At 40.9% G+C, this 966,158-nt stretch overlaps 113 protein-coding genes, 3 long non-coding RNA genes and 1 pseudogene across 158 annotated transcripts in view; 61 read left to right on the top strand and 56 right to left on the bottom strand.

Annotated features, from left to right (window-relative positions):
* Positions 1 to 38,870, bottom strand: part of LOC108598379 (titin) — a 69,233-nt gene extending 30,363 nt beyond the window's left edge. Inside the window, 24 exon segments of the mRNA XM_033293699.1 lie at positions 4 to 1,088; positions 1,243 to 6,972; positions 7,660 to 7,701; positions 7,898 to 7,958; positions 8,216 to 9,255; positions 9,318 to 9,422; positions 10,288 to 10,362; positions 10,664 to 10,967; positions 11,038 to 11,105; positions 11,413 to 12,648; positions 12,855 to 15,857; positions 16,117 to 18,513; positions 22,272 to 22,401; positions 22,498 to 23,809; positions 23,869 to 24,217; positions 25,148 to 25,334; positions 25,396 to 25,567; positions 25,624 to 25,855; positions 25,920 to 26,207; positions 26,265 to 31,823; positions 31,951 to 34,752; positions 34,932 to 36,299; positions 36,368 to 36,597; positions 37,291 to 38,870. Coding sequence (XP_033149590.1) covers positions 4 to 1,088; positions 1,243 to 6,972; positions 7,660 to 7,701; positions 7,898 to 7,958; positions 8,216 to 9,255; positions 9,318 to 9,422; positions 10,288 to 10,362; positions 10,664 to 10,967; positions 11,038 to 11,105; positions 11,413 to 12,648; positions 12,855 to 15,857; positions 16,117 to 18,513; positions 22,272 to 22,401; positions 22,498 to 23,809; positions 23,869 to 24,217; positions 25,148 to 25,334; positions 25,396 to 25,567; positions 25,624 to 25,855; positions 25,920 to 26,207; positions 26,265 to 31,823; positions 31,951 to 34,752; positions 34,932 to 36,299; positions 36,368 to 36,597; positions 37,291 to 38,645 — 29,130 coding nt within the window. The 5' untranslated portion in view covers positions 38,646 to 38,870.
* Positions 20,478 to 22,241, top strand: LOC108598380. The gene is made up of 2 exons (XR_001915090.1): positions 20,478 to 20,555; positions 20,629 to 22,241. It is a non-coding gene; the product is annotated as an uncharacterized LOC108598380 (long non-coding RNA).
* A 5,635-nt stretch (positions 38,871 to 44,505) lies between the features above and the next one.
* Positions 44,506 to 83,718, bottom strand: LOC108599780 (muscle M-line assembly protein unc-89). Of its 4 annotated transcripts, XM_017986835.2 has the most exons (20): positions 83,603 to 83,707; positions 82,105 to 82,539; positions 71,819 to 71,941; positions 70,448 to 71,755; positions 70,049 to 70,390; positions 68,153 to 68,329; positions 67,335 to 68,102; positions 65,743 to 65,937; positions 64,846 to 65,688; positions 63,778 to 64,396; positions 63,527 to 63,687; positions 59,979 to 61,776; positions 57,817 to 58,023; positions 57,591 to 57,754; positions 55,661 to 57,268; positions 53,365 to 54,784; positions 52,729 to 53,133; positions 51,535 to 51,617; positions 51,264 to 51,447; positions 50,809 to 51,186 (listed from the first exon to the last, which is right to left on the bottom strand). In XM_017986835.2, the coding sequence occupies exons 2-20, from the start codon at positions 82,384 to 82,386 to the stop codon at positions 51,083 to 51,085; spliced, it is 10,791 nt and encodes a 3,596-aa protein (XP_017842324.1). In that variant the 5' UTR covers positions 82,387 to 82,539; positions 83,603 to 83,707; the 3' UTR covers positions 50,809 to 51,082. The 4 variants fall into 4 exon arrangements, with proteins under 4 accessions (XP_017842327.1, XP_017842324.1, XP_017842325.1 ...); XM_017986836.2 differs by lacking the exon at positions 55,661 to 57,268 and having other exon boundaries at positions 83,603 to 83,705; XM_017986837.2 differs by lacking the exons at positions 52,729 to 53,133; positions 55,661 to 57,268 and having other exon boundaries at positions 83,603 to 83,709.
* A 2,300-nt stretch (positions 83,719 to 86,018) lies between these two features.
* LOC108598454 (SEC14 domain and spectrin repeat-containing protein 1-B) lies at positions 86,019 to 96,116 on the bottom strand. 2 transcript variants are annotated; one of them, XM_017985095.2, is made up of 10 exons: positions 96,032 to 96,116; positions 94,388 to 94,570; positions 93,368 to 93,563; positions 93,194 to 93,307; positions 92,965 to 93,139; positions 91,066 to 91,809; positions 89,565 to 89,929; positions 89,036 to 89,502; positions 86,843 to 87,125; positions 86,019 to 86,787 (listed from the first exon to the last, which is right to left on the bottom strand). In XM_017985095.2, exons 2-10 carry the CDS (start codon positions 94,552 to 94,554, stop codon positions 86,206 to 86,208), a joined length of 3,093 nt encoding a protein of 1,030 aa, XP_017840584.1. In that variant the 5' UTR covers positions 94,555 to 94,570; positions 96,032 to 96,116; the 3' UTR covers positions 86,019 to 86,205. The 2 variants fall into 2 exon arrangements, with proteins under 2 accessions (XP_017840584.1, XP_017840585.1); XM_017985096.2 differs by having other exon boundaries at positions 96,026 to 96,115.
* Positions 96,117 to 99,700: 3,584 nt separating this feature from the next.
* Positions 99,701 to 100,772, bottom strand: LOC108597912 (annotated as a pseudogene).
* A 160-nt stretch (positions 100,773 to 100,932) lies between these two features.
* Positions 100,933 to 102,219, bottom strand: LOC108598995 (probable serine hydrolase). Its single transcript, XM_017985771.1, has 2 exons — positions 102,053 to 102,219; positions 100,933 to 101,993 (listed from the first exon to the last, which is right to left on the bottom strand). Exons 1-2 carry the CDS (start codon positions 102,074 to 102,076, stop codon positions 100,995 to 100,997), a joined length of 1,023 nt encoding a protein of 340 aa, XP_017841260.1. The 5' UTR covers positions 102,077 to 102,219; the 3' UTR covers positions 100,933 to 100,994.
* Positions 102,220 to 102,783: 564 nt separating this feature from the next.
* LOC108597913 (serine hydrolase-like protein) lies at positions 102,784 to 103,788 on the bottom strand. Its single transcript, XM_017984530.1, has 2 exons — positions 103,768 to 103,788; positions 102,784 to 103,701 (listed from the first exon to the last, which is right to left on the bottom strand). The coding sequence occupies exons 1-2, from the start codon at positions 103,786 to 103,788 to the stop codon at positions 102,784 to 102,786; spliced, it is 939 nt and encodes a 312-aa protein (XP_017840019.1).
* A 12,617-nt stretch (positions 103,789 to 116,405) lies between these two features.
* Positions 116,406 to 118,497, top strand: LOC108597915. Its single transcript, XM_017984531.2, has 3 exons — positions 116,406 to 116,463; positions 117,012 to 117,257; positions 117,316 to 118,497. The coding sequence occupies exons 1-3, from the start codon at positions 116,406 to 116,408 to the stop codon at positions 118,467 to 118,469; spliced, it is 1,458 nt and encodes a 485-aa protein (XP_017840020.1). The 3' UTR covers positions 118,470 to 118,497.
* Positions 118,498 to 120,364: 1,867 nt separating this feature from the next.
* LOC108598809 (serine hydrolase-like protein) lies at positions 120,365 to 123,819 on the bottom strand. Its single transcript, XM_017985551.2, has 2 exons — positions 123,639 to 123,819; positions 120,365 to 121,614 (listed from the first exon to the last, which is right to left on the bottom strand). The coding sequence occupies exons 1-2, from the start codon at positions 123,675 to 123,677 to the stop codon at positions 120,571 to 120,573; spliced, it is 1,083 nt and encodes a 360-aa protein (XP_017841040.1). The 5' UTR covers positions 123,678 to 123,819; the 3' UTR covers positions 120,365 to 120,570.
* A 5,646-nt stretch (positions 123,820 to 129,465) lies between these two features.
* Positions 129,466 to 129,843, top strand: LOC108599465. Its single transcript, XM_017986301.1, has one exon. It carries the CDS (start codon positions 129,466 to 129,468, stop codon positions 129,841 to 129,843), a length of 378 nt encoding a protein of 125 aa, XP_017841790.1.
* A 14,893-nt stretch (positions 129,844 to 144,736) lies between these two features.
* LOC108598722 lies at positions 144,737 to 147,100 on the bottom strand. Its single transcript, XM_017985452.2, has 2 exons — positions 146,151 to 147,100; positions 144,737 to 146,092 (listed from the first exon to the last, which is right to left on the bottom strand). The coding sequence occupies exons 1-2, from the start codon at positions 146,928 to 146,930 to the stop codon at positions 145,385 to 145,387; spliced, it is 1,488 nt and encodes a 495-aa protein (XP_017840941.1). The 5' UTR covers positions 146,931 to 147,100; the 3' UTR covers positions 144,737 to 145,384.
* Positions 147,101 to 166,021: 18,921 nt separating this feature from the next.
* Positions 166,022 to 166,452, bottom strand: LOC108599342 (enhancer of yellow 2 transcription factor). The gene has a single exon (XM_017986145.2). The coding sequence runs from the start codon at positions 166,407 to 166,409 to the stop codon at positions 166,083 to 166,085; it is 327 nt and encodes a 108-aa protein (XP_017841634.1). The 5' UTR covers positions 166,410 to 166,452; the 3' UTR covers positions 166,022 to 166,082.
* Positions 166,453 to 167,108: 656 nt separating this feature from the next.
* On the top strand, positions 167,109 to 173,168 carry LOC108601172 (intraflagellar transport protein 172 homolog). Its single transcript, XM_017989105.1, has 5 exons — positions 167,109 to 167,147; positions 167,439 to 167,784; positions 167,850 to 168,136; positions 168,189 to 169,232; positions 169,603 to 173,168. The coding sequence occupies exons 1-5, from the start codon at positions 167,109 to 167,111 to the stop codon at positions 173,122 to 173,124; spliced, it is 5,238 nt and encodes a 1,745-aa protein (XP_017844594.1). The 3' UTR covers positions 173,125 to 173,168.
* A 13,729-nt stretch (positions 173,169 to 186,897) lies between these two features.
* LOC108597916 (putative mediator of RNA polymerase II transcription subunit 26) lies at positions 186,898 to 235,768 on the top strand. 2 transcript variants are annotated; one of them, XM_033293398.1, is made up of 10 exons: positions 186,898 to 187,274; positions 212,717 to 212,839; positions 217,559 to 217,654; positions 217,766 to 217,787; positions 222,125 to 222,204; positions 223,305 to 223,449; positions 224,200 to 224,468; positions 224,554 to 224,706; positions 226,028 to 226,249; positions 235,164 to 235,768. In XM_033293398.1, the coding sequence occupies exons 3-10, from the start codon at positions 217,562 to 217,564 to the stop codon at positions 235,461 to 235,463; spliced, it is 1,284 nt and encodes a 427-aa protein (XP_033149289.1). In that variant the 5' UTR covers positions 186,898 to 187,274; positions 212,717 to 212,839; positions 217,559 to 217,561; the 3' UTR covers positions 235,464 to 235,768. The 2 variants fall into 2 exon arrangements, with proteins under 2 accessions (XP_033149289.1, XP_033149290.1); XM_033293399.1 differs by lacking the exon at positions 186,898 to 187,274 and adding an exon at positions 187,304 to 187,328.
* On the top strand, positions 227,471 to 229,515 carry LOC108598520 (spermine oxidase-like). The gene has a single exon (XM_017985200.2). The coding sequence runs from the start codon at positions 227,744 to 227,746 to the stop codon at positions 229,283 to 229,285; it is 1,542 nt and encodes a 513-aa protein (XP_017840689.2). The 5' UTR covers positions 227,471 to 227,743; the 3' UTR covers positions 229,286 to 229,515.
* LOC108598786 (spermine oxidase) lies at positions 232,089 to 233,666 on the bottom strand. Its single transcript, XM_017985529.2, has one exon. The coding sequence runs from the start codon at positions 233,622 to 233,624 to the stop codon at positions 232,194 to 232,196; it is 1,431 nt and encodes a 476-aa protein (XP_017841018.2). The 5' UTR covers positions 233,625 to 233,666; the 3' UTR covers positions 232,089 to 232,193.
* A 691-nt stretch (positions 235,769 to 236,459) lies between the features above and the next one.
* On the bottom strand, positions 236,460 to 238,433 carry LOC108598837 (adenosine deaminase 2). The gene is made up of 2 exons (XM_017985590.2): positions 237,401 to 238,433; positions 236,460 to 237,087 (listed from the first exon to the last, which is right to left on the bottom strand). Exons 1-2 carry the CDS (start codon positions 238,370 to 238,372, stop codon positions 236,461 to 236,463), a joined length of 1,599 nt encoding a protein of 532 aa, XP_017841079.2. The 5' UTR covers positions 238,373 to 238,433; the 3' UTR covers position 236,460.
* Positions 238,434 to 239,620: 1,187 nt separating this feature from the next.
* LOC108600497 (adenosine deaminase 2) lies at positions 239,621 to 252,264 on the bottom strand. 3 transcript variants are annotated; one of them, XM_017988132.2, is made up of 4 exons: positions 252,189 to 252,264; positions 240,870 to 241,822; positions 240,633 to 240,815; positions 239,621 to 240,575 (listed from the first exon to the last, which is right to left on the bottom strand). In XM_017988132.2, the coding sequence occupies exons 2-4, from the start codon at positions 241,713 to 241,715 to the stop codon at positions 239,946 to 239,948; spliced, it is 1,659 nt and encodes a 552-aa protein (XP_017843621.2). In that variant the 5' UTR covers positions 241,716 to 241,822; positions 252,189 to 252,264; the 3' UTR covers positions 239,621 to 239,945. The 3 variants fall into 3 exon arrangements, with proteins under 3 accessions (XP_017843621.2, XP_033149363.1, XP_017843620.2); XM_033293472.1 differs by having other exon boundaries at positions 240,870 to 241,760; positions 252,189 to 252,223; XM_017988131.2 differs by lacking the exon at positions 252,189 to 252,264 and having other exon boundaries at positions 240,870 to 241,923.
* LOC108600893 (adenosine deaminase 2) lies at positions 242,022 to 244,192 on the bottom strand. Its single transcript, XM_017988713.2, has 3 exons — positions 243,290 to 244,192; positions 243,046 to 243,228; positions 242,022 to 242,724 (listed from the first exon to the last, which is right to left on the bottom strand). Exons 1-3 carry the CDS (start codon positions 244,151 to 244,153, stop codon positions 242,116 to 242,118), a joined length of 1,656 nt encoding a protein of 551 aa, XP_017844202.2. The 5' UTR covers positions 244,154 to 244,192; the 3' UTR covers positions 242,022 to 242,115.
* On the top strand, positions 245,564 to 246,854 carry LOC108597918. The gene is given in 3 exon segments (XM_017984535.2): positions 245,564 to 245,582; positions 245,667 to 246,421; positions 246,423 to 246,854. Coding segments are annotated over 3 exon segments (1,206 nt in total).
* On the top strand, positions 248,885 to 251,683 carry LOC108600496 (myb-like protein AA). Its single transcript, XM_033293473.1, has 7 exons — positions 248,885 to 248,984; positions 249,036 to 249,179; positions 249,234 to 249,368; positions 249,421 to 249,603; positions 249,662 to 249,932; positions 250,693 to 251,357; positions 251,418 to 251,683. The coding sequence occupies exons 1-7, from the start codon at positions 248,910 to 248,912 to the stop codon at positions 251,514 to 251,516; spliced, it is 1,572 nt and encodes a 523-aa protein (XP_033149364.1). The 5' UTR covers positions 248,885 to 248,909; the 3' UTR covers positions 251,517 to 251,683.
* A 28,583-nt stretch (positions 252,265 to 280,847) lies between the features above and the next one.
* LOC108597919 (elongation of very long chain fatty acids protein 4-like) lies at positions 280,848 to 281,817 on the top strand (the record flags this gene model as incomplete). Its single annotated transcript, XM_017984536.2, is given in 5 exon segments — positions 280,848 to 281,011; positions 281,080 to 281,203; positions 281,205 to 281,243; positions 281,311 to 281,482; positions 281,540 to 281,817. Coding segments are annotated over 5 exon segments (777 nt in total), but the record flags the coding sequence as incomplete, so codon positions are not given.
* Positions 281,818 to 282,000: 183 nt separating this feature from the next.
* LOC108601089 (valine--tRNA ligase) lies at positions 282,001 to 285,311 on the top strand. Its single transcript, XM_033293698.1, is given in 8 exon segments — positions 282,001 to 282,142; positions 282,199 to 283,568; positions 283,571 to 283,942; positions 283,944 to 284,027; positions 284,029 to 284,183; positions 284,404 to 284,419; positions 284,477 to 285,106; positions 285,164 to 285,311. Coding segments are annotated over 8 exon segments (2,784 nt in total). The 5' UTR covers positions 282,001 to 282,036; the 3' UTR covers positions 285,215 to 285,311.
* A 254-nt stretch (positions 285,312 to 285,565) lies between these two features.
* LOC108597920 lies at positions 285,566 to 287,466 on the bottom strand. The gene is made up of 3 exons (XM_017984537.2): positions 287,259 to 287,466; positions 286,500 to 286,658; positions 285,566 to 286,440 (listed from the first exon to the last, which is right to left on the bottom strand). Exons 1-3 carry the CDS (start codon positions 287,464 to 287,466, stop codon positions 285,566 to 285,568), a joined length of 1,242 nt encoding a protein of 413 aa, XP_017840026.2.
* A 1,090-nt stretch (positions 287,467 to 288,556) lies between these two features.
* Positions 288,557 to 289,348, bottom strand: LOC108599121 (50S ribosomal protein L7/L12). The gene is made up of 2 exons (XM_017985909.2): positions 289,223 to 289,348; positions 288,557 to 289,158 (listed from the first exon to the last, which is right to left on the bottom strand). Exon 2 carries the CDS (start codon positions 289,145 to 289,147, stop codon positions 288,602 to 288,604), a length of 546 nt encoding a protein of 181 aa, XP_017841398.1. The 5' UTR covers positions 289,148 to 289,158; positions 289,223 to 289,348; the 3' UTR covers positions 288,557 to 288,601.
* Positions 289,349 to 289,391: 43 nt separating this feature from the next.
* LOC108597921 (CG12780) lies at positions 289,392 to 291,150 on the bottom strand. Its single transcript, XM_017984538.2, has 2 exons — positions 291,087 to 291,150; positions 289,392 to 290,947 (listed from the first exon to the last, which is right to left on the bottom strand). The coding sequence occupies exons 1-2, from the start codon at positions 291,148 to 291,150 to the stop codon at positions 289,392 to 289,394; spliced, it is 1,620 nt and encodes a 539-aa protein (XP_017840027.2).
* Positions 291,132 to 292,692, bottom strand: LOC108599794 (gram-negative bacteria-binding protein 3). The gene has a single exon (XM_033293697.1). The coding sequence runs from the start codon at positions 292,690 to 292,692 to the stop codon at positions 291,172 to 291,174; it is 1,521 nt and encodes a 506-aa protein (XP_033149588.1). The 3' UTR covers positions 291,132 to 291,171.
* Positions 292,693 to 293,031: 339 nt separating this feature from the next.
* Positions 293,032 to 312,968, top strand: LOC108599793 (translational regulator orb2). Of its 4 annotated transcripts, none has more exons than XM_017986852.2 (12): positions 293,032 to 293,333; positions 296,489 to 296,570; positions 296,650 to 297,146; positions 298,218 to 298,300; positions 309,245 to 310,651; positions 310,706 to 310,898; positions 310,952 to 311,212; positions 311,264 to 311,554; positions 311,633 to 311,710; positions 311,815 to 312,003; positions 312,056 to 312,435; positions 312,491 to 312,968. In XM_017986852.2, the coding sequence occupies exons 2-12, from the start codon at positions 296,546 to 296,548 to the stop codon at positions 312,918 to 312,920; spliced, it is 3,834 nt and encodes a 1,277-aa protein (XP_017842341.2). In that variant the 5' UTR covers positions 293,032 to 293,333; positions 296,489 to 296,545; the 3' UTR covers positions 312,921 to 312,968. The 4 variants fall into 4 exon arrangements, with proteins under 4 accessions (XP_017842341.2, XP_017842343.2, XP_033149668.1 ...); XM_017986853.2 differs by lacking the exon at positions 293,032 to 293,333 and adding an exon at positions 293,794 to 294,193; XM_017986854.2 differs by lacking the exon at positions 311,633 to 311,710.
* Positions 312,969 to 315,530: 2,562 nt separating this feature from the next.
* LOC108598717 (tetraspanin-9) lies at positions 315,531 to 331,412 on the bottom strand. Of its 2 annotated transcripts, none has more exons than XM_033293539.1 (7): positions 331,378 to 331,412; positions 330,757 to 330,873; positions 320,761 to 320,872; positions 319,464 to 319,562; positions 317,901 to 318,017; positions 316,098 to 316,457; positions 315,531 to 316,035 (listed from the first exon to the last, which is right to left on the bottom strand). In XM_033293539.1, exons 3-7 carry the CDS (start codon positions 320,824 to 320,826, stop codon positions 315,886 to 315,888), a joined length of 792 nt encoding a protein of 263 aa, XP_033149430.1. In that variant the 5' UTR covers positions 320,827 to 320,872; positions 330,757 to 330,873; positions 331,378 to 331,412; the 3' UTR covers positions 315,531 to 315,885. The 2 variants fall into 2 exon arrangements, with proteins under 2 accessions (XP_033149430.1, XP_017840936.2); XM_017985447.2 differs by having other exon boundaries at positions 331,294 to 331,381.
* A 461-nt stretch (positions 331,413 to 331,873) lies between these two features.
* On the top strand, positions 331,874 to 337,681 carry LOC108601106 (otoferlin). Its single transcript, XM_033293696.1, has 14 exons — positions 331,874 to 332,053; positions 332,120 to 332,484; positions 332,543 to 332,666; positions 332,730 to 332,907; positions 332,960 to 333,408; positions 333,607 to 334,700; positions 334,761 to 334,932; positions 334,985 to 336,185; positions 336,240 to 336,376; positions 336,438 to 336,619; positions 336,679 to 336,799; positions 336,885 to 337,169; positions 337,226 to 337,326; positions 337,402 to 337,681. The coding sequence occupies exons 1-14, from the start codon at positions 331,874 to 331,876 to the stop codon at positions 337,577 to 337,579; spliced, it is 4,767 nt and encodes a 1,588-aa protein (XP_033149587.1). The 3' UTR covers positions 337,580 to 337,681.
* A 3,239-nt stretch (positions 337,682 to 340,920) lies between these two features.
* On the top strand, positions 340,921 to 350,648 carry LOC108598730 (transient receptor potential cation channel subfamily A member 1). Its single transcript, XM_017985460.2, is given in 17 exon segments — positions 340,921 to 341,049; positions 341,112 to 341,273; positions 343,175 to 343,331; positions 343,393 to 343,483; positions 343,561 to 343,582; positions 343,584 to 343,757; positions 344,680 to 344,787; positions 345,839 to 346,027; positions 346,338 to 346,566; positions 347,125 to 347,705; positions 347,763 to 348,077; positions 348,502 to 348,609; positions 348,808 to 349,028; positions 349,087 to 349,558; positions 349,609 to 349,771; positions 349,823 to 350,095; positions 350,156 to 350,648. Coding segments are annotated over 17 exon segments (3,690 nt in total). The 3' UTR covers positions 350,452 to 350,648.
* Positions 350,649 to 350,801: 153 nt separating this feature from the next.
* Positions 350,802 to 353,269, bottom strand: LOC108598655 (DNA replication licensing factor Mcm7). The gene is made up of 5 exons (XM_017985366.2): positions 353,239 to 353,269; positions 352,804 to 353,173; positions 352,245 to 352,746; positions 351,135 to 352,192; positions 350,802 to 351,070 (listed from the first exon to the last, which is right to left on the bottom strand). The coding sequence occupies exons 1-5, from the start codon at positions 353,267 to 353,269 to the stop codon at positions 350,869 to 350,871; spliced, it is 2,163 nt and encodes a 720-aa protein (XP_017840855.1). The 3' UTR covers positions 350,802 to 350,868.
* Positions 353,270 to 353,678: 409 nt separating this feature from the next.
* On the top strand, positions 353,679 to 359,642 carry LOC108599842 (puromycin-sensitive aminopeptidase). 3 transcript variants are annotated; one of them, XM_017986964.2, is made up of 6 exons: positions 353,679 to 353,757; positions 353,945 to 354,010; positions 354,184 to 354,719; positions 356,770 to 358,908; positions 358,969 to 359,091; positions 359,156 to 359,642. In XM_017986964.2, exons 1-6 carry the CDS (start codon positions 353,694 to 353,696, stop codon positions 359,363 to 359,365), a joined length of 3,138 nt encoding a protein of 1,045 aa, XP_017842453.1. In that variant the 5' UTR covers positions 353,679 to 353,693; the 3' UTR covers positions 359,366 to 359,642. The 3 variants fall into 3 exon arrangements, with proteins under 3 accessions (XP_017842453.1, XP_017842455.1, XP_017842454.1); XM_017986966.1 differs by having other exon boundaries at positions 354,319 to 354,719; positions 359,156 to 359,641; XM_017986965.1 differs by lacking the exon at positions 353,945 to 354,010 and having other exon boundaries at positions 359,156 to 359,641.
* On the bottom strand, positions 359,416 to 369,947 carry LOC108599841 (GATOR complex protein Iml1). The gene is given in 20 exon segments (XM_017986961.2): positions 359,416 to 360,048; positions 360,107 to 360,162; positions 360,219 to 360,331; positions 360,385 to 360,550; positions 360,609 to 360,769; positions 360,823 to 360,990; positions 361,050 to 361,147; positions 361,203 to 361,409; positions 361,472 to 361,567; positions 362,264 to 362,328; positions 362,604 to 362,675; positions 362,889 to 363,086; positions 363,147 to 363,321; positions 363,379 to 363,811; positions 367,542 to 367,563; positions 367,565 to 367,659; positions 367,725 to 368,293; positions 368,351 to 369,423; positions 369,484 to 369,797; positions 369,862 to 369,947. Coding segments are annotated over 20 exon segments (4,476 nt in total). The 5' UTR covers positions 369,914 to 369,947; the 3' UTR covers positions 359,416 to 359,705.
* LOC108599843 lies at positions 365,333 to 367,526 on the bottom strand. The gene has a single exon (XM_017986967.2). It carries the CDS (start codon positions 367,438 to 367,440, stop codon positions 365,638 to 365,640), a length of 1,803 nt encoding a protein of 600 aa, XP_017842456.1. The 5' UTR covers positions 367,441 to 367,526; the 3' UTR covers positions 365,333 to 365,637.
* Positions 369,948 to 370,375: 428 nt separating the features above from the next.
* Positions 370,376 to 372,192, bottom strand: LOC108598523 (protein phosphatase PTC7 homolog). The gene has a single exon (XM_017985204.2). It carries the CDS (start codon positions 371,928 to 371,930, stop codon positions 370,998 to 371,000), a length of 933 nt encoding a protein of 310 aa, XP_017840693.2. The 5' UTR covers positions 371,931 to 372,192; the 3' UTR covers positions 370,376 to 370,997.
* Positions 372,193 to 394,555: 22,363 nt separating this feature from the next.
* Positions 394,556 to 396,322, bottom strand: LOC108598062. The gene has a single exon (XM_033293695.1). It carries the CDS (start codon positions 396,320 to 396,322, stop codon positions 394,556 to 394,558), a length of 1,767 nt encoding a protein of 588 aa, XP_033149586.1.
* A 4,138-nt stretch (positions 396,323 to 400,460) lies between these two features.
* On the top strand, positions 400,461 to 436,419 carry LOC108600358 (capon-like protein). Of its 7 annotated transcripts, none has more exons than XM_033293411.1 (10): positions 400,461 to 400,667; positions 405,296 to 405,868; positions 422,834 to 422,905; positions 423,312 to 423,407; positions 423,466 to 423,633; positions 429,074 to 429,263; positions 431,465 to 431,574; positions 432,036 to 432,200; positions 432,274 to 432,396; positions 434,853 to 436,419. In XM_033293411.1, the coding sequence occupies exons 2-10, from the start codon at positions 405,767 to 405,769 to the stop codon at positions 435,123 to 435,125; spliced, it is 1,299 nt and encodes a 432-aa protein (XP_033149302.1). In that variant the 5' UTR covers positions 400,461 to 400,667; positions 405,296 to 405,766; the 3' UTR covers positions 435,126 to 436,419. The 7 variants fall into 7 exon arrangements, with proteins under 7 accessions (XP_033149302.1, XP_017843378.2, XP_017843376.2 ...); XM_017987889.2 differs by lacking the exon at positions 434,853 to 436,419 and adding an exon at positions 432,753 to 434,470 and having other exon boundaries at positions 400,468 to 400,667; XM_017987887.2 differs by lacking the exon at positions 434,853 to 436,419 and adding an exon at positions 432,750 to 434,470 and having other exon boundaries at positions 400,468 to 400,667.
* A 1,357-nt stretch (positions 436,420 to 437,776) lies between these two features.
* On the top strand, positions 437,777 to 439,219 carry LOC108600887. Its single transcript, XM_017988707.2, has one exon. The coding sequence runs from the start codon at positions 437,875 to 437,877 to the stop codon at positions 439,126 to 439,128; it is 1,254 nt and encodes a 417-aa protein (XP_017844196.2). The 5' UTR covers positions 437,777 to 437,874; the 3' UTR covers positions 439,129 to 439,219.
* A 3,281-nt stretch (positions 439,220 to 442,500) lies between these two features.
* LOC108598063 (CG3280) lies at positions 442,501 to 453,157 on the top strand. Its single transcript, XM_033293694.1, is given in 18 exon segments — positions 442,501 to 442,576; positions 442,618 to 442,659; positions 442,732 to 443,019; positions 443,246 to 443,373; positions 443,580 to 443,684; positions 443,960 to 444,011; positions 444,506 to 444,588; positions 444,655 to 444,776; positions 446,823 to 446,969; positions 447,028 to 447,109; positions 447,337 to 447,464; positions 448,173 to 448,519; positions 449,004 to 449,644; positions 450,536 to 450,640; positions 450,737 to 450,918; positions 450,975 to 451,151; positions 451,228 to 451,550; positions 451,600 to 453,157. Coding segments are annotated over 18 exon segments (4,518 nt in total). The 5' UTR covers positions 442,501 to 442,515; the 3' UTR covers positions 453,105 to 453,157.
* Positions 453,158 to 453,541: 384 nt separating this feature from the next.
* On the top strand, positions 453,542 to 458,231 carry LOC108598746 (E3 ubiquitin-protein ligase SHPRH). The gene is made up of 10 exons (XM_033293546.1): positions 453,542 to 453,737; positions 453,795 to 455,673; positions 455,732 to 456,287; positions 456,343 to 456,750; positions 456,807 to 456,959; positions 457,014 to 457,126; positions 457,185 to 457,419; positions 457,482 to 457,642; positions 457,709 to 457,927; positions 458,141 to 458,231. The coding sequence occupies exons 1-9, from the start codon at positions 453,569 to 453,571 to the stop codon at positions 457,884 to 457,886; spliced, it is 3,852 nt and encodes a 1,283-aa protein (XP_033149437.1). The 5' UTR covers positions 453,542 to 453,568; the 3' UTR covers positions 457,887 to 457,927; positions 458,141 to 458,231.
* A 679-nt stretch (positions 458,232 to 458,910) lies between these two features.
* Positions 458,911 to 468,064, top strand: LOC108600448 (laminin subunit gamma-1). The gene is made up of 9 exons (XM_017988035.2): positions 458,911 to 458,955; positions 461,456 to 461,839; positions 462,006 to 462,267; positions 462,332 to 462,949; positions 463,462 to 463,873; positions 463,938 to 466,526; positions 466,585 to 466,921; positions 466,976 to 467,276; positions 467,330 to 468,064. The coding sequence occupies exons 2-9, from the start codon at positions 461,642 to 461,644 to the stop codon at positions 467,539 to 467,541; spliced, it is 4,929 nt and encodes a 1,642-aa protein (XP_017843524.2). The 5' UTR covers positions 458,911 to 458,955; positions 461,456 to 461,641; the 3' UTR covers positions 467,542 to 468,064.
* A 30-nt stretch (positions 468,065 to 468,094) lies between these two features.
* On the bottom strand, positions 468,095 to 469,841 carry LOC108599241 (odorant receptor 67b). Its single transcript, XM_017986038.2, has 10 exons — positions 469,705 to 469,841; positions 469,539 to 469,638; positions 469,349 to 469,487; positions 469,105 to 469,296; positions 468,947 to 469,051; positions 468,724 to 468,892; positions 468,568 to 468,673; positions 468,411 to 468,512; positions 468,201 to 468,356; positions 468,095 to 468,151 (listed from the first exon to the last, which is right to left on the bottom strand). Exons 1-10 carry the CDS (start codon positions 469,839 to 469,841, stop codon positions 468,095 to 468,097), a joined length of 1,263 nt encoding a protein of 420 aa, XP_017841527.2.
* Positions 469,842 to 470,457: 616 nt separating this feature from the next.
* Positions 470,458 to 472,304, top strand: LOC108599555 (peptidyl-prolyl cis-trans isomerase D). Of its 2 annotated transcripts, XM_017986449.2 has the most exons (5): positions 470,458 to 470,463; positions 470,555 to 470,661; positions 470,732 to 470,976; positions 471,036 to 471,356; positions 471,422 to 472,304. In XM_017986449.2, exons 2-5 carry the CDS (start codon positions 470,574 to 470,576, stop codon positions 471,914 to 471,916), a joined length of 1,149 nt encoding a protein of 382 aa, XP_017841938.1. In that variant the 5' UTR covers positions 470,458 to 470,463; positions 470,555 to 470,573; the 3' UTR covers positions 471,917 to 472,304. The 2 variants fall into 2 exon arrangements, with proteins under 2 accessions (XP_017841938.1, XP_017841937.1); XM_017986448.2 differs by lacking the exon at positions 470,458 to 470,463 and having other exon boundaries at positions 470,500 to 470,661.
* Positions 472,264 to 512,892, bottom strand: LOC108599553 (protein furry). The gene is given in 37 exon segments (XM_033293812.1): positions 472,264 to 472,465; positions 472,527 to 472,890; positions 472,950 to 473,195; positions 473,257 to 474,216; positions 474,317 to 474,364; positions 474,923 to 475,582; positions 475,647 to 476,163; positions 476,225 to 476,277; positions 476,279 to 476,800; positions 476,803 to 477,344; positions 477,347 to 477,393; positions 477,434 to 477,567; positions 477,569 to 477,598; positions 477,600 to 477,831; positions 484,160 to 484,480; positions 484,546 to 484,651; positions 484,702 to 484,873; positions 484,930 to 485,086; positions 485,128 to 485,231; positions 485,286 to 485,419; positions 485,479 to 485,598; positions 496,745 to 496,905; positions 498,358 to 498,512; positions 498,575 to 498,685; positions 498,753 to 498,907; positions 498,970 to 499,139; positions 499,378 to 499,527; positions 499,597 to 499,764; positions 500,616 to 500,759; positions 502,221 to 502,403; positions 502,633 to 502,867; positions 502,928 to 504,339; positions 504,398 to 504,738; positions 504,797 to 505,791; positions 505,794 to 505,860; positions 505,862 to 506,322; positions 512,501 to 512,892. Coding segments are annotated over 37 exon segments (10,623 nt in total). The 5' UTR covers positions 512,565 to 512,892; the 3' UTR covers positions 472,264 to 472,283.
* On the top strand, positions 479,340 to 480,328 carry LOC108599556 (serine protease 1). The gene has a single exon (XM_017986450.2). The coding sequence runs from the start codon at positions 479,345 to 479,347 to the stop codon at positions 480,137 to 480,139; it is 795 nt and encodes a 264-aa protein (XP_017841939.2). The 5' UTR covers positions 479,340 to 479,344; the 3' UTR covers positions 480,140 to 480,328.
* On the top strand, positions 483,333 to 484,129 carry LOC108597891 (serine protease 1). The gene has a single exon (XM_017984510.2). It carries the CDS (start codon positions 483,333 to 483,335, stop codon positions 484,110 to 484,112), a length of 780 nt encoding a protein of 259 aa, XP_017839999.2. The 3' UTR covers positions 484,113 to 484,129.
* LOC108598068 (galanin-like G-protein coupled receptor npr-9) lies at positions 486,473 to 495,700 on the top strand. The gene is made up of 7 exons (XM_017984682.2): positions 486,473 to 487,126; positions 489,782 to 489,924; positions 489,985 to 490,229; positions 490,374 to 490,492; positions 491,669 to 491,790; positions 491,971 to 492,038; positions 495,497 to 495,700. The coding sequence occupies exons 1-7, from the start codon at positions 486,473 to 486,475 to the stop codon at positions 495,592 to 495,594; spliced, it is 1,449 nt and encodes a 482-aa protein (XP_017840171.2). The 3' UTR covers positions 495,595 to 495,700.
* A 146-nt stretch (positions 512,893 to 513,038) lies between the features above and the next one.
* Positions 513,039 to 514,160, top strand: LOC108599918 (UPF0046 protein T07D4.2). Its single transcript, XM_017987122.2, has 2 exons — positions 513,039 to 513,560; positions 513,615 to 514,160. Exons 1-2 carry the CDS (start codon positions 513,181 to 513,183, stop codon positions 514,141 to 514,143), a joined length of 909 nt encoding a protein of 302 aa, XP_017842611.1. The 5' UTR covers positions 513,039 to 513,180; the 3' UTR covers positions 514,144 to 514,160.
* Positions 514,161 to 514,448: 288 nt separating this feature from the next.
* LOC108599916 (tubulin alpha-4 chain) lies at positions 514,449 to 516,907 on the top strand. The gene is made up of 2 exons (XM_017987115.2): positions 514,449 to 514,536; positions 514,606 to 516,907. Exons 1-2 carry the CDS (start codon positions 514,534 to 514,536, stop codon positions 515,983 to 515,985), a joined length of 1,383 nt encoding a protein of 460 aa, XP_017842604.1. The 5' UTR covers positions 514,449 to 514,533; the 3' UTR covers positions 515,986 to 516,907.
* On the bottom strand, positions 516,240 to 526,672 carry LOC108599917 (ribose-phosphate pyrophosphokinase 2). 6 transcript variants are annotated; one of them, XM_017987116.2, is made up of 10 exons: positions 526,523 to 526,672; positions 525,520 to 525,745; positions 521,747 to 521,930; positions 521,132 to 521,206; positions 519,663 to 519,686; positions 518,876 to 518,974; positions 517,502 to 517,626; positions 517,248 to 517,446; positions 517,039 to 517,173; positions 516,240 to 516,975 (listed from the first exon to the last, which is right to left on the bottom strand). In XM_017987116.2, the coding sequence occupies exons 1-10, from the start codon at positions 526,557 to 526,559 to the stop codon at positions 516,883 to 516,885; spliced, it is 1,197 nt and encodes a 398-aa protein (XP_017842605.1). In that variant the 5' UTR covers positions 526,560 to 526,672; the 3' UTR covers positions 516,240 to 516,882. The 6 variants fall into 6 exon arrangements, with proteins under 6 accessions (XP_017842605.1, XP_017842606.1, XP_017842608.1 ...); XM_017987117.2 differs by lacking the exon at positions 519,663 to 519,686 and having other exon boundaries at positions 518,876 to 518,986; positions 526,523 to 526,671; XM_017987119.2 differs by lacking the exon at positions 521,132 to 521,206 and having other exon boundaries at positions 526,523 to 526,670.
* A 2,144-nt stretch (positions 526,673 to 528,816) lies between these two features.
* Positions 528,817 to 530,161, top strand: LOC108598904 (ubiquitin-conjugating enzyme E2-22 kDa). The gene is made up of 3 exons (XM_017985667.2): positions 528,817 to 529,113; positions 529,325 to 529,477; positions 529,539 to 530,161. The coding sequence occupies exons 1-3, from the start codon at positions 529,051 to 529,053 to the stop codon at positions 529,920 to 529,922; spliced, it is 600 nt and encodes a 199-aa protein (XP_017841156.1). The 5' UTR covers positions 528,817 to 529,050; the 3' UTR covers positions 529,923 to 530,161.
* A 591-nt stretch (positions 530,162 to 530,752) lies between these two features.
* LOC108598498 (uncharacterized protein KIAA1841 homolog) lies at positions 530,753 to 533,493 on the bottom strand. The gene is made up of 4 exons (XM_017985168.2): positions 532,834 to 533,493; positions 531,823 to 532,783; positions 531,537 to 531,759; positions 530,753 to 531,481 (listed from the first exon to the last, which is right to left on the bottom strand). The coding sequence occupies exons 1-4, from the start codon at positions 533,460 to 533,462 to the stop codon at positions 530,886 to 530,888; spliced, it is 2,409 nt and encodes an 802-aa protein (XP_017840657.2). The 5' UTR covers positions 533,463 to 533,493; the 3' UTR covers positions 530,753 to 530,885.
* Positions 533,494 to 534,043: 550 nt separating this feature from the next.
* LOC108598816 (40S ribosomal protein S17) lies at positions 534,044 to 534,883 on the top strand. The gene is made up of 3 exons (XM_017985562.1): positions 534,044 to 534,133; positions 534,347 to 534,498; positions 534,562 to 534,883. The coding sequence occupies exons 1-3, from the start codon at positions 534,131 to 534,133 to the stop codon at positions 534,800 to 534,802; spliced, it is 396 nt and encodes a 131-aa protein (XP_017841051.1). The 5' UTR covers positions 534,044 to 534,130; the 3' UTR covers positions 534,803 to 534,883.
* Positions 534,884 to 534,962: 79 nt separating this feature from the next.
* Positions 534,963 to 536,712, bottom strand: LOC108598389 (SHC-transforming protein 2). The gene is made up of 2 exons (XM_017985009.2): positions 536,426 to 536,712; positions 534,963 to 536,359 (listed from the first exon to the last, which is right to left on the bottom strand). Exons 1-2 carry the CDS (start codon positions 536,611 to 536,613, stop codon positions 535,330 to 535,332), a joined length of 1,218 nt encoding a protein of 405 aa, XP_017840498.2. The 5' UTR covers positions 536,614 to 536,712; the 3' UTR covers positions 534,963 to 535,329.
* Positions 536,713 to 537,426: 714 nt separating this feature from the next.
* LOC108600112 (alpha-tubulin N-acetyltransferase 1) lies at positions 537,427 to 548,663 on the top strand. Its single transcript, XM_017987482.2, has 7 exons — positions 537,427 to 537,866; positions 543,097 to 543,259; positions 543,608 to 543,763; positions 543,823 to 544,212; positions 544,958 to 545,141; positions 547,348 to 547,412; positions 547,946 to 548,663. The coding sequence occupies exons 2-7, from the start codon at positions 543,153 to 543,155 to the stop codon at positions 548,427 to 548,429; spliced, it is 1,386 nt and encodes a 461-aa protein (XP_017842971.2). The 5' UTR covers positions 537,427 to 537,866; positions 543,097 to 543,152; the 3' UTR covers positions 548,430 to 548,663.
* LOC108600114 (phosphoserine phosphatase) lies at positions 538,628 to 540,020 on the bottom strand. Its single transcript, XM_017987486.2, has one exon. The coding sequence runs from the start codon at positions 539,746 to 539,748 to the stop codon at positions 538,894 to 538,896; it is 855 nt and encodes a 284-aa protein (XP_017842975.1). The 5' UTR covers positions 539,749 to 540,020; the 3' UTR covers positions 538,628 to 538,893.
* A 287-nt stretch (positions 548,664 to 548,950) lies between the features above and the next one.
* On the bottom strand, positions 548,951 to 551,478 carry LOC108600115 (cleavage and polyadenylation specificity factor subunit 5). Of its 3 annotated transcripts, XM_017987488.2 has the most exons (6): positions 551,390 to 551,407; positions 551,135 to 551,304; positions 550,812 to 551,076; positions 550,589 to 550,754; positions 549,240 to 549,354; positions 548,951 to 549,179 (listed from the first exon to the last, which is right to left on the bottom strand). In XM_017987488.2, the coding sequence occupies exons 2-6, from the start codon at positions 551,278 to 551,280 to the stop codon at positions 549,158 to 549,160; spliced, it is 714 nt and encodes a 237-aa protein (XP_017842977.2). In that variant the 5' UTR covers positions 551,281 to 551,304; positions 551,390 to 551,407; the 3' UTR covers positions 548,951 to 549,157. The 3 variants fall into 3 exon arrangements, with proteins under 3 accessions (XP_017842977.2, XP_017842976.2, XP_017842978.2); XM_017987487.2 differs by having other exon boundaries at positions 551,135 to 551,478; XM_017987489.2 differs by lacking the exons at positions 548,951 to 549,179; positions 549,240 to 549,354 and adding an exon at positions 549,765 to 550,414 and having other exon boundaries at positions 551,135 to 551,478.
* A 433-nt stretch (positions 551,479 to 551,911) lies between these two features.
* On the top strand, positions 551,912 to 554,610 carry LOC108598576 (alpha-protein kinase 1). Of its 3 annotated transcripts, none has more exons than XM_017985265.2 (4): positions 551,912 to 552,172; positions 552,289 to 553,173; positions 553,231 to 553,400; positions 553,455 to 554,610. In XM_017985265.2, exons 2-4 carry the CDS (start codon positions 552,700 to 552,702, stop codon positions 554,455 to 554,457), a joined length of 1,647 nt encoding a protein of 548 aa, XP_017840754.2. In that variant the 5' UTR covers positions 551,912 to 552,172; positions 552,289 to 552,699; the 3' UTR covers positions 554,458 to 554,610. The 3 variants fall into 3 exon arrangements, with proteins under 3 accessions (XP_017840754.2, XP_017840753.2, XP_017840752.2); XM_017985264.2 differs by having other exon boundaries at positions 552,230 to 553,173; XM_017985263.2 differs by having other exon boundaries at positions 551,912 to 553,173.
* Positions 554,611 to 556,331: 1,721 nt separating this feature from the next.
* LOC108598457 lies at positions 556,332 to 557,674 on the bottom strand. Its single transcript, XM_017985101.2, has 2 exons — positions 557,566 to 557,674; positions 556,332 to 557,174 (listed from the first exon to the last, which is right to left on the bottom strand). Exons 1-2 carry the CDS (start codon positions 557,596 to 557,598, stop codon positions 556,422 to 556,424), a joined length of 786 nt encoding a protein of 261 aa, XP_017840590.2. The 5' UTR covers positions 557,599 to 557,674; the 3' UTR covers positions 556,332 to 556,421.
* Positions 557,675 to 560,007: 2,333 nt separating this feature from the next.
* LOC108599365 lies at positions 560,008 to 560,551 on the top strand. Its single transcript, XM_017986169.2, has one exon. The coding sequence runs from the start codon at positions 560,089 to 560,091 to the stop codon at positions 560,542 to 560,544; it is 456 nt and encodes a 151-aa protein (XP_017841658.2). The 5' UTR covers positions 560,008 to 560,088; the 3' UTR covers positions 560,545 to 560,551.
* A 1,509-nt stretch (positions 560,552 to 562,060) lies between these two features.
* On the bottom strand, positions 562,061 to 562,855 carry LOC108598050 (the record flags this gene model as incomplete). The annotated part of the gene is made up of 1 exon (XM_017984664.2): positions 562,061 to 562,855. A coding segment is annotated over exon 1 (795 nt), but the record flags the coding sequence as incomplete, so codon positions are not given.
* A 2,560-nt stretch (positions 562,856 to 565,415) lies between these two features.
* Positions 565,416 to 567,115, bottom strand: LOC108598051. The gene is made up of 4 exons (XM_033293693.1): positions 566,926 to 567,115; positions 566,803 to 566,859; positions 565,905 to 566,525; positions 565,416 to 565,846 (listed from the first exon to the last, which is right to left on the bottom strand). The coding sequence occupies exons 1-4, from the start codon at positions 567,113 to 567,115 to the stop codon at positions 565,416 to 565,418; spliced, it is 1,299 nt and encodes a 432-aa protein (XP_033149584.1).
* A 1,138-nt stretch (positions 567,116 to 568,253) lies between these two features.
* LOC108598052 (CG11905) lies at positions 568,254 to 572,786 on the bottom strand. The gene is given in 5 exon segments (XM_017984666.2): positions 568,254 to 568,364; positions 568,366 to 568,407; positions 568,409 to 569,831; positions 570,078 to 570,133; positions 572,712 to 572,786. Coding segments are annotated over 5 exon segments (1,707 nt in total).
* A 1,407-nt stretch (positions 572,787 to 574,193) lies between these two features.
* LOC108598497 lies at positions 574,194 to 574,727 on the bottom strand. The gene is made up of 2 exons (XM_017985165.2): positions 574,676 to 574,727; positions 574,194 to 574,615 (listed from the first exon to the last, which is right to left on the bottom strand). The coding sequence occupies exons 1-2, from the start codon at positions 574,725 to 574,727 to the stop codon at positions 574,227 to 574,229; spliced, it is 441 nt and encodes a 146-aa protein (XP_017840654.2). The 3' UTR covers positions 574,194 to 574,226.
* LOC108598496 (fibroin heavy chain) lies at positions 574,706 to 578,064 on the bottom strand. Its single transcript, XM_017985164.2, has 4 exons — positions 577,762 to 578,064; positions 576,837 to 576,974; positions 576,150 to 576,331; positions 574,706 to 576,099 (listed from the first exon to the last, which is right to left on the bottom strand). The coding sequence occupies exons 1-4, from the start codon at positions 577,872 to 577,874 to the stop codon at positions 574,817 to 574,819; spliced, it is 1,716 nt and encodes a 571-aa protein (XP_017840653.2). The 5' UTR covers positions 577,875 to 578,064; the 3' UTR covers positions 574,706 to 574,816.
* A 1,444-nt stretch (positions 578,065 to 579,508) lies between these two features.
* LOC108598053 lies at positions 579,509 to 580,778 on the top strand. Its single transcript, XM_017984668.2, has 3 exons — positions 579,509 to 579,686; positions 579,749 to 580,071; positions 580,491 to 580,778. Exons 1-3 carry the CDS (start codon positions 579,509 to 579,511, stop codon positions 580,776 to 580,778), a joined length of 789 nt encoding a protein of 262 aa, XP_017840157.2.
* Positions 580,779 to 582,855: 2,077 nt separating this feature from the next.
* On the top strand, positions 582,856 to 592,355 carry LOC108599660 (2-oxoglutarate dehydrogenase-like, mitochondrial). The gene is given in 13 exon segments (XM_017987726.2): positions 582,856 to 582,942; positions 584,426 to 584,543; positions 584,635 to 584,772; positions 584,834 to 585,013; positions 586,590 to 586,692; positions 587,316 to 587,394; positions 587,453 to 587,864; positions 587,923 to 588,791; positions 588,854 to 589,527; positions 589,530 to 589,747; positions 589,815 to 589,969; positions 590,937 to 591,209; positions 592,168 to 592,355. Coding segments are annotated over 12 exon segments (3,297 nt in total). The 5' UTR covers positions 582,856 to 582,942; positions 584,426 to 584,447; the 3' UTR covers positions 592,268 to 592,355.
* A 2,422-nt stretch (positions 592,356 to 594,777) lies between these two features.
* On the top strand, positions 594,778 to 605,690 carry LOC108598054 (ras-interacting protein RIP3-like). Its single transcript, XM_033293404.1, is given in 3 exon segments — positions 594,778 to 594,785; positions 604,085 to 604,504; positions 604,507 to 605,690. Coding segments are annotated over 2 exon segments (1,401 nt in total). The 5' UTR covers positions 594,778 to 594,785; positions 604,085 to 604,164; the 3' UTR covers positions 605,568 to 605,690.
* Positions 605,691 to 608,965: 3,275 nt separating this feature from the next.
* On the top strand, positions 608,966 to 615,122 carry LOC108600449 (rho guanine nucleotide exchange factor 5). Its single transcript, XM_017988036.2, is given in 9 exon segments — positions 608,966 to 609,028; positions 611,232 to 611,358; positions 611,360 to 611,597; positions 611,757 to 611,977; positions 612,035 to 612,922; positions 613,084 to 613,285; positions 613,342 to 614,360; positions 614,415 to 614,619; positions 614,680 to 615,122. Coding segments are annotated over 8 exon segments (3,024 nt in total). The 5' UTR covers positions 608,966 to 609,028; positions 611,232 to 611,271; the 3' UTR covers positions 614,844 to 615,122.
* Positions 615,123 to 616,558: 1,436 nt separating this feature from the next.
* Positions 616,559 to 631,616, bottom strand: LOC108600484 (folliculin-interacting protein 1). 2 transcript variants are annotated; one of them, XM_017988109.2, is made up of 7 exons: positions 630,869 to 631,616; positions 621,348 to 621,633; positions 620,248 to 621,285; positions 620,003 to 620,190; positions 617,775 to 619,944; positions 617,445 to 617,714; positions 616,559 to 617,387 (listed from the first exon to the last, which is right to left on the bottom strand). In XM_017988109.2, exons 1-7 carry the CDS (start codon positions 631,153 to 631,155, stop codon positions 617,181 to 617,183), a joined length of 4,446 nt encoding a protein of 1,481 aa, XP_017843598.2. In that variant the 5' UTR covers positions 631,156 to 631,616; the 3' UTR covers positions 616,559 to 617,180. The 2 variants fall into 2 exon arrangements, with proteins under 2 accessions (XP_017843598.2, XP_017843599.2); XM_017988110.2 differs by lacking the exon at positions 630,869 to 631,616 and adding an exon at positions 623,009 to 623,052.
* Positions 622,749 to 623,946, top strand: LOC108600485. The gene is made up of 3 exons (XR_001915189.1): positions 622,749 to 623,045; positions 623,131 to 623,325; positions 623,406 to 623,946. It is a non-coding gene; the product is annotated as an uncharacterized LOC108600485 (long non-coding RNA).
* Positions 631,617 to 632,761: 1,145 nt separating the features above from the next.
* Positions 632,762 to 635,199, bottom strand: LOC108600548 (coiled-coil domain-containing protein 6). Its single transcript, XM_017988207.2, has 5 exons — positions 635,098 to 635,199; positions 634,437 to 634,554; positions 634,283 to 634,373; positions 633,380 to 634,222; positions 632,762 to 633,318 (listed from the first exon to the last, which is right to left on the bottom strand). Exons 2-5 carry the CDS (start codon positions 634,550 to 634,552, stop codon positions 632,851 to 632,853), a joined length of 1,518 nt encoding a protein of 505 aa, XP_017843696.2. The 5' UTR covers positions 634,553 to 634,554; positions 635,098 to 635,199; the 3' UTR covers positions 632,762 to 632,850.
* A 95-nt stretch (positions 635,200 to 635,294) lies between these two features.
* Positions 635,295 to 638,861, top strand: LOC108600547 (ribosome biogenesis protein BMS1 homolog). Its single transcript, XM_017988205.2, has 2 exons — positions 635,295 to 637,106; positions 637,158 to 638,861. The coding sequence occupies exons 1-2, from the start codon at positions 635,339 to 635,341 to the stop codon at positions 638,840 to 638,842; spliced, it is 3,453 nt and encodes a 1,150-aa protein (XP_017843694.1). The 5' UTR covers positions 635,295 to 635,338; the 3' UTR covers positions 638,843 to 638,861.
* A 47-nt stretch (positions 638,862 to 638,908) lies between these two features.
* LOC108598618 (lebercilin) lies at positions 638,909 to 641,331 on the bottom strand. The gene is made up of 5 exons (XM_017985317.1): positions 641,130 to 641,331; positions 640,571 to 641,065; positions 640,283 to 640,508; positions 639,466 to 640,227; positions 638,909 to 639,404 (listed from the first exon to the last, which is right to left on the bottom strand). The coding sequence occupies exons 1-5, from the start codon at positions 641,210 to 641,212 to the stop codon at positions 639,129 to 639,131; spliced, it is 1,842 nt and encodes a 613-aa protein (XP_017840806.1). The 5' UTR covers positions 641,213 to 641,331; the 3' UTR covers positions 638,909 to 639,128.
* Positions 641,332 to 642,014: 683 nt separating this feature from the next.
* On the top strand, positions 642,015 to 644,838 carry LOC108600435 (unc-112-related protein). 2 transcript variants are annotated; one of them, XM_017988009.2, is made up of 2 exons: positions 642,015 to 642,241; positions 642,323 to 644,838. In XM_017988009.2, exon 2 carries the CDS (start codon positions 642,436 to 642,438, stop codon positions 644,557 to 644,559), a length of 2,124 nt encoding a protein of 707 aa, XP_017843498.2. In that variant the 5' UTR covers positions 642,015 to 642,241; positions 642,323 to 642,435; the 3' UTR covers positions 644,560 to 644,838. The 2 variants fall into 2 exon arrangements, with proteins under 2 accessions (XP_017843498.2, XP_017843499.2); XM_017988010.2 differs by having other exon boundaries at positions 642,295 to 644,838.
* A 131-nt stretch (positions 644,839 to 644,969) lies between these two features.
* LOC108600437 (phosphatidylinositol N-acetylglucosaminyltransferase subunit C) lies at positions 644,970 to 647,160 on the top strand. 2 transcript variants are annotated; one of them, XM_033293436.1, is made up of 2 exons: positions 644,970 to 645,716; positions 647,070 to 647,160. In XM_033293436.1, exons 1-2 carry the CDS (start codon positions 644,979 to 644,981, stop codon positions 647,094 to 647,096), a joined length of 765 nt encoding a protein of 254 aa, XP_033149327.1. In that variant the 5' UTR covers positions 644,970 to 644,978; the 3' UTR covers positions 647,097 to 647,160. The 2 variants fall into 2 exon arrangements, with proteins under 2 accessions (XP_033149327.1, XP_017843503.1); XM_017988014.2 differs by lacking the exon at positions 647,070 to 647,160 and having other exon boundaries at positions 644,970 to 645,969.
* Positions 646,476 to 654,148, bottom strand: LOC108600436 (zinc transporter 1). Of its 2 annotated transcripts, none has more exons than XM_017988013.2 (7): positions 654,082 to 654,148; positions 648,907 to 649,093; positions 648,724 to 648,848; positions 648,319 to 648,416; positions 647,744 to 648,257; positions 647,441 to 647,681; positions 646,476 to 647,385 (listed from the first exon to the last, which is right to left on the bottom strand). In XM_017988013.2, the coding sequence occupies exons 2-7, from the start codon at positions 649,081 to 649,083 to the stop codon at positions 647,206 to 647,208; spliced, it is 1,335 nt and encodes a 444-aa protein (XP_017843502.2). In that variant the 5' UTR covers positions 649,084 to 649,093; positions 654,082 to 654,148; the 3' UTR covers positions 646,476 to 647,205. The 2 variants fall into 2 exon arrangements, with proteins under 2 accessions (XP_017843502.2, XP_017843501.2); XM_017988012.2 differs by lacking the exon at positions 654,082 to 654,148 and adding an exon at positions 649,382 to 649,399.
* Positions 654,149 to 654,605: 457 nt separating this feature from the next.
* LOC108600107 (ATP-dependent DNA helicase Q4) lies at positions 654,606 to 659,514 on the bottom strand. Its single transcript, XM_033293692.1, has 7 exons — positions 659,413 to 659,514; positions 657,014 to 658,988; positions 656,304 to 656,955; positions 655,506 to 656,243; positions 655,274 to 655,449; positions 654,900 to 655,216; positions 654,606 to 654,842 (listed from the first exon to the last, which is right to left on the bottom strand). The coding sequence occupies exons 1-7, from the start codon at positions 659,512 to 659,514 to the stop codon at positions 654,609 to 654,611; spliced, it is 4,194 nt and encodes a 1,397-aa protein (XP_033149583.1). The 3' UTR covers positions 654,606 to 654,608.
* A 220-nt stretch (positions 659,515 to 659,734) lies between these two features.
* Positions 659,735 to 661,721, bottom strand: LOC108600109 (glycylpeptide N-tetradecanoyltransferase). The gene is made up of 2 exons (XM_017987480.2): positions 661,387 to 661,721; positions 659,735 to 661,277 (listed from the first exon to the last, which is right to left on the bottom strand). Exons 1-2 carry the CDS (start codon positions 661,613 to 661,615, stop codon positions 660,064 to 660,066), a joined length of 1,443 nt encoding a protein of 480 aa, XP_017842969.2. The 5' UTR covers positions 661,616 to 661,721; the 3' UTR covers positions 659,735 to 660,063.
* An 87-nt stretch (positions 661,722 to 661,808) lies between these two features.
* Positions 661,809 to 664,383, top strand: LOC108600110 (UDP-glucuronic acid decarboxylase 1). Its single transcript, XM_017987481.2, has 2 exons — positions 661,809 to 662,766; positions 663,399 to 664,383. Exons 1-2 carry the CDS (start codon positions 661,951 to 661,953, stop codon positions 663,912 to 663,914), a joined length of 1,332 nt encoding a protein of 443 aa, XP_017842970.2. The 5' UTR covers positions 661,809 to 661,950; the 3' UTR covers positions 663,915 to 664,383.
* Positions 664,384 to 664,476: 93 nt separating this feature from the next.
* Positions 664,477 to 667,140, bottom strand: LOC108600108 (steroid hormone receptor ERR2). Its single transcript, XM_017987478.2, is given in 4 exon segments — positions 664,477 to 665,508; positions 665,511 to 665,681; positions 665,739 to 666,291; positions 666,871 to 667,140. Coding segments are annotated over 3 exon segments (1,443 nt in total). The 5' UTR covers positions 666,273 to 666,291; positions 666,871 to 667,140; the 3' UTR covers positions 664,477 to 664,770.
* A 332-nt stretch (positions 667,141 to 667,472) lies between these two features.
* LOC108598518 (WD repeat domain phosphoinositide-interacting protein 2) lies at positions 667,473 to 670,174 on the top strand. 4 transcript variants are annotated; one of them, XM_017985198.2, is made up of 6 exons: positions 667,473 to 667,629; positions 667,929 to 668,017; positions 668,091 to 668,852; positions 669,153 to 669,296; positions 669,357 to 669,484; positions 669,587 to 670,174. In XM_017985198.2, the coding sequence occupies exons 2-6, from the start codon at positions 667,947 to 667,949 to the stop codon at positions 669,769 to 669,771; spliced, it is 1,290 nt and encodes a 429-aa protein (XP_017840687.1). In that variant the 5' UTR covers positions 667,473 to 667,629; positions 667,929 to 667,946; the 3' UTR covers positions 669,772 to 670,174. The 4 variants fall into 4 exon arrangements, with proteins under 4 accessions (XP_017840687.1, XP_017840685.1, XP_017840688.1 ...); XM_017985196.2 differs by having other exon boundaries at positions 669,138 to 669,296; XM_017985199.1 differs by having other exon boundaries at positions 669,138 to 669,296; positions 669,571 to 669,679.
* A 562-nt stretch (positions 670,175 to 670,736) lies between these two features.
* Positions 670,737 to 675,888, top strand: LOC108600451 (mediator of RNA polymerase II transcription subunit 24). Its single transcript, XM_017988038.2, has 7 exons — positions 670,737 to 670,951; positions 672,664 to 672,750; positions 672,806 to 672,963; positions 673,020 to 673,865; positions 673,928 to 674,288; positions 674,348 to 675,168; positions 675,234 to 675,888. The coding sequence occupies exons 1-7, from the start codon at positions 670,862 to 670,864 to the stop codon at positions 675,844 to 675,846; spliced, it is 2,976 nt and encodes a 991-aa protein (XP_017843527.2). The 5' UTR covers positions 670,737 to 670,861; the 3' UTR covers positions 675,847 to 675,888.
* LOC108600452 (protein tumorous imaginal discs, mitochondrial) lies at positions 670,971 to 672,539 on the bottom strand. The gene is made up of 2 exons (XM_017988039.2): positions 671,861 to 672,539; positions 670,971 to 671,806 (listed from the first exon to the last, which is right to left on the bottom strand). The coding sequence occupies exons 1-2, from the start codon at positions 672,444 to 672,446 to the stop codon at positions 671,061 to 671,063; spliced, it is 1,332 nt and encodes a 443-aa protein (XP_017843528.2). The 5' UTR covers positions 672,447 to 672,539; the 3' UTR covers positions 670,971 to 671,060.
* Positions 675,889 to 675,966: 78 nt separating the features above from the next.
* On the bottom strand, positions 675,967 to 677,428 carry LOC108600454 (nedd8-conjugating enzyme UbcE2M). Of its 2 annotated transcripts, none has more exons than XM_017988042.1 (4): positions 677,347 to 677,428; positions 677,023 to 677,268; positions 676,628 to 676,929; positions 675,967 to 676,565 (listed from the first exon to the last, which is right to left on the bottom strand). In XM_017988042.1, the coding sequence occupies exons 2-4, from the start codon at positions 677,126 to 677,128 to the stop codon at positions 676,425 to 676,427; spliced, it is 549 nt and encodes a 182-aa protein (XP_017843531.1). In that variant the 5' UTR covers positions 677,129 to 677,268; positions 677,347 to 677,428; the 3' UTR covers positions 675,967 to 676,424. The 2 variants fall into 2 exon arrangements, with proteins under 2 accessions (XP_017843531.1, XP_017843532.1); XM_017988043.1 differs by having other exon boundaries at positions 677,023 to 677,271; positions 677,347 to 677,376.
* Positions 677,429 to 677,515: 87 nt separating this feature from the next.
* On the top strand, positions 677,516 to 678,774 carry LOC108600453 (probable deoxyhypusine synthase). The gene is made up of 2 exons (XM_017988041.2): positions 677,516 to 677,775; positions 677,825 to 678,774. Exons 1-2 carry the CDS (start codon positions 677,584 to 677,586, stop codon positions 678,728 to 678,730), a joined length of 1,098 nt encoding a protein of 365 aa, XP_017843530.1. The 5' UTR covers positions 677,516 to 677,583; the 3' UTR covers positions 678,731 to 678,774.
* Positions 678,775 to 680,430: 1,656 nt separating this feature from the next.
* LOC108598273 lies at positions 680,431 to 681,968 on the bottom strand. Its single transcript, XM_017984889.2, has one exon. The coding sequence runs from the start codon at positions 681,879 to 681,881 to the stop codon at positions 680,520 to 680,522; it is 1,362 nt and encodes a 453-aa protein (XP_017840378.2). The 5' UTR covers positions 681,882 to 681,968; the 3' UTR covers positions 680,431 to 680,519.
* A 5,810-nt stretch (positions 681,969 to 687,778) lies between these two features.
* Positions 687,779 to 688,666, bottom strand: LOC108599351 (CG32364). The gene is made up of 3 exons (XM_017986154.2): positions 688,488 to 688,666; positions 688,259 to 688,431; positions 687,779 to 688,207 (listed from the first exon to the last, which is right to left on the bottom strand). The coding sequence occupies exons 1-3, from the start codon at positions 688,608 to 688,610 to the stop codon at positions 687,796 to 687,798; spliced, it is 708 nt and encodes a 235-aa protein (XP_017841643.2). The 5' UTR covers positions 688,611 to 688,666; the 3' UTR covers positions 687,779 to 687,795.
* Positions 688,667 to 689,544: 878 nt separating this feature from the next.
* LOC108598810 lies at positions 689,545 to 691,314 on the top strand. Its single transcript, XM_017985553.2, has one exon. It carries the CDS (start codon positions 689,568 to 689,570, stop codon positions 691,239 to 691,241), a length of 1,674 nt encoding a protein of 557 aa, XP_017841042.2. The 5' UTR covers positions 689,545 to 689,567; the 3' UTR covers positions 691,242 to 691,314.
* A 1,507-nt stretch (positions 691,315 to 692,821) lies between these two features.
* LOC108599320 lies at positions 692,822 to 693,291 on the top strand. The gene is made up of 2 exons (XM_017986122.2): positions 692,822 to 692,916; positions 692,977 to 693,291. The coding sequence occupies exons 1-2, from the start codon at positions 692,869 to 692,871 to the stop codon at positions 693,187 to 693,189; spliced, it is 261 nt and encodes an 86-aa protein (XP_017841611.1). The 5' UTR covers positions 692,822 to 692,868; the 3' UTR covers positions 693,190 to 693,291.
* Positions 693,292 to 694,739: 1,448 nt separating this feature from the next.
* Positions 694,740 to 695,291, bottom strand: LOC108599402 (cuticle protein 18.6). Its single transcript, XM_017986212.2, has 2 exons — positions 695,273 to 695,291; positions 694,740 to 695,210 (listed from the first exon to the last, which is right to left on the bottom strand). The coding sequence occupies exons 1-2, from the start codon at positions 695,279 to 695,281 to the stop codon at positions 694,767 to 694,769; spliced, it is 453 nt and encodes a 150-aa protein (XP_017841701.2). The 5' UTR covers positions 695,282 to 695,291; the 3' UTR covers positions 694,740 to 694,766.
* Positions 695,292 to 698,030: 2,739 nt separating this feature from the next.
* On the top strand, positions 698,031 to 698,655 carry LOC108599352 (vitelline membrane protein Vm26Ab-like). The gene is made up of 2 exons (XM_017986156.2): positions 698,031 to 698,096; positions 698,159 to 698,655. The coding sequence occupies exons 1-2, from the start codon at positions 698,085 to 698,087 to the stop codon at positions 698,564 to 698,566; spliced, it is 420 nt and encodes a 139-aa protein (XP_017841645.2). The 5' UTR covers positions 698,031 to 698,084; the 3' UTR covers positions 698,567 to 698,655.
* Positions 698,656 to 702,527: 3,872 nt separating this feature from the next.
* Positions 702,528 to 703,747, top strand: LOC108599007 (eukaryotic translation initiation factor 4E1). The gene is made up of 4 exons (XM_017985783.2): positions 702,528 to 703,033; positions 703,086 to 703,185; positions 703,240 to 703,327; positions 703,380 to 703,747. The coding sequence occupies exons 1-4, from the start codon at positions 702,672 to 702,674 to the stop codon at positions 703,538 to 703,540; spliced, it is 711 nt and encodes a 236-aa protein (XP_017841272.1). The 5' UTR covers positions 702,528 to 702,671; the 3' UTR covers positions 703,541 to 703,747.
* Positions 703,748 to 706,243: 2,496 nt separating this feature from the next.
* Positions 706,244 to 707,934, bottom strand: LOC108599061. Its single transcript, XM_017985841.2, is given in 4 exon segments — positions 706,244 to 706,810; positions 706,871 to 707,374; positions 707,376 to 707,563; positions 707,623 to 707,934. Coding segments are annotated over 4 exon segments (1,056 nt in total). The 5' UTR covers positions 707,669 to 707,934; the 3' UTR covers positions 706,244 to 706,492.
* A 2,769-nt stretch (positions 707,935 to 710,703) lies between these two features.
* LOC108598276 (Down syndrome cell adhesion molecule-like protein Dscam2) lies at positions 710,704 to 745,706 on the top strand. The gene is given in 33 exon segments (XM_033293691.1): positions 710,704 to 710,791; positions 717,248 to 717,672; positions 722,862 to 722,998; positions 723,163 to 723,284; positions 723,364 to 723,422; positions 726,298 to 726,374; positions 726,605 to 726,794; positions 729,974 to 730,125; positions 732,020 to 732,107; positions 732,185 to 732,333; positions 732,404 to 732,527; positions 733,626 to 733,753; positions 734,602 to 734,792; positions 735,355 to 735,464; positions 736,093 to 736,281; positions 736,835 to 736,952; positions 737,018 to 737,454; positions 737,518 to 737,671; positions 738,785 to 738,908; positions 739,864 to 740,020; positions 740,092 to 740,589; positions 740,754 to 740,900; positions 741,729 to 741,881; positions 742,167 to 742,261; positions 742,328 to 742,741; positions 742,743 to 742,781; positions 742,783 to 743,380; positions 743,445 to 743,591; positions 743,647 to 743,981; positions 744,038 to 744,110; positions 744,418 to 744,567; positions 744,632 to 744,800; positions 744,877 to 745,706. Coding segments are annotated over 32 exon segments (5,724 nt in total). The 5' UTR covers positions 710,704 to 710,791; positions 717,248 to 717,620; the 3' UTR covers positions 745,025 to 745,706.
* Positions 745,707 to 747,524: 1,818 nt separating this feature from the next.
* Positions 747,525 to 752,772, bottom strand: LOC108600996 (ceramide transfer protein). 3 transcript variants are annotated; one of them, XM_033293535.1, is made up of 8 exons: positions 752,685 to 752,772; positions 752,087 to 752,407; positions 751,180 to 751,721; positions 751,050 to 751,110; positions 748,314 to 748,538; positions 748,003 to 748,234; positions 747,742 to 747,944; positions 747,525 to 747,682 (listed from the first exon to the last, which is right to left on the bottom strand). In XM_033293535.1, the coding sequence occupies exons 2-8, from the start codon at positions 752,384 to 752,386 to the stop codon at positions 747,527 to 747,529; spliced, it is 1,719 nt and encodes a 572-aa protein (XP_033149426.1). In that variant the 5' UTR covers positions 752,387 to 752,407; positions 752,685 to 752,772; the 3' UTR covers positions 747,525 to 747,526. The 3 variants fall into 3 exon arrangements, with proteins under 3 accessions (XP_033149426.1, XP_033149427.1, XP_033149428.1); XM_033293536.1 differs by lacking the exon at positions 752,685 to 752,772 and having other exon boundaries at positions 752,087 to 752,651; XM_033293537.1 differs by lacking the exons at positions 751,050 to 751,110; positions 751,180 to 751,721; positions 752,087 to 752,407; positions 752,685 to 752,772 and adding an exon at positions 749,639 to 749,890.
* Positions 752,773 to 753,365: 593 nt separating this feature from the next.
* LOC108598277 (vitellogenin-1) lies at positions 753,366 to 754,516 on the top strand. Its single transcript, XM_017984894.2, is given in 4 exon segments — positions 753,366 to 753,468; positions 753,523 to 753,719; positions 753,721 to 753,783; positions 753,833 to 754,516. Coding segments are annotated over 4 exon segments (1,008 nt in total). The 5' UTR covers positions 753,366 to 753,404.
* Positions 754,517 to 754,548: 32 nt separating this feature from the next.
* Positions 754,549 to 756,193, bottom strand: LOC108598983 (DNA primase large subunit; the record flags this gene model as incomplete). Its single annotated transcript, XM_017985757.2, has 1 exon — positions 754,549 to 756,193. A coding segment is annotated over exon 1 (1,629 nt), but the record flags the coding sequence as incomplete, so codon positions are not given.
* Positions 756,194 to 756,451: 258 nt separating this feature from the next.
* On the bottom strand, positions 756,452 to 760,263 carry LOC108599071 (toll-like receptor 13). 2 transcript variants are annotated; one of them, XM_017985853.2, is made up of 6 exons: positions 759,714 to 760,263; positions 759,012 to 759,239; positions 758,705 to 758,926; positions 756,942 to 758,548; positions 756,762 to 756,889; positions 756,452 to 756,699 (listed from the first exon to the last, which is right to left on the bottom strand). In XM_017985853.2, the coding sequence occupies exons 1-6, from the start codon at positions 760,036 to 760,038 to the stop codon at positions 756,480 to 756,482; spliced, it is 2,730 nt and encodes a 909-aa protein (XP_017841342.2). In that variant the 5' UTR covers positions 760,039 to 760,263; the 3' UTR covers positions 756,452 to 756,479. The 2 variants fall into 2 exon arrangements, with proteins under 2 accessions (XP_017841342.2, XP_017841343.2); XM_017985854.2 differs by lacking the exon at positions 758,705 to 758,926.
* Positions 760,264 to 761,858: 1,595 nt separating this feature from the next.
* Positions 761,859 to 779,447, top strand: LOC108598279. Its single transcript, XM_033293644.1, is given in 10 exon segments — positions 761,859 to 762,032; positions 770,595 to 770,996; positions 771,803 to 773,083; positions 773,154 to 773,284; positions 776,535 to 776,765; positions 776,832 to 777,129; positions 777,192 to 777,636; positions 777,693 to 778,128; positions 778,197 to 778,458; positions 778,461 to 779,447. Coding segments are annotated over 9 exon segments (3,885 nt in total). The 5' UTR covers positions 761,859 to 762,032; positions 770,595 to 770,833; the 3' UTR covers positions 779,099 to 779,447.
* On the top strand, positions 774,476 to 776,432 carry LOC108600856 (cilia- and flagella-associated protein 157). Its single transcript, XM_017988659.2, has one exon. It carries the CDS (start codon positions 774,570 to 774,572, stop codon positions 776,364 to 776,366), a length of 1,797 nt encoding a protein of 598 aa, XP_017844148.1. The 5' UTR covers positions 774,476 to 774,569; the 3' UTR covers positions 776,367 to 776,432.
* A 5,431-nt stretch (positions 779,448 to 784,878) lies between the features above and the next one.
* Positions 784,879 to 786,976, bottom strand: LOC108598847. Its single transcript, XM_017985603.2, has 5 exons — positions 786,952 to 786,976; positions 786,662 to 786,816; positions 786,012 to 786,603; positions 785,256 to 785,952; positions 784,879 to 785,193 (listed from the first exon to the last, which is right to left on the bottom strand). Exons 3-5 carry the CDS (start codon positions 786,599 to 786,601, stop codon positions 785,077 to 785,079), a joined length of 1,404 nt encoding a protein of 467 aa, XP_017841092.1. The 5' UTR covers positions 786,602 to 786,603; positions 786,662 to 786,816; positions 786,952 to 786,976; the 3' UTR covers positions 784,879 to 785,076.
* A 201-nt stretch (positions 786,977 to 787,177) lies between these two features.
* LOC108600331 (nucleolar protein dao-5) lies at positions 787,178 to 789,956 on the top strand. Of its 2 annotated transcripts, none has more exons than XM_033293453.1 (3): positions 787,178 to 787,368; positions 787,623 to 788,948; positions 789,034 to 789,288. In XM_033293453.1, exons 1-3 carry the CDS (start codon positions 787,270 to 787,272, stop codon positions 789,271 to 789,273), a joined length of 1,665 nt encoding a protein of 554 aa, XP_033149344.1. In that variant the 5' UTR covers positions 787,178 to 787,269; the 3' UTR covers positions 789,274 to 789,288. The 2 variants fall into 2 exon arrangements, with proteins under 2 accessions (XP_033149344.1, XP_017843332.2); XM_017987843.2 differs by lacking the exon at positions 789,034 to 789,288 and adding an exon at positions 789,467 to 789,956 and having other exon boundaries at positions 787,185 to 787,368.
* Positions 789,957 to 790,767: 811 nt separating this feature from the next.
* Positions 790,768 to 795,104, bottom strand: LOC108598280 (delta-1-pyrroline-5-carboxylate dehydrogenase, mitochondrial). The gene is made up of 8 exons (XM_017984896.2): positions 795,004 to 795,104; positions 793,785 to 793,918; positions 793,250 to 793,723; positions 793,023 to 793,194; positions 792,777 to 792,964; positions 792,495 to 792,717; positions 792,066 to 792,433; positions 790,768 to 792,000 (listed from the first exon to the last, which is right to left on the bottom strand). The coding sequence occupies exons 2-8, from the start codon at positions 793,838 to 793,840 to the stop codon at positions 791,766 to 791,768; spliced, it is 1,716 nt and encodes a 571-aa protein (XP_017840385.2). The 5' UTR covers positions 793,841 to 793,918; positions 795,004 to 795,104; the 3' UTR covers positions 790,768 to 791,765.
* Positions 795,105 to 829,155: 34,051 nt separating this feature from the next.
* Positions 829,156 to 852,922, top strand: LOC108599691. The gene is made up of 3 exons (XR_004458855.1): positions 829,156 to 829,200; positions 836,842 to 836,886; positions 852,628 to 852,922. It is a non-coding gene; the product is annotated as an uncharacterized LOC108599691 (long non-coding RNA).
* Positions 852,923 to 852,925: 3 nt separating this feature from the next.
* Positions 852,926 to 868,585, top strand: LOC108598341 (poly(rC)-binding protein 3). The gene is given in 11 exon segments (XM_033293832.1): positions 852,926 to 853,212; positions 859,821 to 859,877; positions 859,947 to 860,063; positions 860,204 to 860,297; positions 860,341 to 860,504; positions 860,565 to 860,684; positions 863,161 to 863,301; positions 865,197 to 865,281; positions 865,349 to 865,616; positions 866,853 to 867,276; positions 867,278 to 868,585. Coding segments are annotated over 11 exon segments (1,767 nt in total). The 5' UTR covers positions 852,926 to 853,113; the 3' UTR covers positions 867,476 to 868,585.
* Positions 868,586 to 879,069: 10,484 nt separating this feature from the next.
* On the top strand, positions 879,070 to 882,573 carry LOC108598613 (organic cation transporter protein). The gene is made up of 5 exons (XM_017985312.2): positions 879,070 to 879,451; positions 879,515 to 879,755; positions 881,078 to 881,181; positions 881,240 to 882,188; positions 882,249 to 882,573. Exons 1-5 carry the CDS (start codon positions 879,210 to 879,212, stop codon positions 882,444 to 882,446), a joined length of 1,734 nt encoding a protein of 577 aa, XP_017840801.2. The 5' UTR covers positions 879,070 to 879,209; the 3' UTR covers positions 882,447 to 882,573.
* Positions 882,574 to 882,762: 189 nt separating this feature from the next.
* LOC108598281 (DNA polymerase eta) lies at positions 882,763 to 886,177 on the bottom strand. The gene is made up of 4 exons (XM_017984897.2): positions 886,112 to 886,177; positions 885,363 to 885,475; positions 884,489 to 885,307; positions 882,763 to 884,437 (listed from the first exon to the last, which is right to left on the bottom strand). Exons 1-4 carry the CDS (start codon positions 886,175 to 886,177, stop codon positions 882,832 to 882,834), a joined length of 2,604 nt encoding a protein of 867 aa, XP_017840386.2. The 3' UTR covers positions 882,763 to 882,831.
* An 872-nt stretch (positions 886,178 to 887,049) lies between these two features.
* LOC108600640 lies at positions 887,050 to 892,372 on the top strand. Its single transcript, XM_033293563.1, is given in 9 exon segments — positions 887,050 to 887,409; positions 887,467 to 887,700; positions 887,703 to 887,851; positions 887,853 to 888,008; positions 888,010 to 889,299; positions 889,301 to 889,473; positions 889,528 to 891,373; positions 891,435 to 891,528; positions 891,586 to 892,372. Coding segments are annotated over 9 exon segments (4,605 nt in total). The 5' UTR covers positions 887,050 to 887,087; the 3' UTR covers positions 891,927 to 892,372.
* Positions 892,373 to 892,608: 236 nt separating this feature from the next.
* LOC108598282 (solute carrier family 22 member 7-like) lies at positions 892,609 to 894,567 on the top strand. Its single transcript, XM_017984898.2, has 6 exons — positions 892,609 to 892,802; positions 892,852 to 893,074; positions 893,147 to 893,250; positions 893,310 to 894,085; positions 894,140 to 894,321; positions 894,381 to 894,567. Exons 1-6 carry the CDS (start codon positions 892,609 to 892,611, stop codon positions 894,555 to 894,557), a joined length of 1,656 nt encoding a protein of 551 aa, XP_017840387.2. The 3' UTR covers positions 894,558 to 894,567.
* Positions 894,568 to 895,460: 893 nt separating this feature from the next.
* On the top strand, positions 895,461 to 898,052 carry LOC108598738 (organic cation transporter protein). Its single transcript, XM_017985471.2, is given in 7 exon segments — positions 895,461 to 896,006; positions 896,065 to 896,311; positions 896,465 to 896,503; positions 896,506 to 896,570; positions 896,636 to 897,405; positions 897,473 to 897,654; positions 897,711 to 898,052. Coding segments are annotated over 7 exon segments (1,800 nt in total). The 5' UTR covers positions 895,461 to 895,704; the 3' UTR covers positions 897,906 to 898,052.
* Positions 898,053 to 898,210: 158 nt separating this feature from the next.
* LOC108599989 (delta-1-pyrroline-5-carboxylate synthase) lies at positions 898,211 to 918,090 on the top strand. 2 transcript variants are annotated; one of them, XM_017987268.2, is made up of 12 exons: positions 908,112 to 908,321; positions 911,153 to 911,317; positions 911,379 to 911,519; positions 911,587 to 911,694; positions 911,750 to 911,923; positions 911,992 to 912,180; positions 913,090 to 913,285; positions 913,930 to 914,171; positions 915,755 to 916,012; positions 916,076 to 916,301; positions 916,716 to 916,994; positions 917,733 to 918,090. In XM_017987268.2, the coding sequence occupies exons 1-12, from the start codon at positions 908,226 to 908,228 to the stop codon at positions 917,993 to 917,995; spliced, it is 2,337 nt and encodes a 778-aa protein (XP_017842757.2). In that variant the 5' UTR covers positions 908,112 to 908,225; the 3' UTR covers positions 917,996 to 918,090. The 2 variants fall into 2 exon arrangements, with proteins under 2 accessions (XP_017842758.1, XP_017842757.2); XM_017987269.2 differs by lacking the exons at positions 908,112 to 908,321; positions 911,153 to 911,317; positions 911,379 to 911,519 and adding exons at positions 898,211 to 898,215; positions 905,220 to 905,228 and having other exon boundaries at positions 911,635 to 911,694.
* LOC108599955 (CS-2) lies at positions 899,421 to 905,483 on the top strand. The gene is given in 11 exon segments (XM_017987206.2): positions 899,421 to 899,467; positions 899,532 to 899,770; positions 899,837 to 900,006; positions 900,070 to 900,196; positions 900,264 to 900,470; positions 900,947 to 901,122; positions 901,186 to 901,752; positions 902,377 to 902,632; positions 902,957 to 903,801; positions 903,803 to 904,187; positions 904,240 to 905,483. Coding segments are annotated over 11 exon segments (4,164 nt in total). The 5' UTR covers positions 899,421 to 899,423; the 3' UTR covers positions 905,388 to 905,483.
* Positions 918,091 to 920,601: 2,511 nt separating the features above from the next.
* Positions 920,602 to 922,397, top strand: LOC108599665 (actin, larval muscle). Its single transcript, XM_017986667.2, has 3 exons — positions 920,602 to 920,699; positions 920,784 to 921,741; positions 921,819 to 922,397. Exons 2-3 carry the CDS (start codon positions 920,817 to 920,819, stop codon positions 922,022 to 922,024), a joined length of 1,131 nt encoding a protein of 376 aa, XP_017842156.1. The 5' UTR covers positions 920,602 to 920,699; positions 920,784 to 920,816; the 3' UTR covers positions 922,025 to 922,397.
* Positions 922,398 to 934,213: 11,816 nt separating this feature from the next.
* LOC108598284 (CG15615) lies at positions 934,214 to 949,657 on the top strand. The gene is made up of 4 exons (XM_033293534.1): positions 934,214 to 934,272; positions 948,767 to 949,019; positions 949,072 to 949,161; positions 949,223 to 949,657. The coding sequence occupies exons 1-4, from the start codon at positions 934,214 to 934,216 to the stop codon at positions 949,655 to 949,657; spliced, it is 837 nt and encodes a 278-aa protein (XP_033149425.1).
* Positions 949,658 to 960,359: 10,702 nt separating this feature from the next.
* Positions 960,360 to 962,046, bottom strand: LOC108598830 (glucose-6-phosphate 1-dehydrogenase). The gene has a single exon (XM_017985587.2). The coding sequence runs from the start codon at positions 962,014 to 962,016 to the stop codon at positions 960,445 to 960,447; it is 1,572 nt and encodes a 523-aa protein (XP_017841076.2). The 5' UTR covers positions 962,017 to 962,046; the 3' UTR covers positions 960,360 to 960,444.
* Positions 962,047 to 966,158: the final 4,112 nt, after the last annotated feature.

Here is a 966,158-nt window from a genome sequence, read left to right as displayed (position 1 = left end):
AGTAGTTTCGGGCTGCTTGTCATCTTCTTCGACAGTTTCAATTTTGGTGACTTCTTGCTTGTCGCCCTTAACCTTTTTGATAACGCGTGTGCTAATCTTCTTCTTCTTGGGCTTGCCGTCCTCAGAAACAGTTTCCACAACACGAACTTCCTCAGGAAGCTCCTTGATTTCTTCGGGCTTATCTTCCAATGGAACCTCTTCAACAGTAACAGTAGTTTCGGGCTGCTTGTCATCTTCTTCGACAGTTTCAATCTTGGTGACTTCTTGCTTGTCGCCCTTAACCTTCTTGATAACGCGTGTGCTAATCTTCTTCTTCTTGGGCTTGCCGTCTTTAGAAACGGTTTCAACAACACGAACTTCCTCAGGAAGCTCCGTGATTTCTTCGGGCTTATCTTCCAATGGAACCTCTTCAACAGTAACAATAGTTTCGGGCTGCTTGTCATCTTCTTCAAAAGTTTTAATCTTGGTGACTTCTTGCTTGTTGCCCTTGACTTTCTTGATGACGCGTGTGCGAATCTTCTTCTTTGTGGGCTTGCCGTCTTCAGAAATGGTTTCAACCATACGAATTTGCTCTGGAAGCTCCGTAATTTTTTCGGGCTTATCTTCCAATGGAATCTCTTCAACAGTAACAGTAGTTTCGGGCTGCTTGTCATCTTCTTCGACAGTTTCAATCTTGGTGACTTCTTGCTTGTTGGCCTTGACCTTCTTGATGACGCGTGTGCGAATCTTCTTCTTTGTAGGCTTGCCGTCTTCAGAAATGGTTTCAACCACACGAATTTCCTCTGGAAGCTCCTTGATATCATTAGTTTGTGCTTCTTCCAGTGGAATTTCTTCAACAGTCACAGTAGTTTCGGGCTGTTTGTCATCTTCTTCGACAGTTTCTATTGTGGTGACTTCTTGCTTGTCGCCTTTGACCTTTTTGACGACGCGTGTGCGAATCTTTTTCTTTTTAGTTTTTCCATCAGTTAATACCTCTTCTACAACTTGAATTTTTTCAGGAATTTCCTCAATTTCAGCTTCGTGTGTATCGTTTATATGTGTTGGTGTTTGTTCTTGTGTATGTGTTGTGTCTGTGGCTTTATTTGTATCTGTGTAAAGAATTAGCTTTAGTATTTTATCTTGTTAAAATTGTAATTAGTTTTGTTTTGTGTAATATGTGCTTTGTCTTTGGGGTCTTTTGGTAGTGGAAGTAATACGCCTTAATATTTGAGCTGTCTAAGCTTAATCTATAAAAATACTTACCCGTATTTGGTTTTACCGTTTCAATTAAAGAATCTGTAACAAGGCTTTCATACTCTGACACTGGAGTTGATTGCAATTTAAGCTCGGTTTGAAACTCCAAGCTATTTGTATCATCTTTAAGATTATGTATTTCTACTTGTGGCATACCATGCTTTGGTATAATCGTACATTGTGCATTTTTTGATAGCTCAATTTCGTGTGGCAAGAATTCGTTTATATTATCGGAAACAAATATAATTGATTGAGAAATATGTTCACTTTTCTCCCTTGTGGGCTTTATATGTTTAAGGTTTTGTGTTGTGGTAAAACTTTCTGTTAAATTGAGCTCATCGTCTTGCTGTGTAGTGGCTGTAATGTTAGGTAATACACTGACGATTGGAGTTGTGAGGTTTGTTGGTTTATTTATTTCTAATTTTTCAACATGTTCTTCGGTACTTGTTTGCTCACTAATACACTCTGTAAGTGGCGTAATGCTAGGAGTGCCAAATGCAAAGTCTACTTTGTCATTACTGATAACAAGTGTGGATCCCTTTTCATGTCGTTGACTAGACAGCGCAGCAAATTTTCTGTCGATAGGTGCGAGAGATGCACTTTCTGTGTGAGGTAACATATCGTCCAACAAATGTTGCACATTTTCGCATGGTTCTTGTTTAGAAACAAGTATATTTTTATTTGTAATATTTTCTGGTTTTGCCTGCGCTGATTGTAGTACAATATTCTGCATTACATCGGTGCTTTGCATAGAAGATATTTCTTCCACAACCGAAACCTTCAAATCAGAGCTAACAGCGGATTTCGTTGCTGCTGTTTCAGTAAGTGGCTTAAATTCACCATGTCCTTCCACATTTTCGTAAACATTAATAATAGAGCTTTCGACTGGTTTCAAATTATCTTCAGCTAAGTTTATTTTTGACAATGTGCTTATGTCAGGCTCAACATTTAAATCGGGTGAACTTTCAAATACAATTTCTTCACTAATTCTTGTTGCTTCATTTGGGGCATGTTGAGTTATGCTTGCTGTCATATCTTTAGGCACGCAAAAATCGTATGACTCTTGAATAGAACTAACAAGCATAACCTCCTCTGTAATCATTGACTCTTTTTCAATGCTGCAGACATTTGCGACATCCTTCACTGTAGACATGGGCGTCAGTTTATCTTCTTTTATGAAAGGCGTGAGCTCCGTGGTAAGTTTAGCGCGGTTAGTTTCCGTATCAGTTCCAATTTTAGCGATATGCTGTTGAGCAGCAACGTTATTCTTAAGGTCAACCGCTTCTTCATATGCTTTAACTTCCATAACTGTTTTATGTATTTGTGATTCCGTACGTATTTCACTTGTAGTCTCCATAGGTTTTGTTAATTCAAAGTTGTCAACATTTTCAATTGGTATAGTTTCCGACACAAGCGTTTCGCGATTTGTGCCTTCAATGAAAGGTTTTCCATAAGCAACTGTAGGAGTTATTGAAAACGTCTCTTCCTTATCAAGAATCACCTCATCTTGCTGTACGTTTAATTTGTCGGCATCAGATTTGATAAATGGATATATTTGCGCTTTTTGTATATCGGCTGGAATGTCTTTCATATATTCTGATGGTTCCAAAGGTGTCATATCTGTTGTTGTTGTACATGTGAGCATATCACTTAATGCCGGCTTGGCCAAGCCAGACGGATTAATGGTGTCTCTCATGGCTGTTTCCTTATGGAAAATTTCTGGCTGTTGAGATTCAGGCGTGGCCTTAAACATAGTATCAAAAGACAGTGTTGCCTGGGCAATAAGCTGATCAGATTTTGGAATATGCTCGGCATCTTCTACAATATGCATATCGGTAACAGAAACCTCATAATTTCGACCCTCTACACTGCTTTGAGCCAATTTTTCAGCTGCTCTTGGAGCACTAAATTCGTCAACATTCTCCACGGCATGCATGTCAGATTGTATCGGCAAGCCCAAAGTGGAAGGTGTTTCATTTACAACAGCAGTTGAAACAATTTGCGCTGGCGTTTGATAAACGTCTTCAGTGTCGACAGTTTGCTGTAAATTCGTTATTTGCGCATGGGCCATTGCATGCGTAACTTCGACTTGTTGTGTGCTGAACTTGTCTTCATCCAGCGGCTCGCCCATTGTTTCATATACTTTGACTACGTGAGCTTCTTGTGTGCATAGGGCAGGCATTGCTTGTGAAATTGTTGCATTGAGCTCTGTTGACGGTTTACTGTCAAAAGCGATTTCCGACTCCAATGTGCTTTGATCCGCTGCTACGGGTAATGCTGTTAAGCTATCCTGCGTGGCTTGCGCTGTTCGTTGGCGTTCTGGTTCTTGTGTAAATTCCTCTGCCTTGCGCAGAGCAGTGCACTCTGTAACCAAAGTATGCTCATGTGGTAGAAGAGATTCTGTGCCTACACACTCAATTTGCTTGCTATCTTCAGAGGATCGTAGAGTTTCGTAGGCAATAGCTTCAGTTGAAGTAGTTTCGTTTTGTAGATCAATGCTGGCCGTGGCATACTTATTGCTTACTGTGAAATCATCTAAATCGCCAGTGGACTGTTGTTCTTGCGCACTTTCTGTCAAAGGTAATTTCAATAGTTCCAAGTTTGCGGGCTTTGCCTGCTCCATAGTAACAGCTGGTACTACTAAATCCTTTTCCAATTCATATGTGGGCTGTTGCGTGCGTAACACAGCACCGGTAGTCGAGTCTACAGCAATTTGAACCACTTGCTCAGTGGGTTGGGCTTCAAGTGATAGCAGCTCTTCCTTATCAAAAGTCTTTGTTTCTTCTACTGCAAGGTCCTTGAAGCTGGTCAAGCCAGACTGGCTAGTTTCCAATTTCGGTGTTTCGGTATTAAGTGTACCAAGCTGATCCATAATGGTTGGCTCAGCTGATACCGCAGACTTTTTGCTAAAATCACTCAATTTGGGTGTTATAGCTGTTTCTTGATCTAGAGTAGATAGTGGCAATTCCTCTGTCTTCTCAGATACTATCGCTGTTGTTGTGCTTAAAGCATTTTTGTTAGGAATAATTTCTATGCCGCTTAGTTGGCCCTCAGTTGGTGTTTTTGTTGTATAATCCTCAACTGCATCGTAGGAGGTTAGTTGTTCACTAGCTGCCAAGTTCATTTCGCTAATATTGATTTTGGCCTGCTGTTCAGTTTCTGGTTGCGCTGCCAGCTCTTGCAACGATTCCAATTGTTCTGGGCTCGTCTTATTGGCCACTTGTAATGCTTGTAAATCGCCCATTGTAGCTGTTTGCTCTGTGCTCTTCATTTCGTCAGGTAATTGTGTTTCTTGCTCTAAGGGTAAGCAAGAGCTTGTCTCCAAAGGCTGCAGTAGATTAAGTCCTTTGACAGTAGTTTGCTCAGACGGTTGTGCTGGCTGCTGATATGGCTCTAAAGTCTCCAAGAAAGCCTGCTCCGTTATGTCAGTTCCTATCTGAGCTGGCAGAGTCACTTCCGCCAGCAGCAGCGTTGGTTTCGCATCAGCTTCTTGATCTTTGGTGGACTCCAATAATACGACCTCCATGCGCTCAACTTGTGTTAAAGCTTCGGTTGTACTGGGCGCCACAGTTGGCACCGGCTTTGGCAGCTCCTCCTTTAAGTCTGTGCTAGTTTCGCTAATTTGCACAGTAGTCACTTCCAAAGGCTGTTGATTTTCATCGATAATAGGCTTCAGAGTTTTTTCTTCAGCTTGCTTTGGTAGCTCCAAGTCAGTGGTGCCCTCCAGTGGCTTTTGCTGTGTGGTAACGCCAATTGCTTGCGGCTCAAATGCTTCATTCGCTGTAGCTGGCTTAAGTTCATCCTTGGCTATATCTAGCGTGTTTTGTTGTGTCTGCATTTCCAAAATGCTGGGCAACTTCAGGCCTGCTTGGTCCATTTTTTCAACAGCAGTCTGTTCTGGTTTTGTCTCTTCCTGGGGCAGTTGAGTTTCCTTTTCAATGCTTGTATCTTCTTTAACAGCCAATGCCTTTTGTTGCACAAAGTCCAGCTTAGCTTGCACTACGTCTGGCTCTGTTTGCTGCAGCTGTTGCTCGGATTCATTAATGGTTTGCGTTGTAGTTTCTGCAACTACTTCGGCTTCCGTTATTGCTAAGTTGCCTGCTTGTTTTGCATCCACAGGTTTATCCAATTTGCCTACTGTATCATAAGTAGTTTCTTCTTGACCAGCTGCAGTGGCTAAAGCTTGGCTTAAGCTTTCCTTAATAGGCTTAGTGGTCTCCATAGTTTCTGGAATAAGTTGCTCTGTGCTTTCCACTAAATGTGTCTCTTGTGTTTCGCCAATTGTAAGTGCTGTGGTCTGACCAACGGTGACATCAGTGCTTTTGCCTACAACCACATCCAAGTCACCAGGACGCGCTTCCTCGATTTGCGTCTGCTCGGTGATAATATGATGCTCAGTTTCCAGCTGCAAGTCCGCTTCAAAAGGTTGAATTTGGAAAGCGGGAAGGCCTTCCTCTGAGGGACTCTGCGCATCTGCGGTGGTTTGTATTAAGCCTTCAGTTACAACCAATTCTCTTGTAGCCTGCAGCTCAGCCAAGTGTGGCCTGGCCGGCTGTTCAGTACCTAATGTATCCAGTTGCTCAACTTCCTCCACCAGCAATGGCACCTGCTCAGGTTTTATGCTTACTTCAGCTAAAATTTTAGCGGGCTGTGTTGTTGTTTCAAGTACATCGACACTTTCCAATGTCTTTGACTCGGTAGTGCTAACAGTTTTGAATTCTTCCACACTAGTAGAGCCGTGCTCAGCACGGACTTCAGCAGCGGTCTGTAGCTGCTCTATAGAGTCAACTGGCTGACATTCGCTAATGTCCAGACTAACATTTGAGCTAAGTTTAACTTGAATTTGTTCGCTTTGTGGCTTGGCTTGTGTTACTTCCTTATCAGTGGTTTCATGACTGAGCGACTCAGTGACTAAAATACTTTGACGCTCTACAAACTCGGGCTTAGCTTCCTCGGCTATAGACGAGGGGACTTTAAGGCTCTCTACGCTATCCAAGGCGGGCTGCTCTTCAGTGCTTAGCTCATGTGAAACTATAAACTCCGCATGTGCTTTTTGTTTAGCTGTTTTGAGTGGCTCGATTTCGTCGACTGCATCCTCAACGCTTGTGGCCTCTACCAACAAGGGTTGAGATTCCTTTACCTTGCGCTCGGCTTTAATACGCTTGGGAATTTTCGAAGTTTTCAATTCTTGCGGCATTTCCTTTGCGCCTGTCTCGCTAACGGATACGGCATGTCTTTCAGTTACCTCAACTTGTTCGCTAAGCTTACTGCTCACTAACTTTGGCTCTTCCACGTTCTCACCCAGTTCCTCCAAACTGTCAGTTTGCTCATTGAGTGCAACTTGTTTGTGTGGTAAAATCTGTTTTGGTATTTTTGTGGCTTTAGGTTTCGGTGTGGAGAGTTCAGTTGTCTCAGCAACTGCAATTGTTTGCTGCCTGCTCTCAGAAAGATTTTGCGTAGTGAGTGTTTCATAAGTCAATTGATCTTGAATGTCCTCAAGTGTTTCAATCTGTAGATCTTCAGTGTTTGATTCTCTTGCTTGTGTTTCAATTGTTTCGATAATATTGCTCTCTTCGTGTGTTTGTACGATTTGTTCTTGTTCTTGTTCTTGTATTGTTTCTGTATGTTTCTTAAGCTTCGTTTTGGTTTTCTTTTGCACAGTTTGTTCAGCTTGTACTTGTACATGTTGTTCTTGTTCTTGTTGTATGATTTGTTTTTCCACTTTTGTGGTTGTTGTTTCTGCGAATGTAATGCAATTAAACAATGACAATGTCGGCTTTTCTTTCAGTTGCTATTAAAGACAATACACATTAAAAAAATGTTTGCAATAAGCCATGCACACAATTGATTAAGCAGTCAATTAAGCTAATAATCATATATTTTTTCTTTTCTCTATTTACAGTAAGCCAAAACAGACAAACAAAAACCTAACATATATACTTGTGTCACCAAAATGTAACTATCGTGAGCACTTACCTCAAGTAAGTAGAATTGCTTATACTGCTTATACTGCGTGCAGGAAGAAGCTGTGCTATGCTTGTAGAAAGTTTTAAAAGCATTGGAGTTTATTAAGAAAAATTTAATAAAAATTTAAGCTTATATGGCAACAGGCTTTTTTAATGTTTTTTTTTTTTATTAAGAAGCACAAACTTGTAGTTCTAGTAGGTCGTTATAATGGTTAATGGGATATAATAAAATATCGGTAGGCGTCTTTTTTAGAATATACACATGATTTGTTTTTTGGTTTGACAACATTTTAATTGTTATATTTTAAGAATTAATATATATATATTTTTTTGTTATTAATATTTGTATGTAACTGTAGTTGAGTAGTTGTTCGTGGGTTACATCAGTACTGGTAGGTATTATTTATATATAGTCATTTTTTTTGTGGTTTTTACAGTTCATCAGTGTTTATGTTCAAACCTTCATCGACAACTATTGTGCGTTCCTCGACAAATGTTTCCTCTACGTTTGGGTTTAAGTTTAGTTTTATATTGTTGGGATTTGCGTAGGTAATTTGTTTTTCATTGGCAAAAGCAGTTTTTCGAAAAATAAAAAAGAAATAAAAATTTAAAGTTAGGTATGCAACAGAAAATTGCTTAGCAATAATTAGAATCTACTAAGCATTATATACATATTATATTTATGCAGCCTTACTCACCAATTTTTATATGCGTTATAGCCTCGTGACTTTCAATAATATGTGATGTCTCTACTATTCTCTAGTTTTCGTATAGATAAAAATGCATAAAATAAAAACCGTCAATAAAATAGTTTAAAATTGTCCAAAACCTAACAGAAAAACACAAAAACTAGACAAAAGCTGAAATGCTAGTTCACAATAAGTACAGTGGTCGTTCGCAAATAAGAACAGTTAAGTTATAAGAATTGAATTTGTTTAGCTAACGAAAAGTTAACAACATTTTCTATGAGCCCTTAGCATTTCAGCCGTCTAAAACAAATGGAACAGATCTCAAACCTCCTTTCCACAGATTTTCCAATCATGCGATATAAAGTCCTCTCTATGAAACTTTCGTATAACCGTCTCAATGGTAATTTCGCATGTCTGTATCATGCAGATGAACGCCTTAAAACCCACAGTGGCTGCCAATATGGTTTCATCCTCATTTGAAGATTCGCTTAAGATCTGTGTTATCAGCTCCTCGTGTCCCTCGCGCTCGACTAGTTGAACCAAAGCCGATTGCGACTCAGGCTTCTTCAGAGATATGAATATATTTTTCTCATACATATATATAATCTCAAAATGATCGCAGCCATAGCGCAGCAGCACACCAATGGTGGCTAAATCTCTTAGAGCAGCCTCACCAATTGTGCCAAAAGATTCGGCCTCAATTGACTCGAGTAGCCATTGCACTTCCTCGTGGTGACTTATCTCGTAGATGTCTTCAATTGTTATAATTTTCTGTGTAATTTTTTTACGTATGACCTCAACTGTTTCCGTAAGCTGTATAGTTTTGCTTGAAGTATATTTTTGCTCGATATGTATTTCAGATTTATGTTGTTCTACCTCCTGCTCTTCTTCTTCTTCTTCTGATGTTACGTATTCTTCTATAACTTTGCTACGCTGCTCAGCATCGGCAACTTTGCGATCTTTGACCTGCATAACTTCAGATACACCACTCTGTTCAACCAGTATGGGTACAGGTTGTCGGACTTTAATCACATTCATTGTAGTCTCTGTCTTGACAGCTGGCACTATTTTAATTTCGGTTCTACGAGATTCACTGGCACCAGATCGTTTGGCTACAGTCTTTTTGGCTGTCTTCTTTTTAATTGTCGTCTTTTTGGTCTTTTCCTCTTCGATTGTAGTTGTGGAGCTAATGTCAAATTTGGCACGCGTCATTGTCATGCCAATCTCATTGATGAGCTTGCAATTGTAGTAACCACAATCATCACTTGTGATTTTCATTATCTCTAAGGTCGCTTCAGTTTCCTGCACTATCATGCGATACTTTTCAGATGCCCTAAGTTGCACATTGTTGAAATACCACTGTATATCTATAAGATACTAGCTAGATAAGTTTGCTGCTGACTAACCAACAGTATGCAGTATACAGTACCTGGCTTGGGATTGCCTGCAAATTGTATTGTAAACTTGGCTGTTTCACCTAAGGCGGCACGACAGTCACGCATTTCATTAAGCAGCGATGGTGAGCATTTAGCAGCTATAAGCATAAAAATTGCATAAATACACTAAACATTAGCTATGCACTATTTCATATGACAGCATGGGTTAGTTTTTTAAAAATTCTGGATGTACTTACAGTGTACTTCTGTTCATCGAGTGTATCGTATTGTATATTGCGTATGTTCTATAAATTGTTTGTCTGTTTTTAAGTGTGCTTGTTATAGCGCGTAGAAAATACATAATCGATAAACAAAACAAGACAACAACAAGCTTGCAACACATAGCATTAAGTAAAACATAAATATTTAGAAAGTTTTTTATGCAAGAGGGCACTTTGTGAGCGGGCACAAGCAGCATTTTTTTTGGGGGAAAGTGTAATAGAATTTCCTTGATACAAACATTAGTAAAAATTTTGAAAAAGTGTTAACAATTTGTAATGGAACACAACCAATTACTTGCAGCGTGGGTTTTCTTAGTTACTGTAAGAAAATACATTTAATATACGATATATAATTTGTTTGGAAAAAATATTATTCTCTAAAGGCGTTTACTTTTTCGAAAATGGTTTATATTAAGGATTCTTGGGTTGTGGGGCATAGAGGGCTTAAGCTTTATAGCTGAGACAATAACAATGCCACAGAATTGGTAAGCTTATTATAATATTTAAACATTTTTTCGACAGGTTCACATATGTTGTTTTAAATTGTACATAATAAGTGGACAAATACAATAGAGACAGACAGAAGAGAGTGGACAGACGTTGTGAAATGTTTATTGATTGAGTTTGTGATTTAAGACAATAGTACGGAAAACAGTTGTGTGTTGGAAAACACGAAATTAAAACACATATACACATAACAGTGGTAAATAAGGGTTACTGATAACCAGCTGGCAATACATACCTTTAAGAGCAACCTGCATCTCTTCCATGTGAGAAACCCATTCTGGTTTGCGATAATCCTTTGATCCAACGATGCCTAATTTTTAAGAAATGGCATGGAAAATTGTTGAGATAATAGATTATTAAACAGTTTCTAGAATTTGATATCCTGTACATTTAGGCTAAAAGAAAATTTATAACCCTGCGTGTTTCAAAAGTGTGTAAAAAGTGTAATTTTTGTTGGGGTTGGGGTAGGGATATAAAGAATTTTGATATTGCTGCTGCAAATCTGAAAAAAAAATTTACTAGCAAAATTCCAAGACAATTCCTTGAAATTATAATATATACAATTATATAGATTTTGGCGTATACTAAATTTGCATAAACCATAAGAGTACCTTCGACTGCAAAGAGCGCGGTAGTTACTGCAACTCCCAATGGATTGTAAGCTTCAAAGCTAATTGTGCCCATATCATCGGGATACACATGATTGATAACCAGCACAGAGGTGCCATCTTCGAAATCTTCGATTTGATATTCTTCAGATGCGAATATCTGTTCGTCGTCACGTAGCCATTTGACTTTCGGTTTTGGCTTGCCAATAACCTTAACTTCCAATTTCGCTTGTTCACCCTCTTTGGGTTCGATTTTTTCAGGCAGTTTTTTAACAATTTTCGGTGCTTGTTCGTCGATAGAGATAGTCTAAAACGATTGGTCACGATGGTTTAGGAAAATTAGCGTAAAAAGAAACCTAAAAAACCTAAGTCCTTACTCTATCAAGTAGGTCCTCCTCAGAGCCTGTGAGTCCAGTGATTTCAGAATCGGGGATATATTCAAATGCTACAAAAAATATTTGAAATATATATCAATTATAACAGCAAGCACAAACATTGAAATTCAATGAATGCCAACAGGAAGATTATTTACAAAAGGATGGGGCAAACTAGAAACCCGTGTAGACGGATAGAAATCACATGCAATATGTGAGTTAGTAAAAGGATTTCAAAGAACAACAATTAGATAGGAATAGAGAATAGAGGAGTGACAATTTGTGTGTAGTAGTTATTGGAAAACCTTTAAGAGTTATGTATGCTAAGTGTCCTACAACTAGACGAGTATGGTTAGCTATCAACTATCTGACGGATACCTTGAATATTAACTGTTGTCTTGGTGACGCTTTTGCCAATCTTATTGCTTGCCACACATTTGTATTCGCCCTGGTTCTCAGGGAATACTTCTGTTATTTGCAGCTGGCAAATGCCTTGCGCATCTTGCGATATTGTCGTCTCCTTAGTTTCGATAATTTTTTCATTATTTTGATACCATTTAACCTTTGGCGTGGGCTTGCCCGTCACCTGGCAAGTCAACAGCAGCGCCTCACCATCCATCACTTCAACTGGCTCGACCAGCTCCTCAATGAAGCGTGGCGATTCAAATTCAGTCACCTCCTCCTGCGGCATAGCCTCAATCAAATCAACTGTCGCAGTAGAGGTCACAGAGCCGCCAACGTTCTCAGCGCGGCAAGTAAATGGGCCCGTAAACTTCTTTTCAAAGTCCTCAATCAATAGCGTCGATTTGTTGGCGTGGCTGACAATGCGGCATTCATTAGAGCTCTTTATAGGCTCATTATGCACAAACCATTGGAATGATGAAATCGGTTCCGAATCAACAACTGCTTCGAGTATGGCCACTTCATGTTCGCCAAAGAACTTTGGCTCCAATGGCTGTATAAACCTAGGAGGCTTTATTTGCTTATCTGGCTTTTGGTCTGAAACAACCACAGAGCCTGAAGATTTCGCCTCGCCGACCTTGTTCTTGGCGCAAACTTCATATTTGCCAGTACGCTTCCGCGTCATATTAATAACTTTAATTGTGGTTGTAGTTTCAGTTGTTTCAACGATGGTCTCCTCATTCTCTATTATCTCGCGACCATTGCGTAGCCATTTAATCTCTGGCTTGGGCATACCAGTGTATGTAGCTTCAAAGAGCAAAGTGCCACCATTGGGTATAACAACCGCACTCAAGGGAGTTACGGTAGGTGCCTTTAGAATTTCCTTGGGCACCTCATCTAATCGACTCATAATATTGGCATTGCCAATAGCGCGACCAAATTGGTTTTGTGCCTGTATTGAATAAGTGATGGCCTCATTGGGCGTAGGATTCATAACCTCCAAGACTACATCGCCTGTCTGCTGATCGTAGAACATTTGCAGAGCCTCGTTTGGTATAACTTCCTCAATGCCGCGATACCACTTAACCTGTGGCTTTGGCTGGCCTGTGACTTGGCATGTAACTGTTACCTTGAGTCTTTCAGGCTCTTTTTCTTCAGTAAACACAATCTGTAGCGGTTTCGTAAACTGCGGCGCAACTCCTTGTTCTTTTTCTGTACGCGGTGTGAGTAAAAAATTGTTTAAAGTGTTTGTTTTTGTTGTGGGACATTAAAGAGTTAATATATCAGGGGAGTTATGCGTTAACTGGTTTCATAAGAAATGCTTTAAATATTATTACACAGAATAACGTCCTTGGCTGCTGGTAGGCAACTCTTAAAACGTTCAGTTAATATCACAATAATACTAATATAAAACTTACCAAGAATAATGTTGGTACGGCTTGTGGCTACACCAGCTTCGTTCTTAGCTTCACATGTGTAAACTCCCACATCGCTTGGCGTGACTTTAGCAATCTTCAGTTGTGCCACCTGCTCGACGACTGTGATCTCATACTTCTCCGAGGCAAAGAGCAGCATATCGTTAAAGTACCAATTAATCTCTGGGAATGGTATACCTTCGACCTTGCACTCAAGTACAGTTGGCTCCTCGGGCACACATTGGCGTGGGCGTAGCTTCTCGGTAATACGTGGTGGCTTGATTTCCTTCTTCTTTTTCTTGACCAGCTTGCGCTCTTGGCCAATCACCTCAGAGGTTGTGGTCTCCTGTAGATTTTGCATCAGCTGTTGATCTTCAATAAGCTCTTCATCAGCCACCTTATCGATACCCTCTTGTATGCGCTTTTGTGTAATAAGCTCCAATTCAGGCAGTGGCTGACTGTCATCCAGCACCACACGGCGCTTTTCCTTTTTAATAATATTTGAAGTGAGCTTCATTTCGAGATCTCGTCTTACGTCCTCTACATCAAGTTCGATGAGCTGTTCTGTGGTAATGAATTGTGGTCTTGTGTCTTCAGTCTTCTTTAATAATGTAATTGTCTTTTGTGAGATCTCTTGTGAAATTTCATCTGCCTTTTCGATTTCAGCAATGGCAGCCTCCAACAGTTGTGGCTGTCCTTCCACCGAAGCTTGTTTCAAAGGCTTCGTGCGTTTTTTGTGCGCTTTTTGTTTAGCTTCGGGTGTCTTATCGGTTACCACAACTTCCTCTTCGGGCTGCACATCTTCAGATACTGCAACCACTTTTACATCATCCACAGGCAGGCCTTCGACTTGATCCTCCTCAGCAATTGGCTCTGCAAATGGTTCTGCTACTTCTTCTGATACTTCATCAACCGATGGGGTAGCCTTCTTTAGCTTGGGCTTCTTTTTCTTGTCCTTTTTGACCTTTTCTTTCGGCTGTTTATCATCTGCCATTTTTAATGGCTCCAAATCTGATATTTCGTCTTCACTTTCTACCTTTTCTTCAGGCACCAATTGTGGTCCAGGTATTGCCTTTTCTGGTTTAACTGGAACTTCTACAGGCTTTCCTGGAATCGGTTTCAGGTGCACTTCTTCAGGCTGCTCTTCAGGCAATGGTCTGCGTTTGCCAGTTGGCCATTGTTTTTCCTCTATGGGCTGCTCGACCGGCTTCTTTTTCTCTCCACGCTTGTATGGCAGTTGAAGTTGCTCCTCTATTGGCTTAGGCTCTTTTTCAATATCCATATGCTCTGCTTCTTCCAAGACCGTTGGTTCCGCATCTTCAATTTCAGGCATGTCTTCGTGCTTGGGTTTCTTAGTCTTTTTAACTTTGCGCTTCTCCTCTTGTACAATTTCTTCCTCAACCTTTTCAACATGCTGTAGATCAACTTCTTCCAGTTTGACCTCCTCTGGCTTGACAATGTTACGCTTGGTTGGCTTGAGCTGTACTTCTTCAATTGCAGCTTCTTGAGGTAATTGTTTTGTTCCCCGTTTAACTGGTTTCAAAGCTATGTCTTCAACGATTTCGATAACTTCCTTTTTGGGCTTTGGTTTAGATTTCTCTTTTGGCTTTTCTTCCTCGTCAGGTTGTTCTTCGGCAATAGACTCCACAACAGTCTCAATGTCTTCTGGTACTGTCTCTTCCTCTTCTTCTTCAACTTCCTCCGTTGGCTCTTCAGTAGTATCATCAGATGTGGACTTAGTTTTTGGCTTCTTCTTCTTTACGCGTTTCTTGGTAACATCTACAATTTGGTCTTCAGTGGTGATCTCAGTTACCTTTTCTACAATATCTATTTCTGTAGTCTCTGGTTGTTGTGGCTCCACAGTAGAAGACGTTTTCTTGACTGGTTTTAAGTTGACTTCCTCAAGCTGCTCCTTCTCAGGAAGTAAATGTTGTTTTCTTGAAACTGGCTTCAGATTTACCTTTTCTACCTCTTCAACTGTTGGCTTTTCAGTTGGCTTCTTCTTAGGCTTCTCAACTGAAGTCTCTTCAATTTCATCGACTTCTTCAGGCTCAATTTCATCAGCTTCATCTTCAACTTGCTTAGATTCCTTTGATTTTGGTTTCTTTGACTTTTTAATCTTACGTTTTTCCTCAACAATCTCTTCATCTTCAACTGTTTCTTCTTCTAAAGCCTCTTCAGTTTCATCTTCAGTTTCCACAGGCTTCTTGGGCTTCTTCTTCTTAACCTTACGCTTTTCCTCAACAACTTCCTCTTGTTCCTCAGTGACTTCTTCCTGCTCTTCAAGCTCTTCCACGGTAAGTTCCTGTGGGGCTTCTTCACTGAATTCAACAGTCTTCTTTGGTTTTTTGACCTTCTTTGTTTTCTTCTTTTCTTCCATGACTTCTTCCTCATCTTTAATAACTTCTTCCTGTAGAGTCTGATCTTCTTCTTCAATGTCCTCCAAAATATCTTCTTGAAGAGTTTCATCAGTTACTTCAGCAGTCTTCTTTGGCTTCTTGATCTTCTTTGTTTTCTTCTTTTCTTCAACGAGCTCTTCTTCTTCTTCGACAACTTCCTCTTCTGGCTCCTGCTTCTCAGTTTCCTCAGTTACTTCAGCAGTTTTCTTTGGCTTCTTGACCTTCTTCGTTTTCTTTGTTTCTTCAATAATATCTTCTTGTTCTTCGATAACTTCTGAGACTTGCTCTTCAATTTCTTCAGATACCTCTTCTTGTGGAGTTTCTTCTGTTGATTCAACAGTCTTCTTTGGTTTCTTAACCTTCTTTACGCTGCGGCGCTCTTCAACAATGTCTTCCTGTTCTTCAATTTGAGCAACTCGCTCGATTTGTGCATCAACTTCATCAGGATGCACTTCTTCAGTTGGCTTAGGTTGTGGTGTCTTCTTCTTACCACGTTGCCACATGACGAGCTCCGGCTTGTCTGTAACCTTAGCCTCTTCAGGAAGCTCGTCAGACGCTTCCTCATTTTTTTTTGTGGGCGCAACTTGTTCTTCTACTGGTTGCTGAGCTGGCTTCTTTTTCTTGCCACGCTCCCACATAACAGGCTGTGGTGTCGGCTCTTCAGTTGGTTGAGTAACTACATCTATTGTGTCATCAGCAACTTCAAGAGTTTTAGGCTTATCTTCAGTCTTCAAATGTTGAGGCTTCTTTCTTGCCACGTTCCCACATAACTGGCTGTGGTGCCGGCTCTTGAGTGGGTTGAGTAACTACATCTATTGTGTCTTCAGCGATTTCAAGAGTTTTGGGTTTATCTTCAGTCTTTAACTGTTGCGGCTTCTTCTTTCCACGCTCCCACATAACTGGTTGTGGAGCTGGTTCAATTGTTGCTGGCTTTTCTTCTTCCATAGTATCAACGGCAATTTCAACGGTCTTAGGTGCTTCTTGAGTGGTCGATTGTTGGGGCTTTTTCTTACCGCGTTGCCACATGACAGGCTCTGGCTGAGGCTCAACTGGCTTAACAGTCTCTTCCTCTAATGTGTCATCAGCAATTTCCAGTGTTTTGGCTGCATCTGGCTGCTGCTCTGTTGGCTGCTGTGGCTTCTTCTTACCACGCTCCCACATAACAGGCTGTGGTTCTTTCACTTCGGTTACCTGAGTTACGTCTTCAGTGAGAGCATCAGTAGCCTCTTCATAGCCCTGCTGTACTGTAGACTGCTCAACAGTCTGCTGCACAGATCTGGTGCTCTTAAGAGACGTCAATTGGAATTCTTCAGTCTTTGGCGCCTGCTTGGGAGTTGGTCTAGGTGTGGGCTTAAGTGTAACCTGCTCTACTTTCTCTTCTACTGGACGTGGTGGAATAACACGACGAACTGCAGTCTTCTTGGTTTCTTCTACAACTTGCTGTTCTACGATCTGAGACTGTTCAATTATCTGAGACGTTTGCGTCAACTCTTGGGTGCTTGTGACCTGCTGTGTAAGCTGATTCTTCTTGCCACGCTCCCACATGACAGGCTCTGGAGTTGGCTGCTCTTGAGTTTTGTCCTCTGGCAGCACATCATGCAGCTCTTCAAAGGTCTTGGGCTGAGGCTTCTTCTTGCCGCGTTCCCACATGACAGGCACCATCTCTGGTTGCTGTGCTGGCTTGGGTTCGACTAGCTCATCATGCATTTCCTCATATGTTTTGGGCTTATCCACAACTTGCTGTGACTGTGGCTGTTGTGGCTGCTCCGACTGTGGCTGCATTGGCTGGCGCTTGCCACGATCCCACATAACTGGCTGCGGTTGCAACATTTCCTGTTCCTGTGTATCCTGGCGCTCCTGCAGATGTAGCAAAGTAGAATCTTCCACCTGAATAAACTGCTGAGGCTCGCGTGGCTGACGCCAATTGTAAGCCTCTTCTTGTGTGCGCTGATTGATCATCTTAAGATGCTCATATTGCTCCAGACTCATCATCTGCGAGTCTTCCACTTGCACATACTGTTGACGCTGGGCCTCTTCAATTAGACTCTGCTGTTGTACAATCTTATGACGTTCGCTAGTCTGTGATATCGTATCCTCCACAGAAGTAAGCGGCTGCAGCTGTGGACGCTGCTGTTGCTGACGCCAGTTCACAGCCTGTTGCTCTCTGATTAATCGCTGCTGCTCCAGGCGTTCGCGCTCGGAGACATGCATAATATTTGACTCTTCGGTGATAATGAACTGTTGCTTGAAAAGATCTGATTGATCCTCATAGTGCTGCAGGTCTTCGCGGCGCAAAACCTTTGATATGGAGCTCTTAGAGCTATCATCTATGGTCATAAGCACTGCATTATCCTCAGTAGTCTGGAATTCTTCTTGTATGGCCTGCTGAGACTGCATATGACGCAGCTCTACCTCTTCAATCTTAAACTTATCGATTTGTTTGGTAACACGCTGTACGCTCTTTAATTGCTGTCGCATTTCTTTCCAAGGTATAAGATCTTTGTTATTCTGTTGCTGTGTTATGAGCTTATCGATTTGCGTAGTCATTTCCATTATCTCTACGCTCTCCATGCTCTTCAGTCTTTGGATTTCCTTGTTGCGCTGCACTTGCTCCACCTGCGCCTGCTGTGGCAGCTGCTCATCGGTTTCAATTTGTCCCTCAATTGGACGCAGGTAAACCTCATCCAGATCAAACTTGCTCAATTGCTGCTGCACACTCTCCACCTGTTTAAGCTTGTCGCGCATGGTTATCCATGGCACAGCCTCTTTTTCAGTCTTACCAGCTATAATCTGTTCTAGCGTAGCGCCCAGGCTCGATATGCCTTGGTCACGCTCTGTCTTTATGGACTTGAGCACCACCTTGGCTGCTTCCAGCTTAGGCGTGGGCTTCTTTTTCTCAATGGGCGTGACCTTTAAGTTAATAGGCTCCTCCGTCCATGTTTTGACTGGCTCTGGCTTAAATCCAGGCAAGAACAATGCCTTGTCCAACGAACGTCCTCGATGTGGACGCGTTGATTTGCGCCAGGGCACAACATTTGTTGGTGGCTGCAAGGACTTGCTGCGCACCTTGGGCTTCTTAGTGCGTGAACGTCCCTGATGCTGCACCATGCCATTAACGGTCAAGTATTGGCCATGGACACTGCCAGGCAGTTGTGGCTGCTGTGGACCAGGCGAATCTGGTGCACTATCTTCCCTGCCCGAGGAAGAAGAATCATCTTCGGCGGAATCAATTGTGCGCAATTGAAAAGCCGAGATACGTCGCTCTAAAATTGCAATTTAAATTCGCTCAAGTTAGTAACATAAATGGACTCAGTGTTTAAAGCTATGCTCGATTGTATGCCAAGTCAAAATAGGTGCCCAAAACTCCACTCAGGCGACAACACATTTAGAAAGCATAAAATTTCATAAAATGCTCTTTCATTGAAAGATTTTAAAATTTTGAATTTAATTCTGTCTTTGCCTTGCAAAAATATTTAAAAATTCAATAATTAGTCAATATTTTGATGCCTATCTATTATTTTGATCTATTCGGCCTCAAAATGCTTGTTTAAATTAAAGTCACAGGAATTTGTCTAAGCAATAAAAAAAATATATTTTTTAAAAAAAAATTTTGTTGTCAAAATAGTTTTAAAACAGCCAGTGGAAGCTTTAACATTCATACTTACTTCATGCTGACTCACCTTTAGCATAACTGCAGTCCTTGCCTTGACTATTAAATACTTACTTTGATGTGTTATAAACTTTGATGTGTTATAAAAATAAATAATAAATAGCTTGACATATACAAACAGTGAACTTGGGGAGGATTTCAAATTTAGTGCAGCAAATATCATAAGCAGAAAGAATTCAACGCAAATGTGTGTGTTTGGCTTAGAAATTATGAAATTTGAAACGCATGCCTGGCAAGGCTGCCACAAATCATATATGTCGCAATTTCTATTGACCGTGAATTATTGGGCAGCCGCACATATATGTAGTTGTGACATTGATAAAAGAATATAAATATAAGTCTAATTTGTTGTTGCTTCATGATTCATTTAGTATGCGTGACGAATCGACGATGCATTTATGTTCTCTCTTGCTTTTGGCACATTATCAATGCGACAGTCATACGTATGAATTAGGGTCTGCATCATCATTGTTCATCAACGTAAGACGTATAAGACATCAGTCATTGGTACTTAGAGCGTACTATATACAACAATTGAGAGCAAACAATTCAAATGCCCGTTTACAATACAGCCAGAAATAGATTTATGATTGGTGGTCGCTACGTCACCAGGTGCGCTCTTGGGCGGGGTGTGTCCGTCAATGTATGTGTGTATATACGTCGGTGTATATTTTTGGTTAAGCGCAATGCGGCGCATCTCGTCGATTTTATTCTCATGTAGACAACAATCGCGCACAGAAGGTAGCTACAGTTCACGTTCCACTGGGCGTATGTGTGATAAAAAGTTTCGCAACTTTCGCAAAGTGCAATACTTCAGTTTACCTGTAATTGATGCGTGACAAGCAGCAAAAGCAGCAGCAGCAGTTGCAGCGGCAATAGCACAAAAAATAAATATAAAGGTGGTTCAAAAGCAGATGAGAGAGAAACATTTGGAAGTTAACGATATATTAAATAAAATGGAAAATAATGAAAACAAACATGGTATCAATTATAATGCATTTGCTGTGATTTATTTGTAGACGGCGATATTGGTTTTAAGTATTAAATACACATGAGAAATACAAATTAAACAACAAGAGTGTCAAGTGTCTAGTGTCTGTTTCGGTTTCAGTGTTTGTGTACATATCAATCAAACAATAAACTAATCAATTTATGTATCGAAACAGTTTGCACACTTAAAACACGCAAATCGTAAAAAAAATGTAAACATAAACATAAATTATTAAAGGACTGGCAGAAAGTATATCTCTTATGTATTTGTAGATAAAACTTAAAACAATAGTCGCATGAGTTTTTATGATTAATTTTTTAGTAAAGCAAGTTTGAATACAAAAAGACTTGGCAGCATAAGCGACAAATACTTTGATTTGAAAAAGAGTTTTCTTTTTTGAGTTCGTTTTGTTTGTGTGCTTTGGAGTATAACATTAAAATGAAAACGAAACAACAATTAGTAGTAAAAAGCAGCAATAGTAAAAAATGAATAATAAAATCTCATGCAACATCACTACAAAATAAATTAAATAATACATAATATAATATATAAATTAAATTAAATAAACAATACAAAAGAAATTAATTAATCATCAAAGGTCATAGTTGTAACATTTATATGCATTGGAGTCGGTTCGAGTCTGGGTAAAAGTTTGATTGAAGTATCGCTCAACGTTTAAACGATTTTTATATTAATAAAGACACTTTTCTTTCAAAGGTACAGCAACTAAATAAACGCTTGGATACCAATTACAAATGGGCTGTCAACTAAAAATAGCAAAAACTAAATGAGTCAGTGGCAGGGGCGACATATATTTTGTTTATTTGGTTCTTGATGACTGAGCGGCCGTAACTGATTAAATTAATTAAAAATTCTTGTTGCACCATAAACAGCAGCATTTAGCCATGTACTTATTCTTCTTCTTATCCTTCATCTTCATTATCATCATCTCTATATTGGCTAATGTCTTAAATCTGTACATATCAAAGATCTGGCTCGATCTCGATCTATACGAAAACAAACAACTTGTGGGTAATTTATTATTTTATTTTTGCATGAACTAAATGTCAGCAGCAGAAGCGCTCGTACATTTTAAAGCCAATTTATTTTTCTTTTGAATTTTAAACTGTTTTCTTTTTTATTTTTGTCGAAATAAAAATTCAATTTACTTGCAGCAAATACATATAAATTGTTTTTCATTATAGCCACACAAATCCAGACAACGGTGGCCAGCTAAAAATAATCTAAACCAGCTAATCTACAGAAAATTAGTTTTCAAAGCAAACAATTTTCCAAAAAGCAGAAAAAAACCAAACAAAAAAGCAACAATATACAATAAATTGAAAATAGAACATAGAAAGAAGCTGGCTAAGTATGTATATAGAAAATTCTCTACTGTTGGCAGCTGTGAAATTCAATGTCTGCTTTTACTTTGTTAGACCTCTTTTTACCCCCCACCTATTTTTGGTTGCGCTAGTTTTGTGCTCATTTGGTTTCTAAAGATACAACAGCCGGAGCAGTTGCCGCCACTGTTTCTGCTGCTGTTTGCGCTAGATGTGTCATCCACAATATTTTATGCTAATATTCAGAATTTTCAAAAAAAAAACCTCATGAGAAAAATTATAAAAGTTTCATGCTCGAGCGGAGGCGTTCTAAATGTGCGTTTTGCGCACGGCCCCAAAATTAGTGAACACATGTTTCTACATCTGTATCTACATATTGCTATATAAATAAAAAAAAAATTTAGCTAAGTTATGTACCCAATAATTATTTAATACATAAGCTGCCTTATTTTTAAACTTTCACTCAAGGGGCTGGCGTATTTTTTGAGTGCTTTACTCAATTTTCTAAATTTTTCTAGAATTTTCAACACGCGCTAATGTTTTTTGCGCCACTGTGCAAGAAATGTTTTCTATCATTTGCAAAATATTTGTAATTAAATTTTTTTTATTACTTTTTTATAAATTAAATTTGCTTTATATATAAGTATTTTTTTGGGATTTTCGTTTACTTTAGTGTGTTAAACGTGTTTAAATAAATTGAGTTTACTTGGGTTAGTACTAAAAAAAAATCGTTCGTTTTGCGTTGTTACTTTAAAATATTCTTCACTCAAACTTTCACATAGTTCGTCAGTAAGTTAAGGAGCTGTTAAGTCGTTTAAAGTTTTAGTCAGTTTTGTTGATTATTTAGCTTTCCATACATTTCTTTTTGCTTTGTTTTGGTTGTTGATTTTTCATTTTTGAGCATTCTTTGGAGTTTTGGTCGCTTACTTTTTTTTGTTGTTTTCTTTTTTTGTTTTGTTGCATACATTATCGAACACTGGCTTTGCATTTGTGCTTAGTTTTTAGTTTAATCCTTACTTTTAACAGTCAGTTTGGCTGATGACTCGACTTGTCCAGTTGACGAAGTCACTTTTACTGTAAAAACGCCCGAATCTTCCTCATAGGTGGTGCCAATCAATAGCACTGCGCTATTGCCATCAAAGATCATCTGCAATAACATAGATAAATGCATTAATATAAAGAATGCATTAATATAAATAGCTGCGAATATCTTTAATGGGTTCGACTTGGTCTTGTACGCTACCTGAAAATCTGGTGTCTCCGGTATGAGTTGACCCTCGCGAAACCATTGCACACTGGTGGCCTTCACCTTGCCCGTCACAGTGGTCTTGAACTGCGCCGGCATGCCTTCGCTTACAGACACATCCTTGAGCGCTGTGATAGTCGGGGGTGCATCCAAATTCTCAATGGGACGCACCTTCAGCTGAGCACTGGTCTGAATGCTGCCCAGCTTGTTCTCAGCCACGCACTTGTAGGTACCCTCGTCTTCTGGGAAAGCCTCTGATATGACCAGCTGGTAGTATTCACCTTGACGCGTCATTTGGAAGTAGCGTGATGGCTTCACAAAGTTCTCGCCACGCATCCAGCGTGCGGTGGGCGTTGGCTTGCCATCCACGCGGCAGCGGAAGATAACCTTGTTGCCCTCCTCCACCGACACGCTCTTTAGCTGCTCCACAATATGTGGCGCCTTCTCGCTGCCCGGTGTGCTGGGCTTCTCCGGCTTGGTGGGTGACTGTACAATGCAGTCGCCATCGCAACGCGCCTCACCAGCAGCGTTGACAGCCACGCACTCATAGCGACCTGAGTCCTCGGCGAAAGGTTCAATGATCAGCAGTGTATGCACACTGTCCTCCTCCAGCATCTTAAACTTAATGCTGGGCTGAATCTTCATGCCATTCTTCAGCCAGTAGACATCGAAGGGGCGTGTGCCCGTGACCTTGGCATCAAAGCGTGCCAATTGTCCGGTGGCCACAGTGGTGCTCTGAATGGTGCTGACGAAGCTGGGTGGCTGAATGCCGCCCTTGCCAGCGCGTCTGCGTTCCTCCACCACCAAATTGGCGCTGCACTTGGCAGTGCCTCCGCGATTCTCGGCCACGCAGGAGAACACAGCCGAATCCTCGATGAACACCTGGCGTATAATCAATATGGACTTGCCGCTAAACGTGTGGATCTGCAAATCCGGCGAGTTTGTAATGGGGAAGCTTTCGCGATACCATTTCACTTGAGGCATGGGCTCGCCCTCAAACTCCACCTCGAACTTGGCTTGCTCGTTCTCGAACACACGGCAGGGTTGAATCTTCTTGCTAAACACAGGCGCCTTGGCGGGCTTAACGGGTCCCTTGACCACACGCTCTTGAATGGTGCCCTTGTGTTCCACTTCAGTGGTTTCGGTGGCTGTAATCTTGCGTGTAATCTCCAGATCGCCTTGGATTTCCTTCTGCACTTGCTGCTGCTTGTTCATATGCACTTCACGACCGTGCACAGAGGACTCGGAAGGCTGCGCAACGCCCTTGGGTGGTGCTGCCTTAACCTGAGTAGTGCTGGTTGTCTCTTGACTGTTAAATAAATTGTATTTAATTATTGTAATTTTGGTTAGCTGCTTGATTGAACTTACAGATTTTCTTCATAAGACTGTGCCATGCCCTTGGCAGCTGAGCTATTGACCACCTTATCGCCGGGTATGGCATATTGATGCGTATCCTTGCGCAAATTAGTTTCCTTCAATAGTTGCTCTGTTGCCAGAACCTGCAGCTTGTTGTAGTACTCCTCGCTCTTCTTGGCCTTGACGTTCGTTTGCCAATCGGGAGTTTCGGGCTTGTATTGCTTCGGCTTCAAATGCTCCACACCCTTCAGCGTGTGTGCGCTCTGCTTGGATAAATATTGCTTACGCTCATCGAATGCAGTTTCCAATTCGTTCTCCTGACGCTCCTTCTGATAGACCGTTAGCTCGTGATCATACCAGGCTATATGTAGAAACATTTTGGATTTGGGTTAACAACTGTGGGCTTTAGTTAGTCTAGGCGCATGCAATTGATATTAGCCATTTAAAAAAAAGTAGTGCATGCCTGAAGCTTTGGTATTAGTACATGATATGATAAGAAAATAAATGATTTTTCTTTTTTTGGTTGACAGAGGTTTTACTAACTCCTTTAAGTTATTTCATACATTATGTATGTATATTCAATGAATACAGACAGAAAAGTTGCATGAGCAGCCGCAGTTTTGTATTTTTTTTTTATTTAGAATTGACAGTCATTTTGAAACAAAAGTGGCACACTCAAAGGAAACAAGAAACTTGCACAACCATACTACCCAAAGAAGTCCAGAGTTACTTATATGCTGTGTGGAGCGTGTCCTTCTTTATCATAAAATGCGTTCCATTGCACGGCCATCTCATAGTTAGCGCTGCTTGTGAAGGCTCGTTGAAAACTTTTGCGGATATTTTGGAAATATTTTGGGACAGGAAGGTATTTGTTTTTTTCTTTGGGATATTGTGGCTGTGGTCTGTTGTGATTTGTTAAGCAATAAACTGATATGCTAGCGCTACTTAACTAAGTTGCTAAGCTAAATAATTTAAAATATCAATAGTATCGATATATTTACTTATGTTGAAAATATCTGTTTTAAGATTTTTCAGGTGACATTGATACAATTTATCAATAGATCATAGAATACCGATACTATCGATATATTTAGTTCGCTTTGCAAACCCAGGTACTTTGATATGTTTTATATTTACAATGCGTATTTGGTGTGAGTGGTGTAATTATGTAATTTGTTTACTAGCTAAACACTACTGCATTTTAAAATTGTGTTAATTTTTTTCTCGTTTGCTTTGCAACTACTTAATAAATTGTTGTATATGTTTGAAGTGTGCGTTATGTAAAACTTACGGCGTGGTGAGTTCTTAAGAACATTGCGATAATCATCCGAACGTGCAACAACATTCAGTTCGGTCGAAGCAATAGCTTCGCCCACAGAGTTACGTGCGATAACCTCCACCTTGCCGGTATCATATTGACGCGTCTTGGGTACATCAAGATGGAACATGCCATCGTTGGTTAGCTTATAGCGCGAGCCCTGCAAGCGATCGAAGTGTTCAAGTACGGTTTCTATAAATTTAGAGTAAGCGCAGACTTACATGCACAACAGTGTGTCCATTGATTAGCCACATGACACGTGGACGTGGATGTCCAGTGACACGAACGCAGAATCTGGCGGGTTCGCCTTCCTCCACAGTCTGTGGCTCCAGTTTGCTGACAAACGTAGGCTTGGTTCTAGGCTTAGCATCCGGATCAACCTCATCGGGCACACTGCAAAAGGCAGTTTATGAGTTTCCAATAGGATTTTAAAATTGTCTAATACTTACACCTGCCAGGACGCTTCCATTTCGCGAATGCGATCAATGCTCTGCATATGCGCAGGCAGCTGCGAATCATAGACAATGCCAGGCTTGCCAGATACCTTGATAATGGCACGCGTTTCATCCATGCCGTACAAATTGGTAGCACGGCAGACATACTCGCCACTGTCCTCAGGATAGACCCAGCCAAAGTTCATGGCCACATAGCCAAAGTCATAAATGGGTTGGAAACGATTCTCTGTAGTAAACAAAAAATAATATTTATAGAATGTGTTGGCGAGCAGTATACTTTTGCTACTTACTGTAGAGCAAAGGTTTGCCATTGAAGAACCATTCAACCTTCATGCTGGGATCACCCACAGGCGCCAGCTGGCATTCAAATTTGGTAACAGCCATTTCGGTAAGATTCAATTGCTCCTTGATTTGTGTGACAAAACGAGGTGGCTGCTTGCGATCTGGATCGAATAGATCGTCCTCAGTCAGATGAACCTCCGAGGTGTACTTCTTAATGGTGGCTTCCATTTGGGTGAGCGTTTCCGAACGCTTCATGCCTCTAGGCACTTGATTTTGCAACAAGATTGTAGGCAGTTCTAAAAAACAAATAAAAATTAGTTTTGCTTGGATTATAATCTAAATGGGCAGCTTACTTTTGCAGGAGACTGTAGCCTTGGTTCTGTCCTCGCCATATTTGTTGTAGGCGCGGCAGACATACTCGCCAGAGTCCTCGCTGTAGACATAGAGAATATCCAGCGAGACAAAGCCCATGTCGAAGACGTTTCTATAGCGATGACCCAAGGGCAAGGGTTTGCCATTGCGGTACCATTCAACACGCAGATTGGGATCTGTCTTGGGCTCCACCTGGCACTCAAAGCGCACAGCTTCGGCTTCTTCGGGAGTCGCCGATGCGATCTGTGTGACAAACTTCGGTGGACCAAAGACTTCGTCGACCACTTTGGGCGCCTCGGGAATGCGACCACGCTCCAGCTCCTTGAGCTTCTCGGCAGTCATGCCCTCGGGCAGCTGCGAGTCGTAGACAATGTTGTGCTTGCCCTTGCAGGTCACCTTGGCAGTAGTCGTAGCAGTTCCCCACTTGTTGGTGGCACGGCAGGTATATTCACCCGAATCGCGGGCATAAATGTAGTCAATGTCCAAAGCAATGAAGCCAAAGTCATTGAGCTGATGCACACGCGAGCCGGTGGCCATGACGCGTCCATTGTAGAACCACTCAATGCGCATGCTGGGATCACCCACAGGCTCAACGCGGCAGTCAAAGTGTATTGGACCGCCCTCAGGCACATCCAGATTATCCTTAATGTCCTCAGTAAACTTGGGTGGGTTGGGCTGCTCCTCGTCGATAACCAGCTCCTCACGCTTGTACATGCTCTCCTCCAGCTTCTGCAAGCTCTCAGTGCCAGTGCGGAAGTTCGAGGGCAGCTGTGGCTCCATAACAATGCCCTGGCGACCTTTGACCTGCAGCTTGCAGGACACTGTGGCCTCGCCGTGCTTGTTGGTGGCCTTGCAAGTATACAGACCCGTATCGCGCTGATAGCAACCCGCAATCTCCAGAATAACAAAGCCAAAGTCATTGATAGTCTTGATGCGGGAACCTGCCCACAAGGCCTTGCCATTGTGGAACCAATCCACGCGCATCGAAGGATCATTGATGGGCTGCAGTCTACACTCAAAGTGCGCCAACGAATTCTCCGATATGACCATATCGAACGGTGTGGTAATAAACTCGGGTGGCTTGCCTGTATCATCCTCTGGAGCAAACTCAGTGCTGCGTGAGCCCAAACCTTCCAGCTCGGCAATGCGATCGATGGTGCCCTCCATGCCCTTGGGTAGCTGCGACTCCATGATAATGCTGCGCTTGCCAGTAATCTTCATGGTAGCGGTGGTCACCGCCTCGCCATATTCGTTAATAGCGCGGCACGAGTATTCACCCGAATCCTCTGGATAAACAGGCGAAATCTCCAAGATAACAAAGCCAAAGTCGCAGAACGTGCGGAAGCGTGAGCCCGCCTTCAATGGACGTCCATTCCAGTACCACTCTACCTTGAGCTTAGGATCATCAGCGGGCGTAATGCGTGCCTCAAAGTGAGCATTCTCACCCTCGCGCAGATTCTCAATGTTCTCAAGCGGGACAGTGAACACTGGTGCCTTGCCCTTGGTTTCCTCGGTGGTTTCATCACGTGTGCGAACCATGCTGTACTCCAGATTGGCAATCTTCTCCAGACCACCCTCCATACCGCGTGGCAGTTGGGAGTCCAGGATCAAGCTAGCCTTTGAGGCGCACTTGAGCGTGGCACGGGTAACATCCTCGCCGTATTTGTTGTGGGCGCGACATTCATAAACACCAGAGTTCTCTTCGTAGCAATAAAGAATATCCAGAATGACAATGCCAAAGTCATGGAACGTGCGGAAGCGATGTCCATGTGGCAGCTTCTTGCCATTGAAGTACCATTCCACCACCAAGTCAGGATCGGTGATGGGCGTCAAACGCGCCTCAAAGTGCACGCTCTGTCCCTCGAGCAGTTTGGTCACGTCGCTGATCTGGGTAATAAACTTGGGTGGTTCGGCCACTGGCGCAGCGCCAGAGTCTACCTGCTGTCCTTGCGGGCACTCCAGCTCACGTATGCGCTGGAGCGAGTCAGGCTGCAAGCTGTCATAGAAGACACCGCCACGTCCACCGCAATTCAGGGTGGTGCGTGTAAAGTCCTCGCCGTACTTGTTCCAGGCGCGGCAGACGTACTCGCCGCTATCATGATCCTGCAGATAGGCAATGTCCAACACGACATAACCAAAGTCGGAGACAGTCTTGATGCGATTTGAGTGACGCATCAGTTGACCATTGTGGTACCATTCCACCTTCAATTCCGGATCATTCACCGGGATGAGCGTGCACTCAAAGTGAGCGGCCTGTCCGTCCTTTAGGCCCTGCAGCGGTTGAATATGCGAGGTGAAGTGTGGCTTCTGTCCACGTGGCTTCTCCACACACTCCAGCGTGCAGCTTTGCTCCACTGATCCATATTTGTTGGTAGCACGGCAGGTGTAGGTGCCAGTGTCCTCAATCTTGGTGCCCAGCACCTCCAGTGCCACTGTGCCGAACGCATAGATGGTGCGCACGCGATGGCTTGCCTCCAGCACTTTGCCATTGAAGTACCACTCGATGACCATGCTCTGATCACCCAGCGGCACCAAGTTTGCTTCATAATGGGCCAATTCGCCTTCGCCGACATCGGCAATGTTGACAAATTCGCTGGTGAAGCGTGGTGGGCCGCCCAACTCGGGCGCCTCTGGCTTGCGGCCATCGCGACGCAGTGAATCCTCCAGATCCTGTATCTGCTCCAGGCCCTCAGCGCCCTTGGGATGCTGTGTGGACTCAATAATGTTCTGCTTGCTGCCACAGAAGATGGTGGTGGAGGTGAAGGCTTCGCCAGCCTTGTTGTAGGCCTTGCAGGTGTACATGCCCTGATCTCTGTCATAGACCTCGGTCATGTCCATGGTAACGAAGCCAAATTCGCTGGTCATCTTGAAGCGTGAGCCATGCTGCAGCAGTTTGCCGTTGAAGTACCATTCAATGAATAGATTAGGATCCTCCTTGGGCTCCACATTCGCTTCCAAGTGTATGGGTTGTGCCTCAGCCAAATGGAACTCCTGTTGGAGTGGGCGTGTCCATACTGGTGGTGGATACTGCGTCTCTGGCTTGCTGGGCTTGCTCGCTTGACGATTGGCCATGGCCTCCTCAGTCTCCTGCACAGCCTCCAAACCGCTGACGCCCTGTGGATGTTGCGTATCCAGGAACATGGTCTGACCACCAGTGCACTTGAGCGTGCCTGAGGTGGTAGCGGATCCCTTGCTATTAATGGCCTTGCAGGTGTAGACGCCGCTCTGCTCCGCGTAGGTGTTGCTCATGTCCAGAGCACAGTAGCCAAAGTCATAGATGGACTTGCACTTGGCGGCAGCCTGCAGTGGCTTGCCATTGTAATACCATTCGATCTTCATGGTGGGATCACGCGCTGGCTCCACATTGCACTCGAAGCGCACATTGTCGTTCTCCTTGCACTCTAGATTGTTCAGATGGGTAATGAACACAGGCGTCTCATAGGTAGGCTCGGGTGCCTCGGGACGTTGCGCCTTGGGTGCTTCCAGTTGTCCAATGCGTGGCAAAGAGTCTGGATGCAGTGACTCGGCATGCAGCCAATGGCGATCTTCAATCTTCAGCGAGGAGGTGGAAACAGCCTCGCCCACCTGGTTGCTAGCCTTGCAAGTGTAGATGGCAGAGTCATCCTCGCGCAGTCCATTGATGGAGAGAGTAACCAGACCAAAGTCGAAGGTGCTGCGGATGCGTGAACCGGTGGTCAGAGAGATGCCGTTCTTGAACCACTCAATGCGCAGATTGGGATCCGCGCGTGGCTCCACTTGCGCCTCCAGATGTACATGCTGACCCTCGTGCAACTTGTCGTAGCTCTGCAGATGCGTAGTGAACACGGGCGCCTGTTGAGGCGTCGAGTCCACAAACATTTCGGGTACGCGGTTCATGGCCGCCTCCTTCAGACGAATTGCCTCCCAGCTCTCTGGTATCAAAGGCTGACCATCAATGTTCGAGCGGGTCTTGACCTTCATGGCAGTGGAGGACACCGCCTCGCCAGCGGCATTGTAGGCGCGGCACATGTAAACACCCGCATCCTCAGGCACCACTGCAGCAATGTCCAGAGTAACAAAGCCAAAGTCGTGGGTGGTGCGCAGTCTGGAGCCCATTTGCAGCTCCACGCCATTGATGAACCACTCGAACTTGAGTGATGGATCGCCCACAGGCACCACACGCGCTTCAAAGTGCGCATGCGCGCCCTCCCACAACTCGGACGGACCCGTCAGAAGCTGCGTGAAGATTGGCTTCTCGAAGTGACGCTCCGGCTCGCTGGGCAGCGGTGCCAGTGGCTTCTCTAGCTGATGGATGCGCGGTATGCTGTCCGGATGCTGAGTGTCCATTTGGATGCTCGCCTCGGTGACCACACGCATGGAGGCGGTGGTAACAGCCTCACCCAGAGGATTGACGGCACGACACATGTAGACGCCCTCATCCTCCTTGCGTATATGCGCAATGTCCAAGGAGACAAAGCCAAAGTCATGCTGCTTGGTGATGCGTGAGCTGTCCTCAATCAGTTTCTCGTTGCGATACCATTCCACCTTCAGGTTGGGATCACCCACGGGAATGAGACGTGCCTCAAAGTGCGCCGTCTGGTGCTCATTGATGCGGTCAATGTTCTGCAGTGGCTGCGTGAACACGGGACGTTGGCGTGTGCCAGGAGTTTCTGGTTCCTGGCGCTGATGTGGCGCCGTCGACTCCAGCTTGCGGATTTTCTCTAATCCCTCGGGATGCTGCGTGTCCGAAATGATGCTGCCACGAGGAATCACACGCAACTGGGTGGCGGACACAGCTTGTCCCAATGCATTAACGGCACGCACTGAATACTCACCCGCATCCTCGGCTACGGCGTGAGTAATGTCCAAGCTCACATAACCAAAATCAAAGGTGATATGGAAGCGAGCGGCCGAAGGCAAAGGCTTGCCATTGTGATAGAACTCAATGCGCAGATTGGGATCATGCACGGGAGCGACCTGCGCCTCAAAGTGCGCCGTCTGTCCCTCGTAAATCTCCGTGGAGCCACGCAGCTCGGCGGTGAAGTGAGGCGGTCCAATAGGATGATCGCCCACTTCAGTGCGGGTGGTGACCACCTTGGACTCCAACTTCTGAATCTTCTCAAGCGCATCGGGATGTTGAGTGTCCAAGATCATGCTGCGGCGATTCAACACACGCACATTGCATGTATTTACAGCCTCGCCCAGCAGATTGGTGGCCTTGCACATGTAGGTGCCCGTATCCTCGCCATAAACATAGAGGATATCCAGGGCAACGTAGCCAAAGTCGTGCGTGGTGCGATAACGATGACCCGTGGGCAATTGTTTGCCATTGCAGAACCATTCGATCTTCAGATTGGCATCGTTAATGGGCTCCACACGGCACTCGAGATGAGCGTGTTCGCCCTCCTTCAGATGCTCCAGATTGCTCAGCGGTGTGAGGAAAATAGGCTTCGAGCCCTTCTCCTCCACTTCGGCCTTAACAGGCGGCGCATAGTTCTCCAGCTGACGAATCTTCTCCAAGCGCTGAATATCGAGTGTGTCCAGATCCAGTGTCTTGTTTGCTGCAGCATGAGAAAAAAAATGCTCTTAGTATGAACGCATATAACTCGAGAAGGGTTTGAGAGAATTTCATAATTTTTAGTTTGTAGTATCTGTTTTGAATCCACTTAAGCTATAGAATAGACTTACCTGTTACGTTTACAGCACAAGTCGTGACAGCTTCTCCAACGGCATTCTTGGCCTTGCACATGTAGGTGCCGGTATCTTCGGCATGGGCATACAGAATATCCAAGGCAACGAAACCGAAATCGTAAGTGGTCTTGAAGCGATGACCAGTTTGAATGGGAGTGCCATTGCAATACCATTCCACCTTCATGGTGGGATCATTGACAGGTATGAGAGTGGCCTCCAGATGCACGGGCTTGCCCTCATTGACCTTGGCATTGCGCAGTGGGCGTCCGAACTGTGGACGCTCGGCATGGAATTGCTCCTCGTCGGTCTTGCGTTGGAAGCGTGAAGCATCCTCCAGATGCTGGATCTTGGTCAACGCCTCCTCATGCTGCGTCTCGTGTATGATCGAGGAACGTGAGGTGACGCTCAAGACAATCGAGTTGATCGCTTGTCCCAAATTGTTGGTGACACGGCAAGTGTATTCACCGCTATCCTCAGCATAGACAGTAAGGATATCCAAAGCGGCAAAGCCGAAGTCATAGGTGGTGCGGAAGCGATGGCCAGTGCTCAGTGGTTTGCCATTGTGCAGCCACTCAACCTTCAGATTCGGATCGGGATAGGGCTCAATGCGGCACTCGTAGTGGGCGCTTTGGCCCTCAACCAGATTGCTGGGACCAATGAGCTTGGTGACAAACATGGGCGCAGTGGTGACAGTGTACTCCTCCTCCTCGCGACGCTGATACTTGGTATGATCCTCCAGCTGATGAATCTTATGCATGGCAGCTTCGTGCTGCGTTTCCATTTGGATGGCTGTCTTGGATTGCACAATGAGTGAAGCGGAGGTAACTGCCTGACCCAGATCGTTGACAGCGCGGCAAGTGTAGGTGCCAGAATCCTCGGGATTCACATACTTCATGTTGAGAGCCACATAGCCAAAGTCGTGCATGGTGGTGGTGCGATTGGAGGCCTCAATGGGCTGGCCATTGCGCAGCCACTCCACCGTGAGCTTGGGATCACCCACGGGAATGAGGCGCGCCTCAAAGTGCACGGCCTGGTTCTCGGCCACGCGCACATCCCGCACGGGCATGGTGAACACCGGAGCCTGTGAGACAAACTCATCCTGCACGCTAATGCGCTGACGCTTGGAGCCATCCTCCAGATGCTGCAGACGCGGCAGGGCAGTCTCGTGCTGGGACTCCAGGTAGATCGACTTCTTGGTATGCACCACTGCGACGGCTGAGGTAATGGCCTCACCCACGGCATTGTAGGCACGGCAAGTGTAGGTGCCTGCATCCTCCGGCAAAGTGGACATAATGTCCAGGGCTACAAAACCAAAGTTGCTGGTTTCAGTAAAGCGTGAGCCGGACTTCAAGGGCAAGTTATTGTGATACCATTCCACACGCATGGAGGGATCAGAAACGGGAATCAAGCGGCACTCAAAGTGAGCGCGTTGATTCTCCTTGATCTCCACGTTCTTCAGCGAGGTGGTGAACACAGGCGCCTGCTTGGTGCTCTCATCGACTTCCTCGCGGCGGCTGTAGCGTGAGCGATCCTCCAGATAGTGAATCTGCTCCAGACCCGCTTCGTTTTGGGTAACAGTGACAATTTGCTCGCCGCTGCGGCATTGCAGCTCCACTTGGGTTTCATCGGAGCCAATGAGATTGACAGCACGGCAGGTGTAGACACCAGAGTCCTCGGCAATCAGACCCACAATGTCCAAGGCCACATAGCCAAAGTCATGAATGGGACGGAAACGATGACCCACAGTAATAGGGCGACCGTTCTTGAACCACTCCACCTTCAGATTCGGATCGGTAACGGGTTCAATCTTGCACTCAAAGTGAGCGTGAGCACCCTCGCGAGTGTTGGTCAAGCTCTTGGGCTGGGTGAGGAAGCGTGGACGAATGTTGACAACCTCGTCGACAAACTCATTGCGACGATAGCGCGATGTATCCTCCAGATATTGAATCTTCTGCAGGCCCGACTCGTTTTGGGTTTGCGAATCGATGAAATCGTTTTTGCCAATGATGCGCACCGAGCAAGAGGTGACGGCCTCGCCCAGTTGATTACGTGCCTGGCAGGTGTAGACACCCGAATCGATGGCATAACAACCCAACAGATCCAAGGCCACGTAATCGAATTCATATGCGGGACGGAAGCGATGACCCGTCTTCACAGGTTTGCCATTGACAAACCATTCAATGCGCATGCTGGGATCGCCCACGGGCTGCAGGCGGCACTCCAGATGAACATTGGTGCCCTCCATTGTCTCGATGTTGTGCAGGGCACGAGTGAATTGCGGTGCCTGCATTACAGTAATGTCCTCCTCGCGATGCTGGCGACGACGCGAATCCTCGAGCAGCTGAATCTGCTCCAGCGACTGCTCGTTCTGCGTCTCGGTCACCACATCCGTGCGATCAATTACACGCACGCAGGCGGAGGTATGGGCAGTGCCCAAGTGATTGGTGGCACGACAAGTGTATTCGCCGGAATCGGCTGCGGAAGCTTGAATTATGTCCAGGGCTACGAAACCAAAGTCGTAGTAGGTGCGGAAACGCGAGCCCACAGTGACGGGACGTCCATTGTGGAACCATTCCACGCGCATGGTGGGATCGCCCATGGGCTCGAGACGGCACTCCAAATGAATATTCTTGCCATCGTGTATGGGCTTGGGATCGGTCAAGGGCTGCACAAACACTGGCTTCGACTTGGAAATCTCCTCAATGTCGTACTGGGGCTCCACGAAGGGCTTGTTCTCTAGGTTCTGTGTCTTCTCGTAGAGACCGCGATGCATGCTAGATGTGTCGATGCTGGAACGAGCTGTAAAGAGCGAATTCAAATTAGTTCTGAGCATTGAATATAACTAAATCAACTATTTCAATTAAATATCATGTTAAAGAGATTTTCGATCATTAAAGAAACTAACGGGTTTAATTTTCTTAAACTCTTAACTCGAATTTGCTATCCCTGATCGTGAAATATAAATTGTTTGTACTTACTTTCGACTACCATCGTTGCTTGCAACTGAGCTTCACCTAGCTTGTTTCTAGCCACCACCTGGTAAAGACCAGCGTCTTCGGCGCGCACCTGCGATATATCCAGGGCGACGTAGCCAAAGTCGTAGTAGGTCTGTATGCGATTGGCGGCAGTAATGGAGCGTCCATTGTGATACCATTCAATCACCATGCCCAAATCGCTTTGGGGCTCGACGCGAGCCTCGAAGTGAGCGCGTTGACCCTCCAGAATTTTGGTGGTGCCCTTCATGGGACCCAAGAAACGCGGCGCCTGTGTAATAGACGTTTCCTCCTCCTCGCGACGTCCATAGCGCGAAGAGTCCTCCAGATGCTGAATCTTTTGCAAGCCACCTGGATGCTGGCTCTCGGAGACAATCTCATCCTTCTTGGAGACAACAGTCAGTTGGGCCACAGTGGTGTCCTGGCCCATGGCATTGTAGGCACGGCAGGTATAAGTGCCGGCATCATAGACTGTCAGCTGCTTAATGGTGAGCGCCACGTAGCCAAAGTTATGATAGGTGGTGATGCGTGAGCTGGCCTCCAATGGTTGCCCATCCTTGAGCCACTCCACGCGCATGGTGGAGTCACCAATGGGTTCGAGGCGCGCCTCGAAATGCGCATGCGCATGCTCACGCAGATCCAATTGGTTTTGTATGGGTGTCTTGAATTGTGGTGGCGCAATGGCCTCGGGCGCCTCCTGGACGTGGCGACGCTGCTGCGACATGCGATAGTCCTCCAGCTGCTCAATGCCCTGGATGTAGCGCTGCTGCTCCGGTATGCCCAGATCGGCGGTGACTTGGGAGCGCGAGTGCACACGTATGTTGGACTGGCTGACAGCTTCGCCCATGCGATTCACTGCACGCACCGTGTAGGTGCCCGCATCTTCGGCTCTCAGGTGCAAGATGTTAAGGGAGACATAGCCAAAGTTGAAGATGGCAGTGATGCGCGAGCTGGCGGTAATGGCCAGGCCATCCTTGTACCACTCCACGCGCATGCTGGGATCGTTGACGGGCGTAACCTGCGCCTCAAAGTGCACGTTCTTGCCCTCCTCGAACTCGCCCAAGTCACGCAGCGGACGTATAAACTGTGGCGCCTGATTCAGCTGCTCGTCGGTGCTCTCCTGGCGCGAATAGCGTGAGTAATCCTCCAGCTGACTGATCTGCTGCAAGCTGTTGGGATTCTGCGACGTCTGCTCGATGCCAGGACGCTGCACCACCGACAAAATGGCGCGCGATTCGGCCACACCGCTGGCATTGCTCACACGGCACATGTACTCGCCGGCATCGTGGGACATAATGCTCAGCAGATCCAGCGCAATGTAGCCAAACTTGAACACGGATGTGGCGCGTGCACCTAAAGAAAGTAAATGCAAGATTAGTTGAGTGACTCAGCTGTTGTTGAGGGTGGGTTAGTTGACTTACTGGCTGCCAGCGGACGTCCATTGAGGAACCATTCAACGACCATGCTGGGATCACCAACAGGATCGATGCGTGCCTCCATATGCACGCGAGCACCCTCGGTCTGCTGCACATTCTGCAGCGGTATGATGAACTGCGGCGGCGGATACACACGATCCTCCTCGCCAGGTCGCAAATGTGGCTTAGCGCGCTCCACATGACGTAAATAAATAATTTCTGGACCAGGAATTGGTCTGCAAAAATAAAGGGGAAAATTGTTAAATAAATTGCCAACATTATTAAAATCCTTTTCAACATATGCCACATAATTTAATAATAGGCCTGACTGGGCCAACATTATTAAAATCCTTTTCAACAAATGCTACATAATTTAATAATAGACCTGACTGGGCTTTCTTTAATACTCGCAACAAAAGTAAAAGCTAAATAATTGAGCCAAATCTATTTAAATTTCTAAATACCTAAGTTTTTATTTTTTGAATATTTTTTTCGTTGCTAAATAAAATTAAGTTATCAAATACATTGTAAAAAGATATTAATGAGTTTAACTAATTCATTTGAATACTATATATTTATCTATATTGTCTCTAAGCTCTATATACATTTTTCACAACGTTCTTTAAAGAATATTTGATAATTTAAGTTCTTATAATGGGAACAATTTCTGATAGTAATTGAATAATACGTTTGATAAACAAATTTGATACAATCTTCCTATTTAATGGACATTTTAGAATTTTTATAGGCTGTTATTCATGGGTCCCTGAACATTTCTGTTCTGATGAAACCAATCCCTAATTAATATTCAGTTTATATTTATATAAAGTTAAAGTGAATTTTAATTTAATTTGTGTGAAAATTTGATAAATCTCCCCGTATTGCTGCCTGCCTAGAAAAGATCGAAAGCTTGTGTATTTTACACTTACTCAGGCTCGATAACTTTTGTTGGTCTTGGTAGATTGAGACGTCTTTGTTCTTGACTTGGTTGATCTCTGGGAACTTCGACATAGAGTCGGGCACGGTTCGCGGTGGAACCGGCAATATTTTGTGCGGTGCACTGGTACCAGCCAGCATCGGTAGCCTTGGCCTGCGGTATCTCCAGGCAGGTGGCGCCGCCATCAATGCCCACAAATCGTTCGGGATTTGACGAGATTTGCTGGCCATCCTTTTGCCAGGTGATGCGTGGCACAGGAGTGCCAATGGCATTGGCGCTCATGCTAATGGGTTCGCCCTCGCGCACAGTCATGGTGCTGAAGCGTTGCACAAATTGTGGTGCGACAACTTGCTCCTTCTCCAGCACATGAAGCTGCGCCTCGATGGCAACCTCGCCCGCCTTGTTGCGGGCCAGACACTGCACAGCGCCGGCATCCATGCGGCTCACATTGGTTATCATGAGCGAATGGCTGCCAGACTCGTTGACCAGCACTTTGTGCGAAGCATCATCGCGCACTTGACGTCCATTGATAAACCAGAAAACCTCGGGATAGGGATTTCCGGTTACGCGACAGTCAAAACGCGTCATGCGGCCTTCGGTGATCTCGCGATCCATGTAGGTCTTAACAAAAGTGGGCGGCAATGCTTTGCCCGCCTCCAGCTGCTCGGCCATGAAGTCCACAGGCTTGGGTTCGTAGCTAGTCTCGGCCGCAGGCTCTACAGCCAGCACGGCGGAGGAGACAACGCAGCCTTGGAGATTCTCGGCCAGCAGCGTATAGTGGCCGCCATCCTTGGCAGTGGCTTGCTTGACGCGCAACGTGGCCACGCCACTCGAATAAGAGATCTCGTACTTTTGCGACGCCACCAGGCGCTGACCATTGTGGAACCAGGTCAGACGCGGCTTGGGATTGGAGCCGACGCGTGCGGTAAAGACAGCATCGGCGCCCTCGATCAGCTTGGAGCTGCGTGGCTTTTGCGCAATTTGCGGTGCATGCGCGGGACCCAAAGAGCGATCCAGCTCATGGGACAGCTGCACATCCTGTTCGTAGTTGGAGCGACGTGTGATCGCCTCACGGAACGACACCTCACGCAGCAGTCTATACTCGAAGGTGTCCACGCGGAACTCCTCCTCAATGGACGTATAGCTATAGCCATTGGAGTAGATGTTCTTCTCCAGATTCTGTATGGGCTGCAGCGCCGGCATTGGTGCGCCCTCCGGTTGAATGTAGACGCTGCAAATGGCCTCGCCGTACTGATTGCGAGCGGTGCAAGTGTACTCGCCCTCGTCGCCGGGTCCGATCTGATTGATCAGCAGCGAAACGTCGCCGGTGGCCTCGTTGTAGCTCATGCGAAACTTTTGCGACTCGAGAAGTGGTGCGCCTTTTCGAGTCCAAGTCACGAATGGCTTGGGATTGCCACGCAGGCGGCCCTCAAAGAGAGCGTTGCCGCCCTGGGCGAAGCGTGCGTTCTTAAAGATCTGCTCGAACACGGGCGGCGAGATATCGCCCTGACCATAAACGTGTGTCAGCGGTGGCGGTACATAGGGGCCTCCAATGCCACCTGGAAAATGTTGCACTGTAAAACGCAAAGAAAATTATATTTAGTCAATTAATAAAATAATTAATTACAAAAGCATAACAATTCGTAAAGCGCTGCAAATTAAATTAGGCTGCTGTTATTAAATATAAAAATTGTTGAATTAAATGCAATTAATATTAATACTGCATTCAAATGAATATTAAATATATAAAATGATAAACTATTTTTATTAAAAAGTGAAACTGTTTTAATTATATGTTTTTTATATTAAAATTAAATATTTTTTATTACTGCTTGATTAAAAAAATTAAGTTGTGTGCTTCAAATTAATTTATTATTAAGTCGTTATGTATTTTATATTATTTCAATTCAAAGTGCTTGAAGTTCATTACTATTTTTGTTTACATTTTTTTAATGCGATATTTATATTTAGAAGTTGGCACGCATACAAATATATATATTTAAATGCTTCACATATATATATGCGATTGCATTAAAAAAGTTCATCCTTGAATATATTACTTAAATGCCATGATCAGCTGTTTGTTGTTGATGTAAACAAATGTCAAAGTCAGCTGTTGGCGCTCTTTCTTTCTTTTGCTCTCTCGCTCACTGCGCAAGCTCAAAGAGTTCGGCAACTGATCTTCGGCTTTTCGTATAAGAGTCACAAGCAGACATATAGTTATCTCACTCTAACTTATACGACTTATGACAACATTAAAATGTAAACAACTGCTATATACTAAGATGCAGTTTGCATATATTTTGGCAGCTGATTTGAAAATTATAAATAGCATTAACAATTTTCAGCTATGATTTATCAATCTAGATTTATGTGCTGAAATATAAGATTGTGCCACATAATGTAGAATATATATTTTGTTTGTCACAGCTGATGAATCAGCTTATGGCAAATGTATTTTTAAATTTATATTTTATGTGAATTTAAAACATAATGGGATTTTGTGAATTTGTCTAAATGAAATTAAATTGTATTTTTATTGTCTGCAAAGCTGAATCATTAAATCGTGAAGAGCAAAACTTGATGACAAATTTTGTCGCTCATCATGTTACAAATTAATATGAGTGCATATTAGAAATTTCTTGGGAAAACTGGCTACTGTGATATTAATAAATATTGATTTTTTAAGTCTAGTGCATTAATAAATATTTGGCAGACTGTTTTCACTGTAATTTGGTCTAGCAAATAAAATAATTTCTAACATGTGTGTAATGAGGATATCAAATAAACCCAATTAGATTTAAGACAATAAATATAACTATAACTATATAAATTAAGTTAAAAAAAAAAGCTTTTATGTTTATATCATATTATCATATTTTTCTAGCCATATTATATATAAAGCCACTATAGTAATATTTTCTAATACTCATTCTTTTCTTTGTTTATTTTCAGAAATGCAAGCGGTGAGTCTCAATATATATATTACTCAAATTCTTAAGCAACTTTTAATGCCTAACTTAAACGCAGTACTCAAAAAAAAAGCCTGAGGAGTTAATTACTAAATTCCTCGAAATCTCTTGTGCAATTTAAATAAATCAATGGCCATGTTCACTATTTATGCAGAAATTAGCGCATTTACTGTTAAGGACATAGAAAGTTTAAAAAATGTTGCTTAGATTATGGGGAAACCTGCGCTTAGTTCTCAAGATGAAAATGAATTTGAATTGCAAAATCCTTTTCACAATTTAATGAGATGCAAAATAAGTTTATTTCTAATTATATTTCGCATAAGCTATTTGCTACAGTTAATCCTACATTAGTTGCTTCAAACTAAAATTAACTTTTTCATTTTTATTGCAAAGCTTTTATAAAATATCTAAACAGACTGAAATTAACTAAACTTTTAAGCAACAAACTACACACAACTATAAATGTTGCCTGCTTTTCCTAATGTAAAGCACTGAAAGTTATAAAATGAAAACATGAATGGAGTGAATGGTTTTAGATTCGCAGTCGCAGTCGCAGTTTTAGTTTTGTTTGTTATTAAACATGTAATTTTGCTTGCAGCGTCGCAGTCGCAGTTTTGTTCAGTAACGTGAGCTTTTGAAAAACAGTGGAGATTCTAAATCCACGGTGTGAATTCCACTGTTGCCAAAGGCAACTTTAGCTGAATTTATGGCGTGTGAGCGCGTAGCAAACGTATGAGAGGCATGCAGTTTGTACTTTTTGGGGGTGGGAGGGCGTGGCAGGCAGTTTAAGCAGACAGACCGACCTTGTTGCTGAGTGATTTGATGCCGTTGAACATGTTCAGTGCGGCTAATCCTTTGCTGCTGATGGTGATGCTGCTCTTGGCTAGACTGCGAATACTCCTGGCTAGAGTATTGCTGCTGCTGTTGTTGCTGCTCCGCAAAGCCGAAAGTTATGCTGTACGACGATGTTTTGTCGTTGCATTTTGGATACGTTATATATCACTATATATCATTGAAAAATGACAACCAAATCAATGCAGTTACAAACTGCAATTTATTTTATTTTAACAACACCTCTCGATCACTGGATATATATGCTTATTTCTTGATTTGCTTCTTCACTTTAATTCGATATAATTATTGATACTTTCGCTGCTACAAAATGCTGCAGATGAAAAAATTAGGAAAATTAAACTCACACACACAGACACAGACACAGACAATTACGCATAAAAATAGATAATTTGGCAATTTGCTAAATTTTCTTTCACTTGGCGTTTGTTTTGCTTTCTTTTTTACACACACACAGACACATTCATTTATATAGATGACTAAATTTCTTTTTAATTTAGATAGCTACATATAACAGATGAGATATCTTCATCGGCTTTGGCCTGCACACACATCAATCCTTCTTCATATTCATATATTCTGCCTCTGCGGCTATTTTTAGACACTCTTTTCTTTTCGTTATTTTATTTTTTTTTTCATTCTTTTCTTTCACTGTGACACACACACAAGTTGCTGCTTGCGCTTCTTATTTTTCAGTTGCTATTTATAAACAACAATTTTCCAATGCGAAAAGCACAGCAACTCTGCACTTTTCTCTCAATGATATCACTAAAGTATTTTTAATTTTCAATTCAATAATAAATTAATATAATTTTTATAATACACAATAGTTGCGCATTATTCAGACTTTTGCTTGGTAATCCTTGTTAGCAATAGTAAGGATAATGCACACCCACACACACACAACGAAGCCGAAAAAATTATAGATAAAATTTCTTTTTTTTTATATATATAGATTATATTCCACAAAATTTTTTATGGCTTATTCATATCTATATGCACATCTTTTGTACAAGTGTGTGTGTGTATGTGTGTTCACAGTCGATTCGTTAAATTGGGTGCGGACCCAATACGTTCCGAATTTTGCCGAGCACCCGTCGTTCGGTTTTTATTTTTAGCTATTTAGCGCACTGAAAAAATTCTTACGGAATTTTTTTCAAAGTGGTTACGAAACCAGCGAAATTGGCTTTTCTATTAACCGTTTTCTTTTTCACACACAATTAACTAGAGTTTTGTCACTTGATTTGGCTATTATCCTTACTTTACTGCGTTATCCTTGCGACGTTCTATATATTGCTGCGTTATTCGTTTCTAAAAGCTCTATGCGCATCTATATATACAATATGTATCTATCGTATATATAAATGTATATGTATTACTTTTTATAAATATCTATTTTCAAACTGTTTCAAGTCATAATCCCCGAGACTGAAACCAAGACGTCGATCGTTTGTGAGGTGCGAGCGAAGAATGACAAAATATCTTCGTGCCTGCGATCAAATAGCTGCTGCTAGTGCCAAGCAGCCAAACGAGAGAGAAGCCGAAAGAGATACTCGCATGTTTACGCTCCACATGAGATATTTTTGCACTTTTCCCACATGCAGTTGTTGTTGTGGAAAAACTACGAGAGCGCTCGCTCAAGTGCGCTACACCACATTGCAGGGGGGCCAGCCGACTGGGGCTTCTTCTCTCACACACACACACAATAAATCGTTGTCAAGTGTTAGCCTAATAGATTACAGGCTGAGCATAAAAAACAGGAATAACAGTGCGCCTTTAATCTTTTAAGTTGCTACACTTACGACGCTTTAAGCAAAGGAAATTGAAAATTAATCACAGACACTTTTATTTGCCGCAGCAAGTGATGGAAAATTAACTTAACAAGTTGCTGCAACTAGTTTGGCTTGATGATCCTGCTTAGCCTCAAGCTTTGGCTGCTCATATTTTAAAAAAATGTTAAATTTTAATGTAGCGTATTTTGAATTCATTGTCATAGCATAGCGAAACGTATTGAACTGAATTTTTCATGCTGCATTGCTCAGCATCGCGCTGCTCACAACAAATTGCTACACTGCGCAAAAATTAATAAGAAAAACAAATGGCCAACAATGTTAATAGTTCAATTTAGCAGTAATTGAGCTTACCTACCTTAGTAAATTGTTGTCAGCTATTTATATGTAGTAAATTAATTTTATTTTATAATTAACAAATTATTTTTCAAGTGTTTTCTCTTAACGCAAGAACAAGCTACCAATATAGCATAGAAAAATTGGAAAAATTCTCAAACTTGCGCTCTCGTGTGGTTCGGCAAGTGTTCGGGTCTTTGAGTAAGTTGTCTAAAAATAAGATACGTTTTATTTTTGACACGTATTTTTCAACATTTTGTGCAGAGCAATATCATATAGTATATATAAAAATCCATTGCCCAGCGTATAGAAAAATCTATGAATATATACTATATAGTGTTTAAGTATGCACTTTACACGAAACAGACAGCTGTCAAAACTATACGTAGTGGAAGACTATATCATAGAAATATCATAGTATAATTGCATATAATTTATAATTACAGTTTGTTAATTTTTAATTATTTCATACAATTTTGCACGCCATTTAATTTTTGGCTAAAAGCAGCAGCCATAGCCCACAACGCAAATTATATATAATTTAGCTAGATATATATTAAATATCTATAGCTGTAGCTATGGCTGACAAACTGCTTGAAAGATCGAGAGTTTGACTTTCTATTTCGCCAATCGATGCAATTGAGTTGTGATTTGTTTTGAGCCTTATAAGGCTGCATTGGGGGCTGCCTTTGGTTTGACTCTATATGGCTGGCTGGTTAGCAATGTAATATTAAAGTTGTTGTTGTTGTTTGTTGTTCGTTGCTTGTTGCAGCATTTAATTGTTAACATGGTTAGCCAGCAGCGCCAACAGTTAAGAAGATTACTTAATAAATCACTAAACGCACACTGGGAAACTTTTTTTTATAGATTTTTTTTTCGTGTTGTGTTGTTATGGAACGCAGCCAGGCGCAGCTGTGGGCAAGCTAAGACTGTCACTTGCGTATGTACAGATAGAAATGTATCTCATAAAGTGCGGCCAGCTAGCTAGATAAGCTGCAAGCACGCCAGTGAAAATTACGATAAACAGTTAGCCGGTTCTGCAAGATAGACAGTCAGTCAAGTCAGTCAAGCAGCTTGCACTGATGCGCTACGAAGGCAACAACAACAACGAGATACAAAAGAAAGAAAAAAGAAATATGTATCTGTGTATCTTTTCAGCTCCGCTGTCAGCAATATCTCAGTTTAGCCGCCTTAATCTTATCGCTGCGAATTCTTTGCAAAAAAATAATAAGTACGCGTCCAAATTATGTCATTTACACAAAATTTATCTCAACAAATTCCTTTTGTGTTTCACTTTAATTAGCATGATTAATAGTTTTTAGCATTTCTTTCTCTGTAGTTTTAAACAATAATAAGTAGCATAGTATTAATTTGTAGTTGTAGTTAGTTGGTTTGTTTGCTTGTTTATTTGTGTGCATTGCTGGCTCATTGCAGGCGCGCCTCGGCATTCATTCAATTGACTGCAAACGAGAGAAAGAACATATAGTTTTGGTATATCAATTTAAAAATTCACTTAAACACGCTCAACACATGTTGTATGGAATGCTGAATGCTGAAAGATGTGAAATGACATACACAAAAACGTAATGTAAGAGAATTAAAACCAAGAGAAACAATGAGATGAATGCAAGCGTCGCTGCCCCCGACGCGGCGCATCTGAAGGCAATGAGCGACCCCAAGCAAAGCTAAAGCAAAAGCAAACTGTAAGATACATTATGCATCGCACAAATGATTTTTTTTTATTCATGCACTCGCGCTGGGTATGTCGATTTGTTGATGAAGTGAGTGATGTATTGAAAAGAGTTTTCAACGATTTTCTAAATAGATTTGACTGACAACAATTTTGATTTAAGATCTGTCAAATATAAGCAGAGATCGCTACAGAGATTTAATATTTTCAAAGAGATTTATTATCTTGAAGCCAAAAAAAAAAACAAGAAAACTATAGATATTCTTTTTAAATTAAAAAGAAGAAGAACAAGCAACGTAATCTTGAAAAAATTTACTTTGAATATTGAGAAAGTTACATATATTATTTATCTTAGCTACAATATATACATACAAAATAACAAAACCAAAAAAAAATAAAAATAATAACAATAATTTAAATAATTAAGTTATAAAATGATTATATTTGAATTTCTATTTTCGGCTTTCAAGAAATTATAACTTGCGCTAACAAAATATTTTATCAATTTGCTCTAAAGCTCGATTTTAATTAAAGAAAATTTAATCTAATCACTGAAGTTTAAAAGATGGGTCTTTTTCTTTTCTTCTTTATTTTTAAATGCAAAAAGAATAGTCCCTATATTGTTTAAGAGTCGTAATCTCGAAAAATTTAATTTTGATATTTATTATCTTAGCTAACAGGATAGATTTTTATTTCTAATCTTTTTAGTAACAAAAAAATGAAAGTAAGAGCAATAATTTAAATAAATAATATTTAAAGCCAAAAATAGAATTTCGAATTTTTATAAATAAATAATAAAAAAATATGAATTGCTTTAACAAAATAGTAATATCAATTTGCTCTAAAGCTCGATTTTAATTAAAGAAAATTGAATTTAAACACCTAAGCCTAAAATAAAGTTGTTCTTTCTTTTTCTTTTATTCCATATTTTTAAATGCAAAAATAGTGCCTCTGGTTTACTTTTTGTTTTCGTCTTGTTAAGCGTATTTGAAATTCAATCAGTTCTATCTGGCAGCTTGGAGCATTTGCTTTGGTTTTGTCAGCGTGCATAAATACGCTTTACATGTATGTAATTGGCATCAAATTTCTGCAGCGACCACTGCAGAGCAGCGCAGCAACTGAGGCAGCAGCAGCTGCAGTAGCATTCAACAAAGGCAGAAAACCGAAACGAGAAGAAACACCCCAAGCCAAAGTAAAGCTAAAGCTAAAGCCAAAGCCAAACCCAAAGCTAAAGCCGAAGCTAAAGCTGAAGCTGCTGCATGCCAAGCGGCAATTTAAGTATAAAATGTCCAAATGTGCTCGTTTTGATATTTTCGCTTTATATATCAATTGTTTATACAATTAGACACTAGAGACCAACAGTCGCGCTCTCGCTCTAACTCTTGACGCTGCTGCGCGCTGTAAATGAAAGTTGCAATGTGTTGTGGCTGCTGCTGCTGCTGCGTCGAGATGTGGTGCGTGTGGTTGTAATCTATATTTAGTGATTTTACATGCGGTGCCGTAAATGTTATTCGAAATATGCACACATACAAACGCGTATGTATATGTTGAGTGTGTGTGTGTGTGTGTCTGTGTTAGTTTTTATAGTTTTCAAGCAAATTTTCCAGCTCGTTTAGGTGAAACGTACAAATATTTCTTTTATGCATTATGTGCTATGTTTAGTAAACAAAAGAATGTTAAATGCTGTTTAGTTCAAAGTACAGTATTACCTGCTTGTGACTGCAGCTGTGGCTCCTCTTTAAAATCGGATATGGAAACGGTTTTGGTGCTCACATAGCTTATGGACTCGACGGTCGTCTCCCATTTCTGAAATGTGTTTATCGTATCGCTGCGCAGCGCACGCATCGAGCCCAGCGTATTGGGTTTCAATGGCGTCGAGGAGCGCAGCGACATCGTCGATGTGGCCGAGCCAAGCGATGAGCTCCCCGGCGATTGCGATGAGGATGAAAATGAGGCAGATTTTCGTAGTGGCGTTTTATGCTGCTGCTGCTGCTGCGGCTCATCCTCGATTATCAACAAGCTGTCCGTTTGTGTGCCCTGATCTGGGGGGGGGAGTAAAAACAAAGCAAAGTGCGCGCTACAATTAGAGAGAGATGCGGAAATGTTTGTGCATATATTTTAGAGGGCTTTTATAGCTTTGCTGCCTGCATAGTTTTCCACGCTCAAATTAGCTGCTGCAAACTGTGAAATTCCCATTGCTTGCATATACTGTGCGTAAAGTTTGGCTTGATTTTAATATAAATTAAATATACCGAGGGCTACGCGCATCTTTTTCTAACTGCAAGGCACAGATTTTAACAACCGAAATAATAATTTAATAATTTTGTAACATTGCTTGCTTTTTATATAAAATAAGTAGCCAGAATGATACAGAAATCTTAAGAGAGGTTAATTTTGAAATCTGCCGAGCCACAAATTTTATTATTCGTAGTATTAAGTTAATAATATTAATATAAATTTAATATCAATGTTGCAAAAAGAAGCTTTAGAGAGCTAAGTCTGAAATTTTTCAAACAAAAAAATCAAAATTTATCATTCAGAATAACATTCATCAAATATATCTTGCCTACAAAATATAAATTTATTTACTATAAATCCAACTCGAAGCTGACTTTTGTTTAATATGAACTCCTGTGGCTTTTATTTCAAATTTCCCTTTTCCACTCCCATTTTTCTCTCAGTGCACTTGTACTTAGCTATTTGTATTGCTTGATAGCAATTAGCGTGGCATATTTACGAGTACTTTGGCGCACTTGTTTTTGCCAAAATGCGTGCGAATACGAATTTTGCACTGATGCCTGAAAACTTGGCCGCAATTTTTCATTTAATTGCTATAAAAATGTTTCCACTTGTGTTATATATTTCACTCACACATACATATACACGCATGTGTGTTGCCATTGTTTGTCTTAGCAAGTGCGTATAAATAAATGTATTTTGTTGGCAGCTTTTGGTTTGTTTAAAACACATGTAGGCAGGGTCAACGCGTGGCAGCGTCGTCTTCTGTCTGTCAACAGAGCTTTTTGTTTAATCTTGGCCACTGTGGCAGCTTGTTACGGTCACGCTCAATTAAAAGTTATATATGCGCATTAAAATATGTTCAATGCGGCTATAAATTGAAGTGGCTAACTTTTTGCACTAAACTTTTATGACAAACGGCGACCAGCAGCACAATTTCTTCTTTGAACGCGCACAAATCTGTTTTATTGCAAATATTGGGTGGGCGGCAAAAACAATTTTACGATTGCGCCTTTAGCAAAAAAAGCCCATCGGCTATAATATCAAATGTTGTTGGCGTTTATCCATATTCATTAGGCCAAATATACATATGCATAACTTAATAAACCAAGTGTATGGCTATATTATATCTGAACGACTGTGCGACCGACATGCGGAAATGTTTCATTATTTATTTGTGACAAGTGCCTAGACTTTTGGCTCTGCGCTGCCTAAATTCGCATATTTTCATATACATTTCATAAATTTCTAAGGTTCTTAGCATAATTTATGCCACGCGAAGTGTTTGCATTTCAAGATCTCTGTCAAAACTAAAAGAAATGCTCAAGGGAATTGCATGTTTGACCTGCCAAAATTTATTTTTGCATATAAATTATGTTTGCTGAACAATGAAATATAAAAACAAATCTCAGCCTTTGCATAGGCTTTTCAATATTTTAAAGCTCAGCATGTTTCATTCGTTCAACTTTAAAGTTTCCAGCAAGTTAACTACAAAGTATTGAAAATATTTCTAGCCATTAGACACATTTTCTTCTTGTGAGTCGTCGTGTTGAGTTCATTTTGATATTTTTAGAAAATTGCCTAATTAATTTTGAAAGCAGCACCCGAAAAAACCAAAAGGAAAACAGAATGAATAAAAGCTGAAAAAGCGACGCGTGTTGCTTTTGCTGGCGACAAAGCAGATTCATCTCACAAAAATGTATTTAATTTTCCGTTCACGGATTGTCGTCAACGATTTTGTGGTCCAAATTGTTTTTTAGCCAACACAGCGCAACATGCAGAGCCTAAAGGCTTTAAGCGCTTGCATAAACTATTTGATAAAAATATATAATAAAATATGCGAAAACAAAAGTTGGAAAAAATGGTGTAAAAATATGCACGGAAAGCTGGGGAAAAATATTATGACAGCTACAGCGAATTGCTGTTTATATTGTATGGCTAGATGAAATTGGCAAATGTGCCAAAAAATAAATAAAAAGGCAGGCAGCAAAAGATAAATTTTTAAAAAGTATAAATACTGCACAAGGCCGCAGTGTGGGAAAAACTTTATCACACTCGAAATTTATGTTTGCTTGCAGTGAAAACGAAAATTTGCCAAATTTTATGAATCATTGAATAGGCAAGAAGAATTTACAAATAGTCAACAGCTTGCAGCTAATTGAAGCGCAATTGCAAATGCCATTAAAATTAGAAACGAGACCAAGTAAATGAATCAACAATTTTGGCAACACTGTGTCAACCTGCTCAGCAGGTGGGCGGACGGACTAAAGTGTGTCAACCAAACAAAAACAAATCAGTCGGCCAGCCTATAAATAAGCATTGACACTCATTTAAGCGAAAATGTTTTGTTGCCTTTGGCATTTCTTTCTGTTAATTTCATTAGCTGTGCGCGGTTCAGTGTCAAGGACCAAGGCGGAATTTAGTTTTTTGGAGCACCTTGACAGCGCTTTTGGGCCCAATTGTCAAGTGTTTAGCTGTTTTCTCAAATTTTCTTTTCTCTTTTTTTTTTGCGCATTTGTTTCATGTTTCGCGTTTTTCTTGGCAAGTGCTGTGCATTGCACGGGCAACGTGCAAGCGAAAAAAACTTTGAAAATTTTGTAGAAAAATAGATAAATAAACATTGTTGAAATTCAAATAAATCGCTCATGAGCGACGGCCAGCCAACAACAACATCAACAAAATTGAGCGTCGGTCAGCTCAGTCAGTTGACCGCCCACACATAAACACAGACATGGCCCTCATTTTCACAAACATGTACCATGCGCATTAAAACAAACATTTGTTTTTCATTTTCAAAATATTCAAAAATATTTTTGTGTGCTGGTTTTTTTATGAATCGCTTTTAAATCTTTTTTGGCAACACTAATTGGCTGACCTAATTCTTGCTAGCTCTTCAAAATTTTGACCCAAACAGGTGTAATGAGTAATGTCTATTTCATAATTTCATAAACTACTTGAGCGTTATGATTAATATTTAGCTAGCCTTGACTGGTAAACAAAACAAAAGATTTTGATAAATGATTTCCTATATGCGAGCACTTAACATGCCTCAAAAATGAACTTCTGTTTAACATTAATCAACTAAAATAAACTAAACAATTGCCAACTAGTTCTTGCTTGTATTTGCGCTAAACGTACATGATCAGTTGGCGCCATCTAGCGTTTGGAAAGTAAATTTCGAAATTGTAAGCGAAAGCTTTTTCGAATTTATTGTTTGAGTTCGCTGCCAGTAGAGCGCGCTAGCTGTAAAAGCTTTCGACGTGATCAGCTAACGGTTGGAAAATTTGAAATTGAAGAAAATTATATACAAATATGTATACCAGGGATTCCAAATAAAAGTTTTGAGTTTAAGAAACTAGAAGCACGAGAAAAACCCCCAGATATAATATTTTTCATCCTGAATATAGTATAAATTTGTATTCCCTACTTTATAAGAAATAAACAATTATTTTCAGATTAAAATAAAAGTATTAAGTTTCACGTCCTATATAAAAATCAGGAAATAATATTAATAATAAAATAATAAATAATTTCATAATAAATTAAAATAAAGAAAATGAAAAGTTAATAAACAGGCTGAGGAAAGCTTTCACTTAACTTTAAATGCGTTTATTAAAATCCAATTAATATCGTTTTTCAAAATTCATTTTATTAGCATTTTCGACAAAAACACAAGTAATACTATTATATTTATACTTTCATCTTGATGAACGTGTGTGCGTGCGCAAGTAGTAGACGAGCCTTGATTGCTCACAGGATGTGCCACACACGCGTTAAACAAAATATTTAAGGACGACGACACAACGCGCACAAAATAAATATAAACTTGTAACTTTAAGACTTGAACAAATCATAAATAAATAAATAAATATACGAGTATGTATGTATGTAATGTAGGTTAGCGCCTTAATATCTAAATCCACGATTTGTGCCCGAAACGTTCAAATTTCCGCTGGTGCTGGCCGCGCCCAACGGATTCATGGCACTGCAGGCATAGCTGCCATTGTCGGCTGCAAATGAGACATAGAACGTAGAAGTTTAGTACGATTAATGAGCTGAACGAGCGAGCAGCGCACACAAAACTTACCCGGATATGCCTGGGGCAGAGTCAAACGGCATACGCCGTTCCGGTACTCAATGATATGCCGGTTGCACGACTCCAACGGCTGCCCGCCGTTGTGGGTCCAGTTAACCTGCGGCTGCGGATGCGCCTGGACAATGCACTCGAACCGAGCCGTGCCCCCCAAACCCACAGCGATATCTTTCAGTGGCTACACAGCCAGTGGTAGAGCAGAATGTTCAGTTAGTTCACTTTTAGGCTGCAAATGGCTGCGCTGCAGGTTAATGACTTTGCTTACCGTTATGAATAATGGTGGCCTTTGTGCCTGCTCATCGCGATTCAAATGGGCATTGACGGGCTCCGTATTGGGCAAGTCCGGCACTAATGATGAATCCAGAAGCCATTAGTCAACAGTCTGCATCCATTTGCTGGGAGCAGCTCCCATTAGTGCAATTAACAGTTAACACAACACAAGAGAGAACAACACAAGCTGCTTCAAGCTAAGCTAAGCATGCTCTCGTTTTATTTTGAATGCAACTGCATTTTCAGCACTTTTAACAACACAAGACACAAATCACAATACAAAAACACAAAAGTTCATGCGGTAACGAGCAAAACATTTAAGTTAAGACATGCATAAATTGTATGGGGGGTTAGCTTTAAAAAGGCACGCAAATCACGTTGATAACAGTGGGCAACAAATTCGAAAGGGCTTAGTTAGTTTTAAATGGAAATGCGCACTGAATTGTTTAATATTATAAATTGCAATTATTTTTTTTCTAAATCGATCTTCGGTTTGAAGAAATGTAAAGGAATCAAAGCTTATTGTTTAAAAAATAGTTAAAGATAAAAGTAATGATAAAGCTTGAATTTTTAAAAAATATAAATCAGCTAATACTAAAACAAATTCAATTCTTACTTTTCTAAGCTTTCCTTATCTCTAGAAAATAGTATTTAATTTTTTAATGTAAATTTATCTATAATTATTTAAATGAAAATAAACTATGCATCTCTCTATGATATTCTTTTCGAAAGGCATTTTTCTGAAGGCTGTTTTAGAGATTAAAATATTTATTATTTTTTTGACTATTGCTGACAGTTAAAGCAGTTTGAAGCTTTAATGGGTAAGAATAAAAATAATAATTACCTAATTTTGTGCTGGTCTAAACTATTTTAAAAATTATGTACATGCAAATTATAAAGAGATCGACTAGGTATATTAGTTTGTTGCCCAGTGTAATGTAAGCTGCAGTTATATTTTTTATATACACTGAGATAAGTTTTCAAGCAATTTTGTTTAGCAAATTGCAGCGCTAGCTTTGTAAGCAAACATCTAGGCGTTTGCAAAGTGTAAGCCTAGCAATATTAAGTATACGCAGTGTGAACAATATAAGTCAATAAGCATCGAATTCTTTGGCATTTGTGACTAGACTACAATTGACAACATCGATAGCTTCAGTTTGGGCCAGCAACAAAGCCCAAGTCCAAGTACCTGTGTACATCATTTCGTTGGGCGTGGGCAAACGTGGCGCCTGCGCATGCAAACGATCGAGATGAATGTCGAGGCTGTGATTGCCGGGCAGACTGTAGCGCTTCTGAGCAAAGCGTGGCGCACTCAAAGCTTTGCCACGCACAAAGCTCACATGACGCTGAGGCACTTCGCTGTCAGAGCTGTAGCCGCCCCCAAGGCGTGGCGTACGCTCATGTTGCACCGGTATGACCAGCTCATTGCCAGCGGGCAACTTCAAGGGATACGGTGTAGTGTTGCTGTTGCCCTTGCTGTTCCATTGGCTGCTGACAAACTTGTGGCCCTCGCCGGGAAAGAGGATGCCGAACTCGTAGCCAAAATCATATTTGAAATAGATCAAACCGGTATTGGGATCGACGCATTTGGTGCCTGATTACAATTCAGAGTTGGAGTTGGGTGTGTGGGTATAAAAACTTAGAGATAACATACGCATAGCAACTAAAGTGAGCACCCACATGTAGCAGGTTTCACTGTAGTCTCAAATTTACAGTGGGTTAGTGTAACTCAATTTTTCAATTTCAAATTTCAAACCAATTCAAACCGAATTTGTACAATTGTATGCTATAGTTAGTTTAAAAGTACAGTGAAGCTTGCACTTACCATACTGCGAGACACGTGACTCATCTCTGTAAGCTTGCGGCTGATTGCTGCCCTCGCTGGGCGCGCGCCTAAAGCCTGGACGCAAACCCTGCGATCCCTGCATATCCCGACTGACTTCCTCGACAAATTGATGCGACTTCTGCAAGAAGGTGGAGCCCATGCGCTTGCCCTGCGACTCCGCCTGCTGCTGCATAGAATTGTAGGCATAACCTCTGGGCAACGTGCTGGTTCTCAGCTGCTGTTGCTGCTGCTGCTGCTGATCGGTTTGATCCTGTCCGTACTGCTGCTGGCGCAACGAGCTGTTGCGATTCAGCGACTGCGTGCGCTGCTGTGTGGTCACAGTGCTGCCGCCACGCGATTCCTGCCGCAGCGTATTTAAATCCACGTGTATTTTGCTGGGCATTTCAGGTCCGCGATCGAACTCCATGGGCGACATGACGCGCTCATAGCTGCGCGGCAAGCTGCAGCTGCGTCCATTGGTCTGCGGCGCAGCAACGCGTCGATAGCCTTTGGTCAAGCCATCGCCGCAGGGCGACCAAAGCGGCTGAATGCGCGCATGTTCCACTTCACTCTCATAGTCGCTCTCGCGAAACTCGCCGGGTGTAAATTTCGTAGGCGTCGCTGGTGGTGGCAGATGCGACTGACGCGAGGGTGTGCGTGAAGTTGCCGGAGAATAAGGAAAAGGCTCCAGTGGTGGCTGCTGCTGCTGCGAGTTGTCAAAGTGAATGGTGCGCTTGGTCTGCTGCATGTTCACAATGCGCTGCGAGCTCTCCGTGCTCTCGTGCATCTGCATCACATTCTTTGTCTCATGCGCCACCTTGGCCGTATGCAAAGGTGAACCCGCCACCGCATTGTAGTACATGGTGGGTCGATTGCTGGGCAGCGGCTGCTGCTGTTGTTGCTGCTGCTGTGCTGCTGCCAAGAACTTGGCAGCCACTGGCTTCGGCTTGTACACAGGCTGCTGTTTAATCTCCTGCTTATACTGCTTGGAGCTGCTGCTGCTTTCCGTTTTGATTTCATGGCGTATTTCCTTGCCAATGGGCTCGAACTTGGGGCGATTGTAGCTGCCCAGCTCGGGTGGTGTTGGCTCGAATTCCATGGGCGATGGCGTCACAACCACCACTGGACTCTTGTGTCCATTGCTCACATTGGTGCGTGGCGTGGGCGTAGGTGGAAACACCACACGATAACCCTTGATCTCTGCATCCGATTCATTAGCTCTCGATGCTGAGCGGAAGCGCTCATCAATCTCACTGCTATAGTCACTGTACTCCGCTGCTGGCGTCTTGCGTTGCGCTGGCACTGGACTGGGCATAATCAACGGCGTGGCATTGCTGCTGTATTTGGTCTCATGCTGCATCGAGCTGCTGCTGCTTTGCTGCATGTTGCTCGACGTGCTCATCGAAGAGTATTTGTAGTTCTGAAAGCAGAGTATTCAATTAGTTGGTGTTGACAATGGGAGAGCAAACATGTAGACAAGACAAAGAGTATTAGAGTTCAGACAGAGATGCAGCAGCTTGAAGTGAGTAGCACAATAAGAGAATTAAGACAAAATGCAAGAGAGACTAAAAAACTTGCGCTCTCTTCAAAAATTTTAAGCAAGTCAAGCAATATTGGTTAACAATCGGTTTAAGCTATAACTATAAGCGCGAATAATTTATCAGGCATTGCAATCATTTTTTTATACATTTTTGAAATTATTATTTAAATTTACAAAAATATAATAATCTATGTTTTTAATTTCAGAAATATTTTTTAGCTTTGTCGAATTATTTTTGGAGTTTTGTTTTATGTGCAAAATTAATTATATGAATTTTTCAAAATTAATTAATTAAATAGGTTTTTTTTTTATATTTTAGCAAGAATTTGTATAAAGTTAATAAATTATTATTATTTTATATTTCAATTACTGTTGCTCTTCTGTTTACTTTTAGCGAGTATTTAAACTCGTGATAATAAAAACCTCAAGCAACTTAAGCAAAAGTTTATAGAAAAGAAAAGAAAGTTAAAAGGGGTGTTTAATACTAAAGCGTACTTAGGAAACTTTTTAATGGCAGCGCTCAAAACAAAATTAGATAAAGATAAGCGTTGGGGTATGTACATAAATTTGGTTTAGAGTTAAGAAAACATATTGTATGCATGATTAATGAACGATGCAATGAGTTAGCAATAATTGAGATGAGGGCATGAACAACAACAACAAACGCAAAAGGACACAAAGGACAACAACACAGCTGCAAGTGCGCGACATAAACAACAAATTACAAAGGTGCTGAGTAGAGAGATCTATGCGAACCTTCGCCTCCTGGCTATAACTAGATTGAGTGGGCGCCGACTGCGGCAGCGGCTGCGGCTTTGGTGTAAAGTACAGCTGCGCAGGTGGCTCCGCTTGCAGTTTGGGCGCCATGGTGGGCGCCATTGCAGGCCCGCCTGTAGTCATAGACGAAGACTTTGTTTCATAGAAACTTGTCTCGGACTTGCGATAGCTCGAATGCTCCTCAGTGTCGGCAGCATAGCCACTGGACTTGAAGCTGCTTGTGGTGTGCATTGGTGCAGCTTGTTGTGGTTGTGGGCGTGGCTCATCGGACTCGCTGCCGCTGTATTTGTAGCGATCGCTTTCATAGTCGCTCTCGTAGTGGGAGAAGCGTGTGGGCATCACTGGCGGTGGTGGGCGATAGCTGGAGCCATTTGTTTTGGGTGGTGCCACGGGCGTTAGCGTGGGCACTGAATGCGGCAACACTTTGCTGGGCCCTTGCAGCAAATTCTGCTCAAGCTTTTGCTCCATAGTCTCAACCAGCGATTGACGTCGCAGCTGCGGTTCCTGCTTGGGTGCAAAGCAAATTTGCGGTGGTGTGCCAGGCTCTAGCTCAATGTTAATCTGATGGGTGATTGCGGGAGCAGCAGGTGTTGGCTGACTCTTGGCCACCTGTTGCACCAAGAAAGGAGCATTCAGCTCTTTAGTGGGCGTTGGCGTGGCCAGTTTACGTTCCGCATCGCTGCTATAGCCGCAGACACCGCTTGGAGTCCACAGCTTGGACATGGCTACACCCTCAGCTGAGGGTTTGGGTGAGGGTGCGCGTAGATTTTGTTGCGCTGGCGTTGCCAGCACCGCAGCTGGACGCACTATGGGCTGTCCGTACTCCACTTTAACCTCTTTGGTCAACGTCGTTTCATGCTGCATGCTCTGCAGCTGCAGCGGTGGTGGCAGCACCGATACACCACCCTGTGGTGGCGTCTCCCTGGGCTGTGTTTCCTCCAATATTTTGATTTTCTCTTGTATAAGCGGCGGCTTTGGCTGCGGCTTCTCCGCTTTGGGTTGGTAGCAAATCTCTGGCGGTGCGCCAGGTATTAAATTCAAGCTTCTCAGCTCCTCAGCTAGGCTCTGCGCTTGCGGCTGACGCACTACGGTCTCCAAAGGCTTCTGGGCTAGTCTGGGTGGCGTGCTGACCAGTTGTTCGTCTATTTTCTTAAAGTATTCAAAGGAGGAGGAGCTCTTCTGCTCGTTTCTGCTGCTGCTCTCGTATCTGGTGTTGACAAGCGTCTGCATTGTTGGCTGTTGTTGTTGTGGTGATTGTTGTGGTGTTGGTTGTGTTTGGGCGTAGGGCGTGGACAAGACTGGCGCACAGGGCTTGGGTGGCACAGGCGGTGGTGTTTGTGTATAACCAGACTTCAAATTGACGCTGGTCTGATCCATGCTGGCAGTGTTGTTGTTGTTGGTGATAGTTGTTGTTGGTGTCTTGGGTCGCTGTGTGAGCTCGGGCAGGTCTAGGTAGGTCGATTTGTGCTCTAGTCGCATTGTTGCCTCGGTGGTGAAACGATGCTCAGTTATGACTTTCGACTCGCTTAGGCCATGCAGATCGTTGGCAGTGCTTATATCGCACTGTTTCGTCTCAAAAGATTGGGGCTAACCATTTATGTTTGTTTGTTTGTTTGTGTGCATAGATTACATATAATGAGCAAAAGCGTAACGCAACGTAATAAACGTCGATATCATGAGAGAAGAAGAAGTTCACAAATATACATGTTTATTATAAAGATAAATATAAAAATCAAAGAAAATTCAATTGAACAACAAATGGTATATAGAGTGTATATATATATATATAGAGTATATAGATAGGATACAGGGGAGTATAGCGTGTTCAGGAGTTCGAAAAGGTTTAACAATATCAAGTCTTTGGTTTTTTGATTGTTTTTTTTTAGATATTAAGCACATGCAAACTTACTTCAGTTTTAAATTCACTCGTAGGCGCTTCGTAGATAATTGTCTTGACCACTTCCTGCATGCGCTCCGGGGAGGGTTCGAGTATAGCGCAGTCGGCAATGCTCTTGGCCTCACCGCCAGCATTCGTAGCCTTCACCATAAACTTGCCCGAGTCTGTAGTTTGTGCTATAAATAATTGTACCCAACTTAATATACCATATAGATTTATATAAGTTCTGGACTCTTACCTCGCTCTATGATCAGCTTATAGGAGTTGCCTTGCGCCAGCAGACGATGCTCGGAGAGTCCTGCATCCTGCAGCGGTTTATCATCCTTTAGCCAGGTTACCGTCGGCTCTGGCAATCCCGTCACTTCCACTTCCATTATCAATTTCTCACCTTTCTTGCTTACCTGCGCCTGCAGACGTCGGCCAAAGACTGGCGGAAATATGGTCTCTGCGCAAGCACAAGAATTTCCCATTAGAAAGTGCGTAAGTGTGCGTGTGCGTGTGCGTGTTCGTGTGCGTGTGTTTTAAACAATATTTAGTCCATATGTTGAGCTGTGTGGTGTGCTGTTTATAATTGTAAAGCACTTTCAACTAAAAGCCACAACACAGGCAACCACAACTCATAGAGGGACGGACAGACACACGCTAATTCAATGAAAATAAATATAAGCATTTCTTTTTGTTGGTTTTTGTATTTGGCTATTGGCTTTTGGCTTTGCAGGGTTTTTATACACTTTGATGGTTTTTTTATACAAAATTAAAGGTAGGTTCAATTGAATCTGTCTGGATGTCTGTCTATTTGTATGATTAAGAAGATTCCAGTAGCAATTCATATACTCACAAAGATTCTAGCATTTTTTTAAATCAAAGTGTATTACAAGTTGTGTGCATTCAAGTACAATATTGTTATTTCTTCCTTTTCGTCGTGTAGTCAGTCTGTCTGTCTATCTATCAACTCTTATACTCAAAGTTGTTCGAGAGAACCTGATTTATGCTAACTTCTAATCAAAGTTTATTTAAAGTTCGTTACGTCCAAGTAAATTGCGATTGTTATTTCCTGTTTTTAGGCATGTAGTCAATTGAACTATATTTCTTTGTCTGTTTATCTAACTATCAGGAGATGATATTCTCAAGGTAGTTCGAACGAAACCATTAAATGTTGTTATTTAATAAAAGTGTATGAAAAATTTTGGTGCGTTCACATTTAGTGTGCTTTTTATTTCTTGTTTGCAAGCGTCTGTCTGTCTATCTCCCAACTCCTATACATAGCATTATTCGAATGAAATGGCTCTATGTTCAAAGTGTATCAAAAAGTTCGCTGCATCCAAATTTAGCACGCTCATTATTTCTTGTTTTCGGGCTTGTTTTGTATGTCATTGCAACACAGGCGAATGGCTCGCCAAATAATTTACTTGCACAGACAGTCGAAATGATCAACTATAATGAGTAATTCGTGTAGACAGTGAAAATAATTTCTGAAATTCTGAATTTCAGTCAACCACACAATACGACGCGTCGTCATACTACACACAAGTCTTGTGAACAAGAAAAACGCAATTTTACATAATAATTGCGCCATCAGCCACATCAACCAAAACACCCACCGAACCAACCAACCAACCCAACCTACAAACTTAAAAACTATTTGTAAGAAGCAAAATTTTCTGCCATATTGTGTATAAACAAAAACGCCACTAAAAACTCATCAATAAATATGCAAAAATCTTGAGCATTGACGTTTGAGCAGCCATCGACGCCCCCGACAATGACACTTTAATGCCATGCCATTGATTGATGTTGCGATGGTGGTCCAAACCCGTCTGATATAGCCCATATGTGTGCTCTAATTTTTCTCTTCGCTAGCTCATTAATGTGTTGTGAATTGTGAAACAAAAAACTGTCTGTTGTATGCTGCGTATACTTAATATATGTACTGCTGATAGATATAGAGTAAACGCTTGCAAATTAGAAATGTTTGGTAGCAGATGGAAAATTGAGTTAGAGGTGCAAATATTTGCCAAAGATAGTCAAGTATTATTTTAAGTGTAATTTTCTATTGTGCAAAAAATACTAAATACTAGATATGCATTTTGTGCCTAACATAATATTATTTTAGTAGATGCTACTACTAAAATTAGCACTGCTTGGTTCCATACAAGTGTGTGTATTTTAAAGCTTGATAAGCAAACGTCTAAATTTAATTTTTGCTGCTGTGCGAAATCCTCTAAAATTAGTTTAGCTAACTAATTTAGCATTTTCTAGTTTAGATTCCAGATGCCCAAAGGCAGTCTAATATAATTTTGAGTGTAATTTTCTTCAGTGCAAAAGTAGCTTATATTATTTTAAAATTGTTTTTGACTTGTAGTATATTTTAGGTATTTAAATTTAGACAGCTGTACTCACTTTTGACCACCAGATCAGCTGTGCTGGTTGATTGTCCCACGGCATTCGAAGCTGTTACTGCATAGCGTCCTGCATCAGCCACGCCCACTTCTTTGAGTTCAATGGTTACACGATTGCATTTATTCATTATCTTTGTATGATCATTGTCGAAGAGCTGGCCGCCATTCTTCTCCACTTTGATCTCGGGCGAGGGAAAACCATCGTAAATGGCTTCCATGCTGACATTGGCGCCCTGATCCACAATTTTACCGGTGAGTGGAGTGGTAAAGCGTGGTGCAATCTCCTTGCGCAGACGTGTGGGCGAATCGGGTGTGGTGAGCGCCAGAGGGGAGGCGCCACCATTGGCGGACTGTACGAGCGTAAAGGATTTCTGTTGCATGCTGGGCGCGTTCATGTCCTTGCTCTTGTGCAGCTCCTGGTAGTGATGGCTCTCCACAATTTCGGGACGCTGCTGTCCCAGTTGCTTCAGCGACTGATCAATGTGCGCCGAGGAGTGATGCACCTCAGTTTGTGGCACATTGCCTTCATATGAATTAACCTGCGAGGTGGAGGTGGTGGTAAATGTTTGCTTTTTGATTGTGACACGCGAGGATTCAGTGTTGTGCTCCTGTGTCATGGTCTGGAGCTGACTATTCGCAGTTGGTGCACTGCCTATGATATTGAGAAAAGCCACACAGGTAGCCTTGCCCGCATCATTTTCGGCTACGCAGCTGATTTTGCCCACAGCATCGTGTGTGAGTTTTTGTATAGTGAGCACCTGACGCTCGCCGCTGGTGGAGACCAAAAAGTTGTGCCCATGCACAGGCTGATCGTTGAAATACCAGTGCACCTTGGGTGTGGGCTTGCCCAGCACAATGCACTCGAACTTGACGACATCATCGATTTGCGCTTGCTTATCGCTAAACAGCTCCTTGAACTCGGGACACAGCTGACGCTCCACCAAATCCACAGAGGATTGACTGCCGCGTCGATGCTCGGACACGTTGACTGACTTGACAATGAGATGTGAAAAGCATTTGGCCTCGCCCGCTTGATTGCAAACCTTGACGGTATAGACGCCCTTGTCGTTCGCCTCCACATTGTTAAGGATCAGCTTAAAGATGCCTGCATCCGCATTATCCTGCGTCGTGACGCGCTCATTAAGCTGCAGCTCCTTGTTGCTCAAATACCATTGGGCGCGTTGTGGCTGATCGCCGCTGGTTTGCACCTCCAGCACCACCTGTTCACCCTCATCGGCCAGCACATCGGACAGCAGACGCTCAAACTTGGGCTGCGTATCCTTGGGAATGGATTGGCGCTCCGCTTGTGCGCGTGTTGCCGGCTCGGAGCTCATGTTCAACGCCTGCACTTTCAGCTCACAGCTGCTTGAGGTTTCACCCGCTGAATTGATAGCCACCACTTTGTATTGACCCGCATCCTCTTGATAAACCTCCTGGATAAACAGCGAACAGCGATCACCTTGGAACAGCAGCTGCACATCCGCCGACTCTTTGACTGGACGCTCGTTGTGATACCAAATGACCTCGGGCTCTGGCTGACCCACTATGACGCAGTCCAGACGCACTGGCTTGCCCTCAAATATGGACACATCCTTCAGCGGCATATGCACCGCCGGACGTATCGGCTCTATATCGCTGGCCATCTCCGAGTCGGAGGTCTCGTTGGGCAGACGTCCCTTCACTATAACGTTGCAACTGCAATAGGCCTCGCCCGCTAGATTCTTGGCACTCAACACGTAACTGCCGGCGTCGTTTGGATAAGCTTGCGGTATTATTAACGTAACGCGGCCGTTCTCGTACTGAAATATAGCCAAAAGAAATATTTTCGTTTAAATCAAAAAAAGCCAACGGAAAAATTCACCACGAGGTCATGTTGAGTTTTCACTGTTCTACTTTTCAATGCATTAATTTTTGCTCTCTAATTTTATTTTTTGCAATCTAATTTTTATTTTACAAACATTTGATTTTATTTATGTTTTAGGCGCTCGCGGATGTGCGTTGTGAGCGCTCATATCCGGTCAAGGGGGCGGACGCCAGGGGGGCGTATCTGATTATTCAATAGATCTGCGCTCAAATTGCAGGAAGTGGAGCAAAGTGCAACAAAAGCCAAACTACGAACAGGTGTTGCCACTTCCATTGCAAAGACAAATAAGCATTGAAACGCATAATTGTTCAATTGCTTGCTTTAGTCTTTATTTTGTTAATTTGTTTAATCAGTCTATGGGGGCGCAATGAGCTCATTGTTGTTATTGTTGGCTTGTCATGCTGGCAATTAAATGGCGAGCAATGAAATCATTTCGCCTCTTTATGAAAAATCAAATGAAAATCTTGTTGCAAACAAAAATAATTGCTTTTAGGGTGGACAATGCTGCACGCAACTGTTAATACTTTGAAATTAATAAACATTAATGTGCTTTTTATATGACAATTTATATTTTGAGCATAATTGCTTAAGTACTTTTTTTTGGGAAATGTCCACCCTAATCCACATAGATCTGCATGTATACAATATGTTGTATGGCGCCCACAATAAACAAATTGCCTGACAGCGCCCACGACAAAATAAAGAAAAACAAGCGTAAAGATGCGCGAAAGAAACGAAGAAAAAAAAGTAATTGGAAAATTTGCGAAAAACGCTAGTGACGAGCGCTGTGTATGGTGAATATTGTGGCCTGATGCCACTGCTGCCACTGCTGGCTGCTGCTGCATTATAGCCCGAGACTATATCTGCTTAATCTATAATTTATATAGTGCATATGGCAGACACCGATGCCTAGTTGTGTGTACTAGACAACTTTTAATATATTTTTAAATCATATTTCGCCTTGAATTGCGTACAGCATCTAATACTTGTGTATGCTATTTGCAATAATTAAATATAGTCAACTTATGAACGATGTGTTTTCCCCTCTGGAATACGCATGGGATGACGTCAGCGTGGGAAAACGAAAAGAAAATTGAGATTTCTATGGAATTGGCCATGTATTGGCTATTGAATATATATCTATATATGTTCTATGGTCTGATCATACGCCCACCCGTCTAGTGCGCTAACCGCAACATTTGCTGAACGTCTTTAACTGTTCCAGCAGCCAAAGCTTGTTTATACATTTCGTTATGTTTATAGAGCAAGAGTTTTATTCTTTTTTCGTTTTTGGCTGTGGTGAGGGAAATTATTTGCAATTTTCTTCCAGCAATGTGTATGAGATTTTATGAGTTTAAAATGTTGCAAGCGATTTGTTGAAATTATTGCAAATTTGTAACAAGCACTTACAACAATTTGGTTTAAACACAATTTAAAATGCAGCAATTTAGGTAGAAAATGGTCAAAATGTTTTTGAATTGATTAAATCCAAAGAAATTACTCTTGGGATTTGCATATTTCCAATATACGAATTTGACTTTTTAACATTAGCATAATTGTTTTTTTAATATTTTATGCATTTCGAAGTGATTTTGTCGTCAAAACTGAATTTAAAATTTATCTCAAACAATTCTTTAGAAGTAAATACCAAACTTTGATTCAAAACTCACTCAAACTTGACTCACCTTTGCATCCCTGGGCTGATAGGGCTTGCCATTGTGCATCCAATAGACATCGGGCAATGGTATGCCCGTGACTAGCGCCTCCAGCTTAATCTTCTGACCAACGCGCGCCATTGCATTCTGTAGCGGCATCTTGAAGCAGGGCAGCTCCGTGGGCTCCAGGGCTGAAATAAAAACGATTTGAAGTTTAACAAACTTACGCAGCATTGTATTCACTATATATAGAAAATATATAAAGTAAATGGCCAACTTACGTTCCACAATCAAACTTGCCGAGCAGTGCTCAATGCCGGCGGCATTCGAGGCGCTGCAAGTGTAGACCGCATCGTCCTCCAGAAAGACTTCATCGAAGCGTAGTGTGGCCTCGCCATTGTTATAGCTAATCACATAGTCGGGTGAGTCGTCAATGCACTTGTCGTTCTTGAACCACTGCACAGTGGGCAGCGGCACGCCGCTGACCACGCAGTTGAACTGAAAGGCGGTGCCCTCAGTGGCCTTGCCGCTTTCCAGAAAACGCACAATGCGTGGTGCCACCAGCTGTTGCTGCAACTCAGCAGCCTGTTCACGCACCAGCAGATTGGCATTGGTGTCACAGCTGCCCACAAGATTCGAGGCATGACAGCTGAAGCGCGCCGAGTCGGCGGCAAAGGTTTCCTCGATAACCAAACGGCAAATTCCCTTGTCAAAGCTTGTCTTGTAGTCCGCATTGCTTTGTATGCTGATGCCGTCCTTGAACCACTCCACAGTGGGCTCCGGAGTGCCAGTGACTTCGCATTCGAAGACAAAGCGTTCGCCCTCGCGCGTCAGCGAGTCCTTGAGCGGGCGTATGAACAGAGGAGAAGCATAGCGCAGCTCGGTAAAGATTTGATTCACCTGTGAATGGCAAACAGCATTATTTGACAATTTTTTAAAGCACAATTTTGTTCATTTTCATTTTAGAATGAAGTAATTGTGATGATATCGATAAGTACTAACGCAAACGAGCTTGCAACAGAAAAGTGGCAAAGATTATAGATCGAAATAATTTACAATCTTTGGTAAACATGAGTAAGTAATGAATTTTAAATGAAATAATTATATGGGTAATCAAATAAATATATTAGTAAATAAAAAGTATTGCTAATCGATCGATAAAAATCAATTTTGTGTAAAACGTGAGTAGTTCCTGAACTTTGAAAATAAATATTTATATCGATAGCACAGATTTTTAAAATTAGAAATTGTAACTACGCTAATGAAATATTTCGAATTGTTAACGAATTTGTATCGCGAGCTTTCGAATTTTCAAAACTTCTATCGATATCGATCGATAATAAATTCACCTGTATATCCTTGCGTATGTTCTCGGTGATCGTGTGCTGTTTGTCCAGCTGATCGCGCAGCGTCTGCAGCCGCGTGATCTCCTCGCGTTGTATGCGCGCCTGTTCCTCACGCTGCATTCGCGACTCGTGCTCCATTTTCATGCGTAGCTCCTCCTCGCGCTTCATTCGGATTTCATCCTCACGCTTGCTGTGGAGACGCGCTTCCTCTTCGCGCAGCGCCTGCAGACGCAGCTCCTCCTCGCGCTTGGCTATGTCACGCAGCGTTTGTATGCGTTGCTCTTCCTCGCGTGCTGCCTGCTCACGCGCCTGCTGCTCACGAGCCGCTTGCTCACGCACTGCCTGCAGTCGTGCCTCCTCCTCACGCACGGCCTGCTCACGCAAACTCAACTGACGCGCCGCGAGCTCACGTTGTGCCTGATCGATGGCTGCCTGTTGACGCTGCGACTCCAAACGCTGTTGCTCCTCACGCAGCAAACGCTCCTTGGCCTCCGCCTCACGTTGCGCCTGCTGGCGTTCGGCCTGCTCGCGTGTCTCGCGCTCACGCTGCTCACGTTGCCGCTGCTCTTGATTGAGACGATCCTGCACCACATTGATGTCCAGCTTGAGTTTGGTAAACGATTGGAAAATGTTCATCACATCGTTGTAAAGCTGCGACACCTTGTTCATGTCATGAGCACACTGCGCAGCGCTGTCCAGTTTGGCACGCAGCGCCGGCTCGCGACTGCTCACATAGTTCTCAATATCGTTGACCAGATTGCCCGCCTCCACCGAATCGCGTAGATAGGGCAGCTTATTGGATACGCTATTATAGAAATAGCTAATCTCACGATACTCCGCATCGATCTGTCAAGCGTAAGCTTTAGAGTTGATAATCGATAACTATCGTTTGGCACTCACCTTTTCCACCACTTCAAAGAATTCGTTGGCCTGATTGAGGCTCTTTCGTTTCTGTCTAACTTGGTCCTTGAATCCCTGCCATTTATCGTTGAGCTTGCGCAGCTCTTGGTTCACATAGGACTCGCTTTCGGGATTGCTGATCAACAGCTGCTGGCTGGTCGACTCGGTAAACTTTTCTATGCGCTTCTCAAGCAGCTGTAAGTCGAAAAACATAAATTACTTGCAAACGCGTTGCCAAAAATATCAAATGCTCACTAATTAACCCATTAAATAGCAGCTAAAACAAATGTCTGGGGAACAAACACACAGCTACAGAGCAAAAATTACGCACAAGTGCAGGCTATATAATCCATAAAGATAAAAAATGTGGAAAGTGGCGCAGCCGACAGTATGAGACCCGGTACATAAGAATATAAGCAAGTTGCACATTTATTATACAAATAATAACAAACAAAGCCATAACGACAATTCGAGACATAAGCTACGCACTCATAAAATTGATAGCTTAAGGCTTGAGAGTTGAGACACAAAAAAATTTAGAAAAATGTAAACAAAATTATTTTAAAACTTATTTTCATTTTCATTCATTCACTTTAATATTTTAACAATTTCTGTGTTTGCGTTTATGCAAAGAGGCGTTGTTATCCTTAAATCCTTACATACTGTTTTGTTCGATTTGTGGATTTGTGGCGTACAGACATCCAAATTTTGAAATAATAGTTTATACTAACAAAAGAATATACTAGACTAACCTACGGATCAAGATTGAAGTCTCTAGCTCTTATAGCTGCTGAAATCTTGGCGTTCATACAGACAAACATTGCACTATAGACTCACTTTACAGCGTCTGCCACGCCTTCTGTTGCCTTTTAAGCAGCAATTTGTTTTGTCTAACTTGTAAGACCTTTAGCAAATTTCCATGTACCGGGTCTAAAAAGATGAGCACGTCAAACGCAATTTATAATAGCAAATGTTGAGAGTTGCAGCATCTGAAGCGTCTGAAGAAGTGTGCAAACAAAATATTGTGTATCTGCTAGCTATATCTATATCTATATCTATATCTATATCTCTAGCTCTATGGACTGCATACTAGATGTTTGCCTTTAAGAAAGTTTTTAATTACAAAACCAACGACAGCTGCCGCTGTCCGTTCAACACTCTCGCATACGCCTTGACAGCGACAACATTTCGTAAATTTTAAGCAAGTGTGTGTGTGTGTCTATGTGTGTGTGTGTACATACAACGCGCACTGTAGTATTATTTTTGAATATGTCTCAACACTTTGCTGTTTTTGGTTTTTTGGAAATTTAATGATGCTTTGCTTTTTTTTTAGGTGACCACCCAAAGTGCTGAACAATGCAACCGAATACACTTGCCACATGCAACAAGCACTTTGTGTTGGGTTGGAGACTAACTAGAGAGAGACTAATCGATACCTCAGTAGTATGCGCTGTTTGGCCCCAACGTCGCTGATGTTGCGTTGATTTCAATATTTGTGGCATTGAACACTAAATTAAATATTCAAAATTGATTTTAAAGCGAGCAAAAAATTGTGAAGCTAATTTTTTGCCAGTGTAGTCGAGTTCACTCACCTCTATGGTACGTTCAAAATATTCAAATGCCAGCGATGTTGTTTTCGCAGCTGCCAAACTATCCACACTCTGTCCATTAATATCGTGCAGCTGCTTGCTAACACTATCCAGACTACGATCGATATCCTCGAGATCGTTGCGGAACAGTTCGATCTTCTCTAGTCGCTCCAGCGTCGACATTCTAGCGCTGCTATTCGTTTCGAAATGAATGCGCAAATGCTCCAACAACTTCAATATGCGATCAGTGTCGATTTCGCGTGCGCCCGCCGGCTCCAATACGCGCACACGATCGATCAGCAGTTCGGATTGTGTGATTAACGATCTAAATTTATCCATGCACTGATCGCGGAATTTCTCATGCTCGGCAATGCAAGAGCCCAAGCTAGACGCTTGGGATTGCGACTGCTGCTGCTGCTGCTTGGCAAAATACGCATCGATCTCATGACGCAGCTGCACAATATGCTCGAGGAATTGCAACATGCTCTCGAGCAAGATGCGATAATCGTATTTGATGCCATCGAGCTTGGCCTTGAGCATGCGCAGATTGTTAATCACCTGTTCGATTTTCTGCAACGATTGCTGATCCTTTGTCTGTATGCTCAGCGTTGTTTGTATGCGCTGCTGTATTTCATCCTGCGCACGCTCGATATCCTGCGTCACAAAGCTCAGCTTATCCTGCGTGCTGCTCAGCAGCTGCTTGGCGTCCAAGCTGGCGGAGCTAAACACTGGATAAAGCTGCGTATCCACCTGCGTGCTCTTGGCAACAGTCTATAATAAAATTATTATAGAGTTGTCTATCATTTCTATATATTTCTTACCTCCTCATTGTCGCTCATGACTTTCTCCAGCAAATACTCGACTTCACGCTTTTCCGCTACGCTTGTTGTCCAATTTTCCAAACTGCTCGTCACGTCGAACTGGCGCTTACTGAATTCTTGCAGCGTCTCCTCCACGGCCTGCACTGAGTTTTTCGCCTCGAGATATGGATCCACGAACTACGCAGTGTTTTGTCAAATTTAAAAATAGCAAACAAACAAAAAAAGTGAAAAAAATACAAATACTTTTTAGTATTTTTTTTATATTTGCTGTTTGTGGTTGTTTTTTTTTAAGTGTTGCGCTTTGCCTTTTTGGTGCGCGGCACGTGGCACGCATCTGCCTTTGGCCAACGACTGTCGTGTACTGCTGCTTGGCAGCGAGTCCAGAGACCCAAACTATCTATAGACTGCTTGCCTGATTTTTATTTATGGATACAACTCGACGCAAGACTCAAGAGTCAAGCGAATTTTCTAATTTTCAACATGCCTTTGCCCCCGTCTATAAGCAGCAGCAGCAGCAGCAGCAAATGGCGTTGTCTTTGCTGATACATGTTTATGGCTAACCAAATCATATTGTTTAGAATTTATGTGCTGCCGCCAAGTGGCAACAGCAGCAACAGCAGCAGCAGCAAAGTTGATTGAGCTCAACTGCAATCAGCAGCTGCTTTGCTGCTGCTTTTTTCCTCAAGTAAACTTCTGTAGTAGCTGCTAATGCAATTTGTGCGTTGATTTATGCTGATCGTTATAGTTTTATAATGCTAATGTTCAGTTAAAGCGCTTTGGCTATAAAGGAAACACTCAATTATAGGCTTAGGCTGAGCTATGCTAGTTAAAGGTGGTTCAATGGCTTTAAAAAAGCTAAGATGGTAACTAGTTTAGTTAGGGAAATTGTAGGGTAAGATAATAAGAAAATAAAATTCCTAACAATTATTTCTGAACCTAGAAAGAGTTAAGACTAACAATTACTTGAAGCTTTAATGAATTTATGCATATCCATTAATATTTACATATTTTATGCATTAACTATAATTAATTTTTATCTTTCTTTCATTTACAATGCCTCAAAAAATTGTTAAAAATTATTTTAAACTCATTTTCAAAAGAAACGCTACTCTTTCTCTCTGAAACTACTTTTCGATTAAAATTTCTACTTATTTAATCCGTAAAAAGATACTTTCGATTAAAATTAACTTAATTTATTTGTAATTTATTGCGAGAAAATTGGATTGATTGATTTCATATCTGATTAAACTACCTCAGACATTAAGCTCTGATTTCTGCTATCAAATCAGCTTAAAATAATTTAATGTGCTATTTGCTGAATAAATACTAAACAATTAGTTTAGACTTCAATTGCTGATTTAAGTAATAAAGCGACTTAGGCATACAAATAGTAGGCAGCCTAAATTTGAAGCTACAATTTAATATTTTCGCATTTAAATTGTTGTAGCTGCCTATTCATTCTAATTCCAGAGTAATTGACACTCTGAGTCTATAAATTATATTCACTTTAAAAGATTCATAAATCTACAACTCTATTTCATATGCCTCTCTTGCTTTTAATAGAACTCTATGCTTGAGCACCCCTTTGGGGGCTAAAAATATAAACAAAGCGCGTCGAGGCAGAGCGCATATTGTCTCAGTTTTTGCAGCTAACGAAAATAGCCAACGTTGCAACATGTTGCAAGCTGAAATTTATGCCCGTCCAGAGCACAAAAAACTCAAATGATGGACAGCGTGCAAATATGCAAGCTGTCAGCAGCTGACAATGGCCTCGTAGTTAGTGAAAAAAAAAAGAGCAGCGCAATAACAATTAAAAATCAAAGCCAGACACATGCAAAGCGCAATACGAGAATTCCCACTAAACATAAAAGATAAATAGTAATTTGGTATACGGACTTTCAAGTTGATGAATCGCTGTCCGGTGGTCTTGAGCTGGCCAAAGCTGCCGGCAATGTTGGACCAGGTGGCTTGGAGGAACTGCAGCTTGTGCTCATCGGGCGTCTGCTGCAGTTGACGCTGCAGATGCTCGAATTGACTAGAGAGCTCGTTGGCCTGTTCGAAGAACTCAATGAGCAGCGAGACATAATCGACGCGCTTCAGCACCAAATCTTTCAGCTCAATCCAATGCTTGTGTAGAGCTTCAGCCTTGGAGTCGACATCGTAGCGCTGCTGCGGGCTAAGCGACTCCAAGTGCTGTTTGATGGACTCCAGCAGCAAATTGATGAGCTCGCCTTTGATCTAAAAGCAAAGCAGCAAGTTTAGATGGTTCAATTTGTTGAGCTTTGGCGAACTTACTTCCAAATCCTGCATAAGCTCGTGATGCTGCAGCAGAAACTGCTTGGCTTGTGGCAGATTGCGACCCATGTTGACGCTTTGTTGCAGCTGCAGCTGCCCAGAGGCGCGCAGCCAGGCGAGCAGCTCATTGTGCTGCGAGAGAAATTCGTTGAGCGCGCGTTGCACGCGCTGCTGATCCTCGTTACTGTTGGCGCAGATGCCCTCGACATAAGCCTTGCGATTCTCCAGCTCGTCCAGCACGCGTTTGATGCCCTGCGTTTCGGGCTGCGTGCGTCCCACCTCGTCGAGTATGCCATAGCCCAGACGCAGTGGCTCCTCCGTAAAGTTGCGCACATCGCGCGCCACTTTGGCGAACATGGCGTAGCTCTCAGGCGAATTGGGCGGCAGCTTAACGCTGGCCAGCTCCAGTTCGAGCTTCTCCAGCACGCTCAGTGTGTGCTCCGCCTTGGCGAAGAAGTCGCGCGACTGCTGCAGCCAATGCTCTCGCTGATCCACCAAATCCAAATGCTCCGTGCAGCCGCTCAGCACGGCATAGGCGCGTGCGCAAGCCTCCTCGCCGGCAAAGTGTCCCGACGCTTGCACCTTCTCCTTGGCGCGCGTAATCTTCAGCGCGCGATCGCGCAGCAGCAGCGCCTGCTGCTTCCAGTCGCGATACTTGGCCAGCATCTGTGCCGCGGAGTGTTCACACTCGCCCAAGCTGTACATGCTTTGGAGCTGCTGCCGCGCCTGCTGCAGCGCTGCCTCCAGCTCAATGAGCTCACGTCCCAGCAGCTTGAGCGCCAGACACTGCTCCAGCTGCGTCTTGCGCGTCTGCCAGGCCAGCTCCAGATCATTGCGTCTGTCGTGCAGCGCTTCCAGCCATTGCTGCACCTGGTGCACTGCGCGTGTTGCATCGCGTTTGATATGCTCCGGTCGCGTGTCCAGTGTTTCCAGCTTCTCCAGCTCCTGCAGCTGTGCCAGCAGCTCGTTGCCATCCTTAAGCGCCGCCATCACACCCGTCAGCATATCGATGCGCAGCTGTTTAAATTTGTTGAGGAACTCCTGCACACCCGGCACGTCCGTTGGCAGCTGTGACTCATTGCACGCCAGCTCCAGCTGATCCATGCGCCTGAAGCACTGCGTCATTTTGTCATGAAATTGCGTGCATAGCTGTAAAATATGCTGGCGATCCTGCAGCAGATTCAATATGTCCTGCCATATAATGTTCAGTGTATCGGCCATGGCATTGACCAGCTCCGAGCTGATGCGCTTGCTGGCCAGCAGCTTGTCCGCCTTTTGCACAAACTCCTCCATAGGTCCAGGCAGATTCTAATCAAGCATAAGTTATATATTTAAATAGCTTTCATTTTGTATTTAGAGTTGCTTGCTCACCTGTAGATTACGCAGCGTTTCATCGTGATCTCTTTGCATATGCAGCGATTCGTCTAGATTTTCACCCAGCGCTGTTATCTTTGGCTCCAGTTCCACAACCTTGATGTAAATCTTTTCGGGACTCTGCAAAGCATAAATAAAATTAAAGCACGCTCTAAACACAGCAAATATTAACCCTAGAACAATAAGCCAAAGTCCTTTACAAGCTATGAATACAACTAAGAGTCTTATTAACAATTATCTTTAAGCAAAACAAGCAATAGTTTTGATAAAAGTTAGGGCACCCCCTTTGATAATTTTTTTAAATAATCAAATAATAAAAAAAGGTCTAATCAATATTTGAATAATTCATAATTATTTATAAAATTAAATTAATTAAATTATTATTATTAAATTTTTCTTAATTAGAACTTTTAATTAAATAATGTGTACAAAGTTTTCTAAAACTTTGCACTGCTTGTTTCGATTGATTACACTGAACCTTTTAGCACTTTGACTAGAGCCAATCAATTTACATATTCAAGTGTATTTTGGGTTTTTTTATTTTGTTTTGTTTTTTAGTGTGTCGCATGTTTTTGCATTTTGTACGAGTCACGTTCATGGTCGTGGCTGTTAAACAAAATGTGCTGCGTTCTCATTCATGAAACTTGTCGTTGACAAGGCTTAAAGCATAGATTGTGGTAAACCTGCTTAGACGCAGTTAGCGACAATGCAGCAGAGCAGCAGAGCAGCAGCCGCAACAGCAGCCGCAGCGGCAGCTTCTAATTTTGGTAGTACCACAAGCTATCGAACTTGCAACACGAACATCGAACTGCAGCAGCAGCAGCAACAACAACGAGACTCCCAACTGTGTGTCTATGTGTGTGTGTGTGTGTGATTGCAATGAAGGTCAACATTGGCTTTTTATGGTAATGGCATCCGTTAGTTTTTCCTGTTGAGATGCGCATGTGTTTGTTGTTGTTCCTCTCTTGTTCTTCTTCTTCTTGCTGTTATGTATAGCCACCCTACCAATATGGTCTGAGTTATGCGCATGTGGTTTCAGTTCAACATACAGAAAAAGTGCCACATGCCGCATGCCACACTCCACAACACACCAGACATAACCCGAAGAGTTGAGAGCACCACACAGTGAAAGCTATAAGCTGACAATTTTTCCCAATACCCAACCGAACAGCAAACTGAACTCGTGGGCGTCCCAGCTATTCATTAAATAGTCGTAAAATTTCTATAAGCGTCTTTAGGCCTTAGCAGCTGTGTACAATTTTATGGTACGCAGTGTTAAATGTTTAGCTATTGCTAGTCGTCGTGTCATTATTTAAAAATAAACAGAAATTAAGTTTAGCTTAAGTTCATTTTATTTATATATTTTTTAGCTATTAAGTGGGAGTTTAAGTGACAGTGCTTAATATAAATATGTAATTAAGAAGAGTCACTTTCATAGTTTTAAGACTTCAAGCAACTCTCTTTTGTATTTGATGCTTTTACTCCTACTCAAAGTTGAGAGGTGTTAACAAGTGACCATCAAATTTAAAGAAAGAATACTTAAGCTTCATTGCAACTTTATTTAAGTTGGCACATCTCAATATTTTTTAATATTATACATGGCTTCATTTTCTTTTTGAGCCAACCCATTTAAGAAATTATCAAGCATAGAAAACTTTAACAACTTGCAGCATGAAGTTCTAATCCAAAGACAGACACAAAATGATATTTGTTATTGTCTGTTTATGTAATTAAAAAGAAAATGTTTTGCCAAAAGGTGTAACTGTGTTTAATTTCAAAGAGTTAAGCTAAACTATTTAAACTATTTAATTTTGTAGATTTTTAAATATTTTTCATGGCTTTACTTCTATATTTATCCAACCCCTTTCAAAAATGCCCGGCCAAAGAAAACTTTAACAGCAACTTGCAATCCAAAGTTTTATACAATAGACAACTGCCTATAAAATTAAGAAAAAGTGTTTTACTAAAAGCTGTAACTCAGTTGCTTTTTCAGCAGCTCTATTAAAACTTTTTTCTCATATTTTTAAATATTATTCATGACATTATCATGACATCTTGAGTCGACCCCTTATCAGAAATTGCTGATCATGGAAAACTTTAACTACAACTTGCAACATGAAGTACTAATCCAAAGTTTTATACAATAGGCAAAAAAAAATTAAATTTGATATTGTCAACAACTGTTTATGAAAATTAAACTTAAAAAGAGTTTTGCCAAAAGCTGTAAGTCAGTGGAATTTTTAGCACTTAAGCTACATTAAAACTTTATTTTTATATTTTTAAATATTATTCATTCGTTTTTTCTTGAGTCAACCCATTATCAGAAATTGCTGAGCATAGAAAACTTTAACGTGAACTACTAATCCAAAGTTTTATACAACTGAGACACACATAAAACGAAATTTAATATTCAAAAAACGTCAAGAAAATCACGATTTATTTAAATTATTTTCCCAGCATCCACTCGCTTGGCTTAATTTGTTTGTTGACGCACTCGCTTGTGCTGCATTTAAAGCTATTTATAGTTGATGCAGCTTGTCACAGGCACTTCAAGATCAGTCGTCTGGCCTAATGACAGTAATCAATCAATTACAATGGAAACTAATAACCGTGCCATTAGCTTGAATCTACGAACAGTGGCGCCCCAAGCGAGCAGCGATTGCAATTTGTAGTCGTCGTTGTCGTCATGGCATGGAGTGAGTTTTCAATATGCATAAATTTTTATTATTTTTATGTTTATGCGCGTACAGTGAGTGCTGTAAGTTTATGGTGTAACCAAAATACAAATCGCGTTACAGTCGACGCACTAACTGAAATCTGATACCAAATATGGCATGACATCACCATCAAACAGCCAGACCATAACTAAATTCATATAAATTACTTTTGGGGTGCGTTTTATGCAATGCAAAATGGTTTTTTTCTAACTACAATTTGAATCATATTTCCATAGAGCTTTTGTTTGTGCAATAAATAGACGGAAGTTTAAGACGATCATGTCAGTTAGGATTGCCGCCTGGTACTTAAGCCAGATGATATAATGCCCAAAGTCGCCCCACAGGCACAACACACATTGGATTTGCCTTTGCCGCGTCTCATTCGCAGGCGCTTAGACCGAAACACGTTTTTGGCTTTTAAATTAATACTTTGTGTGGCGGTGCGCAGAACACGATTTCGATATAAAATTACCTTGACGTTGTTATCGCTTTGTATGAAATCATTGCGCCGAACCGAGCAGCGAGCAGCGAGAAGCGAGCGGTACTCTTTGCCTCTGATTCTTTTATTTTTATTATTTTTATAGAGCGCTCTTTCATTATAAAGCCCGTCCACTCCACTCCACATACCAAAGCACATTTTAAATCCTCTGTAGTTGCTTTTGTTACTTTGATTGAGTATCGCAAATTGTGATCGCAATTTAGCGTAGGCGTGTGCAAAATATTTGAAAAAGATTTGCGCACCACAGCACGCAAAGTGTTCGATTGTTCAAATACTGGGGTCTGGTTCCAAGCTAAGTGAATTGTTGGATAGGTGCTGAGTTAAGCTTTCAAATGTCAAGGTTGTAATGCCCATATATGAGCATAGCTAACATAACTGCGATTATTCAAAATTGACATAAAAAGTGATTAAGCAACATATTTCGACAGCTGACAATTAAAGCTTGAGCTTAAGATTAAAAACTTAATGAATTTCATTAGATTCAACAATAGAAGTGACCAGAGAAATCTTAAAACTTTTTTTCTGTATACGAAATTCAATTTAAAATATTTTTTTTTTGATTATTTTTCCAGCAAGAAATTTATGAGGTTTTTTTATAAATTTTTTTTATGAAATGAATCAGCATAAATCAAAAATCTTTAAACATACGTAAGTTAAAAGTGTTCTAAAAATATTTACATATGTTAAACCAATCAAAATTTTTATGATCATTTTAAGTGCATAATAGAAATATACTTTCCATTGAGATGCCCTATCTACTACTAAAATTATCTAAAAATATTTTTGTTAAGCTGTTCATTATCCTATAAAGATTTTGTACATAATTTTTTAAGATTTAATCGAAGCGAATATTTTATATTTTACTCATTGATAAAACCAGCTTTTAATATTTTACATTTTATAGAGAGTTAATAGACTATAATATACACTTTGATTTAATAAAGATAAGATAAGCTTTTGGCAGCTAATTCTCAAAGAAAAGAAAAGAATTTAGCTTAATTAAAATTTAACTAATGCAAATTTTGTGTTTCATTTTACGTCATACGTGCGTATGAGAAACTTATCTCGCCGATCTTCACATCACATCATATTTATATTTGCTTATTTTCCCACACAGCGTTTATTGCACTTCAGACTCGTGTGTGTGCCAAAATGAATGTGAATGGCAATGAAATTGAGTCTTATTAAAAGAGCGTAAATCAAACGCTATGCAGGCCCAACTAACCTTACAAACGAACATAAAAGTTTAAGTAAATAGTAAAAAATTGACTGTAAAAAAGGCATTAGTATGCATGTGTGTGATTGAGAGCAGACAAAATTGACAGATTGAACAAATAGGTATATGCAAATGTATTGACGCGTTTTGTTGTCTTCATTGTCTAGCTTGTAATTGTTGTTGTTAATGCTTTAACGCGCGCTACGTTGCGCTACATTAAATGTGGCATATTAGCTTGAGGGAGAGAAAGAGAGAGAGACAGAGAGAGCGCACACGACTCAGCTTAATGTGGAGCATCAAAGCTGTGAGTGGAGCCGGAGCCTATGCAAATTGTTTGTTCTATGTTGTCATAAAAACTTGAGCACAATTGTTAGAAACATTTAATGAGCCAACAAAAGGTTAGCGAGCGTGTGATGTCAGACCTTTAAATTGCTATAAATAAACAACAACAAAATAAACAACAAATCAAAGCAAGTTTTTCCCTCAGCCAGTTGCAATTTACAATTTTTCAATTTAATTCAACGCCAAGGCGAAAGATAATTTCTATAATTGTTTGTACAAATTGCTAACCACGATCGACTACCGCCGATAGCCTAAAAAAAATGCATATTGTGCAAGTTCAACTTGAAGTTGCAGTTGCCAGAGACTTTCATTGAGCGCTTTTTATCGCTCGCATATCGCTTTTCATGTAAACATGCAATATATTTCGCTTTTCGCTTCGCTTGGTAATTACAGCAGCTGCCTCGATAGCACGTCTTATAAATCTTTTGCGAATTTATGCTTCATCTCCGCCTGCTTGCCGCGCTTGTCTCTTGGTCTGTCTGTCTGACCGGCTTCGATTATCCGTCAGTGCGTGCCAAAACTGTTTTGTCAGTTTGCGCTAAGTAGAAATGAAGCGCCTGCATTAAGTCTCTGAGATAGGCCGACGTCGCCGCCAGCCCGAAAGCTGCCAAGCCGCTTTGACTGCTGCACTTGGACTTCGGCGCGGCGTCTGCGCACAGAATACTTATTACTTTTTTTCGCTCGTTTTTCTTTAGTTTTTAATGCTAAGCATGTTGACAACATGCAGCGCCACCTCTTGGTGTCGTTGCAACCAGTTAGGGCTGCAAAAACATTTATTTTTCGGCGAGTCAGGCAGAAAAATTTCAGATAATGTTGCAAAAAATATAAAAGAGTTGAATGTTTGATTTAAAATAACAGAAATATTAATTATTAAGTATACGTACAAAGATATACAATTTATAAATTATTAAGTATACGTAATAATTAAAGCGAATTGTAATCATCACAGCTGCCAATCGTATCTTTAAGTAAAAGTGAAATTCAAATGAATTTTTTTCAATAGAACGGAAATCAATACATTGCTAAAAAAAAAACTATTTTTTTTTAAATCTGAAAGCTGAATATTTAATTTAAAATATCAGCAATATTAATTATAAAGTATACGTAAGCTTGTAGATATAAAAATTATAAATTATTAAGCATACTTATAGCGAATGGCAATCATCACATCTGCCAATCGTATCTTTAGTCAAACGTACATTTTTTCGACAGAACGGAAATCAGAACTATTTTTTGGAAATCTTTTCGCTCCACAGGAAATATCGTTCGCTCTCCCTCTTTCTTTCTACCTAAACACATTTGGTTCATTAAACAAACTATACATCAATTATATTTGAACATATTTCTATTGCAACACAGTAGGGTTTCTTTTTAAATATTCAAATTAATTTTTTGTCATTAAAAAAAGATTTTATTTTGAGCGTAAATAAATCACAAGAAAAACTCTGTTAATTCTGTTTATTTTAAGCAGATTAAAGTATTAACAGTTTGAAATGAGATCAGTGAAATCAGAATAATTAATGCAAAGTCGAATAGAAAAAATAAAGGCTTTTGTTTTTAAGCTACTTTTGAGCTTTGTATCTAAATCAATTGGACAACTGAATACAATATTATTTTATTTTTGAATTTGTAGTCTAGTGTTATTAACTCTTAAATATTAAAAAAAAAAACGCAGTTTAATTAAGCAAATTTTGCGCACTTGTACAAATAAGTTAAAACCAGCTACGCTCCACGCCAAACAAACAAATAAAATGTGGCGACATCTATGTATCTCTTAATCCCCCCCTCTGCCTCTCCTCGCTCGTCACTATTTATAGTCGAAGAGGACAATTTCATGCTGTGATTTTTGAACAGCATTTGCATGCGTCTGCATAATTGAAATACCAAATTCACTGATGTTAGGATCACAATGGCAATAAATCACAGTGATTTTCTGCATGCCCCCAGCCCTCGTTAGAGTCGAATTAAACGAGTGAGAAAGAGAGAGAAAGAGAGCGAGAGAGAGAGAGAAGGTGTGGTGGGGTAGTTGGGCAGCTTTTCATGCGTAAATTTATGTGCCTTGGCTAGAGCGTCGTAAACATTTCTCTAACTTGGCATACGGCTTTCTTTCTATCTGGCTCTGCTAGCTTTTAACTGTAGCTTGAATGCGCCTTTTGCGCAGCTGCAGCCGTTTCACCCACGCCAGCCAGCCAGCCAGCCAGCCAGCCCAAAGCCATGGCACATAACTTACAGCACAGACTGTTGGACTGTTAGACTGTTGGAGTGTTGTGCCTGCTCATATGTCTGCGCAATTTACGAGTGAAAAGCCAGCGACTTTTACAAATGAAAATGCCATAAATTCAATTAGTGCAGCACTCACTCCAGCAGCAGCAGCAGCTCCAACCACCTCCCAGCCACCCACTTGTAACCAATTGCAAATCAGAGCAGATCCAAGCAAGACGCCTTTGCGCCCCAATTGCTGCTGCTGAAACAACTAATGCCAAATTAATTTCAGCGCATTAGTCTCAATTATGCCGCAAATGGTGGCATGCTACCTACCAAGTCAGTAGCTATTGTATATTTATTTATTTCAGTTTAGTTCAGCTGGCCCGCTTGCCTTTGAAGTTTGCTTGGTCTGTTTGCTTCTTAGCTGCAGCTGACCGACCCACCAACCCACCGACCGTCTCTGGTTTTAATTGCTAGCTGTAAATTTCGAAGCTGCCTCCAGTTGTTTATTGTTGTTGTTGTTGACCAAGAAAATCATCATGCTACATGCCCAAAATAGTATTAGGGCCACATTTGTAACACTTGTAAATATTTTGATTTGGAGCATAAGCCAACAAAACATAAAAACAGATGAAAACCTAAAGATTTCGCCTGCTGTATTGCTTAAGCACAATGTGTGTCTAATAAATGGATTTTTATTAGCCAACATTGCTGTTGTTGCTGTTGCCAAACTCTATGAAATGTAAATCGTGTCAAGCCTTTTGCTTGAAAGCTTCAAGTGGTAGCTGCCAATAAATTATTTATAACTTCATTTCATTTCTCTACTCGCTGTTGCCACAAAAAGTTTGCACTTACTAAAGTTCTAATCACCGCATTAAAATACAAATCAGAGACACTTGAAGACAACGCGCAAAACTTTTGTGCGGTATAAAAACTCGACTTAAAGTTATGCGCAAATATTTAACTAACAAAAGCAACTTGCTATAGATAATTTTTGAACTTATTGTTAGCTAAAATCAAAGACATGAAAGCTATACACAAAACTATGCATAAGTTTTGGAAAATGTTTCCGCTTGGCTGTCAGTTGCCCGCCCCGCCCACTTGCCCCCACGTACTTAGCATAACAATAACAAAGGCAGAGAGAAAAACATGCCACGCCTTAAGCTTTGCCACTGCTCCAATACTCTATATACTTAAGAGTTTTTGTATATTTAAACGCTTGCTTGTTTGCTTTATTTGCTCAAGCATAAGCATAAGTAATTTTTCATTGTTGTTGTTGTTGTTCATTCAATTTGTTTACAGTTTACATTGAACGTGTGTAACTTTATTTATTATAACCTGTTGCAGCCAAAGGAAATTCTATTTCTGTTGTTCGAACATATTTGTTGAACTGACTCATAGTTGCTTTTAAAACAAAATAGCAACAAATTTGCCTAAAATTAAAATGAATGTTTAACACATGGAGTGCATACACATTCAAAAATCGGGGCCAACAACAAATTTTGTGTTGTAGCTGCGAATAAAAAGTGGCACAAAGTAAAACGAAAGCCAACAAATTTTCAATGAGACGCGCAAGTTGAATGAACAGTAAATCAAAAAATAAAAAAAAACCTTTTTGCCTTTACACTGGGCTGTCTATAATTATTTAAAATGTTTCGTTTCGTTTCGTGTCTGTGCGGCATGAAACTTGTAGCGCTTCCCATTCTGCTGCTCTCTCAAGTTCAGGCCGCAGTTTTGAAGCTCAAGTTCGCTCTCGAGTAGCTCATTGATTTTTATAACTGAAAACTTATAATGTTGTTGTTGTTGTTATTATTATTGTTGCTGACTACGCAGGTAGCAGCTGCGCCTAATTGCCAAAATAAGTATCTGGCAGATACATTTCTTTTTGTGTGTCACGTTAGAACGCGCACTCCACACACACACGCTCAAGTCTCAACGGCTGATGTCAGACAGCCTTGAACCTTTTGTTTTAGACTGAGAGAGTTAAAACACATTTAACAACTGCTATCAACAACTTTTGCTTTCGATGTTGTTATTATTATTTTTATTTTGTGTTTGTATTTTATTTGAGGGAGTCTGCTAATTGGCACGGAAATTATATTTGTAGCCGGTTTAAATAAGCCAAGCCAACCAGTTTCTTTAGCCTATAGCTTTGTTTTCAAATATTTGATATTTGCTTGTGTTTGTGCCTGAGCTTGGCTTCGGAATCTTGTGTAGTGTGAATTGAATTTTACATAGAACTGTGCTTTGTTTAGAAACAATAACAAAACAAGTTTAATGGCAATAGCTTGTGATTTAGCGTGTTATTGAAATTAAGCTGAGTATGGTTTTTTATAAATTGCAAAGCATTTAGAATTATATAAATTTTGAAGAAAGTGAGCGCAGCATTTTATTATCTTGTCAAAGTTTTTTTGATTAAAACAGAAGATTTTAAGGATGCACAGCGGCTTATGCTTGATGTAATTTAAGTAGAGATTTTCGTCAAAAACCATTCAATACTTAAATGCTTTATTACCTTATGCCCGTATTAATAATATAAATAAAGTTGCATTATTCAATTTTAAATATTAAGTACAACTTTAATTTTTGGTTAATTTTTCAAATTTTAAAATTGTAGAACTGAAAAAAATTCATCAAAATTCACGAGTCTAATAAAACATGACAATCTACATGAAACCATTTCCCTAATATATTAATATTCATACTTAATTATATATTAACTTATTAGACTCAACAGATGTTTGCTTTTGCAATTTTACATTTTAGAAGCTCTGGAATATGTTATTATTTATTTGTTTATTTAATTTGCATCATCTATGGGGCAAATTTCTTTAAGTCTTTAAGTCATTTATCTATTATATTTCAGATAGATTATAAATAATATATAATAAGGAAAAATCTAGGGGCCTCCCAACTGACTGTCTTATCGTTTATCTATTATATTTTACATAGATACATTATAAATAAAACATCTCGAAAAGAGAAAAATCTGTGATACAAATAAAAAATCAACACTGTAATTGCTTCAAGCCCTTTAACATATTTTGAGCGCTTTTTGCTTGTGGCGCAAAACATTTCCTGCTTGCAATTGGAAAGCTTGTCGAAATGCCTCAAACAAATGTATTAAGGCCTGACTCTAAATCAAACTGCAGCAAAAACATGACGCGTCGACCCTTGAAGAGCGACACCAGCAAACGAACAAATCTAACTGTATAAAATTGCCACAGAGCTTGGCAACTGGCAACTTATCGCGCGCGCTCTATCTGCAGCAACAACATGTGGCAACATAGAAAAGTGAACTCACTTGCAGCAAGGCTATCACCAGCTGGATGGGGCCGCAGCGCACCACAACGGTGCCAATGGTGGTGGCACGTAGCGTGGAGGTGGGGGCGGAGGCGGAGACGGTGCTTGTGGCATGGCTTGGCGTTGGCGATGATGATGACATTGTTGCTGCATAATTGAAGGCATCCAGTTGCTGGGACTGCTGCGACTGTTGTGACTGTTGCGGCTGGAGCTGGCGATTATGCGAGGAGCTGGCCGAGTACAGCGAAGACATCGATGAGTCTAATGCCTGGCGACGTTCCATGTTGTTGCTGAGCTTTGTTCAAATGCGTTCTTATCGTTGTTGTTGTTGTTTGGGTTTGGTTTGTTTTGCTTTTCTTTTGTAATTTTCTGTGGCGTGGGCGTAGTAAGCGTTGTGCTTTTTATATTTTCGATTTAATTGCATTGAATTTAAAAACTAGAAATAATTTATTATAAATTAGCATTAGAATAAGATTTTTCGCGTTCGATTTGGCACTCGTTTCGTTTTGTTTTTGGGACGTTTACGCTATCAGCGCTCGCGATCGTCTGACAGATCGCCGCAGTTCGAAACAAAAACAGATGAGAGCGCATTTGAGCACAAACTATGACTTCATGCCTGGCGCGTTGCCTGTTTATTACACACACACACACATACGAACACACTCACACAGCTATATATTTAATTTTATTTTCATTATTGGCCTGAGAAACTGTCGCGCGCTCTCTTTTGTCTATCGCTTGTTGACAATGTTTAATTTCTTTTTGCGCTGCGCTATTTTTGTAATCAAACTAAACGCAAATTACACGTATTGAGTAATGCTAATGCTGCTAGCTTTTATTTTCTATGTTCTATGTTAGTATAGCCCAAATTCTGAGACGGATGTGCGTCAGTCTGCAATTGTTGTTGCCACATGCGCCAATTGTTGCACTGTCTAGCAGCAAAATATTTTTTTTTTTTTGCTCGTCTACTCAATCAATTGCAACTGATACAGCGAGCAACTAAAATGTGTGTTTTGCTTATGGCAGCTTTTGCATTTATTTTTGAAATATTACGCATACGCCTTGGTTGCCACAACAGCTAACCAGCCCAGCATTAGGTAATTGTACAAATTTTGTTCGTACGCTTTTAATTTAATAGCCAAAACATTTTGGCCATTTGCTGCGTAATGTAAACTATTTTAATTGTACTTTTTTTCCAAGTTTTTTGTTGTTTTTTGTCTGTTTGATTTCGTTTGCCTGCGCAGCTAAAAATAAGCATTATATACATAGTAGCTGGGCAGGCCATAACTAGACTATATATGCGTGACTTTAATTAAAATATACATAGCCGTTAATTTAGCTAAAATTTATGCGCTCAAAAATAAATATCTACGCCTTTGTTTGCGGCAACAACAATTCATTCATTTAAATATATAGACTATATAATTTTTAATTTATTTAGCATGCAAATTTGATGGGCCCAGACACACGCACACACTTAAGACGTAAAACTCATTTACATTTCATTGCCAAATTTTACATTCGACACAAACATAATTTGCACATATTTTGATTTGATTTATTTTTTTGCAAAATTTATCTATATAATTGGCTGCTTTGAAATGAAAACGCGCCGCGCCGCGCTGCTCGAAGAAAATTTAACAACCGAAACGACGCGAGCTCCGAACAAGACTAAACTGCGCGCACCACTGTGCAAAAGATCTTGGCGCACTTTGCAGCAGTGTGCGTGAGTGTGTGAGTGAGAGAGAGAGAGAGAGAGTGGGGAAGAGCGCCAATTGCCAGAGAGCATAAGCAAGCCGGCTGATGTTATTGCTGCTCCCAACCGGCAACACTTTGCTCTCTCGCGCTCACAACTCTGAGCTAAGCTTTGCCCAAGCCGGCAGCTCTCTCTCTGTCTCTCTCTCTCACTCTCTGCTGAGTTGATAGAGCGCAGCGACGTTTGGTGCTGTCTGCTGCGCTTTATGACATAAATATACAAGTGCTCTTGGCATTCGCTGTGTCGTTAATTCATGATTTCAATTTGTAATGCCCTGCGCCAGCAACAACAACAACAACAACAATAGCAATAGCAACAATGTGCTGCTCTTCAGCGCTGCTTGTACTTTAATAACAGAGACAGGCACAACAACCACAAAACTTGACTGCAGCTTGTCTTAATAGAATGCAACAGGCAACAAGCAACAAGCAACATGCGGCATGCGGCCGCCCGCATTCAATACTCTCCCTTTTTGCCAGCACCACACCACACACTTTGCTGCAGTTTTCCGCCACTTGAGCAACCAAAATGCGTGTGGCTCCAAAGACAAAGAGCGAGACAGCATGAGAGAGCAGAGGGTGGTGGGGGGGGTCTGCTGCCGTTGCCGCCTCTTGTGCTTTCCAATCAACGTTTTGTGTTATTATTTTGCAGCGCCAAAACTACAATTTATTGAATTATAGTTTGCTACGCTAACAATTTGGGGTCAATTAGCTTGGCAACGCAGTTTTTTAAATAACTAAATAAATATTGGCAACTAAATTCAGCTTAAATTATTAAGTTGAGATTCATTGTAAAAGATTCCAATCATTTTTGAATTTAATTCAGCTTGAATTAAAATATTTTTGAATGCATTCATTTATTCCAATCTGAATTAAAATTAGACGCAGAATCTTTTCTAAAGAATTATTTGAAATTGCATAAATTACTTTTTTAAATTCAATTTTAATTGTTTTTTTGGCTGCATTCACCTAAATTAATTTAAAGAAATCATTATAAGAAATAGCCAATATCATTCGATACTAAAATAATCTTTACATGTTGTCTGTGGTTCTCAGACATCAAATGAATGACATATGTTATGTTCATATACGAAATCATAAGATGATTAGTATATTTTTGATACAACTAGTATTCTTTCCATACTAAACAATGTGCTTCTTACTCTCTTTCAGATGCTCTAATTTCAATAATCAAATTTTCGATTGGCGATTTATTTTAAACATTTGATTAAATTATTTAAATTAAACTATTTCCTATTTGTTTAAACTTTTTGTAATTCATTTACATTCTTAGCATACTTAAATCTATAGAAAAACTATTAAGAGTTTTCCTAAATGTGTACACAATTTTTGATATGGAAAAGGTTTTGTTTAAATTCAATTACGTTATAGAAAAATCATAAAAAGATTTTTTTAAATGTATACACTTATTATTATTATTAAACGTAGCAAGTGTATCCAGCAAGCAACACATGTATGTAAGTGGGTTGTCCCTTTACTTGTGGCAATTGTACACTTTTGTTGTTCTTGGGCAGTCACGAATGGGCAACGCGTACTTATGGTTAACCGAAGCGACGGCAATTTGATTTGATTGCTACATGGCGCTTAACTTATGGCAGCCAAAGTTGCTTGATGGGCAACCCACAAGACATTTAGCTTACACATTAGTATTTATAAGCCCTACGCTCCACTCTACTTTTAAACGATATATACACACACATACACACACACGTTCTTTATTGAGATTAATGGTGTTTCGCTTAAAGTTGAGGGCATTGTTTCGCTTTTGTGTCAGCTCACATTTCACATATAATTGAAAACGCTTAAAAGAGCGCGCGCACACACGCTCACTAATGCAATCAAAATTAATTGTAATTTAATTAACGTTCACAAGTGTTAATTTCCAAACGTATGGAGCGCGCGGGTAAGGGTTAAAGTTTGTTGGCAGCCTAAAGTTATGCAACAGTTTTTTCAATATGTTTAAAGTTGACTGAAATCAATTTATTTAAAATAAAATATGCATGTAAATAAATTAGTTCAAGTGTTGACTGTGGAAATATTAAAAGAAATTAATTTAAATTAAATGCTAAAAATTAAAAATATAAATGTGGGAATTCTCGCAGTAATAAATGCAATAAATAATTAAAATAAATTACGCGCTAACAAAGCAAAAAGTAAATGCTTAGCTCATGCTTCAAATTAGCTAGAGAATTCAATAATTAATGTTGCTCAATTTGGCAAGCAAACTTAGCATACAAAACAAAAATAACAACAAAAGCAAATAGTCTAGGCAAATGGCGCATGTTAATTAGGCGGGCAGGCAGTCGGGATCTGGAACGGGGTCGCATCATAGAAATCCCTTGATAGTTTGCTTTGTAATGTTCTCATAATATTTGCTGCGTCGCCAGGCTGCATGCGGCGGCAGCGCAGTCGCAGTCGCAGCAGCTGCTGCTGCTGACGTTTGCTCAGCTGCTGTCGCTTTCTGGGCGCCACTCACCTCCGGCGTCACTGCATTCGAACAGCGAGGCAACGACTCATTGCTAATTAGCGCCGCATCCAGCGCAAAGCCCTCCAATTCGCTGTCCGTTTTGGCCTCATCTGGCGTGGGCGTAACGCTTTGACTATGCAGCTCGGGCACGCCCACCTCGCTGTTCTGATCATCGCTCTTGAGCGGCTGCTGCGCGGAGAAGTAGCTCAGCTCGGAGCTGTCAAAGGACATGTTGATGGGCGACTGCGGCAGCTCGGGTATTTCAAAGTTGCTCAGCGTCGAGTCGTCCGCCTCATCGAAGGAGTTCTTGGCCGAGCCAATGTACGAGCTGGTGCGACCCGAGCCGGCCGTTTGAAACGATGATGAATGCGAATTGGGCGTAAAATTGCCCTCGGAGGCGGTGGCAAAGCTCTCATCTTCGGTAGAGCGTGACTGCCAGTCCTGCAAGGCAAAACGCATAAGCAATAAGCAAGCAGCTTGAGTCAAGTAAACTTACCTCACTGCCAAAGCCATTGCTGCCGAGCTTCTTCTCAGCTTGAACGCTGGTGGAGTCGCGTATAGCTGCGTCCAGTGACTCGGCAAGCTCAGCAATGGCGCCTAGCTTATGCGTAATGGCGGCACAAGCGAGTTCATTGCTGCCCGTGGGCGTAACCACCACAGTGCTGGGTGAAGCAGCTGCCTCCATATGATTGAGCGTCGAATTGGAGGCGCTGCTATTGCGTCCGCTGTCTATCAAAGCAGTGGGACTGCCATCCAGCGGCAGCTCATCAGCCTGTACACTAAAAGAATTAGGTAATTGTGTTAGCAGTGGCAGATCTGTGCTAGAATCTTGTGAGGCAGTGCGTGAGTGCAGCGGCGGCGTTGGCTCATCCGTATCCGTATAATCGCTTTGTGGATAAGTTTCGCTATCGTTGCGTATCAACGCTTTAATCTTGTCCAGACTGTGCAGCTGCTCCGTAGATGCTTCCTCTTCAGTTTCTTCTAACACATCACGCTCCATTGACGCTTTGGCTATTTTGGTTTTAACACTTGAAGTGCTGGCAGTATCATCATCTTCACAATCTTCTTCACCCGTTGCCTGCTCATCGCTGCTTAGCTGCTCCGGCAGCTGACTATTCACATTTAGCTCATCCAGCAGCTTGCTCAACTCTTGCGTCGAGCTGCTTATGTCAGCCAAGCCAAGATCTTCCTCCTCACTAGCCAATGGCGCTGCCTTGACACTTTCGCTTTCCCTTTCATTTTCATTTTCATTTGCTAATTGCTCGCTGCTCACTTCTTCCACCACAATGCTGGGCACTGTCAGCTGTGGCTCCTCCTCAGCTTTTGTTTTGGCAAATATATTACGAAATCTGGCAAACATTTTAGCAGTGCCACGATCTGACTCAAGCTGCTGGCGCCGCGCACAAATCTCTTTGACGCAATTGCTTAAACACGCCCTTGGCTCTCAGCCAGTCAACTAAATTCTTTTTTTTTTTTTTTTGCTACAATAATTATGCACTACAATTCCTGTGGTTATGAAATTCACTTTACTTGGCTTTTGACCCACTTGGTTGCAACACGTTTTTGCTTTTACTAATTTCCAGCCAAGTTTCTATGCCCAAACACTTTTTATAGAACTTTTTTACATATACTGGCCGACTGCCGGCTGTCTCTTGAATTTTGACAACTTGACAAGTTGCGTTTTTAGTTATATATAAACAGATATACGTATACTATAGATATATGTTTTTAGTTTGCTGCCCGCCACTCGCACTCGCACTCGCCGTTGAGCTACAATTTGCTCCCGCGCTGGATCACGCACCGAAATAGACTGATGAACCCACAAAAAATCATTTCATTCTTAAGCGGCAACGCAGTGTCATTAGTTCTTTCATAGGATAGTTTAGCAAAGGGTCTCTTGGAATTCTCATTGAGTGTGTGGAACGAATTTGAAAAGCGGCTGCTGATCATTTTGATTTATTATGACATTAGACTAAATTTAGAAATAAGACAATTAATACAGTAAACATTCTATGTAATGCGAAACTTCAAACTTGGTTCTGATGTATATAGAAAAAAGGAGTCTGCATATTAAGATAAATCTACAATAATTTTTGTTTTTATTCCAAATTATTTATTTTAAAATCTTTTCAAAACTACTTCTTCTTCTTTCGGATTTGACGTAGACAAATGATTTTATTGCTTGTATGACTAATTTTCTTTAATTTATAGTTCATTTTAATAAAATTATATCTTTGCTTTTTTTCAATGCTTATAAAAGCATAAAAAGAAATAAATAAAAATCATAAGAAATATTTGAGGCAAAATAGTTGCTAATACTGAAATTGCGACAATAGAATGTTGCTTAGTGTTTACTTCTATAGAATGTTTACTGTATATAAATCTGCCTATATATAAATATCAAATAACTCTCAATGTAATATCTGTGATTAGTATTAATTTTCTATTAAATTCCTTGCCTAGATACCAAGCCCCAAATCAATTGAAAACTCTCTACATAAATTCGATAAGTGTATACAAACTTCGGCTACGTGTAAAACACTTTGCCCACTTGTTAGACTTTGTCAACTCTTAGCCACTAATTAGCGAGTGATTTAAGTGATTTTGAGTGATTTTTCCTGAGTGAAAATCCGCTGTCGACGCACTCACGCAGCTGCTGAGAAAATAAATTTTGTTAGCTTATGCTCACCTCTTGCCCGTGAGCGCATCCAGCACGAACGACTCCTTGAGGCGTTTCTTGAGCAGTCGACCTAGACGCACCATGCGACCCACTTCCACCAGCAGCTGCTCTCTGGCCAACAGGTGGCGCTGCAGGCGGGCGCTGAGCTCGTTATTTGGCGAGAGTTCGGGTGAAATGTCGGCGTCGCTGCTGATGCCGCTGCTGCTGCGATTGTGCTGCGTTGCAAGCTCGTGTGTGGCAAGTTCGTGTGTAAGCAGCGGACGCAGCTCACGCAGTTGCCTGTAGTACGCCTCGACGCTGCGATGAAACACGGCGGAGACACGCAGACGCGTCATCTGCTCCTGGGCAATGGACTGCAGGCTGTGCCAAGTGCGCTGCAGTTGCAGCAACATGTCGGCCGACTGCGCGGGCAGCTTGCAACACAGACGCAAAGTCTGCGCGGCCTCCAGCAGCTGACAGCCATAGTTGTAAATGCTCTGCAAAAAGTAAGCAGTTAGCACTCTCTTTTGCTCTCTCTCTCTCTGAGTTCAAAACTCACCCGTCCGGTTTCCTCGAACCCCTGCAGCTCGTCCTTCTGCAGTTGAATCTCGTGTATATTGCAACCGACATGCGAGTGGCAGCGCAGCAGCACCGCATACAACTCGTTGAGCCATTGGAGCGCACTGCGCACCTCCTGCTCGTAGCCATAAATGTGGGTCACCTGCTCCAAGGTGAGTCGCTGCAATGCCACACGCTCGCCGCAGAGCTGCCGGCGCTCGCGACTCGCCTCGATCTGCCGCCGCAGCTGGCCAATGTCGGCGCTGTAGTCCAGCTGGAGGTCACGGCCCAGTGCGTCTTTCACCGGCATCGCCAGCATGTCCGAAAGCTTTTCGCCCTCGCGCACAAGTTCGCGTTCGATGTTGCCTGTGTGTGGGAATGAGATCGTCTCGATATACAAAATGTTTGAAGCAAACAACCAAATGAAAATGAATTTTTTTATATCTCTGCAGTCTCATACTGAGCTTATCAGTTAACCAAACTGGTAGAACCTTATTAGGTTATCTATGTGGGCTATCAGCGTTTTGTAAGCAAATGTAGGCTGCCGTCTTGGGCATGTGAATTGTTGTTGGGAAACCTGAACGATCTTTATGTTCCGTTTAAAATTTAATTTCAAGTCTTTTATACTTCGACTCTTACATTGAAATCTTTTCACTTTTTCTTTGAAAGATAATTATATATTAATACCGCATAATATATATTACTAGAGTGTTATACAAACTGTTATACGAAAAGCTTTTCAGCAAGATTTCCAGCATCAGTTTGTTTTCATAATCATCCATGCCAAGTGTTATACAAACTATTATACAAACTGTCATATTAACACATAGACACTTACTTTCTTTACTTTAATATGGCAACTGTTATACAAATGAATTTAAAGTCAGATCTACAAACTCAGTTACATAGCTTTTATCCAAGTAAACTCCTATACAGACTGTTATACTTCAAGACTTCGAGTCCCAAATTCTATTTACAAATATTTTATCAAACTGTTATACAAACTATCATGCAATCTGTCATATAAAATGCTTTACATTATGCCTACGAGACCAAGTTAAGTTTGAATTGGCAACTGTTATACAAGCTGTTATACAAAGTGTTATAAAACGAAAGTATATACATACTTCCAAACTCAGTAAAAATATGCTTACTTGGGGACTGAAATACAAACTGTTATACATTAATACTGCCAGTATCAGTTTCTTTAGCTACACTTCACAACTGTTATACAGCAAAGTCTTACAGTCTCTCTCTTTCATCATCTATACTTCAATTTAAAACGTATCCAATTTGTTAACCTCTTCTAAGCGCTACTATAATCAATAAACGTCATGTCTCAACTTGTTGATGTAAAATCAACGACTTTCTCTTGTTACCCGTATTAGTTGAGCTTATGAAACTGAGTTAACTCGAGCTTGCAACAAGATACAGCAGCCTCAACTATAAATTTCAACATCTAGCTAACACAAAGTTGAAAGATCTTTGAACTCCCCACTCACCCAACATTTGTTGACTGCTCTTGAGCTGCGCAAGCAGTTGCTCTGACTGTGCCCAGTTTAGTTCACAGGGCTCCGCCTCACTTGCCTCGCTGGCAATGCTCAGCTGCTCCTCAAACTGATCGAGCAGGCGATGAAAACGCAGCGAAGTCATCAGCACCTTTCGTCGTCGTTCCAGTCGAACGGCAAAGGCGCGACAAACAAACTGCATAAAGTCGCGTTGCGAGAGCAAATCGCGTATGGCCAGCTGATCACGCTCCTTGGCAAAGCGTTCAATCTTGTAGAGCAGCTCAGCATAGCAGCCATAAGTCTCACGGCATTCCAACTCCAGCTGATCGTGAGCGGCGCGCAGCGTTTCCGAGGCGCGTATATCGGCGCCAACGCTGCGCTGCCGGCTGAGCAGCTGCTCCGCTTGATTGAGTATCCAATTGGTGACAAAGGCCACGCCCTCGGCCAGCGTGCTAAGCTCGCGTGCCTCACGCAGCGAACGCAGCAACTCCAGCCAGGCAGTGCGTATGGCCGTCTGCTTCTTCTCGATCTCGTTGAGCCGCAACTCAATGCGCGCACGCTCGCAGCCAAGATCTGGCGGCAACAATGGCTTAACTGGGCAGGGGGAACTGGCTCTTGAGGCACTTGTTGCTGCTATCGTTGTTGTTGTTGTTGCTGTAGCTGAGCTGGCAGCAACAGGTGCGGCTTGTGGCGTTTGCGTTTCGTATACCTCGTTGAAGCGCGCCAAGATCGCATTACCTGCGAGAGAAAAGTGAGAAGAAAAATGTGTAAAAGGGTTTCCTCAGTCTCAGTTTCAATGAAAAATCTGTTGCGTTGCTTTTTGTTCAACACATTTGAATGCGTTTCTATTTGTTTAGGCAGAGGTTGTTTTATTAAAAAAAAGTGAAACGCGTGCCAGTTTCGTTGTGATCATAAAACAGAGTAGAGGAGCTAAGTGAAAGGTCACGATAAAAATCCAAATAAATTGATGCACCCACAACTGACAAAAGACAATCGACATGAGCGACAAACTGACACGAGCTTCAAGTGTTGCGGTTGCTGTAATAAACACTAGCGAACATGGCAGCTTGATTTATTGAAAAAATAGACTAAAAGCTTTTGATATTAGATAAAACATCAAATTAAAATTGAATAAATTTGTTTTAAATCATCAGAATTTAATCGCATTTTGACTAAATTTACAATTTTTGCTTTTGTTTACATTTTGTAATAAAAAGAAATGTTGTAAAAATTCCGGTTTCAAATCTTATAATCGCATCTCAGCTTTAATTTGCTCAAACTTTTTCTCGACATCAAATTTAATTCATTCTAAACATTTAAAAATTATTTCTATTTTAAGCAGCAACAAATTTTTATTATTATACTATATTGAAATTTTTTCAATCCCATTTAAACTTGTTTGCGTTTAAACTTTTTCTCTCCTTCTTTGTTCTATTTGTTAGCAAGCTAAGTAATACTTAGTTCCCTCTTGATTTAAATATTTTTATATATAAATTTCAAGATATTCTAGTTCAGCTCTAGTTCCATTCTCTCCTTGAAATTGAATTTATTCTATATGAATTGTCGTTCGACCCACGCTCTGTACTCAATTTTCAAGTTCGTTGCGCACGTAAATAATTTCAATGTTATTTAGTGTAATAAAAAATAAAATAAAATATGTAAAAACAAAACAACGCTACCCACAACACAAAACAAGTTTTGGCAAACATTTTTCATTTCTAATTGACACGCACACGACTTTTATAAAAATAAATGTTTTTTTTTTTTGTGAATTACTTGACACATTTGCTGTCGAGTTTTGTCTGCTGCGGCTTAACTCGTTTCGATTGCGAGGGCATTGAAATTATGTAAATTGCTGCGTGGCCAAACGAAAGACTGAGGCAACAAACTTACCCATTTCAATTGCCGCTTCTATGCAGCGCTGCACATGCGTATGCAGCTGAGCGCAGCTCTTTAGCTCCACATCCGCTTCCGTTGGACGCAGCGACTTGTGCTTCCCAAGCAGCACCAAGAGCTGATCCATAGCGCTTAAGGTAAGCGCGTGGGTTTTGCTAAACTCATCAATGGACTGCAGAGCACAAATGTTAACAATTTTAATAATTTTAATGTAAGTGCAGCTTACCTTGCGCTGTTGCAACCACAAATCATAATTGAACTGCAACGAGCCGCCAAGTTCCTCGGGCAGCTGCGCCGGCTCAATGAATTTGCTGAGACGCGCCTTGGAGAGCACCAAAGGCTGCAAAATAAAAAGCGAGCGCGTTAGTTGTGAGCGCAGCTTAGACATGAGTAGACTTGCCTCTCCCTTGGTCTGTGACTTGGCGCAAGGCTCCACATGCTTCTCCCAGAAACCCTCCGCTCTGACTAGATACAAATCCACGCTAATGTCGCCACCAAAGAGCGCGTAAATTTGCCGCACGTGTTGCCTTGAGATGCGTGTGCTACGCTCCTGAGCATTGACTATGATGCAAACTCCATTTTGCAAGACAGCAGCGCTAGAAAGAGAGGGAGAGAGATAGCTATAGTTAGCCCCCTTTTTGATTGATTGCTGCAGCAAAGCAAACTAATTCATTTTCATTTATTGTCTTAGAAATAAAAGATTAAATAATTTGTTGCTCTTTTGTTAAGCTTTTTTTGTTTATAGCTATTTTGGCTAATAAATGCGTAAATGCTTGTGAACACGCAGAACAATGGCTTAGCTTGAATTCAGATAATCTACATGAAATGTGGCTTAAATCAAATGTGGAAAGCTGTGTGATGGCTTTTGACTTTCAAAGTAATTGAGACAGTTTAAGTTCAAGTTGTAGTTGGTAAGTTATTAAGAGTAGAAATTGTTTTTTATAAAAAACTTAACAAGCTGTTTAAACATGCTGTTGTATTTATTCTTTTGTTGCTCTCAACCGGTTTATACAGTTTAAATTTTAATGAAATGTGACGAAATTGATAGAGCCTAGAGCTCAGTACTAACGACAGCAAATTAAATGATTCAGAAAAGAAACAAACTGATCTATAACTTTGCTGCATCTTTAGCTGCAGCGCTTGCCGCACTTTGATCTTGGGGACACACAAAAGACACGAAATATTTATCGTTTGCATTTAAAAATAAAAAAAAAAAACGTGCGTAAAATAGCATTAGTGTCGTTTGTATTATATGAAGGCAAACCTGATATTAGGCCTATAGAGTATAAAGAACTGCAGAGCGAGCTCAGCGAGCTAATGAAATGAAGCTTAAATAAGTTGCGGGTTATTTGCATATTTTGTCAATGCTAATTAGTTGGCCTTTTGAGCTGAGCAGCAGAACGCGACAGACAGAACTCACCTGAGCGAACGCTTGAGATATTCGAGTGTTAGCTGCAAGCAGCGTCGATTCCATAATTGCAGATCATTGAAGGCATTCACTATGAATATAATGCGCTTGCTCCGATCGTAGCCACCGCAGAGGTAAGCGCAGCGCATCTGCAGCGCATTCAAGACATCCTCCTCCATAGCTAGCGATGCCCAACTGCGTAGACATGACATTTGTTTATAAATCTTTTAATACAGCGACCTTTGCAGCAGCAACTAAAAGTCATTACTTAACGGTTTTTCTAGTTAACAATAGCAGCAACTCTATTTGAGTTTCAATTTTGTTTTATCTTTTTGTTTATTTGAAAATTAATACAAGTCACAGTTACAGTGTTGCCGCTTTGTTGCTGCTGCTGCTGCTGCACATTTTCCAATGTTGCACTGGGAACACGTTTGACAAGTTGCAGCAAGTTGAAGCTTGTGCCTCAACATACTACAAGCCTCACATGATTTTCACTATTTTTATGTTTGTTAAAGCATTTGCCGCTGGTCTGCCTGCTAACTTGGCCTCTAAGCTATTTGCTGTTGTTGCTGCGACTGCTGCTGCTGCTGGCTAATGGAAAAATTCCAATTTTTGCACATTTCTTTGACTATTTTTTTCACTATATTTTTTTGCATTTTTTTTTTTTTTGGGAAAATTACTTGACACAAATTGCTTGACTGTGGGGAAGTTGGTTTAGGCCGCTAAACTTTTTCTATGCCAAAGCTGCAGCTGCAGCAGTCAACTGGCTGTGCCTTAATTTCTTGCCTCGCCTTGACGGACGTGCCAAGTGGGCGTGGCACAGACACATGGAAATCCTGTTTTAGTTACAGTTATGCGTAAGTTGCTCCGCTTTTTCGCTGCCAACAAGATAATTTGCAACAACTTGTTGTTGTTGTCGTTGTTGTTGCCAATACATAATTGTTCAGATTTTTAGTGCAGTTGAGACTAGAAGTATTTTTAAAGTAGCGGTTATGCTCTTCCGCATCGAATTACATTTAATGGCAAAAATTGTTTACAGTCTCTTCCAACCTGCCAAGTTGAAAATCAAGTTTCAAATTGAATAAGTGCAAAAACAAAAGCAGCGAATTTTTAAAAGTAGCAAACAAGGCAAAAATAATTTACAGAAATATGCAAAAAAATATATAAAAATAAGCATGAAGAAAGAATGAATTTCGGTTAGAAAAGACACCCGCGGGCATTTTTTTAATGTTTGTTTGTGGCACACCTTTTGGCTTACTGTTAGCCGTTAGAAAGGGCAGCAGCAGCCTTTAGGCCTGCTTTGAGGCCAAAGAGCTACTAAAATAGACAACAAAAATAAGCAAGCAAGCAAACAAACAGACCGTTTTGTGGTTTTGTTTTTGTTTTGTTTAATTTTCTTAACTTTCTTAAGAACTCTTTTGAACTTTTTATATTTATCGTAACGATAAGTAGGCGAAAATTAATTGAAAAGTTGAGCGGGCAGTTAAAACAACAAGAATAACAACAACTATTTAGCAGGGTCTTAAAAAAGTCATTAGCATTGTAATGAACTTTTTTTGCTTAAGCGCAGACATGCATCGAATTACTTTGTTGCTTTTAAGCACTTAATTTGTAATTTGCCATTAAATTTTGCTTAGCACTCACACTTACACTCACAATTTGCTTTCAATTGCACTTGCCGGCCATGCGAGTTACCGTTACTTGTTTTAGCCACACAGCGCGAACGACCGTCAGTCTAAAGCTCGCGCTCAACATTAAAAAATGTAAACAATTCAAATTTCAACTGCAACGATCTACAAAACTAACACATATCATCCAGCATAAACTGCTAGCCGCATCGAACTTGCTGTTAAGCTTAACATTACAGCTGTTGAGTTTCCCCATGCGCTTAACAGTTGCTGCGACTGCGTCGACTGCTTGGCTAACATTTTGTATTTTGTATTTGTTTTTGTTTTCGTTCTTGCGCTCGCGTGTCAGCTGTTGCTATTGCTTTGCCCTTTTCATTATTTATGGCAATGCTGGGGGTATGGGTTGCAATAAAAACAAAAACCTGTTTGCAAGTGAAGATTTCTTTCTTTATTGCGGCTAAATTAAAACAAAACATGCGTTTTGTCTGCAATTGCTGATATCGAGAGAGTCTGAGCTTTCAATAAGCAATGCAGAAGTGAAGTCGCTTAGCTTTGTGCTCAAGTGTGTGAAAAGTGAAGGAATGACAAGAATAAATCAAAAAAGCTGTAAGCAGTTTTCTTTATTAATTATTTGTCATATATTAATTTGTTAAATGTCTTATCTTTGCAGCTTGTACTAACAGTGAAAGTCGCTTGCGCTTTGGGGTAAGTGTCATGCAAATTATTCAAAGCTTTAAATTTTGCCTTCATAAATCTTAAATTTAAATCAAATGCTCCCCTTTTTAAAGTATTGCCGCATAAATTTATGAATATTAAGCTTGATTATACATACAGCTAACTCCGAGATGCCATATCAAAGTTTAGGCATTCCTTTCATATATACATATAGTTGTAGTTGTTGGCTTTATAGCTTTTAACAAGCGTATGCAAAGTTCATTATGGAGTTTGCCAAGTTAACTCTTCACAACTTGTTGTTTTATTCATGCGACCACAACGTGGGAACTTTTAATTGTGCGTGTGTGTGTGTGTGTGTGTGTGTGTGGTGCAAGTGAATACCAGGAATTTGAGACTTGAGAGCTAAAGGATATTCAGTATTTAGTATGCGTCAGGCAGACAGGGCGAATATCACAGTTTTATTGAAAGCGTCGAGTATGAAAAGGAAAAAAACCAGTTTGCTGATGAACTACACAACAAGAGCATTCCAAGCACACCCCACTTTATATACCCAACAACAACAACAGCAGAAGCTGTAAAAAAGGCCAACGTTGGCCTTGATTCGAGTGCTGGGGGTCGGACTTACTCGCCTGCTGGGTTCTAGACCCTTATAAACATGTCAATCACAAGTAAATTGTTGCAGATTTAATGGTCAGTGGGAGGGCGTGGCCGATGGGTCATGCAAAATGTTAGTCGAGCCTATGAACGGTTGGGCGCATTTTCCATTTCGCTGCTTAGCAACAATTTACTGGCAATCTTGTAGCAGAGCGGAGAGTGTAGCTCTGCGAAAAGTTGAAGTGCGTGCTGAACGGAACGAGCACGTAGCTAACTGACGCTCTGACAGGCAGAGCAGTTTCCAAGGATCTCGGCTACTACAGTATGCACTCAATTGCAGTGGCCACAAGCCACAAAATGGCGTCGAAAGCACTTCCGCTCAACTTAAAACAACAAAAAGCGCATGCAACGTGTGCAACTTCACTTTATTTTGCTTCATTTATTTATGATTTTTTTAATAACCCACCAACTCTGCATGTTGTGGCGACCCAGACACGCAGCCCAAAGCGCTGCTCCCAGTGCGTTAACAACTATTAGAAAATTGCAAAAAAATTGCGCTCACGTTTCGCCAAACATTTGGCGAACGCAACTTCCATTGCATGTGCCGCGGTCATTCGGACTGCAGCTTACAGATTTATAGGCAAGCAACGCCAAGCCAAGTCAAGTCAAGTTGCCATCAAGCATTTTAAACAGCTTTTCTTTATAGTTTATTAGACGCGTTGAGCTGACCAAACGTTTCACTGTGTGATGCATAATTCATGCGCCTTAAGCGTTTTCTTAACACAGCAAAGTTTTCACATGGCATTAAAGCTGGGCTAGCTCAATATTCTGTTGCTGCTATTAACGCTATTAAATTGCTTATTAAATTGCGCACACATTTGCTTTAATAGAATTTGGTTTTAGCCACATGAATGGAACGTTAACATTTATGGTTTCCACCTGGCAGCGCAGCGCGCACATTTATAAATGTCCTGCGGCTGCTGGTTGCCTCTTTTAAGCCCACTACATGCCACATGCCGCTCACACGCGCAACTAAAGCTTAGCAATCAAAATCGATAGTGCTCGAAATTCAAAGCATGAATTGAATGAATTTCAAACATTAATTGATTGAGTTTTTCCGCTTTTCTCTGTTGCTCTGTTGCTGCTGCTGCTGCAAAAAGCAATTACAGCAAACTTTCGGCATAAATATTAATATTGCAGACAATCAAAGTATTTGTCGTCGTAAAATTACAAAACGCAAACATTACAAACATATTGAGGCAGCTGTTGAACAAAAGACAAAACCCACGCAGCCAAGCTGCTGCTTTTGTTTTGATTATTTGTGTCGAAAAACACCCAAAAAACAACATAAACAATACAATTAAGTTGTCGAGCATTTAAATACCCTTCAACAAATGTCTTCACTCCATGTTTATGTGTTTGCTGCCACTTTGGGCAGATTTCCTGCGAATTCCAGCTCAAGGTTGTCAAAACTTTGCAAATTAACATAACAAATGTTTTGCATTTCATATGCCACTTTTAGTTGTGTGTGTTTGTGTGTGTGTGTGTGTGCCGCAAACGGAAACTGCTTAAAATATTAATATGCAAAACAATCCAAAATTTACTGTTGGGATGGGCTGGAGGGGGCTTTTAACAATTTGCGCTGATTTTGGTTTCTAGGCAGCGTCTCCAAAGCTTTGCAAACTTTTATGCGGCTGCTGCAAATTAATTTCTTTTTTCATGCGCCTAAAAGTAGACTGTGGCTTGCGCTGTTGTCAAGCCAACAGCATGAAATTGATTTTTGTCTGTAAGCTGGCGGCATTGATTACATTTTCATGCGGCTTTATTGGTATTTAATGTTTAATAGTTCATTTAAACTGTGTCTTGCTTCTAAGCTCAAGGCCAACATTAAATGCCTTGGCTATTAGCCAGCTCATATGTGCGGAGTCAATTGTTTTAATGCGATTAATTTTGCTAAGCAGCTTTGCTTTCTGATACAAAATTATTAAGGCACCAAGACAAACTTTAAGTAACAATAAAAAGAAGCATATAAATTAGGTTTAGTAAATAATTTATTATCCTCTTTTAATAGGCATAGCAAAAAGGAAACTATTCATTTATAACAAATGAAGATTAGCGAGTTTTATTTAGATTACTCAGAAGGAATTTGTAATAATCATAAACAATCATATAATTCTTATAATAAAATTATAAATACTAATGATAACGATCCTTGATTTAAGCATAAATAAACTTAAAGCTCAGACTATATATAGCTCAAAAGATATAGATTATATAGAACTTATTTTCTGGCAGCAGTTCATTATATAAAAATTTATTAAATTCTTACTGCATTATAGCTTGAATATTTTGACTAATATTTATTGGCTTAGCTAATCTCAATACATTTTGGATTTTAATAAATTTAAATAGAAATTTTTGTACAGCTCTAAAGTTTACTCATTCGCTCAACTGGAACTTGCTCATTGTTGAGTGTCCTGGTAAGTTGCACAGCCTTTGGTGGTCTATGAAGTTTCAGAAAGGGAATTATATGCTTTTCACACTCTTCAGGGTGTGTCAGATGTACGTGATGTTGACCAAGCACCTCGTAGAATTCATACTGCGGATTTTGATCAGCTAAAGTACTTTGCTCAGTAACAAATGGAGAATCTGAGGCCTTGATCATTAGGCAGGGAATGTTCTTAATGCGACTCAGCATGACAGCAGCTAGCTCGGGACCCACAGTAAATTGATGTAGCGCCTTGGTGCGCTCATCTCGGGAAAAGTATCAGGAAACAATTTTGACTTTGTTATGCTGCGATAGAGCAAATGGTGAGCCAGCTCTGGCGGCACTGCGTTATCGGTGCCCTGGGCAAGTATCTCACGCAGCTGAGCGAGTGTACAGGAGAGTGGCTCATCACCTTTGCCAGGTGTGTAGCGCCACTCATCTAATCTGGCATGTCTATTCAGATATAATTCATACCTTTTGTACCTATTCAGTTGTTGGCGGATGTACCATGTCCAGCGAGATGACCAGATCCACAGTATGTGGCGCCAGTGCAGTCCACCACATTGCGAGTGTCCCATTAACGACACCTTAGACCATTTGTAGGCCTTCATTACGCGCCCTATAATAGACACACATAATAGGCAAATGTGCCGAGCGTCCATGACCCGGCAGCTCTATGCAAAGCACGCCCAAATAATCCGGCAGTAATAAGCGTTCCAAAGCTGCCCAAATTGAACATCCAGCCGTGTATAGCCAAAATGAGGCGTGTCTGGCGATTACCATACCAGCGTCCCACAATGCGCACGTCTACGAACTGCAATGTAAACAAATTTACAACACACACTGTATAAACAAGTGCTATTAACTTATATCAGTTTACAATATTTTTGCCATGTCAAAACTTTGCACTTTGCCTTCTTTTTTGCTCTGTCGATTATCGCTGCCGTCTAGGCTAACCGGCAATTGATTAATGCCAATTTTATTTGTCTAATCGGTTTTTGTTCACTTTCATTTTTATGACTTTTATATTCATTGCTATCGAATCAGCTGTGCATCAACTGATAGTAAATTATTTCAAGTGCATGATCAAAGAGCTTTTGTCAGCGAGCGTATTTAAAGTGTATCAAAGTTTTGGCTATAGCCCACATTAATGCATTTTTGCTTATCAGTTATTAGCTTAATTCAATTTATTTTTTTTTTGGTAATACATTTGTGTGACATACACTTCACAGCTTTAAAGTTTACTCCTTTGCCGCCAGTTGAAAAACCTTCTCTTTTGCCTTTTCTTTGGCTCAGCTGTAGCCTCCTCATTGTTGAGTGACCAACTTGCTAGCTTGGGTGGTCTGTGATGCCGCAGAAAGGGAACTATATGCTTGGCAACCTCCTCAGCGTTTGTTAGATGCACATGATGTCGACCAGGCACCTCGTAGAACTCATAATGGGGATTTTGTTTAGCTAAAATCGTGCGACTCGGTAGAGTATCCTCATTCACATATGGGGACTCTGTGCCCTTGATGATTAGATAGGGTGTGTCCTGAATGCGACTGGCCATGGCAGCTGCTAGGTCCGCACTCATTGGAAATTGTTGATACCACTTGACGCGCGCATCTCGGGAGAAGTAGAATTTGTCTGGGAACAGCTGTGACTTGGTGACGCTGCGATAGAGCAAATGATGAGCCAGCTCTGCGGGCACTGAGTTGTCGCTGCCCTGGGCCATCAGCTGGCGCAGCTCAGAGAGCGAATAGGACGGCGGCTCCTGCACATTTCCAGCTTCGTAGCTTCGCTCATCCGCTATGGCAAACTTATTCAGAAATAATTTATGCACCTGTGGGTAAACAGGTGTAAGCAAGGGCGGATGTACAATGTCCAGCGAGATGACCAGATCCACAGTATGCGGCGCTAACGCAGCCCAGAGATAGCCCAATGCGCCACCTAGCGAGTGACCCATTATCGACACTTTGGACCACTTGTAGGCCTTCATTACGCGTCCAATAATTGACACATAGTCATGCACATGATAGCGCATGCCCGCTGGCAAATGTGCCGAGCGTCCATGGCCCGGCAGCTCTATGCAAAGCACGCCCAAGTAATCCGGCAGTAATGGTATAAGCGTTCCAAAGCTGCCCAAATTGTCCATCCAGCCGTGTATGGCTAATATAGGTCGCTCCTGGCGATTGCCATACCAGCGACCCACAATATCGCCCCAAGGCGCTTCAATGCGCACGTCTTCGAACTGCAATGTAAACAAATTTACAGCACACACAACAGCACAAATAAGTTCTGTTAACTTACATCAGTTAACGATATTGTGGCCATGTTAAACTTTGAACTTTGCCTGCTTTGCGTTTATCGCCGCTCCGCTCTCTAGGCCAACAACAATAGATTAGCGTTAGTTTTGCGCTGCAGTAAAATTCGCTTTATTCTTCCGCTTAACATTTAATTATTTCTTGCTGTGCAAACAGCTGTGCGTCAACTGAGACTCGTTTAATTCAAGAGCAAACACGTTGCGATCCAATGTGAGTGAGCTTTTGACATTGAGCATGTTATCAACAGCTGTTGGTGCTCACGAAAGCTTTTGCAAGCGAGCGCGAAACTTTAGCGAGAGCGCAAACAGCTGTTCATGCTCACAAACATGTGCGAGCTTTTAGTCAAGTAAACGTTTTGTTCTTGTTATTGGCTTTATTTTTGCATTAAAATTCCATTTAAATTCTTAACTTTTGTGCAGTGTAGCCTTTTATTGATTTACTTACTGCTAAGTTTGCTATTCTCATGCTTTAATGATCTTTTATCACTTTGTGGCTTTTATAATCTGCTTATCTGTTATATTTGGAGCAATAAATGTAAAATGAAATAAGAAATTGAATCAAGTGGAATGTAAATGTTTAGTGCTCTTATGAATTTAATTTCAATTAATTATCATTGACTTACTGCTTGTCTCTACTGCTTAAAGCTGTTTGATCTATTTATTTGCCTTTCCTTTTTGGCACTCTGGGGCGATTAATAAATACAAAACTTAGCTAAGCTCAGAGTTTACTTTGGGCAATGTGCCCTGCATCTGTCAGCTTATGAGCTGGCCTATGCTTATTAATGAATGGCACAATCCATGCAGCCAGCTGCTTGGGATCACTGATGAGCACATGATGTGGACCCTGCGCCAAGTGATACTCAAAGTGTGGATTCTGTTTGCGCAGCAGCTCCAAGGCAGGTATGGAGCCTTCGCTAATAAAGTTGGAGTCGCTGCACTTGATGACCATATAGGGTATATTGCTGATGCGTTTATTGAGCTCCTTGACCAGTCCAGCGCCACTCGGAAAGAGGCTAAAGTGCGCTAGGCGCGCATCCCTGGATATGTAATACTTATGCGGCTCTTCCGGAGCGGCCACAACGCTGCGTGCGACCAAAGGCTGAGCTTGGCATTTGTTAAGCGTTGGAGCGGGACCCCAGCGAGCGTTTTGCAGCTGCTCGTGGGAGTAAAGCTTGGGCTGCTTTTGTGGCTGCAACATGCGCTCCACGCTGTTGGCCATGTACTTGATGTAGGCGTCGCTTGTCTTATACGGTATAGTGAGCAGATCTATAGCAATAAGCAGATCCACATGCTCATGCGGATAGAACGAAGCGTACAAATTGCAGGCGATGGCGCCAAAGGAGTGACCCATCAGCGATACCTTCAACCATTGAAAGTGGCGCACCACACGCCTTATGGCCATCGTCCATTCATAAACGGAGTACTGCATGCCCGCCGGATAATGCGAGGAGCGTCCGTGTCCCGGCAGCTCAATGCAGAGCACGCCCAATTGCTTTGGCAGCAGCGGTATAAGACTCGAGAAGCTGCCCATGTTGTCCATCCAGCCGTGTATGGCCAGCAGCGGCCGCACGCGACGATTTCCATACCAGCGACAGGCCAGACGGCCCCAAGGCACGCCAATGTCAAAGTCCACAAACTGCGACAGCGTCAAAATACAAATTTAACATGTGACCTTTGGCTTACGAACTCTCCCGAAATTTACCTCAAGCTCAGTGCTTGCCATTTTGCTTTGAAGTTTTTTGTTCTGCTCTGCACTTTCGAAATTTCGCAATAAACTGCGAGGGCTTCAGCAACGCTGCTGCCCACAGTTCTTCATAAGCTACACCCTACAGCTTTTACATGCTGAGCTTATTAGCTGCAGTTGACAGCTTGCGACGCTCTTCAAGTGGAAGCTAGCGCCTGAATTGGCTGCAGTGCTGCCAGATTAGCATATTTCCGGCTAGAATTAAGCTTACAAAATATTTAAAGTCATAAATTCATTTATTGCTAGCATATGCTGCATGAACTTTAATTTATTGCTATTAACTATTTGGAGTTATTCTAAAAGCTACTTTAGAATTTTAAAATAGCAAATCTGGCAACACTGGTGTGCTATCCACAACATATTCTGCCATGCTCTCTGCTTTTCTCTTGCTTCTCCTATGTGTTCATATTTTTAAGCGATGAATTAAAGCATAGAACAAAGCATTTGATAATCTTTGAGTTGAAGGAAAAACTTAGATTAAAATTTCTTGTTTCAAAATTCGTAACAGAAAAACTTAAGCAGAAATAGATTAGGTAATTGTTGTATTTTGCTTTGATAATATTTAATTTATTTAAATTAAATTACTTATAGACACTGATGTAAATTTTTTGTTTAGACTTTTCAAATACAGTGACTTAAAAATTCTTGGCAGCTTTACTTACTTATCAACACCTTGCTTTTGATAAAAGGGCCTTAAGACTTGATATCTCTACTTTGTAGCTTTTGATTTTCATTTTGTTATAAATTTGTAACAAATTTACTGCTTCCTAATCTGTTTGTGCATGTAATAAAACAAAAACAAATTACAAGATCACAATTGATAAGATGGAACGTGATTCTTTTCCATATTACTTTGAACATATTTGCGCTGGAAACTCTTGGAATGGCAAATTTGAAGTCTATTCCTTCTCAGATTCACAACCTTTAACCTTTCAGTTAGTTAAGTTATCTTCAATGTTGAACAGCTTTAACTTCCTTTCGTTGTCTGTTTGCATGATTTATAAATTGCTTTGTTTCCATGGAAGCGCTTTAAATAATTTCAACTACACTTGAGGTATTCGTTACAATTTGCCGGTTGCTGTTGCTATTTGGGTGACAAAGTTGACACGCCCATAGAATTTGCATGGCATTGTGTTAAATTTCCGTTGCAGTTGGCAGTTGCAAGTGCCAAAAGACATAGCAGTTATATATATATACATATATCCACTATATGTTTTGTATATTTAATTTATGTTTGCGTAATTTATCATGTCAGCTTTGAACTTAGAGACAGACAGACAGACCCACATACAACTAAATGGAGAAAGAGGCAGGCTGGGAGGCTGGGAGGCTGTGAGGCTAGTGCGTTGCCATTTGGGTTGACTTCCCGCTCAGGCTCCCTTAAGACTTTCATTGAATTGCTATGCAAATTGTCTTGAGTGAGTGAGAGTGCCATTTTGCAGGCGAAAGCAAAGCAGAGCCGAGCTATACCTTCTGTACATATACTTATGGCATATATATTTAGTAGTTGGGGGGGGGGGGGGGTGTGCGCTGCTCTGGTTGGCCTTGAATCCATAATTTGCGTGTCAACGGCAGCGTACCGAAAATTTTGCGCACATAATTGAGTTCAAGCATTTGGAAGCCAATTATGATTTCCACAATTTTCAGAAGGCAGCCTCAGGGCTGCTGGAGGAGATCTCGCTCGCTTTTTTGGCATTGCCTTTTGTGCTTGCGCTTTTCTCTCCTCAATCAACTCGAGCTACAAACAGAGAACCAAACCGAACCGAAGCGAACTGAACCTTTGGGTATACGTCTTGCCTTTAATTGCTTCTGCCACTTAACATATGCAAATTAATTTTCAGTTCTCTCTACCACACGCTCTTTCTCTCTCTCTCTCTGCATCTCTCTTGCTATCTTGCTTTAACCATTTTGTTTGGTTTTCATTTGGTTGGCGCATATTATTGAGTGTGCGCCCTACTTTTTGCTAGTGGTTAACACTTATTTCACTTTTCTTTTACTTTTGCTGTGTCCTTTTTGACACCTTAAGTGCCAGACTGATCTGACAGTTGCCTGATAAATATTTATGATAGCTGCCAACAATGCTGAAAGGCTTAAGCATCACCCCCAAGCAACCAAAGAAGAGAGAGAGAGAGAGAGAGAGACGTTTATTTTTCATTTTGGTGTGTCCCTAGATAAACAATGTGCACACACACACATGTATGTGCCAGAGGGAAATAGGGTGCCAATGTTACCTATGCTTAAACTGAGTTGCTTTCACGCTCCAGCTGTTAGCTAAGCGAATGTGTGTCTATGTGTGTGTGTCTGTGCTTTATCCCGTAGCTGAGCTGTTCAACAAAAGACAACACCGGAAGTAGATTGCTGCTGCTTCAGCTCAACACTTTAGTTGCCCTACTGCTCATACGCATTACAACAACAACAAAAAAAACTTATAAAATGCGACAACAATTCCAGCTGGATTCTTGCCACTTGCCACACACTCCACTCCACTCCACTCTGCATTGTTATGTCTATCTCTGGGCCCTTTAAAAGGCAACAATAGCATCCGTTAGGTGAACACACAAACACACAAAATTGCATTAAGAAATCATTTGCCAAATTTGCAGTTTTCTTTTTCATTTTTTTGTTGCTCTGCATTTATTTTCTTTATACTGTTGTTTGCTCTACTCGTAGTTCGGGGCTCAGCGATGTAATCTAATTTTAATGAATTATTTTCACACGAAAATTACTTAAGCTAAAAAGTTTCGTTTTGTGGTCATGTTGCCTGCTGTTGGTTTTTCAGCCTTTTTTTTGCTGCTCTAACCAAATGCATTTGTTAAACATGCACATGCGTGTGTGTGTCTGTGTGTGTGTGTGTGTGTGTGTTTGCTATTTTATTGGCAGCGTAATTACACACAAGCCAAGCAAATTTACATTTCGGGTGCGCATTTCTCATTTGCATGCGCAATAAAAACCACAATTCGAACAACGCGTGCAACGTTTAAAATTACGTTGATATTCTGCTCTAAAGTTGTTGCATAAAAAGCTTTGAAAAGTGCGTTTGTTTATTTAGTTAATATTTGAACATTTGCTGTTAAAAAGCAGCAAAAGGATTCTCAGGCTAACGCTGAAAAGCTTCAAGTGAATTTAAAATTTATTTAAATTCAGCTTCCTTTTCCAAGGACTCAATATCAATGTATCCTCTCAACATATTTCACTGTAAATAATTTAAGCATGTACTTCGGTTGGGAAGTTGGAATTCTGAGAATTAAAGCATTAAAATAAAAATTTTCTTTACCGCCAAAATTTATTCAAACTGATTTTAAATATCTACTTAGTCGTTCTCGCTTTATCTTTTGTGTAAACCTTAGAGCTAAGCACCTTTTATTTAGAAACTTACTAGCTTATTTTTTTTAATAAATTTAGTGAACCAAACTTTTCTATTAAATAAATTTAAATTGCTGCGTTGCCAAACTTTCAATTTAGCAATTAATTTAAGTGGTTCGCTTCCATTAATTATATCTGCATTTTAAAACAGAACAGCCAAAATAGTTTATGGCGCTAATCTCATTGCGCTTAATCAATTTCTGCACACTCAGTCCTTTATTTCCATTAGGGGAACAAAGAATCATGACCATGACGTATACGTAATATAAACAGCATGCATACTTTAACCCAAAGTGTGCGCTCACATATTGACACTTGAGGCCAATAGAAAAACAAAGAAAAAGCCCTAAGATTAATTAGGCGCAAAATTTATGATTATAGCCCCAAAAGTGAAGTAGCAAACATTTGTTTATTGTTGGTTTATTTAATTTATTGGTTGCTCTCTCTCTCTTGGCTTAATAATTAATATGCCTAATTTATGCACTGTCATTGATATATTTTTGCTACGGAATTTGTCACGCATAAATCTGTGCGTACAGTGGGGCAAAATCCCAATCCCAACTACTTCACCAAGCCCATTTCATAATTCAAAAACTCGGGAGAATTTATGCGCTTGGACAAGTGTTATCTGGGCACAAACATTTTCGTTTGCCTCGGTGGCAACAATTTTCGGTCACTTGAGCCGCATGCCAAACGTAATTTACGAGTGCCACACACGCTCCAAGAGTCCAGACCGAATATGCGTGCGTGTGTGTGTGGCCAAGACAATTGCGGCGGATCGCATTGCTAGGCAAAAGTCGAAACATTTGCCAGTTGCTACTAGTGTAGCCAACTTACCTGCTGCTGCGAGTGCGTGCACATAGCTAACAATTCTACTGAATAGACTATTACACTGGCAGAAAATGTGTAACGAATAAATAGAAAGAAAGAGCCTAGAATTAAATTCTATGGTACAATTGGTATAGCCAGAGCAACAAAGCCCTTCAGGCTGATTTTTTTGTTATTCTAATTTCTTATTTTTAATTTATTTGTTAATTTAATGAAGTCTCTTATGTTGTTTGGGTTGATTTAAATAAAATAATTGGGCTACCTTTTAGTGAAAGTGAAAATGACTGTAATAGAAAATCTCTAACTCTTAAAAATCTAGTAAAGGCTTTAAAGAGTCGAAATTATTCAAGAATATTCTGACATATTCAAAAGATAAATTAAATGTACAAATAATGCTTAAATCAGTATTTATACCAATAATTAAACAAATTGTAAATAGAACAGAAAAAATGTCTGAAACTTATATTTTTCATACATTTATTTTTATAACCAACAAATCCAGAATTTCTCGTAGTTAATTTTTCATTATTTAATCAATTAGTAAAGCAAGCGCTTCATCTTCTAAATATTACAATAAAAAATTAAATATTGTACAAGAATATCAATCACTTTATTTAAATAGGTAAGCCATACTATATATAGCTAGCTATATACTGTATATAGCTGAAATTGAATAAATTGAATATTCTCCCCACCTAAGTTCCAATTGTCAATAAGCCTGGAATTCTTCGCAAATGAAACTCTTCTCTTTAAATTCTAGCAAAAGTTAAGTCAGCACAGTGACGCAAACTTACAGCTTCCAGTATTATATTAGATTATTTTATTTTAATGTCTTTAAGAAGAGTTTTAATTTTTCTCTACGTGCATTGATTCAAAAATGTTTGCTGCCTCAACTCGCAATGCATAGAGCCATGTACTGCGTGCATGTGTCGTTGCTTAGTCCGCTCATAAATTTACGTTTTGGTTGACTGTTGCAACAACGCTTTTGCCACTTAGTCGTACCTACGGTTGCAAGCCAAGAGCTATGCCATGTTAGTTGAAGTTGCAACTGCTACTCACAGGCAAAAGTTACAAACGATTTGTTTTAGCTCTGTCTATCTCTCTCTTGTGCTCTCTTCTATTTTTGCAGCTGCAGTGTCTAAAAATTGCTTCAAAATTGGTAACTGCTTTGAATCCCTTTAGTAATTGGAAATTTTAGTTGGGCGGGCTCGGCTCGGGCACAAAAAAGTTTGTAATGCGAAAGTTTATTTTTGATTCTCTGTCTGAGCCCCACAAAACAGACAAAATTTTTGGCAACTGCACTAAAGCTCAACACACTCGTATAAATTGTTGGCATTTTGTGACCAGTAATTGAACTTTACAAAACTGTCACAATAGTTCAACACGCTCTGGTAATTAGAACTGGGCCAAAATGCTTTCAATTGTGGTGCGTAGTATTTATTATTGTAAATTTGATTGCGAAATTGTCAATTGCCAGTCAATGCATAAATTTATGGCATAAATCAAACCGAGTCAACGGAATCAATGAAAATTTATAAAACAATTTTCAGCTAGTCAGCAGCATAGTTATAAATGAGTTATGGGCCCGATCTGCCAGAATTATTAATTTAGTAATTTAGTATGTGATTTCTGCTTATTTAGTATGCATTTATTTTTGGCTAAATAAATTCAATCAATTGTTGTAAATTCAAAATGCATTTTTCTTGAACAGCTTTTTGCTCAATTGATATTGGAATCTCGTATTCATAGCCACAACTTTTGCATTAATCCTATTTGCTAATAGCTTTTAGGGCTTCGGTTTTTTAATTAAAAACAAATGCATAAATATTATTTTTATGCAAAGCTGCTGCAATTTGCATGAAATCCAATTAAACTTTTTATCTGTGCAGAGTTTTATTTGTAAAATAAATCATACGCACTGTTGTCTCAGTACCAAGTTAAAAACTAAATTGCAATCAAGATAAATAACTGAGCAGCAGCAGCAGCAGAGCGACTGCGTCCGGGCAGACAAGTTGACATGTGCACATTATTCGCTCAAGCAGATAAGCTTTGTTGCTCGGCTTATTTAACCAGCCAGCCAGACAAGTCAAGCCCGGATAAGTTTGATTGCTGCAGCTCTTTCCGCCTTTCTGGCCAAATCAAGAATATGCCCAAAAACTGCCGCCACAAATTTCTATCGTGCTTAAGCCTTTTGGCCCAAGACACTACAAAAAAAAAAAGAAGAGTTGGCAACGCGGCACGTTCCAACTTGCCTCAACAACATTTGCATTTGAATTTGCATTTCACATTGCTTTGGTTTTACTTTTTGTTTGCGCCCAGCAATTTCTATTTATTCACTTTTTGGCTGCCGCTTTTAGTTGCTCGTTTGCTGTTTACTATTTGCCAATGGCGGATGGCGTGTAATTTGTTGCAACAACATGCACAACAACAACAGCAGCAGCAGCAACGTTGGCAACTGCAATTGCAAGTGCTGCTCCTTTTTGTGTTTTGTGATATCAATGTAAATTTTAATTTGTTTGGCAAATATTTTAGCCAACAATTTTGTGGCAGCAATTGAGCTGTAAAATTGCTAAAAGCCAAAAAATAAATCAACAGTAAATTTGAAAAGAAATAACAGCAAATCAAGTGCTAGTAAGTGAAACGTTTAGAGCATTCAAAGTGAGGCATAGGCGACTTAGACAATGCGCTGTAAATTTCAAAAAGCAAATAAAAATGAAATTAATAAAATAAAATTATAGAATACATTGCTTAAAGATTGAGAATAGTGAGTAAAAATAGTTACAAATTTTTACTATATAAATAAATTCAGAAAATAAATAATAAAAAATAAATATATCAATTTGAATTATAAAAAGTATAAAAAACAATTAAATTTTTGTTTTGTATGACAAAAATAGAAAATAAGAGTTTTATTTTCAGTGGACACCTACAGAAGTTGAAAGTATAAATAAGTATAAATTTATTCTAAAAATTCTGTAACTTATATTGCCCTCTCTAGACTCAAGATTATGTGAAATGTCTTAAGTTAATTGCTTTGGAATCGAAAACTAGTTACCCCAAGAAAGTTTAATTTGATTACAAGAGCAGTAAAAAGCTGTTGCTAGTCCTCAGTCCATGCTGACCACAGAGAGAAAAAAGTTTGTTAGACAAGGAGCCCAAGGGCATTAGCCACTGCAAAATGCACTTGGAGGTCAAACAAATTCATGCCAGGCATAAACTAATACAACTTCAAGTTGCGTTGGGGGCTCGGTAAGTGTAGAGCACTTGTTTTACTTTTGATTTGTTGCTGCATTTGAGTGCAGAATGTAAAAAGTTTACCCGGCAGCGCACAAAAGTTGATCGAAACTAAGTGGCAAAACATTTGCACGCATGTTGGCTGCAACAAGCTACCGAGCGACCCTCGCCAGCGTCCCTAAGCACCTTCAGTTATGACAGACTCTCCTTTTTCAATTTGTAATTTGTGCTTCTGCTTGGCTTGCAAGTTTTTGCTACTTTTCATGCTCGCGACAGTTTAAAAGCGCAACCAACTTGCCTTGCCGCGTTGACAGGCCCAGTGCCGTGTCTGCCGCTGTCAGCCACGTGTACACGCGTGTATGTGTGTGTGTGTGTGTGTGACAGCAAACGTTTGGCCTTGCCTCTCAAACGAACACTCAGCATAATTGGGCGGGCGCCAATAAAAGAAAAAAAATTTAAGTGCGCCTTAATTGAAATTGGCTTTGACTCTCTACACTGACTCCACTAAATATGTGAACGGTGCAGCATTTTATTTCTTTAGCGCTTATCGTAATGCAAACAAACGAACGCAAAATAAAACAGCGAAAAATCAAGAAAATTGTTTAAATTGCAACTGAAAAATGCGGCGCCAGCAAAAAGCTGACAAACTAAATGAGCCAAGGGGCCAGGCCAAGCCAGGCCACTGTCGCTGCTGGCTCGCGGCCTCTGCTCCTGCTTCTGCGATAAAATAAATAAAATTGTCATTTTATGCAAATGGCCGAGGCGCAAGTGAAAGAGCAACAAAGCTGCGCATATTATGTGGCATAGAGTCCACAGTATCTGTTTTATTTCAAATTGAAAGCAGTCAGCAAACTAAATCGGATAACAAGACTCCAATATAGCTAAGTAAAACATTTAAATTTCTATAATGTGTGCGCGCAGGATAAAGCAAATGTTTTTATATTATGTCCAAGTAATGAATTCATTTTTTAACAATCTACAATTTTTATTCACATTTAAATTAAAGTGAAGCAATCACAGTGAAGCGAAGATAACAGAGCGAATAGAGGAAGCAATCGTCTGCATTTTATACAATTACGCTTAAGACTTGACTTTGTTACATTAGCATTATATTTGCCATAACTTACTCAATAATCATTCGATTGTTAAATGATTTGCTATTTTGACTAATGCGGGCAGCAAAGCACTGAGAGAAAATGACAAAGTGAAAGCGATTTGCATTGAACAATTTTGATTCTCAATCAGAATTCAACATAGACTTATCTATAATTGCAGTTCGTGATTTATAGAACTTATAAAAAAAAGCAGCCTTCAAAATTTAGCATTTATTAAATAAATATACCCAATTTAGTACTTTTTATTTGAATATTAAATTATGTCTACAAGTGTTTCAGTTGAAATAATAATTTTTACTATAAAAAAAAATTAAAAATTTAATTTGCAAATTTATATGTTATTGTGGTTTTTAATTAAACAATAAAATAATTAATAGTCATGAAGTATTTGAAAACTGACATAAAAAACGATTAAGCAATAAAGCAAGTTGCAACCAGTGTTGCCATATTAGCTTATTATAAGCTTGATCTAGCTTATTTTTTGAGGTCAAACAGCTTGCAAAATAATAGAAGTGCTTTAAGCTTGAACTCTAGCTAATTTAAATTTTGGTCTTTGGTTTTCATAATTCTATAAAATTTGCAGGCATTAACTTTTTTTTTAACTCAAGAATAGGTTTTAATACTCTCCGACCTTTTTTTTTAGGTCTTCACATGAGTTTTGACGAAAATTTTGAATCTAGCTTATTATAGCTTATTTTTTCCCTCAATCTAGCTTATGTTGCCTCTCAAAATATGGCTGTAACCTAAGCTGCTCTCTCTCTCTCTCTCTCTCTCTCTCATGGCTAACACATCCTTTAGGCGATTGCATTCTGACATAAGCCGAAGGCTATGCAATTCAAGCTGCTGCATTTGCCATTAAGTTTTATAACAAAAAAGCAATTCGATTGCCTAAGCTCTACTATAAGCAAGGCAAGCAATTCAATCCATTACTACGCTTCACTCTCTCTCTCTCTCTCTCTCTCTCTTTCACATTCAGCAAATGTGCGCTCATTTCAAACTTATTACATAATTAATAATTACACACAGATAGATCCAGAGCCAAAGCCAGAGCCAAAAGTATTTTAATAACCCATCAGAGCACAGGCCATTGAGTGCTCAAGTTGCCTATGTATGCGTGTATACGTGTGTTTATGTGTGTGTGTGTGCTGGAAATCAATGTGTGAAACGTGCTAATTGCGGCAGCTGTGCAAATGTGTATCTTGGCTATTTGATAGTGGGCCATCATTTTGATGACTTTGGGGTCCGTCACAATCCAGCATAGACACACACACACACACACACACACCCACAATAACTGACCGAGTACTAGTTTAATGTGTTGCCAAAAAAACGAAGCAAAAGCAGAGGGAAGAACTAATTGCCAAAGCCTGAGCCGTTTGGCTAGGCAGAGGCGAAGTAAAAACTTTTGCATAAATGACTCTTGGCAAACAGACAGATACGCATGATACAGTGAAGCCTCAGTGAAACCACAAACTTGCAATTGAAACATATTATGTTGCACACTCAAGTGTTTTCACTGTAGCCACAAAATGCTGTGGCATACTTTTAGGCCAAACTACTCAAAACTTTGCAAGCATTTGGCTGCCGAACTGTCAATATGACTCTCAGTCTGCTTCCTGCTACGTGTGTGTGTGTGTGTGTGTCGTAAAAAATGGCCGCACTCATTGCAGCCGTAACACGTAATGAGATACTTCAAATTGATGTTATTGCTTTATTTATAGCGGCCACATAAAAAGCTGAGCAAAGCGCAGCTACGATTTTTAGGTATCAGTTTCTCGCTTCAGCGACTTTTTGCCCCTTTGCTTACCCCCACGCCCTTTGTTATTCGATAGCGCCCAGCCATAACATTTTTTAACGCCTGTAGTTTCGTTTACGGCGGCCATCTTGCTTAGACACAAACACACCTGTAGCTGCTTATGTGTGTGTGTCTTTGTGTGTGTGCATAAAAAGCAAAAGCAACTCAGGCATTCAATTTCAAGTAATTGCTGCGCATAAAAATTATTAAAATAGCTAAAAATATAAATGAAATGTATGCACTTTAGCTGGCTCATATATTATTCATAGCTTGTTTTATAGCTGCAACAACAAAATAAAAAGCAGCTAAGCAACGAAAAATTCTACGAAAAATTAACTTAAATAACGAACGACAGTATGCAGCAAAAGTATGCGCCTGCAATTAAAAAGCAAATTATGCTAATGTTGCAGCAAAGGAGTAGCGTTGAAAATTTAAGTAAATATTAAAACATTTTAAATAGTTGCAGTTTAATTTTATGCTAAGCTGCTGTTTTAAATATTTTTAAATGAAATACTCAATCCCTAAATTGCCAGCTGACTACGCCCATGTGCATCAGCCTACGCTCAAAACTAATGCAACGACAGTGGGCATTAAATATTAACAAACAAAGCTCGCTGAGCGCATTTAAAATGCACTTTGTGTGCAACTAGCTAAAAAATAGAGCAAAATAGTTGAAACTTTTAAAGCGCAGCAGAAATTGAAGCAAGGCAAACGCAATTTACATAATTGCAGTGAGTCGAGCAGCAAAGCAGCGTGTGAGACTGTGAAAATGGCAGCAGGTCAAATAATTTTCGTCCTCTCTATCGCTCTCGCTCTTTGTAGCGCTTGCTCTGTCGCACAATTAACGATTTTTCATGATATCTTAGCATGCAAGCAATTTGCATAAATCAGTGCAAAAGTATCTGTGACAAAGTATGACCCACGTTGCCCCCTGCCACAAATAGTGTTGCTGCTGTTGCAACATGTGTGTGTTAGTGTGTGTGGCAGACTGTGCTGCTGCTGCTGAAAAATGTTTACACATTTGCAACTGACTAAAGGTCACACACAGCGGAGTGAGGGAGCGAGAGCGAGAGCGAGCGAGGAAGCGTGAGCAGGCTTGCTGGATGATTTAGGCGCCTGCCACAGCTGAGTAATTACGCGCTGGCTACGAGTGGTGGGTGCGGTGATGGGTGCCTAAGGGTCTCTGGTCACGTTTGCAGCTTTAATTTAATTTATGCACAACAACAACAACAACAACAACTGCAACAAGCAACAGCACAGGAAGCCATGTTGAGAGCCACTAAGTGGCCGCTTCAGCAAAATGAAATGCACTCGACAGCAGCAGCAGCAACAACAACAACAGTAACAACAACAGCAACATAAGCCGCAGCGACTTTAAAATAAAATTTATTGTTATGGCCATACAATGCATTTGGTTGCATTATGTTTATGCAACAGACTTAGTCACGCCCACTTGACTGTGTGCGTAATGAGCAAAGTAAAGCGGCTTAAGCTTTCCGCCCAACCCTTTTACACTCAATTAAAAACGCAGCTCAGCTTTATGCGCTGCCCAAAATAAAAGCCAAAACTAGCGCAATGTCAAGCAGCAGCTTGTCAAAAGTCAATTAACTGCCATGAGCAGCACTGACAACAATTTCAACTAATTAGCTGCTACTTCAGCGAAAACAGAGAAAAGCTGCCACTAGTTAGGCATGCCGCACTTCACATGAGCTGCTTACAAACATTGCAACTATCGGTGGCACACAACATAACTGTAACTGTGTCAGCGCCACTTTGACCCCAAACCAGCAGCAGCTGCAGTGCGAGCGAGACGGCATAAGCCTGCACGTAAAAGATACTTTACAAATTGCTTGCAACTTGCAACACTTTCTTATATGCAACATATTTATTTTTCAAATTTAGTTCGGCTGCTTGATTTGCACTGCGCATTTATTTTCATTTGCCAAAGCTTTTAATTGCTGCATAAAGTTAAATTAGTCATAAATGCAACTAAAATGCAAATTATTATTTATTTAAAGCTTCGACTGCTGCTGCTCGCTGCTGAACTGAACTAAATTATGTATCGACTGCCTTGCTATATCTTTCAATGCTGCTGCTGCTGCTCGAACAACAAGCAATTAAAGTTGCTCTTGCTCTTATTTCAATTGCTTATCTTATCTTTACAAGATGCGACAACAGTTAACAGCTGTGTGCCAATGGAGTTTTTCAATTCTTCGCTTCAGTGTCAGTTTCAGTTTCAGTTTCAGTTTTTCTTGCTCGCTATGGTGGACACAGTTTGGCAGCGTGTTAAAAGTCTGCTGCAATTGCCAGATCTATTAGGTGAGCGCCTTGTAATTCAAAATATTATACAGACAATATTTTTATTAGATCTAATAATTTATTTGCTCTGCCTTGTTTGATTTCTTATAATAATTCTATAGCAGCAAGTGTATAGCTACATTCTTAATCAGCTAGACAATCATACGCCATATCTGTCTGTCTGTACGTCTGTATGAGCAGCAAGAACTCAGAGACTGGAAGAGCTACATACACAAAATTTGGTATGTAGCTACTACTCTCACTGTAGCTAAAGTTTGTTTTTGAATTTTGTGAATTGCATGCACCCTCACTCGCAAATTGAAAAATTAAGTGTTACACCCACAAATTTCAACGCACTTAATATAAATTTCGCATATGCAACTTTAAACGCACAGACTGCTCAGAACTTTTATAAACAATTAAAATTGAATATAATTTAACTATGTAAAAATTAAAAATTACTGAAATTAATTAACAAAAAGTTATTTTTTTGATACATAAAATAAATATTGTCTGTATATAATATTTTTTTCTCACACATTTAATAAAGATGCTTGTGTTAACTGCAGTGCTGTCTTGTCTATGGCAATGTGGCCTTAGCTGGGGCTATTATCTAAAGTCTGCATTTGTCTATGACAATATCTGGCCACATTGGTATGGGTTGGCGGCAGCGCTAATGGCGCTGGTCTTAGCTATAGGCTGGACGCTGCGCAAATATTTCAAGCAGCAATATAGCTACGATCATTACTATATAATATTCTATGGACTGCTGTGTGCGCTGCTGGGCAGTTGCTTTATGCTAAGCAGACAACTGAGTGAGTGTAAATTTGAATGATTTTGCAAAATAGTTTATCAAATATTTCTCGATTTTAGGCATCAGCTACTACTTTAGTCTCTCGGGCATGGGCGTTGTCTATGTGGCGAGCTTTAGTTATGTGAGTCTGCGTAGCGCTGCCAGCGGCCTGCGTGCCGCACGCCTGGCCTTGGGCAATGCCTGCCATGCCGCTGGACTGGCCTGTGGCTTTATCATCTTTAATGAGTTTGAGCCACAACATTGTGGGCTGTTGGCCTTAAGCCTGCAGTTGCTGCTGCTGGCGTTTGTTTGTGTTAATGAGCTGCTGCAGCATTTGGCGTGGCACAATTATAAGCAGAGCAAGGATTTGGTATTCCAGCTGCTGAACGAGGAGCGTTTGGTCTTTCTGCCGCGCCAGTCGGTGCTGGCGCAATTTGTAGCACGCAGCGACTACGAGCTGCGCTCCAATCGCCAGTGGTGGGTGTTGCTCCCAGGTGGGTTGGTGTTGCTGCTGCAGCGCTGCTGTTTGCTGCATGCGCCAACGCAACTGCAGCTCATGTGGACCGCCAGTCTGGCGTTCACTCAACACTCTCAGCTCTATATGCCGTATACGCTTTATGCCGCGGGCTGCGGCTTGGGCTGTTTGCTGCTGCTGCGCTATACGCCCAAGTTGGTGTTTCTACTCTTTGGCATTATACAAATCACGCTGGTGGTGGCGCTGCTCAGCATTTACCACGAGGATCAGCCAGAGCATTGTTTTCTCTTTCTCTGCCTCATCTACGCCAGTCTGGGCGTGCTCTCCAGCCATGCGCTGCACTGGCTCCTAGAGCTCTCTCCCTTTCTCTATACAGAACTCATTTTCTCGCTGGGCTTTGTTCTCCAACTGCTCGTACTCGAAGCCTGCAAGTATGAACTACGCATTGCAGTCGAATGGACCGCTCTGCTCATCAGCAGCGTCAGCTTTCTGCTGCTCACAGTCGTGGGCATCATCCTGGTGCTTTGGCTGCAGCCACGCTCCACCAGCCTCGTCGACATACGCAACCGCCTGCTGGGCATACGACGGCTGCATCTGCCCGCCGCTCAGACTCAATTCTGGCATACGAATCACTTTCTGGCCCATGACAAGCCCGCGAGCGAGCTGCAGTCTGTGCAGCTGGACAAGTCGCGTGTCTTTCAGCAGTATCCGATTAGCCAGCATTCGGCCACAGCCAATGGCAAGGCACAAAAGTTTTGATAATAAAATGTTTAAAGTGCTGCCCTTAGTCATCGCTCTTTGATTTCTTTGATTGCTCGCTCTATCTTATCAGCCAGACGCTGATTGTTGTACATTAGATGAAGGCCTAGACTTTGCTATATTTCATTCCAAGTGTGCTGAGCGGACTCAGCTTTAGTTAGCTCTTTAAAGCTAGAATTGGCTACAAAAAAGCTACAATTGAGAATAGATAATTATTGAGTTGCTTTAAAAATTTCAATTTTTTATTAAATTGACTTTATACGCAAATTCAATTTCAGAATTGATTTTTAAAATTTTGCATTATGAAATAAATACAAATTCAACTGCAATATTCTAAATTGAATTGAACAAAAACTGAACTAAATGTTTTAAATATTTGTTTAATATTTGTGAATTGTTTTTAGACTTTGAAGTTAAACAAACATTAAGCTGCATGCAAATTTAGTTTTATACATAATTTTGAAGAATATTTTTGGATTAACCCTTTGCTAAAAGTTTACATATTGAAAACTAATTTGTTTAATGCCAATTAACTAAATTTGTATTCCTGTTCTACCTTTAATATTTATAAATAAACCTTATGTGGCTCCAGCTTTCTCTTGCTGCCTTTGCCTAACTTTGGCCATACCCTTTTTATTTCATTTTTTAATGACAAACGTATTTTAAAAGCGAGTTTGCAATTTAATCGCTAATGCTTACTTGCAACTGTTGTTTATTGATTTTTAACAAATTAAATTGTGCGTTAAGCGTTACGCGTTAACAAAAACTGTGTTTTTATCATAAAGATGGCTTATCACTTGCGCTGTACTCTGACCAAACCCAAACCCAACACCAGCCAATGCCAAAAGCGTAGCAAGCTCGTTTTTCAGTGGTTTGGAAGCCTTTAGCCACAATTTTATTACCAAAACATTAAACATTTATATGCGCTATCAATTTCGTTATGTCGAATACATACCTACTAAGTGTATATATATATATACAGTTATATATAATCGCACTGCAGGCTCCAAACGCTGCTATCTGTCTGACTGCCTTACGCTGGCAATTCTTTTTTCCGGCTGCTACCTAATTTAATTTACGTAGAAACCCAGAGAGCGCAACGTGCGTTGGCAATAAAAACGTTAAATTTGTTTATTTTACCCAGGGATGATGATGATGCTGCTGCTGCTGCCGCTCATGATGGCCAAAAGGGACCGTTAGGGAAGCGAGCGCAGGGCAACGTTTCGATTTTTGTTGTACACACCATTGCCTGCTGCTTAGTATAGCATACATATCGACACTCTCACACACACACACACCCACACACTCTCGCATTCTTTGTGGCAACTTTGGGGTCTTTTGTTTTGTGCAACGCCATTGTTTTTAAGTGGCTGCCACACGTCGTTAGCGTGAGCGAGTGCGCTAGAGAGCTATGCATCCCTTTTTGCCACTAATGAAGTGGCCAATGAACTGTGCGAACCAAAAGATTAAAGCGAAATTAAATGGCTGCCCCAAAAGTTGATTGATCGACAGCAAATACCAAAAAACGTAGAAAAAAAATGTGCATTTGGTAATTTCGTTGAATAGAAATTAATTTTGTAAAACTCTTAAGGATTTTGTTGCTGCTCAAACTTTAAGTAGAAGCTGCTGCTGCTGCTGCTTTTGGTTTGAAGTTGCTGCAAATATTTTCATTGCCAAACTGCAAGTGCAACTAATTAAGGCTTAAGCTGACAAGAACTTCTGTTCGAACTAAACTGTAGTTTAAAAGTAAAAGTTTACGTCAATATTGATGCAAGCCGATTGCGCTCAATAAGTTAAATAGCAAGTCTAGAAGTCAAAGTGCAGCATAATATAAAAAACTAACTATTTATTGTTTATAGTAACACATGTACAACAACTTAAAATAGTTTACAATTTAAAAAAAAGTAACGCAGGCTGAAGTAAATTTAAAGTAAGTGCAGCCAACTTTTTAATACACTTTAAATGGAGAACCAATTTGCACAACTTTAGGTTCCCATGTACAGTCAAATATTAAGCTTAAGGGTTCGGCATTTTTAGCTAGTTAATTCATTGAATCGCATCGCGCTGTTGCTAGTCCGAGACTCAGAGATGCGTGCAACAGCTAAAGGTTACTTTTTCTCTTTCTGCGCTTGACATTCTGTGAATCCTCCACCGCTAAAGCGAACTGCTGCACCACTTCGGGCAACTCGCCATCCGCCTCATCCACTGACCAGTTCTCCAACTGCGGCGGTCTATGGCGCATGATAAAGGGATTTATAATTTCAGCCACGCCCTGCGCATTATTCAGATGCACATGATGCGTGCCATGCACCTCATGCAGCTCAAAGTGTGGATTATTGGAGCGCAGTATATCAATCACTTCCTGGCTTTCGCCGTCAATGAAGTTCGACTCGGAGCCCTTGATGACGCAGTAGGGCACATTGCGTATGGTGCGCGCCAGCTCCGCAGCAAAGGGCGGACTGGTGTGGAACTCAAAGTAATATTTGCAACGAGCATCGCGCGAGAAGAAGTATTTGTCTGGATACTTGGTTGACTTGGCTACATTGCGCTCGAGGATGTGGTGGCAGTTCTCCAGGGCTACAGAGTGCTCGGAGCCTTTGTGCTGCAGATGTTCGAGCTCGGACCAGGTGTAGGAGGGCGGCTCCTGGCGCTTGGCATTGGCAAAGCGCTCGTCCTCCACCATATAGCGCTCGATATTGGTGCGCAGGTAATCGATCTGTGAGGGCGGCTTGCGGTAGCGTGTGCGCACTATATCTATGCTGATCAGCATGTCCAGGCGATGCGGATAGAGCGAGGCGAAGATGAAGCACAACATGGCGCTCATCGAGTGCGCCATGAGCGAGACCTTTTGCCAATGATACTCCTCCATAATGCGCAAGATAACGCACAGGTAGTCCACAAAATGGTAGGCAATACCCTCGGGCAGCTTGGACGAGTAGCCATGGCCGGGCAGGTCAATGCAAAGCACGCCCAGGTGTGCGGGCAGCAGCGGCAGCAGCTCGTTCCAAGTGCCCAAATTGTCCAGCCAGCCGTGCAGAGCGAGTATCGGGCGTACCTGTCGATTGCCATACCAACGACCCACCACATATCCCCAGGGCATATTGATGCGCACGTCCATCGGCTGAGCTGTCGTTGTTGGTTCGGCCTGCAACAGAAACAACAACCATCAATATAGAAAAGGTAACAAAGGGTAACAAGTTTTGCGACTGTTAGCAGCTAATTGACAGGCCCAACTTTCGCTCAGGCCTCAGGCTGTCATAACAGTTGGTATGACAAAGCAAAGCAGAAGCAGAGGATTGGGAAACTACGATTAGACGAAAGGACTGTACGCTTGCTGCTGTTGAGAGTCCCTGCGAATTTAAGTACCAACTGTCAGTTCAGGGAATTCTAAGCAGTTTAAGATTAATTCATGGCGGAAAGTCATTTGTTAAAGAGAATTTCTGTTGAGAGTCATTTCAATTATAAATGCAAACTATCAGTTAAGGTAATTCTGAAGAATTATTAGAATTAGAATCATTTAATTCGTCCACAAAAGTCGCTTCTTATAGGGAATTTCAGTTGACAGTCTGTTTAATTAAATATGTGATCTGTCGGTTGAGGTAGCTTCGAAGAATTATAATATAAATAAAATATAACATTTATTTATTTATTTAACATAAACAAAATTTTCTTTTAATCGTCATTCAAAGACTTTTTAAATTGTTTAGGTGTCATTTGAGAAAATGCTATAGAGAAACATTTTGAAGAGACTAACACCTAACTTAAGATTTGCTATAAATTTAAGCAATAACTCTAATTCATTCTTCAAAATGCTCTCAGAAAGACCGAAATACATTGAACTTTAATTTTACAACCAATTTGGAATGTGCGGAACAACTCTTCCCCAAAACTCTCTTTAGAGTTCTTCTCTCATAGAGTAACATTTGCCTATGTTAGTCTCGATTTGATCCATTTTAATTGGAGAGCTCATAAAATGACCGAAGTATGTTAAGACATAACTTCAACCTTAATTAACAGAAATTTAAAGAATAATTCTTTCTCAAAACTCTCCTACCCAATGTGAAGGGTATTTCTCTTTTATCGTAACATTTAACTAAGTTACTCTCGATTTGATATATTTTATAAGAGATTTTAATAGAGCGCATAAAGAGACCAAAGTATGTTAAGTATGTTAAGTTTAAATTAGCAGATAAGAGAAAAATTCTTACTCAAAACTCTCTAAGAAGAGAGCTCAAAAAGATACCGAAATGTGCTGAGACCTAACTTAAACTAAACTTTGAACCGAATATGGATTAATTCTTCCTCAAAACTCTCTTTGTATAGGGTATTACTCTCTTATCGTAACATTTGACTTTGTTACTCCCCATTTGATCCATTGTCTGCACCCAAATATAAAAAAAAAATCTTTGAGTTGGCAAACAATTGACAAGTGGAGAGAAGAGAGTGTGTCGCGTTGCGTCGCAGGTGCGAATTGATGATAGGTCAGTCAGCCAGTCAGTCAGTTTGCCATTCATTCGAGCAATTGCCGTAGCACCGCCAGCAGTTGCCGTCTCAATTCCACCAGAACAATTTATCATCGACTACGCTGCTATTTCATTTCCAGCCATTTCGCTTTTGTTTTTTTTTTGAGAGAAATTTTTTGCTTTTACAGCAACATTCGATGGGTTTGACGACGACGACGACGACGACGACGACACTGACTGCAGCACATGCAAACTTTAAATGTCGACAAATGGATTTTCGTAGTTCTGTGCCGCAGTAAAAGGAAAAAAAATAAACTTTTTTCAACAGCGACACTAGCTGCCGTTCATTGGGGCGCTCAAGTTGAAAATTAGCGCAAAATGCTTTCAAGTGTAACGAGTTCGAAGGTCTGCAAAGTTTTTCTTTGCACTCGCCGCAAAAACAATTTGATGAACTTCTAATGAGCTTAATGGCCAATTCAAATTTAAGCACACACATGCGTATGTGTGTGTGTGTGTGTGTTTGTGTCTTTTAGGTTTGGTTAAAAAGAAAAACGCTTATCAGCTGGCGATAACACTGGCATTGGCTAAGGTTCAAAGTTAAAGCTGCCACTTGTCTGTAATATACAAACTAAACTACTAGTCGGACTGCTGCAGCGGTAGTAAAGATAAGCGTGCACTTAATATGAGCTTTTAGTTTATTAATTACCTCGTGGCCTATCGACACTTGTTTGCTTTCATTTGACATTGTTTTGCTTGTTGTCTCGCACTCTTTGACGCCCTCACCACGTCGCGTATGATAAACTCTAGTATATGCGGAAATACATATGTATTATTATTATTAGCAGCGCTGACTAATTAAAATATATGCGCGACACAAAGTGCGAGCGACTAGCGCCAAAACAAAACTAAATATAATGCGCTCAAGCGTGTTGATTAAATTCTAAGCGCACATAGCAAAGAGAACGTGGGTGAGAGAGAGTGAGAGAGAGCGCACTGTGGTCAAACTGACCTTTAAACAGACAAACACCTGGGTAGGCAGTGGCGTAGTCAGCATATAATTTAGGAGGGTAGCGCTCTTTAATTTCATAATTTATTACATAAGTAGCATGGACATAGTTATAGCTAAGCAAAGTCTGAATTAAAAAAAAAAAGCTAGAACTTGGTCAATAATTTTTCGATTCATTAATCTTTTAAAATAATAATTGGTAAGCATTTTGAAATTTAAAATAAATGTTAAGGCTACCCTTCTTTACTATTTTAGGCTACGCCCATGTCCACTGATAGTGGGAAAGCAAAGTATTGAAGAGCGAGAGCGCAAGCTTTGCTGCTTAAGCAACTCGACCGATCTTGTTCTTGTTCTTGTTCTTACTCGAAAGCTTTAACAGCAGTCAAAATTGATTGAAAAGCTTCCGCTCCCGCTCCCGCTCCCGCTCCCTGCTCACTAAATAAACATTAATTGAACAAGTTTAACAACAATGAATTATTTGATGCTCAATTGCAAATCACATAAAAACCCACTAAATGTCCAAATAAATTGTGTTTTCAATAAACATGCATAAAGTTATCGTTAGCGTTAAAATAAATACGAATGGACACTTTATTAAATTAATATTTAGACAATAGTCGATGCAGTTTATTGCTGCTATTTTGTTTTGCAGCAGCAGCACGAAAATTTCAAAATAATTGAATGCAATTGATTGTTAAAATGCACGTAAAATAACAATAAATATTTATAAAGCCGTTGAAAAAGTGCTGAATAGCAACAAAAGCAAAAGCGGGCAGCATGTCGACAGCAGTTTATGCAAAAGATTAAAAAGTATGTTTTTAGTTTAGCGCAAATTGAAACAGACGCAAAAGGCTCGCGGTTACACAGGCCGACAAAAACATAAATCTTTATAGACTATGCCAAATTGAATAGCTGCAACTAGTGCGGCCGCTGGGTGGCTCGGCTAAATTGGGTGGCAATAAATAACGTATTGCAATCATAAATCTGGCGAGCTGCGCAAGTTGTATGCAAAGCGTTTTAATTTCAACACAATTAAAAGCTGCCAACGATCACACAAGTGGCCGTCGATAAAAACCAAGTTGAGTGGGTGGTTCGTTTGCCGGCTGGGCGGTGATTAACCAACTGCAGCAGCAGCGGGGACATTTAATCAAATGCAGCTGTGGGGCTCACAAGCAATGCAGCAGCAGCTCAACATCCGGGCCATGCAGCAAATTGCGCTGCGCCACAAATGAAATTACGAGTAGCACGAGTGGCATGTGAGCTTCACTTTCTGCACTGGCACCACCCACCCGCTTGGCACCTGCTTGACCCAGGCCGCTTTGCCTCACACTAATGACATTTGAATGACGGCCTGGTCAACGCCAAGAGTTGGCTAATGACCCACAGTGGTTACGCCTGGTCCGCCCGCCCACCCGCTCGACTTCAGCCTGCAGTCGCTTGACAATTGGCTCAGCGCCTTTGCTTCGCATATTGTTGCCTGGCTAACATTACGCTTCAGTTACATTTTGCGCGGATATAAGTAGTTCATCTATATCTACTCCAGCTGCCAGGCCTCTCTGTCTGCATTTTGGATCCAAGCCAAGTCTATACCAATGTGTATCCGCTTAAGTCCCCACCCCACCCACCACCCATTACAGCAGCTCAGCCTGCTTTGCCCGCAGCCTGTTGTCAGGTGTAAAATGCAAAGTAATGGCCTTAAATATGTCTGTTAAGTGCCCCCTAACCACCCTCCCCTCCTCTTTCACCCCAACTGGCAACTCTCTGTGCGCTCTGGCAGGCATTGGCATCAGCCATTGCAACTGCCGCTGCCTCTGCCGCTGAGGCCTAAATCGCATTTGACACATAAAGGTAAAGCGACTTTTGTTGAAAGCTTGCTACACTTCATGCAGCCAAAACATGATGCAATTTAAGAATTCTAAGATCTTATTAGCTGCAGTAGTTTGAGATTTAAAAAAATTTATATAAACCAAAAGTTAGAAAGGATTGGCAATTAAGTCAGACAAATGAAGAAATTTATTCTTTTTATTTAGAAATACAGCCAGCTGATGATATTGCTATAAATATGAGGAGCTTTATAATGCGATAGATAGTTTAAATTTTAAATAAATAATAAAATTTCATATGATGCTGCAGATTTTAAAATCTTTTCACTTATGGTTGTAATAAAATTAAAAAATAATAAATTTATTCACAGTTTAAGCCTTTTATCATTTCAACAAATATTTATAATATTTGCATAAATAACGAATTTTAAATATATATATATATGGCAAATAATATAATTTAAAAATTATTTATTTTATTTAATTACTTAAAATGAAACAGAGAGAGGCAAACAGCTATTAGAGTTAGAGCTAGAAGTTGATAGACAAAAGAGCAAATTACTTCAATTGCAACCGCAGCTTAAAGGCAAATTCAAAACAGGTTAAGCCAGAAAAGTTTTAATTTGAACACAGTAAACAAATTGCATTGCTTATTAAACATTAACAAAACATTCATTCGTTTGTTATATAAACTTGCTTTGGTGTCTTATGCACTTTGAACTTGTGTTAACCTTATAGTGTATTTGATATTCGCTTAGGCACTTGATTGTTAATTTTAGCAATGCTATGCTAACTTGCTATCGTGGTGGCATGCTCTGGCAGCAGCAGCAGCAGCAGCAGCAGAGAGCTCTCTGCTCTTTAGCCGTCCGTGTTGTTGTTGTTGCTGTTGTTGCTTGGTTTTAGTGCTGTTAGCTTTTGTCTGGCACTCGAGTGAAAAGCTTTTGTCAGCGCCTGGAAATTTGACGGAAATTGTTTAGTCTGATGGATGCAGATGCCTGATGTTTTGCCGTCGTTGCTCTTGGCCACAAATGCTCTGGCCTGTTTACCTATGCCTAATGCTGCCTCTCACTCTCTGTCGCTGTCGCTGTCTCTATCGCTGTCTCTGTCTGTCATTCAATGCGCAGTAAGCAGACAATTTTTTGGCATTATGATTTCGAAAGCTAACTGGCTGCACTCTAGCATAGAATTTAAAGCATAATTCGCTTGCGGTTGGGATTGGGGGTCGTAATAAATGCAAATCGCATTAAAATAAAATTTTGTGGCTATCTTTGTGGAGAGGCGGACGCGACTTGTTTACGCCGCTGCATAATGTACTTAAAATAGCAGCCAAGTTACCAAAGCGACCAAAAACTTTTTGTCGGCGCGACTTGGACACATGCTACAGATAAAGCCAACTTTTGGCTGGGCGCAATTACATGGCTCAAAAAGAGAAACCTTAAATTTCTTAATGTTTGTCTTTTTTTTTGTGTGTTGGGGTTAAGGCTCATTCTATTTTTTTATTGACGTTATGCGTCTTGAAAATCAGTTATAACAAAGGACAGCTGCGCTATGGATCGCTCAGTCGTATCATAAATATTTATGAAAGCTGCCAAAAGTGCTCGATGCCACGTCTGGGCACGTGCGACGTGTGGCATGCCACACGATTTACGAGCCAGAGCACCCACTACGAATATAATATATTTGCTTTCATCAAAAACTCATCTTAAATGACGACGCATGCGGCACATAAATTGAAGCCCAACATACATATCTCTCAAATAAATTTTTCAATTTGATTTGCAGGCAACCTAAATTGTTGGCGGAATATTGTCAAAATATTGGCTTACAGCGGGTTTATGAATTTAAAGTTGCATGGCTGAAATATATTTTGGGTTTAAGTGCCCGAGAACCTGTAGAAATATTGCAAAGTGTCTAACAGTTGCGTTGAATGTGCGAACAGCAAGAAGAAGACGTAACAAATCGCTTTTTATTTCGTTGACGACAAGTAGCTTTGTCTGTATGAACAGTCAGACCTCAGCTACTTTAATAGGTACATAAATATAGAAAACACGTTCTTGCTGGATATTAACTAGAAAATAATGTTATTGCATTTAATTTCATGTAGAGGGTCTCACACTGTCGGTGCACTTTCTTTTTTAAAGTCTTTAAATTGTAATCAACTATTATAGACAATTTCTTTAGCGGCACACACATGCTCAACTTTTATAATGAAGGTGTTTTCCATCTATCTATCAATTAAACTAATTAACTTGCTTTCCGCTTTTCGGTTTTCGGCTCGAGCACAAAACTTGCCCAACTGCAAATTCAATCAGCGCATTCTGGGGCTGAAAAACGCAATCAAATGATTAAGTCAACAAATGAACCTAAATTGTTGGGGCTGTCTGCTCCCAGGCGATAACATAGATTGGCAAATTGCACAGAAATTGCAATAAAAAAAAACCTTGAATGTGACGCCAAGCAATGAGCTGTTCAGCTGCAGCTCTTGCTTAAAGTTTGCCCAACTTTTTTTGCTCCACTCCAACTGACAACACCATAGAGACATACAGAGCCACCCACTGGGATTGCCCCCATAGGTATTTAGCCTGACTGAACGCTGGCATATTAAAGCAGGTGAACGGCAGAGCAAAAAATGGGCAAGCCAACCAACTTTTTGGCTTACTAATGAGCGGTCGCGTCATTGATTAGAGCAGCGCGTGGGCAACAGCAAAGTCCCAAGCAGTTTGGTAAATAGTTGGTGAATATACGTTGCATAAATGGGAAGTTTTGGGCAAAGCCTCAAGCTAAAAGTGAAAGAAAATATAAACAAATTTAATTTTAATAAGACAAGCACATAAACTTTCCAATTTGGTAACCAATATTAAAATATTTAAAAAAGACAAGTCAATGCAAAATCTTTTCGTTTACTGAAATTTGTTTATGAATTGCGTATTGCTAAACTAAAAAGTGAATTTGTTATTCGTTTCAATTCTCACTTGCTATAAATCTACAGCTTTTTCTTATAGCGCCCACACACACACACACATACATATATAAAATTTAGTTGGGTTTCTTTCTTTGCAATTTTTTTGCGCTCGCATTCAAATTGAATTAACTGAAGATTGGGCGCGCTCTAGTTGCAAGCAGCAAGTAGCAAGTAGCAGGCAGGAAGACAAGTGTGTCACGTGCCATATGCGCTGCTGATATATAGCAATATATATATAGTATATATATTGCAAATATACTCAACTGTATATCGATGTCGCTGCTTGCGCTGCTTTGTGTGCAAGTGGCTGGCAGGAAATTTATTTATATTCAATTTGTGCATTTTTATGCCGTATTTTCGTTTTTTCGGGAAATTCAGTTTTCCGTCATGTGTGTATGTGTGTGTGTATGCATGCTTTTGTTGGCAACTGTAGCTAAAGCAATTTGCAGTTAATATTTAACACTAACTCATAAACACACAGGCAACTGAGTTGGCTGGCTGATTACTTAAGCTGAAGGCTGCAGCCTGTGGCCTGCCTGGATTTCTTACCTAAAATGGCTACCTAAGTAGGTAGTGCGTAGTTAGGTAGGTAGCTAGTTCAGCTATAAATAGCCAGCGCACGCTCTCATCCTTCACTCAGTCAACGTTTGGTCATCAAGTCAGACAGACAATCAACTGCAGCAGCGCCTGTGATAATCCGAACCAGTGTGCTTTAATTTCGGACTCCACCCCGGATCCCGACATGTTGTTCCTAGCACGCAAGCATCTGCTTGCGAGCAATCTCATCTGTCTGCTGATGATTTATATCATGCGCAAGTGCTTGCAACTGTTTTGCATTATTGAGAACAAGGCCTGCTCGGGCGCCGATTGCAACTGCGAGCCGGGCCAGAAGGATTGCCAGCAGGAGCAGCAGCGGCAGCGTCAAGTGCTGTTGGACTCGCCGGAGTTGCAGCGTCGTGGCGGCTTCAAGTTCATACCGGATGCCATGCGCAAGACTATGCATGGCTTTGGCTATGGCGAGGGCCACTTTCAGATCTTTGTGGAGAAGAAGGAGCGCATACTGCCCACCAATGCGCGCCTCAATGCCGCGAGCGCTGAACTTAAACTCAATCCCAATTAGACTGCGGCCTTAGCCTACAAAATGCGCCAAAAACAAAACGCGGCATGCAGCAAGCTGCCGGTGTGGCAAGCAACGAGCTGCTGTCCTTGCCTTACAGCGATAAATGTTTCACTTGTAATTAATCATAAAACATTTAACAGCATTTTTTGGCCATTAATAAATAAAAATATAAAAAAAACTGAACTCAACTTAAATCTTTGCCGCACAGGCATTGTGATTGATTGTGCAACATGTCAACTGTAGGTGTGTGTGTGTGTGTGTGTGATCTGCACAGCAGTTGGCAATGCGGGCTGCCACTAAGTGACGGCCCGCCTGTGGCTTGAAAAATTATCTGATCGCGTGCATGTTGCAGTAAATCAAGTCAACAGCTAAGTAACAAGCAGACAAAAGCACAAGAGAGATAATGTTAGGCAAATGAATAAGTAGCAACAGCAATTGTCAGATAAGCGTGACATACTCTAACCGAAGGGAAGCTTTGCTATTTGAATCAATCTAATATAACAAGTAGCAAGAATAAATTTGAAACTTTTTACACTCAAAAGGACTTTTTCTGAAATTCCTTAAGCATCTCCAAGATTTGTTGGAAATATTCCAAGCTTGCAACTGTAGCATTCACACATTTTAAGCAACTCATTTTATAATTTGGATGAATCAACTTAAAGAATTTCATATATAAAGATATCTCTGAAGTAAATTAAACTAGCTAAATTTGCTTAGAATGCTTTAAAGCGGTCTCTCTACTTTTATCGATTTTTAAATAATTTTTGAGCTCTATCGGTTCTTACTGGTTCGTTACTCATCGATTAATCCTTTTCAATGTATCGATTCTATTAATTGTTTCTTTGCTGCTTTATTTCAATCGATTTTGCCTCACGTTATAATTACTGCTAATTAAAATGTTGCTCTGCAATTAATGGCAACACACAACTGTTATTAGTTCTTCACACATACTTGGCTTTAATATGCCTGCTTTGATTCGATTAACTTTTCAATTTACGACATTGGCTTACAACATTGCTGGGCATTATAACAAAGTCTCTCGTACTCAATGCAAATTGACAGCTTTATTAGCTAAATTTGATTTATGTGCTGTGACCTGCACTTGGCCTTAGATTATGATCTGATGTCCTCTCCCCTCGCGCTGTGCCCACAAAACCTAATGAGGTTTATTGTAAGCTTAATTAAACGGCATTCAGCTGAGGTATAAATAATTATGCATGCAGCTTATGGGTTAATAACAGTGTTAAGAACTGACACACAGAGCCCGTCGATGAATGAATGGATGAGCGAAGGCGAAATCCTCGTATCTAAAGAGCATCATCAATGTCATTAGAAAGCCGCTTGTAGCTGCTGCCATTTTGTCAGCAGCCATTGTTCACATTTGCCCAGCTGCTGATAAGGGATGACAGTTGTAGTAGCTGCCAAGACGACGCAGAAGAAGAAGAAGTAACAGTAACGGGTAAGGGTTAGAGGGGGGAGATGTGTGTGTGTTCTCAGTTGAGCTTGAGCGCGCCAATTGTTAGCAAATCTATCATCATCATCTGCTTAAGCACGTGGCAGCATTCAATGTGTGTGTGTGTGTGTCTGTGTGTGTGTGTAAAATACTTGCAGACATTGTGAGCAAAATGCTGCTGCATTTTGCCTTGCATTATAAATGAACACAAATTTTTTTTTGTTGCAAGCTGCTTTTGCACTTGAGCTGCATATAAATTATGCACACACACACACACAAACGAATGAACAAAATGACACACACACACATATACATAAGCTGCTGCTTCAGTTGGTTTGTCACAGCAAGCTGCCATTATAATCATGATTATTATTATTGTAATTCTAATTATACATTGTTGCTGGGGGGCGCACACATATTACGCATACGCCATGTGTGACGACAAACAATGTAACAAAGCTCTGCTCATTCAAATACTGTGCGAAAAACAATTGCAATTAATTAGAAATCAGCATATTTAATGCAAGCTGCGCATAAATTATGCAAATAGTCAAATAATTATTTTAATTGCACAATTAATTGAATGCTGCGAAAACTGCAACTGAAATTAAATTAAATAGCACAGCTCAGCATGCAGCGCTTACATTTTATTTATAAATTCAATTCAAATACGCTTGAAAATTTCTTGCTGTGTGTTTATCTGTTTGCCTGTGTACGTGCAGCATTTTTATCAATGACAGTGCCATTTTCTGTGTGTGTGTGCGTGTGTGTGCTTGCCCCGTTCGTTTGCTCATGTGTAAAATGAAAATGTCAGTCGGATTAGCGCCAGAAGCGACAGCGATAAAAAACGGAAACAGCATCAACGACATCCTATCCATAATGAGGCAGCACTCACACAAACACACACACACACACACATATAGATATTGGTATTGGTCGACCTGGACTAAGACCCTAACACACCACCCCCACCACCCACTATTGCTATTTGCGCAAAATACAGCATCAGCATAAAAAGAAAGAGAGCGAGAGAGACAGAGAGTGAGAGTTAAGCTCTTGTGTAAATCATGTCGCCATTGTTGCGCCATATTTGTTGGCTACATTGTTGGACTCATTATAATTAACAATTTATAAAGCGTTAATGCAGACAGATATGTATGTGTATCTACTTATGTGTGTGTGTGTGTGTGTGACTGCAATTTGCCAAGGCAGCCAAAAGAGCATGTTCAGCAAGGCACATCCGCACACGCAAACAGAAACAAAACAAACAACAACAGCAGCAACAAAAAAAAAACTAACAAGCCAACCAGTTAGTCAAGTGTATGTATGTATCTGTGTGTGTGTGTGTGTTAGCCTCGCATTCATTTGGCTTGTAAGCTGATTTCTTTCAGGCTCTTTCTTTCTCTCACTCACTTGCGCTCTTTAGTTGCTCGCGCGCTCGCCTGGGCACGTCTCTCGCATTAAGAAGATGAGCTGCATTTTTCATGCATGCGAAGTTGAGATTGCAGCCAGACCAACCACCCAACCACCCACCCACCAACCCACTTGCTTTGCTACTTACTTAGCCCACTTTAGCTTTCAACCGGCAACTGGCAACTGGCAACTTTTAGCTCTTGCATTATCATGCTCATCCAAGTCATTTATATTAATTGCCGAGCATTTTGTTGTGCAATGATACCGAAAATGAGCACACGCTCGCTCGCCGCTCTCGCTGTTTGTTTTTCAGCGACAGTTTACTTAATTACCATTTCAAATTTGCGCCATAAATGAAAAACACTTAGACTTCAAACATGTGGCCCCGATTTGCTCTTGCGCAACTAATGAGTGCTAAATGTTATAGCAGCTGTTTGCTTCGAAAAAACTCTAATAAAATAAAGTTTTTAAATGCAAACCTAGCTTTTAATTTTATACATTTATTTCGCAATGAGCGTATAACAGTTTTAGTTATACAATTTAAGTATTAATTGGCTGCAACAGCTGCAATCTCAACTTAAGTGTTAGACTGTAAATTATATTTTGTATTTATTCTTTTGAATTTAGAGTCGTAAAAAAATAACACAACATTTTTAAATTATGTACAGTAAACATTATAAGCTAAGCGGCTTATTTTCAAAAGACTTTCTTATATAGAAAAAGTTGCTTATAGTCTTAAGAATTCAATAACGATAAGAGATAGAGCTTAAATACGATTTAATTTAAATGGACCCATCTTTGATTGATCTACTAGAAACTAATTCTCATTCTTGCAATTTCAGTTTTTTGTATTTCATGCCTGATGGTAATGAAATTGGTACAGATTAAATTGATTAGGAAAGAATGAAAATAAAAACTAAAATCAAAATTTGCCAATAGAGATTGCTACAGTAGAATGTTGCTTGCATAAAGGTTGCTTTTAAAGAATGCTTACTGTATATTTACATATTTTAAAATGCACAAAATTTATTTAGAGTCTGGTTCAACATTTGTTGAAGTAATTATGAAATAACTAAAAACCCAATCAGGTTTAGCTAAATAAATCTTGCACTGAATAATAAGAAATATTTGAGTATGAAGCTATATTGTAAAAAGTTCTTAATGCATTTCCTTTTTTTATTCATAACGACTCAACATATATGTTTCCCTTTTATTATCTGCTTGTTAGCTCGATTTACATGCCTTATATATGTTACCAAAATTGTCTGCAGCTATTAAACGTAGTTAAGCCATCATAATCAGAAACTTTTGTAAAGCAATTTGCATTGCCAAATAGTAGGACAAACAATATGTTTTTGGGGCAGGCTGGCATCAAGGCAATTTGCAGTTTAACAAGTGTGGTTACGGCAAATAACAAGGACATAAAGGCAGCAAAGCAGCGCAGCAGCGATGAGAGGCGGAGGGCGTGACAAGCTGGAAAACAGTTGCTGGCAGTTTTATGGTCGCTCAATTAGTCGATAGCAGTCGCCGTCGCAGTCGGTTGGGCAAAATGTGCGCTGTTGCAATTCGATATTCGATTGAATTTTATTGAGTCTTTAATTGGCGCCATGCATGTGGCATGTGGCCTGTGGCAGCTGCAGAGCAAGCACAACAATTGCAATTGCCAGGGGGCAACGTCATTGGTTCGACTATAATTAGCAACAGCAGCAGCAGCAGCAGCAGCAGCAGCAAACAAAGAATGCAAAATGTAAATGATATGCGAAATGAAAGTCGGTCATTTGTCAGGCGCATCCGCTGCGGTGCCTTGAGACAGCAATTGCTTGTTGCATGCGCTAATGAAGCCGCTTTGCGTTTGCTCGATGCTCAGCGCTCAACGCTCAACGCTCAATGCCATTTGAACTCTCGTATAAACAATAGAACGCAAATAGCAGCAATTTATATTTAAATCAGTTTTGTTGTGCAATTTATATTGCCTTTATATATAATATTTATAAGCAGCTTGCCGGCGTGCGACAATTGTGGCAACAATTTGTGGCAGCGCATACAAATGAAGTAATTACACAGATATATAATGAACCGCAGGCATAAAGCCCCCAGAGTCGTGTGTCAATAGTTGCAGCTGCAATTGCAACTGCAAAATCATAAAATATGCATTTAATTATTGAAAAACAATTAACTTGCAGCTATTACAAAAATACTATTAGTATAGACAAACTTTTGGCAGGCAGTGCGGCGCCAGTTGGTCCAACTCAATAGGCAAAGCCAAATATATAGGCGGTCACAATGTTTATTCCAACCACTCAATAAACTGCAAATGCACACAGAAATATTTGCTGTCAAGTCGACAAAATATGCAAAAATTGTCTCTAAGCACAGTGGGCCGACCGGGCCGGGCCGGGCCGGTCATAATAGCCAAGGCATATGGCTTAAAGTCAATGTTTGTAAACTATTGCCACACACTGTGTGCGCGAGTATGTGTGGCATCTAATGTTATTTTATGCGGTGTGCCTACTAGAGGGACAGGGGCGTAGGCAGAGCTATGACTAGGGGGGGTCGTAGATGTTGAAAATTTAATCTCAAAGATTTTACATCTTATTGTCTTTTATTGTGTTTGGTTTTATTGTATTGCTATTAAATTAAAGTAAACTTAAGTAAACTTTACTATTATTATACTTCAGATAATATACTTCAGTTATAGATGAAAAATCATATACTAACTAATATAATAATAGATAATATGTATGACTCAAACGATCTTCAAATATTTCTCCACTCACATCTGGTTTTCAACTCTCTCTAGACTATTTTAAGCTTCTGCTTCTGTTAACAAACTCAGTATCATCCACATCCTACATTATTTATTATTCATTAAACTGATGTGCTTATTATAAATGAATCTTAAGTGTTCTTTGCTATTATTATTCTTTTATTTCTGTACTTAATGCGATCTTCAGTGAAAATTCACTCTATATCTTTTAACTCACTCATTTCTGCTTCCCACATTAGTTTATTAAATACCAATGCCACCCTCTGCTGCTTTCATGACACTCGCTTGGTTGCTCCTATGCAAATATGTTGCTGCTTATTATTGTTTGCTATTTTGTTTTACGCACAACCCCTGCTGCTTTAATAACAAGCCGACTACGCCCCTGTCGCGCTTGTTTGCTCTTATGCATCTTTTCGCTATGCAGCGACCCGACCCCAGCATCAATGCAAATGCAAATGTTGCCGTGTAAGTCGCCATTGCTGCTGCCAAATGGGTCAAAGTGGCAGTCAGCCAGGCGCGGTCAGGCCAAAAAAAACGTTTGCCAAACCAATACAAATACAGCAACGCGCACACACTCACACACACACACACACATACAGAGGCATTGGAGATAAAAGCTGAAACGCAGCGCGCAAAAAAGAAAATATTTGAAGCAGTAGCGAAATTTTTGCGCTAAATTTGAAATCAAACAAAACAAAAAAAATCACAGAAAATGGCGCTGCGCTATATAAAGGCGGACTCGGGAGCTCTCTCGCTCCCAGTGTCAGCAGCGTCTACATGGAGCCAAAGGCAAATGTTAACACACACACACACACACACATGCAAATACACTCGCATGTAAAGCATAGAGGTTAGGCAAACATTAGTGGCATGGCATAGCCTGGCCACATACTTTTCGCATTGCCTGTTCTGTTCTGGAACACGTAGCAAATCCGATTTGGCCCAATTCAAATAATGTTGAACGTACGAGGCAAACTATTTGCCGAAATCGCCCGCAATCAAATACACAGCAGTGCAAGCGAAAATGCTGAAGGATTTAATGTTTATTTTCCTTCACATTTCACGTCCATGAGTTATTCGCGCCTGCTGGGAAAATGCCGCTGCCGCTGCTGCTGCTGCTGCCGCTGCTGTTGCTTATGTAATTTTAATTAATTTTTGTTGCACTCTTTTTTATTTATGCTGGCATTGCGGTCAGCTTAAGTTGCTTGACGATACTGCAACTTGTGCTTTTATTTTAATTAAAAGCAGCATTAATACAAGACGCAGTGTAAGCACTTTTAATGTGATTTTCAGCACTGGGATTTAAAGAAGCCACACCGCGCGCACGCGATTCAGATAAATCTTCATCATAAACATGTTTGCCTGCCAGCTGCAGCCTTGATCCTGACACTGCCTCAGATACACAGATACTCGGCCAAACTGCTCGCCTGGGCTGTCAACAGTGCTCGGCAAATGCAATAAATTGCCAAAGCAAACAGACAGCGATGACATTAAATGTCACAAATAAATATATTGTATATATGCAATGTGATGCGATGCGATGCAAAGCAGCAAAATATAAACAGAGACACACACACATTGAGTGTCAAAATATTCAGAAAGATACTGCAGCTGAAATGAATGCCGACTATAAATTATAAAAGCAAACAGTTAGCGTTGGCAACTAATAATAATTTAGGGTGGCGAGAAAAGTGAAAGAGTGCAATACATAATATTACGTATACGTAATAATAATGGCAACACTTGTGCAATCCTACGCTCGATCGCTGAGGTGATGATGAGAAAGCGCTTCTTTTAAAGGGGGTGAATTTAATTGGAATAGGTTCTATCTAAGTTCAATGAAGCCTTTAAATTTTTTACAGATTGTAACTTACAGTGTTTTCAACTCAAACCCATGAGCTTTAACTAACAAACATTTATACTATTTTTCCATTACACCTACAACACTTACCTTATATACTAGCACTGATGGTGTTTTTTTTTTTATTTCCCAATTTTTTTCATAATGGAAGCCACTACAAGAGCTCTCCAACAGACTCTATTATGCGCTTTTTGCTTTACCCTAACCCATGTTATGTTTTGTTTTATTAGTTTCCAATGAAGTTTGGTCTTACTGCTTCATTGGGGGTTGGGGTTGAATGGAGTTCCCCATATGCTAAACAAATGTTGAGTCTCACTTGTTTTTATTGTTGCATATGCCCCATATAAGCTGCTTATTTTATAAAATATTTATTAATTTAATTATTAATATTATATTATTTTGTAGAACTTAGTTATTATTTTTTGTCCATTGGCCATAATTAATAATTAAAGGGCTGAATACAAAGCTTCTTAACTAATTATTATTTTTAATATAGCGAATATATGAGCAGCAGCTGCAATACAAAAAGCGCCATAAAATTCTGTCATAAGCGTTAAGCACACATGCTACACAGCAAAAAAAAATTCATCAGCAAAATTATTATACAAGATGAAAGGCGTGCCATTGACGCCTCTGCCAGCGTATAATGCTGCTCTAATGTCACAGCACACACAACAAACAACACACAACATCATTTTGGTGCTTAAGCATTTAACTTTGTTGACAAGCTGACTTAAAAGCCAAGCAACAAGCTAAAAAAATATGTGCAGAGAGAGAGAGAGAGGCAGAGGCAGAGGCAGAGGACAAAAGTGAGCGAGAAAATGCTGCAACACTTTAGATTTATGAAGAGTTAGTTAGTTGCTGTTGCAGCTGAAGCTGCAGCAACATATTAAGTGGCTCACACACACACATAAACAAGCATATGTGCATGTGTGTGTGTTTTGTGTTAGTAATGCGGGTCAGTTTATGAGCTGCATTAGCTCAGAATATTATCAACACTTTGCTTATGAGTTTGCCAGCAAAAGTTGTGGCAAGCAAAGTTAACTGCCTGCCCTTAAGCAAGCATTAAAATCACATATACGCTTTATAGTTATGGCACACTATTAAGCGCTGTAAAAATTCAACGTAGCGTATGCTTAATATTTCATTTAAGTAAAAATGATTGCTGCTGATTAGCTGCTGCCGCTAATACAGCGCTTATCTTTTGACTAACAAATTGCTATTTATAGCACTGGTCAAGGTCAGCGCTAAGGTCAAATGCCAGCAGCAGACGACGCGCATTACATAAATCACTTTTATATTTATCAGCTATGCGCCTGTCATGTTACGAAGGATATTTTTTTTTTTAAACCTTAGTTAAGTTCTTTTTTGTTGTTAAGTAGCCAATGCCAAGCACGCACACAATTATCACCTCGATATATTGATTATTAAGCGCAATTCAAATAGCATTTAAGCCGCGCATGCCACGCCCACGCGCCCACACAGACACAAAATGCCGCGTTGTAGTTTTTTTTCTTTTCCTGCTGTTTAGCAAATTTTTGCGCAGCTGCTTTGCATAAAAAAGTGACACACACAGACTATTGTATGTATATATAGTATATATATGTATGTGTGTGTGTCTTTGTGTGTGTGTGTGCACTTGTTTGGTATTTAGCATGCAGAGCGCCAGTTTGCGGCTGCTAATGAAGTAATTTCGAGGCATATCACGCATAATCCAAAGCACGTGAGCTACTTAAAATGTAATTCGTTGTCTATTTGTCTGATATTGAAAAAAAGGGCGTACCCCAATCGAGAGCGAGAGCGAGAGCGTGCACTTGTCTGCAAGGGCGTGGCCTTTACCAGCATCTATTGCATACTTATGGGCGCACTGTGAACTCAGCATTGTTATTAACTGGCAACATTTTCAATAATAAACTTGGCCACAAAACCGCAAAGCAAACACAGCTTAATAACTTAAGCTTGCCACACACACAAGAAAAACATCAACTTTTGTTATAAGCCAATACGCACAATAAGTAACGAGTACAATCTCAATTACTTGCTGGTCAACCACGCTGCTGCTGCTGCTGCTAACCACGCCCACTCATAAACAGCAGCAGCAGCAGAGAAATTAACTTAAATGCCAAAACAGACGCCCAACAAATAATCTCCAGAGCCGAACTTGCTCTAATTATACGCCACATAAAATTTACTCAACACGAAATAAAAGTTTCGCTCTCATTTGTGGCGAAGCTTTGTGTCGACTATTTATTGGCTTGGGTCGGGTCTGGCTGGGAGTGTCCAGCATTAATGATGCCAGATAATACCACCTGGCGCATTTGGCGACAAAAGCGTGACAAACTTGCCGCAGCACAAAAAGTTGCTGCACAAATTGTTGTTTAATTAAAGCAAGTTGTTCATTTATATTTATTGAGTAAAGCTTTACAGTTCTTTATTCTCTTTTTTATTTGCAATTTATTACGCACTTGAGCAGCGCTTGTGATTGCATCAGCGGTTGCATAAAAACCAACGCGCATACGCCACGTAAGCCGCATATTTGCATTAACAATAATTTAATATACATATTTCCATAACCAACTGCAGCGTTTTTCCAGCGCGTTTGTCACCAATTCAATTCCATTTGCGCCAAATTAAATCAAAAGCCAAAATAACTTTATTTTCTGCCCAATTTTTTCTCACGCACGCAACTGCAAATTAAATGAAATGTATGCATTGCTATAAAAAAAAAAAAAAATAACAGACCACAAAAATATTGCTGATAATTTGCGGCAGCTGGATTTGCAAAATTAACTCAATTCATTATCGCTCAGGGCTCATGCTGATTTAATTAACAATGCCAATCGGCAAGAAATATTTTATTGTCTACATATTTTCCTTGGCTGCAATACTAGTTGCAGCTGGCAGGTGGCAGCTTTGCTTTTTAAACACATGACAAAGTCACGTAGCAGTTGCATTAATAAGTCAGCATGGCTGCAACATGTGGCGTATACTCAATGTGCTTTATATGCAAGTAGCACACACTTTATCAACATTGTGTTAATGCGGCTTATGTGACAAGTCAGTTAATTACTGTTTTGTAAGCAAACCACCCCCAACCCCTCCCCCCGCTCTCTATAAAAACGTACCCACATTTACTTTAATAATAGCTCAGCTGGCGTTAAGCGCTCCTGCTGTGACTTGACTTGAAAATGCTTTTTAATGGCAAAACTGCTTTAGCTGTTTACTTTACCAAATGCTGCACAACACTTACACAAACACACACACACACACACATGCTTAGTTAAGTGTATTTTGACTTGTTTATTTGTGTTTGGCCAGCACTTTTGGCTGACGTATATAATTAAATCCAAGATTAGTTTGAAAGCTTCTCAAGTGCTTTTGACAGTGCAACAAAAATATATTTTACTAAAAGCAATGCCTAGCTAAAAAGCCTAGTACAGCTGTTTAAACAAATTTTAAATTGAGCCTGCAGCACAAATAATTATTATTTTGAAAGATCTATTTATTGATACTAAGCTAATAATTCAATGTACTAGTTAGTATAGCAAAAAATATATACATTTAATTATGTAAGCAATTATCTTATTTTGTTTATTAGTTAAGTCAATCACCAATGCGTTTCAGTCTGCACTCCATGAGCATTGATTAAAAAGTATGATACCAAAATATTACGTAAGATTAGGAGCAACTACATTTTATTCAAAAAAGGGTTTCAAATTGTACTTTTTGTTTCTTAGATATTTAAACATTAAGCAAATATTGCTTTAAAATAATGCAAAAAGAGAAAAACTGGCTCGAACCTAGTTTTGGGTTAATTTGAGATTGATTTGAACTTCCTCACTAACATTACTCCTACTTTTAGAATTAATATAAGATATTTTGTACTATAATTATTATTAGACTATGAGCTGCTACCACTGATAGAAAATGTTTTAAAATGTATCGCTTGCCTTCAAAAGAGAAGTCTATGTCTCTAGATCTGGTTTAAGATCGATTTGAAACTCTTTTGCAGTTCCATAATATTTTTTATTAACATTACTACTTATATTATAGTTATATTAACGTTTACTATTATTGTTATAACATTTTAATAATAACTATATCTCATCCATATTTAGTATTCTTGTCACACAAATTCGCTTCCTTTAGAGTCTTCAATTTAACATTATAGATAATCTTTGTATTAAGCTCTAACTCTCCCTCTCTCTCTTCGTTTTTATTTTGCTATCAAGAAAACCATTTGCTTTAAAGCAAATTAAGTTGACAATGGCTACCAATAAATCATGTTTACAACTGCAGTCAAGTTCCGCCAAAGCCAGGGGTTGCCAACAAAACTTTCGCAGCTTGTCACTGCCAGCGGCGAAAAGTACAACCAAAAAAAAAAAAACAAAATAACACTAACAACAATATTTGTAACAATGTAATTTAAAACGACCTCTGACCCAAGTAATTTACAAGTTACAGACAGACAGTAACATCAACAACAATAACAACAACAACAACAGCAACAAAGCATTGGCTGCGCTTTAAATTTATAAAGCAGGACAGGCAAAAGGCCAAATGCTGCTGCTGCTGCTGCCGCCGGCCAACAAACACAAAAATATCCGGCATAAAATAAAGAAAGCAACCCCTGAATGAAAAAAAAAAAGAATCTGTAAAAAATATGCGCGCTTTAACTTGAGCATAATCACATAATAAACAAGTGAAAGGACAAAGGGCACAGCAAAGGCCAAGGCGGGTTAAGAGCAATATGTAGACAGCTAAACCGAAGGCCTAAAGCATAATAAATAAAAAGCAGAGATAATGGCTTTGGCTAAGCAATAAGCAAATGTAGCATAATTTTAGAGAGATATATATTAAGGTGTGAGCTGGAAAAACTATTGGAAGCCTTAAGTGCTGTAGCGTAGGCTGCATGAAGTGTCAATTTCGGTTGCACGTTGTCGTGCCACAAAGGCTTATTTTCTAGGAAATAAAAATTGTGCTCAACACAAAAACACACACACAACGAAAAAAAATGTAAATTGCTTTGATATACAATACTGTAGGCATGTGGCCCATGTAATATCCATACTACTGACATATGCTTAATGGCTGAAATTGGATCGTTATGTCCCTGAGTACGAACAAGCGAACACAGTGGAAAAACAACGGCAAAAGGAAAAAAAATAGCTCAAACATTTGGTTAACTGGCTGCAAGGATAATCCTTAGCGAGAGAGCCAAGAACCAAAACGCAAAAAACCAACAACTGTCAGTCAAGCAGACAATTGTAAGCGTCTCTGTGTGTGTGTGTGTGTGTGTCCCTTTGGTGCTATTGCTATCTCTTGCTCTTCTTCTTCCTGTTGTTGTTTTTGTTGTTCGGCATTTTTTGCGAACCATTTGCGCTTAATTTCATGCGTCTGGTCAGGAATCTAGTCCGTATAGGGATATTAAATTTAATTTTTCATATTTATAGCTGGGATTTGGCACAAATTGAATAACCGCAAAGAAAAAAGTTCTCTGCCATTGATTTAAGGTACACACGAGTATTGCATATGAATGAACTGGCGCATTCGAAAGTTTTGTATTCTTCTTATTTACAAATTCTTTAATAAATATGCCATAAACTTTTGTGAGCGCGCAACTTGTTTAAATATGCTGTGTGATTTGTATGGCCATTCACCTAATTGCTGGGCGTATTTACTTTGGGCCATCGCCCTTTTTGCATTTGTAATAAATTAAATTTCGGGGAAATAGCGCCCCTTAAGGTTCAACTGAACTTTAAGCTTTGAGCCACCGCAAATCTTGAATTGCTCGCTGCTTGACTTTTGGCATTTACTTCCTAATCCTTTGCTGGACTTCACTTGGCAGCAAATATCTAAAAATTCGTTTATCGCGCTACAAAATTGCGCAAAATTGTTTTTGTTCAGACTTATATACAGCAGATTGTTGTTGTTGTTGCGTTGGTTGTATGTTTTTATTTTTCGTTGTTGTTGCCTTGGAAAACATTACAAACAAATTGAGTTTGGCTCGCTGTGCGCAGACAGTTAGAGGCAGCCAAGCGACCACGCCCCACATAGAAAGCAGAGCACACTCAAACAGACTGCAACACACACACACACATACAACACACACACACACACACACATTCAGAACAGTCAAAAGTCATTTTTAGCTGCTGCTGCTGCTGCTGCCTGGCGAACAATTTTTTTGCTCTCTTTGTAATTTATGAGTTTTGTGCCTCAAGTTGTATGCCACACACACATACACTCAACCTGCCACATAGCGGCAGCAATGACTGCAGCGGCTTATCGCCATTGTCTCTGCTATGTTAGGCACTCTTGTTGCTCTCGTTCTTGTTGTTGTTGTTCCACAGTTTATGAAAACTGCAGCAGCAGCAACTTGCTCACACCTCTTGCTGCTGCTGCTGCTGCTGGCTGCTCAACACTTTTAGGTGGCATGCCCCCTGGAGTGCAATGTCCTTGTTTCAGCGCTTGACACTCCTCATCATTACTGTTGTTGTTGTTGTTGTTGCTGGCGCTGCTGCTGCTGCTGCTGTGTCGCTTGATTGAATTGTGTCCTTGTCAGTGCATGTCCTGTGAGCTGCAACAGCTGCCTGCCAAACTGCCATACAAAAGTTCACCTCCAAAACCAGTAGCCTGTGTAGAGACCGACGTTGCAATGCACTTAGCCCAACTAATTAGAACCTGCGCTTGAAGTTTCTATGTATTAGAGCATGCGCCTGAAATTTCTAAGAAATTTGAGCTGCCAATTCCTGCAGCTAAGCTTAATCGAGTTGCCAGTGCTGAAAGAAGAGAAATGAAAGACAAAGAGTTGCAGCTGCATAGTACTGCATTTAAATTTAAAACAACCCAAGTTTATAAATTGTTCAAAAAAAGTGGTCAAAAATTCAAGAAAATAAATCTTTTTGATGCAAGTCAAGAAGTTTCAATTGTTAAACTAAATGCAAAGCTTAATGTTTGACCAATCTATGCATAAAAATATTTAAATTGTTTTTTCTTTTTCGTTGCAGCGAAGTCTTTAGAAGCTGCAGAAGTGCACTGGGTAAGTCCATCAATCCTTGCTTAGATCCTAATACTAAATTATTAAATTGAAATACGCTTGAATTCAAGTTTATTCATATGTAAATATAGAGTAAAATAGCATACATAAGCTCCAACTTGCATCTAGTTTAGTTATGATTGCAATTTCGAGCTTGTTGCTCTACTTCTTATAATATTAATGACCAAACTTGATTTAGAGATTCAAACTAATTATTTATTGTTGCGAATCCGAGCTTAGTTGAGTTTAATTTAGCAATGATTATTTATTATTCAACTGCATAGATTGCAATTTAAAATTTGGTTCGAATTACCTTTAAATATATTCATAGATTTATATTTCTTAAACTCTCTCTAATTTATTTATCTAAACACAATGAATTGCCTAAAAATGAACAAATAATTTGATTAACCTGTTTTCGCTTTCAATCACACTGCAGCTGCTTTTATTAACTGTCAAACGAAGGTTGAAATCATAATTTTGTGGCCTCTAAAAATTAATGCACAAGCAGAATTTTGGTTTAAAACGAATGTTGCCTCAGATTAGACGCGACGTATGCTTAATACAAGTTTATGCTAATGTGTGTGCGCGCATGTGTGTGTGTGTGTGTGTGTGTGCATGTGTTAACTGTCAGGCAAGTTTAAATGACAAGCGACGTCTTTTGACAGCTGCAAGCTAACGGTATTACAACTGACAGTTGGCGTCTGCTGCGGTTTACGTTAAAAGCCAAGCCGTAAAGCCTAGGCCCAAGTTAAGACCTCATACCCACAGCTTACTCGTGTGTGTATGTGTGTGTGTGTCACTGTGTTCGTGTGTGTGTGTGCACAAATTTATGGTTATGTTAACAAAGTCAAGCCATTCAAGTGGCAAGCCAAAACAAGCTGAGTGAGTGTGCCACGCCCACATATTGAATGCAGTCATGTGCATGGAAGCGAAAACATTTTGGCTAAGCGAGCGCGTACACTGCACGAAAACGCGAACGCGAACTGTTCTAAAATTTGGAAATTATTATTCATGCTCGGAATCCGGCTTGGCCGCTCGCTCACGCGGCGCTGAAGCTTGCGCCTGCTCCGCGGCGGCGTGCGCCTCAGCCTCCTCCGCAGCCTCCAGCTCAGCCTTGTGCTTATCCTGCTCCTCCTGCAGGCGACGATTCATCTCCGCCGCATAGTCCGCAAATGTTAGATTTATATCATATGGCGTACGCCGGAATATATTCGCAGGCGTATAATTGTTCGGCACGGGCCAATAGAGACCATCGTCATCCGCAGCAAAGGGCATTTTTCCATAGAGATCCACAAACTCCTTGAGCGTGTAATAGAAGCGCGTCGAGGCCAGCACCAGCTCAATGCGCTGAATCTCCGGCAGAAGCTTGCGAAAGACTTCGGCGGGCAGCGAGGCGGACATTGTGGAGAGGGTGCGCTTAGTTGCCACCGGCGCCTCCGTGGACTCGTCATCGCCGCTGCTCTCAACCATAGCCTCTTCGAAACCCTCCTCGCCTATGAGGGACTCCGAGGGAAAGCTCAGCTCCAGTTGGGAGGGTTCTGAGTGTTGTGGGTCCAACGTATTGCTGATCAGACTGCAGATGGTGCGCAGCTTGTCCTTTATAATCAAATGCTGTTTGCCCATGAGGTACTCATCCGAGGGCGTCGAGGTGGGAAACTTTTCATTAATAAACACAGCATTCAAGCGGCGCGAAATCAAATCCTTGGTGTACAGCTGGGGTAGATTTTGAAGTTATTATAGCTGGTTTTAGCTACTTTTGGCTAATACTTGCTTCTTTGATATAATCCTCAATCATAAAGATGCGATTGCTCTGCCAGTAATCCTGGCTCATCTCCAGCAGCTCCTCACAGAACAGACACATCATATCCTCGCCGCTCTCCAGCATCAACAGGGTGTACTCACCCATGTAGAGAAACAAACCACACATGGGATCTGGAGTGAGACACATGCGTTGGCATTTCCTCTGCACATCTTGCAGCTTTTCCAAAAATATATCGTAGAAGTCGCGTTTCTTCACAGGCTCTGGTTCGGGCTCGAGCTCCATTGCGACATTCTCCGCTCCGTCTGAGCGGGCTGCATCATCATCATCAATCTTGGCAAAGTCAAACGTGTGCGTAACCGTTTCCTTCTCCTCTCCTTCGCCAGGGGCGAAAATTCTAACCACTGGTCCATGTGGCGTGTCTGGCGTGGTTGGCCTTGAGTAGTGTTCCTCCTCTTCCCCGCCAGAGCCCTCAGCTTCCACCAACGAAGCAGTGGCGCTCGCATTGCTTTTCTCTGTTTCAGTCGTCTCTTTTTCCGTAACAGCCAAAGCGGCGGCTTTCTCCGCCTCCACCGCCTCCAAATCCACATTCTTGGCGAATATAAATACGCGCTGATAAAACACCGATGTCTCCATCTCCTGCAGCTCCTCATCCACATAGTCCACCAGCGACTTGCGCACCTTAAACACATTCGGTCGCTTCGCGGTGAAGACAGCGCGACGCGCCATGCGCGACACCCGCGATTTGCGCAGCGCTGTTATCGAGGCATGTTTGGAGCTCCGCTGCGCCATGACTAGACCGCAGACCAAAGACTGATTGCCCTCGGCTTAGCTGCAGTTTGTCAATCAATAAAGTTCAGCTTGTTGTTGTTTCTCTTCTACTTATTGTTGTTGTTGCTATTGTGGGCTAGTCAACAGTCAAGCTAAATGGTTGCTAAGTTATGTGTAAGCAACAACGACGACAGCTGACAATGTTTCGATACATAAAATACTTTTAAAAGTTGCTTAGATTAGTTAACTATAGGATCCATATTAAAAGAATGTAGGGCAACTAACACTACTACACTTATTTATAATTCATAAATGCTCACTTAAAGTTACTCAAGGAGGGGAAGCGCTGACGTTAACTGCAATCAAAACTTCACAAAGACAAATAAATTGATTTAATTGACTATTTCATATTTTACCAAACTAATTTTATGCCTGCACTAGTTGTTATTTTTATTTCGACATAAATTTGTAAATTATTTTCTCTTCTTATTTTTGTTTACTCACGAGAAAGTATGAAATGCATTCGAAATGTTAATCTTATTCCAATTGTCAGTTTAGTATATAACAATTCCAATGCAATTCGTACTAAACGTTACATGCTTTAGTATAAAGATTCTTTTAAACGTTAAATTTAAAAGCTATAAACGGTGATAAAATCGTACAAAAATAAAATAGAAATATATTCTCTGCAGTCAGCATGTAACGTTTGACTAAAAACTTGGCAACATCATTTGATTTGCATTTGTGTCCATTAGAGATGGGAACGGGTCTGGTCCCAGCCCAAACAAATTCACAAAAAGGTTCGGTCGTTCTTTTTGAAAAATTTGTATGGTCTATTATTATTCTAATAATTTGTTTAACATGTTATCAATCGTATTAAATCGTAACTTATTGCTTAGCCCCGAGCACTGACGATTCTAACGGACGCGGCTCGGGAATTTTTTAAAGAGGCAGCGACACGAAGCTCGAAGCAGCCCGTGCCCATCACTAGAGCATTTGCAATTAACTTACAAATAGACACCGAACATAAAACTTGCTCCTAGTTTAAATTATACAGAAACAACAGCGAATGTTAAGAATAAATAGAGTTGTTATCAGCTGGGAAGGTAAGCAAATATTTTTTGCTGTGCACACTTGCCAAACTGTTTTTATTTGGCATGCTAAGTTTGTGTGTGTGTGTGTATGTGTGTGTGTAGCTGCTACCTCAATTATTATTATCATTCGCATGAAATCCAAATTGTCTGCTGTCTGTGCAGAGTTCTCGGCTCTGCTCTGCTCTGCTGTTGGAAGTTGCGTTTGGCTTTAGCAGCGAGTTAATTTATTCATGGCGCATTTATGAGCAACTACTACAACAAGGAGGCCAGACACAGGCTACGGCAACAGTATGGCAGCTAAAACTTCTTCATCAACAAGCGCTTGCCCCACACTCTCGCTAGCTGCGGCGCACACTGGGGCATACAACATGTTGAAATGATAATGAGCGTAAATTGTTTTTTGACTTGACTTTGACTCAGGTGTTTGGGGGCCACAAAATACTTAAGTTTTGTGCGCCTGGTTTATTGACTAGAGCTTCAGCTTCACTTTCAGCTGCCATAAGTAGTTGGCTTAGCAATTTGTGGTCTGGTCTGGTCTGGTGTGTGGTGCTTTAAAGTTAGTTTTAGCTTTCAGCGTTGTCACTGGCATTTGTGTGTGTCGAATTGAGTTTCGCTTTCAGTAAATATGTTTGCATAACAAATGTGTCCTTGCTTTGTCTATCTGTCTATCCTTCTGTCTGTTGCAGCAGCAGCAGCAGAAGCCTGAGCACAGCGTTGATTGCAGCCAAGTTCTTGGTCAATATTTGTCAATTTCAATGAAATGAGAATTCGACATGCAAGCAAACAAGCAGACAGACAGACATACACAAACTGGTTAGACTCAGCTTGCAACAGCAGCTAACATTGCTAGCAACAGTGGCATATCGTTGCAACAGTGGCATGCAACCAGCATTCGTCGTTGCCAATGCAAACAAACCCACTCCTTGCTGACTTCTCTCTCTCTCACTCTCTATATATTCAACTCAAAGCTACAGACAGACATTGTTGCTAGGCAGTTGACTGCTGAGGCTGACTAAGGTAAATTAATTGCGATTCGTATGCACTGCCAGTGGCAGTGGCAGTGGCATTTTTGTCTGTTGCAAAGTGATTGATGCGCAGGCAAATCTATTCAATTGCTTACAATGTGAGCACATTGCAGCATCGAAGCGACAATTCAATGCAGACAGCGCTACTAATTAATCAATGCTAACAAATATTAAGTACCTACAAGCAATATCTGTTTGATTTTAGCTTCATTATAGATAGATCAGCATATGTAAATATAAACTCCCGCTTGAATAGGAAGCAAGTCTTAAACAAATAGAAGCTCACTTACCACATAAAAAAAACAATCGACTTCAAAAAACAATATTTTCTTTTATTCTGCATTATGTAAACTCACATTTGCGTTTCCCACTTGCCATAACAATCACAGTCAGCATTTTAGCAAGAAAAGAATGTTTATTCCATAAATGTAATGGGTATGGAAATCTTCTGCACTTTCACACTTGTGTACTAAGACTTTAAAGATTTTTTTGTTGTTTATTGCTTATGGCCATAACTTCCAAGCTTAGATAGATTTAGCCTATTAACTTATTATTTTTTTTATATTTATTATGTAATAAATTAATTACTACTAAGCTCATTAAGTATTCATTGTATTATAGTCAAATTCAATTCAATAATTTGTATTTTGAGTTCATCCTCATATATCAAATCATTATTAAAATTATATAAGCCTTTTAATGTTGACAATTAAAGAGAGATTAAATGGATTTGTAGTCATATTAACTATACATGGCATTTATAATTTTAGCTTGGCTCTCTTTCGTGATTTAAAGTCTAAAGCCGTTAACAGATTAATTGTCAAAACGTCACTGCAAGGCTCATCATTCAGTGCAGCTGAGTGTCGAGCGAGCCACATCTAGCCTTGTTATCAGTCACCTGACCATCTATAGTGCATAAATAATTGATTGCACAAGTTTGGCCTCAGCCGAAAATCAAATTAAATTGAAAATTTGCTATCAAAATTGTGTGCGCTTGTCGCTGCTTGCGCTGTTGCCGTTGCTGTTATCAATTATAAATGCAAAATACAAAATGCAGTATAACAATCAAAACTGCACACAAATGCAATTAAAATTTGCGTGCAACAAACAAGTGGCTGGTAACTTTACAAATTATAAATTAAAAGCCACTACCATGCTAGACAGCACCTTTTATTTCACATATTTTAATTAAATTATTTGTCATTGAGCGAGGCAGCCCAGCAGCAGCCAGCCAGCCAGGCAGGCCAGGGCAGTCAGTTGGGCAACCAATTGTTAACTGGGTCAAAAGCTGTGCTGGCAATTTACTGTTTGTCACACAACAAACTTTACGCCCAATGCAATTAAACTGTGCAAAATGCAGTTGGAGCAAAAACGCTGTCGAATTCAATTGATAACCAAACAGCAAGCAATGAAGAAAATTTGTCAGCCTTTGCCAATTAATTGCAGCTAATTTCGGCAGCTTGAAGCGTCGCCAGCCCAGCCCAGCCCAGAGCAACAAAATCAATAATGGCGACTGCTCAGTTTTCAGGCGAGGGTGGCAGGGTGGCAGGGGGCTGGGTGCTGGCCATGTGGCAACTCAATTATATTTTTATTTATGCGCCGACAGTCGCGCACTTAACAAATAGCAGCGTGGTCGGCATCCCTTTTATGGACGCGTTTTGCCTTAGACAATAGAAAATTTATTGTTTGGCCAATCTAGGCAACATTTTTACTAAGCAAACTTTGCGCCTGCTTGTGACGCAGCTAAGCATTAATAAAGTTATGTGTTTGATTATGAAATTGCCCAATGGCAAGCGTGGCGAATGGATTCAATTGCTTGGCAATTGGGTGGGGAGTGAGAGTGGCAGCCGGAAAAAAAGAAGAGAAAAGACAGAGACAAGAGCATAAAAAGGCGCAAGCTGACAATATGCGAGTTTTATGACGCAAACTCTAAGCTTTAAATGAAAGTGAAGTTCGGCGAGGCACACAAAGTTGACTACAAGATATTTGACAAGTTCGCAAAAGCAATTTCGCTGCCTAAAGATTTATTTATAGCACATAAATTTTGAGTGGCGAGCTGAACTCTAACACTAAAAAGTAGGCAACAAAAAATGTATAAGACATTAGCAAATAAAATTGGCGCATAAAATTTAGGAAATTCATATGTAAAAATCTTTGCATGTGCTCGCAATTAAATTTAGTAGACTTGACTGCCAACTGCTTTCACTCATGCATAAATTTCCTCTTGATAATGTCACTGGCATTTGCTAAATCCACTGGCACATAAAGAACTGACCTCAAAGTGTTAAATTCTCTGTTAAATTCCTTTCGCATGCCAAGTTGCGACTTCCGCTGCTTAAAGTTTCACTTTCAAAGCATTTTTCTATTTTTAAAAATGCCAAGGCTAAGCTGCAGCATTTTTTTAAAGCATTTCTGCGCAGGTTTTTCTTTTGTTGTGTTGCTGTTAAATGTTTAATTGGAATGACAACAGCAATTAGCATTTAGATAAACGCCTTTGTTGTTGCTAACAAGCAAAACAGTTGCTGCTGCTGTTGTTGTTGTCGTCAGTGTCTAGTTGCAATTTAAATAAAAAAATAAAATAAAAATGCGCAAAGCATGAAATTGCATGTTGGCAGCAACAACAAAATAACAACAATGTCAGGCGGGCTTTATTAAAATAAAATGCATATATGTATATACATTTATATGTGTGTAAAGCGACAAGTGTTTCACATTTTTAAAACTGTAACTGTAACTGCAAATATCAAGCAATTAAATTGCAAGCAGCAGCGTGAGCCAACTAAATGAAATACAATACCAAACTCAATTTGCTAGCATCTAAATCATTTTTAATTTGTACAACAATGCGCATGGAACAATAACAAATACTTTTGCAAACAGTACATAAGTTTTAAAACAAACACACACACACGCACACACAGGAGAGGCACACACTCGAGACTAACGACAACAACAACAACAAATAATGCAATATACTGTGCAAGCTACGAGAGTGTACAACACACACACACACACACACATGCATGTACCGTTACACGTTACACGCTGCTGCACAATTATTCAAATCCACGCGCCATGACTGACTGCAGCTAGAAAAAGAAGAAGTGAGGAGCAGTGTTTGCGATTTTTTGTGTGCCTTTTACTCGTTGCCACGTTGTTTTGCCATTTTTGTATTTTTTATATTTGTCAATTTTTTATTACAACTGGGATTTGAGCATTTTAGTTTTGATTCAAAAGCAAATTTAAATACTCAAAGCACTTTCTGTATATAAATTTTTCACTTTTTTTTTTTAAAGTAACTTCCACACTTACACTGATTACGCTGGCCATAAACAGATGGCAACTTGGCTGTTTTGCTATCAGGAGGCTAATAAATACGCCCCCTAAGCACATATATTGGGCCACGAAATGACATTTTGGTGCAAATAACCAGATAAAAGCGAGGGTGGTTCCTAAAGTGCCAAAGCATAAAAATACCTACACAGCAAAACTTAATTTCCGTTTCATTTAAACAAGTTGAGTTTGAAGTTCACCTCACAAAAAAAATGAATTTTTTTGTTGGCAGCAACTTTGCCTTACCACCCGCTGCTGCAGCCAAGAGAGATTTACAGGTAAGCCCAGCCCAAAGATACAACATAAAATGTTAGATACAACATAAAATGCTTGTCGCAGCGTACTCTGATTGTGTCTGATTGTGCGGCCGTGCAACATGGCGTATGAGCAACATATAGCTGCCATTTGGCATTGCCACTTACAAGTAATAACATGCCGCACGAAAAGGTGGCATAAAAATCTGGCCAGGCCAACAGCCATTGACAATGCGTGCGAGGGCCATAAAATCAGTGACACAGAGAAAGAGAGAGAGAGACAGAGAGAGAGAGAAAGAAAACAAAGCAGAAAAAATTGGGCACACGTTGGTGGCCACACGAAATAAAGTCCTGCTCAAGGCTTCGGCTCTAACATAAAGAGTCTTAACATAATGCGTGTGATTGATTTACCTGTTTTTTTTTTTGCCACACAATGGTTGTGTGCCAAGCATACACTTGAAGAAATAAGTAGTATGGAAACAATCAAATTTTGTAGCAAAAAATTACTACAAACTTATTTTATTTAATATCGACAATTGATAGAAAATGAGTATAAAATTGAAATTAGGTTAATGGAGGGTAGTTTATTTTTAGTAGTAGTTTATTAATAAAATAACACCTCTGCCTATGATCTTTAATTATAAAAGAGATCGTTGAATTGTCTGTGCCGTGTTTTGCTAGATTAATCATAGAATGGGTTAGAGCTTGTTATAGCTACCAACATAAGAGAGGCTTAAAGCAATCCGATATCAAATTTATGTATTGGGATTCTAAATTTAGCAATCAAATTTAAAATTCAATAAAAAGTTTTCCTTTGTAGCTTAGCTTTAAGTTTGCTAAGCTTGGGCTTGCTTAAAATTATTAACATAGCTCGAGTTATTCAATCATATTCTTGAACGCTTTAAAATTTTAATTACAATTCAATTTTCCTTATTTTAGTGCAGACAAAACTTCAAAGCAAACTTCATATCAAATTGCTTTGCAGCATAAATTTTTAAATGTGTGTAGGTGTTAGCTGCAAAAATTCCTCGTGTATGTGTGTGTGAGCATCAGGCTGGATTAAAATTAAAGGCGTAGTGCGGTGCTAAACGAAACACAATGAACCTGGTCAACACAGACTTCAGTCAACAACAATTTGCATGCTTGTGAGCCTTTCAATTTTTCTTTCTTTTTGTGTTTTTTTTGTTGTCAGCATTTTGCACAGACGAGAGTGTCAAATGCCATTAGAAGTTTATGTGCGGGCCTTAAGCTCTCTATCAGCCACAGCAGCCAGTGTTAAAGGGCACGCGACGCCAGGCCAGACTCGAGGCGGCGGCGGCGGCAGCAACAAGCATAAAAAAAGTTGCTTAGTTAAAAGTGTTTGTCATTGTTGACACCTTGCGTCTTGGCGCTGTGCGAAACTTGAGACTTGAGCCGACAATGACAGCGGCAAAGCAAAAAGCCAAGGCTAAAGGACAAAGTTTTTTACAACACCACTGTGAAGGGTAGGGGGGTGGGCGGGGGCGGACACGAGGCCAACGTTGATTGTTGTTAAATATTTGGCGTTGTCGCGCACAGAAACTTGCGTAAATCTAATTTATTACATGCGGTCAGAAACAGTTTTAAAGCGCGACAAGCCGCAAATACAACGCAGCTACAGATACATGTATGTGTGTGTGTGTAAATCTTTTGAGCTTGCCTCATGTGGCAAACCTCAATTTGACTTTATAGCTGCCAACAGCTGCGCCTCGGTCTCTGCCATTTATTAGCGAAATTTGCTACAAGCGCCGCCTCGAAAGTGATGAAGTGCACTTCAAACTGCAGTTTAGAACTGCAATTGCGTTTGCGCTTTCATTACTACGCCCATAAAAATGTCATTGCCAACTGCCAGCAAAAAATAGCCCAATAAAATAACCTTACTTATAATATATAAAAAAAGGAGAAGAGAAGCGAACTTATCAACGTAAACAATTCGAGCACTTCAACTAGTTTCTGGCGTCTCGATAGTGATTCAGCTAAGCATTAGAGACTCCAAGTGCCTGCGGGTTGGGGGTGGTGTGTGTGTGTGTGGGACACAATTTTGTGGCTGCACTGCATAATGAAAAGTTCATGGCAAGAGCGACAAATTTTTATGAGCAAACTTTCAATTACCCAACTTTTTTCTCGCTTGAATTACTTGCGACCCAGACAGACCCACACACATGTGAACAAGTTTCGAGTGCGGCGCGCGTTATATTAACAAGTCTGGCAAAGCTTTTTGCCGCTATATTTGGCTTATCAAATTTATAAATATTTGTTGTTAACCCCTTTGCTTATTCATAAGTTAACTGACCTGACTGCAAGTTCAGTGTCTACCTTCTTATTATTACTTTACAGTCGTTTGCAGTCGCAGTCGCAGTAAATTTACGAGCGCTTTTAGGCAATTTTTCAACTTGCTACTTAGCGCCAAGACAACACTTAAAGTACACACACACACACATACACATACACGAAATTGTTGAAAGCGCATACAAAAGCATGAAATATGTTTTAAGCAGCAGCAAAGAAAAGACGCTCGCGTCGAGTTTCATTTTTGAGTGCGGCAAACAGTTTCATAACCAGCTGCTAAACACATAAACATAAATCATAATCTGCTTGGCACGAGTACATAAATTATTGACGCTAAAGAGTTCGAAATGTGCAAACAACACGCACACACACACACACACACAAACACACAAAAGAGCAAGCATAGTGATAATAGCTACTAAACACCTACTTAACGCTTGGAGTACAGTTATTAAAATGCAAAGCACAAAGGCAAAGCGCTGCAGCCTGCTGACTGCTGACTGCACTAAATATTAAAGCCACATGCTGGCTTAGCTATGGCCACAAGCAATGTGCAAGCATTTTAGTTGTCTGCAGCTGCTTTTGCTTGCTTTCATTGCTTGCAGCTTGCTCAATATTTTTGTTAGACATTGTCTGCGTTTTTAAAGCGTTTATAGTTTGCAGTCTGTTGTGTGGGCACACAGCGCGTATGAGTTATGCCAGCAAAATTTCTATAGAGCCAACACATATGCTGTTAATCAAAATTGATATTCAAGCTATTTCGACTAGCTGCACTTAAGATTTAGAGCAAGCGCAATAAATTGCATAAAGTCAGAAATTGAGCACAGCTAACTTAAGAATTTAAGCAACATTTGCTAGAGCTTAGAGTTTCCCATTCTATCTATGCAAATGCCAGGCACTTCTGTGGCTTAGCATAAGTCTATCAAAATATCATTTAACTATTTGATATAGTCTACTCTCCACTCCACACTCCACACTGCAAAAAAGCAATCACAATTACTTTGCTTGTTGAAAACGTTTAGCCAATTTTCCCCATAGACAGACCGCGCATGAAAGCAAACAATTCAAATTCAAATACAAATACAAATAGAAATAGAAAAACCAAATGCGAATACGTAACGAAACAAACACCTGGCACAACCTGAAAGAATCACAATGCTGTGCATTTAAAATTTCTATTGGCATTTTGCAGTTTTCAGTCTGTCAGTCGGCAAAACAAATTGACAAACAGCAAAAGACCGCGATAAACACAAGTCCACAGGGAAAGAGAGAGAGAGAGAGAGCAGAGCAGAGCAGAGTAGCAGCAGCAAAAGCTTGTGCAACAAATGCAGCCAAGCGTTGAGGTAAACAAGAATTCAGTTTTCAAATTGAATTGAATTGATGAATGCTGATTTATCGTAAACAGCCCAAACGATGACGACGAGCACACACTAAAAGCGCTTAAGTGCAAAAGCAAAACTGAGCAATTCTATTTTACAAATGGGGTTTTAGCTGCAGAACGAGCGACCGCTTTTAGTCAAGGTCAACAAACAAATTGTGCGCCGAGCTGAGCTCGCAAAAGTAGGCAACGATTTTTGGGGAATAATTTAGGCTGGGGGGTAAATGAATTTTAAATACACTTGTACTTCATTTAAAAAATATTTAAAAGTCACTATAGGCTAAAGAATTTTATAAATAAAAATACAAATATATTGTGTTTATAATTTATAAAATTATAAATATTTTTCATAAGCAATATTTTGTGTGTATCATTTTTAAGCTTTATTTTGCACAAACAATACTATAAATTATTTAAATATATTTAGCGCACAATTTTACCCTAACCCTTAAACTCTTTTTAGGGCAAAAAACAACAAACCCAAATGTGTTTTTTAATAAAGCCTGCCTGGCCGTGGCCACATATGCACACCAGGGACATAGCAGGCCCTAGAGAAACTTGAAGATAAATCGTTATGTGGGCAAAGCAACTGTCTGCCTAGCCATGAATCACAAATGGGCAGCTGTGTGGCAGGCATCGATTATATGCAGCCTGAGCGACGCAATTAAAAACGCATAATTCATGCATCAAGAAGCCGCAAGCAAAATAAAAAATACAGGTAAGTGCAAATGCTTTTAAAGGTCATCAAGAACTTGCCTGGCCGCAAAGTCAAAGGCAAAACTACAATAATTAGAGCTACGTAGCTGACATATGTGAATGTTGGAGCAGAGCCGTGTCGCTTTAATTATGCAGCCACACACACACACACATGTAAGCAGAAAAACATGTTGCGGCAGCTGCGACAATGACACATGATTATCAGGCTCAAACAGTAGTTGAAGGTCTGGCCAAGTTGGCAAGTCCCTTGATGCTGTCAGAAAACCTCTTAGCTCGTACCTGAGAGCCGAAAGCATATTGTTACATAAATACATAGGCATGGACATGGACATGTTGTTGCCTGCTGCTGCCACCGCTGCCATTAAATGCCAAGCAGATGATTAATGGGCTTGTTGTTATTGTTGCTACTGAGCGATGTGAGGCGCACAGCAGGTAGCAGGCATCAGGCAGCTTGGGATAAGCGACAGCTCAGCTATTGACAGCTTAACTAATAAAGGCTGAACTGCTAATCAGCAATCAAACATGCGGACTAACAAAAGATACTTTGGCATTTAATTACATATAGTGAAGCACTAAATGCCATCATGACTAATGCTATTATTTTTATTCAAATACTAATTGACTACGATTTCTAAATAAAAAGTATAGCAAAATAATTGATTAGATTGCATTATTTTAAAATTGTTTTTCAATTATATTTGCTTAATGGCAATGTCATAAGTTATTGAAAATATTTCATCAGCTAATAAGCTCAGATTATGTTCAAAAAAGCAGCTTAATTAATTAGTGAAATTTATTGAAATTGAATAGAACTAATATTGTATTTGAATTTAATTCAAATATTATTTAATTTTATAGCTTTATGCGTCCAACTTAACCGCGTATAATATTTGAGCTTATGTTTATGGCACTCACTCCATATGTTAGCCTAACTCTAACCGCAATTGTTTTGTGATTCTGTGGCGTAAAATTCACATCAATTTGTTGTTTGGCCTTGTGACAGCACATCACAAATTCATGAAGCTCTGGCTCTGACCATAAAAACGGAGAGCACATGCAGCGCAAACATAAAAAATGGCATTGCACGCATTTGTAGCTTAGGCCATCCATCAAAAGCGCAGTGGATAACAAAAGAATTTTTTGTGCTGCTATGGCGACACCACATGGCGTATGCGTATTGGGTTGGCCACTGGTGTCAGTTTGATTGCCTTCAATAATTGTAATTAATATTCAATCACGCAAGCAATTTATGCAAGTTGCTGCTGCTGTTGTCCTTTCATGCTACGGGCTAACAAGATTCGTCAAGCTTGCCAGCTGCAGCTTAGCATAATATTTGATATAATTTTTCAATTACATTTTAATTAACAGCCAGGGCGGCCCTTGTGAGCACTTTGATGTTTATAATTTTGGCAAGGCACGAGGCAAGGCCGAGCTACAAGCTCTAGCAGCTGCCTGTCTATACGCTCAACTGCACACCAATTCATATACATATGTACTAACGGTATATATATTTAATTTATTGCTGCTACTGCTGTCTGGCCGTCTGAAGTCTGCCTGTCTGTTGTTGGCTTTTTTGCAGGCTTGAGCTATCCGGCTGACAGGCGATTTAGATTGATTACCCGCTGTGCCCGGCAGTTTAATTAATAAAACGCTGTACGACAGTTAGACAGACACACAGACAGACAGAGCGACACAGTTAAATAGCACAAATTTATAATTGTTGCTCATGCTGCTCTGCCTTATAATTATTTCTGCTTAGCTGCTGGCATTCATTAACTTGTCGCCAAGGTGTCACAGCTCAATGTTTACCAATAAATGTCACAGCGACAGCTCGAAATTAATTTCATTTCATTGCGCACTTGTTTTTCCGCTCACGCTAAGCTCTGTGCGCTGTGCTCAAATTAAATGTCAAATATGGCGAAAATAGCGCAGAGCTATAAAAAATAAAAACATAATAATAATTAATTAGTGCGCTTGCAATATTCGCTCCCTAGCCGACGGTGCGTATGATTAATCTGGGCAAGCGCTTAGTTGAGCTCACTACGTGTTTTGCCCTTGGCCGTTTTAAATTCATCATTGCCACGCCTACAGCGGCACGCTCAGCTGCTCCACGCTCGCCCACGCACATACAGACATAAATCTTTCAAGTGTCACATAAAATTTCCGCACATGCACAGAATCAAAATGTAAAGCAAGTAAAAATGTTAACAAAAAAAAACCGGAAGCAAACTATTAACAAGGCTACGAAGTGTGCATACGCTGTAGTGAAGAAAGAATAAGTTTCAAAGCATTATTTTGTTATCGATACTATCGATAAATTAGGATACACTTCTTAAACAGCAAGAGTTTTAATTTTAGTATTTTTACATACAATTTAATCAAAAGATGTTTGCAAACTTTTAATATATATGACAGTATTTTTATGAGCTCCAGGATTAACCCAAAAAGTATAAACAAATAACGATTAACTATTATATTTATGTGAAATTCGAGCTGATTAACTGAACAACAGTTTTATTTTATTATAGTTATAAAAGGGCTATATTACCTTAAATTTGTTTAACAAGTTGTAAAAGAAAGTATTCTGCATTTTTGAGGCATTTAATGCTCCACACTAAAAGTTTGCCACCTTAACTCCAGCAATGTTAACATAATTGAGCAACTCCCTAGTGCAGAGCATAAAGAGCTTAGCTTAAATATGTATATGTATGTGTGTGAGTTTTGCATGCTAACGAAAGTGAAATGTAGACTGGGGAAACAGATCAAGAGAAAGGCACTCGAGAGACAACTCGTATAGTGTAATAAGTCAAGTTATCAAAGTTAATAATTCTTAATGTTAGTGCATGCAAAAGACGAGGGCAATAAGCAAGCCGACAGCGCTGAGAGCGCATAAAGAGGGGGCGGGGGTGTGGGCAAGGGCGTGTCAAAGAGACAGACGACATGTCAGCGGCAATGGCTATAAAAGAAGACAACTTCAAATAAATATAAAGATGGAATTTTTTTGAAATTTATGCAAAAAGCGGCAGCTAAGAAACAAAAAAAAAAGAAAAAGAATAAAATAAATATATATAAGAAACTGAAGTCTAATTTGCATAAAGAAATCGGCTAGCGGCAAAGGCAAATGCTGCTGTGACTCGAGCGCGCTTGCTCTTTCACTTTCTCTCTCGATTTCTCTTTCTCTTTTGCTGTCGTCTGCTCAGTGGGGCGACAAATATGAAAACACAAAAGTGTTCCTGCTGACATTGCGACATCAAAATATGCACATATGTGTGCGTATATGCGTGTGTGTGTGTGTAAACAACTGTTTCCTTTTATTTGACAGGCCTTTTGTGGCTAATAGCGCACGCTTTCACTCTCTCTCTCTGTCTCCCTCTCTTTCTCTTTCACTTACTCATGCTGTGCCTAATATGTGCTAAATATTCAACCAAATAAACTGTACTATGATCCATCCTGCACACACGTGTGTATGTGTGTGTGTGAGTGTGTGTGGGCTACAAGAATTTGTCAGTGACCAGGGGGCGTAAAAGTTTTGGCATTGTGGTCAAGTCAAGAGTTAAAGGTTTTGTGGGCATTTTGGGTTTTTATGGCTTGCATATGTTTCAATTCAACATTTTGTTGATTGCATGCCAACCGCAAATACAGGCTGGGGGACATAAATAGGTAATCGCTGTGGCAGTTGCAAAATGTGCAGAAAATCGAAAAATTTCATTAAAGCGTAGCCAATAATTGTATGTTGTACAACTTTAAAATGCCACAAGCATGTTGCATGCTTCTGCTGCAAATATGAGTTTTTGTTTAGCCTTGAGCCTTTGGTTAATTAGGAGCCGTAGTAAGTTACAAACTTGCTTAAATCAGCCGCTGCAAGTTAAAATTTATGAGCTTAAAGCCCTGGGCAAGCAAGTATAGCTGTAAAAAACGGAGAAGTGGCAGAAGGCAGTTCATTGTGCCACATTTCATTTAGCTAAGAGGCTGGGCTCGTCCCGTGCTGCTGCTGCTGCTGCCTGCGATAAATGATGCCCCGAAGCGGAGCAGCGTAGGTAAAGGAAAAAAAATGATTGCATCAATGTTGGACATGACTATAAAGCACTGAGCCACGTTAATGCTGTTAGTCGACTAAGCAATGGGGAATTGTAAGTTGGTTTAACGCTAGAGCAAACTCTCACACACACACACACGAACAAGCGAAAGAGTGAAAGCCTGAGAGCCAAGGCGAAAGTGTAAAAAATTCTAGCTGCTGTTACTGCTGGGCTAGGAACTCTCCAAGGTGATTATTTTGCAGTTGTTTTGCCAATTCTATTTTTAAAGCAAATATATGAGTTGAGTTCGTTATGCGTTCTATTTTAAGTCTAAACCTAAGCATACGCTGCTTTTACTTATTTCACATTAAAGCGTATTTGCTAGTCGTGCTCGTTGTACTTGTTGCGCTCACTTTGATTGCTGTCAGTCTGTGTCTATTAAATTGCTATTTTTAAAACGTTTAGTTATAAAAACAATTTGTTTTGTGCACTCAACATTTAAACACGTTGTATGCCCTTTTAGTGGGGCGCCCTTTTGTTTTTGCCATTGAATTGTAAAATTGTTACAACTAACTATCCGACAGCCACCACGCCCCCGCCCACGCCACTGCCACGCACACCATTTCCAGCTTGGGCCATAACCCAATGCGCTCGACAGGCTGCGTTGAAATCTCCACTGACCGGAAACTAATTTGAAAATGTTATTCATTATGCATAGCACTACTCGCAATGGTTGTGTTATTTTTTTTTTCGCGCACTTCCTGCCGCACTTTGTGCAACCAACAATTTTTTACAGTGAAAGCGCGCTAAAGGCAACGAAAAGAAAAAAAAATTCAAGAGTATAAAATGCCAAATTGAAAATAAATATAACAAATTTGGAATAGTTCAATGCATAGACAAATGAAATCACAATTGAGTCATTTAAAATACAATACAAAATAATATTTTTATATATATTTATAAAGATTATTTGTACTATAACAATTTAAAATAAATTATGTGGGCTCAAATTCAAATTAAAAATTTCTAATTGTTAACAATAGTTGTCTCAGCTACTTTTGGGTTTAAATTTGCTTATGCAAAATAATAAATTAAATACAAGCAACAATATATTTTATATGAATCACTGATCCATTAGCTATGAATAATTATAAAAGTTGCAGGCACTTTGAAGCTTTAAGTTGATTTATTTTTATTTCGAAAATTTCAAAACTGTTGTTAGCTGATATTCACAGCTTCTTGTTTGCTTAAGATTGCCATAAAAAAAGTTTTTATTTTATGTAACTTTTAGTTGGTCAGCAGCACTCAAAAAACAACTTAACGGGCATTTACTGTATTTGATTTCTTGTGCCTTCTGCACAGCTTGTTGCAGTTGCTGCGTGGACGCAACGCGAGTCCTTCAAGCGCTTGTGTGTGTGTGTAAAAGTTTAAGAAAAACTTTTGGTTTTGCTCGTGCTTGGCGCTCTCTGTCGCTCGCACATGCCACGCCGTGAGTCTTTTAGCAGCGTTAAGTGCGCAGATTTTAACTGGCGGCTTAATGGTAGTTTTAACCAGATTGTTGCTTAAAGCTGAATTAGCGCATTTGGCCCGCGACTCGACTCGACTCGAGACGCGAGCGAGTGTTGTGGCTTAGCGTTTTAGCTTAAGCACTCAAGCGCTGCCATTAGACAGAGCAGCTGCGAAGCTGCCGAGCACTTGAGCCACTGGCACTTGGCTCTGAGCAGAGGCGCACACACATAAATAATAAGTCGACAAATTAAGTTGGCTGTCGCCGCAAGTAAAAACAATAAGCAAAACGAAGCAAAGTTCCAGACAACAAAATGACAGACAGGATGTGGCAAATGCAATAGCAACAGCCAAAGGAAATGCGCGCACGCGGCAAACAATGACAAGCGAGCAAGACTAAGGGTAAGAGGAAGAATAAGAGAATGAGAGACCGCACGTTTTAAGCTTTAAGTTAGATAAAAACCACACGAAAATAATAAAAAAAGTTGTAGCTTGTGTGGTGTGGCAAAGACAAGGGCGTAGGTGGCACACACACACACACACATGCATATAACCAAAAATGGCACCCGCAAGAGCTTCCGGCAGACATCCGCTTTAACAACTCTGTTAGCCACATAGATAAAGGCAAGGCTAAAAATTGTGGTTGGAGTGCGACAGTTAGAGTTACACCCGAGACACACACACACACAGAGAGCTGCACACACACACACACACTTAGGGATAAAATCAGCGCTGCGCGGCGCACATTAGCAGCGGGAAAGCAGCGCTTGTTGGTCATAAACCCATTAAAAGTCAAGGACAAAATTCATGTTGCATGTGCACACACACACACACACACACAAACAAAAACAGACAACTGACGCTGCTGTGGCTGTGGCTGCCAGCAACGAAAGTAGCTTTAATTAATGAAACTCATTAAAGAAAGTACTAAATACGGAGCGAGACATGCCGTTATTTTACACTCTACACTGTGTGTGGCCGTGTGGCAAGCAACCCAAACATGCGTCGCCTTGTTGAAACACACACAATCTGCGCTTCATGGGCGCTACATTAGCCTAGGCCTACACGAGCGACGATTTCTTGGCTTACAGCCCAAAACAATCTGCGGCGAATTGGCATCAACAATTCGCTCGGCTCGGCTAACGAATGCAAAGCGAACTTCGTTTTCACTCAATAGCGAATGTGATTCTCACTCGTGGTGTGTTCTCAAATTAAGGAGAAATGGGGTGAGTTTGAGTTACGTCTACTCCGAAAGAAACGTTTCAAGGGGGTTGCTTTTCAAATAAAAGCAGTGCGGCAAAGCAACCAAGCAGGGCAAGCAGCACACAACTTCAGCAACTGCAATAGAACTGTTATACAGCTAATACTAACTGTTATAAGTGTTGTCTTATACATTTATATGAAAGCAGTTTGTTTGAATGTATTATACTAATTTCTGTATAATAAAATTATAACTTTTATACAAACGAACGTATATATTATACATGTTGTATATTAATTTAAATATAACAAGCAGTTCAACAAAAGCTTTGAAACCGCACCCTGCTGAAAATTTAAATGTGATTTGGTTTAAAATTTTCGGCATCAGTCGACATGCCATAATATACAAAGCATTCTTTTATTCAATTCATAAAGTTTTTGCGTACATATTTCTTCACTTTTAAGTTTTAAAAATTGTTAGATTTAATAAACTGCATGGCTTGAAGTTTAAATGGAAGTCGCAACCTCATCATGAGGAATATGATTGTTAATTTGGATTCATCGTAGTGCTATTTGTCGATTCTAGGACACATGGCATTGCATACTGGAATTTTATAACAGCAGGGAGGTACTGAAATAATCAATCATCAATTAGTTGCAGATATGTATAAGGTTATAGTTCCAGCTGTAGTAAATACTTTTCATTGGGGTGCCTTCGATTATTGATGCCAACAGCAAGCAGCTCAGGAGAATGTATAGCCAACGCATTTTATGGTAAAGTGTTAACTGTTTAATAAAAACAATGCTATTTATAATGTAAGTTAAGGTGTGAATAATCACCGATAATAAATTGCATTAGAATTGCTAATTTGTAGATTTCATATATAATTATCTTGAGTTACAATGAAGTTAAAACATTAACCATATCGTTCCGGTCTTAAACAGCATAAAAAATGCTTCGATTTCTTATATAATTGAATTAGAATCAAGTTCTGCAGAAATTCACCATATCGATCCGGTTTGGCAAATTGAGCAAAGAGAAGCGAAGAAATGCTTTGACGATGCGTCAAAATTTCAGAGCGCAGCCATAGCAGCGATTGTTTGAAGGATTACCATCGCCGCCAGCGCTTAAAGCGGTTGCGCTGCGGCCGCTAGGCTGATCCTGCTGCTAACGATCATAGACAACCAGTTCGCTATAAAAAGAAATATAGATTAGAAACAGATCGTATAGAAGGCTTAACTTGTAGACTCACCTGCGACAGGCTTTAACCTTTTGCACAATCCTCGACAACTATTCAAAGCTCGTGCGCGATTCCACGCAATATTTCTGTGCCAGCAGCTGTATAATCTTGTTCACCTGCGAGGTGCTATGCACGCTGCCCATATTATCCTCCACTAGGCGATCGCTGCTGCGATGCTCCGCAACCTTAATACTCTTAACTTGTAAACACAGTTTTACACTTGTTTTTGTGGGTAATGTAATAACTCGATTAGTATATACTTGTAAGCTTTGAAATGTGGGAATGAAACAAATTGGAGTCTGTATTAATTAATAATAAAAGTAGATTTTTCTTATTAGCATATACATTCACTTTATTGCTGCCTTCAGCAGGCAGTTCAACTTGTTAGTTGCGATGATTCGAAAAGTAAGTGATTACTTACTAATAATAATTAATACGGCCGTGCCTAATCGCTCTAAAGCGATTAATAAGCGATACATAATTAATAATGAGAATCTGTAATAAATATGCCCTAAATATGTTATATTCATATATAAATGGTGTCCATCATATAAAAATGAGTCCAATTGAAAGAAAATCACATATTAATCGTATTTATAAATGTATATGAATTATTTAAATGTCCTAATACTAACAATTTTAGTCCTTCGTAAATGGGCAATAAATGAAATACAAAAAATGAATATGATAAACTTTATTCAATTAACTTATTCAAATAAATTGAAAACATTAAACATCATTTAAAATATTTAAATTTAAAGCGGCTATGCAACTATCAAATCAATTTATATCGAAAATCTTATACGAAATATATATATTCTCTATTATCTCATTTCAAATAGGCCGTCCAATAACAGTGTTGAACAACATTCTATTCGTTTATTTGGCGATCTAGTATACATACTATATCGAGCGAGATTGTTGGCTTACGCCGAAATCTGGGGAATTGCAGTCAACAAGTGTTTGTTGAATTGCGGCCAACTGGTCGATTTGTTCATTGTTTTTGGTAGAGTTGTTTTTTGTACATAATCAAAGTGTTCTTTGTTAAAATCATAAATGTAATTAAAAGTAAATGAACTTAAATATGTAAATGGTTTAGAGACTAGTCGTCGCTTTCGCCGTCGCCATCACCGTCGCCATCTGCCTTATCTTCTGCATTCTCTTGCGACAAAATACTGCGTATTTTCATCAATAGTTCCTTTTTCACCGCATCTGGTACCAGTGTGCGTGCCCTTGCAGTCACTTCTGGTATTAATTGCTCAATTGGGATGCTTTTGCTCGAGCCCCGCTGGAGAAGTACATCGCGGCAAACGAGACGCACCTCATCCCTCCAGCCGCATTCGATTAGACGGTTGACCATAATATCCTTGATTTTGGATCGATCACCAGTGAGGATCGTGTATTGATCGATGCATTTCGATAGACTCATTATACCACCAATTTTTAAAAATTTGATATTTTTGAACTTTATAGTTTTTATTTTTTGCTATATAGCTGCTAGCTATCTATCTATTTTAAAATCTTTTTCTAGAGTGAAATCACAATCCGTTCGTTTCTATGCACAGCCTTTAAACTACAAAAAATGCGTATGTATGCAATTTTCAACAACCCCCAAAAATAGGCATAAATCCTATGCGCTGCACACCTGTGTGAGTTCTCTCTGCCGCGTTCTCGCGTTTTCGCTGCCTGGACTAGGGCAACAAGCTGAGCTGTGGCTCTCTGAGCAGAAGCAACAGCTTGCAGCACAGAGCTAATTCTTGTGAAGTGCAGCAGAACGCACCCCTCATTTGGCAGTGACTGCGGCTGCAGCAACAAGCAGCGAAAGCGCTAGTCGAGGCTGCCACATCCTGTGGCATGCCCGGCACCTGCTGTTGCTGTTGCTGTTGCTGCTGCTGCAAAGCTCCGCAAAACAAAAGCCCTTTTTTATTTAGAATTGAAAGCACAAAACGGAAACAGCAAGAAACGGAGAAAACACCAACAAAACCAAAACCTAGACAACCAAAAGGAGTGCGGGTGGTGGGGGTACAGTCGATTGCTATGACAACTGTCTTTGGCACAAACAAATGATAACTGAAAATTTGTGTTTTGTGGTGCAATTAAATTTAGTAAAGATACTTTTATACTTAAAATGCAGTTGAAATATTTGCGTACACTGCTGGAAGGACAGGTAAAAACTAAAATTTTAATATTGAAAATAATATAAACATTGAAAGTAAATACATTGAAGATTGGCAAAGTACAAATTGTTGCTGCCAGCGGCAATTGTAAATTGAGCAAAGTTTTTAAATACAATTGTAATATTTAATTCGTATTGCCAAACAATATAGAGTGTGTACGATTAAAACTACAATAATCAATACAATTTTACTCATAACTTCTAGAAAATAAAATAAGCAACTTAAATGCATTTTGTCTAACTCAAGTTATTTCTATGTGTTAATTATTGATTGAATTGCAGGAGCACATACAGCGCATTGCTGGCTTGGCGTGGTCACCCAATCAACAGAAGCTGGCCATAGCCACTGCCGATCGTCATATATTGCTCTACGATGATGCTGGCGAGCGTCGTGATAAGTTTAGCACAAAGCCTGCGAATGCAGCGAATGGTAAGAACTCTTATGTCATACGTGGATTGGCCTTTAGTCCGGACTCGACCAAGCTGGCAGTGGGTCAAAGCGATAGCATTGTGTATGTCTACAAGCTGGGCGAGACGTGGAATGACAAGAAGGTTATCTGCAATAAATTTCCACAAGCAAGTGCAGTGACAACGCTCATTTGGCTGGGCACAGGCGCCATCATAGCTGGTAAATGCCAATAACAATACAAATTATTTATAGTATTGAGTTAATGCGCTTTATACTTAACACAGGTCTGGAGGACGGCAAAGTGCGCGCTCTGCACTGCAAGAGCAACAAGTCCCAGAGTCTTTATGGCGGCGACAGCATTTGCATCTCGCTTGCGGCCAATACTAAAGGCAATGGCTTTCTTAGCGGTCATAACGATGGCACTATAATACGTTTCTATCTAACGGATGAAGCTACAGAGCCACTGGGACGCGTGGTGCAGCATTCTGTGCCGCCTTTTGCCTTGGCCTGGCCACAAGGTGGCTTCTGTGCAGCGGGCTGTGATCAGCGTATTGTATTTTATGATAGTGTGGTGAGCTCGCAACTATACGCACTATAATCAATTTATAATGCTCTGCTCTTAGGGTCGTCAGCTGCGCTGCTTTGACTACTCACGCAGCGAGGGTGAGCGCGAGTTTACTGTAGCTGCCTGCAGTCCCAATGGACAAGCCGTAGCCTTTGGCAGCTACGATCGCATACGCATCTTTGCCTGGAGTCCCAGACAGAGCGCTTGGAGCGAGAGTGCCAGCAAGGAGATCAGCTGTCTATATACGCTAAGTGCATTGCTCTGGCGACGCGATGGCGCTCGCCTGGCTTTGGGTTCAGTCAGCGGCGCTGTGCTGCTCTACGAATCGGTGCTTAAGCGCACTATATGGCAAGACAAGTTCGAGTTGATATTTGTAGCACCAAGCCAGCTGCTGGTCAGATCACTGACGGAGCCAACGCAGCAGCTGACCATCGAATCACAGCTGGGACTGGAAATCGATGATGTGCGCATTATGGGCAGAGACAACTTTCTGGTGGGCCGCACCGAAGAGTCCTTAATACTCTGCGATTTGACGCGCAATTTGAGCAGCGAAGTGCCTTGGACTGCATCGGGACGTCACGAGCGTTTCTACTTTGAGAACCCTTTGGTCTGCCTAATCTTTAATGTGGGCGAACTTAGTCTAGTGGAATACGGCGTTAATCACATTTTGGGCTCGGTGCGCACAGAATTTGTTAATCCGCATGTCATCTCGGTGCGGCTTAACGAACGCGGCAATGCTAGAGAGAACAAGAAGCTGGCCTTTCTCTTGGATGCCAAGACCATTTGCGTGGTGGACTTGTTGAGCCAGATGATCAGCGGACAGATCAATCATGAAACTAAAATCGATTGGCTGGAACTGAGCGAGACGGCACACAAGCTGCTGTTCAGGGATAAAAAACTGCGCCTAGTACTGGTGGATAATTATTCGGGCAAGAAGCAAACGTTGCTTAGCAATATATCCTTTGTACAGTGGGTGCCACAGAGTGATGTGGTTGTAGCTCAAAGCAATACCAATCTGGCTATATGGTATAATATAGATCTCCCAGAGCATGTGACTATGCAAACAGTACGCGGAGAGGCCATCGAAGTGCTCCGAGAGCATGTAAGTTGACTACAAATATACATAAAGAGATTTCATTCAAAATGAATTACGTTTGAGAGGAATAGATTTTCAAATAATTTTAATTTTAAATTTAAAATCAAGCGGCTTTGAAGTTAATCGAATCTCACACTGTAAGCTAACAGATCCTGCTCGATCATTTGATTATTGCGCACCCTGTCTGATTTCGATAAAAAACAAGCAGCTTTGAAATTAATCGGGGTCACACTGTAAGCTAACAGAGCCTGCTCGTTCTTACGATCCGATAAGTTTGCTCATATTAAATGAAAACGAAGAACCACGTGTTGTGAAAAGTTTTTGCTTAATTTTATTTTTGAAATTTACATGGAATTAAATTGTATACTTCCTGCAGGGCCGCACTGTGGTTCGCTCTCAGGATGGTCCCAGCGAGCATAGCTATCAGCTGGACGAAGGTCTTGTGGAATTTGGCACAGCCGTCAATGATAATGATTTTGGCAGAGCGGTGCACTTTTTGGAAACTTTGGGCGACAAGCCTGCTGCCAAGGCCATGTGGCATAACCTAGCGATCATTGCGCTCGAGGAGGGCAATCTACGAGTGGCGCAACGTTGCTATGCAGCGCTAAGCAATGTATCCAAGGCGTTCTATCTGGCTGAAATGATACGCGAGGCAGATGACTATGAGCAATTGACTGGCACGCCGGGCATAAACTGCGCTGAAGTGCGCGCCAAGCTTGCTCTGCTGGGCGCGGATTTGCGTGCAGCGGAGCGTATTTATTTGGAGCAAGGACAACTGGAGGCGGCACTGAGCATGTATCAGCAACTGCGCATGTGGGATGAGGCAGTGGCCTTGGCGGAGCGACGTGGTTATGTGGGCTTGCCAGCGCTTAAACAGCAGCAAATGGATTTTCTTATGGAAACTGAGCAGCCAGAGAAGGCGGCACAGCTGCTGGAGGAGAGCGGTGAACTGCAACAGGCCATGTTGTTGTATCTCAAGGCGAAGAAGCCGGCGCGTGCAGCAAGATTGGCATTGAAGACGCCCACGCTGCTGCAGCAGGAGCAGCTGATGTTGCAAGTTACCGAAGGCCTGGTGCAGTGTGAGCTCTATGAGCTGGCCGGCGAGCTGGCGCAGCGTCTGGAACGCGCCGAGGCGGCACTAACGCTGTATCGCAAAGGTGGCGCTTTTGCCAGAGCCTTGGAGCTGGCGCGTGTGCTGGCGCCGCAGCAAGTGACAGAACTAGAGGAACAATGGGGTGATTGGCTGGTGCAGCGCAAGCAACTGGATGCGTCCATCAACCATTACATAGAGGCAGGCGCCACACACAAAGCCTTGGAGGCTGCCGTCGGTGCCAAGCAATGGCGCAAAGCAGTGCAAATAGCCAAGGTGTTGGATGAACCAGAATTGATACAACGCTATGCTGTCGACTTGGCACGTCACTTAGCCTTTGCTGGCGATCTGGAGGGCGCCGAGGACTTGTTAGTGCGCGCGCAGCTTTACAAGGAGGCCATTGAGCTGCTCAATCGTCATGGCAAGTGGGAGCGTGCCTATGTCATAGGCGAAAAGTATTTAAAAGCGGAGCAGCTGCGTGAACTATTTCTACAGCTCGCCAGTCAGCTGGAAAGTCAAGCCAAGTACCGCGATGCGGAGAAAGTGCTGCTGGCAGTGAATGAACCAGACTTGGCCATCGCTATGTATAAGCGACGTGAGCTTTATGACTCCATGATTCGACTGGTGGAGCGTTATCACAAGGAGCTGCTGGACAGCACACATTTGCATCTGGCACGTCAGCTGGAGTCGCGTGGCAAGCTAAAGAACGCCGAGCTGCACTTTATAGCCGCGGGCGATTGGAAGAGCGCAGTGCATATGTATTGCAGCAGCAGCAGATGGGAGGATGGCTATCGTGTGGCGCAGCAACAGGGCACAGAGGGCGCCAGCCAACAGGTGGCTTACATGTGGGCCAAGTCCATGCCGCTGGAGAGCGCGGTGCGGCTGCTGAGTAAATTGGGCTTGCTGGACACTGCCTTGGGCTTTGCCTGCGATGCGGGTCAGTTTGATTATGCGCTGGAGCTTTGCCGCTTTGCGGGCAAATCCACAGACGAAGTGTACCTAAAGCTGGCCATGTCGCTGGAGGATGAGGGCAAATTTGAGCAGGCAGAGGCTGAGTTCTTAAAGGCGCACAAGCCCAAGGAGGCTATACTGATGTATCAGCATGCTGGCGACTGGACAGCAGCGCTGCAGATAGCCGAGCAGCATTTGCCTGAAGCTATCACTGAGCTGCTCTTAGCTCAAGCGCAGGCAGCACTGGAAATGCGCAACTTTGAGGATTACGAGGCTTTAATGCTGCGTGCGCAGCATCCCGAACTCATCATAGAGCACTACAAGCAAGCCAATCTGCTGGACGATGCGCTGCGCATAGCGGAGCAACATTATCCAGCGGGTCTGAATGATTTGCGTCGTCTGCAGGCGCAGGAGCAACGCAGCCAGCCAACAGCGACGCAGGACTCACGCGCCTATTTGCAACGTGCGGCGGAGTTTGCCAAGCGTGAGGAGTTCCGCAAGGCGGCCGAGTGTCTGATGCAAATAGATGCCACCAATGCAGAGGATGCAGCCACATTGGAGCGCGCTCTGCTGCGTGCTGCAGAGATTATCAATCAGTTTCTGGAGGGCAAAGACGCGCAGGACCTGGCTACGATATTGGGACCACGTCTATTGGCTATTAAACAAATTGCTGCCGCTGCTCAGTTGTATCTGGCAGCTGATCTGCCAAAGCAAGCAGTGGATGTGTTTATACAAGCTGAACAGTGGAGCAAAGCGCGTCGTCTGGCCAAGGAGATTGATCTGGAGCTGTTGGCGTATGTGGAGCAGCAGCAAAAATCGCGACTGCAAAGCGAGGGCAATGTGGAACAACTAGCGGACATAGATATCATTAGCGCACTGGATTTGCTGGCGGAGCAGGGTCAATGGCAGCGCTGTCTGGACAAGGCGCAACAGCTCAATCCCAGCGTGCTCCAGAAATATGTGGCAGCCTATGCAGCGCAGCTTATCCGATCGGGCGACTGCAGCAACGCCTTGAATTTGTATCTCAACTATGCCGCACCAGCTATCGAGGAGCACTTCAACATCTATACGCGCATTGCCTTGGACTGTTTGGCTTTGCGTGAGCACCAAACTGAAGGCGGCGTCTTGTGGCAGCGTTTGCGCGACTTTCTGCAGCATTTACTGCAGGCGCTGCAGGCTTCGAAGCACGCACAATCCAAATTTGCCACGCAAGTGGAGCAGTTTTTACTGATTGCCCATTACTATGCCACACGTGCCGCTTGCCGTCAGCTCCCGGCATTGCATCCTGTTGCCTTGCGCCTCTCGCTCGCTCTGCTGCGTCACACGGATCTGCTGCCCGTGGACAAGGGCTTCTATGAAGCCGGCATGGACTTGCGTGAGGCTGGTCGTGAGCCTGAGGCCTTTGTCATGCTTAATCACTACTTGGATGTTTGCGAGGCCATTGAGGAGGGCTCGGGCGCTTTGGTGGATCATTCGGATCTGGCCAGCACAGATTTTCCCAGCTCTGTGCCGCTACCCGAAGATATACATCTCAAAAACGAGCCCAATCTACACGAGGAGGTGCGCGAATGGATTTTGGCAGTCAGCATGGATCAGCAGCTAGATCAACTGCTGCCCAATGATGACCGTGGACTCTACGAATGCAGCCTTGGTCCCAATGACAAGGCTTGTTTGCTCAGCGGCTATCCAGTGCGTGGACGTCAACCTGTGAGTTTTCAGTGCTCCACCAATTTAGTTAATCGCGATGTCTGGAGCAAGTTCTCTGTGGCTGTGAAAATGTCGCCCAACAGTCAAGTGACCGACCTAATAGGATTTGTGGAAAAATGGCAGGGAGTTGCCAACTATGTTATGCATTAGTTCTAACACAAAATAATTTTACTCAAATGCATGTAATTTTAATTAACAGATACAAAATGATAAGATTTCTACATAGAATGTTTTTCTACAGCGCATGCGTTATGTGGTTGTTGTCTTGGCTAACATTTCCTCACAGCTGACGGTTTTTATCTAGGGTAATGTGCTACAGGTGGCTGTTGCTACCTTCTGATGATTCCTGTTCGCCTGATACAATTACTCAATTTTTGCAGTAGAATAGCGCTTTAAAGGCAAGTGGCACTAGTACCAAGCGCCGCTGTAATAAATTTAAATTGACAACAACAAAAATTACAACAACCAGCTCATGTACACTGCAAAAACAAACTGCACAGTCCGTATCCTCTATAGAAAAATAGCTATATATTGGATTAATCAAATGGCATTTACAAATTTCTTGGATTGCGACACTCACAGGACGATCCTCCATCGATCTGCATCCAAAGATAATAGGGTATCTAGGTATCCCATTGACTTAGAATTTTCAGTCAATAAGTGCAAGGAAAGTGGTTAAAAACACAAAATCATTGCTTTCTCATAAAGTACAAGGACGATGGGAATGTCCTTTGATCAGTCGATACTCCTTCTAAAGCAACATCGATTGGCATCGATTTCGTCCCGATCCTGCAAAGGACTTAGCATATATAACCCATATTCTGTACACAGAAAATTCCGTTTTTCTCAGCTCCTATAAGGATATTCGTCCTTTGAACGGTATAACCTGAAAGATCTTGACGAGCACTACCTACACGCAAAAGGACATCCTTTAGGTCCTTGTACTTTTCGAGAAAAAGGACAATTTATGTTTTTTGGCCGATTGTTGCGACCTGCCCACTGCAATTTTTTTCGCTGCTTTTTTGAGCGATTTTAAAAATTCTTGAATGCATTCCGATAGATTTGATGCCCACGAGCACGAAAACGAGAATCCTTTTGAAATTCGAAGGATAATTGATGAGTAAATAAAGTGTCCTCTGTGTGTATTATTTTTATTATTTATTCTTATAAATATTACAGAGCAACAACAATAAATTACAATAACAATAACGCAACAAAAATTACAGTAACAACAAATATGCCTGACCCTGAGGATTCCTACTGCTGCTATCGTATCTTCTTCGTTCCCTTTGCTTTACTTGTTCCTCCAGCTGGGGTTCCAGAATGACGTTGCCAGATGAGGCGGCATTGGCGGTGAACCGCCATACCCCAAGCCACACCGATGCGCGGGTATACGGTATAAATAACCGTTTCATAGTTCATGGCCAATATTAAGATGCTGTTGGTGTCCGGCTAGCGCTCCAGTTCTACCATGCGGTTGCAATGCCCGGGCTGCGTGGGAGGTTTGCCGAGACCGCCGCAACCCTGATAGCCCGCCGCAAAGCATTGCTAAAAGCTCTGCGGAAAGCTGTCGGCGCCGGCTCCATAGTACGCAATCAATATTGCGTATCACAATGTGATGATAGCCAGCATAGTCCTGCTGAAGCTACTGCAGTGATTAACTCTGAGCATAGTTGTCCGCTAGTCATTCATGCAAGGCATGCCGTTTTCGCTGCCTTTGAGCAAGATTTATCGCAGTTGTTGAGTTATTTTTCTGTGTTTGAATCCTTGTTTAGCAGTAATCGCTAAGAATACACAAAAGTTAAATCAGGCACACGACATGCAAGCGCTCCTGCAGACATGTGCTCATCATCTGGCATCGTTGATGGCCATAGCAACGCTTACCTTTCGAAACAGACATAGTGTTTGCACTTGCAGTTGGCGTAGACACGTGATATCTGTAAATAAGTTAAGATTTTTATTAATAAATAATAAAATGTAATAAATAAATTGCACTCCACGTGTGAATAAAATCGCTACAGTTTGAAATTCACTTTGAAAGCATCCCTACCTGTTCTAGTTGAGACGCTTTTACGACAGATGGCGCAATCAGGGTCGCATTGCTGGCTTAAAAGCTGTAAGGCCCTAACAGCTCCTAGCGCTTAACAGCAGTGCAATCGATAAGTGATTATTTAGCAAAGCGCCAAATTCAATCAAATGCAAATTAATGTTAGGTACATTTAAACGCGCATGCAAATAAAAATCATTAGCTATGGTAGTAATACATTTAAATTTAAATATGTAAATGCAAACTAGAACGCCTTTAGTAGAAATTCTTACTCCAGCCCAAATGATTTTCAAGTTTAATTTTTCAACGACAGTGCAATTTTCTATGCAAGTTGCCTTTAATGAAATGGCTTTTGTCGCTCACAATGTAAAAGTTTATGCGCAACTTTCTTCGCAATTATCATTGGCTGACATTCTTTAAATTGTTTGTCGCTAGTAGACAATTGCTTTGTACGCTATCAAATCTAACTCTCACTGTTGCAACCGCGTTCTGTGTGTGTGTCTCTTTCTCTCTTGGCACTTGAGTTTTTTTTAGTCGAGTTTCCGTTGCAGCGTTTTAATGTCTGTCACTAGTGTCATTTGTCACGCGTGCGTCACAATTGTTGTTGCTGTAGCTTGTTTGTTTACCGTTGTTTTGTCTCTTGTTGCTCGGCTCGTTGCGCGTCGAGTTTATTCTTGGCATCATTAAGCGTCGCTGATAACACTTAACACACTTACACATTTAGCTACCGCACGCACCCACTGCCGCTCCCTCCACCCCCAACACCACCACCCTAACGCTATTTTTATTAAAATGCAAAAATTCTAGTGGTCATATATGAAGCTGTTGGGTGTTTGTGTGTGTGTAAGCTACTAGAGCTAAAATAAACAACAAAACTAACACAAGCTTTAGAACTTTCGCTGTATTTTTGTTGTTGCCTTTTATTTTGTTGTTTGCATATTTTCTTTGATTTACTTGCGTTTGCTTTGACCATAATTTGGGTCAGTTGTCTCATTTGTTTCGTTGCTTTTCAACTTTAAAATGTAATTTATGTTTTTTGCCAAAAACTGACAGCGCTAAGTGTGAAAGAGATAGATGATGTGAACGCCAAAAAGTTTACGCTACGTCCACATGGCGTATGCTTAATATGGTTTTTCTACTCCAAACAGCAAAAAGTTAATTTGTAATAAAGCAAGTGTAACAATTGCTGCAAATAAAACTAACACTCTGCTATATAATCTTTATACTGATTAACATGACCCTTTTTTTCAATTTCCGCTGCTGCAATTGTTATTGCTGTTCGACCCTTTTCCTGTCTAATGACTGCAATTTGATGCGCTTATCAATGATTCAGTTTGAGCAATTGCCAATCAGCGTAGCTAGTGAGTACTTAACAACTTTAAAGCTTAAACTGCAGGCTGCCTTAATTATATATATTGTTTTTCATATGGCTATTTATGCGCTTCAAGCACGCGCCACAAGCTGCTGCGTCCAGCAATTAGCCAGGCCCATAAATTTAAACGCAGACTAAACCTTTTGGCTTCTTCTTGTTTTTTTTTTATTCGTTAAGTGGACTCCAGCTGGACATCAAATGAGTTTCAGGTACACCTGCATATCGAGTGAGGGAAAGCAAGATGAGATAAAATAAGTAAGTTAGAACCAAAAATAAAAGAGAACATCATAAATCACGCAGAGTTTGCACGCTCAGACATTTTTAACTTTTTAGCGCGTGTTTGGCAGTCAGCACATTGGACAGCAGTTTGGGAAACGAGGCTTATTCTTTTCTAAAGGTTGCCTATGAGCATTAAAATTGCTATTTGGGCAGTGAGATTCTAAATTATACAAATAAAATGATTATAGCATATATAATAAACTACTGGACAGATTTTGTTCAAGTTAAACAAAGAGAACAAGCAAATTATTCGAATTTAGAAACATTATTACATTGTGTGCTTAAATGTTTTGTGAATTCATTTGCAGCATTAGCAACAACTCTACTCTTGTTTTCAATGGCTAAACGGCTAAAGCAATGCCAAACCACTTGCTTTGCATTCTTTCATTGAGAGTCTTCAATGGAATTCCTTTATTGATAGTTGTTAGTTTAAGTTATTAGTTATGTAAGAGAGAAAGTGACGCACTTGCAGTTACTCGCCAATTAAAATTATTAATTAAGACAGACAAACACTTGTGCAGACAAAAGCGTAAGGATAAAGGACGCAGCACGCCAGCCAGCCAGCCAGCCAGCTTAAACTGAGAGCTGAGTGAAAGTTTGAGTTATGGACCAAGGCAACAGTCAACAGTTCTTTCTTTTTTTATATTTTTTGTTTGATGGGATTATGCCTTGTGTTACTTCAAGCAAGTGCAGCTGATAAACAAAGTTAATTAAAAATACATAAAAATGTATCAACGCAAGCTTATGCGCCACGTATATGTAAAGTGTTTGCTTAATTATGCAAAAGATTCCAAAAATACGCGAAAAAAAAGGAGGAGAAAGTGTCGAAAAATGTGATAATTATGGCAATAATTTCAAGTGCTGTAAGCCGAACCGAGTCATAACATAATTATTTATGGCGTCGGCAAAGGCATAAAGAGGAAGTAATAAAATGAAAAATTGTTGACTTGGTGCAGCGCGTGGAAGGGGCAGGGGCAGGGACAGGGGCGAAGTGGGCGTGTGTTTGCGTTTTTAGGGTAAATCATTGAGCCTAAACGTAAAAGTTGCCAAATCAGCAGACGAAGGTGCAGCCACGCCCATTAGGCGCGCGCCTTTATACAACTGACATGTGGCACGCAGAAAAACGCTTTTCAATTAAGCAACTTGTCAAGGACCCAAGCGAAAAGGCTTAAGAGCAACCCGAAAGCAAACAAAACGTGTCAGCAACAAAATACGCAGCCGACAACATGAGGAATGCCTGCAGCCGAAAGCAGAAGAATCTCAAGTGCGATGGCAAAAAATGTAGAAAAGTGCAAATATCTTGGATGTTTTTTTCTTCTATTTTTTGGTATTTTGTAGGCGCATGTATTTGCCGCTAACGAGCTGAAGAATTATGAGACCATTAAGGCAGTAGCGCAGCTTGGCGTTAACAGCAGCAGCAGCAGCAGCAGCCCAAGACGTGGCTTAAAGTTGTTGCCATATTTCTTGTCTCTGGTCTTGTATTTTATTTTTTTGTAGGAAATGTCGCCATTTTGTGCAGATTACGCTTTGATGAACTTCAAGTGAGCGAGAGACAGAGAGAGAGAGAGAGAGCGGCAAAGCATACGTAATGACAACGTCAACAAGACGCCAAGAGCCCCAGCTCAGATTGAATTTACCGAACAAACACTTTTCATTTGCAGTTGAATTAAGCAAAGTAATCCCCTGTGTATATGCCCCGCGCTCTCTCTATCTCTCCCTCTCTCTTTCTCTATCGCTTATACGCTCTAGCTCTATCGCTGAGTGTCGGAGTCTCAGTTCTTTTTTAATTTTTGCGCTTCCAACTAGCCGTGGCAAACTGTCGGTACGGCACACTTGGCCACTTTAAAGACTCCGTGAGGCATGCAACAAGCCAGTTGGCAAACTGTTTGCTTATCTAATGAATCAGCTGCAACATTAAAAATAAATAGCCAAGTCCTGCATACAGTTATATGCAGAGCGAGCACGAAAGAGTGCATAACTAATTTGTCTAGAGCAAAAAAGAGAATGTCAACAGCTGTGCTGAATCTTGTTGCTATGTCTCGTATTTGTTTATGCAAAAGATCCGCATTATTTTTGACAATGTCCCCAAGACACAAACAGCAATAATAACAACAACAACAACAACAGTTGGTTGCAATGTTGCATATTTCTCTAGCGAGTTGACAAATATTTCAGTTTTGCTGCAAAATACTTAAGCTGCTAAAGCAAACTTTCACTCGTATATAAATATATACTATGTATGCATATAGCTCTCAATGCTTTGCATAATTAGAAAGTTGCTCCCAAGCTGACATGAATGCTATGCAAGCAGAACTTTAAGCCAAGCAATGCAATTGCAAATATTCTTAAATAAGTTTTAAGTTGAGAAAAAAAATATATAAATATTATAAATTTATAAACAGTTAAGTGCATGCAAATTAATTTTAATATAATTTATATTTTTATTAAATGCTCAAGTTGCACGCATATAAAATTACGTATACGCAATCGTGCATAACGCTTCGGTAGGCTCATTGCGTATACGCAGTGTATAAAAACGCAAATATGCATAAAAATATATTTTTAAATTAAAGCACGATTAAACCATCGATATCATAGTTAGAGAGCTACAGCAGTTAAGTTCTGTAACTTTCTAGCTTTTTAATTGCTTGCTATTCGCATAAGTTAAATAAAATGCCAAGTGCTTACCTGTTTATTGCTGTCATATTTTGTATTTTAAGCACAACATGGTAATTAATTTCGTATTAATTGTCATTGTGTGCAATTTTAATTGGCTTAAAAGCCGCCTCTTTCTGTCTGTCTCGCTGTCTGTTCGTCAATTTTAAGCGCTTCACATGCTGCAAGCAAATAAAAGTAATTACAAATCGTATTATAATATACATATAGAATGCCATAAATAAGCTTTACATCTATCGGCAGTGAGTCGATATGCCCGCCCGCAAACTGTAAATGTAAAAATGTTTTTTTTTTTTATTTTTGCTCTGCGGTTTGTTGTTGCAAGCAGCAAACCGCGTTGACAAACTGGTTGAGAGCACAAACAGCGGGTATGATAAGCAAACAGCTTAACAGTTATGGCCCGCTAGCCTACAGGGTATAAAACTTGTCAGCGTCAGCATATAGATATATATATAGTATATATAGTCACTATATACAGTAGTTGTCTCTACTGGGTTTGTGAGCCTTTTACGGCTTTTGCGGCAATCAGTGGCATGCATAAATGTTCAAAAATGCAAAAATCGACATGCAACAGTCAACAATCAATATGCAACACCAACAACAACAACAACAACAGCAGCAGCAAAGTTGCGCCCAAGCGATTGCTGCCTTTGGCCTGCCGAATTGGTCTGCACTTTTTTCTTCTTTTTGGTCTTTGTCGACGCCAAATTGTTTCTCTGGTAAACAATGTGATTTTTGCTGCGTGTGTTTTCATTTTTTTCAATCAACATTGCCACATGGCAACATGGCCCTCTGCATGCCTCATGGCTGTCAGTGGCGCTTAGTTTGCATGATAAGTAAATTTTTTGATTTACTTTTCAAGCTATTTTCACGCCAAAATATTTTACGTTTGCTTAAGCGCTTTCATTTCGTTTTGTGATTTGACCAAATTGTTTTTAATTGTTGCATGTGTTTTATGTAGAAAATAAATACGCAACCTCAACGCTTAACAACAAATTTATTTGCTTAAATTATCCGACTGCCATTAACATATAAACAAATTTATTTATTTTTTTTATATTCAATTAAGTGAACCGTGCGCTTATTTATTCAGGCGAGCTCGCACTCTCTCTCTCTCTCTCTCTCTCTCTCTCTCTCTCTCTCTCTCGTTTTACACTCATTTGCAAAACGAAAAATAATTATTGCTGCCTGCTGCAGCAAAAGCAGTTAACAATATTTGTGTATTCAGTTAATAAAAATGCGCATAACGCCAGCACAAAAAATTTCCAAAAAGAAAATAAATACAAACTGCGCTTGATGCTTTTGCTGCAGCGCAAAAACAAAAAAATGAACGGCAATTAAAACAAGTAGCAAGGCTGAGAGTTGAGTATTAAGTGTTGAGGAACTCTAATATACCATTTAAATTTGATATAAAAAGAAATGTAGACTCATAAGCCTTGAGTTTCCAAGAAGTCAGTGTCATATAAAAAGCAAAACAAAAATCCAATAGCCTTAAATACTTTCGTATTTGTATAAAAATAAATATGCCTTAAAATATAATATATCAATAAACATATAGAGATCAAAGCAAAAATAATAATATATATGCTGAAATATTTATAGATAAATCTATCAAATATTATAGCTGAGCATTTAATAGTTCAATAGCTAAACTTTCTACCAATGTACATGCTTACGTATACTTAATACGCAGTTTAGTGCTCAGCGCACTCATTTTCTTTTTTCTTTTCTTTACAGGGTATATTATAGGCAAGCGTAATGCACACACGTAATTCAGTCAAAGAGCCATTGCAATTTAATTAAAGAACTACAGCACACACACACACACAGCATAAAATGCATGTACACATAAAATAATAAAAACAATATAAGTAAAATAAACACAAAATGCGGGCATGGCCCAACCAAACTGCAAGCCATAAATGTGTACATTTATTTCTCTGTCTGTGTGTGTGAGAAAATTCCTTGTACATATGGTAATGTATTTAAGCGGCACTCATATTTGATTCTTTTTTTTTTTGTAAGGCAGGCAGCTAAAAAAATGTTGATCGAAGGGCAGGCAAAAAAGAGAGCACTTATGGAAGAGAAACAGAGAGAGAGAGCTACAGTTAAGCGAATGGTAATTTGTACATCTGTGTGTGTGTGTGTCTAAGTGTCACAAGGTATTAAATAATATGACAGCCCTGAGGGGGAGCGCAGAGCAAGAGCGAGACAGTTGTAATAAGTTAGACACATGTGTGCATAGTTCATATATAGAGCCTGGTGTATAATTAATCTAAACTTTGGGCGCGCTTTTGTGCAAAGTTCTTTCCTTGGTGTGAGCTGGCAGTCAATCAAAGCTTTTAGCCATTAGCTATGCAACTACTGCTGCTGCTGCTGCTGCTGACATAGACATTAACTTGAAAATGCGGGTAAGCCATAATTTTAGGCGCATGCCTTTATAACCAGCAGCAGTTCACACACACACACACACACACACACATAGAGCAGTTTACCTTAGCTTGAGCATTTTCTGTCTTGCTGACACTGCAAAAAGTTTCTACAGAGCAATCAAGCTAGACTCGTTTGCTTATTACAACAACAACAACAACAACACGACTATAACAATAGGCAGACGGTTAGGTAAACTTTAGCGCAACGGAACGGTTAAGCAAAAGCCAAAGGCAAGTTATCTGCCAGTAAATACATAATCTGTCCCATTTACCGCCAACGCTCGCTGCTGCTGCTGCTGCTGCTGCTAGGCATTGCCCCAAAGGATTGCGAAGCGTTGCCTGCGTTTTCTTCTTGCACCTCTTTGAATGGGGATTTATTTTTATTGCAGACTTTTTGGTCTTAAGGGTTAATCAGGTGCTTTATATGTATGTCCAGAGAGTCCCGCCTCCTCCTCCCTCTCGGCCAGCCTTAACTATAAGTTAAAGGCAAGTTTTGTCTAGTTCTTGCGGCTGACTTTTGCTGTGAAAATTTACACCTAGCCTGGCCCATGTGTCCCCAATGCGCAATCAACTGCCATTTTGTCAGTCACTTAGCGCATTTCTGCTTCGTCTAGCAATTTGTGTTTCTTATTTTATGCTGAGCTAACGTATCTATTGCATAGCTAAGTTGTTGCTACTAACAATCAATAATTATAATTGGCAAACCTTTTTGGCTGTCTGTGTGTGTGTGTGTGTGTGTGTGTGTGTGTGTGTGTGGATAGTCAAACGTTTGCTAAGAATACTTAATAGCCTGACGACAATATACACTTTAAATTTAAGAAAATATATATAAGAAATTCATTTTAATTTTAGCTTATCATTCAATTAGTTTTAGCTAACGACCTCCAACATTTATTTTAATATACAATTAAAAGTATAAATCATTTTTAGAGCATTCAAATACATTTGATTTGTATTTTACAAAAATACTTACAGACTACAATATATACTTTAACTTAAAGAAAATATATATAAATGGTAGAGGAATTCAATTAAAATTCTGAAAAATATTTTGTAAAGCAAAAAAAAATTTAACTATACAGCTACAATACCAAAATATACGCTAAGCTGCGCTAACTAAAAGCTTGACGAGTGAGCAAGTCAATCGGGCCCAATCTTGCTCTGAACTTGACCTACGACATGACGCACTTTACGCATAAGCTTATCTCTTATCAGCAGTGTAGCTGATGCTGAAGCCAAAACTTTTGCCAAATTTAAGTCTCACTTTAGTTCACTTTTAATATCAAACGTGTGCAGTGTAATTGAATTAATCTAATTTGAATTGAATTTCGTAGCAAACGTAGTTACTTAAAAATGGAATGTAAGCGTTTATACCAGCTTAGTCTATTTATTGCTATAATATTGGCTAATACTGGATTATTTGAGACTTCAGCCAGCAGTGAGAATGAGGTGGGCAGCAAGTGCAAATAAGTTTGTAATAATTTGAAATTAATTTGAAATACTTTTCGGATCTTATTATATCTGAATCAGCTGCAAACCAGCAAACCAGCTGCGACAGCCATGCTGATGCCTCAATCAAGGAAACTGAACAATTGAAAGAGAAGCCTAACGAACTTAATGTCAAGTACATAAAGCAGAATGATGTATTTGACTTTTCTAAACTCAATAATAGTTGTAAGCCATATGCACACAATCCTGGCATATATACGATCTATGTGCCCGGGCTGATGCCCTTTTTAGTTCCTTGCATTGATAATAGCAAAGCGAGTCCAGGCTGGACAGTTATTCAGCAACGATTAAACGGCGGACAGGAATTCCAGAGGGATTGGAATACTTATCGTGACGGCTTTGGTTACTTAAATGAAGATTACTTCTTAGGATTGAACAAGATTCACTATATTACACACTCACAGCCACATGAATTGTATATTAGGATGCAAAAGTTTAATGACGAATGGTACTTCGTTCACTACGACAATTTTCGAGTGGGAAGCGAGGATGATCTATTCGAATTGCAATCGGTGGGTAAATATACTGGGACTCACGAAGATGACGATTATTTTGGATACAGTAAGAATGTGAAATTTACAACTTACGATCGTGATAATGACGATTGGGATACTGGGAACTGTGCGAAGGATGAAATGAGTGGAGGTTGGTGGTACACTTCGTGTGCAGCATGGTAGGTTTCTAAAAGCTTTCAATATTCAAACAAACAATTAATATTTCTTTATCTTCAGCAATTTAAACGGAAAGTACTTTCCCATTGAAACAGAAGATGAGAAGTCTATACATTGGCGTAATCGCACTTCTCTTAAACGGGTTCAAATGCTCATTCGTCCCATAAATTGAAGAACGAGCGTTTTAAATCACCATTGCTGGAAACTTAAATTTTATTCAAATCACAATTGCTTGAATCTGTATCTACAACTCTTTGCTACCTCTCCTATATAAAATATGTTTAATTTTTTAATTTCCAATAAAGTAAACTATGAGCATTAAAAAACAAAACACACACAGCGTCTGTTTAAAAATTATTTTCCCAATGTGTCTACAATTACAGGTTTGTATATAATTGAAGTATTAAATATATATATATATATATATAAGGTTCACCCCTTACGCAGTTGTTGACGTTTGACGACGATTTGCCACACAAAATATTGCTCAAGGCATTTGTGCTACAACATATTGAAATTCATCAGTAGACGTTGAAAAACCAATTACAATATCAATTTAAAGAGGATTAAAATGCTTGGCCAAGGCTTACGTAACATAATGCTATATCCAGCATAACTGTTGAGGAGACAACTTTGCGGTTTTGCTTATTTAAGCTATAAGAGCTCAACACACACAGACACACACACACACACAGACAGACACTGAAATTCAAATATAAAATTTTGCAAATTGTAAATTGTATTTTTGGACGTCAGGACGCTAAGCACTCATCATCCCAACCCGAGAAACTTTGAAATGAAATTTTAAGCCAAAAGATTTTCATAATACATTACATATTTACAACATGCCACAAACTTTGTTGCATGCACTTGGAGGATTGAGGCAACAAGTGTTTGGTATGTATGGAGAGCATAATTCGTTTTGTTTGCTTCTTGAGGCCACAAATTTGGTGTTGCAAATACCGCAAAGTATTTGCCAGCGGTTGTCCAATGCCTTCAAGTCATCCGCATTGCGTGCAACATTCTATATCAAGGCGAGTTGCAACCAAATGTTGCAAGCAAAAGTCGATGTGCTGGCGTCTACAATAAATTAAATTTAACCGCTTCAGTTGGCAATTTAATCTACGCTCAGGGGTGGGTAAGAGTCGAAAAATATCAATGTGGCATTTAAATTGAATTAAATGTAGACATTGTTTGAGCTCTTGCGGTTGATTAAATAACTAAAAAGCAAACTCAACCTGGTTGTCATGCAAATGAGATTTTAAGTAAATATTGCAGACGCTTTTGTTTAATTTGTGCTTGAGTTTGATCAATACTTAATAAAAGGCAAGTAAGGCAAGAAAAAATTGTTTCACATATAAGAGAGTTTGAAATATAATATATTGTGGAAATAAGAAAAATGATTGTTATAAAAAATGTTGGCTTGCTTTTTTTAGACTCTTTAGTTTAATTTGAAACTTTTGTTGACACAATTATGACAATAAATAAACCAATGCTGTTTGAATTTCAGACTTTGGGGAGCTCCAACTCAGCGAAATCGCATGGGATTTGTCTGTTTTATAACTTTTTATGTTGGCGTGACATTTCAATTAATATGAGTTTACATTTGTATGCTTCTAAAAAAATATAAGCTAAGCAAAATATTAAACAATCATGACAATTGTTTGGTAATATCAATCAATCAATCAAATAAAAAGCTGTAACTAACCGAACTTTTGATTAGGTTTTTGAATCTCTTGCCTGTTTAGACTCGTGAGATGCAACTTAATTAAACTGCACTGACATTTGTTAAAGCTATTATTATTATTGTAAATTTGTGATGTAAATAAATTGCCAAAACTTGAAAAAAAAAAAATCAAAATAAATTTGTAAAATTCAAAATGTATTTTTCAAAATTTTCAGCATAAATACGAGCACAACATCGTCTAACTTTAAAGAATCGAATAGTTGTTGGCTAAGTTAAGACTCTAAAGCCTGTGCTGCCGACTTATATTTAATTTGCCTTTAAGGTTTTAAAAGCTGTGAGGCCTCACAGATGCAACAAGATATTTGCTAAATAGCTTATTCTATTTTTTAACAATTGCTACTTTAGTTGCTTGTCAAAACTTAAGAATCAATAGCAAAGCCAATTGTATCTTAATTTGCTTATAGACAAAACACACATTAAATCAAAGCAAAGACATGGGCTTAAGCTTGCTTACGTGTAAGTATATGCAACAAGCTAATGACAATTGATAGCAAACAAACACGGCTGTGACTGTCTGGCTGTCTCTCTGTCTGTCTGTCTGGCTGTTGGCTTAATAAAAGCAAAATTAAACAGTTGGAAAAAATGTTAAGCTGCATTTAGACAATTGACGTAAGTCTGACGCTCAAAGTTAAGCGGGCTAAGGTCTAAGGGGATTCAGGGAGCGGCGGGGGGTGACAATGTCTGATTGTCTCGTTGACATGACGTTGTGTGTGATTTGTTAAAAGGCTTTTGTTTTTTCCCTGTCTCTCGCTCTCGCTCTGCTTGACTCTGTCTGTCTGCAAGTTAAAGTGAGCAACACGCGCCAATGATTATGTTGCTGACAACAACAGCTGCAATTACAACAACAACAGCAGCAACAACAACAACATTGGCGTTAACAACAATGAGAACATCAATGATAACATCCACAGCCGCAGACTCCGAAAAAACACAACATAAACTGGCCAACAACAACAAGAAGAACAAGAACGCGAGGCTTGAACAACAATTTGCTGCTTTTCGGTATTTAACACAGAGCATTTGGTTTGGCGGCAAATGTTTGACGAAGCTTTTCATTGAGTAAAATTGGCGCATGCGCCTTTTAGCCACATTCAGTTGCCAATTCGACGACGACAGCAGACGATGTGGCAAGCAGTGCATCAGGCAGGCAGACAGCTGGCAAACTGTTCAGTTCGTTGTTGCCACTCGCGGTTTGTTGACGCACCAAGCGCACGCTGCGTATGCGTAATATTTAAGCCTAAGAACCCGCAAAAACGTCTGGCGTGCCAACTGAGCTTATTTGTCAACGAAGCAAACAAGAATAACACGCTAGAAAAATATGCCGGCTAAAGTGAACTGTGTGTCAATTCGTAAGAAAAATTAACTTGCCCCATGCGCTTGATTTACTTAATGTGCGAGTGAATGTGCCTCTGTGTGTGTCCCTGTGTGTGTTGCTAAAATATATAATAAAAACGCAAATACTCTAGTACGTTTGAGCAGCTTAAGTTGAAACAATAGCGAGCATTAAGCCAGACACGCAATGTATGCGACACAAGCAACATCTGAATAAAACCCGCAAATTATTAAGGTAATGAACTAGAGCCCAACTGCTGCACGAAACTATTTGCTAATTAAAACTACAGTGAGTGCTAATAGTTAATTATGAAATTACTTGCATTCTCCATTTTGAAGTTTGCCCACAACTTTGTTGTGCTAGAAATGCGTTTTAATTTAAATTGCATATGCTAAGTATTCCTAGAAATTTTAGTGGCCACTAAAAATAACAGTTAGACAAAAATTCGTAGAAATTGAAAATGGCTTAAATGATTTGCACACAGCTTAAAGCAACAGCTATGCAACAAATTGTTACAAATTTAAAAAACAAACTAAAATCTAAATCATTTGCATTTCTTTATTTAAAGTTGCCACATAGGTAATAGCAAACTAATTTAACAACAAAATACACATCTGAATTGGAATTTTATAATTTTATAAATTTTATTTTATAAGGAATTCTTAAATATAAATGTCCAAGCAGTGTTCAACTTTAAATTCCAATGTTTTTGTTATTTAATATTTAAATTGTTTAGATAAGTTGCAAAAATGCAAAGCTGTTTGAAAATAAATTTTGCTGCAATTTAAATTTACTTTGGATATTTAACACACATTTAAATTAGTTTTTTATCAAAGCTAATCTGTAGTTCTCTTCCCTTTTTAATAATCATTTTTTGCTAAAGCTTAGGCAAACGCAATCTCATCAAGCTAACTCTTATATTTTATTAACGCTGCTAGTCTCGGTCAGTTGCTTTTTAGTGCAAACTGTGTAGCTTATTTCTATGTCTGTGTGTTTGTTTGTGTCTGTGTGTGTGTGTGTGTGGGTGTATGTCGTTGGATTTTTGTTTTATTATTTTTGCGGAAGCGTCGCGCTCACATTTATAAAAAGGTTTTTCTTGCTGCTGCTGCTACGTGCGTCGTGCCACAAAAGCTGAAACCTGCTGTTGCATTAACAAATGCGCTCTTGTTGTTGCTGCTGCTTGTTTTCATTGTTGCTTGTTCTTGTTTTTATGACGGAAGTACATTTAAGCAGATTTTTGCTTGCTGCCGAGCGATCAGCGCAAAAAGAAATTTAAATTATTTGCCCTTTTTTTTCTGCGCTTTGCGCCAAAAATTTATTACGTTAAACAAAAATACAATAAAAACGCAAAGCAAAACAAAAAGTTTGCGCGCGGCAGAACATAAAGCAAATCAGCAAAAGGTTTAGATTGCATTAGCGCACAATTTGGGGGCAAAGTTTTGTGTGCGGCGCCGTAAAATGTAAAATTAAAAGACTTGCTGACTTCATGAATGAATTTCAAGCTTAGTGTATTCAAATAGTCGCATAATTTAGTTAACTTAAGCGCCGCATGTATGCGCCTGGGCTTAATGATCTAATCTCGGAGATAAAAGCAAACTTTTTATCACATGCGCCCAGCTTTAAGCTTCACATTTAGGCGCAATTTAAATTTGCATAGCATTTACGACTTGTAAGAAAAAATCAGTGTAAATATATACTTAAACTATATGTAAGCCGAGCACAAAGCGTAAGCGTCTAACATTTATTAACTGTGTAAGTGGCGCTATTCAAAATCAAAGGCAAAAGCAGCTGAAAAAATTTTCCACATCACTTACAAATCTTACGGGCAATAGGAATTTCCTTTTTGCTTTGCTTTACCATTTATTCTTATTCTACGTGCAGCTGCAACAATGCGCCTGATATATTTATGGCATTAGCCTGGCAGCTAACGGTAACTGTCGGCAACAACCTGAGCGAACGCGCGAGCTCCAGCGAACTTGGCAGGCAGGCAGGCAAATGCCTTGAGACCTTTTGAGCCCCAATGCTGTGTCACCCAGCGTAACTTGCTCAATGTGTCTGCTGGCAAGAGAGAGCATTAGCTATGGCATTTCTTTATATTTGCTTGAAGTAAAGCATTGCATACTTAACGGCGCTCTAAATGAATATCCAGCTATAGTTGGCACATATCGCAGAGCACATGGCAATGTGTGCAAGTCTATTTAAATTATTTATGCTTGTGCAGCAAAAACGGAAATGAAGAGCTCAACTTTTAAATGAAGTTTGCTGGCAAATGGAATGGCCATTTGTCTTGCAAGTTATGTGCCCCTAAATTAAATAAGCTCTAGCTAAACTTTAATTTCATTTTAAATATTTACTTAAGCTTATCACTCATATGCCGTATTTGCGCTTCCAAGAAACTTTCTATGGTATCGCTTCCAACTAATTTGCAATTTGAGCTAAGATTATAATAAGCAATTTACCTTAAATTCTAATACAACTGAAAATATTCATGAGTTATCTCACTATACTTAGAATCTAGCAGCTATTTTGCCTCGCATTTTGCAAAATATTCTTCAATGTGGCTGTGGCTGTTCGCTCAACAATTTCCACATGCATGCATTGATCTGAACAATAGTGCCCGAACAATTATAAATATGTAAAAACTCTGCCAGCAGCTACAATTATTTTTCCCCATCCAAGCTTGAAGCTCGAATCAGAATCAATAGCCATACAATGTGTGCAAATGGCTTTGCTTAAACGGTTTGCAATTAAAGCGATGAGGCGTAAAATGCACTGTCTTTGTTCTAAGCTACTTAGAGAGCGTACATATATATATATACTATATATATAATGCGATAAGTATGTGCTGCAAATTGCTTTGCTGCTCAAGCGAGAGAGAGCGAGCGTCGCTTGTAGTTTTTGTTCATTTTTCACGTATTTTTTGTGTGCAAAATTTTATTGCATGGAAAATTTGCTAGCTCAGCTCAGCGCGCACACACACAGTCACACACACACACACACGCGCACAAGTTGTGCATAATTTAAAAATGGCCCGCATCACTCATACGACGCGTTGTACTTAAACGTAGCGGCCAAGGTAACAATGTAAGGTCAGCTCCATTGTTTGGCTTTTGTAGCTAATTCTCTTTTCCTTTTTTTCACTTTATTTTTTTGGGTGCAAGCATTGTTTGTTTTAAAGTCCTTTCATACGCTTTATAAATTGTGCAGTTTTACGCTTGCTTAACTGTGTGAGTAAGGCTGCCAGCAAATTGTTAAGGCAACTTATACAAAAATGTTGCTTAATAAAAGTATTTAATTGTTGGCTAGGCGGGGAGAAAGTTAAGTGTGTGTGATGCAATGTAAGTTGAGTATAAACTAACTACTGCTAGTGGCTTTTACTTTGAAGTAAGCAAGTTTTTATTTATGAAATGTGTAGCACACTATAAAGTAGCGAATAAGCTGTCTACTGGTAGCTGCTTGCAGTTGCACTTTAAGCTTAATTAACAAATTTTCATAGACTTTGAGTATTTGACAATCTTAAAGCAAAATATGTGATATAAGTTTAATAATTCATTATTTTATAGCAAAATATTTACTATAAATGCTTAAATTCTTCAACTTAAAAATAAATTAAATAAAGCATAAATATTTTGCTTGTCAATTTGACAATTTTCTAGGAAATTATTTACTACAAATGCAGAATTTCTTTAGCATATTTTAATGTCCGGCTAAGGTTATTTCAATTGAGCTCAATGCCCTCACATGCTCTGCTACGCAATTAAAGCCACAAAAACCAGCAAAAAAACACAGACATACTTCCTGTAAAGCACACACACACATAGATGCTGGACAACGAGTCTGTAAACAAACAAAACCCAAAAAAGTACATGCACATATATCGTACATATATATATATTTTTTTTATGGCAACGAAAGCAACAAAAAGTGATATAAATCTTAAATGCTCTGACATGTGTATGGCCTGAAGTTGAATGCAAAAATAAAAAGAGAAGCAAGACGAGAGATTTGGGGGCTGTTGCAAATAATTTTGTGTGCAGCTGGCTTTTGTTTCAGCGTAAATAAAGTGTCAAGTGTCGTCTCTGTTGTTAACTCAATTTGTGCCAATTTAATAATTCATTTAACAAGCTTAGCATAACTAATTGCAAGTTGAGCAGAGAAACTTAAAGCGAAATTCGCAACCACAGCCACAATTTACACACACACACATAAGTTTGTGTATAAATTTTATGCTGAAAATAAATTGAACTTGAAACGCCGTCGCTAAGGCAAATCAGCTTTTGGTGTAGACGAAAGGCGGCGAAGCGCATAAATTGTGACTAGCTAAAGGACCGCAGTCCTTCGCACACACACACACACACACACACATAGACACACATGCCAAGTAGAATTCTTGTGCTTTTGAGGGATTATACCTGTTGTTGGCTGGCGCCGGGACTTGAGCCCAAGTCAAAACCAAAGTCAGTGGACATTGAAAGCTTTGGGACTCCCCAGTGAATTCTTTTGCCTCAAATTATGATTTATACTTGAATTTTTTAGGTTTTTGTTGTTGTTGTTGTTGTTGTTGTTGTTATTGTTATGCGCCCAACTTTTGCGGCTTTGCTGACTGACAAAGCAGTTTTGGGCTTTAGCCAATTCAACGCATTATGCATGAAAATTATAAATATAATAACATTTCAACTTGAGACGCAGCTTATACTTAACTACATGTGTCTCTAAGTATCTGTGTGTGTGTGTGTGTGCGTGTGTGTGTGTGTATCTATGGCTCCCTCTTGTATGCTAACTGTCGCTATAATGTGACAAACGTTTGCCTTTACGCTAAGCTCCAATGCGCTCATATTTTGTATATTTGCCAAGTGCCGATCCCAGTTTATGTTGCTGCTGCTTCTTCTTCCAACATTTGACGTCATGCATGTGCATGTAAATCGATATTAAGTACGTAGATAACTGCTCATAAAAGGTGAACACTCGATGTATTAGGAATACAAATTGTGGCGTCAAAACGTTGGCATCGCATCTCAAAGCAAAGCTCGCAGAACAGGGTGAGCAATCAAGAGCAGCCAGCAGCAGTCAAGGAGTTGAACTTGCTCTTGACGTTTGTGTTAGTTGCAAATGAAATTTGATATATGAAAATATTTTGTAGCCTATTTTTGTGCTCAACAAGCCATAGGAATGCAAGTTTTATTTTATTTATTCATTTTGCTATATGAATGGAATTGAATTGTGATGTTTATTACAAAAAATTTGTATTGCTTACTTTGAATTTTTCCTTTTTTAATGTTAATCGATTTCTAATTATTAGTATTAACACAACCCTTATGATGAATTTAATTTGTAGACTAGATAATTCAATTTAATAAATAAAACCACATATTAAAAACAAAAATAAGAATTAAAAATTAAGTATTAAATTATTTATGTAATCAGAATGTCGAGCTCATATTTTATATATTCATAAATTTCAAGAAAAATAATAAGTAAAGTATTGGCAACGATACGAACAAAGTATAAAATAAAAGATAAATCCCAGCTTATAAGCGTTTAGACTCTTATTACAAACTAAATATAAAAAATATAGTTACAGCTGTAAAGGTATTTTTTATATTAAATATAGACAACTCTTTATCCTGCTGATCCCAAACACCCTGTTAACCCAAGCAGCACCTATAGCTAATGATTGTATTGATCGCACAACTGTTGCCTGCAAATGGCCTTGACTAAAATATGCTCAGTCTGATCTCAGCTAATGCTACCGCCTCTTTGAATATTTAAAGACTCAGCACACATTTCAGCGAATATAATTCAATTTGAATGCAATTAGCAAGCATAATAAATAAATATTTCAAGCAATTAGCTGCGCAGTTTAATTAGTCGACAACAATTTTCAAAGGCATTACGTAATTTGTAACTGTTGTCGACGCTTATTTTTTGATAAAGTCTGTCAGGCCGCAAACTGTCAAGCGCATAAAGGCAGAGTCATATGACCAACGCACACACACACGCACACAAAGCCGCAGATTGTGTATATATGTGTGTGTATTTACATGCGTGTGTGTGTACACTTTCGTTTTGTTTGAAATATGTCCAATAATGGCAGCATTACACTTATTTAACATGCACACACACAAAAACCTACACATGCATAACTAACGCTGCTGTGTGTGTGTGTGTGTGTGTCGTATGCGGATGCATAAAATTGTCCTTAACCCACAAAACACTGACAAGGGATACTATTAGCATAATACTCGTTTGAGTTTGAGTGCGACATGTGGATATGGTCAGAGGCTTCTGTGTATCACTGCATCTGTTTCATCGCTCTCTCTCTCGCACACTCGCTCTCTCGCTCTCTTGCTCTTTTGCTCTATGTGCGTGTTTGGCTGCCGCATGCTTATGGCAGTCCCCGCAGTTGGGTTACATCACTCGCAGCTTATAGCAACAGTAATGTTGTAATTGTTGGCGACTTATGTTTACACTGAGCGAAAAGAGCAGCTTAAACTTATGGCATGTGCATGTTGTGCTTGAGCAACGATTATTAAAGCTTATTATATAGAATAAAAAAGAAAAGCTTAAACTTAAATTTAAGCAAAGTCATTTTTATTAGAATTTGAATAACTAATATAAATATTTTCACTTTACCATTCGTTTTTTTAAATATTTAGTTTAGTTTGTAGCTAATTTGTTACTTTGTGTATAATTTATTTAGTTACATATATAAAATATTAAAGTCTGCCATTAATTTGATACAAATTCTACAACTTGATGCTACCTAAATCATTTCCTTATTATATTTTATAGATAGATTGTAAATTAAGCATATAACTGACGACTTCTAAATACATTTAGCTTGAGCTTAGTATTCTTTATTTCTTAAAAGCAAATTCAAATTCCTTGACCCCACCTACTAAATTCTGCTTTACAAATTTGATGGCTTAAATATATTTATTTGGTTTATAGTCTAAACAACAAGAAAAGGAAGTTACTACCTTTTGCTTTCGACCATCAAAGCTCCACGTGTTAGCCTTAATGACTGCCATAAAAACCACACCGATTTGAAGATTGATCATGTGTGTGTGTGTGTGTGTGTTCGATTTCTCAACCACATTACAAACACACACGCAACTAACATTCGTCTGATATTTTTAATAACATTTTAATGTCAAACTTTTGCCTGGCTGTTGCCACAATAAATGAACCGTTAAACGCTGTACAAGCTAGGCTATAAGTATGTGTGTGTGTGTGCTTTTATGGCCACTTTGTTGTGGTCGAACTGTGTGTGGCGGCCTGTTCGAGTTTTAGCCAAGTTAAGCGTCATAAACGGGTTAATGACTTGGAAGTTGGGGCTTAATGCGCGCGTTCTGGCCAACAACAAAAAAATGCTTTAAGCTTGACTAGCGTTTGTTTACGCTCTTTTATCAATTTTTGTTTTCCTCATTGTTGTTGTTGTTGCTTTTGTTTGTTTACAGAGGTCGAGGCAGTGGAATAACACGCATGATTATATTTGGATGACAAAATTTTAATTTGTTTGAGTTTCGGCCATGTTCACTTGCTGCTGCTTTTGCCCTTTTTATCGCCACTTGTCAGGCGGCCAGCCATTTATTTTGCTTTTGTGAACTTTTGACCCCACGGCAAATTGCCAACCAGTTGCGTAGTTTTCTGCTGTCTCTTTCCCCTTTTGCTTTCTCTTTCGTTCGCTTGGGCTGTGTTCGACATTTCCGTTTCGCTCGCATTATACAAATGGTCGGTCATTTTTATTTAACAATATGCGTTATTATCGCACTACAAATGCCGTTTGTTGTTGTTGTTGTTGCTGCTCACACACTTAAGGCATGTGTGTGTGTGTGTGTGTGTGGGCGGCATGTGTGGCATAAATATTTTATGAAGCTATATTTTGATTTATGCGCTTTATGCAGCAGCAAACGCTTAGGTGTTAATAGTTGCGTGTGCTCATTCTTTTCTCAGCTCCCAGACTCAGTCACAGACACAGGTCCACACTTAAGCGCTGCTATAATCCCCAAGAACGTTTAATTAATACGCATATCAAATGAAGCTAGAGTTAGTTTTATTTATTTTTGGCAGTTTAGTGCTATGATGATATTAAAAAAAAAATAAAATACTCAGTAGTAACTTTTGGATGGCATAAAGCGAATCAAATCTTCTGTCAATTTAATTTTTTTTATAGCACAAGCTTACAAGTTTTTAAACTTAAGAGAAGTGCTACTGCGTATCTAACAGGCACATAAAGCTTCATAATTAATACTTTATAATATTTTGGTCTAACATATTTTTCAGCTTGATTTTAATGCTAAAAGTTGATTTATTTTTGCCAGTTTTTAGCTATGCTGAAGTACATATTAATAAAGCGCCTCAAATCTGTTAAGAATTACTAAAAATTTGTAGAGAAAATCCTTTATTTTTTTATTTTAAACAGCAACTTTGCTATTTTCAATCTAAATGGAAACGCTACTGAGAATCTAAATATATAAGTCAGAATTAAAACTTTTATAAATGAATAAAATCCAAGTTAAGCTAGGTATACATACTTTTTTTTTAAAATGCTGATATTCAGTGATTTAGATTTATGATTTAGACTGCTAAGAGTGAAAATAAATATTTTTTCATTTTATTTGATTACGTACAAAATTTATTTTTGACAAAATTATATTGCAATAACTTATGCAGTCTATTTATTTTCTATGAATTACTTTTATATGAATATAAATTTTACTTTTACTATGTACACTTTGAGTAGTTCTAACTCAGCGAAATGACATTTTGGCTGCTTGATTCCATTTTATGTTGGCGTAGTAAATACAATGCTAATATGAACTTTGAAATTTTAATAAAAATTTTGCCAAGTTATGCATAAAATAGAAAACAATTTTCTGTGAAATATTAAACTTTCAAAAGTTACAATTTACCGATTTGAGAGTTTCAAGTCTTTTTACACTAATGAAATTCACATAAATTAAACTACATTGAAATTTGGAAGTACTAAGACTTTTAATTCATTTTTGCAAAATTTGCGACCCCTTGCTTAAGTTTAAAAAATTCGACAAAATGTACAAAATACGTTAAAAATGTATAATAAAGTGAGCTTAACAATTTTAGCCTGTTCATTCAGTCTACCAGTTGAGTTCATTAATAAGCTCAACGAAATGAGCATTTAAAAGTTAAATTCAAGCTCTGATTGTTGCCAGACTTTTATGTTTTCATTTTATTTCATCAAAGAAGCGTCGCGTACTTTTATTTGGTAATTACAGCAACAAAATTTGTCGCCTTAATGTCTGTTGCGGGGAGTTGGGGGGGGCATTAAAATGGAAGCGCTTTAAGGACACACCAAAGTGACTTTCATAAAGACACACACACACACACAGATACAAATAGAAGTACAAATAAAAGTGTTGTGGTGTGGAATGTGAGCAAAGAATATGCTCAAGTTAAGTTAAGTGGCAGTCGATGCAGGAGGAGTCGCCTGACAGTCGCTACCAGCAGTTAGTGGCCACTGCGCTGGCAACTCAGGCGAAAAATCAAAATTTCCACACATTGCCTACTTTTATTTTCTTCGTTTTTTATTTCGAAACATGTTTGAGGCGAGGGTTTATTTGAGAGCACGCTACGCTTCAGGCAAGTTTATTTTGGGGCCATTTTCTCTGTGCGTTGGTTTAGTTGAATTGCTGCCACAGCTGTCTGTGCGTCTGTGGCAGCTTATTGGCATGAGCACGTTGCAGCATCTACACACACATATAAAAAACGAAAAGGGGGACAGGCAGTGCCAGCAGCAAGGTACAAGCGCAACCAGCAACAGCAGCAACAGCAACAGCCTGACGTATGCGCAGGCATAGAGATATATAAAACATATACAGCGAGCTACATATATGAGTAGCGTACTCGTAAAAAGTAAATAAATAACAAGCAAGTTTTTGAGAAACACAGAGAAGAGTGAGCACGCTCGACTTTAGTTCGCCTTATAAGGAATTATGAACTAGAAGCTAAGAACTGAGAAATTATTTAAAAAATAAATGCTGCAACTGAATTACATTTTAAAGTTTTTCAATAAAAAATAAATTTACTTTTTATGCAAGCGCGTCCCAAAGGACTGAGCAGCTCTACAAAAAGTCTTGCAGTGTAATGAACACAACTACAATATACACTTTGTTAGCAAATACGTAAATGACTGTAAAGTCAATTGAATTTATACTACAAAATTTATTCTAGAAAAACAAATTCTGAATAAATAGCCAGAATTTAATTCAAAACATTGGTCAATAGTTTCAAGAATATAGTTAAACTCAGATTTTTCTTAACCCAAGTATGACTTTTTCAATTCCGAATATTCTATATGTGTAAATTTTGCAGTTTTAAAGTAAATTACTTTGTGATATTAGAAAAATACACTTACTCAAGCTTATCCATTACCGAGTCAGGAATCGAACCACCAACCATCACGTTAAGCTGAAAGAGAATTAATTTACCAACTTAATCATAGATTCGTACATTAAAAAAAGCTCAAGTATAAAATGGTTATAAAATAGTATAAAATACTTGAATTATGTGTACTTCTGATTTTTTTTGTGTTTGCTGATGATAAATTAAATTTATAAAAGCCAAAGTTGCTCTCTACATTTCTTTTAGCAAGCTGCATACAGCCCTTCCCACATTTTAGACTGACAAAGTGTATGCAAACGTAAATGACGACTGCTAAATGAATAGTTTTAAATAGCTAAACTAATCTTACTGATGTTATATAGACTTATTGATAACAACAGCTACTTTCGACATATCATTGCTCAAGCTGCATATTCCCCTTAGCACATTTTACATTGACAAAGTGTATGCAAACGAAAATGACGACTGTTGCGTCACAATTTATAGTACACATACCAGCTGTGGCAGTCAATAGCAGCCCAAAGTAAGAAGAAGCAGAAGCAAAATGCCCGTTTAATACACACACAGAAAGCTGCACAAACTTTTGATAGCGCTGCCTGGCTGCCGCTTTGATATCGCTCTGTTTATTTTTATATAACTCAGCATGCATATTGCGTATACGTAACTCTCATATATGTGTAACTTTTCTGCTTTGTGTATTTCAAATTGCTTCGGTTTTTCTTTTGGCATTTGATTTGATTGCTTATTTGCTTCTAAAAAAAAAGAAAGTAAAGCACGTTGAATTTGCTGTGGCTCAATGGATGCGAAAATCACTTGAATTAATAATGGCAACAGACAATAATAATTGCACATTGCAATGTGCTTAACACAAAATCAATTTAGGCCCGAAAAGCATTTATATTTGGGTCTGTGTCTGAATCAAAATGAATTTTGGCTGTGCAGAAATGAATTCAATTTATATAACATTATGAATGTGACTGTGCGTGTGTGAGCTTGACAACCAAATAGACAGAGAGACAGACAGACAGTGAGTGGCAAAAATCGCTGACAGACAATAATGTCATATATACCAATCAAATTTTGTTATTGATTTATTATTTTTTATATTCGGTAATGCAATTCGAACAGACGCGTTGACACTGACGTACAAAACGTGACCAGTGGGCTACAGTGAACACTGGCTATAGCTCACTCTGTGCATTTTATTGCTTTCATTAACTCTAGCGCATATTTACTGCATTCATATGGCTTTTGTGGTCTCACACACACACACACATTTTGCATAAACTGCTGCCCTAAGCCCACAAATTACTTTTGCCCAAGCTTAAAATGCCATGCGGCTTCATTTAAATAGTTCGCCAGCCTAGCACTATCGCATACTATATACGCTATAAATATTCGTGCTAGTAATTAAAAATTAAAATAACTTGTTTTAGCTTAAAAAAGGGCGCACAATATGCTTGATTCATTAGCCTGTCGCGGCCATGTTAGTGCATAATAAATAAGCGCGCCTGGCTAATTAAGTGAGAAACTGTCGCGTTTGCTGCCTCTCTCACTCACACACACACTCTCTCTCTCTCTCTCTCTCTCTCTCTCTCTCTCTTTCTTTTGCTGTCTATGCATGCTTGTAATTTACATAATACACGTGTCCTGGGTGAGAGTTTGGCTCATTGCGGCGCAGCCAGCTGGAAGCGCAATTGATATGAGGTATACAGTCTGGCAGAGATAGAGACAGCGAGAGTGTGTGGGAGTGAGAGCGCTAGACAGTCAAATTTTGCTTTAGTTTGTCAGCCTTAAATCTGCTTTGTAGCTATGTATATATTATAGTTTGTGTCAGCTAAGTCTCTGCCTAACTACAATATACACTTTGCTAAGCATTTTAATAAGCGAAGCTAGAAAGTTTGTCCTGTTAAGCACATTTTAGTTTAGTTTAGAATTTTAATGAGCATGTGAACTCAGCTTAACTGCTGCTCACTTTCAAACCACTTTGCACAACTATAATATACACTTTGTTAGCATTTCAGCTACAAAGTATTTCTGTCGACAATATACACTTTGCTAAGCATTTTAATAAACGATGCTAGAATGTCTGTCGTGGTGAGCACAGTTTGACTGCTGCTCACTGCTACTTGCCCAACTATAATGTACACTTTACTAAGAATTGAAATGAACGAAGCTACAAAGTTTATCACAGCTTAGTTTAGTTTATAATCTCGACTTTGTTTATAATTTTAATGAGCAAAGCAGCATGTGAACTATAAAAATGTTACACAACTATAATACACACTTTGTTAGAATTTCAGCCACAAAGTATATCTGTCCACAATAAACACTTTGTTAAGCATTTCAACAAATGAGCATCAAACAAAAGTTGCTCAACACTTTGTTTACTGTACAGCCGCAAAGTGTATAACATACCGTTCAGAGCTCTGTTTAGTCCACCTATTTATAGTTTCGCTTTGCCTTATAGGCTTACTAACTCACACTGGTGCAAACTTTGCCGGGATATATTTTTAGTCAATTAGAGAGTCTCGAGCACAGCTTGAGTTTGCCAACTAATTTGCGCAGCAAGTTTAGGCTTAAGTTTTGTTTGTTTGCTTCGGTTTTTTGTGCTGCCTGCTGAGCTAATCAAATAAATTGCATGAAGTAAGCAACAATTAGGCATAAATTCTCATAAGCCAGTGAGCTAGTAATTTCAATTTAGCCGCCACAAACTCTAATAAACTTAAGTATGTAGCATGCCCCACACACTCACACCCAGTCAAGTTCTTGCCGCACACAATTCACAATTATTTTTATTTTCTTTTTTTTTTGCCAAGCAAGTCCTTTGTGGTTAGCTAAAAAGCTAATAACTCTAACCGCAGTGAACAATTTGATTGAAAGCTTTACGCTCACGTTAACAAGGCTCAGGCTCAAAGTGAAAGCCACAGCTTAAAGTAATTTCTTTTTGCTTTAAGCAATTTCTTTAATATCGATAACATCAACAGCTGTGGGCGCTTATGATAAGCGCATTAGCTGCGCTACATAAATTCGCATTGTTTAAATAACTGTAACGTGGCGTATTTTGTTTTTGTTTTGGCTAATAAACTTAAATTGCTGTTGATAAGCGCAACACAAAAAAAAGAGTTCAAAGCAAAGCAAAGCGTGAAACTAACAAAAGAGCTGCGACAAATTGCAGTTTACTGAGCGAATGGGTGAGTGGGCGAGTGGGCGTGGCAGCAACAAACTTGTTAATGAAACTTTCTGCGCGCAACTTGTGCATTTAATTTATTGTTTGTTGTCAGTCAAGCTACGCGCAAATCTTACTAAATTGTTAAGTTTACGCTTAAACACACTGCGTATGCTTAATATGCGCTATTAAAGCGACAGCGAGCGAAAAAAAAGGTCAAAGGCGACAAATAGCAACAAGCGCGCGTTTTTTTTCGCTTTGCAGCTAAGCGTAAGCACTAATTTTCTCACGTACTTGTAAATTTTGCGGAAAACCGCAACAAATTCACTTATAAAAGTAATCTAGAAAACGCGTATACAACAAGGCAAACAGTCGAGAGTGCGAGTGGCAGTGCCAAAGAAATGGCTGCGTACAAACAAAAAACTTGAAGTATAAAGAATTGCGTACGCGAGAGACGTGGCGACAACTTTTTGCTTTTTATGTGATGGGGCGCGCGCACTTGCGCGAACTTAAAGCAGTCGACGCTTAATCACAGATTTAAAATTAAATGAATGTTGGCACATTAAATGTCTGGCACGGCTGCTCAAGCTCAAACTTATGGCATAAAGGGCTGCGCGTCGGCCCCTTAAGGTGCAAACTTTGCAAAGTAGCTGGCAAGAAAAAAAATTATATATAATTATGCAGCAATTTGTAGCAACAATAGCAACTAACTAGTTGTGCTAATAGAATGAAGAGTGTGCTGCTTTTTTAAATTAATGAGCTTTAATTTCGAGTGGGTGGGTAGCTTAGTTAGCTTGGGGGGTGGGAGGACTAAGTGGGCTTAAGCTGGGGGTTGCTACGTTTTTAATTTCCTATAACAATAAGCGCTTTATTATTTGCTTTAAGCCTGCCAGCCAAATCATATAAACTTTTTTTTCAATTATGTTAAGATTAAATCAAGTGGGAGTTGAGTATTCGCGCTAAATAAGGATGCAATCAACTCTTAGATACGCTTTTCTTAGAAAACCATTTTCAGGCACGTCAGCATATGCTCATTATATAAATAATAAATTATACATATGCTTTGCCTTTAAGATTACATTAAAGCAACATAAAAATCAGCGTAGAACTTGCTAATCGGGCAAGAAATGCTTCCTTTTTTTCATTGCACTTCTGTATACAACTAACTCTTGCATAAAATTTGCTTTACAAAATCATTCAAGCTTATATAAATCATATCTGCAATCTAAATAAACAAACGGCCTGTGTATCCAGCAATCTAGTCAGCAGTAAACAGTTTTCTAATATTAACAATATAATAGATTTTGATTTTGTTATTCTGATTGTTGTGTGATTTGTAGTTGACAAATGCGTGACTCTCGACAAATTAAAGCTTACATAGCCATGTACAAACATGTCCACATAGCTTCCTCATAGCTTCCCTTATTAGTAGAAGTTGTCTTCTTTTTAAATTCAGAGCGTAGCGCTCAATTCAGACGCAGATAATTCCTAAATACGCTTTGCTTAAAAACCCAAATCAGGCAACATAGCATGAATATGCGACAAGCGTATATAAGAGTTAGTTATGTCTAACTGTATACTATACTATAATGTATATTATCTGCATCAATTGTAAATCTGCATCAATCTGATATCATAAAAATCGTCCAGAGACTGTAAAATCGACTAAGAACTGTCTCATTATTTTATTTATTTATTTATTTATTTAATGTCAACAATGAACAGTCGACGATAAAAGAAAAAGATTACATAAAATATTTAAAAATTAAATATAAATTTTCTATTATTTTAAACTATGTTTTTGTGTTGCAGATTTGATAAACTTTAGATTGGGGAGTGTTAACAGACCACATTCGGTTGAAGGATTGGGGAAAACCAAACCAATAGGTCTGGGTTAGTGTTAGTTATTAATAGTTTAAAAAGTTAAAATAATCTTTTAGTATTGTTTTATTATTATTAGTTAAATAAGTTAAAATAGATTATTTTTGTAAGTAAAATCAGAGGCTCTGTGCTGATTACAGAGTATGAGTTTTGTTGTAATCAGCGCAGAGTATTCGAATATTATTATGTTATATATCATATAGCAAACGTAAGTGATAAAGAGCAAAATTTGAGTATAAGTATATATATTTTATTATATTAGTTTGTAATAATAAGTAATGTTGTAATAAATAAGAATCGTATAATTTTTATAAGCTGTGCGTTTACAAATAAATCTATCATGCCTAATTGAGTAGGATGCTATTACAAATCCTTTTGAAAGTCACTGTTCATACTAAATTGAATAGGCATCAATTCCATTTAGACGGTTTTGCTTTAAAGACTACAAACTCATATAAACATAGCCATAGGGTAGATGGGCATTTATTTTAAAGCAATTATTAGTTGCAAGGTCTCTGTTTGTCAAGGTTAGTTGATCGTTTGGCTTATGCAAAAACGTAGCAGTAGCTGGGCTGGCGATATCCAAAATAGTGTAGCAATGCAATGCACAAGCTGAACTTGGTCAGTTGGCCCGATAATTTGTTCGTCGAGCTGAATTGGCATCAGAAATGATTGGCGAGCATAGCTACAGTCAGCGCACAAATCGACAGGACAATGTTGGGCTATGGGACTTAATGTGTGTGTGTGGGTGCAGAGCGAGGTGGGGCAGGCAAGACGTACGCTTCAGTAGAGGAGCCTAAGGCCGTGCAGCTCGTCAGAATTAAAATGTGAAGACTTTGGTGCGAAAAACTGGAAGAAAGCAGCGAAAGGAAACGAGACAGAATGCTGGGCAACAGATGCATGGAAAAGTTCTCGCCATGTGGCAGACGCTTGTGGACTGAGGTAAAAGTTGCGATTTTGACAGCCAACGAACTGGGACAAGGGCAGAACACTGTGTGATGGCAAGGCGGGGAGTGGGAGTGGGAGCTGAACATGAACTAAAAGGCAGCAATCAATGACAATCATTAACAGCGTCATAAGCAAATGATAAAACATGAAACCAAGGCGCAGTGCAGAGCAAAGCAGAGCAGAGGGCGTAATTGAAGATATTTTTGCGCAAAGGCAAGAGAAATGAAAAGATTTCCATGAAATTGTTTTCTTTTCTCGCCAGCCCAGCAAGGTGTTTGTTATCGTTTGTTATATGGCTGTTGTATAAAATTATTTATATACACAACAGCAGTGCGTGCGTGTGTGTGTGTGTGTGTGAGAGAGAAAACACAAATATAATGTCATAAACGCCAAGGACACAAAGGCAATTCCTGTCGACATTACGCAGCAGACAAAACAACAATGGACTTGCGAGACAGCAGCAAAGGCAACAAGGAGAGACAACGTGGTGGGCCCTGGTGGGGGTAAAAGCTGAAAAGTACGCGTTTGGCATAAATGATAAGCTGGCTACGCAGCTGGAGCAGTCAGTAGGCGGTGTGCGGTAGGCGTGGTCCGATACACATACAATTTGTGTGTGTGTGGCTGGCTGGGCTACTTCGCTGCTTGGTTGACTTTTGAATACTTAACAGGATAATGAAATGTCAAAAGTGCGGCATATCCTGGCTGCTGCCTGCCTGCTGCCCTCGAAGTTTTTTAAGATTGTTGATCGGCGGCTGGCAATACGGCGTTACGATTTCTTAGAGCGGCAAGAAAACACAAGACTTTTGATAATGATTAATTTTTTATTATAAAACTGAAATGTGCTTTGGCGTGCTTAAAAAACTTCGTTTCGCGCTGGCCTCTTATTTCCGATTTACCCGATACTTAAACTCTATTTTCATACGATACTAGTATTCGTTACTCGATATCCGTTACACTTATCGATTTAAAGTTAAAGAACATATGAGTGCTTATTTTTGGCGGTAACATCCCCCCCCTTGTAAATAACCTCTATGGTTGTTTACAAAAATCTATGCCGACATCCAGTACTGCAATCTTAGTTGCTGGCCGTTCAAGCACTCCACTAGCAGTTTGAACTGTAGCTCGTCTTACTTGACCGTCCTTGGCCATTATCGTTCCAATGACGCGACCTCTGAGCCACAGGTTCCTGGGCAAGTTTTCATCCACGATGATGACGATGCTTCCGACTGCGATGGGTTTACACGGCTCGAACCATTTGACGCGTCTGGTGAGCATGGGCGTGTACTCTATTATCCAGCGTTGCCAAAATTTGTCCGCAAACATTTGCGTTTGGTTCCACTTCTGCCTTATGTCCAGGTCGTTCTTGCAAACGGGCTTGTAGCCGTCAGACGCGCCAAGCAGCAGGTGGTTTGGGGTGAGGGCGACGTCATCCGCCGTATCCAGACTCACGAAGGTCAGCGGTCGAGAGTTGATGATGTATTCCACTTCCATCAGAGCTGTGCGTAGACTCTCATCGTTGAATGAATATGATGGACATATGGCTTTGAGTACTGCCTTAGTACTGCGCACCAAGCGTTCCCATGCACCGCCCATATGCGGCGCCCCTGGCGGGTTGAATCTCCATTTGATGCCGTCATACTTCACGACGATCTGGTTGAAGTCAAGTTTAACTATTTCTTCTCTCACAGCCTTCTCTGTTGCCCGGAAATTTGTCCCATTGTCAGAGTAGAATTCCGCTGGAGTCCCTCGACGTGCCATGAAGTTTCGTATGCACATGATGCAGGAGTTTGTGTCCAAGCTGTGCGCAATCTCTATATGCACTGCTCGCAATGTCAGACATGTGAAGAGCGCTCCCCACCTTTTTTCCTTCCGCCGTCCCACGTTCACCAGTATTGGCCCAAAGTAGTCAAGGCCTGTGTAGGTGAATGGCTTGGAGAAGCTAGCCAAACGTGCGGCCGGGATCATGGCCATCTGTGGTGCTTCAGGTAAAGTGTTGACTATCTTACACATTTGGCAGTTTTGTCGCACTAGCTTGTACAATACTCGTAGGCGCGGTATATGATACGTTCCCTTTATCTCGTTGATTGTCGTTTCGTGACTCAAGTGATGCTGCCTCTCGTGGTAGTGCTTCACAAGCAAGACGGTTATGTAGCTCCCTCGTGGCAATATGATGGCATCTTTGGCGTTTATGAAGTCCAATCTTCCGTGTACACATAGAAGTCCATCCGTGTTGATGTATGCGTTAAGACCATGAAGACAGCTTCGCTTTAAAATTGGCACGCCAGCAGATAATGATTCAATTTCTTTTGAGTACGCTGAGGCTTGTGCTTGCTTGTACAGTACGTTTTTTGCTTTTAGCACCAAGTCTGTAGTCACAACTTGCGGTTGGGCTTGCTTTCGAACTTGGGCTTGCAATCGATCCATGTACAGCAAAAAGGTTGCGACTGCTCTGTACAGCCGGCGCCACTGCGAAAAGTATTCGACATCTATGTTCACGCTTGGAACGCATCTGGTGATGTGCAGGTGCTTGCGTAGCTCCGATGTTGATGTGTTCTGCCATCCGGGTTCGAAAACTGGCCAATGATGATCGGGCAAACGTAAGAAGTCAGGACCCTTCAACCAGTTTTCCCATGTAATCGAACTATTGACTTTAGTCGCTGCATCAGCCACGTTGAGTTTCGTCTGTACCCATCGCCATTGTACAACGTCAGTACTCTCCAGGATTTCTCCGACTCGATGCATTACAAATTGCTGGAACGATCTCGGATCCATCTTCAACCATTGTAGAACCGTTTTTGAGTCACTCCAGTACGTGACACTGTCAATTTTAAGTCTTCGACTGCTACGGACCTTGTTGGCCAAGCGTACACCGAGGACTGCTGCTTGTAATTCCATACGTGGTATGGAAACTGGCTTGAGAGGGGCCACTTTGCTTTTGGCCGCTGCAAGAATACAATCGATAGAGTCGTCATAGCAAATACGTAGGTAACTTGCTGCTGCATAAGCGAATTCGCTGGCGTCGACGAAACGTGTGTAGCTCCCACTCGGGTTGTCCTTCGTCATGTTTTCTGAATAGCACCTTGGAACTTTCGACTATCTGCACTTGTGGTAGTAGGCGCTTCCAACGTAGCCAATCTTCGACGAGCGAGTCTGGTAGCTTCTTGATCCCAAGCAACTTTGTCTCTCCACACGCGCTTGTAGAAGGATTTTGAGGCCGACGGTATAGCAGCACATCAGTCCAAGTGGGTCGAAGATTGACATTAAGAACCTGTAAGGGCTTCACGTTTGGTTGGAACTAGAATCCTCTGGTTATCACGTCTCGTCGTAAGCGTGCGAAACCTGAGAACGTACTTAAAGACATCAGTACTGGGCTCCCAATACATACCTAAGACCTTCTCGGTGGCTCCAAACTGTACAAAATTTGGGCTTGCCATGTTAGCGTCGCCGAGCTGTTGTAGCACTTTAGCTGAGTTCGAGACCCAATTGCGTATCTGAAATCCGCCAGCTTTATGAATCGTGCGAACTTGCGTTGCGATCTTGACGGCCTCCTGTTCACTATTAGTGCTATCGATGTAGTCGTCGACATAGTGGGCTTCTTTTATTGCTTCATAGGCTCGTGGGTACTGTTCCTTGTAGGGCTCAGCATTCTTGTTGCGTACGTAGTGTGCAATACAAGGCGCGCAGCTTATACCAAATGTCATCGCTTGCATAACGTAAGCTTTTAGCTGATTTGTGTCCTTCTCGTACCAGAGAAAACGTTGAGCATGCATGTCTTCGGCTCGAACGTTTATTCGGTGAAACATTTCGGCGATATCTCCGCAGACGGCAAATCTGCCAACTCGGAATGATAGCAGCACTTCAACCAATGGCTTCAGAAGATCAGGGCCAGTCAACAAGAAGTCATTTAATGAGGCACCGTGTGACTTTGCTGCTGCGTCCCATACGAGTCTAATTTTGCCTGGCTTATTTGGATTTAACGCTATGAAGATTGGTAAATACCAGATCCTTTCGCACTTTGCGTCAATCTCAGCGGCTGTGAGTTGCCTAGCGTACCCTTTGTGTAGCAAGTTTTGAATCTGTGTATCAATCTTGTCATACAATTCAGGTTCCTTGGTGATTTTCCTCTTCAGGCAGTTGATGCGATTAACAGCAGTAGAGTAGCTTTCTGGCAGCACTATGTCATCGTTACGCCATAGAAGTCCAACTTCAAACCGGTCGTCCACTTTAACGCAGGCCTTGTCGAGAATCTCTAGAGCTCTTTGGTCGTCGCTAGATTGCAATTGGTGTGCCTTGACTGAGTCCAAGCTAAAACTCTCTTTTACAACGTCATGAAGCTCTTGCCACCCGCACTCGCAATGATGCAGTGTAACAAAGCTCCTCCCGTACTTGTTGCCTTGCACACTCCAGCCAAGCAAACATTTCGACGCGATTGGGTCGCTCTGCTGGCCCTCGCGTATCTTTCGTGGAACAGCAATCTTCCAGTTGTCCAAACCAATGAGTATGGTTGGTACGGCATCGTGATATGAGTGCAACGGCAACGTCTTTAAATATGAATATTGTTTCCCGAGTTCCCTTGCGTTGATGCTTTGCTTTGGTAGCGCAATGTTGCGCACGGTGTGTACGTTGTTTAGCCAATATTGTTTGTTGCTATTCAAGGCTGATATTTGTATGGATGCACGCACGGATGATCTCTCTTCGCGAGTCGTTTCGCCGGTCCACTGTAAGCATAGTGGCGTCGGTACTCCTTTAATGCCCAGCATCCCAAATGTTGCCTCGTCAATCAGAGTCACTGACGATCCTTCGTCCAGGAAAGCAAACGATTGAATCTTCTTACCAGCGGCGTGGAGGTGCACTGGTACGATACGGAAGAACTGATCAGATGTGTTATCGGTTTGGTGCGTGCCCACAATGGCTTGATTGTTTGCTGGATACGAAACAGCTGTGTCCTTGTTGTGGAGTAATGGATGATGCCGTTGCGTGCAACCATCGATGCCACAAAGTTTCTTCGAAAAACATCCCTTGCGATGATTTTTCAAGCACCTGTAACAAGCTCTTTTGGATTTTATCGTCTCCCATCTCTCTTTTACGTTTGCACGTTGAAACGCATCGCACTGAGCTACAAAGTGCTCTGTTGATTCACATGCGATGCAGCTGAATGCCGTATGTTGCTTTGCAGGGTCCTTGCTTTGTGGCGCTGTGCCTGACCGCTCAGTGTATACGACTTCTTGTCTTCTCGGATTCACGATTGCAGGTGCGATTTCCATATGTGCGTTGACTGTGCTTGTTTTCAGTCCTGGTGACGGTACTACAGTTGACGCTGCCTCTGCTATGTGGTATAGCCAGTCACTCAGTTCCTTTATAATGGGTGTAGACGTTGATTGGATACGCATAGCCCAGTTGAGTTTGTGCTGATTCGGTAGTTTGTCGATCAGCTCTTTTGCCAACATAGGGTTGCTTAAGTGAGCATCTAGTTTACATGCCTCCATTGTAGCGCAAATGTTGCGAACCGCTAATGCAAACTCAATTAACGCTTCCAACTTGTCCTTAGGAGGCTGGAGCTTGCGAGCCTTATCCACCAGTCTATCCAATATGTGCTCAGGTCTACCAAAAAACATTTTAAGTGTACTTATAACCTCTGGAACCATGCTAGGTATGAGAAGCTTGTCTCTAACAAGCTCACGAGCCTTGCCCTTTAAGCATTTTTGTAGACGCAGCATATTTTCGGTGTCCGAGAAGCCTGCCACTGCAGTACTGTGGTCAAAGGTGCTACTGAATATCGGCCATTCCTCTGGATCGCCGTTGAAGATTGGCAAATCCTTTGGTATAGCATTTCTTGCAGCTACCTGGGAGCTAGAGAGGCTGTTTGTAGCTGTACCGGGTGTGCGCGTCACTTCATGGATCAATGGTAGCTCTGCTGAATTCATCCGCGCCAGTAGTTGGTACTTCTGCTCAATATATTTTTCCTCAGCTATCCTTTTTTCTTCTAGCATGGCGAGCATTAGCTGCTGCTGCGCCACCGAAAAATTGTTGTGTGTCTCAGTAGTCATCTGCGGAGCTTGCACCGTGTGCGGGTCGACGTCTTGGCCTTCTCGGCTAGCGCCACTCTGCATCCGATCCTTTATGATAGAACAGCTAGCTTCCTCAGCCTGACTTGCGAGTGTTTCTGTAGAAATATATTGCTGTGGTGGTGAACGCATCACTCGTCCGACAGGAGCATGCACCATGTGCATATCAGCGCGTTGTTTGTCACAGTTCGCGCAACTCCAGTTTTGATGCTTCACGCTGTCATCCACACCCGCACAAGTAAAGTGAAACCAACTTTCACAATGGTCGCACTGTACCCATTTGCTGTTGTTCTTATTAGCGTCGGCTTCTTTTTTGCAAATACCGCATGGCGTCATATTTGCTTCTAGACGCTTCCAAAATGGCGTCTTTAGCGTCTGCGTTTGTAAGTATATTTTGCAACTGCCTCGCTTATTGCGTAGTTTTGAATAAGATACGCACCGGTGGCGGAGTAGCCAATACCTCAAGTTGCGAACGCTTTCTTTCTTCCTTCTCCAAGTCTATCAAATATGCACACAATTTCACCACCGTCTCGCTTATTACGCACGCTTGCGTACCGGTGACTGAGCGGGAAAAAAAACTTGTGTGTGTATATGTATTTGACGACGCTTCGTTTCCAAGAATTGGCTGAAGCTCGAAGTACGAAGTTTTTTAAGATTGTTGATCGGCGGCTGGCAATACGGCGTTACGATTTCTTAGAGCGGCAAGAAAACACAAGACTTTTGATAATGATTAATTTTTTATTATAAAACTGAAATGTGCTTTGGCGTGCTTAAAAAACTTCGTTTCGCGCTGGCCTCTTATTTCCGATTACCCAATACTTTAAACTCTTATTTTCTTACTAACTATATTCGTACTCGATATCCGTCACTTATCGATTTAAAGTAAAGTATCATAGAGTGCATTTGCGGTAAACCTTACATTACATTTATGTATTGTCCATGCCTAAATGTAACGTCAGTGCGTGTCGGCGCATTAAATTCTAAAAAAAAAATGAAAAAAAAAACAAAGGCAAATGTTTCGTTTCGTTTTTTGTTTTTATTGTAAACAAAAACATAATATTGAAAAAAGCAAACTTGATTTATTTTATTTCTTACATAAATTTAAATTTGATCATTAATGCTACAGGCATTGTATTCTAAAACGTTGTGCCTGATAACTACTATAGCCAGCAATAGATTGATATGCTGCAGTCCATAGAACTCATAGCAGCACTCAAATGCATCAATGAAAAGCTTTTTTTTTTTTTAGCAGGCTCAATTACCCTTTTGGGGCCTCTCTGTGGTAGATAAACAAAATGATAATAATATATACCATAGCTAAATTTGATTTGAGCATTTTAAAACATCACACACACACAGTCTAACAGCTAGCAAATGAAAAAAAAATAGTCTTGCGTAAATGATTATAGAGTATCAATAATTGTTAATACTTTGGCAAATAAATTGCCATAAGTTCGCTAGAGCAATTTAATACTTAAAGTACGCACGCGTCAAGCTAATTGTGCTACAAATGTTAAACAACTTCAATCTCGCACACACTGCTATGCTAATTAGTGCGCTAAACTTGCTTGCGCCACAAATGTAGTGCGGCACAATATGAAGAACTGGAACTCAAAAAAAGCTTTCCAAAAAGCAAACCACCATTTAATCTTCAAGTTGTTTTTGATGTTTTGCCGCGCGCTTAAGAACGTTGAAAAAGGCCGTCTCGTTAGTCAAAGCCTTTGTGCTGGCGTCAGTCCATAATACTTACTGGCATTTAGCTTATTGCTAATTAAATTCAATGAATGTATATCTACATAATCCTGCAATATTATTGTCAAATGCGCCTGAAAATTTATATAGAGCACAGAAAATTCATTTTGGCGCTTGTGTAAATTTATTTACAACTTTACTTTAGCTAGCGCTGCCTGCTGCGCTCCTCGGGCACATCAATTGTTGTTTGATTCGTTTATTGACTTTTCATGTTGCTGCCAATTATGCGACGAGCCAGAGCGAGAGAGAGCGAGAGCGAGCGCCCAACTACAATGGCAAACTTTTTGGCATAATCTTAACGAGAAAATCTGTAAATTACACGCGCGCAACAAGGAAAACTTTTTTACGCCGCACAGACACAACACAGAGCGCGCCCAAATGTTTACAAATATTTATACGCGCCTAAATAGATTTTATGGCATAATTGAAATTTGTTGTTATTGTGACTCAATAAATTTCGTATAATTTGCTTTTCGCCGGCTCAAAACTCAAAACTCAAAAGTACAGCCAAAGTTGAAGGGGCCAAAGGCAGCAGGAGTTTCACAAAAAGAATTATAAATTCCAGCGAATTTCAAATCAAATTGAGGCAGCTAAAGGTTGCGCCTCGAATGAGAATTTAATAGCGAGTTGTTTGGCTTGCTTATTTAATATTAAACAAAAGCGATTACTTCACAGCTTGCAGTTGAATAACGTGGATATCAAATCAGATGTTAGTTAAAGCTTATGCTTGATAACATAGCTTTGTTATTCATAAGATTGAGTTGTAATTGTAATCATAACTAATTAGTTTATTTTTAATTTTAATTGTGAACTATTGATCACTATTTATGTTGCTAGTAATATGTTTACTACATATGTTAAAGCTTCTTAACTTAACATAGCTATGTTATTCGTACAACAACTTATGAATATTTTATATAATTGTAATAAATTGTTTTATACATTGTTTATATTATTCTCGTTTTACTCAATAATTGAGATTACAAATCAATGTATAAGTAACTTTTTCAAATTATTCACAAAAATTTAAAATTCTTAGATTCAATTGAATTATTTTCAACCAAATAATTTTAGTCAAATAAAAAATTTCAATTCAATTATTTTCAAGCAAAAAACTTTAGTCAAACAAAAAATTAAAAACTGAGTAATTATTTTAAATAATTTAAATTACAAATATATTTGACTTACATTATTTTAACAGTACTAGCTACAGTTGCTGTAAATTAACATAAGTCTGTAAAGTTTGTTAACATATCTAAGCTATGCATTAGATTAAAGCATCCCACAAATCTATTACCTATTCTATTATTTAAGCATTTACTATGCTAACTTAGAACGAATTGCGCTATGACTGAACTTTTAATTGCTTGCTTAAGATTCGTACAGTTGTAACAATTAATTGCTTAAGCTTAAAAACGCAATTACTGTGGCGCAAGACCATTTGAGTAATTTATATAAATTGCATTTATCTCTTGCAGCTATCAATATATAAAGTCACTGACAGAGCCTTGAAGCAACAGCAGCAGCAGCAGGCAGCAGCTAATGCGAGCTAAACTACAGACACCAATTGAAGTGACTAACAACAAGAGCAACAACAACACGTGAGTAAAGAAATATAACCCACACACACACACACACACACATACATAAGTTGTGTAGACAGCACCTACTCAGAATTGTGCATATATAAGTGTTGCCTGCTATATCGGCAGCATATATCTTGGACATGTGTTGGCCATCAACTTGTGCAATCAACGATTTGGCTTTGAGCCGAGGGCAGAGCAGCTGAAACTGAAGCTGAAGCTGAAGCTGTAGGGAGAATGAGCGAACGCTTGACCACGAGCACATGAGGAAATGTTTATTTAAGCATAAAGCCACGTACGTTTGCAAAAACCTACACACACTAGTCTCACATATTTATGTGTCTGTGTGTGTGTGTGTGTGTGTACTTAGGCACAGCTGTACTTTGGTAATTACATACAGACATCAGCACAAATATTTGCTTTAACCTTTTTTAGTTCTTTGCGTTTGTGGGTGAGAGCGCTCTGAGCTTTGTATTTGCTTTAGGCTTTGCCACGATTTAAACAAACTTGGCAACATCTTTTTTTGAGCATAAACTTTAACTGATTTACACGCGCTAATATTAAGTTTTGGGACAAGTCTATTTATGTGACAGGCAGCAGCAGCGACAGCAGCAATTGTTGTTGTTGCTCCCAGGGGAGCATCATTCGCTTAGACTTTGTGTCTCGCCTAATTTATTGTTATGAATGAATCACTTGTAACACTTTGCTGGCGCCTTTGTCGACGTGTGCTTTGTCCTTTAGCCTTTCAGACAGGCACGTCGCAGCGCTTTGTATGCACACTTTTGACTTAATTTGATTTGCTCAAATGAATTTCAATTAACCTGTAATGAAATTTATGCCACGCAGCACTACAAAGCACTGCTAACAATAAATAAAATAGCGCTAAGCTATTAATTTCAGCTACAGCTCATCATTCATACATGCACTGGAGTCCTAAGCTTCTGTTGCTTATTAGACAAAATATCTATGAGCAGTTACTAACAATGGCAACATAAGCAGTTTGGGTTGCCAACGCCTAAAACGCTTCGACTGCGACTTGTGTGTGTGCATGGCAACGACAAAGCTGACACATTGCCAGCGTTTGTCATTCCATCAATTATTCACTAACACACAAATCAACACACACACACACACGAACACACACTCGACAATCGAACGCTGCTAACAGCTAAAATGACAAGCAAACCAGACAACGTCAACATGCAATTGTGGGTTGGTTGGCAGGCAGACAAAAAATTTGTAGCTCAGCATAGATAAAGTTAACTGCCAGTTAGATATCCTTGGTTACCTAAGCCGTTCCATATGTAGCAGTTATGTTTATAAGCAGATCAGCATATGTTTGTTATAAATAATAGAGTTTTAAGCTTAGCATATGTTAGCAAAATAATTAAGTTCTTATTAAAATAAGTTACAAATTTAAAGCCGCTCACTCAGCGGTGTTAAGGCTTATTAAAGCTTGAGCCAAACTATATAATTAAATTGAATATATTTTCTTTATAAAATAATAAAATATTAAGCTTAGCATATGTTACTAAAATAATTTAATCTTCAGAGTCTTAATAGTTGTGTGAAACAAACATTTAAAAGCTTTCAGGCTCTACTCAAATGTTGATCTAAATTTATTAGCAATAATTTATTACTAATAAATTATATTAAAAATAATTTATTTGCACTGTTATTAAAAAAAATATAAATTTAAAGCTTAGATTAATCTAAGTAATCTAACATTAGTCTTAATACTTTTGTGTCTACAGATTTAAGGCCCAACAATTGTTGATCTAAATTAATTTGTACTAAATTTAAAAAATTATACATTTGCTACTAATAAAAAAATGTGAATTGTGCATTTACAACAAACTTTAAGCTTAACTTAGTATTAGACATGCTCAAAATAATAAATATTGTTGAATTTTTAAATGAATTCCTTTCTTTTTTGAAAGACAATTTTTTAGCAAATTTGCTAGAGATCACAATATACCCGATAGATAGTCAGAAGACAAACTGACAACTGCAAGAAGCATAAAAAGCAAAAATCCAAATATTAAGTGATACAATTTGGCATTTGAAGCATTTGCCATAGGCAACCAATGAATACTTGTGCCACAAGAGGCAAGAGGCATAGGCGAAAAAAAAAACGAAAACGAATAGCAGAGGCGATGGGAAAAAATCAACGACATGAATAACTGAGTGTTTTTATTTATGACGCTGCGTCAACATTATGGTGGCTCAGGCAGGGTAGGGTGGGGCATGGGGTAGGGTATCAAGTGAGTAGTTTTGTGTGTGCAAAGAAAATCAATCAATTCAACGCGCCCAAAACGCAAAAACGCCCAAAAAATAGAAGATGAATAAGCATTGGAAGAAGCGTAAAAACTAAAAGACGACAGACAAGCTTACCAAAGTGCTGAGTAACAAGCGGACACGGGACGGGAACTGGAGGGGCACGAATCAAGTGTGAGAGCAATAAATCGATGCTTGACACGGTTAAGTGCTTGATGCCTAACAATGTGCCTTGGGGGCTACTACTAGTGTCTGTCATACTCGTACTATGTGCCAAGTCGAGAAAGATAAGAAATAGTTGAGTCTATCATAAGCTTAGTCATGGATATTGATTGCAATGGCGTTGGAATTTGATATACTATATAACAAGAGCTAAATGGCTGCTTATTAGGGCTTATTAAAGCTTAGGCTGTTTAGCCAAAATCAAAGAGCTAATGGGCGCCGAATTGCAAGCCCAAATTGGCTAATAGATTAAGCCAACAAGATTAATTGAGAGCCAAGCGTTCATCATTAAAGCGTTTGCTTTAACTTTCTTTAAGCATTCAAGACTTTAAAGAACACGCGTTTGCATGCATTGTTTATTTTTACATTAGGAAGAAAACCCTTTTTGCCTTGTTGCTGTTGCTTCTGCTCATTTCCGTTGTGACTGACAAAAAAATGTTTTTTGTTCGCCATGTTTGCTTTGGGGCGTGTAGGAACTTGCTGAGTTGTCAGCTTTTCGCTTCTGTTGATGAATTTCGACGCTGCCGCCGCCCTCGCTTTGGCAGCATAATTATGAGCTGTTGGCAAATCTTTGCTGGCAAATGATGTTGCCCCACTTTTAGCATTCCCAACTAGTTGCTAGCTGCAATTAAAAGTGTCAATGATAGTGCCGACCGACTGAATGTCTGTCTGTCTGTCCGTCTGTCTGTTGCAACGTTGTTAATAGGCATTGGCATGCTCATCGCTCATTGTAATTACAATAATTACGACAAGTACGACGCGCATGTGTAACGTAATGAAGCAGCCCTTGCAACGCGTCCTGCAGCCTCCGCTGAGTGTCCTTTTGCCAAGGCGCTGTTTATCCACTTAACGGCGCCACATGACATTGCCTCGTTAATTGAAATCTGGCGCATTAAGCGCACGTTTTACTCTCTCTCTGTCTGTCCCTCTCTCTCCTTTCCACTTATATGTGGCAGCGCCTTTGTTTTTCACTTTTCATATAATTTGTGCCTTTTAATTTTTTGCTCTGCCACGACGCATGCTTGCTCATTTATTTATTAATGTTTAATGAAATACCTTTTTGTATGTTGGTGTTTTTTTTATTAAATGTTTGCGCGCGAAAATATTTTTTAATGAGTTTTCGCTTTTGTGTAAAATATCCAATGTGCGTTTAATCACAAAAGCAAAAAGCAAGCCTCGTTTATAAATCTGCCTGTGCTGCTGCTGCTTCTTCTTCTTCTTATTTTCTGTGCCGTAACTATATCAAATGAAATTGCTTGCTTGATTTTTAATAATGGCTGCATATAGCAAAATTACGACTACAGTAGATCTTGACTATTCATGCATAAAGAGAGAGCAAAATGTTCATTTACTCAAAGAAAAAAATATACAAGTTTTTGTTCTAAATTTGATTATTTAATTCAAAAATTCAAAAAGTTAATGTAAAATACTAAGCTACAAATTATATAATAAATATTTATTCTACTAGCTACAAACAAAAATAAGCAAATGTTAAAATCTATTTTGCTTAAAAATGATTTAACATGAGCAAAATATGTTAAGACTGATTCTATAAATTAAATAAAATTATTTAAAATAAATAAATATGTATAACTTATAAATTATTTAATTTAAAACAAATTTGGCTACTCTATAAATTTAAAAAAAATATACGTACTGTAATCTTTTCTCAATAAAATATTTTTAAAAAACTATAAGACTTATTTTGTACAAAAAAATAAATTTTTAAATAATTGTTTATGTCTTTAATCTTAGTGCTAGTTTACTACAAAGAGTTCTTACTGCGATAAACCTCAAACCCAACTCTACTCTTTTATACTTTTAAGCAATTTTGATATTATTTATGGCTTATCAACAAATTGGTTTTCTTTTTGGCACATTTATGTGCTGTTGCTTTAGAAAACAATAGAAATTGCTGTTGCTCAAACAACTTCTACACAACTCCTCGACACACAGCAACAAAAATGATAAATAATAAATGCAAACAGAGTGAGTTCAGTCGTAACGCCCCCCTCACCCACGCCCATGCCTGTGTTTATACAGGCCCGACATAACCGTAACCATTAGCCGTAACCAAAAAAAACCAAGTGCAGACATTGAATTGACCTTAATAACGCCGACATAGACGGGCAAAGGCGTTGCGACTGTGGCTGCCCGACCTTTTTTTTTTTATTTTTTGTTTTGTTTTTCGGCATAGCCACGCCCACTCACTTCAGCGTTTTTTCTCTCTATTTACAGAAAATGCTGATACTGCTGCCATTGCTTAGTTTATTTTGTAATAGTCTCATTGCCGGCGTGGATGCGAATTTGAGCTTGGGCTTTAAGGTCATCAGAGTGAGTTGAAGCGGACGCAAACAAACACTCAAATGTTGATTTATTTTATTAATCTACGCCTGCTCTCTATCTCTCTCTTTCTCTTGCTCTTTATAATTATGCTGCATATAGTTGCCTAGACATGCAAATCCGGGTAAGTTGGCATTTTAAATTTATTTATTTATATTTTAAGCATTAAATTGAAAGCGTTGTAGCTTTTGAGGCTACGGGCTTGTCATGTAAATTGAGAAATGACATTAACGTTGCGCTTCATTAGTCAAAGGCAATGCGAATGTTGCTTTTTCTCTCTTTTTTTTTTGCAAGTCAAACCCAAATACATTTCACGTACGCAAGAGTCTGAGCAAATTGAAGGAAATATCCAATTTATATGAAATTGATTTTGATTGAACTAAATGCTGATTGAGTGTTAGGTACGATTGCTATTTCTAGAGTGTTTGTAATGAAGGTACATTATATGCTATTTTTAATGGCTAAAAGTAAGTAATTCCATTAAAGCATTAGCTACTGCTAAATATAAAATAAATTGACAAATAAGTGCAAAGATTTAAAGTGAAACTGTAAAGCAAAAAATGTACAGCGGTCTTATAGTTTAGTCTAATTAAATAGCGCATCTATTAATTTAGATTTATTTAATTTCACACTCCCAATCTATAAGTTTATCAAATCTAAAAATTTTAAATAATTTTTAATTTAATTTTAAATATTTTTTGTCATCCTTTTCTTTTATCGTGGACTGACCATAGTTGACATTAAATAAATAAATAAATAATAATTTAATTATTAAAAGTAGAATTAAATAGATTCAAAGTCCCTCTAAACTTTTGTCTGTAATATGCACAGAGTCTTACACTGTCGCTTGAGCCCAACTGTGTTAAGCTAGATTTACAAAAATCAAATTTCCATGCAGATTATTTATGCGCATTAAATATTTAAGCTATTGCTTTAGTTGTGCTCGTTAAAATTGTGCGATATTTGATTTGATATGTTAAAAAAAAAACATAGAAAACTAATTCAACATTTCGTTTTTTATACAATGCCATTCAAACTAGTAGTATCCATAGTTATAGCTTAACAATAGAACAAGTCCACCCGCCCCTACTGCTCTCAATGGGCTAATCGAACTACAACTAACGCATAAAGCATTAGCCCATGTTCATTTTATTTCAGTTCTACGTATTTTATTTGATTTCATTTTGCTGCTGTTCACATGTTGTCGCAACAAAGCTTTTCAAAATTAAACAGCAGCACGAACTGTGAGGAAAAAGTTTTCCGATTTTTGTACAACAAAATATATCCCCTAGCTATGCCATTGCATATGTTTTATTTGTGTGCGTGTGTGTGTGTGTGAGTTGAAAAACTTTTCGAGTCAAATGCCAATACAGTTTGCGCTTGGGAAGCAGCAGATCGACGCCAGTTTCTGGATGAGACGAGGGTGAGCGTTTGGCTCGATGTGTAAAAAGTGCCTTGGGCGCATATCAATGCGCCAGACGTTGTTGCTGCCACCGTCGGTTGCGCTGTTGCATTGTCCATCCAGGCAGCAAAAGCAAAAGCGGTACAAGTTTATTTAAACTGTAAAACTTGCACGTTCTTTTTTTTGGATAAAAAAGTTAACGAAACACGAAATATGTTGCACGTGTATGTGTGTGTGTGTGTGTGTGTAAAGTTTACAAAACATATTTACCAAATCGTGAGAAATTGCTATGCCAGGCAGGCAAGATTTAGTTCAAAAACGAGCTAAATTTATTTACAAAAGTAAATTGCTATAGAAAAAAGCATAAGCTATAATTAAATAAACTGCAAGCTGAAATTGCGCATACGCCGCATTAGCCCAAGCACAGCAAAGCACAGCAGAGTGCAAGGTAAACTTGTCGCACACACGCTCAAGTGCTGTAAATCTTTTTTACAAAATGAAACTTTATATTTGTATATAGACGGTCATCAACGACTCGAGTAAATCTTAGGACGAAAAAAAAAAGGGGTAGCATAAGAACTCTAAGTAAAGCAAACACTTCAAGAGCCTGGGCTCGCATATAAAACAAATAAACTGCACACACGTGACCTCAAACCCATGGCAAGCAAACAGTCGTTGGACAGACAGCACAGACAGCTCCACAACTTTTGCCCGAGTGCTGATTTCAAACTATAGCTAAGCATAATGCATGTCATGAAGTTATAGCCTGGACAACAGGTTTTTCCCACACACACACACATACACAGATATAAAAAGCAGCGAGCAAAAAGGAAAGCGACATATACTCGCCTGTAACTGCTTAAGTATGCTTCAGCTGAGCGCAGACAGACAGACAGACAGACAGAGCCTTAAATGTTGACAGCGTATGCTGTAGATAAAAGTGCTCACAATGCAATTCCTGTATGTGTTCACTTCCGCCTCAAGGGCGACCTTAGTTGTTGTCGTTCTTTCTTTCTTTCTCTTTATGCTCTATGTCAGTACAGCAAGCAGACTTGCTCTCGGAAGAAGCTTGCCTAAAGTATAAACAAATGAGCTCTGGGGAACAGAAGTTCGTCAAATGCTTGCTCTGCACTTGGAATTTATTTAAATTTAAATTAAAAGCGACATGCGTTTTTTTATAGTTTTATAGCAAATAAAAAAGTGTCAATTGTTTAGAAAATTTTAATAAAAATATATTTTTAGACATTAATGCACATTAAAATTAAAATACAGCCTGAATGCCTTTGTTGCTCTGGCTATACCATAGAATTTAATTCTAGGCTACAATTAAAATAAATAAATAAAATTAAAATCAAACGTTATGCAAATGAATCTCTCTTTAAATTAATAAAAATAGCATTAAGCTTTCAGCTAAATCATTCATTTGTACAAAAGAAAATTAAATAAATGCATTAAAATTAATAATATCTTTAGATTTTTAGGCTTTAATGCATATATCAGCATAATTCTTTATATAAATTGCTTGCATATAAATGCAATGCTTTTGCATTGCCTACTTTTAAGCGCTGTTCAAAAGCAACGAACTTTTCGTATAAATACGCGAATATTAAACTTTGCTTAGTGTATAAAAACTCTCTGCTATGTCTAGCAACTGCAGTTTCTTATATGAACTCAACTCGATACTATGTTAAAGGCCAGGCAGCGATTGCTTTTAACGAGCGTGCGACATACTCATGCAATCACACACACACACTCAACTGCTTTATGGTATGTAAAGTGTCTGTGTGTGTGTGTGGCTGACAAGCTTTTGCGCTCGTGTCTGTTAAATGTAGACAGGCAGTGTCTGTGTGTCGGTCGTTCTTATGCCAAAGTACATTAAGAAGATTGCACTTTCGAAAATGACACAATTCGCCACAAAGTGAAAAGGTGTAAAGGCCTTTCGAGCATGCACACACACACAGCTTGGCTGGCTGGGCTGGGGCTGGGGCTGGGGCTGGCGCTGGTTTGCCAATAAGATATTTACTTGTAACTATGCCTTGGGGCCATGGACACGTAAGCAGCAGCAAAGTGCTTAGTCCTAGCTACGAGTGTGTGTGTGTGTGTGATACGGCATTGGAAAATGCAACCTTGTGGCTGGCAAAAAGTCTCGCTTACTCAATAATCTAATCAGTGGCAATCAGCAGGCATCTAAATATGCAACCACGTGCCCATATTCATTACGCAACGAGCGCATGCCACAATGCCAATTTTCGCATTAACCATTGATGCTGCCAAGCAAATGAATGATGATGCAAGAGCACATATACATACATATATGCATACATATATATCTCTTACACCTTCGTAAGTCACGTTGTGGCTGGAAATCAATTCAAGCTGGCAAGCTTGACTTGTATGTGAGCAAAAAACATGACACCCAAGCACGTAGCAGACTAAAGAGACAACTGTGTGTAGGCGCTGTATGTGTGTGTGTGTGTGTAACATTGAAATTGCAAATGCCACATGTCGAGAGCTCAAAAAAAAAAAACTGGATAATTGTGATTGGCGTTCTACAAATAACAAAGGGCCAAAGTAAACTTTTATACCTAATGGGCATGCCATAAAGTACAAACATTTGTCAGTATTAATTTTGATGAGACACAACACACACACACACACACATAAAAATCTATTGTATTTGCCTCCCTTGGCGCTGTACTTAACATTAATGTAGGCTCAACATAGCTGCAATATTAATTGGTTTCGTTTTTTTTTTGAGGGCTGAAGCAAACAATTGTTGTCATGTTTATGGCAAACTCATTTATATAAATTATATGTTAAGAAATTTATTAAAAGTGCGCATAGATTAATGTTTACGCTGCGTATGTGTAATATGAAGCATACGCGTTTGACTTTGACTTTACTATATATACCAAATTTTTTTCGCTCTTTTCTTTGACGCTGCGCGACAACAATGGCCTGGTTTTGTGGCTTGCTCAACTCAACTCAATCCGACTCGACTCGACTCGACACATGGCCTTGTACTTTCGGTTCGCTTTTGTGCTGTCGCCTGCCTGCAGCCAATTGCAGCGTTGGCAACACAACATTCGCACATGGAGCCACATTTAAATTGGATTGTAAAACTCAATGTGTTTGCGAGGTAAGTAAGGGTGGGTGTGGGTGGGTGGGTGGGTGCAGCTGACGCTTAAATGACACTAACCACAGGCATTGGCACTAACGTCGCTCTCTGCCATAGTCTAAAGTCAATTGCAGTTGTACTAAACGCAGCTTGATTTTCCTTTTGCTGTCTCTATTTTTCGGTTTGTTGTTGCTCACACACAATGATTAAACTACACGTTTTTTTTACGCTCTTTGTCATTTAGCTTTAGTAATGGCTGTTGGCGTGGCATTTGGACAGCTTTTAGTTGCCTAGCTGCCATTTTAACAAAAGATAATACTAGTTTTAACAACAGCTACTAAAGCTTAAATGTGCAGCAAACAAAGTATTGAATAGTTTAATAGCTTATAGTTGTATACAAAGCGCAATTGTTTAAATAAATGACAGTGGTAGGCATAAAAATGCGAAAAAAGTGAAAGACAATTTTGTTGACAACAAAAAGTAGGCAACATATTTTTTATATTTAAATGAACGACTCTAGAGCTTCGTTTAGAATTTAAACTGCTTAGTTGTTAAAAATAAATAATTATAATATCAAGGCAGCTTAAATTATTTTCTATATATTTTATTTTATTAATCTGAGTCTGTGTGCCTTAGAAATTATTTATATTTAAAGTAGCTTCAAGTTTCTAGGCTTGCTTAATAAAAAGTTCAATTGCAATTTGCAATCTTATTGAGTGTTTACTGTCTTCGGTAATGGTTGCCATCCATCTTGGCTCAGTAAACTAAAACAGTCTACGACAACAACAGACGCGTCACTGCTTGGACTGTAATGTAATATTGATAGATAGTGCCCACTAAAGAGCAGCTATAGTCAAACTGGCGCCAGTAGCTCACAGCATAGCAACAAATCCTTATAAATAAAATAGTTGGACTGCTGCACACTAAAATGTTAATTTGGCGCGAGAGCAATAGCAACTGATTAACAAACAATTTCATTTCATTTCATTTCGCTTTTGCTTTTGTTGGGAGTGGGAAACAACAACAACAACAAACGTATATTTTGGCCACTTAACTGCGCTTGGCAAGCAATGCTCTAACGCTTATATTTTATGTATTTTAATGCCTGTGCTTCCATATAGAACGGACGGCATGCCTGCTCCTCGTTGTGTCCGAACGAGCAGCTGCCAGCGCCGGAGGACACGATTTCGTGCAGATCGCCGCGTCTGGTTGAGGTCCCAGGACACTGTTGCAAAATGTGGCTATGTGAGAATCCAACAGCTGATGGTAAGTTGTGTGTTTATTTGTGTGTGTGTGTGTGTGTGTGCTTGGCCTTTTGTTATTGTTTTATAAGTGTGTTTATGGTTGTGGCGCGGCCTGTCTTCAGTCCTTGGTTAATGGCGCTCGGGGCGAATGCCGTCGACGTTGTCAGCGTAGCACAACTTAATGCTTTTTAAGCGTCCAATGGCCAACCCCAACCCCCCGAAATGCGCAACGCATATTTACGAAGATGAATTATTCCATGACAAGGCAACAGTTGCCAGCAGCAGCTTCGGCTTCTGCTTTTGCTGCTGCTGCTGCTGCTGCTAGTGGTTGTGCTGAAGCCAAAGGACTTGGGGTGCTCTGGACAGCAGCATAATTACTTACACAAGGATTAAGTGATAATTAAACGCGCAAAATGCAATAAATAAACAAGATTATTAAGAGCTCTGTCGCAATGTCTCGTCCGAAGGACTTTTGTGCTGGCAAAAGCGTCAAGGGAGCAACAATTTTCAGACTTACAAAGAGTTCGAGCTGATTAACTGTAAAAGTTGTAGAAAAATGCTAAACAAATATGAAGGAAATTATGAGAGCATCAAATAAAAGTTGCGAATGAAATTAAAGCTGCTAAGCATTTGCCATAACTTTCAATACTCAAACGCTATGCTGCCTTTTTATAAATTTTAAAGTGCTTAATTTCATAATTTGCACTTTTCATAAACTCTTATATGCTTTTAAAAAATAAACTCCACTTTGTTTATATATCCCTATCCCTAGTCTATGCCACTTGCCATAATAGCAGCAGCGGCAACTGGACCAGCTGCAGTCGCAGCTGTGGCCTGGGCATTGCCACCAGACACACGGCCATACACGCGGGTTGCCATCAACTGAGCAATTTGCGGCTATGTGAGAATCGCAGATGTGCAGGCGACAATAATAACAACAACAACAACAAAAACAGAGCGCATAGCCATGAGTTGGCCGCAAGCCAGCTGCAGCAGCTGCCACAACATCATCATCGACGCGAACCCACGCATAGAATAAGAGTAAGTTGACCTCTAAAGCAAATAAAGCTTTTGTGCTATAGAATTTTTTTCACTCCCTTCGCCACTTTGCATGCAAATATTGCAGAAGGGCCACGAGTGCCGCAGCCAGCAGCGTTTGGGCCCGGCCCGTGTACGTCTCGGCGAGTGCGTTTCACGCAAACTTTATCGACCGAAACTATGTGGACGTTGTCATCATGGCAGCATGTGCTGCACGCCAGCCGTGTCCACGACGATACAGGTGAGCGAGAGTCCACAATCAACAAGCGGCAAGCACAGTGAGCAGTGAGCAGCATAATGGGCCAGCAGTCCAGTTCAGTTCAGTGCTATCTGCGTCTAATGGCCAAACGCTTTTAGCACGAATTTCGAAGTGCAACATGTTGCAAGGATGTCCGATTGTCGTTTGTGTCTTCTAAAAGTGTTTGCAATGGCATTTGACTGCAATCAAGCTCAGTTAAAGTTGGTTTTGGGTAACTTTTGGTCACAAAGGTTAACAGCAGAATGTTAAGATTTTCACAGTTGACTGCCAGCTACGAAATTTATGAGTTAGAGGTAACTTGAGTTAACAGAATTATGTTCAATTATTACTATAACAAATATATATATTATATATAGTTGTTTTTTATCAGCTCTTTAGTGTGCTCAGATATAAAAATAAATAGCTTCCAGCTATGTAAGACAATTGACAGCGCTATGTTAAATTGTTAACATCTTTATAATCACAATATTTTGAAACCGTATATTATAGAAAGTTTTACTTGCTGTTAAATAAATTCAAGAAAATATCAAGTACTCTACAAAAGTTAACAATAACAGCGCTGAACTTAAATATTAAATGTGTTATTTTAACAAAAACATCCTTCTTAGCCTCATCTACAAAAACGTTTACATATAAATTTAATTAATTTCCTCAGAATTAAAAATAACTGACAGTTAATAGTTAATATCGCGATGATATTAACTTGAAAATGTAATTAAAATTAAAATTTAAGCCGCATTCGGCCCAAAGTTTTATACTCAGAAATAAAAATTGTAAGTAATAATTCTCAGAAATTAAAAAAAAAGGAAAAAAAGCTGCAGCGCTTACCCTTAAATGCCATTCACAGTGCGCGCTGACATTTCCTCTTACCAATTACACTTTTTGCAGAACAAAAGTCGTGCTATAAAAATAATTGCCTGCAGCAATCGGCAACTGTAGCTGATTTTTTGTAGCTTGGCAACGTCTTTGGGTATTAATAATCAAATGAAATTAAAATCCACTTTGAGCCTAGCAGAACGGGGTAGGGTCCCTCAACAGCTGTCAAAATCAATTTAGTAGGTAGCCTGCACTATTGCCAAGATATATAGCAGTACTATTAACGATTACAGTGCCAATCAATAACAAAACAGGCACAGGACTCAGGGCAAGACAATGAAAACACGAAGCAAGAGTTGGGGCTCCAACTAGTAGCTGAGATTTAAGCTTTTTACAATATGCCAATGTACTTGCTCTTTCACTTACCTGCATACTTCTGTCTTTCTCTCTCTCTCTCTCCGCCGCTTTATTGTTGCTGGTTGCACAGGTTGAAATGCTGTGTCCTTTGAATGCCGTTGATCCAATTAACTACGTACAAAAGCGAACACAACTTAAGCGACAGCAGCAGCAGCAGCAGCAGCCAGCACAGCTTTGGGATACGCTTGGGTTGGAGCCAATTGATCAGGAATTTCTGCAATCACATCAAATACAAATCGAGAATAAATTCATTGCCGTCGAATGGATACTCAAATGTGAATGCAGTCAACATGTAAGTACGCAAAAGCTTCGAAATAAATATAAATTTGTTCAGTAGCATATCAATATGCTCAGCTGGCCACATAAACGAAGTCATATTTTTAAAGGACTTCACTCCAACTCTCACCCCCAATCACCCCCCCAAGGGCATTACTCACAGCAGTTGCACGAAAATTGCTTTCACTTGTCATTTTAATCGCATTTTTGTTTTTTTGTTATTGTTGCTTTCGCTTGTTTTGCTTTGCTGTAATTTTCTTTCTATGCACACACAAATGTTTTGTTTTGCAGACAAACAACAGAAAAAAGAAGGAAAATAAAAAGAAAATATTACTGCAATTTTGTTGTCAGTTTCGCCACCCACCCACGCAAAAAACAAAGTCAGTCGTTTAGCTCGCTGCTGCGCCCAGCTGTCTGTTGTTTCCCATTATTTCGGTGTACTCATCTTGAATGCTATTCTTTCTCTCCCTCTCGATCTCCCTCCCCCTCTCTCACTCTATTGCTTCGTTTGTTGTTTTTGTGTGCGCGCTGCAATTGCAATGATTGGATTTTGATGAATACATTCATCAAAGCCGCTTTAACTGTTAAACAGTCTAGCATTTACAGTTGTTTATGTATGCATGTGCTATATAAATTACTGTATGTGTGTTTAGTATGCGGATTTTAGTTAAATCTATTCAAATATTCAATCAGTTGTAAGCGCAAGTTATGCACAGTGGCGGACAAAGAAGTTCGTACACTAACAAAAGCTAATTTATATACCAATTACAAATCAAAGAAAGAATATTTTAGAAATAATTTAAAAGTTGGCAATTCAGCTATGCTAACTTTAAATTTGGAAATATTCTTCACTAGCAGAAAGATTTAAATTTTCTAAATAATTTTAATTAAGTATTTTGTTGAATAAGCAAATGTGCTCAAAATATTTTAGTTTAATAGCTATATTAAAAGTTGATAAGCTTCGTATCAAGTAATAAGAAGACTAAAAGAAAAGTGCGCAGATTTTTCCCGCGACTGTAGATTTACTGAGTGCTCTTAGCTAAAATATTTGCTGCATTTGCACAAAAGAGTGCGAATCCGTTTCTATGTTGCTGCTTATCTTATTTAGTATAGTTAAGTAATTAGATTAAAATCTTGAGCACATAAAAGTTTCAATCTTGATAAAGCACAGAGTCTAACAAATAACTTACTTAGCTTTGATTTTGTTGTTTTGTTATTAGAAAATTCAAAAAAGTATAAAAAAAATTATGTGTAGTGTAAATGTTAATTGATGTCTAAACATGCGCGCAGCTTAAGAGCGAGTCAACTAAAAATAAAGCAATAAATAAAAATGTATGCGCTCTCGCTTAGCTAAAGATCAAAGAGCTGTCTCGTCTCTTTACAACAACAAAGCAACGGCACTTGCTTATCTTATCTAAAATCGCAATCTGTAAAGAGCGCGCGCGCGCTCTCTCAACTGTGCGTCGCTCTCTCTCGCTCTGTCTGGTCGCTGACTATTTGACAGCTGACCATGGCGTCACAAAAGTCAGTCACTTGTCCCACGCGCTGTGTGCAAGACGTGCTAAAGAGAAGAGGGTACAACATAATGAACGGCGGCGTCAACGGTTTGCGCTCTTTGAGCAAAACAAAGCAAAGCGCTCGCATTATAATTGTTGGCGCAGGTTCAGCCGGCATCGCAGCAGCGACGCGACTGCTCAGCGAGGGCTTCAGGAATGTGCTGCTGCTCGAAGGTGAAAGCCGCGTCGGCGGACGTGTGCACACGATTCCCTTTGCTGACAATGTGGTGGACTTGGGCGCTCAGTGGTGTCATGGCGAGCAGGGCAATGTGGTGTATGAAACGGTGAAGGATTTGAATCTGCTGGAGACGACAGAGGCGCACTATGAAACCTTCAAGTGCGTGCGCTCGAACAAGGAGGTGCTAGCTGAAGATCTAGCCGATAGTCTTAAGAACATAGCATTTGCTTCTATACCAGAGCGTCAAACGGAGCTGGCGGACTACAAAGGCTCGCTGGGCGATTATATCTCCGCCAAGTACTGGCGTGAGCTGGAAAAGCTGCCACCTGTAGATAAGCACATCGCTCAAGAGTTTCTGGAAAACTTTCACAAGTTTGAAGCCTCTGTCGAGGCGGCTGATCATCTGTTTGAGGTGTCTGGCCAGGGCCATCTCGAGTACTGGCTATGCGAGGGCGAGCTGCTGCTCAATTGGCGCGACAAGGGCTACAAGAGCTTTCTGCGTCTGCTGATGAAGTCCAAGCCCTGCCAGCCCGACGATCTGGGCATACTCAAGGGCCGCGTGCTGTGCAACAAGCGCATCACTGAAATCAACTGGCGTGATGGGCAACAGGTCTTGGTGCGCTGCTGGGATGGCGAAATCCTAACAGCTGATCATGTCATCTGCACTGTGTCCCTGGGCGTGCTAAAGGAACGCCATCAAACGATGTTTGTGCCCGCGCTGCCCGAGGCCAAGGTGCGTGCCATCAAAAGCTTAAAACTAGGCACTGTGGATAAATTATTTTTGGAATATGCTGTCGCGCCACTGCCCGCGGATTGGCCTGGCTTTGCTTGTCTGTGGCTGGCCGAGGACTTGGCTGAGCTGCGTGGCAGCGAGCGCTTCTGGCTGGAAAGCGTATTTGGCTTTTATCCCGTCTCCTATCAGCCGCGTTTGCTGCAGGGCTGGATTATAGGCGAGCATGCGCGTCATATGGAAACGCTTACCGAGCAGGAAGTGCTCGAGGGCCTGCAGTGGCTGTTCCGCAAATTCCTGCCCATCGCAGTGCCCGAGCCAGTGCGTCTGCTGCGCACCCAATGGCATGCCAATCCGAATTTTCGCGGCAGCTACAGTTTCCGCACCACACAGGCGGACGAAATGCGCACAGGCGCTTGGGACTTGGAGGCGCCGCTGTGCGAAGTGGACGGCAAGCCAAGATTACAGTTTGCCGGCGAGGCCACCCACAAGCATTTCTACTCGACGGTCCACGGAGCTGTCGAGACGGGCTGGCGTGAGGCCGCACGCCTCAGCGACTATTATCGCGCCAGAACAGCGCGTATATAGCCAGAGCGTGTACTATATGTAAACAGATTGTAAAACGACAGAAGCCAACATGAATTAAAATGCACCAAATACAGTAAAAGCGACGTATGAAAGCAGCGATAAAATTAAATAAAATAACTGCCATTAAATTAAAGATTTTTCATTTGAGTTTAAGCTGCGAACTAGCGCAGTCAATATTACGCAATTTAATGGAATTTTTGGCTTAATTACTAATTGAGTTTCAATCTAGCAAATGAAACTAGTTACTTGATAGCCACAAAGGTATTTGCCTTATTAAGATTAAAGCTTTATTTTTTACTAATTTAAAATTAATTATTTTGGAATTAGTGATTTACTTAGTAAGCTCTAGGTAATTTACATTTTATTGTATTTAATTCAATTATCTAAGTCGTTCGACTATCTAGATGAAAGCAGCGAAAAATTAAATAAATAACTGCCATTAAAAAAGATTTATCTTTTGAGTTTAAGCTGCGAACTAGCGCAGTTATTATTATTTAATAAACACTGTACATATTTGTTTAATGGAATTTTTTGCCTTATGAGCTTTTTAAACGAATGAACTAGTGACTTGGTAGCCACAATGTATTTGCTTTATTTTTTACTAATTTAAAATAATTATTTTCAAATTAGTTACTTAGTAAGCTTCAATGCTTTCAATTTTATTGTAGTTAATTGAAGTGTTTTAGTCATTCGACTATCTAATTTCGAGCTAGCTAAATCACTAGTTACTTGGTAAACTATTCTTGGTATTCCCTTTATTAAATTCGTAGCTTATTTATTGAATATTTTTACCTAAGCTTATAAACTAGAAAACTAGCGAAATACCTAATTCCTTTGTGAACACTAACAATGTAATCTATTTATGAAATTATTAGTCTATTGCTTAGTCAAGCATATTATCTACAAACTAGCGTATGCACTAGTTACTTGGTAAACACTTAAATTTTGAATAATTCAATTTGAATATGAAATAGTTACTTGGTAGCCACTAGGTAATCAATGCATTAACTTTTTATAAATTTGAGCAGCATTTTGCTTAAATCTTTAATTTTATAAGCATAACTAGGGTTTACTAAATTGATCTCTATGCAGCTGTGGCACTTACGAAAAAATCACTGACCCTTAGTCAAAGACTTGTGCGTAATTAATTTACGCATAATCCTTGCTCACCTCACTCGAGCAGCAGAAATAAAACCAACAAGGATAACGAAAGTTAGCGAACACTAAACACATAAGCGCACACCATTTGCTACTCCAACCAAGTCCCAGCACAGTGGTAAAAGGCACGTATGCGTTTGGTTAAGCAAGCACAACAAAGCGGCGGTGGCAAAAAAAGCAAAACACTTCAGCCAAAGCTTAAACAGATGTGACCAGCTCTACATGTTTGAGTTTCCTGCCTTTTCCTCCTTTTGTTTTTTTTTTTTTTTGTGTGTTAGGCACGAATGTAATCTGCGTTGTGCGTTGACTTGGTCGAGGCCAAAACGACATGTGGCATAAATTTGAATTTTCAATAGCAGCAGCAGCAAACTGAAGCTTGCAACAGTTTTGGCTGCCATTTGCTACGTTTTTGTTGGCTCTGTGGCTTTCAAGTGGCAAACAAAAATTTTTACTACACTTGCAGTTTGTCCAAACTAAAGTTTTCGAAATCAGTGTGTGTTCCCGTTTGTCTGTTTGCCAACAAGCCGAGCGTAATTACAATGTTGCACGTTCTGTCTGCCTTTGTTGGCGTGCTGCAAATGAGTTGGTCAACATGTTGGCAGCCACACACACACACCTCATTGCCCTGCCGCCACACAAAAAGTGCTGAAATTTTGCCGCTGCACTTTAAACTATTTGCAGCGGAAATTCATTCAGCAGCTTGTGCTGCTCATTAAAATTGAGCAACTCTCTGAGCAGCAATAATTAAAAAAATTTATATATCTTTGAGAGAGAAAATACTTTGATGCGAGCATGTCCGCCGGGGTAGAGAATTGCCGCTGCCTTTGCAAGTATTTTTCAATATTCACTCAACTGTTTAATCACTTATGGAAAAGTCTTTAGTGGAAATCGAGAGTTTAAATTGGGCTTTAACTTATAGCCGTAGTATATATATTGAGCCTAATTAAAATTTTGATCTTTCATTAATCGCAGCTTAGAGGTTCAACCCTTTGACTCTCGATTAACGAAGTTCCAGCAGATTGCTCGATATTCATAACAAGGTCTTACAATTTTATGTTCAAACGTTTGCTAACCGAAACTTCGTGACTACGAAACGAAATTTTGTTTGTTATTCGCTCTCCAAAAGGCTGTCAAAGCGAGTAGTTTTTGCGAGGGCTTACTGTAGTAACTAATAAACGTTTCTAGTGCACAAATAAGTGGCAATAAACTGATTACACTGATTACAAATGCATGACCTAGTAGAAATTGTAAGCAAATGTTGTAAGATTTAAATAACAATTGATTATAAATTATTGAAAATCAATTTTAATATTTTATGCCAAGTAGTTAATGCAGTGGAGAAAGTTTTCAAACACTTTTGCTTTAGAAATTTAATAAATAAAGCTATAAACTTAAAAGTTGTTCTACTGGCATTGGCAGTTTATATATTCGCCATTAAATCTGCTTATGCAATTTTTTAAATTTATTACTTAATCACTAATACTTAAGACAGAAAGCTGCAACGCGTGGCTGCAATTGTTTGATTAGATATCAACATGTCTTGGGCTATAAAGCACGCAAGATTATCAAACACTCTATATAAAGCGACGATAACCCTCAAGTCTGCTGTAAAACAAAAGCAAAGCGAAACACAAGCAAACTATTTTTAGTGAATTTTATTAGCTGCTAAGAGCCAAAACGCTGCTTTAAGCAAATACAAATTATAATTAAGCTGACAGCATATTAATTTTGTATAGCTGGCCACGCTTTCTCATTGAGCATTGCGGGCATTATAATATTGATTCAAGCGATCCGCCTCACGCCAACCGGTTTCAATGGCGCCATGCACAGATGAGTGGTGGTGCTTGTTGGTGGCCTCGCCAGCGAATTGCACACGCGGCCTGCCCGCCTCGTCCAGCAGCGGTGTCTCCAAGTCCCACGGACCTGTGCGCAGCTCGTCGGTGTAGTTGGTGCGGGAGCTGTAGCTGCCACGAAAATTGGGATTCGAGTGCCATTGTGTGCGTATAAATGCCTGCGGCTGTGGCATGTTGAATGGCAAGAATTTGCGGAATAGCCACTGCAAGCCATCGAGCACTTCTTGCTCGCTGAGTGTTTCCATATGGCGCGCATGTTCGCCTATAATCCAAGCTTGCAGTAGGCGTGGCTGATGCAGCACGCGATGAAAACCAAACACGCTCTCAAGCCAAAAGCGTTCGCTGCCACGCAGCTCAGCCAAATCTTCGGTTAGCCATAGAAAATTGGCGCCTACCCAATCGTCTGGCAAGGGCTGTGACTCGTACTCCAAGAAAAATTTGTTAACTGTGCCCAAATGTAAGCCCTTAATGGCGCGCACTTTGGCTGCGGGCAGCGCAGGCTTGAAAAGTTGTTCGTGTTGCGCCTTCAAGACGCCCAAGGACACCGTGCAGATGACATGGTCAGCGGTAATGAGTTCACCATTCCAGCAGCGCAGCTTGACAAGCTTAGGCTGCGTATAATCAATCTCCGCTAAGGGTTTAGCTAACTGTATTTTGTCCTGCAGCACACCCAAGTGCTCAGGCTCGCTAAGCTTTGCCTGCATTAGCGTTTTGAGTATTGTCCTGTAGCCTTTGTCCTGCCAGTTCCACATAAACTCGCCTGGACAGTTATGAAACTCCAAGTGCGCACGCTTGGACACCATAAACAAATGATCGGAGGCTGTGTAGGAGCAGCGCAGCTTCTTCATGGACTCCAGCAGCTCAGTGGCTATTTCCCGATCCACAGGCGGCGCTTGCTCCAGCCCACGCCAATAGTTAACACTCACATGATCACCCAGCGAGCCGTTTGTTTCCTCTGGCCCTGTAGGCCAAGCGCTCTCTATGGCTGAGCCCAGCACATAGGCGACTTCATCTTCCAGTATTTGCCTATTCGAACGCACAAATTTCACCGCTTTCAACACATCGCCCGTTCTGTCCAGCAGCTTTGTCTGCTTCACCAGCTCGTACACCACATTTCCCTCCTCGCCATGGCACCACTGTGCGCCCTTGTCGACGACACTATCACCAAATGCAACTGTATTAATGCGTCCGCCTATGCGATTCTCCGCCTCCAATATGCAAACTTGCTTGAAACCTTGCGCAAGCAAACGCGTTGCCGCCGCAATTCCCGCAGCGCCCGCGCCTATGATAACAATGCGCGCTGTTTGCTTTGTGGGCGTGGCACTCATTTCGCGACAGAGCTTCGAGAACTTGCACGCTGCGCAAACAAAGCGCAACTAAACTGTTTAGTTTAATCTAAGCTCAGTTTTATAAGCTCAGCTAAGCTCAACTTGGTTTGTTTATATTTTTCTATATTTTTAATGCATTTAACGCTTTCTTTGGCTAACAAACACTTGTTACCTTCAACTGCTACACTGAGTTCAAGTTTATTCACCTTGAACTACATTCAACTATTTTAATTTCTATTCTAAGTATACGCTGAGCTTCTAACTTGTTTATTAATTATAGAGCGTAGTGTAGGCATAGAGTGTCGTTTATTGCTTTAACTAGTATATAATTAGATAATTTCAATTACGCTATAAAAACAAATATTTTAGGTAGTAGAATATTTAAAATATTCAGAGGCATATTTTTGCACTCTAAAGACTTTTCAACTTTTAGTCACGTTTCGATTTATTTGAATAAAAATTAATACAAATAAATTTAATGAATGATAGTTGAATAAAAATAAATTAAAACAATTGGCATGAACAAATATTTAAGCCAAAGAAAATTTGCTTTATTTTCTTAGAAGTAAATAAGTAAATTTTGTGAAAATTTGTATTCATATTTTCGTAATTGATTTTTCAATGACTCTTTAACTTTAATTTGATTGTCATTAAATTTAAAATAAAATTATTAATAAATATAGTCAGTCTACAATACTTAAGCAAACTTATTCGCTTATAACTCTGCATAAATTTTACTTTCTAGGGTATTCCTAAGTTCAGTTTGCACTACAATCGTTTAGCTATTATAATTGCAGCTACTGCAATTGCTATCAATATATATTCATATGTATGTGTTTATAATTAGATTATTGTGAATTTGTATAAACAAAGTTCAAGGTTAAATTGGGAAAATTAAAATTTTCAAACTGACGCTGGGCTAAACATGCGCTGCATACTAAAAACCCGCTTAGGTCTGCTCTCCATGCTATTTATAAACAAAAGCAACAATTTATAATTGACTTGTGAACATTTTGTTATTGATTTTTGTGTTGTACTAACAGCAGATAAGCGACTTTTCAATGGCAGCGAGCCCTTGAAAGTTTCGCACGACTAACAAATTAAAACTAATAGCATAATTTACTAAGCCATCAAGGGTGGGTGATTATCTTATCGCCTTTGGCCCACAACTTATCGTAGAGTAAAAATATAAATTTTACTTTCGCAGCGGTTGGGGCGTTAATCAGGCCACGTTAAAGTTTAAAACACAAGCTGAGCAACAATTGATATAAAAGTTATTTCTTTATGGTTATTGTTATCTCAGTCAAAGCTTGGGGGCCTTTTGTTTATGTGTTGCAATCTTATCTATTTTTATTTCATTTATAATTTTTATTATTTTGTGTGTGTGCAGTTGAGTGCAATTTAAAGCAATTAAGCGTAAAAATAATTACGCCATAGCCTTTCAATTTCTAACATTATGTGCGCCACATGAATAATTAATTTTTGTAAAATTTATTTAATCAAAATATGCATGAAAAATGTGTTTTATAAATTTTGCAGTATTGCAGCGCGGACAGCACGGATGACGGCAAACATGTTTACAACAAACATAATTACAACAAAAAGCATTACAAAAAACAACAAAAGAAACAACAACAGCAACAAGAATATTATCAGCAAGCAGAGTCTGGCAAAATTATTGATGATAATAAGCCAGCAATTAGCAATGATGACAACAATTCATCGCCAGAACAACAACCTGATATAATACCCTATCCTTTGAGTGTAGATGAGATCAGACAACAACAACAACAGCAACAACAACAACAACAACAACAACAACGATGGCAACGCACATAGCGTCAATTGAGAAAGAAAACTATGCATTAGTTTTTAAGGTTTGTATATAAATAAACACTTCTGATTGTTTAAAAAAAAAAATAAGAAGAGAAGCTGGATCAAAATTGGGGCTTGCCTAGGCGAGCGGGTAACATTAAGTAAGCTTTTAAATTTAAAAACAATTCATGGGATTTGAAGCGAGCATTAGGCAAACGAACTCTTGGTATACACTGGGCTATAAAATTATATGGAAACGTATTCTGTATTTTGTAAACTTTCTTTCAAAAAAAATACAAAAAAAAAAAAAAACGCAGATTCAAAGTATTTTTGCGAGCACATATACAGTTAAAAACAGTTTGAATATTAATACAAAAAAAATAACTAAAAATGCTTTTCAAAATAAAAATAGAGCTGAACATGTGAACAAAAATTATAACTAGATTTCAAGCTAAATTTAATTTACTTAGTTTTTTTAAGCTTTAGCATTTTGGATAGTTAAAAAATAGCTTTGATTCAATTTGATATTCCAGCTGAATAGCTCAGATTTAATCAAAAACAATATTTCATTTCATACTTTATGAATGTAAAAAACATATTTGAATAAAAAACGAAATAAAATTGTATTTAAAAAATATCAAATAGACCCATTGTCTGTATGTTTATATAAAATATATATACATATACTCGCTTCTATTAACTATGCTTGTGTTAAGTGTTTTTTGAAAGGACTCAGCTTGCAAAAAATTAAAAATATATTAAAAAAAACAGGCATATATATGTGTAACAGTTAAATGGCTTAAAACATATCCCAAACAAAAAATATCATAAAAAATGTGCTATAATTTTACAAGTATTTAAAATATAACAACAAAATGTATTTGAAAACACCAAAAGCTTGTGCATACTCATAACCCATATCAATTGTATCAATGTAAGTTGGAAACACAAAACAAAAAACCAAAAATTAGCTGAGAATAAAATCAAGAAATAAAAATTATAAACAGAAATGTATTTTTATTTAAACTATGGCACTTATAAATAATAATACAATATAAACTACTGCTGTACTTATTATCATCCATTTATCCCACTGTGCTTGCCATTTCTGCATGGCAACTGACTTTTCTTCAGGCGAGAGACCACTGTAGCTAATAGAGTTCAGCGCTAGCAGTTTGAGAAACTTTAGATTCGCTCTAGCTGGCGCTATGCCCAGAAAGGCAAAGTAAAAATCATGCGTAAGTGGCGACGCACGCCAGAACGAAGGATCATCTGAGGATATAACAATGGGCACACTCTGCGCTATAAGCGTAGCCGCTGGATGATTACGATAGTCTCTGCCTAATTGCAACACTTGATTCGAAACGGGACACACTTCAACTGCAATGTTGAGACTCTTGCATAGCTCCATGGCAAATGGATGTTTAACCAAGGCAAAGCCATGACCAATGCGCTTGGTGCCCAGCAAAATGGCATCTATAAGATTCTCATCGATGGAAGTGCCAAACCAGTTGGTTTCGCCAGCATGGAAATAGAAATTTATGTCTTCGGGCATTTTGAGCAAGGGTTCTATGAAATCTATTAAGGGACGTCCCAGTTCCTCTTGACCCACCAGATCGAAACCTACGAGAAAGTCACCAAATTCTTGCTGTGGATTGCGTTATACAATTAAATAAAGCACGACTAGGATATATACTTGATAAGAAGAGATTTCAAATTATTAGAGGTGCCACTGAAATCTCCAAAAACTAATCGTAGTTAGCGAGCAACTGAGAGGTTAATTAGGCTGGATATTATGTTGTTCGACAACAAGAAGCTGCTTAGGGTTAGAAGAATCGGTAAACTCAAAGCTTGTTTTGAGTGTTTTGAAGGGTGTGATTTGAAATTCTTGTAACCCCAGCATAAAATATTTATAATTTTTTGCTCTTACTCATTTCCTCTCAATTACTCTTTCTTCTCACCTTTAACGCCGTGCACTTTTGCACATATTCCTCCACTACTTGAGGCTCGACACCACGCAGTGGCGCATATATCAGCTTGGCACCTATAAAGTCTGGATTCTGCTGCAGAAACGCATCAGTCTGTGTTTTATATATGGCCAAGGTGTCGTTAATTTTCAACTGCTGACCATCAATGCAATAAAGATCTGGCAGCAATGAACGTAATTCCAAATACTGTACACCATCTGCTTTGAGCTCTTGCAGGGCATTATAATAATAATCTGCCCAGACAGGCGCATGCATAAGCAGCCCATCGAGCAGCATAAAAATGCCCATAAAATGATTCCAAGCTTCGTTATTGGAAGCAAAGCTGGCATAGGGATACATGCTGAAGCGACGATAGAGATACTTGGTAACATTTTCCTCGCCACGACGCTGCCTAAACTCGCACATGGGCTCCCAATTACAATCGGACAGGGCTTTCATAGTCGGCTGCTCTTTGGAAAAGCGAAACGCAATGGCCTTGCAACCATCGTCTGTGGTGCATATCCACAAGTCCGGGCGATAGGTCAGCCTGATGAGAAACTCTGTGCTGCAGAGCGCTGTATCATGGGCATGCAATATGCCACCCTTGGGCATGGTCTTCAACATGGCAAAAAGTTTGGATTTTTCCACCTCTTTCAATACCTCAAAGATATGATGACCTGGCGCAAACTTTGCGGGATCAAGAAAACCTTTCTCGAGCTCTCTAAGCTTCTGCTTCATTATCACTTCATTGGCTGCAGTTTCCTTTTCATTCAACTGCACATTGTAGCCAAAAGCCTGTGCTCGATCCTGTTTCACCAACACCTCACGCAAGGTGCAATAAGCTTCGGGTGTGGTATTTCTCAAGGTTTTGCTCATCGATATCTTTGCATGTTTGTAGCTGCTCAGCTCTTTAGACATAAAACGCAGCGTTTGGCAGCGCAGTCGCCAATTGAATGCCATGCTCATCGTACCAAATTTTTATAAATTTTTATTTACGAATAATTTTTTGACAACTTGCTCCGAAACCGAAAACTGTTAAATTTATGTGCACATTGGTAAAATATGTTGCTCGTTTGCCAGTTATTTATGTTGGGGCAGCAGCCGTATGTGACTTGTTTTATGCTCCTGCTTGGCTGTTAACACTGCATTTAATGCATTGGCTGACAACAAATTGATGAATTTGCTGCACACATATCATGACATGGCACCCCCCACCCCAGTTTGCTGCCATAAAAGCGCCGCCTCATTACGCGAACCCAATCAAAATCGAACCGTAGCCACAGTTGCACAGCAAACACTAAATAGGAACAAACATAAAGCTCATACAGCAGCCATTAACATGGAACAGCAGCAAAGAGTGGCAATGGCACGAGGGGAGGGGGGTTTGTATGTAAGCAGCGCATATTCATTAAACATCGACCACTTTGGTGTGCACTCAACATTAAGCAGCCAGCAATGCCGCCGCTATGTCCTCTCATCTGACCAAGCGGCATGCCTTGCCACAAACATTCCAATTGGAATTTCAAATATCATTAGCAGCTACCAAACAGTTGAAAACTTTATATGCAATAATTTCACATGCTTAAAAGCTAATGAAGTTTATGTATGGCTACAGTTTTTTTTTGTTAACCTTAAACTACTACATACTAATAAACTTTACAGGGTTCATGAAAATATATTATGCAATTCCCAAAAGTAAGTAGAGAGCCGAACTAACTGAGAACTGACTCATTCTGCTATGAAAAATAATAATTTATCCTTATACATTAAGCACCGAAGTTAAAATATTATTATTAAATTATAACTATGTAGTATTTTAAGCGGCATTAAATAAGATTGAGTACAAAAATATCAACAAACTAATAACAATAGTTATCTAAACATTGTAGTTAAGAGCATATGCAATTGAAACTTATTTTTAATATGGAATTTCCCACTTATATCTTTCATACCCAAGTACTCTTGTTCAATCTCAAGTGGAATTGTACTTGAATGATAAGAAGTTTAGGCACTATCTTAAATTTCAATCATTGTGAAATACGCAACAAACATTTTAGTAACAATAAGCAAATAATAAACGTAATTTATATATTTCAAACTTAGGATACAATAAATTAGCGCAAAGTCACGCAGACATAATAACTTATTATTTAGGAACTGATTTCATAGCTCTCTCTTTCTTCCTCTCTGTAAATAAGACACAATTGATACGCTTCGACTAAACCCAAGTTCTTTATTCACAATAGTTAATACAATCTCCAGCTTAGTGTTTGTCGAAAGCAAAGCCAAAACTTAAATTAACTTAGAAAACTAAACAAAATAAAGCTAAGCAATTCGTATAAATTGGTATAATTGCCTAAGGTGTTTGGTTGGTTGTTGTAAGTGCGTTGCAAAATACACAAAATATAAGAAAGCCAGAGCTGAGTATAAGCGACAGGACATTCTAGCGTAGAGAGTGGAAGAGTTGAACCGACTAGCGCCAAAGGCCGGTATTCAGTAAAGAAAACACAGCCAGTGATGCTGCCACCACCCGTGCTAGTCAATCGAGCTTTTGACTGGGGGAGGCGGCGCCATTGCCCTTCTCATCATTGACGTAGTCGAGGAAGGCATCCCACTTCTTTTGCCATTTGTTTAGCGCATCGTATTTCTCATCGACAGACAGTGAACTGTACTGAATAGAGTTGAGTGCAAGTTTCTTAAGCAAACGCAGATCCGCATGCTGCGAGGCAATGCCCAAGAAGGCAATGTAGTAGTCATGGGTGAGCGGTGAGGCCTTCCAGAAGGAGGGATCATCGGATGAGATGACCACGGGATAGCCATCGGCAAAGTAATGCGAGCAAGGATGATTACGAAAATCGCTAACAAGCTGCAGCACTTGATTGGAAACTGGATTCACTTCAATGGCAACATTCAGTTTCTTGACCATGTCCAAGACGACAGGATGCTTGACCAGACCAAAGCCATGTCCAATGCGCTTGGTGCCCAACAGCAGCGCATCAATTAAGTTTTCATCGACCGAAGAACCAAACCAGTTGGTTTCACCAGCATGGAAATAAAAATCAATGTCTTGCGGTATTTGCAGCAGTTGATCAATAAAATCGCTCAGAGGACGTCCAAGTTCCTCCTGACCGACCAAATCAAAGCCGGCGACGAATTCGGGATACGCTTGCTACGAACATGACAAATAATTAGCAAGCAGTTTGCACATTTTGATAGCTACACTTACTTTAACTTGCAAAAGTATTTTAATATAATCCTCAATGCCCTCGGGTTTGACATTACGCAATGGCGCATAGATCATGCGTGAGCCTATAAAGTCCGGATTGGCTGCTTTGAATTTAGCCAAAGTTTCCACATAAATGCGCACAGTGTCCAGCGGTGTATAAACAGTGTTGTCCATATCATAGAGCTGCGGTTAGGAGATTGAGTAAAGCTAAAGCTTTTAAAACTGCAAGCTACTTACAATGGGCAGCAGGCTTCTGAATTCCAAGTACTGCACACCATCGGCTAGAAATTCCTCCAAGGCTTTGTGGTAGTAATCAGCCCAAACTGGCGCATACATCAGCAGACCATCCAACAAACCAAAGATTTCCATAAATCTAGACCAAGCGGCATTGTTATCCTCAAACTTTTTGGTCGGATAGAGTGTTAGGTTCGCCTCTAGATGTGCGTCTACTGCTGCAGCTCCAACCTTATTTCGCACTTCCGTTAATAAGCTCCAGGTGCAGGCTACAGGTTCGGTGAGCGCCTCAGGTTGCTTCTTGGCAAAACGCAAGGCAATGGCACTCAGATGCTCGCTAGATGATTGACACATCCACAGATCGGCACGATAGGTAAGCTCTATAATAGCTTGAGTGCTTAGCAGCGCGGTATCGTGGGCATGCAAAACGGCGCCCTTGGGCATGTGCTGCAGGTATTTGAACAACTCCGCTTTGCTGATAGCACCCAGCACATCGAATATATGCTGGGAAGGTTTAAATAAGTGCGGAGTAACTTCGCCCTCTGTATATTCCGCTACCTTGATCTTCATTATCGTAGCATTTGCTTTAAGTTCACGTGAATTCAGCTCCAGATCATAGCCCAAGGCACGCGACTCCTCATAGTGAAAGAAAGCATTGCGCACAGTTCTATAAGTATCCGCGCTGGGACGACTTCTGGGCAGAAAAGATTCCACATGCGTAATACTATTGCCGCCTAGGCTAACAAAATGTGTAGCCATTGAAACATCTTGATGACGTGTGCTCGACTCGGACAGTCCAAGCAGACAGCAGCTCAACAAAGCCAATAAAAATTTATAGTTCCCAATCATTGTTGCGTATTTTGTGTACCGCAGCGTCTGATATGCGTAACTAGACTGAGGAAAGACAGCGGGAATTTGGTGATCGTGAATTTCGTGCGCGCTCTTATCTGTAATGACTATAAATTCACTTTGATTATAGCCTATTATCATTGATTTAAACACGCGCTTCCTAAAACAAGCAAAAACTTATTCCTGTATCTAAGCCGATAATCGTTTGTTAATCAGCCAGCAGCACTTTGATTTATAAGCAGCCCTAACATCGATTAGATTAAAAATCATACTTGGTTACAATGAAACGCGTATGCTAAGCTTAGAGACAGCACAGGTTTTATATATATAATATAGATAGCCATCTTATACAGTTGTTGCAAACTTATTTTTCTTTTACAGTTAATTCATCATCATTCATTTATCCCTGGCTTACAAAGCTCACAATCCATTGATCCCAATTGCGACGCCATTTGGCTATGGCATGAGCTTTCTCATCGCCGTGCAGTGAGCTATACAAAAAGGAGTTCAAGGCCAGCTGCTTGAGCAGACGCAGATTGGCGCCACTATTGGCAATTCCCACAAATGCCACATAGAAGTCGTCGGTGAGTGGTGCAGCATTCCATAAATATGGATAGTCCGAGCCTATGACCATGGGATAACCAGCGGCTATTAGATACGCCGCTGGATGTTGTTGCATATCGTTAACATATTGCATATAATGATTGGACAATGGGCACACTTCGGCGGCAACATTGAGTCTTCGCATCGCTTTCAGCACCTCCGGATGCAAAGGCAAATTGAGTGCGTTTCCAATCCGCTTACTGCCGAGCAGCAGCGCATCAATAAGATTTTCATCCGGCTCAGTTGCCGCTGTGCGATGCACACAGCGCGATTCGCCAGCATGGAAATAAAAGTCAATTTCCTTGCTGATATGCAGCAGTTGCAAGTTGGTGCTTAGCGCTGGTAAATCGCACTCGTTGCCAAAATGAATCAAATCAAAGCCAACCACAAAGTTCGGAAAATGCGCCTAATGAAAAGGGAAATGTAGTAAGAGTTGCTTTTGTTGAAAATGTATCTAGCGGTGATTAGATTTGGGTTGGAATGTAAACTAAAAATCATAATTAAATTTGAATAGAGAAAAACGAAGATTTCTCGCAAAGTTGAAGCTAATAAGGATTTCTTTCTTTGGGTTGGAATATTTTTGTCCCAAGCCTCGAAACTGCTTGGAAAATATCTAAAGTTTATAAGAGATAAACGAAGATTTGATTTCTTCGCTTTGCCTTAGAATATTCCTAAGACAGTAAAATCACTTTTTGAAAATCACCGAAAGACTTTGAACAACAAATACCTTCAAAATTTGCGCATTTCTTAAATAGATATTCAATTTGGAATCATTATATTGGCGCACTGGTGCATAAATCAGCTTCATGCCAATGAAATCCGTATGACTGGAACGAAATATGTTCGTGGCTGTTACCACACTAAATGCCGTATCCAAGATGGTAAAGTTCGAACCCTCCAGATCATACAGCTAGAGTAAAAGTGAAGCTAAAACAGCAGAAAAAAAAAAACAACTGCTCAACACTACTCACAACTGGCAATGAGGAGCGCAATTCAATATAATTGACGCCATCGTTATAGAAATCCTCCAGCATATTCATTAGGAATGTCGGCCATATGGGGCGATAGGTAACTAAACCATAAATCAAACGATGAGCTCGCTTCATGTGCTGTGCCAAATGTGAGGCATTCATAAAGCTGTGCGCATCCAGCGACAGACTTTGATGCAGCTTCTTCTCATAGCTGTCATCGGACTGCAGGCGAAAGTTGCGCATTAACATCCAATTGCAGAAATAATCGTCCTGCGGAGGTATTTTCGGATGGCTTTTGGAGAAGCGAAAGTCCTCGAAGCTGCCCTGGGGACCAATGCAGGCCCACAAATCGCTGTAGAGCGTCAGGTTGCAAAGCAAATCAGTTTTGAACATGCCCGCATCATGGACATGCAACAATCCGCCCTTGGGCATCGCACGCAGCAGATTGTACATGAGAGTCTCGTTGATTTGGTACTTGGAGAGAAAGTGCGGACGCGGCTGATAATCGCGCCAGATATTCCACACTTGCTCATCGACCAGCTTCATTGCCATCAGCTGCTGATTAACCTCGTGCTCCAGCGGCGACAGCGGCATGCGTCCGCCCAATTGGCGACGACGCTCGCGCTCAATGAAACGTATGCGCATCTTGGCGAAGCGATATTCCGAATTGCATGCATAGTACTCAATGCTGAGATATATCAGCCACATAAAGACGCAGATCATCATGCTTATGACCATGAACAGCACCAAATTCCATAGCATGTGCAGAAATTTGCAAGTACGTGATCTCTCGCTGGCTGCCTCCAGCTGTTCTTGTGCCCCAGCAGCAGCTCCGCTCAGACCGCCGCCGCGTTGGCGTCGCATATTAACGGCACAACTGTAGCTTACGAAAGGGACGCCAAGTCGCCATACAATTGTCTGCTGATTGCCTAACTTTGTTATTAAATTTTGTTTTTCTACAAAACGTATTTTGTCCAATAAATTTCGAATTTTGGTATTTTTCTATAGCATTTTGATTTTCTCTCTTTCTCTCTCTGTCGTTATAGTTTATGACTGACAGACACAAATGTATAAGCATATGTTGAATTTCAAGGCCCTTGAGCCTCATACATAAATTCATATTGTAGCCTCTGTGTGTGTGTGTGTTTCATGCATTTATCAGAGCGTTAAGCGTTTTTAAAAATAGCCAAACGCATCTTCATTGCCGAGGCGATAAAAAGCAATCACAGTGGTGTGCGCTATGCCTGGTCTGAATGGCAAAGAGCATGCTGACTCCCTCACTCTCAACCGCTCTCTCTCTCTTTCTCTTTCAACCCGCACTCAACCGCACTTTAAGCGGACGTTCTGCCCTGGCAGGGTTGCAGCTATTTTTATAACACCAACGACCACCACCAACTGAGTTTTAGTCAGGCACAGTGGGACAAGCGTGTTGAATTCACAGTTATACATTATAGGGGTTGAATTAAGTTTAGATATAAATCACAGTCAAGATTATTCAACATCATGAATAAATATTATAAAAATAAGAATTTTAGACAATAATCCGAGTCTAGTTTCTATAAAAAAATATTATAAATAATAATAATACATTCCATTTTTTTACAAAATTTTAGCTGTGAAAATCAAGCGTATCTTTAAGATAGAAACTAGATAGAAAGTATTCAGACTACGATGCCTCATCCAAAACCAAATGTTAGCTATTTAACTCTATTTTTTGTCAATCTTCAGTTGACTGCATTATTTTTTATGCACTGAGCATTTTAAATGGAATTGCTACTCAAGTCTAGCGAATAAAACCAATTAAAGCCTTACGCAGTTAAGAATTCTGGTCAACTATTTCATATTAACTTAATTTATATAACAACAAATTTTAAGTGCTGCAGCGTTTTTAGAATTAGCTTTAAAAATATTTAATAAATATTTGCATTCTTGCTAAATGAAATTTGTACCACTGTGCGCGCACAACTTTAAGCAGAAAACTAAAGGAATAGTTTTGAATATGCTTGTGTCGTGTGTGTGTGTGTGTGTGCTGGTGTTGATATCCACACAGCTGGGGCCACAGCTACGTCCCGTCTGCGATTGCAGCATATACAAGTTGTAATTGGAGTTGCTTGTGCGTTGCTTTTTGTTGTGCCGCGTTGCAGGGAGCGCCAATCAGCTGGACAGTTGACAGTGATTCCAAAACAATAACAAAAACAAGGGTGTGCATTACGCAGAGAGAGAGTTCGAGCGGCGACACGCAGTACGCCGTGCTGAGTCATCGCGACAAGAACAATGCAGCGAAAGCGGCGCGGTAAGCGAATTATTTGCCACAAGCCCAAGCCAAACTTAGCCATGAGCGCTTCCGTTTAATGCATTCATCTCATTCCATTCACAGTAACGCTGACAACGCTCAATGACGATTGCCTGCTTTTGATATGTGCTCAGCTGTCAATTAAGGATCAGTTTGCATTGCTGCAACTCAACGCGACGCGTCTCAAGCAGCTGGTGCTGCAAATTTGGCAACGCAAATATGCGAGCAGCGCCTTCGACTGGCAGCTGGAGCCGCAATTAAAGCTGCTGTCTGAGGATGAGCAAAGCCTATTGCTCGGTTACATGAGCCAGCTGACAAGTGGCCTCAACAATTTGAGCCAGGGCAAGGCCGTCATGCGCTGGCTGCTGCATGCCACACAAGGCGGCGGCGACAAATTGACACGACTGCGTAGCTTGAGCTTTGTGTCAAGTCAGAGACAAGTGTTGCCTCTAATTGCGCAAATTTGCGGCAACTTAACGCAGCTGCAGCTGGGCGTTTGTGTGGGCGTGTCGCCCGCAGATGTGCGCCTGCTTTTGGCAGCGCTGCCTCGCTTGATTGTGTTTCAACTGCTGCCGGCGGCGACGACGACGACGACAGCAAGTTGCAACTGCAACGCTGAATGGGCCAACATGGAATACGGCCAAATGCTGCAAGTGTTGCAACTGCCAGCGTGCGCGATATGTGCTACGGCCAAGGAAATTGCGCAACTGCCACAGTTGCAACAATTGACGTGTTTCCTTTGCAACAAAGCCAGTGCCACTGCCACCATATCCGCCTGCCTGGCTGCTTTGAGTGCGCAGCAAGAAGCTGCTGCAGCTCCTCGTCAAATTGTAGCATTAGAACTTGCAATGTCAGTTCGACGCTTGTATGTTGCGCCTCTTGCAGCGGCACTTGGGGCTGCTGCGCCTGCAACGCTTCGCCTGGCATTCCAAGCTATTGCTGCACTTTGACACCGCCGATGGCAGCATCAAGTGGCTGCCACAGCGGCCGCAAGTGGCACGTGCCGTTCAACAATTCATTGTCAGTCAGTTGGCGAGTCTGCATGAATTGGATTTCACACGAAATGTCCATGCCACGCCCACATTTCTAGCACACCTCACTGCACAACTGAACTGTAAATTGAAAGGCTCCGCCGCCGCCCCCACCTCACCACTGACTATCTGGCATGATGGCTGTCCAAATGCAGCAACTGATCAACTGGAAACAGCAAAGGACTTGCACTATGTCGAACTGCAATTGCAGCAATTGACGCTTGACCAGCAAATATTCTAATCAATATATCAATATGCCAAAAATTAATATAAAATAGTTCAATAATAAATATAAGTAAACACAAGTGTGGAAATCAATTTAATCTGGAGCTATAAAGTGAGCAAATCACTTGTATACACTTGGAAAAAAAGGAAAAGGGTATGAGCAAGTTAGCCAAACGTATGTAACTGGCGTAACAGAACCAATAAAGTATATATATTCTTGATCAGCAAAACAAACTTATTCAATACAGCCATATCCGTCTGTCCGTTCCTCCGTCTGTATGAGCATCATAAACTCAGTGACTATAAGAGCTAGATCAACCAAATTTGCTATGTAGGTGATTATACCCAGGACATATTGCTTTTATTTTATTTTGTTTTATTTCTTCGCCCCTCCAATAATTGCTCTTATTTTATTGTTTTATTTCTTCGCCCCAAATCGAAAATAAGGATAACACAATATAAAGCAATTAAAAAATATTTAAAAATTATATTTCTAAACATTTTTTTTCTGCCTCATCCCTAGCAAATAAAAATGAAAAACAAAAATGTCAGCCTACTGACAAAATCGGAAATTTTAAATAAACTAAACATAGCCTTTGACATGTTCTCACCGAATACTGAATACTTATATTGTTTGTCAAAGCGTATATAAAAGTCGGTTGCGCCCAACTTTAATGCACTTGTTTAAGTTGCCTTTGATTCTAGTTTCTAGAATGTCTAGCTAACAAATTTTTTACTTTTAACAAAATCCAAATCTTTAATAAATATGTTACTAATTTTTTAAGCACATTTTTTACATGAACAAGGCACAACCAAAATTACAAGAAATCTTACACTAGTTTAGACTGTTAGGTTTTATTGTATTTTGTTTAGATTACTTGACGCGTTATTCATAAAAAAAATAACAATAGATTGCATGTAAGTACAGTGTGCACAGACTAAGCCAAACTATAAAGAGCTGCTGCCCGATTAGAAACTCTGTGCTGCTGCCCGATGAACTGATCATCGCGCTAGCACGTTTAATTGGCTTTCAGCAGCAGCAGCAGCAACAGCAGCAGCGGTGTAGCCCACAGAGATTGCCGCCCTGCAATCGTTGCGTAGGCATAACGCGCGCCAATGCCACGCGGATCACAAATGTTGCAAAAAGCAGCAATAGCCGCACCGCCTGCAATTCGTCTACGATGCAGCGAGCCCACTCATCATCTTCACCGGACTCTGATACACAGCGATGCATAATCTCAACCGATCGACACTCGCCGCCAAAGACAGCACAAGGCGTAAGTGTGTCCCAATGCACTTGTTAATATAAGCAAATTAATTTTTCATTATTGCAGCAACCTTGCTGGGCGAGCACGATGCAGTATATGCAACCACAGCAGGCTCAACAGCAGCCAGCGCCTTGTCGCTCCAAGAGCGCACCATCTAAACCTACACGCGATTGCCAAAGAGGCATTGATAATTTTGTAAGTTTAATTATAGAAATCGTAGATGTATTTTAGCTCAAGTCGTTTGTATACTAGCATATTAATTTATTAAACAGTTAGGCAAACAATTCACCTACGAATTCCGCTGCCTCTCCACAGAAGCCTCAGCTTTACAATCATAAATTTTATTTAAAAACTAACACTAATCCAAGCCTATTGTAATGTCTTTCATTGCTTGCAATAATTGTTCTAAAATTTTGCTTTTATTTTATTTCAAAATTCACTTTAAATATTTGTCTTATCGGCACGAAATAGATCAATTAATGTTGGTCACATCAACAATTAAAGTAGCAGAATTGTTTATATTTATTTTAAGCTTATTTTCTTTATTGCTTATTTTTCTTAGTGCCCCACACAGCAGCCCAATCCACATAATATTATAGGACTACAGCCCTCGAGACCTGTAAGTTTTGAATTTCTTTTGTTTTCTCAAACTAAATTTACATTAATTTCTTTTAGCCACAATCTAAAGCATGCAAAGGCAACGCTGTAAGTTACTTAAATTTATGCTTTATATACATAAATATACATATATATTTATTTAATAAACAAAAAGTGCTTGCGCAGGCAAAAGCTCGAGATTTGCAATGGAAACTAACTTTGGCAATCAGCGACGAGCAAATATAAATCAAAGCTGCGATCAAAGCGCTTATGATGATTTTGTAGGTTTTACGCACATTTATTTATGTTTAAAAATAAACAATTTTGTTTAGGCGCCAGCGCTGCATAGCACACAAACAGCAGCGGATAGTTCATGCGGCGCGCCGCTTAATCCTTTGTACATACGCGAGGCGCCACAACAGAAGCCAAATTGCTGCCGTGCAGCACGAGCGGAGCAAACAAAAAATTATGCGCAGGTAAGCTTTGGTTTAAACTAAAAATGTAACGCTGCTAATAGTGGCTACCAAAAGTATGAGCCATGTGGCAGCAGCAATGCTAATCAAAGTTCGTATATGCAACGCATGCAACAACAACAACAACAAGAGCAACAATGCCAAGGGCCTGAAATCAGTTGGTTTGGCAAAAATCAAACTATGCAGGATTTTGTAAGTTTGAATAGTAATAAAAATTTGTTTATAACAGTTTTATCTTTCCAAGGAGCCTGCGGCTAGAAGCACTATGATTGATCCAGGCTATCAGCGCAGTCGGCCGCAACAAGCAGCAAGCAAATCCTCAGCATGTTGCGCGCCAGCATACAAAGCGCCAAAGGCAGCGCCTTCGTGTTGCATGACACAAACCGAAATTAACTATGCGCCTTGCCCCAAGGTGAATGCAGCTAGTGTGAGTGGCAAACAAAGCAGTTGCATGTTCTCATTCTCATTTCCACTGTTTGTTGCAGCAAGCAACATTCATTGACCATGACCAATCCATGATGCCACCGCCTGCTGCTTCAAACTCTTGTCGTTCGAATCAAAGCTCGCTCTATTGCTCGAATGCGACGCAGCGAACTCAAGCGCAATGCTGCAACATCTCTATGGGTGCAAATACCCCCGCCCCCGCTTGTGGCACTAGACTAGATACATCCAATAACACACAAAGCTGCTTTGCCAGTTTGTATAATAAGAAGCCACCATCATCAGAATGTGACAATCAGAATGATACTTTAACGCGTAAGTGATTTACTACTACTATTTGCATTGACTACTTTTTGCTAATGTTCATTTTTGTCACTACTACTTCTACTTCTACTGCCTGACTGTCTACTTTTTGATTATGCATATTTTTATTGCTACTACTATTTACACTGCCTACTTTTCGCTGCTGCTCATTTTTAAGCTACTACTTTTTACTATTATCTACGACTATTTAAGCTGACTACTCTTTGCTGTTGCTCTTTTGTATTACCACTACTATTTAGAATAACTACTTATTGCTGATGGCCATTTTGTATTACTACTCCTCCTACTATTTAAACTGACTACACTTTGCTGCTGGTAATTTTGTATTACTACTACTACTACTACTATTTAGAATAACTACTTATTGTTGATGGTCATTCTTATTACTACTACTACTATTTAAACTAACTACTTTATACGGGTAATCATTTTAATTATTGCTACTACTATTTCATAATAGACTAATGCTTATTTTAATTTTTAATATAAACGCCACTACTAAACATAGTTCGTACTTTTCAACTTGTTACAACAAATATACTACCTTTTTCCCTACCTTTTTAAATTACTACTACTATTTCACTTGCTTTGCTTACATTTTACTAACTTTTATTATAGCCATTATTATTTTTTTTATATAATAATACTACCTTTATTTTACTGTATGCAATTCTATACATTTATTACTTAATTTCTTTCTTTAATGCTATTTCATTCATACTTTTTGCTACTACTATTTTTGCTTTGACAGCTGAAGATCGCTTCATTCAACGCACTCGCGCTTTATTTTTTGATCAACTGGTGCAGGATCATTATTGTCCTGGCGTCATACAGGCAACACTCAATGGCGACGACGATTTCAACGAATACGCGTTTCAAATCGCATTCGCTGGCGTTGTGCCCGATAAGCCCGAGCCCATTGATCCGATGACCATGCTGGAGGCCATCAAGCAACGCATAGATCATGAACGCAATGAAATATTGGATAACTGCGCTCAAGTTGCGCCCGCACCGCCGCCGCCGCCGCCGCAGCCACAAAGACGCGATCAGGAGCAACAAAGACGCGAGCAGCAGCAACAAAGACGCGAGCAGCAGCGACAAAGACGCGAGCAGGAGCAACAAAGACGCGCTATGACGGCAAAGGAATCGAGCAAGGAGAAGAGTAAGAGAGATAATACTTCCGAGAATACGGAATATTATTTTAGCAGTACGCCAAGCAAATCGAAGAGCAAAAAAAAGAACGAAACATTCTATGTATCAAACAACGAGCAGCCGCGCAGCACAAGCGGAGCAGCCAACTACAGCTGCCGGGATATGGACGATTACTTTGACTCTAAACCCAATACGGAAGTTAATGAGGCAGTGCATGCATTTCTCAAGGCCGAGCAGGGCTACCGATATGAAAAAATGCGAAATGTGCGTTACACTTTACAACATATTTATTTAAATATAATAACAATTATTATCTTTTGACAGTCGCGGCCATTTACGGCGGATATTATTGACCATGAGTCCGATTTCTTTGGCATTCCTATCAAAATGAATATATACAGTGGCACAACTAATCCGTTATAAACTGGATTAGTCATAAATTTGATAAGTCATACACACTATTTTATATTAAATAATATATATGCTACTGCTTATCTATCAAGATCGTTTAGCAATTTGCACACAGCTCAGCGCTTTGTTGACGAATGGAATTCAAATTGTCAAACAATAAAAGTGTTTTTAATCTTGAACTGAAAGCATTTCCTTTTCTATGATTGCCCAGATAAGATTAGAATTTTACTTATAGGCGAATGAACTTTATTGAGTTTAATTTGCTGCTTACAGCAACAGCGGCACCAAAAATAGTCGTACGCTCGGTTTATTATAATCCAAATCAATATCAGCTGTTTAAAGTCAGCCACTTAGTTAGCACACAAATAAAGCCAAACACGCTGAGCTTTTATATATCAATTTACACCAGAAAAATTATTTATATGTGCAAACAACTTATTAAACTAAAGTAAACTCATGAAATTTATGCGGCTTTTTGTAATGTGAGCGGCAATTTGCTGTTGCACTTTTTTTACTGCTGCTGCTGCTGACACTAATTAATTTGTTTAATGAGTTAAACAAATATTTACTTTAATTTGTTTAATGAATTAAAATATTATTGGCTCAAGCAGGCACAAATATTTATTTAAACAAGTGGAAAAGCGCGTGTGTAATTCAATTTGTTGTATTTTATTTTATTTTTACCGTTGCCTGGGGCCGCGAACTGCACGTCGGACGCACTAATCAAAGACTGTTTGCTTAAACGCAGCGTGAGTTTGACTAGCGATCCCAAAACTCGAACCTCGAATTTCGACACACACACAGACAGACACTTAAGTGTGTGAGCGATCAAGCGAAGAGCGCAGACAGCAGCGCTCAGCAAGAAAGCGAAAAATGCTTTTATCAGCAACTAAATGTTTCACACTTGCCGAAACATATTTATATAGAGCGAACAAGAGGAAGAGCAGCTGCAGCAAAGAGAGCGCGCATAATAAAGAGAGAGAGAGAGCCAGGGACGGGAAGCGCCCAGTGCTATTTCACTTTTTATCTTTTCAGCTGTTCTTAGAAACTGCTGCTGACAATTTTAATGTTTCATAATAATCTGCTCTTTGATATTTTAGCCACGCGTGTACTGTAAAAAATATTAATATTTTCATAAACATAATAATAATAAAAATATTTCTTTCAGCCCTTTGATATTTTGCCTACATGTATAAAATTTTATTGCAACGCTTTAAACTTTCATTAAATATTAATTGCATTGCCAATTGATTTGCAGCATTTGTTTCTTTTTGTTAAACGGAAAATAATTTGCTTTTAATTTTGGCATTTGTTTGCTTTGTTACGCTTTGCCAAAAATAGCAATTATTTTATGCAATAATTAGCTCATCATTCAAGCAAAATGTATCTCAATCTCAAAGTAAACAAATTCGCATTTGATTTAGTAAAGTGCGCAGGCATTATTTTGCGTCACTTATTGAAGACCACCAGTAGGCAGCAACAAAAGGCTAGAAAAAAAAAAAAAAAAAAAAAAAAAAAAAAGGTAGGCAGCCAACAAAAGCTAGAAAAACAATAACAAATCATAAAAAAGCAACAATTGCTAATAAAACAACAAACAAAATATTGTTCTATGCTGCTCAAACTGTAATTTACATGATTTATGCGTACGCAATAGAAATCTTTCCTTTGTTGTCCAGCTTATGACATAATCTTGCGTCTTTATTGCAAAGCAAACTCTGTCGTCCAAAAGACAATGATCAAGAATGCCCGGCCATTGCCATTGGCGTTAAGACGCACAAGTCATAAATAAATTTACAACGCACCGAGCACCGAAACATGCCATAAAGGCCAAATACTACTGCGTATGGTTTTTGGCTCTGGTCTTAAGCCAAAATGGCCAAAAACTAATGCACAAGTGCTTGGCTGCTGCCGCTGCCTGCTGCATTTTAATATGTGTCGGTCTGTGTGGCAGGATTAGAACGGACTTAAATGAATTTATGGTTTTTCTCCTGCTCTCGCTTTCGCTCTCGCTCTCTAATCTAAAGTCGGTTTTTCAGCGTTAGATTAAACTTTGGCCACTTGCATATGCAAATTGCTTACAAGCTGATATGGAAACAAAATAAATATGTGCGTTTTATTTATCATAGTTTAGTGCAAGGAGCAAAACCCTCAAATTTCGAGGAAATTTACAGCTTATCCTAAAGCTAAAGCAATTTGAAGCTTGTAAAAATATTCTACAAATTATTATTACCAACAAATTATATAGAAATGAATTTAAAATGCATTTAAGAATAATTATAACAATGGCTTCTAGTAAAAAAATGAATAAATTATTAAAAAAAATATTAACTAAATATATAAAAATATTCTTTAATTATTATTACTTACAAATTATAATAATAATTAATTAATAATAATAATATTTATAAAAAACTGAATAAGTGATTTTAAAATATTAACTAAGAATATTCTAAAATTATTATTGCTCACCAATTATATAAAAAATTTTAAAATGCAAAAAAAAAAAAAAATTAATTCTAAGCATTTATATTTTAAAAAATTCATAAAATATTAACGCGAACAATTTAAATAAAAGTTTCAATTTGTCATTTGTTAAAAAAAAAACTGAATAATATTATTGTAAAATAATAAAACATTAGCTAAAAAATATTTTGCTTATATAATAAATTTATATAGTTATTTACTTATAATTTATTCCTAAATTAATTTGTTTATCATTTTTTTAGCACATCAAACAATTACTGTTCAACAAATCATTGTGTAAATTGTAACTTAGTTTGTGTTATACGTAAGCAACATAATATTATTATATGAAATGAATAAATTGCATTACAAATTTGGAAATGTTATTATACTGTGGGCATCCCCGCCTAGTTTAGTTTACTTTAGCATCCATTCGCAGCTTGCGATTTGTTTCATTGTTTCATTCGGTATGCATATAATTTAGCCAAGGGAATTTGTTTATATTTTTCAACGCATTTGTTTAGTTTACACTGCGAATTGCGTATAAATTTTATTTGCACAGCAGTCAGTTGGCAATCGTTAAGCACATTAAATTATAATGCAAGCGAGTCGAGTCAGTTGAATGCTATTTTCGATTTCGACAGGGCGTATTAGTAATGCCTATAAGCTATAAGAAATCAGTGTAGTGGCAAAGCCGCAGCATAGCGTATGCTGCCAACTGCAGAGCCGAGCAGAGCAGAGAACTGTTCATGAGTGTGTGGTAAACATGGCCCAAAAACAAGTTGATTATACCGTTGTTTTGGCACTTAATGTAATGAAATATGCAGCATGCCATTAGCAAGGCAACAACAGCAACAACAACAGCAGCAACAATGCTGAACGTTGCAATGCCACAAATGCCAGCCAAAACCCGGCGACGCATAATTACAATACGCATACGACGTGTAAGCCAGACATTGCAGCCCCCAGCCCAATGGCTGCTGCTTGCAATGCCAAAGCAAACCAGCAACCAACCAACTAACAACAACAACAATTGTTAACAATGTGTGCGGCATGGCTGTAAATTATACAGAGATCTCAACTCGCCTACACTCTCCGCTCTCTCTCTCTCACTTACTCTCTTGCTGCTTTCTTTTGAGCTGTAAAATTATACGACAATCGGGTATTAAATGTAAATTACATTGCCATAAGCAATATACAAGAAATATTGTTGTGTGCTTTGGATTTATAAATATTATTTGCACTCCACTTCCACAGAAGCTGCTCTAAGTAATATAAAGCCTTTCTGCACTTTATGCTTGGCAATGCATTTTGCATGCAATTACTTGTAGAATTTACAGTATCTTATCAATTGCAAATTGTGGAATTTCACAGTTGAATCAGAAATTGTGGGGATTTTACTAATATTTTGCAATTCTTTGAAATGAATCTATAGCTGAGCTCATATAGCAAAATTAATAAGCTTTGCTTTTCATAAGCTCCTCTTGCTAGTAAACAATACTCTGCTTAAATCAATGCCGCACACATTTGTTGGCTTAAATGCAGCCGCTCTGCCAGGTAGATCACAATGAACGACATTGCCTGAATCAATATGGAATTGATTAATGTCTGGCTTTTCCAATTGATTTGCCAGCGTGCCGCACGCCTAGAGACTTCATGCTGCGCCTCGAGAGAGCGTTGAGCTCTCTCTCTCTCTCTCTGTTTCTCACGTGCGATTGTTTTGGGCGCGCCAGCAAATTTACATTTGTGTATGCCATGCAAATTATCACTAGCTGATGTGCATTGTGTCGAAAGAGACAGCGAGAGAGAGAGAGAGAGAGCGACAATAAAGGAAATGCTGGCGAACTGCTGGTGAAACAGCAAACAGCAGGGCGACGTTGCTGCCGCTTTTTGTGGCAAAAGTCAAATTGCAAGTCTCTCAGGCGGCTGCAATTTTGCACTCGTCGCATTTATTACGCATGCAAAGCGTAGCAAACAAGTTGGGGGCGCTGTGTGGGTGTGTGGGTGTGACAAGCAGCTCGCGTTTGTGGGCGTTTGTGTGTGTTTATTTGCTGGTTGCTTGGCTGAGTTTGTTCTGTTCGGTTCGGTTTGGTTGTTGTCCGCTTGAAATTCATGACTGTTTAGCGCACATGCCGCATGCCGCATGCCGCATAATGTTGCATACATTTTGGCTGCTGTTGCAGCTGCCGCCGCCGCCGCGAGCAATGCGTGCTATTGTAACAGCGCCAACCATTGTCTCTAAACAAGAAATGCAAATGCAGCTCAACACACACACACACACACACACACACACACACACATACTTGGCATGCCTCTTGGCCGTTGCCTATATTTATGCATTTTCATATAAATGAAACGCATTCGCTTACGACTTGTTTTGCATGCTAATTGCCTGTTCTAGCCGCTTTGAACTCTTGTAAATAGGCTTTTAGTCAAGACTATTTGTCTGCTAACTAAAATGCGTGCATGTTTTGTATCCTTAAAGATGTTGAATATATTGTGAGATATGTAGAGTTGAGGCTGAAACCTCAAGCGATTAAGTTTCAATTATGATTGCTTATCAATTAAATTATTATTGGCAAGCACTCGCCACGAATTTTGATAAAATGCGCAGTTGAAATATTATCAATTGCTCATAAATTATGATTACAAAATAATTGGGCATTATTCAAAATAATTGTAATCATCATTAAATTTGATTATTTTAATGCAAACTACAAAATAATTGGAGATTATGCAAAATAATTGTAGATAGTCCTTAAATGTGATTATTTTAATGCAAAATTACAAGAAATTTGGAGATTATGCAAAATAATTGTAGATAGTCCTTAAATTTGATTATTTTAATTTATTGATTTTTACAAATATTTTTGGTAAGTTCTGTAAAATATTATTGGCCACTTTCTAAAATAATTTAAAAATTATCGATGTTTACTTTGTAGTTTCTTATCTCAATTAAATCCGAATTATTTTTCATGTTACCGTAACCATTAATTGCAATTTAGCCATTAGTTCGTTTTTAAAATAATATTTTTTAATTAATTACACTTCAATAATATGCAACAATTTTAATTAGCTGCATAAACTTTGTTGCTTTGATATTTTATGCAACTTAATGTGCAATTTGCGTTAGCTTAAAGTTTCAACAATGGCAGATTTCCAGGAACTTAACTGAGTTGAGTTTAGAGAGCGCAAATGATGACAGTTTGCAACTCTCTTTTGATACTTGAAGCCAAAGGCAAAGTCCTACACAAAGAAAATAAATTAAATTTGAAATTTGAGCGGCAGCAACAAAACTAAAATATCATTGCGTACTGCATTAACATGTTCATATTTATACAATGAAAACTACAAACAGACATATGTATATATATATATATATAATATATATATATGTATATATATACATTATATATATGAAAAGCAGGCAAGCGTAAGTGTAGCGCGCTTCCGCAACGCTGCACCCACTAACACACCCTTAAGCCACACACACACACACACACGTATTTACGTATGAGTTCATGCTGAAGCGCAGACAGCGCAGCGTGTATTTAATTTTAACTGGCAACAAGCGGCGGCAGCGGCGGCGGCTACGACATGCGACACTGACACGACAAGTGTTAATGTGCCACGCCCATGCGCCCATATATATGTACATATATATGCATATATAGCAGAGCGGCAACTGCAAGTGGCAAACGGTTTTGCTTTTTATAAATAAAATGATGTTAAAACATTTGTGAAGCCAAACTAACAGAAACTTTGTTAGCCAGGCTTGCACCCTAACACACTTTTACACACAGCGAAGTCCGGAGAGAGAAAGAGAGAGAGGGAGGAAGAGCTGAAAGGATTGCACAACCACACACACGGCGAAAAACAGTTGCACTTGAAAATTGTATTTCTTGCCTGAGCTTTTGCCAACTGCATAGAAAGTTTTTAATCAAATTTTTCAATTTAGTTCTGTGAGCCGTTAATTAAAAATGGCGACCGTACGTGCATAAGTGTATGTGTGTCGTGTGTGTAAAAAGTAGGTTGTTTATATTAGTTTACTAGTTTGACATTTTAATCCGCCCGTCGTTGCCGCTCAAAGCGTTTAATTCAATTTGCTTTGCAAGTTCAAAAAGTTACGCATACGCCGCGTTTGACAAATAATTAAGTAAGCCCCTCCATCTCATAAATGATTTAAGCGCTGCCGCCGTCATTGATTTAAACCAAACTTACTTAATTGCTTAGACTTTCGAGTGTAAATTTAATAACCATGCCAACCAGCTATAAAGCCGAAAGAGCTTTGTATTAATTGTAATAATAATGCATAAATTAATTTTTCTGTTTAACGATATGCCACATGCCAATTAAGGGTGCGCTTCATAGCCAAAGACTCAACAGTAATGACCCCAGACAAGAACAACAACAACAACAACAACAGCAATGAGTATAATGATAGCAAAAGCTAAACAATAGCCAAAGTCAAGCAGCCACACCTAAAAGCATTCTACAGTATTCTCTCCCGAACACAAACTGCAAATTAAGTTGTAAAAACACTCGACGTCCATTGTTTTATTTTTGCTTCTCTTTTTTTTGTTGGTTGTGGGTTGGGGAGACGAAGGCGTGACTCTGTCTAAGGCAATAAAAGTGTTGCGGGTAAAAGTCATAAAAACAAGTGAAGAAGCCTCAGCCTCAGCTCAGACGAACAGCACAAGCAAATAATAAAAATGAGAGAAAAAATAAAGCACAAGAGACAGACAATTGACAATGAAGCAAATGACAGGCCAAACGAGCTGATCTGCAACAACAGTAACAGTAACAATTCAAATCATAAAATTGTTGTTGCCCAGCAACTTGAGTAAAATATGCTGTCAACAAATCTTGCAATCTGATGTACATGTTTGAACTTGACAAATGTTTACCCAACAGCTAAGAGCAATAAATTTAAGCTTTAATCTTCGGTTGAGAATTAGTAGGCTCAGCAACTAAAATAAATGAGTTCAAAAATTAAAGTTTAATTTGCATTTGGCTTAACACTTTCTCTAGCGTCTAACATGGCTCTGTTAAAGCAGTGTTAACAATTTCTAAGAGCTCACAATTATTCACATTGTATACACTATTTTCTATTTTTTTTTTAATATTTGTTTTCAAATACTTTATTTTAAATATGTGATCAAATTTTGTGTACATTTTCTTATAATGCAAAACTCTGTTAACGGCTTCACAGCAGGCTGTTAACAACATTTGAAGATGTTAGGATATCAGGAATTTGAATTTATAATTCAAATAGTTTAACCTAATTATAATGGGTTCATTAACATTTTTTAAAAAATAATCGGCTTTTGTATTATTTTTCGCTTGAGACGCCAATGAAAGCTTTTCCAGCATTAAACTCGATTACTCTGCTAATTATAATCTATTATTATCTCTGTCTCTGCTCTCTCTCTCTCTGTCTGCTTGTGAGCAACAACAAAATTCCATTTAATGCAACTTGAGCTGCATAAAGTACGCAACTTTAGTTGCATTTGCAGTCATAAAAACTTCAAGCTGTAGTGCAAAGCAGCTTAAGTTGTGGTAAGCTGCGTTTAAAGCCGCTTTCATTGCTTGCTGTACAAATAAGTGTTAAGCTAATATAACCATTTGATACACTTCAACGCGAATGAAAAACCAGACAAAAGGTAGAGTTGCCAGTCTTATCACAACGACTTGTGTTCAACAGACAGACAATAGCAAGCAACAGAGGCAGCGGCAGCGGCAGCTTGTAATGGGTTATAAGCACTTAAAATATGCAAAGCGTAAGTAGAAGAACGCAATATAAGCAGCGTTGGAGCTAGAACAATGCATATAAGTAGGTGCCTTGCAAGTATTTAATGAAAGTACGCCTAAGTACATAAAAAATAAAAATAAAAACATGCCAAAAGTAACAGCCAAAGAGTTGGGCATGAAACAAAAAGTGTTGCATACTTTGAAAACAAAAAGTGTTGCATACTTTTTTCAGGCTGTTTATTTAAGCTACTTGTAGCAGAGAAGAGTTGTTCTTGCTGCTTATTTTGCTTGTAAGTTGGCCCAAAACACAGTTGGACATTTTCGGCCAAGGCAAGCAGCACAGAAAAAAGAAGAAGAAGAAAAAAACGACTGCAAGTATGCCTGCCACAATCGTTTGATAAACTTGTTCCATAGTCAAGAGAGTTTAGTTTTCCTGTTTTTTTTTTGTTTTTTGCGGGGCTGTCCAAAGTTTTTTATGCGCTTGTCCAAGGCTTTTGGTGTTAAGTTGCGTTGCGAGCAAATGAATTTAGAAGTCTTAGTTAACAAGTTTCGTACAGCGTCTTATCGACAGCTTTTCAACTAAAACTTGCCTTCAATTTCGGCTATTTGTATTTGCTGCATGCTTCACTTGTTGTGGCCAGCGACAGCTTGTGTTGTGTAGTGTATTTTATATTGGGAAAAGTTAGGCAACTATAAAAAGCGACTGTGGTGGTGCCTTTGGCGCTAAAGTGCATAAATTTTAAAGTGCAAGTTAGTTGAAGCCATAAGTCTAAGTTTATTTAGGCTACGCCCCACATGAAAATCAAATTACATTATAAGACTTGTAAAACAAATAACATTTTATGCATAATTCTGTTGCCCACCCCAACTGCAAACCAGATTATGCATAAAATTATTTTACATCTGTTGTTTTGTTTTTCATGTTGTTACTTAATTAAAACAAGTCACGTACACTTAAAATTAAAAGTCGCAATCACAAAGCAGCCAAACAATTCGCTGACCACAAAACTATGTTTGGGGCAGCAGCAACCCAACCTGCCACAACCCAAACTCGCCGCTAATTATAAAAGGCCAAACAGTCACGAAGCCTTCGACAACAACAACAATGTCATGCGCAGCTTTAATTATAAACAAATGCCCAAAATAATTGAACTGTAAAACATTAAAAAGAAATCCCCAAGCACACTAAATAACCCACACCACACCCAGTCCAGTCTAAGCTTAGATATGCGCTGGCTGGCCAAACTCGATTAATTGGTTACCTGACACGCAGTCGGCTTAACAAGCACTGGCAGCAAGACAGTTTCGCCTCTGGCAGCGTCTGCGGCATGCCACACAGCTATAATGAGCTGTATGTGGGCAACAAGCATTTCGGATATATGTATATGTATATAGCATATAATTACAGCTATAGCTTTGGATTCATATTTCAATCTTGAGAGATAATGACTTGTCAATGTGGCTTTGGCCCAAAACGGACCTGCCACCTGGCCAACAGACCATGACCATGGCCATCTCACAAGGGGCAAGAGTCTAGAACCGCAAACTGAAAGTTCAACTAAACCTAACGAGCTGCTCGCTGCTCGCTCAATTGCTATAAAAGCCAAGTTTTGAGAGCCATTGCCTGGTAATTAAGAATAATTGGTAGTGAGTGTGGCTGTGTGTGTGTGTGTGTGTGTAGAGCAAGGGTGTGAAGTAAAGAAGATAAGCTGAACAGCTCGATTAAATTACAATAGGAATTTATAATTAAATAAGCACATCAGAGCTACTCTAGTTACTCCAAAAATAGATCAATTTATATATTTTCTTAATTATGAAAAAATAAAAAAAAATGTATAATTATAATAATAAGTAAATAAAAAAAAATTTAAATTAGAAATTAACTTAATTTTTTGTTGTGCATGCATAAAATAAATTTTTTACAGATGCTGAGGATCGCACAACTATTATTAACATTGGTGAGTTAATCCTAATTATTAAATAATTGTTTCGTCATGCTGGCAACTAAAAACTCCTGAATCATGGTGACAAAACTTTTGAAACACACAAATCATCGTTACGATTCAAGTTTTAAAATAGTAAACATATAATTTGTGTTTGTTCCACATGCAGTTCAAATCCGTTGCTGATAAGCGCGCTAAACTTTGAATTAATGACCCAACCAATTGTACTAAAGCTAAAGCAATTGCCTTAATGTTCTAACTAACTACTGCCACTTTAATATTATCGATTAAGACCTTGTGCCTTCTGTTCATGGCTGTGTGTGTATGTGTGTGTGTGTGCATATAAAAAATTCAACTTTCAAGCACTTTGCATATTCATTATGGCGCAAAAGTTCAAGTCAATTAGAAATATTTCCCTGGTCGCACTTTTTGTAAGCAGCGGGACAGAGAGAAAGAGAGAGCAAAGAGAACTTTTGGCATATTTCCTTTTGTGCTTTGTGTGTGTTTGCTGTTGGGTCAAAGATAAATAAGAACTTGGGCCAAACTATCTGTTGTTTATTCATTGAATTTGGTGCTTCAATTAAAAAGCCATTATAAGAACGCAAGCAGACTAAAGTGTGTGTGTGTGTGTGTGTGTGTGTGTGTGTGCCTGCTTGTTTGTATGTAAATGTTAGAGACAAAGGGCCTTGTTTCAATGTCGTTGTCCTGGCAACTTGACCGGTATACAAGCAAACAACACACACCTGCTCACACATACAAGCAAAACTAACTAGCAATCAATATTATTATCCTTTGACTGTCAAAAGCACAATTCCACATTTACATGCAGCCACGTTCAAGGCAAAGGACCTTGGCTCCTTCCACTAGTATGTACTATGTACTTATAGTATAAGCTGCCATTTTGCCTTTGACCTTTCGCTGCTTGTGTGTGTGTGTGTTAGCCTAATTCATATTTAATGCCAACAACTTTTACAAGCAGACTTGCTAGCTTTTGTTTTTCAATTGCTCAAACGACTTATGTTGACTTCATTTTTCAAGACATTACAAAATTTACTACAATTTCAATTACAAATTAAGTCTCAGCTGCTCTAATGCCAATAGTTGCATCTTTTGTTACGCAAAACAATTCAAATCTACTAAGCGCACACACAATTTCAACTATTTTGTATGTAAATTGTTTTCACAACAATTATATTTCACATAAGCTGCTTTCAGACAGACAGCTCACAACTTTGTAGAAATATTTAGTGAGCGCATTTAGCATTTATGTGTTTTGTTTTAAATTGACTTAAACATTTGAAAATTGTTGCAATTTACATAAATTATGCACATGTGTGGTTTTTAATATTAATTTAATAAACATTGACAATGCAACTGTATATTTATTACAACTTTATCTAATGGAAAAACAGCATGCTTGACTACTGCATACACTTTATCAAAAGTTTTTGTCATATAAGTAGATTATAACCAGAAAATGTGAGCAGATTATTTAAAATTCAACAAATGCGCAAATTTATTCTCAACAACTTTATTTTTATAATCGAAATAAGCTAAAAAGGAGCAAACCATTGGAAAATTAAATCATTTTGAATAAGATTTTTTTTTAAATGTATTAAAAAATGATTTATTTTAAACAAGCTTGCTGTTACCGCTGGAGCAACTTAATCTAATTATATATAACAATAATAAAAGCATCACATATGAGACATATGTACATATGCTAGAATAAGATTATGTTGATGTTTTTACGAAATATTACAATTCAAAGATTTACTTCAAATTTGCGAATTTTAATTATACAAATTTATTCTTAAATTTTTCTACTCAGCTGAAGTTGCAACTAATTGAGAATTGTATAAGAATTTGAGTATATATGAGTATATATCTTGCATTCTCGTCGATTTTTAAATAGGCTACATAGTCAACCATTTACAACTTGAAAGTTTCATATCAAATGAGACTCAAAACTGTAACCATTTGAAATTCTCCTTTCATTATCCTTTCATGCTTTATGCTTATTACAAATACAAGTTCTAAACTGTTCACTGTCTGCTTGCAACAGATTGTTATGCTTGGAAAAATGCTTCAGCCTCTCATCTTTGATTTTACTACGTCCATTGTAGTTTGTAGTTATAGCGAGCATAAAGTAAAGTCAAATAACTTTTATTATTATTTTTGTTGTGCTGCTGTTTACACTCTGGCGCTGGCGCTGGCTTTATCTATATATTGTATGTTTCGTTGGTTCGCAGGTTGCGGCTGCTTCATTACCCTAATGAACCTAAAAAGTGTATCGGGTGTACAAAGACCGAAGCCATGTGCCCACTCCGACTTTCTTCAGCTAAAAACTCCAGGCCCCATAAGCGCAGCTGGCGGCATCGTCTGCTTGTCTTTAGATTTACGTATAATGAGGTCATAGTAACGAGTGTTGACTTTAATTAGTGCAATGGTCTCCGCACTCCAAACTCTCTCTCTCTCTCTCTCTCTCGCAACATTTTGAGCAAGTTTGGCCATCATCTTTTGTTAAATATGAGGCACAGGCACTGGCAGTACGAGCCGTTTGCTATTTGCCAAAATTAGTAAACACATGCCGCATGCCGCTTGCCACATGCCACATGCCAGCGCTTAGCAAAAATTTATTATAATTGCCAGCGCCAATTGGCTTAAATTTAAATTCATCGCATAAAATACAATTGTTTATTCGTTTTGGAAATGCAGCTAATTAAATTTAGTTTATGTAGCATTATTTATTTTAATTAAATATTTTAGTGCAGCTTACCACTGAGCAAAGCCATAAAATTATTATTTAATCAGCTCAGCGCTTTGGCTGTAAATTAAATTTAAAATGTATTTAATAAAATTGCGCAATTCAATTCAATGCAATGATTTTCGATATAATCGATTATTCTAAAGTTTCAATTTATTTTAAATATATATAATAAATTCGCTTGCTTCAGTTATTAAGCGCATTACTTCGATTGACTTATTACAATTCAAGTAGCCGCATGATTAATAAAATCTCGTTTGCTTTTTTCAACAAATAAATAAATAGCTGAATAAGTAACGAGGCACAGTCGCCAAATTGTAAATTTAGAAAGGCAACACACACACACACATACATACAACATACTTAGGGCAATAACACTGACAGGAAATGGGAAATGGGAAACAAGCAGAAATGGAAATGAAAGCAGCACACGAGTGGCAACGAGAAGTTTGTTGATTTTATTGACTTGTTCTTGTTTCAGCTGAGGCAGAGTCCTTGCAACTGGCAGTCAAATTTCCTGAGCTCCTGAGGCAAGTATGTATGGCATGGCTATGCCTATGCCACATGCCGCGTTGGGTCTTAAAAAGCGCAATAAAATTGATAAAAATCAGTTGATTGTAAAAATTGATAAATTGAAATTGATTGAGGCAGGCGACATCGACCTAGACCAGGCGCAAAATGAAATGGCTTTGGTGGCGCGTGGCATGCGGCATGCCACCACACACTGATAGCCGCATATGTTTGCAAGTGTGTGTGTGTGCCGCCTGGGGTACCACAAATAGCATTTACGGCGTACGCAAAACGCAAATCAAGTTTGCTCGCCTCCTTCCCCTACCCCAACTTAAGTCGTGGCAATGTGGCAAGTGCGCCTTGTGCTTGCGGCAACAATTTAATTGACAATCAGTCGCTCTAACTTTGACTTTAACTGTTGTATATTTAAATGTCATGGCTACAAGAGAGAGAGAGAGAGAGAGAGAAAGAGAGAGAAAGCGATTGTAACAATTTTTCTAGCACAATTCGATTGCTTGTGCTTCGTTTTGTTGCACAGCATTTTAGCCTCAGGTGTTTCCGGCACGCAATGCAAATAGATTGACAATAGCCATTGACCAATTGTCAAGCATTTACCGCTTCAACATATTTGATTGGCATTGCCCCACAATCGAAAGCGGTTTGCAGCAATCATTTTGGCGCTCCATTTGCTAAGCTACAATTTCATTGCAACATTGGCATTAAATTTCGAATCGCTAACCAACGTTCTACTCCCCTCCCCCATGATTTTTTAATCAATTGCATTTTTTCATGGCCAACAGCAATGACATCACAGAACCACACACACGCACACACACACACACACAGCTTTCGAATATTTTGCATAACATGTCAATGCTGGTTTGCGTGGCTTGTGTTGCATAATTATGTGGCAAGTAAAATGTTGCCCAGAGCATAAAATGTTGTAAAATGATTTATGCAACCGTCTAATGGAATTAAGAGTGTTAAGTAATTTTGCGACATTAATCTAAGTGGAATAAATAATAATGCATGTTGCAAATTGATAATGTAATTTAATAGTCAAGCAACATTGCATTAAATATTTTAGCACATTGTGTAAAAGTTCTAAAAGCATAAGCGTAGTCCCAGAATTTAATTAAGGGTTGGCCTACAGCAGGTGACGAATTTTTTGTTATAAGTGGTCATCAGCGGATTCTTGATAAAAAATTTTGATTAAACTTAAATCTGACTCATTTTTACTTTCAAAACTTGAATACTTTCAGCACATTATACTGATCCCTCATTATTTTGGCTAAAACATGTTTAAGGCAAACAAATATACTCATTTTTTATTATGTTTGCAACGCTAGTATAGTTTAATCCGATTTTATTTCAAAGTTTGAAAGAACCTAAAATTATTTACAATCAATTTTTTAGTACATCAATAATCTATAGAGGGGCTAGCTGTTCATCGTGCTCAAGAGCATGAAACTTAATTCGATCTAACCTTAACCTATTTAAAGGTAAGAGTTTTATTTTCCTAATTTAATTTTACTTGATTTTAGCTTTTCTTCCATCTAGTCTACTTTTGAGCGCATCAAAATGTAATCGCTTTTTGAATAAATAACGTTCAGCTCAATTAACCCAAAGCTCAAAATTTAACACTCAGTTCATATTTAGCTGCATTTAATGTTTAACATTTGAGAGTAAATTAATTAAGCGCTTATAGCTTGTTACTTATTTTAATGCGCAATTCTGAAATGGTCATTTGAGCGCAATAACAATTGAGATGCTTCAGTGGCATTGGGCAGTGGCAGCAACGGCAAACTGGCTAAAAGTTTTTTAATTACTAAAGTTTCCAGTCTGCTGCAGCAACAAATGAAATGTTTACTTAATAGCAAATTGCAAGCAAATTGATATTGATATTGGCAAAGTAATGTAAATCAAAGATAAATATATTTAATGAAAGCGAAACTGCATAAATATTATGCAGCTCAGAGGTAAAGAAATATTTGCATATAATTTAACATGCAGGCATAAAAAGAAAGTTAAAAAAACAAGCGATTTATAAAAATATGCAGAGCTGTTTTGCTTTTTATTTGTTTTTAGTATTTCAGTTAAGTTCATATTAGATTTGTGTTTATTTCTGTTCAAATTGCAGCTAAATTTGCTTTGCTCTCAGTCTCTCTCGCTCTCTCTCTCTCTCAGCATTTCGCTCTAGCCTAAGCCAGCAGCTAAGCGTCAAACGAAAGCCGTTTACTGGCACTTGTCAAGTTGACTTATGGCCGTGTTGAGACTTTGCATGTGCACCTGTTCTCTAAGCCCCTTGAGGGCAACCTCCCCCACTCCGCCCACATTTAAGAGTATCTGCTCTCATGCATTTTGGCGCAAATGAGCAAAAGTTAACAAGCGGCAAAGCACAAGACAGACGGACGGACGGACGGACGGACAGACAGGCAGCCAAGCAAGCTAGACAGACAGCCAGCGTGGGCGATTGCTGTGGCATTGGGGGGCGTGGCAAACGAGCTGTCTTATTACAGCTGCATGCCACTTTCCAAACGTTGCAGCTGCGGTGCCTTAAGCGGCGCTAAGCGTTAAGCATGCGGCGACGGCGACGCCATTTTAAGTGCCCCCCAACACATAGCCACAAGCCCATTTACTCCATACGCATGTATAGCGTATATACTTGCATCTGTATGTGTGTGTGTGCCAAAACGCTTGAAGTTATTACTTTAAACAAATGGCATATAAGTAAAAAGATTGTGACAAACAAAAGTGTCGGCGAAACTTTGTGCTAAGCAATGCATTTAATTTTACTTTAGTATTAACACAAACGAAATCACTGACCAAACCAATATCGAATTGCAAATATTCCAAATGAATTGTCAACGAATATATATATATAAGAATTTTTAAATTACTTTAAATAAATATAAAACAACTTGTAAATATTTAGTTCATTTATAAATAATTATTTGTTATTCAAATTTCAGTCAAATCTTTTGTTAATAATGAATGTACATATAGACTACACACATATATTTACATTCTCTCTTTTATTATATATTATTTCAACTGATTACGCAGAAGCATCAGCAATTCTGCAGCTACGAACTAACTAAATTGGAAGTCCATGGCTACAAAGATGGAACATCGTCATTAACGAAGGCAAGTCAGCTCACATGACTTTCGCAACTCGGCCAAAGTATTGCCCGGAGGTTCGACTGAATGGCACTATACTGCCTACTGTCGATAAAGTTAAATATCTCGGCTTAACACTCGACAGAAGACTAACATGGGCAGAGCACATTAAGACAAAAAGAAAACAGCTTAGTCTAAAATGGCTGCTGGGCTATAGATCACAGCTGAGCCTTACAAATAAAGTCCTTTTATACAAAGCCATACTCAAGCCCATATGGACGTATGGCATCCAGTTGTGGGGTACAGCCTCAACATCGAACATTGACATCCTGCAACGATTTCAAAACATAACTCTTCGCAAACTTGTCAAGGCACCCTACTATGTCAAAAACAAAGTGATCCACACTGACCTTGGAATTTGGACTGTAACCGAAGAGGTTAAAAGGCATATCCTGAAATACCAGGAGAGACTGGATCGACACACTAACTAACTGGCAGTCAACCTCCTTGACAACAGCCAGCATCGTAGGCGTCTGAAAAGACCTCCTTTAGACACCCAAGGAGTTAGTAGTCATGAATGTAAAACTCTGTAGAATACTAAATAGCCAATAGCTTACTTATTATCTTTAATAAAAAGGATTGCAAGTATATTAAAAAAAAATAAAAAATATATATAATAAGTTGCATTTTTATTGAATTTGTTTGCACAAAATTTTAGCTGTTTCAAATAAATAAATTACAAATATTATTGCTCAATATAAACCAAGTATATATGCCTAATTATGCTTAAAGACCAAAGCTAAGCTAAAGCTAGTCAAGCTTAATTTAAACAATAAAAATGCAAGTTTATATGCCAAGCGTTTGGCTTTAAACTTTTACACACACATATAAATAAACATATATACAAAAGAGTGAGTAGGACACACACGCACACACACAGATGCACATAATTTGCACATAACTTTCGGTTTTAGGTTTGACATTTTGTGGCTAGATTTGGTAAAATGTCGGTGAAAGTTTTCGGGGCTAGGCGAAAACGAAGGCAGCCAAAAATGGCTGCAAAACAAAGAGAAAGCTCGGCAAAGTGCATTTGACAAGCAGAGTTTACAGTTATTGTTGCTATTGTAATTGCAGTGTATGATGCGCTGCAAAGTTTTCGGCCAGCAGCTGTTGTTGTTGTTTGTGTGTGTGTGTGTGTGTGTGTGTGTGTGAGACAAATTAGCATTTTTGCCAGAGCAGTGGCAGCATCATTGGCTTATGGCAACGCACTTTGAGACATTGTTTGCTTGTTGTTGTTGTTGTAGCAGCCTGTGGCCAGGATTAGCCTGTCAGCGAGCTTTTGCCACATATGTGTGTGTGTGTGTGTGCGGTGTGGCACGTGGCGTATGTGTGATATGGCCTGACTTACTTTGGTGCGTATACGCGTAATTTCTTGCGACTCGCGAGCGCCAACAAAAACTTTGTCCTCACTGTAGGCGGCAAGTTGCAACTCTTGCCGCTTTCGGTGCCAACGGCAGGCAACAAATGCATTGCAACTTTATTAAAAAGTCGTAAAAGTTATAAAAACTACTAAAAGCAATGGTAATAAGTTGTTATTTTTTATTGCGCTGTGTCGCTAGTAAAAGGCGAAGGTAGCAAGCAAGCAAAACTTTCAACATTCGCAACAACTCGAAGAAGAAACTTCGCTGCAAAATGCAAAACCAAAGACGCCCCATCAGCAACAACTGTGCGCGCTTAAATGCCAACAGCAAAAGACAACACAAAAACCTGCGCCAAAATGCAATTTGATTTGATGACAGCGAAGAAGAAGAAGAAGAGAGCGGGAGAGAGCGAGAGCGAGAGAGAGAGCGCTACTATGTACGTGCCAAAAAATCACATAAACATGCAAAATATATTATTATGCTTTTGCCTTTCAGTTTAAAATTGCTCAAAGAGACCCTTTTTGGGCACTATGCAAAAATATTTGCATTTGTATTTGCTTTGAACGATTCACTTAAAAGAAAGCATAGAAAATTTTAGTAATTCTTTATATATATATAAAAATGTATTAGTATTGCTTTATTGCACCCCTTATTAGTATTATTAATTACTTAAATTATTTATGCAAAGTAATCAAATACAAATTACAATTCATTTATTTATGATAAATTTTTATAACTCACAGATTCGCCATTATTAATTGATTACAATTATTCTATTCTAACGAAATATGAACAAATATAAATAGTTATAATATTAATATTTATTAAATATACTTATCAGGAATCGGGCCAATCTTGCTCTGAACTTGACCTACGACATGGCGCACTTTACGCATAAGCTTATCTCTTATCAGCAGTGTAGCTGATGCTGAAGCCAAAACTTTTGCCAAATTTAAGTCTCACTTTAGTTCACTTTTAATATCAAACGTGTGCAGTGTAATTGAATTAATCTAATTTGAATTGAATTTCGTAGCAAACGTAGTTGCTTAAAAATGGAGTGTAAGCGATTATACCAGCTTAGTCTATTGGTTGCTATAATATTGGCTAGTACTGGATTATTATTATATATGGTAGGCAGCAAGTGGAAATAAGTTTGTATAAATGTGAAATTAATTTAAAATACTTTTCCGATCTTATTGTATCTGAATAAGCTGCTCAAAGTGCAAAAGGAATTACTTGATAGTTGTAAGCCATTTGCACATAGTCCTGGTGAACATAAGATCTAAGTGCCCGGTCTGAAGCCCTTTAAAGTGCTATGCAGTGATAATAGCACAAGTGGGTCCAGGCTGGACAAATATCCAATGCAATTTTTATTTTCGAATAAACGGCAAACTCTGAATTCCAGAGGGAAAAAAAATACGTAAACGTGACGGCTTTGGATCCGTCGATGGAGATTAAATTTACCAATTGAACAAGATCCACTTATATTAGGACACTGACAGCTACATTTACATTGTATAATAAAGTTGTTAACAAGTGTTGGACTGTTAAATTCAATATCATCGAATATCGAATTACTTTCGAGTGGGAAGCGGGATGATTATTTGAATTGCAATCGTTGGGTAATTATACTGGGACGAACTACGTTGAAAATTGGATGGGATACAATGAACATATGAAATTTACAACTTCCGATCGGGATAATGATATTATGGAGGATGGTAACTGTGCGACGGATGAAATGAGTGGAGGTTGGTGGTACATCTCTTGTGGAAATTGGTTTGTTTCTAAAATTTCGCAATTTTTAAACAAACAATTAATATTTATTTATCTGCAGCAACTTAAATGGAAAGTACTTTCCAACCGATAGAAGTAATTACAAGTCTGCACATTGGTTTTCATGGTCCTCACTTAAAAAGATTCAAATGCTCATTCGTCCCATCAATTGAAGAGAGAGCATTTTAAATCGAAATTGCTTGGAACTATAAATTTACTCAAAGATTATAATTTCATTTAAATCACAATTGTATCTGCTTTCTTTTACTATAACAAATATGCATTTTTATTTCAATAAAGTAACTCTGAATACAAAAAAAAATACAAACACTACTTTCCTGTTAAATTTACCAATTACAAGTTTATATAGGAATGAACTATTTACAGAAATAAAGCCAACAAGTTGTTAAATTCAATATCATCGAATATCGAATTACTTTCGGATTGGACTCTGGACCCTGACAATAGAGTCAATTGATAAAACTTTGGCTGTGCCCAACTCTTATACGTTCTTGTTTCATTGTTATACATGATTTTAATAAAAATATATTATTAAATTATACTTTGATAGCAAATAAAAATTATTTGTGCGCACATTTCTAAGCGGAAGACCTTGTCTTATCATTCAAAGTATACAGCTACAGTAAAAAAAATATACGCTAAGCTGAGCTAACTAAAAGCTTGCAGAGTACGCAAGTCTTATCACGAATTGGACGAAATCATTCCCTGAGCTTGACTTACGACATGATGCACTTAGCTCTTATCGGCAGTGTAGCTGATGCTGAGAAGCCAAAACTTTCGCCAAATTTAGTTTACTCTTAATCTCAAACGCGTGCAGTTTAATTTAAATTTATAGCAAACGCAGCTGCTTAAAAATGAAGTGTAAACGATTAAGCAAGTTTAGTCTACTTATTGCTATAATATTGGCTAATACTGGATTATTTGAGACTTCAGCTAGCAGTGAGAATGAGGTGAGCCACAAGTGCACATAAGTTTGTGATAATGTGAAATAAATTTCATATACTTTTCGTGGCGTTAGCTCTGCACCGCATCCCAGCGCATGGACCAGCAGTGTGGCAAGTACGCCTACGAAGTCATGAAGCCGATCTTAATACAAATTGAATCAGCTGCAAGAGAAGCTTAACAAAAACCAATGTCGATGCCTTAATCCATGAAAATGAACAATTGAAAAAAAAGCTTAACGACCTTAATGACAAGCTGAAGGAAAAGAATGACAAGCTTACAGATCTTAGGGAATCTAACCAAAATTTACGCAGAGCCAACGATAAATTAAACAAAGAATCAACAAAGCCTCAAGCTCAATATGCAGTCGGTGTCTCAACGATTGAAGAAATTTTTGAAAAAAATTTAAACTCTCAAACTGCAACTGTTGCCAAAAAGATTGAACTTCTTTTTGAAAAGCACCTCAACAATTCAGATAAATGTGAGCAGGAGCGAAGGAATCAGACTGAGCTACTAACCAAGCTGCAAACATGTGCCCAGGAGCTCATAATCAAGTCAAACGAAAAAGTCCAAATAGAGCAAATAAAATATGATGCTAATAAAAAAACGGACGAGCATGTTACCAAGGCCAATAGTTGCAAAGCAGGCAATGCTGGTATACATGAGATCCAAGTGCCTGGTCTGAAGCCCTTTAAAGTTCTTTGCACTGATAATAGCAAAGTGGGTCCAGGCTGGACAATTATACAGCAACGAATAAACGGCAAAGAGGAATTTCAGAGGGATTGGAATACGTATCGTGACGGCTTTGGATCCTTCGATGGGGATTTTTTTTTGGGTTTGGACAAGATTCACTTTATTACACAATCCCAGCGTCATGAATTGTATATTGACATGGAAAAGTTTTACAACGTTGGGCTTTACGCTCGTTACGACAATTTTCGAGTGGGAAGCGAGGCTGATCTATTTGAATTGCAATCGTTGGGTGAATATACTGGGACTAATAACAAGAACGATTATTTAAGATACAGCGAACATGCGAAATTTACAACTTACGATCGGGATAATGGACAGTGGTATAGAAACTGTGCGAAGGATATGCTGACTGGAGGTTGGTGGTACAATAATTGTGCATTTTGGTAAGTTTCTAAAAGCTCGAAATATAAAAACAAACAATTAATATTTCCTTATCTTCAGCAATTTAAATGGAAAGTACTTTCTCACTCAAGAAATAGATTACCAGTCTATTTATTGGAGTTTACAAACGCCTCTTAAAAAGGTTCAAATGCTCATTCGTCCTATAAATTGATGAATGAGTGTTTTAAATCAACTTTATATTTGATTCAAACAATTGCTTGTATATTTGTATCTATCATTTTCCTTTATTTTTATATACTTTGATATTTTTTAATTAAAATGGAAAGCATTGCAAAGCGTTTTTGTGATTTTTATTTGAAAGAAAAAATAAAATTATACAACCCAAATTTGGTTTCAGAGCGCTTCAGTTCTTTATAATTTAAAGTGCATTATCTAGGTAGCCAGCCCATCTTACCACGCCGCTGATTACCATCATATATTTTAATATAATTAAACAACAAATTCTGTTTATGAATTAGTCTCTTATCAATTTTCGTTTATATTTTGTTAATTGCATATGCCATGAGGCCTAAAATTTACTTATTTACAGTCTTTAGCATTGCTTGGTAACTAGATAAGACGCCATGAATTTCCTCTGGAGAGGCGTAAATAACTGCACAACGCTTTTGTCAGCAGAACTTGCAATACAATCCTTTGTAAACTTTATACAATTGCACAATCTTATAATGAACATTATTATTTGTATAGCCAAGTATAACAAGCTGCACGACATCGAGAACGAGGCACTGGGCCAAGGCACAGATCATTTGAAATGCTCATTGTTAGCAACTTGTTGTTAAGCTTGAGAACTCAGCGGAAACGGATGTTGGAATTTGCTTTTGTGACTGCTCTACGCTAGTTGTTGTTTGTTGTTATTATTATTATTGTTTGCGTCTATTGTTGCTAAGAACGTTAACGCTTGTTATTAAGTTTGGTATGCGAGGTCAAGTCAAGTCGCTTGTTGGACTTTCATGTTGCTTTAAATGGCGAAAAGCAACTGCAGAAATTTTAACAAATAAGTTCATTAATTTGTAACTTAGCTAAATGCAGTATTTAATTAACAGTATTGCCAATTAATAAAACATATGCATACCAAAAAAAAAAAAGGAGTTGCTAATTTAATTGAGATAATAACAGTGTCCACATTAGCATGCCACATGCAATCTCAAAAGCTGGAATTGCAAACAGACATAATGCAACATTAATTGTTTGTCATTGTTGCTGCCGCTTGTTGTTATTGCATCCATGTAATTAGAATTGCGTTTATTGTGCGCATGTTAGCCCATAATTAGCATTAAATTAATTTTCAAAGCGCAAACCAATTAGTTGCACACCTCATGTGTCTGTGTGTGTGTGTGTGTGGCATGCCACCTCACGCTTGCCGCATCAAGAACAGCAAAATCATTTGCATTTGCATATGATCAATGCCAATCAGCATCAACTGCTGCTGCTGTTGTTGTTGTTGCAATTATAATGCAAAGAGCATGTGGCAAGCTCCTTAATCTCCTTTGGGCAAGTCTTTAAGGCCAGCATAATTTTGCAGCAAATGCTTGGGCAACGATAAAGAGTTAAGATTTACGAGACGAGCTGCACTCTTGGCCAATGTTGCTCCCTCTCTCTCTCTCTCTCTCATTCTCTTCAGCAAGCAAAAGCATGGAAGGCATTTAAAATTGCAAACATAGCGCTCCATTGCGACTCGGATTTTGGCCACAAAACAACAGACTGGACATAAACCAACACACATATACATAAAGACGTTCAGGGAGCACATTGCACAGTGGGTGATTTATACACTTTTTATGACATATTAATAATCATAGATTATACAAAAAACAAAGCACAAAATTAGTTTATTTTCATTTGAATAAAATGACTAATCTAGTATATAAATGCTAGTATTAATTAATTTGTACGAAATTAACTTACATTTTTAAAAAAGTAATAAGATTGTATTACTTGCTTTATAAATAAAAAAGTTGTTCATATCAAAACTGAAATTTTATTTTATCTTTCCTATGACAGCTATACTATATAGTCTGTTATATTACAACAATTATTTAATTAAAACTATAGGAAGGTGGGCATACACTTAGAATATTTGTATACAAAACTAAGAATTAAAAATACTTCACTCGAAATAATTATATTCGACGAAAGCTATTTGGGGTTAAATCAATCCAAAATGAGCGGATTTAAGGCAGAATTCTGGATCCGATATGGATATGATTCCTAGTCGCTGTAACTGAATATGGCGAGCAAATAAGTTTTTCTTTTTCTACAAATGGGCTTTAGTGATTTCAGTTTAAAATCACAGGAGACTTTTGTGAAAACATTGAATATGAAAATAATAATAATAATAGTTATTAATAATACAGGCTCGAAATAAGTAAATCAGCAATCAAGCATATACATAAATCATAACAAACTATGTAAGAATGAATTAATATGTAAATATGATAAGCCTTAAAACTTTATTTCGTATTCATGCTTAAGCTATTAATTCATGCCGCAAATGTGCGTTTAATTATCCATAGTACAATATTTACTTGCGTTTGACAAAGATATATATATATATATATATATATGTATGTGTATAAAGCAGCAGACGACGTGCGCTGATAAATTTAAGTTTTAGCACAAGAGTGCGAGTGCGACTGAGTAGAGAGAGAAAGAGAGAGAGCGAGAGCTACTAAGACACAATGCAGCAGACACTATGCTGACTTTGAAACTTATTCCAGCAGCAGTTAAGCTTAGCTATATATGCCTTCATATATGTGTGTGTGTGTGTGTGTATTTGCTTGCGTGTGCGTGTGTAAATTTAGCTGAAGCATGCAAGAAAAATGCACAAGTAGTGGTAGTAGAGAAAGAAGAAGAAGAAGAAGCGGTGGCATAAGCCTTTTGTTATGCATGAGCGAACTTCGTTTATATTGTATAAGAAAAAATGCACAAAGTTATAAACATAAACACAATTGTTTTAAAGCAACTGTTGAAAATAGAAAAACCTAAAAAATGCGTGTCGATAGCATTTGGCATTTCCCCACTTTCTATGCATTTTCAATTTTAGCTTGCGTGAGTAAAAACATTAAATTGCATTGGTCCGAACAATAGAACGAAGCTTCTCTTATTAACCGAACTTTAGATTGCTTTTCATAATACACAATTCCATTTGATTTGCCCCGATAGCTGCCATTTGATTGTCTAATTCAGCTCATTAAAACTAATGTATATGCTTATAAATAATTAAAACACAAACGAAATGCTCAACACATCGCAGCTACAAATGGCCTAAAATAAAACAGGCAAAGCCCTCTCGGCATTGTCAGAGCGTAGTAAATGAGCCAAGCAAAAAGCATTTTTATAACTTAATTAAACACTGATTTTCCTTTCACAATTTTTATGGGACGCACGTCAAGCAAACGAAAGAGAGAGACAGAGAGAGACAGCAATAGGAAATTGGAACAGCAGAACGCAATTTTTTTTTATTGCTTGTTATGGCTGAGACTTAGTTTGGGGTAAAAGCAACGACTGAGTGTATTACATATACAGTTACTATGTGTCCTGTATGAATATATATATATATATATGTCAATATGCTGTGCTGGCTATTTCTGGCCAACGGCAATGTAGAGAAAAGTTATTTTTGCCAGACTGCCAATTGTTGGATTTCATGTCTAACAACTGCCAAATGTTCCAGTTTATATCGACAGAGCTTAACACGAACAAGTTTGGTAGTTGTTGCTTTTGGGGCAAGTGTGTGAGTGTTGCAAGTTGCTTGTGCCTCAAGGTACCTAATCAGTTTAATAGCTTTATGTGGCAATATTCTAACTTAAATAAAGACATTAAAATGCAATTAATAACATTTGTTGTTGTTCCATACATTGCATATAGCTTTATTTAATCTCATGTGTGAGATTGTGAACAACTGCTAAGCAAATTGAAACAATTTAATGGAACATGCTTAGCAGAGAAGTAAAATATTCAAATCATTAAATTGATGCACTCAAAATTCCTTTTTTAAATTCAATTTGAATTCAAACTGATTTGAACTCTAATTCAAACTGAATTCGTTCATTGATTCCTCAATTCAGTTTTTCAATTTAAATCAAATTATGTATAAAACAAATTAAAATGAATTTATTTAAAGTATATCGTTAGTTTAAATATTTGTATTCAAAACATTGAAGCTTTTTAGAGTCTTTTTGCTTTAAAACTATGTCACTTAAATTCCCAACAAGTGTTTTATTTGCTTGAGCAGAACACCTCAAAATAACACGACAAAACAATAAAGAGCCAAGAGCGTTATAATAAAGATACTAACAGGCAGCCAGGACATGGGGCATGAGGCGTTGCAACCAAACCGAAGCAAGATAAATGTGTTGTAAATAACGCGTATCAAAGTGTTGTAGCAATGGGAGCGAGCGACCAACGTGGCGTATGTGCAATGTGCCTGCTACCAGGTGCTACGGCTAGCAATAAAGCAAAACGAAAGGCAAGGCGGCAACTCAGCAAACGGAAACACAAATAAAATATGTTGCACGCTTTGCCACGCACTGTTGAACTCTATTGAGCACACACCAAAAGGAAGTTGGCAACAACAGGACGCAACAACAACAACAAGAACATTGTAAACTGACTCAGACACAGCTCTCTAAGTAGATTGGCAAGAGCAAAAGATAGCAAACACACACACAGAGCGAGAGAGCGGGAGAGCGGAGTGTGTGTTATGCAATTTATGTGCAGCAGTCAATACAAATAACAACAACAAGGATTGAGAACTTGTTTACTGCAGTTCCAACTACTACTAGAGATGCTTATAATAAATCCTTTGAGAGACACTTTTCAAAATTCTTTCTCAACCTCGCACACTTTGTCACATGCGGCAATATCCGGATATCTGCTGCAGGAAGTTGCAAGTGCCACAAGAGCAAGAAAAAAGGTCAGCAAAATGCACATAGAGCGAGCTGCGATGGCAAACTTGCTTTATGATATGCTCCGCTCGTTCTTAGTTGATGAAATTTTGTGCATTGACCGCTGCCCACCAGGCCAGACCAAGTGGCCCATGTCCATGTCCAGTGACCACCAATAGTTGTGTCAAATTGAAAAGGACCTCTGTGGCATGCATATAAAGGAGAACTCGATAACATCAATATGGCAACAAAGAAAGTTGTCAGCTCGAAATTGTTATTAAGCTTTTGTGTGTCACACTTTTGCCATCATATTAATGCGAATATATTTTTAGTTATTGAACAAAAATATAGTTTGAGCATGTTTTAAAATATAAAGCACCAAAATCACAAAATTGCACCATAAATTTAAATATATATTTATTTATGCAACTTTTTTAAACACTTTAAAGATTTCTATTAAAGAAATCAGCGCATTTACTAAATTAACTTTTATCAATATTTCTTTTTTTCAATATTTCTTTCGAAGGAATTAATGCATTTACTAAATTAACTGATTTTAATTGCAATAGCTGCACTAAAGTTGATAAATACAATATATATTTTTATAATTTAAAAACTTAAGCTACTTTTAAAGTTTTTTCAAACACTTTCATTAAGATTTCGCGTAAGAAAACGTCGCATTTACTAAAATTAGTTTTGAAATAAATGCAGGCACATTATTTGAAAATTTTTAACATAAATTACAAGTTTTTTTTTACGTTTTCGAGAACACGCCAGCACACACTACGTTATTAGAAATTTATCAAAATAACATTGCAGACAGCGCCACATAAATAGCGGTTGACTGACTGCAACTGGAAACTAAATTTCCTAAAGTACTTTAATCTACTCAAAAGAGTAGCAGACAGCAGCAGCAGCAGCAGTGGCAACAGACAGGAGGTTGCCACATACAGGACATGCACATGCTTGACACATTGTGAATGTGGCATGTAGTATGTAAAGAAGCTCGAACACAAAACTGTAATCTATTTAATAACTCACGTGGCAGACGCGTGTGGCACACAAAGGGGGGAGGGGGCAGGGCAAACCGACAAAGGACAAACAAAAGCGCAATATGGCGGCAGAAGCTAAATATGAAACGAATCTATCAAAACTGTCGTCAAGAGCTCGTAACTAAATAAATTAAAGCAAATTTCGTGCGCGCATAACTATCGCTTGCTTTAGTTAGTTTATAACTCAAATGCTTTAATTATATGCATGCATAAGCACGAACAACAAAAAAGGACAACAGGACAGCTGTCGTATGTTAACAAAGCCAAGCGGTTAACCGCATAACAGTAAAGCCTGAGTGCGCATAGTGTTGAAAGCATAAGTGGGGTAAATCTCCTTTTTTTTTAAAGCCAATTTAAGGTGACGTTGTTTTAATGAAAATTGGGACTTGATTTGAGCAGACGGACAGACGGACTGGTGTTAAAAATGCAATTGCACATTAAAGATATACATATGTGTATATAAGTATATGTGTGTATATGCATGTCTGTGTGTTTGTATTTATATAAAAAGCTCTTTACACAGCTGCTCCAACTGGCAGTCAAATGTAAACTGTTTGCTCTGCTACTTGCCACAGTTTGTTCCTCTTGTTTTTGTTGCAGCAGCAGCAGCAGCAACTCGAGCAACTGAAATGCTCAGTCTAAAGTGCCCTAGGTACAGACACGTACAGCAATACAAATAAAGAAAACAATAATAGAAAATGTTAGACCCAAAGTCGAGCCAGAGCCAAGGCGAAATGCCAAAGCACAAAGTACAGCAGCAGCAGCAGCAGCAGCTGTGCTAAAGCTTACAGGACATGACACACAGGACATTTGGTAGAAGCGCCAAAAATGCAAGTTAAGGCTTATGGGTTATGCTACGCTATAAATTGTTGATCTTAACTGCATATTCAGACACGAAATTCACATGCATAGAACAAATTCAAGTCTTAACAGGCGGTATGAGATACAATTTGTATAAGAAAATGAAGATAAACATTTGCGAAATTTACAAAACACAGGTGCAGCAAATAGCAAATGTATTTAAATTCAACTAAAAAATCATTTTGTACTCAAAGATCGCTTGATTACATATAAGCTTAAGCTGTTGCTCTAAATATAATTCATAATAATAAAGAAAATAATAAATATTTAAGAATAATATAAAAACATTTCATGCTAATTAAATCAATTTATCATAACGAAACCGTGGCAAAGTTCCATAGTATAAAGGTATTAATTTATATATAGAAGCTACATTTTCATAATAAGACTAAAGGTGTAGCCAAAAGTGAACCGAAGCTATAGAAACTCAGCTTAAAATTATTTTGCATATATTTATTAATTTTTTAATATATGAGATATTTTCATGCTTCACTCGTTCATGGGGTCAACTAAAAATAAATGTACTTACACTTGACCCACAATCATTTGATAATTAAAGAATTAAAATTATTCATGTTATGCACTTACCCCACGCTTCAATAGCTTTTGGCCCAAACAAGCATAAAAGCCAGCATGCATACAATTGCGCCGTTTAGTTTTAACTTGAAATTCATCATGCTGAAATCCAATGGGAGCGGATTACTCAGCGGCTTTCCCTACGCCGAGCTGGCGGATGAGCGCACACAACACTGGCCGTTGGTTGCTTCACCTTGGCATGCACTTGCCGTGCTGACCTTGTATTTGTTGTTGGTCTACTATGGACCCAAATGCATGCACAGGTGAGTGTAGTGTGTTTAATTTAGGACTCATTTGCCAATTCGTCTCTCTCCCTCATTCTCATTGTTAGTCGCAAGCCTTGGCAGCTGCGTGGGCCGTTGTTCATTTACAATCTTTGCATGTCCCTGCTGAATGGCTACATCTGCCTTGAACTTTATTCCGCTGCGCGTAAACTCAACTACAGCGCCATCTGTCCAGCCATGTCGTGTAAGCTTTGATCCGCAAGAGTTGCGCGTAAGTTGCTCACACACACAATTACACATGCGCTTAAGCCTACTGCAGCTGCTTCTTCCTCTTACAGCTAGCGCGAGCGTTTTGGTGGTTCTACATAACCAAAGTTTTCGAATTTGCAGATACTTGCTTTTTTATTTTACGCAAAAAACAATCACAACTCACATTTTTACACATTTATCATCACAGCAGCATGTTTATCATCTGCTGGATAATTATTAAATGGACGCCCACTGGCTCCAGTAAGTACCACACACAGAAAAATACACAATATTTATTAATGCACTTCACTTTTACAGCCTTTATGCCCGCCGCGTTAAACTCATTTGTGCATATAATTATGTATGCTTATTACTGCCTAGCAGCATTGGGATCACGCTTTAGGCGCTATCTTTGGTGGAAGCGTTATTTAACCGCATTGCAATTGCTGCAATTTGCCTTGGGCCTGGCTTGGGGCGCGCAAGCCATCATCAACAAGTGTGAATATCCGCCCTGGCTATGTTACTTGGGTACGACGTATATGTTACCGTTTCTTTATCTCTTTGGACGCTTTTATGCACAAAAATATACAAAAACCGCGTTAAATAAACACAAATATTAACAAGCTTAACTTTTTCACTTCGTAAACGTTTAAGCGCGCATTTAACGGTTTTTGCCAGTGTGTCCACACCTTTCAAGCGATATATCGCTATCGCACGTCATTCGATAGCACACAGCTGTTTTGTATTTATTTCAGTTTTGTAAATTGTGTACACACTGTCAGTTGACATAATAATATAGCTATAGAATTGGAATAATGCAAATTATTAAAGTTGTTACGCGTAATTTAGTTAAAAACAAATACATATGTCAACCAAAATTGCATTATCTCACAACCAGCTGTTGGTATAGCACAGCTAAAGGTAAATATGAGACAGTTTTAATTAATAAACAAGCCGGCTAAAGTTTCTGTCGGCAGATGCGGAGCTGCCTTTGGCCAAAGGCTATCAGCCCAAGCTAGTGGAGGACGCTTACTGGGTGCGGCAACAGGAAGCCAAAGAGTCGAGTACGAAGGAACGTTGCAAGCGTGGCAGCTTTCGCATGCTATTGCCGCCACCAAATGTAACAGGCAACTTGCATTTGGGGCATGCACTAATGGCCACAGTGCAGGATGTAATAGCGCGTCAGCATCGCCAGCTGGGCTATGATGTAGAGTGGATACCAGGCACAGATCATGCAGGCATAGCTACGCAGGTCGTGGTGGAACGCACGCTGGCAGCTGCCAAAGGCAAAACGAGACAGGAGCTGGGACGCGAGGCTTTTCTAGAGGAAGTATGGAAGTGGAAGGCGGAGAAGAATAGCAGCATAGTGCAGGATCTGCGTCAGCTGGGCTGCAGCTTGGACTGGCAACGCGAGTACTTTACCATGGATGAGCAGCAGAGTCGAGCTGTAAATGTGGCCTTTGAGAAACTCTTCGACGAGGGCTTGATTAAGCGTAGCAATTCGCTGGTGAACTGGAGCTGCGCCTTGCATTCAGCTATTTCAGATATTGAAGTGGAAAATGTGGAAGTGAATCAGCCCACGGAGCTGGCTGTGCCTGGCTATGCGCATAACGTGCTATTCGGACGGATTTATGACTTTGCGTACACTATTGTGGATGAGACTGGCAAGCAGGAAGAGATTGTTGTGTCTACCACCAGACCAGAAACTATGCTGGGCGATGTGGCAGTGGCTGTGCATCCAAATGATCCCAGATATAGCAAATATCGCAACTTGGATGAAGTCAAACTAAAGCATCCGTTTAGAACTGACAGCATACCTTTGGTATTTGATATAGCAGTTGATATGGAGTTTGGCACAGGCGCTGTTAAGATTACACCAGCGCATGATAAATTCGACTTTGAACTGGCCAAGCGTCATCAGCTGCCAATGCGTCAAGTGTTCAGCGAATCGGGCAAAGTCGTAGAAGCCTTTGAGGAATTCAAAGGACTGCCGCGCTTTGAGGCCAGAGATGTTATAGTGGAGCGTCTGGAACAGCTGGAGCTGCTGCGCGAAGTGCGCGCGCACAGCATGAAGCTGCCCATATGCTCACGCTCCAAGGATATTATAGAGCAAATGTTAATGCCACAATGGTTCCTGCAAACCAACAGCTTAGCTGAGGCAGCGCTTTCCGAGCTGCATAGTGGTCGCCTGCAAATTATACCACCGAACTTTGAGCTGGAATGGGAGCGCTGGCTAAGCGATTGTCGTGATTGGTGCATCTCCAGGCAGCTATGGTGGGGACATCAAGTGCCTGCTTATCAAGCCTACGATGATGAAGGCAACAGCTGCTGGGGTGGCGGCACAAAATGAAGAGAGTGCAATGGGAGAAGGCGAAGCAGCTATTGGGCAGCAAGCAACTGAAGCTCACACGCGATCCCGATGTGCTGGACACTTGGTTCTCCAGCGCTTTGCTGCCATTCTCAGTAGCTGGCTGGCCCGACCACCGCTATCAATCAGCTTACCCCTTGGATCTAATGCAAACTGGTCATGATATACTTTTCTTTTGGGTTGCACGCATGATGATGCTCGGCCTCAAGCTCACAGGCGAGGCGCCCTTCCAACGCGTCCTGCTCAATGGCATAGTCTGCGATGCACAAGGTCGCAAAATGTCCAAAAGCTTGGGCAACATTGTGGCACCTCAGCAAGTGGTGCAAGGCGCCAGCTTGGACAGTCTCAAAGCGAAATCTACAGCAATCCTGCGATGCCGGCATTATAAAGCCAGCAGAGCTCAAGACTTCGCTGCAGAGCATGTCGAAGATGTTTCCGAAATGGCATCCAGGAGTGCGGCACAGATGCACTACGCTTTACTTTACTAAGTCACAACATCAAGCATCACTTCATCAACTTTGATGTCAACAACTGTGTAACACCACGCCCACAATTGGTTTCCTCACAAATTCTGCAAAGGCAGCGCCTCTCCAGGTAGCTTGGCGGGAACGCATAAGCTTGGCACTCTACTGGCTTTGAACTCTTGGAGCAGGGGGGTGTGCACTTCCAGCATGTGGCGATCGTTGGCAGTTCATAGACAGCACTGGCAGGAGACCTAACCCATACCATTGCATGGCGACTGGCCTTTATACCACGCACTTATAATTCCACAAGGCTACAGCAAGCGCTCAGAACATTCTCTAAACTAACAATCTTGTGATGTTTATCTGGTATGTTGGCATATATATAACGCAATCTTTAACTAATCCCGCTTGCTTCTGCTGTAGGAAACCACCAAGGCCGCCATTAAGAAGCGCGATGGTCAAGCGTATGTCAATGTTGGAACCTTAACCGCTTGCCTCAGTTGGGGTCTGCAGGCTTTAGCTCCATTCACACCCTTCATAGCCGCCGAGCTGCTGCAACATGTGCCGCTCAACATTGAACTGAAACTCTCGCAATTCCAAGACTCCAAGCTGGAGGCTGAGGTCTCCGACATTGTTAACATTTGCACCAGCGTGCGTCAAGTGAAGAGTCGCAATCAAATTAGCAAACGTCATGAGCCCAAACTTTGTCTCTTTGCACAAAATGCCGAAGCGGAGGAAGTGCTGCAACGTCATCTGGAACAAATTCTGGTGCTGACGCGCTGTGAGGGTGTGGAGCTGGAGCTGCTCAACGAGGAATCCAAGTTCTCCAAGAAACTCAACTTTTTCTCCACCGCCGGCGCGCTTTGCTCTTTCGGCATTAGCATGAACGATGAGAGCGAAGTGCCTGCCGAGAAACGCGAGCAAATGGTCAAGGAAAATAAGAAGAAGCTCAAGAAGTTAGTAAATGAACTGCAAAAGTATCGCCTACGTGTGGATAATGAAGCCTTCCAGCTTATGGCTGATAAGTCAACGCAAACGCATTTTCAAAATAGAGTAAGACCTGCAGATATTTTCTTTAATCTCAATTTACACATGTTTTATTTATTGCAGATCAAGGAACTGGAAGCAGAGATTGAAAGTCTTATACGCCTGGCGGCCTAGTCTATGTGTAACAAATTATGTATCGTTAAGCCAGCTTGTTAACTAATAAGTATTTTGTTACCAATTGTTATAGCATTAATTTCAAATGAACTGACCTTCAAAGTTTTAAAACTAAATCAATTGCATTTATTGTGTTTTAAACAAGTTTAAGTAGAAATCTTTTCTAGAAGAGTTTCTTACCGATTCTATTAAGTTACATTTTAGTTCCTATTCCTACTTTCAGTTTTTAAATGTTATGTATTTCCCTAATTTCTAACTACACCTATGTCTAGAACTCAACCCATTTTTAAACCTGTAGCAAAGTAATCAAGTTATCATACATAAATTTATTAACCAGTAATAATAGCTCAACTATAAGACAGGACAAGAGTTTTGTGAGTAGGATAAGTAGAAACCACGATTCGATATATCCAGTTCCTCGTTGGAATCGGTTACGGCATAGACCACAAAAGGTTTTGCCGAACTGGTTGTGGTCACCAGACCCAGGCCACAAAACCTATCGCTGGGCAGCATGACGCCACCTTGCGAAGGCGCTGGTATGACAATGTAGTCCGTAGTGCAATCCTGACTTTGCACCGCCGACGTGGCCAGCAGCGTGGGATCCACAGCGCCCACATCATTGGTCATGGTGAAGGAGTACGCATCCGAGCCCACCTGACTGTAGGTTATGGAACACACACCGCTCGCCTTGCGTATGCAAATCCCATAACGCATGTTGGACAACTGACGCGTGCCCTGCACGCCAATGGAATTCAAAGCGGAGGATGCAGCGGATACATAATTGAAGCTGGCGATGGTGCCACTGGTGGCCGTGTGGAATTGCAGACAACCCGCGGGCGCCAGCGTCGCCGATGTGCAGCCAATCATACGCGTTTGGAATTGCCACTGACGATTGAAGGTGTAGCCGCCAGAGGTGGCCACCGAGATGGTTATGGGACTAACACCATTAAAGTCCACATAGATGTGCTGGCCAGAGTTCTCCCCGCAGATCGTGGGCACTTGTGAGGCGCCACCCGAAATAGTCAAGGCATCCGTGGTGCACAGCCCATCGCCGGTAGGTGGCGCTAGCGACAAGGCTAAGAAATCCACGCGTAGCTGGCAAATGGTCGAATCCGGCGGTGTTATAACAATGCTACAGCGTCCTCCACCCGCATATGGCGCTGGATAGTTACTGTTATAGAAGTAGGTGTTGTTGTAACTGGTGCTGGCACCACAAGTGCGCTGATCTAAAAGAAAAACATATTAGATGGCTGTAACTTAATTAAAATATAGTATTGTAACTTACAGATGCAGCAGACAGCTTGCTGGGTAATGCTGGAGCACTGACCCGCTGCCACGCCTTTGTTATCCTTGCATTCACCGTTGATCATGCAGGTGCCCATCAGCAGATTGTTGCCCAGGCAAAGGTCATTGGAGAAGCGACCAATTGTATAAAATGGAAACCCTGTAAAAAGAAATAGAAAAGTTAAAAAATATCAAACGCAAGTAAAAATATTAAATTTAATGCAAAGCTCAAATAATTTAAAAACTGCACTATAGAGTCTAGTCCTAAAATATATCAGGGATATATTCAAATAATGATGTCAAACATTAGTTTAACTATGATTCGAAAATTATATATGGAGTACAATTCTATAATTTATGTTTCCATTACAGTTCTTAATTTTGAATTCAAATTTGATTGAAACCAGTGCAATTATATTATTATATTTTCACTTTTAATTACTTTTGTTATTTGGAAAAGTTCAGTATGTGGAAAAGCTCAAATTAAATCCAGTTTTGTTTTGCGAACTCAATTGAAATACCAAACTGTTCTGGTTCTGGCTATCCATTGGCGATTGTAGAGTAGTATGTCAGTTACCAAGCGGTGGACAGAGCGTGCTTAAGACTAAAGAGTCCAGCACGCAACCTGTGCACTGGGTGATAATTGAAGGTGTGAACCCACATACATAAATAATGCGACGACGACAAAACAAACGCGCAGCACTCAAACAAACAGTCAACAACAACAGAAAATTCCAAAATGAACGCGAACCCAACTTACAGCGAGGATTTCTGGAACCACTGTGCCTCAGGCCACGCTCAGAGCTTAGCTCCCTGTCCAGCTGATCGAGCGTGTGACTCTCATTGCGTGTGTACGCCAATGGAAGCTGCGTGCTGGCGCGTGCCGCGCTGTAAATGCCCAACACATAGGTACTGAAGTAGATGAGCACAATGGCTAGAATGCGCTTGGAATGCGTAGACGCGGGCATAGCTCCAAACTACAAAAACACTTTCAGTTTTTTCTGCTATTCAAAGAGAGCGAGAGGAGACTACTCGCGAGAGCTTGGAGCGTTGCGTCGTTGTCGCGTCTGGGCTTCAATTGAGACTGAGCCGTACCGGAGGCTGAGGCTTAGCAGCTTTACTGTGTCACAGCGAGAACGACAGGTGCTAATTGGACCAACGCGACATGGAGAGGGAGCGCTTTAGTGGGGGTTTGCTCACTCGTAGTAATGCAAGTCGTGTGAAGTTTATTTTGGCGGCCTGCAAATATTTGGAGCATACACGCACTGGCACTTGGCTTACTTCCTCCCGACTGTTCTAACGGCGCTTTGAGCTATCCATAGCTATAGTATAGTAGTATGTACGTGCGTAACTTAAACATAAAGCGCATTTATTAATAATAATCGTCTCATGATTTCCACGCAGCGTAGAAAGTGGTGCGATGTTTGTTTTAGGCAAACATTGTTACTCTATCATATTTGCCGCTCAATTTAGTTTTAATATTTAGTAAACATTAGTAACTAGATTTTGTTCATACTCTTCGGCTCGTGCAGCATTACAGATGATGTAATAGACTTGTAAATGTATAAAGATTATGGGAATTTTATGAGCAAGTTTAAAAATATATAAGTTATAGTTATAGAATTTAAATTGAGTTAATAAAGAAAATTAATATTTTTAAACGTATCTATGAATTCAATTGAGCAAACCTTTTTTTATATTAGGTATTTATTCTTAAGCATATATTTTTCTATAGATACTCTACTGTAAAAAGTTTCATTCAGAATTTTGTGATCAAATTATTTATCAGACATCCCCCCACCCCTTTTCACATTCTTGTTGCACACGCTGCAATGCGTGCGGGGCGCCACCTATAGGTCAGTAGCAGTGGCAAAAAGTCACACTACGCACGACTTTGATTAGCATCGCTCCACTAATCACAGACATTGGTCTTAGTTGCTGCCACTAATTAATGCTTAGACTCATTCAAGGAAAGGTAAAAGTGGTCACTTGATTGTTTTGCCGTAGAAAGTTGCAACAAAGTGTGCTCAAAACTGTGACAAATGTTTGTTAATTCAGTTTCTTTTCTTTATGTAGTAACAAATTAAAAATAGAACAGTTAGCTTATTCAATTTCTATGACAGCGCCAGCCTTGGTTAGCGCTTCCTTCAGCTTCTCTGCCTCCTCCTTGGGTATGTCCTCCTTCACAATGGTGGGTGCACTCTCCACGAACTTCTTGGCCTGCACCAAGTTCATGCCCTCCAGCAGATTCTTCACCTCCTTGATTAGCGCAACCTTCTGCTTCTCATCGAACTTGACCATTTTCACCTTAAATGCTGTTTGTACTTTCTTTGGCGCTGCCTCCTCCTCATCCTCTGCTGCTGCAGCACGCATGGGGCCGACTGCCATTTGTGGTGCAAAGGCCGCCTCCGGCAGATTAAGTTTCTGCTTTAGCAGTGAGCTTAGCTCAGCTACCTCCAGCAGATTCAACGCCGCTATATTGTTGACAATGCTGTCCAGTTTGGGATTTGGTGGCTTCGCGCTGCCCTCAGCTGGTGGCGGCACAAGTTTCTCAGCTGGCGCAGCCGCTGCGGTCGCAGCAGCGCTATAAGAACGTTGTGTGCGGATTTGGCGTGCAACCTGACGCAATAAGACACGTGTGATTTGCATTTTGTCCGAAGCTATAAAAATTAAACGTGTTTTAAGTGACAAGAAACTAATTAAGATATTTATTAAACAATTTACTTGTGTTTCTTTTATAATAAGAAAACGCCGCAGCAGGTTATGTGAGCACTGTTAAGTAAACACTGTTAAGTAGCAGTTGCTGTTAGAGCAACACCGTCGATAGCTTTTAAATCGAGCAGCTGTTGTTGTTATCGGTGATTGGCGCACATTATTATTGAAATGGAATAAGTTATAAAGGTATGTTAAAACATAAAACATTATTTGAATCCACCGTCGTTGGTATTACTCTATCCGGTTTATTTGTTGTGATCCTGTACTGCTCCACTGCATATACACCATTATCTTCGCGATAGCCTAGTCTTTTGTAGATAACATATGTCCAATAGTATAATACGTCGCCCGGCTTGAGTAAAGTTTTGTGATCTCTGAAAGTCCATCGGCCATTTTTCACCATCACAATATCACGCGCCCAGGTGCCAGCTTCCAGACCTTCCATTTCCTCATTAAGTTTGCCATGAAAAGCAAATAATGTAATGCCCTCCTCATGTGGTATAGATACTTCAAACCCTTTGGGATAGAAAACTTCAATCTTTGCTTTGGGCACTACGTAGGCAACATCTGCCATTACTATATCTCTATCTGGCTTTTTTTCTGTGCTTTCGCCGCCACCTGTGTTATTGCTATACGTTTGTACTTCAAAGACACCGTCATCTTCACGATAGCCTAATCCTTTGTAGATAACATATGTCCAGTAGTATAATATGTCGCCCGGCTTAAGCATTGTCACACGATCTATGAAAGTCCACCGTCCATTTTTTACCATAACAATATCACGTGCCCAAGTGCCAGCTTCCAGACCTTCCATTTCCTCATTTAGTTTGCCGTGAAAGGCAAATAATGTAATGCCCTCCTCATGTGGTATAGATACTTCAAACCCTTTCGGATAGAAAAGTTCAATCTTTGCCTTGGGCACCTTATAGGCAGCTTCTGTTGTTACTCTATCTCTGTTTGACTTTTTTGTTGAGTTTTCGATGCCAGCAGTGTTATTGCTATACTCCTGCACTGTATAGATACCAGCATCTTCGCGATATCCTAATCCTTTATAGATAGCATATGTCCAGTAGTATAATACGTCGCCCTGTTTGAGCCTGGTCTCACGATCTCTGAATGTCCACCTTCCATTTTTTACCATAACAATATCTCGCGCCCAGCTGCCAGCTTCCAGACCTTCCATTTCCTCATTGAGTTTGCCGTGAAAGGCAAATAATGTAATGCCCTCTTCATGTGGTATCGATACTTGAAACCCTTTAGGATAGAAAACTTCTATCTTTGCTTTGGGCACTACGTAGGCAACATCTGCCATTACTATATCTCTATCTGGCTTTTTTGCTGTGCTTTCGTTGACTTGAGTGTTATTGCTATACGTTTGTACTTCAAAGACACCGTCATACTCGCGATACCCTAATCCTTTGTAGATAACATATGTCCAGTAGTATAATATGTCGCCCGGCTTAAGCCTTGTCACACGATCTCTGAAAGTCCAGCCTCCATTTTTTACCATAACAATATCACGTGCCCAAGTGCCAGCTTCCAGACCTTCCATTTCCTCATTGAGTTTGCCGTGAAAGGCAAACAAAGTAATACCTTTGTCATGTGGTATTGATACTTGAAACCCTTTGGGATAGAACACTTCTATATTGGCTTTTGGAACTTCATAGGCAGCTCCTAGGTTGAGCAGCCACAACACAAAGCAAAGCTGTGGCAACATCTTGATCTTAACTAAAGCTTTGAGTGCATAATCATAGACGCATCTATAAATAACCTTATCAGTAAACCGGTATTTGTCAGTGCCCTAACATAAACCTGTATCGATAAGCCGCGAAACTAAAATTGCTTAAATTCAATATTCAAAAAATTTCATTACGTATAGAACTGCGTCGATACTTCTTAAATTGATGGGCTGTTGTTGTTATCGGTAATTGGCGCATTGTTTTATTGTGATATTCTTTTTACAAAGCATATACTTTAACATAATCGATTTTCAGCTGCGCCTGCTCACACCATTGATCCTGTTGTGGCTTGTATTTTTCCCAGAAGCTGTTCATGGCTATGGGCTCATTATCATGCCAAGGCTTGTCCTCTTCATAGTAGAACTCATTGAATCCTGCGACGCCTACGCCAAAGGTAAGATAAAACTCCTTATCGAAGGGAGCCAGTCCTGTGCCCTTTTCCAGCTCATCAGCATTGGGCAACGCTTTGTTGTTCACATTAGTTGCGCTAAACGCGCCCGTATCAGAGCCCTTGGTGCAAAACTCCTGACCATCCACTAGCCATTTCAGCTCACGCGGCGTCCATTCCAACGTGTAGGTGTGGAAGCTGTCGCTCCAATCATCTTTGCCGTCTGTGCTGCCTAACTTGTGGCAGAGCTTGTTGGAGCGGAAGGGCTCCTTGGCATTTAGCAAAGGACCGGCATAGAGATCCAGCTGACCACCAGTAACTTCACGGGCATATGCAATGCGTATCTGCCCAGACTCGTAGTCATCCTTGCCATAGTCAAGGTCCTTAGGTTGCAGCCAAATCTGGGGTACCACATACTTGGCACGCGGGAGCTTAGCGCGCACTTCAACGCGACCATACTTGAAGGAAAAGCTCTGTTTGCTGGTGAACTGCGCAGAGACGAGTGGTGGTAGTTTATCTGGACGTATTCTATGCCTAGCATCACGCACACACTCATCCGTATTGCGCACACCCGTACACTGACCGCCAAGATCCAGTTTGGTGTTAAGATTTTGCTTAAATAAGCGTTTAGTGGAGAAAGGCTTAATCTCCACATGACCATTAGACAGGCTTAAAGTCTGCTGAGCGTTGTTGACATAAATGTTAAATTCATAATCTGGTGCGCTGGAGAAACGATGCTCTAGCTGCCAAATAGAAGTATTAAGCCGGTTGCCATTGAACTCATCCGAGAAGATTAGTTGATTGGAGCATCGTGTGGGCACACCATTAGCTTGAGTCTTGGGCGCCTTGCAGCCATCATTGATTCTTATGTCTATCTGAGAGCTGTAGTCCACCGACGCTGGCGTTACTCTATCCGGTTTCTTTGTTGTGCTGCCGCTGCCTCCAGTACTATCGCTGTACGCCTGTACTGCATAGACACCGTCATCTTCGCGATAACCTAGTCCATTGTAGATAACATAGGTCCAGAAGTAGAGTATGTCACCCGGTTTCAGTGTGGTCTCACGGTCTCTGAAAGTCCAACGTCCGTTTTTCACCTTGACAATATCACGTGCCCAGGTGCCAGCCTCTAGGCCTTCCATTTCCTCATTGAGTTTGCCGTGAAAGGCAAACAATGTAATCCCCTCCTCATGTGGTATTGATACTTGAAACCCTTTCGGATAGAACACTTCTACCGTGGCCTTTGGGGCTTCGTAGGCAGCCCCTAGGCTAAGCAGACACAGCACAAAGCAAAGCTGTGGCAACATCTTGATCTCAACTGAAGCTTCAAATGCATAATAAAGACGCAAAAGCATCTATAAATAGCCTTATCTCAAACCGGTCTTTATTATTGTAATAATTTAAACAATTATCGATAAGCCGCCAAACGTAAAATTAGTTAAATGCATTATAAAATAATTTGCAATGCATATAAAAGTTAGTCGCAAAAAGTTAACGACGCGTTGTTAATTTATTGTAAAATAACATGTATTAAATTTAAATTATTGGTTGCCATTGTTAATATTATATCGATGTGCTAGACATAATGCGGCGATATTGTTGTAGATGATACGTGCTAATCGCAGCAACCGACGAATCAGCTGTTAAAAGTTTGTACAAAATGTTTAGTTGTAGTTGTAAGTTCCGTGCAAGTTTTATAGTTGTTTAAAAACTTTGTAGAAAATTGTACACAAAAACCAAAAAAAAAAGTAAGATGTACAGAATTTAATAAAAAACCAGATAGGATTTTTTTTAGCGGGGGACAATAGACAATTCGTCTACGCGAATATATTTTGTTACACACAAACATAAACAATACACGGGCTGTGCTGTGCTAAAGCAAAACGAATATATCAAGAACAACTACGGTCGATTGTGTGTGATAGTGTGCTGTAAATGAAAAGTGCAAGAAGAGGCAATATATGTGAAGAAATTACACGCGTGGGAGTTGAATATTGTAAGTAACGGCGCTTTATATAATTATCTATTTTTTTGTTTGCTTTTCTTTGTTGTTGTTGACGGTTGGCCTGCCTGCTGTGGCGTTGCCATATTTCATTACCTAAAGTTGTGTTAGCTTTAAAGCTATTTGTCAACCCTGTTTTGGGCAAGCAGCTGTCGTGCCAGTTGTTGTTGTGGGTGAGGGAAAATGATTGATTTTTCGGAAGTCGGGAAAAGTAGGCGACGGCGGCAGCGACAGCGAAAAACAAGCTTGTGAAAAGTGAGCAGCAGTTTTAGCTTGTAGTCTCACTAACGTCGCGCCAGAGAGCGGACGCAAAAGTCTTAAAAAGAAAAGTTGTGAAAAAAAATAATAATTTTTGGAAGTTAGGCTAAAAAAAAATGCTAGTGTAAATATTTTGTGCTTTTTAACAAATCAAAATTAATTGTGTAATACAAAATTTAAAAGTGTCGTGTGTGTGTGTAAAGTTAATGAAAATGTTGTAATTTTTTAAATTGCAAAAAATATGCTTAAAGCTCGTGCAGCATTTACATAAAAAGTAGGAAAACATTTTGCAGTCGCGCAGTAAAGGAATTTTTGTTACCGCTGCAGAATAAGAAAAATATATACACACATATACTTAGTGTGCGTTCAAGTGTGTGTGTGTGTGTGTCAGTGTGTTGTGTGCCAATCGACGTCACAAAGTTGCGCGCGTTGGTGTGAGTGAGACGGTCTGTGCCTTGCACCCCCGGAAATGTAACGCAAGCGAGAGCGAACAAAAAAAGAAAAACTTGCACCTGAAAAGTTTCGCATTCGTGTGCGCTCGTGCGTCGTTGCAACAACTGCCCCGAGGGCAGCCAGAAATTCTAAAATACTAAAAGGTTAGTGTGTGATTAGCAATGTTTTTTTTTTAAATGCTATTCTTATTTTATATGCTGTCATTTATTTTCTGTCATTTACGTTTTGTGTGTGTTGTCGCCTCGTTTGCACCTGTCAAAATGGCATGATGAGAAGGAGAGAAGAAAAAAGAAAAAGCTTGTGCAGTGCAGCAGTGCGTTTGGCCTAATTTTAAGCTGCGCTGAGCGCAACCCCAAAACTCGGGGTAGTCGTCAATTGTTTGTGTTTGTTGTGGCGCCAACGCATTTTGGCCAATTAAGATAAAGCGCGCCCGCCCTGCGTCAATAAAAACACAGCGGTAATAAACCTTCCCTCAAATCTGTAAAGATAAAGCGCTGCTTTTGTCCCAGTTAACAAATTCTAATTGTAGACGTGTGCTATAATAATAGGCAGCAAAAAAAAAAAAAAAAGAATACACAACGTCATTTTTAAAACAAAGTGTACTTTGAAGCAAGTTACGTATGAAAACACACACACACACAAAGTATTACATGCAAAATATGCAGCGCAGCGTGTGTGTGACTGTGTGTGTTCTAGCGCTCTCCCAGGCATAGCGCGCAACTCTCTTGCTCTCTTACACTCTGGCGTGCTCTCTCAGTGATGCTGAGCTTGAGCTTGAGCCAAGCTGTCTGTGCTTTTGGCGGTACTTTACACTTGTTTACTTTTGGAATATACACACACTAAACTCACATACGCACACACGCACATACAAGCAAAATGTAAGTTTGTTTGGGGGCGTTACTGTCATTGATATTGTGCGCTGTCTTGTTCGCTGTCGCTCTGCCAACTGCGCTGCTCACGCTGTAATTCATGTTACTTCAAGTCTGTTATTTTTTTTCTTTTTTTTTTGGGGGTCGCTCTCTTTGCTCGTTTATAGGACAAATGTATGTATTGATTAAGCTTTGTATACGGTGTAGACAAAACTCGTTTAAAAAGGGTTATATAGGCTAATCGAGGTGTGTAGAAAGAGCAAAGCGAAAAAACATTGTTGACAATTTTGTTTTGTTTGTAATTCTTGTCGCTGCCATTTAACTAATTAAACGTTCTACTATTGCGAAATTATAAAATTACAACACAACAACACAGCAACAACAATTGACGTTTTCCGTTTTGTCAATTTTGTTTTTAGTGACTGAAAATGAAGTGCGTGCTGTATATAGAAAATTTTATTTGACCGACATTCTATTTTATTTACACAGCGGGGGGTTGGTCGAGGTTTCGTTTCAATTGAAAAGCTCGCTGGGCTTAATTTTGTGCGTTTCTATTGTTTTCTATGCCTTGACTCATTTTTTATCATGCACATTGATAATATTTATAATTATTGCTGTGCGTTTTTTTTTGTTTTGTCGTGGGTCATTTAATAGACGTGTTTGCGATAAAACGTGCGCTGATAATAATATATTTTGGTACGCATATAAAAAAATTTTCAACGCCTTCTGGTTGTGGTTCAGTGCAATTAGCAATACTGCTCAAAAGGGGGTGGGGTGGGGGTCAATAGCTACATTTGGCACTAAAATTGTTTTGGCCTCCAAAAACAATAATTTTTAAATGCGATTTGTTTTGTCATTCGATTGCAATAGAGTGATTGTTTTAATTGATTTGAGAGATGGAAAAAATAGATGTTGAAATATTAAATGGCATTAGCTTTTGTGATATTTACGACCTTAGAACAGAGCCTATAATTTGAAATGAACTTTGAGCATTTTGTTATAATTACTACTTTACTTTGAAAACAATAAAAATCTTGCCAAGTCATGTGCCAGACCAACAGCTTACAGACCCTGTACGTCTCAGTAAAAAGTCTCTTCTCAACTATTAGACCATTTGTCTATTTTTATGCAGCGTCTAGTTTAGCACAAAGTACATACAAATTTATTTGAAAATATAGTTAAAATAATTAAAGTTTTGTTGTTGTTGTTTATGGGTGGCGACGACAAGTTTGTTTGCTTGTTTTTTTTTTTTATTTATTTTTAAACAATTGTTACGTGTGTGGCGCGCATTTGACATTTCTGAAAATAAGCTGAAAATTGTAGTACAATTGTGAAATATGATAAACTAATCGAATGACGTGTGTCTGTTTTATTTTCTATTTTTCTATCTGCTTATCTTTGTGCCTGCTGCGCTTTTCTTTTTTACCATTTTACTTTCATGTCATGCCGTTCGTTCGTTAATTGTTGTTGCTGCTGTCGCTTGTCGCCCCCGTACTTATGACTGATTGATGTTTTTGTTTCCAACAATATTTCTATTTGCGGGGCATGCCACCACATACGATAATGTAGGCTAAGGCAACGCGAGCTATCGAGCTGGATCAAGTGCAGCCGTATAACGTATACAGCATGGACTCGCTCAAGTTACCCAAAGGTAAGACAAGAGCTCACGAAGCTTCCACATTACATTTTCCAACTAAATCGCGAATTTTCTCCCTCTCTCTCTCTCGTAGGCAGCAGCGCGAACAGCAGCGCCAGTGGCAGCAACAGCAATCTATCTGGCTCACAATCCTCACCCACATCAGTCGGTCCGCCAGCAGGCAGCAGTGCTGCGCTCAAGTCCTCGCCACCAAATCTGGGCAGCAGCACGCCCATCTCGGTGCGTTTCAATGCCAACGAGGAGTCGCTGGATGACATTTTGCAATCCTTTCATCAGAACTCAACGCAACAGCACAGCCATAGCCATAGCCACAGCCACAGTCATAGTCACAGTCCCAGTGGCGGCGCCAGCGGTGGCGGCGATGCCTCGCCCACTTCCAATTTGCTGGGCATTAAAAATAACGGCACTAGCGTTGGCAACACGCTCGGCATGATGGTGAATGCCTGCGACTCCCACTCGCTGTCCAGCAGTCCAAATCAGCACACACAAATGCAAATGCAACATCAACATCACCAGCAGCAGCAACAACAACAGCAGCAGCAGCAGCAACAACAGCAGCAGCTTTATGGTGTAAGTATGCAATGAGAGGGGTGTGGTCGAAGGCGGGGGTTTTAGCTTAGGCTCAGCTTATGTAGTGAATTGATCTTGAAAGTTGTTTTTCCCTTTTGCTTGCTTTGTTGTCACTTTATCAAAAATTTTGTAAAGCATTCGCTGATTCATTTTGTCGCTTGAAAAACAGTGGCGTAGTTAAAATGGGGTAAATCCCCCTTGAGATTTTCATTGCATAAATAAATATGCCTTAAATTTTGGGACCAAGTCTTTTAATAATGTGAAATTCTAAGAAAATAAATTAGCCCTTTGAGTAAAGCAAAAATGAGCTAAAAATTGGACTAAGTCAATATAAAACCTTTTAGAATGCAATAAAATGGATTGCAAATAACCCTAAATAATTAAGAGAATTTCAGTTATGTAGTAGTTATTTAAATTTAATACATTAATTAAATGTAATATATATATGCTTGAGAATTCCTGTGCATAAATATCATATAAATATGCCTTAAATTAAGGGAGTAAGTCTTAAAAATATAAAATTCCAAGAGAAATTTCAGTGCCATATAAAATTTTCTTAAATTTAATAATTTAATAAATTGAGCATAAGAAAACTTGAGCTAAACTGTTGATGTAGCATTTGCTTTATTTAAAATAAAAACAATCAAAATGCATATAGATTTTCTATGCACCCCCACTGCATTCAATGTAAAAAATGAGCCTACGCCACTGTCTTCACATAATTTCATATTTATCGCAATTAGTGCCGCATTAAAAGCAATTCCCGGCGCTTAATTCCATTTAGCAACTGGCATATTAAATTAGTAAGAAATTTATTTGATTTACAAACAGTTGTGGTTTTCCTTATTTCCCTTTTTGCACATTAAATTTTCACTTTTTAGCGGCATTTATTTATAAGCATCAGCTGGTTAGAACGAATCTCGAGTGTTGTCAACTCAAATTCTATTTTTATGAGCCAAAAAAAAGGAAACAGCTGTGCGGCAACTGATTGCAACATCAAATTTTTGGCAAATGACTAAGATTGTTGCTAAATGTGCTCTCTCTTCCTTTCTCTCTCTCTCTCTCTTTTAGAACGAGGAGGTAAATCTGCGCAACAACTATATGCAAAACGCTGGCGGCGGAGGTGGAGGCGGAGGATTCTTCAATCGCAAGAGGTGAGTGCGAATTACTTACATCATGTTTTATTTACATTACACATGGCCTCTGACATAAGTAAGAATTGTTTTAAACAGCGGTCTCTCTCTCTCTCTCTCTTTCTCGCGCTTTTTTAATAACATTTTAGTCGAATTTGTTGTTATCGTTGCTGTTATTGTTGTTGCTACACACACACACAAACATCCACACTGTTTTAGCAAAATGTGAAATGAATTTATAAACTTTTGATCAGCTGCGTGGCAATAATATTCATACATATGTATGAAAGTTTCTACATTTCGCTTTGCCACGCATCGCTGCACGCGCCGGCTCGCAAGCCCAGAGCCAAGGCAAGCCCAGCCAGCCAGCCAGCCAGCCAGTCAGTCAGTCAGCCAGTCAGCCAGCCAGCATCAAAAGCAAGGCTTACGAAATTGACAACAGTGTTGGCCAAGTTGCACACGAGTTTGTATTTCAAAGTTGCAACGCGTTGTTGGCATGTGTGGCAAATAAAAAAGGTTCGTTGACCCGCAAGTCGTCTGCCATTAAAAATTTACTGCTCTTGGTGACTTTGTAAATTCCTTTTTTTTATAATTTGTATTGCAATTGCAATAAAAGGGGTATGATTACTTTTTACTTTAATAGGCCATTAATTGTGACAAGAATTTAGTAAAATTTTGTGTTAGTGAATTTAGTCTCAAGGGTGTTTTTTTAGTATTATAAATTAGCATGGAGCTGGTAGCTACATTTTTTTAATAAATACGCGCAGAGAATATTAATTATTAATTAGAATTAGTAATTTATTTATTTATTATCTGAGCGCATTTTAATAATTTCACTCATTTGAAACAATATTTACGTATATTAAATGATTAAATTTGATTTAAATTCTAAATATTATTCCACTTGATTTGGCGTTAAATTTGACTTTTTTATATTTTATAGTAATATTTAGTAGAATTGTGAGTAGAAAGCTTTGCAAACTTTTAATTTTAATATTTAGTCTCAAGAGTTATGCCATGATTATTAATTGGCATTGAGTTCTGGATATTTAAAAATAATTCTAAATAAAATTATACTCCATTTGGTATTCTCTAATATTTAAATTCAACAGAATTAAGTTGATTTTTGGATTTTTTATATATTCCAAGGGTTTGTCATTCAAAAATCTTGAAATATCTCATTTAATGCCTTATAAATTTTCAAGGGTATCTCAATTTTCACACGCTTTAGTCCTTTATTTTTATTTTTTGTTAACCCTATATCCTGTTTGCATTTTTAATGCATTCCACGCCTACTGGCCGTAAACTTGCAGACAGTGACTTTAAGCGCTATACAACGTTCACCACCACCACCCACGTCCCCCCACACTCTGCCACCCTGCAGGTTCTTTTGGGGTCTGGGCACTAGGTGGCAGCTACTGTGCTTTTGTTGCATGTTGAAATGCATCTGCGTATGTATGTAAAGCAGTTTGGGTTGATGTGTGGTGAGTGCGTCTAGAAGTTTGCGTTTTTTTTAAGTGCTCGTCTGGCTGGAGACTCTTGTGTGGGTGTGTTGGCCATGTTTTGTTTTGTAGGCTCTAAACAAAAAGCGAAACATTAATGCAAACGTCGTTTTCATGCTTATTGATTTTAGTTGACTTGGCTGTCAATCAATCTAAGGTTTTGCTCGAGTTGTTTGTTGCATCGAACAAGTTGATTGCAGTTTGTTATTTCCGTTAGCATTTTTCAATTAACTTTTTTTTTTTGTGTATTTGTTGTTATACAATGTGCGCTAGCTAATTGCATTTTATAATTGCATTTTACAACACTGCCATGTTATCGTTACGCTTGTGTTACACCTGCCGTTGGCCCTATCATCCGACCAACCAAACAACCAAACCGACCCACCCACCCACTATATCTACTCCCACTCAAACTGTCATGTCGCTTTGCTGCTACTTCTTGTTGTTGTTGTTGACGTTGTTGTTGCCTTTTTTTTATCTATTTACACTTGTACACGTTTTCTACATTTCATCATTACTATCACCATCATCATCAACAGCAGCAGCAGCAGCAGTAGCAGTGGCAAGAATTCTAGGCTAGACAACATCATCCCCATCAGCCTCAACTCAATTAAAACCCCACCCAGCTTCAGCTGCAGCCCCTGGCAACTTAGTAGGCTTTATCTCTCTCTTTTGCCCTGCACTTTGTGTCGCGACGCTTTAAATTAAAAATATTTCCATGTAATTTCATGTTTGCTGGTTTTATTTTTTGGCCTTACAGTTTGGCAGTCACTGCGCTGTGTCAATCAATTAGCATGTGCTTGCTAGTGACAACAACAACAACAATAACAAAACGATACACAAATTTGTACTAGTTAGGTTCGAATTTCCATTAGCATAACCATTGCCTTTGAAGTGCAATTAGGCCTTAACCCATTGAAGCCAAACGCGCGATTTGTGCTTCAATTTTTATTAAATAAAGCGCTGCAAAGTTTGTTTTGGTTTCTTTATACCTTTTGGTAACCAAGAGCTTTAACCTAAACAAAACTATAAATATTTGTTAAATAAATTAGGCAGGGAGGGTTTTTTTTATACAATAATATTTATGCCTTTTTGGTATTACTAAAAATTGAGCGCAAACTTGCTAAGCAGACTAATTTTAATTTTGTTATACCAATTTATAGTTTACTTGGCTCTCATACAATTGTACATATATTATTGGTGTTGGTGTTTTTTTTATTATTGGTATTTAGGCTTTTGCAAACATTATATTTTTTACTCACAGCCGATGTCTGTATTATAATTGTATTATAAATTTTACGTATTATGCGAAAAATCGTTCAGTGCAGTGTTGAAAAGTGTTTGAAAATGTTTGCAACAAGAGTGTTGGTGTAAAATCATAAAACAACAAATTGTTCCAATTGGATGTCGCCATATCATCAAATAACCAAAACCACCAAATCAATCAACCACCCACACCAACAAAACCACCAACCACCACAACCACCATTCACCACAGCAGCAAAGACAACAACAACATTTCCACACCAACCAACCAACAACTCAACAACAACAACAGCAACAAAAACAACAATGCGGCAACAGCAATTAAAAACGCAATAATAATCTCAAAAATAAATTGACAACAAAAAGAATGGAGCAATTTTTGTTTAATTTTGATTTGCTTCAAATTTAGCTTGTTATTAAAAAATTACGATAGAGCTTGTTGAATTTTAGGAGGGCGTGTTCATATGTTAGGGGCCATTTACACTAGTTTTACCCTTTGCTTTATAAATGAAATATCCACACAATTTGAAGCAAATCTTTGAACAAATTGCTGCCATTTTTCTCTATATCGAAATAAATTTATAAAAAATAAAAACCAAACGCTACAATCTTTGTTACCCTTACTCTGCAGCTGCAGCGGTCTGCCCCCGAATCTGAATCTGAACAAGCCGCCGCCACAAATGCAACATCATCATCAGCAGCAGCTGTCGCCGAATATGCATCTGCAGCAGCAGCAGCAGCAACAGCAGCGTGATGGACCGCACAGTCCCAGCTCTCCAGGTGGTGGTGGTGGTGGATCGCCCTATAATGGCAGCCAGGCGGGTTGCAGCAGCGGCGGCATCTCGCCCATACCACAGATGAGCATGCAGCAGGGCGTGTCGCCCAAATATAGACGCAGCATATCGTTTCCCATCAAGGGCAATTCCCCAACAGCGTTGTATGGTGGTCACATGGATGGCATGTCGGGTGGTGGTGGTGGTGGTGGACACATGAACATACCGACACTTTCGATAGGCAATGGCGCGGGCTTGAGCTCGGCTGGCGCTACAGGCGGCGGCGATGCGCCCTATTTGGGCAGCAACTATGGCAACTATGCCAATGGACAAATGCATGGCGGCGGAGCGGGCGGCGGCGGGGGCGGCATGGAGAGCACACTGAGCGATTATATGCGCGGCATGTCGCTGGGCGAGCAGATGAGCAACATGGGCATGCGCAGCATTAGCGGCGGCAAGCATCTGAGCGAGGCAGACGCCATGGCCATTGCGGCTGGCAATGATCCGACGCTTTATTTGAACGCACTGAAGCTGAACTCACCATCGCGACTGTCGCCACATTCACCACACTCGCCCATACCCGGAGTGGGTGGCAATGGCGCTGGCGACAGCACTGCGCGCTTCTCGCGCAAAGTCTTTGTGGGTGGACTGCCGCCAGATATAGACGAGGATGAGATAACGACTTCGTTTAGACGCTTCGGGCCGCTCGTTGTCGATTGGCCACACAAGGCCGAGTCCAAGTCCTACTTTCCACCCAAGGGCTATGCCTTTCTGCTCTTCCAGGACGAGAGCAGCGTGCAGCAATTGATCGACAGCTGCATCACCGATGAGGACAAACTTTATCTGTGCGTCTCCTCGCCTACGATTAAGGATAAAGCTGTGCAAATTCGTCCCTGGCGTCTGGCCGATGCGGATTATGTGCTGGATGCTACCATGTCGCTGGATCCGCGCAAGACAGTCTTTGTAGGCGGCGTGCCACGCCCACTGAAAGCCTTCGAGCTGGCCATGATTATGGATCGTCTGTACGGCGGAGTTTGCTATGCCGGCATAGACACCGATCCCGAGCTTAAATATCCCAAGGGCGCCGGCCGCGTAGCCTTCTCCAACCAGCAAAGCTACATCGCTGCCATCTCCGCGCGCTTCGTGCAGCTGCAGCACGGCGACATCGACAAGCGCGTCGAGGTCAAGCCCTACGTCCTGGACGATCAAATGTGCGACGAGTGCGAGGGTCAGCGCTGCGGCGGCAAGTTCGCGCCCTTCTTCTGCGCCAATGTCACTTGTCTGCAGTATTATTGCGAGCACTGCTGGGCGGTCATTCACTCGCGTCCCGGGCGCGAGTACCACAAGCCTCTGGTCAAGGAGGGCGCCGACCGGCCGCGTGCGGTGCCCTTTCGCTGGTGTTAACGGCGGCGCTGGTAGGCCGCGCTGCATGACGAGAGACGCCAACAGCGAGAACAACGACATCGCTTATTGGACGCAGCGCTGGCAGTGCCAAGCAACGAATTCTACAACAGCAACTGCAATCCTCGAGAATGTGAATGGGATTGGCAGCACCAACAGCAGCAGCAGCAGCAGCCCGAGCAACATTTATCACAACAACAACAACATCCAGAGCAACAACAACAACAGCAACAACCACATGGCTTGTTCGGCGAACGACGCAGCAGAATGTTAATAGAGCTCAAGCAAAGTGCAATATAAACACACACACACACACACACTTACAAAAAAGACAACACACAGGCCTTAAGGTGCAATCGAGTTTGGGCTCTCTCAGTTTTGAATTTTAGACCAGTCGGAGAGGCCCGGCCCACAGCTTATAGAGTCTCTAGCAATCATTTTAGTTAAATTGTTAAACAAAAAAAACAAAAACGCCTCAGCTTACGGGTTTTCTTTTGTTTGTTTTACATTTTTAATTTACAGTATTTTTGTTCCTTTTTAAATATTTTACTTTGTTGGTTTTTTTTTGTTTTTTAATCTTAACTATGTTTTACTTCATTGCCATTGTAGTACCACCAAAAACTATTATATGTGACTAGAAATATTTGCCAATTTCTAATATCCTCGCACCCACACACACACATACGAGTTCCTAAAAGCCTCATATAATATTTTAATTGTATATTTTATTTCAAAAAATATGCACCGCGCGTGATTTAAAAAAAACAATTTTTTTTTTGATGAGCATTTGTCATAAATTATAAATTTGCAAATAAGAATCTAAAAACGATTAGCTGCTTGTTTTTAAATTGGAGATCAGATAATATAAATTCAATAATTTATAAATCCAATTTTATATTAACAAATAATTTAACACAGAATCTAAAAAATCAGACTATATAAATTTATTAATTTATAAAAAATATGCACCGCGCGTGATTTAAAAAATCAACTTTTATTTTTTCTGACGAGCATTTGTCACAATTATAAATTTACAAATATTCAAATAATATAAATTAATTGCCATCCAACAATTAAATTATATTATATAAATTTATAAACAATGCTGCTTGTTTTTAAATTAGAGATCATTTAAAAAACGAATATAAATTTATTGCTATCAGACAATTAAATTATATTCAACAAATATCTGCCATAGAATCTAACGAATCGCTAGCTTCTTGTTTTTAAATTAGAGATCACATATAAATTTATATGCAATGCTTCTTCAAATTGTATATGCTACAATTTATAAATGATCAGCAAACATTATATTGCTAGTCTATATATACTTCAATACTTAACTGAGCATCGGGATGAAGCTTCAACAGTCGGCGTTTTCCAACACTTCAGCGTCAATTGTTCAGCACGTGCCATTTCAAATCAGAGTTTTTAAACAATAAAAAAAAGGTGATTAAGTAATTTTCGCGGCTTAGGCTCAGGCAAATGTTCATTAGACGCTTATTCTTTGTTGATTTGTTTTGTCAATTTACGTTGCATGTTGAAAATCGTACGAGTATACATAACTATACAATAACTAGTCGAATTTTGAATATGAAAAAATTCCAACAAAGAATAAACAAATCAGCTTTTGGATAATTAACAATTGGCAAACGCATTTGTTGCTTAACATAAACAAACTACGATTTTTACATGCTACGTATGTGACAACAAATCATCTTGTTATATTTCTCAGAAGTTTTGAATAGATGTGTACACACACACACACTTACACACACAGCCACATACATTGCTCCTTTTGCTGTTCACAACACAAACGATAAAAAAAAAAAAAATAAAGCATTTGCCGATGGCGACATTAGTTAAAAATTAATTAAATTTGCTTGTGTTCAGTATTATTTTTAATTTTTTATATTTTTTTATATAATTTTAATTTTGTACATCATTTTTTGCTGGGCGTGTAAACACAAAATATATAATATACATATATCTTAAAAACAATACAAATGAATACAGAAAATATGTATAACAATTTTTTATATATTTATGACATACATATTAACTTTAAATACTTATATTAGACAACTTTTTATATAGCAATTTTTTGTATAAACTGTTTTTATTTTTTATTTAAAAAACAAAACTTTGTAGTAAATGAAACCAAAATGAAATGAATAAGTAACGAAACATACTTACATATGTGCAATACTAATTCGTAAATAATACAGCGTACATATTTTATGCATAAATATTGCAATAATTATTACACACTTGTACATGTTTATTGTTTAATAATAACTAAAATGCAAAACGAATAACCGAATAGCTTATATAATAATGAACTTCTTGCTCATTGACTGTAAAGAAAAAAACTTTAAATATTTTTTTGTTATATACCTTTGTAGCTATTGATTATTAAAACTTCGCAGTTGACAACGGTAAACATATAAAGAAACAAAAAACAAACGTATTCTCAATAAATAAAATCTATAAAAACATTTTTAAATACATATATAGACTTGTAGCATAAAATACAAATCTAATTAAATAAGTTATCATTTTCCAATTTATATACGAACATTTTTGCTACATAAATATGCATGTTTAATGGCACTTGAGCAAAAGCTAAATAACATATTTTTTCTATACTACGAAAAACAAAAACAAAAATTAAAAAATTATATATATATGTACTACAAATTTTTAAATCTATGTAAAGCATACATATATATACTATAGTCAAATCTATTAGCAAATTTTTGCTCGCGCTTTGTTTACAACAAAATAATGTGACACAACTTGTAATATACGTTAAATGCGTGGCACTCTTCAAAACAAAATGAGGCATAAACAATTATAGCAATTTTCTAGAATTTTTATATATTACAATTAAAAAAAAAGAAACGATGCAAATGTAATTCTACTTACAATTAGAAGCAAAGTGTAAGCTCTCTCACACATGTTGCATGTTGCAGTTGCATGAGGTTTGACCGTGAGCAAACGAACTTTTGAGAGCGCGCATTAGAACTCTCTTGCTTATTCTTCTGTTTATGTTAGAAAACGTTTCGGTTACGTTGCGTTTTATTTAGTTTTTGAATTAAAACCAAATGGATTTATTAAGTACACTACCAAAAAAAAAACAAAAAACAATGATAATATGTATACAGCCTGCTGTTTGTAGTTTTTATGCTATTGACTTTTGGTAATTTTTGTGCTAAATGATAAAAACATTGAAAGTATGATTGAGTAATGATATGCTAGTCGCTGAAAAAAAGAAAAATAAGGCATCTGAATACGCTGAGTATGGAGCGGGATACCAAGTGGAATACGAGTAAAGAGTCATGATGTTTTTTAAACTGTAGTCAAATTCAATATTTTATAGATTTTTATACTTTTATATAAACATATATATATATATATACTTTATACTTTAACTGTTAAAAAAGCGGAAAAAAAGAAAAACGCAAAAAAAAATACCAAACCTTTAAATATGCTAAAAGTTGTAATTTCAAAACTATATTAAACGAAAACAAATATTTTTCATATATACAACAAAAGTAAATAAGAACGCTCAATGTTTTTTGCAAAAAGCAACTGGAATCTTATTTGTAGCGTGCTACGAGCTATAATTAATTATAAGGCTAAGGCATTAACTTGATATATGTTGTTTAAGTATTCCGAAAACCCGCGACAAAAACAAGAAACAAAGAAAATTTGATGTAGTCAAAGACATTTGCGTTTATCGCGCACTTATCGATAACAGCCATTAAGACTATCGTTATTATTATTATTATTATTATTTTAGAAATAAATATTTTTGTTATGATTGTTTGCTGAGAACATTTTTTATCTTATATATTTTTATATGTTTTGTAGTTTGTAGTTGCATGTAGCCTTAAAACAAAATTGCGTTGATAAATTTTGTATACCTTTGTTTACTTCTAAATAAAATAAGATATTGGAAATATTTGATATATGCAATTTATACATGAATAAACGGGCATAAACCGTACATTTTGTGTTTTATTTATCAAAAAAAAATCTTTCTTTTCTCCTCCTCCCCCTTCAACTTAAAACTTTGTAAATATATTATATTGTTACCAATGCGTATATATATATATTAAATAACTAAATACTTAAAAGACTCTGAAAAAATAAACAAAAAGTATTGGAATTTGAACTATTAAACAAAAAAAAAAACAATAATATGTGTTTTTGATACCAAAACAAGTCAAAGAAAAAATTATGAATTTTACACGTAGTACAATTGAAGAAATTTATATAAACGTCATACGTATGTATTTTTGACAACCAAACCACAAAACTTTCAAGTTTGCTTCGAAATAATAGAAAATGAATACTTAAATTTGAAAACAAATATAACTAAATATATGCAAATGCCTGCTTGATGCACTAAAACGCATTTAATTTTTATTTTTTCTATAAGTTTATTTAGTAAAAATTGGCTTTAATTTGTTAAATATTTTTGAAAGAGTTTTCATAGCACAATTTTATGTACAGTTTTTTCGTTTGTAGTTAGTCTAAACAAAAGCAAGTAAAACCAAATTGCGATGTTTTAAATAGCGAATTTTTTAAACTGAAACCTAACCTTAAAAATTTTATGCTTGAGAAAATTAAAAAAAAACAAATAAGACAAACATGACAAGGTTATAAAAAAAACATTTGGTACCTTTTAAAAACAACTACATATGTGTAATTTTATAATGTATATCGATTAAACAATTAATTGATTAAATAATAAACAATGTAGCCTGTAAAGCGAATGTGTTAACTACACACGCACTTCCATTTAATTTTAATTTCGTACTTAATGACATAAAATAAAAGAAATACTGAAATTGAGCGCCCTTACTAATGAATTCCTTTTAGCGAAATATTCATGAAAAAACCAAAAAAACAAAAACAAAATACAAGCAAAAGCATATAATTTTTTAGCATTATACAAGAAAAACAAAATATAAATATAACTAGGCAAACCTAAAGCAAGTTGGCATATACATATAAAAAAAAACCAAACTATATAGTAAAAACAAAAATAATAAATATATACATTTATAAACAATTATATTATATATATGAAAAGTATAAAAAAAAAATTAGCGAAATATTCCATATTTTATAGTAATTTTCAATAAAAAGTAATTTTTTAATTTTTACAAAATTCAAGTTGAAAATACCAAAAAAAAAAAAAGTTAAAAAAAAAAATGAAATGAAATTTGTAGTTTTCTAAATTCACAAACCAAACTAATGAATTTTCCAATTTCCGTGCGTGTTTACTTCAGACGTTCTAATGTGTTCTTTAATTCAAAAAGAAAGTGACAGTTACATGTTAAAAAGAAACCACGTAAAACAAAGATATACATATATAAATATATATATATATATATAATACAAATAGCTGTTGGTATGTTTAATACTAACATTAGATTGCAAAGAAAAATACCGATAAACACATTATACATATGCAGCGAACTTCAAATACAAAAAGCTCTACAAAATCGAATCGAAATGAAAAATGAGATAGAGAAAGAGAAATCAGAGAAATATCAGCCGTAATAGAATTTCAATAATAAAACACAACCAATACAAATCAACTAAGAATTAATTAACGAAATTATGTAAAACCGTAAATGAAATGAAATATACATATGCCATTATATACACAGCAAAATATATTAAAAAAAACACACACACACACACAATTTGAAATGATGGTAAAGAAATTCCCGCATAATATTCGTAATATGAAAATGATAAAAGTAAAACAAGCCACAAATAAAGTGCTGGTTATATAGAATATATGAACAAAATATGACATATATCTTCATTCAAAATAAATAAAAATACTTTTTCTGAAATAGTTACAAAATATAATTTCATTTATTGAAGAGCGGAATGTTGAGGGTTGCAAGCTTAAACATTTGTTTTTTATTTTAATACACATTTCTTATAAACACTGACACTTTGCAAATTCATTCAAAATTGTTTTGATTTTGTTCCAGATCGGGCAGCATCGAGGGCATTTCGCTGACCACAAGTGGTCCCAACTCCCAAACGGCTGCTGCAGCCAGTGCAGCCGACTCGAATACTGGAGGCACCTGGAAGCTAATCAAGGGCAAGGTGACACAGACTATCGAGGATATCAAATCGTCCAAGCACTCCAGTTCGACGGCTATACCCATTATAGTAGCAGATACGTCAGCATGGCTTAACGAAGCGGATTCGGACACGGAGTGCACAACAAACAGCGAGCAATTGCCGCAGCAGGCGCCACACAAAAAGGAACAAAACTCCGATTCGGATTTGGAGGACGTCGAGTTTTTGCAGCACGACAGCAGCAGCGTAGGCAGCGCCGATCTCTTGCCTGCCATAGCAGAGCGCTCCCGACTGCGGCGTGGCTTGGCGCACATCAAGTCCAAAGTGAAGGCCAAGCAGCAAGCCGCCGCCATGAGCAAGCGCGAGTTGAGCACAAATCCCAGCAACACATCAGCCATACGCAGCGGCTTTCTGCGCCGACGCGTGGCGCAAGCAGAGGCGCAGACCGAGGCAAGCAGCGGCGCGCAGGCAGCCGAAGCAGCTGCTGCGCTGCCTGACAATGTGGACGCAGCGGAAAGCAGCAGCAGGGCCAAGCGTGGCATTATGCTGGCCAAGAAGTATGTGGAAATCGAATCCGGCGTAGAAGTGCTGGAGGACATGATACCCAGCTGCAGTGCCGATGCGCCCATGCTGGCCGAACCGCCACCAGCAACGCTAAGAGACAGCGACTTATTTCTGTCCAGGGAGCGCGTCACGCTGGTGCTGCCACTGGAGCAGCAAGCGACGCACGAAAGCAGCGAGGAGGAGCTGTCAAACGAGCGGTACTCCATATTCAGCTCGCTGAGCATTGTGGAGTGGCGCACGCACGGCTCGGCGCCCATTGTGCTGCTGCTGTGCTTTGTGCTGCTCTTGGTGTGGCCCTTGCACGACTTTCTGCGCGGCATTTTGGCCACCATTGTCTTTATATTGCTTATGGATACGCTCTCGACTCAAGTGGCCTATTTGCTGGAGCGTTTCATACTCAAAACGCATCCGGAGCGGCAGCCATTCCAAATACCCAACTATGATAAGCTGCCTATATGCGAAATTCCCGCTGTGGAGGAGCACAAGACAATTAAAACCTATGCGGGCTGGCTGAACGAGATCAACAGCTATGATCCCAATACCTTTTCGTTTACCATGACCAGAGCGGTCTATGTGCGTCTGGATGGCACCGTAATCAAGTTATCCGGCACCAATGCGCGCATACCCAAGCGTCGCATGTGGAATGAGCCCGCCATCGATCGCACCAAGGTGCTCTTCACCGATCATCGTTCGTATGACTTGAAGCATTGCCGCATTGAGCTGCTGCCTGTAGGCTTGGCTAGAAAACGGTGAGTAGCACAACTTTAGCAAGTCAACTCAACAGCAATTCTTGCCGCTTGCAGCTTCTTCAATCGCAAATATCCCATACAGTTGATTATCAAAAACAGCTGCATTGAGTATACCACACCAGCGGAGGAAACGGAGCTGCTAACGCAGTCGTCGCATTTCAACAAAGCTTCAGGCTCTGCCACTCCAAATAATGCTGAGGAGACAGACAAAACCAATGACTTTGCTGCCACAGTGCTGCAGGCAGATGTAAGTGCCACAAACTATATTACATTATTTGTTTGTAAATGTTTAATTTGCAGCTCGAGCAGCTGCGCAACGATGTCAATCCCGACAAGGAGCTGCGTGACATAACTGTGCCCTGTGGCGAGGAAGTGCGTCTGCTGCTTTTTGCACGCTGCGATCGCGAAAAGGAGGATTGGTATCGTCGCTTTACAGCCGCTTCCAAGGGCAAAGTGCACGAGCAGGAGCTGCACATGCCCATGGCGCATTTTGTGGATGATACGGATTTGCAAGCGGTGGCAGCACAGCAAGCTATAAATCTAACCATGGGCAAATCTAAGGTAAGTTTTCTAAGCACTTTATAAGCAGTTTAATTGATTGAATATCTGCAGAAAACCATAAGAATTGTGGACGCCAAAGATGCCAAGGACAGCAAAGACTCCACAGATTCTAAGGAGTCCAAGGATGCTAAGCATAGCAAAGATTCAGAGGAGCAAGCAAAGGAACCTTCCGCTGCTTCCAGCTATGCTGAAACTGAAGCTGAAACACCAGATACTGTCTTTGAAGAGCTTGATGCCGATACGCCACCCGGCTCGCCCAAAGAAGGTTTCGAGGGCATGATAATGAGCGCAGATGTAGCCAGAAATCCAGCTGAATATGTTAAATTTATGACAATTTATCAGGTATATACTCAAGCCATAGTTTAGCAGCTTATGCGTTTTTGTTTTGTTTGTATTATTTTATAATTTTGTTACATTCAGCGAGCTTGCAGACAAGATAAAATACCCATGTGTCATACATCACGCATAGATTCCACTACGGGCCGTCGTCATAGAAAAGTATGTTCCACTTATAATTTTGCATAATTTCTTTAATATATCATTTGTAAAGCTTAAACTTAAGTTTGTTCAGATAGCTTAGTAATATATTCTTTGTTTGCTAGTCTCGACGTGCCAAACGCAAGGAGGATGAGCTCTGGAAGGGCATCAATCAGTCGCTGTTTCTGGGTCCTTCGGGCAGCGTAGTCTGGGCAAATATATTGCTTGGACGTTGTCTCTTCAGCTGTCTGAATGATGCGATGCTGCACGAGAAGATCAAAGAGTTTATGCAAAAGAAACTCAATTCCATTAAAGTAAGTTGCTTACAGCATTGTTGCTACTATTGTTAATGTAACTTAATTGCAGCTGCCTAGTTTCATGGAAGAGGTTGTCATTACCAACATCTACTTGGGTGAATTTCCTTTGCTCTTCCATCGCATTTCACAGCCCATGCTGGATGAGCGCGGTGTCTGGCTGGATGCAGACTTGACTTATGAGGGCCTGGCGCACATTACTGTAACCACCAAGCTCAACTTATTGCGCATACGCAGCAAACCAAAGACGGCTGCCAATCCAGATACAGATCCGGCTACAACAATGGAGCCAGCGCCAGATGCACGCAGCGGCATGACAGATGAGGAGAGCAAGGATGCTATTTATGACAGCGATGCGGAGAGTGTGGGTGGCAGCAGCAGTGAATCGGAAAGTCCAACGCCACGTGCCACTCAGGAAAATGCCAACAATGAGTAAATCAATTCTATAAATGTTTAAAGTCTTTTACTTACTTTTTGCTGCTTGCAGATACTTTCAAAACTCGCCTGGCAATGCGCGTCGTATTTTCAAGATTGTCGATCGCATTGCTGCCTCCAATCTGTTTCAATATGCCACAGAGCTGCCGTATGTGCAACGCGCCATGGAGAACATGAGCGCCAATATAACGCTGCGCGTTGATTTGAAGGGCATGGTGGCTCGTGGTACTTTAAACATACCGCCACCACCCTCGGATCGAGTCTGGATGTGCTTTCGTGGACCGCCACGTTTGTGGATCTCCACCAAGCCGCAAGTGGGTGATAAATCCGTCGATTGGTCCATTGTTACCAATGTCATTGAGAGCAAACTCTGCGAGGCGGTTAATAAATTCTTGGTCTATCCCAACATGGTGGACTTTACCATTCCATTCCTGAGCAAGCCCAACTATGAGGACGAACCAACGACATCTTCTTATATTTAAGTGTCAACAATTTTTTGCTACCAAAAACTATTTCAACAACTATAATTCCAAAAAAAAAAAAAAAACAAACAACTATTGTAATTCCAAAAAAAAACAAAAACAGAATTTAACACAAAGTGTGTAAGGCTTAGGCTGACCATGAACTATAGAAAGCTTAGCTTAGTTTTTGCGATCTCGCTGCAAACCAATTCTATGGTATTTTTACATTAGTTATAAACTTTTTAACAGCAACTCCTTCGACACATACACATTTATTTCAAATTCTGATGTAAGCATAAAATTATTTGTTTAAACAAATGCAAAATATCTTAATCTTTTTTATATACTTTTAGTCTATACACATAGTATTCTATATATAACATAATGCAGGACATATAACTATTAACAGCCGCAACAACTATATACACATACATACCGTAATATGTATTTTCCAATACTATAAATGTACTTAAAATATTGCGTTTAAATTATTGAAACGCTGCATCACGAACAAATATTGCCAGTGGAAATGTATTTGCAGTAGTCTATAGTTTGTAAGCACCAACTAAACAACTTGAATATCATTTACAAGGCTGGTAAGACTATATTTGTTACAGGAAGTGACTATTGATTCCATCACACAGAAAAAATTACATAAACTTAATTCTATTATTTATGTATGAATGTAAACTGTGAGCCTAAGAACAATAAATTGCTTTTAGCAAAAGAAAAGTAATTTCTTTGCAGAAAATGGTTGTGAATCCGTTATCTGCAGTAGAATTTTGATATCCTTTAGCTATGTTAAGATACTTTTCCTGGCGCATTTGCATTAATAATAAAAAGCACAATAGTCCTATGGGAAGCCATGGTTTAAGGATTCATGTCTACAGAACAAAATGGCTATATTACCCGTGTCCTTTGCTGGATAAGAACGAAAACAAAATCAATTAAAGCGTATTAAATGGAATAATCAGCTGATCAAAGAATATTCAAATCGTCCTAGTACCTTCTGCGCAATTAACGAATTTTCTTTCGCATGACAATATTTACTTGGCTCCTACACCTCCGTTATCATTCGAATTGTAAAAGGACCTTAATTTTCGCACTCCTGAGCATCTAATCTATCGATCTGCATTCAAGGATTTTTAAAATCGTAGAAAACAATTTTCTGTAAAAAAATCAAGGGGGTTTGTCCCAAAAATTGGCTAAAAAACATAAAATGCCGTTTTTCTCAGAAACTACATGGAAGATTTGTATGTCCTTTGGCATACAAGTAGTGCTCATCAAGACCTTTCAGAATATATCACTCAAAGGACGCATATCCTTACAGGAGCTGAGAAAAAGGGCATTTTCCGTATACAGAAAAACGGTTATATCTCGCGAGTCCTTAGCAGGATCAAGACAAAATCAGTACCAATCGATGCTAATTCAAAAGGACTATCAGCTGACCAAAAATATCAAAAGTTTTCCTTGCAGTTTCTGAAATATAACACATTTTCTGTTTTTGGCAACTTTCCTTGACCCTGAGCTCGAAAAGTTCTAAGTGTTGGGATATTAAGATGACACCCTCATCCTTGAATGCAGAACGATAGAGTTTGGTACTGCGAAGCGCGCAAACCAAAAATTTTGGAATTGTGCCGAGATATGGAAATTTTTATTTTAGTATGTACCACTGCGCAGCTTAAGATTCTTGCATACTTTTAGGATGCTCAATATAGCAGAGACTTAATCCATAAACTTGCTGGTATTTAGCGAAGACAACAACTGCATGGTGTATTGGATATTTAGCTTCATATCGGATATACGCGTACATTAAATAAATACAATTTTTATTTATTAAAAACGCCTTAAATAATTCATTTAAACGCACATTTTTTGGGATTTATGTATTTTTATTTTTTTTTTCGTTTTTCTTTTTTTTTTTTAATGGTATTTCAGTTTTGTTTTTAGCTTGCATCAAAATTACATTGAGTAAACTACAGACATACGTGTATATAATATGCATTTATAATAGATATATTAATATATATGTAATTTAAATGTATATATTGTATGTATGTATGTATGTATGTATGTGTAGCCGTGTATATATAGAATTCAAAAAATGTACAACATTCAGTTTTAACAAAAAGGATAAACACGATTTGCTACGCGTTCTCTTGCTCACTTCTTTCTTTTTAGTTTATGTATGTCGTTAAAAACTTGAAAATAGCTATAGCAAAAACAACTTAAATTACAACTTAACAATATAGAAGGGCTTACAATCTAAAACACATAGTACAACATCAATGTCTTTTTAATTTGCCATTGAGTTAAATTTTCGTTTCGTTTTTTATGTATTTTTTTGTTTAGTTTTTAATTAACTAACATTAAATTGTGGGCTTTAAATGTATGTGTGAGTGAGTGAGTAATGTATATAAACTAATGCTGTTGTTTAGCGGTAGCTTAAAATTCTTTGCTTTGCTTTGACTTCAAAAATTGTTAGTTTTACTTTTGTTTACTTGTGATGCGTTTGAGTGGCTTTTGTTTAAACATTTGGCTGTGTGCAAATGTTATTTGACATTTATAAAATTATGATTATTTTAGCATATAGCTTAAAAAACATAAACTGCTATCAAAACAGATATTCTTTTTCATCATTTACAAATAAATATTTATATATGTTTATAGCAATATTTCATCAATAAACTGTAAACTTGTAGACTGCTTGAGCAAATATTTCTGTACGTTTTCTTTTGTTTTTGATTAAATATGCGTGTGGTTGCTTCAACTTCTTATGAGCTTAGCCTTAAAAAACGTGTAAATTTCCATGCAGGGGGAGAAAATGCATTTTAATTTGAATTTTCATCATTTGGGGGTTTGATTGAACACATTGTGAATGTTCGTTAGGGTTTGTTTATTCTTTTTGTCTGCTGCTTCACTGTTTGCTCTTGCTGTCCGGCTCTATAGCTTGCTGGGCTAAAACAAAATGCGTGCGGTAATGAATTTACAGACGCATGTCATCGTATTTGGCAAAAGCTTTGCAAAGCGCAAAGGCTAAAATAACGAGCACCAAATGCACAATGCCGGCTATAATGACGCCTATGATAAGCTCGCGCTGTCTGATCAACCAATCGGCAAAGACTTCATAGCAGCCCTGCAAGCAAAACATAAATGAATTAATATGAATGTAAGCAATTGTCAAATTGATAAGCTTACCTTCATATAGAAGCTATTGCTTTCACTGGGATTTGTGGTGCAGTCCTCGAACTGCGGCACCAGCTTGGCCACATCCTTGAGCTTGCAGCAGGCCTCGGGTATGGTGCGATTGCCCTTGGTGGCCTGCCACGACATCGAGTTGTTGAAGTCGCGATAATCATTGATGCCGCAGCAGCCAAAGTTGCCCATCAGCTGGTTCCACATCAACGAGGTGGTGTCCATGTTCTCGCTTAGCGTATAGCTGCTAATTGTGTTTTGCAAGAAGCGTTTGCTCTCATAGCGCACCTTGTCCTTGTAGAAGGCGGCCAAACCGCCAGCCACAAGCTCGGCAATAAGCAGCAAGACGAGCAGAGTGCCATACTGCGAAAAGACACAGAATACAAGTTGAAATCAGTTGCGTATACGCCGCATGTTGCAGCTGACCCAATTAATAAATCAGAGCGCGAGAGCGAGAGCGCGTGGATTGCATAAAAATGCTGATGCGTTGACCCTGAGCTAAATGTGCAGCAGCCGTTCTGCTATGTGTGGTGAATTCGACCCACACACATGCATATAAATAGAGACAAGCTTGTCAGCCTGGCCATTTGGTATATGTTGAAGGCCAAGCTGCGCGCATAGCTTTTAAGCTTTTAGACATGTATGCTGTGCTCTCAATGTGCTAATCTACATATTGTTGTTGTTTTTATTATTATTGTTGCTGCAGATGCGTGCGCCCTGATAAAGTCACATGTATGTTGTGCTTGTTACGCGTGGCTGCGTCACAAATGTTGGCAAATGAACTCTGGCCTTATCATAATGTTATCAATGTTGCAAACTCTGCGGCGCTGCATAATTCAAGTCTTTAATTAAATATTCTGCACAAGCCAAATCAATTTGGCTTAAACGCCAAATCGTGCGCCTACATTTGACACTCTAAACCGTTTTTAAATACAATGTGAGCTGAGGCCTTCACAGCAAGCTGACCTTGCTATATTTACTGCAAATTGTGCATAAAGATTTTCGATTTTGAGGGCCAGCCAAACTTTTATGAGCCGCTTGTTATTGACGCATGCGTCGCCCCTTGAGCCAATAAATTGCAGCCTGTGGCCACCCGCAAATTAATAATAAACTGTTGGCTGGTTGGTCGGTTGGTTGGCTGTTTAATTAATTATTGCAGCTACTGTCTCTGCTATGTAGAAAGTGCCTTTTAAGGTGGGGTCAGCAGCCAATCAAGCGAGCTATAATAACTTGGCTATATAAACAGCTTGTGTTAATTGAAATGCGTGCTGGTGAAAATTACAAATTCCAAGCACAATGCATATCAAGTGAAGGGCTTGGCCCGCTTGGCTTGGCTTGTCGCAATGCGAGGGCCAAACGCTGCAGCTTAAATGTAACTTGATAAATTGTTGACACACGTTTTCTGGCGCGTCTCATGGAAATGCCCAGTGCAGATGAAAAATCAAAGTACAGTTGTCGCCCCCGCCGCCGCAACCGCAACGCGCGCAACTTTCACTTGACGCCAAAAAGCGAAGAAACACTTGAAGGTTTCAACATGAGCATTTTTCCAAGCTAAAGTCAAAGTCAAACTGTCTACTATTTTTATAATCGTGTAAATATGCAAACAATCCACAGCAACAGCAACAACAACAACAAGCAGCTTCTTCACATAGCCCACGAGCAGACGCTGCTGAGCTCAAGTTTTTTGAAAGTTGCAATTACATGCTTATGTCGATGATGATGATGATGATGATGATGCAACAATAACTTAATTTGTTATTGAACGCACTGTATCTTGTATCTTTTATCTCTATATTTGTTACTTACCGTTGACAGCAGACAGCGAGATTCACGCATGGCGCCCAAGTAACCCAAGAGACTCATGAAGAACATGACAGCTCCAATGACAAGCAGCACATAGGCAAACTGCTCTATGACCTGCGGCTGTAAATTGATAAATAACAAGATGATATATAAGTAACTTGACATATAAGTTCTCGCTATATAGCTTATGCATAATTAACCTTGTGCTGAACTCACAGCATTCTGAAGTTGATTTTGCAACTTATGTGCGAGTAATTAAAGCTTAGAGAGTGCACGAATTTAAATATTTATTTTTTATCTACGCTTGGCCAAGTTCATTGACCAATAGTTCGCTGTTTGCTTTAAAATCCCTGCAATTAAGCCAGGGCTACAACATGTACTTTCAGTCCCAGTGTCCAGTTGATTATTCAAAGCGAAAGGCTAATGACTTTGCACAGATATCAACCAGAAGCTTTGGAGGTCAGAAGGGGCGTTCAGTTTAGTTGCATTTGACATGCAACTGCAACTGCAACAGAAACAGCAACAGACATGACACGGCTTCCATAGCAAAGGCAACACGTTTTTGTTAACAATTAACTATGGATTAGCCATTAGTTAGAGCTTATGGCTATTGTAATGAAGGTTAGATAAGCTGCACAGTTGAATTTAAAAATTGTAATAATAAATAGGAGTTTAACTAAATCGTTTTCCGATATAGACAATTAAATGCATTAGCAATTTATTATTTAAAAGTTTTGCTCTACTTTTAGTATGAATTGAGGGCTCAAGTGTTCAAAAATTCTAGAGAATAAATTTAGTGAAATATGTGTTAAGTTAACTAAACTTTTGTATCAGAAATCATTTTTTATTTTAATTATACTAGCAGCAGTAAAATAATTACAATGCTTCAATTGGGTAAAAAACAAGAGTTGAACTCAAATGTTTTGTTCTCAAATTGAATAAATTTTAAGTTAAAAGTTTACTCTACACTATAAATTAAAGCAAAACAACTTGAAAAAAATTGCAGCTTGGACTGTTCGTATTTATATTCGCTATAAATCAAAATAAATTATTTGCTTAAGCTAAACTTAATTTTTATATATTTAGAATTATTTATATTTATAAACTTTCAAATAACTAGTTGTAATTTAAATTTCTATAATTGAATAAAGGCGTTGAACTAAAAACGTATTGAATAAATGATCTACTACATTCAACATTAAACTAAAAATTAGAGCTAATTAGTTTGTTTGGTCTTAAACTTTCAATTTTGCAATTTTAAGCTGGACGATAATCGTTGGCTTCAGTTAAAAAATCTATAATACTTTTTTGGATATAAATTTACTTGCACTTTTTAAAATTATATATATTGCTTTTCTATATATTTGACACTAATTAAGTTATTAACTTACTCTAACACTATATTTTCCAATATATAATCGTTCAATTTATGAATTATTAAGTGGCTATAAACCAATTAAGGGTGACGCATATCGAGACATGATTTTCAGCTTTAACTACATGCACTTGGTGGATGGTTTCGAAAAACACTTTCACCCAAAATAGCATTATGGGTAAACACTTTACCTCAATGCGCTCGCTCTCGACCAGCTTGAGCAAAGCAATCAGCGAATGCTTGTCCACCGCCAGCCATAGTCCAACGCCGAATATAATTGTGCCTAGCACCTGTGAATAGAAAAAAAACACAGAAATATAAGCAAGGTGTTTAGTAAATAATAGCGCTGGGAAAAAGAAACCCTCATGGCTCATGCAAATGGCCACCAGTGAGCATAAAGCTCCAACCAACAGTCGCAGCTCGGCGGACTATGTTCGTAATTATGTTTATGTTGATTGCATTTGATGTTTGATGATTATGATGGATAAACATAAACAACAACCACAACAAGTACAGCGACAACAAAGTCAATGAACCGTCATGAAAGCAAACTGTGAATATGCACAAAAGAGCAGAGAGAAAAAAAAAAACAAAACTGCGCTTGCGCAGAGATTTGCTTGATTGACTGCAACCGCGCCTATCCAGCGGCTCCGGCTCCGGCTCAGGCCCAGGCAGCGACTCCAAACGCTTACAATTTGTAATGGAATTTAAACAAAAAACCCAAAGCGCAATAGAGTTTGGAAATACTGCCCATGGCAACTGCTTCGATATACCCTGTTAACTATATAACTTTGATTTCGATTACCAAGCGGAAAGTTTAGATCTTGAATTTGATTATTAGCTACAATAAATCAACTTTTAATGCTTTAAGCTTAAACCCACATAATTTTGTATTAGCTCTCTAGGGACTAGAATTTAAATTCAGTAAATAATGCAGGCGTAGCCGACTGTGTAAGACCCTTTAACTAGGGTTGTCTAATATATAAAAAATCATTTTGATATTTTTTTAATTATTAATAGCTATCTGGGTTCAAAGTTTCAATCTGTTCAACATTCTCATTATATAATTATTTTTCCTTTTTCCTTTCCATTTAACCCATTCGACCCCAACATTACCTGTGAGCAATTTTGCCCAAATACTTACAAAAGGAAATGATAAAAATATTTATTTGTTCAATTTTAGTCGAAAGGGTTAATATAAATATTAAGCTTAATTTTCGCAATAAACTCATAAATTCTCTTATTTTCTTTATCTTCTTAACACTTTTAGCATACCCTCTATGCATAACTATTAATCGGTATTCGACAGCAAATAAAAAACTATTCAATCAATTCCCACATTTAACTTTAAATTATGCGCTGCTGGGAACTATTTATTTTTCTTTTTCTATTGCCAATTTGCCCGCAGCATTTTGAGCAGTTAATGCCATTATTAATACTGCAAATTTTATTATGTATGTTTTCTTTTATTTTATACTTTATACTTACAAAGAATATAAAATTCAATATGCAAAGCAAATACTTTGCACACCAGACACCGCAGTCAAAAACCATTTTCGTTGTTTTGGAAATTTTGCGGCTGTTTTCGAGAACCTGTTAGCTGTAATTAGAAAAGAGCGAACGGAAAAAGTTAGTTAAAAGTTTAGAGCGCCATTTAGTTAAACAATTACAAAAGTGGTATAGCGAGTTGTGTAAGTTTAAAGAATTTCTAATTTAACTTAAAAATGTCTTGTGTCGCACAAATTAATGTGCATAGAAAGAAAGTGTCACAGAGTTGGGGCTAAAACATTTCCACACCTTATCGCCCCCCTTAAGTGTGCGTGTGTGTGTGTGTGTGTGTGGAACGTGTGCGTGTCTAATAAATTAACATGTAAAGCTAACGTTAAAAAATTAGTGCATGAGAGCTTGAGATACTCTGCAAATTGAAGCAGTTTGAAATTTAATAAATTTAAATTATATAAATCTCAATAAATTTAAGTTACAGCCTTTTTAAGTTATACTGCAAGCTTTGAATTTAATAAATTTAATTTATATAAACAGCATTAAAATTAATTTATTGCTTTTATTAAAGCTTTTGTAATTCGCACAATAGTTTTGCACAAATTTATTTAGCATATGACATAATTTCAACATTTAACACATCATTTAATTTAAAGCAAATTTATTTTATTTTAAATGTTTTTTGTGTCCACAAAATTCCGCTTTGATTCATTAGTTTGAGTTAGTTAATTAGCAACTAACATCGCCAGCCAAATGAACTCAATGAATTTCAACTCTTCGCCCCTCTCCTTCTTTCTTTTCTACACTCTCTTCAGCTTCCATTTCCATAGACTTGTATTTTTATCTTGGATTCGGTACGCTTTGTCGGCTTTCATCTGCACTTTTCTTTTCAGCGCGCGGTCTACATTGCCAGCAAGTTCTTACACTAGACTACAAAAGAAATGAGTCGCAACTGTGGCATCAAATAGTTTATCAAACTCACACTTACAATTTTTAACTGGTTATAAAATTTATCTCTTTTTTTTTTTGATTAAATTAATAACATTTTTCCAGCTGTTGCCAAGTGAACTTCGTTGTGTAACTTTACTAGTTTCCACTAGTTTTTCCCCCAAATGGAAACATGTTTTACCCGCAGTTCTCCGACTTGTCTAAGTACTTGAGTGTGCGTGTGTCTGCATGTGTGTGTGATGCTGACACACTGCTAACAGTGTCATGATATATTGATAGCTAGTGCAAAACTGGAGCAGGCGCTGACTTCGACTCAGTTTGCAGTTTTGTTATCAAGCGAAGTCTTTTGGCCAACTTTTGTTTTAGCTCCGCTGTTAACGTAAGTCTTTGGCTGTAAGCTCATTTCAAATGAAAGTGCAACGCAGCTCCAGCTCTACGCAAAATGTTAAGTGCTTAAGTGCCCTTAAGCCTGCAAAAGCTATTTGTGCCAACAAACCAGGACCAGAACCAGGACTTGCTGATGTGCCAACAAACAAACGAGCAAAAGTATTTTTAACAACTCATTTTGTTGTTGAGCAACAAAAGGGGATTAAAATTAATTTCATAATTTTAATAACTGTACTTTTTAAATAGATGTTTTTAGCTTTATAAAAATGGCTACATTTTTTATTTCGCTTTGCAAATATTTGTGATTATGCATTAACAATTAATATAAATTTTTTTTAATTCTGTTTTAAACACTTTATGCATTTTTAATTTAAAAAGCAAGTAATAAAATAAACCCAATATTATTTTATATATTATAGATTTTAAATATGGCAAGCTATTTGGCAGTAATTTAATACATTCATAATTTAATACATATATATACTTTGTAGATGGATAGTATCGAGATAGATACTTAAATGTAGATAGATATATACTAAGATAGATTTTTAGATAATTTATTACATACTTTGTAGATAGATAGGTAGATAGTCTAGATACTTTTAGATATATCAAAGTATTGATAGATACGTAGTAGCAACTAGATAGATGCTTAGAAAGATAAATATATAGATACATATATGATAGATGTGGACAGATAGATATATAAATATATAGTATATAGATAGATACTTAGATAAATTGCTGTAAACAGATACATAAATAGATATAAACATATTAATCTGATGGATAATATTTAGATAGTTACTTAGATGGATATACAGATACTTAGATAAATGTAGATAAATCATATGCTAATTTATTCTCTACTATTCTACTGTAATTTGCATACGACTTGATTTAAGCTTATCTTGCAGTTATTCGTTGTTTTAATTACAACTGCAGGCAATTTTGGTTTTAATTGAAACTTGAGTTCTCCCAGTTGAACTCGACGTTAATTATGCTCAAATCCACACTAAGCTGCTGCCATATGCCATATAAAATGCAGTGCTACTTATCATAAGCACCTACACCCACACACACAACACAACACACACACACACATGTAAACACACCTACACATATGTGCACAAATCATTTAATTAGCTTTCAAGTAGCTCCGCTTGCTGGTTAAACATTTGCCGCATTCCCAGGCCGCTTCTCTGTGTGAAGCTCGGAGCAACAGCAAAAGTCAAACAAGCAACATTTTAGCTCTACATAGACATTTAGTATGTACATATGTTATATATAGGGAAAAGGAAGCATCTGCATAAATTGCCAACTCTGACATATCACAAAGTTTTAATTGGCAGCGTGTGTAATTAAAGTAAAAATATTTTGTATAGCATAGAAACTGAAACTGAAAGTAAAGCATGTTAGAAAAATTGTTCGACCAAAGAAAGTTGAGAGCAGACAATAGACAATGGATGGAGATGCTCAGGAATTGCGAAAAGCGAGATTTAGATTGAAAGCTGTAGTCGAAGAGTTAATTGTAGTTAGTAGTACTTGAAATGGGCCAAAGAAAGTCATAACTTTGTATTAATTAAAAGCCAAGAGACAAAAGTTGAAACAGCAGCAACAATATAATAAAAACTAACTACAGCTTAGGCCAAGACAGCTGCCAGTCATGTGCAGGTTTTGCTCTCCAACCAGCCAAGACAGACGCACGGACAGACAGATAGACGGACGGACAGACAGTTGGTTTCGTTTCGTTCTCGTTCGAACTTGTCACGTTCACAAAGCAAGAATTTAGAAATTGTATTTGTAAACTATTGCCAATGCTTTCTACTTGGGGAGAAGAAACTTTTTCTAATGCGTTTACAATGTTGTGGGTCTCTGTGTCTCTCAGTAGTTGGCCCAAAAGGCCCACACAGCAGTAATAGTTAAAACTCATCTCGAATTTCCATTCCCTTCACTTCACTCTTCAACGCTCGGAGCGAAGCGTGTGAAATTCCTGACTGGCAATTAAGTTTTGCTGGGCTTGGTAATAAGCTCTAATTAGGTCAGCAGGCTACTGCAATCCCACACACACACACATACACAAACGGAAATAATTGCTCAAAATCTGCATAGAGTTGAGAATGCAACTTGGGTGGGCGTTCGGGGCTCTGGAGAAAAACAGTTACTGCTAATAAATTTAGTTTGAGAAAAGGGAAGCGGATGCTTAACGGCGCATGGAAATTGAGTTAAGTGTCGCTGCTGATAACTTAATGTATTCATTTCATCTTTAAGTAGTTATAATTAATGCAATTACAGTTCTTAGTGCAAGGAAGTGGGTAAAAGACTTTTTTAACTGCCGCAAATCTCAAAGCGAATTTATGTAACGCGCTATTAAAGTCACCGATTGAATCTATTATTTATGTCTATCATTAAAAATGTTATGGGGAGGATTGTGCTAATTTTCAAGGAGTTCTAAACCTCCTCAGCATTTCTTTTTTTTCAGAATAAATTTATAATAAGCTTTGAAAATTGATGAAAGCTGCACTAAAAGTCAGAAATTCATTTTATTCTACTTTATTCGAATTATTACAAATGAAATTGGGAAGGTTTTTAGGTAATTTTCAATTTTTAGGCTGCTTAGCTTTTATTTTCTTTTCTAAAATATATTTAAGATTTAAATTCTATTATACTTTTCATTAAGCTCGGAACTTTATTAAACTTAGAAACTCACTTAGAGCATCAGCATTATTTTCTTTTCATCAGATTGTTAATAAACTTTATAAGTAATATTTTATAAACTTTTTTTATAGCTCGTTCCAATCTCAATTTGAACGTAACCTTCTATTTTTAGGGAGTTCTAATCCCCTTCCACAGCTTTTCTATTTAAAGTTCATTAAATTTAAAAAAAATGCTTTTCTTTAATTTGTTTTCAATCTGATTAGCTAAGATCTGATGTAACTTTCTTCAGCCTTTAACATTTAAAGTTATAGCTAGCAAAATCTTATACAAAGGTCTAATTAATCTTTGCGAATAACTCAAAGCCATGAGCTTTTATGTCTTGTGACTTTATAAATAAACATTCATCAAAACCTCAGGCTTACAACACATTTTGTATTTGCCTCAGTTGTGGGCCAAGCTACACCACACAAAAATATTTGCGCGCGAGCCTTTAATCTGTTTCGAAATATTTGTTGTTTTTACATTTTTTTGAAAATTTATATGCCAGAGTTCGAGACATGAGATATAGAGTGGCTTTGTTTTTAGCCAAGCAGCTGCCCAAGCGATTTGCCAATTAAATACCTCAAATCAAAACTGGTATACAAACATTTATTTAAACGACATTGTGGGGCGCAGAAAAAATTAAATTCATTAGCTGATTTGCATAAAAAGGTCCAAGCAGCAAAAAGTTGCAGCCATAAACAGCATAAAGTTTATTATATTTTAAATATCTTCCGCATGTCATTCAACTCCACAGATATGATAAACATTTGCATTAGTTATACAACATTTTGCGTTAATTTGACATAATTAGAGTTGGCTCTGGGCACGAGTCTCTGCAGTACGAAGCGCACTTCAACTCAAGCTTGAGCTTTTGTTAACATTTTTTTTTAGGTCAATGGTCGGACGGACCGAGCGAGCGCAAAGTGAAGCCAGCAACGAGTGTTTGCCATGTTTGCTGTTCGTTTGTCGCGATAATCAGCGCTATTTGCTATTTGCTGTGGCAATGCCAAGCCAATTTAACACCTTAAACTGACAAACAGTTTGCCAGTCTCAAAGCAACGAAGAGTGTGCTCTGGACCATGGCAACGCCCTAGACATGCTTATTATGTGGGCCCCACTCCATCCACCCAGCCCCAGCTATACAAATTGAGCGTCTAACGGATGTGTAGGTTGCTGCTTGTGGGAGTTTATTTTTTTTTTTTGATGTAATGCTTTTTAATTTGCATATAGAAGTCAAAATAAGAACAAAGCTCAAGTACAAAAGGCGCTTCAACGCTGAGTGTATAAATATTTATAAATAAGTTTACAGTTCAACAGCCATTAGCAACAATTTGTTAGCTCGCTTGAGTACGCTCAACTACATTTAATTAAATGTTTTAAGCTTTGCGCTAAGCTAAGTTAATTGAACATTAAAGCTGCTGGGCTCATCAAAAAGTCGTTGGTCAAGAACAAAGTCAACTTTAACCAGACACTGACCCAAATAATTATTCAAATAGTATCAAATTCTTACTTAATGTTGGCACTTTATGATTTTTAATAACTATTTTTCATAGAGTGTGTCGCACTTGAGAGAGAGGAGGTGCTGATCAAGGTTTGATTGCTGGTGCTAACGCAAACTTATGTATGCGAAAGAGAGTATAAAAGAGAGAGAGAGAGAGAGACTGTCTGACTGTTGTAGGCAGTTGACATAGTTGCATAAATTTGGTCTGTTATTGCTTTTATAGAATGATTGCTACTACTATTGTGAGCAATACTTTGATTAAAGTGTAAATTGCAGGCTGCGGCAGAGAAATCTCTATTAAGGTCTTAATGAGCTGACTGTGTAATTAGATATTACGCATACGCCGTGTGAGTTACGTAGACACCAAACTCTTGCAACAGGAAAACGCAACAGCAATCAATGCGAGGCAGCTGCAGCTGTTGCTGCTACAACGCCCGCTGTCACTTCAAGTTGTACATAAATTTCCATTAAAAAAAGAAATACTTGTGACCAAAAGCCCGACAGACCGAACGACCGACCGACTCAGCCGCCTTCATAAGCTGCAACTAGTTGTACCCACGACAAAAGCATTTGAGCTAATTTACATATACACATTATTTTCATATTTGAGTCATGCATCAACAATAATAACGAAAATATTCACACATTAATTTTTATACGCTTGCATTTCTCTCTTCCGCTCTCTCGCTCTCTCTCTCTCTCTCTCTCTGTCAATTGCACTTGCTGTTTGATCTGCTGTTTTGTCTATAGCTGACACTTGCAATTAGTTAGGCCGTAATAAGCATTTATTATTTAACTTTCTTTTGGCGGAAACTCAGACTAAAGTTCAATGCGCTTATAGTTTTCGGCTTTAACTTTCACAACCTTTGGCGTTGGCTTTTTGGCCGCATGTGTGTCAGGTTATTGGCAATTGCTGCTGCTGCTGCTGCCTGCCACACAAGCCTGCAAAAAAGTATAAAAAAGAAAATGTGGTAACTGCAAGTTATGTGTTGCAATCTCAGCCAAATGTGTAGCGCATGTTGTTGCTCTCTTTTTAACGCTTGTTACAGTTGGCAACGCGTTACGTTGTGAGTGTAGAAAAAAAAAAGAGTTAAATTTATGTGGGAGCGCTGCGGGTGCCCTGGGAATAGATCTTAATCTAAATTCTCAACGCACGCAAAAAAATCATAGCTGACTAGAAGTTTTTTTTTATGAGCTGCATTAACTTTTAGTCTGCCTATTTTCCCAGCCCCCAGTTGCATCAGCGCGCTGCAGGCTTAAAGCAAAAACAATTAGTTGCTTTTATGTTTACTATGACTTTTTATTTATATATTGCTATTGGCTTACGAATTTTACATGTTGCAGCAGCTGGCAACAAATAAAAAAGCCAAATTAATATGCATTGTTGCAGCCACGTTAACACGCATATTTGGACTTTCACTTTTTGTCTGGCGGCCACCAACACCAAGCAAAGCAAAACAAATGCCAAAGCTTGAAGCCATAAGCATTTTATTTTTATTTATAGGCATTTGAAATGCGCTTAAAGTCTTGTGCCAATTAATAAACACAACAAATTGTTATAAGGTGCTTCCGATTTGGCTTTTAGTGGCACAGTTAATTGCCGCTCTTAGCCAAGTTACGCACTTTGCCGATTGCATAAAACCAAACGGCGTGCGTTTTGAAAATAAGTTACTTTTGTTTATGTTTTTTTTGCGAAAGTTTTCTTTTTGCTTCCTGGCGAGCGGAAAAAATATTTCCATTTTTTAAGTCATCAATCAAAATTGACAGCAGCTAGTTTAATATGTAAGTAGCTTAAGCTTAAGCTTTGTATAATTGTTGCTTAATTAATGGAAATACCAAAGAGCTGCATTCGAATTTTTTTAGTCAAATCTTTTTAATAGAAATTTAAAAAAAACCTCTAATAAGAGCTAAGAATATATTCTTCTCTTTTCTATTGTCCTCATAAGTAGTTTATTTATATTTTGAATAGCTCATTGTCTATCAAATAGTTTTCTTCTACGTTTTCTATATCTATCACACAGTATGATTTAAATATATTTTTTGTGAATGTTAAAAACTACAAGTTGTCGTAAATAAATTTTTGAAACAATAAAATCATACTGACTTCTGGTTTGATGGATATCAGACTAAAATCTCTATGTATATTGTATGTCTTCCTCGTTATCTATATTTTAAAGTTAATTTGCAATTAACATTTATAAATATTTTATGCATATTTATAGAATTTCAAACTCATTGTTGAATTGGCATTGAATTTTGCTTGCTAGCCATAAAATAGCCACATTGGCAACACTGGCTCCGAGACTGGCTCTCAACAATTGCAGCTAATCAAGCAGCAATGCGACAAAGACCACGATCTAATGCATTAGCCATGCTCTGGTATCTGTCAACAACAACAAAAGCTCAGCTCAGCGCTGACTTTGACCAACTACTAACGTGTGTGTGTGTGTGTGTGTGTGTGTGTGTGTGTGTGTGTTCGTTTTGCTTGTATGCGAACTTGTTTGTCTTGCAGGTCTTCCTGGCATTTGGATATATTTTTAATTACGTTATACACAAGTACAGTGAACCTTTGGGTGAGCGGCGAATAATTCAAGCGACAAACACTTGAAATTAGACACGGCTACTGTCAACAGTTGTTTGCTGTCGTTGTCCAAGCAAATCCGAGCAAGTGTGCGTGTGAAAGTTCAACGCGGACAGGTATTAAATTACCAATTGCAACATTATTTTATATCTTTCGCCCAGGGAGAGTGAGACACAGAGGTTTACCTTGGAGTGCTGCGCATTTAATTTATGTGTATTTTCAATATTCCACAACGTGTTGGGCATTCGGTCAAGTTTAAGCTGCGGCCAGGCCCAAAACAGCAGTCGCAACTCTTAACTGGGTCAGTTGCATAGTCGCCAGCTTGGCTGTCTTGGCCAAAAACGTTTGCTCAAGCACGCGATTTATCTCAAAGGAAGTGCACTATCCAAAAAGCAAAAGCTTAACTCTGCTTGCCTTTTATTGCTCTTTTGGCTGTTTGGCTTAATTGAATTATGTTTGCAACGACTTCTTCATGCTTCATGTGCTGCATGCGGATATTTGGCAACTGCGGGCAGCTTGCCACAACTTGCTGCCACTACTATTTGTCAATTGCGCTTTTTATGGACTCGTAGCGATTGTTTAACAATTCAAAAGTCCAACTACTCGGGGTGCCCACTGTGCCTGCTGCACAGGTGTGTGTGCTTGACGGAAAACTTTTTGCTAACTTTTTGCTCAACTAATTGCAAAGCTCTTTGCTAAGTTTGGCATTTGATTACAGGCGCCATTGTAATTTTTGCTGTGTGCATAAAAGAAATCAGAAATTAAGTCATGAGCAGAAAGAAAATTCAATTTAAAATGATCTAACGAAACTTGAAGTGCTACAATTTGATAATTAATGCAGATTTTAATCAAAGCGCCTGAATGAAACAACCGTTGCATTGATTCTACTCACACTTTAGCACAAAAACTTGTCGTCGAACTAGTTACATTCACCTAATTAAAAATGGCACAAAACTAAAAGTGAGTCTGCTTAGCTTAGCAAAAATAACACCACACACATGTTTTTAACCAAAATCTGTAGAGTCATAACTTTTGATTCTTGTTGCTTTGCAATAAACAATTAAACTGCCGTTTATTGATTTACCTGTTTTTACAACAAGCCCAGCTCTCTTTTAAAAATAAACTTGTTTGACAGCCAGCACAAGCGAAACAGAACAGAACAGCGAAAGATAAAGAGCGAGAGCGAGTGCAGAATCGAATCGAGCGCATGTGTTTCAAGATCAAAAAAGCGAATGGGCTGCAAATCGGAATGCAAAGAGATTGCGCGATAAAGTACAAAGCTACAAATTGGAAATAGGTAATGATTGCAAACCTTTCACTGACTGGGAGAGCTCAAGCTGAAGTTAAGCGCAGGAGAATGAGCAAACGAGCAGAACGAACGAGCGAACGAACGAATGAGAGAGATGGCAGGCAAAAACATGTGATAAGCAGCTAAAAGGAATATGTATGACAAAAATGAAAAGTAGCACAACTGTAAAAAGCAAAACGTATGCAGTATGAGCAGCAGCGTAGGGAAAGGGGGATGAAGCAAAAGTTCCTGGGCAGCATCAACAATCAGGCGAGTGGGAAACGACGACGACGCAAAAAGACAAGAGAGGGGGTGGGTGGCGGGCTGGGCTGCTGTCAAATGAGGTTGAGCACAAAGCTGTGTTGCTGCTTAGAGTTTGCTTTTTTTTTTGCGACGGGGTGAGTTAGCTTGAATGTTGGGGCGCCTTTTGGGCGTAGGCGTGAGGTGGCGTGACTACTGAGAACAGTAGCAGTCAGCACACACACACACACACAGCCTCTCTAACTTGTGTCTGTCTCTCGCTCTCTCTTACTTGTGATTTATGTGTATGTATGGTTTAGAACTAAAAGTCAACCTTACCTGTGAATTATTGGCACGCTTTTAGCGTTGCGAGATTATTTAATATTTATGCACGACACACAAAAACCTCCAAGCCTTGACGATCTGTGCCTAATTCCTAGTTTTTTCTCAATTCAACTGCAAATATGTTATTTAACAAAACGTAATTACTTTAGTGCTTCATAAATAACACGCATAGTATTATTATTATTGTTTTTAACATTAATAAATCAATTATGACAACACTTTGTTTTTTTGTTTATGCCAGCTTTTGTTTAATTTGTGGCTTTTTTGCTTTTTTGAGCGCTGCGTTAAATTACAATGAACAGTGCCCAGCTCTGTTTTGATTGAGCGCGCGCAAAAAAATTATACACAAAATCAGCAGCAGCACACAGCCACAGCAGAGCAAACGTATATGTATAGGCGGACGCCCAGGAGAGACGCACACATAAACACTCACGCAGCGAAGCGTAAGCTTGAGTGAGACAGCTGCTGGAGGCTGCTGATTTGGAGTCTCTGCTTTGGGGTTCCAGGCACACACTAAAAGCACATACATACACATACACACGCATGCACAGACACGCACGTAACTACGTTTACAACAACACGAAATCGGCTGCTGCAAACTCCAACTTTTATTACCCGCTAGCGACGTGCACTCACTTCGACGTGTTTTTTCGAATTGCCGTTACAAACAGCCTCTTGTTATTAGTTAGGTATGTATACGCATAAGTATAAGTATAAGTTCGACCCAAAAGCCTGAGCAATTGTGCAAGCGAGAGATCCGATGTTCGACTCAAATGCAACGCATATATCGGTGGAGCCACCACAATATATCGACCGGGCTACTATCAAATGTAAGGTGGAAGCGTTAGCTTTTGACTTAAAACATATTTTGAGCTTTTTTTTCTTTTTGTTTACAACAAAACAATTTAAAAAAACCAACAATTGTTATACAATTATCATATTAGATTCGTTAAACGACCAACTGGCAAGTTGGTGAGCAGTAACTGTTATTGCTTTTTGTGCAATCGGTTGAAACGATTATGCACAGAGTTGCCAGCTTAAGCTATTTATATTTGAAACTCAAATCGAAATGTCGGGCAGTTTTACGTAAAATGAATATGAAATAAATAAAATGAACCACATGGATGATTGTTTTGCGGGCTCACCGCAGGAATTTCTAATTTGCGTAACGGTGCATAAGGCAGCTAATACTGGCGTTAGCACTGGAGAAACCTATGTTAAAGTGAGTCTCGACAAAATAAGCAAGAACACCAAGACGTTTCCCAACTCGGAGAATCCGTTTTTCAATGAGGTGCTGTACAAGCGCTGTTTGCGCTATTTGCTAAAAATAATAATAATAATTTATATTTAATTGCAGTACTTTGTTTTTGAATTCCACTGCACGCTGCCCGAACTATTGCGACTCACCATACTCTTCGAGCTTAAGAAATATGCGCTCTATAAGAAGAATATTGTTGTTGGCGAGTTGTTAATAGATCTGCACAGTGTGTGGAGTCAGTCAACTCATAGTTACTTTAAGAAATGGGGACGCTTGGATCAGCCCATAACCGAAAGCTCAGCCAGCGAACTGGGACCTAGACATAATGCCTATTTACAAATTGACTTGGCCATAATATCACAATACAGCCGTTTGAAAACTGGACTAAGTGCACCCATTGAAGAGCCCATAGCGGAGCAGTTGGAGAAGTGGAACACGCATCATGATTTCGATGATATTAAAAAGTACGGCGGCAAGTTTTTTGTCTACTAATCGTACGGCTTAGACGCTTAATTTTCACAGCAATCTATTGCAGGATGTGGACTCGTACACCCAGAGCAACATACGCTACTATATAAGCCTATATCGTGGCATGTTTCTGAGGAAAAGTAACTACATGATACAAGTATCGTTCGCTGGCATCAAAGTATTTGGCGCCCTAGCATTGATTTAAGCTTCGTTTCTAAAGTACAGATTCCATCCTTTCAAGGGCAAAACACAAGTGGCTAAACACACGGCGACGCCAGTTTGGAATCATGAAATAAGCTTTGCTTGGGTGTATCCATCTCTGGCGCAAAGGTTTCTCATACTCATACTACTAAACGATCATCTGCAGTGGAAGTGCGTGGCTGAGTTTGAAATCGGATTTGATGAAATTGCTTTCAAGGGTAAGTAAGCCAAGATGTGTGCAATAAAGTAACTTAAGTAAAATATTTGCAGGGCAGCCCGCTTTGGGTCCCACATACCTGCACTTCTATGATCCAATTAATCCTTTAAACTATGTGGGTCGACTGCTGATGGAATTGCGCTCCGAGGTCATAAGCCATGATCATCCCTCTCATGTGCTTATATCGCAGCCCATTGCGGGTCTGGAGGACTCACGCTACTGGGCGGATGAAAACTTTCTAGTCGAGTTTCTGCCCATACTGGGTGATCATATAATCTCCAGCGCTAGTCACTACAAGTTTACAATTAAGCTGGCGGAGAACACGTCCAATGTGCTTGAGGGCACATTGCGCAGTCCTGTGGGTAAATTTCACTCACTCATGCATACGAAATGCTTTCGCCAGGAGACGCCTTTTCGTTCCTGTTTACTGCGTGCGCGATTGGCTGACACGCGTCATAAATACGAAAGCGACTTTTTTCTGCTGGAGCTGACAAATTATATGGTGAGATTAGCATAAGCTTAGCTTAGTCATAAACTATACTGTTGCTTTTGTGCTGACAGCGCGCCTGAGCTGGCAACTCAAGTGTTTCAAGCTCAAGTTCCACGACATGCAAAGCAGGCCAAGTGGCTGAAGCATATGTGCAGAAATGGCTGATAGCTAGAAGGCTGGTTAAGCAGCCGTTTGATTTGATGCAAATAGTCAACCACCGTTTGGGATCAGAATAGACAAAACTATTTGCTGGATTATTATGCTAAGCTGTCGCAAGATCTGCGCGCCTTGCGTCATAAAATAAGAAAGATTTATAGCGAGCATTTGGATGCAACCATAGCAGATGTTTTAAACGAACTGCAGCAGCTTGTGCTGGAGCTGAGTTCGCTGACGCATAGTATACGTCTGCAGGACGATTGGCCGGAGCTGTGCATTATGCTAAGCGCTGCCGGCAAGGACATTGGCGTTTGTCGCCTGAACTCCAAGCATTTTCTCAATCTGCCGCAGAAACTAAAAACGCATGTCAACAATCAATGCTGGAAGGTCAAAAGCTTTCTCTTCAAGAACATCAACTGTGGGCATACCTGCGCCAACTGTGGCTGCAATGTGGGCATTGTCCTAGGCTGCATTTCCATACTAGCCGAGCACGAGCGCAAGGACTTTCTATCCTGCATTGTAGGCGATTGGGCGTCACCGGAGCCGCTGCTTTGGCTGCCCAATGTGGTGCAAACGCACTTTCGTTTCAATGTCTATGTGCATCAGGCCAAGGTGCGTCCTGGTGGTGAAAGAAAAAACATTAGCGATGGCCATATCAGAGTGTTATTTGCAGAGCAGGCAGCTGAAACTTATACAGCGCCTGCTACGCTGTCGCCCATATGGAATGCAGTTATTACTTTCAAGGGCTTGGTCCTACCTGGCAGCATCAGTTGGTATCTGCAGAATCCGCCTTTGATATCGCTGGAGTTTTATTACACCGAGTCTATGCAGGCGGAAGATGCAGGCAATGGACAGACAGTGGTGAGCGTCATTAGTGGCAGTCATATTGCCGCCGAGTCCAACTGGACTGAGGGCAGTCGCATTTGGGGTAAAAGCGCTGTGCGCACGCTGGACAGACTGCGTCATGTGACACCACCGCCACTCAAGTGGGTGCCTGTAGCTAAGAAGGGCTTGGTGCAGGCCGAAGTGCTAATGTCGGCGGAGTTTATAGAGCTGGTGGGCGTGCCAGATGCACAACAGACAGACAAGCAGCCAACGCTTACCACAGGCATACCGCTGGCCATCAAACCCAATATGCTCAACTATGTGTAAGTCTCCTACAATATTGAGTCTCCAACAATATTATCTACCTCAACTTCTGCTTTTAGCCTGGAAGTTATTTTTGTGGGCATGCGTAACTATACCAAGAGCAGCTTAAGTTTGGCTGGCAAGCGACGTGCCAAGGTTATGATGGCGGATTTGGTGCTCACCAGCGGCTTGTCCACTTCACGTGTGCGCAACAGCATCAACTTTCTGGTCGCCTATGCAGCGGGTGTAGTGGCAAGTAGACAAAGTGCTTTACTCAATCGAAACTAACCATTATTGCTTATAGAGTCTGCCGGATCAACAAGAGTACTGGCCTGCCATGATAGCTACCGATGTGCTAATCTCCAATTTTACTAATGAGTCTACCTTGGGAGCTGCGCTCATACCCAACTCCAGCAGCTTTCTGAACAAGGATAAGCTACGCAAATGTCTACGCAGCACCGCAACCATAAATGAAAGCACAGTAGCTACTTCTGCTACAGCTTTGGCCGAATCCACTTATGAGGAAACGGAGGATGAAGATGATGTGCAGCCTGCTTATGAAAATGGCTGCTGGAAACGCTTGAAGATAGTGCTGGGTCTACGCACAGCTGAGTTTGCCAACAAGCGGCAGTTGAAATATCACAATTTGGTGGAGTGCAGCGATCTGAATATCAACAGCAACTTCACGTGGTGGACAAAATTCTATAATGCCATGTATGAGGATGAAGAGCACACTGCCGATCGTTGTAAACACAGCTTGATTATCTATCCCAATGAGCTGGAAAAGCAGGCAGAGTTTAGTTTTCTGCAAGATTGGGCTGTGCCTGTGCCGCTGGTGCATGGCGTCAAGTTCAAGAAACATGGACCGCCCAAGGAAGATATTTATGCTACACTTAAGCTGCAGATTAAAATAACTCCCTGTGTTTGTGATGCTGCCGATGAAGGCGCTGGTGGAGATATGCAAAGACCTTTGGCGACTGCAATGAATCCACATCAGCAAAATGTTATGAAGTCGCTAGCGGAGGCTATGACGCTGCTGGTGCGCGTCTATATAGTGCAGGGAATCCATATAAGACCGCGTGATTGGACTACCGATTCGGATTGTTATGTCAAGCTGTCGCTGGCAGGCAAAACTCTGTCGGATCGTGCTCATTATATACCCAATCAAAGTAATCCTATATTCGGGCGTTACTTTGAGCTGGAGGCAGCGCTGCCAGCGGATCATATGCTGGAAATATGGCTGTATGATCAGGATGACAAGGGCAAGGATAATCTTATAGGCTATACGCAAATTGATTTGGAGGATCGCTGGCGTAGCAAACATCGCGCTACAGTGGGCATACCACAGAGTATACGAGGTGGGACAAATCTTTGCTATATAGAGCCGCCTTCGGTGCTATTGACGCAGCTTTGTCAGCAGCAGAATATACCGCCGCCTTATATATATGGCAATATTATAGAAGTGGATGGCATGATCTTTGCTGATGAAACGGTTATATCAAAATGTATGTGCTTGAAACTGAATTTGTATTTATATTAATTTTCTTGCTTTGCCTTAGCTGAAGATCTACAAGAGCGTCTGAGTCTAACAGCTTTAAAGCATTTGAATAAGCTACCCAGCTTTGGCTATAAACTGGTGCCGGAGCATGTGGAAACGCGTTCACTCTACAGCGACGGCTATCTAGGCGTAGTGCAGGTTTGTCTATGCCACAACAGCTTGCATTCTAACCAATGCTCACCCATAAAAACACACACAGGGCAAACTGCAGCTGTGGTTGGAGCTATACGAGGCGAGCATGTTTATACCTCCACCCATCGATATAACGCCCATGCCGCCCATTGCCTATGAGGTGCGTGTTGTGGTCAAAAATCTAAGCGGCATACAATTTGGTGATGTAAATATTTTTGGCAAATTAATGAGCGACGTCTATGTGATTGGGTAAGCAGATATGCAATTAGTTTGCTTATTTTTAACTTCTGCTGTTGTTGTTCTTGCAGCTGGTGCCAGGATGCGCACAAGTACCAATCGACGGATATACATTACCGCTCATTTGCAGGCCAGGCGGCTTTTAATTGGCGCATGATATTCGAACTTAACTATGCACCCAATGAGGACATGGTAAATTAATACAGACCGACAAGCTAAGCTTGTTTCGTTCTCTTGCTGTTTTAATTTTAATGAGCTGCTCATTAATAATCATTAGATGGTTATCAGGCGCAAGGGCGGACTGCATGAGGAGATTGAAATCAAGCGACCGCCTATAATATATCTACAAGTCTGGGATAAGGACATGGTTACGCGCGATGAGCACCTAGCTGCTATTGACTTGAATCTATCGAATCTTCCAGTGCCTTACTCTGCCGCACAGCTCTGTCCATTGCTGCCGTCCAAACGCAAGCGTCTGAATCTATTTACACGCCAAAGCATTAGCGGCTGGTTTCCACTGCAAGCCGCACCCAATCCTTTGCATAAGGAGCAACACACAAATGTAAGAAACACTAGCATAGAAATATTTCATAATATATTGTCATGTTGCATTTGCAGGGCAAAATCGAACTACATCTGGAGATTTGCACTGAGACAGAGGCTGCCAATATGCCCGCGGGCTTGGGTCGAAAGCCACCAATGGCTTTGGAGAAACCCTAGTATGTCTGTCTGTCTTGCCTACATTTCATGCATAGCTCTTGCACTTCTAATGTTTCCTTTTTCTGGTTTTGCAGTCGTGCGGAGACGGCCTTCAATCCACTCACACATCCCTTGAAGTCCTGTAAGCATATACTCTGGCCAGCTATACGCAAATATGTTCTACTGGGCCTGCTATTCTTACTATTCGCTCTGGGCATGGTTCTATTCTTTGCCAATCTGCCAAACAAACTTATGACTATACCGCTTGAGTGATTCGTTCTATAATATTTTATATTCTATTGCGCATTGCTGTTTTAAACTCTGTATCTTTATAAATATGTGCCGCACTTGAGTGACATTTGTTATTAATTAAATGCCATTTGTAATTGCCTTAAATGCATTTTGTATATTAACTGACATAGAAATAGCTGTGGCGATAAGGCTCTATTGTAAATGTATATAGTATGTTTGATAAATAAGCACTAAAAATGTTTTTATTGACGTAGGTCGTCCCATAGAAACATTTTCTTGTATATCTATTTGAAAACTTCGAGTTTGATAAATAATTGAAAGCAATCCGAAGATTATTGTAAAGAAAACTTCCTTTTTGGAATACAATATAATTGTTTGTTTTGAAAGAACAAATCAAAAGAACTCAAATAAAAAATATTATTTGAGAATATCATTCCGCAATATTTTTCAATTGCTAGTAATAAAATTGAGCGAAACCGGATATAAAATAAAATCTAATTAGTAATGATAATAGCTAAAAATCCTTTAAGAGATATGGTTTAAATTTGATATTAATAAACTTTACTACTAAGAACTGTTTATACATTCATCATTATTATTTATTTACTCAAGCGCAAGCTTTTAATCATTTGAACTACTTTAGTATATTTTATAATAATAATATATATAATAAACAACTAATTGTACTACCAATTAATGTGGAGTAACTGCAAAACTGTCTGCTAAGCAAACTCATATGTACATACACTCAATTTTTATCTAGCCATCAGCAATGAAAGCTCTAGAAGTTGATCCTTAAGGCTACACCTGACAGTGAAATCCATTTATATCCCAAAAAAGTATGCAACAAAAATATGCTTTAGATTTAAATTCGCAGCTGCTTTACACTAATTTGAAATAAAAATGATATTTCGCTACATTACGCTGTTAGAATGCAAACGTAATGGAAAAACTAAACACATTGCATATCCTTACACACATTCACATAATTACAAGTATTGCGGGACAGTTTAATTACAAAAGCAAATGTGTCTCATTTGATGCCACATAGTTTCGCAATACGACGACAGACAATTGAGTAGAAACGACAAACGTCGCGTCATTCGTTTGTGTGTGTGTGTGTGTGTTAGTGTGGGCTTCTAGTTAAATTGAGTAGTAGCTGCGAGCTGCTGACGAAAGTCTGTCAGCTAAAAAGGGCTTATCAGCGCGCCCACAGAACTATTTAAATGCATGGCTATTACAGGCAGTAGACCAGGCCGTAGGGCATTCAGTTGAAGTTTAGCGAGCAAAGCTGTCGGTACGCAGCACTAAACAAGAAAAGCTATAAAGCAACTCTTCGCTTAAAGCAATTAATTGAGTTTTATAATTAATATTTTGAAGCACAAGTTGTATGCACGTCAAAAGCGCGTGTCAAAATTTAAAATATAAACGCTTGGCAACCTCAAGCTGAGCTTAAGCTGCTTTGTTGTAAGGATTTGGCATTTGGCTTAAATAAAAAGCGACAACATATGGCAGGCGTAGTGCTTAAATAAAAATCCAATTAGTGCATTTATACAAATAAAAGAAGCGAGCTGCTGTGCTTTATGCTTAGATTAGATTAAATTGTGTGACTAACTAAGCAAATAATAAATAAAACTGCAACTAAGCTTTGTACGCTAGAAAAATTTATTTAATATCGTTTTTCCGTTAATATCATTTATAGTTCAAGCTGAATTTATAAAATGTGAATTATTCGTGAATCAAATCAAAACCAGCAATTGGATATTTATATTGCCTTGTAAAGAAAGTTTAGTTTGAACAACGTGGCCTTCAAAATCAGGTATATATTAAAATTAAATAAAAATATATATATATAGTTTTGTATACAACAAACTAAGCAAAGCTGCAATTACATTACAGCAGTCAAGGACAAGCTGAGAGCTCTTTTTTTAATCAAACAGAACGTATTCGGATTCCTTTGGCTCAGATTTCTTTGTAAATTTTAAGAAATTCATTTTCGTGCAGTCTTATCCTGATTTAACAGGAAATCTTGCTCTTGCAGCGTTTTGCCTTTTCAATTAATATAATAAAACAATATGCAACATTGTTGCATATTTTCTATATACAAAATTCCAGCAAATCCTTGTGTCAAGTTCAAGTAAATTTCATCAAAAGTCCAACAAGCATTTCCGCCTAGCTTTGCATATTTTTATAGCACTCACAAAAAAAAGTAGCATTTTAGTTTTTGCTTTTATTTACCCAACTGGGACCCACTAATGCCAATTGAAGCATGACGGGCTCAAATTTCGTCAACCCAACAGACGAAATTCAAGCGAACTGTCTGTCAATAGTTAAAACAAAAGCTAAAGCTACAAAAAAAATTCATTAAGCAAATGAGCAATGCGAATTGATAGGCGATAGATATAAGTTTAATAACATTAGCTAGGGCATAGTTGGACTTGAGCATAAATAGAAGCCAAACAGTGATTTAGGCGCAGTTACTAACTAGACGCAGCAATGAAAGTACAGGATGTCGAGTAAGCCAAGTTAGTTAGGGTGTGTACTTGGGGGCTTTATGCAAATTCGATGCGTGCTGCCAAAAATATACGCGCATTCAATTAGACAATGTCTGGGACCCTAGAGAGCTGACCAATATAAGCCAAAAAATATTAAAAAAACAGGCACGCATAAATGTTGGGCGCAATTAACGTTTTGATACACTTTGACTAGAGGATCGTCAGGAAGTCGCTGCTGTTGTCTATACGGAAATTTTGTTAAGAAATTGTTAAAAATTGTGCGTGAAATCGTTTGTTTTTAGATTTTCGAGGGAAGGGCGAAGGAAATTTAAGTGTAAAAAACAAAAGTGAGAGTAGGTGTACTTATTTACCAAAGTATACATATCTAGCTCTTTAAGTCTCTGAGTTCTTGTTGCTCATACAGACGAACAGACAGACTGACATGGCTCAATCGATTCAGATTGTCCTGCTAATCAAGATATATATTCTTGATATATATTTTATATATATTTTATGAGGAGAACCTATTGGACAACTTCATTATACCCTTTCCTGTTTTTTCTAAGTGTATAAAAGAGCTATAAAAAGTGCGTTGACTTTATGTTAGAGTGATGACAGTTATATAAACTTAACTATGTTTATTATATAGTGCCGAAGTACAGTCGCGTATTTGTGATTTTTTATTATCTCTAGCTTGTTATCTAAAATAGCTGTAACTAAACGCTTGAGCCAATCAATAAATGAGCAATTAGTGCAACTGATTGAGTGATGAAATTATGGCCGCTATATAATCAGCAAGCGACTGTCACACACACACACAGTCGTCCCTTTATCATTGCAGACGCAGAGCTGCAAAGCGCTAGCAACATGCCCAAGCTGTGGAATAGTGTCTACAATGCGCAGTGCAATGCCTTGGGCTCCAGTGATCTAATAGAAGCGCAGCAACCCAAGAATCTGAGCAAGACACGCACCAGCAATAGCAGTCGCAATAGCAAGGTAATTCCAAATTTAAATTATAATAGCATTGCTAAAAGTGATAGTTCATATTTGCTTAACAGTATTGGATATTCTCCATGATAATCGAGCGCAGTGCGGGACCGAAGCGCGTGGAAATGGCTGGCGAGGATATGGATACCGATACCCCACTGGAGGCCATATTGCCGACAGAGCAAGTCGAGCAGGTTTGCCTGCTGCGTGACAGTCCGTTTAGAATATTGCGGGTAAGTCAATTGCAATTGTCTAAAGTGATATGACAGTTCCCCACATGCCAAATCCCCAGATACAATTTCCTTTAGCCCTCTCTAGTTAGTTATGTATATTGATTGCTGACTGTGTATGTGTGCTAAAAAATCACAGATAGTTTCTAGATATTTCCGCAAATTTTCCACCCAACTGTTGCTAAAAGTTAAGCCGAGCTGCATTCTCAGCAGTCGCAACAAGTTGGCCAAGAACAAAAATACGAGTTGGCTTGCACGCACATTGAAACAAAATGAAAACGCAAATTAAAATGGAAAATTTACTCACTCTTGTTTGAAATTCACCACACGCCGCTGCTGCTGCCGGTGCCACTTGCCACAACGACGGCTATAAAAGCGACGCAGCTTCGCGCCGAGATTTCAGTCTTGCAGCTCAACTTGAAACCGTAGCATAAAACATAAACTGTGGAAGAAACATAAGAAAATTGTGATGAGAGAAATAAAATACATTTTTTGTTGGTTACCAGTGATTCAAGTTACATACAAATTTATGAAACTAAAGAATTTCTAGTGCAAGCAAAGTTGGTTTTTTTTAAAATACAAAACATTTGATTGCTAAAAAGATTTTAACGCAAGCCATTTTTAAAAAGCACAAAATTTAAGAACATAAAATCAACAAAGTTGCAAAAACTGTAGCAAAAACAACATAATTGAAAATAAATAAAAATATAGACCATATTTCTAAATAAAAATATGTAAAATATAATATAAATATATCTGTTATGAATTAAATCAATATATTTGCATCGAAATACTTCTAATTATAATACTCAAAATAACCAAACAATTCAAAAACCTTAAAATAGAAATAAAGCGTCGTAATTTTAATTCAAAAGAAAACAGCACAGGTTTTAAAAAGTATACACAAGAAAGTTGCATTGTGCAAAATTTTATTATGAAATATTCTTTAATAAAAAACAAAAGGGTAATTTGATTGAATAAATACTTCAATTATATCGTAATACTCAAAAATAATTTTAAAACCAAACGTAATTAGGATAAAAAATTAAAAATAAACCGTAATTAAAATATTTATCAGAACTAAATGAAAAAAATTTTAAACGCATATTTACACATCTTAGAGTTGCAAATAAATAACTTTACAAACAACTTTACAAATCGTCATTAAATATTTGCTTAAACTAAATGAAAATAAATTTAGACGCATACTTACAAATCTGAAAGTGGCAGATCGATAAACATAATAAGTATTTAATACAAATTTTTCTAAATAATATTCAACTAAATTGCAATTAAAAGCAGGCTCATAACTAACAATATAATCGAAATATTACAATTATAAAGTTTGAATTAGAAGTTGCAACAAAATGCGCATAATTCCCGCGTCGACTGTGTACCCAAATTAATTGTCAAAAAGTTGGGACTACAAGCATGACAGGTGACAAGGAGATACCTAAACGTGAAGTTGTGCTTAGCCCGTTGCGTTATTTGATTAGCGGCTGTACCAGTGGAGCGGATCTCACTATGGTGCCCCTAAATTTGCCCAACAAATGGGCGCGCATACTGCGAATGTCCTCAGCCCCAAAAATCCAAATTGATGATTTTATGCAGGTAAACAGAGTTAAAAACAAAATGGATTAAAACTGTGCAGCAGCAGTAACAGGAAATGCAATTAAGAGCTGTAAGGCATACAACGGGGCGTATGCGCAACATTGTTTGCTCGTTGTCAAGGCAGAAGTTGCAGCTGCTGGGCGTTGATATAAAATGCTATTGACAACGCAAAAGAGAAATAGCCAAATGCATATTGCATGCTTTGACTTAATTGACAAAAGAATTCTTGTCAAACGCTGCAGGCGTAGAAGTTCTCAATTGTTTTATTGACAAGTGCTTTGAACTTATTGCAGGCAGCAGAATCTGGCAACTTGGACGATTTTAAACGATTGTTTATAGCGGACAACACGCGCATTGCTTTAAAGGATGGCAAAGGACGCACTGCAGCGCATCAGGCAGCAGCTCGAAATCGTGTGAACATATTACGTTATATACGCGATCAAAATGGCGGTAAGTTGAAACTAATTATGCCACTTATGAGCTTTATTACTTTTTGCCCCACCCTGCTTAGACTTTAATGTCAAGGACAATGCGGGAAATACGCCACTGCATATTGCTGTTGAGTCGGATGCCTACGATGCTCTGGACTATTTGCTATCCATGTAAGCAGCAGCAATAACTAAAACTTCCAGTTAATACCCATGTTGCTCAATGCAATTTCTAATTGCATGCAAACCAGTCCAGTGGATACGGGCAATTTGAGATGAGAAGAAACAAGCGCCGGTCCATCTGGCCACCGAACTCAACAAAGTCAAGTCGCTGCGTGTGATGGGCCAGTATCGCAATGTTATCAACATTCAGCAGGGCGGCGAGCATGGACGCACCGCACTCCACTTGGCCGCCATCTATGATCACGAGGAATGCGCCCGTATCCTGGTAGGTAGTGTGAGTTCTAGCAAACAAATCTGAATAGGCAGTTATTGTTGTCACCTGAGCAATTGCTTAACAATAAGTTATGCTTGTAACAATTTGCTCGCGCTCTTTTTCAGTCATCAATATTTATCAATTTTCTCACCACACATGCAATGCACAGACTTGAAAATACTACAAATTTATACGGTCAACCTAGTATCCCCATTATATTATAAATTTAAAATTTGTTATTGCAAATTGAATTAACAGAGCATGAGCAAGCGAGAGAGATTGAAATAGAAGGTAGAGACTAATCCATCTTTCTTTGGATATTGTAAGTATGTGTTCCTTATATTATGACATTAGTGAACAAATTATAAGAAATTTTAACATCTATAGGGGATTGGTAGATATCGATATTGGTAGATAATAGATAATTGGTAGATATCAATATTTAGACTATATATTCGATTTCATAAAGTAAGGGACAGTTCATTGCTTCATAGCTATTAAAATGTTAAAAAAAAATTATCAGACAGATGTTAAAGCCAGATACATATTTAAAATAAATTTTTTGTAGTTTTATTGCTTAAGTTGAGGCAAAGTTATAAATATTAAAATTCAACGAAAAGAACTCCCAACGTATTTTATGCACTTAAAGTTAATCGCAATTTAAACTTACAGCTATAAGGTAAATCAAGCTTGTTTTATATGTAATGCATTCTTAACTCAATGTTATATGTTAGATAATTGCTGTTAATTTATTAATTTATCAAGCCAACTAAAGGTTTGTATCTGTCTGTATTGTTAGATTGTTTTACTCTTTAAACTTACATTACTTAAGTTGTCTATTGTCTATTCATTATGCTTGCTTCTATGTTCACACTCATCTAGTGTAGCTATGATAAACAGTTATTAAATGTTTTGTGTGCGTCGTATCTTGCAGATTACAGAGTTCGATGCATGCCCCCGTAGACCCTGCAACAATGGTTATTATCCCATACACGAAGCGGCTAAAAATGCCAGCTCCAAGACAATGGAAGTCTTTTTTCAGGCAAGTACGCATGCACTCTGTTGCATGCCGCACACACAAAGACACACACACACACACTTAAGTGGAAAGCCACAACATGCGCATTAAACCATCATAGCATACTTTTCTAATGCTGTCCGCTTTTGATGCTACGTCAAAGCCTTAAGTGCTTGGGTCATCAAAAGTCCCTGGACGCTTATCCACTTTGCTTGATTCGAGTTACAGTAAAGCCGTTCGCCTTAACTCTAGCTGGCACTTGTTGTTGACCTTGTTCCTGCTCTGCACTTGCATTGAAAATTTCCTTTTGAGTTTTTTGCTTTTTATGCTTGCTACGTTGCGTATACGCAACGTTCGCTGTAAGCGACATTACGTTCAAAAGAAGTCAATTATAAAAGTATCAAATTCGAACATTGATTGCTGCCACACGCCCACGCGTTTCAATACGTAATCAATAATAATAACAAAGGCATGCTGCAACAGAAAGGTTCAAAGCTTTAAAATATCAAATGGAATTTACGGTCAACGACTTACGCTTCCAACTGGCAGACGGGTTAGACTTATGCAAATATTGTTTAACAAGTATTTACCTCAAGTTTTTTAATCTACAGAATTTACTAGAACTTGAACTTTAACTCAGCCAATTGTGCTCGCACTTCAAAGAGCGTTTGCTATTATAAATTTGTGTAATAAATTGAAGTCTAAGCAGTATTCAAGTCAAAAAGTACTTGAAAATTAAATATTTTTGCATAATTTGCACAACACAGAAAATTTTGAAAATATTATTCCATTTATAATTGAAATGTAATCTGCATCAGTTTGTATCTTAGGGTAACTTAAAGGTGTCTTATAATTATTAATTATTATAAATATAATATAATTGTTTATTTTTTTTTGTAGTTAGTACCTAACTATTTACAATAGATAGATCCAACGCATCGCGCTCTTCATTTCATCTTCCAATGCGTACAAAAGACAAGCCCATAATAATGAGTTCTCAGCGCGCCTGGTTTTGACCTCTCCCTCCCTTTTACGCCGCTCCCAATTAAGTTAACATTTCCCTTTATGCTTGCAGTGGGGCGAGCAACGCGGTTGCACTCGCGAGGAGATGATATCATTTTACGACTCCGAGGGCAACGTGCCGCTGCATTCGGCGGTGCACGGCGGCGACATTAAGGCCGTGGAGCTTTGCCTTAAATCTGGCGCTAAAATATCCACGCAGCAACATGATCTCTCCACGCCCGTGCACTTGGCGTGCGCCCAGGTGAGTGATAGTCGAGTTGGTCATAAGGTTCAGATATCCACTCCCAGCGCAGTTCGCACTTAAAGCGCGTCCTCGCCTACGCAGCCTGTCAACGTGTCGCTTGTGTATTTCTGACTTTCATTTGGTAAATTCTTATGCAAATTTTCGGCCAAGATGTACGTGACTTTTTAACGTAAAATGTTGCAAGCAGCAGCAATGCGTAAGCCAAAACTTAAACACAACTTGCCACATGCGCCAAGTTGAAGCTTCGAAGATTAACTATGCGAAAGTACACAGTATACAATAAATTTTGCTTGCTTTCTTGTCTTAGGGTGCCATTGATATAGTCAAGCTCATGTTCGAAATGCAGCCGCTGGAGAAACGCATTTGTCTTAGCTGCACCGACGTGCAGAAGATGACGCCATTGCATTGCGCCTCCATGTTTGATCATCCGGATATTGTCTCGTATTTGGTGAATGAGGGTGCCGAAATCAATGCCCTGGACAAGGAACATCGTTCGCCTTTGCTCTTGGCTGCTTCACGCAGTGGTTGGAAGACGGGTGAGCTTACAGTTTGATATGCATTTGTAAATTGATTTAAAGTTCAATATAACACAATTTACTTCCGTATTTTCATATGCAGAGGTTAGGCTATTAACTTAGATTATTCCTTTTTTAATAAGTTTTTGGCATATTATTTTTTTTTAATATTTAGTAAACTATGACACGAGTTAAGCTAGTTTTGAAGCACATTTAAAAAATTAGAGCTGACACAAAATGTTCTGGAGATTCAAATTGAAATCTTCTTTTTATTTTCACTAAATTATTTATTTTGCAATGGAAGCTAAGCCGCCTTTTTCGACAAGCGCGGAATCTCTATCTAAAATTGAAAGAGAAAATTTTATGAATGAATTTTATGAAATATACTTCTTGCTTTTAAAGGACGAATATTTAGGGTTAATTTGTTTGAGGGTGATTTGAAATTTGTTCGAATATATTCCACAATTTATTTATTATTATTCATATAAATTCTTTGCATTCTTTAATCTTTGATATAAATGATTGATTATTGATTTGTTTAAATTCTTTCCTTGATTTGATATAATTTTTGCCTTGCAGTCCATCTGCTCATCCGTCTGGGTGCCAGCATAAGCGTTAAGGATGCCGCTGCACGCAATGTCCTGCACTTTGTCATTATGAACGGCGGTCGCTTGACCGACTTTGCCGAGCAGGTAGCCAGCTGCCAGACCCAAGCGCAGTTACAATTGCTGCTGAATGAGAAAGACAACATGGGCTGCTCCCCATTGCATTATGCAAGTCGTGATGGCCACATACGTTCGCTGGAGAATTTGATACGTCTGGGCGCTTGCATAAATCTCAAGAATAACAACAATGAGAGTCCATTGCACTTTGCAGCGCGTTATGGTCGCTACAATACAGTGCGACAGCTGCTGGACTCTGAGAAGGGTTCGTTTATTATCAATGAGAGTGATGGCGCGGGCATGACGCCACTACATATTGCATCTCAGCAAGGACATACGCGAGTGGTGCAGCTGCTCTTGAATAGAGGTGCGCTGCTGCATCGCGATCATAGTGGACGCAATCCGTTGCACTTGGCAGCCATGTCCGGATATACAGAGACCATAGAGTTGCTGCATTCAGTACATTCGCATCTGCTGGATCAGGTGGACAAAGATGGCGTGGGTATTCTATTCTGAGCTAAATAACATTAGTTCAATCCTTTATCTTTTTATTAGAACACTGCTTTACACTTGGCCACCATGGAGAACAAGCCGCATGCCATATCCGTGCTCATGTCCATGGGCTGCAAACTTGTCTATAATATCTTGGACATGAGCGCCATTGACTATGCCATCTACTACAAATATCCCGAAGCAGCCTTGGCCATGGTTACACACGAGGAACGCGCCAATGAGGTCATGGCCCTGCGCTCCGATAAACATCCTTGCGTCACTCTAGCGCTGATTGCATCTATGCCCAAAGTTTTTGAAGCTGTGCAGGATAAGTGCATAACAAAGGCGAATTGTAAGAAGGATTCCAAGAGTTTTTATGTAAGTTAACCTCCCTAACTGTCGACACTTTCATCCCAATCATCTTTGACATGCACTCTGAACTGTTGTCGCCGCTATTAATAAACCAAATTGTTATTTAGATCAAATTCTCATTTGCATTCTTGCAATGCCCATTTATGTTTGCTAAAATTGATGAGAAAACTGGAGAGCCCATTATGACATCCAATCCTATACCATTGCCGGCTCTGAATGTAAGCTGAGTCTAACTACTACTGCTGCATGATTTGTTTAGATGTGTTCAATGTTGCTTTGAAAAGATTTTTTTATCTAAATGTGGCCCCAAGCAAGAGTTCCCTTGACAAAAGATCGTCCGTTTCATCCGTTTCATTATACACTACACACACACACAGACAGAAACACAAACAGTTACACTTGATACTTTATAACTTTTGCATTTTGTTAGATTAAATATGCATTTTGGCCGTTTCAAAAGACGCCCGAACAAATTGAGGAAAAGCGTAAAGAATTCAATGATCCCAAATGGCGTCCGTCTCCATTGGCTGTGGTGAATGTGAGTCCAAGCGACAATTTTTTTTGTAAACAAAAAGAAAGCTTTGAAGTCCTAACATTCGCTAATCCAAACTCGTTAGTCCGTTACTCGTTGTTGTATTGTGTACTCGTTGTTATAGCTACTAATCGTTGTGCTTTAAATGTTGTAATTGTTTAAGCTGAGCTTTTAATTTAATAAAACTTTAAACAATGCCCTTAGACTATGGTTACTCATGGACGTGTCGAGCTGCTGGCGCATCCATTGAGTCAAAAATACTTGCAAATGAAATGGAACTCCTATGGCAAATACTTTCATTTGGCTAATCTGCTGGTCTACTCCATTTTCCTGGTATTTGTTACGATCTATTCCTCGCTAATGATGAACAATATCGAGTTAACTTTTAATGGCAAACGCATACAAATACAAAACTGTACGCTAATGTAAGCAATGATCAAATAATACAAATGACTTTAAAATTGATGGCATACAACTTTACAGCTCGGAACTACCCATGGCTTCGAATAACTCTTTGAATACGCTAAGTACTGGACATTTGCATTGTGTGGAGCGCATAAATCGCACTACAGCAATTTTATTTTGCGCTGTAGTTATTGTTGTCTATATATTGCTCAATTCCATGCGTGAGCTTATACAAATTTATCAGCAACGTTTGCATTATCTGGTGGAGACGGTGAATTTGATAAGCTGGGTTTTATACATGTCCGCTTTGATAATGATAGCACCCGCTTTTCAAGCCGATGGTCAAATCAATACCATTCACTACTCGGCAGCTTCAATTGCAGTATTTCTATCCTGGTTCCGTTTGTTGCTATTTCTTCAACGCTTCGATCAAGTGGGCATATATGTGGTTATGTTTTTGGAAATACTGCAGACATTGATTAAAGTGCTGCTTGTATTTTCCATATTGATTATTGCTTTCGGCCTGGCTTTCTATATACTGCTGTCCAAGGTGAGTTTGATGCTTGCTTTGAACTTCTAATTGCTCTAACTTTTCTACAGATAATTGATGCACAACCGAATCATTGGTCTTTTTCGAATATACCCATGTCCTTGCTGCGCACCTTTTCCATGATGCTGGGCGAACTTGATTTTGTTGGCACTTATGTCAACACTTATTATCGTCATCAATTGAAAGTACCCATGACCTCGTTCTTAATACTAAGTAAGTTGCTCGACAGTACATAAAGACAAATCTAACCTTAACCTTACTTAGGTGTATTTATGATCTTAATGCCTATTCTGCTGATGAACTTGCTTATCGGTTTGGCTGTTGGCGATATTGAGTCGGTGCGTCGCAATGCGCAGCTAAAGCGTCTGGCTATGCAGGTCGTTTTGCATACAGAATTGGAGCGTAAGCTGCCACATGTCTGGTTGCAAAAGGTGGACAAAATGGAGCTGATTGAGTATCCAAATGATACAAAATGCAAATTGGGTTTCTTGGATTTTATACTACGCAAATGGTTTTCGAATCCTTTTACCGAGGATTGTAAGTTTATTTATATATAAGCTAAGCTGCTTATAGTTAACTCTTATTTGCTTGCTGTAGCTTCTTTGGATGTCATTGCCTTTGATAACAGTGAGGATCTTATTAATGCTGAGCTGGAGCGTCAGAGACGCAAGCTACGCGACATTGGACGCATGCTGGAGCAACAGCATCAACTTTTGCGTTTGATAGTGCAGAAAATGGAAATCAAAACAGAGGCAGACGATGTGGATGAGGGCATATCCCCGAATGAGCTGCGCTCTGTCGTAGGCTTGAGTTCAGCTGGTGGCAATCGCTGGAACTCACCGCGTATACGTAACAAATTGCGTGCCGCTTTGAGCTTCAACAAAAGCATGTAGCTTAAGCACAGCTTCTAAACAAAATATATATACGTAATACACACAAATTGTTGCTGTTAGTAATCAAAAATTTAGCACAAATATTTATGCATATTAACAACAAATGGAAACGGCAGTGTGTAAGTTTCTGAAAGGAACGAATTTAATGTAACGAATTTAAAGCGCAGCGTTTTTAAGTGCACAATGCTCTAAATATCGAAAGCTAAATGTAATTTATCTCTTTGTGTGTTGTTTGAAACTAAATAAAGTCAATTTATGTTTAGCTGAAGCAGCATTCGAATTATTATTTAGCCTATGACATATAGACGTACTTTATTTATTTATAAATTAATTAATATATGAAGTGAGTGAAATGATTGCACTTACAAACTATGTAGATTGAATGATTGATGATAGGTATGTAGTTTGTAAATGATTTTAAATGAATGTAATTTTGGTGCGTCCCATGTTTATTTGCCAAACATTTAGCTCCTCATAGTCGTCAATGCACTTATCCACTTGATCGGGTTTGAAGCCCTTTGTGGTGCAGCGATCCATAATATCGGCTACCTTAACAGCCTTGCCCGAGCCTGCAAGCTCACGCACAATGGCGAAAATCCGATCCGAAGTGTTGGGCACACTGCAAATAATATGGAAAATATTTTAGCATCATTTTTAAAGCATTAATATGTTTAGATACTCACTGTCCCTTTTGGTGCTCATGTATTTGATTAAGCGAGTCCTTTGACATTTCCAGCAAGCGCAAAGCTTCCGCCACATCATCTTTCTCCACGCGATCAGACAAACGCAGGCGCGCCAAAGCTGTAGACAAACGCAAAATGCCGAGCAGATTACGCGCCGAGGTAAAGGTCATGTCCTTTTGATTGCGTGCCTCACGGCGCAGCTCCACATAGGCACCCACAATATAGTCGGTGAGTTCATCGGGAATAGTTGGATTTTTGCGCTTACACAGATTTATATAGCGACGCATTAGATTCATGTCCAGCGACTTGACGCGACTTGGTGGCTGCTTGCTATGACTATGTACATAGGTGATATGTTTAGCCAAGCGCAAATCGTTATCACGATCGGGTTTATCTTGTATGAGCCAAAGCAAATCGAAACGCGAGAGCAGCGCAGCTGGCAGCTGAATATTCTGCTCGACAGTACGGCGTGGATTGTAACGACCAAAGGCAGGATTAGCTGCAGCCAAGATAGAAACACGCGCATTCAACGTTGTCATTATGCCCGCCTTAGCTATGGATATGGTCTGCTGTTCCATAACCTCATGTATAGCTGTGCGATCATTATCCGCCATTTTGTCAAACTCATCAATGCAGCAGACGCCCTGATCTGCCAGCACCAAAGCACCGCCTTCCAAAATCATTTCTCCGGTTAACGGATCCTTCATAACAGCTGCTGTTAAGCCCACCCCAGACGAACCGCGTCCAGTCGTGTACTGCGAGCGTAAAGCCAGACGGCTTATGTAGCCCAGCAGCTGAGATTTGGCCACACCAGGATCGCCCATCAGGCAAATGTTAATATTGCCGCGAATTTTCATGCCATCTGGACGTTTATCCACGCCGCCTACCAGCAGCAAAAGCAAAGCCTTCTTTACATCAAGATGACCATAAATCTCAGGCGCCAAGCTGGTGGCCAGACGCTCATAGAAATCATCCTGAGCTAGCTCTTCCAGCTCTGCAGGCGTCAACTCTGCCTCTTTGTCTGTGATATCATCGTTTTTGTTAATGCAGATAATGCGCTAAAGGGTAACAGATTAAAGCCGCGCTAAATTATATAAACTTCAAACTTACATTCGCCTGCACAAATGTCTCCGAGAGCAACCCTTGCATCATTTGCGCAAAGCCTGTGCGCACCATGGGCAAAAATATACCAGAGACAAGCACATGATCTCCTGGCTGAGCCATGCGCGTCACCTCGCCACGACACAGCACTGTCATAGTTCTGGGTATATGACCCACAGGTACCTGATCGCTGTGCTCCTGCATTTTGAGCTCCTGGAACTTGACGAACTTCGAGCCACGCGTCTGCAGATACAAACGACCGCCTGCCTTGTTGACGCGACAATCATCCGAGGGACACTCGGACACGGGATTGAAAGATAGCGAGTTAATGGGCTGATAGGTCTCGGAGCCACAACGATCGCAGGTATAGGTAGCCACCACCATCATGGGCTTGACTTCAGTGCAACGCGTTACAATGCCGCGCACAGTGACTAGCTTTCCTATATGCTGCGCCTTGACCTCGCGTATGGAGCTGGCCTTTTCCGTGGACTGTGGCTTGAAGCCCACTTCGCTGCAAAATAAACAAAGTTAATACAAGCTAACGCTATTTAAGCTACTCTCTACTTACAAACGCTTCATGAGCTCTGGGGGAAAAGCATTGCGCTCGTCACGCTGCTCTAATGGATTTCTAGTGCGCGCATCCATCATCAAGCGATGCTCGATATACACATCCAATGCATCCTTGGCGTGCACCTCATGCTGCTTATAGCTTGGCAGCAGTTCGGCTATAACATCACTAAAAATGGACGCATAGCGTCGGCAGTTCTCAGTTACCGCCTCTGCCAAGCTCTCATTGAAGTCTGCCAAATGATCAAGATCAATTGTGATTAGCACTTGCTCGCGATGCGCCAGCTTCACCAGCTGCGAGCCATAAACAAATTCCTTTTTGCCATCGTCATCACACTTGCAGTACTCCGTCAAAAAAGTTTTAATAGACTCTGCAAAAAAATAAGAAACATTAAATTGTTTTTGCTTTTGCATGAGAGGATTTTTGTACATTTACCTCTGTCTTGAGCGTAGTCACGTCGCGACATGTTAGCGCAAACTTAACACTTTAGATTATAACAATTAAACAAAACAAATAACTTTTAGCGATAGTTTAAGAGCGCGTTGTTTCTTGCTCCGCTTAAAGATGTTTATAAATGAAAGCGAAACAAAACGCGGCAGCGTCGGCTTATTCGCGCCAAAAATTAGTATCGATGCTATTTAACATATGCGATGCATATCGAAGTCAGCAACTATCATCCACCATGTTTACTTTCTGTTACTGTAATGTTAGCTTGCTGTTATAATTGACCCAAATTTACAGACAACATTGAATTCTGTACTTCACATTGGTTCGAATATGCGTTGAAAGTTGAACGAAAATTAACAGTATGTTAAGATTACCATTGCATTTAACATACCAAAAAGAAATATTACAATTATTGTTAAATTTTATCTATATTTAAATAAGCAATGTACAAAAATGTTCTAAAAGGAGGTATTCGAACAGCAAAGCAGGCCTGGAAATTGAAAAACGGTAATTTCATTCAGTTTTATTAAAATCTTATTATCAAGCAACTGTGTTGTGCATAACAACAACACGTCTTTAAAAGCCGATCAGCTGTGCGATTCGTGGAAAGTGGATGTGGAAAGCGTGTTGCAAATTTATAAAATATAAAAGGTTTATTAAATTGTACGGTAGTGCATGTAAATTATCCTTGCAGAGCTCGGCAAATTAAATTTGGATTTAGCTAAAGCAAATTCTGATTTCGAACAGCATTTATGTGAAGGTAAGCGAAATAAAACCGCCCGCCTCTTGCCAAACGAGTCAAGCCTATTGTACACAGTGAAACAATTAACAGCAAACAATATAAATTTAATGCATTTTAAAGCCATGTAATCGCATTCGTTGTGTATACTAAATTAATCCTGTGTGCTAGCTCTGCTACATTTCTAATTGCAGTTAAACCATCCCAAAGCTGTTTCCCAACACACACAAACTCACCCACAACCGCTTTTACTAACGCCCCGCCGAAACGCCTTCGCCTCTGCCTGAACCATTGCCACATTGATAAGCATTTTGCGTATCTACGTGCAGAGTCTTGCCACCTCAATACTCTGGTATCATCAAAGCAGTTTGTTAAAGTGCAAAAACAGTTTTATCGCGACTACTCGGCCGTATCGTTGGGCGCACCACTCAAGTCGACGGACGCACCGCTATTGGCAGATCTCTGCAGCAAGTATCGTGCAATTTTAGAACACACCTCAGCAGACGTAGTTGGAATCGAATCGAAAGCAGCATCGGGATTAGGACAATCTAGACAAATTCACAACTGTTGTAGTCGTCGCCATAACCAAACAAACGGCTACAATATGGCACAAAGCAAGGCGGAATTTCAACGTTTGCCCAACAATGTGGTGCCCAAGCATTATGAGCTTTTGCTCCAGCCCGACCTGAAGGCGTTCACTTTCACGGGGAAGACAATCGTTCAAATCACGGTAAGTACCGTTCGTTGCCTGCATTTCAACTTTCGCTTTAGCGATCACGCCAAATCATAAATATTCGCATACGTATGTATGAGTATGTGTGTGTGTGTATATGTGTCTCTCTTCAAATATTTGAATTGTTTGCGCGAGTGTGAATTTCATTTCTGACGTGTGCAAAGCTTAAATCTAGAGGGGAGCTTCTCCGTCATAAACTCTCTCACACACACACACACACACATGTAAACAAAAAATTAAGTATACTTTATGCATATGTGGTCATTTTTTATTTATGCTGCAATTTGCATGCAAGCTTCGTTAATGGTGTCGTAGAAAATGTTTCTTTGTTGTGACATATTTACTGGGCGACAACAGCAATGACTGGCAATTATTTGCCACCCACGCCTCCCCCCACGCCATAGCAATATCTCGCGCCAGTTTTGATCTAATAATGGTTCTCATTCAAATGTATGTGTGTGTGAATGTTTCTTTGTGCATATTTAAAGACGCAACAGCAACGAGTTTGGCCTCTTGATCGCTTATCGTATACACTATCAAAATATGTGCAATGAAAGTTATGTAGTATAAGAAACGCTCACAATGTTGGACTAAACGAGTTTGGAGCGGCTACATACTTAAGCCTTAAGGTTGGAAACTCTGCAAACAAAAATTCGCATACTGTAGACGCTCGCTATAACGATCAGAGCCATTCATGAAGCACTACATGAGCTTCTACTGTTTGACGCTTTGAATTTACTTAGTATATATGCTAATTAATTTCTTAAATCGTTTTTGCAATCTAACTAATTGACTATCATAAGTTAGCAATTCTTCAACACACTGTACCACTCACTTTTCGTTGACCTTGAGCGGCTAACGGTTTATCGTGAATCTGCTTCACTTTATAATTGCCCGATTATTCTTTCTTCGCATCTTTCGTTACCCTCTTAAAGAGTATATAGAATTTTTAAAGCTTATTGTACTCTAAAAGTCGAAATCGTCAAGCATCGTCAAGATAGCTGCCTGATATTTTTATTTGTGAACATCGTGATCTTCTTAAAATGATCATTAAAATTAAGTTAACTGCATTTTTAAGATAGCTGACTCGAAGTTAAATGCGAAAAAGGGATCATGAAGTTGGCAAATGTATGCTAACAGGGAAAGGAGGCGTGGCAGACCCACATAAAGTATTATGATATTCATTGATCAGCTCGACGAAGCTGAGTCGATATAAGCCATGTCCGTCTGTCCGTCCGTCCGTCTGTCCGTCTGTTATGAGTGCGTGTTGCTCAGCAACTAAAGAGCTAGAACAACCAAATTTGGTATGTAGGTGCTCCTATTTCCAGGACACTACGCTTTTATTTTTATTTTTTTTTATTTCCTCCCCCTCCCCCGCCCAAATCGAAAAAAACGATTATATAAGGCAGTACAAAAATCTTTAAAAATCTGAAAAAAAATCAAAAAATTGCCTAGTCATGTTTCGACCGAAATTTCAAAAATTCGGATAAATAATTTAGGAATTATTTACATTTAAATTTTCAATATATAGACAGCGGTGTGCACGTGCTGACGCGCCATACAAACTTCGCTGCCGACGCAGCGGGGCGTCGCTGCTGAGCGCTACAGCGAAAACGAGCTGTGACGCGTTGGCTGTTTTGTGTGTATGTGTTTGCTGCGATGCATTGCGTGTGTTTGTTGCGATACCCTAGTCAAAGTGTATTAAATAGTTGGGCAGTGCGCCTGAGTTAACTGCATTTTTAAGATAGCTGACTCGAAGTTACACGAGGCAGCTAAGCAAATTATACTGTAATTATTTATCTGGACATTTGCTAGAGTTTAAATTGTACGCTTCGGACGGAATGAATTTTTTAGGCGTATTCATAATATGCTACAGTCCAGCAAACTCTTCTATAAAGGGTATGAAATCTTCGTTATAGGAAACTTATATAATTTATAACGGTTTTTTGTGAATTTATAACTGAGGGCGTCGAAGATCGTTGACTTGTGTGTTTTTTTGACCGACAGTTCTTGGAATTTTTCTAATAACGACCCTCTTCTCTTGTAGGTCAACGAGCCGTCAACACGCATTATTCTAAATGCCTTGGATATCACCATCGACAGTGCCGAGTTTCAATATGATTGCGAGAAGTTGAAGCCAAACTCTATTAGCTACTCCAAAGACAATGAAACGGCCACGCTGGAGTTCATTGAGGAGATACCCCCATGTGCTGGTGTGCTTTATATGACCTTCACAGGCGAGCTGAATGACAAGATGAAGGGATTCTATCGCAGCAAGTACTTTACCGCCGCTGGCGAGGAGCGCTACGCCGGTGTCACCCAATTTGAAGCTACAGATGCACGTCGCTGTTTTCCTTGCTGGGATGAGCCCGCCATCAAGGCCACTTTTGATATAACCCTAGTAGTGCCTAAGGATCGTGTAGCACTCTCCAACATGCCGGTCATGAAGGAGGATGAACTGCCCGGAGATATGCGCCGCGTGCGCTTTGATCGTACGCCCATTATGTCGACCTATTTGGTGGCAGTCGTTGTTGGTGAATACGACTATGTGGAGGGCAAGTCCACGGATGGCGTCATTGTGCGCGTCTTCACGCCCGTGGGCAAGAAGGAACAGGGACAGTTTGCCCTCGAAGTTGCAACCAAAGTGCTGCCATACTATAAAAGCTACTTCAACATTGCCTATCCGTTGCCTAAGATGGATCTCATTGCCATCTCCGACTTCTCCGCCGGAGCTATGGAGAACTGGGGTCTCGTCACGTATCGTGAGACTTTTGTGCTCGTCGATCCCAAGAATACTTCTCTCATGCGCAAGCAGTCGATTGCCCTAACAGTGGGCCATGAGATCGCCCATCAGTGGTTCGGTAATTTGGTGACCATGGAATGGTGGACACACTTGTGGCTGAACGAAGGCTACGCATCGTTTGTCGAATTCCTTTGCGTGCATCATCTGTTCCCGGAGTACGACATTTGGACGCAGTTTGTCACGGATATGTACACACGTGCCTTAGAGCTGGACTCGCTGAAGAATTCGCATCCCATCGAAGTGCCTGTGGGGCATCCCTCGGAGATCGATGAGATCTTTGACGAAATTAGCTACAACAAGGGCGCATCGGTCATCCGTATGCTGCACGATTACATTGGCGAAGATGATTTCCGCAAGGGCATGAATCTGTACTTAACGCGTCATCAGTACAAGAACACATGCACCGAGGATCTGTGGGAGGCTCTGCAGGAGGCGAGTTCTAAGAATGTGGCAGCGGTTATGTCCAGCTGGACGCAGTACAAGGGATTCCCCGTCGTGAGCGTTGAGTCCGAGCAGAAGAATGAAACTCAGCGCATTCTGCGCCTGAAGCAGAGCAAATTCACCGCCGATGGCTCAAAGGCGGACGAGGACTGCCTGTGGGTGGTGCCCATTTCGGTGTCCACATCGCGTAATCCCACTCAAATCGCCAAGACATTTTTGCTTGAAAAGAGCAGCATGGAAGTTGTGCTGGACGGTGTGAGCGCCGATGATTGGATTAAAATCAATCCCGGTACTGTGGGATACTACCGCACACGCTACTCCCAGGATATGCTGGAGAAACTCTTGCCGGCCGTCGAGAACATGGAGTTGCCTCCTTTGGACAGATTGGGACTAATTGACGATATGTTTGCCATGGTGCAGGCTGGCCAAGCACGCACCGACGAGGTGTTGCAGCTCGTTGGCTCCTATCGCAACGAGACCAACTACACCGTCTGGACGGCTATTTCCAATTCACTGGCCAATCTGCATATTCTCATATCGCACACAGACCTTATGGATGACTTCAACACCTTCGGACGCGCGTTATACGAGCCTGTGGCTGCGCGTCTTGGCTGGGAGCCACGCGACAATGAGAATCATTTGGACACTCTGCTGCGCAGTCTGGTGCTAACGCGCCTTGTCTCTTTCCGCAGTCCAGACATCATTGAAGAGGCGCGCAAGCGTTTCCATAGTCATGTCAATGGCACGAAGCCTTTGCCTGCGGATCTGCGTAGCACTTGCTATAAGGCCGTGCTGCAGGATGGCGATGAGAAAATATTCGAGGAGATGCTCTCACTCTATCGCACGACAGATCTGCACGAGGAGCAGGATCGCATTTCTCGTGCCCTTGGCTGCATTGGCGATGTCAAGCTGCTGCGCCGTGTTATTGATTTTGCCATGTCTGTAAGTTTCCATTAAGACAACTCTATAAACTGAAATTAATTAGAAAACTTTCGCCAACAGGGTGAGGTGCGTGCCCAGGACTCTGTGTTTGTTATTGTGGCTGTAGCAGTGAATCCCAAAGGACGCGATATGGCTTGGGAATTCTTCAAGGAAAACAACAAGCAACTGCTGGAGCAGTACCAGGTAGCGCTGCAATTAATTGCTTAACTTTTACATTTGATTTGACGCTATTTAAATTTGATTTCAGGGCGGCTTTTTGCTAACGCGTCTGATTAAATATTTGATTGAGAACTTTGCCTCGGAGGAGAGAGCTCGCGAAGTGGAGGAGTTCTTCAAGTCAACTCAAATACCCGGCTGTGAGCGCACTGTTATGCAGGCCGTGGAGACAATACGCCTTAATGCCGCCTGGTTGGATCGTGACAGCGAGGCGCTGTCGTCGTATCTCAAACATATTTAGCGTGGCAAGGCGCATACCAAAGCATTTAACAACAACAATAAGAAATCGCAAACTTCAAAACACAAACAACAAACACAACACGACCAAAGCTGTCACAACACCCATACTCTCTTAAATGAGCCAAATAGATTAGCATTAGGCATTTCACGGCATTTGGCAGCGTCATCAACAGCAAGCTGAACTCATTTTGCATCAATCAACAAAGGCAAATGAGCACATTTAACTTTTGCAAATTACATGTTGAGTTTATAAATATAAATAAACGCAATTATAAATACCATATAATCCTTTTGTTAAATAATAATATTGCAGGCTTTTATTGAGAACCCACTTGAATCACTTATTTCACTTTCATTTCATCAGTGTTATTGTTATTTTGCTCAAGCTTGAGCGACTTGCGCTTTAGCTCCTGACTCTGTGTCCAAAAGTTTGCCAAGCGCTGATCGCTGTTGGAGCAAAACTCGCGAAAATCTCGCAGCATTCGAAGTTGAAAGAGTTCACCATCCGCAGAGTTGTTGATGGTCTGCGCCTTCCACTTTTTGTTGGGTATCATATGGTTCCAGGCCCATAGGAATCCCACCTTCTTGGGTACATTTGTATTGTTCGTGTGTCCATAGACGCAACGTGTGACGTTCGCTTCCTGACGACTCGGCGACTCCACCTGATAGTTCTTATTCGCACAGCTACAGAGCATACAAAGATTTAACCAAAAATCGCATAATTTGAATAAATTAAATTTACCGAATTAGTGCAAACATGTTGCCAGTACAATGAACGTACTGATATTCCTTGGGCAGCTGCAAAAGCAAACCAGTTAAGCTAACAATTCAACTGAAATATATGTAAGACTTACATCCTTGATCCAGGGACTTTTCTCCTCTAACACACAGGGCAGAAATCCAAATCTGGCCAGTATGGCTTCCTGCAAAAAGAGCATGCGATCGGCACGAGTCTCCTCAGGGAATTCTGTAAGTCATAGGTAAATTATATTATACATATATAGAAGTAAATGACTGTACCTTCAAAGAGTGGCACGCCATCGGGTAGGAATGTAACACATAATGGAATGAAGATAGGTCCGCGCAGGGGATCCGACTTCTCTGTAAAGGGTTCGGCCATTGGATCCGCTGGCACTGAGACCAGCTGATAGCCACAGTGATTAGCCTTGCGCATCCAACCAGATATCTGAAATTTTGCAGCATATTTGAATTATTTGCATGACAACTCAAAGGTATTGACTTACCAAGTCGGAAACAATGGGACCTGAGGAGGTTACCCATTCGACAACCAGCTCGAAAGCAAACCCGGGCTGCATAACTGTATGATGCTTGACATGACCCCACTCCATGCGATCGCTCTTCTGATTCACATCAATTTCCAAATGAGAATCTCTATAGGCGCGCTCTACAAAAATAATATTGAGGCATTAGGTTGAATAATTAAGTAAGCGCACTTACTATTTCTGCAGTACTCTGTCCAGGATTGCGGCGCGGGTACTTCACGCAGAAAGTTGGGCACTTGTGAAGGCGCTGGCTCATCATACCATAGGAAACTAGTGCCCTGGAATTCAATCTCCAGCCATTCGTTGACAAATGCGCTGTAGTCATTTAAAGGCGGCGCATAATCTAGCAACAGGAAAAACAAATGAGCTGACATTTCAAATCTTTTGAGTGCATACACCAACCTTTGGCCTTCTTATCCTGCTGCACCACATAGTAGAAAACAAAGCCGGCGACAACGGGTTGACTCCAGTCGCCAGACGCATGACAAATCATGCGCTCTCTACAAAGATCATTTGATTAAACTACAGATTGAGGCTGGAACAGCTTTAACTTACTTGCGCATGGCTTCCAGTAGCTCCAAAGGCTGTCGCTTCGGATCCAAACGTGATCTTAGCCAAATAAGCGCATCATAGGATATAAAAGTGCAAGACGGCAGCGATTGCGTTTGGGAGAAGTAGCCTACGCCGCTAACCGGATGCTTCATGGCCTCAAAGATTTCCAGCAGCGTTGCCTGCTCGCTGAACTTAACATCCACTGGGAATCTGTAAATAAATGGCGACGGTATGAGGTATGCTCAGTTAGCAAACAGTAGACAAGTGCTTACCCATCATCCTGATCGTTGCTTGGCAAGACTGCAGCAGCAGTTGCATCCGGTATGCGGGAAATGCGACTCGCCTCGAGCTTGGAGCGCACATTAATGCTGCCAAGTCCAAAAGTAAATGCATTGTAAGTAAAGTTAGCTTTATGCCAAGTAAGTGTGTTGGGTTGGATCAGGATTAGGTGCGTGTGTGTGTGTGTGCCGAAATGCCGCATGCCAAATAATTTACATTGTTTCAGCTGAAGCTTAACGCTTATCTTATGAGGATTTAGCAAGCCAATTGTACATGAGTTTGTTGGTTGGATTAGGATGTGGAGGGGTTTAGTACATGTAGGGTTTAGTAATGATATATAAGGCCAGCCCCACAAGCAGTAGCATAGCTCGCCGTTGGGGGCTGGGCGCTGGAGCGGCACAAACCTTTGTTGCGGTGAGCTTAATTGATTATGATTCTTTTCTGTGATTCTAGGTGTGGGTGTGTCATGCTGCGGAAAGCCAAATACCAAATTAAATTGTGTAAAAAAAAAATAAATAAATAATAGCCGAGCCACTAAATCACAACAATTACCAAATACTAATGCTAGTTACAATTAAAAAAGACCTTTTGGCACAGACTACAAAACAAAGAGCACAAGATAACACAAGATGTTACAAACTAGACTGGGAGAGAGTAGCTGGGAGCGCAGAGAAACATTTACAGATGCAAGGCGTGCGTGTGTGTGTAGTGTGGTGTTGATGTATGTGTGTGTGTGTGTGTGTGATCTATGCTAGCGTATGTGTAAATGGATACGATATAAAAACCTGGGTCTCTTCTCGGGCAGACGATTGCTGCCAACGCGTTCGCGAAACGGAGAGTTCGTGAGTCCCTGTAGACGCAGACGAGAGGGTAAGGCGGGTGTTTGTGTGGAGGGGCGAGACAAAAGACAGTTTGTAAAGATTAGAAACATTTTGTACAGCGCAGCACTTTGCACTTGATCGATCGATCAATCAATCAGTCAATCAAATTATAATCGAAGCGTGCACACAGATTTGAAAAATGGAAACATAAACTTTAAAAACAAAACTCAACTCAAAGCTGATAGCAAGAGTGAAAACAAAACGTAAATAGTTGTAGTTTATAAAGTAGTTAGAGAGTGGTAACCTGGTTAGGGGGCCTGGATATAATACTCGTACTGTGGCGTCGCTTGGTTAGGCTGTGGGCGGTGGGGCTGTCCTGTAATGTACACGAAGTTAAGCAGTAAGCACTACATACAAACATGTGAGTCAAAAGAGTAAGACTAAAAACAATTCAAACAAGAGTAAACAATAAACAAATACAAATACACAATCAAAGCCTAATGCTTCTGTCTATCCATGAAGCTGAAATTCTAAATCAATTAAACAGTTAACAATTAACAGGCCAAGCAGCACAGCTCAGAAATCTTACGCGCGCTTTGCGTCCAAACTGTCGCTTCAGCTTGCTGACGTTCTCAATCAGACGCACAAAGTCCTCGACCTGCTCCCGCGTATTGTCCACCACCGCCTCGGTGAAGATGTCACAACGCTGGCAGCCAAAGTTAACAATCTTGTTGACCATGTTCTCCCGCGGCAGCAAATACATGCGGAAGCGCCAATACTTGAGACTCTGCAACAAAATGAAAACCCCATTAGCAACTAGTGAGGTGAAATAGTCAAGTTTGCCAACCTCCATTAAGGGATAATCGACATCGCCACGCGTGCATATATACAGATCCATATGGTTCCAGTTGAAGTGCTCCAGCTTCTCGGTTGTAAAGTTGACACCAGAGATTTCGTAGGTTTCATGCTGCGGCGCATGGAAGCGATAGCGATAGTCCACATTAATAGGCGGATAGGGATGTCTAGTTAAAGAAACAAACATTTATTAAGTAAGACACATGCAGGATTTGCAAACTCACCTGGGCTTGTAGCCTGTTACAGTGATGACCGAACCGCTGAGCGAAATTTTGTGAAAGATGCGACCTATGGACAACAGATATTCCTTTTTGTTTTCACTTGGCGGCTGCAGCGGCTGCACTGCGGACGTGCACTGGCTGTTGCCATTGGACACGCTGGACTGACATATATAGCTGGAGTTGCTTTGCTTATCCTCCACTACAATAAGCTGAAAGCCTTGTGCCAGACGCTGCGAGACAATCTCCTTGCACACCTCCTCGGTGGACAGAGGTTTGCGATAGACGGCGCGACTCTTGGCATAGTCCAGATTAACGTCATCGGGCAGCAGCGTATAATCCGAGATGACGTAGTCATTGTGCAGCGAACGCTTGTCCGGAAAGTAGTCCGTGGTGATGGGCAGGCAGGCGGGTATTGAGAGCGATTTCCAGTCAACGCCTGCAAGCGACAAAAAGTTGTAAGAAGCACTCGAAGCACAGCGAGAGCGGCACAGCGTGCAGAAAGGAGAAGTGTTTAAGGAGATACGCAAATAGAAAAGCCAACGCCGGTTACGAGATACGAGTATAGTTTGTAAATAATAAATTAAAATAAATATTACACAGCAAAGTACAGTATATTGTAAAAAAAAATCGCTTAAGCGAATAAAATCGCCACATGTGACCTAAGTTAACACCAACTCTAGGTTTTTGTTGCTTACATTCTGTTTTGTGGACTCGATTAATAATATTAATTAATAATTAGTTAAACATTAAATTAGCAGGTGCGTGCGTGCAGTGCGTGAGTAGCATGCAACAAAGGACTCGACTCATGCTCATCCGCATGCTGTTGACGACCCAAGCCGCGGGGTACCATGCCCATGCCCCATGGTGAATGGTCAATGACAATGACGTGCTTCAGTGTATGCTAAACTACATGCAGTTCTATATTACATTATGTATCTAAAAAGCAAATTGGTTTGGGGACAAAGCTGCTACTGTGGCATCCACGCCGCATCCAATGTGTGTGCGAAGTGCGTATGTGTGAGTGTGATTGTGTGCATGTATGCGTGCTCTATAGAATTAAAAATTTTATTAACACTAGAGTAAAATATTTAAATACAGCTCAGCTTAGAATAAAATAATATTATTTGAATTAATCAAAGATCGAACTCTTTTACAAATTTTAAATAAACAACTGCGCTTTAGTATAATTTTGCTAGTCATTAAAATTAATTAAATCTTTTGAAAATATTTATTAAAAATTTCAAATTCGATATTCGACTTCGATTTCTTTTAAAAATTCTAAATAAAAAAGTGCGTTTAGTATTATTTTGCTAAAGGCATTAAAAATCTTTTTTAGTACAAAATTTGATATTTGTAACGTTTTTTATTATTTATTATTAGTAAATAGCTTAAGCTGTCTTTCTTCTAACTATATACAGTAACTAAAAGCGACTAAGGGCCAAATTCTAGTGCAAATATTTAAAATACAAAGGGATAAATGTGTTCGGTCTAAGCATAGCTGTTAAATTTCAATTAGCATTACTAATTAATTAAATTATGTATGGCAAATTTTGCCAACGAGTTTTTATAAATGCCCTAGTGAAAAATTTCGAAATTCGAACTCGAAAATATAATTTAATCCTTAGTTCAGCTTTGAAATTAAATTAAATTAGCTTAGTTAATCATTATTTAACAGCTATGTGTGTCTAAATACAACTACAGTTTATACGGGTTGTATGTATGTTTGTGTGCATGTGTGTGTGTGTGTATTTGGAATGCATTGCTTTGTACATAATTTTGTGATTATTTGTTCTTTGCCAAACCTATGAGGATCTTTCCTTTGCCGATCTCTGCTGTTGCCTCAGGCGGTGAGCATCCGAAATTGTTATGTTCGCTTTCGACAATCGGTTTCAAATGTTGGTGGCTCGTTGCACTGCCACTGGCCTTGCCACTGTCTTTACGTTTACCGTTACGTTACGATCGATTGTTAAGATGAGAATTTTGAATTTATTGTTAACGTTTCAATCCAATTGTGAATTTTTATTGTAGTCGTTGTTGTTGTTGTTTGTCGCAGAGTTTTTGATGTGTTGATGTTGTTGGAGTGGAGCGGGATTTGTGAATTGGCCATTTCATACATGTATAGTACACATGTAGTATAATATAATATATAGTTAATAGAATACAAACATAGTTTAAATATACATATATCAAAATAATTGGTGTAAATTGTTATAAATGTGAAATCCCCAGCTGAATTTTGAATGCCTTAAATCAAAAGTGCGGTTAGTAGCGACTAACTAAATGCGCCCTTATATTAAAACGTGAGACAGTCTCCAGCAGAAACGCGCCCAGACTCAATGTCAAGCCGAAGAGATAAAAGTAGAGCACGGGCGCTAGAAGATGCAAACTAAGCGGACACAGCTGGTGCCTCAGCTCAAAGTTCTCCGCACTTTCAAAATCGTGCACAAAGCCAAAGCTCAAAGCGCGCGTGTACCAGCCGCGCTGCCAATAGCTGGGCAGACCCGCCTCATGGGCATGCAACTCGAAGCGGTGCAGCGGCTCCTTGAAGTGCGAGTCGATGGCCAGCTGGAACTGATACGGAAATGTGCCATAGCAGAGCTTGGAGAGCCAGAAGCGCTTGTGGTGCAAGTAGCGCTGCTGCTGGGATACAAAATTCCAGCGTATGGTGCTAATCGGATAGACATATCCAGCTTGCATCTGCGTGCGCTGGCCATAAAACTCGCCGGGCGGCGCATAGGCAAACCGACGATGGAAAGCTGCCTCATGTCCAAACGAGCTAATGATGCCGGCAACTTCGCCTGGAGAGACTAGTATGGGGTAGGGCAGTGCCAGCAGCTCATCCAGCGTTAGCGAGGGCTTATGCCTGATCGTAACCGAGAACAGCGCCATCAGCTTGGTGGCATACATCTGCACAAAGATGAAGACGCCAAAGACAATGCACAGGCAGGCAAAAAGCTTGCTCAGATATCGCGGCCAGGGCAATCTGTGAAAGTATGATGCCTGCGCTGCAGATTGACTGCCTGGTATGCCCAACAGCGAGGAGAAGCGCGAGAAGAGCTGCAGTCGCCGGTGCGCCAACCAACGCACTAGGAAAATCACCAGGAATAGCAGCGCAGCGCTCAGCCAGACAGGCGTCTGAAAGGGCAGGAAAATGTAGAGACCACGTGGCACGGAATCGTGCAGCGGCACCATGAAGCAGCGTTGCACAATGCGAAACGGATAGGAGTAGTCGACGTAGACGCTGCGCCCCAATGTCGTAAACTTATGCGGACTTAGCTCAGCGCGCTGTTCCTCCAAAAGCTGCAGCAGAGCGGGCATGTTTAGATTGTTGGATTCATTCACATACAATGGCTGCAACTCCAGGCGCACATTGATATGCCGCATGAATTCGCTCATCATGGTGCCGCCAATGCCATCCAGCTGTAGTTCACCCGTTTGCTTATTGCAATACCAGAACGTAGACGGCACATCCAGCTGCACTGGCAGGCGCAGCTTGTAGCCCTGCAGATTGCGTCTGCCTGGCCGCGGAAAGATTAGCGGTGCATCAGGCGTGCGATTCAGCTGCACTAACTGCAAACTTGGATATGGATCCATGCGGTAGAGCTGTTCACCACCAATCTGCACCAACGCAGAGCGAAATCCCTGCAGCCAGAGATACTGAAAGAAGCTTAAGAGAGCTGCCCGCGACTTGACTCTTTGCAGCAGAAACAGCGTCTTGCAGTAGCGACGTCCACGTGCGAGATCTGTGTGTAGCTTTAAGACTGGATCCCATGTATGTCGCGCAAACACCAGAAAGAGCGTCTGCTGGGGCGTCAAGTCGACGAGCCGGCCCGTGGAGTGCTCTGTGCCAATCAGTTGTGGCAACAAGCTCAAATGCGCGTCAGGAGCAGCGCGCAGCTCGCCGTAAAGTTCATCCAGATATCCAGGCGCAATGGCTTCGCTGCTATGCAGTATACTCATGCACTGCAGACGTTGCAAGCCCACAGTACGTTGCAGTAAGTGCGCCAGGTCAGCTGGACTGGCTGCAAGCAGCCAGTTGATCTGCAGCAACAGCAGATGGTTCATGGCGCTTACCCAAGCACGCCAAGGCGACTGACAGTTTGTTCAGCCGCGACATCCGTTGCTCACGATAATATTTAAAGCTACCAGCTAAAGCCTAAACATACCTGTGGTAATCGCAGGCGTCCACCTCCTGCTCCCCGGTGGCGCCCCAGAGATACGACTTGGTTTGCGTGGCCGTCAGAGTGGGCACATTGGCAGCTGAGTTGTGGCGTCGCTTGAAAACTGTCATGCCCATGGGATTCAAGTTACAATTACTGAGATTAACTGATTAGATTTTTGAAACTTACAGTCGGGTTTCTCCTCTGACTTGTTTTGGCTAAGCAGCGAGTGTTGCGATAATTGTTCGCACTGCTCCCCATCGTTGACTTGGTACTCGCCCTCATTGTTGTTGCTATGCACAGCATTGTTGTTGTTGCTGGGCTGGCGCTGCTGATAGCTGACGGAGTTCACGGATTTTGCGGGCACAGCTTGGTAATGGTGCTGCTGTATCAACACGCCCGTAGGGCCCTTGGGAAAAATGTGTGTCCAGCGGCGTCGATTAGAGGTCAGTTTGATGGTTACATGCGACGGATCAAACGGATTGATAAGCGCGCGACCAGGCCGCACAATCGGTGCAATGCTAACAATAGAGCGTCGCGCATTCTTCTCCGAAGCCAGCGACTCTGAGAGATTGGTGGCGTCGCTAAGCGCAGCCAGCATGCCCGAAGTGCCATGATGTATATCCGGATCGGACATCTTGCGACGCAAACTGGGTATTTTGGTAGGTGTTAGATTCTCCCATTCGTTGGTGCGATACGCATAGGTCTCAAAGCTGGGCACCGATGTCTTCTTGGCACGCACGACGCGCTGCAACGAGCTGCAAGCATAACATGTTAGTCGTCGACCCAGATGACAGTTAGTTTTGTTTACTTACCAAGTGCTCTGCGCTGGCAGCGGCTGAAAGATCTGCTCGTCGTAGGCGTCATAATCAAAGAGCGAGTTGTGTATGTACTCAGACTGACTGCAGCTAAGAAAATTGCGCTCTACCTCGTCCACGTTGGGATCCTCGACAGTCGAGAAGATTGGCAGCTTGATGCGTGGTATAAAGTTGGAGTAAGCTATTTTCTTGTTGGTGGAATAGAAGCTCAAGTTAATCCAGTGCGGCAGCGAGTAGTCGTCGGCTGAAGTAAGCGTTGTGTCCTTGTTGTGGAACTTAAGCAGCGGCACCGCATGCAGTGGCTGCTCTCCCACGCACACCAGATCACTGCCCACACCATTGTCAATGATGCGCTGCTTGGTGATATTGGTCAGCTCGCGATCCACCGAAAAGACACCGACACCAGGCGTTATTACCACCGACAGTTGGCCAGTGCGGTCAAAGGTGCGATCCAGATAATGCTTCTCAAATGTATTAAGCGAAATATTCAGCACCTCTAGAAAGTTTCCTTGCGTCGCCGTCGAATTGGTCGCGTGGGGTATGTGCATGTGTTCACGTTCGTGATACCGCAGCACTGTTTCCTGGTAGGATGTAAAGAGCTTGCGTAGCTGGGCGAGCACCGTGCACCAATCGTCGTTGCGCTCGTTCTGAATGGCAACGCGATAAAAGTCCTCGTAGTAGCGTCCCTTGTAGTCCAACTGCAGGCAATCGCGCATATGCAGTGGAAACTCATCAAGGCTCTTGGCCGCATAGAAAGTTCGCGAGAAAAGCACAATGGTGACCTCGTGGTTGCAGCCCAGCTTTTTCCATTTCTGAAACAGCTCTGTCAGAAAACCGTTGACTGCCTTCTCAAAGTACAAGTCTCCGTGTATATCAAAGTCCCACATTTCCGAGGACATTTGCAAAAATAGATATACCATAGAGGTGCTGCTGCGAAACACAATCTTTGTATCCTCAGATATGACGCCACTGGCCACGCGCTCACCCTGCGACCACATTTCGTACACTTGACAGCGAATCTGCATGTCATTGTAGTCTATCTTCTTATTTACATAAACGCAGGTATTGGTCTGTGGAAAAAGAATGCGCCTAGTAATAAATTTATTGATTGTTTGAAGTCAACTTCATACCAGATACGTTTTCAGCCGCCACATTTCGGAGCGCCCCATATACTGATCCTTGAATGTTATTTCAATTGAATCAAGCGCAACATCAGCAGGATTCACAATGCGCATCACAACATTCGAATAGGAGCGCATGCGGAAAGCAATCGCTATACCCGATTCTATGCTTATCGCATTGCGTCCCGTCTTGCTCTGCTCGTTTAACTCTGTTATCTGCAGCAGCAGATGAGTGCCATTCTCATCATCCGGCGCATATATTTCCACAACATCACCTACCTTTGCGGTAGGGTGATCCTGTGGATTCAGCACGAGGTCTGCATCTGCACAAATATAAACGCAAATATGCAAATAACGTATCAAGTGAATGTTAACTCATACACTTACCATACGACTTATTGCAGCCTCTCGTGTGTGTATTTAATTTAAAAAGCTTCATTACGTTGGCGATTGCATTTTCGTTTGCGTAAAAATGTTTTTGTTTTGATAAGCGCTTGCATGTACAGTGTTGATAAACGTCTTTATTAAACAGCTGTTGCAATCGCGTGAGAGATGTGCTTTCTACTCACGATATCGATAAGGCACTGCGCAATATAATAATATATAAAATAATATTTATTTTAAATATATATTATTATGTTATCTTATAACACATTACCTATCATTTTTTCATAGATAGGGCTTAGCAATGTGTTTAAGGCGCAATGAGCTAAAAATACAATATTGTGATCAAGATAGTCAGTCCTCTGCACTCTGAATAAAAACATAAACAATAGACGTATGTATGTGTATGTGTATAAACATATATTAGAATAGTTTATATAATCGATCATTGAATACTCAAAGATTGTAATGTTTTTCTTTTGAAATCCATTAGAAATATTTAAATAATTTTACACAGTTAAGTTTCAATGCAAATTTTTTATTGGATCGCAATATCAGTGAATACATTTGACTAACAACTTTTGGACAGTCGCCTGAATTAATTTTCAGTTCAGTAAATTGCAAAGCGCTTGCATTATGACTACATGCTGTAGTTATTGTTATTTGGGTACTTAGTGTATAATTATGTATGCACGTGTGTGTGTGTATATATTGCTTCTCGCATTTTGTTGTTGATTAGAACTCGTTAACCGATGCCATTGACGACACCGATCATTTCGGCTGATAACTTTCGTTTACAAAGCACTTCTACTTATACATAATATAATATAATATACATATGCATACATATCTATACATATGAATGAAGTTTAAGGCATTGCATTCGTTTGAAATGGGTTTTTATCGCTTTGGGCTTTGCATATCTACGGTCGCTCACCAGGACGCTTTAGTTTGTTTGTATACATAAATGTAGTGTATGTGTTTGTTTTGTTACTAACAATTGAAGTATCTTTCTCAATCTCAACACGCTGCTTAACTTAGACACACCTACCGAACAATCGCACTCCTAAAAACTAAACGAGTACAGGCTACAAACTAATTACATTTAAAACTAAATGGGGATGGGGAAACTCGATGCTTCACATCGCCACAGTCGCGAGTACCACAGTTATGTCGTCGGGCTTGCCGCCACGAGCCTGAATATTGTTGCGTCGGGCGCTGATGGCGAAAGGCGACAAAAATTCGCTATTGAGAGATAGGGTGCGAGCCATCAGGGCCAGCGTATTAGCTGTCATTTGCAGTTTAACGGGATCACGTTCTCCCTCAACATCGCGCAGCACCTGTAGCATAAGATCCTCGGGCACATTGTCAAAGACGCCGTCGGTGGCAATGAGAATTACGTCACCTTCCTTCACCTGAAAACTCATGGTGTCTGCCGACTCGGGACTGTCACTTAGCACATTGTGTTGTCCAGGCGGGGGCAGTGACAGTTGGAAGGGTGTGTTGAAGTAGTGCTGCTGCTCCTCCGATTTGTGCACAATCTCACCCTGCCGCACTACAATAAAACCGCTGTCTCCGATATTCGCCGTATGCACCATGCTCGTCTCTCGATTCAGTATGAGCACGCAGGCAGTGCTGCTGCCAAGTATGGGCTTCTTTTGCTCCATTAGCTCGCAGTAGCTGTAGGCAAGCAGGTTGACGGGTCGCTGAGGATTGAAGTGGGCACATTGCACGAGGCGCTCACATGTGCGCATGAGGAACGATGAGAACTCGCCAGGATCAATGCCATAGCTGCGCCAACCACCGACGCCATCGGCCACGCCCATTACGTCGGCCGTCTCAGTAGAGGCCTTGAACCAGGAGTCTTCGCCATACTTGCCTGGCTTGTACTTGTGCCTCAGGTTGTCCTTTGCAAAGCCACACACCACCGAGACAAATCGTGGCCGAGATCTAGTTGAGTTTGGCTTGGCAGCACCTTTGGTTGTCGCACCAGTCGCCGAGTCTAGCAACGTTGAGAAACTGTTTCGAAACGCCCGGGATATTAAACGCGAGGTCCAATTTAGCGTATGCATCTTCGCAACGCAAATACCCTTCAGAACGCGTGGTTGTGGTCGGATGCTCGTTATTCACACATATGTATAGATATCGATTTTACAACGATTGGGTCAAGTGTCGCTCGCGAAGTCTGGTTCTGTTGTGTTTTTTTGGTATAATGATCTGCCCTAAACTGGTTACGGGCCACTAAATTAAAAAATATTCGCCCTAATTAAATAAAAATACAACTACGACAGAGTTATGTGATTGTGATACACTTTTTTCTACGTCAAAGTCACAAGGGGTTTTCGCTTAGAGATGGTACCGTGAGATTTTATATTTTTAACAACAACAGCGACAACTCTAGTTTTGAATCTAGTGTTGCAAAATTGTTGATAAGCAAATTTGTACATTTTACCAGTAAATATACCAATAATACTATAATCACAACATACAAAAACCGTTGAGCTTAATCTTTAAAATTATAAAGAAAGATATAAACAAACCGAAATATACATATATTTTTAAGAGCGATGAAGCTTTTTGTATGATTACGCACGACTAAATAAAATAATTTATTTAAAATTACTTTTGTAATTTTTAAACAACGATTGTAGACATACTTCGGGTGCAGGCGATATCTATCGATGAATTGTATATTGATATTTAGCCAGCTCTAAAAAATAAACAATGTAAAAACAATTGTTATTCAAATATTTTGTTTACACATATTTTAATAACAATTGTTTTTACTTACACGATTTTGCTGCCGCAATAGGTTCCATTTATTGTATTCAAAATAGAATATGGTCTTTTAGAATGCATTTAATAAAGTCCAAACGAATATGACCGTTAGTCAAGCTGCTGCTGAAAGAAGTCCCCCAAATCAATTCTACAACTCTTTGCTGTTCCTGCAGCCTATATTGAGCTCGGACTCTGGCGCTCAGACATCAAGGAATGTAAGTTTTTCAGCAATTCAAAGGTTTATCTGTAGTTATCTGAAGTATTTATTTATATACAGATTTAAGCGAAGAGTCTGAAGCTAGCATGTCACCGTTCGTCTCTAAATTTGAAGAAAGTTATGAATTTAATAAGCGCTCAAGTTCGTCAGAATCATCATTGCCCATTAGCCAATCAGCTCCAACGAAACGAAGTAAGCTTGATGAAACAAATGTTCCCCACTCTGCATTAATAGAGCACGCCTGTGATTATTTGGTTAACACGAAGAATGAAGACGAGTTTGAGCTCTGGGGTAGATCCATTGCAGCCACTTTGCGTAACTATCCAGATACAACCGTTGTGCGCTGTGCGCTAAGTCGAAGATGAATAAGATTAAGGGCATTTACATGCAACATTAGTTAGTTACCACCGTAGCTGCTCGCGACTAAATAAGCAAAGCAAATAGCCAACAAATAACAAATATAATTTTCACGCATACTTTTTTGCTTGTATTTCGATGGCTGCTCAAAAACCAAATGACGCATCGAAGTACATCAACAATTTTATTAGTGATCTAAGCCAAATAAAATAATATTATGATCTTGTAAGCGATATGCATTTAAAAGGCATGATTAAAATTATTTATAGATATTTATACACTTAGTCATTTAAAAATTGGAGAAGAGTATATTAATATATTATATATAAGCAGACAGACTCTACTGAGAGAAATCGAAATTTGAAGTAGGATAAGAGGGGAGTACTATTTGATCTATAAGTATAAGTGTATATCAAAGTTTTCTGCATCCAAAATTAGTTTCACGTTTGTGCTTTAAATTTTTTATAGACTCTTAGCAGACTTAGTATGTTTGTGGACTGCCAAAACTTTTGTAATAAAATGCCACAGCTAAACAATGTGCTTTAAGTTGTTGCCACTATTATGCCAAGTGGGGTTGTTGCTGTGTGGCAAAGCCAAAGTTCAAGTTAATTTAAGCTGACCGCAAGTAGAAACTAGTCACAATGTCGGTTTTGGGCAGCTCTTGATGCATTTGCCGCAACAATATTATTATTGCTTGTTAATTGTTGCAAATAGTTATTGTTGCCACGCATCGCAAGCTGTTGACTGTTGCTGCAAAACTTTTAACTAGGAAGTTTACAAGTTTGCCTCGTGTCAGGTGCCTCATTAAACTTAAGCGCCAGACAACTTGAATATTGCATAATTTAATGCAGCTGCTATAATAATTACAAACAAATCTTCTTGATAGTAAAAGTTTAGCTTCGGCTTGTAATTGTATTATTAAACTTTGATTGACTTTAAGCCGGCTGTTGTTAAGTGATGCATTTAAAATTAGTTTGCCGTTGGCAAATTGCTTTAAGCTCAAGCTGGCCACAAGCGACAGTTGTAAATTGACATGTAGGCTTACTTTGTAAATGAAAAATGTTTTTATCAAGGCAATTGGCAACATGTGTGCAACATGTCGTTTGCTTCGATCTAACATAAATTATGCGGCTATGTATGTGTTATCTTCAAGGACTTGCTGTGAATGCTGACAGGCGTTAAGCAAATGTTAGGTATACGCATGGCTTGGCACCGGAAACGGATATACAATTTTAGTAATTTTCGTGAGTGAGCAGCAAAAGGAAATTGCCAAAAATAGCCAAGCGAAACAACAACAACAAGAACAACACTAAATTGAAGCTAAGCAGTTGCTTAGCATTATGGTTGTTGTTGCTGTGTGTTTTGTATTTGTTTTTATTGGCGTGAAAAATGTAATAATGGATTTTCTTTTGCCCATGTGTGCTTTTGGCACTAGCCTAAGCATTTTGTCCTTGCCTGCTTTCTCGTTATTGGCCTGTCCACTTTATGTGCAGTGTGGATCCAACTTTCTTGCTTTTTATATGTTTCGACTTGATGAAGTTATGTATAGTATGTGTGGCAGCTTTTAGACTGGGCCTTTGTGCCTGATCCAAAATGTTGCATACTTTCCTTTTAGGGCGCACTTTTTGCGGCTGAGCTTTTAGCAATATCTTGGTAGTGCATTTGGAAGTCAGCTATGGCAAGTTTATGATGTGCTTGGCCATTTCATTTGCTTTTGTCCTTGTTAAGCGCGTGTGAAAAGGCGCCTAGGGCTAAGGTCATGACCAAAAACTGTCTGCACGAGTCACTACAAGCAATTTCGTTTATTGCAAAAGCACTAAACTTTGCTTTTGGCATCGAGCCTGTCCCCCATTAACTCACTGGTTTTTTTTATTTACTTTTCACTTGCAACCGAAAAAAAAATTCCATATTGCCTTTGGCATAAAATTTGACGCAAACACTTTGGCAAACGCCAGGATTTTTAGGTTTTGCTTTTTATATTTTTTTTTTGCTGCAGCAGTTGATCCGCGTTTGATTTTTGTTTTCTATGCTTCGATTTTTTAGTTTTGCATTTTTCACTTAGCACTTTGCTTGATGTGGCTCTACGTGCATTGAGTTATAAAATCGAATTTATTGCAGTTGAGTAAATCGTTGTGGCGACAAAGTGCCACAGGGATGGGGAGCAGCGTTGCAACTTTAGTTTTTGGCAAATTTTTACATTTTTCGCTAACCCCATTCGCATTTAATTTGCAGGCTTTGTTTTCGTTTTGTTGATGATGGTTATTGGTTAGATCCGCTGAGCAGCGGGCCAAAACGATAGTGTTAGATCGCGGAACGCCCCTCCACACATTAACTTATATTTTAAATGTTATGTCCAGCAGTTGGCAATCGCTTCGCTGTGGTCCCTGATTGTTGTGCCCACAAAAAGTTTTTCGAGTGCTCCAACATCTCCTCCAGCCCCTGCTGCTGTTGCTAGTTTGCTTTATTAATTTGTTTGCCATGGGCCCCACGCTGTGCTTCATTGTTGGAACCCTCTTCAATGTGCGCCTGGCACCAGGCACACGTGCAATGAGTAGCAACGAGTCTGTCCTACTCTTATGATCCTGGCAGCTGCTTTTGTTGGCATGGTTTTTTTTTTTTTTTTGTTTTTTCGTAAACAATTATACGGTTCTTATACCCTGTAAAAGTTCAACAAGCAGTATCTATTTATGAAATTCAACTAGATGACTGCTTTGTTCTTAGATTTAAACAAACTTTGAGATGCGTTTTCTATTATAGCTCAAGTACCAAAATATTATTAAATTAATGTTAATGATTAGCAGGGCATTATCTAGCGGAATTTCATAAAGAGAGCGTATAATGTATTTTCAATAGAATCATTGCTATCAATTAGCAGCCCTACTTGGGCTCACTATTTCCGGGGGAACCTCGTGCGCCCAGTAATCAATTGCTTTATCTGCTTTGCTTTCACTATTGCCACTTAATCCGTTTTGTGGTGTGTTAGCGTAAGTGTGTGTGTGCTTAGACAAGCATGTTAATTGAGTTAGTTTTGCTCGTATCCATTTAACGCGTACGTGTTGATGATTAGTCTTGCTGAAAATATAACAAAATCTAGCGAAATATATTTTTATTTGCTATATAGCATGTAATAAACACCCAAGCAGGGATATTAAATTAAATATATGTAGCAAATTATATAGCATAATAAAAATACGATTTTTTATTGCTTCTACTTAAGCGACAACTGCTGAGAACGAGCGCACTTGCGACACACGAGTGCTGCCAATATATGGAGAGCGAATGAAACACTTGACAACAAGCAAACAAATATGACAGACACTTGTCGCACAGTGGCATTGGTAAGCAATATCATAGATAACACTGTCTAGGGGGAATCGATGGGAGTTATGGTGTCAAGTTGACAGACATTGGCAGCCAAGGAGTGGTCGAAGTCGAAGTAGAAAGCATTTTAGAAATTGACTTGCACAATATAGAAATGCTTAAAGACGTTTTGTTAGTGTTAGTTGGTAACTTGCTTGAAATGGCTAGAATTTAATTTTGTCTATGCTCTTAAGCTGTTTGACAACTAATGCATTTTGCAATTTGAAGGCCCACGGCATTTAAAATCAAAGCAAGTCCATAATACGGTTAAGCTATTAAAATTCCTATTAGTAGAGCAGCTCAAGTGCAAAATGGCTGTCGTTAAAACTAATTAAACGTATTTAATTGCATTTAAAGAGGCACGTGCAAATTGCAAACAATTTTAATTGCCACACATACTCAGACGCACACAAATACACAAACCCATACATATAAAAGAGCCCAGCGCACTCTAATTAGAGAATACAGAACTACAGTAAGTATAGGAAGAGAGAGAGAGTTTAAAGGAGAAGGAGCGAGAAGAATTAAGTGCTGGACAGCTGTGGAATGTAGAACTGTAGAATATGTAGGGACACGTGACATGGCAACCAAAAAAGGAGTCGCGCAGCAAGTCAATAAAAAGCCAAATGGCCATAAGAAATGGTCGCCATAGGAACTGGGTGGTCTGGTCTGGTCTGGCCTGGCGAATGGCAGCCGAACGACAAACGCAGGACACATTCAGACTTAATGTGCGTTAAAAGCCACTAGGACATTGAAGGACAAAACGCACGAAGCGCATACTGCGGGCAAATTGCTTTAAAAGGAAATATTTAAAACCAAAACTTTTCGGTCACGCGGACAGCGGGACAGCCAAGCCAGCCAGCCAGCCAGGTCAGGCCAGGCAAGGCAACGCAAGCTATTGTTGTGAAATTAAATTCCAACTAGTGGCAGGACTAGTCCGCAGGTGAGTGCCTGCGTGCAGGACAAAAGACTTGAAGGGCCAAAGCAGCTTTTGTTATTTTTACACTTCATTGCTGTGGAATTTACTTTGTTGCCTTGGCATTGTTTTCCCAACTTGGGTTGCCGCAAGCGCCAGTCCAAGCGTAAAGATAAAACTTGTGTATTTCTGCTTGCTACGACTTTTCTGCAACTTTGGCTATTTCGATCCTAAGTATATATCCAGTGTGTGTGTCTGTGTGCGTGAGCGTGCGTATTACTTTCATAATATTGTCGCCGCAATGAAAACTTGTTTAAATGCCAGTGAGTTCTTCCACAGAGACACACGCTCGGGCCACATTTTAATAATTTGAAAGAAGCTGAACTTAAATATATACGAGTCACCCTAACAGCTATTGACATAATGTTCAGGGGGCGTGACAACGACTCGATAAGGTCATCAGAAGTTTGTTGACATGCTAGCCTGGCAGGCTGCTGCTGGCTGCTGTGAGTTTCCTTCTTTTCTTATTTGCTTTCAACTTTTTATTTTTATTGAATTTGCACCTTGATAAACATTTTAGCACACTGCCTGACGACGCGCAGCCAGCCAGGGCATGGCTGATGATGAGCTTGTTGTTCAGCGTTCTGACAACGTTCGACTTACGGAGGAGTCTCTGCTGCCGCCGTGCAGAAGCTAAAAGTCGAAAGCTGCGCTGCGCTGTGCTGGGCTGGGCGTGGGTGAGTCTCTTATATTATTGTATTTATTTTGACAGGCGAAACGTATTATGGTTATTATGCTGCATATGCTACCTAATTTAGTGTGGTGCCAAGTTTCTTAGAATTTGTTTTAGCCTTAAACAGATTTATGCATGAGCTTAAAGTTTCTTTCGATTTTTGTTTTTGGCGCATATGGCGCTTGAAGCGAGTTTAGCTAAACTATCAAGTTGACAAGCTGCAGTCAATGCGACTGGCAACGTGGCGTATACGTGATGTGGACAAATGTAGCCAGGCGCTGATTTTTTAGCACATACTTGTCTTTTGAGGGCGTGTGTGTGACTCTCTCTCTCCGTCTCTCTCTTGCTCTCCGACTGTATCGCATTGCAGACAGCAGCAATTTCATTTGAAATTTAATGCCAACTTTGAAAGGCGCTGCGTGACTCGCATACACAAGAGACTCCGCCAGCTTGCAGGCATTAAAGCCAAGCCGCTGTGCATGCCTGCCACACTTAAAGTTGCCGCTAATTAAAAAGCGGCACAGACATGGCGCGAATTCTGACAGCTTTAAGCGCGTTGCAAGGCGTCAGGCTGTCAACAAAATAGTTGCGCCAAGCTGCTGAACGCAATTGTTTAGAGACAGAGAGAGAGAGAGCGAGCGCGTGTGCTGCATATCAAATTGTAGCCTTCAGCTAACGAGGCAGGCCAAATGAGCAATGCGGACAGGCTGCCAAGGCCGGCGTGTATGTCTGTCTGTGTGTGTGCGTTGTCGCCCACATGTGACTTGTCAAATTAAAGCACACTAACAAGCAAAAGCAAAGGCTGCCGCTGATGTTGATGCTTGTGCCTGGACTTGTAGTTTTGATGTATAGTCCGGGAAGTGTTGGAGGGCGGTCGATTTGCATGGTTGATTACAAAACTGCAGAGTTGAAATGGTGGACATCAATCACAACGCAACGAGTTTGCTCATCAATCTTGACTAAGCTGCGCAACGGTGCGTATGCGTAATGTGTAAAGCAGTCTGCGCTTCGCTCGCGCTTTCTACGAAACGACGAGGCGTAACTGAGTAATTAATCAGCTGTGCAAGCTCAAAAACAATGCTACTAATCGCTTGCAAATGGCTTCTACCCATAAGGCTGATTAAATTAATGCCTGCATAATTGGGGAGTTAGGCGTATCAATCAGCGCAAGGTAGACAGACACACACACACACATACGTAGGACTACATACGAGAATCTGTGCTAGGCAGTCGAAATGAAACGAAAATTCCGGCTATAATTGAAAGAGCCTGGCAGGAAATGTGGTCAGGCATGTTCACAAGCAGAACTAGAGAACAAAGCACAGCAAGTCTGCTCTGGCGCCGCAATGTATGCAGCACAAAAGTCAGACTTTTTTCTATTCTCCATTTCCCTTCTTTTTTTTTTTTTCGTTAGCTGCAGGAAGTGTCAACGAGCCATAGGAAGGGATTGTGACAGCTATGAGCACAGCGAGCGCATTAGCTTTAGGTTCAGTGTAGATATGCAGCAAGTTGCAGACTAATTTTCTTTTCCCACTTGCCGCAGGCGGCATCTCGAATAATGCATATCAGCTGCAGCAACGCAATTGAAATGCAGGCAGGCAGCCAAGCAGCCAGGCTGACAGTCTGACAGGCATTTGTTTCTGTTGCACTAAACATATGCAAAGTTTACTTTGGTGTTGCATGTGGCATGTTTAGTAGTTCATTATGTGGGCAAATTAAATTTACTACCAGCAGCATTGCCACACAGCTTGCCACAACACACACATGCACATGCACATGCACACAAACGACATTTCAATGCCGTTGCGCACAATTTAAGCGTGCGCCTCGACGACTTTTACTGCAGTTGCTGCCACAGAGTAGTGTTGCACAGATGTACTCGTAAATTGATTTAAGTGCTTGTCCACTGCATGCTAACGTACTATAAACTGCTGCTGTCCTGCCCGTAATGTCAGCTGCTGTTGCTTGTGCTGCTGCTGTTTAAATCTTTTAACAAGCTCAATTTTGTTGCTTATAAAATTTGCTCGTAAAATGGTTTATAGTATGTCCGGCCATGAGCGACGCCGGTCAAAAGCGGAATAGAGACTGTAGCAACTTCATTGCATTGACTCGTAGCTGAAGCTGCAGTAGTCTAATCACATTTTGTTTTAGGGAGCAACGGATACGTATACGTAATTGGTTTACGACAATTGACTGGCAGCTGAGACTGATGTTGCTTTTAAGCAATGCCAGACTAAACGGAATAAAAGTGCACAGTAAAAGAATGAGCTTTAATTGTGAGCAGCTTTACTTAATTTAAACTGCAATAGTTGGGGATTTTGTATTTTAAAAATTAGAGATTTCTCAAGCTAATGCTAACAAGTGGCGCATTTAAAGCGCAATTGTAACTAAAATTAAATTATATATAAAAGTCGTAATGCTTGTTTTAAGCCCATTTTTCTCAGTGCATACGAACATTTATATCTGTGCTTACATTTGAAAAGGGAACAGCCAACATTTCTCTTTTAAAGAGTTGTATTTGGCTCAGCTTGTGCCAATTCCCAAATACAATTCCCCAGAGACTACACATTAGAACTAAGATTTAACTGTACCCTAAACACACATGCACAGCTGTGCTTTGTGTGTTGTCTGAGTGTGTGTGCTCGCTTTTGGCTCTGAGTATGGCAATAAAGTACGTTCCATAATGTTGTCCTTGACACTGTGCGCTCTGCTAGGAGCGCGCGCTACACTTGAAACTTGTCTTCTGGTCACGGCTCAAGAATTTCTCTGTTGTATATTGTCACTCTGTGTCTATGGCATACAAACAGTTACAACAAACAGTTACAACAAACACTTACGCCTTTACGTTGCCTTTCGTCGTAAAGTTTTGCGCTGTGTGTGCGCTTGACGCTGGGCGAATGATTTAAAACTTTTCTTGTTATTTTCATCTTTAACAAGTTTTTTTCTCGCTGCCTGCCATTGTGTTTGTGTATCTGTGTGTGTGTAGATAGAGAGAACTACTATGTTTGTTACTCGGGGGTACTATTTGAGCGGCCAAAGTTGTAGGCAACAAATTAATTTAATGTCAGACTCAAGGCACAAAATCTTGTCGGCTTGTGGCTTTGGTTCTTGGGTTAAGGGCAGCCAACAGTCTCAGGCATTTTGCGTTATTGTATTTTACGCTTGCTTTAGTGAACTGCCGCTGACATAAATTCATTTAAGTCAACTAGCAGGCAATAAGAAACTTTTGTGCCAGGCTTTAATTTAACAACCAACATGTGGTTACAGTTTGATATACAGCCTAAGCCACAATAAAGTGTTGAGATTAACAACAACATGCGGCTTGTCTTTCGATTAGAATTGTTTATTAATAATGCATGTGAGCTGTTAAAGTTAAGTGAAATTTATCGACAAGGTGGGCGTCTGCTCCAAGGTAATGGGTATAATGCGCTCCTGTTAATTAAATTATATATGCCACATCAGTGGGCCATTATGTAAAATTCCATTTGCATGCAATGTAAAAACAATAAATTTACATAGCTTGCAATTATTTTTAAAAGCTAACAAATTAAGGCACTGTTTCTGTTGTTGCGCTTTAAAAAGCAAATTTCACATGACTCATGGAAAAATAAACACTGTTGCCATGCTGGTCAACGTGCTTACATACATTATGTACCTATATACATATATATGCTGGCTTCTCTCTATATATGCAGCACACATTGAGTTGGCAACAAACTGAAGCTGCTGACCGCACTCACATTTGCTGAGCATTACAAGCATTTAAGAGCACTAGCATATCCACAGCTCGGTCGGAGCGGGGCTCCTTTGACCTCAACAACGTTTTATAATTGCACTTGTCGGCATTTGTTTTACAGTGAACTGACTTCCTTGCTGCTTGCTGCCTGCTGCCTGCCAAGCTTTCAAGTTGAGAATGGCATTATATAAATTGTATATTTTTATTGTTGTTGTTGTTGCCCATAAAGAAATAAAAACTTTACATTTTATACATTTCGTATTTATGTGTGTGCCAGAAGTAAATCGTTTGTTGCCCTATAAATTGCAGCTGACCCTGCCAGACAATATAAATGCTTTATCTGTGTATGTGTGTGTTGTGTGTGCGCAATACTATATAAATATAAGTCAAACAGAGACTTTAGTTCGTCTTTAAGGCAGAAGCAGTAACATATAATAGTTTATATTATATTAGATTGTATATAATATATAAATAATTATGTGCTGCTTACCAGTGGCTCTCAAACTGTCAAGTACAATCCACTGCTAAGCAATCAATGCTTGTTGTTAGCTGCTGCACTCAAATTGCTCGAAATGTTGTGTGTTGCGGTGGCTGTGAGCTGTGAGGCTGGGGCCTGCATATTTTAACAAACTTTCGTCTCACAGCTTGGCTGTCTAGACATTTGCATGTGAATTTTTATTCAAATCAAAAGTAATTTCGTCCCACTTTGTGGAATGAATCCATTCAACAAGCAGCCAAAAGTGTTGCCAACAGCTCGAATCAGGGATACGCTTGCTTTTTGGCATAGACTACGAACTTGGTTTATTTAACTGAAATGCTGCCATACAAGTTAATGCCCTAAATGTGCTCAAATCGTTACAGCATTTTGCTTTGTTTCAGTTTCAGTTTATTTTATTTCTGTTCCGTTGGGGCTGGCAATTGAAATACATATATATGCGTTGGGTGTGCATAAATATTGCATGAACTATGACATAAGCCTTTTGGCTTTTGGTTTAGCTTAATGTAAAAAGGTATTAATGTTGGAATTTAAAAACATCACAGCACACGCCCGCACACATTTGCGAACTGGCAATCAAATGTAAATATTTTATAACAAAATACGCATATAAATGTATGCGTAACAGTCAACACGAAATCCTTTTTTGACGCCAGGCAACCCTGTTGAGTTGTTTGCTCTCAGCTTTTGTTTGTTCTGCTGTTGAGTTGTTTTTAAAGCGCTGAGTTTGCTGCTGCTGCTGCTGCTGCTGACAGCTTAAAGCATGCGGGTTGCTTAGCTGACATAGAGACACATGCTAACGGTTATTTAATACCTCACAAAAGACGTTTTATGTCAAAATGCCAGCGCTTTATATACGACGTCTCGATTTCGTGTCAACGTTCAACGCCGAAGGTAGTTCAGGTAATTTCCGTGCGATGTACGGCGGCGGCGACGGAAGCGGAAATTTTAGCAGCCATTTTGTCGTTGCAGCCCAATGACATTTTATTTATGTGCGCTCATAATTCAACTGTAAATGTCACGCACACACATACAGACACACACCACCACCACACACACGCACATGCAGTGAAACCGACACATTAGCTGCGTTGTCGCCGCGACAAGCAAGTGCTGCTAGTTTCCGTTTCCGGCGCAAAGTTGGCAGTCAGCCTTGCAAAATTAACAACAATGGCGGTGATAAAAACGCCAGCTCATTGTATGTGTGTGCGTGCGTGTGTGCGTGTGTACATGTGTGTGGCTTTTGTGGCTTAAGTAGCAAAATGTGCTTTTGCCAGCGCCGACGCTCGTTTCCGTCGCTTTGCTTCGCGTCGCGTCGCAACGCGTTGCTGCTGCTGCCAGCTTCCATTTAGTTGCTGATTTTCTTACACTTTTTAAGCTTTGCCCCTCAACGCTAGTTTGCCGACATTTTACGCCCCCGTTTCGCCGCTGCTTTCATTTCTTTCGCTGCTTTTTCTTGCTTCTTTTTCCGCTAGTTTTGCGCGCTTTTGTACGTGCCCAGTGCATTTGGCTGACTTACGAGCATGTGTGCGGCTTGCCATTATGTTAGGTACCAGGGGGAGCAGTTGCAGGCAACAATTCTTAGTTTGGGGGTGAGCAAAAATGTACGCTAAGGATTTATGTAGTCTTGGCGTGCACTTACGACCCGCCCTGGGCCAATTGAAATGTCACGTTGTGCAATGAATGCAAACGTAATGATGCGGTTAATGCTATGTGCCAGCTGCGAAACTGTATACGCTTGGGTAACGGTACAATTGTTCACACAGCTTGAGAATTATTAATTTAAATGTACGTACTTGGCTTGGTAATTTATTTCTGCTAATCAATTTGCTGCGAGAAGTCTGTTAAATGCACTAACATAACAGCGCGACAACATAACATTAACAGCCCAAGTTAACATAAATCGTTGCCAAGCATATGCGTCTATTACATTTATCATGCGCGTTCGAATAAATTGCAAAATTAATTAGCTGCATGCACAATATTTGACGGAAATCAAATAAAATGCAAATCTAATGGATATCTGGTTAAAAATATATGAGCAGTTTTCCGGCATTGTCGTTTATGGTTTTTGCATTTGAAATGTCAACAAAACAAAACCTTGTCATGTTCATTCATAAATTTGATTTTATTTTCGTTGTGGCATTTTTGTTGCTGTACGCTTGGCATTTGGTAAACTGGCAAACTGGTTTTTGTGTTAGTTGCAAATAATTCATGTGCACTCATGTGCATTGAAAGCATTTCCAAATGTCAATACGTCAATGTTTTATTTCCTGGTCGAACACAACAGTTTTAAATTTAGTGTAAGCATTTAAAGCCAAATCGAGTGGCATGCAACCACATACGCTCAGAACTAACCTGTTCCACAGCTTTGACTACAACTATTTGCATCTTCACTTTCAGTTTCGTTGCAAAGAATCTTTGTCTTATCTTATTGCGTTGCATGCGCTCAAAACTTTGGCACTCAAACTTGTTTTTGGTCGCAAGGTGAGGCTTGTGGTACGTGTTGCTTGCCGCATATGGAACTTAATATCATGGCAAAGTTAAGAGCAGCGCTTAAAGGGCCACAAACAATGGCTTAAGTGCTTGACAACTGCTTACTGGAGAGACATTTTGTTGACCTGCTAGCAGCACAAGCAGAGTGATGAATATGACGTGCGCATATCATAAATATGTATTCGAAGTATACACACATAAATGAAGTGGGCGGGGGTGGGTGTGTGTGTGTGTTTGTATAAGGTTTTGACAGGCGTAGCTTAACATGGAAAACAATCAAATGCCAGGCTGAGGCTTAGGCGTACATGCAAAACCAACACGCTAGACAAGACACAGCGACTCACACACACATGGGATGCTGACAAAGGCTCGCCTGAGCAATTGCTATTCATCTATATGCCGTAAGGCGCTTTTGATAGCGTGTGTGTGTCTGTTTGTGTGTGGTTTGCCACAGGGCGTATACGTAATATGAGCGCTGGCGAACACTTTTGTTCAACATGACAAAGACATGACAGCAAAGCGACTGCTACAACAACAATCCAACAGAATATTTTGCGCTTTTTGTAATGCTTTTAATGCTTGCGCAAAATTGCGCTTGGATTGATTTATGACAAAGCATTAGTGCCACAGTGGACTTCAGAAATCAATAGACGAAGCCCAAAGGTCATGGCTCTAGTGTGGTCCAGCCACAAGCAAGTTGGAGTGGCACGCTTAAAGAATTGATTAAGATTGAGCCGCACGCTGGGACAACGTTTGCTTGGGCAACTTGTCATCCAAAGCAGCCATCAATAACACTTTGCTTCTGGATTTGCATTTTAAGCGAAAATGTTAAGAGTTGTGCTCAAGCGAAAGTTTTGCTTTTAGCAAAAAATTGCTGTTGTGCTTGGTTTTTGTTGTTGTTGTTCTTCTTCTTCACATTTGCATAAGGAAAACTTGTTAATAATGGCAACTAAGTTGCCTGTTTATACAACTCAAACACACACACACACACACAGCTGCCGACAGCAACTTTGCTTTGGCTTAGACAAACTTTTTGATTGAGTTCCTGTCAGACATTGCCATTTTGGCAAAGGTGTTTGCCAGCTAAGCTGCTGTTTTATTTCACACTCATTAGTTGGGCTTTGCTGTTAGCAAAGTTTAAGCTCACAAGCTCATTCATAATTAGCGTCATGTAAATTGAATTTTTGTTCGCCGCACTGCCTTTTTTTTTTGCTTTCTGCTTGTTATAAAAATTTATGCAAATGACAGTTGAGCTGTAAGTTAGTCGTCATGCGAATTTGCAAGCTTAATTAGTCCAGAATTTCATTTTGTGTTTGCCAAAGGCGCTGAAAAGTATGCTGCATAATTTATATAATTTTTGGTCATTCTTTTGGGGCCACACGCTAACAAATGCAAATAAATGCATGTTTTATCAAGACCCGAGCCCTGACAAAACCAAAAACTTTGCTCATGATTTCGTATGCAAAATGCCGCAAAAACTTTTGTTTTTGGCTTTAACGCATTTTCAACTTTTGTCTGTTGGCCACATGAACGTGGCAGCAACTGAGAAATGGCTAAAAACTAGAAACTTGCTTCAACTGCAACTGCAGCACAATATTTAAGTTTCCCAACTTGGGCAAGAAATATGAGCTTGGCTTGGGCTAATATAGAATCATTTAGTGTGCTCAATTTAGCTAGACCATACAGAAATTCTTGAAATATATGAAACCATTTACACTTATTAAACTTCATATGAGCTCAAATGCAATAATTTACTTTTAAACTTAAAAATAATTTAATTTATTTGAACGAGTAATGTTCGCATGAGTGCTGTTGAGCACTGACTGACTAATAGTAGAATAGAAATTACATGCATAAAATTACGAACGTCATGGTTGATCTATCAAGTCTAAAGTATTTAAAAGTTGTGTTATCGCCAACATATACTTGTAATTGCGTTAAGGACGTGGCGTTGTGGGCTTAAGTATGCATCAACGATTTGCTTCTCAATAATACAAACGTGCTGGCAAAGTATAATGTTTATTACTTTTGTTAATTACAGAATGACTTAAGTCTTTAATCAGAGCCTGACTTACTGTAAGCCCATAGCCAAGGCTTTGATTACACGCACAAAACGTTCTAGTTCTTATAATGTAAGTATATCCTTAAGAAATACTAGCTGCAGCTAATGATAATTTCAAGGAAGTCTGTTTGCGTAGTTTGTACTTCCCGCAAGGTGAATTTAAGCTAATTATGCTGATTGGAGAGCATCGATTGCTGCAACTGGAGCTCGAAAAGAAATTATAATGAGCACGTATGCTAACCCGCAGCCTTATAGCAACTGAATAAACTTGTTAGCAGCGTGTCGACATGTGGCAACACTATTATGCATTAGAGTTTCGCTCAAAAGTGCGCAACAAAATATTGATTCAACCACAAGAGCAACAACAACTGTTGATGTAATTTTGTTATGTAACAACATGCGTGTGGCAAACGTGCAGTTGATAATTTGTACATTTACCCCATTGGCAATGAGCTAATTTACATATCGAGCTCTGGCACTGATTTGCAGCTGAGGCAATTTGTGGCATGTTGCGGCTATGGCTCTATGGCAAGTGCTGTTTTAGCTGCAGAGCTCTCGTGTGTGCTGTCAGCCGCAACGATTGTTCGATAATGGCACAAAATTGGTTGGAGCTTAAAAGCAATTGTTAATTTTCTATGCCGCTTTGCCCCAGCGGTCGCTCTGCTATGTTGATCGACTTAAAATCTGCGCTCAATTTCAAAAATCGGATTACTTTCATTCATGTAAAATGCAAATGCTGGTCAGTCGGAAAACAGCAAGCGCTAGCACTAGAACAAGTTCAACTAATGGAAAAGCTAAAGCCAACAAGCAATTTCAAATAAATCTGCTACTCTTTTACTACTACTATTACTACGCTTAGAATTAGTGCCGTTACTACTACTGCAAACATTATTTCTACTACTTCAAACTTCTCTTTACTGCTCTACGCTTTGCTGCAAAATCAAATTAAATTGAATTTCCCTTAGGAATTGCTGTCTGTTGACGCCAGAAGTTCTGCAGCTTAAGTAAATGTCATAAAACGCGGATTTAAATTGCAATCAGCATTGTCAGTTTTAAAGATAAAATGATGCACGTAAATGTCAATTATGTGGGTGTTACTAACGCTTGGATGTCTCTCTGTCTGTCTGCTGCATGTTTGTCTGGCATTGATTGAATTGCGCTCAGCAGCAGCAGCAGCTAAAACAAAAACTAAACCCACACAAATCGACGCTGACAGCATTTAAATCCTGTCAGCGACAACGTAGTACGACGTCAGTTGGCATGCTGCAAGGTAATCCTTTAACAAAATGTTTGATTTATGTCAGTGGCAAGCTCGGGCTCTGTGGCAAAGTTTGCTGAAAATATCAATATTTTTGTTAAAGCTTATTCAAAAAGATTTTATAAGTATTTAATTGATTTCGATGCGCAGCTTAATTTGCTGTGCTTTGAAGTGTAGCTTAGTAAATAAATAGATTAATGCGACTGATATAAGCTATACCCTGTAAAACTTATATAAATAAAGCATTTCCATTAAATATACATGATTAATAATTGCATAAGTGATCAATTATATAAATAGTCTTATTAAAAACAAATTGTTGCATTTTTGGCAGCCAGTTCAGGCAATATGACATTTTCAATTTGCATTTTGGGGCATTAACAATGTTGACTCAGTTAAACGCGCTTTTAATTAAATTTCTGCCCTGTGCTCAGCATCAAATATAGATCATACTTGTTAATACTTGTGCAAATATAACTGCTTACGTGGCTAAAATTCAGCATAATATTATAAAAAGCAAGCTGATTTTCAAGGACGAATATCTGTAGCTAATGCCGCTGCCAACAGGCGATTATAAATTACAAATTAATGTGTCAGCCTTTGGACTTTCAATTGTCGCAACTCTCTTTGTATTCATATGGTTTGAAACTAAAGTGAACCAAAACAAAGAGTAATTCAATAATATGAATATGCAGGTTCAAAGGAAATCGCTTTATGTGATAGAGCCTATCAGTAATTTTGATTAATTAACGCTTGAATGCGAAAAGAACAAAGCCTGACAGCTTAATTGATTTATTTTCTTCGAATGCAACTATTTTATATAAGCATGTATCACTTTTCAAAAATATATCAGTCTACGATTGCACTGATCACTGCAATAATTTCAAAAATATTTTAAACTAATGTATAATTTATAAACATGCAATGTTCAAAGCTAATTGCATTTTTAATTATAATACTTACAAGTGTTCAGCTCGCTGCTAGTCAAGTTCGATTTAGAAAGTTTGACAACTTTGAAAAATGTAAATTAAAAATCTTGGGTCGTGGCATTGTGGGTTTAAATATAATTGTTAAACTGCATCAAATACCTGTTACCAATGTATCTGTAAGTAAGACAATAATTTATTTTTAAATGTGGAACAATTTTTTACTGAGCTCTATTTAGCTTTAGTTAAATGTGAGCATGTGGCGCAAGTACAATACATTTCAGCCCTTTATGTACAACACTACAGTAGATATTTGTGACTATATGGCCAAGCGCAAAACAAACTTGTCATTTATTAAATTATTTATGGATGAAGTGAAACAGGGCACAAACATGAACCATACATGTCCATTTGATGTAAGTATAATCTAACGCTCTCAATAATAAGAATTGTAAGCATATATTTTTGTTTAATTGTCAGCATCATTTAGTTATCAACAACTTGGTATTCCATGAGAGTTTCTTTAGAATCTTACCAGTTCCATCGGGACAGTATAGATTTTGTATGAAAGCTGCTGCTTACAACGATTGGAAAGCGGACATAAATATGAATGTTGTTGTTGATGAAAATTCTAATAAAAAGAGTTTGGGTTGATTGATACAAATAATATAAAATTATTGTTTTGACTCTCTGGCTAAAGTGTATATACAAGTTAGTTGCATCTGACTTTAGCCTCACGCATGTTCACAGCTTAAAATTCAGATGAGGTCAATAATCAATTAAAAAGCAATTGTTGTTTTAATTAATTTTTAACGCAAGCAGCTTTAGTTAATCTTAATTGATTTGCTCATTTATAAACTATAATGAAAAATTCATTTACAACCATGTTACACAACTACTGTTAAGTTTTGCATTGTTTTATTGTTAAATTTAATGATGGCACGTAAACTTGCTTTGACGCTATTCGCGCTGTTGCTTACTGAAGGAGTCACAGACACATCCACCAGGTTTGTTAATCTGCAGTGCGAAAGCTTTGATCCTGCCTTTGATACCTTTGAAGAATGCAAGCTAAAGCTACTGGGTCGTGGCATAGTCGGATTAACGGTTCATGTCAAATTGCTGCAAGTGCCGGTGAATAATATAAGCGTAAGTAACTTTATTCCTTCCTTTTTTTTTGCATGCTATATAAACTACACTCGAATGCAGGTTAACTTGAGCTTATGGCGCAGACAAAATTCCTTTCGTCCGTTTTTGTACAACGAGTCGTTTGACTTTTGCACATTTATGGGCAGAAGCAATAGAAGATTGTCATTAGCAAAACTATTTTTTGGCTCCCTGACGGGCCATACAAATATAAATCACACGTGCCCCTATGATGTGAGTATGGCAAAAATTTCAATATTTGCAATTTAATTATGCATAGAGTTGTTTAATTACAGCATGACATAATTGTTAGCCGATTTGTGTTAAAGGATGAGTTTCTAAGTGCGTTGCCCATTCCGCTGGGAGAGTATAAATTTGTATTGCAAGTAGGTGCCTATAATAAATGGAAAGCGCGTGTTAATATATTTATAAATCGCATGGAAATGTGGAGAAATTACACAAGGTCAGGCTAAGGTCATGGCTTATACTTACAGTTTATAAATGTTGTCCAATGCACAATTCCAACTAAATAAAAATATTTTGAAAGTCATGTGTTAAATAACATTTAGTATTTATATTATTTATTTAATGCTTTACGCGTGTACTTTATACCTTTCTCATTTAATGTCTAGAGGGTATAGCAAAATTAATGTTCAGCAATTTAATTTTATTCATATGACTATCGATTTACCATTTACAAATTTTGAATTTTAAATCATTTCATTTTAGCTATGGCGGCTAAGCAACGCGTATATATATTTTTTATAATCGCAGTTATAGAACTCTGTGCAGCACTCACTAAGCTTACAAATGTTAAATGTGAGGCATTCGATCCACCGTTTGCCACCTTCAAGCAATGTAAATTAAAGGTGGTGGGGCGTGGCGTTGTGGCTGGTTATGTAAATGTAAAATTGTTCAAGTTGCCTGTGAATAATATAACTGTAAGTATAAACAAAAAGCCATCCAACAAAAGTTATATATCCAAGTCATACTACAGATAAATCTAAGCTTATGGCGCAAGTACAGTGGCTATCGCCCATTCATGTACAACTCAACAGTGGACTTTTGCCATTTTATGGCACAACGCAAGAGGCAAAACTGTCCTTTGCTACACAGTTTTCTATTGACGCTATTACTGAAGCACTTGCCAATATAAATCACTCTTGCCCCTATAATGTGAGTACCAATATATAATATAAATATATTTGTGCTTAAAATAATAAATACTTTGCAGCATGATATTATTGTAAATCGCTTGATTTTTGAGGATCACTATCTGCGGCTCATGCCACTGCCATCCGGTGAATATAAATTCAAGTTAATGGTGGCTGCCTATAATGATTGGAAAGCCAACGTGGAAGTGTTTATATTTCGCAATGAAGAGAACAAAATAAAAAGTTAGTTTACCAAATGGGTTTTCATTTATTTTGCGCAATTATTTAAACATTAGGTTTTTGTACTTTGCTGCAGCAAGTTCACCCAGCAGAGCACTGAATGCCAGCAGCAAGCCAGATCCGCAACGCGCGACTGCTTGAAGCTCTTCTGGTCAGCTGGGTATATCAGATTGCCCTAACCAAGTGCTGGAGCGTCGACTGTTTCATTGTATATCAGTCCATTAGGCGGCTTCTCAACATCAACAACGAGGACATCAGCAAATGAGGACCAGCGTGCTAGCCATGACTCCAAGCACTAACAACTGCAGATCGAAGGCATGCACGATGCCTCTTGGGCTGTCCTAGCATGGCCGAATAGTTGCGCTTCTAAGTCCAGCTGAGCTGACTGCGCTGATACATAGATAGAGCCTTGTACATATAACAGGGACTATGCAGATGAATACGCTGATAGTTTTATAACTAATTGAACAAGCTTGCATTTGAAGGCAAATACTTTCAGCTCTATACCGGAAATAGCTGTAACTGATGCGCACCCAAGCTTAAAACCAAATCCAGAAACTTGAGCTGTGTTGCCACTGCCGCAACAGTTTGCTAAAAACATAGACTTCATACCTTTTTTGTTGATGCCTACAGGGTATAGCTCAATTAACTTAAACAGCTATTTTTAATTCCAATATTATCGAGATGCCATTTAAATTCAATAAATGCAAGCAATATTGATTGATATTGATTTCATTCTAGCTATGGCGGTTAAGCAGCACGTATATATTTTTGTCATACTCGTTACTATCGAGCTCTCTGCCGCATTAACAAAGTTTACAAATTTCAAATGTGAGGCTTTTGATCCACCGTTTGCCATCTTCAAGGAATGCAGACTTAGGCTGGTGGGACGTGGCGTTGTGGCTGCTTATCTGAATGTGAAATTGTTTAAGTTGCCAGTAAATAATGTTACTGTAAGTATAAAGAACAAGCCAATGCTTGTGCTCAAATGAATGTTTTATTTCCAAGTCGTATTACAGGTAAATCTCAGCTTATGGCGCAAGTACAGTGGCTATCGCCCATTCATGTACAACTTAACATTGGACTTTTGCCATTTTATGGCACAACGCAAGAGAAAACTATCCTTTGCTACATTTGAGTTGACTACTAGTTGTATTTCAATAAATTACAAGCGCTACCATATTAATATAATATTTAAAAATATTGTTACTAAATTAAACAGCTATTAAATTTTGTAAATCGGCTTGATTTTTGAGGATTCACTATCTGCGGCTGTTTCCACTGCCATCCGGTGAATATAAATTTAAGTTAATGGTGGCTGCCTATAATGATTGGAAAGCCAACGTGGAAATGTTTATAAATCACAATGAAGAGAACAAATTAAAAAGTTAGTTAGTTTGCCCAATGATTTAAACATTTGTGTTTTGCATTTTGCAATAGCAAAAAGCTTTTCTGGTCAGCTAGGTATTGATTTGACCAAGTGACATCCTGCAGTCCCGAGCCGACAACATTGTGTATCAAGTCAATGAAGTGGCTCGTCAAATATGAAATTCGCCTGTATAGGGAGTGACATCAATAAATGAGGACCAGCGCGCTTACCATGACTCCAAGCACAAAAAACTGCAGATTGGCCAGACGTGCGCTGCAATCATGGCCGAGATGATGCACTCGTTAAACACTTCGTAAGTCCAGCTGAGCTGTCTGAGCAGCGCAAAAAAGACTTTAAGAGATGCCGAGCTCGAGCCACCATCTGTGATTGAAGAGCAGCAGATAGATCTCTGCAACGCCAGACGCAGCTCTCCTGTGCGCGCGTCCTTGTACACCAGAGAGTATGCAGCGCGTTGATCAGGCAATGTAACCACTGCGTTTGATGGTAACAACTGATGCGCTGCCAGGCTTAAAACTAAATTCAGCTGTTCTGCCATTTGCGATAATTGATAAGGAAATGCGATGTGATCAACTGCTGCAGCAACAGTGTGCTAAAAATATTTAGTACATTTAGTATTTATTTAATGCTTTATGTGTGTACTTTGTACCTAGAGGGGTGTCTTTTAATGATAACAGTCAACCAAAAATCATATATAGCCTTTTGCATTTTAGATTTTTTAAGTGCAGCATTAAATCATTTCATTCTAACTATGGCGACTAAGCAACTCGTATATATTTTTGTAATAGTCGCAGTTATTGAGCTCTGTCAGGCAGTTACAAAGCTTACAAACGTTAAATGTGAGGCATTTGATCCACCGTTTGCCATCTTCAAGGAATGCAGACTTAGGGTGGTGGGGCGTGGCGTTGTGGCTGCTTATGTGAATGTGAAATTGTTTAAGTTGCCAGTAAATAATATTACTGTAAGTATAAAGCACAAGCCATCAAATGAATGTTTTATTTCCAAGTCATATAACAGATAAATCTGAGCTTATGGCGCAAGTACAGTGGCTATCGCCTATTTATGTACAACTCAACATTGGACTTTTGCCACTTTATGGGACAACGCAAGAAAAAACTATCCTTTGCTACAATTTTCTATGACGCTTAGTGAGCGTTTGCCAATATAAATCAACTTGTCCCTTAATGTGAGTAAAATATATAAATATAACATATTCACCTGCATGAACATAAACACTTTGCAGCATGATATTATTATAAATCGCATGATTTTTGAGGATTACTATCTACGGCTCATGCCACTGCCAACGGGAGAGTATAAATTCAAGTTAGTGGTGGCTGCCTATAATGATTGGAAAGCCAACGTGGAGCTGTTTATGTATCGCAATGAACAAAATTAAAAGTTAGTCTACTGAATGATTTTTCTTTTATTTGCGCAATTATTTAAACATTAGTGCTTTGTATTTTGCTGCAGCAAGTTCTACTAGCAGAGCACAAAGAGCCAGCAGCAAGCCGGCAGCCAAGACTAACCAAATGTAGACCAGATCCGCAACGCTCGACTGCTTGAAGCTCTTCTGGTCAGGTGGGTACATTTGATTGCCTTGACCTAGTGCATTTAGCTGACGCAGCGACTGTTGCAGCCAGACATCCTGCAGACCCGAGCCGAGCACATTGTGAATCATACGATTAAGCGGCTCCTCAAATATGGAATTCGTCTGCATGGGCAGTGACATCAACAAATGAAGACCAAATACCAAATCCGGATAGCGGCAGGCAACGGGCTTTTCAAACAATTCCTGCTGCTTGGCCACCACATACCAATCTGCATCGTCTATAGAGAAAGCCTCTGTGCCGTTGATATAACGACGACGCGCATAATACTCTTCGGTGCTTAAATATTGTATTTTGGGCTTTATAGGATCGATGCGTGAGGTTTTGGGAAATTTGTTGAGATAGAAGCGCTCACTCTGATCGAAGTAGATGCTCATGTGCGAGTCACGCAGCAGCGTAAAGTTGTTAATGGCCGGCAGCGTGGGCCGTTTGGTCAGCAGCGTTTGCAGATGCGCGCCGAAAATTGTGCTCACCATGACTCCAAGCACAAACAGCTGCAGATTGGCCAGGCGTGCGCTGCAGCTGAAGCGGGCACGCATGCTGTTAGGCTGTCCCAGCATGGCCGAGAAGATGCGTTCGTTAAACAGCACGTAAGTCCAGCTGAACTGTCTGCGCTGCAGCAAAAACCCAAGGCAGGCGTCCAGTAGCGTAAAAACGCTATAAGAGATGCCGAGTGCGAGCCACCATTTGTGATTGAACAGCAGCAGATAGATATCTGCAACGGGCATGCTTCGTGGGCAGGGCAGCACCACAAACCATTTGTGCAGTGCATAGGGGTAGCTAAAGACGCCCTCTGCGCTGACTCTCTCAAAGCCGCACATGCACATGGGCAGATCCAGGATGCCATTGAGGGTCATGTTGCGCATATGTATGACGGAGTAGTGCTTGCCCATTTGCAGTGGCCAAGGCCATTCCAATGTTATGTTGTAAAGCAGCGCAAGTTCCTCAATCAGTTTGGACACGCGCCCCGTCAGGCGCAGCTTTCCTGTGCGCACGTCCTTGTACACCAACGACTCGGCAGCGCGCTGATCCGGCAAAGTAACCAGCTTAACACGCTGATAGTTCTTAATCTGTTTGAACAAGCTTGAGCCAGGTGGCAACAACTGCCAGCTCTCGGCTGCAAATGGCTGCAGTTGATACAATTGATGCGCTGGCAGACTTAAAACCAAATGCAGAAACTTGAGCTGTGTCGCCATTTGCGATATATGGCCTAACAAATGCGCTGTGTTCAACTGATTGGTGTCCTGCAACAACAGCAGCAGTCTTACCTGCCGCATATTCAACAGCTGCTGATCCAGAGCCTGCCAGAGCTGCATGTCCAGTGCCTGCTGCCCAGTTAGACAAACTAGCGCCAGCATTTCTTGACTGTGCCTGCTGCGCAAATTAAAATGCGACTGCTCTGTAAGCCTCAGCATTGGCCACTCCATGGCCAGTTGTTCCATTTGGCTGCACTGCAGCGCTTGTGAATGTGTTAGCAGCAACAATGTCTCGAAACGCTGCTGCTTGTAGCAACGTTGCAGTATTTGTACAAGACTGGAATCGCAGCTAACTAAGCTGAGCAGCAGCAACAGCAGCAGCTGTAGCGCACGCCACATATTGCAAGCTTCTATTTCGTAGCACACATATGTGTCCGGGCCGTATCTTTCATATACCAACTAATTAATGTTTGGTTGTAAACTACTGCAAGTGGTGCTAATGGCTTCAAGGTTCATTAGCAGCTGCCACTTAGAGTAAATGCTTTGATACAATCAGAACATTTATTTAGACAATCAAAGCATTTAACAAATCCAACTCATACACTTAATACTTTAATTTGTACTATTAGCATGGGCGTAGCCAGCGCAGCTCAACCGCAAATAGGTGATGAAAGTGTCAGTCAAAACGCTGGAAAATTATGATAGCTAAAGTGCAGGGTGCTTAAAATAAAAATTGTAAAAGTTCTTTACAACAAATTTAACTTTTACATTGAAGATGAATTTTACTTTAGCATTTTATTTATTTTTGACATTATTGTATACAAAATAATCGCTTTATAATAATTAATTGGCAGACAGCAAACGGACACCGAACCCCTTTGGTTGCTGACGTTCGAAAGAAACAACCTTTGGTTGTTGGTTATGGCACTAAGCCGATAGCTATAAGCCCATAGCTGTAAGCCCATATTTCAGGTGTTGCAGGGTGTCAAATGTGTTTGGTGCCATTTTATTTATTTTGGCCCAAAGATTTATTTCCTGTAAGAAATTGTAAATGTGACTGTAACGGGCAAAGCATCCTAAAATAATTGACTTCACAGATGCATTTCCATTTAATTTGAATAATAAAAGCAATGAAAATTGAACAGAAATGATTGCACATTTGAATATTTAAAGGAAAGTGAATCAGTCTTTGATTGCGTTTATGCAGGATTACAAAATATTTCTTTGATCAACTAACTGATGCTGGCTCTACAGTGACTTTGTATTACAAATTTAATTGCGCTCATGAATTATGCAATACAATTATACTGTTTTTTTCATACTTTATTGCCACTGGGAGCTTTGCGTTAAGCACTGCAAAAGTTTTTAACAACTTTGCAGCACTTCCGGGCGGTCGCTTCAGCAGTTTTGAGCTGTGCTAGTTAAAATGGGCGTGGGGCGTCAACACTTGATCATGTCCAAGTTTTGCAGTTTTATACTTTAGCAGGCTGCTTCAATTAAGCGCAGTTTTCATTTCGCTTTGCTTTAATACAATTTTTAAAAGGAAAGTGCTGCGCATTAATTTGCAAGCGCTTGACTTATTTGGCATTATTTTATTCATATTGCTGCTGCTGAAAGAAACGCGTGTGCATAAAGTACACATAGCTGGCAATATGCTGAAGTGTGGCTAAGTGGGGTATATAGAAGTTGCTTATGTGCAAGCCGAGTGTTGAGTCTAGGCTGCCTTGTGCCTGTATTCAATTTTATTAAATGTTGAACAGCACTTAGTTTGCTTCTAGTGGGTATATTAAGGTCGACTTCCACTTGACTTTTATATTTGCAATTTCCATAGAGCTGGCATTTTTATACGCAATGCCGAGTGCTGTGCAACGCGTTGACATGCATAAAAAAATGTATTGTTGTGTGCATAATTTATGGCAAGGCACGACGACAGGAATCAGGACAACAAGAACTGGCGAAAATGTAATCTGTTGCTTGAGTGACTCGTCTGCTGTGCAACGTTGCGTATGCGTAATGTAACATTAATTGTATTTATTTGCTTTGTTGATTGATTTTACAGCTCCCCACCACACTCTTTGGAAACAGCCGTTGGCAAATTTTAATTTCGTTACGTTTCGCTCTTAAGACAACTTTACTACGTTGTCATTTTCATTTTCATTTTCATTTGGATTTTCAAGGCAACGCCTGGAGAATTGCGTTTATCAAAGTCATTTATGTCTAGGCTCAGGGCTAAGGCAACCACCACGCCCACATAAATTAATGCGAACTTAACGAAGCGACAAGCACCAGCAGCACCAGCAGCAGCAGCATTTCAGCAGCAGCAGCAACAATAAATTTATTGCTTTTTATCAGCAACAGTCTGCGACTCTGCCCAAATGGCTTATCAAATATGCCTGGGTGGCTGCTGCTTAGCACACACACACACACACAGCAAGTGTATCACGGAGTAAATGTTTATGTTAAATGGGTTTTTTTTTATGCTTAATATAATGACGCTGCTGTCGGCTAGAAGCCAAGTTATTAATTGATTTGACGCAGGCTTTATACAAAGCCTGTTCAATCGCAAAAGTTACGCCTGAGGTAAGCGCTAAAAGTTTGTCACGTATGTGTGCTGATGGGATTTGTTGCAAGTGCTTGCTTTAGGGCTAAGAGCCTCGCTTTAACAATGTGTTAAGTAAAAATGACAAAGCAGCTGACGCTCCCGCAGCGTCTAAAGTTTAGACTCGTTAGTGGCTGTGATTGAATGGATTTGCGGCGTACGCATAGTCCTCAAAAGGACTTTAAAGCGCTTGCTTGCGTATTAAAGCTGCTCAAACAGCTGTGGAATTTGCTGTGAGTGTGTGTGTGTGTGTGCTGGCGCTTTTTTAATTAAAACTGTGACCAGCATAAAAAGTTGGAAATTTACGCTGGTTTTGCTTTTTTCGTTGAAAACTTTGCCCGTTGTCACTGGCAAACTGTAATTAAACTAAAACAAATACAAGCAATTGATATTTCAGCGTCTGGCTTGCGCTTTTCAATGTTATGGCTCGCTAACCTTGACTGCCCACTCCACGCTGTCCACCATTGGCCCCTTTAATACACTCAACTGAGTTGTCATATCGCTGGCAAGGCTCAGACGCCAGGCGCTTCGTTCCGTATCGTTGGCTGTTGTCATGGCGCATCCTTTTTTGAGTTTTGCCACGGGTTTGTCATCCTTTTTGTGGTCGACAGTTGTTGCTGCTCCTGCTGCTGCTACTGCTGTTGGCTTTTCGCTATGCTATCAACGGCCAGGGGTTTTGCATATTTCCCCATGAATACTATTTGCACGCTCTCGCTTGCTATGCAGACAAATGAAGTGGGAATCCACGCAAACGTTGAATTATGCGTATACGCAACTTGCGAGTGAGCTGTCGCTCGTAATGTACATGTGTGAGTGTGAGTGTGCGTATGCGTGTGTGTGGGTGGGTGTGTGCGCCTGTATATAAGCCGCAGCAAAGATGAGTTGAGATTGTGGCAGACGGCAAGCCGCAACATATTATGTTATCTCAGGTATTTCTGAAATCTAACTGAAGCCTGCAATAGACTTGTCCCTGTCATCTACACACACACACACGTGTGTATACTTGGGTGTGCCTTAAGCTTGTCAGGGCTGAGACAGTTGTGGTAAAATATGTATAGCGAACATCTTGAAATTTTACATTTAAATTGAAGTCGGCGCTTAAGTCAAAGTAATATGCATATATTCATTTTAATACAGTTTAAATTCACTAAAAATTCCATTGCCCTGCGACAGTTTTCGTTTAAATAGATTGTTCTTGTCATGTGACGGTTGGCATTTGATATAATTTGGCAAAAATTATGCAAATTGCACAGTAGTCATAAAAACAGAGCTGGAAACTAGAACAACAGGCTTGCTTGACATTCGCTGGTACATAAATAATGCAAGTTATGGTCAAAATAATTGAACCATATATTGAACCGATGTTATCTTTTGTACACATCAAAGCTCATGAACGGTTAATATGTTATTAACGGTTGTTGGCGCTTTACTTTTCATTTAATTATACAAATCCTCTTAATTTACGCACGTGATAAACTGCTTCGGGGACTAGAACAACTGGCTTGCCTGACATTTTGTCAAATGCAATAATAAGTTCATAAATTAATTCAATAAAAATTATTTAATCAAGTACGCTGCTTTCACAATTTGTTTTCAAATAAACAGTAGCCTCAGCATTGTTTACTGCAGCTGCTTAAAATAATTTACTAAATTTTAAAGCAAAGAGAGTGCTGGTCATGGCTGCTGCTCTCACGAGCGTTTGCCTCTGTTTCTGTTTGTGTGTGTGTGTGTCGTTAGAATGAAAATCAAAACAGAGAAACGCCGCTGTGCTTGGGCACGTGTAATTTAACAGCGCTGATTGGCTGACGGCTTTCGCTTTTCGTAACCGCAGAGAGAGCGCGCAATAGCAATCGAGAGAGAGCGCAGTCATTGCTTGCGCTCTTTTGCTGCTTAAGAGCGCGCGCCTGGCAGCTTTGACTGGCAAACTGGTTAGACGGCGGCACCCTGTATGCCAGCGCTTGTGCTTGCCGTTGCTTACCAACCAACGATGGCCATACGAATACGTAATTTAGTTGTTGTTCGGCGTTCTTAGTGAACACACAGACGTATACGCAACGCTTGACGGCCAGTGCTAAAAGTAATAATTCGCAGCGTCTCGCGTGCTTCATTGGCGAACCGAAATAAATGTGCAAATAAATATAAAAAGTAATAAGAAATACTAAAATAATATTTTACATACCGGTTGCTCTCAGCAGCGCACGTATATAGTACGTACATAATAAAGTACACACACTCCTCCACTCTTAGTAAGCCGTTAAATGTTTGATTATGAAATCGTTACTCACTTAGGTAGCAAATTGTCTACTTTACATGTCTCTGGTGTGCGATTGTCAGTTAAAGAGCGGTTCGTGTTCAAAAGTGCTGTTCAGTTAGATCAAAAAGTTTTGGCATTTCCGTTTCACACGCTACAAAGCGCAACAGTTAAGACTACAAATTTGCCAAAACAGAAGAGGAGAGAAAAAAACTTGGAAAAGCTGGCGAAATTATTTAAAATTCATAAACTCAAACGCTGCCGTCGTTTAACAAACAAAAGTCTCAACCATAGCAACAGCAATAGCAACAAGTCGTCGGCGCCAGTTGGTCAACGTAGCTCAAGAACGTAGTCCGCATGTATTTATTAACATTCAGTTAAGAGTGAACAACAAAATAAGAAAAAAAAAGAACAAACAACACACACACAAAGAAGAACGCGTTGTGGGCTTCCAAGAATTGGCTGTTAAATTTTGAAACCAAAAAGGAGAGGCAACAACAGTTGAAAGTCAAGTCGAGTCAAGACGTTAGTGCATGTGCGTGTGCATGTGTGTGTGAGTGCTTGTGCTTAACTGTGAAACTATATACTACTTGCTATATAGCGCATAAATCGAGCAGCAGGTACGCAATAGCCCCACGCAATGAAACCGAAAGTCTTTGCATAATTGCCAACATAAAAAAGACAAAAAAAGAAGAAGAAAAAACTGATTACGCGACGCATTCTAGATACATTCTTTTTACTTTTTGCTTTCTGCGGCTGCTACTTAAACATTTTAGTGCTTTTAATGCAGTTTGTCTGCGGCGTATCTATATAAATCGTGTGTGTGCCAAAAACGACAAGCGGCCGCTGCTGCTGCTGGTCAAGCGTTGTGTTTATTATTTTTATAAAATATGACAGCAGAAACAATTTTTGTTTTTTGCTTTCGTTTGTGAAATTTGTGCCATGCAGCTGGCTATATAAGAGCTCACTATATACCTACTATAATGAGTATACATATATACATAAGTATATGCACAAAAAACAAGCGCAGTTTGCTTTGTTGTCGCTGTCGGCAAGCTGAAATGCATCTGCAAGATACACACGCAGCAGCAGCAGCAGCAGTCGCAGCTCTTGCGCTTCTGTGGTTTGGTTTTGTGTTAAAAGGGAGCTAATATAATCAACGCTAAACTTCAGGGCAATGACAAAATTACTGATAACTGACCAACGCAGCAAATTGTAGCATGAACACGATCATTAATTTTGTTTTAGTTTCTGCTTTGTAATACACTCAGAGGCATTGATATAAGCTCTTTGTTGTAAAAAAACGTTTAATGCTAATAGTTAGAATCCATTCAAGGTTGCTGCTATGTTTTTCTATAGCCCAACACTTGACTTGCAGCTCAATTACAAAACTTGCAGCTGCTTAGCATGCATAGTTGTCTTCGCTCTCGCTCTCGCTCTCTGGAATTGGAAATATTTAAGAAATTTTTGTTGCGCTGGCGGCAACAACTTTTATTTGGCAATCTTTGGATATATTTTAAGATTAATTTGTGTGTGTGTGCGTATTGGGCCAAAAGTATTTGGTATAGGTATGAATATGTAGTCAATGTAGTATGCTCTGCACCTCAGTATCTCTTTCTCTCTCTCTTTTTCTCTGGCTAACAAAACTTTGAAGGCGGCGGCCGAGCTGAGCGACGCTATTTATAGGCGTGTAGCATATATGTATGTATCTTTTGCTCATATGTAGATACAGATACACTCAGGCAGGCAAAAACTTTGCAACGACCTGCCTGCCACAGACTGGCCCTGGTTGTTGTTGTTGTTGTTGTCGTTGTTGTAGCTGTCTGGCCTGGCTGCCTCTGCCTCATAAAACACAAAGGCACTGCGACATTGGCGAGACAATGCGCCAAATGCGCGTCTATGTCCAGTTCCAGTTCCAGGTTCTCCCTCACACACAACACACACACACACTGAGAGACACTCACACACTCTCTCTATCTTGCGCTCTCGCTATCTTCTGCAGTCAGTCTGTGTGTCTTTGAAATCGAAAACAAGATTGATGTTGCCCAGCCTGTGGCCGCGCTGAAGGAGATCTAACAGCTGGCACATAGCGCATAATTATTGTTTATGTGTTTATTTAACAATTTGATTGTTAACAAAAAATTTCAATCGCTAAGCAATTTTCGCTTTCAACTTTTCCGCATTATCCAAACTAAATTCAAAGAAAAGTGCGCAGTTTTGCCATTAAAAAAACAACAACAACAACTAAACACAACACAGCAGTAGCAATGCCAGATATTTAACATTAAGCTACAGACCAGTTTCGTTTTTTAAGCTTGCATAATACAACAACAAATTGGCAAACTGCAACAAGATTTATACAGCTTGCGGCAAGTGCAACGCGGCTGAGGCTGCAACTGCGCAGTAATAAATATATACAGCGCAAAAGAGACAAAAGCTTAGCTCAAAAAATCGAATGCCAAGATATTTGCGCGTTAAAAAAAAAAACGAAAAGTTTGCAGCTAAAATTGCAGCTGACTGACGAAGAGTGCAATGCAAGAACCGGAAAGGAAGTGAGCGTATGTAACTAACCAAGACTTTGACTCCACCAACTCAGCAACAGCAACAACAACAGCAGCAGCAGCAGCAGCAACAAGAATAATCATAATACTTAAACCGGTTTGCACTGCTGCATACTCCCCACTTCCAGTTCCAGTCGCAGTCGCAGTCCAAGCTTCGATCTGAGCCCTGCATGCTTCTTGGAAACACGTCAACTTTGCCAAGTCATTCACTTGCAGGCGATACAAGTTTTGTTTTTCTTTTGTTTTGCTGTTGTTGTTGCTAGTGGCAACAATGCAGTTGCTGTTGCTGACGCGCAGTCGCAGCGTTGCTGCCGCTGCTGCTGCTGCTGATAGTGCGGGCGAGGCACAACACGAAGCGAAGCACGAGACAAAGCGCAATACGAAACCAATAGTTGGTCACACAGCAAAGCGAGCGAGAGTAAAAGAGACAGTCTGACAGTTGATAGGCATGCATTAAAGAACTGTAATGCTTAGAACACGAAGGCAGCGTACACTGTGCCAAATACTTTTGACTTACAGCAGAGCTGAGTCACAGCTATAAAGTTAAATAACTTTAAGTTAATGTTGTAACTTAGCCTGCGGCTCTGACTCTGAGTTGCTTTGAGTTGGATTTGAAATAATTTTGGCCAGTGTAAAGATTAGAAGTGCGTAGCCAGGCAGCCAGTCTTAGAGCCAAGCTCTTGCACTAGAGTGCAGTGTATACTTGGTCTGGTTAATGCAGTTCCCCCCTCTCTTCTCTCTCTCTCTCTCTCCGCTCCACTCTCACTCTGCTTACAGCAGCGGGTGCAATGTGAGGCACTTTTTCTAGCATTTTGTGCTTTTTTGTATGCCTGACGACGACGACGCATGTGCCGAGTGCTTTGTGAGCTCTGCTCGTGTCTCGTTGGAGGTACTTGAACCTGAGTGTATGTTCAACAAAATGGCGGACGCGCAACTAGCTATGATATATGATTGTGGGCGCAGGCAGCAGCAGCAGCAGACATTGAACTCAAAGGGCTCAAGCAACTTTTAGCTTTTGGCAGTTGCTCTGGCTTTAAGCCACCAAAGTGTTGTCAATACAAAGCTGATTTATGTGCTGCCCCCAAAAAAATAAAAAAAACATACACACAAATAAGTGTCAGCTGCGCCGCAACCCAGTGCCCTGCATTTGAGCTGTAATTCAAAGTCAATCGACACCCAAATTGATAAGTTAATGTGTGCCCAATATAAACAAAGAGACACACATCACAGTTATGCAGGCTTAACTTTTGTTGCTGCGACAGCAACATTTTTGTTTTTGTTTCGTTTCGCGCGACAGCAATACGAGACACTAAGTGGCAGCCGCAGCAACAAAGCTGAGACTCAAGCAGAGGCCAAAGGAGAAGCTTGTCATGTACAAGCGTAAACGTCCATGACCCTTTGGCCCGCAACACAGACACACACAGAGAGAGAGAGAGAGAAAGAGAATGAAAAAATAAATATATATTTATATAGGTAGCTAGTTGTTGACATAAAGTTGTTGCCTCGCGAGTTTTTATGAAAAGCCGCTGAGTGCGGTTCAAAAAATTAGCTAAACAAGAAAAGTTTGACAACAATTGTTGATATCAATTAAAGCAGCGACATTTCCTGCAGCCAAACACAGCAGACTGTAGCTAAACGTGCTTTACATAAATTAATAATTTCAGCAACTTTTGCGCTGTTGTTGTTGTTGCCGATTAACACGTGCGCGTAGGTGGAAGGTGCGTCTGCGTTTGATTGTTAGAGACAAAAACTTGTGACGATGACTGTTGTAGTATCAAATTAGCATTATTCCAATGAACTCAGCATTGAGTCAAACTAAAAGTTGTAAGCGCTGCTCGCTGAGTCACTAGCAAAATCACAGCGATTAGCTTCAGCGCAATTGATTAGCTAGCTGCTGAATTTATAGCTTTGGTATTTTCTGTATTACAATGTTGTTCTCATTATTGTTGTTGTTGTTGCAGCACACAAATTGACAGTGAATGGGCAGATTTCGTAATAGAGAAACGAGAAACGAGAGGCGAAAGAATCGCACAGCATCCAACTGACGCAATTCAATTTTTGCTGGCAAAGCGCGACGACAACGTTGAGACCACAAAGCTCATAAATTGAGATTAAGCAACTGCTCACTGGAGAGCAGAGAGTGCGAAAGAGAAAACATAACAAATCAATCACAGCGCGCTTCGACGCTACATACAATTTGCATGAGCGTGAGTAACAGCAGCCCACAGCAACAACCACAAGCACAGCAGCAGCAGCAACATCAACAACAGCAACAACAGCACGCTGAAGCAGAGCAAGATACAAAGCAACATCGAAGGTGGCTTTTTATGGCAACTGCGCCATCAGCTACACAAGGCGTAGCACAAGAAATAATGAAAACAATTTCATGATACTACAAGTGGTCTGAATCGGTGCTATTGAACTATCTAAGAATGCCATCGACACCCTACGATCTGGTGCAGGATGATCAGGATTTGCGTGTACCCTTGCATGCCGAGCAGGCCTTCTTCCATGGCATCACGTTTCAGGCCAAGGTAAGTCGCAACGCAAATTTAATTAACTTTTTCTCGTTCTTTTTATATATATATATGTATATGCATCATAATTAACCACGCGGAGTTTGAGCTATTAAAAAAAAGGGTGCTTAGGCATAAACTCGTTAAAATTTTCGTGCCTAAGCTGGCGCATTAAAAAAAGCGACTTGCTAGTTAAAAGTTTAAAGCGCTTTAGCTTTAGCTTTAAATTTTACGTTTGATTTTTAGTTACAGACAGACAGCACATTCGAAAGATAGCCATGGCTTAAATGAAATTCTTTTGCGGTTGCAAACAAAGGCGGGCTTTGTTGCAAGCTGACAATTAAATTTCTCTATTGCACAAATGCTGCAATGATCTATTTGCAGCTTTGGCAAGGCTATCATTGCAAATGCCGTTTGCCAAAACAAACAATTATAAGCAATTTATAAATGCAATTACGCACACACACACACAGAGACACACACAGATACATACATATGTATGCTCTTGCTTTAGATCAACCCGCATTTGCAGCTGTTGCAAGTTGTTGTTGTTGCTGCTGCTGTTGACGGAAGCGTATTGCCTATGGAGAGTTTTTCGACATGAACATTCAGCGAGTTAGTCAACTGTCACATTGCCAGACTTGCTGATGTTGTTGCTCTTGTTGTTATTATTATTGTTGCTATTGTTTCTATAGCGTATTGTAAACAGAAATATTCATTTCATGTATATGCAACGTTTGTTTAGCTTGTGTGTGTGTTTGTGTTTTTATTATTTTTGTGCAATGTGTGGAAATTGTTTGCGTGTTATGCTCACATACAGTTCTTATTAAGTATATACAGCACTTTTGCTCTTGTTATTATTGTTAGCGCCATGGCTTAGCTTGGCTTGGTTTGAATGAGTTAACAATGGCTCTGTGGCCAAAGCAAAGCAAAGCCAATGACACTGAAATTACATGCGCAGCACAATCAGCAGTTTTTTTTTTCTTTGCATTGCTTTGCATTGACTTTGACTTGTGGGTTTTGAGCTAAGGCTGGTAATTTGCATAATTTCGTTTGCAGCTTTCTGTCGGCAATTAAAGGCACTCAGTCTTCATGCCAAATTGCTGCAAGGCTTAAAGCGAAAATGCATAAGTAGCGTAAACAATTTGCATTTGTTGCAAGTAATGAATGAAACTGACATGTGAAGGCGGCACACACACACACACACATAGACACACCTATGCACGTGCTGTTTGTTGCTGTTGAAATTTGCATTTTGTGTCCATAAATGAAAAGCAGCTCGCGAGAAGAAATACGCAAGGAAAATGCTTTTGTGTGCATTTCGTTTGGACTGTACCGTTAGGCCTTACTCTATATGCTTGGCTGACTGTCTAACCCAAATACAATACATATATGTATATATATATGTGTGTGTACAGCTTCAACGATCCGTCGATAAGCAGTTAACCCAAAAGTCTGCCTCCAGCTTATTTGTATGTTTATATATTTGCTTAACGCTGATTCATCTGCAAGCAGCGCAAGACAAACTCAAACAACAACACGAGCTGAGTTGACTCATGTGTTTCTCTGTGTGTTGTCACTGCAGCGCCTTATTTATGGCTCAGGACAACACTTGGCTTGGCTTGGCGTCTTGGCAGGAAAAACAGCAAGATATTTTGCCTAGTCGAGCTGTTTAGTTTAATTGAATTTCACGCTTTTGATTTTCAGCTATACGCAAAATTGGTTTGTTAGCTTCTTGTGCGCTCATAAATCTTTCACAAGGTGTATAAATTATTTTGCGCTCACGCACGCGGCGGCGGCGCCAGGCTATGCATAGTATATATTTTCGCACTTGGCGTATACTTAACATTATTTTTTTTTTTCAGCTGTGATTTGCTTCTGCTGGCTCCATCAAATATTTATACAAATGCCCTCAAGTTCGATTCGATTTATGTTTCCCACAAAAACGCAAAAAAAAAAAGGAAAAACCAAAAAAACTGTTTCCGCAGCGCTTTTCTTTTTTACGCGCGTTTCCAGTTTCCAGCCTTTAACATAGCACAGCGCCCATCAATTATTCAAGTTGGGTTTTAGCTCAGCTGCTGCACACACATACATACATACGTCACGGCATCTATTTATGCGTGTGCTTATAAATTTACCGTTTATTTACGTGCGTGCGGCTTTCGTGTGTCATTCTAAATTACCCAAAAGCTGATAAATTTCGATTGCGAGACAATAATTTAAATGTACATTTGGTTATGCTCTCAAATTTAAATGATTTGCCACCTGCGGTGCGGTGCCGTAATAAATTTGATATAAAAATAACTATAAGTTGTTCAAAGCAAATTAATTAATGTTGCGTGTTTTTAAAATTAATTATTATTTACAAAATCATAACAATTAGGGTGAAGGTGAAACGCATGTGTTCTACAAAAAAAAATGTATATAAAAATAAACGAAAATATAAAAATCTATATGGTATACCTATATAAATATGCAGAAAATACACATATGAAAAATATGGCAAAATATATAAAAAGAGGCAGGCGGGCACATTTTTTTGTTTTGTTTACACAGACACACACACGCGGCAAAAATTATGAATTTTCATGTGGCCATAGTGTGGCGTATACGCAATATTTCCGCACTGCTGCTGCTTTGTTTTCTGTTTATCTAAGCGGCACATGCAGCGTCTGTTTGCTTTAAAGGGACAACAAAAACAGAAACAGAAACGCCTCTACATATATCAATTTCAATTATCTGCCGAGTCTCGGGCTCGGGCTCGGGCTCGGGCTCCTTTGCTGCTCCATATAAATTATTGGCTCAAGTTGAACAAACGACTGTGGCGACGACGGGCACACAGCACAGCACAAAAAGGCCAACAACTTTGGGTAAAGGATTATGCGGCTGGCAATTTTCAGTAGCTTTTATCAGCCGCAGGCCGACAGCGTCAGGCGACGACGCACAAGTAGGCGTGAAAAATGACGCATAAAATGCAAATAAAAATGAAAGAAACGCACAGCTCAAGTGTCCTTTAGCAACCCGAAGAGCACAACAACAACAACGACAACAAAAGCAGGCACATGCCATTGTCAGGTTCGGTTGAAGACTTGTGTGTCTGTTTTTGAACTTTATGCAACTTGAAGATGCTTTAAAATCGCTCGCACCAGTTTTAGATGCGGCGCACATGTTTGTTTAACCTTTAGACAAAAGTTCAATCTGCTCGTTAATTTTAATACCATTTCATAGTTATACAGCTGATATTATTTCTATTTCCTCTAGTCATTGGCAATGCGCCATGAGCAGAACGCCTGCATGTGTTTAGCTGCTGTCTGTGTGTGTTACACTGGCATAATTAGAACACACACACACGCACACAGAGAGAACTTTATAGCGTACATGACAACAACAATTTGTTGTACGCTCGCTGCGCGTTGTAATTGCAATCGGTTTTGGTTTTAATTCGCTTGCACTGACACCAAATCAAAATCAAACAAACAAACAAGCAAACTGATAGACAGACAGACAGACGTTTGTTTGTTGTATTTTATAAATAGCTTGTGTTTATTGAACACTGAGTTGTCTCTTCGCTTTGGGCTGCTTATAGCAAAGCCTATCCAGGCTATAAATTGGCTTAGCTTTATATGCTTCTATTTATGACCAATTATAGCTTTAATAATTTTATGGCTGCGTGCGTGCGCATGAGTGTTATTTTTATTGCCTGCACCTGTTTATGGCCTCTGCAGAAAATTATATAAATGCAAATTGAGCTTGATCTAACCCAAACATGAAGAAAGCAGCAGTGTTGAAGTTGGGCACAAAATTCCATTCAATTTCAAAGAATTTGTGCTTAGAAGTTGGATCTCAAAGATATTTCATGGCATATCTTAATATAATTAAATTTTAAATATTGAAAGAATGTTGTTATAGAAAAAAGCTCATCCTATCGCATAATAATATTGTAGATTAATAGCGATATAAAAATGTATGCCAATTGACTCATTTATAATTGAATCTTAAGCCTAATTAAATGTGATGCATCAAAGTTTCACATAAAGTGCAAATGAGCGCAGCTTGAACTTCTGTTTCATTTGCTTGTTTTGATTGCTGCATTTCTATTTGGTTTAGAGGCTTAACTTGGCTTTCGCTGTGCAGTTGGCATATTTGTCCAGCACTTTAAGCCAATCCACGCCAATGCGTCTGCAACTTTGGGTAAACATGATGAGCATCGAGTGCAATATTAATGTGCGTATTGTTCTGGCTTAAGTGGCCCATTACGGGGTCATTGTGGCAGTTGCTGTGCTTGCCATTTGCTGTTTGGAATGCCCCTTAATGTGACTCATTTTGATGGGCGCTGCTTATTGAGGCATGAAGCACAAACGTGTTTGATCATTTATTAACTACTTATTACACAATTGCTGCTGCTGTTGTTGTTGTTGTTGTTGCGGCTGCGTGTTGAGTGTAGCAAATTAGCTAACAATTTCGCAATGTCAGCCAATCGCTTTTCACCTGGCGCAGCTGTGCCACACACACACAAATGACTCATGGGGGCAGTTGCGCAGGCGCTGGCAAGCATACAAAATTCTCTCAACCCAAAATGGGTAACGCACACAAATTGCTGCTGTTGTTGCTACTGTTGCCTAGCGAAGCGGCAACATGCTGCAGCAATTGCGGAAGTTGCAACAAGCAGCTGCTTTTGCATTTCGCTATGTGCCACACGCCGCTTGTAAACCCTTTCTCAGGCCTGTCGCTGCACCGTTGACAGCTGCCAGCGCTTGGGCTTGGCTTTACCCAAAAACCAAAAAAAAAAAAGCACAAACAAACAAATGCTTAAACAATAAACACACCCTAGCTGAAATTATTATACTTATATGCAAAATGCTTAAGCATTGTTATTATTCCTAAGCTCGTTGAGCACGAAGCAGCATCGATTTGGGTCCAAAGAAAATAATTGGAAATTATCTGCGCGCCTGCATCAAAGTCCAGCTACCAGTTTAATCAGCGACAGCAGCAGCAGCAGCGGCAGCAACCATTGAAAGCAATTGCAGTCACTTTGCAATGCAATCTTTCACAGTTTGCGCTCGACAGTCGACTTGATTTGCTTTTTTTCATCTGCTACTTCTTCTACTGTTTTCCACTGCTTTTTCTTATCGCTGCGCACGCTTTGTCGCAGGTTTGCTTTGACTGTCAGAGCTACAGTAGTCGTTGTTGTTGTTGTTGCTGTTGCGGGCTGTCAAGTGCCATGCACTGTGTTTGCCAAGGCCTGACCTTTGACATTGCCGCGGCATTCACTATGCATTGAAGCAATTTTTTTGAAAAATTTTTCGTTTTAATTAGCTTTGTATTTGATGCGTACAACTTGTGGCAACTTTGTGAAAGTACAAATTAAATTGTTGCTGCTGCTTTTGTTGTTGTTGTTGCTGTTGTGTGTTTTAGCTTAAACTAAGCGAGCAAAAAATTAATTAGATAAAAGCAGCTGCCAAAAAATATAAAGACTCTGATGTCACTGACCAGCTACAAGTATATATATTTGTATATATAGCAAAATTTATTTCAAGTTGTTTGCGTTGACAAGCGACAAGCCGCTGTGTGTTATTTTTACTAATTTGGCTTATTTCGAATTTAATTTGCAGCCCAAAACATTCTTGGCAGTAGCTTGAGACTGTTCATAATTGGCAAACTTATTGTTGGGGCTTTGGGACTGAGGCTGGCAGGACTTGCAGGCTTCGAGCTGCTCAAAGTCTTATGCCTTGCCATTGAATTTATGTGCCATTGAATTCTGTTTGGGTAGGCAATTTGCATGCTGAGGCCGCAGTGAGCAGCGAGCAGTGAGCAGCGAGCGCACATGTGAAGTTAAAAGTTATTGGGCCATAAATAACGCCCTGAACCGAAATTCTAAACAAACATTTTGTCGGTGGTGCTGGGGCTGTGAAAGTTTTCCACTTGATGGTCTGTCTGTCGGCACCGCTGACTGTCCATCCGTCCATCCGTCTGTCTGACTGTTTGTGTTTAAATTAGCATAAACGCTTGCCAAACTGAGAGATGCAAAAAGTTACGCATACGCCGCATGGCACAGCAACAAAAAGAAGAAGAAAAACGCTTACAACAACGGCTCACAAGTGTAGCGAAATTTTATTTTCTTACGCTCGCTTACAGTTTTGTGGACTTTCAACTAAACGGGGCGCATAAACACACAAACACTTTGTGGGCGTGCGTGTGTGGGCGTGGGCATGACCGCTTAATTGTTTAATTAAAAGCCAAAGCAAATTAATAATGCCGTCGATTGGCGCCTAATTGTGAAATATCAAAAGCCCGCACAGGCTGGCCCAAACGGCGTATACGCAATCGGCTGCTGAAAGCTTCTCAATTAGTTGCCAATTAGTTAGCATTGGCTGCTGCCACTGCTGCTGGTGATGCTGCTGCTGTTGCTGCTACTTTTCTATTAAACTAAAAGAATACTTTAAGCAATTGCACGCTTTAGTTGGCGCTGCCATAAATTCTGGCGCACATGCGAGAGCATATCGTAAAATTTTATAAAGCGTAAAGCAGTTGCCACTAGCTTGCAGCATCAGCATCAGCAGCAGCAGCGCATGTCCTTGCGTATCCTATTATATTGCTCAATTAAATACACACGCTTGGCAGGCTTCAATTTCGTATGTATAAAGTATGTAAATTTCATACAAGACTTGTGTACTTTTCGTTTTTAATTAAAAGCATTGATGCAGCTGTCGCTTAAAGCTCAAAATGTATTTGCAGCAAAGGCAACTCATAATTGGCTAATCATGTGCTGGGTACGCACTTGAAAATGATTAGGCAAGCAGCTACAAAAGGGTAGAGAGTGGGACAACTGGGTTAACTAACTCTAACAAGCCCAAGGGTTTGTTGCCAAATTAAAATTCTGACTTGAACACTTGTTGGGCGCTGCCAGCAACAACAACAACAACCATAACAATGCCTGCAATTCTCTTTGGTTTATTTAATGAGCTAACCAAGTGCCTAGAGGCCAGCAACCTTGTTGGCGCGTCTGCTACACAACACAGTTGCTCGTCTAGGACTCTGGGCCTTATCTGCGAGTATCTGTGCGCCCCCAAGAACATTAGTTTTGTCAAGCTGTTGCCTGGACCACCCGAAAATGCTCTTTGTGGCTGCGACTGCTTATCTTTGGGCTTTATTTGTCGGCGCTTTGTATTGCTGAGGCGAAGCAGCATAATGAAGCGCATTTAAATGCCACTTGGACCATAATGAGAATGCCAACAGCTTGACAAAGCAGTCAAAAGGACATCTGTTTTCACTCGCTCGGCGTTTGTGCGTGTGCGTCTTTTAATTATTCAAATTTATTTGTCAGCACAATGTGTGGCAGGCTTGCAAATGTGTGCGCGGTTGTGTGTGTGTGGCGTCTTTACTTGCGCCCAGCAGCTGTTGGCAGCAACCACAGCGAAGTTTTTAATGAGTTTCGATTCATTGCACACACACACAGACGTAGAGAAAAGGACACTCAAGCCTAGAAGCCTCACTTATTAATTAAGTTTGCTTAAGCGCGCGCATCCTTCAGCAGCGTGACTTGACGCTGATCAACTAAACAGCAAACCCTTGACAACTTTCGCTCAACTTTTGCACGTGGTTTCAATTGCTTTGGCCTCGACTTTGATTAAAATTGCTTTTGATTAGTTAAATGAGTCGGAGTGCGCTCGAACAAATTCCGTTTGTAAAGTCAATAAGCAGCGCAGTACTAAGCAGACAAAAAGCAATGTTAAGTGCTTTTTCTTATTTCTGTCGCATTGCCTAAATCCTCGCACGTGTCGACGTGTCGACGTGTCGCCGTGTCAAGTGCAATGCAGTGTGCCAGGAAATCACTTGAAAGGCGGCGGCGGCTGTTAGTCTAAAAGTCATGGAGGCGGCATCGAGCGCTTGGGGCAGTTGTAAAGCCAAGGCTTAACATATGTATTTGTGTCCAAATATTGCGCATACGCCATGTTAAATCTCACTTGATGCTTTACAAATGACACATATACTAGATTTGACGCCAGCAGCAGCAGCAGCAGCCGCAGCAACACTAAATGCTATAAAAGCATGAAGGTGACAGCTAGCGCTTGGGCTGTCGTGTCGCCAGTCGCCAGTCGGCGGCACAGCACATAAATAAATTTATAAATAAATGATAAACAACAGCGAAAGCACGCTGAAGGATTTTCTCCCACTACAAATGCGCGCGGGGCATTAAATCATAATTTTGGCAAGAAAACAACACGCATATTTTTAGTTAAAAGGCACACAACACTGCGTATGCTTGATGTACTATGCGTGTGGGCTAAAAAAGAGATTAAATGTTGACAGCTGCTATACTAAGTATATACACAGAAAAATGTTGCCAAAATATTACGCGTATATGTTTAAATTTATGCAAAGCCAGCAGCGCTTCAAAAGCTTCTAAGCTAATGCCGCTTGATCTTATTGATTGTTGGCGTTAAAGCCAAGGCTGCCATTTATTCTGCCGACTGCTGTCTGCTGTACCTGGACTGCACATAATTTTTCAATAACAGCACATTCATTTACTCTAGACTGTCACAGTTAAGCCATATATTTTCATTTAAGTGCAGCGCAGAAATTTAGAAGTGTCAAGATTAGGCACATAAGTAACATTTAATAACTTGATCCATTACAAAAGTAAGAAGCAGAGTGACGTGGCGAGCTCGATTTACTGCAGAATATTAAATTAACAAACTGACAGAGAGACAGTGTAGCTTTTAACAATTTAGCTCATGATTATGCGAACATTGAATTAGTTCACAATATTTGCAACTTGGGCTTTTGCAGGTTGGAGCGTTGATAATTGCCCAATTGCTGCTAGGAAAAACATCAACAATTTAATGAGCATATTTAGATGAGGTCGCTGAAATTGATGATATCCAGCTGACGACGCGGTATGTGCAATAAATAATTAATGAGCTCGCAATCAACAATAAACAATGCCAGCAATGCATAGCAGCATTGCAATTGAAATTGCAAATAAAACTGCGCACACCTTGACATTGCACTTGGCTCAAGAGCAAGCAACGCACGCAACTGAAGCAACATACACAAACAATTGTTGCCATGTCCTTAAAAAGCAAACAAAACGAAAAACTAGTTGCAACTGCGTAAATTGCATTAAATGTTTGTGCGAAAGTCGAGCGCACAAATTGCTTTATAATGTGTGTGGCCTCGTTTTGATTTCAGAGTTTTTCCTAAACGCACTTTTCCAAACTGAGAAAGCTGCACTAAGCACACTACTTTGTGTGCTTGTGTGTGTGTGTGTTTGTCTGTTTGTTAGTTAACAAAGTTCTTTGGCGCACCCAACGTAATATTAAAATTTCAGCAGCATAGCTTGCGTGTCATTAAACAGCCCAGCCGAGTGTAGTCAGACTGAAGAAGTCAAGTTCTTATTTATGACTTGTGAACATTTCCGCTGTCTGCAGGGCGTGGTCTGCCCATATATATTGATGGTCAACTTTCAAAGTTAATTAAAGCCTATGAGGTAAAGTGCAAGAATTTTACACACACCACACACTGGCATTAAATTGAATGTGCCCAAAGCCAGCAGGCGAAAGTTTTGATAAGCTCTGCAATATTTGTTGCTGTTCACACCATTCCGTCTATTGTTTGCGCCTGCAGGCAACGGCACAACTTTTGGCTTAACCTTTGTTGGCCATTTGTCAGTCAGCTGACTGATGAAATAGCTGCGCCAACTGTCTGTCTGACTGAACAACATATATGGCCAAAAAGCCAAAGCCATTTGTCAGAGATTTGCTACGCCTTAGCATGGAGCTTAGCTGCGCTGCTTTCTAAGCGCTTAATTGCAGACGCGCGCACTCACGCAAATTGCATTTTAATGCAGCCACGCTTGACACGTGATATCGCTCATACGCAGCGTTTGACAATGCTCGACATATTCATGTGCGTAATCTGCATGCTACACCAAGTCGCAGTCACTGATTGCCGCCGTGCCACGTGTGCCATACATAAGAGCAGCTTACCCAGTCCCTATCGTTCTTTTTCTCTCTCTCTCTCTCTCTCTTGCGTGCACTGCCTGCAGCTTTTGTGTGTCAGCTGCTGTTGTAATTATATTTACTGTGCTAATAGCTGCCAGCCACAGACACAGCTACAGGCACAGCCAATGCTGCTGCTGCTGCTGCTGCTGCTGCTGCTGCTGCTGTCTTTGTTCTACTTCGGCAATTGACGCTAGACTCTGCATGCAATTGACAACAACAACTGCAACTACAACTACAACGAATGCAACAGCTAAAGAACATATAACAATAGCTTTGCTCGCTAGCTGACGTTCGTTGCTGTCTAATCTAAGGCAGTTTGCTTTCGTTTTGGCATCGTAGCACAAATTAGTTTTGCACTTGAAATTGCACTTGTGCTTGTTCTTGTTCTTGTGGCCTGCAACAAGTTGCAAGTTGCAATTGAATATAATTAGAGCGCTAGCGCTAGCTCTCGTTACGCGACTCGTCGCTTAGCTCTGATTGCATGAAATTACTTCATCCACAGTCAAAATGATGGCAATGATGAGCTCTCACGGCTCGCCTGCCCGGATGCCATCATTTAGGCTAGATATCTGTTTATATATTTATATAAAGAAAAAGATTGCGTTGAGTGTTAAACGCAGCAAAGTTTCACTCACGCCTTTTAACAATAACTATAAAGTGAAATGCGACAACAAGCAGCAAACAAAATGAAAAAGAAAAAGAGAGTTCCAGGCTACAGATCGTTTGGACCAGTCCGAGTCCACAAACGGTCATGAAGGCGAAAAGTCAGGCGCAGGCGAAAAGGAAATTGCCATCAAAAGACGCACGCAGCTAAAATTGATGTGCAACAAGACACTTGGCCAGCAATGTTGCAACGCGACTGCTGCCAACAGTACGAGTAACATGGCCATGTTTGAGATTCGCAATTGCCAACATTTGGCGCTGGCTTTGATGGCCTGTCCAACTGTCCAGCTCACTGTGTCTCTCTCTTTCTTTCTGTAAGTCTCTCTGACTGTTTGCCTAACGATCGACGAGTGCGTTTGTCTGCCTGGCTGCCAACTTGCAGCCAAATGTGTGTGTTCTCAGCCATCAAAGGCTTAAGCTTGACTTTGGCCAAACCTTGTTTTGCTATGTTGTTGTTGTTGTTGCTCTGTCTTTGCTTTGTTTTGTTTCATCTCACTGCTGTGTTAGCCCGGCCTGCTGTGTTTTTTTCATTAAAGCACATTGTGGCCATGCTGCAGTCTTTGCTGCAAGAAAATTTATTGCCTGGCAGTTTTTGCCATTTACGTCACGCAGGTATTTGCAATTTTAACGCTTTAAAGCGACAGTCAACGCACAGATCGGGCATTGAAAATGAATGTGCTACAAAGATTACTTTGGCTTTAAGTCATTACCGAGCCATTAACTAGAGTTCATTAACCTGTCAAGCCCTTAACTGTAGCCAAGCAACGAGCCTGGCCAAAACCACAATCCCACCCTCGCATGGACGCACCCACACACCCTTTAAAAACAAACCACATTATGCGCCTCATTACGTCAGCGGTGTGGCCAACCCCAGAGTAAGTTAATAAAGCAGCGAACAAACTGAAACCGCATACAAGTCCGTAGCAAATCAGTTTAATTGCAATCAATTGAAATTGTTTAGCGTTTGTGTGTGAAATTAACGCCCGAAAAATGGTTAAATTGTTAAAAAGAATTAGCAGTTTACATTGCAGGCACACGCATAAGCGTGCGAAAGAGATAGAGAGAGTGAAAGAATGAAGAGCAGCAGCAGCACCACACACACGCTGTTGATTGAATTATTAAAGCCGCTAATTAAACGCTTCCGCTCGTTTAGTTAAGCCACATTGCGCATACGTCCCGTGCGTCGCTTGCTTTTGTTTATTTGAATTTATTTATGCGCTGAACAAAAACGTTATAGAGCGAGCGTGAAGCGCGTCTTAACAGCTTATTGTTGCTGTAATTGGCATTGTTGCTGATATCTATATAATCGCCTTGTGCTAAATTAAATGCTGCTTACTTTTTTGTTTTTTGTTTTTGTTCTCTGTTGTTTCTGTAGGCCTAAGCGACAGCCTCTGTTGTTGCTTGTTTGTTTTTGCTGTTTCGCTTTTTCATTACAATTCGAGCTTGTACTTTGTTCATTGTTTGCTTAAGTACTTCAATTGATTTTCAGCTTGTTTATTGCGGCTACTCTTGTTGTTGGTGCTGGCTACTCAACTTTTATGCGCTTTGTCGCTTGTTCTAGGGCACTTGTGGCAAGTCCTGCAGCTCTACCTGCTTGCTTGTTTATTGTTTATTGATTTTCATTGACTGCCCAAAGTCTGGCCCCAATTGAGGCAAGAGCTTTAATTGCCTGCTTATCGCACAGCCACCCACACACACACACACACGTTAGGAATGCTGTTGCAGCTTTTAAAACTTTTACATTTTCCACGCTATGCGTTTGATTTATAAATTGTTATAGACACATAATATGCTCAAGAGTCTGGCTGCTGCTGGAGCATTGAACTATGACAAGCTAATAAAACTTGACACGCAGCGCGCGGAGGTCAGCAACGAAAGCAGCGAAAGTTGTAACAAAGAACAAACAAAGAATGCGCGACTCTTGTGGACTTTGTGCTTATCGCTGGGCCCTAGCGGCGCTTTTATTATTACGACGACGACTTGTTTGTATGTGTGAAGTGCATTAAAAGGTAATTGTTGTGTTATGTTTAAAGTGTGTCAGTGCGGTGTTGGGGCGTTACTTTCCAGCAGCGGAAATGGTTTCGCTTTTTTTTCTTCTTTCTTCGAGCTGGGCTGGGTTCAATCAATGACTTAAATATCAGCTTATGCTAATGAAGCTTAATATGCAACTACAAGTCTGTGAGTGTGTGTTTTAACTTTCTCAGCTGCAGCAGTTTTATGGCAGAGAGTTTCGTTTTTAACTGCTGCCATTGCAGTTTATTTGGCATACACTGTAGCAGCAGCAGCAGCTAAGCATAGCCACTTTGATTTATGGCTGCTAGTTGATAGCCTTTGTTAGTTGGCTTTTAAGTTGATACAGGCAGAGAAAGAGAGTGAGCGAGTGTGAGCGATGGAAATTATTGTGTTCTTGTTGCCAAACAATTTGCATTTGCATGCAACAAGCTGAGGTTGCATTTAATGAGCTTGCAAATTGCTGGACTTGTGTCTATGCTACGTTCTAGTTTCTCACTGCAAATTGGTTTTTTCGTTTTTGGCCCCATGGCCACTTACAGTTAGCCAAGCAAACTTCACAAATAATTGTTTTAAATTAAACGCAGTGCAAAATGCCTAAAGTTATGCGCTGGCTGCCACAAATGGCGGCAAAAGTTTCCAAGACGTGGCTAATGAAACGCTGCGCCAACATAGGGCCACGGATTAGACGCAGGCAGGCAGGCAGGAAGCCAAGTTCTGGTGCCATTGCGCAACAAAGCACAAAACGTTGAGTGTTGCAAGGAAGCGTAGCGCAAAACTAAACTCAAGATGAAAGCCAGCATACAAAACGCACAAAAAATAAAACAAAAAACAGTTGAGTGGCTGTTGTTGTTGCTGCTCTTGTTGATTATCTGCGGCTCTGTGTTGCAGTGGGTGTAACAAGCAGGGGGCGGTCTGCGGGTGGCAATGGAATTAACATTATTAGCGGAAACTCCTGTACACTGCTGGAGGGCTGGCTGGCTGGCTGGCTGGCTGACTGCCTGCTTCATGTTTAACTTTTGTGCGCTGTTGATTTTTCATTTTTAAATGCTTTTCCGTTCTTTCAACAACAAGTTGTAATCCATGTATTTTTTATGACTTTTGCCGCAGTTACGCTTCATTATGCGCAAGTACAGCAACTTTTGTTGCCCAAAAAAAGCAAATATAACGAAAAGTTACCCAATCCTCATTATTCTATTTATTACTTGTGATAAAAGTGCATTTAATACGTGACGCAGTCCCAGAGCGCCGAGCAAAAAAAGAAAAATAATTCTTATTTTGAGTTCTACATAGTACGCAAAGTGGCCAATTAAATGTTTCAATAAACAGCGTTAATTTATTACGCTTATAAGCACAAGCACACATAATGAGCTATTTTTGAGCATTTTCCAATTTTTCATTTACGTTTTTTGTTGCTGTTTGTTGTGCTCAGCAGCAGCTGCCGAAGAGCGGGGCAGTTAACAAAAATATTTCGCTCTTTAGTGTTTTACTCTTTAAACATAACTCAGCACAACTGTGTTGCGCTATTGAGGGAGAACCAAAATATTTATTAAAATATGTACGGAATTTATTTTTAACGCCCAGCACTAATTGAAAATTCTATTGAATTTTATACAACTGCAGCATTTGCAAATTGCCATAAATTTTCAGCTTTGAGCTATGCAACAAATTTTAAATTAATTGCTACAGCTTGAAAGTATGCTGCAAAAATTGAATAGCTTGTGCATTTTAAATTTGTGTATTGCCTGCAAATACTTTATTTATTATTATGATTACTTATGAGCTCACACTTTAAGCTATAGTGACAATATTTTTGTTAAATAATCGTGCGATAAAATTTCACACACTTTGCCACATAATTTGCCATAAATTCCAGCAATAAAAACAATTTGTTAGCCTGTGGCTATGCGCAACAAAAAGTAAAAAAAAAAAACTGACGCACAACGTAAAGGGTAAACAGCATGTTTGTTATAAAAAAAAAGGATGAAAAATGCTGTGCTCAGTGCCGCTTAAAATCTGTGCAAACAAATGTTTTACATTGTTACAGCAAATAGTAGTAGAAGCGAAAAAATGCGACGAAAAGAGCATTGAGAAATGCTTGGCAGTCTTTTTGCCATTTGGCCTGCAGCGCCATTAGCCAATGGTCAAGCGAAGTCTGCAAGCGTAACCAAACCCACAACGAAATCCGTATCCAAATCCTTTTTATGCAACAGCAAAACATATACATATATATTTATATTTATTCTGAGCCCAGCGGGGTGAGCATGACTCGCTGGCCAACTAGCAGCTGACGCTTTTGCATTACGTTTGGTTATGAGGCGTGGGCTTAGCGCTGCCTAATTGCCGCATAATGCTGCATTAATGCTAATGCCTCGCCTGCTTATCAGCTTGTAGGGTATTTCTTTTTTGGCTGACGTCACAGCGCAGCGTAGACAGCCAGCAGCCGCTGCCGTTGGGCAGTGCTTCGCATTTGGCCTTTTGTGTATATTTGAATTCGAATCGTTTCCATCAAAATGCTAAATGAAAGCAAATAAACAAATAATCCCACTGCTTATAGTATTTTCAGCTGAATATCGATTGTTGCTAAAAAGTGAGAAAAGTGTGTTAATGCTGGGCGTAGGCGTGAAGGGCGCAAACCATAAACCTGGGCAGTAAATCAAATTTTTCTGCCTAAAAACAATAAAGGCAAATGCTTAAGTAAATGCTTTTCTTATTAGTCAAAGCCTTTGTCTTTCAATTTTAATCAAAGCAAATGAATTTAAACGAAGCATCGAGGCTATTTGCATAGCTTCGCCTTAGAGTGTGGAAAAAGGATACGCATCCAAAGCGTAGAAATGTAAAGCAAGCTATATAAATGCAGCAAAGGGACTAGAGCCAAGACTACATCGAGTTGCCTTTTTTTTAAATAACAGTTTTTCTTTTCCACTTTTTTTTTTTTTTGTGCGCCGGATTTGTAGCATAGCTGGCGGCGAGGCTAAGCTCTGTATCCGTTATGCTTTGTGTTTGCATGAATTTAATGCAATCTAAATATTTGCGCGGGCAGCGCGTCCTTTTTGTTTTTTATGCTCAAGTGTTGAAAAACATTTTATTTAAATGGATTTTGGCTTCAGTTAACGCGAACTTAAACGCTTCAACATAATCTGCCAACTATGCAAATGTATAGAGATTGACGCTGGGCTTTTCCCCAGTAATATATAATTTTCCACATAAATTTATTAACGCTGACCCAAAAGCCAAATGCCATTTGCTAAAATTATAAATAATTTTTAGCCCGAGCCACAAGCGCAAAGAAATCTATTTTCTATGAATTTATATGGCTATATATAGCTCAACATCTGGAGGCAGGTAACTAAGTAATTTGTTGTCTACGTTGCTGTTAATGTGTTGATATATTTACGTAAATGGGCGCACGCCGTTCCAATTATGCGTTTAATTATAGATTTCAAAAGCCCAACATCTATCAGTCAGGACCAACAAGTTTACACTGGTCTAAATACGCAGCAGCAGCAGCAGCAACTGCTGTTGGCAGTTACATTTAGTGGCATAATCAAGCGATAAACAAAGCTCTTTATGGCGCTGGCTTTATGTTGTCTTGTTGTCAGGATGGGGGCGTGGCTTGAGCCAAACACGCTATGATTGCCTTGTCGTTTTCATTTCATTTGCTGCTGTTGTCGCTGTAATAAAATGCTTAAATCTAGGTCCATGGCTACGCATACGTTATCCTTGAGCTAACGCGTACGCGAACGCATTATGTGCGCATAAATATTGCAATTTATTTTATTGTTGCTTCCTCGCTGTTGTCGCTTTGTGCATTAGCCTGGCCATAAATGCTCTTTGTGCGCCATTAAAACTTGGCCACACTTGAGCGAGAGTTAACATGAAAATGAAATTAATGACATCACATTTGTTATACAATTAGCAGCAGCAGCAGTGATTGAACTGCAGAAGGGCAAATGCGAAATTTAGCAAAGCACAAAACACAAAACACAGCAAAATTGTCAGCGAGTGCAAAAAATAAATTACTGTGTCGAGGCCGCTTGGCAGTGGCTGCAATTAGCAACAAGCTGTGTGTTGCTTGTGTGGCAAGCTATAAATACAATTTAGCTGCACATTAAATGCACACACGCGCTAAGCGCTGCGCCAGCGGGGTGCTGCGGATGTGGGGGGCAGTGCATATTGTGCTTGAATTGCAGACAAATGATGCCATGCTTAAGCAGACATTTAATTACTTGGCGCCTTTATAACATATATAACATATTTTCGCTATTTTACTATATACATGTGTGTATTTTCTTTTTCTTTGCAGTTTGTGGGCTGGGAGGAGGTGCCAAGACCAAATACACGCGCTGAAATTGTGCAGGCTATGCGACGCATACGTGTAAGTAAACCAAAAGGCAAAACAAAGCTAAGCCTACATTAAGCATACGCAACATATGTCGCCAAAGAGTAGGCAACAGTTTATTTTTTTTTGTTGACATGCCTTGTTGATTACGCAGGCATAAAAAAGAACACACACACGCACGCACACACATGCGTGTGGTTAAGGCTTGTTTGGCTGCCTTACACATTGCGCTCGATTGCCTGCCTTAGCGCAGCTTTGTGCGTGTGCGTGCGTTTGCGTGCGTGTGCGTGTGCGCGTATTAGCCTTGTTTGGCTTCAATTTGAGGGCGCGTCTTGTTATTGTCATGTCCTGCCATTAGCTTGACAAAACCCGTCAAATGTTAATTGAAAATTTCAAGCCCAGCTGTGCTGACTTTTCAACTTGAATAACTTTCTCTTTCCAGTACGAGTGCAAAGTGCAGAATCTAAAGAAACGCAAGGTTACCATACACATATCCGTAAATGGCGTACGCGTGGTCCTGAAGAAACGCAGGCGAAAAGTAAGTGCAGCTTATAATTCGAACTGACTTTTGAGACTTATTTGAGTTTTGTTTTTAGAAAAAGAACTGGACGAATGATGCCGAAGAAATCGAATTGCTCAATCATCCCATCTATAGAATATTTTATGTGTCACACGATAGCAGCGATCTCAAAATATTCAGTTATATTGCACGCGATGCCAGCACGGATACCTTCAAGTGTTCCGTTTTCAAAAGTCACAAAAAGGTAACTGCAGCTAGTAAACATTGTTTTAAGTGCCCCACATAAACTGTGTCGTTTGCAAATTTAATGACCACACACATGAGACCAGCCACTCCCCCACTCCACCCCTCGCGCAACTGTTGCAACTATAAATAGTCAGACATTGCTGCTGTCCTGTTTCTGCCGGTTCGCTGCTCAAATGCACAAAATTTGGCTGGCATCCAGCAAACGACATTGACAGTGGTTTTGGACTACGCATAACTGTACTTCAGCGCAAACTATAATTGCATAATAAGGATGCACACAAAAGGAAGCGCAAAAAGTTGCAAAAAGTGTGTGTCTGTATGTGAAATTTTTGCTGCGCATTGCGGCAGTCAAAACATTTTGTCAGTGGCTGACAGCGCATTTGTAAAAATTTTTATTCATGTTTAGCTTTACATTCGTTTGAACATTTCCGTATGCTCAACTCACTTTGGGCAAATCAAAATTTTTGGCTATGCATTTGGCGGCGGCTAAATAAATAAACTACGCGCACTTTGTAGTCGGTGGCTGTGGCTGCTGTAAATGCAATCACAAATCTATTTGAAGTTTATATCGTGTCGGTGGCTGTGCTTGACCTTCAACTTCAGTCGATTGCTATTGCTATTGCTATTGTGTGTGTGCGACTTGGAATTTTTAATTAACAATGGAACAACATAAAAGACGAACAGACAAGCTGTCGAATGGGCTGACAAGTGACACACGAAATTGGGGCCGGGACAGGCGAAAGACAGCCACAGTGGGGCACGTGTGCTGTGTGTATATTGCGCATACGCCGTGTGCGTCAGTTCGACGCACCTGAGCTGCTGCTCCAAACGACAATAAACAATAAACGCAGCGCAGCGTATTGAATACAAATTGCAACGCAATTGTTGCTTGCACTTGGCATTCTAAATTTATTTGTGGCACAGGATCAACAGCAAAATAAACAGCCGAGCGGGGTGTTGAAAGCTTATGATTTATGGCTAAATCAGTGTGTGTGTGTGAGTGTGTGTGCAACAAGTGTAAACTGCCTTCCGCGTAATACAAAGCCGTGACGTCACAACAGCAGCAGCAGCAGCACACACAAAATTGCGCATACGCCGCGGCAGTCGCCAGCTAAAAGACCAAAACAAACACAGCATGACGCTTACCAACAAAACGGCCAAATGGCCAACAGCTGAGCGCCGAAAGCTCTTGGCCAAGGGAGAGCGAGCGAGCGCAAAAAGCTTTGCATGCCGGCAGTCATAGAGTCGATCCAACACTTGCAGATCTTTCGCTTTGCGAAATTCGCTCGGCGCGGTCTTTGTCCAGTGGCCAACAGCCAGCGCGACTCTCTAGACGTGCGTCGATTTCAGATACCCACAATAATCAAAAATAATATAAAACAGTGTCCAGTGATAAATTATGCAATGCGTGTGTTAGTGTTGGTGTTCAAACATTTGTTTTAAATTAAATAAATGCAAACAAATATAAATGCAAAAATACGAGTGTGTCAGCAGCGGTAATGAAATAAATTCAGACAATGGCATGTCAGCAGTTTTAAGCAGAATATTTCGCTTCTCGAGCAGCGAAAAGTGTTTGTCACTGCTGACGCCATCAACGGGCCAATCGGCCAAGTCAAGTCAACAACAATGCTTTGTTGTAAGAAAAAACGGAAAACTGTAGAAACTGTGACAACGACAGCAGCAGCAGCAGCAGCATAACATTGTGTGGCAAATTAATTGCCTAGAAAATGCTTGAAACGTGCCACATTGAAAATGTCGGCCGAAAAGTAATGCCGAATGTTTGTTTGTTGAATTCCAGATTAGCCCAAAGGGCATTTATAATTTATGGGCACGCTTGATTAAGTAAACTTTAGCTTCTTTTAATCTAAAATTTATAAGCAAAGACAAGCAATTAAAAATTTAATTGCATAAATTTATTCATGGCACTGTAAATTCCATTTGGAAATCAAACATTTCTCAATGAATGCTATTTCATTGACTAAATTAAGCAGAAGGCAAGTGCCATTGCCTTAGGCCCACCCTTGGCTCAAGGATGCCCAAAGTACAATAACAGACGCTTGTAAACAAACTGTTGAGCTACATATAGAATATAGTAAATGTGAAATATACCATGCCACAAAAAGAAGCAGCAGCAACAACTGACGCACTTGGCAGCTTGTTTATGCATTTATGAGCGCTTGTTGGCCATAAAAAAAAACGAATTACCTATATACATACATGTTCATCATAATCCTACGCAACAACTGCTAATGAGCTGAACTACACCGCAGGTAGTCCAAAATAAGCTGATGGCCAATTAGCCTTAGCACGTGATATGTGAGGCATTAAATATGAACATATATATCTATATTTTCAGTTTCGTATTCGTTTTTGCTTTGAATTAATCGAACATTGATGCCTGCTTGTCGCAGTCAATAAAACGTTCTTGTCAAATAAACAACAAATAAACGTATTTGGCACTTTGAACATTTCGTTTCTGCTTTTGCATAAACAGTGGAAATTCGCCTAGAAGCCAAAAGTCCATATTTGTATGCCCACACACACACACACACAGAACCAAAAAAATATGGCGGCCGTACATTGGATTTGTACACTGGCATATTCAATTATTCCGCGCTCGCTTTTGTTTTTATTTTATATTTATTTATATTATATAGTAGCTTTGCTTTGCTTCGCCTACTTTGCATTTTGGCCCACCAAAAATAGATCCATTATTTTAATAGTCTGCGCTAAAGTATTTCGTAAATCGAACAATCTACATAAGCGTAAAGCGGCGGCTACTTCAAGCTAAATAATATACATATTTCTCTAGACTTTTGCACACATATAAAACATATACTATGTCTGTCTGTCTGTCTGTCTGCCTGTGAAATTAAATGAACATTTTGAAGTGCGCTCTTTTGGGCATGACTAATGCAAAGTTAATTAGTACAAGTCGGGCAACGCGCCACGTGTGAAATATACGCGTTGCACTTGCCACACACACAAGTAAAACTCAACAGCAGTTGCAAGTGTGGCTTGCGGTGGCTGCGGCCAGCATGTGGCGAACTGCATGCAAATTTCCGCTTTTTTTATGTCAATATAAAATTTTCCCTTATGACAGGCACAGCGTGCTGGACAGGCGAAGACAACGTAAATAAAGCCACAGCTTGTTGCCATTGCAGAGACGCATAAGAATTTTATGTTGTTTTTGAAAATCATAAACATGTTGCCTTATTTTTTTACGATGTTTGTCTTTGCCATAAATTTCCAAGTAGTTTTCCACAGTCGAAATGTTTGAAACGGAAAGTCTAATTGCAGTTTACTTTGCTAATAAATAAACAAACAATCAGTGCAACGCTGCGTATACGCAATATTTGATTCATACGTAGCACTTGCTTCGTTGTTATAATGAATGCAATGCTGCGTACTAATATTCAACACTAACAAGCAATGCAACGAAGCGTATACGTATTATTTGTTACTAATACTCAAGCTAGGTCTGTCTGCGCCTGTCAAAATAATTCAAATTGATGTCTCATTAGTGTTCAATCCACTAGAGTATATTGTACGCTATGTATATAGTATATATATATATATATATATATAATATATGCTGAAGAGCATTGTTGCTGTTTGTTGCTGCTGCGGTTAACCGCACGATACATTGAGTAAATGATCATTCGCATGATTTATTATCAAATAAGCGGTTACAGAAACAAGCATTGATATTGTCTATATATTCTCACTTATTTCTGTTTATTAATTTTCTGCAAGAATTTGAAGAATTTGTGTCGCCAATGTTGACTTCATTTAAAGCGAAATCTATTTTAAAAGCCTTCAGTCTGTCAATCAAACATTTTCAAGCAAAAAACATTTACGCTGCTGAATGCTGCCAACAACAACAACAATAAGTTTGACAAGTTAGCTGTTAAATCAATGCTCTAGACATTATTCGTTTGCATTTATTTATACTAGGCACAACTAAAGTTAAGCATATTCAACAACAGTTTTGCGGCAATAAATCAATTTAAGAATACACAAACTTTGCAATAAAAACATGACGCATGGCAGTTCAGTGTGTGAACAAACTCAGCCAAGGATACGCCGTAACCCACTGACTAAACAATTATGAAATTAATAGTCTCTTAATTGGCAACGATTATTGCAAACAAACAAATTGAACAGCATTGAACTTTGCGGAAACGCGTGAGAGTGTGAAAAGTGAAAAGTTGAGCAGTCACAAGCCTCGGCCAAGTTGGCAAAAGATTTTTCGAACGTGGCCATGAAGCACGAGAAGACGTTGCCGGCGTTGGCCGCACATGGCACAACGCCGACGCTGAAGCGAGACAGCAGCGCAACGCGCAGTCCCATTACCAAGGCCTTTGACTTTCTGCCCTGGACACGCAGTCGCAGCAAGACGCCAGCGCCCAAGACGCCAGAGCAGCAGAACGGCGAGCTGGCCACAAATAGTGGCGAAGTGCATTATCGTCGCAATATATTTCGCAGCGGTGGCGGCCTGATACGTGATATGCTCACTGGCGACAAGGATAAGCTGCCGAAGGACAAAGACAAGCCGCCGCCATCGCCGCTGTCCGCCACTAAGAAGCAGCAGCGCAAGCAGAAGCAGCTGTCGCGCAACAAGAGCTTGGACATACGCGAGCTAATTGGCAGCGTGGAGCGCGAGTTGGCGCCCAGTGCACTGGGCAAGGCCATGCCGCAGCCACAGCCACATCGCTTCCTAGACGACACCTACCTAGACAACAAGCCCAAGCACATACTCTTCAACGACGAGGAGAACACAGTCTATCTCATTAAGAAGGAGCAGCCAGTGGCCAAGGCGCATAAGACGGCGCCACAAGCTGCCCACGCCCACATACATGGCAATGGGAATGGCAATGGGAATGGCGGTGAAGTGCTGAAGGCGCGACTCAAGTTCAAGCGACTGCCCAGCGAGCACTACGCTGCCTCGCCGGAGGCCTTGCGCCGAGCTCAGCTGCTGTATCAGCGCAGCGAGCAGCGTCATGTGCTGCAGCGACGCAAGAGTCTGAGCGATTCGCATTACGAGCAGCAGAGCAGCTCGAGCTTGAGCAGCGCTGGCAGCAATGCCACGGGCATTATGCTGGAGCGACCCAAGACGGATAAGCCGCGCAAGAAACTCTCGTTTCGCGAGCCCATTGAGGGTGGGCTGTCGCCTGTTATGGTCGCCATGTCGGCAGCCATGCTCATGGAGCAGCGTCAGTCGCGGCAGCGGCGTCGCAGCTCGCCGCTGGAGCGCACGCTGTGCCAGGCCCAGGGCGCTGACTGTGATAGCAGGCGCAGCAAGGATATTATATCCGATCCCGAGGTGCGTCACATGTGGCGTATGCTTAATTCGTTTATTATATTTTAATTGCCTGCGCGCTGTTAATTGCTTTTACCTTTGGCTAATTGTTTATCGCTTTTGTTGCTCTTTACAGTCACAGGCAATGCGCATTGTGCGCACTGTTGGACAAGCCTTTGAAGTGTGCCACAAATTTAATCTTCATAAGAATTCCCTGGAGCCCAATGACGAGCGCTCCGATGTCTCCTCATCGGAGCTGCTGGACGTCGAGCAAATAAGCGAGCAGCAGCTGAGCGAGGACGGTGGACGCGAGACGCCAAAGAAAGGTAAATGCACTCAGGCAACCCCATCACCCATTTTCACAATTGAGTACGCAGTTCGTTGTCCACTGAGAGCGTGGCTATGATGCATGCAGCTTCCTGGGGCAACAAGCTGGCCACTTGTGGGTTGCAGTCCAATGCTAAGCAATCTATTTATTTTGGTTTGAATTTGGACATTTGCATATAGATTGCAATTTGCAGAGACCGAAAGTGGAAGAAATAGAGCGAAAGAGAGAGGGAGAGAGAGAGAGAGCGTACATCTGCCTAGCATATTGAAGTATTAAAGCAATATTAATAAACCATTCAAAGGGAAATGACCATGGGGCAGGCAGGCAGGCGGCGGCGGCGGCAATAAAATGAACATGTTTAATAATTTTATTTAAACATATGTATATAGCTTTGTATATAAGGAATTAGCTGGCAAAAGCAATGCGCATATTAACTGAAATATTGATATATTGAAGACAGCTACACTTTGCACTGGCGTTAAGCAATTTCCACGTATTGCTTGAGTTTTCACATACATAAGTAGCTTGACGTCATCAATGCTTAGCTGCTGCCAAGAGCCAATGAATTCCACGTCGGAAAGAACAGAACGAACGACATCGACAAGTAACTGTAAAAATGTAGCTAGTTTAGATATACAGACATACAATTGGAATTGACTGCAACACGCGCGCTTCACATGCCACAACAAGCTGGGCGTGGCCACGCTGTGGGCAGCTCAACATTTGCTGCAGTCGTGCGCCAAAAATAATTTATATTTATTTGCTTTTAATATCCTTATATACAGCCATGCAGCTACAGTTTCATGTGAGGCTTGTAATAAGAATATATATCTCTTTTTGAACTGCGTCTGTTGACTTGTTTGTCGACACTAAGATAATAATATGTACAAGAGCGCTTCAATGTGTTTGTGGAGCAGCTGCTGCTGTCGCTGTCGCTGCCGCTGCCTTTGTGTCTGCCAGCTGAGACCCAAGGCAAAGTAATTTCTGTAGTCAAGTTCAAAGAGCTTCAGCTGCTAAAGCTTTACAACAAATCCCGCAAATTGCAAGCGGTGCGCGTCAAAGACAATTCTTATTAAAAAACTGTTGTCTTAAAATTAAATATGCATGCAATTTTATATTCACGTTTGCTGAATTATTTAAAGAATTTTAATTTAAATGCAACTCAAAGTAACGAATTAAATTAAACATATCAGAGCAGTTACTAGACAGCCTATGGGTTAAGCTAAGCAAAACAGAGAATTTTAATCAAATTGCTGATAAAGTTGTCCAAATTTTGATTGACTTTTCAGACTATTATTTGTTATATATTTGCTTCATTTTTGTGAGAAAGAAAGAATTGTTGAAGTAGGTTTATTAGTTTAGCTTTAAGGATACAAAATTTGCACCCACTGTGCAAAGCCACTAAAAGTATCACCCACTGTAGCTGCAGCTTATGTTGACTTGAAGAAGAATCAAGTATGCAATTCCCTGTTGTGTATTAAATCAAACAAATACAATTTAAATTTAATAAAATGCCTTCAATTCAAAAGTCCCACAAGGCAATCAGAGTTTGCGTATCTCTCGTGAGCTTTCCAATGATTCACATAGCTGGCTGGCTCTATACTAATAGCCATTGCTATGTTAGTATGTTAGAATCCTTGCAGAGCAGGCATGCAGCGAAAAAGAACGCAAATTAATTTGCATGCTGTGCAAAAGAATTCTCAAAATATTCCAACTGAAACAATGCGCATTTGCGCTCAGGTGTAAAAGGCAGGCAAATGTATAATACATAATGTGTGTATATATATAGTAATACGATTTGTAGCGCTTGTCTAGCCGATGTAGATTTAACGATGCCACTTTTCATTCGCCACAGCCACAAACTAGCGCTGTGGGCACACAGTGAAAAAATTTGCGCACAGCAATGAAATTGCAACTTTTGGACAGTGCTGCGGGTTTTATTTATGGGGCAGGCTGGTGGCATTAATTAAACTTAATGCAGAATACTAGGCGCTGTAATTAAGTGTAAATTAAGCGCGGCGGCGGCTTAACGCGGCTGGGTGTCCGCCGCCGCCGACCTTGACAAACGATGGGCTGGGCGTAGGTAGGTCTCTGGGGGTCTGTGGGTCTGCTACTGCTACTATTTACACGCTCCAGTTGTTTACCCGCCTTTCAACATGCCACTAAATCCATAACAAACACGCTGCGCTTTATTTATAGAACACTTGGCCATAACGCCCGATTTGAATCACACGCAGCCGCAGCGACCGAACCACTTGGAGCTGCTGCCAACGCAGTCGAGCCTACGCAAATCCAACAACAGCCTGCTGGTGAGTATAAAGTTCAACAGCAACAACAACAACAACAACAACAACACTAACCACAACAGCAGTATCAAATGGCCGTCAGGCATTCTATCAGACAATTAAAATGCCATAAATGCGCAAAATATTTATATATATTTATTTTATGAACCAATGCGCGTTTTTCGTTTAGGTCATTTTCTATAAATTGTAATCAATTGTATTTAATTTGTTTATGCCGCGAGTGCGTGTAAACAAAACGCGTTTTGCAATAAAAGCACTTTTTGTTTTCAACAAATAATTTATACAAATTTGTACATCTATTTTTTTTAATTTTATTGTGTTTACGCTTATGAAAAACCAAAAGTTGTAGATAAACAAATACAGCTCAGAGTAGATATAAAGTTAAACAAAAAATTATTAAATAAATGCCTTTGGCTATTTGTGTTGCAAATAAATAAGTCGCATGGCCTTCTTCTACTTTCCAGTGCGAATTGGACTCACCGAGCTCGCCCTCATCGCCGCGCACTGAAATCACACAGCTCAAGGATCAATTGGAGGCGCAGGCGCAGCAGACGCGCCAGGCGCTTGCTCAGCTGATGCTGGTGCGGGAGCAGCTCATCTCGGAGACAAATGCGCGCATTGAGGCGCAGGTAAGAACAAACTCAAATCTCACTCTTGCTAACTCTAACTGTATCAATTTCGCTTTTGCTTTCACTTTCGCAGGCGCGCACTCAGCAGTTGCTGCAACAGAATCGCGAGTTGCTTGAGCATCTTGCCTCGCTGGGCGCCTACACTGAGCAACAGAGCACGGGTCTGACCACAGCAAATATTGGCATGGCGCCACAGGTGAGTGAAGCGAGTACAGTGTGCACTCGTCGCACGTGGCTACGTTAATTAGCTTTAATTTATGTTGTTTGCCTTTGAAGCCGTAAACAAATTGAGCTTTGATTTATGCCTTCATAATTTTCAGCGCGCTTTGCTTTCTTTACAACCCCAAAATCGAACTATGTACTATGAGCATGTTTATTTATATTTAGCTAATGCTAAAATTTAGTTTTGCACGTTTTTCATTGACTTTGTTTGTTTGCTAGCTTGTTTGTTTGTTTGTTTGTTGTTATTGTTGTGCTTGTTGTGCGTTGAGCTACAGCATTATTGACCTGAGTTATCTTCCTCCCACTCCCACTTGTCTTATGGCACAGCAGCAATCACAACTGCAGCTGCTGCTACAGGCGACCAGCAACAACAACAATCTGGCCACCATCAATCAGCAGATCAACAATTTGGGCAACATCAATCAGCAGCTCACCTCGCTGAGCCATCAGCTGAGCGGCCTCAATCAGCAAAGTCAGAACCTGCAGAATCTGCAAAGCCTGCAGCAGCAGCAACACTCGCCGCCAACACCCACACCGCAGCAGCAGCAGCAGCAGCAGCAGTCGCAGTTGACGCCGCCCACACCGCCGCCTGGTCTCAGCAGCGCAGCCAGCGTCAGCGGCAGCAGCACGTTTCCCTCAATGAGTCAGCTGCAGAGCATCAGCAATCAGCTGCAACAGCAGCAGCAGCAGGACGCACTCTCCAAGGATCTGTTCCAAGTCAATCAGGAGCTGCTGAATCGCCTGCAAGCGCTCAATCTGAACGCCAATGCCACGCAGACACAAGCCACGCCCACAGCTTCGCCACACAACTCCTACTTCTTTGTAAATCCGCTGTCCTGCGCAGCAGCGACGCCCGGCACGCTGAGCAACAACAATGCGGCCAATGCATTCAATTTTCTGGCCTCGCCAGCAGCAGCAGCAACAGCTCTGAATACAACGCCGCTGGGCACGCTTAATCGCAATTCGTTTCCAGGCAGCAGCTCGCTCAACGAGGAACTGCGTCTGAGCATTGAGCATAACCTCAACAATCTGGAGGAGCAGCTCAAGGTGGCCGTATCTAATGGCAATCTGGCCGGCTTGGCCTGCGGCGGCTCCACCAGCACTCGAGACACCAGTCGCAGCAGCTCAACGCTGGACTCGCCATCATCGCCGCGTCAGCGTGGCAGCAACAACAATCTCAGTCCCAGCAGCAGCACTCAAAGCAATGTCAACAATAATAATGGCAACGGCAATGGCAATGGCAGAGACACGCGCTTCAACAAGGTTCAGTTGCGTGTGACGGATGAAATGGGCCATCAGCGTAAGCTGTCGGCCACGCCCAGTTTCATAACGCGCAGCACCAGCGAAAAGGTGCCCAATCGCAGCCAGATGATGAGCCAGGTGCAGCGCACGCTCTGGGCCAGGCACACGACCAAGTGAGAGCTTGGCACAGCAATTATAGTTAGTACTAAGTATAAGAGAGCGAGATTGAGTGAGTGAGTGAGTGATTGAATGACTGTGCGTGCGTCTGTGTGTGTGAGAGTTTGTAACAGTATTAAATGCTAAGTCAATAGGCTATGTTCGCGTCTTAGGCGTGGCAAAGTATTCAACATATACTTATACTTACTATATACCCTACGCATATCAGCTAATATAGCTTAGAGCGAAAAGTATTTTCTCTTCTTCTAGCTTCTAACTATCTCTCTCTCCCAATAACAGTGTCAAAATTGTAGTCGCTAAGCCATTGTACATTTTGTTGTTATGTAAATTGTTTTGCAAACATAAATAAATTTGCAATTATTTTTATAATTAGCCGTGTCAATAGTGAATTGCCAAATATATAGCAAATTAGTTATCGTTAAATGTAAATTATCAAATACTCTAAATACATGTAAACATACAATATATTTAATGTATAATTTATGAACTAAGCTCTTTAAGCTACCGAAAAACAACAACAATGCCAAACAACAAACAACAGCAATAAAAATGCATATAAACCGTCACAATATTTATTATAGCCAAAGCCATAGTTTTTATAATCAACCATCGACCCCCGACTGCTGCTCATAGCCAATTTCGCTAATGAGTTTTCCAACAACAACAACAACAAGAGAAACAGCAGCAGCGAATACTAATAAATGGGAAAGCTGCTGCATACTTTCGAGCGCATTTGTATTACGCATACGCCGTGTGGCAACGTCGTGAACAGTGCATAAATTTCAACGTAGATAAATGAAAAATGATGGCAAACAGGCAAAATAAAACCCCCCGAAACGAAGTGTCGCCGTTTTTTTCACTTGACTTTTAAATGTTTTTTTTTTTTTTTTTTTTTTTTGGGCAGGAGTGTTTGTTGGACAGCAATTTGCGCACATAACTCATTTGCATAAATTTACACACTGAACTTTTTTTCGTCTGTTTGTTAATGTTGCCACACAATCATTTTCACAGCTCTCGTCGACGGCGAAAGTGGCGCGCTGGTTCCAGCAGCTGCCCTGGCACACCGCCTCGCTGTCCCGGCCCGAAAGCGGTTTCGTTTCCGGCGACTCGCGCTCTGAGAAGTATCAGGAGGATCATTTCTATGGCGGCATGGTGAAGGAAACGGATGATTTATGCGATGAGTTTCTGCTCGTCGAGGGCAGCAGCACCATTTGGACTAAGCTAAGCGCCAAAAAACGTCGCAAATTGCTTGGCATGCGGCTGGGCAAAGTGACGACGTTCTAAGGTACACTCCAGCATCAGCATCAGCATCAACTTGGCCTGCCTATTGTAATGTGTGCGTTTATTAGCTGCTAAGTACATTTGGTTTTTTCATTCAGTTAGGTATAGAGCTTAGATAGAGCTTAGGGTAGCTAATATGAAAATCAATAGACTAAATTACCAAATTAACACAAAACGAACGACATGCTCATTGAAATGCCATGAACAAATATGATATGCGAACGAAAGCAAAAGGAACAAGACATACATATAATACATATGCATATATATATAGGTACTTATATAGCTCAGACATAAGTCAATTAGCGAGCATAAAGCTTAAGCTCAATGTGTATTTAAGTATTAATAAACTAAGTAAACGTATTTCGTACTCATACGCACGCACACTAGGGCAGGCAATTCATTAGGTGGACAAACAGCAGCGCATTTATCATACGCCACGTATGCCCACAATATAAAAGCTACACAATTGCTGCTTAACTTGGCCAACTTTTCGTACACGAGAAAAACTGGTTATTAAGCTAAGCAAACACACACACACACACACACACAGACAGACATGCCCAAATTCAATTGCGAGAGATAGTAGAGAGAGAGAGAATATGCTGCAACAGCTTGCTCACGCATTTCACTGCTGAAAATGTATGGCAAAGCAAATAAGCCAAAGCCAAACAACAAGCATTGGCAGTACCTTTGGCAAGCGTAAGCCAGCAGCTCAACTTGTTGGCCATTCATAAATTTTACAGCATCAACGTTTTTATGTTGCTTGTGCGCAAATCGATATCGGTGCTGTGTATTACTGGCAACTCTATAAATTTGACTGCAGCGGCATACGTGGCGTATAAGTGATTACCGCAACTTAATCTAAGTTTGAACTATGCAATCATATAAACACAATTTTCAACTGACGATTTCCCTAACGATATTTAGTTACAAAATTTGCACACACAAAATAAGGAAATTAAAAAAAACATCTATGTACGTAATGGTTTTAGCTAATTTATGCAAGAATTATTTTGAGACTGAAACTGAAATTTTGTACTAAGCATAAATAGAGAAAGAACACACACACATACACACACATTTCATGCGAATAGCAAACAATATTTAAACAGCGAACGTTTGCAGACTAAAAGTTGAATGTTATGCAATTTTGCAAACAAAGAACTTTTAATTAGCGAGCGCTCGATGTAGACTAAGCTATTATAGTTTTAGTTTATTGATATTTTATTTTATTAAGCTAAGCAAGCCAACATAAAGTGAGTAATAAAAATTCAATACATGATGCAGCAAAGTTGTTTTCATTGTTGTTGTTGTTGTTGTTGTTTGTTGTTGCGCACTTTGCAGTTCAATTAATTTAACGTGCTTCGCATGTAATAGAATAAAGCGTTGCATATCAGCAGGAGCTGAAGCAACAGCACATTGCTTGGGCTTGGGCTTGGCAGCTGGCAGCTAACAAGCGTTGCTCATTCGCCATGTGGGCGTGCTCACGTATGAAGCGAGCGCATATTGAAAATTAAAAAACAAACCCAAGGCAGCATTTCTCGGTCTTTCTGCGGTCATAATTATCAGTGGCTGAAGTTTTTGGTGTTGATGGAGGGGGGCGCCGGGGCACAACTGCAGAGCCGCACTAATGGAGCGTTGAGCAAATGAAAAATGAAAAAAAAAGTGACATGCGATATTTTTATTCTGTGTTGCTTTCTTTATTTTTTGACACTTTTCGGGGCACAGGCACGTAACATAATTATATCAAGCTAAAAGGCATGTTAAAGTAAAGTGTATGCGACCCTGAAAACAGGAAGTTCACACACACACACACGCACAGATACACAGTCGTGTGTATTAGTTGGCGAGGTAACAACATCAACATGTGAGCTATGTGACAGCAACAAGAAGCAGTTGAAAGTGCCGCGTGTCCTGTGTCCTGGCACACACTAGTGGCAACGTCATTTCACATTCAAACACACACACACATTTACATAAACATTTATTGCGTGGCTGTCTGCGACGCCAACGCGTTTAATTCACATTTTATTTTCGCTGCCTGCTGCTGCCGTAATTGTTGCTTCCATGTCCTGGACATGGCCATAGTAGGTTCGCGTTGGCGCTGCACAGCGGACGTGTGCGCACGGCAGTCTTGTTCAATTGGCCATGCACGGCGACTCGGCGGAAAATGTGGTGCCAGCGGTGTCGGCGGTGTCAGCGGTGTCAGCGGCGCCAGCTGGCAACGATTCCAGGCGCAGCACACCTGCAGCGCTGCCACGGCGGCCCATACTGCGGCTGGATATTAACAAGCCGCGACGTTCATCAGGTGGTTCGGTTGACTTTCGATGCGTAAATGTTGCTGCTGGCAATGGTGGTGGTGGTGGTGGTGGAAATGGCAGCCAGAGCGCTCAGGTGGCCACTGTGGCCAGCAGTGAGGTAAGTGAGCTTGATTTACTGTACGCTGGGGAGAGTGCTGGCGATTTTGGCCTACAGCCATTCACACGTGCTGGTTGTTAAAGCCATTTAAATGCGCATTGCTGTCATTTGATAGTGCAGCTGAGTTCTATCAAAAAAGTTTAAAGCAATTGTGTGTGTGGTGGACACACCCACTTGAAGCACATTAGTGTAATCTCAGCAAACCTGGCGCCAGCCAGCCATAATTGGGTCAAGTGTCAAGTGCTCGCCACAAAAGCATAAACAATAAACATATAAAATAATTTAAGGCACAACGCTTCGTTTTTGATTGACTACACCATAAATTGAAAGCATGAGCTCTTCTAATACCAATACCAATACCAATACCAATACCAACACCAACAATGTGAGCAATATGTACAATGCGAACGATTCCAAGGCGAACTCTCGCTATCACATGTCCGCACTGTACGACAATAACTCAGTGGTGCACACACGCTTCATAACTGGCAGCAGATATGAGGGCGCCTGGAACTCTGGCACACATACAATGGACGGCCTCGGCACATATCGCTATCCGGATGGCAGCGAGTATCGCGGCGGCTTCTTTCGCGGCAAGTTCCATGGCTATGGGCATTTGAAGCTGTCGCATCCGTATCGCTTTACCATCAAAGGCGTTTTCGAAAAGGGCAAGCTGACGAGCGTGAAGGACATGTGGTTCAGCGATGGCTTGCATGTGATGGGCGCCTTCATTAATGGCCAATTCGTGGCCGATGATTGGGACTATCTGACGCCTAAGGATCGGCGTTATCAAGCGGAGCGCGTCTATGGCACACAGCCAGTGGGGCCCACATCCTATTTGACCAGCAACCTGGTTTCACGCAAAGTGCCCAAGAACTGCTACGATGCGGAGGAAGGCATATTCAACGACAAGACGGGTTGGCTAACGGAGCGACCACATCCCTTGAGCAGAGCTCTGTACATCAGTTGTCCCAATGAAAAGCGTTGGATTAAGCGCCACTGCCGCGGCGAGCGCTCCAACGTCACTGTCGAGCCCTGCTCCAAGGACTGTCGCAAGATCATGCAAAACAATTTGGAAACTGAGCAGAAACAGCTAAGAAAAATTGTCATCTACGCACCTGACAAGCAATTCGAGCTGCAACGCTATTATCCCAAGCTATGCAAGGACATGGACCGCGCCGATCGCTGTTCATCGGAGCATGAGTTTAAGTCGTCGCGCCTGCCAGGTCAGCCCGCATCTCCTACTGAGGAATGTCTACGCAAGCACAAGCAGCTGGAGAACGAGCGGGCTGAGGAAATACTTAGACAGCACCAGCTACATCATCCAGATGAACCACTGCCCGACTTGGAGCGTGCTCGCCAGTGGACCAGCAGCTCTGAGCTCAACAATTTTGACTGCAGTGCCTCACTCTCAGTCTCGGAGAGTCCCACCGATAACTCCTTACAAGAGAAGGTCAAGAAATTCTACGCAAGCGCAGCGGTAATGAACCAAAAGAAAGCCACCAGCACATTGAATGTGGTGCAATCGAATCTACAGCGGCCCAGCAGCTTTGTAGATGTATCACGCTCTATATTTCAGCTGTAGTTTGAGGGTCTAGTTAACTAGAAGTGTTAAAAATAGTGTGCAGAAATTTTAGTATTAGGTGATGATAAATATTGCATTGGAAATATATTTCATTTTAATTCAAAATATGCAGACTCGACTATGCCTATTGATAAATTAATTACAGTTTACAACAACTTTTATCTAAAATAGTTGCTTAACAAGCAAAGAAAATACGCTGAAGCGCCTTTTGACTTATGTGTATTTTGGTTTTGAGTTTGCTGCTGCCAAAATTAATTTTCTTAAAAGTATGCGCTGACATTTTGAGTCAGCTCAGTATTCTTACTGAAATAGGACAAATGTACAACTAAACATAAATACTAAGCACAAGCTCAACTGACAGTGAATCTTAGCCTTGACCTCAGTCATGTCATCAGCTCATGGATATACTTTTCCAACGGGCACCAAGTTTTATGGACTTACCAATAATCTTGGCATGCAGAGCTTTGGCAACTATGTGTATCCCGATGGCACCAAATACTTGGGACATTTCCACAATAGTCTCTTTCATGGCAGTGGCTTTATTAAATTTCCTGAGCCCTACAGTGTCTGCTTTAGCGTGGAGCACAATCATGGTAAACTGACAAAAATAACTAAAATTAGTTTTGATGACGAACTAAGGGTGGGCTTCAAGATGGATGACAGCTTAGAGCACATGAGCTTTAAGAACTGGCGCTATTGCACGGCCAAGGATCGTCGCTTTCAGGGCGAAATAAGAAAGCAAGACATGGAAGCAGTGGGTCCTACCAAATACCAGACAGCCGAAGGACCAAATCCGCCGCCATTAAATCGCAACATTTTCGATTTGGGCTTTGGCAAGTTTGACAAGTATCGTATACTGACCGATATGCCCGATTACATGAACCCCAAGCGCAGTTGTTACTTAGGCTGTCGTGAGGTACGCCGCTGGATATACGAGAACTGCCGACATGGCAAGCTGGAAGGCGTGCACTTAAAGCAGGAGGTGCAAGCTAAATTTGCACGACAGATAATGGCAAATAATCTGGCTAATAACGTGTACGCCAAGTGCCATCGGCCCAAAGCATTGCAGTCGTTGCCAAAGCACGAGCTGCAACTGTGTCCGGATAGCGCCAGCTCGCACAAAGATTTGATCAACGGCTTGGACAAGTTTTCTCTAAGCTACACCTCCATAATCGATAATGTTACCAAGCATGAGCCTACACCAAAATGCACTCAGGGTCGCGTTAAGCCCAAACAGCAGCAAGTGCTTTCCAAGATGGTTGAAGAGGTGGGCGTCTGTCACATTAATTGAGCTACAAAATGCGAACTGTCGCTCAAATTGTTTACGTTCTTCATTGTTGCTTATACATTTGCTGTCAAATTTTAGTATTGAATGTTAAATATCAAAATTCCAGTTATGTTTTAGATATATATATTTTTTAATTTGTAAACTGATAACAATTAATTACCAATTAGTTTGCTACGACTTGTGCAATTTAAAACTCCTTGGGAAATTTTACAAATCAGCTGGCATTAAGTGCAATTCGCCCCGAGAGGCAGCGACATGTTGGAACATTGAAAATGGAATGGAACACTGGCACTAGCATGCGCCAGAGGCTAAATGCGTGCGACAGAGACAGCAGCTACGTGCGTAATGGCGTTTCAATGTCTATTGCATTTGACAACGAGTTCATTTTGCTTTGATATACACTTTCTTCTGAGAACAGCTTACACAGTAAATTGTGTTCAAAGGCAATATTATGTCAAGTAATATTGTAATATATATTTTAGTTGCATAGCCCAAGGCGTTGGCCATATTTGTGCCTTAAATTTACGAGCGCACAGGCGGCAACAACACAACGAATTGCAATCAAACATGGAAAACCACTTAGAGCTCTAGATTCCATACGCATATACATATGTATCTCGATACAAATGTCTGTTGGTCATGTGGGTGTGTCACATTGGGCATTCGGAATTTAGGCATTTGGGTCAACATGTCGCTCTGCATTTGGAGCTCACTTATGCAAAAATCACTTAAAGCTCTAAACCACCAGCTAAGAGCTGCAGCTCTGACAGCGGCTAATGAACCCATAATCAAGTCTAAACGATGCTACATACACGTGTGCGTTTTGTCGCGACAATGACACATTTGCTGTGTGTGTGTGTGTGTGTTTGTGTTTGGTGGGTTAGAAGGCGTTAGCAGCACGCACAGATAAATTTGACGTTAATTAAAATGCTGGACAGGGGGCAGGGACGCAAGTTCATTTAATTAAAAGGTCACTCCAAATGGCGAGCGATAGTGAAATCAGGAAAAGAAAAACGAAAGCGAAACACAAAATACAATTTTCTATGGAAACATATTTCAATAGTGGGCGCGTCCACAGCAGCTAAATGTGCTAGCGATTGTAAATATGTTTTTTATATGTGTCTATGTGTGACTGTGTGTGTGTGTGTGTGTGTGTGTAATTTGCGATTTTCTTTATCAACCCTTGCATGTTTGATTTTCATTTACATGCCAGCCCAGTTGGCTAGCCAGGCCAAGAATACAACGTGACTCAATCCACACACACACACACACACACACACAAGCAAATGAACATTCAATGTCCTGTGCTAAGGCTGGTTGCCTGGTCAGCATTGTTATCACATGCCGCTAGCGATTTTAACGCTCATTCGTCTTCGTTTCAACTGGGCGAGGAAGCTCTCGAGTGGACAAGCTCAGCCCCATTCCTACCTCAATGCCACCAGGCCACCAGGCGCGTGTCTTTGCAAATGCCGTTACACTCAGTCTGCGTGTATATGTGTGTGTGTGTTTGTAGTCGTTTTGGGCACGTTTTGGCTTTGATAAGTCAACGTTAGTAATGGGTTGGGTTTGTAAACTCTGCGCTTCATTCATATTCATTCATTATTAGAAAAAATTTAACTTTGCGCGCTCGCTCGCTCGCTCGCTCATTCGCACTGTCTGTGTATGCGTGTGTATGTGAGTGTGATGGTCTGTGTGTGTGTGTCTGTCGCGTTGTCCTTTTGATGTGCTGTGTTATGGTTTGCTGGTCTAAGCAGCGCGCTAAGCCGTTTAGTCTGCGCTTAAGGCTGCTCCAAAGCATTACGACGGGCACAAATCAAAATTTATTTAAATAAAATACTATTAAGTTAACAAACTATTGGCAACTCAACTAAAAAGAATCCACTGCTAGTTTAACAAATAATTTATAGCCAAGTTTAGTGATAATTTTTTATACCTGTATTGTAAAAGCGAAACGTGTGATTAAAATGCGCAAAGAGTTTCGCAACGTGCCTGAAATAAATTGAAATTAAAATTCGTAGAACAACTCGGGCGTTACCTCGCCGCATCAACTGTCTGTGACCTGGGCGCCGCCATGCGACTTGGATAGAGGCGGCTGGCAAATGCAGAGCAGCGCCGACGAGCGTCGAGAATATTATAGAGGACAAAAGGGCAGAAGGTAGAGTATATATGTCGGTGACTGTGGTGCTGGGGCTGACGGCTAGCTAATAAATCGCAGGAGGACAGCAGATCGTGCGATCTAAACGGTATGCATTAGCATTAATAGCAAATGAGCTTGGGTTCGATGTATATAAGTGGCTACTACTAAATCCATGCAGATTTTCACGTGCAGCATCAAAGCAGCGACGCTGACAGTGCTACAGCCTACAACCAACAGCAGGAGCAGGACTATTTATATCAAGCGCAGAATGGCGTTGGGGACGCCGACGTTGACGATGAGGAGGACTACTCAATTTCCGTATCGGCGATAATGCAAAGACGTGCCAGTGTGCGCGGCTATAGAGGAAAACGTGGCAGTCGGAATTCAAGACGTGCATCAAGCCCCATGGATCACGTGCTAGATAGTGTGGAGCGGCGACGCTCCAGTGTTTATACAACAAGCTCAGGCAAGTAGACTCACCAATACACACACACACACACACACACCCATAACTGTTGGCTTGATTGCGCTTAACTAACAAGCAGCGCCTCAAGTGGCTAATCAATGTCCACACAAGGCCAAGAGTGTGAGCCTGAGTGGGGATGTGTAATATTTTAGCCTACGTGCGGCCATTTAGTGAAACGTGCCACGCTGCGTATGTGTAATGTTCTTTTGCTTTGCATTTTCCACAGAGGAGGGCACCAATCAGGAGTCCACGCAGGAGCAAATCTTTGAGAATATTCGCCTACACAAGGAGGTGATACAGTCGGTCAAATTACAGCCATGGCCCATACGCAAGAAGCTGAAGCTGGTGCGGCAGGTAGGCGTTGCCACTAAAACTGGGCCACAACAACAGCAACAAAAACTGGGAGCGTTTGGTTATTAAATTCGTAGCAAATATTTCGATTTTGTATGACAATCAATCTCTCACACTCTTTTGCATATACTTCTGCCTTTCTTCCCCTTCTACTCCCATTTGTTCTTGTTTTTCTTTATTCTTTTTGGCGCTTCTAATGTTGTTGACAGGCCAAAACGTATGTGGCACGCCACGAGGGTGCGCTGCAGGAGCGTTTCGCCATGTCACGCAGCACCAGAGATTTGTGGGCGAGGTTTAAAATTTTAATGGCAGCGGTAAGTGAATTCTCCATCCCTCCCTCGCGCACATGAACAAAGTTAAGCTTGCAAGCCAGTAGAGACGACTGCATAAATTTTTGTTTACAATTTATGTTTACACAATTTTATGTGCGCTGGACTTGGACTAAGAGCACACGAAATAGAAATCAGCGAAAAGCTTTGGGTCAGCAACCAAAGTATAGTTGACGATAATTAATGCCATTAGAAGAATTCTACGCAGTCCACTTGATTTGGTACTCTGCTTATTGCTAGCGTATAGTGTGCATCTTAAGGGAACGTGCTCAGATTGCCAACTTGAAATAGAGGTGCCGCCGTGTTTCGACCGTAAGTTCCATGTGATAACACTCTAATTTCAGTGTTGTGAACCAAAGTTTGACTTCATATCTGGAGAGCAAACAGTTTGTTCTGGCGTTGCTGATACTAAGAGCCGATAGTGTATTTTGCTGATATGTAGTGCGCAGTGGCCACAAGCCACAAAACAACATCAACAAAAAAAATAAGAAAAGAACAACAAGAGCAAAATTTTTATAATAGTGAATTGTAATGCTCGCGCCACTCATTCATGCATGACAGACGTAAGTACAGAGACTAATCTGACAGTAACGCTCTGTAATAGCGAGTGAGCACACAGTTTGTTACTTCAATCTTATTGCATAGCAATGACCTGACTGCGGTAGCAATGCGGCCTCCGCGAAATTTCAAGCGAATTACGCTAATCACGTCATAATTCTCTCTGGCTCCCTAGGTGTGAGCTCAGTTGCCTTCCAATACTTTAGTAACATTCTTGCGACTTTGAGTACGTTCGTGTGTGTGATAAGAAATTTCCATAACACTTAAATGGCTGATGTGGGTCAACATTATGATTGCCATACCGCTGGTGGCCTTTGTCATTGGCCCGGAGGTAAGCCTAACTGCTTATTTGTTTTTACCACCAGCATATAGTACAAGTGCCTGGATTGTCTTGCAGTACTTTGCCACCAAGCACGATGAGACAGATCCGCGCAAACGCATGTCCGAAATGGAATACAAGGTGGCTGGCAATCTGTTTACGTTCTGGGAATTCGAGGGGTATCTAAAATACTCGCCCATGTTTTCTTGACCATGGCTGTGAGTTACAGCGCTAAGCAATATTTTTATACCGTTGTAATATAGCACTCCTAGTGTGAAATGATACTCTCTATTGACTCGGACCAAGGCCATGCAATTAGACTCATTACTCGTCTCGCACAAAACTTTTATATCAGACAACAGTTAAATTAAAACAACAAATAATAAACACTGTTCCCGAGCATCCACATCCCCCGGTTAACCAAAAGCTGCCAGCAATGCAAACACAACTGGTGCTACATACTATCCTACTCGCCGGAGCTCGCCTAACAGAATCTATAAATAACAGCACATAATGTCCAAACACGCGTAATGTCCGTTAGAAGCAGATATTATATATTAATGAGGACAAAATCACAAGCAGTCTCTCAAAGTAATTGTCGCCCCATTAGAAGAGACTCAGATAAGACCCTCAGCACTTCATTAGAGTACGTGCGATGACAGCTGAACTGAGATCCGAACTCGCTCAAAACAAGAGATAACTTGAAAAATACTAGTAAATGCGAAAAATGACTCTACAGTTATAAATTTTAAGTTTAGCGATGTATCCGGCTCGATACAAAATTATATAGGTATGTCCTTTCTTAATGCGTGCATGCCTCCCCAGTGTGCGGCTCCTGATACCGGAACTTAGCGTGAATAAAAATCCACGAAACACCATCAACAACCTAGAACATAGCCCAGACAGCAACCCTTTATTCGGCCTATTGTCATTGAATTCTTACGCACACCGTGCAACGCCCCGGGCAATGCCCCAAGCGAGAAGCACCGAAGAACCGACGATAGCGTGAGGAGAGAGGCAACTGGCCTGGGTGCCTGAGCCAAACTGGAGTGGAGTGGCGAGGGAAACCTGTGTGCCCTGTGGCATGCGCCAGTGTGAGTGACGGCCTGATTGGCAGTGGTCTGATAACTATGTGGTGATACCTTATCTATTTTCTGGTCTTGCATAAGCAGCTGTAGCCGAGCAAGAAGTGGCCTCGACTTACTATGTCAACCAATATGAGCTCCTTAAAATTGATCGATAAACATACAACCGAGCAAGCCGCAGACCTATAACAAAGCTCAAGCAAGGATAATGTGCGAGCAGAGCCAGAAGACTCGCCAGAATCCATATGAGGTGCAGTACACCTTGACCATATCCTCGCAACCAATGCACACTCTCCTGTCAGCAGCAGCAACAAACACACGTGCTCTTGCATCGCGCTGTGACTCGTGCGCATGCGTCGAAGATGATAATGTAGCCGCGTGCTCGCTTAAAAACGCGTAAAGTGGTCTCGCAATGCGTCGCACGTGTAGAACTGAGCACGAAACATTTCACAACGACAGAACGTATGCCAAAAAACTCCTTATTCGTCGTTGGTTGAGGCATGTGACTCTTCGTTCATATACTTAAGATAGTGCTCTTAGCGGTCTGGCGTCTGCAGCTCTTTGCAATGCTGATGTGTGATAAGTGCGTTGCATACGCTGCTCAGTGGCTTGCCCGCTTCAGCGTAGACAACGTACTCCAACTTCTGGCTTCTGCCGAAGACGAAGCGGCTCGCCTGGCCGTAAGTAGGCTCATATATTACAGAATATTGCGTATCTCCCTTCTCAGGTCCGCTACTAAAGTAGGTGTGCGAGAGGATAAGATCTCGAAAGAAGAGGGAATCAATCGCATATGGTGCCTAAATGCACAGACTAGCGAGACTGAACATGTCTTGGCTCCATGTCAATGTCATTCTCACAAACATGGCTATTATAGCTCGGATTCCTTTGTTCGATTTAAACTGCAAGCGCGTTAAGCTTCCCGTGTATCTGGCAAAACGCATCTGGTGAACATATGGTCAAAATTGTAATAAAATCGCTGGTCTATCATCTGGCGCCCTTAAGTAGAATACGTGAGCTGCCAGTAATACGATGCTCAGCTCAGCAATGGTTAAATCAAATATAAAACAGTCTTGTTGTGTGAATGTACAAAAAAAAAACAAATGTCTATGCTCTGTATTTAATATTAACAAATTGAACAAAGTTTTATATTTAAAAATCACGTTTGGCCAAGCATGACAACTGGATAAGTCGCAATGCTGTGAACGTCACCATGACGCTGCTTTCCTTCTTTCTGCCCATGATATTTGAAGCATTGGGGCTGTTTGAGAACTGGCATCCGCGTCAGCAACTACGTCTGCAATTGGCGCGGTGCGTTAACAAGTCAAATAATTTTAAAGCAAACTAATTGATTTAAATTTGCTTACAGAATTATGATACTGAACATGCTGAATTTGTATTCGCTCATGTTCTCGTTCATCTACAAGATCAACAAGCATAAGGAAGCACGAGTATCCTCTTGCTCTTAGTCTTTGCTCGTTAAATGATGGCCGACAGAATACTGCCTTCTCTCTTTTATTTTTTTGTATGAACTCGCCCGTGGGTGCTGAAGTCTGCACACACATCTGAATGAGCTCTCACATTGAAGAAAATGCCGCTTATATAGCACGAGCTCCATATAATGTGCAACAAGACATCACTCCGATTCCCTAAAATATCGGTTTATTTGCAATCAAAGCTTGAACAGACGGAAACGTACAAACGGATGAGAAGACGAACTTTCTCACCACTAGCTACGCACACACAGCTCTTCTGTGAACATTTTGATGTGCTCTTGCTGTACGGCAATAGCATACCAAAAGAAAAGTAAGCGAGAACTTCCTCAAAGTCCGAGCGCATAGAATGCGAGCAGCACACAGATCCTTGAACGAGTCGTAATGCGCACACGCAGCGCGCGATTTTTTGAAATAATGTGAAGTGAAGCTTAAATATAAAAGTACCAACTAATACAGTGCTTGTATTCCCAGACGCATTATGTCAGAGCAAGAATAACTTGCCTACACGCTATAAATGTATTTAGCTACACATAACTCTATGACAAAGTCGACACACTATTGCCCCAACAAAACTTCATTGGCCCTGACAAAAAGCCATTAGTGAAAAGCTGTACTACAACAAGAATTTAGAAGACCAAAGTAATACTGCTTTGAAGCAAACACACAATATGAGTGTACACATTATCAACTCTGCGTTGCCCAAACAGTGGATCTAATCTACATATTTTCGCTAGAATATTTTAACATTACTCGAACCAGAACCTTACATTACACACTCTTTGACCCAATCAAACAACAACCAATACTCTAGCGCCCTAATGCAGCAGAGCACTCTCCAAGTGACAGCACACAAAACAATAGGTCTCTCACGATGTCAATAAACCGACGCCAAACTACAATAAAGCTCGCACATATGCAGCGGAAGCGAGTTTCCAGCACAGCACGCCAGCACCATCTGATCTAACCAGATACTGTCTCCTAAGACTGACTTCAAAGCTTGAATATTACGCATATCAAGAACTCGTATGCCAGCCGCTGAGCCTGAGGCTGCTGCTTCGACCGCCTCCAGCACCACAACAACAGCGGCGCCTGGCAACGATAGCTATTTCAATTATGTGGACTACTTTGAGGGCGAGCAACTGCCATATACAGCTAATGAGGACTATGATGAAAACGATGCAGCCAGCGCCTCCACAGCGCTGGCAGACGATCCTTTGGCAGCAGCGCTCGCTCAGCTCGACGAGCCCGTCACTGTCGGTGCTGCTCCTTTCAGAGATCTCCTACGCCGCCTGACTCGTCGTCTCAATAGACACTCACCGCACTCTCCAATATGCAACTCCGTAGACCAGCCCGAATCGATTAGCAGTAATTTTGAATACATTTGTGCATTCTTGTTTTTAGTTTACTATCACGCGTTGTTGTTTTTTATCGTTTGTTGCCCTGTTGTCTTTGCACAATTGTTTTCAATTAAATGAACAATTAATTGAAATACTTGCGCAGAAAACGAAATAAAAATTGAAAGAAAAACACTTTGAAGCGTTCTGAAAAAACAAAAAAACAAAAACAAACAAACAATGAGCAATGTCCGAAAATGGGCAAATCCAAATGGGGCGTGGCTAACACGAAACGCCAATTGGAAACAAGTTGCTTAAACCAAACAAAGAATCGGAATTTTATATTCAATTCATATCTAAGCTACTTTTTGCGCTCTGTTTATTGTTTATAGATTATTTTGTTGTTATTGTGCATAATTGTTAAGCGATTTTTTATGCAACGCCGCCCCCTTTTTCAACAAATAAACAATAAACAACTGCTAGCGTATGTGAGACGAACAATGATTGCATAGTAGTGCTAGACACCGAGGACGCCCAGCACTGCCGCAGAGCGGACTTTAGAACAACGTTGAGGGCAGTTACGGCGCGACCAACGCGCAAATTGCTAAGTCGAGAGGAATGGAGTCAGATGCTAAAAGAGATGCTCGCTAATAAGCATAACCTGACCATAGGCAAGCAAACCCGGCGCACAACAACAAGCACAGCAGCAACTACAACCAGACGCCGCACAACGCCAGCAACAGCAACAACAACAGCAATAAGCAGCACCACTGATGATTATTTTAGCGAAAGCAGCAGCATGAGCACCAGCGAAAGTACCGAAGATAGCGACTACACCACGCAATATAGTTCCACGCCCTTTGTTATAGACAGCGGCGATATAGCCTCAGTTGGGCCCACCGCATACTATGAAGTGCACAAATTAAACGAGTGCACATTAATCGTCTGCCCCGAGGATGACAAGCTCTTTGCTGGCATGACCACAGACGCGAATTTTCGACCGCCTACGACAGTGAAACAAACGCCATTGGGCAGGCAAATGAAGCGACTAAAGGAGGTGCAGCTGACGCTTAAGCAAATACAAACAAATCTGACAACCATGTGCTGGGAGACGTCGCTCGGACAGGAGCTGTCCAAGGTTATCGTGTTCGATGGGGTAAGCAGCCAAGGCCCAGCCAAAGTATTTACTTATTTATAGCTGATATTGAAAATCCACTTTATGCTAAAATATGTTGGCATTTTAAATTCGGCTTGGGCGCATGTCAAGCCAATTTAAGTGAAATTGTGTGGAAAATGTTGCCGAAAGAGCATCAAAAATTTTTGCATTTGTCTAGCGTGGCTGCGTCAAAAGAAAATGAAAAGTATTTTATCATAATAATCGCACTCCGGGGGAGCCAAGCAAGCGGCAGGCAGCCAGCTGGCTTGCCTTGGTTTAGTTAGCATATCTATTGGCAGTCGCTAAGGAGCAACATTTTCAACTTTTATTTTACAACTTCAATGGTGCCATGGGGGGTTCGCTGGTGCTTCTGCGCTGCTTGCCCACCCGCTGTTCTGCTGAGGTTGATTGGGAAACGATTTTGATTGTGAACTTTAAGTCTAATCGCAAACAAATTCATGAGCTCAACTTTTCAAAGGTCGACTGGCCAATTGGCTGCTCCGTTTTTCTTCTTTTTATCATATTTGCGCATTGTTACAATCGTGTAAACAGCTTAGGGGATAAGGAGTAGCATTTGATTATGTATTTTGTGCCTGTCGCTCTAACACAGCGTACCTAATCTCTATTAAACGATTTAGGCACATAAATTAAACCAGTTACAAACGCCTTTATGCCTTACGCATAACAAAATTTGAGGCCAACCCCCAATTGTGGGGGCAGCTAATGCTAAATTGCGTTGGGGCACGTGTTCGTGCGTGCATTTGGGTTTACACCGACAATTTGAGGGGAATACACAAGACAATGCAATGTGCTTACGTGCTACGTGTTGCAAGCTTGCACTTTTGTTGCAACTACATTACACTTTGCACTTCATTTTCATTTGGCACGCAGCTGATGTCCATTGTGGCGCCATTGTGCATTGACTTTCTGCGCGCACTGTTTGTGCGCTATGTCAATCAAAACTGGTGCTGGGATATGGAGAAAACATTTCCACAGGTAAGAGCCCCAATCTCTCCTCTCTCTCTCTCTCTCTCTCTCGCGACTTGTGACTAATGCTACGCTTTGTTTTTCGTGTCATTTGACGGCGCTCAGTACGGCGACTTTAAGATAGCTGAGAACATTCTGACATTGATTAATAACCAGGGCCAGGTATGGATGGGCATATTCTTCTCGCCGGGCTTGGTGCTCATCAACCTGGTCAAACTGATGATTATGATGTACTTCAGGTCATGGATAGTGCTAACATGCAACGTGCCACACGAGGTCGTTTTCAAGTGAGTACAGGTGCCTTCGACTAAATAAATATAAAATATAAATCTATTTTTTTTAGAGCTTCCAAGTCGAACAACTTTTATCTTTCGCTACTGCTGACCATGTTGTTCCTTTGCGTGCTGCCCGTCGGTTATGCCATCGTTTGGCTGCGTCCCTCCTGGCACTGCGGACCCTTCTCCGAGTACAATCGCATAGCGGAGTTTATAACAAACACCACACGCAATGCGCTGCCCAAGTTAGTGCAGAAACTGAAAGTTTTAATATTTATTGAAATATTTTTAAAATTATTTATTTTCATGCTCACCTTTCAGACAACTGCACGAGCCGCTGGACTATTTAACCTCGTCCAGTACAGTGATACCGCTGCTATTGCTACTCATACTCATTATTTATTATCTCATATCGCTGACGGGTGCGCTACGTGAGGCAAACCAGGATCTGCGCACGCAACTGCAGAAGGAACGTGAAGAGGAGCGCAAGAAGATATTCAAGGTGCCAGAGGTTAAGCAGGCGGAACCAACGGCCTCAACGCTGACAAATCGCTGGCGTAAAGTGCTGGAGGCCTCCTCACCCGTCACGCCAACGCAGCCGCCAGATTTTGACACCGAGGAGTACAAGACGCAGGCCAGGAAGGGTGAGTAAAGTAACGCCTCAACTTCACTTTATAACAAGTGCAATTTTAGAGCTCATCTCGCGCATTATGAAGAAGGCGTTGCGCAAGGGCTCAGCCACTTCGGAGGAGGATTCGTTTGTGCGACGCGACGATGATGATACGGACACTGAGCACCAGGACTCGCTGCCGCATGACGAGGAGCCCAAGGACAAGCGCTTTGGCCTGTCGCGGCTGCAGCAGATTCGACGCACACGCAAGCCCTCGCTTGTGGATATTGTGCAGATTGCCAAGCAGGAGCGAGCACGTTCCGGTTCCATAGTAGCGGGCAACAGCGGTGCGGCCGCAGCTGCCAACGCTGGCCACTTTCCCATTAAAGAACCACATCCCAAGAGCCGTTTCAAAGTTGATAAACATGAGCAGCGTGAGAGTTTCCGCGAGAAAAAGGATGCCAAACACAAGCAGCCGCCAGGCGCCGAACATGAGGCGGAGACAAACTCACGCGTTGTCAACGAGCGTCGCATTAGCCTTCTGCGTCGCAAGCATCCCAAGGAGCAGGAAGCCAAACCAGCAGCGGAGCCAATGCCCAGCACAGAGCAACAGGCAGCTGCTGAGAGTCACTTTCAGCTGGTTGATGAGAAGCAGTCGCCAGAGCAACAGGAGAAGGAGACACCGCAGCCTTTGGCAGCCAAGGAAAGCAGTGGAGCGCTTGGCAAGTTCAAATTTCGCAAGCACAGATCAAAGGCAAGCAATTCCACGGGCACGTCCAAGCCAGAGCCTGATGTGTTCAAGTTCGATGACAAGAGTTTGGAGCAAAGCAATTTGCCTGAAATTCCCACTGCACCCGTTCCTGAGCATCTAAACAGCGAGCTGGCCAGCAGCAATGAGCCACTGCCGCTGCCTTCGCCTACGCCCAGCCTGACTCAGCGGCAGATGAATGCCGAGAAACTGGCAGCGTTGTCACGTCAGGGACGCAAAAAGATTGGTTCGCTGCTGGCGCTAGTGCGTGAGGCCGTTAACATTAAGAAGGACGACGAGCATGCTTCGGATGAGTCACCCGGACCCACTACGCCAACCTATTTGGCCTTCACCCCGCCACCGCCACCCTCAGTATTGTCGAGAAACTCTAGCGGCAACGCTCTCGAAATGCCACCTACTCCAGAGCCGGACTCTCCTACGCCCAGTGCGCCTTTGCATTTTGGGAGCAGCAGCTCCTCTTCAACAACGCGTCCAGTTGTTAAGCCGCCAACACCACCTGTTGTCGTGGCAGCTAAGCCTACGCTAGCCACCATGGATGACCTGGAGGAACTGGATATGCCCGGTCCGATCACCTTTCCCAAACGCAGTGCTTCCCAGCGCCGTCGTGCCATGCGACAGGACTCTCAAAGCTCCATTTGGTCGGATAATATTCCAACGATTACCATAAGCACCACGGGCAGCGATGAATGTATTGTTGAGCCCGAGACTGCTCCAAGTCCACATGTTAATGGACTGCCCGAGCGCAAGGAATCTGAACCGTCGCCGTCAGGACCACAAGTCAATATAATCAAGATAAATATTGAAGACAACGATGAATAATGTGTCTTAATCACACGACTAACTAACTTGTTTAACTTTAGCTTGAGCTTGTGCTGAACAGCATTTTAGACTCACTCTGTTGAAACTGTCCACATCATTATATTGAAATTAAATAAATTTGTTAGCTTTCTTCCCACAAAATTGCAGTCAATTTAATTCGACAATCTGTAAATGAAAAAGTATTGCCTTTTAAAAATTCTTATTTACTTTTTATATTTTACCTCTGCACGCGCTCACCTATTTGTAAGTTTGCAATGTGACCATGTGTGCTAATTAATCAAACATGCGAACGACCACTTTAATCGATAAATTGTAACATGTTTCTGCAACATGAACTCTTTTGCCATCGATAAGGGCAAGCTATCAGCTGTTGCTTGCTTATGTCTGGCAACGCTTGCGAAATTGGCAGCACTGTACTAAGCGGCAATAGTCTAACAACAATTTTATTAAAAACAAATTTAAAAATGGATAAAACTGAGTGTTCTGTTGTTATATGTGAAATTGCTGATGAGTGCTTTAACGACATCGACGATGAGGACCAACAACTAACGTTTATTCATGCAAAGAAGCGCTGGAAGCTAAGAGGGTGTTTTTCACAGAATGCAACTGCGCTGGTCAGAATTATGGGAGAGTGTGAGTACATTTTACAATGAAAATTTTGCATTTCCCTAACTTTATCTATATTTGCAGTTAGGAATGGGCGCTCTAAGAAATTTTGCTTACAAGCATTGCCGGCTGAAGAGCCTGATAAGCTTATGCTCGTTTTGCTGCAAAAGGAATTTGCAATTGGATATGCCGCGAGTGCCAGGGACATGGAATTTGCAGCAGAGCTGCTGCCATTGATATTCAGCAACTACACAGCCAGCTTAGAGTTTGAAGTTGAGCGGGCACAATGTCAACAAAAGCGCGAGCTTAAAAGCTATGTTACCACACATTTATACAATTCCTTATATGAGAAGCATCAATCGCTGCTCAATAATGAGCCTAACTCCCTAAATCTGCAAAATAATTTTACTTCCAAGTTGAGAAAATATCAAGAGCACACAGTGAATTGGATGCTGATGCGCGAGAAAGAATCAAATGATTTTCCCGCCGAATGTACACTACTCACCACATTAGACGGCAAGCACAAAGTCATAAAAAACAACTACAGCCTGCACTTTTATGCCTATGAAGACACAATTCCCAGTATTAAGCTGCCGCCGGGCGGTATTTTGGCTGATGAGATGGGTCTGGGTAAAACCGTCGAGTTGCTGGCTACCGTGTTGCTGAATCCACGTTGGTTCATAGACCGCAGTACGTGGTATAAAATATTGGACAACTTACCAGATGAGGTACCACACAAGAAACGCCGCACGACATACAAGTTGATGTGCATATGCATGAAAGATGACAAGTCACTTGAAGAGATACAGTGCCAACGTTGTCAACTTTGGCAGCATTCAATCTGCATGCGCGCCTGTGACAAGCCCACCGATGACTATATCTGCCCCATGTGCTGGACTGAGCAGCCGAGCTCGCTTTTACTTGAAACTGGCGCCACTATTATAGTTTCGCCCAATCCGATTATGTTGCAATGGCTTGATGAAATCAAGAAGCACATAAATCCAAGTCCGAAGGTGATGCTATATTCAGGCTTAAGCCGATATTGGACAAGTCCTAGGGAGTTAGCGAACTGCGATATTGTGTTGACTGATTACAATATACTTACGCAGGAACTGAATCATGCGCTTCCAAACCAAGAACGCGAGCTGCGTCATGAACAGCGTTACATGCGACCCAAGTCGCCGCTGCTAATGCTCAACTGGTGGCGTGTGTGTCTGGACGAGGCGCAAATGGTCGAGAGCAGTACATCAAAGGCTGCGGAAATGGTGCGTCAGCTGCACGGCGTTAATCGTTGGGCCGTCACAGGCACACCCATACAGCATACCATTGACGATCTGGCGCCGCTGTTACAGTTTGTGGGCTTCAGTGAAGCCTGCCAGCCCCGGGATACCTGGCAAACGGTGGCCAACTCGTTTCTGCTCAATCATAAGCCCGAACCTTTGGTCCAAATGCTGCAGCATGTTATGTGGCGCACTTGCAAGTCTAATGTGGAGCATGAGCTAGGCATACCGCCGCAAACGGAGCAGGTGCACCAGCTGGAGTTGAGCAATGTGGAGTCGCTGTACTATCGCGAGGAGCATGACAAATGTACACATCTCTTTATAGCGGCAGTGGCCAAGCATATGAAATATAGTTCCAGTAACAGCAGCAACAGCTTGGCGTCCATATCACCGCAGCTTGTAAAGAAGATACTGCAGCCGTTTCTACGCATACGCAAAAGCTGTTCCATACCTGTGGTGCTCAACAAGAATGTGTCCACAGTGACCTATTTAAATCCGCAGGAATTACTAGCGCATTTGACGAGCAACAATGAGCAACAATGCAAGACCGAGTTGCGCTCCTGGGCCTCATCCCTCAATGGCATCGCCTCCGTTGATTTCATACGTAAAAACTATGCGGATGCCATTTTCAACTATAAGCTGGTGCTAAAGCTGGCGGCGGACTACAATACGCCAAACATAACGTTAGTAAACTGAGCTTAGTCCTTTTAATATGCATACTTAATGTATATTTTCTTACAGTGTAGACAGCGTGCTGCAAATACATGCTTTGCATAATATGCTGGAGGCCTCGAGGTGGGCGCCGGTGGATGAGGAGCTGACTGACGATGAAGTTAGCACATATCGTCAAAAGTTGCAGTCACTTGAACGCAAATACTTGCAGGAAATTGTGAACATAATGGAGCAAGTCTATAAGGACTATTCGCAGAATATTAAAAAATTGAAGAAATTGGAGCAAGATTTCAGTGGAAGTATACTAGATTTATTTTCCACGCTCGTCAGCACCAGCACCAACATTCACACTGCCATGTGGAATAAAATAACCGATGAATTCTTCAAACACAATATTAGTTCAGAAAAGCTGCAGAACGCAAACTCCATGTCAGGTGTGCTTTATCTAGTAAGCAATTGGCATAAACGCTTGCGAAAGTTGAATAAGATTTTGCGTACGGATATTAAAAAATTAAAAAGCAGAATAACTGAGGCACTTGACACTTTGAAAAGAGGCTCTCCTTTGCTAGAAGATTTTAATTTTTTTGTAAAAAATGTTTCTTTATGCCACTTGTCGGATATTTTGGTAAGCATGTTCGCATTTACAAAAGAGTATTGATTAATAATTTATAATTGTTTAGAATGACAAGCCACCCGACCCTGAAGAGCTCCCAAAAGTACGTTTTTGTCCGTTGTGCAAGCTACAAGAAGTTCTAAATCAAGTTGAATGTCTACTGTTTGCCAAGCAATTAAATAAGGATAATCCCATAACAGATGGCTTGGATATGCCCAGCGATGAAATACTGATTATTAAAACGGTGTTTGGATTTTTGCGTACTCGCAGCGAATTTAGCGAATGGAAGGCTGAGTGTCAAAGTAAATTGGAATGGTTGGGGACCATGCAGACTCTGATTAAGCTGCAATTTAAATATTGGATTGAGGCGGAATATGTGATCAAAGCATTCGATGAGCTCGATATGTGTAAAATGCGCATACGGCTTACACATAATCCCGATGAACAATCCAACTATTGTCTATTGCCTCATCAGGTAAACAAAGCACTTGATATTAATCGCATATGCCTAATTATTGCATTATTTTTCAGCTTGATGAACAACTGGAATTCAATGAGAACAACATTAAAGAAGCGCAAGTGAACTTTGTACGCTTGTCCGGCCGTCTAAAGTATTTAAACCATCTAAGCGAAGACACCAGCGATAAGCCCTGTCCGATTTGCCATACTTTGGATGATGAGCGTGTAATGTTTTCATTTATTTTATGTAAAATTATTATTAACTGTTGATTTTTGCAGTATGTTATGCTGTCCTGCGGTCATTTTCTATGCCAACTATGTCTGGACGGCATGAGAAAGGGAAAGTACGAGTCCCAAACGATTTGTCCTTTATGCCGACAGACTTCACCGCAGTAAGCTTAAATTTGCTTATTTTAAATAAGAAAATTATGCATATCTATTTACTTACAGATTGTATTATTCCATACGCAGAGGCTTAAATAATTCTATAGTTGTAGGCAACTATTCTACAAAGATTGCATATATCGTTGAACTCGTGCTAAAGCTCAAAGCTGAAGATGAAAATGTGAAAATATTAATCTTCTCACAGTGGCAGTTTATATTAGATCGTGTTGCCAAAGCTCTGTTGGAAAACAACGTTAAAATTTGTTCGAATATTCGAAATAAGAAGGTTGATTACTTTAAGGTAATTGTGGATGCTTAGCAATTATAGAAGATTTCTACTATGTGTCTTCTCTTTCTTTACAGAGCGCTGAAAGCGGACAAACGTGCCTGTTAATGCCTATGTCACGTGGTTCCAAGGGCTTGAATCTGATTGAGGCCACACATGTGTTCCTGGTTGAGCCCATACTTACGCCAGGAGATGAGCTACAAGCTATTGGACGTGTGCATCGCTTTGGACAGACAAAGTAAGTAGACAATAACATTGCATTACATTTTGTTACATTTGTTGTTAACTGAAATGCCTTAAACAGAGCCACAACAGTTCATCGCTTCATAGTCAATGGAACTATTGAAGAAAATATTTTGAAGCTTATTAAATCGGCTGATGATAAGTCCACTTTCGCTACACACTGGGATCTTGATAATATGACATTCGATAGCCTAAAAGAACTATTTATACTTAAGGAGAAAGACGAGGAATCGACATAGATTTACGTATATATTGAAATGAATATGCATTTAAAATACATGTAAGTATATTTAAGGAACAAAATCATACATCTGTTTGTTCTTTGTTTTTGGTTTGTGTCTTAGCTTATTTACTGTAAGCAACCGATTCAGCGAGTTGCCAGACTATGCAATAGCTAGCAAACAAATATTCTTTGAGTTTTTAATTAAATTTTTGTTTTTTGATTAGTGCGTAATTTAAAACTACTATATAAAATATGTGGCTATTTTTGCAGGCACGTTCGACAATTGGACGGCTACTAAATGTTGTGTAAATGAAGCTTATTCCTGTGTTATCTGTGCATCTAACCAGACTAAAAGAAATCCATTTTAATATCTAAATGTTTCGATTAACATAATAAATGTTGTGAAAACAAATTACTTTGCTTTTGAACGCTCTTTATTACATATTAAATGTCCTTTTCGCATTTCTGCTAAATTCCAAAGAATTAAATGTAATACATATTCTGTAAAATTGAAAGTGCTGCTACTTTTCTATTTTCGTCCAAGAAAGAGTGCTTATCAGTTTGAACAGCGATAACCCGGTGACTCCAGCAACAAACCATCATGTCCAAAACTAGACCAGAGCATACAGCCTCCGCATAGACATCATAAGCTTTGTGATAAATATAATTCTATGTTACACTTGTCATAGCCATAAATAGACAATATGTTTGCAAATGCAAATATTTGCTAAGTCTGATAAATTTTACATTTGTGCAATTTTGTTTGAAACATGATGCGAAACAATCGAAATACAATTTGACACAATCTAATTCATAAAAGAATTCGTCAGAGTAACTCAGAGAGCGGATTGCGCCGGCACAACGATCACGTAGCTTACTCACAAACACGAGGGTGGCCGCAAAAGATCGTTTTCCTAATTTACAATATGACAAGTGCTGTGAGAAGTCTTAACGAAACCCTCGCACGAGCTAGAGTTTTACTCAATGAGAGTAGCTGAGGCACGGAGCGATCGGCACGAATTCCTCAACAGTCAGTTGAGCATTGGACGTCCTCGTTAACGGTTGCCTGTGGTGTTCTGTGCGGAGTAAGTGTGCCGTCTGCTGTAAAGTGTGGAGGAGTCTAAAGTTTTCTTTTGAAGCTCATCCGTTCAACTTGCTCTTTGATACTTTTCGTTTAATTTTCGGCAGTCGCGTGTGTATTTTGTTGGTTTTTATTGTGTTTGTTGCTGTCGCGATCGCAGCAGGCACAGCCAGCGTCGAAAAGAAAACCTCAAGATAAAAAGTATCTTGTGTGTCAGTCTGTCTGTAAGTGTGTCTGTGTGTGTGTGTGTGTATGTGGGCTCTGTGGCAGACAGTGTATGACGAAGTGTTTACTCAAAAGGTTCTTGCCTTCAGTGCAGTGATACAATTACAAAAAATAAAAAGGTTTATACAATAAAGCATAATGATTATAGAATGCACTTTATAATGAAAGCACTGGTCAAACAAAAAATGTAGCAACAAGCAGAATACAATTTACGATTCAGCAGTAAAGCGAGAAGCGTGCAATGTAACTGAATAAAAAGTAATTTGAAAGCTACTGCATTGACAACTGGAATAAACTGTGTGCATGTGAATGCAACTCCCCCTGGTGCCCTCAATTCGCTGGAATATGCAACACTATTAATAAACCGCACAAGTCCGAATGTGTTTGAAGCTGAAGTTATTTTTACATATGAGTATTTTGGAGAAAATCTACAAAATATATGCATTAAGTGCAGCATGTGTTGTGCCAGCAGCAGCTGAAAATGTATCTACAACAAAAATAGCATACAACGTTGTTTTTTGTTGTTGGTGTTGTGATTGTGCCCTGTGCAACGTTCAGATACAACAACAACAACAATAAAAACCAAGTTTCGTAAAAGTATCTGAGCATGTTGCTTGCTTTTGAGTGACTTCGTTTTGCTTTTCCTCTACCTGATCTTGTGCGTGTGTGTGTGTGTGTGTTGGTGTGTGTATCTGAGTGAGTGTAGTGAAGCAGTGGATAAAAACAAACAGTTGAATAAAGATAAATACCAAAAGGTAGCAAACAAAAGCGCCGTTCAAATAGTCGCTGCAAGCAAACAAACTGTATAGCAACAAATTTTCAGTCTTAGCTTCAGTGTGCTCTGCAGTGTGGCATATAAAAAATAATATATATTTATATATATATATAAGCGCCATATCGCCACTATACGCGCTAGTTCGTAGCTCCAAATTCTTATCACTAAAGGAACTCACTCACAGCTTGAAATCTGAATGGAGCGGATGTTCAACGTTTGTATGTGTATGTGTGTGTGCTTTAATATATCACCAAATGACAAGAACAACAAGTTGTTGTGTCTTGGCCTCAGCTGAACTCATTCTCCCAAAAGGGTTGCCATGACCAGAAGTGTATTCAATGCTGCCCCAGCGACAGTCATCAAAATCTCTTGTGCCGAATACAAAAATGTTCAAAAAACGAAACTAAACTTTGTGTTTCACTTTAATAAGCGTCGCTGCTGATAAACCTCATCAGCGATAGTGCTATAAAAATCTGTGTGAGAGTAAGAAACAGTGTTTGCTTTAAAATAAAATTGATAAAAGACACAATACTTATTAAAAGTATAAATACAAACGTGAGCAAACCAAACTATCAAACTACAAGCTGATAAATTAGTTGGATACCCACAACGTTGAATGTGAAAACTCTTAAATACCCAACTGAGCTTTTCTATTTCTTTTTTTGTTTCTGTAGCCTTTTATTTGTTAGCAGGCAATTTAACGCTTAACTCAGCTATGTGCTTAAGTATTCATTTAGTGATATCATCAGCTTTAGCTCTTCAGTACTTAAGTAAATAGACTGAATTTAGCTGGGCATATTTGCTAATTAGACAAACAACTTAGCCGCCAACAAATCCAAAAAGTTACTCAAGTCTAAGTAAATTTGCGCTTCTTAATGAATACAACCTTGGCTATAGGAATAATGCATCCAATCCAACATGCAAACATTTCGTGCACTGCAGAGAATTCCTGAAACAAGTTCCTAAATAGCGCACAGCCAAAGCCAAAGCAATTGCCCGGCCGGAGTAAGTAGATGAAATCATCGTTTGAGAATAAATTCAAGTTTCATATGGAAGCTAAAGCAAGTACGCAAACTATTACATATATACAAACAAATATAGTCGGAAACACACACAAATTTGTTGTGGCCAATGCTTGAGTTCATTTTCATTCTACTGAGCGTGTATGTGTGTGTGAGTGTGTGTTTATTTATTTCATAGCTTATTGCCCGTCTGATTGTTTAAAATTTTCATTTGCAGTTTTGTTTTTTTCTGTCTTGGGTCTTCTTTATCTGCTCCAGCGCACTAACTTATTAACCCAACGCTATATACAGACAAATGCTTGTTTGTTTTTTTCTTTCCCGCGAACTGTTTGGACGTTGAACTAATTAAAAGACGACCCAAAAATATATACAATATGCACAGCAGATGTTTTGACTTTTCTAAAGATGCTGTCTGTGGTTTTTAGCTAACCGAATTTTCGCTGATTCAGTAGCTTGCTGGCTTTTCTCTTTGATTTTTCCAGCGGCAGCCATCAATTTGCAACTATGCTCTAAACTGCGACCGTGTGCATATAGTAGGAATATACCCACCCACCCCCAAGCGATTATATAGCAAACTACTCGAACCAATTTAGCAAATAAGCAAGCAGCCTAAACCAAAAACAAAAATCTAAAACCACGTTGAGTGTCAACAAAAAGATTTCCATACGATGAAGCGCAGCAGGCGGAGTCTAAGCTTAGACTGCCGCATGGCGCGTCTGTTGCTCGCTGGAGCGCTACTCTGCAGCTGTGTGGCAAGCACATGGGCGGTGCAACGCCAGCCCATCAACTCGGCCGGTGGACACGAGCTGCGTGGCACAACCTTCTTGCCAGCGCTGGAATGCTACGATCTCTATGGTCGCCCACAGGTAAAGCCCGCAAACAAATTCATTTAAATTAATTAAAATTGGACTAGCGCACGCGCTTGGATCAGCAACGAGGGTTGATTGTCCAATTAAATTGCAGGGATGCAAAGCAATTGAGCCACACACACACATCAATTTAAATAACAATTCGGTATGCTTTGTATTTTAGAAATGTCTGCCCGAGTTCATCAACGCCGCCTATCAGCTGCAAATCGAATCGACTAACACTTGTGGCGAGCAGGGCGAGAATAACTTCTGCACACAGACCATGCATCCGAATCATAAGAACTGCGTCTTCTGTCGCAACGACGATCATAGTCCCTCGTTCCTAACGGACTTGCATGATCCACAGAATCCCACGTGGTGGCAATCGGAGACCATGTTCGAGGGCATACAGCATCCCAATCACGTCAACTTGACATTGAATTTGCGTAAGTAACACGTATATGTCTATAATACAAATATATATATATATATATATATATCTGCTGTTAGGTAAATCTTATGACATTACCTATGTGCGCATTCTGTTCCGCTCGCCGCGTCCGGAGTCGTTTACCATATACAAGCGCACCTCGGAGAACGGCGCCTGGATACCCTATCAGTACTACAGCGCCACCTGTCGCGACACCTACTCCATGCCGGACTCGCGTGCCATACGCAAGGGTGAGGGCGAGGCGCACGCGCTCTGCACCAGCGAGTACAGCGACATTTCCCCGCTGCGCGATGGTGAAATTGCCTTCTCCACGCTGGAGGGTCGTCCCAGCGGCATCAACTTTGAGCGCAGTCTGGAGCTGCAGGATTGGGTCACTGCCACGGACATTCGCATCACTTTGGATCGCCTGAACACGTTCGGCGACGAAATCTTCGGCGATCAGCAAGTGCTCAAGTCATATTTCTATGCCATCAGCGACATTGCGGTGGGCGCACGCTGCAAGTGCAACGGCCATGCCAGCAAGTGTGTGGCAAGCACCGGGAATGCCATGGCGGAGCGCACCTTGGTCTGCGAGTGTCGCCACAATACCGACGGACCCGACTGCGATCGCTGCCTGCCGCTTTACAACGACGTCAAATGGAAGCGCGCCACCTCAACGGAAGTCAACGAGTGCAAAGGTGAGTAAACGGGTTGGGGGCACAGTGGGTGCCTATCTGAGCGCAAGATTAAATATTGGAAATAGTAGCGTGTAAATTATTCTGCATATAACTAAAACAAGGGCTACTAACAAATTGATAAGCAGAACTATCATTTTGAGAAATTTTTGTAACTAATTGAAACAACTTTTTGAAATCCAAATGCTAAGTAGCTAGATTGAATTAGTTTGGTACCACTGTGCTAGGCTAGACCTGTGCGGGCTATATAAGGACAAGACGGCTTTTGCCGTTAGCTGTCAGTGGCTGCTACAGCTCAGAAGTCAGTCATGTTGCAACTGCTACTCTTGCCACTTGCCACTTGTCTTGTGACGCATGCCGCCGCCTATGGCTGGTACTACGACAATGCGCTGCAAACGAATCGCTTGGATGTCAGTGTGGCGGCAGCCAAGCACTGGTATCTGATTAACTGTAAAGCTAAAGCCTAAGCTGAAGCTGCAGCTCTTACTAACCCAATCTCTTTGTCTGTTTGGCAGCTTGCAACTGCAACGGATTTGCGGACAAGTGTTACTTCGATGCGAGTCTGTATAATACGACGGGCCATGGCGGCCATTGCTTGGACTGTCGCGACAATCGTGACGGACCCAACTGCGAGCGCTGCAAGGAGAACTTTTACATGCGCGACGGCACCAACTGCGTCAACTGCAACTGCGATGCAGTCGGCTCGCGCTCGCTGCAGTGCAACAGCCAGGGCAAGTGCCAGTGCAAGCCTGGAGTCACTGGCGACAAGTGCGATCGCTGTGCCAACAACTACTTCCAGTTCGGACCACATGGATGCCAGCCCTGCGGCTGCGACGCGCGCGGCTCGCACGACAACACGCCCGCCTGTGATGCCGAGAGCGGCATTTGCTTCTGCAAGGAAAACGTCGAGGGCAGACGCTGCAATGAGTAAGCGCATGGCTTAAGTTTAAATTAAATTCATTCATTTTAATTCCTTGTGCTTACTTACCAGATGCAAACCGGGCTTCTTCAATCTGGACAAGAGCAATCGGTTTGGCTGCACGCCCTGCTTCTGCTACGGCCACACCTCGGAGTGCCAGACAGCGCCCGGTTACTCCGTTGTCTCGGTCACCTCGAACTTCAACAAGCACAAGGAACGCTGGACTGCCATTGATCCGAATAGCCACGAGGTGGACATTAAGTACAATCAATATAGCCGCAGCATTGGCACCACCGCCCAGGGCAATGAGTTTGTCTACTTCAAGGCGCCGGATCGCTTCCTGGGCGATCAACGTGCCAGCTACAATCGCGACCTGAAGTTCAAGCTGCAGCTGGTGCGCCAGGTGGGCCCCAGCAGCAGCGCCAGCGACGTCATACTCGAGGGTGCCGGCAGCAAAATCTCGCTGCCCATCTTCGCCCAAAGCAACGGCATACCCGACTCCGATGTGCGCGAGTACACGTTCCGCCTGCATGAGCATCACGACTATCAGTGGCAGCCCAGTCAGTCGGCGCGTGGCTTCCTCTCCATATTGTCCAATTTGACGGCCATCAAGATTCGCGCCACTTACTCGGTGCAGGGCGAGGCCAATCTCGATGACGTGGAACTGCAGACGGCGCACAGAGGCGCCGCCGGTCAGCCCGCCACCTGGATAGAGCAGTGCACCTGCCCCGAAGGCTACCTGGGACAGTTCTGCGAGAGCTGCGCGCCACGCTATCGTCACAGTCCGGCGCGTGGTGGTCCGTTCATGCCTTGCATTCCCTGCGACTGTCATGGCCATGCGGACATCTGCGACTCGGAGACGGGCAGCTGCATCTGTCAGCACAACACGCAGGGCGACAACTGCGACCAGTGCGCCAAGGGCTACTATGGCAACGCCTTGGGCGGCACGCCCTACGACTGCAAGCGTTGTCCTTGCCCCAATGACGGCGCCTGCCTGCAGATTAATGGCGATACGGTGATATGCACAGAGTGTCCGGTGGGCTACTTTGGCTCGCGCTGCGAGCAGTGCAGCGATGGCTTCTATGGCGATCCCACGGGTCTGCTGGGTGCGGTGCAAACCTGCAAGAGCTGCGACTGCAACGGCAATGTGGATCCCAATGCGGTGGGCAACTGCAATCGCACCACGGGCGTCTGCCTGAAGTGCATACACAATACGGCGGGCACATACTGCGATCAGTGCTTGCCCGGACACTTTGGTGATCCGCTGGCGTTGCCGCATGGCAAGTGCGATCGCTGCAGCTGCTATGCCGCCGGCACGGAGCAGGATGAGCAGAGCATCTCGCGCTGTGATCAGGTGACGGGTCAATGCCAGTGCAAGCCAAATGTCATTGGACGCGACTGCGGCGAGTGTCAGCCCGGCTACTTCAACATACGCTCCGGCAATGGCTGCGAGAACTGTCTATGTGATCCCGTGGGCAGTTACAACTCCACCTGCGACAGATATACGGGTCAGTGCCATTGCAAGCCCGGCGTAGTGGGCGTGCGCTGTGATCAGTGCGAAAACTACTTCTATGGCTTCTCGGCTGAGGGCTGCAGTGCCTGCGACTGCGATGAGAGCGGCTCGAAGGGCTTCCAGTGCGACCAGCATGGCCAGTGTCCGTGCAATGACAACGTGGAGGGTCGTCGCTGCGATCGCTGCAAGGAGAACAAGTACGATCGCCATCGCGGCTGCGTCGACTGCCCCGACTGCTACAATCTGGTGCAGGATGCGGCGGACATACATCGCGCCAAGCTGGCCAATCTGAGCTCCACGCTGGACGAGATTGCGCGCACACCCGTGACCAACGATGCGGAGTTCGAGGGCAAACTGAAGGCGGTGCAGGAGAAGGTAGCAGTTCTGGCAATGGATGCGCGCAGCGGTTCCGGCTCCGGCGGTCAGACCTATGTGGAAGTCATCACTGATCTGCACAAGCGTCTGGACAGCATGCGCGAGCATCTGGCCAGCGCCGATGCACTGCAGCAGGATGCTAACGCAGAGATTGGAAAGGCGAGCGACAATTACACGCAACTACACCTGATTATCGACAAGGCCAAGAAGGAGCTGCAGGAAGCCTTGAATCTGCTGAGCGACGAGGGTGCGCAGGCCTTGGCTAAGGCCAAGAACAAGTCCATAGAGTTTGGCGACCAGTCCGACCAGATCTCCGATATATCACGCGAAGCGCGTGCAATGGCCGATCGCTTGGAGTCGGAGGCGCAGTTTGATCTGAAGAACGCCAAGGATGCCAAGGACGCAGTGGAGAAGGCGCATCTGCTGGCCAAGAACGCCATCGACTTGCAGCAGAAAGTGGGCGTCGAACTGCGCACCGAAGTGCGTACCGAACTGAACATACAGAAGCAATCCCTCGGCTCGGTGCTGCAGACCTCCAAGGAGGCGTTGCGCAAGGCCACCGAAGTCTACGACACGGCCCTGACGCTGCTTAGCGACGTCAACAGACTAACGCAGCCAGACATCGACATTAACGAGCTCAAGAAGCAGGCAGTGGATGCAAATAATCGCGCCGATGCGCTGCTCAAGCAGCTCAACGATCTGGCCGACAACAACAACGAAATCTTCACAGACTTCGAGCACGAGCGTGAGCTGGCCGTGGTGCTGCTCGAACGGTAAGTGGTACATCCTCAAGCTTAGTTTATTTACTCACATTACGCTTCCAATTCTTAGCGCTGATGCACAGAAGACACAAGACATTGAACTGCTGGAGCGCGCCAAGGCAGCGCATGATAGAGCCACCAAGGCTGTGGAGCAGGGCGACAATACGCTCAAGGAGGCCAATAGCACGTACAACAAGCTGTCCGGCTTCCAGGCCGATGTGCAAAAGTCCTCAGAGAAGGCAGACAAGGCCCTGGAGACTGTGCCCAGCATAGACAGGGAAATTCAGAATGCTGGCGACTTGATACGTCAGGCGGAGGAGGCCTTGGCGGGCGCCAACAAGAATGCCAACGAGGCCAAGGACAATGCGCAGCAGGCGCAGGAGAAGTACGCCGAGCAGGCCTCCAAGGTAAGTGCAACGCTTGAGTGTTAATTACAATAATATTTACAAATTGTTTGCCAGGATGCTGAGCTGATACGCCGCAAGGCCAATGAGACGAAGGTCGCGGCACGCAAGCTGCGCGATGAGGCTGACCAGCTGAATCATCGTGTGCGTCTAACCGAGGACAGCATCTTCGAGCTGGAGGAGAACTCCACCAGGGACGAAAACATGGTCGAAGATGCCAAGCGTAAGGTTGGTCAGGCCAAGGCGGACACACAGGATGCGCAAAAGCAAATCGAGAAGGCCAATGCTGAGCTGTCGGCTATCAAGGACGAGCTGGAGAACCTCAAGGACATCAATACAGCTGACTTGGATAAGCTAGGTAAGCTGCTAATTATTTTACACTACTGCATGTTGTTAACCATTTACTTATAGAAAATCGTCTGACTGTCGTTGAAACTGACATCAATCGCGTCAATCTGACGGGACGCCTTGACAAGTATCGTGAGCAGCGCAATATACAGAAGAAACTCATCGACAAGTACGATGCAGAGCTGAAGGAACTCTCCGGCGAGGTGGAAAATATACGCTTTATATCGGAGGCACTGCCGGCGGGTTGCTTTAGACGCAATCGTCTGGAGCCCTAAGTAACTAATTGCCCAGCCAGCTACCAACTACTTCAACTAACCACTAAGTACGAAGCGGAGACGAACAAATCTGAATTAGCTGTAGCCGTAGCTGTTGCATGAAATTATGTAATTTTAGTCCTTTAGCTGAAATAATTTGTTTAGTAAAGAACAAACAAAATATAAGAGAACACGATCAAGCAATCAATAAGAAAAACACGCCCAGCTTTAAAGCAACCACGTTCGTTTATTCATAAATAAAAAATATATATGTTGCCATTAATGTAAAATTCCTCAACTGCCAATTCAAGCCATAAACGACTGTATTATACTACGCATAATAACATTTATTTGAATACTGTGCCGTGTACAACTCCAAAACAATTTCATTTAATTTTTGTACAACTATCTTACATGCCGCATTGCAATCTATACTATATCATAATATATTTGTCTATTACCTTAAATGTGCCAATTAAAAATACTTTCTATTGTGTATAAGTCTCCAACAAAAAAACAAAAACAAAAAGCAAATAAAAGTTTTCCAACGTTGTCATTTTGTAATCGTTACTTCTTATTTGTTATTCATATTTTGCAGCAGCAAAAAGAAATTTCCACTCATGCGAAACACCTACAAGCGGAATTAAGTATACGATAAAAACAAGTATACGTTAGCTCACCTGCACTAGAAACTTATGTGATAAATTTGTAAAGCCACCAACGCTCAAGATAAAAGTACGCTTCGAAAACAACAACATGAGCTTGATCATGAACTTAAATTCCTCAGTTTCATTATACCAAGCGCAGTTGTACCACTCTTCAAAAAGTAATTCGCTCTGTAGTATAAAATTGTTAAGAGAATTGCTGTAAAGTTATAAATGTACGCTCACTTGGGTTTCCACTTTTTGTGCATTTACATTGTACAAACTAATTTCCAAAGTTATGGTTAGTAAATAAACCATTATCATGCCCATCCAGACCATGCTTACTTCCTAGAAATCAATGTATATAATTCACTGAGCAAATCTGCACTGGCAATTAACTTACCAACACTGTGCTTATCTTATACAGCAGCATGCATATTAAGATGCTGCTTATGGTGCATTGTACTAGAATTATGTACTTGAATAGATTCTCAATTTGAGCATGATGTCTGTAAATTTAAAAAGCTTAAAACGCATATAAGTATTTTTATTTAAATACCTTGAAATACGTGAAAAGAGGCGAACACAACAGCGTAAATAAAGAACTCTAGAGGAGCTTCGAACTGTGTCATTGTCAGTGGAGTGTTTAACTAAATAACGCAGAATCTTTATCAAACATGCTACATGCCGCGTTAGCACCACAAATAGACTATTGAAACCAAAGACAGCTGTAAGCAAATCGATGAGTCTTGTTACCTTTATATAACTCAATTGAAAATTACCAAAGAAGCACCAAAATGGGCCGGACTGCAGCAAAAAGAAACGCACTGAATAGGAAGGCAGCTGGTAATTGCCTAATTGTATATAGGGCACTATAGCAGGATATGCTATATAAATTGTAAATAAGTAAAAAAAATAAAGTTTTAGCTTTTTAACTTACTCAACGTCATCTCACAAGTATCACGCACTATGTAACAATCGTATAGATATTGAAAATAGGGGCGCAGCGTATAATATAAAACGGGCATACAGACGATCTTATAGAAGAACATCACCTGACGATCAATTTCCTGCCAATTGTCGTACAGTATTTTCTTCAAGTCTGTACATAATTTGCGCTTGTTGGGTAAGACTAAAAATTTAATATTTATATTAATTATTCAGTGAATTAGCCAATTTCATACTCAAATCAAATAGGCCCAGATCCTTCAATACAGATCCAGTCTCTGTTATCCGCACTAGATCTACACAAGACTCCAAGTTATTGAAGAACATCATCATCTTCACTAGACCAACGGACAGCTGAAAGGTAAGCAGCACTGCCTGCAACGAAGATTAAATTACCCATATATATGTTGATTCTATTATATTTACCTCTACATATGCCTCAAAAGATACCACAAAATTTACAATAATGAACTTAATGAGGCTATATATAATGTTCATGTTGACAATCCATGTGAAAATCCGTAAGCTAAGATATATATATATATATTATTTACTATAAATATTTTATTAACAGCTTTCAAGATCGACTTACAATCTGCAAGGTCCAGAACCGCGTTTCCTTGGCGCTATATTAAGCCCTAATGCATAGGCGCTGTACTCCACCCACTTGAGACCTTGCTTGGGTAACTCATCAATTTTATCAAGCTCTTGCTCCAATATGTTCTGCATTTCAAGAAATAATTTTTAAAACTGTTTAATCAGCCACTCGAACTCAAGCTCTTTATATGCACATTTTTAGTGGGAGGCTCTTGCTCAATTAATTGTAAATTATATACTTGCCTAACCAAATTACTCAATTGGTTGGATATTGTGCAACTCTTGTAAGGACAAACAAAATATCCGTGGAATTATCTGGGCGTCAACCAGAGGCATTAAAAATTAAGTAGCAGAGGCTATGGCATTTGTGTTTAAGCGCATATTAGTAAAACTACGACAGTTATTTGATTTAAAGTGATTTCACTTAAAAAGTTTGCATTAATTTTAATCTTTATTTTACTTAGAAAATAATAATCTTGCGTTGAAGTGCTATGCCAAAATTACAAATATTTTATACATTTGTCTTCATGCCACACACATTAAGTTGTTTACCGCATGATCCCCTTTTGACAACAAATAGTGTTTGATTTTAATTAATTAAAATATATTTAATATATTTTGGCTCTTTATAGTTTTATTTAAATTTGTAACTGCTCATTTAACGTATTTCTATAGCGCATATATTTGCAGCGAGTTGGCAGCCCCATCAGCTGTTGTTACTGCAACATTAAATCAAATGGACAGCACAGGTAAGGTGAGAAACACAATATATTTGTTTACCTACTTTATACTACGGTTTGTGTTCAATAAATAACTTATAATTAATGTAATATGGAAACAAGCAGCTCAGATTTGACGACAAAAATGGTGGCAAATACGCAGCAGCTACTGCAACCTGTAAATGAAAGCAATCCCATAGTTTACTTTGATATCAGCATCGGGCAGGAAAGGGGTAAGAAGAAGCGCCATTTGTAGATGACCTAGTTAACAAGGCTATTGAAATGTATGCATTATTAACGCAGCGGGTCGCATGATAATTGAACTGCGCAAGGATGTTGTGCCTATAACAGCGGAAAATTTCCGTGCGCTCTGCACGGGTGAAAAAGGCATTGGGCAACTGGGTAAACCACTGCACTACAAGGGAACGAGATTTCACAAGATTAAGAGAGTGTTTGCTGTGCAAGGCGGCGATCTGGTTAAAAATGATGGCACCAGTGGAGAGAGCATCTACGGCCCAATCTTTCCAGATGAAAACTTTGACCTGACTGTGAGTATTCTCAGTTCATTCAGTTCATAAGAATCTGTCTTATACACTTTCTCTTGCAGCACAATGAAGAGGGTGTGGTTAGCATGGCCAACTATGGCAAGCCAAACACAAATAGCTCGCAATTCTTTATCACAGCCGTGGGCTGTGAGAATCTGAATGGCACCAATGTGGTTGTGGGTCGTGTGCTGCGTGGACTTGCCATTGTGGCTGAAATGGAACAGAACTGCAACGATGAAGGCGATACTACTGCGGACATAACAATAACAGAATGCGGCGAGCTGGCAGCAGGCGAAGATTGGAGCATGGAGTGTAATGACGGCACTGCAGACAAGCTACCGCCGTATCCGCAAGACTGGACGGGCAAGTTTCACAAGCAAACAGTGAGTCAATAGCCTATTATTTGCTTAGCACTTGACACATTGTAATCTTATCTCCATCACTGCAGCTTGATGCATCGCTGGCGCTGCTCACATGTCTGCGACAGGCGGGCAATCACTTTTTTCAATTGGGTCATTATTATGAAGCGCGTGCCAAATACCGCAAGGCCAATCGTTACTATGCAATGCTACGAAATAGCTTTACATTACAGCAGACTAAACGCAGTCAAATCGATGAAAATCTGCGCAAGCTGGATGACTTCTCGGTGGTGAACAACATCAATATGGCAGCGGTGGAACTGAAGCTAGAAAACTATCTGTATGCCAAATATGAATGCACGGAGGCTATACGATTAGATGCGAACTGCAGCAAGGCGTTTTATAGGCGTGGACAGGCGCAACGTGCCATGCGTAATTATGAGGAGGCCATCAACGACTTGAAGCGTGCCAACACGCTCCTGCCGGAAAACAAACAAATTCTTAATGAGCTGAACAGCGCCAAACAATTGTTAGCTGAATACAATAGACAGCAACGCAATGCGCTCAAGAAACTTTTTAACTAAATTTTAAGCGTATAAACATATATATTTTTGACAAATGGAATTATTGCTCTATTTAGCCTTAAGATATTCACGTTGAATGTGAAACAAAGTATACAAAAATACTTTATTCTTAAATGTTTTTACTTTATACACGCTGGGGTATGTCGTTGCTAAATGTTTATAACTAAATCAATAAGACAGACATGAATCTATAATTGTTAATGTAAGTATATATATATTTTGTTATTAAATCGTACCTATAAACAGATTTGTTCATATACAGTAATGCTTGCTCTACGCTCAACTGAATGTTAGCTTTATATAATTATAAACTAATGAGCTTAAAAACTGCAGCTTAATTTTAACCATATGTAAAGTTGCTCTAGAATTAAAGATTTGTCACAATGTCCTGCTCACTGCGATGCAAGTTGCCAGAGCCAGCGCCCATGGCATTGCTCTTCAAATTGATTTCCATGTTGTTGAGAGCGCTGGAGACATGATATAAATTCTCAGAGAGTTTGGCATACACCTCGAACAGCTCAGAGTCCGACTTGGATACAATGAAGGCTTCTATAAAAAGCAAAAAACGAATAAATAATTGTTTACAAATTAAAATAATTGTGGCTCAAACCTGTGCGATCCTTCATAACGTTATGCGCATAGGCATTCAAGATAATGGACATTTCATCGAACTTTATGCGACTGTCCAGATTGCCATAGCTAAAGATGGTCAGACTCTGTTCGCCGGAGCTCAGCGTAGACACACGTCGATACTGACGCACATGGGAAATGGCACTGGACCAGCGCTGCAGGCCTATGTGCTCATGTAGCGACGACTCAAACTCCTCCTGTGTCATGGGCAAGCCGGGCGAAGGCGTCGGCGTATGCTCGCCTTCCGTTGATGTGGACGACTCCAGGCAATCCAGCTCGGCTTCTGTAGTGCAACGCACCAAAGCATCGCGCACCAGGGCATAGAGATCAGATATGTCCTGCATCTAGGGGCGTAGCTCAAAAATTAAACATTGCTTGCCATTAAAATAAAAGCTCAACTTACGTCTTCATTGATACGAAAATGGTTGACGACATTCGAGGAAATTTTATGATTCGATTCAATCAGCAACAGCAGCTGGAACATGAGTTTATATAGAGAGCGACCCAAGTCGAGCACCACCTCCATGGAGGCCGGATCAAAGGGCATGTACGCAATGCTGGAGCTGCTGGGCAACTCCAAGCCAGAGGCAGCTACGTCCGTTTCGTTAAAGAGCGATAGTTTACAGGACGTTTTAACCGCATCCAGGCACTGGTAGAAGCATAATGCATATTAAAAATTTATAAGCAAATAAATATATTTATCAACAAACCTCTAAGACCTGATCCTTGCGATCGAAGAATGTCTCCAGATGCTCTTGCACTTCCAGCACATTAAATCGGAGCGTCTCGAACAGCTTGGGCGTGGTTGTCTGCAGCTCGCTGCACCACACACGCGGCGGATCAGCGCGTGAGCTCAGCAAATCGGTAAAAAGCGATATGCGATTTCCAAGCTGGGAGCCAATGCCGGTGAAGAACTTCTTGGCCTCCTTGGATATGCTGATTGTCTTAAAGGTAATCTCCTTGATGAGCCTGTACAGCTGCAGCAACAGCTCTGAGGTGTGCGCCGAGGGCTGATTCACCAGCATAGACTGCAGCTGGCGGCGCCAGTTCTCCTCCGCCTCATCGCGTATGGCTGCACCAAAGCGTATAATGCCCGGCAAGTGCGGCGAGGCATTGCAGGGAGTTATGTCGCCCAGATCGCCGGCGCTGGAGCCGCTGGTATCACTACGTGACACTGAGTTACGGCGACGTCGCTCACGCAGACTCAACGAAGTGGGCGGCACGCTGCTAAAGCCGGACTTTAAGAACGACTGGCGATGGTCATCATCCAAAGGCGACTCTGACTCGGCTTCCTCATCGGAGGAATCATCTGCAGTTTGACGCTTGCGTTTGCTTAAAATGGGCGTCTTGTCGCTGAAGCTGTCCTCCAGCGCAGAGGAGTTGCCGCCCCTTATGGAGCCACCAATGCCACTGCCGCAATTCAAACGATCCTCATCGCCCTCGAACAGCTGATGGCGACGCACGCCCCAGTTGAAGTTGTCTGTGGATTCACCCGCAATGCTGTCCTCATACTCCAAAAAGTCAAAGTCCTTGAAGACTGTAAAGTCAGGCTGACCATCATCGCGACGCGAACCGCTGCTCAAATCGCCTTGGGGTCCAGAAGTTTCCTCGGTGGACGAGGCAGCCGACGACTGACGTTCCATCAGATCCGAGGACTGACTGAAGATGACCTGAATAAAAAGAAATAACAAAGTTAGTACAGCGCTTAAATAAATTTGTTTTTGGATTAAACACAATTTTATACGGAAAGTAAGAGAATAATGTAATTACGCTTTGTCTGGTCGCAATCGATCCCGTTAGTAGTGTGGTGCTCAGAGACTGAACGTGTTAAAAAATAAAAGTAAGAGAACGAAACTCGAGTACAGTTGGTAACAAAAAGAGGCATGCAAATCGACAAGGCTCAGCTCGAATTGGTAATGTGGGAAAGAATAAACTTTGTTAGATGATACATGATGCAGAAAGAGCCAAAAAATAGACACACACACACACACACATATATACAGTTATATAAATGCAAAAGCTACACGTGAAAAATTTAGTAACATGTTCCTTTACCTTGGAGCAAATAGAGTTTATGAAATCGTCCTATAATTAGATTTGGATCGGTATTTTTTTGGTTTTTGTTTTTTGGTTAATGATGAGAATGTCGTGTTAGTTAGAGTTTTGTATATTGGATTGGTTTTTGTATTGTTTATGTTTTTTTTTGTTTCACATGAAAGAAAAAAGAAGTAGAAATAAATAGTATATGCGTATACAGATGAAAGCAGGAGCTGATAAAAGGCTAGCGCTAGGGGAGCTCAAAGCATGCTCTTTGCTATGTACAAGCCGACAATGGAACCAACCCCAGTGAGGCCTTCTAACAGCCGCATAACCTACCGATGGCGACTTGGGTAGACCCACGCGCTGTCCACACGTGGTCAGCAGATTCACCAGACACTCCCGCACGCGACACTGCGACATCCAGGGACGCTTCCAGCCGCTAAGCGGCACCGTATCCGCTGGTGACAAGCTGGCGCTGCGACGCGGCGAGTTCGGTGTGCCCACCATGCTGCCCAAGCCAGCAACATGTTGCTGTTGCTGCTGTAGCTGCTGCTGCTGTTGTTGCTGTAGCTGCTGAGCAGCAACTGCTGAGGCAGCAATGGCAGCCACATTGCTATGCGCACGTTGCTGCTGCAGCTGTGCGCTGGACTGCTGGGAAGGCGCCACAGTTACACTGGTGGCATTGGTCAGAGTCGAGTTGAGCGAGCTGCTGCCTGTGTTGGAGGCGGCACCACCACCACCACCACCCACAGTGGGCTCCTCCGTTTTGAGCAGTATGCGACGTCCGATGAGCGGCGTTTGGGAAACGTCAAAGGTGAACTCCATGGTGCGGCCGGCCAGTTCCTTTTTACAGAACATATCCGAGTCCGGATATGCGCCATAGAAGGAGAACGATAAGCCGGCGCTGCTGCCATCGCTGGGTGGCACCACCTGCAGCGATGAGCTGCGTGTTACAATCAGCTTGAGTATCTTCAATGAATCCTTCCAGTTGACAGTCTGACAGGCATAGAAAGAGAATTGCTTAATGCACTGGAATTTTTATGTTGTAGACTATACTTACATCCAAATATTTGCCTATGGCACGCAAGAGATCCGCGTTGATGGTTTGCGCCTGTGGTGCCGACAAGTCGACGTAGTGCAGCATGCAGTGTATGACATTCAGCACGGGCACCTGCACCTGCTGCGGTCCCTTCTCCAGCACCTCGATGAGGAAGGCGAGCATATGCAGACCCATGTGGGCGTAGGTGTCATGCAGAATATTTGACCACGCACGTTGGTTCCACTGGAACGACTCCTTGCAGAAGGTCTTGCGGCTGTAGAGCGTCATCACAGTGCCCAGATGCTCCAGCTTGGCGCCCAGCTCGGTGGACACGTGCGCAATGTTCTCAGCGCTGCGTATGCAAATCTCATTGGCGTCCTCATAGTGCAGCAGCATGTACGGCAGCAAGGCAATCACGTTCATGGGAAAGGCGCAGCTCTGCGTGGGATCGCAGACGGGCAGACTGAGCAGCGGGGCAAACTGTGCCAGCAGCATGATGGTTGGCTCATAGGTGGTGCTATGTGTGCAGCCCTGCAAAGAGTATTCAGTGTAAGAAAAGGTTGCGTGTCTTGTGGGGATTAGGCCACTTACCTTGAAGCAGCAGCGCATGCACACCCGGATAGGCGTTCCATTTGAGCTGCTGCTGCAGCTTTCTCCACCTTGTCGCGCGCATCGGGGCGATCCAGGGGCAGGCGATGCAGCACACGCGTCAGCAGACGCAACGCCAGCAGAAACTCATGCTCATAGTCCGACTCCAGCAGCGAGACCGACAGCCAGAACAGCTGCGCCAATATGGTCATCTTGTCATCCTGCGTGGCCGTATCGCCCAACATCTTGAGGCTCTGCGCGCTGCGTGAGCGCGACAAGGCGGAGCCGCCTGCCACGCCCACACCGCCGAACTTGCAGACAACGCTGCGCTCCAGCTCCATGCCAGAGGCGCGATTCCTAAGCTCCGTTTGCTTGTCACAGGGCGAGTTGTTGGCCTTGCGGCCGCAATAGGAAACCGAGTAGCTAGTGCTGCGTCCATGGCTGGGTATGGAGTAGTTGGAGGACTGTGGCGTCATGCCCGAGGGCGACTTCTTGCCAGGCAGTATGGAATTGGGACCGCCGTCCTTGTTATTCAAATTGGGCGTGCTCTTAAAAATGTCCTTCATCACATCCAGCGGCCTGAAAGTACCGAGTCCAGGCTGTCCACAGCGGCCTCCAGCGTCAGCAGCAGCTCCGTCACATAGCCCTGCATATCCTCACCCTGCTCGGCCACTGTTTCCACCAGACGCGACAGTATATCGGACAGCATGCGTGAGTTGATGGGCACATTGAGAGCACGGAAGATCTGCAGGCAGCGTCCGGCGTAATGACGCGAGGAGCAGGACAGACCCAGCTGCAGTGCAGTCTGTGCCCAGCGCTCAGCTATGCGCGCCTGTGGATAACTGTCCGCAAACACTTTCACCATATGCTTGAGGAAGCAGCTGAGCTGCTCCGCCGACTTCACTGCCCACACCTTGGCCGTAATGTCCTCGTAGTTCCACAAGGGCTGGCACGTATCGTGAGCCAGAAACTTGAGCAGGCTTTTGATGACATGCGCTATGGGCATGCTGGGTCCAGGCTGCGGTGGCGCATGCTCGTCCGCATTGATGAGCGGCACCTCCGAGTTCTCTGTATTATTCGGATTTATTTGCAGCGCCGCGGGCGTTGCTGCCAGCGTATTGGGCGTGGCATTTGCAGCCACCGCTGCTGCTGCTGCTGCGGCTGCCACTGCATTCGCCTGCTGCAGATGATGCGACGACAGCGTCTGCTGGTTGCTCGACTGGTTCGCAGCAATTATGGTGGAGCTGGACAGATTATGCTGCAGCGCATAGGCCGCCGCCTGCGGACTCACATGCAGCAGATAGCTATCGAATTGCTGATGCAGCTCTGTGAAATTGTTGTCAATCACTGGCAAGAGTCGGCACCGTCAGTCCCAAGTCCAGCTTTGCTTGTCTCGCTGTTCAGCAAAATGCGCGCCACCGTCAGATGATCGTTGTGCTCGGCCAGCACAATGAGCAGATTAACGCAGAGCTGCTTGCAGTGCTCGCGCACTATGATGCGCGTATGATCGAGTCCCAGGAAGAGGATGTGCAGCATTAGCGGCAAGTGCAGCGTCCAATCAATGCCCGGTATGCCGTCCACTACAATATCCGTGAGCAGCATGACGGCCACGTTGCAGCTGCAAAGTCAAAGCCAAAAATATATAAATATTATTATAAATTTATATAATGTCAACTATGGACAGTCGACGATAAAAGATTACAAAAAATATTTGAAATTAAATTTAAAAATTATTTCAAAATGTTTTTGTTTTTAGATTTGATAAACTTAAAGATTGGAAGTGCTAAACAGACGCAACATTCGTTGCAAGAATTGGGGAAAACTCAATTAAGTCTGGGTTAGTGTTAATTATAAATAGTTAAAAAAGTTAAAATAAATCTTTTAGTTAGTGTTAATTATTCATAGTTAAATATGTAGTTAAATAAAAGAGCAACAGTCTAACGTGCTCCATAGATTAATTGCAGTTAGAAAACAGCAAAACAATAAAAATAAATAGTTGCCATATATAAATCAATATATTGCAATTATTTAACATTTTATTAGCAACGTACTGCTCACTGCTTGTCTAACCGCCAACAGTCGAAGATGTACTGACCAGCAATTGGCCTCGCTTGCCGCCTAGCTGCCCCGCCTCCCACACATACATGTAAGCCGCTTGAGCCGCTGCTGCTCTTCACGAGCGAAGCCAAATGAGAGCATCGCTGTCTTTTGATCCTAAGCGCGAGAGAGCTTCAATGCTTTGTTGCTGAGAGCGCTCAATGTGATCGGATGATCGGTGATGGGGGTAAGTTAAGCAATTAGAGCCCGGAGAGCAAGGCTGCCTACTTGATGCTCAGTCAATTGAGTTTTTGTTAGTGTGGGGGCAATAAATGTGGGTGCAAATCAAAAACTCCTACACGACTAAAGTACACTCACTGCACTCGACAATTTGTTCGAATGGAAGTAATATATTTTAAATATATATGCATAATAGATGGCATCATTTAGATTGAAAACCTGACCGGAAGCAATAAAAGCTCTGCTCTGTTTCGAGTTGTAATCGCAAGTGTTGCTTGCCCAATTTATTCAGGCTCTTGAGAGCCAGAGAGCGAGAGAGCGTCAACAGGGTGAGCACCTCAACAAACAGCAACATGCCAACTTATCCTAATTAACAACAATTATCAAATGCCTAAACAGTTAGTATGAGCTAAACATTTATAATAAAAAGAGTAAACGCATAGCTGAGTCATTTGTCTGCAGATTTGATGGCACATTAAACTTTATGCTCAATATGTGAAACTAATATTAATATTATGTGTATAATTTTTGAATATTCTTCACTTCAGTTAAAAGATTTCTAGGCAACACTAAGCTAATGCTAATAAATAACACATATTGTTTAATTACCATTTAAACTTTTAACTTCCTGTGGTGTCCTAGTTTGTGCTTTGCGCTCACACATTTGCAATTCGCACTTGACTAACTATAATTAGTTATCACAAGAACCGGGAAACATGAAACAAAACAAAGTCTGAAGCAAGCAAGTTCAACTAATTAAAGCCCACTTCACTAATTACTGACAAAGTTTGGTAACCTGCTCTATATAAGCTCCACACAATTTACCGAGTTTATATTTGCAGGGCAAGTTAAACATGAAACTGTTGCTTTTAGTTTGCTCTGTGGCTTTTGTCGCAGCAAGTGGCAATGACAATGACACCTACCACTTGTCCGAGCAGGAGCAGCCACAGCCCGAAAACATCATCACCAATGGCTATCCTGCCTATGAGGGCAAGGCGCCTTACATTGTGGGCCTCATGATAGGCAGGGACAACAGCAACGTTCGGAGTGTCTGCGGCGGCAGCATCATCGCCCACACTTGGGTGCTGACCGCCAGGCATTGCCTCACCAGCGCAGACTATGCGGACATACACTACGGCTCCAATCGTGGCTGGCAAGGCCAATTCTATCACAAGGTGCGCAAGCAGCACTTTATACTGCACCACAATGAGCAGAACGATGTGGCCGTCATACGTACGCCTTATGTGGACTTCACATCGCTCGTCAACAAGGTCCAACTGCCCAAGCTGAGTCAGCGCAACGAACGCTTCGTCAACTGGTGGGCCGTGGCCTGCGGCTGGGGCGGCATGGCTAATGGCAAACTGGCCGATTGGCTGCAGTGCATTGACATTCAGATCATCAGCAATGAGGAGTGCGCCAGAACCTACGGCAGTCTGCCCAATCAAGTGTTGTGCACCCGAACCACAGGCGGCACTGCAACCTGCGGTGGCGACTCTGGTGGCCCCTTGGTCACCCACGACAATCCCATTCTGGTGGGCATTACTGCGTTTGGTGTCTCCGGAGCCTGCGACGCTGGAAATCCAGATGGATACATGCGTGTAACCCACTACTTGGACTGGATACGCGAGAAAACGGGCGTGTTTTATTAAATTGATATACAATTGAACTCAAATAAGCAGAAACTGCAATATGAACTACATTTAAATATTGTTTTATGTTATAGCTAAAAACTTATTTCAGTTTATGCAGCATTGGAGATTGAGATTGGAAATAAACAATACAATTCTGTAAGAAGCGAACTGGAACAAGATCTAATGTAAAATCTATTTAAGCTCTGCCCAATTGTAGCCATAGGTACATCAGTCTGAATATATAATCAATGCTAATGACAGCAACACTTAACTACGCCTAATACGACTGACTTACAACTATAAAATGCAACTTCAATTTTCACAACTCTACAGTAATAATCCAAGTGTTGTCACCAGTATTGTTAATCACCGGTCAAAACCATAAACAAGCGTTTTTGTGATTTATTTCAGATTTTTAAATATTTTTTTTATCGTTTTTTTCGATTTGCGGGGGATGGGGAGGAAATAAAAGCGTTCAGGTTTGGATATAGGAGCACCTATGTATATACCAAATTTGGTTCTCTAGCCATTGTTGCTGAGAAACAGTGCTCACAAACATTCAGAACGGACAGACGGTACGGACATGGCTATATCGACTCAGTTTGTATGTTATAACAAATATTTTATATATTTATTAACATATTAGACATCAAACTTATCAGTTCAGTGTGATGTACCAACAATTTTTACCTTACATAACATAGGAAACTTAATGGAAAACCAACTCGCTAACAAAAAAAAAGAAAATTTATTTATTTATTTTAATTGTAGCCTAGAATTAAATTCTATGGTACAAATTGGTATTGCCAGAGCAACAAAGGCCTTCAGGCTAAACCTATTTAAGATATATTAATCTATTTAATAACTCCTGGAATGGAACAAGTATATGCAACACCTAATCGTAATATCAACACTCTCAGTTTCATTTGCGTCAGTCTATTACATAATGCCAGTTAAATGATGCAATACAAAGTAGCAATGCTAATGACTGCAATCATTAAATAACTGTTAATAAGCCTTATTGACTTCCAATGAACTCAACTATAAAAGGCAGCTTACATTTCCACAGCCCCCACAGTAATAATGCACGTGTTGCCAATTATATTATTATGTATTTCCCTGGCGCTTGCAAGGAGCGAGGATGCGTTGGATGAGGCGTCATCGCATAACATTATTACCAATGGCTATGCCGCAAAGCAGGGAGAAGTGCCCTACGTTGTGGGGCTGGTGCTGCGATTCAATGGCAACGCACGGCAATCCATATGCTCGGGCAGCATTATATCCAACACTTGGGTGATAACGGCGGCTCATTGCCTCGTTGCAGACTTGGTGGATGTGCACTATGGCTCCAATTGGTCCTTTAGAGGGACAATAAAGCACAGAGTGGCCAGACAAAACTTTATTGTGCATGAGAATCCTTTGAATGACATCGGACTCATACGCACGCCTCATGTAACCTTCAGGAATGCCATCAACAAGATCGCTTTGCCCAGGCTGGTTGACAGCGAGGAATCCTATAGAGGCCACTGGGCCACTGCCTGTGGCTGGGGAGTGCAGGCTAATGGCAAGCCTGCCGATCGGCTGCAGTGCATCGATGCGCAGGTCTTGAGCAATGATGTGTGTAAGCAAACTTATCGACAACTGCCCGATCATGTGATGTGCATTCAGACTTTGGGCGGCATTTCGACCTGTACAGGTGACTCTGGTGGTCCACTGGTTAGCATCGATAACAGCACTTTGATTGGCATTACATCGTTTGGCTCAAGCGCTGGCTGCACTGCGGGCTCTCCAGCGGGCTTCACGCGCCTCACCTCGCACTTGGAATGGATTCAACAGCGAACTGGCATAAGCTACTAATGCGCTTCACTTCACATTTACATATGCAAATAAATCAAATCCAAGGCATTATATACATACAGCATCCGTTTATTGATGGTGAATTTAATACCATGAAGTTTCTATCGCTAAACTAACAGTAGCAAACTCCCACCCAATCAGTTTCAAATCAAATGACAAGGAAAACAAAGGCAAATATCAATAAAAACTGTGCCGAAACTGGATCAGCTTTGTACAAAGGTTACATAACATAGCAGAATCAAATGAAATTTTGCTAGGGCAACATAAACGTTTAAGGCTTAACTATTTCAAAAGCTGCTGGTCTAGTGCAAAAGCAAATAGATTGATATAAATCGGTGTTAAGTAATCCATGTCGCTTTACTGCAAAAGGTAATATGTAACATAAATGATGATTATGAGCAACGATGAGTGCAGACAAGTTGAGAGCAATATGCAAAGGCGACTCTGGCGGCCCGTTGGTTACACTAAACGATTCCATACTGGTGGGCATTGCTGCGTTCCATGAAGGCGTTTGCATCAGTGAAAATATCGGAGGCTTTACGTGTGTCACCTCGCAATTGAATTGGATACGCGAAAATTCTGGCGTTGCATATTAATAATACTAATAATAAACTAAAGAGACTCTCTTGGATGTAGCTACAGAATTAAAAAGGACATAAGTCCTTTATTATAAAATAACTTTAAGCGAAAAAGTTTGAAATTAATTTACTTAAAGGCAAACAAATTTAATAGCGAAATGGGATTTTTCAATCTATGTTGTATTAAAGTTTGTTGCTAACAAACAATAAACAATTGGAATTTAAACTCTAAGCACTGAATTGTAGTAGTAAATTACCTATAACTTATTATTGCATTTATGAATTTTTCTTTTTTTGAAGATATTAAAAGTCAAAGTTTTTATAAACTGACTGAAGATTACTAAACATTTTATATAAATGTAAAAATAGTTATAAACGAGCGAATTAAATAAGCAATTTATAAAAACAAATTAATGGACAATTGAATTACCTACATTTTGATATACTATAATACAAATGTATATATTAGCTAAGTCCTTACTAAGGGTCGTAAATGGAGGATGCCAAAATTTAAGTTTCTGATGCTTTATTGATTTTTTAGTGAAATACTTAAATTATTTTTATCAATAAGACACACGCGTTTTCATTTCTAAGTAAATTAAGAGTTAAAATCAATAAGCACAAAGGCAAATTTAAATTTGCTTGCATTTACAGTTAATGCCTTAAGCCATTAGGCAAATCGTGCATTACTTATCGGCCACATCATTAGCTTTGCAATAGCTGCGCATGGCTATAAAAAAAGAGCCACCAAACATGTGGAGCTTATTGGTGAAGACATGAGGTACTTGCTAATACTGATTTGTGTGGCTTTGGCCAAGGCCGCAGACAATGAGACGGAGGTGGAGCTGGAGCCCATCATAACCAATGGCTATCCCGCGTATGAGGGCAAGGCGCCGTATATTGTGGGACTGCTCATTGGCACCGACGGCAACAATGGCAAGGCCGTGGGCGGTGGCGTGATCATTGCTCACACTTGGGTCTTGACGGCGGCGCATTGCCTGACCACGGACTATGTGGACATACATTACGGCTCGAATCGGGCGTACAATGGGCAGTACTATCATCGAGTGCGCAAGAATAATTTCATACGCCACCATCTGTGGCCCAACACCAATGGCAATGACATTGGATTGATCAAAACACCGCATGTCGACTTCCATCGCATGGTCAACAAGGTGAACCTGCCCACGTTTAACCAGCGCAACGAACGCTTTGTCAACTGGTGGGCCGTGGCCTGCGGCTGGGGCGGCATGGCCAATGGCAAACTGGCCGATTGGCTGCAGTGCGTCGATATACAGATTATGAGCAATGATGAGTGCAGCAGATCTTATGGATCGCTGCCCGAGGGCATTCTATGCACTAAAAGTCCCAATGGCAAGTCGATATGCGGTGGCGACTCGGGCGGTCCGCTGGTTACACACGACAATCCCATTCTGGTGGGCATTAGCTCGTTCGTGTCGGGCGCAGGTTGCACCAGTGGCGCACCCGCAGGATTTACGCGCGTCACTGCCCACTTGAATTGGATACGCGACAATTCTGGCGTTGCTTACTACTAGACAACTAATAAACTAAAGAGCTGCATTTAATTAACTTGAGCACTTACCGATGAAAGCCGCTGATGGGCAGACTAACGTCTGGCAGAAACTCAGTGAGTGGCGCAAAGTAGCCGCCGTACTCCGGCATGGGCAGCGGATGTGGATGCGCATTTGTTGGCGCCTCGGCGGCATTGCGTAGCTCCACATTCTCCTCCTGACGCAGCTCCGGATCATTGATCAGTATGTCCTCGGGGCGTGGCAGTATCGAAGGTCCGGAGGCGGCGCGTATTTTGTCAGCGCCACGCGGCGGACGACTGCCGCCCGAAATGGGCGTGACGGCAGCAGCAGCGGCAGCATAGGCGCGTATGCCACTGTCGGATTTGCAGGTGCTGCTAGCACAAAATAAAAAAAAGTTAAGCAGTGAATTTAGATAAAAAGTAGGCGCCAGACTTGCCCAATTTTAATGGGATCCTCGCCGCTATGCCGCTTGGTGTGTATAGTGCCCTTCTCCACGGTAAGATCCTGAGTGCGCGAATCGTTTATGCCGCCCACAGCTTGACCTGTAAACAAAAGATTAGCGCTTAGTTGTGGCAAGCGTGAGCGAACTTACCATCGGCACTGTGACTGGAGGCCTTGCGCATGCTGGTCAGTCTATAAAAAGGCGGCGTCTCGGTGCGTTCAATGAGGCAATTGAGCGTTTCCACTGTCTGCAGCTCAGCCATGAGCTCATCCAGCAGACGATCCGGACAGCTGCGCGCCAGATAAAGCGCAACGCGCTTAGCCTGCAAATTAGACACATGAATTAAAACTAAAGACAAAGTAAGTGGGAGCTACTTACATAGGGCAGCAGCTCAGTGGGCGCCATGCCACTCATAATAACCAAATAGCGCAGTATAACCTTCAGATTGTTTGGCCAAAACTGGCATAAGGTGCCCCAGAGCTCCTCAATGTCGCGCGGATGCGCATCCGAAAACTGTTAAATGAAAATTAGTTTGCTTGTTTGTAGCTGCTGCTGCTTGCTCGCTGCTCGCTGCACTTACCTTGGCTTGTGATATACAACAGATTGTTGAGTATCATCTCAGTTGCCTCGGTGGAGCCCGTGCCCTCGCGGCGTCCACGCGTGCCCGAGTCCGGAAAATACTGAAAGAAATTTGTCAGAACTGTGTGCAGTTGCATTACGAGTTGATTGCTTACCATAATGTAGGAGAGCGGCGTGGCGGGCGGCACGCTGGTGGCCACCAGTTCCATATTCTGCAGCCAAGGCAGCAGGCACTGCAGCAACAGCGCGCGCACATCCTCGCGAGCGCTTTGGAAACGATGCGTTATCTCTGCAAACAGCAACAGAAGTTAAGCAAAGTTAATTGTTTGGCTTTGTGTGCGCACTTACCCGAAAATATGGACATGGTTAGCTCGGGTCGCAGCTGTGCCAGCTGCTTGGATAGAAAACGCTGCGAGCGACAATAGACGCTGCTGAGCAGCACATCCAACGTGCCCACTTTGTAGTCATCTGCAAATAGAGTAGCAAAAGGCATTAAACGAAGCGTGCAACATGCGCTGGCGCTGAAGGGCTAAGAGCAACTGACTTGACTGAACTTTCCAAAGCTTTAAGCCGGCGAGCCAAACGCTACAATTTGTTTACAAACATTTTGTACTTGTTGCTTACACCCAACCCTGACCTTGTTAACTTTGGCCAAGCCATGAATGGGACGCTGTCGATTGCCAATGCGCCGGCGCCAATTGAAAGCAAAAGCTTTCCTTGGCGCCTTCCAGGCACGCACAGTTTATAAAGCCGCTTTGGTCATTGTCTTGGCTTAGTTGCGCGCTAATTGTCCTGCGGGTCGCACAGGAGCGTGCGGCAAGTGATCAAGTTTACATTTTTTTGGCAAAGTTGTGACAATAAAAAAATAAAAATTCTTTAAAAAGTTTGCGCAAAGTTTGACTTGACAATTTATAATAAAATAAAGCAAAAGTCTTGTTAAAAAAAAGTTTTATTCCGCATTGAATTGAATTGAATTGAATTTATTTTCTGTTTGGTTGCGCAAAGCAAATCATAAGCTTGATTTGACTTCAGTGTACAAGCGAAATTGCAATTTTGAAAATTTAAGCGCACACAGTATGCCAGAGCCGATAAAAATTTGCTTAAGCGCCAAATACTTTCCTTGCAGCTGTGCTATGCGCTGAGATTGTTGGCCCAAGTGGATTTCAATTAGGCAATCATGAAGTGCAGGAAGCAGTGAACAGCGCAATTAATTAAATAGTTTGCATTGCCTTGTTGCTGAGTTGAGTTGGCTCAAAGGCCAACAAGTGCTAGCCAAGTTAGTAAACAACAAACAGTGAGTAGTCACTCAAAGTGGCCGCAGGACAAATTGCTGCCTGTCAATATGGAGATAAATCCCTGCCTTGAAGCCGCCAACTCAACGCACAACATATCAACAACCATGGACGACAACAACAGCACGCGCTGTTACAATCTAACCGAGCAGAAGAATTCGAGCTTAGAGGAGGATTTGGAGTATGGCGAGAATGCGCAATTTCTGGCGCTGGCGTTTATGATCAGCGATTGTGTAAATAAATATTATGTGCCCATCATTTGCTGCACGGGCAGCATTGGCAACATATTGTCGGTGTTTGTGTTCTTCATGACCAAGCTGCGTAAATTATCGTCGAGTTTCTATTTGGCTGCGCTGGCCATAAGTGACACCTGTTTTCTGATTGGCCTGTTTGTGCAGTGGCTGAACTTTCTCAATGTCAACATCTACAATCGCAACTACTTTTGCCAGTTCTTCACGTTCTTCAGCTACTTGGCCAGCTTCTGCTCGGTGTGGTTCGTGGTCGCGTTCACCGTGGAGCGCTTCATAGCTGTCATGTACCCACTGAAGCGACAAATCATGTGCACGGTTAGGCGCGCCAAGATAGTCCTGCTCGGCTTAACATTCGCCGGCTGCCTGCACTGCCTGCCCTACATACTGATGGCCCAGCCCGTCTACAGTGCGAAGCTCAATGGCACCGTTTGCGACATAAATACCACATATAAGGTAAGCCCGAGGGCTCCACAACGCCCCACAACGCACTCTAACAATTTCGACTATGTTTCGACTTTGTGCGCCTGCCACATCTAATGCATATTTCCAATGGCATGCCACAGAGTGGGCTCTGTCTCTGTCTCTGTCTCTGCCAGCCATCGAAAGTTACAACATTTTTCTCAACAACAAAAGCCCCACAGAAAAGGTTCCCACAACGACCAGCCGTACACACATATCGTATATTTTTAGACATTTGTATGAATTCAGCAATTTCAATTGACAAAAATTCTGTATTGTTGCTTACATTTAACATTTGGTCGCACTTAAAGCAGCAGCCAACAGTTTGACTGTTTAGGGGCGCCTACACACACTTTAAACTTGCTCACTTGGCTTAATGTGCATGAGAGGATTTGACTCAAGCTATGCCAAGCAATATAAAGCACATACTAATAAGCTCAAAGCAACAATAACTTGATTATCTGCTTATTTATAGAAATGCTCCAAATGCTTGTCTTAATATCTTAAAGACTTGTGCTTAGAACTTTTAGCTTATATTAAATGCTAATCAATTAATCAAACTAATAACTTGATTATCTGCTTATTTATAGAAATGCTCCAAATGCTTGTCTTTATATCTTAAAAACTTGTGCTTAGAACTTTTAGTTTATATTAAATGCTAATCAATTAATCAAACTAATAACTTGATAATCTGCTTATTTATAGAAATGCTCCAAATGCTTAAAGACTTGTTGCTTACATATTAAATGCTAAGCGTATAAATAGCCCAAGTGTAATCAATTAATCAAACTTTGGTGTTAACTGCTGCGTTTGCTTAGGCGTCAATTGACAATTATGTAGCCCAGGACAACAAATTATGAGCAACAGAATGTGGCACAGAGCACAGCAGCATGTCGCAGCATATAAATGCAAATGAACATGAAAATTCAATAAGCGACGACAAGCTGCGTTCGTATTGGCGCATCAAGTATACGCCACCAACGCAAATATTCTTTAGCGCTAACCACAACGTTAGCGTAGACCACACAAACGTAGGCAAGGCTAAGGCAAACAGCAAATAAAATTAAACGCAGCGCCTAACTAAGAAGGTGCGCCCCAAAAAAAATAAGAAGAAGAAAGTGTATTGTGTGCTGTCATAGTGACACTTTTCATTGTCCTTCGATAAATCTCGTATTTCTGTTTGCCTGTCGTTTTAAGTTTGGTTGGAAATTCGAGAGCACCTGCGAAATGAAATTACCCAAAAAAAAAATAAAAATAAAAAGGGAAAGTAACATAGGAAAGAGCTGCTATTAGCCAAATTGGCTGTAAATGTCAACTTAAGCGTAAAGTGACACGCCCACTACCAAAATGATGGAGTGCCTTTTTTTTTTTAATCTATGTGTGTGTGTGTGCAATTATGAAGCACAAATTCAATCAGCGCATTAGAGCCAGAGCCAGAGCCAGAGCCAGACCCAGGCTAGCTGCATATTATTGTAAAATTTATTGGCTGTCATTGCTTCATGGCTAATTGACGAAATTGCTGCGAGGCATTCAATTGGCCACAAGCGTAGCTACAAATTAGGCAGCAAATTAGTTTTAAAAACGTATCGCAACAAATTGAATTTGCCTGTAACGAACTCTCTATTGACTGGGCATGAATGGCAGGCAAAAACATAGAAAAATGTATAAAATAAAAGTTTGCAGCACATTTTAGGTGAAGTCACTGCAAATAAATAATCAATACAAGTCAAGGGAACGCAACTCAAAGCTATTTTCGCTTCGTAGGCTTGACAGCTTGTAAGCCTCTAGCTATAAGCACAACTATTTGAGCCACAAAGCTGTTTATGTCAGCAATAGACATCATATTTAACATGTTATGTATACGCCTGTTGGGCCAAGCAATTATTACAGCAGCAGCAGCTGTGCTATTCGTACAAAAGAATTGATTAAAATTGTCAACAGCTGGCCAATCAAATTGTAGCACAGGCTACAAATTGTAATTGCACATGTCACACAAGTTCGTCCTGCCAGCACATAAAGCATAAAGACGTATTGTGGGCAGCATAACTCTGTTATTTGGCATAACTAAACTAACCAAAGCGGTGAGACTGAATTTCAATATTCTTATTGAGCGCATGCTGCAATGTTGGCACAAACATTGAGGTTTCGTTCAATATTTGCCAGCTAAAGGCGCTGTAAACTTAATTAAAGTAAATAATACAAGCTTAAGTTGCAGTTGCTACAGGCTAAACAAGCTGCAAGGATTCTCAGCAATTTTTGCGCACATGGCTGACAGAGCAATTTAATTGCCTGAGCTCATTATTTGGGCATCAAAATTTGCCCGGAATGTTATACAATAAATAACAAGACCGCATTGCTTGGCTGTGCAAAATTAATTGCGTTCGAGGCAATGCCAAAACATTTACGTAACTCATTGTGCGAATAAGCAGACGCCTAGATAAACGAAAGGGGCGCGCGCGGGGCAACAAATATGAAGGCAGCTGGCTAATGTTAGAGCCATTAGCAACTAAATTGGTCAGCAAAGCGTAGAATATTTTAATAGATTTAAATTAAATTAAGCGCGCGTTTGATTTGCACTACAAGCGTAAAAGCTGTTCAAAGCCAAAAACTTGCTTAGTTTAAGCTTATTAAGCTTAATTACAATTGCAGGAACAAATGGCGCTGTTCAATTATTGGGACTCCATTGTGGTCTATGCGCTGCCCTTTACCACAATCACAGTGCTGAACACTTGCACCGGTTGCACTGTCTGGAAATTTGCCACAGTGCGGCGCACGCTGACAATGCACAAGATGTGAGTATGCAAAACCTTAAGAGATGCACCAAAGTATAAGCACAAATGTTTCATGCACAGGAAGCCGCAGACGAGCAATCTGCAGTTGCATGCAACAAGCAGCAGCAGAGGCAGCATCACAGCAGCTACCAGCAGCACCAGCACGTTTCGCAATGCGGCCTCGCTGAAGCGTCAGAAGTCAAGCTGCACTCATCCGAGCGGACAGCACAGCGTCGCCGCCCGCCCATCGACAGAGCAGCGCCAGCAGCAGCAGCAGCAGAACGATATTAGCTCACAGCCGCATAGCGAGTTAACACAAAAGTCAGGTGAGTGTTCAGTATTAAAGTTTTCAGCAAAACTTTGTGCAACAAATTGCCACACATGACAGTCGAAGCGCAAAAACTATTTAGCCAACTTATGTGCCATTTGGCTGTGAATTTATTAAACTGCTTTGTTCTTACTTTTGGCAGGACGCCGCAAAGTGAACTCATCGCAATTGAAAGTTACCAAAATGCTGCTGATTGTCTCCACAGTCTTTCTGTTGCTCAATTTGCCAAGCTGCTTGCTGCGCATCGAAGCATATTGGGAGGTAAGTTACACATACGCACTGTTGTACGCACAACTTTTAATTGAAAAGCGGCATTTGTCGCATTATCATACAAAGCCCTTAGTTATTTGTTGGCACTTACTTGGCTTTTAATTAAATGCAATCAGTGTTGTCAGTTGCAGCCACAACTATTTAGAGTTTTATAGCTTGATTAACTTTCAACTTCTTAGCCTACGAAACCTGCAGCTTCGGCAGCTGCTCAACTTTAACTTCAGTGGCAAGCTAAGCACATTAATTAAATGTTTAAATAAGCTGAGCTAAGCAGCACTAAGCAGCTTACGCTTAAGCAAGCATAAATTTTGTTTAAAAAACTTAATAAATCCAAACGCATATGTTGCATGCTACACATCAAAGGGCATCAAAAAGTTGTCGCTTAGCAGGTGTGAAGCTCTTAACTGTGCATGTCATTTGCCCCACCTAATTATGCTTTAATTAGTTTTGCATGCTGCTGAGTCGACTCGACTCGAGTCGTAAAAATTATACAAGTTGAGCGGCGGCAAATTTAACAAGCCAAGTTGCTAATGTTGTTTGCCAATGCAAAAGGGCAAATGTAAATATTTTTGCGCATTGATTTTTGGCCACGGTCAAGTTTCAAGTTTCCTGAGCCCTGAGCGAACAATAACAGAATAACAGAAGCTGAGCAACCAACAGAGGCTTCAAAAAGGGGCCATGTGTACACATCAATTGGGTGCACGCTCTATTTGCCACATGCCAGTTGTTGCCACATGACGCTGTATAAATTTCAAATGCAAAACACGTCAAAATCTTTCATGGCCTGAATGTTATTTGGGTATCGTTTTTCATTTTGCCTGCACATGTGTAACTGTACAAATGCATGAAAATTAAATTGGGAAATCGGTAAAGCGACAATATTTGAACATTGATGGCGAGAGCACAACTTAATTGAGCGTAAGGTTTGACATCTGAACTAATGGCCCGGAAATGATGAGGCCTAAAGTTCAACAGGTCACACTGCTTAAGGCGCCTAACATAATTAAAAGGAATTTTTACCAGCCATACCGTTGTCAAAGTTAATCAAAGCAAATATCAAAAAAAAAAGGCAAATGTAGCCAAGACAACTACACACACACACACAGACAGACACACAATCATGTCATGCATGTTTATGAAATTTATATACTTTTCCTTTCAAAGCAGACACAAACTCCGTCCAAGGCTCGGAGTACAACAATTGTGCTTCAGTATATATTCAATGCGTTCTTCATAACAAATTTCGGCATAAATTTTGTGCTTTATTGCGTTAGCGGGCAGAATTTTCGGTAAGTAGTAAATGTCATGAAATTTGTTTGCATAAATTGTGCAATTTATGTTGAATGCATAATTTACATATTTATTTGTTTACATTGTGTGTAACATTGATTGCTCCTCGCTGTTATAATTATAACTATGCATTGACTTTAAATATGTTTTTGTGGTCTGTTTGGCTTTGTTTATTGCAGCAAAGCTGTGCTCAGCATTTTCCGGCGCGTATCGGCGACACAACGCGAAGGCAACACTCAAGTGACAGGTAGGCAAGCAGCACTTAAGCAAATTACATAATCCGCAGCGAACACACGCGACACTTGAGTAAATTTTAAATTTGTTTAATATTTGATGATTAACGAGCGTCAGAAATTAAAATGACACTAAAGCACTAAATTTAATTTACAAATTATTGCAATATCACTTACAAAACATCAAACAAGTTAATGATTAACTCGCACCACTTGCACAGTTGCCATGGACGAGTTGACCCTTATCAAAGTTCAGTATACGCTTGAAAAAATTTACATGCTGGCTGGCCCGAGCTATTGTCATAAAATCAATTAAATGGCACAAGCTTGCTCCCAAAATAGGCTTTCAGTTAAATTTAATTACCTACGCGAATTATAATCAATGCTAGTCAAACAATTGTCTACAATTTCATTGACAATCCACAGCGCTGAAAACTGTGCTATAAACTTTGCAAACTGTCAAGCTGAGTCGATCGTTCTTGCTGCTTCACAGTTTCGATAAAAACCGTCTGTGTGCTCATTATCGATAATTTGACACTACTGCTTTACTCATAATACGCTCGTTCGCTGTTATGCTAAAAAACAAGCCTTAAGACTGCTGGCAATAAATTGATTCGATGCTTTTACGATTTTGCTGTGCGCTCCCAACTCAGTTGCATAATTTATTAATAGCATGGGAATCGGAGCGCAAATTTATAGTTTGTTAAAAAAAAAAAGGAAAGCTATAAAAAAGCTTCAGCTCATGCACAGCGCATTTCAATTAAAAATTCATGCCAACCAACAAGACTGAGCAACATGAGCAGAGTTAAGCTGCGACTGTTCGCAAGCAAATAAACAAACAAACAAACAAACAGAGGGCGCAACGAAGCGCAAGTGAGCAGCAGAAATTGTGGAATGCAAATCAAATTTAAGTAAATGTTAAAAGCTGTAATTGGCTACAAAAGACTGACGTCAATTATCCTGTGTGTGTATGCGCGAGCACACACTTTACTTTACTTTACGTTTGCATGCAAATATTGACAGCTTGGCAACATGCAAGGTGTCATCAGAACGAAAGACACATCAAATGAAATTAACCTTGCCATTATTTAATATAAAATCTGAGCAAATATATGAGTTTGAGTGCTCAAGCTTATGCAATTTAAGTGCAGCCAGCGCAGCTGTCGCAAGCAATTGTTGCGCGCCAGTCTAAAATAAGACACAAATCACACGGCGCTATGGCAACAGTGCGAGCGACAGAGAGGGAGAGATAACTAAGCAATTTTTAAATAACATCAAATGTATACAACATCAAAATGTTTGTGTGTATGAAATGTTATTACGTAGTTAGATTTACTTGGAAAATCCGAGGCAACTGCTCTGTACTATTATTTCCGGCTACACATAACGCATAATGATTATTGTGTGTGTGTGTGTAGGCCGAAAGCCCATTTGAGTCGCTCAATTATAGGCCAATTGTTTTTCTGCCAACTGAACTGCATGAGTAGCTAAGGCAGGCCAAGCGGCTTAAAGCCATAGCTCTGCCATTGTGTAGGCCAAAGCCCATCAAACGCTACCAATACAACTTTAATGTCTGCATCAACAGGCTCTCGTTGCTGTTGCTGTTGATTCTATTTTTGTTTGCTTGGCCCAGCAAATATGTTCAAGGCATTCATTATGCCATTGAGCTAATCATTTTAGTCGCTAATGTTGCGCGCATATTTAAAATTGCAGTGCATTGCAGAGCTAATCATGATTTTTGATTGACTAAAGCACGCAGAGGCTAAAAGTTGCGTATACGCACAGTTGGAGTACGTGCCCTGCATGATTTCCAGCTAATACTTTGTGCTTTTGTATCGACTTTTCTCTCACGGGGAATTCATTACGCTCTTGTCTATTTCGCATTGAATTGACAAACGCCTTGGGGCACACTCACGCATGCTGGCGGCAATTTAATGACTGCCAAGTCAATCAGTGCGCAGCAGAGCAGCCGCCGAATCTGCTTAGCACTTAAAGCCAAACAAAAGTGTATCTATTTTATATGTGTGTGTGTGTGTATGCGCCTATAAATTAAGCTGGGCGTGGCTCTTCACAACCCCAGCGGAGACTTTGACCTCAATGCCAACGGGTCGCCAGCTTTGTACATATAATTTATTTAATCATTTGCTGCATGAATAGCTAAAAGTAAGACGCATAAAAGACGCCGCATCATCAGAGCATAAAAAATGCCAAAAAAATAAATATATATGCATTTTTTTTTTATATTAATAGTTGTTGACAGCGCATGATTTATGCTTACGCGTGGCCTTTAGCAATTGTCGAAACGCACAGCACTCAATTTTTAATTGGATTTTAATGCATAATTTAAACGAGCCAGTCATAGCCGCAGGCGAGGTTTGTGTTACAAAAAAAAAAGGCACACTGCTTTCTGGTGGAACATTTTTAATAACTTGTATGTGACAGAAGCGCTACGTTCTTTGCATAGCAAATATATTTACCATCCGGCAGAATAAGTAAAAAAAAAACCTTTAAAATGCCAAAAATAAAAACCGAAACCCCAGCACACGTTTTCACAGTTATTTATCAAATATCACACACACAGCGTGTGTATGTGTGTGTTTGTGTGTTGACTGGCAGGTGCATGATTGATTGGCAGAGATTGGCTGAAACACAATACGCCAACGTTAAACAATCGGAGCAGGCACATACGTTAAAATATTAGGCTTGACAAATCTGAATTCAATTAGCAAATATATATATTACGCATAATAAGCATAAAGACAACCAACATAAAAAACAATGCAGAACAAACTCAGCGCACAAATGTATGCTACACTTTTTTGTCTCTTGATATAACAAGTTAACTTAAAATTGCTGTTGAGTGTCACTCGTTTCGTTTCATTTTTAAGCTACAGTCAGCAACAGCGAAGCAGTAAAAAACGGTTAAGTTCGCTAATGCAAATACAAATCTAAAGCGAGACGCTGCCGCCCATTTGTGAGTCAGGTAAACAGCGCTAAAAGGGACTGACAGTAAATTAAAAGTATAACTTAAAAGCTGAGTTTAGTAAGCCGCAGGCTTAATACACTTTTGCTAACTGGCTTGCAGACGGGCTTTCCGCTTAAAATTGACCAAAGCTGCTTACAAATTATTATGTATAGCAGCTAAATTAGTTTATGCTGGGAAAAGGTATAAAAAAGTTCAAGGCTGCTGCCGTTTTGGCAAAAATAAATAATTATGCTATCGAACATGCGCTATACGTGAGACGCCTACACACATACACACACACTGCTATTTGCAGAAGTATTACTAACAATGCTCAGAAACTTGTTTGACGTCAAGTTAACTTAATATGCGCACAGCAATCAGCAACATGAGAGTTTAATGAGTTCGCATTTATGCGTATGTAGTGAGCTTAGCGCAATAAATTAAAAACTTTTAGTTACTTTTCGCACACACACGTAATAATGTTACTTTTTAACATTTCTTTGGCAGTTTCTGAGTATTGCCGTAACACGGGCACTTCAACTAGACGACGCATGATGACGCAACATTGCTGGAATGAGATGCATGAGCTGCATCCACTGAAATAAATCAAATCAGACTCTCAACATTGAACCCCCTGCTGCTTGTGAAGGAAAACGAGACATACGCAAAACAAAAACAGTCAAACAACTAAAAGGTCGAAAATAAAGAACAAAGCAAAGGAGAAATTTTAATTAAAATTGCTTAGGTAAACTCAGCTTCTATTAGTATGAAATATATATATAAATATTTGTTACTCTTTTCGAGTTCTATGTGACCAGCACATAATAAATGTTTAAATTTAAGCAAATGCAATTTGCCAAACACACACCGCAATTTAATTTGAATCAAATATAGCAAGCTTAATCCGCAATTGTATTAAAAATGTAATAAATGTAAATTATGTTCAATAAACAAAACAGACTTTTACTATCGAATTCCCAACAGCTGCAATTCCAATGAAAAGCAATTGCAAAAGGCCAGCAGAGACTTTAGCTGCTTAGCTCAACCAAAATGCCGGACCCAATTTAAATTTCCGGCACGCCAAGCTAATTACACACACACACACACATATTATTTAAATCAAAGTCAAACAAAATGACAAGACAAGCCACAAGGCTTTTAATTAGCTCGCGCAATTTAATTTAGATTTGGACCTGCGGCAAGTGTTGAAAGAAAACCCAAAAATTAAATTAGACTGACTCTGATTTAGCAAATACAATTCCAAGTATATCAAGCTGTCAGTTAACAACGTTATGCAAATTAACATGCATATAGCATAGAAAGCGAGCTTTCAATACAATTCAATCACCGAGAGAGAGACGAACAGAGAGGCAGACAGACAGCAAACATTTAATATGCGGCTTAAAATACATTCAAAATCGGCTTAGGAAATGAAATAGGATTTTCAATAACTGGCTACACAAGTCGGTCGCATTATTTGTGCCAAGCTAGACAGCAGACAAATGTGAGACCCACAAGTAAACTAAATTGCAAAGTACATATAAGTAGAAAATTATAAATACACACACACACACACATATGGGTGTGCACACATGTAGCATTACACAAGCTTAAATGAACAAGTCCGTTGCATAAGTTTTCAATTAATTAAACCACAGGTAAAACACTTAATATGTAATCGCATTGTTCAACTTAAAGTTAAAGTTCGTGACTTGAAGCATATACAAAGTGTATTTTGCTATTTTAGTCTGTTACCTTTCTCGTTGTCGTTGTGCAGTGTGCCAACAACGCTGCCAAAGAAGCGTTTGTCCAATATTTGCAGAAGCTGCAACGCAGTTGCATGCACCTCCACGCGAGGACATCCCGTCATAAGCAGCGTTACCGTTATAACGGATGTGTAATGATCACACGGATATCTCCGCGAAGAAAGAAATTAAAGCAGGTAAAAAGTTTACGAAATGCTAAGTATCAGATAGTTAGATAAAGTTGCACTTTGATAATTTTGTTAAAATAAATTAAAAAGGGTATTAAGGCAGCGTCTTAAGAATTTCTACTTATGCGTTATTTTATGTGAGTGAGCCAAAGAGTATTAAACAGTTGACTGCGTGCAACTTGCGCGCGCGTGGAAATAAAACAAAGTAAATAAACAGTTTTTGTTCCTTAACTTTTTACGACCCTTTATAAGCTGTGCGCATTATCGTTTAATTTTAAAGCATAACAACGATGATGCAAGCATTCGTAGTATACATATTTAAAATCTATATTTAAGTAATGACTGCTGTGCTGAACTAAACAGTCTTTATTATATATTTGTGCGACTGTTATTGCGAACTTTAAGCGAAATCGATTTTCTGTCATCAGCGCGCAAAAGTGTGCTATGATTTTTTTTCGCCTGCATTTAATGCAGTGAACTCTATGCAAAGCTTGGTAGTGTACAACGTTATGTGCATAACTTAGCATTCCCAGAATGTAAAATTGTTATATGCAAGTTCAAAATTCTCGGAACCAATACTAAAGCTACACTTTAATTGCCTGGGTCCAGGCACAATAGAAATGCTGCACTGACCATTGTCGCTGGCCATCAATCAAGTTTTGCTTTTTGTTTCGTTTACGCAATTTATTTATATCCAAAAACTGTGCAACCAGTTGATAAGCAAAAACCGCAGACACTTTTAGCCTGCTGACGAGTTTAACAATTTACCATTTAAAGCGCAAATAATGTGTGGCCGTAAATCAAAGTTATGCAGCACGCAAGGAAAGTTAAGTCTGTCATGTGGCAGTTAGGGTAGAAAATAAGTAGCAAGCACACACACACAGTCCGTTGTGTGCACAAGAGCATGTAAATCATTAAGAAGCGCATTTCGAAGAAGCTTGCAGCTTGCAGCATGTTGCATGTGCGAGCAACATTAAATATTAAACGGAATGTAGCGGCATGCAATGCAGGCATTAAATATTTTAAATGCAAACATTTAAGCTATTTAATTTCATTTTAAAATGCCATTAATATATTTCAATTCATTTTAAAATGCCATTCACTTTATAAATAAATATTTGTATGCCAGCGCGCTAGTTAAATATGTTACATGTTGTTGCAACAGCTTAAAAAAGCTTCAAAGGCAAATTCAATCAACAACGTCGAGCGTAAAAAACTCACAAAAATGTGAGCTGACTAAGGCAATTAAGTTAGCAAGACGCAACTGTTGCACTTGCTGTTGCATATTGCATAAAGCTGAAAGCGGCTTAATGGCAGCCCCCAGACATGTGGTGCACCATGCAGTTCCGTGTAATGAGCTTATTTGGTAAATGAAGCACGTTTCAGAGGTTCAGATGCTAATGTGGCTAATGTGCGTTACCGCATTTAAACTTACTTGGCGCTAAATATGGATGCCAAAGCCAAAAAGCACGCGTCTGCCTCGCGTGGCGTTGAGGTATAACAACGATCGATAACCCACTCCAGCAACTGTCCCATGTCGGGATTTGACTCCAGCAAAAGCACCACCGTATCTCGCGCCAGTTGATAGATCTGTTTAAAAAAACAGAAACAGTAACAATTGCACAAATTGCGCGTCAAGTTAAGGAAATTACCTTCTCATCCTTGGAGGTAAGCAACAGATCCAGCCATTTATATATAATGCCGTCGTCTTGCAAGTGCGGCGTATAGAAAATGTGACCGCAGCAGAGCAGCGCAGACATGGCCTGTGAGTGAAGGCTTATTAAATATGCATACATATAGATGTATATGAAATTAGTTGTTGTTACTTGCCTGTAAGGCACTAAATTGCAGCCTCTCCTCCTCCAGCGTTTGGCCAATTTGCGAGCTAATGCTTAATGGCTTGGCAAAGCTGCCACACCATGAGGCAAACAAATTGAATAGATTACGCTTCAAGTCGCGCGACAGCAGCGTAGCGCAGGCTTCCACTATTAAGTAACAGTCGTCGTTACAAAATGTAAGAGAAAAAAGTTAAAAGAGAAAAACTTACAGGAGAAATTCTTTATCATTTTGCGTATGAAATTGCAAAAATGCGCTTTGACCTCGCGTATGCTTAGATTGTCTTTGTCCGTTTCAGCAATCAGATATGCCATGGCACCCTCAATGTACTCCACAAATGTGGGATGCAGCGACATCGTATCACGCTCCAACACGCAGGTGCTATAAATATTTGAGTACCAAGCAATGAAATCTAGTTTAGCATTCATAAATAAACAAACTATGTCAGCTATATAACATTATAAGTTTCAAAAAACACCTTTATATATTTATTGAATCTAATTTAAATATTTATCAATAATCTGCTATGCTACGCTCATCAATGCATGACAAGCGACACACTTCGACTTGTTCGACCTAAGCAAACTTCAGTTAAGCTGCTTGCTAAACTTTCACTCACCTGACGCCAAAGGTGCCATTCTCAGCTATTTTCTCCAGCACGCGCACCACCTGCAAACGCAGCGCATCGCGTCGCCGTCTGCGTCGCATATTCTCCTGCTTGCGATCAACTGCTTCACGTATGTACACCAGCAGCTCCTCCATGAGATCTCTGCGCCAATTGAAGACAAATTTAACAAATATATCAATTGTTTATAGCCAAACACCGCTGCCCACTTACTTAAGTGCCTCGTGATTTATCATGCCCAACGCATTGACGGCCGCATCCCGTACATCGTTTGCCTCGCAACGCAGCAGCGGCACCACCAGCTTATAAAGCGCCTGTGGCGAGGCACTGCCCATGGCTGATTTGTCACTGCGATCGGCGTTGAGGGAATCCGGCGATGAGCTGTAAAACCAGATTTATAGCCTTGAGTTTGAGTTTAAGTATGTTGTGCGTAATCCTTGCCAGCTTTAACGCAAGTCTATTAAATTCAATGGCATACGGTCTGGCCTGGGTGCACTGCCAACGGCAAAAAGTTAAAGCTTTAGCACTCAGGTTAAGTGTAAGCGGTGTACGTGCCAACAATATGCTTTACTTTTTTATTGTTGTTGTTGTTGTTGTTATTGTGTATATTTTTATTAAATGAAACATAAATAGTGAGAGCGCACATTTCAATTAAAAGCGGCGCCAAGAGTAGCAGAAATCAATACAAAATATTATAAAATGAAATAAGACGTGACTAGCGCTAGACATGCGGCGCTATAAGTAAAGTAAATAACAATTTTATACTCAATAGCAACAAAAATAATAAATAATAAAGAGAATTAAATGCAGACAACCAAAAAATGTGGCAATATGTAGAACACAAGCTTGAGCAAATAAGCAAACAGCATTAAGCTTAAATTGTAAAAATTGAAAATAAACAAACACTTCAATTAAAAAAAATTTTTGTTTGGTGTGCAGTACTAATTACTAAGTACAAAATGCAAAAATATTCTACACATATCTACATACATCAATTTACATGCTACACGAACACACACACACAGCTATAAAAACCACATTAAAAGTAATCCGAGCACAATTACAGCGCATTAATTATGCTGCGCTGTTTTGCTTTTATACGCTTTGGTTTCGGGGGTAAAAAGTTTGATATTTCTTTTGGAATTTCTATTAAGTATATATAAATAATCTCTTTTGTTTTTTGTGTTGTTTGTTTTGGTTTGCTTTTTTTTTTTTGGTGTGTGTTGCTTTACCCAAGTCGTTTCTGGCGCGCCTCTTTGCGTCCATAGGAGAGTGGGAGCGTGAAACGTGTTACGATTCCCTCGGGCCCAAAGACATTTGATGGTATATTGTCCAAGGAATCGGATAGCGAACGTGAGTCCGATTGATCTTGTAAACTATAAATTACAATACATTTATATATATAGAACATTGAGAGTAGAAAAAACGCGTGACATGAGAGCTTTATGAATTCGTTGATGCCATGCCTCAAATTCAAATGCCAAACGTTCAATTGCTATATGTGTATGCAAGTGTGTGTGTGTGTGTGTGTGTGTGTATGCGTGTGAGCCACAAATGCAATGAAGCTGATGCTGCAACAACACAAACATTTATATCTATAGGCTTAATATGAATGCTGACAATTTGCATTAAATTTTGATTCTCGCTAAATTTATGGCATTATAATAAGGTTAGTTACACAATGTGCCAATATGTCTATTGAATTACGCCTTTTTTGTGGTAATTGCCAATTAATTTTTAAATCAATTTAAATAAATTATTGGTCAACAACAAGAACAACAACAGGCAAGCACTTAACATATAATATGCATTTTTAAATAGCTAATAACAAATTTAATTGAATTAATCAGCTGTAATAACATATAATTGACACTAAAACCGACCGCAAGTGTTTAGATAGCAAAATGTAGGTTAAGTGAGGATAATTGCCAACTGTTTGTTTGGCAGCAGCCATTGTGAATGTTGAAAAAGAACAGCATAAGCTTAACAGTGCGCTTAACATTTATGTTCGCTGCCTGTTACGTTTACGATCAGCCAAGTTTCAAACCGCTCGCTGCTTGCTTATGTTAACTTTAACTTGAATGTACAGCTTATAACATTAAATCACTCTTTGTTGCCATTTCGCTAAGCCTTATTTTATTGGGCCATTAAAGTGGCTTGCTTGCTTGCTGGCTCTTAAATCCAAATACAGCAGCTTTGTGGTATTTGGCAATTTGCATGTTAAGTAAATCATAAATTCTCAATGATTTAAAGCGCAACAAGTCAAGAGCGCTTGTTACATTAAACACAAAAGTAGCAACAACAAACATTGTTGTTTGTTTATTAGTTCACTTGTTGGCCGTATTATTGATGCGCTACATTGGGCAATTATAATACAAACTATGCAAATTGTGTTTACTTAACTGTCAAACTGTCAAATGACCAAAAGTAATAATGACAAACAAAAGCACAGCATGTGGCGTATGCAATCATAATAAAATGTTAGACAACTAAATCACCAGAGCACAGAGCTGAGAATTGCATTTATGCAAATTCATTTCAAAGTTACAATTTTACAAATAATTATACAGGAAATTGCAGTTAAAATTGTTGCTGCATTTGCATTTGCCACAAGCCATAGACCGAACGTAAATTGATATATTGCAATTTTATTTCTTATCAATTTTTTAATTTATATACTTTACATTAAAATAAGCGCTACATTTAATTTATTTAATAGCAAAATCAATAGCACTATTTATTTTAATTTAAAAACTAGAGTCGCGAACTTTCAATCATGATAATGTATTTGCTTTTTCCCAAACGTATGACAAACACGCACAATGCCAACGACTTACCTCAAGCTTAAATCTGGCGAGGCGCAGCGCACAGCTACGCTGGGTATTTGTGGCACCAGACGCATGGCACATGCCACTTGATTGCGCCAGAGCCGCATGTACGAATCCTTTTGACTCTCGGTGGGCATTTTCTTTGTTGGCGCTGAGCCACGCAGCAATGAGGCGCGATTGTCGCTGACAGGACTGCAAAGAATGCAAAAGATTTTTATTAATTAAGTGCAGTGCTCTTAAATTCATTAAATTTAATTGGTATACAAAACTGTACTTAGTTGCAGTTCATTTAAAACATTTACACTAACTTTTTAATATTCAAACTAAACTGAAAACTTTGCATTGAATATAATGGAAGTTGCTCGCTTGTTATACATTTTGTTTTTAGTAGTTAAGCAAATGTTAAGTCTTGGATGCTTACGTGGGATCTATCACACTGTAGAGCGCATTGAGGCGCGCATAGCAAATGGGCCAGGCCTGTGCCACAGCCGATGGACACTGCTGCAGCACACGCTGCCGCTCCAGGAAACCGAATAGACAGCAAGCCCAAGGATCAAACTGTGGCTGTGCGCTACTAGCAGCGGCGTTGGCTGCAGCAGCGGCCGACGAGCTTGCCTGCGATAGATTTAGCGTGGAAGTGGACGACTTGGAATTGTCTGCAAATACATGAAATGCTTTAAAACTAATTTTATTATATATTTGAATCTTGTACACACCATCGGTGGCCAGCCAAACGCCGCTGGAGCGCTCCGCTATCCACTGCAGATCAATGCAATTGGCATTGAGTATGGCCGTTTTCTCTGCCTGCGGCAGCAGCGGCAGACATTTCTCTATAATCTGCGGACAGCAGCGGTCCATGACATCGATAAGCGGTGGCTCCGTTTCGGGTATGCCCAGCGCACGCATGAGGTTCTTCACCTCCTTCAGGATCATAGCAGCCAGCTTGCGCAAGTAGGGGCGATAATTGCAGAGCAGAACAAGCGCAAAGCCCTCGACAAAATGCAATGTGGTAACCAGAGGAATTTCATTCTTCTTGTTCGCATCATTGTTCACCATATTGAGTACAGTGTGCTGTGTTATGCTGGACATGCCGCTCGAGGTGGTAATGCTAGAGGCGGCACTGCTGGCGGTATTCAAATGCTGCTGCTTGGACAGCTGACTGCTGGTGGTGTCCTTGCCGGCGGCGGCTATGGACGCCACAGGTGTGGCCTGCACCACAGCTGTGCTGATGGTGGGCACCACTTTGGGCTGTGTGGCCTGCAGACTGGCGCCAGCGCCCGCAACAGGCACGCCGCTGTTATTAGCATTGCTGTTGTTGCTGTTGCTGTTGCTGTTGGCGCCGTTAACATTAATCGCGCAGCGCCAAATGTTTAGGAAGTTAAACAAGATGCGCGTGCAGTTCTCCAACAATTGCGGATAGGTGTCGGTGACATCGCGCACCAGAAACTGTGTGTAACCGTGCACGACATCCTGACGCCAATCCGGAAAGTCTATGACCAGCGTCTGCAGCGATTGATGCGTCAAAATGCGCAGCTCCTCATCCATGTGCACCGTTAGGCGTGACAACAAATCCACCAGCTCTTGGGCTGTCATCGTGTCGGGTATTAAACGTGGCACAGCCGCCACACACGTGCGAAACAAATCGATGCGCGGTTTGCGCTCGCCCGACAGCATCTCGTCAGGTTCCTTATTCTGATTCTGTGTATTTGTCATCATCAGCGGGCGACCGCAGTGCACATCGAGCGCACGCAAAATGTCCACAAACACGCGTCGCACGTGCGGAAAGTATGTGGACATGCCAATGCTGCGTGCCGTATCATCGGTGAGCATCTTATTGATATAAGTTTTTTTCACACGCAGCGTATTGCCCGACGGCAGCACCGGCACAGTGCGCGGCATGGGCGGCTCGCCATCCTTTTGCTGCAGCGAGTCGGCCACAACCAGAAAGGCGCGCAGTCCGATGCTCATGCGCTCCGGATTGAGTATGACCTTGATGGAGCGTCCAACGCACAGCAAATCATAGACAATCTCACGCATGGCAAAGTCCAAACGCTCCTGCGCTATAAACTGTATAATCTTGACAAATATGTTCAGCGGTGTATCGCGCGGCACGACGCCCTTCGAGCCTCTGCAAGAGTTTAATATTAATATGCAATTTGTAATTAGGCTAAGCGCAGGCTACTCACTTGGGAAACAGCGAGTTGACAATGCTTTGGAGTCGCGAGTGCGTAGCCGAGTTCGACTCGCACTTGATGCGTATCATATAGACCCAGAGCAGGCGATAAAGCGACTCCAGGGCCACGCGACTCATCTTGGCATCGCGATTCTTCAAATTGCTCAAGCACATGGCCAGAAAGTAATGCCAGTTGGTCAGAAAGAAAGTCTTTTGGGAAACGCACAGCAGGCAGGTGACCAAGGGAAACAGCGCCAAGCGATGCTTCGACTTGGTAGACGCATCCAGCGTTTGCACATACAGCAGCTCAACAAAGTTCTTGACGCAGGGCACATTCACTTCATTCTTAACAGCCTGCAATGCATAGCAAAGATGTAAATAATAAGAATTTATATAAATGTCATGTACTCACCGCCGCCACAGGCACCAGAATTTCCACAAATAGTCCAGCAAGCGCATGCTTAATGTCCTTATCCTTCACCTCCTGGAAATACTGGCCACACTCGTGCATAAACTGAAACGATGCCTCGAACTCCTCTATGGGCACCATTTTAACGCGAAAGAACTTCATGCCCATGAGCAGACTGATGATGCTCTGTGTAGTCGTTGGCGACGCCTCCTTGGCGCGCAGCTCCTTCAGCTCGCTCATGAAACGCTTGCGCACCGAGGCGAAGCGACTCTGCGCCAGCACGCCTATAACCTCAGCATACAGATCGGATATCATGTGTATGTTATGCGCATTGGGATTGTTCTGCAGCCCGTCCTTGTACTTGAAGTGCTTGAACGCCAAATTTTCAATGCTGCGCACCAGATCCTCATGTCCCGGATGAAAAGGCAGCTGCTTAAGTATTTCAATCAAAGCCAGACAAAATATAAACTCCACTGCGGCCTCGCGACGCTGCAGTTGAAAGTCCAGATCGACGCTTGATTTGTTTATGGACTGCACGCTGCTGCCTGTGGCGGGTTTTTTCAAATCATTCTTAATCTCCATATCCGACAGCTGGCGACGATGCCAGGCGAGCAGCGTATGCAGCAATGAGGGCAAACAATGCTCAGCCACAGAGCCCAGCGCAGACAACAGCTGATCAAATTGCGGATCCTCGCCGCGTTGCAAAAGCTTCGAGAGATTCTTATCGGCGCTCTCCAGCATGACCAGCTCAATTTTCTTCTCCGCCTGCGTCGTGAAATCGCTGAACAAGTTACGCATTACAATTTCACCCGGACGTGGCGCTGTGAGCTCCACGCTGGCCACACTCGCTGCCAGGGCGTGCATCTCGGCCTGCGTATAACTGGGCAGCACGTTGATAATGGAGCTACGTGAGTGTGCGCCCCAGGGCAGCAGCGATTGACGCTGTGGTATGATGAGCGGTGGCAAAGCGGCAGGCGGTGAGACGTAGCTCTGGCGATAACTGTTGTTGCCAAGCGGCGCTGCTGTTGTTGCTGCTGCTGTTGCTGTTGTAGCAGCGACGGCGGCAACACTGCTTGTTATTTGTTGCTGCTGTTGCTCCTGCTGCGTCACGGGGGACTGTGACTCATACTCAATGCTATAGGGATACTCATCGGCTAAAATTTGATAATAAATGGGCGATGTGGTGCCGCTGCCATTGGCTGTGCCACCATTACGCGTCGATTTCGGCGTCGAAGTGTATTCGCTTAGGTTGGCCGAATGACGCTGCGCGGGTGAACCATTTGCCTCCAGCTGTGGCTCGTTATCAATGCTATCGCCGCCAGCGAGCGTCGCTTGATAAGCATCTTCCTGGTAAACGCTGCGCTGTGGACTTTTTGTTGGTGTAACTGTTGTTGGTGTAACAGCTGTTGTGCTTGTGCCTGTTGTTGTTGTTGTTATATTGCTTGTTGTATTGCTGCTAATTGTTGCAGCGCCAACAGCAACGCCAGCCACATCAGTCACGTGTTGCTCATTTGGGTTTTGATTTGTGCCTGTGAAGCAAAAGAAAAAGAAATTTCATTGTTATTAACTTGGCTTATCAAATGCATGAAGTGTACTACAAGCTATGATTCATTTATTACTAACTAACTAACCCAATGCTAGCAAATTTAATTGTTTAAAAGTTGTTAGTTTTACCCAAATCTCTTTAGCATGCGCCTATGTAATCAAATCTGCAAATAGAAAATATTATTATCGCATTCGAACAGCCATTAGGAGTTTGGCTGGGTGTGTCACACATATGTTTGTCTAATGACCAACCAAATGGCTTAACATTGGACTTTGTTATCAGCCCGAAGGGCCATTGGCTTCACACTTGCATGTTGCTTAATTAACAACAGAAAGAAAACAAAACTTTAATGTTGCATAGAACATGAATTCATTATTGCCATATCGCATGCCTTGCAAAAATAAATGGCAACAGTTCTTTGCTTACATAGATGGATAACTAATAGGCTTTTGTTTTCGTCTGCACACACACACACACACACATTTTTATCTAAGCTCCCCAAGCGCACAACAATTAAATGATAGCATTTCCAGCAAATAACAACGTCGAAACTCATTGATAATTATTGTTATGATCGAATGTATGCATAAAAGCTTTTTTACATCATTCATCAAGTTCAAACAACAAATAGCTGCGAGGCTGTTTCGTTTCGTTTTAAAAGACGCAGCAACGTAATAAATATTTATATTGTATATTTATTGTTGAGCAATTTCAATTGAAATTAAAGGCATAGCAAAAGAAACATTAACATAACAATTCCTAAAACTCAGAAGCAATTAAAAATACAGTACAGTGGATCACAAACATGAAATTTGCAAACGTTTAATTAATGCAAAGCAACCGCAAAGGCGACACAAATAAACCAAAGCCACTTCCTTTAAAAAAAAAGATAATTTTTGCTTTTAAATTTAATACATACATACATATATTTTATATTTAAATTTTTAGAGCTCTACAACTATCAACAATCATCCTAAACACTTATTTATGGCCCCAACATTAAAGCTACTACTTTTTATAGTAACCAGTCAATATATTTCAATATGCATACATATGTATATTTAATTGGCAACAAAAATCAATCAATCGATTTGTCCTTAGCTTACTATTTACGTCGAACCGCAGTGCAATTTACTAAACGTCTTGTCCCTTGGCCGTCACTACACTCACACTCAAGTCCACAACTTAGTGTGGCACAAACAAGCGGTAAACAATATAAAAACATATAAATAATAAATGCTAAACGTAAAAAATAATCCACATGGCGTGGATTTCACATGGCACGCGTCGTCTAGAGCTCGTCAAATATGTTTGGCAGGACGACGTACAAGGCGCTCCACGAGCACTTAAAGGTCACTGTCAAAGTTCAGGGCAAAGCGTTACGTTACGTTCGTCACTGTATAATTGATTAGATTCAAACGAAACGACAGCTCAAAGTAAAATTGTATTTTGGATAACATTTACTTTTGTATTTCAGGCAGCTGTCATAAAAGTTGAAAGAAATGTTGCGCAAATGTTTGAAAATAGCCGAGAAATTACGCATACGTTTGTACTGGTTATAAAATGCAATAAATGGCAGTTTAAATTTGTATACGACCAGGGCATTTATCTAAACACATGTGTGGCCAAAAGAAACCGAAAACAATATATATATAGTAGACATATACATAAACTATATATATGGAAAATGGCGCTGAAAAATCGAAAACAGCAAAGACATATTTTGTTCTTTACATATGTATGTGAAATATTATTAATAACGTATTAGCACGCTTAGCGTTGAACCAAAAAAAAACCAATGGGAGAAAGAGCATAATTTGGTTGAGAAAGCTAGAAGAGAGTATAGGCGCTTAAAATAATATAAGCGACAAATTTGTATTTGTTTGAAAACTTTGAAACTAATTTCCATAGAGCAATCCCATATAAACAAAATAAATTGTCAATAATTATTATTTTGCAGTTTTGCATTTGCTCAAATTTATTTTGTTATCTTAATATGTATATTTTACATTATAAAACGTTTAAAGCAAATTGTTTATTATTAGAGGGTATCATTCTGTAGTCTACATAAGGCGACTGCAATTAAAATTCTTATGAATATATGCGCTATGCATGTGTCATTAAACAACAACAACAAACACATAAATCTTCCCCCTCCCCGCCCTCTTAATCTTCGCCCCCCGCCGCCTGCGCTTAGTGCTCTCTGCTCTTTCAATTCCAATGGGCTTGAAGAATTGCAGCAGTGGCAAATAAATTTTACTTTTTCTTCAACGCGCAATTTTTTTTCAAAACGTGCAAAATGTTTTTGTCTAGTTTTTGTATATATTTAATATATATGAGTAGCTTGCTATTGTTGTTGTTATTTATGATTCTTATTGAGCGTAAATTATAGCAAAAGCACAAAGTTCAGCAAATGCAGATAAACAAAATGCTATAAAAGTTTAATTAGTTTTGAGAATTCTTCACAAATATTGTTAAGTTTAAAAAAAGAATATAGGTCGATAAAGAAATACAATTCTTTTATCTATGCGCTGGACAGTTTTAGTTTTTGATTTTACCTTTTAGCTTTTTTGGTGTCCATTGAAAGTTCCATAACATTAAATTGCCGCATAAATTTGTAAAATAATCACAGCTGGGAAATTTGTATCCAGGCAGATTTGTAATCTCACAGCAAATATTAAAACAGAAGGTGAACGCAAACGCAAATGCAAACGCGTTTAGTTTATGACAATGTTTATACTATTTTTAACAAAACTGAGCGTAATTTTCCTTGGGGGCTAGTGCAGGGGGAGCTCGTTGGAAATAAGTAGTTGTAATTAGAGGCACGTGAGTTGTAGTTTAGCTCTGACTCAGTGTAGTTCAGTAGTTCATGCTTGAGTTCTAGCAAAAAAAAATTATTGTACAAATTATATTTATGGTTTTTGTAATTGAAATTGCAACGTTCTCGCTCGCGCACAAACCGTTGTATGGATTATCGCGTGGCACTGATAACGAAAAACACTGCGTAGGCCATCGAGCTCATAAATGTGTCAACGTATCGTATTGTAATCGGATGACGTTAATCAAATTATGGATTTCTTATAAAAATAAGGCACTTCTGATTCTAGCTGTTCAACAGCTGTTCATAAATTTTGTTTGTCAAGCACAAATATATAATATTTATATAGCCGTTTATGTGCACAAGCAAACAGTTTTTAAAACAATTATTTTGTAATTTTTATAGCATGCTTTATGCTAATTGGCTGCTTTTTATTTATAAGGCGCCTCAAACGAAAAACAATGAGCTCAGCGTTTTGAATGCTAAATCAGACAATCGACGCTGATGACAGAAACAAAACATAAAAAAATTCAGTTGTCAAATTACAATTTTCAATTAATTAATGCACAGCTTGTCACGCCTTTAAAAACAAAACCAAATATTCAATTTTGTAGACACATGTATATATATATATATATATCTATCACACACGATTCCCGAAAATAATATATATACATATATAAATGTACTATAATAAATCTCAATACGCAACCGTAGAAAAACGTAAAAATGTTAAATGCGCGGCGAACGAACTCACAGCTCTGAGCAACGTCGAATTTCGACTGCGGCGAAAATGGGCCAAAAGTGCCAAAGCAGCGGCAGAGGCAGAGCCAGAGCCAGCGGCAGCGACAGCAGCAGCAGTAACAACAAATTTATATTTGAGCAATAAGTAAGAATAAATGGCAGGCGCAAAGCACACGCAAACAAAACAACAACAAATAAAGCAAAGAAAAAATAAATAAAACTGCTGAGCGTAAATCGCGCGCGCTCGCAAATTGAAAGCACAAAATCAAAACAAACGATAATTGTCTATTTAAAATTATGATTAACAGTAACTGAGCGCTGAGAGAGCGAGAGGGAGCCCAGACACACTAGTCAGCTCACATAGTTGGAGTGGAGCTAGTGTAGCTGTGTGTGTGTGTGTGTGTCTGTGTGTAACAGCTGTTCAGTCGGCGGCGAATTGGGCTAAAATGCCGAAAAGACAACACGAAACAGCTGAGCAGAGAGGCAAAGTCACTTGTTGTTGTTGTTAATGATTAAGCATTAAATTGTTGTTGCTCTGCCGCGCTGCTGCTGCTGAGTTTGTCGCACTTTATCACTAAATAAACTGATACATTAACATAAATTAGAAAAAACCGGCGCGCACGGCATGTGACGTGCCCTATTTTGTAATTAGCTTCAAGCTGGCTGCAGAAACACTAAAACTTTCCACTGTCCTGCCTGACGTCGCGTATGCGTAATAACTGTAGTAAATAGTACCGTATACTTAATGTACATATATACTATTGTATAACCCTTGCTTAGTGACGCCCACAGCCGTTTTATTTATAAACTTGGGCATTACATAAATCAAGACTGAGGGCACTTGCTGCAGACCACGAATGGACTGCAATAAGAATTTGCTTTGTAAACATGAATAAAACCGAATGCTTCGCTCTGAGCTTTAATACGGTCTATGGATCTAGTTTAGCACCACCATTTGCTACGCCATTTGGCTTTTAAAAGCATTGAGTGCGCAAATTTTGTAAACAAACATTGGCAATTGTTGTGTTATTTATTTATTTGCGCTATTGTTGTCACTTTTGACAAAGCTTTGCTAATTATGAAATTTTTTTCTAACAATAAACAACTAAATTGATTATTAACCATTGGAAGCCATACAATGAATGAAAAGAAAAACAAATAAATACGCAACACGAGTAAACATTTGTATAGCCAAAAAAAAAAAGGAAAAGGATTGGAAATTAGCACAAATCGTCTTTGCCACTCGCTAAGTATTGGTTAACTGCTTTTATGGCAAATTACATCACGCCCACGCCACATAACTTAGCTAACGGCAAAAAAAAGTAAAGAAAAAAACACAATACAACAAACGAAAGGCAACAACGTACACGCGATGACGAACACGCGACCGGAACGCGCCAAATGTTTTGGCCAACAAAGGGGGGCTTAGCGGGGTAATACACACGGACGTTTACGCACTGCAACTTGACACTTGGCGCGTTGGCAAACAAATGAGCTAAGGACTGAGACCCAAGACTCAGCGACCCAGAGAGACTGAGAATCGTGCAGCTTATGCAATTTGTTTCAGGTGCGCTCACACTCGACATTTGACTCTTCGGTTAGCAAGCAAAATTTTGCTGCTAATTTTGCAATAACAATAACAACACTTAGCGCATACAAAAAACCGTTGGATAAGTGCCAGAGGTTGTGACCAAAACCGACGACTGTCAGCGCCTAACATTTCTGAATGTCATTATCAAGGTTTATACTCGCGTACAAAGTACTCTCTGTCTCACTCTTTTTGTCTTTTTTTCTTTGGCGCTGTGTTTTGTGAATGGAAATGTATCTCTTACTCTCTCTCTCTCTCTCTCTTGTGCATCCCACAGTGCGCGCAAATGAGCGAAAAATCCAACCACATTGCAAGTTCAATGTCGTTGCAGCCCCCAACTAAATATTGAGCAAACATATGTATGTATGTATGTGTATGTGGGTGTAATTGCTTTTGAGTGTGTATGGGTGGATCATCTCTCTGTATTGCTTGCTCGCTTGTTTGTCTGACCGCTGATCTAGTTTCTGGTCAAACAGTAAAATGCAACGGTAACTTGGCAGCCCTCCAGATGTCAACGCGCATTTAAAATATTGCGTCGCACACAAGCTAAAGCAATAAATTATGAGCAAAAGAGTCAAAGAACAATGCTCATAAAAGCTGCAGACTGACAGCGAGCAATGCGAGAGCGAGTGCGAGAGCCCACATCAAATACTAACTCTGCGTCCACTTGAACCTTGCGAATGCCATAAAACGCTGATTGGTAAGGGGAGGGCAAGCAGCGCAGTTGAAATCAAAGTGAATCATCACTTAAGCAATGAGGAAACAAAAGCGCCGACGCAAAATGCTCAGGGGGCCAGCGGGCAGGGAAATTCAATTGCCAGGAGCCAGGTGTTTAGCGCTCACACACATACACACTCACACAGGTATAAATTGAGCACATTAAAACGCACACTTGATTGGTGGGCGTAAACAATTATCAGCAACAACTGCAGCGCGACTGCGACGCCGACAGCGACAGCTGCGCCCCGGGACCAGAGAGCAATTGAATTAGTGTACATAAATAGAACTCACCTGCATTGCTCGCATTAGCCACAGACGCATCCGTTTGCGTCTGCAGCTCCAGTGTCTGATCCATGCCCGTTGTTTTTTCTGGCCAAAACACACACACATACGCATATAAAGTTAGCACTAATTGGGTGCAGCGCTGCTTAAACGCACTGCAGCCATTTTACGACTGTATTAACAGCTTTGTTATGCACACTGTGACAAAGCACTCTCGATTGCCGTCAATGAACACAATTAAATGCAAATAATGCGAATATTTTTAAGTAAACTTGATAAAAAATGGCTGAACGAAAATTTTACAAGAAGCAGACAAACACTGTCTAAGCACAGCTGATTTTTGTTTGGCCGATAGCGTTGCCACCCGGTTACACTATGACAATACAAAAGTAACGCAGCGCAAAGAAATATATAAAAGCTAATAACGTATAAAAGTGTATGCACAATAAGCAATGGTTTTTATTACTAATAACATATTTTTTGTTTTATTTCTACAATCTATCGATAGTTCTGATTGGCATTTGTTTGCATGGCGTTGGCAACCCTGCATTTGAACAGCTGCTTGCAAAAATTTTGTTTTGTACGCTCATTATCTTTTATCGGCAAATACTACTACGTGCGTAATCAAACTGATTTAACAATGCTTATCAGCGGCATTTATTATTGATAGTTTATTTGCCAAACAAAGCATGGAGTCAGCTACTGTGGAGGTGCATCCGCTTACCAGCGACCCGACCGCTGCCTGGAGTGAGATCAGCAAAAGTCAGCGCGTCATCAAGGTGGTTATGAAGCCACCAACCACTACGGTAGCACCCAATAAAGCACGAGTGGTCTGTATGTCAGATACGCACTCGTTGACGCCTTATATCAAGTTTGATATACCCGATGGTGATATTTTTATACATGCTGGAGATTTTACAAAGTGCGGGCAGCTGCAGGAGGTGCAGGAGTTCAATACCTGGATAGGCGCGCTGCCGCACAAGTATAAAATAGTCATAGCTGGCAATCATGAGCTCAGTTTTGATCGCACGTTTACGCATCCGTTTCAGAACAAAGGGCATACGGAGCGGTAAATCTAAAACCTGTACTAAACGTGCATATTAAAATAATGTATAACTTTTAGTTCCACACATACTGGCCTGACAATCTTGGACGACTTGCCCACGCTGGGCAATGATAAACAGAGCATGGAGAGCGCTGTGCAAACGCAAAATATACGCGATGTTTTGTCAAATTGCACTTATTTGGAAGATGAGCTACTGGAGCTGTGGGGCGTGCGAATTTATGGCTCACCCTGGCAGCCAGAGTTCTGTCGCTGGGCTTTTAACGTGCCGCGCGGCACTGCCTGCTTGGATAAATGGAATCAAATACCTGCTGGCGTTGATATACTTGTGACGCACACGCCGCCCGTGGGACACGGCGATCTTTGCTGCTCTGGCGTGCGTGCTGGCTGTGTTGAGCTGCTGAGCAGCGTGCAGAAGCGTGTGCGTCCAAAGTATCATGTTTTTGGGCATGTGCATGAGGGCTACGGCATTACCAGCGATGGCCGCATTATATTTGTCAATGCATCTACCTGTGACATTAATTATCTGCCCAACAATGCTCCCATAGTGTTCGATGTGACGCTGCCGCCTGGCGTGCGCAAAGATTAATCCAGAGGCTTGATGTTTAATTTATTTACAAATTGAGATTAGTTTGAATTTATTTTGCACAATTTACGTTAAGTAGCGTGAAAACTTAAGTAATGCTTATTAAATATCGTTTAAGTAACTTAGTCTGGTTTCAAGCCAAATGCAGCTCTGTTGGAAATTTTTATCCATGATTTTGCTTTGTGCTTCGTCTTATAACGGTGCTTATGCAGTCTGACTAAGTGGGGTTTCAAACCAATACAGAGATCGCGAAATGCAGCTCTGTTGGAAACGTTTATCCATGATTTGCTTTTGTGCTTCGCCTTATAACGGTGCTCATCCAGTCTGCCATTTTGTGCTTTGAGAAAAGCATCATCATCATTTCTATACGACGAATTCTACTGACCTCTTAAAATGGTAAGCTTGCAGTTTTACAGAGAAATAAATTTCAAGCCATTTAAATGCAAATGTGTTTAAAATTTAAAGCGCGAAGTCATCTCCATACAAATTGGTCAGTGCGGCATTCAAATTGGAAACGCATGCTGGGAGCTGTACCTGCTAGAGCATGGCATTAACTTGGATGGCAGTCGCAAGAGCGAGGAAGAGCTGCAGGCCACCGGCAGCAGTGCCAGCACAACCGGCACCACCGCCAATGATGCACACACGTTTTTCACGGAAGCCGGCAATGGTAAACAGGTGCCCCGCTCCATTTTCATAGATCTGGAGCCAAGTGTGATTGATAGCGTGCGTTTGGGCCCAACCAAGAATTTATATCATCCGGAGCAGCTAATTTCTGGCAAAGAGGATGCAGCAAATAATTTTGCACGCGGTCGTTATTCCATCGGCAAGGAAGTCATTGATAAGGTGACCTCACGACTGCAAAAAATCGCCGAGCACTGCGATAGTCTGCAAGGTTTTCTGGTTTTTCATTCCATGGGCGGTGGCACCGGATCAGGATTCACCTCACTGCTAATGGAGCGTTTGGCAAACGATTTTAGCAAGAAGTGCAGACTCGACTTTGCTGTGTATCCCTCGCCTAAGGTGTCCACAGCTGTGGTGGAGCCCTACAATGCGCTGCTGACCACGCACTCAACCATCGAGCATGCCGACTGCGTTTTTATGGTAGATAACGAAGCTATCTATGATATTTGCAATAACAAACTGGGCGTTGAGCGGCCAGCATATCTCAATCTCAACCGCCTCATAGCGCAAATAGTAAGCTCTACCACCGCTTCGTTGCGTTTCAGTGGCTCCATGAATGTGGATCTGAATGAATTCCAAACGAATCTGGTGCCTTTCCCACGCATACACTTTCCACTGGTGGCTTATGCGCCGCTGATGAGCGCAGATCGTGCTGCGCATGAGCAACAGGCCATTACCACGCTGACCAATGCCTGCTTTGAGTCCTCCAACATGATGGTTAAATGTGATCCGCGTGCGGGCAAGTACATGGCCTGTTGCATGCTGTATCGCGGCGATGTGGTGCCCAAGGATGTCAATGCAGCCGTCTCTGCCATCAAGTCCAAGCGGCATATACAATTCGTAGACTGGTCGCCGACGGGCTTCAAGATTGGCATCAACTATGAGCGGCCCGCCTTTGTGCCAGGTGGCGATTTAGCCGACACCTCACGAGCCTGCTGCATGCTTTCCAACACAACAGCCATATCGGTGGCATTCTCCAGTCTTTCCTACAAATTCGATTTGATGTTCAAGAAGCGCGCCTTTGTGCACTGGTATGTGGGCGAGGGCATGGAGGAGGGCGAGTTTACCGAAGCACGCGAGAATATTGCAGTGCTGGAGAGTGACTTCAATGAGGTGGGTATGAACGATGATGAAACTGGCGAGGCGGAGTACGATGAGTTTTAGATAAGCATCATTGTAATCATTGTAAATAAACTATTGATTTGAAGGTTAACCATTAAACAAGCGTCAATTACTGGGTAACGAATATTATTTAAAATAATATCATATATGGTATATATACTTGAACAGGTTGAGTAGCAGAGTCATTATAGCCACAAGAGCCTTTTAATAGCTGCAATTTAAACGGAGTCTGTAACTTTATAAAAACACATTCTTTTCAGTTTTCTTAATTTTTTTTTTAATTTTGTGGGTTTTTGTTTTTTTTTTTAGTTTAAACGCCTATTTACTAAGTTTCTTTTCAATTATGTTGCTTTTACTTAATTTTACTAAACATTTTAGGTTTGCTTTGTTTTGAACTTGCAAGAAATTTGTTTTCGATTGAACCAATTCTGATCTAAACTTATGTTAAAGAGTCATCAAAAACTTGTTTGCACGGTGTAAAATTACAATTATTTATATATATATATGTGTGTGTGTGTGTGTATGAGTGTGTTTGTTTTACTACATAATCTATACAACTAACGGTTCTCTCTAAGAGTTATCAATCGTTTACAAAAATGCGATATTCAAAATAAAAAAATCAACAATTAAGAATTATTAATGTATGTGCAGTAACTTTTGTTAAATATGTTCATGTGGTTTTTGATTACGTTACTTTATATTTATACAATTACATAATGACGATTGTTGCTTTGTATTTATTTAAATTTACATAGTTAATAAGTAATAAAAAATATATAACGATGATCATGGCAAAAATATGCTTCAAATTTCTTAAAACTTGCACTTTGTTGTATTTTGAAGAATAGTTATGTTGCTGTTATTGGTGGTGGTGTAATTGTTGTTGTTGTTTTTGTTGCTGCTGCTGCACTTGTTGTTAGTTTTTGTTGCAGTTCATTTTTAGTATGGAACATTTGAGAAGAGATATGAGACACTCTCGCCATTGTGTGTCCGTCTGACGGCCTCGGCAAACATCATCGAGACATCGATGCACTGTGAACAATTTGCAAATAGTTATAGTGAGCATAGGTTATATATAATTTTGCATATATTTACCTGTATCTTGGGACAGTCACGCATATGTCCATCCTGTGGTATAGTATTGGTCACAACGACGGCCTCAAAGCAAGCATTGTTAATGCGCGAAATCGCCGGACCCGAGAAAATTCCGTGCGTCAGTATGGCATAGACCTATAAATAATTAGGAGCAAAACAAAAACAAATCGTTTATCTCTATTGTTTGTATATAATCAATATGTACACACCTTGGTGGCTCCCGCTTCCACCAGACGATCGGCAGCGTGCACTATAGTGCCGCAAGTATCAGCCATATCATCGACCAATATGGCAATTTTATCCTTCACATCACCCACCAGCACCATGGAGGCCACCTCATTGGCCTTCTTGCGCTCCTTGTGTATCAGCGCAAACTCCACATTCAAACGATCCGCAATTGAAGTAACACTATAAACAAATGAAATAAATACGAAATTCAAAAGTTATTAAACTTTAAGCTTACCGCTTGGCACCGCCCGCATCGGGAGATACAATAATCGAATTTTTCCATTCAGGAATGTTCTCTTTGATCCACTTGAGCACCGCTGGCTCTGCATAGAGATTATCCACAGGTATATCAAAGAAACCCTTTGAGAAAAGTGAAAATACATATTGAATTGAAAAATAGTTACTTGCGTTTTTGCTGTCAAAGAGAGTCAACGTCTGTACCACACGCTCAAATAAACATAAATACAAATTTTTCTACTCCTATCGGCTAAGCTTAGCTTTTTTCCAAAACATTAAAACACAAATTCAAACTATCGTTTCTGCCTATACTATATTATATATTTTTATAATGCAGCTGATTAATCGCGCGTTAACTGTCAAGCAACAGGAGGCGTTGAACAATTGGCTGACTGCAAAGGACATCGAGCTCAATAATCGCACGCGTCGCAACTTCTCCAATGTGGTTAATATGGCGCCGCTCTTTAAGGCGCTCGATCCTAAGCTGGTGGATCTGCAGAACTATACATCGCACAATAGCCTTGCAATGAAACTACAAAACTGGGAGGTATTCAATCTGAAGGTGCTGCGTAGGACAGGCATACACTTGTTGCGTGCCGATCTGGAGCTGCTGGCCTCAGGCGATTTAAATGCCATCAAGACATTACTCTATCATTTGATGCGCTTGGAAAGCAAAGGCTTTCAATTGTCATCAGCTCAATGCTCCAGAGCTGGCTCAACACGCTTAAATGCAAATGAGGGAGGGACGAGTATAGCAATCGATCGAAGCTCCTGCGGCAGCTGTGAATGCCACGAGTCTACCAGATCAAAATCTAATTGAAGAATTTGTTGCTGCTGTCGTCAATCAATCCAATTTGAGCGTAGATAGTTCAGTTTTGGCTGCCGAATATGAATTTCTATTAAATAGCTATAATACCAAAACTAACTATGTCAAATCGCTGCAGCAAAAGGTTCAATGTCTGGAGCGAATTCTAGAGACCAAGGACTATCGTGTAAAGCGTCTAACCGATGAACTGTTTAAACTATCAGAGCGCATTTTGGCCTATGAAGCGCAGCAGAAAAAAGAATGCCAAGATTTTACAAATCATGCTAATGTATCGAGCTGTAACGAAAATTTTAACTAGAAAATATATGTCTGTATTGTTTATGTAGTATGTATATATGTAGTAGTTTTATTATATACATAAAACTATGCGCAAATTGAATAATTGTTAATTATTTTCTAGTTTGCACTGAAATTATGAAACTGAACCCACTGATGAATTCGTTTTGCACAAATTGAGCTACTCAACTTATTCATTTGATGTATGTACACAACTCTATTGTAGCTGTTTTCTTATCGCTAATGAGTTTAGATAAGCGATAGACTTACCTGGATCTGTGAGGCATGTAGATCCATGGTTATGATATGATCCGCACCGGCCACCGATAACATATTGGCGACCAATTTCGCCGATATGGGCGCACGGCTCTGTGCATGGGCCAGCGTATTAAAAAATACAGAAAAAAAGTAAATAGTTTTACATTAGCGTAGTTAGTAAGTGTGTGTTCTTATTAGCGTAAGTAACTTATAGCTAAGCCATGGATAACAAATAATTATTTTTGTTTACATATAGAAATTAATAAGTGTCAGCACATGTACAACAAATTACACACAATAGAATATTAACTTCCAATTCGATATAAAAGATAAAACCAACGCAAAAGACTTTTCGAACGACTTTACAAAAAGGACGAAAGTTGTGCTGCTCACAAAGTGAAGAACGATGAGGATGTGTGTGTGTGTGCGTAACAGTTAATAAAAATTATAATTAGTTTAATAATATATAGAGAGAGAGATATATATATATATATGTATGGTGCAGAGTTTATTGATATGCGCTTGAAATAATTTTGACTCGATTACAGTTTAGGATAAGAAAATACCATGCAAAAGACATTCAGCATTTGGTATGGGGGGATTTAGTTACACAGATTTGTTAGGAGACAAACGCAAAAGATAACTGTAACTGTAACTGTAACTGAAAAGCAAAATTTTCAAAGACCATAGATTATCAATAGGAACCCAATTTGAAGCATAAAAATATAGAGATTATTATATATTCTGTACATATATCAATTTTTGGAGCCGACGAAAGAAATGACGCAAAACTACTCACAGTATATTGTCTGGCTGTAAACTCCTAAGCACATAGTACGTATAAAGAGTTTTGTATTTGTATTTGGTATTTGATTTTTAGAGATTTATTGGTTATACATTGTTTAAAAGAAAAGAAAAAGAAGAAACAAAAAGTTGAGAGACATGTTGTTTTCAAAAGTTTAGGCAAAAGAAAACAATAAAAATAAAGCCACACAAAATAAGTAAAGAAATAAAAATAAAACATGTTTAGAATACAATAAAAATAAATAGTTATGTGGAAGTTTTGCATGTGCTGCTGCTTATGGTAAATTGTTTTTAGTTTAATATAGACAGTTAGGAATAACAAGATTAACTTTCAAATGCACTTTACAAGTTTTGTTTTTCCCACATTGATGTTATTGTCGGAAAGTCGTAGTCCGTAGATTTAAGAGTCAATAAACGCATTTTGAGTTCATTGCAATGCAGTTTAATTTCTTGAAATAATAAGATTAAGATTAAGCGTCTCTATCAGTTACAAAAATTAAAAATATTTATACACCGCGCAGCTGTAATCTCCGGGTTCAAGTGTATAAACAAATCTGCTGCACACACACCCCTTGCAATTGTCAGCCCACTGTAGCTCTGACGTCAGCAGCGCGCCAATGGGTTATCAATTGAAACACACAATAAATAAATCAAAATTGAAATGGAAATTTGATGCTGTAACTGAAATCAGAGCTCAGTTGCTAGGCAAGCTCCACACATGCCTTATCAGCGTTTTTGAAAAACAAAAAGTGTTTGCTACTTTGAAAAACTCGTGCGAGCTGCTAGGAAAATATTATTGTGCCAAAGTGCTGATAGTACAAAAACATACATAATTAAATATCAACTAGACATAACAAGAAATAAATAATTAAATGCACGAGCAGACAACAACATGAAATGTTTACAAGACCACAACAAATATAAATATAGTATATAGTGTTAAGAATTTATTTATTTTTGGCTCAAATTTTGTTTGTTGCAATGAAGCGCCGCCATAAATAGCCATAAATAATATAAAAAAAATGTGGAAATTTTGTTTGCTTTACCAATTTGTTGCTAATATTTGTCACATCACTTAGACATTTTTTTGTTTTTTGCATACTTGCGCTTTTCATTGCATCTGTTTAGAATATTTTCAAATAATTTATTTAGAATAAAAATTTTGTATAGTTAGATTTACATGCAACATGTGTTAAACATAAAAGGGACAAAAAGCTTGAGTTCTTCGGATTTATATTAGATTTGCTTTACCAAAACACAGAACCCCAAATAAAATAACCCCATGGTTTGGACGCTTTAGAGTTTTGCCAAGTTAAGAGAGTATCTGTTATGAGTTTCAATGAGTTTGCCATTTATTTTGAAAAAACAAAACAAAAATTGTAAACGATGATTTGCGTTTGAATGTTGTTGAAGTTATTGGTTGTTGATTTTGTTGTTAAACGTTAACTAAGTGAAAGTAAATACCCTAAATTTCCAATCGTAGTTTTTCTTGGCAAGTATCTTGCTTTCGTCTTGTTTTTTATCCTCACTGCCCGCCAACTAGATAGAGATAGAAATAAACATGGTTCGCATACGATAGATAGGCAGTATTTAGTAGAAGGAGAGAGCGTAAGTTACAGTAGAAAGAGAGAGCACGTAGCATGTTCGTTTTCACACCAAAAATTGAAGAGAAGAGCGACATTAAAACATTAAAAAATATATTTAAATTATATACTGCTCTAATTTTTCCACATTTTTCTTTCATTTCAGCAGCTTGGCTTCCTTGCAACCATTTGTCGTTGACGTAAAATAATATTTTCGTAACGAAATTATAGAATTTGAAGTACAAAATGCAATTAAGATAATAAACACACAGATAGAATTTGTTCATATACAATAGGTAGCTTGATTATATAGTTATATGTATTATAAGATATATTTGTTATTAACATTGGAACAGTTTTGTGCTTTACTGTTCGCTTTTGTTGTTGCTCTTGCAATGCAGGCAATAAAAAATAATACTCTTAGTATGTGTGTGTGTGTGTATAATTCAAGTGATTATTTTGCTTGTTAGTTAGTAGCGCTATAAGGCAAACCTACCTTATCTTTTTTGTCTTGGCGGGCATATGGAAAGCAAGGAATCACAGCTGTAACGCGCGAGGCTGAAGCAATTTTGCATGCATTGATCATAATAAGCAACTCCATCAAGTTATCATTGATCTCGCCGGAGCCGGACTGCACGATGTAAACATCTTCGCCACGCACTGATTCGCCAATTTCGACGCTGAAATTGTAGAAAGATACGTTTATAATACAAGATGTGTGTGCATATAAAAATACTCCATAGCATTGCTAGCGCATTGCAGTGTTTATAGTTTCAATTTACAAAGAATAATTTGAGATCTCGATATCGTTTGAAGTTTATTTATAATAAAATTAGGCATGGCTATAGTAATATGAAACCTCATAAAGAATATTTGTTTATTTCATTTCGAATCCAATTTTATTTCTGAGTTTTCTTCTTTTCTGATATTGTTTTTATTATATAATGCATTAACAAAGAAAGCAGCAAACCAAAGCAGCATGTCCCATAGTTTTTTCTCGTAGTGGATGCAACCTTTCTTTTCTAGCTGACGTGCCCTTTAGGCACTAATGACCTTTTGACTAATTTATAAAGCACCCACTACTTGTAAGCCTTGCGTCATGCAGTCAGCTGCATTCTGATGATCTAACTCGGGGTATTCCTTATATGAATCAAGTATAATTTCAGTTTAGTATAAAATCCAGTCATATGCACTTTTGCTAAGAATTCTGTCTGCGCGACATTTATACTTTCTATGTACATTTATGTTTATACAATGACTTGTCGCTTATTATTTTGTTTACATTTTAATGTTTGTCTTGTGCCAGCGTCACACACACATACAAAGGCAAGCTATCCACAAGTATAGTAGTGCATTGTTGTATGCATTGAAGGTTAATTGAATTACGCGACTAATAGCAGCAGCATGCTATAGACAAACAAACAAACATATATACTGGCAAGCAGCTATCGATTGATAGATTTGACAATTTGACATATACACTTGTTGTTGTTGTTTCTTGTTGTTGTTGTTGTTGTTGTGCCCTGCTCTTGGACTTGTTATGAATTGCTTGGGCTAGCATAACAGACATGTCTATAACGCCAGCACGCTTGCTTATCTTTTGCCAAAAATCAGCTGTTGTAGCAGTCGCGAGTGTTATGTTTAGTATATTACGCATACGCCACATTGCATTGTTGCAGTTCATTAGCACAGAGCGACTGTCGAGGTTGCTGCACTAGCAGCAGTTGCAGTTGACGTTGCATGAAATGAATGCATTTCTTTAGCCTTTTATTGGGTGAAATGCAAAACACTTTCGCTGCAGACATTGCTTAAATGCCAGCAGCCGCTGGCTGCTCAAACGTTTGGGATGATGCTGGGAATTGTGGTACAAGTTTTGGCGCAACGCCAAGCAACAGCTGCTTGCCCCGCCAAGCGTTTTGCCGGCAAAAACAAAAAAGCAGCTGGTTTTTCTTATTTAATTTTGTTTTGTCTTTATTCTGCTTACTTTGCATGTATTTTTATCTGACTGTTTGCTGTTGCTGCCAAGTTTTCACACACACACACAAATGCTTTTTTTTGTGTATTTGTATGATAATGTAATCTATGGCAGTTGCTAACTAGTTTGGCACTCTCTCTTTTTAAATTTGAAAACTAAGCGTTCATATCTGGGCAACTGGCCGCCACTATCACTATATCACCCTTGCTCCACTTTCAAGTGTGCCCCATTGCCCTCGTCGCGAGACTAGAACACGCAAATTCCTTATCGATCAAACTTTTCAATTACAATGTGTAAATATGTAATCATCAATTTTTCTTGGGTTTTGCGTGTTGTGACCTTTTGGAATTCGATGGTCATTGGGTAATTGCATTGGCGGTTGAAATCGGCTGCCATTAACAAGGCCATAAGCTCAAGCGCAGAATAAAGTTTTTTACTATCTGAAGCATATTGTTTTCAATTAAAGTAATGGAAACAATATTTCAAGTACTAATATTTTTATGATGTCATCTGAGCGCGCCCTTCAAGCTGAGCTAAGCTAGTGTGTGTGACTTGAAATTGGGCCTACGTTCAATAGAAACATTATATTTGATACTACAATAGCAATCAAGTGTCTTCACCAATCAAGCAAAGAATATTGCAAAAGCATACGAATAAACCAACTGTCAACATATTAGTTACACTTCTTTTGCTTCTGCTTCCGTTGCTCTAGCTCTTGCTCTTGCTGCTCTCGCACGCCGCCACGCTCACGAGAACGAACCAGAAAGAGCCAAAACAAGCCGACAAGTGCAGCAACAACAAAAACAAAACGAAAATTAGCGCAACCACTGTGTTGTTGTGTCTACACGTGGGGAGAGCGATATTAAAACGCGTGAGCGTTAATGAGAGCAACGCAACAAGACAAGCGTTGTCTGTGTGGGGGCGGCGACAGCGACGCTGACGGCGACGTCGCTGTAGTCGGCTGACTTTAGCATGTACATATGCTCTCACTGTGGCTTTCGCTCTCTGGGCAACAACAAGAAATAAACGTGACAGTGTTGTGTTGTGGTTTTTGTTGTTTTTGGGGCCACGTACCTTAATGTGTGCGTGAGTGAGAGTAAGAGCATAACAAAGCATTTATGCATGTGTATGCGTGTGTGTGTACGCACTCACGCTCAACGCACTCACGCTCATATCATGTCGAAAAGCTTAGCGCGCATTATTTATACATTATAACCTCTAATTTTTTTTGCTTTTGCCTCAATTCTTTTGCCTGATTTTTTTTTCTTGCTTTATATACTCTAATTGTTTGCTAATTTTCTTTGTATTTTTGTTATACATTTTTGCGTTTTGTTAATTTTTAAAAAATTCATTTGCTGGCACATTTAAGTGTATTGTCATGTGTAAATGTACAGGCATGTGTGTGTGTGCCTGTGTGTGTGTGGTGGGCTGATAAGGCGCTATAGCGCCATAGACTCTTTATTATTATTTGTTGTTGCTCTTACAGCAGCTGACTTGCGTTATTTGATTGAGTGTGTATGTATGCGTGTGTGTGCGCGAGTGTGTATATGTGTGAAACTGATGCTAAAGCTTCAGAGCTTGGGCACACACTGGACAAGCCGCGATTACGACTGAAAAAGCACATGTGTTAATTTAATTTAATTAAAATTAAAATAAATGTTTGTATTTTTCGCCTTTTTTTGCGCTTGGGCACAGTTTCTTTAATTTAATTTCACTGTCGGCTGGCAAATTGCACGCGACATTGGCGGTGTTGCCAGAGCGTCTTTGCTTTGGTATTTGTGTATAGCCCATGGCTGTGTGTGTTGTGTGTTGTCTGTACACACAACACACACAAACATACATATACACAGACAAAAGGCAAGCACAAGCACACGGCGACTGCGGCCAACAACAACAACAACAACAGCCAAGCAACCAACGGCTACGGTGTACAGTCCACTTGTTAAATCAATAAAAGAAAAATAAATTCATAGGCATTAAAGCACCAAAAAATCTATAAAGGAAATTGCCCAGTTCATAAGTCAATGACGATGCACAGTTTTCATTAAAAATTTTCAACACCTTTTACGTTAGCGAGCTGGGAGGCCTAGCAAACACATGGCCATTGTGTCATCAGGCACCTTCATCGGATGTCAAGGACCACACGCACACACACAAACACATTATTAACAGTTGTAGTTTTCAAGGCACTTTTAGAAGGACCTCCTTGGTCAGCACTTTTTCATGTTATTTTATTGTATTTTATATATTTTTGGATTTTTCACTTTACACGTTGTCGCTGGATTTCAACTTACCATGTTTCCAAGTTGCTAAACTTTTTGGTGACCACCTTGCCCAGGTCGATGCCAAGGCGATCGACAATGCGCTGCGCCAAATCCGGATGCGAGGTGCCCGAAAACACTTTAATGTTTGGCATTCTGGAGTGTATTAGATTTAAACTACCAGCCTGTTTCTCCAAATTGTCTCGGATCAAACTTCTAGCGCGTATCGGATTAGCAGAACGAACTGGCATCACACAATCTACGAGTACAAGTTTTTATTATAAATTTTTTTTGCAAAAGCAGCAATCAGCGGCAGCGACGTCGACGTCGTGCGCGCTTGTGTTGGTGAGTTGGAGCACAGAGAGCTACAGCGCGACTCAGAGTGAGAGCAAAAGAGAGAGACAGAGAGAGCTTACATGAGCGCTGTTCATTCATACAATCGCCGTTGCAAACGCAAAAGCTTGTGTGTATTGCACTCATTTGGCTGAGTGTGTGTGTGGGTGTGTTTGTGTATGAGAAAGCAAGAGCAACAGAGAGCATAAATCCACCCCAAAATGAAACGCCATGTGATTGTTACAATTATTTATATGCAACGCAACCGGTGTGAGTACATATGTATAGCATTATTTGTTGACGTCAAATGGAAATTGTTTTTATTATTTAAATTTTTTAAATCGAAAGATCCTTTGCTTGCATTTCAACCTGGCAACGTCATGCTCTGCTTTGCTCATGCTCTCTTAGCAAATAAAAACAAAAATAAAAGCTTATCACTCTCTCGCTCTTTTGCTATCGCTCGCTCATTCTTTCCAAAGCTGAGTGCGTATTTTACACAGTTGCACATACAAAACAAAAGTAAAATAGAGTAAAAAAAAAATAATGGCATGCATACAGGCGCATAGCAAGCTTTCACCACGATATGCCGCAAACAGCTGTTTAATATAGCTTGGGGGCTTCTAGCCATTTCGACATGGCCATGAATTGCTCATCACTTTTTATGCACACAATAATTTTCGAAAACAGTTAGTAACTTACGCACCATTTTGTTCGGGGTCAGCGCATTTTGTATCTTGCATAGTGTTAAATTGATTCCAGCTCTGAAATAATGCTCAACGAAGTGCGCGCTAACGCAGCTAGTCAGACGCTAACGGTAATACACGACTAAGTATTGTTTCTTGGCAGCCGGGCTAAAAATTTATTGAGCGCAAAACGCACACACTTCAAAATCTATATATTCATGCGAATTCTATATTATGGCAGTAAATTTTATATTGGACAGCAGCAATAAGTACAACAGAGACAAGCGCAGCGCCGCAACCAGCAGCGAGTGAGCGATTCAAACTGAGCGCATACATGGCGTATGCGTTTCATAGGCACACTCACGCACACATGCAAACATACACGTATTAGAGATGCCAGCGTCGAAAGTCTGCCGCCGCCGCTGCTGCTGCCGCCCTCACAATTGTTTAGGTGTGCTCTCACTTTGACTATTGCCTGCTCTTTCGCACAGAACGTGGACAGCTGATTCGTTGTCTTTCTGCAAACTACATGCATTGCATTCTGATTTGTATGGTTAATTAATTCGCGCTGGCCTACGGCTAATGCTATCGGCTCACGATAGGAGGCTCGTCCCCACTTTTATTGTTGTTGTGGCAACTGTACTTGACACTAAAATAAAACAAATACGTTGACTAATTGTTTGCGTATCTAAATATAAACGCACTAAATCGAGCATGACACTCTAAGAATGTATTTAGCAAAGAAAAGTCCTATCACATGCTGACGTACTAGAGATGTCGTGAAAAACTCTTTTTAATCTCTGTGCATATGACGCAAATGCAAATGGCGTCGCTGCATTGGTGTACACTTGAAACTGGAAAGTAAGGGGTATACAACCACGTGTCGGCTTCAAATATGCTGAGAGACCACGTTCACCATATTAAACGCGAATAAATCATAACAAACTGTACACAGAAACACATTTTTATCAGTTATAAATGTAAACAACTTACTTGAAACATATGCAGAAGCAAAGGTGTCGCAACTAAGTAAATACACAAACGAATTTTATATTAACTTTTAAGTCAACTACTCACGTTGTCACTTTTTAGCAGAACAAAATATGCAGCCGCTTCAATGAAAATGCAAAAGCTGAATGATTTCATGATTTCATTGTTGGCGAAGTCGTGGAGTGGAAGTAACAAATGAGAGACATACTACACTACAAGAAAAACTCTACTAGCTCAGAATAAGAAATATATACAAACAAACCAATGCAAGCATTAGGCTGCTCTTTTTTCTTTCTGTGTAAGAGCTACAATATCAGAGTGGAAGCCGGGAGAGAGAGAGAGAGAGTGAGAGCAGCCGGCCCCAGCAATGATTTGCGGCGTTTGGAGCTTGGAGCCAACGAATGTGTGTAGACGGCAAAAACACAAAACACGTGCGCAGCACACAATAACAAATCTTAACAAAAACAAAAACGTTGCTTAAAATAATACGGATTTAAGTTTCTGCCGGCTGATTGAATGTCTCAAACAATTGAAACTCCCTTAAAGCTGAGAAGCTCATAATTATCTAAATAATTAATGTAATGCTAGAAGCTGAGAAATCACCCCACGCATAAATTTTTACACGTTTTGCGTTTTATTTGTTTTTGTCTACTTTAAATAAAACAAAACGTGAGTGGAAAATACTCCAACGATCGCAAATTTGTATTATACATAGATTTTTGCCCTGTTGTCAAGCGATGCTGGCAAAAACAAAAGCAGACTCTTGGCTCCGTTTTTTGTTTTGTTTATAAGCCACAAAACTTGTTTTCGATTTGGGTTGCCAAGGCGTAAGCGTAATAGAAGTATCTACCTGAGGTCAACTTAAGTTCGCTAGGGATCAAGCTGTAACCTTGAGTTTGTTGTGGAAAAAACCTTAGGCGTATTTTTCTAGCACATAACTGATTGGTGTCTAGAAATTTTGGTGTAGGCAAAAACAAGTTTGGCATATGCCAAACTTAGATATAATATGTTGCGCGGTTTATTTTTAAATTTACTCAGTCTGAAACTACGGTCACACAGTTGTTCTAAGTATCGATCAGATGTGTAAGTATCGAAATCATCAAGCAGTTAAAAAGACTTTGTACATTGAACCCAACGGTTAACTTGTGAATAAATGTGTAATTTTTTAACAAAGAATTAAATATCGTTATTTAAAGTATATCCAATAAAACATGTGTGACCATAGCAAATGAAAGTAAAAATACTGCAAAATACTCGATTACGATAGCTATCGATATACCATCAACAATCCTAATATCAACAACAGCTAAGGAATAACAACAACAACAACATGTGCCTAGCAAATTGAAGTGTAGAAGTAAAAAAAATTAAAAATTGAAAATTTTAAAGCGTTTTAGATTGTTTTTGCCTCCTGTCAGTAACAACAATAAATATAAGCATTTCCGTTTCAACGACAAAACGAACGCGTTCTTTACGCAACCAAAGCACAAACGCAACAGCAAATACCGTCGACAACTGCAAGCAGTAACAAAGCAACAACAACTACACAGGCCCAATCATGGCGAATATGGCTGTATCACGTATCAAGCGCGAATTTAAAGAAGTAATGCGCAGTGAAGAGGTAAGCAACAGGAAAATATAAATCAAATGGGAATCTGCAAGGAGTCCCTCAACTTTGAACGTTGCCCTCGGCAACGGCGCAAATTAGTTGTCTTATTTTATTTATTTTTGGCACGCGCCAAAACAAATTGTAAACAATGGTGCCATGAGATAAGAGCATCAATTATCTACATGATTTGACAAATTTGATTTGAATTTGTAATTATTTGCAGATCGTGCAGTGCTCGATTAAGATTGAACTTATCAATGACAGCTGGACAGAGTTGCGTGGTGAGATAGCTGGCCCACCAGACACACCTTACGAAGGCGGCAAATTTGTGCTTGAGATCAAAGTTCCCGAGACATATCCATTCAATCCCCCAAAAGTAAGTGCCAATACAAATTGAGCTACAGCTTAAGCATATCTCTTGTTTATAACCGACATAGGTGCGTTTCATGACACGCATTTGGCATCCCAATATTTCATCAGTGACTGGCGCCATTTGCCTGGATATATTGAAGGATAACTGGGCCGCTGCCATGACCTTGCGTACTGTGTTATTATCGCTACAGGCATTGTTGGCCGCCGCCGAGCCAGATGATCCGCAGGACGCTGTTGTCGCCTATCAGTTCAAGGACAAGCATGACCTGTTTTTGCTCACTGCCCGGCATTGGACAAATGCCTATGCTGGTGGCCCGCACACGTTTCCGGATTGTGATTCCAAAATTCAGCGTCTCAAAGATATGGGAATCGACGAGCATGATGCGCGCGCTGTTCTATCCAAAGAGAATTGGAATCTGGAAAAGGCGACTGAATGCTTATTCAGTTAGCTTCAGTCAGCAGTAAAGAACATGGAGTAGATAAAGTAGTAGCAGCAGCAGCAGTCGCAACAACAACAACAACAGTAAATTCAATAACTCAATTCAAAATTTTAGTGCTGCTATAAGCAGCTGCTACCCCCAACAGGCAGGCACCACAATCACAAGTATCCACTTATTTGTCATATTATTTCTTTTGCAATTAGAGTAATCATTTATTTGCACAACAGCATTTGTTTAAATTTCTCTTTCGTTTTCAAATTGTATTAAAAAGAAGCTTAAATAATTTAATTTCGCTGTGTATCTGCAAGTAAAAACAAAATTTCAAGTGTTCATATTCAACAATTTTGCAACTGGCCACGTTGATTATTGCTTTTCTTTTTTGTTTTTTACTTTGTGAATTTTATTGTGTATATTTTGCGTTTCCTGCTACAGGTTGAGCCTAAGGCGCCGCTCCTCTTACCCAAGATACGAGAACCCTGGGTTCTATACATATAAATAATATATATTTGTGCAGTCGCATTTATTATTTAGCAAAAAGTTAATTTAAACAATTTATCAAAAACAAATTTGCAAGTTCTTTTAACAATTGTGAAACATGTTCATTTTCAACTTTAAAATTAATTTATATACAAAAAAACACTTTTAAGAAAAACAAAAAAAAAAACTAAATCTATAAACGAAATCTTTGTATATTGCGTTAAGTTAATTAATAAACAATTATAAAGAAATACGAACGACCACTCTATATAATATTAAGTATTGCATAACTACAGTAGACGCTCAGAACACGTTGCTTATATTGATGCTATTTCCAACCTCTACACATGGTGTACTAATTAACGAGCGTTTACTGTACAGTTGAACTATTTTTAGCATTAACTACACTCTGCTTTTTTTATTTCGTTGCACAGTGGATAAAAATCAATTTGACTAGTAATTTATCGCTAAATATTGTTGCTACATAAACTTTGTCTACTTGTGCTTTTGCTTGGACATCAGCGAGGCCACAGAGCCACAAGCCATGCCACCAACTGTGGCACCCATGCCCGCATAAAGGTTCTGTACGCTGCTGCTATTGCTGCTCAGAGTGTTGCCAGTGCCAGTTGCATTGCTGTTGCCCATATTGTGATTACTATGACGCTGCTTGAGCAACTCGCGCCACTCGGACTCCAAGCGCACATACGTGCCGCCCAACGGTAGCGCATTTTGCACCAAGCTCTGGTCGGAGCCAGTTTTCTTTGTCACATAAGTGGCCACTTGTTTCATAATTTTCTCCTCAAAGTCACGCTGATGATCCTGATTGCTGCGCGCCGACAGTTCACCCGACCAAAAGCGGCCTGAGACGGCAGTGGGACGCTTGCGCTTTTGCTTGCCACGTGCCTTGCGTGGCGGCGGCCGATGATCTGATTCACAGCCATCGCTGCTGGAACTAAATTCATTAGCATGCTGTGCATTTCTCGCTCTTGCACGGAGACTTCGTGCCTCCTCCTCGCTGGTGGATGTGGTCTCCGAATCGCTGCTGCTGTCAATTTCATAGCGACAGCGTCGGCTTACGCGATGATTTGTCACTAAAAATAACAAAGTTGTTAATAAAAATTATAAGTAATCTCTAATCAGACCCACTGTCCATGCAGAGCTGCGGCAGCAGACCCTGGCGGCAACGTTGCGGCGTCAACGAGATGCCCAACCAATTGGGATTTATCTCGCCTGCAGCAGCTAGCTCCTGTATGCGTAAAGGCACCTGTTCGCACAGGGCATAATTTTCAGCCACTAGCTGAGCTATGGCCAGTATGGCGCGCTCTCTGTCCGTCTCCACCAGCACGCTATGCTCTCTAAACTGACAGCCCTGTTAAAAGGTTAACCAATTCAATGTATAAGCATTATTAATGATTTCTTTCTACATATTTACATTTGGTCCTGGCAGCGTCTCATAGCGGAATGCCTGCTGATTGCAGCAAGCATAGCGCCCAGCGGGTCCAGCAATGCGTCCCTCGGTTACGGGGCCCAAGAAGTTGGGCGGTTCGGGATGAAAGCGACACCAGTTCATTTGATAAACGGGAAAGTGCACTTCACAGGTGCAGCAATAGAGATAGTGACAATGACCCCATAGCTTCCAATAGACCTTGCGCCACGACTTGAGCTCCTTGAACAGCTGCATAACATACACATTGACATCCCAGTTATTATCCCGCACATGCGTGCTTATCAATTGTCCCCAACGATTGAGTCTTATACTGCTGGGCACGCAGTTTACAAAAGATTTCATGGTGTTGGTCACACAGCTAAAGCAGCGCACACAACGAAAGAGACCTGCAATGCTGTAGAAGTGGCCACGCAGCACCTCTGGATCCGGTTCGCAAAGGCTCTGTATGAGCTTGGTCCAGAGGCGTGGCGTTACGCGCTCCTTTTTGTCACGCACCATTTCCAGCTCGAGATTGGTAAACATGGCCGCCAGGCGCGAGACCAACGCATCGTTTAAACAGGACAAATTAGTAGAGGTGAGCACCACCTCACTGAGATGTGCGTGACAAAAGGCTAGGCATTCCAGCAGCAGTGGCTCCATTTGCAAAAAGCTTGCCGAGACTAAAATGGGCACAACATTGTTGCCATCTAGCTGTGGACCTGCAGCCACATGACTCTGGCCCGGCGCCTGCAATGCCTCCGAGCAGTGTGCACTGTGCTTAATCCACTTCATTAACCAGTCAAAGATCTGTATGTCGCAGTGCACTGAAATGTCCATCTCCTCCAGTCGCTGGCCAGCGGTCACATCCGCAAAGTAACCCATTTTGCTGACTAGCAAACTCTGCGGGCAGCTAAAGTCACGCGATGTGTTCTTCACCTCATCGCAGACATGTATTATAACCTCGGGCCTGTAAGAAAACATAGATAAGGATGGTAAGTGTGCGGTTGCGTTACTTACTCCTTTTTCTCCTGACGCGCATGCTTGCTGTCCTTGACCAGCAGCAAGGATTTCCGTCTAGTCGCTTGTGCCTGTTTGGTGCTGGGCTCCTTGACCAGAGCACGCATCATGCCACTGGAACTAGAGCCACTATGCGATTCGCTAAGCGAACTGTTGCTGGGCGTATTGGACACCGACGCCGTTTCTTGCATAGGCTTAGCAGCGGGTGCTGCTGGTTCCGGCTTGGGCAGCGGCTTAGCCGACTTGACGCGTGCGCTGTTCATGGCCAGCGGTGTGGGCAACGGCAGTGGACATATGAACGACAGCACAGAGTCCAAAACGCCCTCATTGATAACATAGTCGAGCTGCTCGCTTAGCTTCGGATGCAAGCCACGTCCGGCATGCACATGTGTGCTGCGTATGGTTGATTTATGCTCATGGAGTAGCAAACTTGAGCGGCTACTGCTGTCCTCACGCAAGCGTTGTGGGCGCTTCAGCTGCAGCAACTCGTTGACTAAAGGATTATCGGCCAAACTATTAAAATCAAATTCGTCCTTTTTAGAATTTCGCTTGCTGACAATGCCGGTTGCACTTTCAGGAGGCGGCACTGTCTCACGATTGTGTGTTTTTGTTTCCGCTTTTGCTATCATATCGTTCACATGACAAGAAAGTTTTAAGAATTCAAGAAAATCATTCAAACTGATTTGAAAATCAACACCATGATTGTTGCTGCTGTTACTCCCCGTCGGTTGTTGATGTTCTTCAACATTAGCTGCTGCTGCAGCTCCTTCCTCCTCATTATTACTTAATTTTTCCATTTAAAAGGCACGGGATTAGGATTTGACCTACTTTTAAAGTTAAATTTGCAAATATATTTTCGCACTGTTTTTCCGTTACTTTGGCGACGCTGCTTGCCATTCAGCCGCTTACGTTGCCGCAAGCGCTAGTAGCCCTGCGCGAACGGTCTTGGTATATTTCGACAGTTGGCCACAAGTTGATGTGAATAAGAGGTTTGTTCTTCTGACAACAGATGTCGATATTAAATCTTATTTTAGAGATTTTCATGTTGCTAACCAAACATTTATAGTTCCCTTATTTTGCAAATACGTAACTCTCATTTCCAATGCTTTTTTAGTTCTGCAGTAGTGACTATCAGTGTTGACCGCCAAATATCAAAAGTTGCGATATTATTCGATATTTCTCCGCCATTCAGCCGTTTACGTTTTCGTGATTGCAACCCTGCGCTTTGCCGTTCACGTAAGACGCCGTCACTTTGACAGCTGCTCTTTTCTGTTCTTTTCCGGTATCAACGTTCGCAATGGTGGGTGTAAATTCGTTAAAAAACCTATAATATAACTGCAATCTATGCATTAAAGCTCTAAATATGTGAACAAAGATAGAGCAGAAGATGTGCAGTAAGAGTGCATAGTGAAATTTCTTGCAATGTAACTTTTGACATCAGTCAAAATGTTGATTGTTTATGTTGTATTTGCTAAGGGTCCAACTAAACTGTGTTTCGAACTGTTATTTTTAGGGTCGCGTCAGAACCAAGACTATCAAGAAGGCCGCTAAGGTCATTATTGAGAAGTACTACACTCGCTTGACGATGGACTTCCATACCAACAAGCGTATCTGCGAGGAGGTCGCTATCATTCCCACCAAGCCCCTCCGCAACAAGATTGCCGGGTAAGTTGTGACACTAATATGAGATGGTACATATGTACTGATTGGTTACTTTTTCTTTTACAGTTATGTTACCCACTTGATGGGTCGTCTGCGTCACTCTCAGGTGCGTGGTATTTCCATCAAACTGCAGGAGGAGGAGCGTGAGCGTCGTGATAACTACGTGCCCGCTGTCTCGGCTCTGGAACAAGACATCATCGAGGTCGATGCTGATACCAAGGAGATGTTGAAGCTGCTGGACTTCCACAACATTCGTGGCCTGCAACTGACCCAGCCCAACACCAACAACTTTGGACGTCGCAATTAAGTTTTTTTTAGAGCTATACAGACAGTTTGCTTTGCATGGTAACTACAATAAACATCGTATGTGAAATGCATTAATAGAAAATTACAATTTTGTTTTCAATGGTGTGCAAGTGAAAAAGACACGAAGGGATTATTGCAGATTGTCTGTAAATGTTATGTAAATTAGCAACAACAAATATCTCTGGAAATGGTATCTAAATGTCCCGAAAAGTATCTAACAACAGATACAAACTGTTGAGTGTTAGGTCTTTGAAGACTACCCTAGCTATTGAAAACACTTTCTTTGGTTTACATTCGTTTTAATGAAAAATACTGTAGACATGCACGGTATGAATATGTATATATTCGATCCATAAATAAATGAGTTGCGTATTTATACAATGATAGACGATATATAAAAGATATTCTCTAAATAGTGCACATATGTAAATCTAAGCGTGTACACAGATCTATATGCATGTATATATAATGCAATGTATGTATATGAAGAATTGTATATATATTATATGTATATGTATGTTTGCTCGTTTAAGTGGTTCTGCGCACCGGATTCCGTAAGACCAGCTCAGAGTCCTCCGATATAATGGGCAGCGCATGCACCCAATGATAATTGATCAGATGGCTAATGCTATCGAAAATGCGATCTTTGGTGCGCACAACGCCCTCCGGATCAATGAGCAGCAAATGCTTGGCTGTCTTCCCCTCTCGTCCCGTCAACACATACTGTCCCTGTTTTCCCTTGGATTCGCGTACCAGAAAGTCCCCATCATGCTGAACAAGCTGCTCAGCCGCTGGTCGCGAAATAGCTGCATGAAACCAGACCTCCGCAGTGAGTGGACATTGTGGTCCATCGAATACATCACGCACCGTGCTGGGCGTGGCCAGAGCAGCAGCCTGCAGCGGATCAAAGCTGCTTAGTGCTAGTTTATTTGTGGTTTGATCGGGTGGCGGGGAGTTGAGGTCAATTAGATTGCTGCTAAGACGATCGCGCGGCTTGAGATTGAGCTGTGCAACGCGTGGTGCGTGCGGATGTAACGGCAGTTGTGACGACAGCTGCTGCTGCTGATCCGGCTCTGAACAGGGCAAATCCGGTGGCAGTTTATTTGGTAAGTCATTATAATACTCCTTGACATTCTCCTTGCTCTCTGCCAGTGAGTTGGAAGCCTGCTCATGCGGTCGACTCAATGCATTGAAGCGCAATACAAACGCCTTGCCAATGGTCACAATCAAATCCTCACTCTGTCCATTGGCACACTCCAGCACATAGCAGGCTCGCCATTCATCACCCTCGCGCTTGGCTATATAAGCCAGAAAGTCCAGAGTATCGTTGTCGCCACCCGAGGCAAACGAAATCCTCGGCATATTGTGATTAACTATAACTTCGCCCGTGTCCACATTACTCAGCGTCAGCGCACGACTTGAGACATTGATAATAACATTTGTGCCCGCCTGCTGCATATTCGGACGCTCCGCTATATAATTGTGCAGCCTTTTGTCCAGCCGCCTCTTACTCACAGACTTCAGACCAGCTGCCTCGCACACACGATTAATGCACTCACTAAAATATACAATTGCAATTAATATTGTTTTATCTGCTTTTTCGAGAGATATTCGAGATGCTTACCGAGCGAGCAGTGTGCGCGTCTCAAAGTCCAGCGATTTCATCGAGGTCTTGACCTCAACGCAGCCCGTGTAGCGCACATTAAATGTTACGCCCTTTTCCAATATTATATAGTCCGGGTATATGCAGCCATCGCTGGTGGCACTTGAACCGGCGCCACCAATTCCGGAATCGCTGCCATTTCTTGGCATCTCGATTTGTGTATCCGTTGTTGTTGTGAGACCCTGTTTTTTGTATCCTTCAGCGTACTTCCGTCTTTGTGTGAGTAATCAGAAACAGTGGTGCCATTTTAGCAAGTTTATAGCTAGACATAGCTATTTTAAAACTGATGCGCTGCTATTAAATTTCACTCGCAATGTTTTGATTACAATTTGAATTGGAGTGTATCAAAAAGTTAGAGTCAAACAGTCAAACAGTTTCGGTTCCAGAATTGCTGACTGTAAGTAATTAAACGATATAAAATAATATCAACTTCCTTAAAGCTTAGATCATTCAAGCGTAGGCTAGACATTTTAGTATATAATTTAAAGTGCTTAGTAGAGCATATCAAAGTGAGCATCTTGTAACATTTTGGCAAATTGCTCAAAACAATATTTTCAATGCTTAAAAGCATCACATATTTTGCATTTAAGTATTACCACTAAGCATACTAAGCATGTTTAGTGGTATTACATTCAAACTAGCAATTTAAGTTAACATGGATTATATTTTAGCTATTGAAACCCATCAAATCCTGTCAGCACTGGAGTAATCAGAAACGTTCTATTGCGCTCCCTTTTGCGCAGCAGCGCTCTTACGGTAAAATTACACGAACAGCAAATCGTTAACAGCACCACTATTGCCAACTACTTAAGATACACATGATCTAACTCATTTGAGTCGAACACGGATCTCTCGCTCTAACAGTGTTCGAACTTCGTCTTCTCTCACCCACACCTTATACTGATGCTTATACTTATATCTACTTATACTATTGTAAATTCTGTTTTGTAGCTGAAAGGTTGTGCGTGTCGGTTTTTTCTCTGTTTTTAAGCTATCCAATAAGATAAATACATGCACATAATAGTTTTCGTGTTAACAGCTGTATTTTCATAAATAAAATAGTTGTTAATTTATTAAACCAAGCACAACACTGCAATTCAAACGGAAGCAGGCAACTGTCTACGCATCAAAATACAAATTGTAACTATACATAGTGTAAAGTGTAAAATCAACAACATTTGAAAACATTTTGTAGTTTTGGCCAAAAGCAAAAATTTTGTAAATCATAAAAACATAATTTAAGCAAACATCTGTTTGTAAGAAAATAACGGGCCCGGTCGCAAATCGCAATCATCCCCCAGTTGCCACACCTGGTAAACGCAAAATCTGTGCAACGCCAACGCAACAGCCGCCGCAGCAGCAGCAGTAGATTGGAACGCTCTTTGCACATATATAATTTGCGGTAAGTGCACTTGCCATTTTATCTACTCTTATGCTTTAGACTCCTTTTGTTGGGATTGTTGTTATTGCTGTTGTTATAGTTGCCGTTGCTGTCTTGGTTCAGTGAGCATAAAAGCCATTTTCTTGGCGTCATTTGCAGGTTGAAATCATTAGTGGCGATGGCCCAAAAAATTTGTATGTACATATGCGTGAGTCATTATGCGGTAGGCCCCTTAGACACACACACACACATACGGAAATTAGTATTTAAGTCTTGTTTAAACATACATTTGTATGCTCTTGTTGTTATTGGTGAGATCATCGTTCTGACCTGAACGCCCAACGGTCCCAGACATTCGAAGCGGCCATAATTCACGCCTCTGTTTTTTTACAAACAGCAGCAGCCGCGTCGCTCCTAATATGGTCCAAATCAGCTAACAGGCACGATGACGTTGACCCTCAAACATAAACAAACTCACGAGCAGGTCGCGGTAGCGATAGCGCCCACGCGACAAACAACAACCTTGCTGTTAACTTTGCTTGCAATTACCAGGTAATTGAGCTTTAATTGTGCTTAGAAAGTGTGCCTCCAAAACGGCTTTAACCCTCATGCCAGTTTTTTATTTAGTTCGGCCTAACTACTTAATTTTATAGTTGCACCGTTTTTTTATGGTGGAATGACACTTGAACCACTTGTTTCTCTCTTAGAATAACAGCGGCTGTTAAAGCGAAAGTTCACTGTGAATGCTGCGTTAACAGAGAAAGAGAGTAAGCTTTTGTTAGTTTCTTTTTTTTAATAACAATTTAAAAGTGTGCATGTATTTGCATTTTGTGCTAAAGCGCATTCAACTTTTTCGCAGCAAAGAAGCAAACAAATTTCACTTGATTAAATTTTACTATCGCTTTTATTATGTGTGTATACCAAGTGGCTATAAACTAATTTATATTTATTTATAAAATCTATGCGTATGTATTTTTAAATTACAACTATAACACGCCGACTTTCGCAATACTAAATTCGCTGAGAGAGCTTCGCCTCCCACGCCTAATCACTTAGCGGCATGCATCAGCTGTTCAAAGTCCGTTATGTAATACTGGGCGCGTCGGTAGACCTCGGCGCGCACCACATTGCCGCCATAGCCAATGAAATTGTTTGCTGGAGGCACAGCCTCCAAATCAGTAGCACCATCCCCAATCATTGTAATCAGCACATCCGACGCCGACGCGGACTGTCGCTGTCTAATCATGCCAATAGCCTCTGCTTTGCCGCCAGAGCGCGATGTGGGCTGCGTGGTATCGAAGCTATCGTAGTCGCCCTTGTAGTCAAAGAGCATTTTGTTGGCATACATGTTTGTAAGTGGAATGCCCAGTTCAGTGGCCACGGGCGCGATAAGGCAATCGAAGCCTCCAGAGATGAGAAACACTTGCTTGCCATCCGCCTTCAGTTGGCCAATGAAGCGCTTGATGTTGCGACTGAGCGTGCTGGGACGCTGTTTGATGAAATCCGTCACCTGCTGCTGTGTGGGGCGTATAATGTTCAGGCGTATTTTCAACGCATCCTGGAAAGTCATGCTGCCGCCCATAGCCTCCTTGGTTACTCGTGCCACTTCGCTGCCTTTGCCGCAGAACTCGGCCAGCTCGTCGATGCCCTCCTCAATAATGACAGTGGAGTCCACATCGAAGCACACAATATGAGATTGCTGTATGATCTTGGCCGCCTGCAATGGCTGCTTGGGCACTGTGGGCGTGGCGGCAGTTGTTATATTCATTGCTGCTGCCGTCTTGCCGTTAGCCAGGGCTGCATTTAGTTGTTTGGCCAAAAGTGTGGCTGTTGCTGTTGTGCCCGCTGCAGCTGCTGCACAACCGTTCGTCGTGGGACGTACCATGCTCATCACTGAACTCATCTTGTTTTACTTTAAATTACGTAAATGCGGCCTGCTACGTTAAATGCTTTTTGTCTGTCACTGAAATTTTCCGTCGCTGTGTGTGTGTGTGTGTGTGTATAACTACTTTTCTCTCTGTTTTTTTTTTGCACACGCGCGTTTAGTGCTGCTCAGCTGTTTATTGTTTTTTGGATAAGAAAACGTTGAATGCGTTACGTTGTTATTGTTTGCTATATCAACTTGGCATTGCTTGCTGCTTTACTTGCTTTACACGATCTGAACACGCTGGCTGATGTTTTTCAACTGATTTCCCAGTGTCGCTGGAGCGCCCTTATAAGAAAAACTCGACCAAACAAACACAAGTGCAGTCTAGTCAGCTGCGCGCTCTTTCTCTCCCGCAGACGAAACGTCGCGATCGGCGACGTAAGGCTATATGTGAGACGATCGTACGATAGCAGGTAATTTGTGTGTGTGCGTTAGTTACATTTGCGTTACATTGCGCTCTCGTTCTCTCCCTTTTTATGAGCAGCGGCGCGCTGTCAATGCAGGCGGCAGGGTTGCAGCGACTGTCAGCTCTCCTCCTGCTGCTGTCACAAGTGTCCCAGTTATGTTTGACAACCTTTGTACCTGTTGCGTCAGCCGATTAATTATTTGCCAGCTGCTGCGGGAAAAAAACAAAGATTGAGCCTCTCAACTCTTAAGTAGAACCGCTCGAAACCAGTTTATGTACACTAGTCGTTTGCTTATCATGGGCATGCCGCCGTAAAACGCACATACCAGCTGATTAGAATAGTTTGGAAACGGGTCTCCAAGAATCAAATTATGTTTTGCTGTCTGGTCGATTTTTTTTACATATCAGATAACCTTGCTTTGTGGCCAGTAGTCTGGAAAACATTCTTGTTTTGTCAGCTGTTGCTCGCATGTTTTTTACGCAGCGTATTTGTGGTTCACCCAGGTCTAACATTCAAAATGCTTTCTTCATGGCTTATTCATTCATATGGAAAATAACCAAAAACTAGATTGCGTGAGACTTTAATACAATGTTATTGCAGTCTTACGTTATTGCTTACGTCAAAACGTAACAACTGCATGCGCTCTCGATCTCTCTCGCGCTTTTTTGGTCTTTGTCCCCTCTTCTCAGAGAATTAGTTATACATATCTAGCAAGTGGTGCATCAAATTACTGCAGCAGCAGCAGCAACAACAATAATACAAAACAACAATCAACTGCACATTTGTTGTTGCTGTGGGGAATAAACAAGTTGTTTTGATCGTTGGTCGGACTTGCTGCAATGCAATAATGTGTAAACAACAACAGGCACGAGAGACCGCAAAAGTATTTCATTGTCATGCACACTTTGTTTGCAATTCTCAGCTATCGATAAATAATACAAGAGCTGGCTCAAAGCTAATTGATCATAGCTAAGGATTTAATTAGGGGCCTCAATTCAAATCTATTGCCTTGGTTTACAAACAGCTGTCAGGATTACAACAGCACCGGTTGTTGGGCGGCTCAAATTTTCCCTTACCTTGTCAACTTGCTTTGCATTTATCGATTGACCTTGTTGCTGCATAAATTTTCGACCCTCAAGACAGCTTTTCGTGACATTTTCAGAACAAACCCAGCACATGCACCCACACATACACACCTATACACACACACACGTGTGTATGTAATTTAGGCCTAGAAATACAAAAAAAACTTAATGCCTATTTACAAATTTAGTGGGGCAATTGCTGGTCATGTCTGTTTGTAATTGAGAACTCGTTAATATAAAGTGCTATAATTAAACAGACACATGTACTATGTATGAGCTAATACACACCCTCAACTGAAGCCTAGGCCGGTAAGCGGGGGCAGAGAGCAAACTGCTAAACGGGGGCTTGTTTTTTTTCTTCATTGCCTAGTCACTCGCTCATCAGCTGATCTATAGACGAGACAGCAATTTCTATATTTAATTTCATCAGCATAATCAAAATAATTGTTTTTAAGTTGCTGATCTCGAGGTCTTTCAGTCTGCTAGTAAATTGATTTGTTGTTGAATTAAAAAAAACTGCAAGTTGTTGAACGCTTTCTGTTTCCAACTGCAATTTCGTTGCGCTGATTAACTGTTAATTTGTATTAGTTATGATCGCATACAGACATTCCTATCTCGCTTCCACTTGTTACGCATTCAATTGGACACGCGATTTCTACTCCTGTCCGCCACTGTATGCTCCCAGACACGCACACTAATGCGCGCGCTCATTTGACACATTTACTTATACAAATACACACACACACATACATATAATGCGGATGAGCAACAAAAAAAAGAGAGTGGGAACCGCAAAAGCAAGCAGAATTGGAGCTCCTTTTGTTCTGCTTATTGTTTTACGTTGTTTTTGCTTTGGATCATGCGCTTTGGCTTAATAAACAGTTATAAGCACTCTTCATGCGGTGTAGTAGCAACGTCAACAGTTTGTTGTTGCTGTTGTTGTTGTTGTTTTCGCTGTTGCTGTGCTCTGCTTCGCAAATAAACAACACGAACGACAACTTGCAAGGCAATACCTCGCGAGACTGCGACTCACCGAGAAACCCCCATTAAATCCCTTTCCATGAGGGGCCGGCCAAGCGCACGTCATTTGCTGCGCTCGCTTGCTGCTGCTGCTGTTGCTATCGCGTTTTGGCACATGAGCAGTCGTTGGTTGCTGACGCAGCAGCAGCAGCGCTGCTCGCGCCGATTGCGCGCCTGTTGTTGTGTTTCAACTTTTCCGCTGACAAAACTACACACCACTCAAAATAGCAGCAGCAAAACGTTTGTTTTTTTGTATTTTGCATTTAGCATGTGCGGCGAATGATTACCTTTACCCGCCACGCCCCGCTACGCCCACTATCAAATGTAATTACACAAGTGCGCCTTATCGCTTTTTTCCTGTTGCCAGCAGTTCGTTGCACTTGTAAATTAACAATAGGCAGGCGCTTCACCAAACTGTAACGGTGGCCACACAATGCAGCAGGGCCGGCCCAGTTCTCTGTTCATTCCCATCGTAATATCATAAGTTTAATGACACGATAGCATACGCACACTAACATGGCATGGCAACCGTTATCGGCTTGCACTTTTGCACTGCCTGAAGAAGAGGAAGACAAGCTTAGAGCTTACACGTGTGACCCAAGTGCTGAATCATTGAATAGCAACCACCTCAGGGGGTTGCCTAAATTGCATGTGCCGTGATTCCCACACAAATTCGTCACACCCAGCATGCATTACTTATACATTACATATTGTAAGCTGATAATCAAATTGCCCGCACCCGTTTTTTGTCTATAGCAATGCTCTATTTAATTGGCGAACTCAATTTACAATTTTTCGTTTTTTTTTTTCAGATTTCATTTTGAATTGCAATAAGCAGTAGCCGCGCAGCTGCAAGCAAAAGTCAAACATGGTGGATTTCCGTTTCGATATTAAACCGCTGTTTCCGCAGCAAATTATCAAAGTCTCATCAAATCTATTGCCGCACACCTTTCGAGGTGATCGGCGTCAGTGCTTGTGAGTATTGAAACTGTACGCGGGCGTTGTGGGCATCGACAAGGCCGTAAAGAGCTCTAAGCGAATCATTCATGCATTCAATTTAGCTTAGATTAGAAACCAAAGCAATTTAGCAAAGTTTTTAAATAATTTTACAAATTTAAACATATAAAAATTTATTAAACATAACAAATTATAACATATGACGATAAAACAAAAACAAATTACATTTTAAATTATGCCAATTTCAAAAAGAAGGCACAGGCTAATGACTGAATGTTTCACTTGGAGCTGCTTACTAAAGGCTAATTTAGTTCCATATATGGTATGCTATGCATATTTACCGTTACGCTTTCCATACTCACGCAGAGATGCCACCTCGAAGATGTCCGAAATAATTGATCGACTGGGCCAACTATCGGCCGTATCGCAAGGCCTTACCAAGCCGGTAACCTCAGCTCAACGCTTGCGCACGTCGGAGAATCAAAATATATATCTGCTGGCAGATCCCGATGCTGGACAAAAGTAAGCAACTAATATATAAATATAACTTGCGCTTGTTATTAAGTTGGTTTTAATTGCAGCGGTGTTGTTACTGGGCTGCTTAAGGTCGGCACCAAGGATCTGTATTTGTTCGATGAGCAGGGAGTAACGCGCAAGATGGAACAGTCGCCTTCGATTTTGGACTTTTATGTGCACGAGTCACGTCAGCGCGCCGGCTTGGGCAAGCATTTGTTTGAGACTATGCTAAAGGAGGAGCAGTGGACACCACTCAAATGCTCAGTGGATCGCCCATCGGAGAAGTTGTTGGCATTCCTGGGCAAGCATTATGGCCTGGTGCGCACTATACCACAAGCGAATCATTTTGTGCTCTACGAGGGCTTCTTCAACGGCCCGCAAAACGGCTCCAACAATGGACACCATGAGCCAGAGACCCCAGAGCGCGCCAAGAATGGCTTGCATATCACAAACAGGTAAGCGACAGACAGAGAGCGGAAGTTGAGAGTATGGGGGAGAAATATATTGCAGTGTTGAGTGCGGTGGGGGCGTAGGCGTTGCGCTTGTGTTAATTAAGGCATGCAACGCCCAGTTGCAGGAAACATTTCACTTGGCTTAGTTGCCCATTTTGTAGGCGCCTCATTTGCATATCGCACGCAAACTTTCTAAAGCAAAGCGTTTTACTTTGTTGCTCTATTTGTTTATATTTGCTGCAGTGTGTGGGTCCCCACGAGAAAAAAAAAATGAATCGCCTGCGGAAGTTTGCTTATCGATAAACAAAATTAAATTAAACTGCAGTACATTAATTAAGTGGCGCTTTCACTCTTCTTGTCTGCATTTGCTTAGCTTTCATAATATTGCTTATTAATATTATTAATTACTGCTATATACACAGAAATAATCTAACAAATTAAAAAAAATTAAGCAAAAGCTGCAACATTCTTAATCAAAAGGCAACGTTATAAAGTTTTAGAGATAAACATACATTAAAAACAATGAATCTTAAGCTCAACTTATTTATATTAAAGAATTTTTCTTGCCAATATAAATTAAATTCAAACGACTGTTCCATTTAATACTTTAATTCTAAAATTGAAACTATTTCTTTCATTCACATGTTGCGCGCTACTAACAACAACAACAACAATAAACAACATTGAAAACCTCTACAATTAAAAAACAACTCATCAACTTCATCACATCAATCGATCAACAAACCAGTCCTAACACACAACTCTTTGGTGCTACTTACCTGGGCAACGATAACATACGTGGTGGTCGTCGCAGCAGCGGCGCTGGCGCTAGCCACGGTCAGGCGCAGTCGACGGCGCTGTTGGAGCAAATCGCACAGATCTCTCCAACTGGACGTTATGGTGCTCGACGTCCCACTTGCAGCATGGCCGAGGTATTAAAACATAATCAGCACTAATTTTTCAAATGACGTACTTAATATTTCGAGTTGGAAGACCACAAAACAAATTTCAAATTTTATATTTTTTACTTGTCTAAAAATTATAAACATAGTTTACTAGCATATTTACGTATAAGCTTTCATTTTTCCCACCTATAGCTTCAACAAAAATTACACATGAATACTCAGTGAGCATTTGTATTTCACACGATTGACAACGTGTTTATTTTGTTTTTCATTCCGCCACAAAAATCTATATAAATTTTATAAGCTCAACGGTGTGCCAAAACGTAGTAGGATTTTATTTTTTTTTTATGACCAAAAGAGTAAATATTTATTTAATTTCGTCGCGTTTTATAATACTTCGTGTGGCAAAGTCTTACGTGCGGCTAACGGCTGTATATTTGTAAATATACTGCCTGATTTAATTTATGGATCCAAGACGTGGTAATGCGGCTGCCGCACGCCAAGGCGCGTCCAAGACCAGTGTTGGTGTAAGTTAAAGTGCTATTCGAGCTCAAGTTGGTTTGTGAATGTGAAAGTGTTGTGCTTTGGTTTATAGCGTACGGCTCAAGCAAATGTTGGTGGACGCAAATTTGGCAGTGAGGTCAGCCTGACGCCCAGCCAGTCCAAGGGTACAGCGGAGAACGTAAGAGCACGCTGAATTCTAAAAAAATAACTTCAAAAGTTATAAAACATTGTTCGACAGCCACGCAAGAGTCCATTGGATGCGCTGAGTCGCATGAACTATCGCCAGGATCCGTTTCAACGTCGATCGGGTCTGCAGGATGTGGATGACTCCTTTATGGCCACCAATGCTTTTGCTCGTCCCTCGCGTTTGCGTAACTCTGGCTTGGATGCCAATCAGCCCGTAGCTGGTGCTGCCGTTGCACCCATGCGTGTTGCCGCGGGGCAGGATGCACAACAGCAGCAGCAGCAACAAGTGCAGTACCAACAGCAAGCTGGCATGCCAGCACAGACTATGCAGGCACCAGCGGCTAATATGACGCCTAGTCAGGTTGTCCAGCAGCAGCAGCAACAACAACAACTGCAACAGCAGCAACCGTCGGCAACTCAACTGCCTCCACAGCAGCAGTTGCCAGCAGCGGGTGTTGCTGCCGTGCCCAGTCAGCAGGTACTGCCCGGACAGCAACAGGCAGTGCCGCCACAACAGCAGCAGCAGCAGCAACCACCACCATTTGTCCAGCCACCTGCTGCAGGACAGCCTACGCGTCATGAGCCCTATCCCACTGGACGCGCACATGTGCATCAGCAGCAGCAGCAGCAACAGCAGCTACTGTATGACCAACAACAGCAACCAGCTCAGTCGGAAACTCAACTTCAGCAACCGGTAGCGCCATTGTCGCCGCGCAAATATCAGCAACAGCAGCAACAGCAGCAGCAGCGAACAACAGCAACCGCAGCGCTATTTAATTAATTAACTACTTAATTGAGCATTGTCATATTAATTTCAATACCACAGCTCTGGACACGTCCAGCTCGGTGCTGCTTGGCTGGCGACACAACCGGGGGACTGCCGCTGAAAATGTGTCATCCACTTGTCTCAATTAGCTCAGACAACACATTCTATCTGGTGCGCCGCCTGCTAGACATGGTATGTGCCATTGCCGCTGCCCAGTAAAAATCTGCCCAGCACTTATCGCATTTGAGTTTGCGCAAAATTCCAAAATGATAACTGAAAATTAGTATATGAAGCTAGCCTTAGTCGAAACTAAATTATTGCATACCATGCTTAGGTATCAAATGCATATATGTATGTTTGTAAAATAAAATATTAAGTAGCAGGCAACATAAACGAAAGCAAATACTGTTTGGTTTCTTCTTTGTTGTGGCAACTTTCACTGCGTGGCGGTGCCCCACTGAGTCACAACCCCCAATGACCTAAAGAACACCCTCTTAAACTCACATGCCACCAAAACAAACTGGCTGCGTGCCAAGGGTCTGTTTTGAGGGCGAAAACAAAACTTGGCTTCACACACTTGCGCTAGATTTGAGGCGTTAACTAATTTTGGGTGGTACACTAAATATTCTAGGCATAATGCTTAATTTATGTGCCTTTTGTTTAAGCAATTACATAACTGAATATTATGTTTTATTCTATATATAGATTAAGTAAATTTTTTACATCATAAGATAAACCTTCCCCTTTTCATCTTATTTTTTTCCACCCTCTATGCAGATAATTCATGCTGGTGGTGCAAGTGCCAACAAGAGCGTTGGTGGAGGCAGCGTGGAGTCTAGCAGGTAAACCACCCTCAATTTTTGACCCACTAACACATTGCATCATTTAGCTTTTTTTTGTTTATTTTTCTCATTTTATTTGTCTTCAGAATCCAATAATCGCATCATCCACATCACTAACATTGGGATCATTATACTAAATGAACTTACAAAGCTTTGTCTTTTTTTCTTCTCATAGCAAACTTAATTGTGTATTTCTCGCTATACAATTTTATTAAGTCTACTTAGCTGAGATGAGGAGTTAAGCAGCAGACAACGCATGAGCTGAGAAAGCAGCATGCACCACACACATACACAAAAGAGCAACAACCAGACCATTCACTCATACACTCACACACACGGCAAAGAACCGTTACCTGACTATTGTGATTATATTTTAATATGACTATTAATTTTTATTTAAAAGCAACAAGAAATAAATTTGTGGTCTAATTTATAGCTTCATTTATCGTGCAATAAATTCAAGTAACAACCATCACATTAAACAATAAACAATTTTATTTATAAATAACACTCTTAATAAACTCTCCTAACAGCGGCGACGACATAGCACAGATTGCTGCCCAATTGCAACAATTGCGGGCTGAAGAGGAACTGCGTGAGCCTGAGCTTGATCTTGAGCCGGAGCCAGAATCCGAGCCAGAGCCCGAACCCGAGCCAGAGTTAACACCACCAGCAGCTCAGACACCCACACCGCCGGGCATGCGCTCTGCCGAAGAGCGCGCTGAGAGCATCATTGGTGAGAATCGCAAGCCGCCGGCTTTCCAGCTGAGCAAGCAGCACACTGGCATGAAGAATCGTTCGTTTGGCGTGGGCCTGGCTGTCATGCCCAGCAGCAAGATGGAGTTTAATCAGCAGGAGCGTGAAGATTTCGGCGTGGTCAAGATCAATCGTCCGTTGGGCAATGAGCTAACCTCACCACAAGACAATACAGATGCCATGTCCACAGTATCCTCTACTGGCGGCCTAACCGATCAGGGTTACAATGATCTTAAGTTCTATCACAATAAATTGTGGTAAATCTAAAATATCAGCACAAATTATAATACATTGCTAAACGAACAGATTTTGTACGTGTCTACAGTAACAATTTAGCATTTAAGATAAATAATATTATTACTACTACCCCTAAGAGACAGCAACACAACGGTTCCTGTAAGCGCTTTAGTTGAAATTTTGTTGTACTACGCTTTCAATATTTCTGGTTATTACGTTCATTTTTACACACCCAACCTACACAACACCACACATGCACAGCGCATACGCCAGATTACTTAACAGAGAAAACAGCAAAAGTAATTAGTTCCAATTGAGTTATCAAGCTAAATAACATACATCAAACTCATATAGCCATTATAATAGTCTTCCATTGCATGCATACACGATTTTACGCGCAGTCTTGATATGTGAATATTGATGTATAAGATGAATTTCCTCAACTATCTCAATAACTAATAACTATACTTATTTAACAAAATTAATCTTAATTAACAATTTAATTTAAGACATGCAATAAATAAAGTGAACAATTTGAATTGGTTTTTGTTTTAATTGCCAAGCACAAGCCGCTTTGGCTTTCCATTTAATCTGTAATACTATAATGTACGCAAACACAGACAGAGAAACAAAATGGAAATCATCTACATGCGGCAAGCCCCGGGTCGCGGTGCATTTGAATTTCTATCGTTGGTGTTGTCGGCTGCCTAGCTATAAGAGGTGAGTGAGGAAAATGAACCAGCATCTTGGTCCTACATGTAGATAAAGTTGAATCTGCAACACACAAAATGTTAATTATGAATATGGTACATATATATTTCAAGCTTGACTTACCTGCACAAGGCTTGCGGCAGCGACGATATAATCGGTCCATAGCCTTGTGAATTGTCGTAGAGCTCGAACAGCGGCGCAGCAACAAGCTTATAATTTTTGGGTACGGCAAATAGTGCTATTACAAAAACGATAGAGACAGAATTTATGTATGTAGCAGAGTGACATTAGTTGAATATGGGAGGAGGAAACATCACATGGCTATTGCAATTACAATTGATTATACAGAAAAATTGAATTTACATAAGTAGGGTACGCTGTCATCAATATTATAAAGTTAACTTGTATTGTACACTTGATATATTAGTTTTGTTTCTTTATCGTTTTACAAAAGTTCTAAGTTATTAGATATCGTGTGGTATGCTCAATAAGATCTATAAATACACTGTTTGTTTCTGTACCAACACGGACACAATATTGTTTACCATTAACAGATCAAACATTCCAGTAATAAATGATTTTATAGTAGTGTGTTGTTGTGTTTGTTGTTGTGTCCAAAAATTTTTTTGCGCAAACTTTGGGCAAGTAAGTGACTGCTAAACACAGAGCTTTATAATAGTTGTTGTTACATAAACGAGTGCTTAAACTATTTTAATAGAAGCGCGTCTAATTAATTGGCCTGCCTAGCCCAGTTGTGCTCGCCATGATCCCAAATCAGCACAACACGCGAGATTTGCGAACATTTGACAAACAACAACCAGTTGTTAATTTTACAATGCACATACTGTTGACTGCCTGCCCGGGCTTAGAATAGTTGCCTTCGCTCTCCGATTAATAGAAATGTCGACATATTTACAAAATTATATAAACAACATAAACATTCAAAGACATTGCGAAGATTTTCTTGCGCAACAAAAACACAAAATATGCCAACAACTCTGAGAGCAACAAATACAATTGTGAAAATAAGTCTTTTGTACAACAAATTGATTTAGAGCCGACGAACTAGGATAAAAACTATACAATGTGCGCCTTGGGGCCATTCTGATTCTTTTTCATTTCTGTTTTGTTTGTTTGTTCAGTTTTGTTTGTTTGCACTCTTGAGTGTCGAGCGTAGGGGGAAGAGCTCTATGCTTGGTTGGGCAGATGCCAGATGCGTGAGAGATAACACAACACAACACGGCGCTATTGGAACTGCTCAGCTCAGGGTACATCGTAACTGGCGTTCCTGTCCGTATCTAAACAGCATTGAAAAGATATGACATGAGGTTTGTTAGCGTATCGGTTTGGCAATAACTTAACAATGTTATTATATCAATTTTAATGCACTTAGTTTTTCACCATTAATACCTACGCTGAACACACAACTTTGTTTTTTGTAAGTTCTTTTCGCTCTCATTTTGGATATTTACCCTTTTCATGTAATTGCACCAAGAACAGGCGTTTATGCTCTTTTGGCTTGGTTATATGCGGCGGAATGTACGGATATTGTGGTGGCTCAAAGTTTGGTCGCCACCAATTGCCAATTGTGTCCTCAACAATCCAATCTTGCTTGACTCCATCTTGACGTCCCAGCGTCTGTAAATAATCAATATTAATACAGTTACAACATACTCAAATGCTTTTAGTGCGCACCTCTGAGAGCAACCGCTTAAGGCCCTCCACCTCATCTTCGCCTGCGTTTAGCTCGCCACCTGGCAATTTAAAGAACGTTGTGCCCAGCTGCAACAGCAACACATGTGGTAGTCCATGTTCGTGCACCAACAAAACTGCCTCCACTGAACGGCGCATGCCAATTCGATCAAATTCTTCGCGCATACGTTGGAAGCGTGACGGCACTGATGGATCCTTTTCAAACAGTGGCTCCTTTGTGCCGAATGTGTAGTTGGTCAGTGGATAGCTGAATGCAATGCAGATGTAAACAATATGCTTATTTTCAAATGCCACTTTATACTCACAGATTAATTGTGCGATTTATGGTAAGTACTTGATTCGGCGCGTATTTTTGCGTGCCATTGTTAGTTATATTGCTATCAGCATGACCTTGGCTTCCACGCCGCGGCCACCCGGAGCCCGATTTGTTTGAGACTTGTGAGGACGCCATCTTGTTATACACACACTGCCGGCACTGGGCAATGAGAAAACTTTAAATTCTGTTTAAATTCCCGGTAGACACGTATGCCACGAATTGCACACACGCAGACACGGCTTACTTTCAAACTTAATATACTTGTTTACTGTGTTTATCTATTGTTTTATGTTATTTTCTACACTTTGCCGCTTTTTTGTTGCGAAAATTAACGCCAATTATTTAACATTGCCTTTTAGTGTTGAAGTAACGCGCAAGCGATACTATCGACACAACTACTATCGGCCAACTAGAAAATATCTGCCAACTGGATTTAAAAGGCGGCGCAATGGTTTTCTTAAAACAAAACTTGTGATTATAATAATCATAAGGTTTTTGTATTGCTTTTAAGTGTCGTTAAAATTTTTGCATATGGTTGGCAACAGAAGTTGGGTCAAAAAAATGTATGCACGCACTGTCGTGCTCTTTGTACTACAATACAATCAGAAAACAAGCACACACTGGTCGAACTCGGATCTTTCGCTCGCACTATATTGCTGCACTGCTTTTATGTTGCGTATTTGCATCACGCTCGCACCTGTTAATATTCTGTTGTTAAGCTGCTCGCACTAGTTTTTTGTTTATGTTGGGAAATCGTCGGAAAATTCGGCTGTTTTCAGTGTGCGCCGCAATGAAAATCTGCTAAAAAGCTAAATATAAAAATCAGCGCAGCGCTCGGTCGTCTGTCGTTGCATTGTTTTGTAAGTGCAGTCTGTGCATAGCGAGAAACCATCGCTGTCTGGTAAAAAACTATGTGAAGAACGAAGTATTCAGTTTGTGTATGTGTATGTACATTGTTTTTGTATGTGTATTGGGCACACCACTGAGACTGGAAAACGCATATTATAAATGAAAACGCTTGAAATGTGTAAGTCTGACACAAAAAATACGAAACTTGGTTGTATTTGCACACAAGTTGATAAAGTTTACGTTTTCTTTGCCATTTCGTTCTGCCTACACACCCCCACCATCAATGCTTTGTAGACAACGGCAGCGAGTTTCTCCACCTCCTCCCACTTGTGATTGTGCAGGGTGCGCATTGAAGGGTGTTTGTGTGCGTGCAAGATAAAGACTTGAGTTCAAAGGCAATATATATTGAATGTACATACATATGTATAAGTCTGTATGTATGTTTGTTTGGACTAAATGTCAACGCGTAATATGCACACACATTAATAACGCACAAAAGGTCAAAAGTTAAATTGAACAGAGGACCCAAAGCGTCGCAATGTTGTAAGGCATGCTTTAGCAGTATAAGAGCGCAAGCGAAAGCGTATGTAACAAAGAGCAAAAGGCACAAAGTCGAAACGACAGCCGGGTGAAAAGTACGACAAAACAAAAGACTGCTTAAAGCTAAACAAATAGCAATCGCAACAATAAAGAAAAGCTACAAACATGTCGGCAGCGGAGCTAGAAGCTGAGAGCTCCGCACAGGAGCAACATACGCAACAACAACAGCAGCAACAACAACAGCAGCAGCAGCAGCAACAACAACACACAAGCAATAATAGCACTGCCAGTGATGCTGAAGCTTCAAGCTACGATATGGAGCTAAACGAAACGATTGAGACTTTGACAACAAACAACAACTACAACAATAATATGGATCAACAACAAGCACAAATGCAACAACAACAAGATCAGGCTGAACTGGGTCTGGGCATGACACTAATGCAATCATCGCCACCACCACACAGTTACCGACACTCGCGTGCTTATCGTCACTTTAAGAACCCGCCGCAGCCGCACATGTGCATACGCACCACCACAGAGACGGGCGAGGAGCTGTTCATCAATGTGCTCAGCTGGACACGCATTGTTATACCACAAGAGCCCAGTGATCCCATACCCCTATATGGTGGCATGCGCGTAAGTAAAAGTTGCAGCTTCCTTTGCAATTCACTTTGTTAAAATTGCAATCCACAGGTGCCACCTGGCAGTCCGCGCAGTCCACCGATTGTCTTTGCTGTCATGGCTAATCCAGAGGTGCTCAAGGACTCTGGACGTCATAGTAAGGATCCAGAGGAGCGACGCGCCATGGTAGAGCTCATGTGTGACTTTGTCGAGGCTATGAATCCAGGCGTAAAATTAGTCAGGTGCGTTTTAAATAAAGTTATTTAAGAATAAGACGTGAATATTTGTTTTTATAGAAACGCCGTTATACTCAAGGATCGTGACATTTCGGGCGAGCTTAAAGACGTTTGGAATGCGGTGCAGGCGCAACGTGATCGTGAGCGCGAGGAGCAAATGCTGCAGCAGCGCCAGCAGCAACATTATCAAAATATAACGACACAACAAATGTTTCCCAAGTCGCCAGACGCAGTGCGCGCCGGCAGTTCTGGACAATCAGCAGCTGAGCTGGGCTTACCGCCAGCTTACAATGCGGATCTAATGTCGTCGGATCAACATGCTAATGGCATCACATTGGCGGTGTTTGCTCAACAGCTAGACAACAAGGTGGCCAACGAACAGCTGGAGGAACAGCAGCCACAGCAACTAGAGCAAACAGCAGAAGGCCAAGAGCCAGCGCCAGCTGAAGTAAGCAGCGATCAGACAGATGCAGCTGTTGCCATAAATGGCACGGACAATACCGAGTCTGCTGCTGAGCCTCAGGCATCAGAAGCAGAAGACAAATCAGCTGGCAGCAATGGTGTTGTTAGCACAGCAGCCACACCCACGATCATGCCCATACCCAACAATACGCCCACTGCCAGTAACAATACAGTGCCCACTGCCACGCCTATAGCAACAGCAACAGCTACACCTACACCCACACCCACACCCACCCCCAGTCCAGCAGCGCCAGTTAAGAAAGAAAAGCTTGGTGGCTTCTTGCCCAACGGTTGCATTTTCCCGCGTTTCAAAAACAACAAGCACAAGGATAAAGACAACAATCACAAGGAGACCAAAAGTAAAGAGAAAACGCTGCTCAATGCGCTCAAGAAGAGCAAGGAGAAGAAGGTGGCGCCCAGTGAGCAAGCGACCAGCACCGACAACGGCACCACGCAATACGAAAAGAACTGCATCAACAATCTGGAGTGTGAAGTGCAGAAGCTCGATCTGAATAGCAGCAACAATGACAACAACATGTTCATCAAGCTCAAGGTGGCGCCCAGCGGTACGCCAGCAGCTGCTGCAGCGGCAGCCAAGTAAATAAGCAGAGAAAACAAGCAAATATAATTAAAGCAAGCTTTGGTAAGTAGGGCGTAGGCAGCAGAAGTAAAAGAGAACCCAAAACTAGCACTTCACTAGCACCTAGGCGTACATAAACTCGTGAGCGTTTAGTATATACAAGATTTACATATATACATATAATATATATATATATATATACAAACAAGGAAAAAACCAATTAAGTTTATATATATATACATACAAATATATATACAGTATACACAGTTGTATCAGTCAATTTTTGAAAGCAAATCGACAGACTCTCCAAGTGTAAAGGTTTATAATTAAAAAAAGAACTAACAAGTTGTGCCATGCTCCAATCTCCAATTTACTTGCTACCCAATGAATTGGGTAATTTTTTGCCCGCAATATCTTCCCCGGCATACATACGTAATGTGTAAAAGATATAAAAAGTATTTATATAGCTCAATATTTGTATGTTTCGCATACAGTTTGCCTTATATACAAAAAAACCACGAGAGAGACAAGAACATAAGCAACAACAAATAAGAAATAAAATATTACATTTTCAATACATAAGCTGTAAGTCATTTAATCATGGCAATCTAAATCGTAACTCATGCGCCAAATTATCAACTGAAGAGAACTTTAGCACTTGAGCACTGCACTGCATTATCTTTTAGACTGTAGACTATTGCAAAACTATCACACTCTTCACTCTCATAATACTACCATTCATATAGAACATGCATATACTATCTATATAATTTCCTACATGCCTCAAGTATTACGAATTTCCTTTGGTACCACACACTCAAAATGATCTCCACACTCTAAAGTTGTAGTCGCAAGCAGAGCAGGACAAAAATAAACAACATAAACCTTTGTACCTTAGCTTATACTGATTGGTATATGTAGTTTTCGAAACGCTTTTAATTTTTTAAGATTTATACTTTACTTGCTAACTCTCTGCACTGCAATTTCTCACTTTTAACTGCTGCTCTTGCTGCAACTGCAACTTTGACTGCAATCTTTTACATTTTAAAAACTTGCAAGTGCTAACTAAATAACAAACTCACTATTGGACTGATCAAAGCTGCCATATATAGCTATCATGCAGACAAACTATATGCATGCAAACTTATGTCGTTTGCTTTTCATTTAACGAAAAAGAAAATTAACATTGTGATTCATTTAAAAATCAATTTTTATTTCCTTGTTTAAACAACGAAAACTATTTTCAACAACTCAAAATATCGAAATGTATAGCAACAAATATGTATACTGTTTAAAATTTAATTTAACAAAAGATGAAATAAAATAATTCAGTGTGTGTGCTGCGCCTAAAAGCAGGCAATGCAACAAATTTTCGAAATCGACCTATAGAACATGCCCTCCATCCTTTCAAGTGCCATAGTAATTGGCAACAATAATTTTTATGTTTTTATTGGTGCGTTCAAAGTAACAACATACCTAACACCACACATTAGTTTTAACTGGTTGTAAATGTGCATAAACAAATGGCACATGCTAGTGTAAATTAGTTTGAAATAGCAAGCACAACTATACTGCATCACATTATGTTAAACAACAAATCATAAGATTTAAACTTAAACTTAAGTTAAAGTTCTTGCAACTGAAGAGCAAAGCGAAAGCAATAATTTTACTTGAAAAGCAGCAAAATTAAAAAAAAAAAATACAAAAAACAAATGAAAATTTAAATCTTATTGTAAGTGTATAGAAAAACAAAACAAAACAAAAAAAAAAGATTAACAAGTGTAATAACAACTAAAGTGTTAAGCCTAACAAAACTGAAAAATTATACAAGAAAAAAGAAAACCAAACCACATTTTATATGTATACATATGTAATAAAAGAAAAACGCGATAAAATTTGGAAAAATGTATAGGCTGCTGTTTATTTTAATATCATGGAATAAATATTATTATGCGCATTAACTTAAGCTACGTCAGCGACTGCGTCTATTCGTCCTTGTTGTTGACGGCACGCAGACGCTCGAGCTCCTCGCGCTCAGCCTTGTTGCGCAGCAAGGGCACATTGTAGTCGAAGGCATAGAAGAAGCCCTTGGGCTCGCCCGTTTCCTCGGGTCCGGGCACATAGGGCTTCTCCTCATGCACATATTCACGAGTCTCTGCCTCAGTGGGCTCGTAGCGACCCTCCTGCTGGTACTCAGGTGCAAAGGGATCTGGGTTCTGTCCAGCGGCGGCAGCCAGCTCACCCCACAGCTTGAAGTGCTCCTCCTCGGCCTTGCGCACAGCGGGCGTCTTGGTGGCAGGCTGCTTCAGATGTGCGGGACGATTGTCCTCCACGTGGAAGCCAGATCTGTCAGCATAGTAGGTGGCAACAAAGTCGCGTCCATGTGGCTGCACATACTTGTACGAGCCGGACACAGTGCCAGCCTCATCACGCTTCTCGTTCTTGCCCTGATTCCAGTCCTTGTAGCCATAGACGTACTGGCCCAGACCATCCTGGCCATGGTACTGATGCGCATCATAGTGTTCCTCCACATAATCCTCGGGGCGCTCAATCACACGGCCCATGTAGACAAATTCGCCCTTCTCATTGCGCGCCTCGGGCAAAGGATTCTCGCCAGTCTTGGGTGCAAATTCAATCTCATTGACGCCACGCAGTTGCGCAGAGTTCAAATACTGTTGTGCCTCCTCGGGTGTGATGTTGATCTTGAATATATTCTCGGCGTTAGCCGTGCTGCAGAGCTGCGAAAATAGAAATAAAATAAAAATGTTAATTTTATAAGGCGTGGATATTTGATCTTCGTTTTTAGGTTATTTATTAATAGCTGCCACGCTTCGGGGCTTTAACTAAATTATTGTCTTGATTAGTTAGCTAATTTGAATGATGATGTCAGCATTTGCACATGTCACATTCTTAATTTTTTATACATTTGTTTTTTGTAACTGTTAGTTGCAATATTCATATTTTTTTGCACTAATCTGCAACATCACATTTGACATTTTACAACCCGGATTATAATAATGAATAGCTATTAACATACCAATACAGCACAATTTATTGATCGTTTAAATATAGCCGGAATATCCAGCATTATCTTGCTTCTCATAATTTATTCAGCTAGAAGCTACTAACCAGCAATAGAGCAGCTAAAATATAACACTGCATAATGAAACTTGTTCCACACTTGTTCTAAAATTTATTTAGGGTTTCGATTTTTGTTTGCGCTGTTCTACAGTCGGTTTGCTACTAATAACTAAATAAGTAAACGCGTAGCTTTTATACTAACATTTGCCTAAGCAATATTGTTGTTATTTTTTTGCATAAAATTAGCAGCAGCCAAAGCACATGCAACAAGCGCAGCACATGCCACATACAACTTTAAGGAAGTGCCAGCCAGCAGCACAGCAACAATAATATAATGACAACAACAACAATTTTAAAGTTCATTATCAGCAGTTCTCAAAATATTCACACTTCTCAAAACGTAAAGCACCAAAAGAAGCTCGCATCATTAATTGTATGTATGCTAAGTGTGTGAGTGTGTGTGTGTGTGTGTGAGCACTCTATGCTCAATTAGTTATTAAATAATACTTTATTTTACTGTCTTTTGTTTTGTTTACTGTATGCCCGCGGCTTACAGACACCCGCAAGTATTTAAGTGGCATTCTGTTAGCTCGAACGTCTGTCAGTTATATCACATGCGGTAATTATTACAAATACCCTGGAATGCAAATTAACAATGAGTGGCATCAACTTGAGCTATAAATTCTTTGCAGCCTCAAGCAGCTTGGCAACAATTTCAAGTTATATTAAAATACATAAACGATTATTGGCAATTAAAAAGCACAAGCACTTGCAAAAAAAAAAACAAAGAATTATTAATTATCTTCAAACTATATATAAATATGCAAGAATCAGAATTTATCTCAAATTTACAAAATATCTCCCACACTCACCTTTTTAAATATTTTAATTGATTTTTGGTATGCTTTCTTACTGATTTTAACTTTTAATAATTCATATTTAGCTATTTAAATAGCAGTCGTTTTGTCAACTTAAAATATTTTTCTATTGTTTAAATAACTTTATTGCTTAGCTTGTTTAGTTTGAATTTTAGTGGGCGAAGTATTTTGATATTAAAATATAAATGCTAAAAAAAATCAAAGAGTTATGACTTGGATTTAGTGCAAATAGGGATGTATAATTTTTGACAAATTAAAAGTTAATTAAATGTAAACAAATATATTCACAGCAACTTATTTATACTAAAAAAACATATAATTTAAATAAATAAAATATTAGCTATAGATTTTTTAAAGTTCAGCAGCAATTATATGAAGCAACTTGCAGTCGCTTATGGTTGGCTACAAACAACAATTGCCTGTGGTTGTTTGTTTGTTGCTGGGCATTGATTTGTTTACTACAAAAGCACATTTTGAGCGCCGCAATCACTTTCAGCTTCTAATTAATGCAAAACGCTATGATTTGGCTTTGAGGTTCGGGTTTCCTGTGTAGCAATTGATGTAGATGCGCAGCGGAAGCTTAGATGCTTTGACAGGCGCTGAGCACTTGATGTTTGGCTTTATGCATAATTGGATTGTATGGACTGGTAATGATAGCGCAATGTTGGCGATCGGGTTTCCTACTTAAAGTCAGTTTGTTGCCTAAGTCTTTTGTTGGGCGCGTGTGGCGCTTTAAATTAAGGGCTTTCAAATTAAACTGTCTTAGAGCAGTTACTGCGCAGTTTTTCTCGCAATTACAAAATAAATTAAATATTTATATAATAGTTAAGCTGCACGCCTTGCTGCAGCCGCGCCCAGTTACTACTAATAGCGTTTAAGTTTGTGCAGAGAGCGAGACAAAAATCTTCTAGTAGTTTGTTCATTGATTATATTAGAGACTAATACAGGTTTGTTTTGAAACTAGATGCGAATTTTTGGGTATGTTTTTCCTTTGTGGCTCTTTGTTTCATGTTTCATTCTGCGTTGTCCAAAAGGTTCTAGATGCTTGGCTGATTCATCAACAGGTTGCCTTCTTGACAACAACATAGTTATTTTGGCAGCTGGTCAGCTTAAGTTTTATTTATGTTACTGATTATTGATTCTAAATTGGCATGCTTGGGAATTTCGCGTATTGAAGTAAATACTTTTAAGTCGAATTTTATTGAATCATTTGAAAAATGCTGTAAATACTTAACATATATCAGAGCTACGTATTTTGTTTTGAGTCTTTGCGGATGATGCAAATGTCTAAATAAAAACGCAGACCTAATTTTTGAAAGCCGGTTTCCAATAATACTTGATATATTATTTAACTTTTTAATTTGCGTGCTGCGTCGAACAATTCTAGATAAATACATAATAAATTGATGACAAAGAATCTTCAACTTGAGACGTTTTACTTGCTGTAAAACAACAAAATATTACGTATACGCAAGCTAAGTTCAAACGCATGTACAACAGTTATGCTATTGACAAATCCATATGCAAATGTTGGCTCGCAACTCCCAATGCAAATAACACTCAATTACTCGCTCAAAACGCAGCACAATGGACATAAGTGCCAAAGCTCGAGTGTAATCGATATCAGTGCAATATTAAGCGAGTGACAGTGCGCATTATACACAAGCAGACAGCACAGAAATTTTCCATAAAGATGCAGCTTAACTTGTTGTTGTTGTTGTTCTTGTTGCTGTTGTTGTGCGCAAGTTTGATGCAAGCGCTGGTCTTGCCACTTACGCTGGTCAAGAGCAATGCTACGGCTACAGACAGCTTTGGCTACTTGGAGCTACAGCCCAATGGCACATTGATATTGCAACGAGCTGCTGATGAAACAGGTAGCAATTTGCAGAACTTGTTGCTGCTGCGCAGCGTGCTGCAAGCCATCAAACTTACCTCAAATGAGCCGCAGGCCAAGCTGAATATCAAACTCTACGGCGATGGTGTTGAGCATAAATTTCCGCCCGTGCTCGAGAACATTCTGCAACGCATACAAACATATTTCTCCATCTATCGCTATACGGACACCAGTCAACGGAAAGATGAGCTAACCACCAAACCAGCCACGCCAACACCTTCTGTGGCATTAAGTGTGACCACAACACAAGCCTAAGCTTAAGCACGCGTCGCCCTCGTGGGCACCCAACGCATTTTATTTTGTATATAAATTATTAGTTTATTTATTGAATTTCTGTTGAACTGAACTGAAAATAAAAGCATGGTCTGTGCGTATAACTGTAACGCGTGGGAGGTGTCTTTTTGGCAAAACGCATACCTAGGCACGTCTCAAACTGTGTTTAGTATGCGGCGCGTTTCATGCTTATCTATTGCCAATATGTTTATACAAACATATATCTGCGCAATAACCTTATGCTGTGGGAATTTTTGGTGGAACAATTGCATAACTTTAGTTTAAATATGTCACATATTGTGGGTCAATTGTAAATGATACTAAAATAATAGCTTAGCTTTATTAAATTCTAAAAAACAAAAACACAACCCAAAAGGGGAAGGCCCATTTCTTCAGCGCTGCAGCAGTCTTCGCGTGTTTTTACTTATGAACTGAGTGTGCCACACTTCAGGCCGCTTGAAGTGCAGCTGTTGAGCAAGTTCGTGTCTTAAGTCTTTTGTTTGCTGTCTGGATTACCATTCTTGGCATAATAAAAATGAAAAAACGCGAGTAAAGAAGCTCTTATTTTACATTTTACATTCACTTTTATTGTTGTTATTTTTATTGTACTGTTTTTAGTTTTTCAATTGTTATGGTTATGAATATAATGGAATGATGATGATGATGATGATGAACGTATATGTTTGTGTCTTTATAAATGTATATCATTTATTATTTTTATATTTTTTTGTGGTTTTTTTTCTTGTGCGCCTTTTGATGCGGTTAATTAATGCTTGGGAAAAATGGAAATACATCGCATGGCCTGCACCATGTGTGCTTGTGTTGTGTCTGCATGTACGTGTATGTGTGTGTGTGTGTGTGTGTCTGTGACTGTGTTAGTAACTAAACGTATAAACCCACGGCCTGGCCGGTGGCCAAGGCACGGCATAGAATCAGTCGTAGAATACCAAAGTTACCCATAGAAAACTATTTCGAGTGCGTGTTTGTATTGTGGTTTGTTTGTTTGTTTGTTGGTTGGTTGGTGGTGTGTGTGTGTGCTTATGGTGGCTTTACTTAATCTCCGGCACTATGGCAGCAGACTCAGCGGCTATAGCCGCAGGCAGTGCCTCGGGCTGCGGCTGAGCAGCTTGTGGCTCTGGCTCAGCAATAGCAACGGGCGCTACGGGTATAGCTTTGATTTTCAGATCCTCCGCCGGCTTCTCCAACTCCTGTTGCTGCTGCTGCTTGCTATGAATTGAATCAGTAAACAAAATAAAGAGCTACTTAGCAAATAGACTGTTGGTAACTAGTTTACCAATAGGTTGTTGGGTAACTTACGTTCCTCCTTGATGGCTTCAGTCAAAGGCTGCTTAATGCCATCCTTGGCTTGTGGAGCCAATGGCTGCTTAATGCCATCCTTGGCTTGTGGAGCCAACGGCTGCTCTGGCTTGATGGCATTGGCGGTCTCCTCCAGCTGGCGCGCAGCAATCTCTGCCTTAGCCTCGCTGGCTTCTGGCAAAGCAGCGGCAAAGGGTATGATGGCCTGTGCAGCTGGCTCCAAGGGCTGCTGTTCGATGGCCTGCTCCTGTTTCTGCTCCTTGAGCAGCGGCTGTGCAGGTTCGATGGCGATGGCGGGAATAGCAGCGGCGGCTAGCGGTTGCTCGGGCGCAGCCGCAGCTTCGGCTTTCAATTCAATGGCTGGCAGGGCGGCCTCATCGGCTTGAATGCTGCGTGCGCGAATAGTGGAGATGGGCCAGGAGTAGACGGGAGTGTGCACGACATCAACGACGGGAGTGTGATACACTTGTGGCAGACTGTAGAAGTGACGCGCCTCGGTGGCCACGGGCAAGCGGCTGAGTATTGGCTTGGTGTCTCCAGTTTCAGTTGCTGCTCCTCCTGCTTCTGATTGCTTGGATGGGAAAAAGCCAGGAAAGAAGCCAGCGCCAGTGGCAGCTGCAGCAGCAGCCGCCTCACCGAACTGTCCGCTCACAATTTCCACACCCTGCTGAGCCTGTTGCTGGATCTGCTGAGCCGTCGCGGGAATGTTCTCAATTTGGCGGCCAGCCACAACAGCCTCGTTGACCACATTGGGCACCACCGCGGCAGCAGCGCCAGCGGGCACATAGACAATGGTCTCCTCATGATGCGGTCCAGAGACGCGCGCCAGCTGCGACAGGCCATGCACATAGCGCAACGCCGGCTCCAAGTGCACCTGGGCCTGCGGTGTAACAATCACTATATGCTGCGCAGGCTCCACCACTGGCTTGGCCTGGCTGCCCACTGCCAGCAGGCAGAACAATGCAAAGATGAACATCGCTCTAAGTTCAGCGGATGGTGAGAGAGAGAGAGGGAGAAGCTGACAGCTGGAGAAATTGTGCATAAAAGAGGACAAACTGGTATGGTCAGTGACCACGGCTATTTTTAGTCAGCCCCAACCAAAGTGCATTCTAAATTTAACATTATTAATGCATTTATGCGCATCTATGTGTGTGTGTGTGTGTGACAGGATGCTAGCCATTAACCGGTTTGTGCTTGTCGCTTTGGCCAGTCTTGGAAAATCGCTGAAGCATTCACTTCTAGTGTACATAACTATCTTGGATAACAACCACTTGTGGCGCATCCACGCCTCTTGCAGCCAAAGCCAAAGCATATGAAATGATTGCCAAGGCTTTTGATGCAATGGCTAATAACTGGTTTTTCTTGGCTCTAAGTGCTTTCCTAGTCCCAAGCCAGTACGCATTAATTTAGCCCTCAGCCCGCCCCATGACGTTTGCCTATGCGAAAATTATGCACTCTCTGCTCGACGCAAGCGTCTGCTAGCTAATTTAACAGTCTATTTATAGCTCAGAGCTTGTCTTGATTTAAGTTGTGATCAAGTTTTTTTTTCTTATAAATTATCATTCATCAAAGTAACAAAGCTGTGGAAAAATCTACATTGTTTTTTAAATTTTATATGAGCAACGCTCTCAAAATACAAAAATTTGTATTTCCGTACGGAAAAAATGCTAAGGTTGATAAATTAAATTGATTAACTACTTAATTTTAATTACTTTAGTTAGTCTATAATCTTATATTTCTTTAAAATTTATTTAAACTTTAACTGATGTTTGGAAATTTTGAGTCTATCTTGACCTATAGGCGTTCAATTTTGTATTGTCTTAGGATTTTAAATAATAAAAACACAAAGGTGCTCCTTGCTATATAAAATAATACTGTAATTTGCAATTGCAGTTTTTTAAGTTTATAGAATACGATATATAATTTGGTCAAATCAATTAATCTCTGTGGAATTTCTTAAGCATAATTTAGGCGACAAGCTCGAAACTGTAAAAGTCTAAGGTAAATAGAGATCGAAATAAGATTTACTGCCTAATTTATGTTTGAACTACAAATTTAGAAGAAAATATAGAATTATGTGATTTATTTTCTGCAAATTAATGAATGCTGATCTTACGTATGGTCTACTTATTTTTTTGTGTACTAGATACTAAACTAGAATTTAAACACAAACTGTCAAATTTCTTTGGCTCTCGTTGTTTATTGAAACGAAAGCAGACAAAACGCTTAAGGCATATAACTGGTTGCGTTAACTCATTATGCTTATAGTAGAGCAATCTAATTAAAGTTTAGCTTAATTTTTGCATCTTCTTATAAACATTACTTTCTAAAAATAACAGCGATCTAATCTAAGCTTAGAGCACGAACTTGACATAAAGACAAAACACAAATAGAAAAAGAGAATGTTGAACTTACCTTTTAGCAGCTGTTGTATGTATGAGTGTTTGTGTGTGTGTGTGTCTTTGGCACTTTATTTCCAAAAACAAAATAAGAACCCCACGTAGCAGAGAGTGCGCGCAAGAGAAATGTAATGAGAGAATATCACAAGAAATGCTTGAACTTGGCACAAATATTTCAACTAGGCAGTGTTGGGCTGGTTATAGTTGTTGTTATTGTTATTATATGGTTGAGTGCTTAATGCAGAGGCAGTCTTCAGTCTTCTTCAGTCTTGTCACGGCGACCACTTCAAGGAAACTGGTGGCCAATCTAAGCGGCGCTGGGCCTTTTATAATGTGAGCCAGAACAAAGAAGCCAACAAGCCAAGAAGCTGAAAAACAAGTACAAGCTGCAAATAGCTAAGCCTGAAAATGTGCAGCTTCCCGCAGGAAAACAGCAACTGGAGGGGGAGTATGGGGTTGGGTAGACAAGTGGTAGATAGCAGGAGCAAGCAGTCGGCAAATGACCAAAGTTGGCTAAGCAACAACAATAACACGTTATACGTATATATATATATCAAGTATATATAAAGCTATTCATAGCTAGCTTAGGGGTTCTTGCAACGCTGCAGATGGTCAACGTAGATGTTGTTTTTGTTGCTATTCTGTTCTGTTGCTGCTTTCATGGTCTTTTGCCATTGGAGTTTGTTAAACCTGCCAGCGCAGCTTGGGAGCCTTTTTCGACTTTGGACAAAACTGTGAAACTGGCTCAGGTGCAAATTGAAAACCCCTCTTGATAGAACCAGCTACATGCTGCGTGCTTCGAGCATAATTTATTTTTATGCCTTGGCCGCTGGGCGGAAAAGATTAATCAAGATTTGCACATGCTTAAGCGTTGCCATTTTGCTTAGGTTCTTTTCTTTTTTATAATATTCTTACCCTACAATTTATTTGCCATATCAAATCTAAACGCTGCACAGCGCCTGCCAGCAGGCAACAAACTGCCACAAATTGTGGCAAGTTGAATGGCCACATAACAAAATATACGATGGCAAGCTTTATTGAATTTATATTTTATTGGCAATTGCAAGATTGGCACAACATAGCATATATACTATACTATATATAAAGAATATCTGAGCATATTTTAAAGATTTATTTTTATTCATAATGCAGACGTCGCTTGGGCGCAGCGCGTATGACGGGCAGTCGCTCGCCACCTCGCGCCGTCTCCTTAGCTTGCTGCTCATTAGCCGCATATTCCTCAGCAATGGCGGTGCGCCACTTTTGCACCAAGGCGTCGGTAGCACCTGCGCCAACGGGACCCTCACGCGTGCGTGGAAAGCTGGACACAAATATGGCATCATTGTAGTCATAGTCATCGCTCTGACGCTGTCCTGCCGAATTGCTGGTCTTGATCACCAGCTGATTGCGTGAGGGTAAACTAATGCTGAAGGCAGCTGCCTCCTCGGGCGAAACACCAGCGATGGCAGTGGCTTTGGGTGAGGCTACAGCCAGGCCATTACGTCCGGACAATGCCACTGCATTGGGCTTGGAACTGGCCACGCCCCCCTCACCAGCAATGGACAAACCTGTGTAGCAAATAAACTTCAGTTGGGGCACAGATTTGTTTATGCTTGCTGTACTTACCCACTGGCTTGGCTTCAGCCACAGATGCATCCTTCTTGGGTGCCATGATAGCTACGCTGTCGTTAACATCCTCATAGGGATCTTCTTGGTTGGGCGGCAGCAGCTCCTCGGGACTTAGCTGTTGCTCAGTGACCTCCTCCAGCTTCTGCTCCTCTACCTGCTGACTTGGATGGTTGGCCTTTTGTGGCTTGGCGAACAACTCTGGCTGCAACAGCACGCTGAAGTCCTTAATCTGCCCATTCTGCTGCAACAGAGCCAATGCCGTGGCTGCCTGGCCCAGCTCCAGCAGACTATTGGCATAGATTTTGTTGTCCTCCTCGCTAAAGGATCCCTTTTGCTTGGCCAGCTCCTGTATGGCCACCAGACGTGCTGCTGCCTCTTGTATGCGATTGAAATTGCTGCCGCTGGCGGAGATTGAAATGGAATTGGAACCGCTGCTGCCGTCGGCTACAGCGGAGATGCTGGCAGCTGAGATAGTAATGGTGTCGTCGGCATCACGCAACTGCGGCTGCTGCTGGAAGCGCAGTCCACGCAAACCGCCATAGTAAGACAGCGCTTCTCTTTCTGCGGATCTATGTCTAGGAGTTGGCAGTGCATAATGTAAATATTTAAGTGCATGGGCTTATAGACAAGCAAACATTTTGCCTGTACAACTGTGCGCTGTGCTGAAAGCTAATTTTATATACAAAGCGTTGGGCGAAGCAACCAAATTTCTACAGAGGATTGGGAAAGTAAGCTAGAGCTACTACTACAAACTTTATTTACAAAGCTACGCTACGATGGTTGGAAATACAGTTTAGTTGAAAAAGTCTAGCTCCAGATCGGACGCAGCGTGCGCTTTGCCGCCCACGCCCGCTATGGCCACCGACTCTGGATTGAAGTAAACATTAGTGGGCACGGCCCTTCTTGAGCAGCGCTCGTGATATGGGCGTGGATATGGCCGTGCCGCCATTGCCTGTAATAACATATATAGAGTTTTATACAAACTTTTCTATGCCAGATGTTGCGCTCTCCACATTACCCACAACCGCCTTGGAATGCGGCTCCAATATTAAAGCTGCCTGCTTGCGCGCCTGTATAGCCTTAGCTACCTTGGGCCTGTAGGGCAGGAAGAATGTGCCAAAGGGTATTTGCGGTATATTGCTGCCACTACTGCTGGTGCGTCCTGTGGCCTCCACTTTGACTGGCGGTCTCTTCAGCTTTGCTGGCATTGATTTCTTTAGTTTGGCAACGACCGCTCTTTGTTTTTGACTGCTGGATATGACATGCTTGCCGGGAATCGGTACTATGTCCTCGATTATATAGTTATTTATGCGGCTAACGGGTAAAATTAAATATACAAATAGAGTTGGGTATGCGTAATGAAAACCGTTAAAGAATTCAGATTTAAGCGGGCACAAAAATACTTTGCTATCGAGCATACGCAACACTGTCACGAGTATTTTTTGGTATATTTTTAAGTGCAAATATGCTAGACGCAAACCGATAACTGAAAACTATCAGCTGCACTAACCATTCAAGCAAAGGCACGAGCCGTTTTTACAAGCCCTGGTTTGTTATTGTTATCGTTTTTGTTATCGAAGATGTTGACGTTGGCTTTGCTCAGTTTAAGACTTTTTTATACGTGTTAACATTTGCTGATAACTGACCTTGCGCAATGGGTAAGTTAAAAATTTAATAATATTGAATATATACACGAACATGTAACCGATGCCTTTGCTTGTGCTTTTCTGAAAACGCACTAAATCTGAATTTTTAACAATTTCATTTAACACGCACCCAACATTAGATAGCAATTCAATTCCCGATGCTGTTGTAGGTTGTTCAATCTCTTCTTGCTGTTTGCCGTTCGTCAATTTCTCTGGTGCGCCAGTGGCAGCCTGCACTGTCTCCTCTTCCTTCTCCAATTTTTCAACAGCCGCTTGGGCTGGCACTTGTGGCTGTAGCTGTAGTTGTATGTGTGGTTGCGGCGCATAATAAACCAGAGGCAAAGCCTGAAGCTGGCGGCTCAGTGGCCAACTTTCCAAGCTAACAGTATGCCAAAGTGTGCTCGCACTTGGTGTTTACATTTGTGTAGCAAGGATAGAGGAAAGTGTGGTGGGGAAATGTAGAGAATGGAGTGGATAGCAGTTAGTATATGAATATTTACAGCACAAGTTTGGAGTTTAGTAAGTAAAGCGTGGCATGCATTAGTTCAACGAAAGCATTAGTGGACTAAGACTATAAATACATAAGACTATATACATACTGGAAGAGATGAAGCCAATGCACAGGTTACAAATACAAATTACAAACATTTATTACCAATACTTAGGCGCTAGACAAAAAATACTAACAGTCAATATAAAATTAAGATAGCCTCAAAGCTCTGAGGATTCTCCCTGTGGGTGGAGCATAGTAGACAGTGGGCCCTGTGGCCACTACTTTGCCCTCACGCGGAAAACTCTTTGACTGCACATCAGGTGCGCTGCAGCGCATCCTTCAAGTCCACATCAGCGGGTATAGGAGATGACTTTGGCACCCGGTCCAGCAATGGTCAAGCTACGCGGATGTGTTAAGGCATAACCACCAGGACCAACTATAGCAGTGCCACCGCTGCCGGCAGTAGCTACGCCCCCTGGACCAGCAATGGCTATACCGCCCTTGCGCACCTTCAGACGTTGAATAATGATGCCGCCTTCACGCAGCGCCTGCTTCTGAGTGCTCTGATGTGCAGTGGCCACTTCGCCGACAGTATGCATCAGCTGCTGGGTCTTGTGCGCAAACAAATGCTTCTGCTCTGCCGGCGCGCTGCTGTCGCGTTCAGCGGATGTATTTTCCAAGGCATCGCTATCGCCGCCGCCCTCACGCTCATCGTCCCATCTGTAATCGTCCTGAATATCTGAGTCGCTGCTATCGGGCGCTTGTTGCAGCACCACAGGATTTGTAGCGACAACAGTGTCTACTTGCGCTTGAGGTGCACGGAAGGGCTTGAAAATATTACTGAAAGCGTTTTTAATAGCCGTGGATGTTTGATTCTGCATCTCGGCGAGATTGACGCTGGGCACGCGGAACATGTTCAGGCGATTGCGATTGGGCAGCAAACCACCAGCGGGTGGCAAGGTGGATAGCGTGGGAGTCAAGTGGCTGGGCGCATTGGTTACTTTAATGCTCTGCTCCGCCTGTTTGCCTATGGAAGGCTGCAAGGTAGTGCTTGCTGCCAAGCGCTTGCGTTGATCTGTCTGCACTTTATGTGGCAGTTCCAGACGCGTCTCCTTGCTGTGTGCCTGTGGTTTTCTAGTGGTGGTGCTGTTGCTGCCTCCGCGCTTATGTGTGCCATCCTCATTCAGAGCCAGCTCTCGTGGCAGGAAGAACAAATGATATTTGGGCGTATGCTTGCCACGCTCACGCAGCATGGACTTGGCCTTGCCATAGAAGCTATCCACATCGCCTATGATCTTGTAGCCCTTGACGCGATACTCCTGCGGCGCATGCTCGCGCAAATACTGCTCCTTGTTCTGCTTGTACAGATGCACGGGTATGACAAAGTGAGCGGGCAGCTGTTTCGCCTCCTGCGCGCTGCTGGGCGCTGGCAATTGCAGCTCATGCGGGCGGAAGTAGAGCTGTTCCTTGGGTGGCAACTTGGCTAGCTTGACGGCGCGTATGGAGGGCTCGAGCAGCGTTTGGCCTTGGCTGCCGGCAAAGTGATGCTGCTGTTGGTGAAACGGATGCTGTGCAGGCTTGGGGAACAAATACTGACTGGAGTCGAGTATGGGCGGCAGCTTGGACTGCTCCGGCTTCTTCTTCTTCACATAGCCAAAGGCCTCGTTTACTTTGGCAATTTGCTCAAGTATGCGCTTGGCCTCGTCCGCTTTTTCAGGCGTAGTGGCTGCCGCTCCCGCAGCTTCCAACTCTTCGGGAAATTTGATCAGCCTTTGCTTTTGTATTCTGCAAACAAAAGTTTGGTTTTGTTTTTTTGTTGTATTGGTATTGCGTTGTTAGTAAACTAATATGCAGTTATTAAAGGCAGATGAGTGAGTGAGTGAGCGAAAGGTAAAGAGAGAGAGAGAGAGGGAGTTAGCTACGCTTGTTTAGTTACAATTACAGGCAGCAAGCTTTTGCAGCTGACACAGTCCACAAGTCAAGGCAGGGCATTTAATTAGAGTTTTTATAAAAAGAGCAACGCGTACTTACTCGACACCATTGTAGACTTGGCCAACTGCCAGGCTGGCCAGCAAAAGCGTTGACAGCTGCAAGCAAAGAAATTAACACATTAAATACACTCAGATTGCGGTCAAGCTTTAATTTCTTGAGCAGAAAATTTGCATAAGTTCTAAAGCGACAGCAGCGAGAGCCAAGTGCTCATCCAATCAGCAACGCTTGATGAGCGCCAAAAACCGCTGCAAATATTTGTACACTGCTCTGGCTTTGCTCAAAGTCAATATTGAAGCGCGTCCGAGTCCGCGTCCGTTAGCCAAGCATTGTCACCACGCCAAATGTCAATGACCCAAGCGTCAAACATACGAAGCCTACGCTAAGAAACAAGCTCGCCACACAAACTTCTTTCTCCTCAACACATTTGCAAGCTGACTTGCAGTTGAAAATACATCTCGCTGCTTTCTTTTGTCTCCCTTATTTATTATACAAATCAAAAGCAGTTTGTAAAGCTTTAAATTGGGTGTGTGATTCAATCCCAAACTTTAATTGGGTCAATGCTTCGCTAGCAATATGCAAATGACTACTGAAAGTTCTCAAATTTCTCAAGTGGGTGTTGACAAAGTTCTTGGCTAACAAAGCTTACATTTTATTAATGTGAACAAAGCTACGCTTTAGTGCTTCAATTTATTGCTAGTCCGCTATATTGTTATAAATTCTTGTACTCTGATTGAAATATTTTTTATTAAAACAATTAAATAACATAGGCATGCCTTGTCTACTACTTTAGCAGCATATTAATTTTTGGTGTTTGCTTTATGGAAACAATGAAGTCATTATTAAAAATTCTTTATGGGCTTTTCGTTGCTCGCCTGACGCATTTTCAGCTAATAAGGGCGTGCCTGGGGAGCATGAATAATGCAGCACGTTACAAAATTTAATTTAGGCTCCATGCCTGCCAGACGTGACAATTGAATTCACTTTTCATTAAACGCACGCGCTTTACAATTATATTTATGAATAGTTCACGCATAAATATTTAACAAAAGTTAAAAGCTTTGATAAATTTATGCGCATTTTAGGCAAATCAGGGCATTAGCTTCTATGGCTAAAAGAACTGATGAAAGAACTAATTGGTTTAGTGAAAGTACAGCTTGTGGCTTTGCGCTTAAAAACAAATGACTTAAGGCACAAACTTGACTAAAATGCCAGCAGGTATTGGTTTTAATTTACGGTTATAATACTTACAATTAAAATATGCATGTTGTTTTTCGTTTTCTTTTCTTAATTTGCTGCAAGCAAAGGCGAAATTGTTCATCAATAATGCAAAAGATTCACTTTAAATTAACACGCGTTTGACCTTGCAACAATAATCCTGTTGCCTCTACAAAAAGAAACTTAATTGTCTTTAGCTTTAATAAGCAAGCGAGCACGCGCACTAGAAAGGAGTTTACACTAACACTGAAGCACACACACAGACTGAGAACGGGGCACGCACCTCAAATCCCAGAACCAACAAGCAACGACTAAAGATGAACTGATTCGTGTTCGCGTCAGGCGGCAGTGTTTATAACATTTCCATTAGCAAGCACAACGTAAGCAAAAGGCAAAGAAATGCCCAAAGCTGACACAGGCAGGTGTAAGCGACAGAGAATGAGAGCGCGCAACAGAGAGAGCAAGAGAGCATTGGCTCGCTCGCTTTGACTGCTTAAGAGAAACTTGCGTGCAAGGCACGTACAATTTGCGCCTTGGCTGCTCTTATCACTACGCAGGCATCTCTCTCACTCTCGCACGCTGTTTGTTGTGCTTTGCCACCCTAAAAAATTGACATGCAACCTCAATCGACTGATACATATCATCGCAACATGTTTTACGCGGAAAAGCGTCAGTTCAGGGTACATCAGACTTTGACATTGATTAATTAATTGAACAATTATTGGCGCGCTTAGAACGAAACGAAAGACTTGGGCAACAAACGTGCGTGTGCCTGTGTGGGCAGCTGGTAACGAGCGGCAGTTGACAGTGCGAAAAAAACGCGCGTTAATTGAAACATGACATAACTAAAGAAAAAAATAAAAGACTTAAGACACGAACGCTTATGTTCAGTTGCTCAGGTAATTGAACTACAAAGCTTGTATAGCAAATAATTATATTTAAATTTAACCTACAATGAAACTCGTTAGAAAGTCAAGCACAAGCTTTAGAATACTTTCTTCAAAACGAGACATGCCACGCCCTTAATCCCTGCTTCAGTTTTAAATAAGTGATTAAAGCGGCTTCGCAGCTTAAGTTGAGTTGAATTGAGATGCCCTGACAGCTGCGCTGATTAGCGCAAGCGCACCGAATGTGAATTATGAGTGCTATGTGCTTATTTATAGAATTGCAGTGTTAACAAAACATAAACAGAGCGAAAGCAATAAAAAGTGCCACAAGATTTATGGTTTCAGCTGTTTAACAGCAGCGCAAGCTGCATACCAAATTGTGAGCGAGAAATACCGCAACAAAAACAAAAACAAAAACAAAAACTTGGGCACTTTAATTGAACTGAACGTCGACAAATCGATACGTTAAGAGTCAAACGAGGCAGGCGCCAAAGCGCGCAGTGTGCAGTTTGTAGTTTGTGCCCTCTGGAAACCTTGAAACCTATTTATAAAAATGCAACTGGGCCTGCACAGTTAACGCCTGACCTTCGAGGTAGGCGCGTCGCATCAGGAACCGTTGCTTAAGGCCAACAAACTGGAACTGCATTGTTTAGAGCCAACAGCAGCAGCTCCATAATTATACAAGTTATATGCGGTTAATGCAGGCATTACCTATGCAATTATGTCAGCCACAATTGTTCTCCAGCTGAGAATGGCCCTAGAAACAGTTGCCACAAAATATGTCAGCGCCAGCGCTTGGCTTTAAAGAAAGTTGAAACTGCTTTAGCTAAATTTTATGGCCTGTAATTAAATTAAAGTGAAACTCTTCCATGTGTCCATGAAAAGCAAAAAGCGCAAAACTTTGTTGCAATCATTTTGATAATTTTTAATATTTTTGATTTTTATAGCAAAAACTATAAGCAGCTGCTCTTTATTATTTGAACCAAGTTTTTGTATTTAGGCCAAGCCAAGGCAACATTTATTTGGCAAGTGCAGACACGCGGCGTACATTTCAAATTTTCAACGCGCGCCAACAGCAAAACAAAAAAAAACCAACTTGGGCTCTGCACTGTCGCAGCATAAATAATTTACTTAATTTGTAAATTGTTTGTGCGCTAAGCTAAACTACTGTTAATCAATTAGACATTATAATATATAAATTGTATAAGTTTTTATTGCGTTAAGCAGCACGCGCCATAAGAGCAGCAGTTTTTCAGATTTATGCTGCTATGTTTTATAAATGAAATAAAATTAACACTCGAGGTCTGCGAACAAGTTCACTTTAAAACGCCATTTATTATGTTAAGAACGTGCTGAGGCGTCTGAAACTTAAGGCAATGCCAACTTTCACTTGGTTCGCGCTAAGCATTCTAAAATGGTTCTAATGGTCACATGCTGAGGAGGCCACGCTGTGGGTAAATTTTGCTAATGGCTAGATAATAGATTAATCTACATTACAAACCAGTGCACAATTTAGCTGCAACATACTTTGTGGCGCATTGTCTATGTAACCCTGAAAGTATATTGCATTAATTTATAAGATAGTTCTAATGTGCAATTGATTTCTGATCTGCAAAAACCATAAATATTTAGAATAACTGTTTGCCAGTAGATCTAGCAAAATTATAATAAAAGTATTATTTGAACTATATTTATCCTAAATTTGTAGTTTATGCAATTTAATATAATAAAATAATACTTGACTTAAAGAAATGTATATTTATTTAAACATCTTATTTTCAAAAGCTTTATAAGACATAAATCAAAAGGCAAGGTAATTTGTCTAAAGAAAACTCTGAATGTTCACTAGAACTCATAGAAATATATTTTGCTGAAAATATTTAATAGGCAAATACCTCAAAAGACAATTTTCAGTTATTCAAATATTATTTTATCTGCTATATAAATAATATTTTTACAAGCTTTTCCTATTTCCGTCTCACTGCTAAACATCCGCTACAGTATTTCCAAAAACTATTCCATTTAAAAAACAAACAAAACTTTTTTGGCATAAACAATAACTCGTATATTTTGTTGAATGCTAAAGTTAGGCATACTGCCAAGCAGGTGCTGCTACTGTTTGGGTTTGTGCGCTGGGCTTGGCCAAATTGCCGCCCATGACCACGAAGCCAATGCCAGCGCCAGCTTTGTAGCTCAGCTCATGATAACCAGCCGCATCGTAGTAGGAATACTTGCCAAAGACAATGCCCTGATCATCTGTGTGCTGAGTGTGCGACATTTGTGCGGTGCTAAAGTCAATGGTGGGCTTAGACGCGGACGTGGGCGTAGCCAGTGGGGCGTGCTGCTCATAGTTGGGCGATAAATCATTGCGCCCATCCGTGTCGTAGGCCAGCTGCTGGCCATTGAACTGCATCCAAACTTGCGCGCTCTGCGCTAGCGTAAGACTTAGACTGATCAGCAGTAATCCAAGCAGCACTTCGTGCAAAATAAAAGACGCAGACAAAAGTAAACGTTCTATATATCACCCACACCCACCACAGCCCAGACCACAACTTTGTTTTAGGTTTCGCTTTTGTATTTTAGGCATAAATACTGTTACAGTTTACTTGTGGCGCCACCGCAGGCAGACCCAGTTTTAGTTTGCAATTTACTTAAGACTACGCCAGCTACTCGCAGCTAGTGCTCCCTGGAGGCGCTCAGCTCGGCAATCTCGTCCTGCCGCAGCGCCTCCGATGGCGACAAGTTGACGCGACCGCCCAGCGGCACCAGATCAATGTTCTGCACATGCGCGCGCACGCTCTGTCCCGGCGGCAGACCCACATACCACTTGCCCACATTCTTGATCACAGTGGAGTCGCGATGGCGCTGCACCCACTCACGATCCCGATCGATCTCCAGTATGCGATGATTGGCAGTGACCAGCGGCGGCAACGAGCCGCCCACATCGTCATCGTTCAGATTGTAGTTGTCACCCGGTCCACTAACAGCGGTGCTGCTGGGCAAGAAGTCCGCGCTAGCTGAAGCGCCACCAGCAGTGTTGAATCTATTGCGATTTCTGGTGCCACCGCGTGCTGGACTTGCAGCACCAGCTGCGCCACCACCTGGTCTGCGTGTTCTGCTGCCTGCTGTGCTGCTTTCCCTGAAGCCACCACCACCAGCAGTTGCGCTGCCAGTGCCGCCTCCAGCGCCACCACCGCCAGTGCCTCCATCATATCTGGTGCTGCCACGTTGCCCCTGTCCACCTGCTGCATAGCCACGTCTATCTTCTTTGCCTCTGCCTCCAGCTGAGCCGCTTGGTCCAACATCTTCACCATTGCCTGTGACATCATTGCCCAGCGCTTCGTCCTCAGCACCAAGATCGCTCTCCTCAATGGCAGTTCTGCTGCCTGCTGCTGACTTTACATAATCCGTGCCAGCTGCAGTGCCGCCGCGACCACCAGCAGGTCCAGAGCCGACAGCACTGGCACCTGCACCGCTTGTGCCTCCGCCGCCCCCGCCTCCCAATCTACCACCTGCACCTCTGCCAAAATCATTTGCCAAGCGGAAATCTGTGTCGCTCAAGCGAAAGTCTGCCACCGAAGGATTATTATGCGTGCCAGGACCCACACGATTGTTCACCACTCTGTAGCCTATGCCTGCACCCGCAATATACTCCACAGTGCGCTGCACGCCCTTGTCATCCAGAAAGGAGTAAGTGCCACGCACCAAACCGTCCGAGGCACGACTTTCGGCACGTCGATGATCCGGGCCAGCTGCTATCAGCTTATAAGTGCCCGCTGGACCACGTTGCACCGACATCTTGCCACGCGTTCTGGGCGGCGCCTTGTACAGCGGATTGGCATAGCCAACACTGATGGGATTATCCGGCACCGCATTGGAGATCTCAAAGCCAGTGCCGGCGCCAGCTGCATAACGCACGCTATGACGCTCACCCACATCATCCAGGTAGGAATAAAGACCTGCAGTTAATGAAATGATGAGTAAGCCACGTTAAGGTGAACTTACTTACCTCTCACTCTATTGGTGGCATCATTCTCCTCGCTGCGCGACTGATCTGGTGTGCGAAAGCTGAAGCTATAGGATGGATCGTCATAAGGATCAGCAAGCGGATCATCGGGACTGCCACGTGGACGCACCGGATACTGCGCCAAGTCCATTTTGCGATGAATCTTAGGGCCGTTTACGCGAAAGCTGCGAGAGAGTCAAACCGATTAATTGGCTGTGAAACTTGGCTCAGATTTTGTCACTGGACAATTTGGATACTCATTTGCTATCTGATGATCTTGCACGTCATTGCTTTGATTAGCATTGCCACATCGCGCTTCAGTCAGAAATTAAGCGACTTTTAATCTAACGCTGTGCATCTTAATGAATTTTCCGAACGGCAAAACAAACAAACACAATTTGTTAACAGTTTTTTGTTTTCTCAACGTACCGGAGATTGCAAAAAGCAAAGCAACAACAGTAGATACAATTGTAACTCGTTTAGGTAACGTTCGCTTGAATGTGTTAGAACCGTTTCGACTTCAACTTTGACTGCGTGCCACGCTTCAGTGGCGCCTCAGCGCCGTCACCGTCACCGGAAGCCTCAGGCGAACCAATAACTCACTTGGCTACCGCACTTTACCCAACATCGACTGCTGCTCGTTTGTCTGTCTGTCTGTCTATTTGTTTGTTGTTGTTGCGGTTTACTCACCCACGTGGTCCGGTTGTATAAACGGTCTCTTCGATTTGGCCGCTCGCTGGACTACGCGAACCATAACGACCTCGCACTGTGTTGTCTGGAGTGCCGGAGGCGCTATGATAGTAGCCGCCAATGTCATCATTTGCATGTCTATTCCATAAGTAATTGCGTGTTGCCCATGCGTGGTAAGCGTTAAACGTTTCGCAGCAATAGAAGATACAAATAGCAGTTTGGTTTTTAGAGTTAAAAAGAGAGCGGTGAGGGGGGGGAAAGATGCAATTGTTACGCTTGCCAAACGCCGTTAAAAAGGTGCGAAAAATATTTGCAAAGCCAAACAAGAAAGAGCCAGAGCGTGTTACATTTGTTTATCACAAGGTGTTAACCATAGATAATTAAGTGATTTGTTTGATTTTGTTGCTAAAGACAAGACATGCTATGCTTATGTTAGTATGTATTAAACCTATGTGTATTTATAACCTTACCAAGAAATATTCAAGCTTTACATTTTTGAGAAAAATTCATATAATTTATGAAACAAATATTTTCTATTTAAGCTTTTAATTAGTATTTAAATTTAACTTTAGTGTATATAATTTTTCTAAATTTATAAGCTTTTGTAATTTGTTCTTTATTATTTAATAAGTCAATAGCTTTAGCAAGGACTCTGCATCGAGTTAGACACTTTTGAAGTTTTTAAAATTTTCTAGTAAAATGTTCTCGCTCTTAGCTTAGTCTGTTAGTTACTATAATAATTAATTGCAAACCAATATTTCTTTAAAGCTTAGCTATACATTTAGTAAAATTTGAAATTTAGTTAAGCCGAGTTTTTAAATTTTCCACTTGAACTAAGTCTAACTTTTATTTCGCATGTAATGTCCTTTTGCACAGTTAATGTCCTTAAATGTTTAATTTATTTTTAATTAAATTTACACAATACCGAAATTGAAACGATCCATCTGCATTTATAGTATTATATTCGATATCAGCGAGCACAGGATAACCAAAGTAGCCCAAGGAGGCGCAAAAAATTAAACACAACAGTCGCTGCATTTCTAAATTTGAAGAGCCGCTTGCTAAACTAAACGTTTGTCAAACAAATTAAGCGCGCATCCTGCACAGTTGCAGCAGCTACAGGTAACAATCAATATACTGAACGGACGTTTAACTTTAGTCAGCGATTAGCAGCAGCAGCAATGGAGCAACGAGAAGAACAGCGAGCGAGCAACGCGACGTAGTTGATGACGACGACTGAATGCGCCAGAGCGTTAGACCTTCGGTATTTAAATACGATTCTCAGGCGAGGCAGCGAACGGTGGCTAGCAGCTGGCACTTGTCTCACCTGACCACCCACCACAGTGGCACGAAGATGAAACAGCAGCAACAACAACAACATTTGTGTGCAAATTGCGTTACAAGAAATTTGTGAGGCGAACTTGAAGTGAATGCACGGTGCACGGGGCGGGGGTGGGACGTGCGCGGAAGCTGAGAGAATTTGTTCTAATGATGGACACGCAAGTGCTGTGTTCTGCTAACTGCAACAAGTTGTGGCTGCTGCTGCTGTGGCTGCTGTTGCAAGTTGCTTGTTTAGAATGTTCAGCTGGCAAGAGAAAGAGAATGTCGCCTTGTTCGAGTAAATTGCCAGCAGGAGTAGTAGTGGAGACAAGTCGTGGTCTAGGTCGCAGCTGTCTGTCAATTAGTTGTACATCGTGCATGCAGCTTCCTGTTCGTGCCACCAAAGCAGACCATTGACAACTATGTATGCCACAAGCGGCAGCGAACCAGCAGCAGCAGCAGCAGCAGCAGCAGCCTGAGCATTGAACTCTTGAGCAAATTTTCAATTTTCATATGGCACGCCCCCAGGCAAATCGCGAGACACAGTTAACGGTGTCTAGAGCCGATTATAAATTCGCTGCACTGCGCAGAGTCTAGGTCAGTGTTAGCTTTGTGTGTTGCATTATGCAATTATGTTGCTGCTGGCAATTACGTGACGCTGACGCTGGTGCAGGAAAAATTCAAGCCGCCACAATTTCCGCCTAGGATGTGGCCGAAAAGTTCTGAGCCACAACGTATTTAATGAGCGTAATTAGCGAGCGCAGAGCAACTGCCAAGACCAAGTTATTGGCCATTGTTCTCGAGCGAGCGAGCGGCAGGAAAATATGTCAAATATTTTGATTAGAGCACCGCATGAAGTTCTAAAACGAAAGACTTAAGACACAAACAAACCTGCTCGTTGCTGCTACGCAGCAGCGCTTAACTGTATGATTTACGGCTGCTGATAATCTTTATTATAGCTTAATTTAATAAAGTTAGTTTAGCGTAATGTTCTTGCTGAAGAATTATGCGGAAGACTCTTGTGTTTGAATTGAAATTGAAACGCAGAATTGAGAAATAAATAAAGACGACGCCACTGTGTAAGGACAAGTTGACGCTCTGGCGGCCACAACCAGTTGCTTGATGCAGTTGCCATTGAACCACATACCCATAAAGCAAAACTGGAAATATCATATGCGTTTTCACTGCCAAGCAAAAAGGCCTTACCACTCATCCTGCCAGTTGTTGTTGTTGTTGTTGCAGCTGCTGCTGTGAAAAGTGAAAATGCTTTCGTTTTCATTTGGAAAATTTTGCAATTGCATTCAATTGCTGTTGGGCAAACCAAGCGTACAGTTCGTTGCAGCGCGTTCATTATGAAAATTACACACTTTTTGCATATACTCTATGTCGTCACAGCGATTAAGGCACACAACTATATAATACGCTATGAGGCGCAAAAGGCGCGCTGCTTGAATCCGCCGAGAACAGCGCGGCGCGTGGAGTCGGTCATCAGTTATTGCCAGGATGAGGTGAAGAACAAGCTGGTGAGCGGTAAGTCAACTGCAGCTTCATTAGTGTCAGTCTTCTGATCTACAAGTTGTCCCCAACACTAGAGGCCTATGAGATACTCAAGGAGCAGGTGTCGCCAACGCAGCCTGTGCACAGCTCCCATGACGACGACATTGAGTTCATAGAGTCCGTTGAATGGCCGCCCGTGCACAGCGAGGTTATACTGGAGCAACCGCCCACAGAGGCAGCAGCAGCAGCAGCAGCAGCAGCGCATAATGCCAGTCAGTATGAGTACATCATCTATGACGAGCCGCAGCCACATCGGCGCATGGCGCGTCTGCTGCGCAGCATACGACGCCTGGATGTGACCAGCGCTGGCATTTATCATCCCACGCTGGTGCCGCTGGAAGACAAACGCATTGCGGGCGTAAGTAACAAATGTTGTGCCTGTCCTTTTTGCTAACATAATCTTAAAGTTAAAGTTCGTTTGCATTTCTCTTGCTAATGCCATTTTGCTTGCAACTGCAACTCGCGCAATTAAGTTCAATGGCAGCAATTAAAAACACGTCTTCTACCCCCTTCCCACGCCCCCTTGGCCATGCCAAACAAAAGTCAGGGCTGTTGCTTAGCGCTTAGACAATTGAAAGAAAAGCACAAATTGCATTCGTGGCTGTTGAGTTTCAGTTTTTTTTTCACACACAGCAACTGCTGAATTTTATGGCTGAAAAGTACATTTTATAGTTTTGCATTTTAATACACATTAGCTGCTTTTTATGCATCAGCAAATTGAATGCTAATGCTTTGGCTTGCGAGTATTTATTGTTATTATTGTTGCTGCTTTTGCAGTGCTTGCTGCACTGTGTCTATGCCAAGAACAACGCGATCGACAGCAAGGGCTGGCCCACACTGGACGGTCTGGTGGACTTCTACTCCGAAGGAGTTAACGAGCACGGGTTCTTTATGGCCACGCTACGCTCGGTGAATCTCTGTCTGCGAGCCATGACCAGCAAGTATAAGGTAAACCGCCATCATCTGCCCCAGAAAGGGGAGAGCTGCGACCTGGCCTTTGATGTTTTTGATTGCATATCGGATCAAATCACGGGCTACTGCTTAGATCAATATAGCCAATATTAATGCGTTGTTAGTTGTTCTCAGTATTTATTTATTTATTCTAATAAATTATTATATTTTTGCGTCTCTGTTACTTTTTAAAGCGCATTATGTATCGCCTTCAGGTAAAATTGAACTTGACATGTCCAGCAAACTTGTTGCCTAAGTCACTTTTGCGCAACAAAACGATAATATATTTTTAGGGCGACTGGGTTGTTGTCTTGGCTAAGAAAATGTCAAGCTCGAACATCGATATCGTTTGAGTCGAACATCGGTTCTCTCGCTTGCACAATTGCTCATACAATTGTAACGAACCTGCTTGAACATCGCCTCTTCTCACTCGCGCGATTCTAAGAAATTGTTGTTGAAAATAAGGTGGTTGTGCCGAATTGTGCGTGATTTTTTATTTATAAAAACGCAATAAATAGGTAAATAATACGTTGTCACGAGTGTATAATTGTGCAATTGTTAAGTATAAATTGTTTTTAAAGTGTTAACACTGCACTGCAAGCTGCAAAAAGAAATTTACAGCTAACTAGGTCAAAGAGTGAAATGTGAATCAGCCACAAGTTATTGTTTTAATAAATAAACTGTGCGTAAGCCAATAAGAATTCAATAAGAATAAAAGTGCAAGCACAGCAATATTGCAATTTTTCGTAACAATTTAATAGTGAAGGCTTATATAATTAAAGTGCAAGGTGGGCGTTTGTCTTATGCGCCTGCGCTTCAATCCAAATACAAAAGTGAAATTTTCCAATTGACTGCCGGTTCTACGTCACATGGTCTCAAAAATAAATAAGTAAATACTAATGCAATGGTGACGCAATTTTTGCAGTGTTGTTGCCGCGTGTACTTTTTCCGCCATTCGCTTGAAGTATGAATCATCCATCATGAAGCGGAGAACAACGTGCGTTTTTCTTGTTGCCCTTAGACGCGAGACCGCGTTGCCATTTAACAGCGAGTTTCTTATTCTTTGCATGTTGAAAGTTGTTAAAGTCGGGTAGCAACAGGTAGCTTCACTTTATTTTAACAAAACGATTAGCCAAAGTCTCGGGAAAGGCGCAAAGTCACAAAACCTTGTGCCATTGAACTGCACGCGGTCTGCTAATCCACCAATACAAGTGCTTAACTGTGCGTGCGTGTGTGTGTGTATTTCCAGCTAAAAGCTGTTTTTGCATGTGATGTGCTGCAGTTTGGGGGCTCGTCTGCCGCAGTTGCAGCTGCTGCTCATTGGAGACTTTCATATGGGAGACTTTCACTTGCAGGCGCGCATTTGAACTTGAAAAATTTAAGCGATTAAATAGCAAATGTATATACTAAAGATATTTGTATGAATTTTAATTTTTTGCTTATGTGATTCATAATGTGTGACCGACAGACGCGCTCTCCCTCTCCCATTTTTATTTTCATTGCCATTCGTTTAGTGCGGGCGGCAGAGTTTAAAAGACAGGCTGGTCGAATATGACGCTCATTCGCTGTTATTGGATATGTGCCGGACTTTGTATTGATTGTAAACAAAAAAGAGCACACACACATATACACAGACTCATATAAGCATACATGCATACACTTGCTGATAAGTGAAATCTTCATTGACGGTGTACTATGACTGATTGTTATCAGATAGTGTTTGCCCCCTTTACCAAAGTATATGTGTGCCTATATAGACATTCTATGTATATCTGAACGTAGATAAATACTTGTACATTATGCGTTGTCATGTGCCTTTTTATCGCACATTTTGCTTTTTTTAGCGTTCGGTTGAAAGTATAAAAAAACAAAACCAACTAGAAGTATATTAAAGTGAGCTATACGACTAACAAATACGCTACAGCAATTGGGATCAAGATGATGCTGCACATTAAAGTAAATTGTCTGATTCAAATCGTAAATTTATGTTTATTTCAATTTTTATTATATTTTGAGGCTGTTCTGCAGTCGCATATGCTTCACTTATTAAAGGGCATTTGAAATTGTTTCGATTTCTAAAAATTGTTGTCTGTATTAGTGTATATAGCTTTCATTGCTGCACACACACACACACACTCACAGACAGACATTCCGCTCCGTGATCGGCTGCTATCTTTCGGCTGCGCTGTCGCTCAGCATTTTAGTCGACGCGTAGTGCTCAACACGAATATACCGTTTTGGCAGCGTATCTGTCAGATACGACAAGCACATATATACGGTTGGTTTCCAAAAGTAAACGGTTTGCTTATATACTATATATACGCACATATAAACGAATTATTGAACCAAGTGCAGTGCTAAATTTGAAGTACCTCAAAATATTTCAACAATTTCAGCCTCAATTTCAAATGAAAAACTGATTATTTAATCATAATTGATTTAATTTGTAGCGCTCACAAACTAATTAGCTAGACTGACATATAGTTATGACAACAATGTGATGAGTTCGCTCTCGAGCGTGTATATTTTTCAAATTTTTTCTTCTGCACTTATGTAATCTGTTTTCGTAACGCAGGCGTCGACGCCGAAGCAAACGCTGGCAGCGCAAAAAAAAATACACATATAATTGCAAGAAAAACAGTTTTGTGAAAAACAAAACAAAAAAGCAACAAATAGATAAATAACGGCACAAACAAACACACACATGCAGCGAAGAGCTCAGAAAGAGATGCAACTAGCTTTTGTGCTTGTAAATTGAATTTAGAGATAACTCGTGTAGCAGTTCGTGTTGTAATCATTTCAGTTGCAGCACTTTGAAATAGAGAGACACAGTGACCGCTCCAAACTGGTTTTCAAGACCCCACACTCCACTCCCACTAACCCACATATGGAAAACATTGTCTCTCGAGTGAGACACTCGCTCTGGTCAATGAAACAAATTACGTGCGTCTGGCGTAGACAACCACGCGTTTGTTGATAAGAGCATGTGACCTGGGAAGGTTCTTTTGGCCCAAACAACAGCAGGCACACCCTTCTTTTGTTAACGCATTTGCTTATCAATGTGCATAGTTTGATTCATAATTCCAGGCACGCACTTGAATTTAGCAAGGTTACGTGGCATGATTTAGAATGCGTCTCTAGTTGGTTATCTTAGGCAAATTGGGTTAATCTGTGTCGACACATAAAGCAAAGCAAACAACTACAGCAACAATATATTGTTTAAAATCAGGCTGACAATTGCGCATTAAACATTTACTCTCATCACCTACACATACATACATACATATGCAAAAAGTTGTATATAACAGTGCAAATGAGTTTTTGGCAATCTTTCAAAGCGAACGCAAGTCTAAACGCCAAACGCAAACGATCAAGCGCAAAGAAAAAAAAACACGTCAATGTGACGTCATAGACAGAGCAGCAGCAGCAAGCAAACAGTCACGTGTGTATGCGTTTGTTAGTGTGTGTAAAGTCTGCCAGAGACTAGACTATATATTTGCATATACATATTATAGTAGTAGTTTAAAGTTATAGGCTTGTTATGTTAATGGCTTACCAACTTTTAGCAGTTGCTGCTTGGGTACTTTTCGTATTTCATAATCAAGCAACAAGTTTCCAATCGAATTGGTGACGTAAAAACATTTGTCACTTGTATAACGCCATGCACTAGGCAATAACTTGGCTTATCAGCAGCGTTGCTACACTCTAGACTCAACTATTGCTGTAACACTAATTTGGTTACTGTCTATTTTTAATTGCAGTTCTATTTTGTAAAGCTACAAAATGCATAGAGCACACACGGCCTTTAGTCTGGCGTTATCGCCTATGGCGCATAAAAATTTTGCCACTTGGTTGCTCAACAGCAGCAGCAGTAAAAAGGTAAGTTATCAATCAAACAATCTATCAAACAAACAAACAATATGTTGAATCAAGATCAATTTTAATTGGGTTTTTTTATTATTGTGCGTAGCTCTTCAAGGCCAGCGCTGCAGCCGCTGTGCGCACCTATAACTCTGCTGCCGCTGAGCCTTTTGCCAATGGCAGCACCGCTACCTATGTGGAGGAGATGTACAACGCCTGGCTAAGGGATCCCAGCTCAGTGCACACTGTGAGTACGAAAAGTTATTAGAATAATGCGCCAAACTAATCTTTCTGCCATTTGCTTCTAGTCCTGGGATGCCTATTTTCGCAGCAACAGCTATGTGAGTCCGCCTAATTTGGCGCCCGTGCAGGCCAATACGTTGCCGCTGACCGCCTTCAACTTTGGCGGTGCTGTCGGCGGCGCTGCGCCCGACTCCAAGACCATCGATGATCATTTGGCCGTGCAGGCCATCATTAGAAGCTATCAGGTATGCGTCAATAGGATCCGTAGCCAAGCGCACAGCACACCTACAATGATATTTTACTATATATGTAAAAGTTGAGATTGCAGCCGCAAAAAGAGCGTACAATTTGTTGGCGTTGTTCTCCTGTTCTTATTATTTGTTCTTATTGTTTCTGTAAACGTTTTATTTTGATTCACATTTAGGTTCCGATTAATTGTTTATTAAACATTTTAGAGTTGAGTTTGAGCGCGCCCGCCCCCTACCTCGTTTGTGTGCCTAGCAGAGCTTTAATTATCCCACACACACACACACACATGTAAACACATTTAGTAGCTTCTTGGTTTTATGCCCCGCCAGAGAAATCCCAAACCACTGCGCTCATCACATTGTAGTTTACATGTTAAATCAAAAGCATTTTAGATTTGTTTACACACACACACAGTCATGCATACATTTAAAACATGTGGGACTTACACTAGTAGTTTAGTCTTTATGTTTTCTATATTAGCTGAGCGCATATATCTTTTTGTTTAATTATGGTTAGCGCACAAACTTTGTTACTTTTTGGATCCCTGCAATTTGTAGCTAGTCGAGAATTCAAAACATTCCAATAACACTTGCAAATACATTAAGCAAATATATATAATCAAACCTTATATATCAATAACTATGTATGTACCATAGTCACGTGGTCATTTGGCTTCTGATCTGGATCCACTTGGAATTTTAACACGCGAAAAAACCGTTTGCAAGGATGGCCTTGCACGTCGCGCTAACGAAGATGTGCTCAGGCAGCATTCTGGGTTTTTGTTTGGTAAATTCTTTTTGCAAAAACTTCAACAACAACAACAACACAAGCTAACAACACACACACATACATACATACTTAGACTTGCACCGCCTCTCTCTCTAAAAACACCCCCTACTCTGTATCAAACTGCACCACCCACTCTCATACCACCCACAATGCACACGCAATAAATATTATAACGTTTTGTTAGCGCTTTCAATGACAATTTAACCCCCCAAACTATAAGATAACAACTGAAATTCGGAGTTGATGAGGCCACAGGCCACTTTTGTATTATTAGTCCATAGCTAGTTAGCGAGTGTTTCTCTCTATGTCAAGAGTTCAAATTCTAGTTTTAAGTGTAATTTTTGGTGTTTGGCTTTTCTCTCTCTCTCTATTCTTATACTCTTTGTTGTCTTTTGTGCACTCTCTCTAGAGTTTTGTTCTTGCTTTGAGTTGTGTTTATATTTAACAACAAATACACTTACGTCGCTCTAATTACGCTTTTTTGTGTACTCTGCTTAAATCTTAATTTTATTTTAAGCTATATAATTTATTAATATTTCTTACATTTTTTTTTTTCTGTTTATTTTTTATATATGTAATCGCTTCCTAACCCCAACACAAAAAACAAATCTGCAATCAAAACGCAATATGTAAAATTCGTATAAAACAACGTTTAAAATTTACAAAAATTCCAAATTCTCTTTCTCTTATATTATGTGTGTAAAAACAAAACGAAACGAAATCGAACCATTGTTAATATTACTTATAAACACAAACACAACCACACACACACACACATGTTAGATTCGAGGACATAATATTGCTCACCTCGATCCACTCGAAATTAATACACCAGATTTGCCTGGCAACTCCTCGACGAAATCCATTTACGCTAATTTCAGTTTTGGTAAGTAAGCTTAGAGCTCTAGTCAAAGTACCAAACCCTCCAACTACTATTTCCTTAACTACACACAAACACACACACACACAAACCTAAGTTCTGTAAACTACTATTTTTATTTTGTATATTGCAACAAAAAGAAAAGAAACTATCTTAATTACTATATGTTGTACTTTTCATGCACACAACCAATTAAAACTTAAAAAACAATTAAAACCCAATAATAGAGCCAAGTAAATATACTATGCAAATAATTATATTGCCCATATCAGTGTTATATATATATTGACTTATCTGTCTTGTCATAGTATTTATTAAGTATTATCGTTGCTGTTAATTATTGTCTGGTTTGCATGTTGTCAGAAAAATAATTTCCCACTTCACAACTATAAATTCTCCTTAGTGTTACATGAGAAGAAATGTAATTATTGCATGCCAGCAAACTGATAAATCTATAATGTATATATACAATACTCTTACCATCATTACACTCCGAATTTCAAATTTCAAACTCGCCTCTTAAACTAATTAGCCGCACTCTTAACCAAATTGCACTCTAACCTGTACATCTTTTGCTAATATGTAATTACTTTATAACCAAAAAAAATATGAAACAAATAAATAAACAGGCGAGCAGGATATGGAGCGTCAGTTCAAGCTGCCCAGCACTACATTCATTGGTGGTGATGAGGCCTCCTTGCCACTGAAGTAAGTCCGCAATTAATTACAATTGCATATTAATTCCAATTATATTGCGTATTTCCAGGGAAATTCTGAACCGCTTGGAGAACGTTTACTGCAACAAAATTGGCGTCGAGTTCATGTTCATCAACTCCTTGGAGCAGTGCAACTGGATTCGCAAGCGCTTCGAGACACCCGGTGTGCTCAACTTTTCGCCAGAGGAGAAGCGTTTGATACTCGCTCGCTTGACGCGCGCCACTGGCTTCGAGGCTTTCCTCGCCAAGAAATACTCATCGGAGAAACGTTTCGGTCTGGAGGGCTGTGAGATTATGATACCGGCGCTCAAGGAAATTATCGATGTCTCTACCGAGCTGGGCGTCGAGTCTGTCATCATGGGCATGCCACATCGTGGGCGTCTCAATACGCTGGCCAACGTTTGCCGCAAGCCGCTGAATCAAATCTTCACGCAGTTTGCCGGTCTGGAGGCTGCTGATGATGTGAGTAGCTCACAGTTTCTTTAAAGATCAGCCCTATAGTTTGTTGTATTTCATGCAGGGCTCTGGTGATGTCAAGTACCATTTGGGCACGTATATTGAGCGTTTGAATCGCGTCACAAACAAGAACATTCGCCTGGCTGTGGTGGCCAATCCCTCTCACTTGGAGGCTGTCGATCCAGTGGTGCAGGGCAAGACACGTGCCGAGCAGTTCTATCGCGGCGATCAGGAGGGCAAGAAGGTCATGTCCATACTCATTCATGGTGATGCTGCCTTCTGCGGTCAGGGTGTGGTCTATGAGACGATGCACTTGTCGGATCTGCCCGACTACACGACGCACGGCACCATCCACGTGGTGGCCAATAACCAGATTGGCTTCACTACCGATCCACGTTTCTCGCGCTCCTCGCCCTACTGCACAGATGTCGCGCGTGTCGTAAATGCGCCCATTTTCCATGTGAACGCCGATGATCCCGAGGCTGTTATGCATGTGTGCAAGGTTGCCGCCGAGTGGCGTGCCACCTTCCACAAGGATTGCGTCATTGACTTGGTTGGCTATCGTCGCAATGGCCACAACGAGATTGATGAGCCCATGTTCACGCAGCCGTTGATGTACCAGAAGATTCGCAAGCATAAGAACTGCTTGGATCTGTATGCGGATAAGCTGATTGCTGAGGGCACTTGCACCGCCGAGGAGGTCAAGTCTGTGGCCGCCAAGTATGAGAACATTTGCGAGGAGGCCTTTGCTCTGGCCAAGACCGAGACGCATGTCAAGTACAAGGACTGGTTGGACTCGCCCTGGTCTGGCTTCTTCGAGGGCAAGGATCCCTTGAAGGTGGCGCCCACTGGTCTCAAGGAGGAGACGCTCATACACATTGGCAATCGCTTCTCGTCGCCACCACCCAATGCAGCTGAATTTGTGATTCACAAGTGCGTTTATTGTTAATTAATTAATTTGCTTATTTCATTAATTTGATATTTTGCTTTGGCAGAGGCTTGATGCGCGTCTTGGCTGCACGCAAGGCTATGGTGGATGAGAAGATGGCCGATTGGGCGTTGGGTGAAGCCATGGCCTTTGGCTCGCTGTTGAAGGAGGGTATTCATGTGCGTCTGTCTGGTCAGGATGTGGAGCGTGGCACGTTCTCGCATCGTCATCATGTGCTGCATCATCAGCTGGTGGACAAGGCCACCTACAACTCGCTGCAGCATATGTACCCCGATCAGGCGCCTTACTCTGTGTCCAACAGCTCGCTGTCCGAGTACGCTGTGCTGGGCTTTGAGCACGGCTACTCCATGACCAATCCCAATGCCTTGGTGTTGTGGGAGGCGCAGTTTGGTGACTTCAGCAATACAGCGCAGTCGATTATCGATCAGTTCATCTCCAGCGGTCAATCCAAGTGGGTGCGCCAGTCTGGTCTGGTTATGCTGTTGCCCCACGGCATGGAGGGCATGGGCCCTGAGCACTCGTCGTGCCGCCTTGAGCGTTTCCTGCAGATGAGCTCCGATGATCCCGACTACTTCCCACCCGAGTCGGATGATTTCGCCATCAGACAGCTGCACGACATTAACTGGATTGTGGCCAACTGCACGACGCCCGGAAACTATTTCCACATTATGCGTCGCCAGATTGCCATGCCCTTCCGCAAGCCTTTGATTCTCTGCACGCCAAATCGCTGCTGCGTCATCCAGAGGCCAAGAGTCCCTTCAGCGAGATGAGCGAGGGCAGCGAATTCCAGCGCATCATACCCGATCGTGGAGCTGCTGGTGAGAATCCCAGCAATGTGAAGAAGGTGGTCTTCTGCTCGGGTCGCGTCTACTACGATCTAACCAAGCACCGCGCCGAGAAGAAGCTGGAGAGTGATATTGCCATTGTGCGCGTGGAGCAAGTACGTCTAACCCAAGATATAATAGTAAACAGATCTTTGTTAATTTATATTTTTAATCGCCTGACAGATCTCGCCCTTCCCCTTCGATCTGGTCAAGGAGCAGGCGAATCTGTATGCCAACGCTGATCTTGTGTGGGCACAAGAGGAGCACAAGAACCAGGGCTGCTGGACCTATGTGCAGCCACGTTTCCTCACCGCACTCAACCACACTCGCGATGTCAGGTAGGTGTTTAGTTTTAAGGCAAAGTCCAAGCCCTGCTCTTTCTCTCTTTGGAGCACAACCAGCCGCACTCTTTATTCCAATTCTCTCTTTGGAATTTCTAGCTGCACTTTGCAGTTTTTAATCTCTGTTCGTTTCGATTATGTTGGTGCTCCACTCTCTGGCACCTTCTTTCTCTTTTGGTTTTTCTTCTTTAGTTTCTCTTGTACGATCAGTTTTGCCCTAACACCACATTTGTTTTAATTCTTTCACTCTCATTGCACTCTCTGCTTTAATCATCGCTTAGCTAATATATCTAATCAGCTTTTACTAAAGTATATAATTTTGAGAGCTGCGACTTTTCTATATAACTCTTACTGTTTCTCTATCTATATTTTTCTTTTTGGACATTTCTGTGCTTCTATTCTAAGCAGGCTCTATCTAGTCTTAGACCTTAACAGTATTACAACTGAACACAAACACACACACACATACATGTACACTACTGCCTTGATACAAATTTAAGCATCGTTTATAGATACAAAAAGACACTTCACAAATTTATTAAACTCAGCGTTAATTGGCTTTGTACGAATCAAGCGCACACATACACAGACATAAACATAATGTGAACAAATGAGTTCCACTACACCTATCATTTGATCAATTTGCATGGCTTTTTAAACATCATTTTGTTATTGAACAGAATAAACGTTAATTTCTGTTTTCTCTATATTTCCAAACTAAAACAGCAAGTATGTTGAGTTTTCAATAATTATTTTCGTTGTTTGTTTAATTATCCCTTGAATTCCTTAACCTGTATTTTCATACGAAATATTTCGTTCAATTATCAATTGGCAAAATAAATTAATTATATATGTATATCTGTCAAAATCAAATTGTAAAATCAACCAACCAAAATATGTGTCCTCTCTCTCTCTCTCTCTCTCTCTTTCTCTCTCTCTCTCTGTGTATGTGTTATTGTTACAGCCAAAGCGATGAACAATCCACCTACTCCAATACAACTAATACTAATAACGAATCTGATACCGATACCGATTCTGATTCAAAATCGAAACCCTGGCTAAGTCGCATGTTTGCTTCAAATCAATCAAGTGGTGCTGCAGACTCTGCCACGGCGACTGGCGAGTTTAATGCCGCCAAGCATTTTGATTTAAAGAATGTACGCCACGATTTCAATAGGCCCGCGGGCATTGCGGCCGCGCCAGGCGTGCGCAAGACAAAAACCGGACGTAAAATTAGGTGAGAGGGCCAAAAGCAACTGCCAATGCAAATGCAACTGCAAGTGCAACTACAACAACATACAAAGTTAGCCAAAAAGCAACTTGTATTGCATACTCGATGCGCGTCAATTTGAACTTACTCTTAACCTCAAAACTAAACATAAATATCTAACTGCAAATTAATAACTTTTAGCTCCAAAATTGTATCGAAATTAAATTTTTAATTTTCATAAAACGTTGTCTCTTCACCACGCTCTAAGAATTACTTGGAGCTCTCATTCCTGATTTATGTTTGTTTTGTTCTTCCCCCAAATCGCCTTTTGCATGAATTTTTTCTCTATTTGTTGCTGCTCTACAAATTACTACACATTTTTACTACTAAGCTGAACCCTATTAACTCTTTAACTCTCCAACTCTATTTGCTAATTGTGCAACCTACTTTTTGTATTAATGTCCTTTGTTTTTGTTCAAAGCACGCGCATTCTTGTTTGTATGTCTTACCTTACTTTATTCTTATTGTTTGCTCAGCGTTCTACATGCCGCCGCCGCCAGCTAACAAAACAAAAAATAAGATAAATTGTTTTGCTCATTTCATGTTTATGCGATATACACTGCCCCCCAACTCTTCCACACAATCTCAAAAGATAAAGTCCCCCCTCAAAGAATTTTGTGCAAAATTTATTTATTTTCATGATTCAATGCAAATATTTTGAAACCAATTTGGGTTGGGTTACGCCAGGGTATGCCCCTTTATTGAAGCTGTTGTCATTTACGCATTTTAACAAATTGCGCTTGCTCTCTAATTCTATTTATCATTTCCATTGCACATTTCTCATAACTGTGCTTAAGTTACATAAAAAATATAACATAATTTAGTGCACGTTTTCTAACCAAGGATATTGTGTATGTCTAGTACTCACCTTTAATCACACTTTTAAGCACTGTAATTAATTGTCTGCATTTTTAACTATTCACAGCTATGTGGGACGTGCGTCGAGCGCCTCCACGGCTACTGGCTCCAAGGCCCAGCACATTCGGGAGCTGAACGCGCTGCTCAACGATGCGATTTCGGTCTAAGCAGCACTCGAAGTTGGATTGTTTATTTTGATGTTGATGTTTTTTGAAGGAGATGAATATTAATTATGATTATATTTTGTAATAGAAACGTATGCAGACTCTTTGATACGATTTATTTCTGGCGAAATTTGTTAAGTGCATTGTGAAATATTAAATATTAGTTTAGTAAAATTGCAAACAAAACAAACAACCAACAACAAACCGTAACAAGAACACATAATGTTTAATGTTTAGCTCAGAAACTCAAAATCAAATCAAATCTTTAATGCAAAACTTGCAACAAATACTTACATATATATCTAGCGTAGTATTTGAAAGTCAGCGCAGCAAACTGCATAAAATCAATTTTTGCAAATGAATGAATGAATAAACCACACACACAGTTTCTAACTTTATTTTATTCTTACGTTTAATATTTATTTTTTATTGTATTATATAACGATAATATATGACTATCTCACAAACTAATGAAAGCAAGTTGTATCCAGCCACAGTGCTAAAAATGAAATCATTAAGTGTTTTTGTTTGCCTTTGCTTAAGTTGTAACATTTTGTTTAAATAAAAAATATATATATATATATATTTAATGTATGCAGTGATTTCATAGTTGCAAGCGCAATGGGCGTGGCAACGAAAGTTTATCAGGGATGTAACCGAGTATTTTGCATCACAACAAATGTAATTGAAATGCTTTAAATATTTGTACTATCAGCAGCTTTTTTTCGAGCATGTGTACTTAGAATTAAATTAAAAGCATATTTTGAAACGCGATTTACATGAGAACTATACATAACAATATTGATCTTTGGTTTTTGGCAACGTTTTTGTGCAGCAACAGTGCTAAAAAATATAAGTGCACCATTTTCTCGCACCAATATATGATATTGAACGTAGAGTGATAAGCACTATGCATAAATGCAAACTATTTTATAAAAAAAAAACTAAAGAAAGTAGCAGACTTATAGAGAGAGAGAGAGTATATGATGTGTGCATGGCGAGTTACTAGAACTTAACATTTACTCTAAAAACTTTTAAAATTTCTTAAATACAAAAAGCACTTTGCACCAACAAATATAAAATACTAAAGAACCCTTTGCTAAACAAGTTAAACAAAAGAAAAACAAATTTAGATACGAGTACGAGTATGTAAAAAGCAGTTTATGAATAAAAATTTAATTAAAATTAAGCAAACTTAAGTGTCTTTTTCAACTGGCGTACAGTGTTGCAAGAATAACTCGTTTTTCCCACAAGTATCATAGCAATTAGCTTTAGTTTTTGGCTCGACATAGTTTTGTTTTCGTTGCAGTTTCAGCCAACAGGAAGTGACGCACTGCATTTTCCCATTTTCACTGCCATTCTACGCAGCTTTCACAACAAGTTCATCTTCTTCGCACACACTCATCTTCCTGTCTCTCTTGGCCATGCAAGCAACACAAATTGGGCAAGTAAAACGCTCACTTTTAGCCAATTTTATACACACAGGTGGGCAATCAGCGCCTTACCTATAGGCTGACCAAAGCGGCCAAGAGCAATTTTATTGAACACAACTTGGCCGCGTTGTTACTTGTGACTTTCTAATGCTTGACCGCAGGCAATACACATACTTTTGCACACAACTGTGTGTGGATACTGCTAACGTGTTTACGGGTTCTTTTATTGACTCAACTTGGTTTTATTTTTGCGTCACTGCCAAAAAAAAATCAACGAGCAACAAGTTGGCAAGCACTAACTTTAAACCGTTAAGCCCATAAAAGCAAAAGAACTTTGCATAAAAAGCTTTCAAGCACGATCAGCTGTTGGTGCTTTACCCATTCCATTTGCCTTGCCTTTCGTGAAATGCATTCACAACGCTGCTGCTTTGTTGTCACAACGCCGCGCTGCCTTCGTGACCTCTGCCGGCAGCGTAAAAGCTTCAGCTCTTGCTAAGCTTTGCGAACGCACGCTTTAGGTTTTCATTCAGAGCTTGTCAGTCGCTCTCAGTTTGGCCGCCGTCGCGCACATCGCAAGAAAGTCGAAAAGCAGCTTTTTGGTTCATTCGTTTTCAGTTTCAGTTTCAGTTTCAGTGCGCCTGTGTTATCGTTTCCAATTGGCATTGTGCAACTGTGATTGATCGATTGGCGAGCGTTGGCAATTAAAACTGTAACAGAGCGAGTGTGTAAAGTGTGTGTGTGTTTAATGCATGTTTGTTGATTTACAAAAAGTAAAAGTGTATGCCACAAAATGTGGCAAGCGCTGAGCCGGCGCTTGAAAGTCTGCGCGCGCATAAATAAATGCCTACAAAAGTGATTTGAATAATATCATATCATAATAATATTACAATACCATCATTTGTGTATGAATGAAATAACATATTATTAATTTATATAATACAATTGTTCCCAGCGTGTTATTAACATATTTATATGCTGTGTTATGTGTGAAATCCTAAATTGATTTAAATCTACGCATATATTTGCTATTTTGTGCATAATATTTGTATACATTTTATTTGGATAACAACGAAAACACGCTTCAAAATGTAAGTACTGATAACAAACATAAATCGTTCATATATATACATATGCATATATTTCGAAAGCCAGCCAATAAAACATATTAACAAAGGAAATCGTGTATCAAAAACAACAACAATATAGTAGTGCTTTTTTTTTATTTATTGCATGCAAGTGTGATAAGCGCGTAAGAAGCGTCGACATTGGCATATCTGACTAAGCAATACACTTGAAGCTGTATAATAAGCAGAGAGTGTAACATTGTTATCAAAATTCAGCTTATCAGTCTCATGTTTTCTTGGAAAACTATACGTATATATGCCATATACTATATATAAATGCATATCCTCTCGTATCGCATGTCAGCGGGAACTGCACTGATTCATGCTTAATTTATTTGCTTTATAGATTTGCTCTGAAGCACTTATTACGCACCAGCATTTGAGACTCGCACATAGATATATATCTTTATATCTTGTTGCTTGATTTATTTATTTGTTTGTTTGTTTTTGCTTTTTACGCCCTTCTTTGGCAATTTGCAGCTAGAAAGCGGCATAAAGCAAATAAAGGTTGGCCAACAAGACTTTTTTGTGGAAAGTTTAACAAAAGCGAGCCACAAGATTAACAAGCAATCATAGTATATGGCATGGCAGCGAGTCTAGCTCCAGGTACAGACCTTGCTGAGACGTTGACTTTAGCAACTGAGAACACTCCAAGCTCAGTCAGATAGTTGACTTTTCACACCTTTTCAATAGCTGGCACTGTTGACTGACTTGCAACAAGTGGCTGTTGCAAATATGCTAAAGCAAATACACTCTGCTACGCATTTAAGCTTTATTTGTAGAATACGCCTCATCATTTATGCAAATCGTGTGCCAATTTTGCCATAAAAGCTTTTTATCTGCCTAATCAGCTATCGAATCGAAACTGTTCTTTAAGAATATGCGCATCATTAACTCAGCTAATTTGTAAAGCATACAGATTGTTTTCACTTTTGACAGCAAACAGTTATGTAAGCGGCTCAACTCTGTAGCACAGTGTACGCTTGCACACAACAATTTCTTCCTGTCTCGCTAAATATTATGACAAACATATGCAACAGACAAATGTGTGTCAACATCAGTTGTAAGTACATTTTAACTAGGCTGTAATTCTGTAATGAAGCTTAAGAAATAAAGTAATAATATGCTCTGACTACATAATAATAACTAAATTACATGCATGCTCTGTTGTTAATAAAAAAAAAGATGCGCACACTTTCCATTTCCATCAGCTGAAAGTTTGTCTGGCCTGTGGAATGGGAACGCGTTGAGTTCACACAGCTTCTTTAGCTACAACATTTGCATAATAATTTATAAACAATAATTGTTCAGCGTGCTTTGCGCTATAATTATGCGCACTAGTGTGTGTGGGTGGCAGCTTGTATTCGTTGGTTTGTTAGCGTAATTGTTTATAATTTTTGTTGCAGATACTTTTGTAGGTGGGCCTGACAGCTTGACTCAATGCCTAATTTGCATAGCAAAAACTAAATTGATGTGGGCTAGAGATTAGACTAGAATGTGTTTGTTTGCTGTAAATGGTTTTATGTAAATTCATTGAAATTAATGTTTTCCTTAGCTATTTCCTTAAGCTTAATTTTTTGTGGTTTTTTTTGTTGAGTGGGGCATTCCTGTGACGCTGACTCACAGCTCACAGAAGAAAGCGACAAGTGGTCCACGCTGGACACACCAAATTCGAAAACCGGTCAACAACAGTGCTGCTTAAAAGTGTACGCTCACTCACGTGGCTGCAGTTTGGCTATGCTTTCCACAATACAATTTACAATCTATATTTAAAATTGTTTGCAATTTCATAAAATAAACCGGCGCATTTCTTGCGCCAGCCAATGAACTTTTGGCTAGAGTTGTGCATGTTTTAAAACTGCGCACTCAGCAATTTGTGCTCATACATATGTTTCAACTAAATGTGCAAAAGTTTAAAGACACGTCATTGCCTAGTCATGCTCAGCGTTAACTAGTTTTTGACATTTAGTCGAGTTGCAATTGGCTTATTGATCAGCTGATCTCAGCATGCTTTCATCACGTATACGCCAGGCGTACCCATGTCATTGTTTATGTTCCCATTACAGTTGCTGTTTCTTATGCTCATTGCTATGCATTTGGCATTTGTGCGAGACAATGATTTCACATGCTTTATTAGCATTCTATATAGTTCAATGCTGTACAGTTTGCAAAACGATGTCAAGTCAGCGTGGGCGACTCTGAAGGCAACACGTGTGTGAAGACATCACCGCCAATGTGTGGCCCAGAGAGTTCAACAAACGTGAGTTACAAATATGAGGTCACTTGTCTACGTTCGATTTGAGCACAACTATCGAAACTTATTTATTTGTTTTGTATACATTTTGGCCACGCGGCAATTTGTACACTTTCTTCTTAATTTTGTGATACGGGTTTACTGATTAATCACGAGCAGTGACCAGCGTGAAGTACGTGGCAACAAATGGCGCACAAAATCACGTTTTACTTCAGCCACATTGGCGCAGTGCCTCCGCCCCTGGCTCGCTTGGCCCCCAAGGCCGATCTGCAACTGAATCTAATAAGCAGCGCACAACAAAAGCAAATGCAGGTGAAAATTTGCTCAACGACATTTGGGAAAAAGTCGCTTCTCGCTCAGCTGAGAATTTGCATTATGTTTCTTAACTTTTTTTGTTTGTTTACTGGCAATGCGGTGGCTCCGATTTCAACGGCTGTGTGGATGACGAAGATACATTCAAAGTTGTATGATACTTGAAAAAGATACACAAGATACATATGTTCATGTTGAACATGTCTTAATTACTTGCATAATTATTCTGTTTGTCTTATAAGAATTATTATTGTGCTTATCACAGTTGAATTATGAGTCACAATTACATTTAAAGTAAACAGTTTTGTTTTTATTATTCTTTACTATGCTTATGCTAAAGAAAAATATTTTATCTTTATGCACTGTTCAAACTTTTGCTTTATGTATTTATTTTAAAATCATTTTAATTTATTTATTTATTTATTTATTCAATATTGACAGCCGACGATAAAAGAAAAGGATTAAAAAATAAATAAAATTAAATTATATATATATATATTATATAGTATGGCAACAACACAGAATTAAATTATAAATAACAATTAACCTTAGCAAAGTAGAGATCGTAGGTTAAGCTACATTTATTTATGAGCTTAAACATTTTAATTTAATTAAATGCGTCTACTTGTTAATGCATATTTTATGTTATAAAAAAAATGCTTACTTTTGCTTAACTCAATTATAAAATATTTCCTAAATTGTTTAGCAGTTACAGGTATGAGAAAACAAAGTTGCAACTGTAGTATGTAAATTGTATGGCATTTGTTGTCATATGGTTTCGTCAGTAAAATGGTAACGGTAATTAAAGCTTTAAAGCTTGTATTATTGTTGTGCGAGTGGAGCAAAGCGCTGCCACCGCAGCTGTGAGTGTTGAATGGACTTTGTTATTGTTTTGCTGTTGCTATTGCCATTGCCGCCCCAGCTCGGACCGCCCCAACGGCCCACAAATGTGCGCCAGCGCCCAAGCACTTAATGCAAATTACAGCCGACGAGTCGACAGAAGATACTTGCTACCAAAAGCAGCTCAAGGGGCGGCAGCATTAGCGGAGGCAGCGCATTTGTTTTTTATATTTAGCTGCCGCTTGCCACATGCGGTTGGCTCATAAATACAGATGCTGTCTTTGTCGCACGATCCCCTACTTTTTTTTCTTTCTGCCATGTTTGTTGCTGTCTGTTACAAGTTTGCATTTGGGTTTAGTTGCGGTCAAGCCTTTGTTGCTGGTCTTCTTTTTTTTGTGTCTTTTATTTATAGTTTCTTTGTGGATTGGTAATAAATGAAAACCAGGTTTACGGGTCGTCGTATAGTTTTGGGTTTTGCGAAATTTGCACAACTCTTTGGCATTGTCTCGCTTTTTATCGCATCCTACAGCGGCCATATTTGGCCCAGTTTGATTTGTAGGCCTTTGATAAGCGTCTGCTAAATGCATCTCAAACTGTGTCGACTTGAATATCGCGCGCTTAAGCGCAGACAGTGCTGGCATGGTCACCCTAAAGAGCGAGCTTACGAAAGCTTTGCAGCTGTTGTTTGCTTTTGTTATGAGATTTGGTGTTTTTGTTATTGTGCTGTCTCTTTTACACATTGCGCTTTGTCTTTGTCGTTTTGAACTTGGCCAGAACTCGAACTGGTATTCAAGATTTTCGTTTGTGTGTGCAAGAAAGAGACAGAGAAAAGGAGAGGGCTAGCATGTTATTTTGTTTGGCGCTTTCGTCACAAGCCCCAAAACCAAAAAAAAAAAATAAATAGAAAAACTTGTTTCGATGCGCGCGGGTCTAATGCGATTTACGTTGAGTTGTGCAGACATTCCACAGTCCAAACAGCATCATTTGGGCAAAGAGGCAGCGGTGGCGGCATTGGCTTAAAATCAATTAGTGGTGCACAGCATCTTAATTAAAATTTGTTTAGCTTATTAAAGCCCACTGAACACTCACAAAGAGCGGGCGCTGTTTAATCTCTGCTGTTGCTGCGGCTGTTGCATGCTGCTAACTTGCAAAATGCATCCGCCAATTGGTGGTGTAGCTGCCATTTGTGGGTCGTTGCCAGCTGCGCTGCACATACTTGTGGAGAAATGCAGCAGCAGCGCCAAAACCAAAGCCAACAGCAAAAGCAACAACAACAACAACTCAAATCACAAGAATCAGAACGAAATGCAGCCAATGCACAAGAATGCGAAACCAAAACTCAAGCGCAGACGCAGACGCCGCAGCCAAGACGCTGCTAACGCAGACGCTGACTTCGACTTTGCTGTCCAATTTCAATCGACAGCGCTGTGGAGCATTGCGGAGTCCCCCAGTTGCTTTTCAGTCGTTCGCCGAGTCGGGCGTTTTTTTCAAAACACAGCGCGTAACTTAACTGTTGCCTCTCTCGCTCGCAGCTGCTCTCTCACTTGCTAGCTCGCTCACACTCGTACGCTTTACATCAACTATTAGTGTTTGTTATTGTTTCTCAAGTTAAATTGCATTAATTGACAAAATTGGCTACAGTTTGTCAAAATATTCCTGTGAACGTGTGTGTGTGTGTGCAAAGTGAAACGAAAGTGGCTGGCAAAAGTGAAACGCCTACAAAAATAGTTTAGCCAAGAATCTAGCCAAACCACTTGGCCAAAACCCACACAAACACACGCACACATACATAGCGCGTGTAAATTTCACCAAGAACAGGCTGAGCAGAGACCAAGCCTTTTTCTTCTAGCAATTGTAGCGCCTTTGGATTATATGCATATGGCAGCGACTGCGGCGTCGGCGTCGCAGCTCATCACTGTGGCTTGACTTGATGGTAATTAAATGAAATGAGGCTTTTGCTTAAACACTATTTTTTTTTTACGCGTATTACTAGCTTAGCTTTAACTGTAAAACGCTTAGCGTTGACGTTTTGTTGTTGTTGCTTTTCTTGCTTTGCTGTGTTTTGGCCTCAGAACTGACCTCTGCGCCTTGACTAATTCCAACATGGGTGTGTTTGCAGGTGTGTGTGTGCGGCTCATCTTACGGTTTATTGGCAAATGCTACCGTTGTGACTGCTGCCCAAGTTAGCCAACTTAGAACTAAAAACAACAACAACAACAACAACAGTAAGCAATGCTGCACGCTAATTCTACGCCTCTGTGCCTTATGCGCTCTACAAGACTTTGCAACACACTCCCCTCCCCCCTACCACTCACTCTTTGTTAGGCTGCAACGCTTGGAATGCAGTTAATATGCACAGGCGTGTGCGCTAGTCTGAACTACATTTTGTTTTTCGTATCTACTAATTTATATCTAAAATACCAACTAGACGTAGTCAGCAGCTAAGTTTGAAAAAAAGTCGCTTTTTTGACATTTAGCTAATGACTGATGAATGGAAACACGTTATTTGACTAAAATATGCCAAGCTGCTTATCAACTACAGTTATGACTAATTAGTTGCGCCACTTAGCAGCATAAATATGTAAACAAATTGATCAATATGGCAATAACAATAACAAGCAATAGCTACTTATCGTTTAATAATATAAATGTAATTAAATATGAGCAGCAGGCTCAGTTACACTTCATTCAGTACTAGGCACAGTGTGCAGGTTAGTTATAGTCTATATATACTATATATGTTGCGCCAATTTAGCAAATTAAATTTGCCTTAAGTATGCGGCAGCTGAACCAACACACAGACGCAAAGACTGAAAGAAAACCAAGGCAGCAAAAGCAAATGCAAAGAACAGTTGAAATGTGCTGCAGCCAACTTGCATATACACTTTGTTCAAATGCATAGTGTGCTGTTCAACTTAGTTGGTCTAGCCTATTAAGCTCCATGGCATTCAGCACTTTTTACTTTAATCAATTTTAATTGGCAAAGTGTATGGCAAATTCAGACAAAGCCTGCACTTCACAGTCTAGCGCAAGCAACAAAGGGAATCCATACACTGACAGCAGCTGGTCAACACCACCACCCATGTTTACGCCTGGCTAGCGTTTGTTATTTGTTTATGCTTTTGTAACGCATACGCCATGTTGACCAACCTCAACAACAGCACGACATTGGGCATTTAAGGGTGTGCTTCCGCACACTATTAAGGGTTGCCTTGAGCCCCAAAGAATCGCTAACAAGAATTTTTAGTTGGTGGTGACTTAGCCGCGTTTGGTTGTCCAGGCAACAGTCATAACAGAAGTTGAAATTGATTAAAAACGTAAATAAATTGCAGTTCAGACTGCCACGCGTGGTGACGTAAAATCGCAACGAAAGAATGTGTTAAAAATAAAATATGAAAAATATTATTTAACAACATACAAAAGCATTGTGCGTGTAAACAAATAACATTTAAATAAATGCCAGCCCAAATAGTTGAGTAAATCTCTTGGCATAGGAGACACAAAAAAATGACGACAACAACAGTAAGCAGAGTAGAGAAAAAGTAAAACTTTCACATTGCTAATGGCGCATTTGATGCTTTTTTCTGTTATTTGCCTAATGCTTCTTGGCAATAAATTTTCATTGATTTAATTTATAGAAATTTAAATTACACATGAACAAATTTCGTTTTCATGAACAAAGCTCAATATAGTTTATGGCTCGATTAGGCTGAGGCTTGCCTAAGCTGTAGTTCTAGCTGTCGATTAGACATATCCATATATATATAGTTATATATCAGTTGGCAGCACTTTCACTGGCAAATGAATTTGTCAATGCGCTTAACTGTGAAAATCTCCCCGACGCTGTTTGAGTTTCTTTTCTTTGGCTTTATCTCTTTTGTTCAGCGAGCGCTGCAGCTTTTGTCTAGACATTTGCATACATATAGCCATATGTAGCCATATATGTGAACTTATTATAAAAGCTATGACAGCGCAGCAGGTGCAGCATGCCCCAAACGCTGATATTGTGTTCAGTTCAGTTTATATCTGCTGCTTTATGCATAACTTATTCTTTGTGTTTACATTTATGGCAGCGCTTGGCATTTTTAATATGCGCCGCGTTATCTCTCGGGCCAAAATGCTGTTGACCGCAACGCCTAAGCCGCTTTCAAGTCGGCCTTAGTTATGGCATTGAGCAGCAGACATCATCCAAATGTTTTGTCAACTACAAATTAAATCAACGCGAATGCGGCTACCCGAACAAACTCAACAAATTAATTAAATTCAGCGTTGTCTCAATTTATAAGCTTGTCTCCAGCTGCTGGCTGAGGCCTGAGAACTGAGAACTGAACGCTGGCTGAGCACGTCTTGCATAGAATTTAATCAGCCAATTGTTAAGCAGATAATTTAAGCAGATGAGAAAGTGCGAAATGTGCTGGGAAAAGCGTGATGTTTAAAAAAAATTTAATTTATTGATTAAATAATAGACTTGAGCTGTTGGATAAATAAATTTATATATAATATACTATGCGACGCTTTTTGCGTAATCAACAATTTTTAGCTTTTTATTTACACAGCGAGTTGTCTCGCATTTAATATTTTGTTTAAATACCATTTGCAATGGCGTTAAATTGTTTTTTTTTTTTGCTGTATTTTTTCATTGCTGTTGTTATTCTCAGCGCGTTCGTCGCTAACGCAAATGTTGACGCTCTGCCGCGCGGCTGCCTTTGGGGGAGGTTCGGGAAAGACCCGGTCAACGACAAGCTAAAAAGCCAGCTTAAAAATTATAAAATAAATAAAAACTATTTTACGTTACACACACAAAGACACACACACACACACAAGTGTCTGGCAAAGAAATTTCTTGCTTTTTTTTATGTAATCGCTCATTATAATTGGCATTTGTGTGTGACAAAAACGTGAGCGGCGTGTGTGAGCGCAGCTGTTGGTGGGCGTTAGGGGAGGGGCGAGGGGCTGCATGCCTTTCAGCAACGCGTGTGGTAATCAACTCTTACAGATTGCTTTATTAGTCGCAAGCGCTAGCGCAGACCAGCGATAAGATCTAAAGAGTTAAAAAAGCATATCGCGCATACGCAACGTGCCACCAAAACACGCACAAGTCGCTTAAGCCATAAAGCTTAGCTAAGTTAGTTTTCATTTGGAAGCGTCTACTGCAACAAGCAAACTTTTGAGTAGCAGCAATAAATTCTTTTAGCTACAGTGTAGACTCGCTAATTAGCAATTGTGTATTTTTTAAATAATAAATACAACAAAGTTTGAGCCGCACTTTTGTCATTGTTTGCAAACGATTATTAATTTAATTTGTATTTTTTATTGTGTGCATTTCCTTTATATGCAAGATAAGATATAAGCAAGAATTTCTTGTTTGTATTTAAAATTCTGAGAAATTACAAACGCTTCAAAATCAATAACTGAACGGAAATAAATTCTTAAGGATAAGTAAATTTACTATTTACAATAAAATTTAAAACAAAATTTACTATTTGCTTTAAAAATTGTATACAAACTTTCAAGGCAAACCTTGCAGTTGCCAAAATTTCACTTTAATTATCTAAACTACTCAATTAGATCAACGACTACACTTAGTCTAAACGCCATTGCTAATTACTATGCTAATCCAGTTTACATGCAAATGAATGTTGTGCATTAAGCTATAGCTAAGCTCGTTTTAGTTTTAGTTAAGACGCGTTAACTGCAAGCAGCCAATTATTTTATACAAACTCCACAATAATTTATTTGATTGCCATGCCCACTTTTTGTGAGTGTGTGTGCATAATTTGCATATATCAACAGCTTAAGCATTCAATTGGGAACACAACTTGCTTAATGCGCTTTCTCTCTTCAACTTTATTTTTAGGCCTCGAGGCGTCGATCAGCAGCAACTTGAGCGGCCTGTCGCTGTCGCAGCAGCAGCTGAGCAACCAGCTAAGCAACAACATGGCCACAGCTTTAGAATCGAATGCGGCTGCCGCAAGCTGCGAACACAATGGCAAAACAACAAGTGCAACGAGTTCGCCTGCGCGTAAACAAAAGACAATACTCGGTTGGCTAACAAAGAGCGCGAGTGCGAATGCGAGTGCGAGTGCTAGTGTTGATTATAGCGATAAGAACGATAGCGAAAACATTGAAACAAATTGCAATTGCAATTGCGAAACGCGTGCATTTCGTGATTTTCGCGGTGTGCAAACCTTGAGATTGCTTTGGAGCAAACGCATACACAGCGCCAGCCAAGAAGCTGCCGCCCAACAGCAGCAGCAGCCACAACACTCTGCCACTGGTTTGGTTTGGGCACGCTGCGTAAGCTAAACAAGTCGGTTAGTTGTTTAGTTAATGCGTTTAATAACGCGCGAGATTGGCCCGCCCATACGCATGAGACGCGTGCCAAACGCGCGGCCAGTTTGCATAATCTGCAGGAGACGCTGCCAACGCTGGCAACGCAATTGCATCTGGAGAAGGATAATTTCTATAAATACAAAAACGCCGAGCAGGCCAAAATGCAGAGCAAGGCGCTGAAGGTAAAAGCGACGGAGCTGGAGCAGCGACTGCCCCAGCGCCATGACGTCATGCAGTCAACAGAGAGTGACGCAGGCTTATCTGCTGCTGAGAGCGAGCAGCAGCAGCTAGAACAAGAGCAAGAGCAAGAGCTGGAGCAAGCGCCAGAGCATCTTATCAACTGTGTGGCAAAGCCAGAGCGCGTTAGTCTGAGCGCAGCCAGCGGCAGCAGCGATTCACTGCAAACATTAAACTCCACGAATTCCTCAAAAGCAACTGTGACGTCAGCCAGGCAAACGCGTCGCAAATACAGCTTCAAAACACATGCGGGCAAGTCATACCATCATCATACGCCACGCCGCATGTCCAGTCACAACTACACTCAGCTACAAAATCACAGCGCCGAGCTGAGCGCTGTGGTTGCCGCCAACAGCAGCAGCAGCAGCCACCTTAGCGGCGATGGCAGCGGGCAGAGCTTGGTGCGTCAGCTGACGCAGCAGTTCAATGAGATCATACAGAAGGATGCGCGACTGCTGCAGCAGGTCAAGCGCAACAATGGGGTGTTGCTGGCGCGTGGCACGCATGTCTACAAGATTGTGGAGAAGCCAAGTGCGCAACAGCAGCAGCAACAGCAGCAGCAGCAATCGACAGTGCAGCGCAACATTAAGAAATTTGAAAAGCTGGAAAAGCCTGCAGTGCCGATTAAGACGCAACAGCTGCTGCAGCTTATGCATAATCAAAGACCCAGCACATTGAGTCTAAGCAAGCAAATGCGCAACAAGCGCAAGCAGCAGCAGCAGCAGCAACAACAACAGTTGTTGCAAACAACAGGAGCAACAGTTGCCTGAGCTGCCAGAGGAAACAAAGCAACAGCAAGCGCCCATCAGCGCTGCACGAAGGCGTAGTCGGATGTGGAAGATGTGGCGCCAGCAGCTGCAACTGCAACAGCAACAGTTGTTGCTGCTGAGCTTAGCGACTTGGAGCTGGAGCAGCGACAGCAGCAGCGCAAACACAAATATGCGACCATCTATGAGAAGCTGCGTTTTCTGCCCTTTGCCAAAGCAAACAAAAAAGCAAAAACTGCTGAAGAGCTGTTGACCTCGCCCTGCGTCGAGGCGGATGCCAAGATCTTGGCCGCGCTGGAAGAGCTGGACCACAAGCTCAAAATACTCAATGAACCAACTGGAGCAACTGGAGCAGCAGCAATCTCAACACAGTCTAGTGAAGCGCCTGCTGCTGTGGAGCTGCTGCTGACGGTCAATGATGACTTTGAGCAGCGCATCTTGCCCAACAATTCTTTTATATATCAAGCAGCCAATAAGCAGTTTGGCCACAATCAGCTGCTGCTCACACAAGCAGTGAATGTGAGTCTGGTCAATGCCATTGAAGGCGAGCAAATGATTATGGAGCAAAAGCAATTGGAGTTGCAGCAACAGGAGCAACAGCAACAGGAACCGGAGCCGGAGTCCTTCTATGAACCTATAAGCAAGACTGAGCCACAGGCTTCAAGCCTGTTTAAGTTAACAAACCCAAAGCCAACTAACAACGAGGATATTTATCAAACTGTCGAAGAAGCCAAGACAACAGCAACAGTTGCTGCTGCAACAACAGCAACAATCAGCGCTGGCAACTGGCTGGAGGGCTATGAATCCATTGCTGGCTCAACTGCAGCTGGCCATGATGACTACGAAGCCTTTGCCACGCCCACTGCCTGCGTGACTGTCACCACGCCCACTAGCAACTCGACAGGCACGCTGGGGCGCAATACACGCGATCAGCTGCCAGAGCTGCCCAAGCCCAAGCGCATTATACTACGTCCCGCACCCGCCAAGCCCAACTATGCCAGTCGCCTCTCCATCAGCGCCAAGGGTTCGACGGATGAGGACGATGAGAACATCTACGATACCATCAAAGGCTGCTACGAGTCCATGGCCAGCAGCAAAAACGCGCGCAAGAACAGCATTGATGCCATTTCGCTCAGCTCCAATTGCTATGAAAGCATTTCCAACTATCGCAAGAGCAAAGTGCACAGCAGCAACCACACGACGACGACGACGACGACAACAGCAACAGTCTGTAGCGTGCAGCTGTCGAGCAGCGGCTCCTCGCTCACTATATCCTCCGATCACAAGACCAACAGTCTCTATGAATCCTCGCTAGCCGCAGGCATGCTCTATGGCGTTGGTTGTCGCTCCTCGGGCCAAGGCAGCGGCGCCAGCAGCAAACAGTCGGACAAACGCTCCTCCATTGCCGGCTCCAGTGACAACAGCGACGCCTGGGTGGACATATCAGATGGTGAAGTCAACGCCACAGTGCAGAGCGAAGCGCAGTTCATTGTGTAAGTAGAAACATTCAAATAAAATATTAATCATAGCTGCAATTGGAATTGGAATTGGGATTGGGCTGGGGAACGCCGTGTAGCCCGATAGGAAACTCTGCGTAGATAGCTGATAAGCTTTTGTTAGCTTTGCGTTTATCTTATCTGGCAACTGAAACTAGCGCTGCGGCTGTTGTTGACGCTTTCTATGACCAAAGAGTGCAGTGGCAGTTCCAAGGAGCGTTAGCTATAGTAATAGAATTGTTAGAATTGAAGCGCATTAAATTACTTGAGATTAACCCTTTGATAATTTTATATATTCAAATATATTTATTTACAATTTTGCGCTGCATTTATTTATATAAAAATGCAGCATATATTTAGCTTGTAGCTGATAAGATATAGATTAGACTAGACGCTATATAACGCTTTCAGGGCCATAAAGCTTATCAGCAAAATCAGCTGTAGTTTGTAATAATTGGAGCATTCCCAGAAAAGTTAACGGAAATATGTTAGCTTGAACATTTTATCATAAATAATAATATAACTTCGTATGTTTAATAGACACTTTTTTGATTAAAACATCATTTGAAATCCCACTAAAGTCATTAGCTTACACTCGAAACAATTTTCGAGCTACTTGTGACAGTAAATTGACAAATTATTGGAGCAACAAAATTAAGCTGCCTTGACAGCTTTTCCTCTATAATTAACACAAAAAGAAACAAGTCATGCCGGCAGCTTAAGTTGTTCGCACCCCACGAAACAAAAAAGTGTTACAAATGACATGAAATAATTGTCAATGAGCCATAGTTAAGAACGCAAACAAACCGTTATTGTGTATGCAGCTACATGCCACGCCCACAAGCACTAATTAGCGCACTGACCTATAATTCCAAACTGTTATCGCTTGATAAGATTGAGCGGCTGCAGTTACAGTTACAACTTATGCGCCCATTTGCTGGCAGCAGCAGCAGTTGCAAGTAAGCCATGGAGCATACAACATACATCTATAATTTGATCTAGACACATTATGAAGTACACACAACATTCGAGTCTTAATTGCTTGCAATATATCTTTATGTTTATTTATAATTGCAGCGTTAGGGAACGCTTCAAGCAACATCGTGTGCGCAGCCCGGACTGGTCCAAACGTATACGAGACAAGCGACTGCAGCAGAACAAGGCCAAAAGCTGCATTGAGGGTAAGTAAATCGAGCGAGCGAACGTATACACTCTAATTTATATTTGCAATTCACGTCCACCTTAATTGGAAACTGTCTTTAGCTATTCTTTTGTTAGTTATAAATAAAACTCTTTTGTCTGCAGTCATTTCCTATGTACTTGCTAAGCTTTCAAGTCAAGCTTTGCTTTTGCTTGTGGGTTTGTGTCACAGCTAAACTTGCATTCCACACTCCACACACATGCAAACCACTTTGATGCACGCTGACTTTTACGCTATGCGGCCACGCCCAAGCCGCTGCTCACAAAATATGCATAACTAATAGTAGCTGAGTAGCTAGTGCCTGCAGCTATAATAAAACGAAATGTCAAAAGCAAAGCAAAACAAAGCAAAGTGTGTGCAATGACGACAGCACAAAAGCTAAACAGCATAGCTGCAAGATAATTATGCCCAATGTAAATGAGAGTAACATGTTACTCAAGCATGTAAGCGCTGTGCGCATTTTTTGGCGCCTCTCTCACTCTCACACTCTCGCGCTCTCACACTCTCTTTGTGCGCTGGCGTGACTGTCTGTGTGTTTGTGTGTTTCGCTGCAGCTGCCGACAGGTTCCACACTCAGGCAATAAACAAGTTGGAGAGCGGCGCATAAACAATGCCCATAAACTGGACCCCAAATGATTGTTGTTGTTACTTTTGTGTGCAATTTATATTGTTTTTCGTAGTCAGTCTCAAAGCGTCGGTTCCACGGTGCGGTTCGTTTTATTTAGCGCGTAACGTGAGGAAATCTCTGTGTGGCTGCCTTTTAATATGTACAAAAATTAGATTTTGTAATTAATTTGCTTGTGCTGTGTGCTCATTGAAACGCTTATTTATAGCGCTTTGATTGTGAAAAGTGAAAAATAAGCTGAGAAAAAATATGAAAGCGAACAAAAATGCATGCGGTGCATGCGAAATTAACAAATGACCCCAACAACGCTGGCAGCGGCGTCGACTGCAGCAGCAGCAGCAGCAGCGCATCGCGTATTTCTTTTTGTTTCTTTCGATTACTGCAAAGCCAAAAGACAAGACGTCACGAACTTAAATTGAAACTAAAGCCGCTGCTTGTTATGCCCTACACCCGCAATCTGAGCCCAGACTTCAAGCTATATATTAAAACATTATTGTTGTTGTTGTTGTTGTTGTTATGACATATGACGAAACTTTTGAGTAAAAAACAAACCAGTCTAGAAATGCTACAAAGCGCTAAAAGCGCACAACCTTGAAGAAGTACACACAGACTGACGCAAACACACATACACAGACAGACACACACACATGCATAAGTGCGCAGCTTAAGGAACTTGAAAGCTTAAACCTTTAACAGCGCGATGACTACGCAAATAGTGGCAAATAGACAAATGCGAATGCGAATGTTGCAAAAGCAAATAGATAAATATTAGTGTGTGTGTGTGTGTGTGCGCGCATCTACAAAGTGTTGGGGCAACTATAAAAAACAAAACACATTATCAGCCATAAAAAGCAGTGCAACATGGCCACCGCTTCGAAAGTTCAGTGAACGCGTCTCAAATGCAACTTTAATTGGGCACAGAAATATGCAATCGCATTGCCGCCTTAACTGTTAAATGCGTTATGCAGTTAGTGAAAACTCCCAGCGTACCCGCCCAGCGTAAATTCTTCAAGTCAACTTTTACCCCAGGGGCGCACGTAGTGCTCGTTTGGGTTTATATTTGGGCACGCGATGTAAAAAGCGAAAGTGTGAGGAAAATTGCGGAAAAGTTACAGCGAAAATTTATGAGCTCTCAGGCTTTGTGCTTAACTGCTTAATCTCAGTGACACTGAGCCGGGGCAGCAATAAAGCTAAAGATAGAGATAGAGATAGAGCTAGGCAATGACATCGTTTGGCACTTAATAAGTTTAACCTCAATGCGTCAATCGATCCGAGCCGCGCCGAGCCGATCAATCCAACGGTGCAGCGTCGCTCGCTTTGTAATTGGAATTGGAAATAAATAATTAAAATTGTTTATGTAAGCGCCGCTGCAGCAGATAGCAGCCTGTCTATCTATCTATCTGCGCCTTGAGATCGCTTGCGTTGCACTTAGCCAAGGCTGCAAATGTTTATCTCTCGTGCTACAGATACTTCTGTCTAGACAAAAGATTTCTTGTTGGCAGCTCACGCAAGTGCTGAAACATAATTGCAGAGCAGGCCTACATAAGCCGTAACAAAGCACAGCAATAAGTGTTTCCGCATCACAGTTACAAGCAGCTCAAGCTTTACTTAAGCAGAATTGCCAAAATGTATCTATGAGCTAAATTCTAAAGCGCCGGCCTCAGCCCACGCTCAGCTCAGCAAGTGTCCAACGGCAATTTATATTTAGCATCCACTTGTGTGGATTGCATTCGTCACCGCGCGCTTGCCCATATATAACTTACTTGTTTTATTAACTTATTGTTGGCAACCGGTTCGCTAAGCTACGCTCGCCCAAGCGTATACGTAATATTTGTATTTTTTATTATTTTGGCTTAACTATGCTCTGGTTTTAACTAGTCTAACGCTTTTTTGGCAGCGCGGCTTAGCTAGTGTCTGCATTGAAGCGTGAGCTAGAATAATGCGCATACGCCACATATGACGCAGCAGTAGTTAAAACAGTCATTTAATTATGTTAAAGTTATGCATAAAACAAAGCCTCAAGAAGTGTTTTTTTAATTACTGCTGGCATCATTCTAAATAATTTCGAGTGATACTAAAATGTGCATCATACTTTGTTATTCAACTAATTGCTTGACTGTTTAATTTCCTTCAAAATAATATAAAAGGATTTGCAATTGAAAGTGCAAGCACAGTTTACTTCTAGAGCAGAACGCTTGCAGTTGCTTGGGGAGCGCACATTTGTTAATTTATTTCCTTATTTTTGTGTTGTGCGCAGCAGCTTAATTGATTTTAATTAAAAGTGCAGTCTCCGCTACAGAGTTCAACAACAATAAAAGCAACATAAACTCAAATTATTTATGCAGACTTTAGCTTAAAGCAAAAGTTGTGCGCCTCAACTATGCGATGGCCACAAATGCCAGTCAAGATTATAACCAAAGTCAGCTTAATGCCCCAGCGGAGCAGCCGCTGGTGGCATTGCCACGCAAGCGAACGACCACGCGCTGCGGGCGAAGTGGGCGTCACCTGCTCAACGAGCAGCGTTTATCTAAATGCTGAAGTAAAGTCAACTGAGACTGTTGCTGCTCCCGAGCCCATTTATCAGAATGAGGCGACTCTGGCCAGCCAGAGTCCAAAGCAGCGACAACGTAAGCAGCTGCACTTTAGTGTGTGTCGATTGGAGGAGCCAAGTCGAGCTGGTCAGGCGGCCATGCAAGTGAGCACGTTTGTGGGTAAGAGAGAGCAAATGAGGTAGAGAGAGAAAAGCGCATTTCGTAGCTAATAGAAATAAATTAATTATTTATATGTATCAAGTGTTATGCAATATTTCAATACAATACATCAAACACACAATAAATGCATCAATTAATTTTAATGATTATTATTTACAGACGACTCGGATCATTATTATGAAACCCTCTCACCGCTGGGCAACAAACGTCACTCGACACAGCTGCTGCCTGGTCAACATCACAGGCGCAGTCAGGAGAGCCGTAAGCAGCACTCCGCCTCAGCTCATGCGCTGGGTCAGCAGCTCAACAACTCGGATGACTATGACTCCTTTGAAACGGACAGCGATGAGCACACAGAGCATGAGCAGCATCGTCGCCATGTAAGCTCAAGTAAATTGCACTAAAATCAGTTGGTAATTTATTTTTCAAACCTACAGCACAATGACAGCGGCGTGGACATACGCAATCATCGCCTGCCGGAGCCGCCAGCGCCGCAGAATCAAGTCTATGCCATAGTGCGCAAGTTTAAGGATTTCATCTCGAACAAAAAGTCACCCAAGAACAGTCAACAAAAGCTTTACGAGAACACAGCTGGCAGTCAGTTCTATGTGGAGTGTCAGCAGCAGGATATTTATGCAAATGCCAGCAACGAGTCCACGGACACGCCCACGCTGCTGCGCGCCAAGCAGAAGAACGGCAAGAGCTTGCGCTCGCGTCTGCGCAAGAGTCTGGTGGGCGCCTCCTTTGACACCAAGCAGCTGTCCACGCTGACGCCAACGCGCAGCACTTTCTACATTAATGAGCCGGAGCCACCCTTAGAGCTTGGCTCGGGTGAGCTGGACTCTGGATTTTCAGAGAAAGCTTGCTCTGGCGACATACCCGTGCAATCAGCCGACCCAGAGTCACAGAAATTCAGCACAACAGTGCGCAAGTCCAAAAAGGAAACCAAAATGCTGCGTCGACGCACCACCATAGGCGTGCGTCCACCTGAGCCGCCACCACCGCCGCCACCAGCAACAAGTTTAGCCACTGAGCAGCAGCAGCGAGACAGCACATCCTGGTATGCCGAATGCGGCGTCTTCAAGCAGTCCAGCAACAATCTGCAGCCCAATGAGCAGCTGACCACGCCCACATCCAGCGCACATGGCAGTTCCTGGTACACTGAGGCGGGTTTATATCAAACCAGCGGCATCTCTGTGGCCAGCTCCAGCGGCAGCTCTGGCGTATCCACGGGAAATGAGGCGGGACTGGGCGATGATCTACAGCCGCACAGTCTGTTCTCCAATGAGCCACTCTATCAAGTTTACAGCGCGGCCAAGTTAGAGGTGCGTCAAAATACAGAAATTATAATTTAATAGATATTATTTTATTGAAAAATTTGATACACATTCCATAATGTTAATGTTATATTTCTTTATTATTATTTGCCAGTAAATTATTACGTATACGCCTTGTACTGACTTTAAATTTCGATTTCTATTTAAAGTCCATAACACGTGATCTAGAGGCGCATGAGCGAGACAGCTCTACGGATGGCTATGAGGAAATAGGCCATGCCAAGGCACAGCCGCAGGCGGAGCAGCCCAGGAGCCAACGCCCCTCGGCGCTGCAGCTGATTGAACCAAAGAACGGACCAGCGCGCACGCTCTGGAGCGAAGTGCCCGAAGTCATACAGTCCTGCATATTGCGTAAGTACTTGGCTCATCTAAGATCATCTAAGATACTTATCTCTCTCTTTCTTTAGCCACCTTAACGCCGCGTGAGCGTGGCCTGCAGGAGGCCAAGTTCGAGATCATGACCTCGGAGGCAAGTTACCTCAAGTCGCTGAATCTGCTGCGTCGGCATTTTATGAACCACGCCGCCTTCTCGGACAGCGCCGTGCTGAACGCGCGCGATCGCAAAGCTTTGTTCTCCTACATTGTGCCCGTGCACGAGTGCTCGGAGCGGCTGCTCACGGAGCTGGAGTGCTGCTGGCAGAACAACATTATGCTGCTGGGTCTGAGTCGCTGCATTTACGAAATAGCCGAGCGGCATTTCCATGTCTACATTACGTTCTGTGAGCATCAGGGGCGCATGGATCGCACGCTGCGACGCCTGAAGGAGTCCAAGAGCGGCGCCTTTCAGCAGCAGCTGGAAAAGCTGGAGGCGAATCCAGTTTGCTGCGGTCTCAGTCTGCACTCATTTCTGATGCTGCCCATGCAGCGCATTACGCGCCTGCCGCTGCTCATTGATGCGGTGTTCAGCAAGGAGTCGCCACACAATGCGGAGGAGTATGAGAGCTGGAAGCTAACGCTGGCGCTGGTGCAGAAGATTGTGGCCCAATGCAATGAGGCGGCCAATCGCTGCGAGCAGGCCTATGAGCTGGAGCGCATCTCCAAGCAGCTCGAGTTTCCATCGCATATACGCGCGCTGGCCATAGCGCCAGTGGGCGTGCCCAAGCAGGGCGCCAAGCCGCGGTTCCTGGTCAAGCGCGGCGAGCTGACGCATCTCATTTGGCGCGGCGATGATGCCAAGCTGACCTTTGGCAAACGCTTCAGCAAGTGCAGCATCTATGCCTTCCTCTTCTCGGACTTGTTGGTGCTCTGCAAGCGCAAGGGCGACAACCACTTTAGCGTCATCGACTACTGTCCGCGCAGCATGCTGACGCTGGCCGCCGGCGACTCACTGCCACAGCTGCCCACCAAAGATATTAAGGATCCCACGAGTAAAAATCTCATGCTGATGACACTGCTCGAGAACTACGAACGCAAGACAGTCGAACTTGTAAGTAGCCAAGCTTAACAAAAACTATTGCTTAACTTATGTGTTGCTTGCCAGGTGCTCTCATGTCCGTCGGTGTCGGATCAGCAGCGCTGGCTGGAGGCCATGCGTCCACGCGAGGCCGAAACGCCTGGCGAAAAGTTATACGAATCCTGGGATTGCCCTCAAGTTGTGGCCAAGCACAGCTACGAGTCGGATGAGCCGGATGTGCTGCAGCTGGAGCTGGGCGATGTGGTCAACGTTTCACGCAAGCTGCCAGATGGTGCGTCTACACTTTAGTTTATATCTTTCGCTATATTAATGTATCTTTTGATTTGCCTAGGCTGGTACCAGGGTGAGCGCATACGTGATGGCGCAGTGGGCTGGTTTCCCGGCAGCTACACCGAGGAGCTTAACTCAGCGCATGTGCGCGCCCGCAATCTGAAGCAGCGTCATCGTCTTTTAGCCTTTACTGCCACCTTTCTGGAATCACAAAAGAGCAAATGATTCGTCAGCCATCTCCAATTGCCACTGGTCTGCCGCACTGGACCAGCGGTTGTGTATTCAATTATTATAGTCTACTTAAAGCATAATCCATATTGTTAATTAGTAAATGTGATAATTAATTAATTTAGTGGCAATCAATCATATCACTGGCTGCCTTATAACTTATCTGCCTTTAGTTCTAAGCAAATCGATTATAACTGCATCCATATGCATCTGGCATATGACAGCTTGTTAGCTCTGATTATACAATTTATATATAACCTTACTATTCATATATATATTTAGTGAAAATATATAAATCTATGTATATAAATGTATACTGTATGTCTAAAACATATATCGAATAAATTTAAATTGAAAAATTAAAATATCTAAATGTATGTCGCTGAGGCGCAGCCCTTTATCTTTTGTTTTTGATGTAACAATCTTTTATTATTGATGTAACTGTATTTGCAACAAAAGCAAGTTAGCTGCATTCATTTTTTTGCCATCACTTTCTAAAAAATCAGCCAATTATTCAATGTTTTACTGCTTTTATGTTCGTATTGATGCTAAAAACAAAAGTTGCATCATTAGTTTTTCGATTTTACAACTTATATATTTTAGCGATTTTGAGATAAATTCAAAGGCTAACCACCACGGTTTTTTTCAAATTGTTGAAAATCTTGAATTCTCCAAACTGTTTCATTAAGATGTTTCTCACGAGTATGACAAGGCAGGAAACTCTGAAATCGAACATCCTTTCACCGAGTTAGAGCCTATGAAAAGTTTATATTTTAAAGAAAATGTTCTGGTTTGCGTACTCTTTCGTTCATAAATTATAATTTATATATATAATTTATAAATTTTTTATATCTCATATATTTTTAATTGTGTTTGTCACGTCCTCATAAAATTGTATAAAACACTTAAATCGGATTTGTTTTAACTGAGTTATAGCTTCTCAAAGTGTGAAATTCAACAAAACGCAAGTCTGCACCATTTGTTTCTTGATCATATCTTGGTCAAAAATTAGCCGATTCGGTTTTATGGTTTTATACTCAAATTGAAATTAAAAACAAAGTTGCATCCTTACAATAAGCATTAGACAAATTTTAAATTTGTTCGTATATTTGATATTTAAGCAAGGGGTAACACTGCATTTTTTGCCAAAATATTAAAAAATGTTAACTTTAAAATTTGAATGCAGTTTTATTCTCATGCATCTCACGAGTATAAAGACACATGAAACTGTAAAATCGGATGTCCTTTCGCTTACTTACAGCTTTTGAAAGTGTAAAATGTTTAAACCAAATTTACTTCTTTGTTTAATATTTTCATTGATAACTTGTGCAAATAGTTTTTTAGGGCATACAAAATGTATACACTCATTTAAATTGTATTTTCCAATCGCCAGCATAACGTATTATAGAACAATCAGGATCCGGACTTGTAATTTGGCTGAAATATTGCTTATTGATAATAAATTGCTTGAAATAAAACAAAAAACAAGGCCGCAGGACTTTGTTTTCTGGCCATAAGTTTCTTTCATTACTTCAACCGGAAACGGAAGAGGACCTTCCTATGCATCTCCTATTTAAATTCGCTGGAACCCCTAAAAATTCAGCCTGAAAGAAACATCCCACAAAGAATATGAAAAAACTTTAGAATGCAATTCAAATGTTTTTATTTCTGATTTGTTGTTTATTTCTGATTTGTTGTTTTTGTTGTTTTCTTTTTCAAAAATACGTATACAAATTTATCCATTGCTTATATACTATATGTATATATATATAATGTTAATTCTCGAATGTTTATATTGCTAACTGCACCCCCGCAACCCGCCCGTTTCTTATCTACAGAGATTGTATTGTGGGCAATACAATTAAATCGTTAATAGATTATAGCTGTCATAAATTATTAATTCTAATTTAAGCGCTAACTAAAGTATGAAGGAGGCACATGATACGTTTGTCCAATCGATAGCAGCCTCAAGTGCTGCTAAGCTCTCGGCCCCCCCAATCATCCAAACTAAATCTAAGTCAAATAATTTACAATACTTCTTCATGTGACTGCGATGAGTGTGCGCCCTAAATTAAATGTGCGTATGTATGTATGTAATGTAAGTTACATATATGGTTAGAATTATGATGATAAATTGTGATTTCTATATATATGTACGTTACAACTACTACACGCTATATTCATAAAAATATATCACAAAATCAGTGAAATGAAAATTCGCTGGAGTATTTGCTTGTTTCGCTTTGGGGACGATGCGCGTGAGATGTGGTTTACGAATTAAATGAATGTGGCAATTGGCAATTGGCAAGGCTAACAGCTGCAGCTGATGGTGCGTCATCTAAAGCTGATGCCGCACTTGCGACTAATCTTGGGCGTGTGTATGTAGGCAATGGACAGAAGCAGCGGCACATCGTTGTCCGTCAGCTGCAGCGGTGTGGTAATGTCACTCAGTCGGCAAGGATCGGTTTCAAGCAGAAATGCGGCCAGCGTCTCCGACTGCAGATAGATCTCCTGTAGCTTGGACTCCAAAAAGGACAAGCACTGCAAGATAAACAAACAATAAGCAATTGATATTAAATCGCAATTTAGATGAGCTACCTCATAGGCTGGAATGCCGCCCACGTGCATGGCCTGCACTGTTTCCAGCATGCTGGCCACCAGCTGGGACATGCCCACGGGTGCGCTCTGGCCGCCCGCATAGGGAAACTGCTGCGCCTGTGATGAGATTAGACGCACATCCCACTTGTCCATGTCGGCCACAATGGCTATATTCTCAGCTGGCTGTGAAATGAGCGAGGCGGAGCGTGCGGCCAGCGCCAGATCCTCGCGTAGATGCATTTCCCATTTATTAGGCGGCGCACAGGTGCCCTAAGCGAGGAACGAACAATTAGCAAAAAAATAAATAGAGCAATTGAATGCAGCACCAACCTGCAGCACCATATCGGAGACATAATGATCACTGACGCTCAGCAGCAGCGATGGAATGAAGCCAGCGCGCAGCTTGTCGCCGGGTGGCTCATCCTCCTGCGGCAGTTCCTTGATGCCAGGCACGGGCAGCTTGAGCACCTGTTGCTGCTCGTTGACTGCTGCACACTTGGCGGCCACCGAAGAGATGGAGCTGCGCTGCGAGGGCACACGCTTGTTCTGCTGGCGGCGCGTATAGTTGGGCGTCGTCGCTGGCTCTGGCATGGACTTGAGCGTGTCTATGGAGGCGGCAGAGTTGACAGAGCGCATGGCGCTGGAATTGTTGCTGCTCTCGTTGTAGCAATGCACTTCATCCGTTTCAAACTCCAGCTCAGTGGCATTCGAGGGTGTTTGGTAGGTGGCGCTGGCGCCGCCGTTGCAAAGCACGCAGAGCTCCGTGCTGACCGCCGTGGAGTGCAAGTTGGTGCTGCTGCTGCTGCTGGTTGTGGGCTCCAGCTGTTGCTGCTGCTGCTGATGCTGCTGATGCAGCGTGACGCTGCTGTCGCTGCTCTTGAGCGCCTCGCTGGCCTCCAGCTTGCTGGCCTTGTCCATAAGCAAATCATAGTTGGACATGAGCAGATTCTTGCTCTTCATGTAGTTGGTGGCGATTTGCGGATATTGCTCAAAGTTAAACTTCATGCCCGAGTGCTTCTTGTTGGCCATGTCATGGCTGCGCTGATGCAGCGCACACAGCTGCGCCGGCAGCTTGCCTGCATCCTCGCTGAGATCTTCGTTGCTCTTCTTGAGATTTATGAGCTGCTCATTGTCGCCGAGCACAAAGACAACGCCGTTGCCATTGTCCACCGAGGGTTGGCGGCAAATTCCATGCTCGCGCTCAATGAGCTTCTGGCAGTTGTCGAAGTGAATTTGCTCCTCCAGACTGACGTTCTCCTTGATGGGCTCAATGCCCCAGGTCATGCGGTCGCTCTTGCCCATGCTGTTCTGCGTAATGAGATCCGACAGCGACAAGTGCGAAATGCGTCGCTGCAGTTCGCCCAGCTTATCCTCGGGCTCATCCTTAATGCTCGGCGCATTGCTCTCCACGGAATAGTTGCTGGCGCGTCGCTCCAGCTTGCGATTGATCAGCTTCACGCCCTGCTGCAGCTTGGCCACGTCGCTTAGACTGAGCCCCTCCTTCACTCCCGCCGTGGGCACAATGTTCCAGAAGAAATGTTTCTTGCGCTGCGATGTGGGCTGTGGCTCCAGCTCAGGCTCATGCTTCGGCGTTTTGCTTTCATCAAACTCCAGCGCTTCGATGGCGCCATCATCAATGCTGCCGCTGGTGGCCACTGAGCCCGCATTGGAGTCCTCCTCCATGCACATCTCCACATTATCTGGCGTCGTCACTGTCAACCGTATGCGTCCGTCCTTGCCCGTGTGGAAATATTGCTGCGCTTGGCGCGCCAGCAGCGTCTTCTTCTCTATGCCCGTGTCCATGAGATAGTTGCCAATGCGCAGCTCCTGCTGCACAAAATGCGAGTCCCGAAATGCCAGCACAGTGGGTATTTCATTCTTCTTCAGCGTGCCTATGAACTGTGCATCCTGCTGCGGCAGCTGTTGCGCCTGCTGCAGCTGCTGCTGCTGCTGGTCCAGGTCCTCAGTGCCGCTGTCCAGCTCCTGCTGCTGATCCACATCCGCCACCAAAGCGCTTAGATTCTGTTTGCTCGACTTGCAGCGCGTCAGACCCAAGCTCGGCTTGCCACGTTGCCGCATGCTGGGCGGACTCTTGTGCTGCTGCTGCTGCTGCTCCTGGCTATGCTGATTCATTACCAGCTCGCTGATGAGCTGCTTGTTGAAATCCTCACGCTTCGCGGCACGTCGCACCTCGCTGCAGCGTATGAAATAGGTGAGCACATTGAGCAGCTTCTCCACCCACATTTTCTCAGTGCCATAGATAACAGTGCGCGCCAGCTTGGGTGGCAGACCAATGGCGCCATAGAGATCTCCCAACTGCGCCCACAGCGCATTGTACGGATGCTTCTGTGAGACTTTGAGCAGCTTGGCGCGTCGCTCCAGCGCAGCAGAGGAAGGCGTAGCGCTCAAGCTGCGCGAGCTGTTGCTGTTAAAGGCGGAGACAGTGGCCACCCAGCCCAGATGATAGGTTAAAATGCCCGTTAGCATGGTGCTAATGAAGCTACAAGCAATAAAAATCAATTAGCTTGGAAAATTGCTTGTATGCAATGCTTGCTTACAAGTTGGAGTCCTTGGTATCGGCAAATGATAAAAGATCACACAGCTCTTTGATGAAACGCTCCGCTACCGTCTTGGAGTACTTGCTGCCGCTGGTGGTGATGCTCAGCCAGACGGGCGTCTTGATACGCGGCGCTGTAAACAAGTCGCTGAACCATTGCTGTGCATCCTGCCAGGCTTGGAACATGATCTGCAATGCCAAATTTATTAATTGTATGCAAACAATTTAATTTATTATTAAATTTACCTGCAGAAAATTCTTATGATTGATATACGCGTGCTCCGTGCTCGCACGCAGGCGACTCAGCATGGACTCCAGCAGTGCTATGTGCTCGCTGCAGAAGAGCTCCATTTCCTCCTCGAAGGACTCGCTCATGGTAATGCATACGGCCAGGCCCAGCTTGGCGCGACGTCGTAGATTGTGGCCACGCCGTCCTATCTCCGGATTGCTTCTGGACTCATTGGCGCAGTAGCTGGCGCGTCGATACTGCGGCGCGGTCATGCCGGCGCCTTCGCTGCCACCTGGCGCTGCCTGCTGCGTCTGCTGTGTGTAGTTGTCGCTGAAGAAGCCAATCAGATCGTTCTTGGAATGCTCGTACTCGAAGGAGGTGCGCAGATTGCGCGAGATTCGACGCTGCAGGCAGCCATCGCTGGCGAACTCATCCAGATGCGGCGAGCTGGCGTAGTAGCTCCATTCGTCCAGGCTGAGCTTGCGCTTGGCCTGATCCGACTGGTCCGAGAGCACGCTGCCCAGACTGCTGCGCGTCGAGTACTGATACGACCACTGATCGCCGCCGAAATAGGCGCCCACAGTGCCGCTGCCGCTGGCCGAGTAGCCCGAGTCGGTGGCATTGCTGTAGGTGGAGCTGAAGCGCGGCCCGCTGTCCGTGGAGTTGATGGACAGCGACTGCTGATCGGGCGCTGGCACATCCAGCGGTGGCGTCAGGCTCATTTGTCGCCCCACGCTGACGCTGAAGGGCATGGAGAAGGAGTTCATAGAGAGCCCATCCATGGAGCCATGTTCGCTGCAGATCGAAGTGCGCGGCGTGCTCAGACTGTTCATGGAGAGCGTGGAGTAAGGCGAATGCCCGCTGCCTGAGACGCCACTGCCCGCAGCTGCGCCCGCGCCATTGCTAGTGGGCGTCAGGTAGACCTGGGAGCAGAGTATGCGCGCCGGCTGCGGCAGCCAGTGCACCTTTAGCGCAGTGCCGCAATAGGACATGGCCAGCGAGCCAAAGACCATCTCGCCAATGGGCGTAATATCCGCGCCCGACGGACGATTGTGCTGCCAAGCCAAAGAGAACATAAGTCTGCTATAAACTCAAGATATTTCATTTCGTAACTAACCTTGTAACCATATTCAGCGCAGACTTCAATCAGATTGTTGCTGTTGTTGTTGCTGGAATGTGCTTTGGTTTGAATCTTCTTTCCGTTCTGCAGCGTTGTGGACTTGTCGTTCTTAAGGAACTTGCCACCGCCGCCGCCGCCGCCGCCGCTGCAACTGTTGTTGTTGCCATTATCCTTGAAGATCACCTTCTGCAGCGCATGCGAGTCGAAGAGCAAGCGTCGCCCATGACTGTCGTCCTCTCTGTAGAGCAGCACACGCACTTGACTTTCATCGAAGGGAAATTGACTGCAAATGGGAATTGATAAGAATTAATTTAATTGTAATCAATGGCTACTTAAAATCTAACTAAATATAAACTAACCAATCACAAGCCCTCAATACTTTATTAATTAATAATTTCTGCTGAAATTAACTATCTTAATTTGCTTTTAACGATGTTAGGCTTGAGCATTAAACTCTTATCAGCAACAATGTCGAATTTTTGGTAACTCACCGCATTGTGGTGCATAAAATTGAAATTTAAATTGTTGTTTTAAAATTGCACATAATGTAACTAAAGTCTTTATGCTATACACAACTGTTTTCTTCGGTTATTATTCAGCGAATCGTCGCTATGTCGCGTGCTTCACCTTGGAAGCGAAGCTTCCACCTCATCAACATCATTATTATCATAAGCATCATGGTTATGCGTCATAATAATGACAACGGCAGCTATCAAAATCATGTGATTTTATTCAATGTTGATCTTTAAGAGACTTTTGTCGCCTATACGACACACACACACACACACACACACGTGTGTATAGAGTGAGCGTGAATCGCATGTTACACTTACATTGTCCACAGGCTAAATATATGTATCTGAATCTAAAGGCAGACATATATATGCTTTATATATATGCAAAATAGTAGTTGTCGGCGTTGGCGTTGGCGTATATATAATGCGCACTTGCCTCAATTGTGGACACACTCTATATATAGAAAGCTGCTGGCACGTGATGATTACTCATGGCATTAGCCAAACCCCAAGCCCCATGACCACCCGCCCGCCCGCCTGTTCGTGCTTCTGCTGCTGCTGCTCAACTTTGGCATTTTGTAAGGCGTTGCCAAGAAGTAGAGTCCACGATAAGATCTGCTGGGGCTGGCATTATCGGTTATTGGTTTGAACTCTTCTATGCACTTGCTAAAAAGCGTAACGAGGTGCCAAACAGTAAATCGTTAGACACGATTTTGCTTAGTTAGTTCGCTTTCGACGCAGCGAAGATTTGAGTTAATTTATTTTTAGTGCGTTTATAAATGGCTTGTCTAACAATAAGTAGCGCTCTAAATTAACTGATGAAATTAGCGCTATAATTAACAAATATTCTTGCGCTTGTGTGTGTACGTCCGGATTTAATAACCGCTGCTGAGAGCAGCAGCGTCGCTAACGCTGCCTCTAGCTTATGTTTTGTTTTTGTTTTTTTTTATTGCCACATTTTGTTTCATGACACCGCGATAAGTTAGGGGAAATTTTTAACTGTGTGTAAGACACTTAGATTAGTTAAGTGGGCCCGACTGGTTTGTGTATGCCAGAGCAGCTACTACTAGTGGCCGGCCAGCACTTGGGTCACGAGTCTTGTGCGCGGTTCGCTTTGTAGTTATGATTGGGAGCAAGGCTTACTTGTATTTAAATGGCGTTGTATGCATGTAAGCTTTAGGTAATAACGGTACTTAACAACAACAACAACAACAAACGACACAGAATTAACACTTTTTTTGCAATTTATTAATTATGCTTAATAGGCTTGCATCTTTATGGCAGCGCTGCCTGACGCCAAATGGAAGTTCAAGGCGGCAACGGCTACGGGTACGGCTACGTATTATTTTGACATCGGATCGCATCGGTTTGGTTCGAACAGCAGTCGGTCTTGACTAAACGACGATAAACAAGCGAATAGTACGCAATGCCAGGCGCAAAGCTTCAGTCAGTATAAGCAAGTAAGCGCTTGATCGATATATATATATATACATTACTTATATAAATATGTATATACATTATATATATATATATTATGCAGATAAACGACTGCGACTACAACTAACGACAACTGCCGATGTCTGCCGCATGGGGCATGGTGCGGTTGACTTTGCTGCGCCAGGGGGCAACAATTGCTGCTCACATGATTCCACAAAGCGTCCGACTGTGAGCATCACATGCCACCGCCACCGCCGCCGCTCTGTGCCTTAAGCTGTGCGCCTGTCTGTCACCTCGCTGATGTGTTAATATTTTATTTAAAAAAACAACCACACACACACACACAGAGTCATGTACTCATATTTGTGCATGTGTTGCTTTGTTTTTTTTCAGTGATGGATTAGTTTGCAAACCCAAAAAACCGCTGGCCTTTAGACTTTGCCCACAATTTATGGCACTTGCCTCCAAGCTCGAAAGTTTTCAGTTTTGATGGATATATGTATAGCAATAGGTAATCATGCACTCGACCCACTGACAGATCAATGGGCGTCATATAAATTAACAGCAGCTTGCTAAAAATTAATTTATTTATTAAGATTGCTACTATAAAATATTAAAAATGATTAGCGCAATAAAAGAGCATATAGCACGCATATAATAATTTTAATTTATATTTTTAAAGTATAAATATTTGAAATTCACAGCATAATCAGCAATATACGCATTTAATGATTTCGATAACCTTGCAGAGCATGAGCCAAAGAGAGCGAAGAGAGAGCGACTGCGGAGGAGGTAAACGCACTTTCGTTGCTATCAGCTAAATAAATACACTCCTCACCTTCATATGAAGCAGCAAGACAGAGAGAGAGAGAGAGAGAGAGTATTTGCAGCTTCGGTGCAATGCGATTCCGCAGCAGAAGCGCTTTTCGCTTTGCTCTAGCTTTAGCGCTATCTCTATCTCATATGCTTCGCTGTTTGGCGCTATTGCGCACTCGCTCGCACATGCTGGCGTTGGCATAAAAACTTGGGTCACATGCTTTTTTGCAGCTACGCAAGCAAAACAAGAAAAATCAAGAAGCAACAAAGCAAAGTAAGAAAAAATAATAATAATAAAATGAAATAAAACAAAGCAAATACAAACGCACACACGAACACATATGCGCATATATATGTTTGTAGCTTGTGTCTCTGTGTGTGTGTGTGTGATCGTTGTAAGGCGCTTGGAGCTCTTTGGGCCAAGGCAGTCTTCAAGAGGTCTTTGATTGATTGTCGGCTACTTATCAGCTTAAGGCGATTGCTTTTTTGATTAGCACTGCTTTTCCAAAGGGATTTGTAATTAAATTTCGAGAGCAAACTATATATAGTTACATGATAAAATCAAATTAAGCGCGCACATCGTATTACACAGCATGGCAGCTATTTCTTTGTTTTTATATGTGTGTGCCTTTGTAACTGTATGTGTATGAAAGAGAGCGTGCAAATAAAAACAGATTTCCAAAGTGACTACAACAACAACAGCAACAGCAACCAGTTGCTCCAACAAGTCACATGACCAAAACCAAAACCAACGATGGCGTCGCAGCCACAACGACAATGAAAATGACAACAGGCGCAACGCCAGCTGCGACAGCGACGCCAGCGCTAACGTTGACTGCGACGTAGGCGACGTAGCCTGTTGTATTTTCTTACATAGGCGCGTGTAATAAGCAAATCGTCTCTCGACATGAGAGAGATGCAGTCAGTCATTAACTGCAGTCAAAGCCGTTATGATAAGTGGGCAGAAATGACAACTACTATATAAAGATATAGTAATGTATGTATGTTTGAGCTCAAGTGGTTGTATCAGATTTGGAACGACCTTCACCCCCGCTCGCACGTTCGGCTAACATTCAAGTGCGCAAATAATCGAATGTCAAGTTCAAAGCAAATTGGCAAAGGCCTTTTCTTGTTGTTTTTGTTGTTGTGGCTGTTATCGCTGCGGTAATTGGCAACGTAGTCATGTCATGCCCGAGCAACTGGGCAGTGGACTCGCCAGAGTGTGTGCCAGGTAATGAGAAATGTAGCAGGCAAACAAATGAGGCAACAACAACAACAACAGCAAAAGCAAAGACGTCGTCGATTGATTGCCAAGTGACACTTGAAATACTAAAAAAATACAAAAGGTAAAAATCAGCATAAAAGCAAACAATGAATGAAGCACATACAAGCTCATTAATAAACCATGAGTAGCGTCGTCCGTCCGTTCGTCCACCCAATCGACGTGTGTTATAAGCTAACACAAAAATAAAAAGTAAAATTAAAAGCGGAAGCTGGCAACACACAGCAGCGCATCATGTGACAGCGAAAAGACTAAAACCTGTGCCAAAATAAATATTTAATTTACTTAATATTTGGCTCAAAAAGTGCCTTATCAAATGCAGCGTATATTTATATACGTGGAATAACAAAAACATTATAAATAAATTATTAAGGCACGCATCAAGTGATTTATGTGTCCCCCCCCTCCTCACACGGCGACGATCATAAACAAATGTTCAAAGTTGACGTGACGACTGCAGCTTAACAACTTTATTTACACCTCGCTCAAAGAGCACTTTCTACTTTTTGCTAAAGAGAGAGAGAGAGAGAGAGAGAGAGACCAAAGCGGGGGGCAGGGCTAGGGTCGAATGTTTAATTTTGATGTTGACTGTTTTGAAAAGCAAAAGCAATTCAGTCAACTGATAATTACTGGCGACAACAGCAACAATGATGATGATGACGATGATGACAACAGACAGCAGACAAAGCAGCGCGTCCAGCTATCAGTTCAAAGCAACAACAACAACAACAACAACGACAACTCATATGACTTGGCAGACCACGAGACTTAACTCATGGAGCGCAATGGCAAAAGGCAACGTTGGCATTTAAATGTGATTATACGCTTGTAAACAATTTACATTCGATGGGGTATATTGGTTACGTATACGCACGCGTTATACAAGAATATGTTATATTTAATTTTAATTAAACTGATTGTATATTGACAATATAAAAGGTTTTATACAATATAAAAGTTAATTTGATAACGTTTACATAAATTTCAAATAAATTTGAGCTGGCTTAAATACTCTTAAGCTTAAGTCATGATCTAATTTTCTATTTTAAAAACTTGTTTTATTTGACTAACTTTTTTAAGCTTAAACTGTGCCCAATGCTTGCCAAAAAACAAAATTACTTATGTTTGGTTTATTCACTTATTTCAAACGAACATGCAATCTTAAAATTCCCACGGCTCTTTTTAAAATAAATAAAAACTTGTTATATGTTAATTGTAAAAAAAGAATAAATATTTGAATGTTGTGCAATAAAAAAGAATTAATTAAATTAATTTCACGCAATTTCATAAAACTCCCACATAATAAAAACAGAGTTTAGCTAATTTTAAATATAGTATTTAATGCGGCATTTGTTTTAAACTGCATATGCATGCCAATTAATTATTGTTTACTATTTTTTATAATTTATATAAATAATATGTATGTACATACTGTGTGCTCGTACTATTATAAATAATTCCCACGAATTTTTGTTGAAGCCAAACCAACAAATTATACCCTAGATACTATAACTAAACACGGGATAGATAATAGGTCTCTTTGTTGTTGGGCACGAGGCGCAAACTGTGCGACGCAATTGTTAAGCCCCACCCAGCCCCCTTTTTTTTGAAAGCCCTAAGCAAATAAGTCGTGCACTAGCAATGTTACACTTGAGGCAAAAAACCCAATTTAAACTCCAATTGACTTGGCGCTTGGGCAGACAGTTTGGCGCCCTGGACAATTGGTCATAAGGCTGATCTGCCAATTGGACACGAATGTAAATCATAATAGTTAATGCACATAAGCATTGTGGGATTGTAGGTATTTATAGGGCGCATATATATTTGATTGGTGTGCTAATGATTGATGTGCGAGTTTGCGCTACACTTATCAACTTAACTGAATTTCCAATTTACAATCAATATAATTTGATTTTTTTTCTTTTGCCACACGGCATTCAAATATGATTTTAATGAAATTTTTCATAACAAAAGATTGATTTATATATAGATATACATACATATTTTTCTGACTTTGTGTGTGTCCTGTGTGTGTGTGTGTGTTTGTCAAATTTGATTCGCAATCAAAAAACTCACACGAGCCTCTCGCGCTGTCTTTGTTAGCCAACTATAAACAGTTTGTTGGCATAAAGTTTCCACAATCGAGTGCTAATTGGGCCATATGGACATTTATATACATATATAGATATACATATATGTACATACATACAGACAGATTGCTTGCCACGTGCTTGTCTCTTTTAGTTGTTTGCAGTGATGTATTTGTTTGAATATTTGCGTTTCACTCTTTGTAAACAATTGAAATTCCCCACAAAAAAAGTAGAAAGGAACAGCACAAATTGTATTTATTTACCGAGAATTATTAGCCACGTGCTAATATCTACATTTGTTTGCATATACATTCATTCAGGCTAGACAATTGGGTTAACAAACTAATGTTGGCCACATGATGTTAACTGTTCATCTTTTTTTTGGCGTTAACTTGCAAATTCTGCAAGGCATTGGGCGAAGAGAAAATTAAAATTAATTCAAGTGTATGAAATAAATAAATATGAATTGAGAATTTGCTTGAGCAGTAAATAGCTAAAATTTCTAATTATGGATTCTGGGTTGTATATTAAAAGAAATGTTCAATTAAATTGTAAAGCAAAGTTATCTTTTTATTTATTATTATCAATGCACATAGAGTTTATTATATGTGCGTATAATTTATTTATCAGACAATTTATGACTAAAAATAGTAAACATTTATGATGAAATTCGCTTTATTTTTACTTTGTTTAGAATTGTAGAAATAAAACTGTATTGATTGTGTATTGAAATTTTATTTGTAAATTTATGGAACCAGTAGAATTAACTATGCACTCTAAATATTCGAGCTTTTGTTCTTGTGCATAGAAATTGCAAATATTAATCTATTTGATAACATCATCATAAATTAATCGAGTTATTGAGATTTAGAAAGCAGATAGAAAATTCCATTTAGCACATAAAGCTGATTAAATAATAATATGCTATTCTAGTCTAAGCAAAAATTTAAGCAAGTTGCGAAATCAAAATTTTAGCTTTAGCCTACATTAGTCGAGCAAAGCAAATTGAATTATTTAAGTAAGTGTATAACAATAACGGTTTGTTTAAGTTAAAGCACTTGTTTATTTTTTTTTTCTTTTTGAAATTTTATTTGTGTTTTTTTCGCATATTGTTTGCAGGCCTCGCTGTCATGTGACTTGGCTGGCGAATGTCTAAATATGGACTCAACTTGGCCATGATTCACTGGAGAGGAGCGGCCCGGCCCGCATGACACGACCACTCTAAGCAGCTAAGCACTCTGACTATATGTACATATATATAGTCATAATGATGATCACACGCTTACTTTTAGCGCATTTGTGGGTTGCGGGCTCTGTAGATAAAATACCATAGAAAAGTATTTTCTGAGGAATTTCAGTCGCAAGCCATATGGAAATTAAAGATAAGAGCTTAAAGAAGTTTATTATGTGTGTATGTTTGCATAATAAAAGCAATGGAAATTTACGCGAGCGTAACTTGAACTTGCCAAAACTATAAACAATTTCATAAATAATAGCCTAACTGTCAACAGACAAACACACACACGCACGCCCACTACTTATATATGATTAATTTTATGGGATGGGGCTTACAGCTAAACGAATACCTGACCTAGTACAAACTTAATTTATGTTTGCACACATGTGTGCGCTACTGAAGCAAACGCCCAACTCCCACCACCCACCAGCCACCCACACGCTTATAGCTAACTGTTAACTGTCGAGCGTTTAAAGTTTACATACAGCAAAGTGCAAAAACCTCACATTTAATTAGCTGAGCGAAAAGTTTATCACGTGATGTTAACTGCAATTGTGTGAGTGAGCGGCAGCTGTGACTTTTAAGTTTGTTTTTTAACTGAACTTGTGCGTGTGTGTGCGTGTGTGTTAACAATTGCCCAATATACACTTGTAGCTGCCAAAATAATGTTTTTATGATATACGCTTGTTGCCTTATCGAGCGAGTTTCTGGACATTAACTTGACCGATTTAATCGAGTTAACACAGACATAAAATAAAAATTGAAACGCTTTGCGCGCACGTTGATAAACAAATCGGAAAATGCAAATTGTAATTGAACAATTGAAATTCGTTGTTGATCGCAAACGTTTATGCCACAGTGCGCCCTTTTAATGTCACACAATCATTAAGTAAACAAACAAATAAACAACATCTAGGGGGGATTGGGTGGCAGCGTCAGAAATCAACATAGCATAAGCACTACATACTGCACAAAGTAATAAATAATAATTAAATGAATTACCAGCAGAGCACATGAGAAACAACAAATCTGCGCAACGACACACGCATGACGAATTTTGTATACACTACACTATCAACAAATGCCCCAAAACCTGAGCAAACAAATCAAAATTCAATTTTAGAAGCACTATAATTACTTAAAGTGCTTTATTGATTTAGCGCATTAGTTTATTAATGTTTCAGTGTGTTTATTAGTGCTACTAAAATTCTAATACATGTACGTCACCCAACGGTGGCCGCCAGTGCAACAACAAAATGTGTATGACATAATAATCACGAGAGCGAGCAGGCAGCGACTGTGAACGCCGATTAGCAAGTCATGTGATTCGCTTTTATTTACATTTGCGGCCGCCGTAGACTCTGCGCTGCCCCCCCCTTCCCCCACACACACACACATACAGACGCCCGCTGCACATACACACACAACGTCGCGTTGATCACCAACCTATGATTCGTGCGCGTGTGAGCGAGAGAGAGCGAGCACACGAGCATAAGCAGAGCGCGCGCGCCTATAAACGAAGCAAAAACTAACGAACACACACGAGAGCCGAATGAAAAATGGGGAAGTGGAAGTTGGTGGGGCTATGCCGAGTAATTGAGAGCAGTGGCACTAGCAACAGCAACAACAACAACAAGAAGCGGTAATTGTGTTGTTGGCGCACCTTTGACTTGCACTTTGACTCTACAGCAACAGGAACAGCAGCAGCTACAGCTACAGCTAAACAGTTATCGATCCACAAATACATGCATACATTCTGCTGCTTATATCTATGCACATTTGTGGCGTACGTGACGAATAATCAAAACATTTGCCAAAATGTCCACTGTGAGTTTAATGGCCCCCGTTGACGTTTTGGCAATTTACGTACGAGACACAAAGAGGAAGAGACAGATGAAAATCCAAAATTGAATAGCAGACCAAATTAACTAATCCACTAAGCACTTGCATGTGCATGTGTGTGTTTGTGTGTAGCCGGCTGCATTTGCAGCTGCGCCTAACTGTTCTTTGTTTTTGCAAACCCAAACACCTGGCCTTAGAGATGGACAAATGTCCACATTGCAATCACTTGCGATATCTCTCTCTGTAAATTTGTCATTGTCTGTGTTTACACTTGTAATTAGAGAGGCGCAAACACTTACCTTAGATAATTTCTGGACGTTTGCGTAGCTTTCGCGGACGACGAACTATTATTGTTGCCGGCAGCGTTTGAAGCGGAGGCGTGTGTACGTGAAGCCGCCTCCGCTACTGTCGTCGTTTGGCTATAAATTGGGGCTGCTGTTGTTGTTGTTGTTGTCGCGCAAGCGGCTGTGTGCGTTGTTTGTGTTTGTGGCGCAGCGGACTGCGATGGTGGGTGCGTAGGTGTTGCTGCTGCTGCTGCGGTTGGTGCTGATACCGACGGAAAGAAGAGTTTATTCAACAAGGCCATAATAATATACAACTGGCGCAATCGGAATCATTTATTAAACACATCTGGCCAGCCAACAAAATTATTGCAATTCACTTGAAACAATTGCCGTTTGATATTGTTATTTGTTTTCCGCATATACACACACACACATATACACACACAGGCACCAATACGTATTGGTATATATAGCGTATATAGCTATTTTGGCAAATGATTTTTCCGATTTGGCCAAAACACATGCACACTCTCACACATTTGAATTTGATTGAATATTGCTATTTTTGTGATAATTGCCAGTCGCTTTTGCAGAAATTTAATGGACGTGAACACAAAGCGGCCGCGATTATTTATAAACGTTTTACTTTTTCCATTTGGTAACAAAGTATGTTGTCAAACAAAAAACACGCTCATCCAATATTTTTGCACATGTATCTCGTAAATAATATTAAATGTTAACCGAGCGCGGCCGTGTGCGTGCTTCCGCTTCGACAACAAAATTTTTTTTGTTTATTATTTTTTTGTTAGGAGCAGCGTTGCCATTTTAGCTTTTTGCCCGCTATATCTGGCTGTTTAAAAAGCAAATAGCGGGACAAATTGTGAACTAGCGGGTAGCGGGAAATAGCCTTTTTGATAGCTTGGTGGTTTACTATGCCCAATGTTCAATTGCCTTCATAATTGAATAAAATTTGCAGGCGCTGTTTTTTTTTTTTTTTTTTCTGACCTGAAATTTTTTTTGGTTTTCACATGACTTTTGAAGCAAATTTTGAATCTAGCTTGTTCTATCTTTTTTTTCTCCTCAATCTAGCTTATATTGCCTCTATATATTGCTATATATATATATATTGCCGAACATGTCCGATAGTTTCAATAATATCGATATATAAAATTGTGTTTTTTTTTTTATTATATAGCTTTATGTAGGTTTCACCAAGCGCAGAGATAGCAGCTTCTGCATCCAATGTATTATATTTCTGTTTGGTTTTTAAAAAAGATTCTCTCTTATATACCAAAAGACTTATCGGTATCCGCAATGCTGCCAGATGTGCGCACATATTTATGGCCCATTTACCAATGTTGTAGAAGGGAGCACAAATTCAAACGAATATTTTCAAAAAAGACCCCCTTCCCATACAATGTATTTAATAGAAGACAGGTGGATAGCTTAAATTGTTGAACTTTATTTGTTGGCTTACATGTACGTACTTCAAAAACTTTTAAGACCCACAATGCATGCGAGGAAAAGTGGGGAATCGGCTTTAAATACATATTTTTAGATTATCATTTAAATGGAACCGAACAGAAGTAAAAAACATTTCATTTCTTAAATATAGTACTAAATATTCGTAAACTCCTAAGAACGCGCGTCTAGGAATTTCGATAGTATATAATTGAAGGAGGTTTTAGTTTGTCGCCATAACTTTAAGAGATTTTGATCAAATAGAAATAAATGTAATGCGACTTTGAGCCGCTCCAAAGAGAGATAGAGAAGCTTACAAATATAGTGAAGATTTTAATGTTTTTATACTTTCGTTAAACTGGTTGGTTGCTTGCGTGCGAATTTGTATGTGTATATATGTAAATGTGTGTGGTGTGGTGTTGTTGTTGGGCGTGCGTGTGTGTTTGTGTGTGTGAGTAGTGTAGCGAGGGAAAGAAAATATATATATAGTATAGTGTATATATATATAAATATATATATAGTGGTAACACAGATACCTAATCCTTGCATGTCGATGTATCCATGGGACTGGCTGGCTGTATAAAAGCCGTGGCCGCACCGCCGTTTGGCGGATTAGTTGGCGTAAAAGCCGAAAGTGAAGAGTTGCTGCCACTGTTAACCAAATTGCCGCTGGACGAATTGTTCATCAAGTTGGACGATGAGGACGATGCGCTGCTGGATGTGCCTGTTAACTGGTTATTCATCGAGAGTATGCCTCCAGCAAGAAATGTACCTGCCGCTGTTGCCTGTGGCAGCACCGCACCCAAGCTCAGTCGTTCGCTGCTCAAATTCGACAGAAATCCACCGGCTGTAGCACCTGCAGTATTATTACCATAAATGGCAGCAGAACCAGTGGCCAGCAGTGGATTTGTTATGTTGGTTAGCACATTTGGTGCGGAAGTGTTTAGACCCAGCATGGGCGTAGGCAATGCTGGCTTTATAAAGCGCTCACTGGCGCGTCGATTCTGCAAGGCAAATATTTACTTTTAGTTTATGATGCATTGTTGTTAACTTTTCTAAGCTCACCACAAGTTGTCCGCAGGCATAGCAACGGTTCTGACCAGCTGTGCCTGGACTGAGCGGGCGACTGCTCGATGGACTGTGCGAGACGGGACTGCTGATAGTGCGCTGTCTTTGAGCGTTGACAGCGGCGGCAGTGCTTGGCCCAGAGGCCATTAAATTCTCATTATAAAAACGCTCCTCGTCCATTTCGAGCGATGACTCCGATTCAGATAGATGGCGGCAGAGCGCCTCGCGTCGTTCTACTTCCTGCTTAAGCTTGCGCTGCAGGCGTGCGTTCTCTTCCCTGATTGATTTCTCCTCCTTTTGGGCGGTAGCGAGATTGGCGCGCAGACGCACAACCTCGGAGCGCAGCGTTTGTATGTGTGCGCTCAGATTGGTGGCGGTGTCGCCATTGGCATTATTGGTGATATCACGTGGCGTTGTTGGATCAGACACCGGCTGATCAAGTTTGATTTGCAGTGAACGCTTCTCAGTCTCCAGCTTGTCCATACGCTTCCACAGCTTGTTGACTAGTGCCTCCTGCTCCTGCTCCAGCGTGTTCTCCAGCTCAACCATTTCGCGACGCAGTTGCTCCAAATTGGTTTGCTTGTTATCTGTCTCTGCCTGCAGTTTCTCAATTTTGCGCATTAGCTTATTAACCAAACACTCTTGCTCCTGTTCGAGTGTCTGTTCCAGCTTGCATTTCTCCTGGCGCAGCTGGTCAAGCTTGCGCGACAAATCATTGGTTAGGCATTCCTCCTCGCGCTCATAGTGATGGGCTAGCGTCTCCTTCTCTTTTTTCAATGCTTGAATCTTTTTCAGCAATGTGTTGGAAATGTATTCCTCCTCTTGTTCCGCCTTGGCTTGCTGTTCAAAGTTAAACATTTGTCAAGTATTTCTAGAAAGATCGCACAGCTCAATACTTACGATGATGACTGAAGCCTGCTTAAGAAAGCGATTCTCCTCTTGTACCACTTTGCATTTAGTCTTTGATGTGTCCAGCTCAGCCTTTAGAACTCTAAGTAAGCATTGAAAAGTTTATAACAAAAATCTCTATTATTTAACTCTTTGTTTAACTCACTTATTTTGTTGCGTTAGTGACTCGATGCGCTTCTGCAGCTGCTCTCTTGATACTGGACTCGGTGGCAGCATTGTACCGCCGTCCAGTGAACTTTCCGACTCACAAGGACTCTCCATATCTGCGTTAAGACGTACAGAAAATAAATGAAACTACAAAGTTGGCAATTAATTTTCACTTTTGTTGCTTTTGTTTAGCTTGTGAATAAAATAATGTATACAGTCTGACGTCTGCTGTGCTCTTTTTTTTTCATTTCTTGCATATTTTTGTTGTCGCAAACAAAGAACAGCGTCCGTGCGCCATAGAAGATGTTTAACCTTCACTTGTGTGCAGTTCACTTATTTCATTTTTTTTTTTTTGCATTGAAATGGTTTTTTATGCAATTTAAGAAATCGATAGCAGCACAAGGTCAGACGGATTGGCCAGCGGCATTGAAGTCGACGTACATCTCGTTGCAGGCGGCTCCGGAAATTTACACTGCCACTGGCCACCGCCACCCACCCTACTCACAGTCCCTCCTCGTCCCCCTTAACGACACAAAACCACATTCGCAATTGCCGACAAAGGCGTTGTGCTTTGCTCCCAGCGAAAGTTCAACCTTTGCCGTCGCTTGTACTTACTATACTTTACCATTTTGCATGGCTTTTTGTTTTATTTGCATTACCTGAACTACTCTGCACCTCGCTTTCGCTTCGCTTCCCTATAAGATTTTTTTACCTAAACTATTTTTTTTTTGTTTCAATCACGGCAATGATGACAGTGAGCTTGCCCACAAAGTATCATCAGCAATCAACCGCAAGAGTGGCAACGCCGTTTATGCCCGCCTGGTCACTCATTAGTTTCTACGATACTATCGTTCAACACGTGCTATTAACTTGTAAACATTTAAAAATATTTGCCAAATTATGGCCGACGATGTAGGCCAAGATAAACGCAAGCAGCATCGTGCACGTCAGTCTGGCGTCAAGGCTGACAAAAAGAAGCTGAAAACTAAGAAAGATGCTAACCAAAAAGAGCCCGAGCTGACTGCGCGCCAACGCAATCCGAAAGCCTTTGCGATTAACTCGGCACAAAGAGCTGAGCGAAATTTCCGGCGCAAGGAGGATCTCACAGCCAAGAAGCAACACATACCTGTGGTGGATCAGACGCCAGATGAGCCGCCACCAGTGCTAATAGCCGTTGTGGGTCCGCCGAAGGTGGGCAAAACGACATTGATAAACAATCTTATCAAGAGTTTCACGCGCACAAATGTGACCGAAATACGCGGTCCCATTACCATAGTGACATCAAAGAAGCGCCGCATTACGCTGCTGGAATGCAACAATGACATCAACTCCATGATTGATGTTGCCAAGTGCGCAGATTTGGTGCTGCTGCTTTGCGATGCCAGTTATGGCTTTGAAATGGAGATTTTTGAATTTCTTAATATTTGCCAGGTGCATGGCATGCCCAAGATAATGGGCGTGCTTACCCATCTGGATATGATTAAGAACACTAAACAGTTGCGTAAGCGCAAGAAAGAACTGAAGCACCGCTTCTGGACTGAAGTCTACGATGGCGCCAAATTGTTCTATTTATCCGGACTGCTGCATGGCGAGTACTTGCGCAACGAGATCAAGAATTTGGGACGCTTTATCTCCGTTATGAAATTCCGACCGCTGCAATGGCGTGGCGCACACAGTTATCTACTCGTGGACCGCATGGAGGATGTCACCAACACAGATACTGTGCGCCGCAATCCCAAATGCGATCGCGAGGTAGTGCTCTATGGCTATGTGCGTGGTGTACCGCTTAAGCAGGAGCACATGGTGCATATTGCAGGCCTGGGAGATGCACGCATCGATGAGCTAAGCGTCATTCCCGATCCGTGTCCACTGCCTGGCACTGAGAAGAAACGCAGTCTCTTGGAAAAAGAGCGTTTGCTTTATGCGCCCATGTCGGGTGTGGGCGGCATTGTCTATGACAAAGATGCGGTCTACATAGAGCTGCAAGGCTCGCACTCGCACAAAGAGAAAACAGCCGAAGCAACGGAGCAGGAGGCGCTGGTTAGCAAGCTGATAGACAAAAAATCAACCATGGATGAGCAAATTGAGCAACAGGAATTCCGTCTCTTCTCTGATGCTGCGCCCATTAAATCCAAGGACTTTAAAAGCGACGATGAGGCTTCTGGATCTGACGATGAAGCTGAAGCCGATGATTCTGGCTTAGATGCAGCCTCCAGCGACGAGGAGGATGAGTTTGCAGCGAAAGATTGGCGTGGCGAAAGCAGTGATGAGGAGCAGGATGCTGAACAAGATAGCGAGGATGCGTCCTCTGGCGATGAGGAGTATCAAAGCTTGACAGACATGAAAGGCGGAGATGAAGAGTCGGATGAGTCCGATGATGAAGAGTCGCGCATATTGGCCAGCAATATGAGCTGGAAGACGAATTTGGCGCAGAAAGCGCAAGATGCTTTTCTACAACGTCACTCGGAGTCCCGTAACCTCATGCGAATTGTTTATGGCGTATATAATCAAAGCGAGCGCAACAAGCAAGAGGCAGATGAACAAGGTGGAGATTCTGACGAAGAGCTGGGTGGTCTATTTCGCGTGGCCTCCAAGCAGCAGACTGAGCTGCAGAAGGATAAGGATATACGTGACAAGGAGGAGCGCTGCGGATTCGAGTATCAGGGCGGTTAGTCAAGTGTTTGAGCATATGTTTTATATAAATTCCTTGCCTTTTTAGATGCCACAAGAGATTGGCTATCCGATGAGAACAAGCTGCTGATTAAGAACTGCTTTGTTACTGGTAAATGGAAGGCTTCCGAAGATGCAGAGAATTTGCTCAAGTTGGATGACATGAGCGATAACGACAGTGAGGTCTATGGCGACTTTGAGGATCTAGAAACTGGTGCACAACATAGTGGCAAGCCCAAAAATGATGACGATGCTGAGAAAGAAGTTGCACCAGAATCTGCTGACGCCAGCCTTGGCAAACGCAGGATGACGCGCGTCGAGGAGGAGAACCTCACCAAAACTGAGCTTATGGCCAAGAAGATGAAGCTTAAAGCAAAGTTCGATGCTGAGTACGACAATAGTGGCGAAAAGGGTGAAGAAGAGGGTCGTATAACTGGCGATCATGGCTTCTACGATGACCTCAAGGCGGAGGCTCAAAAGCAAAGTGAGCTCAACAAGAGTGAGTTTGCTCATTTGGACAATGAGCTGCGTATACAAATTGAAGGCTATCGCGCTGGACTATACGTACGCTTGGGTTTTAACAACTTGCCCGCAGAGTTTGTGGATAATTTCGATGCCAGCTATCCGGTGTTAGTAGGCGCTCTCAACATGACCGAGGAGAATGTTGGCTATGTCAATTGCAAGGTGAAGAAACATCGTTGGTACAAGAAGATACTCAAGACAGGCGATCCTCTGATTGTGTCCATGGGTTGGCGACGCTTCCAAACTGTAGCCATTTACGCCAAGGTGGAGGATAACTTTAGACAGCGCTATTTGAAGTATACGCCTAATCATGTGACCTGCAGCATGACCTTCTGGGGACCCATAACACCACAGAATACGGGCTTCTTAGCGCTGCAAACTGTGCGGCAGGATCAGGAGGAAATGAAGCGTTTGGGTTTCCGCATTGCAGCCACAGGTTGCGTCACCGAGTTGGACAAATCGTCGCAGATTATGAAGAAGCTCAAGCTGGTGGGACATCCCTTCAAGATATACAAGAACACTGCGTTTGTAAAGGACATGTTTAACTCGTCATTGGAGGTGGCCAAGTTTGAGGGAGCTAAGATTAAAACCGTGTCAGGCATACGTGGTCAGATCAAGAAGGCACATCATACACCCGAAGGTTCCTATCGTGCCACTTTTGAAGACAAAATTCTGCTTAGCGATATTGTGTTCTGTCGTACGTGGTTTACTGTAGATGTGCCACGCTTCTATGCGCCTGTTACAACGCTGTTGCTACCGCCCGCGGAGAAGAGTCAATGGCAGGGCATGAAGACACTTGGGCAGCTAAAGCGTGAGCGTGCCATCAAGAATGAAGCACAGCCGGATAGCATGTATACGGAGATCACACGCAAGCCCAAGATCTTCCGTCCATTAGTCATACCCAAGGCATTGCAGCGCGCACTGCCCTATAAAGACAAGCCCAAGCTGGGTCCAGAGAATCCTCGCACAGCTTTGGAGCGTGTGGCTGTTATAAACTCACCCTATGAGCAGAAGGTATCCAAAATGATGAAGATGATTGAAACAAACTATAAGGACAAGCGTTTCCGCCAACGCAAAGAGACGCAGCAGCGCATGAAGAAGTTCAAGGCGACTAAACGCGCCGAGGAGGCCTCCAAAATGAAACGGCAAAAGGAGCTGCGCAAGAAGGTATCCCGTGCGATCAGCAAGGTGCGCAACAAAAACAATAATTGATTTAAATATATTCATAAGTCTAGCTATGAGTTATTAAAAAAATTGTATAAACATTTAAACACGATCTACTTTTTTTGCGTTTGAAGCGGCGCAGCAATTGTAGTCAAGTGCAGCAACTGTTGCACACAGAGCCTGCCATGGGTAGGTCATCCATATGGCAGCCAACATGCTGTGCAGCAGTTGCCGCACTTGCTGCAACTGCAGCGCAGCGCGCGCTCTTTACTTACAATCAATTGCAAAATATATAATTTAACATAGCTTAGTCTAGGTTGAACTGTTAGCAACTTTAATCCTGGCTCTTGTTATCATCGATAGCCTTGAGCGCAGCAAGTAGCGCATGCTTGCGACTTCCTACGGTTTGTCCCGCAGGGGCGCCAGTGGAAATGCTGTTGCGCTTCTTCTTGGAGGGATCATCGCGCACACTGCTGCCTGAGGCCTGGCGACAGAAAGTATTCAGGAAGCTCTCACGCTCCTTGTAATCATCGGAGATCTGCTTGCGTATGCTGGACATATTCTCCTTCATGCTGGGCGGACGTCCATTGCCCTTGACGGGTGTGGCTTTCTAAGATAAATGAAATCAATAACAATTTATGATATATATATATATAAAAGCTTGAGCTTACAGATGTGTCGCCACTTGTAAGTTGTGAAGAAGAATCGTCATCATAGTCATCTTCCTCAGTCATGTCCAGCATCTCATTAATTTCGGTCTTGGTTTCCATATACGTAGAGTAGTTGACAATGCTCATTTCATTTGGATTCTCCTCATCGTTATCATCAGCGCCTTCAGACGCATTGCCCATTGCCCCATAATTATCCATGTCCTCCTCACCATCAATACCTGCATCCTCCTGCTCATAGTCTTCCGCATAATCAAATTCCAATGTCTTGGGCGTTTTGTTTGACTTTGTTTCGCTTGTGGCCTGCTTTAAGGACAAATTGGCATCACGACGTTTGCTAGTAGTCGAGCTAGCGCTAGCTAAGGGTAGTCCACCAGCACGCTGGCGTAAGGTAGACTTGCTACCGCTCGCATTGGTTTTATTTTGATTCAACAGCTGATTGAGTGATGGTCGCGATCCAGTAACTGTCGTGTTACCAACGGGCTTCACAGCTGGTGGCAGCACCAGTTTGGGCTTTGTAGGCTTTTCCTCCTCATCAGGCACATCAGATAGTAGTGAGCTCTTATCCTCATCGTCGCCATCTTTTTTAGCATAGAATGGGGACTTGCTAGACAAGCCCATCGCATTAAAGTCAGCTTCATTTTGTTTCTCAATGGCACTGTCCAAAGTTTCCAGTGATTTCTCTAGCTTTTCAAGGCTTTCAAATTGATCAAGGTCCTCCAAGACATTCAACTTGGCGCGACGCCCCGAGCACTTGTCATTAAGCTAAAGGTATTAATATTATATATTTTTTAAATATTTAACAGATTGATTAACTGACTGTAAATTCTTCCAACTTGCGATAGCCACTAAGCTCCAATCTGGCCTTCTCAAGCTTGAGCAACACTTCCTTGCAGCGCTTCTGTTCATTCAGCAGCTGCTGGCGACAGTTTTTCGTTTCCAGCTGCAACTTGCGTGACATGAGCTTCATATCGTTATCCTTTTCGATCAAACGCTGCTCCAATGTACGCAGCTTCTCCTGCAATTTCTGGCGCTCATCGAGGTTTCTAGTCAAAAATTGTAGTACAATCATTAAATATTTACATTATGTATCATCTAAAAAACATACCTATCCTTATTTAGCTGACTATAGTGCTTGTTCTGATCGCTTAGCGCCAATATTTGTGCCTCTTTCTGCTTGATTTTCACCTCCAGATCCTTGTTGGCTGCTTGCACATTGCGAAATTTGGTCTGCCAGACGCGTAGCTCTTCGGCATGGGAATGCAACAGCTGCGGCAATTCTGCTCCCGTGGACTCGTATTTATTCAGCGCATTGGATTGTCGTTTATGCATGGTGCGCAACATGCGATTCTCGTGCGCCAGATTAGCAATCTCGGTTTGGGCATCGGCCAGCTGATTCTGAAAGGTTTTCATGCGTAGATTGCGCGCCGACATCACACGCTGATGTATTTCGCTGTTGGTGTTGCTGGGTACCATGGCAGGCTGACGCATAGCGCCATTGCTGCTGGACTTCATGCCAGTACGGGGAAGCTGCTTGCGCTGATAGATTTGGCTCGCCGATTCGCGGGAGCTTGCCGAGAAGAGGCTCTCACAGCTTTTGGTCCTATTAATTATTGAATGTGGCATGTTGTTTTAAAACGAGGGCTTAACTTGGTTAAGATACTTACGACATGCTGTTATTGTTGTTGTTATTGTTCTCTAGGCGAGGCGCAGCACTGGCGGAGGAAGCGGGCTTGCGCGGCGATACCATTTAAAAACTCCACAACTCAGGCACAATATATTTTTATTTCGCAGTGCGTTTCAATTTAGGTGTAAATTTTTTGGTGCTGCGTTCATTTATGTGTTTTATAGTTAAGCCGGCACTTACAGATGTCGAGTTGTAACTGAAAACTCCCAGACTGCTGCTGTGGTTACGAATTTCTCGCTTGTTTGTTTATTTGTTTGTTTGTTCAAAATCATTGACCATGTTTACTCAGTGCTTGCCTTAAGCTGCGTCCCGTTGCCATGGAAATGATACGCGCTGCATGCTCTAGAAAGTGTCTGAGTTTTTACAAATTAAGTAAAAAGTTATTTTTAAAATTAATTTAACGGTTTTGTGTTTGTGATCGCAGCTGATCCGTCGTTAGCCTTGTTAAACTATTTTTAAAGATTTAAGTATCGATATATATTTGGTAATAGTTCGTTGAATGTTTGCCCATTAAGTTTTTCGATAGTTACGCAATTTTTGAGTCTTTCAAGCAAAATAACACTAACATTTAAGAGTTTATTATAACATTTATTATATATATTTATTAAAACATTTACTATAACATATTTCATTTCATAGGACTATATTACTAACGTCAACTTTTCTAGAATAGCAACAAATCTGGGGCTTATTTTGAAAATAACGTTTTTTTAGTAACAATTATTTATTGAAATATCGCAAAGCATATCGATACTAAATTCATAATACTTTCTGCTATCTATCGATAAGCTGAGATTTATTCAGCAACTCTAATTGAAAGTGAAGCGAGAAAGTAAATATTTGAAACAGACTTAATTAAAAAATAAGTTATTTAAATGCATTAAAAATCAATAAATGCGCCAGCATAACGCTTCATGCTGCTAAACATATTGCTGTGTAACTAATTCAATTGAAGTTTAATCACTTGGCGAACCCAAAATAAAAAAACAGACGAGAAGAGAAATGTTGCTCCAATTTCTTAAGTGAAATCCAATCAATGCAATTGATGCGCAACCGGAATTATTACAACATCTGTAAATTGCCCGCATTCAAGTATGTACGAAAAAACAGTTCAATTTAGTAGAAAAATTTCAAAATTTAAACAGCTGCTGTTTATTTTCGTTGCATTTGTAGCCGACGGTAGACGTGGGTGCCAGCACAAGGACGTTTGACGTCTGGCAGATTAAGGGCAGACAAATACTGACGTCAACAGCTATATCTAATTTTAAATAAACACTGCTGCCATTATGATTCACGTTGGCGATAATACATGGAATCTGCGTATTTATATAACGGACCTCGCCTTGGAGCGCACGTTGCGCGTGCGCGGTGATCAGCACCTGGGCAGCATTATGCTGCAGCTTGTTGATCCCGAGAATCCCAAGGACTGGTCCGATCATGCGCTCTATTGGCCAGCCAAGAACATCTGGCTGTCGCGAACGCGCGCCACGCTCGACCAATGCGGCGTGCAGGCGGACAACCTGTTGCACTTTACACCCATGCATAAGATGTTGCGTGTGCAGCTGCCGGATTTGCGTTACATTGATTGTCGTGTCGATTATTCGGTGAAGACATTTGCAGCTGTGGTGAATCTCTGCAAGCAGTTGGACATACGTTATCCGGAGGAGCTGTCGCTGTGCAAGCCGCTGGAGGCCGAGCATCTGAAGAAAAACTTTGCACAAATGCCGCATCTGAAGCGTGTGCCTATTGCCGAACCGGATGGCACAACGTACTTGCAGCCAGCGCTAGATACCAATTCATTTGTACCCATTAATTCAGCCTTCAATGGCGGCAGTAATGGTAGCCTGGACAAACCCTCATCACCTGGCATGTTCTTCTGTGCACCGCTATCACCACACAATGTGGCCGCACGGCGCTCGCCCACACCAAACCATACGCCAGGTCAGTGGAAACCCACACACACTGGTTATGGCACCTATGATTCGTCGTCAAGCTTGGGCGATTTCCAGGAGAACTTGGCCAGCTCACCACACACGCTGAGCTCCGAAATGCGTGCGCGCCTCTTGCGTCCCAAATCGCTGGTGGAGAAGGCTCGTCTTAATGTCAGCTGGCTGGATAGCTCGTTGTCGATTATGGAGCAAGGCATACGTGAATACGATACGCTCTGTCTTCGCTTCAAGTACTACACGTTTTTTGATCTGAATCCCAAATATGATCAAGTGCGCATCAATCAGCTGTACGAGCAGGCCAAGTGGTCTATACTCAATGAGGAGCTAGACTGCACTGAGCAAGAGATGCTCATGTTTGCCGCACTGCAGTTTCAGGTGAATCACCAAGTGCCATTGCCGCCGCTTGCCAATGTCGATTCGGGCATAGAGAGCTCCAGTCAAGAGAATGAAGATGATGACATTGACTCCGCCTTGAATGAGCTACAAATAACGCTGGAGGGTAAGAATGCGCAAAATGTAAACATAACACGCATACCCGAGCTCTCGGATTATCTGCGTTTTCTCAAGCCGCAGCGCTTTACCTTACGAGGTTATAAGCGTTACTATTTCACCTATCGTGACCTGCACTTGCATCTCTACAAAAGCGCTGAGGACTCACGTCGCACTGCGCCCTCAATAAGCATTAACTTGCGGGGATGCGAAGTAACCCCGGACGTGAATCTTGCGCAGGGCAAGTATGCCATAAGGCTGGAGGTGTCTCCTGAAGATCGCCATGGACCCAATAGCGAGGTCTGGGTGCGCTGCGAAAATGAACAGCAGTATGCCAAGTGGCTGGCCGCTTGTCGTTTGGCGGCCAAGGGACGCTCTCTAGCGGACAGCTCCTATGACAGCGAGGTCGATGCAATTTTGTCGCTGCTACAAATGCAACGTCCCATGCATGGAGTGCATGTTAACATTGATCCACGCTCTGTGGATGCGGTGGATTACCTGGCGCCCAAGATTTTGCGCAAGTTGTCCAACAAGGCGGTGCATCGCATATTGGAAGCGCATTCCAATGTTCGAGAGATGACCCAATTGGAGGCGAAGTTAAAATATATACAAGCCTGGCAATCTCTGCCAGACTTTGGCGTTTCGCTGTTTGTCATTAAATTCGATGGTCATCGCAAGGAGGAGCTGCTGGGCGTGGCACATAATCGCGTCATGCGTATGGACTTACATACGGGCGATCACATCAAGACCTGGCGTTACAACAACATGAAGGCTTGGAACGTCAACTGGGGCATAAAGTGCATGATGATTCAGTTCAATGATGAGAATGTTGTATTCTCTTGCCACTCCGCCGACTGCAAGGTTGTGCATGAGTTTATTGGCGGCTATATATTCATGTCCATGCGATCGAAGGACAACAATCAAACACTTAATGAGGAGCTCTTCCACAAGCTGACGGGTGGCTGGGCTTAAATACTGCTAAATAATTGCAATGATAATATAGATTTGACAAACGTTTTATTGTTGACTGTGCCCATGCTGACCATACCCAATACTCACAATTTTAATGCAATTTTAATTAATTTAATTTTTTGTAACCTTTTTAAGCGTTTTTAACTAATCCCATGGATTTAACCTATTTATATATCCAAAGGCCCTTTTGCCTGCCTAACTGTACTGACTAAGCCTTTGTTGTGGCCTTTTTACAACTAACTCTTAAGCAATAATAAAAAATATTAGCACATTTTAACAAACACAATTAGTTTCATTTAAATCTCGAGCGCAACACTTATCGATTTCGGTGTTAAGTGGCGATTATCGATTGCTGAAACAGCTGTTTTCACATGTAAACAAATCATTTGACACTAAATGTAGAGCTTTGTTAATAAAAAATGGCGAGAACTGTGCAGAGTAAGCGTAAACCTTGGGTGAAAAACCTCTACTCGAATCGTGAATACCCGGATAACTATACGGATGTAAGCTTTCTCAAAGACTTACGCACAAACCTTAATGTGCGGTTTTATACATTTGCCGAGGCTGTTGCCGGCATTTCAGTGCTTAACAACCAAATTTCCTGCATCACCGGCTTCCTCATACTCTATCACTTGATGTTGAATGATACTGTGGCACCAACTAGCATATTGGTGCCCACCTGCGTAATTACGGGCATTGGGTATTTATTCTATCGCGGCAAGAGCCTCAGCATGAAACTGCTGGGAGAGGATTCCAAGACGTTAGTCACTGTGCTGCTGTTTGGATATATGTTCTCACCCATGCTGCACACACTGACGCAGGCCATTAGCACGGATACTATATATACAATGACATTCTTTGTGATGCTATTCAATCTGATGTTCGCGGACTATGGACTGGATGTGGCCATGGTCTCTAAAGCTATATCGTTAAATGGGGCCATCTTTGGAGCCATCTGCTTGGCATCGCGTCTTTCTACGTCATATCATGCCTTTGTGTTGCTTGTCGAGGCAGCTATCTTCTTTGTCTTGTATCCAATATTGACAGCGGGTACCTGGCATGCAATTTTCATGCTGCCCATCTTTGTTATATGTTGCACGACGCTTTATTTTATATCCCGTCCAGTGATGCATCTGTATGCATGCACCACGCTCTTCGTCAACTTTATCTGCCCTCTTATATTTGTGCAATACCAACGCTACAAATTTAATATACATGGTCCCTGGGACGAGGCTATAGTGGAGGAGAACACGGACGAAAATCTGGATGAGAACTTATAGCGCCAGCTGTGCTTCTCTTCATCGCACTTTGGAAATGGGAAGCACATGCTTTAGCGTTAAAGTCATAAGTCTTATGGACACATATACACACAGAGGATTCCAAATACATTTTGTAAATAAATTAATTTTAAGCCATAATTTATTTATTTATATACCCAACTGCAGTGAATTGAAAAATAAAATATTTTGTTGGTTTCCGTTTTGTATCATTTAATTATTATGATTATGTTTGTTTGTATATATGCAGGAATCATAAAATAAAACAATATACTATATTTTTTTGGGAATTGATGAATATGTTTAAATCACTAAATTAAATAAAGTCTAAATCGCTGTTGCAGTAAAAACCATTTTTTACATTAAGCATATGTTACAACTATCGAAGTTTAAGAAACTAACGCCTTACACATTTAAATAGAATTTGCATAAAGTAATACATTATGTACTTGATAATTCCGACAATTCATTTTGCTAAACAAACAGACCCTAACACTGAGGTCCTCGCGCTGTCTTTCATTTATTAACTAGTCCAAATACAACTACTAAATACAATATTCTTTTACTTTTACAATTATGTATAAACTTCTTCAAAATGTAAAAAACGTTTATTATATATATATATATATATATATCTGTATATAATAGATTTTTGTTTTGTTTTATATTTTGTTGCCAACTGTTTGAGCTTAATGCTACAATTAACTACATTTTGTTGGTTTCAGTTAATGCTATCAATTTGTTACTCTTTTTGATATTCTAATTTTTTAACTGTTTGTTTTGTTTTTGATTTCAATTAAACTGGCACACAAAATCTGTTGCGCTGTTACTTAGCTGTGGTGTAGTGGGTCAAGGTTGGTGGGGCACATACACACACACACAGACGCACCAACAAACACTATATTTGTATTAAATATATATACTAAAATACGCCGCCTGCGCGCCATAACAACAACGCTAAGAACCTGGCCATACACACGCCCACTAGTCAAATATTATATGTATATAAAAAATTCTACTAAAGAACAATTGTAAGTTTGCTAGAAAATCCAACAAGACACAGTCTCTCTCTGCCTTAACAAAAAACATAAAAGGTTTAAAGTGCCACCTCATCACCGTTGCGCGTGCAATGGGCGCCACTGAGCAACACCTGCTCCTGGCACTGCTGCTCGGCGCGCAACTGCAGATCACGACGACGCTGGGCGGTGAGCGAGAGACTGACATCGCTGACAGCGAGTGCTTTGGAAGATGCTGGGTTAGTTGGTGCGTACATTATATCACGTGTTGCAGTTGGGCTGGTGGCAAAGTGTACTTGCTGCTGTTGTTGTTGTTGTTGTTGTTGTGCGGGCTGCTTTTGTTGTGTATGTTGTCAGACTATTTCATTTTTGGCTGTGCCATCGCCTGCTGTGGTGGCAGACGTTGCATTGCCCGCCTGACCAGCAATGGCATTGGCTTCTAGCAGCGAGCCAGCCTCAACATCGCCAGCCTGTCGTGCTGCATTGCGCTGACGGCACAGATACGGTGAATTTGTAGGTGAAGGCAGTTGGTTCTAGAATTATAAGAAGTTAGTTATGGAAATAACAACTAAAATTATATTCAGCTACCAATTTGTTGTTATTTTGACAGCAAGTGGCCTTAACGCAGCCCTCGCCCTCTTCTGTGGGGGGACAATCCAGCGCACAGCAATCGGAGCCGCTCATATTAATGCTAGAGGTGCCATCCGACATATTGCAGCCTTCAATCTCGCTAAACTCTGGCTGTATAGTGGTTGAGTGAATGCCCTCATTGTGAAAGAACTCCTTAACCTTCTCCGCAATCTTCATATACTCCGACAAGTTTCGACAGCTACAAAGCCAAGCGTAACATTAATTAAAGTGCTGTTGTTATTAAGCCCAAGTTAGACTCACCGTATATGCGCTGAGGCTATAATGCGGTCGCCTGCCAACTGCCAGACATGGAACTCATGCACGGCCAGCACTCCATCGACCTTCTCCAGCAAACGCTTCTGTATCGCATCCACCTGTATATGTGTAGGCACAGTTTGTAGCAGGATTAACGCCGATTCACGCAGCAGCGGCCAAACGGAATGCAGAATAAGTGCCACTAGCACAATGGACAAAGCGGGATCCATATAGAAACGGTACTTCCATTTGGTGAGCCACACAACCAATGCACTGATGACCACAATAACGCTGCCCAAAGCATCGCTAAGCACATGCAAAAAGGCGCCACGCATGTTCATCTGGCCAGGATCATGGCTGTGACCGTGACTGGACTTCTTCACTGGCTTTTCCTTTTGCTTCTCATAGGCAAAGTCCTGTTGCTCCTCCTCGCCCTCATCCATGTTGGCCAGCTCAGTCAGACGACTGTGATTGCGTGTAAGTCCACCGCCATGCGAGTGTCCATGATGACCACCATGCTCTATAAAAAGAAATTTATATATAAATAAAAGGCTATAGCTTGGATGTTTAGCAATACGCACCATAGAGCAGGCAGAGACCAATAATATTGACTAGCAGTCCCAAGACGCCAACAACAACCAGCAGCTTGGGCTCATGTATAGGCTCCTCTTCAATAAATCTACATAGAGAAATAAAAGCTTTTAGTGTTATATACTTATAAATGCTTTTTTGAGAAACACGTTCAGTAATTTTGCATTCATGACGTAACAACTTTTGTATACAACGTCGAATGTTAAAAATATGCACGCTGCATGCAAATTAAGTTATAGCACATGATAAAATGACAATTGAAAATCAAGTGTTGTTACGCGCTTCCATTGCCTTCAAGTGTGGGTCTCTGGGTGTGGAGCTAAGCCGAGCTACAGTCATAAGCAGCTTACGCTTGCCTCTCTCTCTCTCTCTCTCTCTCTCTTTCTTTAGCTTACCTTTTGCAAGCTTCAATGGTGATGCTAAAGCAGAGCGCTACTAGGAACACAGCATTAACCAGAGCTCCCAGAACTTCGGCACGTGCCCAGCCAAAAGTGTTCTTCGACCATTTCTTCGGAGACATCTACAAGCACAATTTTGAATTAAAATTTGAGCTGAAATTTTAAGTCTATTGTACTTGCCTTAACGGAGAGAAACGAGATGACCAATGCTGCTATATCGCCCAGCATGTGAAAACTGTCCGCGACCAGAGCCATGGAGTTGGTTACATAGCCCACTATGATTTCCACAAAGAAGAAAAATGCCGTTAGCCACATCATTGATAGCAGGCGGCATTTTTTGCCCGAATATTTGGACATCTTGGAGAATCTGCAAGCAAACAAATTACACTTTTTTATTAATGAAATTGAAACTGAACAAATAAAAACCCAAGTGCATTGCACCTTTGACGAAACGTTTCCATTAACTAACTAAATGAATTGCTCAATTGTCTATCGTTTTTTGTTGACAATTGAAAAGGAAAATGTGGAAAATAGTGGCACGCCCACCAGTTGTTGTGCTGCTGCCTCATGGGGCTTGTCAATTCACGTTTTGTATGCTTGACTAAGCAGCACTAAAAATGAAATTGAAATGCAATTGAATTGATTTACAACTTACGCAAAGAATTGCATTTTCGTTTAAAAACTTGTATTTATATTTTCTGTGATTATTTTTGGCAGCCCCAAAGTCAAGTTGTTGATTGGCTTACAAATTCTAGACTGAGTTTGTTACAAAAATTTATGGGAAAGCTCGAAAGACTGTTTGCCATTTTGTGTTGCTGTATTTATGAGAAAGCAACTGCAGTAGCAGCAGTTTTATTTTTATTAATTTATTTGAGTCAACAGACATACAATACAAATTCACCAGAACAAAAAGGAGACCCAAGGAGAGCGAGTGGGAAGAGTGAGGACGTCGAGCGGGGGGGAACTTGACGTTGTCAAGTGCGACAGAAGGCAAGAAAACAGTTTTTGCATACAATACACTCACATACAGTTCGATCGTAACCAAAACAAACTAAAACCAAGAGCAAGACGTACGCGAATAGTGATTGGCGACGCAGGAAGTTGTCGACGTCAGCGTCAACGTCGTCAGGCCGTTAGCATAACAACAAAGCAGCGCGCCAAAAAGATCCCTCTCTCAGTCGCTATTGCTCTTTGAGCAGAGCACAACAATTGATTTGCTTATCTCTAATTTTTTAGACATTGTCGTCTTGTTTATCTATGAGCTTGGCACACGAGACGCCAAAACAAAGTAAACACACACACACACACATGTATAAAGCTTTGACTAACGAGACAAACGTTCAGCGTTAATTTCTATTTATTTTTTTTTGCCTTGACAACGTTCGGTAGTAGTTCTTACTATAGCTGCGCGCTTATCTCTGCTTTATCATGCTAAATACTTTTAGTAACGTGCTGATGAATTTATCATCCAAAAACAACAGCAGCCTATTACACTTGTAGATAAAAATCTGCAAGCGACACACACACAACCCTTTTACTTTTTTTATTGTTCAATTCAAGCAGCATGTGCGCAAAATAATTAAACAAAACCCATTGCTAAATAAACAAATGCACTGAGTCGTTTTATTGTTTAATGTAGGCTTTTGTAATTAAATGCTAACATTGTAATACAAAGATTACATAAATAAAATAGTAAGCAGCATTGTCAAGTAGAAAGTGTAAGTTGCAAAGCAGTTAATTTTGTAAATAATGTTATTAACACGCTTACAAAACAGTGTAAAATGCATAAAATACAAAGCAATCTAGCTAATTGTATAGGAATCCCCAATTTATGTTTTTTTGTAACTTAAGATTTAATGCACTTATTTTCAACTTTGTTATTAAATAATTTAAAACGTAAATACAACACAGCCGAAGTAAGAACTTTCTAGTTTGCAAACGATGACTCTACTTGCTTTTTGGTGCCCATGGTGAAGTGTTGCGGGCAAGTCTTAAAAGCATGTCATGTCGAGCTGATAGCAGCGTGCATACCACACAGCCCGGAGTCCAGTTGAACTGAAGCCCACAGAGAGCCGTTGAGCTTGTGGCTGATAGCGGCGCCACTGAACGTCAGCTGTGTATTTTATTTTATGCAAACGTGTCTAGCATGCAATGGCCGTGCGCAAATGTTAACTGATTAATCCATGTGGCTCTAAAGTGTCCATTGATGAAATCAATGTATAACTTGACGGCTCACATGCATATACGTAAATAAATAATTTAAGGGGGTTTAACCATGAAGGTTATGTCACAGCCATCAAAGTGCCACTGGCTGACTGACTGACTCGTGATTTGTTTTTAAATAATTTACAGAAATTACGGCTTAAAAGCGAATAGAACCAAGTTAGGCTTCCAAAGTTAGTTACAACAATTATAGCAAGTTAATTGTGTTTACATGCACTTGACCATGCTCAAAATAGCCTTGCGCTTAAAGCCAAAACGTGCCTGCCCAAGCAAACAAAGCGAATATATAGGTAACACACACACCAAACATGCATATGTATTCTATAGTTTGCATATGACAGTTATTTATTTTAAGTTTCCGACTAGCCAGTGCTTTATTTGTTTTGCCAGAAGGATACAATTAGAGCTGGCAAATTTACAGTTGATAGTTATGTTGAAGTTCTTAAAGATATTCTGTATTCAACATCAAGTGTCATTTTATATGCATTTATTTTATAGTTATTTCAACTGCTGCAATACAAATGCAATGCCATTTATGAAAATACAATTAAATATGCAACGCATATTTTAAATTGTTTCCTCTCTCGAGTATACGCACGCAAACACAGATACATGCACATGCAAGTGGGTGGGTGGGCGTGTTGTGGGTCATAATTGGGTTACATGCATGTATGTACATAAATATTATAGGTCAAGTTGCTTAATTGGCTGCACTGCGAGTTTGTGTGTGTGTGTGTGAACTGATTTTTGGCTACACATTGAACTTTGAGCAAATGCCATATGTTGTACCTAACGTGCCACATGGCAACATGTGTGCATATGTTTTATACAGAGAGAGAGATAAGTCAGTGTTTGGCTAGCATAGCAAACATATTTTTGTTATCATTTACTCGTTGCCACGCTTAGGACTTTAACTAATTTCAGCACAACGTTGGCTAAATGAAGTGATTATATTAATAACAGGAAAATTGTGCCGGCAATTAGGGTGAACCAAGGTAACGCAGCCAAAGGAACCTCCAAAGGGCCGAAGAAGCAGCAGCAAAGTCGACAGCTGACACGGCCACACGGCAAAAGAAACTAGGACAAGTGTACGATATGAGTTTTGATTTATTTATGAACGCTACACTACGTATATAAACGTTGACTGCTGACCCAATTTAGCAATGACTATCAAATGTGCAACTAGAAAAATTGTTATTAATAGTAGATACAATAATTTGCCAACAGTTAGTTATATAAGCCCATTTACTTTTAATATTATACTAAAAGTGATCTTTATTTAAATAGTTGTTATCGCAGTAACCACGCCTAATTGCTCTGCGCTTATCGCTAAGCACAATATTAAACTCGAGTCTAACCTAGTTAAATAGCTATTATCATAAATCCAACACAGCTAACCTAGTTAAGAACATACATAAATCAGGTGTCGCCTACTGAGCACCGAATGCGCCCAAATATTGTTGATCAAAGTAAATTAAATAAGTCAATCAAATTGAATTTGAAACTGTAGCCAGAGACCCACCCAATGGGGGCAAATATTTAACTGATTTAACGCCACTTTTAATTAAGAGCATATTGATTTTTTGTTTGCACTCGATGACACTAAATTGTGTTTGGCATAAATAACAAAAGCATTTACCGCAAGCAGAGCGTGGGGGAGTAGGACCCTTGTGGGTGGGGATGGCTGCGCAACCTTTAAAACGGGCCAAACTAAATGTCAGCATAGTGAAGCACAAACATGTGCTTAGCTGCAATAATATTTAAAGTGTGTATTCAAGTGTTTGCGGAATGCCCATAGATGAGTCAGAACAATTTATATTTGTGATAAACAAATGATTCAAGAATGTGACTAAAACTCTGAGCAATTCAAGTTAATGACGTGAAGTTTTTGCCTTTTGAGGCCAAGAACCGGTTGCTTTTAGCCGGCTGCTACAGCTAAATAATGTAAACATAAAATGCAGCAGGAAAAGCATATTTAACATACATACGAAAGAGCCCACAAGGCAAATAAACAACGAGATTTCCACTAGACTTGGAAATGGCAAGCCAAGCAAAGGAATGGCAAGGCTATAAAGGCTACCTGCTGCAGTTGGTAACTGCGCCCAACATGGGCGTGTGGCTCTGTGTGGTTCGGCGACCCTTGCAGCAGGCAAGGCAATAAAAGTAACTTATAAACACGTTTGTTCACGTTTGAGTCGACGACAACCTCTCTCTAGTGTATACAAACAAAACAAAAAAAAGAACTCATTTCCAATTTATGCATTCTAAGTCTAATTGGAGTTTTTGCTATGTTTATATGCCCAGGTGAAAGCACTTACCGCACCGTATAACTTCTGTGAATATATTTTTCAAACTGTAGAGCTTGTTCAAATAGTTGGGCGTTTTATCTGCGCCGCAGCCGCAAGAGCTTTGATTTGTATCTACGAAAGAAAGCAAGGCGTCATTCTTTACTGCAAGAAACTCGTTTTCCGCTATCAAAATTCTATTGCCAATTTCATAGGCTAGCTAATGATTGTGTATATACACCTTTCTTGTTTGCTTGTATTGGTGCGTTCTGATAATAAAACAGCGCGACACGATAAAGTTTGACGTACTAGTAATGTAGATGCTTTCGTTGGCTTTTTGTAACGCGTGCAAAAAATGCAAAAGCAGAATATGAGTTTGCCTTTGTGTGTTATTTTCTTAAAGGGAAAACAGCGCAGTTTGGCTAAACAATAAATTCCTGTGCTCTTGTTTCTCTCAGCACGCCTGTTTCATCATGTACATAAGCATTGATATACAATATGTAGTATATAAAGGTGTGTGTGTGTGTGTGCGTGTGTACATATATACATATTAATATTTGCGCACAGTTTAATCACAATGCCATAAAATATATATGCACAAAGTAGGATTCTTACAACACTTTGCTTTATTTAGTTTAGAATATTTTCACGCATCACGTGTACATTATTCAAATGAATTAGTGCCGTATTTTAATTGTTTTCTTGATTTTCCTTCACACAGAACTTGCAAATACTTGCAGCTTTTTTATATGTCACAGTTTTAACTTGTCATTGGCTTGCAAAGCTAGCGATTTGCATTTTAACGTTAACAAAAGCAATTTATGTATATATTTATTACATTATTTACCTATTATTTACGTTTTTTCAATATTAATCACGCACAGATTTCACACAACCTTCCACTTCAACAACAAATTTAATTTTAACATTATTTAACACTTAACTCTTAACATTAGCATTAACAGTAATTTTGTAACATGTAACCAGTGGTGGCACTTTAGCCTATTCTTGGCTAGATCTAGTCTATTTTTAAACGGCTAACATATGCATATATTGGTTTTGTTATCTAGCAAAAAATTCTGACAGTACTGCAAATAGCACATATTATCCAGCACAAAAAATTAAATCGTATGAACAGAGCAGCAAATAAAAAGTGGAACTGGAAGCGAGAAATAAAGCAACAAATCTGCAATAACATTGTGCGAGCAGTGCTACAACTCAATGTTATTAGGATGTAAAGGTCAATGTAAAATAATCCCAAACATATGTTACTTATAACAGGGCACTGTAATGTTAACGTAACAGCTAAAAATAGGCGCGGTTTTTAAATTTAAGAATTATATTTGATAATAAAAAACATGAAGCAAACATTTATCACATGCGCCGCTTAACTATTTCTATATTGGCCAACTTCAATATGCGATTAAAATCAACTTTGGTGTGAGCACGCCAATACTTGCAGCGACCCCACATGACAGCGGGAAAATTTGGACTTGAGATGCCATGAAAAATTCGGGCGATGTTGCGACCACTGAAAGTATTGTCCGGATACATGTTGACTAAAGCGTGTACATCACTAATTATATGGTCATCTGGCACATTGCTTGGCTGTAAGTAAGTATATGTTATATACTATATATAAAATATACAACAATGTATATGAACCTCAATTTCGAGCTCCAAGTCTTGAGGATAATCGTTGCGGAAGTAATTGCGAACAATGCCCTTAAGCTGATTACCGCGGTCTTGTGGAAAATCCGCACTACAACATTGCGCGCTAGTACTATATGCTACAGCCGACAGTCCATGGGCAACATATTGCAATTGTATAAGCTGAGTGCGCTCCTGTTTCACCGAACGCTCGTACAGCGTGTCCAAGGCATCATCGATTTCTGCTTCAGTAAAATCGCCTGGCGCCTTGATGCGAAAACCCAAATCAAAGAAGCTGACCGTGATGGGTGATCGCTTCGGATAACCATTGACTGTGTGAGAGGAAACAACATAAGTAAATTGAACTACAAACTAGTATTCCAACTAACCCTGCATCCACTCCAGATTTTTAAGCTGGTACTTGACCACACCGCTGTTCCAACCAATGGCCGCGGCTATATCTGTAGCAGAAAACTCTATAATATTAGCATCGTCCTTGAAAGTCTTGTTCTTAATTTGCAGCGCAATGGCCATGGCCAAGGGTGGGCACTCCTTGGCGGCATGTCTATAAAAAAGAAAGTTTCTTTCTAAAACTAATTGATAATTGTTTGTTTTGCTTACTTGAGATACTTGGGCCCGCCGTAAGAAATAACCTTGGCCATGACGTAGGCAGAGCTTAGCACATTCATTGACCAGCGTGTATCCAGTTCCATGTAACACAACAGCGTTGATATATTCTCAGCAGGTATGTCCAGCGCCTCAACAGTTTGCTCCACCGAAAAGCCAATCTCATGCCCAGGGCAAGCATGAGCACGCGCTCCTGATGCACTCGTAGCCAATGCCTGTGGCTGCTTCTTTTCTTTGTCGCAGCAACAAGGCACAAAGATGCGTTGCAGCAACTTGCGTATCACATGACGATCTATAGAATTGGAATAAACATGACGACGCAGCTCACTCTGATCGCCACCCTTTGGATCTAAGAACAGATGACAGTGTGCTAGCAAACCATCACGTCCCGCGCGTCCGATTTCCTGCACATAGCTTTCAAAATTACGTGGCATATTGTAGTGAATGACGGCGCGTATATCGGGCTTGTTAATGCCCATGCCGAAGGCAATGGTGGCCACCACAATTCGCAGTTCGTTGCCCATAAAAGCATTTTGCACAGTGCGACGCCTGGAGGCGGGCATGCCAGCATGATATGGCTCAGCCTGCCAGTTGACACGTTTGCGCTTTTGCTTGCCTTGCTGTGGCGCCGGCTGCTTACGCTCCTGCATGCAGGTGCGTATAAAGCCAGCGATGCGCTCGCATTCATCACGACGCGTGCAGTAAATGATGATTGACTGACAGCAATCAAAGCTGCAAAGGATTGTATTAGTTAGTTTGAATCCAGAGAGAGTTGCTTAATTTGCCACTTACCGCTCGCTGTTGAGCAGCTGCAACAGCGCTGCATCACGATTCTCATCCTTGGATACAGATAGAATCAAATTATCTGGTAGTGGTATGTCGCTAATAATGCCACGTTCGCCATCTGTTATACCGAGATGCTCAATAATGCTAATGCGCGTGGGCAGTGTTGCCGTAGCCGTCAATCCCAGCACCGTTTGCACGCCCAGATTCTGCTTGAGCACCTTGCAGATCATCAGGTAGCTGGGACGAAAATTATGACTCCACTGTGACACGCAATGAGCTTCGTCTATGCAAGCAAAGGCGATTGGTGGTAGCTGCCGCAAAATGGCGCCAAAGCCCGTGGCACGTTCTCCCGACACCACCGCCTCGGGTGACACCAGCAGTATGTCCACCTCACCATCGGCTATCATTTGTTGCACCTTCAGACGCTGCTGTGGCGTTTGATTGGTGTGCAGACAATGGGCACGTAGAAAGTGCGGCACGCCAGTTACCTGATCCTCCATTAAGGAAACCAAAGGTGATATAACCAGCGTGATGGCGCCTTGCCGGCGACTATATAAATAAGCAGGCAGCTGATAACACAGTGATTTACCGCTGCCAGTGCTGAGCGTTACCAACGTGGACAGACCGCTCAGTATGCGCATAACAGCGCGATCCTGCCCTAAATTAAGAATAAATCGTTTAGTAAGTAATTTATATTTCAAGTAGCATAAATATACCTTTGCGAAAATTATTGTGCCCAAACATATGCAGCGCCTCCATAACCTCAGGCGTTACTTCTGCCACGCTGCTATCAGCATTGAGTTCATAGAGTGGCTTAACTCCGCCAAGTTTTGTACTCTTCTGGCCATCCAGTCCTGCCTGCTTGAGAAACTCCTCGGGTATCTTGTGGCCCACATAGCTTTTAATCGGCGACACTTGTTGCGTCTGCTGGCTAGACATAGCTGCGTCCAAAGCTTCAAAATCAATATCATCATCATCGCTATCGCTAAATACCACTTCAGCTGCCTGCGCAGTTGATTCCTCCTCACTCTCCTCTTCGCTGCTTGAATCACTTTGATAAATAGCCGCATTTGCTGCCTGTGGCAATCGCGATAGATTACGACTATGCGCAGCCAACGCGCCCTGTGTGGCCATTTGCTCCGCCTCCTCCAGCGTGGGAAATGGTGAAGGGTCTTCTTCTAGCTGCGCAGTGAGCGGCAACAGCGCATCACCCTTTACCTTGCACTGCTGCGCAAAGTGTCCCACGCCTCCGCAAGTGAAGCAGGTCAACACGCCGCCATCGCAGCCACCCATGTCCATGTCGGGACCTGTCAAGGCAGCCACGCGTTTCTTATTCCTCCACTGCTGCTTTTTGTATTTGGAAAAGTTGACAGTTTTCTTGCCTCGAGCAAATTTCTTTTTTTGTATGTTGATGGTCACAAAGTTCTCGTTGAGCTTGCCCGATGCCACCTTCTCCTCCAATTTGCGTCGTGCTGCAGCACGCTTCTGATCCATCTGAGACACGGGCGCCGCAGTAGCTGTGCCCGCAGAGAAATTGCTAATGTAACGCTGTGCCATTTCATCTGCCTGCTCCAGCTCAGCGGGCTTAATGCGTGGCACGCTGGTTATATCGCCAGACTCCAAGGCAAGCACATACTTGAGATCTTCGGGGTTAAGTGGTTGCTCTTCAGGCTCTTCCTCTGGTTCATATGGCTCAGTCTTGCTTCCCTTTGCTTTGGTCGTCTTGCGTGGTTTCGTAGCCTTTGGCGGCTTGTCAGCCTTTGGTGGTTTGGCAGCCTTTGGCGCTTTGGGCTTCTTCTCTGACTTAACAGCAGTTTGTCGCTTAGCTGTGGCCTGCTTGCGTTTAGCTTTCTTGGGTAGTTCTGGCACATATGTAGCATCACGCTCTTCGTCAGCAGAGAAATCTTTGCCTTCAGCTTCGCCTTCGTCTTCATCTTGGGATGGCTTGGCTGTGGTGGGTGCTGGTGCGGGCTCCGCCACCTCAGCCACTATGGACTGTGTTTCATTTGCAGGCATAATTCTTCGTCTCTTGACAATATGTCTATATTCTGGCTGCTCAGTTTCTTCTTCACTGTCGGCCACAATCGAGTCCGAATCAGTGTCCATAGCCGCCACATTTACAGCAGGCAGTTCAACAGGAACTACTGAAGTAACAGTAACTACTGCCGCAACAGGTGCAACGGCAGTTGGCTGTTCCTCTACATTAATTGCCGCCTTTAGTTTACTTATATCTATATTGGCGAGACCAAAGTTACTCTTTTTGGCTGGCGTGGCATTTTTGTTTGGTGTTGCCATCTTGCCTGTCTGTTGCTCCAGTGAATTTTGTGCCGTATTTCTTTGCAGCCAGCCCTCATCTATATGTGTTTTAATAGAGTCCTTGCTTGATTCGGCTGCGAGTAGAGCACTGGCAGCTATAGCTTCGGCAGCTTTATGCTCCTGCGCCTTCCGTATGAGTATAGTTTCCAGATCGGGCAGTTCTTCAGCAAGATTATCATTGCCACCAGCTGTAGCTGAGGCGTTTAGGTTGAGCGCGCTGCGTGAAAGCGGCTTGCGCGGATTTCGTTTCACAAAGCTCTTGGATGATTGAAAAAGCTTGCTGCTCACGCTGGCTTTAATGCTCGGCGCACGCGTTTTGGAATCTGCCAGCGAACTGGAGCTAGGGAGAACTGGCGCTGATTGCGTTCTACACTCCTACCCCAGGCCGTTCGATTCTGTCAGTTCCTCAACTTGCGTCGAACTTCGAAAATACAATGACCATTCACATGTTAAGTACTATACACCTGTCGGTGCACTCTTTTAAATATTGGAAGAACTCGTCTCTCTGGCAACTATGCAGAGAGATCCAGCGGCAGCTTGCCCATCGTGAAGCTCGAGCGTTGTCCAAAAGCGAAATCCTAAATCTCTGTCGCCTGCGACATTTTAGCCACGAAGCCATGCCCCACATAGTAACATCGTGAGACCTCCAAAAGAAGTTCAGCTTGTAGTACATCTGAGAGTCCTATACTGCTTGCCTCCGTATGTTCACTACACAAATAGAAATTTTTGAACAGTATGATGTATTTTAAGATACCCTTCTTTATTTTTAAACGCCAAAGTGTATAAAAACAAATCTTACTTTTGAAGGCACACGACCGTTCTTCTTTTTGAAATCCTTTTCCCATACTTTCACACGTAGCTTGTACTTTTGATATTTCTCCTTGAAAATCGAGTCGTCCATGTTGGCAAAGGTGACAATCACAACATTTAAACACAGTTAAGATATTAAACAATTATGCCAGTTGCGAGTTAACATGCTGTTAATGCAAGTAAACATCTGTAAGATGACTGTTATGTGCAAAAATAGCGCGCTTTATCGATAAACGGGCGGGCAATAATAGCATGACGTTGCCAGAATGTTTGTGTAAACTTCGCGCGCATAAATTCAAACGCACAATCGATTTCAATGGCTAATGCGCGTATTTATTCAATTTTTATTCTTTTTACAATATTCAAGCTTTGCAATTGCAATAGAAATGCATTCCATGTTATACATTACACACAGAATTCGTTAAACGAGGAATAATAAGAGGCTAAAGTTCAAGCAGAGCGCCCGCAGCTGAACAATCGCAGTTACAAAAGTACAAAGTTTGACTTTGAGAGCTGTTCGTGGTACGGGCAAAGAACAACGTGAATTAGGCGAATGTGATAAAAGGGTTTTGCGTGTAAAAGTAAATGTTTGTTTTGGGTTTTGGTTCTTGGTAGGACTACAGCCGAACACGGACCAGCCCTACATGAGTATCAATGCAATATCCTCGGGCTGCATCGCCGGGCAACGCCAATTGTATAAATAGTACTGCAGATTGCCATCGCCGGCTCCAAATTTCAATGGCACAAAGAACTCTTTGTTCTCCATCAGATCCAGCGCATTATATACATCCATTTGAACGTTACGCGCCGAGATCAAAGCATCGTTCATCAGCTCCAGCAATGGCGTTTGTGTGCTCACGTTATAGAATGAATAGGCGGCGCGCACAGTCTTGTGCACAGGATGATGCATTACGGACGAAGGCAGACAATAGTAGCTGGTCATATCCGTAATGTTGCCAGCATCATCAACCACTATAAAGCAGTCGATGATACCCTCCCTTGGCGTAAACCAATGACGGAACTCCTCCTTGCTGAACACGGGGCACAAATTGAATCTTTTCAGATACCCCTCGAGTAGTTTGTGTGCCTTGTCCATATCCTTTGGCGTAATACGACGGTAGCCCTTTGTCTTGGGCTGATCGGGCAGTTTAAACAGCTTTACTGTACGTTGCATGGTCATGTTGCGTGCCAAATGAGAGAAGCGCACCTCCACCAATTTCTTGGGATTCAGTGAGCGATGCCAATAGCGGCAGGTGGACACTGGCGTAGGCAATACAACACCCGCAGTGTAGGCCGCCTGGAAAATACCTGTCAGATTAACACGTCGTGTTATCTCACGAATGAGCACCGGAGCAACGCGCTTACTACGCAGCTTCTTGTGCACGCATAAGAAATTAATATCCACCACCTTGAGCACCTTATCATAAGCGCGCAGTTTACTGGGTATGGCTGATATAAACCCAACCAATTTACCAGATTTCTCAACACGCACACCCACATGCCAGTCACGTTTCCAGCCGGGAGGCTGCAGTGACCATTTCAAAAACTCGGGTTGGTAGTCGAAACGGAACATTGAGTCATCATCCTCCACGTAGTTTTCGTTAAGCAGCATATAGAGCTCCTTCAGGCTTTTCTCATCGTTAAGGTTGAGCGTATCCCACTTGAAGCCGCTGGGCAAGGTATAAGGCTCGGCACGTATCTCTGAGATATCCTTATTTGGCTCAATACACTCGCTTTCGATGACTTGCTCGTTAGGCTTCATCACCGGCTGTGTGGACCAGAATGTATATTTTTTGGCCTGTTGACGGCTGTTGGCTACGGCCTCGGTTACCGCTTGTATAAGCGCTTGCTTGCCTAAAATGTAATTAGCCAATTAGACAATTAACTTTGTGGTGGGCCCGGCCCTAAACATAACCTCATTCTAATACTGTCTATCGTAAAAATGTATTGCCCCGTAACTTACTCAGATCTGATGCAGCATTAGCACTATTTTTGGCCTGCTCCACTTTATCCGCTGACTCGATGTCATTGCTTTCAGTTGTGGCTGACCCTGGCTGAGATGCCATTTTCAAGCCGGCTATGGCGCCTGCAAGCAATTCTTCAGAAGACTTTGCTACCGCTTCGGCTTGCTGCAGCAACTCATGCTTGTCATTGTTATCTGCATTTGTACTGTCCCCATTATCGTTCGGCATTTTTCGATGCGCTATTAATTTTTACTTAATTATTATTTTACCAAATTATAATTGCAATGAAAATGAAATCGCAAAACTACAAGCAGCTGACACCAACTCGAGGCTGCCGGACTTTTTTCTTTATAAAGCGCAAAAAATGACTCACCATGGTTATCGAGCAGCAGCTATTATCGACTGCACTTGCTGGCAATCACTTAACAACGTTGTAAACAAAGCAAACGGAGAAAATAACAATGATATCTGTATGTCGGTGTCGCACGTTTGGTGATAAGAACAAGCGCTAGAAGCGCAACACTTTGTTTAGTGTAGTGTAGTAGCTGCTGCTTGGGCACACGATGAACGTGATAAAGAAACGTATCAAGATTGCTGTCGCAGCATCTGCAGCATTATTAATGCTAGTCTATTTGTATAAAACACTGATGACTTCGCCAACTGTGTTGATAGCGGCCAATTCAGTGGAGGAGCAGCGTCATTGGCCACCCACCGAACATGCCGAGCAACGAAAACTACAAAATGCCTATGAAGCACAAACAGCGCTGCTGCACCAACAAAGGCAGGAGATGTTACGTACCAAAGAGCAGCTGGCACAGCTGGAGGAGCAAGTGCGTTCGCTGCAAGCTAGCACGCCACGGAAATATCCGAAAGTGAAGTATCTCAACTATAAGAATCGCAAGCGCATCTTGATTACCGGTGGCGCCGGCTTTGTGGGTTCGCATCTTGTGGACTATCTTATGATACAAGGACATGAGGTTATTGTGGTCGATAATTTTTTTACGGGCCGCAAACGTAACGTGGCACACTGGCTGGGACATGAGAACTTTGAGCTTATACATCATGACATAGTAAATCCACTTTTTATAGAGATAGACGAAATCTATCATTTAGCCTCACCCGCATCGCCGCCGCACTACATGTACAATCCCGTCAAGACAATAAAAACCAACACAATGGGCACGATCAATGTGTTGGGTTTGGCCAAGCGTGTCATGGCCAAAGTGTTGATTGCCAGCACCTCAGAGGTGTACGGGGATCCCACCGTGCATCCACAGCCGGAAACGTATTGGGGCCATGTCAATCCAATTGGACCACGCGCCTGCTACGATGAAGGCAAGCGAGTATCCGAAACGCTTAGCTATGCATATGCCAAACAGGTATGTACTTGTGATGCCTGCTGACATCAGCAGATATATAACAGATATGTTAGCAGCAGTCCAAGCAATAAACTGGCTGGCTTCCAGTTTTTTCCTGATGCCAAGTTAAATGCTAAAATGCCTACACAATTATGCAGCGAAGCATTAAGCTATTTCGATAGATAGCTTAAGATATGTATATGAGTGATCGAGGCATATAAAGATATTGGCCCTAGCTGGAAAAAGGCTCTATAAATATTTTAATATACACTTTGACATTTTTAAAATGGTAAAGGGTATGTCAAACTTGTTTCATCACTGATTCTGAGTCGATTGAACTTTGTCTTATACGGAATTTTTGTCAAAGTGTTTATTGGACTCGTTCTAAATATCTAGCTAGATTATCTTATTCAATTCTTTGAAAACTAATAAGTTGCATCAGTTGCTGAAATTCTGTTATCTTAAACAAAAACAAATCGAATTATAAGGAATTCTAACCGATGTATGCTATAATCAGTCAAGCATGAAAAAGCTTTTCATACAACACGTGAAGCATTAAATTTCATAGTTCCGCATGCCAAAGTTTCAAGTTGCCATAGATAAGGCGATAAGTAATAATACAAGTTGCAACAACTATTGTTTGTTATTTTCAGGAAAAGGTGCAGGTGCGTGTGGCACGAATCTTCAACACGTATGGACCACGTATGCATATGAACGATGGCCGTGTGGTGTCCAATTTCATACTCCAAGCGTTGCGGAATGAAACCATCACCGTCTATGGCAATGGCAAACAGACGCGTTCGTTTCAATACGTTTCTGATTTGGTGGATGGCATGATAGCATTAATGGCCTCTAACTACACGCAGCCAGTGAATCTGGGAAATCCTGTGGAGCAGACAATTGAAGAGTTTGCGCATATTATAAAACAGCTAGTGGGCGGTGTGAGTGAGGTAAAGAAAATTAAGGCCATGGAGGATGATCCCCAACGACGCAAGCCAGACATAACACGGGCCAAGCGTATTCTCAACTGGGAGCCAAAGGTGCCGCTTGAAACGGGTCTGCTAAAGACTATATCCTATTTCCGCAATGAGCTAGCACGCAGCGATCGCTTTCAGGAAAATTCACGGAAATACTTTGAATCACCGGACATGGAGCGTCAGCTAACGTAAGATCTAAAATTCGAGTGTGCCTATTATATGGATAAACAAACTCTAGTCTGCAAATTGTAAATATGACCAACGATAGCGCTAATTGTGCTACAAGCTAGGCATGTACTATACTATACTTTACATATATTATCTAGGCTAAATACTATTTTGTTGTAATTATGCGCACACAATTAGGTAATTTGTTTTATCTTCAAAGATTGTGCAGCTTATAGCCAACATTGCAATCTGCAAATACTAATTTAGTTGTGTAGTCTGTATACCCTATGATATTAAACTATAGGGAATGTAGCTTATCTATAATTTTTTCAATGTTCTTACAGGATTTCCTAGGTAAAGAAACGTGTGCTAGGCGCATGAACTTGTGGAACATTTTACGAATGATTTATTTTTGCTTGAAATCTCACAAAGTTTGTTCAACTGCTTAGCAAATAGTGAAGGCAGCATATTTTCTAGAATATGGATTCGAAAGTCTCTAAAATCTTGTTTGCTTGAAGAATTCCTGAGCATTCATACATAGAATGCTCGAATTGAGAAAGAATATTAGATGAACGAAACTACCGAATAGGCATAGGGTACACTTGATTATTTGTATATTGTCACGTAGTATGTAGTAGTTTTTAAATGTGCATTATTAAAATGGCTTTAAGTTTCTATTTCAAATACGTTTTTACTTTACACTCACTTACTACACACATACATATACAGGCTACGTATACTCGTCGTATATACAAATTACATAGCTACAATGGATGCTTAACCTAATACAACTAACTTACTAAGTTTTAGCATAATTTTTAACTTAAAACAATATTTGCACCTTGACCTATTAACTAAGACGACTGCGATGGCACAACTTTCACCTAGTCAGCGGCTCTAGCATCTCGAGAAACAATTTCTTCATATTGATGAGTTCATCGCGTGCCACGCCGCGCCAGAAGCGTCGCAGTATGTCATCTGCTTGCCGCAGTGAGGGCAGTAGCAGCAGCAGCTGTTGCTGATGTGACACCGCCGAGGAGTGACGCAGTAGATAGACCACATCGTTGAGCGAGTTAAGTATGGTGTCGCGAAAGGCGCGCAGTGAGCTTTGATCGTCCAGCAGTATGTCACAGTTGGACAGCAGCAAAGCCTTTAGCAAGTAGTACTCCTCGCGCCTGGGTGAGATGCGTTCCATGCGCTGCGCTATCTGCACACAATGATAGTAAAACTCCGTATAGCCACACTCCTTGGCCAATAGCTCATCCATCCAAACATCTGTGGCAAAGCAGAGTTTGCCATTGAAAGGCAACGAGCGAAATGTCAGCTGTAGCGTTAGGATTTCCGCCCAGGACACTTGCAGCAGCTTCATTTGATCATTTAACGGCAGATCTATAAAGCCAGGTATCTGCTTGGCCCAGCCAATAACGCTGACCAGCTCCTTGTCGTAGAGCTCGCTCAGCACACTGAGTATTTCCTGTGGGTCATTGTTGTTGTTATTTTGAAAAATGCAAGTGCCATTGGCTATGCTGCTTTCCAGCTTGACGCTGCCTGAAGAGCTGGAGGCTTCGTCAGTGCAAGTTGTTGTATGTGGTTGCTGCTGCTGCTGCGACTGTGAATGGAAACGCTAAGCGCATCCGGCTCATAAGAGTTGAGCACATCAAGAATCTTAACATCGCACAGCGATGTGGTGCTCGATTGATAAAGCAGCTGCATTGTCTGATAAGAGTTGGACACGGGATTGCGTCTATACTTTTGCCTGCCACCACGTACGCGATCCAGACGCACACCCTCCTGCCAAAAGTAAAGCAATTAAATGTTGCTAAAAACATTATTCAATATGAAGCTTACCTTAAGCATGCCCATGAGCAGGCATTTCTGAAAGCGACATGCCTGGCAAGCCTTGCGGCGTCTTTTGTTGATTTCGCACTCATTGCTGGCAGGACAGGTGTACTCTATGTTGCCCTGAATGGTGCGTTTAAAGAAAGCCTTGCAGGCCTCACAGCTGGCCACGCCATAATGAAAACCCGATGCCACATCGCCACAAACTAAACAGAGACGTCGCAGCTCATCGCGTGCTGACCCGCTGCTTGCGCTAGCGGTGGCACTGCTGGAGTTGGGCGCACCACTACCCTTATTGCTATCGCCATCGTTGCTAAGCGACACATTGTGCAGATCGCAGGACAGCGATGTGGTAGAGCTGCATAGTTGACGTTCTGGTGATACAGATGGGGATGATTTCAAGCCGCTATTGCTATTGCTGGAAGTATTGTGAGTTGTGGTTGTGGCCTTGGAGCTGGGGCTGCAACAGGAGTTGCTAGCGCCGCCAGCTGAGGATGTATCCACCTCCTGCTTAATGTGCAGCACACTAACGCCGTCGGACATATTCGAGACCTTGGTTGAGCTGCAAGCACAAAAAGAGAATATAGTGTCAGCAGTTGGCGCAAATATGCGCAATCATTGCACCTCAAACTGTTTGTGTGTGTGTATTTAAATGTCAAAAAGTACAGCGCGAATGATAAAAGCTAACCAGGCACGCTAAGCTGCGGCGCGACTGTGACGTCGACTGCGGCAGCGCACTTAATTATTAATGAGTGTAAACAGCAGAGGCTGAGCGCTCACATTGCAGTTTGTGTGCGCTCTTTGGCGAACCCTTGAGGCTGTGGAAAAAAACAACTTCACGAGATAACGGTACTATGATTGTGCGTAGAGTGTTTGCTTCCTAAATAGTCATGTACATACAACTGTAATTAACTGTCACGTCAAATAAGACTGATTAGACACTAAACACAAAAACAAAAAAGCGCGCAGCCATAGGTGCAGGCAATACGAGGTGGGTGGTAGTGGGGGTACTGCTGCACGTTTTTAGTGCGAGCGCTCATTTATTTTCTTATCACATACTTGGTGGGTGTGTGTATGATAATAATAATAAGAATACAAATGAATTTGTTTTTAATCATTTGCTGCATCTGTATGTACTTACATAAAATTATGCACAAATCTGTTAGCTTAGAAGCTATTATCAGCTTTGTTTGTAAGTATTCCAGTGAGTCCAGTTAATACATATTGAAATATATGTATTTATTTTGGTTCAGGCACTTGGTTATTGCTTTTGTTGTCTGCCTCTAATTGCTGTCTGCATTTTATGCTCATTTGTTTATGAATGTAAATGTTTGAGTCGTATGTGTAGTATATTTAGTTTCTGTTTACGTTTAGAACTGTTATGCATATTGCATATTTGGTGCTAATGAAGCTTTTATGCATAAGTATGTATATAATTTTAACGCAATAAAAAATAAGCCAGTGGGCACTATCGATAATGAGTAGAGATGTGTCGTTTAAGTCAATCGAACTTGTAATTCAAATGAACTATATGAGCAGTTCTTGAATTCAGCTGATTTACTATTTGAAAATTGATAATCAATGATTTTGCGAATTTTTCTCATGCATCCGTTTGTATCTTTGTAAAAGTTAATATCTAAAAGAAAAGAGCGCGCACTTATCGAGTAAGCTCTTTGAATACAACTTTCTGAGAATGGTCGATATTCATATAGCAACACGGGCAGCAAGTTATCGGCAAATCGAGCCAGCTTGCAAAACATTGCAGAAAGAATTGCGCGATAGAAATTAATTAAAAATACGCTTTAATAATCAGCTTAGAGAATAGATTCATTGTTTTTGCACAGCGCTCACATTGCCCAAGGTTCTGCCTGTATAAATAAAGTGTTTTCGTTAACTAGAAGTAGGTGTTGTGGCCAAAAGAAAAAAAAAAACGAATGCGTTTTGTTTGTTGTTGTTGTGTTTATCAGTATCAGTAGCAGTGCCTAGCTGTGTGTACGTTTCCATATGTATGCTTGCTTTGTTTGCGCTTTCGCTTAGTGCGCACTCGGAGCACGCTCGTGTGGCTCTATTTTTGCATAGTTTAAAGTTGAAACACGTCGTTCGTCGCAATAACAGAACTCCAAAGCGCCTTTGTTCGCATTCGCTTGAACTTTGTATTTGTGAGGCTCCACCCACTAACAGCACCTACACTTTTTGCAGACCTGATCAACAAACGACATGATGAGCCTGCTGGGGCGCCACGATGTGGATGCGGGCGAAGTGTTTGTTAACTTTAATCAAAACACAACGTAAGTATATTGAAATAGCAATTGTAAACATAAGCTTATATATTTAAATGTATTGGTGCGGTTCTGTGTTTAGTTCATTGGCGGTGGCCACCAGCGGCAGTTACAGTCTCTATAGTCTGGGCTCCGTGGACTCAACACTGGATAAGATCTACCACACGAAGAGCGATGATCTCTTTCTCATTGAACGCTTGTTCGAGAGTTCACTAGTGGCCATAGTGTCGCAGCGTGCGCCACGCAAACTCAAAGTTTGCCACTTTAAGAAGCAGAGTGAGATATGCAACTACTCATACTCGAACACAATTCTGGCTGTAAAGCTTAACCGTGAGCGTTTAATTGTCTGCTTGGAAGAGTCTCTTTACATACACAATATCCAGGATATGAAAGTGGTCCACACCATACGCGACACACCCTGCAATCAGCAAGGACTGTGTGCACTTTCTTCGTCGTCGGAGCACTGCTATTTAGCGTATCCAGGCAGCGTTACCTCGGGTGAGGTGCAAATATTTGATGCCATAAACTTGCACGCCAAGACCATGATACCAGCACATGACACACCACTGGCAGCCCTGGCGTTCAGTCCGTCTGGCACGGAGATTGCCACTGCCAGTGAACGTGGGACTGTTATACGCGTATTTAGTTCGCAGGATGGCAGTCGGCTGTTTGAGCTGCGGCGTGGTCTCAAGCGCTGTGTATCGATTGTCTCGCTGTCTTTCAGCACTTGCGCCGAGTACTTGGTGTCAAGCTCAAACACGGAGACAGTGCATATATTCCGCTTAGATCGGAGCACCGCAGAGAGCAATGATCATGGGAAGCAGCCTAGCGATGATTGGATGGGGTAAGGATTTTGGGCATTTATATATCTGTTAACTAGTCTAATGATGGTGTAGCTATTGACGTTTGTATGGTTATGGTGTATATACATGCATACACAGACATTCTCATAATTCTTTCTGTAATCCATCTGCGTTCAAGATTTGTAAATATTTATCTTTTGTTTTTGTTGTGGCACTTGACATTTATCTATTTTTCTTTTCTCTCATTTTTTTCAAACAAACAAAAACACCCAACCACCAACTCCACACCACCAACACCACTCATCATATCTATTCTCTCATGCAAGTTACTCGTTTTTTAGATTCTTGAGCAAAACGGTCACAAGCTACTTGCCCACGCAGGTGACCGACGTATTTAGCCAGGGACGTGCTTTTGCGTCGGTTACGCTGGCCGAGGCGGGTGTGCGACGTATGTGCGCCATTGCCACTATTCAAAAGCAGCTGAGGTGAGCTTAAACATATTTGAAATGCCTATTGCTCCATATTAATTATTATTTACTCGACAGACTCTTAATTGCATCCCAGGATGGATTTTTGTATGTATATTCCATACCCTCGATTGAGGGTGCAGAGTGTCAGTTGATAAAGCGACATGATCTGCGTTTGGATGATCATTATGCTATGGATGTCAAAGGTGTCTAATGAATTTATATGCTTGATTAAGCCCAGATTTAATTTTTTATTATGTCCAATATCATCTGTGCAAATTATTTAATTGAGTCCACTCCAATCTTAGGTCTTAACAGCAATGTTTCCGTTGGCGGTGCGGCTGGCGTGCCAAGCGGTGGTGGTGCTGCTGCTGCTTCAACAGTTAGCAGCAGCGATGCAAAGTCTACTGACAAGCCTAGCAGCTCTGCCGGCACCAGCTACGCCTCCAAGGTGAAAGGCGATGAACCCACCGGTTCCTCCTCCTCCACTTAGGTGCAATTGAACTCTCGCAATTCAGAAAAAACAACTAAAACACCAATCACACAAACAGTTTGAATGATTAATATGATATGATACAACTCCTCAAAGTACTAAGGACGACGATGCTAAAGTGATTGAAATTCGCTCATGCAGCTGGCGACGACGGTAGCTCTATGGCGTCATGCATAAATAAGTAAATAAATATATAGGAATGAATAGGACTTAGCTTTTAATGTTATAAGTGAAAATTCTTCCTCGGTTTATAAGCAAAATATGCAATTGAGTGACACGGCAAGATCCCTTCCCCTCAAAGCAATTTTTAGTTTAAGATTCTGTTTGTGGCGCTGCCAATAATAGAAACAATGCTTTTTGTCATACACTCTTAAGTTAGCTGTTATATTTTTTAAAATTTAATATATATATCTTTCACATTTGCTTATATTTCGTAAAGTAATAAATTGCCTTTGTAAATTTATACATTTTTATTTTTATTTAAAGCCCTTGACAATCCACCGAAATCAATATATGGTAATATAAAAGAAAATGCTTTTTAATTCCATTTATTTATTCACTTATAATAATATTTTTTAATCATAATCAAATATATACAAATGTATATGTAAAATAAACAAAATTATATAAACACAAGATCGAGTGAAAAACATCAAGGAGGAACAATTTTCGGCATATAGTAAATATATTTTGTACAAAGTCAAACATTTTGAAACATAATATTTAACGCAGTTTACAAAACCATAACGCTACTTTATTGTATTCAATAAAATTAAATACTTAATTTATTATTCATTACATTTTAATTTAGCGCACAAGCTATCGAATTTCCATAAATATCGATGTTAGTTCAGAATTGAACTACCTCCGAAATGTATCGGAGAAGTTCAGAAGTGAACTACCGAACTTGTTCAGTAAGTTGAACGAAAAATGTCGAAAAACACAGTGTCATCCGTGCCACCGCACGCAAAAAGCGATACTACATAAACAACCACGAATTATAAACAAATGTGGAAAGTAGTGCAATAAATTGAACGTGTCGAAAAGAAAATAAATATTAACAAATAACAGACAACACTGTGCGTGTGTCATGAAGGAGAATAACAAGATCCTTCAGCTAATAAACGTGGCATGGCGCGAACGCTGGTCGGACTCACAGTGGGGCATCAACATCAAAAAGGCAAGAGCAAGAGATAATGGTCATGTACACAATTGATCTGTATTTGAACGAAAGTAGGCTTGTACATTGAGAATTTTCTTAACGTGGACGTATACACGACCACAACCCTTCAATTCATCTCTTGAGAGACGCCTTTCTGACACTCAAAAACGGGATCCTCAGCCTGTGCCAAAGCCAGAACTAGTTGACGCTGCTTCATAGACAGATTGCGGGGAATTTTCACTACTAACGTAACAATATGATTGCCCACACCATCATTAGCGCGCACACCTTTGCCTCGCAGCACAACTTTCGTATGGGACTGAGTACCGGGCTCCACGCGCAAATCAATGTTCTCGTAGAGACCGCGAACCGTAAAGGTGCCGCCTAGAATTGCATCCGATATGTTTATATACTTTTCCGTATGTATATCAATGCCTATGCGTCGGAAGTAATCGCTATCTGGCACTTCAAGGCGATAGTTAACACGCTGCTTCGTATTGGGATTGTCGATGGTGATCACATCGCCGGCTTTAGAGCCAGAGGGCACTGTGACAGTAACTTCGACATTGGCCACCACGAAGCCACGGTTATCACACGTCTCGCAGTCATTACGATTAATGTACCGCTTGCCCTTGCACTGACCGCAGGTATTTACGGTTGTATATGTGACCGTCTTGGTTGTTACCTTGCCAGTGCCATTACAGCGTCGACAAGGCTCTTTGCCTACGTCCCTATTTACCATTAGCGGAGACTTGCCCTTGCAGTTTTCACACTTGCGCAGATAACGCAAATCTATTCGCTTCTTACAGCCAACGGTGGCCTCCAGAAAACTAAGTGACAACGGAAAGTCATTGCCAGTTAACTTTTTAAGCTCTAATAGACCAGAAAATCGTTAATTAATCAACTTGCATTTTAAACTCAACTCACCCTCGTTTGAACTCTGTTGTGCCTCTAATTTCTTGGCCTCACCCAGGTCTAAGTTCATGGGATTCCCTGCATGTTCCAGAAAGGTGCGCTCGTCCTTAATACCACCCAGCTGATCGTACTCCAAGCGTTTTGTTTCATCCGTTAGTATATTGTAGGCATTGGACAGTTCCTGAAAATGCTTAAGCTTCTCTTCCGAGTGTGTCGAGTCCGGATGATAGCGTTTGGCCAATGCATAGAATGCGCTTCTAATTTGTTGAACAGTCGCATGTTTATTTACGCCCAACACCTTGTAATAATAATCCTTGGGCAGACCGCGAGGCTGCTGTGGCTTCACTACAGGAATTAACTTTGGGGAGCCAGCAGACGTCCGTTTTAATTCCGATTTGCGATCAGGATAGTATGCCGCCTTTTTGGTGCGAAACTGATATTGACTTACTAAACGATGCCAGAGCGTACAGGTGCCAGGATTAGATGCACGCTGCGCCTGCACAAAAATGCGCAGCTCTAGAGGATCCCGTCGCCGTAAAGTGCCTCCAAAACTGCGCAGTATATAACATTGAAAACGTTGCAAATTTAAACGTAACATGTTAATAAAATACGTGGATTTCAATACTAAAATGCAGCTATTTTGACTTTAGTATTTGTATGTAGGGCTTTGTGATTGAGAATCGAAGCTTGTTAATATGTTTATGCTGTGTAGCCTGAAATTATACATTATTTACAAATTCAAATATGCTTCACTTGACGTTCAATGCTAAGCAAAAATCTAAATTAAATTATTCTTTTTAATTTTAATATTTTAGGTGCTGCCACGCGGTGTCAGCGGTGATGTCTACAATTTGGCAGACTGTTTGCTGCAACAAGCAGTTATAGGTTCGACAGCCAATCCTGTAAGTAAAGTTGCCCATTGTGGTGAAGCTTTAAATTAACATTTTGTGTTTACAGTTGGTGCTGAACTATCTGAAGCATTCGCTCTGTGCTCATTTGGTTTCCCATGCCGCTGTGCTGCGTTGCATAGCTAAATATGATAAGCTGACTCGTGTTTATTGTGTCACAGCGCTGCTGGAGTTTCTGCTCAGCATCATAGATGGCATTACCTGTCGGTAAGTGACGACTTAGGATATGCAAAAGTACTTGGTAAACTCTCTTTAATTGGCAGCATCAAATCGGAGGAGTCGCTGCTGCCTGGCGCCGTAGTGCAGCTGGTCTTGTGGCTAATGCAAATCTTTGCGCGTACTGTGCAACAATATGAAATGCGTGGCGATTTGAGTGCAGAGCAAAGCTACATGCTGGAACAAAACTGTCTGCTTATAGAGCAATTAACGCAGCAACAGTTTCTGCTGTCCATGCTGTATGTGGGCTGCCACGAGGAGCTTGAGTCGCTGGAGCGCATACGCGATACGTATGCTAGCATTAAGGCCTCGCTTACGAATTCAAACTTTACGCTCAATACGCCTGCGGCTGAGCAACAGCTTAAGCAGCTGGCTTATATAGATGCCAAGCAATTGGAGATGCAGCCTCTGAATGCGCCGCCACTGGCGGAGAAGATTAGCTGCTGTGTGCAGCCTTTATTGGCAGTGGAAGTGCTGCTGAATCCGTGCAAGGATACCTCATACTATGTAGCCGAGCTGCAAATGCTGCAGCGTCTCAAGGGCTACAGCAATACGCGTCTGTTTTATGAAATTATACGCGCTGGATTTCTAACGCTCAGCAATGTAGCCGACACTAGTGCAGACACCATGTGGGGCGCTTTTATGTTCTTCAAAATGCCGCATATTATTAAACAGCTGCATGCACTGCAGCGTGTGCCCGGCGAGCAGTCGCCTGCCTGCACAGATTATATACCTGAACTTGTGGAGGCCTTGGAGATGCTGGTGGAGGATAATTTGTTGCTGGACTTTTTGGACACTAAGTGCTCGTGCAATATAATAGAGTTCTTGCTCAATGATTGGACCAAACAGCAGCTAGTTAATGAGCTGCATGTCAAGAAATTTACAGCACAACGGTACGTATACTTTATAGACATAAATGCATTGCAAATATTGAATTCAAATTTTCGGTTTACAGTGAGGCTGCTTCGCTGCTGCTTAAGAAGTGCGACAATGGTCAGCCGACGCCATCAAATATAAATTTTATTAAGCGTGCCGAGGTGCCACTGTCAGGTTTGCTGAAAACTTTGTGTACCACCAAGGTTCAGGATATGGTTAATGTGCTCTGCCAAGTGCCTGTGGGCAATAGCTTTGAGCTTATACTATCTGTGGCCACAGTGGATGGACGACTTAAGACCTTTGTCTCACGTTTAATACAATGCAATGAGAATTCCAAGCAACTGCCTGGAGAGCTGGGCAAGCTTGCTGTCATACGCTCCACACTCTTTGATGTTTCATTTCTCATGCTCACCAGCATTGTTCAAAACTATGGTTCCGATGTGCGTTGACTTTGTTATATTATTCAAGCAATTCTGTTAATATTTCTGCATATTCCTAGGTTGTACTCTCAGAGCGTGGCGATTCCTTCTTTGAAAAGTGGGTGCGCGAGTGCATGATGGAGCGCAATAAGCTCAAGAACCCACGTCAGATATTGGCGTTATGCGATGACAGCATTGTGGATGAACTGCTGCTTAGTTTGAGCAAGCCAGAGTCGGCGCAGCTGAAGCCTAGTAATCTCACCTGGCAGGATATATGCCTCAACTTGCCTGGAGTGCTGCATCATGTGCTTATCGCCTGGGAGCAGGAGACGCTTTCGTCTGCCGATGTCAAGAGCATATTGGACAATATCAAGCGGCGTCTGTTTAGCTTCTCAGTCTGTGCCACGTCCTTCCTCTGCGCCTATATGTACTCGGTGCGCGAAACAGAGCTGCTAAAGCCTTTAAACATGATACAACAATTTCTGGCGCCGCTTACTAACGAGGAGCTGTCCAGTCAGGAGAATGCCAAGGAGCGCAATGCACTCTCCTATCAAATTATACGCAAAATGCAGCATGAAGTGCATCCAGTGCACAATACAAAATCGCGTCTTATATCAAATACACCGCTCATTGAGCAATTCCGTGAGATTTGGCGTTCTGTAGCCGAGGCTGGCGGTCATTTGCCTGTGCGTGCGGCACAGACTCTGGAATCATTGCTGCTCGCCGGTGGCTCTTCCTGGCTGGTGACACAATTGGTGGAGCAGCTGCTTAGCTGCAAGTATCTGCGCGATATGTCCAAGTGCATGGACATTGTGTTTGCCATTATGCATTTGGACATTGAGCGCAATACAGAGGCGCTGTTGCAATATGTGGTCGCTCCCATGATACTGCGTCGTCAAGGGTACGTATGCTTGACTTAAATTTATCGAGAATTATATTAATATTCGCTTTTGTCTTTACCCACAGCGAGGACATTAACGAGCCACAGCTGCTAGTTCTTGCTAGACTCTGTGTTTATTGCATTGTCTCTTGCCTGGAGACGCGCAGCTCTAACGCTGCCAGCGCTGCAATAAAGAAACGTTCACGCTCCCATGATGAGGATGAATTGGTCAGTGCAGCCAATGTCGCCAAGGTGCGCAAGGTCTTAGATGGCGAGAGTTCAAATGATTTTACAGACGGCAGTGCCCCGACAGCTGGTAATACCGCATCGCTGTCCAGCACAGAGCTGCGCAGCCCGCCGCTAAGCCTTAAGGAGCCTCTGCAGTCGAGCATGAAGCATATATTTCGCGTTTTTCTGCAATTTGTTCGCGGCGATGAACTGTCGCCCAAGTCCGTGTTTGTCTATCAGTTCATCTCGCTGCTGGTAGAGTGCGGGGGTGAACGTGTGGCGCCTGTGTTACGACTGCTGCCTGCAAATCTCATGCAACAGCTGCTCAAGGTACTGGCCACCGATGATATACGTGTGGGTCTCATCAGTCGCCTCTACGATCTGCGTTTACAAAATGGTCGCCAGACTGCGGTGGCCGATCTGTGCCTCTGGCGAAATATGCAGCTGGCGCGGCACAGCATACATTTATAAGACATGCTACCTTTTAATGAAATAATAATTAGTTGCTATGAGATTTTCGATATTAAATCTGCTTTATTTCTTAAAAACTTCAAACGAAAAGATTTATTTTAATTTTAGAATACAATGGAGCACAAAAGCGTAAAATGATGAGTTTAATAGAAATCATATCACAATCTGGAGTACTGCAGCGCTTTAAAGACAAACAAAGAAACATACACATACATATATAGAGATTTCTATATGATAAACTTGAACTGTCTCCCAACTATTCCGAGTTACAGAACATGTTTATGCAAAAAACAAAAACAATAAAAATAATTGATGACTGGACTTGTTCATATGATATTATTTTTGTTTCGCAATGGATTTTATTATGATGTTGCTTTTGTTGTATTCTTCAGCGGCCCATCTGCCTGGTATTGTTGTTGCCTTTGTGCCCGTTGCATCCGTTAGTGTGTGTGTTTTTGTTGTTGTGTAAAACTAATAAAAGCGCATCCACCGTAAGCTGACATCATCGCCATGAAGACTATGTGGGCAGGTAGCAGACAGATGCCGTAACTTAAATTAAAATCTTTTGATTTCCTATATCACTTGAGACAGCATTCGAAGAAAGTCTCGCCAACGCAACCGCCTCGCATGGCCTTTTTCACATTATACTCAAACTGACGACGGTTACTTTGCAGCACATCAGCGGCCTCTTTATTAAGTGGATCTTCCGGGTTAGGTTCCTGCAAAAATCATAACTAGCATTAAATAAATTGTCGCAATATGAAGTTGTAAAATGCTATACCAAAAACAGAAACTGCAAGCCATAGACAATGGAATTGATGGTTAGCACAGGATTCCAGTCCTCGCGCAAAATGTTTAAGCACACATTGCCCTCCAGATCGATGTTGGGATGATACACTTGCGTGGCACACTTCACTTTCGGCGGCTCGTGCGGGTAATTGGAGCCGACACGGAAATTGAATACAAATCGACCATCTCTGTAGAAGCCCTCGTCAGGTGATATTATCAATTTAAAGTTGAGCAAGTCATCGGGATCTGGAAACTCCGTTGCACAAGTTTTTGGCAGGTTCAGTTCATTGATATCTGCAAATGGCATTGTTGTTGTTTGTATTAGTGTTGGTGATGGTACAGGGGTGGCATCTACACAAATAGTTCCCTTGAAAATTTAAGATTTACCTTTTTGTATGCGTAGCTGCGCAGCTGATGCCTTCTTTTGCTGTCCACCTCGTGCCGTTTGGTCGCCGTCTTTTTTTTGTTGCTTCAGCGTGAAAAGTTTTATCATTTTGCTATGTTTGTTTGTTGGGTTGCTGTTGCTTGCTAGTGAGCGAACAAAAATGAGTTATTGCTAGCGTCTGCGTTTGCTGGTTCCAGCCTTGATATCAAAGCTTTGCGTCTCGAGTGCTGATTGCTGATTAATTCAGGCTGCTTGTTGAGTGAAAAGAAAACATGTTCGGTAACTTAATAGTTAGAAGAAATTGCTTTATTTTGCATTTGTCATACCTTAAATTTTGGGTTGTGAATCCGAGTACTTTGTTTTAGATGTGGTGGTTGGCCAATAAATAATGAAGAAAAGAGATGGCAATGCACTGCCACCATGGCAGCACTGTATCGAGCAGCTGTTAACGATAATGAATCAACTATCGATAACCATAATGTTGCTTTCTTTGTCCCACACATGGACAAACACATGTGCGTTTAAAACCGCTTGTTGTTTGTTATTATTAGAAGTTTGTTATTATGTCGTCCGAGCCGGAAATCGCTAAGGATGCGGTTCTGAAGCGCAGCGAACGCATTCCTGAAAACACACCCAAGGTTGAGGGCTATGATTTTAATCAGGGTGTGGATTACAGCAAGCTTTTCGAGTCTTATGTGAACACTGGCTTCCAGGCCACAAATCTGGGGCTTGCCATAAAGGAAATTAACAGAATGGTGAGTGCCTAAGGTTACTGCACATATTTATAGTACTAAACACTGACAGCTAGATTGCAGGGCACAGCCGTTGGATGCTGAACAAGAGGATATACACGAAACAGATGAATTCATTAAAAGGCGGAGTAAGTGCACCGTGTTTCTGGGATACACCTCAAATCTCGTGTCGTCGGGCATGCGTGAGACATTGCGCTTTCTGGCTGAGCATCGCATGATTGATTGCATTGTCACAACAGCTGGCGGTGTGGAAGAGGATTTTATCAAGTGCCTAGCACCCACATTTATGGGATCGTTTGAATTAAACGGACGCGAGCTGCGTGATCGCGGAATCAATCGCATAGGCAATCTGTTGGTGCCAAATGACAACTACTGTAAGTTTGAGGATTGGCTTATGCCACTGCTGGATGAAATGCTGGAAGAGCAGCGCAGCAAGGGCACAGTGTGGTCGCCATCGCGTATTATACAAAGACTTGGCGAGCGTATAGGAGATCCTAGCTCCATATACTACTGGGCGGCAAAGAACCAAATTCCCGTCTATTGCCCGGCATTAACAGACGGCAGCTTGGGCGACATGATGTACTTTCATTCATTCAGACAGCCTGGTCTGGTGCTGGACATACTTTCCGACCTGCGAAGGCTCAACACCATGGCTGTAAAAGCCGTTAACAGTGGCATGATTATAGTAGGCGGCGGAGTCATTAAGCATCACATTTGTAATGCGAATCTTATGCGAAATGGTGCCGACTATTCCGTTTTCATTAACACTGCCTCCGAGTTTGATGGCAGCGACAGCGGTGCCAGACCAGATGAGGCCGTATCCTGGGGCAAAATACGCAAGGAAGCCACACCTGTGAAGGTGTATGCCGAGGCTAGTTTGGTATTTCCGCTCATTGTGGGCGAGACTTTTGCCAAGCGGCACTTTAGCAACAAAGCAGCTAAAGAAGCTACATTGTAAAACTAAATAACTAAATATAGCAAAGACCATTTGAATCTGTAGCATTTTGTAGCCCAAATAGCCACTTTGAGGCATAAGATGTAACACTGCATATTGTCAGTGGAGCACTAAGCAAAGTTGTTGCTCGTAACAGGAAACCATTAAGGCAACCGTTGGTTGTGATAAATACTACAACAAGCTTGGAAGTGCCGACTCCAGCGTGTAGTTGCTTTGCCCTGATAATGGCTGTGTAGTGCACTTTGCCTTTGCCGTTGCCGCTGCCTTGCTGCAATTCAGTTTTCCTTTTTTTAAGAGCCAAAGTAAAGTTGTGGTCCTCGCTTGGCCACAGCTGCTTTGTCACACTCTGTGTGTGTGTGTGTGAGCTGGCCGTAATTGCTTGGCTACGCAGCGCACATAAATTTTCCTCAACGCTGGTTTGGTGACTTTTCACTTTTGTCATATTTTCCCACTCCTCTCTCGCAGCATTTTGTAAGCAATTGTTTTCTCTTCTTTTTTATTTTTTTGGTTGTTTTTGCTTTCAGTGGGAACAATGCATTCGCAAATTTGTCATTAATTTAATGTCGCTAATGTCTTTGCGCCATTTCCTTCAAAGTCACACAGCTCAAATTATATATTTTAGTGCTCGTAATACTCTTGGCGGTTCCTTAGTTCCAACTTTAGCTGCTGTCTGTGCGCATCATTAAAGCCCAAATTGCAAACTTTTTCGCACACTTACTTTTTGCGCACTCTTGTTCGCTCAACTCCACCCAGCTTTACATCACGCCCACCCACTCGAGGTACTTCGGTGGTCTTGGTGGTGCATATTTTGAGCTATTGTCAGGCAGCTGCAGCGGCAAGTGAGGCGTGTCCATGTTGCAGCTACGTACATTTTCTTTGCAACTTTTATTTTTTGTCAGTTACAACTCAGCTGCTGCAAACTTTATGGGTTTCCCCGTTTTCTCACGTCTTCTTGTTTTGGGGTCTCGCAAAGTGCAGCGCACTATCATCTACTTATTACAAAATTCTCTGCTTTATCAAATTTATAAAATGTTTGAACTCTTTTGACAGCGAGTCGTGAACAAAAATTTAATTTCACTGGACATTTTTCAGTTCAAGTTGGTATAAAAAATATTTAAATGCATGAATTTAATAAATGGGTTTAAACTTGTTATTAGCTAGGGCGTCTAAGAAATATGATTTACTCAAGCTTCGATATTGAGATTATGTACTGCGCTCTTTATATATATTTTTTGCAAGAAATTGCTATCAATGCTGTAAATTGCAATTAGAAAAAAAAAACTTATTGCAGCAAAGTGTCTTCAGCACACAAACTTGGAAAACTTGGCAAGAAAATCAATTGCAGTTATTATCCTGGTGCCCATTATCGCCATCGCTGTTGTCCTTAAGAAGTGCTTAACTGCATGCTGTCATATCTAATGCTACACACACACACACACACAGATACACACATACACTCGCACACATAGTATTGCGCTTAAAAACTAATTACGAGCAAAGCTGTTCGCCTTTGCAGTTATAGTTGTTGTTGTTTTTGCAAGTGCGTTGAAATTCGCCAAGTCGAAGAACTTGGTTGGCAAGTTGGCCAAGTTTTTAGTGATTAAGAGCAAATTAAAACCACATTAAAACTTTAGCAGCGTCCAGGCAATTGACAGCAGCGTATGTGTGCGTGTAAAAAAAACTCACTTTAGAAACTATTGATGTGCAATTAATAATTTTTAACACATGAATTGCAGTGAACTAGAAAATATATAAGATGTTATGTATATATATCAACTATGTACATAAGGGCCTAGCACTTGCTATAATGCGACTTCGGTTGCTCGTCTGCTGATGGCGTTGAGCAGTATTTACAAGTGCAGGACTCGTAGAGATCCTCGCTGGATTGCCACGCTGTGTGCACGGGAGTGGGTGCATTGGATATTGAGGCTATGGATGGGCACACCTTACGTTCAGCTACGCACTCTGGGCAGCTTTCGCTGCTGCTGTGCTGCTCAGCTTGAAATTTAATTCTATTAGTAGCTCGGGAGCGGGCGCTGCCTTTTCTGTATTTTGTGCCACGTCCGTTGCCTCCGCCCCCGCCACCGCCGCCGCTGAGACGTAGCTGCTCTGGGTTGCATTGTGTGGCGGCATCTGCTTGGCGCTCCCAGTGAAGTTGCTCACGTAGCTCGAATTCTTTCATATGCGCCTGCAGTTGCTTACGCGTCTCAATGACAGTTTGCTGCTCCTTGCTAAGCAACTGCTGCTTGGCTTCCAGCATCTCCTGTTGTTGTTTGAACAGTTGATCATAGACAATGCGTAGATTCTTCTCACGTCGCTCAGCCGCATGCTCAAACATGTTGTGCAACAAATGCTCCAGCTTGCGATCCAGCAGCGGCAACTGTGCGCGTATGTCAGGCTCATCCACAAGCAGCTCATTCAGACAAATGGCCAAAAAGTTGAGTGGACCCTTGTCGGCTGTTGGCCAGTGCTTGAGCCGTGACATAGCCAGCCGCACGCTCTGCTCAATGCGCAGCATCAATGCCGTGCTGCGAGGCCCATGCATGGGCAACTGGCTTTGTGTGATCTTATGCTCTATGGATGAGTTCGTTAGCTTGAACTGCTCCTCGTTCTCCAGCGTGCGTGCATGCAGCGAATCAATCTCCTTGAGCAGCATGCGATTCTCAAGTGATCTGCGCTCAAACTCTGTGTCCTCCGTTGGCTCCGAGTGCCGCTTGAGGCTCAGCAGCTGCGAGCCTGCCGAGCGTAGACTGCCGCCAAAGCTGGACAAATCATCCGTTGTGTCATTAAACTGCGGCAGTCTGTTGGGTGCCACTTCGGCATCGGTATGCAGCTCCAGCTTTTGCTGTTGGGAAGCCTCATTGTCCATGCTGCTCTGATAGATATGCAGCACATCCTCAAGTGATGCCTCGACATTGTGCACCTCCACAAAAGGCTTGGTCAGCTTGCCCATCTCACGCAGCTGACCATACATGAGCAGCATTAGGCAGTTTCTCGCGTACTTTTCAGCGCTGCTCGCTCGATGGAATCTCTGTAGCCAGCGTTGGCTAATCATAAAGTTTGCCTTGTTTACATTCTCAATTAAAGCGCAGCCCATGATGCGCTGCTGCGACTCAAAGTGCCGATCCAAGGCACTCTCACTTAGCTCATACATATTTTATAAGAATTCGAAATTTCTAATATGCCAATAATAATAATAAAGGTTGGGAATATGAATTATTTTAATTTTCGAATTTTGGTTTAGGCAAGTCTTGCTATTAGGCAGAAAAAGCAAATGTTGCCAAGTCATAAAAAAAGTTTGAAAATTGAAATGAACAATTAAAATGTTCAAATTGCTGCTTGCTTAGAAACTTCTTAGAAAGCAAAATGTTCTTTATTAAAAAGGGATGTGTACTAAATAGATATTAATTTCTAAACATCCTTTACTGCCATTTGAGTTTATCTGCAGCATAACATTTACTTTTGCGTTGTATTGAAATCAATTATGTTAATTCGAGCACCCCGGTGACTTGGCAATTCTCTTAGGAACGTTCACCAATTAATGTTAATTCTAGGCTGGCCTTGCAGTAAATTGTTGCTAATTTAATTTGCCAGTCCTTTAAGCCTTTTGCCCTAAAAGGACGCACTCAATTTGGAATGCAGCACGTCGCCTGCTGATAATTATACAAATGCTTTACGTTTGTCTGGCTGCCTTTGCCACTTGTTAGTGTCGCTCCCAGTTGAACGGCTCCATGGCTATAACGCACATGTATAGTATGGGTTATGTGCATATATTGCGTGAGCGTTCGCACCTTTCGCTGGCATAAATAATCGCTTAAAATACTGCAAATATTTTCCAGACTCACACACATACAGCTGCCGATAAGCTGGAAATATCTCAGGCCAAGCTGTTTAATTTCTCTGCCGGTTGCTTTGGAATTTTTGCTGCCATAGAAATTTTTTATGCTTTGCTGCTCATAAATTGCGCAAATTCCTTTTATGAGGGGTCAAGGGGGCAGCTGCTATTGGTGTGTAGTGGCAGCATGCGGGTGGACACATCTAATTTCTCAGCATGTCCTGTGCACGCTTATTAAAGTATAAATCATTTGAAGGCTGACCAACAAACACGTCAAAGAGTACACCGAAAAAGAAAGAGCCAACAAAAAATAAAGTTGAAGGCAACTTAAAAAGCAGACCAGCAGGATATAAGGTAAGGGCTCTGGCACCGAGTCAAAGCGTTTTGGTCAAAGTACATTATCGTAGTTCGGGCGTGATGTAAGCTGCAACAAATGTAGCAGAAAACCGCAGCCGAGAGAAGTGCAATTAAATACAGGAAATAATGGCCACCGCAGCAACAGCAGAGCCCAAGCAGCTGCAGTTGAAGCAGTGCAGGGCAGGAGCAAGCCACAGGAAAAGGCATGCAGGAAGCATTCACCAGCATCTTGGGGCCAAAACCAAAGTGGCCTATGCAGCGTTACAAATTTTGAAGCGGAAAATATATATATATATAAGTACAGCTGCTGGCCTGTTAGAGTGAAAGTTGTGTGCGCTGCAATAATCGTTATGCAGTTGAGTTAGCTTATCCACACTCAGACACACACAAAGTTACAAGATACTTACAAGCATGATTAGCCAAAGTTAAATGCCCATTTGTAGCTCAAAAGTTAGACTAGGCTTTGCATTAGCAGTAAAGCTAAAGCCTTCAAAAATTTAAGTTATGATTTGATTTTTCGATGGTGCCTGTATTTCTTGAAGGTATTGTTACTAACTAATTGGTATGTGTGATGCTTGTAAGCTGATATACATAAGTCGTTCGTTACAAATTATACGCCGCTTCTTAAAATACAATGAGAGCGATGCAAGCGAATCATTCGTTATGCGAGCTAGCCCTAAAAGCAGGCTGTGTTAATTTTTTTTTATTAAAGAATTAATATCAAGGATATGTGCACTGTTACCTGATTGGGCAACTTAAACAAATCAGAATAATAATAATAATAACAAAGGAATAATTATGAACAAACATAATAGATATAAATTGAATATAAATTGAGGATATTAGTGCCTAGGATATAAGCGGATATAAGATTATCAGGTCAAGACCCGAGCCAGCAGGTCTTGAGGGTGGTGTCGTTTTAATCTTCTCCTGACTGTTGTGCGATGACTCGGCGTTAGGCGTCTAGCTAGGCTGTTCGGATGAGCTCCAAGTCGCTCCGTAAATTTTTTGGCAATTGCTTGGATTCTGTCGCCAATTTTTGGTACTTTGAGGTCGCGCTCGATGTCCGCGGTTCTCATGTACCATGTGTTAATTTTTGGTGCAGTGTAAATAAAAGTGTAAAACTTTAGGTCATCTACAAATTATGCACTTTTTAATGCAATAGAATATTTATATATTAAGTATAGTGTTTTATTTTATTCTCTTTTCTCGCTGTTCGCCTGCATATGTATGTATGTGCATTGGTTGAACTTTAATTGAATTCAGTGTGCACTTAAGCGGCATCCGTTGATAATGAATTTCTGTAACAAAATTGTAGACGAAAGTGTGGCTCGGACAAAGCGTAACGAATAAAGTAGAATATATAAACACATATACTATATGTATGACTGCCAGGCTAATGCAAAGTTTTGCATTGCTTTTTGTTGCACAATAAATAATGCGAAATGAGCAGAAGAGAAAAAATAGAAGAGCGAACCAAAGGCAATGGCGCCTAGCAACGTTGATGGCAAAAGGCAAAATTGAAATGAAATTAAACTACGAGTGTAGTGGAAAGTGCTTGGAATTTGCGCCAGCAACAAGAGGCTAACGCTATATAAACATATTTTATTTTACCCTACTGTATTTTACTTTATTTTCATTTGATTTGATTTTATTTCGCATTTTATTTGATTTGATTTTATATTATGTTTTACTTTGCGCTCGCAAAATAATCGATTGTCAGTTGAGTTGAGTTCAGTTTGAATAAATGAATGACTGTCGGTTCGTCGGATTGTCTGTTTGACTAACAGTTGGAATGCTAAAGCTGGGACGCCAAGTATGAGCAGCTGCCTCCAATATAGCGCATAGCTTTTGAAAATTGTACATAGCATAAGTCTTGGTATGTGTGTATGACTGTGTATAAAAAAATTCCTTACAATTGACTTGGCCTGAAGTTTTATTGATTGATTTTCAATGGCCGTAGCTAAAAGTGAACGCCAAAGCAACAGACAATCAGCCAAAGCTATAAATGCTGCTTAGAGGCCAGAATAGAGAACAGGGGATAGCAGCTGCAGCTATAGACGTTGCCAGGGCTCACGTTGCGTATGCTCAATATTGTATTGATGGCCACGTAGCTGCTCGTAGTTCATAGTCCTGCCGCTTTGCCTGAAAGTTTGCACAAGAAATTCAAGCAATGATGAAGTGTTTTCTCTCTTCTCTCCACTTGATCTTCTTTTTATTGTATTTATTGGCATGCGTTTTAATGAAGCACACTGCCATGGAAAATAGCTGGCATTTTGAACTGAAGCGCAGCAGGTTTGAAGCTGTCGGCACACAAGTCTATTACGAGCCAATTTTCACAGCAAATACAAGTGTGTGTATATATGTATGTATGTATATATGCATACGTAAGTACTGTTGCGTGCATAAATATGGTTATGGTAGTCGAAACTTTTTTCATTAAAACTCTTGAGCAGCAAAACAGACTCAGCTGGATAAGTGAGTGCAAAATGTTATTTTATTGTCAACAAGCAAAGTTACAAAACGAAACAAGAGCAACAACCACACATCGAGGCGATATGGCAAGTGGTATGGGAATTGTTATGCTGCCAAAATTTATTTAATATGCAATATAAACATCGTAGCAGCAGCAGCGAGCAGCAGCAGCGACTACAGCAAGGACGACAACAACATGACACGCTCATAAACTCATTTGGATAGCACCAAAAGAAACAAGCAACTGTAACAATCGCTCCCAGCTGCTGTTTTGTTTTGTTCCAGGGACAGTCAAGAATTTTTTAATAATACCTCAAGGATATCGCACTGCTCTGCTGTGCTAGTGTAAACACTAAGCATACCATAAAATATACATAAATGTTGCCTTTGTTGTTGAAATTTATGTTGAGAGTCAGACCAGCAAGCCAGCAAACCAGACACCCAGCCAGTCAGCCAGCCGCGCCCACAACTTTTTTCATTAATTTAGAAAAATACATACATACATTTATAAGTAGGCGCAAGTGTGAAAAACAGCCCACTGGAATAAACGCCTCTTAACGCATTAGCTCAGGCGATTATGCCCATGGCCGCCCAACGCCCACTGAAAGTCCATAAAAGTAGGGTCTCAAATTTTTGTGCCAGCCTGCGGTCATTAACAATTTATGCCTGAAGTTTATAATTTCTGCTGCCCAAAATAGAATTGATTAATACAAAATGAAACCTAAGAAATATTATGATTATGGTTTGCCTCACTTGCTATGCTATTTATTTAGTTATTAAAAGTGAAATACGCTTTAAGGTTGTGTAAAATTTAATTCATTAACATTCGATCTATTGACAGTTTTAAGTTTTTGAAATCCCTCTTTAAAATACTTCAACATGCTGGTTGGCTGGCTGTGCGATTTGACTATAACCTGAATAAGTTAGCATGCTGCTTTTAGTGTAACCACAGCCGTTGCAGTTGCAGGAAGCGCGTTGCATATGCATGACGCATGTTGCTAATGGCATTTTCCAGTCGCACAAAACGCAGTAGACAAGTTGCTTAAAAAATCATCAAAAGTCGCGCTAAGTGCTGGACTGGGGCTTGTTGGATGTGCGCCGGACACTGCACACAATCACATCTGGCATGCTCTTTGCAGCTGCTGCGGTTAGCATGAAATGTATGAGAACAAAAAGTAGTAGAAAAAATAGTAGTAGCGGCTTAAAACCGCAGCATGTGGCTGGTGGGGGGGGCGATGTCTTTAAAGCCTGCACTCAATATGTGCATAACTTTCGCTTTCCGCTTTGGCAGTCGCTGCCAGCACAGCCCAAATGCCAGGCATAATCTCTGACCTAAATCCTCAGCCCCTCGCCTTCAAGCCAAAAACAAACTGTGTCACTTTACTCAGCCAGTTGCCTTTCTACCTGTTAAGACAGGCATGTGTATATGTATATGTATAGCGGCAGGTAGAGCGTTTGGAAAACAAATATTGGCACTTGCCTCAATAAGCGACTGTGGGTAGTTGAGTCCTTAGCGCTCTGCCTGTGCCGCCGCCCTGCACCCAGCAAGCAAATAGGTCACACTTTGTTGGCTAAATCCCGGCCTGACTGCCAAGCTTAACATTTGCTTTAGAGCACAAATAGTAAATGCAAAAAACTTAAGCTAAGCCAGTGTAATTGCGTTTCATAAGCATGCTTTTGAAATTTTAATGGCAGGCGTGGCACTTGCGCTTGAATTAACAAATTAATGCAAATCGTCTGCAACAACAGACGGCACTCGCATATGTCACATGTGTGTGCTTGACTTGTTAAGCATCTAATGAATATTTATTAACGTTTTTATGCAAATTCCATTGCTTAAGCTGTGTGTGTGTATGTGTTTGTTTGTTTTTTTTCTCATCATTTCGATTTGCAAGTCTCTAATTTAATTGCGACAAGGACAACAGCATCCGTTTGACGTTGCGGCACAGCATCCGTTTGCCAGCAAGTGCGACAATCGCATTAGAATGCGCTGCAGCTGTCGCCTTGATGGATGAGCAGCCACTGGCATTCGATCATTGCACCAGCAGCGCTGTCGTCTGGCAGGTGTCGTCAGCCTCCAACTCCAGCACTTAATGCACTCATTTAATTGCATTATGCCGCAGGGCAAGTTGCCGTTGTCGCATTGCCTTTAAAGTGCGCCCAGGACTTGTTGGCACTCAAGACAACAACGATGCTGCATACATTTGCATATGAATTAAAAAAAAACCAGCATGTTGTGGCTGCTTCAGCGCCTTTTGACTTTAATAAAGTCAAGCAGCTGCGGCTGCTATTGTCAGACAACTTACGTGGCAACATAAAAAAAAAAGAAAGCGCTTGATTGTTACAAAAAACTTTTCAAAAAAAAATACTAAAGTTAGTGCCAGACTATGTTAAATTGCACTTAAATTATAAAGCATACATGCTCGGATTTCTCATGGATAGCGGGCAATTGCTGCTCAGTCACTGGTTGCTGCAGCTGTAGGCAGCAACTGGGCAGCGTTTGGCTGGTATTATTCTCTTGGTATTTGTCCAGCCATTCGATGTACGCATTCGCGCCAAAGTGTCCCATTTTGCTGCGCAGCATATGATGTGCTATGGCTGCTTTATCATTGTTGCGATACTCTATGACGTATATATAGTAGTAGGGCTGTACTTCATGCACGCAGAGTTTGATATATTGACTATATTTCGATAGCTCATGGTACACCTGCACTGGGCTTAGTCGGTCCACATTGTTGAGTAGCAATCTACGTTGATTTCGCGACTTCCTCACTCTAATTCCGAGCTTGGCATTCCAAAAAAGTTGCTGTAAGCTATGTCGAAAATTATTTATAGTTTAATGACAAAATGCCACGCCCACTTACGCATGCAATGTGTTTTTCACATGCGTCTCATTGATGTACTGTAAATAGGCAAAGCCACGACTGTCCCTTAGAAAATCAATCTTATGGCGTAGCATATAGACTTCGCCTAGTTTAACCGCAACTTGCATTATGCGCTTGGCGCTGCATTTCTTGGGTATGTTGGACAGATAGATCTGAAGCGCGAATTTGCAAGCAATTTATTTGCAGTTGTTTTCTTTACATATATTACCTCGCCAGCGCCTGCGTTAAGCTTCGTTAGCTGCTCCTCCGATAGATTCTTCATCGTCGTCATGTATACAGTGCCATTTATTTGACTAGTGCAATATTTCTTGTCAAAATTCATGCTGGGCATATCACAAAAACCGAAACTAGTGTGCAATGTGCTTTGCCAATTATCAGTGTGACCAGCTGTTCACACAACGCATTCAGCGTTGCCAGACAGCAACAATATTAAAGTAACGAGTTTTGTCTTCCGTCCAGGTAAACTTTCAACGTTTTGGCAATTTAAGCAGACTTTGAACACTTCAAACTTTGGCAATTTTTGTTCGCTTGTGTTTCTTACAGAAACCTCTTTCAGTTCATGTCAAGTGGGCAGCTATTGCCTTGACTGTTATTTTTTGGACAGGTAGTGCGTGCTTTTTTTCTAGCACGGGCTTATAACAATATAAATTTATGCAGGCCACACATACATACACATACATACTCACAAGTTTGGAGCTGGCAGCAGGCCACAGACCACAGTAGCTACACTTTGTTGTTGTTGCTGCGGTTAAGCCAACCCATGCATACACCTTATAGTGGGAGTGGGAGTGGGAGTGGCAGCTTGGAAGACTCATGGTGATGCACTCAAGCGCCAGCTGCTTCATTTTCCTAATTTATACGCGCGCTACGCTAATGAAAATTTGCGTGCGCCAAGGTAGCAACCGCATGCTTTGTTGATGTTGCTGTTGTTGGTGGTGCTGCTGCTGCTGTTGTTTATTGTATCTGACGTTGAGGGGGGTCGACTAGAAGACACTTCAAGGTGCACATAGCAGAGTGACGTTGCCTGAGTAAAGTGGCTGTGGCTTGGAGAGTTGTGCGCGTGGTCGTAAAACGCTTAGACATGGACCGCAGCATCATAATCCTGACACAACACCCGCAGCGCAGCGCCTTATTGTTCTTAAAGGAAAAAACCAATTAGCACCTAGAGCTGCTGCCAACGCAGTGTGCTGCCCGTTTACATTCAACACTCAAGCACGCTTACAATTGTCAGAAGTAAGTAAATTTCAGTCTATTTTAAACTTGGTTCTGATAATATACATTAGTAAGAATGGAGAAGCCTTGTGAGAAATGCCTGGACCAACATTTTAGTAGTCAGCTTATCAAGTATAATAAAAAATTCAAGCAGTTTGCCTGCAAATCGGATCAAAGCATTATACACTATTGGTTGGACATCTTCCGTGCTGCGCCCAATTCACAGAAATTGGCACGAAATGGGCTCATGCTCTTGATGTATGGTCATCTTAAGGAAATGGGTTATCTGCAGGCACCATTTACCGATATGCGCAACTGCGGCAGAGACCTCAACGATATTCTGGACGACTATGAGGGCATGGTAGACTTGAAGAAGGAGAGAGCAGCAACAGATTTGCTCCATTGTCGCCATGAGCGCAATTCAAACTTAAAGAGCCGTGAGACTTTGCCAAATCTTAAAAAAGTGATGCCTAGTACCAATCTAGCCAGGCCCTTCGAGTCCAGCTCAGAGCTAGTGCAAACTAAAACAGAATCGGAATTTGAAACAGAGTTAGAATCTTCGTATAGAGTTTTTGGACCTAGGGCTGCAGCATCGGCTGAGAAATACAACTTGCCAAGTCCTGAGGGGCTGTATAATCAACAACGAGATCAACAACAACTGGAGGATAGCTCTGAGGATGATTACGACAGCTTTGTAACAGGATCTATGGCGCTGCAGGACTATGAAAGCTTTGATTCACATAAATCTTACAAGAAACAGTACGAGTATATGAAAGATGAACAGGAACAAATCGATGCAGAGGAGAAGCTACTAAATGAACTCCAAAATGTAATTGAAGAATTGACTGGTGATGATGATGATGATGATGAGGAGCAGCAGCAGCAGCTGGCGGAGTTACCCAAAATTCAGTCACCCAAAATACAAGCTTACGAAATATATCAAACGAAGTCAATGCAAAAAATGTTGCACGAGGCGCCCATGCCACAAGAAATAATACGCAAATATATACCAGAGTTACCCAAGCGCAATTGCAACTGCGATTTATGCGACGCTTTTAAAGAAATTGAAACAGAGTCGGAGAAATCTTTGCCAGTGTCACAAGGCTATGGCAAGAGAGATTGTGAGCCAAATCTTGTACCAGCCACCATACTGCTGGATGAGACATGCCTAGAGCCCACTGAAGAAATTGAGAATCAACTGGAGGCAAAGCGAGCAGCTTTGGAGGCGGAGGTACGCAAGCTTAGACGCCGCGCTGCGATGCTGCGCAGTCAATGCCTTAAGTATTATGACATTGAGGGTAATTTAATGCATGAGTACAAGCAGCATAGACTAGAGCAGAAGCATCCGCAGGGCTGGCATTGGATACGCGGCTTTGTAGTGGACGCGTATCGTGCCCTGCATCGTTATACAGGCTGGCGTTCCTATACCACTGGTGACCGGCGGCAGAAGGAAGGTTTGCAGACGTATCTGAGTTGCGGTGGTCATGCCTGGCGCTATTATCGGCGTACGCTCTTGTTAAGCAACTCGCCCTGCTGGCGTTTGCTTAAAATGGAGCAGATATTGGATAGCAAGCGAGAGCTGTTGCTGCTACGCATGTCCAATCTGCTGCGCCTCAAGCAGATTTCCACGGAAGTCTGTTATGGCAAAATGAGTAACAAAGAGTTGGAGCTGCTGTTGGCAGTCATGGATAATAAGTACCTGGAGCTGGCAAAGCATTTGCATTGGAAACTTTTTAAACTAATTAATTAATAAAAACAACAAAGGCCAGCGCTTGCGTTTAGCTGCAGTTGTAACAACATTAACGCTGGACTGCTCGTTAATTAATTTAAATGGTGCGCTTTATTAAATTACAAGCGCGTAAAAGGTAACAAATGGTGGCAGCAGCAGTAGCAGCAGCAGTGGTTGGGGGATTTACTCACGGGGCACGTAAACAGTTGCAACTATTTTTTAATTATGCACTGCTTGCTCACAGCGCAGTACAACAACAAGCGAAACAAATGAGCGCAAAGCATAGCTCACAACAAAGCAACTTCAGTTACCCTGTAATTATAAAGTTTCAAGAAATCAATTTGTAAACTTTCTTTTATGAGTCCTAGCAGCTTCACAAACATTATTAAACATTGTTTTTTTTTATAGCGCATCAAAATGGCTGCCAGCCGTTGGGACGCCATTTTGTAAGCAGTTGAAATTAGCAGCGCATAAAAAAGCAAACTGGCAGAAAGAAAATTGTCGCCATAAGCTGCATAAATTGTAGTTACAGTTGTAATTGCTGTAACTGCGGCTGGGCGTGGTCAAGCCAAAGCGAGTTCAATGAACTTGCCACAAAGCATGCTCGCAAGTAACTCAAGCATACATTTCTTGCCGCATAAGTATCGAAATTTATGGCCGACAATGCCCAACAGTAGCCTGCGCTTATGCAAATTTATATGCTATATTTAGACACTGATAATACATAAATTAATTATTTATAGCAGCTGCAACATGTTGCGCAACTTTTGCTGCACATCATATGCATTGTAGCTATTTTCAGCCTATCAAAACATCATTGTTTGCTCAGTTGACTAGACTTACACAAGTGCTTTGAGGCGTCATCCACAGGGCTTATCTAATAGAATTGATCGCAAAATATGGCCTTCTAAACATACACACACACACAGACACATAGTGTATGCGTACATATTTGTTTTTCTTCGTCTGGCTGCTGACAGTCTTTTGGTCTCATGTGCATGCCCAGCACGCACACATAATTATAATTTTTACAACGTCTAAATAAACGCAAATTTCTTATGCATAAAGGCAAGCGTCAATAGCGTTACTGCTAGTGGCAGCCAACAGCATGATAGAGCAAGATAGCTAGAGAGGAAGAGAGCGAGAGAGAGGGCGTGTTGCTTGTTGGGTCTGACACTCCAAAGATGGCAGCCGATACACAAGAGAAATGATTGCAAATTCTAGAAAAAAATAAAGAGTATAAAAGCAAAAGCTTTAACATTTAGTTTTCAATCAAATTATTTTAAGTGCTCGACTTTAAAATATTTTATGTGCATGTTAAGCTTACCCGTTTATACGTTCCTTTTTGTCAATAACCACTTTTTTTTTTATTGGCATTGTTAGTGTATTAACATGTTGTATTTATTTAGAATTGATTTTGAATTCTCTTTTATTGCGCTGATTCGGAATTCAACAATTTTAAATAGGCTTACATTATAATTTATAAGCTTTATGGCCTGGAGCAGCAGCAGCGAACATATTAATGATGCTCTCACGCTCTTCCAACTGACGTCAGCTGGGCTGGGAACAGGTGAGCAGGCTGGCAGGCAAAAACAGAAGGCTATAAATATGATTGACATGGCTGAGCAGTTTGTCAATCAAAATTCGTATGGCATATAGCAAACAACACGGCATTATGCTGCTCAAACTGCTGCTGGTAAGCAAACTCTATTATATATCTATAGCTTTATTAAAGGCACTTGCTCTCTCTCCACAGGTCACACTGCTGCTCTGCTGTCTGCTAGGAGTGGAAGCGAAGCCTCAGTGGCTGGCCGTAGCGCCTGCCAACTATGCGACGCCAGGCGGTGGTGTGTGGTTGAGTGGCACAGCTGCAACAGCGGCTTATTATCCGGCATATGCGGCGTATACGTATACACCGGTGTATGGCGCATACGCCACGTATCCCTACTACACATATCTGCGTCGATGAGTGCCAGATTATGCATAATCTCTCTCGCTAGTGTATTGTGCATTTAATTTAAGCCAGCATATGTGTTTTATACATCAGACTAAATTGATTAAATTTTAATAGTTAAAATTGTTTTCGTTTTTTTTTGTTTTTCATGCGTTAAATAAAAAACGCAACAACATTTATGAAATCACACATACATATACGCATGTATTATGTGTATGTGTATATGAGTATTGTGGACTTGTAGCATGATAAACAAATCAATAAAAATGGCAGGGCAGGCATGTGTTGCAAGTGGAATTTGCTTATTTTTATTTATTTTGGTCTTGTGCTGTGGGACTTTCATTTGATGTTTTCTGAAAATGTTCCTACATGTGCGCATATCTTAACCAACACGTCTACATTTGACATGACCAAGCACAAAGGGTAGATTTGGCACACAAGACGTCTTTGGCCGTCTGTCTGTCTGTCTGACTCTGTATGTGTGTCTGTGGCTTTGTAGCCCGCTACTGATTTACCTTTACGTGTATAAATCTTTTATTCATGTAATCCATTTGAAAAACACGTTTGCACATGATTGTGTTTATTTCGAAAGGGAATCTGCGCAGAGCTGCCAACTCTTTGCATCTGTCTGTCCGACTTGAAAAATCGTCAAAATTATCTAAAGTGAATACAAATTTTATTTACTCAATTTTATTGGCTTGCCAGGCAAACAATGTTGCCATGGTATTTATAATTGCGTGGCCCTCGCATTGGCATTTCGTTTACTCTAGAATATTTTCAAGTATTTAAGATTTAAATCAAAAAATATAGCTAACCAAACTATGTCGCCATAAAAGCAAACAAAAAATAACAAAGTGCCCAATGCATCTCGAAGAGAAAGAGAGTGTGGCAAAGTTTTCAGCTTGACGCTGTTTTATTGAATAAAAGGTCATTAAATTTGGACGCTATCTGTTGCGAGAACTTGTGAAAATGGCGCAGTCATGGCCTCTCCGTCCCTATCTATGCCCACTCAGCACACGCATTCGAGTTTTTACTAGAGTTTTCCGCTTACGTAGCGCAAACTTTACAACTACTTGGCGTTTACTACCTGTGCACAAGCGCACGGATGATGCCAGAGGTTATGATAAGCAGCAGCGCCCACCAATGTCTACTAACCCACCATAGCCCAACTGCAGTCATTCGCTCGCTCTCTCGCTCTCGCTCCTGACAGTCGACGGCAGGTAGACAAAGTCAAGCAGAAAACTTTGCAGCCGCTGGCGCAGGAAACGTTGAAAGGAAGCATATTTCATATAAAAGAAATCCCTTTTAAATAGCAAGTTTTATCCTAGCAACGAAAAACTTGCTGCCTGCAGATGCTGCTGCTGCGATAAGCACGACAGAGCGCGAGAATTTGAGTTCAGGGGAGCACTCGAAACTGCCCGCCGTTACAAATTGTTGCAGTGGAGTCTAGCGTAGCCAGCGAAGCATTAAGTTAAAGCCTTTGCCAGTGGCAAGTCTATTTGGGCAACTAATTTCAGCGCAGTTAGTTTTGTGGTTTTATGCAAATCTTTATTTACAGAGCGCAAGCGAAATGGTCACAACATATATGTGCTTTACTTCTTCAGCAGCAGGGGAGCGGCGACGGCTGGAGCGGTGTAGGCGGCAGCAACGGGTGCGCTGTAGGCGAAAGGAGCAGCGGCGGCATAGCGGGCAATGGGTGCGGTGTAGGCGGCGGCAACAGGTGCGGTGTAGGCAGCGGCAAGGGGAGAAGTGTAGGCGGCAGCAACGGGAGCGGTGTAAGCGGCGGCAACTGGAGCGGTGTAGGCGGCAGCAACGGGAGCGGTGTAGGCAGCGGCAACTGGAGCGGTGTAGGCGGCGGCGGTGTAGGCAGCTGGGAAGGCAGCGCTATGGGCAACGTTGTGGGCGGTGTAGCTGGAGGCATAGGGCGCAACATAAGCAGCGCTGCCCACAACAGCGGGAGCGGTGTATGCCAAAGGAGCCACAATGCCAGGCTTGGCGCTAGCCACAGCCACAACAGCGAAGAAGCAGACGGCGAACTGTGAATTCAAAATTGTATTAGCAATTGTATGTTGCAAATCCTGTCAGCTAAATGACTTACGAATTTCATGTTGATTGTTGGTTTGTTTTTTTGAAGCTTGTTTGCACTTGAAGCTGTGAGCGTTGTTTGATGTTCAATTCGACCAACTGTTGTGCTTTTATAGTTAACTAAAAACACTAAAAATGGCTCCAAGACATGACGCATCACACCAGGGCCACCCACAAGTTAAGGTCGCGCTTACATATGCACTGGGCATAGCTTTTTCGGGTCTTGAGTTTGACTTTAGTTGACAACTTGGCAGTTGCGCTTAATGGGGCAAACGCTTTTGATTTTATTGTTGTGCACGCTCTCGCATGTAATTCGCACTTGGCACGTGTTTGGGCTGTTGCTACTGGCACTGGGTAATTTGATTAGGTCTTTGCGCAAAAAACCAATTGAAATGCGGCTTCCTCTTGCTTTGGCCTCACACCCCACCCCCACTCCAACCCACACACCAGCACACTCACAAAAGCCATAAACCAATTATAAAATACAAAAGTTTGAAATACGCGCAGCCCTAAGAGTGCTAAATGAAAGCAATTCATGCTTACAATGGGCTTGCTGATGTTAAATTTTCAACTTGAAAACTTTCAAAGGAGTTTAGACTCGCTTAAATTCAAATTTGGTCGATCACTGCTCACTTGCTCTGAAATTAACATAAATTTTTCAAAAGCTTTGACCTAAAAGTTAATAAAATTGTCAATATATTGTTTTCAATTAAAGTGCAGGACATTCATAGCCAGTTGTTAGTAAATAAATCAAATTTGATTGTTAAATTTGAAAGCAGCTTGCACAATTTATGAATTTCCATTATTAGTATTCCATTGTGCTTTATTTTAAATTAATATTTGAATTGTATGTTATTATTTTATTAATTTTTTCATCTCTAATTAATTGCTAAAATGCAAACAATACATTCATAATTAATTTAAGACATCATGCCACAGCTTTTCACTCCACCCTGTCAACTCGGTTTGGCAATCTGTCAACCCCCTCACGCTTTGCATAGAGAACCTGGAAGAGGTAGCGCCTTTTGTTTTCGGCGACACTTTATCATGAATAATTTGTTGGAACCACTTAAAGGCGCTGTGCTTAGTTGAACGTTTCACCACGCATTTCTAGAGAAATTCAAAAAGCAAAATTTTTAATAGACCTTGGCGTTGACAGAGTTAGCTTTCCAGAGAGAGGGTCAGGACACTCAGTCTGTGCGTGTGTGTGTGTGTGTCACTCACGTTTTACGGCACTTGAACGACGCATTAACGCGCTCGCACAGCTGCTGCCACGCCCACACTCGAAGCGCCTTTATTATGGCAATAAACTCAGCTGGAAGAGACTGACGACCGACGACTGCGAACGTTCATTCAACAGCAAAAGTGGCGCATATTTTACGCAACTTGTTCTTGGCTTGGGGTTCCCGTATGTATTTTAGGGATTGGGTTTGGAGGGATTGGGTTGTGTACATTCGTCTGCTTATGCACTGCTTTGTGTGACGCGCCTTTTTGTGCGCATTTCTTTTTTAATTACTCGCTGCCACTTAGCTGCAGCTGCAAGGGGGTGGAGTGGGTGGAATGCAGGTCACTTGAGAATTTGCGCGACGCACTTGAAATGCGGTTTGGCTGGCATCAAAGCTTTTAGGCGGATTAACCAAATATGTTTGCAACATATTTAGCAAACTTGACAATGAAAGCGCCACCAGAGGCAGCTACCACAGCCACGCCTACAAATGTTGCAGTCAAGTGACAAAATAAATATGTGCGGGGACATTTTCTATTGCAACGCCTGCATGACTGTGCATTTAGTAGACAACTGCCACGCCCCAATATGCACAGTCACATGGCAAACACTTGAGTCTAGCGGCGGGCGAGCGACAACAGCAGCAGCAATAAAAGCAACAAGAGCAAGTGAAATTTTCACATAACTTTGTTGCGCAGCATGCTGCAAATATCCAAACCAGGCAAAACTCTTTCTCCCACAGCAGCATCAGTCCCACATCTAAGCCAGCATCCCCCAGCTCCCAGCTCCCAGCCCCCAGTCATGCATTGCCTTATAAAATCGCGTAATTGGCATTTTTAAGCAAAATTCACGCTTCAACACTTTTTGAAGTATGTGCATACAGTGCGAGAGAGAGAGAGAGAGTGTGTGTGTGTGTTTGTGTGTTGTGTGTGTGTTAGGCAGGGTAAATGCACATTCCCGACACTCGATACTTCTAATTAGTGAGATTTAAGTGCTGTGTGTACTTTCCAGCCACTCTCTCACTTTTAATGGCAATGCTTTTGTAATATCGCAATTTATGACATTTGTTAATTAATTTGCTAGCGCAATAAGCTTAAGCTGCTTAGCAGCGGGGTGTGCACCCCTTACGTTTCACCTGCAATTAAAAATCTCTTGCTGGCTTCTAATTAGTTTTTGATAACAAATATTTTCTCAGCTGAACTGAACCATAAATTTAACTTTAGCTCGGTTTAATATGCATGCAGTGTGTGTTATCGTTAATCACACCAGCTACCGTTCGTTTTGATTTAAACATTTACCAACTGCAGTTCAAGGTCAGGGACGCCACGCAAAAGTAACGGACGCCAAGGCACGCATCAAGTCTCAAAGACAAAGCTCAAGAATTGCGCATGCGCAACAACAACCGTCTTGAGTGGTCTTTGTCCAACCAATGTGCGTGCGTGCCACGCATAGCTAATGAAGCCATCGCCGAAAATAAACGCTAAAAGCGCAAGTGCTCAGGCGTTGCTATAAAAGCGTCAAGACGTCTCCACATTGGCATCACAAATCAATTGGTCATTCACTAGCTGACAACCAAGCAAACCCAACCAACTTAATCAACATGTTCAAATTCGTAAGTAGTCTGCATATGGATAATCTACTTGGACGGACGCTAACAATTTGAAATTTCTATAGTTCGCCGTCTGCTTCTTCGCTGTTGTGGCTGTGGCTAGCGCCAAGCCTGGCATTGTGGCTCCTTTGGCTTACACCGCACCCGCTGTTGTTGGCAGCGCTGCTTATGTGGCGCCCTATGCCTCCAGCTACACTGCTCACCACGTTGCCCATAGCGCTGCCTTCCCAGCTGCCTACACCGCACCAGTTGCCGCCGCCTACACCGCTCCAGTTGCCGCCGCCTACACCGCTCCCGTTGCTGCCGCCTACACCGCTCCAGTTGCCGCCGCCTACACTTCTCCCCTTGCCGCTGCCTACACCGCGCCCTTCGCACGCTATGCTGCCGCTGCTCCTTTCGCCTACAACGCACCATTCGATGCTCCCTATGTCGCTCGCCCTTATGCCGCCGCTCCTCTGCTGCTGAAGAAGTAAGTCCACTCAGCATTCCCAATGCGAGCAATTGATGCGCCATGTGCCGTCGTGTGTACCTGGTCTAGCATTCACTTGTCCATGCCTACAAACCCAACTGCTTGTGATCTTGTTAAAAAATAAAAGTTTAAGTTTTCAATGAATCTATAAAACAATTTGCATTGCTTTATGTCTATTGGCCTCATTTGGCATGCGCAACATTTGTTGGCTTAAATATTTCAGTGGCTCCATTAGCGTCTCTTAAAGGCATATCAACTAGCTGGCATTATTGCTACATGTCGAAGAAACCGCTGAGTTGCATATCAATGAAAGTGCCAAGCTTGTTGCCAGCCACACACACACACACTCGACATACTATACATACTTTGGTATATAGTATAGTCTGCTATCTATTATTGCAGCGCAAAGTAACCACAAACCAACTAAATTTGAGGCATTTGGCAAAAGCCACAGCCCACAGCAGGCTGATGTAGACAACATTGGCTGGTAAATTAAAAGTGACACCTGCTGTGGCAGCTGCGGCTGCTGCCATTGCTAATGATGCCTGAAACCCAAATTTGTCAATAGCGGCTAAATTTAAATTTCCATCATGAATTGCGGCGGCGCGTGCTCAAGTAAACCAATTTAGTTATATTAATAAGCAAAGTGCAAGCTTGAAAGTTGAAATGAGAATTTTAAATTCGAAAACACATTGCAATTAGCGTGTAATTACCGTACTTGCTGGCAGACGAGACTACGAGACTTGTTGATAAGCTGATAAGCGTTGCACGAGTATGGGCTTTAAGTGGGGCACAAAACTTTTGGCCAATTATCGTTTGGCCCTTGTTGGCCAGTCGAAGAACTTTAGCAACAAGCTCCACTCAACTAAACTCAACTCGACTCGCAACTCAGCAGCAGGCCGAAAAAGTTTTCGACTTTATTGTTGACTTTGTTAAATGTGGCTAAATGGGCGTAAATGACCAGCAGCAGCAGCAGCAACAACAACAGCAACTCCTAACTCGCAAACTGGCAGCAGCAACAGGCCATACATATGTCTATTTATGTGTGTGTTCGAAAGAAAGGGTTGCCATAGAAAATTCCCTTTGAATACGTAAATTTCTGCTATTAAAGCTTGGATGTTGCTGCTCATTGCTTGGGGGCCGACGCCGTACTTTTCATTATGAAAACAGACAGTGCGTAAGGAACTTTTCTTGCGGTTACTTTGAGCCAGCCAGCAAAGTAAAAAGATGCATTGAAATGTAAGCATAAGTAGAGGAGATTTACCCCACAAACAGAAACAACAACAACATGAACAGCAGCAACAAGCAAAAGAAAACATGGTTGCTTTTGTGGCAAGCACGCGCCCTGCCAGCCGCATCCGCTGGAATTATGTGGCATTGTCTAAAAATGAGTTTTCGTTGTGCTTGTTGCCATTTTTACGTTTCATCGAACAAAAGCAAAATATGTTGCTACCTGTCTTGCCGCAGTAGCAACAAAAGCAAGCAAACATAAAGCATTAAGCGCACACGGAGCGTAGCAGGAAACAGAGCAACGCACAAAGTCAGAAAGAGACAAATCGCAAACACTAAAAGGTTCTCGGTGGGGGGAAGAGTGCAAGACTGCAGGCTCTCGTGTAATCCAAGGCGTATACTTAATATGGTGCAGGCGACTAAAGCGAAATGTGCAACTTAGCACATCTAATTATTGTAAGCTTTACACAGTTGCTCAACGACATTTTTGTCGCCTGCCAATATTAATACCCATAAAGCAATGCAGCTGCATTGGCTCGTCTTGTAATTGTGCGGGCGTCCATAAGTGTGTGTGTGTGTGTGTATATGTATGCGTGTGGTGTGGTGTCGAGCGGATTTTTGCTGCTCCTGCTCTGCTGGCAGTCGCATTAACTGAAGCAGCTCACTGCATGTTGGCTCAAAATGAAGTGATGACAGCAAGATGTTGGCAACTACTGCTGCTGCTTCTGCTGCTGCTGTTGCTGCTGCTCCTGGCTTGAAACATCAGAAGGTACATGGCAACTAAGCGTCTTACCGTCTTAGTGCCTGCCACACACACTCACAGACAAACAGACAGACAGACAGACATACGGACTGATAGACGAGCTGAAAAACAGCGAGACCGCAGCAAACGCACAAAAGGATGTGAAATGTGCGGTGAGTGGTTACGATTGGTGCTTTTGGCTCTAGTGGAGCTTGTGGCTTGAGCCATGGGTCTTGGCTGTTTAATTTACGCGCTGCTATTATTTTAATCTTTTGCGCTACAGCAGCGTGAAATGACTTTCACCTGGCCTTTGGTTTTGGTTTTTGCGTCGACTGCTTATCCTTGCCATGGCTTCAAGCACAAAAGCATTTAGCACAATATTTTTGCTCAGCACCGACACCGCCGCCGCCGCTAAGGTGCTGACAGTCGGCAGGAAGCTGTTGCTTTTGTCTTTGTCAGTTTGCCCCTCAAGGCGCGTACTCAGCACAAAGCAAGAAAATGAGTAGCAGACATACATAGAGCCAGTAGTGGTAGCTGCAGGATGTGTCATGGCTTTGTCGGCAGCATCTACAGCCAGGTGAGTTGCCTTGGCCGCTCATTTATTTTCTCTCACTCGCAGTCTCGCCCAGCACCTTGCGCTTTTATTGTTTTATGTGGCAGCTCTCCGCCATTCTTTAGCTGCAATTCAGCTGCTAAAATACACGAGAAGACGTCATCGTACATCATCGCGTGCTTTCAGCGTTGAAATCTTTTGCAATTTTGCAGCCAAAAAAATAAATAAAAAATCAACAGCAGCAGCAGCAGGACCTAATGCCTCAAATCATTTTCATTTCTTGGCACTAAGCGCATCTAAGGCTGTTGCTCTCTTGTTGTTCGGTCGTGGGCGTTTTTATTGCAAGCCGCTTACCTTAATGTGCTCAGCAGCATTAGAATATTCGTCAAGATTTAGTGACCATGATGAAAGTGCAAAGCGTCGTAAAATATTGCGTATACGACGCGCAGACAGCTGTGAAAAGTCGATTTGCTAAACCGAAATATTAAATTGTAAACGCTGCGTGACTAGTTTCTTTATACTATTTACAGTTGTACGTCTTAAGCTTAATCAACTGCAAATATTCGCACCCTTAGCTGCCTTAAAATGCATGCGATTCGCCAGGAAACGCTGCTTGAGACTTAAAATAAATAGAATTTTTAAGTAAATTGTAACCGCCGGCAAGCAGCTTTAGCAGCAGCAGTAAGAAGCATTGCCAACACTTTTGTACAAAACTTGGCCAACATGCATAACTCACACGAAAGCCAAAAGCAAGCAGTCGCAAAGCCACACACCACGGCTACGTTGGTGGCAGCAGCAACAAATGGTGCACATTAGGCGAACGCTGTAACGACGAAGAGCGTGCCCCAAAGCTACTTACCAGGCAGGCAACATCAGCGGCAGCATAGCAGCTAGCGTGGCAAGAAGTCACATATTTTATTATCAGTTTGGCTCGCTGTCTGTGCAACAAGGCGCAAAACTTAAGCGGTGAAGACAAATTTTTATTGCCACAAGACTCGAGTCGATTTCGATTATTGACTGCAACCAAACTGTTGCACACACACACACACAGTTAGTGTCTGCGTCTGTCTGTGTCGGGAAGACTGCCAAGTTGGTTGCTTGTGGCTTTGGCTGTCGCGTTTGCTCATTTGAGTCACATTTTATTATTTTCGTGCATTTATCGTATGCTAGCTGGCATTTTATTTTATTAGCGTGACATTTCAATTGATAGACCCTCGTGCCTGGCTTTATTTTTCGTTTGCTGGTGCAAATTGGCTTTAAATTTGTCACTAGGGTGCAGTCTCCACTAACTGCATACGCGAACACGCAAAACTAGGTGGCAACGCTGCATGAGCTTACTTAATAGATTGGCAGCACTGAAGCACATATATTTTAAGTAGGCCAGAATATTTAACCTCGAATGTCAAGTGACTTGCAATTGTTGAAATTTCACATAATTCGCTTAAACAAGCAACGAGCAACACAAGAAACCTATAATACTCCTACGTTTTTCGTCAAACATAAACGTGTGAATATTAAGTAAAAAAAAAACAAATATAAACCATAAAATAGGCAAAAATATATTGAGATAAATTTAAAACTACAATGGGCTACGATAGTTACGATGGATCTTCAGTTGCTGCTCAGGGCCAAGCTGAGGCAATCTATGGCGTCAATGGCAACATGGCGGAGCAGCAAATGGCCGCCACTGCTGCCGTGGAGTTGCAGCCATCGTTGAATCGTGTGCTGAGCTCCATTGACTATGATCTAAACTTCAAGCATCCGCTTGAGCATACGTGGACGCTCTGGCACTGGGAGAACGATCGCAACAAGGCCTGGAGCGAAATGCTCAGCGATGTGACCAGCTTCAATACGGTTGAGGATTTCTTCAGCGTGTACTACTTCATAAAGCCGCCATCGAATCTCAAGGTGTTCAACGACTATATGGTTTTCAAGCAGGGCATACGGTAAGTAATTGTACATGGGACTTTAATTATATAAAATGTTTTGCTTTTGTAGTCCTATGTGGGAAGATGACATCAATAAAGAGGGCGGCCGCTGGGTCATGTTTCTGGACAAGGAACACAAAGAGTTTGTAGACAAGCTGTGGCATGATTTGGTAATAACTATCTATTTATAAGAAGCAGTCAAGGCTTTAACAATCTGCTTGCAGCTCTTGTGCACAATTGGCGAGTGCTTTGAGTACTCCGATCAGATCTGTGGCGTGGTCATCAATGTGCGCAACAAGGCCAGCAAGATATGTAAGTAACAATAGGCTTTGCATAAATAAATACTACAGCATCTGTTTGACAGCGCTGTGGACCAAGGATGCCAACAATGAGGAGGCCATACTGACAATAGGCCAAAAGATGAAGCAGCTGCTGATGCTGAGCGATGTGGAGCTGCAGTATCAGGTGCATAAGGATGCCATGCTGCAGGCCGGGCCCAATGTGAATGCCATATATAAATTGTAGACCTCCCGAGCAGAGAGTATTACTTGAGTAATTAGTTTAAGCTCTCAACTACTTGTCGTAAATGCTTACTGGGCATAGTAAATGCTGGTGAGCATAGTACGATCTAGTCCAGTTGATTTAATCACAGAGATAGTATAACAATATTTTACACACTCATTTGTACACATGGAATAAATAACTGTAGCTTGCATAGAGCACAAACATAAAGACGGGGCGCCAAAGCGTTGTCAGTTGAGCTATTGTGTCAGGTGCTTGGAGCGCTGCCTTTGCCTTTCCGGGCATGTAAGTTACGTTAGCACGTAGCAGGCGCTGTCCTTAGTCAAAGCTTTGCTGCCTGTCTGCCTGCGCGCATATCTACTTTATGGCGATTATCCTTTACGCCATAATTTTGGCCATTTTTGCTGTCATGTCTCGTCGCGCGCGCTTACGCTCGTGCTGGGCTTTTGTGTTTATGCCGTGCATAGCAAATTGTAAGCAATTTATGAAAATATGTTGGACACGCCCCAAGACCACAAGACACATGCACACACACACGCTCAGTTATAATGTGTATATGCAACTTGTACGTCGGGTTGATGTGATTGTTGTAATTTGTAAGGATTTAGCATTTTATTGTTTTATTGAATTATGAAGTGGCATTCGGCAAACGACACGCACGTGCTGCAGACACATATAAAAATATATCCTAACACGTTCTCGATGGCGTTTTAATACAAACTCAAATACGAGCAGTCTGCCTGGCTGCAGTTATGCTCAACGCATAGTTGAGCCCCTGAAGTTAGACGCTGTAAGCGCAACGCAAATAAAACTAAACTGCATACCGGAAATGGCAAACATCCGGCTTTTTGCTGTTGAATATGCGTGGCTTGGGCTAGTTTTTATTAAAACCACTGCGCAAGCTTAATTGAAAAGCGCTGAGTTTGCTTAAAAGTTCGCTTTAAGGGCACCAATGTCCCTGTTGCTATTTTAATTAAACAAAAAGCATAAAATGTTTGACCATTTGCCACACTCGACCGCAGAGTCGCCTGTTTTCCTATTTTTTTTTTTTTGTGTTGTGTTCGTTTTGCAGCAACTTGTCTTTGCCACGTAAATTTTCTTTGCCAACAAGCACGAAATTGTTTGCCTTTTGCGCCAGTTGTGCGTTGTCCCCCAGTTTGCGTTGCAAAACAAATTAATTGTCTGTTTTGTTGTTGTGTTGCTGCTCGCTGCTTGTGTTTTTACAAGGACCTAGGTCCTGTGACAGCAGAGCGCTGTTTGCTGCGTAAATTGCGAGAATGTTTGTTTGGTAGCTTTGGTCTCTCGTTTCACTCAGCAACTTGAAATAGCTGTGGGTTGTCAATTTCCCTCAAGCTCATAATTCAAAAGCAATTTCATCGCTCGCAATTATTTTTTGATTAAGATTTGCTTGCTATATTAAATCCCAGCTAAATTTGTTTAAATTCATGAAAAATGTATTTTTTCAGCTTTCAAATTCACTTTAATTTAGCACAAACTTGCATTGAATTGCTTGCATGCACTAATAAATTCTAATAAATATTTCATGTTTTGCCAGTTGCAACTGGCGCTCTTTTAATCTTTTTGAGTGTGCTTTATTTTTCAATTTAAAGCTGGCCAGAGAGTTTAGCTCATTGATTTCAATCAGAGTCTGTACTGTAGCCATTTGTGACTTTTGCTGTCGATTATTTACTTTTCTGTGAGCATTTTCAATGTTTGCGAGCAAATAAATTTGCTTAAATGCCTCGCCTGCCAATGCGTTTCCCAACTTATGTGTTTATGCCAATGCACAAGCAAGACTATTATATAAACTTTGAGGCCTTGACTTAATCTCTGCATGCGTGTGTCTGAGTGCGCTGGAAATGCAATTAAAATAACGAGCACTGTAAAATGCAATAATAATTTCCCGATTGCCAATTAAATTGGCAACAGCATGCTCTGCAAATTAACACGTTTGCAACGTTATCAAGTTTTGCTATATTTATGCAGAAATGCAATTAAATACATTTGATTGCGTAAACTCAGTTACGTGTATATAACACGGCTTTAATTGAATTTACAACAATGCAAATAGAAGAAAAATCAGTTAATAAACAATTGTATAAGCTTGATAACAATAAAAAACCAAAAATTATTTAAACTTTGCGGTGTTGTGCGCAATTTGCATTTAAAAATAATAACATAAATAAAAAAAAACTAGTTAAAAGTTGACAACAATGAAACGTCAAAAGCTAGCAGCGAAAACTTTTTAAACCGTGACTCGACTCCAACTCCCAAACACACACACACACACACAAACAAATAAACCTGGCAACTCTAAACCTTTTTGTGTCTGTCTCTTTGGCTGTTGTATTTAATGCGCCCACGCCTCTCCGCTCCTGCTATTACTTCTTCTTCTTCTTACCTACTATATGCACATAGACACACACTGCTGCGTTTGGCGCTGCTTTAGCCGTTTTTGTTTTGCCAACAATAACAGCAAATTTTTCTAAAATTTCATGTCGCCTCTAGTCTCAAACCAAGCTCGGGTCCAACCCAAGCTATTTGCAATTTAACTTTTTCCATACAAATACACACACACACATACATAGATAGCTTAGCGCTGGGCAGGGAAAACAAGGACACGTAGCCCAACAGAGCTTTAGTTTTTAGTTGGCTTTTATTAACTTTTGTCTCTCCCTCTGTGTAAGCGTGTGTATGTGTGTGTGTCCATAAGTGTACTTTTGTGTATGTGTGTGTGTGTGTGTGTGCAGACAGTTCCACTTATTTTTGGGCATAAAAGTTGCGCAATTACTGAGATTTGACACTAAGTCGCTTGGCTTGTTGCTGTTGTCTCTTACAAATGACTGACCAATTTACAATTTACTCAAATTTCTGCTGGCAATGCAACCCTAGTGCATTAAGCATAAGCACCACCGTCTTATGCACAATTTAACTTTAGAGTTTAGGGTTACGCATTTAAATACTACGTCGGCGCTTGCGACGGCTAGTTGCCTCCACTAGCGGCGGTATATGCTGCATTGAAGTTGTCTCTTCTGCTATCCCTTTCATTACTTCGATCATCACTGGATGCTTGGCCAATTGAAAGTACTCCATTATAAACTGACTACTAATGACATTCAGCTGCTGCCCCTTCGCAAGCATGGCGAAGATTCCTTTTCCGCGCACTTGCTGTTGCCGCAGCGCCCTGCTTCTGATTGCGTTCTTTTTATAATCGCCCACAGTGGACAGCACTAGCAGCTCACAGAAGTTGCGAAAGACCTGATGACCCAAAGACTGTGGAGTAGCGAGAATTGTGAGCATACAAACTGCAACTTATGGGCAGGCATACCTTACATTAATTATCAGCTCCGCCACACTCATGCTTTTGAACTGCTCGCCTTTATCCAGCGCAGTCATAAAGAAACTCAACTTGAGCAGCATCGGACATTTTAGGCAGTGACAACGCTGCGCATACAGCAGCCGATGCAGCAGCAGCAACATGTTGTGGCAACGCAGCAGCACTGCAATGGTGGCATTTTGCCAGCATGGCAGTAGGACGCCCCAGTGGACGGGATTGTAGCTGTTGTCCACCGCCACCAGTCCATAGGCCCACCACTTGTAGCTCTGGGGCGCATTGTAGTAAGCCGGCAGTGGCGCCTCGGCGCCATTAAACTCCACTGCAAGTATGAAATCAAAGCGTATGCTGCGTTCCCCATCATAGCGATCCTTCGCGTACAGCTGATGAGCAAAGGGCACGCGATTGTACTTCAGTGGCTCATACTCAATGTCGTAGATTGTGCCCCAGTAGCCAGCCAGGGGTGCCAGCTGCGCCACCGCTTTCCTCAGATCGTTTTTCAGGCCTGATGTTCATGTACTTGGCACTCAGCGAATTGCCAAAGAAAAACGGATGCCTATAATCGCATTTGCTCATTTGCACGGTGCGCTGCTTTTTGTTGAAGCTGCGCTTCAGCGCAATGGGCAAGCGTATGGGCAAAAACACCTCAAAGCTCAGCGGCATGTCCATCTCTATGCCGTTCACCAAGGAAGCTGAAATTTAGAGTTGGCTTAACTATTTGCCTGCCAACAGTCTCACCGCTAGCACTTACCTGTCTTGCGCAGAGCGCATAGGCAGTTCTTAAAGGGCGATTCCATCTTGGCTAGCTGCAATTTGTAAAGCTTCGATCACTAGCTTGGCATCGTGCACAAAGCGATGGTGAACTCTTTGCGCTCCATTCTCGTCCGCATGGTAGTTCAATGCCATCCATTCAAACGTATTTCGAAAATTTAACAAATCCATTTCGCAGTTTTGTAAATCCACACAATCTGGCATTTACTGCATGACGTACTAAGCGTGCGCAGCAGAATTTAATATGAATCCTAACCTAAATGTAAGCACTGCCAGCTTTTTTCTGCAAGCAAGTTGACAGTACTTAAAAAAATGTGTTTTGTGCAAAAACATGTGCAATGTGCTACTTTTTATTCTCTCAGGCATATTTAGCATATTATTAGTTTAAAAATATATGATAGACAAGCGGAAAAAGTAGTTCACAGTTAATTCTTACTGTATTCATTGATTTTTGCTGTTACAATTTTATAATTTGCTTGGCTTGTCAAGTTCATTTTTAAATTATTCAACATAATTTCATCATCAAGTGAGTCAAAAGGCCACCTGCTATGCATTGAATAAATTATTAGGCATTAACGTTTAATTTTATGATTCAACTTAGCGTTGCCAGAGAGCGAATTTGAATGTTTCCTGCGAATGGCAATGTTGCACTTCAACTTCAACATGCTGTTAAAGTTTACAGCGCCCAGACTTTAACATTTACAGTGCGCAGTTTCCCCTCAATTGCTTGTTTGCAAAATATACGTTGCAAAAATATACGAACGTGGGCAATAATTAAAATACGTGAACTATTGTTATTAATTAATTAAAAAAAAAGGAGTTACTTTTTAATGTATTTATTTCAAATATTGTCATTATTATTGTCATTATTATTTATATAAAAACTGTATTAATACATATGTGGATTACTAATATAACAGTTTCGTTTATTACTTTTTTTTTTTTTTTTATTTTAAACTTTGCTGTTTTTATTGAATCTTCTCTTAAATTGAGACAGACAATTAAGTAACGTACAAATCTTATAACGAAACAATCTAACAGTTTCTCTAAACTGTTTTAGGATGCACGTTCCTAGATTCTATTCGCTGGTTGGTAGGTCGTTACGCCGCAGACGGGAGCGGCTGCACACCTTTTAGCCCTCGCGCGAAGGATTGATGCGTAGAAAGCTTGCAAAAGTATTTTTCCCTGTGTTCAGCTATTACATCTCTGACTGGTTGAATGTTTAGATCTTTCGTATGTTTTCTTTTCGAACGTACCACGGTGCTCCGGTTGCATAGTTCTAAGGATTTTGACTGGACTCTCTGGGACAATATAATGTTGCTCAATGCTAGGTTCCCCCATAGTTGGAGCCCATAGTCCAATGGGTATTTTTAGTACGGAATGTTAAAGCAGGCACCGTTAATATTGCAAGGCTGAGAGAGGACGAGCGTGATAGCCAGTGGAGCTACTTGGTTTTAGTTTAGTTGCGTTCTCTTGGCTTTGATGTGCCACGCCATGTGAATCTTCTGTCGAGGTGTACTCCAGATACGTCACTTCGTTTGCTTGCGGGAGTGCGGAATTGGTTAGTGTGAGCGGTGGACAATTTTGGCCTGTTTAGGGTAAACGTAACATTTTTTTTTTTTGTTCGTTTACTCTTATTCGCCAGTCAGAGAGCCATTTCTCCACTTCGACCATATGAAAGCCAGTTGCGCTGCTGCTTGCATAGGGCACCCCGAAGGTGAGAATAGCTGTATCGTCAGCAAAGGTGGATTTGTAGTCGACACTCTGTTGGAATATCTGCTTGTAAAGGCACTATGGTTGCCAAGTTACGCTGCCTTGTGACTCCAGCTCTGACACAATAGTCGTGCAGACCATTAGCAGAATGCATCTCACTGACAATTCCTGTCATATAGAACTCTAAAAATTTGGTGTAGTATTTATGAAGCGATTGTTCTGATCTATGCTTTAGTCCTTCTATGGCCAGACCTGTCGAATGCTGGGATACATCTAAGAATAATGCAGTGCAATATCTCGGTTTTGCGAGAGCGCCTTCTATTTTCAGAGTTTGCGATTCAACACTGTCGATAGTGCGTGTTTTCACGAACCGCAATTGATAGTGATGGAATTTGTTATGGATCTAGATAATGGATTAGCCGATCACGCAAGCATTTTCAAAGATTCTGAAAGGCATGAATAGTAGCTTCGGGTCTGTAGACGATTGGATTTGTGATTGCACTTGGCTTTTGGTATCCATTATTAATTATTGGACTTTTCATCTCTCGGAAGTAACCAAGCGGTGATGGCATTGAAGAGTTGCGCGAGGGTGCAAACTGCACAATCTGGGAGCTCAATAATCTTTGGCGTTATTTGGTCGAACCCTGGTGATTTTTTCGGGCTCAACATTGTGATGATGTGTGCATTCGTTTGGCGAAATTCCATTGGCTCTTGTGAAGTGAGTCACTTGTTAATGTCGGTATTGTGAATGAATTTCGTGGCGATTTGCTGAAAACACATTTTCATGTCCTGCAAATGTTTGGCTCGTCTTCGTCATCTGGGGCCCAGCCGCCAGTGGTTTCTTATAGGCATCCCCAGTTTCTGTTGCGCTAGAGTGATGGCTTTCACAGTGAATTTTTCGTAGAAGAGGATGATAGTGCGATGTAGCGATGGTGACTATTTGCTTCTTGTTGTTTCCCGCTTTGGTCAGGCTTTGCGGTGGCGTCTTTAAGCCTTGACGTTTATCTAATACTAAAATTTTTATAAAAAAGGTAAAATGCAACATAAATATTTAAATTAATTGCTAATGTGTTGTCAAAAAACAACGCATTGTTTTTCAACATGCATTAAATCAAGTAAATTTTACGTATACGCAGTGTAGTAAATTTTTCTATAATGCAATAACAGTTTTATGTTTTATAAATTTTTCTTTTTAGATAAATAAAGCGACAAATACGAAGCGAAATAAGAGGTGCGAAATTCATCGTAAGCACATCTGCGCCCGTCGTGCTTACAGCATCCATGCTGTATGCTATGGCAACGGCATCTCGACTCTGGCCAGCGCAATTTGAATTCAGTTGCTGTTTGTCGTTCCTCGCGTGCGGTTGTGCCTGGTCTCTTGCACTCTAAAGCGAGCGAGTGTTAGACCATCCACCCGAAAACGTTAGTGTGTGTGTGTGAGTATCTGAATGTGTGTGTCTCAGAGAGAGTGAGAGAGAGAGCGAAAGAGAGAGTATGTACTGACATAGAGCGAACGAGCGTCGCGTCGTCGCAGTTGAATTGTGTACGAAAGAGCAGACAAGGCGGCAAAAATGCAATAGCCAAGGCATGAACTGCAGCAGCGTCAATAAGAACAACAACAACAACAATAACAATGAGAGCAATAGCAACGTGCGCGCTGTGTAAATAACAGTACATTATATATACGAGTATGTGCTTAGTGTAGATACTACGAGCACGAAACTGCAGTGTAAAACAACGTGCGCCCGGCAATAAGACAACAACAACAATAATCGCCGTCAAGTATGCAATACAATTTTCGCTGATAAAGTTGTGTCTAATGAAAAGTGCTAGCCCGTCTCGCCTGCCACACTTTCTTGCCATCTCACTCTAAGCGCGCAAATTGAAAATAAATTGAATTGCAACAACGTGCAAAAATCAAGCAAACTACAACAACAACAACACCAACTAAGCAGCCAGACAGACAGTTAACTTTGTTGCATGCGCGCTGATTTTTAGTTTCATGTTTGCCTCGTTTTGCTAAACGTGGCTGAGGCGCAAAGTGTTTTTAGCCAAATTGCATGCAAATTTGTTTAGTTGCCGGTAAGCCAAGACTCTGGGCAAACAAAAAGCATTTCCCTGTACGACAGTGTAATGAGTTTGAGTAACTTTCAAGTGCTAAGTTTATGATCTGGCCAAGCGATAAGTGAAATGTGCTAAATGTAAAATTTAAATGAATGTGCTGTATGTGAATGGAAATTTAAAATTATTGTAATCTAATAGATTAAAATTCGTAGAATTTGAAAATCAAAAAGCATTACTGAAGCTGTGTGCAACATTTATTTGATAGATTTAAATATTTATGCAAGTTGCGAGTTTGATTCCAAGAAAAGCTTAAAAGCCGTTTAACCCTTTTGAATACTTTGCTTTTAACAGTTGCCAAGGCACTTGAAATTTTACAATTCAAATGCCGCTGGCTGAAGCTTATATTTCAAAAACCTTTGCGCTCAACTCCATGCTGCTTATCAATAAAACATCTGTGTATTTGTGTGTGTGACACTTCTGGCAATACAAACATTACACACATGTGTACATATGTAATTCAGCAGCCGTGTTGCCCATTAAGTGCCTTGGCTTCAGTGCTTCCCCATGCTGCAGCCTTGGCAAATTGAAAGACACGTTTAGCGACGCTTTCACGTAGCCCGAGCAGACGCTTCAACGTTTTGTGTATGCGTCAACCTTTGTCGTAATTGCCGCTTAATTGTTTGACATTTTTGTTGTGTATACTTTTAGCTGTGAGCACGGCTTTTAAGCATTTGAAATTACACATATTTTGTGCTGCAGAGTCGTGCAATTAGAGCTTGCGTTGTTTTCAAGTGACTTATTTACTGCAATTAAAAGGTCTTACCGGAGTTGCAGAGTTGGAAGCAAGAGTGCAGCCCAGTCATAAATAAAGCTTAAGCCGGCCGGCAAGAGAGTGTGAGTACGAAAGACAGAGAGCAAGTTGCATTGCATTGCCTATTGATTTTATGAACGAGCAATGCAGCTGCGAGAGCTTGACCACACACACACGCACACACACACATGCAACAAAACATAACATAACGTGGCTGCAACTATTTTGGACGACAACGCTGCCGCCATGACAAACTATAAATCTGTCTGCCGGCATGCGAGCATATAAAGCTGTATATATAGTGTAGTTGTAGTTGTTGCTGTTGCACATGAGGCTGCACACACTAAATTTATCGATTGATGCACACACACACACTCGCACTCGCACACGCACACTGGACACAAAAATACAAACAGACACACACGCACACATTCACTGGCGACGGCTGCTGCAGTTGCCTCTGTTAGCTGTTGCTGATGTGTAGTAAAAATCGCTCGTATTTCATGCGGAAGTGACCATGCACACGCACACGTACACACACATGCACACTTCAAAATGGCTGTCCATGTGCGTAGTAGTTGTAGTAGTAATTGTAGCAGCCGGCAACGTACGATAAATGGATTGGTTTATTTAAATTTTCGCTCGTCCTGGCTTTTACTACGCCATGGCTTATATACAACAACCTCATGTGTGTGTGTGCGTGTGTGTATGTGTCCATTTACTGGCTAGTTACTAGTTACAATTCACAGTTATACTGCTGCACGTATCTTTTTTCTGTTGCTCTATGGCAACAGCTGCACATACTTCACGCATTGCGTATACGCAATATGAATTACGTTTTCGACTGTTTTTTTACGCAATTTGAAGTGGAAATAGCAGCTGCCATTAATTAGCTGCGCAAAACTCGGCAGCAAGTTTCACTTTTTCGCTTTTTTTTTTTGTATATGTATATTTTGTTTTGCTGGCATCAACGTTACTTAAGCATTTTCTAGCGACCCTAATCCATCATTTGACGCAAAAGTCACGTACAGCAGCCTCAAGCTTTTCGAAAAGGAAACTTGCCACTCGGAAGCAAGAAGGAAAGTTCGTGCAGCATACATACGCATACAAAAATCTGGCATAAAGGGCTGACTGCCAAGTTTGTTGCAACAAATTAAGAAATCACTTTCGCGCCGTCGGCAAAATATGCGCGCAAGCAGCAAATGCAAGCGCCTCGCCTCGCCTTGCAGCTTGACAGTCACACGACCCCAAAGTGTTTATCAAAATAAAATGGCAAAACGTTAAAGCTGCCATATGCTTAAGCATATTTATATATGTATACTTGTATTTTGTGCGCTGCTAACGAGCTGACTAAATGCTATATTTATGCAGCAAACATTTTCTGATTGGCATTTGACATTTTAAGCGCAAGCCCTTGCGCCTGTTAGTGTTAGTGTAAGTGTAAGTGTGTGTGTGTGTGTGGCATGATTGATGCGCGACGCGCGCCGTCATAAGCTGTCTAAGCTAAAAGCCAATCAAACGCCGGCAGCATTGGCATCGGGTTTATGGCAAGAATTTGCTGAAAGGCGCAACTATAAATAAATTCTTTATACAAATTGTCTAGCAATTCAATCTGCGCACAACGAATTTCCCATAAGTGTGTGTAAGGCATGCACTTACCTATTATGTCAGTTCAGTGCTCAAGCAGGCATTGTTGCTGCACTTGTGAGCAATGCTCCCCAGTGCATGCATATTCGGCAATAGCCTTTTGCGGCTTTTGTGCTCGCTCCCTCTCAGTCTCCCTCTTGCTGCTTTTACTTAACCCAATATTTTGCTCGTTAGTCATAAAATAAAACAAGTGCAGTGCAAAAAACAAAAAACCCATCGGAGTGTGGCGTAGTAAAAGCCAAAGGCAAGGAAAAATCACTGAGCAGCATCAACAACAACAACAACAGCACAGCAGAGCAATATGAACCTGGGCCGTTGGCATCAGCTGTTCTGTGGAAAAAGTTTATGACTTTAGACCCATTTTGTAGGTTGTGCGGCGGCAGCGTTGAACTCAATTTTTATACTACATACCTATGCAATTGCATATACATATATACATATACTATATATGCAGTGAATCACAGCAGTGGCTTCTAGTGAGCTTACCTAGGGAACCTTTTCGCCTGTTTTTAAATGATTTTTTATATGCACTTCAGCTGCGCTGCATATTTTGTACATGGCTTATATGCATACCTATCTATATATATTTTTATATGCATATCATTTTGCCAGTTGGCTTTGTTGTTGCATTTCTTGTATTGATTTTCTTGCTATTTTTTTGTTTTTTGTTTTGCTTGTGGCCAGCCGGCTGGTCTCGGTCGGCCAGTGTTACAATGCAACAGACAGTCCGTTACGGGCTTTGTTTAAGCGTTGAGATTCCTATGCAGTCAGTCACAGTCAGGCCAGTTAACAGGCTGGCCAGCCAGCGCGGCTGGTAGGCAGGCATTGTATTGATTTTTTTATTTTTTTCGCTCCAGCCTTCCTCTTTTTTTTTTTTTCGTGCACAGCAACCCGTGTGCGCGTTGCCAGGCGACGACGCCATAAAAAGTCATTAGTGAGAGAGCGAGGGTCCTGGGTCCTTGCCCGCCGGCTTTGAGTGCATAATGGCACAATTTAAATACGCGCTACGTCGAGTGAATGAACCATGCTGCAGTTATACGCGGCGTATGCGCAATATGCATACACAATTCTGACTTTAAGTGCGGCGTCTTTATTTTCTATTTGCTCACGCAAAACAATAAACTAAAAGCCATTTGCTTTTGATTTATTGACGCACGTACGAGCAGCCAACATGCAACAGGATAGAACTTTTGCTCAACGAAATCGATGGCGTAATGATTATCTATTAAAATAAATCACGTATACGCCAGCCAGGCAGCCAAGCAGCCAAGTCAGGCAGCCAGGCAAGTCCAAGCCAAGTGACGAAGTCTATAAATTGCACAACGTGTGTGTGTGTGTGTGTGTGTGACTTTGTCTGGTCGTGCTAGACAGGCTTTACTATCGTCTTCAGCCACAATGTACGACAAATTTCATTTGAAGCGTCCACAAATTGTTGCTGACAGGCAGCAAAAAGAAAAAATTGGAAATAGCAAAAAGCCAGGCGCAACGTTAAGTGTAATATAAATACATCGAACTTGACTTGAAGTGTTTAAGCCATTTGTAGTGCCAAGACAAACGAGTTGGGCACAAAAAAAGAAGAAGCAAACTGATATAGACATAAGTAGCGCTTACAAAAGCTCAGGCGCAAGCACAAAGAACTAACTTGAACAGCTGCAAACAGTTGGCTTTCGACTTAAATCGTTTGTTAAATAACTCTCTGACTAGTTTGCAGTTTCCATGGGCATTCCAAATTACTTTTTAGCCAACTTAGCAAAGATGCTAAGTGCTGGAAATAACTAGAATAAGTTGAATACTGTAGAAAATTTAATTTTTATATATAATTACAGCTGCTGTACATATTTTAAATTAACTTTAAAAATTTAAAAACTTTTTGCTTTAAGCCCTAGACAGTTTTCTAGATTGCTCGCACTTTGCTTTATTTATTAGCTCTTCAAAGATTTTTTAGTTTCATGCAGCGTAGTTATAAATGAGAATACGCTGGTTGGTATATATCATACGCTTCATATGCTTCACACTTTGCTGAGCACATATAGACACAAATTGCATTGGCAAAAGCTGCTTAGGCTTGCAATATTTTCTTCTTTTTTTTCATATTTCTTGCAGCTTATTTTTTCTTTTTTCATGCATTGGCATTGCACTTTAAACTAATTGCCAGCAATTTAGCAAACGTTGGCAGTGCAATGCGGCGTATGCGTAATATTTATGCATATATTGCTTACGCTCTATCTCTTTCTTTCTTTCTCTCGTCGTCGTCGGAGCACACATATCAGTTACTTTTTGTTTGCTGCTGCTGCTGTGGCATGCCCAGTGCGCACATTTGCCGCATAATTGCCAAGTCATGATTTTTTACACAACAAACCAACCAAAAAGCAAAGCACATAAATGAAGTCAAGATATTTCACTGTCTTTTGCTCTCTTTTTGTGTTTTTCATGTGCTCTTTGCATTTCAGTTGACGCTATCCGCACAGTTTGCTGTTGATATTCGCACTGGGCATAATTTTCATGTTGCTTAAACGGCATTTTGTTGTTGTTCTTTCTGCTGCTGCTGATTCTGATGCTGTCAGCTTGGTTTGCTACAGTTTGATTGCCAGTCCCAGTCCCAATACCAGCATATACAGTCAGGACCTTCTCACCCCGCCCCCCCCCCTGGCCATTTTACAGTCGCTGACTTCACTTTATCGTTATTGACAGTTTTACTGCTTGGTTTCTGTTTTTGTTGTCAAAGGACTCTCCCTTTTGCATAGTTATGTGCCGCACGGTTTTTTTGTTTTCATTTTTCGCAACGCTACCTTGGGGAGTTTTTTTCTTGGACTTAAGTCGATCACAGTGCAGGTTAATGGCATGTGAAGCCATTTTCAAAACTCATCATCAAAACTCAAAGTCCCTTCGCTCTCCCTAGATGTGTGTGGGTTAAGCAAAATGCCTGACAACTCTACACTTCAGCTTCAACTTATGGCGCTCCAATTTTGCGCTGATGCATAATTTTTGCCGGCGCGCATAAAAATGCGCTCAAAGGGGCGCAAAAGCCCAAGCTGGAAAAGGAAAATTTATATTGCAAGCGCTATAGGGGGCTCCTTTGCCGCGTTTGTCTTTCCGCTATGCGTGTGTGTGTGTGCCCAAGTGGTTGAGTGTGCGTGTGTGTTTGTGGGTGGCGTTGACTTGACATGATTAATAACCAAGCTGACATGAGAATCGCAGTTGACTGACTGACTGTCGTCAAGTGAAATCAAAAGCGGCTACAGAAATTGAAAAACTTTACGCGCCAGCTTTAAATATTTGCATATTCCGCACATAACACAGCATTAGACTCGAGTTCAAAGTTCATAGCGCGTGAATTTATGTAACATTTTAAACTCCATTTATTTTACAGCAACAAAATCTGTGCGGCATTAAAAATGTTAATGAATTTCCAAGCGCAATACCTACATATATACGCAATATAAACAAAACAGAAAAAAACAATAACAACGACAGCAGTAATAACGACTAAAGCAAACAATAAAGTACCATTAACAGCATCAATCACAAGCGAAAATCTGTGCATGTGTGCGTACGCTGCCGCAAAAGAAATTAAATAAGCCACCACCAGGAAAACGCTGAAAAACGAGAAATCAAAAACAAACAAACAAATAAAGCAAATGAACAAATAAAGCAAACAAAGCAAAAGGAAAACCTTCAGCGAAATTCGGCATTTAAAATCCACACATAAAAAATGTAATGGAAAGCATTAGTGCTCATAAAAAATGGATTTACACAGCCTTTTTAAGGCTGTTCTGATCCTGTTTATCATACGAGGTGAGTTACATTGATTGCTGCCCAAGCTTAATTGCTGCCAATTTATATTTAAATATACAAATACATATTAACACATATATATGCTGATTAAATTCTTAATTTTTGAGTCAAAAACAATGCGTTGAGCCCATAAAATCATATAAACTGTTTTAGGGCTTAACTGTATTTTTGAAAGTAATTATTTCTAATTTCTAAAAACAAAAAGTACAACGAATTTTAGAAACATTTTTGTTACGCTCAATCTTAGGAAATTATCAAAAGTATATTATTTAATTTAAATTGTATTATATTGAAATTTGTATAAGGAACAAAATGTAAGTATTTAAGCATAACTTTGATGGCAATTCTTTGTTTCATTGAGAGAAGAACGCACTCCTATCGAATATTAAGAAAATTGAGCTGAAATCATTGCTTCAATAGATGTTTAAATTGTTTATCTTATAATGCCAATTATACGTCTATAAGCAAAGAACTCGCATAAAGTTACGCTTAACTTAAACATAAAATGGAGAAGCAAATTTATATTGGCTTAGATTATAATGATTTCACATTAAGTATACGACCCCAATGAACTCTAACTGCAGAACTTTGGCTTTAGCCAGAGATTATATTATATCTTTGGATAATGCAACGGCATTATTTTAAACAAAAACATAAGCCCACAATATCTTTGACACTTGCTGTTGCCAACTGTCGCCAGCAGTCGTTTCCATACGCTTGGGCGAGTGCTTTGGCTTTAGGCTTGGGCTTTGGCTAGTGTCTCTCTGTGCTTCAAAATAAAAATAATTAAGCTCTGCTACAAGTTTGTTTTCAACTCGATTTTGCAGCTGTAGCTCGAGCTTTTGCTTGTCTTTTGTGCTGTGTCGCCAGCAAACACTTCCTTAACAAGACAGACCATGACTGCTTTATTATTTTAGTTTGTTTTATTTTGTGCAACTCAAAAAGCCAAAGTTATCAGCAAAAGATCAACGACAGCAAGAGAGCCACAGGCGCTTTGTTTCTTTCAGCTTGTATATATATATATATTTTTTTTTTTGTCAAAGCTAAAGGCTACGGGTTGCTGCTGCTGCTGCTGCTGCTGGTCTCTGACTGTGACAGTGGCTGCTGTTGCTGTTGGTTGTTGCTGATGATGATGAGGCTGATTATGCGCTGCATGCCACCGCTGCCTTGGACAATGATGCCAGGTTCATACAAAAGACATACAGGCAGGCAAGTAAGCAAGCAAGCTGCAGTTGCTTTTGCTCTGCTGTTTACTTGCCATTGCCTTACAGTCGTGAGGTTTGCGTTTCTTTTTTTTTTTTGTTTCACAAAATAGCAACCATACTTGCTTCTCATAGCTGCATAATCTTGGCCATCCAGCTGCGCACTGACGAACTGCCATGACACACACACACACACACAGGCAGAGCAATGCAAGTGTATGTGTGTGTGCGCCCAGCAACGTGACATTCGAGGTCATTCACATTTCGAGGGCGTGTTGTTGAACTTGGTTGCTGCGTTGCTGCAATGCAGCGCCTGAAATTTTTGTTACGTAGCAGGGGCTACTTATGCTTTGGCAGTTTCGGTTACTAAATGCCATGACACATTAGACAATGAGCAGCACTAATTATGTCTTGCAACGGCTCAAAAACTGCAATTAACATTTGATCCTTTGCTGCCTGGCTGGCTGGCTGGCTGCTTGCAGTTGTTGTTGTGCTTTGTGCCCTGAAGTGTCGACACACGCCGTTGGCGCAAAGTTCTCTGCTTGTTAATGACGCACGTTGCATGCAAAAAGTTTTGCCATTGTTGCAGCGGCAGCTGCTGTGCTGTTGACTTCATTTCTTTTGAGCAACACACAACACAAACAAAAGTGAAACGTGTGCTTTTCAATAATTCAGTTTTATGGCAGATGGCAGACTGCAGCTGCAACTGCAACTGCGACTCCAACTTTGACTTGCATGTGACATGACTGGGGCTTTTGTCTTTAGCTGCGTTTTGACTTTAAAAAGTTGTTGCTCATTAACGTGGCAATAACAACTGCAGTTACAATTGCGTCTGCGGCGATAATTGAAATGCTTTTCACTTTTCCTGGCTGGCTGCAATTTAATTGCATACTTTTGTGCGCCAAAGCAACAGCGCTTTATATTTTATATATAAAAATATATAAACATGCAGAAATTTAGAGCTACAGCTAAAGTCAAAGAGCGCAGACAGCTTGTGCGTGTTATAAGCTAAGTAAATCAACTTAAAGAAAGCCGACACACACAAGCACACACACACACATACTCGTAAAGTGCTGTTACGCTTTGTTGCGCAAAGGACGCCTTTGGCATTAGTCGAGGCTTTTAGGCAGACAAATGCGTGCACTTGAGCAGCTATCGCTTTAAATATTAAACGTTGCCTACTTTTTTTTCTTTCTCTTTTTTGGGCAGGACATGCTCAATCAAATAGCAACGCTTTGCATCGACACGATGCTCGCCGCTGGCGCTCTGCACAGCTGTTTATATATTTGTCAAGCCATTTGGCCCACACGCATTCTCTCTCTTTCTATTTCTATATTGATGCTGCTGCTGCTGTAGCTTATGTCTTATGCTTGCCTTTCGTCTTCGCTTTTTCGCTCGCTGCTTCGCATACACTTGACAACAGACAAAGGCTGCGGGCCGCAGAACATTTTTCACGCGCACGTCTACGCAGCAGCGTATGCAAATCAGCTTTTAACGTGCGCTGCTTGTTGCCTGGGCTAAATTGCGTTTTCATTTAAATGGCATGCGGCAAAGTTTTTCTCGCTGCTTTTTATTGTCCCCCGCGTCTTGCACACTTAAGCGTTTTTGATTTAGTGTAGTTGACTTTGCTCTGTCATTATTTACAGATTTTTGTTTTACTGCATTGCAAATTAAAGTGCTGAGCGCTTCTTGCCAGCTTTCTTTCATTTTTCTTGCGCAAATTTTCTTCGTAATTAAGCGACAGTTTTCTTTCAGCTGACTGCCGTTTGTGTCGAAACTGTAGCTGACGTTCCCACTTCTGTTGCTGTTGCTGCTGTTGCTCATTTGCATTTTGTCGACGTGCGCCTGTCAAGGCGATTCCCTGCCGCAACTCATCAGATGCCTGTGGACTGCCATGGCTGCTACTATTACTAGCACTTTAACTTTTTTCCATTTGCTAATGCTGCCTCTTGCCAGTCATTTCCGCTCGACGCCATTTAAATGCACGGCAAAATTTTAATGATCCGTGATAATGACGCGCTGTGTTGCCTTTGGCAGCTCCCGTCAGGTTTAGAATTTCTTTTCTTGCCGCTCTATTTTTAGTTATCTGTTGCCCGGACAGGCTGTAATTGATTTTAAGCTACAGCTTGGCATTGTCCTGCATGTGGCCTGTGTCCTGCGCAACGCTGCTCTGATTGACAACACTGACAAATGGAGCGGCGTGTATTCAATTATGTGCAAAGTGGCAGCAACAAAGAGCCAATGCTCTCAAGCCTTATCGAGTTTATCAGTGGGCTATTGTGTTTCGGTCACACAGCTAGACAGTTGCTTGACGCTTTTGTCATGGCTGCCAGCGTAGCTCATCATGCTGATTACCAAGGCCCTTGTCACAGTTTGATAACCGTTGAGTTGGACTGCCAGGCATTTTGTTTAATTTGTATTCATTTGTATAATTCTAAAATAAAAATAAAGTATTTTTTGTCAGAGCGAACTTGTTGCAGACTAAAGTTGGCTATCAGTAGCGATATGCCACATTTGACGGGGAAATTAGCTAAAAGGGCAACACTGTTGCTGCTTTAAAGTTCAAATACCCCGAAATTCTATTTAAATATTTAACTTTAGCTTAAGTGCAAATATTGTTTTATAAAATCTGCGCTGTCAAGTGGCATAAAACGTTGCGCCTGCTGCCTGACAAATTTAATTTTCATTAGTTGCAAATCTCTGGTTGCTGTACTTTATAAAAACTTTGTTGTGTTTATCTTAAGTGACTTAAAACTAAAACTGCAAATTTAATGTGCTGCCCCGCTGTGGCATCAAGTTGCGGCAAACGCTTTTTACTTTTCACAAACATTTTTGCTTTTTTCGGCGCATTTCCTTTGGGCATTGCAGTTGACAGCGTGTTGCCCGACAGCCACTACACACACACACACTTACACACAGGCACACACACACTTTGGCAGAGCGAGAGGGGTAATGTTGCTGTCTCAGACATGGCCGCAACGAAAGTGGCACAAAAGTTTTGCAACACTTTTGGGAGCCGGGCGGCCATGCTGGTCGTTATCTTTTTGGCCAATGCCTTGCTGACAAAATAATTTTTCATACTCGTTATTATTGCGGCTGCGGCTGCTGTTGGCCAGAAAATTGCTTACAAATTTTAACGTCTGCGCCCGTTGTCAACAAATTTGGCAGACAGTAAAGTCGCTGCTCAGCTTAATTATGGCCTATTATCAAAATAATGAAATTACGCAAGAAAGGGTATATCCATTGTATTATATATATATATATATATATAAAGTGTGTGTGCTTTTTGTGGCACCAAAACAGGTCAGTGCACTGACAGGCAACGCCTCAAATTGTCAGGCAACCGCAATTCAAACATAACTTGACACGAGCACACACAGTGGGGCAAAGTCTGTGTCTGTGTGGCTGGCTGCCTTGACTACCAAGTGAATAATAAATAAGACATAAAAGCCGCATCAAAAGCGCCTTTAAAACACGTACCAAAAAATTATGCAATACGTAAAATACCTGGTGCCGGGCCGGCGGCAACATTTAGAGGCAAGCTGGCAGGCAGGCAAGCAGGCAGACAGCAATTAGAGACAGTACTTTGCCACAAAAGCCAAAGTCACAGCCGCAACGAGATGGCCACAGGTAAAAAGCAATTGTCTTTGCTACTCGCTATGCCTTTGTTGTGGTCCATGCTGCTCATTAAAATTTAGGCCAAGCCCGCTGGCAATGCTGGCCGACGTCGCAGTCGCTGTCGCCGTCGCCGTCGCCGCCATCGTCGCCGCTTAATTTTGGCCCTACAAAGTTTTTGGCATTTTGTGGTCGTGGCTGAAATTGAAATTAACTTTGGCTGCTCTCGTGCATTAAACGTTACGGCTGACAGCACTCGTGGCCAGGCTACACTTAATTAAAAATTTAAATATTTTTACTGACTTGAGCTAACACTCTCACTCACTTACTCATGCATCTCTCTTTCTCTCTCTCTCTCTATTTTGTTCCCAGTTGAGACAAACTACTTTGCAAATGGTCTGGATCTACAGGGACCGATATTTCTACATGAGCCATCGCATCGCGTAGAGTTCTCCAACAATTCAGGCGGCCTCATTGAATGCTCCGGCCATGGCAGCCCACCGCCCGAGGTAAATACTTGAGCGTGTGTTTCTCTTTGCCTTTACTTTATTTTTTTTGTGTCCATTTGATTTTGCTGTTTAATTATGCATGCCATTTTCTACGACGCTCGTCGCTCATTTCCAAGTTAATTGACTGCCTAACAACTAATGCGAACTTTGTTTTTGTTATGCAGGTGGAGTGGACGCCCATACCGCCCCAACAGGACATGGTATTTCAGCTGTCCAATGGCAGCATGATGTTCTATCCATTTACGGCCGAAAAATATCGACATGAAGTCCATGCCACTGTCTACAGGTAAGCGCGTCGAAGTGTGTGTGTGAGTGTGGCATGCCCTGTGGCATTTAAACTAATTTATTTTTTTCTCTTCCGCCAGATGCAAACTACGCAATCTGGTTGGCACTGTGCTTAGCCGCGAGGTGCATGTGCGCGGCGGTAAGTAAAACAACAAATTTTTAATTAATTTACAACAACAAAATTATAAAGCCGCTTGGCAAGCTGATATGCTGACAGCTCGCAGCGCTCAAAACTTTTTGGCTTACGCACAAAAATTTGCAAAGTTTTGTGCAAAAAGCAAGTTTTAATTACTACTGCCAAAAATGTTGTTAACGTTGTTGCTTTTCTGGCGGCCTTGTGCTATTTTCGCTGATAGACTGAAATAGAGATAGAGCGAGTCGAATGACTAAGAAGAGCAGTTCGAACTTTTGAAGCCTTTAAGCAATCACTTTGATTGGCATCACATGTCGCATATATTTTCCAGCTCATTGGACTTCAAGTTGCTGTGCGCAGCAAAGGCGAGGAAGAACAATTAGCCAAGACTATAAAAGATATGAATGCCTAGCACTTGGCTTTTAGGTTACGACGTCTGCGTTTAATTAACAGCCGCAAGCAGACAAAGACCCCGAAAGAAATATTTGAAAGAGAGACCTCCAAAGGATGCGAGTTACCAGGCACAGAGGCAGAGACACTGTATGCGAGACAGATTGAGGGGAGGAAGCCACGTAAAGTTACAATGTCCGGCAGTCATTTTTCAACGTTGCGTATACGCCATATACGCTCTGGCTTATTCTATTTGCGTCCTTTCTTTTTGTTTTTTTTTTGGTTCTCTCCTTTACGCTTGAACAATTTGACAGCGCGTAGATTTGGCGCAAAACGTTTTGCCTAATTTGCAAAAGTTACCAAGGGATCTGCGCTGTTATTTTTTTATTGCTCGCTCGTAATTTTGTTGCTAATGTGCGTGTGTATGTGTGTGTGGCAGTGCTGACAGACTAGCCTTTTTTCAGATAGATTTGTGCGTTTTTAAACTGCTGCAGCTGAATGAAAAAATGCCAATAAATAAATGCGATTGATTGATGCTAGTTGAGCTTAAAAAATACTCGTAGATTAAACTACATTTGTATCCACTTGTTTCTAGCTTTTAGCTTTTTGCGGCGCTTAGCCGGCAACACTAGCGTGTGGCGATTTGTCAGTCTTAGCAGTTGCGCTTAGATAATTGGCAGCGCTTAGCTGCGACTTGGCCTTTTGCTAAGTGCGCGTAATTAGCAAAAACTAGTGAACAAAACAAACTCTTGACAAATGTCGCTCTCATACAATGTGTATCCGCAAAAGTTGTTGCGACTTGTCTTGTACTTTTGCATGTCGCAAACAAAAACTATAGCATACATAGCTGCGCAGACTGTAAGTATGTGTGTGTGTATGTGTGTGTCTGTTTAGCAAAGTTTTTGATTGAGCCCATAAAGTTTTGCTGGCATTTACCTCTGCGCTGCTTGTGTATGAAACCAACGTAATTTGTTTGTAATTAGTTGCATGCACATTGTCAAGAATGCATGAGATAAATCTACCTTTCTCTCCCTTTCTCTCATTGTGTTTCTTTCTTGCCAGTTGCAGGCAGCAGCAGCCATTGCCAGCAATAATTTAATAGTCGCTTGGCACAATAACTGCAAATCAGGCAAAGACTAGCATCTTTCCGGCACGCACATCATAAACATAAATTTCTGCAAGCAAAAAGTTTTGCTCGGCACTCAGACACACACACAACAGCGATACACAGATAATATCTTTATTTAATATGTATATGTGCTTGCATATACAATACAAACCGGAAATGAATTTCCGCAGAAAATCCAAGAGCTGCGCTCGCTATCTCTGCCACTCTCTCTCTCTCTTTCTCTTACGCTCTCTGCACGTACAACTATACAGTTAGCTTTCGTGCTCACTTGCTTGTCCAGCTGTTCCTTTGCTGCCACAACAATGTTGTCTGCCACTCGTCGCCCATGCAAAATGCAACATGGAAGCGAAAAAAACTTTGCCTTTGCCTTAAAATAGAAAACTATGCAGCCAAAAAAATAAGTAAAAGATCAACAAAAACGCAGCACAAACGAAACGAAACGAAACAAAACAAACAACAGCGTCTGTAATACAAATAACGAACATAAAAAAAATAAAATTGCACTAAACTAGCCGACGCGCTGGTCACAGGAATTATAATAAAATGTTGTCACAAAGTTGTTTTTTTTTCAACGTTTTTGGCAAGCATTCGCAACAATAACAACAACTTTTCAAATTAAACTTTATACAATTTTTTTATATTAAAGTTGGCCAAAATATATGGAGCGATAAACAAATGCGTGGGCAGCATTTAAAATTACGTATACGTAATATGGCTAGATGCAAAGCATAAGCAGATTAGCTGTAGCTAAATGGAAGACGCGCTCGTTTTTCAAGCGACGCATTTGGAAAATTGCCTTTGTCCATCTTAATTAATTTACAGCTGCCAGCCGCCAGCCGCATAGGAACCAATGTTGCCTGCCAGCAACTTGCACAGTGGTGCAAATGACTGTCCATTTCAACTAAGCCAATTTACAACTTGAGTGTGTATTTGTGCCACTGTGTGCGTAGCATTTAGAATCCTTGTCATTCTTAATTTTGTTTTGTATGCCAAGCGGCTGACAGGCATTAAAAAATCTTTAACTCGTATTGCCGAATCCAATTTTAAACGCAGCAATGTCGTCCTTGTTGCCATGACAAACGGCAACACTTTTGTGAAAATGTCACCATGTCCAGGGCACATATTTTTTGTGGGCTGTCAGTGCAGGGTCGAGCGCAGCCTTTATGTCCAGTTGAACCTTTTTATGAAGTTACTGCAGCATACAAAATTAAAAACAAAAAGGGAGTTTAGCTAATAAAAACAGAAGTAACGGCAAATAAACATAATTGTTTGGCTGTTGTTGCTGCCCCTAAAACTTTTGTTATTGTTTGCCTGTGTGTGCTTTAAACTTTTGCATAAAATATACGTTTCAATCCGTTACAGTTGTCAACCAGAAGTACACGGTCCAGGTGCACGACGAATACGTGATGACGGGCAACACGGCGGTTCTGAAGTGTCAGGTAAGCTATGAAGCACTAGCCCAGCTTTGCCTAGGGCCTGCGCTTGTAAAAGTGAAAGGATGGCAGCCTGAACGACCGAGCGAGCGAGGGAGCGACCTTCGCTTAAATGCACTTGCCGCAACAACCACAAAATTCACTTAGCACGCAAATTTCATTTTATCGCGCCTGGCAGCAAAATGCTGATCAAATTTGCTTATCTCTCTCTCTCTCTACCTTGAACCAATTGGCAGGTGCCCAGCTATATGTCGGAATTTGTAATGGTCACCGCCTGGGTACAGGACACGGGCATGCATCTATATCCAAACACGGACATCGGCGGCAAGTACACGGTCCTATCGAATGGTGAATTGTACATAAATAATGCGGGGCCCAATGATGCGTACAAAAGCTACACATGCCGCACTGTAAATAGACTGACAGGTACGTGATAATCACATTTTGGCGCTTAATCGCCCAGTCAGCAATGCCTCGTTGCATACACTACTGTCCTCTCTCATTGGCTCATACACTTACGCTTGTTTACTTGAGGGCCGCTGGCGTGGCGAGTCCCTATAATTAAGTTGCATAAATTAGCAGCAGGCAGGCAAACCTTATAAGCTATAGATTAAAGCTGCACAAATTAAAATATGCATAAATAATGGTTGCAATGCCAGCAGAGTAGCCACAAAATAAGGCGCAAGCTTGAATAATAGTAACAACAGTGAGTACAGAATGTCGTAAGATTGTTTAATCAAAATTTATTAGGTTTAAGTTTATTTGAAATTCAGGTTAGTATGTTTAATAGTCGTGACAGTCGTGCTGCGAGTTTAGCCCTTAAGTTACTATTTCTGGCAACTTTCAAAAAAAATTGCAACTATTTTTTTTTTCTATTTGCAAATTTAGCAACTTTTTTTTAGAAAAGAATTTCTTTATTTTTTGTTTGCATTATACTTTTTTGAAATTGACTGCTCAACTTACGATTGCTTAATAGACATCGAACTTGTAATTAGCTTATTTGCTCTGCCTGCACTGATTGGCGGCCTCATAGACATTTTTGTGCGCATGTGTAAAAGCAGATAAACAGCTGAACACACACAGCTGACCCCCCCTCTCTGTCTTTCTTCCTTGCTCTTCTAAAGTCGGCTGCGCTGCTTCTTTGCGCACTTTAATTCGCTCAGAGAGCTTTGCCTTCATGAGAGCGCAAAAACCAAGATGGCGTCGTTGCCTTAAATTACATTGGCGGCCTCTTTGATTTTTGTATGTGCGCATGTGTAAAAGCAGCTAAGCAGCTGAGCACACATTGCTCTTGCTATCTTTTTCTTTCTTGCTTTGTTATTGATATTGAAATATATGCACCAATTAAATTCAGCCAGTTATAAAATATTAACTCATTTGGTAAGCAAAAAAAAAGGTCGCAAACTATTTATACCATATTTATTGATTTAGCATTTTTTTTTGACAATTTTTACATAATATTTAGCAACTTTTTTTTTCCAAAATAGCAATTAATTAGAATGTTGTAAATGTAATAATGCAATTTTAAGCATCAATACGACGCAGCAACAAATTTACGAATCACATAATTTTTGATCAAGTAATGACGAAAATCCTTTAACATCTAATAGTTGATATCAACAATCGCTTTTGTTGTTGATGTACAACACAATCTTTGTTTGATTCTGGTGTACAACAACCTTTGGCTGCTGATGTATAAAACAAACAATGTTTGGTTGCTGATGTACAAACAAACAATCTTTGGTGTCTAATATCTATACAACCTTTGGTTGTTGATGTCAGCTCAACAGTTTCAGAAGTACATCGATTACTCAATAGTCAAAATCGAAGAGAAAAGAAAATTGCAATTTCAATTGTTCAATTTAAGTTTTAAATGACAATTCTAATTTAAGAACATGCTCTATAATCGACATTTGCTTGCTATTTGCTGACATTATGTGCTAAATCTTTGGTAGTTTTTTGTGCTCAAGTCAACTTGTCGTTGTGCATAATTTATGATGCGTGACATTCAATCGCCGGCAAAGGGCAATGCGCTCAGGGATAAAGCCAAAAGCTGCCACTTTTCAAATGCTTGCTGACAGACGAAGGCGCACACACACACACACACACGCATACACTTTGTATGTGAAGGAAAGCCAATACGTAAGATCTTTTTATAGATATTTCGTATATTGTGTGCTGCTTATTTGAAGTTTATTGTGTGTGAAAATGCGCTTAAGCTGAATTTCTATTAGCCCTTTGTGCGCATATTTCACATCATCAATCAATACGATAAAAGTTTCTCAACCTTCTTGGCATTTCTTTTATGCTCCAGCGTTCTAGCCACACGCACACATGTACGCAAGTATTTTTCAAGTTTATTTACAGCTTTTCGTGTTCGGTTTGCCTGTTGAAAGTTTAATTTGTTTTGTAACGCACGCTTACAACTGAGCTGACCTTAGCAAGCGCTTAAATTCAATTCGATTACTTTAACAACAATTGCACAAAACAGTTTAATTAATTAAATTGCAGCAATTTGGTGAGCCCGAAGCCACAATACGGTTTGCAATTTTGGCCAAAAACCGCAAGAGCATAAAGCAAACTATATATTATGCGCATAAGCTGGCCGCATATTAATTACCTGTGCACTAAAATAGCAGCTAAACAATTCCCATTCAGGTGACCATCAAAATCCCAACGCACACACACATACAGACATTAAAGGCCGAGCATTAAAAATTGCTTAGAGTGCGCTCATTAAAACTGTAGCAGCGTAGTAAGTGAACGTGCTGGTTATAACTAATTCATTTAACAAACATTTCATTTAAGCCAGCCTTACCTGTCGCACACACAAAAAGCTATATGCATGTATGTGTGCATGTGATAGTGGGCGTTTCTGTCTGGCAGCGCATAATTACAATTTAAACCAAAAATCCATTTATTTAGCACAATAACTGGAGCAACTATGGCGGCTTACAATAACACAACAGCTAATGCACAATAAAGCAATGAGCAAGGCCAAACTATGCCAGCGAGACACACTAAAAGCAGCAACTGGATGATGATGTTGCCCACTCTATTGCAAAATTATAAATTAAATTGCTCTGTGCGTTCACACACAGTCACACACACTGAGCTAGAAACAATGGGCCGCCATTGGAAACAGATTTTGTAGCTATAGCTGGGCGTTTTGTGGTGGGCGTGGCCAGCTGCCCGAGTAGCCCACAAAAGCGCACTCTTAGATTAGTTGTTACGTGCTGTTAACAGAAATAAATGGATGCGTGAACATGATTTAAATCGACTGGCATTAAAGCCACACCAGCAACACAAATATAGAACAAGCGATGAAAAGAGAGAAAATGATAATAAAACGCTTGCATAATGTAGCCAGCTGGCAATCAGCATCAGCACCTGACGGCATGACCTACAATGTTGCTTATGCAATCAGCTTGATTGCTTACGTATACTTTTAATTAATTAAAAAAATAAATACACACACACATTGAAAATATATACGCAAGCCTTAAATCTAACCATAAGTAAATGTCAGCTGTACGAATTTGATGCTGCGCCACATGTGTCGTATCTATGCTTATGTTTCGCTTATTTCTTTTTTTGCTTCGCAGGTGAAATACAAATTTCCACATATCCGGGTCGCATTATTGTAACTGAGCCCAAGGGCATGGTACAGCCGCGCATTAACGTTGAGAAGCATTCGATGCGGCATGTCGTACTTAATGGCCAAACAACATTGCCGTGCATTGCTCAAGGACACCCGGTGCCGACATATCGGTGAGTAAGCACAAATAAAAGGAATTTGGGCCTGTTTACGGGTCACAGCTGCAAATTGCGAGCTGTCTGACTTACTTTACGACAATGTTAAAGCGACAAGAGTAAACACAAATAAATAATGATAAAAATGTTGAGTTGAGATGAAAGCTGCTTATTCGAAAACATAATTATTTAATCTAAATTTAATAGCAGCATTGGCATAGGCAGCAAATGTTTGTCACTTTCGTGTGGCTTTTATCAAGCTAAGTGCTCGTGCCGGTCCCAGCTGACACTTGACTTTCAAATTTAAAGCTGTCCTCTTAGCTATTTGCAAATATGTGCCAAGCATATATATATATGCTTGTATTTTAATATGGCTAAGAGATGGCAAGCGCCAGACATTTATCTTGCGCTCTTTGGGTTTTGCGTAAGTTTCCCTCGAGCAATTGGCAAAATTTTGTGCCAAGCACACACAAATCAATCAAACGAGCCACGCCACGCTTATTGCCAAAAAATGTTAAATTGCTTTTTGAATGCCGTATGCTGGGGCGACAAAAAGAGAGAGAGAGAGAGCGAACGCGTATATAAGGTAAACATTGGTCACTTGGCACTTGCCTCATCATCGACTACTAAAACATGCATTGCTTTTTATGCACGGTGCTTTCATTGTCGCTGCTGCCAAGGTCCTTGCTGTTGCATAAAAAATGCGACCAGGATACGCTGCGATGCGCTGCACCCGTGGCTTTTTATTGTTCTCTCTCTCTCACACGCTCTGGTGGTGTGTGTGTGGCTGTTTTTATTTGATGTCTCCCGCTGTGTGCGCGGCAAGCCAGAGCAAGATGATGCCAACACAATCGAGAGCCAGCGAGGCGACAACAACGGCGACTTTTGTTTTGTATGCTCTGCTGCATTGTTTGGTGCATTGTGCACATTCCGCTGCCACTGATGCTGCCACTGCTGCTGCTGTTTGCCGGCGCTGCTCATAAATGTTAAAATAGTTGGCATGATGCTTGTTGCGGTTCGCTTGCATTTTCGCTTTTGGCATAGAATTATTTCAAATAATTTTTTATTGCATACTTTCCTGGGCTAGCTATTGTTCGCCACCCTTTATGCGGCCCACCACGCCCACTTCACAGGTCAACACACACACACACACACACACACACACACACACACACACATATTTCAATTGCAATTATAGCAAACACACAGCGGTACAGAGATTTTAATTAAGAAATGCCAAACGAACGCCGCAAGAACCCAGCAATGCACTTAAGTGCAATTAAAACCAAATTAAAATCAATACTTGATATAAATTGCAACGGCTGAAGTGCAAGTGGTCAGCAGCCTACAGTTGATGCCACGCGTTGCAGCATTCATATTTATAAATATACAACTGCTAGGCAGACAGACACATATATAATATGTATGTATGTGTTTCCATGTTATTAAATAAATGCACATATGTATTTATTTGATGCTGAAACATTTTGTAGGCGCCCTCCCCCCCGCTGTGCTCAAGCGCCACAAAGTGCTGTGTAAATACTCGAGCACAAGATGTAATTGCATGCAATGCGAATTTATTGATAATGTAATCAGCACTCCAGTTTGATTAAGACAACAATGCACACGCGCATATACATATATTATATTTAAAAAAAAGTTTAAATAAATGTTGCTTCTTTTATTGTTCCTCACTGACACTGGTTGCTTGCAATTTATTTAATGTTTGCCTAATGCAAACGAGCGCGTCTAGTGGCTGTATCATATACGTATAGATATATTTATATAGGCAGCCACATGCACAGTGTGTATGTGTGTGTATCTGTGTGTGAGAGACTGTCAGCTGCATGGAAATGAAAGCCAAATATTGTGATTGCCATTGATTTATGCCATTGCAGGCGCGTCTCGAGGACAGTGGCAAATATCTGTGCTGGGTAAACAATACAGCGGGCGAGGAGACCATTCAAGTGTCGCTCACGGTGACGGGTAAGTGCAAAGGGCAATCCCCAGCCCTTACACAACGCTACTTAGCTTAACTAACAAACGCACACACACTGACACAGCTCCATTGACCGCGCATCTGCAGCCGCAGGTACAGACCGTGGATGTCGACAAGGATGCGCAATTCCAATGCATTGTCTCTGGCCATCCGGTGCACGATGTCAACTGGCTGCATGATGGCAAACCCATACTACGCGACAATCGCGTTGAGGTAAGTTGCTATGACGCTGTCGCTGCCTCAGTCACTCTCTTCATCATTTGGCTGCGCTGCTGTGTTTTAGATACTTACAGATCCGGCGCGTTTGATTATCAAGAAGGTGCAAAAGGACGACCCCGGCATGTATCAATGTTTCGTTTCCAATGAATGGGAGCAGATACAATCAACAGCTGAGCTGCAATTAGGCGGTAAGTCGGGGCGTATTAGTAATATTATTGACACAGTTGCTGCCATAAATAAATAGCCATTAATAGGCACTTATGGCAGCACACATAAAACACAAACACATGCGACCAGTTGGCAAGCTGTAGCAGCAAATCAAAAGTGTAATTTCCGTTGATATGATGACCGCATAAACCGCACAAATAAATGTTTGTCATAATTGCGTTTCATTAATTTCTAATTTAGCAAATTGCTGACATTTTTCAACAACAAATCATGGCAGGCAATAACAACAATAAAGACCAAGCAACCATAAAGCCCAGAGCTGACAACTTAATTTTATTACCAGCACTAAAAATCTAGCCACAGCCACTAAACACACACTAATGAGTTTTTGCAACAGCGCTTCGCCTCATTATGCGGCATGCAACATTGCTGAGTGTGTGTATATGCTTTGTTGCTCTTGCTCATGATACTGTTGCAAAATTTTGACACATGCTCGACACACACACACACATACATACAAGCGCTGCTTGCTCTTTGGTGTTGAAATCTTGCCACACAAGCCAAAATATACGCCCCACCCACCACAAACCCCATTGAAACACCATTAAGCGGCCGGATATGGCAGCAATTGTGTCAACCTCACTCGAGTGTATGTGTGTGTGTGTGCGTGACGCTGTCGCTGACTCTGTGTGTAGCAGCATATAAATATGGCTGCTTATAAGACATGTGTTTGCTACGCCAAAAAATGTTCTTTGCATTGCTTTACAAACCAGCAGCTGCTGCTGTCGCTGCTGCTGCTACGGAAATTGATACAATTTTCATCAGCTGGATAACATTTGCTGAGTTGTCAAATGCATTTTCCGCTTGCCAAGCGCAAGCAGCGAAAGATATTGCAACGCTGACAAAGTTCAAGGTTCAATGCAACATCAAAGCGAAATGGCTTTAGTATTAAAATGATTACTTACAGCCTTTGGGGACTAACCTTTGATGGCAAAGTAAAATATATTGGAAATGCCTTAACTAATAAGCACCACACAACATACACATAGACAGATACTTTACTGCGCTTAAGTTTTAAAGCATGTGCATTATGAGTGCTGCTTGAATTTGAATTTTAGATGCTTCGCCGGAACTGCTTTATTGGTTTTCGGAGCAAACACTGCAGCCAGGTCCGACGGTATCGCTGAAATGCGTTGCCACAGGAAATCCACTGCCGCAATTTACATGGTCTTTGGACGGATTTCCGGTAAGTAGAGCCCCCTCTCAAAACTTATGTGTAAGCTACTGAGTGCATGCGAGAGCGAGAGACTTAAACGTGTGTTCAAATTCCACACACGAACTAAGCACTTACTTAGCAGCTGGCAAAGACGGAAATGCAGGCAGCGTTTCCGTTTCCGCTAAGAGCAAACACCAGAGCACTGCGATTGAGCCATGCTGATGCTGAAGATAATGATGTTGGCCCAGGAATATGCATAAATGTTTACAAAACGCGTTGCTGCAACTGGAATTTCAGTCTCTTCGTTTCGTTTTTCCATTTTCCACTTCTGCCGTTACCCTTTTTTCGGGGCAGCTCTAAGCCCAGCTGGCAACTGGCTTTTGCTTTTGCTTTTGCTGTTGCCTCTGCTGTTGCCTTTGCTTCTAAACAAACACTTGCATTTTACTTCGCTCAAGCATTTATGCTGTCATTTTTTTCTCTTTTGCCATAGCATCTTGTGCTGAGCTCTGTCGCACTTTCAAGGATTTGTTTCGTTTATTTGCATAAATTTCCATTTTCTTTTGATTCCTTCTCGTGCTCGCTTACGAGCTGTTTGCCAGCCAAGTCTGTCAATTGCTAAGCCTAGTGTAAATTTTATGCAATTTCAATCAATTCGATTTACATGAATTTTTTATAGTTTCTCTTACGCTCAAAGTCTTTTCAATTTAGTTCACACTCTATTTTCAATGCCTTGATTGCAGCAGCAGCGCAATCTCGTCTCTCCTCTCTCTCGCTGGTTGGCTTCGGGGAATTGTCTGACTAATTGGCACATTTATAGCACACACTAGCGTTAGGTATCATATATTTATGCTGCATGGATTGTTTTTTTTGCACTACAGATACCGGACAGCTCACGGTTTTTAGTGGGTCAATATGTTACCATACACGACGATGTCATCAGCCATGTGAATATTTCAAAATGCAGGAGGAGACGCCGGCGCGAATATACCTGCAGGCCCACAACGCATTGGCAAGTAGTGCAAGCAGTAAATACATATAACACACACACCTGCTACAACAACTGCTATTCCGATATCATACAAGCATAAAAAGCATTCCCAAATCATAAACCTCTCCAAAAACCAGTCAACGTCCTGCCCGCTGCAATTGTTTAGAGAACAATTATAGCATAAAGAAAAAACAATACGCAACAAATTCTTCTACAACCAGTTCGATAGCAGAAAGTATCAAATAAATTGTTTTTTAAACTTTGTATACGAAGCTGCTCAAACTAAACTGGCAGGCACTAGTGACTTTATCTATATGAGCAGCTGTTTAGCTTAGATTTAGCTTATGCCAAACACATATGCCTGACAGCTTAAACTATGCAAGGATGTGTAGAGAGCAACAACAATGGCAGCCGAGCATTGTTTGCAGGCAAACGCGACATAAAATCCAAACAATTTGCTGAGGCATGCTTTTTAGCCACGGCAACTGTATACAAATGCTGCCAGGACCTACAACGAACACACACACATAAACACACACACGTACATTGCTATGCACAATGTTAGTTATCCACTCAACACACACACTTTTATACATCACTTATTGCTGCAGGTCATCGCATAGCGCCAAACGTGAACATCTATGATGCCTTACATACGTGAAATGCCAAAAATAACGGGCATCTCTGGCTCTGATTTGATTGTTAAATGTCCTGTGGCTGGTTATCCCATCGATAAAATACACTGGGAGCGTGGTAAGCAGTGCAGGCTTTTTTATATATATATGTATATCAAGTATTTTTACATACAAATAGTAGCATATGTTTTTATTTTATATATATTATTTCGCTTGTTGTTGTTTGCTTTGCCTCTTTGGCAGTGTTTGTTATTAAAAATCTCAATGTTTGTTATTGCGCATATCAATGCAAATGATAAAAACTTTTAAATGCGACACACAGCGCGTATTTTTTATGCATTAAGTGTACACTCGTTTCGTTTATTATAAACAATTTTGTAGTGTGTCTGCATATTTATGCGCTTGTTTATTGCATAAAAAAAGGTTAATGTTTTAACATTTGTTAGCATAAAAAAGAACAAGTTGCTTAAACAATGTACAATTTCTGATTTTAAGCTACAGGTAAGCAATTGAAATAAATTTCAAAACTTTGCTACTTCAAAAATAAAAACACAAAACTTGTAGCACATAAATTTGCACACAAAAAAAAAAAAAGAAGCGTAGACAAAATTTATGTATAGCCCCGTCATAAATTGCATAAGTTTATTTTATGTGCGTCAGCGAAATTAATTGCCACAATTTATGCAATTTCGTCTTGTTTCCCTTTTGTTTAATTTGTAAAAAACCGCGCATCGTTAAACCAAAAGATGGCCAAACGCTGCCAATAAATCGTCGACAGCGCGCCTACAACAATGGCACCTTAATTATTGAGCAGCTGCAGCGGCTGGAGGATGCGGGCACGTACACGTGCATGGCGCAAAATAAGCAAAAGCAAACCTCGAGGCGCAATGTTGAGATACAGGTGTTGGGTAAGTTGCCGCTGCTGCCAACGCGGCGTATGCGTAATTTTTTCTTTCTCTCTTTCACTCGATATTTAAATCAGCAGCAGCAACAGCACACAGCCAGCAACAGCCACGCAATATGTGCAATTGCTACTACATCTAACAAAATTATAGTTTAATATTTAATTAAATATTTTGCAGCGCACTGTGGCGCAATGGGCAGCAACAACTTTTGCAACTGCCGCCACATTTAAATGCAGAGGCAACATGGGATAGAGCGAGCGGCTGCGATGTGGGCGGTGCAAGTGGGCGCATGGCACAATGAATCATGACTTTTGTTGCAGACACCGTTCCTCCTCCCTTGCCACGTCATAATAATTGCTCAGTCGTTATCAGTGCAAGCAGCTGTGCCTAACCACTATGCCACCCACTTCACCTCTCTATGATTAATCATGCTAACAGCTGCTGCTTGCTGCGCCAACTTGCAATGTAAGAATTTTCGTTTGGCTTTTGCTGCATAAAAATGACAAAAATGCTCAATGAATTTAATCGCTGTACACCCTCCTCCACATCCCTGAAAACGAGTGCCCTAAAATTAGCCATCCAGCCACGACCAACATGCCTAGCGAGGGGATGCGTGCGGCCATCTCCTGCCAGATACTCGAGGGCGATTTGCCCGTCAGCTTCCGCTGGGAGCGCAATGGGAAGCCACTCATCGGCACTGGGTAAGCATCAGCATCAGCCTCTCTCTCTGTGCCCGCAGCTAAATTCCTTAACTATTAAACCACAGCAACGAGGTGTTTCGCCGCTTGGATGAGTACTCTGCCAGCTTGGTTATTGAGCACATCACATCGGATCATTCGGGCAACTACACTTGCATTGCCAGCAATGTGGCGGGCATGGAGCGCTTCACGGTGCCGCTGACTGTCAACGTGCCGCCGAAGTGGATATTGGAGCCCAAGGATTCCAGCGCGCAGTCAGGCACGGATGTGCTGCTGCACTGCCAGTCGGCGGGCTACCCCAAGCCCACCATTACCTGGAAGAAGGCCATTGGACCCACGCCGGGCGAGTACAAGGACTTTCTCTACGAGCCGACGGTGCAGCTATTTCCCAACGGCACAATTTACTTCAAGAAGATCAGCAAGGAGTCGCAGGGACATTTCCTCTGCGAGGCTAAAAACAACATTGGCTCGGGTGTGAGCAAAGTCATCTTCCTCAAAGTGAATGGTGCGTATCTGATTGATTTCATAGATTTGCTTTATTAATGCCACGCCCTCATGCTGCTTGCAGTGCCCGCCCACTTTCCAACCAAAACGAAACAAATCTCGGTGGCCAAGGGCAAACAGGTTCATGTGCAGTGCAACGTGCAGGGCGACAATCCAATTGACTTCAAATGGAAAATACAGTCAACGCAGCAATATCTTGACGAGTCGCTGGATTCACGGTAAGTGTTTTCTAGCAAATACCTAATCTCATTTAAAGTTCGGTCTGTCTGACTTTCAAACACGTTGCTAGACATGCAAATAGAGCAAGAAATAAAGTGTTAAACGTTAGAAAGTGTTACTTTTTTTAACTAATTAGCTCAAAAGTTGAGCATAGGTAGATATAAAGCATAATAAAGCAAATGGAAAGCCAAGGAAAATCAATAAATTGATCCATTATTTCAGGACAGTCAATTACTATGCTATATCTTCTAGTCTTACATTTCTAGGCTTATGCGCTGTGCTGTCGGCAACGAAACTAGATGCGTCCTGGCGAACTCAATTCCAAGTCGATTGCCTGGCTGTCAATTGATTTTAATTAAAAGAGCTGTGCAAATAGCTAAATGAATTTCCAAAAAAACTGAACCGAAGCTCAGTTGGGGCTTAGTCGCAGGTTTCAATTTCCAAATCAATTTACAACGCAGACAGTAGTTACAGTTATGTAAGACTTTAGTCATTGCACTTTTTTATGTTTATATTTATTGTGTGTGGGGGGCGGGAGTGGGGCCAAAGCCAAAGCTAGGTAGCTCTGAAAGCAGCTCGAAGCTCAAAGCAAGACAGCTTAAATACATAAGTATTTTCCACTCTTGTCGTACGAGTAGGAGTGCCTATATCGTAAGTATTTTAATGTATGTGGGTTTGGCTGCTTTAAATATTTATCTATAATTAATAAGCTACAGCTACAGCGCAGCCAAGCGTTTATTTATTTATGCGCACACAAAATGCAACTTAATGAGCACGTGTAGCTCGTGTCTTCGTCGTTTGTCAACAAAATACAATAACAAAATGTTGTTGTTGTGTGTCTCTGTGCTTCCTGCAACGTGAAGAATTGTTATAAAATTGATTGCGTCGATCATGTTGGGCAACACCGTATCCGCAACGTATCGCCGTTAACTTACACACAACACACATGCTACGACACATAATATGCTACATGTTTAAATATATCTTGCCTCGCCGACGATATCGTTCATTCGCCATCGTTTTGCATGTTGACATTTTCTCATGTGTTGATGTGTGTTTTGTATCTCTTAAATGCATTTATTGCATATAAATCTACACACACACACACACAGCTACACAATAAGAGATCAAATGCTCGACGATGGCATGGTCTCCGAATTGGGCATTTCGCACACATATCGCCAGGATACGGGCATTTATATCTGTCAGGCGAGCAATGCATTCGGACAGGTAAGTGCATCGTGACACTTTTGTATACTCAGCACACACACACACACACGCACACATATACATATAACTTATACAGTTGTTAGCTAGGGCTGCATAAATATAAAGCAAGTTACACGATTGTTAAGCTGAAAAGTTAACGGGCTAAAGTAATAGCTTAAACATATAAATTTATACAACTTTTTAGTTGAAGCTTTCACTTATGCAGACAATTTTACGTTTTAATGTCACTTTGCTTGCAAAAAGTTTTGAATAGTGAAATTAAAAAAGCGTAAGTAATGCTTTTGTAAACTTTTCATTATACTGGCGCTGCTTTTAGCTGTTAAACTTTTATTTAATTTAATTGAAATTTTTATGTCAACAGTTGAGCAAAATATAATTAGCAAATTTATAAAATGTTGAGATATATTAAACAAACTCAACATATGTGCCAAGAATTGGGAAAAATGTAATCAGCTCTGTGAGTTTTAGTAGAGTTTAAGCTCACACCAATACTAAGCTGATATCCTGACAATACTAACAGTTTGCCTAAATCTTAAATTTACGGTTATACCTGACAGAAATTGAAAATTTGAAGAGTCAATTAAAAAAGTGAATTGCAGTCAAAATCTAAAAGTGAATGCAACTATTAGAGACTTAAACTGTGATCAATCACTAGACGAAGGATTCAGCACACAAACACACACACACAACACAACACAACACACACACACACTCTCACACAAACTTACACTCTAATACTCAGCAAGTGGCTGCTGTCTGCTGGCAAGCGTCGCTCCATGGATTGCTTGGCCAGCTGGCAACAGTTGTTAACCCTAATTTATGGCAATTTGAATGAGCCAGCTGGTCTGGCTGTTAGCTGTCATGACTTTCACTGGCCATAAAATGAAGTTTGTGCTTAAGCTGGCAAAACACTTTGCATTTTGTTTTATATTCATCCACCCATGGCACCATTTACAGGAAGATGTCCATACAGCTAATCGTGCAGGAGGTGCCCGAGCAGCCCAAGAATTTGCGCATCAACTCGCAGCAGTCGCGCAGTCTGCAGTTGACCTGGAGTCAGCCCTTTGCTGGCAACAGTCCCATCGAGCACTATCACATCTACTACAAGCAGATCTCAGGTGAGTCCGCAAGCAATCCACCAGACAGTTCCAGCTGCCAACTGCTTTTGTATTTTTTTGCCATTTGGTAGACATTTGGCAGAATGCCGAGCACATTGACATCAGCGGGGCACAGACGGTGGTCAATATACAGCAGCTGCGTCCGGCCAAGGCCTATCATATACGCATGTCGGCGGAGAACAAGCTGGGCGCCTCCGAGTTCTCGGAGGTGGTGCAGGTGACGACGCTGGAGGAGGTGCCCTCGGGGCCGCCGTTGACAGTGCGTGCGGAGGCAAAGAGCTCAACAGAGATATCCGTTACCTGGGATGCACCGGAACGTGAGCACTGGAACGGCATACTGCTGGGCTATTACGTTGGCTATCAGATGTCACTGACGCCCGAAGACAAGGAGGTGAACCCCACGCAGGGCTTCAGCTTCAAGACCGTCGAGGTGCGCTCACACTTTGGCGGCGAAACGGTGCTCAGCAATCTCAACAAGTTCACACAATACCATGTGATTGTGCAGGCCTACACCAGCCAGGGCAGTGGGCCGCCCAGCAAGGAAATTGCTGTGCAAACAATGGAGGATGGTGAGTACCAAGGTTGGGTTGGGGCTCTCTGTTGTCTGACCGATGGGGCCAGCTGCGCACATTGATTGGATTTGTTAATTGCCCGTGCACAAAAGCGGGGCAACTGAAGAGTGGAAACGTTTAATAAAACTGCGTGCTGTGCGCTTTCTTTATTTAACTTGCAGTGCCCTCATCGCCGCCAGAATCGCCGCAATGCGATGTGCTTGGCTCCACATCGATTTATATCACCTGGTCACCGCCGGATATTGATGGACAAAATGGCAAAATCAAGGGCTACAAAGTGTTTTACATATCGGTCGATGAGCTCTACGGTAAGTCTGTCTGCCTATTTGTCTGCCTATCCGTCCGTCCGTCTGTCTGACTGTCTGTCTGTGTATGGGTTTGCGTAACTCTGTGTGTGTGTGTGTGTGTGTGTGTGTGTGTGTGTGTGTGTGTTGGTCTGTCTGCCATTGGGCACTGAAACTGAAAATGTGTTTTTCTCGCAAATTACTTCAGCAGCATTGGGATTTCGGAGCAATTATGCAACGCCATTAACCCATTAACCTGCACAGAACTCGATTGAAATTTCCATTTTATGCCCGAACGTAACGAAATGGCTTTTATTCAAATACAGTAGACACTTGCAAAGCTGCAACTTTTATAATAAAGTAGCAAAAGCTTAGATTAGCAATTATCTATTTAAATAAGCAAGCTTAAAGTTTAATCATTAAATGCATTACAAAATGTTTCTAAATTGTAGCGCAAGTGTTTTAGTTGTTCTCAATTTGGAGCATTACTATTGCAAACAAGCAGCTTCGATTATTTTTATCAGACAATAATTCTATGCAAACATAAATTTATTTTCAAAGGCAATTTTATAAGAGATTATTATGCTTTAATTGAAAGCATAGGATTGATTGATCATAAACTTTAAGTCTTAAATATATAAATCAGGCAATGACTGCTAGTTATCTATAATTTGCAACTGGCCATTAATTGGCTTTCATTGTTGTTGTCTTGCACCTGCTTTGGTTCAACTCTTACTCATGTCTGTTCATTAGTTGTGTTTAATTATTTTTATGCTCGCCTGGCGCTTGTCTTTATATAACCAATCAGTGTTAATTGTTCCATCTTCTTTTTTGTTTTTGTTGGGAACACAGAAACGGATCCGGAGGTTGTCAAGTCAACGAATCAATATGTCACCATTGAGAATCTGCGCAAATATACAAACTATACGGTTTGGGTTTTGGCTTACACCAAAGTGGGCGATGGCATGAAAACCAAGCCGTTCTATTGCCGCACCCACGAGGATGGTAAGTGGCAAACAGTTCAATGAACGCAAACGAGGCGCGACTGACGCCCACTTCAGTGCCACGCCCCAGCAGCCCAGCACGCCATTATATTTGCTCGTCAGTGCTGAGGCGTCGTCGCCTCGTTTGCAATTTCATGCACTTGTTGGTTTTTGTTATTGCTTTTCTGTTGCTCTGCTTCGGTTTTCAATTCGTTTTATTTATTATGATTTTGCATTTTTTCAACCGCTTCCTTTCATGTTGCTGCTGCTGCTGTTATTATTATTGTTGTTGTTGTGGTTGCTGCAGTGCCGTCGGCGCCACAGGCAATCAAGGCAATACCCGCGTCGAGCACAAAAATCATTGTGTCCTGGCTGCCACCCGATCTGCCCAATGGTGACATCGTAAGTAGCCAAGCCCCATTTGCCTTTGCCGCTAATTAAGCGACAATTAATGCTTCCCATTTGCAGACGGGCTACACCTTCTACATGTCCATGCTGGAGGGCGGACGCGAGGAGGGCACACATAAGCGACTGCTGGGTCCCTACGTGGAAATGCACGAGACGGTGCGCACCCAGGAGTCGGCGACATATCAGTTCTGGCTAACGGCCTCCACCAAAATGGGCGAGGGCGAAAAGACGCAAGTGGTTACAGTGCCTCCCAACAATAAAGTGCCAGCGCGCATAGTGTCCTTCAGCCAGCGCATTGTTACGCCCTGGAAGGAGCATTTGGAGCTGCCCTGTCGCAAAGTGGGTGCGCCCGCGCCTGTAACCATTTGGCGTCAAGATGGGCACAACATGGAGACGAGCGCTAGAAAGACAATTGCCAAGAACGGCACGCTCTACATGCGCGAGTGCCAGGCCAGCGATGCAGGCAACTACACCTTGCAGCGTGGAGAACACATGGGGCAAGGACGAGATCGTCTTACAATATAGTGGTTAAAGTGCCGCCCGAGGCGCCCAATCTGACTGTGGTCAACACCTACACCGATAGTCTGCATCTGGAGTGGCTGGACAACAGTCATGGCGGCAGTCCTATACTCGGCTACGTCATCAACTACAAGCGCGACAATGGCGACTGGGAGGAGCTGCAGGTGGACGCCAAGACCAACTCACATCTGCTCAGCAATCTCTGGTGCGGCACACGCTATCAGCTGTACATAACGGCCTACAACAAAATAGGCACTGGACTGCCCTGCGACATAGTCAACTCCTACACCAAAGGCAACTCGCCAGTGCAGCCCAAGCACTCGCAGATGATAACCAACAACTCGACGAGCGTTACCTGCTGGCTTGACTCCTGGGGTGATGGTGGCTGTGGCATACTCTACTTCATGATTGAGTCGCGCATCTATGGCCGCTCTAGCTGGAATGTTATATCCAATCACATACCGCCCACCGAACGCATTTACACCGTCAGCGATCTGGTGCCCGGCACCAAGTATCAGCTCAAGGTAACGGCCCACAACAATGCCGGCTCCACCACCGCTGTCTACAACTTTACAACGCTCTCGCCACAAGGTGGTAAGTACCAGCTGTGATCCATCTGTGGTTCATATAAATATATATATGTCTCTCTTGCTTGCAGTGCTTTATAACAACGAACACTCTACGCCAGTTTCCCATATGAGCGATCTGCCTTTCTATGCCAACTTCAAGCTGCTGCTGCCCATTTGTCTATCGCTGCTGATGCTGCTGGCGCTCATTGCAGCCGCTTTGTTCCTACGCAAACGCAGTAAGCTGCCGCCAAGCAAGCTGAGATTCGTTATATTATCATTTTATATTTGCAGAACTGAACAATCAAGCGCGTTTGGCCAGCTCATCCATGTCGGAGTCACCCTCGCTGGCCAATCTGCAAAACAAACAGAATCGCGATCAACAATATTTGGCAGTGCGTTGTAATCCCACAAGCTCCACAACACGTGGCTCCAACTCCAATGATTCGGGCAGCTTTGGCAAGGCCGAGGGCAATGAATATATAGAAGACATATGCCCCTATGCTACATTTCAGTTGAACAAGCAAACCTATAGCGAGAGCTCCTACAGCGGCAATGTCTACAGCGGTCCTTATCATTCAGTGCGCGGTTCCTTTGTCTATCACGATGTCAAGCCAGAGAGTTATCATGTAAGTCATTGCTTTAATTATAGCCATAATTTCCGTTAATGTCTTTTTATTGACAGTCCAAGGAGCCGGAGTACACCAAGGTGCGCCGAAAAGTTGGCCGCCTACGCGATCCACATTCAGAGAGCCAAGGTAGCATTATGATTCGCTCGTTATCTATTATATTAATCGTTTTACTTTGAAATTGTTTTAGCTATAAGCAAAATTTTAAAGCTATTTTTTTTCAAACATTTTTTTTTTTGTTTTTTTTTTTTTTTTTTTTTATTCTTTTTTTTAATTTTTTTTTTTTACCGATTTCGATGACATTGATGAAGAAGTTTCAAATTAAAAGTTTTATTATAATTTTAATCACTGTTTGCAACTTCAATAACAACTAACATTCACCTTCATTCAACTTCATATGAAAAACAATACCATCGCATCGTACTAAACTTTTTAGAATCGGACAATCCAGGTTCAACAGATTCCGAAGTTAGGAAAATCCTAACGCTTCACATACCAATTACAGAATATGACACACTCGGCTCCGAGTCCGACAATGATGTGTCTGCGCGCGCTCTTAACTCGGCCAAGTATCGTGCACAACGCGGTAAGCCAAGCAAATACAAATATTACGTATACGCCAAGTAACCTTTGACTGTTCGCCTACACAGATACACAAGATGAAACCTCATCGTCGTCTGAGACCACACCCACTAGCATGACTCGTAAATCGAAGCCACCGTTTGCCCCACGCAAAGCCGGCAAACCGGGCACCAGTGGCAAGCGCCATGTACGCAGTTCCAGTGGCTACTCCAGCCACAATGAAGAGACTACTTTTAGGTAAGCAATGCGCCGCTATCAATTTGCCAACCTGCTGCTAGTCGCTATAAACATAATTAGAACCCTGTACGTTTAGCATATCCAACTATCCACCAAACTATCAGGACCACATAAATCCACCAGCGCGTTTTTCGGATGCCAACGACAAGACGAAGACACAAACGTCGCCACGTATGCGTGCCAATCAGAAACTACCGCGGGAAGCTTTTCAAATCAATGTCTGAATCACTAAAAAATTTATTAAAGCAAAAATAAGAGCAAGTGTTTAATGCATAATTATATATGATAATGTAAAATTTGTTGTAAAATCCACCCAATCAATAAGGCAGACTTGGCAGACAGACAACAAAAACCGAAACTCAAACTCTAACTACAGAGAGCTGCATTTCTTAACAATATTGTTATTGAACAAAACCAGAAGAAATAATTCAACTATTTACACAATAACTGCAAACAATTCATGTTTGTTTATTAACAATAATATTTGGATAGCATTTTGTTTAGCCCAATGTAAACCAAATGCATAAATGGAAATAAACAATAAGACTTATTTACACACTGATTATGCTTAGTTAAACTTGCAAAAGCTGCATAAATAATATTAAGTTAAACCAAAGCGAACATAAATCGTACGAATTAATGTTACAGAACATAAGTTAAGCAAAACAAAAACAATAATGTAATAAACAGCGGCAGGCCGCAGTTAAAATGCTCTGCAGCTTGAAATTATGATAAGCCAAAAGGGAGATTCGACTGCAGAGCATACAGACGATAATAGCAAACTATACATGGCCTTTGTGCTAAGCGGTGAATAATTAAATAACATGCAAGTGAATGCAAAACAAAAAATACACACACATATATTTGTATATGTATTAACAATAACACACACATAAACATTTATTGATTGTAGTAGTTTCAAGTATCATATATTGAAAAACATTTCGTTGAATTGTTTGTTTCACATTTTTTGCATCAGTTGGTAAGTAATTTACAAATGTTAGCTAGTTATTTAAATGAATTTAATTAATTTATTACTAAACAAAACAACACACAATAAATAAGCATGCATCTAATAGTTTATGAAACTGTTGTACATAGCTAAAATTATATATAATTATATTATACAAGCAAAACATTATATAAAAACTAAATGCAGCAAGCATAATTATTAGTGGGATTATACATACAAGAATATATTAAACAACAACAAATGCCAAAGTCGTAAGCCAGCATGCATTTTCATAACATAGAAATCAACCAGCTCATTATAAAACAAAGCCCTATTATATAGCATCAATACTTGTTTGCCAAATTAGAAACCATAGCTTTGATAAACAAAACGCTCACAACTGCTCCTGTACGATATAGAGACAAGCATACAAACTATATTTTGCAATAGCTAAAGCGACAAAACAACCAAACAACAACCAATTACATGACAATATGATACAACAAACGCATACCTATTAAAAAACAAAAAATACCATTTAAAGTAAAAGTCATAAAAATAAAATACATAAACGAAACATTGTTGTAGTTCAGCGGTGCTCACTCGACACCATTTGAATGCGTAAAGTTTATTGAACTAGCCTACTTAAACAAAATGTAAAAGAAACAAACAATCTATTGAGAAATTTTTGGCCATGCAACTCTTCAGACTGCACCTTACAACAGATTTAGGCATTTAAAATTCAAATACTCAAAGTACTTGGTTGTAAATGAGCATAAAGTTATTTGGAATAGTAAAAACAAAGAAAAAAAGTAAAAATGTTTTGTGCTTTTTCAGACACACACACACACACACAAAGTACTTATTACAAATTGCACAGTTAATGTAAATTCAAAACAATTTGTCAAAGAAAACACAACCAAAAAATTAAAACGAAAATGAAAATCTTTAAAGAAAAATACATGACAGAAATATGATAAAAACTGGCTGTTGTTTTATTTACTGTTAATAACAATGAATCGCTTCTTTTTATTTACATTTTACAGTTGAAAGTTTACAGTTGACAGCTGATAAAAACAAAGAGTTTGTAAATATATTTGGAGTTGTGTGTAGATTCAGAAAACTTAGTTTTAAACATATTTTTTGTTTGCAATTGTTGCATTTTAAAGCGTTAAACATTTAGTTACTGTAGACTCGATAGTACATCAATAATTTCAAGCTAAGCGCTATACAATGATTGTGTTCTCACTTACATACTTTTATGTATATCTAACTTAGGACTAAACAAGTTTACACATAATAATGCGTGTTTGCAAAAACTGAACATTCATATATATATATATTTCAACATTTTACTTAAAGCACATTTACAAAGTAGAGAATTAGTGTGCGACAGTTAGGCCTTTTTCTTTTGTGGCTAAAAACGGTTAACGTGTATAAAATTGTATTGCTGTTGAAGAGCCATAGGAAAAAACACTTTGACATCAAGCAAGCCACTGACTTTGTAAGTTAGACTGCATCTTAAACTAAATTATATACGTACATACAGCGAATTTGGTTAACTTTTTTTGTTTTGCTTGTTGTTTTTGCGTTTGTGTTTTGTGCTGTGCTACTAACTTTGCTACTACTAATTGCTTTGCTACTACTATTTGGCTTGCTACTACTCTTGCTGCAGAGCAACAAACAAATTTGCTTGAGAACTTAAGGGACAAGGAGCAGAAAGTTCAGACTAGGGTTTAAAATTTTATTGAAATTAAATGGATGAGCTAAAAAGCTAATGCAAGCTGTACTTACCCACTGAGCAGTATGTCACCTTGCATGTTAGATCCTTACGATTCAGCGGCTGACCCTTGACATAGTTTTCGGGCAAAATAGTTTGGCAGGCGAGTATGACAGTCAAAAAGATGCGCACACATTTACCATTCTTGGACTGTTGTTCAGGTTGAATACATTAATTTAAAACATTAATAATAATATAAGCAAGCGCACCTCTTGTTTGCCATATTCCGTTGAGTTATTGCACACCAGCCACATGTCGCGGGTGCCCGGCTCCAGGCCATCCCCCACTTTGCGCATATGCGACCAGAACTGTGCATCACGTTGGCTGGCGGGCCAAATACGTTTGTGTGTCTGCAGAAAGAGCAGCGTGTCCGCTGAGATTTTCTCCAAAATTGTGCAGTCCTCGAGCGTGGCTGCAAATGCAACAAGTATAAGTTAAAGTTAAGTAATATGTACGCGCTCTCAACTCACTCTCCCAGTCGTTGCGGAACTCGGGCATGAAGAAATAATGGCACATCTCACGCGCCGTGACACCCTTGACGGAGTGATAGGCCTTTAGGGGATCCATTACCATGCCATTGACCTCCTCCTCGCGTTTGTACATTTTAATTTCGCCCTCGTCGGCAAAGATTTGCCAGCCATTGCCATCCTGGCCGACGCCTTCGCGTGCATAGTGCAATTGCTCCTTGCACACGCGATCAATCTGCAAGTGAATCCAATTAATTAGCTGCTCTAGTAGTTAATTGCGCTATAGTTGGCAATTTCCGGCAATTTCTGCTTACCTCGGGCCAGAGTGTGTGGCACTTGGCCTCGGCCCCGGTGCCAAATTCCTCACGCGCCTCCTCGCCCTCCGCAACGGCCTCGTGCGGCACATTGACGAGCGTCTGTGAGATTTGCGATTGGAGCTTCAGCTTGAAACGCAACTGCATATCCTCTTCGATTTTCTCCAGGCCCGTTTCGACAGCATCAAAGAACTCATCCTCCGGCAATGTGGAATGTGGACCCTCCTATAAACAAAAGCAAAATGCGTCAAAATTAAGTCAAGTTCAAATTAACAAAAGGTAGGGTCTAATTAATTTTAATGACGAAACCACAAGCAGTCCATGCAAGAATTGTGAAACGTGTCCAGCATAAATATTAATTCCACACACACGCCAATGAAAATTCCCATTCCTTGACAGCTGGAGTCGGACTAAGACCGAGACTGAGACTGAGACAATGCTGGCATGCTTAATTGGCCGAGCATAATAGATAGACTCCCGCACACAAAGCCCAACGTTCAGTGTGCGATGAATATTAAAAGCGCCCGTGTCTGGGCTCATATATTCAATGCCCGGCGCGTGCATAAGCAGAACGGACGTATTAGTATTTTATTTAAACACAGAAGCCTAATCAGCTCCTCAATGCAGACACATGTGTTTGGAACTGTTGATTAACAAACAGAACCAACAGCTGCAATTATTATCAGATATATTTATATATGTACTAACAATACGCATACACACGCACTAGAAGTCTAGTGGCAGCCATCGCAGCCATACGGGAATATAGGCCAAGCTGAAGCAATGAAGTCATTGTAGCCAGGCCCAAAGCAAGGGCGTCGCGTTGTCTATATATTATTTATATTATTGGGCTGTCTTACCACGCTCGACTTCGACTAGATTAAACGTCTACGAGTAACAGCAAAGTGCAAACATAGTAATTTTATTTAAAGTGCCATCCGGTCACAATTTTAACAAGAGAGAGAGAGAGAGAGAGAGAGAGCGGTGAGAGGATTAGCGCGAGAGAGTGTTGTGGGCAGGACACGCAAACAAATGAAGCCGAAGCCTTCCGTCAAATGCAAAGCCACAAAACAAACTGTTGCTGTGCGTGTTGACAGCGAAGCAACAAAGCTAAATAAGGATGCTGAGGGTGCGAAAGAGAGCACGAAAGCGCGCAACAGCATAAAAGCTTAAAGCTTTTAATGCAAGGATTACAGGCGTTGATACAATTGCTCAAGAGAGTTATAGAGCTTGCTGCCGAAATGATGCCAACTGATGGTTCAATTGTAATGTAGGCCAAACACACACACACACACACACACTTGTACACACAAACAAACACATACCGCTATCTGTTTCCTATGCTGCAGCCTGTAGCCACAGCGCCATTGAAAGCGCATCGAGGGCATATTTATTTTCATGTCTTTTTTGGCTTCTCTTTGTTTTAAATAGAGTCTAAAGTGCGTTTATGGCCACTTTAACTGTTACTGTTGACCAACAATTTCACAATAACAACGAACATGTATAAATATTTTTCGCTTGAATGTCGTTGTGCCTTCACTTAAATTTGTTTATGATTTGTACGTGTGCGCAACTCGATCGCTGACCACCGACTGGCCCATGTGGCTAACCAGTCAACAAGCCATAGGCTTCATATGAAATACCAGCTTGAAAAAACAAAAACCCAACTTGACTGCGACGCAACTATGCGCTGTTCAGGCATATAATGTAAGCACTTGAAATATTTTCAAGATAAGTGTATTAATGTACTATGTACTAATTGTTTTACATTTGCTAAAATTGCTGACAATTTGCTACGACTCTAATCGAGTATGGAATATAGAGTATTGTGTTGGATGGATGGAAGAGGGGTTGGGGTAGAAGCAGCTGTTCACAAATACTTGATATTGATTCATATATATTAAGTTATATGAGCATTAGCGTAAATAGTTTTGTTATTATAACAATTTTGTATTTTAGTCACCGTGGTCAGTATTTATTATAATTATCACCCCCTTTCCATTATCTGGCTATGGTATTTCTGCTGCTGACCTACTACAATATTGGCTTAAACTTCTGCAACCTTAGACTGTCAACGCTTAAGCTTTTTATGTCTCCATGCCCATTTACAAATAATTTCAACTACTTTATGCTTTACGCGCTTCAGCGAACGGCAAGTGAATGAACTCGCAACACTAAAGCCGTATAACATTTACATATGGCAAGCAATAAAGCTATTCTTATGGCAAACTTACTTTAAATTTAATACAATTCATAAGTTCTGTCATGGTGATTGCAATTTTAGCCAGCGGATGTTAATTATTTATTGATAACTTGGAGCGTAATTAGAGTCGAGCGCGCAGATTAGCATCGGTAGCATGTTATGGTAGCAATAGTACCGTTACAACTATAATTATAGCACAGACATGCATTACAAATCAACAAATTGTTTAAACAATCGCATGACATGTGCGTATGTATATAAATACATATGTTTGAGTGTGTGTGTGTGTGTGTGTGTGTGTGTGTGTGTGTGCGAAATCAACAAACAACAATCAAGCAACAAGCGCAGGCAGCGTTTATTTTTATATAAATAAAATGGGGCGTGTTAAGCGCAGAGTGGGCGCGGCAAAGTGTCTGAAATATAAACAGCGCCAAATCTTTTTCGACTTTTGACGCCTCCGCCTCTTTATTGTTTGTATTTATCATTAGCTGACCAGGCATACGCTGCCCTAGTGAAATTGTTGTGTAACTTACCTCGAAATCGGGGCCTGGATATGATAGACGCTTTAGTTTTTCGACTTCATCCTTGAACTTTCTGCAAATGTCAAGTGCAAAAAACAATTTAGCTCAGACCCCAAAGGCATTAACGACAAGGTCAACCTACTTATTTTGCTCTTCGGCGCGTCGACGCTTATCAATCTCACGCTCCAGTTTGCGTTTCCATGATTCATCATTTTCGGCAATAATTTCCAAACAATGTTGCAGCGTGCTTAGAACACCCGACGTAGTGGCACGAAACGTAATGGACTCGCCCTTGAAATCAATGGGCCTTAGGCCATCACCCAAGTCCAGTGGCTGAGCATTATTCCTGTTTAATTCGGAGCAGGCATCAAAGTAACGCTGCAGCGTTTCAATCTGCACAAAGAGTATGTCCTTAAAGGTCTCCAATTCGCCAACTTTCTCGCGCAGATTACGCTGCGTTTTCTTCAGACTTCCGCCACTGGCCAGCGATATGGTGTTCGACTGCAGGGACATGGTGCTGCCATGGCGCCGCAGCGAGGTGGTATCTGTGCTGCCCGTGCCCTCCTTATATAGCTGCAGCACCTCCACCCAGTGCATACGATCCTCGCTGGTCTCGGCTCGAAGGCACCAATTGTTTAGATTATTCACGACCACATCGAAGCGCAGCTCATCGGACTCGTGTGCCTGCAAGGTTGAAAGAGACGATGAATCATTTTTCACCATATAAATAGATTAAGTATTGGCATAAGGGCGGCACCTTTGCCTTCCTGCTGGGCGGGGTCACTTTCCCAATTACGTTGATGACTTCAACTTGGTTTATTTGTAACGCATGTGTACATGTATTTGTGGAATGTGTGCAACCACCGTTAATTGATTGTGCTGCATTGATTGCGGTGCTGCTTGGAGGAGGTGTGTGGGGTCAGGTTGTTTTGGTTGGATTGAATGATTCAAAATACATGCGCACACATAGACACATATAAGCTCGTGCCCATTACTTTTTTATTAGTTCAATTAACAGCACTTGCTGTTGCCCCATTGCCAGCACTTACCTTAATTGTCGCCTTTGTTAGACTGATGGCGCCACGGCAGCCAAAGTCTGACTCCGACTCAGATTTGTAATAGGAAAGCGTGCCATCCTTTAGCACTATATAACGCGGTTGCCAGCCGTAAATGTAGTTGGTCCACTTGCTGAGGTACCCACGCAACTCAATGCTATTATCCATGTAGTCCTCCTCCTCAGATGTATCGCTCTGTGAGCCAGTTGCAGTCGTTCCATCAGCATGCGGCATTGCTAACGTTTCGGCGCCAGCTGCTGCGGCCGTTGTTGTGATCTGCTCCGGCGCGTCCATGCCAGCACTGCTTTGTATTCCCTGCAAACGCACAATAAGTTTCTTAATCAGCTGCCAGACAAGATTAGACAGTGTAGCGCCACGTTCACGATATGGTAGTAATAATCCACAATTCAATCATTATCAAAATATGGTCTGACTCAGTACAGTTTTATTTTGTTGTTGTTTTTGCTGCTGGTCTAATTAGCGGTGAACGGTGAACTGCGGGACCGGTTGGACATGGTCATGATTGTTGTTGATGTATTGACCTTATCTCTCATGCAGACGAAAGATATGCGCCATCGATTTTTAATCTCACCTTCAACAAGCTTACTTATGCACCAAAACCGCATTTAAATAAAAACTCAATCAAATTGTAAACGAATGTCGCTAGAGATGAGTTTTATTTGCACAATTTTTTCGATATTGTTATTGTTAATAATAAACATATGGCAGCACTTATATTTTGCACATATGGCAGCACTAATATGGCGTACTAGCGCCACCTATGAGTAAACAGCATGAAACATAATTTCTTATGGAAACGCAATGGATCAAAAACTGTGACGGCGCGGTAAATTTAAATATCATTATTGAAATAAAAAAATACTTGATATTAATTATGAGCTTAAAATTAATTCACATGAAAGTTTAGTATTAGTCAGGTTACAATAAATGGTATATGTGCTGCAAGTCAGTTTTACATATATATGCCAGTCGTTTTAATCCACAGCTGTTGGCAATGAAATTGGCTTGATTTAGGTAAAATATACATAGGAAAACATATGTTCCGCGACCCACAAAATATTGTATTATCTTTTTAGCTATACAAACAAAAGTCTTGAATGATGTTTCCCCATTTTCGGCAAATTGTATTCTCAGAAATTAAACAAGCTTAAGCGGCAAGCAGATCGTTGTAGTATGCAATAAACAAATTATTTTAAGCCTGTTTGTGTTCAGTTTGCAGTCCACATGGGCGTCCAACTCAACGAGCAGCTGGTGGCAAGCGGTGCCCAATGCTTTAACGGATATTATAAACATGAAATTAAATGTGTTTACGGCTTTGCCACTGGAGCTAGCCGCTACTGCCATTGACGCCTTGTGTAAGCATTCGTTAAAGAGTTAAGCGGACTTTAAATTCATAATTACATGCGCAGGCTCCTCCACATTATTTATTGGAAGCGTGCCGCCGCAGATCTCGCCAGATATAACAAAAATGCACTTCCAATACATGATGCCGTGTCTTAACTACAGTGTGCCCTTGCTGCAGGCTGAAAAGCTCTGGATGCATCCTAGATTTCGACAGAATCGCAAAGTTGTCATCCTAGCCACTGGTTGGACAAATACCGTCAATTGATTCAGCTGCCATGGCAATGATCTCCAAGGCATTTATATGCCGACCAGATGTTAATTTTGTGGTAAGCTTCACAACAGTTTCTAAGGTATATTTACAAATATGCTTTACAGATAGTTGATGCGGCCTCTTACGTGGATACCCTCTACAAATGGTCAGCATTAAATACAGATCTCATTGGCGAACACATTGCCGTAGGCTTACAGCATTTGATTAAAATGACACCGCTGGATGGAATACATCTAATCGGACATTCTCTGGGTGCGCACATTATGGGTAATGCTGGGCGAACATTTAAGCGCTTAACTGGCAAACTGGTGCCACGGATAACGGGACTGGATCCTGCCAAGCCTTGCTTTCGTCACAGGCATGCATTGCCTGGTTTAATGCGTGGCGATGCCAAGCTGGTGGATATTATACATACCAACATTGGCATTTTGGCCAAACGTGAACCACTAGGTGATGTGGATTTCTATCCCGGAGGTGCACATCCTATACAACCTGGGTGTCTTACTATAGGCTGCTCCCATACGCGGTCTGTAGAATATTTTGCGGAAAGCGTTTATCCACAGCAGCAGAGAAACTTTCTGGGCTGGAAGTGCAGCTCCTGGCGGCAGTTGGGACAACGCAAGTGCGAGAAAGACAAAGTATCTACCATGGGTTACAGAATTAACAACAAGGCTAAGGGTATTTACTATGTAGATGTTAACAATTGGAGTCCATATGGGCGTAACCAGGTGCCGGGTCAACAGCTAAAGCAAGCAGAGTGCATAAAGCGAAAATGTAAAAATATTTAGTTTTTATAAAAATTAATTTGTATGTATTTATGTACTGTTAACTTAACATTAACTCTCGCAATTTCTGTTAGATCTAGATCATCATCAAAGGCATCTTCAATACCTTTTTGACTTTGATACACACGCTCCTGTGTCTCAGCAATGCGCCATAGTTCATCATCGTCATTACCATTGATCATAGATCTGTTGGCTCCTCCGACAATGGCCGACCTGTTGTTCTTGTTCTGCTGCTTGGCAGGACCAGGCGTGTGTTTTTGTCGACTGCCCATTACAATTTGACTCTCCTCAAAGTAGCCATTTGGATGTGTAATTGTTGGCTCCGCTGTGGTGTTGTGTGTAATCGTAAAGTACTTACTGCAGGCCAGCTGAAAGTGTCCGCGCGTCACAAAGAACAACACTTCATCGATGGCACCCTGCGAGAGGCCGTAGCCAGCTAGTTTTGTCTTTAGCGTGGGTGCATCGAATGATCTATAGGGACAGCCATGACAATCGCCTGGTCCAGCCATATCCTTAATGATTTTCATGCAGGAATAGGGCGAGTAGTTGACCATAGAGCCCTTCTTGCCATAGTTGTGCATTATGTTGTACTCATACGCGCGCGTATATTTATCCACATCGATTTTCTTGGTGAACTCTGCACGCCAGAAACGCAGTGAGTCCTCCAGCGTCACACCAATGCCCTTCAGGAAGAGACCGTACTGCATGCGACCGCCGTGCTTAATATGATGCTCGTGCCGTATGTGCTCATGGCACATGCGCATGCAAAGAGGCATGGAGGTCTTGCTTAGTTGATCCAAGGACTCTATAGGCACTGATGCATCTCTAGATACTGTGTAGTCCTTGCCAGTATACGAGCTGTGCAAGGACTTCAGCATGCGTGATATGCGCTCGTCAGCCTCGACCTCGCTAATAAAGGTCTTAGTTGCCTGTAGACCACGTTCTATTTCATCTGCATGACGTGTGCCGACAATTGAAACCAAATCGTGGGTGCTTACATAGGCAAAGCCGCCCTTTAGATAACAGCGGCGTCCCCGCACCAAATCCAAGACTTCTGTAAAAGGCACTTTGTAGAACTCGAGCAGTTCAATTTTAGCTACACTGTGTCCTGCCGTGCTTTCATATAGCCCATCTTTAACCTCGTCCTTCTGGGCCTCTGTTAGCGGGTGTATGTGGAAGCTGTTCTTCTCCAGAAACTGCTTTATTTCTGCCACACTTAGCGCAGAGAACTTGTATTTGAACAATTCCATTTCGCGTGTCAAAAGCCAGCGCATCAACTCATCTGATCTGCAGTAGGCCAAGCGCAGAATAAAATGCGACAAGTAGTCGCGACGCCGCATTTGCAAATCTGTCTCCAGTTTGGTGTTGTTGCTACTGCTGTGGGTGCACATGCGCAAATATCCACGCAAGCCTTCTCGCGTTAGTTCAGCATTTACATATTCCTTCCAGTCGTCTGAGAGCACGCGCAGACTCTTTGAGTTGGCCATTTCAAAGATGCGCAAAAGTTTCAGGCGCTCTAAAGCGAGTTCCTCAAACTCATCGATATGAATGTCCTCTGTTGGCGGATAGTGGTAAAGCATTACATTTTGTGGGTACTTCTCCTCCAAGCTAATCACTTCCACTTTTACATCCTGTCGTGCTCGTTTTTTTAATTTAAAATCCATTTCAGTAATTACAATTTAGAACGCTGTGCGACTTATTAATATTGCCGCCAAAACAAACAAAACAGCTGATACGCATATCGAGCAATTGGTGGTATACAAACTATCGGTCACGTTTTGCAGCCGATATATCGATAGTAAGTAAAAGTAATTCGTTTTGTTATCGGTTAATTCAAATCATAGATATTAGATATTGTCTGTTTAGTAAAATATATTTTTAAAATAAACTAATGTAAATATCAGGTACTCAACATACTGACTAGGATCATGAATACATGTGCTACATCTCACTATAGTAACGCCTTTTACGCCTTGGACTCTTTGGAAATTAATTCAAGTGATTTCCGTACACGTTTCCAAAAGAGTTTGCGTTCTTCCAATGAGGGCTGTGCATTTTTCTTGCTTATTGGCCATTTAATATACGTTTTAACATCCATCAAATATTGCAAAGTCTTTGGACTCTTACTGCGTGGAATATCTTCCAGAAGTACAAGTATTAAATGATCCTTGCTAAGCTCAAAAATGCTGTTATAAAAAAATAAATGCTTTACCATAAAAACAGAATGTGTAAGACATTGGCAGCTTACCGTTGCTGGGCAAGATACATTTCAAATTGACACCAATGGCTAAGCAAAAATTTTGATGAAATTACCAACATTATAGAGCGCGAACGATCCATGCATGAAATAATATTATCCAATATGGTAACTCCGATCTATAATAAAAATTCACATTAGGCCTTTGTCTTTGTACCAAATCTAACAAACCTGAAAGTCACGTTCATGCAGACATATAGAAACATCTCCAGATTCCTCCACATTTGGCAAAAGTTCATCCAGAACCCACTTCCGATCATTTTGGCAGTAGCTTATAAAAATGTCGTAGATCACACTGGGATCATTCTCTTGCAAATGATGAAACTTATCAATCGAATCCTTGGAAGCACTGGACAAAAGAGCCGCAGATTTTAACGAGGAATAATAGTAATGTATATGCCAACGTTTTAGATAAATTAAAAAGCCTATAACACATAGACCTACGATGCTGCCAACTACAGCTATAGCTGTTGTAGTTATCTTCTTGAACTTCGTATCAAGATCAGTCATTATACGATTTTGACAATTTAACTCCTCCACCTGCATACGATCTGTATCATTAAAGCACCAATAATGATTGGCATCATAGTCTAGCAATTGAAATTTTAAGGTACTATCATTCAAAGTTTGCGGTGTAGATGAGGGACACTTCCTGGCCATATAGTTCTCCGCGAAGAAGCGCAGCTTATAGATCTGGTTGTTGTGCTTGAAGCCCTGTATATTTTTAAAGCTTTCAATGAGCATCGGTATATATCGACTCGACCATATATTGTTTTCAATAACTGAGTTTATGTTGCTCAGATTTCCAAGTAAAAACTGCGCTGCGCCAATCGATTCTAATAATTCGTATGAGCAATCGGCTTGCTTGTTATTATTGGCAGCTCCCTCAATGACCTCCCGCAGCAGACAATTGCAGAGGAAGTTATTTTCACCAAGACTCAGATATGCCAGGCTTTCAAAGTCCTTAAGCATCTCATTTGTAAGAATGTTGACATTGTTGCTACGTAAATTAAGCACACGCAGCTTGGAGTTATTATGAAAGACACTCTTGTACCAATTTCCAATGTGGTTTGAGCTCAGATCTATCACCTGCAGATTGACTAGGTGCTTGAACACATCCGCTGATAGGGCATTGATGTTATTGCCCGCTAGGCCCAAGATTTGCAGTTTCTTAAGAGGTTTCGTCCAGCCAATATCCTTTAGATTTGACTGCTCAAAGTACAGACACTTGAGTGTGTCGCCAATACCGTCGAAGGCATCATCTACTATATTATACGACACAAATGGATTGCCGGACAAGTCGAGTCCCTCTAGCGCTGTATTCTTAAAAAATCCATTGCTCATCATAGGAAACGAGGTGTAGCACAAACTGAGATACTTCAATTTGTCGCCGAGATGCGCAAATGCAACAGCACTATTACGTGTTATCTTCGAATGCGAAAAGTCCAGATATATTAGATCGGGCAGCAACTTGAATGCATTCTGGTGTATCTTAAGGCCATAAACTAAATTTAATACCACCTCAAGTGTTGACATCGACAATTGGTAATTGTAATTCAATACATTGGTGAACGATAAGTCTAGATATTGAAGCCCTTGTATGTAATAAAATGTATCAGCGTTTATGTTCAATATCTTGTTGTTTGATATAAAGAGCTTTCGTAGATTAGACACGTTTTTGAATGCCTCAAAGCTTGCGTATTCTATACTGCAGTTGCTAATGTCCAGCTCCAAAAGTTGCGGCAGCGCCGGAAACGTAGCCCAGGCGAAGCTCTCCTCTATATTAAAAAGAAAAGCAATTAAATTAGAAGCAGCAATAAATGTATTTACTATATTTTACTATACAAGTACCTCAACCATTGACTTATTTATGAACTAAATCTAATGACGCATGTATTTGTGTTAAAAGTGTAATTGTTTGTGTTGTGTCTTACTTGTGTTGCCAAATAGGTTTAATTTTTTTTTAATATTCTGCAAGTGTTCCTCATAGGTGGGACCTGGTTTACTTTTATTGTACGTGTCTGTGTTGTTCATGTTGTAAAGTTCACAGCGTCGATCATAATATTCAGTGTAATTTCTTGTGTATAGCTGATCGCATTCATGCTCGCTTGCATTTGGTGTTTCATATCGTGTTTCTTGTATAAACTTCTCTATGGCTGAAAATTTACAAAGTTTCTAAATTTTCTTTATTCATTTTTCAGACTACACATGTTTGACGGCTTGTTAACTCTTTTGACTTACCCTCCACATCATGGTTCAAGGCGGAAAATTGATTGCCTTGCAGAGATAAATATTTAAGCGTTCCCATAGAAGACAGCGTTCGGTAAGGCGCTGATCGCAATGCATTATAGGCAGCCGAAAATACTTCAACTTTCTTAAATGAGAATCTACCTGCAACGTTGGTTCTATACAATAATTCCTCGTCGTCTGACACATTGCCATATGAAAGATCCAAAGACTTAAGCGTCGCTAAAATAAAAATATTTGTATTAGTCACTGCTATTGATAAGTGAAGTAAAACATTGATAAATTTAAGATTCAGAAAATTTCACATAGTATTTCTAACTAGTTCTTTTTTCGATTTCATTAAAAGATTATTAACTGTGATGTTCAAAACTGGCGCGCAACTAAGCTATCGCGTGCTGTAATCTATAGCTGTGATTGCTCATAGGAGCTAATCGCAATCATCAACAGTAACGGATTTTGATAAAAAGCAAAGCATGAACATGACTTAGCTAAAGCTACCGACGCTAATAGTGAACGACTATCTAAATAAAGTTAAAGTAACTACTATAGAATATTATCTATTTGATAATTATATTAAAAGCAATGCAAATTCTTACATTTTAAATTTTTTTTGTATTAGATTTTCGCAGGAATATTATTTTTAATTAAAATATTACAAAAATATAGATATTATTTATGAACTGCATTAAGACTTACAAATTTGTTCAGCTGTGCTTCTCAATGAGCCATTGAGGTATGCCCACCATAGTATGTCTTGTTTTATGTTGTCCAAAAAGCAAGTGTTGCCATCGTCAGTATCGTATTTTTCGAAGAGAGATTTTAAATCAGCTTCGTCGTCAGTGCTTCCATTTGCGTTATTAATATAGTCCGCTTGGTTTGAGTTAACCGCACTAAATTTCTGCTTCAAATGCAGGCGACCATGGGCTGTAGGCGTGGCCGTAATATGAGCTGCAGTTGAGTTATCTATGCTGCATTGAATAATGAGCAAGAGCAAGATGGTTTTAAGCAGAATGTATTTCATATTGTAAAATATATTAATCACTTCACATGTGTAATTATAGCTTTATTAGTCTTTGTTAGTAGAGTCCGCTAAAATTGTATTTTGTTTCACTTTGTGGCGCATAAATGTTATGGCTTTTAGCACAGAGCTGTGGCTTAAAGTGCATTACACTAGAGCACGGTTCTCTTTCAGCACAACAATAATCATAAATTATAAAAGCTAGCGTACGTGCTGTATATAGCTCTCTTTTTGTATAATATGTATCAACGTTTGGACCGATTTGGTAGCGCGAAGCGTGGCTATAAGTGCGACACTTTTGGCAGCAATCAAGAGACTAATGGTCAAATGAATATTAGCAATAGAAAACCTCATGCTTTGCGCATACGAGTGTGAATAATTTTTATTAAAGCGATAGGGCTTATCATTTTTGGCAATATTTTCTTTAGCTTTTCAATGGGTTTCGCTTATCAGTTGCGGCTATCAATTTCGCGGCTTTATGGTGAACCGCACGCCTCTCTTTGCACACCTACGCCATGCTGATCGCTCAGACATACATACACCTGTATGCATACTAGACTTTCAACTACTTACTATGTAATCAAATTATAGTAAACGGCAGTTCTCTTAATACCCGAAAAACTCTTCACACATACTTGACCCATAAACAACCATAGCTACTTCAAATTTGAAGTAAATAATGCCTATTATTTATAGTGCATCTAATGCGTTATTGATAACTGGTTGATTGCAAGATAACAGATTATAAATAAAACACAGAAGTAAGCCAACAGGCTTCTTATTAATTGTCTCCAATTTAAGCACAACAAGCTTTCACAAAATATAATAGTCCAATCACTAATAGTGTATAGCACTTAAAATAAACATTTATTAAAATAAGCAATTGTATCTAAACAAATTTTGATAAATTTAAATTATTGTATTGAAAAGTAACGTATTTCAACGATATGTTCGGATTATTAGTCGATAGCTATCGATAAGTTTTTAACTGCAAACATTTTTAACTGCAGGAAATATTTTTCAAATATTTGGTTTAATTATCTAATATATTTATTAACAAACTCATCATTGATTATTATACTTTAAAATCTGTGTAAGCTTTAGTCCCAGCATCTAGTGTTCAACAGACTATCAATCACTTAGGCGCTGTCTAACTAAACACAGTTAGTAAGGTTAGACTCAATACATTATGAGAAGGGTTCAGCACTAGTCTATGCTAACAGCAGTCCACCCCTGCTCCCATCCACCCTCTCTGATCCCGATTTGTGAATTACAACTCACAACAGGCGATGTGCATACAAACGCCCAAAACCACCCCCTTTGGGTGTTGCTGGCTGCCCGCCACCGCCGCATAATAGTCCACAACTGGTAAAACAACCACCTTGTACATGTTCTCTTTCGCTCTGGCTCTCTGTTGCATGGTGGGCCAGACTATCATACTCGCCCGCGCGCCCAGGATATGCACGAGAAGGATGGCTTCGTCGATTGCTCGTCGGTTTGTTTGTGCTTTGGTTGCGAGATTTAAGTCGCGTGGCCGTTAGTTTGCATGTGACGCTGCTCGTGGGTGAAAGTCCACTCGAAATCGCTGCAAAATTTCTACGGCTTGTGCGTATTTTCGTAAACCGTAAGCCGTAACCGTCGGTCTTTTTGTGAGTCACCAGACAGCCGGAACACAGCGTTGTTAGGCGCTAGAAAAAGCCGGGAATTATTGTTTATACACAAGTGCAACTCGTTGTATAGTGGTGTCCAGTATTGTGGTCAAGCGCCACTTGAAGTTTGTGCAAATTGAGTTCTTCGAATCGAAATGTGAAATGCTTTTAGCTGCGAACAAAGGCTCTACAGATTGTCATGGTATCCTATGGTCAACAGAGCGGCCCAGACAAACAATGTGTGCATGAGTGTGTCTGCCAAGTGAACAACGTTAGTTGCGCTAAACTAAGACTTTAAGCTGTACACCTGGACTAGCTAAACGCAATATACTAAGCTGGCTTGAATAGGTAAATGGGCTTGCTACATTTTGGTAGAAATGTTAGAGGTTTCTGTTTTCGTTTTTATTGTTGTTTATTGGTGGTGTCTTTAAAATCGCATGAACATTTTTGGGGTGCTTTTCAGAGCAGAGGAACAGGTATGGGATAATCAATTTAAAAAGAACCAAAATAATGTTCAGTTGCTGTTGAAATACCAGAAGTAGTTTGGAAAATATATTTGACTATATAAAGCAAAAGGAAAACATACAAATTATATATACTAAGCTTGGAAAATAATAATAAAGCTGCTCTGCCAGGAAAACACTTTTCCTTAATAGTAATCCGCAATATCTAATAATACAGCAAAGCTAATATCCTCATAAAGGAAGCAACAAAAGCGTAGAGCCCGACAATTTGTTGAGCAACAGTGAGGCAAGATAAACTCCATTTTGGTTGAATCCTTGTTTGAACAACAAATGCACTCTGCTGCATGCAGCTGACTTTAGTTGGGGGTTGTCAAAGAAAACCACGAAATACACACATGCAACAGAAGGTAGACACATAATGAAACAATGACACGCGATGTCTCAAACACACAGACACAGAACACACACGCGATCACACAGAGGTGTAAACATGTGTATTAAAGCTATTTGAAAGGAAATGAAAATGTGCGCAATTCCCTATATAATAGTCGCTTGGCGCGGCGGACAATAAAAACGACAGTAAATCCCAATTAAAATTTGCGAAATACGCTTAAAATTTTAACCACATGCCCTGTTGCTGTGTTGTTGGTGTTGCTGCTGCTGCTGATGTTGGCATAGCAGCTAACAAGCGCACAAAGTATTTAAAAACAGCAGCAGACAAAAGTTTTTAGTGGCTAGTAAATGAAAAACTATTACAAAAGTCCAGGAAAATTCTTTAGCAAGCTCGCAAGCTTGCATACTTACGCTTGCAGGTAGTAGAAGCGAAGAGAGAGCGAAATGAAGAAACTATTCAAAGTTAAAATATTTTTCTAGTCAGCTGACAGTTTAGCATGACACAAAAGTGCAAAAGTTGACTTTGCTTTAATTAAATTTGTGCCAACTAAAGATGTTGAGCAAAGCTTGTTGTAGATTTAAGCCGAGATCCAGAGACTCAATTAAAAATAATGCGCTTTTTATGCTTGTAATCAAGCAACGTTAGCACTAAGCACCGATGATAGCATATCTTGTCGGTAAAGTCAAGCCGAGCTTTATATATATGGGAATTATAGCTAACATTTCAGCACACACATTTATTATACTTGAGTGCACCCCTTTTGCTATTGGCTTATCCAAGCAGCATTTGGATTAGTAATTTGTTAAGCCAACAATTTCACTTTTGCCGCACAAGGCTTCTGTAAATACCTCTCTCCCCGCCCCGCCCCCACAGTACCCCCTATTTGCATATCGCATAACAGGCTTGTGCATGAGTTTAGTTTTCAAAGGCTTCACTTTGTACCTTGCATTTAATTGTAATTTTAACTCGCAAGTAATTTAACTTTTGCTTAAAGCCAAACTAATTTTTTTTTACCATTTAACAGCCACGCAATTTTTGTTTTCATTTCCGTAGCAACAACAACAACAACTAGCACTAGTCAATGTCGCATTTGTGCTTAATTGCATAAGTTTTCAGTTTACTTTCACTTTCAAGCTGAAGCAAAACTTTTGACATTACACTGAAAGCAATTGACTATTGTGGCAGCACTTGAGGCACAAAGCGTCTTACAAAATAATAGCTAGGCTGGCTTGAAAGCCCAAAATCCAATTTAGATGTGTGCCATAAATTTGACAGCAATAAAAATGCATAAAATATTTCATTATCAAACGACAGAAATTCAAATAAAAACAAATAGATAAAAATACAACACAACACACACAAAATTTAATTTACTTTTGCTGCCAACAAACATAAATCCCAGTCAGCCTGGTGTTGAGTGGTTGTAGCTTCCTGGCAGTCACACACCTTTATCTCCACATACACCGCTCCACTTGTTTGCCTCCTTGACTTTTTATTTATGAACGTGTAGGCATGCTCCACACCCAAGCACGGCTCTAGATTCGATAAGCAGCCACACCCGTCTACACTCCTGATATATACTGTAGTCAGATTTTGTTGCTGTCGCTGCTGCTGTTGCTCTTTGGCTCTCTGGCGCGCATTCAAATTAGATTTAGCCACAGCAAATTTTACAGCAAAAGTGTCAACACTTGGCCAAGGTCCTGCCAAACTGATAAATTTGTCACTGATTACACTTTTTTGTTTCTTTTTTTGTTTTGTGTGCGCATCATTAAAAGCAATGTCACAATATTTCATAATTTTATTCATGAGTTTTGCACGAACTGTGCGAAGGCGTTGGAAAATTCATTTTGTCGGCAGCATAAATTTAATTGGATGCATGCTTTTTTGCGTCTTAAATATGTGCTTAAAATATTATTATATACGTGTGTTTGCATAGGTGAATGGGTCAAAGTGCAGGCTTTGCTTGTTTGAGTTCGTAATTTGCATTCTGCTTGGGCTTGTGCAGTAATTAATTAATTTTTTGCCATAGACTTTTCACCCCCATAACATGCCTTAATCATAAACTATTGTATTGAGTAAAATAACTTCATTAAATAGCTTTAAATATACATATTTGTGGCAGGTCTAAACGTTGTTATTAAATACAAATTTCAACTGCCCTTAAAGTTATGCTACGTAAATTTAATACCAGCAACAGCTTCTCGTATAACATACGCCACGTAGTACATAAAACAATCAGCATTGCGGCAATAAAAATATATTATCTATTATATATATTATTTTTCACATGAAAATATGATGCCTATAATCATTTAAGCTGCAGTAATTGTATTTGCAAACAGAATTTAAATTTTAATTAAATGCGCATCAAATATTTGAAACTTGCCGCTGTTAACAAAACAATTTATGCTACATTTTTTATGACATCATAGCTCATGCTATAAACTGTAAATTAAATTATGTTTTAGATTCCATTTTGTCCGTCAATGCTTTCGATTAATAGTAATCAATTCTCTGGCGCCAGCATGGCGGCTGCCCAAAAAATAAAAGGGACTATTCAGCAACAAAAATCTCCAGCTGCTCCCCCAAGTCAATGACTCCTAATGAAGTTGGGCGGCCCACTTGCATAAATCTAAATATGTATGTATGGGAGTATGTATATATGTGAAAGCGCTTCGATTTGTTAGACAAACATGTGTCTATGAAGCGGTTTTGGTTCTTTTTATGCTGCCACGCTTAAAGCCACAACAATCAGCGCACTTGTTTTGCTTTTTTTTTCTATTTATTTTCCACATTGTGATTTTCTTTGGCCTACTTTGTGCGTAGCTGCAGCTTCATCCCCAACGCGGTTTAACAAAAGGGGGAGATTTTTTTCTTTTTGCACCCACTGCCATTAAAAAATGACAGTTATATTAATCTCAAAAATCGATTGCAATACACTTAGTGCTCGAGGCGAGAGAAATAATTTCGAAATTCATTTCGTTTTGGCAAAAGCAGCAGCAATGAGAAGTTCTAAGCTGCCAGCAGCTAGTTGCACTTAATTATATGGCATTAGGCATTGACTAGTTAAACCACAACCACATTTTGGCTCACACATCAGCTCCGAGCTCTGTCTAATAGCAATTGACAACGTGGCTGAGAAATCTTGATGTGAGAATTGAAAGTACTCGAGAGTACACAATGAAACCAAAGCCACGTTCAAATTTACGCACAAGTGTGTGTGTGTGTGTGTGGGTGTGTGCTAAGGTGAGTGGTGCTCCAAGAAATTGTTGCTGCTGTTTGGAGTGTCTTGGTTTATGGGCTAGTTACGACTCACTTGTTGTAGCTGCCTTTTCAATCGTAAATTGAATTTAAGCCAGTGGCGTTGTCAGTAAAACAAACTTCAGGGCTTAAATAACAAAATAGCTTTAAAATCGAAGTAATTTTGAATTGCTTGCTGTAAAGCTTTCCATTAACTTATTGATCGGTTCACGCACCCCTGCTGAAGACGCCACTGCAATTGACTCAAAGTTAACTACAAAAGGCTTCTCCAGCTAGCATAGCTCAAATATTGAGTAGTTGAGCGGAAAACGCATAAAGCCTGAGTGCGATATGGCCTTAGGAGCACTAACATCCCGAACCACCTTTGCTTATGCGCCCGTGCAACTGAATGAACCAGCCGACTGCTTTCAACGCTAGCTAGCATGCAATCCAAGCATTCGCTCCAGGCAGCTTGTCTGGACTCTTTTTGTTTGTGTGTGTGTGTGCATTGTGCATGTGCGCATTTGTTGCTTGTGTTTTTATATTTTTTTTATTTATTTATTTATGTATTTCCATATGGCAGCCACCCCCGTAGCTGTCTGCGCACTCACCTGGACTTGCACGTCTAAGCCAAAGTCCTGACGTAAAGTGGAAAGCGGAAAAATGTGTCGGCCAAGTTAATACGCTGAACTCGAAAAGCTGTGCATGGCTGCATTACAGTCCCATAGCTATTTTAATATTCTTGCTATTTACACGAAAGCTCTCTTAGTTAGTTTTGATAAGGCAGCCATATGCGTGTGTGAGTGTTTTGTTTGTGTGTGTGTGAGTGGGTGCGATGCTATAACTAAGCAGCGGAAGTACTTAGTTGTCGACATTCAGTTGACGTCAGCATTGAAGGAGTTTTGCACTCGCACCTCATATTGCAAGTGCAGGCAACAACAACTCAGCAGGAAGAAGAAGAAGTAGCAGCAGCAGCAGCAGCAGCAGCAGTTGCAAGTTGCAACATCCATGGCAATTGCAACAAGCACGCTAGTCGCTGTGGCTGTCATGGCTGCTGTTGTGGAAAATGTGTATGTTCACGTCTGGCTCATAATTTGCCGATAATTTGTGTGGCACTCGCTTTTCGCGTTGCAAGTGACTGCACGTCAATCCGGCGCTACTTTAAAATAAATGTCAATTTAATTAAACGCGCTGCCAGCACAAGGGAAATGCAATAAAAAATTGGCTTAACATGCAAATGGAGTTCATTGCCAGCCCACACAACACCACAGTGGCACTGAGCTCTTAAATTTATGTCAAATTAAGCGCTAAAAGCTTTCACGTAATTAAGTCGAAAAATGCTTTAAGCGGCACAATGCGTATGCGCAATATTTAAGCTAAGCTCAGCTGTCGTTAAAGCGTTTATATTTGAGGCCAAGCGCTGCTTTAGCTAGATGATGCGAAGCGCCACTTGGCCCTATTACTCTTGGCTTTGCTGCAGCAAGTAGTTGAAGGCTATGCAGCAAACAAAAATAGCAAAATACAAATAGCGAGCGCAACATAAAGTGGCAAAGACAGACAGTTGGCTGTTTAATGACACATGCATAAGTACTATGGATATAAAAACTGACAAAGAGCAATGTTGGCTGCTAAGAACTTTGTCTTTTGCTTTTGTAAATTCTTGGCAAAGTAAATTTAACCAAGTCCTTTAGCAAAGTTCGTTGAAACTAAAATATTTACTTTACTCACAGAGTGAAATTATTTTCAAATGAGCAAGGACTTTAAAAGGATTTGTCTTTTTTGCAAATTGAGCAACATTATTTATGCGCCCACATTGATGACATAATGCCGCAACTAAATTACCGTAAGCCTTTGCTAAAATAATGTATTTATTTTCAATGAAAAATGAAAGGGTTGCCCACATATTAATACGCAGTGTGTGTGTGTGAGTTTAGCTCAAGTTTTAGCATACAGCCAAGGCGCAAAAACTTTTACAATGTTGAAAATTGTTCGAAAGCAGCGTTTTTCCATTTTTGTATTGTGTGTGTTTGTGTGTATGTGTGTGTGTGTGTGTGTGTCCGCATTTCAGCACTTGGAAAAAAGTCACCCCCGCTGAAAAGGCTGCAAATGCTCTCAGTACAAAACTCGAAGGTAGCAAGCATAATAAAGTCGAAGGGCAAGCAGGGCGCAGTTACTGGCCAACAGCAATAGCAATAACACGGGGCCATTGACACTTTGGCTATCAAACTGCCCTCGTAGACAAAAAGCACGACAGCCAACGCTGAAGGCCAACATAGCCAAAGGGGGTGTGTGTGTGTGGGGTTGGGGGGCGGTTTGTATGGCACCAGCAGAATTTGCAATTTGCAATCGCGTTCGCTTTGATTTTCCATGCTGCGACAATTTTTGGGCTTTTCCACGATTTGAATTAGGGCTACAGGATGCCACTAGACCAGTGGACCACAGTGTGCCACAACAGTGCAGTTAATAGTTTTTGCAGACCCCCCACCAATGTGGAACATTAAAGGCAGATTTACGCACTGTCGATATTTATGATGATGACCTCGAGTGGTGTTGCGGGCAAAGGGAGCGGCGCTTGCCTGAAACAGATTATAAGATTGCCAGTGTAAAATGTACTATTGAATGAAAATTTGCACTCACACAATTACACACACACAAACACATACATGCATACATGTTTAGCCGGTTGTAGTATGCCCAACTTCATTTGCCGTGCAATCTGATATGGCGGCCATTTAATTGGTTTATGCTGATAGCAATTTGAAACTTGTTCTGTTGGGCGATTAGCGAAAAGTACTTGATAAACAATATTCACATATGCCAGGAGTAGTTAAGAAGCTCGCTTTAAGCAACGTTTTTTTAATTAAATCATAAAACAGCTTACTTGATATTACTTTCTTTTATCGCTCATACGCAGCTTACGCCCACAACTTACCGAAATTTATAAGTCCTCATAAATTACGTTTAATATCTTTACTGAGCAGTTATTATAAGCCTGCAAATGTTTTCTTTAAATTTACCAGCGCTTTCAACACGCCTTGTGTATTAAAGCAACATTGTTATTACCATCCCCCTAAAGATACTTTTATGCATACATATTGCCTTTTTTTTGAAAAATCACCCTGTGGCACGTGTGGCTCAATGGACCAATTCCCATTAGGTGGTCAGCAATAGTAATTAGAACGCTCGCAGCAATGACTGGCGCCTAGAATTGAAGCTGAAATCGAAAATAAAAATGAAAGTGGAGTGTTGAGAAAATGAACATACGCACGCGATTGAAATTAATGAACGGAAACTGCAAAATGACAGACAATTTTGCTAATAAACCATTACGTCATATAAATAAACTACTCACGTCTGTTGTGTTTATGCCTTTATGTGAATATGTTATTGTTGGTGGCAATTTGGTCAAGAGCACATTTGGACTCGCAGGCATCTGAGAATAGTAAAAGATCTGTACACTTAAGATAGTCACACTGAATTTATGCTATTTCATCTCACCACTCAAATTCCTGTGGCATATCACAAATTCGTAACCATTTTATATCAAAGGTCTTTGTACTTATTTCCTATTATTAATTTTTCTATTGAGCATAAATTAAAAACGTGCTCAAGGCATATTAAGAACAATAGGGCAGAATAATCTGAAAAGCATTATTAATCGCAAAAGTAAAATTATGTTTGGAGTTGCATTTTATTTAATTTATGTCATTTGCTAACGAGATCATAACGATCATATGTTATAGACTAACTTAGTCAACCTATTGATGATTATAAATAAATACATTCGAATTAGTTTTTATTATTACTCTGGCACTAGTTCACTGCTTGTTTAGACACCAACAGTCCATAGACGACTGACCTGTAAGTGGCCTCGCTTAAGGGCTTACCTGCGCCTCGCTCATATTCTAGTTCGTTGCTCGTGTCTTTCGTTTGTAGATCGTTTAATCGCTCTTCACTGTGTGCTACTGCGGCTGAACGAGAGCGTTGCTGCTTTGTTGCTAAGAGAGAGCTCAGTATGCATCGTGAGATGGGTGTGTGACATTAGTTTTGACTGCAATATACAGATGTACATGTATGTAGGAGCCTGAGCATGAGAGGTAGGCTGCCTTCTGGCTTAGCAAAAAAATACGTGATTAGGCACAATTCTGTTCAATGCACTAAAGCTACGTGGTTAGGTACATGATGGTAATAAATTAAAAAATAACTTAATACAAAGAGAATAATCTTTGCATTATTCTAGATTTATAGAATAGTTTGACAAAAACAGGGTTTGTGCTGCGTTTTAGATTTTCCTGAAATGCATAAAAGTTTTTTTTAGAAGCTGAAGCTATTAGTATAGTTAAAGCTAAATAACTAAACATGAAAATGAATTTACTTAATATTTACTGGTAGATAACTAAACATGAAAGCGAATTTTTTTAATATTTTAACTAAAGTAAATGAACGTGAAAGTGAATATGTATTTAGGCTTTAAGTGGAATCTCATTGATATTCCTTGAGGCTGAAAAGCACACAAAGAAAGCCTTACAATGGGTATTTGTAAGCTCGTAAAATGTAGAAAAGCTGCAAGTCTAGACATAAATATTTGCATTTAGTGCTGCCATAAAATTGCTCACCAAGCAAAAGCAAAGCAAATGTAAACAGTACAAAGAGATTGAAGCAAAATATCAAAGTGCAAATAAACATTAGTTTGCCCAATATTATTCATTTGATATACGTTGAATTAATCGGCTTAATACGACTTTTTGCCGTCAATTTATGGCGTCTGTTGCTTTCTATTGTACAATTTTCGTTATTTTCGTTTATTTTCAGCAATGTGGTTGCAAATAGCATTCGCATTAATTTCAAATGGACAAGTTCGGAGCGGTCAAGACGCCAAAAACACAATTCTTCTGTTAACCACATTGAGTTACTGACTTTGTACGTGGCATGGTGGCATGGTAAGAGGCTGCACAGCTTGCCACAATAATAATAACGGCACAATTCCCATCCCTTGCCACTGCCGCGAACGTTACTTACCCAAGCGATAGAGACAACAACAACAGCGAGCCATGGCTAGAAGGAAGCGCACGAGAAGGAAAATGGCAACGAATCGTAAACGGAAGAAGACAGTTGGCACGTCAGCGTCAGCATCAGCATCAGGCCTCAAATCAGCAGTCAAGTGGCAGATTATGATATCATCAATAATGTTGCTGCTGCTCAGCTGCTGCACAAGTGAGTGACAGTCGCAGTCTCCAGTCAGAGTCTCAGTGGCAGATAGACACACAAACACCACACTATAAATGGCTCACTGTCTGCCTTTTGTCGTCTGTATTTTGTTTATGTGCTTTGCCGTTTTTATTTCACTTTTGCTTTCGCTTTTGTTCTGTAATTTAGTTTATTTGCCGCTTGAACCACTTGCCAAGGAATTAATAGTTCCTCAGTTGAGTGCTTAAGCGCATGAGATAAGACTGTTAGTGGGAGTAATGTTTATGTGGGATTTACAAACATAAAATGTAATTTTATACATAATTTTTTTGAAGTGCACAAGTTATACTTAAGCATGGTCTATATCCGCTTGTAATTCCACAATTTGCAGAATGTAGATAACATATCCTGCCTCAATTTCCTAGGCCCAAATGCCATTTATCATAAGAGCCTCAATTTATTGTCAAATGACTTTGCTAGGTGCGATTCATCCCAGGGGAAATTTGCATAGGTAATGAAGACGGCTTTGGCGCGCGGGCTCTAAATGCTTCCATTGTGCTGGATTGTATTTGTACAGGATTTTAGCATATGCCGGCTGTAAGCACTTAAGCACAACAAGAGAAAGAAAAAAAGGGGCGTACATGGGCGGGGGCGTCAGCTACTATGGTTGCTGTCAGACAATAAGAAATAAATTACAAAGGCTTGTGCATAATTCTTATCTGTGTTTTCGCTCTACTCTTTCGCTCTCTCACACTCCACTCTTTATTTTGCTTGCATGTGGTGATTAATTCGTTCGTTTTGTGGCCTCTGTTGTGACTCGATTCGTACAAAAGGTCACGTGCTGGCGGTTCGAAGGGGTCGACTGATGTCCCCGAGCACATTCACTGCACTCAGCGGCGACCTGCATGTGCAGATACAATTCAGCGGTGGCGACGACGACGAGCCGGCCTCAAATGTCACACAGACAGCACAAAATCACAATCTTACCGCCCACTTGAGCGCTGGCACGCCCCCAGCTACACCAGCCGCAACGGCAAATGGTTTGGTGAACACCATAATGAGCACTTTAGTCATTAGCAAAATCATTAATGAGAGCGAGCTGTTGCCACCAACCAGCAACAACAACATTAGCAACAACAACAACAACAACAGCAGCAGTCAGGTGCTGTTGCAGCGCCGACGCAAGGAGATTGTGCAGAACATACCTGTGTTTCCGGATCCGCGCCTGAACGTCACGCAGATCACTGTGCCCTGCCAGACTTTTGTGCTGGGCGGTCTCTACGAGATGCAGCTGGTGCGCAACCTAAAGACCACCACGCTTAATCGCAGCGAGCCCTCAACGACCACTACACTGATGCCAGCGCTGGATGAGCGACTGCTGCAGACGCTGGATGTGCGATGGCCCAGCGCCGAGATGTTGGTTAGTCCTGTCACACTACGCACATATCCGCGCGAACCGGTGAAGGTGACGCTGCGCTTTCCGGAAGTCAATTGTGAGCGTGCACAGCATGGCGCAGCGCCTGTAGAGTTGCCCGACTTTTGGCTGGAGTTGGTCTACTGCGGCAAGGAGCGCAGTTGTGCGCACAGCCTGAGCAATGTGTCTAGGTCGAGCGTGCTGTTTGCCGAGCAAGTTCATGGCTATCCCAAGCACAAGACTGTGCTGCTGGGCTGCGAGTTGTTTGGTCTGGCGGGCAATTATGCCGTGCAGCTGCGCCCCATGGCCACCAGCCTGAATGTGCCCAGCACGCGACGTCTGCTCAGCGTGGACTGGAGCGATGAGTTTGTGTTCAATGTCTATGCGCGCAGCATTTTTCCCTGCGATCCACACACTGGTGTGGGCGTGCTCTACGAGTATCCTGGCTGCATCTTGGAGCAAGGCGATCGCGTGCGTCTCTATGCCAAGCTGCGTGCAGATGTCGCCTCACTTAAGCCGCCCACCTCGCTGCACTATGTCGCCGAGCAGCGTGTCGTCAAGAGCCAGCATTCACTGTACTTCAACTGCGACCTGTTCTCTGAGAAGTACGTAGAGTATTGCTTCGTCTACGTTAGCCAGGCCATTTCCGGCGCTGTGGCGGATGTGCGTATGGACTGTGTGCCCACGCTGCCAGTGAGTGGTGAGTCTCTTGGTCTTTCGGTTTATTTGTCTTTGAATTTATGTTTAATCCGCTTTTATTCCTCGCACAGATGCCGACACTGGCGGCTGGGGTGCCTGGAGCGAGTGGACGCCCTGTTCAACAAATTGCCTTGGTGGCACACGCAATCGTTATCGCTTCTGTGACTCTCCGCCCCCGCGTTATGGTGCCAAGTTCTGTGAGGTAAATACACACGAAAGCGTTACACTCAAAAAAAAAAACAAAAGCAACAAAGTTAAATAATTGATAACATTTAATAATTTTACTTATAACAATGCTATACTTTATAAACAAATATTACGTATACGTTATATTTATAATAGAATTTAGAGATTTTTTCGCTGTGTATAGTCACTTAAACATATATTTAAGTTGCACCTTGTTCGAACTAGTTACGCTTAGTACGTGCCAAAACTTTCGCTGAACAACTTTTGCTTTTAACTCGCTTTATAAATAACAGTGTGCGACAGTAGTATGCGCACCAGTTTAGTCATGTTTCATTGCATGCAGACAACGAAAAAATATATATAAAAATGTATACATATATATATGTGGAGGATATGGCTGGCGGCGGCGGCAGCAGCCATGTTTTGTGTCTCTGCCAGTCTGACAGATTGTTGTTGTTGTTGCAACATAGCGACACTTGCTCCAGATTGCGGCGCATATTTACAACGTTGCCAACAAACGACAGGAAACATGCCTACACTCTTACCCACTTCAGCTCCTAGTCTGTCTCGGTTCCGCCTCATTTGTTGCAGGCACATGCCACATTTTAGCATTGAATTAAATGCAAATAGTTGCAAGTTGTTTATATAAAATATTTACCAAATTTATGCAATTTTTATTCGCCAAGGCATAATTTAAGCAACTGTACTAAGTTCAACAGTGAAAGTTCAACAATTATGCGCATTTAAGCTTAAAATCTTTATGTAGATTTGTTCGAGTTAACAAAGTATTTAAAAACTTTTGCAACTCAACTCTTCAACTTAAACTCTTGTCTTGTTTGCTTGCGCTTCAGCTGAAGCACCCACAAAATTCTGCTGAAATTCTGCTATACACAGATACTTTTACCTTTGTATTTATACCAACATTTACATTTCCTGCTGCTTTCACAATCAAGCGCCGTGCACTATCTTTTGTTATTGTTGCTAAGAACTGCACTTCATTATCCAAAAAACTTCCGGCATCCACATGAAGCGATAACAACACCTGCAGACAAAAGCGAAATATGCAACAATTGCAGGGCAAGCTGCTACAAATATTATTGCTTCCATTTTTGTTTTATATTTCAAGCTTAAATTTAGCGTTTGTTAAGGGAAAGCTTTAAGCTTGTTGCCTTGACTACAGTATAAATATTCGGCTTGTTATTTATAGGAATTTCCCAGCAGGCAGTACAAACAGTTCACATAAACAAATACTAAGTCAAAATTATATTGCTAGCGAGTATATAGTTTAGAAATTAGGCAAAATGCCGCCAAAGCGCAAGTCGAAGCCTAAAAAGGAGGATCCCAATAAGCTAACGCAAGTGGATCGCACCTTTTACGAGCTGACAATAACGGATTTGAATCAAAAGCTATCACGCCTACGTGCCCATTTGGCCAGCTTGGATGAGTCAAATGTGGTGCTGACTACAAAATTGCAGGAGGTGGATCATGATCGCACGGATGTGGCAGCGCACCTGGAGCGCACGCTGGGTGAGCGCAATAATACCATAACAGAGCTAGAGGATCGCCTGGTAGAGATATCCAAGGTGCGCGATGAGGAGAATCGCGAGGCGCAAGAGAAGATTGCAGATCTAGAAGGCAAATATAAAGCCATGCACGATCAGCTGACATCTGAGATAAAGCTGCTCAATGGCAAGCTCAATTCGCTGGATGAGTTTCGCATACAGCGCGATATGCTGCTGGCCAAGTTTGATGACCAGGAAATGGATAGCAAGGAGAAAGAAAAGGAGCATAAGGAAGCGCTTTACAACATGGAGCAGGCAGCAGTTGTGGAGAAGGATGCGCTCAAGAAAGAAGTCGAGGCCAAGCTGCTGCAAGTCTCCGAGGACTTTACGCGCTCCAGCGAGATACGCAACGCTGGCTACACGCGTCGGCTCATACGCGAGAATATAGCGCTGCAGAAGGAGATTGATCTGCTGGTGATGTCGCAGATCAAGCTGCAGCTACAGTACAACAACCAGAAGGAGAAACACAAGGAGATTATGGAGCAGTATAATGCGCTGGACGAAATCAAAAACGAGCTGGTGCGCAACTCCATCAATAAGATCAAGATCATCGAGGGGCTGACCAACAACTACGAGAAGCTCAAGACCAAGTATATCGAGGCACTGCAATATAAACGCGCCTATGAGGAACAGTGTGGCGTGGAAGAGTTCGAGGATGTCAAGAAGAAGGATGCTGCGGGCAAAATACGCTCGCTCTGCCGACGCATTGAGAATATGATGCTGGAGACGCGACGCCTGGAGGGCATGCATGAGCTGCACGAGGGTGAAATACTGCGCCTGCGTGGCATCATACAAGAGATCAAGGTCACTGTGCGAGACGCCATTGTGGCGCAGCAGAGTATGAAACTGTTCCCGGAGCGACTGGAGGAGGCTCAAGTGGATGGGCCTGCAGTTATACAGGAGGTGCGCGATGAGGCCATTTCCATGGCTAAAATGGCACGCACTGATCTGCTGTCGCAGCTGATGAACATCGTCAGCTCGCACTCAGCTGAGCTGCCCAAGACGCCGTCCATGGAGACCATTGGCACAGTTACCTCCTCGCTGTACACGCCTGGCAAAATGGGCTTCATGCAGCACAAGCCCAGGGCCAATGTCTGTGATATATTCCAAACTGAGGTGGTCGATCAGCTGTCCCAGCTTAAGATGACGCTGCCTGACTGTCTGCTGAAGGGTCAAGTCAAGGCTGAAGCAGATCAGCGCGTCGATGATCATATTTCCATAATTGATGTGGAATTTGGCACTACCTTGTACGTGTCCAGCTCACGCGAAGATGACATCATCGAGGTAGAGGAGGAGCCACTCGAAGAACCCGAAGGCTCCAGCAGCTCTGTGTCCGTTAAGAAAGTTAGCAGCGAAGGCAGCGTAGCACCACCAGCAACACTGCCGCTGGCTAAGCCTGTCGTTGAGGAAACCAAGGAGGCCAAGGAGGCGGAGGGCAGGTCCTTGCAGAGCTTAACAGACATGGGAACAGAGATGACAGGCGAGATTGAAATGGAGGATGAAGAGGATGAGTTTGAGATTAATTTGTTCTATTAAAACAATGCAAAATGTATATATTTGTTAAAAAGTATAGCTGTAAATTAGCTTAAATAAATTATGAATTATTGCAGCATAAACTAATGAGTTTCAACTATAGCTGCATTTATATTAAATATAATTTTTTGAGCATAAATATATTTGATTGAATTTCTTTTTATTTTCCAGGGTCCTTCGGTGCAGACGGAGAAATGCAACAAAAGCATTACAGACACCTGGGACTGCATTTATGAAACGAGTGGCAACGCTCTATCCAAATCTAATGTGACTGAGGTTACACAGGAAATTGGACCAGGCTGCCGTTGCGGCTGCATCGTTCATGTGGGCGTCTCCAAGCCTAAGCGCATCATTGCAGGTGCCACACAAAGCTGCCCAGGACGCTCCTTTTGGCTTGTACAGGTAAAGACTAATCCATGCAGCTTAAGACTAATCCATGGCTATAAATTAAATTGCTCTGTTCAACAGATTGATGGCGAGGAAACTATATCGCTGCAGCTGAGTTTTCTGCGTCTGCCTTGCTCTTTACAGTACATCAAGGTGCGTGATGGCGCCTCGCTTTCCTCCACGCTATTGGTGGAGCTAACTGGTGATGGCCAAAGACGCAGCGGTGCCGAGGATGCCATGCACATGGGCTTGCCGATTACTGTTGACTCCAGTGGCGCACAGCTTTTGGTGGAGTTTTACTCAGGCGACGGCAACTCAACAGCTGGCTTTGATGCGGCTGCCTGTACTGGCGGATTCATGGCCAATGGTAGGCAATTTGGTAAGTGGCAGCTCACCCACAAGCTCTTTCCAGCTTAGCTAACAGTCTGATTGCAATTTCAGCCGCCAGAAATGTGAGCAGCCCAAACACTGTGCTCGCATCCACGCGTCTCTCTGTCAAGAGTCGCAGCAGCAGTTCACAGAAGAAGCCGCTGAGTCGCATGCGCTTTACATTGGTGCATCTCAGTGCCATGGTCTTTGCCACCATTATCATACTGATAAGCGCTCTCTTGGGTGCGCAGTATGTGGTGCGTTATCGCAAATATCATTTGGCTGTGGCGCGCCAGCAGGACGAAGGCTCGCATCTGCATACGCCGCGGGAATCGTTGAGTTCATTGCATGATCCACCCTCGCGTGCCATCTCCACCACCACACTGCTCTCCGAGGTGATTTATCTAGTCAAAATGCGACCCAAGCATAAACTGCGGCACTCCATTTTACGTGAGAGCGCCGATGTGGAGCATGTGGCGCAGGAGACGCAGTTTGAGCATGAGCCTTTGGCTAAAGGGTAAGCGCCCTTAATTAACTCTGCCTGCTGCTTAATCTAGTCAATTTTACTTGCAGTGAGGCAGAACCTAATCGCAACAGCACTGGCTCCATGCTGACGCTACGCAATGAACACGCTTCGATGAATTCACTTTCTCCTGGCGCAGAGAGTCTCAGTCCAGTGGGTTCGCCTTCATCCGGCGAGGCAGAGCTGCAGCGCATAGGTGATGAGCAGACAACTGTCAGCAAGCTTGAGCCTGGCGAGCCACACAGCAGCAAGGATAGCGCTAGGGATACCGAGTCAATCATATCATCTGGCATGAGTTCGTTGTGCAATAGTCCACCGCTGAATAGCAAACGTATGAGCAAGTACTCGGATCGTTATGATGCAGTTACGCTCAAGTTGCTCAGCTCACGACTGGACGAGAGCTTGCGTGATGCCAGCTCACTGGGCTCCGGCTCGCTCTGCCTGGAACGCCTGCAATCACGTAGTGTAAGCGCTTCTCTAACCAATGTGCGTTGTTGCCCATCTTCAGTTGAACTTGCACCTCATTTTATTTTTATTTTATTTTTCAATTGCAGGGGTGTTACTCGCCTGCAGCAAGTGTGGTGAGCACTGCCACCATACGCACTACCAGCAATGCCAAGGAGTCAAAGGATCAACAGAACCGCAAGAAGCTGTTGACACGACCCGGTTCTGAGTTTTCGCTGGGCAATCAGGAAGAGTTAGAGCTGGACTACTATGATTATAATGTAACCAATGCAGGCGCGGCACCAGGCTCCTATTTGGGCATGGATCCGGCCTATTGCATTTGGATACCGCCATTTGAAGAAACTGCCGAGCGTGGGATGAGGACAAACAACCTGAGCCCACGCCACACCCACGGCCTGTGCCAGATGAACGCCAACCGCTGTACGAGGAAATTGAAATGTCCACTTATGGGCACTACTTGTGCGCCAACAGCAAAACAAACACTGCCGACAACACGCCCAGCTCCGAGGAGAGTTCACTACCACAATCCAAGCCAACCTCGCCCAGCGATACAATTCAGAAGTGCCACAAAGCTGGCAGTAAACAACCCACGCCCTACATGTCACGCAAGCAGCGTCGCCAGGCCAGGCAGCAGTTTAAGTCCATGCAATCCTTGAATACCAATGACTCTGCTGCAGGCAGTGGCACTTTACGTGCCAAGCACGCTGTGGAAATTGCTGCAGTGCATCAGGCTGTGAGCGCGGCAAAGCTAACTGACGATATGGACTCGAGTCAGTCCATGAGTGGCTCGTATGTGGAGAAGGAAACTCTCGTAGAGAAGGGCTCGAGTGATCTGCAAGAGTTTCTGGCGCTCGACGATATACAATTTGCAGATGAGAGTGGCAGTGATTACGAGGCAGCTACACTTAAGCAACAGGATGCCAGTCGTAGTCTGTTGAATGATAGCAATAAGCTGAGTCTGCAAACCAGATCCAGAGAGGCAGCTGTATAGATAGTTGTATATATAACAAACAAACATATTTACGTTAATCCACATTTGTAAGTATATTTTACGGGTAGATGATGCATATATCAGGGCAGTGATGAGCAAAAATTAGTCATAATCTTAGTCTAAGATGCTTTGATTAAACAAGCTCTTATTTGAGAACAAAATTATCTATTTAAAAGTGTATATATATTTTAAATCGCGCTATGTCGACAACGAACATGCAGTAATTATATTGTATGCCCGTTGATTAAATTCGGCACGGCTCATCAGTTTAGTATATAATCAATTTAATTGCCATTTTAGTTTTATATTAAGTACATTTTAGGCATATTTTAAGTTAGACACTTTTTCATTGCGGCCTTTTTGTGATTTGTTCAATGTTCAATTAACAAAATCTAGTCAAAATTATTTAAATAGCCATAGCACATATAAATATTAAATATTACTTGCCTCTAGTTCTCGGCCTATATACATATATACATAAAAATAAAAACCAAACGAGTCTACAATATACAAGCAAAACATTTGTTTATTTTCCACTTTAGTTGTCTATAAAAACAACACTAAACTTTTTGATTCGCATTTAGTTTAGTGTTGTTTAAATAGAAACAGCTTTCGTTTTTAAACACTTTCACTACATTTGAGAGCGGCACAGACATCAAATGGAAACTCTTTAGTGATGGATCTTTGACTGTTGGACTTAAGCACTTGCATTTGTTTAATGTATGCACGTAGCTCTTGACGCTTTAAATCTCTTTTCATTTGAGCAATTATAGGATGATCCTGTTTATGTTGCTTGTAAGTATAGAGTGCACAGCAAATTTGACAATCGCACACATTCCTTTTGGGCTTTTGAATTGTGATAAGTTTAGGCCTAATTACTTTTCTTTTTTTCTTTTTTACAAGCTGTTTAATATTTTCTGTGGGTTTTCTTGGCAATCGGTAATATTTAGAGCTATATGGATAGTACAAGAAATCATTTAGTTGAATACCGTGCAAGGATATGCGCGTGTCCGCATCTGCAAACGAGGTGCTGAATAAAAATTTTTTTAGCTCCTCTACACGGCTTTCATAATCTACCTCCTTACTCGGTAACGGTACATCTTCACGCTTAATTAAATCCTTAAAGCTCGATTTAAGTTTGTTGCACGATCGATTTGTTATGTTTACATGGGTTTGGGAAATTGATATGTCAATATAAATATGTTGCATACAAGAGAGTTCGGTAGACAGCTTCATCTAATAGATATTGTTTTGAGTTTTTAAGAGCCATATTAGATGACTTATCGTAAACATTCTGTTTCGCGTCAAAATCTATGTGGACAAATTCATTAACTGACGTACTATATCGATTGCTAGCTGTCTGAGCTGTACTGAAGGATATAGGCCTTACAACTTGAACCATATTTGCTAATGACTTACTTTCTAATATGTCAATATTATCCTTTATTGATTCACGCACCATAATTTCTGAAGCTTTTTTTTTCTTTGATGCTTTGGCGCTTGCATAATGTGATTTCAATTGTGGTCCTGATATTTTTGTAGCCTTACGGTGATTTTGTAAGTTCTTTTTTGTAAGTTGTTTTTTTAAAGATGATTGGCTTTCAGTTGGGTTGTAATTTGATATAATAATAAATTTCTTTTGAGCATCTGGCGGATAATTATCTTGCCTGCGTGCTTTCTTTTGTATTGTTCCTTTTCTTTTTGTTATAAATTCATTCAAGACACTGTCAATATATGCTCGATCAGTACTACTCGACTTGTCTCTTGTAGTGTTTTGGCCTGCAGAACCACCTGCAGCATCATCTTGAAATTTATTAATATTTTTATATTCTGTTATCGTTGAATATTTAAAGTGGGTATCAAATAATTCACGCTTAGATGGTTCGTAACTATGATTTCGTCTTTTGCGTACTCGCTTTTCCGTTTTAATAATTTTATATAATTTTTGGGACTCTTTTCCTGACAGCGCTTCAATAGACTTTTGTTTCTTTTCTATATGGAGCTTTTTCTGATTGTGGTCCGGGCTTGTCATTTGAGTCATATGTTCGCCTTGCTCTGATTTACATTTGCCAAACAAATGCCTGCTTACCATGGCCAAATGTCTATGAGTTGCATTTAAATTTCTACTTTTGATGAACTCTTCTTGACTTTTAACATTGATAATATCAGTCGTTTTAGCAAAAATATTCGGAACTTCGTAAGGACCCTGAAAAGAACCCAGAAACGTTTTGCGAAATGTTTGATCAATTGCTTGTTCCTTGTAAATGACTTTTGCAATTGCCTTAATCCACATAGGTCTGGACTTGTTGTTATTAACATAGTTGAGCGAAATTGTATCACCTTCGCTTTTCCTGTTCGCTTGTATTTGATTATATTCACCAGCTTTGTAGTATATTGGGGCATAGGATATGAAGGAAGGAATTCTGGCTAAAGGAATCACTTGAACTTCTTCTTTCAATTTTCTTTTGGTCTGATTTCGTTTCTTCACATTAATGCGCTCAGCCTTTGGATATGGATACGATTCGGCTTTAGCTATCATGGTGCTCAAAAATGTTCTAGATACTGAGCCACTAACATATTTTACTTTGGGTAATTTAGAAATTGCCATTTTAACTGCATATGTATATAATTTAGATTTTGTTTAAATTAGGAAACAAATTTATTTAATGAAGTTTATTTTGCTTTCGTATAAATATAAATTGAAAGCTTTTAAAAATAAAATGTCTTTTTATATATGTATATTTTTTTTATAAGAAACAAAGCAACAGATGGGTACAAAAATATTTTAAATAGTTACATACAGTGGTCGCTCACATACATTTTCACATCAATTAAGTCACTTATATAATAAAGAATCCATGCTATGTTTATGCAGATGACACTTATAGATAAAGCATTGTTTCTCTAGTATATAATTGAAAAAATATTTGTAACGAATTTAGGATTCCTTTAGCAACGTAAAAGCGCACCACATGCATCAAATTTATATTCAGGGTTATCCGGCTGAGCTTTAAAGGCTTGCATTTGCCTAATATATGCCTTCAGCTCTAGATGCTTCAGCTCACTTCGCATTTGAGCAATCATTGGAGAATCTTTCTCTGGCTTAGATTTATGCAATTCTTCACAAATACAACACTCACATTTCGCTTTTGGTGGTGGTGTGGGTTTTCCTGCAGGCAATTTTTTAACCTTCTGTCTTTTCTGTCTTTTCTTTTTAATGATTTCTGCCTTTTCGGTAGGCGGTACATCTTCTAGTGTATATGGATAATACAGAAAGCCAGATATGTCCATATCGTCAATACTCACATCGTCCATTTCACCAATAGTTGCTTCATTATCCATCAAATAGTGCTCAAGTTTTTTTAGACGATTCTCATAAGTGTTTAAATAGTTGTCCGACTCCACGTTAAATATACTACTTTCTATTTTTCGCGCAGAATTACGCATAATTCTATCATGTGACCGCATAAGACGACTTTTAAGCTCTTCATTATCTATATCTTCAGTGGTAGGCGGCGCTACAAATTGAACATCATAATAAGATGACTCATAGGTTGGAAATTCAATCCTAGGCCTTTTAATATGGTGGATAGGTCCCATTATATTGCTTATACTGGTCACATCAATTGACTCTCTATTATTAACAAGTACACTCTTGTATCTCTTACTATTTTTTAGCTTGCCCTTAAATGTTTGTGTCCCTTCTTCTTCTTGACTCGATTGTTTTGATACATAGAACGACCTATCTTTACTGGCTATTGATGTTTTATCTGACCTATCTTTACTGGATATTGACGTTTTATCTAACTGATTTATGTAAGTTAATTTATAAAGTTTTTCCCTTTGCTTTCTCTTTTTAGCCGGCTTAGGTCGACTGTTATTTGGTTTATCTTGAATATGATCCAAAGTTTTTTTTGACGAGCTTCTTACAAGTTTTTGTTTTGTATAAAGCTTATTTCTAATTGCAATTTTAGAATCTATTGAAGAAGAAAATGGGATCTTCTGCTGATTAGTTTGCTTGAAACGCCTGCCACTATAATCTACAGATGTTGCTGATTGAGTACTGGAAAGCTTTGACTTGGCAGAAGATTTCAGGCTATCAATCGGTTGCTTATTGTTATCTGCAGACTTTGTGCGTTTGGATTTAGAAGGCTTCATTGCTTTTGTTTTCTTTGTTTTGATTTCGTCTAGAGAGGATTCTTGGTTTTCTGCATACATTTTCTCAGCTGATTGAGTACGCTTACGTTTTTTAGATAGTTTCTTACTTTTACTTACTGCCTTCAAGAAGTTTTCTTGCTTGGGGGTAAAATCTTGTGAGGTGTCCAGATTTTTTTTAGACTTCTTTTTTTTAAAAATTGTATCTTCAGTGGAGAAGTCTATATACTTTGTTAAGGATGCTCGCTTTAACTTTGGGCTCGTCTTAGTTTTTATATTTTCTAAAGAGGAGTCTATGTCTATGTCAGCCGATGAAGTGATTTTAATTTTTTGAGTGGGTCTGCTATTTGCATTTGTTTTCATTGAATTTTCTTCACTTGAAGGGAATACCTGACTAGGTGGGATATTTGCAGGAGTAGCCTTTGGATGCTTTAGTTTATGTTTCGGACGTTTAATTTTAAGTGCTGTTGTCTTTCGACTTACATCGGAACTCTTTTGCTTATGCACCACTGACCTAGCATGGTGTACAGACTTTTCGGATGATGTTTTCATTGGATGCTTATGGCTTTGTTGTACAATTTTACTTGACGAATTATTTGCATGCTCTGCATTATGTTTTATGCTTTTCGTCTTGACAGGCGAGGACTTTTGACTTTTATCGGGCTTAGCTGATTGCAGCACAGTCCCAGTTTGTTCAACTGACCTAACAAAGTTTGGCCTTCGTTTTTCTTTTTAGTTTTTGTGGCTTCTTTTGAATCTTGTGCCGGGTTTGAGATATCAGCCGAAAGACTGTATTACTTCATTTTGCTTACTTATAATTTGTTTCAATGGCTTTTCTGCAGTAGGTGCCACATTTTTAGCTGATTCGGGAACTTTATATATTTTTAACGTAAGCTCTGGATTAACTTTGATCTGATCCTCTGATGATTTAGTATTTTTATATTGTAATCTTTTGTCATAAAGCGACCAAAGTGTTTTAGTACCCTGAGCATCAGGGCTCTTTATTTTTGGAGAATCATGAGAGCCACACTTTGTATACAAGTTTTTACTCGCATTACCTGCAGTGTTGTTGCCATTTGCACTTGGCTTTGATTTGCTTTTTGAAAACGAATTGCCTTTTGCTTGAGTGTCTTTGAGTATTTTAAAAAATTCCATTTTTTGAATTTTATTTACAAGATTATCCGAACGGTCCTGCCGAGCACCACTTGGTGACGGGGGCGGAGCTAAGTTTAATGGACTCTCAGCAGTTGCATTTTTTCTATGTCGTAAATGTTTGAACCTATTTTCCTGAGCTGTGGGCCATGCCAGAGACTTCCTGTCAATCTTATCAATGTTGAACAAGAATTTCGAAATTCCATCGACGGCGTATTTAAGAGTTGGACTCTTATAGGCTTGTTTGCAAATACCCTTCATTTTTATGCAATTGCTATTATACAAAATCTAGAAATTTTGAAATTTTTTTTCTTTTAAATTATTTTTGTGTTTTAAATGCATTTAGAAAATGAGTAATTTGTCAAAGAAATATTTAAATTATTATTTACTGTAGACAATTTGTATCTAATAAGATTCATTAAATAGGCTTATAATATATCAGAGCAAACAATTAAAAGTGATTACGCAAAAAATTTGCACAAATTATGAATTTTATTTAATGATAAATAAACATGTTCACAATTATGTTTACTGTGCTGCAATTTGTGTCTTTTGCTTGCAACAAAAGGCGTTAACTTGCAAACAAAAAAAAAAAAAATATTGTTATGTAACTAAACAATTTACAACAGCTGCTATATACACGAGAAAATCTGCCAGCGCAGATGCCAAATTTATTCAAAGTCAAACTGATAGCCGCGATCAACAAAGCTAAGGCCACGCTCTGAGCTAACGGGAAAGGCATCCATAAACGTAATGTAATCTTTATATTCTGGTGCTGTTTTGAGTCCCTGCAATGCACAACAATAAAAGCTTATCAGCTAATGTGCTTAGCAATTGTCCATATACTAACCTTTTGATCAACATAATCTTCAAATCCGCTCAAAACATAGTAGAGAAGCACTGGAGGCGTCCGTATATATCCGCATCGCTGTTTATTTGGCTCTCGTTGCTTTAAAATGTTAAGCGCTAAGTGCAAAAAGTTAGGCGTTAACTCTCGACAGTAAGATACATCTAGATGTTGCAGATGTGGGCATAGCTTAATAAATTTGATTAGCATATCATCACATAGGAATGTCCAGTTGCGCAGACAGAGAAGCTGCAGATTGGTCATGCAGGTGTAGCGCTCCAGGAAATCAATACGGTGAGTCCAGCTGCATATTGCTAGACGCTGGAGCTTTCGATACGGCCATATGGGAAGTACCGCATCCCAGCCAGGCTCCAAGGGCATGTAATACCCATCAACAGCAAACGCTTTTATATCTGGCGCCTTGCGCTCCATTATCTCGTAAAACTCGCGAACTTCCCGTATTTTATGATCGTAGCTATCCACGCTTGCCGTTGATGGTATGTACCACTCCGTATCCAGCAACACCACCAGCTGTTTAAGTGCGGGCAGCTTTAGCACCTCGTGCAGTACAGACTTCAATGTTGCAAGATTTAGCTTTAAGATGCGGAGATTCTTGAGGTAGTCAACACAGTTATTTAAACGTAATATGCTTATAGCATCGTACATACGAATGTCGAGGACTTGTAGATTGGTCAGTTGGCTGTGAAGTAAACATAAGATTATAAGAAACCAAGTATTTAGCAATTGATGGATGCTTACCAGCATATTTCATCCAGGTACTCTTGCTGCAGCTCGTAAGCTTTGTGCTGATCTTCATACAAATGCAGTTCCTGCAAATGTCGAAAATTTGATAAGTAGCGCCCGTGCAAAGCAGTTGTCAGTCGCAGTTGCAATAGATTTGGCATAATTTTTGCCATTTTGCGTATGCTCCGCTCCGAAGGACAGCAGTCCATGTCATCAGGAACATAATAGAAGCTGGTTACATTGGGCAGCACATGAATTTGCATATCGTCAAAGTCTTTAAGCAATGTGCACAAGCAGGCTGATTCCGTAATTTGTCGTATGTACGGGCGCATCTGTTGTGTGAAATAACACAGGTCTTCGTATTCCGGCAGCAGTAGACGCCATTTTTCTAAATCCATATGATCATAAGCGTGAGAGCTGCGCCATCGGCTTAAGCATATCCATTGAAAACGTTCACAAGCTTGGGCAAAGGCCACCTCGCTACGTAGATCCTGTAGACGCTCGAATATGCATTCTAGGCAATCATTATTTAGTTTAAATATTTCAGCTGTTTGCTCGATATGCGAGGTAGGCGTAGCAACTTCATCTGACGGCTCATCAGTCATATCTTTAAAGGAGGCTCTAATCGCTAATATATAATCACAATTAAAACTATTGGCACCTACCCAAATTGTTTTTATTCACCGGAATCGAGAGCTGTTATTGCCTTTCTCTGTTTGTTTTTTATTTATCTTTGCTGGATGACAGTGTGATGCAATGATGTTGCTGCTCGTTCATTTCAATAACCGAGTCCAATCGTATGTTAATAACTGTCATCACACTAAAATATTGTTTATTTTGCTTTTAATAATAGTATATATTAATTACGAAATAATTGAAATATTAAATAAAATCTATTTATTTCTTAATAACAATAATTTTTATAAAATTCTTAATTGAAAAATTATTATTTTACCTTAGTTACCATAAACATTCAGTGGAAATATAACATTTTAATATTTAAATATATTGATATAACGAAATTTACAAAATAAGTTGTTTAATGAATTTTAATACAAATTTAGATATTTTTTTAAATACTTTGGAACATAATATTCTTTGGCTGGCAGGCCTGCAAAATATCGATCAGCCACCACGCTTCTGTGCCAACAACAATTTATCAACACGACAACCCTACACGTGTTTTTCGTTTCTTTTATATATGTGACTGCAACACAGCCGTTGCTAGTTTTATTTGCCGACATTAAATTAAAAAAGCAAGGAATTTGCAATAATGGCGGATCTTCAAAAATTGACCGATGCCATAGTGAATGAGTATCTAAAAACAAAAGATAAAAATCTAGCTAAAGTATTTGAGCAAAAAGCAAATGCGGTAAGTTTTCTATACACTTTTACGTTGCATTCTTTTTTTTTATGGTGCATGCGGTGAAATACAATGTGACAGTGTATTGGTGTGTAGCACGCATTAAATTTTTCAAATACACATTTTTCATTACTTGTAAAAATGACTTATGACTTTCTAAAAATAAGCGCATACGAAGTTTGTGTTGCCGTTTTAACGTACCATGCTGAAAGCACGTGCTTTTTTAATAACCAAAATTGTTGCCATTTATCGTATGTTTATAGTCGCCGGTTGGAAAGAATACACCACAGTTGACGCAGATTCTTGCCTTCTATCAGAGCAACTCAAAGCAGAAAATTCCTGAACCCAAACCAGTGGATTCTGACAGTGATTCCAGCGAGGACGAGAAACCAGCAAAGAAACCAGTAGCTCAGACAAATGGCAATGGCAAAGCAGCCGATTCCTCTGATTCCTCTGACGAAGAGCCTCCTAAGAAGGCCACACCTGCAAAGGCAGCACCTGCAAAGGCAGCACCTCCTATGTCGTCGAGCAGCGATGAAGAAAGTTCCGAAGACGAGGCGCCCAAGAAGGCCGCTGGTCCTGTAGCCAAGTCGCCAGCCAAAGCAACGCTGGCAAAGAAAGCCGCATCTAGCAGTGATGATTCCTCCGAAGAGGATAAGCCTGCAAAGATAGTACCTGCCAAGAAGGCAGCCAAGAGCAGCAGCGAAGACAGTTCCAGCGAGGAGGAGCCTGCAAAGAAGCCAGTGGCCACAAAGCCAGCACCAGCCAAACCGGCACCAGCTAAAAAAGCTGCAAAAAGCAGCAGTGAAGATAGTTCTAGCGATGAGGAGCCTGCAAAAAAACCAACCGCAGTTGCCAAGCCAGCACCTAAAAAGGCTGCAAAGAGCAGCAGTGAAGACAGCAGCGATGATGAGCCGGCTCAAAAGAAACCAGTTGTGGCCAAGGCGCCTGCAAAGAAGGGAGCTGCTTCCAGCAGCAGCGAAGATTCATCTGATGATGAGGCAACAGCCAAAAAGCCAGCACCAGCTAAAGCTTCTCCAGCAAAGGCTACACCAGCTAAGAAAGCAGCAGCTTCAAGCAGTGAAGAATCCTCAGACGAAGAGCCGCCAGCAAAGGCAGCTGCCAAACCTGCAGCTGTGCCAGCCAAGAAACCAGCAGCAAAGGCCGACTCCGAAGACTCTTCTGAGGACAGCGACAGCTCTGAGGATGAGAAACCTGCCGTAAAGCCAGTTGTGAAGAAAAACGCAGCACCCGCTAAAAAGGACGACTCTGATTCTTCTTCTTCTGATGATTCCGATGCGAAACCAAAAGCCAAACCAGCTGCCAAGATTGCGCCCAAGAAGGCAGAAAGCTCCGATGACTCGTCGTCGGATGAAGATGAGCCTGCCAAAAAGAAACCAGTGGTAGCTAAGAAAGAGGAAAGTGGGGACAGCAGCGACAGTGACGAATCTGGCGAAGTGAAGCCTAAGAAGCAACAAGAGGCTGCTGTGGCCAATGGCAAGAAGCGCAAGTTCAGCAGTGGCGACGCCGATGCCGATGAGACGCCCAGTAAAAAATATAACAATTTTGTCAAGTCCGGCGACAACCAGGTGAGTTGAAACTTAAAATTAAAAATATTAGTTATGCATCTTGATAATTGGTTAATATATGATAACTAATAATATGTAATAACAGAATGACTTCAACTCCACGCCAATTAATAACAACAACAAACAGTTGAATAACAGCAGTGGAGGTCGTCGCAGGTCGCCCTTCAGGCGTGTGCGAACCGAGGATGTTGAAATTGATCAGCGTGTCATCGATATGTCCTTTGAGGCTAAGGTAAGTGCCGCAAATGTATTTGAGCGTGGCGTTGTTGTGTATGCCTCTGGGTCTGTGTGTATGGGAGCAGTTCCAAGTTTAGATTTCTTTTAGCAGTAGAGAGGGTTACACACAAATTACCAAACAGAATGCGCCAAAAATTCAAGAACTCACACATATCTCCATAGTGCTTGAACTCAAATCATTTGTGGCACTTGCCTTCTTGAATATTGAAAATTTGTCTTTGTCATTTATAACTGCTTGGCTAATTTGTGTTAAACCCTTTCTTTCCTTGGTTGCCTTTTAGGATGGCTTTAAGAAGTTTGAAGGCGGACGCGGTCGTGGTCGTGGATCGGGCTTTGCTGGTCGTCCAGATCGCAGCACGTGGGAGAGTAACAATCAAAATGGAGAAGGCGGCGAAGGCGAGGAAGGTGGCTTCAAGAAATCATTCGATCGCAAGAGCTTTGGTGGCTTTGACCGCAAGCCTTTTGATGGTCAGCGAGGTGGACGTGGTGGTTTTGATCGTGGACGTGGCGGACGCGGTGGCGGCGATCGTGGTCGCGGAGGACGTGGTGGATTTGGTGGCAATGATCGTGGTCGTGGCGGTTTTGGACGTGGTCGCGGCAATGGAGATCGCGGACGTGGTGGACGTGGAGGCGGAGGCGGCTTTGGCAACAAATCATTCGATTCAGCGCCAAAGCAGAATAAAGAAAATTACATTTGATAACTAAGCTGTAATTTAGTAGTTTAGACATATAGACAGACAGACACCAGATATAAGCCGCAAATGAAAGTCTGCCAAAAAAAGTTTATATATATTTTATATTATATATAGCATATATAACATATATATATGCATATATGCTTAGTATATTTTATATTTTCTTGGTATGATTTATGCATTTGTTGTTTATGTAAGTAGCTTAGTCAAAATCACACTATACACAAACAAGACTATTAAGTCTCGCCTGCATATTAAATAATATAACTAATTAAAAACTTGGTGAATATTTGCAGAAAATTGTGTGTTCTTGGGCGAGCGGAGCCAATAATAGATTTTGGAATTCACTCGTGGAAGTCCTTTAAGCTGAGAGACAAGAGAGAGCAGGCAGTTATAGAGGTCGGCAGAATGACTGGGCGTCAATTCGAATTAATTTTGACGTGAGATTTAGTTATCTACATTAAATATGTTATAATTAAATATTTAGTTTTGTAACATTGATAAAAAAACCACTAACAAAACAAATTATCTTAAATCACAATGAATATTTACCTCATGCGGTATTATTTCTGAAGTTAAAGCAAACTGGTCGCCAAAGAAGACCATATTTATATATGTATGAAAACAAATGTTATGCGCTTAATGCTCTAGGATTAGTGTTCAAGCAACTAATCAATAATTACTTTTACAATTTATTATTGATTGATGTGTAAAAACTAATTTAATGAACATGAATCACTCAGAACAAGAGATATAACTAAAAACGTTCTCAATGATATACACAGCGCAACAGTTACGATTACCATTGTACAGGTTTCTTCTTGAGTCGAAACTGATGTAAGATACTATTTGAGCAATGCTTTGTCCTTCTGGCTCTGGTCTTGGTCTTGTTGTTAGCTTGGCACCTGGCTCTGGTCTTGCTCTTGTTGTTAGCTTGGCATCTGCGTTGCCCCAGCAGTAGATCAGCCCCTTATCGTTGCCACAATACAGCTCTTCGAATAGATCCACGCTGCTGCTCATCGGTCGCGTGTTAACTTTAGGTCGTGCCACAGGTGCCACATTGCGATGTTTGCATTTGGTACGTCTGTGCATTTCAGTTTTGACATACAATTTATAAAAATAAGTGATTAGGCGAGCTAAAAGCCTGCTAAGTTGCAAGCAGTAATGTTTAGATCGAGTAGGAATTTAGTCAGTCCTATAAATTTATGCACAAGTCGTGAAATTCCAGTTTAAGGTTTTATTTGAGTGAATTTATTTCAATAATTTGTAGCAACTTTGTTATGCTCTAATGCTCATAGGCGTAGGTTTTGTGTCTATATTTATATACTACTCTGCATATTTCGTACTGCAAAATGTATTGTCAAATGGTTTGCTATAGTTATTATATATTATATATGTATTTAGTTATATAACTATGAAAACAAAGTTACACAAAAAAGAAAATAACAAAAGCATTTAGTTATACGCGTAAATTATATTATTAAATAATCACAATGTTTTAAAACGTTTAGCATATTATAGGTAGTACAGTAAATATTATTTGTAATTCGAGTTACATCATATGTATGTTTTTATGCGAATGGGCATTTAAAAATGTAATCAGCATATCAATTTACAACTTTTGTGGCATTCCAGGCGACAAAAATACAGCAGAGATTCATTACAACATTTAACTACAGATATAAATATGGTTGCATTAACCGGTTTGTGGCATAATAGTGTGTGTGTGTGTGTGTGTGTGTATGAGTGTGTGTATACTATATATTAAAAACAATATTCAACAAAATCATATACATTCAATCCATATATACGCATACTCTCATATACATATATGCATAATTCTTATGAGATTCCTGTCGTTTTCTTAGGCTTGGCATTGCGCGCTTTATTCGCTCATGTAAGGATAGTTGATGTCACGCAATGGCACAAACGTTTCCTTGATGGACTGTGGTGACGTCCAGCGGAGTATATAATGTGGACCACCAGCCTTGTCGTTGGTGCCGGACATGCGACCGCCGCCGAAGGGCTGCTGACCCACCACCGAGCCCGTTGACTTGTCGTTGATATAGAAATTTCCAGCAGCCATTTTAAATTCCTCTAGTGCACGGCAAACAAATTCTCTGTTGTAATGAAAAATATTTGCAGTTTAGTTTGAGCACATATATAAAAGTTTACTATATCTTACTTGTCTTGTCCAAATACAGCGCCCGTAAGTGCAAATTTAGTTGAGGTGCCTACCAGATCCATGGCTTTATCCAAATCTGAATTTTTGTATACGTAAATAGTGAGCACGGGACCAAAGATTTCCTCAGTCATAATACGATCCAAGGGATCAGTTGTCTGCACAATGGTTGGATTAATAAAGTAACCCTTGCTATCCGAATAGGTGCCACCCGCAATGATTTCCAAATTGGAGCTCTTCTTGGCATGCTCAATATAGCTAGTAATGCGTTTAAATGCTTTATCATCGATAACAGCCGAGGTGAAGGTGCTCATGTCCTGCACATCGTCAATCTTTAACTGCTCCGCCTCACGTTGCAGCCCCGACTTGATCTGTAGACAACGGCATTAGTATTCATATCAATCATATATTCATATTTATTATTGCACTTACCGCAGGCCATAGCGACTCTGGTACATACATACGCGAGCAGGCGGAACATTTCTGACCGCAGTACTCAAAGGCCGAACGTATGGTGGAGGTAACCACCGACTCCACGTCCGCTGACTCGTGCACAAAGTGGAAATTCTTGCCGCCACATTCGCCAATGAGGCGTGGAAAGTTGATATAGCTATCAATATTCTTAGCCACCTGCTTCCACAGTCGATTGAATGTGCTGCGTAGTCAAACAAATCGATATATAACCAGTATATGTGTAACCAAGTAAATACTTACGGCACTGAGCCGGTGAAATTGATGCCAGCCAGGTAGGGTGAGGCAGTGATGGTATCACCAAACACAGGCCCATCGGCGGGCACAAAGTTAACCACGCCATCGGGCAAGCCAGCCTCACGCATTATATTGAAAATGCGCCAGTTGGACAGCAGCGCTGTGTCCGAAGGCTTCCACAGCACAGCATTGCCCTATAATAAGCACACATAGTAATAAATTCACATATATGTGCAATGAAGGTATCCTGACCATTAGTGCGGGCGTGTAGGCCAAGTTTCCACCTATGGCCGTAAAGTTGAATGGACTGACAGCGGCAATAAAGCCATCAATACCACGATAACGCATTGAGTTCTTCGTAACCTTGATATTCTCGCTAATGGGTTGATACTTGGTACACTCCTTTAAAAAGTACGCATGTATCCTGCAATGAAGAGCATTATTTTTAGCCTGCTAACTTTAACTTCAGTAACACGCACCTTATAAAATCAATAAGTTCGGCAGCTGCATCGATTTCCGCTTGTATAACGGTTTTGGACTGACCCAGCATGGTGGCTGCATTCAAGTCCTGACGATATTTGCCTGCCATCAAATCTGCAGCACGTTCCCATATTTTCAAGCGCTCCACCAGCGGCACACGATCCCATTTGGTTTGAGTCTCGACGGCTGAGCAGATGGCCTGTTGAATTAGCTTCTGGTCAGCATAGTAGAACTTGGCCAGCTTGTGGGCATGATTGTGCGGCATCACTTGATGCACTACACGATCCGTTTTGTACTCCTTGCCGGCTATGACAATTGGCACATCCTCGCATGTGGCGGCGGTGCGCTTCAGTGCCTCCTGCAACGCTTTGCGTTCGGGCGAGTTCTTCCTATAGCTCAAAATGGTCTCATTCTCCACAGAAAAGTCCTGCAGCTGGACATCGGGCACAACGCTGCCAAAGCAGCGCGCATAGCTGCAAGTAAAAGTTATTTAAAGCAGAAGTCATGGAAAAATCAATAAACTACTCTGCTTACTTTTTAAGCGCGCCATGTGGCAAAGCGCTGCTTTTGCTGCGTATCAATTTGAACATTTTCGAGCTGAGATCGGACACGTTGTGGTGATTTGTCTCTTGTGTTCCTTATTATGCAAGCGCTGGCGTTTCGTTGGGCTTCAGAGATAACACAAACGTAAATTTTGATTAATTTCATTTATAAAAATGCTTATCAGCAGCCTTGAACGCTCGTGGGGGGCCGAGTCGTTGTAGGTCTGGGTCCCAGCCTACTGCCACCGATCGCGTGTTTTCATTTTCTATTTGATTTGATAAGCGGCCAAACGTGAGACACACCCACTGCCAACATAGCCAGAGAGATAACAATTTAATGACTTACATCTGTTCTGTGTGCACTAAGTTATTATTAGATTGACAAAAGTCTCGTGCATATAACTAAACTGCAAATAGTTGTGTAAACTTTCGTACTTTTTGCCAACAGCAAGCTTTTTTGACGAGCATCAGCTGTTTTTGGCAGCGGCTATGGAAATTTCCGACTGCCGAAAGTGAACGTACAGCGCAAAAGGGGGATGAAGAGAACGAGCGCGCGCATACGTCGTTAGTTTATTCTTGCTGTTGTTGTTCTTGTTAATTTAACAATGGCAGAGCGGTTGACAAAGAGCACCCCTTCTCACGTTAAGTTTATGGAAATGTGGAGCAAGCATTTTTTATTCAACTGCATTGTTTTTGTTGTTGCCACAAGTGAAAAATATGTAAACTTGAGCACGTCAAATGGGAATTATGTGCAAAGGTTGACACACACACACATGCATACACTATTTCACACACACATTAATTGATTTTTAACCAATACTAACAACACAGCGTCAATTGAAGCGTATATATATCTAGCATATATATGTATATGTACATAGTTGAATGTATTAGGCGCAGCAACAAATCGACAAAAGTTTTTGAGGCCAAGTAAAACAGCAAACACGCACACACCAACACACTTACACACACGTACACATGCACGTACACAATTTACAATTTGAATGCATTTAGCAGTTTTTGCTCATGTCAATTGTTGTTGTGTCGGTATGTATACCGCTTATAACCATTACGCAATGTTATTATGTTTTTGTTTTTGCCTTTTACAACTCGTTTGCTTATTTGGCACTTTGGTCTTTAACACTTTTGCTTTATGCACCGTTGTACCAGCTGTGCGCTATTGCAATTTTATTCACTGTATATTGGCTTACTTTCTATCTTCGACTGGCTAGCGGCAAAGAGAACGCGCGCAGTCGATGCTTTTGTTTGGCTGTTCGGGACTATTGTGTGTGGGTGTAGACCGCGCTCTTTTAATTTAAGTTATTTCCAGTGTGACCAAACTATGCGCGCGAACGGATGGTGGCCAGCCGATAGCTCGATATACTAATCGCTTGCTCAAACAGTGACCGTCCAAGGCGTGTGGTGGCCAGTCAATTTCAGGGCTGCAAGAACATAAGGCCGTCAATCGAAATTTAAGTAAATGGGCGCGCAACTGAATACAAAGACAACATACGATTCATAAACTATATTTGTATTTAAAGCTAACACAAATGAAAATTACTTAATGGTTATGCTAATAATAATAATATAATATTGACAAGTCTAGTTTAATTAATTTACTCAGTACTTTAGTTAACCATAGTAGCCGCTTCCACCGCCCGCACTTGCTGTAGCAAATCCACCACTGCTGCTGGCAAAGGCAGTATCTATAATAAGAAACAATACCAAAACACTTTTACCAAACTGGTACAAACTGGAATCAAATAAGTATGGCTAGCTGTGTACTTACTCATCCCATTTCCACTGTATGGATATCCACTGTAAGGATAACCATAGCTTGGATAGCCATATCCATAGCCAGGATAATTGTAGCCATAGCCGTAGCCGGGATACTGATACTGATAGTAAGGATTATATCCGTAACTGTTGCCGTACTGCATTTGATTTCCATATGCGCTCGCTCCAACTCCTCCCATCCCTCCCATTCCTCCCATACCACCCACGCCGCCCACTCCCATGCCTCCCATTCCATAATAGGGATATCCACCGTATTGAGACACCACTTGTTGACACTGTAGCATCATAAGCAAGACCACTAGGGTTAAACACGTATACAAATTTCGACTCGCAATCATATTTGTTGTCCTCTTTGTCGTATGTATTCCTTTTGACATTTTGCTGTAGACTGAATGAATATTTCGCCATATTCAGTGCTTTTATACACCCACACTGCTGTGAACAGATTTGGTTTAATGGCTTCTAATCGTTGGCCATTGTCTGTGAGAGCTGTTTTTTTGGATAGCGCATTGTTTGTTTATTGGAGCGTGTCACACGCTGCGTATGCGAAATCTTTACACATGTAAACAATCTCATTACAATTTAACACAAATATGCTCATTAGCATGGGCTCTAAATGCGGTGAAAAAACCTTGATTGATTTAAATAATTACATGCTCTTAATGCGTAGATTATATTTTAAATAAATACATAAATAGTTAGGCCTGACTCACAAACGGTTTGATTTAGTTTAAGCGCATTTAAATTGTTGTGCTTTGTTTACTTTTATTTTTTGTTGGTCGGGATTCACACAGCTTTAACACAGTCATTAACCTTTATACTATGACATGGTATTTAACTCTAAAATTGTTGTGAAACATTTCCAATGTTTTCACAAACTCTTTGTTGGTTCAATAGACGCAGCATGGTCAATGTTCAGTTGGCAACAACGCCCTTCAATTGAGGTCGGTTGCTGAGCCATTATTAGTCCATAATTAGAAATGATTTTTTGCTTTTGACAGTAATTAACCACAAGTTCATTGTGAAGGACTTTGCTTAATTATTCAACCATACTATTAAGCTATAATTTTTAGTTGTTACCTTGTTTGTTTACCGCCGGTTATTGACATTAAACTAATGAGAATTAAAAGCGCTGGCTAAGAAAACAAGCGTGCATTAGCTAATGAGAGAGAAAGTGTTAAAGGCACTTTGCGGTCAATAGCTTTTGAGCTATCCTGCTGCCTTAAATTTCTTTATGGTATACACAACAACTGCACGAAATTTCATTCATAAATTTTTAAAAACCAGCTCAGCTCCAATTGTTGTTGCTTGTGTGCTGCAGTGGCCAACAATTGTAAAAGTACAAAAAATGTTATGGCGACAATTTTATGCTTGTTGTTGTTGTTTGTTCTAGTTGTAGTTGTTGCTTAGCATATACCTTACACTCCAATGCCGTTTGGTGCCTTGGGTTGTGTTGCATGCAGCTGACGGTTGCCGTTGCCGTTTGTCGCCATTTAACTCTATTTTTTGTTCGCTGAATTGTTTGTGTTTGTTTTGTAATGTTGTGCCATTACTTGTCTCCAGGTGTTGTGTGGCATTTTCACTTTTTTTCTTCTTTTTTTTTTTTTTTTTGGTTTGAGTGGCAAATTTTTTTGGCCCCCCATTGAGGCTTAAACCGGCAGTGCTGCATGTGTCGGCTCAAAGGACACCCTGTATTTTATGCCGAATCAGTTACATTGTTTACATTGAGTTTATTTTTTACAATACAGCTCGGCAGGCTAGATCTTCTTCTTATAAATTTTTGTAAATTTGCGTATTTTTGTGTTAAACGTTTAATACATATTTATAGGCTAGCTCATAATAAATTAAAGAATTTGTTTCGTGTGCTGCCAAAATATTGTCAAACGCTAATTAAAAGCTTAAATGCTAACACAACTGACCTACAGCAGATCGTAGTGTTCGTCACTCATAAAAAACTCACTCAAAGCACCAAGAGGTGCGTGCGAGATGCAATTGCAAAAGTTACGCATACGCCGCATGTAACAAACGAGCCAGTCACACGAATGGCACTTGCTCGCTCGCTCGCACTTGCACTCAGTGCTGGGCTCGTTCTCACTCACGCTAATGCCGAGTTGCTCTCGTTGGGCAAAAGTGCATGCTATGGAAAAAGAAGCAAAAGAAAATCAATTAAAATGCACTCGAATGCATGCCGAGCAAAAAGTTTTTCTATATATTTTTCGCTGTTTGTTTTTGTTGTGCTGCCGAAAATAAGTAAAAGGCAAAACTGTTGCCTCACACTCTTGCTCTCACTCACACACACAGACACTCTCGCTCGCTCTTGGACGCTTTGCCCTTAGTCAGTGTTGGCATTGCGGCACAAATTTCAATTCAGTTATTTGTGCAATTTCGCTCAGTCAAGTTGTGTGTGTCCTGTGTGCGCTTCGCATTGCCAATAAACCGACAGAACCGACAAAAACCAAAACAGTTTAAGCCGAGAGCACTGCGATATTCAACGCAAGCCGCATCGCAGCTAAAATAATCAAACATTTAATCGCTTGTCCAGCAGCACCCACCGCTCCAGCACATACACCCACACACACACACACACAGCCAAACAACCACACACACACACACGCGCGCATAGATCTAGTCCAATAAAACGTCACCTTAGCAAACAAAACTGCATTAACCTGCCTGTGCCACGGCCAGCTTCAAATCCCCAGCGTAGCACCAGTGGCAGGAACGACAGGCGACACTGCTGTTGCCGCCGCTAAAACCGCAACAAACGTCATAATAAACACAAAACAAACCAAAAAGCGTACAAACTCTATCTCTGTGTAAACGCGTACGTACACTAGTGTGTGTGTGTGTTTTGTGAGAGAGTGAAATAGCACGTGAGAAGGCAACGCATTTGTATTGGTAACTGTACTTTGGCGCCCAAATTCAGCAAGCGACCGAGCTAAAACCAATCAGCGAAAGAAAGAAGCAATAAACATTGAAACCAAAGAATTAAAAACGCAAAACTCGTTGATTCGTTTAGTCTGCAACAGTTTACATTTATTGAAAATCAATTATAAATTCAGACAGTCAGGTGAGTATTCAGTCATGTACAAGTTCATTATGTTTGGGGGCACTCGCCATGTTATTCGAGCTATAAATAATGTAATTAGTCGTTACAAGACAACAAAAGCGATGTATAAAGCACAAACAGTCTGCTACAAGCGTTGCACTGTGAAAAATTTGATCAAGCCTATCATAGTTCTTTGTGGCTCAGTATAAACTTTTAGCTTGTATTACAAAATACGCCAAAGGAAACTGAGATCTGCTTATTAATTCAACAGTTTCGATTTTTAAATTTAAGACGCGATTAACATAGTATGATCTAAATGTCTGTAAGACTTACCATAGTTTAAGATTTTACTTGAATTTAATTGAACAATTCTAACAAATATTGTTCGTAACCCAGCCCTACGTATGCGCTATTTTTTATAAGCATTCTTATATAAAACTCTGCTCTCAAATTCGCAACTAACTATTCTGCTTATACAATCGCTATTTGATAATTGATACCATGGCATGGCAATGCTTTGGTGAATGGGCAAAAGTTTTAATTAACTATGCTGTGGTTGCTCATCATCTTCTCAAATGGCAAGCACTTTGGCCTGCTCTCATTTTCTATGCATCTGCTTGCACTTGAGGCACTCGAGCAATGTAATTTAAAACAATTCAGCGAGTAAATCCCATTAATTGTTCAGCAACGTTTCGCTACGTCATAAATGCTTTGTTCTTCAAGCAGGACAATAAGCGCTGGCAAGGACGTCAGCACACACACAGACACACATAAATACAGAAGAGCAAACACATACACAGTCGAGGAGTACTAATTAAGGCTCCACTATGGATGAGGAAGTAACGAATGCAAGTAAATTAACTAGGCACAAATTTTGACAAAAGAAAATGTAATGAAAAATAATAAAAATAGAGTATAAAATGTATTTAATGGCAACGAGCATACAAAGCAAGATGCCGCACATTTGCACAGGGAAAATAGAAAAAGCAAAATATGAAAAAATAAAATAATAAAACAAGACGAAGGAAACTATAGAAAAGAGCGCACAAAAATATATATGTACATATACTTTTTACCGTGCACAGTAATGAAAGGCCTCGGGCATAAGTTTTAAATAAATATTTGCATGTGTATGTGTGCATGTAATTTAACAAAAAAATATATGTATGTATGTTTAAAAAAAAAAAATAAAAAAACATTAAAGTAAAGCGTAAGAGAGCCAAAAGAAATGGACAAGGACTGGGTGGGCGGGCCAACGCCGTGGACAAACTGGCTGCATATGAAAATGATGTTTGTATCCAGTAAATATTCAACTACAACGACTTGTTAAATACACTGTTTTTATTCAAATTCAAATAACTCAATTGCGCATTTTGCATGAATCGATTCGTTTTAAAAGTGTGACCAGACTTTATACACTTCTCATGCTGTGTAGATCATTATGTTGATCGTCGATAACATGCATTATCGATAGTGCAAGTTTAGTGAAATTAATATGTGCAAGTGTTTACCAGATAAATTTAAAAAGTTTTACGTTGGCCAAAGCTTGCCGTATATATATTATACCCCGCAAGCGTTAATAACTGTTGCTGATGATGACTTGGATGCTGACGAGCGGGCTAGGTAAATATGCAGAGCAAGAGAACTGCCTGGCTGACTGACTGCCTCACTGTTGACTGAGTGCAGTCTGGCAAGTGGGTGTGGGGGCGGTAGTGAAGCTCGACAGAGCGCGTGGGTTGTTTGGGCAAATTGTGCTGTTTGGGCTTTAGTTAGGCACTACACTATTAAAGTCTTAACGACGACAACAACCAACAGCCAGAAGCAGCAACAACAACAACAGCAGCAATGATGATGACGGCGCAGTCTGGCCCCTAAAAGTAGGTTGAGGTAGCCGCCAAGCGACGACTACGACGACGACGCCATGTTTAGAATGTGCACACAAAGCGTAAGGCCAACAAAAGCAGCGCAGCGTAGAGAAGAAGGGTTGCCAGATGATTGGCGGACTGGACGTAGTGTTAGGCAGGGGGAGCGACGGGTGTAGACAGTGTAACAAAAGATTTGCTTAGCTTTCATGTAAAGCGTAAAATACAAACAATTATGCAGCAACGCCCACTCCGCCGACGCCGCCGCGGCCGCACACAGTGCCGCCCACTGTATGCACACGTAGGCGCATTTGCTATTTAGTAGGCCGTCGAGCCACTTGAGCCCGAGACTTTGCTGGCTTGTATACTCGTTTTTTGTGGGACAAAGAACGCCTAGCCTAGCATGGCGGTCTACAAAATATGACAAATTACAAAATAATTGTGCGCACAGTCAAAATGTTATGGTCCTTGTTGTTGCTGTAGTCGTTGGCGTCGTTAATCGTTCCTTGCAATATTAATGAACTCTTTTACAACGTCTGTCATTTCCACGGCATTTGGTGCGAGGCTGACGCAACCGCAACATTGCGTTCTTATAATTCTAGATACATATTTTTTCAGCTATTTGCCATGGCCTACACAATGGGGAGCTTAGTCTGTTGCCAACTATTTGCATTGACGTCGCTTGGGTATACTAGACTTTAGATCCGTTGCAGTTAAAATCAGTTGCCAGCAACGTTTATACGACAATGGAGTTATGAATATGAATGTGTATAGCAAGTTGACATCAAGAAGTAGAAGCTTGCAAATTATTGCTTACCAGTTGATTCTTAGTGCAGTCGATCACACGCTGTGAAGTTAAAGCGTCTTTTAGCTATACGTGGTTCAAGCTCTCTCACCTTTTTCCACTCGATAAGGTTCGTTGTATGCCTCAGTCTCGTCCTCAGGTAGGCGAGAGTGAGTTCTAGTGCTAAGTCAAAGCACAAACTGCTCGCATCAAGTGATATTAATCTGCTGTTCTATTAACATTTTAATGCTCATAAAGTCAAATATCTGTAGCTATTAAATAATGATTAGCAATTGTAATCATTACTATTACTATTCATTTAATTTTAATTGAAAGCTGAATGATTAAATTACAATTATTTACGCTATTATTCAATTATATGTTCATCGTGGAATTATTTGAGATTTATCATCATAATTTTGAATGGAATTTTATAGACTATAATATAATAATATAGACTATGCTTATTGCAATATCAAGCAACGTATAAACTTGTGTGCATGTTGTTGCATGAGCTATACCCACAAGCCGTATTATAATGATGCCTTCGTTGTTGTGAACTCGCGTCTGCACCTGCCAATCGTTGCAGTCGAGTCCCAAAGGTGCTCCCGGTGAAGTGGGCATATATATTACGTTCCCAAATGTACGCGCTTGCTGTGCCTAAAGTTAGTTACTCCGAAATGCATTTTACATGGCCCCGCGGGCATTCAACGCAGTATCTCTTCTCTCGTTTCAGTTTGCGGGTTATGTTTATGCAGCGCTACTTTAAGCATAATTTTTCTTGATTGCGGCGCAAGACATTTGAGTGCAAAAACTAAAAAGGAAATTAAAGGAAAATTGTGCGTTCCTCAGGGTTTGAGTAATGGAACTTTGTCGAGCTATACAAACAGTTTGCCTCGACTAAATAGACAGACAGACAGACAGGCGGGCGGGCAAACAGTGCACATGGGGCAGCAGCGTTTGGACACGGTTTATTACATGCCAGTACACTATCTAACGGTATATATGTATGTGTGTGTGTGTGAGTTAGCCAAAAACTTATTAGACAGTCGGAAATTGAATATTGTTCCTGCAAAATTGTTAAATGCTTTTGCGCTCGGAGCGCACATTCATTCCCATTCAACTGCCAGACTGGCGCTGACATCTTTCTAGTTTCACTTTTTAATCAAGGTCCTGGCATGACTTTTGACAACTCTGCACATTCAAGTATGACATGTGGTTTTCATTCCTGACTTTAAACTGTTATGTACACCGACGTGTAATAAGCAAAAAACTAAAAATATGCTAGCGACAGGCGGCTCTCAGCTGAGAGATAGAAAGAATAAAATGCTGAGTAGCCACATGTTCTTGTTGTTCATTTATTAATAAATGACATTTGCTCATTGAAGTGTCAACAGTTGGCTGCAGCTCACAGCTGACGTAGAAAATTGTACGCGTATTTTATGCTTTTATTCCACTACATGACACATACGACCCGTTGAGCAATTGAGCAAGTAGCTGGTTGCCATGCCACATAAGCGGCGGCAACCTCATGTTGCGCGCTTTTCAGCACAAGTCATTATTAGGTACAGTTGCGCTTTTTCTTTTTGCGCTGAGCGTTAAGCTCATTAGCGGCATGTAATCAACAATGCCAGTTAAGTGGAATTACGCATACGCCGCATGTGTCAGCGAACTTTCAGCTAAATGCTTTTCAATTGTAAATAAGCCAATGGCAGCTCACCTGAGACTTATGAGCGTTTGTGTTGATGCTGCTACTGCTACCAATCTGTCTATCTGCATCATGTATATCTATTTGTGAGCCAGAGCTGCTGCCAAGACATTGGCAGCGTTTGGCTTGCTTAATGCCACTTGAGTGCAACGCTTGGCTGGGCTTAAACTCTTTGCATCTGCTTTTGAACTGAAGTGGCTGCAATATCTGCAATGCCACTTTGCATTCGTTGGCCACACACATACAAAGACACCCACACACACACCTATAGCAAAGCTCAACAGTGAGCAGTGAAGTTCAATTCGAGGCTAAAAAACACAAACGCATGTAAATTGGCCAATTTTGTGCTGTCTTCGTCAGAGCACTTTCCCTTGCGTTTAACTCGCTGGCAATGGATAAAAAATTGCATTGCATCTTCAGCTGAAAATCCATCTACTCGCTTCTCTACTTTGTCTGCTGTCTGCTCTCTTTGTGTCTATTTTGTTTTTTATTCTTTTTGGTTTTGCACATCTTTTGATTTGCAACTTGCGCATTTTCTTGATTTCCTTCATTCCTCACCGTTTTGTGTGTGTGTGTGTGTTGTTTCTTTGACTGGCATCGCAGATTTACACACAGATATGCATCAATGTTGCCAAACGAGTCCTTTTTTGTAGCTAAGCAATCGTTGCCACGGCAAATCAGTGGAAAATTTAAATGTTAGTGGAGGATTTCCAATTAACTCGAAATGCAACATTGTAACTTTAGTTACACCTTTTGGCCTGCTTTTGTACAGATTCAAAAGCAAAGAACACAACAGTTTGCATTTAAATAAATGAGCTAATAAATTATTCGCTTGTTATTTGATAGTTGGCTTAGCTTGAAGTTGCTAAGAGAGCCTTAAGGAGAAGCAAGGATTTAATGAGGCTAAGCTCACATTTCTATAAAAATTTTAGTGTCTCAGTTGTCGTTGAACGACAAGAGATGAGTTTCAACTTGTTCTCTCACTTGATGTTGAGCACAAGAAAAGAAGAGAGAGCCTAGTCAAGCTTAAGCTGCGTGCGCTGCTCTTTACTGTGTAGACTCTGCATGAACTGGGCTGTGTAGAGTTGAGCAGCTGAACTTAGTGTAGACTTTTCGCTCAATTCAATTGTATGCAACTTCTATAAAAACTCTGCCTGCAATGTACTTTGAAGTTGCAACGCTGTTGCAAACAGACGCTGCAATTCAATCAGAGCATATCTAGGCTAAGTTGGCAACCGCGATTTAAATGAAAAGCTGCGGTTAGCTTGCCGCGCGCGCGTTGCAAGCTCTAAGCGTGGAAAACAGACCACATTTCAATCTGTTGTTTTGCAAGTTTTAATGAAGCCCACCTGCAAAGCATCGCTAGGCATTAATCTGAATGGCAAACTATTTGAATGGTTTGGCTTGGCGCTAATTAAATTAGTCTCTCGCCATGCTGCTTGAGTCTTCGAGTAAATTGGAAGCGTAGCAAGCTTTGCGGTCAACCAGAGCTTGACGTAGGCGAACGAACAGGGCGGGATATTACTTATCATTAATTATTTGGCACCCGCCAGCCGTGCCTCCTAATTTACGTAGAGCATAATATTTATTTAAAATTTTAATGAGCAGGCGACAGAAGTCAAAGCTGGTTGTTGCTGTGGCTGTGGCTGTCTTGATAAATCGCAGTGAGTGCCATGCCCACAATATATTGCCAACTTGTGCGGTTTTGCAGCAGCAACAATAAATTCTCAACACACACACACACACACACACACATAAACACACACATGCATAAGTATATGTGTATACAAGAGCGTTGTGGCAGCTACTTAAGTGCAAAAGTGTAGCACAGCTTTTTGCTGCTGCACATGCACAGCAAAGAAGGCACGTGATTGATGTGACGACGTCACTTGGGAAAAGCGCAGCACTGCAGTGGGTGGGTGGTGGGTGGTGGGTGGGTGAGCAAAGGATGTGCGACAACAGGAAATCAGCCAAAAAAAAAAAAAACAAACTTCAGCAGCTTACATGGCTCTTTACACAGCCATTAGATATTTCATGCGAGTTACGACTTTTGAGCTATCTCAAGGCATAACAAAATACAAAGAAAAACGTCGTTTATCTGGCTATAAAATAATGTATTAAAGTTGCAAGCTGCAATGATTTACTATATAAATCATTCAATCTAGAGCTGCCTTGCTTGCTATCCAATTAATTGCAACCGCACATAACTGACAACCACAATATTTATTTAAATAAGCATATCAAGACAGCCCAATTAGTCTGATTGCAAACCAGACCAGACATGCTTATGGCAACATATTACGCTTTATGTCCCTGTAGAATTAAATTAACAAAGTTTTATGCATTTCTAAATGTTGTTCAAAATCAAAAATAATTACCACAAATATATGCAAAGCGCTTGTCATTGTTGCTCGCATATTTTTGCGTAGCAAAATAGAGACAAAAATAAGAAGTGAAGCTAAAAATAGGCGACATCGCCTGGCGAGTGGCAACGTTGCAATCTAGCTGCCGTCGCTGTAAGTGCCACCAAGACGAGTGCCCAATGCATTGCCAACTGCAGCGCTGCTCTGCTCTGGCATTATGGACGGATTGAGGGAGCAGCTGGGGCGTGTGGTTAGCACTCAAGATGTCACAGGGCTGGCAGCTAAAACTTCTGCAAAGTTCTGAGTGGCCCGCAAAAAAAATAATGTTTATGCAGAGCTCGATGAGTGGAGCTTGATAGCACGGACAATGAATCCGCTTGCAGTGACAATAACGTAAAATATAAGTGTTATAACAAACGATTAGAAAGTTACTGCTGACATCGACTGTTTAATGCGCTGGGCAAATATTTACAGAATGCCTGGCAATTGTTGTAAAAACAATATTCACGCGAAATTGAGTTTTCTAAAGTTGCAAAGCAAACTTGTTCAATTTGATTGAATATTTGCATTCGCAGCCAAATACGACAAAGAAATTTGCAGTGGCTGCAAATTCTATAAGATCTATTTCCATAGTTTGCTGTAACCCTTGCTGCCAGTCTATATATGTACTATATGCTCTCTCTCGCTCTTTATATATTATGTACCAAATCTGTCGTTTTGCTTCAATATGTCAACGGTGTTGGCCGTTGACGCCGTTTGTCGTTGCCAGCCCAGCAGCTCGCTGTACTTTTTCCTTTTTTTTGTGGGGGGGCTATGCTCTCGGCTGTCGGTGTGTGTGTGTGTCGACGTTGCTAAAATTTAATTAATGTGAAAATTTGCACAGACTAAGGCTATTTATAAATTTGTTGTAAGTGCTCGCCATTGCCTCTCACTCTCGCTTTTGTCGCGCGCTCTCTCTCTCTCTTTCTGCTTTGAGCGCAAATGCAATTTGTGACTTTTAGCTGCGCCCAGGAGTGTAACCCAATAAAATTGCTATTGCTTTAAAATTAAATACGCACTGTTGACGCTTGAAGTACATTTTAATATTATCGTGCACTATATTGGCCGAGTGTGTGTATTTTCACGCTGTTGATAACGCTTTCATATGCAAATGCGACGCGCGTGCAGCTTTACAACTGTTTGCTTAACAAACAAATATGTTTCATAGGCGTGGTCAGTAACTGGGCACAGCTCAAAGGGAAAGAGTGTATGTACATATGCCAAAAACAGCAAACAATAGCACTCGAAAGACTGTAAACTGAGCTCTCAATGTCAGCAGGTCGAACCACTCGACACGCTTTTCAACTCTACTCTGCAAACTACAAATACAAAGCGGGTAGCCAGAATAGTGAAATGAAATAAATGAAATTATGTAGCCAAAAGTGAAGCAAGAATTTGAAAAATTTCCACTCTCACTCTCTGCTGCTAACTCAGTGCTGCCTCAAAACTCTGCCACAGAATTCAGCCTCTGTTCTCTTGCTGTGCTTCTGCTCAAACTTTAGTTAATATATGGAGAATGCAGCTGCAGCTATAAATCACGATTAAATCGACTGACTTACATTTAATAAACAAACTGTTTTTGTAATCACAGGGCATCTTTGAAAGCAAATGCTTTTATTTTATAGAGTCTGCTGTTGAGTTGCTCAAACGCAGGTGAATAGCAACGTTGGTCCCTTGTTCGTTGTGGGGGCTGTTCAATGCTTGAAAGCATCAATGAAAAGTGTAATTGAATTTTGATTTAAGGTCCTTTGATATCAGACACAAGATACCGTACACTTTGGGTTGTCGCCACATGGTTAGGCGACCACTTCAATTTAGTTTACAAGCCAACCACCCCCCATTCACACACACACAGACAAGTAGAACACATTTTATGCCAAGCTCTTACAAATTTATCGAAATAGTCAATCGATAAACTGTGTGTGTCTGTCTTTTGAGTCGCCAATAAAAATAGTTGCAAACATACAATAGCCAAAAGTTGTTGCAAATTGATTTGCTGCAGATGTTTTGGGGATTTTTAGCTTCGCCAGGCTATTGTCAGAGATTTTCGCCAGACATGTGTGTTGTGTGTGGTCTTCGTAGTTGGTCCTCAACTTTAATTACTTAGATTAATTGAAAAGTTTCGCTTTTTCAAGCCAACAACTGTAAAATTGCAATTTTCATTTCAAGCTACGTTATTGACAAATCACAAACAAAAATCTTCTGATTCCCTGCAACTGTTTCGACTGAACTTTATTTATTTAGCAACGGAGTTGTGCAAACAATTTGGAAACTTTAAAAAGCCAAATCGATTGGACGTCCTTTGATGCTGCTAATAGTTTGCTTGCTAGACTGTTTCTAATTACTCTAAATAAAATCGATTCTAATTACTGCTGCTATTTATATAACATCAACCTGCTGTAATTGTTAAAACGACGAGCCCTAGCTGAGTGCTTAATCCTCAGCACAATTGCACGTGCTAGCCGCACAATATGAAAGCTGTCATAACATCCTCATTAAAGCATCAAGCATGTTCCTAAAAATAAATGCGAAATACAGTACGCCGTTTAAATTTGCTGCCACGACATTTTAACTGCGCATAGCCCTTTATAATTGCCAGCCACACGGCCTGAGCTGAGCTCAGTGCGAACGCAACTGTAACGGAAAATATTTTGTAATTTAAAACGCGCGCGCGACAGAGCCCGAAAAAGCAGCAACCGCCGCACACCTTTGCGGCAAAAGATGTTTTGCCCCCAAACGACACCCGCACTGGCATTGGCAGCCTGTGGCAGCTGCAATGTTAACGCTAATAGATCCCAAAGCACACAGCGCACACCACACTCCACACACCACACTCCATGCCACTGCCCAACTTTGTGGGTGAGTGTAAAATACTAGAACATGACTAACGCGTCGCTTGGGCTTGTCTGCCAGCAGCCAAACACAAAGTCAGCCAAAAATGTGTTTTCAAAACGCGCCAGCGCCAGCGTCAGAGCCAAAAAAAAAAAAAAAACCAGTGCACAGTTATTTTAATTAGAAACGAAGTAATTTGCATATTAGGCACAAGCTGTGCAGGGCAGGTGGAGAGTAAAAGCTTTGGCTAACATTTTCAGTATTTTTTTTTTTTCAATTTACGCTCGCGTATTTGAAGTTTTTGGGGACACAACAAACAATAAGCAATGTTAAGTGCACTTTAAATGAGTAATGAGCAACAATTTGGCAATGAAAACAAGTTGAAAATTAAACTCAAATAAGCGCTCCACAAAGCAAATAAATTATAAATTCTCTGCAACTTAATTTAGCGCCGTAATTGCACTAATTTAATTGTTATTTATGCTTTGTGCATTAAACTGCAAGCAAAATAAGATTCTAGAGAGCAACAGCGCACTACATTTTCTAATAAATTCCTGGTAAGCAGAGTCTCTGATTTTTCTTTGGAAAATAACGCACCTGATTTAATTAGCTGAGTGTGTATTAAGCAACTGAATTATTTATAAGCTTGCATGTTTAAAATACTAAAATTGCTGTCAATAATAATCTAGGTTAACCTCGATTGCATTAAATGTTTGACACAGATCATATTAAACTAATTAAGCAACAATAACTGCAGGCTGTACATAATTTAGTGGTTTTTGTTTATGAAACTGGGCGAAATATCGATTGAGCAATCAAACACAACTAAAGCTACAAATTCATTTATAACAATGACAACAGCTTCCATGGCTTTAATATCTTGGCTAAGTGAAAAGCCAGCCACACACACACACACACACACACAATGTGAGGAAGCTCTATGTGTGTCTATATATATATCAGTGCCTTGACAACGACCCACTTAGCTCTGATTTCTAGATTAAAATTGACATTTAACTGTGATTATCACTAAAGCTTTTAACTTGGCCAACAAGCTGCCTGGCAGCCTCGCTTGCTGCAAAGCAAATTTGTTGCTATTTGCCATTGCGACTGTCAAAAGAATAGCTCGCTGGCTTGACAGCCAGCCCAAGAGCTAGACTCTGCGACTTGGGCAATCAGTCAATCAGTAGGCAACTAACTGACTAAGTTTAGTCAGTCAATCACACGCAAAAGTCAGCAGAGTCAGAGGAGTCAGCAATGTGTCCTTTATCGTCTTTGAAGTGTGATGCTATTTTATGTGTTTTGTTTGCACTTTAATGTTGCCACGTCGCCGTTTTGTGTTAGCAACCAAACCCAAATTCAATTTCTTTTACGCCCTTTTTTTTGTTGTTCTCGTTGTTGTTGTTCGGCACCAAAGGACATGCAAACTAAACTGATTTCAAATGCAGCAAGCGGTGGCCAAACGCCCAGGGCATACAATTTGTACATCCTTCATCCCGCAGACGTGCTGGCATGTAAACAAAGTCCTGTTGGTGTTGCTGCTGCTGCTGCTGCTGCCTCTGAAAAGCGAAAGCATCATGTGCCCCATCTGGACATGGGGAATTGGGTTTGGTGTGAACAATTTTCAAACGACAGCTGATGTCAGTGGCTGTCAGCAGTCAGGAAATTTGAATAGGCAAATGCGAATGTCCAGCTGATACTCGAACTGTGTTGGTCTTTCTATTATACTTATTTACATATGCAGCAAGTTTAACGGATTACATTTTGAAAACTCTAACAATTGCAACAAAATTTTGTTGTGTGCTTATTTGCGCTTCAAACTCAATCGATAACGATTGTTGTTGTATCGAGCATGAAAATGGTGAGACTATTGCAAACTCAGCTGTTTTATAGCTAGAACTAAAAGAAGCTGCAATGCTCAGTGCTTAAATTAAAGCAGCGAATCGTTATCGTTGCTTTAAATGAAATTTTGGTGCCTGCTATGCAAAGCGATTTTTAATTCAAAACTTTTATGACAGCGAGCACACGCTCTATTTATTCTTTCATTAGCATCACAATCGTATTAGAAAACTCACCTGCAAATCCACTCAAATGTGAATTTCTTAAGCCCAAGCTAAGCCACTTTGGCATGCTCCGTAGGCAGTCGGCCTGGCATTTGCATAGAGCGAACAAGTCTATAATAAAAAAAATAATAATGCTACTGTAGTATATTTGCTCGGCGTGCTACTTAGTTATTCATGACTGAGCACACACGCACACATGCAGGACCTGCGGCGGGACTTGAGAACCTTCATAAACTTTGACGATTTTTTAATTGCCCACTTCGCGACGGTCCATACTAAGCCAGCCAAAAATGTCATGGCCACAAACTATGGCACAAAAAAAAAAACAACGAAAATAAAAGGAAAGCCCTAAACATCGTCATACCGCGCTGGCCGAACTCTCTGTCAACGCATTTTCACATCATCATTATCAACACAACAGTGGAAATTATCTGCTTGAATGAAGCTGAGAGTTGGGACATGGCAGTGCCCAAAACTGCTAACAATACCGTAGCCGCAGACCCAGCCACACCCACCGAAGTGCAACCGACCCCCCCACCTGCCCAGCTGGAAGGAGAAAAAAAAGCATTTAGAAGCTGCGACGCGTCAAATGCCTCACGGCAACTTCAACATTTTTGCTGTTGTAACACGGCAAATAAAAATTGAAAGCAAATGAGACAGCAGAGACATGAAACACGGCGGCGACTGACATGGGCACAAGCTCATGCTCGAGCTCGAGCTCAGGACGAGAACCCACTTTGGCTGCTACGTACGTCTGCTCCCGGTCCTGCCCGCTTGTCGAGTCTGACAGCTTGCGCTAAAAACGGCGAGAGTGTCGAGTGTCGGCCTCGGTCTCGGCTTGGCTTTTCGAGTGGTTGGTAATGCGTGACAGCTCTGCTTACCACCCTCGAGCCCCTGCCCTGCCCTGCCCCCAGTCCGACTCAGATCATTGCTGAATTCAAATTTGATGGCGGCTGTGCGGCTACAGCAGCGCACGTCCTGCCACAAGTTCCCGTTGCCGTTCCCTTGCATCCTGCCCGGATGTGAGACGACAGCGGCGTTTGTCTATGTCGTGTGTTACGTCCCAAACTGTCTACGTCTCCGCCTCAATGTCACTACGTCTATGTAGTTTGCAAAACACCAAAACCCAGCCCCAGCCCCAGCCCCAGCCTCAACACACCCCCCCCCGAAGCGCAACGAAAGTTTAAGCGAATTAAATTATTTGCTTTTTAGATTTCAATATTTCCGCAGTGGAGATTTTTGTCGATGTCTATGTAAGTGTGTGGATGGTGTGGGTGGGTGGATTTGTGGGTGTGGGTTGCTTCTAAATTGAGTTTGATTATGCGCTGTAATCATAAAGTGCTTTGGGGCCTATAAATATTTGCCTCTGCGCAAGTTTATGCAGGCGGGTAGGTAAACCATATGATAGCGTCTATTTATTTTTAGCGCTGCTTTTAGCTCAACTTAGTGCTCGGCTCAGCTCGTCTGTGATTTCAGCACTTTAAAGGCGCTTTAATGGAATTTAATGCTGGTCAGCAAGCAGCTCCTTTCACGCCCGAGGTACATTTGAAATCGTTAAAATAAAAATTATATACAAACAAGGCGTAAAATAAAAGCCGCTAGACTTGCCTGCCATTTTATTTGGGTTTCATGCTGTGTGTGTGTGTGTGTGTTTGGGCTTGCGCCTTTTTTTCCCCCATTTAAATTCCAACTCTAATTCAATTTTTGCGCTGAATTTGCCTTTTACTGCCGTCTAGGCTGCCAAATTACCTAGGCAGCAAAAAATTATATATATAACGCTATATGCACATATATAAAAGTTAAGGAAATGTTAGCCTGATTATTACGCCGCTGCCGCTCTACCCTGCCGTGTTTGAAATTGGCAACAAAAAAGAAATTTACAAAGCTAGTCGACCTACAGATAAGCTAATACAGTTATAGCCATGTAATTGGCCCATGTTGCTTAAAAATCAGGCGAGGTTGTGCTTTAGCTTAGGGTATATTAAAGTTGTTCACAGCTATGCGTCATATAGTAGTATATACAAACTAATATATACTTACACTATATAGAACGCTGCGTTTATATCGTTTAACTAAAGTTTGGAGTTTACTTTGCATGCCCAAAACTTTGCCCTGGCTAAGGACACCCTCGCTCAATTTCCATGCTGGGCGCTGCTTGGGAGGTTTTAAAAACTATTGAAGCGCACACAGCGCGAAGCGCATTCATTTACTTGCTCACTCTCTCAGTGTGTGTGTGTGTGTGTGTGTGTTTGTGTGTTTGGCACGCCCCTTAATCCGTCGCCTTTCAATGCTTGCTGGAGTGAGCAAGTCCATTGCATGCCTCAATGGTCGCGCAAAACATGCCATCATCATCATCAAAGGGAAATTAACCTAAACGGCCATGAAGCTGTTTGCTGCCCGTTACTTGCCACTAAGGTTCCCCCCAGTTATTCTTGTTTCTCTCGTTGTTGTTGTTGTTGTTGTACTCTGCGGCTGCTTTACACAACCGAAACCGAACAGGAGCCAAGGCTCTCTACCTACTACTGACAGCGGCACTTGAATTGCGCTCGATTACTGAAACTACGAGAGCTGCAGCCCACTGTGTCTGGATTTTGAGCTCCAGTGGCGACTGCTGCTGCTGCTGCTGCTGCTGCTCTTTGTCCACAATTTTTCGTGCTGATTATTAGGTTGAGCTCCATTTTGATGGCTTCAGCTGCAGCTCTCACTCTCTCTCTCTCTCTCTGCCACCCTCATGTTCATTTTCTCTCTAGCTGTCTGTGTATTGAGTCCGAGAGTCTTTTACTTATTTGCTGCTAATTGTTACTGCGTTTGCTGGTTACAGCGCTAATTGAAGTTTTTTGCTTCAATTGGATTTATTGGCTCTCTGGACCGCAAATGAGTTGCGAATGATTGTGTGTGGTCCGTTGATTGAGCGTGTTTATTTTTGTTTTCCAGCCATAACTGGCAAAAATTGTAGGTGTTTATTGCCAGGCAACTATTTGCTTTACTCTTTGAGGCCCATTGGGATGGATGCTTAAGGCGAACATGATTAATTTCCCTTTATTGGTTTACATAGTTTAATGAAAGCAAAGCAAATACATTGAGTGTTAATCAACTGAGCGACGTTTGCTTGACCTACTTAAATTAGATTATAGGGGTAATATCTGAACTGAGCGTGAGGTTGGCCATTGAATGGGCTTCGATTTCATAGGCCATAATTTTATAAAGGCTAAAATAGAGTAAAGCAAATTGCACACATTTCTTCGTTTTGTCTTTATGTATTAATATAAAATCAGTCGCTTGTTCCGAATATTTATCGCAGCTTAAAATTAAGTTTAGGAAGAACACAGGCAACTTTTTATCCCGAATTGTTCTTCAAATATTTGTAATAGCAAAGAATAACAATTAAAAATACTTTACCTGGCGATTATGTCATATAATCATAATTAAATAATCATAACAATAAAGCGAACTGATTATTAAGCAATATATTGCTTGCCAGTTAATTCTTATTCAAGACGATCACACCACCTTTGCTGTTTAGTCAAGGCGAACTTTTGTTATCTCTTAATATCTGCCTTAGGTTATGTCTCTCTCCTTCTCTCATTTTCTCTTTCTCTGTTTTTACTTAAGCGCTAAGGCTGCGTCGCTTTGGCTCAGCTACGACGCTACTGAGGCTCTAAGGCAGCGAGCTTCAGCATGCTCTCTCTATTTTTCACGATTAACAGAGAGCCCTTCGGCTCAGCTACGGCGCTGCTTAGACGCTAAGCCTTAAGGTAGGCGACAGACAGCGAGGCTGAGATCAGTTGCTAAATAGAGCTGAAGCAGTGCGGTCCATGATACAATAATACATATTATATATATATTAATACATAATATTATTCTACCATGGTGAGGTATATGCCATGATCGTTCGTTCGCTCTCTTTCTCTCTCTATTTCTTTTCACTAAAACGCTAAGGCAGCGACCCAGCCGATTAGCAGAGAGCTTTCGGCTCAGCTACGACGCAGCGTTAGTTAACTAGAGCTGAAGTAGTGCGGTCCATGATACAATAATACAAGGTAGCGGACTGCGCTCTTCGTTTTGGAGTGTTTCGGTCTTGCTTCAGGTCGCTCGCTGGCGACCAGCACAAACTAAGTAACCCAAGAGCGCAGTCTGCTACCTTGTATTATTGTATCATGGTGCGGTCTATCTCATGATCGCTCTCTCTCTCTCTCTCTCTCTCTTTGATTAGCACATAGAGTTTCGGCAAAGCTGCGCTGCTTAAGTAGGTAGACGACAGACAGTTGCTAACTAGAGCTGAAGCTTGATCGCTCTCTCTCTCTCTATTTTTCACTTAAGCGCTGAGGCTGCGGCGCTACCGCTTAGCAGAGAGAGCTTCGGCTCAGCTACGGCGCTAGCGTGGCTGACTTCAGTTGCTAACTAGAGCTCAAGCTGTGCGGTCGATCATGTGTCTATTGACTGCCCTTTTTTTTCCTGATTCTTCTGCTATATTTATGCAATTTGTGCTTTAACAACTCATAACATTTACACAAATTAAATACTATTTTAAGAGTTTAACTATGCACAATTCGCAGCTGCGTCACTCACTTTCTCTTGCTAAGGCAAGCGGCTAAGCCGTTTTCAAAATTAACTGACAGCTCCCAACGCACCTTGCAGCTTATGGTCATTGCTTATGTTGAGTGTAAATACTGATAAGCTGAACTCGCTCTCTCGCTCTCAAATTTTCCTACTCCCTGCTGTGTTGTTCCGAGAAAAGTTTACCACGTTGCCTGCATTACCTTTGAGCTTACATTTTGCATATATGTATGTGGTACTTTTACTTAATTTCCTTTGACAGCTTGCTGCAATTAATCCATGTATTTTTTATTCCCTTGCTCTTGTTAAATTTGATATGCTTACCCCTGAAAATTCTTCGTCCACGTGTACAGGCAACGGCAGAAAGATTCTCTTAGCGGTTTTCCCAGCACTTTTCATAATTATTTATGTTTGCCATGAGCTGCGCACAGCGTGTGACGCGCTCACAAAGGAGTTGGCCCGCATTTGTTTAGCATGTGACAAATGTAAAGAGTGTAAACTTGTTGAGGTAAATGAAGCAAATGCACAAAAAAGCAAGCAGTGCGCTAAAAGGTAATTCATATTGATAAAAATAGTCATTAAAGGGGTGGCGCATATGTAGCAAGGACCCGCCCACACACACACACACTCACACGCTGCTTAGAATATAAACAAGCTGCTTTTATAAATACATTTTAATTTAGCTTTGTGCATTGAAACATATTTAAATTAAAGAGCAACGGCTTGTGAAATGCGCTCAGCGCTCATCGCTCAGCTCATGTGTCCTTTTTTTTTTTTATGCCATGTTTAATACAGTTTGTCATTGTTCAGTGGGTAGTGTGTGTATCCTTTACAGAGTCCTGCCAGCCACCAACCCACCCACCTGCCTGCCTGCCAAGCGAGCTTATTTGCGCTATGAAGCGTGCTCGATTGAGAGAGTCGGAGCTACTCTTATGCCTGGTCAACAGTTCGATAAAATTAAAATGTGCTGAGTTAAGTTAATGCCTTTGGCTATAAACTTGCATTCGAAAGTTTATATTTAAAGATAGAGCATCAATAATTCGCACAGCTGAAAGTTTAGTACTTTTTCGTTTCATTTCTCATTTTAATTTGCCTGGGCAGAGCGCGCAGGCTGCTGATTTTACGAGTTTTATGTGACAATAAAAACCAACGGCAAACATTGTGCCAACTTCTCACTTCAGTTCACTTCAGTTGAGTTATTTATGGATAATTGGAAATTGCAGACCTGCTGCTCTGAACTTACCAATGGCAATTGCCCCCCAACCATTTGCATATCGATGTCCAATTGTCGGTTCTTAGCCACATTATCGGATAGCAAACAGTCAGTGAGTGAGTGTGAGAGGCCACATTTGCTGCATTGCCAGGCGGGACACAATGGCTATTGAATGTCATTATTGTGGTCGTTGAATTGGCTTTTGATGCAACTCACTTTTATTTCGTACGTCGAAGCGACAACAATGACGTGCCTTGTGCTCATTTGCTCATAGACGTGGCCTGCAGCACTGAGATAAGCGTCAATACACGTGCCACATTAGCTGCAGTGGCGCTCAGCATGTGAGCAGCACATTGTGTTGCATAGACTGAGTGGCTAATGAGTTACTAATTTGAAAGCAAGTTGTGAAAAAAAATCGTAGATAAATGTCGCACACAGCTTAGCGCTGAAGTTTGCTGCTGCACAATGCTGCGTATGCGTATTAATTATGTTGTCAATAGCGTGGGCAACATTGTAATGACAAGTTTTAATGAGCCCAGCGGCTTCAATTCATTAGAGCCCCACTATCAACGCATCAAGTGCCTCTAACGTATTACGCTAAGCCGCTTGTTTAGCTTAGTTGTCGACTCAAGTGATTTGAAATGTGCGGCCCCAGCTCGCAACCTTGCCACAGTATTGCCTCAAGGCAACTTTCACTTAGCCTGACATGGCCTCACACACACACACATACGTATATATGTTGAAAGGCTTTTCATGCAGCGCATCAATGGGTCTTAAAGCGAAAGACGCTTTGCTTGGATTTGAAATATGCATGCGCCATTGGCCTGCAAATTGCAAAAATCGTAATTAAAATCTGTTTGCAATTAAAAAATAAATCAAAGCCAGCTGCACAATGCTTCTAATATGAGTAGAAAAAATGAATTACAGAAATAAAATTGTCAGTTCATAAATGTAATTTACATATCACACACACACACACATGCGCATACGTGTATGTAAATTGAAATTTCATTAAGAAATATGTAAAATGCGAGAGCGTGAGCGGCAGCGTTTAGTTGTTGCTGTCTCGCTCGCACCGCATGTCACTTCAAAATTGAAATGTATAATGGCTGTCTGTGTGTATTTGTGTGTGTGCTTGTGTGTGTGTGTTGGCGCACTTGAGCGACTTAATTGTGTCGCGTTAACGTCAAACACATGCAACAAACATGGGCAAACAAATGTTTTATATGCTGATATGTCGGTACATATGTATGCCGTTACTCTTCGGCACGTTGATGTTAACGCGCCGTGTTGACAGATTCTACCACCCAACAAAAAACCCGTTATACACACACACACACACACGCACAAACACACACACAGATTGAGAGACAAACACATTTACTTGCATATTCAAGCCACTCTTTTATTTTATAAAAGGCATATACAAACATTCACTCAAGCGACAAAACATATCCGTACACATCCGTTACACACACACACACAGAGACACACACACACACCAGCATACAATTCAGTTCAGTTCCTTTTGCTGCACAGCTCGCTCGCTCTGCCTCGCAGCCATTGCCACCTGTCATAAATTTCCATATGCACGTTAGCTGAAGCGGTTTATTTTTAGTTAACTTTATCAGACAGGAAATTAAATACTCTTACCAACTGTTGAACATCAAAAAATGTCAATGCATGTGCTGCTGGCACAAAAGTTTAGTTCGAGTTTGCTTTACAAATTGATGAAGTAACTAAATGAAAAAACAATTTTTTTTTTATTTACAGCTACGCCAGAGGTAACTGCTAAGCAAATGCAAATTTAAAGCAGCAGGTGAGTGCAATTTAAATTAATTGTAAATAGAATAAATAAAGTCTTTCATATTCTTTATTTATTGTATTTACAATTAATTTAATATAAATATAGCATCAAAAATGTATTGAGTTTAAGAATTATTATACATATATATATTAAGCTGCATTTTACAAGAAGCTGCTTATTAAGAAATCGTTTATTATAGTATAAATTTTTAAATTAATACACATTATTATTGTTCCAAAAATTCGTCATTTTAGTACTTATGTAAATGCCCTAAAAAGTATGCTAACAATTTAGCATAGACTTCAACCTAAAGCGAACTTTGCTTAACCAAACTGTTTATATCTTTATGCTACAGCTAACACACTAATACACTAAAAAAAAAGGTTTGTTCATAGATCTTATCAGCTGTGCAAAGCCCAACTATGAGCATAATAAATTAACTTTATGCAAAATTGCGCATTCATGGCGTCTGATAAATGAATAAACTCCATGCTATCGGTTAGGGCATGATGTGAAATCTTCGGTTGCTTTTCCTTTTTTTTTTGGTAGGGCGCTAAGTATTTGCAGTGGAACAGCATAAAAGCAGCTGTTCCGTTATGACTGTAGGCTGGCCTACAGTCTGTGCCTGGCTTATGCATAATAGAACTGCGTACACATATGTGAATGAGCTGCGAAAAATAAAAGAGAGAGAAAAGTATTTTAATAACTGACTAACTGACTGACTGACTGAATGAATGGCTGGCTGACTGACTGACTGGCTTGCTGATTGTACGCAAACATTTCTCATTTGGCCGATGACAATGCTAAAAGTGTATTAAGCGCGAATGGAAATTCATATGCAGCTTTTCAATTGCAGCCATTTTGGCCAGTGGAGCAGCTTTGCTTTTTTTACGCTCGCTCGCTCGCTCGTTGTTCTACTCGAAGCATTGTCTGTGAAAATTGAATTTTCAATTGGAATTGAACGGCACCTGTGGTTGGCTCATGTGGCTGCTGCTGGTGCTCTGCTGATAAGTTTTAAGCCTTGAGTGCTAATCAAGCGCTGGCTGGCCAATCAATTTGGTGTCGTCGTCTTTTAATGAAGTATTTCTGCACTGCCTGTTGCTGCTGCTGCTGCTGGGCGTAGAGAGTGAATGTGGCAAGCATAGTGCATCAAGTGGCAGTCAATTTCAACTGGCTTTTGGCCAGTAGGAGGTGCCAATGGCTGCAGTTCACTCAGCTCAGTTCAGTTCAGTGTTGTGGCCAGTTGACAGTTTCATTAGTTTGGTTTACATGCTCAGTATGAAGTCGCTCACTCTGGCTCTGTGGCTATTGCCTGTTTGTTTGCATTGTATGGCCATGTTGTGCAGGATATTGGCAGCTACTGCTGACGTAACGACATCGTCCTTGCTTGTGCCTTGTCTGTTGTTGTGGCATACACCGGAAGTTGCCCCGATAACTTTATGCTGACATGTAAGGCTCAGTTATGTGACAAGCTGAAAGCTTTTATAAGTTGATTTAAATCTTAACTTTGCAGCATATTCAGTCGATGAACTAACAATGCAGTCAGCCTGTGGTTGCTAACGCTCATTAAAGTCGTAGCCTTTGATTGCACTGCAATCATAACCCTTTTCAAATTGCAAAGCCATTTAGATGCCACACACTCAAATCGCCTTACATCGCAACCTTTTAGTCGAGCCCCACACTTGTCTATGCTGTTAATAAAATTCACCTTACAAACATTTGCATTTCGTTTCGTTTCGTTCTGTGCCGCTGACCCACAAAAAAAGACAAAACAGCAGCAGCCAGCAGCAGCATCCAGTAGCAAGCAGCATGCGGCATGTGGCACGAGGCAAATCCAATGCAAAATTTAACCAAACTGTCAGTTCCAAAGGCAACGTACGCCAGGCCTATACAAGCTACACCTCGAGTACACACACACACACATACAACAGAGAACATGCGAATATAACACTACACGTCACTAGCAAGGAATTGTTTTGCAGTTATACTCCTGGGCATACTACTGAGTATCCTACTGCCAAAAGCAACAGCAACAGCAACAGCAACAAGCAAAGCTGCCCAAATCAAATGCACAGCAAGAAAATTTCAAGCATTTGTAGCATTAGCAATTAGAAGACAAAAATAGTAACAATAGTGAATCGATTAGGTAATCGATATATAATTACATAGCTAAAGTCGCTGCTATGCAGTCGGATTTTAATTAAATGAATATTGAATAAATGTATTTAAGTTACTTGTTTATAATAACAATTAAATGAATTTATTATTTAAGCTAAAATAAAATGCATTCACTTTTATTTATATAATTACATTTGCTGCCTTTCTAGAATATGTGCATGCTTTTTATAAATAAATAAATAAATCATACGCATAATACAAAATGTTTGGTCATGCAAGGCCAATAAATTTGACTTCGCAGCTACAAACAGCTGATCTAGTGTAAGCTCGCACTTTGGCGCTGAAGAAGCTCAAGCGCTCTCTTATTTGCGTTTGTATTCACGCGCTCTCTTCTTTGTGCGTGCATTTGGCACTGCACTATTAAAAGCTCGCGCTCTCTTTGTGCGTTCTCATTAAGTTCTTCTCTATCACTAATCTTCTCTGATTTTATCTATCGCTAAGTAATTATGGAGGCCGAGCCTATAATTCTCTTCATCTTCACTTACACTTCGATCGTCGCAACTAACAAGTTGAAACTTTACTCGCTCTCTCAAGCCGGTCCGTACCGTCGCTTGACATATCGCTTAATCACTTTATTTACTAATAATTAATACGGCCGTGCCTTTAATTATTCATTAGTAAGAACTTGACTTACTCTAGATATTCGAAACAGACACACATAAGTTTTTAGCTCTTATCGTAAGCCTGGCCGTGCCGCATACTCTCAATCGTATATACTCCAAACATTGTAAAATTTAACTAAACTGAAACACACAGAAACCTGCAGAAGGCAGTAATAAATGTACATACATATTATAAAAAAAAATTCCTCGTCGTCTTTCTAATATAAATTCGGGCGTTAAATCGCGATTCGCAACATTACAGCTAGCGGCAAGTGGTTAGCTCAACACAATCAATAATCATATAAGAGAAAACTAGCTCAGCTTTCAGTTTTTTTTTCTAATTTAAAAAGAATTTCGTATTTATTTTAATTACCGCTCAAACCAATTGCGAGCTTTTAAAACTTAAGCAACTTGGTCATAAACGCGCCTGCCGCCTACTTTTGTAGTTCGTTATGCTTTCGCTTGCCTCTGCCCGCCCATGAGCTTTTGCTATGAAGTATAAAAATAATTTTAGATGCATTTACTTCGAGTTGCAGCTGTCACTAGTTTTTTGTAGTGTATTTAAGGCACAAATGCTGCTCGGCTGTTATTGTTGTTATCGCCGCTTGTTGTAGCAACTTTGTTGGGCAACGCCCAACGCCGCCCACTGCTGCCTGCGCCTAGTCGCTGCCCAACTGTCACGTCGTTTACTGCTGCATGATAATGTCCCTTTGGACGTGGGATGTGAATGTTTATGCTGGACAATATGGAGTATTTTGGTGCATGTATAAGTGTGTGCGTGTGTGTGTGTGTGAGCCTATAAAAGCGAACGGAAGTTAATACGTTTACCTTTGTTTTTTGCTATACTTCGACACACAGCTGCTGCCACCTGTGCCTGTCGTACATTGTTTGTTGCCCCAGCTCGTTGTTGTTGTTGTTGTTGTTGTGGCACAAACATAGCAAATTGAATTGCGTTAATACGCTTATGCTTTGGTATGCGTGTGTGTGAGGTCAAGGCAAATGGTCAAAATAAAAATGCATATGAAAATCTATAATAAAAACAGCCAACAAATTGAGTTTAAGTGCACTTACACACACACACATGCACACACATACATATACACATAACTGTTGTGGCTTGGGATTTATAAATATAATATAACAGTTATGTGAGCTGAAATGTAAATATTTGCCTCAAATCAGGTAAAAACAATAAATTTGCAAGTCAGTAAATTTATTGTGTGTATGAGCATTAGGCACAACCGACTAGGGCGGACTCTGTAGCGAGGCTTAAGCTCTTGCAACTTTAATCTGTTACTATTGTGCAGCTTATGCTGCTTTTAGTTATAGTCACATTATAGTTTTCTATCTAGTTGAGCTGCGCATTGCCTAAGCCAAATGAATCCGCTTGTTCGCAGTCGCAGTCGCAGTCGCCGTCGCCGTCGCAGTCGTTGTGCTTGGAAAATTGCATTATTATGTATTAGCTGACAGCTCGTTGCTGGTTGCTTCGAGCTGCCACCTGCCACCTGCTTGTGGCAAGAGCTGCAACTACTACAACTACTGTCAGTTGCGCTGCTCGTCTGCTTATTATTTTCTCTTGCCCTTTTAATGCTTTGACATTTTCTTAATACACTAAAAGCCAACGTCATAGTTCAAAGACGACGGCACTTAGTGAAACAGTAAATGCAATCGCCGTTGCTTGCACTTTACGGCGTCTCAATGTGTGTGTGTGTGTGTGTGTGTCCTGCGACTTTATTTTATTTGAGCTGCATTAAGATTTTCACATTGATTCAATTTCTTAATACCTTTAAGTTAACATCCGCTTTGCCGGTTGCCTGCAGTTGGCAGTTTAGTTCTTATTTCCGTTTTCGGCAGGACGAGCTGCGCTCCGCTGAGACATCCGCAGCGTGAGCAAAGCTCTGGTGTGTGTTCGTCCTGGCGCTGGCATTATCCCTGCAATCAGCGTAACTGTAAATCACACACACATAGACACACACACATGTATGCATTGAACTATTAGAATAGTTGACACGAACTGCGAGCGAGCGAGTGAGAGAGCGAGAGAGCGTAAAAATGGCATAGGAAATGATGCTGTGATGGCTGCCAAGTCCCTTATGCTTTTCTATTATGAATGTAACTGTAACACGCAAGCAAACAACGCACACGCACACACAGATAGATAGACAGACAGGACATACACTCAGTGTCGTCGTGCAGGACATTTTTCTAAACTCAACTCGACTCGACACGGAACTTTTTGGTGTCCCACTGCCGGACGGACACATCAACGTTCGCATCGTTGCCGCACTGACGGATTTTCCGGTGCTTGTGTCAAACGCTTGTCATTTTATTTACCAACTACCTCTCTCTTTCGCACGCTCTCTCGCGCTCTCTGTCTATCTTTATACAACTTGCAGTTACTGTTGTGCTCGCCTTTTATCGGCTTAAAATGCGAAAATTGCAAATAAATAGCAAGAGTTTTGCTCTGGGCCGACGCTGCACTGCTAAATTATTTATTTAGTTTTTATTTAACATTTAACGCTCAAGAGTTGCACACACACACACAAGTTTGCATTGCTTGCTTTTAGTATCTGGCAGATACTTTCGATCAATGGCTAGACGTAACTATATAGCCAAGTTGTTGTTGTTGTTGTTGTTGTTCATTTCGTGTGCACATCAAGCGCTGTTCAAACACAATACCAACTGGCAAGCATCAAATTGCCAACTGATTGTTGAACATGGTTAACAACATTCAGCTACTTGGATTTTATGCGCTATAATTGGGATTTGTATGAGCTGCCAACAGTTTGATACTCCAGTTGTCGATTTACAGAGCTAAATGCTGAGTTATGTTTTAGCCAACTAAACAAAATACTCACCACACTACATTGAGGCATTGAGGGTTGAGTGTCTAGTCTAGTCTTCATCCTTGACTGCGTCCTGCGGTAATTTTCGACATCCGTTTAAATCAGCAAAACTCTCAACTAACTTGTGTTCCAATTCAATTTTTAAACTTTCTTTCAAACTCTGCGTACGCATAAATATTTCATTTTATTTAAAGCGCTGTTAAAACGCATGTGCTTGCCATAAATTGTGGCACATTCGTACCTGCGCCTAGTTGCTGCGCCCAACTATAAATAACTAAACAGAAAAGTGCCCAAAAACAATTTGGCAATTTTCCACTTTTTATGCAATTAATCAAAAGCAAACAGCAACCTTTGAGAGCAGCCTCAGCTCATGAATATTTCTGCACATGTATCGTGTGTGTGTGTACAACAGTTTTATAGATATGGCAAATCGTAGCTGAGCTCTTGTGGTTTGAGGTAGACAAAACTCCAAAGCAAATTCAATTAACCCTACGGAGCATGGAGAGCGTAATCAAATACACTCAAGCAATACAAATAAATGTGAACGGATGACGTTCAAGCTGAACAGGACGAAGTGAACTAAGCCGGACAAGGCACGCGCCCAACACTACAAATCGGTTAGAGAGAGAGATGGGGAGAGAGACGGACCACAATGTAACTAATTATCTCGCCTTTGACTACGACAGCGCTGCCTCTTTCGATCTCAGCGCTGCTGAGCCTGCTCACTGTTTACTCAAGCACCAGCAGCACTCAACGAAGCGAAATTTTTAATATGTGCGCAGTGAGACAGACAGACAGACATTTATCCTGAACACAAATACAACACGTGGTGTTGAGGCAAAACAACACAAATAGAAATTGAACGCACACTCTCCTCGACTCGATATGCACAATCGAATGGACAAAAGTCGCTGAAGAGTGAGCAGAGCAAGGCTTTGGCCTCTCAACGTAGTAAGTGTCAAATACGCGTGGCAGGATAACTGGACAGCAAATCGAAATCCTACACTCGAGGCTTCAAAACAAAACCGTTTTTGTTTTTTCGTTTTCGTTGCCTTGGGAGTTTGTTTGGAAATGGAAAAATATGACGCACTCCGCTTCGAGCATTGACGTTTTTGTTTTTCGACCGTGTTCAGTGCTTGACAAGGACCTGCCTGGCATCGCTCATTCATTCGATTAGCGTGCTGCACTTTTTTTTCTTTGTTGTTTGGTTATCTTAACTGCAAATTGGCAGCTGGCTTTCGAGTTGTTGCACATTTCCTGGGAAAAACAGACCAAACGGACATGAAAGATCAAGTTTAGTTTTTTTTTTGGAATTTTGCATTTATGCTGCACTAATTGCCTAAGGATTTATTTTACATTAGAACGCAACTCTAATTGGATCCCAAGAATTGGCTTAATAAGAGTTTAAAATTAATATTTGTTTTTGAATTTGAATTTCAACATGCTATAAATTTAAATTAAACGTTTAAGCTCACAATGCAACTTAATATTGCAACAACTAAAATGACTTTGCTATTTTGACTTTTTTGTTGTTCTTTGGTTTTGCATTACAGAGAGTCGCAAAAAGTTTTTAATTTGCTTTTACTTCATTTTTGGAAAGTTGTTTTTATTTATATACAAACATTTTATTTTTATTTTTTTTTTGTTGCGCTGTGGCTTTTGCTGCATCAATTTTTTGGTATATGAAATACAATTTTGTGGCAAATTAAATACACAAACGAAGCGTGCAGCTTGCCACACAATATGCCACATGCCCCACACAGCATGCAACGAAAATTTGTCTACAGCTGCGTGCGTGCAACGTTTTAAGCTTTTCTACAGTTAACACAGCTTGGCGTACGTGTGTGTGTGTGTTGCAAGTTGCTTAATATGTTATAAACTTATGTGCAATGATTGCTACGCTGCGTTATTGAAATACCCAGAACACTTTTATTGAAGTAAAAAATCGATAAATGTAGCACTCAATTTTTTATTTTAAGTTTTGTATCTTTTTGAAGCGAGCTGCAGCAGTTGCGCACAATATGCAGCTGATTTTAAATATGCAGCTAATCAAATTTTGCTCAGCAGCAGCAACTTGACCATTGGCCGTTGTCCTGGCAACGCACAAAATGCACGGAAGCAATACTTAAAAGCCAAAGCAGCTACAAGTTCATTAAACTAATAGCCAACAATTTATAACTAACTGAAGTGGACGAAGCCCACGCAGCCAAGCGGCAGTCTCAACCATCATATATATGGCTACAAACTTAAGTAGAAGACACAGAACTAATGGCTGCGCAGCTGGTGTGGGGGCTGGGGCTAGGTGAAAGGTAGAGTTGAGGTTGAGGTTGAGGTTGAGTTTGAGGCTTAGCAGCCATCCACAGGCAGTCGAAGTATTTTCAAAGTGCACACAAAACTAATCCGCTTAATGTTTTGCCTATCACTTAGCTAGTCGCTCTAACTTTAAATATTGAATATAAATATGTGTTTTAATCAAAAGACAAAAAGACTTGCTTTAAAAAAACTTAAGCTTTTACTAAGACGTCGCTTCAACTTTACTTAAGCCCATTAAAGTTTTTGGCTTCCAGCAGCAAAAGCGAACAAAAAAAGGGGAAACTAGTGAACTTTGCAGTAGTCACAACCTAAATAGTCGCCAAACACACACACACACACACACAGACAAAGCAAATAATGTGATAAGCAGCTCACACTGACGATGTATATCAAGTATACGGGTCTGCTCAGAGGCACATGTGGCATACAACTTTACTTTATATACTAATTACTAATTAAGTAATTACTTTTCTATCTGTCAACGACGCAAAGCGGGCTCAGCTGTTAGCTTTAAGCCTTTTTAGTTGTTGGCAAGTCTGAAATCTCAAAATCGATAAAGTTTCATTCAAAAATTAATTTTCTTTAAGTTTCTTTTTATCAGAATCAGTAAATTAATTAAGTGAATATATTTTCTTTAGCTGTTAACGACTTGAAGTTGCTCAACACAGGCTCAGCTTTCAACTTTAAGCCTTTTTAGTTGTATTAATCTGCATTTAAAAATTAAGTTTCCAAAAAGCCAAAAAAAACTACAAAAGCAGCTTACAGTATTTGCTTATTCACTAAATCTTAAAAGCCTTTTACTTTATCTATTTATTTTGCCAATATATATATAATAAACACGCATATGTGTGCTTGCTTTTGTTTATTTATTTGATCAACGGAGCGAAATGAAATTCCCAAATGCAAAATTATTTTACATGTTTACCATAAATCAGATTAAAAAAATATTACAAAAGTGCTAAATTCCGCAGTCTTTTAATTCTAGGCTAACACATACGCGCACCTGTGGCCTTTGCGACCACGCTGCAGCTGCAGGACATGCATAAATATAAACACAAAAGTCAATTAATTGAATAAAATAAAAACGTATTTACGGTCATGATAAAAAAGAAAAATATTGGTCAGCTGCGGGCTTAAGTGGGCGTGACACACAAAGTGTAAACGTAGGTGGAGCCAAATTTAAATGTCACACGCAACAATTTGCACTCACACACACACACACAGGCAGAGAGAAAAACGCACAAATGTATGCAAGTTATTATAAAACAGCATCGAGATGAAGCGCAAAATAAAATGCTGCATACAAATATGCGCCAGCGTGTGTATCTGTGTGTGTGTGTGTGTGCTCATGTAAAAATGCAGTTGAGCGCACTGTGAACTTTTTGAAGCGTTCGCTCTGCGATAAGTGCAAAACTTAATTAAATTTTCATCTCCATAAAATGTAATAAAAGAATAGCAGATAGAACAGAAGCGCAAAGAGAGGCTGCAATTCAACCAAAAAAATACATATATATTGACCTGGTAGGCGGCACCGCGTCAAAAGATATGATAACAAAAAAAGCATTTAAATTAAGCGAACAATGTTACAAGTGAAATGCATTAAGCTGCAGCAGTTTAATTAAATTATTATTAATCTTATTTGGTTTGTCGAGTTGAGAGAAATTGCAGTTGATTGTACACACACACACACATATGCAAATTTCCAAAGCGCTGCATGCATTTTTAATCAGGTTCGGCAATAGATATAGATACATATCAAAGCTTGACTGCATGCGGTTTTCCTTTGGATTCCCTCTGCGCCGCACAGCTGATTGGCAGCTCTGTCAAAGAGAGCGAGAGAGAGTGGGAGTTATATCTGCTAAAGTTATATTTACAAATGTGTGTGCATGCGTGCATTGAATTCTGTCAAAATTTGACAGTCCTCACGCTAAATTAGGTCGCGTTCAATTTTGTATGAGCTCTAATTGTCGCAGTAACCTCAGCTTAAATTTTGATTGCAATCAATTGGCAACAGATATACGAAATTATCAATTGAATTAACCCTCGTGTATTATGTAAATTTCGTAAGAATTTTTAATGCACACATGTTTCTCTTGCTTATTGCATTTAAATAGATTTTTATTAAATTTAAAGTTTTGATTGGTTTTGTCAAAAGTAATTAAGGCATAATTCATTTCTCTGTGGCTTTTTGTTGCTGCTATTTTTCGTTGCATATTAATTATGTAATTAAATTTTTAATGCAATGCTGATTACTCTTGGCTGAGTGCAAATGTCTCTCTCTTGCTCTCTGTGTCGAGCTTGTTGTTTATGCTGCCTTTTGTCGACATCACATCATAATCCTTTTACATTAATTTGCAATTATAATTCTGTGGGCTTGTGACTTGTTTTTGATGATGAATAAGCTAACAGGTATTTTCAATTAATTTGGCTTAGTTTCCCAAAGGGCCAAAGCATTTGTAAATGCGCATTAAATTGTTGTGTAATTAAACAAATTTATCTGACTTGGCATAAAAGCTTTCACACACTATGACGTTCATAGGTAGATTTCTGCTTATGTCCTTGTCTAATTTAGAAATTAGGCTAAAAATAAATAAATGTTTATCTACATATTTTTGTTTTTTTCCTATAAGAAATGTTGACATTAAAGGTAGATTTGTTTTTAAATCCTTACCAGATATACAAATTTGCCTAAAAATAAATAAATTATGTCTTATGGTATAAGAAACTTTTAGTTTGAATCAAAGATTATGCAACAACATAGATCTTGCTTATTTTTCATTTATTTATATCTAATATATTAATCCAATTTTTTTATTATTCTATTTTTTGTTGTTTGCTTGAGTTTAAATTTGTCCGGGTTTCAAACCGTTCGCTTCGAACCGTTCGATTCAAACATGTGCATTTCTCTGTTATGCGTAACATTTTCTGTTAACTATTTGCGCCTCTGTCGTACTCACGTAATTTTCTCTATTTTGTACTCAATGTTGTTGCACTGCTCGCACGATGTTCGATGCAACCGCGATTTTATTTTGAATTGAGTTTTGATGCTCTCCTATTTTCTCTCATTCATTCTCTCATTTTCTGCTCATTCCGAAAATTGCCGTCGAGGAGAAAGCACGTCGCACGCGGATAAATAAAACAGAAAAAATTAATAAAAATTCTAATGGTGGTGATCGGTTCGCGCGTCGTAACGTTCCGTTTGTTGGTCAGTAACAATAACAGAAATTAAGCAACACATTAGTTAAAATCAAATTAATATGCAACTATAGTGTGTCGAATTAAAAATAAAAACAAATTGCCAACTGCAAGCAGAGTAGTGTAAAAAGAAGGCGGCAAAAAACAAAATCACATAAACACACAACAAAACAAAAAACGCAACTACAATTGAGAAAAACGTGAGCGCAATTTATGTACAAATTTTATACAACAATTTCAACATTTTTGCCAAGAGTTTCTAGTTGTCTGGGCGCGTTAGTTTTCTATCTTTTGCATGCGTCTCTGAGTAAAAACTCTTTACTGGTGGCTTATAAAGTTTATTGTTTGTCAGTTTGATTAACAACAAATTAAGCATAATTAAGCGTGGTTTCTCTCATTTATCGCATTCGTGTTCTCTCTGTGTGCCTGCCTGCCAGCCGGCAAAGCGTGCTGCGTGTGTGTGTCTCTGTGTGTGTGTGTGTGTCATGTATACAGTTTTTATGCCCTTTGGCGCAAAGGGCGTTTCATGTTTGAGATATATTTTGTGCGCTGCGCTTTGTATTGGATTTTCCAACAGTGTGTGCATTCTAACTGGTGTGATTTGACTCTAGATACTCGTGCAGAGTAAGCAACAGTTAAATATTTGTGCATAGGGTATTTGCAATTCGCAGTTAGTCAAACGACTCCCCCTTTTGAGACACAGCATCCACCATCTCTATACATATACAAATTGATTTTTGTATAGCGGCAAACGCAAAGGCAGCGGCAGCGTCGCATTATTCTTTTTTTTTTTTTTTCTTATTTGCTTTGCACGTTTTGCTTTGCCTTTGTTTTCTTCACTTTGTTGTTGTTTGCCTTTGCCTCCTTTTGTGCCTTGCATTCTTTGCTTTTGCTACATGTGCTCTCTTTCGCGCGCATAAGCCGCTCTCTCCGCTCGCGCTCTTTCTCTGTATATGTGTAGGTAAGACTTGCGTTAGTCCGTATACAACACTGGCAGTTACAATTTATAATTCTAATTGGCGTAGGCAGCAATGTGCGCGGCATCTATCAGACCCAGACATACGAATACAAATTAAGTTATATAGTAAGTACTATATATATGTAGCTTGTTATTGCAAGTGTCAATTTTTGGGTAGCCCTTTGCGCCTTTATCACTTCCGCTTGGTGAAGTTTTAGCAAATACTGGGCTTAATTCTTATCAGAATGCCAGGCAACAAAGATTCATTCACAGTCGCAGCAGCAGCAGTAGTAGCAGCGACGGCAAAAACTTTTTTGTCATATTATTGTCTGTCAGTCATATTGTTAGGCTACGTCGCTGTCCCCCGCTGTCTAAAAAATTCAATTGTGATTACTTTTAAGGCAGCTCTGCCGTCGTTGACGCCCCCGTTCTCGTTCTCGCTGCCGCTGCTGTTGACGTCGTCGCTTCGCTGCACTTGAAAAGAAGCAGATTTGAATTTGAATTCAAGCAAATGTTCGTTCTCTCTCCCTTTTTTGCTTCTCTTGAAGCTTAAGCTCACTGACTGGCGTTGCTTTGTTGTTTAGATTTGTTGCTGTTCTTACCTATGTACACACTGAGACTGCGACTGCGACTGAGACGGAGACGGAGAAAATCATTTACACTTGGCAAGCTCACAATTATTTTTGGGCTTAAAGTAGTACACATACAAATACAATGTGTGTACACACATATATTTTTTGGCTTGAAACCAGAAATCTTCAAGTTTCCTTTTGTTTTATTTAGCGATATTCACTCGTGATTTTGTTTATAATATGTGCAAATATGTACTTATATACATACCAGAAATTGATTGCTTAATAAACTAGTTATTGCAGCAGCAGCGCACTTGAAGCTGATTAAAATAAAAGCTTTTAAAACTGAATTGATTAACTTATATCCAGCAATTAGCATGTACTTTCGAAAAGTTTCAAACGAAATGATTTTGAGTGTAAGTGAGTAGCGATTCCGAATGATCTACGGGCGAAATAAATTTCTATCTTATTAGCAGCTACCCCAACTAATTGGATTCTTGTTTAATCTAATAGATAACGCGCATTGGAGAGACCGAAACCGAAAAGGAAGTCAATTCAAAAGTGGGTTTGGCATAAGTTGTACGATTATTTATATGAATTTATGTGTTTTATGGCTAAAAACCAATTCAATTTGATATTGTTTGGAAACCAGTTTTTGACTTGGGTCTTTTGGCATTGTTTATGCGCTGGCACTTGTCTAGCTCTGGATACCAGCCCCGCTCCCCCGCCACATCACACGCTGGACCACACTTTTTTTTTCAGTCGCTCTCTGCTTCTTCTTTGCACTGCATTCAATTGCAATTGCTTTGGCGCTCGCTTTGTGTTGCATTTTCTACTTTGTGCTTTCTTGCTCTCTGCACTTTTTTTTCGCTTTTACGCGCTGTGCCTATTTTGTATCTTTTCTTATGCTTGTTGTTTTTCATTTTGATGCACACACGTCGCTTTGGTTGCATTTCTTTTTGTCTGGCCTTTCACATGCTGCTGCTCTGGTGCTCTGCCTAGCTGTTGTTCAGCAGTGTGTGTGTGTGTGTGTGTGCATTTTCTTTGCTATTTTTTGCATTTACTTTGCTCTGTCGCTTCGCTCGTCGCTCGTCGTTCTGCTGCGTTGAATTTCAACCTGCCAAACGAGCATAAAACATGTGTGTTGGTTGGGCGGGGGGCGGTGGGTGAGGCGAAGTGCAGTGCAGTGCAGATGATGTGCTATCAGATTGGTAGCTGTACTTTGTTGCATTTTGCTGTTGCAATTTCTAACTGGTTGTGCTCTCAAGCTTAGTCTCGTCTTAGTCTCGCGAGTCCATTTCTCTACCCTCCCCCCCATACACACCTCCCACCCCCAGCTGCTGAGCACACTTTAGCAGCAACTCTTTTACTTCTTATGCATTCTTTTCTTTTTTTCCTACTTACTCTACTCATTGCCGTCGTCTGTAGGCCGTTGACTGTGTGTCGTCGTCGTCGTCGTCGACGTCGCTGCATTGAGTGGCGTTACTCTTTGTCTGCCTACTATACACACACACACACATGCATACACATACACCCCCCTTTTATCGTTGACCCTGCGCGCCACTTATTGCAGTTTCCTCTTGCTTTTGCATTTCTTTTGCTTCGAAGCCCCACAGCGCAAAGCACTCAACCCGTTTTTTTTTTTCTTTTCCAGCACTAGAGAGCAGAGGTGCTACGACTGGTGGGTGGATGGTTCGGTTTGGTTTGCTTTAGTGTGGTCTGGGGTCTTGGTGTTATCTAGAAGTGGGTGTAGGCTGCTCCTGAGCACTTAACCGCCTTCCGTCTTTTGTTGTTTCCCTTTGTGTGTGTGCGTGTGTGTGCTGCATTTTTCACACTCTTCAGTGCAATGCAAACCACCTGACCACCGACTTGGCCAACCAACGAAACAACACACACAATTGGCGCTTGGCGTTCTCCACATTCGCTTGTCAAACAAACTTGGTAGGCTTGCAAATGTCATTTAGACGGATAGGAAAAACAAATCCATACCCAGCCGATGCCGCTGCTGGTGCCACTGCCGCTGGCTGGCTGGTGAAATATGCAACGCAAATGTAATCATTATTGATTTTGTGGCATGTCTGTTTGACTGTCTCTGGCCCAAGCTCTACTTACACTCAGCGAAATTATGTGGCATTTGCATGCCGCAGATAGTAAGAGAGTAGCCGCCAGCTTTTCTCGCAGTGTAGTTACAGTTAGCATACACATTTAAACAAGAAGTTGTAGTCTCGTTAGCTGTGTGGCTGTTGCTGGTTTTTGGTACCATTAGTATGGCAGATTATCCAGGCTGTCAGGCGTTGCGAACGTTGCTTGCTTAAATATGCAAACCGTTGGCTGCTTGTTGGCTATTTGCGGCCGGAAAAGCAACAACCTCAACGGCAACGGCAACGGCTACGGCACGGCTACGGGTTAGGGGTGAGTTTTAGGGTTGAAGGTGAGCGGAGGGAGCGCTACGTTATGCTTTAGCTGCGGGTCTGCTGACTGACGAACTGACTGACTGTCCGTCCTTTCTAACTCTCTGTCTGTGTGTGTGTGTGGGTTTTAGTTGGCGCACAGGACATTCTCGACTCGAGTGCATTAGAAATTTAACAGGTTAATGTCCAAAGTCGTAAACGAAACCATTTATTTATGGCATTTTCGGAACATCATTAAATTCCGCCCAAGCTTTACGTAATTTACATAAAACACATGAGCTCGAGCTCTCGCTCTCTAAGCTGCAAATTTGCAAAAAAATACGCATACGCTGAAAAATAAAAGAAAAAAGCGTAGAGAACCTTGAAGGGCTGTGATAATGACTACTGCCGGCAGTTGGTGGCTTTATCAGCAGCAGAGCTTGGGTTACCATTGTGCAGCACTCCGCCCTCCCCCCCCACTCCAGCCCGCTTTGTTGCAAACATATGATGCGTGTCATAAGCTTAGCATATATAAATATATATACATGTGTGTGTGTGTGTGGAGCTTATGTTGCTACCCCAGCTGTCAGATTTGTCAGTCAAGAGTGTCTGGCTCACACACACACAGGAAGTTACTTTCGCTCCAAGAGCCTTACAAGTGGCCATAAGCATAAAATATATGCGAGCCAGCTTCAGTTCATGTTAACTATTGGCAGTTGTACTAAATGTTTGTGCATTTGAAAACTTGTCTTATCAGCAAATTAATTATTAGCGCTTCAAATAAATTGGCTAAGGTTGAATTTTTATAGTTGCTTTAATGAGCGCACATAAAAGTTTTGAACATAACATATTTTCAATTTAGCATATAAGCAATAGCAAATGAAATGAAATCTTTATTGCTGCATTTAGTTAATTAGACGAATCTAGTTTTTATTCATTTCTCGTTTGACCTTAACTCTAGCAAATGAAATTGAAACAGTCTAACAAATTTTTGTTCAAATTCCATCACTCAATTGCAATTTGCTAAATGCATCTGCCAAATCTGTAGCAGCAACACGCAGCAACGCATTTGTGCAACACTAATTATTTGCCAATAATTCTGCTGCATGTCTCTAGTTGCTCGTTGTGATTAGTGCAACCGCCTATGTGTGTGTGTTGCATGCCCATTGCTAGAGGCATCAACAAACACCGACAACAATCAACTGCTATTATTGTAGTTTTGCTAATTATGAGCCAGCAACAAAAACAACAACAACAACAATTGATTTTCCTTAGATGTGCCAAGTTGTTTAAAAGCATTTTTCCTTTTTTGTTGCCGACTGCAGTTTACTGCCTTATATGGCTGCTATATAAAACAACAACAACAACAATAAAAAAATTGAGAATTTGCACATTTTTTTCTTTCAAGGAAAAACCAAATTTGTCTCAACTACACATCGAGACTGCTGACAATTGAACATGCATTTGCGCTCTAAATAAAACACTTTGCTGCTTTTTGCAATTTTCGTTGCCTTTTGTTATTGTTGTTGTTGTTTTATTTTAAGCTTGGGCTTGCAAATGTCAACGTATCAATGCTAAGCAAGCTCTAAAAATATTTTTTAACGCAACCTGTTCAATTTTTTATATTTTTATATTTTTTCGGCTATATAAATTTTTGCTTTTGTTTATGCTAATTTCAGCAAGAGACAACAGGCTGCTAACTACAAGTTAATTGTATATACAAAAAAGTTGATCAATATCAATAAAAGATTATAAAATTTGTATGAACAAGCAAACAAAAAAAAAACAGAAAAAAAAGTAAAAGTGAGGCGTAGCCGTATAGTTTATGCTAATAAAATTCAAGTAGCAAAATTTAAATAAAATGCTAGCAATGTTATCAAACAGCTGACAGCAGTCTAAAATAATAAAATAAATACACATTGTTATTTGCATATGCCATAAACTAATTGTTCTCTACGTTTTTAGACACTTTGAATATGGAAAAGGGTATCATGAAGTTGTGCAAATGTATGTAACAGGGAGAGGGCGTGGCCAGATCCCCAAAAAGTAATATATTAATGATGATTTTGTTTCTTCCTTTGTGTTTTCCACAAGACAACACGAGTCGATATAAGCATGCCCGTCTGTATGAGAAGCGTTTTCTCTCAGCAACTATAAAGACTAGAGCAACCAAAATATGGATAAGGTGCTCCTATATCCGGACACTACTTCGTTTATTTTATTTTTATTTCCTCCCCCCTCCCCCGCAAATCGAAAAAAAACGATATAAGGCGGCACAAAAATGTTTTAAAATCTGAAATAAATCATTAAATTGTCTAGTCATGTTTTTGACCGATTGTAAAAATTTCAGAACGATCGCATTAATAATTTAGGAATTATTTACATTTCAATTTTCAATATAGACAGCGTGGTGTGAGTGCTGACGCGCCATACAAACGTCGCTGCCGACGCAGCAGCGGCGTCGCTGCTAACGCTACAGCGAAAACGAGCTGCTAGCTGTTTTATGTGTGTGTGTGTGTGTGAGTGCATGGCTGTGCTTGATGCGATGTTCTAGTCAAAGTGTATATAAAAGTTGGTTGCGCCCAACTTTAATTTATACACTTGTTGTTGTTGTCTTTTGACTTGAAAGGAATTTGTTTTGCAATTAATTAAACAAGCGTCTGACGCATTGAGAAATCGTTGAGTTGCTTCAATATCCGTTCTGGCTCTCTCGCTCTCTCTCTCAATTTGTTGGAGCGTAAACATTGCAGGCGCGCTCTCTTTTGCTTTTGTTGCTTGGCGCTCTGTTTATAGCGCTTTGCTATTATTTACTTGTATTATTGTTGTTTTTATTAACCAAACTGTGTGTGTTAATGTAGTTGTTGTGGCTAATACACAATTTGGCAGCTGTGTGGGCATTTTCATTCATAGCCAAATGCCTTTTTAGACGTGAGATTAAATTGTTCAAAATACGCTGCATAGAAATAAAAAGTCTATTGACTTTGTCACTTGACTGAGCAACTTTATTAGCTGGGCTAATAAGCTTAGAGTATTTACACTTCAGCAGGCAAGTCTAAGTAAACATTTCAAACATTTTTTTTTTTGTTTTTCGTATTTTGTTATGTGTTATGTTATTATCATCAGCTCTGCTTGTTTGCTCGTTCGCACTCGCGGCTCAGCGGCGGCGGCGGCGGCAGCATCTGGGGCCAACAGCAAGTTCATTAACTTTTGTTTACTGCCGCACACACACACACACACACACGTATACACTTGTGCTCTATTACTCATAGATGAAACAATTTGTCAAAAAAGATTTTGTTAGACATGCGATTTTTAAATTATGCTACTGATTTATTTATTTCCATAGCTCTCAGCTCTCTGTGCTGCTTATTGACCCATATAGCTGTCCAGTTAACAATTTAGCACAGCTAAGCAGCCTAAGGCCTCTTAAGCTTGTTTTCGTTTGTTGATTAGCCAAAAAAAAGCATAAAAATTTTATCTAGCTAACTGACTTGATTACCTGCTGTGCCGGTTTACTTAGTTTTGGTGCTACCAGTTCCGTTTTGTCTGTATGACGTCAAAATGTGTCTCAGGCGCATAAACATGACATTTAAATATGCTAAATACCCTAACAAAATGCGCAAATGTTTCACCACGTGCTCTCATATCAATTGATTTGTTTATGCTACAGAACAGAATTTTACAAATGATTTTTTATGCATTTTATTTGTATAATTAGCCCAACAGCTGTCGAGCTGTTTGCGCTGAGTGCATTTTATGCTTAATATGCAAAATGAATAATAACAATACAATACGAACAATAAACTGTATGCAAAGTTTTATGCTTCCGCTTGGCTAAATATAAATTTGGCATTTAAACAATACAAAGCTTTTGTTTCACACACACAATATTTTAAACATAAATTTGATTTTTTCTTGCAGGTACGTGTTGCAATTTAAACTAAACAAGTACAACATTGAATGCGTGTAAGTTATATTTAAAAAACATAAACAAATGCGCTGACAAGTGATTTAATTAAGACATGACCGAAGGCGCTACAAACAAAACCAAGCCAATGACCCAAAAGGGCGCAGAGCAGTTAGAAGCGAGCTAAATTTAACTTAATTAATAGTCAGTCTCGACAGCTTTGATTAATATATTAAGTATATTATGCGTCAAGTCAGCCTATGCAGTTTGTTTATAAACTGTACTATATCTAATCAAAGTCTGGGCAATTTCTTTTTAGCAAGAGCTTTAGATTTTAGTTTCGATTTGGCACAAGACACTTAATCTTAGCAATCGACATAAATATTCCAACTAATTGCAGTCGTTGCCACTAACAATTTCCGTTTATAAACTTGCTTACGAGCAGACGAGGCAGAGGCTGTGGCAGCACTCAAGGAAGTTGATTATTTTGAGCTCTCGTCTCGCTCTTGCTCTCGCTTTGGCCATTCAATCACTGCAAAGATTTTCACTGACAGCAGCAGCAAAAATTCATCTTTGGCTTTCTTTTCAAGCCGCTAAGAAAAACTAGTTTTTCCCAAATAAAAAGAAGAAAAACTTGTGCTGTAAATGCAACAGCAACACGCCACATAGAAAACTTTTGCTTGGCACTCCCCCCTGCGCTCTCTTGTCGCTCTCTTGTGGTTATTGCTGCAAACTCTCGTATCATGTCAGTTACGAGTGTCTGTTCGTCTGTTCGACAGTCAGTCTCATTGTCAGTTTGAAAAGTTTTCCATCATAATCTACTTAACTTTTGCTGCAATCAATTGCAGCGCTGCCTTGCCTCGCCTTGTGGTTGCTGCCGCATGTGTCGCCTCATTGCATTTTGCACAGCCTCTTCACCCATATTTGTGTGTTTTTGTGCAATTTCTTTGTAAAGATACAATGGCAAATGCAAGTTTCAAGTCGAGAGACTCGGGCTTGCGTTAATAGAAAAGTTTCAATTGTTTTTCACTCCACTCTATGTATGTGTGTGCTGTGTGTTTGAACGGACGTGCCAGACATTGGTTGAGTTCTTATCTTAATGCTGTAGGCAGCGGGCGCGGGTTGCGTGCAACGAGCTTTGTGGTTTGCAACATTTTGTAGCATGTCGTTTGCATAGCAGAGGCAGCAGCAACTATTCGCAATGCTGCCAGTCAATCAACACACACACACATAGAAGTATCTTATGCATTGAAGCGTAATTGCAGCTGCCCCCAGCGCTCTCTTGCGCTCTCTCTCTTTGAGAGTTTAGCTTAAATTGGCTTAAAATGACACTGAGATTTAATTAAATTTATGCCAGCAATATTCACTTAATAAAGTGCACAAATCTTTGTTGATTTGTAACGCAGTTTGCTTGGGTCAAGCTACGCTTTGCTAGCCTCACCTATTTTGGCTTGAGATTTATATCTGTATATAGCGACTTGAGAGCTGTAGCTCGTTTTACTGAATTGGCAATTGCTTTGCTCGGGCTTTGGCTTTGGCTTTGGCTTGAACTGTTGCCAGCTCAGTTTGACTTGAAAGCTGTGGAAAGGGCTTAGCTTAGTTGCAGTTAATTTTTTTGTATACACAGCTAACTGATGAATAACTCTGCGTGTTGCTGTCTCACTCGCTCATTGTGTGCACATAATTGTAATTGATAGTTTGACTTTTACACACAAACAAGACGTAGACAGTGAGTACAATGTGCATAAGTTAAGCGCCTGTTTACTTGTCGCTGTTATTGATGCTGCGCGTGTGTGTGTGTGTGTGTAATTGGATATAGCTGCTCAAAATGGGCCAAAGCGCGCCAAGGCCTTTGTTAAAATCGTGTAACGAAATCCAAGCAATCCCAACATATGTACCTGACTCACATATATACAAGTCTACATATGTGTGTGTGTGTGTTTGTTTGCTTTGAACTTTGATATTTTATTGCAGCATGTCTCGTATACGTAATATCCGCTTTTGGCATTACTCATACGGCAAGTGTGCTAGCATTAAAAACGTTTAGCACCTCTGCCAGCAAAACTTTCGCTAAATTATGTGCATTTCAAATGTATCTATCAGTTTGCTTAAAAGTTCATTGTGCGTTGCTCGCGTCTTTCTATCGTAAATTCAATGAAAATGTTGCGCAGTCGACGTCGACTGCAGCAGATTGCGTGCGGCGCTGCTCGTTCCGTTGGCTACTTCGTTATTTTATTTTTTGCGTGCTCTTGTGTATTTTTCTTTTGCGTTCATTGCCCGCTTGCCTATTGCTGTCTCTCTCGCACACTGTACTGCATTCTGATTTGGTTTTTTTTTTTATATATAAAAAACAATGTGTTAATCTCGCTTTGCCTGACATTTGTTTATGCTAAATGCAGCAGCAGCTTCAGGGTCATGTAAGTGAACTTTTAGCGCTAACTGTATAATGCAGTTGTAAAAAAAACATGCGATAATTTTTTATGGCGCTTATCGTTGAACTAATGGCAAGTTAGTTAAGTTAGACTAAAAGACTAAATAAATTGTAAGCATAGCAAACTCAATTTCTTTTATTTTGTGTTAATTGCTAATCAAGATTTAAACTTATTACTAAATATTTATCAGCCACACAATCGTGACTATTAAATATTTACTTTGACGCTCAACAATTGTTGAAATACCAACATAAGCAATTGCTGCGCAGCCCTCGCTCTTCGCTTCCCCCTTGTCAGTCTCAATCAGCGGCGTTAATCTTACAAGCAGATTGCTTATCAATTTGTGTGGTAGCTTTAGCTTGCTTGTTTTTTATTATTGTAATTACAGTTGTTGTTGTTGCTGTTGTTGCTGCTCAATGTTGTGGCAGTTGGGCCTTATCGCAAAGCATTGCATGCTTACAGTTTATAAAAAGCTTTAGTTGTTAGCGAGGCTGCTACGTCTACAGTGAGCCATAAGTAAACACTCACGATATAAACCCCAGCGCTGCATTTTAGCAGCTTTAATTTCATTTTAGCGTGGCAAAGCGACTAGAACTAGCGAAAAAAACAAAAAGCTGTTTCGCATTTTGTTTTACGCTATTTTTATTTACTTGTGCCATGCGTTTTTCCCATTTTGCTTTGTCTCTAGCGCTCGCGCTCTCTCTCTTTAACTCGCTGTCGTATTTATTTGTTTCGCTCTTTTGCATTTTTACTTTGGCTTGCAAACTATTTTTGTTTACTATTTACTTTGTGCTGCTGCTGCTGTCGTTGGCGCTGCTGCTGCTGCCGGCAGCCGTCTATGCATGTAAAGCAGCACTGCTTGTGGGGTAGCGGCAGAGGGGGGGAGCTTGCCTTAGTGCGTTGATTTCCCGACCTAGCCGGCGACAATATTTGTTGTGCACTCAACGCAATGCCACAAGCAGCATAGACAAAGGCCAATGGGAGAGACGCTCTCTCTCTCTCTCTCTCTATCTCTATGTGTGTGTGTATTAGTGTGTGTGTGTCGCCTATGCCTAGCAGCCTTAAACGTTGCCTGTCTAGGCATTTTGCGCTTACTGCACAGTGGTGCAAACTTTAATAACAAATTAAATTGTTAAGTTTGCTTTTTATGATTTAACTTCAACTTTAAATCAGCTGCCTAATTGGCTTTGCTACAGTTTTAAATGCACCGTTATGAAAATCTAGCATAGAAATTCCCACGTTATATTTTTCATATGCGCTTTGACTCACACCACAGTGCGCCACACTTGTAACTGCAGCCCCCCACCCCACGCTCGTTCGTTCGCTTGGCAGCCAAGTTTTTGTTGCTGTTGCATGCCGCAAAAGTTCCTAGACCACTTGAAAAAAAAAATAATAATAATAAAAAAGAAAAAATGAACACGAAATTTATATGCGCCGTCGCGCGTGCAGCTGACGCTGATGCTAGCAGCGCAGCTGGCGTCGAATGTTGACACGTACGTCGCTGTCGCGCCTTGTATGGCTTTCAATGGCAGCGGATTATTAAAATTGCAAGCGCTAGTGTGTGAGTGTGTGTGTGTGTGTGTGTGTGTGTACCTATAAATATGTTTTTTGGCATTGCTGCTAGGCCCGGGCCCTGAGCCTAAAAATACGCTAAGTAGAAGTTGCTGCACTTAAGCAACTTGCTAAATAAATATAAATTTATTTTTAAAAGCAACTTTAATGCTGCTGTTGTTGTTGTATAAAAATATTATAAACCAACACAATGTTGCAGTTGACTACTTCACATAATTGCAGTTAAAAAAAATTGCAGTTATGGCAACCTGTCTGGCAGCCCTAGGGCAGCAGCATCAGGCACATTTGTTAGAGAGTCTCAACAACAACAACAACAGCGACGTCATCATGCAGCGGCAGCGACGTCGGCGTCGACGTAGCTCGACATGCGCTTTTGTCTGTAGCTGCGGCTCATAGTCAGTCGTATATGCTGCCTATATACAAACACAAATACATGCACACTACACTTGTGTGTGTGAGAGTTGTGTATAGCAATTGAATATTTGCAAGAGATTTCCGTTCATTAAACCCGACAGCGAAAAGCAGCAAAGCAACAGCAACCAGCAGCAACAGCAGCAACATTGAAACGGAACAGAGAGCAGCAGCCAACGACTGTAGGCGGCCTTTGAATTTTCAGCGCGCACTTTTGCTTTGACTTTAACACACACACACATATACATACATATATATATTATTTTCGCTATAATTAAATTCGTCTTTAAAGTTGCTGTGAAATTTAATTAATCTGCGAGCGTTTTGATTGCAGTTTGCAACTTTTGATTTTTTGCTAATTAATTTAATTTTGCTGATGCGCTTTGTATGCAAAGCGTCTAAAGTGTTTTTATACAAGCAAAACACATATGACCAACTAAGCTGTACTTATGTCTGTGTGCGTGTGTGTGTGAGCTTAAAACTAATGCAACTACATTTGCTACGTGCTGGCTTATCACACGGACTGAGAGTTGCTTGCAACTTGTGGCGAAAGTTCTGCTGTTTCTAATTGCCTCGTAGTCCGCAACTGCCTTGCGGGCTATGTGCCCCATGTTGCATGTTGCTGCTGCAGCTGAGTTTATCATAATACGCAGTGTGCTGCGCCTGCAAGGCTCAAACTTTTTGTTGCTAACTGAAAGATTGACGTAGCTGCGGTCCACGCGGCGTATACGTAGCATTTGCAAAAGGTAAAATTCCACACACACACATAAAAAATAAAAACATGTTCGCTCTCTATTTTCAACTCTGTCGCTGTTCTATCTGTTCCTTGCTGCTGCTGCTGTTGATGATGATGATGTTGTTGATGGCAAACAAGCACGCCAAGTTTTGTTGCTGTTGTCGTCGTCGTTATTCATAGAACGAGCGAACATGTTTGGCCATTTTCTTTACTGTTGACTGGCGGCCTGTTTGGTCGCTTTTCTTTTCTGTGTTTTATGTTGTCTTGGCCTTTTTTGTTTTCCCCCCCATTTGTTGTTGCTTTGCCTTTTCCAGCAGCAGCAGCAGCCGTCGTCGTCGTCTTGCATTGATGCATTTTTCCTGCTAACAACCAAGCTGTGTATGCATGTGTGTGTGTGTGTGTGTGTTGGTGTTGCTAGCCGGTTTTTGGGCGGGTTTTGAGTTGACTGCTTGTACTAAATATGCACTAAACGATGTTTATTTCGCTTTGCAACTCATGTGTGCCAACAACAGCAACAACAACAGCAGCAACATTTTGAGTATGTTGTTGGCTAAGCATTTCGCTTAGAAAGCCTTGAGGCCGCTATAGAGAAAACTGAATTTAATCTTTATAAACTTTATGCACTGGCAATTAATTTTGCACAAAAATGCGTTTGCTTTGTTAAAAACTGCGCTGTATAGCTGTAAATATTTATTAAATTTAACAAAGAGTTTAAATTCGTTAAATTGTTGCAAATATTTGATTTAAGATATGCACAAAATTACTACAAAATAATTATAAACGTTGCTGAAGTAAAAATTGTTACATAAATTTAAAAGCATTTTATATATGATTTGATTTGATTACAATCTTTGGTATTAAGTTCAAAGCGACTTTAAGCTTAAGCGCTCAAGTCATTTCTCTTATTGCCATTGCATAAATCTGCAATTCATTAGCTGCACTTCCTGTAGCTTACGCTTTGACACACACGCACACACACACACACACACACACACACACACACTTGGCTTGGAGTGGATTAGGCGACGGCAGAGTCCATTAAAGAGGTCAGACAACGGCATTTGGCATGTTCTACTTTTGTTTGTTGGGCCAGACATCATCAACTCAACTGAACTCAACTGAAGCTCTAGTGTGTTTGATTTTTCTTTAGCCATTTTTCAAGCGATTCATCAATCAAACAAGCAAAGTTGTTCTAACATGTTCATCGCCAAAGTATCTGCCACTACTCAAAATGTATCTTTTGGGCAAATTAAGCGAGAACTTCGCCCACAGCCCAAGCGAAGCAAACATAAAAGAGCGCACAAAAAAACAGCAAAAAGCAACAACAACAAAAGTAGTTCGAACAAAAGCATTTCGAGCATTTCCTTAAGCGCTTCGCTCAAGTTTCATTAACCAGCGCAAACTTTTAACTGGCAAAAAAAAAAAAGCAGAATGAACGAAACTCGCTTGCGCCCTCGTCTGGGCTTAACAAAAGCTGGCGACGGGTCCCAAAAGGCTTGGGCAAGGCTTTTCATTATGCTGCTGCTGCTGCGCCTAAGTATGTGCTTTATTAAATTTTAATTTCTTATTAATGCAGCCAATTTTGTTGTTAGCGGCTACTAAATACTGCGAGCCCTTTGCCTGTTGTTGTTGTTATTTTAATTAAATTTTTCTTGCTAAATTTATTTGTGCGCCACAAATGTTTGGGGGTCGCAACTTTATGGCAATGCACTTTATGTTTGGCATTATTAAATGACATTTTTTATATGAGAATGTGTGTGTGTGTGTGTGTGTTGTGTAATTGAAATTCCTGGACATAATTATATTTCTGTCTCAGCACAAATCCAATAAGCATTATGACTTGCGTTTGTTTTGTGCCACAGACCAAAATTTAACTGTGTGTGTAGTGTGTGAAAGTTTCGCCATAGAACACAAATAGCAATGCTGGGGGTGGGGTGGTTGGGTTGGCTGTGCTCGCCCTTAAAGTTTATGACTGTAGCGAGTGTTGTCGCTAAATTTATAACGCAGCAGCGAGGGCAAAAATTGTTGCCTGCCTTATTGAATTAAAAATTGAAAATGCCTCAAAGCCTGCGCAGGACGAAGCGACGTCAACGTCGACGTCGACAGTAGTCAACAGCAGCTTTGTCCTGTTGCCTTTTTGAGCGCGCGCACATTAAATTAATAAATTAAAATGGAAAGCACTTTGTTTTAGCGCTCTCGCTCGCTCTCCTCGTGCTGTCTCACTCACACTCTGTGGCAATTATTAATTATCCATTTTAAATTGTCAGTTTGGTATGCATCATTTTTTAAAATTAGCTACTCATGAAGTAGAAATCCACGCTCAATCTCATAATTGAACGCACAGTGACGTCAAGAAGTTTGCGCACACAAAACTTTCGCACATAAACAAAATCTTTATGTTTTTATCTAAGCAAAAACTTAGCTAATAGTCAAATTTATGCACATTTCCATTTCATTTATAGCAAATAATAATAAACAAATGTTTATGGCGTGTGTGTGTGTGAATGTTTAGCAGTCACTGTAGCAAGTGACAAGTTACTGCGGGCTGTAGCTGCTGCTGCTGCGCCCCTAATAGATTTTGTATTTTGATTGATTGCCTCGCTTATTCAATTGTTGTTGCCGCCACACCCCTCCCCCTCCTCCCCCACACTGTTGCCAGTTCTATGAGTCGCGTCTGTGTGGCTTATGAAGCGTGTGATTGCTTTACTTACCGCTGCTTATATCTGAGCATGCTCCAGAAGCAGCACACCAAACACTCAGGCTATGCCTCCAAGTGCTCCTCTGACAGGATTTTTTAACTGCATTATTAAGAACTCTTACAAAATTTCAATATCGATGCAGCCCGTGGGCGCTTATTTTAGCGGGGAAGCCAACCTAAATGAATTTTTAAATGCTTTTAAAAAGCGAGCGAAGCCTAGTTTGCCAACTGTAGGCATAAAAGCCGCAGCCCCACTCAGTGCTGAGTATTGAGCTCAGCGCTCAGTGCATGCAAAACTGTATGAACGACATAACGAGCCGCCCACATGCTGCACACAGTTCGTTTCGCAGTTACCATGTAAACTAATATGCCGAAAGCTCAGTTGCTGCCACGCCCACATCCCACGTCGTTCACCCGTTTTTGCTATTTTGACCGAAAATCGGTCGATGCTGCCACACAGCGCTACACGCTTCACATGCATGTGGCATGAAGTGCGCGCGCCCGTTTCTAGTTGCAACTCCCACAGGTAGTTTCAGTTCTGATTTGGGGCTTATGACAGCTGCAGGACTAGCTGCGAATTGCCACTCAAAGGATGCTTCATGCTGCAGCTTAATTAATTGCATTGCATAGAGAGAGAGAGAGAGAGAGATTTGAGTGTCTCTGCATAAATTCGTATTAATTTGTTAATTAATCTAAGCTCTAATTGCTGTTACTATTTGCAAGTCATTCAACTTAAGTTTAGAGCCAAGTGTGACAGCTTAAGAACAACAAATCGCATTTCATGCCATGGGCTTCTTCATCTTTGGCTGCTCACAAAGGCGAATGCCCCGCTAAGCCAAAAGGTGTGGGTGGTGTGGGTGGGGTGGGGCAAGGGCTGCTGCCTGCTGGCCGTAATTTATGCGATTGCAACGGTGCAAACAATATTTTCACTCAGTATGTAGCTTTTAATAAGATTTCTTTAGCAAGCAGACAACGATGACGACGACGACGACGACGACGTCTTAAGGCAACATTTGTAATGTTTCGTTGCAGTTTGCAACGCGCCGCTGACGTCGGTGTATAAAGATGCAGTGTAGCAAGAGAGCGACAAACGCGGGCGTGACTTGCCCGCAGTTCAGCTTGAGGTGTGGGGGGGGAGCTCACTTCTGGACGCGTCATGGGGGCCTACTTAATTTATGAGACGCGAGAATTTGCTACGCTGCCAAGCACTAACAGCAACCAAAGACAAAGAGCAGCAACGCAAGCAAGAGCTGCAGAGAGGGGGGCTGGGTGGGGGGTTGCGCAATTTGTAATTAGTGTAGGTACATGGCACGAAAATTTGTTGCTAAAGAAAATGCAGCCAACAGATACTTAAAGCGACAGGCGGCAATGACGACAACGACGACAACGACAACAACGACTGTACAGCAGTTGCAATAATTATGGCTCAGCCAGGGCGATATCCAAGTGATTGACCGCATTATAGGACAGACAGTCGAGACAGACGATACAGAGACGAGAGTTGAGAGTTGAGCGCAGCAGCTGTTGATGTTTGCTCGCATTTTCAATTAAATTTCAATTAATTTTGGCTTAGTCGAATAATTTGTATTTTTGGGTTGGAAGCCTATGGAAATGCAGGGATTAATAATAAATTCCCTTGTAGCTTAGAAGCCTTAACTTGATCTATGGCATAAGTTAAATGATTGCATAAGTTAAATAAATCAAACACAAGTGTGACAGACATTTGTTTTATATATGTGTGTGTGTGTGTGTGTGTATTTTACATAACATGTCACTTGTCTGTCCATTTACTTTGCATTGCATGAATTTTGTTTTTAGTTAGAAGTTTTCGCTTTGTGGATTTTCTAATTAAATGTCACACATACAGCAACAAAATATTTTGCCAGCAGGCACTAACACATATGCAATATGTCCACATCATCATCAGCAGCTGCAATGATAAACAAAAGAAATGAGAAATGAAAAAAAAATGAAACCTGTGCTCAACATTTTGTCACTTTTTTTTAGCTGTCAGCTGTAGCTTTTGTTTGTATGTGTGTAACATATTTTATTGCATATATGTGTGTGTGTGTTGTTTACTCACCTACTGTATTGTAGTCCTGCTTAATCCTTCAGCTTTATTGTGTGCAGTTTTGCATTTAGCCACAGTCGCCTTATTTTTGACACATACTTCATGTTTGTTCTCTCTCTCTTTGTCTTTGTTGCTTAGTGTCAGCATAAAAAGTAACTGACAAGCAAAGATACAAACACATAAAAGATAAAAGCGTTGCAATATTTCATATTGCTTAAACTTAATACACACACACACACAGTAACAATAATTGCCTTATCATCATCTGCTAGTGAACTATTTTTGGCATTGACCACGCCCCAGCGTCTAACGCAAAAGTTACTTTCAATCTATTTTACGTGCATGCTCCAGCAATTTTCTTCTTTTTTTTTATGGCAGTAATAGGCAATTTTGTTGAGAAATAATATATATACTTATTATATATCGCAGAGTTGTCACTGCCACGCCCACAGCCGCCAGTCGCACACAACAATCCCGCCACTCATTTGGCTGTTACGCTAGCATAATTTTAATAGGTCATCATATTAAGGGATTTTCTGCAATTTGTCTCCCACTCACTTCGCTCTCTATGCCTGTGTGTGTGTGTGTGTGTGGCTTTAGTTGCTATTGTTATAGTTTAGTTGCTGCCTAAATGAATTGACTGACGGCGCAGCAGCGTACTGTGTGTGTGTATCGATTGCGGTATTTGGCCATAGTCTACCTACAAATATTTCCTAGTATAATCGTATGCTGCTGCTGACGCTTGACTCAATGTGCTCTGCTCGTTTGTCTGATTAGTGGCCATTTGCCATGAGTGACATGTCAGTTAATGCGTTTCATTTATTTGACACAAAATTGACATATGGCACTCTGCCAGCTACGGTGGTGTGTGTGTGTGTGCTGCTCTCAGTGTATGTGGTTGTGGTACCAAGAAGTTGTGTAGGCCAGCGCTTACGCCTTCCGCTTGTTAGGCTGCCCACATAAGTAGACTATAATTTTGTGCCCCATTGTTTCAGGCCTATGCGGACCTCGATCATTAAATGTTTGCTCGGCATATGCGCACGCCTATCATTGTGTGTGTGTGTGTGTGTGTAATTAAATATTTCTGCAACATTTGCGTTACGTCGTTTCGAGCTCTACTATATATGAATTTATATATATAGTATGTAGTGCTTGGCTGTGTTGTGGGAATTTAAAACATTTAACGCCACATGTGCTACTCAAAAATTCAACAATCAACGTTTCCAACAATGAACCTTTTTGAGTTTGGAGACGACAAAAGCCTTTTGGCCAAAAGTACACTTCATGGCAACACAACTGAGTGACATTCTGGCGAAACCTTTTAAAGAAAAATCATTGGCTTGCGGCTAAAACTCAGTGTGGTGACCATAAATCAAATTATGTGCCCCAGCCCCAGCCCCAGCCCCCATCGCAGCTATAAAATCTTTCGCAAGCAAATGTTATTAAGTGCGGCCCAGGGACATTCATCAGTTGCACAATTTTACCTACTGCAGCGTTTTGGGCTCTACAGTCAAGTATTTTATGTTATTAATATTAATATTATTATGTATACACAACGTTGTTGCTACTGCCTGTGCGTGTGTGTGTGCCTGTGTGTGTGTGTGTGTTCTTATAATTATGCAATTTAATGAGTTTTCGCTTTGACCGCCCCCTCGAGGCAAAATTCTATAGTCCAGCTGCAAATATATGAAGCAGGTGTTGACTGCTGCTGCTGTTGGGCATGACACACACTCATTGTGTGTGTGTGTGTGTGTGTGCGTGGCAACTTGTGCATAATTAATTTAAAAAATTAATTTTCATCGAGTAACTGGAGCTTACAGCTGTCTGTTCGTTCAGTTATTAAGTAACGCGACACAGCCTAACGAATTAAATAGAAAATTTAATATTTATAAACATATTGCAGTCTTATAGCACTTGCAATTTATTTCATTTATATGCTATGTAATTATTAAAATTCCAACAAAGTTGAAGCTCGTCTCATTGTGCGAACGCACAGCTAATTAAAATGTGTTAATGAGCACTTGGCGCACAAATGTTATGAAAAGTAAGTTAAACTCGAGCTGATTGGATTTCTACTCGCACCACCTCGCGCGTAACTCGAGCAGTGGGGCAAAATTGCTAAAGAGCCAAAAAAAAAAAAAGTAAATAATAAAATTGCAAACAACAACACAAAATTTTGGTAGCGTTCATAATAATGCTGGGAAGGCGGCAGCCCCCAGTCAGCATTCAGTTTGAGTTAAACTTTAGTGCTCTGGCGGTGGCGGTGGCGCTGGCGGTTGTTGGCAGTGGCGACGACGGCGACGACGACAAGTTGACATGAGAGTGTTGCTGACTAGAAAATGGCATTTTAGGCTGGCTGGGAGTGAAAGCAGGCAGGCAAACGGTTTTGCAGCTGCCAGTCTCTCTGCACTTGATGTTTGTTTTTTCCTGTCCCCCACACTGCCCCCGCGCCGCTTTTCTCTTTAGCCTGCCATAAACGTGGAAAACTCCACACGTCTATGAGTACGAGATGAAAATTGACGTATAAAGTCAACGCCGTCGTCACAACAAAAGTCTTTCAAAGCATGACAGCAATTTTAAGGCAAAAGATGTCGACGGCTTCAGCTGCTTCAGCCAAGCGGCAACATTATGCCATCCCATATAAGTATGGAATGGAATGGAGAGGGAGAGACCCATATGACCCCCATGTGTATGTCACGTACAGCATTTAGCATTTATTGCGTCGCTTTTGTGAATTTGAAGCTAAGAAATTCAATTGTGTTGGGGCTGGGAACAAAAGGTGCAACATTGGCAACAACTGTGCGGGGCATGCTAAGCGCCTGGCAATAGGCAACAGTTCTGTTGCTCGCTGGCTGGCTGCCTTTGCAGATTATATTAAAAATTATATTGCAATGTTGTTAGCGCGCATAATGCCTCAATTAAATTGCTGGCTATGCAAATAATTGGATATGAGCATGAATTTCTTATTAAAATCAAGATTATGTTTCACTTTATGGCAAACGCTTGTTGTTTGCAAAGAGTTTTAGGCAGCTGCATACGCATGTGGTTGAGAAATCTCATAAATTTCCACAGAGCCGAGAGAATTTGCTGTTTGTATTTGCCAACTCAATAAGCAGAAGCCAACTCAATAAGCAGAAGCAGCGCAGCAGCAGGTAAAGTGGAATAATCGTGATGATTGGAAGCCAATTGTCTTGCGGCTGAAATATTAAATGGCACACACACACACAAACAATCAGACACAATTGCGTTGCATGGCAGAAGAAAGCTAAAGAAATTAGAAAGCAAACCGGTTGCCAAGGCAGACACATTGGCATTGCTTTATATGCAAGTTAATTAAAAGAAAACTAGTTATGCGTTTGCCTTTTAAAGTTGTGCGCAAAACTCATTAAAAAGCTGTATAGCGAACTTCGCACACACAGTGCGTATGATTGATAATGAGTTGGAATTGGAATTGAAGCTGCGCCAGCAGACGCTGCTACAAGCCAGACAACGTCCTCAGCTCTTTGCGGCATGCAATGTTAGGAATTTACAATGCATGTAACGGAACTTATTATTTCATTGCCCTCCCGCTTGACTGAATCGACTGCCAGCCAGACAGACAGACAGCCAACCAGCATCTTGGTCTGTGTCTCTGTCTGTGGCGCAGCAGGCAGCCCGCAACAAATCCAAGCTGAGCACAGTCATGATATTAAAAGTGCTGCTCAGCTAGATGCTGGTGGACTCTTTTTTTTTTTTATGCCAAATTGTGAACCTGTGTGAGTGCAATTTTCTCATCTCTCATATTTCTACTTAAATTTGTGTGTGTGACTTGATTGTCCTAAAACTTAAACGCAAAACTTTAGCTGTCATTTTAGCAAATAAGTTTCAGTCTCAACTTTGACACACGCCCAGCTGAATGTTTTATGCGTTTGTGGGCCATAAATTATGCATGCACGCACAGGTAAAGCTGCTGACCAAAAGCTAATTTCAAGTCAGTGGCGCTGCTGCATTGTGCTACACAACTTGAGGCAAGTTATGATGGGGCAAGGAACAGGCAGGCACACGTCAGTTTGTTGTAAGTTACCCCCCACAAACTTGGAGACAATCAAAATATACGTATGCGTAATATTAGTTTAGCTAACAGCAAAAGTTGATGCAAAGTTTAGCAAAGCACATACCATATATGATATATATAAAGTTGAAAGCTCTCAAGTTTTTGTCTTTGGTTTTATAAATGTAAAATTTAATGAAAAACATTCGATATACAAAACTAAGTAAACTGTATTGTTATGCGAGGGCAGCAAGCAGCGCTTTGGCTCTCTAATGTGCTGAGTGTTGGAAACTAATTTACGGCTTTGAGTGCCACAAACTGTGGCACTTTCAAATGTCACACCTGGACGGCACTAAAGATTTGCATATTTCGCCACAGCAACGTCCACGACAACGTTCAAAATATGCATGCGTGCTTGCTGCTCGGTGGCAAGAACACAACACACCACACACACAAGAGTAGTGCAGGCGCATGTCAAAAGGTAAAAGTGCTACGCGGAAGAACAAATTATGCGCACTTGTACTATAGTAAAACAAGGGGGACAAATAAAGTTGGGCGCCACCAACTTTTTAGAGACACTTTGAACCTAGGACGTCGCAGCAAACACACAGGTTCGAAAGCAGACTAGGCAATTTTGGTGATTTATTTCAGATTTTTAAGATTTTTCTACTGCCTTATATGTTTTTTCGATTTACGTGAGGGAGGGGGGGGGAAATAAAAAAAAAGAAAATAAAAGATTAGGTGGGCTATAGGAGCTCGACATGCACCAAATTTGGTTGCTCGTGAGCACTTACAGATTGCTGAGAAACAACGCAACTCGATACATACGACATGGTCTATATCGGATCCGTTGTCTTGCCTGATCAAAACTTTGTGGGCTCACGCTCCTGCTCCCTGTTACATACTATTTGCACAACATATATGTTTAGCCCATTTTCTACAAAGATATGTCAAAGTGTATTTTAAAATACATATATTGCTATATTTTCTTGCTTTGCTAACCCGCATAAGTTTCTCAGACACCGAGCCAGAGCCAGAGTCAGAGTCAGGCTATCTAGGCAGGCTCCGCTGTATGTTACATGGGGAATTAGTGCGCATAATTTCATAAGCAAGAGCAGCAGCAGCAGCAGGAGGAGCAGCAACTACATGTGAGTTGGCAAACATCGCGTTGGTCTGCGCAAATATTTTGGAGCCTTCTTCGCTGCCCCTGGGAAATGTTTTTCAGTTTCTACTTTAGTTGCTCACTGCTCTGCTCTGCTGCTGGCTCTGGCTCTGGCCGAGAATCATGTGTAGCACATATACATATAGTATACAGTTATGTTGGGAATTTGCGCTGCAAAAAGTAAGCGAATTACACAAAAAAAGAAACAGAAATAACAAATTCTGTACAGAAATAACGTTGTATGCTGTATATCTGTACTAAATTGCACATGAAGTGATTTCAGGCGTAAGAAATGACTTAGCGGCGACAAGGGGCAGCCATCGATATTTGCTGTATGTGTGTGTGTTGTGGGGTGGTTGCATGTAAAAATTTTGGCGCGAGTTTAAAAGAGAATCACAAACAACGCATTAAAATTCATATAAAAATACAAATGAAAATGTTGTACGTTCTCTCTCTCTCTCTTTCCTCTCTTCGCTCTGTTGCGCTTACTCGTGTCGCACAACAAAATGCCGGAAGCGGCTGCAAAGAGGCCTCGAGAATTGACTTGTCGCGAGTTGAACTGTAGAGCAATTTGATTAAATGCATTGCGGGCATTTACAAAATAAATAAGCTAATTTCATGATTTATTTGTGTACAAAAGAATTTAAAACAAATTTACTTAATTGTATTTTCTTTCTTTCTCTTGCAGATTTAAATGCGACAGCTAAGCAACAGTATTTTTGCTCAAGATTACAACTAATACAACTATATATCTATATATATATATACCATATAATATATGCAGTGATTATTTGTTGCATTTGTTTTCGAATACCAAATAAAATATTAAACACACAACAAAAGGAAGAGAACCGAACGCAGCGAGCTTAAGCCAACAAAACGTAGTACGACTAGTAAAAGACACCACCAATTTAATTTTGCGCAGCAACTAAGCAGCATAAATATTAATTAGCCAAAATCTAATAGATATATATGTATATATATGAGCATATTAAATATATATAGCAAATATATTTACAATTTAAAGACAAGCAGCAAGTAATAAAAAACAACAAGGACCGCCAAAGACGGTCGAACAACAAAGAAATAAAGATCAGCCGATAAAAGACAAAGCACACACATATACATACACACACATATATCTATATATCTATAACAAAAAGGCAAATTTACAATGGAGGACAATAACACAAGCAGCAGTGCGAGCGGTGCGCCCATCAAACTCGAGGATCCATCGGTGACACTCACAATAAGGCTGATTATGCAAGGAAAGGTAAGTCGAACAAATATATATATAGTTGTAATCGATAAACGATAAACTGCTTAACAGGCTTATTTATTTCAGCATGAGTTTTTAATATAAAAAACGCTGCCGCTTAAATTCGCATCTCTTTATTTATTATTTGTGTGTGTGTGCAACATAAAAAATTAAATGCCATAAAATGCAAAGTAAGCAGCGCGGCTATTAAATAAGCATTACAAGCTCACAAATATGAGTAATAAAATGCGAGCGCGCATCAATAAATTATTAAATGTATATTTTATATATACGCAAGTGCTTATAATAAAACAAATGAAGCAGCGCAGCATAGAATGCAAATAATAAAAGAGCAGCCAAGCATTTAAACAGCTACAAAATTAACAAAAACGCACACATTTGTTTATACATAATTAACAAACAGCTGCAAAGCGCGCAATTATAATTATTTAAACAATAGCGTACTGCATACTAAATGCAGCAATAACCACAAATATAAAATATTAAATCGCATATTTTATAAGCTGCGCGCTAAGCTTGTCTACTCAATAGGCATTAAGTCAATTGCTTTACTATATATTTGTAGAATAAATATAAAATGACTACGCAAATCCGCTTGCTGCTTTTAGCCGCTTTGGCTGCACTTCCAGTTTCAGTTAAGTTGTCCAGCTGAGCTGTCAAAAGCTTTTTAGCCAAAGCTGTCATTTAGCTCCGCTCACATTACGCCAAAGCGGCTCAACAATTATGCAGCTTTTGATTTAGTGTATGTATAAATATTTATATTTAATGCTGAAAGGCAGCGACAGGTGTAACACCAACGAACGAGTTGGGCACATTACATGATGTGTAGTTGAAAATTGGCAAAATTACAAATAAAGCCACAAGAAATTTCTGTGTGTGTGTGTGTGGTGTGTGCAGACAATTTATAACAGAAATAGCAACGCAGCAGACAGACAAAATCGAGACAGACAGACAGTACAACAACACACAACGAGCTAAGCGAAACTTGCGCGCGAGTGAAAACTTTGGTTAAAATATTTACAAAATTGTCGAATTGCATGTGTGTTGTGCAATTTATTTATTTGATTTTCATTTTCATTTATATTTTCAGCTTTTAGTTGCAACACACACACACACACACACACATCCACACACACACAGACACATGCACTTTGTTTTGCTAAGGATACGGGCCATAAATTCTCAAGACACTTTGAACAGCGCCAACAACTGTGCGGCTGCCTTTAGCTATAGCTGTTGGTCTTTTGATCGATAGTTATAGATTAGCGTGATTTATGGCAGCGCTCTGACCAAGTTGACGAATATGTAAACACACACACACACACACACATGCGCACGTTTGCATAAAATATGTAAATACATTTTTAGCGATATGCAAATCAAGTAGCGAAAAAAAACACACACATGTGTGTGTGTGTGTGTGTTGTTTGCATAAATTTTGTTTTTTATTCAATTGACATGAGCGTCGTTCAGCGTTTGCACAAATAACATCCGTGTTGACTTGTTTAATTGAGCGCGAGCGTAGCAACTGCATTAGATAATATAACAGTTGTTGTTAGGGTGACACAATACGTCTTAAAAATGCTTCAAATATAATAAAAATTCAAGCATATTTGTTGCCCTAAATGCGCGCAACGCACAAATTTATACGTTAATTATAATTAGACAAATGTCTGTCTTCAAATATTGCGCAGATATTTTCTCGTTGAGGTGCCGTTTTCCCAGGCTCTGTGCAAATTTCACTAATTAAAAATGCATGATTCAAAAATAACAACCAAGCACACACACACACACAGAAACACATACGAACAGAAATACGTTAATGTCTGACAATTGCACTCGAGTATTCTGGGGCGAGAGTGCAACCCACTTTTTGGGTTTTTTTTTTTGTCTCTATGCAATTTGCGGCCCACTGCCAAGTAGCAAGCCACAATAACAACAACAACAACAATAACAACAACCACATTGTATAATTTTCTTAGTGTTGTTGTTAATTTGTTTTACAGCGTCGCTTGGCTGAGTTTTCTTTTTTGTTTTTGTCATAAATTAATTAGCTGCGTCACGATTTTGCGCTCAACTCCGTTTCGTAGCATTCAGCAACTGTCTGTGACTTTCACACACAACAGCAAACAATTGCAGCTCAACAACAACAACAACAACAACAATAGCGAAAAGTTAATAATATATGAAATATATGCCAATAATAAGCCAACGTTAATTAAAGACGCAAAATGACTGCAGCTTATGCCCTTGACATGAGCCAAACCAACAAAAAAAAAAAACAACGCAGCAAAAATGAGAAAAATATTTATTTTTTTAAAATCATTGTGCAGCTTGAAGCTCTGCGAATTTTTATGTTTTCACTGCACTTTTGATTGTCATTCAACCACACAGCGCTTGCAGTTTTTTTAATTAAAACTTTGAACAGCATTTAAAGTATTTATACAAATAAAATGAAAAGCGAGTCAAGTCTGAAGTGAAAGCTTTATAATTACGAATGCAAACTTTTGTCTAAATAAACTTTAATAATAATTCTTAATTCTATTTTTTCGATATGCCAAATGGCAATACAAATAGTTGCTAATGAGCTAACTCAATCTTAATGAGAGCGTCAACAATCTGCGCTTACCTTGCCCACAATTAACAACAAGCTTAGAAAACTGAGCTGAGCTGCGCTTCCAAACATTTTGATAGCCCATTTGTTAGCTTAACATTAAACGCGCTGGCGAGCTCGTAAAGCAAGTGAGTCTGTCTGTCTCTCTGTCTGTCGGTCTGTCTGTGCGGTCAGTAAGAAAAGCTGCGAGTCTGAGTAGACCAAGCGGCATTAGTAGCTCTGAAGAATGGACTGTGCTAATTGTGCTGCCATAAAAGCAACAAAGCTGTGCGCACCAAACAGCTTTTGATGTTAGTAGAGCAGCAGCTAGAAGAAGCAGCAGACAAGCCAAAAAAAGTGTCAGAGAGTGGGAGAGAGAGACGCAGAGAAGCTTAGTGCAGACAGCATAAACTTAAAATTTAAAATAAAATATATTTAATCTAGTCATGCTGAGTGTGCAAGTCTCTGCGTTGGTGGAAACTTTACAATTTTTGGTGTTAATGCGAATATAGCAGAGAGAAATAAATAAATAAATAACGTAAAAAGTTGTTGATGTTGCTGTTGTTGCTGCTGCTGCTGCTGCTGCTGCTGCTGCTGCTGCAACAATTGCCAAACCGTGAGAACCATTTATGGAAGCCGACAGCAGCTCAAGAAAAACTTTTTACAAATAAGAAACTTTTTGTTGTTGGAAAATGCAATGTGACAAGTATGTGTGTGCCGCTTGTTGCTGCCACAGCTGCTGCTGCTGGTGCTGCTGCTGTTGCACATATGTGTGCAATGCGTTGGTCTGCCCCACCCCCCGCCCTTATACGCTTTTAATAAATCATGCTGCGCATTTGTCGCCCTGCATTTTGTAGTTGCTGCTGTCGTAATGAAAACAGAAAAGTGCAAACTGTACAATTAAATAATTTGAAATTCTGAGCTGCAAAGAACCCAGGCGCACTTTTTATACACTTTGACATTTTTGTAAAAAATGGACAGAAGGATGCGCTTGCTGACGCTACAGCGAAAACGAGTTGTGACGCATTAGCTGCTTTGTGTGTATGTGTGTGTGAGTGCATGGCTGTGTTTGCTGCAATGTTCTAGTCAAAGTGTATATAAAAGTTGGTTGCGCCCAACTTTAATTTGTCCACTTGCTGTGCAGCAATTTTAATTTGATTTCTATATATATATGTGTGTGTGTGTGTGTGTATAAATAGCAACAATAGGACGACACGCCGTGGGGCGTGGTCATAAGTACGCTGCTGCATTTTTTAATTAGTTACATTTGAGTAACAATTCATAAGAAATTGCATTGACAAAGTTTGTAATGCAAAAAGTTCAGCCCTGCAGCAAAATGAAAATGAAATTGAAATTCTCGTTTCAATGAATATTTATGCAAATGCAGCTAAAGCGTTCGTTTTGATCCAAGCCTAAAGGCTAAAGCGCAGTATCGATTTAACAGTGGATGACAGTGAGCTGGGCTTATGTTAATTAACATAGCAGCTGTAAATTAACATAATTGCTGCTTAAACAAGCTGTTAGCAGTTGGAAGTGAATTATAAGATATCCAAATACAACTTTAAGTTATTTTATATTTTTATACATTTTTTAAACTATCAATTGCATGCACTTAAACTAAAATTTTGCAACTGCTGCACATCGATTGGCAAACCGAAAAGTTTTTGCATTTTAGAAGTTTTGTATAAAATAAAATTTGCTTTTAGCTGTCAAACCGCACAACAGAGTCAGGCTCGCTGTCCTGTCTCTCTATGAAAATTGTGTTGGTCATGTCCAATACTTTTGTTGTTGTTGTTGTTGCTTTTTGCATGCATAATTTGCAGGCCAGAGCAAAACAAGAAATGCCAAAAATTTTACATGCAACACCGCAAAAGTGAATTTTTGCATACAAATCGTTGTCGTTTGCTTTGCCTCGTTGGTTATCCTGCAAGTTGTTGTTAGAGCAAAAATTTAGCATTTAATTGCTGGCCAGAGCGCCAAGCCAAGTGGCAAGTAGCAGTAAAATGCAATCAACTGAAAGTGCAAAAATGGCAGCCAAAATAGTAGAGTTCGGTTTTCTGGCATCAACTCTCTCTCACTCGCATATATTTTGGCTTTGGCTTAGGAACGAGCTGCACAGATTTATGCAAATTGCGTAAGCTTCTAAGCCACAAAGCGAATGTGGTAAGGCGGCAAAGTATTTAGCGTAGAGCTGGGCCGACGCTGCTTGCCGCTTGGCTATGACAGCCTTTGGGGCACGTTATTAATGATGATGGGTGTGCGTTCAAGCATCGCTGATGGCCTGGCCATAAGCCTTAATAGGCACCGGTCTAGGCCGCCCAAGCGTACGAGCGAGCGAGCGAGCGAGCGACCTCTCCCATAAATTATAGACAAGAGCCATCAAAATTTGTCTTGAGTGCGCAGACAGGCGAACGCAATTCACAAACGCCGCCATAATTGTGCCAATAATTATGGCAATTCCGTCTGACATTTGTGTCTAATAAATATTTTGGTCATTTTGGCTGCATAAATAATAAAGCAGATTGAACAACAAAATGTTAAACTGTAGCATAACACACACATAATAAAATATATATCTAAAATATATCTATGTGCATTTACATTTGGGTATGAGAAGTCGTTTATCATGCGCTCACAAAATATTTTGTGGCAAAGTGCCCAGAGCACAATACAGCACTTTGTATGTGTGTGTGTGTGTGTGACAATGGATTGGCTAGAAACTGTGAAAAGTGCACTTTGCGAAGGTTATAAAAGATTTGTCGCTACTAGGCAAATGTATTGCATTTAAAGCTGCACAAAATATATTTCAAATAATTTATGCGTTGTACATAAATTGCAAGTGTCAATTTATTAGCTAATTCAGTTTTTGATAATTACAAAATAATAAGCAACTGACGCATGCATAAAATAAAAACAAAAACATTAAATTAAGCTCAAATTGCAGCTCTCACTCGCTCTCAGTCTAATTAATATGATTTAAACATTTAATTTTTTATTATACACTCAGCGCCATTTTTGTAAAAAATGGAAAAGGGGTATTATGAAGTTGTGCAAATGTATGTAACAGGGAGACGGAGGCGTGGCAGACCGGACTTTATATGTATATCCTTGATCAGCAAGACAAATGAGTCGATATAGACATGTCTGTCTGAATGTTTGCGTGTTTCTAAGCAACTATAAGAGCTAGAGCAACAAAATTTGGTATGTAGGTGCTTATATCCCCAGACACTACGCTTTTTTTTTTGTTTATTTTTATTTCCTCCCCCCTCCCGCAAAAATCGAAAAAAAACGATATAAGGCAGTTAAAAAATTCTTTAAAAATCTGAATAGAATCAAAATTGCTAAGCATAGCTTTTAATTCACTTTTGCTGATAAGTCAAAGTGTATATTAAAAGTTGGTTGCGCCCAACTTAATTTGTCCACTGGTTTTTTAACATGTTAGCAAAACTGTTTGTAGTTTGTGCCCAGACTGGCAGCTGTGCGCATACATACAGCGGTGACTGTAGCTCTATGCACATATTTACAATCAATTAAAACGCGTAAAACGCATTGCCCGCAAATTTCATTACGCCCCAGCCCCAGCCCCAGCCCCATTTTGAGCTGTGAAAAGAGTGCGGCTTGTTGTCGTCGCTGACGTCAAGGGGTCGGTGGGAGAGGTAGTGGGTTGAGGTTTGAGCATGAAATGCTGTATGGCACTTAAATATGCAAAAGTAGTTACATATATGTGGCTATATACGATATCACTTAATATTTAATTGAATTTGCGCAGCGGCGAGGCAAACGAAATAAAAAGAAATGCGCTTTAAAAGCAAAATACGTTGATTTTAATTAAGACTGACATAGTTAAGTTGAATAAGCAACACACTAGCTATGCATTGAATACAAACTAAGCCATAAGCATTGACCACAAAGTGCCTTTTGTTGTTCTCTGTGTGGTCAAAAGCTGAAAGCAACTCAAAGTAATTAAAAAACTGTTACTAATGCAAATCTTTCTATTTCTATTTTGCAGGAAGTTGGTAGTATTATTGGTAAAAAGGGTGAAATTGTCAACAGATTTCGTGAAGAGGTAATTTCTATATCGCGTATTTTCCCTGAACTGAATTTATTTCTGATACATTTTGCTTTTGTGTTACAGTCTGGTGCCAAAATTAACATTTCGGATGGCTCGTGCCCGGAACGCATTGTGACGGTGTCTGGCTCAACAAGCTCAATCTTCTCGGCATTTACGCTAATTACAAAGAAATTCGAAGAGGTATGTGTGCGCTAAATTCAACACACACACACACACATAGACACAGACACATGCACACGTGTGTGTAATTACATAATCTATGTGTAGTTGCTGCTTTGTTCTCTGTCACTTCACATTACTAACTTGAAACCCCGTTTCAGTGGTGCTCGCAGTTCAATGATGTTGGCAAAGTTGGTAAAACTCAAATTCCCATACGATTGATTGTGCCCGCCAGTCAATGTGGATCGTTAATTGGTGCGTACACAAAAATAAAAAAATGAACATGCTGTCGGTCTAGGCAAGAGTGGCTCGAAGATCAAGGAGATACGCCAGACCACGGGCTGCTCCATACAGGTGGCCAGTGAAATGTTGCCAAACTCAACGGAGCGTGCGGTCACTTTGAGTGGCAGCGCCGAGCAAATCACTCAATGCATCTATCAGATATGTCTTGTCATGTTGGAGGTAAGCAGCGCAGCTTCAAGAGTTTGAACTCTCTATATGGAACTCTAACTTTGCTTGCAGTCTCCGCCACGTGGGGCAACCATACCGTATCGACCAAAGCCGCAGGTAACCGGGCCCGTTATCTTGGCCAACGGACAAGCGTTCACCATTCAAGGCAACTATGCAGTGCCCACACAAGAGGTACGCTTAGTGCATTAACTAGCTGCTCTAGTTTAAGTCTAAGTTAGACGTACGTTAATGTTAATAATTAAGCTCATATAACGCCGCATTCTATAGCCAGCTACACTGCCGAAAGTTTTCACTCTCTATCTATCTATCTATCTATCGACTCTTAACTCCATTAAAAAGCAAAAACCTTTCATTTGACTTCATTTTGTGTTTGCCAAACGCTATATTATGTTTATTGTCTATATACATATATATTATATATCATAATATGATTTTGTGCCTTTTATAATTTAAGTTTACAATAGCTAACCCATTGAGTTGTCATGTCTTCATCTTTCTCTCTCTTTCTCTATCGACCTATAAGCCTTTAAATGTGAATACTTTAAGTTAAAAAAAAAAACCACATGTTAGTTAACCACTCTAATTGCTCGTTTAGCAAAATAAACCTACTTTTAATTTGCATCACTACTTTCTATCTCTCTCTATTTCTGTCTCTGATTTTGTCCACACCCCTTTTTGAACCAACCTGGCAGCTGTCTAGTTCCGAAACGCATTGTGAACCAGTTTTGAATTGTTCCAGAGTCGATCAGCGTTCCCACCCCCTCTCTCTCTACCCACGTCGTTTGCTCATTTACGTATATCTCTGATTATCTGAAATTCTCTCGTAACGTTTTGTACCCAGACATATCTTCATTTTCAAACGCTCTCCCCCTCCGTCCAGGTGGCCCCCACCCGAAAAACTCAAAAAGAACTAATGTTAAACTCATTTTTACAGCAGCAACTAAAACTAGACTGAAAACAAATATTTTAATAATATGTTTACAATAAATTTTTACATCTTTTTTTTTTGTATACTTTTTTTTTTAGTTTCTTTTGCACTCTCTTCTCTCAGGTTGAGCGCGCTTGTGTATTGAGCTTCAAGTATCGGTGTCTGTAAATTTTCAAAAGCGGGAGCGGTCGCTCACAATATAAAATTTTGCAGTGGGCGGCGGCTGCTCTCCGCCTCAGTTTGAACGCGTGAGTTTGTGCTGGGGGCTTCACTACTCTCACACACACACACACACAGATGCATACAGCTGTGTGTTTGTATGTGTGTGTAATTCTTCTCTCTGTCTCTCTAAACGAAACGAATACGAATCGAGGGCTCGCGTGCAGCGTGCGGAGAAGTATGTTCCACACTATAGCCTCTATATATTAACTATATAAAATCCAAAATTAATTAAAATACCTCAAGAACAATCAATCAACTACAACTACAACAACAACAACACAGCTACCTTTTGAGTACGAAACCAAAACTAATAGTGCAACACTCTTTTATATACCAACAAATAAATCAAACCACAATTTGTTTCTATCAATCCTGCGTTATTGGTATATAGTCTCTCTATACTTCATTCTCTTAATTTTATGTAGTAAAAACATTGAATTTATACAGTTATATTTTATACCGGATAAACCAAAAACAAATTTCAAATTCATCAGCCAGCAACTTTAGCTGAGTTAGTTGTACTCGTAAATTACCCAAACATTTGCCATAAATCAACAACAACAGCAGCAGCAGCAACAGCAACAACAATTAAATTTACAACAAAGCAATTAGCCAACAACTGCAACAGCAACAACAACAACAACAGCAACATACTATTCAAATATCGTCCTGCCCGAGCCCTCACAAACACTCAATCAATCTCTCTCTCTCTCTCTCTCTCTCAACTCTCTGTCAACTCCGTTGCTACGTTCTAAAAATAAATTAGCATACATACATATATTGTTTATAACTCTCACAGGCCAAAATTCAATTTGTTTGCTGCAAACAGTAAATTGAAACTTTTAGACCCTTTAAAGCGCCCACTGCCCAAAAAACAACAAAAACAGCAGCAAAAAAAGTTTGTAAACTAAGCCAAAGACAACAAAATAAAACAAAACAGAAACTTTATTATCTCATCAAATTCAATTAATGCGCACAAAATAACAAACAAATTTTAGCGCGCAACAAAACAATTCGCTCTCTCACTCTCTCTCTGTCTCCTCTCACTTAAACGCACTTATGTATGTCCTTGGTGTTGGGTTTTGTAGCAATATTGAGGTGTGTAGCGAAATCCTATCAATTAGATCCTTCCGCTGAAGCTGGGTACTGTCCTTGGCGTCTTCTCCTGGTCGCTCTTTGTTATCATTTGCTCCCAATCCGACGCTCCGCTCCGCTCCGTTCCCAACTCAACTCATTTGATTCGCATTAGTTTACACCAAAAATACTCTGCACACACTTGAACTTAAAGCTTTTGCCTCGAATGTCCAACTTAATTATAATAGCGACATATTAAATATTTGATAAGCTTTTTCGTCGACGAATTTATGTTTGCGTATATCTCATTTTTGTTCTTCTACTTTCTCTCACTCACACTACTGTGCCGAAATGAAAATGAAAATTCACATCAACTATACAACACAAAAAATATAAATTTGGTTGTAATCGAATTCAAACTAGACCTGTCCAATGTTTCCGCTGACTTTGGCTACCGGTGGTCTGCATGCTGGTATTTCTGGCCTAACGGATCCTTTGTTAAAGGGAGCGCATTTAACAGGAGCGCTGCCAGCTCACCACCATCACCTACAGCAATTGCCTGATGTGAGTTTTGATTGATTCGCAAAACTGAAAACTGAACAACAACGACAACAACAACAATAAGAACAGCAAACAACAAAAGCTACCAAATCCAACAAAGACGACGAGCTCGAGTGCCGAGACAGCATTTGTTTCTTTTGTGTGGCATGTGTTGGCTGTAACCCGCTCCTCTCGTCCGCCCCGCGCCTCCTCTCTCTCTCTCTCTGCTCTCTCTCTGGTTTCTATGTAACACCCATTTGCGCACCCCGTAGTTGTATTCAGTAGTTGTAGTAGTAACTGTAGCTGTAACACCCGCCTGTATGAACTTGAAGCCTCCGCCTGCGCCACCCCTCTGCCCCACTAGCTAGTTTGTAATTGTGCATTGGTGTTTTGTTTGTTGTGTTACCCCCCACCCAACTATATTTGTAGTACGTTCGTATGTGTGTGTGTTTGTTACCTTTACTACCTTTGGCATTTCTTTTACGATCCCTACGTTGCAACTTTGTCACCTGACCACATTTCAATAACATTAACGTGCTCTGGTCCTTGCCCCACTCCAACTCTCCACTCTCCTCTCTCTCTATCTCTTGCGAGCTGCAGCTCCCCAAACAACAGCTGTGCCACAAAGTTGTTGATGCTTTTATTTATTTTCTTATTTTTTTATTTGGCTGCCTCGCGCCGCGGCAACACCCTCGACAAAAAATCCGTCAGCTCGAGCTCGAGGGCCACAAACATCGACCCCGACATATTTGCCCTGCAACAAATGCAATTTTTTTATGCGCCAAGTTGCAGCATATTTTGTGAACTGCTGCTAGTCAAGATATGTTTATTTAATAATGTCAAACGTGACTTTCCAAAGCGAGTTCGTACCCGCACACAACACCCACCCCCACCCCAGATTCCATTCCAAACTCTGCACAGTTGTTATTGAGTTGCAAATTCATTTCCATTTGCAAAACAAAGTGATGCATAAGTAAATTTTGTATATAGCGACGAAAGCAAAGCGCATGCGATATATTCTTTATTTTATTTGTTTATATGCATTTGATATATATTTGAATTAAACACACACACACACGCACGCATTTCTACGCTTTATTTTATTTATTTGTAACAGATTTTTCATGCTACCATATATACTGCTATATATTTCATTGTTAACATGTGTGCGTGCATTTCATTTGATTAATTTATAAAGTGTTTGCAACAAATTTACAGCTATATATAACTGTGGGTGGCATTGGGGGGCGGGTGCTCAACATTCGATTGCATATGCATAAAGGTGCTTCAAAAATCAAACTAAAAATCTACCTTTTTGACCTGAAAATGAGTTGTGACTGTATGCGTGTGTGTGTGGGAATTAATATGCATAGCTTGGTGCCATATTTCAATACAATTCCACATGTTTCCATACAATCGATGCTGGGCTTATATAAATAAAAAAAACTATAGCATGCAGTTAGGCGCAGCAGGCAAAAATCAATTGCAATTAACTATTCCAACTAACTAGCCTGAGTATTTACTTTAAGTGGGGGCGCTTGCAACTTGTAAATTAATTCATTGAAATCGTAGCCACTACATCATAATAATTAATTAACACACACACACATGTGAATAATTGTCTTCTGCTTATGCATTTTGTTTTCTGTTATTTTGATTTAATGCTTTCCCCTTATGTTTGTTGTGCTTTGTTAATTTTGTTAACTTTCGAGTTTATTACTGTTTTTTTTTTATTGAAAGCTGTACGCGCGTTGTGTTGTGATTACCCAAATGTTCCAATAAGAATCTATATAACTTTTAGTGTTAATCCTAAATACCAACATATAAGACTCCACTAATGTGTGCCTATTTATATGAGACACTAGCAGCTGTAGTACAGTATGTGCAAATTGTTAATGTACGCTTGCCTCTTCGCACAGGTTGCAAAGAATCCATTGGCCAGCTTGGCTGCCTTGGGCCTGGCCGGCATGACGCCAGCCAATCCCGGCGGTATCAATCACACAGGTAAGTCGTCCCATCAGCAGCTGATGCACACCTGAGTGTTAACTTAACTTGTGCTTGTTGCTTGCAGCTCTGGCTGCCTTGGCTGGCTCGCAACTGCGCACAGCCAATGCGAATCGTGCCCAGCAGCAGCAGCATGAGATGACCGTGTCGAATGATTTGATTGGCTGCATCATTGGCAAGGGCGGCACCAAAATCGCTGAAATACGTCAGATCTCCGGCGCCATGATACGCATCTCCAACTGCGAGGAGCGCGAGGGCGGCAACACTGATCGCACCATCACCATTAGCGGTAATCCGGACTCGGTGGCATTGGCCCAATACTTAATCAATATGAGGTGAGCTCAAATCTCTCTTTTTTTTATTGATATATATATGCAATTTGTACTATCACGTGTGTATGTCTATTAACATATTAAAACTATATAATCATTTTGTCGAATTGATTTGCAAATTGACGAAACAAAGGTCTAAGGAGGTCGTCGGTCGGTCGGTCCGGTCGGTCGGTCGTATCGGTCTCTCTCAGTTCAATTTTTAGTCTGTGGCAGGCGTTCAAACAGCAAACTCTAACTCTAAGCTCTCGATAAACAAATCGAATAATCGATAATACGTATATAGCATTTAAGTCGTTAGCACTCAACTTTCAAATTGTACTGAAGTGTAACTCACCATAGACACAAATACCTCAGCACTTTAATAAGTACTAAACCAATTTGATTGTACCACCTTCTATTTTTGGTTTCTGACACTCAATGCAATGCAATTGCTTATGTAAATATATAAAAAAAAAAAATACCTCTCTAGCATTTAGTTTAAAGCTAAGCAAACTGTATAAAGCAAAAGACTCAGCTCAGCTCAGCTCGGCAGGCATATTGGAAGAAGAGGAGGAGCAGGAGCAGACGCTATTTATGGACAGCACCAACTAAACCAACGTCACGCGTCGCACTCTCGCACTTAATGCTAATGCAACTGGAACTGATTAAATTGGTACATACACTAAAAACAAAAAATTACAAATCTACAGTTCTCAACCATCCAAATATCATGCTCTCTCCTCTCCTCCCCAAACCCAAAGCAACAAATACAACAAAATTTTTATATAAATAAAAAACTAAACTCAACTTAACCAAAATATTCCCACGCCACATAAAAAAGTTCTCACTTCCCAAAATTACTCTAAAACAAAAACAAAACTTTTTTCGGTCAAGTCCAACAACAAGTTTCTATTCCTACCATCCAAATATATAAATTTGAACGCCGCTCCCACCAAAATAAAAGCCCAACTATAGCATTCACAAGTTCTCTCAGGAGCTTTGCTATATATCCGTTTACTCCGAACCGTTCCTCCACACAAAAACCTCCTTAACCTTTTTGCATAACAAAAACACAAAAGCAACAAAAAAAAAAAAAAAAGAAATATGTAAAAAACCAAAATTTAATTACCAACTCAATTCCACAAAATCACAAAACCAAAAAGAAAGTTTTGAATTTATCCAGCAACAATATCCCATATGTTCCTTTCTCTTTCTTTCTCTCTCTCTGTCTATCTATCTCTATGTGTACCTCATCCACAGCGTTGAGCTGCAGAAGGCAAATCTACAGGATCAAGCAGCGCAAAACGGCAACGGAGCTGCAATTGCAGCAACTGCTGGCACTGCTGCCACCACAGCAACTAGTGTGGCAACAGCAGCCGCAGCAGCAGCAGCGGCAGCAGCCAGCAGCGTCGTCAATGGCAGCAGCTGCTTGACTGCTGCACTCAACAGCAGCAGCAGCAGCAGCAACAACAACAGCAGCAATAGCTCGGCCAGCAGCAATAGCAGCAGCGCCAGCTACACAACCGTCAGCAATGGCAGTCAGAGCAGCAGCAACAACAACAACAACAACAACAGCAGCAGCAACAACAACAATGCAACAGCAGCAGCAGCTTTGAGTGGCAGTCCACTCGCCTCGGCGCTGCAACTGCTGACCAAGCCCGGAGCTCTTACCGCGCTCTCCAATCCTCAGCGCCTTGGATCTGCTCAGCCTGACCACGTTGGGCAGCAATGGCAGCAGCGCTGCCGGCGGCGGCGGTCCGCCCGTGCAGACCACAGGAGTCAATCGTGCCAAGGGTCACTTTGCGACCTCGCGCTTCAGGCAGCACCAGACCGAGACTGGCGGCGAGCCTGAGAAGGCGCGCAACAAGTTTAATCCCTACTAGGGGTAGGGGCCCAGGCGGCAACCAAAACACGTCGATCATCATTTGATTTTAGTCTAGTTAGTAGTATACGCCCTCTCTCTCTCTATCTCTCTCTCTATTTTAGTTATTAGCGTTGCGGCAGCTGCAGAGTTTGTGGAATTCTTTAAGAATGCGCAGCTCTGCGTAGTTTGTTTTTGAATTTGAATTGAATATTGTACAAGTATTTGGAAAAGTGAAGACAATTTTATACAAAACTATGCAACAGTATATCGAGTATTAGTTGATAGTTGTTGAGGCGAATGAGTGAAGCAGCGAGTTATTTGTCTGGACTGCCAGTTCTAAAGGGCAGCTAAGCTAAGCGTATTGGATTTATCGATCGAATATATATATATGAAATCAGAATACTAAACGGCCTAAGTGCGCCTAGTATTTTACACTACAAAACTTTGACCAAGTGAATTTCGAGCATAAGGACCCCGGGAGCTGAATATAGTAGTTGTTGTTAGAACATGTACTCCCCCCTCCCCCTCCCCCTCTTTATATACATATATGCATCATATATATATAATATAGAAATTGCCAAATTTTTAGCGCATTCTTAAACAGTCACTCATTGTAACATAGATTATATCATTTGCCCTTATTAGAACCCAACTCCAATTACCAATTACCATTTACATATTACGATTATAACTTTAGATTGTAAGCACTATTGTAATTTATAAACTTAGCCATTAAGCCCAAAAAGTTATCCCCCAAATCCATTTCCATTTACCATTTACCATTACCTAATCCATTCACCATTTGTATGTCGAGTATGTAAATTATACAAACTTCTTTAAGAAGTTTCAACAAAATTCCAATGCGTTGTCTGCCGAAAGATTTTGGCGCAACGACTTTTATGGACCAATTCGCTCTAATTGACGCAATCTACGCAATTGAGCGTACAAAAAGCTTATAGTAGAATGAAAAATATATTACCAGATGCTTAAATAGTGAACAAAAGCAGCCAATTGAAGGCAACAACAAGAGCTGATAACAAAAGCATAGCCAGCAAATGAAATATGTTAAAACATGAAATGAAAGTTATTATGTATTAGGACTTAAAGTCTTCAATTGTTTATAAATCATACAAATTGTAAACATTCATTTATAGATTTTTCTAAATTATTACTGTATTTATTAAACAATTGTAAATTTGTTATTATTATTATTATTATTTGAGTTGTTTTGTGATGCAAACAAAGCAAATAAAGCCAAACGATTTTTGAATTGGTAACGATTAAAATGAAATGAATTTGATAATTGTTGAAATAAAAAAGTATTTGGAAATTCAAATTTCTCTACATTATATACACACACACACACACACTATGTACTTTAATTAAGCAATTTTTGTATAATTTACTTAGCTAACACTTATACTGCATACAAGTTGTTCTAAGTTAAGCGGGCTTACGATTTTATCACACACTCAATAAATATTATACAAAAAAAACAAACATATTATATACACTATACATACATATACTCTTCGACTATATACGTTATAGTAAAGCGTCAAAGTAGTTTTGCAAAAAATGAAAGAATCCTTGTAATGAAATGTAACAACTAAATTGCATAGCTTAACTAAATAGAGACACACACACACTGAAACAAATCTAAATACACTTAATGAATAGCTTCATCTGTAGCCACAGTTATTAGCGACATTTACATATATGCCATGATATATAGAAAGCAAAACATTATATGAATCCGATGAGTTTGTAATAAAATGAAGAAATATTGTGAAAAATTCAAAGTGTCTATGTATTGAACTTTAAAGAGAAGCCGAGACCGCTGAACTGAACTAACCGATTCCTAAGTACACAATAAAATAATTTTCAAACTCTTGTTCTCCATGCCAAGTCAACTTATATTTGCTTATATCTTTTCGCTTTACAGAATATCAATGGAGACCGCTGGACTGCCCATACCTGGTTATCATTATATTACGCCCAGCGCCATTGTTAAAACTCCCATACACTAAGTGCAACAACAACAAAAGCAACAACCACAACAATTTTAACAACAACAACAACACACCGAGGAACTGCAGCTGAAACCAACTAACTGCAGATACAAAGGCAAAGGACAACAATGTTGCTGCAAGAAGAAGAGCAACAGCAACAAGTTTCGTCTGAATAGGGAGAACGCAAAGATTATAGACGGTCATATATATACAATCAGACACACACACACACACAAACAAACCAACAACAACACAGACACAGACATGCAGATATATATAAGCATACATACGCGTTATATTTATTCATTGATTCTTATTAATTATGATATATACATACATATATAATATATATATTTTTTATTAAGTTTTCAAAATGAAGCAAACAATAAAAAATAACAATTTATGTTAAACCGTTTATCACAGGGTGCGTCTGGCTTTAAAGCTCATGACGCGCCCCACAAGTAAGAACAGAACAGCAATTAATTGTAAGTTTAGTCAAAATGAAGACAAATGCAACAATGCAGAAAACAAAACAACAAAAAAAACAACATAAAATATTCAGCAAAATAATGAAAAGTTTATTTCTAAATACAGTTAAATCTTAAGCCAACTCATTGTGCATTCGCAAATCGAAGAAGAATGAAAAACAAATATAACTAACAACACATGCAACAAAAGTTACAAATTTAAGCACATTGAAATAATATTCATAAAATACATAAAACAAAGCATATTCGCAGCCACTTTAAGCAGCAAGCAAAGCAGAGAGGGAAACTAAAACAAATAACAATAATTAAGCGATTTTCTCTTTGTTAGATGACAATATAATAGTTTTTATGTTTGTTTGCTTTTGTTGTTTGTATTTATGTGTTTCGAGCATATAAATACGAAATTGGCGTTATATAAATATATATACATACATATATATTATTGATATAATAATTTGTAATCTTTTTTTTTAATTATTATTGTAATTGTTATCGAAATTGTATTTGTGATTTTTGAATATGTTTAGACTGAGGGACAAAATTGATTCTGTTTATTGATAAAGCTACAAAACAAAACAAAACAAACAAACAAACATATGTTATAATTATGGACTTTACAAAATTTAAGTAATAAATTTAACTCTCATTTGATAATTGATTGTAACGACGACTAACACTTGAAGCCAAATTTCAGCAATTTCTTATACTTATGATTTTTAGAGAAAATGTTATATTAAGCGACATAAATATAAAAAAAAACAAAACAAATTACAATAATAATGCTTAAGCAAATTTTTGCGGCGATTGAAAAGACTTTGAAATGCGTGGAAAACAAAATTCGAATAAATATTTTTATTTAATTATAATTGCAATTATGACTAAATTAAAGTTTTATTTATAATTCATTAGCTGTTAACATTTATATGCAAACAAAAGAACAAAACATTAAAAATAAACTGATTTTCAATGTTAAAATTACATCAAGAAGAAAAATTATTAAATTAATTTTCATTTACATAAAGTTTTAGGCTGGAAAGCTTGAATAAAAGTGCAATGTGGCTTACAAAAAACACAAACACTGACACACACACACACACACACAAACAAACAATAAATTTAGTACCATATATGTATATGTGTCTGTTAAAGAAATCAGTAGCAGTTGAGTTAAGGCAATTGCAATTGCAATTTATTTGTTGCAAATGTTGTGTGGCGTTTATCTTCACAGGCAGCAAAATGTGTCAAATTTTTGATTAGACAATTAAGTACACAAATTACCAAATGAACATATCCACAATATATGTAATTATATAATCAAGCAGTAACAAATATAAAACATACAATTACACACACACACATATAATGTCAAACATATCCCCAGAGAATACAAAAAACAACACATACAACAAAATATTTATACATGCAATATTCTATATTTCTTATTTTCACCGAGAGACAAGAAATTTTTCGGGCAAGTGGAATTGAATGGAAGCAAATGTTGTTTTGCAAAGTGGCTTAAATAATTCAGATTGCTTAGTTAAAACTATGAGTTTAAACAATGGATACACATTTTCAATACACTTATGAAGCAAAACTTGATTACAGGAAATTGTTAATAGCATAAACAAACAAAAACAATTAAAATTAATAAACATAATATTGCATAACTGTTAGCTAAGTGAAACACACACACTCAATATACATTTAAATATACCAAAAAAACAAAAAACAAATACGCTAAAGTATTTAAAAAATTTAAAGTTGAGGATCAAGTAAGAAAAAATGTATCAAGCGAAACATATTTCGTGATTTTAGTGACAAATATTTCGCTGATATAAACGGCAATTAAAAGCAATCATTTTTTGAAACCAGCAACAAGTTGAGTAATAACAATTTAATGACAACTAAATGCGTATATATGTATATGTATAACTAAATATAAAAATATACAACATATATATATATATATATATATATATATATATATATTAAATAAATTATTGTACACTTGTATTTAATTGTATTTGAAATATTTAGTGAATTTTTGCCCAAGTTATATAATTTAAAGAGTAAACAACATACATTTACGAATACATAAATATTTAAAGAATGAAAGAATGTACGTTGGCGGGTTAACAGCGGCTTAAATGTAAATTGAAAACAAACAAACCAAGAAAGGGATAAACTAATTGTATGTACGTGTATAAAAATTTACTTAGCTCAAAGTAACAATTTCAAATGAATTTTTACTATTATATACGTGTGTAATATGTGTATGTAAATTATTAAATCAATTTTTGTTGATAAAACTTGTAAATTTGCAATGGAAAAATACGTGTAAGAAAAGCAATTTAAATGGTGCCTTAAAAACCAAAAACAAATCCAAGCAAATGTTCTTCTCTGCCCATAACTCTCAAACTACTTAACGCAAACAAAAACCAATGATAAATATGTATGTGAGTTATACTATTTCTACCTTTCCAGCGACTTTCGCTCAACAATGAATTTCCTCAATGAATTTCCCAGCTTCAGTGCTCGTCAAGCACAAGTAACTTCAACATGAAACTTATCCCTTTTAGAGGCAGATATGCATATGCATATATCCAAGATAATTGCTCAAAGCTATTCGAGTTTCTAACAACCAATTGAACACAACCACAACATCAAGAACCACTGTGTAGAGTTGCCCGTTATACTAGTAATTGCATATGTTGAATATATATATATATGTAATAAAGAAATTTAATGATTTATTAAAACAAAGAGACTAGCTGCAAATAGTAGTTGAACACCGAAATCCGATGCATTATCCGTATATTATCAGCAATTAGTCAGAAAAGAAAGAAATACAAGTACATTATTAAAATACACACATAGTATACACACGATTACATAAATGTTTCTCTCAGTGTAATTACAAATCACTTGAATGTATTTGCTCACAATTTTACAATACAAACGTAAACGAAAATTACAAAAATAACAAAAATTATTATGAAATTCTCTACACTACAGTAAGTAAAGCAGAAGCATTTAAGGCACTTGACATAACAAAGGCGTGACAAAGGAAATAATGAAAGGATTCAGAAACAAAATAATCTGATTGTTAAAATGCAAATGTAGGAAATGATAAAAGCAAAACAAAATACATATTTATATACATATACATAAAAGAAATGCAAAGTTAAAATCAAGAAGAAACAAAAATCTAACTTTTAAGGTATTTTAGATATTCTTATTTAATATCCAAAGAGTAACAACTGAAGATCTATCAAAGAAAAGAATTTTTATTTAGAGCAATGACATGAAAATTTGGTAATGCATTTGGATTGATCTAAACAAGAAAACATAAACAAAAACAAGCAAAACATATACAAATTTATTAACTGAATATTGATGTTAGAAATTGTTAAGCAACACATTTAAATCAATACCAACTCTCATAAACATTGTGCATAGGATTGGCAAGATGCTAATGCCAAGTAGCTGTGAATGCAAAGCTTCTAGCGAAAGTGAATAAATAATATTTAGAAGCTAAGTTCTGAGTTCTGGAAGCAAGGATTGAGCAAATACTATTCCAGCGCAGTCAGTTTAAGAATAATCCTGCAAAAATTACATTTACACATTTCGTTGCTGCATTATAGGCGTATTGGCGAATAGATTAAAAGAAAGCCAAACGTAAAATTGAACTACGTGTATTCCAATTCATCAAAGCAATTGAAATATGGAAAATAGTAGGCATGCTACTACAGTTTGCCAAAGTAAATAGTATACATATGAAACAGCTAAGGTTTCTCAGACATTTAATAATAAACACAAGCATACTATAACCACTAACTTATATAGAGCAAAGGTTTAACTACATACACACATACAAAGAAACAAACAAACAAACATAACATAGCAAGCACTCTCACTCTCTAAAATATGTTCATTAGACAGGACAATATCAGTTGAGATTGTTTGCAGGCTGGGGCTAAAATTGGTAATTGGCTTGAAGAAATTGGCGCATAGCATAACTTAGATAACACAAAAACAAAACACTCTCTATGTCTTCAATCAAGTTATCCGATTCTAAATGTACTATACGATATATGTGTGTTTTTGTATATGTGTAAAGCAAAAAGCAACAACAATTAATCAGCCTTAGAAGGCAATTGCATTATTCAATGAACAAAACAAAACAAAATCCGCTTGGAATAGTTCTTAAGTCCTGCGCCCCAAAAATCTGTTTATCTACTATACGAGTATACTACTATATACATAGTGCATACAACTTCAACTTATTTTCACGTGTAATTGAAAAGAATGAGAAACGCAGAGTAAAATTGATAAAACTGAACAATTGGGATCAACTTATATTTAAAATATAAGATTAAATTATTATAAACAAATACAAATGCATATTAACAACGCCTAAATGCATCATAAAATAACAAACAAGTATTGCATAATTGTGCCAAAGAAATAAACAAATAAACTAAAACAAAATGAATGTATAAAATATAATCCAAACCAACAAACTGGCCAAATGTATAAGCTGCAAACATACAGTGTATTTTGTTTCAAGCTAGCTAAAGCTAAAGCAACAACAACCAAAACAACAACAACAACAACAAGAGAAAAAATGTAAATTTTTGCTTCTTTTTTGGGGGAACAACACATAGGAATTATACGAATTTCAAAACCAAAACAAGCGCTAAACTTATGTAAACTCATTTGAATGCCAACACAAAAAAACAAACATTGACAGCTATTTAAATTGAGCTTATTTAAACATAACAAACATTAATATTTATGAATAAAGCAAAGTGTGCACACTACTTACCACACAATTTACTGAGAGAGGCTTCAGTTTGCAATAATATCAATTCAAATGGCTGTAGTTTATTTAGTTACAAAGTTTTGCGTGCCAAAAAATCTACAGGGTGAATATCAATTTTGATTGTTTAACTTTTAAGACATTTTTATATTGCATTTCAGAGGCTATGTCTATTTATGGGTTGACCTTGATGAACAGCATGATGATATTAGAGAGAAAAGTTAGACAATCGCTAGGCAATTTGTGGGCTAATCTTGAGAACTTGGGAACGATTTTGAGATGTGTGTGTATATGAGCACTGGATTTTCTTTCTAAATGAATTCCCCTTTATAGTTGAATTTGCAAGCTACAAGATATTATAAATAACAGTCGTATATAATAATAAATTGCTTAACATAATAATATAAAGTATTTGAAGAAATGACAGAAACTAACTGAAAATATTTACAAGTTGTAGAAAAAACTGCAAGGCAATCATAAAACTAGAGCTTCAATAACTAATATGAAAACAAAAATGAACAATGTCATAATAATAACAACAACACAAGAAGAATGTGCAACTAAACACAACTATTAAATGTAAAGCGTAACAACCAGTGTTGGAAAATGCCTAAAACAAAAAAAAACAAATCTTTTTGGAAAAATATATACTTAAGTGAGAAGCGTATTAAGAGTTATAGTGCCAATTTGTAGTGCAAATTTATTGGTTTATTGGTAGGTTTTTTCCTTCTCAGTGTTTTGGAATTCACCAACACACACAGACAAAACACACAGAAACAAGTGAAGAAAGAACAACTGTTGGTTTCAAAACCACCAATTTTTGGTAAATACATACATATTCAAAAAACAAAAGCAAGCATTGAAACGTTTAAGATAGTGAATTCAAAATAGCACACAGCACTGCTTAGATTTTTTTGATGTGTATAGCCAGAGAATTCTTAGTGACAATTGGTTAGCTATAGTCAAAACCATTTATAGTTGGCTCAAGCATTATGCGTACAAACATAAAAATATATATACTCACTCACACACACACAGACACACACAGCAGAAGCAAGAGAGTTGGCGTAAACTATAGCAGATTTTGTTAACAACAAGTCAAGCAGCACTGAAGCAACACTAAGGAACTTTTAGATGAACGTCGAAATATTGAAACCAAAAGAAAAATGAAAATGCATAATTTGTTTATCTGTGTACAACAATAACTTATTCTACATGTGTATTACGACTCTACTTATACAACAAAACAAATAAAATATAGTTAGTATGCATAGCTACCAAAGCAACATGCTTGGCCAACAAAAGGACTCCATTGGGTTGCTGCTCTAGGTACGCTGGGCATAGCTATAGCAGCAGATCTGAGCATGTGAATTATTTAATTGATTTCTCACAATCTCAATTAGCATGTCTCACTCTCTCTCGCGCGCATCCAATGTGTTAATTAAAAGCACAATAAACTAACTGCAATCAGTTTTGTTTAATGTCAAGCGTTCTAGAGCGGAGCAGACTCCACACAATATGCATAAATAAATACTTACTTATAGTATATGTTAAACACATACATACCAAAACACTTACATAATCACAACAATGTTTAAACTAAATACAATAAGCAACGGTAAAGAGCGGTATTAATTCATCAATGCAAGCATAATGGCGAAATGTACAACAACAAGTTGATAAACAAACAAAAACAACAAAAAAATAAAGAAGAAAAACACAAAAAATGCAAAACATTATTTACAATATATTTACAATTCTATAAAAAAAAACCAAAACAAAACAAATTATATTTAAAAATATTTACATATATATACTATATATGGACATATATGCGTATGTGTGTGCATAACCAAAACCAACACACATACATAACACACACACACTCTCACACACATACATCAGTATGATAATTTGAGCATGAACGGGCATCTTAAATATGTTAAACAAGAGTTTTAGATGAGGACACACACACACACACAAAGTTAAGTGCATTATAATTGAATTTATAGATTTAAAGTACATGAAACATTATTGAGCATGCTATTAAGTTAATTATTTAAACCAAATTGATCATTATACTAATTAGCAGTGCATAACTCAGATACATACATACTTATATACAAATATATACTACACATATATACAACTTATACAGTCATATATTATTTTTGTTGAAATTTAATCACACACACTTTACTTACCAACAACATATTTAATTCAAGACAGTTACTCAGCATACCATCATATCATTATTATCATTATCATTACCAATATCATGACCATCATTATCATTATATCAAGCAAATCACGCAAATACTGCATATTTACCCAAAAATTCAAGTGAAACTTTTAAAACCGAAAAACCAAAAAGTACATAACATAGATAAATGTGTTGCGTTCTCGAACTAAATGTATTTTGAGTCAACTTTTTACTTCAAATACCAACAAGAGTAAACTTAAACCAAAAAAAAATGTAAAAAAAAATTACAAAACAACAAAAAACACAAAAAAAAAAAACAATTGAAATACACAGAATTATAACAACACTGAAATATTAGAGGATACTTTCTATGTATATGTATTTGGGTGTGAAGTAATTTAAAAATGTACCACAAAACGGGGGAAAGGAAAATGATATAGAAAAACAAACAGAATTTAACGCAATTTTTGAATTCATTAAATAAAGGTATGTGTTTAGATATATTCAAACAAAAAAAAACTACAAGTATTTGTTTTTTATTGCGGTGACAGTATGGACAAATAGTATATAATATATAATATATAGGTAAGTATTGCTATGGTTAGTGCTAAAAGCGCTAAAATAAACATTTAATATTATATGTAGGCGAGAGTGCTTAAAATTAAAATCATAAATCATTTTTCGGCAAAATCAAAACCAATTTTTAGAGACATCAAAGTAAAGCATTTCAAAATGAGTCAGATTGAAATATTGCCTTGGTTTCGCTAATATCGGCGCTTCTTTTTTGCGAATATATTGACAACGAAAAATTGACTAAGACAAACTTAATATAAAATATAGATCTAATTAAAAATGAGGTTTTAACACTTAGACTGTGGATTTTACTGCTCATCTATTGATTTGATTTGCTTATTGCATTTGGTTCTATTTTGCGAGCGTCCACTGTGCAGTCTAAAGTTTTCGTTTGTTTCTTTCTTTCACTCTCTCCTGCTTGTCTGCGTCTCATTAACCATTCATAAAATGTGATAAACGAAACGAAATATTGTCAACGTCAAACATAAATAAAAAATGCACAACTTGTTGCCTCATTCATAAACAAAACGTAAATAGATTAAAGAGTAACTAAAAACGATAAGTGATGAGTGAGATCAACAAAATTGATAGCAAATTGTTAGACGAGTAGCTAAATAGTTCGACTGATAAGCTGAATGGGTTGTCTACGATTACGATTAAACCAAAATAGGCATCTTAGCACGTGCGAGCTTAAGCCAAAGTACTAAAGTTAACTGAAAAAGTACAATGTGTGAGCCAAGGCTAAAATTAAAACAATTGGCAATGGCTGAACAAACAAATCATATTTATGTTGTTTTCGTTTCGCAGTTGAAAGCGTTGGATAATTAAGCCGCAACCGGTTGCGGATTTAGCTGATGTGGTAATAATAATAATTTTACTCCCGCTTTGGCAATTAGTTCACGTTTATCCGCTAGGAAAGGCAATTAGTTCTCGCTTACACGTTGTGGGAATAGTTCAAGATCATAATATATACAGTCGCATAGAATTTTATTTGTTTACATTGTTGCTTGGCAGGCAGCCAACTGCTTTTATATTTGGAAAAACAAATAAAATGGGATAAAAATAAAGTAAATTATGGAAACTCTTAGCAGGCAATAATTTGATTTATGGCAACTTTTTACATTTGCATATATAAATTATATAAAATTGATAAAGCAGCGTTTATCAAGTGTGTCCACTGTACTAAGGGCAATTGAATTTTTCGCTAAACTAACAACAATCAAACAATGACTTTTGCCAAAGAGACTGTATCACAAATATTTAAGTGCTTCGATTAGCGATCGCACCGATAGAGTTTACAGTTTAACTAAATCGCATAGAGCTTATCACTGGCTGAGCGGAGAGCGGAGAGAGTGAGAGGGGCGCTATTTTGTAAGGACGGCGTTCGCACCCAATTAGTGAGAGCGACAAGTGGGCGTTGGGATGCGAGTGTGTGTGTGAGTTAGTGAGGGAGTCGGGACAGCGGCGCGCTGATGTTGATCGCGACGCTTTCATTTCAGTCTGTGTCTAGTTGTCGTGGCGTGCACAACGTTCAAATTGGTCGGTGGCGTAAATAAACTTGGCAAAAGAAGCAATAAAGAAAGGCGCGCGTATAAATAAACCGCGAGTAAATGTGTAGAATTTTGCGTTAAGTGCGCAAAGGGAACGATAAACAAATGACAGCCATGGATGTGACACCACCCAGTGGTGGCGGTGGCGGCACCGCAATTGCAATGGAGCCAACCACGGGCAAACTCGCTGAAGATCCGCAGGATCATACGCTGGATGCCATACTGAAGCACATTGGCCAATTTGGGCGCTTTCAGTTAATGATCTTCATGCTCATCTGCCTGCCCATGATGTTTCACGCCATGTTCTCCGTAACTTACGTCTTTACGGCCGGCACAGTGGTGCACAGGTGAAGTTTAGTTAAGGGTTAGTCCGCTTCTGGTCACCAAAGAACTTCTCCAACTACCAACAGATGTAACATTACAGAATGTGATAGGCCGGACAGTCGGTATGAGGAGCCGTGGACACAGTTTAGCATACCCAAGCGGGGCAACGATCTGGACAAGTGCACACGCTATGGCAACGACAAGCTGACCAACTGGAATCATTCGCTCAACATTTGCCTAGCTGAGAACTATGACCAAACGTCCATTGAGAGCTGCCCCCACGACAGTTTCATATTCCGCGACGAAGAGGTTACCATTTCCAATGACGTGAGTATCAAAGTGTGTCTGGCGTTTAAACCACGTCAGCGCACAGACGTTGGGGGCTCCGCATCTTATCAGTTCAATAAACATCCCAGACTCTGACAAGACTTGGACTTTGATAATTAGTCTTCCGATTTCTAATACACCACTGTCACCAGTCCAGTGGGGGCTTAAAAAGAAATCATATCAATGCCGATTAACTCATTTAATAAGCGTGTCAATAAATAGTTGAGTTTTAATAACAAAACGGGGCCCGAAACTTTTGTAGTAAACGTGATAAGAATGTAAAGACAGCTGTAAAATTTCAAGGGCTTATTAACTGCTTGTTGAAAGTTGATTCAACTCATAATCAGCTGAGCTTGACTCTATACTATATACCGTATATACTATATATACTACTTGAAAGTAGTTTGAAAAGAAATTATCTATAACTAACTGTTCTAGTGTGCGCTAATTAAATTCAAGTTAAAGCTAAAACAGCAAAAAGTTTATGAATGAGCAATTTAGGCGTTTGCTCGTTAAATGTTAAGCTTTTAAAGTTTGACACGTAAAATAATAAACAAAAACAAATATTTGCTTAGATAACTGGTTATACTCGATTTCATAACTCGAAATGCAAGCATATATTATATTGTTGGGCATTATTTTTTGCATGGCAATTCTTCAAAGCTACATTACGCTTCCTATAAATAACAACATAATTAACAAACGTTTAATACAAAAGTAATTAAAATAAATCTCTAGACATGCACAGATTAGTAATATAACTTTTTATTTGTAATTCCCCCATTGGATAAGCAATTCACATGCAGGTTATAAAATTTAGAACAGAAATTCCCACAGAACAATTTGAATAAATTTTTTATTCGACAGCAACTGTATCAATAAAACTTAATTTCCATGACATAATTTTGTTCAGTGCCTAACTGACTTCAATAAAGTGCTATAACCTGAGATAACAAGTCATTAATTTAATTATAAATAATATAAAGAAATCGCATGTGATAAAACGGTAGTAAGTAAATATTGTTTACTTCAACATATCTGTACACAAAAGATAATGCCCAGACCTGTCTAGTCCGTGTCTGCTTGAGAAGCTTTCAGGGGTAAAGGTAATTGGGCGCTCAACTTTAGATAAGCTGCGCACTGTGCTTTGTATATTGTAAATTAGAACAAATCGCATAAATAGACAGACAAGTGACTGATTTAAGTGAATAATGACGATACGAATGAAGCCATTGTGGTACTTGAGAAATTATTATGGAAACTTTTCTATTAGGAAACGCATTGTTATTGCCTGATCTCACCAACTTGAGAACTTATTTTAGTTTGGCATTTACTGCGATGATGAATGGAAATTATCACTTGTGGGCACCATTAATAATCTTGGACAATTCTTTGGCATACCGCTAGGTGGTTTCTTAGCAGACCGGTGAGTTATAAAAATTTCCATAGCACTTAGCAATTGATGACCTCTATGCCTTTGACAGTTATGGACGCAGCTTTTCCATTGCCTTGGGCGGCATTTTGGGCGCAGTGCTGGGCATTGTGCGCTCCTACTCACCGAGCTATGTGTGGTTCCTAATCTTTGAGTTCCTGGACAACATGACCAGCAGCACTTTGTACTCCACATGCTTTGTTATTGGCATTGAATTGGTGGGACCTAGGCGGCGTGTTGTCGCCTGCAGCGTCATTACCATCTTCTATGCCGTCGGTGAAGTTGCGCTGGCCATGTTTGCCAAGTACTTCCCGGACTGGCGCATACTGCTGCGCATTACCTATATACCATCCTTGATACTGCTCACCTACTTTTGGATCTTACCCGAGAGCGTGCGCTGGTTGCTCAGCATGGGCAAGGAGGAGCGCGCCAAGGCAATTCTGCGGCGAGCTGCCAAGGTGAACAAGCGCAAGTTGTCGGAGAGTGCGCTGGACAAGCTGGTCATTGCCAATCGGGACAAGCTGCAGCAGTCGACGGAGAGCAAGTTCCCTATACGTTTAGCCTTCAGCAACTTTAAGTGGCGCATTGCCAACTGCTCGCTCTGCTGGATCGTGCATGTGCTCGTCTACTACGGTCTCAGCCTGAATGTGGTGCTGCTCGATGGCGACAAGTACAATAATTTTGCCTACATAGCGCTCGTCGAGATTCCCGGCTTCTTCTTGCCGCTGCTCATAATGGATCGCATTGGCAGACGCTACTCGCTGTTCTCACTAATGTTGCTCAGCGCTCTCTGCTGCATTGGCACCATCTTTGCCGCCAACCATCAGCTGCTGCAGCTCATACTGTTCCTGGTGGGCAAACTTACCATTACAGCCAGCTTCCAGGTGCTCTACTTCTTTGCCTCCGAAATCTTTCCCACAAATCTGCGCAACAGTTTGCTCAGCTTTTGCTCTATGATGGGCAGATTCGGATCCATGCTGGCACCACAGACGCCACTGCTGGTAGGTCCAACCATAGACACATAATTAAATCCTAGCTTCAAGTTTGCTTTTTAATTTTAGGCCAAGTATTATACCAATGCACCCGCCATACTCTTTGCCAGCGCTGCCATATTGAGTGGTTGCCTATCGCTCTTCTTCCCCGAGACCACAAACACCACATTGCCCACCACGCTGGAGGAAGCAGACGCCATAGGCATTAAGAAGAAACCCTCCAAGGCGCAGGACCTAAATGTACCGACTACTATCGCAGCTTCTTAGCTCTAAGCATAATCATAAGCAAGCCAGCCAAGACAATACAAAGTTTAAAAGACATACTCTGTCTATGCATTATATATAGATATCTAATAATAGATATTATCTATACAGTATACATATTATGTACAAATATAGGTTTAAACTTTAAAGCATTGAAAACATCTTCTGTTTATTAATTCAGATTCAGAGTTAACAATTGAAAAAATAGCGTGTAAATATAATACTTTCATCTTATAGGAAAAAACATTGGTCAACTTAAAGGGTAACATTCAATTCTGATATATATTTTGAAAAAAAAACGTGTAATCTAATACTTTTATATCTTATAGCAAATGGCACTGGTCAACTTAAAGCTCAACATTCAATTCGGATTTATACTGTAAATTGGTCAATTGGTTTGAGTAAAGAACTGCGTTATGGATTTACTGCCCGTCGTGCTGTTCAAAGTGGAGTTGAGCTGCTTCTTGGCAGCAGTGGGTGAAACCTTCTTGGAAGGCAAGTTAATGGTGCGCACTTGAAGCTGGTTGAGCTCACGCTGTAATTTCTTAGCCATGTGATAGTCCAAGTGCTCCGGCATGTCTACGCTTTTTATATATTTTTTACACTCAGCGCAGTGCTCCATGGGATTACTGCTCGTGCTGGCTGGAGGCTCTGATGATGGTTTGGCCGCCAAAAATTTTGTAATGCTATTCCCAGGTTTCGTCTTGGCTACGCTGGTGGTGCTAGCTGTCTTTTTAGACTTTTTAGTTGCAGTGAGCTTGGACGGAGGTGAACTAGTACTTGTGGTTGAAGCGTTCAGGCGTTTGCGCTGCATTTCCTCGCGGCGTTCGTTGCGTATTTGATGGCTCAGCTGCTGGGCAAAGTGATGATCACGATGAGTCTGCAATGCCTTGAGATCATCGGGAATTTGTGCGCCGCACTCCTCACACTTGACCATGGTAATAAGATCTGTGCTCAGCACAGGCTGAGCATACTCAGCATAGCTCTTAGTGTAATCTTGGCTGGGACTCTCTTGCTCCAATTTGCGCTTCGATGTGGAGGGCTGCATGTCTAATATTTCAGTATTTTCTTCTACTTTGGCGCTACTTGCTTCAATCTCATCCAGCTCAGCAACCAAATCGTTCATATCTGCAGAGTCTTCATTTGCAGCAGCTTCTTCGCTTGTTTGATCCTTCGCCTTTTGTAGCTTCAAGTAATTAGCAAAGAAACTTTCCTTAAGCTCAGGTGGCGTTGAAGTCGGTATTTCGCCGTTTTCCTCTGCCACAGTTGCTTCTATTAGTTTGCGCTTGTACGTTTCAAAGACGCTTTTCTTAGCTGCAGGCACCGTTGCTTCTGCTTCACTTGGCGCTGGCTTTGGCGGCAACTCCTTTTCAGCTTCCACAGCTTTTGCTTCTGCTTTGCCTGCTTGCAAATAGTTGGCAAAGAAACTTTTCATTTTAGCTGCCTCGCTGGGCTTTGCCTTCGGCTCCACAACTGCTGGCTTTTCTACATGATCCTCCTCTGCGCTGATGCGCCGCTTCTTAGCTGCTTGATTGGCGAACATAGCTTGAAGACTGTTTTGCGCATTGGACGCCGTTTCAAATTTGCCCACGCTAAGGCCCAGAAAGCGAATGGCATTGTTCAATGCAGAATCGCCGCCTGCGCGCAAGAATGTCTTAGTATTAGTTTTGATTAGCTCCAAGGCTTGCTTCGCTAGTGTCTCTTGATCGCATTGAGTAATTGGAGCGGAGCGTGAACTGGAAACTTCCTCGCCGTCAATTTCCTGCACGTATTGCACCACCATTTGCTTTGCTTTGCGATTGTTTTCCATAAAGTCCTTTTCCAGGCGATCGTTGATCTCACTGGATAGTTCACTCAGCCAATGCTCCAGAGTTTTCAAGCCTGTTATGTTGTTGCGTCCAGGAAATTTCTTGCAGCAGCCTATGCTTTTGCTGTAGAAGCGGGGCGTCACCGCCTCCAGATCAATGCCGCGAGCAATAAGATGCAACCAATTGCTGCAAGTATTTTGTTTATTAAATGATCATTAATTTGTTATCTCTACTCACCCGCTCTTGTCGTCTAGCTTGCGTTGCAGCTCTGCTTCGCTAAACTTGAGCACCTGGCCCAGGAACTTAACGCCCAGCGTTTCGCACACCGTCTCACCAAACTTGCCACCCAAGCCCTTGATCTTGCCTACTGGCAGCGTATCGAATAGTCCTGGTATCTCCGCCAGCGGTAATATTGTCTGCTTGTTGGGCTTGTTCATGCCAGCTGCCAGCTTAGCGAGTATCTTGTTGTGCGCAATGCCCGCTGAGCATTCATAGCCCGTCTCCGCTTTGACAGCTGCACGCACCTCGCCCGCTATGCTGGCGCCAATCAGCAGCCGTAAGTCGCTTTGACGCACGGCAGGCAAGTCATTGTGATCATAAGACAGCATGAAGCGCGCATCATCCACGTAGGGATTGGCAAAACGATTGGTGATCTTGTTTACGTATTCTCCAATGCACTCATAGCCAACTGAAAAAGTATTCACCAGCTCCTGGGGCTTTAGTGTATATTCGCCTGTTTGCAGCTGCTCCATGCGCTTGTTAACCGTCTCGGTAACGTCCAGGTATGCCTCATCAACCGAAGCTCTCTCCAGTTTCTGTGTGAAACGCTGCAGCACATTTGCCACTTCCTTGCCTGCATCACGATATTTGCTGGTATCTGCTTTCTCCCTTATGTTGGGCACCTTGCACAGGATTATATCGTGACACAGCTCCTTGGCCTCATCACCTCGCATGTGTCTAGTGACGCCCTTGGCACGCGCTGCATAGTTGACAGCTATAATGCCGCCACCACGCCAAGGATTATACTGCACCACCGCCAGCGGCTTTCCCTGGTATCTGCAAGTGGTGAAATATAGTAAAACATAGCACGCTTATTTATTCACATAATTACTCCGGCTGCATTTTCTCCTCGACTTGGCAAAAGAAACAATCCATATCCACCAGCAATATAACGCGATCATATTTATTTTGCATGCCCACAAAGGCACGCGTCGAGCTGCTCATCTTGTTGAATTGTTTATCTTTATTTCATTTGGCGCTTATTAATTGTTTACTGCGCGGATAACTTCGCTTTTGTACACTGAAAATACCAAAAATAAAATACTGCAACTGAACAGCTGATGCCAGTTGGCAACGCGTATTTTTCAAGTTAGTTGGCAATACTTTGTCATTGCCATTGAAAAATGTAAACAGGCGAATTTGTTTGTCTAATTAATTTATGCAGTGAGAGTGCAAATAGTTTTATTTATTTTTTTTTTAATATCTGTGCGGGTCTAAAAAATGTAAAAAAAAAATGTGCATTGTATATGAAATAAACGTACAAATAAGAATAAGAATACAACACCCACGACGCTAACTTCTCTGTGATTTTTGTATGTATGCAGGATTATGAATGAAAATTTAATTAGCTGTTAATAAATTAAGTAAGTTTATGTTAAACTAAAGCAGTGAAGGTTAAGAACTGCATATTGCAAGTTTTGTTGTGTAACTTAATACGTTGTTATGGCCTTAGTTGCGGCATATTATATAAACTCTTGGCAAACCGCAACTTTATTGATTTTTATACTCCAAATGCAGCGCACACAGTCAGACAAATATACATATATATATGCATACACACGCACTTACGCATACACATACTTTCATTCTTATTCCAATCAGATCTGGGTTAATGCACGCATTCCCATTTATTATTATCAACGCCATTATTGACCGCTCAGAAATAGCAAAATATTTCTATTTCCGGTTTTTGTATTCTTTTTGCGTTGCCCCTTTTATAGCGCCGGCGTTGGGTGCGTCACATGCCGCGAGTTTTTTTTTATTTATGCTTGCCATCCTTTCGCTATGGCTTAATCCTAATTAGGCAAACACACGTAGGCAAGCTGCCCTAGGCCCCAGCTCCATGTGCGTCAAGTGGCAGTTATATTTATTGCATGCCTAAATGCTGTGACAGTTAATAGTGTGGGTGGGTGTGATTGCTGGCCAGGGGGTTGGGGTTAGAGGTGGTTGGACTATAAGTAGTGCTGTGACCTAATTTTACGGAAGTGACAGGTGCAGCACTGACCTGTAGTAATTTATAAAGTCAGGTTCATAAAAAATCACTTTTCGACTTGTGTTTAGTTGATTGTAAACACATAACTAATTACATAGTATACAGTAGACACTCGAGTAAATATTTTAGTGCTTAACGTAACAAATGCCTGCTTGATGATTTCATTTAATAAATTCATAAAGATTGATTGCTTTTTTCATTGTTTGCCCGCATTTGAATGCCAGAGATATTATTATTAAAAATTCGACTTAATTAAATAGTGCGTAATTCAAGCCGTCTAACCCACAGTTAGTGCTTCTAGAATTACGCTAAAGACCGCCCCCAGAACACAATTATGTTAATGGCACTTGGCTGCTGCTCTATACAGCAGCAGCAGCAGCAACAGCAACCACTTGACCGAGCTGAGAACGGCAGCGGCAGCAGCAACCCACTCGAGTTAGCTATCTGCGAGTCAGTCGTTGCCGAACGCCGCTCGATGAAGTCATTCGGGGCGTTGTATCGCGCTTTGTCTGATTACTTGAGTAATATTTTGTGTGCTTTTTGCTTGCAGCAGTTGTCGTCGGCATGGTGAAGATACTGCAGGCGTATAACTTTGCCAAGCAGCAGACTTATGCGCTCAATGGAGACATACTGGCGGCCACGCTGATTGGCAACAATCGCATTGCCATCAGCAGCGCGGAGCAGTTCATAGAGATCTATGACATAGCAGGCAAGCCCAAGGAGGAGCTTTTGGAGCAGCAGCAGCAGCAGGAATATGCAACAGTGCATGAGGAACAGTCAGCCGGCGATACTGCATCGCCCACGCCGGCGAACGATGAGCGTCTGCCCAATCGATACACGCTAGCCACCGTGGGTGAAGTGGTGCAGCTAATTTACTGCGAGGCGGGTGAGTAGCTCAATCAGCAGTCTTGCAACATTTGCTTATGCTTTATTTTTTGAATAGGCAAGTACTTGCTTACTTTGGAGAAGGAGCAAGCTGGCAGTCCAGTGCATTCGAATAGCACCAGCATTAGTTGCACCTCCAGCAGCAACAGCAACACAGTCTGCTCCGAGGATGACACCAAAATGTTTGTGCGCATCTATGCCAACTTTTGGAAGTTCGCAGACGCCAAGCTCAACGAGCTGCCTATTACCATACGCATTGCCTCCATGACCACACCAAAGACACCGCTGGCCGAGGTATCGATGTCATTGAGCTGCCGCTGCGTAGTCCGCCCGAGCTGGTGCAATGCTGTCAGACCTCGGGCAACATTATAGTGAGCAGTCGCGATCGCATCTATCTCTATGAGTATACGCTCTGCGTGCACGAGAATACGCAGCCGCGTTTCCTCCTTCATCGATTTTCTGCCCTTCAAGTTCTTTGTGCAGCTGAACTTTGTGCCATTGCGTCTGTGTCTGGCGGAGAATGTCATTGCCTGCCTCAGTCATCGTTATTGCGTTGCGTTCAAGGTGGTGGATGCGCTGGCCAACAAAGGCTGCAGCTACGGGCGCAGCAGCGCAGGATATCAGCTGCCTGGACAATGACTACGTAGTCGATGAGCCCTTGTCGGAGTCGCTTAGCCTGGGCAGCAAGGGCAGCGCGGCGCCTGTTAGCAGCACGCACAGTCAGAGCTGCGAAAGCGACTCGCTGCAGTCCTCCAGCAGCGGCGTCAACAAGCCAGCACTGGCCAATGGTGCTGGTCTAGCCGGACGCACGCCCTTGGACTTTAATGTGGCGCGACTGGTCAACAGCGCCAATGGACGTGAATTTGAGCCTGAGCTGCGCTCTCAGTGGGATCAATGTGAACACGGAGGCAGTCGCTGCGGCATCGGCGGCGGCGAGGACAACTCTCTGGAGATTACTATAGCACCACAGCGTGCTGCGGATATCAAAATCAAACTGATCAACGAAGCCAAGGCTATGAATGTGCGTGGCATGGCTGCGGGCGGCAGCAATTCTCTAGAGGATGCCTCTGTGCAGTACGATGTGCGCAAGCTGCTGCAGATTTGCATGAAGAGCTCGGAGCCGCAGTCGCGCGTGCTGGACATATTGCGCTGCATGGATCTTAAGGCGATTTATCAGCGCTGCGGCGAGCAGCTGGACGAGGAGGATGAGTACGACATGGGTAATCAGCAGGTGCCCAGTGCTGTGACCACCTTCAAGCATGCAAATCGTCGCACTCTAAAGTCCGCGCAACATCAGCGCTGCGTGGGACATGCGCTGCTCGTGGCCAGCAGCGTCGATGGTTATCTCTATCAGTTCTGCGCCCAGGGCAAATGGTACAGCGAGAACGAGAAGCCAGTGGCCACTTACAGCTTTACGGCGCCCGTGCTGCAAGTGCATCTCAATGACTATGTGGTGTATGCAGTCACCTCGGAGTCTGTGGAGACGCATACCTCACGCATTGGACACAAGCTGTTTCACAATCGCTTCGAGTATCCCAGCATAGGTGGTCTGTTCCCCGAGGAATCTTCGCCAGATGTTAGCGCTGCCATTGCTGTCATAGGTCTGGCCGCCTTTATGCATGTGCAGTTTGTCTGCGTCAATCGCGAGCAGCTGGTGCTCATTACCAATGCAGCGCTGGAGCAGCACAAGCGTCGCAGCACTGGCGAGGTGGCTGTGGTGACAGTGAAGCGCAACATAGCCGCGCGGCTGATAGCGGAAGCGAAGGCCAAGCATAGTCTGCTTAGAAGCAGCAGCAACTCCGCACCTGCTTCAGTGTTGAACGAATGGACGCTGTATAGCTTGGAGGTGCCACATGTGGAGCACATTGTTGAGGATCTCGAGGGCATAGCAGGAGTCCTATCGCAGCGCTAGCAGCTGCAACTTTTACGATCTCATGGAGGAGGCGCATGTCATGCTGCGCTTGAGTCTCACGCTGCAGGGCGAACGTCTAAGCGCAGAGCGTGAGCAGCAGCTGCGTCAGATGTTCACATTGAATTGCCGCAAGCTGGCGGATTTCTCCATACGGTAAGTAGCATTAGCAGCTTCTAAATTTGAACTAAGCAAACGCTTTGCTTGCAGCTCCAGCAAGCAGGAGGTTTATCTGCAGGCCACGGGCTTCTACAAGATGTGCCAGCTGCAGCTTGTGGAGATTTATAACAACTACATAGCGCAGTTTATGTGCGGCGATCAAGCGGCGGACACCACACAGCTGGTGGGACTCATCTATACTGTAAAGCTCTTTCTGCTCAGCCTGGGCACAGATCGCTTAAAGTCCTCGTTTCTGCATCAGCTGGTGGCGCCTTATTTTACGCCCCCGCGCGTGTTGCCGCCTGGCTATAAGCAAGTGCCGCTGTCGCAGGAATTTCTCAACATGTTCATCAAGCATGCGCCGGCGGATATACCACAGATTATGCTCAGCTCGCCCGTTGTAGCGGATGCCATGGGCATTGAGCTTATCAATTATTTGAAGTACTTGGAAACGCTGACGCCCGATGAGCAGCTGCTGCTCGCTGTTACCGCCTGTCGCATGTCCAACTATCTGCTGGCCCAGGAGACCATAGCGAAGTGCTCACGCCGTGCTTTGGCCACAGCGCTCATCAAGCACAAGAACGTGCTCTTCGATGACAGCACAGTGCTCTATCAACGTCGCCAGCAGCAGGCAGCGGATCATTCGCAGTCACAGTTTCCAGCACGCAAGCGTCAGCGTCAGGCCAAAGGCAAGAACAAAGCGTCAACACCCACGCCCAATGCTATTGTATCCTTTTCGGATTTCTGCGAAACGATTCTGCTAGCCACAGAGCAGGCGGCTCTCATTGAAGCCATTAGCGATGCCTTCATACATGCGCTCTGCATGGAGCACAGCCTAACGTTGGATGTGGTGCTGCAGCTGTTCCTCAACTACATTGCCTCGCACATTGGCCAGAAGGGCTATCAGTCCTCGCAGAAGGTGTTCATCAATATACTACAAGTCTATTACTATGATCTCTATGATGTGAGCTCGTCGCAGCAGGCGGCTGAGGTGCGTTCGCAGACGCCGCCGCAGCTGGATGATGACTACGATGAGGAGTGCAGCAGCTCGCGTGCGCCGTCGATACACAGCGAGGCGGATGTGCAGTCCTTGTCGAGCTCTTGCGCCAGCTCTGCGCCAGATGAGCGCTCATCAATAAGCGGGCGCCAGCAGCGCATTGTATACGATCAGCTGCAGGATCAGCAGGGCTCGCCCTATCAGAAACGCAGCTCGAATGCATCGCTGTCGCAGCTGCAGCCAGACGATGATCAGGCGGCCACAAATCTTAAGGGTCTCAAGATACTCTTTCGCATGTATATGGGCAGGCTGAAAGGTCTGAGTGATCTCATTACAGATCTGCAGCCAGCGGATGTGGAGCAGCAAAGTAGTCGTGAGGATTTTCTTAATCTACGCATGGAATGCATTGCCTACATGGTGGGCATGGCGCCCAATTACTGCGCCAAGCCGAGTGTGCGCAGCGTCAGCGACGCGCTCAACAACAAGCTCATCTTTGTGCCCTACATACCCGACTACAAGCTAGCCGAGGGCGAGGAGTTTGAGCGGCACATCAAGGCTTACATCAGACCCATACCCTGCCTGTTGGAGCGGCCGCAGTACCTAAATCGCTTGCCGCCCTTCGAGCGTGGCGACTTCAGCTATCCCAAGAAGGACGAGGGCGAGTTTGAAGTGCGCTTTACCGCTTGGCACAATGAGCTGCTAACGCTGACACTCAAAATTCAAAGTCTCTTGGCCGCCAGCAAAATTGATCGCGAGATTATCTCAGAGTTCTTGGCCTTTATACAGAAGGCGCCGCAGCTGATGGGCATTGATAGCTTCTTGGTTATAATATTGCCCAAGAATTTGGCCATCAACTATATGCTGAGCTTCTGTCCGGCCTACTTGTGGCAATATGGCAAGGTAAGCCTTGATATAAACAGTTTATTTGCTTATAAATAAAACTTTTGTATTTTCATTGCAGTCCTGTGGCTTTACACCAAAGCATTGGGAGTCCTTGCTGCGCAAGATACTGAGTAAACAGGAAACGTTGAAAGATTGGAAAGCACATGTGGCAGGTAAGAGCACTCTTCAAATATTTAAATTTGTATTATATTAATGCTTTTATTTTATAGAAATCTTAAACAATCTTGTGGCTGAGCTGAGCTTCGAGGAGCTGCTGCAATGCTTTCCCAGCGAAGTTATACAGAACCGCAACACAGCGCAATACTTTGCCAAGGAATTTGCCGACACCTGCGTGCTGTATGAGCATGAGCAGCTGGTGTTCAAGACGCCAGAGCAGCCGGCGGGTGGACGCGCACACTTGCCCATGGACAACATCGACGAGGATAATGTGTTCGAGCTAACTCTACGTAAGGCGGTGGCCAAGCAGCGCAGCATTGCGCTGCGCTCTATGATCGAGTCGACGGGCACGCAGCTGTTTGATGCCACCAGCAATCCTATGTATAATCTCTGAGCTGTGTGGGTACAGAATTGAATTTAAAAAACAAAAACGTTATCACTTTGCAAATGGATAAGATTGATATTAACTAGACATGTAGAGTTACACGTATATACATACACATATATCAAGTTTATATATAGCACTTTGTAATAACTCAACTAAGAATGCGACTAGGCATTATTTATATTGTTTTTGTTTGAGCAACAAGCGCAACACTACTGTATCGGTCGGTATTAATTATAATTATAGTCGTGCTAGCTAAATGATTTATGTTAATAATCACTGTCGAACATTTATGGGTTGTACCTTATAATATGCAATGCAGTATTCGCTAGTAGCAAGCCATATTAAACCAGTTAAGAGTCTGTCGTAATGCTTTATGTTATCACTAAGTTATATTTTATTATAATTAGCTTAAACTCCTCTCTCTCTGACTATCTCAACACACACACACATACATACACTCCAACATCAAGTGATATTTTTATTAAATTCTTGCATCAAGTTTTAACAATAAATTCAACTAATTGCAAACAAATTTTAAACTCTAGTAAGTGGGCGTGTGGGGCGTACTCCAGACATAATTAAATCAACAAAAAAATGCACAAAAACATGCCTTAAAATGTAAATGGTTGTGTGTAAAATGGAAACTAGATTACTTTTAAACAATTCGCTCAGCTGAACGGACTTAAGCATGGAGGAGTGCCCGGCAGTCGCTGTTGAGCAAAAGGACAACACTGCAGATAATCAGCTTAACGCGCTGATCATACAGATAGGTCAATTCGGTAGATATCAAATTATTAACTATGTGATGCTCTGTCTGCCCATCTTCTTCATAAGCTCCACAAGCTTCTCATATGTTTTTACTTCCGGTAATGTGCATCACAGGTGAGTTATTCATCAAGTGCCAATTGGTTTCTAATGCAAATACTTGCAGGTGCGATATACCTCAATGTGATACTGCGAATAGCAGCTTTATAGAGCCTTGGCTTAACTTTACCACGCCAGAGTCCTCTGGAACTTGGTCCAGCTGTGAGCAGTATGCGGCCGTGCCTGGCAATGAATTTAACTGCGATGAGGAGCAGTTCAATAGCAGCCACATAGTGCCCTGCGAGGCAGGATACAAGTTTGTGGATAAAGAAAACACCATTGCCACTGAGGTAAGTATCTATGCCATGGATATGGAATACGATTGATTATTAAATTATGCTTCTTGTTCGTTTTAATTTCAGTTTAATTTGCATTGCCAGGATGAGAGTTTGCTTTCGTTTGCTCGCACTGCATCCAATCTGGGATCGTTGGTGGGTGTGCCCATAGGTGGCTACATGTCAGATCGGTAAGGCAAGCAGCTCAGCTTTATAGCTGCTCATATTAAATTTTACTCGAATGTTGCAGCTATGGACGCAAGACCACGCTGGTTGTCGCTGGCGTTTTCAGCGCCTTCGCCGGTCTGGCAGTCTCCCATGCCATCGGCTTCTATAGTTTCATCAGCCTGCAGTTTTTGACCATGGTTATCAGCGCTCCCATATACTCCTGCGCATTTCTGCTGGCTATTGAGCTGGTGGGACCTAAGCATCGCCTGCTGGTGTCCACCATTGTCAACATGAACATAGGCCTGGGCAAAGCTACGCTGGGCTACTTGGCCAAATATTTGCTGGACTGGCGTGACCTGCTGCGTGCTGTTTACACGCCAGCGCTACTGCATCTATTGCTTATATGCTACATACCGGAGAGCGTGCGCTGGCTGCTCAGTCGCTCTAAGGAACTTGAAGTGTTGGAAATACTGCGAAGAGCTGCCAGAGTGAACCGCCGCGAAGTTACAGAAGCGCAGCTCTCCGAACTGTTGCGTGCTAATCGTAAGATGCTTGCAGAGTCTTCAGCTTGTGGTGGTCACTACAGCATGCGACAGGTGTTTGGAGCCTTGAGACTGCGCATTCTTATCTGTTCGTTGTTGTTTATGGGATCTCAGTTTATTAACATTAGCTTAATATTGAACTCTATGGAATTGCAGGGCAACAAGTTCTATAATTTTATTTTTCTGGGCTTTATGCAATTGCCAGCCGAACTGTTGGCTCCACTCATAATGCATCGCATTGGACGACGCTGGGGTGTCTGCCTAAGCTTCAGCTTGAGCTCCTTGCTGCTGTTAATCTTTGTGGCTGTGGACTGGAGTGAGTGGACTGCGCCTGCCTTGCTTATTAATACTTTTCTATGCTTACTTGCAGATCATTTCATATTAAGCCGCTGTCTCTATCTGGTGGCCAGTTTGTTTGCCATAAGCAGCGGCTCAATCATTTACTTCTTCACCACAGAAATATTCCCCACCAACTGCAGGCATAGGATGCTGGCCTTTTTGGGAATGATAGCACGCATTGGCAGCACCTCAGCGCAATATATAACTCTACTGGTAACTAAGCCCAACTATAAACTAATACTAACTTGGCTAACGGACCAATTTACTTGCAGCTGCATTACTACAAATACGCACCGCATTTGCTTTTGGCCGTAATTGGCCTAATATGCGCCGTTTTGCCCGTGTTTTTGCCTGATACGGCAAACTGTGTGCTGCCCACCACTTTGGAGGAAGCCAAGGCCATGGATAAACCCACGCAGAAGCCAACAGAGCAAACCAAAAGTGTCTAACCAGCGACTGAAAAGCATAAACATTTATTGAAAGTTTCAATTTAGCTTTGGGCTAACAAACTGATTGTCTTTTCTAATAAAAGTTTATTGATCTTGTATAAATTCTTCAAAGTCATTGGACAGTTTGATTAATCTGCGTTGTAATGACATATCAGATTATATAGTGTTGAAAGATAATATCTGTCATATATCTGCAGAGGGACTACTATTAAAAAAATTAAGTATAATCAGTGATTTATATATTTGTTTGCTATTTTTATCACATGCACAAGTGTATATTGGCTGATTTGAAATATATACGTAGATATTTGTCAAACGTCAGATAGACGCGCATTATAAGAAGAGAAATTCCCAAATAAATATAAAACTTACCATTCCAATTACTTAACCTTATCTATTTATTCACAAGCAAGAACACATTGACCCATTGACAAATCAAACAAAGGGCAACAGCTGCTTATGAGCCCGTGCTCGATGATAAAAAGCAATCAATATGCCATTTATTTGTTATCAATCAATAAACTAGCGTTAAAGACATTAAGAGACTAAATGCGAACAACAAACAAACTGAATTATAAGCAAAGCAAACTTATGATAAGCGCCAAAGAGCGTTAGTCTAAACTCGATAAAGAGAACAAACGCATAGAGAGCGCGTGAGCAAGAGAGCAGCGGATCGCATGCCGACAAGTGTCGTAATCAGTGCGTCAGTAAGCGAGCCAAAAAAGAGAAACGAGACAAGCACAGCACAGACAAAACTTAAATACTCTCTAAATTTATGTACAACTGCTTGGCAGCTAGAGTGCATATGCCCCATTTAAGCGTAGAGTATAATCAATATCAACATCCAACCAGTTGATTTGCTGGTCACACAAAGCAAGAGTCGTAGTCAGTGAGCAGCGTTGCTCCCAGCTAGACGCTCGAGTGAAGAGCGCCACAACGAAATCGAAAATACGCTTTGGTGCTATACGCGTACCAAGGGAGGGAGGAGGGCTATAAAAAGCCCACAACGAACCACGAGAATATTTATAAATCGCGCGCATTTGACGCTACAAATAAAAAGTGCATTTTAACACGTGGATAATCACAAGGCAGACAACAATAAATAACTCGGACTGTAACTGAAACCAGTTCACAAATAATTGTACAAATGTTAGTCAAAAATCGTAGTTCCAATGGCGCTGCCGCTGCTGCTGCTGCCAACGAAAATCCAGCAGCGTGCAATGGCAATGGCCATGCTGCGGACACCGAGTCGGAGCGTAAGGCAGCGGGCGAGACGGCTGCGGGGCCGGCGGATGAGAGCGAAGATAATTCGTTGGATGCCATACTTGTGAGAATTGGACAATTTGGACGCTTTCAGATAATTAACTATGTGCTGCTCTGTGTGCCGATGGTGTTTAATGCCTTCTTTTCGATCTCATATGTCTTCACCGCCAGCCCAGTGGTGCACAGGTGAGTTTTGCTGCCAATGTCAGCCAAAGCCAATGTCAAGTTTGCAACTTTTTTGCAGATGCAATATAACGCAGTGCGATAGTCCCAGCAGTTTGTATGAGGCGCCCTGGCTGAATTTTACAGTGCCCTACAACAAGACCGGCTGGGCCTCGTGCAAACGTTACGTATACGGCAATTTAACAGAAGTCGAAGTCATGGACTTCTCCAGTGAAGTGTGTGAACCGGAGTACTTTTCTAATGATACGACAGAAAGCTGCGGCACTGATTTCAAGTTTCGAGATAAAGAAGAAACCATATCAACTGAGGTAAGCGATTAAAAGGGCTATCGACTTGAATTAGTAAATATTTTGAACAAATCTCAAGCTGATAACAAAGCCGTACGTACTACGTCGCGTAATTCGAGAGACTTTGAATGAAATAGAAATTAAATGTTTGTTTTGAAATTGATTCTATTACAGTTTGGCATCTTTTGCGAGGACGAATGGATGCTGCCTTATGAGTGGGCACAATCAATAATGTGGGCCAATTCGTGGGCATACCGCTAGGTGGCTTCTTTGCGGATCGGTAAGCTAACCCAGATTGGCAATCTGAAATCCTTTGCTATGCTAAGCACACTTTCTAATTTGCAGTTATGGCCGTCGCACTATGCTGGCGGTTGCTGGTGCCTTGAGCGCTTTGATGGGACTCCTGCGCTCTGTGTCGAGCAACTACGTTATGTTCCTCTGCTTTGAGTTTCTGGACATGGCTGTGGGCAGCACTTTGTTCCCCACTGCATTTTTGCTGGCCATTGAGCTGGTTGGCCCCAAGCGTCGCGTGGCAGCTGCCACCATCATTACGATATTCTATGCTCTGGGTGAAGCCTTTTTGGGCATATTGGCATCGCAAGTGCAAAATTGGCGCTGGCTCTTGCGCATTCTGTATGCACCAGCGATACTGCAAATACTGTTTCTCTGGATATTGCCCGAGAGCGTGCGCTGGCTGCTCAGTCAGGGCAAGGAGCAGCGGGCGGCGGCTGTGCTGAGGCGCGCAGCGCATATTAATAAGCGCGACCTGCCCGAGCAGCAGCTGGATGAGCTGCTGGCTAGTAATCGCGAGAAGCTGCAGCAGACCAATGAGAGTCAGTATCCAATTATGAAGACTGCGCGCTTCTTTGTCTGGCGCATTGCCAATTGCTGCTTTTGTTGGTTCACACACACGCTGATTGCCTTGGGTCTGAGTCTCAATTCGGTGAATCTCGGCGGCAACAAGTACAATAACTTCATGCTGAATGGCTTTGTGCAGATTCCGGGCCTGCTGTTGCCGCTCATCATTATGGATCGCATTGGCCGCAGGTATTCGCTTTGCATGTCTCTCTTGTTGTGCGCCATTTGCATGGGCGCCTCGGCAGCTGTTGGCACGGGTAAGCTCAATCGAATAATTTTGCTAGAGTCAACTCAATTAAAGTTTATTTACCGTATTCATTACAGCTAATTATGCCAGCGCCTTGACACTCTTTCTGATTGGCAAAATGGCCATCACCTGCAGCTTTCAGATCTTGTACTTCTTCACCTCTGAGATCTTTCCCACAAACGTGCGCAACAGCTTGCTCTCGCTCTGCTCCATGGTGGGACGCATTGGCTCCATGCTGGCACCCCAAACCACATTGCTTGTAAGTGTTCCCATGGCTCACAAGCATATGCGGCAACTAACTCGCTTTATTTTCAGACCGGCTACTATCAGCATGCGCCGTCTATATTGTTTGCCACGTTCGCCTTGGTCAGCGGCCTATTGACGCTGGCATTTCCCGAAACTGCTGACAAAGTGCTGCCCACAACAATGGAGGATGCGCGTGATCTGGATGCTGCGCGCCGTAGACGCACGGGCGGTGCTGAGAACGAGGCTACTAACAAATCTTGGTGATATCAAAAGCGGAATTATGAGAAGACAGTGCAGGGATTTGAAATGCCAATTGGCCAAAGATTTTAAGCATTTCTTGTTGATTTTATATTTTTAAACTGTTATTTAAAGTATTAGCTAAACTGAAACTGTCAGGAACTATTTGTATAATAAGAATATTTTTAAACGCTTAAAGAACTTTCATTGCTTACCTACATTGCTTGGAGAGAATAAACCAAAGCTGGGACACACAAAATATTTTAAAATAAATATCCATAGGTCAGAGATTGCAATTTAGGCAACGTATGGCAATGTATATATAAACTTTCCCACAGTGTGTACTATGATCACAATTTAGCTATGGCTAATAAGATTGTTAGGCAACTGTAAATAATACAAGCTGTAATATATATAAAGAGAGATAAGCAGCAATTGCCTTGTCTGACTTTAATTAGAAAGATAAGGTCAAGAGTACACATAAGCGCATATGATTTAAGCAGAATTGCATTTAATGTGAGGATAACCACAGAAAGAATATATATCTTACTATTTCTAAAATTCTGGGATACCAGAATTCATGCAGAAGTCGGCACAATAGCACTAAAATTATAGTTAATTTTTATTTGAAATCACAGATTTTTTAAATAATTTTCGAATTTTTTAAATATTTAAATATTTTAGTTGTAATTTTATTTAGCTGTAATTTTATTTTGCAGCTCGAAAGCAGACTGCAGTATTTTTTACTCATGCAACAGCGATTTAGTCAAGACTCACGCCATTTGCGACTTAAATTTACCTACAAAGTATGCAATGTTTTTATAATGCGTGAATGTGTGCCACAAGTTGCAGGAAGTGTGGGTGGAGATTGGGTGGCTGTGAAGGAAATTCTAAAAATCGACAAAATTTTATTTGGTAAAAATAAAACGCTTTAAAATATTAAACAGCGCATGTTATGTCTGCTTTGAACGGTACTTAGATGTCAAAGGTTGCTGCCGCTTGTGTCGCAGCAATATTTATTAATAGCTACGAATGTAAAAGCAAATCGCTTGTGTGCTATATCAATTGTTTATTCACATGGAATCAAGTGCTACTCCAACTTGCGGCATTGCATTGGGACAATTGAATGAACATTTCAAAGGCTTTCGATACTACCTACTGTTTGCTATTTTCTATTGAAGCTGACAAGCGTGTAACTTATCAGCTGACAATGACTGTAAATTTACAATAAAGCTGGTTATGTTAACAGAGCCTTGCAATTAGATGACGTTGGCTGATAACTGCAGCAACACGCCCAAAATTAGTGCAAATACGATAACTTTAATGGTGCAGCACTAAATAATTTATATTTTATGTGTTGGCAAAGAGACCAACTGTCTCTTGTGCATTGCGGATCTTATCGAGAGCGTCTTGTTGACACACGCTGTCTACTTACGCATTTTGATGATATCGATCGATTCGTCATCTCTTTAACTAAGGGCCGCCAATAATAATTGCCGAGAGTGCTGGCAATCAGTTAGATATTGTCTAGAGTTGTGGACAGACATGAGCGCGGACTATGAAAGTGACTATTACTATATGCGCAGTCGGTTAGTTTTTTTCAAGAGCGCATAACAGCAAGTATTATTAATAACACTATTCGCGTGGCCTTAGCAAGGCGCGCGATAAGCCGCCCTTGTGGGATTCTTTTCAGGATCCGCCAGCGAAGCGCACCAGCGGCTCCGATGCCCACTGGAAAAAGTTGCAGTTCGTTCTCAAGCTTTTAAAGCTCTTCACTTATCTCTTAGTCTTTGCGGTGATATTGGCCTGCAGCGTCACTGCCAAGCTGGTTTATCTCTACATGGCGGGCAACACCAATGGCGAGGTGAAGGTGCGAGTGTGCAGCAAGTATCGTAAGTCAAGTTCAACGTAAATGCAAAAAATGTCAACATGACTGATAAGCTATAAGCTCTCTACAGTTTTAGTTGACGGCCAGGTGACGGCGACGCGCAGCAAGCTGGAGCAAATTGCCTGGGTATGGGCTCTGATCTTTGCCTTTGCCGCCCCAGAACTTTTCACCTTTTTGCGCGCGCTGCGCATTACGCTCTTCAAGCGCGAACAGCGACCCAGTGGACTGGAAGTGGCATTGGTACGTATAGTGTATGTGTGGCAACAAGATTGATAAGCTTACTGTTGCATGTCCGGTAATCAGGTCACACTCTTTGAACTGCTGCATGTTGTTGGCCTGGCGCTGCTCACCTTTACCGTCCTGCCCCAATTGGATGTGACGCGTGGTGCGATGCTTGGCTGCTGTGTCTGCTTTGTGCCGGCGCTGCTCAGTGAGTTATCATCTCTATAGTCTCTTATCAGACAGCAATTAAATTGATTGCTCTCCAATACTTGCAGATATATTGACGGGCACACGCTTCCAGTGGAAATCGGCGGATACTCTTGTGAATGTTGCTTCCATTTTGGCTGTGGTGGCGCAGGGCAGCGTCTTTCTCGTCTGGCCAGCTATGTCCTCGCAGCTGGAACTACAGCTACTGGCGCTGCCTTTGCTCCTAGTCTCGTTTCGCTGGTGGGAGAACTATGCCAACACACTAGCGTCAATTGGTGAGCGTAACTTGCTTTAATAGAAACTAAGTCAGTAGCAAATGAAAATGAAAGTTGTGAGCAGAGTGTGCTGGTAACTGTAATCTGTATAAAGGCAATATGTAGATAGCAAAAATCTTTTATTAAAATTAAAATAAGCAGGAACTATTTATAAAAATGTATTTATTTACTAGCTTAATTAATATACAAAATAATATAACAACTAAAGGAGGGGAGTACCAGTAACTCGACAGTTGACTTATATGCTACTTAATATATATTTTGTTATCTAGGAATTTAATTAGCAACTTTTTATTATTATTGGTGAGGTAGGCAGAGAGGTTGGTTGGATCTGGTCAAATAAGCGTATCATCTAATAATTTAACATTAATATTTTGCTTAAATTGCAATCAATATATTAAGAGCCAACTATGAACTGCCTGTATATGAATCCAATCTAGACATATAATGACACCAATGCTTCTTCTTACCCCCAGCATACATCATACGCACCATACGCTGCACACGCTCGCGCTATCACACGTATCTGTATGTGGCGCCACTGAAGATGGCCGTATTTGGTCTGCTGGGCTTTCTGCTGCACGGCGAAAATTTCAAGGAATACTTTACGCTATTCTTTGAAGCTTGGCAGCCGCATACCATAACCCTGACGGTGCGTGCTCTGTACAGCTCATTAGCTTTGAATTTCGCGTGCTTACTTGACTCTCTTTTGCAGTATACGGATGGCTTGCGGGATACGCGGCCGTTGCCCAGCAACGGCAGCTCATTTATCAAGCCGACGACATTTGTGTCGCAGTATCCGCTGCAGTCCAATGCCTGGGCCGTGGTCTATGCGCTGCTGGTGCAGGTGAGCGCCGCCTACTTGTGTCATATTTTCGGCAAGTTTGCGTGCAAAATAAAAATACAACACTTTAGCTTTGCGCTGCCACTCAGCCTGGCCACGCCCGTGACCGTGGTGGCAGCCACGCTGCTGTCCCAACTACGTGCTCAGGATATATGTGCGTTGCATAGCCTGCTGCCGGATTATCTGACGCTGCAGCCACTGGGCGAGAGTGTGGCTCAGCTGGGCGCATTGAGCTTGCAGTATGCGCTGTGGTTATGGCCACTCTGGTGGCTGGCACAGCTCTGGACGAGCTGGCACATCTGGCATCCACACAACGATAAGAATGCGCCCACCGAGAAGCTATTTGTGTGCCCCTGGTACAGCGGCCTGCTGGTGGATCAGTGCACGATGATGAATCGACGCATTCTCGACTGGAGCGATGAGTATTTGGCCATTAAGGTGAGAGGGTGGGGGGCACAAGATGTTGCCAACGTCAACGCCTAATTACGCCAGAGCAAATCAAATTCTGTGACTGCAAGTTCATGTTAATGAATTATTGTAATCAGGCGTTAACATCAATCATGAGCGCACAAACTTCTAGTCAGCCAACATGTGCATGAATGTGTGTGAGTGTGTGTGTCTGTGTTTGTGTTGTGTGTGTGTTTGTTGCCAGAGGACGCTTTTGAGTGTGTCGCGCGTTTCGCTTCAAATGTCAGGCAATGTAATTAAGTTAAATGACGGGGAAACTGCGAAAGTTCACTTAATGCTCATGCGTATGTATCTGTGTGTGTCCGTATGTGTGTGGGTTAACAGTTTTTAGTGTGCGTAGTTGTGAAAAATTAATTAAAAGTGCTTTATCTGAATATTAAAATAGACAAGCAACATTATCAACATTTCCAGCCAACGCAGATTCCTAAATAAATTAAAGCGTGGGTTCGCATGTTGATTTTTCAAATAATAAATATGCCCACGACAGTTATTCATCTACATACGAGTGCATATACTAAATAATTTGCGGCACACACAAAATGTGTGTGTGTGGTGTATATAAAATTTAAATTTATAACTCTCATCATTGCGCAGAGCGACTTGACGGCAGCCAGAGATCCGGCTGTGGCCTTGGCAGCTGACATCAATGCCAATGCCAGTCGTGATATACAGGAGACGGATAAAATACCGCAATTGATTGTTTGCGCAACAATGTGGCATGAGACCGAGGACGAGATGATGGAATTTCTAAAATCAATTGTACGCTTGGATGAGGATCAATGCGCTCGCCGCCTGGCCAAAACGCATCTCAATGGCGGCAAAGCGGATGATGAATACTATGAATTGGAAAGTATGTAAATATGTCAAGTGCAGCACCGCCAACCAACTAACCAAGCAGCCAACCACTCAGCCAACAACAGAAATGCAAACAAAATATATTTTCAATTTTCCTTTAGCTCCTTTTTTTGCATAAGCTTGGCTTGCAGTGCGATTCCGATTTGGCGCTAGAGCTGCTGTCGAATTAGAAATTTATGCAAGCCAAATACAGTGCTGCTGAAAAGTATGCGACAGCTGCAGTCATTGCCAAGATGGCCAGCAGCCAAGTCATCCTTTGGCTTTCATTCATTTCTATGTGCAGCATAAATTTGACAACTCTCTTGCTCTCCCATTGCAGCCAACATATTCTTTGATGACGCCTTCGTGCTGGACCCACGCCACTGCCAGAACAAACGCAATCCGCCGCTCAACGAGTACGTGAAGACGCTAACGCGCACCATTGACAAGGCCGTCTTTGAGATTTATGGCGTTAATATCAAAATCAAGCCGCCGCTTAAGATAGAAACGCCCTATGGGGGTCGCCTGGTCTGGACACTGCCAGGTCGCACCAAGATGGTGGCGCATCTGAAGAACAAGGACAAGATACGCCACAAGAAGCGCTGGTCCCAGGTCATGTACATGTACTACCTGCTGGGCTTTCGCATCATGGAAACGGAGCAGCTGTCGGCGCGTCGCAAGGCCGTCATAGCGGAGAATACGTTTCTGCTGGCGCTGGACGGCGACATTGACTTTCAGCCGCATGCAGTGCAGCTGCTCATAGATCGCATGAAGGCCATCGATGAGCTGGGCGCTGCCTGCGGACGCATACATCCTGTGGGTCGTGGTCCCATGGTCTGGTATCAAAAGTTCGAGTACGCCATTGGCCATTGGCTGCAGAAGGCCACGGAGCATGTGATTGGCTGCGTGCTCTGCAGTCCGGGCTGCTTTAGTTTGTTTCGCGCCAGCGCTTTGATGGAGAACAGCGTCATGAAGCGCTACACGCTGGTGACCAGCGAGGCCATGAAGATGGTGCAGTACGATCAGGGCGAGGATCGCTGGCTCTGCACGCTGCTGCTGAAGCAGGGCTCGCGTGTGGAGTACTGCGCCGCCTCCGACGCCTACACACACTCGCCGGAGTACTTCAATGAGTTCTACAATCAGCGCAGGCGCTGGGTGCCCTCGACCATGGCCAACATCTATGACCATACTCGCCGATGCAGACACTGTGGTGAAGAAGAACAATTCCATTTCCACGCTGTACATTATGTACCAGGGCATGCTCATGTTGGGCACTGTGCTGGGTCCTGGCACCATATTTCTGATGATGGTGGGCGCTTTGGTGGCCGTCTTCAGCATCGACATATGGACGGCATTTCTCTGGAACTTCTTTCCCATTTTATGCTTCATACTCAGCTGCGTTTATCTAAAGCAAAAGTTTCAGCTGCTGATTGCATTTGTGATAAGCGCTATCTATTGTCTGGTCATGATGGCGGTGCTCATTGGCATTGTGGTGCAGATGATTGAGGACGGACCGCTGGCGCCAGCTTCAATGTTCTTTCTGCTGGTGGCAGTACAAATTACTTTGGCAGGTAAGTCACCTTAGCAATGCTTATCGATTTTCTATTCTATTTGCATTCGCAGGTCTGATGCATCCGCAGGAGTTTCTGGCGCTGCTCTGCGGCATCATCTACTACATCACCATACCCTCCATGTACATGCTGCTGATGATCTATTCGGTTTTCAATATGAACGATGTCAGCTGGGGCACGCGGGAGGGGCCTGTGCTGCGAGATGACGATGGCGAATCCGTGGAGCCGCATTTGCCTGGCTGGCTGAACGATCCGCTGCTGATTGACTCGGAGCTGGGTGAAGTTTCGCTGGTGGAGCAGCGTTTCTGGAAAGATCTGATCAAGCAGTATTTAAAGCCCTTGGAGCTTAGCAAGGAGCAGAAGCAGTCCATGGACGATGATCTCAAGGAGCTGCGCAACATGATTGCCTTTGCCTTTGTCATGGTCAACGCCATTTTTGTGCTGATTGTGTTTCTGCTGCAGCTGAAGAAGGATTATCTGCATCTAAAGTGGCCCATAGACCCCACTGACTTTATAACCTTTGATCGCGACAATCTGCAGGTGGACATCTATCGCCAGTACAAGGAACTGGATCCCATTGGCCTTTGCTTTGTTGTCTTCTTTGGTGTTATACTCGTCATACAGTTCATAGCCATGTTCTTTCATCGCTTTGGCACCATGTCGCAGCTGCTGGCCACAGTGCAGCTGAATTGGTTTCGCTCCAACAGCCAGCTGAGCGATGAGGATGCAGCGCTGGAGCTCAGCGGCAATGCCGTCAATATAGCGCGGCGGCTGCAGCGTCCGCGGCGTTTATTCGACGAGGATGAGCTGGACTCAAATCATTACGATGAGCTGTCCGTGGGCCAAGAGGACAACCATCGCGAGAGCATGGTACGCAGGCAAACCATTTGTCGTCTGCACGAATCTCGCAATGCTGAGCACAGCGACTACAGCGATCTGGTGCGCAACTTTGAGCGTCGCTTCTTTGGCGAGGCTGATTTGAATGTGAGGAATCTGCCGCTGAGTCGCAAGTCTGTTAAGCTGCTGCAGCAGCGACGCTCTGTGGCCAAGGAGAATGCTGCTGCTATGCCTGGCGGCACGCCCACGCCCAAGCCGGGACTGCGCCCGCCGCTGCTGCCAGTCAATGCCAAGAAAGTTAGTTTCAGAGCAAATACTATGGAAATCTACGACAATGGCGGCTACGAGCACACCGAGTTTTAAGACGAACTGAATCTTTATGCTGCATACCTTGCTATCTACTTATACTATACATATATATATATATACTTGTGCCAGCGCTATTGTAACCCTAAAAGCTCAGCGGCAAAAAAATATAATTAATTGCATTTAACTGAAGTGGCTGGTAGTCAAGGCGAAGACGCTGGCGAAGGCAGCGAAGCTCACATCCACTTGCAACGTCTTGCGGCTCATTAACATAATTACAAGCTGCAGGGTGGGCAAGACACTGCCGAGGGGGTGGCGGCACTGTCATTCATCAATGTCGCGGCGCTGCTTAGAGTTAAGTGCTCCTTGGGTGCGCATTTTGTGAATGCAGCGAGCAAGAAAGTTCGCTCCTTTGGTTACAGAATGCAAATCAAAGTGTGATTAGCTTGGATTTGATGAAGTTTCTGCTGCAATGCACAACTTTTTGCAGTCTCTCTCTCTGTCTCTGCATCTAATGCCTGTGTATGTGGGCGTGGCTCGCTGGGTGTGCGGCCAAGGTGTTGGCATAAGTGTTTTGTAAGTGAATTTTACCGCCGTTCTGCTTAAACAATGCGCATACATTAAACAGCACGACAAGCAGTTAAAAAAAACTATAATTAAATAGAGCGAGATAGAGAGAGAGCTGGGCAAGTTAAATTGCTTGTGCTCAATAGTTTTAAGGCAATGCCATCTTGATTGCTGTACTACTTTTTATAGAGTTATAAAAAAATGCATATGTAAAATATACATTTATTTTCGTATGCATATTGGATCAGCTTCTTTAGTTTTCCCAATCAATTAGGCCCTGTCTGTGCACAAAGCAAAAGTTCAACAATTTATTCATGCATATCCAGAATAACAGTAAGAGCAACAGCAGCAGCAACAACAATTCAACTATACAAAATGCAAACAATTTCAAACTTCAGTGCGTTTTTTCCTTTGTCCATATATCTATCTCGCTTTATCTCTCTATCCCTCTCTAGTTTGTATTGTTAAATTTATAGCCAGTTTCAATTATGTGTTCTTGCCAGTTGCCATTGTGCAGCATGCTGAATGCCTAAGTAGAAAGCCCCAAAAAACTTGACACTACTTATTGCTGCTTTGTGCACTGCTGCGTATGCGTAATATTGGCTACCGTTCGACCAGTAACCAATAACCACAGGCAAATAAATTCATATATAGGCAGGTTTATGAAAAAGCGTTTGTAGCCTAGGGCACAGGCATAAAGCAAAATGCCACGGAAACGCTGCCGTCGCATAAAATACAAAATTCGATTTAAAAACTTTGCACTGCAGCAGCAGCAATTGTTGTTGTTGTTGTTGTAGTTGCTGCTCCTGTTGTGAACAATTGCAGTTGGGTGCTACATAATTTTGCACTTATCTGACCCCAGGCTATGTCGCCCAAAGGCGCCAACGTTGCCTTTAGTTTCTTTGTTTTTGCTTTTAGCAATTGTATTGCATTTATTTTATGGCTTTCCTATATGCAGCTACAATTGCAATCGAGCACACAACGGGTGCCAACAACAACTCTACAGCAACTGCACAACTTTAATGTCATTTAATTATGAAAATATTTTGCTGTTCAGTGGCCTAACAACAAGGCTATGGCTATTGTCCCTTTCTGTACACTGCCTGTTAATGTGGTTGCCATTGCTGCTGCTGCTGTTGTTGTTGTTGCTGTTTGCCTGTTTGTGAAAATAATTAAATAAAAGCTGCAGGATATTTGCACACAATGTGCGTTGATTATACGCCATGTGCTGCAAACCCTTTTGTATAAACAAGTCTCACATTTTTTGTCAGTTAATTAATTTTTTGTGCATGCCAAGCGCGCAAGCCTTAAAGTTCAAAACGTATTATTTACATGTCATGTTGTAATTTATATTGTGCAATCATAATTTGTGCACAGAAATGGCAGAGGGTATTGTAAAGTTGTTGAGCTATGTCATCAATAGGATTAGATTCAGTAATCAATTTGAAAATTAAAATGATTTGCTGCGTTAAATTTCAGCCAGATTAACTTTATTAAAAGTATATCAAAATGCAGCCTGTGCCCAACTTTACAGCATTCTTTTTTTTTGTCATTTTCCAGTTGACTGCATTTATATACGCGTACTTATTTGCGTTTGATTTTTGATTTTTAATTTACTACTGTTTAATTAAATACATGTAATTTAAATGAAGTGCTAAATGGTTGACTGCTTGTCATAGAACATTATATGCAAACTAATTAAAACTTGCCGCTGATTAAACAGACTTTGCAACTCTATTATGTTTAATATAATTTCAGTGCATGTAATTTTGTTGCCACACAGCTCAATGAACTTTTAAATTTGATTACAATTTCGTTGCAACCAGGCTGCAAGCGTCAAGCGCGTCAAGCACTGCTTTGGACAGATAAGTGTCGCATGCCCCACATGATAAGCCAGACCGAACATCAATGTTCAAAGTAATCGAAAACTCGGCTACTTGTTGCGTCTGTATGTGCGTGTATGTGTGTATGGATTGATAACATTTCTAATTGAATCACAACAAGCGATTACAGTCAGTAGAGCAAGATAGCTGCGCCTCTGCACCTCGCTCCATCAAACTTAATCGCAATCGCATAATAAGCATTTACAATTACACATGTTTGCGCTGCATTATCAGCAGGCTTAGGGTCGTCCCTCATCACTTCCATCGCTCGTGCTTAGGTCTGGGTTCCCATACAGCTCCGTTCGGTTTGATTTCATTTCAGTTGAACGTGTTGGCTTTAACGCAGCAGTTGCCGTCGCTCGTCGCCTGTGATATACGCGTGTGTTCGCGATCCTCGCCAGGATCATTTATTCTATATATATTTTTTGTTCAATACGCTCCAAAGATGAGCCTCATGCTGCGCAACAGCTTCAAAGCTCTGCGGAATAATTTCTCCTGCAATGCTTGGCGAGCAGCCAGTGCGTCAGGTCCACGACAGCCAGTGAGTCTTGAGCTAAGCAAACTGTGTAATCTAAATCAATTTAAAGTGTAGCTGTAGCTCTACGATTTACTAACCCATGGCAATGTATTTTATGGGATCAATCCTACTGAAATGGGTGCCTATGTTGGGGTCAATACAAATATTTGATTTCGGCTTGATTTAGAGCCATAGATTCGATTTTTATTTGCGGAACTATTAAAAATATTTAAAAACTAGGCCAACGCAGGTCGTTCACTTGCTGAAATAGCATTTTGCTTTTATATAAATGGAGCTCATCGCCCCTACCTAACAGCCGAACGTGTGAGTGCTGATAAGAGTTTTAGCGTTTTAATGCCAGGAAAATTACTGACAAGAGCTCGTGCTGACAGGCAGTCTTGATTGACCATACAGAGTGCGTCATTTGGCAATTTCCATGCATTATGCAAGCGGCTGGCGCTGATTGGGGTATACCGCATACTCGTAGAGCAGATTGGACAGCCTCGTCGTCGTTTTCTTGGCACTAAAATTTAATCAGCACTCAATCGAAAACATAAACTGTAAGCCATAAAAGCCAAAGAACCAAATAACCAAATGGCAAGCACAACAAAGTAAAGAGTTTTCGTTTTTTATGACTAATCGAAGGGGCAGGCAGCAACAGCTTGGAGTGACACAAAAAGGATTCGCAGCACTAAAGTGCTGCGTGTAAAACGGCTTGGGTTAGACTAATTGAAGGGACAGCTGAAAATCGATTTATGTATTATTTGCTTTTGTTTTTAGAGCGCTCGCTGCCTGTAAATGATTTACAGTCTGTGTGTATGTTTGTGTGTGTGTGTAAAGGACATGGCAAAACATGCAAATTGGCAGCTTGCAACAGTGTGGGCAAGTGTGATAAAAAATAAAATGCGAAGCAAAACAAATACGCACGACAGGCTGATAAAATGTCAGTACAAGAATGACAACGACAACGACAACGAGAGCGAGAACGAAAAGTAGGGAGCGTGGGCCTTGTCACAGCTTGACAGCTGGCGGTCCAATGCGGCGTATACGTGTTCAAATAAATTGTAAAGTGTAAATATTGTATTTCAAAACCTGGCACACGTTACTTGCAGCACTTAAAGCGCCGAGTGTGAGGTGCGAGTGCGAGTGTCCGCTCGCATTTGACAATAAACTTAAAACCATTTTAAATATGCATGCAGCCAGAGAGTTGGAGCCGGACCCCATGCCACATGCCATGCCATGCCATCCATGCCTTACGCTCCAGGCAAGGGTCGACAGCTGCATTTGCATATGTCCAAAGTCCAAAGTACGTCAGTGGAGGTCCAAAGCTGCCTTTGACACTCTAAACGATTTGCCTAGGTCAGGGTCGCCACTTCGTTGGCCCTCCCCCCACACCCACCCAGCGCCTTAGCCCGACACGTGTTGGCATGCTCAGCTCGGGGGCAACTTGTGCACATGGCAAGCGGCACAGTGGAGTGCAGGCAAACAAACATTAAACACGACAAATAACAAGCGTAGAAAATGAGCATCAGATTCACCCACGCTGTTCCAATGAATTTTTTACACTTGACTCCCCCACTGTCTATAATGAGAAATTTGTTGTCGCCTGTCGCCCTACGCACTTCTCAGCTGTGCTGTGGCTGCTTGAAATTTTATTGCTCAATTTATGACACCGGCCCACGCAGCTGTCATAAATTATAACAGACGGCGCAACTTTTTGGCAGTTAACAATTTAATTGCTTCATAATTAGATTTTTCTTTTGGGCAGCTCTGCTTCCATACAAGCGACAAGTGTAGCTGCAATCGAAATCTTATCAGTGAGCGGCCGTCTAGCTAGCACTTGATAACGAATAGCAAACAAACTGAGCCATAAACTGCACTTGAAAGTCCAACGTTTATTGATGTCACACTCAAAACAAAAACAACTCAAGCACTTGTATGTTTATTGTTTTTCTCATACTCGTGTATGCAATACACACGACGTGGCGTGGCCACAAAATATCATTTTGAAGTTAAATAATAACAAAATAAAGCAAGTTATGTTTACAATGCACAGGCGGCGAGTGTCATTCACAAGTTAGCTTTGCTTTGCTGTTGCTGTTGCTGTTGCTATTGCTGTTGCTGTTGATTTGAGCGTAACGCTGTCAGGTAACTGCGATGAAATAAAAATATTTACGCTTCAATTTAATTCACATTTCAATTGTGCAATAATTGGCAGCGAGACTGCCTTTGATTTCGTTGTAAAACAGGCACTTTGGCCAATCAATCTGCTGACTAAACAAAATGTACTGAAGTGTGTGCGACAGTGAAAAAAAAGATGTCATTGATTGATTGATACAAGCAAACTGTATAAGCAAGTATATGATTTTTAAAGCTTGCAATTTAATTATCTTTAAAAGGAGCATTTTAAATTGCATGCAAATGTTAAACAAGCAAGCTTATTTAGTGCTAAATTCAATTAAGCATAATTTCTCATTAAAAATGCAAATGCGATATGCTTTAGTTGGCTGTCATAACTCAAACATAGTACGCATACGCAGCATGAGGTTTTTCAATAAAAAAATCCAATTACTATACATAATACTTATTTATGAGTTGTTGTGCTTGCTGTTGTTGTTAGTGGGGCAGCTTATATGGCAGTTCCCGATTATGATTTACACAGGGTCAGTGCGAAATAGATTAGGAGCAATCGGTCTAATTAATTGGATTGCCATTTATACATGCGCTCTCTGTTGTTTTCAACTTTAATGCTGTCGTAGTTTATGACCTCGCCATGAGTTTTCCGATTAGCACAGATAGCGCATTCTAATTGCACTTGCTTTATAATATTTGCTTTTGAATAAAATTTATTGCAGCTTATATCAGCCGAGAAGCGTTTGGACAACACCCATCCGCAGTTTACGGAACGCAGTCAGCTGAAGTATGCGCGTCGTTTGGTGGTCAAACTGGGCAGTGCTGTGATCACGCGTGAGGACAATCATGGCCTTGCCTTGGGTCGTCTTGCCTCCATAGTGGAGCAGGTGAGTTGCCAGCCAGACCATCAACAAATATATTTAATTTCAATTTTGTTTGCTTTGGCAGGTGGCCGAGTGTCATTTGGAGGGACGTGAGGTGATTATGGTGACCAGCGGTGCTGTTGCCTTTGGCAAGCAGAAGCTCGCCCAGGAGCTATTGATGTCGCTGTCTATGCGTGAAACACTCAATCCCAAGGACTCCAAAGAGGTGATGCCCCTGCCACGTAACAATTGCATTTGTTGAGTACGAAACTAAGCTTCAGCTTACTCATTAGTTCGATGGTGCCACATTGGAGCCACGCGCAGCGGCCGCTGTGGGTCAGTCCGGTCTCATGTCCTTGTATGATGCAATGTTTGCGCAATACGGCGTCAAGATAGCACAGGTTCGTTACGTCTTGCCACCGATTGGGGCACAGTAATTCGAGTGCGTTGTTGCAGGTGCTGGTGACCAAGCCGGACTTCTACAACGAGGAGACACGCAACAATCTGTTCTCCACGCTCTCCGAATTAATTAGCCTCAATATTGTGCCCATCATCAATACAAACGATGCCGTTTCCCCGCCAATGTTCATACGTGACGACGAGCCCGCCGGCGGTGGCGGTGCCCGCAAGGTATGTGCTCAACCAGACCAATGATTGGCACCCAGTTAGCTCAACTATTTGCTGTATTTACACGACAGGGCATACCCATAAAGGACAACGACAGTTTGTCTGCAATGCTCGCCGCCGAAGTGCAGGCTGACTTGCTGATACTGATGTCCGACGTTGATGGTATTTACAATAAGCCGCCATGGGAGGATGGCGCCAAGCTGATGCACACCTATACAAGTGATGATATCAACAGCATTGAGTTTGGCAAAAAGTCAAAGGTGAGCTGAAATTTAAACTAAAATAATGAAATACTACTCTCAGTCTTATACATTTATAAGAATTGCATGGAAAACAAAAAGATTCAGAACCATTTAACAAATTTATACACTTTTGATAAATCGATTGTAGATTGAATAAACTTTTCAGCAATATGCATATGCTAATGATCCGTCAACAAATAGATAAGCAAATTTAAATTATTTGCCAGTTAAGAATCCTTTTGTTTGTAGGCTTCTACTTCATATATTCTAAATACAAACTGTCAGAAACTTTAAATTGCTTAAAATTTATTTTTAAGAACAGCTGCAAGATTAAAGCTGAACTGAAAACCATATTTCTATTGCTGATCCATTAAATGAGCTACATTTGCGCTTGAAACAAAATAAATTTGAATTTAAAATTATAGAGCTTACATCTTGTAGATCTAATTGCCGACCAAGTTGACAAGCAATTCTCTTATATTCTTGCATAATTATGTGTATATCATGTAACGCTGCTTCCATTTGCTTGTCATTCTCACTTGTTTCCGCTTATTTTCTCACTTACATTGGCCGTTTCATTAGCGCAAATTTCGTTAAATATTTAAAAGGCAAATCTTGTTGACACCGCACAAAACTTTTGCTCGACCGCGCACAATAATTTCTCAGCAATGTGACAGTTGCCGGAAGGCAAGGCATGCTACGGCTACGGCACGGCTGGCAGGACAATAGTTGCGGGCAACACCAGCAGCAGCAGCAGGAGCAGCAGCTGTTGTTGTTTGTATGTTGTTGTTGTTGCTGCTGTTGCTGTATTGCAAAGTTAATGGTGTTTATTACAGGCGCATTGTTTATTGCATGCTTCACACCTTGGCTAACTATTTTATTATGCAACAACTGTTCAACTGTTCGCACACTTCTTCCTGCACACAGGTGGGCACCGGCGGCATGGACTCGAAGGTAAAGGCGGCCACCTGGGCGCTGGATCGTGGCGTCAGCGTTGTTATATGCAATGGCATGCAGGAGAAGGCTATTAAGACAATTATTGGCGGCAGAAAAGTTGGTACCTTCTTCACCGAGTCGACGGAGAGCGCCAGCTCGATACCCGTCGAGGTTATGGCCGAGAATGGTAAGTGCAAATAATGCGGACTGACAGCCAGCCAAGTTGCCAAGTTGCTGGGCTGAGCAGGCGTGCACATAAATTAATGTACGTTAGCATTAAGCTTTAAATGTGAGAGACGCAAAGATTTCGCATGCATTAATGAGCAGCACTCCAAGTCCAAAGCAGCTGGGCCATCCATATCTTAAACAGTCCAGTGCAGTTCAGTTCAGGCTGCGCTCCCAGCTGCATGTTAAGTGGCATTCAATGAGCGTTAGGGCCCACGGCAGACCGCACACTGCACTGACATAGTGGCCATTTAGTGAGGGTCACGGCGGTGCTTGGTGGCGTCAAAGTTGGAGAATAGCGAAAAGAGGTCACTGCCTGTTGAGGTTCGCCAACTAACATAGTTGGCTCTGGCAGCGCTAAGTGGCATGGCCGCGAGGCAACGCGAGTTGTTGGCGCCCCGTCCGCGTCCGCGATGTTGCCACAGTGGCATGTTGTGCTGCAAATTTTAGTTAGCAAGTTTAATTTAATTGTTATTAGAGACAGCTGAGGCGCACTGATGGCCAAGTGCTTGTTAATTAGCAGCTGCAACTTGTTGAAACTTGTGTTGTTTTTTTTTTGATTTCGGCAGATGCAGATTTAATTGCAAACAACATTTATATTTGCAGCACGCACGGGCAGTCGTCAGATGCAGGCATTGAGTGCAGCCGACCGCGCTACGGCCGTTAACAATCTGGCCGATCTGCTGATTAGCAAGGAGCAGTTTATACTCGCGGCCAATGCCAAGGACCTGGCCGAGGCACAGAAGAGCGGACTGGCCAAGCCGCTGCTGTCGCGCCTGTCGCTAAACTCGGCCAAATTGAAGAACTTGTCAATTGGCTTGAAGCAAATTGCCGACGATAGTCACAAGGTAAGCGTTTGGCATTTGGCTGCAACTTCAAACTTCATTTACAAGCTAATTGGCCGTACAGCGCTCAAAAGTTAAGGCAACAAATTGCATTTTTTACTTTCGTATTTTTGTGCTGTCCAAAAATGCTGTTAAAAAAGCCAACTCAACTGAAATTGAGTTAGTTGAAGCGAGGCATTTGCACGCACAGTAAAGTGGTCATTTTATGAGCAACAACAATGCCAAAACAACAGCAGCACAACAGCAGCAGCAGCAGCAACAACATATGCAGCTAACAACATTATGAAATCTCCAAGCAATTTTACACTTCAACAAAAATTGACACCAGTGCAGCAGCAGCTAAGCAAGTGGAAGATAAAAGACAGTTCACTACATAAACATGTCTGTCTCTTGCTCTCACTCTCTCTTCTCTCTCTCCTCTATCTGTGTGTGTGCGTGGGAGTTAATGTCGCTGCCAAGACACACAGCAGGCAACTGTTGATGGAATATTGAGCGCGCGTTGAGGGGCCTTTGGTCCTGGCCACCCCTTTTGGCAGCCAGCCGTTTTATTGGATGTGATTGTGCGGAAAAGCAAAACTTTTTGCCGCTTGCCAGCCAAAGTTTCGTTTATTTTTTTTTATTTTGTCATGCAACAAAACGAAATTGTGACACACAGCGCAGCACAAAAATCATAAAAACGCAAAATCTGCAGCTGCTTCAGAGCAAACAAAAAAAAAAAAGTACATGCCATATATATAAAAACCCATAACGCACTCAATAAATGCTGCATAGCTGGAGTATAACAAAAGCAACATCAACGGCAACGGCAACAAATTTAAAGTATTTTTTGTCTTGTTTATGTCTGCAGCACACACAAAAGTTGTAGAGCCTGCTGAAAATTTCAATTACAAATGCAAGTTGAAATTTTAACAACGTTTTTGGGGCCGATGCTAAACAATAGCGACTATGCAATGCTCTTTGCTCAGCTTATAAAGTTGCCCTGACTGGCCACGACTTATCCAATTGTGCTTTGTAAATATAATTTAAAGTTTCTGGCGCCCCTGCTCTGCCAAAGTCAATAATAATGACCATATAACCAAATTTACTCAGCGCACAAGCCAAGCTCCAGACTGAGGTTAGAGCCAACCGCCTGCCTGCCTGTCTTGGCTCTGCTATGCAAACGAGCAGACCAGCTGCTGTCAGCCAGAGAGCCACAAGGAGCGCTGGCAACAACAGCAGCAGCAGCAGCAGCTATACACACTATAGCTAGTCAGAGGCTGACCGGGCGGGCTTTGCAATCTTCACGTTATCTGCAGTCAATTTCCAGCAGCTTTTTATAACGTTAACGGGCAGGAGCGCAAGGGGCAGGGGCAGGAGGAGAGCCTCAAATGAGCGCATTGGCAGCCCATTAAAAATAAATAAAGATTACGACAAGCTGAACGTCTTGATTTATGTAAATATGCCACAGAATGGACGCCTGGGATTAGAATTGGCAACTGGGCGGTGTCGGGCAGTGTCGCATAAATATTGAGTTATTTTTATGGCCAACATGGCACACATGGCGTATGTGTAATGCATTAACTGCTGACTTGTTACTTCCATTGCAGAATGTGGGTCGAGTGCTGCGCCGCACACGCCTTGCCGAGGGACTGGAGCTAAAGCAGGTAACGGTGCCCATAGGCGTGCTGCTGGTGATCTTCGAGTCTCGCCCAGACTCGCTGCCACAAGTAGCCGCCCTGGCGATGGCCTCGGCCAACGGCCTGCTGTTGAAGGGCGGCAAGGAGGCGGCGCACAGCAACAAGGCGCTCATGGAGCTGGTCAAGGAGGCGCTGAGCAGTGTGGGCGCCGAGCATGCCGTATCTTTGGTAAGCGCACAAAGCATTTAAATCACCCACAGGTTTACTTATGTGTCGCTGCTTGTTGTGCAGGTGTCCACGCGTGAGGAGATAAGCGATTTGCTGGCCATGGAAAATCACATTGACTTGATAATACCGCGCGGCTCGTCGGAGCTGGTGCGCAACATCCAGGAGCAGTCGCTGCATATTCCAGTGCTGGGGCATGCGGAGGGCGTTTGCCATGTCTACATCGACCGCCATGCCGACTTGAAGAAGGCGCTGCACATAGCACGTGATGCCAAATGCGATTATCCAGCTGGTAAGTGCCACATGCGGCATCATATTTCGTGCAGCAAACGTTACATAGCTCAGCAATTAGTTGCTGCTAAACTTAAGACAGTTTAATTATAAAATGCTGCACTCAAGCGCAAAATGTAATTTAATTTGTGCACAGCAAGAAAAGACGAGGGTCCAAGTCAAGAATCAAAATTATGACATTTTAATTTAATTTGAATGAATGTAAATCGTACAAAATCGTAGCAGTAACGTAGAACAATTTTATTGTTCGGAGAATATTTAATTTTCTAAAAATCTCATTTGAATTTAATTTGCTGTCCACTTTGTATATAGCTTTTAATTTAATTTTAATGAAACCAACTTGGATAAACATTTATTTTTTAATTAAATTTCAATCATATTAACCTTTTGATTTTTCTCTCTCTGCATTTTGAAGCCTGCAATGCTATGGAAACGCTGCTCATACACGAGGATCTAATGAGCGGTGAGATTTTCAACGATGTCTGCAACATGCTGAAGCGTGAGGGCGTCAAAATCTATGCGGGCCCACGTCTAAATCAGCAGCTGACATTCGGGCCGCCCGCGGCGAAGAGCCTGAAGCACGAGTATGGTGCACTGGAGTGCTGCATTGAGATTGTGCCGAGCTTGGAGGAGGCCATTAATCACATACATACATACGGCAGCGGCCACACGGATGTCATTGTTACGGAAAATGGTACGAAAATTGAAAATTAATTTCAATTGCTTGCAATTGAAGCAGAAAATGTTTGTTGCTCGCTGCCATTGACTGGTGAGCTGGTCAGTTGGTTGGTCAACGAAAGCTAATGACACTTGAATGTGCGGGTTATAAATTTTGTTTGGTAATCAGCAATTGAAAGCGCTCGTAATGGCTTTGGCTGTTGTTGTTGTTGTCCTGCCTAATTTATGTTCTAACTAAATGCCGCTTCATAAAAGTTGAAAGAGTGCTCCGAACTGTGTATTAGATGCAAATATATTTTAGTTTTAACCCGAGCAAAGCTTGCTAAATTGCAAGTTAAAACTTTTAACGAACAACAAGTTAAGATTTGAAGCATTTCAACTCTTGTTTGGCCACTGACCTGTATGTTAATTTAATTAAAATAAAATGCAAGCTAGGAAAAATGTGTATGCAGCGAATGGCATTAGCTGCTGCACAACTTGCACCAAGTTGTGGCATGTGTGTGTGTGTCGCCAACATTTGCGGCTTTGCTGAGCTGAGCTCCGCTTGGCTGCAAGGTTAGTTTGCTTGCAATTTAGCACCGAAAACCAACTGAACGCGTGAGGCTTGCGTGGGCGAATTTAAATCATTTGGGAAATTAATTTTATTCAACATTGAGCATGTTTTCTAGTTTGCTACCACTCATGTTTGCCGCGCCACATTGCACATTTCCACATTTCACATTTCATATTTTCTGCTTACACGTTTCTCGTGCAGATGCGGCGGCTAAACATTTCCTTGGCAGCGTGGACAGCGCCTGTGTGTTCCACAATGCGAGCTCACGTTTTGCGGACGGCTTTCGTTTTGGCCTTGGTGCTGAGGTGGGCATCTCGACGGCACGCATACATGCGCGCGGCCCGGTGGGCGTCGAGGGTCTGCTGACCACCAAATGGATACTCAACGGCCAGGATCATGCGGCGGCGGACTTTGCTGAGGGCGGCTCACGCTCCTGGCTGCACGAAACGTTGCCCACAGATTAGTTTTCATAGCTGCTAAGTTACTCTAGAAACTCTTGTAAATACCGCGTATGTTAACGTTAACGCCACACTAAATTGTAACGAAAGCATAATTAACATTGTGTCTAAAGTGTGTGTTGGTGGTTGGGTGGGTTTGATAACAGCTGCTTGTCGCGGCCACATGGGAGAAATTAATTTGAGTGGAAAATATTTGCGCGGGCAACTTGTGTAATTAATAAAATGTGTGGGCGCGTGCATTTGGCCAAGAGCAAAGGAGTAAAGCAGCCGTAGCAGCAGCAGCAGGCAAACTGTCAGCGCGTGTCTTGGGCACCAAGTTCCCGGCAAAGTTCACGAGCCACACCCACCAGCTGCAGCTGATGCTGACGTCGCTGGAGCTGTAACTGAAGCTGTGAAGATGTGCCACAACGCAGTTGACAGCAAAAATTAAATTAAAATCACTAAAGCAGCCTCGCTCTGCTCGCTGCTCGCTGCTTAAAGTTGCAATTTCTCTCATATAACAAACCCTTAAAAGCAGCAGAAACTATTACAAAAAAACACCAACGAAATTGTATGCGAAGCGAAAGTGGTGCAAAATAAAATCATAAATTAGCCATAAAACGTGAACAATTTGCCGAGATCCAAAAGCTGCACCCCATGGCCCGATCCGCCCAACACCACTTGGTATGCAAACGTCGTCAACTATTTTAATTTTTATGTGCATTGAGGCAAGTTTTCAGTTTTCAGTTTTCAGCGCTCACTTTTCAGTTTTTACTTTGCTCGCGCTCTCGCCTCTCGCACTCGCTCGAGAGAATTTCTGGTGCCTGCCTGGCACTTTGGCAAAGTTTATTTTAGTTCCGCACGCTGCATTGCGTGCCAAGGAGCCACCAGCATCGCCACCACCACCACCAACTGGCGCTGGCCTGCACCACCATTTAAGGCGCTGTCAACGCATAACGCTGCACTTTTAGCCAAACACTTTGAAGTTCGAGTTGCAGCTTAGGGGTCAACTGGCCAATGCGCGACTCTCAGGCTGCCACTTAATGTGGCAGCGCAGCGAGGGCGGCAACAAAAGTTTGAAATGGAATTTAAGGCATTTACATATATTTATAATACATATATGTATGTGAGTGTAGTTATTTTTAAAATAATTTTGCATGCAACTTGCCCTTTGGCAATTGCTGCTTGCTGCAACTTGCCAAGCGGCCAAACTGAAAACAGATACCCACATAGTTGTGTCTAACATTTCAACTCGTTTTTTGGGCGTGGCGTGGCGTGGCCGAACGTAGGAACAATGATATGTGTACCGTTAGTACCTGCCACTAGCTGCAGTCACGTAGCTTAGCATAGTTTGTAGCTGAAGTAGTTTCAGAAGTTTTTGCCTAGTTATTGAGTGCAGTCTAAGTACGCACATGCATATTAAGCGCTAAGTAATTTACGGTTTATTTGATAACATTATCAAATGTTTTATGCACCGCTTAGCGCTTAGCTGCACTTAATTGAAATAATGAACAGCCTACGCATAAATCTCATAGTTAATACAACGTTAAGATCGAGCGATATGCGCTGCCTTATGCACTGGCAGCTGACAACCGAGAAATTGTTGGGAAATGCACTCGCGCCAGCGCCTCACAATTGACAATTGAGTTGGGTTGGGGCACTGCCTGAACTGCCTCGCAGTTGGCAGCACACATGTAATAATATTTTTATTTTAATTCAATGAAATCCACACACAATCTTAATTTTATATAATGTTAAGTCTTTTTGCATTTTTACTTTTCGCTTTTGTATGCTGTGCTGCTTGTGGTTGGGCTGGGCCGCACCATCTATGGACTGAGCGAGCGAGTCAAGCAGCACTCAAAACATTTTGTCACATCATTGCCACAAAATACTTTGCTGCTGTTGTTCTGCAAATATGTAGTACACTGCATTGTTCAGTGTATTTATTTATATAAAAACTTAAAAATATATATATCAACAACATTCGCAGATGCCTATACAAGTCCTGCGCTCGACGCCACATCGTTTGGCAAACGCAGCACACATCATTTAGTCAACATCAAATGATATACGCTCATAATTTGAATGCTGTCACTTGGAATTGCAAATACTCTTCAATTCAACACATGATTTTATATAGACTTTCGTGCTGCAGACTCAATATCAGTTGATATAGAATAGAATTAGTATAATAAGCTATAATAAAGCTCAAGACTAAAAGCGTTAGTAATCAGTTCATAGGACTTCCCAATAAAATCATAGAACAATAAATTAATATAGCATTTAGTAGACTTGTTTTTAACTAAAACCAACTTTATTAGCTTTAGCTTTAAACTGTTAAAAGTTCATTAAATTTGTGCAAAATTCAATAAATTTAGTTACCATTTTGTTAACATATATGCAACATAAAATGTACTTTATTTGCGAATTATTTAAATATTAATAAATTGCTTACACTTTTATCTAACAAGCACTTTAGAAATTTCGTTCAGCCCATTCGCATGTAGAGCAAAAATAAATGATGTGTTGTCGCGTATGCCTTTCCCTTGATTTGAGTGCCCCGCACAGCGGGCCGCCCCTCGTCTATTAGTTCGTAGAGAATTCATCAACATGTTACTAGGCTGCAACAGATCTATTGTTTGACATGACAGACGGACAAAACTTATTTAAATGCACAAGGCGGACAAATAGCGAATCACTCTGATTGCTGTCGCTGTTGAATTTACACGTCGTGAGTGAAGCAGCAATTTGTCGTTTGTCGGTTGCCAGGATAAATAAGAAATATCGTTTCTTTGTTTGTGCTTTTTATTCGTAGTGCTCGCCCGCTCGCCTTATCTGAAATCTCAAAATGTGTGACGAAGAAGCATCAGCTTTGGTTGTGGACAACGGCTCCGGCATGTGCAAGGCTGGCTTTGCTGGTGATGATGCGCCACGCGCTGTCTTCCCATCGATTGTGGGCCGTCCTCGCCATCAGGGCGTGATGGTGGGCATGGGTCAGAAGGATTGCTATGTGGGCGATGAGGCGCAGAGCAAACGCGGTATTCTCTCGCTGAAATATCCCATTGAGCACGGCATCATTACCAACTGGGATGACATGGAGAAGGTCTGGCATCATACCTTCTACAATGAGCTGCGTGTGGCTCCCGAGGAGCATCCCGTGCTGCTCACCGAAGCGCCCCTCAACCCCAAGGCTAACCGCGAGAAGATGACACAGATCATGTTCGAGACCTTCAACTCGCCCGCCATGTATGTGGCCATCCAGGCTGTGCTCTCTCTGTACGCTTCCGGTCGTACCACCGGCATTGTGCTCGACTCCGGCGATGGTGTCTCCCACACAGTGCCCATCTATGAGGGCTATGCTCTCCCACATGCTATTCTGCGTCTGGATTTGGCCGGTCGCGACTTGACCGACTATCTGATGAAGATTCTCACCGAGCGTGGCTATTCCTTCACCACCACCGCTGAGCGTGAGATTGTGCGCGATATCAAGGAGAAGCTGTGCTATGTCGCTCTCGACTTTGAGCAGGAAATGGCCACAGCGGCTGCTTCGACCTCGCTGGAGAAGTCCTACGAGTTGCCCGATGGTCAGGTGATCACCATTGGCAACGAGCGCTTCCGCACACCCGAGGCTCTCTTCCAGCCCTCGTTCCTGGGCATGGAGTCTTGCGGCATTCACGAGACCGTCTACCAATCCATCATGAAGTGCGATGTTGACATCCGCAAGGATCTGTATGCCAACAATGTGCTCTCTGGCGGCACCACCATGTATCCAGGTAGGTTACACTCTACTCCACCCACCACCAGCTGCTTCTACTGTTTGCAAACTAAATGCGCATTGTTGCAATTGCAGGTATTGCTGATCGTATGCAGAAGGAAATCACCGCACTGGCTCCATCGACCATTAAGATCAAGATCATTGCACCACCCGAGCGTAAATACTCCGTATGGATCGGTGGCTCCATTCTGGCCTCTCTGTCCACCTTCCAGCAGATGTGGATCTCCAAGCAGGAGTACGATGAGTCCGGTCCCGGCATTGTGCACCGCAAGTGCTTCTAAGCAACAACTACAACCACAACAGCAACAACAACACCTACACCAGCAGCAACAACAACAACAAGAAGAAGAACGAAAATTGACGTTTATATATAGCCTAGATTTTATATATGCATATCTGACATTGGGTATATGTTTAGCTTTGGCCAGGCTAGCTGCATCTGGGCGCAAAAGCAATGCGATCCACTCAAGCGAAAGTATCTTTAAAATTACATTTAGTTGCAGAAGAAGAAGAAGTTGAATTGGAGCAACAGAGAGACCCGAAACGAGCAGACAGAGCATCTTTTATATACATTTAGTTTCGATTTGGAATTTCATTTTGATTTGTTTCTAAGTTACGGAGCTGACAATACCAAGAACACAACAAAAAAAACTATATATATATATTAGAAAGAGAGAAAATAAAATAAACAACAAATACTTACAAAACATAAGAGAGACATAGTGGCCTGTGTCCAAAATGACAAATCAAAACGCCAGAAATCTTATCAACAATCACTCGTAGTCGTCGTCGTCGTCGTCGACGTGGCATGGCAAAAGTTTTTTAATTACAATTTGTCCAGTCAAATGTCAGTCAGCAGGCAACGCAAACTTTGCCAGCTGCTGTAGCAGTAAATGTATCTATGAAGTAGATATGCTAGTTTACTACGCAGTTTGCTTGCCTGTCAAATTCTTACATTTTTCCCTCCACAACGTGTGTGTGCGTGTGTGCTGCTCTCACGAAAGTTGCTCCTTGCAACACTTAAGTGTCTGCATGTGTGTGTTGGCCATGATTTATGTAGCGACTGAGTGACTAGGCGACCGTGTACATATGTCTTCTGTTGTCATGTATCAGCTGCACAGTGCAACTTAATGCTCGTTATTTGCCCGTCATATGTTAACCACAGCATACTAATAGCTGCTCATGTATTTAGCTGCAAGTGCATGCTAAATTTTGGCAGTCCACTTGGCCAGAAACTTTACCTTTTGCTCGACTCGATGCTGAAGAGAAAGCTTAAGCTACTTAAACAATTTGCTGCCTGCATAGCAATTGACTTTAATGGAAATTTAGCTGAGGGCTGTGTCAAGCGCTTGTATTGATATCAAATTGCGTATACGCAATGTTTGCCTGCCAGTCGTTTAGTCGCCCATCCAGCTCACCACTGATGTGTGGCTAACATGTATATCTCTTGTTATTGCCGCACAATTTGCAGCGTGTCTCGTTACTAGGCCGAAACAGAGTCACAGTCATTGCCACTTGACAGCAAACTGCAAATTGCTCTGCAGCTCTGTTAGCTCTCAACTATGATATAACTATGCTATGCTATGCTATGCCGTTGAGCCGTTTCGCCTATGGCATTAAATTATATTTAATTGCATTTGACGCACAGCGTAGTTTGTTTGCAGTTTTGTGCAAATTGTTTTGCAACCAAGCATAATACATAGTGTATTGGTTTGGCTTGTTGATTTTATGCTAATTTAATGCACTTGTTCAACACGCTGCCCGACCCCGCCCCGCCCACTTCGACAACATTGCCTGGTGTCGGCACTGATATCAATATAATTTGCTGCTAATGCGCAGAGCAAACGCTTTGCAATATTTGCAATATTCATTATGCAAATTTGGCCAACAAGCCCGAGCGCTGCGTAATATTGACATTAAAGCCAAGCTAACGAGTTGCCCAGCGCAGGAAGCGACTCTCTTCGGGGCAGGGCTGCAGGGCAGGGCTGTACAACGGAACTTGAGCGGCACTTGTACATTGACTTGGACATGCGTTCGCTTTGCCTTTGACAAGCTAACAAATTGTTTTTCCGGCTTGAGGTGCACCACATGCAGACAGGAAATTAATAAATAAAAGGCCACCACCAGCGTGTAGCTGACTCAAGCCCCAGCTCCCCAAAAACTGACCCCAGCAGACACTGAGTGACTTCATTGTCTTCGCTTAGCTTCAATTTAAATTTATGCAAGCAGCGCTGTCAGAAACATAAACAACCACGTGTTAAAAACTTTTCCAGCTCACACGTGCATGTTAAGCAAGGCGCTTTGAGTTCACTTTTGCTTATCTTTGTAATTTCTTTTGTCTTCGCCAGCATTCTTGCTTTATTTTTTGTGCATTCAATTAATGCACAGCAGGTGTTCACTGGGCGGTAGAGTTGAAATTAAAGTAAATCTATTCTAATTTTGTATACAAGTTATACAATTTTATTTGCACATCACTGAAAGTAAAATGTTGAAATCATTTCAACTCCATCTTGGCGGCGCACTGTAGTTTTCACACTCTTGAACCCAGGAGTCTGGTTCTATTCCACTGCACCCTAAATAAAATTTGCTTAAGCAATTGGTTTACTGCAATAGTTAAGTCATATGTATATTACTTCTATACAGCTCTTGAGCTGTTAAGGCTGCCAGCATCCAAATAGTGCAGATCCATGGAATATATAAGCGTAGTTTTCTTAACATATTTTTTTTATAAGCACTGCACAAAACTAACTGACGGTAAAACACTTTAAGAAAGTTTTTATTTACATTGGAAGCTGCATCGAATCTCATTTTGTATAGAAAGAAAAATTAATACACTAATACAAATAATACTTAAATGCCAATACATAATGTATTTACAAACATGCAATATATATATACACTTTTAATATTTATTATAAGCTAATAGAATTGACAGTCAATATTATTATTTATTCTATGCTCTTGATTGTGTTCCCAATATTTAAAACAATTAACTAAAGAAAATTTTAGCACAACACCCATTTTATTCACAAACGAAAGAGTAACGAATCTCTTTTATGTATACAGAATCAATTATTCATAGTAAACGCTGTTTCATAGTCAAATGCCTAAGTAAAATAAATACAAGATTATATAACTATACTATGAAGTTCAATTTCTCGCTTGTAAACTCATTATATATTATTATATATTTTCTTTATTTGGCTGTCATGACCAGAGAGAAACAAAACTGAAACTTTCTGTTTTCTATTAACCGCATGTGCGTCAAATTATAAATACTTATTACATAAATCAAAGCAATCACATCGAATTCGGTTAACAAATTGCGAACAAATTAATGCTTATTATTAGAGTTAGTAACTTGCCAGCAGGTCATATGCATTTAATATCAATTTCAGTAGCTATATCTTCAACGACTCTTGATTTTGCCGTGTGCTTAATTACGTGCAGCTATTAAATGAATTAGCAGCACACACACACAGACATATGTACTTAGCGAAAGCAAAAGAGATAGAAAAGAACTGAATCTCATCAATGCTGCGAACGTTTTTCTGTGCGCATCCTTTTGAGGCAGCCTGTTTATCGTTACGGCGACATCGCCGCAAACTTTATGAGCGTGAGCAGGTCTGCCTTTGATACCTTGATACAGAAGCCAACTGGCAGGGACATGAGCTGGAATCGTATCGGCATTTGTGCTTTCAAGCAGCGTTTTTGTTTAACTATTGTTGTTGCTGCTGCTGCTGCTGCTATTGTTGTTGTTTGCTCGTGCCTTGTTACACTTCAGTGACTGCTGCTGCTGCTGCTGCCGCTGCTGAGGCAACAACAACATTGACAAGGATGCGATAATCGCTTCATTCAAGCCATAAGCCTGCTTTAAGGCAATGCCAATGCAGTCGAGTGTAGCAGCAGCAGCATCCTCCACAAATCTTCAAAGACTGAGTAGTATTTATTGCATTGAAAGCTGCGCGTTATCACAGGCGCGTTATCGTTTGTATCCAATCGATATTTGCACTTACAATTGTTGCTGATTTAAACTTGTTACCTTTTGTGTTTGTGTGTGTACTTTCAATATAAACTTTTGCTTTAACATAAACTTTCAATTTTCATCAAACGCAAATGTAATCAAAATTAGAGCTTGAAGCTGAAGATATATATTATTTAATTAGCATATTCAACTTGGCTGCGCACAAAGGTGAAGCTCGTAAAAGTAAAGTGTCGCATAAGTCAATATGGCGAATGTGAGCAGCTGGCGATATAACTAAGCCGGCAACCATTTGCATAAGGACCCAAAGATGGCGTCGCGGCCAGCAGCGAATAACGGCGCACAGTCTAAAGCGCAACAAGGTAGTAAGACTGTGTGTGTGTGATTACCATAGCCAACCCACGCATATATCGATGCGGATTAACCTAAAGCAGCTGCCATTTATGTGATTGCAACTGTGTAGAAGGCGCAGGCAATAACAAGGCTTAAAGCAAGGACCAACAACGCTGGCGTAATGCAATTGCACTTTGTAGAGAGAGAAAGAGAGAGAGAGAGAGAGAGAGCTCGGCCTGCAATGTGATTCGATTGTTTGATAGACTTTGTTTTACTTTCTAACCATTCAAATTGATATTTTCATTTGAATATTGAGCTTGCTTGAACAGCATTTAAGCTTGTCAGACTTATAATAAAATCATATTAGTGTATTTAATTTGCATTGCAAAAATAGCTGCATTTGCTTAACATTTGGCATTGCACAAATACTTGACCCTGAATGCGGCTCTAGCAAGGCGCTTGCTTTTCTATGTATGTTCCATAGTTTTTGCTGAGCAAGGTCAAAACTATTTTCATTTTCATTTGCTTGCAGAACAAAGCCGCAAACTAAATGTTTCGTGGTAGGGGAAGCGGAAGCGGTGTGGCTGGTTTCAATTCAATAAGGCGCTCATACCAATAAAAAAAAACTTTTGAGCAGTTGTGCTTAAAACCGCAAAAAAGTTGAAAAGTTTTGCATGATTTTATGAATATTGACCAATCAAACTCATTTTGAATTGAAGGCGCGCGTAAAGAGTCCCAAACTATTTAAAAAACAATTTTACCAACACCCAGCACACACTCACACAAACAAGCATAATACAATTGCATTTTAACCTTTGCTATTTAAAATTCTGCACGTATTATTTTTAGAATTTTTATATATATTTCTGTTGTTTTTTTTTTGTGGAATGCTCAGCGTTTAATTGCGTGAAACAAATATTTGGAAATTTAATCAAGCAAATCAAATGTGTAAACGTTGAAGTCCTTTGTTGTTTAGCCGCTAACAATTTCAGCTTTCGTTATGTTTTTTATTAAATTTGCATTACGCTTTATGCGCCTTCAATAGTATATACAATATTTGCATATTGCGCAAATTCCTGTCTGTCTTTCTTTCTTATCGCTTTACTTCTGCCTTCGTTGTTATTCTTATGGATGTGCCTTTGGCTTTTACTTAATGTTGTACAATATGCGAAAGTCAGTTGCAAATACGTTAACTCCTTGCGGCTTACAGTTATTGTGTTGCTTAACTAAACGACTTGGTAATGATTTATGTGCTGCAAGCGAAGGTAAAACCTGCACTTGGATGTGAAATATTCTGCATTTTAAATTAAATATTTCTCATGCGAGTGCAAGTCTTAAGTCTTGTTAGTTGTCAATAAATAATTGTCAACAAGTAAGTAATTAAACATGTTTAACGATCTTATATAAATTATGTTTATAAAAATGTTATATTATTCTGAACTAAATTAGAACAAGCGCTTAAGAAAATGTTAGATACATTAGTTTTTCCTTCATTTTAGAGAGTAAAAATAAATCAACACATAAAAGTCAGAGCTCGCTGCATTTCCCGTATATGTTTAAATTATAATTAAGTTAATTATATTTAATTTCCTAGCGCTTAATAGATTAGTTAATTAATTTTTTCACAAAAGTAAAGCCAACCGCAAGCAGTCTGCATTATAAATACTTTTCAACATATATATATAAGCCTAAAACTTGGTTTTTGTTTGCGGTTAGCATTATTTACAGCTACCCCTGTTGTTGGTGAAACAAACCTGAAAGGCTGCGTTTGAAATGTTTGTAATTTTTTAATTCGATTGTGGTTGATTTTTAGCCATCAAGCTGTGCGTAGTCGGCCAATAACAAAGCATCAATAATAAAATGTTCCCTCTTGACATGAGCTGCAAGTTTTTAATAAAAATTTGTGGCACAGTTTAGCTCGCAACGCTGGCCGTTGCCACAAATTGTAGCACACACACAAAGTGCAAAGTAATTTTTGTAATTTTAAGCGTAATTGTAATTGTAAATTATTTTGTAAGGTTGCTTTGGCGCCTGGCATGGTTTAAAAATTATTTGTCACACACACATGCCGCAACTCATGTAACGGTTGTTGTGGCAACGTTAAATGCAAATGACACGCCGGCAACAGTAACAGCAAACAGCAACAGCAGCAACAACACAAAAGCAACTTGAGAGTGCTGAGCAGCCACATTTTCACAGTTAGCTCTAATGGCATTTAATTGTTTTATAAATTGCATAACAAAAAAACACCCGCACTGCAATAAAAAAGCGTTAAAAAGTCATTTAAGGCAATATTACGCATACGCGCAGTTGCACATGAAGTGCATTGCTCTCGACAGCTCATAAGTTGCTTGAACTTTTTGCAGACAGCGCATTTAATTCGAAATGTTTATTACTAAAGTAGAAATATTGCAACAACAGCAAGTAAACAACATTGCAAAAAGTTTCATTGATTTGGCATAGAAGCTGCTGGTGCCGAGCTAAGTCAATTGTCTTTTTTGATGAAATTTCTTGGAACTATCACTGTCCAAAATCAAATTCAATCGGACGTTGAGTAGCAAGCAAACAGCGTTTATCAGCGACTGCACTGCTTTGCCGACGCACTTGCGCTCTTCAGTTACACGTGCGCTCTTAGCAAGTGCCACACGCTCTCTTAAGTGCGACATAGCGCCATACCAAACAAAGCAGACTACGCGCTGTTTAATATCAGGCACACAAATCTCATACAAAATCGCCCGTTGAGTAGGTCAAGATGCTAACTCAATTTTCATTCTTAGCAAATCCAAGCAAAAAGTTATCACAGCTGAAGCAGTTGGGAGTTTGCAGAAATTTGAGTTATAGCCAAGCTGTGCTTATGTAGCTTGCAGTTATTTAAAATAATTGCGTCGAGTCACGTAATTCGTAATAATCACAAATTCATAGACCACTACTTTATATTAATTATAGCTTTTTAGCCAAAACGTAATGCGCAGCTGTTTATTAAATAATGAGACTCGTTTGACTATCGATTTGTGTAAAGTGCTAAACAAACTGAAACTGAAACTGAAACTGGCACCGCACTGGACACAGCAGCAAATCCCTGGGTGACCTTTCGCTAATTGCAGGCTTTTAGCTTTTTAATAGCGCGCATTGGATGCGTTTTGCGTTTTCCCTTTTTGCATTCAGTGCTCCTCCCAATTTTGTTGTTTAGCAGCTTTAGCTTATGCTTTTGCTATGGCTTTGACTGAGCTGACAGACAGCTGTCCGTCTGTTGGATGGCCTGACTGACTGACGTTGAGATGCTTTATTTTTGTTTTGTGATAGTGGCGCAGTGAAAAATGAGCCAAAAAAGCAAAAACTAACAACAACAAAGCAGAGCAACAGTGTCGCATAAAAAAGTATCTGTTATTATGATTGTTTAGCGCTGTCGCCGGAAATTTCATTCAAGTGGAATGCAGTAAAGGGAGCAAGAACAACTGCAGGCGACAAAACTGAAGCTTTTACCCGCGCTAAAGTAAAAAACAACGACATACAGAGACAATAATAACTTATGCGCGAGCAAAAACAAATAAAAGTTGAAAGAGAGAGAGGAAAGCGGAAAGCACAAGTAAAAGGAAATCTGCTGACAATTTTCAAACAAATGCACTGCCACTGAATGAACGTTGAAATGTATCTGAGTATCTGAGTTGCTGCCATCGTTGAAGACGGACAAACGGGACAGACGGACCGTCAGTAAGTAGGGGCAGTCGGGAGTCGCCATGAAAAGTTGCTTTACATATTTCATGACTCCTTGCACAATTGCCAGAATTTCGAGCATTAAGCCATGCCAGCCAAACTGCAATCTGGGGGGAATTGAAGCAACTCAACGACTTATTCCGAGCATATATTCATGCTATATATGCGAATGCATTCGCGCATTAATCCAATGGGCACTTCGTCAGTGTCTTTTGGGTTAAATTTGTTTGGTTGTAACAGCTTAATCATGAGCATGAGCAACTACAGCTGCTGAAGCACTACAGCTGGAGCTGGAGCTGTAACTGCTGTGTAATTTGTATGCTGTAAGCAACGAAATGCTTTAAATTATGCACTTTTTAAACAACAGCAAAATACAGTAAATTAATTGCGCCATTAATTATGCATGCTGTGAAAATTCATATAAATTTATATTTGTCTATTTATGAAGCGAGACGCTTCAGACTGTTGCGCAAATGTTTTTCCCATACGCATGCAGGTTGTACCATTTTTTTTCTTCTTTATAACTTATGTTAAATTATGCGCGTAGCTAGTATGCCGCACATAGCATATATAGGTCAGAGCGTAAGTTGGGCAACTTCAAGTCGAGCAGCACAACAAATTTCGTCAAGGGATTGGGCTTGGAATTGGGATTGCAGTGTCGGCACTGATTTATTCAGTTCCTTACGCGCTTGTTTTTCGTTTCAGCACACGCACACACTCACACACACGCACGCATACATACACATATTTTATGTAATTTCATTCAGTGTAAGTCTCATGTGCTCTGATGTGTGTGGCTTGTAATCAGTTTTAATGAAATGCAAACGCGGCGTATGCGCAATGCAGTAAGTCTTAAGCCACGCAGCCAGCGCTTTAAAGTTGTTAAGCCGAAATGGCAGCGTGCATAACAATTACAGTCAATACCTAGAAGCAGTCACATAGTTCAATTAAATGTTGATAAACAAGTTGACTTCGAGTAGTCAAGGCAATAAGCAAAAAATGTTTAACAACAATTTAAATACAATTTTTTTTCCAGTGCCTGTTAATTGACAGTGACAAATTGCTGCATGCCATAAATGCTATCAACGGCATTTAATAGGCTGGCCTACAATTGGCAGGCGTGTGACTGATGACGTTGCGCCTAAACAGGTAGCAACTACTCTTTTTATAGCTAGCCACTCCACTCACTCACTCACTCACAGTGAGAGAGCAACGTCGACTCGTAGACAGTTCGGTCGACTGCTTATGCATGTTCAAGGCTCATTTATCGTGTCCTTGGCCATTAGCATTTCATTGGCAAACTGCTCACGCCCAGTGCACAACATTTGTCTTGTCGTCTCTCAACGTTTTGATAGCAAAAGCCAAACAAATTGGTACCGAAATTTAAGTGGCCAACGAACTGTATGAACTTTTCATGGGCACATTTACTTGGCAAATGACTTCTTATTCATTTGTGTCTGAAGCGCGAGCGCGCGCGCGCCGCCAATCGAATCGAATTGAATCGAATCGAATACTCATTTGTTATTTAATTCTACGCGTTGCCTACTTTGTGGCGCCACACACAGCAGCTTTAATAATGGGCGCGCGCGTTCGCTTTCGCTTGCGTTCGTTTGTACGCTCGTCGTTTGCTTGTAGCAGAGTCATCATTGTCAATGCCATCCCCTGACCAGCACTTGATGTGCTTAATATAACTTAATTGCTTTCTGCTGGCAACACATGTGGGCGCCATTAAAATCAAAGGCAGTCATCGTATGTTTGCCTGCCGCATGCCGCAGCCGCATGCCACATGCCACCGTTGTTGATACTGCTGTGGTCGCCGCTTTGACAACACATTTGTCCAAACACATGACAAACGGTTGGTCGGTCAGCCGGCCAGCTCAACCAGCTCGGGTCAGGTGATGGTCGTTTGACATATGGATTGTTGTTTATTGAACGCGTCATATGCAAAGTTTAGCCTAGGCGGGCTTAAAGTCATGTCACACTTCGACAAACAAAGTTTTCATATGTTGGTTGGCCGAAGTGTTGCCTCACTAATTTGGCCAATTGAATTTCTCTCTTGTTGTTGTTGCCTCAAGTCAAAATGCGCAGTCCTATATATATATATATATATGATTTTTTTTTGTGGCACGCTCTTTGGCATTTACCCATACCCTTTGTGCGTGTTTGTGGTTTAACGGCAGCGCTATTCAAGCGACCCCATGCTCAGCCTTAACATGTCAAAGCATTGATGGGGGGTGGGGTGGGGGGCCACTGCTACTGCGTTTTTTTCTCATTGGCAACTGGTCGCTTTTACGCTGTCAGTTATTTACTCGCAAGCATTTCATTTGGCAATTTTCTCGCAGTTTAAGCCAACGTTGCATGAAAATGACAACAAAAGCAAACGCCAATGTTAAAAGCGGCGAGTTTGTTGTAAAAATGGCAGCGGGAAGATAAAATCCAATTAAAATAGCGTAGAATTTATTATAAAAAAAGGACGCGCAGCAACATTCGTTTTTTGCATGCAAATGTTGACTTAAAAATACACTGCAATAAAAAGCGCTAAGTAGAAATTCAAGTTGAAAATCAAAGCATAAATGTTAACGATGCGGCGATGCTTTACTAACAAGAGCGAGTAAGCATGACTAAGCATAAACGCAAACTAATTGCATGGAATTGAGTTGAAAGCTGATTAAGTTACACAGCAAGCAGCAATTGTCAGCTGCACATTAAACGACAAACTGCTGATTGCTGCAGCGCTGACTCACTTGCAATCATTCAAAGCAGTCACAAATGTTAATCCGAGGCGACCTTTCTTAAATACTCTACTTTCTAGGTGTGTTAACGCATAAAGCAGCAGCAGGAGCAGCAGCAACTGCAGCAGCAGAAAAAAAGAAGCAAAAGCATGAAATCTATTTGCAGCTGGCGGCAAGCAGCGCGCAGCGGCATGAGCAACAAAAGTTTATGCCATGTAAATAACGACATCATAAATTTGGTTACGTGGTCCTATGCAATATCTCACCTAATACATTACACACACACACATATGGAGTTACATTGGCTGCTAGTTCCGTTTTAGTAAATATTTTTTTGTCGTTGTTGTTGTGCCCAGTTCCGTTGGCGAACAACCCACGCCATTTAACTGTTAAGCTAACCCCGCTCGCCCCTAACGCCTACAACGCGTCTGTTGCGCTTTTGTCATAAAAAAAAGTTGACAACAATAGCAGCAGGCGGCGCTTCAACAACATACCACTATTTTGTTGTTGTTGTTGTTGTTTTTGTTGCCTGCCCACTCGTCAGGGGAAATAAAAGTTACGTTGACACGGACACCGCCACCGCCAGCTCGTGGCAAGTGGCACTTTGGCCCCTGTATCTGCACCTGCCACATACCCCAAGGTATGTTGTTGTTGCTGCTGCTGTTGCTCTGCTATCTGATTTTGCAGCTTTTTTATTTAGTTTTTATTTTCGTTTGTTTCTCAACGCAGCTGCAGCTCGCAGCTCAGAGCTCACAGCTCGCTGGTAAAATGAGCTGCATATAAAATGTGTAAGAAATTAAAACGATTTACACACAAAACGCAGCCCCAAGGCACTGTAAGCCGAGATCAAGTGCAGCAGCAGCAGCTCGAAATGATATCCAAAGAGTTTAACTTAAAGTGCTGCAGCAGATCTACGAATATTCTTTTCATTTACTAGCTTTGAAATTGTTTTGGCATTTGAGTAATTAAATTGCTTGTTTCAATTGTCCTGCAGCTGAAGCTGTATCAGTCCTTTGTTTGCTTTGTGCGTTTACATTTCAATTAGCTGCCTAAAGCAAGTGCTACCGACTTTTGCTAGCAACTTAGCATTTACAGTTTGAAAGGCTTCAGCAACAGCAGTAACAAAATGTGCTAAAAGCAAAGGCAAATGTTATTTGCTTTTGTTGCTTGCTGTTGTTATTCTTGCTGCGTTAGCTAGCTAATCCAATTCGAGCCAAGGCCATAAATTTAAGCTAGTAAATCTTTTTTATAGTTATAGCTCGCTCGGCAAATCTGTTTACGCCAGGACGATGTTTATTTGTTGATGTGGTCGCCACGCCACTTGCCCAGGCTGCTCATATTAAAGTTAAATTGCGTTTAAGTAGCTGACTTTTATGCTCTGCGCCTGCAGCTTTTATGTGTGTGTGTGTGTGTGCATATGTATGGGTGTGTGTGTACTTGTATTCAACAGTTGTTGTCTGCTTGCAAATTCAGGCGAGTGCTGAATTTGTTGCCCAAAATAGCCAGGCAGCATTTTTTGCAGCGCTTTCTCTCTCTCTCTCCCTCACGCACTTGCTGTTGCGCTGCCATTAAGGATGAAGGTATTTTGTACGCGACCATGTTAAGTTGTAAAAAACGCGCGCAAACTTGTGCGCGCTGCTGCTGCTGCCGGCGCTTACTGAAGCATGTGTGCAATTAAAATGAAAGCGTGCCTGCAATGTTTTGGGTCCATGGTTGTAAATGTGACTGTCGACAACAACAGCAAGCGTAACAACAACAGCAGTAAGTGGTATGCCAAAAAGCCAAGCGGGTGGTGGGGTTAACAAAAGTCAGCAGCGGCGATGCCGCAGCCCATGACAATAAAACAAATGTCACCTATTTTACATAAACGTTGTGTGCGAAATTTGTATGTCCTTGTTGTTGCTGCTGACTCTTCATATGACCAGGAAAAAAAAAAAAACATAAAAAGCGCACAGAGCAATGCACACAATAAAAGTAAAGAGAGCGCCGTAAAAACAGGGGTCGGTGATTAAAAACAAATTAAGCAAATCATTTTAGCACAGCCAGCGAGCAAGAAATATGTTTAATGTGTTTGCATTAAAAAGCCAAATTGTGGCTATTAAAGCCAGACAAAATAAAGTGCAAAAAGCAATCAGCATGGGATACACTTGCAATTCTTTATTATTGTCAGCAGCACATAAAAATTTAACTAGCTTTAGCAACTACTCCTCGTAATTGTTTGAATTGTTGATGCTGAAGTGAAGTGTAATTGCTCTGCTACAATTTCCAGCAATTAATCTGCAACTCTGAGCTGCGCCAATAATTATAATTAGTGCAGAACAAGAGTATGCCCGAGTTTAAATTGCTTTGATCTTTGCAACGCTACACTGAGCACACACCCGAAAATGTAAACACAGCAGCCGAAGCATGGCCACGGCCACAGGGACTGGAACAGGGACTGGACGACTACGGCAGTCAGCTGGCACTGGGCTGCAAATGAGCAATTAGTCGTAATAAAAACATCACAGCACAGGCAGCAACTAACACTCAACGGCACGTCACGCCCTCCTTTCAGCAAGCCCGCCCGCCTACTCACACACACACACACACACACACGCTCATACAATTTGCAACGTTTGGTTTTTGTAAGCTGCTATGCCTGCCCCTAAAACGACGTGCACTTAATTCAAATTGCAAAAACTTAACCTCAACATGTGCGCTGCTCTAAACACACACACACACTAAACAGCCTACCCAACCCACACCCACACACACACACACACACAGACAGACAGGCTAACAAAGTGGCATATACACTTGCCGCACACAGGCGTAAAATTAACACACAGTTATGCCGGACAGGCGCAGGAACTGACAGCAACAGCAACAGCTTAGACATGCAGCAAATGGTCGAGAAATAAGTGAAATTCAAACTGTAAAACGCGCAAGTTCCCAATTTCAATTCCACACACACTTTCAATGCGAAATTAATTGAATCTATTTCGCTATTTCGTTGAGCGGATTTGCCGGCTTTATCGAAATTTATTTCCTTGCATTGTTTTGCCAGCGAAATTCATTTTTGGCACACTCCGCGCTTTGGGCTTTGCATTTGCTTTGGTGTGGAAAAGTGCAGCCTACAATGCGTTGGCAACAGCATGTCAGCGCGCCTGGCTTGACGTACTGCCTACGAGCAACAGCACTGCCCTCACTCTCAGCCAGACAGATAGACAGACAGACAGACAAACAAGCCAGCCAAGCTGACTGCAACATTTAACAGACCAAATCTTACTTCATTTAGACAGTGCGGGCAGGCTTCATGTCAAAAGCAGCAAAAAACACAACGCAAAACTTTTTGTCTTTTCGTTTGGCTGCGAGTTTGTGCTTTTTCCTAGAATATATTTTTTCTGTATTTTTTTTTGGCACGCGCGCATATTTTTCTTTTAAGCAACACCTGCTGTTTGTCAGTCACACACACAAACAAACACACAGTCGTCTCGTTCTGCTTTTTTTTTAGTGCATAATAACGGGCGCAGCAGGTTTATGAGCTGGATTATTATTACTTTTTTTTTACGTGTGCTGCTCCTTTAGCTGCTTAGCAAAGGCTTTATGCATATGTCTGTGTTTGGCTGTGTATGTGTGTGTGTGTGAGCCAGAGCGGGCAGACAGCATTTCCGGTAGCACATTTGACATTGTCACGTTGCGCTATTTACATAAATAAATAAAAGTGAGCGCGCAACTGCAAGCATATAAATTTTGCCTAAAAAAACAATAAAAACGTACTAATCAAAATATACGAATTTTGTAAAATACACTGCTAAGCGCAAGCTACAAAATAAAATGCATAAATAATATAGACAAATTTGAATTTAAATGCCTAGCATTTAAAATATAACAAAACATAAATAATATGCAAATCATTTTTATATTTGAATTTGTATTAAATGCCTCAACACTTTAACTCACTTATTATATTTAATTAAATTTCACAAAATTTGTTTATGGTTTTGTATTCGTTTTATTAGATATCACACGTATTTGTAGAGTATTTAAATAATACAAATAAAGTACAATAGCTGCTGGCCCTTGCTGTGTCAAAACTTTTGGCCTGCGTTGTCGTTGTCATTGTCATTGTGTTTGTGTTTATGTTTGTATTTGTTTGATTTGTTTGCTTGTGTGTGTGTCGGCACATTTTGACGTTGGTTGCAAATGGCGCGAGCTACAGCAAACGGAAGCGGCTTGTTTGCTTTGTAGGCCTTTGTTGTGGTGGGCTTTAAGTGTTTACGTGGCGTATTAGTAATAAATGTAATGTGGCTAAAAGTGTCACACAGCCTGTGCATTGACACGTGCCTGCTGGCTCATAAAAACAAATGTTTACAATGTGTGTGTGTGTGTGCGGGCAGTCCAAGCATAGATTGTTTATAACTTTATACGACGCTCAACGGGGCGCCGTATACGAAGCTGCGTCAAGGAGCGTGTCAAATGCAGGCACTTAATCAATCAAAGCTGCGCTCGCACAGACCGAGACGCATTGGTCCACATGATAGACAGTCAGACAGACAAGACGAAATAGCACTGATAGTGTCCTCATTAGACAAGCGACTGCTGTGCAGCCAATGGCAGGACTATTGCTTTTGGCAGCACAAATTATGGAGCGTCGTCTGCTGCGCACTTGGGCTGGCTTTGATAGACTGATTGGAATCCCATGTGCCACATATTTTTAATACCAAGCCGATGTCCTACGCTTGCGCTAAGCCTCTAGCTAAATCCCAGCCCTAATACAATGCAGCAGCTTCATTTGTTTGGCTACTTAGCTGGTAGCCTGCATAAGCCTGCAGTCTTAAGTTTGCTTCAATACGTTGTTAAGCATTTAAGTTGATGACTAAAAGTGTTTATTCTGCTGTACTATAGCTTAAGGCTTGGCTTAAGGTCTTAAGGGTTATTCGTAGTCACTTTGCCTTTTTAATTATCTGCTACTTTATCTAAGTTAGTTATACCTTTCAGCTAATGGTTATTAAATTCACGCTATGCCAAATGCCAAACAATTTCATTTAATTCCCCAGCGGCCTGCTCTGTATTACATTTAACTGTAACTATTTGCTTTGCCTTGCTTTGTGTCTAGGCCCTTGCCACACAATTTACAATTATATTCATGCCGCATCCTTAGTATTCCTTTTTTGCTTTGTCCTTAGCTTTTAGGCCCAAATACTTTATGCTGTTTAGTCTGCTGCAAACGGGTTTTCGTTCATAGCAATTCTTAATTAATAAAAATATGCTCGGTTAGCATTTGAAATTCTAAGCGCAGTGCAAACATTTTGCAGCTTGCAAACAAAATTTAAATGCCAATTAAATTGTCCTGAGGTTTACACTCAAGTGCGCTAACTAATGGAAATAAAATATATACACATTGCAGCTGTGAATTGGCAGTGCATGGCCCAAGTGTTGATTGTGGCTTGCTGTCCAAATTAACTTCTGACTGAGCATACAGACAGCTTGAGGCCTCAAGACAGACAATTTTTGGTCTGTCTGCTGGCAATGCCTGTGGCTGTGGCAGAAGCCGTGCGGCTGCTTTATTGATAGCAGCACAAAACACGCTGAAGGCCTTCATAAATTTAATGGCCAGCCAGGCAGGCTCACACACACATACAGAAAGAGAAAGAGAGAGAGAGAGAGAGATAAACATGTGTTAACAAGTCGTATGGGGGCAATGTCGTTGACTTGACTTGAATGCTTGTGTTTGGCAAACATTGGCGACTTTATATGCAGCACAACATAAAAAGGCAGCTGCTTTATTTAAAGCAAACGGTGCGTATACGTGATATTTAAGGTGCAACTGACCAGTAAAGCTGCAATTAATAAACGACACGCACACAGCGTCGAGCTGTTCATTAGCTTGCGGCACGTGGCAGCCACTCGAGTGTCCCGTCTGCAGCTGCAAATTGCCACATAACTCATAACTCCTGCCGCCCCATCAATCCTTGACTCTTGTTTCATTTCATGCAAGCCGCAGCTCATTGCCTGCGGCCCTTCAACTTCACCAAGCGCATGCTATGATATTCTGTAAACAGTCTGTCAACATTTGCAGCCGCCGTAAATATTTATATTATTATATGCGAATTTATAAACTTATTGCCAGCCAACTTTGGCAATTTAAGCAAAGTATGCCGACGTTTTTTATATGCCTCAGAGCGAAATTTGCTGGGGCACGTGCTGGCAATTACGAAGTTGCACAAACATAGACAAGCATAAATAAATAGCATTTATGTATTAATTTTAATTGCAGCACACACAAAAAACAACAGTTGAACACTTTTTATGGAATTCGCATTAGGCTGCATTTATTTTATTATTTATGAAGCCATCCACTTTTTATATTTGTTTTGTCAATGCGCAAATATGTTTTGCAAAAAATTATTGCCTTTGTAATTACATTTTACACTTTTAGTTCTATCAATGAATTGTGCAGACCATTTGTTGTTCTAATTGATTTGCTGCATTATTTATGACTTTATTCTATGTACACATAATTTATCGCTTGACAACAACAGCAAAAAATTAAAAACATTGCGTGTATTGTTTTACTGTCGCGTGCTGTATTTTTTTTTGTTTATATGCATTCAATATGTAGTTGTGGTTCAGTGGCTCGGGGCTTGATGTGGTTGCTCGCTAAAAATATAAATTTTTCACAAATTCTAGACACACACAGAGGCACAAAATCAACGCGAACACTTTTTGTTTACTTCTCTATTTTCGGCTGCCTTTTGAACTCGCCATTTATTTCGATTGTTGGCAAAGTTACAATTTTTTTTTTGTGTGTGTGTGAGCGTTAGTCAAGTGTAATCTGCATAGCTTATATGCCAAACATACTTATCTTTAAGTAGATAAGTAACGTGTAACATGAATTAAATTTTTTTTTAGAATCTTGATTCGTTCAATATTTGAGCTTGCTGCTCTTAAGGTCAAAAGTCCAACGGAAATAAATGAATGAACTAAGCTCTGGCCAAGTACTTGACTTCCTGGGTCATTAAGTTCATTATGCCGTACTACGATACAGCAAACAGCCGGCGCATTTTGTTGTTAATAAAGCACGACCTCGTGGCCACCTTGACTAAAGTGGCAGCCAACGAGCCGCACAATAAACAATTAATTAATGTGCCAAAGTTCAGCTCACCACACAAAAAGGGATTAATCCATGCACAGTGACTTACGCCATGCCGGCAATTGAAGTGGTGCGGCCACGCCCAGTGAAACCTTCAGGCCTCAAGCAATGTCAATGAGCTAACAAGCAAACAATTTGGCTGATTAAAGTCTGTCTGTTGTTCATTCCTTTAGCTTGTTAACCAATTCCCCACCAAAAATAATGTCAACGTCTGTCTGCTGCTGAATGAAAATTAATTATAAAACACCTTTTGTGCATAATATTTGCTTGCTGTCGAAGTCTGGCTGCTTTTTTCTCTATATATAGTATAGTAAGTATATACATATTTCGTTATAATGTCGTGATTGTGGCAAGCGCAATGTTGGGCTGTCAACAATTGCCGTTTAACGTTGCCAGGGCTTCCAATTATGTGCACCGTTAGTCAAATGAGTGCTGAGGGGGCCGCTCGGCGCCGCGCTTGGCTCCTTAACGTGGCGCGGGCGCAAGTAGTGCAAACATTTTGCAATTTTCAGTTCAACAATAGAAAGCAATTACAAAACAAACTCGGCGCTAAATGAGAGTGTGGCAACCAGGCAAACAAAGCGCGATGAGTGGGGCGCCACGCCGCTCCTAACTCTATGCGAGTGTGTGTGTGTGTGCTGCTTATCAAATCCACGCACGCATACTTGCGCAATTGTGTGTGTGTGAGCGCGTTGTTAAGCCCAGGCAAAGGTGTTGATTGAACACGCTTGGCATGATTTTTGGGCTGGCGGCTCTAGGCGTACAAGTCGTATGCTTAATGTGCAATTACTCGTTAATTTAATGCAGCCACATGCGTTAGCCTTAGCCTTTGGTTGAGAATTTCACATAATAATAAGCTAATAAGCCGCACATAAAGTACAAAACGCATTGTGCTGTTATTGCGTATACGCCTCATGTGTTGGCGCGCGCGCTAATTGCAACGCCAGCCGCATAAATCGGCCACTTGGCCGTAAGAAAACAATGCATTTTATGAGCCCAGCCAGGTGCAGGTGCAACTAAATATGCCATAAAATGTTGCCAACGGATGTTGCTGCTGCTGGAGAAAACTCTGTGCCTTTTATTGTGGACTCGACTGCTCGCGTTTCCGGCCAAAAGCGACGCGACAGGGCTGCAACTTAAGACTGCAGACAGCGTCAGGCAGCCAGCGAGCAAGCTTAGCCCGGGCCTTACAACAATTAAATTGCACAACGCGCGCTGCGCTTGTTTGCAACTCGCCGTCTCCGTTACAGTTGCCTGCAATTAGCAGCAGTAGCTGTGGCAGCAGTAGCAATTGCAATAGCTGTTGCCAGTTAGTTAGTTAGTTAGCTGCACGTTGTAAGCTTTGCATAACAAGTTAGTTTGTTTGCAGCTTTGTTTTTGCCAGTGCATCAATCATTTAGCAAACTTGCTGGCAACTTATTGGCAACTGGCACAGATTCGCTCTGCATAAAGTGACATCACACACACAAATTATAGGCAGCCATCAATCATGGCAAGTATATGAACATAAAAGCATCAAATTGCCACATTAGCCAGCAATCTGTCATAGTAATATGGAGCAAGCAAAGACAACTAAAAGTTGCACAGCTAAAACTTGTCTATAAACGCATTAAAGCCAAGGAATTTATAAAACGAGTGCATGGCAAATGACGTGTGTTTCCTTGTTAGCAGCACAACAAGGATAAAAGTAGCTTCAAAGTCAGCAGCAGCAATAACACAATTGTTAACAAGCAATGCAAACATTTTCATTTGCAGTTGAGATTGCTATCAACAAAACAATTTGCGCAGTGCTTGTAATATTTATATATTATTAGATTATTTACTGTTAAATTGTTGTGGTCACACGCACACGCAGTTAAGTATTAGTATAACAATTAAAGCACTTCATTAGCACAAGCTAGCCAAGGGATTATGTGCTGTTAAATTGCCGCTTTATAGCAGACTTATGTGCTTAGATTTTTATTGGCATTAAGCAGCGTTCTATATTCTAACAATGCATTAAATTAAAAGTAAAAGCAAAAGCAGTCAACATTTTGCCATTTTGCTTAATCGAATGTATGCGTAATTTAAAAACAACTTAATTCATCTTGAATGTAAAAATTCAATTTGAATTGTGTAAACCTGAACGCCATATGATGGGTGAAGTTAAGTATGGTAAGTAGTTTATCAATTGGTTTCCGTTCTCAATTGACTGCGCTCGCATAATTCCTGCAAATGATTCCAAAATAGCAGCCTAATGAGCGCTAAATTTAAGAAAGCCAATAATTTATAACACAATCCTTGTTTATTGATGTAACAAAAGACTTTGTCGTTGTTGCTGAACAACTAAAACATCTGCAGAACAACAACAAATAATAATTATTTGAAATTAAACATAAAACTAATCTGCAGATTTATTTTTTATTTCGCAAAGCTAGAAATTAAATTGGAAGTAACTCAGCAGCATTGTTTGTTTGCATTGTAAGTTTGTCAAAAAATAAGTTTTCTTGATGAAACACAACACCATATGTTTATTTATAATCTCATAATGAGTAAAGTAAGCTAAGAAAAAAACTCAATACGAATATTTTTAGCTGAGACAATGCTTTTAAAAGTTAAAAAACTGATAAGAAGTGATGTCGTCTTCGTTTTTGGCAATTTAAGCAAATATCGAAAATCATTCAACTTATAAATTTCAATGCAGATTTGTTCAGATGCATCGCATGAGTCCAAAAAAACATCAAACTCTCATATCGAATGTCATGTCGCTGCGTTAGAGCAACTCAAAGGTTGACCTTTTGTTCTTGATGTAACGAGCTTTTGTTATTGATGTAACTTTATTTGCAACATGTTGGCTGCTTTGGTTTACCACGCCCGCATAAAATAGCATAGTTAGCTTATAATGCTTATGCTTATTTTTTAATTGTTTATGCCACGCAAACATAAAATAGCATAAAACAGTATAAAAAAATATATATAGCGTTTAAGAGTGTTAAATTGAAATTACAACAAGGGTGAAGAATTGGTTGGCTGGTCATATCTTTGGGAAACAAATGTTTTGATTATATAATAGCATACCTAGCGTATACGTAATAGGTGCGGTTTGTTTGCAGCTTTTAAGCAAAGCGTTATTTAAGCATTAGTTTGCGTGTGCCGCATGTTTGGTAAGCATTAAAAATATTTCTAGCAAACATGCCAGCACATTTAGTTGCTTAACAAGGCCACAAAACAATGCAACATACATAATTGAAATACAAACAGACGTTCTGCCGCCAATTGTTGCATTTAAAGCAGACGCAATTGCCATTTGCGGCAATTTACGTTGCAAACTGTTAATTAAATTGTCAGCAGGCGCGGCAAGTGTGGCAAGCATATTGTATTTATGCTATGGCAAACGCGTGTTAATTGTTTGCACTAACAAGTAATTAAAATATATGTGAATGCCAAAAGTTACGGCTTATGGGATTTGCAGCACATTTTATGAAAATATGTTGTTAAAGTTTCAAATTTAATAAAAGCTTGCAAGTTACACAATCCAATTAAGCGTAAACAAAAAAAAGTAAAGATTAATTTACTTACAGCAAGAAGCTGAGAAAACTCTGCTATTAACATCAACAGCATAAACAGCGCTTGCATACTGAAGTGTTTACATAGCACACACACACACTCACGCGTTTGTAGCAAATGCAGCAAGAAAACGCAGCATACAAATGAGCGAACGTAAAATCTGCTGCTGTTCAAGATCAACTGCAAACACACACACAGCGCTGCGGATTTATGCAAATAGTCAGTAAAAATAACAAAGGATGAGTAAGCATATACTATATAGCATGAGTCAGCCAAATGGTGGGTGGGTGTGTTGTCAGTTTGCTGCGCTAAGATCTTATGGTTTTGACAGCTTAAAAGCATTGGCTTGGCAGCAGCTTTTGCCAAAAAAAAAAAAAAGAGAAGAATAAATGCATATAAGCAAAATCGAATTGCAGAATAAATAATAAATGTATGGCTGTAAAAATTGCAGCATTGACAACATTTTAATTGCCAAACTGTAAGATATATGAGTGCTGGGAATTTATGTATAAAGCGTGCCACAATAACAAGACAAACTATGCAGGTAAATATTTTTATATGTTGCGCACACTCTGGTGCGGCTGCTGCTGCCATGTAAAGTGTCCAATAAATGTTGCAGCTGACTCGCCCGAGCAATCTCAGGGGAAATACATACGTAAGCATGCAGCCAAGCTATGTGGCAGGCAAATATCAAAAGTATGCATTGCTTACATATTAAACTTCACCTAACAATGACATGTATAAAAATATTAACTCGGCATACCTTGGCTTTGATGCAATCTTTACTTTTTATTGAACTTGCGAAACAAGCAAAAGCACTTGAAACTAGTTTGCTCAACTCATTTTTCAGCTGCTCATTTATTTTAATCAAATGAAATCAACAACAATAGCACAACAACAACAACAACAACAGCAGCAGCCACAATAGTCTGGGGCAGCAGACTGTTGCACGCGCGTGTGTGGCACATGGCGAAACAATTTGCCAAGCACAGTGGCAAGTGCTGCAGTCTGCTAAGCACTTCAACAACGCAAACAACACTTTAATGAATTGTTCACAACGAAATACAAAAAGCGGAGACATACACATACATACATTGTAAGTGTGTTACAATGTGTGGCAAGGTGGCAGCCAAGTTTGCCACAATAAGCAAAAACTTTTGTAGCATGCTTCAGGGCATTTCATCATGCTAATTATAATGCACAGTTAAATTTAATATTTGCGCGCTCTCTCAGTCTCTCGGTCGCGTGCTCTTAACTTAAAGCAAATTACGTCTGCAGTTGAAAATCAAATTTCCACTCGATTTCCATGCTACAAACTTAAGCCAAGCCCAGCCAGACACTTTTTAAGAAAATCAATGCCCCAATGCAATTACGACAAGTCACAGCTTGCGTGTGTGTGTGTGTGTGCCCCAAACCCTTCTCTCGCTTGTACATTAGATACATTAAAGCCACTTGACAATCAAACTTTAAGTCAAGTTCAATTGGAATTGGCGCAACAGCAACGCTAAAGTGAAAAAGCTAATTCAATTACAGAATGTATCGTATAAAATCGGTTTCATATTATCACAGGCAGGAGAGCACAGCAGCAATGGGGCATTAAATGTAATACTTAATATAAAACTTTCCACATGGCTTCCAACTGCATTGAGTGCAGTCGAAAAGACTAAAAGACTAGCTAAAGCGAAAATAAATTTAAGCTAAAGCTTAAGTCGTCCAAGTTTATGGCCATTCGACATTTTCATTGCCACTTACACGTAATTGTTATGATATGATGGTAGAGATTGTAGAGAAAGCTGCGCTATTTTGAATTTCCTAAGATTTGAAGACTTAAAGACACCAAGGCTTATAACTCAAAATAAATATTATTATTTTTATAAACATTATCATTATTTGAGTGTTTCAAGCTCGTTCATGTAAATTTGCTTACTAACAAAAATAACCTATGCCTATAGCTCTTTAATATAATAATAATATTTTCTAATTACTCATTTGTTTATCATACCTTAATGCTATTTACGTTCGGCTTATCATATTCAGTTCCTGCGGCTGTTAAACTTTTTAAATCAAGCATTTAGTTTGCTTTCAAATGCACAAATGCATTTAATTATAGCTTATGTCGTTAGGTAATCTTTCAAACACACCGCAATTTGCATTTTGTGTGTTTTAATGCTATTTAGCGTTGTACTTTGCTTTGCACGGCTCTGCGTATACTTAATGGCTTGCATATGTTTGCCATAAGTACGGCAAGGGTTTCGCGTAATGATGTGCTTTTTAGCCACGTTAATGCCCAGCCCAACACACACACACACACACACATAGCGAAAACCATTTAGTTGCTGTAGTTATAAAATCCTCGCATTGTGAATTTGACTCACGTATTAACGAGTGTTTTACAAATATGTCCGACGGCGACTCTCTATACTACATATAAGTACATATGTATAGAGCGTATGTGTGTGTGTGTTCTGTGTGTGCGTGTGTGTATTTGGGCTTGCGTGTGTTTGCTCAGCTTAATGAATTATGCGGTATAGATGTTGAGTTTGCTGCAGCTCGCACTTATCTAATTAGGACATTCAAGTTTTGTCTAATTTGCTGCGCATGTTTGCTGGGTTAGCTCCTATCATTGTTTTGTTTTCCTCTTTGCTTCTGCTCCTTCTTCTGCTTGTCGGTCTTGGTGATTTTATTAGCATTCAACGCACAAATAGCAATTAATTCCATTAGCGTCGACATCGCAGTCTGGACTCGCCCACACTCTCAATTGTGCGCGGGTGCATTAAAAATAAACAGCAAAGAGCGTAGAAACAACAAAGAAGGCAATGACGTCAGCCAAGGCATGTGAACTGCCCTCAAGCGTGGCCAATACAAATTGTAGCCGCGCGCTTTAACTGATCAAATCAGTTCAAATACAAATCTGCTCAACTTTTTAATTGCCATAATTATTTCTGCACCCGTGAGTTTCAGGCAAACGGAGCGAATACCAAATGGCAACTGCTTTAATTACAGCTAGATAAGCATAGCCCTGAGCTTAACTTGGACTAGACACTGATAAAGTGAGAGTAAGCTAATGCAAAAGTAAAACTAAATAAGGCTAAGAGCGAATTGGTGAATTAATGAGAAGATTATTAATATAATTCGTTTGGCTGAGCTAATTTTTGATTTATCTAAGCAATTTATTGAAAATGTACAAAGCTGAAAAATATTTCTCAATGCAAATGTTTTCTGGACGTTTCTTTCGATGGATCCCTTTATCTTTTGCTGACATACAATTTGTATAATGAAGACAGACATAATGTAAGCGAGCTGAAATTGTTTACAACGCAGGTTTGTGTCTTAAGTCTTTTGTTGACAAAAACAAATTAAATTATGCATAACCTTGAAAACCTAAATAGGCAGAGGTCAAAGCGTTTGCAGCTTGTGAAATAAGCAAACTAGCTAAAAATAAAAAACACGTTGAGTGAAAGACGCTCCAAATTTAATTTCACGCGCCAACAGGAAGCCCAATGACAAAACGGAAGTAAAAGGCTCAGTGCTTAAAAAAAAAAAGAAGGTATTCATATGTGCATAGTATGGAGCAAATTTACATGTTGTTTGCCAGCTTTCGCAAACCGAATAAGTTATGTGCACACGCCCACGAAATATTTGCGCATGCAGGAAGTGCTTGGACAATTGGCTGCTCCAATTTTCATGCCGGAACCCAGACACCCTTAAACACCCAGCGCCTATTGACTGATCAGAGCGACGTGATAAATAAATATGAAATCGTGGACACAAAAGTAAAAGTGGTTCAGTTGCAACGTTTTATGCAACGTGCCGACTCCCACATCAGTTGCCATATATGAGATTGCCTGGACAGTCTACGCCACTTGCCACATAAGGCAGCAGACACTGCCACTGCCACTGCCCCATGGCCAGGGGCAAGCTAACAGATATCTCTGTGGACACAAATGTGGTTGTTGTTGGCTACGCATGTGCAACAAAATGCAAGTTCCTGTTGCATTTCCTGCTGGCGCACGCATGCAGCAGCCCCAAGGCGGTTGCATTTATCTTACTTTAGTGCATATTAATTTGGGCTTAGTATCGCATTTGGTGCGAATCATGTGCAATAAATTAACTACTTCCTTATGGAGATTAATGCATTATTGCATTCCAGTTATTTCAGCTCATACTTTGAAGTTTGACATAATGAAGACTAAAGCATAGTTGCCATAAATTTAATTCATACACATGCAATTACTCCAATTGCAATTGATTTCTTATATAAGCCCAAGCCACACGCATGAGTCTGACCAAGTTGCTGTGCACTCAACAAACAGCGAGCAGAGAATTATTAAAACACTTAATAAACACGCAATTGCTTAGGCTGTAAATAAAACAAACTATTTAACAAAAAAACAAAACAAATTCCGTATTTGCTTTTAATATGCACCTACATTAAAGACAGGAAATAATCGACACGCTTTTACTACTTGTCCAAATCAAATGCTTTGCTTCGCCAATATTTTGATCAATTGTTACATTTCCACCAAACACGTTTCCAAAAGGTTTCCCACTGCGTTTGATTGCAGCTCTTTTTATCGCCTGCATTTCCAAAAGACTTGTTTTTACGATTACCACATTCGCTCTCGTTCTCTCTCGCTCGCTCTTTCTCTTTGGCGACATGCTCCAACGCGTTTGAGTTGAAATAATGCGAATGCGCAGCTCAAAACAAAAAAGCAGACACCGGCTGCTGTTGAAGAGCAAACAACGCAAGCTTCTCTTTGTTTCTTTTTGTTTACATTGTTTAACCGTTAGCTCGAATTCAAGGTCTCTGAGCATCAGCTGCTGTTTGTTCGGCGCTCTCGTTTTCGTTCGAAAGTCTTTTCGCTCTCAATTTCGCTTTGCAGCCTGCGCCAACGCTTATTTAACCGACCTATCCTAACTTCAGAGCCAGCAGTTGTTTCCACTTAGGTGGCCTGTAAAGTTGCGCACGTTGCTCCAAAATTCATTTTAGTGCATACAGTGTTTTTATTTTAATTTAGCTTAAAGTGCAGCTCGGCTCAGCTATGAGAATCCAGCGACATTTTGTGGTAATTTGTTGACAGTGCAAAGTGTGGAACTAATGCAATATAATTATTTAATTTACATACAATTTGTCATGAGTGTATTGTGCTTCACTTGAAAAATTAGAGTGAAACTTTGAAATTTAGTGCATAACACAGATATTTGTTATACATTTTAATTTCATTTCAAAATACATTTCTACTTGGGCAATAATTTTATTGCTCAAGCTCTACTTGCTGCTTGTTCAGTAAAGCTTTATTCATATTAAGAAAGTTACTTAAGCCGCTTAATAATAGCATTAACCTAGCGGTCAGCATGTGTCATAATGCAACAAGTTGCTGCAACATTTCCCTTTGATAAAGATCAAGCCAGACAGACTGACAATGTAAACAATGCGAAAACTACGCAGAATGAGCTTAACAAAGCCAGTCGACCCAGTTAAAACCTGTTGCGAAGATTTATGTATTTGGGGCTGGGTGCCACTGTTGCCTAATTCTTTAACTTTATGACGAATCTTAAACGTATTTTTTTACTTTTGTAGTTTGCTTTGCTCATCGCGCTTGTTGTGTTCATCGCTGGCAGCTGTGGCCAAAGCTGTAAGTGGCAAAAGCGCAGAGCAGCGCATAGATCATGACTTTGGACTAGGGCTGGAGAGCGAGCATGAGGTGCATGAGCATCATGTTCAGCATGAGCATCATGAGGGCTATTGGAAGAAGAAGGTGACATGGAAAGAGGGCTGGAAGAAGATATGGAAGCCAGCCAAGAAGCAAATCTGGGTGCCTTCTTATAAGAAAGTAAGTGTTGCAGCTCTACTAATTAAAGCCAAGCTAAGCAATTGCTTATTAGATCTACAAGCCGCATTGGGTCAAGGTGCAAGGCTGGAAAGAAATACAAGTGCCGGAGTGGAAACAGTACTGGACGCCGGAAGTCATTAAGGTAAGTTTACTTTGCTTGCCAACTAAATGCAATTTATAACTTACAATTGAAATTCAAACAGGTGGGCATACCTGGCGAAAAGTTTTTGGGCAAAGATCCAGAGGGCTGGGAGTATACTAGCCATGATTTGTGGAAGAAGAAGGTGGTGTGGAAGTCGCACTGGAAGAAGGTATGGAAGCCAGCCAAGAAAGAAATCTGGACAGATAAGCTGGAATGGAAGGAGGCGTGGAAACAGATCTGGGTGCCTGGCTATAAAGACATATGGGTGCCTGGCTGGAAGAAAATCTGGAAGCCTGTAGTCATAAGCGAGTGGTTCCCAGCGCCCGATCACCATCATCAGCATCATCATCAGCCTGACTGGGATCGCAAGGACAATGATATAAGCAAAGTGGTGTGGAAACGCGAAGCCACAGGGCGGGGGAGTTCGACGCGCTTGCAGCCAGTTAGTGGGCTCTTGCCCAACAAGTCACAGGCTTTAAGAATTCCGGGTGCGTAGCCATATATCTAAATAGTAAGCTGTCTGTCTAAATTATGTTTAGTAATTAAGATACTTTAATAAACTTGCTAAAGCTTAATTCAGTTATTGCGCTGCGTCAAAGAGTGAGAGAAAGAGAGAGAGAGATAGTGTGTGCTATAATAATTATGCGCTGCGAATATAAACATCAAACTATTGTCAATAAACATTCACGCGTTCAATTAATCGCCTTTGTTAATAGCCCCAACGCATTGAAACGAAATTAGATTGTAATTTTTTGAATGTTTCCACAACACACACATCATTATTTCATTAGTTGTATTTATTTATTCAGCCACAAATGCCAGCGCTTGTGTTCGAAATGTTCGAAATTACTTGTGACAAGTTGTGATTAAATTGTTTCAGTTTGACTGCAATTTGTTGACACACACACACACAGGCGCATAATTATTCATTGGCCAAGCGCATGTGAGCCAAAATAAATATGATACAATTATACATTGGTCGATTGGCTATTGGATTTTTGGCTAACAAATTTATTGTGGCTATTGTACGAATTCAATTGCTAACTAAGCCACATGCTCGTAAATAAGTTTTGACAAAATGCTGCAAAGCCCAGGCCATATGCACTGGACAACCATTTGTCTCTCTAAACCTGACAATGGACATAAATAGTCATTGACTTTTAGCTGGTATATAATTTATGGCTGTGCTGGTTAATTTGTTCGACTATGGTAAACAAGGCCTGAGCCTTAAATGCGATCTATGATTCAAGGGAATTACCTGCCCTGTAGATTGGTAGATAAATTTAAGCACTGCTGCAACTGTTTATTATAATAATAGCATTTAAAAGAGTCAACCAACATAATAATAGACTTCTTTGCTTGACTGTTTTTTCATTTTACGCTTGAATTGTATGTGAAACTTGTTGAAGGCTTCAATAGCATTGCGTGCGCCCACACAAAAGGACACGCACGCACACACACGCGCAAGCATACATGCACAGCAAGTACGTGGGCTGGACCTTGACTTGCTTTGACTGCGCTTGGCTTTTATGTTGCTGTTGCTGCTGCTGCTGCTGCTCCTGCTTCTGTAAATGCAGGATAATTGGCGTAAATAGCAAAACAGCAAATTGCCATTAACTATTGGAAAAATGTGCGTTGCTTTTGGCCAGGTTGCTACTGCTGCTGTTCGAGACTGGCTGTAGTTGCTGACGCTGCTGTTGCTTCTGCTGCTGTTGCTGTTGTGTAGGTGTCGGGTGATTACGCGAAATGCAATTAAAAATATTTAAGCTGCTGCAGCATGCACAACAGCAACAGCAGCAGCAGCAGCATAAATAATGGCCACGAACTCGACGTTTATTAAAGCGCGCAATCAGCTTAAAGCGAGTTGCATTACACTTTTTTTCTTCGTTCTACGTGTATTTTTATCTCTGCTTATTTTTTCAAGCTTAACTTGCTGTCTGTGTGTGTGCGCAAGGCTTATTAATGCACATAAACTGTGGATTTTGTTGCATTTTCACTCGTTGCAGTGGCTATTAATTAACAAGGATTTCTGCTTGTTGCTCCTGCTGCTGTTAATATAAAGGCTGAGCAGGTGGATTAACAGTGCTGATAGCCGCTGGCAATAAGATATAAGTATAATATATAAATGCGCTTAAAGCTGATAACACGGCCTTAATAAACAAGCAAACGCTCGCTCATATATGCGCATAGTTTAGCATAATGCATGCTCACAAAAAAGCGTTGCATAGCTTGAGGCGTCATAAGCACTTTTTGAAGAGGACTCAGCAGCAAAAAGACGTTGCAAGCTGCGCCACTTTGCGTCCAACTCATGCTGCTCATGCTGAAGTTAATTTACATGTCTGTTTGGCTTTTAAGCCGCCGCCCAAGCAACTGACTGCCAGCTAGACTGCGACTAATGCATAATGCCTATATTTATATATAAAGTATATGTAGTGCACGCCTGCTTGCCACGCCCACGACTATTTGCGCCGCCCTGACTCTTTAGAGTGATTCGCATGAGCAGCCGCGCGTGTTTGATGTCAAAACAAAATGAGTTTCTCGCATGCCTGCGCTCCAGGCTGCATGCGCGCCCCCAAATCCCCAAGTTGCACCGGCTCAGCGGCAGCTAAATGCAACTGCATTAGTTCAAAAGCCTCATGCCTGCTGCTGCTGCATGCTGCCAGCAGGTGAGCTCCATAATTGAGCTGAAAATAGTTTGCATAAAAATGCAAATAGTCACATATCCTGCACATTTCTATTCAGTTTTGAACGTCGAGGCTTACATTGCAAATTGTTTGGCGGCTTATCCACGCTTTTGCATCTCGCTGCTGCTGCCGGCAGCAGTAAACCCATTTTGCCTTTGGCTTTACTACCAACCCGTGTTCTGTCATATAAATAACAGCATTGTTACTAAGCCCCCCCGCCCCATGCCTTATCCTGCCTAATACAATGGGCAACAAATTTGCTTTTAGCTGCCTATTAAATGCGCTACAACAGAACGAACGATTTGTTAGACCGCAATTCGTTAATTGAAATGCAACCAGGCGTTGAGAGTATGCCGCCAAAATCATACAGTAGTTGCCTAATTGCTGTTTCGTTGCACAATTATAAAAAGCTTTGTCATAAATGGTATTCAATTAAAAACGTAAAGTTTGCCATACAAAATTTGCAAATAAATGCTAGACTTGAGATATTGCCAGCCCACATTCAATTTTTCGTTCATTGCTATTTATTTTATTTATCTGAAGTCTACTTTGAGCAATGTTCGCCTCAGGTCTAGCTTTTCAATAGAAATACAGTTCATAAAATATGTATGCGCATATCAGCACCTACTTGGAAAATCCGACATGCCCTGAATAGGCTTATTCGACTTGACTGGGCATAAATCACAGTGTCTTTTTAAATAAATGGCCATCTGCATATTAACATGCTTAAATCATAAAAGTGTAAAAAAACATGTACCGCAAACTAAATAAGATGAGGGCAACACACACACATAAAAAACGAACATCATTGAGTAAACAACAAGAGCAAAATGGAAAAAAAGAGCAGCACAGCCTGCATAGACAAACAGGACACGTGCCATATGGCGCCAGTCTGTGCCCGCGAGGCCTTTACAAAAGTCAAATAAAGCCCAAGAGAGACCCAGGCCAGACAGCTAGACACAGCGCTCTGCTCTGCTCACATGCATGTGTGTGTGTGTGTGTGTGTGTGTGTAAATACGTTTGCATGTGTATGAACATGCATACACTCCGACTTTGTATGACAGCCGGATACTGGGGCAGCAGGCAGGCGCCATTTTGTCGCCGCTGGTCATTGGTGCGATTATACTAAGCAGGCGCAAAAAAATAAAACAACTAAATGCTAAAAACAATTTTTTTAAAAACATTTTGTTTTCACTTTTTGCTATTAGTATACCCTGGAGTTGAACAAAGCTAAAGCGTGCAGGGCTCTCATAGAGGATTGAAGCATTCAAAGCTTGGCACTAACAAGGCGAATTTTCTTTACATATACGCCCAAACATGTGAGTGTGTGTGTTTTGGTTGCAGCAATCGCATAAATCCTTTCAGAAGTTTATTTTCGTTTTTTTTTTTGTTGTTTTGCTGCAGGTGCGGTTTCAATCTAATTGCATTTGTCGCCGCATTTTCATTGCGCGGTGTGTTGGCTTTTGTTACTGCCAAGCTGGCGGTAGCAAGAGAGCAAAGCATGGCAAAAAACAAACAAGGACGAGGGATTCCTTTTACGCATTATTATTTAACTAACAAGTAACTAGAAAAGTTTTAATACTTTGGCAACTTTTGCTTTAAATTGTTCACAGCGAGCAGAGGACAAAGTGGCGCAAAGACGTCGATGTCGACGACGACGACGACGACGACGACGACAGTGGCCTGCAGGCTGCAGCATCCAAAACGTCAAGGAGCGAGAGAGAGCAGACGCAAGTGGCTATAGCCTATGTGAGTAAGACAAAAGTATGCTTAAATTAAATAAGATAAAATCTCATAAAAATGAAAATAGTTTTACTTCCGAGTGGTGAAAGGATCGCCCTTCCTGTGGCCTGCTGCTGTGGGCTGTAAAATATTTTAAATCAAAAATTTATTCCATTAAATAGATTGACAGTGTTTGCTGTGACTTAAGATTATATCTGAATCATTATTGTGCGTCGTTTTATTATATAATAATGTATTCACATGATATATACCACAATGAATGTCTGATTAGTTCTGCTGTCATTCTACTATGAACTGTTTGTTTGTGACATGGATAATTAGAGCGGAGGTCATCCTGCCCAAATCTTTTAAGTATTCAATTAATAGTTGAACTCATCTTTTATATAGTGAGATCATAGTACTACAATCACAGATGTATTGAGCCTAAGATATCATAGATTTTAGACTGGTCCGTGCTAATTACAATTTGTCAATAAGGTGGTACTCTGAAACACTCTTTAAATTTTTAGAGGGTCATATTTGTTAGCAGCTTAAAGCGAAGGATGTGAGGCTCCAAACTGATGGGTCTGCATTACAATGCACGCTCAAGAATAAGGATATTGTGAGGATTTATTAAATATTGTTCTCGCCGTTCTCTAATAAACATTGATTACAAATAGAAAGCTAGGAAACAGATGAAATCACTGAATTTATATATTTATGTATATAGTGATCACATATTCCAATGAAGATATATCACAAATGATTGCTTACTGATCACGCGACAGTATATATGCTAGATGAACTTTCTATCTCGAATAAATTTATATTATAACCGTTCTCTCAGTCAACGTGCAATCGTGTAATGTATATTACAAAGATTAAATCCAAATGGTTTTCTTACGTTTTCTCGATAGACTTACCCATCACGATATACAATATAATATGAGACCTAAACTAACGACTCTAGAGAACGGCTACGTGTAGACTTTATAAAAGATATTTTACCTCTTTTCTCGCTCTAGCCCATAGTCGCTTTTCAGCCAAATTATCATATATCATTAATACCAAAAATCTGCGCAAATTATAGAATGTCCCCACAAAACACAAATGAAAGAGGCCAACCCAACTACTATAATGTCTCTATTAGTAAAAAATCGCAGAGAGAAGTTGCTCCCAATCTTTGACCTACCAATAATATAAGCAGCGCGCAACAGACACACATCCATACTCTCTTACCACGAACATATGGAACGGCTGCCGAATTGATGGGTCAGGACACCACGCCTAGACATATTAGTGTGCTGCTCGTCAATCTTGTCTTTGGCTCGATTTCGCGCCTCGTTTTTGTTGCATGTATTGGAGAATAATATCTTTTAGAGCACACACAAAAAATAGTAAAATAGACGAAGCGAAGCATGAACCTAACATAATAAAATTATGCGCCGCTGTGCACCAGGGTATGTTGCAATGTGTGCAAAAAAATGGTCCGAACAAATTTAGTGATCGACCTTGTGCGTCGAAATAGGCGCATGTGGACATGAAAATATGGGTCGCTAACAAGAAGGTGTCCAAACTCCCGCAGAATTATGGCCAGGAGGGGCGCATCGGGCCACGGGCCAACAGGGGCTAACAAGGGCCAAGACGCAATGGACTTTCAGTGACTGTCTCGTCATTGCGCGCACATGCAATTATCGAGACCCGTCAGACCGCCGCTTGTGTCACAATCAGACGATGACTTATCGGTCAAAGGGGCGCCATGAGCAAGAGCTGAAAGTTGGTTGTCAGGGCACGCGCATGCACGGAGTATCCATGTCTCACCCGACAAAGTTTCACTCACACACACCCATACGCGATAATCGGTACAATATGATTAACCGACAACACTAGAGGACTAAAATAGCAGCTCTTGAAGCTAAGTGTGGGCGACAGCCACAAAGGAGCAGCCGCCGCCGAATTGCCGATCAAACTTCCGAACGCACTACAGGGTCAGCCAACCAACCAACAACCAATGTGCAACCTCGAAAGTCCAAAGGCCCACGCAACAATGCATCCCCTGATACCAGGTTCAGTGCAGAGTTTCGCCATATCTAGATAAAGCGATTGCTCAAGCCACAATGCGTATTTGAGTACCGCAACAATGGGCATGATTAAGGCAGCCTTAATTGAACTGTCTTGTGTGCTCTCGATAAATGATATAATTTGACGCCGAGTAGAGCCGCACAAAGCAGGCAGCGAGATGTCTTCCGAAATGCTCGTTTCAACGGTTTCCTGCTACGGAAAATGACATCTACCCACTGACGGATGCTCAACTCACACCTTATTAAAGAAGCTAGTTAGCTCTAGTGCTAAATAACTGTTGGCAATCATACCGAACAAACCACAGTAGCACAAAGATTAGCCTTCCCTAGGCTTTGGGTCTTGTTATCTAGCCCAGCCAAACAGAAATTGTTGCAAATTTCCCAGTTCACATTGTACGCATTAACTCTACTACGCTTGTGTGATTTGGACGAAATCGCATGTACTGCGATTCTCGCAGTCATCTCAGTGTTTTGATGAAATTTTAAAGGCCACTGCAATAGAGCGAGCGTGATATAACATACAGTAGTTTTATCTTTTAAGTAGCAAGAATAGACGATTGGGGACGTGAGAGTGGCGAGAGTAAAGTGAAAGTCCCTTTTAACTAAATGCACAGAGATTGCCACCTTGTGTCATTTTAAAGCGCAACAAGTGGGAGATAGTGAAGTTTAACTAAAGCCACAGAGATTGCCATGTGCATAAAGCGCAACGTGTGCAGCGTATAACGCTGACAAATGGCTCAGTTGTCTGCCCCTGAGCTGAGAGCTGAACTCAACTGAAAACTGCTTGAGAATTTGCATTTGAAATTTATAAGCAGCCATAACTAAAGTCCTTGCTAAAGTACCCAGCACCAAGTTGCACATTTATAAACGAAAATTTCACATTATACGTACCAGGCACCCACCCGCGTCGCCAAAAAACGCGCGACGAATTTGTTTGTTGGCTTAAAATATGATGAGCATTGTGGTTCTAGTTCAAGGTGCTCACTACGCAGTTGAAATAGTTTCAACAATTGTTCAACTGTGCCATAAACCAAATTTGTAAACGCCACATTCATACTTAATATTTACATACGACTATAAAATATTAAGTGCCTGTATATCTCACAGCTGGCAGACATATCCTTGGCAATAACTCTTAACTGGTTTATCAGCAGTGCGTAAACAAATTTACGACTTCATGCCCAATTGGCGCATAACTCATATTTACAGCTCATACAATCGAATTTCTAAAAGAATGACTTTTGCCTAATGATATGTGAGTGTCAAAGGTTATGCGCATAAAAATCACAATAATAAAACGCAAGTAAGTGAGTAAATAGAATTTTTATTGCGCATTAAATTGAGTTTATTGTTCTAATCGCTTGTGGCTCAACGCGCAGAAAGTCTGGAACTTGGCATAGCCAAACACTTTTAATATTAATGCTAGTTATTTCGACATTTACTATGTCACATAAACAAGCACAAGTATATAGACTTGCTTCGCGGATAATTTACATACATATGGAGAATTTCAAGACTGCAGTGGCTGCAACGAAGGCAAGCACCTACGCCTGCATGCATTTAGCTCATTTAACGACATCCCATAGCATGAAATGACACGTTTTAACACTCGCACACTCACACAGCCAGACACATCAACTTTCACACTCACACGCACACACACTCTCAGCTATGCTGCTGAAGTGGGAAAAGCTGCGTGTGTGCGGATGTGTCGCCATTGTATGTGGCACATTGACACAGCTGCAGGGAGCTGACGAGGATTCGATGGAGTCGAGTTGTGCATCGCGAGTGCAGAGCCAACCATAAACCGCAACGCAAATGTGCAGAGGACACTAAAAGTGCAGCCAGTGTCATTATGTCAACAAAACAGTTTTAAATTTCAGTCACGGTGGCCGCCTTTAAGACCAACCACAATTACTGCAACATTATTTGAGCCAAAAGCAAACTACACAGCGCTATAGATTACAAAAACTGTCAGCTCCACTGAGCCAAGAGAGAGAGAGAGAGAGAGAGAGCCACATGCAGAGCCAGGGCAAACAGGCAATTATTTTGCAATATCGTTGAAATTAACAGACCTGGTTTTGGCCCGTTCAGCTGGACGAGGGTTGAAAAAGAAATGAAATGTTATCATTTGCCCGGAGTGTCAATTTTGTGGATAACGCCAAAGCAGAAAACCAAATGTAAAACAAACTCCAAACAGCAAACTGAAAAAAAGGGGAAACTTTTTTATGCATGCAGCTCAGCTTTAAAGTTCAACGATATTAAAGTTCAACGATACAAAATTTAAAAATATGCTAAATATTTTGTGGAGACTTATCGGGTGACATGTTTAAAATACAGCAAAGTTAGCTGCAAACTCTTTGCCACATTTAATTGATAGATTTTACCGCACACAGTGTACGGTGGCAAGTAAGTTTCCTGTGGCTGCTCAAAGTGTTGGGAATCTGCCCAATTCGTTGCTTTGATAACAAGCTTGTTGCTGTTGCTGCTGCTGCTGCTGCTGCTGTTGGCGTGCAAGGCAAAAGGCGACAACACACACAAACAACAACTAGCCAGCAATATATACGAGCTGGTCAACATTTAGCCAACTTTGTTTTTTACCTTTTGCTTTTTGCGAGTCGCTTTTAAATTAAGCAATTTGAAATGTTGCTCGCAGTTGTGTAAACTCCTTCCGCCCCCCACTAAACCGCAAAGCATTGGCTCACAACTTGTATGGAGTGTCACGGTTGTAATCGCTGTTGTAGCTGGACAACAACAACAACAGCTGCAGCAGCAACAACAACAGCTGTAAAGATAGCAGCCAACATACGATGGTTAAGAACTATGAACGAGTCCTTGGCCAACTAACTACCTGCAGTCTTTTTTTTACTTTTTGCTTTACTAGTTTGCTTTGGTTTGGTTTGGTTTGGTTTGATTGCCCGTGTTGCGCGTTAGCCATTTGCTTTACGGTTGGCCAAGGCGAGTTGGTCAGCTCGTAGCCAGCCATTTTAATTTCACTTTACGGTTTTCAAACACAAAATCCTTTTGCCACCTAAGCACACACACACAGCAGGAGCAGGTGTAAGCAGGACTCGTTTTTTATCGCCTTTGTCTGCGTGTCAGCGACTGAGTATTGTTTGAGTGCCTGGCGCAGCTATTAAAAAATGAAATTAAATAGTAGAGCGAGCGAGCGAGCAGCAGCATAAAAATACCTTAACCGCAAGACTGCGTATATCATGGTCTTCCTTCTTGAGAATTATTGGTGTGCGTTCAATTGGAACGCCATAAAGACAGAGCCTTGAACAAAAGTTATATATTGGTAACATATTTTTTTAAATTCTGCGCAAATTCCCATATAAATGCCATCAACAAACAAAGAAACAGACCAACGAAAACAGAAAACAGAAACAGAAAAACAAAAACGCTTAATACTTTTAATATATGCCAATGGCAGTTGTGCCATGAAATAAATAAACTTTAGCGCCAACTCAATTGTGGATGACAATATTGTTTTTAATGATTTCCATGGCCCAGGCTCAGACATGGCACGCAGCGGCATTTTCTTTTAAAATATTTTTCCTAGCGTACTGCCTGCAGGCAACGTAAGCGACAACACAAAAAATCAGTTAAAGGCGCAAAAGCAAAACGAGTAACAACAACAAACATATGCGTGTATATGTATAAGCAAAAGGACAAGCAAGCAAGCAAGGAGCAGCGCTGAAATCCTTAAGCTCGTAGATAGCGCAGCGCACAATTGCAGTCGCGAGTGTCGCGAGGGCGGGGGTGGACTTGAGGTTGACCTATAAACCAAATGGCTGGCAAGTGTGCAAATACAATAAGATTTATAATCAACTTAAGAGCTTATTGTTTGCAGTTATCTCAGTGCGTTTGCTAATTAAAATGGCTGCACAAAGCGTTTCCAGTGCTGTAAAAACAAATTGACTTGGCTATGCATAGCGTTTTCTATTTACATTTAGTACTCTCGATTCCAACTACGCTCGATAAACTGCACATCATCTCCAGCTCCAGAACTGACCACGAAAACTTTACTTCTCAATAAAGTGCGGCAGCATCAAAACAAAAACATAAAAATCATCTCGACCAACTAGCAACTAGCAACTGGTAACTGGTAACTGTTAACTGGCAAGTGAGCGCAGTATAAGTTTAGCCAAAGTTGCGTTAAGAAATCAAAGTAACTTTCTTGGCCTTTGCTAGCCCACACGACTCAGTTTTTTGACTCGCATCTGGGTTTGCTTTGTTTTTGCTTCATTTCTTCATCAACTGCTTTTCACTTATTGCAAACTTTTCAGCAGCAAGTGAAGTAAACTTGCTGCCTGACCAACGCAAATCTATTTGGAATACTCTAAATGCAATACAAAGTCCACGTAGCTACAGCAAACACTCGTATATATGGTAAAAAGGAAATACAATTTCACAGAATGTTCTTACTATCATAAATTTCAATTTCAATATATACTTTGTTGTATATAAATATATCAGTTAGAGCATCTAAGGTTTCATATATGAAACTTTAGCTAGCAGCCAGTGCTAGTCCTTAGGACAATGGCCAAATCATGCGTGTTATTTATACCTTTTGCAGAGGAAAGCAACAAAAAGTGTTGATAAGTTTCGTAAGCCAAAAGACCAACTAAAGTTGCAAGCTGCAATTGCAGTTTCCAGTAGCAGCAGCAGCAACTGCTGTTGCACTTGGTTAATTAAAAAACTTTTGCCTTGTAGTTATTTTTATTAAAAGCTTAGCTACCAAAAAGAAAAATAAGCATTTATTGGGGTGCACACGAAAGTTAACTCGACAAATTCTAAGGCACATTCATCCAGCCAGGTGTGGCTATTGTGGCACGACTGGGCGGCTTCAATTGCTGCTCGCTCTCTTCAACAGCAATGTCCTTATCGGCATGAAAGTCATCGGACTCATAGAACTGAAAGCCATTGCTGGCAGCTAGCCGATAAGCTGCCATGGGTCCACGCGAGCCAAAGGCATACTGCAGTGGCTTGGGACGGTCGACGTCAATTTTCGTAAGCACTGGCGAGAAAATGCGCCAGATCTCGCACTGCTCATCGGTGCGCATGAAAAACATTTGATTGCCCGCAAACACATTCAACAGCAAGCGTTGCAAGTTCGAGGGCACTGTTGTGCGATCCGGCAGCATAAGATTCAATTGCGTTTCCTTAAGGCAGAGCTTATCGCCTGGACGCTTGAGCATCATGCGCATGAACAGCTCCTCGCGTGGCTGCAGCCGCAGCACCAGCTCATTACACACGCTCTGGTTGCCCTCGCTGCGATCACAGGAAATGGATTTGTACTGCACGCGTATCTCTGTTTTGGTTTCATTGAGTGCATGGCCCACACGCAGTATGAACGGCACGCCCGTCCAGTTCTTGTTGTTGAGGTGCAGCACCACCAGCGCAAAGGTGGGCGTCAGCGAGTCCTTGGGTATGTACGAGTGCTGTGTGTAGCCCAGTTTAGTGGCATCGCTCTCCTTGCCATTGTTGCAGTACTGTGCCAAGACCATGTCGGCTAGATCCACTGTAACCACTTGCCTCAGCACCTTCAGCTTCTCGTCGCGCAAATCGTCCACAAGATTGCTGTACGGCTGATCTATGGTCAGCAGCGTGAGCAGCTGCATCATGTGATTGGTCATCAGATCGCGTATAATGCCAAACTGATTGAAGTAATTGGCGCGCGCCTGCACGGGCTTGTCGCTCTTGACGCTGATCATAACCGCTGCTATGTGCTTGCTGTTCCAGGTCTCGGACCAAATGTGATTGATGAAGCGCAGCACAAAGAAGTTCTGCACGACCAGCGTGCTCAGATAGTGATCAATCATATAGATCTGCGACTCCTTGAATGTCTGGCAGAGCTGCGTCTGGTATGGTCTATAGGTGATCTCGTTGCGTGCGAACGGCTTCTCCACAATAATGCGTGTCCAGCCCGTATGCGATTGGCATTTGCGACTGATGTTGAGTGTCACCTGGTCCAGCAGTATGGGCGGTATGGCCAGATAGAAAATGCGATTGGCGTAGCTCATGTTGTGCTTGCTCTCCTGCAGCACCATGGCAGCTGTCAGCTCCATGTAGTCCTCGGGCTGATCGTACTGACCCTGCAGACAATGCACATTGGTCCAGAAGCTGTTGTACTTGTGCTTGTCGTGCTGCTTGTCCAAGCCCATATAGGGCACGCACTGCAGCCGATACTTGGCCGTGTCCAGCGGCGTGCGACAGAACGTAAAGATTTTTGTGCCCTGCGGCAAGCGATTGTCGCGATAAAGCTGCCAGAGTGCTGGAAAGATTCTGCTCAGCGCCAGGCGACCGGAGGCGCCTACGACAACAAAGGAGTAGGCCGTCTCATTTGTAGGATCTATGGGCAGCATTTTGTTTCTAACTTTCAAGCGCTTTAATTTATTTACCCGAAAGAACACACAAATTTAAAATGACAGAGAAAACGATGTTAACAAGCGAATTAAACTTGGATCAAGCAAAGCACAACCGAATTGCTGCATTAAAGTAACATCAATTGTTCATACTTTAAGCTTTTTTTGTCGGAAGTGCCTAGCTGCACTTTTTGTTGCTAAACAGGCAAAGAGCAAAAGACAGCAGCAGCTTGGCTGCCAAAGGATATGGCGCTGCAGGCGGCGCGGAAATAAGCAGACAAACAGTTGGACACGGCGGTAAAAAGAGAGGCAGAGAACTAAGGAAAAAACTTGCACATAGCTAGATATTTGTAAAAGGGCAAAAACTAAAGGAAGTGCTAGCAAAGCTGCTCGTTGCCCATAAGCACACAAGATATTTTAACAGATATTTGTATTTGTATCTGGATTGTTGTTGTTGCTTTTGTTGTTGCTGCTGCTGCTTCTGCTGCTGACTGCAATTCAAATTCAATCATTACAAATGCCCTAAGCTCACATTCAAGTGCATTTCAAACCAGGCAATGATGAGGATGATGATGTTGCAGCAGCATCAGCAGCAGCAGCGCAGCTGCATGCATTTGCTTTGTTGTGCATGCTGCTAATAGTTTGGGCACGCCCTGTCCCTCATGCGAACGCCCATCGCACCAAAATGCATTTGCCTGGCCCTGTCTATGCCAATTTTCAGCCACTCTAACACCTACACACACATGTGTGTGTGTGTGCCATTGTCCTGTGTATTGCTTGTCTATCCCCACAGATTGCGAGTGATAATTAGGTTTCCTTTGACTCCTTGCGGCTGTCTACAAAATGCAATATGCCAAAATAAAAAATACCTTGCTAAGCATTGCAATTTGAGCCCCACAGCTTCGGTTGCTTAGGCATATTTGCTATCACAAAATAAATGCTACACAAAGAGCATAAAAAATGCTCCAAAAATATATTTCTATCAGGAATTGCCTGGCAGGCACTTTGTGTAGTCTGAAAGCAGCTTAAATAATCAATTCATCAAAATCTGAGTGCAAACAAAATTCACTTTAATTTTATTGATTCGAAAACAGCTTGGGGAATCTGATCTATTGTGTGGGCTTATGAAATTGACGCATTGTCAAGTTAATGTGCTTATTGCCAAGGTGGAAAGCTTTGAGGGCGAGCATAAGAAATCATTGAGCAGAAGAGGCAAACAAAGGATTTGACAGCTTAGACCACCTGGCAGACCTTTTTTCGTTTTCGTCTCCTTTTATTAACTGACGCAGCGCAAATAAAAACAAAACCACGACCAAAATAAACTGCAAACAGCAACACGTGCCGCAAGCCGCAAATCTCAACTAATTCACTTGCCCCTGCCACACAATATATATACTTTATATATATATACATATATATTTAGAACGTGCCTGTCAAGCTGCGCACAAATAATAGGAAAAATCAACACGTTGTTAACAGCAACCGAACCTTTTTAGAAAGAGAAGCGCAAAAGCAAAACCGGCCATTGATTGTTGCTTCCGCTAATTAGCTTTGCTTTTGCTTTTGCTTCAGTGTGCTTTTAAGCAATGCACGCTCATGTCTCGATAGCACTTTACATGCGTTGACATTCGCCATTAGCATTGCTAAACGGGGCGTATGCTTGATATTTGTATTTGACAGCACAAACTAATTGAGGCTCTGACGACTCGGACGTACAGCACCAAGATTTGTTACACATTTATAGCAAAGCTGGGTGCTTAAAATAAATGAATGCTGAAATTATCTGGAGTTAACGTTAAACACAGCAAAGCAAACGGGTCTAAGAGTGGCTAACAAAAAGCAACGTTTCTGAATTAGAAAAGGGAAAAAGGAAAAAGTCAAGATACATAAGTTTGAGGAAATTTTAAGGCACAAAAGGTGCACCCTCATTATTGTAGACATTTTAAAGTAAGTTTTTATCTTTTTACTTGTCTAATTTAATAACGAAATTATATAAAAAGGAGTATGCTTAAATATTTGAAAGAGAATGTGTAGAAATAGCTTAAATTGCAACAAGAATATGCAAAGCATGGATTAAAATAAAAAATATAGTAAGGTCTGCTTTGATTATTAGAATGTAGTTAAGCTCATTGGCAATGTTAAATAAGCAACTTTGAACATTCTCAATCGAAATGCAATTTGCTTTAACTTTAGTAGAACTGCCTATCAAACTGAACTCACTTTCAACTAGAGTCTATAAATAGATTTTAAAATGTTATGCAAAGTTACCGACACACTCGCCTTTTTCTACTACGTGCATACTTTAGGCCAAAGTGAAATTCATAAAATAACAATCTTTTGCAACATAATGGCTCAAAATGCCTCTTGAATGGCCTTTAAAGTTGCTAAAATGTTCACAATTTGCCATTACTTAGCTGCTGCTCTAAAAACTTATTTAAATAATAACACAAATATGCTGGCATAGATATGGCCAACACGCACACACACACACTGAAGCAGAACTGGCCAACGACCTAGCCGTAGTTGAAAGTAACTTGGCTACAAGTTGAATGCCATTTGTTTGGGCTTTGTTGCTCAGCAGTAGGCAGATAAGTTTTTCTGGGGCCAGCAAGTAGGCAATACCCCGAAATTTAAGAACCAGCATAAATCACTGCAGTGTGCGTGTGTGTGTGTGTGTGTGTGAGCAAGTCTATTTGAAAAATGTGCACAAATATTTGAGAACAAATTGATATATGGGCAAGTGTTTAAAGCTGCAAGTCACAAAGCCCCAAATAGAGTTTGGCATTTAGCAGTAACTCGAGAGTTGCTTATGATGTGTGACACTTTGCCAAATTGAAAATGCTGTGAACAATAGACACACTAGCAGTTTTTAACAGCACTGTCTATGCCACATAATTGTTGCACACCCACACACAGACAGACAGACACGAGCATTCAGCTCATAATTGCCAAAAGACAGCGCAGCTGACACAGACCAGACCCTTGGCTATGCTGGAAAGACAACAGCAGAGATTGACTAACGAGCCAAAGACATTGGACCGGGCTGGGCCTGGCTTGACTTTGACTTGGAAATGAGCAGTGGCATCTGGTACGCTTTCTAGCACTTTATTGTGGTTTATTTGTTTTCATTTACTCGGCTCACTTGCTACAAAAAAATTTAATTAAATTGTTTCATTGCAGGCGCATACATGGAATGCCCTTTTTGAGGGGGGGAGGAGGGCGGCAAAAGGCAAAACGTTGACAGCAAATACTTCAACGCTGCGCACAATTAAACGCCGACGACTCAAAACAGAGGTAGTCGCATTTTTGTGGCTAATAAAAGATTAGCTGCCGGCGCTGAAGTATTTCATTCTTATGCCAAGTGAAAATATTTACAAATTTATACAGAAAAGCAAAACAAATATTTTGCAGCTTGTTTTGCTTAACGAATTTAATTTGAAAATTTTTTTATTAGTAAAGTTAGTTAACGTGTTTTGGTCGCTAGATGTAAATATTGCGCATACGCCGCTTGAACCCTAAAAAGCCTTTAAACGCAGCTGAACTTGCGGGTGGGTACGTGCTTTAGGCAAGCTTTTATGCTAATAAGCATAAAAAACTTTTAGCTTTTCAACAATGATATTTTTTTTTCCATCTCCAAGCGCAAACTACTCGTCGGCCATCTGCAGGAACTCACTAATAATCGCCTGTTTTATCCAGCACGCCAAGAAATCAGAATACACTGAATAACAAGCATTAAACCTACATAAACCAATTCAGACCACAAGCCTTTTTTCTCCCCCACGATGAAGCGAATAAAAAAAGTGGCAAGCCCAAAGGGGGTGCACGTAATGTTTGCACAGTTCACAAACAAGGCATAAGGCCTCATTACAATGGCCTGGCCTGCCCCACAGCACAGCACAGCAGAGCAGCTAAGCAGCTTGTTAGTTAATTAATTTCGTAAATAATTCATGAACTAAACTGAAAACAGTAAGCCATTGTGGCCATAAACAGCTGCTGCTGCTTAAGCGGCAAACAATTGACAATGAATTGAGTTTTTAAAGGGTCTGCGTTGGTCAGTTGAGTTGAGTTGAATTAATTGGCAGCTGATTGACAATTGAGTATGAAAAATGTTGAGTTGAGTTCACAAGGGGGCAGCAGCGGCA

The sequence above is a fragment of the Drosophila busckii genome, chromosome 3L (assembly GCF_011750605.1).
Source record: "Drosophila busckii strain San Diego stock center, stock number 13000-0081.31 chromosome 3L, ASM1175060v1, whole genome shotgun sequence".
NCBI classification, from domain to species: domain Eukaryota; kingdom Metazoa; phylum Arthropoda; class Insecta; order Diptera; family Drosophilidae; genus Drosophila; species Drosophila busckii.
This window is presented reverse-complemented; position numbering and strand designations above follow the sequence as displayed.

What these genes read in the sequence shown, in the direction of transcription:
- LOC108600110 (XM_017987481.2), top strand. Translation starts at nt 661,951, where the DNA reads ATGAACGTGATAAAGAAACGTATCAAGATTGCTGTCGCAGCATCTGCA. An exon ending in GCTATGCATATGCCAAACAG is followed by an intron (nt 662,767 to 663,398) that starts GTATGTACTTGT and finishes TGTTATTTTCAG; the next exon opens with GAAAAGGTGCAGGTGCGTGT.
- LOC108600856 (XM_017988659.2), top strand. Translation starts at nt 774,570, where the DNA reads ATGCCGCCAAAGCGCAAGTCGAAGCCTAAAAAGGAGGATCCCAATAAG.
- LOC108597913 (XM_017984530.1), bottom strand. Translation starts at nt 103,788, where the DNA reads ATGGCAAGCACTGAGCTTGAG. An exon ending in TGGCAAGCACTGAGCTTGAG is followed by an intron (nt 103,702 to 103,767) that starts GTAAATTTCGGG and finishes ACGCTGTCGCAG; the next exon opens with TTTGTGGACTTTGACATTGG.
- LOC108598389 (XM_017985009.2), bottom strand. Translation starts at nt 536,613, where the DNA reads ATGCCAAGAAATGGCAGCGATTCCGGAATTGGTGGCGCCGGTTCAAGT. An exon ending in ACGCGCACACTGCTCGCTCG is followed by an intron (nt 536,360 to 536,425) that starts GTAAGCATCTCG and finishes TGTATATTTTAG; the next exon opens with TGAGTGCATTAATCGTGTGT.
- LOC108599320 (XM_017986122.2), top strand. Translation starts at nt 692,869, where the DNA reads ATGGCATATAGCAAACAACACGGCATTATGCTGCTCAAACTGCTGCTG. An exon ending in TGCTGCTCAAACTGCTGCTG is followed by an intron (nt 692,917 to 692,976) that starts GTAAGCAAACTC and finishes CTCTCTCCACAG; the next exon opens with GTCACACTGCTGCTCTGCTG.
- LOC108600893 (XM_017988713.2), bottom strand. Translation starts at nt 244,153, where the DNA reads ATGCGACGCCAACGCGGCGGCGGTCTGAGCGGAGCTGCTGCTGGGGCA. An exon ending in TGCGCTCCTCATTGCCAGTT is followed by an intron (nt 243,229 to 243,289) that starts GTGAGTAGTGTT and finishes CTTTTACTCTAG; the next exon opens with CTGTATGATCTGGAGGGTTC. An exon ending in GAAATGCGCAAATTTTGAAG is followed by an intron (nt 242,725 to 243,045) that starts GTATTTGTTGTT and finishes CCTTTTCATTAG; the next exon opens with GCGCATTTTCCGAACTTTGT.
- LOC108599917 (XM_017987116.2), bottom strand. Translation starts at nt 526,559, where the DNA reads ATGCAAGATACAAAATGCGCTGACCCCGAACAAAATG. An exon ending in TTTAGCAACTTGGAAACATG is followed by an intron (nt 521,931 to 525,519) that starts GTAAGTTGAAAT and finishes CTACAATTTCAG; the next exon opens with CGTCGAAATTGGCGAATCAG. An exon ending in TTACAGCCAGACAATATACT is followed by an intron (nt 518,975 to 519,662) that starts GTGAGTAGTTTT and finishes GCCCATGCACAG; the next exon opens with AGCCGTGCGCCCATATCGGC.
- LOC108600436 (XM_017988012.2), bottom strand. An exon ending in TCTCGTTTCTCTCCGTTAAG is followed by an intron (nt 648,849 to 648,906) that starts GCAAGTACAATA and finishes TTGTGCTTGTAG; the next exon opens with ATGTCTCCGAAGAAATGGTC. An exon ending in GTCAAAATAACAACAAATTG is followed by an intron (nt 647,386 to 647,440) that starts GTAGCTGAATAT and finishes TTATAATTCTAG; the next exon opens with AACCAACTGCCTTCACCTAC.
- LOC108598284 (XM_033293534.1), top strand. Translation starts at nt 934,214, where the DNA reads ATGGTTGTAAATGTGACTGTCGACAACAACAGCAAGCGTAACAACAAC. An exon ending in AACAACAACAGCAGTAAGTG is followed by an intron (nt 934,273 to 948,766) that starts GTATGCCAAAAA and finishes TTACTTTTGTAG; the next exon opens with TTTGCTTTGCTCATCGCGCT. An exon ending in GGGTGCCTTCTTATAAGAAA is followed by an intron (nt 949,020 to 949,071) that starts GTAAGTGTTGCA and finishes ATTGCTTATTAG; the next exon opens with ATCTACAAGCCGCATTGGGT.
- LOC108601106 (XM_033293696.1), top strand. Translation starts at nt 331,874, where the DNA reads ATGAACCACATGGATGATTGTTTTGCGGGCTCACCGCAGGAATTTCTA. An exon ending in TGATGAAATTGCTTTCAAGG is followed by an intron (nt 332,908 to 332,959) that starts GTAAGTAAGCCA and finishes AAATATTTGCAG; the next exon opens with GGCAGCCCGCTTTGGGTCCC. An exon ending in CCCAATATGCTCAACTATGT is followed by an intron (nt 334,701 to 334,760) that starts GTAAGTCTCCTA and finishes TTCTGCTTTTAG; the next exon opens with CCTGGAAGTTATTTTTGTGG.
- LOC108598281 (XM_017984897.2), bottom strand. Translation starts at nt 886,177, where the DNA reads ATGGCGTTGATAATAATAAATGGGAATGCGTGCATTAACCCAGATCTG. An exon ending in TGATTGGAATAAGAATGAAA is followed by an intron (nt 885,476 to 886,111) that starts GTATGTGTATGC and finishes CAATTCAACAAG; the next exon opens with ATGAGCAGCTCGACGCGTGC. An exon ending in AAGCTAGACGACAAGAGCGG is followed by an intron (nt 884,438 to 884,488) that starts GTGAGTAGAGAT and finishes AAATACTTGCAG; the next exon opens with CAATTGGTTGCATCTTATTG.
- LOC108599989 (XM_017987268.2), top strand. Translation starts at nt 908,226, where the DNA reads ATGAGCCTCATGCTGCGCAACAGCTTCAAAGCTCTGCGGAATAATTTC. An exon ending in ATCCCAAGGACTCCAAAGAG is followed by an intron (nt 911,520 to 911,586) that starts GTGATGCCCCTG and finishes CTTACTCATTAG; the next exon opens with TTCGATGGTGCCACATTGGA. An exon ending in CGAGGTTATGGCCGAGAATG is followed by an intron (nt 913,286 to 913,929) that starts GTAAGTGCAAAT and finishes TTATATTTGCAG; the next exon opens with CACGCACGGGCAGTCGTCAG.
- LOC108599365 (XM_017986169.2), top strand. Translation starts at nt 560,089, where the DNA reads ATGCAGCTTAACTTGTTGTTGTTGTTGTTCTTGTTGCTGTTGTTGTGC.
- LOC108598282 (XM_017984898.2), top strand. Translation starts at nt 892,609, where the DNA reads ATGGAGGAGTGCCCGGCAGTCGCTGTTGAGCAAAAGGACAACACTGCA. An exon ending in TCCGGTAATGTGCATCACAG is followed by an intron (nt 892,803 to 892,851) that starts GTGAGTTATTCA and finishes AAATACTTGCAG; the next exon opens with GTGCGATATACCTCAATGTG. An exon ending in CGCAATATATAACTCTACTG is followed by an intron (nt 894,322 to 894,380) that starts GTAACTAAGCCC and finishes ATTTACTTGCAG; the next exon opens with CTGCATTACTACAAATACGC.
- LOC108599007 (XM_017985783.2), top strand. Translation starts at nt 702,672, where the DNA reads ATGGGCTACGATAGTTACGATGGATCTTCAGTTGCTGCTCAGGGCCAA. An exon ending in ACAAGCTGTGGCATGATTTG is followed by an intron (nt 703,186 to 703,239) that starts GTAATAACTATC and finishes ATCTGCTTGCAG; the next exon opens with CTCTTGTGCACAATTGGCGA. An exon ending in CAACAAGGCCAGCAAGATAT is followed by an intron (nt 703,328 to 703,379) that starts GTAAGTAACAAT and finishes TCTGTTTGACAG; the next exon opens with CGCTGTGGACCAAGGATGCC.
- LOC108600435 (XM_017988009.2), top strand. Translation starts at nt 642,436, where the DNA reads ATGATTCACGTTGGCGATAATACATGGAATCTGCGTATTTATATAACG.
- LOC108598062 (XM_033293695.1), bottom strand. Translation starts at nt 396,322, where the DNA reads ATGTGGCGTGCGCTACAGCTGCTGCTGTTGCTGCTGCTCAGCTTAGTT.
- LOC108598717 (XM_033293539.1), bottom strand. Translation starts at nt 320,826, where the DNA reads ATGGTTTTTGACTGCGGTGTCTGGTGTGCAAAGTATTTGCTTTGCATA. An exon ending in TATTGAATTTTATATTCTTT is followed by an intron (nt 319,563 to 320,760) that starts GTAAGTATAAAG and finishes TTCTATTCACAG; the next exon opens with GTGCTAGGCACAATTATATT. An exon ending in CTCGCTGTCTGCTGTCAACG is followed by an intron (nt 316,458 to 317,900) that starts GTAAGTAACAAA and finishes GTCTTTTCGCAG; the next exon opens with TATGGCACTCTGCTCGTCTT.
- LOC108598497 (XM_017985165.2), bottom strand. Translation starts at nt 574,727, where the DNA reads ATGCCTAAAATACAAAAGCGAAACCTAAAACAAAGTTGTGGTCTGGGC. An exon ending in AAGTTGTGGTCTGGGCTGTG is followed by an intron (nt 574,616 to 574,675) that starts GTGGGTGTGGGT and finishes TTTTGCACGAAG; the next exon opens with TGCTGCTTGGATTACTGCTG.
- LOC108599842 (XM_017986964.2), top strand. Translation starts at nt 353,694, where the DNA reads ATGTACAAAAATGTTCTAAAAGGAGGTATTCGAACAGCAAAGCAGGCC. An exon ending in GGCCTGGAAATTGAAAAACG is followed by an intron (nt 353,758 to 353,944) that starts GTAATTTCATTC and finishes TTATCCTTGCAG; the next exon opens with AGCTCGGCAAATTAAATTTG. An exon ending in TTATTGATTTTGCCATGTCT is followed by an intron (nt 358,909 to 358,968) that starts GTAAGTTTCCAT and finishes TTTCGCCAACAG; the next exon opens with GGTGAGGTGCGTGCCCAGGA.
- LOC108598655 (XM_017985366.2), bottom strand. Translation starts at nt 353,269, where the DNA reads ATGTCGCGACGTGACTACGCTCAAGACAGAG. An exon ending in AGACATTTGTGCAGGCGAAT is followed by an intron (nt 352,193 to 352,244) that starts GTAAGTTTGAAG and finishes GTTACCCTTTAG; the next exon opens with CGCATTATCTGCATTAACAA. An exon ending in CATGAGCACCAAAAGGGACA is followed by an intron (nt 351,071 to 351,134) that starts GTGAGTATCTAA and finishes TATTATTTGCAG; the next exon opens with TGTGCCCAACACTTCGGATC.
- LOC108598830 (XM_017985587.2), bottom strand. Translation starts at nt 962,016, where the DNA reads ATGCTGCCCATAGATCCTACAAATGAGACGGCCTACTCCTTTGTTGTC.
- LOC108599780 (XM_017986835.2), bottom strand. Translation starts at nt 82,386, where the DNA reads ATGGAACGTCGCCAGGCATTAGACTCATCGATGTCTTCGCTGTACTCG. An exon ending in TGGTGATAGCCTTGCTGCAA is followed by an intron (nt 71,942 to 82,104) that starts GTGAGTTCACTT and finishes TATGCTTTGCAG; the next exon opens with AGTCCCGAAAAGATTTACAT. An exon ending in ATTTTGAACGTACCATAGAG is followed by an intron (nt 65,938 to 67,334) that starts GTGAGTGAACTC and finishes TTCGACTTACAG; the next exon opens with CTGCTTGAGAAGCGCATAGA.
- LOC108598576 (XM_017985265.2), top strand. Translation starts at nt 552,700, where the DNA reads ATGTCGGCAGCGGAGCTAGAAGCTGAGAGCTCCGCACAGGAGCAACAT. An exon ending in CCCTATATGGTGGCATGCGC is followed by an intron (nt 553,174 to 553,230) that starts GTAAGTAAAAGT and finishes TGCAATCCACAG; the next exon opens with GTGCCACCTGGCAGTCCGCG. An exon ending in CCAGGCGTAAAATTAGTCAG is followed by an intron (nt 553,401 to 553,454) that starts GTGCGTTTTAAA and finishes TTGTTTTTATAG; the next exon opens with AAACGCCGTTATACTCAAGG.
- LOC108599121 (XM_017985909.2), bottom strand. Translation starts at nt 289,147, where the DNA reads ATGCAAATCACACGTGTCTTATTGCGTCAGGTTGCACGCCAAATCCGC.
- LOC108600448 (XM_017988035.2), top strand. Translation starts at nt 461,642, where the DNA reads ATGAAGCGCAGCAGGCGGAGTCTAAGCTTAGACTGCCGCATGGCGCGT. An exon ending in ATCTCTATGGTCGCCCACAG is followed by an intron (nt 461,840 to 462,005) that starts GTAAAGCCCGCA and finishes TTTGTATTTTAG; the next exon opens with AAATGTCTGCCCGAGTTCAT. An exon ending in CAACTTGACATTGAATTTGC is followed by an intron (nt 462,268 to 462,331) that starts GTAAGTAACACG and finishes ATCTGCTGTTAG; the next exon opens with GTAAATCTTATGACATTACC.
- LOC108598520 (XM_017985200.2), top strand. Translation starts at nt 227,744, where the DNA reads ATGGCGTCACAAAAGTCAGTCACTTGTCCCACGCGCTGTGTGCAAGAC.
- LOC108598995 (XM_017985771.1), bottom strand. Translation starts at nt 102,076, where the DNA reads ATGGCCACAATATCGTTAACTGAT. An exon ending in CCACAATATCGTTAACTGAT is followed by an intron (nt 101,994 to 102,052) that starts GTAAGTTAACAG and finishes TTTACATTGCAG; the next exon opens with TTCGAAGACGTGCGCATTGA.
- LOC108600331 (XM_017987843.2), top strand. Translation starts at nt 787,270, where the DNA reads ATGGCGGATCTTCAAAAATTGACCGATGCCATAGTGAATGAGTATCTA. An exon ending in TTGAGCAAAAAGCAAATGCG is followed by an intron (nt 787,369 to 787,622) that starts GTAAGTTTTCTA and finishes GTATGTTTATAG; the next exon opens with TCGCCGGTTGGAAAGAATAC. An exon ending in TCAAGTCCGGCGACAACCAG is followed by an intron (nt 788,949 to 789,466) that starts GTGAGTTGAAAC and finishes GTTGCCTTTTAG; the next exon opens with GATGGCTTTAAGAAGTTTGA.
- LOC108600114 (XM_017987486.2), bottom strand. Translation starts at nt 539,748, where the DNA reads ATGAGTTCAGTGATGAGCATGGTACGTCCCACGACGAACGGTTGTGCA.
- LOC108600996 (XM_033293535.1), bottom strand. Translation starts at nt 752,386, where the DNA reads ATGGACGCGCCGGAGCAGATCACAACAACGGCCGCAGCAGCTGGCGCC. An exon ending in TAACAAAGGCGACAATTAAG is followed by an intron (nt 751,722 to 752,086) that starts GTAAGTGCTGGC and finishes TCAACCTTGCAG; the next exon opens with GCACACGAGTCCGATGAGCT. An exon ending in ATCCAGGCCCCGATTTCGAG is followed by an intron (nt 748,539 to 751,049) that starts GTAAGTTACACA and finishes TTTTGTTTATAG; the next exon opens with GAGGGTCCACATTCCACATT.
- LOC108599071 (XM_017985853.2), bottom strand. Translation starts at nt 760,038, where the DNA reads ATGAAATACATTCTGCTTAAAACCATCTTGCTCTTGCTCATTATTCAA. An exon ending in AAGCACAGCTGAACAAATTT is followed by an intron (nt 759,240 to 759,713) that starts GTAAGTCTTAAT and finishes TTTTTATTTTAG; the next exon opens with CGACGCTTAAGTCTTTGGAT. An exon ending in CTTGAACCATGATGTGGAGG is followed by an intron (nt 758,927 to 759,011) that starts GTAAGTCAAAAG and finishes GTAAATTTTCAG; the next exon opens with CCATAGAGAAGTTTATACAA.
- LOC108600358 (XM_017987885.2), top strand. Translation starts at nt 427,900, where the DNA reads ATGAAGCACGAGAAGACGTTGCCGGCGTTGGCCGCACATGGCACAACG. An exon ending in ACGCGAGACGCCAAAGAAAG is followed by an intron (nt 429,264 to 431,464) that starts GTAAATGCACTC and finishes CTTTATTTATAG; the next exon opens with AACACTTGGCCATAACGCCC. An exon ending in ATGCGCGCATTGAGGCGCAG is followed by an intron (nt 432,201 to 432,273) that starts GTAAGAACAAAC and finishes TCACTTTCGCAG; the next exon opens with GCGCGCACTCAGCAGTTGCT.
- LOC108600496 (XM_033293473.1), top strand. Translation starts at nt 248,910, where the DNA reads ATGGAAACTAACTTTGGCAATCAGCGACGAGCAAATATAAATCAAAGC. An exon ending in AAAGCGCTTATGATGATTTT is followed by an intron (nt 248,985 to 249,035) that starts GTAGGTTTTACG and finishes AATTTTGTTTAG; the next exon opens with GCGCCAGCGCTGCATAGCAC. An exon ending in AAACAAAAAATTATGCGCAG is followed by an intron (nt 249,180 to 249,233) that starts GTAAGCTTTGGT and finishes GGCTACCAAAAG; the next exon opens with TATGAGCCATGTGGCAGCAG.
- LOC108598809 (XM_017985551.2), bottom strand. Translation starts at nt 123,677, where the DNA reads ATGTCAAATGAAAGCAAACAAGTGTCGATAGGCCACGAG. An exon ending in AAGTGTCGATAGGCCACGAG is followed by an intron (nt 121,615 to 123,638) that starts GTAATTAATAAA and finishes TTTCTGTTGCAG; the next exon opens with GCCGAACCAACAACGACAGC.
- LOC108598837 (XM_017985590.2), bottom strand. Translation starts at nt 238,372, where the DNA reads ATGAGCATGGCATTCAATTGGCGACTGCGCTGCCAAACGCTGCGTTTT. An exon ending in AAAAGTGCACGGCGTTAAAG is followed by an intron (nt 237,088 to 237,400) that starts GTGAGAAGAAAG and finishes CGCAATCCACAG; the next exon opens with CAAGAATTTGGTGACTTTCT.
- LOC108597891 (XM_017984510.2), top strand. Translation starts at nt 483,333, where the DNA reads ATGAGGTACTTGCTAATACTGATTTGTGTGGCTTTGGCCAAGGCCGCA.
- LOC108598613 (XM_017985312.2), top strand. Translation starts at nt 879,210, where the DNA reads ATGACAGCCATGGATGTGACACCACCCAGTGGTGGCGGTGGCGGCACC. An exon ending in GCCGGCACAGTGGTGCACAG is followed by an intron (nt 879,452 to 879,514) that starts GTGAAGTTTAGT and finishes AACTACCAACAG; the next exon opens with ATGTAACATTACAGAATGTG. An exon ending in AGGTTACCATTTCCAATGAC is followed by an intron (nt 879,756 to 881,077) that starts GTGAGTATCAAA and finishes AACTTATTTTAG; the next exon opens with TTTGGCATTTACTGCGATGA.
- LOC108598053 (XM_017984668.2), top strand. Translation starts at nt 579,509, where the DNA reads ATGAAAATTACACACTTTTTGCATATACTCTATGTCGTCACAGCGATT. An exon ending in GAAGAACAAGCTGGTGAGCG is followed by an intron (nt 579,687 to 579,748) that starts GTAAGTCAACTG and finishes CCCCAACACTAG; the next exon opens with AGGCCTATGAGATACTCAAG. An exon ending in AAGACAAACGCATTGCGGGC is followed by an intron (nt 580,072 to 580,490) that starts GTAAGTAACAAA and finishes CTGCTTTTGCAG; the next exon opens with TGCTTGCTGCACTGTGTCTA.
- LOC108598498 (XM_017985168.2), bottom strand. Translation starts at nt 533,462, where the DNA reads ATGATAGCAAAAGCGGAAACAAAAACACACAATCGTGAGACAGTGCCG. An exon ending in GCGCGTCAGGAGAAAAAGGA is followed by an intron (nt 532,784 to 532,833) that starts GTAAGTAACGCA and finishes GTTTTCTTACAG; the next exon opens with GCCCGAGGTTATAATACATG. An exon ending in AGACGCTGCCAGGACCAAAT is followed by an intron (nt 531,760 to 531,822) that starts GTAAATATGTAG and finishes ACCTTTTAACAG; the next exon opens with GGCTGTCAGTTTAGAGAGCA.
- LOC108599918 (XM_017987122.2), top strand. Translation starts at nt 513,181, where the DNA reads ATGGAGTCAGCTACTGTGGAGGTGCATCCGCTTACCAGCGACCCGACC. An exon ending in AACAAAGGGCATACGGAGCG is followed by an intron (nt 513,561 to 513,614) that starts GTAAATCTAAAA and finishes TATAACTTTTAG; the next exon opens with TTCCACACATACTGGCCTGA.
- LOC108598523 (XM_017985204.2), bottom strand. Translation starts at nt 371,930, where the DNA reads ATGCATACGCTAAATTGGACCTCGCGTTTAATATCCCGGGCGTTTCGA.
- LOC108600107 (XM_033293692.1), bottom strand. Translation starts at nt 659,514, where the DNA reads ATGGACGACTCGATTTTCAAGGAGAAATATCAAAAGTACAAGCTACGT. An exon ending in ACGGTCGTGTGCCTTCAAAA is followed by an intron (nt 658,989 to 659,412) that starts GTAAGATTTGTT and finishes GGCCTGGGGTAG; the next exon opens with GAGTGTAGAACGCAATCAGC. An exon ending in GGCGGGCCCAAGTATCTCAA is followed by an intron (nt 655,450 to 655,505) that starts GTAAGCAAAACA and finishes TCTTTTTTATAG; the next exon opens with ACATGCCGCCAAGGAGTGCC.
- LOC108600497 (XM_017988131.2), bottom strand. Translation starts at nt 241,856, where the DNA reads ATGATAATAGGCTATAATCAAAGTGAATTTATAGTCATTACAGATAAG. An exon ending in TCAGAAGCCTGCTGCCCATT is followed by an intron (nt 240,816 to 240,869) that starts GTAAGTAGCTTG and finishes TCCTAACCGCAG; the next exon opens with CTCTATGATATGGACAACAC. An exon ending in AAATACTTTTGCAAGTTAAA is followed by an intron (nt 240,576 to 240,632) that starts GTAAGTGTAGCT and finishes TCATGTTCGTAG; the next exon opens with CAAGCGTATCCCGAATTCGT.
- LOC108600548 (XM_017988207.2), bottom strand. Translation starts at nt 634,552, where the DNA reads ATGGAGAGTCCTTGTGAGTCGGAAAGTTCACTGGACGGCGGTACAATG. An exon ending in TCACTAACGCAACAAAATAA is followed by an intron (nt 634,374 to 634,436) that starts GTGAGTTAAACA and finishes ATGCTTACTTAG; the next exon opens with AGTTCTAAAGGCTGAGCTGG. An exon ending in ATGCCTGCGGACAACTTGTG is followed by an intron (nt 633,319 to 633,379) that starts GTGAGCTTAGAA and finishes TTTGCCTTGCAG; the next exon opens with AATCGACGCGCCAGTGAGCG.
- LOC108599556 (XM_017986450.2), top strand. Translation starts at nt 479,345, where the DNA reads ATGAAACTGTTGCTTTTAGTTTGCTCTGTGGCTTTTGTCGCAGCAAGT.
- LOC108600451 (XM_017988038.2), top strand. Translation starts at nt 670,862, where the DNA reads ATGAAGGAGAATAACAAGATCCTTCAGCTAATAAACGTGGCATGGCGC. An exon ending in TAGGTTCGACAGCCAATCCT is followed by an intron (nt 672,751 to 672,805) that starts GTAAGTAAAGTT and finishes TTGTGTTTACAG; the next exon opens with TTGGTGCTGAACTATCTGAA. An exon ending in ATGATACTGCGTCGTCAAGG is followed by an intron (nt 675,169 to 675,233) that starts GTACGTATGCTT and finishes CTTTACCCACAG; the next exon opens with CGAGGACATTAACGAGCCAC.
- LOC108599793 (XM_017986852.2), top strand. Translation starts at nt 296,546, where the DNA reads ATGGACTCGCTCAAGTTACCCAAAG. An exon ending in GTAGGCTTGGCTAGAAAACG is followed by an intron (nt 310,652 to 310,705) that starts GTGAGTAGCACA and finishes TGCCGCTTGCAG; the next exon opens with CTTCTTCAATCGCAAATATC. An exon ending in CCACAGTGCTGCAGGCAGAT is followed by an intron (nt 310,899 to 310,951) that starts GTAAGTGCCACA and finishes TTTAATTTGCAG; the next exon opens with CTCGAGCAGCTGCGCAACGA.
- LOC108598904 (XM_017985667.2), top strand. Translation starts at nt 529,051, where the DNA reads ATGGCGAATATGGCTGTATCACGTATCAAGCGCGAATTTAAAGAAGTA. An exon ending in AAGTAATGCGCAGTGAAGAG is followed by an intron (nt 529,114 to 529,324) that starts GTAAGCAACAGG and finishes AATTATTTGCAG; the next exon opens with ATCGTGCAGTGCTCGATTAA. An exon ending in ATCCATTCAATCCCCCAAAA is followed by an intron (nt 529,478 to 529,538) that starts GTAAGTGCCAAT and finishes TAACCGACATAG; the next exon opens with GTGCGTTTCATGACACGCAT.
- LOC108598786 (XM_017985529.2), bottom strand. Translation starts at nt 233,624, where the DNA reads ATGAGTGCCACGCCCACAAAGCAAACAGCGCGCATTGTTATCATAGGC.
- LOC108598454 (XM_017985095.2), bottom strand. Translation starts at nt 94,554, where the DNA reads ATGGAGGAGGATGTCTTGAATGCGCTGCAGATGCGCTGCGCTTACCTC. An exon ending in GGTTCGAGGAAACCGGACGG is followed by an intron (nt 89,503 to 89,564) that starts GTGAGTTTTGAA and finishes TACTTTTTGCAG; the next exon opens with AGCATTTACAACTATGGCTG. An exon ending in GCAATGGCTTTGGCAGTGAG is followed by an intron (nt 86,788 to 86,842) that starts GTAAGTTTACTT and finishes TTTGCCTTGCAG; the next exon opens with GACTGGCAGTCACGCTCTAC.
- LOC108598051 (XM_033293693.1), bottom strand. Translation starts at nt 567,115, where the DNA reads ATGCCAGCAAAGCTGAAGAGACCGCCAGTCAAAGTGGAGGCCACAGGA. An exon ending in GCATTCCAAGGCGGTTGTGG is followed by an intron (nt 566,860 to 566,925) that starts GTAATGTGGAGA and finishes ATGTTATTACAG; the next exon opens with GCAATGGCGGCACGGCCATA. An exon ending in AGCGCTGCTCAAGAAGGGCC is followed by an intron (nt 566,526 to 566,802) that starts GTGCCCACTAAT and finishes CTTGTCTATAAG; the next exon opens with CCCATGCACTTAAATATTTA.
- LOC108600112 (XM_017987482.2), top strand. Translation starts at nt 543,153, where the DNA reads ATGGTGGATTTCCGTTTCGATATTAAACCGCTGTTTCCGCAGCAAATT. An exon ending in GATCCCGATGCTGGACAAAA is followed by an intron (nt 543,764 to 543,822) that starts GTAAGCAACTAA and finishes TTTTAATTGCAG; the next exon opens with CGGTGTTGTTACTGGGCTGC. An exon ending in GGCTTGCATATCACAAACAG is followed by an intron (nt 544,213 to 544,957) that starts GTAAGCGACAGA and finishes TCAACAAACCAG; the next exon opens with TCCTAACACACAACTCTTTG.
- LOC108599465 (XM_017986301.1), top strand. Translation starts at nt 129,466, where the DNA reads ATGTTGTTCCTAGCACGCAAGCATCTGCTTGCGAGCAATCTCATCTGT.
- LOC108597920 (XM_017984537.2), bottom strand. Translation starts at nt 287,466, where the DNA reads ATGCCCGCGTCTACGCATTCCAAGCGCATTCTAGCCATTGTGCTCATC. An exon ending in TGGTTCCAGAAATCCTCGCT is followed by an intron (nt 286,659 to 287,258) that starts GTAAGTTGGGTT and finishes TTCTTTTTACAG; the next exon opens with GGTTTCCATTTTATACAATT. An exon ending in GCAAGCTGTCTGCTGCATCT is followed by an intron (nt 286,441 to 286,499) that starts GTAAGTTACAAT and finishes TTTTTCTTTTAG; the next exon opens with ATCAGCGCACTTGTGGTGCC.
- LOC108599843 (XM_017986967.2), bottom strand. Translation starts at nt 367,440, where the DNA reads ATGAACCATCTGCTGTTGCTGCAGATCAACTGGCTGCTTGCAGCCAGT.
- LOC108600454 (XM_017988042.1), bottom strand. Translation starts at nt 677,128, where the DNA reads ATGATAAAACTTTTCACGCTGAAGCAACAAAAAAAAGACGGCGACCAA. An exon ending in GCAGCTACGCATACAAAAAG is followed by an intron (nt 676,930 to 677,022) that starts GTAAATCTTAAA and finishes TGCCATTTGCAG; the next exon opens with ATATCAATGAACTGAACCTG. An exon ending in GCTTGCAGTTTCTGTTTTTG is followed by an intron (nt 676,566 to 676,627) that starts GTATAGCATTTT and finishes TGATTTTTGCAG; the next exon opens with GAACCTAACCCGGAAGATCC.
- LOC108598816 (XM_017985562.1), top strand. An exon ending in CTCCGCAACAAGATTGCCGG is followed by an intron (nt 534,499 to 534,561) that starts GTAAGTTGTGAC and finishes TTTCTTTTACAG; the next exon opens with TTATGTTACCCACTTGATGG.
- LOC108600109 (XM_017987480.2), bottom strand. Translation starts at nt 661,615, where the DNA reads ATGCCGAACGATAATGGGGACAGTACAAATGCAGATAACAATGACAAG. An exon ending in TAATGCTGCATCAGATCTGA is followed by an intron (nt 661,278 to 661,386) that starts GTAAGTTACGGG and finishes ATTACATTTTAG; the next exon opens with GCAAGCAAGCGCTTATACAA.
- LOC108597921 (XM_017984538.2), bottom strand. Translation starts at nt 291,150, where the DNA reads ATGCGCCAATTACCGATAACAACAACAGCCCATCAATTTAAGAAGTAT. An exon ending in GTATCGACGCAGTTCTATAC is followed by an intron (nt 290,948 to 291,086) that starts GTAATGAAATTT and finishes ATGCACTCAAAG; the next exon opens with CTTTAGTTAAGATCAAGATG.
- LOC108597916 (XM_033293398.1), top strand. Translation starts at nt 217,562, where the DNA reads ATGCTGATACTGCTGCCATTGCTTAGTTTATTTTGTAATAGTCTCATT. An exon ending in GCCTAGACATGCAAATCCGG is followed by an intron (nt 217,788 to 222,124) that starts GTAAGTTGGCAT and finishes GCCTGCCTGCAG; the next exon opens with CCAATTGCAGCGTTGGCAAC. An exon ending in AAACTCAATGTGTTTGCGAG is followed by an intron (nt 222,205 to 223,304) that starts GTAAGTAAGGGT and finishes GCTTCCATATAG; the next exon opens with AACGGACGGCATGCCTGCTC.
- LOC108598618 (XM_017985317.1), bottom strand. Translation starts at nt 641,212, where the DNA reads ATGGTATCGCCGCGCAAGCCCGCTTCCTCCGCCAGTGCTGCGCCTCGC. An exon ending in AACAACAATAACAGCATGTC is followed by an intron (nt 641,066 to 641,129) that starts GTAAGTATCTTA and finishes AATAATTAATAG; the next exon opens with GACCAAAAGCTGTGAGAGCC. An exon ending in AGTCAGCTAAATAAGGATAG is followed by an intron (nt 640,509 to 640,570) that starts GTATGTTTTTTA and finishes ATTTTTGACTAG; the next exon opens with AAACCTCGATGAGCGCCAGA.
- LOC108599555 (XM_017986448.2), top strand. Translation starts at nt 470,541, where the DNA reads ATGGAAACAAGCAGCTCAGATTTGACGACAAAAATGGTGGCAAATACG. An exon ending in CAGCATCGGGCAGGAAAGGG is followed by an intron (nt 470,662 to 470,731) that starts GTAAGAAGAAGC and finishes TTATTAACGCAG; the next exon opens with CGGGTCGCATGATAATTGAA. An exon ending in GCAAGTTTCACAAGCAAACA is followed by an intron (nt 471,357 to 471,421) that starts GTGAGTCAATAG and finishes CCATCACTGCAG; the next exon opens with CTTGATGCATCGCTGGCGCT.
- LOC108598280 (XM_017984896.2), bottom strand. Translation starts at nt 793,840, where the DNA reads ATGTTCAAATTGATACGCAGCAAAAGCAGCGCTTTGCCACATGGCGCG. An exon ending in CCACATGGCGCGCTTAAAAA is followed by an intron (nt 793,724 to 793,784) that starts GTAAGCAGAGTA and finishes TTTTACTTGCAG; the next exon opens with CTATGCGCGCTGCTTTGGCA. An exon ending in GCTGTATTTGGACAAGACAA is followed by an intron (nt 792,001 to 792,065) that starts GTAAGATATAGT and finishes TCATTACAACAG; the next exon opens with AGAATTTGTTTGCCGTGCAC.
- LOC108598722 (XM_017985452.2), bottom strand. Translation starts at nt 146,930, where the DNA reads ATGGCGCAGCGGAGCTCCAAACATGCCTCGATAACAGCGCTGCGCAAA. An exon ending in TTGAGGATTATATCAAAGAA is followed by an intron (nt 146,093 to 146,150) that starts GCAAGTATTAGC and finishes AATCTACCCCAG; the next exon opens with CTGTACACCAAGGATTTGAT.
- LOC108598746 (XM_033293546.1), top strand. Translation starts at nt 453,569, where the DNA reads ATGGATAAAACTGAGTGTTCTGTTGTTATATGTGAAATTGCTGATGAG. An exon ending in GGTCAGAATTATGGGAGAGT is followed by an intron (nt 453,738 to 453,794) that starts GTGAGTACATTT and finishes CTATATTTGCAG; the next exon opens with TTAGGAATGGGCGCTCTAAG. An exon ending in TACAATACGCCAAACATAAC is followed by an intron (nt 455,674 to 455,731) that starts GTTAGTAAACTG and finishes ATTTTCTTACAG; the next exon opens with TGTAGACAGCGTGCTGCAAA.
- LOC108601172 (XM_017989105.1), top strand. Translation starts at nt 167,109, where the DNA reads ATGCAGTTGAAATATTTGCGTACACTGCTGGAAGGACAG. An exon ending in GTACACTGCTGGAAGGACAG is followed by an intron (nt 167,148 to 167,438) that starts GTAAAAACTAAA and finishes ATTGAATTGCAG; the next exon opens with GAGCACATACAGCGCATTGC. An exon ending in CACAGGCGCCATCATAGCTG is followed by an intron (nt 167,785 to 167,849) that starts GTAAATGCCAAT and finishes TACTTAACACAG; the next exon opens with GTCTGGAGGACGGCAAAGTG.
- LOC108599665 (XM_017986667.2), top strand. Translation starts at nt 920,817, where the DNA reads ATGTGTGACGAAGAAGCATCAGCTTTGGTTGTGGACAACGGCTCCGGC. An exon ending in CGGCACCACCATGTATCCAG is followed by an intron (nt 921,742 to 921,818) that starts GTAGGTTACACT and finishes TTGCAATTGCAG; the next exon opens with GTATTGCTGATCGTATGCAG.
- LOC108599351 (XM_017986154.2), bottom strand. Translation starts at nt 688,610, where the DNA reads ATGCCCAGCATGAATTTTGACAAGAAATATTGCACTAGTCAAATAAAT. An exon ending in TTAACGCAGGCGCTGGCGAG is followed by an intron (nt 688,432 to 688,487) that starts GTAATATATGTA and finishes TTCGCGCTTCAG; the next exon opens with ATCTATCTGTCCAACATACC. An exon ending in GTGAAAAACACATTGCATGC is followed by an intron (nt 688,208 to 688,258) that starts GTAAGTGGGCGT and finishes TTTTCGACATAG; the next exon opens with CTTACAGCAACTTTTTTGGA.
- LOC108598847 (XM_017985603.2), bottom strand. Translation starts at nt 786,601, where the DNA reads ATGACTGATGAGCCGTCAGATGAAGTTGCTACGCCTACCTCGCATATC. An exon ending in TACCTGGATGAAATATGCTG is followed by an intron (nt 785,953 to 786,011) that starts GTAAGCATCCAT and finishes TTTACTTCACAG; the next exon opens with CCAACTGACCAATCTACAAG. An exon ending in AAGATTATGTTGATCAAAAG is followed by an intron (nt 785,194 to 785,255) that starts GTTAGTATATGG and finishes TGTGCATTGCAG; the next exon opens with GGACTCAAAACAGCACCAGA.
- LOC108598496 (XM_017985164.2), bottom strand. Translation starts at nt 577,874, where the DNA reads ATGCAGCGACTGTTGTGTTTAATTTTTTGCGCCTCCTTGGGCTACTTT. An exon ending in GATGGATCGTTTCAATTTCG is followed by an intron (nt 576,975 to 577,761) that starts GTATTGTGTAAA and finishes CTTATGGAATAG; the next exon opens with ACATGCAAATGATGACATTG. An exon ending in TATACAACCGGACCACGTGG is followed by an intron (nt 576,332 to 576,836) that starts GTGAGTAAACCG and finishes ACTCTCTCGCAG; the next exon opens with CTTTCGCGTAAACGGCCCTA.
- LOC108599342 (XM_017986145.2), bottom strand. Translation starts at nt 166,409, where the DNA reads ATGAGTCTATCGAAATGCATCGATCAATACACGATCCTCACTGGTGAT.
- LOC108600547 (XM_017988205.2), top strand. Translation starts at nt 635,339, where the DNA reads ATGGCCGACGATGTAGGCCAAGATAAACGCAAGCAGCATCGTGCACGT. An exon ending in CGGATTCGAGTATCAGGGCG is followed by an intron (nt 637,107 to 637,157) that starts GTTAGTCAAGTG and finishes TTGCCTTTTTAG; the next exon opens with ATGCCACAAGAGATTGGCTA.
- LOC108600887 (XM_017988707.2), top strand. Translation starts at nt 437,875, where the DNA reads ATGAGCTCTTCTAATACCAATACCAATACCAATACCAATACCAACACC.
- LOC108600115 (XM_017987487.2), bottom strand. Translation starts at nt 551,280, where the DNA reads ATGGCGTCCTCACAAGTCTCAAACAAATCGGGCTCCGGGTGGCCGCGG. An exon ending in ATAAATCGCACAATTAATCT is followed by an intron (nt 551,077 to 551,134) that starts GTGAGTATAAAG and finishes CATTGCATTCAG; the next exon opens with CTATCCACTGACCAACTACA. An exon ending in GGTGCAATTACATGAAAAGG is followed by an intron (nt 549,355 to 550,588) that starts GTAAATATCCAA and finishes TTTTTGTAATAG; the next exon opens with CACTATTTGCCGTACCCAAA.
- LOC108600484 (XM_017988109.2), bottom strand. Translation starts at nt 631,155, where the DNA reads ATGGCCTTGTTGAATAAACTCTTCTTTCCGTCGGTATCAGCACCAACC. An exon ending in GATACCAAGGACTCCAACTT is followed by an intron (nt 619,945 to 620,002) that starts GTAAGCAAGCAT and finishes TATTGCTTGTAG; the next exon opens with CTTCATTAGCACCATGCTAA. An exon ending in GCGGCATTCCAGCCTATGAG is followed by an intron (nt 617,388 to 617,444) that starts GTAGCTCATCTA and finishes TTTATCTTGCAG; the next exon opens with TGCTTGTCCTTTTTGGAGTC.
- LOC108600453 (XM_017988041.2), top strand. Translation starts at nt 677,584, where the DNA reads ATGTCGTCCGAGCCGGAAATCGCTAAGGATGCGGTTCTGAAGCGCAGC. An exon ending in TAAAGGAAATTAACAGAATG is followed by an intron (nt 677,776 to 677,824) that starts GTGAGTGCCTAA and finishes AAACACTGACAG; the next exon opens with CTAGATTGCAGGGCACAGCC.
- LOC108598068 (XM_017984682.2), top strand. Translation starts at nt 486,473, where the DNA reads ATGGAGATAAATCCCTGCCTTGAAGCCGCCAACTCAACGCACAACATA. An exon ending in CGAGTTAACACAAAAGTCAG is followed by an intron (nt 490,230 to 490,373) that starts GTGAGTGTTCAG and finishes TACTTTTGGCAG; the next exon opens with GACGCCGCAAAGTGAACTCA. An exon ending in GTTAGCGGGCAGAATTTTCG is followed by an intron (nt 491,791 to 491,970) that starts GTAAGTAGTAAA and finishes TGTTTATTGCAG; the next exon opens with CAAAGCTGTGCTCAGCATTT.
- LOC108598457 (XM_017985101.2), bottom strand. Translation starts at nt 557,598, where the DNA reads ATGCAGTGTTATATTTTAGCTGCTCTATTGCTG. An exon ending in TTTTAGCTGCTCTATTGCTG is followed by an intron (nt 557,175 to 557,565) that starts GTTAGTAGCTTC and finishes CTATTTTCGCAG; the next exon opens with CTCTGCAGCACGGCTAACGC.
- LOC108598273 (XM_017984889.2), bottom strand. Translation starts at nt 681,881, where the DNA reads ATGTATGAGCTAAGTGAGAGTGCCTTGGATCGGCACTTTGAGTCGCAG.
- LOC108600452 (XM_017988039.2), bottom strand. Translation starts at nt 672,446, where the DNA reads ATGTTACGTTTAAATTTGCAACGTTTTCAATGTTATATACTGCGCAGT. An exon ending in ACAACAGAGTTCAAACGAGG is followed by an intron (nt 671,807 to 671,860) that starts GTGAGTTGAGTT and finishes CTGGTCTATTAG; the next exon opens with AGCTTAAAAAGTTAACTGGC.
- LOC108599794 (XM_033293697.1), bottom strand. Translation starts at nt 292,692, where the DNA reads ATGCTTTTGCGTCTTTATTATGCATTTGAAGCTTCAGTTGAGATCAAG.
- LOC108600437 (XM_017988014.2), top strand. Translation starts at nt 644,979, where the DNA reads ATGGCGAGAACTGTGCAGAGTAAGCGTAAACCTTGGGTGAAAAACCTC.
- LOC108598810 (XM_017985553.2), top strand. Translation starts at nt 689,568, where the DNA reads ATGGAGAAGCCTTGTGAGAAATGCCTGGACCAACATTTTAGTAGTCAG.
- LOC108599241 (XM_017986038.2), bottom strand. Translation starts at nt 469,841, where the DNA reads ATGCAGAACATATTGGAGCAAGAGCTTGATAAAATTGATGAGTTACCC. An exon ending in CTTTTGAGGCATATGTAGAG is followed by an intron (nt 469,488 to 469,538) that starts GTAAATATAATA and finishes TCTTCGTTGCAG; the next exon opens with GCAGTGCTGCTTACCTTTCA. An exon ending in ATAAGATAAGCACAGTGTTG is followed by an intron (nt 468,513 to 468,567) that starts GTAAGTTAATTG and finishes ATTGATTTCTAG; the next exon opens with GAAGTAAGCATGGTCTGGAT.
- LOC108598518 (XM_017985196.2), top strand. Translation starts at nt 667,947, where the DNA reads ATGATGAGCCTGCTGGGGCGCCACGATGTGGATGCGGGCGAAGTGTTT. An exon ending in ACTATTCAAAAGCAGCTGAG is followed by an intron (nt 669,297 to 669,356) that starts GTGAGCTTAAAC and finishes TTTACTCGACAG; the next exon opens with ACTCTTAATTGCATCCCAGG. An exon ending in TTATGCTATGGATGTCAAAG is followed by an intron (nt 669,485 to 669,586) that starts GTGTCTAATGAA and finishes CTCCAATCTTAG; the next exon opens with GTCTTAACAGCAATGTTTCC.
- LOC108597915 (XM_017984531.2), top strand. Translation starts at nt 116,406, where the DNA reads ATGGTGGACACAGTTTGGCAGCGTGTTAAAAGTCTGCTGCAATTGCCA. An exon ending in GCAATTGCCAGATCTATTAG is followed by an intron (nt 116,464 to 117,011) that starts GTGAGCGCCTTG and finishes TGTTAACTGCAG; the next exon opens with TGCTGTCTTGTCTATGGCAA. An exon ending in TATGCTAAGCAGACAACTGA is followed by an intron (nt 117,258 to 117,315) that starts GTGAGTGTAAAT and finishes TCTCGATTTTAG; the next exon opens with GCATCAGCTACTACTTTAGT.